The 1153433-nt window shown below is 36.2% G+C and overlaps 4 protein-coding genes, 2 long non-coding RNA genes, 1 other non-coding gene and 2 pseudogenes across 14 annotated transcripts; 4 read left to right on the top strand and 5 right to left on the bottom strand.

The window, feature by feature from the left end:
* Nucleotides 1-44731: 44731 nt before the first annotated feature.
* On the bottom strand, nt 44732-45691 carry PRPS1L1 (phosphoribosyl pyrophosphate synthetase 1 like 1). The gene has a single exon (XM_033088247.1). It carries the CDS (start codon nt 45689-45691, stop codon nt 44732-44734), a length of 960 nt encoding a protein of 319 aa, XP_032944138.1.
* Nucleotides 45692-110510: 64819 nt separating this feature from the next.
* LOC117012202 (60S ribosomal protein L10a-like) lies at nt 110511-118249 on the bottom strand (annotated as a pseudogene).
* Nucleotides 118250-188144: 69895 nt separating this feature from the next.
* Nucleotides 188145-188265, bottom strand: LOC117012603 (U6atac minor spliceosomal RNA). The gene has a single exon (XR_004421207.1). It is a non-coding gene; the product is annotated as a U6atac minor spliceosomal RNA (small nuclear RNA).
* Nucleotides 188266-281804: 93539 nt separating this feature from the next.
* HDAC9 (histone deacetylase 9) lies at nt 281805-946465 on the top strand. 8 transcript variants are annotated; one of them, XM_033088745.1, is made up of 27 exons: nt 281805-282125; nt 327609-327671; nt 472862-472924; nt 550547-550788; nt 554641-554806; nt 556369-556495; nt 558789-558910; nt 593322-593450; nt 597607-597722; nt 607210-607332; nt 610139-610349; nt 610758-610975; nt 627329-627592; nt 690349-690529; nt 697383-697516; nt 710437-710557; nt 715267-715316; nt 740540-740647; nt 770714-770769; nt 771014-771101; nt 776758-776877; nt 777191-777288; nt 819001-819119; nt 877524-877657; nt 904481-904565; nt 927883-928030; nt 945163-946465. In XM_033088745.1, the coding sequence occupies exons 1-27, from the start codon at nt 282110-282112 to the stop codon at nt 945200-945202; spliced, it is 3342 nt and encodes a 1113-aa protein (XP_032944636.1). In that variant the 5' UTR covers nt 281805-282109; the 3' UTR covers nt 945203-946465. The 8 variants fall into 8 exon arrangements, with proteins under 8 accessions (XP_032944636.1, XP_032944637.1, XP_032944640.1 ...); XM_033088746.1 differs by lacking the exons at nt 690349-690529; nt 697383-697516; nt 710437-710557; ... (9 more) ...; nt 927883-928030; nt 945163-946465 and having other exon boundaries at nt 281832-282125; nt 554650-554806; nt 627329-629929; XM_033088747.1 differs by lacking the exons at nt 690349-690529; nt 697383-697516; nt 710437-710557; ... (9 more) ...; nt 927883-928030; nt 945163-946465 and having other exon boundaries at nt 281833-282125; nt 554650-554791; nt 556369-556489; nt 627329-629929.
* On the top strand, nt 681985-682154 carry LOC117012605 (uncharacterized; annotated as a pseudogene).
* A 69593-nt stretch (nt 946466-1016058) lies between the features above and the next one.
* Nucleotides 1016059-1022590, top strand: LOC117012435 (uncharacterized). The gene is made up of 3 exons (XR_004421171.1): nt 1016059-1016140; nt 1020011-1020100; nt 1021819-1022590. It is a non-coding gene; the product is annotated as an uncharacterized LOC117012435 (long non-coding RNA).
* Nucleotides 1022591-1024540: 1950 nt separating this feature from the next.
* On the bottom strand, nt 1024541-1026700 carry TWIST1 (twist family bHLH transcription factor 1). Its single transcript, XM_033088824.1, has 2 exons — nt 1025694-1026700; nt 1024541-1025190 (listed from the first exon to the last, which is right to left on the bottom strand). The coding sequence occupies exon 1, from the start codon at nt 1026336-1026338 to the stop codon at nt 1025736-1025738; it is 603 nt and encodes a 200-aa protein (XP_032944715.1). The 5' UTR covers nt 1026339-1026700; the 3' UTR covers nt 1024541-1025190; nt 1025694-1025735.
* Nucleotides 1026701-1027166: 466 nt separating this feature from the next.
* On the top strand, nt 1027167-1035607 carry LOC117012495 (uncharacterized). The gene is made up of 4 exons (XR_004421176.1): nt 1027167-1027561; nt 1028835-1028891; nt 1030026-1030148; nt 1032162-1035607. It is a non-coding gene; the product is annotated as an uncharacterized LOC117012495 (long non-coding RNA).
* Nucleotides 1035608-1062180: 26573 nt separating this feature from the next.
* Nucleotides 1062181-1062669, bottom strand: FERD3L (Fer3 like bHLH transcription factor). The gene has a single exon (XM_033087947.1). It carries the CDS (start codon nt 1062667-1062669, stop codon nt 1062181-1062183), a length of 489 nt encoding a protein of 162 aa, XP_032943838.1.
* Nucleotides 1062670-1153433: the final 90764 nt, after the last annotated feature.

Raw genomic sequence — 1153433 nt, 5'->3', positions numbered from 1 at the left:
ATTAGCTCCACTACTATTAACTTTGGACCAGAGGTATTAGCCAATTCAATCATACAAGAGAGAATCAGCAGAAGTATGAGAATTGACAAAGAAAGAGGAAAACTATATATAATAACATACGATATGATAGGTATATCTAAAACGCAGCAGAGAAGGCTAAGACTAACACAAATAAGAAAAAACATTGAATAAGGCGGCAGATATTAAATGAACATACAAAAATCAATAGCTTTCACAAGTAGAAAAATGTTCACTTAAAACACATAATTGAAGAGAAAATATTTGTTTGACAACAAAACATAAATACTTAGAAATTATCTTAATTAAAAATGTGCTAAACTTAGATAAAGAAAACTTTTAAATTCTCAAATTCAGAAAGTAGACCTGAAGAAATGAAATGGCATCCCTTGTTTGTAAATAGGACAACTCAGTATAATAAAGACGTAAATTGTCTCCAAGTTAATATGTAAATTTAATGTGATCTCCAATAAAAATACCCTGAAGTTGTTTTGTTTTTGTTTTTTTTTTAATGAAGATAGGTTGATTCTAAAGTATATATGGAGAAATAAAAATGCCAGAATAGCTAGGGAAACTCTGAAGAAAATCTAATGAGTGGGGACTAGCCCTGTGTGATAAAAAAAATGCTAAAAAGCTTCTATAATTTACAAAGTAGAGAGTAGATGTATGAATAGAGAGACCGATGCAACAGAATACTGAGTCCAGAAATAGATCCAACTACATATAGAATTTAGTAAATGATAAAGGTGGCAGTTTAAGTCACTGGAGTGGTGGGGGGCGGTGATGGAAATTGTAATAAAATATTACATAGAATTTTTGAAAACGACAAAATTAGATGCACACCTCACCCATACAAAAGAGAAAATTATGAATGCATCAGATATCTCAGTGTAAAACATTATGTCATAAGTATTAGAGGAAAACACGGGTGAATTCATTTGGAACATGGGTGTATGGAAAGCTTTTCTAGGACTCAAAAATCCAGAAGCATTAATAGGCAATATTTGACTTGCCAGCCTTTACTGCTGAAGGAATTTCTATTCAATGGGAGATTGAATGTAGCCTCAGCAGAGCAGGACAAATCAGTCACTAATATGAGTGACTAGTCATACTAGTCATGGGAGTCTGGGATGAACCCTGTAACTACAGGATCAGTGTGCTGGAGTGTCTAGTATGCGCCCTGGGCAGATGTGTGCCCATCAAGTGCAGCCTTCCTTCACCCCTCACAGTGTTACTCATTTGTTTTCCTACCAGAAAATCCCACTAAGATTAGAGCCTCTAGTCTGCTTCTCAAATATCCAGAGACTGCATGAAATTGACCACCATCTTCCCATCAACAGGCCACATCCTATTTCCCAAATCCCCACACCATTATTCGTGGATGGAGGACTGTTGTGAACTAGTAACCCAGCATCAGACTGTCATCCAATTGACTTTTCCCGTATTCATACTCCCCTACATATACTGTTTACACCCTGATATGGCATAGAATCCTTGTATTGCCTTTCATCTCTATTACTACTGCATAATGGTCTCTCCCCAGATAATGACTTCTGTTAGAACCAAGCCTAGGACTTCTTTCAATTTGGTATTTTTGACTACTGGCCTGACGTCCTCAGCGTCCTACCCAATACAGAAATCGCTCTTCCCAGTGATCATTTCCCATGCAATCCTGTCTTGCTTCTTCTCCATGTCCAGTCCTTATTGATAGAGTTAGATAGCTAACCCCGTGTAATGTAACCCTTAGTTTAATCACCAAATTGCTTTTCATTACGCTATAGTAGACATGACAGTTCTCACTTAGGTCAGTTCTCTTCTTTCTGGAAACATCATGCATGCATTACATTTCTCTGCCCACCTTTTAGTTCGGTGGCACGATCTTAGGTTGATTTTCCAAAATGCAGTCTCTAAGACAAGAATGTGTGTGCATGTGATGGAGTAAGAACATGTTCTCAGAAGGAAACTAGACTTTGGGTGGTGAGCACACAATAGAGAACATAGATATCAAATTATATATGTATAAGGTGTACACCTGAAATTTATATAATGTTACTAACCAATACCTCAGTGAAAAACAAAATAGGAAAAGTCACAGACAGAAAAAAAAAATTCATTCTCAAGTCAGCACTTAGGGCACTTGCTCTTGGAGTGGCTGGGAACGGCCAATTCCTGTGTTAGGTGGTGGTGAAGAAGTTTTTGAGGCTGTTATCTGGGATCAGTGGTAAATAACAGGTGAGCAGAATGTGAACTATGTACAGAGAAAACTCCAAATGTTCTTGCTACAGCGACTTTATCATTTATCGTGTGGTGGAAATCTGTAACTATTTGTTATTTCATAATGCTTTTCTATTTTGCAACAAACCCTTTCAACAACAGTGAACTTTAAAAAGCGTGTATCTAAAAAAAAAAAAATGAATATTGAAAAAAAAAAAAAGAAAAATTTTCCCAAGGGAGACTGGTAAAGAATGAGGGAAGCAAAATAAGGAATGAAAAAAAGTCAAGCAAGAGTATAAGCTCAGGCAAAAGTCCCACAGAAGGTAGGCTTTCGCATGACCCCACGGGAGAATGCTGGAGGCTGAGTGATGCCTCCAAGCTGTCCTCAGCTGAGGAAAGGAAGTTGAGCTCATATTCCTGCACAAGACAGTCATTAATCAACAGCCACTTGAGGGTATATTCATACGAATGCCAAGCATTTCTGACTCTCTGTGCAGAAGAGTTCCAGGAGTTCAAAGGCAAGTTCCTGAAGAAGAGCCATGGGTAACGGCCACGGAACGCACACAGACTTGGGGTTTAAGGGGATAAGCCAGAGAAAGACATTGTCTATCTTAGGTGCTATATGAGTAGTTCTGGCCAATGACTTTTGGGTGAAAATTACTACTACAGGCAAATTTAATTTCCAGTGAGTGATTTCCAACATTTTCTTTTCCTGTCTTAGCAACCTAGCAGTTTACCTGCTTTGGACATTCCAGCCTCACAATATGGTGGAGCCTTGTCAGCTTGTATCCTTGGGTTATTAGGGCAGAGACTCCTTCTGACCTGTGTTGGACGTTTCTACTAAATGAGAAATAAACTTAAGCTGTGTTTGTTGAGCAAATACCATGTGCTAGATATTGTGCTAGAGAATACACAAACAAAAGGAGAATTGTTTTTTGTTTTGTTTTGTTTTATTCTCAGAGAGCTCGTTGTCACAATATAGTTGGTGCCATAATAGAGATAGGCTGTGAGATCCAGAGTGCTATGAGACTCTAAATCAGATAGCAAGGCAGGAAAGCCTTCTTAGAGGAGGTCGTGTAGGAGTTAAGTTATAAAGCATGACTAGAAATTAGCTAGAAAAATAAGGAGGTTAGTGAAGGAAGGTCACCTCAGGTAGCGAGAACACAAGATGCAAAGCTCAGATCCATGGATGACTCACTGAATATAACAATATACAAATTAGTATTTTGATATTTTGTTTGTTGTAGCTTGGCCTATCAGATTGAACCACAGACTCGTTAACTGACAGGAAGTCAATTCAAATTATGAGCTAGTTCATGACCTAAGGCAAATTATTATTTTACCTCACTATGTCCTGTTTACCTACCTGAAAGATGAAGGTACTGACCTGCTTCATAAGGATCTTGTTTAATTAATATTGGAACTTGCTTTGAAAATATCAAGCCCTTCTCAAACGCGAAGAACGAGCATAACTTCCTTGCGAGCTGTGTTGACAAAAGCAATGTGATTTTTAAATCTTTAGGCTGGAATAAATGTAAAGACGAAAATAATTGTTGGCTCTCTTTCTCTAGTACTAAAGGACTCTCTACTGCTATGTCTTTAATGATCTCAGGTTAAAGAAAATGGTAAGATGTCCATTCCATGACAAGGTGAAACACGTCACAGCAGATGGGGAATTTTTCCAGACCATCACTGGAAGAGGCTCCCAGGGAACAAGTACTCAAATGGCCTATTTTTAAATTTAAATTCAAATGATGACAATGATGATGATGATGATATCTGCCGCCATCCAATGAGCAAAGACAGTGTTCTAGAACTGTTCCAAATGCTTTTCCACGTATTACCTTTTTTAAATTCTCTGGACAACCCTATGCCATAGTTTTATTCCTATCCCTGTCTTACAGATAAGGAAATGCAGCCACAGAGCTTACTGATATGGCAGTGTCACTCAGTGTAACCTTGGTGGCTCCTGGGTCCAGCAGTATTCCTGAATATGCGTGAGGCACTGAACCCTATTTCTCTGCATCTTTTTATGGCACCCACAATTTCTCTGTAGGTCTCATGGGCTGAACAATGCCGTTAAGGTACTGACCTACTTGGGGAAAAGCTTTTGTATGAATGACTGGGTTAATAAAATTAGTTACTTTAGAAGGCAAACTGTATGGAAAATTTAATCTCAACTCATATTTTTCCCATCTATTTTCTAATTCAACTTGCATCAAGATCATGGAGGATTTCTGATTTTTTTCTTCCAGAACAATTGTGGGCGTGCATTTTTTGGTGTACACCTGCTCCTGAAACTTCTACCCACATTTGTTGCCACTTCCCGAATTCAGACAGGACCAGAAACTCTGCCATAGGCCTATTTTACTGACCAGACCAGTTCCCAGGTTTCTTCTTTGCCCAGGTTAGACTATGACAGTATGCAATAATACACACCGACATAATCCCCTAGAAAAATACAGAGGGCACCAAAAAAATGTGTGCATATTTTAAGAAAGGAAGAAAATGTATTAAAAATGTAATAATATATACTGGTAACAAAAGATGAATATAAGTCATGTGTATCCATTTTTTTTGGCATCCCCCGGTATTATTTTTTGCTTTTTGAACATATTGTAAATGCACACTCTTACCACATATTTTCAGTGTTCTCTAAAATGTATTAATGTATGGAAATGTTCTGATCTATATTTTTAAAGCAATATTGATATTGCTTTAAATTTCCCCTTATAGGATATATTCTGAGAGCCCCATTCAGATAAAAAAAAAAGGAAGCTAATATTGATCAAAGTCAATTAAATTACAATTGGTGGTGTGTCCGTAGTATAATCTATTACATAAATCTGAAAAGATACAGTTTTGAAAGCAGAGTTATATCCACTTCTCAAGTGGGCATGTCCTATTATTTTTATTTACATAGAATATTAGTCAGTAGAAATAATTGGGAAGAAAAGTGAAGTGCTGAGGCGTGGAAAGAGCACAGCCTAGTGACTAAGTCCATGGACTCTGGAGCCTAACCTTTTAGGGTTCAAATTTCCCTTGGGAAAATTACTTAAACATTTTGTGCATAAATTTCCTTATCTACAAAATGGGAGCAATAATAATATCTACTTCATGGAGCTTTTTAAACTTAATAAATACTGCAAAGCACATAGAATAATGCCTTTCACACAGGGAGTGTTCAGTTGATGTTGTAAGCTATTTCATAAATGACAAGATGCTAATATTACAGTTAGATATGGGGGGTAGAAACCAGGAGGGCAATTGAAATCCTCTAAAGTAGATTCAAATGGCTTAGTGGAAGGGAAAGAAAGAAAAGAGAAGGTGCATAGGAACTTGTAGGCAAGTTGACCCAAAGGAATAATGTGCAAATGTCAAAGAATGAGAAGAGAAAGAATGCAATTCAACACTACAGAAATTGCTAGGGGGCGGGGAGGAAACCTACCTTGTCTCCTCTCTAGATGATTGTAGAAGCAATGAAGGCAAGAGTTTCCTAGGGGAAACTGTAAGAGATGCAAAAACACCTGCTGAAAGCTCAGAAGAGATGGAGGGAAGCTATGAGAAATAGACAGGATTAAACACAGATTTGCCCTCTGGGGACTAGGACATGGAGATCACATAGAAAATAATGGAAATGAGAGAGACAGCAGTGTGGCAAAAGAATTTTATGGATGAAAATGAAGCTAATAAATGTCTGCTGGGAGAGTGGGTGGGGAACATAAGAATGAGGAAGTAGTGGAGTTAGGAGAAAGAAGTAGAACATTCTATGAGGCAGAAAAGAGTCAACAATCTGTTCTCCATGCACCAAGAGACTTGAAGATAAATAAGGTACGCAGCCAGGGTCGAAAAATAAGGGTCGTCAGGTGATAAATCTATAATCATACAACTGTGCTGGCAAAGAGTTATATACTTTACTTCTAAACCCACATCTTATGGACACTCTGCTTTTCACCCAGAAAACCCATATTTACAGTATCACACACACACACACACACACACACACACACACACACACAGAGTTATAACTTGATCCATGCCCAACACAAGTGGTTAAGATGTACAGATCCTTTTTACACTTGTGGTCAGGTACAAATTTTGGATGAGAATGTGCTGTTCACAATTTATTAAGCCAGCTAGGTCCTTTTACGGCTACTGTGTTAATTTCTGACAACGATCTGAGTGTACAGCAACCTAGTTAAGGAAGTGAAAATATCAACTTTCATGATCTTAGAACAAATAGCTGTCATATTTAAATCTTAATAGTTCACTCAAATTTTGGCAGTGATTTTGGCAAGCAGTAGAAGCCTTTCACTCCCAGTGTGACTGTAAGTGAAGCAAGAAGTCAAATAAATTTTGAATGGAAGAGTTGGGCTGAAAATATTTTTGTTCTAGGAATTTATAACATAAGACATTCTAGATAATTTGATTTTTTGTTTCTGGAGCACTAACATATTATTATAGTAAATATATTCCCAAAGATTCAATTTTTTAAACTATAGCCAATTAATATCAACATATTTTACTTCTAGTAGTCTTGTATTTTCCTCATAAAAATATCACCCCCAGCCCTTTTTTTCGCACAATGCTCAAATAAATAGAGACACGAACTTTCAGAAGTAAGGGACTTCTGTGTACATGTAATATTGAGACATTGAAAGATCTCAGATTGATAGTCATTTTTTCATTATATTTTTAACTGAATTAAAATCTCAACTCTAGGTGGCAGTTTACTCCATCACTTACTTAGGTTCATTTAATACGCAGTAGATTCATTCACAGTTTTTCCATGAATGCATAATTTTGTGTAAAAATTAGCCCCTGGCTCTCAATAGCTGTTAAAAATAGATTTGTTTTTAGGAATAAAATCATAGCTTAAGAGGCAGGTTTTCCATGCATCTTGTCATTCTTGGTTTCATTAAATTGATGAGATAAAGCAAAAAAAAGAATAAAGATGAATGTTTTAACCAATTGTTTTTTAGGAATACAATTGTCAAATAATGCAACATTTCTATGTCAAGGTTGTGTTTCTATCATGCAGAATAGAATTTAGTATAAATAATTTTTTGATAAATAATTTTCAGGAATATCAGGGATGTTCAAGACTGGATTTTCTGAGATTGTTTAATTGTATTGATTTACTAAAGGAAAAATATCCTACAAAAAATGAAAATGTCTTATATCTGTGTTTCTTTGCATCTCATTGATGGAAATAGCCAAAGCTAAAGTTTAATTGGATTGTCAATGACCAAAATACTCAGGCTGCCCAATTAAAAACTATGCTTCCTCCAGCTCAATCATTCCCCCCAAAGAAAACCCCACATCTATATAAGGTGTTTTATTTTATATTTGTAAGGGCCCAACAATGGGATCGGCAGAATAACTCCAGTCACTTCCCACCCAAATAACTTGCTACACTTCATAGTTCTTTCTTTTTTTTTTTAGTCCTAGCAAGAGAAAAATGGATAAGGATTTAAACTTTGCCCTAAAATTAGATTTCCTTTAAAAAGGGGGATGATAACAGTACCTACTTCTGTGTGTTGTTGTGAGCATGGCATAAGATAATGTTTATGCACAGTAATTGGCAGCGGGCATTCTGTGCATATTATTTATTCTTATTGTTCCTATTTTTAATTAATAAAGAGTATTAACTAGAATTGCAAAGAGCAGCAAATATTGACTGAGTGGACATAATATGTAAGGCACTAACATCAACACCTAAAATGAACACAAAGATGAATCCCCTATCAGGTTGGCTCTCAGGAAGATGAAAAGCTAACCACACAAAGTAAGGATCGTACAAGAGGTACTGGGGAGCATTAGGTTTAGATGTAAGAAGGAAACTCAAAATAGCATGGCTTAAAGAAGATATTTCTCTTCCATGTTAAGAACACTAGGGGTGGTCAGTACCAAAAGTGACCCAGGGAGGCAGGGTTACTCTCTTGTGCCTGGATTTTTTTCCAAGGCTCCTTCATGGCCACATGTGGCTTTTGGGGTTGCAGTCTTCATGACCGGTCAGCAAGAAAGGGGACAGGAAAGAACAATGGCATACCCTCTGCATTAGTTTCCTAGGGCTGCTTTAACAAATTGCCACAAAATTGGTGGTTTTAAAAAATGATTGTATTCCCTCACAGTTTTGGAGGCTAGAATCTAAAATCAAGCTTTGCACAAGGCCCTGTTCCCTTCAAAGATACTGGAGAAGCCTTCCTTGCTTCTTCTAGCTTCCGGTGGCTCCAAGGATTCCTTTGCTTGGAGCTGCACAACTCCAGTCTCTGTCTTCTGATTGCCATCTGCCCGGTGTGTCTCTGGGTCTCAAACGTCCCTTTGTCTCTCTCTTATAAGGACACTTGTCATTGGATTAGGGCCCACCATAAATTCAGGATGACCTTGTCTCAGGAGCCCTCATTAATTACAGCTGCAAAGACCCTTGCTCTAAATGAGATCAAACGTACAGTTTCCAATGTGGACATACCTTTTGTAGAATGACAATTTAAGCCACTATACTCTCTCATTTTACTAATACTTCCTAAAAGTTGTGCTCATCACTTCCACTTTTATCCCATTGAATAGAGCTTGCTACCCGGGCATCTGAGAAGTATAGTCTTTATTTGGAGTGACCATGCATTCAGTTACAAACCAGGAGTTCCATTAATAATCATAGTAAAAGTGATATTGTTTTACCAAATCAAGGAAAGGTGACAATGTTTTAATAAAGTATTGCTTAGAAATGTTATAGATTATAACATAGTTGCTCATTTGGGCCAATGTTATTTTAATAAGTTAGACTTGTACGCATTATAAAAATTTTTAAAAGGAATAATTTCTTATGAAGCAGGAACTGTAAAAGCCTTGCTAGGACTTTGCTACACAACAAATTGCATAATTGCCCCATTTTTCTAAAGTGTTTGTGAGGTTTTGTGATGCTAGTGTCTTACAAAAGTGTCTTTTGTTTTTCTTGCAGTTGCTTCTCTGTGTCTCAACTCTAGTTCCTAATAAACTCTGAGAATCACAAGATCAGTTGAGAAACAGATCAGTTTATATTTGAGAAGAAAAATCTGTTAAGCTCACAGACCTATAATTTGGGAGTCAATAAAGAGTCTTTTTGAAAAGAGGCAATTGACTATGTACTCGATTAAATCAGGTGGAATCACTGCTACAAAGTTGAGAAAAGTAGATATTTGTAAAAAACCTTAGGGTTTTAAATGAATTATATTACATGAAGAGACATTTCTGGTATTCAGTCAGAAAGCAGTTTTATATTCAAAGTTCTGGGCAGTGGATCTTGGTTTGTAAACCTGAGAAGAATAAAGCCGCTAAGATACAAGGAAGACTTAAGCATCCATAAATCTATCGACTGAATACATTGATCTTGCAATCTTAGACATTTCACTTAGCGTTAAAATTTTCAGTCAAATTTGGGCCTTCTCACGATGATTGTGTGTGTGTGTGTGTGTGTGTGTGTGTGTGTGTGTGTGTGATAGAGACAGACAGAGACGGAGAGAGAGAGAGAGAGAGAGAGAGAGAGAGAGAGAGAGAGAGAGAGAGAGAGACAGTAACACACTTAGAATAGAATATTAATTGAAAATTATTTCTTCATATGACCTCTTTTGCTTGACTAGAGTTTCTTTTTACCACCCTACTGAGGTTCTATTTTTATATCCAAAAGCAGGATGCTTCACCTTAAAGAGGAATCTACCATTTGCTACACGCTACACATAAAAAAAACTGGTTTTAAATGCTCAACAATCTAATATGAGGAAGTGATAGAAGAAACAGAAACCTTTCTCAAGGTACATGAAACTGAATTTATTTTTAAAAAAACATTGGCTATCAAAAAGTTACTGATCAGGTTTGGACTCCTAGGCCCATTTACTCTCTTCATTCTCTAAACTGACCATCAAGACAGACTCTGGTATATGAACGAAAAATGAACACTTTCCTTCCCGTCCAACGAATCCAACTCAATGATGTTAGCCATCAAAGTTGCAAAACCTTTAAGCTCTAAAGCTACCAACCTCTGAGTGCATTATATGCTTAGTTTTGTCCAGATTTATTCCATGTGCTACCACTTAGAAAGTCCAGCTGCTGTTTGTAGTTGAGTTTTGTGAAGAATTTTCCATTTAGCAGTCAGTGTTCTACATGGGCAGTTCTTAATTTTCAAAAGCCTATTTAACTTTCAGTATCACTAAACTTTACACTGTAGTATTATGGAAACTGCAAAAAAGGAAGTCTAATTTTCTTTCCCTTGTTTCCTTGGAAACAGAAAAAAATTTGAAATAAAAAGCTTCCTGATACCCTTTTAGTATAAAGATACTTTTCCTTTTTTTCACTATCTCCTCCTCGTTTTCGCAGGTTCACAATTTCTTCTTCCTGCCCTGAGGGCACTTTGTAAGACCTCTCTGAGGCCCATCCTGTGCTCCAGGGCATTCACTGGTTCCAATGATCTGATCTGTATCTTGGACTCTACCAGAGTCCAAACTCAAATTTCCTCCCCCACAGCCTTCTTTTGGGTACTATGAGGAAAGCATCTTATTGAATTAGTTTGAATTCTTGTGTCAGTGAGTAATAGTTTCTTTAGCCTTAATTCCTACTATAAACTGAAGGACTTAAACTGGATAACTCTCAAATGCTCCCTTTAGCCTTGATGTTCTTCTATTTTATGACTAGATAAGGATCATATAAAGGAAAGGTGATTTTGGCCACCGGCTGTTTGACTCCCTATAGCTGGTCTCCCTCAGACTCAGCTCAATTGCAGTCCTTGGACCAATTTAGACTTTTTTAAAAAAACATTTTTATTAAAAATATGGCTAACATACAACATTATATTAGTTTCAGTGGTACACCATAGTTATTCAACATTTACATACCTAAAGAAGTGATCACCAGGATTAGTACAGCAACCATCAGACATGGTACCATGCAATCACAATATTATTGACCATATTCCCCATGCTGTTCATTACACCCCATGACTTATTTGTTTAATACCTGGAAATTTGAACACCTCTTATTCTCCTTGCCTTCTCCTCCTTTTTTAAATTTATCAATTACAGTTGACATTCGATATTATTTTATATTAATTTCAGGTGTACAACATAGTGGTTAGACGTTTATATATTTAAGAAGTGATCCCCCTGACTAGTCTAGTACCCACCTGGCACAATACACAGTTTTTACCATATTATTGACTATATTCCATATACTTTATTTTACATACCCATGACTATTTTGCAGCTACTAAGTTGTACTTTTTAATCCCTTCACCTTTCTCACCCTGCCTCCAACTCCCTCCCACCTATCAACCCAACAAATCTACAACCCATCTGATACTATACAAAACTTTACAATATTATTGACTATATACCTTATGCTATACTCTACATTCCCATAACTATTTTGTAATAACCAATTTGTACTTAATCCTTTCCCCTTCTTTCACCTACACTTCCATCACCCCTTCCATCTGGCAACCATCAAAATGTGTTCTGTATCTATGAGTTTATTTCTGTTTTGTTTGTTAATTTTGTTCTTAGATTCCACATATAAGCAAAATCACATTGCATCTGTCTTTCTGTCTGTCATACTTCACTCAGCACAACACTCTTCAGATCCATCCATGCCACCACAGATGGCAAGAATCCATTCCCTTCCTTGGCCAAGCAATATTCCATTGTACGTATGTACCACCTCTTCTTTATTCATTCTTCCATCGACAGACACCCAGGCTGCCTCCACATCTTGGCCATTGTAAACAATGCTGCACTGAACATATGGATGCACACATCCCTCGAAGTAGCTTGGGTTTCTTCGTATAAATGCCCTGAAGTGAGATCACTGGGTCTTTCATTGTCTCTTCTTATAGCTTTTGTTTTAAAGTCTATTTTGTCTGGTATAAGTATTGCTACCCCAGGTTTTTGTAGTTTTTTTCATTTTCATGAAATATCTTTTCCCATCCCTTTACTTTCTGTCTGTGTGTCTTTCAATCTGAAGTGAGTCTCTTATAGGTAGCATACGTAAGGGTTTTGTTTTCTTATCCATTCAGACCTCCTATGTCTTTGGATTGAAGTGTTTAATCCATTTACATTGAAAGTAATTGTTGATAGATATGCAGCTACCGCCATTTCATTATTTATAATTTTGATTTTTTTTTCTACCTTAAAGAAGTCCCTCTAAGATTCCATGTAATACTGGTTTAGTGGTGATGAACTCCTTTAGCTTTTTCTTGTCTGGAAAGCTCTTTATCTGTACTTCAATTTTAAATGACAGCCTTCCTGGGTAGAGTAGTCTTGATTCTAGGTCCTTGCTTTGCATCATGTTGAATTTCTTGCCAGTGCCTTCTAGCCTGCAAAGTTTCTGTTGAGAAATCAGCTGACAGACTTATGGGAGCTCCCTTATAAGTTACTAGTTGCCTTTCTCTTGCTGCTTTTAGGATTCTCTCCTTGTCTTTAACCTTTGCCATTTTAATTATAATATGTCTAGGTTCATCCTGTTTGAGACTCTCTGAGCTTCCTAGACTTGTATGTTCTATTTCCTTCTCAGGTTAGGAAAATTTTTAGTCATTGTTTCTTCAACTAGGTTCACAATCTCTTGCTTTCTCTCTTCTTCTTCTAGTGACCCTATGATGTGAATGTTGTTACTCTTGATGTTGTCCCAGAGGTCTCCTAAACTATCCTCATTTTTTTGGATTCATTTTTCTTTTTGCTGTTTTGATTGGGTGTTTTCTACTACATTGTCTTCCAAATCACTGACTCAATCCTCTGCTTCATCTAGTCTGCTGGTGATTCCTTTTAGTGCATTCTTCATTTCAGTTATTGTATTCTTCACTTCTGAATGGTTCTTTTTTTATGGTTTCTATGTCCATTTTTATGCTTGCAGTCTCTTTGTTGAAGTTCTCACTAAATTCTTTGAGCATCCTTACAACCATTATTTTGTATTCTGTCTATGATAGGTTGCTTGTCTCTATTTTGTTTAGTTCTTTCTCTGGATTTTTTTTCCTCCTGTTCTTTCATTTGGGATATATTTGTTTCTTTCCTCACTTTGGCTGCCTCTCTGCGTTTTTTTTCTATGTATTAGGTAGATCTGCTATGTTTCCCAGTCTTGAACGGATGGCCTTATATAGTAGGTATCCTCTGGGGCCCAGTGGCACAGTCTCCCTGGTCACCTGAGTCAAGTGCTCCAGGAGTGTCCCTTGTTTGTGTTGTATGTGTTCCCTTATTATAGATGAGGCTTGATTGCTATTTGCACATCAGTGCGTGGGATTAACCCCAGGCTGACTGGCTGTGGAGTTTGGCCATATCCACAGCTTATGGGCTGCTGTGTCGGAGGCTTACCCCATGGAGCAAATTCACCCAAGTGTGCTCTGGTGCTTGTTGAGATTGTCTTTTGTGTGTGTCACTTATGGGGCTAATTGGAGAGTGCTCTGCTGTGGTCTGAAGCCAACCTCCAAGTATGTTGGTTCTGGGGCCTCTTGGGAGGGGCTCAGGTGCAGGCCCAGGTTAGTCACTGCCTGTGACTGGCTGGGGGCTACCTGGTAGAAGCTACAAAGTGATTCACAGTTGTTTGCTGCCTGTGGTAACCTTGGAGGCACGTGGGAGAGGCCACACAGCAAACCGAGGACACACAGCAAACCGAGGATGGCTGCCACCAGTACCAGACCTGGGGTAACTCCACAAAAAGCCAGGACACCCAGAGACCTGTTGTCACCTGCCAGCTCCCTTAAGGTTCAGACACTGATAAAGCCTCGTGGAGTACATGAGTTAAGTGAGGCAGTGTCTCAGGGAATCACTAGAGTGGGAAGAGTTGTGGTCACCAGGTTAATATAGGCTCTGGTTGGATGCCAGTCTTGAGCCTGGAGCTACTCAGTAAAAGTCTCAGAGCACACCAAGGCCAGTCGCCACCCACCTGGGGCCCATGGACTCTGATAGTTTTCCAAGAAAGAGTGCAATGCAGCGGGGGCTGGCTGCTCGTAGAGAAAGTGCCTGCAGTGATGAGAGAGTTGGGTGAGTCAATGTTCCAGCTGAGTCAACAGGGCGGAGCAGTAGAGCTCACCAAGCCAATTAGATTCAGATTTGGCCTGTAAGGGCAGGCTCAACATAGGAAAGATGGCACCCACCTGCCGGCAGCACAGAAAGAGGACGCCTCACCAGGAAAATACCAACTGTCCTCCATTCTTCCCCCTACAGCCACAGTCTGCCTCCCGTATGTCTCCGAGACCCCTCAGCCCACCCCCCAAGTCACAGTCCCTCTGCTGGAGCCCAAGGTGAGTGCTTATGAGTGAGTGAGTCTGTGTGTGAGCCATTTAAGAGGACGTCTGGGTTTCCCACAGCCTTTTGTCCCACCCAAATGGTTGGAATCCCAGTGGTTTTTCACAGCCAGGTTTTGTGGGAGCTCCTCTTCCCCGTACCAGTACTCAGGGCTGGAGAGCCTGGTATGGGGGGCTAGGATCTCTTGCTCCTTCGGGGGAAATCCTCTGCGGCTGAGCTATCCCTCCTGATTTTCAACTGCCATAGGGAGGTTTGGGGCTTGTTCCGTGTCTTCACCCCTCCTACTAGTCTTGACATGGCTTCTTTTTTATATTTTTTGTTATAGGACAAGACTTCAGCTAGACTTCCAATAGTTCTCTAGATTGATTGTTCTATAATTTAGTTTTAATTTTAACGTGTTCATGGAAGGACACAGGCACAGTGTTTATCTACTCTGCCATCTTGAATCTCTCCCCAACTTGGACTTTAGACTGAAAACATGTAAGAAGCTCTAGACCAGCCCTGTCCAACAGAAATATAATGTGAGTCACACGTGTAGTTTTGAGTTCTATTAGTCACATTTTAAAAAGTAAAAAAATAAATAAAAGTTAATTTATTTATCCCAATATATCCAAAATATTAATATTTCAACACGTAATCAATATCAAAATTATTAATGAATATTTTACATTATTATTTTCATAATAAGTCTTTGAAATTCAGTGTGTATTTTACATGTGCAGCACAACTATTGCTTAACACAAACTAGTGACATTTCATGTGCTTTATAGCCATATCTGGGTAAGCACTACCATACTGGAGACAGTGTAGTTCTAGACCATGAATCTACACCTTGGCTGTGCATTAGAATCATCTGGGAACCTTTTAAGAGCCCTGATGTCCAAGTCAAATCCCAGACACATTAAATTAGACTTAATTGGGGTAGAACCTGGCGTTAGTATTTATTTATCGTTTAAGATACCCAGGTGATTACAATGAGCAGTTAAAGTTGAGAACACTCTAGCATTTCTCAACTTTGGCTTAGAATACTTGGATAGTTTTTGTTTTAAATAGCAATGCCCAGTCCCCACTCCATAGATTTCTGATTTTAATTGGTTTGGATTGCATACTAGGCAAAGATATTTGATCCAATTTTTCCCTAGTGATGATAATGTACAAGCCAGCTGGAGAAACATTGGCTGATACTTTAGCATTCAGTACTCTATCAGCAACTTTCCTGGTCAGCTGGTAACAAGCTTCTATCTTGTTTCCAAGACCTAAGTCCAAAACTATATCCAGAGCCTTATACTTGGAACCCAGTTTTTGTTTCCCTACCGAGGTCCCTACTTAATATCCACATAGTATTCCATTTTCTATGTCTTGTGAGTTTCCCTCTCAGGCACTAGAATTCTCTCCCGACATCCCATCCAATGGATGGGTCACCTGCTGACAGACATTTCCCCTAATAGTTGTCTGCCTGCTGGAATTCCCAGATAGTACCCTTCCGTGAATTCTATATCATTATGTTTGGTTGTACAACGGACACTTCCCTTCGATCACAATAGATTTCCTCATTACCAGGGGTTTGCCTTTACCACCACCTACTACCTGTCTCTATCCACTCCAGGTGCCACAGTCTTCCTCAGCATTCAACTGGGTTTATCAGCTCAGCACATGCCCTACCCCAGTATATCCAGGTTATATATTCTCCCACTCCCTTCTGATGCAGCCAGGAGATATCAGCAAACCCATGAGAAAGAATGTCGTTATGACTGGCACACATTTTGTTGTCAGTCCTCCCTCGCTGAAAGCCCACACTAGAATGAATTCCCTTCCACTATTGACCTTTGTAGTTTCTTCTAGTTCTATTTGCATACCACTACACTTAAAACCCCACGCTTCTCAAGTCTGCTCTTTTCTCTTATGAGCCACATCTAAGGTACAGCTATCACCCTCTACACATTTACCTAAGCTAGGAAAATTTGGATTGCCCTTGACTCCCTCACTCCCTCCCTCTGGTTAGTCATCATATTCGTTTTGATTCTACCAACTTTCTTCACGTTGCCATATTTCTCCACTGCACTTGTCTTTCTAAAACACATTGAAGCATCACATACTTGCTTAAAACTTTCTGGTTCTCAGCTGCCTACAAAAGTACGTACAAATTCCTAAGCATGGCACATAACAATAAAATTAATAATGTGTGATACTCTCGTGAAGACCATGTTAAGAACCTCTGTTTTTCAGTCTGTCCTCAATCTTTGTGTTTAGCCTCATCTCATCACACTTCTGCCTTGTACCTTCTGTCTAGCCACCCTGAACATGCCCTGTGTGTTGGTATACTATTTCCATGTTCACTGTTGCTTCGGCCTTGAGTACCCTTCCTCCATTCTTTGCCTGGGAAACATATCTTTATCTTCAGAGTTTAATGGAGTAACCATTCTTCATCTAGGGATTTTTATCACTTGGCGTTGAATTACATTACTAGCATTTACAGAATTATTAATTATTTTTTGTCTGTCTACCCAGCTAGGTTGTAAGCAAAAATTTCTCATTCATCTCTGTGTTCCCATGCTGGCACATGTTAGATGTTCAATAAGTGATAGATCGTTGTTACATAAAAGAATCATAGGTTCATTTATATGGAACTGTATGACTTCTTTTATTTCCACCTGCTTGAGAAGTTAACTGTTGGCATGCATTCTGAGACCAATTGATAGGAAAATTTATGAAGATTTAAGTCCAAGATTTCTTTTTTCCCTCATTTTCTTCTTTTCACAAGATCTTTACTTAATCATTTCAGTGCTGTTCATTGCCTCAGAGGAAGATACCATAGAATATGGGATAAAGAGCTTATACTTATTCTGAAATTTTATGGCAAAGACCAGTAATACTCATAGGTCAAAGCACTTTGATTTTCAAAAGTTAAACAATTTGAAGGAGAAAAATAATTTAGGTCTCAAAAGATCAGAGTTTGGAAAACTGAGCAGAGTTTATACCAGAGTCTTTCAAACTTTTTTACAATAATTCACAGAAATAAATATGTTTTACATTTTGATCTAACATATAACACACAGACACACAAACACACAAAAGTTTTACAAAGTAATACCTACAATATTACATGATAGAGTAGTATTTTTCTCTTCTGTTTGATTTGATTTCATTTTAACAAAAATAAATTGATTTTTAACCTATTAATGTCACAATTTATGGTTTGAAAATCTATGGTTTATGCTATAAAATGTAAAGCAGGAAGAATTTACTACTGAATAGCAGGGCTCTTTCTCACCACTATGAAAAGAGATAACATTTCAGGTAACTGTCAAGAAGGTGAGAGGGCCAGGACTTAGATTTAGATCCTGCCTTAGCTAGAAAATACAAATAGGTTGAGTAGGAATTCAGTGAAAAGGGTGAAGAAGACCACAGGCCCCTTAGAGAAGCTCTGCAGGAGACGTGGGGCTACAGGACTTTGAGGACCATGGCTGGAGGAGGTGTCTGGGCAGCAGAACCTAAAGGCACACTCTCCAGGCCCACACACTCCAGCATGGGAGAGGAGAACAGCTGAGTGTCTTTGCATTCTTGAGAGGTATGTAGAATTGCTGAGAGGTCTGGGGGCCGAACAAAATTAAGATGAGAAAACCTCTAAATGCACAGGATCCTGTGACCAGACACCGTAACAGGTATCCCAGATATCAGCAGCACATGCCAACTCATAAAACCACAAAGTGAAGTAAGGGGAGCTAAACACAGCAAATGTCAAGTTATGATGCCTGATGACCAGGGAGGACAAGAGACAGCTAACCAGAGCACATTTTTTAAACCAGGTATTCCCTATCATCACCCTCAACACACAAATCCACCAGGGTAGTACATAAGGTCCCAGGGAACGTAGTTCACTTCGGGGAGAGAAGGGAAGACTGAAAAGGAGGCAGAAAAGGAGAAGGGAAACTATTTTTTCCCCCTCTACTGCTTGAAAGCCATTAAAATTTAAAGAAGAGTTTAAGATACTGAAATGATAAAAGTACAAGATTTTCACCATCATTTCTGCATATTTGAGTAATGACTACAAAATTTAAACCTACTACACACAACTGCCAAAGTGACACATTAATAATGGCTAGTGTCTTTCATCAGCCATTTCTGTCATTAGGAGAGGTTTTCTCATTAACACACACAAGAATGAGCATTTTGGGGCATTCTTCCTGTCTACCTCAACCAAGGTTAGTCAGAGGGAGGAGACATTGTACCAGCCACTTATGGTGATCTCCAGGAAGCTAGAGAGGAAGCCAGACTGAGGAAGTGGACAGCAGAAAGGCTCATCGATAGGATGCTATTAATCAAGAATAAGTCTGGACTATAGAGAGGGATTAGAGATGAAGGGTTTGACCAACACCTTGGGGGCAGAGCAATGACTGTGGCAGAATCCAAAGAGAGGAGACTCACAGACCCCTTACAGGATAGGAATTGCACAATGGGGAGAGACCAGGATCCAATAATGGTTGGCCAAAGAAAAGGATCCTGAGAAAGCCACTTGAATGCCAGTAGAATAGGAGATGAGAAGTCTACAGGAGCTAGTTTGGTCAGGAGCAGCTATGAAATTGACCTCATGATGTGGGTTTTGTGGACCACATTTTGGACTTTCAACCAGCTCTACCTGCTTTCTAAAGCACACCGCTTACAGAGAGGGTTCTCATGGAACTCTCCTGAGGCGCTACTCCCCCTTCTCACTAACCACCTTCTTTCCTCAACTCTTAGATGGTTTCTTCTAACTTTCTCTCTACCTTCCTTCAACTCAAGGATACCTGCATTCTCTTAACAACTTCATTTTTATCCAACTTCTGCCAGCTACACTTGCTTCTCTATAGACAATGTACCTCACAGTGGAAACTGGAAGATAATTCTTGTCTCACTAGCACCCTTAAAGGTTTTTTGGTCAACCCTGCCTGCAATTTCTCAACTCTGTGCCAATTATACGATGTGTGTGTGTGTGTCTGTGTGTGTTTCCTGGTATATCCAGGCTGCAAAGCATAACTCTAAAATATTGCCTAACTGTACAGAATGAGGCCATTCCAAATATAGACTTTCAGTTTCAGTTGATTATTTAATACCATGTGAATATCCTTTTAAAAAACGTCATGTGTCAATATACATTCTCTTCAAAGCTCTAGTAATCTGTCAACCCTTATTACTTAATATAAATAATAGCTAGCATTTATTGAACACTCCTTGTGATAGGTGTTTCACCAGGATTATCTCGTTTAATTCTCACCAGTACCCCATCACTGGTACTATTCTTGACCTCATTTTACAGGTGAAGAAATGTAAGACTAGAGACACTAAGCCATTTGCTCCCAGTCACAATTAGTAGATGAGCCAGAGTTCAAATCAATTCCTCTTTGACTCCAGAACAACACATTTTGGCCACTAGGTGGCTCTGCATACTTCCCAACAGGCTATTCAAAACTTCTCTGTTCTCTCTTAAAGACCCAGAGGTTTCCTGCTCTCCAGTTCTTTTCAGCAATTACAGTACAGTCTACATCACTGCAGGAGGAGACACTGGCCTACTGAAGCAACTGTAACTCCTTCCCCGGCCTCTTTTATTTACCACCATCTTTCCCCTGCTATTTATGTGACAATTATCAAGTCCAGAAGATCCTCCCTTCTTCTTATAGGTCTTATTTTATCATTTATCCCTTCTTCTGTATTTTAATCTCTCCCTACTGGCTCTTTCCTCCCAGGGTATAAACAGGGTCAACTCTTTCTCCTATTCAGAAAAAAATCATTCACGTGGTCATTCACGTGGTCAAATCATTCACATTCCTTCCAGGTACTTCCACTTTTCACTTTCATAGCGAAGCTTCATGAAAGAATAGTCTTCAAAAGACCTCTGTTGTCTACCCTTGAGATTGGGAGACCCATGAAGACAGAAATCACATCTATGTTGTTTACTGCTCTGCCCATTCACCCTCCATGCTTAGCACAGTGGAGGCGCTCATAGGCATTTGCTAAAGTTTTATTCAATTAATGAATGAATGCATTTATGCATTGAAGAAACAAATGGAGATTTCCATCTCCAACAAGTTTTTTAAAATTCTGGTAGGAGACGAAACCCTGCTTCATCGGAAATTAAACTCATTATTTTCCCTCTTTGTGCCAGTTTCTCCTTTTGTAACAGCTTCCTCTCCCTTCTCTCATGGATGCAACAAGTTACCAGATAAAACTATGACATCAAACAAGTATAGCTTACGTAGTATATAATAAAATCATTTATATTTGTCACCCACTCTTCTTTGAAACATGTTTTCTGGGACTAGTTTTCACTCCATAGGTAAAATCTAGGGCAAGATCTATGATTTTCTGGTCACTTTTAGTGACCAGCTGTATCACAGTCCTGAAGACCCAGTCTCCCAGGGGTTAATCAAGTACATTCATTCAACAAAAGTGGCTTTCTCCTTAAGGAGAATTTTCAGACCAATTTCATATACTCGCGCGCGTGTGTGTGTGTGTGTGTGTGTATGTGTGTGTGTGTGTGATAAACAATATATAAATTATATATATATATATATATATATATATATATATATATATATATATATATGTATTTTTTCCCCCTATGTTTATATTCCTTGTTCCTCATTCTTGGTCCAGACCTTTTGGATTCACGCCTTTCAATGTGAATTTTTCCACAAGACAGAGTTTCTTATTTCCCTCTCTTTGCTCTATGTATCCAAGTCTATTAATCCATTCCAACCTACTTCTGCTCTTAATCTTAGAATTGGTGAGCCCAGATTACCCCGGAAGAGGAGGGTATAATTTCTATTGACTTTGGAGTGTTTTAATAGGAGGCATCATATCCTTCCACGCCCTCAACACGTAACCGTCCCCCTGGCACTCTGATGTTTTTCCCATTTCACACATGTTCCTTAGGATCCAACAGAATATAGAACCTTAAATGGTCAAGCTACATATTTTGAGTTTGGATTGTTATGTGTAAAACCTCAAGTTGAAATCAGATAGTCAAAAACTCAAATTACATACTCTATTGTCTTTGCAATGGGAATGCCACAAATTCAGTACCAAAATTTGCAATAATCAGATGCTGAGGGTTTCCGTATTAGAATTTTATGCAGTTCTTTCTGACTTTTCTGATAATGCCCAATGATGGCTTTCTTCTTACTCCTTGCCCATCCCACTCCTTGCCTATTCGACCCTCTTGTCACTCACTTTTTGGCATGAGTAACTCGGCCTCTGCTTGTGCCTAGGTTCATTATGTGGCAGCTGTTTTCATTACCATCTCATTATTTCACTGAGGGGGAGATGTTTCCATGGTGATGCTGAACTGAATAAGTAGAGATTTTACTACACTGAGCTTTTATCTACTCAGTGTTCCAGTTAGAGGGGAATTGAGCTAGAACCTTTCCAGTAGGCAAAGGGATTGTAAATCTCCCTTCTGTTTGCTGTTATCTGTCTGTGCTTTTTATCAGTGAAAGTATGTTGTAATTATGAGTTCTTAACAGATGGCACTTGATGAAGAAAACCAGTAGTTGTTTCTTTTTATTCTAATTAACTTTCGCTTTTAAAATACCCATGGAAGTTTTCAGAGTAGCATTCCATGCAATAATTGATTAGCACTATTAATTTTTTTTGATAGCCCCACCAGGAAAAGAGAATTTGCAGTCCCAGGAAAAATTCTGTATGGCAACTGGACCCAATTATTAATATGATCATTGCTGAGGCTTTGATTGCTTCCAAAATAGTTTCATTGTCTGGGGAAACTAAAGGTCACAACAGCATTGAAATGACTATTTAATACTTTCTTCACATGTGAATGACATTCGCTTTTCATTAATTGCTTTTAGGTTAATCCTACATTTGTAGGAAAATTTTTTCTAATACATTTCCCCTTGTGGTAAGCCTTCAGTAATTTGATATTCACTAAAAATAAATCTGTCCATAGCAGTAAGTCCTTTTTTCACCATTTGTCTTTGGACCTCTAGCCAAATGAAATTGCATTTGTTTAACACTGAAGTTCTTAGGCGTTATATTCTCATTTTAATGTAACAACAATGTGCTAATCGAAGTCCAAAGACAATTCAAAAGTTTAAACTGCATTGATATTGACAGAACTATTAAGGACATCCATTAAACAAATGCACCAATCAGGCATGTGATGGTTAATACAGAGCATGATCAAGCCAGGTATGACCTGGAATTCAGTTTAATGTAGATTTATTTCTGATCTGATCCAATGGACTTCATGATCAGAAGGATATTGTTTCACAGTTACTGATATCTTAGTATTATTTCTATAGAGATTTTGTCCTGGCTGATTTTCAATAAATGTAATCCAATAGGTGGTACAGTAGGACAGAGTATAACAGAACACTTCTCAAAGAGAAAACTATTATGTATTAGAAGTGATGGTAGATTTCTTTTCTATGTATCTCATTTATTCCTTGCACCAGAGTGAGGTGGATATTACTATTTTCACTTAATTGAGGATGAAACAAATGTTTTGGACATTTAAGTAATTTGTCAAGTGTCAAACATCCAGTTAGTATTAGCTTTGGGGTTCAAATTCTGGTGTTCAATTTACTGCTCCTAACACCTTATTGGAAGCAATTATGGAATTATTGTAGTCACTGTTGGTGTCTAAATAAACTAGGAAATTTCTTGGGAGGTTGTGTGAACAATTACAGGCTGAGAGCATGATGGAAAAGCATAGAAGAGGTAGCAAAATTTAGCATAAAAATATGCTTTTATGTAGAATTTTATATATTAATAAATAATAGGTGGCAATATCTTGGACAAATAAATCACATATTAAAATTAGAAATAGATTTTTTTGTAGGTGAGGATTGATTTGGTAGGCAGTTCAAACTTTAGTAGTTTCTCCTCTCCATCAGTCCTCATTTCAAATCAAAGTTGCATTAGAATTATTCATCACTGTTAATTTTAAGCTGTTTCTAGTTCAACTAAAGTCTCACTTCTACGAACTAATGTCTTCTATTTCTATATGAAACTCAAGTGTTCTGTTCCTTAAGTATTTAGATACAACATGTAGAATTGCCATAACCTATACATTTGAAATACGTGTAGATTAAAGACATGAGAAACTTACCTTAATATCCCATTTGGCATTCAAAGTTCTATTTCATTAACCCACTGAGCTAGATTAAGTATAATTCCACCTTTGTTTATTAGAATGTTCTTATTTACACTTCCTGCAAAACTTTGTTTTCTATACTTTAAATTAGGAGATATCTTGGAGTTGAGATGTGCATTGATAGGTTTATCGGGATATCCTCTGGTCAGAATATTTCCAAATATGCAAGATGAAACTAACACAACCAAAATGTTCACTCAAGTGTTTGTAGAATTGAGGTCTTTGAAAACTGTAGTTATAGACAAAGCAGAGCTCCATTTGACTGTGAGCCAACTATCACCTGGTACTATTTTTGTACAGTCTATTATTATCAAGAAATGTCTTCACAGAGTGAAAGTATAATGACCTTTCAGTCCTCTAAATGTGGATAAGAGCTCAATGTCAAAATACATTGCTATGCTTCACCACATAGCCAGAAAGAAAATTAATCAAAATTTTATGTGTGCAGATGGAAATGCTTAAGCCAGTTTTACAAACCAATTACTGTTCAGTTCCAAAAACCTGTAACTTGTTTGAGATTTAATACACACTGAACAGCCTCAGAACTCCTTGAAGAATAATAATTCAAACTTAATGTATAATGTAAGTTGACTACTATTTCTGTGTTCTTTAGTTTCTATATTTTTCAGTTAAGGTAAGTATAATTCAGGACCACGCAGGAGGTGCCTTTATAGAGTATGTTTTCTGCTGATTGGCCTTTTTACAAAGACTTATGCAGCATATTGTAGTGATGCAGTACCATTGGTCTTAGGGGGCCTGATTCTGCACTACTTGTTCAGAATAAATGTCCTGAGAATCCTGAATGAAGACAGCTGAATTTAAGCTCAAGAAGCAAGGTTTTATTTTAGCATTGGTCATGGCTAAAGCTTCAGAACTACGATCAAAGAATCTCATTTTGCAGGGATTTTTGTTGTTGTTGTTACTGTTTTTGCTTTAAAAAGCTGCTGATGTCCAGATCAAAGAATACACTTTACTGTTTTAAATAATGTTTTCTTACAATGTAAATAATATGTGCTCAGGTTATAAAAGAGATACTAAAATGAAAGTAAAAATCACTCATACTGCCACCACTCAGAGACAACCATCATTAGTATTTAATATTAATACTGTAATCTAATGAATATGTTTCAAATAATTGACAAATATGCTAAAATTGATGATAGTGTTAAAATTATAACATCTAGATTTTAAAATTTGCAATGCATCATATTACGACTGACATTTAGTAAGCAATATATTTTGAATGTTTTCCCATGTCTTCAATAAGACCATTTGCAATGGCATAAAACATTAAAGATTAAATATAATGTGTTCCATTTATAAATCTTCAATTTTTTGTTTATTATACCCTACAAATATTTTGAAAAATTTAGATACTCAATTGCTCATTTTAAGTCAACATTTAAATTTTTTTTATCATGGGTTTAATAGTTACCAAATGAGCCATTTCCACAATATTAAAATATTAATGTTTTAAATTAAAACTATTACAGTGCTCTTAAATATACATAATATAATCTAATAGCATAGTGACTTGATGCCCACAATTGTATATTTGAAAGATATCTCAACAAGCTCTTTTTGTCAGAAAGTGTACCGAAGTTACTTACCTTAACTGAAAAATATAGAATCTAAAGAACACGGAAATAGTAGTCAACTTAACATTCTACATTAAGTCTACATTAGGAATGATTATTACACTCCTAATAATCAGATAGCCGTTATACCTACCCCACTGATTTTTTTCGTCCTAATATAATCTATTTTTATGTTTGAAGTAGTTATGTTTCAAAAATATTTGATTATCTCTTTCTACCTTTCTGAAACATGTACATAAAATTACATTTGAAAACTCATTTATTGTTTGTTACCATAAAGCTCTAAGTGTTAAAAAAAATTTCTTTTGTATTGAGTTATGGTTATATTTAATATTAAATAATTGATCAAAGAAATCAAAACACAGAGGGTACCAAAAAATGTATACACATTTTAAGAAAGAAAAGGCTATTAAAATTGTAATACAATTAATGATGCTAGCATTCATTTGATTAACTTTATCATTTGAGCGAACCTCATGCTACGCGTTGTTACCGTAATTCAATTCAACTTCAAAAAGTAATACATAGATAACATCTCTTAAAACGTACACATTTTTTGGTACCCCCAATACTTTTTATGAATAATTATTACACATTAAGGTAAGGTTTTGTCAGAACTGTATTTCTTAATATGATGTATGCAGGTTTTTTTCAATAGCTGGTATATTCATGGATAAGTATTCTCTATTTCTAAAATGAGAAAAGTTTTAGTGGAAATTAAATGAAAGGTCACTAATAAGTGTACGGCTTACCTGAAATTTCCTCATGATTGTTTCTAAGTGTATTATTTACAGAAGAAGCTACAACACATCCCCTTTAAGTTAGTCCAAATCAAATAAGTACGTGGCAGAAATGAGAAAAACAAGCAGAGCAGTTGTTGACATGATGGTGGGCAGGAGACCTACCAAAAGAAAAGACACATGTGAACTTACAGTATCAATAATATTTTAGCAAATGTTAATGAAAACATTTCTTCTTGAGTCTGAGTATATGCAAAAAAAAAAAGACAAACAAAAATCTCACAAACTTACCTCCACCATTGTTCTGTTTAACTCAAAGTAGAGACACAGGAATTAAAAATAGAATATTTCACTCCTTGAAATCATTTAAAAAAGTAACAGAACCCCAATTAGTGTCTTGATTGGAAGAGGCTTCACAGACACCAAAATTTTGAGTCGCCCTTTGTTTGGCACCCCGTAGTCTTTAAATCTGGGGAAATGCCATCTTCCTAAGTGCAGGATGGGCAAGAGATGTGCCTTCCCTTGGTAATGTGGAAAGGGCATCAGGGAAAGTGAAGGTGGAAAAGTGAAATAGACATGGTACTTTGATCAAAGGCACATTCTCGGGTTTAGGAAAAAAGTCATTTAAAATATAAGGATCTGGAAATTGGTTTTCTTAAAATTGTCCATACTTGTGTTCCATATGGGATGCCTTCAAATACCCCCCAAACTATTGAACCTTGGGTTGAACCCTGAGCTTCTGGCCAGCTTATAGACAGGCTGCCTATAGGTCATTATTTGTGCACTAGGGTTTTAAAAGTCAACATTTGCCTAAATACACTGACTTAAGTGATTAATATTAAAACATGTTTGTTTTTAAGATGGTTACTCAGAGAGCAGGAATTCTAACAGTTACATAATCAAATCATCACCGTTTAGGACCGATGGAGACTAGCTCAATCCCTTGGTTATAGCTGGGAAGCTGAGACTCCCAGAGAGGACACTGATTCTTCCCGTGTTACCTGCATGGTTAGTGGTAACGAAGTAACTGGGATTACCACTCAAGTGTCCTCTTTTATGAGCCAGCTCAGGGAAGAAATCCTCTTACGTTTATTCTTTAAAGTTCAGCCTTAATATAATTTCAAATTAGAATTCAAAAGTTGCCACGCACAAGGTACAGAGACGCCAATGAAGGGGCTTCTCTGCAAAAAAGCCTCTTGCCAGGAAATTCACCTAGATTTCACAGAACCTGAATTCTAGGGTCCTCACTGTATCTATCTGTTCTTCGTAGTTTTGATCAATGCTTATTTCCTTGGTTTCTGCTGTGGTGTTTGCCTTCTTGGTCTTTGGAGTCTTCAGCTTCTTCTCTCCTAGGAACTTCCCAGAGACTTTCTTCGTCATGCATAGCACTTACCTTGACAATGTTCTTTGGGATTCTACTGGGCCTCATGGAGACGGGGCCCATGTGGGTCTTTCGAATCAAAGCAAGCTTTGGAGACCCTCCACAAGAGTTTGTGGAACTTCACTAATGCCCATATCAGGTGCTCGCTTGTCTTTGCTCATTTCGCTTGTCTTTTCAAACCGTCTCTCCTACCATCTGCTTGCTCACCCAACAGTCTCTCTTTGACTACTTCACAGCTTTTGTTTACTAATGCTTTCAGCTTCTCCATTGCTTTAGTTTTTCTCTCGGTTTCTTCTCTGCCTCAAGACCTTTCTTTGTACGTCTCTTCAGCTTCAGTCTGACTGCCTGATTCCTTCAAAATTCTCATTTGCAGTTTCCTTACAGCAAGATTCTGATTGACCCAACTTATTTCTGTTCGGTCAGAGACTTTGATGCCAAGGAACCCTGAGTTTCTGGCCAGCTCGTAGACTGGCTGCTTACTTTTGACCCAAACAGATTTGGTCCATGTGGAGTGTATCACCAGAGGCTTGACGCTGTTCCTTCAGTAAGACGATCCACCTTGCAAGTAGAACACAAGTTGGTGGTCTGTAGGACACTGCTATGTCCTCAATAATGTTTTGCATCTTCATCTTTTTTTGGATAAAGCAATATATTGTGAACAATCTTTCTTGATGATAAATTATGATATCACCTTACTGCAATAGTTTCCAAACAACATTGCACATTGCAAATGGGGAGCTTAAGAAAATAACAATGCCTATGCCTCATTCCCAGAAATTACAATTTAATTGGTATGGAATCTGACCTGGGCTTTGGAATATCTAATAGAGCTTCAGATGATTCTAAATTACAGAGAAATTAGAGTGTCCTTGAGTGGATGCACTATAACTTATTTAATGAATATTTTCTCAATGGACATATTTTAAGGTGGTTGTTAAATTTTCACTATTTTAAACAACACCAGCAAAAATTTTTAATCAGATTTTTTTTTTTTTTGGCTACTGAGTTGTATGAGTTCTTTATATATTTGGATATTAACCCTTTATTCGATATATGATCTGCAAATATTTTCTCTCATTCAATAAGTTGCCTTTTCATTTTGTTGATGATTTCCTTTGCTGTGCAGAATATATTTAGTTTGGTGTAGTCCTGCTTGTTTGTTTTTGCTTTTGTTGCCTTTACTTTTGGAGTCAGATACAAAAATCTCTAAGACCAATATCAAGGAGCTTACCACCTATGTTTTCTTTTAGGGGTTTTATGGTTTGAGGTCTTACATTCAAGTCGTTAATCCATCTTGAGTTAATTTTTGTGTGGTGTAAAATAGCAGTCTAGTTTCATTCTTTTGCATGTGGTTGTCCAGTTTTCCCAATACCGTTTTTTGAGGAGACTGTCCTTTCCCCATTGTATATTTTTATCTCCTTTGTTGTAAACTAATTGACCATATAAGTGTGTGTTTATTTCTGGGCTCCCTAGTCTGTTTCATTGATATGTATGCCAGTTTCTTGACTTAAAAGAACAACAAACTTTCATTATCAATTGTTTGTTATTTTTATGATAAATAAATGAGACCTAGACCGATATAATGGGTTCGTGTTATTTAAACATTATTTGCATCTATTTCTTACCGGAAGCATGAGCTAAAAAACACAAAAGACATGCAAAAGTTTAACTCCACCAAAGTTTTTCCTTTTTGCAACACCTCTGAAATTCAAATGCTGTAATTTTCTTGGGTATAATGAAGCAACAGAGACACAGCGATGATGGCATAATAAATCCCGATGATGTTCAACGGATGGCCCTCTTGCTCATTTCATTTCATAATCAAAATCCCAAACATGAAGTTTAAAAGGGATTTGGTTCCCCTTCGTGCTACCCTGACATTTGTGTTCGTCTGTAATGTAATCTGTACATATAGATCTCAAGTCCTGTGGAAAGTTAGCATTAAATTACCGGTTAATGTTCCTCTGGAAGAATTGTGTTCATTACAGCATGTCTTTGAAGCAACTCAAATATCCTTAGAGTTGTCCTCCAGTTTATGATGCTGAACGTATGGTGCTCTAGCCCTATAAGAAAATAGCGAAGATGAGATTGCCTTGTAGTCTCATTTAAACAGTTAATTTTATCTTTGTTTTCTTAAGTCACACTTCATTGTGCTTCTCAATGGTGCAAAACTAATTGACTCTTATCACAGTTACATTACCTTCGAAGGCAGATACAATTAATGCAAAGTAAACGATCACTACAATCAGAGATATCTGGTTAAAAGGGAGACAGGCTTGCATAAAGTGGCTGCACAATCCACAGAAGGCTCTGGCAGAATAATGAATCATTACTTTCTCCAGGTTATCATCTTGTGCTCTAGTTCATTATTTTGTATCATTTGTTTTAACCTTGGATTGTCCCTACTACATCTGCTCTGCTGTGATTAATTCTGCTGATGGAAATAAACTGTCGAAGGGCAACGCTGTATTGCATGACTAATTAGCCTACCGAGTGATGTCCATAAATTAACATTTTGTTTTTATTCATTTAAATAAATCAAAGTTGTCCAAACTTTTTTTTTTTATATGGATCACTCCAATATCAATTTATTTTTGTAACCTTTTAGCTAGATCAGTTTACTTACTTTTTGGTCAACTACTTGTTGAAGCGTTTATTACTGTCACTTTCATACAACTACTATAGTTAACTTATTGTCCCTGTTGACCCAAAGGAAGAAAGATTTTTTTTTCAGTTAAGCTGAGCTCTCTTCCAGGCTTTCTGTTTCAGTGTATCCTTCCTCTGCTACCTCGTGTCCCCAGTCTGGCCACAGGCCATCGTTCTCTGTTTCTATTGGTTATACATGTCTGAAAATGGTTATGCTATGGACCGAATGCTTGCGTCTCTCCTCAAATTCATATGTTGAAGCTCTAAACCCCAGTGTGATTATATTAGGTGGTGGGGTCTCTGGGAGGTAAATAGGCTGAAATTGGGTCACAAGGGTGGGACCCTCATGATCAGATTAATGTCTTTATAAAAGAGGAGACACGAAATCTCTCTCTCCACCTTCTGAGGATACATACAGCAAGAAGGCTGCAACCAGGAAGTAGGCTCTCACCAGTCATTGAATCTGTCACTACCTTGATCTTGGACTTCTCAACTTCCAAAACTGGGAAACGTAAATGTGTGTTGTTTAATCCTCCCAGTCTCTGGTATCTCGTTAGAGCAGCCCAAACTGACTAAGACAGGTTACTACTGTGAAAAAACAAATTCTTTTCAAAGGAATATTCTAGGACCTCTATCAAAAGAAAAGACATTTTTAAGATATTGAGAGGCAGGCAGGGACCAACCTATTGATTTTGTTGTTGTTGTTGTTGTGTGTGTGTGTGTGTGTGTGTGTGTGTGCGCCTCCACCTAGAATAGTAGTTAGGACCAAGCTGGCTCACAGTAAAGTTTAAAAATCAGCTCAAAAAAGCTATGTGAAAAAATATTATTAGTTATGAAACAGATTATTTCAGGAACAGAAAATTTGATGGGAAATGTTTTATATATTCTACAACATTGGGTTCCTTGCCTCCAAAGACTATTTGAAGAATAGAATTAGTCTTTCCAGGACACTATTTCATCTGTCTTATGTGAAGAAAACCAGTTAGGCCCTTTCCAATAAGGAGTTCACTGCATACCACCTCAGGAGACTGAATAATATGAGAAAATGTGTAAGTCCTCATGTGAATTTCAGAAAGTTCTCATACTGACTGTCCTACACTTTCATGCCAGGGTGTGTTGGAGCAGGCTTCTACTAGCTCGCCGGACCAGACTGTGCACATTCTTCCTAATTCCGTGTTCAGTGAGGGTACCTTGGTAGCTTGAATTTGGCAGTGAGAGTTTTTATTCCATGGAAATGTGCAAATAGTACAAACCAGGACTTTTGTTTTCCAGAGAGCAGCTAGTTAAATATTTATCAGCACTGTATTGTTTACATGCAGGGAAAATGTTGCTAGGCATCGCTCTCCTATAGCACATTTTCTTTTTAAATTCTTAGCTGGTTCATAGAAGAATCTTTATATTTCTATTCATTCTTCTCCCTCCACTCCCTGTCCCCCACCCTCTTCTCTCTCTTTCTTCCTAGGAATATAGTTCATCATCTTCCACCTTTCCTCAGTCTTCTGCCCTGTTTGAAATAAATACCCTACGAATTCTCTGTGAGTGAAATGATCAGGAAACAGTTATTCCCAAGTCTTTTAATTCAGCTGAGTCAGATACCATCATTTCAGTTACCACTGCAGACAGGTTTTTACCCTTATAACACCTGTGCACCTGTTTCAGCTTTACACAGGTGGGATCACCTTATGTCTTCTTTGATACTTAGATGATTTTGACAGAGGAAAGCACCACACAATTGAATCACTACATCATACATAACTGAATCACTACTCAGCTTAGTGACCACTGTGTTTTCATTAGAAATAAAAGATTTGCCTACAGGAGCCATTTGAAACCAAATGAACTTGCTTTATCAGTCTATTTCATGCCTAGTAGTACTGTCCTTAGCCCCATAAGGGACACAATAATTTGTTTTGAGGAAGTACACATGCCTGAGGTCAGAGGAAACAGAGAAGTTGGGAAAACTTGAGAGGCATTTATATTTAACTTGAGCAAAATGTTGAGTAACTATCATGCCCGGGGATTGGATTTTTATGATACATTTAGATTTATGAGTATTTGAGCTATGGAGAAAATTTCTTGGGTATAATAAACTCTTCTTATATTTATTTCTCTTTGATTAGCTTAACTTTCCTGACTTATCATGGTGGTATAATGCACAAAAGTTACTTCAATAATTGAAGATTGTACATAACTCATAGTCCCTACTCTTTACTGAACAAGCACAAAGTGTAGTTTTAGACAATTCTTTGTTAATTGTGAGACATACATTTTTATAAATAAATCCCCAATTTATTTTCTCATCATTTGGCTGTAGAAATTCAGAATATTGTTCTAATGATGTTGAGAGTCCCATTTGACTCTAAGGGACTGTGTGATCCATGGTTTTCTTACAAGTCTAGGACATCACCCATACATGTAAAAAAGGTTAATTGAAGATTTTGCTTATTTGAATACATATTAGTTATCAAACTTTCAACAAATAACATGTTAGAGTATTTCTTAAAATTTCCACATTATGCAATCCAAATTCTGTTACCAAGTAGAAGCACACAGGAAAAAGTCTTATAAGCAAGTCTATTAATAGAGGGAAGTTTCTGTTTCAAGCAAAGACAAGGAGGAAATCTAGGTTTTATTTCATGTACATACCATGTGACCAAAACTTTTCTAGCTGTTTCACACATGTTCATATTGAATCACAACAGTTGAATGAGATATTCTGTCTCCATTATAGAGATGTGGAATCAGAGATTCAAGGACATATCTTAACTGTGTATTAATATAGCTAGCAAGCAGAAAAGCCAGGATTAAAATTAAGGTCTATCTAGTTCTAAAGCTTACTTTTGTTTTCAGTGTCCCATACTTTGGAAATAAGCTTTCCTAAAAGAAATTTCAAAATCCATTTTTTTTTCAGATATTGCAGCTATGAAGCCTATATCAATATACATATATATATATTTCTGAGTCAATACAATAAAGTTAACCCTACACATCAAACCCCCAAAATAAACACATTTTGCTATATAATAATTCAATATTGCCCCAAATAAAAATCAACTGAAAAGTCCCCTGGTCTAGGGATAACCCTACAAGAGGAATGGCATGTAAGTTTCATTTCCTATGTCTTATCAATTGGTAGTGGCTGTCTGGATCTCCACGTGGAGAAGAAATCTGAGGTGCTATCTGGAGCCAGCAGGAAGTAGCTTTGAGACCCATTAGAGATGAAGTCCATGGTCATGGGATAGGAAAATGGCAGTTCATGTGCCATGTGTTGGCAGGAGCTGCCACAAATATTAGTAGAGTAGTAAGTAACTTGGGATGCTACCGCTCAAAATTGCCTTCTACACTCAAGATTCTTTCCATTAACCTCATTTTGGGGGCTTAGTGTTTCCTAAGCTTGCCTGATCATAAGAATCATCTTGGGTAGTTATTTGAAAATATTATTTGCTGGGTCTTTTATCTGGAGATGCAGGAGGTAAGAGTGGAAGGCCAGGAATTTTATGATCTGGCAAGTTTGAGAATATTTGAGTTGCTTTTGTATTCAGAAGTCCCTGTGAAGGACAAACATTAACGTATTAAGCCGTAATAACTTAAGACATACTCTTTCTGGTAGAAATTTAGGTGCACAGACACCAGGGGACCAATTGGATGCTGACTGATGGGTGATCAGAGAAGTTCAGAGCGTGTGATAGCTGACCTACCTCACCTGACTCTGCCCAACTTGCTGACTTCATCTCCGTCTGCTTTTCCTCTCGCTTACTCTACTCCAGCCACACTATCTTTCTGTTGCTCTAACAAGTGCGTGTTCCCACCTCAAAGCCTTTGCCCTTGTTGTTCCCCTGCATGGGATGCCATTCCTGGAGACGTCACAGGGCTGGTGTTTCTCATCCTCTCTTAAGGAGTAGGGCTATTGAGTGAAAGAGCCAAATAGAAAGCAAAGAGGAAGAAGAAAAGCACAATTTTAAGTCTGTGAAGCAGACATTACTCATTGCCTCTCTGACAACCAGAGACTCTTTAATGTTGTAAAAGGGTCCCCTTCCTAGCTCCGAGCAATGAGTGATGCCAGTCATTGCCCAGCATCTGTAACGACATCAGGGTAAAGAAAACAATGGCTTTCCTAGAAAAGAAAGAAATAGAATGATGAGTATAAAAACAGAGAAGAAGAAACTCACTAGTTGCATAATAATTAAATCTGGGTAAAATGTGTTATTGAAAACCATTCAATCACTGCCTTATCTTTTCCGATTCTTGCAGGGTGCTCATAAGTATAATCATCTGACTGCATCTTTGAAATAGCATTAGGATTTGGGAAGCATCTTAATAAACACTAAGTGAAGCAACTCTGAGGAAAACATCATTAATCATGTCCTCTGATAAGAGATACTGTCAGTATTACATTTAGAAATTTATACTCAAACTGAATTCCAGTAAACATCTCTTGCGTGTGTTAGGAATTAGGACAATGAAGCCTTCTTGTTTAGTATAATTCTAAAAAATATATAGGCCTAATTTCTCAAAATAGAACTCACCTAGACTCATTTGATCTCCCAGTTGCAGACTCTTTCCAGGCCAGTTCACTTCGCACAATGCTGCTGCATTCTCTTCAGAAAGAACTACTTTCATTGCATCAGTCATCTACTGGAAATGGTACCATAGCTCTCCGTTGTTTTTTCAAATAAATTTTAAAAATCCTTAGGTTGGTTTTTAAGACACCTACTTAGCTACTGCTAGGTTTACCCCTCCCTCATCAGGTAAGGTTTATATCAATTTTAAAAAGTCAACCAAAGCGTAGTAACTGACTGCTTAGTATATACTACATATTAAATAAGGCATCCTGAAGATACCAAAAAAAAAATATATGAAATATTCCCAGTCCTTTAAGGACCACTCAAGCTAATCTCATAAGAGAAGGCAACATTGCAAAGAATGATACAGACAACAGGAATTTACAGAAGAGAGAGAAAGAGATCAAATATTGAGAAAGAAATGGGCCTTGAAGAAAAGTAAGATTTAGTCAAGCGGAGGATAACATAGAGGCTATTAGAGGTTTGGTGAATGTGTGTAAAGAAATGATGGCAGAGATTTGCAAGTATTTTCTGGGGCAACGAATAGACCAAGAAGAATGGAGTAGAAAGTTTATATTGGGAGTAGTGGACCAGATTTTGGTGGTCACGCATCTAAATAAAGGGTGGATTTTTCCGTAAACAATTAAAACAACCATTGAAAAGTTTGGTTATGGGATTTTTGATTATGGTACATTTTAGGAAAACAAATATGGCAGAAGGGCAGAGGGAATCTGTGTAGGAGGATATTTGGGTAAGCAAATGCTTACCTCACACATTAGAGATATGAAGAGCAGAACCCTCTACCCTTCAGATTTGACCACAGTGGCTAAGAATGAGCTTTATCAGTTGGAGGGTGAAGAAGAAATATGAGAAGAGTCAAGAGTTGGGAGGAAAGCTCCTGTATTATATAGTGTCATAAAAAGTCAAGTGAAGAGGGCACTGTGATTAGTATATAGTTATTAATCTTGTAATAGTTTTTAGAAAGATCAAGAAGAATGAGGAAGGCCAACAGAAACAGACAGATAGATACTTATCCTGAAGGGAAACCATCAAAAGCTCAGAGAAATAAATAATTTCTAGGTGATATAAAGTACATGGAAACCAATGCTAACAAGTCCTAATAGGGCTGAAGAATTGGAAGGTCATAGAAATAAAAGATAGGATTCCCAAATAAGGACATATTGTAGCAAATTTCTAGAAAACTCCTCAAAGAGGCATTGGGTATTGAGAAAAGGAATGAATGGTCTCTGAGCAAGTTGTTGAACTGAATTAATTTAATGACTATATTAAAGAGCAGTGAAATAATTGTGTCTGTCTCCAACTTTTTGACCAGTGGACCTCAGAATTTTGCCACAAGAGATATTTGTGAATACAGTTCTTGGAAGAGAGAGAGGAGAATTCAGGGTGGGCTTTCAAGTTTGAAAGTAAGTATCCCAAGTAAGTTATGGTCATCCCAACATCTAGGAAATTCTTGCATCCAGAAGTCAAAATATCCACAGGCCATAATGAAAAGGTCACCAGTTATACTTCTTTTTTTCCTTTATTTTACATCCTCAATAAAACAGTTAATATTGGGAAAGAGAATTACATAACTAAGATCCACAGAGAGAACTGAGATAGCATTATATTCCATGAAATGAAAAATAATATCGTGTTTCCCCGAAAATCAGCTCTAATGCGTCTTTTGGAGCAAAAATTAATATAAGACCCAGTCTTACTATAATATAAGACTGGGTCTTATATAATATAATAGAAGACCAGGTATAATAATATAATATAATATAATATAATATAATATAATATAATATAATATAATATAATATAATATAATATAATATAATATAATATAATAATATAATATAATATAATATAATATAATATAATATAATACCGGTCTCATATAATATAAAACTGGGTCTGTATAATATAATATAATACTGGGTATTATATTAATTTTTGCTCCAAAAGACACGTTAGAGCTGATTGTCCAGCTAGGTCTTATTTTTGGGGAAACACGGTATCAACCACAAAAAAAGAAACTCTTATGAAAAAGAAATGGAGTATTTGGAGATTAGAAAGCATGGTACCTGATATTGAAAGAAAATTTAATAGATGGGATGAAAAATAGAATTAATACAACTGAAGACTGAAGTAGACTTGGAAGATCAAGTTAAAGAATTCTCCAAGAACCCAGCAACAAAGAATAAAAATATGAAAAATATGAGGAAAGTTATAAGGAAGATATATCCAGAAGATGCAATACCCATCTAATAAGGGATTCCAGAGAAGATAAATAGAGAAGGGAAAGAGTGTAGAGGGTTGAGAATAGTGGTGCTCTAAAAGATAGGACAGCATTCATTCATTTTTCCTGTCTCTGCCCCTTTGCTTTTGTGTATGCCCCGTAGGTTCCCACCATCCTTCCTCCGTAATTCTATCTCTATTCCTACCTTTTGCTCAGATGGTGGATTGACTTCATGAGTCACACAGCCAAATCTCTTCAATACAAGGCTATCCAGCCACATCCTTGACCTTCTCTTTATAACATGCTTTCCCAACAATGAATTTCCTGATTTTAGCATTCTTTGCAATCTGGATAATCTGAGAACCGCCCAAATAATCAAGCGCTGGGTCCTTTGTACTTAACTGTTCCTTCCATAATTTATCTCTTTCCTCTTGCATTTTACTATAAGCAGAAAGGATGAGCCAGGCCTCACTTTGAACACTTAGCTTGGAAATCTCCTCAGCTAAATACCCAAGTTCATCACTTACAAATTTGCTTTCCATACAAAGTAGAATACAATTCAGCCAACTTTTGTGCCATTACATAACAAGAATAGCCTTTCCTCTAATAACATGTTCTTATTTCCTTTTGAGAGCTCATCAGAAGCACATTTAATATTCATATTTCTGTGAACAATTTGTTCATGCTGATATATGTATTCTCTGAGATGACAGAAGCATTGTCTATCAGCTTACTTCCGAGTTCTCACTAAAATCACCTTTAACCTCTGTATTTCTACCAAGTCTCTGAAAGTAGTCTACGTTTCTGCTATCATGCATCTCAAAATTCTCCCATCCTCTGCCTATTACCTAATTCCAAAGCCACTTCCACATTTTTAGGTATTTGTTACAGTAGCATCCCATTTCCTGTACTAAAATCTGTATTTATTTCTTAGGGCTCGAGTAACAAATTGCCACAAATTGGGTGGCTTAAAACAATAGAAATTTATCCCTTCACAGTTCTAGAGGCCATAAGTTCCAAGTCAAATTGTCAGCAAAGTTGGTTCCTCCTGGCTGTGAGGAAGAATCTACTGCCTGGCTCTCTCCTAGCTTCTGGTGGGTGCTGGCAATCCTTGGTATTCCTTGGTTTGTAGGATGCGTCATTCCAATCTCTGCCTCCATCTTCGTGTCACCTTCTCCTCCCTGTCACTCTCAAATCTCCTTCTGATTTTCACTTATAAGGACACCTGTCATATATTTTTTTAAGTGAAAATAACTTTTCTTCCTTTTGTGTGTGTGTGTGTGGGGGGGTAAAGTTTATTGGGGTGACAATTGTTAGTAAAGTTACATAGATTTCAGGTGTACAATTCTGTAATACATCATCTATATCTCACATTGTGTGTTCACCACCCAGAGTCAGTTCTCTTTCCATCACCATATATTAGACCCCATTTACCCTTTCCTAGAGTACCCCTCCCCCTTTACCCTCTGGTAACCTTTAAACTATTGTCTATGTCTATGAGTTTTTGTTTCTTCATTTGTTCGTCTTGTTCTTTTGTTGTTTGTAGTTTTATATACCACATGTCAGTGAAATCATATGGTTCTCGACTTTTTCTGTCTAATTTTGCTTAGCATTATAATCTCAAGATCCTTCCATGTTGTCACAAATGGTCCTATTTCATATTTTCTTACCTCCCAGTGATATTCCATTGTGTATATATACTACAACTGCTTTATCCATTCATCTATCAAAAGGCATTTTGGTTGTTTCCATGTGTTGGCCACCATAAATAAAGCTGCAATGAACATGGAGCAAATGTCTTTATGGATAAATGTTTTCAGATTTTTTGGGTAGATACCCAGGAGAAGGATTGCTGGTAATTCTATTCTTAATTTTTTGAGGAACCTCCACACCGCCTTCTATAGCGGCTGCACCAATCTGCATTCCCACCAACAGTGTATGAGGGTTCCTTTTTCTCCACAGCCTCTCCAACACTTGTTACTACTTGTTTTGTTGATGATAGCCATTCTAACTGGGGTGAGGTGATATCTCATTGTAGTTTTTATTTGCATTTCTCTGATGATTAGTGATGTTGAACATTTTTTCATATGTCTATTTGCCATTTGTATGTCCTCTTTGGAGAAATGTCTCTTCAGGTCCTCTGCCCATTTTTCAATTGGGTTTGTTAATTTGTGGTTGAGTTGTATGAGTTCCTTGTATATTTTGGATATTAGTCCCTTATCAGAGGCGTTGTTTGCAAAAATCTTCTCCCATTCAGTTGGTTGCCTCTTTATTTTGACAATGGTTTCTTTTGCTGTGCAGAAACTTTTAAGTTTGATATAGTCCCATTCATTTATTTTAGCTTTTACTTCCCTTGCCTTTGGAGTCAAATTCATAAAATGCTCTTTGAACCCAAGGTCCATAAATTTAGTACCTAAAACAATAAACCTTCTATGCAGTTTATTGTTTTAGGTCTTATGCTTAGGTCTTTGATCCATTTTGAATTAATTTTGGTACAAGGTGACAGATAGCAGTCCAGTTTCATTCTTTTGCGTGTGGCTTTCCAATTCTCCCAGCACTATTTATTGAAGAGGCTGTCTTTTCTCTATTGTATATTTTTTGCTTCTTTTTCAAAAATTATCTGTACATATTTATGTGGGTTTATTTCTGTATTCTCAGTTCTATTCCATTGGTCTGTGTGTCTGTTTTTCTGCCAATACCGTGCTGTTTTGATTATTGTTGCCCTGTAGTACAAGCTAAAGTCAGGGAGTGTGATACCTCCAGCACTGTTCTTTTTTCTTAGGATTGCTTTGGTTATTCGGGGTCTTTTGTGATTCTATATAAATCTGATGATTTTTTGTTCTATTTCTTTGAAAAATGCCATTGGGATTTTGATGGGGATTGCATTAAATCTGTGTATTGCTTTGGGTAATATGGCCATTTTAACTATGTTGTTTCTTTCAGTCCATGAGGAAGGAATGTCTTTCCATGTCATTATATTTAAGACCCACTCTAAATCCAGGATGATCCCTTCTAGAAATCCTGAATTTGGTTATATCGGTAAATACCCTTTATCTAAATAAGGTCACATTCACAGGTTCTGGGGGTTGTGACATGGCTGCATCTTTTGAGGGGGTCTCTAGTTAACGCACTACAATTTGCCTTCTAGCCCCCCAAAATTCACATCTGTCCCACATACAAAATAGATTCACCTCATCCCAGCATCTCCAAAAGTCTCTGCCCATTACAACATCAACTTTAAGTCCAAAATCTCATGTAAATATCATCAGATCAAAGTCTCAAATCTCATCATCTAAATGATCTAAATTGGGTGTGGGTTAGACTGGGTGAATCATCCAGAGGCAAAACTCATCTCCATCTGTGGACTTTTGAACATAGAAAATACATGATCTGCTTCCAAAATACAATGGTGGGATAGTAGTGGGATATACATTTCCATTCCAAAAAAGAGAAATTGGAAGGAATAAAGGGGTTGCCTGTCCTAAGCAAGTTTGAAATTCAGTAAGTCAAATTTCATTAGGTTTTAAGGCCTGAGAATAATCCTGAGTCCATGGTTCCAGACTCTGGGCCTGCAGCAGTGGCTCCTTCAGCTTCTGGGTTCACATGGTCCCCTGGGTCCTGTGGGCCATTCTCAGTGGCCCCGCTGGCCACCAAGGACAGCTCTGCCTATGGAGGCATTCTTTCCTTTTTGCTGAATGGTAAGCACATATTTGTAGCTGAATAGCTCTATCAGCCCATTTCCTGCCTGTAGAAACCCAGAAATCATGTCCCAATATTATCTTTTATGAATTCTGAGTTTTACATCCATCATAAGAAGACCTTTTCTGTTACAAGAGTGTAAAAGTTATTTCACATTTTCTTCCAGTGCTAACAGTTCTGTTTTTTATAACCATTACTTCTAGAATGTATTTTTTTGCATCATTTAAGGATGAGAAAAAATTGGTTTCCTAATCAATAGTCAGATATTTAGCTGACTGATCAGTACATTATTTATATAGTGACAGGATGTATCAGTTTTATCAAATATATGTATACTTGATTTAATGCCACTTTGGCAGAATTAATTCTCTATATTTCCCATGTTTAGGATCTAAGTACTCTTGTGAGGTCTCCACCAATGGGAGCTGGTATGTACTGTATAAAACAGTTCTCGGCCAATAAGTACAATATAGCTTTTAGCTGGGGAATCTGCTACTTAGCTAACCGTGGGGTGAATGTATCATGCAGTGCTTGTTATTTAAGATTCTGTGGACTCTCTTTCATTCATTTTGTATACTGGAGATTTATTGTCCAATAATGGCTAATTAAATGAGTGTAAATAATAATATTGGATACACTTCATATAAACAAAGGAATAGTGTTATAAAGGGTCTTAAAGTTGATGTTTTGAAGAGGGGGTAGGTGCTTTCTAATCAAGAAAGCAGAAAATTAAGATCCTCAAGAAGCTAGGTAATGGTAAGTGACAACTAACATTAAGAAACCCATCATAAGCGTCACTGTTATCTGGATTGACCATACAACTCTATGAAGATACTTAGGGAAAAACTATGGCAGGAGTCTTATGCCCACTTCAGAGAATCTGAGTACATTGCAGGAGTGGTTGTCAGTGCAGGATATCAGGAAAACATCTCCATAGGGACTATGTAATAGTGATTCTCCTATAGAATTGATTCAGTTATGCTGCTTTTACAGTAACACAGTCCCTCCATTAAATAGGGTGTGTGTACTAAATTCCTGTAAGTATACATGGGCCTGTTTCAGGAATATAAATTCTGCAATATTCATTTATGTGTCCATTCCTGCATCAAAACAACAGTTTTACTGTAGCTTTAGAATGTTTTAATATATTGAAGTACAAAAGCATTTTCAAAAAGAGCTTGAATATTTTAGATCACTTATTTTTCCAGATGGACTTTAAGACAATCTTGACAAGTTCTCTTTCTAAAAAATCCTATGTGCATTTTCATTGAGCTTATACTGACTAGATGATTTGGGGAAACTCTTATAGTCTTCTTTTTCTCCAGGTTCATAATAGATTTTATCTTCTTTAGTAACATTTTTTTTTTATACAAGTCCTACGGTTTTGGAGTTTATTACTGTTTTGTTCTTTTAAATTTTATTGCTCTGGTTGTGGAAACTTTTTTTCAATTTTATTTTTAATTATATTTTGTTGGTTTTTAGGGAAAGCAATTTATATATCTTATATTCAGTCACATTACTAACCTCTTATAGGAATAGGTGGTTTTTCTTTTGATTATTTGATTTTTTTTTATCATGACATCTGAAAATAATGACAGTTTTGCCTCTTTTTTCCCCAGTATTGCTCTCTTCTTTTCTTTGCCTTATTCAACAAGCCTAGAAATTTGTCTGATTTTAATGGGAATGTTTTCAATATTTCATCATTATGTATATTTTTGTATGTCTCTAATAAGTTTTATTTATCAGGTCAAGCAAGCTTCATTCTATTTCCATTTTACTGAGAGTTTTATTTTTTCACAATGTTGTCAAGATGATTGTAGAAAATCTACTTTACTATATATGGTCTATATAAATTCCTTTTAAAAATGTATGAAGAATTTTTGTGACCTACTATATTTTTAATATTTATAAACATTTCATTCATGGCTGGGAAAAGGTTAATTACCTAATTTCCACATATAGTATTAAATTGTGATAATAGTTATTTAAATCCTATAACATCTTTTCTTGATTATTTGATTTATCAGAGAATTTGTTAAATTTTCCCTCTATTGTAATATAGATTACACATTGCTCCTGCCATTTTGTTTTTTTGTACATATTTTAATGTTAGGTGAATAAAGATTCATTATGATTGTAACTTATTAGGGGATTTAATCAACAAACACATTCCACTTTTACTTTGTATCTCACCGTTTCTCTTTGTCAGCATTTATTTGGTATATTTTTCATCATCCTTTTATATCCAAATTTTTGTTTTAGACACGTCTCCTCTAAACAGCATATCATTAGATATTTTGTTATCACATGTAATAATCTGTCTTTTATAAGGTTAACTTAACATATTGACTTTAGTTGTGATAATATATATTTGGCGTTTTATATTTGCTATGTTTTCTTTCTCATTTATTTTCCATCTTCAGCTGGATCTATTTAGTTTTGCCTGTGCCATTTTTTCTTTCTGAATAGCAGTTTGGAAGTAATTTATCCCATTCTTTTCTTCTCTTGCATGTCCTGGAATTTTAGAAAATACATTTAAACTAAGGTTTTTCTATAATGTTAATCATTGGTGTCAGTAATCTTCCTCCCAAATTAGATGAGATCCTTAAAATACTTATACTAAACTGAACGTCTCCTAACCTCCCATGTTTTATAGATACCATTGGAAATTTTATTTACAGATTTTAAAATAATGTGCTTTACATTGTGGTTCAATTTTTGTGTGAATTTTGCCTTATTTACTGTGATAATCTTTACAATAACTTGATGAAAAATTATTTTTCTATCAGTTTCATTTCTTTCTTTGCTCACCATTTTCTCTTTTAGTCCACATATTCTTTCTGGTTGTATATGTTTTCATTTTAAGTATCTCTAAGTGATACTTTCAAAAAGCATTCACAGTGACAAAACTTCTGAGTACTTTGATATATAAAAATACCTTAATTTTGCCCTCTAATTTAAATGGTAGTTTGGCTGGACACAGAAATCTAGGTTTAAAATAATATTACGTTAGAACTTCACAAACATTTATCTATTTTGTTTATTGCTTCGAAGATCAAATGAGAAGTTTGACAGCAATCTGAATATTGTTTCTTTAAAACTGTCTTGTTTATGTTTTGTCTTTTAGAAGCTTTTTAGGGCCTTGGTGCAATTTCCCCCAAATTTCACATCTCTTTTTTTACACGTATGCAGACATCTTGTCCCCTATAGGAGACAATAATACTAATTTTTAAATATAAATTTGAGGTCATCTGAGAGGCCAACCAAATACAAGGAAGGAAGATTAAAACTAGATGCTTAATCAAAAGGCACTACCACACCACCTAAAAATCTGAATAGCAGTTTGGAAGTAAAATCTACTACCATGGCTAAGAATAAGTTACAGCAAACACATCTAATCCAAATTTTAGAGAGTACATACCAGGAAGTGAGTTTGCATTCAAAAGACTGGTAAACTGATCATTGAGCCCAACAAGACATTTGACCAGGAAAAAGGCAGATAGTTGGAGACAAGGCTAAAACAAAAGGAATAGGTACAACAGAGACTCCAAGATGCATAGTCTCCAAATAGATGGTGATAGATTCAACTTCTTTCTCTCAAGAAGCATCTGTGACCCTTTGTAACCTCCTCTCAGGATCCCACCCAGTAACTGTTCAAGCTAAAAGCAGCTGCTCCTGCCTTGCAAGGGGCTGAGCAACTGGGAGAACTAGGTTTGGGGTTGTTCATGGATCTTGATGCAATAGCACAGGCCTAGGAAAAATTAGGGGGATAGAAGCGGAACAAGGGAAGGAGGTTTGGGGAGTGAAAGGGGTGGTGAAGGTGGATTGAGTTGGCTGCATGTTAACTATTCTGAACAAAGCAAACCCTGAGACATTCACGTGTGAAGTAGTCTAAGCTTCCCCAGTCACTTTCAAACACCAGCATACAACACCCTCAAAGTCTGAAATGAGCAGCTGACCTGTAGTTAAAGCTTCAAGGCTCACAAAATCATTGAAGAAGCCAGAATGAGGCAACCCAGATAGGAAATCTCAGTAGTTATTTCTCAATCTGTCTTTCCTAATTTAAGATGAACTCTAATATACCTGAGGTGGATGTAGAAAGTCACACTGGAGCAAGCTGGGTCTTCAGGTGAACTTTTCATCAAATACCAAAGCAAAACAACAGGCAGGTTATATTTGTATCTTATTTTATTTTAAAATAGAATAATACCAAAGTTATTCTATCGTAAAGGGACATGGATGAACAGGTAGGAAACAGATTCCCCATTGTGAGTTCTCCTGATTGCTTCTGCAAGGATCATGGAGATGTCGATCACCTGTATTTTGGAGCAAAGCTTCACGTTCTCCTCCTGAGGTATGGTGTTGGTGACCACTACTGCTTCAAAGCATGCATTGTTGATGACAGTAATGGCCGGGCCAGAAAAGATTCCATGGGTCAATATCGCAAAAACTCTGGTGGCTCCAGCTGAGAGAAGTTTGTCGGCTGCGTGGCAGATTGTACCACAAGTGTCAGCCATGTCATCCACAATGATGGCCACACGGTCCTTCACGTCTCCCACCAGCACCATGCGGTCCACTTCATTGGCCTTCTTCCGCTCTTTGTGAATCAGGGCAAAGTCCACATTCAACCAATCCGCAATGGAGGTCACTCTCTTCACTCCCCCAGCATCCGGTGAGACAATAGTGCAGTTCTTCCATTCAGAGATATTCTCCTTTATCCATTTTAGGACAGCCGTCTCTGCATACAAATTGTCTACTGGGATATCAAAAAAGCCCTGAATTTGAGAAGCGTGTAGGTCCATGGTGATGATATGATCCGCGCCTGCTATCGACAGCATATTTGCAACAAGCTTGGCTGAGATTGGGACCCGGCTCTTATCCTTCTTATCCTGCCGGGCATAAGGGAAACACGGGATGACCGCGGTAACCCGGCTGGCTGACGCAATCTTGCAGGCATTGATCATGATCAAAAGCTCCATTAGATTATCGTTGATTTCGCCACAACCACTCTGCACGATGTAAACATCCTCTCCACACACACTCTCGCCAATTTCCACGCAGGTCTCCTGGTTGCTGAATTTCTTGCTCACCACCTTGCCCAGCTCCAGGCTCAGGTGGTCAGCAATTTTCTGGGATAAGTCCTGGTGGGAGCTGCCACTGAAGATTTTGATATTTGGCATTTTGGTCAACTACCCTGGGCATTTTTGGTCCAGCAGTCACCGCTGCCACTGCTATTGGAACGACATCAGACCAAACCGTAACGGCTTCTCGTTGCTGTCACTGGCGGTTACTGAACCTTCCGGCTGTGCGCAGCTCTAAACTGCCCCTGAGTCTTAAAAAAAAGAAGAAAAAGAAAAATCCTGCTTTGCACCCACTTCACAATTTTAAACTAAAGAATGAAGTCTTCATGGATTTTTTTTTTCCTATTAGTTCCTGTATTAGTTTCCCAGGGCTTTATAAATAAATTTGGATACATAAAAATATATGGTGATGGAAGGAGAACTGACTCTGGGTGGTGCACGCACAATGCAAAATATAGATGATGTACTATAGAAATGTACACTTGAAACCTATTTAATTTTACTAACCAATATCACCCCAATAAATATAATAAGTAAAAAATACATATATATATAAAACTTCTACAAGGCAAAAAACCCTAAGTTTAAAAGGAAAGTTACAAACTGGAAAAAAACTGGAAAAAGTGTCTAAAATATATTTTAGAGTTCTTCCAATTGAGTGAGAAAAGGAAATCAAATCTAAAAGTTTGAAAATGGTATAAATAGGCAATTCACAGGAAAAAATAAATAGTGATTAATGTATGAAAAATGCTAGTGATCAAGAACATGCTAATTATTTTCACATATCAGTTAAAATTATAAGCTAGATAATTCTATTTTAATAGAATGTGTAAATGTGTAGATTTTGCAAGGGAAATTTTTGCACATAACTTTTGACTCGATGTGTCGACTTCTAGGAAAATATTTAATAAAAATATTCACAAGTACCTCAAAAATATATCGATAATGGCATTTATTGCTGTATTTATTTACTCAGTCAATATTTCCTGAGGTGTTCTGTGTGTAAGTGTTATACCACTTACAGGGTATAAGATGGTGAATGACAATTTACTTTTAAATGCAAACAATTTTAACTCTACATTTTTTAAGGAAAAGTTTTAAATAATTGCAATATTATATTTCCATTTTTTACCCCTGGAATACCAATACTAGTGTTTGTAAAGAGACCACAAGTATTATGAACTGTCAGTTCTTTTGCGATCAAGAAAAAAATGAACAGAAACTACTCTTATGCTTCTCAAGAGAACAAAAAGTATGTGAAAACCAAATAAATAAGTAAATAAAAGATGGTGAATGAGAAATAGTAACCTCTCTAGAATTGCTTATAAAATAAAAAATATGGAAACTTAATCACCAACAAATGTCCATCAGTAGGCCAATGATCAAATAAGATATTGTACCTACACAAGCAGCCATTAAAGAGACTGATTTATGTGTAGTGATATGGAAATGTCTCCAAGACATTTTTAAATGTAAAAACTCAGTCACAAAAATATGCACAATATGATATTTATGTATTTAAAAATTAGATAATAGTTAAAGCATCTAATCATCTTTATTATGATTATCTTTGGAGAGGGAAATAGGTTGGTGGGAGTTGGGAATGAAGGAGGACTGTCACGTTTTATGGCCATCTATTAATACAGTATTTGAACTTTCATTATTTTTATAATTTAAAAAAGACTGACCAAATATGTATGGTCATAGTGTTTGTTAGAACAAAGTGCATTGGGACAAGTACAATGGGGCAAGAAGTGAAAGGGACCGTAGATACCAGGAATTTCACCAACAAACTGTGTCATAAAAATAAAGGAGGCGTTAGATATAGATCATACATTTTTATTCTGCTAATTGTGAGACTGACATTTGTTTCTGTGGTATTTTGATTTAGCCTAAAACGAAATCATCACTTTTTCATATTTTGAAATTATTAAATAAGTTTTTGAATATATTTTCTCACCCCACTTTTGAGTTTCTCCACTGGGTTGGCTTCATGGATAGGATAAGCTTATGAATGGGGTAAGGAATGGTAACATTTGGCAATGTCTGTGAAACACATTACTTTGTTAGAAAAAGTGTTATATATATTGAATGTGTTATTATTATAAAGCTATATAAAGAGCTATGTCAAAATGGCTACATCAAAATGTCCTCTTCTGATCTAATCACATCTCTCCCAACATCAACATACTTGTCTCCTCCTTTCAGACACTTCATGGTTGACAGTGCCTGCCAGCTCATTTCTGTCCACAATCCTTCTTTCCTATCACAAAATCAACAGACCCACCTATACCATGTAATTCTCATCCTCAGCCAGACTATATACAGTGATTTCTAAAGAAAATTCTGTGGCTTAATTTCGCAGCACTAAAAAGTACTTGCAGCTCCAATTAAAAAGATTTTTCTCCCAGTGTTCTTAACGTGTCACACAGTTTTCAATTTTTAAAGAAAAACAAAACAGACTTTTAAATAGACTTAATATTACCTAAATAGGACTGAATGCTAATGTAAACATTAAAAACCCATAGTTGGTTGCATTTTCCTTGATGTGTTAAGTAGGAGAAATTTTTGTCTTGCTGCTATTTTTGCTCTAAGCTCTGGCTGTTGCAACACCTCATAGTTTCAGGGATTTTTCTAGAATCATAAAATGTTAAAGATGGAAATGGCCTTAGAGATCAGTCAATCTAACAACCAATGCAGACAGAGAACTGAGGCCCATAGAAATGAAATAACTTGCCTGGGATCTAACAGCTAATTGGAGGCAGAATGTGGACTAGAATGTGGGATTTCTGAATTTTCAAGTAGGGCTTTTCTCACTATACCATTTCTATGTCTTTTCTTTGAGGTTTATCAGAATGAAGGAAAAATTAAAAAGTGCAGGAATTTTTGCATAAAAACTTTTATCAAACAATTACAACAAAGAACAAAATCCTAAACCTGAGACTGGAAAATTCTTTTACTTTAAAAATTTATTTCTGGAGAGAAATGAACCATTAGTAGTGTCACGGAAATATCTTTTTTGCTCTGACATTTATGTTACATGGATCGGATCTATTGCAAGGGAATTTAGGTCTTGTTTACTTTAGTCTCTGTAGGTTGAGAGAGACACCTATCTTATTGATTGTTTCTGACAAAAGTTACAGGTAGGAATGATGCCTACTAAACAACGCAGTCTCTCTATTTAAGACATTGTTTCTTAATAAATTATTCTGAAAACAAAAATTGTGATATGGAGAGAATGGCTTACCTTTCTCCTCAAGGCAAGTGTATTTAAATGTACTTTCTACAGATCTGTGAGAATTGTTGTCTTTTGAAGGTCTTTTTAGTCAATACCCAGAATATATAGATATTACCTTGGTAATAGTTTCTTGCTTTACTGATTATTCTTTTACCCTTCACAATTCCAATATAAATAATTCAAAGAGATCCCTGATGCAGCTTGATCAGCTAAGGAGAAAAGACATTCAGTCAATTCTTTCAGAAAGTGGAGGGAAAAAAAGGTTGTTGTACTTTAAGTAAAATAAATGCATTTACTAAACATTCTTGCAGTTGACAAAATGCTAGATGTTTAGGTGCAATTATAGTTCTTTGATAAACTGTCAAATCCTGTCACAACACATGTTACAAACAAGGACAGATTTAGATGTCCTTTATGACAGCTTTGTGTAGGTTGAGAATGTTTGGCAGTTAATTTCAAACAAGGAACATATTTTTCTTTCCAGCAGTTATCTGCTTGTTTATTAAGAAGAGTTTTTTTGTTTCTTTAATCTTACTCATTCGACTCACAGTTCCAGATCATTATTGTAACATTACCTTCCCTCATTTATTGTTGATAATAATCATCCACAATACTTTGAGAAAACAATTTCCCACAGAACTGTACATTGGTAGAAATTCTTTAAAGTTCATTTTATGATTGTTTACAATTTCAGTTGACTGTGTGTTTACTGAGCTTTTTGTTGGAAACCTGTCATTTTATACAATAGATATGCAGCTAGTGATTAGGTAAATAAAGCTGAATGAAGCAAGTAGGAGAAAAGGATAAAATTTTGTGATTCAGAAATGTGACTTTAATTCTGAGTATTATGTTAGACTCATGAGGGATTCTTGCCTTATTTCTAATCTCAAAAGAGAAAACTTTTAATATTTTACCATTATGTATAATATTTTTGTGTTGTATTTTATCAGAAAATATTAGATTTTAAAAGTACTCTCTATTATTAGTTTGCTGAAAGTTTCGTTTTCTTTTAATTAAGAAAGGGACTTAAATTATGTCAAGTGCTTTTTTTCTTTATCTTTTGGGGTTATGTTTTTTCTTATTTAACATTTTAATATGATAAATTACAATAATTTCTTTTCTAATGTTAAACAGACCTTACATTCATAAGATAAACCCAATTTAATCATGACACACTATCCATTTTAAATATTACTTGATTCAGTTAGCTAATAATTTATTTAGAATTTATTCATGTATCTTTATGAAAGAATTTGACCCATAATTCTCTTATCTTTGCTACTATGTTTAGAAAACAAGATTATACTAGCTATGTACAAGTTAAAGAGCATTTTTTCTTTTTCTATCCTATGGAAGAGTTGAATAAGTTATTACATTAAGTAGAGCTGGGCCAGAAGATTTTTTTGACTACCGACCCATTTTCTCAAATGGTTATCAGTGACATTCAGGTTATAGGTTATTTGTTTTATTCAGAATTTCCAATTTTTTGTCAATTTTATTTGTGTACAAAATTTCCTGTTTCATCTAAATTTTCAAATTTACTGACTAGATACTTTTCACAATATCCTCTTATTTTATTTTTAGTGTCTGCAGCATCTTTAATGTGATTCCCTTTGTCACTTTTGGTATTAGATTTTTTAACGATTCTTTTTTATCAATTTCACCAGAGTCTAGTAATTTTATCAGTCTCTTCCAAAAACCCAATGTTTAAAATTGTTGATGCAACCTCACTGGCTGCTTGTTTCAAACTTTGTTGACTTTAAGATTATTTTTATTTTCCTTCATCACTTCTTTGTGTTTATTTTGCTGTTCTTTTTTTAACTTAAGATGTATGCTTAGCTTATTACTTCTTAATATATAAAGCTATATATTTCTCTTCTGAGTACTGTTTGAACTGAAGAGTTATGTTTAATATTTTTATAGTATTTCTAAGTTGGTGTTCAGGTAAAACTATTTTCCAATTTGATGGAAATTTTTTGTTTCAGGGGTTATTTAGTTTATTTCTTAATTAACAGATATATAAGGAATTTTAAAATATATTGTTGTTGTTTTTGGTTTCTAGCTTAATCACACTGTAGTCAGAAAACATGCTCTGTATGATTCCTTTGAAATTTGCTGAACTTTTTTTTATGGTCCTCAGTGATCACCTTTCATAAACATTCCACATGTGCTAGGAAAAATATGTACTCTGGAGTGGTTAGGTACTATATACATACACACACATTAGCTCTGGTTTGCTGGTAATGTTATTTATATCTTCTATATCTTTACCAATTTTTTTGTGTGCCTATTTTATCAAATAATGAGAGAAATATGTTAAAATTTCCACAGTGATTATTGATATGTATCTATCTCCTTATAAGTCTCTCTTTTTTATTTATATTTTGAAGCTTATTAATTATCTAACAACTTAAGCTGGAACTTTTTGATGAATTGAGATATTATTTTAGAGTAACACTTTTTTTTTTTTTCTCATACAGTCTGCCCTCCATATTCGAGAGTTTTGTGTCTGCAAATTTAACCAACCGTGGATCAAAAATATTTGAAAAAAATAAAAAATCCTAGAAAGTTCCCAAAAGCAGAATTTGAATTTGTCATGTGCCAAGCACTATGCTGAATCCACATGATTGGAGTGATGTATAGGTGTACCTTGCAGCATATAACCTAGGTGCAAATATAGGTTATATGCACATACTATGTCGTTTTATATAAGGGACTTCAGCAGTCTCAGATTTCGATATCTGATCCCCGTGAATACCAAGGATCAACTGTAATGCCTTTAGCCTGAAATTCTGTTTTGTCTGATAATAATATAGTTATATTACCTATCTTTTAAATAGTATTTGGTTTATTCTCCTGTCTTTTAGTTTCAGCCTTACTGTATATATTAGAGGCATGGCTTATAAATGTCATTCAACTTCATGTTAATTTATGCCACTTAACTTCTTTTACCCCCTCTCGACATTGAATAATCAGGTATTATCATTTTTCCCCTTCCTTCCTACCTTCCTTCCTTCTTTCTTTCTTTCCTTCACTTCCACAATCGCATTATTATTGTTTTATAGAATCAGTGTTCATTTAGATACATCTACCTATGTATTACTCTCTTTGCTCCAATTTTATTCTTGTATTCAACCTTCTATTTGGTATCATTTGCCTTCCGCCTGAAGTATGTTCTTATACATTTTCAAGATACTGCTGTTGAAAAACTCTTTTTTTTTCTTGTGGTCTGATATTTTCATTTCACCCTCATTCTTGAAAGATATTTTTGCTAGGTATACAGTTCCAGGTTTTTAGTTATTTTCTTTCAGTCAGTGGAGACCATCATGTTCTCCCTCTCTGGATTTCATTGTTTCTGCTTAGAACTCAGCCTGCTTTGAAGATAACACATTTTCTCTCTCTAGCTGCCTTTTAAGATCTTCCTTCTTCCCTCCCTCTCACCCTCTCTCCCTTCCTTCTTTTTTTTTCTTTCTGATGCATATTTACTGTTATATGTCTACTGTGGGATTTTTTAAAGTAATTACATGCTTGAGATTCATTTGGCTTCTTGAATCTGTGGATTGGTATTTTTCATCAGTTGTGGAAAAAAATTCTCATTAATTATCTCTTTGAATATTCCCTCTGTCAAAATCTCTCTCCTCCTACTGGGACTCTGATGAAACTTAAAATATACTTCTCATTCTGTTTTCCATGAACTTCTTTTTCATAGTTTCCTTAAAAAAATTGTTTTTCCTATGTTGCATTTTGCATCCCTCTTTCAGACCTATCTTCCAGCTTCCTTTACTCTCTTTTCATCTGGGTCTATTGTGCTATAAAAGCAGTTGATTGAGGTGGGTCTTTTTTTTTTTTTAATGATTTTACTTTCTTAGAGCAGTTATATGTTTACAACAAAATTGAGAGGAAAGTACAGAGACTTCCCATACACATCTGCTCCCACACATTCATAACCTCCCTTATTTTCAACATCACTCACCAGAATGGTACATTTTTTTATCAACGATTAACATACACTGACATCATATTTACACAAAATCCATAGTTTACCATGGAGTTCACTCTGGGTGTTGTGCATTCCAGGGGACAAATGTATAATGACATGTGCATTTGGACAAATGTATAATGACATGTATCCATCATTACAATATCATACAGAGAATTATCACTACCTTAAAAATCCTCTGGACTCTCCCTACTTATCCTTCCTCCCCTCTCTCACTCCTGGCAACCACTGATCATTTTAGTGTCTTCATAGTTTTGCCTTTTCCAGAATGTCATGTTGTTGGAATTATACAGCATGTAGGCTTTCAGATTGACTTCTTTCACTTAGTAATATGCATTTAAGGTTCCTTTATGTCTTGATAGCACATTTCTTTTTAGAATTGAATAATATTTCATTGCCTAGATTATGACAATTTGTGTATCTATTCAACTACTGAAGGATATCCTGGTTGCTTTTAAGCTTTGGCAATTATGAATAAAGCTATTATAAACCACCCTGCGGTGGCTTTTGTATGGACATAAAATTTCAACTCCTTTGAGTAAATACCAAGGATTGTGATTTATGGATCGTATGGTAAGAGTATATTTAGTTTTCTAAGAAACCACCAAACCATCTTCCACAGTGGCTGTGCCATTGTATTCCCACCAGCAATGTATGAGAGTTCCTGTTGCTTTACATCCTCACTGCATCTGGTGTTAGTGTTCTAGATGTCGGCCATTCTAATAGGTATGCATTTCTATTGAATTTTTAATCTTAGTTACTGTATTTTTCATTTGATGGACATTTTGTTCTGTTCTTTTTCAATCATTCTGGGGCAACTTTTAGAGTGTATTATTCTCTGAACATATCTTCCAATGGGTTCTTCTTTCAAACTATTTTTTTAAAACATAATTATAATAGTTGTTTCATAAGATATGTCTGATAATTCCAATGTCTTACGTTTTTGGAATCTGTAACTGCTGTTTATTTTTCTTGCTCATGCTGGGTTTTCCTTTTGTGCTCGCTTATGTTTATGTACCCTCATGGCATATGAAATTCTGTTTGAGGGAATTCTTTGAAGGCTCAAATGAAAATTTTTTTGTCCAGAGAGCATTTGCCTCTGTCTCCTATATGGAGTTACTATTAGTCTGGGACCACCTTGAACCACACACAGCGCTTAAGTTTTCCCAGACTACCCACGTGCTATAACCCCAGACTGCAGGACTGTGCAAACATAGCCTAATGGCCTAAGGTCACAACTTCTCAGGGATCCACTCCTCCCAACCCTTTCACCCCCCTTTCCCACACTATTTTTCTCTGCTGTCTACATGCTTACCATCAAGTCATTCCTCCCGACTACGGTCTGTCCAGGCAGGTTACTTGTGGTTCACCACAAGTATTCTGAAGATAGAGAGCTTATTTAGGTTCCATTTTAATGAGTAGAAGGTCTCTTATGAGATGCCTCACCTTGGGCAGGCCCTGGGCCTTAACTTGCATTGCCCTTACTCGTGAAGTTCATAAAAATGAAACCTAAGGTAATTATAGCTAGTCTTAGCTCTTGTATCAAGAATTTAAGATGAGGCTATACTCATATCCACCTCCCTGAGGCCAGAATGGCAGAGGCAGCAAGCAACAACTGTCACTGGCAAAGAACATCAGTCCCTGGGGAGAAGTCATCCCAGGAAGATTAGTGGGAGCAGAGGCTGTGCCATGGTGACTGATGAAGAGGCTGGAGTGGATGAATCTGCAGGGTCTTGTATAAGTAACAGAAACCAATAGTCTGAGAAATTGTCAGAAATAGCTCTCTGTGGGACACTTTGAGATGGGGTTAATGTCTGGGCTTAGTGTAAGCTTGTGCCATTTAATGATGCTTACAGTTCTAACCTGGTTTTCCCATGTCTGCTAGGACCTTCAAAATCAAGGTTATATTTATGATAAACTCAAGGTCAGGGGTAAGACAGACTAAACGCATATAATAAATATATATTTTTTATACTATCTTCCAGTAATTTGTCTTTTTAAATGTTACTTGTGATTGTTGTTGACTTTAGCAGTTTACTTCACCAACAGTCACTTTTTGTGTAAACACATTCTGCTTCATATCCTTATATGTTAATTTACTTCTTATCAATTCAATTCATGAGTTCTAGTTTCAAATAAAATACAATGAAAAACAAGAAACAGCTTATTAGTGTCAACCTGTTTTCTTCCTTTTGTAGACATAAGAAAAGAGGGTTTGTCAGTGGATAAATGAATTTATGACAATAAGCTATTATGTTTTTTTCTTGCAAATGATATATTTTCAAAGCAATATTTTATTTTCACTAATTCTGGAGGGTTTTGCTCTGTGTTTGGGGGCTAGAAAAATAGTGATTAAAGGTGTTTTCAAGTATAAGGAGTAAAATGGAAACAGCTGATTTCTTATTTCCTGTAAATTTAATCCAACTGCAGAGGAGCAGTTTGATGTTGTGGATTTGCAACACAAACACACTGGTTCCAGAATATCTGGTTTAGAATCCTGGTTCAATAGCTTAATATCTGCATCACTGGGCAAATTACTCTGCCAGTATTTCCTCATCTGCAAAATGGATGACAATGGTTGTACCAACCTTTTAGGATTATGAGGATTAAATTAGCAAAATGAATATAAATCATTAGTAACTGCACTTTATATATGCATATCACATGTACCTTATAAATGTTAGCCCTTTATGTATACAGGATTCAGGTGGTGTTGAACATTTTGGTAGTAGAACCTGGTCTACATGAAGACCTGCTCCAGATTCTTCTTTATTTGCCACTTACCTTCCTGGATGGTGCAATAACTACAGTAGAACGGGGAAATTATTGTTGTGTCCATTTCTCTCCCATGTGGTCAGAGTGAACTGTGATGAGAGGGTCACATGCTAAATGGCCTGCCCCAAAATATGCGTGGTTCCATGAACTGACTTCTTGACTTAGAGTGAGTCTTTATTCAAGAACTACTACGTCAGGTCAAGTGAGAGTCGAGAAACCACTGACATTTTAATGCATCCTTAAGGCAGGAGGTTCTCTCCACGTATAAGTATAGAATAAAGTCCCTAAAAACAGTTTAGACATCAGGGCATGTGGAAAATTATTGGCTAATTAAAAGAGGATGGTTTCTCATTTTCCTTACTTTATTTTTCAGGGATGCAGCATATTTTAACTACAGATCATAAAACCTCTTGATATATCAATGTTTAATTCTTTTAATTATATATTAAGTCTCCATTTTTAATATGTTTTATAGCAATAAATAATGACTGGGAAACATGATATTCCTATCCTGAGATTCTCTGATAGTAAACTATTTCTCCCAGTAAGACACTGCTGAAACATTTTGAAAAAGGAAATATATATCTTATTTATAATATCTCCAGGGAAGGAAATCCCACAGACCCTGGTGATGATTTGCTCTTTTTTCAAAAAATATAACTCATTTGGGAAATATATAGGTGATGTGTTATAGAACTGTACACTTGAAACCTATGTAATTTTACTAACCATTGTCACCGCAAATACTTTTTAATTTAAATAAATAAATAAATAAATAAATAAATAAATAAATAATTTTAAAAATATAACTCATTTGGGAAATTCTCTTATATCTCACTTAAGTCTACTCTCCTAAAGTTTAATCTCATTCTTGTTTATTTATTCTTCAATAAAGATGGAGAACAGCTGATATCATCCTCTTCATATAGCTCAGATTCATTATTTAAAAATTCCTTTGCTGAATAATCTCGTTTTGTCAAAGGCTTTCATTATAGGTTCTATTTATAAATCCTTTGATCTTTCCTACTGCTCTCCATCTTTTCTCTTAAGTCTCTGAATCTAAACAATTTGTGCTCCTGTGGGTCTGATCAGTGTAGTATTATACTGGATGTGTCACCTCAGATTCCTACTAATGCTTCGCTACTATTTATACATCCCGGTATCAAACTTGCTTTTTTAAGAACAGTAAAAGCATTTTAATGGAGGTGATATGCTCACAAATCTCTGAGCATTTATTTGTGTCACAGGTAAACTAAGGCCATTTAAAAACAAATATCCTCCCTTCAAACAAAAGAGTACATCTTGACTGTACATTTTTTTCTAATTAAACACATTCTTTAACGGTTGTTAAAGAACAGAACTATGTTCCAGAGCTACTTGTGGTTAATTATGGTTTATTGCACATTGGAGGAAAAAAAACAACAGAGGGTGCAAAAAAGATTTAAAAAAAAATGGATTTTGAGCAATTAATTGAATTATATTTCTTTTAAAAAGCCAGTGTATCTGAAATAAATAAATAGATCTTGGGTTGAATTGTTAGATTTCACCAATGACATGTTTTTAATCTTTTCACTTTAAATGTGGATTGTAGACCTAGTGTTTGTTTTTGAAGTGTGCAGCTGTCATTAGTATAAATAAAATTGGGATAATTATATTATGAAACTGGAACCAAAATTGGCAAGTGAAATTTAAGATTCCCTTGATTATGGTATTAGCTATCACATTCTGTCTTGCATTTATGGATTAATCCAAAGAGTACATGGCCCAGATTGTTTTGTTATTTTAACTCTGTTTGCATGATAGGTTATGATGTTGCTTTGTTGAATAACAAAATTTTATTTGCTTTTCACTTGCATCTTTGTGTTTTTAAAGAGCTTTTACCACTTTTTAAAAAATATTGTAATCAGAGCAGATTTTCATTAAATCCTTTGTCCATACTCTCTTATATTGTTGATGAAATCTTTGTTTACTTTTTTTTGGAAAGTTTAGATTGTGGTTAACCACTTATAACATATTCATAATTTACTTATAACTCAGAATAAAATAAGACCAAAAATTAGTGAAACTTAACACTTGAAAGATTCCATATGTTTAGATGTACTCCGATAATTATTTTTTCTGTATAACTAAGTTACAAATCACTAAGATGTAACTTATGTGTACGCACTGTATAAGATTTAATAAATATTTAGTGCTTTGTTTCTATTTCTAAGTCTGTGAAGTTTCATAAATCAGCACTGTTTTTGCTTGCTTGCTACCTAGCTGTGATTTTCGTGCTGTCTCTTCTGTATCATAAGGGCTGGGTTTCATACAATTTGCATATGAAAATAATTCCTGGTAGGTAAAAGACATATTCTGTTGGTTTAGTGTTAAGGGTTATGATTTAAGTATAACAGACGCAGGAAACACACATTTAAATTTCACCTTAAACCTCCAACTCTTGCATGTTGTTTATAGATTAGTAAATAGCAGGATCTTAAGAATCTATTTCTAATGTCATGATCTGGAATTCAAACTATTGCCAAGTATTTTCTATCTGAATGCTCCATTGGCAATTCCTCAGGCTTCATAACTGTGAAAATAGGCCCTCGGCTATTTTATTGGGGTGTTACATGTCCTAAGCCAGTGATTCCAAATGTGGCTAACCATCAGTATCATCTGGGTTGTTTTCTGAAAATACAGATTTCCAGACTCAACCCCGAGACACTTTTTTTTTTACTTGGTAGCATCAAACCAGTGATTGTCCATGTTGGCTGTACATTAGAATCCCCTGGGGAGCTTTAAAAAAAAATAAAAACCTGATGCTTCATCTTCATCCCATCTCCTGGGATCCTGATGTAATTGGTTCTGAGTGATCATAACTCTCACCTGAACCCTGAGAGCTTTTCAAGCTAATGTCCAGCCACTTTGGAGAACCACTGCTTTAAACAATAGATTTCTTGATTAAAATTATGATATTCAGTTTCTTACAGTGTGTATTGATTTGGTTTACAATTTTACAAGTTCGTTACCATGTTCAAATATTTCTTTTTTTGTTTAGAAAATCATAGTGATAACCCCTGGGAGAAGCAGAGGCTGATGCCTCCAAGCAAGTTCTGGCATGGAGAGATGTCTGAGCCTGTTTACCTCACCACCAGGAAAAATACGACGTGTGACAATTGAGTTCACGAACTTGTTGCAGCGATGTTGCTAACCTCTTTTGAAATCAGAGGGATTATTCACTATGAATTTGTACCACCTGGACAAACAGTTAACCAAGTTTACTATTTGGACATGTTGAAAAGGCTACATGATAAAGTTAGATGACCTGAACTTTTCGCCAACAATTCATGGCTCTTGCATCACGACAATGCACCAGCTCATACGGTACCGTGAGGGAGTTTGTAGCCAGTAAATAAATAACTGTATTGAAACACCCTTCCTGCTCACCTGATCTGGCCCCCAATGACTTCTTTCTTTACCTGAAGATAAAGGAAATATTGAAAGGAAGACATTTTTATGACATTCATGACATCAAGGGTAATAGGACGACAGCTCTGATGGCCATTCCAGAAAAGAGTTCCAAAATTGCTTTGAAGGGTGGACTAGGCACTGGCGTCAGTGCACAACTTCCCAAGGGGGGTACTTGGAAGGTGACTGTAGAGATATTCAGCAATGAGGTATGTATCACTTTTTCTAGGATGAGTTCACGAACTTAATTGTCTGGCCTCATATATGACTTTATTGAGAAGTACTACTGAAGTTGGACTGCCTTCGTCCTATCAGATAGAGAGCCTACAGATGGGGTAATTAAAGACAGTAGAGTCAATATGCTATTTTTGCTGTGTACAGAACAACTAGGAGGTCTGCTTTTGTTAGTATTGGCCCTTGGTAATAATAGCTAACATTTACTGAGTACTTACTACATGCCAACTACTTAGAATGTTTCACCAAAGTCCCAAGGCCATTTTACAGGAAAGGAAATGGCAGGCACTGAGAGGTTAAGCAGCTTTTCCAGAGTCACACCGTATGCAATAAATGCTAAATCTAAGCCAGGCAGTCTGACCCCAAGGCCCTCATGACAGTCTATGGTATCACCTTGACTGACTGGCTAGACCACAATATGGTATGACAGATATGAATGAGGGAGTATACAAGCAGAGTGAAGTCTGATTTCCTACATTTTAACATCTACAACTTGCTTGACTTCTCCCAGCTTCAACTATCCCATCTATAACATGGGCTTAATAATAGTAACTTCTTCACAGGTTATAATGAGGTTTTTAAATAAAGGGTTAGCTGGATTATAGAGTACTCATGAAATAACTTCTGTTTTTTTTTTTTTTTTTTTTTTTTTCAAGTGGTACAGCATTTACTTAAAGCAAGATTGGAGAGAGAGTGTACACAAGATCCAGCCCCTTGCAATGCATGGGTCCCCCATGGCCAACAGATCCATTCTGTAGCCATCACAGGCAGTGTGTCTGCATGCACCCCACTTCTTGCTACAGTGTAAGGGCCCCAGTATAATTTCCCCTGTGGGGGCTGAAATACAGAAAGCTGGGGGCGTGTCTGAGGGCCACTGATGCATGCCCTCAAGCAAAACACATTGAGTCTGAAACAGGGAAAGATATTCCCATGCAAGGCTGTGTAGGCGCCCTATCTCTTGCTAAGGGAAGTATTCCAGGCCCAAGGCCCATTCTTATGTGGCTGGACTGGGGTTGATACACTGTGAGCAGGAGACTGCCTTTCCTATAACTTCTGTTTTTATAAGTCAGCACAGTGTCTGTGTCCAAAAACATAAGACATTTTGGGTTTGGATCCATTGCCATTCTTCCTGTGAGTAGGCTAGATGGTAGTTCTAGGTAGTGCATATAGGTTAGTTAAGGCTTATTTTAACCCTAAAATTCTCTAATTTTCATAAATTGTATCATTCACCCAGATATATTATCATTAGTTGGCAAAATTCCTCTAGTCCTATCACTATGGTCAATCATTTAACTTATTTAAATGAATCTTATTTTTTCATTGATTTCGATGAGCCAAACTTCTTTCTTAGGGAATGTACTACTTTACATACTGAGTATAGGAGTTTTCCTGAGGAATATATATGGTAGCTCACTTAACAGTCCCCCATAACATGGTGACACAGTAACAAAAGTTACTGAAATGGGTGTCAAAATGCTTGGATTCTATCTTCCTAATCTTCTTTCTTTAAGTACTGGGGAGTTCCAATCATGTTCACTTAACCTCTTAAGTCTTTTGTTATCTTATATGAAAAATTTAGAAGCTGTATTATATGATAGCAATGATTTCGTCTCACTCTAATATTATGTGATTCTGGATATTATAAAATAGCAACAAGGACTATATTTATATATGTAAACTGTATATATAATGGGAACTGCAGTTCTCACCCACTAGTTCATCTTTTTAGTTCCAACAATTTCTTCCTTATTCTGAGCTCATCTGTCAAAATGAAGAAGTAGGATTTTGTGATTTCTAACTTTTTATGGTTCTGTTCATCTTTCCTCCAGTATCAGCCATTTGTGAAAAATGCAACAGCCCCAGTAGCTAGAGATTCTTCCGTTGGTTACTTTCTAATAACTTTTGGAACTGCTTTATCTTCTATCATCTTGTATTTTTATTACTCAATTATAGTATTTCTCAAATATTGATTCCTGGATATACATATGATTATACAGATAATAATATTATCCTAATTCACACACACACACACACACACACACACTCTGAATTAATGAATAGAATATTTTTAAACCTCTGGCACCTAGTACCATTTGTTTATATTAGAACAAAATATGACAGTGTTCCATTTAACACAAAATTGTTTATGTTCTAATATAGTGCTTCTTAAACTAATTTTGGTAAAGGGACAGTTCTTTTTTATTTTTAATATCCAATTCATTGTATACCGTTCTTTTATAAAATACAAAAAAAAAACTAATTACAAGACAAAAGGATATTTTTAAAAAGAAAAAAATATGCAAATCCAATTTTAAAAATTATTTGCTTCAATAGACACCATTTTGTCAAACTGTTCTAAAATTATTTCTCTCAAACTTTTTCTCAATGTCTATACTTGTCATAAATCGGTAGCAAAGAGTTCATAGAACTGTAGTGATCTGTGGCTAAGACATTGAGTTGCACTAGTCTTGAACAGCAAGTTTGACTATTGTTTTTGTAAGTTTGATAAGTTTTATCAAAAATAACTATATTACAACACCTACAATGCTGTGATATTACAGTGAAAACATACACCTCTTCATTGCAGAAAACATTTTCTTATAGTGTTGAATAAGAGTGAAATGTGAACAGTAATGAATCTTAATCCCTTTGCTTCTCCTTTCCTTATTCCCCTCCCTCGATCTTTAGTATTTCTTCAAAAGGCTAGATCTGGCCAGCTTCACACAATCCCTACATTCAGAGACTGGATCCTTTAGGTTCTTTCCACGGTTAAAAAGTAAATACGTAGATATTAAGCCTCACCTATATTTAACCTTAGTGGGAATGAGTTGTTTAGATCTTTTCTTGATAACTGCTTTTAATAGGGGAAGAGAAAAGCCTGGGAGGAACCAAGTGACTCAGGTGTGGAGAGGGGACACCATCAGAAGGGGCAAAGTCTGTCTGTGCCACAGATCTGGAAATAGAGCACTCGAGATTTACCCATGATTTGAATGTCAGAATCATTGTCCAAGTAGGAAACAATACAAAAAGTTGATGATAAAGAAAATACATGTAGGATGATTGATTGGATTGTGAAAATATATGTGCTATTAAGGTGTTTTTTCCCCATTATATTTGCTGTAAGGAATAATACAGAAATTTCTCAAAATAGTAATTCTATTGGAAATTCAAATATATATATATATGTGTATATATATGTGTGTGTGTGTGTGTGTGTGTGTGTGTGTATATATATATATATATATATATATATATTATCATATATACATGATAGTTGTTAAGCTAGTAGATTTTCCAGTCCCCAATGAAGGATTCATTTCACAATCAGCTTAAGCCTGTATTTTTGAAACTTGAAACCTTACTCATCTGGCAGAGAAAAGGATCATTACTGCTGAGAGGAAATACAAAGATCTTTCAGAGCATCCAGATTTTACTTCTAAATCTTATCCTTCACAGACTTTTCCCTATACTTTAAAAAAATCTTATTTATCCACCATGGAATTTTATGCATTATCTCACAACCAAGCTATCTATTATAATGCAAAATCTACCTCAATAAGGAAACCAGGAGAGATATTTCTCTCTGACACTGTATTAAGAATACTATGCTTCCCCTAAGCTACTCATTTGTTTTATCTTTTTACTTAGCTCTTTCTCTTATTAGATCAAAGTCTTTGATAATTTACTTAACCTTTACGGGCTGTACTTTCTCTGTCTTCAAAGGTGGGGATAAAATTTTACCCACCTTATAGGATTGTTCTGTAGATTAAATTAACATATCGTAAGTGCTTAGAATAGTGCTTGGAACATATACTTAATGAGTATAAGCTATTATTATTACTATTACTATTGTTTTATCATGTAATTGAGGAGTCTTATAACTAGTCATGCTTTCTTTTTGCTTTTTTTCCTATGAACATTAGGATGAAATTTGCTTCTTCTGATAGCTGTTCACTATTCTTTTATTGCCTTTATTCTCAATTTTCATCAGTTTATTATTTATCATGTTATTTTGCATGCATATGTGCAGGCTGCCTCAAATCCCTTTATTGGAATAAAGTAGTGTATCAATCAATCCATCTATCAACCTCATAAAAACTGGATTATGAGTCCACCTATGGACAAAACTTATCTCAAGGACATTTCAAACTCCAATTGGCTTAAATCTGGTTTTCTGAATCAATCACTTGAAAGGTAGCTGGAGTTGCTATATTTGACTTGGAAAATTAATGCAGCCTCGTGACTAGGGTCAATCCTCAAAGTTACATTGTTATTACGCCAACATAATTGCTGGGATGGATGATGGAAAGTCAACCTCAGTATCAATTACAGTAGACTATCCTAAATAGGAAAGCATCTTACCCATCTTTGTATCCCCAGTGCCTAGCAGTTTCTAGCATATTACAATACTCAATTAATGGCGAGTGAATGAACAAGTCATTTTTGCCTGCGTGCCACATTTTCTGTTTGGCACTTTGAGCACAGGAACCATGGTTATAACCACAGAATTCCCCTAAATAAAACTTTTATTTTTATTTTTTTTGTAAACAAGACAGTCCTATCAAGCAAAACACTTTGAAGCTTCTTATGATTTATTCCCTGCCTAAGTCACTTTGTAGCATTCCTCCGTGCTCACTCTGTACTTTAACATTATGAAATCACAGGATGGTCTCTGAAAGCAACATGCTTTTTCACTTACATTTGTCTTTGAACATGCTGATACCTCTATCTTGTAAAGTACTTATCCTTTAAACCTGGACCTACATCTCTCCCTCTCCATGGGGAGATTTTTTTGCTAACTGACTTTATTAGGTATAACCAGACATGCCAACATTTGTGACTCTTCCATGCCTGGGATACTAGTGTATCCTCAATGCAATCCTCTATATATTATATTTTCTTCACTCAATGCTCAGACAATGTGTGATAGAGAAAGAGCACAGGATGTGCAGTCAGGAAAAACTAGGTTGGGTCCTTTTTAGCTGTGTAACTAAGCCCCATTACTTAACTTCGCTGAGTGTTAGGTTACTTGTTTTGAAATGAGGATAGTAAAGTCTGTCTCACGAGGTCATTTTGAAGATTAAATTAGGTATTATATGTAAAGGTCAAGCACACGATGGGTGCTCAGTAAATAATAAAGGAGGCCCTCAATAACTAAAACGTAGTTAGCATTATTGGGAGATTCTTCAAAGAGTGAAGATCATGTAACAGATTTATGATGATAGGCTAAAAATCAATATGAATTTTGATTTAAGGCATTAGTGATTTTAGAATTAAATTTATTTTAGGATTATGAATGTGAACGGGGAGAGCCATGTTTTTAACTTCCTCATAAACAATACTTAGCATCATGCGCTTGTTAATAGACACTCGCTAATGATTTTGATGAATGACCAGCAAGCAATTTGCTTCCTTTGTTCACATCTCCTTCAGGTTCCATCACGGAGTCAAATTTAAGAACAAGTACAGTATTAGAGCAGCAGTGCTCCAAAACCTCAGCATAAGCACTGGTTTCCAGATGAGTCTATTCTGGAAAGACTTAATTTAAGCTTTTCCACTTAGCATTTAATGTGACTTATTTTGTACAATGACAAAGCTGCAGGTGTTAACAAAATCTAAGAGTTTAAAAATGTGCTGTGGCATATTTAGAGTGACCAAAATAACTTTTTTTTAAGACGCGAAAATAAACTGTTGACATAAATCACAGAAATACCACTGCTTAAGAAATAAGATTTATCGCATTTCATCATTCTCCCTCCGAATTAAAGGTTCTCCATAATCTAGCCCCAATTTACCATCCAGATACCTCCAGTACCCACAGCATCCCCAGACCCTGTACGGTCCAGTCTTAAGATGGACTTTTTCCACATCTGTCTTTAACTCCTCCTTAGTCTCTGATATACTTCAGTGTAGACATCCCTTTCCATCTTTTTCTTCAACTTGAGCTGAAGTTCAGGACCTGGCAGGTGTAGATGCTCAGGACACTTTTGATTAGGCCTAAGCTGGGATATGGAGAAATCAGACCATCCCATCCTTCTTGAAATGGACTGAAGGCCTCATGGGAAAGCCAATGACTAGAGGTGTTGCACTTGATGGCTTGTCTCCCAGGCTGATAATAAAAGCTATGCCCACACTTCCCTGGTAGTATGCTTGATGGAGAATGAGTGCCTCCTACGTGGCAGGGGAGCTGAGGTTCACAGACTTGGTGCAGAGATAGTGGATGAGAGTCAGAAGGGAAAGGCAATTTTGAATGAATCAATTTTGAAGGTATAACATGTAGCTGGTCCTTCAGCCAGATCTTCTCTCCTCAACTTCTTCCTTCCTCAGGATTTGTAGCAGAACCCAGGGAGGGGTCTTATGAGTGAGAACACATACACCTGAGAGCCACCAAGTGAATGATGAGCAATTAGTCACTTTGGTCAGCAATGTAGAAGGGCAGCACAGTTGGAAAACTGAATGGGAAGAATAGCTTGAAGAAAAGACTGGCATTCTTGTCTCCCGGATTCCCCACATTTCCAAACTACTAAGCCTAAAGAAATGTTTAGAATCTGGGCTCTTTCTTAGAGAAACAAGGGAATAGCATTGAAAGTGCTTTGTAATTCCTTAGAAGAGGTTATTTCTCCATAGGGTCCCTCAGACAGAAGAAATCAAGGTGACATTTTACATGCAATATGGAAAGGGGGAGGCTCCTCATTAATTGAGAAAACATTTCTAGTCACAGTATTTAGAGTGCGATTTAGGCTATTCTTGGTAAAGATAACATGACAAAATTCAACAAGTCTATTATTGAAAGGCTATGGCATGCCTCCATTTTACCTTGGTGGGTCTACAGAGAAGGAAATACAATCAGGAACTTTCACAATCTTGTGATCACACAAACTATTCTTTTCACATAGAATACTTATTTCTCCATTGCCTCCAGAAGGAAATCTGGTTGAGCATTAATCTTTAAAATGAGTCATCAGTAAGAGTTTAAGAGACCAAGAAATCAACATTTGGTAAGTTTGTGTCCCTCACCAATATCACTGTCCCCACCAACTCCCTGAAGTATTGGGCTTAAGATAATTATGACCATTACAAAAAAAGCTATTTTCTTTGTGTACCTGGTTGGTAAAGTGTTAATTTTGTTAATTAAATTTGTTTAGGCTTTAGTTAATTAAATTTGTTAATTTGTTAATTAAGTGTAAATGATGACTATATGAAATATTTTCCCCAATTTTAGTCAAATATTGCCCATCCTTTAAAAACCCATTTTAAGCCCCAGACATGTTTGCCCTCCTCAACTCCCTTACCCCCAGTTTATAACATTTTCTTAAGTCACAGTAGGATCCTCTTTTTTAAGTCTGAATTTAAAACACTCTCATCTATATTTTTTATCTGTCCATTTCATAGGACACATTATTTGAATGGTTGTGGCTCAAGGACACATTATTTGAATGGTTGGTTAGTCTTTAGTATAAAAATGTAGTCACCTTAGCCACTGATTTGTTCGTACTTGATTGGGTTAGCCATACTGTAGCCCCAGAAGCTAGACGTTCGGGAGTTCTAGTCTACAAAACGTTTCAAGATCTTTTTTTTTTTTAAAGAATAAATGAACACTTGGCAGGAAGTGCTTTCACGAACATTGTACTGAGCATGTATCAGTAGGGATTTTTCAATGGTGAACATTAGTTCCTAGTTTATTTATTTATTTTTGTATGTAATTCTACACTTTCTGTAAAACTTTATGTTGGTCTATTTCTTATTTTAAAATTAATAAACATTCATTGTTGAAATTTTGAAAAGTATGAAAAGCTATAAATGAGTAGGCAAAAAAGTCACTCAAAATCTTACTACTCACTTTGGCATATTTCTTGCGTTTCTTATGTTATATATTTGAGACTTTAGATACAATTCCATATCCTGCTTTTGCATTTAATATTATGACATGAGGATTTACTTTAGTCATTTAAAACCTCTAGCAAACATAATTTTACAGCAAAATAGATATTTGTCTCCTATTCTCCTTATATGAATAATTCATGTTATAGGAATTTCAAATAATACATAATCCCAACACACCAAAGTAAATGCAGTAAAATTTAGTGTTTATCCTTCCAAATTTTTGCCCATGTATTTAAACACAAATCTTTGTGTGTGTGTGTGTGTGTGTGTGTGTGTGTGTGTGTATCACTGCGATCATATTTTGTATACACTTTGGCAGCCTACGTTTATCACTTAATACATCATTTTGGATATCGTTCTATCATCTACATATTTACTGTTTACCCTGTTAAACAGCTACATAGTGTTATAAAAAGAATTTTAATGGTTACATACAATCCCATTGAATAGATGTGGTAACCTTTCCTCTCTGCCCACTCCCACTCTCCCATTCATAGATACTTGGTTTGTTTCCTCACTTTTAAAACTAAGAATACTTCTAAACTAAAAATAACGCTGTGATGAACATCTTTACTTATAAATAGTGTCCACACATCAAATTATTGCCTTAGAATAGTCTCACTCTTGGAATTATTGATTCAAGTATGTGAAAAAGCTTAAGATTCTTGCTAAGTACTATAAATTTCCTATGGTTTTGAATTAAAAATGTCTTTGCTATTCCTCATTTTATGTAAAATTCTTGTATGTACCTACCCTTTACTTTTTATTGTGCTATAGTCTAAAAGTCTTTTACATTTAAATTTGCAGTTCTATCATTATCATTAAAGATAGTGGACACACTTTTGTAAAATTTACTTTGAATTTAAGACCAAGAAGTGGAGACGTGGCTGGTGTGTGTGAAATTTGCTTGTAGACTGATTTGATGGTGCTTACTGGCTCTATTTTTTTGTCCTTTGTCAGCCCCTCAGGGAAAGTTTATGACAGTAGACGCAATGCAGTGTACTCAGACATATGAAATTGGTCATCAAGAACAGCATTAACTGCTTTCATTCTGTAATAATGAGATGATGAGATGGAGATGAGATTTGAGGTCTCATCTGCTGAGAGATGAGGTTTAATTTAGAAAAGTGTTCAAGTCTGAAGTCTGTTGCAATCCTCTATGACATGTATGCATTCAGAGTTAAAGTTTCATGAGAACTTTGCTCAAGAAATTACTTTTCACCTCAGTTCAATGTTAATTTACTTTATTTGTAAACAAACAGAATGTAGTGATACTATTTCTATCCTAAGAACATATGCATTTTGTTTCAGAAATAGTAATATTTTCATCAGAACGTTGTTGAATGGTAGCAAGTGATAACATTTGTAGGCAGTAATCAGAGACTTGACAGCTTTCCTCATCACTAACATTCCTCCTTCTAAGAGACGAGAGATATAAATTGAATAGAACACTTTAGAAAATGATTATTAGCTGATGTTAACTCAATGGCCAAGTTGAAGTTGCATTACTTGTTTAAAAAAAGAGAAAGTGATCTTCTGAAGTTGTATCTTAATAGCTTCATTTTATAGGTGACAGTCATAATAGATGGGGAATGAAGTAGAATTAGGTAAAATGTCTTATCTCACACAGAAAAAATCTACCAGGAATAGTAGAATGATAGTACCCTTCATGATGAATAGGATAGAGTTTAATTAATAACATACAATGGATGCTTTTGGCCTTTAAGGTGTAAATCTCTACTCTAGTGAAACCCTGGTTGAGAATGACCTCCCCACAAATTATTTCCCCCTCCATAGACACAGCCACTTTTACCCTTTTCAGCTGATACTTTCGGTATTTACCTCATGTCACTAAAAAATATTCTTATATTGTTACTGCTGATTTTTCAGTTTTAAGTATTATTATTTTATTATTTAAGTATATATTATTTTATTATTTAAGTATATTATTATTTAAGCATATATTATTTTCTCACAGTGGAAAAGGAAGACTGGTGGGCAGAAAAATGCCCTCCCCACCAAAAAAAAAGATATCAAACCCTAATCTTCAGAACCTACCTTAACTTCATCACTTATCCAAAGGGTCTTTGCATAAGTGATTAACTTAAGGATTTTGAGATGTAGAGATTTATCTTCAATTTTATGGGTGGGCCCTAAATGCCATCACAAGTATCCTTATAAAAGGAAGACAGAATGGAATTACACACACAGAAGAAGTAGAGGCACTATGATGATGGAGACACAGATTGCAGTGATGTGGCGACAAACCAAGAAATGCAGGCAGCCACCAGGAGCTGGAAGAGGCAAGGAAAAAATTCTTCTCTGGAATCTCTGGAGGGAACACAACCTGTCAACCTTGATTTTAGCCCCGTGAAGCTGATTTCAGACTTTTGCCCTCTAGAACTGTTGGCCTCTCCATACCTACATTCTACCCTTCTCCACCCTCTTCTATGCCTTATGAGGCTGTTCTATATGGGCGACATCTATAGGTTCCCTTGATTTCTTGCTTTCAGTTGGGTTCAGCCAATGGGCATCTCATCGGGAGTCAGAGGAGAGTGAGTTTAGCATATTTATTTCTCTGCCTTCGTCCCTGGAGTATTATCCTCGTGATGATGTTCCACAAAGGATACAGCTCTTCTCAATGTGACCCTCTCTATAGGACTCCCCTGGATTCCAGCGACAGCATTCTTACCTTGGTTCTTTAGGCTTCAAGGTGGTAACAGCTCCACTGTTACTCATCCTGGGGAACTACATTATTCTACCTTTGTAAACCATGCCTTTATTAAACCTTAGTTAAATTATTCTAATTTGAAAGTACCACCTGTTTGTTCTTGGGACCCTAAGTGATTCTCTCTGGCCACAGCCCTTGTAAGGAAGGCTCTCTTCCATGGTTTCTGACTGATACAATACCTAATAAATACTAAATAGATGAATGAAACTTCCTTCATCATTGTACTGTGATGACTTTGTTGCTTTTCTATGATCACCTCAAGAATGAAAACCAATAAAGACTAAAGAGTAATTATGGACCTAGAACTTAGCATAATATTTGGCACATAATGTATGCTTGAAATAAAAGTTACTGAATGCTGAATAAATTTGACTTAGAACCTGAATCTGGTTTCCCTACTTATTAGGAATTTGACCTTGGTTTAGTCCCATAGGTCCTCTAAGACAGTTTTCAAAAATAGTTATATCTACTTTACATGGTAATAATATTTATCCCTTACTTGGATGCTATAAAGATGAAATGAAATAACATAGGTAAACACTTAAGTGTAAATACACTTTTTAAATGTAAGAATTCACTTTAAAAGAGAATGATATACACATACTGCTGCTGTTCTAAAGAAAATAGCTACTGATCAATGAGTACCATAAATTCCTTTTTTGGTATATGGCTTTATAGCAAATTTAACTTTTTTTAAATATGAAGATAAAATTATCTGGACTATTTTCCTTGCTTATCATAAAGGCCAGAATGTAGTTCTAAGTTGAGTGTGGGAGGCTACTAAAGTGCCTAGGGTTTTGTTTTATTTCAGGGAATAACTGTCTAAGGCTAGGACTCTACTAATGAAGGTATAATTTATTTCCTTTACCCCAGGTAAAGGAAAGTCTCTGCAAGGAGAGTCTTCTGAATGAATGTGGGCATCTAGAGGAGAAACCTATATTAAAACCTATACTAGATTGCTGAAAATCAGTCTTATTTGCAGAATCGTCTATCATTGGCTTGCCCTATCCAAGCAATGAATACAGGCTCAAACATCTTTAATAACATTTTTTTATCCTAAATTTGTGAAGTCTGGATATAGTATTTACAAACAGTCAGAGTGTAAAGAAGGCATTGTAACTAGGTCCACCAGAAGTGTTGGCTTAGATGTCCTTTGCTGATTTGTTCTGAATCAATAAATCCAAATTATTTCTAAATAGCACAACAGTGAGCTGGGTATAAATGAGTGTTTTAAAATGCTGAAAGGCCCTTGAAATTTTGGCCTAAGATAGTTTAAACAGTTTTCATGAAATTTTGCGGGAAATTTATTTCCTGAACAAAGCCTTTCTTTAGAGATAGTATAAACATTATCTGGCCTTCTGAATAACTACAAACTCAATTTTAGGGCAGTGGGAATTAAAGAGGTATTTGTTGGCTTTCCAATGCTCCTCATTCCAATTGGAAAAGCCAAGGAGGGTAAGAAAAGTGTCTAATTCTTTTTAAACACATCACAATACCTAGTATCAACAGTGGCCACTCACTGTGTTGTTGATTGATGGGGCAAAAGGACGGATGTTCTCAAGTAAAACATTTGCCAATACAGATGGTCCCTTCTGAGTAATGAAGTCACAGAAAATGGAAGCCACGTTTATAAAAGAGGAAAAAGAAAAACAAAGATTTGGTTCATAACATCATATTTTTTTCTAGTTGTTTTGGAATTTCCATTTTTAGATGAATTTCTCACTTGTGTGAATTTATGAAAGGCAAATGACGACTTCCAGTGTTTTTCTCTCAAGCTACCCACTCTATTTTCCATTCTACCTTCCCCAAATGATTCCATTTCGTTAGAAGTGTTATACGGAACTCTGTGTTTACACAGGAGTGAGTTGCAGGAGGTAGGTTGGGATTTGGGGTTTGAACCACAGGCATCTCTTACATTACCCCCTGCATATACTCGCAGCAAGATTAAGTTAGGCAGATAACATGCATTAACAGCAAACCTGAGAAACTTGGAGTACGAGAACATGAAGTAGCCAAAATGAAACTTTCCTGTTTTGAGAGGATTCGTGAGAAGATATATAATATTGAGAAATGATAACATTCTCAAAATAAAGATCAAGATGAAGACATTAACAATCTCAAATACTCATAGTGCAAAATTAACTTGTTAAATCATTGCAATTTTATCACTTGCCTACTGTGCTAGGCAGTGAGGGATACAACACTAAATAAGACAAAAGTCTCTAACCTTGTGGAGTTTGCATCTATTGGAAGTGAGGGAAGACATATTGTGCTAACATAAGTAAGTAAAGAATATAGTACATCAAATAGAGATAGGTGCCCAGAAACAAGGAAGGACTAGGGATAAGGAATAACAGAATGGGGGAGGGGCGGTCAATTTTAAGTAGGTGACTTGTGAGTAAATACTAAAGTATTAGAGGGGATGTGTTGTGTGAATTTTGGGAGAAGAGCATTGCTGCAGAGCAAACAGCAAGTGCCAAGGGTTTGGGCAATGGTGTGCCTGGTATGCTCAAGGGAAAGCAAAGGGACCAGTGGAAAATGAGAGATGGAGAGCTCTAAGATATAGGTCAGAAGAAGTCAGTGAGGAGTAGATCATCTAGGGAACTTGTAGGCCATTATCAAGACTTTGGCTTTTATTTGTGTTGGTTTCTGTCTTGAGAAAAAGTTGTCGTGTAACAAGAGTGGAATCAGAGAGACTAGTTAAGAAGCTACTGCAGTGATCAGGTGAGAGGTAGTGATAGCTTGGGAGTGAATGGCAGAGGTGGTGAGACATGGTCAGATTCTGGATAAAGGTAAAGTTTTGAAGGTAAAGTTAACAGGATTTGCTAATGGATTTGATGTAATTTATGAGAGAAAGAGAGAAATCAAACATGAATCCAAATTTTTGGCTTGAGGAGTGGGAAGTTTGGAATGATTAACTGAGATGGGAAAAACTGTACGTGACGCTGGGTTGCAGAGGGATGACCAGACACCTGGTTTTGGACGTCTGAGTGGACATGCTGAGTCGCAGGCACAAAGCCTGGAATGAGGAGAGAGATACGGGCTAGGATATACATTGGTAAGTCTCCACATATGGGTGGTATTTAGAGTAATAAGACTCTTTGCTCATTAGATAAAATTGCCTGGACCCTCATGGACACACCCCAGATTCTTGATTTTTAAATCCTTATCCGCCTCCTGCACCCCTCCCTCACACACACACACACAACACACTGCTGTTGTCTTTTCTGATAGTTATGGTGCTTTAACATACTTAAAATTTGTCTGATGATAATATTTAACATAGATCTTTTTTCTACTTTTAACTTCCAATTTTAGCATCGTCTTCACTGTGAATGCATCTGCTGCCATATGGGGCTGACCACGAGTGAGAAGTCTAGGCCATCTAACCTCAAGACCACTAGGAGACAGTACTCACATTTGGTTGCAGATCCAAGTAAAACAAAATGAAACAGAGCAGAAAACATCCAACTTCACAATATATTGGTGAATAATGAAAAATGTATTATAGATTTCATGGTTTGACAGAGAAGAAAGTTGACACAGCACACTACCTAGATCAAATGTAATAAAATATCATCCTTCTTTGTTCTCCCCCCTCAAGGTTTTTTTTAAGCTACCACATGTCACACCTTCATTCTATTCCTCACCCTTCCACTGCCTTTGGAAACTTTCTTACTTGCCAAACAATTCACTTTTGGTTTTAGGCTTGCTTAGCTTCCACCATCCTCAAAACAAAACCTTTCCCTACAGTTAACCAAATCTACTTTTCTCACAAAGCAGCTTAGCAACCTTCTACTATAACTCTTTTGTCTTTTTTTTTTAATTTTTAATTTTTTTTTTTTAGTTTCAGGTGTACAAAACAATGTAATAGTTAGACATTTACATCCCTTGCAAAGTGATAACCCCCTGATCTACCACCCCTCTGACATTGAATATAGCTGTTACAATTCCATTAATTATATTCCCTGTATTGTACGCCACCTCCCATGGTGGGGGGAATATATATGTAGTTTAATTATAGTTAACATTCAATATTATTCAACTTCAGCTTCAGGCGCATAGAGCAGTGGTCAGGCCTCTACGCTGTCTATGGATTGTTCTCTCTAATAAGTCCAGTGCCCATCTGACACCCTACATAATCTTTACAACATTGTTGATTATATTCCCCAAACTGTATTTCATAGCCCCGTGGCTATATCGTGACTACTAATTTGTACTTTCTAATCCCTTTACCTTCTCCTGCATCCCCACCCCTCTCCCATCTAGTAACCATCAGTTTTTTTCCCCCTATGTCTCTGAGTCATTTCTGTTTTGTTTATTTATTGTGTTCTTTAGATTCCACATATACGTGAGATTATATGATATTTGTCTTTCTCCGCCTGACTCATTTCACTTAGCATAATATTCTCTAGGTCCATCCATGTCGTTGCAAATGGTAACATTTCATTCTTCTTTATGGCTGAGTAATACTCCATTGCATAAATGTACCAGTTTCTTTATCCAATCATCTATCAATGGGCATTTCAGTTGTTTCCATATCTTGGCTATTGTGAATAGTGCTGCAATAAACATAGGGGTGCTTATGGTTTTTCAAATTAGTGTTTTGGATTTCTTTGGATAGATATCCAGAAGTGGAATTGCTGGGTCATTGGGTACTTCCACTTTCAATTTTTTGAGGTATGTCCATAATGTTTTCCATAGTGGCTGCACCAATCTGCAATCCCACCAATGGTGCACGAGGGATCCCTTTTTTCCACATCCTCACCAGAACTTGTTGTCTGCTGATTTATAGATGATAGCCATTCGGACTGGGGTGAGGTGGTATCTCATTGTAGTTTTTATTTGCATTTCTCTAATGATTAGTGACATTGAGCATTTTTTCATATGTCTGTTGGCCACCTGTATGTCCTTTTTAGAGAAATGTCTCTTCATATCCTCTGCCCATCTTTTAATTGGGTTGTTTGTTTTTTTGGTGTTGAGTTGTATGATTTTTTTTTAATAAATTTTGGATATTAATCCTTTATCAGATGTATCATTGGCAAATATCTTTTCCCATTCAGCAGGATGCCTTTTTGTTTTATTGATGGATTTCCTTTGCTGTGAAAAATACTTTTTAGTTTGATGTGATCCCATATGTGTATTTCTTCTTTTGCTTCCCTTACCTAGGGTGATATATCAGTAAAAACATTACTAAGAGTAATGTCTACAAATTTACTTCCTATATTTTCTTCTAGGAGTTTTATGGTTTTGGGTCTTACATGTAAGTCTTTAACCCATTTTGAATTTATTGTATATGGTATAAGGAAGTGGTCCAGCTTCATTTTTTTTTTTTTGCATGTGTTTGTCCAGTTTTCCCAGCACCATTTATTAAATAGACTGTTGTTACCCCCGTGTAAATTCTTACTGCCATTGTCAGAGAGTAAATGACTATAAAGGCATAGATTTATTTCTGGGCTATCTCTTCTGTTCCATTGATCTGTGTGTCTGTTTTGATGCCAATACCATGCTGTTTTGATTACTATAGCCTTGTAGTATGATTTGATGTCAGATAGCATTGATACCTTCCACTTTGTTCCCACATACGAGCACCTAAATATATAAAACAGATACTGACTGACATAAAGACAGAGCTCAACAGTAACACTATCATAGTAGGGGACTTCAACACCCCACTGACACCAATGGACAGATCCTCCAGATGGAAAATCAATACGGAAACAGTGGCCTTATATGACACATTAGACCAGTTGGATTTAATCGATATTTTTAGAGCATTTAACCCCAAAACAGCAGAATATATTTTTCTCAAGTGCACATGGAACATTTTCCAAGATAGGCCACATGCTAGGCCACAAAACAAGTCTCAATAAATTTAAGAAGACTAAAATCATATCAAGCATCTTTTCTGACCACAGTGCTATGAAACTAGAAATGAATTACAAGAAGAAAATGGGAAAACACACGAACACATGGAAACTGAATAACATGTTACTAAATAATAAATGGGTCAACAATAAAATCAAGGAAGAAATCAAAAGATATCTCAAATGAAAATGAAAACACAATGACCCAAAATCTATGAGGATGAATCCTAGGCAGCCCTTTGTCTTTTAAATGTGTGTGTGTGTGTGTGTGTGTGTGTGTGTGTGTGTGTGTGTGTGTGTAAGAGGGTGAGGGAGAGAAAGGCAGAGAGAGAGAGAGAGAGAGAAAGAGAGAGAGAGAGAGAGAGAGAGAGAGAGAGAGAGAGAGAGAGAGAGAGAGAGAGACACGCTGGGTGTTGAAGAGGGAACTCTCCAAATCAGTACTCATTTGTTCCCAAGTTTGGATAAGGACTATAACATAGGCTGAAAATATTATTTTTATTTGGTCATAATTTGAATAAGGAACAATATAAAATGCCAAGAAATTTTTTATCGTATCTTCACGATCTTTATACTCATCTTTACCATCTTATCACTTATTCATGTTAATATAATTATTTTCAAACTCTCTTCCTCTGCCATATAAATATGCATAATTGGGTAACTGGATATAAACCAATATATGTTCTATTTTAACATGTTCCCATACACTAGTCTTCTCCAGCATCATGAGTGCTGTTCAAATCCTACATTCAGAACTGAGGGACTTATCTCCTTAGCTGATGGGAAGAACTGTCCTCTACTGAAGACAGTCTACAGTAGGGGAGTCTCCTTTGAACTAAGAATAAAAATGTCTCAGCCTTCTCATCCCAATGTAGGACAACTCAGAAGGGCCATCCCTTCCGAGGCTCAGAGGTCCCTGTGGCATCAGCCAAGGCATGTTGCGGTCATACCGCAGCCCTTCTTCTCCCCAATCCTGCCGTCTCCCCTTCCCTGCAGGGGTTGGTCCCTAGAGCTCTGCTTAATAAGCTTTGTGTACACCAATCTCCATCTCCAAGTCTGCTTTCTGGGAAATCCACTGCAACACTCCCTCATTGTCACCTCCTTCCAGAATATTTGAGATTGAGAGAGTTTTTCACTCACCTGTTCTGGAGCTGCCTGCCCTCAGCCGCTCCTCCTTGTCACGTGCTCCTGTCTGTCACCACGCACTTTGCTGCTGGCCATTTCCTGGAGCTTCTGTGCTTCCTCCTAGGAGAAGCCTCTCGAGAGGACTCCATGTGTGTTAGGAACCATTCCTTTTACTGTCCTATGTTTTCATTTCCTACAATATCTCCCACACAAGCATACAAGGATATATCTGAATTAGTGAAGTATTGCAGGCAACTGAAAGGTATTGCAACTAAATATGGCTGACTCCATAGTGCAAAGGAGAAAAGCACAGACTGATAAACCATTATTGTGGGACCCTCATGGACACACCCCAGTTCTTTATTATGTTCTTGATTTTCAAATCCTTGGTTCTGCCCCCAACACACACACACACACACACACACACACACACACACACACACACACACTCTCTTCCATAAGCATTTCCTCTTTCAAGCATCCATAGTATAGTTCTTCTTTCTCTTTTAGGAAAATTCCATCCTCAACCTACAAGATTTCTAAGATCATCTCCCTCAGTCCATTCCAAGGAGTATTAATCCAATTCCTAAAATCTGGGCATCAACTGGACAGTACAACATGGGTGCTGGCACTTCAAATCAGTCCACCATGCTGTACAGTTATCAATGTAATGTACAGATATGTCTCCTCAGTTTCTATAGTCATCCAGTGGCTCACTATGAAATGATCTTTTAAGGGTATTTAAAAATTTTCTGAGCTGGTATTATCTAACTCTGCACTTTCCAATACTGTATCCACTAGCCAATTCCACTTGTAGAGGTAACTGTTACTTCTAATTCTTGAGTTTGTGAGTTGACTTATATCTGCTTTTAGTTTTCTCTTGCTTCTAAATCAGTTAAAATTCGTCCACATTGTTTTCCAACCTCTACAATTGTACTGTTATCTTCTTTCCCATTTTTTTTGGTTTCGTGGATATATGCTTTAAAAAAAAAATCTATATTGCCATTTTTAATGGGGTTTAGGAGAACCTGAGAAAATGCATATTCAATCTACTATGTTTAACTCAAAGTTCCAAAAATAATATTCTCAATTAAACTTTTTCCTCATAGATCCTACGTTTATAAAAGAATTGTAGAGTCACTATTATGACATATAGGGCTTAGACTCCAAAAGAATTTGTTGTCACATAAATATTTTGGTTACCATTGAGCTTAAATCATATTGCAATTGGACTAAAAAAGGTTTGCTATAACTCCCTATGAAATACATTAAAATAGCATTTCAACATAAGGATTTGTGAATATAGCCTACTCATTCTTCTAAAATTCCCCAGTCCTTTCTGGGGAAGGCTTCTTCATCCTTTCAAAACTTCAAAGTGAGAAAAGCAAGCAGGAAAGAAAATTTCCCCAGTAAGATTTTCGTAACATTAATTTATGTCTCTCGTGTCCTTTCTTTTCTTTTTTTTACCTCAGTCTTTGTCAGGCTATAAAGTAACATTCAAAAAAAAATCATGGATGCATTGCATATTTAAACATGACAAAATATGCCTTTCTTACTAGCAAGCCAAAGAAGGAAAATAGTACTTTGTTTTTGAGTATGAAGTGGACAAGTCCCAGCAATGCACAGGGCAATGGAGAGCAGGTAATACATATTTAATAAATATATTACAAATCAAAAATGCTTTTTTAAAACACTGAAGTATGTAACTGTTATGAGGTGAGTAATATTCTATAAAATATAGTTGCTGAATTCTACTTTTTTGAAATCTTCAACTGACACTAGAAAATTTTTGCTCAAGAACAAAAGATCAAAGTCTCTTTCTGCAGAGTAGAAAGATGTGTTGCTAGGACTGGGGATTCACAACACTATGGGTTCATTCCGAGAAAGTCCATTTCTTTAAGGTATAAAGAGAAAAACGTCCATATTAGGTACAAAAAATAAATATCAAGACTGGAGGAACAATAAGGAAACGTGCAGTTCAGAACCCATGGCGTGGTTCAAAATTTTCCTACTGCGTTAGGGAACTAACCCCCATTCACCAAGTTGCCTACATTTTGCTGATTATTTTGCAATCATTAAAAATTATTTCTAGTTTTTACTTTGACTTTTTTCAACAACTGCCTTGTTTCAGTTGTTTGGTAGTTTTGATAGGAACCATTATGCAAATGAAGCAACCCAATGAGAGATAAACCACATGATTTCCTTTTCTTTATATATAGTTAGCATCAAATCTGAACTTTCCTGTTCTTTCTAAATTGTTCTAAATTGGCCTGCACTTTCCTGTTCTTCCTGTTCTAAATTGGCCTGATTGAAAGTATCGAACACCTCTTTTGAAGACTGACAGGAATATGGCTGTCTTCAATCATGGCCCCTAAGAACACATTGTAATGGAAAGATGTTTTTCTGTGCTAAGTATTTCAAAAACATGTTTCTTTTTGGTCCGTAATTTACATATTTTGTATGGATAATTCACTTCCATGTAACTTGTCATGACAATATGACTAGTATTGTGTTAGATATACCCATTGAAGACATACATGTACATATTAAGTTGCAACACACACACACACACATACACACACGCACGCACACACGCACTGATCCTTCCCTTGCTGAAGAGGCGAAAGCTTGGAGGAATATACAAACATATCCCAGATACCTTGATTCATGTTGAATGGGAAAATCCAGTGTTCTTGGGATTCTAGGCTTTGGGGAGCTCCCTGTTGTCCCTTAAAAGTTATTCAATCTTACTCGGTGATGGTGTCAGATATATGGCAGCTGCCATCAGAGCGTTTTGTGGTCAACTGATTTAAAGCTTCATTCATAGTTCAGGTGGTTTTTAACCTCTATTGTAGTCCAAGCAGGAAAACAAATGACACGACCAAAGGGGCAAAGAGAGTCTGTGTGACACAAAGGTGTGGGCAGTGTTAGAGGCATCAGCAAGTAACAGAGAAGTCCCCAGGGCCCAGCACTAGCGGCGAGTGCTCAACATCCCTCAGCCTGATGTGTTGAGTTGTGAGAGCATGAGCAGAACCCCAGGAGAACCAGGAGATCTGTGTCCGTGGGAGCTGGAGGCTGAAGAAGAATGTAGTCACTGCCAAACTGTGGCCCAGCCAGCAGAGCTGCAGTGGTGGCACTGAATACGGTGTGACCTTTCCCTCTCTGAGCCTCCCGCTGGCAAAACCCAGTCCAAGTGATACAGCCTGCAGATGCCAAACTTCCAGGCACAGAGCCAGACTGAGAAGAGAGTGGGTCTAGAGGGAATAGATGAAATATTCCTTTCAAAGTGAAAATGTGGTCCGATTACTATGAAACTGAAATTATATTGAAATTAAACTGAAAAATGTGATGCATTTAGACTCGGCTACTGATGACTGGTTGCGCAAAGGCACAAATGAGGAGCAGCAGAGCATAAATGAACAGTGAAGGTTGGAACCCAAAATGAATTGACACATTTAATAATATGCTCAGTCAATATTGTGTTCATTTATTTATCCATTCAGTCATCTGTTTGTCTACTCAGGACAAGTGGTTTACCATGGACTGTGATTTATATTCAAAGCCTAACTTAATTTTTAATTAAAAAGAAAAACAAAACAAACTTTCCCCTTTGTTAGTATATCCAAGGGTTAGAATTAGAACCCAGGAGTAATAAGAGTGAAAGAAATAGACAACATTCTATGTGATAAGTTTATGTGATAATTAAGTTGTTAGTGCATGTGCAGACGTACCTGGACAATTGAATGCTGAAGAACTCAAGAAAAGGGAGAAGCAACTGAACCTGTTGGGACAAAGAGAGGACTTGGCCAATTTAGGTTAGTAGGGAAAGAATAGGACCAACAACCTGGAAAAGCGAGTAGCAGCATTACATACTGATCTGTTTTCTCTCAGTCCCGAGAACCAAATCTATAGTAACAGCAGTGAGCTTATCCTCCCCACGGTGAGCACAATAATGGACATTTATTTGAACTAGATTATAATCAGCATCAGATCTTTCTTTTTCTGATGGATGTGGGACATAGCGAAGGAGCCAATGGAGTGGAAAAGGGTGGAAAGTAAAGTTTCAGGTTTGGAAAAGAAACTTACTGATTGAGCCTACATACCTTTCTCGTAAATTTGGGCTTTAATTAACTGTACATTCCTGCCTACTCTTCTGAACTCATTCTGGACTGATACAAGTAGGACAATGGAGGTGGCTGCCTAAGCACTAATGTAAAGGCTGGACTGCAGAGTCAGGCAGAGCTGGCATCTAATCCTGGCCTGCCACTGATCAGCTCTCTGACCTTAGGCAGGTTACTTAACCCCTTAAGTCTTGCTTTCCTCATGTGCAGAAGATGGATGATACTGGTGCATTCCTCAGAAAGTTATTGTTTGAATTGCTTGAGATAGTGCATGCAGAATAAAATGCCTGACGTTTATTACATCTCACTGAATGTCAGTGGCTGTGATGATGACGATGACACCAATGACAATGTGAGAATGGTTTTTTGTGATGATTCGTATTGCTGAGAGCAGTATCTACTAAATTTCAACTGTGATAAATGGCCTCGTTCGAGAATGAGTCATGAGTATGTATTATACACAAAACTATTACTAGATTAAGATTTAAGATAGCACTTATAATAGATAGCTACAAGTTAAAGAAGAATTCAGTGTGAGTTTAGTTTTGACCACAAATCCCTCTAAACCAGGAAGAGAGGTTGTTCACTAGCTTGAAAGGCCAGGGAATCACATCTCAGTTAATTTCTGAAGTCCCCTTAGTCTTGTTCTTTCGTATATTTCTTAAATATAATCTCTTACATTATCCTTCTTGGTCTTCTTAATCTGCATCTCTAGGAATGTCCCTTTCCCTACTGTTATGGATATTGCAATGGATACATGGGTTGCTTTTGCAGGTAATCAAGTTTCCTAAATATGTATATTACCAGGACTTGCTGACTTGGTACTAAAACCTTATGAGCTTCCTTTGTTTGTCTCATATTTCTCAATACTGCATCTTTTGTCATCTGCCTTCCATATTCAGTAAGCTGTGAAGTAAGACTCTGTGTTCTACTTTAGCACATTGGTGAGGAGCTGGGCCCTGGGGACAGACTGCTTCTGTCTGAATTTAGGCTCCAATACTCACTTGTTAGTGGTGGGATTTTAGCATTAAATAACATTACTCTGTATCAATTTCCTCTTCTTTAATGGTGATAATTATGAATTCCCAAATTGTATGGTAGTTGTAAAACTTAAATGGGATAATCTATTTACTAGCACCTAGCATAGTGCCTGGTGTATAGAAATTCTTAATAAATATGATAACCATTATTATATTATTATCAGTGCTACTTGAGATTCCTCCCTGTGAGGGGATCATACTTTCCATTGCATTGAAATTAGGCTTCGCTAAGTGACTTGCTTTTGCTAATGAAATGAAGGGAATTAATGTATGAAACATCCAAAGAGAAGATTTTAGAGCGAATGCATGTGTCCACCATAGCTTTGCTCTCTGCCACAAAAATGTGCTTTCCAGATAGTGGTGTCCTGTATGTCGAGGTCCTGGAACAGCCGTACCATGGAGGAGACCAGCAGCTGAACAATCAAGGACCAGTTTCATAAGCGTCAAATACACCTTTGAGATTTAAGGGATGGTTTGTGCATAGTTTAAAGAAAGCTAATACATTCCTCATGCCATCAGAATTTATTGTCAGACTGTTACTTGTTCACTGTCTTTGTATCTGTAGGTATTTGTTTATGTTTCTTTTTTATAGAGAAAGTATATATCTATGACCTCATAGTGAAGTAGGTCATTTGGCCACTAGAAGACTTGACTTCTGAGCAGTGCCACCCTTAAGACAAGTCTGCATTAGCCATTGCTCTGGTCCATCATTGTCATATATATTGATATTCTGTAGTATAGCAATTGATGAAAATTTAGGTATAAAATCTTGGTGTTTTCTTTTTTAAGAGAGAGAGAGAGAGAGAGAGAGAGAGAGAGAGAGAGAATTAATTTATTTAATGCTTTCTGTGTATTCCTGAATTGCATGAAAATAAAAATTAGGAATTCAGAAGTCACTAAAAGAGCTCATTATATAATAAAAGCCAGAGATTAAACTTTTTAAACACTTCATAAATTTTAAGAAAAATTCCCACATATTTTCCAATTATATTTAATAGTACATGATTGTAGATTGCAATAATCAAAACTACTGTAACACAGATAATGTTTTGTTAACAATCATTCTGCCAATTCATCTTTTTCCTAAATTTGAATTTTCTTAAGACTATTTTACAGATGTGTCCTGTCTTATTAGATAGCCACAAAGAACTATAGAAAATACTATATTCTTTTATAGGCAATTACAATTATCTTTAGAGAAGGAAGGTGCATTCTAATGTTCTTAACGTTCAGAAATAACAACTGCAAATTTAACAGCAGAAGATTTAGAATAAGACAACAGAAAAGGAGGCTTAAAATACCAATGTACATAATACCAAATGTATCGAAAAAATTTTACCATGTATTTGGAATTTTGCCTCTGAAGAAGGGAATAAGTTAGAGGAAGATAGCAGGCGTACTTTTTTTTTTTAATATTTAAACAAAAATAACAGAGTGGGTAGGGGCTACTCTGGGAGGAGGATGCTGACATAGATCAGAAAGGGCCTTAACTTCTGGAATAATTAAGACTTGATTGTGGTCTTGGGCCAGTTACCTAAAACTTCTGGATCTCAGTTTCCTCATCTCAAAAATTAAGATAGATATAAAAATCAGGGTAATGAACTTCTTTTTTTGTTTGTTTTTGTTTGTTTGTTTTATTTATTTATTTTTCATTCTTTTATTTTATTAGTTTCAGGTGTACAAAACAATGTAATAGTTAGACATTTATCATTTATGTCCCTCACACAGTGATAACCCCCTCCCCCCATCTACTACCCATCTGACATCGCATACAGCCAAGGGTAACAAACTTCTGAAACTACTGTGTTTCCCCCAAAATAAGACCTAGCTGGACAATCAGCTCGAATGCGTCTTTTAAAGCAAACATTAATATAAGACCTGGTCTTATTTTATTATAATATAAGACCTAGTCTTATGTGATATGATATGATATGACATGATATGATATGATATGATATGATATGGGGTATAATATACTATAATACTGTGTATAATATAATATAATATAATATAATATAATATAATATAATATAATGTAATATAATATAAAAGACTTGGTTTTATATTAATTTTGCTCCAAAAGGCGCATTAGAGGTGATTGTCCGGCTAGGTCTTATTTTCAGGGAAACAGAGTATGAAATTCTATAACAAAGTACATTGGGGACTATGGCAGATATTACAAGTTGGTTCACTCACCCATTTAAACTCTTTCCTTTGTCTTTCTTTAGTATCGAGGCTGGAGAAATAAATAATAAATAAATCTATGTGACATAAAACTTGCTAGCGCAGTCTCCCTCGCAGACAGTGTTGATGATGTGACACAGCTGTGGCAAGTGAAAACTAGGTCGAAGTCTTTCAGAATTCTGGGAAAATCTCTGTTTTCCTTGATACATGTGTTACTCTTTTTATATTCCCCCTCACTTTATCTTTTCTTACCCTCTAGAAAGTAGATTTGATGGCTGGAGCTGCAACAGCTATTTTGTGACAATAAGAAAAAGGCCTTGAAAAATAAAAAAACCTTGGCCTTCTAGTATTGTGCTACCAAAGCAATACTAGTAGCTTCCTATCTCCAGACTTGTTAAAAATAGATACAACTTTTAGTTTGCTCAAGCCACTGCTTATTTAGATTTTCCAGAGCTGAAAGCAAACCTAACTCTTAGAAGGACTGAAATAGATTCCTTTAAGAAGGCATCCTAAAATTTGTATATGTTTATTCATGTGGCAAACAACATTATTCAGCTGGTTGGACACCCTACATTCAAAAAGTAACATTAAATTTATACTTTCACATCATGAGGTAACATATTAGAGCTGAATTATAACTTAGTGGTTAGTCCGAGCAAACTGGAAAACCACCCCAAAGTAGCATTAATTTGTTCGCGTTCTTCCTCTAACTTAACTGGCATAAGACTTATTTATGTTAGGAATTATATTCCAATAAGGACTTTAATTTACCTGCCGACATTATGCTTAAATATAGTCATGTACATATAAATATATATCTAGATTTTGAAATATTTTCTTGCAATGCAAGCCGATTATATATTTCAGGCACACAGATCACCTTAATATGAAATATTTATAAAAATGTATATAAAATTATTCTTATAAAAGAAACTCATGATGAAAGTATTAAAAGCAAAGGCTTTCCTTCGATTGTTTCATATAATTCAAGAACTTGGTTTGACAGCCTGCTAACATGCATATAACAGCACTTCACATTTGTATGTGACTAATTGCAGTATTTCATAAATGAGCAATGGGTGTGATTAAACCTCACTATGACCCACACATTTTTGCATAAGAAAGGAATTATTAAAAATAGAGGCAGAATATTCATCCAGTTTCCATTCAAAATTTAGTATGGGAAAGAAATCCTTAATGGGTCACATTACAACCGCTATTACTGCACAGACCTCTCATTTCAATGGGGAATTCCCAAACAGATACGAGCAATACAATTATCCATTGCTGCAGACCTAGAAACAGACAAAATTAATTGAGAAAAGAATAGTCACTTAAACCTCCTGAGGAAGTATGAGCAAACATGAGAATGATTATTTTCAAAGTGAAATGACTTCTAGGAAAAAATTATCTCAGTGAAAACTGAAACTTTTATGGAGAGGACTAATAATGTGCTCAAAGATTTTTTTTTTTTTTTTTTTTTGGTGACAAAAAAAAAAAAAAGAAAGCCATATGTTGGGAAAATGCTACAGTGCGTATACAGACATAAACCTTGCAGGTTGGGTATTTTCTGGGTTCAGAAGGCTCTGCCTGATGCTGAATATATCCTCCTCTCTTATTATAGAGACATCTGCTGACTCAGTTTTAAATCTGACTGGGGAACCCTAATACAGTTCTACCTTGTACAGAACCATTTCTAATAGGTCAGGTGCACAGACTGTGGGAGTGCTGCTTGTTAAAGAGTCCTAAGAATTCTTACAGCTCTTTGCTTTCATTCTTTCTTATTTTGTTGTGTACAGGGAAAATGCCACATTTAGTGGGGTCTGAAGTTTGTACATATTTGGGGTCCTTTTAAGTAAAATTATACTAAATTATGAATACTAGGCCTTGGAAGTCACCTGTGCAAATGAGAGTCCTTGAAGCCTAAGCTTCATTAGCTTCCTGGTAAAATCTACCTGGTAGTATATTATTCTGGCTAAATTTCTTTACCTATTACTTCTAAATACTATATCTTTACTTTTAAAATAGCATAACCCCAAAATTAATAGTCATAAAAAATTTACAGTATCTGTTACAGCATTCTGCACACAGTGAGTGTTCCATTAATTTTGTTGACAATGGCATAAACAAAGGATAGGATATTTTGGTTAAACGTTTATTTTTAAACATAACAGAAAACCATTTTTAAAGACACTTGTGTCATAACAAAACACAAACAAGTCTTAAAATGCTCCACCCCAAAAGTGATCACTGAGGAGAATTAACTCAAGCATAGCACTCACACTTGGTGGGACAATTTTAGGAACTCAGAAAGGACTGTACAATCAGACTGAACAGGTTAAGCGAAGGTGTGGTAACAACAAACACCCTAATCTCAGTGGTTTATTTCTTGTTCCTGTGTATATCCTCTGTGATTTGGTGGAGGCTCCAGGTGGCCTTCGTTTTTGGAAATTGGGAAAAAATTGCTAATCTAATGGCTGAGGGCAAGGAGAAATGGAGGAATCACAGGAAGGCTGTTAAAGGTTTTGCGGGAACATGGCCCACATCACTGCTGCTAACGTTTCATTGGCCAAAGTAAGTCACATGACTAAGCCAGATATCAGTGGAGTTGGAGGTCTGGCCCCTAGGGGAAATATTTCAAAAAATAGTAAAATTTACACAGTACTTCTCCCTATAAAAACAACTACAAAACATCTACCATCGCCACCACCACAAACACCTCATGTATGGTCCCCTCTATGCCTAACATTAAAAAGAGAGAGAGAGAGACAGAGAGAGAGAGAGAGAGAGAGAGAGAGAGAGATTTAACATGAGGCATTTCTTTTCCTGCTAAAACACAGAAAATATTATTAGTTTTCTTAGAGGGAAAGGTTCTGTTTAAACCTAATCTTGCAATCCATAAAATCCTACTATGGTGAAGGCACTATGTTGCTCCCTGGAGAAAAAAGTATGAATGAGTGCACAAGAATTCCAAATAAATTACGTAGGCTTCTCTGCTCTGGAGGAGGCAGGACTAGCTCTCACTCCTTAAGTGCAGGCTGCACATAGTGACTTCCTTTCAAGCAGTACAGTATGGAAAGGGGGAAAAATGAATAAATTTATAGTGGAGAAACCTGGCAAACACTATTTCAGCCAAGTCAACATCAACAGTGATAAGTCATGTTGCTAGAATGTACCCTTGATATGATGTGCTGAAAATGACACTTCACCTCTACGATCTTCCTCCCAAAATCCATCTCAGTGTTATCATGAGAACAATGTCAGACAAATTCCAATAGAGGGGCTTCTACAATATACCTGAGCATTACTCCTAGAAACTGTCATAGTCATGAAAAACAAGGGAAGTCTGAGAAACTGTCACAGCCAAGAGGAGCCTAAGGAGACATGACTAAATATAATGTGGGATCTCTAGATGGGATCCTGAAACAGGTAAAGGACACTAGGTAAAAATTAGGGAAATCTGAATAAACTATGGACTTCAGTTAATAATGTGCTAATATTAGTTTACTAGTTGTAACAAATGCACAATACTAATGTAAGATGTAACTAACGGGAAATTGTGTGTGTGTGTGGGAAGATATATAGGAACTCCCTAAAGAATCTTCTCAATTTTTCTGTAAATCTAAAACTTTTCTAAACAACAGTCTATAAAGAAAAAGAAAAAAAAAAAACACCCAAAAACCCCTGCAAAATGTGAATGAGTTATCTCTGTCCTCCCAAAGCTCAGTTGAGGAGAGAATAAAACCAGAAAAACTGTAATATAATGTCATATACCTACAATATAGATTTGAACAGAGCGATGTGGGAGCCCCATCAGGGGAAAGTATAATCTTTTCTACTAAACCATACCTGAAAATATTTGAATCTCCAGTAGCACCCAGCAAGTGCCTTGTTCAAAGTCAGCATTCCAACACCAAAGAGAATGCTGAGGAAGACAAGCTCCCTGTTGTAAAATGACCTAGGTATGGTAGACATAAATAATTAGAGATTAGTAAAGATAAACTACTGCCACCTTCTAAATGGTGAATGCAAGTTTCAGCTCAAATTCTGTCATACACACCTTTATTACACAAACCTCTAGTGAGAGCTCAGCAATTTGTCCTTTTTTGTGTTTCAACCACACTTCACATGGAAGGTTTTCTTGAGAGGAAATTGTTTCCCTTTGAGTCAATAGTAGACAAACAAAATTATCCACCCCCCAAAAAAAACTAAGAAAAAAAAGAAAAAGATTGGACACTTGACCATTTCAGAAAGGACTCCATTTTGGAAGGTAAAAGGTGAAAGGTCACTAGATGTTTTTATCTGCTTATATTGCATTTATATGCAAATGAGGAGTATCTCCAAAATATATATACATATATATTTTAATTTTAAATTAAAGTTTATTGGGATGACAGTCATTAGTAAAGTTACATAGATTTCAGATGTACAATTCTGTAATACATTATCTATATCTCACATTGTGTGTTCACCACCCAGAGTCAGTTCTCTTTCCATCACCATATGTTAGACCCCGTTTACCCTCTTCTAGAGCCCCCTCCCCCTTACCCTCTGGTGACCCCTAAAGTATTGTCTATGTCTATGAGGTTTTTTTATTCATTTGTTCGTCTTGTTCTTTTGTTGTTTCCAGTGTTATAGACCACATATCAGTGAAATCATATGGTTCTCTACTTTTTCTGTATGACTTATTTCACTTAGCATTATAATCTCAAGATCCATCCATGTTGTCACAAATGGTCCTATTTCATCTTTTCTTACCACTGAATAGTATTCCATTGTGCATATATACCATAACTGCTTTACCCATTCACGTATTGAAGGACATTTTGGTTGTTTCCATGTCTTGGCCACCATAAATAAAGCTGCAATGAACATTGGAGCACACATGTCTTTATGGATAAATGTTTTCAGATTTTTTTTTTTTGCATAGATACCCAGGAGAAGGATTGCTGGTAATTCTATTCTTAATTTTTTGAGGAACCTCCACACTGCCTTCCATAGCGGCTGCACCAATCTGCATTCCCACCAACAGTGTATGAGGGTTCCTTTTTCTCCACAGCCTCTCCAACACTTGTTACTATTTGTCTTGTTGATGATAGCCATTCTAACTGGGGTGAGGTGATATCTCATTGTGGTTTTTATTTGCACTTCTCTGATGATTAGTGATGTTGAGCATTTTTTCACATGTCTATATGCCATTTGTATGTCCCCTTTGGAGAAATGTCTCTTCGGGTCCTCTGCCCATTTTTCAATTGGGTTGTTTGGTTTTTTGTTGTTGAGTTTCATGAGTTCCTTGTATATTTTGGATATCAGCCCCTTATTGGAGGCGTTGTTTGGAAAAATCTTCTCCCATTCAGTTGGTTGCCTCTTTATTTTGTCGATGGTTTCTTTTGCTGTGCAGAAGCTTTTAAGTTGATATAGTCCCATTCATTTATTTTAGCTTTTACTTCCTTTGCCTTTGGAGTCAAATTCATAAAATGCTCTTTGAACCTAAGGTCCATAAGTTTAGTACCTACGTTTTGTTCTATGCAGTTTATTGTTTCAGGTCTTATGGTGCTTAGGTCTTTAACACATTTTGAATTAATTTTAGTACACGGTGACAGAAGTCCATTTTCATTCTTTTGCACGTGGCTTTCCAATTCTCCTAACACCATTTATTGATGAGGCTGTTTTTTCTCCATTGCATGTTTTTTGCTTCTTTGTCAAAAATTATCTATCCATATTTATATGGGTTTATTTCTGGGTTCTCAACTCTATTCCATTGGTCTGTGTGTCTGTCCTTCTGCCAATACCATGATGTTTTGATTGTTGTTGCCCTGTAGTACAAGCTAAAGTCAGGGAGTGTGATACTTCCAACATTGTTCTTTTTCTTAGGATTGCTTTGGCTATTCGGGGTCTTTTGTGGCTCCATACAAATCTGATGATTTTTTTTTGTTCTAGTTCTTTAAAAAAATGCCATTGGGATTTTGATGGGGATTGCATGAAATCTGTATATTGCTTTGGGTAATACGGCCATCTTAACTATGTTGATTCTTCCAATCCCTGAGCATGGAATGTCTTTCCATTTGTGTCTTCTTCAATTTCTTTTAAAAATATCTTATAGTTTTCAGCATATAGGTCTTTCACATCCTTGATTAAGTTTATTCCTAGGTATTTTTTCTTTTTATTGCAATTGCAAAAGGAATTGTTGTTTTTATTTCTTTTTCTGAGATTTCATTGTTAGTATATAGGAATGCAATGGACTTTTGTATGTTAATTTTGTAGCTGGCAAGTTTACTGTATTCATTTATTTTTTCTAATAGCTTTTTTGTGGAGTCTTTAGGGTTTTCTATATATAGCATCATGCTATCTGCAAAGAGTGACAATTTCACTTCTTCATTTCCAATTTGGATGCCTTTTCTTTCTTTCTCTGGCCTGATTGCTCTGGTGAGGACTTGCAACACTATGTTGAAAAGCGGAGGGAATAGGGGACAGCCCTATCGTGTTCTTGAATGTAGAGCAAAGGGCTTCCTTTTTTCACCATTAATTATGATATTAGCTAAAGGTTTGTCATATATGGACTTTATTACATTAAGGTATTTTCCTTCTATACCTATTTTATTAAATGTTTTAATAATGAATGGATGTCGTATCTTGTCAAATGCTTTTTCTGCATCAATTCATATATATAATCATATGATTTTTGTCCTTTATTTTGTTTATGTGGTGTATCACATTGATGGATTTGTGTATGTTGAACCATCCTTGTGCCCCTGGGATGAACCCGACTTGGTCGTGATGAATAATCTTTTTAATGCATTGTTGCATTCGATTTGCTAGAATTTTGTTTGGGATTTTTGCATCTGTATTCATCAAAGATATTGGTCTGTAATTTTCTTTTTTGTGTGTTATCCTTACTGGGTTTTGGTATCAGGGTAATGTTGGCCTCATAAAATGAATTAGGGAGTACTGTCTCTTTTTCAATTTTTTGGAAGAGTTCCAAAATATTTTTTTCAACACAGTAGATCTCACCACTGAGAACCCATTACTTAGATTCATCATACTAATAATTAACAGAATCCCTATTGTAGACAGAAAGTTAAACTAGCTGAACCTCTAGGACCACTAGCCTTAGGGCTGTGACCTTTTTTATTTAAAGGGGTAGCTGACCACCCCTGTACTGTGAATTCCTAATAAGAGCAAAGTGAAAGTTAAATCTGACCATCACATGCCTTCATTCTACTAGGAATGCTGAAGTATTTTCAATTAAATTAGAGACACGATACCACTATGGTGTCCTATACTATTCTCCAAGTTATCCTAGTCTTATGTTGAGAGTTTGGTTTTAATCCTAACTACCCTCCAGGGTTTAACCTGAACCCTTGCCACTAACTGTGAGACCTTGGGCAAATCACCTTTAGTCCTCTGGATCCGGTTCCCTCCTCTGAAAATGATAGCACTGGGTTATGATACTCTTGTTCTTTCTATCCATATCATTTACGAAGCAGTTATATTTTAGCTGAACTGGAGGAAAACATAAGTGCACATGTAGAGACACTATCTTTAATTCTTTTGAGGGTCAAATTATACACACGATCGATATTAGCCTCTATGAGTTGATCAGATGTTAGCATTTGACAAGTATGCTTAGGATCACACTGTTTTTTCTTTTCTTGTTTACATCTTTCAGTGTTCTATGCTTTATAAAGTTGATTTTACAGGTATTAGTGATACAAGTACAGACTAAGTTATAGCAAGTTCAAAAAAAATTCCACAATGTGAAAATACTAGCCACTTTAGTGGACCACCTTGTCAATTCTCCGACCTACTACCTCTGCGTTCCTTCTATCAGGGTTGGTTTCACAGCGAATGGTGCTCTCCCTTCAGCCTTAAAATCCCGACAAACCTAATTCAGGTAGCAGTCACCCTATTTCCTCACATTCCCCATTTGGTCCGTAAAAAAACCCGCCCAAATGTAGCATTTTCTTTTAAATTCCCTGAATGATTCTTTAAGCCCCAAGCATCTGTGGGGTTGCTGCAGGTACCGCCCCACGACGCTCCCTTCTCTCAAAAAGAAGTCGTGGAGCTGGGGCCCAGCGGGCGCTGAGTGGCCCGCACCTGAGCGGCCGGGCTCCGGGAGCCAGGGCGGGCGCGGCGGCGGCTGGGCTCCTTCCCCGCACTGTCCTCGCTCGGGGCCGCTGGCTGCCAAGGGGTCCCGCAGGCAAAGCCCGCGCGCCAGCCGCCTGCCCATCACCTTGCGCCTCGCGTGGGCGTATTTCGCTTCCGAAATCCCAAGTCTTGGGTGCCTGGTCCTGGCTCTCGGAAGAACCGCGGGTCCAGCCCTGAGCTCTCGTCCGCTCCACCCAAGGGGGCTCTCTGGGTCCTCCTGCCCCCAGTGCCTCCTTCCCGGGCCTCGGCAGCGGACCCAGGTGTCCCCGCACCCCTCGTCCCCCACCCAGGCCTGCGCCTCGCGGGCCTGCGGGTCTCCAGCGCCTGGGCCCGCGCTCCCACCGCCGGTCCTGCCTCGCTTCCCACCCGGCCCCGCCCATCCTCTCGTCTCCCTCCCACCTCCGCCCCCCCTCCCCAAGTGTTGCTATTTTTAGCAAATCCTCCGCGCGCCGCCACCCGCTCAGCTCGCAGCTCCCAGTTCGCAGCAGCGCGCTGCCGCCCTCCGGAGCTCCGAGCCCTGCGCGGCGACCGCGGCGGCCGCGCGTCCCGCACCCCGCACAGCGCGCACCGACCCGGCCCCGCCGCGCCCGCCGCGCCCGCCGCCGTCTTCTGCCCCCGCGCCTGCTGCGATCGCTAAGTCCCTGCTGGCAGAGCAGCGGCGGTCCCCGAGTCAACTTTCAGTCCCCCCTTGGTGTCTGCCTCGCCATTCTCCTCTCGAAAGATGGCTGTTTGGAGAAGGGGGAGAAGTTAGGGGGTCGCGGGAGCCGGGAGAAGGAGGGCGCGACAGCCTCAGCAGGAGCGGGCGGAGGTGAGTGGCACCACAGCTCGGTCCTTGGCTTGTGCTCGGGTGATGCCCTGGGAATTGGGCAGCAAGTGTCCCGTGGATGCGCCGCTGAATTCCCTGCCCAGGTTCCCCAGGTTAACGGCATCCCAGTCCGGACCCCGACGCCGCTTTGCTTGCATCTAGCAACCCAGAGGTTGGGTGGTTTAGGGGAACCTTTGTCAGAAGTTCGGTGCCAGGTGATCTTTTGGTGTAGACTCTTACATTGGCTGGACAAGCCTAGGAGAGGGGTCGGTTGCGTGACCCCCCCAACCCCCCACCTCCGAACTCCCCCTTCACACATACCCAGTTTATGCTGGAGTCGAATTATGAATGAAAAGTTGTACTGCCAACATGTTGCTTGAGGGGAGCATTCCTTAGTGGGGGTACCTTTGCTGTTTCGTGGGGGACTTCAGTTCCAAGTCTATACATCAGAATACTGGGTTTTAGAAAAGTTCCGGAGCCTGGGGGATGGGAGATAAAGCAGTTCCTTGCTAGAGGCAGGAGAGTGATGAATCGTCAGCTTATTAAGGTAAACTGGCGAATTAAACGCCATCCGAGACTGTCAGAAGACGGGGGCGTTCCCTGAACGCCTGGCGGGCAGCGTTTGTTTGGCTTTGAAGCCCTCGCCCACTTGTCCGCAGTGAGTGGTGCTGGTGTCAGAGGCCTGTGCGTCCGTGGTGTGATCGAGTGGGACCGAGCTGCTTTCCAGATTCCAGGCACGGTTGTCAGGGAGAGGTGGCCTACAGCGGGGAGCCTAGGACGCGGTTCGTGTGATATGGAATTGGAAATTTTCTAGTAAGTCTCTTATGCTCTAATTTCAGGAAGATCTGTCGCGTTTGTTTTCCCTGGCAGGGAGGTGTGTGCAATCTCCTAAAAGGAACTTTACATTAGGTAACTATATAACATTTGAATTCTGTGAGAAATGAGAGATCTACATATATCCCATTATACTTGTATATTGTGTGTGTATATGTGTATGCAAAATGTGGGAGTGGCATAAAAGGGCTTAAGAAGTTTAACTTCAAGTGGAAAAGAAAGTGAAGAGTTAATTTTTCCTCCCCAAAGGGTATAACAATGCTTATACAACTAAATACTCTTGGTGTGTGCTGAGATTTCTTATAAAGGGTAAGATTTAGGAATTACAGGTATTTGGAGTACAATCAATGTTTTCAAGCCTTGCAAGCATTATTGAAATCTAAGAAAAAGGAGTAAGTATATAGAGAAACTATATTAAAGAAAAAGTAATTTAAATTATTTGAAAAGAAAACCTTTTGACACTTGAAAAGGTCTGGATGTTATTTTCTGATGCTCTAGAAATCTTTTTAATCCTGTAATTAATAACAGCACAGAATGAGTTGCAGTTAGTAAATGAGGACAATTAAAATATATTTGGAAAGGATATCTTTTGAACTACTCTTTGGTACTTTGGATGTTTATTATGGAAATTATTGTGACTGAAAATTTGTTGTTCAACATATTTGCTTCTTACCACAGATAATTAGTCCTCTTTTTCCTTTTAAACCACTGTTCTAGTTTGGACCAATTTAATTACCCAAACACCAAATCACTGATGTGCCTTCTGGAAAGCATTTGCATTTAAAATGCTTAATAAAAATATTGTATTTCCACAACAACAAATAACGTAGTCAGTTGTAAAATGTTCTTGTAATTTTATTTTCATCCATTGTGTTTGAATGAGACAAGTCTCAGGAAGAGGAGGAGCATTTGCTGGGAATACCTCATTTTCTGTATATTCCTTAGAGTATAGGAAAAAGCAAATGTCTTCATATAGGTTCCAGTCACAAACAGGTGCATGTAGGGTGGAAATCCTGAGTCTGACCTTTCTTATTAGGCTGCCAGCTAGAGGCAGAGATGTTTTCCCAGGTCTCCTCCTGTACTGATCATCTTTACTACAGGATTGACACCGTTAGATGCACATAAGGTTGTACAGAAGGAAGTTAAGAGTTTTAAATTACATACCAATTTATGGTTAGGAGGGTTTTTTTTCCTGATTTTTTTTTTTTTTTTTTTTTTACCTTTAGTCTTCCTGTTTCTTTTTCCTTGCAATTTAGCCTATTGGGCTGGCCTTTATTAAAAAATCAGACCAAAAAATCTTTGGCTAGAGAGTGGTTAGCATATTAAACTGCCATCTTCTGTAAAAATAATGATGGCCCTTCTGAAATTAAAAAGATAATTTTATACATTGTCACAGACTTTTGTGATTGAGTGTTCTGTGACCATTATTATGTCCAACATTATAGTAGACAGAATTGCTTTATGAAGTTATTGCCACTATAAATAATTACTTATTATATATGTTTGGGGTATATTTGGAATATATTTGGGTTTTAAGGAGTTTTAAATCATAAGACCAACAGACCAGATGACCTGTTTAATTAACTAGTTTAGATGATACAAGAAATTCAGATTTGTATTAATATCTGCATGTAAGGCTGTTTTAGGGTTATATTGTAATCATTTCTTTTTATTAGAATTACCTCTAGTTTGAATTTGTTTAAATATTATAACATATCATACTGTAATTTATACCCATGCAGTGGGGAAGGTGTAGGTTATTGTTAAACAGAGATGTGAAGAAATACTAGCTAACAAGGAGAGCCATTTGAGAAACATATGGACATCATAAAATCCTTCTGTATGTAGCATCTGTACCTTCTCATTAGCGAAATATTGTAGTTATGGACATTTTTTGTTATTGCATCCAAATGTGACTTTCAACTTTTGCTTCAGTGAAGTTTTTGTTTGTTTGTTTTAAAATGTAATTTATATTAATGCTTAAATTGATGGGGGCTTTTATTGTTTAAAGGCCTTCCCTTTCAATAAAGACATCATACTTAATTTAAATTGCACACATCCACAGATATATACATTTGTTTCCTAGCTTGTTATTATAACTCTTACCTTTCTTGGTGATTCTTCAAAACATTTGAGAGACAGGTAGGAAGACATATTGTTCTTATTTTTGGAAGGCGGCAGCAGGTACACTGATAGATCCAAGGTCACACACTAGTGAATCAGTGTGAAGCTAAGGATAAATCTGTATTTCCTGTACCCTGTTCATAACAGCAAGCTTCTCCGGTGGCTGTCATGACATTTTCATAAATTTATACATTCCTAGATTTTTAAAGTGCTTAACTTTGTAGATGTGGAGGTCAGATTTTATATCAGTCAATACAGTCATAAGGGAATAAGCCCTTATTGTTACCTGCTGATGGAGGAGAACCATGAGTCCTATAGCTAGCGCTAAAACAAGCATACTCACCACTGAGGGGTATTCATTCTTTCACATCCCTCTGCCCACACCGGCCCCACTTTATCAACTGCCCACTGCCCTTTTATTGGCCAAAGCTGCTTTGAAGTTTGTTAGCACAGTTGTCAAGCTTGAGAATCATCAGGCTCACTGGTGATGGAACTCAGAACGTGATTTTTTTGAGAAGAGAGAATATTGACAGAAGACAGCAATGGACTGTCCACTCGAGAGCCAGCCAATACTGATTAGGGATCATGTTATTCTGGGTGTCAGGACACCCACCTTCTCTTATTAGCTCTGCTTCCTCAGCTGAACTTATAGAAATCAAAGTGAACAGAGGGTTTATGCAATTATCTACTCATTTCTGTCCATGTAGATCTCGTATCTGGATAAATCAGGCTTAAAAATAAAAAGAGAGAAACTTGTTTTTCTCTAGAGAAGAAACATTTTCTTATGACTTTTTTTTTTCATCCTCCCAAATAGCTTCTCCTTCGAATCTCACCAGAATTTTTCAGGGCAATTGCCCACAATCAAGGTGATAGACTTCTGATAGAGTAATGTTAAATTCAAAAGTGGAATATATTATCCAGGATGCAGAAGAAAGCATTGTATTTTCATAGAAATATATAATCTTCTGCAAGCTCGCATGTATTTTATGAAAATACTTTCGACATTTTTGAATAAGCAGACAGTACCAGGCGCTCTCTATTAAGTTAATAATGTTTTTTACTGTCATTTTCCCTAAATGTGTGGTTTACAGGAGCTTATCCAAATCATTTTGAATGTGAAATGCTAAAAAAAGTGACTATTCAAGTGTGGTTTGCTATTTATTATAATTAATTCTGCTTAGAGCCCCAAAGAGAGGAAAACTCCCATTCTTTATAGTCTTTGCTGCACCAGAGAGAGTATAGCATGCTGTTAGTGAGTTTGAGAAGAGTTGAGGTTGCTGGAAATGGTACTTTCTTCCTGTTTCTACAGAAGAAGGAGATGGGTGTGGGCTAGTCTAGTCTGAATGGAATAATGATGAGTGGAATTTAAATGGCCACTGAAGGAAGGTTAAGATTTGGATCACTCAAAAATCACTCAAGATATTTGTTAGCAAATCAAAACAAACTTTAGTCAATTTAAGCATTAAATAATTACTGAACTTAAGCAGTAAATAAATGTATTAGAGGATATTGTCTCTATTTGTTTTCTATTGTTTGGTAAGACATCATCACAGATTTAGCAGCTTGAAAACAACACACATTTATTATTTCAGTTTCATTGCTCAGAAATCCACACGTAGCTTAACCGTATCCTCTGCTCAGGGATCTTACTGGGTGTTGATCAGGGCTGCAGTCTTATCAGAGGCTTAACTGGGGAAAGATCTGCTTCCCAGTTTCCTTAGCTTGTTGGCAGAATTCATCTCCTTGTGGTTGTAGGACTGAAGTCTCCATTTTATTGCTAACTGTCAGTCAGAGGCCACTTGCAGACAGGGCTTCAGTCTGACTCTGTTCTTTGCCATGTGACCCTCTCACGGACAGTCTTACAACATGGCAGCCTACTTTTCAAAGCCAGCAAGGAAGAATCTCATGTTCCAGTATGATAAGACAGTCATCACTTTTCCATTCGTATTAGTCCTTACCTATCTCCTTCTTTCTGTAACATTCAGGAGTGATGTCGACATCACCTTTGTCATATAACATAATGTATTCAAGGAAGTAACATCCGTCACCTTTGCCATATTCTATTGGTTTAGAAGCTAGTCATGTATTGCACCCAAATTTAAGGGGAGGAGACTATACAAGGGCATGACTTATCGGCGGCCACCTTTGGATGTGTCAATCACGTTGACTACCTAATAGAGTCTCTGGGATAGTCAGGAGACGTGGCTTAGAAGCCACTCAATCAGAAACAATGCTCACAAGCGCTCTGAAAAACTGATTCTGTGAGCTAGTGTTGTGGTCATTGTTGGCACACCAGCTTCTATAGTGGAAGTGGGCTCTGTGTCATAAGAGAGAGGATTCTCCATATATAATAATGGGGTTCAGTTGCTCATGGCCAAAACAAATGACAAATGTCTACTGCTGAAGGAAAGAATGAGAAAAAAATGTGAGCAAATCATTGCTTAATGAAAGTTGAAGTTTTTGACCAGGATAGGTATAATGACCATCGGGAGATGGGATTGAATTGAAGAGTAGCTGGAATTATGCAACTCCTTAGAAAGAAAACTTTTCTAGGATTTAGGAGAATGATGGTAGTGAGACCTCATTTAGGAATAGTGGTGGTAAGAAAGGAGTAGAAGCATTTAAAAAGATGAATCACTAGCACATACTATGTTAGTCTAGGATTTGACTTAATTAGTCCCTAATGTATTCCATATGCAAAAGATTTTTGAGGGACTGGTGCCACTAATCCTTGCAGGGAACCAGCGCTGTGATTTGGGGGACCTGCAGCGTGGCCTCCCCTTATTTTACAGGAGAGAACAGAGCCAGAGACCATCTCAGATCCACTGTACATGGATCTGTGGGGCATTGTGTAGGGATATGAGGGTCTGTTGAGCACAGCCTGCTGCTCCAACCACTTTACAGGAAAGATTTTTTTTTCCTAATCTGCATCTCCTCATTGACAACTGGGCTCAGATTTCCCTAGTTCTGTGTCCCATCTTCCCCCCAAGTAAATGGAGACTTGGAAAGGTTAAATAGCTTATAAGGATATGAAATCAAGGTTTGATTTCAAAGCCCACAGTCTTGTAGTATACATCCCATACTCACAAGGAGTAAGTGAAGTTTCCAGGGGAAGAACTTGTTTCTCCTACTGAAGAGAATGTCAGCACTACAGTTGCTCTTGGCTTCCTTCATTCATCTTGAAAGAACTGGGTAGTGGAAGATCAAGGTTAAAGAGAGGAGTGAGAGAATATGCTGTATCATGCCTTCTTTTCTTTTCCCAGCAGGAAGTACACATTATAGGTCTCTCTCCCATCTAAAAGTAAGAATGTGAAGTGGAGGCTGTGTATTTTTATTTCTACTTATCATTCTGGCTAAAAGCAAAAGCTCTGTGTATCCTTTCTCTCCTATATGTAGATTTCCACTATTAAATTCAATCAGGCAACATTGTGAATTCTCATCGCCTCTTTGGCCACTGGCTTCTTTCTATAGCTTTTTCAGTTTTTGATCTACTTGAAAAGTCTATTCAGACATTCCTCCTTTTTTCTTCTATTACTCAGTCCCCCTTTCTACTCGGTGGTGCCTCTGTATCCTATTCATAGGTATTCCACTTTTTTCCTCTTCTGTTTTATGCACTTAAATCTCTTCTTTAAATGGATCTAGTTCCATTGATTGGAATCGTTGGCCCAGATCCCCTTGCTGCTCTACAAGCTCAGTGTGGGAACTCATCTGTATTCTGTTAATTTTACTGAGTTGTGCCCTGTGTCCCAGCACGGTGTAAGGAAGACTTAAAGATTTCCCTGGGTATTGGAGTCAAAATGTAAACATTTAAAACTGAATACCCCAAAACTCACTGATTGGCTTGTTAGGTCAAGTGTCTACTGATGGACCACTCCACTCTGGCCAGGTATTGGGACGGCCCCCTCTGGGCTCAGATGTCTGTCCTTCTCGAGTAAGACTGTTTTCCAGGAGGGGAATTGTTGACCACCCTCCACCTGATAAGGATAGACTACAATAACCTAATCTAGAGCAAGCAACAGATCAGGAATTCTTGAAATAAACTTATTTTTTTAATAGAGGTTTTACGTGTTCTAATTTAGCTGAGGCTGGATTGGACTCTAAAAGCCCAAACTCCTTAGCATGTCACCCAGATTTTCTCATGGACTCGACCTAGTCTATCTTTGTTACCTTTCCATTTTTAATTCTTGCTGCTCCCTGCCTTTCAGGGAACAACCTGCCTCAGAGAACAAATCAACATGTAAAGAAAAGTCAAGATGTGTGTGTGTGTGCATGTGTGTGGCGAGTGGGAAACAAACAATGACAGCTTTTCAGTTTCGGCATTTAGTTAATCTTGAAGCAGTTGTACAGCTGATTTTTCTAGGATTATGTTAGGTAAGCAGTAAATTATCCGTAAATTGAGTTTCTGCCCTTTGCAACTGAGAGTACGAAATTGCACAGATTTCTTTCAGCCTCGCATTCTCAATGCATTTTCTGAGCCTGCTACCTCCAGAACTGTCAATGGCTAGCTCTTCGCCAAAATCCAACTTCTGCTCCTCTGGGGTTATCTTTGGAGACTGTGTCCATTTGGAGGCTGCACCTTCTGTGCTGTCCTTTTCCTCCAGGCCAAACTCATGTTCCTCCTCCTTTGTGGTACTTCCTTTGATTTCTGCACCTGACCACCATCTCATTCTTCTCTAAATTCCCTCAGTAATTTAGGACTATGTCAGTGGTTCACACAGGTTTACAAGTTGAATTATAGTATTACTTGATTGAGAAACTCGTAATAAAAAGTCTACTTTTATATGTATGAGTAAAGCCTTTAAAGGAATTCATATTTTATTACCCAGCATCATTTTAGTTTTGAAAAATTGTAGTATGCTTAATATATGGAGCGATTTACATACGTATTTGTGGTTTCTTTCTATTTCCTCTGTGACCCACTAGAGATCCATGGCCTCCGATGCTTAGATGGAAAGGAGGGAAGAGAAGGTTTGACCTTCTAATAAGCCCCCTCTCTTCCACTAAAACGCCACAGGAAGAGTGTTCTGATTTTAACCAAGATTACTGTGTAGTGGGATTTCTATGTAGTGGGAACTCTGAATAGTGGTAACCTAAGTTATTCTAATGAAGCCTTTTAATTAAGTATGTAGGAACATAAATACGGATGCTGTTACTTGTAGATTTCACAAATTATAAGACCAAAAACCAATGAGGAAATATTAAATATGAACAACAGAACTGATGAGATGAAAAAGAACAACATTTTATGATGTGGCAAATATATTCTGCTGCTGAAATTGCCTTGCCAGTGTAGTAGTGTTGAAGAGTATAGAGATGTAGCCTCAGATCCTGTTCTTATTTAATCTGTTTCTGTGTTTTATATTAATAGAAATGCACAACATGTCCTTTTAAACAGTAGATTAAAAGAAACCAATATTAACTTCAAGGCTTTGTTTGCTGGTTCAGACTAATCGGACTAAATTCATACATGACCAAAACTCTACCGGTAAATCATCTTCAGATATCAGCTTTAGTGAAAGGTATCGCTTGAGAACTCGCACGTCTTTTTGCTCTCTTAAAGATGTGATTAGCATTGTGAAGTTACTGAATTCCAAATCAAATATGTAAGCCGTGTCCAAAGACTGCAGGAATGGAGACCAGATTGTATAGAAACTGCACAGAGATTGATGTACGTACGCATCATCTTCACTCTCAAATGATGATGATTTGAACCACATACTGCAGGTACCTTTGGATGCCTGAGCTACCATGTGTTCTGTGATGACTCAATTCATCTTCACCTTTTGTCTAATCAGACTTTATTCATTTAGCAAATTACATGTTATTTGGCCTTATGATTGAGAACACCAACAGCTAGTGCGGGAGTGAAAATTTAGTGGCCGTATTTAGTTTTAAGATGATTACTCAGAAATTAATTAGAATACATTTATATTTACTTTATTTTTTCAGATTATCATCTTGGTGCAAACCTAAAATGGAAAAAAAAAAGAAAATTGCACCACAAACTCATGGATTTCACTTTGAAGTACCTAGTCCCAAATATTAATTGCTGCTTGAAACATTTTACATGTCATTAACTAGGTTGTAAGCCCTCTGAAAGCTGAGGGAACTTGCTGACTGTTTTTTGTTTTTTTCCACAGTACTAAGTGCATTTCAGAAAGTTGGTGACCAATGAATGTTTGCTGATTGACCAACTGTTTATGTATCATTATTTCCTACTGTACTGTGAGCTCCTTGAGAGCTAGGATTATTTTTCTTTTAATCTGAATGCCTAGCACAGCAACTCTTACATGAGAAATATTCTGAAAGAACAAAAGAGTGAATTATAAGCTGTATGCATGTGTGTGTCTTCTTTTAGATCTCATCCTTCGTATACAAGGCACTTCTAACAATTGTATAGATCACTACTGTCCAATGGAATTTTTTATCATGATGAAAATGTTCTATATCTGTGTTCCCCAGTACCATAGTCATAGGCATGTGTGGCTTTTGAGCAATGTAAATAGTCAGGATAAGAGGCTGAATATATTTTAATTTGAATTATAAAATAGTGTCATGTGGCTAGTAGGCAGCCCAGGTCCAGACAGAATGACTCTATTCTCAAACTTACTTGCCCACATCTCCAGCACTACTACATTTTTTGGTTGTAATGGGATGTTGTTATTGGATATTGTTATGAGATGGACAAAGTAAGTTATCTCACATTTGACACAGAGCAATATATTCCATCAAATTGGTTTCATTCTTCTCCCAAATGACCAACAACATTGCATGTCATCTCTTCACTTATCCCACCATCGGGTCTTTTTTTTTTTTTTTTTTTTTTTTTTGGTCATTTCCTTGTTAATCTAGAGGCCTGACACTGACCACTGTATCAGATAAGTTTTACATGCACATTTTTTTAATGGCCCAGGTTTCCTTGTATTTTTTTTAGTTCCACTGTTATAATCTTTTTCTTTCCTAATAAGCCATTTAACCTTGGATTATCTATCATCATCATCATCATCATCTGCCTTGTATAAAATGATGTTTATGCTATGCTAGCCTATATTTGATGCACTAATGTCTGCTAATATTGTGAACGAATTTCAAATTTACTATACTCTTTAAAAATATTCCTTCTCTTCTCTCATTGCTTTTTTTGTCCTTTTCCTCTTCCTGGTACAGGTGAAGAACGAAGAAGCATTACAGGTATTTAAACATAACTCAATCCTTATGTAAGATGTAACCCTACCATAACAAGTTTCACAGCTGGTGTCAAAATGCATGAAATCAATACAACAGGATTTTCCATTTAGAAAGTCAAGAATTACTTCCTCTTAGTGGCCAAGTCTTTTATGCAACTGGTGGCACTTCCAGAGCAAGACTTAGATTAAAATCCATCATACATTTATTGAGTCCCAGTATTGGGTATTCACATATAGTGCCTCATGTCTTTCAAGAATGCTGAATCTAGTAATATGTAGTGGTTATAGAGACTAAATATTCAAATACATTGAAATAAACTCTGCTGAGAAGCAGAGACACTTCAGCATTTTCCACTCATTCTCTGCTGCTGGAGATTTAATAGTTGTCTTAAATGGCAGAATTTGAATGCACAGATTTCAGCGTGCAGTCTTGCCTTTTGTTCATTTTTTTAGTCTAGCATAGTAGTTCCCAAACTTGAGTGTGCCTCAGAATTTCTCTTCAGGGCTAAACGCACAAAAGACTGTAAACCGTACTTTACAGTGAGTTACCTCATTTTCCAAGGCAGTTGTGTTTGTACTAGATTTTCATCTTGGAACCTACTTTTTTCTCACTACCCAGAAGATGCCTCTCCTCTGTATCTCCTTATTTCCAATTTCCTTCCAGCACAGGGCTACTCATTGAGAGAACTTATAGATAGGCTTCTGAACAGGTTTCACGAAATAGGAGAAAAAACTCAGTAGCAATTTATAGAATTTTGCTCTTGTGAATCACCAGTTGTGTTTTGGTCTCTTGATTGCTTTCATCTGCCTCTTAATGGTGAAAAGCTAGTACTGCTTCGTTATTTTCCCCTAGCCTTTCTGAATTCTCCTAAAAATCCCTATTGATGTATATTATGCATTATGTTCATTTTAGGCAAGATGGGGGGAGTGAGGAGGAGAACTTTCTTTTGTGATTTCTGCTATAAATACATTTTTAAATCTCCTACTTATCTGTTTGACCCAAATTTAAAAAGTTGCCTTCATTAAAATAAATATTTGATGAGTTTAGCGTTGTAGTGAAACAGTAATAGTTTGCCTTTATTTATAAAGTTCAGCAAAAGCCACTGCCAAACCTATTCTTGTTTACTAACAAGAACACCTTTTGGAGTCACTTACTACTTTTTCTCTATGAAAATAAATTTAATAAATTCAACTTGTTACATGTTTGAAAGTATAATGCTAAGACCACTCAAGCCAAATGGGAAAGGATAGGCCAAATGGAATGGGATTTCAAATAATGGCTATAGTTTTAATTTCTCTAGAATAGCAAATCTAAAATATTCCTGTGTAAATTTATAATTTTCAAGTAACTGTTGAAAACGCATTAAAATTTATTTCATGCTCTATTCTGTTTTTCTTACTTATCTTCTGATCCCCACACTACATTATTATTTTTGCTTGAACAGCAAATAATCTTTTAAAGAGATAGTCATAATAAAAACAAATTTTTTATATTTGTAGTAGTCCCCTCTTACTTGTGGGGAATACAGTCCAAGACCCCTAGGATATCTGAAACCTATCTGACTAGGGATATCTGACTAGGGAGTGGATATCTGAAACCATGAATGGTACCGAATCCTACATATACTATGTTTTCTTATATATACATACTTATTATAAAGTTTGATGTATAAATTGGTCACAGTGAGAGATTAACAACAATAACAAATAATAAAATATAACAATTTACTATAATAAAGTTATGAGAATACGGTCTCTCTCAAAATATCTTTGTACTGTACTCACTCTTCTTATGATGATGATGATGTGAGATGGAAAAATACCTCATTAAGTCAAAAACTTTTACCTTTCCACTTAGAGGAAGAACTTTATGGTTTCTCCTTGGCATATCTGAATTGCCAGCATCACTACTCTTGAGCTTCGGGGCCATAATTAAGTAAAATAAGGATTACTTGAACACAAGCTCTGTGATACTTCCACAGTTCATGTGATGACCAAGATGGCTGTTACGTGGCTAATGGGCAGGTTGCTCGTATACCGGTATGCAGTGTGGACACACTGGACAAAAGAATGATTCATGTCCCAGTCAGGAAGGAGCAGGATGGTCCAAGATTTCATCATCCTACGCAAAGCAGCCTTCAATTTAAAACTTATGAATTGTTAATGTCTGGAATTTTCCATTTATTATTTTGGACTGTGGTGGACCATGGGTAACTGGAACCGTGGAAAGTGAAACTGTGGATAAGAGGGGAAACTACTGTACTCATGTAGTTGCCATTTTCAGTGCTCTTCATTGCTTTCATTCACTCATTTCCTTTTGTGCTTTTCATACCTTTATTCTGCCTGAAGAGCTTCCTTTAACATTTCTTATAGCATAGGCCTGCAGGTCTGAAAATATTTTCATTTTACCTCCATTTTACAAGGTTTTTGTAGGATATGGAATTCTAGATTGACAGTTTCTTCCTTTTAATACTTTAAAGATGTTGCTGTACTGTTTTCTCACTTACATTGTTTATTTTTAATGAGAAATCTGCTGTCATCTTTATATTTGTTCCTTTTTATATACAACATGTCCTTAAAGACCTTCCCTTTTTCATTTCTTTCAATAATTTGATTATAATATATCTTGGTATAACTGTCTTCATGTTTCTTGTATTCTGGGTTCACTGAGCTTCATGAACTTTTGAGTTTATAATTTCCATCAAATTAAAAAAAAAATAGTTATTATTTTTTTTCAAATATTTTTTGGTTGCCCTCCTCTTCCTCCTCTCTTTCATGGTCTCCAATTACATGTATATTAGGATCACTGATGCTCTGGGTTTTTTTTTTAATTCTTTTTTTCTGTGTGTTTCATTTTTGATAGTTTCTATGGCTTTGTCTCAAGTTCACTAGCAGTGTGTTTTTCACCTTCTACACTGTAGTTTTCATCTCTTGAAATTCAATTTGGGTGTTTTAAAACATTTTTTTTTGAAGCTTTATGGAGTAGATTGATAATAACTGTTATAATGACCTTGTCTGCAAATTCTAAAATCTTTTTTTTTAGTTCTTGGTCAACTTTGTTTGGTAGATTTTTCTCCTAAGTATGGGTTATATTTTCCTGCTTCTTTGCATGCCTGGTAATTTTTGATGGATGCCAGACATTGTGAATTTTCCCTTGTAGAGTATTGGATATTTTTATATCCCTAGAAACCTTTTTGAGCATTTTAAAAAATGGGATGCAGTTACAGATTTAGAAACAGTTTGATTCTTTCAGGTCTCACTTTTAAGATTAGTTTCTGAGTATTCTACCCCAAACTCCGTGACTTACGAGTTTCCCAGTTTGGCTGGTGGGAACAGGCACCATTCCCGGCCCTGTGTGAGTGCAGAGTACTGCTCCCTCTAATCCTTTCAGGTGGTTCTTTCCCTGGTCATGGGTTGCTTCCTGGCATACATGTGCTCAGCTGTACTTTGCTAAATACTGAGGGGTATTTACAGATCTCTGGCGATCTCTCTTGTTCAGCGCTCTTCCCTCTGGTACTCTGTCCTGAGATTTCTAGCTGCTCTCACCTCCCTGGTTTCTCACATCTCTTCAGTGCAGGCATCGTGCTGGGCTCTGCCTCGGTGTTTTTTTTTTTCCCCCAGGGCCATGGTCTGGAAGCTGGGACAGTCACAGGGCTCATGTCATCAGTTTCCCGTTTCTTAGGGTTTGCCTTGTTTCCCCGTTCTCAAGGATCGTTGCTTGGTATCCAGTGTCTTGAAAACTTGTTTCATATATTTTGTACAGCACTTCCATGTTTCCAAGCAGGAGGGAGATTTCCATGCCTGTTACCTGATCTTGATTGGAAGTGGATCTTCTCCATTTGTTTTCTTTTCCATGTAAAATCTTGTTGGTTAAGATCATTTTTGAAGACTATTTAAGTATTTAATACTCAGTGTAGTGCAGTTTATTGTGATACTCTTTCTACTTTTCAGTGGCATACAAACTTTCTATGATGAACACTTTGTACTGTATTTTCAAAAATTAAGTTTTAATAGTCAGCTACTTCCTGTGTTGCGTGTGATGATTTTGGTCATCATCCTAGTCATTTAAAACCATTTTTAAGGAAAGCCAGTCATACATCTAGAAGTTAAATTTGCTAAACATAATAATTTACATACTTTTAAGGAGATAAGAGATACTACTATAGTGAAGTACTTTGTTCCTATCAGCTTGTTTTTTTTAGAAGGATTTAAGCCAAGTAGCTTTGAAATAATATATTTTTGAGTTTGTAGATCGGAGTGATCTACAAATAAATTACTGTCTTTTAAATTGTATCATATTTTATGGTGTTCCTTTTTATATTTATTTAGGAGATTCTCTTCTTCGTGGGTAGGCCTTTAGAATGTTCACATGTCAAAGAGCTGGTGAACTATTTTATTTTTAATTTCTCTAGAATTTGAATGACAAAATATAGCACTGTGAACTAATATGAGAATAAAGTATCAAAATTCAGGAGCATGTCTTGCTATAGTGCATATATTGTGGTGCTTCAAGAGTTTTCTGGCAGTAAGGACACAATTGACTGTGTTAATTTAAAAGAATCCTTGAGGTAGTATCATTCCATATGCTGTAGGAATATGTCAGTGATTTTTTTTTAATTTTATGATTTGAGTTTTTAATGTAGTCTTTTGAAAGCTAGTTGTTAAGCATGGCAAGAAGACTAGAGTTGCTTTAGAATTCTTAGGAAAATAATTTTGTAAGAACAAATTAAAATTAACTTTAACTTTCTTCGGTACTGTCATAAATACCAGCATGCTGAAGCCAAAATTGCAGCAATGTTACATTGCTATGTTTCCAATATTTAAGCATAAAGGTTAGGCCAGATTTATATTCTCCTGTAAAACTGAACCAAAATATAAATTATTTATAGAATTTTAAGAACAGAATCTTAAAAAACTGAATACCACTCTGTGGTGGAGACTGCCAGTTGTCTCCCCCAATACCCCTTTCTCCATCATCCTCAGACATAGATGCCCTGAAATTTCACTGAGACAGACCCCCACAGAATATAGATGACATTTCTTGGCTTCTCTTGCAGCTAGGCATTATGCTATGTGACAAAGTTCTGACCTCAGGATGTAAGCAGAAGTGATTTGTACAACTTCCTGATGGGCCAATAAAAGAGAGGGGTGCATTCTCTCCTTTGCCTTCTCCCTTGCTGGGGTGTGGACATGGTGGACTACTCTCTTAAACCTTGCTAAGGAGGCCAGTTCTCTAAGGATGGCAGAGCAACAAACTTTTTTAAAAGGCCTGGGACAAGGGTGATGACTTCTTAAAGCAGGGCTGCTATAACAGCTTGGAGTTTCATGTGAGCGAGTAAGAAACTTCTATCTTGTGTAAGCCACTGTTATTTTGGGCCTCTGTTACACACAGGCAAAGCTATATACACGGTTCCCACATTTTCTTGTTTATATATATGTTAGTAGTCGCTTTTTCTAACTGCAAGCTTGAAAGGACCAAGTGTCATAGATAGAGATCTAAACTTCTTTAAAGGACCTCATTTTTTAATTGGATTAGTGTATTACTATCAGCACAAGAGGACAATGCAGTTAATCCCATCTGGCTCTTTTCTGAGAAACTTGAAGAGTTGGTGTTCATGAGCTTATGCTGACTTTTGAAGAACACAAGGTTTGGGAAAAGAGTAAAAGCTGAGTTATTCAGCTCTCTACTTTCCTTCCAGTCACCAAATATTTTTTCAATTTTTCCCATATTTTGTATTTCATAGTCATCAAATCCCAAAGTCTGCTTTTCAATTCCCAGTGTGAAGTAGCGCCCTGTGCCATTTTACACTGTTTACTACTCCCCCTTCTGGAAACTATCATCCTTGAGCCTCTGGATGTCACACCCTTACTGTTTCCTCCTCTGCCTCTGCTCTCTCCTTGGTCCTTTATGGAATCTTCCTTCATCCACCTCTTCTTTGTAGGCATACTCTGACTCTTGGCTCACTGTTTCTTTTACTTTGTGATTGGGAGATCACAAATTGGCAACTTGTAGGCATGTTTTGTTGGTATTGCATAGAATTTAAAGAAATGTTGCATTAATTGGCAATATTTAAAAATAGGATATTTAACATAAAACTTAGATTTTGGCTTTTCTTGACCAAGGAGATGCTCTGACAGCACTACACCTCCATGCCCCGTAGCATTAGGTGGTTGGAGCCGACTCATAGCTGCTTCCTTCAGATCCAGGCGTGTTCTTTCTTCTTTGTTATAGTCCCCACCATTCTCTATTGTTTATATCTTGTTTTATTTATTTACTTGCCTTTATTTATTTTCATTACTTGCCTGATCATTTTGGCATTTAAGTTTATGATATTCATAATTTTGGGGTAATTTAAGTTTTAAGTTAATCTTTTCCAAAAGCAATTTCCCTTTTCTTCCCCTTTCTTTTCAATTCCAATTCCTCCTCCCTATTCCAATTACTACTGTCCTAATTAGCCTATCTTATTGTCTCACCTAGCTTACTTGCAGTAGACTGTTAACTGAGTTTTATGCCTTATTCAGATCCTCTCGTCATCCTCCAAACTGACATTTCTGAAATTAAAATTTTGATACGACTCTATCCAGCCTCGAGACTTTGAGTGGCTCACCTGCCTTCTAGATGACTTCAGACTCCTTAGCGTTTTTGTAAATATAAAACGGTACAATCACTTTGGAAAACAGTTTGGCTGTTCCTCAAAATGTTAAATGTAGAGTTACCATATTACCCCACAGTTCCACTCTTATGTATATGCCCAAGGGAATTGAAACATATTTCTAGACAAAAATGTGTACGTGAATGTTGATAGCCATTTATAATAGCCAGAGACTGGAAACAACCCAAATGGCCACCAACTGATGAAAAAAACAATAGGTGGTATATTTACTCAATGGAATATTACTGGGCCATAAAAAAGGAATGACGTTTTGAGTCATGCTACAACATAGAAAAACCTTGAAAACTTTATACTAAGTGAAAGAAGCCAGACTCGTAAGGCCTTTTGTAAGGTCGCGTATTGTTTGATTCCTTTTATATAAGATGTCAGAGACAAAAATAGAGTCGTGGTTGCCACGGGCTGGGGAAGAGGAAAGGAGGTGTGACTGCTAATGGATATGAGTTTTGTTCTTTTTCTTTTTCTTTTTTTGGTAGCAGTATGGTTTATTAAGCTGTGCCTTAGTACAGGCACTGGGGTTTTCTCCTGGTGGTCTTGCTGTATGAAGCCCGAACATTCCGCCAGTTCTTTTTGAGGAATGACATCAGGAAATTGAAAGCTAAGTGGATTTTGTACGCAAGCCAATGGCCACCGCCAGACACAGCACCTTCTTCATCTGGAACTTGATGGTGGATTTCACTACCTTGACTTTGGCCACTATGTTCTCATGGTGCGTCAGCAAGGAAGGGAACTTACCAGCCTTATTCAGGCCTGGGCCCAGGATTTGTGGGACCGGCTTGATCAGAGATTCTGAAGCCAAAAAGACATCATACTTCTTGGCCAGCTTTTTGACTTGTTTCTTACTCCTGTTGAGTTTCTTCAGTGCCTCAATGTGCAGGTGGGGTATGCACAGCCTGTGCCTCCTCACAGTGCTGCTGGTCCCCGGAACACATACGGAGAACTAGGGGCGGGGTGTGGATTTAAGCCTGATGATGCCCGAGAAGTGTTTGTCCTTCTGAGGGTCATAGTTTCTCAAGCTGGTCTGCAGCTCCACCACCTCCAAAACCTTCCCACGCATGCATTGGTTTCCATGCAGGACTTGCCGCACCAACCTCTTAGATGATGTTGCAGGAGATTTTGCTGCTCATTTTGCCTCGCGTCATAAATACCGAAAAAGATGATATGGGTTTCTTTTTTGGGGTGATAATAATATTCTACAGTTGGACATGTCTCGTGCTGCTGTACTAATCTAACTGCTCTAAGAGTTCCATGTCATCGCTCAGTGTTATCATTTATACATTTTTGCTAGAAGAATCCCTTCCCCATGCCCATCTAGAGAATTCCTGATTTTCCTTCAGGTTTTAGTTCAGATCTTACTTCTGAAATTCCTTCTTCTACACCAGTGCTGTCTTACTTAAGACAGGGATTAGGTAGATTCTCTAGAGCTAAGCAAGAATACCCTACAAACAGAAAAGAGACTGTGGGGAAAGAGCCAGGACTGCAGTTTCCAGGCTCTTGCCCTCATGTGGAAAGGTGCTCACTCGTGTAGTAAATGGCCATCAACTGTGATTGAATGGCCATCAGCTGTGTCTAGTTGGCCGTCAGCTGTAACCAGTGAGCCATTGGTTATAATATAACTGCCGTGGCTACGCTAGCAGAAAATGGGGGGCTAGCAAGAAGATGGTGGCTTAGCTACCAAGAGCAGATTGCAGCTAGCAAGTGACGTTGGTTGGCAGAGGAGTGGATGGCGGGTTGCAGATTGTGTGGCTCCTGCTTCCTGAGTCTCCAACCCAGCCGCCAGTGAGAATATAGTGGTGTGACTCCCCTACCTATGGCTCCGTGGGAGTTCCTTTTGGGCCTCACCATATCCTGTGTTCTTATGTGGGGAACAGGACCAGAGACCCTGCGTGACACTCTGCATGACAGAGACCCACTTTGATGAGCTTGTCCAAATTTTGCAATCACAAAATCTAAAAAGAAGGTCTTTTTATTTTAGGGTAAATGTAAGGTGTTCATATTTAATAGTTTTTAATTTTAAATAAAATATGGTGGGCTCAGTGTGGGGAACCATGTTTTAAAGCAAACATCACGTCAGAATCTTCATCCAGTTTTGTTGCCTCAACCTACCTGCCCCCGCCCCCCCATCCTGTGTAAGTTAGGAGCGTATTTTCTGTGACCCTCAAATACCCTGGGCACTCCTTTTTAAACAGATAGTTACCGTGCATGGTAACTATCTGTTTATTTTTATGTCTCCTCGTCTAGCTTGGAGACCTCTTGTGTCTTTCATTTCTCTATATGTACAAGTAAATCCTAGTGATTCTCCATAGAAATTTGGCAAATTTTGAATAAATGAAAAGACATCCTCAGGGACATCAAATGTAGCTATATGGGAGAGATAGCTTGCATTTGCTTTACTGAAGATCAGAGATCTGAGGACTGTTGAATAAATGCTATGTAATTAGAGGACTTCATTAAAATACAATATGATCTCTCCTTTTCTCTTTCCTCCCCTTGCTCTCTCTCTCCCCCACCCTCTCTGTCACACACACCCTTTAAAAAACTATTTCAAAATGAGTTAAAAAAGTGAGAATTTTCACTTTTCTCAACCTATGTACCTGAAGAAGGTATTAGATTTAAGGCCTAATATGGGTATTAAAATGGCACTTTCCCCAACAGATTTCTAAAGTGTTTTCTGTACTTTTCAAAATAGTCTTTCCTCGTTGTGTCAGAAAATGCCTGAGTTAAAATTCATGTACTAACATTAACTCCCAATTTAGATCTTTTTACTATGCAGTGGCAAATAGTGGCTAGTTAATGTTTTTTTCTTTGAAAAATGTGATTAAACTTATTTATGTCATCCTTCACTTTTTAACCTTTGGATTTTAAGACTAGAAATTTCTTTTCTATTCTGTAGTATATGGTTTGGGTTTCCAGAGTCCAACCCTGAGATAAAGGTTTGATAGCAGGTAGTTTATTTAGGAGGCAGAGAACACATAAGTAGGCGTGGGGAAGACAGTCAGTAAAGGGCGTGTATTAAACCAGCTACCATTTGGGGCAACTGGAGTTTAATTGTACGTAGCACCCCTGAGAATTGTCTACCTGATAAGCAAGGGAGCGGGGGTTTACATCATAGAACCATTACTCGTTAGTTGAAGACTGTTTCCAGGCTGCTGTGCAGGTCCAGGGAAAACCCTCGGGCAACAAAATGGAAGTCTTGGCAGTTGGGAATCTGTGGGCACACATTCGAGCTGTGATGGTTAGGCGATGCGGGCAGGCGTCAACAGTGTCTGCTGTATATGGAGCTGACACACCTCAGTGGAAGGAGTGCTGCCATGTGAAAAGTATCAGAGTTTAACGTAGCCTTGCTCAGTCATTTACTCAATCGTCAGATAGGTACCTACTATGTGCTAGATAATGTGCGAGGCAATGGGATCTACCGATTCCCTTTGTCGTGGCATTTAGCTTTTTAAAGCTCAGCTTCTTCGTTTATAAAAACTTATGTTCTTCTTTTCAGAGTTGAGATAAAATGACATGATAGTCCCCAAAATACTTAGAAATGTTTAACGTAATATTTCAAATTTATTATTATGGTATTTACCCAAATTTACCCTAAGAAAGCAGTAGAAATGCAGTTAGGCTACAAACTTGTCTCTTATTAGGGATTTATTAGCCAGTCAAAAGCTTTTTTTTTTTTTAAATTTAGATTGTGTGAATCTGGCCTTTCTGTGCAGTTTGTATAAGATAGTAAATTTATAAGTTCTATGAAAGGAAAAAGGTACCATGGGGATGGTTATTTTTAGCCAGTCGGCTGTGAAGGGATCCCGGGGAAAGTGGATAAAATGAACCTTCAAGTAGTAAATAGGAATTAGCTATGTGGAAATAGAGAATTTATGAAGGAACAGTGCATTCCATGAGAGCTTTTGTTAAATCCAACAGGCAGAGCAAGTAAGAACCTACTCAATGTCCAGATTAAGCTTTCGAGTCCATGGGTTGGCCTGGATAGGGTGACATTGTGTCTCTATTGCGAACAGTGGTATCTGACTAGTTACTTAAGTTTTCTTAGCCTTTCATCCCTTAACTGTAAATCGGGCACGAGCACTACCTGTACTATAAGATTATTGTAAGGATAAATGGGATACTCTATGTAAGGCTGGGAGAATTGAGAAAATTCTCAGCAGCCTCATCCATCGCTTTGGGTATCAGTGCAGTTTCAGGTTACAAATCATATTGCCCTAAGATGCATCCAGCCCTACACAATGCAAGGTTTCCCCAAGTATATGGAACATCAATCCCACAACATCTGCAAGAAAAACAGATTATGAAGTTAAAAGAATTTGAGAAACCCTGTGTACCATAGGTAGATTTGATGGAGAGTCACTTTCAGATATTAACAGTGCTGAGATGTCTGGGAAATGTTTCTGACTTTATTAAATACTGTGCATTAAATTTCTTTAATCACCAGTTTCTCCCTTTTACCCCCCAATGTAATACCTATTCACATAGGCCACTCTTTGGGACATACTCATTTGAAGAGCTTCATGAGTTGGATCAAGCAAGTTGACAGTGCTTATACATCTGCATTAATATTGTCTATCAAAGGAATCATCTCAAGAACTTGCAAATGTCATTATGAATTGTGGGCTTTGCTCAGAATATTTTTTGAGATTCTTTCTTTAGGTATGCCTCTGAGGCAGTTTATTAGTCAGTACCCCCACCTCAGTCATTACATATCTCATTCCTCATTTTCTACACAGAATCTTATCACTCACCCAATTGTTTCTAGGCCTCAGATCTGTTCAGAATGACAGCTATATCCAAGTTCATTGGCTTTGGCACTGCATATCCATGTTGGCTCTAGCAAGGACAGATACAGCAGAGTGGTAGGTATACAAGCTGTATTTCCGTGCAGTGGTGTCCTGGAGCTGGCTTACACTGAGTTGTGAGAGCCAGATTGTTCAATTTTCAGGAATTGTGCAAGCTGGCTATTAAATATAGCCATTATTTAAAATTAAACTATTTTATACCACAAAGGAAGTCATCAACAAAGCAAAAAGGCAGCCTACTAGATAGGAGAAGAGATTTGCAAAGGATATACCCAAAATATATAAAGAACTCATACAGTTCAACATAAAAAAAAAAAATCTGATTTTTTTAAAAAAGAAAAATGGGCAGAAGACCTGAATAGACAGTTCTCTAAAGAGGACATAGAGATGGCCAACAGACACATGAAAAGATGCTCAATGTCACTAATCATTAGGGAAATGAAAATCAAAACCACAGTGAGCTTTTTACCTCACACTCATCACAATGGCTATCATCCATAAATCAACAAACAGGGTTGGCAAGGATGTGGAGAAAAGGGAACCCTTGTGCACTGTTGGTGGGATTGCCAATTGGTGCAGCCACTATGGAAAACAGTGTGGAGGTTCCTAGGAAAATTAAAAATAAAATTATCATATGATCCAGTAATTCCACTTCTGGGTATTTATCCAAAGAAATCCAAAACACTAATTCAAAAAGATATCTGCACCCCTGTATTCATGGCAGCATTATTTACAATAGTCAAGATATGGAAGCAACCTAAGTGTCCATCGATAGATGAATGGATAAAGAAGAAGTGTTACATATATACAGTGGAATATTATTCAGCCATACAAAGGAATAAAATCTTGCTATTTGCAACAACATGGATTGATCTAGAAGGTGTTATGCTAAGTGAAATAAATCAGACAAAGACAAATGCCATTTAATTTCTCTTATGTGTGTAATCTAGAAAATAAAATCAACAAACAAAACATAAACTCAGATACATAGAACAAACTGATGGTTGCCAGATGGGAGAGGGGTTGGGGAATGGGTGAAAAAGGTGAAAGGGATTACGAAGTATAAATTGCCAGTTGTTAAAACAGTCATGGGGATGCAGAGTACAGCATAGGGAATATAGTCAATAATATTGTAACAACTATGTATGGTGCCAGATGGGTACTAGACCTACAATCGTGATTGCTTCATGAGGTACATAAATGTCTAATCATTATGTTGTACAACTGAAACTAATATAATACTGAATGTTAACTATATTTGAAAAATAATTTTTTAAAAAATATTAAATTATGTACACTAACAAATAAATTACATTAAAATTGCATAAAAATTCATCCTCCATAATTATTTTACTACTTTTCCCAGTATCTATGCTCTTAAAAGTATTGATGGCTATTTTGTCTAAAGGTAGATGTACTCTATAATTTTGTGCTGCTGTACATCTCTTTTGAAGTCTTTGTTGACTTCACTTTCGTATCTTGAAATTAGCCACAGAGTATTCACACCATAGAAACTGGCACATGCTATAAATCAGAGATTTTATTTGTTGATTATTGACTTAAGAAAGTGAGATATATTGTTAATAATGCAGATTAAACTAAAAAATATGTTGGATGTGTAGCAATTACATTGTGAATGGCACAGAAATTAAGGAAATATTCTTCCAAATAATTATCCAACTATGTACACTATTATCCAATTCAACAAAGCAGTTGCTTCTATTATGAGCAAGAGAAATTCTGACATATATAGTCATTAGTTCACTTTCATCTCACTTATTAAAACAAAAGAAAACAGCCAACATTCATGTCAGAACATACCATATTTGGTGAATAACATTGAAAGAATTTTGCAAGAAACAGTTGACTATATAGAATTTACAGTAAAGAATATTGTGAATTTTATTATCATGTGTAAATTGTATGCTATATCTGTTATATCAGCAAAGTTTATAGTAAACATATGTTGATACATACATATACACATATTTATTTTTATGAGAGCCGATTGTTAAACGTTTACCTGCACACGATGGCTGTATCTTGTACATGAAAGCAAGTGGGATTTACTCCTTTGTAAACCATGGCAGGGGAGGGATATTCCCTGGGTACTAGGCATATAGGTAACCTTAAGACATCTGCAGGTTTGGGGGTGTGTGTGTGTGTGTGTGTTGACTTGGATGAATTTGTAATCCTAAGGAGAGGAGCCCATAGAGAGGGAGAAATTGATGGTACAGAAAAAGAGAGAAATAAATGTTGGGAGAAGATGACAGAGGAATGGGAGAAAAGAAGAACACAGACTGTTGTGGGAAAATGAGCCTTGGACTCAGGGAGCACCCCATTCCTGTATGGATGAGGAATGATAACATAGCATGTGATAAATTCAAGTACTTGTACATTAGCGTCATCAACATCAGTGAATTGCCGTTTAAGAAGTGGGCAAGATGACCTCAAGAAAATAAATCCTGAAAGATAGCTGTTAATTTATGAATAAATTATAGAGGAAGCGGAGATTGACCAGGGCAAGTTTTCATGATGATTGAATCTCTGAAATACTGTGTTGTAGTCTTAGTCTCTTTTGCTACGTGGAGATTTTTAAATAAAAAAAGAGATGATTTAAAGACACCTCATGCATTTAAATGCCAAGTATTATTTCTTTTACTTAGCCCTGCAATGTACTGCTACATTTCCATGGGCACAGGTTGAGTTTCCACTCGATGATCAGAAACGGGGTATAATTTGAGTTTGACTAAAACGCGTTCATTGCATGCATGGGTAGTTTGAACACAAGGTAAAATGTTATCCAGACTGCTGAAGAAAACAAGTCTTATTTTGGAACACGACTTTCTTCAGCATTATAATTTATGACTTTTCACTTGGATTCTTGCTTTTAGCACACTCATATTTATATATATGCTTCAATCAAAGAAATGCATAACATTTTGCTTACACTGTCTCAGCTCTATTAGTTTTCCACTATTGAAATTTACAATCCTTATTTTTCCCTCAATTGAAATACTGTAAAATAAAGAACTGTTTTATATTTTCACAGTACTTTAACATTTCAAGTCTTTTCAGGTCTATTTTCTCAAGATGCAGTAAATAATTATCCCACATATTCAGAGGTACTGGCACTGATGACGCTAAATGTGGGTATTGGTGTTGAATATTACATGTGACTAGCCCTGAGTTGCCATTATTTTTTGAGCCTAACATTGTAGTTACCTCCTTTGCATTTTAATAGCACCTCATCCATCTGGTTGAGGATCTCAAAGTCTTGCCTTGTCTTTTGGAAGAACAACCTGTACTGGTGTTGGTAGAGTTACAACACTTTTGTGGCCCTGCTCAGGCAGCTGGTCCTTGTGTTTGTTGATTGATTCGTGGTTGCAAGATGCTGCTGCTGCTGCTGCTGCTGCTGGTCTAAACATCATGTTCATGTTCAAGGTAGAAAAAAGGGTAGGGGACAGTGCGAGGCACGTGTGTCCTGTTTCACCATGAAAGCAAAAGCTTTAGAGACACTTCCTTAGCAGAGTTCTGCTTAGACCTCATTGGCCATCCCTCTGTACAGGAGTGTTTGGAAAGTGATTATTTAGCTGCCCAACATCTATTGCGGGAGATAGCAAAGGGGAAGTTGGTAGAGAATGGCTTTGGTTAGCCAATTAGCAGTGTTTACCAAAGGGGAGGATCTCAAGTCCTGTCTAGCTCTAACCTTTGCATTTCTATAACATCAATTTAAGGCTGTCTTACCTAGAAAGCCGCCCTTTTAGTTTCCTTACCTGCAGGCTTGGGAGAAACTTTGTTGATCCCCATCTAGACTTTTGATTGGTAAGTAAGGCCCGGAGACAATTCCTTCTGGAGGAGAGGATTCTTTTTTTCAGTATCAGCCTAGATAGAGCAGTCCCGGAATTAAGGCACAACCCTGAAATTGAAAGGGAACCACTGTTAACAGACCTTGGTACCAAGTGAGGCGTCTGGGAAGGCTCCTGTAAAAAACACCAGTAAGGAAGAAAATATTCTGAGAATCTGACCGACAATACTTTTTCTATCTGAATGATTTGAAGAACTAATAGCTGCATACATTACTGGTTGTTTTCTGGTTGGTGTGGGACTGTACATCAAGACTTGTTGTTTGAAATGTATTAGTTTCTTTCTTTGAGGCTAAAAACTATTAGAAAAGAGTGACATTTAAGTAAACTGTTCATGGACTACTTGGGAGCATTGAGAATAGATCCGAAGTGAATGTATTTCTAAAATTCATGTCTAGAGCATGTCTAAATCTTGCACTTTTCACACCTGCAAAAATAAAATCTTCCTGACCCTCTGGGCATGGAATGATTCTTTGTTTTGGGTTTAGGAGAATAACTTTTAAATGACAAAAGAATTTGCAGTGCATATAAATGAAAAGCCAAATTACTAATTTATATGCAAAATTAAATTCCATCCTGAAGATGCAACGAGATATATATTTTTTTTCACAGAGATCTTACTGTATCCCAGTATTGTGCTAAGCGATTCATATATGTTATTTTATATCCTTGAAGTAGTTAATATTATTTTTCCCCTTTTGAAGAACCTGATGCTCACAGAGGTGAAGTTACTTGCCCAAGGTTTCAATGCCAGTAATTCATAGCAGCTGGGATTTGAAACCAGGCAGTTTGCCATACCTGCCAGGTGTGGACCTGTGCTCTTAATAATAATAACAATTAGGCAATATGCCAAAGATTTTATGTTCATGCCATCTATTATTAATTAAAATCCTAGACTTCGGTACTATTATGATCACCCCTAGTTTAGAGCTGAGAACACTGAATATTAGAGAGATTCAATAGCTGTCTCAATTTTTCGCAATGTCCAAGGCATGGCTTCCAACCCAGGCAGTCTGACCAGACTGCATGTGGACCCTAACCACGTAACTAAACTGTTTGTGCATAGTTAGTCACGTGTTGACTTGTGTGTCTATAAAATGTAATGTTTATTTCTAAAGAGAAACTTTTTTCCACATCGTAAAATTCCAGAAAACCTTCTCATGTTTCTCGATGGTTTCCTGCTGAGAGACGACTCTCCTCTGCTTAGATCAAATTGGGTCGCAATTTTTCTGGTGTACGTTAGCAACAATTTGATATGGACTACTTTGTGTCTTACGCATATGGCCAGAGCTTAGATTAGTTTCATTTCTTAGGTGACTGACTGAATTTTTCTTTATCAAAAGTAACTAAATTTATATTAGAAAAATTCCTGGCTGAGAAAATCTGACATCGAAATTCAACAATGATGAAAGATTATGCCTGACTGGAAAAGTTATGTTTTCTGTTAATGCTGATGTTTTAGGATAAGGGAAAAGTGATCATTTTTATTTTTCAAATACCATTTTGCTTAAAGGATATTAATAGAAAGTAGTATGCACTTCCTTATACTGTGAGTTGTGATTGGAAAGAAAATGTGATTGCTATTCAGTCTCAAAAAATAATCTACTTCATTACAGAAACATTCATATGAAATTATAGTTCATTCTAGATCAGTGGTGCTTTGATTGTGGCTCAAATGTATATAAAATTAAATACAATAAAAATTGTTTCATGAAAAAAATCAATTTTATATTATTCCAGGCACATTTCATCACCTAACTCCCTTTCACCCGAATTCAGTGCTATATTTTATAGTGATTGACTCACAGAAGAAAGATCTGTGACTTCTATCTTGCTGTATGACCTTGGGGAAAATTGGCTTAAATGTATGAAAGGATATTTCAGGCATTGACTCAGACTAAATAAATGTGCTAAATTTGATACAGTGAGTGGGAAATTTTTCTCACCACATGGAACCACTAATGAGCTTGGGAAGTAAACATGGTTAAGTAGACATAGTTGCCTTTTTGTTACAATAATTCTGAATTGGCCTATTAGCATGAATATCATTTCAGTGAACTTCACATTTGTAGCTTTAGAACAGACCAAAACACCAAACCAAACAAAAACAAAATAAAATGTCTCCAGATGAGAGAGCTGTTGTAGGGTGAATTGTATTCCCCAGAAATGTATAAATCCTAAGCCCTGGTACCTATGAGAGTGACTTTATTTGGAAAAGGGGTCTTTAGAGATATAACCAAGTTAAGATGAGATCATGCCGAAGTAGGGTGGGCCATTAATCCAATCTGACTGGTGTCCTTATAAGAGAAGAACAGTAGAGAAGCACTCGGGAAGAACACTGGTGACAACAGGGGTAGAGACTGGTGTGATGGCTGCAGCAAGCCACGGGATGCTAGGAAGATCAACAACCACCAGAAGCTAGGGAGAGGCAAGGAAGGATTTTCCCAAGTCACAGAGGGAGCATGGCCTTACACCTTGGTTTCAGACTTCGGGACTGTAGAACTGAGAGAAGAAATATCTGTTGTTTTAAGTCACTTAGTTGGTGGTAGTTATGGCAGTCCTAGGAAACCAATATAAGAGATCAGAATGGAGCGATGGTGGAGAGAGTCAGTGGTAGTGCCCTGTGGGTTTTGTTTTCTCCCATAGTTTCACATCTTCCTTCTCCTCCCCATGTTATTATCATAAACATCAGAAAACTGGGTTCTGTTTCTCCCGCCATCACATACCTTTGCAACATTACTTAATCTCTCTCGGTCTCATTTGCTTCATTGGTGAAGTGAAGATCTTCCACCCTCTGAATAATAATAATGGCCAACATTCCTCATCCAGGCCGAGGGCTCAGTGCTTAACATGGAGGATTTCATTTACTTCTTACACGAATCCTATGAGGAGTGTGTTACTATTATCCCTACTTTACAAGTGAGCTAAATGGTGGCATTTGTGACGTCTTACCTTTTCTCGTCTTATCCCTTCAGTGACTGGAACATGGGAGTCAGAGCTAAAATAGTGTATTTACGTGTCCTTGATGGGACAGGTAAACACAGATACCTAACTTGACTTAATCAGAGTAGGAAGTGGGTGAAGACCATTGGAAAGGAGTGTTGTTACATCAACATGGTACTACTGTCACTTTGGCCATGTCGCAGTTTCTTCAGGTACAGAATAGAAGGTTCATATTTTCATTTTTAAAATTCTCTTTCTTTGTTAGACCTTACCCCTTTTTTATTTGAAAATATTTTAATATAGTGTCCTTATTGTCTAGCTTGCTTGAAAATTTCATTATTGGAGCTACTTCAATATGATATGATCGGGGAATCTCATGATGTAGCTGACACTGTGGGCGTCCCTGTGTGCTAGCCACTGCATAGGTACAGCAACCTATGAGATAGGGGATATTATTCCACAGCTGACAGACTGACGCTTAGAAAAACTTGGTCAGAATGACTGGTTTTCAAATCCTTGTCTATTGGGCCTCCATGGTCTATTTTTGTATGTTCTTGTAAGAAAAGGCCATGTGCACCGTGACATGGATTAATTTATCAGATAAGAGATTCACTTGAAGCTAGGAATATGGGCCCTAAGAGGATACCAGCCAAGATATGTAAGTATGGCAAATCCCAAAACATCTAAAAAATAGTATGCTGAATAGCATAGCTTAGGCCTGGGGACGGGGCACAACATGAGAACCCCAGTTATGTCAGCATGGGGAGATCAAAGATGCACTTGGCTTCTTTCAGAATACTTAATCTAAAGCTAGTCTAGAATTGGATTAATTTATTCTTAATTACCATAATTAGGGCCCAAGAAAAATGGAATGTTTCCTGCTTAACTCAAGAACATGGTAACAAGCTTTACACTCTATCCCTACCATGAACCTTTTAGTTCATGGGTAGGTTGCAACCCTATAATAGAAACAATGTTATATTTGAAATGAGAGTGCAAAATAAGTCTGTTCCATGCTGTTTCTTTCATGGACACTTTGTCCCATGCCTCTCGTACAAAAATTCTTAGAAAATCCAGCAAGCAGTAGTATTTGAGTAGGTCTTAGAGGCACAACTGATTTGACCAAGCAGTGTACGTTGGTTAAGTGAAATGTGAAAGACTGTCTGTTCTATCTCAGCCGAGGATGTCTGCCATAGAAAATGTTTGTTATGGCACAGTAGGGAGACTGAAGCCACCAGCTTCTTACTACCCAAACTTGCCTTGGTTAAATTTGTCTCCTAGCCCCTAGAGAACTGTCAGTCTCCTGAAGAACTGGGCAGTCTAGTGTAGGAAACAGGAAAAGAGGTGAAGGAGCTTAGCCAGTTTACCAGGAGTATATTCTGGGAACACGCACTTGCACAGTGAATAGACACTGGAAAGTCTGACTGTCTAATTTGGATTTTCCGTTGAGACCTGTCATGGTGAAGTGAAATATCTGTTGGATTGGGAGTAAGTATGTCAGTATTTTGGTCACAGCTCTGCTACAAATTAACAGAAGGACTGGGAAATGGTGCTCTGTGGCAGTAACGTTCTTCACGTGTCAAAGCTTGGGTTTTTACATTTTCTTTAACGTCTCCGAAATTCCTGTTCTACCTGCAAAAGATCATAGGTATCATTGTTGAGAATGCGTTTCATCAAATGTTGCGCAAGCCCCTGGATGTTTGCCGTGACCTTACCATGCTTGCCATCTGTGCCATCAAAGAACATTTCCACGGGTAACACATCAGAAGTTTGAAATGTGGATGATACTACAGTTTGTATCTGGAAACCAATATCTAATGGATAATAATACTGATGAGTACTGCCATTAATGAGTAAGCATTTATTATGGGCCAGGTAGCTCACTGATACTCCACAGGGAAGGCTTTGACCCCCGGGACATTTGACACGTAAGAGACAAATCTCTCTGAAGACCTTAATCAAATATCTCTGAAGACCTTACGAGTTGTCAACAGAGAAGCGGGGAGTGCTACTGGCCTCTAGTGGGTAGAGGCCAGGGGTCTTGCTAAATATCATTTAATATTCAAGGCAGCCCTCACAACAGAGAATGTTCTGGCCCAAAGTGCCAGTTGTGCCAAAGCTGAAAAACCCTGCTTTATAGCCAATCTTTGGTTTATATACATGATGATCATAGAAGAGGTTAAGCCCATTTTACAGCTGAGGTTCAAAAAGGCTAAGTCAATTTCTCAATGTTGAACTGTTAGGCACACAGCGGGCATTCCATCTCAGTCCCTAAAACCCGTTCTTCTCAAATGAAGAGATGGTACCCAAACACAAACCCCTTCCTCTCCCCACCGCCAACATTGAGATGTATCCTTCACCTCAGTTTCTTCATCTTTAAGATGAGAAGATTTTGTGTCCTTTGCCTGGAAGTCTGTAGTATGTATTTTGGTTGGGGGGTAGGTAGTAGTGGAGAGGGGAGGTGGGGGCTTGGTGATTTTTAAAAAGTTAAGATATTATACTTAAATGTAATATTTTTGGCAAAAATCTGTAGTCATAAGCAGTGTGGGTGAAATACAAAAATATATATTTAGAGTTTAGTGTTGCTCATACATATGCATGGTTTTTAGATTAAGAATGAGAGCCTTGCGTTTGTGCTTCTCTTTGTATGTTTCAAAAGCAATTTGATTTGCTCTTCTCTTGGGTGTGATGGTGATTTGTAGAGCTTGCTGGTTGTTGAGGAATTGAAGACTCTTTGCGGGTACTTAAGGAGGAGAGTTTATGTCCATGTAGACAGTAAGGTAGATTTGGGGTATTTTGGAATTGAAGCATAACAGAATATATAGAGATGTGAGCTAGGCTAAATTGCACTTTGGGGAAAGAAGTATGGAGAGCCTCATGAGGACACTATGTTTTATTTACTTCTCTGGTCACTGATAAATCTCAATTTTGGGATAAAGCATAACAGATAAACAAGGTTACTGCGGTACAAGGTGGAGAAAAGTTAATTTAAATTATTTTATTAGAAAACTTACATTTGATGAGTGGGAAGTGTAGCTTAGGAAATTGACGAGACTCATCCCTTTATAATATTAATTTTATTGCCAAAATATTACACTGCCTTTTGCATAGTGTATTCGGGGACTTGTACATTGAAATATAGTGACAGCTGCCCTGGGTAGGGTTATACTTGCCCCTAGAGTCTTACGTCTTCACAGAGAATCGAATTTTATTCTGGAGATGTGGGGCAGCAGCGTCAATTGCTTTGCGCAGTAAACACCCAGAACAAGGGCGCCTCTTTGATTTACCTGGTGTTCATTCTATCAGTTGGTAGAGTTAATAAGCAGAGAAGGGACAGGACATGCAGCCAAGGTAAGGTGAGTGCCATCACAATATGCAAATACCACTTTGAAATTGTGTACAGAGGAGTTGAAAACAGGCAGCTTTTAATCAGCATCCAAAAATTGAGCATTTTAAGGGAGCAATACACAGAGATATGCTCAGTGTGGCAGTCATGTTAACTGAAAGAATGAATTCTAGGTTTTCAGCATTAATTTCAAAGCTCTAAGAACACAGGTCTAATCTTTACTGCCTTATGGGAACTACAGACATCATCATTTTCCTAGGCATTCACTGATCATGGCAATTTTTTTAAATTTTATCTTTTTATGCAATTTATTTTTTAAGTAAAAGAAAGGTACTGTATTTATTGAGAATTGTTTTGTATGCTCTGAAACTTCATAGTTCACAAGGAAAAGATGAGGAGATCTTGAGGAAAAGATGAGAATGAGAGTTTCTATATTGTATGAAACCTTGATTTGAATTGCACTTGTTAATTTGTGGGTTTTTTTCATCCTTTTATGAAACAAAGCTACTGCTGTGTTTTTTCACCATGCCAATTCCCCAGAAGTCACCATCAAGATCCATGGTTTCAGCAGAATTTAAAGATATTATAGTAATTACAGCATTGAAAAGTCCCCATAGCTTTCAATCATAATATTTTATATAAGGCCAAGAGAAATGTTAATTCATTTTCATATACAGTTGACAGATTATGCTAGACTTGATTTTCTTTAGAGACCATGTACATATTTACCAGTAGATTAAACTCTCATTTTCAGTTATGTGTGTCAGTTGGTGAAAATTTGGATTTGTTACACAAGGGCAGTATTCTTGTAGGCAGAGGAGAGCATAGAAAGGAATGGCCCTGACATTGTCCTCTGTGTCACGTAAATGTCACAAGAGCTCTGTGACCTAGATGGCATTGTTTTCCTTTTACAGTTGAGGGAATAGAGACAATAACTAAGAAGCACTTTTTTAAAATAAATTTTATTGGGGAATATTGGAGGACAGTGTGTTTCTCCAGGGCCCATCAGCTCCAAGTCAAATCGTTGTCCCTCAATCTAGTCGTGGAGGGCGCAGCTCAGCTCCAAGTCCAGTTGCCATTTTCAATCTTTAGTTGCAGGGGCTATAGCCCACCATCCCACGCTGGAATTGAACAGGCAACCTTGTTGTTGAGAGCTTGCCCTCTAAACAACTGAGCCATCCGGCCGCCTCAGAAGTACTTTTTCTACTATACCCTAATCCATCTCTATTACCTGGACCAAGAAATGGATATTTTTTCTGGAAGTCAGAGTGTGGAGACCAAGTTGTAGTTGTTGGTTGACTTGAACACAAAACTCTAAGGGTTTGGATTCATCCTTTAATTCGAAGATTTCTGCTATTTTGGCTTTTTTCTTTATTTGGGGGGAAGATTTTTCATATACTCATTCAAATTACTGTTTGAACTATTTCTCAATGGCCCTAAAGACACATTGGTTACAATGACAGACTTTGGCAAAATAGGCACTATTTAATTTGGAAGGTAATTCCTTCCTCCAACAGAAAATTAATTCAAAATGGAATCTGCTATGTTATCTTAGTTCTGATTTTTGCATTATAATTTGGTACTGCAAGATGTCACATCCCGCTGTTATTCAGAACTATTTTGTCCAAAATGGCAAAGGGACATTAATTAATTTAAAGCTAGAAATCCAAATGTGATTTTTGCAGCTGGTAACTCATTTTCATCCCTGTGTACTTTAATTATAAATAAATATGCAACCCCCCAACTTAAACAGGTTGCATTCAAAAGTTCATTTGGAACAGAGTGGTTTGTAGTTTGAAACATTTTTCCATAGAAACAATGTTAGGTTTCCAGGCCAACCCACAAAAACCTACTTAAACCATATTGTACAATTTCTGCTCTAAAATCATCATGGGGCCCACACAACATATATAATAATATTTCACTGGGAAAATGCAATTGGGAGTTTGGCTTAGAATAGATCAGAAGTTCACTGGGGTAAAGCTGGGTACTTGAAGTCTTCTTGACAGCTTGGCAAAGAGAATTAGCATCTTTTTTGTACGATAATATCTATGGTTCCCATGACCTTGGGCGAAGACCCTGGTATGATGAATGCTAAGATAGGGAATGGGGCATCTTCTAAGAGTGGTTACATGATTCAACATGCTTGTGGCTGCAAGCAAGAGACTACTCAACTTAAATAACCGGGTTTACTTCCTCACATGAGAAGTCTGGGAGGCAGTTTCAACATTGGTTAATTCAACACCTCAGTGAAGTCACGGTTCTGGGTTAGGGTAGGTTCTTTGAAATTTTTATAACCTCATGGTTGTATGTAAGCACAAGAATCTTGTCCTTGCATAATAAGCTCTGAAAGGTAAGAGAAGGAGGAGTGGTCTCTTAATCTTATTAAATCGGAAAGTATCTCCCAGAAGGTCCTCGCCTCAGCAGAGTGCCCTTTACGTACTGTTGTCCAGAATTCCAAGTCAGAAGCTTGCTGCTACACCAATCACTGCCCACCGAAAATCAGAACTGGCTAGAACTGGCTTAGCATCTAAGCCTTATAGAATTAGTTCATCTTCTGGGGGTGGCGCCGATGCCCACCTTCTCTGAGCATACTGCCAAGTTTATTTGGAGATCTGTAGACAGACAAGAAGGTGGACAGTATGTTGGGTCAACGTCATCCATGTCTTCCTCACTGTCTGCCCCTAGGGGGCAGAGGCCTGGGGAAGGAAAAGGTCATAACATCTGAGTTTTTGTTTTAGCTCTCTCCAACTCCCTGTGTGATCTTGAGAAAGTCATGTGATTTCCCTCCCCTGACTCCAGTTCCTATAAAATAAGGAGGTAGGATAGACTCATGTATTCCGCGGTTTATTCATTCAGTAAGGGTCCATTGAGCATCTACTTTGTTACAAGCAGCATTGTAGGCACAGAGGATATAACAGTGCACCTTCAACAGTCTTTCCCAGCTCTCTTATGTTTCTATGTGATTCTGAATCACAAGCTGCCGTGGTAAAGCTTTGGGCATTGGGGTAGGATGGTGTAGGCTACCCCATGTAAGGCTTTCTAATAGTGTAAACTCTCGGGGAAGTGTCATTGCCCATTCTGAAACAAGGCACAATCTCACTGCATTTTTCTTGTACTTCTATCCCCAGAGGAACAGATAACTTGACTGATACTTTGTAATTTTTTAATATATACTTTTAGCAATAAAGGAAATAGAGGATGGTGGTGATATGCAGGGAACTTCACCTTTTCTCATAGACCTGTAGAAAAAGTTAAAGAGCATGAAGAGAATAATAGTGCTTTCTTAAACCCAAGATACTGAAGTAAGGTCTACTTACATTTCCAAGAAATATCCAGATTTGGTGAGGAAGAAGGAGAAAAGTGAGTTGGAGACGGTGACTGAGAAGAGCCACAGGAGCCCTGAGGAAGGAGGTTACCCTCCCATTGTCTGTCCTTTGTCTCAGCCATATCCGTTCCTGCCACCCAGGGCACTGCCCTGCCTGGCTGCCCTGTGGGTGAGGAGCAGGGAAGGGACTGCAGGCAACATCAGAGGCTGTGGGCAATGAGGGAAGGGAGGCAGAAGACCGAAATCCCCTGCTGAGGAAATAGAAGTGCTGTTGCACCCCGAGATTCCGGGCTTTTTCTGAAAGTCCATTTTCTAAGGGAAATTATACATGCAGAGAGTGCCAGAAAATGTATGCACATTTTAAGAAAGGAAAAAACTGTATTAAAATTGTAATACTCAATATATACCGATAAGAAAAGATGGATATAAGGCACATTTGACTTCTGCAATTACAAGAGGTGCTCAAAGTGGTTACCATCAGTGTAATTTTAATGCAGTTTTTTTCCCTTTGTTACAGTTTGTATACATTTTTTTGGCACCCTCTGTATAATCAAATGTAGCAATAAGACGAGTGCTGGCTTATGATAAATATATATTTTTTTTTTTTAGTGATGATTAAATGCACTCTGAAGTACTATGGTGATTGTAATTTTGATGCTTTGGAATTCTAGTGAAACCTTTTGGGCCGTGTAGGTAGCAGAGGATTACAGTGTGTGTTATCTATCTACACATCTGTGCACCTCAGGAGTGGCATACTTTTCTGCAAAGGACAAGATGGTAAACATTTTACGGTGTTGTGGGCCATGTGGCCTGTGTTCTAAGTTCACCATAAAAGCACCATAGACAACAGGTGAACAAATGGATGTGGTTGTGTTCCAGTGACATTTTATTTATGGACAACTTCCTTGTGTTTCCTTCAAGTTCAGATAATTTTTACGTGTCATGAAATATTTTTCTTCTTTTCATTTTGTTCAATCATTTAAAAAACGTAAAAGCTACTCTTTCCTTGTGGGCCGTGCTAAGTAAAACAGGGCAAAGGCCAGATTTGGTCCTCAGGCTGTAGTTTGTCCACCATGGTCTGACTACCATCTATTTATTTATCTGTCTGTCTATCTACTTATGTATCTATCTATCTATCTATCTATCTATCTATCTATCTATCTATCTATCTATCTTCCTTCTTTCCTCTTCCATCTGTGGGTAAGAATCTGATTCCATTAAATTCCATGCAAGGAATTCTTACGTATTCATGTAGTCAACTGCTCTAAACCCTTATAAAGCCAATCTATTGGATCTCTAGTATTGATTCACTTTTGTTTTGCGTGGTTAAAGTTGTACAAACTTTTAATATTATCATCATGATTTTAAAATATTATTATACATTTAGCATGACTATAACCAATTTGGAGTAATTCCTTTGTAAAAGATCCTTAAGGAAGTACATTACATCTAATAATAAATGATCTTGTTGAGACTTGAAAACCACAGGTGCGTGATAATGTCACGTTAGTTTTTATATCCTGAATAGGGCACTTGTTTTTTCTGACTCATACAGGCAAGACTTGGAAGGCTGCATATTACTGTTTATGAGCCTTATCCTTTATTGCAAATCAAGTGTTTATTCCACTCCTGAACTTAATTAGCAGCTAAGAGCTTTGTGCTTTGTATTTTAAGGAAGCATGTGATTTGTTTATTAGTTCAAAAGCAGATTAATTATTATATCTTTAGTCACCATCTGTAAACACATCTATATTGGTGAGCTCTCTCCCGCTGAGTTACCTTGAAATGCCCTGTGGTGTTTTATTAGCTTTCAATTCTGTGTTTATTACAGTTGGCTGGAGATTTTTCAATTTAGTTTATTGGCCAGAGAAAGTCCAATTCTTCTGTGGAAACTACCAGTTTCTGAGGGTGAGGGATTTATTAATGCTGGCTATCAATTTGCTATAAACATTTTCCCCAAGTCATACTGGTGTTTTGGTTTGGATTAAAGATATTAGTAGGTCAGTTATAAGCCAAGGTTTGAAGTACATTATGTACTGTTTGGGTTCAAGGAAGAGCAATTGGGAATAAAATTAGTAACCTCCATAAAAAATGTCTTCTGAGTCCAGGTCAGCTCCAGACAGAATTATTAAGTGCAGGAGGGCAAAAGGATAAATGGATAGTTATCGATGCACTGGCATTTTAATATTTTTTGATTTTGGTGTTGCAAAAACTCTTTCAGGTTCCAAGTGATTCTCTGAGAATTTAAAGAGATAACATAAGGGCAGCGATGGATCTGGGATGGGAACCAAAGTCATATGGCTTGTGAGTTTATGTTCCTCTTTTCCAGTGTCTAGGTTGCCAGATAAAATATAGGATGCCCAATTAAATTAGAATTGTTTCTTATCAACAAATAATATTGTTTAGAATCAGTGTGTCTGCAATAATGCATAGGGCATATGTATACTGCACATATTTGTTGTTAATCTTAAATTTAAATTTAATTGGGTGTCCCGAATTACCATTATTTGCTGAACCTGGCAACCCTAGTAGTGCCTCTTTCTCCTCTCCCTTCCCTAAGCATTCGTGCTGTCCAGGGGCCCCCACTGTGTGGCTGGTTTAGATTGATTAACTCTGTCTTAGTCCCTTCTGGTTACTATAACAATACACTGTAGGCTGGGTGGCTTATGAACAACACATTTACTTCTCAGAGTTCTGGAACCTGGGTAATTCAAGGTCAAAACGTGTGCAGATTTGGCATATGGTGAGGGCCTGCTGTGGTGCAAGGGGTCTCCATAAAGGCACTGATGGCGCTCCCAAGGGCCCCCCCCCTCATGACCTGCTCACCTCCAGAGGCCCCACCTCCTAATACCATCATCTTGGGGGTTAGGATTTCAACATATGACTTTGGGGAGAACATAAACATTCAGACTATAACAAATCCCGTTCTGTGTGTTTTTAGTTTGAAGTTGACCTGCTCAGGACCATTAAGTAAGGACCTTCTTCTTGCTGATTTTCAGAGTGTCCTGTGACTAATCTGATCAAGTAATGTAGGTTAATCTGTTTATCAGAGCTAATGGCATCATGCATTATTTCTTCCAGATTGCATATTTTCTTTAACACGACCCGCCATTGCTAATGCCGTTGCTAACACACAGTTACTCCAGAGGCCAGGACTTCAGACCCCGTGCAAATGGAGATGAGTTTTGAAACCACCATTTTTAAATTTATTTTGGCAGTGTGTTTTTCTTCATAGAACCTGTTTGTAACTTTAACTATATTTTTAATTTCATCCAAAATTTGATTAATGTAATTGTTGCCTTCCTATGATTCCTTTGTACTTCACACATTTTAAAGACAATTTTGGTGCTTTTCCCAACAAACTGGGTTATAAAATACTTTTTCAAAACTTAGTGGATGATTAAGATTTCTAACAATTCTGAAACTATATTTTCACTTTTAGTGAAAGCTAATGTTTTGCAGCAAATCCTTTTCTTGAGCTATCAGAACACAGTGGAAGAAGTGAGAATTCTCAGCATCTAACTGCTTAGCCATAAACCAAGATAGGAGAAACCAGGAGGTCCTCTGTGCAGCTAATCCAAGCCAGCGTCTTTGCCCAAACTCTAGGAAACATATCTTTACCAAGAAATCTCAGAGATTGGACAGGAAACATACTCTGCCCAAACTCTAGGAAACATATCTTTACCAAGAAATCTCAGAGATTGGACAGGAAAACTACTGGGTACATTAGGGGGATGATTTTATTATCTAGTTACCATGAAGAACTTAAGAGGGGCCCCAAACTCTTTTCAGACCACTGAGCAGAAAAAGTGTGCTGTTAACCATAAAATATGGATCAACTCATTTCTTCTCTCTGGCTGTTGGCTTTCTCATTGGTAAAATACGAGTATAGCAGGGGTGGGGCTAGACGACCTCTGAGGTCTCAATTACTTTAATTATGGCTCCAACCAAGTTGAGAAGCCCAAGGCATATGAAGCTTTTCCAGAACTACTTCTCAAGATATGTTAGGATAGGTAAGGGATTACAAGAACCACCTCCACGAAGCTCTATTGGAGTAGAAACAGTAGATGGGAAAAGATTATTCTCCAGGGTCTCTGTAGGCAGTATTGTATTTAGATTGGGCTACCGGCAGGGCAGGAATAATCACTGGGTTGAATGGCATGTTTCGTCTAAATGATGGGAGTTGAGTAGAATATCTTCTTAATAGGTCTTCAATTGTGCCATGCCTCTTTTTCCTTATAATTAATGCATCTGACCTTGATTCTCGTCCCCTTTCTATCTTTTCCTCCCTTCTCTTCCTCCCTCCTCCTTGCCCTTTCTCCCTCTCTCAGCCCCTTTTTTTCCTTCCTTTTTTGCCATTTTAGCAATGATGATAATGGGACTTTTAGAAGTTAGTCTTCCACAAATAGTTATATTTATTGCCTATCTGGATTTCCAGAGCTAATTTCTCTCCACGTGCTTTTTAACCAGGGAGAAAACAGAACACAAGCACCTAAGCCTTTCAAATATGTTGAAGAGAATGATGCTGTGTTACAGCAAGAAGATGGGGGTTTGAATCCTATGTCCTCTCGTTATTTACTATTTTATGACTATTGGAGTAGTCACTGCATGCATTTTCTTATATCTAAAATGTAAACATAATCCTACTGCACTAGTAGGATTCTTTAACACTGCAATTTTATGGGCAAGCACTTTTTAAGGTGTATATAGTACTATACAAATTATTTCCTCATGTGCCTACGTAGAATTTTCTTTTCTTTGCACTACTAAACTAGTTATAAGTGTCTTTCTCTCACGCTAGATTTTAAGTTTGTTGAGGGAGGACCTTGTTTTATTCATCTTTTAAACCCTAATAAATAGGCCTATAGAACTTATAAAATGGGTAGGTATTTAGTAGGCTTTTACTGTACTAATGTACAATCATAAACGAGTACATATAGTGGTACACATAAATTTAACTAGTTTTCATTTGATTTATAGTTCTGTCCAGTTTTTGTTTTATTAGTTTCAGGGGTAGGAAGCAATGTAATAGACATTTACATCCCTCACAAAGAGATAACCCTCCCAGTCTACTACCGCTCTGACACTGTATATAGCTGTTACAATTCCGTGTCCAGTTTTTCTTTCTTTTTTTACATTTTTTTTAAAACATTTATTTTAAGTGTGTTTTTCCAGGACCCATCAGCTCCAAGTCAAGTAGTTGTTTCAATCTAGTTGTGGAGGACGCAGCTCACAGTGGCCCATGTGGGGATCGAACCGGCAACCTTGTTGTTAAGAGCACCGCACTCTAACCTACTGAGCTAACTGGCCGCCCCCCAGTTTTTAAATATAATATTAACATATGAAGAAATTTATTATTATAATTTAATTAATTTATTATTTATTTAATTAATTTATTATTATATTTTAGTCAAATGCTTTACTTTCTGTTTATCCATTTTTGCACATTCAGTTAGCTCTAACTTGTGAAGTCTTATAAAGCGTTGGTTGTGGTATCCACTCACCTTTTCTTAATCTATTCATTTCTCTAAATATTTACTTTCTCCCTAAACTGTCCATGGTCCCTGTTACCATGAAGCTTATGGTCAGTGGAGGAGAAAGACCTAAACAAGTAAATGTAAGGAAATGTGTAATTGCAACTTGAGATAAGTGTTAAGAAGAAGAACATCAGGGTTCAAATGAGAGCATTACAGCAATATCCTCTCTATATTGGATGTATTTAAACTCTGAGAAAGTGGCATTCCAGCTACGGGAGATCTGCTCTGGAGGATGAATAGATACAAATAGATAAAATTGCCATTTTATCTATGGCTAGATAAAAACAAAGCCAAACAACTGATAAAGAGGGCATCAGACATATTACATCAGCCATAGTGGAGGTAAAGGCCCTGGGGTGGGGAAAAAGACACGTGGGCTCGAAGAACTGAAAGTCAAGCATGGGGATTAGTGGCACGAAAGGGGATGATGCTCTTCGTGAACATTTCCTAAGATGTTTCATTTCCTTACTGAATTACTCCCTGGCCGGTGTTTCTCCAGGTGTTCCATTTCCCGGCACCCTCATAGACCTCTTTGTTTTGCTAACAGTATTATTGAGATATAATTTGCATATCATAGAGTTCATCCATTTAAAGCGTACAATTCAGTGGTCTATAATATACATCTGGAGAGCTTTGCAACCATCACCGTGGTCAATTTTAGAACATTTTCATCACTCCCCAAAGAAACGCCATGTTCTTTACCTGTCACCCCCTCAATCTCTCCATCCGCCCCGCCCCAGGCAAGCAGTAATCCACTTTTTGCCATTATAGATGGATCTATTCTGGACTTTTGATAATATCTGTGGAATCATAAGATGTGATCATCTGTGTCATGCCTCTTTTTGAAATTTGTTGTTTTATGTTTATTACTTCCCTCTCTGTGCCTCCAAGTCTCCACAGTTACAGGCTTTTTCTTGCCTCCAGTGTGTTGACTTGTTCCAGTGATGTGATTTTTCTTTCAGACCCTCAGTAACTTCCAAATTCAGAATGATTTCCAGATTTCTGAGTGTAGTAGTAACATTCACACTGATGAAGAGTTGTCTTTCTTGTTACTCGTTATTGTTCACTGTTTAGAAATCTTTACAGGTCATCAGTTGGTGTTCTGTTGTCTGTTACCCAAATCTGCTCTCTTTCACTGAAAAGTGTGATCAATGTGGAATGAACCTTTGTAATGTAGTGTACACCTTGCGTAAAGCTTCCTTGCCCTCTAAAAAAGAGGAAACCTTGGGGAGTGTGCATTTCGGAGATTTGGATGGTCAGGAAAACTACTTAAACAGAGCCTATTGCAATTATGTGCTAAAAGTGGACTCTTGTTTTAAAGACGGAACAGTGATAATTCTGTGCTCAGTTCTTGTTAATATGCATTTGATTGGTTGACCAATAGCTAATAGCACTACTCGGTTGCTGGTTAGATATCTACAGTCTGCTGAAAATCAGAATGTTATAGTTGAAAAACTGGTAGCACCAATCAGAGTCCTGTGGTTTCTGGGAAATTAGGAGGTTTTCTTTCCTGCTTAGGAAAGGAAATTAAGAAGTATTAATCTTCATTTATTTTTGACTAGACCATCGTGGGGTGGCATGGGAGGTGCAGTGTACACTATTGAACCACTCTCTGAAGTCAGTTACAGAAATCATCTTCTGAAGGCAGAAAAAGAGGAGCCAATGTCTCTCCAGGGCCAAAGTTTTGGTAATTGTCACTCCTACCCCGCTCCCAGAGAAAGAAAAAAAATCTCCAATGTGCTAAGCAAGGGAGGAGGGTGAAAGCCCACACTGCCGTCGTAAGGCAGTGAGTGGCTTAATCCGAACAGAGGACTTTGGACCCTCTCTGCAGTACTCATCTTGTGTCTTCGCAATCCAAGCAACACAAAATTTAAAAATTATGATGTAATGATAGATAATTGAAGTCAAAAGTTAGGACAAACCCTTCTCCACTGTGTTTTAGGCAAATTGGGGAAGAGGCTGATGTCAAGTAGTATTTAAGAGCTATTTCAGCCAATGCCTACCAGATAGATTCGGGAGAATCACTGTTTGTTCATTGGGCCAGGTGGTAATTATAGACTTACAGAAATCAGAGTAGAATGTGTTCCATTCTCTAACACCTTCACACGCCTCTTTTTTAAAATTCTCTCTTGCGTGTTCATTTGTTTCCCTCTCTGGCTCCCAAGTTACAGCAATTAAGTGCTTTTTCTTGCCTTTACTGTGTCAGTGTATTTCTCTTTTCTTCAGACAATTAGTAGCTTCCAAAATCCACAATGGTCTTTAAATTGCTAATGACAGAAGTAAAATATAACTGCGTTGAAGGTGTTTAGAAACTCTCGTAAGGTTGTAGCAATAGGAGGAATAATAGGCAAAATATTTTGGCACATCTGAGGACACTCAAAAGTTGGGATTGAAGTTTGTAGCCTATTCTTTATGGGGTCAAAAAACTTAACATTACCTGAATTAAGTGGAAGAAATGAATAATTTCCAAAAAAAAAAACAAAAAAAAAAACAGTATGCTCTTTTAGGTAAGATTATTCAAAAAATGGCATTAAATCATTAAGTGACCTTGGCTGAGTCCTTTGGATCTATGAGGACTTAATTTCATTATTCCCCAAAATGAAGAGTTTAGCTGAAAATCAGTTTTACTGAGGTGGAGTTTGCAAGGCTGACAACGAGCAATAGCTTTTTCAAGTGATATTATTTCTTTCTATCAGAATCCCAGTGTGCCTTGCTTCCTTTCCCTTCCCCTGAATAAGATGCCTTTATCTTTTATTTGAGTTTCTTTTTCTAAAACATACTAAGGTTAACAGTCTTTTAAAATAACTCTCAGAATTAAATCAACTGGCTATGAATTTTGGGCCCTGGCCTAACTGGGTCCTCCCGCCTTTAATATAGATGAAACTGCTCCCTCTGTTCACCATGGAAACAGTTGGTACCAGTAGTCTGTTTGTCAAGGAAAGTGAATCTTGATTCATACTTCTGCTCCTCAGTCCCCAACTCATCATCCTTAGCTTCTGTCATAAATTGCATTGGAAATTAATAACCAAAAAACACAGAGATAGGAACTTTGGTTCAAAACATAACAAATTCCTCCCAAATTACTCATGGCATGTCAGTAAAAAAACAGGATTAATCATAGAAAATAATTGTAGTCTTTGGACATGTCAGAACCTCACAATATATATTTAGAGCTGTTCATGACTTCTATTACCCTCTTTAAAAAATCCACTGGGCTTTTAGTTAAATGGTAGTGATATTCTAAATGACATATGAGAAGACTTGTCAAATATCCATGACTTGAAACTAGAAACAGCATGACTTCTTGTCATTTTAGGGAGACTTAGGAGCTAAGTCTGGTAGCTTTGGCATCAGCTTATTTTTAGCAGTGTGTGATGTTTATTTTTCGTGGTTATTATCTCTGGGCTTAATTTTGCAATTATAGGATATACAGGTAATTCAGCAGATCTGAACATTTTCACTTAGTTTATTCTGTATACATGAACACATTTTTAATGAGTTAATGGGCTCAGTTTTCATTGGTTGTTTTGCTGTTAATATGGCACTTGAGTCAGATAACCAAAAGCATCAACTGGAAAAAAAAAAGATTACTGTAGAAAAAAAGGGAAAGCAGCATATTTCTGTAAATGCTTTCATGTCACCTTCTCAGTGAAAACCATTTGGCTATTGGAAGTTGCTATGGGAAGCATGTCACATTTCTATGGTATTCTGTTTTATTTTCTTGTTTGCTTGTTTGAAGTTATTCCTTAAAAAATACTATGTTTATATATCTGTGTGTGTGTGTGTGTGTGTGTGTGTGTGTGTGTAGCTGTGTGTATACATACAACCAACACATATATTTATTTATTTTTATCTAATTTTTTAAATGCCTGAGTGACCCTTCTCAGCCAGGGCCAACAGAGTAAAATTTAGCTTTGATTATAATGTCCACCCTCCTGGAATCGGTCCATTACAACCATTGTGTGAATAACCTTGTGGAAGTTTCCTGTAACTGTGCTGGATCCTTGGCACATAGCGTACTCTGTGTCCGTGCTGTCGGCGTGCTTTAAAATTCCAGTCTCCTTACCAAGAGGCTTGGTATTTCAGAGACTAAATTCTCGTGTGGCTGAGCAGTACAAAATTAACCAGCTTTACTCCTAATTCTGCTGGATCGCACATTATTTTTCACTAGTGTCATAGTATATATTAATTAAGAAGTGTTATTAAGGGACGCTAGGGAAAGAAATGAGGCTTGGGGTGACCATATAAATTCCCTTATAACTCTGATGGCTCAAAACCAATGAAACTAATGGTTAATTTCCACCATTAGCTGAACTTATACCTGTCATTATCAATTCATGGATTGAATATAGCTTGGAGATGCTCTTGCATGGTCCTATTTGAAGCAGTAGAAATAGGGTATGACTCTTTAAAGGCAGAAATTTGTTACAGGGACTGCAGGAAAGGAAAAGAGAAGAAGATCAATTGTAAGTTGTCAGCATTAGTCAGCCACCTCATTGCTCGTTCTTAAACACTGAGAGTGAATCTGTATCAGGTTTATGTTTCTTGTCCGCAGCCTCATCTCCACTCCCATCCCCGCCCTCAACCCAAATAATATTTGACTGAAACCAGAAATATACCTCTCTCTTTATTTGCTACTTGAGGGATTTCAGAGGGGATTCTGTGCACCCAGGGAAAAGAAAAATCAGGCCAGTTCTGTGAAACTAAAAATAAAGTTATGCAAAATTGTTTTCAGAATGGAATTCATTGGCATTTGTTTTTATGCATGACAAGCCTTTAGAATATAGCACTGAATCAAACTATGATTTTTGACTTCAGTGATTTTTGTAGTCAGTTTAAGAATATTGACTATAGATTTTTGTGATATGGTTTATCTCTAAACAGGTCTAATTTTAATTCCTGTAGCATAATAGTAATATTAATAAAGATGATGACAGCGATAGTACTTCCTGAGTTCATAATGTGCATCTGACAATGTGCTAAATTGTTTTACATCTATTTTCTCTTTTAATTTTTACCAGTACCTTTCCAAGTGGGTTGTATTAACCCATTGAAAGTATAACAAGGTGGAGAAAATGTTCTATCAGTTTGATAAAAATAAAAATTTCTCTTAGGAAGAGAAATGTGTGTCATGCAGGGTGTCAGGCGGGGTCTCAGCTCCCGCTCCCCACATAAAAATGCAGGATATGGTGAGGCCAAAAAGGAACATCCCTGGAGCCATAGATAGGGGAGTCATATCACTATAGTCTCGCTGGCGGCTGGGTTGGAGACACAGGAAGCAGGAGCCACACTATCCACAACCTGCCGTCCACATCTCTGCAATCTGCAACCCGCACTCTGCCCTTGGTAGCTCAGCCACCATCTTCTTGCTAGCCCCCCATTTTGCTGCTAGCGTAGCCACGGCAGTTATATTAGTGGCCAACGGCTCACTGGTTACAGCTGACGGCCAACTAGCCACAGCTGATGGCCACTTACTATCCGAGTGAGCACCTTTCCACGTGAGGACGAGAGGCTGGAAACTGCACTCCTGGCTCTGTCCCCACAATGTGTTAGTCTGCAATCTTGAACAGTGTTCTGGTGAGACCATGAGTTTCTAACCTACCTGATGCCTCCTTCTCCCTTCTCTCCTTTCAAGGGCCTCTCTTCTTGTCATTGATGCCAAGTCTTCAGAGTGAGAACTGGATGGCAGAGTAGCATGAGAGGGGTTTGGAGTTTCTGGGTGTATCTGAGATGGAGGGAGTGTGGAATAGAGATGAGAGGAGGAGCAGAGAGGGAGCCAAAGGTACACATGGTGGGAAGATTTTGATAGAGTTTTTATTTCTATTATTACTATTATGCACATTTTGACTCTTGCCTCAAGTAGACCCAATGCTGGAGAGAGCTCTAACAGCAGAGAGGGTGACGCTGCAACCTTCCCAGGAACTGGTAGCAAAAGAGATAGGATTACTTTGGACTTGAACCAGCCAAAGCATTATAGGCTCAAGTCTGTTTCATTATGGATCTTGAATGGCAGGGAAATGCCCGGGATATCTCTCACTTCACAGATTAGCAACTGAGCATAAGTGCTTGCCTGCAGTCACTCATCTTGTGAGAGGCAAGGCTGGGTTGCAAATCTGGGACTCTCTCAATTCAGAGTTCTTGACTCTCTGTTCTACTTTCCTGGCACTCTAGAATAATGATTTCTAGTATGAGACATGGGGAAAGTCCAACATCTAAGTGTTATGATTATATCTGTGGTTATTAGCAGTTCTAGTTATCTTCCATTTCCAAACTTAGAATCAGATGTGTTTAATTTTTTTTTTAATGATCTATATTAGAGAATGATAAGTATACTTAGGAGTATTAAATATATAATTTTATTGGCTATCATCATACAATTATAATCCGGACTTTTCGTGACATTTTATTTTAACCTCAAGCACTAAGAAATTATGGAACATAACCATGTTTTACTTGTCATCTACACATACTATGTTTGACTATTCTTTTGTTTTCTGAGAATCGTGGAGAAGTAAATTGGCAGGCTTTACAAATGGTTTTGTAATATACTGGATTGTATGAGACACCTGTAGTAGGCTGAATAATGGCACCTCATAAAATATCCACATCCCAGTGTTGTGCGGGAGACCCTGCTCGCTGCACCATGTGTCATGCAGGGAGTCACGCAGGGTCTCTGCTCCCACTTCCCACATAAGAACGCAGGACATGGTGAGGCCAAAAAGGAACACCCACGGAGCCATAGGTAGGGGAGTCACACCACTATACTCTCGCTGGCGGCTGGGTTGGAGACACAGGAAACAGGAGCCACACAATTCTCAACCCTCACTGCGCCGCTTGCAGGTTCAGCCACCATCCTCTTGCTAGCCCCCATTTTCCGTTAGCATAGCCATGGCAGTTATATTAGTGGCCAATGGCTCACTGGTTACAGCTGACGGCCAACTAGCCACAGCTGATGGCCATTTGATCACAGTCGATGGCCATTTACTACCTGAGCCAGCACCTTTCTATGTGAGGCCAAGAGCCTGGAAACTGTTTTTTGGGGCGCTGTCCCCACACCCAGTCCTTGGAACCTGAAATTGTCAGCTTATCTGGCCAAGAAAGGATGTGGCAGATACGATTCAATTAAGGCACATGAGATGACTCTGTATTATCAAGGAGGACCCTGAATGCAGTTGCATACCTCCTTATAAGAGGGAGGCAGAGGGACACATACAGGAGAGGAGAAGACAGTGTGACCATGAGGCAGATAGGAGTGATGCCACCAGCCAAGGTATACCAACAGCCATCAAAAGCTGGAAACAATAAGGGACCGTTCTCCCCTGGAGCCTCTGGTGGGATTGTGGCCCCACTGACACCTGGATTTCGTGCAGTGAAATTGATGTTGGACTCCTGGCTCCAGAACTTCTGTGAGAGAATAACTGCTATTGTTGTGAAGCACCAGTTTGTGATTATTTGTTACAGCAGCCCTCGGATATGAGCACACCACCACAGAGAAATCCAGCCCCTCAACCAACCTCAGTCTGTGAAAAAAAGCAAGGGCAGGATGTAGACTTTTTCCCCGAAAGCCAGGCTGCTCATTGCCCAGGCAAAACTTCCACCTTGCTCAAGTGAAATCTCAAATATACAGGGGCCCTTCCACCTGTGGAAAGGAGGCTCTGGTGAGAAACCCGTGCCAACAGGATAGTCCCCTGCTTAGGGAGCCTTGGCAATAGGGAGATGGCCACTATCTCAAAGACAGAATTGATCTAAGGAAGAGAGTACATGTTATGGATTTGGTTGTATTTTCTTTTAAATCGTAATACCAGTGTGGGGACAGAGCCAGGAGTGCAGTTTCCAGGCTCTCACCCTCACGTGGAAAGGTGCTGACTCAGGTAGTAAATGGCCATCAACTGTGATTGGATGGCCATCATATGTGGCTAGTTGGCCATTAGCTGTAACCAGTAAGCCAGTGGCCACTAATATAACTGCCGTGGCTATGCTGGCAGCAATTGGGGGCTAGCAAGAAGATGGTGGCTGAGCTAGCAAGAGTGGATTGCAGTTAGCACGGCGGATTGCAGCTAGCAAGTGAGGTTGGTTGGCAGAGAGAAATGTACGTCAGGTTGCAGATAGTGTGGCTCCTGCTTCCTGTGTCTCCAACCCAGCCGCCAGCGAGAATATAGTGGTATTATTCCCCTATCTATCGCTCTGTGGGTGTTCCTTTTGGGCTTCACCATATCCGGTGTTCTTATGTGGGGAGTGGGAGCTGAGACCCTGCCTGAGTCCCTGCATGACAACCAGCATACGACTTATTTTACAGGTTTTTCCCTCTGAGCATAACAAAGTAAGACAAGTAATATATCATCTTCCTCAGAACTTAGAAAAAATTATATCAGTCTTTGACTAGCTCCAGATTTCATGTCATCTCTTATTGTTGTTTTAATTCTAATAAACAACATTAGAGAACTGCGTCAAAACTATTATGTAGGAGAAATTGTGAGCAATTATGTTTAGACAATTGCTTTTTCAAGATTTTCTTTTTATTTAGTAGTGCAAATAATGTCATGCAGGGTCTCTGGTCCCGCTCCCTGCACAAGAACTCAGGATATGGTGAGGCCAAAAAGGAACACCAATGGAGACATACATAGGGGAGTCATACCACTATATTCTCGCTGGCAGCTGGGTTGGAGATTCCAGAAGCAGGAGCACGCAATCTGCCATTTGCTTCTCTGCCAACCAACCCACCACCTTGCCAGTGTAGCCACGGCAGTTATATTAGTGACTAATGTCTAACCGGTAACAGCTGATGGCCACCCAGTCACAGCGGATGGTCATCTGATTACAGCTGATGGCCATCTAAAAACCAAGCCAGACCTTTCCACATGAGCCCGAGAGCCTGGAAACTGTTCTCTGGGACTCTGTCCCCACAAATAACTACACCCATCTAATTATAATAACTTACTTTTTTTTTTTTAAGTTGTTGTTTGGTATTCAATACTTTGGAAAATAAAATTAGTTTTTTTTTTCTTTCCAGTACCAAAGATTTTAATTCATTTGCCTATGACATTGAATTCCTGTTCCTCTTTCCTTAAATTTCTCTAGTCATAAATATCTAATTAAAAACAAAGCTGTTCTGTTAACATAGCATTTAATTTGGAGGTCATTCATATTTTGAATGGGAGATCAAATTGTAAGTTTTTGTTTGTTTGTTTGTTTTTGTTTGTTTTTTTAATGAAGTGGCTACAATAGAATTTGATTTCTGTTCTTTCCTAAAACTAAAATTCTCAATGAGCAGCATTTTTCTTTCAAATAAACCAGCCACTAGGAAAACAAGCTTCTTCAGCTGGTCAGTTTTGTGCCCTGATTAGCAAGCAAGCCACACTCGGCTTCAAGCACTGAGGGCCCAGCTGAAGCATAGTTTCTACTGTTTGGTAATGAGTATTTTGCAGAGTCCTTTCAAAAGTAAACTGTATTTGTTCCCTTGCCAGTTACAGTACATCTGAGTGAGGTGATTCTGGTTTCTTAAAAAGCACATTTTGGACTGCAAGAAAATTATCTATTGAAAAAATATCCCTCCTCCTCCCCCCAGTCTGGTGATAAATTTGAAAACCTTGTACATTTCCTGAGCACCCGAGCAAGGGCTTTGAAATCATCTGAAAATCCTGCCTTTGATCCCAGGTGCATAGAGTCTAAAAACCCATCAGAGCCCACAGGCAGGGCTCTGCTTCCTGAGCTGCTGGTTGGGCAGGAAATTTTGCATGGTAAATACTTTAAAACTTTGGTCTTCAGAAAGTCCAACGGAGGGCTAACATCTCTGAATTTGCTCTGAACATCTCAGAGCAAATTTTCATGACGCCAAGGTACTTGTGTTGATCATCTAAAATGTTCATCATATAAAATGTTAACTGTTGGGGCACTTGGAGCTCACTTGTCTTTTCTGGTGGGATTTCTAGAGGGGGTCTCAGCGTGGGGCGGGGGAGGGATTGGAGCTCAACTTTTCCTCTTTCTGCATTTTTATATATTCTTTCTTCTTAGTTACTTGTGTCATTTCATTATTAACAACTGAGATAACCACAGTTTTGGTCCTGTTGTAAGATGTTATTTATTATAATGTTTGCTTTATAGACTATAAATATCTTAATGTTGTGCAAGGCGGCCTGCGGAGCCTCTGGTCCCATTCCCCACGTAAGAACGCAGAATATGGCTAGGCCAAAAAGGAACACCCATGGAGCCATAGATAGGGGAGTCATACCACTATAGTCTCACTGGAGGCTGGATCCACAGGACCTGCAACCTGCTGTCCACTTCTCTGCCCGCCAACCGACCGACTAACAAACCAACCCAACCCTGGCAGTTATATTGGTGGCTAATTGGCTAACTGGTTACAGCTGATGGTCAATTAGCCGCAGCTGATGGCCATCTACTACCCGAGTCAGCACCTTTCCACGTGAGGCCAAGAGCCTGGAAACTGCTCTCTGGGACTCTGTCCCCACACTTAACGTAAGCCAACTTTGGAGTACAGAGAGGGTCTAGAACACCCGATCAGTTCATGGCATCATGATTTCCTCCACACAAATCCTTGAGTTCTTAATTTATTGAATTCACCCTAGTTCTGTATTGTCTCAGGACTTTTTTTCCTAAATCCTAGTTGAGTAAAAAGTCCTACCTGAAGAATTCACTCTCCCACCTGCTCTCTGTGTAGGACTTATTCTTGTGTCTTCTAGAGAAGGTGGGGCTAAGTCACAAACAACCCATAGCTCTAAGAGTCTCCCCCAATTCCCCAACCCCTGTAAGCATATTTTAGAGGATATAGAAGGGATTAAAAGTACTTTAATTGGGCCCAAAGAAACTTTATTTTTAACATAAAAGACGCTTCCAGAATAATCAATTAGAGCAGAATGATCCCCGGTGGGGACCCATCACTTCTACTCATCCTCCCTGCCTCACTCACTGGCAGTTCTCACTCTCATCCCTGAGGTTCTTCTCCCAATTGAAAATATTAATATACTTGTTTGAAGACTGAGTACACTGGAGTCTTATGCACTGCCCCACCTCAGTTCTGGTGTTACTGGGATGAGGTCAACATTTCCACAAAATTTTATTGTCCCTCCTTCATCATGCAAGAGAATTAGTCAGAGTTCTGTTAATTCCTTAGTTATTTCTCTGTTTCTAGCAGAACGGGCAACTAGCCATATAGTTTTTAATCCTTTCTGGGACCAGCTCATCCGAGGCCAATCTGGTAGCCTCCCAATTCGCCCTCTCCCTGGACCCTCTTCTCTGATGGCCCATAGGGCTGTGGATTTTTATTTCCCTTGAAGTGGCTCAGTCACCTTCCTCCATCCTACGGGGTTCAGCAGGTCAAAAGTATTCGGTTTTATGTTCACATCTTGAGATTCCAGCTCTTTCTGCCCCCAAGTCTGTGGAGTATGCTTATCGCAGCAAACATTGCACCAAGTTGAGAGGGCCTCTTCGCTTAAAATCTTCCGTTGTATCTGCAGTATCCACAGAAGCACTGGATTTAGTTGTCAGGTACATTCAGTCCGCCAGCATCGTTTAATCTCACTCTTTAGATTTCATAGGTTTAGACCAACCCAGTGGAGATATTTCCAAAACTCTACCCAATGCTATTTTCTGATCCAAATGTAAGCTATTTGAAAGCAGGGAGTCTTTCTACCCTCTCTTTTGTAAACCGGTGTGTTCCATGCACCGAGATCTATTGCTGAATGACTAAATCTCTGCAGTGGCATTTTTGTGTTTTATAGGAAACACTACTACTAATTCTTTCCAAAACCTGGGGAAAAAATTCCTCAAAGAAATCCAGAGATGGAGTTATAATATTTGTTAACCCTTATCACAAAACTGACTACTTTTAGACACTTTTGAGAAAACTATATATAATGCGTGTGGTCAGTCTGTTTATGAAGACGGTAAGGTCTGTTTGTTGGCAGGATGGCAGATGCTATTTAAATCACCAAGTCAAGATGTTAAGTATATAACTAAGATGAGTTGCTGCTATAATGATGTAAAAATTGAAAGCAACATAATTCGTTTATAGGACATGAGTGTCCCTTTTGTTTTACGTATTTCTTTGGTGCAGAGTATGGCTGTGCATGACATATCCTAAGAGGAGGCATTACACAAAAATTCTGTGGCATATGGCACATAATCTCATTAGAAGAAGAGAAAAAGCCCAAATTGATGTGGATCACCTGGTGGTATCATAGTCTATCGCTGGTTTTATTAATGTAAAACAATAAAATAAAATCTCCAAACCCCTAAATCTATCTACATGTCACACCTGGTTTTGATTTTAATGACTTTTTGTGAAAATGTTTATTTATTTTAAGTGTGTTTTTCCAGGACCCATCAGCTCCAAGTCAAGTAGTTGTTTCAATCTAGTTGTGGAGGGTGCAGCTCACAGTGGCCCATGTGGGGATCGAACCGACAACCTTGTTGTTAAGAGCACCATACTCTAACCAACTGAGCTAACCGGCTGCCCCTTAGTGACTTTTAATACTCTTTAATAGGAAGTAAATAAACAAAATAATAAAATTGAAAAAAAATTTAGAAATAAAAAGTTTCTAATTCCGAAAAGACATTTTTAAAGAAAACTTTGAAATTTAAAAAAGGCCAAAGAAGATGCAATCACCAATTAAATACCAATTCTCAGAGGGAGCTATTAACATATTGATGTATTTCCTTCCCTCAGCTCAGGGAAAGTGAAGGCTTCTGAGCTGCCTGCTCCTCATTCCTTATTCCTGATTTCTGTAACTGGGACCTCCTTCTGGTTCACCAAGTCAGAAAGCTGGGGGGGGTCATCTTTGACTTTTCCTTTCAATCACCCCTTCATCATTTGGCCCTAGTGTTCCTACCTCCTTGAATGTCCCTGTGATCCATTCTCTCTTGTCCAACCCTACTCTCATACTTGTTCAGTCTCCCTCCATCTCTTCTTTGGAATCCCGTTGCAGCTTCCTACCCAGTCTTCCTGCCCCTAGTCATACCGCCTCTGCAATATGCATCATTCTAAAGCTAGCATGTTCTCTTATTCTGTTGACCCCATTAAGTCATACTCTTGTTTAAATCCTTCCAGTGGCTTCCACTGCCCTCCTTTTCGTGGTTTGCCCTGGTAACTCCGCTGCCTCCATCCTTTCCTTTCCCCATCTTCTCAGCCATTACCTCAGTCATCAGATGGCAGTTCCTACACTATCATTTCTTATTGCCACGATGTTCACCCATTTTGTTCCTTGTACCTATAATACCTTTTCTCCCAACCTCTTTGAAATCACAAAGATCCTGGAAGTCTTGAAGTCTCAAACCTCAAAAAAAGTGAAACAGAAGGACAATGTGTGTTTATTAGAAATACGTATTTTGAATGACACCTTCCTGTTGTTCTTAAAGGTCTCAGATTGTCATTCTGGGAATTCTCCCTGTCCTCAAAGACTAAGTTTCACTCGTTTTGTGTTTCTATGATTTATGGCCAGCACTTAGCCATTGGATGATTTAGATCAGTAAGTGATCCTGAATATGTGTCAGGTGAAAAATACTGAGAAGTAATATTTTAAGTAGATTTTATTTGAGCAGTCACCAGTATATATGGACTAACTATCATATGCCAGGCACTGTTCTCTGGTTCCTGTAAATTAGACAGACATTATCTTTATTTTTAAGGAGTTGTGGTCTGGCAGCAGAGACACCCACTCAACAGAAGCAATGATAATTTCAAATGGAGATACATAATTTGAAGTATTAAACCCAGGGTGATGTGATAGGATTGGATTGGGTGCAGTAGATTGATTGAACTGGTAAGGGATATGCTATTTGATATATGCCAATGTATTTTCCAGGCATATGCCAATCATATCTTTGGTTAACTTCAACTGGTAGTGAGAACTGTGCATATTTATGGGGCTAGTGGTACTAGGGGTAAAGGCTTATTTGAATGAAGAGAGGGTATTTAAGATTTGAAAGAAACATAATAGCATTCAAATAATTGAATGACTGTATAATATAAAAGAGATTCTGGATCACAGAAGACTGAAGGAAGTAGACGAATAAATAGAACTGTCAGAGATGATATGTCAGAAGTCAGTGAGGAATTTCCTCTAAAGGAGAGAATATCAGCCAAGATGGTTTGAGAGATCCCTATTGTGTTATTTTTAGGGAACTTGACCTAGAAGGAATAGAAGTAGATGCTCGAAAAGGAAATGATCCTAGTCAGAGAAGGAAGCCGCCCCCCACCCCTCAGAAGTGGATGGAAGAAGAGAAGACATTTCTTTGGAGAAGGAGCACTTAGAAAATATGTAAGGGCATAGATCCACCAATCAAAGGGGCGTCGTGCTAATTGGTTGGAGATGAAGGAAATGGAAAGAAGAGAAGAAGATTTAAGAAAGAGAAAGGGTCTTATTGAGGAAGACAGTCTCTATCAAATGATTCTGGAATGTTTAATGCAGTAATACTCTGCATAAATGCAAGGCATCAATTAAAGGGACTCTGATGATAAGATCGTATCTGGTTGGAATATTTCTTAAGTCACTGTTTTTTAGGTACTAATTCTTAGTCCCTTAGTACACTAAGAAGTATTATGTAAATTAAAGGAAATTGGAATAGTATGTTTATCTTTTTTTTAAGCATAGTAAAATGGCAGTCCTTATTTTTGATATTCTGAATAGTTGATCGAGACATACATTTATTTGGATTCAAGTTTGGCTTAGTTAGGAAAACAAGAAAGAAACATGGTTTTCTTTAGAGTTGCTGTTATTGCCTTTTAGTTGTGGTTGGTGTTTTGGCAGGCACAGGTATTAAATTGTGTGCCACCCAGAGGTAAATATAATCAATTTAGTTTTCAAAGGCTTAAAAGAAATGGATCTTGGCTTTTTAAGATAAGAAGAAAGCTTTATTTGAATAATAATGTGTTGCAATACAATGTTTCTACTTTTACCCATGTCATATATTTGTTATACATTATTTTTAGATTATTCTTGTATTTATTTTTTCCTTCCAGAAAAAAAAAAACAATTTAGTGCCAGTATTTTAAGTTATGAATGCTTTCTAGAGAAGGAGTTAAAAGTTTTCAATTCAGGAGGTAAAGCAGTTAAAGTGGAAAATCCCCTCATTTTTTACATTTTCCCAAGAAGCAAAATAGTCATTTCCTAATTTTCTCATAATACCTTCAGGGCATTAAACAGACATTGCCACTTAAAGAAGAGAAAAATAGGAATTGAAGCATATTTGATAGAAGTATAAATAACAAAGGGAAAATATTAAACCACAAAAAGTACATTTATATGTTTTCCTCAATATTTGTTGTGTTTGTAGCTAATAAGCTTATTGCTCCTTATTGATGTAGGGTTTTGACAATGATAAGTATAATGTTATTTTGCCTATTTAACAATTTATTTACGCATTATTTCTAAATGAAATTTCTAAATTTTTTGTTTGACAGGTGACAACATATTTATCATGGTCCATTTCATAAATACCCACTTCCAAATGGACCTCTTCACAGCTGGGTGTGTCTATTTGGAGACATGCAGAAAAAAATCCTCCCAATTTGAAGTACTTCTTGGCTTTCAGACAGAAGATGAAATTGCTTAAAATAAACAGAAAAATAAAAATCTGCTTGTTTCAGTGTACATTTGGAAGGTTACAAAAATTGGGTCAAATATTGATATTTGCTTTTTGGTATTTTTGTCTTTTTATTGGCAAATTAATAGGGATACTTCCTTGGGTGAGATCATTTTCTGTGAAGTTGGGAGGCATAAGTTGCCTGTTTGCTAGTGGACACATGGAAAATACATCATTGGAGCATATGTTGTTTACTTTTTATTACAAAATATTTCCAGTGGCACAGAAAAAATATGAACAATAAATTTAATAGTCATCTCCTCACTATGGACTTGAAAGATCTTTACATTTTGTCTTATTTACCTCAGGACTTTTTGTTTCAAGAAATAAATAAAGCGTTCAAGACGTATTCGAAGCACTCTGTACAATTCACTCACTTCTCTGTGATAGCTACTATCCTGAATATGATGTTTATCTATCCCATCCATTTATTTATTCTTCAACTATAATACATTTATCCACAAATATTATACATAACATTTTGTATGTTTTCGAACCTTATACAAATGGTATATTACAAAAATCATACGTTAGCTTATTATTTCATTAATTTACCATATGTTTTAAGATGTATCCATGTTGATGTAGATAGCTCTAGTTCCTATGTATTAATTACTATATCCTATTATATAGATTACCATGGTGGTCATATATCCATTCTCCTGTTAATGAAGATTGGTTCCAAAATTTCTACGAACATTCTTGTGATTTTGCCCAAGGACATATGTGGGAGAATTTCCCTAGGAGTAGAATTGCTGGGTCATTTACTGGTTTCCTATTGCTTCTGAAACAAATTACCCCAAAGCTACTGGCTGAAAACAACACAAATTTATTTTGTTACACTAATGGAGATTAGAAACCTGGCATGGGTCTTAGTGGGTTAAAATCTAGGTGTTTGGCAGGGCTATTTCATATGGAACCTTTAGGGGAGAATTTATTTCTTGTCTTTTACAGCTTCTAGATAGTGTTCACATTCTTTGGATTGTGGCCTCATTCCTCCCTCTTCAAAGCCAGCAATTCTATATCTCTCATTATTATCCTGTAGTCACATCTTTGTCTGACTATATTCTGCCTCTGTCTTCCACTTCTAAGAACTCTTGTGAGTACACTGGCCCACTGAACTCTTGTGAGTACACTGGCCCACCTGAATAATCCAGGGTAATTTCCCCATTTTCAGGCCATTTCTTAGCCACCCTAATTCCCCTTTGCAATGTAAAGTAACATAGTCACAGATTCTGGGGATTAGGTCATGAACATCTTTGTTGTACCCACAGGTCATAGGGTATTATAAATCTTCCACTTGACTACATAGCTTTAAATTGCTGTTCTAAATTGTGTGTGCATTTACACTTTCTCTGAAAATGAATGAGAATTTCAGTTGTTCCATATTCTTGCCAATACTAGGATTTTAAGATTTTAAACAGATATTCAATTTGATGAATATAATTGGTACCTCATTGAGCGTCTTTTCATATAATTATTGACTACTGAAGTTTTCTGTTCAGTTCATTGTTTATTCCTTTCCTTTTCCTATTTCTAAATTGTTCTGTTTTGCTTTCTTAGTGATTTATTGGTGTTGTTAAAATATTCCCATTAATTCTTTGGTGACTATTTACATTACACTATTTTTTCCCTCAATGTGATTTACCTTTACTCTTTTTAAAGAGTTTCTTTTACTGAACAAAGGTTTTAATTTCAAAGTAGACAAATTCTGTCATGTTTAAGAAATAATATCCTACTTAAAGACATAAAGATATTCCTCTTTATTTTTTAAATGTTTGTGCAACAAAGCAAATTATGCATTGTAATTATTTTCTTTGTTTCTAGATGTATATGTGAGATATAGCAACACAAACAAGTCTGATTTACTCGGTTAGCTCAGTTTTATATAGGGTGCAACTGAGCACTACATAATTTACAGATTTATGGGTTTATGAAATATTATTGCTAGGAAGAACTTTAGAGGTGATCTGGTCCAAAACCAAGGCCCAAAGAGACAGGGAGCAGCAGTTCTAGAACAACTTATATTGACAGAGTGAACTGTATAGATATTGCATTATATTATCTTCATGGCTGAGTAGCCTGCCTTACCTTGAAGAGAAATTTTATACTACTGGTAAATAACAACTCTTGGACTGAATAAAATAATGGAGGTTAATTTACATCCAAGAAAATAAAACAGTATTTACATAGTAGAAATTTTCATGAGATAGTCACAAATCATTTTCTTTCTGACTATTCAAAAACAAAAGAGGCAGCATCTGAAACAAGGAATAGTTGATTACTGTGACTATCACTTACTCATCCTTCAGTGATGACCACATACTTACAAAAATAACTAGACATAAGTTTTGTTGAGAATCACCTATATCCCCAGAGTGCACATTTTCTTTTGGAAGGCTTCTGTCACAAATATTACTTCAGCAAAATCCCTCAACCTTTCTGTCTGGGTACTCACCCACATCACTACCTGTGCCATACACTGCCTCTCCTCCAACTCCCTACACATGTTTATTTTCTCATCACTCAATTCTCAAACTTTTTGAGCTCAGGGATTAAGTTAAGTGCATTTCCTATGCTCAATATAAGCATCTCAATAATTTTTCACTATTTTTTTCTCAAAGGAGTATTGCAGAGGAACTTAAGAATAAGTGACAGTTGACAGAAGATCTGGTTGCCCAGCAACTAGCAATTTAAATGACTAGGAGCTGATATAATTTACCAACCTGATAAACAGCAAGAACTTTAATACAATCTTAAGGACTGCTACAGATGTTACATTGAGCTATTTATATGTGTTGATCTGTCTTGGTCTATTTTAATATATATGTATATATGCATATTTTTGCCAGCAGAACTAGAATACGAAAGCAAAGGCTGTATCTCTTCCCCTATGTGACATTAATAGCAGTTGTCTGCAATAAAATGAGTTTTAGCCCCTTTGTTTTTATACAGTTACTCAGTTTTAAAGGAGGCTTTCTCATTCAGAGGGGATACATGTCCTGTGGATTGAGTGCTGAGCCTGTTTTGAGTTGAGATTATATTTATATACTCAGCAATTGTTACCTTATTTTGTAGGTTTTATAATTTGAAACTTTTCTCCATTTTTTGAAATGGAGCATTAGTTCCTCTTTATTCTTCACAGGAATAATAAGGTTTAATACGACTGGTTGCCTCTGAATTGGCTTAATTGATTAATGTGTTTTACTGGTGACATCAAAAGGCTTGTTCTTGTCATGAGCCAGTTAGCTTCATCTCTGAACTTTCATCTTTGCTAAAGGCAGCCGTTTTGACTCTCAGTGGACATCTTTCCCATGGTTCTTCCAAGAGATGATAGAAAAGCTACAACCCATCAGTAGTAGTAATATAATAACCCAAAGAGTGCCCCATCCTGGCAGGAGGGCAGCATTATCATTTTGTATATAAAGAACATGAGAAGCAGTCTGTATAAAATTCTACTATCCTGTTGGGAATGGAATGTGTGACAAAAAACAAACTACCAGCATCCTGTTCTAGCACAGAACTTGAGGCAATTTTAAGGATAATTTTAACACTGAAAATATTTTATGATAATGGGAATATAAAAATAGGTGATTTTAATCATGAACCAGTGGAAGGACACAGCCAGGTAATTTTAAAATTGTTTCTTGAAACTATTTACAAATCATTGAGGTTAGGACTTGGGGAACTTCTGGGAATGGAGGACATTTTTGCCAACCATGTATGTTTGAATAAAATTCAATAGCCTAAAGCTGTATGCCAGCTCTTCCACAGTCCCTTTCCCTTCTACCTCTAATTGCAATGGAAGCTCTCATCTCCAAATTCCTGTAGCACTTGTATGTCCTATTCCTTTCAAGAAATAATACCTTTTAGGGCTGCAGTGTTTCACAATTCCAGGGGCAATTTGCAACACAGACACCCTGACTGTCATAATACTCCACATTGATTAAGCACTATGCTAAGTATTTTAAATATATTGTCATTTGTCCCTAGTGGTCCTGCAAGTAGGTATCAGAGCCAGCAACTCACTGGGCGAGAAGACTGAAGGTCAGAGTGATAAAGTATTTTGCCTGGGAAAATATAGCAAGAAAATCAATGAAGTAGCATTTGCATTAAGGTCTGTCAGACTCAAAACCAGTGCACTTTTTTCAGTGTGTTACTCTCTTTCTGTATGTTTTGTTATTTCTCATACTTAGCTCAGTGACCCAGGAGGTCTTAGATAAGACTGCATTTTCAGGGAAGTCTTTGGACCAAACTCTGAGAAATTCCTTGTGTGAAATCTGCGAGGCAGGAACTACCTGAGCTGTTCCATACAAAGCAACTCTGCTTTGTACTGAACATTCATAGTATGCACTCAGTAAGAACATGTTAAATTCAAGCCTGGTCGAAACTTGCTCCTATGATAAATATAGCCCACAAAGTTCCAAAACATGAACCTGGGTTGATCTTAACTTGAATATAAAGTTTGTGCAAGTTAGAAAAGTCAGTACTAATTGGTAGAGTTAAGTTCAAAGATTCATTTCTTACGTATCTGTGTATTCTGGAAATTTAGGTGTATCCTAAGATACCAGTGTGTGTTGAAAGAAAACCTGTGTAGAAAACAGAAAAGCATAGGTGAGAAAAGAACCAGAAAGGGATGGAGTTGAGATAGATGTTTAGTATAAAATAGAGTTCTTTGGGAGTGGGTGAGAAGGAGGTAGAAATGGGGGATGGGAGGTTGGTTCAGTTGGTTAGTGAAGAGGGTTCTTTGGAAAAGGATCAAAGAAGTAAATGACCTGTTCAGTTGGAAGAGATCCTGGAGAAGGCTAGTGGGAAAGAGGGTCAAAGATAGAGGGATGAGGAGTAAAAGGAGTCGGTGACAACATGGGTATTGGTTGGAGAGGAGTCCCATGCACCTCACACCTTTGGCAGTGGCTGTGGGACTTACAACTTATCCTGTTTCCTTCTTCATCATGTGGGTATTCTGCTATTGTCATTTCTTTACCTGAGGTACATATCTGCCCATGTCTGGAGATGTGTCTTGGCTGGCTTCAAATTGGACTGACAGTTAGCAATAAATAGAGCAGTGAGTAAAATGATCAGTGAAATCCTTCTCAAAATAGAGATACCTTAGTCTATTGAAATTCCCAAGGTGATCTGTTAAAATGATAGAAAAGTTCTTTATGGAAGGATTTATACAGTACTCAGGGAATATACTTCACGTTTCTGTTCGAGTTTCTACAAAGTGATAGTTGTTCTTAACTGACTGTTTTTATATTTTTGTTTTCCTTTCCATCAATACCCAAGTGATTTTTTTTTTAAGTATTAGTAACATCAGTGAAAGATTAGGGTAAATGTAGTATATTCACTAGCAAACAATAACACAGTATATTTCCTTAGAGTACCCATTGCCTTCTAAAAGAACGAAGCAAAGAAAGGGAAAAAAGCTTCAGTAATTAGATCCCTGTTGTAGCCCTAGTGGAGTGAGAAAGATTAATAGCTGTGTGGCAGAACTCTGTTCCAGGGTGAGAGGCACGGAGTGTCACTGTTTTCTCCTGGGATGGAAGTTGGCCTGAAGTAAAACACAATTTCTAGACCAATAGTAAACAGCCAATGTTTTCGAGCACCTTTCCCTTACCGATGACTTTACATTCATTTCCTCCAAGCCTCACAACAACCCGGTAAGGGAAATAATTCATTTTTACGCAACTGAGGCTCAGAGAGGTTAATTGACTTCCTGACCCTGGCTATTGGGACATTCACATGGGTACTTTGCTGCACGAAGGGATTATCAGATCTTTAAGAGGCAGGTTGCAGCATTAAAGAAATCACAGACATTAAAACAAATATGCACATATATATATATAAATAAATATATGTGTGTATATATTTATGTGTATATATATATATTCACTATTGAAGTTTGAAAAAGAGAACCAAGTGCATCTAAATTGCAGTGATGGAGAAAGACCTTTTGTATTTCGCTAGTTGATCATCACCTAGGTCTCCGCACTAGCAGGGTAGTAGACCTGGGCCGGATTCTTTTAAGCCTGCTTGACCAGGCAGTTTTCTGCAGGGAGGTTTATAGTGTATGAGTTTCAAAGCCCTCCCGCTGCACAGGTATCAAAGGTTGTCTCTTCCAAGTTCCTTCACTTCGACTGTTACTTCCTTTTCACAATTCTATTTTTGGACTTCTGTCTCGTGTGTATTTACAGGTAGACAAAGCCTTTTTTATATGTTTTATTTTTTTAACAACCCCTTTGCCATGGCTGAAAAGGAGCCTTGTATGTCCTGTGGGTTTGGGGCATTGTGAATCTCGTTTTAAACACAAACTGATGATAATGGTGGCTGTTACTCTCTGTCCCCAATTGTCCAAGGAAGGAGGTTGCAGGTAGGGGCCTTCAAAGATGATCCAATAAAAATCAGTGAAGGAAGGCTTTTTGAAAAAATGGTCTTTATTATAGAGAAACTGTTTGGGATATTTCTTGGGCACTAGAGAGCCTGGGGTTAAGCCCAGTTTTTTAAAAATCAAGGCTTACTAAGAAAAAATCTGTTTTTATTAGTGCAGGTACGGTAGTTGGCATAATTTCTTCTTATGAAATAAAATATCCAGCAGACCATTCCTGATTATGTTATGTATTTTTAGATGTTACCATTGAGTTATATTTATAGTGTAGACTACTGAATCCTATCTTAAATATGCAAAATAGATGCATAACTAACCTCCCAAGCTGCATTCCTGCTCTATATTATACCCTACAATGTAGCCTGTGCTTAAATGGTTCTCCTATAAGTCTTAGAATGGAGCTTATGTGATTTTAAAATGTAAGCCCAGAGAGTGCATGCGAGATGTGTGGCCCTCTGGGAGACATGTTCTGCTCTTAGCTGTACTCTAAGGGGGAAGCCATCAAATATCTGGCAAACAGATGGGGATCGAAACAAATAGTCTTTTGTAGGTAACTGCCTAGAGACCAGGATGAGCTGGGATGTACCAGTTTTGCTAGTATGTTCAGTGATTCTGAGCACCAGGTGCCTGCTCTTGTATTAGGGGAGGTTCAATCACTGTATGGTTGGTGTGGCTCTGTCTGTGCCCATCAGGTTCCCCGTCCCCAGGGTCCTATCACTTAAAATAACTTCAATATTGTCAGGGACATTACTTGTAGGTTTCTGCTTCTGCTACTGAAGTTGAAGGGAACAAGTATCCTTAAATCTCTGTTTCCCATCCTCCTGTGTCTTGATGAATAGCGGTTTGATTATTTTGATGTGTTTGTGAGGTTGTAGAGCTTGTCTAATTAAGAAATGGATTTCCTTTGGAGGAGAAAAGAAGTGAAGCTAATAAGAAGGTGAGAAGCTGAACCCTCCCAATGATCTGAGAAATCACTTCAATTTCAAAGCCTAGGAAATGGCAGTACCTTGGACATCATAATTCAAGGGCACATTTGTTTGAGATGATGGTGTCTTCCCCTGGTCCACCCCATCTTGGTCTGCTTTTTCTCGATGGTGGCTCAAACTCTAGAGTATTTTTCTTTATTTCTTTGCTCTAAATCAAAGGATGTTCTAGTCCTTAAAAACTCTCTACTAACCAATTGGACAAATGATTCTCCCCCTAAGTCAGGCAACTACAGATTCATGGGTTTAGCCCTTCCCCTTTGTTGACTCACTCGTCAAGAATTTATTGTGTCCCTACATGTACCAGGCACTGTGCAATGTGTGAAGGTTACTGAGATGAATAGTACAATCCCTGAACGGAGGGCCATAGTCTCACGGTGGATAAAAGTACTTCATTAACATAAGAGGTGTTATTATTATCTAACACAAGGGAAGTTAGTATAGGTAGGGTAAAAGACAAAGCTGGAACAAAGATGAGGAAGCTGACCTCTTACTTCTAGTGGTCGGTTAAGAATTCTCATTTGAACATGGCCTTAAAGAATTTGAGTGAGGAGGTAGAGAAGAGGTGATAATATCCTTTGCAGAAAAAGGAACAAAAATGTGGAAATGCAAATATCAGTGATACTATAGAGCAATAATCAGGACTCAACAGTCAGCGGACGTGCTTTAGTACAACCACACATAGTGTTCATCCTGATTAGTTGGCGCCTGTACCTACCGCAGCGGTAGTTAATAATATTGGAATAATGAGATTTCCTGAAACCATAGTAGTTACGTGTGAGGGAAAGGAGGAAGAAGAGAAAATGGGGTGGAAAGAAATGAATGATGAAGGACCTTGAATGCCCATTAAGGAGTTTGCAGGCAGCTGATTTCTTTCATTCATTCATTCATTCATTTATTCAGACATTCCCTAGAGGCAGATAGAAGGCTAGGTAAAAAAATCTAATCAAGAATGAATGATTACTTGAGCCAAGGCAGCATGCATTGAAATGGAAAGGAGGGCCCAGATATGAAAGATATTTTTAAGACATCAGTGTACTGGCTTTGGTAACTATATATGGGAAATGGAAGAAACAGAGAAATGAAATAAAATTTGAGGTTTCCATAATGGGTAATGGAGTGTCTTGGATGTAGTCAATAAGAATTTGTTGAATTGAATGTTAAGAGCAATTTTCTAGTATTTTTCTCGAAAGATGAAATGATGGCAGAATCTCAGACTCTGAGGCATAAGAGAGAGACTCTGGGTCTGATGAAGCTCCTGCTACTCCGTGAACTGGCACAGTAGGCTTATTCCACCAATACACTATCTGTATAGTGGATGTTATGAATTGAGTCATCTCATGAAGTCTATTCTATAGAGGAATTGGGGCTAATGACTCCATCTAAGAAGAGAGGGACCTGCAGATGAATGTGAATTGCTTTGTAGATTGAACTGTGCATTACAACTTGCCCTAAGTCTAGGAAAAATATATTAGAGGCACATAGTTTTTGTTAGCAGAATAGACTACAAAAGCACTCTGCTTTCTTAGTGGCACACTGTCCAAAATAATACCAATTGCCCAAAGGAAAAAAAAAAACTGTAATAAGAATCTCAGGCTATAGTTAAAAAACAACAGGAAGATTGTGGTAGGAAAATGAAGTCTAAGTAAGACTTGAAAGCTTATAGTGTGAGAATTCTTGTACACATTTATTCCAACTTTTTGATTTATTGTATGATTTTTTTGTGACTGAGTTCGGTCTCTTCACTGGCTAGATAGTTTCTTTAGTAAAGAAGACCTATAATTCAGTGAGTCGTTACTGAAATTGTGATTACTAGGTACCATGTTTCCCTGAAAATAAGACCTACCCCGACAATCAGCTCTACTGCGTTTTTTGGAGCAAAAATTAATATAAGACCCGGTCTTATTTTACTATAATATAAGACAGGGTCTAATATAATATCTAATCTAATCTAATCTAAAATATAATAAATATAATATAATATAATACTGGGTCTTATATTAATTTTTGCTCCAAAAGACGCCATTAGTGCTGATTGTCCGGCTAGGTATTATTTTCGGGGAAACATGGTAGAGAGTCCTGATAATCAAACAGGTCTTCTAGAATGGCCTTTAGTTCCTTGTGATACAACACAAGAGAGCACCGGGCTAAAAGTCAGAAGACCAGCCCTCTCCTTTCCCACTGACATGTCTGTAAACAAATTCCTGAAGCTCTCTAAGCTTCAAATTCCTCATCTGTAAAATGGGAGCAATAATGGCTTACTCAGTCTATTCCACAGTGGTTGTGAAGATCAGAGGAAATAATCCTTGAGCAAACCCTCTGTGACTTGTAAAGCTCTGCTGATTTGCCATTTATTACTATGGAACAGGCCTTGTAGGTGGAATGGTTAAAGGACTTATGGATTCACCACCACAATCATGTGAGTGAGAGCAGTGTGGGCTAGGACCATGTAATGTGATAGTGCCATCTCTTTCCCTGGCTGCACAGGCCAGCTAAGACATGCAAGATGTCACCTCCTCTGCTCTATCCCAGGATATATTACAGCAGTAACTCACTTGCAGGCAGCTGATCAATTTGTAGTCAGAAGTGATCATTTTAAAGCAGACTCTTAGTCCCTTATCATGGATCCAGGAAACTCAAGGAGTATAGTTAAGGGCCAAAGTAGCAGTTCTTGAATCTCATTAGGAAAAAGATTCAAAGCAGCAGCTTTACCTTTGCTGTGCTTCTGTTGGTCTCCTTAAATGTGCACATATAAATTATTACAGCATGAACAAATTAATGTGCACATTAATTGAAATTATTAATCGAAAGCAGATATAGTTCTTTATCTGCTTTGATCATCTGTACTCACAATCGGTATTATATTTCCCCCTTTTTTCATTTACCCACTTGAAGGTCAGTTGCTTATTATTTCTAGTTGAGGTTTATTGTGAGGATGACTAATATACGAGGGGAAGACGTCCCCATTCTCAGAAAATAATCTGTTTCTTTGAAACCCATTTGAATGAAGAAGTCTGAAAAGGTTTAAGAATAAATTGTCCATTTTCATTGATAGATGTTTCCCAACTGACCACTTTCTTTTCTGAGCAGCTAAAACATGGTCTTCATTGGTGTAAAATTCTGTATCAATTTTGTCCCTAAAAGATGTGAATAGCACTGCTAATCTGTTGATTTTCTTGGCTATGATGAAAGGGAAGCTTATATAGCCTATGATGCATGCACGAGTGTGCACGTGCACACACACACACACACACACACACACAGTGCATGTATGTACGTGTAGAGGATGATACCCTCGAAACATTTAGGAGAGCTCTAACTTACCATATATCAGTTATGCAGCTACAATTGTGATAACTTTGGTTTCATGTGGCTCATTAGAAATGGAGATGCAATAATTGGAAACTAGAACATATCAACATAGAAATACATATTAATTTTCTTTATAACTGTTCATTTAACAAGGCTTTCATAATGTTAGAAGAATATGTCATGATTAGGAAGTTAAAGGTTGAATCGCAAAGAGAAAGTTTAAATTTTAAGAAGGTATTTAACGATGATATTTTAGAAGCCAAATTCATATTTTCAGCTGAGGTTCACTTTGCAACTCAAGTCTAGGACTATGAAGGCAAAACCCAACAATTTTGTTACTAGCCATGAATCAGCTTGTCATGGGTCATTGTTCCGTGTGTTTGTGGAAATGAAGGGCAGAAATGTGTAAAAATAGAAACGTGTTTTTAATTTTAGATTTTGGGACAAGCAGCCAAACTTTGCTTTAGTCTTACCACTGTGAACCGTTGGACATTATTGGTTGAATTGAGTTGTATTTGTAAATATACAAGTATCAATTGTGCAAAGTGACATGATAGATGAAAAGGTTTTTGGTTAAGCAGAGTGTCTACGCCTTGGATGGAAGGGCTCTTTCAGTGCTGCTTTACTTACGTTCTCTTCAGGTTTCCTGTCCCTTGATTTTTGTTATTCTTAATTTAAAATCATACTGTGCCATTGAGAATCAAGAATGTTGCAAGAGCATTTATGAAATGTTTCAGACTGCAAAAAAGTAAAAATGCCCAAAATCTCAAAGTCCACGCTCATTAATTTTAGATACCTTATAAATTCAAATATCACTCAATTTTAATTTTGCTTTTGCTTTATTACCTTTTAATTATGAAGCAGAAGACATCTGAATTTTCTCACCTAGAAAGGAGGGCAGGGAGAGTTACAAGTATCTATTAGCATGGTTGATGTGAAAATGATATGAAATAGTGTATGTCTAAAAGTACTTTGCAAGGGCAGCAGGATGGCTCAGTTGGTTGAGTGCGAGCTCTCAACAACAAGGTTGCCGGTTCAATTCCTGCATGGGATAGTGGGCTGCGCCCCCTGCAACTAAGAGTGAAAACAGCAGCTGGACTTGGAGCTGTTGGGCCCTGGAGAAACAAACTGTATCCCAATATTCCCCAATAACAATTAAATTAAAAAAAGTACTAAAAAAATAAAAGTACTTTGTAACTATTAAGAACTATGCAAATGATTTTTTACTTTAAAATATGACACTGACATCTTTTTATTTAGAAGCCAATGTCCAAATATCTCTTTATGATACAGAAATCAAAAGAATTTTCTGTTCTTCATATTTTATTTTTTAAAGAAATGCTGCTTCCTAATCAACATGGAAATTAAGATGCTTTAAATAATGCCAATAAAATACACACAGTATAATTTTTGAAGGAGATTTATAAAAATGTATGTATTTTTTTGTCACTGAGTCTTAATATATATCCAGCACTAAAGATGTGATGTGAAATAGCCTGCTACAACTGATGCTACTTAACTGTTTTAATTGTTTTAATAACTAGCATAATTCTCTTAGAGACCAGTTGAAGTGTTATAGGTACTCTTGGTGAGGTTATATAGTTCTTCAATGGAAATACTTCTTTATATCTTGCTTTATACATTTGGGAAAAAAAATAGTAATAACACTTTCAAAATACTGATGAGAAAACGAATCACGGTAAATATGTTGGATTCTCAAGATAAAGAGCTGTATAATTCTCAGAGTTACAGTATTCTGTGTATAAAAATAGTGCAATTGAGCTATACTATTTTAGTAAGAAACCCATTAATTGCGACTTTAAAAGCTTCCTCTTCTTTTGTTGAACTTTGACAAATTCCAGTAAACTGTGAGGAAAATGTCCTTCCAATTGCTTTTCCTTTGCCGAAATGCCTAGAAGTGAGAGTACCTTTTAGTCAAAAGCAGAAAGTCCCTTAAATTCCTTTCAAGAAGTCCATCCTGTAAGAGCCACTCCAGGAAACACTATGGCTGTTGTTACTTTTGGCTGGAACAAGATTGCAAAAGACTTCATGAAGAGGTGGAAATTGTAATGGGAGTTTTCTGTCATTCTTACAGTTTATGGCTTATTTGTTCCTTTTTTAGTCCATTAAAATTATTTCGCCAAGAGGTCTTATCTCTAGAAGGAAATATTTGACAATGAATGATAGTACTATGTGATAAGATACTTATATCTAAAATCAAAAAATTTCTGTAATAGTGATAACAGCAAACAAATTATAGTGACTAGTAAATAGGAAGCTATTAATAATTATAATTTTGTGAACTGCTTTCCCACTCACAGATTCCACCCACATCTATTATTTTATTTTGGTGTTCACAATATTCCCGTGCTTTAAGCAAGACTAGTAAATGTGCTCTTTTATAGATAAAATTGTAATAAATATATAAACAAAATTTACTATATATATACATATATATATCTAACATCTATTTATCTATAATAGATTATCTATATAGATATAGATAATTATAATGAAGATTTAAGACACTTGGGAAGTTGATATGACTTCCTCAAAGACCCACGGTCGAACTGTGGCTGAGCTGAGACGCTGTTTCTTTTCCTTTGTGGCTTGACATAACCTATATCATACACATCCATTTTTCTTGCATTCTAGGTTTCTCCTCTACCAGCCTCTCGTGGACCGACGTGGCCAGCTGAAGGACGGCTGTCAATCCACATCTCAGCCTGTCAGCCCTTCTCCTGATTTCCATGATGAGCTCACCAGTGCAGCCCGGTCAGTCTGATTGCTTTTTAAACCATTTACAAACTTTATATGAAAGATGTTGCTTTGTGTTACCTCGCACCAAAAATTTAAGTCATGGAAGAACTTTTTTGGTCTGATGATGATTGGGTGATATCATGAATTTTCAATTTTGTATTCTATAGCTAGTCCTCTCTTACATAACCCAGTTTGCTTTCCAGGCAACTAATTTCATTTGCATCGTTATCTTAGCACTGGGCTTCAATTCTTCTGTTTCTAGTGTAACATTTGGGTTAAGTTTTATGAAGTTGTGAATATTTATTACACATGATCTGGACACCTAATTCACACCCATAGTCTTTCTGACCTAATACGTGCCTGTGTGCTTCTAAAGTGTTCTGTGGGCTTTGGAAGTGAGCTTGTGGATTCACTCGTCCTTCATCTCTTGACACGCAGGAAGGATATTTCTCCTCCCCACCCTTCTTTGCTGTCACTCCCGTTTCCTCTGTACATGTTTAATTCTAATCTCAGCACCTGCTTCCTCTGAATCTAGTGTAACGTGTGCCTCATGCAGTGCTGTGATCTGTACTGCCAACACGCATTCCTGCAGGAATAGGCTGTCGCTTTTGGAACAAACACAACCCGAGTCTTCAGAATGACGGCGTAAGGTCTGATATCACATGTGTAGCTTAGACAAATGTAAAGAGAATTTTCTGTTTGGATGATTATGGGAGCATATATTTCTATATATATTTGAAAGCCTTCAGCATATCGATATCCTTGAGTTATCCAACTGTCAAGGTTGAAGCTAATGTAATATTATATACACAGTTTATAAAGGGAAATCTCTTGCCACAAGTTGCACTCTGTGGAGCGCCACACACAGATTAGCTGCTCTGAAATTTCACTGCCTCATCAGCCTTTCCCCATATCCCCAACAGGCCACCAGCTTGTATGTTGAACTTGGAACTGAAATTATCGGAGAGCATAACTATGATTGTTGATTCCAAATGACGTGGAAAAGCTATTCCAGAGTCTTTAGACACAATCATGATTTATACTTGGTATCATCATCTGGATAAGCAGATGAAGAGTTACCTAGGCCACTTATCTTTGAATCCTTACAGCCCAGTGGTCTTCAAACTTCAGCATGCATTAGAATCATTCGGAGAGCTTGTTAAAAACAAACCCTGTCCCATAATTTCTGACTCAGGAGGTCTGAGGTGGGGCCCAATAATGGCAGCATTTACAGGCAGATGCTACTGCTGCCTGGGGACTCACTTTGGGAACCCCTGGTCTAGCCTGCTCTGCCTGACCCTCCCCGCCCCTGCCTCCTCCCCACCCCTCCTTCACAGACAGCCCTGTGCGTCAGCTGCATGGCTCATCACAGTTATACTGCAGCACTCTTACTCTTTCTATGGAGATGAACTTAAAATCATGTGTGCATTTTATAAGTGTTCTGTGTATTGCATTTTAAATATATATTATATACATTCATTTATATGTAAATTTAATGTTTCAAAATTGCATAATTTAACAGAGACATTTCATTTAGAACCACCATAGTCAAAAACATTTTTTTTTCTTGTGGTAGAATGAGTTGGAATCATTAAAAAATATATATACTAAAAGCAATAGGAAGAAATAGGCTAAGTACAGAAGTGGCAGGAAAGTTCCTCCATTTGTAGAAGTTATTGTCTAGAATACATATGGGGGTTTGTATTTAATTCTCAAGACTAGAAGTAGACTTTTTATTCAGTGTTTCTATGGTCTTTATTTACCATCCTTCTAACACGCATAGATTTAAACCCATTTGTTTTTAATGAGAAACACATAATCCCATTAAAACTAGTATAAGTGTTTAGATTCCCACTTTAGCTCATCCAGGCCTGTTTAAAAGTAACTCACTTGCAGTGAATGAATACAGAAATATTTTGACAACCTTAATTGAAAAAGAGAATCAATGTAATGTAATAAGAAATATTTTTAAATTCTACCTGCTTAAAGAAAAATGGATCAAATGGCAGAAAGATAAACAAGTGAGAAATTTTATGGTGATTTTTAGTGCGAGCTGTGGGTACCTTAGAGAACTTCTCAGGTAGGTCTGTATTACCTCTAATTTCATTCTAAAAGTAATGTTTTGGGGGAGGCCTCTGTAAGGTAATATCATTCTTACTTTTCTCATCTCATGTGTGGAACAGAGGGTGGGTGTGACTTTTTTGTTATTGTTGAGGTAACTGCTTAAGATGTAAAGTATATTGGACAAGAAAGCTATAGAAATGGTGTATATAAAAGTATGTAAGGAACAGATGGTAAGAAGTAACACTTACTGAACTTTGTAAGGTAAAAGAGAGAATGAGAACAGATGAATCCATGTACCTAACTCCTCCTGAGGGAGGAGACATGATTAAAAGGGTTTTGAGGTTCAATAGGAATCTTACTGTCCACCCAGCATAGGTTGTTAGTCATGTAGAAAGTAAATGTGTATCCATGCTTCATGGTGCATATGGAGAAGGCGGGGATACTATGTATAGCTCAGCTTCTTATACTCAAGAGGATAACAACTTGTAGCATTTTTTTTAAAACTCAGAGGTTCTGTATGTAAATATATTGTAATACATAAGATGGTCAAATACATTGGACTCCCTTTCCAAAAATAAAGTAAAATAATGCCAACTACTTTGATGACTTCTACATATACCTGACAGTGGCTCTTAACTAATAATATTTGACCTCTGAAATCAGCATAACCTGCCCCCTGAGAATATTGACTTTATAATATGAAAATATCCTCTGAGGCTGCTATTGCAATGAGGAGGTTCTTGCCAGCCATGATAATGGTTCAGTTGGGAGGAGGAGGAAAGTGGGTAATAAATGATACAACGATGAGGGAGGCTCACTTGACTTTAGAGTCCTTCATTTCCTTATGTGCTTTCTTTCTTATAAATCTTTCCGCTCTGTTGAGAAGCGTTTCATGAATGAATGAAATCTGAATTGAGGAAAGTCACAGCAAATGGGCCAGGTGGGTTGGGAATCTTTTCTATTTATTGCAAGTACAAACTATGATCAGAGACCTGAAATGCACTTTGCATATATAAAGGCAAATGTTCAGCCACAAACATTAACACTTTATTTTGTTATTAGTCTGTATCTTGTGGCACCACATGTATTCTACTGTTGAGAAATAACCTAATCGTTTGAGAAAAAGTGTTTTCACATCTCTCTCTTTTTTTTTAAACTATCTAAAAAGAGAATTAAATTGGTCTTGTGCAATTGCCATCCATTTATTTTGCTTTTGTTCCACAAAAGACTCTAAGGAGTTGTGCACCAGAAAAACAGACTCACTCCGTTTATTACAGAAATTCTTTAATAGTCAGTTTCTCGGACAGAGTAATTATGTTTGTCTTGAAAATTGGTCCTGAGATAGTGTGAATTCTTATTTTCCCCAAGCATTGACACCATTCTCATAAAAGTTCTCCAACCATATTCAAATATAGTTGATATCAAGTACTAAATACCACTGTCTTGATCATGCATTCAATCAAACAATAAGTGCTGATTTTTGAGTATAGAATTGCTACTTTTTATTTTAGTCTCGCTGCCTTGATAATGTTCTAAGTTAGGGTACTGGGTATTGCTTTTTTGGCACTGAGGAGCCTGAATGGAGGGACGACAATCTGGATAAGATTGACAGCTAGCTGCTACTGTTGAGATCATCATTCATTCAAAACGTAGTAAGCCTCTATTTTGTGCCAGGCAGTGTTATTCTGTAGGAACATGAAGAGTACTAAAACAGGGTTTCTACCCTTACAACACCATTTCCTGGGAGAGACAGAAGTGTAAATAGTTTTGGTCCAGTCAGTGTGCTAAGTATTTTAAAAAGTGTATGAGCAGAAGTTAATTTCTTCTCTATGGCAGTATGGATCCCATTTCTCTAGTAATTTAATTTTTATGAGGATTACCAGATCTCACAAGGAAAGATTTTAGGGCTCATCTAATCTGAAGTTTTCCAAATATGTCCAATAATAAAAACCACTTGAGGCTCTTGTTAAAAATACAGGTTCTCAGACCCTTCCCCTAACGAGAATTATGCCATAGACCTGGAGGGGACTACTAGATAATGTAAAGCATAGCGCTCTTCACTGTGACTTGGCAGAATGCAGAGTTGCTCTTTAATCTCTCTAACAAATACAAATACTAGTGTTTCTTATTTCGGGACTCTAGGTAAACAAAAAGTGCATCATTAAATCCTATCTCAATATAGGTATTTTCTCCTGTGAGCTAAGATATAATTCAGTTATTTTGCTTTCTGATAAATAAAAAGCCACTGCTGTTAAAACCTAGAGGAAGTAATAATTTGCAGAGAAATTCTAGTGGCTTATATGTATTGTCTGCTACCTAAGCCATCCCATTTTTCTGCGGAGGTGAACCAAGGAGATTCTTATAGATAGAGTAATTCCCCTCCACCTTAAAACAAGTTTCTATTTTAACTCAGATTAGATTTATAGTATGATACCACGATTATAGAAAACGTGATTTGAGCCTGGACATTTTTAAGAGTAAACAAATTAGGCTGCATCAACCCTAGAATGATTCCAGTATTACTTTTAATTTTGATTAATCTAATTTATATAATGTAATTTTGATGGAAATGTACCCAAAGGAATTTTCCAAGCATAGAACACAAGGTACATAACGTTCCCTGGAATTATGCAGTGATGTAGCTTTGTATGCTTCTAGGTGATTCTGAATGTTGGAGTTGCTGTAGCAGTTATCGCAAAGTACTATAACATTAGTTTTCAAAGTCCATTGCATAAAAGTCGATAATTTCTCTTTTCTTCTCATTATGGGGAAGGACCACATAACAACTACTCCACCCATATGGAGTGAGAGGCCCAGGCTACTTATATAAGCTAAAGGTTTGTGGCACCATCTTGTATTCTCTTCGTTTTCTTTTCTCGTTAGCAAATCTTAGGCAAAAATTACTTAGGCAAAAAAAGGGTTTTCCCTTCATGCCTCTGTTTTGCTAAAACAGCTGAATTCTTTTATAGAAATGTAGAGTAGGTTTAGCTAATGATCAAAAAGTTCTTTGAAATATAAAATTGTTATGGAAATGCTAAGTAGTACAAACAATTTGAGGGCAAGCATTAATAAAAGCGTTTCTGCAAGCATTTTTAAAGAGGACTAATAAAAGCTTCACAGTTCAATTAATACAGCACAACATTGGGTTTTCTAGACACATATGGGGCCCAGAAGGCCTGCCCCTGTTTTTAAAATTTACGAACTCTTTAATGATTCACCACGTTTACTCTAGTGCATTACCCACTGTGGTGCCATTTAGTCGTTAAGGCGGAAACTAAAACCAGGACAAATCTACAAACAAATATAATCTCCAAGTGGGGAGTTTTTCTTCAGTTTGTTCACAATATGTCACCATAAAAAATGAATAGCAAATGAAACAGAGCCATAGGACAAATCAAGTAGGTTATGGCTTCCCCAGATGAATCTGATCAGTTGACTTTTTAATGAAATACAGGTCAAATCTCGTATGATAAGCTCTATGTAACTAAAATATGTTCAGATTCCTGGTTAATTATCTATTTCAAGTGGTGTTCAAGAAAAATATTCTAAGATAATCAAATAAGTTAATATCTTGAAGTTTTTTGAAACAGAATTTGATCACAACATATACGGTATTATTGGGAAACCCTGAGTAGTAAATGTATTAAATATTGTTTGAGATTTTTTTTTTACTATTATAACTTCACAGTTAAATGATTCATTCTTTTTCTGTTGCTAAGTCTAAACTTCTCAATCTGATAGTCAAGTTTGAAACATAAACCAGAGAGAGCATTTTATTCATTCTCCAATTCCTGAGTGACAGTGCTTTGAAAATGAGGCACCAACCTTTCCCCAAATGTCCAGTTTAAATTTATACTGCCCATTTATTTTTTCTCAACTTTGCTTTTCACAGTGAATTTTGGTGGGTAATTACATATTTCTTATTGTGTTCATTATTGTAACACTACCCAAAACCCCATAATGTAGTTCAAACAGAAAAGGTTATGTCTCATTCACATAAAAACTAAAAGATTTTTCTGAGTGCTGGGCTGTTTTTAACTAGTGGTAGGTATTTCAGGGCCCCAGACAGCTTCTAATATGTGACTTGTACTTCTTCAATTCTTCAGTAATGGATTCTAAGATCAATGTGCATCTCTCACAAGCTGATAGAAGGGAAATGGAAGAAGTGGATTGTGTGTTTGGGAAGTTTCCAAAGGCACATTGCTTCTGTTCACAGTTTATTGGGTAGAATTTAGACACATAGTCACACTTAATTACCAAGGAGGCTGGGAAATGTAGTCCAGCAGTAGTCCAAGAAGAGATGGAAACAGGTTTGGTGATAGCTGGCCAGTCCCTACAATGTTTGTCTTAAACATTTACCCCGGGGAGTGCAAACATGGTATGGCTTATGAAAGGCAGAGTATTTTATAATGTATTATTGAGTAAGCCAATTTTTAAAGAGTTAAGTAAGTTTCCTTTAAAAAGATAGAAACATGTTAAAATCAGGGCAAATCAGCTTATCTACATATTCTAAGATCTGCTTAGAAGCCTTTCTTTATAAATCATGCTAAGTACTGAAGCAAGGTAGCTGTTAGGGAATTCAAACTCTTGTTAGTGAGAACGCTCCAGAAAATGAGAATAATATGCATCATGTATAATATTAAGTGTCCTTCATTAGTGTATAAGAGTCATGTCAGTGACAGCTGAAGACTGTCTGAAAAAAAAAGATCATATCAGTTTATCTGAAATTATAGTTGCATATAAGCTGAGGAAGAAGTCACTTAATATTCACAATTCTTATGGTTGCTCTTTATTGAATATTGGTGTCATATTTTTAAACACCCTCATAGTTATAATTATTACAATGAAAAATGTATGCCAAGTATACAATAGTTGATAAATACTTGTTTTATTTGCACCTTTTCATGAGCACAATTCTAAAACAATGCTAGGCTTTATTTTCTGAAGGTCCATGAGCAAAATTTTGGTAATTCTGTAAAATACACATGGACATCATTTTGTTTGTAGCATTCTGTCAGATCTTTATAGGATCTTTTTCTCTGTATACTTTAAAATTTGCTCATAAGAGTACCAAAACTTTATATATATACATACATATGTATATATATAGGTTGTGTGGTGTGTGCCTGTTTTTGTGTTTGTGTTGCAATACTATATTAACTCTGAGGAAATACAGAGGTATGTAGGGCCATACCCTCCACTAAATAACACTCATATACTTTACTTTCTATAGTTTTCTCTTTATTTCTTCATTTTTATGCCATCTTTTGAGATTGTCAATGTATAGCAGTCTTCTCCATTTATAATTTATTGCCACCTATTTGTTGTAGGGTTAGAAATCAAAGAACTATGTTAAATAAACTTATTGATAAGTTCTATAATTTCTGAGGTAATGCACAGACGTCTCTTTTATGAGTAAAATACATGTTTGGTTTTCTTATATATCGTAATTATATTTGAACTGTCTCCTGGCACCTCTTATTTTCTTGGTTCTGTCTTTACTATACAGATTTACAAAATTCTGAGTTTTTGTAATAGGTGAGGCATTACCGTGGTTTTGATTTTGCCATGCATGTCCTCGCAAATTATGATTGATAAGTTTTATCCATGCATCTCCATGTGTTGATTTGTGTTGTTTCGGAGTTACTTTAATATCCAAAATGAAAGACTCACAGGTAAATTATTGGTGAGTTTTTCTTTAAAATCTGTGTCAACATACAGAAAATGAAATAACTGAGATGGTCTGTGAAATTGTTTGAAGTCTTTTTTTCATGAGAACTTTCTGGTATTTGATTATATAAGCCTCTTTCCTCTTGTGATAGATGGCTGCTCCTTAGGTAGCCCTGCATAATTAACCTTTTCTCCCCAGACTCTTCACTTCCAAGATGACTTTCTCTTCATTTTGATATTAAAGTTTCACTGGCAACTAGCCAGGTGGGGAATTTCCTTTGCAGTTCTATTTGCCCTAAGAATTCCACCCTCTTTGTAATTATGTGAGTCCTGAGAGAGGGCAGATAATCATAGTGGCATATATGTAGGCATGCGTCTTTAACTTTCACTCTCAGAGGAAATTGTTCTTCAGAAAGCAATGCTTAAATGACATACGAGCAAATTATTAATAAGAAAAACTAGTTACAGGGTTTGGATGCTGGGAATGTATGCATGGTTAATAAAAACTGGTGACATCTTCCGAGTTTACATTTACTGGAAAGACTATTTGATTATCTCACCTGTGTTTTTTCAGTTCTTGAGATTTCAAATGTTTTCCGGAGAGCTAAGACTGCTATACAGATGGGCAAAGCCAGAGCTTTATTCCGAAACCCTCTTTTAAAAATCTCTATCTCATAGGAAAAAAATATATCAAATCACTGTACTCATTTGTTTGGTTTGTCACTGGGATCCCAAATGTCTGCCTTATGTGTTCAAGGACATGGGTGTTTTGGGGAATGTTACTATCAGTCAAGGTATACTGTCTGTTGAAATAAATTATTAGCCCTTTGATTGTGAGAAGGTTCTTCTTGCAGTCGGTCTCCTCTCATCATATATTGTATTAAAAGAAATATTATAATTAGAGATTATCAACTACTTTAAGAAAATAAAAGCACATAGCTATGAAAATTCTTTGGGGGTGTATATCTTTATGTTATTTTTTAATGTGTCTGTATCTTTGTGCCTCTTATATGGTGCTTCATTTTTTAATGAAGAGGAATGGAACATATCTTCTTTTGGCTTTATGTTTAAGATGAAATAATATATTGGGAAAAAACCAGATTTTAAAGGTAATAATATATCAGTGAAAGGACCTAGAAATTAGCAGGAAAAGTCAGGAAACCAATTATAGAAAGAGGAAAAATAATGCATAGCATAACTTGTGTTAGGCAATGTGTGCTATTGAATCTCTGAATTTCAATAAAGTATGTCAACGTAGAGTTCATCTTCCCTTCTGTTGGGAGAACAGATAATCCGCCTACCCATCTGCCTTCCTACCTTTCTTAGTTTTCTTTCTTTCTTTCACTTCTATCCTGCCTAACTCCAAAAAGGATTTGGGATCTATATAATAATTTTTCAAAAGGAGGAAATGGAGAGGAAAGGAAATAAAGGAAGAGAAAATTGAATGAAGTAAACACCTTTTGCACATACACTCAAGTTCTATAAAGTTGCTAAAAGAGGAATAGGTTTGTCTCTGAGCTTCCTAATAGCAAGTCTGTTTTCTATGATGTGATTAATCTTCCTTCAGGCAAAAACCTGATCAAGTCACTGCCATATTTAAGAAATGTCAGTGGCTTTTCATCGCCTCTACCTGAGGTACACAAGGATCCCACACCCTTTTCAGATCTGTCTTTCTTTCGCTCTTCAATGAACCCTGAACCCTGTTTGGTCACTACAGTTATTAATAGCTGCGTGCTTTCCCCGGGTCCTGCTTTCCTGCCTGCAGACTTGAATGCATCTTTCTCAGCTAAGAGTGTCCTCTTCCTACCATCAATCCCCTCCTCCCTCCCTCAATTCCCACATCCTACCGACACTTCCCCACAGTTCTTGAGACATTTTTTTACTTATCATCAAGACCCGACTTCAATTTCATTCTTCTATGAAGCTTTCTGGGTGACCCCGGGCTTCTTTGACATCTCTGTTGACTATGAAACTTATCTCTTAGTGTTAGGGTTTGTCTTAGTAGTAGACTAAGCTTTTTGAGAGTAAGTAAGGAACAGCTTCCTAAGATTTTTTTTTTTTTTTTGTATAAAGTAAAACAATTGGGTACTTTACTTAAGGTTGCTTGCTTACTTACCTAATTCACTGCCTAGTACATAAAAGGAGCCAAATAAATGAGGAGGAAAACGGACACTGAGGAGGCTGATGACAGTGGTGCTATCATTGGAGGGTGGGGAGAAGGTAGGAAATGTCAGAGCAAAACCAAGCTGTTTGATCTCTAGTAAATCATGTTCCTCCCCATTTGTTTTTTCTCATTTACTCATTTGTTGACTTTCTGTTCTTTTCACTTCTTCTGAATGACAGTTTTGAGATGTTCTTTTACCTCTACTTACTGCTACCCACTGAAATTTTTTTTTGTTTTTTTTCTGTTTCTAGAGTGGCTTGCCTATTCCTTGAACAATTAGCATTGCAGTAGGGCGGTTATCGTTTGCAAGACTTGTGGCTGCATGCTGAGTTCCCTAAATGTGGAGAAGTCTTTAAATTTGGAACTCCTTTAGCTAGCAGAGTGGTGAAGAAGCATCCCTACCAGCCTTTTTCCTTTTAGTAACTTGGAATTCTCCCTGTTCTAACACTTATAAGCTATCTCCCTCCCCATAAAAATTACATGGTTTAGTTGAGAATAGAGAAATGGGTAAAATGACTATGAATTGTGGTTAAGTAGGAAATTGTTTTAAGTGAGTATAGAATTCATTAGTCCAACATCCTTTAAACTCTTAAAAATTAATGCGTTTTTGCAACCTGGCAGTACTATTAACATGGCGGTCTTATGAACAGTATTTTTTTTTTTTTGGTTTTGTTTTGGAAGGGGAACAGGACTTTATTGAGGAACAGTGTGTACTTTCAGGCCTTTCTTCCAAGTCAAGTTGTTGTCCTTTCAATCTTAGTTGTGGAGGGTACCGTTCAGCTTCAAGTTGTTGTCCTTTCAGTCTTAGTTGTGGAGGGCACAGCTCAGCTCCAGGTCAAGTTGCCATTGCTAGTTGCAGGGGGCGCAGCCCACCATCCCTTGTGGGAGTCGAACCAGCAGCCTTGTGGTGGATGCACTCCAACCAACTGAGCCATCTGGGAGCTCAGCGGCAGCTCAGCTCAAGGTGCCTTGTTCAATCTTAGTTGCAGGGGGCGGAGCCTACCATCTCTTGTGGGACTCGAGGAATTGAACTGGCAACCTTGTGATTGAGAGCCCACTGGCCCATGTGGGAATCGAACAGGCAGCCTTCGGAGTTAGGAGCACGGAGCCCTACATGCCTGAGCCACTGGGCCGGCCCAATAGTAACTTTTTTATATATTGTGTTTCTGAGGACCGTCAATAAAATATGTATAAAAAGCCTGGTTTAAAATTCATGACTTTTCAATCTACACGTGGTTTCAATTCCTCTTATTTAAAATGATGAGCTTGTAAACACTTTAAGACAATCGTTGAAGTCTTCTGAAAGATTACATTAGGATCTTAAACTTTCTGTGTCTTTCCATTAGAGATATGCTTTTGGATTTATTATTTCAGAGTGTTGCAGTATGATGTTTGATAGACAGGTGATCTCCTACTCTGCATATCTAGTCAACTGGGGTTCCTTTCTCACTTGCCCAAGAAGTTCATTTTTCTAAAGATCATGGAAAGAACAGATGTGGAACAGGCAACCACTTCATGTCTTTCACACAAAACTCTCTGGGGAACCTCTTTGGGTAGGCTTTTGTTTGGCACACACATAACAAGTATGTCTTTACCCTGAGTGATGCAACAGTCCAGACTCCTGTGGGCTAACATCCACTGACAATAACGCCATAACCCATTAGTTGATTGCAAGCTCTCTGAATCCATAGGGATTTGCCCCAGTCTAAATGAGTGACTAATTCTTAAACTACAAAGTAAACCTGACATCCTTGGGGACCAGGGACATGTTAAGCTTGGATTGTTTATTTGGCTTGTTATAACTGTAGGATCATTAAGGAAATGTTTACATCCTCTTGTGATTGTATGTTTTCAACCAATATATGAGGTGAAGAGATTTGATCTTTATGCTTTTGCTTCCCTTATATTCCTTATTATTCTCTATCCCCCACCCCTATGGAAAAAAGTTCACACTTAGGAGGTCTAAATAAACCCATAACTTTTGCTTTGGATACTTTGTTACCTTACCTGTCGGATTTAAGCATAAGCTCTGGAAACAAGTGGTACCTGTCATCTATCTATTGTTCACTAAATCTCCTTTTGTTCCAGTTTCCTTATGTGGAAAATATGTCATGAATTTGTTGTATCAGGACATAAAAGGTATAATTGTAAAAAAAGATAAGATCTAGTATTCATTTATAATTATTACACATAACTGTATTTTTTTTTAACTATAACCTGGAATTATCTTTCTGTGAATATCACTGTAAACTCTGAGGTCGGTAGGTCTTTCCACACCGATGAAAAAGATGATCATGTCCAGGTTCTATCACAATTTCCAGTTTTGTCTCTGTCTCAGATTGTTCAGTTTTGAGCCAATGGAATCATTCCTTGCCTCTTATTCTATGCCAGCTCGCCACTTTATCCTAACCCCTAACATTGAGTTACTTTCTTGCCTTGCTTTATATATATAAACTCTTTTGTGTGTTTTTGCACTGTTTGCCGTGCCAGCTTTTCTTGTGAGCCCCACCACCTTGCTCTCTGGACAGTTGCTATGATATAGTGATGACACATTGTTAATGAAAATATTGGCCCTGAGTATCTTTCTGGACCTTATACTAACAACATTGTTTTGTCATTTTTGTAAAATGATTTTTTTTTTTTTTGTCAAATCAGCTAACATTGGCGCGTGTGAGGGATTAATCATTTTTACAGTTTCCATCCCATGGCCCTAGAAGAGGTTGTACTTGGTACCCAGGTTTAGATCAAAGAGTTTTAGAACTCTTGGGCTCTATAATCTGTAGCAGGCAGCAGTCATATAGAAAGAGTAAGAGTACCTGAAAGAGTCAGGGGATCTCTGTTAGAAATCCAGTTTTGCCCTGACTAACTTGTGGTTTTGGAAAAGTTACTTTACCTCTCTGGATACCAGTTTCCTATCTTGTATTAGTTTCCTGTGGCTGGTGAAACAAATTACCACAAACTTGATGGCTTAAAACAACAGAAATGTATTCCCTCATTGTTTTGGAAGCCAGGAGTCCAAAATCAGTTTCATTGGGCCCAAATCAAGGAGTCAGCAGGGCGGTACTCCCTCCAGAGGTGTCAGGGGAGAATCTGTTCCTGGCCTCTTCCAGCTTCTGGTGCTGCCGGCACGCCTTAGTTGGAGGTTGCATGACTCCATAATCTGCCTCTGTGGCCACATGACCTTCTTTTTTTCTGTCTGGGTCATATCTCCCTCTGCCTCTGTTTTATAAGAGACATGTGATGGCATTTAGGGCCCACCTGGATAGCCCGGGATAACCTCTCCATCTCAAGTTCTTTAAGCACATTAGCAAAGTCCTTTTTATCCCATATGAGGTCACGTTCACAGATTCCAGGGATAAGGATGTGGATATCTTTGGGGACAGAGGTCGTTATTCAGTCTATCAAACACCTGAAATAATTTCTGATGTCCTGCTGGCTTGTAATTTCTAATCGCGCATTTGCTCATTCATCACCCAGTAACCACACTTTTATTTCATGCCCTCTATATGCCAGCCACTGTACTAGGTCTGAGGAATAACACATTTAATAAAGGCATGACCAGTGCTTTTGATATGGTCATCATGTTGTCCACGTAACATACAGAAGAAATGCAGAGATAAAGGTGAGATGACTGATCCAGACTATAACGTTAACTCTTTGTATGTCTCCTGTTGCATGATTCCAGAGCATAAACCACCATCGTTCTTCAGTGCTCATAAATTACTTCGGTAACTGTAGCTCTAGGGCTTACATGTAGCCTGTGGACCAGAAAGTGTTTTGCAGGTCAGGTGGGGGATGGGCTGGGGGTGGAATGTATCAGCAAAAATTCGAGAGAATTTGTTGTGTACAAAATAAAGCATAAATCTTGCCCCTCAAAGAATTTATGCTCTTACACAGTTCTTATCAACCTTGGCTGCACATCCACATCAATAGCAGAGCTTTAAAAGATGTCCATGCCTGCCCACCGACCCCACATAGTGCATGGTTCTGCGTGGATCCCAGACGTCTTTTCTTAAGCTCATCTTTTTACGTGCTGCCGGCATTGAGCACAGAGAATCTCTGATGCAGTAGAAGTTACCTGTAACTAGGAAAACAAACACACAGATAAAAATGCAGGACAAAATGCCATAACTTTCATTAAGATATGTAGAAACAAAATAATTTGGATCCTCAGAGGAGGATGAGATCATACCTGGCTCAAGGGAAATTTGGAGAAGGAGGTATTTGAAATGTCCTTGATGGATGGGTTTATGGTTTCAAAAGGCATTAGGGGAGGGTGGTGGGAAGAGAGTCCACAGAGGTGTGGAGGTGGGAAAAGGAGGTGGCACATGGCTGGAGGCAGAGGCCAGGGGCCAAAATCCAGGCACCAATTCTCCTTTTGCTCAGACTTTCCAGCCTGCAAGCCAGAAGAGTCTGAGAAATCTAAATTTAAACCTGGTCTTCTAGGGCATTTTGAAAGTATATTTTTTCGAGGTAGAAGAGTAGAACATATTTAACAGCTGATAGGTTGATGCACACTTTTTAAAAATTTAGAAACATGACAAACTGTGCCTCTGTTTGTAGTCTTGCTGTAGGTACTGTAAATATTAAGCACAGCTTTCATTGAAATACAAATGAAGAAGACAATTTTATTTAAAATGTTTCAAAAGAAGAATAGCCAGGATATGGTGACTAGAAGACAGGAAAACACAGTAGGAAGTAACAAAGGTAATTGTGAAGATTCAGAATGATGCTAGAATTAGTGGAAGTGAAGGATATTGACAGAAAAGATAACATTTGCTGAGTTCTCTCTACAAACCAGGGCCTTTACTAGCACATTTTCTTTATCTCATGGAATTCTTTTCATAACTCTTGAGGTAAATATTAGTCTTATCCCTATTTTACAGATACGGAAATTGAAACTTTGAGAGGTTAAATATCTTGCTCTATCAAGGTCTCCCAGTAAATTAAAAGTGAAACATCTAGGACTCAGATTTAGGTACCCTAATTCCAGAGTTTGTATTGTTAACCCTCATTCTGCTAGTTATGAGGAGGCTAGCTTAGGAGTAAAGTTGATGAAGAAAAGTTGGACCCAAAGATAGAAGTTTAAGAATCACCTGAAGAGAGGTCACAGTTGAAAACATGGGTAGCTTCAAATTAGCAAGCATCACCTTATCCATGAAAAGATGGAAGAAAGAGAAAAGAGTAGAGGGATAAGGACCAAGCCTCATTGAAACTTTCAGGGAGGGTATCTTGTCTCTCTTTAAGGCTACCAGTCACTTAACACATGATTCATTAAAAAGAAAAACAAAAAAGTTCTTGAATATTTAAAAAAGCAAATGAAACAGTCTTTCCATCCAGATTTTTTCTGCCTACGAGTGTGCTTAAGAGTCGACTTAATAACTTCAATGGCTCGAAAGAGACAAATCTAAACACTTTCTTGATTTCTGTTACCTGTGTTTGTGAACCTGATTCAGTTTCAAATCCTTGGGACTTTTGTTGGAGTCCATTTTTCCACCTTATTCCATGTTTTCCCCAATAGAAAGGGCTACTCTGTAGAGAGGTTATGCTAGAGTAAGAGGATTGGCAGAGGTAGTTCAATATTTTTGTCATTTTAAAACTTCATAAACTAGGACATTGAAAGGACAAATAGCACATAAACGGTGAGGTATCTTATCTGTTAAGTGTCTTTCTCCCCCCAGTCCTCTCAGAGTACTTAAAACTTCATTTCATTCCACTGTTCTCACAGAATATGCATAAAAAGGCACTATTAAATAACCCAGGAAAATAAAATTATTGCCTTTGAAATATATTATTTTTTGTTATCTGTCAGTATAACCTGATCAAACTTCCTATGCTTGTTCTTGTTCTTTTAAACGCTTATTGTTCCACAACCTGATTTCAGCATATTAATCAGAAGGGTTTCAGGTATTGAATAAAGAGGATTCCAGAATAAGATATATGGTTGTTTCAAATATTTTAATGTTACAATGCTATGTTTCTTGAGCTGGTTTTCTTGGAATTACATGTTTCTCATTGATTTATAATTCCAAGAATTACAAAACCAACATCATATCTAAACTCTTAAAAAAAATACCTCAGAGCTATAATCTGCATCCTGCATGTCCTATTTTTTTCTAGTACTGTCATTGAGTGCTGTGTAAATGAGGTCTTCTTACATAACTCATCCCACCTAACTTTATTAGGAAAATTAATGGAATGAGATGCTTACAAAAGAGTTTGATTAGAATCAAGGGAAATCAAACTAACTTACATTAAAGGTCAAGATTGACTTTCAGAATAAGCAATTTTATGGTTTGAATTAAAACAACTTTATTTACAGACGGCAATCAGCAAGACAAAATGTCAATCTGTTGTTTGAAAGATACTGGGGAAGTCAGTGATTCTCCATTTGGGCAATGCATTAAGATTGTCTGTAGAGCTGAAAACAAACAAACAAACAAACAAACAAACAAACAAACAAACAAACAAAACCTGAACTGGGACTGCTCCCAACCTCAAAGATTCTGACTTAATTGGACTTTTGCGAGGCCCAGAATTGGGTATTCATTAACCTCCAAAGTTATTACAGTATGCAAGCAGTGTTGAGAACCACTATTAAAAGAAACATCAGGCTACAAAAGATGTTTCAAAAGAACAGAAGAAAGTAAATATAAAATTCTCACCATTTAAGAGATGACATATACTTTCTAAAAAAGGAAATATTGTCTAATTAGTTATGAAAACTAAACTCTTAGTTCTTCTATTTTGAAAGGAGCAAAATTAATCCAATTTAAATATTAATTGCTACAGGAATAAGTGAGAGTACATATTTATGTTTTTTAAAAAGCCCCTTTTCTGTGTGCTTCTACACTCACTTATTTTCTTATGTTTAAGACTATTGAATCTCAACTATGGGTCTAGTCCCCCACACCCATTATTCCAATTTATGTACTGAAAATGTACATTAATTTACAAATGAATAACTTGAAATCAATGGAGTGAATGTGACACGTGCAGTCAATGAAAAATTCCGTGATTATCTTGGGAGATTTTTCTCCATGAGGAAAGCACGGGTACTGTTACAAAGTGAAGTTTGGTATTTTGTGCGAAGTGTTATATCTTGATCATTTTGGGCTTGGGTTGCTTTCACTGTAAGACTGGGATATCACATATTGCTGAATGGCAATGACCACGTATTTAGTGTTCAATATATTTTAAGTTCTCAGTGTGACAAGTGCTTTCTATGCAGTATGTCATTTAATCATAGTGAACACCCTACGGAAGTGGTGTTCTAAAAAGTGCTGGTTTCTAAACACCCCATTGTAAAGATGCAAAACCAGTCTCAAAGACATAACATGTCCAAAGTTGTGCATCTAGTGAGGGCCAGGGCCAGGATGTGAATTCAAGCAGTTCAAGGCCATAGGCGATGGTACCAGGTAATGACAATAACCCAATATGAAGACAAGCTTTTCTGTAAGCCACCTTCTTCCCAGGAAAGCTTTCCAAAAAGACAGTCCCCATATTTCCCAAGAGAACAGCAGATTTTTCTGTGGAAGCTAAGAGGGAGCAGGTGACCCTCTGCCACTGGCACTGGGCTTGCGGGAGGATGGGTGCTGTCTGGTGTTGGTTGGGTTTTGAGGAAGGAGCAAGTACTCTCAAAACTTCCCGAAGTCCACGAGACTCTGCCCCACCCTTCACTTTCACATTGTAGGAGAGAAAACTTAGGGTGGGAGGAAATACAGAAGAGAGCTCATCTGGACTACCGTGAGTGGGCATGAGGAATGGGGTGTAGGAAGCTTGGGAAACTTGTGGTCAAAAGACCTCAGTTGCATTCCTGGCTCTGACACTCATATCCTAAAAGTCACTCAACTTTTCTGAATCTTAGTTTTCTCATCTTTGAGTTAGAAATGATGGTAGTAGTAACAGAATCTCTTAGCTCCAGGGGCTGAAGATCAAATGAGATAATATACTGTCAAAACTCTAAATAAAGCATAAGTTGTTTTTAAAACTGTTAATCTTAAGAAAGCAGATTTTTGTGTTCTAGCTAGAAGCTCTTATTTCTTTAACATGCGGAATTAAAAAAAAAAAGCAATAAAACTCATGAAAACTCAAATAAAACTCTACAGTACTACCTGTAGTTAGAATATCCTCACCAAAACACTTAGACTTTTACTTCACCCAATTGTTCAAAACCCTTAGGCATTTAAACAATCTCTTAAGTGCACCAATTACTATCTAATGCGCAAATCCCAGGATCTTTTCTTAGTCTTCAATAGAATTATAAGAGCAATCATCATTCATTCATTCAACAAGCGTATATTGAGTGCCTACTGTGTGTCTGGAATGGTTTTAGGTCATTGAAATTAAAAGTCAGTGAAAATAAAAGCAGACAAAAATGAAATTGTTAAGAACTTACTATCGATCAAGTGTTACTTTTAATCTTATTGAATCTTCACAGCGATCCTGCAAAATAGGTTTTACTAGCATTATTTATAAATGAGACTGAGCTTCAGACAGCTTGGGAGGCGTTTCCAGCGCCTCCTAGCAAGGACATGGTGGAACAAGGATTAAAACCCTGTTTCCTCTCCCAGCAAATGGTCTTTTGTCCACTCATTTATTAATTTATGTACTCATACTCCACCTAGTCTATATCATTTTGACCTTTTTTTCTGTGAATATCATAGCTATTTCTTAGCTACCTGTGCTTCAAACAGTGGTGCCATTTTTGAAACTCTTACTCTGTTCCCCTCCACGTCAGGTGGCTTGACTCTTGATTGACTCCATCTTCCATTTTGTTGCCAACCTTGAGCACTCCTTACGTCTTGCAACAACTATTGTAGTAGGCTTCCAACTAGTCTTTCTATTTTTTAATCTTTTCTCCAGTCATCCTAATTGCACAGTGTTGCCCAGTGACTCCTACTAAAGCACAAATCTCATCCTTTCCTGTTTTCAAAAATCTTCCATGGCTTGCCATGGTCTACAAAAATTGCCAATACTTGTGAGATATTCCTAGTATCCAGGGTATGAGCTGAACCACATTTCCAGTCTTTTCCCCCCTCAATGCACTCCTTCCTATCTATGATATCAGTGTGCTCTCTGGCTTGTCTGATAAGAATCATGCGGGGTTTATCAATGTACAGGTTCCCAGACCCCACTTGAACTTAGTGAGCCAGAGTCGTCAGGGATTCACAAAGCCTCGTGGGGCATGACAAGGCCTGGTTGTCCTCGGATAGGCTCAGAGCACAGGTGCTCAGGTATGACCACCATGGGCGTCTCGCTGCCACTGTGTGTTGAGGAAAATTAGCCAGTACTGCCTAACATTACTACATTTAGTTGTACCTGAGCTCTCCTGGCTTCCCTTTTCACACACATCACTGAGGTGCAAACCAAGTGCTAAAAAACACAAAGACACAGTCATTAAAGTGAATCATCGAAAGAGGTGATTTTCTCACATTTGTGTGAGCACGAGATATTTTTCTGTGAGTGCATATGAAGTATTTAAAGGAGTTTAACTTGTAAATCAATGTTTAGCTAGTACATGAGTTGTTAGAAATATATAATTTCTAAATGATATATATATATAGAGAGAGAGAGAGAGAGAGACACATACATATATAATTGTATATATTAAATATGTACATGATGTGTGTATGTGTCTGAATATATGTGTGGCTTGTTTTCTCGGAAAAGGATATAAACTGGCTTATAAAAAGACTCCCGATATTGCAAGATAAAATACATTAAGAATAAGATTATAAAACAGGAGAAAAATGGTGACCGGAAAGTAAGATGAAGTAAAGGTGTTATTCTGTAAAACTTTCTACATTATCATTGAAATGGCTGTTAAACAGTACAGTGAAGTAAAGATTATTGCTTCTCTTTTTCTTTTATCCTACTCAAATTACATCAATCATAAGCAAAATTACGTAGTTTTTAAAAAATCTCTTATATTCTCACACTATATATACACAGAATTTTTAGATGGGAATGTGTTTGTTTTTTATCTTTATTAAATGTATTGGGGTGACATTGGCTAGTGTAATTATATAGGTTTCATAATACATCATTTATATATTGCATTGTGTGTTCACCACACAGAGTCAGTTTTCTTTCTATCACCATATATTTGACCCCTTTACCTTCTTCTACCACCCCCTTTCCCCCTTTACCCTCTAGTAACCAGTAAACTGTTGTCTGTGTCTAAGATTTGTTTGTTTGTTTGTCCTGTTCCTTTGTTGCTTTCCGTTTTACATGCTACATATGAGGTAGGACAGTTAAGTTCGCAAATTCATCCTAGAAAAAGTGCTACAAACCTCATTGCTGAATATCACTATGGTCATCTTTAAAGTACTCCCCTTGGGAAGCTATGCACCGACGCCAGCGCCTAGTCCACCCTTCAAAGCAATTTTGGAACTCTTTTGCTGGAATAGCCATCAGAGCTGCCTTCGTATTACCCTTGATGTCCTGAATGTCATCAAAATGTCTTCTTTTCAATATTTCCTTTATTTTCGAGTAAAGAAAGAAGCCATTGGGGGCCAGATCAGATGAGAAGGGCGAGTGTTCCAATACAATTAGTTGTTACTGGCTAAAAACTCCCTCACAGACAGTGCTATGTGAGCTGGTGCATTGTCGTGATGCAAGAGCCATGAATTGTTGGTGAAAACTTCAGGTCATCTAACTTTTTCACGAAGCCTTTTCAGCATTTCCAAATAGTAAACTTAGTTAACTGTCTGTCCAGTTGGTACAAATTCATAATGAATATTCCCTCTGATATCAAAAACAGGTGAGCGACATCAGTGCAACAAGTTTGTGAACTTAATTGTCAGACCTCATACATGTATCAAGCTGTGATCATTTGTTTTACCTGTTGAGTTTCTGTTGTGGGATAAATGTTTATGTCACCCCAAAATTTATATTTTGAACTCTAGCCCCAAATGTGTTCGTATTTGGAGATGGGACCTTTGGGTTTAGATTAGGTCATAAGGGTAGGACCTCATGGTGGTATCAGTGCCCTTATAAGAAGATGAAGAGGCAGATCTATCTTTTTCTCCATGAGCATGTACCCCAGAAAGACCATGTGAGCATACAGCAAGAAGGCAGCCACCTGCAAACCAGGAGGACGGTCCTCACCAGACATTGAATCTGCCAGCAGCATCTTGATCTTGGACTTCCCAGCTTCTAGAATTGAGAGAAATAATGTCTGTCATTGAAACCACCCAGTCTATGATATTTTGTTATAGCAGTACATGCAGACTAAGACTATGTCTACAAAATTTCTACACTGTCCACAAAAGTAATGAGGGCAACATATGAAAAAATAAAAGACCAAAATGAATTGGAATTTTTTTTTTCTAAATTTCTTACTAATTCTTTAGGGTAAGAGCTATAATTTTCATCTTTCTTCAGGCTCCCCAGTTTTTAGTGTATTACCTAGTAGTACATAAGACTCAATAAGTAACTATTAAAAAAAGGATATAGAGTGATAAATCAGTCCTCATGTTCTTATCATCACCGATAGCCTCCACTGATCACTTTCCCCACCACTCATACAAAAAAACTAATGATGGTTTAGACAAATAGGCTAAAATAAAAACCTACCTTTGATCAACAGCCTCATAGGGAAAAGTTTTCACTATGAGGTTGGGCATTTAACAGAATGGATTTAAATTCTAACTTTGCCATTTATTAGCTGTGTGAGTGAAGAAAAGTTATTTAACTTGACCAACTCAGTTTATTCATCAAGTAATCTTGGTAGACCTGTTTTGAGCATTAGATGATATCATATAATAAAAATATGTGAAGGTTTTCTGAGTCATTTTATCACTCTGTACCATTATTAAAATGTGTTTACACGGTTTCTAAATTCCTGAAAGAATGATTTTAGTCACCCAGAGAACTCTCTTTTGAATATCATTCTTTGTTTCAAACGTATTTCCTTGTGGCAGGAAGCGATAAAAACACATGGCACAGACAGCTAGTGACTGAAGAGGAAGTTAATGGTGTTTGTTTTTCCTCTAGAATTAGTAGTTCAAAAATTAAAAATAAAAATGTGTCTTGCCGAGTTTGGGAAATACACAGAATGCTTTGATTACAGGATTACAATGGACCTAATTTTTTGACATTAGCGTTTCTTTTGTATTTATGAATTGAAATGCTTTTTAAAATTAAAACTTTCAGGCTTTATGTTTTATTTTATGCACTGTAACAATTAAAATATCCAAATGTGCCATTAAATACACATTTATGTGTATTTATGTCCACATTAATGTGGAATTTATTTCTTCTTTACCCTGTAGACTTAGAAAGCAAGAGAAGGCTTAGAGGAAAGCATTTGAAATTATTGACAAGCACAAATGATACTGTTAGTATTCCATGTGAAAATTGTAATGCCCTGGAGAAGATAGTGATTTAGATGGTTTTTAAGCTGTAATGGGAAGAAGTACACTAGGCTTTCCCCGAACAACATACTGAAAAAACACCGACTGTGATTGGGAAGTATTGTTTGACTCCAAGCCAGCTCATTTTTCAGCAGCCCTTTCTGACATCCACATGTTTGGGGCATTACTAAAGATGGTGGACGTGAAGTGGGATGAGGTGTGGGGTGTGGGGTGGCAGCAGAAGGCTGCCGATAAAGAACGTCCACAAAACTGACATAGACGCTATTCTAGAAAGTTAGAATATTTTTACTTCGGGGAACAAATTTTATAGTTTGGAAAGCAGAATGCATCTAATTTGAAATATCTTTCGTTTAATGAAAATCAAGATTTATGTGGTTTGCTCCTGCTGCATGAGTATCATTGTGACTTCTGCTTAGCTACTGCCTGATAGTTTACCAAGATTTAAGTGTACTTCGTTGTGGGTGAAAGGGATTTCCTTTGGTAGTTGTTTAACCTTTTATTGCAAAATTCCCTGTGCCCACTTCTGCCGTCAGGTTTGGCTATAGTCATGCACCCTGGGAAAAGTCACTTTTAAAGCCTGTTGAGTGGAAAGGACCATGGGCATTTACTGTGAGTAAGCAGGGAACTCAAAGATATCATGGGGGTTGTATCATTTCACTCAGGAATTAGCTATGGAAAGGTCATTGAGGAACTGGTATGTGGGAGTGGTGGCTGTTTTTAGATAGCTTCTAACTAGAAACATTTTTTTTTTAATGAACTGGAAGGAAATCATCTATTCCAGTGTTTTCCAAACTGCATGTCACGAGCTATTAGTTGTACATCAAATCAGTTTAGCTGGTTGCAGTTAAATAATGGAATAGAATAAACCACATTACAACATACTACAGTACACACACAGTGTAAAGTTAAGTATTAATCTATGAAAATCAAGTTTTGAGTTTTATATAGATGAGCATGTTTCCATATATGTATAAATATACTGTGTTTAATATGAAATGAATTTCATATGTGTGAATAGTATAATAGTTGAAGAAGCTTGAAAGCCACTGATTCAGTCCTCCCATCCTTTTCAGATGAGGAAGATGAAAGAAGCTGACTCCCAATTTATTTGAGTGGGTCTCCTGGAGGTGGTTTATCTCTCATCAGGTCTCTCTTTTGTTAGAATCTTCATTTTGATCACCTTTGCATCTTCTACTTTTTCACTCCATGCTTTAAAATTTCTATATGTTTGTCACAAAGAATTGGATCTAAGAGACTGATTTTGGGGAGATGAATCCTCACCACGCCTCTGAGCACCATGCTGGGTGGGTGGTTGGTACTTGTGATACCATGTGGAACAGAAAAGAACCTTTGGAGCTCTCTCTGCAGATAAGGCCAGTTATTTTTCACAGATTAAGTCAGGTGGAAAGTTGGAACCATAGTACATTTGATCAATAGATACAGGTAATCGTTATTAGCTGCTACTACTTGTTTCAGTTCAGTGGAACAAATATTTATTCAGCTCCTGCTTTGTACCAGGCATTTGCTGGCCACTTCCTTCCTTCTATATGTGTAATGAATGTTCAGGTAATTATCGTGTTTCCCCGAAAATAAGACCGGGTCTTATATTAAGTTTTTCAAAAGACACATTAGGGGATGTCATCCTGACAAATCATGCTAGGGCTTATTTTCCAGTTAGGTCTTATTTTCAGGAAAACATGGTACGTCTATCCCTCTCTTTGCTTGTGAGGTATTCCAGAGGATTTATCAAAATAGGAGGTACTTTCGGGTGGTTTGTCAAAGATAATAGAGATGTAGCTACGTTTTATAACACAGTATACCACTTTGGACCTCTGTTATGCTTTACCTAGAAATATTCTTGAGATCTTGAACTCATACTTTCACTCGTTAGGAAGTCCCGCAAAGATAAAGTTCATGTAGAATGTTTTTCTTTATTTTTGCTTTCATAAAGCATTTATTTTTATTGAACTTTCTCCCTGTCACTGTTTACACAGTGTCAGTGCTGCACTAAGAACTGATGGAGATTTTTAATTTTTTTCTGACAATCTCAACAGGACAAAGGTAGCCGACTGCCTGGATAACATGTGGGGTTTTGTCCTTCCCACATTGTTACGGCTTCTTGTTTGCCTTTCTGTGTTGCAGTTCCTGAAGGCGGTGTCTGTTTTCTGTCATTTCTTTTGCTTTTAAAATGGTTGTGCAAAGTGTATGATTCTGTTTAGTTTGGTTATTGGTTTAATATTGGCCACACAAGTCATTGCCTGAGGCAGTGACAGCATCAGGAAGTAGTCCCCAGATGGCACCGTGACCCTGCTTTTTTTAATTGGGGAATACTGGGGAACAGTGTGTTTTTCCAGGACCCATCAGCTCCAAGTCAAGTCGTTGTTTTCAATGTAGTTGTGGAGGGCACAGCTTACTGGCTCATGTGGGAATCGAGCCACCAGTGACTTTGGTGTTATGAGCACTGTGCTCTAACCAACTGAGTCAACCAGCCACCTCGAGCCAGCTTTTTCTTGATGGCTGTCAGCACAGAGTGGGACTCCCCTGAGGTCCAAGCCCACGGAGGGAGAAGCATACAGAGCGTGATCTTGTCGGTGGGTGGAGAAAAGTGCTTTTTTTTTTTCATTTTCAGTCTTTTAAATATTTATAAATTGAAAGATTAAACATGATACTGTAGTCATTTTTACTTGAATTACAGATGGTTAGTGTTTTTGAGTATTTTTTCTATACATTTATTGGATTTTCTTCCCATTTTGAATTTCTGTGTGTGCCCTTTGCCCATTTTTCTTTTAGACAATTTTGTTTTGTTATTGACTTATAAGAGCTTTTTGTGTATTATTGAAATTATTTTCTTATCATGGTAAAATATATATAATATCAAATTTACCATTTTAACCCGTTTAGAGTATATACTTTAATAATATTAAGTACATTCACATTACTGTGCAACTATCACCAATACCTCTCTTTAGAACTTACCCATCATCTGAACGTGAAAAAAAAAACCCCACAAAGCCATGGTTAGATACCATGAAGTGGGTGGCAGTGTTTTGTATGTCCAAGTACCTCTTTCATCCTGTCAATGGGAGTGCTCACTTTTTCTCCTTTCATACAACACTAGAAAAACTTGTTGAATGATATAATCCCCTAATTGTTTCTCTGGATCCAAATCTCCCTTGATTATTGCTACTTCATTTTAAAAGATGTATTCAGACATTAAATAAGCAAAACGCTCTTTTCATGTGACCATCGTACTGAGAAAGTTCTATTTTGTTGAGTCTTTATAATTCCTCTACTTTTTATTTAATCTACTGGTGTTTGATGTTTTCCTTGCTTGCCAATGTGGTATTTCCAGCTGTGCATGGAAATTAATTTTCTATTTGAATAGACAATTCCAGGAAACTATCTATTAAGGTTCTAGGAGGCAAAGAGAATGTTGTTATACAATTTTTTTTTCTGGTATTCTTGGCATTGTAAGGGGAAGAAAAAGATTGATTTAAAAGTTCATAATTGGCAATTTATTTTTTGTTCCTAACTAATATTATTTAAGTAAAATAAACTTTGCCACTGATCACAAAGGTGGTTAGTAGTTGAATGTGTGTGACACTGAAAACGTCTCCGTTTAACAAAACAATTCTAAATGATTCTTCCACGGACTTTGAAATATTTTTTGGACAATAGACTCCTTTGTGTATCTGAGTCTGTGGAACCTCAACATCTAAGGTCCGTAGACTTTTACCTAAAACCACAGGGGCCAGATATGTTTTGTAATTGAGAATTTATCAGAGTTTTAAAAGGTAGTATGGAACATGTACCCTGTATTACATGTCATGTCACCTTTCGTGGGGTCTGGGACAGCTCCTTTGTAAGACAGTGAATATAATAATAAAAAAAATGAATATTTTTCACAGTGAAATTCATAGATATTAATACTAAATGAGATAAAGAATAAATATATTTAGGCCAATTTTTGTTACCAGATGAGCTTAGATTTGTTACCAAATGATTTATGAAAATTTGTGTTTCTAAGGATCATGAATAAGGGACAAACAGAATTTCGCCTGTACTTTTGGGACTTCCAACTTCCTTAGTGGGAAGTGGCGTGGCATCGTGCTCCAGCCACGCCTGCTTCTCCTTAGCCCCATGCAAGTGGTGACTCAGCATTCTCGGTAGTACAGACATTTTTGCTTCTGGGGCTCTGTACCTGTTATGCAATGATTCTCCTGCTGCATTAAGTCTCTTGTTTTCCAGCCATTCGTGCCTGAGTTTTGATCTTTTATATCCAGGATGTTTTCTATTGTAGTAAATGTCTCATCATACCTTAAGCTATATATATGCTTCATTGTCTCTATTTTCTCTCTCTGTTCTTCATTGTCTCTGTTCCTTGGCACTGGTCATTCTCAGTATTTGACATGCCTTTACTTCTCTTCCTCCTGTTAAATTTATCTTCTACCATGTCGTTCTATCAGGACAATTTAGTTTCTCCCTCTGTTACAGGCCCCATATTCCCTTAGAGCTCTGTGTCTGTCTTTGCTGTAGCATGCAGTGCATTGATCCATGATAGGGGTGATGGTCCATCTGTCTTATCAGACCATAAGGTTCTTGAGAGTAGTACCTTTTCATACATCCATTGCCTTATTTAGTGCTTGGAACATGACAGATTCAAAGGTTTTCAGCTCCAGATAAATAGATGCTGTGTATTTGGAGGTGACAGGGGGAGATAGGAACCAAGGAAACAGGGATGTGTTAGCTGATAACCACTACACTACGGAAACCTGCAACCACTGTATGGACGGTGCAGATGCCTGACCACCGTGCTGTACACCTGAAGCTGAAGCTGAATAATATTGAATGTCAACTATAATAATATATATATATATATATATATATATATATATATATATATATACACATATATATATATATGTATATATTTATGGGATGTGGAGTACAGCATAGGGAATAGAATCAATGGAATTGTAATGGCTATATACGATGTCAGAGGGGTAATAGATTGGGGGACGCGGTTATCACTTTGAGAGGGGTGTAAATGTCTAACTATTACATTGTTTTGTACACCTGAAACTAATAATAAAAATAAATAAAAAATTAGAATTAAAAAAAATAGAAAGAGGGATGTGTAATAGAAGTAAATTAGAGAACAAGTCAGAGTAGTTTAAAGGAACAGTGGTTTTGTTCCACGTCAATATGCATGAGGATTAGAAAATTAAAAGATTTGTATTGATTGGGGAACTAGAAAACTTTAGAAAAGAGTTGAAGCTGCAGCCAGAAACCTTGGAATTGGAGTAGGGCACGAAGAGTACACAGTGCTTTCCAGTGGAGGGGGTATATTGAGGAAGGAAGGAGCACTGATGAGTAAAGAGGGTGTTTAAGCTATTGGCCGGTTATAATGGAAGTTCTGAATTAGGAGAGTGATGGAAGAAACGGGTCAGTAGGACAAGTAAGGCTGGATTATGTAGAACAATATATTTTAAGAAAAAAAAATGGATCTCTTTAGAGTAAGATGCCTTTGTGAGTTGAGGAATAGAACTGAAACGATAGGATAAAAACAGCGTTTCTGAGAAGAAAAAGAAATGTGTCCACAGCGTACTCAGTGATGCTTGAACTGAAAGATGGAGAGGGGGTTGGTTTACAGCCTTTGTTGAACATCAGTCAGAGATCATAAGGATCTGACCTGAAGTAATGGTGGTGAGAATGAGAATGGAGAAAAGACTGAAACTTTTGAAAACTAAAACCGTAATGTGGTGGTTAATTTTTCGGTGTCGATTTGAGTGGGCCACCAAGTCCTGAGGTAAGTGGTCAAAAATTATTTTGGGTGTTTTGGGCGGGTATTTTTGGATGAGATTAACGTTTAAATCTACAGACTGAGTGAAGCAATTGAACCTTCAGAATATGGGTGGCCCTCATCCCATAGTGGAAGGTCTGCATAGAACAAAAGGCTGACCTCCCACAATATAAGAGAGGACTCTGCCTGATAGCCTTTGAACTGGAACATTGGTTCTTCCTGGTTCTGTAGCAACCTGCTGGCCTTCAGACTTCACCTGGGACACCAGCTCTCCAGATTTTGTACTAACCAGACCCCACATTGCATGACCCAGTTCCTTATCATAAATCTCTGTTTCTCTGGATAACCCCAGTGAATGTACATGGGATATGGAGACTGACTAGACATGGGAGCTACAGGTCGAGGAGGATTTCAAAATGACAAAATTTGGGATTGACAATCTGGAGAATAGCAGCAGTTGTCATAGGAATGGGGAAGTTGAAATAAGCAGTGGGTTTTGAGGGAGAATGTGTTTGGTTATGGTTTTGTTGACTCTGAAATGATATTGTTGATTCATGTGAGAGTAATTTAACAGCAGTAGTAGGGTAGATATAGCTTGTGTGAATTAGGCCGGGTGTGGCAACTTGGAAGCATCTGCAAGTAGGTGAACAGAAGTCACATGACAGAGCCAAGACCACAGGGGAAGTGAGAGACAGGATTTCCTTCAGGCTTTCCAGGTGGGAATTAAGGGCTACAGGAGAAAGATGAGTCGATATACAAATAACTAGTTGGTGACAGAGTTCACTTTGACATGGGTTTATCTGTCTCCTGCAGGAGAATGTAAGCTCCACGAATGAAACAATTTACCCACTCCTGGTTCCCCGGCTTTCCGTATTGTGGTTCAGATATGTCAAGCTCTCTAAACACTGCTTTTTCCTTTATTTTTTACTTTAAATGAAACTGAAACAGGAATTAGAATCCCTTTGCTTTGTGACTTAGCATTCAAGTACATGTACAGAATCAGAATCAAGTTTGACATTTTAATTCCTAGGTCTTTGATTTCCTTTTCCAAAAATATGCAGGTTGGATAAATAACTTTTAGGATTCCTTACAGCTGAGAAATACTGGGGAAAATCTCTGTATGTAAAAAAAAAAAAAGAAAAGAAAAAAAGTTCTAAGCTGTGAAAGTGGCCTTGGGTTCAGAAAATAAATCGAAATTTACAGCAAATATTCTTCCTTACCTCTTTTTTTGAGGTTTTATTAATTTAATATCAATCAAAATATTGTAATATATTAAATAAATCAAAGCTTTTATATAACCTTGTCTAAAAGCAGCTTTGGACAAAAATTTCTTCCTAAATATTAAAGGTATGATTTAAAAAAATAAAACACCTTTTTACAGGGGGCCTAACCCTAGTTTAATTGCTTTAAATTAATATAGCTATAAAAACAGCAACAACAACAAAAACAAACAAAAAATACGTACAGCATTTTTTCCTTAAATTCCAACACTTTATAGAAATTGGTTCTCATGTAGTTTTTATTGTATTACAAAGCCTTCTGACTCTTAAAATCTCATAGAATTAACTTACGTAATTTTTTTTTAAGAAGAGATGAATCATTGGTTAAAATGATCCTGTTTACCATACTTTATTCAAAAATATATTGTATTTCTTCATATGTTTCTAGATCTACATTTTCATCATACAATCGCACAATGCCCATGTTTAATTTACCTTGAAAGAATACTATTTGTTCTGAATAACACATTCCTCTAAGACATATCTAATACCAGTTTTGGATATTTGATCAATGTGTGATATTTAAATCGTAGTCTATACCCTTTAACATTTTTTTTCTTACTGTACTTGAAATATGGTGAATTTCTAAAGATAGTTTGGGAAAAATATGACTTCTCTATTTTAGGAATGTACAACATGTATATTTGATATATTTGCTTCAGAAGAAATCCATATATTTGAGATTTGTGCAAAGTAAAAATAAATAATTTTAAAGTACTGCTACTGGAAATTAATAATGTTTCTATATTTTACTTTATAGTCAAGTCATTTAGCCATTTATGTTGGTCAGCTGACATCTTAGTTCTGTTTGAATTATGTACAAGCACAAAGATTTGCTTTTACTATTTGCCCTGCAAATCAGATATATAATAGATTTCAAAATAAGATCTAAATATTCTGGAATATAAAAAAGCATTAATAAAACTTCTGTGACAACTTTGCTCCATTTATAAGTCATATTAATGACTGCTTTGCTTCTTAGTAATTTTCCATTTGTAATACTTTATACCTGGATACACAAATGTAATGCAATTGAACAAGAAAACAATTGTCTGTCTGGTGGAAATAATGTACTTAGCTCATTGAAACAATTGACTTGTTTAAAAATACACAGAAGTTCTAGTTCTGCTCCGGCTGTGGTTACCTGTAATTTGCAAAGAATTTCCAGGAAAAATTAAAATCCTGTGATGTAATGGGATCAGCAATTGAATCCACTGGTTGTGAATGATAAATTTCCATGCATAATTCTCTTCTAATACAAACCTCTATTTAGAAACATTTTGAGAGCTTTTTTTTTTTTTTTCAATAATCTCTGAGTTTTGGCTGAATCCCTGGAAAACTGCACTCAAAAGCTGTATCTTCCAGTGAAAGCTTCATGTTGACTTGTGGGTTCTATGTCAGTGGAACGTTTCAGCACTTTTTGGCCTGGCTCAAATGTTTCTTGGCATTTTCTGAGGACTTTGGCTCATCCTATCTATAGGATCACATTGGATTCTGGATAAACCCTGAAAGCCATAATTCATCTGCAAGCTAATTTGGGATTTTATTGGGTTTTGTAGTGAACACCATCGGTCAATTAAGGATTCAATATTTCTAATATTTCCAAGGACATACCTACTTTAAAAATAACACAAAAAGAAACTACTTTTCCTTTAGCCTGATACATTTTCTTGTATCCAATCTTTTCACGGAGGTTAATGTTCTATTTTAATTCCTTATTATAATTTTTCCCTCCTCAGCAGTTTCTAAAGCTACTGCAGATCAACAGCCTTTTTTTTTTTCTTTTTCCTTCTTAAAGAGAAATTGCCCTGGCTCTTGGCTGACTTCAGTCTTGTGATGTGGTACTAATGTGGGTTTTCAGTTTTCACTTTAAAGGTACTGCCAAAGCTGTTAATGTTAGTTATACCATCAGAGAATGTTGGTGCCTGTAGGTGTTTTACACATGGTTTGGTTCGGCCCTCTCGCTTTACATGTAAGGGGACCAGGCCCAGTTCCTTAGTTGTCACCGAAAGCCATGATACTGTTAGGCTGGAAGTCATGACCATCTCACCACAGAAGCCTCCGGAACTGCTTACGAGTTTGTCCCCGTTCACTGTCTCAGGTTTTATATCTTTGGGTAATTTTCCTTAATCCTTTTTAAATTTAGCTTTCCATATCTCATATTACTTCGGCAAACCAACCAAAAAATTTTACATTTGGTGGGGATTCCACAGTTTTATGCACTATTCCCTTTTCCTCATGTTCTTAGCCACAAAGAAATAATAGGAAAGGGAAAAGGATCAACGTAACTGCTTTATTACAAATAATGTTGGGTTTTAGAACCCCGATGAACCTTTGACTGAACCCAGCCTCCTATGCCTCCCCCTACCCCCTGTTGAATTTAGCTGCTGTTAAACAAAAGACTTGCACAGCCGAAAGCTTTTCTGAAAGAAAGGGTTTATTGAGCCATATGCTCGCTAGAAAGGACCAGGTCCTGGGGTACGCAGTCTGAACCACCGCAGCAGGACTAGGTGAAAACGGCCAACAGGTCTGCCATCCTGGATATGATTGGCTTTTTTATACATTACATTTTAGGGAAGAAAGATGTAAGTTGTTTTGAAAGAATTTACATTGGCTACAGATAAGGGGGTGGGGGGGGCAGGAAAAGGTGAAGCGGGGATAGAATAGGTGTCCAGTCCATAAGGAAGAACTATTTACTGCTTTTGATTGGTTGCAGGCAACAATCCTGACAGTTCATGCATCCGGTGGTCACTACAGAAGTTGTTTCAAAGCTCCAACTTACATTCGGGAATACGAGCTGTCTATTGTTAGTGGGCCCACAGCTGTGAACTAGTGAATTACCCTTGGCTCTTCTCACGCTCTGGCCTGCTATGATTTAATTTAGGACATCTCAGAATTTTCTCTTGTCATTGATCATTGATCTCTTGTCAAATTGTCCCCAGTTATAGATGGGAAGTGGGATATGGAACTGTAGGTTTCCATACTCTTCCATGCAGGGTGATCTTCAGAGTGGACTGTTAGACCAGTGCTCTGAGACCCCAGGGGAAAAGGCCTCCCCTCCACCAGGGCCTTTTCTAGAACTTGAGCCAATCAAAGTGGCCCCTCCCAACTCACAGGAAGAAGTTCCTTTCACGTAGCTCACCTTCTGTTGAGTGAGTAGCTTTGTCTTCTTTTATCTTGCTTTTCCCACATGGTTCTGGCACCAAGGCAATTTACATTACATCCCCACCCCCCAACCGCCCTCCTCCCCCGGATGAGTTATTTCCCCATTACTCTCCTGAATAGAGTGAAAAAAAGCCAGGGTAGTGAAGTCAGCCTAGGCAACTGATTATTTACAATTGAGGAAAATAAAAGAATGAAACAGCTGGCAATGAGAGTCCACACCTCGTACATATGCTCAGAATAACTTCACAGTTAAGGGAAATGAGGAACTTCTCTACTCTGTCAACACCAGGCCCTCTGCTGACATTTTTAAGAAGAGAAAACTGGTGAAGACTTTTACCTCTCCATTTGTCACCTTGATTTAAGCTCTAGATGCCTTCCAGAACCCACCATTAAATTCTAATAAATATATTCCCAGCAATGTATAGGCTGATTCAAATGATCTTCTTTTGTTTGTTTGCCTTTGTTTTCCTTTGGGCCAGTTGAACTAAGTAAAATCTCAGGTCACAGAACTCTCTTGAAATTTTCAGTTGTATGTAGGTAGGTTTCTGTATTCAGTTGCTCATTACTTCAATTCCTCCCCCGCCCAGATATTTTAAAATTATTATCTTGTTTCTTTACCCTCTACATTTAAGGTCTTTATGATAGTTACCTATGACAGCCCAGAGAACATTTAATAGTTTCTGTCCTATTAGGGGATTTTTTCCCGTCTTACAGAGCAGGCTGCACCTGTGTGCAGACACTTGTACTTAATTCAGAGTTAAAGTAAAATTAATCTAATATTTGAATGTTCTGGATACCCCACTGTTATTATGTTTGTTAGGCTTTTGCTTCCTTTTTAGTAGGTTCAAGGCCATTTAGATAAAAAGGTACTGAATTGCAGGTGAGCAAATTTAAAATTTTACATTTTAAGATATTAAGATTTAAGAAGTTCCAATACCATTCTGGGACTCGAAATCATCATCTTTAAAATGAATTGTTTCTGCAGAAGTCGTTTAGCTGACAGTCTCTTCAATCATCAAAATGTTTTCGCTTAGTGGGCGTGTCAGGTATCTGTTGCAGTAGAAACTAATAAGAGATGGCACCTGGGAGATAGCACAGAGGTAGGCATAGTCTGCAGCGGATGGCACCTTGGCAAAAATTTACATTACGTCCCCCCACACCACCCTCCCCCGCTGGAGACCATGGGCTCCAGAGCTGTGTACCTGGGTTGCAACTCAGTTCCAGCATTGACTTTCATAATCTCTCTTCCAGTTTGGCCATCTGCACAATGGGCAGACTAGTTAATGGTATCTACCTCGAAAGTTTCTGTGAGGAATTAAATGAATTAAATACATGTGAAGCACTTTAGAACAGTGTCTGAATGTTAGGTGTTGTATGGTCTCTGAATGTCAGGTGTTAAGCAGTCTTCACATCCTAATTGGGTTAATGGATCAAGGGTCATCTGTATGTTCAAGTGTTTTTCTCAGTACACTATTATTTAGGAAAACGGGACTAGAAAGCTCTTTTCTGAGGTGTTCCTGGCTTGTATTTTTAAAGTTCAACTACGCATCAAAAAAGTGTGAGCCTTAATTTTGTATAATTTGATATTAATAAATAACCTGGGCTCTTTGGCTGTGTGCAATTATTTGATGATTTCAGGCAATTTATTTCCCTCTGGCAAACTGTATATCTTGTCTTCGCCATTGGCATTGGTTTTGGTGTGAAAATTGTCCTGTATTCAGTTGCTCAGAATAGAAGGGATATACTGAGGAATTAGTCTTCCCATTGTTGACAGATCTCAATAAGCATAAAATAGTTGGGTATTTTTGAGGAATGTAGGATAATGTAACACCCAAGGGCATTACATCCCAAGTAGAAAATTTCATAATATACTGTATATGAGGTCAGACAATTAAGTTCACAAACTCATTGCTGAATATCACTATGGTCGCTTTTGAAGTACTCCCCTTGGGAAGCTATGTGCCCAAAGCTGAGTGCCCAGTCCACCCTTCAAAGCAATTTTGGAATTCTTTTTCTGAAGTGGACATCAGAGCTGTCGTTGTATTACCCTTGATGTCCTGAATGTCATCAAACTGTCTTCCTTTCAATATTTTCTTTATCTTTGGGTAAAGAAAGAAGTTATTGGGGTCTGGATCGGGTGAGTAGGGAGGGTGTTCTAATACAGTTATTTGTTTATTGGTTAAAAACTCCTTCACAGACAGTGCCATGTAAGCTGGTGCATTGTCGTGATGCAAGAGCCATGAATTGTCGAAAAGCTCAGGTCATCTAACTTTCTCACGCAGCCTTTTCAGCACTTCCAAATAGTAAACTTCGTTAACTGTTTGTCCAGTTGGTACACATTCAAAATGAATAATCCCTCTGATATCAAAAAAAGGTTAGCAACATCGTTGCAACAAGGTCGTGAACTTAATGGTCAGACCTCTGTGTTTATGTGTATGGAGTGATATGTGGTTATGAAAACTTCATCATGTAGGGAGTAGCGAAGGAAAAGTTCTGGGGGAAACCTAAGAGTTTTACTTTATTTTGTGTAATAATTAACTTGGCTACATAAATACCAGGAAAATAATTAGAATAACAGATTATGTTGAATGCCTAAAGAAATATGTTTGACAACTTTTAATTTTCTTTCCTCCCACACACTGCTTCCTAGTTTGTTTCTGCCACACCAGATGTGTCTCAACACAGTAGTTTATCTGGGTAGAGTTATGTGAATACCAATGATTGTGGCATAACAAATTTTCTCATTTTTGTGACTTTTAATCAAACTAAAAGTAGAAGGAGCACTTTCAAAGGAATTTCTTTCAAGGGAATTAATTTTGTTTTTAGCTTTGGCCCCATATGTGATCTTTCTGTGTGTCCTTAATTTTTAACATCTAATAATTTATATAATAAATTTCCTCTCAGTTTTTAATTATAAGATAAACAATAGTATAACCAGAAAGGAACTCTGCCTTAACATACCAACTTGTGCAATTTGTCTTTTTCCTTTCAGTTTCAGATCATATTCAGTTTCAATTTATATTGCCCTTTACATAAATTATACTCTTTAATGAGCGATTTTCAAGAGTAGTTGGTTGTTGGATAATTGGTAGTTTACTTTATTCCTCTAATGTTAAAGATCTAGATTTACAATGTTTTGCTATTACAAATTATATCACCACAAAAATCTGTTTGAATTTGTCTTTGCTTTCTTTCCTTTTTTAATTTATTTTTGTAGTTATTTACTCAGTTTAAACTTTCTGGTCTTTAACTTTAGGTTAAAGGTTTTGAAAATTTTTTTTCCGGGAATCTGGACGGTGTTGGATATTGTTTCTTAGAATTTTTGTATTAGTTAAAAGTGAGGTACTTCAGTGTTCTTTTAATTTGCATTGCTTTGATAAATAAAATGCTTGAATGTTCTTTTTTTTCTTTGTGCTTAGTAATTTGATTTCCCCTTGTGCATGTCCTTGACTTACACTTCTGGATTTTATGTTTTTCTGTCAGATTGTTTATCCCTCTTTGTGACATAGAAATTAAACTTTAATCTCTTGTACTTGATAAATATATTTCTGCAATATATTGTTTTCTTTTTACCATAACTATTACTTTTCTTAGTATTAAAGATTAAACTGTTATACAAAATTTACACTTTTTTGTTTATTTTGTTGACTCAAAGTTTAGAAAGCTATCATTCTTTCAGAAATACTCAATTCTATGTTATGCTAATTTTTATGAGCTAAATTATATGGGTTATATATACATATTTAGATAGATATACATATATAGAGAGAGGAGAGATTAGTATTAAAAAGTATGATATAAAGTTTGCTCCATTTTCCTTCAAATTATCAACTAGTTATCTCGATATCATTTATTAAATAGCTTTGTTCCCCCATACTTCCACCATTCTTTTGAATTTCCTTTTACCATATTATTACCTTCTTATGTATAATTAGATATTTTACTGGACTTTCTATTCTTATTTATTGATCTATTTCAAATTAGATATCAAAACTACATTATTTAAATGATTAATGCTTTATGATGTGTTTAAAAATTTAGTAGGTTCAGTTCTTCTTTTCAAAAATCATTGAGTTTCTACTATATGCCTAAAAAGCAGATACAGAAATTAAAATGACACAGTTTTCCCAACCCTGGTAATAAAGTTTTGCCAGGAAAACAAAGATGTAAAAATGTGTTTATACTATAATGTGATAAAAAGCATAAAAGAGAGGTGAATACAGATATGTGGTAATATGGAGACTAGTATATTTTAATCTCTTTGTTTTTATAGAATATATTTTCTAGTTCTAATGAAAGCTCTATTTTAATTATGATTGATATTTTATTAGGTCTACAGAATCAAATGAGAATATTTTTTTTTTAAATCTTATAATCTTCTAATTCTGTGTTATTATTGGCTGTGTCATCTTTTTTACTTACCAATTAAGTTCTGTAGCTTTCTTTAGTATGAAATACAGGTTAAAAAATTTTCAAATTCAACATGTACATGTTAGGAATATTATTTGTGACATTGCCCAGCGAATTCTATATTTGATTTATTTATTTTGAAAAGCCTTTATATTGGGTTTAACACTTGCAGGGATATTGAAATACATACTGCAACTTTTTTTCATTGGAGCGTGCTCAAACATTCATTGATAATACTTCAGGGATTTGATAGGATTTAGCATAGCAAAAGACACAAATGGAAAGGTATTCTTGATGTTTACTGATAGTTAAGTGCAACCAACAATAAGCCCATGAGAAATTCTTGTGTCGAGAAAACCACATTCATATTAAACCTGGTTGAAATTGTGGGAAACAATCTGTGTTCTATAGCCATGGAAACTTTAAACTGGTCGTTTTTGGCATATAACTTATATGCCAAAAATATAATTTGTGGATAATAGACACACATCAAATAGTAATAATTTCTGGAATGCTGCTTACATCAGTTGTTTAAACCCTACTTTTAAAATGCAGAAAAAAGTTTCACTTATTATTTCAGCTTTCTAAATAATTATTTCTATTTATTTAAAAACACTTTTGTATTTGCAATTAGGTCAGGAATAAGCAGGCACTCAGTGACGTAAATAAACAAATCCCAATGGAAGATTGTCTTTGGAGTTTCTTTTCTGTGTTATTCTTTTTATATATAAGAACACTTCTCTTGGCCAGGATACCATTATTAAAAAAAATGAAAAATAAATAAAAAAGTAGTAAGGGTGTGGGGGATAAATATTCCCAGAGAGATTTCTTGAATTTCAGCCTTTCAAGTACTCGATTATTCTTGTGGCTCCAGGAGATGAAAGAATAATGAGGAGTTCATTTCCTATATGAATCATAAAAAAGAATATGGCCATACACAGGGCCATTGATGTGAATAGATGGATGGCCATTTAACAATTCTCTTTTTGGCCAGCACAATGTTTTTGTCGGGTACACTGATATTGTTCTAGTGATCCCAGTTCTGTGACTTGTAAGTTCAAGTATAAGGAGAAGAGTGGCAGACACTTAATAATAAATCGAGTCCAAGTGTTTTATTTAATATATGCACTGCCTCATTCAAAAAAATTATTTGAGACATCTTATAATAACATATTTAACTTAATGAGGAAAAGTATAGAGAAGATTCATTATTAGGAAAATATAAATAAGTAGGAAGTCTTAACTATAAAAAAATAAAATAAATATTTATTATACCTGTCATGCCTCTTAATATATACACTTATGTATTACAATTATTTGTTTTATATATATTAAATCTTTATATTTGTGTAATTTAAAACAAAAGCAAATTGCATAAATGTTCCTTAGGAGAAGCACAGCTTTGTGAATCTCTAATTTCTAAAAGAAATTCTTATACAGACCCTTATAAAGCATGTACCAAGGGATGTGCTTAGTAGCACTGTTATGTTGTTCTCTTTAAAAGAATTGGTTTACCTGTGAGTGATTTCAGATCAACCTATTCAGCACTTAATTTAACAGTGGAGGGATAAGAAATTTGGGGAGAGAAGAGCAGGCATGAAAAACATGATGTGGAAAAGTTACAGAATCCTCCATTGAGAGACAACTTCAAATGTTTTATTAGACCCAGATCCCAACCTTTCACGTTTTCTATCTCCACATCTCCCTCTTCTATCCTAATAGCACCAGCAATAAACAAAACAAAAGTTAACTCCCCCAATCTGAAACCATTTTTAACTTAGTCATTTGTAAGTTAAAAGTCATTTGTAAGTGGGGTGTGCTTAGTCATTTGTACCCATAGTGTCCTACTCTACTCATTCTAATTATAGCAAAGTCATCGTTGATAGCATAGAGCAGGGGTGTCCAATCTGCGGCCCGCGGGCCCACTGCGGCTCGCAATCCATTTTTAATCGGCCCGCAGCAAATTCCAAAAATATATTTCGTTTACTTAAATAAACCAGGTGAGGCAATACGTACTTCACCTCGAGTGAGTGGCCCGGCTGTTTGTGTATTTTACCGTATATGGCCCTTGGTAAAAAATGTTGAAAAAAGTTTGGAGACCCCTGGAATAGAGTATAGAAAGGAAATTTAAAGAAAAATTTGATTAGTAAATGAAAAAGGAAAGTTGAATAATAAAAATTAAACTAGTATGAGGTAATAAAAAACAATGAGAGACTGGAAGATACCATATAAATTAATTTGGCATGTAAATCTTGAATAAGAGTCTTGAAATAATATCAAGTCTGAAAAGGACACCTGCCTTACTCAGATGTTCATTTCTTGGCGTTTGGTTTTTATTACATACAACTTAATTGACAGTTAACAAACAAACAAACAAACAAACAAAACCCCTTTCCACATACCTTATTTAGCAGCTTTCCCTTTCCTTAAATCTTATTTTCTTTACTTACTAGGTCATTATTTCTAAGGTTTAGTCCTTTTGATCTGTTACTACCCATATACCATTGTAGGCATGAATATTTTAATGCAAAGAGCTAATGACTTTTCTGGTTTTGTGACCATTGACATTCTGATTGAACAAAACTTTATTGATAACCTACTTATGTAACAGGTACATTAGGAGCTTTTCCATATCACAGATTACTTCCATAATAACTCCATGAGGCAAGTTAATTTATGGTCCTCATTTAACATAATGAGAATATATTTAATATAGGAGAATACTAATTGTAGGGAGAGACTAGCCCAAGATCACATTGCTAATAAGTGATGAATTTTGGCTCAAGCCCAAGGCTTTGACCTTGAAACTAGTGTTCTTTCCAGGGCTCTGTTTGCTAAGCACTTCTGACTTTTACTTACAACACACTTTGCTCTCTGTTTATTAATTATGTTTGTGTGACATGTAATCTTCTATTAAGGAAGCTGAGTCTAAGGCTGCTATTGTTATCTGGGCCAAATTGTGGAATTGAAGCATTGAGACGAAGATATAATTGTTGTTGACTGTACAACAAACAGAAGAGTCAGATCAAGTTTCCCTTGGTTGAAATCAGAGTAGTTGGAGCTTAAGGAAAAAGAGGACCATTTCTTTAAAGGAAAAAGAGTATGTAATTTTTCATGCTGTTTTTGACTATTAAGGGCAACTACAAACAATATACAATACACTATAAGCTTTCTATTTGACATAATGAGGAAAGTGAGAAAATGATAGGAATTCTTTCAAATTTAGTTATGTTCATCAGAAATTTATTGAGTACCTAATATAATCCAGATATTCTGCTAGTTCAGTGATACAGCCTTAAATAAGACATAGATCTGACTCTCAAGGAACTTACAGTCTAGTGGAGAAACTTTGAATTTATAATGTGTTTGCTAATTTTCAAAGAATTCAAAGTCAGTAAACTTCTTATTGAAATCATCAGCTTTGGGCATTTATTACTTATGTAATAAAGAATATAAGTTCCAGCTAAGGATTTCTTATTTGCGACAATGTAAGGTAAATCAGCTTGTACCATGATTTTAAATCCTTTTCAAGTATAACCCATATTTTACCTTTAGAACTAAAGGATTCTGAAAAGAGTTAATATAGTGTAATTGAATCACTTACCAAGCCTATTTTAAACTAGTCACTTCCTTTTCTTTCTTTGTGCCCTGACACATAGACTTCCAGAATCAGGAAAGTATTGTTTTTGTTTTTAGGGAGTTGCTGTACTATGTAGAACCAAAACTAAGTTAACATGAATAGTGTTCTACCTAAGGTAGTAAATTAATTGAAATTTTCTTCTTTCCTCTTGTAATTTGGGCATGAAGTCATGTATCATGTTATAAATGGACAATTATTATTTATTCCTAATAAATAATCCCTTTTACTTATAGCCAGGCTCGTCATTTTAGCACTTAATACTCCATGGTAGTCTAGAGGAGAGGAAACTTGGCAACCATTCATTATTGTCTGTTTTTACCATCAGAAGGTATTTATTTGTAAGGCGAGCGTGGCACAGACGTCAAGGATAGGAATGAAATACTCCCTAACAATTTTGTACAGAGTGGCCTTTCCTTTGGAGCCATGAAGGTAGATATGACCATAAGTACTTAAAATGCACACAAAGTTCCCTTGGAAACACAAAAGCATGTAATTACAGCTAAGGAAGGAGAATGTCTAATAATAAAAGCAGAAAATGTCTGTCTTGCTTTAGTTATTTGGGAATCCCTTAAGTGACCACCTCCACAACAACATTTCATCTACATTTTAAAGAAGTTGACAAAGCTCTTGTTGGGCTGTGGTTCAGCACCTTCATGCTTGTGTAAAACTCCACTCATCAGAAAAGCCCAGTAACTCACAGTTCCAACATGATAAATCTAAGAGCTTTTAAGAATTTGAGGTCTTGATACTGTCTCTTGAATATAAATATGACACTCCGTGGGTGAGTTTCTGATGTTTGTTTTGAGCCTAACAGTATAGTGGTCTATTGAAGGAAGTCCAATGTCACGGGCATCTGAAATGATTTGACTTTTGCCCCTGCATGTGAGAACAATGCAGATGCCGCTAGCTTCATTATTCCCTTCTGATACAGTCATAGTACTCTACGGCTCTTATTTGACTTGGTCCTTATGACAAAGTTATATAGGAGTTCACTTTAATTGACGATGAAGAGGAAGAAAGCTCTTGTCTGGAGAAAACTCATCTGGAGGATACTGGGTGTTTCCAATCTGTACCTAGAAAGAAGGACTTCTGTGGTCATGAATTCAGCAAGCATTTCTGAGTGCTGGGTATTGTGCTGAGCTCTGAGGAGGAAAACTCTGTAGACCTGGGCATTACAGTCTAGCTGGAAACATGATGTTTAAAGCACGATATACCATAGATGTGTTCATGTAAATTATGGCCATTGTGATTTTTTTTCTATTATGGTGAGTGCAGAGTGTTGTATGAGTATGTACTGGGGAAGGAGTGAGCAAAGTGAGACGGGGGCATTTAGCCGAGAAGGAGGAGTGAGAGTTAGGAAGTGGAGACTTGGAAGGGTGTGAGGACTTATAGAGGGTGGGGGGAGAGTCACTGTTTGAGGACTAAAAGACCACTGTGGTGGGGTGAGCAAAGGGCACAGTGGCCTGAGGCAATGGTAAGGTTCCAGGATTTTCTTGGGAGAGAATTCTTTAGTTACTAAAAGATCAAGCTGTTTGCTGGGATGAGTGATTCATTGACTATGTTTCTTGGGCAGAGGCCTATAAAAATTAAAACACCATATTTTTTTAGTAATCTAAATGGTTCTTGCATGTTTCTATCTAACAACCAATTCTGACTTCATCCTAATTTGATGATTAGGCTGATGATGGCTAGGATGATAAGTGATAGCACTATGAAGATTTAAATTAGAAGAAAAAAAGTTTCCTTATTTAGTATTCATCATCTTTATTATTATGAAATACAGTTCTAGAATATTCTAATATGTTTCTTCCATCAAAATGTATGATTGCTTCTTCATATAATATTATTAACTTTTATTATGATAAAATGAATTATTAAAATTCAGTATTAACTCTGCCAGTGGTCAGTCAGCATAATCTGGTGGTTAATAGCTTAGGCTCTGGGGCCAGAAAATATGGGTGTGAGTCCCGGTTGCTTCCTTCACTGCCTTTTCCACATTGAGTATGTTATCTAGCCTCTCTAAACCATTGTTTCCTCATGGGATAGTAACTGTACCAGCCTCCCAGGATGGATAACATAATACAATCATATTTCTTGTTGAGCTATCTTCCCTTGATTATTTGTAAGACAGAGGAGATGTCTTTCTGTGTCCCTCCCTTGGAATACGGAAACATCTGGCATGGAGCAGGTTCTCAAAATTAGGTTTCAGGCGGTCCTGTCCAACTTGCAGTCCATCTTGCATGGCTGAAGACCAAACCACAGTTTAACATAAACTTTTTCCTAAGCGAAGATAGTTGTTCACTTATTAATGCCAGTGCCTTGTGCCTTGGATGTGTGAGCCCTAAAAATACACTCCCAAGGATAAAAATAGATCCCTCAGAGTTCTGAGATGCTGCTTAATCAGAACCAGCTGCAAGCTGTCTAGAAAATGCAAGTTATATGAGCCAGATGGCTTTTGCCCTTTTTGCTTTAGACAGCATGTAATTTGGATAACTACAGCTACAGTCATACATTTTGCCAGTCACACTGTTTGATAAACATATTTGTTAAGAACAGCCACTTCCAATTAGAGACCCAGTAAAATGTTAATTTATTTTAATAATTTTTCCCTCTAGGGTAAGACAAAGAATACTTTTAGCAGGTTACAGAAATATCTGTTCACAGGAGAGAGTACTGTTCAAGAGTTATTGTATGCCAGTGGTCAATTTTTAGATTTGGCATTTAAATAATGATGAGTATTCATGATCTACCCCTCCATTATCCTTTTTTAAAATCTAGTGTATTTATGAGCATCCGTGATTTTCCATATTTTATAATCATGTTTGCTTTACCTGTGGAAAGATGGTTTGGCTGATTTTTCACTTTCTTCTACACAGACCTAATTGCTATAAACTCTGATAATAGTTATTGACTTATTGTTTGTCCACACACCATTGTTAATGCGGTATTATTTCTGGGGATTTTAATTTTATGATCGTGTTCTTTGAGAAGGATTTTTTTCTATTAGCCTGGTATGACCATGACTGATTTTCATCAACTGAATATAATGCTGATATTAGCTGAGTTTTAATTTCATCCAGTTCTCAATCAACTTAAGATAAAATGGCAAAGCTGAATGCTTGGGCCATTCACACTCTAAGACCTAAGCTTAGGTACAGCCTGTTTTTAAGAGATGGGAAACTAGCAGTTCTATTTTCAATGATGGCACCACTTCTTAGAAAAGTATTTCGAAGCTCTAGTCTCCTATTGCATGTGATGAAGTATTGCTTTATTTCTTGAGACATCTACCGGGCAGCAAATAATAGATGGCTAAGTACCTCTCAAGGATCTCTTGTATCATAATTTTTACATAGTTCCAAGCCTTCCAGCATTGTAAGTTTAACAGTGTGCCAGTAGGTTCTTTTCCTTTCCTTACCCAGTTTAAAGAGGAGTGGATATTTCATCTACAGGATTAGTGATGTTAGAACCTAAACTTCACTATAATAATAGCTATTCATTTTATTTACTCTTCCTGTAGTGCCAGGAACTCTGCTAATTACTTTATACATTACTGCATCTATACATCTAAGTCTCATGCCATCATAACAACATTATACAGTGTATATCTTTATTCTGTTTTACAGATAAAGAAGCAGTAGATTCGGAGTGTAATTATTCAACATCATACAGAAAGTGTCAGAGACAGAATGGGAAGCTACTGTTGGTTTAATGGCCTGTCTGACTCATGCTCTTTAATTCCACCCATTAAGCTATGAAAAGTGGCATTTGACTTAGCCAGAGCTGTTTTTTCAGAGATAAATACATGTCTCTGTCCATCCTTGTATAACAGTGATGCTTCTTGGAATTTATTTTAAGCTCAGGTTATATATGGGAGTCTAACTGCTTACTCCACTTCATTAGATACGTTAAACTGATGTATTTTAAAAGTAAAAGTCCTATCAATGAGGAAAATCTCATTTTGGTGATTTTCCAATGAATAGATAAGAATTATCCTGATACTTAGTTCTTGGAGAAACTGGTAAGCACTTGTGGGGTATGAAACAGTATATGAAGCTAATGTTTACAAAATGTACCAAAGCTACATCATCCTACTTTTACGCCCTCATGTAACAAACTAAGTAATAAGATAAAGACATTTAGTGATGAATGCAACACATACCTACACATTGTGCCACAGGCAACAGGAAATGAAGCAGAGGGTTATCACAAACATCTCAGTTGGGATTGTCCATCCAAAGCAAACCGACGCATCACGGAAAATATTTTATTATTTCTGACTATTTAGGGGGATTATTTGTTGTGATTATTTACATATGGAACCATAAAAGGCTACTTTTTGAAAGATAATATAAAATAATAGAAAAGCTTGTACTTAAGTACTATGGTCTAATAATGGGCTTATGCTGTCTGTTAGTGAATAGTTGACGTTATTTGTGGTTTCCTGGAAATGAAAGAGAGAAACGGGTGAAAATTTTACTTCCTAATAAACTGATTATTTCTATTTTGTTATACAATATATTTAAACAATTACTTGACCTCTTCTTTCATATCTCACAGTGTTATACTCAATTAAGATACAGATTCAAGTATGAAATCAGATACCTGCTTGGCCCAATTAAAAAAGCATGTCTATGTGATTAGATGAGAGACATTATATCTGGCATCAAGAGAATCTCAGTCCTTTTTTTGTTATATGTGGAGAGATGTAACTTGAAATGACCCAAAAGGCTGATTTAGTTAATATATGTCAGTTTTCTATAATGTGTGAGGTGATGTCATTGGTACTCTAGAAAGAAAAAGGATACATGAAAATCAATCTCTACCCACATTATGGTAATGTGGGTAAATTTTTCTCTGTGTTAAGGTTTAGTGGCTTACTAATTAGTCAGCTTTATTTAAATGATTTAATAAGGTATTATTGAACACCTAAAGAAGTGGCTGTGTCTTTGTCCTCAAAGAGCTTTTGGTACTTGGCGCCAAAAGGGCCATTGTTCTTAGGTGACTTAAAAAGTTGTCTCAGCATATTGTGATTATTGGAGGTTAGTGACTCCAAAGAAAATAAAGTAGATGAAGGGAAACATTTTATTATCTCATCCAACGGGGTATTGCCTTTTTCTTCCTGAAGAAAAGACAAGTATTGGCCTGAAAAATGTATGTTTTGTAGCCTTGGGCTCCACTGGCATATTCCAAGTTGCTATTGTCAATCATTTAAATATGTATGTAGACAATTTCTGAACCACTTCTCATTTCTTGAAACAAGAGAAGTCATCTTGGTATATCAGATTGGCATGTAAGATAGCTTTCCAGAGTTGTGTCAAATCTTCACTATGGCTTCTCTTGTTCTCTACCTCTTCAGAAGGCCTTCCCCACCCCTTTATGTATAATTAGATAACCATAATTTTATTTCTAGGTGTGAAGCAGTATGAGGTATATAGGTATATGTGTGTGTGTGTGTGTGTGTGTGTGTGTGTGTGTGTGTGTGTGAAGGGAAGGTGGAAGGGAGCGAGGGAGGGAGGGAGAGAGACAGAGAGAGAGACAGAGAGAGAGAGAGAAACATTGAATTATTTATTATTTGTTGGTTGTATATAGTTGAGGCTTTTTTCTGAAAACTTTACAGCTATTGGTGGCATATTGAAAAGTTTACCAAAATCGTATTACTTTTCGTGGATTTCAGTTAAATCTCTTGTTTTTTTTAAAATAAGCAACATAATTATATGCATATATAATCTGTCACTCCAATGTTTATAGATCTTAGTTCTTTTACTTTTTTATAGGGAAGAATATCAATTTCATCCTAATGTTAGTGAAGGGCATATGTACATGTGTCATTATTGAAAATGACTCTGCTCAATGTTTAATAGGGTGCTGACTCTAAGCTGAAGATAGAGAGGCTTTATCATATTATTGAATTACCCTGGTTTACTAGCCTATGACATGTATCCAGCTGACTACTTGTTTTTTTTTTGGGGGGGGGTCTGTTTTAATTGCTCTTGACCTATTGATTATATAAGTTTGTTAGTAGCTTTCCCATAATTAAATCATTTGGGCTTCCTGAAATAAACCCAACTGGGCATGTTTTATTGTTGTTTTAATATGCTGCTGGGTTTGATGTGTATTTCATTTAACATTTTTGCCTTTGTGATCGTAAATGATACTGACTTGTAGTTTTCTGTTTCGTCAGCTATTTTTCAGGTTTTAGCATAAGGGTTACAAGGCCTATCACTTGTGATTATACAGCTTGCACTTATTGTCACCTACTGTAGTGTAATTTGTGTAGCTATGGCAGTTTTATAGATGAATTCAGTAAAGTATCTTGAGGAGGGATTTTTTCTATAGATTTACAATATCAGTTGGCAGAAAAGTAAGGGTTACTTTAACATCCTAAAATAAATTTAAAAAACATTTCCATATTTTTCTATCCCTTCAATGTTTAAAAGCACTGACACATAAAATGATTATGGTCGGGAAACTTTCATTGGCAATAGTTGTTTAGTTCAATTTCTTCGAGAACTGTTGGTCTGTTTATGTATAAAGATTCTCTTCTGGGAGACTCTTTGAAGTTCATTGAAATTAAAAAAAATTGTTACTAATCAACTGTACATACCAGTCTTTATAACTCTTTTAATTTCTTCTGTGTTAGTAATTTTATCTTTCTTCTATTTTCTTATTTTACTTTTTGGTCCTTTTCTTGAGTATGGAGGGCTGTCTATTCTTTTTTTCTTTTTCTCCAAATACCCTTGGCTTTATTTACCAGAATGTACATGTTTTACTCTTTTTAAAAAAATATTGTTTTTGTCTTCAGTATTTTTCCTCCTGCTTTCCTTAGATATAGTTTGTTCTCTTTGTTAAAAAAGCTGTGTGTATATTTGCATTGAATATTTAGTTAATTTATTTCTATTTGTTATTTGCAAAGTGCCTTTCCAGGTACTTGTACTTGTTAGGGTTTCTAATTTATTCTTGCTGCAGAATTCAATTTAGAATTGATGTAGGACATCTTTGCAGCCGGATTACCGGTAATACACATGTTACCTGGTAAGAATTCTTTGGAAACGTTAACTTGAAAAATTGATTCTGGAGTTAATCTTGAAAATCTGCATCAGGATTACACCAATAAACGATATCTAGTTTTTTTGAAATGGCATTTTGTTCTGTAATTTAAATGCAGTACATGTTATCCATACAAATTTGGAATATATAGACAAACATTTTATTAGTTACCACTGCTATGTAACAAATTACCCTAAAATTTAATAACTTAAAACAATAAGCATTTATTTCCTTACACAGTTTCTGAGAGTCAGGAATCTGCAAATGACTTATGTCTCTCAGGAAGTTGCAGTCAAACTGCTGGCTGGGGCTATTGTCATCTGAAGGCTTGAACGAGGACCCATTTTCAAGATGGTTCCCTCACATAGCTGTTGGTTGGAGGCCTCAATTTCTCACTAGCTGTTGGCAGAAAGTCTAAGTTCCTTGCCACATAGGCCTCTCCACAGGGCTGCATACTTGCCCCAGAGTGAGTGATCCAAGAGAGAGTGAGGTAGAAACTGCTATGTCTTTTATGAACTACCCTCAGAAGTGACATATTATCCTTTCTGCTGCATTCTATCGATCCCGCCTACCAATCTTGATACAATGAGGAAGGTTAGGACACAGAGTGAATGTTTGAAGGTGGTAGCATTGGGTCATCTTAAAAGCTAGTCACCACCCATACCTAAGGATATAAAAATTACCTCAGGTACACCATCCAGACATAGTGGGTTTTCCAGGGTAGTTTTGTTGTTGTTGTTTTTTGTTTCTCCCCTTCCAATGTGGATATGACCTTCAACATTAAATAAAATAAAAATAAAGCATATACTGTTTTTATCCTTGTCTCACAAAATAGCAAATCATAAACATTTTTCCTGTTTGGAAATACTGTTCTAAAAATAGTATTTTTATATGTGAGCTTAAACATCCATTGTGTGTGTATGCCATAATTTATTTTCATCAATTGACTAATGTTTCATAATCAAGTTGATTTGAGTATTTTACTATTATAAGTTATTTATTATTATTTTTTTGCCCCTAAATCCTTGAGCATATCTTCTGCCGTTTACCTACAGTAAATTCTTAGAAATCGTATTGCTGGATCAAGGCATATACATTTTAAGGCTTTATACACATATTGCCAAAATATTCTCTGGATATTTGTATCAAATTTATGCTCCCAATGACATAATAAAATAACGTCTGGTTTCTTATATGCTTATCAATATTAGGTGCTATATTTGGAAAATAAAAAAAAACATGATAGGGAACATTGTACCTAATTATAGTTTTGATTTTTATTTTTGGATTACTAATCAGGTAGGGCAATTATTTTAAAAGCTTATTCCTGCATATATAGTGTATTTTTCTTCTTGATTTTTAAAAGTATATCTTTCTTATAATTACTTTTAAAGGTATAAGTAGTTCTCTTTGAAAAATGTTTTGTTTTCTCTGAAAATGTATATTTCACTGGACTTTTCCATTAGGGCTACACAATAGGAGTGTTCTGTAGTGAACGTGGAGGTATTGGAAAATAATTGGATTACTGAGGCACTTTAAAAATACTCATCAATTCATTTGATGGTTACTGAAGTTTCCCTAACTTGTACTTTATTGTTTGAACATGTGCTAGAATTGTGGGTTGAAATTGAGAAGATCCTTTTTTGTTGTTGTTGTCAGCCATCTGCCAAAATTTGGTGAGTGTTGAAGAACATTTGTCCGGAGCTAAAAAAGCATAATTGAGAGTTGTCTAGTCTAAAAAAAAAAAAAAAAAAAAAAAAAAAAAAAAAAAAAAATACTCAGTGTTCCCATGTAGATAGAGTGACTGTTATTTACTTGAAAAGTTTTCCTGCCTAGCACTTTCATATCATGGGTGTTCCCGGTGTTGTACAAAAAAAAAAAAAAAATTAGCCTGTTGAGTAGTTTTCTACATCTCAAAAAAAAAAATCATTTTGATAATTGATTTTAAATTTTAAATGTCATTAAGAGGCTGAGATATGGAGCAGGGATAGAATATGAGGAAACACTGTCTGGTGGGGCAGGAGTGGAGTATAGCAGAGAGACCTTGGAATCCGAAGGTCCTTATTTGACTGTCAGCTCTTACTTCCTCTGTGATCTTGGCTCTCTGTCTCTGTTATCTCACCTGTTTAAAAAAAGGAGTAAAAATGCCTACTTTGCTGCATTGTTTTCAAAAATGTATAATATACACATAGTGACTGGCACACACAAATGCATGATACATGTATGAAACAGCAAGAATAGCGATTGCAATGTATACTACTCTTGGGAATCGTGATCTTCACAAGACCTAAACAAAATGAAAATGTCAGTGATTTGTATGTGAATGCTAAATTTATGCCATAGTTTTGACCAAGAATTTTTGTGACAGGTAAAAGGCATAGACAAATACTTATTTTTGCACCATTGAACAATTTTGCTATTATTATACTTACATAAACATTTTTTAAAAGATTAAACGTGGAATAATAGTCATGACTCTATTCTGAACTGAGGACCAGGCCTGGCAAAGAAAGCCATAGACTGGTAGTATAAACATAAAATGAAATTGATGGATGTGGTCAATTCTGTGGAACCAGCTCTAAATATATAAACACATACACATTTATGCTTTCATTGAAGGAAGGAGGGGTAGGTCTTGAACTAGATTTGAAGAATGAATTGTCTTGCACAAGAGCAAGGGAAGGAGTGTTCCTAAGTTTGGGGATGGCTGAACACTCGCACAGAATCTGATACCCACGTGGTGTTTTGCTGTGAGTACATTGCCCTGACCTTCACTTAGAGCAGAGAATCTGTGTTTGGGATTCTGTATGGATACAGGTTGATTGATTATCAAGCAGAAGAGATTAAGCAGACCATTGACTATCGCTTGAAGCCTCTGGAGCAGGAGAGAAGTCATGACTCCAGTGTTTAAAAGGCTTTAATGTGGGAGAAGTGGGGCAGCGTCTCTGTGGTAATCCTGACGTGAAGATGCAGGTTGCAAGTCAGTTTACTAACACAGGAGCTGAGGTGATCAGATTCTAACAGCCGGAACCCATCACTTTTGACCCTCTCCAGAAGCTTCTAAGGTTGAGCTCTTGATCTCTTATGAATATATTGTTTTAAAAAGTGGAAATTAAATATGAAATAGTTGGTTAATGGGCACTTAACTTTGGGTGACTTCATTTTTAAAATTTTTTTAGTTTAGCAGTTTATATTTCAAGTAGGCCAAGAAAACACATACTTTGAAAATCGCATACTACAACTATGCAATTATAATTAGCGTAATATTTGGCCATTTTGTTCTTTCTTGGTGTCCTCACTATGAATTATCCTGGCTACAGGCAAGCTGGAAAGGAAGCACAATGTATTATGCATATTAGCCTCAGCATCCCGTTTAGTCTCCACACATCTTGTAGAGCAGGTGAAGTTATTCCTATTTTACAGATGTGTACACCAAACTTTCTCAAAATTAGACATCTGATGAGTGCTGGCGCAGACTGCTCTGCTTTGTACTATGATGTTCCTAAGAGAATCTAGGGAACACCCAACTTTTGGCAGGAGGAATGAGTACTAAGCTAAGAACAGTAATGCTCACTTTTTATGTTGTAGAGCTAGGGAAGTGAGTCTCGGAGGAATCCAACTTAATTCTTTCTGAGGGATATAATACCTAGTCAGAGGACTGTTTTTCTGCTTCCTGAGGAAGTGAAATTCTTCACTAAATTGGGTGGTGGCTTTTCAGATTTAAATATAGTTAGAGCTTGTTTTAGTGAAAATGCTAAAAACCATGGAAAATGCAAAATATTTAAATCTCCAGAAGATTCTCAACTCTTCATTGATGAAAAAGAATATCTTGTTTTGTTTCTACTGTAATAATCATGAATTTCCCACATAACTATAGTTTCTGAAAGAAATTAGTTTACCATTCATGATAAGAAATAACTTTTTCTTCTAAAAGTTATGATGAAAGGTACAGGTTTTATAGGATGTAGGGAACCTCTTTGTTTCTAAAGTATAATACTTTGAAAGTCAAATTGAATTGGACCCATTCCTGTTATTACGATTTCTTTAAATGTTCTGCCTGCTATGGGTTGTAATTTTTGGTTTCAAGTACTAATGGAGATGTTACTTGCAAGTTAAACTCTGATCTGAGAAACATGCTTGTGAATTCCTTTATAAATGGCTCTTTTAATTGTAGCTCTTTTGAAAAGGAAGTTAATACTTAAGTGTATATTAATTCTTGACAAGGACCGTATTGAACCTAAGCAAAAAGTGTTTTAAAAAGGCATGTAGCTCTTAGCATTATGTGAGAAGCTGAAACTAGGAGAGTAATTATTATGAGTTTCTTAATCTTCTATTTTTTTTCTTATTATAAAAGCAATTTTTAAAGTTAAAAAGTATTCAAACAACACTGAACAGTATAAATTAAAAGATGAAAGCTTCCTATAATCTTAACCCATCTAGATGACCACTGATTAAAGTTTAATATGTATTCTTCCAGAACTTTTTCTTTGCAAACTATTTCTTTGCTATCTATTATACATTGATTACACTACATATACTATTCTTTAATTGCTTTTTCTTATAGAATATTGTTCTATTGATCTATTGATATATCTGCTTCAGTAATTACAAACCTACCTCTTAGGTTATTGATTTGTTTGTTTCACTATTTTAACGACAGTGTGAAGAAATACCCATTTTGTATGTTTTTGCACACTTCTCTATTTCCTTAGGCTAAATTCACATCAATATAATTGTTAACAGAAAGGTAATGCATATTTAAATTTTCATATATTTTTATAAGCCTCTCTCTAACAGGTTTTACAAATTTGTTCTCTCATCAGTATTACATAAGAAAGTCTTTTTGCCTTACTCTTTTACAGTACTGTGAATAATCAGTTTTTGCTAATCAGAAATGAAAAAGGAAATGTATTTCTTAGATTATTAGTGAGATTGAAAACAAATGTCATGTGTCTGTGCGCCTTTATAGTTCTCTTGGGAACAGCTTCTTCATGACATTTGCCACATTTTCTTAAGGTGCTTATTTTTCATCATGATTTCAAGAGCATTTAAAATATATATCCTTGATATATGTTATAAACATTGACATACTTTTTTCTTTTACCTTTATTGTGATGACATTTGTTGCAAAACTCCTTTAAAATTAGATATCTTCACATATGTCATTCTTTTTGCTTATGGTTCTGGATTTTGTTTCCATGCTAAGAATAAAAACCACGGCTATGATTTCTTGGGCACGTGACATGGTTGCTCTCACTGAATCCTCACAACAACCCTGTAACTAGGATGATACTAATCTTTCCTTTATAGATGATGAGTAAATAATTTATCCAAGATTACATAGTTTTAAATGATAGTGTTACAATTGAAATACAGACAGATACCTCCCTAACTGCAAGATTACTGATACAAACAACAAAACTTCCTGTATTGTTTCTAGTGTTTGTTTCCTTAGAAAAATTTTTAAATATAATAATTCCGATGGAATTCATCTTGTTTTTAACAGTGTAAGATAAGAATCGAACTGTTTCATTTCATTTTCATCCTATACTAAATTTTTATATACCTCTGTCTGTAGACTCTTTTTTATGATAACAACCATACTTTTTCTTTGGTGGTATCATATGATTTAAGTGACTCTGGTTTTAGAGTAATTTTTAATCCTTAGGAAAAGTCTCCATCATCATATTTCTTTTTAAAACTCCTCTTGACTATTCTTACACAGTTTTTCTTCCAGAATCGATATGTTACATTTGATTTGCAAATTCACCCTTCAACGTAGTTCATAATTGCACTAGTTGTATTTGCACAATTAACATCTTGACAATACTGATCATCCTACTCAGAAACATGTATGTTTTTTAACTAACATTTTTAGTAAAGTAGTACAAGTGGCTTCATTTAGATTTTGGACATTTTTATTTGAAGTATGTTCCTGGGTTAAATCGTATTGTTCTGGTTGCTGTTCAAATGTATGAGTGGAGTGCCACTTTGACCGTGTCTATACGTTAACTGCCATTAATATTTACCAAGTTGATTTCCACTACATGATTATTATGCTACTTTATATTATGCTACTTTATTTCCTTTTTTTTTTTTTTTTTTTTTTTTTTTTGGTATACTCAGTGTCAGAAAGTAAGCATTGGTTTCACTGTCTTGATGGCCAAGGACTCTACTTAATGAGCTATTAGTATCTGGAAATTTGGTTTCCTTTAGATGATATGATTTGTTCATACATTCATAATTATTAGTTGATTCAAACTCTGGATATCTATTTAAAATCATACTTGAAGCTGCAGTGATCTTAGGGACCAAAACTCTTGAAAATCGAACGGAAAGTCACATGGCACCATTGAAATAAGAAGAATGCCACATTGAAATTGTCAGCACAAATAGTTCTGTATGAACAGGTTTGATTTTTTCCCCCCAGTTGCAGGTGCTTTTGCCATACATGTAGGATAGGAAGAGTTTGGTATTCCCTTGAAATTGAGGGTCACAGTGACACCACACCCATCACACATAGAAACTTTTTGCTTTTTCTTTCCTTGCTACTCTGTGTTTCAGATAACAGAGAAAGCAGGCTTTAGTTTACATTTTCTTTGGAAAGCATGACCAAGGACTGTAGAATTAGAAGTGAATGGAGAGTGTCTTAGAAATTGAATTTCTAAAAGAATATGAGGCTGGAAAGTAATTACAGTAGTGAAAGAAAGCCAGAGGGAGCCAAAAAAGGAGAAAGGATAATAAAGAAGAGATTAAATGGGAAAAGATGAAGGACATTGAGACCAAAAAAAAAAAAGAAGAAGCAGGAGAGGAAGTTGGAGAATATGGGGGAAATATGGGGATAGAAGAGGAAGAAGGGGGCATGACAGTATAAAACAAATGCAATAAAGTAAAGATGATGAAAATATAGTAAAACTGACTGATCCTTGCAGATATAGTTGGCTTAAAAAAACCCAAAAACCTACCAATCTTTTTCTTTAAACTGATTAGTATCTAAGGAAGTTGAATTTCTCTTTAGCAAGCCATTTTGGTAGTGCATTTTGAAGATTTCTTCATAGAACATTAGGATAATTTACTACCTGACTAAAAGTGAATAAACAGTATTGGAGGATGTCTGCTTTGCACATTTCTGAGGCTTTATTATATCCTTATATAGGTAAAGAGAGAAGTTATACACAGAGTATGCCAAAATGACCACAGGCTTCACACTTGCACTACCTCTTTTTATGAAGCTAAATTTGGAGTTTTCAAAACCTTCTATTTAAAAATACATCCCAAAAGACTTCTGCTTATTGCACATTTTTTTTCCTGTCCTGTACAACTTAAATCTTCATTTATAATTCTTTTTTGGAGTTCTTTTCCTTTTGTCATACACACAAAGGAAGTTATTGACATATAATCCTTCACTGTTTCATGCAGTAGCATCATAATTCTGAAATTTTGAGAATATGTATATATTTTTTTCTTCAAGTCTGGAGACACATCTTACAAAAATGTTTAATTATGTATTCATGCATATACATGGACTTTTAAATATAATTGAATGACTAAAAATGAAGTTGCCACAAAATAGTTTATGCAGGCATTCTTCACTTAAAATAACACATATTTTACAAGAAAAAAATTCCCTGACAGATATTTTTATTATGTGATTTATATTTTCCTGTTAGATTTTATCATAAAATTATAGATTTGTCTTATCAAAGGAAAAGCTTATTCCTTGATTTTAAATAAGAAGTCAGAAAACATATTCAGGAATGTATCAATCCTTTTAAAATAATATATTTGAACAAAATAGTAATTTTATAGTATTTATTCTCAAATGTATTTAGAATATTGTCCTTAGGCTCAATAAAAATTTTAAAATTAAAGATGAGAGTTCGAGAAACTCTCAGAATATAAGAATTAACCTATCTCTCCTAACTTTACTCATAATGTAATTCATTAACCCATTAGTTCTTTCCAAAATGCTAACTTGCCTCTTTTTAATTATCTTGAACTATACTTAACTGTAACATGTCTACACTTTTTTGTATGTTCGTGGGTAAGATAAATTCAGAGTATGTGAAGTTTAAGGCTGAAATGTTGGTGAAATTGGTGTCTGAACATTTTTCTAAATGTGTGATTTTTTGCAATGAACTAGTGGATGAAAATGATCTGCAAATTAGTGAATTCCTAATGTGCTAGCTCATGTTTCCAATTTAGGGCTTATTTAAATAAAGTGCTATTAATAGGAATTTTAAAAGTATATTAGATTTATGTCAAGAGTCTAAAATTTATTAGATAGAAAATGTTGGAAGTGGTTTAGAAGTAAGAACTCCATTTCGAGTTGCTACAACTTAATTGGTGGTAATAGCAGTGCCAGAATATCGTAGTGAATAAGCTGGAAGGATGTCATCTAATTATTTATTCATTTATTCAATGAACAACAATTTATGGAGCACACCAATTGGCCAGGTACTTGCTGGGTTATAGGGCCTCTACTGGTAAACCAGACTTATATTCCCTGCCTTTCAGAGCACCAAAGACAATACATGATTAATTATAATTTGGGAGTTTAAGAGTTCCCAATCAAAGTTACTCTTGTCCCTGCCTGATTTCTGAACAAGGTGAGAAATGAAAGAAGAGAGTGTGCTGAATGGGAAACAAAAATATTAATATTACCTTTCTACTGAGAATGCTGGTATTAGAATGTATAGCTGTATTCAGGGGCAAGTGGACTTTCTAAGACTGTGAGAGATGTACCCAGAATGTTCTGGGCATGGTGGACACCTGCAGGCTCCTCTTCAGAGAGAAGCACTTGGCCCCTGTGAGATGTGAAGCATCTAGAAGCAACGCACAGGATCCCTGGGGGCAAAATGGCTCCCAGGAAGAAAAAGGTGAGAAACTCTGAGATGCCCTTTGAAAATTCCCCAGATCAGTCACTCCTCCTTCTTTGGAGGAAGAAGAAGAATGTCACGCTAGACGTGCTTCTCTCACGGGAGAGAAACTTCAAGAATGGGGAAGAAGCATTCCCCCCCGACTATTAATAATATGCGGTAAGCTAGGGTTGATGAAGAAGGAAGTATGGAATACTATGGGAACGTAAGCTCGTCTAGGGCTTCAGTGGAAGTAAGACTTAAGCTGAAAGAATAGGGGGTGGTACTGAGGAAAGATTTTTGGAAGGCAAGATGAAAGACATTTGATACATCTATGGAATTCAGAGCTGGTTACAGCCAAGACTACGTATGAGACAGAATGGAGAGTGATACAACAGCAGAGTTACGTGGGCTGTGAGCAAATCTCAGAGTGCGTTGCGAGCCAAATTTAAGTGAATGAAGGGAAATTGTACACATTTGGAGAGTTTCAGATAGAGCAATGCCATAATCAGATGTCAGGGGGAAAATCCTTCTGGTTGTAGGTGGAGGGAAGCAGGGTTGGAGAGGGAGACCTGTTAGTGGTATGCAAGGGAAGGAGGTCATAGCAGGGGATGTGTAGGAGATAGTATTGTTTTGTATATTTTGTCCTTGAAGGGCAAGACGTTCAAGTAAAGATGTGTCGAGGGTTAGTTAAGTACATATATGTAAATTTGTTACGAATGCCTTATATTTGAAATATTGATCAGTGAATTTATGTGAAGCTAGGGCAACCGTAAATTTAATTAGACTTGTCACCTTCTGATACAAACTTTCTAACACTTTTGAATATTTTCTTTAGTTTTCTGGTGAATCCAATTATTTTAATAAAATCACTTGAGAAAATTTTGAAAAACACATAAAAATTCACAGTTTACTGCTGCTGTTTGCTCCAAGATGTAATTGACATATTGTAAGTGTCCTGGTTTATGGGGGAACAAAGGAAAGTTTAGGTTCATTTCTGGTAAGGCATATTTCCATTGAAACTGAATTTGCTAAAAGTGCCTAATCATGCCCAAAACACATTGTATATCCAGTTTTTGTTAGATGATACCAAAAGACAACCATTTAAAGGCGGCACTATTTCAAAAGATATTAAGTTATAAATATTCTTCTGAGGTGCAACTAAAGAGCCTAGAATCATCTGGTAAAATTTTCTAATTATAGGAAACGGTCCTTTGCAGTGATAATCCTGTGCTTCCCAGCTGAAGGTCCCTCAGCATCTGTGAACAATGTAGCCTGCTACTGGCTGTCATTTTTCCTCCATTAGCAATACTATGATATTATTATTTTTATAACTTTTGTGTAACTTTATAATAGGTTCCAACTTTATAATAGGTTCAAAATATTTCTTAATATTTTGAAAACTTTTGTTTGCACTCTTCAATTGAAACAGTGTGACCTGTTAGTTCTTCGTGGATGAATTATATGCTTTGAATGTCTCTTTTCCTAAGCCACTGTGCTAATACATTTTTTATTCACTTCCCCTTGTGTTGTAATAATTATATCTAAGTCTCATGGCAATCTTCTTTGGTCTGCGTGTGCTCAAAAGATTCCTTTGCATTTCTCTCCAGAATAAATCAAAATAAATTTTGCTGGAAATGGCATCATGTGAATTGAATTTCTTTAGCTTACAATTCCTAATCACTGTGCTTTAGCTGGTGAAAATGTTCACGTTTGGTGGCAAAATAATTGCAAACACTTTTAAACCCACCTTTAGTCCCATGCCCTTTCATAGAATAAAGGTGATTGCTTAATGCTCCAAGAATTCACTATTCCTCGTCTGATGTTGTTATTTTTAATTATTGCCAAGTGTTTTTTTAGTAAAGAAAAATTATATCTATAGATAACTTCATTGTTATTTATAGATAACTTCATTGTTAAATAAAGCAGATGGATTCTCTGAAAATTAAGCTTAAAACTTCATTTTCATGATGGGTACACACACTTTTGATTAAAGAAACATTTTAAAACACCACCTCCCCTAACATAATTTCACCCACACAACAATTCTGACGTTCTGTCCCTGTTACAAAGGAAACCCGTGACAGTAGAGGGAAATATTTCTGGAGAAAAATAGGCAAGTTATGTTTCCTTCCCTCTAGTGAGGCTGTCTGGAAAGCTCAAGCAGCCTGTGGGGTGGGATGAAGAAGTGAGAAATTCTACTTCAAGAAAGGAGCAGCAGTCTAAAGACCCCTTTCTTCCCAGAACACCGTTTTCTTCTTCTTTTTACCCTTTTCCTCTCTTTGGTTTTTGGATTAACATGAAAATGCATGTGCCCTCTTGCTCTTGTTTTTATGCTTTTAGTAGGAGGAAGCCTGGAATTAACAGTATTACTTTGAGCTCAGGAAGAGAGAAATCTGAGAGAGTTAGACTGAATAGGATCAAGTTTGCAGCCTTCTCAACTAATCCTGTTATCTTTCTAAGCCCACAGGTAGCAAAATGGAACTAATATGAGTTAAAAGCATACAGCTGTATGATCCTGTCATTCTCAAAGTGACTCTCGGCAGAGGTCAAAAGTTGGGAGGACCTAAGTTTTGTGGGTTGTGGATCTTACATAGTTTGAGGGTCCTCTTTAAGAAAAGAGATATGGAATTACAAATGCAAAATTAGTTAAAAAAAAAATGTCATGGAAGGTGCCTATGCTAACAAAGAACCCTGAACTTAAGCTTCATTAATTCACAGTAAGTCCAACTCTAGCCTCAGAGATAAACCTCCACCTGTTAAATTAAACTCTGAATTGATAATAAAGCTAAATATTGTATAAAATAAGTTTGGATGTCACTTTTTTGGGGAACTTTGCTTGATTCCTTCCTTTGTAATTCCACCGTGCCACATATATACCAAGTGGAATTCTCTACTTACTTGTCTGTGTTGCCCCCTAGATTCTAAGCTACAGGCAGGCTGAGATATCTTGCCCAGTGATGCATGTGGTGTGCCTAGCACTGTGCTTTGGAAGACTGTAGTTGTTTAAACAAGAATGGAGGGTTGCTGGGATTACTGGTACCTTCAAGCACCTTCTAACAGCAGCTCTGGTGCTGTGCTTGATGTGCTAATAGAAGCCTTTAGCACGACGACATGAAGAAACAGTCTTCATCGTAAATATAGACAACAGCTGCCATGTTCTGTGTTACTTGGTGTGTTATGTATGGGAAAGATGTCTTTCCATTATGTGCAAAAATTCATAAAGAACAGGCTAGGAGTCCATCCCTCTGGTAAGAGGAGTAATGATAACAGATCTGAAGGCCCAGTAAGGTACATAATGCCGTCTGAGAATTTTTACTTCTCTTTGAACACATTTACAATTTTATTTCTTAAGACAAAAGGATCCAGGGGGAAATCATGGAAGGCATAATTCAGAGATCAAATTCTTCATTTTGATGAAGTCATACTTCATCTAGCTGGGTAATTGATTTTAAACCAAAAATCTACTTATAGATTTTATAGCTAAGACATCTAACTGTATCTAAAAATCATCATAATACATTAGTTCGGATGAAACCTATCTTGAGCTTAAATATAGGAAGGGAGACAAATAGTGGCTTTTTTCCTTTCTCCAAAATAAAAGAATTCTGTTGCTTATGTTTAGTATTTATAAGATTTAAGATTGGTGGATTTGGCGGAGGGTGTTTATATATCCATGGTGAATTATTTTTAATGCTCAGAAAAATGTAGGATCAATTCTGCAAATACTGTACTTGCTATTGCTAAAGGGGAAACATCCTAAAAGAAGAAATTTAGGGCTGATGTAAGAACTAGCTATATGAAAAATGACAAGACTGGCTATGTGATTTGTAGTGCCCAGTGCTAAAAGAACATGTGGGAACCCTTGTTTAAAAAAAAATAAAAAATAAAAAAAAAATCGAAAATTTCAAAACGACAACAGCAGAGCATTAAACCAAGTGTGAGGCTCTTCTAAGCTTGACGTGCTGTGCAATTGTGTGGGTTGCACGCCCATGAAGCTGACCCTGCAAGATGCCTTTTTCAAAGGTTTATGAAAGCTGCTATTAAAGACCTCACTCACTATGTTGCATGGTGAATTACAAAGATTCATGTGATAAATTCCTCTTTGATCGCAGCACCAGTATAGTGTGTATCACCCTAAATGACCTATTAGGTTCCTTTGAGCTATCAGAGTTCAGTGTTGGGTTTTCTGATGTCATTTTTTCTTTTTTTCTTTCTTCCTTTTTTTTTTTTTTTTTTTGGTTATTTGGGTTTAGTTTTGCATGCATCGTTAATGGGTTTTGGTCTTTTGTGTTTCAAGCCATCTCAAACCCCATCTTGAAAGTAGGTAAAGCAGATAAATAAATAAAACTCGCAAAGTGGTTTTAAAAGATTTAAAAAGCCTATCATCATCAACATTATTTACGGGGTGCAGTAATAGCTCTATTAATGAAATTAAAGCATTCCAACAACATAATTATTTGTTAGAGACTTCATAACCTCAGGCAGAAATAATCTGGGACGCAGAAGGATACATTCCAGATATGCAAGAGTACACAACAGAAGTTTTAAGTAGCGGTAAAAACATCTTAGTCTTAAACAAAGGCAAAAATTAAAGGAGATGAAGTCTGGGGTTTGGTTTCTACTTGGGAAAGGAAAATCCACTGGGGACAAGCTCAGAGGGAAGGGACCTGTTGGCAGACAGCCCTTTGCTGGGGTGATGTATGTGGGCTTACTTCAAATGTAACATATGCTCTTCTCTAAAGTTTCTAGCAGCCTCAGCCAGCGTCCCAGAGGAGCAAGGAGCCAGTCTAACTTACCGAGACCGCGCTTTGCGCCTCTCTCCCCACGTCATCCCACAAGAATTAAATTGGATTGTCCTTGAAACAGGTCCACTTGGTATGTTTAGTTGTGCAAGGTTTTCCATTGCACAGATCCATTGAGTGACAGGCAAGTGACATCTGCATTCTTCCCCACTTTATGATGATCAAGCTATATCCTCTCACATGAGGCTGTGCCCACTCAAGAAGGGACGACATATGCGCTAATGTAGGAAAACCTAAGGACCAGCTGAGTAGCCTTAATAGACAGTCTAAGTATTCAGGAGTCCTTTAACATGAGAAAATGCCTTTCTTTATTAAGAATACAAAAAAAAATTTACAATAAGAGCTCTAAAAATAAAAATATATATATATATATTGAGTGAATTTCAGTATAAGTACTAGTTAAAATGAAATGGTAGGAGTTGTGATTTTTTATGTTTTTGATAGAACTGTGGTATGTGAAGCGACAGAGTCTCTATACATGAGTTGGTGGCTAGAGAGTGGGTGAAATAGATGCAGAAGGAAATAGATACAGTGGTTTTTACTACATTGGCTTTGGTTTAGGTACCCTTTCCCAAGGGTGTTTGTTAATTGAACTATTACTTATATGTATTAATTGAAGTACTCTTTAATTTGAGTGTAATATTCTCAAAGGTTTTCTTATCATTTAAGTAGCAAAAGACGTATTTATATTCCCTTGTTAAAAACTGATGAAAACATGTAAAATCATGTACGAACACATGGAAAGATACACACTGATAAGTTAGACAACTTTTTGTGTGATAGCAAAATGACAGCAACTTGATTTCCACTGAAGATAAAATAATGAGCACGTGTGATTTGTGCTGCCTGCTCATCATAATTATGAGACTTGACATTTAAGCATACATGGAATGAAACGTACTTGCACTTTCATATTGAAAACACTCGTGATCTTCGAGGTAGAATATTATACTTACGTGGCTGTCCTAGCTGGAGTATTCTTCCTCTTTGATACTGCTGGGCTTGACCGCCTTCCTCAAAAACATGTTGAACGCCTGCTGTATGCCAAGCATGCTAGAGGATATAAACCCCCAAGCCCCCAGGATTGCAGTATAACTAGAACACGGTAAGATTATAGCCTCTCTTCATTGTTTCTCCACTTGTTACTGTAGTCTTCAATGCTTCCGGAGATGCACCTTTCAACCACTGTGGCAAGCCTCCACATCGTAGGAAAATTGTAGGCTTCTCACTATTGCTTGCTATCTCTTCTGTAAAAATCTTTGTCTATTGCCCTATTTGGAGCTAATCGCTTCCCTCCTAGTGTTTTCCAGAGGGCATCATATTTTACTTTTTTATTGTACTTATTACTATTCATGTCTTAATTCCTCACTAGATTTCACGTTTCCTGATGACATGGATCTAATAAATCCTTGTTTGCTCCTCATGATATTAGCAAATGCCTTTCTCATGGTGGATGCTCAAAAACAATTCATTGCATTAAATCAATTGGATGAAAATAATGGTTTACTTGCTAACTGTTCGGAGACACAGATTGTTGACCCAGTAAGCTGTATGTGGAGCCAGATTGAATTACTGTCGGCATTCTTAATTTGTATTTATGGCACAATGAAAAATTTAATGTTCAATCTCCTATTCCTGAACAAATCAACTATTGTTATCTTTTCTGATGCCTTTTCCAGTCTGGCATATTTGCAAACATCATTTCTATGACGCTGTGAGCATAGCCTCATAATACAAATTCAGTTTTGTATTCCTTCCTCTTCTTTCAGATATGTAGGACGCTCTTAATTAAACTAAAGAGACAAGCAATTTTATTAAGTAACAAACTTTTGGGAGATTGTTGCCCCAAAGCAGCCTTTCAATTCTGAGAGAAGCATGTCTCGAGGCTTCTTGTCAATCTTCAGAAAGTACATCTTTTCAAACATTTCTAATGGCAGTGTCATAAATGTACCCACATATATCGGGGGATCACCCAGACAGGGCTTTTCCTCCAATGAAACAGCAGTGTCTAATAATTCGACACAAAATTCTAATTATTTTAATGGCATTATTCTGCTTCTTGGCATATCAAGCAATTTGTTTTACACCTTTACTCATTATTTTTCATTTTTTAATGAAATAGAGGAGACATGACAGAGCAGGAGTCCTGTTTCATCTCTTGGACCATTAATTATGCCATGGTGGTTTCAGTACTGATGAGACCCCCAAGAGAAATGAATCTTGTCGGGTCTTACTTGGTTTAATGGATTTCATTCTTTATACTTCAAACAAGTTTTCTTAGAAAACCATTAATCACTAACCTATGGATTAAATAGTGACAATAATGGAAATATAACCAACAACAAATTGTTCATGGTTGGCTTCTCCAAGGATTTGACAGCTAATTTATAAAACAAGTTATTTTTATATTGCAAGACTTTTGTGACTAAAGTAAAATTGCTTTGGCAAAATGCTCAGCATAATTCCGTAGTCTTTGGGGGAATCATGTATAAAATCATGTATACAAACCCTCATCCTTCTCTGTGACCCCCTTTCCTTGCCACTTTTTCCAAGATTTCAGTTGATCCTGATATATTGCCAGCATGTGCCCTTCAAACAGTTACTAAGTTTGCTTGTATAAAAGGCTATGGAATTTATTTTATCTTGTTAACTCAGGGTCCACATTGGAGACCTCTCAAGCCATAATGTAAGAAACTTAGAAAATTGGGTAAAACAAAATTCCAAGTATTCTGTTGTAGGAGAGTGATGGTAGCTTCCAAGTTCCAGACAAACATACACTGGGGAGTAGTTGGAGATGGAAAGAAGGAATTGTGTGACCAGGTGGTAGAAGACTTTGAAACCCAGAATGTGGGGTTTGTGTTTTATCCATAATGCCACATTTCATCATAGGACCACCTGTTTGGGATACCCCCAGAACTTTTAGAAAATACCCCTTTCAAATTCTTCCTCAGACCTCTTGTTCCGTTTCTTAGGGGTACAGTCCTGACAATTGCATTTTAAACAAGTACCCCAGATGATTCTTATCCCACTTTAGACTGAAAAATCACTGCTACAGTCAAAGGAGAGAATTTGGTGAAACACCATATTTGTATATATTTAAGTATGTTTTGTTCAAATGAAAACATTTTTGTGTAGTATAAAAGGGAAAAGAAAAATATAGGTTTATCACTTTTTCAAAAACTGACACTGAAAATACACCTCTCAAAGACCCAATATGTGGTATAAGCAGGGGTATGCTCGTAAATGTTTAACAGCTAGCTGTCTGAAAATAAGCAGGCAAACCACACACAAGTCCTTATTTATTGCATTTGTTGATTTCAAACTACCAACTTAATGTCATTAAATGTGGAGTTGGGAAGTGACATACAAAACTGGTATATTGCATTCATATATACATATATATGCAAGTAAACCATTATATATGTGTGTGTGTGTATATATATATATATATATATATATATATATATATATATATAGTTTTGCCATATACGAGGATGCCAAAAATGTATACACATTTCAAGAAAGAAAAAAACTATTAAAATTGTAATACTCAATATATACCCATAAAAAAGACGAATACAAGTCACATTTGACTTCTGCAATTACAAGAGGTGCTCAAAGTGGTTACCATCAGCGTCCAGACACTTCTGATTATGGCAACTACTGCTTGAGCAACGTTGACCAAAGTGTCCACTTGTATACATTTTTTTTGGCACCCCTGGTATAAGTGTACATATGTGTATATACACATATATACACACACAAATATATATCCAGTTTTTGTAAAGTTAATTATTTAGGATGATGGAAATTTATGTGCATGATAACAGATATTTTACCTTAAATATCACCATGAAATATTTTCAAAGCATGTTCTGAAACATTACCTTTGAGTCCTACAAATATTCTGTGAAATTGCCATGGCAGGGAAGATAATATCAGCCTTATTTCATAATGAGAAAACTGAGATCTGGTAAATTTAAAGAACTTATCCAAGGTCACATGGCTATGAAGAGGCAAAGCCTAATTTAGAAGTTTCTAGACTACTGGTCAAATCCTTTTTCTTTGCACTACTACTTATCAAGCTACAGGATGCCTCCAAGGGGAGCTGTGTGTATACTCATGAGAGAATGACACTATGGATTTAGAAAAAGTATAATTCGGAGTTGAAGTGCTTCTGCAATCCCAGGTTGTTTCCTTGTGTTATACTATTTGACTCATCCCAACAGCATCAGCATCACCTAGGAAGTTGTTAGAAACGCAAACTCTTGGTCCTCCCAGCCCAGACCTGAATCTGAAACTGTGGGACTTTGCTACTGATCTGTAATCAACAAGCCCTCCAGGCAATTCTGGTGTTTGGTGAAATTGGAGAAGAGCCCCAGGTCTTTCCCGTCCCCAGAACCAAAAACTCTAGAGAGGTCAGGGGATCTTTAAGAAGAGACATGGCGGGAGATGGGCCAGCTGGATGGCTCAGGTGGGTAGAGCAGGAGCTTTCAACAACAAGGTTGCCGCTGTGCCCCCTGCACCTAAAGGTTGAAAACGACGACTGGACTTGAAGCTGAGCTGCGCTCTCCATAACTAGATTGAAGGACAACGACTTGGAGCTGATGGGCCCTGGAGAAACACACTGTTCCCCAATAAAATTTATATTAAAAACAATAAGTTTCTCAAAAAAAAAAAAAGAAAAAAGAAAGAAGAGACGTGGGTGCCTCATTCCAAGTTGACAGAATTTAAATCAGGAGTAATTGAGTAATCGCTAATTTGATTGAATTTACTTTAGTGACTCAATTAACTTGTCTGCTGTTAGCTGGAATTGGGGATTTAAGGTAGATATTAAGTTGTGTTTAAAGGAAATTAAGACAGTTATACTGCGTTCACTCCCAGGTTTGTGGCTTATAAAATCATATTTCCTGTGTACATTTTGGCTGCACTTGGAATTTTGTCCTGGAATGAACCAAACAGATAAAGTGAACACACTTGGTACCTCATACAGTGTCAGATGGCAGTTCATACAATTGACTGAATTAAGATTCATTATGGACAGCTGTGAGGTGAGGAGGTGAAGCATTTGAAATAGTAAGCTGTGGCAAAATATGGCCCAGGTGGCTTTTCCTTGGCCTTTGGCACTGTGAACTCTGGCTTTGATTTCTCTGGTTGATTGTGATTTATACTTCTCCTGCAGCTTGTTATAGCTCGCTGTGGCCTTAAATAGGGTGACCCACTCACCTCACTTTGCTTGAGATTTTCCCAGTTTTAAAATTGAAAGTCCCATTCCTGGGAACCTCCTAGTCCCAGGAAAGCTGGCACCGTTGGTCACCCTAATCTTATCCCACTTAAGACCGTGTCTGGGAATTTGCTTTGCTTCTTTCCGTGGGGCAGGTTGATCCCACATCTCTGCTAGGCTGGCAGTGCCAGTTTGTGCTGCTCTTGCCAACTCCAGGGCAACTGGCTACTGAGAGTTCCTGTGAAACAGTCACTTCCTGTACACATAACTAATATTTGTAGAAGGCATGATTAGTAGTTATTTTTAGCACCGTGTTAAGTATTTCTTACTGATTTGGAAGTATCTAGTTACATATTACTGACACAACCAAATTACTCATTGCAGTTTATTCAAAAACTTGGAAAGATTGCCATTGAGTGGCATCATTTAAAGAAAATCACTCAGGGTGGAATTTAAAATCTAAAAGCTGGGCACGGCACTGGGTATTGATTATTTGGATGATACCTGAAAGAGAGATTTTTAAGAAAATTGATCCTGCCATTTGTAGAACAGACTACAGGGGTTTTGAGCTATAGAAAGCTGGTGAGCAAGCACATCTGTTAGTTTAGGATTGATGTACTGAAGGCACACTAGGGAGTTAATGGCCAGAAAAAAAGAAAATAATTATTGAAGATATTTTAAAGGAAGAATAGATGAAGTACTCACCTGAAGTCTCACATGAGAGACTGATGATGCCATTGATGAAAAAGAAATAGGCGAGTCTAAGTTTAGACAGTTGAAATGAACTCAATTTTAGGGCTGGGAAATGTCAGGAGCTCAGATGATTCCCAGTGGTTTGAGATGTGGGTTAAGGCCAGGAGAAAGGAGTAAGCTGCATGGGGCCATTTGAAGTCTCTTATTATAGGTGATGCTTTGAAACTTTGGTGCTGGCATAGTATCCTTGCATCAGTGTTGTAGAAGCTGGTCCAGAGCAGACAGCTGAGATGAGGAGTGTCAGTGACCATAGGTCTCCTGGTTATTACTCAATGCATTTTGATGCTATGTAAGAAACATTTACTCAGGATTTTGCGATGGTGCCTTCCATGTTGTTTTAGCGGTAGAAATTTCAATGAACCAATTAGAACAGCGAACTTGATTGCACATGCTAATAAGGAGCTTCTTAATTAACTTTTTAATAATAAAACATCATCAAGTTCTCAAGAGCTGTGTACTGCCACAGAGATAAGGAAATTAGTGTTTGGGAATACCGCTAATAGTCTAATCCTTTAATTTCTATAGCACTTATAATTTGCAAAGCATTTACCATTTATTATTTCCTTTATCTCTGATCAAAACTCTTTGAGGCAGGTGGTTTAAACCCCAATTTGTAGATAAATAAACTGAGGCTCAGGGTGATGGCGCTGCCTAGCGGCATGGTGAAATAAATTGCAGTCAAGTCAGGTCTTTCGGTTCCTTTACCAGTATGCTTTCCACAGCTAGCTGCCGTACTTTAACTCTGGTGTAATGAGTGGTTCCTCCAGTATTTCCCCAGCACAGTGTAGACTTCAGAAGCTTGTGTAAAGATGTGCCTTCATTAATCACAAAAAAGACAGCCCTTCTAAATATAGAAGTTTTGGGTGGATAAATGTGTCTGACATTGCTATAAGACTTCGGCACCCAAATTTTCAGAGTCAGTTATCTTCACTGGAAACCCCACAATAAAATCAGGCTGACTGAGGACAGAAGAAAGCTAAGCCAATTAAAGAAAAACCCTGGGAAGCCAGGATTAAGTAGCACAAAGACACAGATGAGCGAGCTGATGAAATTGCACTCCTAGCTGAAAAGCAGCACACTCACAGTGAAACCATACAACGTTCCACTAACTTTTAGCAGTGGGAGTTACATAATGTAATAATTAATTGTCTGTAGCTTCCAGGCCCATTAGGAGGGTGTGGAACCGACTCCAGAGGCAATCCACTGGCTTTTGTGGCGGTCAGGGACGGAGCCTCAGGCATTCAGCTTGATGACAATGCTTACAAGTTGGTTTTCTGAGTGTGTAACCCTGGATACAATCCTTCTCCTGCTAATGGATGTGTTAAGTGTATCTTAAAGATTTTTCACTGGCCTTTCACTTATTGTTGGAAATTACCTAGTTCATAATCATACTTCCAAGTGTCACATTTGGCACTTGGTTTTTTTCTCCCTGAATGACAATGCCCACAATAAAAGGTGACAGAATATCCCCAGCACACTGGAGAAAAACTCAGATCATGTGCAAACAGAAGGCCACATCCTTTTAAAATAGTTGAAACTGCCATTAGAAATAGAAGGAACCCCATTTTATGTGGGTTACTTTGAACAGACCTTACTGTCACAAAGGAGGAATATGAATTCTGACTTGGAAAGGAAGAGCCCCTGTAACCACACAGCATGAAGGGGAGGTTAGAGAGAGGCTGTGAGTGGATGAAGGCTTTCAGTCACCAGGGTCCATTGGTTTCGTTTTGATGTCCATAAAAGCTGACCAAGGACTTTGTGAAAACTTTGAGCTGCCTTCCTGACCACCTTGGTTTCTTTCCTTCACCCAGAGATCAGCGTCATTGACAACCCTGTTCTTTTCAAGTGGTAAAAGAAGTTAAAAATAAAGTTCTATTTTAGATGTACCTTTGATTTTCTTCAAAAACATTTCAGATGATAGGAAAGAGAAATACAGTGATAAATTTTGGCAGAGACCTGGCAGAGTTTTCCTATAGTTTAATCAAAAATGGGCTCAGCTTCAAATATATTAAGTTGCCACAGGAGAACGGGAGTGCCTTTTGGGAACAGTTAATAGTTCCCGGAATTTTAATCTCCTTTTATCATAATACAGGGTAAAAATTCCAAGGTAAATAAAGACAAATAACGTTTAAAGGAATATTGCATGAAATGAAAGAAGTGATGTATGCGTATTTACAAAGAACAATCCTTGTACAGCTTGCCTTTCCTATGATTTTGGCTACACATTTTCTCTGGAGAATTTGGACTTAATCCAGGATAGCAAATTCCAGTGTTTCTTTTTTTTTGAGAGATTGAGAGATTTTATTTTATTAAAGTTTTTTATTTTACTTTTCAATTACAGTTAACATTCGATATTATATTAGTTTCAGGTATGTATAGCATGGTGGTTAGACATTTATATAACTTATGAAGTGATTCCCCCTGATAAGTCTAATACCCACGTGTCACCATACATCGTTATTATAATATTATTGACTGTATTCTCTATGCTGTATGTTTTTACCCCTGTAACTTTTTTTTCACTGTCAATATATACTTCTTTTTTCCCCATTAATTATGGACAATTTTTGTTTTTTTAATTAAATTTATTAGGGTGACATTGGTTAATAAAAGTATGTAGATTAAAAGTGTACAATTCTATAATACATCTATATATTGCATTGTGTGTCCACCACCTAGAGTCAAATCTCCTTCCATCACCATATATTTGATCACCTTTACCCTCTTCTACCACTCCCCATCTCCCTTTACCTTCTGGTAACTACTAAACCATTGCTTTATCTATTAGTTTTTGCTTCTTTATTTATCTTGTTCATTTGTTGCTTTCAGTTTTATATCCCACATATGAGTGAGGTCATACGGTTCTTGACTTTTTCTGTCTTATTTTGCTTAGCATGATAATCTCAGGATCCATCCATGTTGTCGCAATGGCAGAATTTCATTTTTTCTTATGGCCGAGTAATATTCCATTGTGTATATGTACCACATCTTCTTTATCCAATTATCTATCAATAGACACTTCGATTGTTTCCATGTCTTGGCCAATGCACACAATGTTACAAATCAGAAATGAAAGAGGGGAAGTGATGACAGAAACCACAGAAATACAAAATATCATACAAGAATACTATATGCCACCAAATTCAATAACCTAGAAGAAATGGACACGTTCTTAGAAATATATAACTTTCCTAGACTGAATCACAAAGAAATGAAAAATCTAAATAGACTGATCGACAACAAGAAAATTGAAATAAGCATCTAAAACTACCCAAAAAGCAAAAGTCCGTGACCAAATGGCTTCACTAGTGAATTCTACCATTCAAAGATGATTTCATACCTGTTCTGCTCACACTCTTCCAAAAAAGTGAAAAAGAGGCAATATGTATTTTTCCATCCCTTCCTCTTTTTCACCCAGCCCCACAACAGCCATCCCCTCTGGCAACCATCAGTTTGTTCTCTGTATCTATGAGTTTATTTCTATTTTGTTTGTTCATTTATTTTGTTCTTTATATTCCACATACAAGTGAAATCATAGTATTGTCTTTCCCTGTCTGACTGTTTCAGTTAGCAACACCCTGTAGGTCCATTCTTGTCACAAATGGTAAGATTTATCTTTTTCTTTTTTTTTTTTGTGGCCAAGTAATAGTCCATTGTATATATGTACCACTTCTTCTTTATCCAGTCATCTATTGCTGGGCACTTAGGTTGCTTCCACATTTGGTTATTGTAAACAATGCTGCAGTGAACATAGGGATATATAATATATATATATATCTTTTCAAAGTAGAGTTTTGGATTTCTTTGGATAAATAAACACCCAGAGTGGGATTGCTAGATCATATGATAGTTCTGTTTAAAATTTTTTGGGGGACTTCCATACTGTTTTCCATAGTGGCTGCACCAATTTGCAATCCTCAAAAGGGTTTCCTTTTTTCCACATCTTTGCCAACATTTGTTGTTTGTTGATTTATTGATGATAGCTGTTCTGACAGGTGTGAGGTGATAGCTCATTGTGGTTTTCATTTTCATTTCTCTGATGATTAGTGACATGGAGCACCTTTTCATATGCCTAATGGGGCCATCTGTATTTCCTCTTTGGAGACATGTGTATTCAGGTCCTTTGCCCATTTTTTAATTGGATTGTTTGGTTTTTTGGTGGTAAGTTGTATGTTTCTTTATGCATTTTAGATGTATCATTGGTGATGTCTTCTCCCATTCTATAGGTTCTGTTTCTGTTTTATTGATGGTTTCCTTTGCTGTGCAAAAGCTTTTTAGTTTGATATAGTCCCATTTGTTTATTTTTCATTTTTCTTGCCCAAGGAGACATGTCAAAAAAAATATTACTAAGAGCAATGTCAAAGTGTTTATTGCCTATGTTTTCCTCTAGGAGTTTTATGGTTTCAGGTCTTACATTTAAGTCTTTAATCCAGCAAATTCCAGTGTTTCTAATGTCTGTTGGTTTGTCTCATCTTCTTAGCAATGTCAGAAGAGATCTCTTAACTTGGAACTTTATAAAGGTAATAGAAAATACTATTGGGGATCTAAATGCGGGCATTTTGGAGTAAATTATTTTTAAAATGTATGGCTATTTTCTAGTATTCCCTGCATATACTATACAATCAAAACTACCCTGGTTTTCTCACGATTCTTCCCCCTTGGAAGCCTTCTGATGGAAGCCTTCACCAAAAATGGCCTGATTAGAATCTTGGATTTGGGTTATAATTTGGGTATTATCTTTTGTTGTGCTGGACTTGGTTTATGTGATGATTTCCTATGCCATACTGCATTTTCCTCTACTGAAAAAATGCCTTTCTAGTATTTGAACTTACCAAAAATTGCAGTTATTTGTACTTTACCAGTTATTCAGGTTTCTATTTTTAATGTAAAAATGTGAAGAATGTTTTATGTATTCTCTGAACAGCTGGTAGTAGAACTCCTCTAGGAAAAAATATTGCCTAGACTCTCACCATAGTCTCCTAACTTTCTTTTTTTTACCTAGTCCCCATACAGTTAATTCTTTTACACAGTAGTCAGAGCAATCCTACTAAAACTCGTATCATGTTATCCTCTGCTCATATCTGTTCAGTGGCTTCTCATCAAACAAAAGCTCGAACCCCCACCTCCTTCCATAGTGCTACAAGGGATATGCATCCTACACACACCTTTCTCATTTCATCTCCCAAACCTTTTCCCTGACTCGTTTTACTCCACGCTCACCTCCTTGCTGGTTCTTGCATCCAGCAAACACAGACCTGCTTCAGGCCCTTTGCATTTCCCTTGCCCTCTTCCCCCAATATTTGCAATGCTCACTACTCCTCTTTTCCTTCAGGTCTTGGCTCATATGCCACCTTATCATTGAGACCTTCCTTGGCATTTGAAACTTAATAGCACCACTCTCCCAGGTGGATACAGGGTCTAGATCATGAAAGCTTGACTCCAGGAAGAAGGAGGTATTCTTAAGAGGCTTAATGGCTTCCCTTGGCCCAGAAGTGAGGAGGCAGTCCTGTCTAGGTCTGAAGGGCCAGGGGGACCTGTAGCTGGAGCTAAAATGTAAGTTCAAAGTACAAATACTTTTTGTTCAAGCTATATTGTTTAGCAACTATGTTTCTTTAGCTATTTAGTGGGTTAATTGGTTAATTGCTACTCTACAAAACTAAGTGTATAGGAAAATTCAGAGAGCACATCTCTTCTCAAATGAAAATGTTATCTGTTAATGTTTTCTTTGGGGAGTCCTCCTGGGAAATGCCCCATTATAGCCATAGATGAGTTTATAGCCTTCCCTAGTGTTACACAGAGAAAAGGTATCTTCTCCTTCCAAAGGAGAAGATTTTTCCCCCACTGTATTGTTTCTGTTCTTTCTGACCCTTAACTGTTTCAGATGTTGTTTACAGCAGTTGCTGTGAAGTGAACTTTGGACTCTTCACATTGCTGCCTCTTTGTGGTGTCCCCTGTAAGTAGGCCATAGGGTCACAGTAAGCCTAAAGAACAAAGAAAACATTGTTTTAAAATTTATTAATGATTTTAAAGGCAATACCATCATTCAGTTAAAAGCTCAAGTCAACAACATTTTAGTATAATTTAGCTAGAAGTTTTCCGATCACTTGGCCCACCCTTGTTTACATGCCAGGTTTGCTATACCTGACTGGGTGCTGTTGCTAACTGCACTGGAATTTTCACCATGCCATAGCTAATAAAATAGCGGGACTTGCTTCTTGGGCTAAGAAATGCAATAGCTTTTCAATATATGCCATAAGGAGGTACTGTGTTCTGGAGGAGGGTAAGGCAGAGCACACACTCTCTGGAGATTGCGCTGCTTCTATTAGTTAACCAACTTCTGGTACGTAATGCCAACTCAGTTCCGGGATTTTAGCTAAACTCTGGGAATAGTATGGATGGAGTTTTAGATTACGGTCTTTGACGAGCTGGTTTCGTACCCCGTGGGTGCTCTACCTGTTTCAGATCCTTCTGAATCTTGTGTTTTCCCTCAGTCCGTGATAAGGGAGCCATTGTGGTATCTGCTTGTCATTCCTCAATACACAGTACTCTGACTTAGAATTTCCTGGTTACTATTTTTTCCCCACTAACTGTGGTTCTTTGAGGGGCTTTCTGAACATGTAGCCCAGCTTCTGGTATGGGATGTGTGACAATTAAGTTCACGAACTTGTTGCAACAATGTTGCTACCCTTTATTTTGATATCAGAGGGATTATTCATTGTGAATTTGTACCAATTGGACAAACAGTTAACCAAGTTTACTATTTGGAAGTGCTGAAAAGGCAGCGTGAAAAAGTTAGACGACCTGAACATTTTGCCAACAATTCATGGCACCTGCATCACGACAATGCACCAGCTCACACAGCACTGTCTGTAAGGGAGTTTTTAGCCAGTAAACAAATAACTGTATTGGAACACCCTCCCTACTCACATGATCTGGCCCCCAGTGACTTCTTTCTTTACCCGAAGATAAAGGAAACATTGAAAGGAAGACATTTTGATGACATTCGGGGCATCAAGGGTAATACGACGACAGCTCTGATGGCCATTCCAGAAAAAGAGTTCCAGAGTTGCTTTGAAGGGTGGACTAGGCACTGGGGTCAGTGCATAGCTTCCCAAGGGGAGTACTTCGAAGGTGACCGTAGTGATATTCAGCAATGAGGTATGTAGCACTTTTTCTAGGATGAGTTTGCGAACTTAATTGTCCGACCTCATATGTAAGCATTTGATATACCTTGATGAAGAATTGAAATTCTGTGATTTATAGTTGATATTTTCTTATCATTAATCCTTGTACTATTTTTTGCATGGGAAGAATTTTATCAACCCTAAATTATAGGAAGAAACAGGAGTCTAATTGACTCGCTTTGAAAAAAAGAAAAAGACTGAATAGGAAAGTTAGGAATATAGAATTGAATTTAAACCCTTGCAGTGATCTAATGTGGTGATCGCCATCCATCTATAATATTTCCTCAATTTTTGTTCTGGTGTTTGTCCTTATTTTCTTCTTTAGAGAGGAATTTAAAGCATATATTTATATCATTCTCTAGTCTTAAGGATTAGGGTGAACATTAACTATTTGCTCTGTGATCTGTATTTCAGCATAATATCAGAATAAAATTTTACTAAATTTGTTTGCTAATTGTAGCTGTTTATATTTTTCTTTTACTGCCTTCTACTTTCTTCTATTACCTTCACTTCTGGTGCTTCTCTCACATTTTTCTTAAATGTTTCTGTTGGCTCCCACGTCTATGCAGTTCAGTTTCTATGAATCTCTTGGTCTGTTATGTACCTTTAGATGGAAGAATTTCATTTTAAAAAAATTAAGTTTGTGTCACATTTATCGACAGTAAGACCGTTATGCTCTATTGTTAAGTGGGTGAAGGAACATAGAACAATGCATGCTGAGTGATTCAACTTTTTGGAAAACAAATATTTTGTTTTAGCCATTTATGTATGAAAAGATATGCGAAGTTATATAATAAAATATTTACTGTCATTTTTTTGAGAGTGGTTGGAATTTTGGTGATTACAGTTTTTTCGTCTTTTTCCCCACTATTTCATGAACTGATTCTTTTATGTATATTTTTATTTTCTTTTTTGTATGTGTTATTAGTGTTGAAAATAAACATTAAGTGGGAAAAGATACATAAATAGTTCTATGGACAAAAAGAAATAAATATGAACTCTGATGATTTGATTTCACCGATGGTGCTATAAAATTTTTAACTTTCTTTTCTTTGGTTGTAAGGACCTAAAGTCCAATGCCTAAATTTTGTAAGCTTTGGAGGGCTTACAAAATATTTGGAGGGCTTTGGATTATATATTCCTGGTAGAATCAGAATGGCCCATTTTTTTGTCAAAGTGATCAAGGAAGTATCTCACTCTGGATATCCCTTGTAACTTTATGTGGGCATGGAGAAGGCACAATTAAGCAGTGATGACTTCTAGCCTCTGAGTAAATCTCAGGATAATGGCGGTGCTTCTTCCGGATTCCACTCAGGATGGGGACAATCCTTTTGCTGACTAAGGAGCCCCCACTCAGAAGTGTCAGATTGAATGTGTCCTAAAGAATCTGACAAAAGCCAAAAAGATGAGATTGGGGGAAGAAAACATGGACCCAGGCTACAGTCAACCCCCACTACTACACACACATCTGTTTTGTTTACTTGGTTGAAATATAGAGCTGTTTTAAATTCCTGTATAACACAATGGTATCAATAAAATGCAGCCTAGTTTAAAGAAATATATTTTATTTTTCTGTTTGTGATTGCATTAAGCTTCCGTGAAAATGGAACACACCAGTTTCACAGCAGGAGGAGATAGATACAGCAAGATTAGTAGGCAAGATGTTCAGGATTGGAAGGATCTGTATGGCTGAAAGTGAGGAAATGATAATGATTATGCGATAATAGTACTGTTGTGCTGTTTTATGAGGCAGTAACCCAGCTCCCAAAGCAGATAAACTATGGGGGTGAAGGCTGAGCTTATCCCATGGAGGGGAATAGATTGTTGCTGAATAACCCAGCATGACAGTAAGGCTTTATCTTTATTGAAGCAAGAGCTTAAAAGTAAGTTTTAAAATAAAATGAGTAACTTCCCAAATATGAGCAAGTGAACAGCTGAGGCAGGGTAAAAGAAAAGCATTTGTGCAGGAGAGTAGGGGGCTCCAAGGGTGGGGACAGGTCTTTGTACGCCATGAGAAATGGAGTTCTAGTCGTAGGAGACAACATTTCCAGGACCCCCAACAAAAACAAAATCCACAACCATACATACTGGCAGCTGAAATGAAGTGGTATTTTTCCAGAAAAGCATTAAATGACTGCAAAATGCAAACAGGTTTCCATTCGTCTCGTCTTCAGTCACCAGTCATTTCTTGTCAAGTTAGTATGTGAAAGGGGCTGCATTAGCTACAACGACAGACACGGGCAAATGGCATACATATTCTTGCCTTCTGTGAGCTTCCAGATCAGTTTAGCTTCATACGATGTCGAAAGAGCTCAATCTTCAGTTTTCTTTTGTAACCAAGATTGACCAGAAAGCAAGTATCACTCAGTCTTGGGGATTCTACCTACATATGTATGAACGTCTCACAGTCCACTTAGTTCCAGCAAATGGAGGAGGGATGGGACTTGACCCTCAGCCCGTGTTACTCCCTTCTAGGCTCTTCAGTTGGGCATGTGGTGTCGATTCAGTTAGGGTGGCTCCACTGGCAGCTGGTTTCACTCTGAGACAGCTGGTAAAATTTTGCTTCAGCTCCCAAAGCTTTAGTGCTTAGTACTAATTCTTTCTCCCTGACAGGCTGCCAGCAGGCATTTCCTCGTGGTATTTGTCAGCTCAGAAGCTTCATTATTAAATAGGCTCCTGCATCTTACACCCGGTAGCATTGAAATCCCTATTTTTTCTGAGCACCTCCCAAGGGAGGGGGCCACTTCGAACACTGAGACCTCATCTGTTCCTCCATTTTCAAACCAAAACTCTAGCTCAGTAGTCTCAAGAGCTTTGCCCTTCCAATGAAAGGCCCACTTAGGATTTCTCTTGGGGTGCCTACCCAGCTGCACCTTCTTTCCAGACTAATCACTCAAAAAGGCCAAATTCAAGGATACTGCAGTTACTTTTTTTTTTTTTTTAGTTTCAGTTGGCAGTCAGTAATATTTTATGGTAGTTTCAGAAGTACAGCATCGTGGTTAGGCATTTATATAATTTACGCAGTGATCCCCTATTAGTCCAGTACCCACCTGGCGCTATACAGAGCTGTTGCACTATCATTGACTGTATTCTTTATGTTGTACTTTATTACATGCCCATGACTGTTTTGTAACTACCAATTTGTATTTTTTAATCCCTTCACCTTTTTCACCCAGCCCCAAAACACCCCTCTCCTCTGGCAGCCATCAGTTTCTTCTCTGTATCTAGTCTGTTTCTGTTTTGTTTGTTTGTTTTGTTCTTTAGATTCAACATGTAAGTGAAATCATATGGTATTTGTCTTTCTCTATTTGACTTATTTTACTTAACATCATACCCTCTAGGTCCATCCATGTTGTCGCAAATGGTAAGATTGCATTCTTTTTTTTATGACCGAGTAATATTCTATTGAATATACAGAGGGTGCCCCCAAAAATGTATACACATTTTATGAAAGGAAAACTGTATTAAAATTGTAATACTCAATATATACTGATAACAAAAGATGAATACAAGTCACATTCGACTTCTGCAATTACAAAAGGTGCTCAAACTGGTTACCATCAGTGTTCAGACACTTCTGATTAAGGCAATGTTGACCAAAGTGCTTAAGCAATGTTGACCAAAGTGTCCACTGGTATACAGTTTTGGCACCCCGGGTATATAGCGCTTCTTCTTTATTCAATCACAGGCACTTGGGTTGCTTCTATATCTTGGCGATTATAAATAGTACTGCAGTAAACATAAGGTTGCATATATCTTTTCAAATTAGTGTTTTGAATTTCTTCAGATAAATACTCAGAGTGAAACTGCTGGGTCATAAGGAGTTCAATGTTTAATTTTTTGAGGAACCTCCATACTGTTTTCCATAGTGACTGCACCAATTTGCAATCGCACAACATTGCACGAGGGTTCCCTTTTCTCCATTTAAGGATACTGAGGTTACTTTTAAGGTTACCTTCTGGGGAATGCAGGTATGGAAAAAGAATAGCTTTTATTTCTCCTTAGTGACACTAAAATTGCAAAAACAGCAAAACTAACTTAAATTCTCAGTAGGTTTTCTGCCACACTGAATTCTCCATAAGGTCCATGCTATACTTGAGAAGAGGGAGTATGCTGGCTGGCTGTTCACCATTTCATTCCTAACAACTAGCAAATTCCCTGGCTCATAGTAGGCCTTATATATTTTTCACATGATTCAGGGTGTTGAATAGTTTCCAGAAATTAATTACCATGACTGATTTAGCCATTGCTCATCTCTGGGAACACTGAAGAGCATTTATTCACATATATTTCCAGAGTGCTTATGTATACTTATAAGTGCCCCCTTATCTGGGCACTTGGAATTTATCACTGAGCACAATAGACAAAGACCCCTGCCCTCCTGGAGCTTTCATTCTAGCAAAGGAGACAATACACAATACATATATTCAGTATAAGTTATCCAGTACTGTGTTTTCCTGAAAATAAGAGCTAGCCAGACCATCAGCTCTAATGCATCTCTTGGAGCAAAAATTAATATAAGGCCTGGTCTTATTTTAATATAAAACCAGGTATAATATAATACATAAAACTGGGTATAATGTAATATAATATTATAATATAATATAATACCGGGTCTTATATAAGACACAGTATAATATAATATGACATGATATGATATAATATAATATAACATATTATATTAATTTTTGCTCCAAAAGTCGCATTAGAGCTGATTGTCTGGCTAGGTCTTATTTTCCGGGAAACACGGTATATTAGAAAATAAGTGTTATGGAAAAAAAACAAAAAGGTTGAGTAGGGTTAGGGGGATCCAGAGTAAGGAGAAGTCTGTGGTGTTAGATAAGGTCATCAGGATTGGCCTCTTTGAGAATGTGATATTGAACAAAGACTTATAGGTGAACGGGATTAGGCAGGTGGATATTGGGCTAATACCAGTCTGTGGGCAGAGGAAACAACTACAGTAAAGGTTGGAAGTGTACTTGGAATTTTTAAAATCATGATCATGGGGTAATACATAAAACATGAAATTTACCATTTTAACCATTTTGAATTGTATAATGGAGTAGCATTTAGTAGTACATTCACCGTGTTGTGCCACCATTACTATTATTGAGTTCTAGAACATTTTTGTCATTTCAAAAGGAGACCCCTATCCATTAAGCAATCACCAACCCCATCTCCCCTTCCTGCAGACCCTGGCAACCACTACTCTGCTTTCTGCTTCTATCCATGTCCTTGGCATTTTGACGAAGACCCTGGAGGTAGTGTGGCCTGGAGCACAGTAATTGACAGGAAGGTTAGTAGGGGAGAAAGTCAGTGACGTTAAAGGAGAGTTCAGTCCCTTTTAAGCTATTGTAAGGACCGTGGCTTTTACTCCGAATGAAATGGAGAAGCATTCCAAAGTTTTAAATTGAGGGATGGAATGCTCCATGGGAGAATAGGTTAGGGGGCATGTTTATAACAATGGTGAAAGGAAGAGGATTGATTAAAAGGTAAGAGAAGATGATGGCTCAGACAACGTTGGCCGTAGTGGAGGTGTTTGGAAGGGGTTGAATTCTAGGACTATTTTGTAGCTAGGGTCAGCAGGACTTGCTAATGAATTGGATTTGGGGTGTGATAGAAAATTGACATCAGGGATTGCTCCAATGATTCTGACCTTAGTGACTAGAAGGATGAAGTTCCCATGAACCGAGGTGAAGAAATCGTGGCAGGTTTGGGGGAAATATCAATTAGGGCAGATTGAGTTTGAGATGTATGTTCATCCAGATGAAAATGTCAGGTAGATGTGTGTGTGTGTGTGTGTGTGTGTGTGTGTGTGTGTGTACACTTCTAGAAAGTGGCCTGGAGTGGAGATACACTTTTGGGAGTCTCAGCATAGAGATGATATTTAAAGCCGTGCCTGTGGAGCAAGTCAGTGAGGGATTGAATGTGAACAGATAGTGAGAAGAAGCCAAGTGCTGAGCACTGGGTCATGTCCTCCTTAGATGATGAGGGCTACAGAAGGAACCAGAACAGCAGGAACCAAGGTAATAGGAAAATCCTGGGAGTGTAGTGGTTTGGGAGCCAAGTGAAAAAATTGAACCAAGGAGGAGACAGTGGTCAACTGACGTTCAGACACGTTGACTGACTCTTGGACCTATCATTTTAGAGCAGTTTCCGTGGAGGGATTAGGTCGTAAGCCAGACTGTGACAGGTTTAAGAGAAAATGGGGAAAGAGAAACTGGGGATAGTGAGCAGACACAAACACCTGGAGGATTTTCTTGGGACAGGGCTAGAAGAAATGGGGGTCATACCCCCTTCTTCAGCTCCTCACTTTCACTAGAAATCTTATTATCTCTTACGTTACAATAAAATTAATATATAGTTAATTCATGTGAGTGATACTTTTCTTTGCAAAGTACTGTTTCATTTTCCTCCCCATCAATTCTAAAGACAATCCCTGTCATTTAAAAATAAAGATAAATTTATTAGCAAGACAGCAAGGGATAAGATCCAGATTACAGAGAAGATTTTTTTCTGAATCACTAATAACAAACCTAATGTTCTATAAAATAAAATCATTTAAAAAGTATCCTGTAAAAGTTGTGTTCATATCCTTCTTATAAGTTAGTTTATAAGTATTTCCACAAAAACTTAAGAAAATTTGGAAAACTTAAAAGTAATGGAGAGAATCTGAATAGTCTTTCCTCTCAGCCCCTTGGAAAACCAGGAACTTACATGCAGTGCTTATTTTAAGGCCTTTAAGATGTTTACTTTATTTAGGTACATAGAAATGCATTATGTATAACTTCCCTAATAAAGTTTTGTATGGGATCATTAAAATTTTAAAATATGGTAGATTTAGAAAGCAATTGTAAATCTACTAGCTGAATTTGCTGTTTAATGTTTTTGATTGTTTAAATCACAAATAGGGCTCTAAAGTTGTGGAAGTGAAAAGATTTATCTTTTCTTACCTGTTCCAGTAATTGAGAAGCAAATGAACACTGGACAACCACCAATACCAGTATTACAAATAAACAGATTCTAACTAGTTTTGTGCTTTTATGACATTAAAATGTTTTAGAGAAGCATTTTCTGAAAAGTAGCTATACCTTAAAGGGAACCATTGCATTCATTTGACATGCTATTTTGATGTGAAACTTGGTTGAATTGTTTGCAGTTTTGAGCCATCACGGTTCACAGTATCATCTGGTGCATTGTTCCATGCCTAGCTTGTTCCTTAATGACATATGTGACGAATGTTTACAAACGCTAACAGATAATTTCATGGGTACTTGAAAACTGAAGATTTTACTGGATGAGGCATGCTACTCTACTCTTTCATTTGATAATTGTTTTATAACCTAAGTATTTCCAAATAAAGGTCAGTTTCTTTCACATTCTACATGAAATGGAGGAGGCAGAAATAGGAGATGCTGGAGAAGTCTTAGAGAATTGATTCTGCAAGATTTCTCATCAGGCTACGTAACAGAGAGTTGATTTCACTGAGCATTTATTGATTACCTACTATGTGCCAAGCATTGTGTTACATGTTGCGATGCAAAGATGAGAGCCACATTCTTTCTTTCCATAATTAACTTATTCATTCTATCAACATTTATCCAGCATCCTTTAGATTATTAAATATATATATATATATCGAAACATAGTCAACTCAGCAGTTGAGAATAGAAAAAATAATTATGTTTTGCTTTGTAATTTAATCAGATAAATTACTATGCTACCTGATATCACTTACATTTCTAGTTTTGAATCGAAGATAATTCAAATTTCTTGCAGCTAGAATCTAGGGATACAGTTGGGGAGGAAAGCTATTATATCTATTATCACAAAGCTCATAAGAAAAACCTTAATTTGTTTTTGATATTTCATATTCTTTATATTTTTCTATTTCTGGGTGGATTTTTTTTAAACAGGCAAAATTTTAATCAGTTTTAAATAGAAAATAGAACATAATCATAAATCTGTTTTTTTTAAGTGGGTAGTTTTACAGGTGACAAGTTATTTCTTCAAGTTCCTTCGAGTGGGTGAGTCTGTCAGTGTTTGCTGCTGCCAAAGCCACCTACACGCCCATCCCCAAATTAACTCTTCCTTATCAATGAATTCTATTTTTCTGGGGAAATCATCAATTAAGTTATTAGGTAATTAGGTACCTAATGTCTTTAACATCTCTTTTGAAGACCTGTTAATTTCTTCTTAATGAGTAGGTTATACTCCCTCTTCAGGTAGAAAACTAAGATGAGAAGTTCCAAATATTTTTAAAATAAGGATTTAATCCATTATAAATATGCCTGTTAATTTCAGGCAAGATTCTGCCCTAGGAGCTGAAGAAATCCAAAAATATTAATGTTTGTTCAGCTCTGAATAATCTAGTGGAAACAAAAAAAGTTCGCACTTTAGATGAAATTGCATTAAAAAGCCCCTGCCAATAATTTTTTTATTTTTAAACAATGGCAGCAGCGGTGGACTATTGAACTCAGAAGGAAAATCATACCATATTTAGATATGATACTTATGTAAAGATTGGGAAAATGCTTTTATCTCTCTGAATTATGATATTATTGAAGTTGGGATGGGCCTAGGGAAGATAAATCAGAAGGAGCAGGAGAGCAAACAGCATTGAGTTAAGAGGCAACATCTAAAAGGGAGTGATTATTTTTGCCCCAGAAGAAACTAGTGTCTGAGTAAAAAATGATACATTTCCTGGGTGACCAAAAACGCACCGTGCATGTTCTTCCAGTGCAGTCTGAATCCTCAGCAAAAAGCAAAGAGGACGCGTCTCATTCGGCAGCCTCTCTGCTTTTATGTTCCGAAACCTTCAGTTGCTGTTGGTGGTTGTTAACCCTTGTCTTTCCATCATCCCTTTGTTCTCACTCATAATTATGGTCTTCAGATGCACAGTCCTCGATAATCTATCGCCAGCATGAGGGCAAGATTAATAGACCATTCTGGATCTTTAGCACTTAGCTAAGGGTCTGGCAGTGTCAATGCCCAATAAATATTTTTTAGCAAATGAGTGACTATCCAAACATCAAGGCCTTTGCTGTATTAAGCTCTAGGGTAGAATTTGGGCAGGTAGAGGGTGGGAATGTTCTAGGATCAAATTTTTGTGAAACTATTAAAACCAAATGAAAACAACATTTAGCAACTGATCCTTTGAGCCTTTTCAGGTGGGACTTTACCTACAATTTAGAAAATGATGGACAGCTTTTAATAATGTGTCAAGTCAATGTTTTCACCTCATTCACATTTCCATTTAATATATGTGCTTTAACTATCTGAGTGACAAGATAACAGGTGAGTGACTTTGTATATATGGATATGTGGCTTTAAGATTTAGATGTGCCCCAATTCTGCAACTACGGTGAAGTTACATTCCCAAACTTACTTTGTTATAGTTGAGGTATGAGTTAAAGGAAGGAAATTATGTGCACTTATGTCCCTTGAGAGTACACTTCGAAAAATGATGTATTGCATTTTTATATTCCTCAAGATTTTCACTTCTTTCGCTATCCTACAAGAAAATATCTACAAAGAGTTTTATATGCCAGTAAGCAGGTCTGGAGAACACTTAGCATTTACCAGCACAGAGCAATATAAAATTAATAAAAGGCAGGCTCTTTTGCATTCATGATGTTAACGTTTCAATACAGAAGTTAGACAAAAAAATTATAAAATACCAAGAGCCACCAACAAGAGATGTATCTGTATCCTGGGGGTGCCAAAAACATGTATACAAGTGTACACTTTGAGCAACGCTGCTCAAGCAGTAGTTCACTGTAATCAGAAGTGTCTGGACGCTGATGGTAACCACTTTGAGTACCTCTTGTAATTGCAGAAGTCAAACGTGACTTGTATTCATCTTTTGTTATCAGTATGTATTGAGTATTACAGTTTCCATATAGCTTTTTTTTCCTTTCTTAAATGTGTATACATTTTTTGGCAAAGTGTGTGTGTGTGTGTGTGTGTGTGTGTGTGTGTCCTATCCATATATATGTCCTGTATATAAATATATATATATCCTATACATCCTAAGGTGCATGAAACATAGTCAGAAATGACTTTAAAAATACCCAAATTAAGAATACTTAACTATTTCCATGTTTCAAAGGAGCTATCTATAATCCCTATTTAACATCTTGAATTTATTTCTTTGCGTCAAGCATACCGAACACCAAAGCACACTTATAAAAGTAATTACTTGATTATGAAAGGTAATACTAGCTGGGGAATCTGTACCTGAAAGCACATATGTACTTCTGTTTATAAAAAGAGAACTATACTTCTCTTTATTAAAAGAGAAATTAAGTTATTCATTCATGCTTAAGTTAGGGTAGGTGAATGTATGAATATCTAACACAAGTCCCAAATCTTGATGGCTAATACGATAAAGGATTATTTCTCACCACATTATCCAATTCAGTTAATGTTGGTGGTAGTGGGGCAGGTGTTGCAAACCTTGGGTCTCCCCAGTCATTTGGGAATTCTGGCATCTTCTATTGAGTGACATTGTTGTCATTGAATACCTTGCCATCTCAGTGGAGCCACTGCACCTGGCTTGTAAACAAGAGAGGAAAGTAGGGAAGATTGTCGTGAAGGGTGTTTTATTTTAGTCCAGACCTGGAGATGCTAGCCATTACTTCTGACCACCTTCCATAGACCATAATTTAATCACATGCTTCCACTTCAGGGAGGCTGGGAAATGTAATCTAGCCCTATGCCCTGGACAAAAAGGAAACAGGGTTTGGAAACATACAGCACTGTCTCAGCCACAGTGTTTAAACATGGTGCATTGATTTTAAAATGTTCCAATCTTACGGTATACTTCAAAAGTTTTCATTTGAACACAAAGTCTGTGGATGAAATGAAAAAGTAATGACCAAAAACATAGCAAGAAGGAAGACGTATCAAATTAATTGGCCAATTTGGATGCAGCTATTTTTAAAGAAATGGCTATCCAAAGATGTTCCAAACTGAAATGAAAGGTGACTACTTCGATGCCTCAAATCTTAAGCTAAATGTGATAATGTAAAGAGTTAGCTATTTGAGCAACGCTATTAATTAGCCCTACATCTTTGAGCCAGCCATTCACTTAACTTCTCTGGGACTTCATTACGTCCTCTGAAAAATGGAGGGAATACTGGCATTTGTTTTCGTCTTTGCTGTGAGAAAACAAAATCATGTATAAAGCGTTTTCTAAAATATTAATTGCAAAGCAAATTTTATTTCAGGTTAGTTCCATTTAGGAAAAATTACCTCCACGACGGCTTCTGTTATTAATCTATGACTCATGAATTTTCAGTTGGCATTGAGTAGCAGAGGAAAGTCTTTCAAATATTGTAAAACCAAGGTTTATCTGAGGTAAACTTTGCTGCTTGTAAGAAGTATGGAGCTGAGTAATAGTTCAAAAATAGCAAGTTATTTTGAGGAAGAACATATGTTCTTTAACAAATAAAATTCATGTTCTAAAGAATAATTTTATAACACAGTTAATCACACATTTAAAATCATTTAGATCCCATAATTTAGAGCACTCTGTAGTAATTTGATGTGCATTTTTTAGTGTTTTCTTAAATGAAGTACTACCAAGCCGAGTACTATTATGTAGAGTTACATTTTATGAGTAGCTCTTACAAACCTCTGTGAAGGAAAAACATGCCATGAATAATTGAAATTGGAATACATAGACTAAATATTGTATGTATTTACTATGTGTTGTGCAAAATTATGAATGTTTGCTTATACACACACCTACATACATATAAATGGTAGGTGCAATTAAAGGAGGCGTGTTTCAGAAGTCAAACAAGTAAACAAACAACCCAACCCTCTCTCTGCTTTATAAAAACTGCTGATGCATGTCTGTCAGGAGTTTGTTGATGGATTCATTCAACAAACATTTGAAGACTAAGTTGTAGGGAGTAAGGTAAATGTTTTCAGGATATTAACAAAAAGTAGCCAAAACTTTCTTCAGGGAGTTAACCAGTTAGCAGATATCATATACAGAAAAAAGCAAAACAAAATGCAGTCAAAGGCAGTTATTTTGTAAGGAGTTAGGAGACAGATTGTAAGTGGTATAACTGGGCAGAATAAGATTTCTTTCAGGTTGGAGAATAGGGAAAGATGACATCATGGAGGAGGAACATTTTCATTGTTCTTGGAGGATGGATAGGATTTAGCTGCGTAAGCGGCATGACTAGTACTTCAGGCAGGGAACGTGGTATGTGCAAGACAAGGGGATGACAGAGGAATCATTCGAAATGAGTAAGAGGATTGATTTGGCTGGAGAATAGGATACATCAAAGAATAATGGGAAAGCATTCAGCTTGGAAATATAAGATGTGGCTGGCCATGCTCTGGGTAGTCTTAAAACCCAGGCAGCTTCATGGACAGCTTTGAGTTTCTGCAATGGAGTGAAATGATTAAGAGAGCTTTGAAAGCATTATTAAAAACAACCTTAATTGCTGAGATGACTTCACTATTATAGTTGGCTCTTCAGAAACCTTGCCATCCTAGGGCTTTCCTTCTCTTAATAACTTGAAGGGCTAATTTTGTTTGCCCCAGATTTTTTATTCCTTACCTCTGTGTTGAGTGTTCAAGATTATTATGCAATGCCCCCTATGGTAGAATTCCTACATAAAAATAGTATCGCTGTTACTTAATAAGCAGAAAGTAATATTGATTCTGACTACATCTAAAGTAGGTGCTCATAGACACAGACAATAGTTTAGTGGTTACCAGAGGGTACGGGGGATCAAATATATGGTGATGGAAGGAGAACTGACTCTGGGTAGTGAACACACAATGGCATTTATAGATGATGTAATACAGAATTGTACACCTGAAATCTATGTAATTTTACTAACAATTGTCACCCCAATAAACTAAAAAAAAAAAAATAGGTGCTAGGTGAATTGACAGATGCACAAAAATATGTTATAATAACATATTTTTTAATATGCATGATGTTATAATAACATTTGTGGAGTGGAGTTAGTAAAGTCAAAGGCATACAGTTATGTGTAGCTTAATGACAGGGATGCATTCTGAGAGATGCTTTGTTAGGCGACTTCATCATAGTGAGAATGTCATCGAGTGCACTTACATAAACCTCGATGGTCTAGCCTCCTACACACCTGGGCTGTGTGATACAGCCTACTGCTGCTAGGCTACACGCCTGTACAGCATGTGACTCTCCCAAAAACTGCAGGTAACTGGAACACAATGGTAAGTATTTGTGTATCTAAACATAGCTAAGCATAGCAAAGGTACAGTAAAAATACTATATGGAAGATAAAGTCTGTGTGTGCCTGTGTGCGCACCTATTGGGGGCAGCGAGAGGATTGTAGAGGGAGACTTCAAAGGGAAGAACGTGAATAGACATCAGGAGGAGAGAGGGAGGAAGGGAAAGAGGGAAGGAAGAGAATGAGAGAGAAAGGGAGAGAAGAAATCAAAAGAGACCCAGAGAGATAAAGCGTGAGTTGAGAAATAATAAAGGGAAAAGGGGAGGAGAGAGAGGGAGAGAGCGAGAGAACACTTGTACCTGCGGGTGAGTGTGGGTGGGCGTCCAGGCGTCCCCCCACCCCACCCAGCTGCTCCTCTTGTCCCCTCACCAACTCCCAGCCCAGCCCTCAGGCTGACGCAGGGCAGGTCCACAGCATGCAAAGCCTCCTCATCGATTTAAACTGCCCAGAGCTAGCAGTAAATTCAGCGTGGTAGCGGGGCCCAGCCTTTGATTTCAACAAGCACAAAACAAACTTTGTGCTTATAATCCATTATAATCTTAGGGACCCACCATTGTATATGCTGTGAGTCGTTGACAAAACGTCCCTATGTGGCGCATGACTGTACTTCTTTAGTTTTTTTGTTCTTACTGCTGAAGTAAAGTAGGGCTAATTTTAAGGATTTCATGTATGCATTGTAGCTACTTGTTCTAAAAATAAAATAACTAAATGATCATTTTTCTTGATTTATTTATAGTGATTTGCTTATTAACACACTGTGGCAAAACAAAACGAAACAAAACACACAAAGAAACCCTCTAGTCAAACAGGTTGGCCCCAGCAAAGATATGAACACATCCTCTAATGTATTACTCTTAATAAGGTATTATTTTTAAAACCAACAACCATTTAAACATGAGTAATACTAAACACTGTCAGTTGCTTTATTCTTTTTAAAATAAAACCAAACAAGGCAATTAACGGCAAAGTGCTCTCATAGGCCAAAGGTTGCATATTTAAACATGGGGAAATAAGGACGTGTAGAAGTTAAATTCTCGTAGAAACATTAACTCCTTGCATTTCACCTGTGGTACATTAAAATACCCACTTAATAGCCTAATTAAACACACGTTAAGTTCAACATAACTAAGTGGTTGTTAACCTGAGGACTTCAACTTTTGTCTTTCTTTGCTCTTTTTTTGCTTAAATTTGCACTTTATATTTCGTTAATAGATTTTCCCACTTAATGATACTTTTTTCCTTTCCAACTAGTTAAAAATAGAGTAGTATTGCAATGATCTTTTACCATAACTATGTATCATTTCATAAGAATGAATTTACTTACTTCAAGAAAAAAAAACCCTGTTGCCAGGTTTAATAAAATCTTTTAGAAAGACCTATTGTATCCAACTGTGGTCACCAGTCAGCTAGTTTTAAGCCAGATATTATTTATTAACTAAAAGCTTTCATGTGGAAAATATCAACATGTTAACTTTCATCAGCATTACATGAAATCCAATGACTCATCTTAAACGCAGATTCTCATTTTGTAGGAATTTCGTCCGGTGGAACTTTTAAAATGTGTGAATTGATTTAATATGTCAGGTTTCAAGCGTAGTTTTCTTGTTTGTCTACCCCCTTCTTATTTTGCTATATCTGGAGAAAAAAATAGAAAGATGACTGATTGACTTCAGAAATGTCCTAGTACAGAGTCTCTGATTACTTGTAGTGAAAGGATTGGGTGTGTTTCATGCAATGGTGTGCTCTTTCTCATCCTGAAGGAGAGCACTCATAAGATAATGGTCTCTGAACAAGAAAGCAGCACTAGAAAGATTTAATTATCATTTCACAGGAAGGTCCCTGAACAAGCCTGTTGAATCAAAGCCTTTGGTTATATACGCCCTTCTCTAAATAAGCAATAGGTGCTGAGCATGTGTGAAAACCACGAACCCTCTGGCTGGAAGTGGGATACAGGAGAAGATGCTGATCTTGGGAGCTTTTCATACAGCTGTTTAGAATTTTAATTTGAAGAGAGAAGTCCTTTGGCATTTTCTGGACACTGTCATCTTCAAGGATTTATTGAAATATGACACCTTTGTAACATTTTCACTTTTAATGCTTGGGTTTGGTTCTGTGTTTTTTAAATCATTGATAAAATATGCAGAGAGAAGTTTGTTCTGACACGCATAGGGTCATGATTCATTCAGAGCCAGGCAGAAAAATATTAGCTAATGGAAAAGGACAGATCCACAATAAATTAAGTTCTGTGTCATTTAATAAGAATTCATATTGAAGATACTTCAATGCCATACTTTATATAAAAATGGAACTTTTGTGAGTGCCTACTTGGGGGGGAGATGTATAGAGATGTGCACATGCTCAGGAAAGACCTAAGGAGGCCCTAATCTCTCACCTTGGCCCAACCTTGAGCCTCTGCAAGAAGGGAAGGCTAAGGTAGAGTTGTAAACTGCCCACCAGACCATTGACTCTGTGCCCCAACATGCACGCAGAGCCCCTTGGCAAAAGCTGGGAGACATACTGGTTCAAGTCATTTAAGGAAATCTTTGTCTAAATCATTAACTGATCACAAATCTAATTCAGCAGTGACTTCAGTAGCCATACATAACAAAATACAAACTTCAGAGAATTCAGAAAAGTCTCTAAGGACACAAAAGCAGAAGAAGCAACAAGAACAACAAATGGCCAAAACAATAAACCCTGTGGATGAGAGAGAAATCTGATTTCCAGAGTTGCCACATTATATTATTTAACGTGTCTATAATTGTTTTCAACAAAAAAGTACAAGATATGCAAAAAATGGACAAGTATAGCCCATACACAGGAAAAAGTCAATAGAAAATAAAATCTGTTCCCTAAAAGCCCAACAGTTATACTTATTAGAGAAAGAAATTAAATCAACTATTTTAAATATGTTCAAAAAATTGAAGGAAACCACATCTAAAGAACTAAAGTATGAAACGTATGTTTCACCAATTATACAATATCAATAAAAAGTTGGACATTACATAAAAAAGAACCAAATAGAAATTTTGGAATAAAAAAGTATAATAACTGAAGTGAACATTTTACTAGAGTAGCTTAACAGAGATTTGAGCCGGCTGAAAAATATTAGTGAACTTGAAGATAGGTTAATTGAGATTATTCAATCTAAGGAACAGAGATATAAAAGAATGAGGAAAAATAGAGCCTCAGAGACCTGTGGGACCCCTATCAAGTGTACCAACATATATCATAATGGAAGTTCCAAAAGGACAGTAGAGGGGAAAAAAAGGCGCAGAAGTTATTTTTCAAGAAATAATGGCTGAGCCCTACCTAAATTTGATGCTAAACATCCAAAAAGCTCAAAATAAAAAAAAGAAAGAAAGAAAAAAGAAAAGAAACTCCAAATAGGACAAATTCAAAGAGAAACACACCTAGATACTTTATAGTCAAACTGATGAAGCAAAAACAAAGAGAGAATATGACTCATCACAAAGCAACAAAAGTGACTCATCAAATTAAGGGATCCTTACATAATCTACATGACAACATCACAAGGGAATGAGGAGGGAACAAAGCTATGTAATAGCAAAAGTTTTGATTACTGTTGAAATTCAATTAGTACTAATCTGAACTAGATTGTTGTGAATTTAGATAATTTTAATACCCACGAATTAAGAAAACAATTAAAAACTATATTAAAAGGAATGGCATGGAATTAAAATGGTACACTATAAAATATCTATTTAACACAAAAGAAGAAAATAATGGAAGAGCAGAGAAACAAGAGACATGACATGGAAGACAAGAAAATGGCAGACATAAATCCTATGTTATCAGTAATTTACTTATTATAAATGGATTAAATAATCCAATTCAAAGGAAGATATTGGCAGAATGGATAAGAAATACCATCTATCAGTATCTTGAATACAAGAAACATATGCTAGATTTCAAAGATACGTATAGGTTAAAAGTAAAAGGTATTCCATGCAAACAATAACCAAAAGAGAGCTGAAATGGCAATACTAATATCAGACACAATAGACTTTAAGACAAAAATTTTTACTAGAGACAAAGAAAGTACTTTTATAATGATAAAAGTGTCAACCCATGAAGAAGAAACAGTCATTATAAACATTTATGTACCCAACAATAGAGCCCCAAAATATATGAAGCAAAAATTGACAGGATTAAAGGGAGAGAAAAGTTCAACTCTAATAATTGGAGACTTCACCACCTCACTTTTACTAATGGAGAAGAAAAACTGGACATAAGATCTACAAGAATATAGATTTTAGTAGCACTGCAAATCCACTAGATCTAATAAACATCTATAAAACACTCCATCCAACAGCAGCAGCGGCAGCAGCAGAATACACGTTCTTCTGAAATGCACAAGGCATATTCTCTAGCATAGTTCTTTAGGACTAGACTCTAGGATAGGATATGCTGGGCCATAAAACAAGTTTCCATACATTTAAAAGGACTGAGATGCAAAGTATGTCCTCCAAGTACAACAGAGTGCAATTAGAAACCAAAAACAGAAGGAAATTTGGTAAATTCACAAATAGGTCGGAATTAAGCAACACACTCCTAAATAACCAATGTATCAAAGAGAAACGAAGCAGGGTGAACAAAACAGGGCAAACATACCTATATTAATATTAATTAATTGCTTTAAATAAATTGAAGACACATTATGTTGTGTTTTTTTTAAAAAATTATTGTACTATTATTGTACAAGCAAAGTACTTTCTTTATAGCTATGGTAAAATTAGGTATGGGAGATTTTAGCTTGCTTAAAATAACTGTAACATACTCATTATGTGAGAGGGACATGGGTGTAGAGGCCAGGAATTCATTTTGAAGGATTAACGCATTTCTTTTTTAGGATGATCCCTGTTAAGACAGTTGTATCCATGTATGCCTGCTGTATTACTTAGTTCTTATGGGGAAGAATAATTTGCTGTATGATGACATCTTAAAGCCCTTGCTTTAAATTTAGGTTTCAATTAGACAAAATTTTAAGTTGTAAGAAAAATCTGTTTGTATAAGTGAATTTAGAAATTTAGCTATATTTTCTTAAAAATGTTAACTACATTTAATGGTATTAGGCCACATCTTTTTTCATTTACTGTTAGCTATATACTTTAGTGCCATCAAGGACAAACCATTCAGTTACTCTCGGGATATTTAAATATTGTGCCCAGAGTATACTGTGGATGTCCATCATGATGTATTGTTAAATTCAGAGCACATGTATTTCAGAGTCTTGATGCTTATTGAAGAGCAGGAAGAACTTTTATTACAAATAGTGCATTTGATGTAATTACAGTCTATGTTAGGTAGTGGGGAAAAAAAAAATCCTGCAAGTACAAAGAGAAAACTTGCTCTTTCTTCAGAACAAGGAGAAATCAATATTGGGTGTTTCAGTTGAATGATGTTTCACTTTCAATTACAATAATCTCCATGATTGTTGAAATAGGAGACCAAAGGCAAAATCGTGATACTCACAAAAATGTTGTTGGAAATAATAACTTATGAGCTATCTGCTCACACTGTTTTCTTTAACAGAATTTTAAGTTTGGAGACCTGGCATTATATTTTTTTTTAAATCAAAATACCCACCAAAGAGGACTATTGAATCAGTTCACAAATAGTTTTGTTTTCTTCTGTGTTTGCGGCTGATAAATACTGAGAAATTAGAGTTAGGTCAGAAAGTGTGTCTGTGCATATTCCTTTAGCCTGAGGGCTTATGTCTCCCATGATATCCAGTGTATTCCTGTAAAGCGCTCTTCTGTCATTTATTTTCTCAACTAGAAATGTTTAGTGCTTCTGCTTCTGTCTTTTACACAGCTATGGACATGGTAGACAATATGTATTAGGTGGATGCATAAATACTGTGAAAATCTCAACAAAAAACCCGTGAAGCCATTTTTATAGTACATTTCCAATTCTATTATTTTTCTGTTTAGTACCTGGTAGAGTGCTGAGCACTATGAATGAACACAGTTCTCTTTGAATTGATGTCAGTGCTACTCGCAAGTATTGGGGTAATTTAAAATGTACATTTCTTGATCAATCAGTATTTTCATGAGAACTTGGATATTTATTAGAGCCAATAAAAACACAAAACCTATTAGATTATTCAGAAATGAAAGAGAACATTAGAAAATCTTTTAAAAGAGTCGTCCAAAACATAATTATGTCAAAAACTTAACATTTTACATGTTTTTTTGACAAATGTGTCATTGATATATAAGTTGCTTGAGCTGATACGTACTTTTTTTGGTTATTATGTCTTATTCCTCATATATCCCTAGTATTCCACACATTGAATTTTCTCCACAAAAGTTTGTTGCATAGCTTGAATTTTATCCCTCTCTTATTTATGGATGTTTGAGTTATACAACTCATTTCCAACTGAGTTGAAGGATTTTCAAATGTCAGAGGTTGCCAGAACCAAAGTTAAAAGAAAAATTTTTTTCTGAAAATCCTTTCCTAGGCTTATACTCCTCAATTTTCAAATGTGGTTGATTTTAATTAAAGTTTAAAGAGAAAAAAGAAACCATTGGAAGGATATTGGAACTAAATAATTCACTTCTAGTGAATAGGGAGTTTGCAGTTTGAGTTAATGGTATTCATTACACTGATTAAAAGCAGTGAGCCATTTTGCCCTTGTTTATTTTCCAAACCAGTGTTTTCAGTAATGGGGGGTGGTTGGTATTTGATGTTTTATGCGATGAAGTATTTTACTGATGGGCTGTTTGGCTTTTTACTTAAATTGATAACCACTTGAAAGGAACTCACCAGACAAAAGAACAACTTCTTTTCTAGAGCTGGACCATTTATTCCAGGTTCAGACAGTGAGAAAACAATTGAGTAGCTTTTATTTCCACCAGCTGTGTTATGGTTATTTGAACAAATGGAAGACTAAAGGAATTGTACAATCTCATTACATACAGCATTACCCAAAATCAGGACTCTTTTGCTAATAAATATTGCATTTGCAGTTGAAGAACTTATAATTACTTAGATTGGTATCGCTATCGTGAGTTTGCTGCCCTGTGAAAACTCATGTAGGCCTATCAGAACTGAGTCTTCTAGAATTTAAGAGAAGGTGCTGCTGCAGGGTTTGTGGCAAGTTCATGATTATCTGTCAAGCAAATGTACATATGTATCTACATATATTGTATATGCTATGCATACTATGTGTACTATATGTATATGTGCTATATATAGTATATGTATGGAATATATATGGAATGTATGAAATATATATGGAATGTATGAAATATGGAATCTATGTATATTCCCAAATAAACACCTTGAAAAATGAAACAAACTGTCTAAACTTTGAAAAATTACATTTCCTCATCAATGAATTCCAGTGATTACTATCGCTTGTTACTTTGGGGCTTTGGGGAAAAAATGAGAAGTGTGTGTTTAAATGTTTTAAGAGGCAATTTTCCAAGCAATTGAGCAGGTAGTTAAAAATACCTTGTTTTCATTTCCTTGCCTGAGAAAATCGTCAAGTCTAAAGGATTAAAAGAGAGCGGAAGCTACACTGAATAGAGTGAAGTGTATGTCCCAAATGTAAATCCCCATACTTGCCTGTCTCCAGAGTTCATTGAGCAGTAAATGGAGTTACTTTGTTTGCAATGTGAGTATGGAACTGGGACATTCTGTTGACCTAAATGTGTAGTTGCACAGAGATTATTGGCGTACTTGTTCTTTATAACTTATTAAATGCTATCGTAGGGGTAAGAAGAGCTCTTGAGTTTGACAGAGTTGGGCAGAGCCCACGAAAGGGCTAGACTAGGGTTTTTCAATCGTAGTACCTTTTTTTATTGATCTTTGGGGCTGGATAATTCTTTATTGTGGGACTTGTCCTGTGCATTGTAGGATGTTTAGCAACATCTCAGGCCTCTACCCACTAAGTGTCAGTAGCTCCTTCCCCCATGTTGTGACAACCAAACATGTATCCAGACACTGCCAGATGTCCCCTGTGGGGTAAATTCATTCCAGTTGAGAACCACTGTGACAGACAGTGAGCTGTGGCAAGTGATATTGGTGCTCAGTCATCCAGAGGGATGCTTATCAAAGGTCCTGGCATAGAGCTGGATCTCAATAAATGTTTGCATAAATTTTTAAAAAGATGATTTAGATAAAAAGGTGGTTTATTTTACTATCACCTTCTCTGCCATTGATTTCCCACATTATTAGTAGAATTGTCATAGAATAGAAAGGCTCAATACTGCATTATTTATAAAGAGCAAAAAAAAAAAATCAGAAAAAATATTTGAATGCTTACTACTAGAGAAAATGGCCAAGTTAATACCAGGCAGGCATTGTTCCTGTGGACTATTACACATTGATAAAATACAGCATCTATCGAATCTTTTAAATGATACTGTTTTTGTAAAGAGTAGGTTGTAAACTTAAAGAATGATTTGTTTTTTAAAATAAATAAATAAATAAATAAATAAAATTTTGGGGTAAAACAGAACAGGAGGAAAAATGTTAAATTATTAGTCATGGTTGCTTCTGGCATTATGATTCCATTTTATGTGCACCTCTAAATCATTACTGATCAGATGCCTTCTTTTTCTTTGGTCTTTAGAAAAGCCAAAGAAATGAATCGAAAACCAGCTCAGTCTGAGTGGATTTTATGTCATCATTTGAAATGCATTTTGTTCGTTTTTTAATGAAAAGACAAAAATGAATTACCAGCTCTGTATTTCTATAATTAAGTTACCCAAATTTTCCCATGGTTACATTATTTCATTTCTGTTGTAACATTGTTATTTAGCAAGAACAAATGTAGCATTAAAATTGATTTGGTATACAAAACATAACCTGAAAAGAATACTCAGTTTATTTAATAACTATTATATGGAAGTTCCTTAAATTGTAGAAGAAATCATTTCTACAGAGTTTGTCTGAATTGCAAACATCCCTGTGTTATCTCTCACCATTGTTCTGTGTCAGTATCTTATATTAAAATCTTCTTGTAGGAACTATAATTAGGGGAGAATATGTAGATGCTGCAAGTGTACAGTGTGAATTTTAAAAGAAGCACATGTTCTTAATAATTAGAGAGATTAGGATATGTGGATATTACCTGCACTTGTATTCTATGTATAGATGTGTATATTGAAGTCAGGTTGTAAGAAGCTCTTTGTGAATTAATTCCAGTTCTCATGCCTACGTATATTTTAGGTACATACATATATTCTTAGAAAGATCCACAACTTAGAACATAAGGAATTCCCAATTCTGCCTCCTTGTCATCATGTTGGACCTAAAAGTCCACATATTTCAGGCTGCCATATGTTTGAGTAAGAAGCCAAAGATCAAACATTTGGCACAGGTTTCTCCATTGCTTTCCTTGATCCCGCTATATAGACTAATTTGGAGCCTAGAAATGCTGTGATCTCGCATTTCATGCACCCCATGCCTTTCCCTCAGCCTAAACACGTTTTTTCTCCCTAATTCCTAAGTTCGCTTCAAGCCTTAGTCTGCACAACACTTCCTTAAGATGGGCATTCCATGATGTCCACTCTTTTGGATCCCAAGCTGTGCTCCCAGCACCCTGTACTTCCTTGTCACTTACTGTAATATAGAATGGTGAGCTTGCCTTTAATGTCTGTCATCTCCAGGAGCCTGTATGCTTCTGTGAGACCAGGAATTGGGCCTATTCCAATTAGCTTTGTATCTCTAGCATCTAACCTAGTGCCTAGCACATAGATATCATTTAATAAATATTTAACGAATCAGTGCATGCACGAATGAAGGTAGAAGTCATAATTCTAGCCACTTTGGGAGGAAAGAATAAGATGTATCAGAAGCAATTCTCAGATAAGGTAGAGTAGTACAACATTTGCTGAACAACGACAGGGCATCAAATGCTCAGTTTTTCTTTTACCACTGAACGTTCTGATGTGATTATGTGGAATTTTGGAAATGTGAATTTTAGTGACACAATAAGTTGTTATACAATAGCAATATTCCAAATGTTTATTTTTTTATTTGTAGGATGAGTGCTGCCCATACTAACAATTGTAGTATTCATGTTTGGGTCAAATATTTCCAATTAAAAGAGAAATTATTATAAGATCTTAGTGGTGAAAGGCTGCTTTTCTTACCTGGAAAGTAACACAGCTTTTAGTCTTATAATGATATTTTAACTTTGTAACCATATTAATTCTTTCTTGATGGGGACATAGTTAAGATTTAGTGTGTGTGTGTGTGTGTGTGTGTGTGTGTGTGTGAGAGAGAGAGAGAGAGAGAGAGAGAGAGAGAGAGAGAGAGAGAGAGTAAAATCCCTTCAAGGAGTCCATGGAATAACTTTTTTTCCTACAATAAATAATTATAGACCCTTTCTTATGAACCAGATTATTAAAAAATTTGTATAATTTTTTTCTCTATTGGTTTTAGCTTTTTCTTCTTTTTACTATTTTATATTAGTTTCAGGTAAACAAAACAACATAATGATTAGACATTTACAACCCTCACAAAGTGATAACCACCCCCCAAGTCTATTATCCCTCTGATATCGTATATAGCTATTACAATACTACTGACTATATTACCTATGCTGTATATTTGTATATATAATCATGGGATATAAAGTATATATATATATATATATATAGTTGACATTAGGTGTCATTCTACATCAGCTCCAGTGCAGTGGTCAGGCATCTACACAATCTATGAAGTGATCCCCCGCAATAAGTCCAGTCCCCATCTGGCACCCTACATGATCTATATAACATTATTGATTATATTCCCCATACTGTATTGCAAATCCCCGTGAATATTTTGTGACTACCAATTTGTACTTTCTAATCCCTTAACCTTCTCCCCCATTTCCCAAGCCCCTTCCCATATAGAAACTATCAGTTTTTTCTCTGTATCAGTGTGTCTATTTGTTTTGTTTGCTCATTTATTGTGTATTTTAGATTCCACATATAAGTGAGATCATATGCTATTTGTCTTTTTCAGTCTGACTTATTTCACTTAGCTTAATACCCTCCAGGTCCATCCATGTTGTTGCACATGGTAAGATTTCCTTCTTTCTTATGGCAGAGTAATACTCCGTTGTATAAATGTACCAGTTTCTTTATCTAATCGTCTATTGATGGGCATTTCGGTTGTTTTCATATCTTGGCTATTGTGAATAGTGCTGCAATAAACCTAGGGATGTATATAGTTTTTTTGAATTAGTGTTTTGAATTTCTTTGGATAAATACCCAGGAGTGGAATTCCTGAGTCATAAGGTTCCTCAAAAAATTAAAAATAGAACTACCATATGACTCAGCAATTCTCTTCTTGATATTGTCTCAAAGGCAGCCTTCTGCCACATTTGTTTCCCTTCCTTACAACAATTTCTTTCAAAATTGGTCTGTAAAATTTTGGGTAATTTTTGCCTGAATTTTTCTCATATGTTAACCTTAGTTTAATTGATATTAGAACAAAATAATACCCAATAGAGTGTTTATAATTAACCATCATTATAGAATTTTATTTCTCATTTAAATGTCACAATATTTTATAAAGAAGGGGATTGGTTTGTCATTCATTTATTCATAATCAATACACATACAAGGAGCACTAAATGTGTATGAGATGTGGCTACAAGGATCAAAAAGTTGTATTTCCATAGTTAGAAAATACAATTGAAGATATCTCTAACATTAGCCACAGAAATAAAAAGGAATCTAGGCATAAATCTAATAAAAGATACAAAATATATTTTAAGTACAAAAACGGTCTTTAATGAAAGTCATTTGAAAAATTTTAAGTAAATGGAAAACATGCTATTCTTACAGGTTGGAATACTCAATATTGTTAAATTGTTAATTCTCCCTAAACTGAGCTATGGATTCAGTGAAATTCTAATCAAGACTCCAACAGAATTTTTTATGGAATTTGACAAGCTAATTCTCAAATGTGTGTGGAGAAGTAAAGAGCAAAGGAAAGAAAAGACAATGTTGAATAAAAGAACAAAGTGAAAACAATGGCATTATAGCATATGTAAACTTCTTATAAAACCATAATATTGTACATGTACATAGCCAAATAAATAAGACTGGATTGCTCACAAAGCAACAATTTATACATAAAAACCAGATATGACAGAGGTGGCATAGTTGATCATCAAAGGAATGAGGTATTTAATAAATGACACTGGGACAAAAAATTGATATTGTATTCCTACCTTACAAAAGCACAAAAGCAATACCAGATAAATTAAGGATTTAAATTGGAAATGCAAATTGGAAAATATCTTTATGATAGAGAGAATGGAAGCATTTTCTAAACAAAATACAAAAAGGCACTAATCTCAAAGGAAGGAGTTTTAGTTATGAACAATAATTCTGAATATTAAACTTACAATTTGTACAATGAAAGAGAAAAAGAAACAAGTCAAAGATCAGGGAAAGGTATGTGTGACATAAGTATGACAAAGGATTGACATTCAGGATATCAAAAAGAAGCCCAGTGGAAAACAGGACAAACAAGAACAGTCAATTCTGATAAAATAAAATCAGACCCGAAAAGGTCTGTAACCCAAACGCGTAAAAAAACCTGCAAACGGTCATTCTAGGAAGCATTTCTCTCAGTCTGTTGGTATCTTGCTTCCAGGCATATCCTCTTTGGCTCAAATAAATCTTTATAAAAATTCTCAAAAAAAAAAAATCCAAATGGCCTCTGAACAGCCAAAATATTGATCAGGGAATTGCAAATTAAAACTACAATATCGTATGTCATATACCCATCAGACTGACAAAATATAAAGTGTAACAACACCAAGTGTTGGGGAGGATATGGAGCAGTAGGAAATTTCACAATAATAGGAAGTGTAAATTAGTACCAAGTAGTAGAGCAATTTATTCATACATATATCAAGTTGTGTATCTTAAAAGGGCCCAGCAATTCTACTGGGAGATATAATCCCATAGAGATACTCTCTCATAAATACACAAAGAGACATGTCAAGGAATGTTTATTTCAGCATTGTTGTAATTGTAATACTGAAAAACTGGAATCAAACTAAATATCCATGAATAAGAAAATGGATAAATAATTTGAGATATATTCATGCAATGGAATGTTACGTGGCTTTGATAATGAATAAACTAGGCATATATGTGCATATACATATAAATTCAATATATATAAATAGATGTAATAAAACTATATAAAATGACTAATAAACCTTAAAAAATATATTTATACTGCTTTGTGTTTAGGATTACATACATATGAAATGAAATCAACTACATGCTTCAGTGTGGTAAATACTAAATTCATTTTGAAATTAGAAATGGAATTAATGATAGGCCAGGCATGTATATTGAATAGAAAGCTCGTACAAAGGAGGATAAAGCAAGGGGAAATTCACCCAAGAGCAGGTGTGGACCTTGGCACTATATTTCCTCTAGCAATACATTTTAAACTCTTATATGGGACCTTAGCAAAAGACAAAATCCAAATTCTTTTGAGTTTCTTGTGTAATGCATTCAGCGTGTATCAGCTTCTTGATATTATTTTAACATGTATTTCTATAATTCTTCTTTAAGTGTTGCTCTTGAGTTTTCAGGAATGTTCTGAGTTGTGATTGATCACTGTACATGTATTTTGAATAGGGACATCTGTCTCTGCAGCATATTATGTCTCCTGACATGCCATTTCTCAGCTTGACAGAGCACCTCTAGAGGGTATAGGTTTTAATAAGAAAGAATATGTGATTTTTTTCTTCCATAGAAAGTGGGTGGTGTTTTATTTTATAATGAAATAATGAATAGTTGGAATGACAGCTTGTCCAATTTACTTTCATTCATTATCCAGATGTAAAACTAGAAATAATGCTTATTCATCGTAGCCTTTAAAATATTCACTACAAAAAAATTTAAAAGGAGAATATTTCCTAAATAAGTTTGCTTGTAGTCATAGCAAGCAGTGACAAAAGTGGCTTCTTTGTCTTTTTCTTCTAAGTCTTTCTTTTTGTATTCTTATCACTATTCTTATATATCCTACATTTCTTCTTGCATTCTGTTATATGAGCAAACTTACATTTTGAAACACATTTAAACATTATAATTTTTTGAAACATTGTAGTTTTTATTACTAGTTTTAAATTCATTTTGATACTATTAATATTACCAGCCAATCATTCAGGAACCATAGGTCAATTCTTAAAAACAAAAATGGAGGTACAAAGATGAATGAATGAGTTTTTTTTGTGGACTCTGCCCTAGAGGATGCTACAATTTAGTGTGAGAACTAGACAAAAAACAGAAACAAAATAAACAAAAACACCTTTATAATGACAATATGTGAGTATTCAAGAAGAAGTAAGAATGATGACCTGTGGCACTGAAGAAGCAGTGACAAGCTCTGCTTGAGTATGGGACACTTAGTAACCTGACAGAGAATATAATTAATCCAAGTATAAAAAAAGTAAATATGAGTTTGCCATCAAAAAACAAACCAACAAACAAAAAAAACCCGGAAGGGTGAAGAGACAGACTGGTGGAACAGCAAGTGCCAATGGGTAGAAGAGTGAAAAGTGTTGCAAAATGAAGACTGAATGAAAAGAATGCAAAATGAAAACTGCCTTCTACAGGAGTAGTAGGTGTTTGGGGGAAATGACAGATGAAACTGGAAAAGTGGAATTTTATTTATACATAGAATTTATAGTCCTGTTTTTTCTATTTTGATAGTTCCTGCCTGGCTCTAATATCTTTTCTTACACTAAGCCCAACCCCAAACATTTCTTTGTCATTTGAGAAGACTCACTGGTAGTTATTTTTCTCACCTCATTTCCTAATGGCTTCTTTCAACTGTTTTGGTTAATTTACAAAGATGGGAATTAATTTTAGTTACTGTGTTCAAAAGACTTTATTAAAAGGCCCTACCTTTGGTCCAACTAAGTGGTTATTCAATTTACTAATTAAAAGAAATGAATTTCTGGTCAAGATGGCAGGATAGGTAAACTCAGTGCTCATTTCCTCTCAGGACCACATCAATTACGATAAACCACAGAAAAACACCATTATTGAGAATCACCTGAAGTCTTGCTGAACTGCAGCCCTAAAACTAAGGTACATGCAGAAGAGGCCACCTTGAGAATGGTAGGAGGGGCAAGAGACACAAACAGGCTGCGTGTGACCATTGAAAATTGGGAGGGATATCTTGGTTGGGGAGGTCCCCCTCCCTGAGGAGTGAGAAGTCTGAATCCCACACCAGGCTCCCCAGCCCTGGTGTCCAGTGCTGGGGAGAGCAGTCCCCATAACTTCTGGTTGTGAAAACCAGTAGAGATTGTGGCTGAGTGTTCCTAGGTGTTCCTTTTAAGGGACCTGCACACAGACTTATTACTGAAGGACTCACTTCCTCTGAGCTCCAGCACTGGGGCAGCAGCTCAAAAGGCACCAGAGACACATGGGAAGGAAGTGAGTTGTCTGGCCTTAAGGTGAGGGCAGGAGGGGCAGTTTACCCCAGACATAGGAGCTGGCAGAAGCCATTGTTTCTTTTTGAGCCCTCCCCCTCCCTGTGTCCAGACGCAGGAAGATGCCATATCTGAGTCTCCATCAAACTGGCTGTCAACTTTTACCTGCTCTGCCCTAGTTATTGTCCTCCGATGCTACCCCACCTAACTTTTGGGCACACCCAAGCTGCTTCCAGTGGCTTCTCCATATAAACAGCCTGCCTTGGCTCATGCTGTGGACTTTCCTAAAATCTCTCAAAGATTTACAAAACCAAACAAGCAGCATCTGGCGCCCGTGTGTCCCATACCTCTGGCTGAGCAGCCCTAAGCCTGGCATTAGCGAAAGCTGGCCCTGGTTTGCAACCCTGGCCCTCTCAAGGCACCTCCAAGCACAGCACAGGTGGTAGCTATCTCTGGATTGCTTTGTGGCTCATGCCAGGTGGCCTTGGGCAAGGCATAGTCTGTCACTGACCTTGGCCAGCAGCAGGTCCCCTCCCCAGAGGCCCAAGGGCTGGCAGGAGCCAGCCACCTCCAAAGATGACACACCCAAAAGGCAGACAAAGCAGGAACCAGAGCCCTGCTAAAATGAACCGGCTCTGTAGGATCAGCCCCTGAACAGCAGCCTCCTCCACTGTAGTCAAGGCCAGTCCTCACAAGCAATCAGCCTGAGAGTCAGTCCTTTTTATTGATGTGCAAACAGCAACCAAGGCTAACCTACAACAGGAGGGCACACACAACCCACACAGGGGACACACCTGGAGCACCCAGCTCTAGTGACCAGGGAGACTGTACACTGGGTCCCACAGGAAACCTACTACATAAACCCACTCTACTAAGACCGGGAGGAATAGCAGCCCTACCTAATACATAACAACAAATACAGGGAGGCAGCCAAAATGGGGAGACAAAGTAACATTTCTCAAATAAAAGAACAGAACAAAGCTCCAGAAAAAGAACTAAATGAAATGGAGACAAGCAATTCACCAGACACAGAATTGGTTATGAGGATGCTCACTGATGTCAGGGAGAGCTCAACAAAGAGATAGGAAACATTAAAATGGAGATAGAAAGCATAACAAAGAACCAGTCAGAAATAAAGACTACAATGCTGAAATAAAGAATGCCAAAAAGGGAATCAACAGTAGAATAGATGAAGCAGAGGATCAAATCAGCAATTTAGAAGATAAAGTAGCAAAAACCACTCCATCAGAACAGCAAAGAGAAAAAAAGGATCCAAACAAAATGAAGGTAGTTTAAGGGGCCTCTGGGACAACATCAAACATACCAACATTCGCCTCATTGGGGTACCAGAATGAGATGAGAGAGAGCAAGGAATTGAAAATCTGTTTGAAGTAATAATGATGGAAAACTTTCCTAACCTGGCGAAGGAAATAGACATATAAGCGCAAAAAAGAGCAGAGTCCCAAACAAGATAAATTCAAAGAGGCCCACACCAAGACACACCATAATTAAAATGCCAAAGGTGAAAGACAATGAAAGAATCTTAAAAGGAGCAAGAGAAAAGCAGTTGCCTACAAGGGAGTTCCCGTGGACTGTCCTCTGATTTCTCAACAAAAACTTTGCAGGCCAGAAGGGATTGGCACGAAATATTCAAAATGATGGAAAGCCAGGACCTACAACTAAGAATACTCTACTCGGAAAAGCTATCATTTAGAATGGAAGGACAGATAAAGAACTTCCCAGGCAAGAAAAAGCTAAAGGAGTTCCTCACCACCAAACCATTATTACAAGGAATGTTAGAGGGACTTAAGGAAAATTAAAAATAACAAACTCAAAAATATGAATAATAAAATGTCAATAACTACATATCTGTCGACAATTACTTTAAAGGTAAATAGATTAACTACTCCAATTAAAAAATAGGGTGGCTGAATGGATAAGAAAACAAGACCCTTACGTATGCTGCCTACAAGAGACTCACTTCAGATCAAAAGACATACACACATTGAAAGTAAAGGGATAGGGAAAAGACATTTCATGAAAATGGAAAAAAGAAAGCTGTGGTAGCAATACTCATATCATATATCGGACAAAATAGACTTTAAAACAAATGCTATACAAGTAATCAAGAAGGACCCAGTAATCCCACTTCTGGGTATTTATCCAAAGAAACCCAAAATGCAACTTTGAGGGGATGTGTGCATCCATATGTTCATTACAGCATTGTTTACAATGGCCAAGATGTGGAGGCAACCTGGGTGTATGTTGATGGATGAATGGATAAAGAGTAGATGGTACACATATACAATGGAATATTGCACAACCACGGAAAGGAATGGGTTCTTGCCATCTTTGGCAGCATGGATGGACCTGGAGGGTATTGTGCTGCAATGAAAGACAGATGCAGTGTGATTTTGCTTATATGTGAAATATAAAGAATAACATAAACAAACAAACAAACAAACAAACAAAACAAAAACAAACTCATAGATACAGAGAACATTTTGATAGTTGCCAGACAGGAGAAGTGGGGGTTAGGAAAGGGTGAAAAGGGGGAAGGGATTAAGAAGTACAAATTGGTTGTTAAAAAGTAGTCATGGGGATGTAGGGTATAGCATAAGGAATATAGTCAGTAATAGTGTAATAACTGTGTATGGTGTCAGATGTGTACTAGATTTATTGGGGTGATAGATGGGTGGGGATTGATGGCAGGGTGAAAAAAGTGAAGGGATTAAGAAGTAGTACAAATTGGTCATTACAAAATAGTCATGGAGATGTAAAGGAAAGCATAGGGAATATAGTCAATAATATGATAACTATATATCGTGCCAGATGGGTACTAGACTAGTCAGGGGGATCACTTCTTAAATTATATAAATGTCTAACCACTATGTGTACACCTGAAATTAACATAAAATTATATTCAATGTCAGCATTAATTGAACAATTTAAAAAGGGGAGCGGGAGATGTAGGAGAATAAGAAATTCAAATTTCCAGGTGTAAAACATCTAAGTCATTGAGATGTCATGTACAGCATAGGGAATAGAGTCAATACTATTGTTATAGCATGGTACGATGTCAGATGGTTGCTGGACCTGTCATGGTGATCATCACTTCTTTAGGTGTACAAATGTTGAATAAGTATGGTGTACACCTTAAGCTAATATAATATTGTACGTTAACTGTATTTTAATAAAAATCTTAAAAAAAGAATAAAAGAAAAAGAAATGCTTCCAGTTATGGTTTAACATGTTACCAGTTGAAATCAAATTGATTAATTTATCTCTTTGCTGGGCTAATTGACTTTTCCAGAGGGTAAATATTAAAGACATTTTTAGGATGTGGACCTTTATGCAACTAGCTGACGTTACTTTCTCCTGGTCTCCTGCACTTGCTTCATCCTACAATCAGGAAGGAACGCCATCCTGAACTTTTCTTTTGTAGAACTCTTTTCTCCTTTGATGTATTTTAATTATTACTTAATGATCTATTTCCCATTCCTGGATGTTTGGGTAAATTTTCAGAGCATTTAGAAATCATATAACACTCCTTTCACTTGCAGGGAATTATCTTTTTTATTTCAGAATTCCATGATCTGTGAAATGGGTATTCAGTTACTTAAAACACTTCAAGAGATTAGTTTCATGGCCCAAATGTCTGCTCTAAACAGTTCAAAGGTAACTTTTGTTTGCTCACATTTAGCAACGATTTAAAAAAAAAAAAAGAACTTTGAATGGACTGCTTTATTAAAATAATGGGAGAACTCAGTAGAGGAAGAACTCCCAGGGAAGAGGTTAAATAATATAAATAGCTCTGCTGAGAGTGCAACAAAGTTCTCTATTGTGCTGTTGCCACAGCAGCACCAATAATTCAAAACAAGGAAGTGGAGTCTCATGTTTAATATAATACAGACTTTTCCCTAGAACTTCTGTGGTCTATGGTTTTTCAGGGATTGCATGTTTATCTACATGTGTCTAAATTTAGATACGCCATTTATGTAACATGGTAAAAGAGAAGAACTTAAAATTCTATAAGATGCAGTTATCTCTTAAGCATTTTTTTGTTTGTTTTAAATTGACTTTAAACCGTCAGGAATTTTCCTGCTGAAATAAAGCCCCAGGATATTGTGGATATGTGCATATGGTCAGAGACATAATCTTTCATGCATTTCACATTCAATTTAAAAAGGTCATTTTGAAAGAGGTATGAAGAGGTGTTCGGTAATTCAAGAAAGAAAAATGATTTTTTTCTATTGAACATTTAACCCCATAACAAGAGCTGCCTCTGCTATGGAAGGAGGTATTCTATTCTGAAGGTCCAAAGATGGAAACTCAAAAACCTAGATGTGAATCTTTAGGAATTTTAATGTAAACTTTATGTCATTTTACAAATATTCATAGGTTTGAAAGATACTGACCTTCAGTTTCAGGCATGTATAAAATTTAATATCCTATACAATAAAGTACAACTAAACTTAGCTTTGTGAAAAAAAAAGGAGAAATTTCAATGCACAAAACAGATTATATATAAATAAACGTTTGAATTTAGCAAACTATTTTTTATTAAACATACTTGACACAACATAGTCTGGATAGAAGACTTTAAACTTTAAAACTTTTTGTCCCTATGTTAGCTGCTTTGTCTTGCTGCCTGCCTACTTGGCTTTCATACTACCAATTTTATCTTTGTGCCTACTGAAAACTAAACGTGTAGGCAATTCTGATTGTTATAGGATAAGAATAAATGAGACGACTAGGGAAATTTTCATGTTTTGAACTTTTTTACCCAGTGACTCCATGATGAGGGTGATGCAAAAAATTGCTCAAATGTATATCCAGTATATGAGTGTCTACATTTTATCCATTTAACAAAGGTAAATGTTGCCTAGAGACTAGTTTTCTCAAAAAGGTTTAACTCACGTATTATGTATAAATTGGGCAAATATTATTTTACATAAAAATTTTATTAAGGAATTATGACTCTATTTTTCACTTATCTCCTCTGTATAGTGTTTAAAGGGGAACTAAGAATGTTGAAAGGGGAATTCTCAGAGATTTAAGAAAATAATTTTGCATTACCATAAAAATGACTGACAGTTAAAAATAAAATAAAAATAAAATGAAAACACACTTATCCAGCAAATGTTTGTTAAGGAACTACCTCTTTCAGGTATGTTTCTAGGCACTGGAGATAAAGATTTGAAAAAGTCAGGATAGCTTCATGAAACTTACATGTAATAAATATTTAAACAGGGGATTGGGATAATACTATAACCTATTGAGATTTTCCAATATTGTTATGACTCCTTCCATTCATTCATGCATTCAGGCAATATTTGCTTATGAGCACATCAAAATTTTTATTATGTATCCTAATCTGCCTTTCTTCATCCATTGTTATGTTTTCCAATTTCTCAAAAGAAATAAAATTTTAAAAATTAAATGTACTTCACATGTTATTTGACAACAGAGTTAGAATTGTCCATGTTAGACCTTTGTTTTACTTTGCTATTTCCATCCCAACCTTGGTACTTTACTTTTGGGAAGGTGTGTGTGAGATTTAAGAACAGAGCTTTGTCTGAGTCCAATACAGGATCAGGCAAATTTATACTGGTGTCCTGGAGCACAATAAACTTTCTATATGATGGCCATGTTTTATGTGGTATTAGTGAGCAACATAACTGACTTGTATTAATAGATTTTTCTCAAGAGGAAGAAAATATTGCATAGGCTTTGTGGCTAGTCTTACTGTTCAGAATTAGTATGCTTTATGTAGCATGCTTTTTTTGTAGGTACTCTATGAGAGGGGCTGACAAAGGCTTCCATGACTTGCAGTCTTCACATGATGAAAATTGAGGACCTGGTAAAGGGTTTCAGGAAACCACTTACTTAATTGACTCTCTCTTTCAAGGAAAATGTATTTCAAAGTATGATAACCTAAGATTTGACTCCAAAGCTTTAGTGTAGATGAGAAATCCTTCTGGCTGAACTGTATGGCTAATGCTCAATTACCTTAGCTTCTATTAAACCATATTCTAAACACTTTCCTTTGTACCCGTCACCTTGTGCAGAAGTCTGTATTTTTAGCCTTTAAGCAGAGCTCAAGCACTGTATTTAGACATCTGACTTGAAGACTAAAATTTGCTCAGTGAGCAGAACAAATGCTCAGAAAATAACATTTCAAGGTTAGAGTTAGTGTCCTGAATAAAATTCCTTTTCTTCTTTTTCTCCCTATTGAATATAACATAAATAATGTACCCTGACGGGCTTTCAAGATTAAAAAGTCAGAGAATAACAGTGAACTTGGAGAGGGAAGAGGGAGTAATTAAAAAATGAAGGAGCTTCTGTTGAACAATTGTTTGCCTGAAACTAAGTACACGTTTTATTCCTGATTCAATAGGATTATGGATCTTAAAAGGATTTAAAAACCTATATAGTAAAGCTTTTAGAGAAAGGGCCAAAATGAGCCTACAGTCACTTAAAAAATATTAAAAGAACACACACACACACACACACACACACACACACACAGTGTCATAATACCCCTCTCAGAATAGAGAGAAGACTGTTTAAATATTGTTAATGATTAGTTGTAGTAATTGTAGTTACCAACTTTTGACCATTTGTAATGTGCTTGTCATTGTATGAAGGCCCTTTGTATAATTAACCTTATTTAACGTTCATAGTAATTCTGTGAAATGGGCATTGCACAAGAGATCGCAAGGTCCCAGGACCCTTTCCAGAAAACAAAGTCACATACTTGCACTGAGGGAAAGTGATTATTACCTGCTGAAAAGTTCTTTCAGAATCCAGTTTACTTGGATTGTGTGTGACTTGGTCAGGAATGTGTCCCTTTGTACCCCAAGAGGCACGAGGATGTTGTAACTGCATCTCACAAAGAAGCCATAACTAAATGGACCTGGACACTCGCTGGCGGAGGGCGTACTCTTCACTTAGCCCAGTCTCAACGTGCACAGCACCGGATAGAACTGAAGACTATTTGAATTCTTGAAGATTCTCATTCTTGGAACACGGTCTGAAAGAAATACTGGAATTTCTGGATAATTTTTAAGCACTGCGTTTAGAAAGGAATAAGCAACAAGTGAAACCCTTTGACTCTGTTCCGATCCTTGATGTCCTAATGCTTTAAAGTACACAAGATGGCATTCCATAGTAGGGCACAAGAATAATGTAAGAAGAGAGAGAGGAAATCAAAGTTATCTGAGTTATTTTTAAACTTGGTGGATTACCAAGTTTATGTAGAATAACAGTGGGCTGACTATTATATGGTGAACTGCTTGTCAATTCCACTTTGCAGAGTGGGTTGTCGGTACATATGGCCCAAATGGTATCTGCATTCTTCATTTAAAATTCTAGAGGTTCGCATTGCGTTTTTATGTCAAGCATGTTGTGTTGCTCTGAAACAGAGATCTTTAAATAATAAGCTATAATTCCATGTAGTCACTGAGTCATGGACTTTTTTCAGAACTCTTGGAAGATATCACCATTGTTTATGGATGGGAACATTCAGCCTGGGGAAGTGAAATGATTGCTCAAAGAGAAACAGTAGTAAAATAATAGAATCAGCCATGTAATACTTTGGGTTTTAGGAAAGTATGAAAAACAAACAAATCAAAACAACCACCTCCCTCAATTTCAGTGTTTGTGGAGTATCCTACCCACCACTTTACCCCTGGCAAAATGACAGGGTAGAAAAAACATTATTATGGGAATTAGAAATATGTCTGTTCAGACCCTGCCTCTGTATCTCTAACTATACAACTTGGCCGACCTAACCTTCATTTTCTTATGTGCTACTATGATTTTATATATGTGCATAGAAAGAAGTCTGGGAAGTGCCACTTTAACAATGACTATTTTTATAAGGTGATTTTTACTTTTGTGCTCATATTTTTTGTATTATTTGATTTTATGGTCATATATTATTTGTTTAATAATTAAAACTTTCCCTTTAAAGTCAATCAAATAATTTTGAATTTTATTTAGCATTTACAAATAATATGTAAGATGCTAATTTAAATGCATGCATGTGCGCGCGCACACACACACACTTTTTTTCATGAAACAGGCATATGACGGCTACAGGAAACATGAAACTCTGGAACCACTTCTCTTTCATATGTTCAGGTTATGTGTTATGACTTTTGGTTCAGAAAACACGACCTCAGTTATGTATTCAATTGCATGCTTTTTTTCCAATTTTCTATTAGCTCTTATATCATCTTTTGCCATAGTAATCTCATTTATTTCTTAATCTCATTTATTTCATGATCCTCAAGGATTTATTCTTCATGTTGTCTGTAATTTTAAGACTACCACAGGTGAACCATCTGGATTCCAAAAGAAACCTCTTTGTGCTAGACATTGGTTTTGTAGTCAGAATTATCTGTACTCAGTTCTGGTTCTCCTTTTGCCAAATATGGGATCTTGGTCAGTTTATCCAGTCTTTGGGTAAATTAGTCTCCCCATCTGTAAAATAGATGTAAGGAAACTTAACCCTCAGGATTGTTGTGATAATTAAATGCGTTAAAATTTTCAAGTGCCTCGTATTATGACGAGTATAGACAAAGATAAATTTCTTTCTCCTTCACTTGATTTAAATCCAATTCTCACTGTAACTCTTATCCCAGGTAAGAATTTGCTGATTCATTTTGCAATAAATCTGTTTTTAAGAGTATACTGGTTCCCCCATAACCAGGGTTTTACTTTCTACAGTTTCAGTTACATGCAATCAACCATGGTTCAGAACTATTCAATGGAAAATATCCAGAAATAAACAATTGATAATTTTTACATTGCACCTCATTTTAAGTATCATGATGAAATCTCATGTCTTCATGCTGTGTCTTGCTTGGGGTGTGTCTTCCCTTTCTATATTGTATTCACGCTGTGTATGTTAGTCACTGGGTAGCCATCTTGGTTGTCAGATCGACTGTCATGGTATTGCAGTGTTTGTGTTCAAGTAACCCTTATTTCACTTATTAATGGTCCCAAAGTGCAAGAGTGGTGATGCTGGCAATTAGGATATGCCAAAGAGAAGCCATAAAGTGCTTCCTTTAAATGAAAAGGTGGAAGTTCTTGACTTAACAAAGCACTTTATCATTTCACCTCAACATAAGTACTGTGAGTATAGTACACTAAGATATTTTAAGAGACCACGTTCGGGTAGTTTTTAATTATAGTATATTTTTGTAATTGTTCTATTTTATTAATAGTTATTGTTAATCTCTTACTGTGACTAATTTATAAATTAAACTTCATCATAGGTATGTATGCATAGAAAAAAACATAGTATATATAGGGCTTGGTTCTATCCATGCTTTCAGGCATCTGTTGGGGTCTTGGGACGAATCCCCTGGGGATTAGGAGGGCGGGGGCTAATGTAATTGAATCTCTTTATGGAGTAACGAAGGTGACCAGCTGACAAGCTTTACTACATTGATGTGAGGTGGGTTTCACCCTAAATCACCTATGTTGCCAGGCTGCCTTCACTTTACCAAGGAGTAAAATAAAAAATCCACAAGACAAAGTAGCAATAAAATAAAATTCCTGAAGCCAAAAGACCAAGTAAAGGGCACTGTGATATGTGAGCAGATTCTGGCACTGATGAAAAGTGCTGCAGAAATTTTTGATGTCTTCAGATTTATGAAGTATATTTTTTCCTGATGTTCAAAGTCAAAAAGAAAAGATAAAGAGAAGACTATAAAATGTATCTATAATCATACCATTCAAAGGTAACCACTTTTCACATTCTGAGCTTTTCTTTCAGTCTGTTTTCTATTGAATACAGCAGGTCCTCAAATAACGTCATTTTGTGTAAAGTTGTTTTGTTCTAACTTTGATGAGAAAAAAAAAAGCAATTCCCAGCCGAGGTCACCGTCTGTTTGCAGTTTGCATGTTCTCCCCATGTCTGTGTGGTTTTCTGCAGGGATTCCGATTTCCTCCCACATCCCAAAGCTGTACACATGATGTGAATTTGCGTGTCTCCATTGTTCCCGTCTGAGTGAGTGTGAGTGCGCAAGGAGATGGAAGGGCGTCCTGTCCAGGGTGGATCCCACCTTGCGCCCTGAGCTGCCAGGAGATAATGCAGAAATATGCAGTATGGAGTAACACTTGATTATATCAATTAGCCTATGGTAAAATTGGCTTAAATTCGAAGTTTCCAAGAACCTATCGATGATGTTACATGAGGACTTACTGTACGTGGATAGACTTTATGTATGAGGTGTGCGAGTATGAGTGGTGAGTGAAGTGTGTTTGTGTTCCAAGATGTGGATAATAATACGTACATGTTTTTGTATCTTTTCACCTTACTTAAATTAACACTGTAATGTTGTTAAGTTTTTAATGCCATTAAATATTTTCAATATCATGATTTGTAGAAGTTATAATTCATCATATAATTATATCATAATGTCTTCCCTTATATAGGGCATATAGACAATGTCTAGGTGTTCAACAATATTTTAACATGACAGCGTGATGGACATTCATTTATGTAAATCACCATCCACATCCCTTTAATTTTTTTCTTTAGAAATGATCCCTAGAAATAAAGTCACTTTCAAAGAGTATGAACTGTTTAAAAAATTCTTGATACACTGTGACAATTTTTTTCTCCAGGAAAGATATACCAATGTATACTCCTGTCAGTAGTATATGAGAGTGCTTGCACATCGTACGTTAGTCATCATCATATATTAGCATCAATTAGTAGTAAAAATGTTAATCTTTCATAATTTGCATTTATTTGATTACTAGTGAATTGAATACTGTTTTGTTTGCTGAAGAATACACACACACACACACACACACACACACACACACACACACACGGATGCATGCACGCACACACAGCCAGGATGGTCTCCCTTTTTTCAGCAAGTACTAGATTTGTTGTATTCCAATAGCCGTTTTTTAAAATTTATTTGACTATATGTCAGTAAGCAAGATCTTGGTTAAAAATAATCACCTTAGCAGCAAGTTTAATGAAATGCTTAAAGCATTGTAAAGACTACATTTGGGATGCTTATGAGAAAGATGCTTATGAGATTTTCAAATCTCCTCTTATGCTGGGCCATTGGTAATTTTGTTGTTTACTTTGGGTTCCCCAACAATGTCAAACTAACAACTTTCAAACCTGCAAACATTTGCTTTTGTCATCAAAATTGAAAAATATAACTGAAAGGGAAGAGTTAGTTCACAAACTGTATAATCTTCTGATTCTGCAGAATTGAAATGCACAAACTTGAAAACATGTAAGGACCTAAGCTCTAGTCAGTGTATAGCTTAAGATCAGAGAGAGTGAATTTCCTTTCAAAGTAAGCACTAACCGGACTGTACAGTCTAACAAGAAAAGGTAACAGCTCCAAAAGTTACATCATCATTGCCACACTAATTACTAGGATTCTAAGAGTTCCTTTCTACATAGTTTCTTGGTACATCTTTATGAATTCCAAAAAATCACTAGCAATTGCAGGATTTTTAGTGTGTATACATGTGTATTTTAAATAGTCTTATTATGTATGATTTTTGAAGATGTTAGCTAATTTTTCCAGGATGTCATATTTGCTGCCTAGGAGGATCAGCTTTGAAACATTTCTAATTAAATATTTCTAATTTGGGTGAAAATAAGTTTTTATAGGAGTAAAATGGTGTTCAAGTCTTCAGCAGATTGAAGGATAAAACTGGATTATAAGAAGAGATGTTTTGTAAAGTATTTCTCAAATCGTAGAGGAACTTCATGAAATAATTTTATTTAATTTATTTGTGTCTCAATCTAGTTGTGTAGGACACAGCTCCCTGGCCCATGCTAGTATTATTAGCCCTGTGCTACCCCCAGCTGTGCCAGTCGGTCGCTGGTCGTTGGTCAGCTGCTCACAGCAGTTCTCGCTGACTGCTGGCCACTCATGCTGGCCACCAGCCGCTCATGGCAGCACATGGTAGCCCACGGTAGCCCACTGACGCACACAGCAGCCTGCGGCAGCTCACGCAGACCTCCAGCTGCTCACAGAAGCCCAGCTCCAGGAAGAGCTGTTGTTCACAATCTCAGCTGTAGAGGGCTGCCCTGCAACTCCCTGGCCCACGTGGGAATCCAACTTGCGACCTCGGCGTTAGGAGCGCAGTGCTTCAATCACCTGAGCCACCAGGCCGGCCCCAATTTTATTGAATTTAAACAGGACTCAGCTTCTAATATTAATTTTGTAAATAGGAAGAAAGTAATTAAATTATTAAAGCACCTTCATTATAAAGGTTAACTTTATTATTATTTAGCTCATAGGGAAAGTTATTTTTTTTTACCTCTTTTAAAGTTCTAGGTCTTTTTTAATTGACACACAATTATATGAGTGCTTTCTATGTCATGCATTCACTCTTAGATCCTGCCTGCGTGGGCTCTGACTATCTAATAATGGGGATAAAATAATGACATATATATCTGGAACACAAGGTAATAAATCCAGTTACTTAAGCACATCTGTATTCTGATTTGCAGACAGCTTAATTTTCATTTCTGGTCTTTAGCCAGTACTTGACATGGAAAAGAATTGAGTATTTGAGAGGCATTTCATTTGTTTGTCCATTTTAACTGTGGTTCTTTCTGAATATGTTCAAAGAGTTTTTCATAGCTCCACCTTCTAATTTTCAAAAACTAAATATACTTCCTGTTGCTCAGTCCTTACTGTAAAATCTTGTGTTCATTTTAGGAAAATTAGAAAATACTAAAGAGTAAAGTGGGGGGAAAAATATATATATACACACATATATCCATTCTGAATTCCTGTTCACATGTTGACAGATACTCCAGTGTCTATTCAATTGTTTTTACAAAATGGGGTCAAAGTGCTTGGTCATCTGCGTTACAGTGAATATCGTATTTTTGACATTACGTATTTTATAAATGTCGTTACAACATTTTTATTTTATTTTATTATATATATATGTGTATATATATATATATATATATATATATATATATATATATATATATACACATATATATATATTTTTTTTTAAGCTACTAGTAGCTAAGGCAGAGATCATGTTCGCCTATAGACAAATTTGATGTGGTCCAAAAAGCGTTTGCCAATCTTTTAAAAAAGGAGATTTCACATAAAAATCTGGATGGCTACTTTCTCTTGAAAGATGGGAGGCTCTGCACTGCTCCTCATGTGCTTGGCCAAGGTCAGCAGGAGCTGATTGTGGCTGTGGTCTTTGCTGAGTCAGTGCTCTGCATTCATTGCAAACCCCCCCAACCCCGCCAAGTCTCCCTCGCTCCTTCATGTTCTTGCCTGAATCCTGAAGCCAGCTGAGTTTGCAAGGACAGAGGTTTGTCTGGGGCAGTGGTGTTCCACGAGGCTGTTCTGACCCCTAAGGCAAGGACTGGAAGTTTGTGGGAATGTTGTGTGGATGCTACAATGCTTGGAGGGTGCTACTGGTGTTTAGTGGACCGGTCTCCCGGACGTGACGGGTCTCATAATGTGAGCGACAGCACTGCACCTGGAGGAGTGTTTCTGGTGTCCTGCATTTTCATATATCCCTTTGGATAGTCATTTGGGTAAAACACCTGTTTATTATCTTTGGAGCCCAGAAACAAAATCTGTTGCACGTATAAAGACTGCTTTTACTCAATTTTAGTGTACATTGAATTTTTTAGGACTACCCTATAATTTCATGTTTTATTATTAGAAGCTTTCCTGTGAATTGTTCACCATTTGAAAAACCATGTCACTGACAACAACATAGCTCATGGTACCGGAAAAACCAACACGCACAGCTCTATCCGTGTGCATTTGTAGCTCCCTTGTTCAATATAGAAAAAAGGAAAGTTGAGACTCCTCTAGAGTATTTTATGAATAAGGAATAATTTTCAGTTCCTGTGAGATAATATTAATCATTCTTCATGTTTTCTTCGATAATCTGTGGTTTGCCGTCGCAAACTGGACTTCTGGACTTCACTTCATCTTATTTTCCTTTTATTTTATCATGTGCCTGTAAGTCATTTATTGTTTCTTATTTCAATGCTAGATTTTATTCTAATGTTCACTCAGCCCACAAGTCTTTCACTTTCCTACCCTTCTTGTAAGGACTGGCTTCTTATTACTTCTCTTCAATCCCTGTTTACTCATTGGTGGTGAGGCAAGCATTGGAGGAATTATTGAATGTGTAACTTTGTTGATTTTTTTAGAAATATTCTATAGAGGTTGGCCTTAGAATCTATGAGTTTCGTTGTAGGTTAGCAAAAGAGGCAATGCAAAATACTTGTATTAAAAGAGAGGGGCTTTGTGCTTGATGAGCTTGATGTTCTAGGTGAGCATCAAGGTTGTACGTAAGTCCTAATGAGGCTTACTGTCTTCTACGAAGACACATTCCATAGACATGCTTTATGGCTAGACTTAGACTTTGTGAAGGCATATGCTGTAGGATTTTTGAGAGAGGCAAGTCAGCATGTTTGAATGGGGGAGGAAGGCTCCTGGAAGAGTCTGAGGACTTGTCACTGAACGCAGAAGCTTGGGGAGGCTGCATAGTTCTAGAGAAGGAGAGAGTGCGGGTGGTTCTCTCCCTTTCTTTTTCATTTTTCCTTCCCTCTTTCTGCTCTGGAACTCTCCATCTTTTCCTCTTCCTTCCTTGATGCTACAGAAGCTGTAGATGTGATTGAGGGACTAAAGCAACTTGGTTGTGGGTATGAAGTGTTGATCTTAGGTATTTGCTCTCACCTTAAATTCAGAGAAATATAATTCAGAGAAATATAATGATGTGACCTTGTGGCTTTAGAACTATGCAGTTGTTGCTCGTCCAGGGACATTGTAGGTGGGATCTCAGAATTAGGCATCACTTATGTTTCACTTCAGTATACTACATTTTCTTAGCTCTAATCAGAAAACAAACTTACGGAGATGGAAAATAAATTCAATGGTTCTCCGAAGTTTTTCCTTTCCTTATTTTATTAGATAAGTAATATTGAGTGGGGGTGGGAGGAGGAATGCTAAAAGGGGAAGAGTAACAGTAATGAATTGCAAGTTTCCTTAGCCTACTTCAGCTTACCAAATTTAACCCTTTTTACAACACCATGACCATATGTGACTATATAAAAACTGCTCTGAAGGGACACTGTCTCAACCAATCAGAGGCAAGTGTCAGTGAGCCTTCACTGATGATTTGATTTTCAGACATCATTTTTTCTAATGCCATAATCTTCAGGTTATGGTGGGACGTAACACTTCAAAGTAAATACTCTATATTCAATCAAATGCCACCCATTTAAGTAGCTCAGAAAATTGTATGATGTAGGGTTCTGGGGTAACAGTGTTTTGTATGTTGCAACCTTTTGCAGTTGTATCAACGTATCTAAAGTATTTAATTTCATTAAAATCTGTTTTGGGCTCTGTGTTTTCTTCTCATTTATTGCAGATCTTTATACCTAGACAACAGTACATAGCTTCTTCAGAGGACATTGCTTTTTCCCTCACCCGGAGGCACACATCTTCTGCTTTGTCCTATGTTTTAATTGCTAAACTACAGAGGAAGAGAATCGTCTGAGCCAGGGCCTCAAGTTGTGGAAGTTTCTATATCCGGTAAATTGGCTCCATTCCAGGGCAGAATAACTTATCAACAAATGAAACACCAGCTACTTCCCACACATCCTCTGATTGCATTAAAAAATCACTCGCCTTCCCACCCAGCTGACTGAGTTTGCTTAGAGTATGCAGCTGACAGACACTTTCTCTCTCGTCCTCCTCATTTTGTTGAATCGCTGGTTTCTGTAGTCTATTAGGTTTCTTATTAATAGTAATAAAATGTTCATTCAGTAACTGTCTCATGCCTGTGAACTAGATATTGTCACTCTCTTTCCCCTCAAGTTATGCTCTTTTTATAAAGTTATGCTGTAGCAGGAAAGTGAACTGGAAAACTGATTTTGTATCTGTAGCATCAGGTACTATTTAACCAGAGGGAGGGACTGATAAAATTAGCAAGTTGACTAACCACTTCCCTTCCTTGTGGCTCTTTAATATTATAACGGATACAGTAAAGTTCAGAAGGACTGGGCTAGTTTTCGAAACCACAGCACACTTTGGCAAAGAGGGAATGCACAACAGAACGGGTAAGTTTCTTTCTTTTGATTTTTTAAAGAGAACTGTAAAAAGGATATGGGAGTGGAAATTTTAAAGTTTGGCTATGCAAATAGTCTCTAGTAATCTGTAGGCTGTGGAAAGATAAACCTGTTATGAGGAGGGAAGCAAAAAGGTTTTCCAATCTGCAGCAGTGGCTCCAACAACAACAAACACATCTGAGGGAGAAAAAAAGATTCAGCTCTGGGAATGTCTTCATTGTTCCAGACAGACAAGACTAAGATATTCTGGGGGGAGGATTCTTGTGTTAGGAAAACTTTAGATAAATATGTTTCTACACTCTTTGGTTTTGAAATGCCAACTGTGGCATGGTCACCAGAGGCACTGACTGACTGAAACAGAATGTTCCTTGGAATCCTGAAGCAGCTAAAGATCTTCAGTTATCTTCTTTGCGCTTGAAAGTTTTATCGCTTGTAACTTTTTATTATGGAAAATCTCAAACACAAACCAGAGCAGCGTGAACAGTGTCTAGATCCCCATGCACCTGTCACACAGCTTCCAGCTCAGGGCTTGTGTTATTCTACCACCACCTCCACGGTGCGCTCCCTCTCTTTAGATTTAGTTGATTCACAATATCTGAAATGTGCCCCTTGTAAACATTACCTGAAAGAGACCTAGAATCTCCTAAAGACTTGTACCAGTTCAGTAATATAAGGTTTAGAGAAATATTATTACAGAAAATTCAATTAGGAGTCCAAGAAAGCAAGACCAAATTTCCAACGATTGTTTTCACAGTGGGAGTAGGGGTAGAGGATCGTAGTTAAGATCAGAGACTCTGGAGACAGACTGTTTGGGGTAAGATTTTGATTCCATTACAATCCAATGTCCATGTGGAAGTTTCCTAACCTTTCAATGCCTTGGTGTTCTCACTTGAAAAATGAAAATAATAATAATACGGATCTTTCAAGGACAGGAGACAGTGAGACAGTGCCTGTAAAGACTTCACAAATTGCCAAGAACAGAGAGTGCTCATTGTAAATTAGCCCCAGAACTGTGTGCTGAAATTATTAGAGTGATAGTGGAGATGAGATGTGTTTAAACAGAAAGCCAAACACTTGTTTGAGCACACTTTTGTTTTCTGACCATGGTTTTCTTCCTGATGATTTATGTGGTGATGTGAGGCTAGGAAGAGTCTCCATTGAGATCTCTTACTTCCTCCTGGGTCCCTGGAAACTCCCTGCTTGTGCTCTTCCCCATCAGTTCTGAGTTAACTCTCCCCGAAACCAAATAGTGTCACAGCTTGTCTGTCCACCCTCTCACTTGGAGGATAAGGGAATAGAAATGTGGCTAAGCACACAGAGCAAGGAGTTGATCTGAGGAACCAGTCATGGGCTCCTCTAATCTCTGTGAAGGGGTGTGTGGTAGCTGGGTGTAGGCACATCTGCTGGGCCTGGGAGGCAGCTGCAGGTCTGAGACCTTGTCCTGTCCTCTCAGACACGTAGGTCTCCAGGCTGGCCTCCACCTTCCCGGGTCACAGTTGGCCCTGATATTTTTTTTTCATTAGTAATGAAGACAGTGAAATTCTGAAGATGGCAAGTGGGGAGGTGAGGACCTTCCCTAGTTTGTTAGTGCTCTGTCTTATTAAGAAAATCCTAATGGCTGCTTTTTATTGAGTATTTACTATGTGCCTGGCACAGCACTGGGTGATGTTCTCATTTAATCATCCTGATATCATCCTAATATCACTATGTGACACCTACTGTTTTATAGATAGGGAAACTGGGGCACAGGGAGATTAAGCCACTTATTTTGATTACCCAGCTAATAAGAGACAGCTAGGATTTTGTTCCAGGTCTGTTTAACTTAACCATTTCTTAGAACATTTGTCCATAAGAAATCAGTTTATTCACACATATGCAATCAAAATGCATCCATGATTTTGCTCTTAGCCTTCCTGAAGGTAAAAGCCATCAATATTCCTTTAAAGCAAGCTGAATGGAAAAGCTTTAGCCTAGCACTAGTTTTCCCACAGTGCATTTTCATAATACCTAATTATAAGCTGGAAATTTGTCATAAATCTTGACAAATACAGACGCTGGGGAGGCCGGGGGTAAAGTTACCACTGTAATGAAGTAAATATTGAACTGAGTAAAAAAAAAGAATTGCTATTTTTGTAAATTACCTCTACCTCAGTGGTAGACTTTTTTTTTAAGGCCATTTGTCTCTCTCGAGTTTTTGTAAACGATGGGTGAAATTCATCTAAGTCAATTTTCAAGAACATGCAGTGCTGTTGTAAAACAAACGATAAACACTGATGCACTGCAGAAATAAAAATTGGCTGAATCTTCTGGGAGGTGCTGAAAAGAACTGGGGCATGCACAGTCAGACGTTTTAGAAACCTGGAATTGACTTTCAGTGCTTTTTCTTTCAGATTACTGGTACAACTGTAAAAATAGAACCAAATGTGTGAATGGAGGGAGAGGTTAACTTCACAACTTTGGAGAATTTTTTTTCCCCTCCAGTGGAGTAATGGTTCTTTAAAAAAAAAAAAAAAAATTCCTTCACTAAAAGGGACACTGTCGAGAATATCCAGCAAAAAATGAAAACATCAGATATAAAATGATTGACTTTTCTTATCACGCAATCTGATACTATCAGCAATCTTTATCTTTCCTTCATTGGCTACAGTACTTTTGTCATCTTGATAGGATCAGCCAAGTTTACTTATAAAAACATTGGAAGAGATTAGAAATACTGCTATCTTTTTGCAGAGAAGGGAGAAGATAAATGGAGTTGAGGCTGTGTATGTGTGGGGGGAATTGGAGGGAGGACTGTGGAGGAGCCGAGCACAAATGGAAGGATCATTATGGTAAAGCATCCTTGGATCCCTAATTCTCTGAGAAAGCAAAGAGGCTATTTAGTACTGGCAACTGCGAACCATTTTTTCCAGAATTATTCCACCACCTCTATTTTGTTTTGCTTTTGTCTTTATCTCATAAGAACACATCATTCACAACTTGTAACATAGGATTAAGGTTGGAAATTTCCACATCCATTTATGGTTAGAGACAGGTTCCGAAGTGCCATTTATCTTGTCAGGGTCCCCTTCTTTGTGCACTAATGTCATTTCTGATGGGCTTGGTTACCACTGAATGACTAAATACCAAGGCCCTCATGCTTCGAAATCCACCTTTGCTGTCCTAATTTTTAACATTTGTCTTGGCTTTAATGTCACTGCTATTTGGGGATTAAATTTTTTGTTGAAAGTCTTGAGTAAATAAAACATTGTTTTTTTTCCGTGAGATGAATTCTATTTTTCTTTCAACCATTTCGTCACAGTTTTTTATTATCACCTGCCCTGGATCACTAGAGCTCAATAATCACACCTCTTACCCTCAGAACACATACAGAAAGCTGTATGAAGTGAGTGAACTTGTAGTCGATAAAATTACTGCATTCTATCCTATTCTGTCTTCACTGGACTAACTACATTGGGAAAGGTGGTGTGTGTGTGAATAAGAGCCCAAACTCTGAGATTAAACAGCCATGGTTCAAATCATATTACTCTGAAATTTGAGGTATTTTATTAACCTTCCTAAGCCTTTATTTCTTTACCTGTAAAATGATCCTGAGCTCATAGTGGCATAGTATGAATTATGGGATATGAGGAAGCATGCTAAATATTTATATAGCATGTTATACATACATTGGAGGATCAGGAAAAGTCTCTCTCAAGAGAGGTTCACTTTAAGGCGAGCCTGAATGACACAAAAAAATCCTTCTAGTCACAGGAACCTGCATGTGCCAAAGTGGTTAAGAGGTTGGCTTCTCTGAGAAGGAGACTAAGGGCCAGTGTGGCCAAAAGATGCAAAAAGCAGGGAGTTGCTTAGAAGTATCAGCAGCAGAGCCCGGGTTGTGCAGAGCCCAGCAGGTTATGGGAGGGAAGCTGCATATTGTCCTAAGTACAATCAGAAGTGATTGAAAGTTGACACAGGAAGTGGCATGATCTGAATGCTATTTTAAAATTAGTTGAAGAGTGGAGACTAGATTCTCAAGGAGCAAGAATAGACATATAGAAATAGATTAGAAAACTCTTACAGTAGCCTAGTTCAGAAATGATGGCGGCCTGGGCGAAGTAGTGCCAGTGGGGATGAGGGCAGTGGACGGAGCTGACAGCTCTTGTATAATCAATAGACTCGGGAAAGAATTGGATATGAAAGTGAGAGTGACGGAGGTGTCAATTATGATCCTATGACATGAGCAGCTGGGTCTGGGGACATGTCATACATGAAGATGGACACAATTGGAAAAGGAGCAGGCTTAGACATCTCAACTGGAATGCTTTTGAAAGATTTAAGAGAATACATCAAATAGGCAATGGATGGCATGTAGATGGTATGTGAAGCCGTGTAATTAAATGTGATTACCTGGGTAGATGGTATGAAGTGAGAAAAGCTGAAGGCCCAGTACTTAACCGTGGGAAAGTCCAAAATTTAGAAGTCAGGTACAGGACAGAGTCAGTAAAAAGGAGGTAAATAAGTAATGGCCAGAAAATAGGGGAAACCAGAAAACAGAATGTTCAGGAGAAAGGAGTGATTACCTATATCCAATACTAATTAAGGAGCTTATAAATTATCCAAAAACATCATGGTATTCGGTAACATGGAACTCATTGGCATACAATAAATAGGCAGAAAATTTAATTTCTTTAAAATACTGCATGTTGACGTATTGACTAATCAATCTTACTATTGACTAATTGAATAAATACATGAAAACTAATTCAATTTAAGAGTCATGTTAGTTTCCTAGGGGAGTATATTTATAAATTTCCTTGTTTTATTTTCATTTAACTGTATAATATTCAAGGAAATAATGATAAACTATTTATGCTGGTCTAAAATTCGTTTCCACTACAGTGTAAACTGCTTGAAATCAGCATTTTCTTCATATTTGCTTTCCCAATGGCAAGGTCCGTGGGTACTGCTGAGGGCCACTCTTGGGGGTGCCATTCCCATAAACCAATGGTTGTCAACTGAGGGCATTTTCATCCTCTAGAGGACATTTGGTGATGTTTGGAAATATTTTTGAATGTCATAACTGGGGGCAAGGTAGGCTACTGGCCTCGAGTGAGAAGGGGACAGACAGGGATGCTGCTGAATAGTCTACAATGCACAAGACAATTTCACACAACACAGAATTATTCGACCTAAAATGTCAATAGTGCTGATCTAGACTATGATACAGACGTGCTCAGTACCCACCATGAAGTATTGGCCGTAGGAGTTATTCACTAGAGTTTGTCTTCAAGAGAGTCGGGATCTCTACCAATAAGTTCCTGTACTAAGTCGTCTTTGACTTTTGTTTCCATCTTGGGACTTGGTAGAAAGAAGTGAATAAATAAAAGAAAAGGGCATTTCTATAAACTGCCTCTGCAACATTAATTGTCCACAGAATTCATCTAGACGATTGGAAACAGAGGGCAGTGCTCCACCCAATGGATGGTAGACTTTTTACAGCAGAGCTGGAACCTTTAAGTAGAGTTAGTTCCTATGCTAAAGTATATATCAGGGAAGTTTAATATTAGAAATAATTTTAAAAATTATTAGGCTGAATTTAAAAACCCTCCAAGGACCTAACTCTTTCTTTAAAGATAAACATTTTTATTTTCATTTTATTATAATATAGTGCATATATCTAAAGTTTTGTGTGTGTGTGAATGAATATAGTAAACTCCTAAGTACTCATGACCAACTTACACATTGAATTAACCATTACCAGTGAAGACTCCAGTGTGACTCTCTGCCCCCACCCCCGCCAAGGGTACACACAATTCTGAACTTTTGTTTATTGGTTTTTTTAATTAGTGTTAAAGTTTTACTGCATATGTATGTATATGTAAACAAGGTAGGAAATTGGAGTTTCAAAAATATCTATGTCTATGAAATTAGACCATTATCTTACACCATACACAAAAATCAGCTCAAATTGCATTCAAGACTTAAGCATAATACCTGAAACTACAAAACTCCTAGGAAAAAACATACGGGAAAACTTCATAATGTTCATGTTGGCAGTGATTCTTGGATATAACATCAAAGGCACAGGCAACTAAAGCAAAAATAGACAAGTGGGACAACATCAGACTAAATAACTTCTACACGGCATAGGAAATAATCAACAGAGTGAAAAGGCGGCCTACGGAATGGGAGAAATATTTGAAAATCATGTATCTGATAAGGAGCTGATGTCCAAAATATATAAGGAACTCCTACAACTCAATAGCAAAATAAAATAATAAATGCTACTACTAATAAAAATAACCCAGTTAAAATGGGCAAAGGACTTGAATAGCTATTTCTCCAAAAAAGACATACAAATGGCCAACAGGTATATGAAAACGTGCTCAGTGTTGCTCACCATCAGGGAACTACAAATCAGAGCCACAATGATATACCTCATACTTGTTAGACGGATATTTAAAAAAAAATAAAAAGAACAGAAAATAAGTATTGGCGTGTAAAAAATTGGGACCCTTATAAAAAAATCACGCGGTATACATAAATGTAATGGAATATTATTTAGTCATAAAAAAGATGGAAATCCCGTCATCTGCTATAACAAGAGTTAAACCATGAATACATTGTACCAAGTGTAAAGCTTTACAATGAGCATCATTGTAATAGATTCACATTAAAAACGAGGTTGGATTCTTGTGACAGTGAATATGATATGGTTCGATTTGGAATTTTTATACGACTTGGAACAAGTTTTTAGTTCTAATTGGAAGGTGTATAGTTAATTATCAGAAGAATCCGGTTTGGCGTAAGTGCTAGGTGAAATTGTGACATCAGCAAAGTTTGTTTCTAGGATACCATTCCCCTATTTGTTCATTTTCTTGGTCCTCAGTTTCCTCCTCTTCAAAATAAGAAGTTGGTCTAAATAATGTGTAAAATCATTTAAAAATATTTTCTTTGCCTTTGGAGCCTCTGTCCCTTTAATTTTCATGAATCCCCTTCCTACCTGTTGGGGCCTAAGCCTGAGGGATTTCACTCAGCTCTTTCCTCCCTCACATCAAATTTAAATGTTACAGCTGTACGTTCCCTTTACTCAGAGGCCTGCTAGTTAGTAATGCTAATGTGTTCTGTCTGTATTATTCACAGCAATTCACAACGTGCTAGTACTGGCCTAACGTATTCACTCCCAGACGGCATCTTCCCTGGGGGCTTCATTGCCTGTACCTAAAATAGTGCTCCATGGTGGACTCTTCAGGTAGCATGGCAGATGTAAGCCAAACAGGTCTACAGTTGTATTATTTATTTATTGTTGTTTTTTTTATTATTATGGTCCTTATTTATCTAACCTTTATCAGCATAACATTAGACATTTAAGGAAGACCTAAATTTTCTTACTTGAGATGATTTTCAAAAGAAATGTTTACATTTATAGTGATTAACATTCCTTTATTCAAGTTATTCTTGAATTGATTGGCTAGGTTCTTACATCAGTTTTTATGTGATCACGTTGCTACATAGGACACTCTTAGGCATATGCTACAGCTGTTAGATGTTTTCAATATCCCCATAGGAAAAGTTACAAAAACAAGTAGTAAACCTGCTATTTTAGATTTACCTATAAGAAAACAAAAATTTTATGAGAAACATTGTACCAGAATTCTGTGGTTTTGTAATAATACCATGAATGAAAACCTAGTAGGTGGGAGAAGAAGTGTTTTATATTTACCTGTATTTTATATTAAGCTTCCTGATTCAAAATGATAAGAGTTGGGTTTTAAACACTTTTGGAGCCCAATTTTTCTCAAGTTGCCAAATGAATAAAGATATTTATATAATTAAAATTCAGTTTATTAATAAAAAACCGAATTAAGATGACAGTGAAAGAACAGCCTCCGGTGTGTAACTGCATTGTAAAATGGTATTTAATGTTTATACCAGAGTAAGACAGTTTAAAAAAAAAATTTAAAAAAAGTTATTAGCACCTTGGCTATACATCTTCTAAGATTTTTTGTTTGTTGTTTGTAACACTACATAAGATTTGAAGCTTCTTTTGCTTCAAAATTTGACCTATTTAGAAAAGTTCTGATAATTCCAATGTAATATATTCCCTCAGTTTTGTAAGCACCTTTGGGTAATGTATTGGAGAGGCAAGTAATCTCATCAAGAAGCGTAATGGACCCTATCACATTTCCAGATATGTTTTTTCTATTACTTCTGCTTCAAATTTAGTTTTGTGTTTAATGATACCACACTACTGGCAAGGGTACTTTTCCAGTAGTTTAACTCTCTTTGCATACAAATGGTGTTTTGAGTCTGGATGCCATTGTAGATTTTTTTCCTTGAAATGAGGTGACATAATTTGATTTTTTCCAGTCAGAAAAAAAAAAGTGTTCATCTTGAGAGGTTAGAGAAAGAAAGGTTGTCACTGAATAAAATGCATGGCTTGACATGATTTGAAAAATGGGTTGGTGCCAGCTTGAGAAAGCAGGGGCAAACTCTGACTCGATTGAAAAGTATGATTGGCCTGGTAGTGAAGAATCTGTCATTTGGGGCTCTGCCCTGGAGAGGGGAAGCAGCACCGAGGAAGGGACTCAATTCACCTTCACCTTGGCATTTGCCTCTGCCTTGATTACAGTGAGCTGCACATTTTAGTCATAGATGTCAACATTTGAAGACTTCTCAAGAGATTCTTTTCACATGTAAGGTATTATTTATTATTTATACTTTTACTGGCAAAGTTCTTTAGGTCTCAAGAGGTATTAAGTAACTTTCCTAGGAACTCAGATACCACTCTCCTAAAATTCAGGTCTTCCTGCTCCCAGTGTTGTCTCTCTCTAGATATACTTACTTTCCCGAGGGATGTCAAGGGTAAGATCTGATTTTAACAGGTACACGGTATCCTTTTATAAATATCATGTTTGCTTTGTCTTACCAATATCTTAATAAAGAAACACAATGAACTGAAGGACCTATTAAAAGCAGGCTGTATAAGTCATTACAAAAGTATATTTAATAATATATAAAACATTTTCTGTATACTAAATGGAAGAAAGAGGATTATAAAGCAATGTATTAATTATATGTAGAGAGTTTTTTTATCAAAACAAAATGAAGAACACATTGGTTCGATTTGCAAATATCTTCTTAAGAAAATATAAGTAAATTAATAAATATAGATTTTAAAGTTCTTGAACTTTATACAATGACTATCTCAAGTAAACATGTTGGTTATATTAAAGCTAGGCAGAGTCTTAGCTTGTCTATGCTGCTAGAAAAGCCATTTCCAGCATGTTTTGGAAGACAAAGATGATTTCATATATGTAACTGACAAAAAGTTACTTTTAGGAGAAACACAATTATTTTAGTAATAGTCATGAAACAGCAGTTGGAAACTCTGAAATTATGATTCTAGTTAATATAACAAAGAAACGCTTACACAATTCTTCATGAACCATGCTGAGAAAAATACTGTCAAAGAATTCAGTAGAGTTAAAGAAATTAATTTGTTTCTTTAAAACTGAAGTTAAGAAATGCAAACATTTTGTCCTTTAAGGGGAAACACTTTTTTCTGCAATGCAGTTTTTTAAAAAAATAAACTCTTTATTGCTTATGCATTTTGAAGACCATAGCATACTTTAGTATGAAATTGCTTAAAAGAATTTTCCCTCAAGTTAAATATTCAATTGGAACTTTCCAGATTCTCAATGTAAGCATCAGAATTATAATTTAAGGTAATAATATCACAAGCTATTGTCTAAGTGATTTGAAGATAAAATGTCTATATTCTCAGATGGAGGAAGTTAATTTAAGTCTGGTAGCTGAAATTGCATTTTGTGGTAAAACATGAAGTTGTCTTTATTTATTTTAACCTTACACTGAAAAATCAATCTAGACACATACTTTTTTTTTGCATGAAGTGATTTAATCCTCTATTGTATTCCAGACACTTATTTAGTTTTCATTTAATATCCCACTGAGATAGTAAAATAGCTTAATACTTCCCTTTATATCACTATCAAAGCATTTAAATGTAGAAAGAGATAAAAACTTTGACTCCTACTGTATTTGAATGTATGAATTTACATACATAAAAATGTACAACAATAAACATATGTATAGAATGCATCACCATATTATCTTTATTTGTAGCTCATGTTACGGAGACCGAGAGATCAAGTAAATCTTCCCTCACGTGAGGAGCTCCAGCCCCTTCTCTCATTTCTCCACGAGACAGTCATGTTTAGTAATGAGGGTTAATGAATGATATGATGGGAAAAGGTCTGTCTTGTTATTTAGAAGTTTTCAGATGATAAGGGTCTTAACACACCTATGCTTTCCTAGTTCCTCACAACTACCACATGATGTAGTATTTAAGAAAACGGATTGTGTATAAATCTTAGTATTTTTGTGCCTATGTATTTGACTAAGTAATTCATTTAAATGTTTGGTGACTCTGAAGTCATATGTGTAGTTCTCCAAAATCTGAAATACTTAGATATGAAGAACAGAGCTCTGACACTCGTCAGTTGGCAGTTTCCTTAAGTGGAAATGTGTCTCTTAACTTGAAGAGCCCAAATTGCAATTCAGTAGACAATGTGCATGTGATTAATAATACTCCTCAGTCTGCTGGTTTATTTACACTCTTGGGTCAGTGTGGCTGATTTCATGCACTTAATTTCACTTGTGAGGTATACTTATGTGCACCGTTCTCTAATCATGGTTCCAATGGGGACTCACTTGGCTTATGGAGTTTCTCTACATCGTTTCAGTCAGAAAATACGAAAAAAATCCAGATGCTGATGTTAAGTGTGTGATGTATTCTTTTTTTGGTTAAGTCTTTGCTGACTTATGTGATGCATTTTGAAATGGTGGTCAGGACATCATAGACCGGGCATTGGTCTTGAACCCAAGGTGATCTGGGTTGTAACACAAGCAACATCACTGACTACCTAAGTAACATTTGCAAATTGACGTTACCTGATTCTCAGTTTCCACAGCTGTAATCTCTACTTTGTAAGGTGGTGGTGAAGGTAAAATGAAATACTTTATGTAAAGCTTGAACTTAACCTTCTAGATGACAGAGATAAATTGACTTTACTTTTTACATTTTAAGTTTCAGTTCCCTCATCTGTAATGTTTACTCTGTAAGGTGATAGTAAAGGTACGATGAAATAATTATGTAAAAGTAAAAACTAACCTTCTAGAAGGCATACTGTGTCTAGTCTCTAGTACAGTGTTTGGTGTATAATGAGTGCTCAGTAGTTATTTGTTTGAATTAATTAAGGCACTTAGAATACTGGTAAGTGTCCAATAAGTATTAGTTCCATGCTTTTCTGTTTCGGGGGTTCTATATCTAGTTGATTTACTAGCTAACAATAGTTAAGATTTCGATTAAGTAATTTTTTCAGATTTTAATTTCCTACATATGTAATATTAAATGTGATTTTGTCAATTGATCTTTTCATGGCTATTCCTAAAGGCATATGATTTCACTGGATGCAATGCATGAATTAGCCACTAAGAGATTGATGGTTTTTCATAGGAAGGGCAGAACATGAGTTATTGTAAATATTAAGTGTGTGAAAAATTTATCCCACCGTAACATAGTCAAATAACTAGCATAATAAGCTGTTAAGTTTTCAGAGATGCCAAAAGGGTAGTCATGGAATGCAACCTTAGATTCTTGATGTTGAAAAGCATAAGTGTTGGAGTCCAGGACAGAGATTGCTAGCTGTCTACCCAAATCTGTTTCCTTTTGTTCCATGGACATAAAATTATAGCTGAGCGCATGGCTGACCCATTTGAGGTAGATGTGGCCACGTAACTGAGTTCTTACGAACAGAATGGAAGTGGTGTGTCACTTCTGGATCTGTGCTTTAAGACATTAGTTTGTCATTCTCCATGCTCCCTTCCTTTTTGTTGGCTGGCGCCTCAAATGATTTTGACCCAGCTTCAACTATAAGTTGACAGAAGTGCTCTAGAAAATATCAGGGCAAAAGATGAGAAGAACAGTGGTCGTGCAGGGCACTGCTTATCTGGAATGTTACGCCAAAGAGAAATGAACTTCATGGTTATTTAAACCACTCTATTATTTGATTTGTTTGTTGCCACAGCTTAAGTTAAACCTGGACTGATGCAGAGCCCCATAGATTTTGGTTGATGTGGGCTCAGCCTATCAGGAGCAATGAGTTCTGAGTTTCCAACCCTCAGTGCTCTGAGGTGTTCCGTGGGCCTATTGTGTGATTATATGAGTTTAGAAGTTCAGTATTGACAAAACACCAGGTGCTGTGCGAAGCACCTTCGGTATACACTGTTATTTAATGTTCTTGACCAAATTATGAATTAGGAATTATAATCTTGATTTTGTAGATGGGAACTCTTAAGGAATGATGATTCTAAATTACTTTCCCAAAGGTCTAGCACTAGTAATGGCTGTGTCAGGTTTTTAAGCTCAGGCTGTCTGACTCCAGAGCTCACGATCTTAAGCAATACCAGCGACAACTTGCACAGTGCCAGGAAAATAGCAAGATTTCAGTAAATACGAATAGTGTTAGTAGTTCATTCTGCAAACCCTAACTGAGTACCTACAATAAGTAAGAACTTATGGGTTGTGCTGTGGGGACCCCAAGGCTGTCCTTTTCTTCAGGTCTAGTAGGTTAATAGTGTAGCAGACACAGATACATAAACAAGGTATTCTAGTGTAAATGCTGTGTGAACGTTGCAGAGAAGTAGCTTCACTGTGACAAAAACAGGAAATATGGAATATTGAATCTTATAACTGAGATCATCTACCATGAGATTACAGAATATATCACCTTCTATACTTTTTACAGGAAAATAATAAAAACTCAGTTACATATACCAGTATCAGTGGAGACAGAGTGGTAATCAATTTTTACTTACTTAAGAATAAGTCCTGTGATTTCCTCAAGAGGAATTCTCAAGCAGGATAATAGGGTGGTACTGTGAATGGAAGATGTATCAGAATTAAGCGTGCTGTCCTGGATAATCATATATGGTCTCACTCCCTCCTACACGATCCCTTGCTAGGGAATCTGTCTTCATAGAAGAAGGTGCAATAGTCTTCAATTTTATTGGCCTAGGGTAAACATGTTTAAGAGCCTCAATTTTTAAATGATGTTTCTTGATAGGAAAAATAATAAGTTTTTTTGCTCATCTGCGCATCCTTTAGGGCAGGAAGACCTTCACTGACCAGCCCCATCTGAGTAACCTTTTTCCCTCCTGGTGAATCTCTTTTCCTGGACTCCGTATTTTTCCTTTATAGACCCACTTTTTATCATTCTAATTTTATTTTTCTGTGTATTTGTTTTTTACTTGCATATTGCATGTCTTCTTTCATCTTTGCCCTTGACTGGAAGTGCCAGAATGGCAAAAAAAATCATATCCCCCCAAGTAATATGTACAGGTCTCCTAAGCTAGTGCCAGACATATAGCTGGTACTCAATAAACAACTGTTGAATAAGAGTATGGATGAATGATACTTGGTTTAAGTAAAAGACAAATGAATTTTGATGATTTCCTCTACATTCTCTACCAACCCTGAAAAATTAGGAAACTGAAAACGTGTTTTGGAACAAAGTACATCCACTTATAGGTTAGAAAGCTGCATTCAAATGTGCTGGCCCGTTCACCTTCTCTCACTGCCAAACCAAATGTACTCAAAGAACCATATATAAACTCGAAGTTAAATAAAGTATGACTCCTCTTTTATCAGCAGGTTTTCTGGTCTGCAAGTCAGCAGAGAGAAGTACTAATCAATAGCTATTTGAATGGCACAAAGCTGAGCTCTACCCTTGTGGAGGATACAAAGCATCAAAGTTTCTATGCCCTAACAAGGATCTCCTAGATGACAAGATAACTCCATACACACAACACGCCATGTGATATAGAACAGATCGAAAGTGAAGACAATGATTGTTTAAAAGTTCAGGAATGGGAGCTGGCACAGTGGGTGGGGCTGACCAGGAAAGCTTGGAGTAGGGGAGAAGAGGGTTACTTTTTGGTCCTCAGAGGCTCTTAGAACAAAGAATGTAACTTGAGCCAAGGTGGGTGGCCTGAGACGTCCTGATGTATTTTAGTTTGTGTCCCACCCCTCCACTTCCCTCCCCCCCTTCCCCCCCCCCTCGTTCCTAAATAGGCTCTGAGGCAAAGAATTAAGTTTAAGTCATTTATCGGGAGGAGGTTCCAGGAGACTTGAATAGGGACAATGAGAAGGGGAATGGAAGGCAGCCAAACAAATAATATGATATCAAGTAAGTTGCTATGCTGGACGACTAAAGCTGAATTCTGCTAGGGGACAAAGGGAAGCAGTGTACAATATGCACATCAGATACTCTGCTCAGGGGCGAGAGAGCTGAGGTACCTCCATACCAACTCTGGAGCCTGGTCGTCACTTGAGGGTTGCTGTGTGGGCTCAGGGTGTGCACAGGGCTGTCATGTCCCCAGCTCTTCTGACCACTGGAAAAGAAATAAAGGCGCTGGCAGTTGGAAATTAAAATCTGGCCAGTGTAGACTACAGTGGTAAAGACAAGTAGATAGGGAGGGGCCGTCGGCTCCATCTGCTGCAGTACCTTTCCAGAAGCAAATCTGAGCAAAACAGCTTTAGACGTGCTCCCAAACTGTTTTTAGTTGGTTGTGATGTAGCGGTATTTGTAAGACAATAACAGATGATAGTGAGATAAGTTTCACTACCGTTGAGTAATGTGAGAGTCCTTTGTAAGCGACCTGTAGATTGGGAAGCCTTCCACACAGCTTTGGTCCCGCCGCACACATTGCTTTGCAGGCTGCTGCTGCATACCTTGCCCTCAAACACCCTTTGATCAAAGCATTTCCCTGCTCACAATCCTCCGACAGAGACCAGGGATGGCAGGATTAAGCCTTAAATCCAGACTTTATGAACACTTCCACAGTTTTCTTGAAACTGTGTTTCTAGCTTCATCAGCATTTTTACATCTTTCACTCCAGCTAGATTGTTTCCTTACATTCCTCCTGTTATTCTGGACCCATGAAACACATCTCAGTTACTTATTTCTTCCCATTCTCCATGTCCACTTCAGCAGTCCTGCTATGCAGTCGTCTCTCACCGTTGTCTGAACCATCAATGGTCTTGCTTTTTATGCTCACGGCACAGTGCACATGGTGCCATGTCTTCCATTTATTAACTTAAATCACTATTTCTCACTTTTATTATTAAATTTGTTGTGTGCTTATGTCTTGGTTCCCTAACTGGATTGTATACTCTGAGATTTGTGTGTTATGTGTGTGGGGGGGCGGGGGGTGGGGGGAGGCAAGACTACCTGCTTTGAAGCCGTACGTCCTGGATTCAAATCTTGGCTCCATCATTCATGAGTTTTGTGTCAGTGGGCAAGTAATTGATGCCTCAATCTGCATGGACATTTACGCTGATCAATTCAAGAGTACAAAAAGAATGCACGTAAATGCAACTTCTGCCTGATGCTTATTAGAAAAGGCTCTTAACGTGAGAAACCATTTTGAACATTGACTTTTGTGAAAGTAATGGTAATGGTTTAGGGTCATTTAAACAAACAAACAAACAAACAAATCCAAAGTCCTTCTTGTTACACCATGCCATTTTTTCAAATTAAGTGCTTAGTCATTCTTAGATTCCAAAAATAGCTTCTAACATAAAATCATAACAATCAACATCATAGTGATATTTGAGAAACAGTAATCACATACATAAAAGCAGCATACACAATTGACTAATATCAACACTCACTGTGGGAAAGGAAAGCTATACATCTATGATTCTCCATCTGACCAGATCTACTTTGTTGGTAATGAAAATAATTGAAATCATGCAAGAAGTAGAAGAGAAATATTTCTAAGTCCAGAAAATATATGAGTACATATGTATGAAAATATTGACAAAGAGTTAGATTCTTTGTTAGATTCTGAAGTGATGAAAAAGTACTTAATGTATGCATAAACAATTTCTTCAATTTAAGTAAAATTTTCAGTATTTTTCTCAGTTTATGTTTACATTCCAACTAGTTTAAACATAACTGTGTTGCAAACCAATTTTGATTGTTAAAGCCTTCTTAATTCATTTAATGAACTTGGTTCTGCCTATCTAGATTACTTAGAACATGAAATTTACAAAACCAAGCCTACATAGAATATTTCAAATATCAAAGAGGAAAAATATAATTATGTTAGCTGTTTCCTTCATCGTCATGTAGGTTTGTTTGACCTTGGACAAGAAAGGAAAACTTTGTGAGGAGACAGTTAAACTTGAACTCTGATCTGTAATTTTTTGATTTTTGGGAGTTCACAGCTTTATCATTTGCTACAAATACACCATACTCCCTCTTAAAGTGATATTTGACCTGCATTTAGTACATAAGAGTGGATTTTAATTTTTTAAAGATGTAAAAGTGTTGGTAGCCTTTGTAGACGATTCAAGATATACTATTAATATTAGGTTGTGGGGAAGAAGTCTTAGGTAGGTCTTACCTGGAGAGAATGTTCTGTTAATCCTTTTCTTGTGTTAGAATTATAACCAAAAAAACATGGAGAATACATAAAGCCAGAATATGTTATGTATATTGTCGATATGAAAGGTTGCTGGCCATTATTTACCTTTAGTTCATACTGTCTCCCAATTTAAACTCAAATTCAGAGGATTAATATGAGCTTTTATGGATGAACAGGAAAATAGAGTTTATCAAATATCTCCTTAGGACCACATCTGAAGTCTACTTTATAAGGCAGGTTTTACCTGTGTGTGAACATGTGGAAAGTGAGGTCCAGAAACATCAGGACACCTGAACAAAGTCATGTGGCTGGTGAGGGACGAATTAGCATTAATTCCAAATTCCAAGCTCTTGCCTAATGCTTGTTGAGATCTTTACATCAATCTATATCACTTATATTGTATCGCACGATTGTAAATTTACTGAGACTGGCCAGAATTATTTGTAAAGCTGGGTTTGTGTTACACTATTTGGGAAGACCTGAAATACATCATTTCTAGCACAATGAAATGTTCAGCCCTTTATGCAGTATTCATTTTTCTCTACCTAGTATACATTTATCCCTGATTTAAACACCCATTTCCTTCAAGGTCTTTTTAATGAGACTTTGAGGATTTTCCAAAAAATATATTGTGTCAGTGACAGTTTATTCACCTTACGTACATAGTTGGAGGAACTGCTTGTTTAAATTTAGATACTGTTTCTGATGAAATGTTTTGACAAAGTAATACCAGCTTGATACTATTTAAAATATTTTGACAGATGGGAAAATTGTTTCAGTCTGAGTTGAGCAATACTTTATTGCAGTATTTTGCCAGTTAGGAAAAAAAAAAAGGTAAAGGTAGCCTCGCTGTTCCCAAAATAACATCCTTTCATTCACCCTGAGAAAAGAAAGGCCTCCATTCAGTCGTAGATTACAATATGTGTTCTGCCTATGTTAAGAATTCATGCAATTTAGACAAGAGGGATTATTTCCAAACAGGGAACATTTATTGTTCTGTAAGCAAACAGAATCTAAAGAAGTTTTGGAACATTTGTTGCTATAGTACTTTATCAGAGTTTTCTCGTGCTCTGGTGCGTGTGTTCTCAATCAACGATGTTAAATCACTAGCATTTAAACATTGCTTGGTTGAAAAAGAAACCCTCAAATCCAGTTACTTTTGTATCTTGAATTTTTAGAATGCTATTGTAACAAAAATAGTTAAATCGCTCACATTAGTTGCAGAGAAATAAAATACAGGCCCGGCCATCCTTGTTTTCACTGCCAGAAGCAAATGTGTGGGAGAGATATGCTAGGGCCATGGAGTGGCTGGACCAGGAGTGTCAGCCTTCCCTGGAAAACTGGTAAGAAATGCAGACAGTCAGGCTTCACCACAGGCCTTCTGAACAGACACCGGTGGAGTCCAGCCATCTGGGTTCTAACAAGCCTTCCTGATCATTCTGGTGTACACTATAGCTTGGTAACTACTCAGGTAAAAGAGGCTTTCAAAGTATCCCTCAGAACTCCTTCAAGGTCTGCCACGTGCAAGGAGAAGGCATTGGTGGGGAATGATCAGGAAAGTTTCCCAGCTCCTCTCCCCGCACCTGCGTCAGCAAGGGGAGCCTTGCTGTTCTGTTTTACAGAATTTTAGGTTGGGTCTTACTACTACACAAAGTTTTGAAAAACACTGGGATACATCTCTCTTTGGAGGCCTGTATTGGGTGGCCCAGAAAGGCTTCTCTGTGTGACAGGATCTCTTACTCTGTTCATATTATTTTAGCCCTGTGGCTCGGAAACTGGGGTTGGTCAGTAAAGTAAGAGTAAGTCTGTGTCTCCGCTACAGCTTCATATTCACCGGCCTCCTAAGGAACATATGTGCACATCAGAATGCCAGTTTTATGTATCAAATTACAATGAGGAGCATAAAATAAAAACTATCCGCCCCTCATGTTTAACTCCTCCCACTTCTTCTTACTGTACACAAGTTAACTTTTGGAGTTGAGAATATCCTTGTTCAGTGATTGGCCCACTGGTGAAACTGATTCAGTCCCCTATCTTCTGCATGCTGCTGCAGGTGAGATGTTGAACCAAAAATGGACTGTTCCTTTGCCAGCATAGAATCATGGAAAGAGGAGGTGATACTTTCTCCAGGTCATCATGAACCTGAATGAATCTTCTTCAAATACACACACACACACACACACACACACACACACACACACACACTCACACACACTCACACACACCAGATTGCTGAGGGACCCTCAATTCAGGGTCTCTCTTACCTGAACCATGTTCCACGAACCTACTCTATTATTTCTTTCCATTTTCTGCTCTTTTGATATTTTCCAAGTAATCATTAACAATTATTTTTGTAGATATTTTAATATCATTAAGCTTTACTAAGATCTGTGTCTTATATGTATTTTAGCTACCATCAATTCTATATTGATTTTCCTGGTTTACTTCTCTGTGTTCTGCAGATAATGATGATAATGACAACAATAGTTTATCGTCATTATAATAAAGATCACAGAAGGCAACACGGAGAGTGCTTTCTAAGTGCTAGGCAGTGTACTAAATACTTGTTATTAATACATTTTCCTCTCATAGTCAACCTATAACAGACGCTTTTAAGCTTTTGAACATGACCTCCAATAAGTTGAGTTAGTACACATATACTCCCTCTGTGTATACGTATCATGTATGAACGGAAAAAAATCATGATCAACTTTCAGTATGCTTAAAATCAGGTCATTTTTTTCTGTCCTATTCCATTTTATTCTGTCTCATTCAATTAAATAAATTCCAGTTGTGACTCAGCAAATTGTTTCTATTACTCACACTAATGGGTTGCAACCTGCAGAAGGAAAGGTTGTGCTGTCAGATTCAATAGTGTTATTATCCCTATTTTCCAGATAAGGGAATAGGCCTACAGAGGTTACGTAAACTGCCCAGGTTTACTTAGTAAGTGGCAAATCCAGGGGTGAAACGTGTTCAGTCTCTCCCCAAAGCCCTCACTCGTAGCGCCATATTCTCTCTTGCCTACCCAGAACCTTTGGGTAGCATCCCTGACATTGACCTGCTGTCAGGGAGGACTGTACCAAATGGGGACTTCTTCTCTCAAGTATGGGGACAATGTAGTGTTGGCCTCAGAATGCCTAAATAGAAGGGTTTAGAGGTGAAGGGTGGACATTGGCTAAGGAGGCTGGCACCTTTTTATTTATTTTTTTAACTCAGAACATGTGTTTGTTTTGGAAAGCTTTTGTAAGGAGGCTGATGGACATTCATATGGAAGGAAAATGGCTTTTGCCACCAAACCACCTTCTTTGTGCTTCCATGGGAAATTGACTTTAAACAATCCAAAGCACATTAGGTAGAAAAGATGTGTAGCCAAAGTTACAACAATCTTTACTAATGTGGAGCTTCATGGTGAGTGGGGGAGAAGATGGAATGGAAATCATTTGGATATTGTAGGGCTTTTTACCTGGACTCTGTAAGATGTACTCGTATAGTTAAATGTGAAAGATTGTTAACCTGACTGAATGTTTTGGACACAGGCATTATTCTCTCCCTAGCTATTAAATATGATTTTAGAGTATGTATGAGATACGAGGATATGGGTACAAAATTCGAAGCAAAAAAGCCATAGAGTGAAAAGTCTGTATCTCCTGCTTTTTCCTTGGTTGTTCCTCTCCTCTCTCTGGAATCAATTACTGCTACCTGGTTCTTGTGTAGTCCTCCAGAGTGCTGTCTGTGTTTGAGTGTGTATTAAATGTTAACATAAGACATTTTCTGGGCCTTGTTTTTATTCCCCCTGCAGTACTTCTTAGAGTTCGTTCCATATATAGAAGTGTTCCCTACCTCCTTTTTTTTCACAGCTACATAGTATTTCATTGAATAGATTTTTTTCTAAAATTCACTTAACAGGTCTTCTATAATATTAACAGACATTAGGTAATTTCTAACCTTTTCAAGCCTGATTATTTTACAAGCAAATTGCGCTTGGGGCTCTGAGTCCTCTGTGTGGTCTCTTTTTCTTAGCAGAAGCTTCACAACCCTGAGTCTTCAGCAGGGACTGATAAAGATCAGACTGTTGTATTAAGTCAAAGTAGCTTGATCTCAATTTTCTTGGGATGCCTATTTTTAGATTCTGAACAGTAATCATGGTAAGAAATCTTTATATCTTGCCCTAGGTGACCTTCTCTTAGATAATTAAAGTGGTCCCCTTGAAAGGGTTCAAGAAACAATTTGCTCACAGTTTAGTGGGTTGGTTAGGGACGTTGAGTATTTACTTTTAGGACAAAATATTTGTTCTCTGAAAGTGGTATCTGCTTTATTCTTCATAGCCATTAAAACTTTTTCAGACTTATTTTCCTATAATTCATGGAGATTTAGAAAATTATAAGGAAGATATGTATTTTCTTAAATGCCTAGGTACCTGTTTCTTTGTTCTATTCTTTGAAGACAATTCCGGGAACTGTTCAGTTTTTCAAAGAAAATTCTTCACCATCTGCATTTCCTGTCATTTATGCATTTTAAGAATGTTTTAGCAAACTTCAGGAAAAAAATATTCAACAATTAATGAGTGACAATTATACGAGAAATTCACCAGGAAGGCAACCATGTGGAAAGTTGGTAGAAATATATGGATAAGTGACTTGGTCCCTCTATGTTTTTCTGACTCGATTAAATCCACACTAACTCAGAGGTAAAATTGGTGCTATGTTGCCCATAATCTGAAGTAAACAATGCTGCAAATCCTTTGAGAAGTGATTTTTAGAATTTAATATTTTCCTGTCAGGAGATTTATGACCTGACATAGAAAATTATTAAGGCTCAGATCCAAATACTTAGTTCATTTCCTCTTGCTCAGCATTTAGTAAAGACGTGGAACACACTAACCAGATATTGGTTAGCCAAGCCTAGGCTTCAAGATTTGATATCCTTGTCACCATGTGCGAACTTTGGAATATTTGGATTTTAATGTATGCAAATGCTTTTATAATGTGTGATGTGTTAGGTGAGAAATTATTACACATGCCATCAATTTAATTTAAAATGCTTCTCTTGAATATTTTATAAATCTCTGGAATAACATCCCCTTAATGAGCATTTTAGAAAGTTTGTGCTTTCTTATTTTGCTAAATAATGCGGCCTCCTCTCTACTTAACACACTGCCTCAATTTATCCTTTGATGCTGGGAACTGTATGTTACGGCGGAAAATATTCATCATCCAAGTTGGCCTGCAATCATAGTCATTTGAGAAATTTCGCTTCGAGATATTTGATACATTTTTTGGAGGAGTTTTAGAGATCTGTATTAGTTAATTTATATCTATAATTTGGCGATATATACAATTAAAGTTAACCTAAGTGGACAGCGTCAATACCCTTCTAAATTTAATTAGATGGCCAACATCCAAGCAAGACATTATCCTTTTTCGTACACTCCTTTCCTCTTTTCTTACAGGGTGAGATAATTCCTTTGCCAAAATATGTTGGACAGGTCCCTGGTGACAGGGTCTATAGAAACCCGTAGCGGAGCTGTTAGCAACCTGAGACAGAGGGGAGGGGAATGTGGACGAGGAAGCTTTTGTTTTTTGGAGATAGTAATATGCCGACCATATCTCCACATCACAGCCCAGCCAAGCGGACAGGGTCCCTTTTGCAGTGGATCTGCAGTGACTGTTTCTAGACCAAACTTATAAAATAGGATGGTGTTTCAGGCTGACGCCTTCCAGGACAGAAAGACAGAAATACTGGGGAAATAAATTATAAATTAGACTGGACTTGCAGGTTGAGGATCCTACTATTTATAATTATGTTTAATACAGAATGCATGGAAAAGTGACAATAAATTGAAGCTGAGATTTTATTTCAGGTAGTAACTTTCTTTTTTATGTCTGGTGGAGCATCAGTAAGACAACCTACAGGAGTTTTAGAAAGGCTGTATTATACAACCATGGGTCTTTGTGTTCAATGCCATACATAGGTTTTTATGTTACTAAGGAGTAGGTTATTTATAATGTTTTAAGAAGGTGATTTAACTCCAGCTCTGTGAGAAACAACTAGGTTGAGTTGTTGTGGTTGACACTATAGAAATTACTTGACGGGCAGATTAGTTTTTAGCAAATAATTCAAAATAAGTTTAGTAATATTTAAGCTACATGAATTATTTCAAATTTTGTGGCTGTCTTTTTAAAAATAAATGAATGCTGAAATTTTATTTTATAATTCATATTTTAATTCTTCATGTTGTATCATCACAGATAAATATGTGTTTAGCAGGGACTATGGAGAAAGGACAGTGGGGGGGTGCAAGAAAATATTAGAAAGGTCTTTGTCCTCATTGGTTCTTAGCAATCTGGTTAAGAAAACCTGGCAAAAGTACAGGAAATAAAAGTAACCATAACCACATAAAGATTTTGATCTTATTGTTTGTGTCATGCAGAGTATCAAAACATAAGGCATTTGTCTCAACCCCCCATGGTAAAGAAAATGGATCCCTTTTTATAAGACTAACAAAAACAGAAGAAACTAACATTTTGTTGTTGTTGTTGTTGTTCTGATTCAATTCACCTTTTTTAAAAATGAAAATTAATTGAGCACTTACCAACTGACAGGCACTGTTCTATATGTGTGAATTCCTTTAATCCTTGATGTTTTATGAGATGGGTATTATGATTATTATTCCTTTGGAGTAGATAAAGGAACGGGGGCAAAGGATACTTCAAGGTCACAGAGCTCATAACTGAGGGAGCTGGGTTCGGAAACCCAGCAGGACTTCACAATCAACACTCTCAACTTATATGCTTTGTACTCTCTCATTTCACTTCTCATTAGTTAACACTTCTGCTTTAAGCCTCAATAGACAACCAGTTTGCCCTAGTAAAATACATGCCGTAAGCTAGGATCAGACACTTGAAATTTATTTCTGTAGAAAAATGAGGATACGTTATTTTGATGCAAATATTCACAGCACTACATAATTTAGTGACTCAATTAATCCCCTTGGGTGAGGTGGGGGGAGGGCCTAAGGAGGATTACACCCTAACTTTAGAAAGTTGAGAGTTGAATGTTTTTGTTAATATCCATTTCCTCTGGCTCCTCAGTCTCATCTGACTTTCTCCCTTGGGAGATCCTTAAGATGACCTATGTCGTGGATCACACGAGATTTAATCAGTTTTGGATGTCCAGACAATAAAGAAGGACCTTTAGAGACTGGGTGGAGGTACATTTGCTGTCAGGGATGGACCTTGTGCAGTGCTCCCTTTCCCGTATCACAGCAGATCTCAGACTTGAGTGTACATCAGAATCACCGGAGGACTCATAAAATAACGCAGATTGCTGGTCCCACCCCCAGAGGTTTGGTTTTGTAGGTTTGAGGAAGGGCCCCAGGGCTGAGGTTTCTAAGTAGCCCCAATGAAGGTCATGCTGCTGGTCTGGGGACCACGCTTTGAGAACCACTGATTCACCCTAAAAATATAATAGAAAGAATTTAGGTACTCCCTCACATTCCTTCCCTTTTGCTTTTAGGCCAGTGCTCACTCTTTAAATGTCCATCGTTTTATTTACAAAGATTGCAAAATCTGATGAACAGCTTTCCTGGACCCTGGAAAGATTCCAGTAGTCTCTTACTAAGATTACAATCACTGATAAGATGCAGCATTTTCATAATAACTGACTGCATTTACTGAGTGCTCACTGCTTTGCCCAGCACTTCCCAGGACCCACTGCCTATGTTACCTTACAGAATAAAACAAGCATACTGACCAGTGTTGTGCTTATCTTCATTTTTGCATTTAGAAAACCACGGGCTCTCTCAAGATTACATATCCAACATGAGGTAGAGCTGAAATTCAAACCCAGATAATGGATACATTCCAATAGCTATGCTCTTGACCGCTATGCTTTTAAAAATCTGTAGGGTTGAGCTAAATTTCAGTCAGACTTCAAGTTTTAGCACAAAGTACCCTTCATTTTCATTTCTCCTTTTATTTAAGTTCGTAAGCATCCTGAAATCAGCAGGGGAGAAAAACTGTGTGACTGTAGATTTTACAAAGGGAATGCGTACAAGTAAATGTAAATTGCTGCTTGGAATATGACTGTTTGATTTGTAGTGGTCCTCTTCACATTTCAAGGGTTAAAGTATTATTGTTAAGAAAATAAGTTGTTGTGGATTGCTTTTCAATTGTTTGCTTCTGTACCGATTTACAAGGATTTCAAGAGAAGTGATTGTTAATATTTTTAGGACATCGACTCTTTTGAAAGTTGGTTGAAAATTATTAACCTTCTCGCGAGAAATGTGCACTAAAGTTTGTGTACTATCCAACACCCATCTGTGGGCTCCAGATGAAGACATTCTGCCCTAATGACAGCACAGAAGACAGAAACAAGTTGGGCTATTGTATCTAATGGCCCTGGGTTTGTTCTTGTTTCTTCCTGTTCACATGACCTTTGGAAAGTGATTACTGAGTCTTATTTCTTGATACATAAAATAGTAATGATGAAAAGAATAATATCTAGCTAATACATTTGTTGTGAGGATTACATTTAAAAACAAATACTAAGTGCCTCACATGGTAACTGCTACGCCAAGTGTTTCTCAAACTTGAAGGTGCCCTGAGTCAACTGGAGATCTTGTTAAAATGCAGACATGGATGTAGCAGGGTTGGGGTGAGGCCTGAGATTTAGCATTTCTACGAAGCTCTTGGGTGATGCTTCTGCTGGTCCAGGGATCACACTTTAAACAGCAGAGTGCTCCAAAATAGGCATAGAAGAGATGTTTCTATTAATAAGTCCTCTCAAATGTCATGTTAACAGAATATTTTCATTGATATCTTTGCACTCCGCTTGGAGTTATCTGCTAAAATATGCACATACGACACATAAGTTGTGACAACTGTTGCATTTAGAATCTTTTCGTTGGGACGTAATGCATTGCATACTAGTTTTGTACTGCATTGTCCACCAAATATCAATGTGGAGTCCTCTTTGGAATAAAATTCCATTAAAAAATTACCCATATTAAAGTATTCCTATCTGTGTAATAGTGAATGAAAGATGTGATTGTGTCACTTTGTGTCATGTTTTTACTTCTGACAGCCAGATTTTCTTGCTGAAAACAATCATAGTAGGCCATGGATTTCTGATTATTCCAAAAAGAAATATTTTGGACATTATTTTCATCTCTTGAGAGAATTGCTCTTGATATACTTTGAATAAGGAATTGCTATAATTAAGTATGCTGGACTTCTGTCTGATAAACTTGAATGTTAAAGCAGACTTTTGAAGACACAAGAAGAAAAACTATATATGAACATCTAGTCACTTCTAATGTTTATAAAAATAGTAGAACCTCTGATTTACATGCCTTTCCCAAACATGCGTTGGTTGAGAAATTGCTTCCAGTTTGTCATTGATGACACGCTACCTTGGTGCCAAATATGTTTTTCTGACAGTTACTGAATCGACTGTTGACTAAAATTGCTGCTAAGACAGGTGAGAAGCCTCTGGCAACCTATGGAATGGTTGTTAAGGCTGATAGAACTTTCCACTTTGGAGAAAATTGATGGTGTAAAGCCTATTGTTCTGTCTTGCAGAAATGGCCCAGTATAAAAGTCCTTGAAAATGGTTGGTTCTACAGAAAACTTTGCCTGTAAAAATGGAAACAGGGAGAGAGGCCTGCCCTACTTATACTCCAGAAAATATAACAGTCATGAGGAGGAGCTAACTAATCATATATTTTCTGACGACATGCACTTGTTATTGAAACAGCATGAAAGTCGACAGGAAAAGAGCCGTATCCAAAATCACCTCCATCCCGATGCCCTGGACTTAGAGGGAGGTTTTAGAATGGAATTGTTTTCTGCATAAGCCACTCGATACACCAGCATCTTTCTGTCAGAGACTTTCCTGAATAAGGGAGAATTATAACAGGACTATCGCTCAGGCCTAGGGGTGACCTGACAGGTGACATTTTGTGTGTTGTCACCCCATAGAAAATGCTAAATAAACACCTCCCCACCCCCCACTTTTTTAACAATGAAATGTTTTCCCTCAGTCCACGTACTGGATCACCACCCACACCTCACACTTGCCATTTTCAGTAACAAGTGGAATGCAGATGGCATTTATTGTAGTGGATTTTCTCTTCAGGCAGCATAATAAGTGAATAACTTTAGTGATTCCCAGTCACCTGTGGAGATGGTGAAACTGTTAAAATATTCTGAATTCTCAATTTCTACCATACTTATTGAAAAAATAAAGTTTTGGAAGTGGGGCCTAAGCATCTGGATTTTTAAAAACTGCTCAACCATTGATTTAAATCAATTTATCTTGGATGAGCATTTTGTTAGTACATAGTACTGACTACTGATAATGAGAATTCTTTTCTTGAGAGATAAAGGCAGTGAAATATTATAGAGACGGGGCTTTGGCTTCAAAAAGACCAGGGTTCAAATGTTGGTTCTGTCACTTACTAGTTGTATGAAATCTCTCTTTTCTGCCGTTTTGTCGTTTGATAGGTGGGGATAATACCATCCATATCATAGGGTAGTTAAGAAGGCTAAATGTCAAAATATATGGCTAATACAGTGTTAATGCATAATAGATCTTTGCTGCTCAAAGTTCAGACCTCAGATCAGTAGCATTTAGCATCACATGAGGGAGATAGTTAGAAATGCAGAATCTCAGGCCCTTCCCAGATCTCCTGAATCAGAATCTCTGTAAGGGGTGGGGAAGAGATTCCTCTGTCCATTAAAGTGTGCCAAGGACTAATATAGAAAAGCATTAAATGTTTGTTGGTAGTGTTTGTCATCATTGTTGGGTGCTTTACAATTCTCAGATAAAAACCTTAAAGACATCTCATGGTTGAAACAAAAACATTTTACAATGTTTGTTTTTTTTTCCTTTTTGTACATTCTCTTTATTATTCATTACTAACAAGAATAATTTCTGTTGCTAGTGAGGATTAGTTTGCGGTTCAGTAAAACTTTCAAAATTGCCTCTCAGATCTTAAAATAGCTTTTAGTTATCTCCTCCTTCTTTATATGTTTGTGCATTTAAAAATAAACTTTAAAGCCAAAGAAACTGTTTAAAAGTAGGCACAAAATATTTACAAATAAAAGCTCATCTAGCGACCAATAAAATGGAAACTTGTGTTTTAAACAAATGCCAACCAGATTTTTAAAAATCAGATCAAATAAAATATTTGGAAACTATGCTATTTGTTGACTCCCATTCATTTAGAAGTAAGTCTAACAAATCTGCTATTTTTGCAAAGCCTACATTTTATGAGTTTCCCATCATTGTTTGGATGAGAAATCCCTGTTGCAAACACTGTGCTGAGCTTAATTTATTTTTTTTTTATTTGACTTTTACAACTCACCAATGTATTGCTTGTAATGTAGCCCTGGCAAAAATATAGAAAAGACTAAAAATAAGAGGTACCTCTGTCATGTTCCTCAGAAAAGTTGTTAGCCATCCAACTTTGAAAGGCAGGTAAGGATGCATTTGCCGCCTAGAGCTAGGCTTAAATATTATTAAACCATTATTGAAGGCTTTTGAAAAGTTTCTTACCAATTATTTAAAATAATAGCATTGCCTTTAACAGCAGACAATCACAACATTTCACCCAATATGTTTTTTTTCCCCCTTGGAGCACAAACTGAGTGAGAAAAGTAATTTTTTTTTTTCACGTATAGAATCTATTCTAGTTAGTGCAGCAGGGTTTTGTTGTTGTTGTTGACCGATTTTCAGTCCCACATTTTATAACTTTAACAACTCATGATGGTGGGAACAAAAGATTTTCTCTCATTCTACAGCCCAAGTTATTTCAGCACCTGCTGCTCACCATGGGCAGCCCTGCGTTTACCAGGCCCATCAATACATTTGTGAGAGGAAAGGCTTGAAGAAATGCAACCACATTGAGGGGCCCCGTGAGCACCAAGGATGCTTACAAGTAACAATCTATCCCACTAACAAGTTTGAGGCTATTAAGAGAGCTGTGAAGATCTTTCAAATTAGCTTTGAGCATTTCCCCAACACCACCCCTATTATCTGCTTCTGTAATTTGGGTTTATCAGATTCTTGACTATATTCTTTATCTCATCTCTTCCATGTGCTCCATGATTGATCTCTCATTAAATCCGCTAGTGACACTTTCATGGGACTTGGAAATCTGTCTTTAACTTCCTGCCAAAGGGAGAACTGTATTGTGAATGGTATGAGCTTTTATTATTCAGGTCAGTAATAATGACTGAGGGTATAAAATTCTTTGCACTGGCTCTCCTGTCCAACCCTGAAAGATGTGTCACGGCAGGATGGGTGACTCTTTAAAATATCCCTTATTGTCAGTCACATTGACTAATTACCAGCAGAGGACTCTTGAAATTGGCAAACTTGCAATTTACTCGAAAAAACACCACTGGCTCATAGAACTTGAAGGAACTGTCTGTCATTGTTTCTGCTGATTCATTTTTTATTCCTTCATTGTTCCCTGGTACATGAGGAGGAAGGGAACTCTATTTTGGTAGATAGAATTTTGTCCCTCAGTGAAATTCTGAGTATACAGCAAGCCTGACATTTGGTCTTCCTTCCACTTTCTCTCTTTGGGCCCTGTCACGGGTGCAGTAGTGTTATGAAAGGAGCAGAGGGCAGGGAATAAACAATGACTGCTGGTCCCTGATCTGCCTACGGCCAGCAGGGTGACTTCAGCCTCTTTGGATGAACTTCACAATTGCCCATTTCCCAGCATATGTATCTAAGTCGTGGTTGGGAGGCGGAGAGAACAGAGAGTTCAGGGCTTAATTAGCATTGACTATAAAAATGTTAATCTTGCATTGAACCATAAGCAACGGCCATTTTTGTGGGTTAGGCAATTTCATACGGTTCAAACTAATCGATTCCTCCATCCTTCCCTCAGGGCCCTAAGGGTATATATCAGACTTCATAGAGATTTTCTTACTGTCATGGTCAGATCTGACTTGAGTCTAAATGGTGAGGCAGATGGGAATTTTTCTTAATATCCACAGCTTTTTTTTTTCTCTCTGTTTTCTCTTTCATATTATTTTCTTTCAGAACCTTCATGTTCTTCTCACCCATTTATCTATCGTCCTCATTCATCTCCTTGCCTGTCTCACATGGGTTTTCAACACTTATATTCCATGCACAATGAGAGATAAAAGAAAAGAAGGCATAGGACCAAGAGCTCAAAGTTGATGATAAACTCAACAATAGGCTATTTTAAATAGGGGTTATGGCTGAATGTTGTTAAAGGTAATTCCATTTCAACCAAAAGGTGTGTGTGTGAGATCGTGGAAGTACAGGGATAATAAAATTAAATGGGAAAGTGGTTACTGGATTTGGTTCTGAGAACACTCTTGAAATGGCATTGTTCCTGAGTTCTAGAAAGAGTAGTCCTTTTGAGAGTAACATTGTATACTGTGCCTTTTTGAACGTTCAAATTCCTGTTTGTTTTAGGTAGCACATGCATAATTGCCTTATTAACTTTTTGTTTCTCTCTTGAACAAAACCAACTTCCAGTCAAATTGTGTGGTGAGCCCCAGATCAGATGCAACCCAATGCACAATAGAAGCCATATGAGTGTTGGCATCTATTTCTTTTAAAGGCGAGAGCTGTAATGTTTTCGTAGCTTTGACTGTTTCGCTTAGAATTTATATAAACAGTAGTGCAAAAGTTCTATTGCTCCTTTCCATTATATATTAGCCTCAATTGCGAAGAGAGATTTAACTTCTCAAACTAGTTACACTTATTTGCTGCTTCTTTCAGGTGAAAATTCCTTTGAGGTTTCTAGTGGAAAAAACGTGTACCTCCCTTGTCCCTGAACCACCCAAAGTCCTTTCTCTTTTATTGGAAACGTCTTCTGACAATGGCATGTAGAAAAATCTCATCTATCGGTAAAGCTAACATTGCAGGCATCCCTTCAGCAGCATTACATGCTCTTCCTCTGGAAAGTTGTGGCATAATCAGAAAATCCTTTTTTTTTTTTAGTTCAGTACTTCGGGATTTAAATGTAAGCATCACAATTTGGATTACTCAGCTTGTTTCTTTTTCATAATCACAGCCTCTGGGGCAGAGGAGAAAAGTGTTTTTAGACACTGAGGAAGGGAGAGTGAGTGTACTTTTCATGATCATAAACTATCACAAGAAGGGAATTGTTGAGGATTATCGCATTAGCTAACACGGAGTCCAAGTTTCCTCCAGGAGTCCAGTTAGATACATCTTTGGTTGTCAGGGAAAATAATTTTCAGGTTTTTCTTAGTGAGAGCATATCTCTTTGACAAACTGCAGCTCTCCCTCTCCTACTTACCAAGCAATTATATTTTCATATTGAAAGCGTTCAATTTTGCAGGCAGAGCGGAATGGTTTTGTTTTTACTTTTGGTATGTTGGTGTGGAGCATGCTGATTCAGCAGGAGCATCCAAGATGTTTTCCTCGCTGGAGGCACAGGAGGAGGAAACAGAGATGGATAATAGTAAGCAGGGAGTTCAGGCCAGACTGAGGGCAAAGTGTGGCATCGCTGTGGGAGAGAAAAATAGCAGCTTGTGTCACGATGGAGGAAGAAGCAGGAATAGGGTCCCTCCTGGAAACAAATCATCCAGTAAGCACAGAAAAACTTGGGAAATGACCTAGGAGGGAAAGAAGGACGCTGGGAAGAACTGAGACTTGGTCTTAAGGGAGAGAAGGGGCCTGATTTAGTGAAGGGGACCGGGAAGAAGGCTGATGGCAGGAAAAGGACTTCATTACTAAAGGGCAGGCTTGATGTTAAGTAATTTCAGGGGTGGTTGGCCCCCTTCTGGAATGGTGTCGGATGTTTCCATGTTACTTACCCCTTCTGGGGTTCCTTGTCTTTGTAAGTAGCAAGCATAGTTTCCTCGATGCTCAGGCCAAACACCTTGAGGTCAACCTCGATCCTTTCCTATCTCCCAGACCCCACAGCCAACTTGTCTTTAACCCCTGTTGGCTCTACTGTGGACAACATAGGTAGACCCACACCTACTTCTTCTCACTGTTTCCACTGTGACTCCCCTGGTCCAGACCGCTATTCTCTCTCAGTCGGATTATTACGGTGGCTTCTTGCTGGATAGCCCAGCCCTTGGCCTTGGCCCTTGTTTCCCTGTAGACTACTCTCAACACATCTGCCAGAGGGACCTTGTCCAAACCCTCCCAAGCTTACCCACTCCCCTCAGACCGAACATCCAAGCCCTCACTATGTCCTGTGAGGCTCACCATTAGCGATTCTCACCGGGCAGCGCATTCAAATCCCCTGAAGGAGTTTCACAAACATGCTGATGCCTAGGCTCTACCCCAGACCAGACAAACTGAATCCCTGGGAATGATGCCTGGGCATTATATCTTTTAAAAGCTCTCACGCTCTCAGGTTTGGGCTTTCAATAATGAGTGAGAGCAAATTCCAACTCCCAAGCTTTTGATAACTGGCAAGGAAGACCAGGGGGCCCAACGCAGATATTTGTAATTCTCTTTGGCAAAGTGCTAAGCTAGCAGGATGAACAAATTTCTGGAGAAGCTCAGGGGAATCCAGGAAATTACACACAGTGGAGGAAAGTCAAAGAAGTAGCCTCTTGCTGGGCTTTGAAGGTTGAAAGATTTTCCCTGAGAGACAAGGGAGAAAGTGTACCCAAGACGACCTCATGTATTATGTCCATGAGATGCTAAGAGGAACCATATTGGTGTGAATTGAGAGCTGAGGCCTTGGAATCGAGCAAACCTGGGTTCAGGAACGTAAGGCAAATTCTTTCACCCCTTAGTGCCTCCATTTCCCTATCTGTAAAATGGAGATTACAGTAGTCCCATAGGGATGTGAGAATTATCAACTGTATTTGGCACGTTATAGGTATTCAATAATGTTACCCAAACTAGGTATTTCTTTCGAAGAAAATTGAAAGGAATACCTTGAAATGGTCCATGGCTCGCACAGAGTGCTATGTACCCTGGCAGCTCCCAGTGTGGTTCTCAGAGCAGCAGCATCAGCTTGACCTTGCAGTTGTTCAAAATTGCAATGCTTTGGCCCCGTTTCAGAACCACCGAACTGAACCTGCACCCTAACAAGTTCGCCAGGTGACGCCTGTGCATATTAAATTAGAGGAGCATTTTTGTAAAGCATTAAAAAGATGAGCAAGAAATAGCTCATCGCTTGTGGAGCTTAGAGGTCCCTGAAACAACTTTAGTGTTTACAGAAATAATTATAATGTGATAAGTGACATGAGACAGCCATGCCAAATGCGAAAATACCACAGATTGTTTCAAGCTCAAATTGAAAATAGTGTAAAGTTTCTTTTCTGACTGATAAAGTCTGAAAGTTCTCGAAGTTACAATGAACGCTTTTTCTTTTCTGCCATCCTCCAAATGCTATATACTGCAGTTTGACATATATGAAAGTGGAGAGCTAAATTTGTTCGTACATATTAGGGACAATTGACCTGCAAGTATGAATTGTATCATTGCCTGAAAGGTACTGAAAGGAAAGGTACTAGAAGTATCAAAAGGTAAAGAAAAAAAAAAAGACCGAATAATTTTAAGTCTATGAAACAAAATAGACTACCCAGAAAAAGACCAAGATTAAGACAATTAATGTGAACGGAAATATTACAATTACCTTAAGTTTTCATCCTCAGTGCTTTTGAAAATCAAACCCTACTTTTTAAATTCAAAAGCAATAAATGAAACAAACAAAAAAAGACCTACAATTTCCCCTTTTGACATTTTGAACAAAATATTGATTTATTAATCTTCTCCTCTGATGGTACTGATTTTGTCTTATCACGTTTACCAATGCAAGTCCTCAGAACAGCCAGAAGGAAAGCAATTTCGTAAAAGAACATGATTAAACTCCTTATAATCACTGCAATGTATTTGTTATTTTTGAAAGTATTCGCAACAAAATTAATTTAAATGATTATTAAAATATATAAGGAGACTGGCATTGTTTAGTATAACTGAGGCAAAGGTGTATATGTGTGGGATTTTAGAGAAACTACACCTACTATCCTACACTTGCCACATCCACAAAAATCTTCTAAAGGAGATACAGATTACAAGATAAGACAGAAAAGATAATTTTCATGACATGCAGTAAATTCAGTGTCTTCCCACGATGAAATGGAAATTGCCAGGTTTATACAAAAGCAGATAGCTTTGAATTTGAAAGCTGTTTCAGTAATATGAAAGATATCATTGGATTTTATTTGAATATTCAGCACAAGTATTTGGCTTTTTTATTTATTTTTTTAAATAAACACATAACATTTTCAAGTGTGGGGAGATTTCAGTTCAAGTTGTGCTAAAACCACAAGGCCTAATATAGGGAAAAACAATAACTTGAACTAAGTGTTCAACTTTTTATCACTGTCTATAATTAATGGTATTTAATGAAAGTGAAAAAATTCAGCTGGGTTTTGTTCTCGATACACAGATGTAAATAGTGAAAGTGATTTTCAGGTGGCAAATTGGACCTATGTGATTCTGACATAACAGAAGTGAAATTGTTCACGGTTAATTTCATTTAATATTGTGTTTGTTGTTAGTAAACTTAAAGGCCTATTATTGTTTTATTTCAAATTGCAGTTTTGTCTGGCAATGGTTTTGGCAATGGCTTTTATGTTTCAGAACTTACTTCAAACTGAAGTTTCCAACTTATATAAAGTGTTCAAATAATATATATATGTGTGTATATATATATATATATATATGAATAAAACTATCTAAAATAATATATTTGTCTTACAAATAACATTCTTAGGATTTTTTCACAAATTGTTTTGGATAAGGGAAGCTTGAAGGAAGTGCAAGTTGGATAACAGATATTGAGAAGTATTTATATAATTTTCTTGGCTTTTATGCAAATGAAGTAGGTGCTTCACTTTCTCCTTTTTTTCTGGAATATAAAGCTCTTTTGAATTAAAGTATAGTTTGCATATAATATATTAGTTTCAGATGTACAACATAGTGATTTGACATTTATATACCTTACAGAGTGATCACCACAAGAAGTCTAATAACTGTTTTCACTGTACAGTTACTGTGAATTTGACTGTATTCCCTGTGCTGTGCATTACATCCTCCTGACTTACTTAGTTTATAACTGGAAATTTGTACCTCTTAATCCCCTTCATCCTTTTTGCCCATCCCCTCACCACCCAACCTTCTGGCAACTGTCAGTTTGGTCTCTGTATCTACAAATCTGTTTGTTTGGTTTGTTCATTTGTTTAGTTTTTTAGATTCCACATGTAAGTGATATGATATGGTATTTGTCTTTCTTTGACTCATTTCACTTAGCATAATGCCATCTAAGCTCATCCATGTCATTGCAAATAGCAAGACTTCATTCTTTTCATGGCTGAGTAATATTCCATTGTGAGACATATATACCATATTTTACCTATGTTGCTTCTATATTGTTGGCTATTGTAAACAATACTGCATATATATTTTTGAATTAGTTTTTTCATTTTCTTAGGATAAATGCCCAGAAATGGAATCGCCAAACTGCATGGTAGTTTTAGTTTTCATTTTTTGAAGAACCTCCATACTGTTTTCCATAGTGGCTGCACCAATTTACAATCCCAACCACAGTGCACAAGGGTTCCCTTTTCTTCACATCCTCTTCAACGCTTGTGTGTTGATTTATTGATGATAGCCATTTTGACGGGTGTGAGGTGATGTCATTGTGGTTTTTCCCTGCATTTCCCTGATTACTAGTGAAGTTAAGCACCTTTTCATGTGTTTGTTTGCCATCTGCATGTATTCTTTGGATAAATGTCTATTCTGGTCTTCTGCCCATTTTTAAATTGGTTTATTGTCTTTTGGATGTTGAGTTGTGTAAGTTCTTTATATATTTTGAATATTTATCCCTTATCAGATATATCATTTGCAAATATCTGCCCCCCATTCAGTAGGTTGCCTTTTCATTTTGTTAATGATTTCCTTCAGTGTGCAAAAACTTTTTGGTCTATTTGTTTATTTGTTTATTTTGTTGCCCTTGCCTGAGGAGACACATCCAAAAACATATTTCTAAGATCAATGTAAAAGAGTTTACTGCCTATGTTGTTTCTAGGAATTTTAGGGTTTCAGGTGTTACATTTAAGTCTTTAATCCATTTTGAGTTTATTTTTGTATACGGTGTAAGATAGTGGTCCAGTTTTATTTTTTTAAATATAGCTGTCCAATTTTTCCAGCACCATTTATTGAAGATTTTTCTCCATTGTATATTCTTGCCTCCTTTGTTGTAAGTTTAATTGACCATATAGATGCGGGCTTATATCTGAGCTCTCTATTCTGTTCTATTGATCCATGTGTGGTTTTGTGCCAGTACCATACTGTTTTGATTACTATAGCTTTGTATGATAGTTTGAAATTGGGGAGAGTAAGGTCTCCAATTTCAATTTCTTTTACTTCTGCTCTGGTCTTTATTATTTCCTTTCTTTTACTTTGCACTTTGTTTGTTCATCTTTTTCTAGTTCTTTTAGGTGTAAGGTTAGCTTGAGATTTTTCTTGTTTCTTGAGGTGGCCTGTATTGCTATAAACTTCCTCTTTAGAAAGGCTTTTGCTGTGTCCTGCGATTTTATAACATTGTTTCCATTTTCATTTGTCTCAAGGTTTTTTTTTTTATTTCCTCACTGACCCATTGGCTGTTTAGTAGCATGTTGTTCAGCCTCTACATGTAGTTTTTTCCAGTTTTCCTCTCATAATTGATTTCTAGTTTAATATGATTGGATGGGAAAAGATGCTTGATATAATTTCAGTCTTCTTAAACTTACTGAGACTTGTTTTGTGGCCTAACATGGAATGCATCCTGGAGAATGTTCACGTGTACTTGAAAAGAATGTGTATTCTACTATTTCTTGGATGGAATGTTCTGTATATATCTATTAAGTCCATCTAATATAATATGTCACTTAAGGCCAATGATTTCATGTTAGTTTTATCTGGATGATCTATCCATTGATGTAAGTCGGGGTATGTAAGTCCCTACTATTATTGTTTTACTGTCAATAATCTCTCCATTTATGCCTGTTTTTATTTGCTATATGTATTAGTTCTGCAACGAATTCTTACACTGATTTTTATTTGAGCTCATTTTAATTTGACTTATTATTTGTCGGATTAGCTTCATGTAGTAAGATAACATCTCTTTTTTTCATTTTTGATTAGTACATGGAGGGCTTATATGATTACAAATAGTTATGTTTAGGGAAATAAACTTATTTCTTCAGGTTAAGTGCAGTTATTTGCTGTAAATTAAATGTAATCTAATAACTAAAATATTACTATTTTTGATGTACATATCAGAACCTAGATATAATTGGCCAGAAAATATAATGCTATCATTTAGCTAATTTGCAGCAAAAGCTATGCTTTTCAGTAAATATTAGTTTGAGCCATATAGAATTGCTGATATTTGACCACTTTTGACCTATGAATATGACAGTTGCATTTGGTTCAACCTAATACTAAAAGCCAAAACATGGAATGTTATACTAATTAAAACATTAACAAAACAAAACATGGAATGGGCAACACCTCACTCTTGGCGTGCAAATTTTTGTGTTAAAAATATAAAACACCCCAAAACCAAAATAAAAACATATTTCTGAGGAACTTGCTGTTTTTATTACCATCAAATAAATATGAAAAAGCTAATTAAAACTATTAATAACCAGAAAATTGAAGGTAAAGTTGAAAAGCCTATACCAATTAAAGTTGGATACACAGCAAAAAATACATATGAATTACTCTGAAATAATTTTGTGTTTCCTAACTAACATCAAACTAACCAAACTTCCTGATTTTAATTTAGTGAGGAACTACTTCTTGGTTATTTTAATCTACTTTTGGTACTTATTTCCTTTTTTTATTGTTACAGGATTAGATTAAATAATACCATCAGTGTGCTCCTTTATAAAAGAGGAAATTCTGTTCCAAGTATTCTAAGGTGACTTTCAGCAACAGGCTGCCATACAAATAGGGGGAAAAAAAGTCTAACATGGTTTAAATAATATTTATTTAAGCAGTAATTATGATTGGAAAACATTAACGTGGCAATGAGGTATGGTTTAGAGGCCTCTTTAGCTCATTTTTTTGGAGTTCGTTAAAATGAAATGAAATTGTAAAAACTGAAACCATGACTACTTTTTCTCTTTGAACTTTAGTGTCTGTTGAAATTGGAAAGAAAATTACATAGCAACTTATGCATGCCACCAAGAGAGATCAGCTACCTTCTAAGGGCTTCACAAGGTGGCATTGCCTTTACTCATTCGTTTATTAAATGCCTATGGTATGCCAGGGCTGGACTCACAGATTCCAGGATGTGGACTTTGGCCATGAAGATTTAGACCCTTGCTTGGTTAGCATACTGGGACTACGTAGAACTCTCATTCAGGGACAGTTTGCATTAACCAAACTCACAAGATATGAATGTATAAACCAAAATGCAAATATATTAGGTTGCAGTAAGAATTCTTTGCTTCAAATGACTTAGAATGCATATGTGAACCTCCTCAACAACATTTCACTGGAAGTTACTCTACAGGGAAAATTAAACTGTAACTAGAAGGCAGCTTGGTAAGATCTTAAGAGGGAATGGAATGAATTGCATGGTTCAGTGTTTGATATGGATTTTTGATATTCTCATGTCTCCCATTCCGCAATCATGATGCAGCTTCAGAGGAACCAAATTGCTCAAACCTATGAGCCAGAGTTTGTTTCCTGTCGACGAGGTTTGGATGCAGATTACGTCTTTTGAAGATTTCCCTTTCTTTTCTCAATTTCACATTACACTTTCTTCTCAGACCCAATGTTTCATAGAAGCTTACTAAATCAAATTTCTGGCTTCCTGCCTGGCCCCCCAAAAAAGGTGCTCAAGAAATGTTTAATTATTTGACACTATCATGTAGCTATCTACAGAATTCTTATCTTCAAGATATTTGGAGTATAGTTTATTGCTTCATTCTGAAGGGGTGTGTGTGTGTGTGTGTGTGGGTGTGTGTGTGTGTGTGTGTGTGTAATGGGAAGGGCATGATACCTAATTACTATATCTTCATACTTTGGGAAAATAAAACTTTTCTAATTATATTATTTTGCAAAAGTTCTAGATGGGCTTACGAATTTTCTTTAATTTGCTAGCCAATAAAGATTTAGATGGTGAAGACTCCTTCCAGAGAGGAAGCTTCAAAACTAAATGAAACTTAGAGTATCCCCAATTCTTCCCAATGTAGAGATACTCTTTTGATGATAGTGAATATGTGTTTGGGTGGGTGGGTGGGTTGGGAAAACCTATTTCTGAGACACTTGGAGTTCATACTCAGATGCTTAGTCATTTGTCAGAAACCCGAAACTTGTTGTTGATTGTAGTCTAATCTTCACTAAATGAATTTCTCCCCCCACAAAAAACTTCTGTCCCATTATTTAAATTAATGCATATATGAGATATTTTGCCTGTAAATAAAACAGATAACTTTAATATTTTGCTATAATCCCTCAAAGACTGTCTGCAATGTAGACTAATTGAAAAGATACTAACTTTGGAGAAACCTAAAAAATAATCTTTCAGAATACTTCTGAAACCAACAACTTCTGTTTTCTATTTTATATTTCTATACCTGAAAAGAAAACGAGCCAAAAAAACTTATTTCCCCTTTACTCTCTCCCCCTTTTCTAAAAATAACTCACTTTTGGTTTGTTACCCTATAACACATGCCAAAATTCAGCCCAGAGTGAATTTTTGTAGCCAACTTAGAACCCCAAAATAGAAACTGCTGACAGTTCCTTAAATACAGTAACACTGGCAGGTGCCTTGGTAATAAATTCACAAGCTTAGAATTCACAAAACAATAAAGTTATGCAAATGGGGCACGTAGGAAGAATAATCAGAAACAAATGGCAGAGCAGTACGGTTTTGCACTGTGGCATCCTGGTTTTACTACCGTAAGGCAGATAACCCTGAGGCGAATCATAAAGAAATTTAAGATCAAGGAAGGAGACACAGATGTGAGTACAGCTTGAGGTGACCAGTTAACAATTGACTTCTCTTTTACCACAACCATAAACAGAGATGAGACACTGATCATAAGGTTTTACATTTCAGGCATACGTAACAAAAGGCAAATGAAAAATAAAAAGATACCTAACTTGATTGAAGTTATCAGAGTTGCTTTGTTTTAATTGTTCCTTCAGCATCATTCCCATCAGTCATATTCAAATTAGTTGTTTAATTTTAGTCAAACAATCAAGCATGTAATACATTTTGAATTCCATTTATTTTAAATGACCCTGCTTAATTATCTTTTACTTTTGTTATTAATCTCTGATACTATTGGCATACTGGAAAATTGGATTTTGTTATATAAAAAGAAAATGGAATAAGTTCTGTTAACTTATTTTTAGGAAATACAAATTTTCAATTAAAACTTAAAATAGCTCTCACAATCATAGACAAAAACGGAGCTGAGTAATATAGTAGTACCTTTGTTAGGTGTGTGGTAAAATGTTACTTTTTGAACCTATACTATGGCTTTCAGGATGTAACAGAAATGTTTAACACTTGTTCTGTTTGTTTTTTTATCACTGTTAAGTAACTCCCAAAGGAATACACAATGGCTGTTGTGTGCATAAGAAAAACATATTGGTATAATGATTATTTTTAAATATAATAAATTAATCATCCTATTTGAAGTGAAGAAAGCATAGGTAATACATTTGTTGGAACAGGAGCCGTAACTACCTTTTTTCATGCTGTATTGCATTACCTAGCACTGTTGTCTGATGCTTGATAGATTCTTAAGATTACCTGAAATAAAGAACATTATCATTTGCAAACATAGGTTCACAAAAGTTGAGTTCAAAGGCATGATGGGGGCCATCTGTGCAAAGCCTCTCAGGAAAGGGTGGTCTAGAGGAACATCTAGAGTTAGACACTAAGGTTTGCAGAGGCAGGACTAACACACAAACATAACAGACTTTGTCAGGTTCAGTATACCTACTATGAGCACATTTGCCAGGCATTCAAAAGATAAACTTATTTTAAAATGTTGCCAATGTTTTTGAGTTCTAATTAAATTTCTTTCTAGGGGAAGAATGAGAAGAATGAGATACTAAATGATTTTCCTGATAATTTTCTCATTTAAACATTTTCAAGCTACCAACCAAAATATTCTGGTGGAAACAAGGTTGACTAGTAAATAATATAATGTGGTGTGATGAGAGTTCCCCTAATAGGCTTCCTCATCCCATCTCAAAGAGAATTTTTCATTTTTTCAGAAGTCTACAATTTGTTGCTGTGCTTAAGTGTGTGTGTATGTGTGTGTGTGTGTGTGTGTGTGTGTGTGATATTTCAAAAAAAATCCGCTTCCTATTTATTTAAACTTGATTGTTGCTTCTGTTCTGGCATATAATTTTTCTAATCAAATTAATGAAAAATTATTTAAATTAGTGAATATGTTCCATAATTGAGCCAATAAAAAAAATGGAGCACTTTGGAAGGGGTCTATGGCAACCGTATCCAAAAAAATTGTTCTGTCCCTGTCTACTCTGTACTAGATGTGAGACTGTCGGCAAATTCATTGAGCCTCTGTGAATTTCAATTAGCCCATCTGTAAAATACTTTATAAAAATTCAAGGTGACGGTTAAGTGGTTGAAAAACACTTCTCATTTTGGCCTGCCTTTTTGTTTTGAACCTATAGGAAATTATCCCTTTTCATGTTCAATAGACTGTGAACTAATAGTTTTGTTAGGGGCACAGGAATCAACATGCACCTTCTAACACTGAGAAAGTAGAGACTTGGATGCATTTCAGAAGTGGAGGACCCTTTGATAAAACATCCATTGTGAAAACATAAACTTACACAATTACCCTGGCTCATATATTTACTGTAGAGTCAGAAGTCTGTTTATCATGCCAAATTTAGTTGCTTATATTTAGATATTGAATTATGTACTAAAAGTTACTATGTATATCACATTCTCTGATCAATAAAACCAGAAATTATTAACAAAAAGCTATAACACAAAATAAACAACTTCTTGGAAGAAATAAGCACTTAAAAACTGTTTGGTCAGAGGTAATTAAAACTTCAATTTTGAGGCATTTAAAAAATACTGACACTATTCAGGGGTAGGAAAACCCTCCTGAAGTGGAACAAAGCTGTACTCAGAGGCAAATATGTAGTGTTGAATAATTTCACTTTGAATTACAAAAAAAATAAAACAGAAAATACTTTAGGAATTTTAAAAAATATATAATATTTGAACATAATATAATACTTAATATATAATATAATATTTAAACAAGGGGAATTGGATGGGATTAAAAAAATGTAACGAAACAGCTAAAGGCAGACTCCATATAACTATGAAGTGGTTCTTAAAATTAATAATTTAAAAAGCTTTGGAAATAAATATAACTAAGAAAAAATATAAATCACACTTATTTAAAAATGAATAAAAAAGTTGAAATGAAATACAAATTTCAATAAAAATAGAAATTATAAGCTTATTCTATGTCAAATTTAGAGCAGGAAAACATTCAGTGACTACTTGTAATTTTGGAATAAAAAACTGTAATATCTGAAATGAAAAAAATTGAAAAAAAAAAACACCACATTACAAATTACTCCTCAAAATATTTTTACCAGTATGATTTTTAAATTTTCAAGAAGTAAATTCTTGTTTGCATGAATATAAATTGACAAAAAGTATTCCAGTTAAAATTTCTGAAGGTCACATGAATCAGAATATAAAACCTAACAGAAAATATCACAATAAATATTATTTATAGACCGATCCCTTTTATGATATGTAGGCCAAAAGTCTAAGGAAAATATAGCAAATTAAATTTAGCAATATCTAAAAGAATCATTCACCTCAACTAGGGAAGGCTGTCAGGATTACTAATTACAATTAATTAATTATTACAGAAATATATCAAAAGAAAGAAGTCTCACTAGAGATGGATCAAATGCATGAAAAAGGTTAACACCTATTCCTGGGGGAAAATATTAATAAACTAGAAATAAAATAACTCTCATTACGTAAGAAAATGTATCTTAATCAGCCAATATCATCGGGTGAAATTTCAGAGGTATTCTTGCCAAAATGAGGGTAGTTTTTAATTTGATGGCATAGTAAAGGTGATTAATGGTAGCTACTATTTCCAAAGGTTAAATAGTTTTTCCAGAGTATTGATGAAAACATATATTTATCTTCATTATTTTCAGAAACTTCATTAAAGTAACAATAAAAATTTAAAAGTTTAAACCCACAAGAGAAAGAGAATAGGAGAAGAGATAATTGTGGAGAAGGGATGCCGATAAGTTTTTAAATTTTTAAAGATGAAAAGAAGCTATAGGAGGGGTGACTAATTTAGACCCATAGAGGAAACTCAAACTCAATGACTACAGATAGAGTAACATTGAGATACAAGGTATTTTGTTCCCCCAAACTCTAAAGAATCCAGGGATTATGGGAAAGGGCTGAAAATAATGGTTAGTTGAAAGTTTGTTTAAGTAGCAGTTAGGTCACCATCCTCTTTCTTGCCCCACCACCCTATGCAGTTAGGAGACTATCATTCTTGCCCAGCATGGTTTGGGAAGTTGATTATTTGAAGAAATTAATCCATAGAATTTTGAGACTTTGGGACACCAGGGGTATGGGAAGCTGTGGGTGAGGAATGGGGTTGATAAACAGGGGATTAAGTAAAAGTCTACATATAGAATGTGAGAATTGTCAACCTACTCCCACCTGCTGGTCAGAAGAACTTCGAACTTTAGAAAGAGAAATAAATCCTCACAAACAGGAAAACAAAACAACAACAAAAACAAACCATAGAACAACTCAGAAGGATACATTTAATGCAGGGAACAGAAGAAACTTTAAAACAACTTAAAAATAGTCTCGGAGAGATAAGAAATTCATGACATCAATTAAGCAAGAAGAGGATACTATGTTTGTTCTATCGTACATCCTTTTTCTCTGCCTTAGACTCAATCAGTCTTCTCTCATTCTTTCTTTCTTTGACTTTGTTCACTCTGACTTTCCATTAATTAGTCCTACACAGTCTTTATGCCACCAGTAATCCTAGGTTTCTATTGTGGCTTCTTTAGCTGGGAGGATTCAGGCTGAGAGATCCCATCTCCAGATTCCTCCTGGATTGCTCACGGACATGTGCCAACGTTAGACCAGGCCCACAATAGTCTTGATGTAGGTGGATTTGCTGCTAAGCCTAGTCCAGCACAGACGGCTATAGGCCTGTGTTTTCATTGCCTTAGCCTCCAAGATTCTACTGGAGACTGGGAGAGGAAAAGGGTAAATGAGACATTTCTAATTTCAAAAATATCGAAAGAACATCATAGAAGAGATCAACAGGGAAAGTAGACATTCTTTCAGGTAAGTGGTGGGGATAAATGCTGAACCGTTTTATCTTTCTAAGAATGCTTTGAATGTCCTTCTTATAGAAGGAAGTAGAGACAAAGGCAGACCTTCCAGCCATGCTGTATGTAGGATGACTGCAAATCATCATCAGTAGAAGTGTTGAGTGGAGAAGGCATCCTGATTTTATGTTTGGGAGGCTAATCTGTATGTAAGGGGCAAGTGTAAATACGTCATGAACTAGTATGATTCAAAAAGCTTTTCAGCTGCATAAACATTTTGTAGTTTGCGATTGTTTCCCTCATTTATGATATTGTTCATGATATCACACTAATGTTTTAAATTACATAATTAGAAAAATATAAAGTTCAAACAACAATTTAAAATTTTTCCTTAGGAAAATTAGGAATTGGCCTTCTCCAGTCAGAATGTGTGGAATCAAATTTTCACTTACTGGCTTGCTAGCTGTAGAACCTTAGACAAGTATTTTAACCTCTTGTGCTTCAGTTTCCCCGCCTGTAAAATAATAGTAGCACATAGCACATATTGTGTCAGCATCAAATAACTATTATTATTGTTATAAACATTTTGGTCTAGCCTCATTTTTACTTCCCCGTGAGATGTCGTCTAACTCTGATTATCCATTTGTTATACCTTGACCTCGCTTTTTACGTTTCATGTTTTCATATGCACACACTGATGGAAATGCAGCCCACGTACATAAGTGCAGATCAGCTGTGCCATGAATTCAATAAACAGAGGCCTGTTTATATATTGTCTTCTAATATGAATAGCAGTATCTTCATTTTAACATAGGCACTTTTCACTGTGAATATATGTAAAGTCCTTCTCTGTCTATTTTAATGAATGAAACAGGTAGAAATTTGGTTGCAATCCTAGCCATGTGGGAGAGATTCATCTATTACCGCTAGTTCAATCTTTCGTGTAATAGTTCTAAAAAGTCACTTTCCAAGTTGAGGTGGGTATAGCTGTAAAGCACACAGCTGTTAACGAGTGAAAGCTGACATTTTATCATGTGAATTTTATGTTTCATAAGCTGGCTATCTATTGCCAGTATTTATTCCTCATCTATTTTCTTTTGAGGAAGCCAACTGAACAGTAAGTTCTTGTGGATGTATTTCTTTAAAAAGTAGTGGTGCCATACCACGTACTGTCATTATTTAACTGTGACATTCTGACAGTGTGTCAGAAAAAGTGGTGGCGGTCTGAAATTTACATGCCTAAGTTTGTAACTAAAACTAATTTTGTCAGGGAGTATTTTATAATTACCAAATTAAAGAACTGTATAATTAAAGTAAAATGAGCTCTGCACGTGCCTAGAAACATAATCTCTTAATGCTTTTGTTAGTTTTTCTCCAATGACATTATTTTGGAATATATATATGATTTATTTCAGAAATAGTGAAAGAGTAAGTTTGTTTTCCAGAGATTTGCTATCACTTTGAGAAATCCATGCACGACTTACTGTGTTGAATTATTTTCATATTCAATTTAGTGACTTTTAAAAGAGGAACAGCAAATTAACCAACTTCAAGTGCCCCCCTCCTTCTCATACTTCTGTATTTTATTTATAGCAGAGGAAAACCTTTCTTCATTGCTTCCTGTCAGCTGTGCAGAGGCAGTTCTACTGAAACTGGGTAAAAGAATATCCAGAATACTTTTAAGCACTTTGAGTTAATCTCTGTTAAATTGATTAAGATGATTATTTTTCTAGCTCAGTTGATGTGGAGTTTAAGAGCAATTTATTTTTACAACCCTCCTATATAAAACTTCAAAAAATTCTTTCTGTAGAGGGAATTTATTTTTACAGATTACAAGTGTAATAAATTTATTTTTACAGATTGAAAGTGTAATAACTATTATTTATAGTTTGGATTCTAATGTTATAATAATAGGAATTCTTAATTCCCTAATCTCGAGTTTTCCTGACATGGGCACTTGCTCACTCTTTAGCCAGTGAAAGACTTGAGAAGTACGTATGTTCTATAGTGAATTTTATTACCATTGGGCAGAAAGCTTAGTAGCCATACTGGAAAGGTTTCATTATCGTGGGTGTAGTTGAAGGAGCCTATTTAGGAAATAATTGGGCAAGTGCCAATTACTTGAATTACATTCAAGAAAGATGGTACATGTTTATGAAACCATCTCTCTTTCTAACACTTGAAAGTGGTGGAAAATAACCTATATGGTTGTGAAGAAATTATATAGAAATTATATAGCTGTGAATGATGAATAAATCAATTAACATCTCTGGACCTCAGTTGTCTCATGGATAAAATATAGATATTGCTACCCTCTCTAGTGAGCTCACAGAGTTTTTAAATTAGATCATAACATAATCAATATGAAAATGCTTTGAAAAGTGTAAAGCACTATCCAAGTATAAGGGATTATTATTTTTCATGTGGTTTTGTCATTTATTCGTTAATATGGTGTCTTTCATTAATTGATTATCAGATGGTAAACCAGTATTGCATTACTTATATAAATCCCGCTTGGTGAAGGTATGCAATACTTTTAATATATTAATGGATTCTGTTTGAGGAATATAGGTCTACAATTTCCTTTTCTTGTAATGCATTTGTCAGATTTTGGTATCAGGGTGATTGTGGTCTTATATAATGCATTGGGAAGAAGTCATTTGTCTTCAATTTTCTGAAAGAGTTGACAGGAAGTTGGCATCATTTTTTCCTGAAATATTTGGCAGAATTCAAGAGTAAACAGAAGACTTGAGCTTCCTTTGTGGGGAGATTTTAAATTATAAATGCAAATCCTTTAATAAATATAGAACTAGTCACACTACCCATTTCTTCTTGAATTTGGTAGTTTGTATTTTTCAAGGAATTTGTCCATTTCATCTAAGTTATCAAAAGTTTAAAGTTGTTGGTAATATTCTTATTACACTTTGAATATCTGTTAAATCTGTAGTGATGTCACAAATTTTATCCCTGATATTTTTAGTGTCTTCTCTCTTTTTTCATGATCAGTCTAAAAGTTTATCAGTATTATAGATCTTAAATAATCAGCTTTTGGTTTCATTGATTTCTCTGTTATTTTTCTGTTTTCCATTTAATTAATTTCCATTCTGATGTTTGTCACTGCCTTTCTTCTGCTAGCTTTGGTTTTCATTTGCTCTTCTTTCTCTAGTTTTGTAACATGGAAGCTGATGTAATTGATTTGAGACCTTCCTTATTTTCTAATGTATGTATTTAATTGTATAAAATTTCCCTTAACTACTGCAATGCTGCTTTAGCTACATCCCACAGATTTTGATATGTTGTTTTTTTCATTTTCATTCTGTTTAGAATACATTCTTTAAGTGTACAAGTTGAAGATTTGCTATACATATACATTGTGAAAGAATTCCTCCCATTGAGGTAATTAACACATCCATCGCCTCATACATTTACCTTTTATTTCCTTCTTCTTTAGTGGGAGCATTGAAGTTCTACTCAGCAAATTTCAGTTATACAATACAGTGTTACCAACTATAGTCACCACGGTATACATTAGATCCTCAGACCTTATGCATCTGATAATATCTTATAACTGAACGTTTGCACACTTTTACCAACCTCTGCCTATTTTCCCACCCTCAGCCCCTGGCAACCACATTTCTATTCTGTTTCTTTGAGAGTTTTTTTTTTTTTTTTTTTTTTTTTAGTTTCAACATATAAGCGATACCATGTAGTATTTGTCTTTGTTTGACTATTTCACTTAGTATAATGCCCTCCAGGTTCATCGCACATGACAGGATTGTCTTCTATTTTAAGACTGAATAATATTCCACTATGTGTGTATCTATACATTTATATATCTATATCACATTTCCTTGATTCGTTCATACATTGTTGACACTTAGATTATTTCTATACCTTGGCTATTATGAATAATGCTGCAGCGAACATAGAAGTATAGATATCTCTTTGGGATATCTTTGTTTACTTTGGGTATATACCCAGCAGTGGGATTGCTGGATCATATGAGAGTTCTATTTTTAATTTCTTGAGGAACCTCCATACCATTTTCCATAGTGACCCTACCAGTTTACATTCCCACGAACAGTGTACAAGTGTTGCCTTTTCTTCACATTCTTGCCAGCATTTGTTATTGTTTGTCTTCTTTATCATAATCATTCTAACAGGTGTGAGTTGCTATCTTATTGTGGTTTTGTTTTTTTGTATTTCCCCAATTAGTGATGTGGAGTACCTTTTCATGTACCCTTTGGTCATTTTGTATATCTTCTTTGGAAAAAAAATGTTGTTCAGGTCCTTTGGCCCATTTTTAACTTGAGTTATTTGTTTGTTTTTTGCTATGGAGTTGTATGAATTCCATGTATATATATATATTTTTTAAATTTATTTTTAATTTATTGGGGTGACAATTGTTAGTAAAATTACATAGATTTCAGGTGTGCAATTCTGTATCACATCATCCATAAATCACACTGTGTGTTCACCACCCAGAGTCAGCTCCCCTTCCATCACCATATATTTTTAACACCTTATCAGATATGTGCTTTGTGAATATTTTCTTTCGTTCCACAGGTTGCCTTTTTATTTTGTTGATGGTTTCCTTTGCTGTGCAGAAGCTTTTTAGTTTGATGTAGTTCCACTTGTTTATTTTTACTTTTGTTGCCTTTGCTTTTGGTGTCACACAATACTTTTTTAATTTCCCTTTTGATTTGTTGTTTGACTCATGGATCTTTTATAAGTGTTTTATTTTCCAAATATTTGAACATTTTCCCAGATATCTTTGTTAGTGATTTCTAATTTATTCCAGTGGGTCAGAACATAGCTTGTATGAACTGAATTCTTTTAAATTACTCAGAGTTGTCTTATAATGCAGAATATGGTACCACATTCACAGGCAAATGTTCCATGTGTACTTGACAAGTATGTGTGTTCTTCTGTTGAGTTTTCTATAAATGTTAATAAGTTCAGGTTAGTTTATAGTGCTATTCAAATCTTATATATCCTTAATGATTTTCTGTGTACTTTTTCTACCAAATATCTAGAGAAGAGTATTGAAATCTCCTACTATAATTGTGGATTTGTCTATTTCTCCTTGAAATTCTATCAGTTTTTTTCATGTACTTGGAAGCTCTTGGTAATATTGACTGTCTTTGGTAATATACTTTGCTCTGAAATCTACTTTTTTAAAAAAATCTTTTTTCCCCAAAGGATTTCTTTTGATTAGTATTAAGTTGGTATATCTTTTCCAGTCCTTTCACTTTTAACCTATTTATAGTATTAGATTTATAATGTGTATCTTGAAGGTAGCATACAGTTGAATCCTGCTTTGGTATTCAACCTGTCAATCTCTGCCTTTTAACTGGATTGTTTGACTACTTACATTTAGTGTGATTGTATAGTTAGGTTTGAATCTATCACCTTGCTATTTATTTTCTACTTTTCCTATCTCTTCTTTGTTTCTTTTTTTCCCTTTTGTACCTTCGTTTTGATTAATTGATTTTTAAAACTGATACCAGTTTATCTTATTTTATTAGCTTATCATCTACAACTCTTGGTTTTATTATTTTATCCATTTCTTTATGGTTTAAAACTAGAATTATATTTGTGCCCACTTTCATGGTTGTTGAAAGATGTAAAGAGACAAGACTGTAAAACATTTCAGAAATATATAGAAAGCTCCCAACAAATTACTTATTTTATTATTATTATTTTGTTATTATTATTTTCATTTTAAAAATCACAGGACACAATATCTCACTTTTAAATGCATGTCTACTTAATTTGATTCATTTTCTATTTCTGTTAAACAAGCTTACATGCAAACAGTTATATGCAAACTGTTATAAGCAAACTGTTACATGGATCTACTGAAGAGAGAAGCATCTTAGATCTAGACAAGTGGTAACTGCTAATATAGTCAATTGGGTAAAGTTTATTGAGATGCATTTTTTAAAGGATACTTAATACGGTGCTCAAAATATTCTTCAGGGAATGAAAGTCCCTATCTAGACAAAACATTCCCAATAATTCACAAAGTCATTTATTTGTGATTTCCATTACCTCCTTTCCCTACTTACATAACATCTCCTCCTGTAAAGGAAGATGCAGATTAATTCTTATCTTTCTCAATAAAAGCTGGACTGTTAATAAAAAGAAATTCAGCATCATGGGATTTTAACATATCTCTATGGTACCTTACTCATCAGTTTCTTAATGCTTAGGTCACTGAAGTTACCCACTGGGAAACATTTTGGCTTTCCCTAAGGTAAAATATAGAAGCTATTTAATAGTAAATACTTCATGTCTTATGAACTTTTGGCAAGGGAGGTAATTAGTAACTTGCTATTTAAAACCACTAAGGGAATTTATGGTATATAAATTCTTAATGCACAGTTATAATATATTAGACGTAATTTAATGGAAACAATAATAGGAACATTTCAAATCATCTGGGCTACAGAAAAACTTGCCTATGTGTATGGTGTGCAGCTTAGCTGTGTCTATAGGCAGAATATTGACAGTGAGAGAAAGGAGCTATTCCTCAAATCAGAATTAAAACTAAAATCCAAATTCATGTTCTCATAGTTTTATCTATAAATAAAATATAGTTAAAATAAACTCTTTCAAAAAGACAGCAAAAGATAAAGCATAAGACATAAGTTTCTAACCTTGATCCTAGCTAGAAGACTCTTTTGTTTTCTCAACTTTATTTGAATATATATATAATTTTTTTTCCACCAAAAAGAATTGTATTCTTTTATCAAAAAGTAAGAAGAGATGATATTTATCACTAAAGTAATAGTTTCATATAACCCAGAAATAGTTTCCAGGAACTTTTATTTTTTTCAGTAACTCTATTGGGACCTGACCAAATTATGTTTGCTTTTACTAGAATTCTTTTCTGTAGTGGGCAATTCAGCAGGGACATCCTTTTGTAGGGTCTTAATGAGTAATTATTGGGAGAGGGGTGGGGTGCATGGTATATTTGACAGAAAATATTCAGTTTTTTTTTTACAGAGTTTGTCATTAATATAATGTCCAAAATCAGGTATTTCAGATTACAGTGGTTTGTGTCTTTAGATTACCATTTGTGTCTTGAATCCAGTAGGTACAAATGTCTGATAGCATATCATAGTAGGGGCATCACTTACTGATTAGTTACTATGGGTAGGAACTAGGTTAGGCACTTGGCTTTTATTGTCTCATTGACTCTTTCCAACAAGCCTATGAGGTATTATTATCCCCATCTGACAGATAAAGAAATTGAGGCTGAGAGGTTAAGGACATTGGCCAAGTAGCAAAGAATTCTAATAAAGTTGTCCAATTTCAAGCCAGATGACAGTGACAATTTCAGGATATCTGTGTTCACAAATGATCTCCAGAAATAGTTGAGGTAGTATTAATATTAAAATAGCAAATCAAATTAATCTGTCATTCTGCTGGTCTGAAAAGGTTTTTTTTTTTTTTTTTTTTTTTTTGCATCCAAATTACCATTGTAAAGTTTTCAGGGAAGATAGAATCTGCATATTTTGAGCCTTTGTTTTGGCAGAAAAAAATAGGAGTTAAAAATGTGCAATTTGTTCAAAGTGCAAATATGCTGTGGCATTTTGGCATTATTCCAAGGGCACAGATTTAACTTGGAATTTTGGTCTTTGTTACCAGGAATGTACTGTTTATCAAATTCAGTGTTAACTGCACAGTTGAAGATTTTCTAGCAAAACTCTTTTTCTTTTTAACTTAAAAAAAATTATTTTACCAACTTCTGAGGGTTGATAAGTAAAATACACAAGGAGCTATGGTCTTGGATAAGCATGGTCTCCTATTAAAGGGTAATCAGTGAGGTCACTATGGAGTTTGTATAATCGGAATTTGGATAATCTGGAATCTCTGCTAAAACCTCATGGCCTCACATCTTAAGGGAAATAAGAGAAGATGTGGTTTATAACCCTTTATTGCCTTTGTCAGTGAAATAACCAAGCAGCAAACACCTGTCAGGTGGTAGTAGGTGCTCCTGAGAGATTTGACAGGTAATATTTTCATCAGGTGCGTTGGTCATTCTGTGATCTGAAAGGGTTATTGTGTTTACAAAGGCCAGAATTTCCATTCTTGTAGATAATGTTGAGTCCCTACGTATAAAATGTCTCCAAATGAAGTATTATGAACATGGGATATATTTTAACCTATTGCTGAAAAATTTGTCCTGGCTTACTTCTTCATTGCTTTCAGAAATTTCCCCCCTTTTGTGCTTCCAGACAGAGCTGATAATTCATGTAGGTCATGTTAAGTATTGTTCTCTCTCACGTGCTGGAACAAATGCCTGATTAAGAGATCGTTGACTATAGGAATCATGATTGTCCTAGCTGACCATAAGTAGAATTCAAGAAATTGTTCATTTAATAAATTCTTGTTTAATAAAAATACATGATTCAAGAACCTAAAACTGCTCTAAAAATAGCCTTAATTTTTAAAAAGTACAAATTGTCTTCTAGGAAGGCAGTTCTCTTTATTAATCAATAGAAGATGAAAAAGATAATCTTTCAAGGTACCAGTGGACTGATGAAGAAATTCCTTTAGCTTATTTTCTCCCCAAAATATATATAAAAAGAGGTGGGTTTTTTTTTTTACAAGATGAATGAGGAATAATTCAAATTCATTTTATCTCTAAGTTAAAGCCCTAAACATCTGTTTATCGTCGTTGTTTGATTGGATGACTGATTCTTTTCCATGTTGGTCCCTGCTGTACCTCCATTCAGCATTTTTCAATTTGACCTATATTTTGGGGATTTTACTCCCCCTGGTGGCCTCTGGCATGCATTAGAGCTGATCTTTGCCATGGATTCTAGTTAATTGTTCTTGTTGGTTTCTGTTCAAGCCTCATGTCTCTCATGTATAGTAATGTTTATGTTCCAAACGCAGAAGCAACCCCATAAGTTTACAGGTAGATATTTTAAGTTTTAGGCACTAAGTTTTCTCAAAATTTTCCTGGAAAGACAAGAGTAGATTGACGCTAATTTAAAAAGTATAGAAAGGACATTCTGAATGTTTGAATGTTAAATGTAATTGGTTTAATTAAAAATCATTTGCTAAAGAAAAGTTATGTTCTTATTCCTAGTGAAGAAAGTTTCTTTCTTCCTCTTCATATAGCAGTAATTGTGCTGTGAAATAGAGAACTGTTTGCATTTTAAAAGCATTCATAAGACCTTTGTAATCGATAGCTTGTTGTTACAAAGATGATTTCAAAGTATATTTACTTTGACAATGCTTTGAAACAAGAATCACCCATGGCCATTAAGTCTTTATGGCTATTTCTTCATGAGAGAATTTGGATAATTTTGTACCTCAGTAAATGGCCACATGCCATTTTGGCCCCTGTAATTTTGCTTTTATTGGATGCCCCAATCTCCATTACACAACGTGTTTCCCCTTTCATTTATGTTGGACGAAAAGATGAACATGAATGTTTCCTGAGAGCTATTTGTTTTAGGTTGAAGAGAAATGTTGTCGTTTTCACATTGTTTTTTTTTCTTTTTTTCTGGTCATTAAAAGAAAAATTATCTGACCAGGAAATGGTATTTTTTAGGAAACATTCTTTCAGAATCTTCTTCCCAACCTGGTATCTGTAGGATGTGGCTACTTTTTGATAGCTAATAGTCAATAGGATTGAAAGACACTCTTACCTTACACATTCACAATAGACCCTGATATGTGTGATTAGTGATGCTCTTCATTAATATTTACTAACTCTCAAAGCAGGAGAAGCTCGGAGTTTCCCATTGTTTACTTGGGATCCAGAGGATGAGTTCAGATCGTTATTCTTGGTCTGAGGCGAGTACAATAGCCAGTGTGCCACTTTATTTTGTTTCCTAGGTCTAAAAAATTCTCCCCAGTTTTTCCTAATTCGTGGGTGTGGCTTCCACAGGACAATCTGGTGGCACAAAGACAATGATATCTATCAGCCAATTTCTTTATATCATACCATGGGATGGGAGTTTAAAAAATTGTTCTTGCTTATTCTGTGCACCACACCAAATGAATATTTTATAGCATATCTTTTTAGAACACAAAACTTTGTGAAAAATATAATTATTCACCACTTTAATGTAACACCATCCAATCCTGGTTACTAGCACTGCAGAGTACGTACCACTCAGCAGTTGCCAGAATATACAGCAGTGTGTATTTTTAAAGCATATTAAAACTTTCCAAATGAAATCTGTTTTCCCACTCTTACCGGAAAGTAGAGGAAAATGAACACTTCATCAACAACACTCTTAATTATGTTACCAAGAAATAAAACATGAAGAAAAGTTTTTAGATACTATGGTCCTTGATCACAACCCCCTGCCGGAGGTCAGGAGGGGATGCTTTTTATAATTAATCTTTGTAAAAACTTCCATCATTAGACAATTCTTCCTTAGACATTTGCTTGGATTTGTAGACAGTAATGGGAAAACAACACTAAAAACAACAAGTCCCACACGTGTTGTATTTATTCCCATTCAGTTAAAGTCAACAAAGGGATCTTTGACAAAGTCAATACATCGCAACATTTTTCAAATCTGTATTTCAGGGCGCTCCGTCTTTGCACAGTAGGAAGGTAAGTGTGGGTTTGGAAATAGGTAGAAGGTTGAAAGGGTCATATATTCTTATTTCCCCTTTTAAAAGAGAGAAGAGCTAAGTAGGAGTTACAGAGTCGAAAGGAGCGTTATGCAGTAACTATCCTGTGTTTCCCCAAATTCCCTAATCATAAAAATCTCCTGGATTACTTAATAAAAATATCAATTTCTAGACTGCTCCACAAAAGATTCTGAATTTTGAAGTGAGACACAGGGAAAAACACCTGTATTCCAGATGACTTATAATCAGAAGAATTTGGGAAACATTTATCTGGTTTCATGATTGTAAAGGCAATATCACCAATTTGGACGTGGAATCTGGAGTGAAAATTCATATATTCACTTAAGAAACATTCGTAGAGCACTTATTATGGTTTGGGTTTTGAGCACAATGACTAGATGTGTGATTTGGGACATTTTTTTTTTCACCTTCTTTGAACATCAATGTCTCATTTTGAAAATAAGTTTAATATCTTGCTCATAGGTTATTGGGGGATTCAATTAGATAGACCCTAAACATGGTTAATTTTTACTCAGCAATGTTAATTTTTTTCAGATAGTTATACTGTAGGGATAATTAATTATCTCAATTAGGTTTTGTTATTGTATACCACGTTCTCCTTACAAAACCACACATCTGTTCTTCTGAACTGGCATTTTGGAGATTTGGACATCAAGAGTCCCTTCACATCTTCCAGGAGTCCAAACCTGTCCTAATAACAACTTTCTCTCTCTCTCCACCTTCTCTTTAGACCTTTTAAAATTTGTGTTTCCTGCCTAAGTTCATATGAAACACGTTTTTCAGTTGCTTGCAGCAGTATTAAAATGACAGCTATTATTCATTAAGCACTTGCTATAATCCAGGAACAATCTTAGGGACTGTTTGTATCATTACATCTTCACTATCTTACTGCAATGTAGGTTTTATGACCATTTGGATGGAGGAGGACAAATGCAGTCATTAAGACAGTCGTACAACACAACATTGAAGAATAGAAGTTACTTCATTCTGGATATGGCAGTCTTCAAGCCCAAGTTCTGGCCACGGTTCTGACCACATAAACAATTCCCATATCTTGAGAATAATCATTTCTTTTCCCAAGATCGAAAAATGCTGTTTCCCCAATGGCTTTCTTCTCACTGAAAGTGAAACTCAGTACTTCCAAAGGCCCACACAGCACTGCACGATATGCCTTACATGTCCAAGGACCTTTGCACTTCCTGTACCCTCTGTCTTCCTGTTGTCCCCTAGAGAGAGCCTGCAGCTCTCCCCACCTCACTAGGGACATCTTACCCAATTACCTTATGTAAGAGAGCTTCTGTACACAGATATTGCCCCTCCTGTTTGCTGGCTGATTTGGCATCTGTAACAGGGATCTACAGCTAACATCTACTGTGGAGTTTTAAGTTTCTTTTGTATTTCTCCCCGGTATAAATCCTCAAGAATGGTGGCTCTGTTTATGCCACTGCCATATCCCTCGTGCCTAGCACATAGCAGGGACTCGATACATATTTGAATCTTGAACATTGAATTGAGGGACATATTTGATATTCTTTATATTTGGAATATTATAATTTTCAGAGCAATTAAAGCCTCATAGGTGATGTCTTGGTAATTATTCTAAGATAGTCTGCATACTTTCCATAACAGAGTTCCTGACTAAAAAATGTGTTGTTGGATTTCACTTTTTGTGCCAACGGGGATATCACTATGACGAAAATAAAATGTATTTTTCTAAATAGAATATCTACAATAAAGAGTCTTTTAAAAGACCTCTTGCTCAAGTAACTTAGTAGCTATTCACTATTAATACTCAGTACGGTTCCCTTGAAGCTGGAGCATTAGAATGTATACAAGTATTAAGCACTACCTCTGTATTAGGAGGTGCTCTACTTGCCGAGGGAGTATGTCCTATGTGCCAACTCTGATCCTCATTGATTATTAGTAGTAGTATTATCGTGAACATTTGGTAATGCTATTTCAATAGGTGTCAGTTTTTTTTTTAATCTGTTATTTTGTTTTTACTCTGAAGTTTGCCCTCCAGCAAACTGGATTTATAGGTGCCCAGAATTATTGTACGTGTGTGTAACTTACTGATTTAAGGATATAGTTAGCCACCTTGTCTTTTCTCAGGTAAGTTCTAGCAACATTATTTCACTGATATCTCAAGTAATGTGAATGCTAAGTTTTGAAAAGCAGTTTATTTGGGGGAGGCAGTCGTTTTGAGTATTTGGACCCCATGAGAGAAAAAAAAAAAGATCTTAGGAACTAACTGGGTGTGATATTCATTGGCATTTGTTCAAAGCCATGTTTCGCAACTGTCAGCCTCAGCGTCCATCTGATTTCCCTTTATCACTAGCTGGTCAGTTATGTATCTTCGTCAGCGCTACTATTTCAATTTCCTCTTTCAGGTATCTGTGTTTCCTTCCTTTTCACTCTCTCTTTCCTCCTCACTTTTAGCTACTTTTGAAAAAAGAGTAATTTAGTGACGTTTAAGATGCAAAGGACTTTGGAAGAGAGAAGGTGGCTATGTATACATGTGTTCTGTGACAGGGGTTTCTAAGTGTGTCCCACTGGAGATGGTTAGTGCATACTATAGCTATAAGGGGAAACTCCAAGTTTCCCAGAAATAAAGGTCAAGAGACATGGAACAACTTTTTTATTATTTGCTTTCAAAACAGAGGGGGTATGATTTATGTAGGATATAAGCTTCTGTCATAGTTGCGCAGGTGCTGCCGTGAAGTCCTGACCCCCGTGTAATCCCCATAACGACACGGGGCAGGGACCGGCGTTTGCTTTGTTGTTACTGAGCTGCTTTCCCAGAGGTCTTTAAGTTTCTGAACCCAGCTGCTGGGGAACTGGCCGGCCCGTGCTCTGTGCAAGAACACTGTTTTGAAGTGCAACCTGAAGTACATTTTATAATCCCTGTTGAGTTAAATGACTGTCGGTTTGCAATGGTGCCTCTGTGGTTGAATAGAGTAACTCATAGTAACTCTCTCTTTAAAAAAAATGAGTTTAATATTCACCTTTGAATGCTAAGGTGTTTTTCATTTCTTTGTTATTGCATAAAATAATCACAATTATTTGAAAAAAGTAAACGATGGACGTTATGAGATACATTTTTTGACATTGACTTCGATAAGTCAATTGCTGATTTAATTATTTATTTTTGTTATTAAAAGAAGATAATATTCTTCCATAGTGCTTTAATATAGTCTTTGCTCCCCCACCCCCCAAAAAAGATTGATGGCTTAGTAAATATTTGCAAGTCATCACAAAAAATTGATTTCCAATTTCATTCTGCCTTCCAGTATTTCCATTTACCAGGGCTTCGATATTTTTAAAGCTTTTTATGTGCCATGGTTGTTAATGTTTTTTATGATGTGGGGGGAAGCCCTATATATTTAAGTTACCATTTAAAGTTAAGTTAAATTCAAGTTCAGAACCAGGACTCTGGAGCCAAACTACTTGATTTCGAATCTCTGCTCCATCACTTCCCAGCTGTGTGATCTTGATCCCTGAGTTAACCTCTCTGTGTCTCATCTGTAAAAGATAGATGATAAGAATGATACTTACCTCAGGGGTGTTATGACAATTAAATGAGTTAAGATTTGCAAACCCCTACATAAATACTTGTTATACAGAGAGGTATAAAGTTTAACTTTCCCAACTAGATGTCTGAGATACACTTGTCCACTAATTATTACAACTTTATCATGAAATTATTAGCTTGTCTTAAATCTCAAAAATTTTGAACTCACAGTGAAAGTGACAGTTCCCAAAATTGTCCCTTATTTGAGGTGTCATGTGGAAGAGAACATACGTAGTTTACATAACTATGGAAAACAAAAGCTCAAAAAGAAAAGAATTAAAAATAATTGATATTTTTCTCACTATAGCTTTGGGCACTCTTCAAGTGTCAGCTAAGTGGTGATAATGTAAGTAGACTGTAAAATACTCATTTGCTTAAGTATTCCTTTGTATGCCCTCAAGTCGTCCCTGAGGCTTCTCAGTTGTGTTAAAGTTTCCTTAGGCTTCCTATTCAGTCTGACTTCTCTGAAAAACATACATGAATAAAGAGGCCCTCCTAAACAAACAAACAAAATTAATATTTAACATTTAGCAAAAGCTGTAGCAAATAATCCTTTTGAAGAGGACAAAAGGAAATGAGGTGCAATGGAAGAACCAAGAAAATATAATGTTCTGCTTAGGGAAAAAGAGTAGTTTGCTACTGATTTTTAGGCATATATTTTAAAAAATATTTGAGATGGCGAGAATAAAATTACAGTGAGGATTGCCACAGCATACATGCATATAGTTCCTTGGTCCCCACATTGATTGAAAGTATTTGCCAAGGAGTTACCTCTGGAGGGCAGTGCAGTCTTATATTTGTTGCAGGAGCGTTGGGTGGCTTTAAACTTTTCCTGAAGTTCATTTCAAAGATTCCTGGCGATTCAAAGATGTGAATCGTCCTCTGTTTTAAATACACAAAGGAGACATAAACCTGAAAGTAAAGTCTTTTCTGATAAGGTGGTTAGCCCGTTAGATTGTCAAGGAAGTTACAGAAAGAGGACTTTAAAATCCCCTCTGAAAAGTGATCAGTATTGCTTATACTGAATTGGTGAATCTGGGAGTATAAATAAGGAGCCCACTGGTATTTGTCTTTTCTTCCCCTTGGTTCAGATTCCTGTGTATCTCAACTTAATTATCCTTGTTTTATTCCCTACCTTACTCCAAAATGCAAACCTGTATCTTCTAAGAAAATCTATTGACAGCTGGCGTAGCTGACAATGTATAGTTGTCCAATCTGTTGACACTACAGAGTATTGTAGAGAAGGTCAGCCCTACAGCCAGCAAAATATTTCCCAGTACCTTAACAAATCAGCAAAATATTTTGAGAAATGCTTTACTTTTATGAACAAAATACCCTGATAGTTATTGGATTTGTCACAGCATCTAAGGTTTCTCTCATAATCATACTGACCTTCACGTGCTATTATATTACAAAACCAACTCTTTATGTAATCAAACCAAAGGAAGAATGCTTAATTAGCTGTACCTGACCCTATGTTACAATATAGGCATATAAAAGTTATTTTCTTCAGCACTATCTAACTATTGGATAAAGAAACGTCTTTATACTATAAGGCCTGGGCTATTTGAAGTCTCAAGAGTAAAGTAATATCCGGATTTTCTTTTTCCTCTGAAGGCTGTTTGAGAGCTTTCAGCAGGGGGATACCACATTTAAAGGTTGCCTAAGATCTCATAACTCCAAGTGTCACAGAAATGTGTAGATTATGAAAGACTTTTCTCATGAGCAAAACAACTGTGCTTTTCAACCCTAAATCATGACAGAGTCTTGTTATACCACAAAGAATTAAAGAATGTTAAGTAAATGACTTTTTTCCCTCCCTCTGTGCCTCTGAGGATAGTTATTAATGTCGATTCTTGCTGCTGAGTGATCCTGAAGCTACTGTCGCAACCTTTTTATTCCCCGAGTGCAAATGAATCCTTTATGAGGTAATTGAAGGAAATTGATGACATTATTTGCTGTATCTTGGGTATCAACAGTATATAAATGAAAAAAACACAGTTATCACGCTGACCAACACATTTGGATGGAATGATCTTGAGCTATTTTCTGCCTAAGAAGATTTTGCACTTTTCTGTAACTTGACGTGGCAGGTACACAATTTTTAAAATGGTTAATTCTTGGTATTAGTTTACCATCACCTGGTGCAGGGATAAGGTTTTTAGAAGCACAACGAGTCTGACAGTGACCTGTTTCATATTCTCCCATTTTGAATGTTAGCGTATGTACATTCTGAGCCAAGGATGGCTTCAAACTTTAAGTTAAACCTCACCATTTGGGTCATAGCAAATCCTAGGTTGTATGTTTTCAGGGGGGAGGGGGAAAACACTGAAAAGAAATATTACTACAATACAGCATATAGATGAATGATTTAAATAGAAAGCCAATTTTAAATCGGCACTTATTGAATGAGCTACACTAAAAGAACATTCATTTACCTATCTAGGAAAAAGTCACCTTAACTATGGTCTCTAATTACTTTTCTTCTCAGTTATTACATTTGCCACTTCTTTGTGACCTTATTATGACCTTGCAGTTTATGGGCTAAAGGTAACTATTATGTAATAATGAAAATATGCAGACGCAGCGTTACCACCTAGAAAGAATTGGCTTTTTATATTTTGTTTAAATTAACACTCTTTGCTGTTTATAAAACTCTGCTCCGTGGCGCTTGAAAGAGGAGAGAAGCATTAATCGCAATTAATGTGCAGATTTGGGCTCTTAGAGACTTGTGTTTAGTGGAGGTGAGTCAGCAGGCCCTGTTACATTAATTATAGTGGTTGATTCTCCACTGGTTTTGATTCACAAAGATACACACTGTTCCCAACTTAATAATGCTTTAAAGCATAAATTGCTTAGAAAAAAGGAACCTAAAAATCAAACTATTAATACTCACCTTTGCTTTCTTGTTTGATTCGATTTGTTTTATTTTACTCATCCAGACCCAAATTTATTCTACTTCAACCTTTGTTGTGATTCCATAATCTGACCTTTGTGAAGTAATCACTTTACTGTTTGGATAAGGTGAGGGAAATGCCCTTGAGAAGGCAATAAGAAACAGGAAATAGAAAAAGTATGAAAGTGTGTCAGCACATTCTTGGCACATATGCCCTGAAGTAAATTGTTACCTCTTTTGAATTCCTCCTCCTAGGTTCCTAAGGCTTGAAAATAAATGAACTGCAAACACAGCTTGGCCTTGAAGATCCACAAAGCATGTGATATAAGTAATTATTAATTGATAATTAAAAATCCTCAGTCTGCCTGTCGTCAGCCATTTTTCCATCACCAATCACAAATCTGTTCTTTACTTAAATAGAAATGACAGTAATTATTCTTGATAACATAACATTCAGGTAATACTGATTGCAAACAATCACTGTGGGCTATGTTCCAAGCATATGGTTCAACATTTTTATACCCCACATAAACTTTTATTATCTCCATTGTATGAGGAAACTGAGGTACAGAAAATTAAGTGCCTTGCGTCAGGTAACACGGTAAATTCCAGAGCAGGATTCCTGCCCCAAAGGACAGTCTGGAGAGAGCTCTCGGTCTTAACCTTTGGAGAATCTGGATTCTTGAGGGAATGTTCACTTTCAGCAGGGGTCTGTGTCATGCCACTGGAATTAAAATTCTCTCGACAGATTCAAAATGGAGAGTTTTGTAAAGAGCCTATTATCAAATAAAGGGATAATTTAGGATTTTTTTTGATAGTTAATTAAAAATGGATTGTTCAAACCCAATGGAGGCAAATATAAAAAAAAAAAAAACGAAAAAAAAACATTAATCCTTTATAAAAGCTTGGGCTCTAAAACCTGACTTTGAAAGACGGTTGACCTGTATGCTAAAAGTGTACCCATGATCAATTTTTACATAGACATTGGAGACAGATAAAACACCTCCTTCAAAACTGCAGAAGGTTAAATATACATGCACACTGGGTGAGCATTAAGAAATAGGTATTTACAGGTACTTACCCCAAAAGGTTGATTTGGTGAAGGATTTAACCCCCATTTCATTACATTGATCAAAGCAGGACATTTCGAAAGAGAAGCATTACAAAAAGGAAGACTAGTCTTGATAGTTATGTTATGGAGTGTTTCATTCCAGACTTTCATATTTCAAAAATGAAATAAAAGGCAAGTAAGAGATATAAAGCAGATTAGTGGTTTCCAGGGACTGCGGAGGGAATGGGGATTAGCTGTAAATTGGCAGGAGGGATATTATTGGGGGTGATGGAAATATTCTGAAACAGGATTATGGTGGTAGTTGCACAGCCCAGTTTAAATATATTAAAAAAGAATCATTTAATTGTACTCTTAAAATGAGTACATTTATGGCGTATAACCTCAATAAAGTTGTTTAAAAATGCATGTAAAAAACTAAAATAAAGATCCAGAATTATGTTCTTAAAGAGAACTGTTATTTGCAGCAGATTCAGAATTTCCTCCATATGATATTAATTTACTTCTCAAATTTAAAGTCTGACACTAAATTCATATGTTTGGTTGGAAAAGCAGTGAAGATAAACATAAGTGTCCTCCTGCCCTCTTTCCCTTTATTTTTCCCCTTTTCAGTATTTTCAGGTTGATTCATTTTTCCTTGTAGCCTCTAGAGGGCAGCACGAGTTTTTATTGAAAATACTAACCTCTCAGAAGTCCTTAACTTCCTCAAACAAACTGCAGTAACTTAAGCATCAGGAATGCCAAATTGCTTTAGATAAACCTGTTGATTTTAAGGATTCATTCTTAGGGCCTCGATCAAGCCTTACTTCAGCGACTTGCTGGAGTCAGTCATCCCTTGGTTACTTATGTTCTAGAAACATCTTTTGGCCCCATCTACGGGGGATGTAGGAGCAATTTCACTGGAGACTTTCACAACACTGTTCCTTTGGAAGGCTTGGTTTTAAGGTAAAGATAACAGTCACAGAACAAAAATCAATATTTGCACATGGGAGCAAGGGTAAGATCCAGGAAGTTGTGACATGAATCCCTGAACCTCATAAACGTATAGGGTCACATTAGAAGTTTCAGACAAATGCAATGCTAGTGTTCTCTCTTCGATGTATGGATTATTAGGAATGTAGGATTTTAAAAACTCTGTAAGTTTTTTTGAATTGTGAGATGTAAACATTGTTTTCTTCCCTGTTCTTTTCATTTAACTATTTGTCTTATATACAGTAGAAATCGCCAAATAAAGGTTAAAAGGGTACATTGATTAGCATTAAGTTGTTTACCTCCAGGTTATTTTAAGAAATGACTAGACTAGCTAGCTTCCTCGTACCTCACAATTGATTGCATTTTCCTATTGTCATTTAATTCAAAAAATATCTACAAAAATACACCATTCTAGGATGTTAACAAACCGAATTTATAAGCATTGATTTTGGTGTAAGGATCTGAAACAAATTTTAAGGTCCCCTTCACTGTCGTATTTTTATTTACTTCAGTTCTGAAATTCTTCCCACATATCCAACCCAGTTCTTATGTGAAAGAGTTGACAGAATAAAAAGTAAAAAATAACTTCAGAATTGTCTGAACAGACATTCACATTTTTTGAACAGACCTCACTGTCCAATGATAAAATAAATAAAAAATAAATAAAATTTGAGTGAACCTAGAAGTTAATTATTTTTCTCCTATACCTCCTTTTTCTTTCTTTCTCTCCCCTCCTTCCTTTGTTCACTTCTCTCAATAAATTTTGCATGCCAGTTTTGTACTAGGCATTCTGTTAGGATCCACCTATATACAATGGTGAAAACATAAGCATAGTTTCTGCTTATGCCAGTGGAAAAGACAGCCAAAACAACATAGAAACAAAAAGTATGTGCATCATTGTGAATCGAAATTAGTTCTACAAAGGAAAAGTAACAGGGAGAGCAACTCTTGGGATCAACTTTAGGCAAGGTAGCTAGGAAAGAGGTTTCTGAGGAGGAGATTTTGGGCAGCCCTGCCACATAAAGGATTGGGGGAAGAGCATTCTAGGCAGGGGGACAGAGTAGGAGAGGCCCAAGTCAGGAAACAGCTTGGCTTGTTCTAGGAACTGAACAGTTTCCTAGAACCTGTGAATGAGGACGTGGGCTCAGACTCCATTGAAGGGGTGATGGGCCAGGTCAGGAAGGCTTTTGTGAGGATCTTTGATTTGGTCTTAGGTGCAGCGATGGCTTGAAAGAGCAAGAGAAAAGCAGTGAAATCATCTAAATTAGCTTTCGAAAGGATCGTTTCAGCTGCTCTGTAGAAAACGGATTGGAGAGGGGCTCAAGTGAATGTGGGAGAAGTTCGGAGGCAGTTGCAGTAATCTAGACAAAAAAGATTTTGTAATTGACTTTCACCTAGTTGTTGGGAGTAGAGGAGAAAGCTCTTCTTTGTTTCTTTAAAAATATGAAGTTTTCAGCTTGTTAAATGTGGCCACATTGAGAAGAGTAGTTAATGATTAGTGGGATACTGAAAAGTACATTTGGAAACATTAATATCTTGTGTTTCTAGTTTTATGCAAGCTGACATTGATTGTAAAAAGCTGAAGCAAACCAAACATCTTCAGAAAAGTGTTTCTCTCTCTGCAGGCTGGAAATTTAAAAAATTGCTGATGATATATATGGGAGTAGATGAGAAGACTAAGAACTTGATAAATATGTTTACATATCCCTTCATATTATTTTGTTAGGAACCTCTCTTTTAATCAAATATAGTAATAAACTGAGACTTAAAAATGTCACCAAAAAAACCCTCTGGAATAATATGAAGCCCTCCAGGAAGAATTTATACACATGTATCTACAAATGCATATATACTTATATTCATGAATGCCTAAAATATTGCAGTAATACATTAAAATAATATGAACTTACAGCCTTGTGAATACTGCTTCGCTGTTGTATAAGTATATATTGGTGGTCTGGTATGAGCAGAAATAATATGGAAAACAATACTTAGGATATTTTATACCTACCACATAAGATTGCTTTCTGCTGAGGTAGTTAATGTGACATGTAATGCTAAAAATAAAAGTATCACGTATCTCCATTGCAGCACCTTGGAGGGACCAGATGACAGCCAGTCTCCACAGCAGCGTCAACCCTGTACTCCCTCGCCCCCAAATTTAGGAAGGTAGTGCCAAAAGGGGTGAAGGTCTCCCCTTCTGGAGGTGGACTACTTAGGTTCAAATCTTGCCTCCGAAGGTTACTAGCTTTGTGACCTTGAGCATGTTACTTAACCTGTCTGTGTCTCAGTTTGCTTCTCTGTGTAATGGGAATAATAAATCCACCTACCATAGCTCATACAGTTCCTGGGATGACTAACAGAGCTGTGATATGAAAAGCACATAGGATGGTATCCGGCACTTATGACGCAATATATGTTGTTAGCGTTCCCAATAGCATCAATTAGTCACTCAAGGCTATTTGTTAAGCTGAATACAATGCAAAATATGCCATTAGATGCTATAGGGCATTTCTTAGGGAACACAGGATTTACTGTTTTAGGTACCATCCCTGGACATGCCATTTTCTGGTACCTTTCGTTCTTTGCCAGAAACCGTAAGAGATATAAATAGCATTGCTCTGTTAGCAGCCACTAGAGTCAAAATGAATCTGTCTGGTCATGCTGAGATTACGACCCAGCCCAAAGGACTTTCATAATTTGTTTGCTAGTAGTTTTAGAACACTTTGAATTAGTTTGTCAGCATTTTCCATACTTAAAAAAAAAAATTAAAGATCTGTAAACATGGACCCACACTGCCATGTGGAAACACGGCAACCATTAACTGATAACTGAGCGATGACTACTTCTTGAACCCCATTTCATAGTTGTGGTGAGTCTTCAGCTCCCTAAACCCATGTTTACCTAACTGGTTCTTGTAGGCATTTGACTTCAACTTTGATACATAAGAGTTGTAGATGCAAAGAAGTAGAAGGCCCTTATCTTGGGTATGGTTCTTACGCTCAGGGACCCAACACAGAGTACCATGTAGTATATTCTACCTTCAATTATTCCCTCTCTGTATCATTTAGTAGTTAGGACCAAAGCCTCTAGAATCAACAGAGCTAGGTTTGGTTTCTGGCTTTATCGCTTACTAGCTATAACTTTAGAAACATGTGCTCTCACTGATCCTCCTGAACTAGAAAATTGAGTTGTGACAAGCATGTTAAAAGAATGTGAACATTAAATGAAATAATGTATGTAAAGGACCTGTCACATAGTTGATATTCAAGAAATAAAGTACCTGTCTCATAGTCTTCAAGGTTGAGTGATTTGCCCAAGACAGCAGCTGATAAATAACAAGGATAATATGTGAATCCACAAGGTCTGGTGCCAACCCTGTACTTTTACTTTACTAAAAGTGCAACTATGCTGTACTTTTTTCTTATAATGTGTTGGTGGGGGAGAAAGGGAAGAGGAGATATTTGCTGTTGTCCCTAAACTGCCATTCTACTTCTTTCTTTCACTTTCAAATCTCATTCACATTTTCTAAAACTTAAGAAGGAAAATTTCAAAATCACACGGTAGAGAGACTAGTACAGTGACCCTCCATGTAGCCATGTCCCCCAGGACCTGCTTTCTGTGTCCAGTGATCTACCAACGTAACTTTGGTCATTTCTCTACCAAACCCAAGAGCATTTTGTCCATCTCCTTCTTCCATAGAGGCTCCTGCCGACCCACACGTCCTCCTCCCACGGTGGATGGCATCACCACATTATACTATCACCTTTTTCAGTCCTCTAGCTTTTTCTTCTACCAATTCCTTACTTCTTGGTCCTCTGCTCTTTATAGATTGTTTTAAGAAAGTTCTTCTACTTTCTTAGACTCAACTGTAACTCCAGTTTAGATGGGGACTATTCTACTCTCCAGTCCTGACCTCCTACCCTATATATGGGTATATATTTTCAATTACTTTTAAACCTTTCTGACCTCATCACATCTCTCACTAAGTGGACTTCGTTTGTGTCATCATTTCCCTCATGTTAGACAAGTGAAATTTAAAGTTCTTTCTCTGTTTTTATATCCCATCAGTCATTCCATCCCAGTCTTCATTGCTAGTAGTTTTTAGCATCTTCTCTTTATTTCCTTGCTCTAGAAACATGTATGAACCTCATGACTGAACTATTATATATTAACCTCCTGATTGTTATTCCTACTTTAATCTTCCCCCTTCCATTTTCTAAGACATCTCTTCAGCCAAAAGTTTCTAGAGGCTCCCCATTGGCTATGGAAAAAAGAAAAATTTCAGAATCACCATTTCTCCCTTTCAGCCTCTCTTTCCAGTGCTCTTCCTCTCATTGTCACTTCAATCTAATAAATTCTGCACTTTTTCCAAGATCCACTTTAATTTCATCTCCTTGAAGATTTCCATTTTCTTCCTTCAGAGAATATTTTTTTTTCCTTTCGTTAATACAGCACTCTTGCTCCCACTCGTGTCCAAGTTATTACACAATACAGTACTGACAATTTTCACTTATTTGTTTTGCTTTACCAGGAAAAAAACATATATTTTCCAAGGGCTGGGATGATTTTGTTCTACTTGTTTATCCCCACAGTGTCTAGAGCATTTCTTTGTACATAATTCTTGATTGACTGACTGACTCATACCTGAAATATGGCAGGAGAATTATCCTAATTTGCTATCAGTATTGTAACGTGCTGCAGTTGCAAGTAATTTTTCAGTTCATTAAGCTCATTCCAAAATAACCTGGTTCCTAGGAGCAGAATGGTATTTCTTCCTCTTCGTAGAATTATAAGAAAGTGTTTTAGCTAGCAAAGTTTTTTATTTGTTTTTTATTTTCCTAGTTATAAGGTACAGAGATTCTTTGTCTCTGTAGCTTATAACTATTAACAGTAACGAATTTTATAGAATGTACTAAACTTTCTAAAGTGGAAGGATTTACTCTTTTCTCTGGTCAAGCATAGCAAGAAGAGAAACTGGGTTTCCTTCTCCTAAAATATTAAATTACTAGCATTATACATACTAATTGAAAATGAGAAACAATACATAGGTAAGTGGAAATAGATGGTGACTGATCTCCTTTACCACCCCCAATAGACACCTCTCTCCTGAAGTTATCAAGACCAGTGCGTTCTATCCCTTTAGAATATCTAGTCTGTTGGGTATTGATTTCTTGTTTGCGTAGCTCCCCCTCTCAGGAAGAACTTAAACCTTTAAATTAAATTTTAATTTAAACATTCTTTTCTGTATATTTGGTAAATAATTACATTCAGTTATATTACACCAGGGAAACCAAAAGAGACATTAATTTCTCTTATTTTGGAAACACTAACTGCCTCAATAGGCATAAAGTTTTACTGAGGCTCAGATTTCTGTTGAATATGTAGTTAATACTACTTCTGTTTAAGGAGAAAACCTTAACATTAATTTACAGAGCACTACTGTTGCAAATGTGTAATTTTCCAAATTGTCCATAGTCTATGAAACACTTCAGTGTACTATGTCCTTTATTGCAGAGAAAGAGAGAAAAACATTTTGGCAGAAAGCCATATTACTGATACACTCGGGAGACACATTGTCAGCACACGATATGCTCTTTTCCTCCAAAGTCCTCCTTATTTCTAAGCTTCTCTCCTTGCCAGCTCCCCACCCTTCTGGAATTTCTTGGTTCAAGGACAAATGCTGACTCAGCATGAGCCACTGTCTTGAGCTAACTTAGTACTTTTGTTGCTTCTGAGAAGTCCCTTTGGTGGGTCAGGGCGGGGGGCAAATGGAACACCAGCAAATTCCCCAATTCTCTTAGGAGTCATAGCACTCCTGACTGACTATGAATTGTTTCTGGGGGAACAGAATGAGCTGTTAGGCTGCAAATGATCTGAACTTTCATACTTGGCCATGTGGACTTTCAGCATTTATGATGTTCCAGCCTTCATCTCCAAATTTTGGTGCAGAATGGCAGAAATTAAAGGGTTCTGTTGCCACAGAATAGAAATCTGTGATGTTTGTGCTGCAACCCTAACTTCCCTATACGTCTGTGTTAGAGGAAAATGGTGTGTGTTTATAGTATGTATGCAGAAGATGTAGATATAAATAGCTTGGAATTATTATGAGTGCAAGTATTAAGTGTGAAGCCCGTGATTTTTCTTCAGAAAAATGAGGAAAATTGACTTAGGAATAGTGAAATTTTTGTGTGTTCACAACCTTTATTCACATCATGCATCACTTTATCATGCTGGTGATTTTAAATTTCATTTCCCAGCTCTCATGCTGCATTTATCTCTTAACAAGAGTTTTTAGTGAGTCTCATATTTGAAGGTAGAGCAATCCTGAACAGTGATAGTTCTGCTTATGTTTTTAAAGGTCAGAAAATATGCATTGTTATTTAGTTTATGTCTTTCTTCTAGTAAAAACTCTGTGCCTGACAATTACCAAAAGAGTTGAATTTGTGCGGGGATAAAAGATTTCTCCTAGATGGATTCAAGTATCTGAAGGTGCTCGTTTTAGACATGTGTTGATAAAGTTTATTAAAATAGTAAACTCACTAATAAGCATTTTTGCATTTTGGATTGATTAAAGAATGTTTATTTCAAGACAAGCACATTATAAAAGTAATTACAGCCATTAATTATACTAATTCTATTTATCTTTTTTAAGGAAGGGTGGGATTTAATAAGGTGGTTTTTTGTAGACCCTTTAATCCATGACTTTTATTTTAGCCACAGTGGATTTTCAGATAATTTCCTTCTTTACTTTTTCTTAATGTCAAATGAGGTATATATCTTTTGTTAACTTCCTGATGTCTGATCTCAGATACTTCTAAAGCTAATTGTGAGGATTAATGGGCAAGACTTCTGTCTAGTAATTTGTGTTTTAGGGAAAAAAAAAATCCTAGAGAAAGAACTGGCACTTTTTTTTTTCCTTGTTTGCCTAAATTGGCAAAAAAAAAAAAAAAAAAATGAAGGAAAATAATTTTTTGAGACTCCTGGTTGTTCAGTTTCTTAAGAAAGAAAACACCCTTTCTTGTTTTTGTTTTTTTTAAAGTTTACCTTACCAAAGGCTGTGTTGTGCATATAAATCAATGAAATCTAAGTCAGGCTTGATTTTGAAGTTCTGTTATCGATTCACTAAGTACCACGAAGTCACTGCATCTGCTTCCTATTTAAAAAATGGAGATGTTTTCTGCTTCTAATTTGCCCCTCAGAAGTGCAGTGTTATAAGGATTAATTAGAGAAGGCCAATAGACTGGGCATTGAGGAAGGCATAAATATAGACAAAAGCCCCACTACCAGGTGTCTGCCCTTTGTGCACGTGGTTGATTTTAATTCTGAGAGCTTTGCTTTTGCATTTTTATGTAAAGGACATCACCTTGTGGACATGAACTGCCCCAGAGTTTCAGTTTCCCCGCTTCGCCCCTGGTGAAATACCTTACTATGAATATTTTTTTGAGTCAATTTTTCCCTAAAGATTCTTCAGGTTCAGAAATTTAAGTCTGAGTGGATGGGCTGTATCAGATTACTTTAAAATGGTAATCTATTCACCCTTTCATGTTGTTCTGTCTATCCGATTTCCTGCAATAGTTCATAATCCCTCTTTTGGCAGCCTTTCCCCCTTATGTATCACACCTTTCGGCCACTTACTTTCAAGATGCAAGATTGACATCACTGGCTTATTCATGGCTTCTTGAGCAACACTGACCTGAGGCAGGATTCCCAAGGTGAAGATCCTGGGCTTTTAAGTTAAACTGCTGGGGGCCGGATTCCTGCTCTAAACTGGCTGTGCGGTGTTGGTGTTGGTACCTCACTTTACCACCTGTAAAATGAAAACGCTCTCAGGACTTTTTCTGAGGATTAAGATAGTTAATAAAAGGTTTGTAACATAGTGACTGGCACAGAATATGCTCAAAATAATATTATTTTTTTTAATATTGGAAATTTTAAAAAGTTGAGGCACAAGGAAACAAAAAAGAAGTCTGTAAGACATCAGAAAAAGGACAATTAGAAAATGGAGAGAACCAGCAGGGGGATATGTCTTGGACGTAAAAAAGAAGAACGATTCACAAATGAGAGAGTTGTATATAACCTTGTTACTCAAAGCAACATGGGCTTTGCCTGAGGCTTGCTAGAAATTCATAATCTCAGGCCCGAGCAAGGACCGAGGAACCTAAATCTGCATTTTGAAGAGATCCCCAAGAATTCACTGGAGGAGCAGCAGAGTAAATAAGTGGGATTAAGACTAAACCAACCATTGAATTTCACTGCTAGACATTAAGTGGAGAAAAGGAAGAAACAAATAGGTGGTAAATAAAAGGGAGAAAGAATTATTGATAATTCTTTCAAAGAACTTAAAGATTAGCAGGGTTAGAAAAAGTTAGATGATACTTTTAAAATGTAACAGAATTGAGGGGAAATTTGTTTATTTTTATGAGCAAGAAAAAGTTGAGTATGTGTTTACATGTGGAGGCAGCCCATCATATAGTAGGTGAAAGATTGAAAAGTTATGAGTAAATGAAAGTATGGATGACAAAGAGAGGCACAGAGAAGAAAAACATTGATGACTGTTGAATTTGAGACAAGCACCTCTTCTGAGACAAGGACAGAGATGGAAGGAGTTTGAAGTCAAAAAGTAGATGAGGTCTTCATGTATTATAGGTTGCAAGGCTATTTGCTGGGAGTAAGTAGGGCAGGGATACGATTGGTAACTGGTGTTTTGATAGGTTTGGAACCACTGCTGTGAGTGAGATAGGAGTAGAGCGGTCTATAAATTTTAGATTCCGTGCTAACTCTGATTGATTAGAGTTATTGATTGATTAATGGCTGCACGGATGATTGTGTTGAGGATTCTGATGCACCCATAATGTAAACAGGTAAGAGAGCTGTGCTTGATAAGCAGTCCCTGGCCTTGGAAATCAGGCAGAAGTAGTGCTGTATACTCCACACATTTGCCGTCCCTAGTACAGAGGATCTCCTGGAATTGTATGAAAAGTATTGAGTAGAAAAGAAGAAACTACATTAACATGAATTTATGGTAAATCATTTTGCACTATTATTTGATCTTTCTCCAACAATACTTAGCCTAGGAATAAAAAATGTAGTCAGAAGAGTAAAGCAGTAATGAGTTTATTTTTGACATGCCTGACTACGAGGTCCATATTTCATGCAGAGGGAAATAAAGCCTGAATTTGTACAATTTCATATTCTAGAAAGTGTGGTCTAATGGGAAAAACACATACTATGGAATTTGAATACCAACTCTACTAGTGATTAGCTGTGTCATTGGGTAAATTATAGTTAACCTGTTCCTAGAATGAAAAACTCAATTTCCTCATCTTTAGCATAGGAATAACAGCAGTAATTTCCAACTAGAGTTTAAGAGAAGTTAAATGAATGTAACGTAATGCCTGATGCATTATCTCATGTTAGTTCTTTCTCTTGTTTTTTCTATCAATTTCTCCTTCATTTATTCTAATTTTCTGTGAGCTCACAAAGCAACCAAGAATCATCAATTAGGATTGAATAATAAAATGGCAGACTAGTATTCCCATGCTAATTCCCTGCTACTGTAACTTAGTTATTGATCTCCTTAACTTCCATTGCTTTATGTGTTATATGGAGATAAACTAGAGGAAAAGCGATCATGGGTGATGTTGTTCTGCAGAGTAGTTGTGAGCAAGGCTTCTTGGGAAAATGGCAAATTCTTTACGAAGCGACTGATGGAAGTAGAGGTTCCATGACAAACACAGGGACAGTTATTAGCTGACAGTATCCTGTTAGTGTTGAGAAGAAAACAATGGCTGATGTCGCCTAGGAGCTTGGGAATAAGCGTTTCTAGATCATGGCAACTGACTTAGATGTAGGACCTAGAATTTGCCCCAGTGGAAGACCTCTGCCCCAAAATAACTTGCTACAATGATGATCATGACTTGTGCTTACTCCATGGGCCTTTTAGTCACACTTGGCCAAGAACCTCCCTGGCTGATGAACTTTCACATGAATGAATACACTCCAAAGGAGCAGGGCTGAGAGCCAAAGGGTGGGATGCATACATTTCATAACCACCTTTTTCTTTTTATTCTTCAAGAAAATTTAAGAACATATGACACTGACAGATGATGATATTTTTTGGCAGGGCTGTTAGGCTTTTGCTACAAGGCTGCTTTCCATCTTTGTAATTGCAAAGCTATAACTTGGTTTCTAAGAGAAACGCACATAGCTCTTCACCTAGCTCATATTCCATTCTCAGTTTGAAATTCCAATCAATTGACTCTCCTATTTTTTATGTAAAAGTAATGCTGTTAATTCAATAGTCATATTTTCTATATAGTGTTTATTTCATTTAATTGAATAAGAAAACAGCTATAAAAATGGTTTAGATTAAACATGTTGATTAAAATGATATAAATTAGGCTAGCTTTATTAAAACAGCATTCTTAACATGTAGCATTCACTGTGTTTCTGGATAACTTGTTTCTCATTCTCTTCCCATCTGTATGAGATTTCTTTATTTTTTTTCTTGGAATATCCATCAAAATAATGCTTGCGTTTCTTCTTCATAAGTAATAAATAGTCACTGTGGAAGGATAAGAAGCACAGATAAGCCAAGAGAAGAAATAAAACCACCATTCAGAGAGAGCCATTGTTAGTTCTAGTTCATTCTAAGGGATTGCATACTCAGACACTTAGAGGGGCCGGGGTGATAACGAATGAATGAATCAAGCTGGATAGGGACTAGAGGGAGCAATTTGGACTTAGCTTCACTGATCTTTACACCATGCAAGAATGTGAGCTTCAGATCACCAGTTCTTCCTATGTTTCAAGAGAAGAATACCAGACTTTTTAATATAATTTGTTTCATTTTGAAATTTGAATGACATAAAAATTAGTAAAGACCATACACAAACCAAACAGAACGAGTTTGCAGACATTTTTCATTCTTTCTTTTATACACATAAAAATCTAACAGAAATTTCAATTGTATTTGTCATTTTTAGTGAAAAATTTCATACATACAGAAGAATATAAAACATGTAATTTATAATAAAGTGAATGTTGTGAATGCACCATCCCACTTAAGAATATCACCAGTACATACAGTGCTCTGTGTTTTACACCAACCCAATTCTGTGATAACTGCTACCCACCACGTTTGTATTTCTCAGTCCTGTTTGTTTTTGGTAAAAACGTGCAATATCTGTATATACTCTGAAACAATCCTTTTATTTTATTTTATTTTTGTTTTGGAACTTTATAAATATAACATGATAATATATGCAGACTTCTGCAATTTGCTTTTTTCACTGAATATTTTGTTTTAAAATTCATTCTAAGGTTATGCATAGCTGGGATTTATTCATTACCTGAATAAACTACGTTTGCATATCTGTTTTCCTCTTAATAGGCATTTCTGTTGTTTAGGTTTTTGCTGTTATAGTCAATACTTTTGTAAACGTGCTGCTTATGCATGTTTCCTGGTACCCGTGTAGCTTTTTCCAGGGTATATCTGGAAGTGGAATTCCTAAGTCATAAGATGGGCACATAAAATTTTATAAGATAATTCCAAATTATATTAAAAAATGGTTGGAATCAATTTATATACTCATCATTAGTGTCTGAGAGTTCCTATTGCTCTACATTTTCCCCAACACTTGTATATTCAGAATTTTTAATTTTTGTCATCTGGAGAATGTTAATGTGACCATAATTTGTCCTTCCCTGAATAGAATGAAGTTGAACATCTTTGGATGTGTTTATTCAATTTAGCGATTTGTTTGTTTGTTTGTTTGTTTGTTTTTTCAATGGGAAAGGCCCCTTTTGTCTATTTTTCTTTTGGGTTGTTTCTACTCTTACTGACTTGTAGATATTGTTGGAATAATCTGATACTAATCCTATGTCAATTTTATGTTGCCAATATCTCTCCCCAGATTGTAGGTTGTCTTTTCACTTTATTTATAGCATCCTTTGATAAATAAGTTTTTAATTTTAATGGATACAAATTTATTAATTTTTCTTTAACCGTTAATACTCTTGTATGTCTTATTTGAAAATTATTTCTTATGAAAGGTCATAAAGCTATCTTCCTGTATTTACTCTAAAATTACTTATCATGTTTTACCTTTAAATCCACTTGGGATTATTTTTGTGTGCGGTATAAGGTAGGGATCCAGTTTCGTTTTGTTTTCCATATGGTTAACCAAGTGGCCCAAACTAACTAGTGATCTGCAGTGCGACCATTGCTACGTATCAAATTTGTCATATGAGAAAACCACACGGTTGTTTCTGGACTCCTTTGGGTTGACGAGAAACATTCCTCACACATAAACTCTGTTTATAAAGCAAAATGTATTGTTTTGTTGAAATGCGCTTTATTTTCTGAAAAAAAGTTTAAATTTATGGAAAAATAGGTTCAATTTTACGGAAAAATCAGTTCAATTTCATGCCTTTTCTCTTCCACCTTCTTTGTGTTGGTTGTAAGGATTCACTCTTTCTCTATTTTTGAAGTTTCATGATAATACTTGAGATGCTTATGTAAACCACTTTTTACACATAACTTGAGTTACGTTGAAGAGGCAAGAACATATCCAGGCTTCAGTCGTATATTCTTCCATAAATATAGAAGCCCTCACATAACCAGTGGCTAAGTCAAAGAGGGACATGAATAGGGATTATAATTGTTGAACTCACTAGGTAGGCACAGCCTTATGCTTGACTGTATTGCTGACAAAAATCCTTATAAATATCTAGACACAGTGATTATAAATTACCCTTTTTTCCATCTGTTACTAGTTTAAAAAATCCACGCAACTCATTTTTCAGCCCCTGAAAATCTACCACCTGGTTAAGTGCTTTCACACTATTTATATATGGAACATTTAGGGTTTTCTTAATTTTTTTACCTTGGTTCTACTTCAGTATCCTTTATGTATTTAAAGTGAAAAGTACTCCCACATTAGACCATGCTATGTGTTCTTCTATATTTTTTTTGAAATAGAAATCCTAGGTTGTTGCTAATGAAATATTTTAAGAGTCCGTTCTGTCTCATGAAACCATAGAATATTGAGATGCTTATGTAAACCGTTTTTTACACTTAAAAAAATTCCCTTTTTGTGAACTCAAATTCAAGAATAAAAGTAATTAACAACACGTATCATTATTTTTTGTAGTACTATTTAGAATGCTGTAATAGTATGCTTATAGTGTTGTCTGAAAATGAAGCAAGAGGGTTAGATTACAGAAGATCTAATCTTTCTTCCCTTCTTTTTTCCTTTTCTTTTTTTTTTTTCCTTTCTTAAATATCTGTAAGTTAGTAGTATCCTTACGTGGAAATCTGGGGACTACTTTATCTTGAGCTTCATTTCTAGTCTTTATTGATTTAATGACTCTTTCAGTGCAATTTCTAATTATGCATGGAATAAATTTCCCTTAAACGCTGTGAGCTTTGTACTAAAGGAAGCTGTACACCAGGCCGATTAATTCAAGATAACTGCATTGTTATTGTAAAAAGCTTTTCAGAATGGTGCAGAGCAAGTCATGAAAAGCATGTCATGGTCCATCAAGGAGAGACTCAGAGCAATGAGTGAGGAAGTGTGCTGCGCCCCAGTCCGTCCCTGCTATCATCCCGAAACCGGATTGTTTGCATCAGTGTGACTGCTGCTCCGAGGGGGAAAAAAAGGTTTACAGAGAATCTTTAAATCATTCTAGGGTGGGAAGGAATTATAAGGTCAACTTTCCCACCACCTGCCCAGGCAGTCATTTTCTTTTTTTTTGTAGGTTCAAAGCATATTCAAAAGGGTTTTTTTTTTTTTTTTTTTTACGATCTTTAAGACTTGTGTTTTCAGTTCCTTTTTTTTTTTTAACTACAATAATACTTGTCCATAGAGATAATGATACTGAAAAGGAAAAAGTATGAATTTTAATAGGCTGGAGCACAAGCGATTAAGGAAGTAATTTATTCCTGCAAACCATTGTGCGTGTAGTCCTATAGGTTCTTCAAGTCCCGAGCGGGTTACCTTCTTCCTGTACTCACTGGCAAGCCAGTCAGTGTGGTTCTAGTTAGAATCCCATAAATCTGAAATATAATTAATTGCATATCCTTTCAAGCTAGCAGTGAAAGGAGTAACACTGGCCAGGATTTTGATGTTTTGCCATATTCTGAAATCAACATGATGGAATACGACACTGCTGAAAACATTAATTTAGAGGGTGGCTGGAAATTGCTGAAAATATTGAACTCCAGCTAGTGAACCCAAACATTTTCCCTTTTTTCTACTCCTACATCAGAGAGTCCATGTAGTTAAAACTTCACTCCTAATCTAATTCTGTATTTCAAGTATATATGCATAAAACCGTATTTTTTGTTTAGCAAGTTCAACATTGCTTCTTATAATATAAGTCTGTAAATCCTAAGTATGAGGCAATTGGATCATTATGCTGTATAAGAAGCATATTCTACAATAGTCAGTTTATTTTATTTGACTTTTATCTAGCCCTTGCTGGCAATATACTGGATTTGGTTTGATGCATTTTGCATAAGGGTTCTCTTTGGTCCATAATGGTTTGTGTAATGAACTATTTGTCCTCTTCTAGATGACATCCAGTTGCTTAAAACCTATAATGAGATGTCAGGTGAATTGCACTGATTGGCAGTGATGGATGAGCTTGTTGAAATATTGCAGGGTTTCCTGTAGGGGCATAGAGGAAAATTGCTGTTTCGAGCCTTGGGTCTCCTAAGCACTGAAACTGTAATCACATAAACAGAACCACTTCTGCAGGTCCAAGGTGCCATCGTGAATTTTCTGGCTAATCCATCCATTCATCTCAACGGTCCAGGACTTGCGCTTCATGTCACTCTGCCTTTGTTCTGTACTTTGATCTTTCAAAATGTCTGTCAGGAGAAAAGTGTTTATGTTGAATTATGTGGGGAAAGGGGTAGGGTGCATACTTCAGAAGCTTGGCATGAAATTTGCTAAATAAACCTTGCCAGTCACTCCACAGCAGTAATCAAGCTATGGATTTCAGTTTAACAATATGTAGGTATACATTTTTTTCCCCTTAATAAATAACTTTAATGTGGCTATGTAGGTACAGACAATTTTATTTTATTCATTTATTTGGTAGAATTCTTTGAGTACTTTTATTGTTAACTGTTAAAGTTAATGCGAAGAAGGAAGACAAATGAATTTTTAAATGAAATTTTTCTCCTACAATTCTGATTAAAAGAGTTAACTAAATGAATGCTTAGGATGAAGAATCATTTTGTGTGTATATTTTATCTCATAGATTGTAGTATAATATAGTGAGTCTCTTTCAGTATCTATTAGGTCTATTATACATATGTGTGTATATATGTATTAGAACACACTAGGAATCCTACAAGAAAATGAAAAACAAACAGATTAGGAACTAATTACACTAGATACAAACGCAGAGAAAAATGGGTGAATTATTAATTGCTGTATCCTGTCACAGCTACTGTTTCTTTTCTTTCTCATATCATTTCAATAATTATGGAATGAAGGTTGTTGAGTTTTTCCTTTTTCTCCTTAGAGTATCTCAAATGCTTTAAGAACTCTGAATGAATTTCTACTGATGTGATGCTATGGACTAGGAAATATATACTGGTTCCATTTCTCAGATTAACTTACCTTGCAATGAGCAAAAACACAATTCAGAGATTTTTTGACGTTGAGCATATGTCTTTGCTTAATTTGGACAGTGAAGTGTTGGCACTCTCTATTGCTGTTATGAGATTCTCTAGGTAGGGGAAGATGTTAGGCTAACTTTGGGACCCTTTTGAATTGAAATTAAATGGTACCTTCCAAGGACACTGATGATCTTGAATCAGTTATTTTCTTCTCACTACAAATGAGGCATTCATGGAATCAGAATGAGTACGGTCGGTCCAATGAGGTAACTCACAACTAACAAATTCTGATTTGTCCGTCAGTGAGGCCCAGGAATTCGTATTTCTGAAAGTTCTCCTGGTGACTCAGTATGCAGGCCGATGTGAGAACCACTGGGGGTGGTCGCAACCGTGGGACTGTCAGACTGTCGAGTACAGTAAATTACATGGAAACCAGTGAGCCATATAGAGTGGTGGCTTGCCTTGCTTGTCTTCAGAGGACTTTTCAATCCTGAGAGCAAGGACAGGCATGACAGAGCAATGGCTGAGCCTGCAGCAGAGAGTAATCTGGTTACCAGGTTTGGATTCCCCCTAGCTTCTGAAGTTCACTTCAGAAGTTAAATAAAATTTTTGATTCTTTAGACGTTTTAACTTGGTTAGTAGAGACACCCTTCCCCACTTCTGGAATGGTTGAAAACATTTTTATAGAAGAGTGAGAGAGACAGAACAGTAATTATTTTCTGCAAAAGTTTAAACATGAAACCAACCCGAACCTGGGCTCAGACCGTACCTAGTCTAATCCATGATCTACCAGGACTGAAAAAAGCTTTCTGGACCTGCAAACCAGCTCTAGCAGACTTGGTTGTGTTGACTGACTTAGGTGATCATGTTGGCGATGCTGTGACGGTGCCTCAGCATTATAGATTATAAGAAGCAGGAGGCATTTTGTACAAGCAGCATGGTTATGAGCCATCTAAACAATTTCTCTATCCAAAGCAGTGGATTTTAATACACTAGAAACTTCATATCTACATAGTCATTTGTTTGATTTTGGTTCAAAACATAAATGAATTGGATCCAAAAGAGTTGAGTTTTTTATATGCAATTGTAGTACTTCCTAACTGAGCTCTAAATAAGCATGCTACTTTTGCAGTATAGTAAGAAAAGATGGGACTGATTTTATTTAAAGTTATTATTTATGCAGAGTCCATCCTGTTTCATAAAATTTTTAATGAGGACCTAGAGTATATTTTTTTTCTGCCAAAGGTAAAAGGGTTATTTAAAATCTCTGGTGTCTGCTTACTCATCTCTAAAATGGGAATAATAGCAGTGCTTACCTCATTGGGTTATTATAATACCTGAATATGTATATTTTGAGACTGTTAACAATATTAACAACTATTCTGTTGAGTTAGTATCCAAGTAATTCAGAAATCCTTATGAACTTTTTAAAATTTGAATAGTGAAGACATTTTTCTACTTTAACGGGATTTCATAGTAGGTTAGAGATTCCATGCCAAGAAATGAGGTGTTTAAGTGCCACATTTGCAATGCTACTTCCCTTGAAATCCAGGTGAAACTGAAGGAGCTTTGAAGGGAACATACCAAAACTTGAACTCTTGAGGTAACCCTTCCTTACTAATCATTGATATTTTTCAGCTTTGTTTTGAAATTTCATTTGTTTTGGAAAAAAATTATAACGTATTTTTTCTGGCATTTAAGACATGTTAACTTTTTAAAAGAAGTAGATTTATCCTTGTGACCCTTTGAATTTTTTTTTTTTGGTTGATACTTGATATTTTTAGAAATACGAAAGACACTCTATAATTATATATTTAACCTGAGCACATCTAAAAATAATGGCCGATATTAATTTATTCTACTTTATTGGTGCTGCAAAATTGTTTAGAATATAAAATTATTAAAATCATAAAGTGGAATTACAATGTGAATAGTTCTCTGTTAGATGTGTTTGTTTTAATTTGACTGTTTACTCATTAAACTATTATCTCCCTCTACACACACACACACACACACGTGCACACACACACGTGCACACACTCACTCACACCTACATATATCTACTATACCCTAAATCTCTCTATATATTTCTTGCCACTGTAGCATATGTAGTAAGAGGCAGCAGGGTTCCAAGAAAAGAGAATGGGCATCAAAGGTAGACAGTCAAGCCTACCTGATTTTGATTCTATTTTTTCACTATATACTAGCTGTGTCACCTTGAACAGGATCACTTAAACTCATAGAGGTTTAGTTTCCTTTACTATAAAATGAGTATGAAAACACCTACTTTGTAAGGTTGTTTGAGAGAACAAAGTAGATAATTTACATAATGAATGGGCTTTGTATATAGCAGGCTTTTAATAAGTTGTCCCTACCCTTTACCCTTAGCCAGGTTACCATACAGGTGGTGCAGGTGGGACCTTGCACATGGGCACCTGGCTGAGGAATCCGTGGATGCTAAAATCCAACCTGCCCTCCTTTTAATCAGCGTCAAACTCTGGTGTGTCACTATGTTGACCCTACCCTGAGCTGAGAGAGGCTCTGCCCCTTGGAGCCCTGAGGTGAGAATCTAAAGCCCGGGGCTGAATCCTTCCTGGTCTTAACCAGCTCCATGACCCTCTTCATGTCACTTAACGACTTTTTATCCCTTTATATGTAGAGAAGGCATTAGTATCTGTCCTCTAATGCTAATCATGATGTTTTTTCAAAGATGAAATGTCTATGACAAAATAATTATAAAAGTAGTGTATTATGAAAATTTCCGTGTAACACAGATTATATTTTGTGCTAGAATAGGCAAGATCATTAAAATGTGTTGATTATTGACATTGAGAGTTATCCTTTAGTTACATGGGTGGTTTTTCAAAAGACGCCACGAGATCTTTGTGATGCTTCTGGGCCACAGCTGCTGCGTGTGAAGAAGAAGCAAAGATTGAGAAGGGGTCTAAGGAGGCAGTGCTCTAAGAAGTAAGGGCCCGGAGGGAGTGAGAGACATGTCGGGTCACCAGGAAAGGCTACGATTAGAGCATGACATTGATCTTGCTTGGGCCAAAAGACACTGGAGGCCGAGGTACTCTGCTCAATTACACATTTTATGAAAACAAATTCACTCTAGAAGTTAGAATTACAGTTTCTCTTCTATATACGATTCAAATGTGTCCATTTGTAATAATTCTGCATCTAAGACATAAATAATGCAAAAACTAATACTAAACTTGCTTTCATGCCATCATTTTGATTCGTGATTTGAATGCATACTTCCCTTGTGGTTCCCATGCAGAATGCTTTGATTCGTCATCTTTGACATATTGCACACTCTGGCACCGTACATTGCTACAAATTCCATTTTTACTGTTAAATTATTGAATGAGTTATTGTATATTTCTATTGCTGTGGGATCCTGGAAATCACAAAATAATTCTGGCACCATATTGACACTAGCTTCTGGCCATTAACTGTAATGCTAATGTAATATTCCCTTACTTTTGCTTTAAGTAAGAAAGAGCTATCAGAGGTGCTGAGTCTAGGATCCAGTTAACACCTGGACACGTACTATGGGCCAACAGTTTGCTCATTTCAAGCTTAGAACTTCTACTGTACAGTCACTGTAATTCATCAACAATGCATTTTCTCTGTTAAAAAAGTGGTATCTTGATTTTCTGTAGGTTTCCTTTAAAAATGAATATTAGTTTTACCTACGAAATGCTATAGGTGTTTTACTAGTCAGTGATATTTATTAATTATTGTATACTAATTCCTTATTTAGGGAAATGTCTCTATTTTCCTTTAAGAATGGAAAGTGTACTCAATGTCCACATCTATGCATGAGACTTGTTTTAGTTGAAGCGTGTGGTAAAGATAATAATTTCAATGTATTATAAGTTTAAATGCTCTTATCAGAGTGAATGTGACAAAGGTGTTTAGTATGATTTGAAATTTAAATATCAGCCTCCAGAGTTCAGGCATATTTTATTCTTTCAGTAAATCAGGGGGACTAAGGATATATATTGAACAGCTATTCTGATCAATCTTTTGTGCGTCATCCTCCAAGGATAATAATAATGTAATAATGAGTCATTGTTAAGAATGTCATTACATTTAAGCATTTAAAAATCTACATTTATTCATATAAAGATAAGGATTTGGGTGTGTTTTTTTTTTTGTTATTTCTCCTTTTGTTCTCCAGATTTAAAGTACAAACTTGGTTCTTCAACTAAACAAGGGAACGTGGAGGTGGTTTGACTTTACACATTGAAATATACTTAACTTTCATTCCAGAAAAATCTCAAAGAGGTGTCAGATTCTTCAGTAGGTGGAACAAAACTGGTAAATCTAGAGACTTGAAAAACAGGACAGAATACCGTATATCCCCGAAAATAAGGCCTAACCGGACCATCAGCTCTAATGCGTCCTTTGGAGCAAAAATTAATATATTACCTAGTCTTATTTTAATATAAGACCAGGTCAATATAATATTACATAATATAATATAATATAATATAATATAATATAATATAATATAATATAATACCCGGTCTTATTTTAACATAAGACCCAGTCTTATATATACATAAGACCGAGTCTTGTGTTAATTTTTGCTCCAAAAGACACATGAGAGCTGATGGTTCGCCTAGGTCTTATTTTCGGGGAAACACGGTAGCTAAATTAGGTTCCACTTTTTGTCTAGTGAGCCCATACTGAGAGCAACAAGAGACCAGCAAATATGACTGGATGATTTTGTTCAGATTTAGGAAAATATAAGAGATTATTGAAGTAACTAGCAGGTGACAAGTCAAAGGAGTTTCAACTGTCTGAATGTTAAAACAAATATAAATGTTCTTTTAAGCACAAACAAATGCCAGAGCTAAATTTTTGAGAATATACAGATGATACATATACATACATACATATATATATACATTTACAATATATATATATTTTAATATTTGTATATATCTTTTATATTTACAAAAATGTGTATTTATATATATATATATATATATATATATATATATATATATATTTAGAAAACATTTATTTTATTTAACTTCATTATTGATCATATTATGGTATAGTGTTTTCATAATAATGCCAGATAAAAATATCTAGGCATGGATTAAATTCACATTAAGAGTAATTGGGGGGAAAGGAGCCTAACCACAGATAATCAAATTTTAGTAATCTAATTTTTCCTGTGGATGTTGACCAGAATAAAGTGAATTATATATATATATATATATATCCATATCTAACATAGATATATATTTATTTATGCGTGTTTTTATATGCATATAAGTACATTTATGTATATGCATAGCCTCTGTTTTGGCGTAAACATATGAGTTTTATAAAAGCAAAGCTCATACCAAAACAAAATAAAATGCCTTCACTTCAATATATCTGAGCAATTAAAGCGATAAAACAGATAGCAAAGGGAGCTTGTTTTTATTAAAAGACATCTGTATTGTTTTTACTAGAACTAAATATGGAAAGCCTTCTCTTAATTCAATTTTATCTAAAGCTGTAATTGGTTATTTGATCTATGGCACATCAGTGTTATTCAAATACTGAAATAAAACCAACGCTTATTTTTTGAATGATTTATACGTAAAAAGCATTATTTTTGCGACATAGGGACCTATGCTTTTAGTTGAGGTGCAGTTCTTGAAATTTATAACTTCATAACTCATAAGTGACTTCTCTCTTTAGTAATACTTTTGAAAATCATCACTCAAAACCTTGGTTCTCTGAATAATAGAAGAGGCACTTAAGAGAATGAATATAAGAGCTACATTGTTTTTAGTATGTCATGGATCAGTTTCTATTGATTCCTAGATAAGTATAGTTTGAAATTGTAACTATATTATCTTACATTAGTGGTTGCTGTTTAGTTTGGAGTATTTCAGTAGAGCAAACAATTATGCCAATGCAGCAAATAGTCCCCACATTCATATATACTAGAGAAACAACTGTTTTTGTTTTGTAACGAGAAACCTGTTTATTTTGTGAACATCTTCTTAGGGAAATCAATACTAGTTTTTTTATGGATCCTTGAAAATATTGCACTATTTTAGCTCTAAGTGGCCTGTTCTATATCAGAAGTTGGACTGAGTTAGGTAAAGAATTGGGTAGCTCACCAATTACGTTTTATTGAACTCACACACAAAAATATAACTTCACAGGTTTAAATGTTAAGATTAGCCATAAGTATGCAATCCTCTTCTGTCTAAGTTTTCGAATGTGTTATAAGGTTCCCGAATTTTTTTTTTTTAATATTGTTTTTTTCTATTTTACCTGGAGGATTGTTGTCTTTTCTCATTGTATAGTCATTTCTCTGGTGCTCACAGTACATTCTTGGTAAATAGTTATGGTTTTCTGTTTCCTGATTTTTACCCGTAGTTTTGTGACAGATCTGAGGGATCTCCATTTCATGTAGACTGCATAATTCCTAATGGATTGGTTTAAACTACCTGGAATACCCTTGGATTTGCATCTTGCAACTAACTTTGATCTAAGTAAGTCACCAAAAAGTGGGAATGATACCCCACAAGCTTTTTCCACCTGGAGCATAATAAGTGAACTAACTCATTTTAGTCTTGTTCTAAAACCAGTCCTAAAACTTGTCCTAAAATAAAGTCTTTGATCTAAGTAAAATGAGACATCTAATTATTCCACTTAATACAAATACATCAAAATTCCACTTAAAAAGACCAAGAGGTTCTGTTAGATTAGGCTTAAAAAATAGTCTATTTGTAAAAGGTCTAAAATAAAATGACGCAATTAAGTTTAAAATCAAATAATGGGTTAAAATAGATCAGCTAAGTGCAAGTAGGGAAATTGATATAACAACTCATAGAATATAAATTTTAAAACAGCATTAAATAAGAAAAATGGACTTGTTTCATAGAATTTAAAGAAACATCCACAGTGAAAACACACTGTGGATCACTGTACTAACCACACACTCACAAAAAATTGCATTGATTAAAGTGTATATTGGCATTTTTGGCAATTCAGACTAGCAAGGAAGAGAGAAACACGTTAGTTGTGATAAGTTTGTCATAAAATTTGCGACAAGTTCCTGATTAAATAGAAGAGTGTTAGCTGAACAGAAAGAAAGGATGCAGCAAATCTCTGTGTGGCTTTTCCTATGCCCCTACTGCTGGTGCCCTGAGTGTCCGGGCACAGGTGTGGTCCTCACAGAGCAGAAAGGGAGGCTGACGTCTTGCTATGTTGGAATCTGTTGACACATAGGCTTCTATCAGCATTCCAGAAGAACTTACCTAAATGACTTATAGACTTCTCTAGTAGTACCTTTTTTTTCTTTTCTTTAAATAAGCTCATTATTTGCAAAGTTACTTCCTCATCTAGGGGGAAAGAGTATTTATTGTGCTGCCTTCCCCCAAATATCTTTACTTCCAATGCTCTGGACTTCTAGAAAACTGTCTCTTCATACTTACAAAGTAAAATTTTGAAAAAGGAGATTAATTGTGTTGGAAACACAATTATTCTGGGTCTTTGACAAATGGTTTGGGAAAAAGCTTGGAGGATATAATTAATGTGATGGAGTAAATATTTCAAACTAGAAAGAGCACAGTTTACATTATCTTAACACAAAGCAATAATAAAGTAGAAATTAATAATGAAACTTTAAGTTAAAAAATACTGGAGACCAAACAGAAACCACTTTTCTAAATTTGGGGATCAAAAAGGAAATCAAAAGTGTAATTACTGACAGTGAATGAAATAGTGGCAATGATGAGATCATGTGTCAAAATGTATGGGATAGAACAGAACTATAATTAACAGGCAAATTTCAGACCTATGTTTTGTTATTAAGTAAGCACAAATGAAAATAAAGTATCCACTCAATACTTAATATTTAGATAAATTATGCTAAGGAAAGAATATGAAGAAAATAATTTTCTAAATGAAATACTGATTGGAGACAAATTTAATGGAGTAGACATATAAGTTGAAGAGTATATTTTAGAATAAACACAGTTTGATATTTTGGGTCTTATTTCAGGATTTAGAAATACATTTAGTATTAGAAAATTTTATATTTTACAGGTTTTTTGGTTGCTTGTTTCATGTTTTTTGCCTTAAGTATATGGATTCTTGGATAGCTCATGAAAAAATTCAATGCTTTTTCATTAAAAGGCATTAAATAAAAACTTGTTTGAATACACATTTTATACAAACTTATGGACTTTAGAGGTTAAATGCAAACTCATGTGTGAGTACTATTTTTCCAGGTAGTGTCAATATTAGCATCTCAAGGTGGTCTGGAAACCCCTCCACTCTCCAAAATTATTATTTTCACTGAAACAGTACATCACCTTGCTAGACTACAGAAGGAAAACCTACATGGTAATCTTCTTGTAGAAAATCTTCAAAAATGAGTCCAGGTGCATTCTGTATTCAAATTTCTTTTTTAGGCAACAAGAAACAAATTAGTCATAGAAATAATGCTTTCTAAACAGTAACCAGTTATTCCTAACCCAATATTTAAGTATTAATCATGTATACTAAAGAACTACCATTGACATTCTCAGTAAAGAACAAGAAAACATACTTGCCCTACTGGTATTCTTAAGGTTCTAAGTTAGGAACTGAAATTTTGAGATATCACTCTTAGGAATATGATGAGAAAATTGCTGTTATTTTTGGAAGATGGCTTTATTTAAGCCACAGTCATTCATAAATATTGATTAAACATCTACTATATGGCAAGCACTGTTACACTGGAGATCAAGCTACCATGTTTTCCTGAAAATAAGGCCTAGCTGGACAATCAGCTCTAATGTGTCTTTTGTAGCAAAAATTAATATAAGACCAATATTATATTATATTATATTATATTATATTATATTATATTATATTATATTATACCTGGTCTTATATTACATCAGACACAATCTTATTATATCATATTATAGTATAGTATAGTAAAATAAGACCGAGTCTTATATTAATTTTTGCTCCAAAAGACGCATTAGAGCTGATTGTCCAGCTAGGTCTTATTTTGGGGGGAACACGGTATGCACAGTATCCACTTCATAGGAAAGGCCCTGCTCCGGTGAAGTTTATCCTTTAGAGGTGGAAGAAGACAATGAAGGAAGAAACTAGTGAACAAGATTTCAGCTAGAGATCTCATGATATGATATAATTGGTTACCTAGAAAATCAAAATATGTCAGCAGAAAAATTATTGGGTATCACATGAGGGGATGGTAAGTTAGGAGGATGTAAAATATGTATAAAAGTAATAGTTTTAAAATAATCATGCAGAAAAATGTAAGGGACACATCTCCATTCACGATAGCAACAAATAATATAAAATATATAGGACCAAACTCAACAAGAAAGTACTGGACATATAAGGAAAAAAATTAGATATGAATGTACACGTGTATGTATATCTTGTATGAATACACACATAGACACACACACACACATATATACATATACATATATATTTTAATTGAAAGCATGCATGACTAATAAATAGAGCAACTTATGTTTCTGGCTAGAAAGACTCATTGTTGTAAAGATGTCATTGATTTTCATATTTTTTATAAGTTTACTGCCTCTATAATTCTAACAAAATTCTTTGAGACACTTGAAAAGAGAATATAATATTCATCTGGGATAATAAACATTAAAGAACAGCCATAAATAATTTGATTAAGAAGGGAAATAAAAGGGTACCTGAGCTACAAGATATTAAAATATATCATAAAGCTGCAATTGGAATTGAGGTGGAAAACACAGAAACCTATTACCCATACAGAGATGGCACATTTGTGGCACAGTTACCATCTTCTCCCATCTTCTTTGCCATGGCGGACATGCCTCAGAATATTCCAGACAGGCACTATTAGGCTGTCAAAGTTGGCACATGGATTCAAACATTTAGGCACTCTGCTCAGGTATGTGATAAAAGTAGCATTTAAATTAGTAAAGAAAGGAAGGATTATTTCAAAAATGATTCTGGAAAAACTGGCTAACTCTTTGGAAAAAAAGAGAGTTATCCTTTACTTTACATTATATCCGAAAATAAATTCCAGATGGATCAAAGGATTGAACGTAAAAAAAAGAAAGCAGGAAAGAGCTTGAAGATAATATAGATACTTATCTAACATCAAAGTAAAGTAGGTCTTTTTAGCATGAAAGTAAAGGAAGAAATCAATAAAAGAAAGGGTGGGTAGATGAAATTACCCCCAAATTTTTCATTTCTGTGTGTCTTAAAAGTACTATTTATGAAACATACTGGGCATGGTTTACAATATGTTGTAAAATATTTGAAAATATGTATCTACATACACATATACAGACTAAAGAGATTAGATTGAAACTTATAAAAATATTTTAGCCATTCATTTAAGATGGGGAAATTTTGGATAATTTTATTTTTTAAAGTTTTCTACAATAAATATTATTCTAAAAAGGGAGTATATATTAGATTTATGAAGGGAAACAGGAAACTAATATTTTTTTTAAACCTAGTATGCAATATTTTTTACAGACATTATTTCTGAATTTTCTTAATAACTTCTTGAGGAATGTAATAATATTCCACTTTTTAACATCAGGGACCTGAGGTTCAGTGAGATTAAGTAAATGCCTCAAGATAACTCAGATAGGAAGTGATAGAGTTGTGACCTGAAGTGGAGGTTTGTGTGATCCCACAGGCCGTTACTCAGCATCAGTTATGGCTCTCTGTCCTGCGTGATGCCAGAATTGGAGAGAAAGAAGGGAAAAAAAAAAAGTTAAGTTTAAATTCAGGCCTAAACTTTCAACAGTGGAAGGGAGCTGATTTGGTCCTACTTGCTGCGCCTGTCTTCATTCCTCCCATTCAGGCCCTCAGGAGGGTGGGTAGCAAGGCAACTGCATGTCTCCCAGGGATGCTGGTTGGCTCTTGGAGACTTAACATCACAGCTGGGTAAAAAGTCAGCTCTTTCTGTTCTTATTTACCATCTGTAAATGTTGAGTCTATGCTTGAAGATAATCCTTCGATCCTTCTTTTTCTGGCCCCCTACCTTGTAAATCTTGTGTTTGAGTTCTTGTGGTTACCAAGAGTGTTAATGTTGGAGGAAAAAAATAAGGAGATCATTGCCTTATTACAGACATTCTGGAGCTTTTAATTCTACATATTATGGGCACCCTGATGCAAAGTGATAGATCAAACAAATCCATTACAATTCCAGATGAGAAATAAGCACTCTCAAGTGCAGAAGCATTTTGAGACTGTTAATTATACTAGAGAAGTGTATGTTCAATAAATCTTTCTTCTCTCAGCATGCATGCTTCTCAAATCCCATCATTTTCCTTTTGGATAATAGCACCATAAGAAATGAATACACTTAATGTTAGTATGCTAGTGAATATAGCCAGCTTACAGTTTGGGTCTGGGGTATTTTAGTCTCCTAAAGTAAATTTGCACGTATTTTGGAAATATATTTTGCGTATATCATGATTGATATGTTGCATTATTCTCTAGCCTGAGTTTGGAGACTTTCCTCTGTTTCTTCTGTTCACAGGGGAGCATTATTTAAAAACATCTAACTAGATGTGACCAATTTCTAACTGACTAACATGAAGATTATAGTTATATTTAGGATATTATTCCTCTAGGACTATTTGCTGGCGGCAATTTTCTTCCACGTTAGCTTTAGAAAATTTTTCTAAATGGCGTGATTGTGACCTCTTTGTTTCACAGCCTCTCAACCTGCATTGAAGCCTCTGATCCTTTTATTTTCAAGTACAGTTTATATGCAGTCATTATTGACATTCTTGAAGAGCTGGAGGAAAGAATTCCCTAACACAAGGCCTTTCCCGAAGCTCTTTTTCTCCTTCCAGGTTTGTAGTAGCTTCCCCACTGCTTGTCAAAAAGGTCATACTCCATATGGCCCAAGGCTACACTTAAAGCCACTTTTATTATTTAATGTACCCTTTGCTCCAGTAAAATTGTACCACTCAATATTCAGCTAGTGATACTTATTAGTTTTCCATTTGCTTTGGTCCTTAGGATTTCGATTTCCTGGTGTATCTTCTTCCTCCAGCTCTCTCTGACTTTCCTTGTTGGTGGAGCTTCCCCTCCCCTCCAGCTCTCAACCCCTGCTGGTCGTCTGTTCACCTCCGATACTATACACCTTGTGTAGACTCTTGAAGCTCTCATGTGGGTCCAGGGAAGTCTGTGGCAGCTCCATAATATGCACGCTGGACACCTGCATCGGGTCCCTGCAGTTCTCTCACTTCTTTCTCTTTTTTCATTCCCCCAGATAATTTCTCTTTCCTCACCTCATTTGGTTTCTGTTTTTCCACCAGCTTTCCATCATCTTTACATCTTTAAACGGGGTCTTGTGTTCATGCACCCCTTCGTTGGAAATCTCATTTTGTAATTGTTACTTTGAAATGACCTCTTGGAGACAAGGCTTTGGCCCTCTGCCTGTCACTTACAGGCTTTGAGGCCAGAAGGGCCTTGAGACCCAACTGTAACTTGAGACCCAGGTCACTGTCACCTTGAACCTGCCCTACGTTTGGCCCCACCTACTAGAGGAGGGGAATTAAACGCCTACAAGAATATCACATTTAACTGCAGTATGTGAGGTGGTTCCGCAGTCCCTTTGTGGAGCCTTGTTAGGGTGATAGAGTGACCTAGGATAATGAAGTCACAGCTTGAAAGCAGAGTGTTCAGCCTCTTTAGTTTAAGCAATTTGTTCCCACTCCTACTCAATCCCCAGGGTGAAGAGGATTCTAGAGTACCTTGTTTACGCTTTTCAGCTCTTTTACTGATTTCCACTCATGGAATTTAACCCCAGTCTTTTTGGGACACACCACTTGGCCAAATCCATTCTCTACTTTTGGCAGAGACATTCCTCCTGGGTCCTCTCCATTTAGCTCTCTCTCACCATCGTCTTCCCTTCCCCCCAATACTGCTGTCACCAGTCTTTTTATGTCTTTGGACCTCTCTTATGTCTGGCCTTTTATGGAGATTGTTAATCTCATATCTGTTTCTGCTGATAGATAAGGAGTCGTGACCTTTAGCTTCTGAGAATAGAAGAAGACTTAAAGAGGAAGAGTATATCTGCGGCTCAAAAGAGTACCCGTCTTTATCTTTGCTTTAAAAATCTTCCTTTTCATAACCAGAACCATTTCTATGTTTCAGCATTGGATGGGTCAAGGGAAATTTTTCCCTGTCACATCTTTTCTGTTCATAACTAACTGTTCTTGCTCGGCTCATGTTATATTGCCAGCCAGTACCCAGTGAGAAGACTTGCATATAAAAGGTGCTCAATTAAATTGATTCATAATCCTGTACATTTTTTTTATAAAAATTCCCACATGTTATTCTCTTCTGCTGTTACAGAATCTGAGTACAATTAAAGCCTTCTCCAAATTGCCTGTGTTGTATTTCTCAGTCAGAAGCTTGCAAAGAATATTTTAAACAGTTGTCGTGTGGGCTTTTCCTGAAATGCCATGTCACTCCAAAAGTGATACTCTGCTATTTTGACTACTCATAGAAAATGAGGAAGGAGGTAGGCTGAAAAAAGAGAAATTCCAACAGAAAGAGCCAAGCTAGTGGCACAGGAACATTGCTTATCTTTAGAATTTTAGAAATAAGTAAGACAGTGTGAAGTTTTTTTTTTTTTTAAAGATTTTATTGGGGAAGGGGAACAGTACTTTATTGGGGAACAGTGTGTACTTCCAGGACTTTTTTTTTTTTTCCAACTCAAGTTGTTGTCCTTTCAGTCTTAGTTGTGGAGGGCGCAGCTCAGCTCCAGGTCCAGTTGCCATTGCTAGTTGCAGGGGGTGCAGTCCACCATCCCTCGCGGGACTCGAGGAATCAAACTGGCAACCTTGTGGTTGAGAGCCCACTGGCCCATGTGGGAATCGAACTGGCAGCCTTCGGAGTTAGGAGCACGGAGCTCTAACCGCCTGAGCCACAGGGCTGGCCCCCAACAGTGTGAATTTTTAACACTCGCTATCAGTGGTCAAAGTAAATGATAAAACAGTAATAGTAATTGATGTAGAGATAATCTATTGAACAAAACATCTCCTTTCTTGACATTTTTTATATTAATTCCAATGGTATTATGTGGTTATATTATGCTTTGAGACTGTATGTATTTGGATAAAACAACAAATTATATCAACTCATTATTTGAAAAACACCTTAACATTTTTTGTATGTTTTAAATTAGGTTACAGGAAGAAAAAACAACTTGTGGGGGGGGGGGAAGTAAAAAAAGCTTTCCATTCACAGTGGATTGCAGTAACTCAGTGATTTCCTGTACTTTTAAAAGTTTCCTGAACTTTTAGTTTTAAATTCTAGCAATGATATTTTAAATTTTACATAGGTGAGGTGGGAGTTCATCTTTCCCAGGAGAAAAAAAATCTATACCACTTAACCATGGGGGTTGTTTTACTCAAATAATATTCATATTCTGACCAAAACTACCTCGTTTTGTTTGTATTTGTGGCCAATATAATCAAATGATACTATTCCTGAAATTGTTCCCAGAGTATTTTATTGATGTTTGCAGTGGCCCCTACCTCAATCCACTGGAAAGTTCTCCCTTCTTCGTGACCCTGCATTGTGGGGGCTACATAGATGTCAAAGTGTCCACTTCCCTCTAGCATAAGTTCGGAGCCGCAGTTTTGTTTTGCACAGCTTCTAGAAGAGGAAGGAAGGAAGAAAAGTTTTTGCTAGCTAGCTTCAGAGTGCCCTAAGGAAATTCTAATCAGGTAACTTAGTTCTTTTACCATAGGCTCGTAGATTTTTTAGCAGTTCTCTCAGAAGTGTAGTGAGCTTCTGATATATTGCTTCCCATCAGTTTCACAGCCACATTCCATATTTTTCTAAACACAGTTCTCAACTCGGCCCTTTGTCTTTCCTTTTCTTTCCTCCATCATCTCTGCTTCTTTTTCAGTTCTGTGGTGGCCCCCTTGACTCTGTCTGAAACAAAGGCTGGGGCAAGTGGTAGGGGTGACTCCTGTCTTACTTCTGTTACAGAGTGAAATCTTTTTTGTTTACTGGGGAATTTTTAAAGGATTTGAGGAACATCAGCAGTCTGATTTTTCTAGTCCTGCAAAGTACAAAATTTCTGGAGTCTGGACTCCCTTTCATTTCTGTCTCGAAACTACTTAATTTTTGCCTGAGCTTATCTTACACCCTGTGATAAGCATCAAGGAACAAATAATACACACCTATGTAGTGACCTTTTGCAACTTCTTCTCCTAGAGCTGAATATTCACTAGGCCCTTAAATTGCCTTTTGAGTAATCGTAGTCTTCAGTTCTACTGAATGTTTCTCGGTGGCACATGTCGCTAGCTTTCCGCTTGTTATATCTGTTTTCTTGCTACCTGATTGTGACCACTAAGCCATAGTTTTGGCCTGTGTTGTGGTCCCATTTCATTTCAAGTTGTTCATTAATTTCTCTGTTAAGCTAGGGTAAGCATGGTAACAGAAAAACCGCAACATGTCAGTGGATTATCACAATACAATTTTACTTCTCATTTACCTAAGAGTCCTTGGGGTATAGGAGTTTAATCAGCCCAATAGCATTCCTTCATGGACTCACATGGATGGTAGTTTTGAAATCTTCCACACGTGGCTTCCGGAGTTGCCCGGGCACTGCAAAGGAGACAGCATATGGAGGAACGCTCACGGTCCTTCTGTAGAGGCTGGATCTGGAGTGACCCACGTCAGTTCTGCTCACATTCCATTGGAGAGAATGTTGTTATTTCACCTAACTGAAAGGGAGGCTGGGATACGTATGGTAGGAGGAGAGAAGCTTTTAACAGTTAGCTAGTGGTCACTGCCATAAGATGGTGGGAAGGAATTTATGTGTGTCAGGAATATGCGTGAGAGGAAAAGAATGAGCACCTGAGAGGCAATTGGACTTAATGACTAGATGATAAATGACCAAAAGGTGAAAAAGGAACTGGGAACTAATGATTAATATCTGTGAGACTCTGAAAGGTATAACTATTCTGATTATTTTGAAAGTAGCAAAGGAAAGTGTGGGTTAGTAAAAGTTGTTCTCCATGGTTGTATGTTTTAAAGAGTGTACGACTTCCTGAGATACAGTTTTTTATTTATTTTGGCATGTGGTGAACATGACTAACATATTCTCTACACATATCAGTTAGTGTAGTTGTTTTGAAAAAATAAGATATTTTTAGAGCTCAATTGCGCTTGCCCCTAGAGAAGAAAAGACCACACACACAGAGACACACACACACACACAGACACACACACACACACACACACACACACACAAATGATTGATGAAAGAAGGCAGTGGAAGATAAGACAAGCAAGCATGAGAACCAAAAATGTATTCAAAGGTTTGACCATGATTTTCTTGGTTTTTTTTTTGGGAAAGATACACTTAAAAGTAATTCCTAGATAACAATGAGATGATGTTTGCCTAGCTCTTGGCAGCTGACTACTCCCTGAAATGAATGGATAGAACTAGAGAGTAGGTTTTGGTGCCAGCCCTTAGGCTTCTTCTGAGTCATAGCTAAGATCCTAGTAGGTCAGCATGTCGTGTCTCACAGGAACTACTGGTAACAGGCACGCAGAAGGTTTACTTCTATTCTTGAATGTTTCATTTCTTGCTCCCTGCTTTTTGTTTCGGCTATTAGGTTGGTGCAAAAGTAGTTGTGGTTTAAAAGGTTAAAAATAATTGCAAAAACTGCAATTACTTTTGCACCTAATCTAATACTTCCGAGCCTAGCCCACTTTGCATGCCATAGCTCACTTCCTTTAGTAGTTTTGTAATGGCGGCTAATGTCTCTCCACTTTGGTATATTCTGTACCCTGCTTTTTCCTGCTCATAAAAATTTTAATTGCTGTACACGTTACAGAGCATATATTTCAAGATCTCTAACTTTCTGTGACTAGACAAGGCCTAGCCGAGCAGCCAGAGATCTTCAATTCTGGCTTCGGGTTTAACACGATCAGCTCCATGACCACGAGAGAAGTAAGTCATTTAGGAGACCCTAAGTGTCACCTGCTGCTCTGCAAAACAATAACAATTTCTTGGTTAAAGAAGATTAGAAAATACTGTGTATTATATCCTTTTCTTAGTAATCTACAATTGCATAGTGATACATTTTAAAGGTTCTGAGAAGTCCTGCCACAAAGGGACCTGTTTACCTGGATTTTATCCTACATACCCCTCCCTTATTGACTCTCAGATCCTTTTATTCACACATCACTATTGATAGTCCAAGCAAATTGTGTTCTCCAGACACACTTGAACACAGTGAACCAGATTTGATAGCGCTAAGGACCTTCTAAAAATGTCTCCATTTTTTTCATTGTTATTGCTGGCTGAGAATGGCAGCTCTAGAGTAAGTAGTATTTGGATATAAATCCAAGTTTCCTCACTTACTACGTGGGCAACTTTGGGTGAGTTACTTAACCTGTTTCTTCCTCAGGTTTTTTTTTTTTTTTTTTTTTTTTCAAATGAGGACAGTATTAGCTTTTACCTAACGAGGTTGTTTGCAGGATTAGATGAGTTCATGCAGGCTCAGCGCTCGGAGCCCGGCCCGGCGTGAAGGAAGCCCTCAGTCATGATTATCAGTGACTATCTCCTCCGTGTACCTTTCACTTTCTATCTTTCTATTCTATCACCTTTACTTCTATCTTTCCCTCTAAATAAAATGAATTTCTTGTCCTCGTACCTTAGCTAACATCTTCTTGAAGGAGTTGAGCAAGATATAGTGAAAAGAGAGCAGTTTTTAGATATGTGTTCTCACCCCAGCACCACAGTTTACAAGTAGTGTCACCTGAGTGAGTTACTCAGCCTTGACTGCGGAGTCCCTGGCCAGCTGGGAGTATTGTGATGACCGACAAGTTTACGGTGAATGCTGTCAGACATGCACACACACACACACATGCTCACACACACACAAACACCATGTATGCTCTGTGTAGGCGGTGCTCAGCTCAGTTATCGGCACACATAGGTGCTTGGCAAATGAGGACTGCTGCTATTATTATACTTGCTAGTTTGGGAGCTTAAATCCTAGGCTCACGTTGTCATTTTCCCTGGCCACGATAGTCCAAGTAACATAATTTTTCCCAGAGCTGTTAGAGCCTGACTTCTATGTATCACACGTTGACATCATTTCATTATTGACATGTTTTATATTCTGCCTCATTATCAAAACAGTTTTAAAGTTAGGGTCTACATTTTGTGCTTTTTATTTTGTGGGAGGACGTAACATTTCACTTTTCACGTAGAAGGGGCTCAGTTGGATACAATTTAGGCTGAGAGAGAGAGAGAGAGGAAAATAAAAGAGAGAGAGAGAGAGAGAGAGAGAGAGAGAGAGGGGAAGGCTACGGAAAACAGTTGAATGTACTTTCCTGCTGACCCTGTTTATATGCTGAACTGTGACAATCCTAGTAAACAAGTCCCCTAGGAGGCACAAAGGGCATGAAAGATGGGAGATGCTGAATGTAGGTTTGGGTATGATCAACAGAAAACAATTGAAAATATTAATAAAATAGCCAAAATTCTGCCAAGATTTATTTTTTTGACAGTGTGGAAGTACGTATGAATACTCTTAGAAATGGGAGTGGGCATAACGATTTTAATATCCTTATCAAAGGATATTATGAAATATCCTTTGGATATTTCCATAAGGAAATATTATCTATAAGGAAATATGAAAATCTATGTGCCAATAATTTTTAAACCATAGATAAAATGGATTTTATAAAAAAGAGGAACTAAATGAACTCAAGATGAAAGAGAAAACTGGAGGATCAGCAAGCAGTAAATAATTCAGACCAAGATGCAGAGGGAATGAAACTAGTAAAGTTTGTAAGACCGACCCTGGGTAAGAGACAAAACATAAAACTCGTCAGAATTACAATTAGTTGAAAAAGAGTTTTGGAGGAGAGATTATTTCACGCTGATATGATCAGCGACATTTCCATACCGTGGAGTAGACCCCAATGGTAAAGCAGAAGGGAGGATAAAAGAGATTTGAAGAAAATATGGCACAATACTAACCCATTTTAAATCAGCCATGCTTCTAGCACTACTTTTGTTACTTTCCTGGACATTTGAAATATTTCTAACTTTAAAATTAAGTTTGTAAATTTTAATGGACGAGGCGAGGTGGGAGCGGGGAGCAGAACACTTGGTCTGGAGTAGATTTTTGTTCAGAAGTTCAGGAGTAGAGGGAGCCCAAATTGAAGCCACCACATTTTAGAATATTATGTGAGCCTCACATTTCCCATTCCTGCGACTCTGACAGAGCTGCTTTTAATACCCTAGATGCTGAAAGCTTAGGAAGTATGTATTTTTTAAGTGAAATCATTTCGGCCTTCCTTTTCTTGGTTATGGGAAATTGTTTCAGTGAAAATTTCCTACAGGCTGCTTAAAAGCACTGCATGAAACAATGGGCCTTGTGGCAAGTGAAATGCGTGTGGGGAAGTACTTAGAGTTTAATGTGAGTTATTTTTATTTCCATTCATAGACATGTCTCAGTGAAGTTCAAATTATCCCTTGGACAGTGGAAGGCAGTCTGTTAATTTAAAGCTAGACTTTTTTGGTTCCATAAAGCCAAATTTAGGATAGATTTCAAAAGCTAAATAAACAACAGTCTACCTCCCCATTAAAAATGAGTGTGTCAGGTTTCTGTGTACTTAAGTCTTTAAATAATCTCCACTTAGCATTTCTACAAGGGGCCTTAAATATTTAGGAAGAGGCTATCTTTTACATTTATACCTTGTTTGTTAAAGGGACGCTCAGACGTGGGGGCCTTCTTAATTTTATTACTAAAATTCTGTAGGTGTCTTGTTGATTTTAACAAATTAAAAAGGAGGCTGGGAAAATTGTGCATGGGACTGGTGTGATTGTGAAATGCTGAGAGGCAGCAAAGGCTGAAATCCTGAGAGATATTGCTCAGCGTCATTTTTCTGTAATGCCATAAAATATTGTTTTAAAAAATTGTCAAAGGAAACGAATATTATACTTTATAGCAATGGTTCTGAATCTGATTCTTTTAAAAAATTTTATTAAATTTATTGGTGTGACATTGGTTAATAAAATTATATAGGATTCAAGCGTACAATTCTATAATACATCATCTGTATATTGCATTGTGTGTTCGCCACCCAAAGTCAAACCTCCTTCTGTCACCATATATTTGACCCCCTTTACCCTTGTCAACTTCCCTCCCACCCCCTTTCCTCCTGGTAACCACCAGACTGTTTTCTGTGTCTATGGAATTTTGTTTGTTTGACTTGTTTGTTGCTTTCAGTTTTATATCCCACATATGAATGAAATCATATGGTTCTTGACTTTTTCCATCTGACTTATTTAGCTTAATCAGAATCCCTTGTGGAGTTCTTAAAAATGTGTATATAGGGGCCCTGTTTTGGAAATTCTGATTCAGTAGTTTAAGGGGATGGGTGTGCGTGAGTGTGTGTGTGTGTGTGTGTGTGTCTGTGTGTGTGTATCTGTGTGTGGAAACTTCCACAAGTTATTCTGAAGCAGATCCAAGGATTGAGGGCTATTACAATATACTAAATTCCTTCTTTGTGCAAATTTCATTGTTTCAGAACTATACTGCAGATTTCATGCATGCCAAGTTGTAACAGTGCTACTACTTCTGAGATTGCAAGGTAAACATTTAGTAGCACTGTTGAATGTATGAATGTCATTACTTATATCAAAGAACACTTTACAAATCAATGAAGAACACAGCTATTTATGCATTTGTTTGTCAAATAGTTATGTATTTTAGTTTTTAAAATTTTATTTACCATTCAATAAAATAAATCAAAAACTTCACTGAGTTAAAAACACAAATATTAGGAAATTTAACAATATTCTGATTAACATGATGTTTGACATGATTTACAGAAAAATTCCATCAAAATGATAGTACTTTTACAGTGTGGATTTAAATGGATAATTACACTGTGTTTGACATCCTACTGAGAGAGAATTATTTTTTATTAAAATACTGGTACATGGAGGCAGTTGCAATAAACTGGGGAGTTGAAGTAAGTTCAAATATTGAACCATTGACCTGCCAGTGTAGCCTGGTAAGTAATTTAACCTTAAAATAGGGCTAATTTTATCAACTTTACTACAGGGTTATTTTGAGGATTAAATGAGATGATGTATGAAATTCTACATAAAGATACAGCAGTGTCATTAATTATTTGGATTGAGACTCAGTTTGCATGTTTTCTCTGTTGGCATATGATGTACATATGTCTATATCATGTATTAATTTTGTGCAGGTAGATTGTAGAATTACAGTAATAATGAATTATTCCAGACATTTTCACATTAATACTTTTAGCAACCTAAGCCTTCCCAAAGGGAATTGTTGTAAATATCTCTGCACTCTTTCGGGAAGAACATTCTTTGTTAGCGTGTTCTCAGGTGTGATTATTCTCCCTAGAGTTTGATTTCTTTAGTATTACTTATGATTACATAAAAGATATATTCTGTGCATTGGAAACTTGACATTGCCAACACATAGAAGACTTTTTAAACAGGAAACTTTCAACCACTATTCCCCCAAGACCGTTATATTATTACAGTGAAGAAGTCTCAAGTTTTTAATTTGGCCTCAAAATTCTAGAGCTGTAGAATTTCATCTAATACAATTTCTTTTATGTGAGAAATACTTGGGAGATACCTTCTTCAGAAAGCCTATATAATTAGTCTAGTAGTTGATTCTACCTTAGAGTATGTTTTCTCCCATGATGAATTACAATATTTTAAATTATACTTCTAATTCTACTAGGAAGGATGTAGGAAAAGGATAGTTTTATAATACTGTGACTAGTTACGTTGATTGCCCTGACAGTGACTGTGGAATTGCTTGTCAGTACTCTAAAACTCCCTCTCATTGCTCTCCCTCCCTTTGTTCCTTCCTTCCTTAAATGTTGAGTGAGCGATACTGTGTGCCAGGCACTGTACTAGCTCCCGGGAGCAGACGCAAATATAAAACACAAAGCGTCTGCTCCTATAGAACTTACATTCTACTGAGGGAGACAAACAATAAACAGGTTAAAAATGCATAAGATGGTGCAGACGTAGCAAGGACTATGCAGATATTAGCAGGATTCTGTTGTTGAAGAAAGAAGCAGTAGTATAGGTGGGCTCTTCTCATTGTATGAGACACAGGATGTACAAATAGTTAATCAACATCCCCAACAGTTTAGAAACAGAGGATATTCCACACTCCCCTTCCCTCAGCAAACATTCTCCTCTGTAACTTTATTTATTTTCCCTTTGAGGCTTTTCTTACCTTTTAATTTGAACTCCATTCTATCCCTGTAAATTGTTTTACAGGACTGAGATCAAGCTGTTAATTTTTGCCCCTGACTGGCACTACTAAGAGATGATGCCCCGAGTTTTACACTCCTTTATGGAGACCAGGCTGAAAAATTCCAGGTGTCTGATTGGTGGTGATAATTGTGTTCAGCCAATACATTAAAGACCACTAAATACTGGAATTTTGCTTCCGAAAAGTACTTCAGTTAGCATGTTCCCTTGGAAATACAAGCTCAAGCTCTCCTGATTCTTTTTTTGCTTGCTTTGATGATTGAATTAACTTGGGCTGGTAGTTGTCATTGTGTCCTAAAGCAAATTTCTTTGGTTTCTGTTTTCTACCTTTCTTTTTTTTTTTTTTTTTTTTGAGTTATGATGTGATGCCTTCCCTCCCTCATTGCCCACCCTCCAACCACCTTTCTAAGGAGTGAAGTCAATACTATGTTGGAAAAAATGCTATTTGCTTTCTGTCTTTGGGCAGAACAAGAAGGGAGCGGAGGAAGTTGATTTGGGATGCATGTGAAAGTAGGTGATTAATGGAGATCATGGATGTAAAGGGCTTTACAGGGATAAATGGGTACAGGTGTGTGAAAAAGAAGAGGGGCAGAAAGGAGTGGTCATTTTATGTTCTGCCAGAATGGTGCTCATATAGTTTTATTCCTCAGAAAAGAAAGGGCTATAGATACATTAGCACTAAGTTAATTAAGAAAGTCGTTGATGAAAATATTAGTGTATTTTCAACTCAGAATACATTGAGGGGCAAGCAAACGCCTTGTTTATTACAGAAGGAAAAACATGTCACAGGATCCGGAAGTGGCAGTCTGAAGTTAATAAAGCTTTTCATCCTATGATCAGCATAGAGATTACCCCTTAGGTGAAGTTTTGGTGGGTGAATCATTCACTTTATTTACTGTTTTAGGAAAGTTAAACACTACCACCTACGAAGAAAACTTCTAGGTTCCCTTCCTCCCTGTGTTAATGGGTGTCTGTGAGAATGCAAAATTCTTTTCCTGCTAACTTAAGCCAGACGTTATTCAAAAATGCAATACGCTTCTAAAAATGCATGTATTACAGGGAAAAGTTAAAATGTAAGTGATCTTTAAACATTCTGCTCTGTAGAAATACATTGTCTGTGACATTTCTCCCTCCACCACTTGGTAACAAAAAGTTAGTTGTAGTGAGGTTTACATCAGAGATCAATAGGCAAAAAATTCCATGTACCCAATTATTATTGACTCGATTTGTACTATTATATCAATCAGGAGGGCCTGAGAGGAAGCTTCCTGTAGTGCAATTTTAACAATGTCACAAAATAGCAGACCTCCTAACTAGGTATTGTGTGTATATTTCATCCTAGAATGAGGGAACTGGAAGAGATTCCAGTAATCATGAATCTAACTTCATCATCTTATAGGTGAGGAATCTGAAACCCACTGAGATTCAGTGACTGTCTAAAGTTACAATACAAAATCTTAATTCCAAGTTTATTCCAAAGTAAATTTGTATTACAGGGTGGCATAATTTGTTTCTACACCCCAATCCTAGAAGAAATCCTTGTGGCTTCAACCAATGACCATTTTCCACAACTGCCTGAAAATACTACTACCCTTCTTCAAATAACAGACATTATTTTAAAAGCAGCAAAAACTATTCAGAACACTATTCAAAAAAGGCATATCACAAATAAGCATTATTTAATAAGGAACTTTATCCATTTTTCAATTGATTCAGTATTTTTCTCCTAGTTTAACTAATGTCTTCTTACTTTTTCCTGTAGAAAAGAAAGTATTTTCAGTGATCTTTGATAAAACAAAATAAGACTTTGTTCTTGGAAAACTCTTACTTTAAACTTTAGAAAATAAAACACTGCCTTAGATTTGAGTTTCTTTCTTACTTTCTTTCTTTCTTTTTTTTTTTTTTTTTTTTTTTTTTTTTTTTTTTTTTTTTTTTTTTTTTTTTTTTTTTTTTTGTCACTTACCAGCTTAAAATGTTCGCCAGCTCCCTCTCTTGGAAGCATTGCAGTAGACTTTATAGATCCTTACTCACATTTGACAAGTGGAAAGACATAAGATTGTGGATGCGATCCTTTGCTCAACTCAATGGTTGAGCTGTGTTAGCCCATAGGATTCTTGAAGATATATTTCAGTCATAATTTTATCATCGAAGTGTGACTAAACTGATACATTTTTAAATTCTGATACATTTTTAAAAAGAATGTGCTGCTGAGCTAAGACTGTATATTGCCATATTTCTGCCACAAGCAGATTTTTATGACGAAGTAATGAACCCCTGGAAACGGGTTTATAATGGAAAATGCAACTTGACCTTAACTAGAGGAGCCCGAATGCACCTTACAATAGCACATTTTTGAAACACACAAAATCCTTTTCTCCCAAGGGTGGTGTCACAGGAGGAAGGTGTATAATAATAGTTGTATTTACCATAAATACCTAACATATTTTATGATGATTTGATTCTATTAAAAAATTTCACCTTCTAGATTTTAATAAAGCCGCCTATGGGCAAAGTTATTGCAGTTGGATTTCTTTTCCTTTGCCTACTAGTCTCAGTGGAAAGAAGCAAGCAACCCTTATAAAAGGCTTTAGTTTTTAGTACCTGGTTAATAAAAAATAATTTCCTCTCCTTTGGACTTGTTCATGAAGCTGAAAAATGACTCCACAGGTCAGTGGTGTGTGGCAAAGCTAATTTCTATAAGCTTTTTATCAGGTGGTACTGAGTAAAACAATATGGAGAAACTGAAAAACCCACCCTTCTGTACCACATTTACAAGGGTGAGAGTTATCCCCAGTGTCACAAAAAGGGGGGGAAAACAACACTTTTTTTCTCCCAGATTTCTACTACCACAACAAAAATTCTGAGCTATAAAAGGAAAAACTAAAGCATATGGAAATTTTCAGCTAAATATAGATTTAAACATCTGATACAAATGGCACCCATTGTTTAAAACACAATAAAAGTCAACGTTCATTTGACGTTTTGTTGACAAGGGAAACTCATAGTAGTAACTGTGAGCGAGGCAAGGCATATCATAGCAACCCAGAAAGTGGCTGTCATTCAAAGAGTGCACTCCTCCTTCCCAAGCATCACATTTCTCCGAAGAGCTTCAGGAGAACATTCTAATAGAGAGAAACCAGGCTTCTTCCCTCGAGGTTCAGCAGATTGTTTGCAGGATGTCTTGCTGAGTAGGACAGAGAGAAACATCATACCCCTCCTGTCTCCAGGATATTCCCAGGCCACCTTTTGGGAGAGACGCTGGGAGCAAGGCTGCATGACACACCCAGGCACGTGGGTAGCGGGCCCCTCTAGTAACAGTAAGCTCGAAGTCACTTTTTTTTCTCTACTTCTTCAGGCTGGGGAATTGCAAGGATGCACAGCAGCAAGGTTGCTTAGGGGATCATGGATCCCCTTTTTATCTTTCTTGTTTAAAGACACACAGGACATCTTTATACTGCCTGTTTCCCTCAGAGCCCAAAGAAAGAATCAGAAACGACAGAGATTTGGAGAGGTGATGGGTGAGTCTGTCTTTGATTACTTTTAATTCAATGGCTAGTGTGGATACTCGGAGATGCCAACATTAGATAGAAGTAAGATGCTACTTTAGAGCCATGTCTTAGATGAAGGTGAAAGGACAAAAACAGTTATAAGGCCTTTGGCAGATGTAGCCAAAGAACTTATTTCTCCTTGTGGAATTCAATTTAACAACAAGAAAATAAAGGCATGTGATTTGTAGCTGTGAGAGATATTTTTGAATCATCTGGTTAGAAACGTAAGGTAGTAGATACACTGCCGTTCGACAGCTGTAGAACTGGTTGGGATGTGATTGACAGGGAGAGGGACACATCCTACTACTAATATGAGAGACAGGTAGTAAGGATGGGTGTCAGACAGCTGTATTTCTGTGGGAGCCCGGGGTTGGCAGTGTTGCCTCCCATCAGATGACTTCTCAGTTCCACTATGAAACTGGACCTGTGGACATTCCCTGAGAGGGTGCCACACAGTGTGGATGGGAACCTGAAGAGAGTGGATAAGAGATTAGGGGACAGTTTCTGGAATGGGAGAAGATGCTGACTAGTGAAACAGAAAAATTGAGAGCCCTGCTTCCGATTATATGTGGATTTACGTGACTCAAGTAGAAGAAGGTGGAGATGAATTAGAGCTCTGGGAGGTGAGGACGAGGAAAAAGAAGTTAGAGGTGTGATGACAGCAATTGGTCCCGAGGCCTGGAAAAGGAAGAGTAGCCTTCAGCAATCATCTCCTGCAAGAACTAGAGATTATATCATGTAAATCGTCTGTATTTTGTGAAAACACTTTCCTCTTAGGTTTTCCTTCCCTAATGGAGTTGGGCATGAGTGTTTAGATTAAACTATCAGATGTTAAATAAACACAGCAGTCCAATTTGCGTAAGCTAGGCTGAAAAACTTGAGTTGTGCTATGAAAATGATGGGAAACTCTTAAATCTAAACGTAATCATTTTTAGGCTGTTTGGGGGCTGTTCTAGAGGAAATAAATCTTCCTATATTTTGTCCCCCTTTCATTACTTTTAGTCCTTTTGGTGGTGGCATATCAAATATTTGCTCTTTGCAAACTACTGGGACTCAGAATTTTTATGAAGTATACTGTACATTTATCTAAAGTGTGACACAGTTATGAATTTATAGGCTAATAGAAAACCAAATGACCCGATGGTCTCCTCCAGTCCTTCATGAAAAGGATTTGTACTCAAAGAAAGGACAGCTCCTCCCTCATTTTTGCACATCTACTGGGCATAATTTTTCCCTTTTGCATAGTTGCTTTGCATGATTCTGTAACTGCTTACCTTGTTTGGAGATGTATTTGGGGAGAGGAGTGGAAGCAAAAGTGCCAAAGGTTGGGGAGAGCGTGTCCTCCTACAGACACCCAGCTCTTCTGGACCTTCTCTAACCTGGTATCTTTGTGTTTTGCATAATAATACTTAGTGTCTCCTATTTAGCCCTATTTAAAGTGCCAGAACTGGAGTGGTGATGATGGTACAGGAGATAACTCTAATGCCTTAGCAGCATTAGGTAGGCAACGAACAATGAATGCACTCCTGTTATCAAAACCATGCTCTAAAGTCTGTCGTGGGTTGGCTTTACTTGCATCTTAGAGACTAAACTCATCAAATACATGAGCCTTCAAAGAAGCCCGTGCTCTAAGCTCTATCTTAAACTCCTTTTCATTTTTATTCCACACTATACAGCGCCCTATACATCTCCTGGCCAATACTCCTACTCAGAGTTCACAGTCTGTTGTTACCTGCATTTATTTATACAGGTGTCTCCTCTGACCCTCTTTCCATTTTCTCCTATCAAGATTTTGCTCATTCTTACAGATTCAATTCAACTTTTGATTAGGAAGTTTTCCTTGATTCTCTCAATCAGTTGTTTCCTCTTTCAACTTCCATCAGCCTTTATCCATACACTCCTTTGTGGCACTTTATATATTTATTTCCCAACTTATGACTGTTTTATGTACTTTTCTCATTCCTTTCCTGCCAATCTGTTTTGTAAATTCCTTAAGTATCTTTTAGAGAAAGGAAATGACTGATATTTATTAGGCACCAATCTCATGTTACTTGGTTGACTTGGGTTGAAGGATACAAAAAAAAAAAAAAAAAAAAAAAGACATGCTTTGCTGTTCTTCAGTTGTTGTAGTCTAGCCAGAAGTATGACAGGTAAGCAGATCATATCAATATGATGTAATAAGTATAAGAATACCGGCATCTCAGCTAGTTCTGAGAAACAAAGTCACCTAGCCTGGGGTGGTGAGTTCAGAGAAGGCCTCCTAGAGGAAAGGATTCTTGAAGTAAACCTTAAAGGTTGATAAGAAATACCAGCCAGGAGAGCAGTGAGTTCTGACTTAAGGAAAGAGAGTGAGCAAAGGCACCGGGCATGAGATATTACGGTGAGTACGAGGAACTATGACCTTTTCAGTATCAGTAGAGCATAAAATATAAGATGGGGTAAGTCAGGTGGTAAACATCAGTGGAAGACTGGGCCAGTTCATGGAAGGTTTTGTTTGCTAAGCCCAGGAACTTGCATTTTATTCTGAATGTGTTGGGGCACTACCAGAAGGTTCCAGACCTGTCAGAGGCATGACAATACTGTTGGCATAGAGAACTCACTCTTATGGAAATGTATCTAATGAATCTAAAAGTGGGGGCTGGTCAATATTTCGGATCACTGATGTTTGTTGAAATGAATTTGGTATGTACGAAGTCTCACGATTAAGTGTGCGACCTTGTTGCAATGATGTTACTAACCTTTTTTGATATCAGAGGGATTATTCATTATGAATTTGTACCAACTGAACGAACAGTTAGCCAAGTTTACTATTTGGAAGTGTAGAAAAGGCTGCGTAAAAAAGTTAAGATGAAAACGACCTGAGCTTTTTGCCAACAATTCATGGCTATTGCATCATGACAATGCACCAGCTCACACAGCCCTGTCTGTGAGAGAGTTTTTAGCCAGGAAACAAATAACTGTATTGGAACACCCTCCCTACTCACCTGACCTGGCCCCCAGTGACTTCTTTCTTTACCTGAAGATAAAGGAAATATTGAAAGGAAGACATTTTGATGACATTCAGGACAGCAAGGGTAATATGACGACAGCTCTGATGGCCATTCCAGAAAAAGAGTTCCAAAATTGCTTTGAAGGGTGGACTAGGCGCTGGCATCAGTGCATAGCTTTCCAAGGGGAGTACTTTGAAGATGACCGTAGTGATATTCAGCAATGAGGTGTATAGCACTTTTTCTTGGATGAGTTCGCGAACTTAATTGTCTGACCTTGTATGACAGCACAGAAAACATTTGAATGAAAGGTTGTTTTCATGCCCTTCTTCTTTGACTCGTTACCTGTTTCCAGAACAAACTCAGTAAATTTCCATATACATTATATTAACCTTCAGAGAGAAAAATTGGGGCAGCATAGCAAGACTAAAAAATAATCCACGGGAAATCTGATGTTCTAAACAGTGATTATATAAAATGCTACCATGTGGCTTAAGAAAATGCAATCACAGAATTGCATAGCTGTGAGTCAGAGTCGGCTTGGTCCTTAAAGTCCCTTGCTTGATAGCAAATTACTGGCTTAGGGAAATATGTTTACATTTCATTTCTTATTGTATATCTGATTGCATGTTTTGAAAGTTGGATACAAAATTTCTTTATTTACAAATTTGTAACAGAGAATTATATGGACTGTGTGTGCACACAGACTTAAGTTTCCCAGTGAAGTGTATAAATATAGTGAGGTATGTCCTTACATAGTAAGATAACGCTAATTTGCCATTTTATGTCAAATATTATAGAAACATGTATACAAGATATGATAACAAAATTCAGTCGCTCTTATGGCTAAATCATTACTATAGAGTGGCACATTCTTACGATTTGACCAATAATAATTTATTGGTGGCAGGAAAACAGACAACTATTTTTTAACTATTGTTTTCCCATGTGCTGTCATATTTCTCTCTATTATAGGATGTAAAGCACCTTATTATCCCTGTTTTCCTGTGTCTTTCTTCTAGACTTTGTGTACTTTGAAGGCAGAGCCTCGGCACAGTAATTTCTCCATAGTTTGCTAGAATTGAATTGAATGAAAGATGAATTAATGAGTCACTAAATGTAAATAAAGGAAGGGGAAATGAATAACTGAACACGTAAATGACCGTAGGTGAGTGGGCCTCACGCATAAACAGTTATTGAGTACCTATTCTATCCCAGGCTCTGACTAGTGCACCAATGGTAAGCAAAGCAGAAACAATTCTCACCGTTAGAGTTCTTGTTCTCAAGAGCAAGACCTATGTTAATCACATAATTACAGGAGAAAATGTGTAATTAAGACACGCCATGCATGTTGTGAAGGAAAAGAAGGGTGTTCTCGGAGGGTACTTAACAGAGACTAGAAGCACCCTAAGAAGGTCAGGGTAAATGTCTGTGAAGACGCAGTCTTCAAGCTGCACCCTGGAGAATGAGTTAATGTTGGTTGAATGAAGAGGGCAGACCCCGTCCAGGTAGAGGGGAAACGGTTTGAAATGGCTTGAGGACTATGGAACTGTGGTACATGGGAGGGACAGGAAGGCAGATGCAGAAAACAGAAGGATAATGGAAACTGATCAGAGAACAGTAAGGGCTAGGCAATGTATGTGGTTAAAATTCTGTGTTGACCTCATGTGCTTAGAGCAATATGAATGTAATGCCATGAAATACAGTGATATTATATTCATAGTTAATATCTATTATAGTTATTTCACCAAAAGCTATCTATTGAGCTACAAATTGAAGATCACCAAAAAATGTAAGATAAGAATCTTCAAGAGGTTTATAATTTACCTGGGAAGGACAAATCGAACATGTTTTTAAAAGAGAAAAATATAATTCATTTTACTGATTTATACTGAGTGCAAGAGCAATGTCAAATCTTTAAAGAAGGAGGAAACAACTAGACTGAGCAACAACGGCTTAAAGGGGGGGGAGAAAAAAAAAAGAAGGAGGACGAGGATAGGTTGAACATTGGTGCGTTATGCTCGACTGTAAGTTCTACAAGGGCAGGCCATATCTAAGTTATTCTCCTGTAGCCCTAGTGCCTAGGCAGGTGTATAATATAATGACTAATGTTGTTGAATTAATTCTCCTTCACTTTGTGTGCATAACTTAGCGTTTCTTGTACTAGCTGTGTTTAGTAACACAAAATACATGCACAGCTTCATTGGGGGATGAAACCCTGGCAGACTTTCCCCAAGTCTTCCTTAGTAGAGCTACTTCAGGCTAACTTTATACCCTTATCCTTACCTAAGCACATATAAATATAACTCCAGTTTTCCAGGTATTCCTTTGGCATATTTAATGCTGATCATTGATTCCTGTTTTAGATTGTTTCTCAGTGTCTCTCCACAGTTTCTGTTGTTGTTGTTGGTCTGTTTGTCTGTTTTGAACAATCATCCCTCTTTTTTATTCCCTTTTGCTTCCCAAGTGGAAATATAGCACAGTCAGTTTTGAAGCGTGTATCAGCCATGGAACAGTGGGAAAAGCCATTTTACTTTCTTCCTCCCCATATTGAGCAACTCTTGTTCATCAGATCTGAGACAAATATCCAACTTACATCGTCATGCTTTCCGAAAGATGATGGAGGTTGGGACATAAAAAAGTAAGAAAATTGCATTTGAAAGTACAGACATCTTTTAAGTGATAAAAATATGCTGGAAAGAGAAATAAGGCAGAATTGATAGTGGTAGAAGACTTTCACTTGAATTTTGTCTTTTACAGCATGTCTAACTTCGACAATAATTTAATCTCATCTTCACCTTTAACACTGCAATTTGTAGCACAAAAACAAAAACAAAAAACAGCTATTGGGCCAAGAGTGAGGTGGATTCTGCTCTGTTGCCTGTGGATGGCTTCTCTCCCCTTGGTTTCTACGAGGACCACTGTGGTAGCCAGGCAGTCTCTTTGTTTGCTCCAACCAGGCCACTGGATAACTTGTCTTTCCTCGTTTCTGGGCTTCATGAAGACACTGTCACATAACTGCCTTCAGACCATTGTGGTTATAAATATATCTTTTAAATATAAAAGCAATACAATTATGTTACCTAAAGTTTTTGGAACAGAAAAAGCATTTTTAACAAATACTGATAATCCAGCTACTCTCCAGCTAAACCAAATGGTTTATAAATCATTTATTTTTTTTCACAATTGTATGACTTTCCATAATTTTGAGTATAGTGAACACAAAATATTGTCCAACTTTCATCCAAATATATTATAAGTATTTTTGCTAAAACACCTTTACATATAATTTTTTGGATGCATAATTTTGATCTGGGAATTATACCATAATGTATGTAAGCTTTCTCTTCTGGCTAGAGTTTAGGTTCTTGGTCTCTCTCTCCCTCTCCCTTTCCTTTTCCCTCTCTCCCTTTCCCCCTCCCTACCTTCCTTCCTCTCCCTTCCTTCCCCCTTCCCTTTCTTTCACTCCCTTCCTCCCTCCCTCTCTCCCTCCATCCCGTCCTCCCTTCCTCCCTCATCTCTATCTTGATTGCTTTCTCAATGGCTATTAAAAATGCAGCAAGGAGTAACTATCTTCATATATATATATAAATATGAATTGTTTAAAATTATTCACTCAAGATAGGTTTCCAGAAATAATAAAGAAACAGCTTGGTTACATGCCATGAAAATAGTCATACAACTATATAAACTACATGACTCTAAGCAATTAAAGATACATTAATAAATGTAGGTCACAGCTTAGTCTCTTATTGATATCTCTGATCACTGTATATATTTCTTTCCAAATCTCTCAAACCCCTAGGTCTGATTCTTTTTTTTCTTTCATTCTAGATCTCACTTCCCATTCAGTATGTTAGAGAAGACAACTTTCTGAATCTTTAGGTTTTATTGACCTATATATTGACTTCTTTGCTCTGTTTCTAGGATAGCCTCTGAGTTCTATTTGATCCTCTCTTTTTGTGACCCAGGAATCATTTCTTCTCTGTTAAGGAGAGTGTTCTTTGAACATCCCCTGCAGTGGGTATCCCTTATTTACCAGGCACAAATAATGTTGTCCATTAAAATTTTTCTTTTTTGTTGATTCCATTCTTAGGTCTCAAGCTACTATAACAAATCTAAAAGTAGGGTGACATACATTTAGGCAAATAAAGAATCTAAAAATGTATGACCAACCCACAAGAAGAGGAGGTTCGAAGTCAGGGCTCAGCCCTCTGTGATTGGTCAGTTCAAGGCGTAAGATCTCTGAGAAAAAAATAGCCCCATCGTTTACACAGTCCCTCGCCCAATCTGTCTAGTCACTTAGCACATTACATGCAGTTCAAATTCTCAAAAATCTTATGAGTGAAACGTTTATGAGTTAAATGTTAGAGCATTGGGGATGCATCAATTCCATAGAACAATAGTAATGCTGGCAAAACTGCTTCGTAGATGTCAGTTAGGACTGTGCTCTGGAGACCCTTAAGGGAAAGGCTACCGCTACCCTCAGCTGTTAAAGGGAATCTGATTGTGTGTCCTTTGGTCTAGATATAGAAGTTCTGCAGACAATTTCTTTATTTGATCAAGTGAGATCCTCGAAGATTGGGTCCAAAATTATTTTTCAGGCGGAGATAATGAAGTCATAAGAACCAATACTTTTGGAGTATAACAAAAGTGGGTTTGAGTTCTGGCCATATTCAGTTGTGTGTCAGTGGTCCAGTTACTTAACTTCATACTCACGTAGTACTTGTATCGTGGAATTATGGCGAGCACTAAATGAGACGATAATACAGTGAGTGCTTGACATTATCCTTGGGACAGAGTTGGTACTCAGTACATACTAGTTATTATTATTATTAGTTTGTGAATTTGATGCTAGAGAGGAATGAATTCTGTAAAACTCAGCAAATATGGAAGAAGTAACCTAATGGTTTGGTCTCACTAGTTTATCAGATACACGAGGGCAGGGATCTGTTGTCTTTTTTTAATCACTGTAACTACAGTACCAACTTCTTGAGTGCTAGAAGGTACTCAATCAAATAAAAGTGAGTGAGTGAACCACCTCCTAAGTTGTGTCTGTCTCTTGGCCTTTACATATGCAGAAAGTCTCTCAGCCACAGAAAAATTAGACATCATATAATACCTCCACTAGCTTTCTGGCATCAATCTTTTAATTACTCTCTTAGGAGGCTAGGTGACATAAATAACACTCTAGAAAAAGAAAATAGCTCTGCTTGGTATTATAAGTTCAGAAAAATAACCAATTTCTTAATATGGCAGTAATTCCTAGTACGATTAGCTGGGCTGGGCCTGAGACCAAGGGCTTTGACAGTAATGAGTCGTTAACTGAACATGTAGCCTGAAGTCATCTTATCGGAATGTCGTTAGTAGCCATCACCATTGTTACAGGAAAGAATTAGGAGTCTTTTTCCTTCTTGCAGTGTTTTCTTTAGATGTCTGTATTTTGTGGGCCCCACATTTGGGGTCCTGGTTTCGATATTTGCATAAGGAAAAAATAGTCCTAATAAATATATCATAATTTCTAACGTAGCCTCTAGACAAAGAGAGTGAAACAAACAGCACAGATCAATAGTGTAACAACACTAGGAAAAGTACAGATTGAATTCGAAACAAGAGCAACCTAGTCTAAATAATATCCTTCAGGTTGCAGCTTTGTGTAGATAATCAAATTGTAGATTTCCACATTTTCACTAACTTCATTCCTTCCATAAGGACATGATTTTTTCCTATGTATTTGTGTGCTTTTTCTTCTTGGTGACGTTAGTAAGCAATCAGGCCTAGAATGTAGTTGACTTGGAAAAAAAAAAAAATCAAGGGATTATTTTCTAGGTTTTGCTGACTGTGCCTTGGAAGCAAACGCATTATGGTATAGGGCTGGAACTTTACCTACTTGTTAATTAGCAGGTTAAACTTTTATGAGTTTCTGGTATCCTGGCGATACATGACTATTAAAATTTGCAGGTGGTTCAAGGGGAGAGAGATGTAAGTTCCTGTGCTAGTAATATATCATAAAAGTGTGTATTTCATGTGCCTGTTGTGAAAGTGGAGACTTTAATACTCTTTCACAATATAAGCTGATTAAGGAATCTTTATGGTTCTCATTAACTTTGGGTCTTTTTCATAGAAAAGTGAAAAGTGTAATGCTTATAGACAGAAGCATAGAAGAAAATAATTAGCCACAGTGGTACCTCTTTGAGACTAACTAAAAGCTTAGTGACACCCTTTGCGTTCACCTCTCAACCCTCGGAAACTGCCCTTGTTTCAGAAGCTGCTTCTACCACATGAAATGCTATAAATCTGATGTTTTAATTTTTCTCCTCAGAAGACAGTGTTTGCTTAGTTACATTTGCATTATATTTAAATGTTAGTGTATTTCCATTTTTGAGTATACCTTTTCATCAGGAAATATAAAGACATATGATGGGGTCAGTGATGTGATTCCACATAATAAACTAAATTTTGGAAGAATTGATATGATTTAGTTTTTTAGAAGCTATACTTTTTCCTATGTGGTGTTAGGGGAGAAACCCTCAAATAGTGGATAAATTAATCATTTCCCCCAAAATCTTATAAGTAGCTTTTTGTAATTAGGATTATTGCTTGGTTTAACATAGATGAATAGTGAAGTGAATTAGTTTTAATTAAGAAAGGGTACAGTTTTAGTGAAGTGAATTAGTTTTAATTAAGAAAGGGTAATTAAGTTTTAATTAAGAAAGGGTAAGAAAAAAATGAACAATAAAAATATTTTATTTTTAATTCAACACTTCTCTTTACCCACTTTTGGTGGGAATTTCTGTTGTTTCTCTCAGTGTTAAATCACAATCCAAGAATAGTTATTTTGGAACACTAGATTATGATTTAGTTTCATCAATCAATTGGTGAATATTGTCCATATATAATGTTTTAGGTTGAAGGTACGGCATCCATTTGTTGTTTATAGAGAAAAACAGAACCTTTCTTCTACTTCATTCTTTTAAAATATGATAGGGCATGGTCACTATTAACAATGAAGAAAGAAGACTGTACTGGATGGACAGTCCTTTTGGAACTTTTCGTTCTAATATCAGTCATGAGAACCTGGTCTCCAAAACTGTGTGTGCCACGAGCCTGTAGTGATCTGTTTTGACAGAGAATGCTTTCTGACGATGACAATCATACACACACACACACACACACACACACACGTGCAGACACATATATATTTAACATTGATACTTTAAGGACTTGACAATCAATGTATGTCTTTCTTTAAATTAGTTTAGCTTTTAAAAATCTCATTTTATAATGTGTAACAATAGAGAAATACAGCATACCATAAAGTGAAAAATGAAAAAGAATTATTCTCAATATTTGTTCCCTTCATCCTTACTTCTATTCTTCTTTAAAGATATGTTGCGACAGAAAGGAAGAATTATAGGTTCTTTTGACCTGATGAAATGCAAGAGTGTGGGACTAGGAATACATATTGATTTCCACCTTAAATTGTTTTTAAATTGAAAAAGTTCTCCAAATAATATTCTTATCGAGGAAATAGTCTTTTACAAATGTAAATATAAGCTTTACCAAAAGTGCACTGTTGTGGTGTGGGATATGGGAAGCATACAAAAACTCCATTTTGTAGGAAAGATTTAAAAAAATAAAAGGCATCTCTATAGATTACAGGTCAGTCAGGAAGTCTTTGAGAATCAAAGCCAGTTTTGAAAACCCATCTCTTGCAAAGTGAAAAGGTGTCAAGCGGCTCCGCAAGAAGCAGTTTGCAGCATAGGCTTGTCTGTTAATGTTTGGAAAGTGCTAATAAACTAATAAGCAAAGAGTTCCAGCTTAGGGTCTGTGGGGTAGCTCACCTTTAAGAAAGATCCGAGGCATGCCACCGTAGTTATTGGGACCTACTTTTTTTTTTTTTCATTAGCACGTAATTTTAATTAAAAGTAATAGTTTAGATAGGACCTACTTTTAATATTTAGGTCTTTCACTAGGTGCCTGTCTAGAGGGAAAAAATATATTTAAAAATAAGTAATAGGGATATGTCTTCTATTATATACTCTTTATTTCCTAGCCAGAAAAACTAACAAACAAAAATAGCGCACTGAGAAAACTGTAATAATCTCAAGAGAAATCGAGATGGAGTAAATCAGTCAGAGGGGAAAGCGGAGGCAAGGCTTTTAGCAAAGGAAGGCTTCCTAACAACTGACGCGGACAGTGATAGTGATTGATTACACCTTAGCTGGAGGGCTTTGTGCCAAGTGCCTTCAATTGGTTTATTTTCATCACTTAGTCTCCTAGGAACCCTGTGATGGAGAAATGCTTGTCTTTCTATTGGTTAAGGACACTGAAGTTCAGACCAATGAAGTAACTTGCTGGGCATTGCATCACTTAGAAACTCATCCCCAGGTCTGACATCTCCAAAGCCTGTGCTCTTTACTACATGGCAGAAAACAAAGTGCATGTTATTAAAAATAAAACAAATACATGCCACATGGGATAGGGAAACCTATCCTTGTGTTTTTATGGTTTAATTGTGAGATAAACATTATAGTACATGAATAAGGAGAAATGACAGTTTAACAAATGAAGACTCCTCATCTAGTGAAAACTTGAAAAAGATACAATAATTTGTTCTTTATATTGACAAGAGTATTAATTTGAAAAACCTTAAAGACTAGCATAATATGATACAATTTAAAGCACATAATAGCAAATGTCACTTCAAGGTTTTAAAATATGTTCATCTTCAGATTAATTAAAAATACATGGCTTAAGAAGTATATTGTAAAACTTCTGAGTCAGTGTTATATATCTACTGTGATATTCTTTTGAAAGCATTGGTTAGTTTTAACTATCAACTAAATAGGGAAGGTTTCACCATAATTTGAAGGACATGAGGAATAATAGTTTATAATTTTCTATAAATATTTCCACTATGAATTGGTATTTCATACAATGACATCGTACAAAAAAAAATACAGCAGGAGAAAGTACAGACATAGCAAATGTGAGGAAAAAGTTGTGATAAATACAGTACATTCTACTGATTTCTCCAGATTGAATTTAAAAACTATAAGAAAAAGGCAGAATTCTTGGAATTAATGATTGCCACCTGAAGTCCCTCTCTGGATTCTTAAGGGTCCACCAACTTAAAATTTTGTGTTCTTATAATACTTGTAAGTTCTAACATTAATTTTTTTACTCCATTTAGGGCTACAAAGGCCTTAAACTCTTGAGCTTTTCCACTCTTCATTGCTACCTTAACACAGTATGATAACCTTTCATACTCTGTAGAAGGTCTGATTGGCTATCTATCATGTGTGTCTTTCTTTATAAAACATGAAATCATACTAATTTTTACTTTATAAAATTTGCTTGCTAGGCAAACTCTTTGAAATAAATGGGTACTTAGAGGAATAGATCAGAATAAAGGAATGATGAAAAGGCTGGAGAATCACTGTTCTGTATATTTAGACATTTAGATGAGTAAATGTCTCAGCGTAGAACTCAGGCTGATGTTTATGCTGCATGACACTCAAGATATTTACCATTTGGGTTATCAGATAATAATGATTAACTGTGTGGTAGGTGCTATATCTTTGTGTTAAGCTAAGCATAGTTTCATATTCTGTACTTTTCCTTGAATATTGTATAAGCTAATTGTGATGAGATTTTAGTGAAACTGCTAATAAATTCACTTCAGAGTAAAACCACACATGAGAAACTTGATTTCAAAGGTAATTATTAGGCCAGAGGGAAGAAATTAGAAGTGAATGAATGACGTTTAAAAACAGGTGCCATAACTAGAACGCTGTTACTAAGATATTAAAATACTTAGGCATTTTAAAGACATGGTTGACATTTATTTTTTAAATGCATTGAAGTGAAAACTTGAAAAACATTTCAGTTATGTAGAACTATTTTATTTCTTTCATTTGTTAAAGAAAAATATTTACTTTCATTGTACTTTTATAAAGATGTAGGACAGATATTGATGATTACATTACACGCATATAATGTCACTTTTGTAAGATTCGCAGGATAAAATCTTAAATTTAGGATTGGGAAAAAGTGTCCTTTAAAGGAACAACAAAAAAGTAACTTTTGTACTTATTCTTATCAAATAACAGAGATATATCTCCTTCAATCCAGGCTTCATTTTGTTGCCTTGGCTAAAAATGGATTGTGTAAGCTACTTAAAATATCTTTATGTATAAGAAATAAATTATAAGTAATGACATGATCTCCAAGATATCACAAAATTTTACATCCTGATTTTCTGTTAGCTGGTCTAGACTTTAATGAGTAAACAAGCTGTATGGACAGTATATAAGGGTATCAATATTTACTCTTAATTACAGAAAAACATTATCATGGTAGATACAAACATTTCTCAGAAGAAATTAAGAAAGAATGTAACTTAAATGAAAAAGAAAGGCTACCTCACAAGAAAAAAATTGTAACTGTGTGCTGATGGATGTTAACTAGACTTATGGTAATCATTTTGTAATTTGTACAAATATCAAATCATGTTGTACACCTCAAACTAATATAATATTACATGTCAGTTATATCTTAAAAAATTTTTTTAAAGGAGAAATGAGTGGATAAACAAAATGTGGTATATACATAATGATAGAGTATTATTCAGCCATTAAAATAAGGAAGTTCTGATACCTGCTACAACATGGATAAAACATGAAAACATTATGCTAAGTGAAATAAACTAGAGAAAAAAAAGATGATGAAGAAAAAGGATAAGGACAAAAAGAAAACGAAGGAAGGAGGAGGAGGAAGAGGAGAAGAAGGGCTATTTATTATTTTTGGAGACCACTCTGTTTAAATTTATATTTAATGCAGAAGTAGAAGGTAATTTTTCCCCCTCAACTTCTTGCTCTCTCCATCCTTATTTCAGAGAATAATCTTATTTGAATCCCTTCATATTCAGTCCTAATTCCATGTTTTCCATGCCTTTGCACGTTGCCTCTGTATGACCTGTCCACCTTTCTTTTCTTCTTACTTTGTAGTTCCCCTTCCTTCTTCACTTTGTTTTCCAATCTTTTTATCCTAATTCTGCACATGAGAACATTTATGCTCAGAGGCATTAAGTAGCTTGACAAAGTTCACACAGCTGCTGATTGGTCCAAGCTGGAGCATGAACTCTGATCTCCTGTCTCCTGGTACACTGCTCTTCCTGACTTTATTATTTTTTTCATCCTTTTTTCTGAATTTTTAAAAATTACAGTTGACATTCAATATTACTTTATATTAGTTTCTACTGTACAGCATAGTGGTTAGACATTTATATAATTTACGAAGTGATCCCTCCGATTAGTCTAGTACCCATCTGGCACTATACGTAGTTATTACAATATTATTGACTATATTCCTATGCTGTAATTTACATCCCTGTGACTATTCTGTAACCAATTTGTACTAATTAATCCCTTCACCTTTTTTAGCCAGTCCCCCAACCTCCTCTCCCATTTGACAACCACCAGTTTGTTCTCTGTATGTGAGTCTGTTTCTGTTTTATTTGTTCATTTATTTTGTCCTTTAGATTCCACATATAAGTGAAATCATGGGGTATTTTTCTTTGTCTGACTTATTTCATTTGACATAATACTCTCTAGTTCCATCCATGTTATTGCAAAGGATAAGAATTCATTATTTTTATGGCTTAGTAATACCCTATTGCATATGTGTACCACATCTTCTTTATCCAATCATCTCTTGATGGGAACGTGGGTTGCTTCCATGTCTTGGCTCTTGTAAATAACTCTGCAGTGAGCTTAGGTGTGCATTTATCTTTTTGAATTAGTGTTTTGGATTTATTCAGATAAATAACCAGAAATAGAATTGTTGGGTCATAAAGTTCTATGTTTAATTTTTTGAGGTTCTATGTTTAATTTTTTGAAATTCTATGCTTAATTCTTTGTTTTTTTCCAGATCTTTTTTCATTCAATATAAATTTTAGGAATAGTTGTTCTAGTTCTGTGAAAAATGTGAAAAATGCCATTGGTGTTTTAATAGGGATTGCACTGAATCTGTAGATTGCTTTGGGTAATATGGATATTTTAACAATGTTAATTCTTTCTATCCATGAGCATGATATATGCTTGCATTTATTTGTGTCTTCTTCAGTTTCTTTTGTCAGTGTCTTATAATTTTCTGAGTGCAGGTCTTTTACATCCTTTGTTAAATTTATTCCTAGGTTTTGTGTTTTTTTTATACAAAAGTAGGTGGGATTGTTTTCTTAATTTCTCTTTCTGATAGCTTGTTATTAATTTATAAAATGCAACTGATTTCTAAATATTAATTTTGTATCCTGATGCTTTACTGAATTCATTTATCAGTCCTAATAGTTTTTGGTGGAATCTTTAGGGTCCTCTCTATATACTATCATGTCATCTACAAATAATGACAGTTTTACTTCTTTTTTTCCAATTTGGATGCCTTTCATTTCTTTTTCTTGCCTTACTGTTGTATCTCGGGCTTCCAATACCATATTGAATGAAAGTGGTGAAAGTGGACATCTCTGTTTTTTTCCAGATCTTACAGAAAACACTTTTAGCTTTTCCCTGTTAAGTATGATATTAGCTGTCGGTTTGTCATATATGGTCTTTATTATGTTGAGCTATGTTCCTTCTATTCCCTTGCTGAGAGTTTTTATCATAAATAGATGCTAGATTTTGTCAAATGTTTTTTCTACATCTGTTGGTATGAGTATATGATTTTTATCTTTCATTTTGTTTATATGATATATAATCATAATTGATTTTTGGATATTGAACCAAACTTGCATCTCAGGAATAAATCCCACTTGATTATGGTGTATGATCTTTTTAATGTATTGCTGAGTTATTTGCAGATATTTCGTTGATGATATTTGCATCTATGTTCATCAAGGAAACTAGCCTATATATATATATATTTTTTAATGTCTTTTGCTGGTTTTGGAATCAAGATAATTCTGACCTCATAAAATGAGCTTGGGAACCTTCTCTCTTCTTGAATTTTTTGAAATAGTTTGAGAAGAATACATTTTAATTCTTCTTTGAATGTTTGCTAAAATTCACCTGTGAAAACATCTGTTCTAAGACTTTTGTTTGTTGAGTGTTTTTTGTTTACTAGTTTGATTTCATTAGTAGTAATCAGTCTATTTGCGTATTTGTTTCTGTTGATTCAGTCTTGGAAGATTGCATGTTTCTAGGAACTTATCCATTTCTTCCAGGTTGTCCAATTTGTTGGCATATAATTGTTTGTGGTATTTACTTAATAATTTTGCATTTCTGTAGTGTCAGTTATCACTTCTCCTTTTTCATTTCTTATTTTCTTTATTTGTGTTCTCTTTCTAATTTTTCTTGATGAGTCGGGTTAAAGGTTTATCAATTTTGTTTATCTTTACAAAGAGCCAGCTCTTGGTTTCATTGATCTTTTTTTTTTTCCATTGATCTTTTTTTTTTTTTTAGACTCTATTTCATTTATTTCCACTCTGATCTTTACTATATCCTTCTTTCTACTCACCTTGGACTTTGTTTGTTTGTTGTTGTTGTTTTTTCTAGTTCCTTTAGATGTAAGATTAGATTCTTTGCTTCAAATTTTTGTTGTTCTATGAGGTAGGCCTTTACTGCTATGAATTTCCTCTTAGGAATGCTTTTGCTCTGCTCCCATAGATTTTCAGTTTTTGTGTTTTCATTTCCATTTGTCTCAAGGTATATTTTGAATACTTTCTTGATCTCATTGTTAATTCATTCATTGTTTAGTGGCATATTATTTAACCTCCATGTGTTTGCCTGTTTTTCAGGGTCTTTTCCCCTGTAATTGATTTATAGTTTTCATACCATTGTGGTCAGAGAATATGCTTGATATGACGTCAATGTTCTTAAATTTATAGAGACTTGTTTTGTGTCCTAACATTGGTCTATCTTGGAATATTTTCAATGTGCACTTGAAAAGAATATATATTCTGCTGCTTTGGAGTGAAATACTTGAAAAATATCAATTAAATTCATCTAGTCTAATGTGTCATTTAAGGCTGCTCTTTCCTTATTGTCATACTGTCTGGAAGATCTGTCCATGGATGTTAGTGGGGTGTTGAAGTTCCCAACTATGACTGCATTACTGTCAATCTCTCCTTCGTTGTGCATCAAAATTTGCTTTATATACGAAGTCTGACAATTCAGTTCACGAACTTGTTGCAACGATGTTGCTAACCTTTTTTGATATCAGAGGGATTCTTCATTTTGAATTTCTACCAACTGGACAAACAGTTCACCAAGTTTACTATTTGGAAGTGCTGAAAAGGCTTCATGAAAAAGTTAGATGACCTGAACTTTTCACCAACAGTTCAGGGCTCTTGCATCACAACAATGCACCAGCTCACACGGCACTGTCTGTTAGGGAGTTTTTAGCCAGTAAACAAATAACTGTATTGGAACACCCTCCCTACTCACCTGACCTGGCCCCCAGTGACTTCTTTCTTTACCTGAAGATAAAGGAAATATAGAAAGGAAGACATTTTGATGACATTCAGGACAGCAAGGGTACTATGACGACAGCTCTGATGGCCAACCCAGAAAAAGAGTTCCAAAATTGCTTTGAAGGGTGGACTAGATGTTGGCATTGGTGCATAGCTTCCCAAGGGGAGTTCTTCGAAAGTGACCATAGTGATATTCAGCAATGAGGTATGCAGCACTTTTTCTAGAATGAGTTCACGAACTTAACTGTCTGAGCTTTTCGTATGTAGATGCTCCTATGTTGGGTGCATAAATGTTTATAAGGGTTCTATCCTCTTGCTGTTGTGATCCCTTTATAATTATGAAATGTCTCTTTTTTAATATCTCTTATTATAGCCTTTGTTTTAAAGTCTATTTTATCTGAAATATGTATTGCTACCCCAGCTTTTTTGTTTGTTTGTTTCCCTTTGAATGAAATATCTTTTTCTATCCCTGTACTTTCAGTTTGTGTATTTTGATCTGAAGTGGGTCTCTTTTAGTCAGCATATGTATGGGTCTTGTTTTCTTGTCCATTCAAGCTACCCTATTTCTTTTGATTGGAGCATTTAATCCATTTACATTTAAAGTGATTATTGATAGGTATGCAGTTATTGCCAATTTATTATTCATATTTATGTTCTTTTTCCCTCTTATTCTTCTTAAAGAAGTCCCTTTAAAATTTCTTGTAATAATGCTTTGGTGATGATGAACTTTTTAAACTTTTTCATGTCTGGGTAGCTCTTTATCTCTCCTTAGATTTTAAATGATTGAGTGCAATTGAATTTCAGCAATTGCTAAATTGAATTTAGCAATTGAATGCAATTGAATTTAGCAATTGAATCTATTTTAAATAGGTTTAGCATTTAGCTGATTGAGAAATCAGCTGACAGTCTTATGGGAGTTCTCTTTTAGGTAACTTCCTGTCTTTCTTGCTGCTTTTAGGATTCTCTGTCTTTCACCTTTTCCATTTTATTTATGATGTGTATTGGTGTGGGTCTCTTTGGGTTCATCTTGTTTGGGACTCACTCTACTTCCTGGTCATGTATGTCTATTTTCTTTGCCAGTTTAAGGAAGTTTTCAGTCATTATTTTTTCAAATAGGTTCTCAATCACTTGCTCTCTGTCTTCTTCTCCTGGTACCCCTATGATGCAAATGTCATTATGCTTTATGTTGTCCCATTGGTCCCTTAAACTATCCTTATATTTTTAAAAAAGATATTTTTGCTGTTCCAATTGGGTATTTTCTGCTATCTTGTCTTCTGAATTGCTGATTTCATCCTCTGTTTCATCTAATCTGCTGTTGATTCCTTCTAGTGTATTTTTCATTTCAATTATTGTATTCTTCACTTTTGACTGGTTCTTTTTTGCGGTATCTGTGTCTTTTTTAATGCTTACTATCTCTTTATTGAAGTGCTTACTAAGTTCCTTAAGCATACTTAGAACCAGTGTTTTGAACTCTGTAACTAGTAGATTGCTTGCCTCTATTTCATTTAGTCATTTTTGTGGAGTTTTCTTCTGTTCTTTCATTTGGGACATGTTTCTGGCATTGCATGAGTTGGTGGGGCAGGGCCCTAGGGAGTCACCAAGATGGAGCAAGCAGAGTGCACGAGGCCAGTGTTGGTGGGGGGTGCCCAACAAAGGAAAGATGGTGCCCACCTCCTGGCTGCAGGAGACAAGTGCTCAACACAGGAATAATGATGGCTGTCCCCTCCAGCCCTCAGCCTGCAGCCACACAACTCAGTCTCATCCTGTATGTCTGTGGCTCCTCCTGAGGTGCCGTTCCTCCACTGGAGGCCAGGGTGAGTGCATCTGAGTGAAAGAATCTGTGTCTGGGCTATTTAAGAGGACTCCTAGGGTTTCCAGCAGCCTTCAGTCTCACCCAGATGGTCATAATTCCTGCTGATTTTCACAGCAGATGTTGTGGGGGCTCCTTTTCCCAGCACTGGTGTTCTGGCCTGGGGAGATGAGTGTGTGGCTGGGACCCCACGCTCCTCAGGAGGGACAGCTGCAGCTGAGATACCCCTCCCAATTCTCAACTGCCACACATAAATGTGGGGCTGGCCTGTTTCACATCTCCACCCCTCCTACCAGTCTCGACATGGCTTCTTCTTTATACCTTAGTTATAGGACTTCTGTTCAGCTAGTCTTCAGATAGTATTCACCAAATTGGTTTTTCTATAATGTAGTTGTAACTTTAATATGGTCAGAGAAGGAGGTGAACACAGTGTTTACCTATTCTGCCATCTTGACTGGAATCTCTCTTCCTGAGTTTATAATGGAGTCATTTCTTAGATCACAAGGTGATGCTGATAGACTATGGTGTAGTTTTCCATTGCTTAATGTGTATGTTTTGTCCTTTCTAAACTAGAATGTCCATAGGGCTGATATTTAGCCGGTTCACACTGGTACAGTTGTACCAGTTTTTAACAATATTGAAATATTTTCATGCCAGCTAATTAATTAGCTAGGATCTTCTCAATTGTACTTCCTTCTGCTTAACATGTTCAGTGCATCCTTTGCAAACCACTCCCCAATCTGGACTACCATCACACCTTGGCTCAATAGCTATCAAAGTGATGCATTTAGCTGCTGAAAGATAAATGCTTAAGTCAGGGACTTCAGGGTTTATACAGAGCCAGACTCTCTAATATATTTTATCTTTAGGTTGTTTCATTCTCATAATGATGAGAGAGAAAATTTAATCTCCTAAAAGAATGCCAATTGGCAGATGTTGCTTTTTTTTTTATTTCTTTCGTCTCCTTCTCCTTCTTCTCTTCTTCTCTTTTTATTTCTCCTCCTCCTCCTCCTCCTCTTCCTACTCTTCCTCCTCGTCTTCCTCCTCTTTCTCCTCCTCTTTTTAAATTCTTTTCCTTGTAGTGGAAAATGTCTGAAAGTAGTATTGGAGGAACTTATTTTCAGTTTCAGGGTTTTCTAGCAGCTTACATCTAGTTAAAGTTTTGCAAATGTGTTCCCTTCAGAGATCACTTAAAAAGTTTTACTCTGAAGTAACTCAAAGTATTGATGTGGGTTTTTGTGGATTCTCATTATGGAAGTACTATTGTGTCTTTAAAAGTGTTATTGGTCATTTTGTGGGGTTTTTTTTAGTGTTTTTGTTATTGTCGTTGTTAATATGGGGAATTATAATAGTTGATTTTTAAATGTTAAACCATCTGTGCATTTCTGGGGTAAACCCTACTTGGTCATGATGTATCATGATATATTATATATATTAAATTGCTAAAATTGTATTTAGGATTTTCACATTTCTGTTCATAAGGGATATTAATCTATACTTTTCTTCTTGTAATATCCTTGTCAGTTTTAATATCTAGATAATCCTGGCCTCGTAGAAGGAGTTGAATAGTATTACCTCTGCTTCAATTTCTGGAGAAGTTGTGTAGAATTGATATTATGTTTTCTTTAAATGTTTGATAGTATTCACAAGTGAAGCCATTTAGGCTTAGAGTTTTCTTTGTGGCAATGTTTTAAATTACATATTCAATTTCTCTAGTTGATATAGGATTATTTTGGTTACTTATTTCTTCTTGAGTGCACTTTGGGAGGGAGGTAGTGTTTCAAAGAATTTGTCTATTTCCTTTAATTTGTCAAATGTATTTGTAAAAGATTGTTCATAATATTGCCTTATTGTCTTTGTAATATTTATAGAATTTGTGCTAATGTCACCTCTGTGTCTTTTTCCGAATCTAAACAAGTTATTCCACTATCTTCTTGTTCATATTGTTTCCAATATGAGATACCTACTTTGATTCTTATATTAGTTACTCTATACATTATGTCTCTTTTTACTCTAGATTTATAAAATATTTTCTCTTTATCATTGGTTTTGAGTATTTGATTATCATGTATTTCAATGTAGTTTTCTTCATGTTCTTGTGCTTGGAGTTCGCAGATTTTATCAAATTTGGATAATTTCCTTCACATATTTTTCTATCCTTCTCCTTCCTCCTTTGAGGATTCCAATTACACATATATTAGATTCCTTAGAGTTATTCCATAGCTTATTCATGTATTATTATTATTATTACTTTATTATTTTTCCCTCTGTTTCCTTTTGGATAATCTTTAGTGTTCTGCCTTCTAATTTACTAATCTTTCCTTCTGCATTGTCTCCTCTTACATTTATCCCATCCAGTGTATTTTCCATCTCATACATTGTAATTTTCTGTCTTTTTTACATCGTCCATATTTCCACCCTAACTTTTTTAAACATATGGATTATAGTTTTAATAACTGTTTTAATATCTCTCTGTTTAATGCTAATTTTAACATCTGTTTCAGTGTTGGGTCCAGTTTCAATTGATTGTTTTTTTCTCTTCACTCTGGGTTATATTTTTTGCTTTTTTTTTAATGTCTGCTAATTTTTTAATTGGAAGCCAGTCATTGTAAATTTTTCCTTGTTGGGTCCCTGGATATTATTGTATTGCGACAAACCTAGCTTTGTTCTGTGATGCAGTAAAGTCACATGTACACAGTTTTTTCCACAGATATTGCTTTTAAGATATTTTCTGCAGGACTAGATTAGAGTTTAATTTTGCCCTAAGTATTTCCCAGTCCTGACACAGCACCATTCTGGATTCTCCGTCCCAATATTCTTTACGTTATGAGGTTTTCTGGCCTAAATGATGGGAGTAGGCACTATTCCTATCCTGTTACCTCTCGATTTTGAGGTGTTTTATTCCCTCCTCCCCACCAGCCTCAAGCTGTTTCTTCATACATATGCAGTGATTGATAGTCTGCTGAAAACTTAGTGGAAAACCTTTTGTGTGTTTCAGAGTTCTATCTCTGTGTAGCTCTCCTATTCTGGTATTCTATTCTGAAAACTCTAGCTGCCTTCTTCTCCTTTGAATCTCGTATCTGTTTTGGAATCTCGTATCTGTTTCCTCAAGTCTGGTCATCCATCGGGCTCATCCTGGGCTTTCCCTCCCTGTGCTGTCGCCTAGAAACTCAATGCAACAAACTTGGACAATTGTAGGCTCATTTATTTTTATCTCTCAGGATTACTACACTTGTTGCCTTGAGTTCAGTATCATGAAAACCATTGTTTTAGTTTTTGGTTTTGTTTGTTTCTGGGTTTTAGTGGTCTCAGACAGAGGGTAAATTCAGTTCTTTTGACTCCATCTAAGTTGAAAGCAGTAGTTACTTAACACTTGGTGCAAAGGTGAAGTGGGAAGACTGAGATTAGATACTGAAATTTCATCTCTGAAAGTAAAACTCAGGAGACTAAATCCGAATATTGTGGCTATTGATTATATCTTTATATTAATTTTTTCTTTTCAGAAAACAATAACTTACTCATTAAAAAAACTTATAAAAAGATACAAATCAAAACATTGTAGCCACAAACATCTAAAATTTTCTTCAATAAATTAGTGAAATAAGATGATTATGGGCAGTCTAGAATATTTTGTAGGTGGTTCCCAAAGTCATATCTGTGGATAAGTACTTATCTTTAAGGATGTTTTCACCTGACCATAGAAGTATAAGAAAAATGTAGGGAGTTGTTCATAAAACTAAATTTATTCCATTTATAAGACTGTTTTGGTTTTTGACTATGCCATTCTTATATTTTTAGTAATAAAATTCCATGCTTTATTGTGATAGCAGATGGATGATAAGGTTTTTGTTTTTGTTTTTAAGTCATTACCTGGAGAAAGTATAAGTGGTACACCTTATGTGGATTCCCCATAAGATTTTAATTTCTGCTCTGGGTACTCCAGTATTCTGGAACAAACTCTTTGACTATGCACAAATACTTCAGCTTTGTCCATAATCAGTTTATCTAAGCATCAATTACCATAATGCTTTATTCAGGAAAGCAAGTAATGGAATCTTTGTAGAGTGGGACATATCTCTCTTGTATATTTCCTTTCTTTCTTCACTTCATAGTAGTTAAGCAACTCAATTCCTACCTCAATATTTATAAACAGTATTTGGAGACTGATGATTGATTTTGATTGTTTCCCAATATTGTTTCTCATTATTGAATAACTGGAGAACAGGAATTTACTTAGTCCCTTTCCTCTTTGTCATGAACATATGGCCAACATATTAGGGTTTTTCAGAAAATCAGAATATATATATCAGAATATATATATATATACATATATATATGTATATGTATATATACATATATATATATACACACAAAAAGTGTATACACATTTTAAGAAAGGAAAGAACTATTAAAATTGTAATACCCAATATATACCAATAACAAAAGATGAATATAAGTCACGTTTGACTTCTGCAATTACAAGTGGTGCTCAAAGTGGTTACCATCAGTGTCCAGACACTTCTGATTATGGGCAAACTTCTGCTTGAGCAACGTTGACCAAAGTGTCTACTTGAACACATTTTTTTGGCACCCTCTGTGTGTGTGTGTCTGTGTGGAGAGAGAGGAGAGAGAGAGAGAGAGAGAGAGAGAGAGAGAGAGAGAGAGAAGAGAGAGAGAGAGAATGATTTATTATAGGAATTGGCTCACATGATTATGGAAGGTGAAAAGTCTCATGCTCTGCCATTTGCAAACTAGAGGACCAGGAAAGCTGGTGGTGTAATTCAGTCAGAGTCCAAAGTCCTGAGAATAGGGCAGGCAATGGGTGCTGTGTGGGAGTCTGATGGCCTGAGAACCAGGATGTCTAAGGGCAGGAGAGATGGATGCCCCAGCTGAAGCTAAAAGATCAAATTCACCTTCTTCTTCTTCCTTTTTCTTCTATCTCAAAGAAACTGAATGACACCTGCTCGTATTGATGAGAAGATGTTCTTTATTCAGTCTTCTACTAGTTCACATGCTAATCTCTTCCAGAACACACCCTCATAGACACACCCAGAAGTAATGTTTTACCAGCTATCTGGACATCCAGTCAAGTTGACACATTCATTAACCATCACAGCCAGTAAGAAAAATGCCTTGTCAGTGATGGCATTAATTATGGTAATAATATTTTAATGATGATAATAATAAATACAGGATCAATTATTGCTATACTAAGAAATACATTATATCATTCAAAACTTACAACAACTCTGTGAGGTGGCTATCATTTGTCTTATTTTTGCAAATTAAAAAATTAAGTCTTGAAGAAGTTGAATAACTGGTCATGATATCACAGCTAAGGTAAAACTATAGACAAGATTCAGGTCTGGTTTGGGATACAGACTCTATTCCACGGCCTCCATGTGATATGAGTTTTAGTGTTTTCCAAATTTGTGATGATATGTTTTCCTCTCCAGACACTATTCAGAATCTCCAAAGAGGAGCAAACAACTCTGTGCACTATTTATTGCTCCTGTTATATACGCACAGCTTTTTTATTTAAAAGGAGAATGTTGCTATGATAAATTATACTCTGTTATTGAAATTTGAAGAGGTTTGGAAACCAAAGAGACAGACATTCCAGAAGAAGCATGACCTGCTTTTTTTTTTTTTAATACATCTTTCCTTTTGCTAAGATCTCCTAAAATATTTCCATTTTTAATAAAAGCGTCTGGTTTCTTTGTGAAAATAGCTGCAAGGATTTGTCCACTGGGTAGGTTCATTAAAAATTACAAGCATTTGCCATTACTGTGAAAAGTCCTGTGAGCCTGTTTCCTGCCACTTGGGGAAGGGAGCAGCTTTCCAGTGGTTGCCCATGAATTTTGGAGGCCTGCACCTGCAGATTCCAGCCTCAGGCACAGGCACTGAGAGAACAGCCCCCATTTTATAAAAAAAAAAAAAAAAGAAGAAGAAGAAGAAGAAAAAAAAAAAGAAAAGAAATGAAAACTTCTGCTAGTCTACACAAATGTTTGGGACAGAGAAACGGACCTCAATGAGATAAACAAAACCCCTGAGAGATAAACCACTGAGATTAGATAAATTGCTAACTTTGTTTGGAAGGCCAAGCAGGAACACACATTCTCTTCCTAAATTTCCGCCCCCTCACCCCCCACCCCCGCACTTGGGACAAGCACACCATCTGATTACCCGGGATGATTTTTTTTATCTTTCTAGACTGTTGACATGAAGCCTGAATTCAGGCACAGGAATAGGTGTACTTCCTATAGTGATTGATTGATTGACTGATTATTTATTATTTTATTTTAAGAAATCATTTGACCTCTCTCATTACTTTTTGTGATTGCTGGAACCAACAATATCAACGAGTAGTGTGCTCACATGGTCTGTAACAGGAAAATTGTAGTAAATCACACTGTATTTAAAGCTTAAGTACTGGCATAATTATTCACACTAAACAGAGTTCCTGCTTTTTTCATGGTTCCATCTATAGCTTGTATCAGTGATACTTCAGTTTCTTCTCGATATAGGTTTTTCATACTAATAGCTGGTAAAATTTATGCTGCAGGGTAAGTAAACATTTGTGCAAGTATTCTGTCATTTATTTGTTTATTCATCGACTCCACAAATTTCTATGAAATGCCTAATCTCTGTCAGACATTCTTGTGGATCATGAGGATTTAGCCACGAAAAATAAAGATCAGATTCATGCTATTGTAGAGCTCATGTTTTAATTGGGGTAGGGGGGTAGAGTGGAGGTGAATGCAACAAAAAAGAAGATATCAGGTAGTGATATTTCTCAAGAGAAATTAAAACAAAGCGAAGCAATCAAGTGTGCCGGAAACGGGCTTTAGATCAGGCAGTCAAGGACAGCCCCTCCAAGAAGGTGGCATTGAAGCTGATACCTGAATGAGAAACTGGATGCTGTGCAAAGACCTGATGGAGGAGTATTCTAGGCAGAGGTGACAGCTAATGCAAAAATACAGCCACAATGTGGACATGGCTAGACACACGTCATGTCACCTTGATCTATTACCCTGACTTGCTTTCACCTTTACTGTTCAAAATGTACCTTCTGTACTCTGTCCCATCACACCTTACCTTTCCATTTTGTGTATTCTTAATGAAAACTATATTGTTAGGGGCCTAGACAAATATTGTTTTAACTGATTGATTCTGCAGTGTTTCAGAGAAATTATTCCACATTTGCAATAATGTTACAAAACAGTTTAGTTTAAAAGTGCTTAAGACACAGGTAAATTTAAAAACAATTCCCCCAAAATCTTTTATCTCAAACTCGTATTAACATTAGCAAGTATAATGTCTCTTAAAAACATGAAGGAAGAAGAAAAAAACACACTTCTTTTTATGTCTGGAAAGATATGGGAAACTTTTTCCCAAACGAGGAAACTTTGAAGCTGGGACACAGATTCACACATTCATAACGTGAAACTTCCAGGGCATAATTTCCTAAATTATTTCTTTCACTGCCCTCTTGGTAGCTCAGGGTCACAGATGAGTGAGTTTACCTCACAAGTAAGCAGTTAGCTTACCCAAGAACAGACGCTTAACCTTAGCTCACTACGTGATTAGACTCGGGTGAATGCATAAGATTAATGAGGTCCCTGAGTGAAAACAGTCACTTGTAAGGACAGCACTAAATCTTGAAAGTCTGGTTGTTATTGTTTGTGGAGGCTGAGCCCTGGAACAACCCCAGAAGAGATCATGGTGGTGGTGGTGGTGGCTCCTGGTCCCGGCATATCTTTAATGTATTGACCCTGTTTTTCTGTGACTGGCATAATGTCATTCTCCGTCGTAATCTATTTTTAGGAGCCACTGCGTACTATTTCATTTTCTCACTGTGTCTACATGCAGATCTTTTAATTTCACTTTTACTCCACTTATTTTCTCAGATGATAGAGGACCCACTCTCACATCTGGAAGTGCGTGCTTTAGTTTAGTTCTAGTTTAATTCTCCTTCCAAGTACACTAAAGATTTTTTTTTTTCTTTCCTCGTGTTGGTCTTCTAGTAGACCATAAAATTGTGAGAAAAGAGTCTGTAAACTCTTCCCATTCTCCTCTATTTCCCCCTATGTGGTTGCTTTTTTCAATCCTATATCATTTTACTAAAGGAAATATAGAACAATGACCACTAGGGAGAAAGGAGAAAAGGAAGGAGAAACCGTTGGCATCGAATAATCAGCCAAGCAATACATTGACAGGAGATTTCCTATTGGCAGGCAAGATAGCCTGGTTGGAGAATGTGTATGCAAATTATAAATAGATTATAAACAAATACTTATACACATGAGGAAAACCTGAATCAACTCCACTCTACCAATGTCCGTCAACTGACTACTAACGGTGGTCTGTCTCCAAAGAGCTCTCTAATAGGCAAGAATGAGGCATTGATTTTATAAAGCAGCATCTTCAAAGAGGGGGAAGCCAAGCCTGCAGGGAAAGAAAGCAGAAGTATGGCAAGAGGTCATGGGAAAGGAAGGTGTCACCATGGGGTTTGGACTTGGAGAACGAAAGAAGTAGCAGCAGGCCACAGCCCAACCTGTCATTAGCTTAAAAAAAAAAAGAAAAAAAAAAGGCAAAAAAACCTGCCACTAACCTCAGAATAGATTGGGTTGAAGGTTATTTTTTTCCCCTCTCTAGACTCATTTCCTACTGGGGTTTATGTTAATAATTTCACTGCTCTCCACAGCCTTGAGTTTGAGGAGAAAGGGACTAGGTCTTAAAACTTCCAATCTAATTGTCCTGTGTATACCCTACTGAGCTAATAGCTACAGATACACCAGTTTTTCTATCAAAAGTCCGCTTTATAGCAGACTGCTATTGGGTAATTGAGATAAACTTTACTAAAATTATGACAGGTTTAAACTAGCTAATTTTATTAATGCTTGTTTTTGTTTTTTACAATCCAATTACCTGGAACACTACAGTTTATTCCGAACAGGTATCTTTTGTTTTTATTTTAAAAATACCTTGATTATTTTTATGAATGTTTAAAAGTCAACAGCTTTTGCAGAGTGAAATTTCAACAAATAATTCTTAATTTTTTTTCCTCCCATTTTGGATGTGTGCTTACTGTGCTTCATTTACACCATAGAAATTTTCTGTGTCTGTGTGTGTGTGTGTGTGTGTACTTTTAGAAAATCAGCAATCCTAACTTATTTCTTCTCTGACAATACTGAGAAATGACCATACTCAGAAAGTTTAGTTTCTGGTTACTACTGAATTTCCCATCAAGATAAGGGATATCTAGAATATATTTATGAATATATGTATTCATAAAACAGTACAACATACTTAAAACAGTGGCTTAAAAATTTAATAACCACTATTTTAGTTCACTATTTGTGTGTAACAAATCACCCCCAAAATGTACTTACTTAAAGTACAACCGATTATTTGCTCATGGTTCTGCATTTTGCACAGAACTTGGCAGGACGGCCTGTTTCTGCTCTCATGACATTTAGCTGGGGCTGGGGATGGCAAGTCCAAGGTGACCTCTCGTTCTCCAGGGCCTTTCTCCACATGGCCGCCTATCACCTGTAGTCCCAAGCTGCTTAGGGGTTGAATCTCAAGAGAGTGAAAGCAGAAGATTCTAGGCATCTTAAAGGCTACATGTGTTTAAAGGCTTGGCTCAGAATTGGCATAGTACCACCTACACCACATTATATGGTCAAAGCAAGTCACAAGGTCAACCCAGATTTAAGGAGAGGGGATGTGGACTCCATGTTGTGTTGGAAGGAATTGTGAACACTTACATGGAGGAAACGAATTATTCACCACCACATTGGGAGACTATCTAGCATAACCGTTGTGTAAATATATCTTGAATAGAATGGGAAAACTCCTCATCCTAATTATGAAGGCCTTTTGGTACTGATACGTCTTACCTGTAAATATCATGCTGTAATTTTGTGTTCACTCTTAATTCTACACTATGACCTTGTATTTCCTTGATTTGGAGTTATGACAGTCCACATTATTGATCTTCAATCTAACAATAAAGAGCTGCGCTTCTCACCCAAGTCAGACCATTTCCAAATGTTCGCTATTATTAACTTGGCAATCAACTGAGCTATTTTTGAAAACAACCCCTTCACTATGGTGTAGTGAAAAGAATCTGGAGGCAGATGGATTTGGTTCAAATACAATCCTGCATCTTATTGACTGTATACATTGGGCAAGTTATTTAAATTATTTGGGTTTCATTTTCTTCTTTGTATTATGAGAATAATTATACATACCTCATCAGGTTGGTAGGAAAATTAAATAAAGTAATTATATGAATCATATAATACACTCACTGGGGCACTATACTAGGAAATAGTAAGTTTTTCCTTTTCCTACTTTGCTTCAATGTGGTAATTAAATTTCCTATATAAAAATTGTTTTTGAACATTCTGGGAAAATAAGGCCCTCCTCTGTTTGGGATTGGATACTTCTACTTACATTTTATGATAGAAAGAATTATAATATTCTTCCCTTAAACACTTGGAGGACAAAATAAGTAGGAAAAAGTGTAAAGTTTGATATAAATGCTTGAAGTTTTAGTTTTTTATGCTTACTGATATATGGTGTTTATATGGAGGTTTAATTTTTCAGAGTTCTTTTTCTTACTCCTTGTAATGACAGCATTGTTCAGAAGGGAAAAACATCTAGTATTGTTTTATTTTGCCTTTATAGATATTAAATGATTATATGACTTTTACAACAAGGTCATCAAAAAAATTAATGAGGCTATTAATGACCCACCATTGGTCTTTAATAGTTAAATGAAGAAACAGCAATGATAATAATGTGTTTTATGATTATCTAAGAATGATTATTGTGTATTCAAATTGCACGAACTCATGTTATATGACAAAGATGTCTGTAGGTTACTAGGAAAGACTTATGAAAATATTTTTATCATGAATTTTAATCTCTAGATGTCATAGACACATTCTTTTCTTGTCATAAAAGAGCCTTCAGGAAGTTGAACCTTTGCTCCACTAAAATTAATTGGACAGGAATTTGTAGACAGCTTGTGGGATTATGTCCAAGTAGATTAAAACTTTTCAGAAAAATGCAAAATTATTATTAACAAAATTATTGTTCCAGGAAGTTTTATTCAAGCAAATATAGAAATAGTTGTTAAATGACAGTTTGCATCTGAGATGTATCACAAGGACTCTATTTTGAAAGTTGAATAAAAGCTAAGATTATTCAGCAAGTGCTTGTGTCACCATAAAGACAGAGCTCACCAAAAATGCAGAGCTGAAGGTGGTATGACACATCTTCTCATTCACAGCTGAGTGGGCAGGTGACACGTGTTAGAGAGAGTGCTGCTTTCTGATTTTCCAATGGTAAAGCTTGTCAATTAAATTGAATTTGGGGTTTTCAAAATGTCAGAGTGGATGACCTCTTTGGCATATTTTAACATTTGGCGAAGTCTTTCGTATGGTTTCAGAGCAGAGTCTTCCTTTTCCAGTTAATACTAAATCATCAATGTTTTGGCAGGAAGCAGGAAAGTGCCATGAGGATTATGATTCTGGAGAATTAACATTTAAATGATCATTATACATTACATTTATAGAAAATATTGAGAGGAACTTTCTCCCTGGCAGCTTCATCCAAGGTTTGGGCTCTTTCTAGAATAAACTGCACTTCTCTTTAACACTATCCTTGTGATCAGTGAGTATAAGTGGAATTACCAGATGTCCTATAATGGGTCCATTTTTTATTATAGTGATTATCTCCTCTTGTAATAAATTCATGTCCACTTACCTTCTACCAGCCAGCCTATGTTTTTGACTTTCGAAAGAGACAACGCAAAAAAGAGAGTTTTTCACTTTGGACATGACTGAGTAGCCGCCAGCTCTCAGGGGAAATAGACCCCATAAATTAGCTCGGAGATATGTGGATGCACAATTTCAGACATGCGGACTCATTATTTGCATTAGATGTTTGGTATTAACTCATGCACGCTATTTCTTTTAAGTCCGGCATAATTATGGGCCACATGTGACTAAGGTAGAGTGATTCCAGGGAATTGATTGGCATACATCAAGAGCTTTAGAAGAGAAATGGCAGTGGTTTATGTTATTACCTTTTGTTCATGGAAACCTCTGAAGGCAGCTGCTGAGGCAGAAGTCATTTGTCATTCTTTCTCTCTCTTTGAGTGCCAATTTGCCAAGTGAGTTTCCATATCAGTGACAGCATTTACACAAATGCTAATACAGTGTTTTAATCTTAGTGGGAAGCGTAGAATCTGAATATTTTACTTATAGTACAATGACAATGGTACTTAATATCAAACAGCAACTTTTATCCAGGGATATGTATATAATTTACAATTGAATTGGCACAAAGTATTTACAAACATTAGGGGCATTGGATATCCATATTTGGACCATAATTTATTTGACTTTTGAATACCCTGAAAGGAAATGTGGATTTTTCATTCAGCATCTTCAAAGAGTATAAAATGACTACCTCGGGCACATAATAACCAAAAAGTTTAGTCACACTCATATACACAATCTTGGAACTGCTTTTATTTACCACTCTCATCCTTATTTCAAGTCTAGTTGTATACTTTATGAATCCACAAATGATTGCCTTTATTGAAAGTTTTGTGTTATTCAAGATGACTTGTAAAGTTTACTCAATCTTCCCTAGCAAGGGAAACAGGAAATTCCAGAGAACACTAGACTCAGCAAACCTATAAAATCTGAGAAAGCAGACCATTATTTCTGGAGACATTTCACATAACACTTTGGGAAGCAATGACTAATTAGTTTTTGGTCTTAACAATAGCACTTTCAGGGGATTTTTTTTTTCCCCTCCTTTTATAGCTTTCATATTAGAAAAAGAAGGAAAATAACTCTGAATGATGAAATATTGGCAACGCATGCACTTGCTTCGCTGTAGGAGCTCAACTCTTTGATCCTTAGTACAATTACCTCCATTGCCTGGCTGGTATGAACTGGCTGGAGAGTAGCAACCAATCATTGCAGGCACGACATCATCCTAACGTGCTTTGCCTCCAATAACCGACTGATTATTTCAAATTGAAGGCTCTGTTCTATTCCTAAATTCCTGTTGTAATAAGTTAAAACTTTAAAGAAGTATAGTTGCTTGTTCATGCCTACAGCCTTACCTTTCCATGGCAGCACTTTGACTAGCCATCTACCCACAACTACCAGTAACTACTTAGTCATGAGCGAGGGTAAGATTTAGTTTGAGTTCTCTAAATATAAATATTTGCAGACTCAATCTTCCTCCCTCCCTCATTTCTTCCCTTTTCCTTCCCTTCCTTCCTCTTCCTTTCCTTCCTTAGCTATTTAATTATTTGCTCATTCATTCATTCACTTTAGAATTCTACTTTTCTGTATCTATTTTCACTCAGGCCATCTTCCTTGACTCTTCCTTTCTCTCCCATTCCACAGTCAGTCTCGGAATACTGAGCTCCACCTCTGCTATAATCCTGCTGATCCTGGCCTCCACCATGGCTCTCGGATTACTGCAAAAGTCTTCTCTTGATCTCCTTGCTTTTGCTCTAAATTCCTTGCTCCCCTGCCCATGGCGCTAGTTTATTCTAAACCCAGCAGCCCGAGTGAGCTTGCAGAAGTCATACCATGTCTCACCTCTGCTCAGAACCCTCTAATAGCGTCTATCTCTCTCCGAGCAAAAGCAGAAAGTGTTTCCCAGAGTCTATAAGAATCTGTGCCTCCCCTTGTTCTAATTCATCTCCTGCCACATTTTCCTACCATGTAGGCCTCCTTGCTGTACCCTCAACATGCCAGGCACACCCATAATTTGGTGCATTTGTACTTGCTCTTCCTACCGGTTAGATAGATAGAGCTCATCTCCCAGATACCTGTGCTGCTCTCTGATTCAGTCTTCAGATCTCTGCTCAATTGTCACCTTCTCAGAGAGGCTTTTCCTGGCAACCCGGTATAATACAGCAGTTCTACCCCTAGTGCACCCCACCCCACCCCCTTTACCCCTTACCCTGCTTTTTCCACAGCTCTTATCACCAATCAGCAAAATGTGTATTTATTTAGTTGTTTGTAGTCTGTTCCCCTTTATTAGAACATAAACTTTATAGAGGCAGAGACTTTCTTTTGAAACTACTATACTCTTAGAATAGAATAATGCCTACCATGAGTAGGGATTGTTGAATGGGAAAAAAGACAGAGAAGAAGAAATTAATAATAATTAATTTGTCTACTGGCTCCTTTTTATTTTTTGTTTATCTTATACCGCCCACCACCATCTTGCTTAATTCAGCCAAGTACTCATGTCTAGAATGTGATAGTTTGTTTCTCTTTAGTTACAAATGTGCTACCTATCCTTCCATTTTTGTAGAAAGGTCACTTTTACCGGATACCAGTGTTTCTTTTAATGTTCTCAATTGCAGATGGCTCCTGAAGTTTTTTTTTCCCTCTGAAGTTGATGTGTGTGTGTGTGTGAGTTTCTGTGTGTGTGTGTGTGTGTGTGTGTGTATGTGTTAGTTACACTTGTCTTTACACCGTTTGCAATAAAAACAAAGGGAATATAAATTACATGTCCTTGATATAACTTTCCCATGTTGTTATAAGCAATTCAAGAATGAATGCAAACAAAGCATAAAGCTTAAAGTTGGAGAGACAGAAATTCAAAATTTCTTTGAATCAAGTCATTGGAATTCCTATTTAGATACATTTCCAATTCAGTCTGAGAGCTGACATCAAATATAAATTCTTCTCGGTAGACTACATTTTTCTTTAAATTATTTTTTCAGTATATAATGAAAATATTGAAACAAGGCATTTCAGTTACATTCAACTAAAGGATTGCAATATAAAATAATACAAATAATTTATTAATTCTTCTCAGGTGTTAGGAATTCTTATAGTCACATAATGTAGTAGTTCATTTAAGTTTTAAAATTTATAACATTTCACCAATTAAAGAATATCATCCTTATTTCACATCAGGAAATTGAGGTTACCGAGAGGTTTGTTGATGTCCACAGAGCCAGGAATGCCAAAACCGGATATTGACCCAGTCTGAATTACGAGTTTAAACTTATTTCCCTAATCTAATGTTTCTCAAACTTGTAGATCAAACCCACAATCACAAAATAATTTTAATTATGAATACTTGCACACATATACACATATTTGAAGCGTAAGTTCAATATATAATGAACCGTATGTAATGCACTCTATTTTTTATTCTATTCTAGTGCAGCCTAGCCTTGCCATGCCGTGCCATGCCAGCCTCTTCTTGTCTCCTTTCTTCTCCCCTGCCCTCACTCTCTTCCCCTCTTTTATCCTCCCCATCCACTCCCAACCCAGCCCATCTCATGCCATCCTGTCCCACAACCCAATAAATTGGATTTTTGAGACACACACTGTTCTAGAAACTGCTTCTTATATGCATGAAGCACTGTGGGTACAAATATGCAACAAAATTAGACCTTAAGGAACTACAAGAAGATAGAAGAAATGAATTATAGTAATCATACAAAATAATACATGAAATGTCAAAGGCTTTGTGACTTCTATGAGGACATAAAAGTAGAGAAAGTCTTTGGATTCCTTCTCGCAAATATTTTCAGGAGTCTCTGCCTGATGAGACCATGGGAATTGGGGAAACGACTCCTGTAATATGGTCACACGATGGCTGTGCAATTTGCCATTTATTTCTTCTTAGTCTATGTCACTAATTTTGATATCTGGTCAAAAGCTATAATGCTTTAATTTTGTGGGTTTTTTTTAATACATATGCATTATATCTCCAATAACACTATGAACTACAAATCAAGCAAACACCAAATAAGATGGTAGCTATGAATGGGTTTAAAAAACAAAGGACTAAATAAATACATGCAATGCATCCTTCCTGCTGTACCCATCATTGCTGCTTACATCGTTTTTATTCTCTTATACCCCTGTGATGCCTTAAAAAGTAAACATAAAATAACTGCTTGCTGTATTGATGAATGAGCAAAGTATATACTGGTTTTAATACAGTACAATTCTTGCAATAGTGAGTATGACTGGAAATTACATATTCATTTCTCCGTATTTCAGCATTCATGTCTCTATTATGAGACAATCATTTAGTCAGTTTATTCAACGAACATTTATTGAGAACTCGTACAGGTGGAAAGAACACTGTGCTGAGTGCCATCTCCAGTGCCTGCACCATAAAGTCAGAATTCCTTACTGTGTCCCTTTTACCTCTTCGACCTCCTCTCCTGTGCATTGCTCCTCCCATTCTCCCTGGACAAGTGCTCTTTGAAGGGTTCTGAAGAAAACGTGAATCCATTCCTTTGTGCCTTAGCCCAGCTGTTTAGCCTACTTTGTCTGACAAACCTAATCATGTCTTTCAATTGTGACTTTCTTTCTCCAAGGGAGAGTCAAGCTTCTGTCCTTCTCCCCATCTATCCACTCAACAAATGCTCATTGAGCTCTTAGCTGTGCAGTGGTATTACAGCAGTAAACCTGGCAGCTTCTCTGCCATTAGGAAGCAGCACCTTGCTCTTTGCACCCATGGCAAGTTCCCTCATCTGTTCCTCTTTTGAGCAGAACCCTGTTGTCTTGTAACCATTATACGTACCTGTTTCTTCTGATTGGTTGGGAACTACCGTGAGGACATATATTTTAACTAATTTGTCTTTGCATTTCTAGAGCCTTGTTATGAGGCCTTGCACGTGGTAGACACTAAATAAATGCCGAGTCAACGAATCGAGAAACTTTTGTAAAAATTGACAGGGATTTCTCATCACGAGCCTGGTTACACAAGCTATCTCCAGTCCCTCAATTCTGGGCCTTTGTTAAAGCATTCAAATACTTATGTTTGCACACCTGGAATCAGAAATAATGCTACTTTCCACCTACTGAACACTGAGGATTATGTTGGAAATTTGAATGTCATTTTTTTTATCTTTTTAAATTAGATTTATTGGGGTGACAATGGTTAGTAAAATTACATAGGTTTCATGTGTACATTTCTGTAATGCCTCATCTATATATCAAAGGGGGAGGAGAGAGGGTAGGTGAGGGTAAAAGGGGTCAAATAGATGGTGATGGAAGGAGAACTGACTCTGCGTAGTGAACACACAATGTATGTTCTTTATTTTTATGCCCAAAACATCTCAAAGGAAGGCTTCTGCATAGGAGGAACAAAGTCTGCAGTTATCTAGACTATGTCAGCTAGAGATAAATAAATAATATTTGTACTATACTAATATTTGAAATTTTGTATAATCCTATTAGGAACTCTTGTAAATAATGGTAAGGTAAATGGGAAGTGATTCCTCAATTCCATTCATTTTTCATTAAAAAAAATCATATGTGGTTGTTTTGTTTTCACACTAATTTCAAGATAGAGCTTTAGGAATCTGTCTTAATGATTTTAAGTTGTAGAATTATTATGAGGGCATGTTTGATACTTCACATATACCATAAATATTTCATTTAACTCCTTTGTAAGAAAAAAGGTATAAAACATTTACTATCTGCTAAGAATGGTTGTACCTTGCAAACTGCAAATTCAATAGATGTTTCATAAAAAATGTGTGTTTGCTAAATGAAGCTTTATTTTAATATGCAATTTATAGTTTCAAATCATTCATGTGTTATCGTTAAACAGATCATGAAAAGTAGATGGTATAGCATTGTTTATTTGAGGGAAGAAGAAGATGAATAAGGAATAGATCTGATTTGTTGGAAACAATAGCATTGTTGGTACTGAAATTCAAACCCTAGTAAATGTCTTTTACTGATGATTAAATCTAACTGCTAATGCTACTACATACATGTTATTAACTAATAATTCTATTTGGGATGAGGCTGATGTGAAGCGAGAGATATTTTTAAGGCTCTCTTCCAATGGGACTGGAGGTTTTACTCACTAGTTCAAACTCTGTAAATCTCCTCTTAGCCCTGGCAATCCAGTATCAGGTTTTCTGAGCTGATTTTAATTAAAGTTGATTTTAGGCTCTATTTCACTTCATCTGAAGCTAAAATGGTCTCTGCAAAGTAGTCTTTTATGTATGAGAGTAAAAGGAGAATTTTAAAAGAGTGTATGGATCTGTGTGTGTGTGTGGGATGTGTGTGTGTTTATATATGTATAATATATTCAAGAACACTAAGATAAAGCCTGCCAAAAATATCATATGACTTTTTTGTTACTATAGTTTGTTTGAGCTCTAGCCAGAGGAACTTCAGCCAACAAAAGTCAGACCCTCTGAATCACCAGTGTGTACCTATGTGACCATGGACAAGTCATTTAAACCCATCTGAGTCTCTATGAGATCATCTGTAGTCTGTTTTTTAAAAAAATTCTACTATCAAAATATACACTTCAGAAGCCATAAGGAAAATGACTGCAAATTTGATGTTTTAGACTGATAGATAATATATGTAACACATAATATTGGATACTGGGTAAATATATAAATATGTACAATAAATGTATAAGTAATATATAAAATGTTCTATCAATCATTAGACAAACGCAAAGTAAAATGGACAAAGGGTATGCAAACACAATTAATTGAGGAAATACAAATGGACAATAAACACATGCCATATGCTTAATAAAAAATCATTAATATGAGATACTTTTCTTCACCCTGATCATTAGAAAAATTTTTTAGGAGATTGTTATTACCCAGTGTTGGTAATAGTATGGGAAACTGGGCACTTGATATATTATTGAAAACATTTTGGGAGCCGATTTATCATTCAATTTTTTTAAATATACTACTTTGTAAGCAATTTGATTTTTGTGAATCAAGGTACCATATGGAAATATTTATACATTTGTGCAAACTCATGCATTATAGGCTTTTTATTTACAGTCACAAAACTATTGGAGATGGGTTAAATTATGATATACCTATACATTAGAATGGGATAGAGACATATATCTAGACATGGAACTGTCCAAGACATATTGCAAAAGTGAAAAGAAATTATATACTTATATACTATGTTGTGTGTGTGTGTGTGTGTGTGTGTGTGTGTGTGTGTACATAAATATATAGAAAAGGGGGTCTGGAAGCATACACAACAATCTGTTAAAAGTTGTTAATCCTGGGAGGGCATTACTTTTTCTTTTTATTCCCTAAACATCTAAATTGCTTTGACTTCACAGGGCTAAACTTTTAATATTATTTTAAAAACCAACAGAAGTTCTGAATCATCCCTGACTATATCACAATCATACTAAGCTTTTAGGGAACCAGTGAATGTAAGAGTGATTTTTGTACATGTATGACTTCATTCTTAGTATCTGGATTTATATAGAATGTTCGTCATAATGTAATTTTGGATGGATTTCAGTAGCCCCACTTGAAAAAGCAGTTAATTTATCCTGCATAGCTTATTACTTATTGGATCTGTTGGTTTTCGGTAATGCTAAAATATTTCTCTTCTGGTAATACAGAAAATTAAAATAGTAAGTGCCACACAAAGGACTTTTCGATCAATCTTCCATCTCTTTCATTCTCTCTCTGCCTCTCTCTCTGTGACTATATACACTGTATTTCATCCAATCTGCCTCTTTCTTCATCTCTTCTTTCATTTTCTTAAGTTCTAAAAAATAGTTTTATTTATTAATATATACTGGAAGCAAATTGTAATTGGACTTCCTAATAGTAATGTTAAATTTTGAAGTGTTTCAAATCAGCTAAATAGAAGCAACAAATTAAATCTTGACTGGCTGTCAATCTTATTTGAGTCTCTCACTTATATAAAAACTCAATACCTATCTAATTTCTACTCCATTCAGTCCCTACAGACTCTGTACCGAAGATACTAACATGTCCACTACTAGTCTGTTCTTTTCAATCCTCTAAGAAACCCTGGATATTTTTTGATCTAACAACTTGAAAGGTCCTTGCCCTCACTACTGCTGTCTTCTCACTGACAAGGAAACCTATTCATAGTTTGAGAAATCGAGTTAGTGGGTTGAGACCAGCGTTTTAAACACAGGATTGAAAATATCAGAGTGCACACAACACATAGTGAGAGAAGTGCCATTTACAAAATTTTAGTTTTTCTCTCTCTGAGATGCTGATGGTTCTCAAAAGCCATAACTATGTTTGCCATAATGAGCAGACGTGACAAAACATGTAAAGCTCTGGAATCTACTTGCACCTTTTTCTTACTACAGCCTCTCCTATGTCTCTTTGACAAGCTCTGATAATCTTATATTTACATCCTATCTTTTCTGAAAGATGCTTGACCTTTGTGTTTCCTTATTAATGTTTTCTAAGCCATAATGAGTTAATGATACAGACAGAGCATTGGGAGAAAGAGGATCTTGCCTTTAGCTCCAAATCTACCACTCTGCTCTGGGAGAACTTATCTGGACCTGGTTCCTTCATCTATAAAATGGATATAATAATATCAAATGTTCATAAAAGCTGAAGGAGTAACCCAGATTGTGACTCAAAGTCCTTTCAAAGCTGTAACATTTGTATATCTAAGTCCATGCAAATCTATTGCCCATGGCAACACCATAAGCTTTGCATATCCAGTGCTATGTAGACGCCTGTCCAGTTTTTTTAAAAAAAGGATTACATCACTTTACCTGTATCCTCTGTCAGCTCTTATTGTAATATTTTACTTGGACATTTGTCTTTTCCTCCATTTTGGATTTACTTTTATCTTTCATGAGTTTTCAATACTTTTGCACTTGTATGGCAAAGCAAAATGTTAAAAATCTTAAATAAATATATTTTGAAGGAATTAAAAGTGTGCAAATGCACACATATATGCACATATAAGACCTATATTTTTCTACATAGTGGTACGACACTTGCTTATAAATAATAAATTGTGATTTATCTCAGGTTTATTTTCACACATACATAATATAAGGTGCAAATTATTTTACATTCCAAAGACATTTTTCAGTATCTACCTGTTTTGAGTTGAGACTCTCAGGAGACTCACATTTTAGAAATCTAAAACAAAAGAAAACAAATTATATTAACAACCCCACTCTTCTATCCATCCTCCACACGGAAAGGGACTTACACAGTTAGAAGAGAAACAGAGGGGAAATTGATTTTACACAAATTTTCAATTTCCAATGCAGGGACTCTTCAAAATGAGAGCAAACTAAACATGATAAAGGACCCCGATAACTATGCTTATACACGTTGATATTATACACAGGATTTCTTGGCCATCACAATGTAGTGTTTCCACCCCTGTTTTAGTTGTGGGGAATGGGTGGGAAGAACTATGATTGTTGTTTTTTTTTTTTTCTGTCACACTCATTCCTTTAACAATATACATTATGTCATGCAGCCTTAAATTCACATTAATGCTTGAAAATAAGAAATTCGAGATAATAGAAAAGGCCAAATACACATTCTTTCTCCCCATCCCCCAATTTCTAGACTCACTTTCCTGCACCGCTGAGACTTGTACTCCCTGTGACCTTGGTATGTCCTCCTTTCACCCTCCCCACTGCTAACTTGCCTAATGTATTCCCATATTCACCTTTATCTCCATTGAGAAGCCTACAATCAGGTGGACACCTTGAATTTGCAATGTATTCAGAAGAACCTGTATTTTCTGAACTCCTACAGTTCTCTGAGTGATAGAACTAAATAATATATATAATAGGTTTTATCCTTTTGAGTGGAAGGCATTTACACCATACTGCTTACTACTTTGCAATGTCTATGTGTAATTCTTTATGCTGTAGTGCCATGGGAAATCTGTATGTTTTTTCTTCTCTCTATGGTTTTCGGTGTTGGGATAGTCAAGACACCACCTAGTTAACTAGCAGCTGGTTGGTCCACATCCTCAGAGGCTCATTCAGTCCCAGCCCAGCCACAAATGTACAGCTTCAAACCAGGGAAGGTGACTTTGATATGTGGCTGATTCAATTCACAAGGAGGTGTATTCGGGATTCAGCTGCAGTGTTTGCTCTAGGCACCAGATAGATGGCTGATTGACTCTTAATATCTGAACTATTCTCCTGAACCAACACAACTCAAGAGCACCCCTAATTTGTTAAGGTACCATGGATAGAAACAGAATTCAGAGAAGCCCCTGCTTCGATGCACACTCACTTCCATTGACTTGAGATAGAATCTCAGTAATCACTGACTAGCCAGGGATCGTAAGGTCCTGTTTCACCTAAAGTGTTTTACTGACTTGAGATTTTTCTGAAGGGAACTCCTATCATTACTTTTGATTATCAGTTTCCACAGGGATAAGTTATATTTTAGCATGGATTTTGTGTACACTGACATCACAGAAAATTATTTAGTAATTAAATGTAACTATATTTTCTGAGGAAGAAATTAAACTGAGGAAGACCAATGGGTAAATAGTCTCACCTCTTTCTTAAAATCGGGTTGGAAACTGGTTATGGTACAGTGAGCATAGACATACACCTCACAGAAGGAAATAGAGTTAAATGAACTGTAAATAAGCACTAATAATACTGTAGAGGGTGTATTTTTTTTTAAAGACTTGGCACTCCAGGTGTTAGCTATGGTCCATTCTAAAAAAACATGTTATCATTTAATAATAATAGTCCTGGAGGTGAATATCGACAAAGCTTTCAAAATAGTGTATATATACTCGTACACACACACACACACATACACACATACACCTTTAAAATCAGATGTTTAACTCTTGTGTTAACTAGCAGAGCACCACCTTTCATTTATAAGATAAAATTTAGGAACTTATAAATGCTTTGTATGACTATAGAACCCAGTTTGAATTTGTACACACATACACCCACACACATAAGTGTAATGATCTGCATACACACATATACTCACACACATGCAAATGTGTGTATGTGTCTATCTAGAAGATGAAAAGCTTAATTCTGCCTATGGTAGCTACTAATGAGAATGGTGATGTACTATCAAGAGCAATAATGAAATAGCTCTGAATAGACATCTGAGTATGAGAGTAATTTCTACATATCAAGTGGCATATCTTGTACATAAAAGTGGAAAACTAGATCAACTATATTTTTATCCTCCAGACATTATCACATACTTACTTTAGTATTTAAATTGCTATTTCCAAATATATTTATTTTTTAAGAATATTGGATAAGATGATGGCATCCTACATACAATACATGAGTCTGCTTAATTTGACCTTGCCGGAACTCTTTTCCTTGCAGGTTAATAATTCTTCGTACTATGCCATACCCAAAGGAACCACTAGTGAATAAATGAAATAGTGCCGACTGTAGTGTTAAGATAAATGTTTGGTAACAAAATATATGTTGTGAATGATAACACTACTCTGTTGTCATTTTTCAAAAGGGGTTATGCTAACCCTCTTCATCACTAACATCAAGTACTATTTATAATCTTTGTCATAATATGACTTTAATCTATTTAATTCATATTAAGAATAGAAAATATTATCTTCTTCATCTCTTTTACTTAATGACTAAATTTCCCTAGAATATACAATCAATGTAAGATTCAGGGCTGGCAATATTAGCTGTATGTGACTTTCTTAAATTATTCACGAGCTTAATCATTCTATGACCTATGAAGGTCATACCCAGTTGCCAATTATGTTATAGAAAGGAAGGAGGTTGTATGCACCATATCAATGATACAAGAATTCACAGCTGCAGAAAAATGAATTATGCATTTTCTTAAGACAATAATCATATCATGGCAACAGATTACCTACTTAATCAACTGTAATCAGTTTTTGCTAATCATGGAAGGTAAAATTAGTTCTATTAGCTCAAGTCACAACTTTCTTTAAGAAGTAATATAAATCCAATTACACTGAGTTACTTTAACTTTTTTGGTGACTACTTCATTGTTTTCCACTGGAATCTATTTTGAATTAAGGGGTCTAATTTGTTTATATGTTTAAATTATATTTTACATGATGGTGGTAATTGACTTTACATATTTTGCGAATATGTTGGCAAATATTCTTCTCCTTCAATAATTTCCCTATGTTGTTAAGGGTGTAAGTAACACTAAATATGTAGGACATGGTGGCCTTTGTAGTTGTGTTTTAGATTGCACATCACATTATTGAAGAAAGAAATGCCTATGATAATATGAGTTGATGTTCACAGAACTTTCTGAGCCTTTTTTAATGAAAATTTAAACCCCGTACTGCTCAGCAGTGCCAGCAGTTGTTTTTGTGTGTGTTGTAACCAAGCCTATCTGTTCCCAAATGCTTGGAGGCAGAGCTGTTTACAGATAGTTAGAAATGAAGGCTTTGTTTTGAAAAGTCAGCTTGCCTGAATCACATACTTTTTTTTTTTTTTTTTTTTTTATGCATGGATAGTTAAATCGGTAAAAGAGAGTTGACAGCAATATTTGGAAGTATCCTGAAAATGATTTGACCTTTTCATTAGGTGCTGGAAATAAAAAGCAAAGAATATAAAGAAGAGTTTTGTTTAACCTTTTGAGCAAGAACCTGCTTAGAAGTCAGACACATCTTGGGTATGTGCATGAGTTACTGATGGCATAGAGGATCATTTGCTCCTTAAAGAACACAATTTGAGCACAAGGAAAGAAAACCTTTCTGTAGAACAAGTAAGCTCTATTTAAAACGTGTAGGTCTCTATTTAAAGAGAGTGGGACTGGCAAGGGCCTCTGTCATCTGGCCAGACAAGAGGATAATATGCAGAGACATTTAAATTCAGTGGGACAAACACTACCCTTTGTTGGCTCCCACACTCTCAGACACATACACAGAGCTTCCACTAAAGTTAGACAACTGTATCTAATTTGGAATTCAGAAGATGGCCCAAAATAGTTTATTGTCATAGTGAGATTTTATTCATGGTTTCCTAGGTTGGTGTATATGACATCACTGCTGTAAAGCCTGCCATTCTTCAACATTGGTCACTATTCTTTCACAAGCCGAAGCGGGGGTGGGTTAAATAAAGACATAAAAAAGAATGTGTTTAGCATAAATTTGACAAGGCTTGACAAAAGAAAACCGTTAAGGATACATTTTGGAGTCAAATCTTCTCCTTTATTCCTGCTCTCCATGTAAAAAATATTTTAACAATTTGGTTTTTTTAATTACAAAAATAATAGACCTTTATTGTAAAAAGTTATCATTTTATGAGTAAATTAAAAAGAAAAAAGTCGAAAGCTGCTTTTCCACCTGTACTTCCACTTCCATGGAGAGAGCACTGTTAATAATATAGTTCTTTAAAACTTTTTCCTATGCTTTTAGAAATATACAAATGTGCTTCCCCCTCCTCTGCGTGCGTGTGTGCCTGCGTGCGTGCTGCGTGTGTGTGTATGAGATGTGTATATATTTTTCCAGAGATGCCTTTTTTTAATTTAGTAAAATATCAAGGGCATTCTTGTCTATTGAAATCTACAAATGCTCTCAATTTATTTTAACATTTGCACATTATCCCCTAATATTGGGTATTTAGTCTGTCTCCAATTTGTATCTATTAAAAGAAATTACCCCAATGAATATTTGTATACATAGTAATCAGTGAATGCTTGTGACCATGAGAGCTTTACATTTTTTTTAAAGTTTCTGAATGTTTGGATAAATGTTGAATTCCCATGTTGATAGGTTATTTCTTGCAACCCTAAAAATAATATAGGATTACTGAAGTATTTAAAATAATAAAAATGTTTATTGACTTTAGTGTATCTAGGGCATCGTTGACCTTTTTAAAAATTCAAATCTAGTTATGAGTCAGTGGTACAAAAATAAAAATAAGTTTTAAATGATTTATGATGAAATTTATTGACACTTAAAATAACTCCTATGTGAAGAAACACTGCATGCTGTTTAGTATTATTCCTATAATTCATAGAAACATTTTTATACCCCTTGCCAAATACATGATCTATAATATTACTCTATTTTTTCACTGGATTTTTGTTTTTGAAGGTAAAAATAAATGCTAATAATGTTATGTTATTTATAAAACAGAAGAGATTAAGATGTGTTGAATTTAATTATTGTAGAACCATTTGTGCTATTAGTCCATTTGGGGGAAAAACAGAAATGCAGCTATGTCCACCATTCCTTCTATTCAGTTATAGCCTAGAATTTGGAATACATTAAACATCAGAATAATGACCATGGCTAGGCAAATTTAAATTATAAAATGGAGATTGTTTTTGTGAGTAGGAGAAATATCTATTTTTGCAGTGCTTATAAGCTATATTTTATTATCCACACTGAATATTGTAGCAAGAACTTTATTATTAATCACCACATACATTTGAAAAGATAGCACAAATTTTAGAAATCCAAAAGTTTGATTGCTTAAAAGTCTCCATTTGTACTTATTGTGCACATATTTCTATTATAACATATATTTGGAAGAATATAAATAGTGTTATGTCCAAAGAATAGTAGTTAAATTTCAAGGGGACCTGAAACCATGCTATAGGAAGAACTGTAGAAGAATCTGGAGGTATTTATCCTGTGAAGAAGAAAGAACCATAATTGTTATAAGCTATTTCAAGAGTTCTCATTTGGGAAATAAGCTAAATTTATTCTGTCTAACTAAATAAAGCAGAACTAAGACCAATGGGTAGATGTTGAAAGGAAAACAAATTTCACTTTTAGTTTAATCCTTATGGATATTTTCTGCTTATACAAACAATGCATATTTATTGTACAAAATCAAAGACAGTACTAAAATAAAACTATCACTTTTGATCCCACCACCACTAAATAGTTTGTATTTTTTCTTTCAAGATTTTTATATATATATATACAGTTGTATTCAAATTATTTGAATGCTTGTTATTAGACTTCTAACAGTTATTAGGTTGCATAGGGAAGACAAGGGAGATACTATTTCTTTGCAAAATGAACATTTATAAAATTTATTTTTACTCAGATATTCCTTCCTAACATCACTTTGTTTTTGTTGTTGTTGTGGTTTCTTTTTGTTTTTTAACTCAACCATTCAGTCAGTTTCCTTCTCAGTCAGTGTTGACTTTTAGATACAAGTTGGGAAGAACTCTTTTTTAAAATACTGAAAAATACTACAAATATGGTTCAAAGTCAAATTATATTTTTTTCAAAAAGATTCAGGATTTTATTAACTTGCTGGGATTTTATTAACTTGTTGGAAAACAGTTTAAAGAGCAAAGCTCCTGAAATTCTGGTAGAATTTAACCTATTGATAGTCTAATGAGAGGAAACTTGCAATATTTGTGGCATGATAATTTTTTTTAAAAAATGGAAGGGTAGGGAGAATAATTTGCATATCAGAGAAGTAAGAAAACTCTTGGGAAAATTGATAAAGCCCTAGAATATTTTGGCAATAGTGAAGACTGTGTTATGGAACTCACCTATTATTGCTTATAACAAATACGCACAAAACAGTTTATACTAAATCTGAACATATGCCAGTGTTATACCTTTAGATACATACCCAGTAGAAGTGCATACACCAACATGTGTTTACCAAAATTACATGTACAGAATGTTTGTAGCAGCCCTATTAATAATAGTCCCAAAGTGGAAACCAACAAAAGTTCCTCAAAATTAGAGTAGATAAATTGTGATATATTCATATAATGAAACATCATACAGCAATGAAAATGAATGAACTTTTATTACATAAAATAATATCGATGAACCTCACAGATATAATGTTGAAAGAAAGAAGAGAGACACAAAAGTGCATAGTTTATGATTTAATATTTTGTGAGTTAAAAAATAGGCAAACACAACTTACGGTGTTAGAAGCCCAAGTAGTACTCACTTAGAGCGTGTTTGTAACAGAGAGGGGCATAAAGAGTGCTGCTGTGGTTTTCAAAATCTTTTAGTTCTTGATTTGGCTGGTTTCTTGGGTATGTTTACTTTGTTTTAATTCACTGAGCTCTACACCGATGGTTGGCTCAGTTTTCTGTATGTATGTTGTAGCATTGGAATAAAACAATTTATGTGAAAAAAGCTTCACCCGCCCTCCTTAAGTACAACACAGTACTTAATTCACACTTTATTATAAAAAGGAGCTCAGAGTTGTAAGTATAACTAAATTTTACTAAACATATTAAAATCAACTTATTTCTATATTTTATTTAATTTTGAGAAAAGATCTACTTTTCCCCCCTCCCCAGTTTATTATGAAATTTAAGTTCACTGATGGCCTCTGGTATCTCAGATAATGAAAATTTCCAATTTATACCTCCAGTATATCCATTATCATACTTCTTATATATTTTTTACTTATCATTCTGTTGTTGTCATTTTCCATGACAAATATTTTCAATTGGAATATTTCATTGACTGGAAGTACCAAAATGTATTTACCATTTCCTTATTTGGGGGAATTTAAGTTATTTCCAGTTGAGGAAATACTTTAACAAACCTGTTACCAAATGAAACAAGTATCTCAAAAGAGTTTGCTCCTTTTATTAGAAACATTCAGGCTGAGGCTAGTGGCCACTTACTGGAGAAGTAAGGGGAATCAGAGTGACTCTCCAGTGCCTGATGAATATAAAGTTTCTCAATAATGTCTGTGGAATGAATTAATGTTTTTGGAAATCCTTCCAAATCTGATTGCCTAGGCTATCAGAGCAAGCAAATTCAAGAATGTTGTGAAATCTTCGCTTAGGCTAATTGGTGTATTGATGTTGCCTGCTTCTAATTATTATATCCACTTCTATGATTTCTGGGTGAACTCCAGTGCTTTGGTATTTATTCATCAACTTTGCCATTGTTATAAAGATAGAAGATATACACCATTCATATTGCCTGGAGCCTTTGCTTTTGGGAAATGGTAGATAAGATGTCTCTAAAAACGGCTATGTTTCAGTGGTGGAAGAACATTTAACAGAACTTGTGCAGTTTATTTTTATTCTCTATAATTCTTGTGTAGTGTTAGTTATAGGGTAGACACTTTTGGTAACCTTCTTTGTATGACCCAAGTATTTTATTAGTGTAACCTATGATTCCATCATTATTATTATTCTTCACTAAACCATGTGTGAATCAATGTGATTAATCCTTTAAGAAGTAAGTCCTTTCTTATTTCAAGAACACTTCTCTTCTGTCTTACTGAGCATGGAGGTCTGACATTGAGTTGTATTTTCATTGTTTTTTCATATTTCTACCATAACTAATATTGTTAATATTCTAAGTTTCCTTTCTTTATGTTTTTGAGAAGAGGCAAAGCTCTGGATTTTATATTTCAAATGATCAGTTTCTTAATCAAAAGGAAATGAGGGTTTTGATTATATATCTCTTACATTTACCCTTTGAATGCAATGCAACAAGACATAGAAAATGAAGGGAAGAGTTTCAAGAAGGGGAAAGAAAGCAGTAGAGGTTAAATGTAACACATATGTAATACATATACATATGTGTATATGTTTGTATGTGTCTGCATGTGGATATGTGCAGAATGTATATAGCAGCCCTATTTATTAATAATGGCCAAAAAGTGGAAACAAACCAATGTTCCTCAAAATTAGAACGGATTAATTGTAATATATTCATATACTAGAACATCATTCAGCAATGAAAATGAAGGAGCTATTATTACATATAATAATATGGGTTATATATATAAACATGTGTATATGTTTGTATAGATAGCTAGATAGATAGAAAGATAGACAGATATTAATAGATAGACGTGAACAAATAATAGGGACTCCCAGCTGACCAGGAGTACAGATTGCACACATCCTACATGTGGAGTTCCCATACACAACGCATCCTGTGTTTCCACATTACTTGTAGGCACTGATTTATCTGGATATGCATAATCTTGAGGGAAAATGTTTGCCATTCAGCCCTATTGGTGTATTTGGTGAACTGTGTGATATGGAGTGGCTTAGAGAATAGGAGGTATATTTTAGGAAGGCCTTTGTGGCCCGTAGGGAAAAAAAATCATCCAAAGGAAGAAATCTGGCTCAGTGACCTGGGTCCAGGGGGAACCGGGAGCTGGGGGGAATTGTGGATTTGGGAGCAGTGTGGTGGTTTCACTGACTCTGCCTGGATCCAGCAATCCTTGTGGTAGGTGCATATCCTGGGGAATAAAGGTCTGTGTGGAAACTAAAAAACATGTTGCATGAAGGTATTGTCTCAAGCACTTTGCTATGAGATGCATCTGAAGGGTGGTGTCAGCGTCTGCCCTGTCCATCAGCAGCCTCGAGATGATGGTTAGGGTGGTGTGGGTGGCTGTGGAGCAAGTCATTAAGTTACAGGACAGAGGCCAGCAGCAGAGTGCGGAGTGGTGTGACCACGGCATCGAGGACTCGGCTGAGTCCTGGCTGGGCCCTGGTAGCAACACAAGCATTGAGCATCAAGCAGCAGTCTTTCCAGAACAGGATCAGGCCAAAATGAGCACTGTGGACATGGCTGAAGTATAAAGGCGAAGGAGCAGTAGGAACGTTGGCCAGGATAGACCTATAAAAACACGTGTGATACTTGTAGAAAACAACCAGAAATATCAAGAAGTGAATCTTAAAAGCTGAAGCTGAGGCCCAGGCGATACAGTGAGCGCTATCAAGCTTGAGATTGGGCCTAATTTGTCAAGGGAATGTTGTGTGAAGCCACAGGTGGACAGGCCTGCCGTTTATGCATATAGAGCATATGAGTCACCAGGTGGTTTACGAGCTGCACCAGGATAGAATATGAATTCGGACATGTATAATATAAACTTGGACACTCTATCAAAGAAAGTCAATAAAGAGACATTCTCGTTTCCCAATACAGGTTAAACATGATTTTACTTATTTGTCCTTACTGTGATACTTTTCACAAAATAAGTTATAAAGTACTCATTGAATACATTTATATATTCTAAACAAAATTTTCCTCAGGAATATCTTTCCTCATAAGGCCAGGGTAAAAACTGTTTTTTATGTGTCTGCTGTTTCCAAAGACTGGGGTTTACAGTTTCCTTATTCAAGATAGTCACCTGCTTCTTATTTCTTATGCATTTTTCACGCCGGGATTATTCCTAATATCCACCCATGTCTAGGTATAAAAATGATCACTGCACTTAGGATAGCATCAACATTGATACAATAATAGGCAAACCATATATAAAAAGTATGATATTGGAGGTATAAATTAGAGATTTTCATTATCTTAGGTGCCAGAGGCCATTAGTGAATTTAAATTTCATAGTAAACTGGGGGGCAAAGGGTGTCAGGGGAAGGGTAATGGTCTTTTCTCAAAATTAGATAAAATATAAAAACAAGTTGATTTTAATATGTGTTTAGCAAACGTTAATTCTAGAGGTAAAATCCATTTGGTCAAACAGATCAAGACTTGGCCTAATAGAGTGCTGCAAGCACATGATGATCTAAGACATAAGAGGGTAACTATTTTTCTCCTTTAGTGTCTAATCCACAGAATTGGTAGCAGGTGCATGGAGTGCTGTATTCAGAAAGAGGCTGAGGTGTGGTGGAAAGGAGTTGGTAATATTCATATGGGGGTGCTGGACTAGTGTCTAGAGGTTGTGCAGGCATGTAAACTCCACCTATTTGCCAGCCCTGGTCTCAAAGCTTTCCTTAACTGATTAGTTTAACTGGTCCACTGTCACTATATAGAATAGCTGCCTATTTTTGTGTTACACTTTTCATAATTTTCTAAATATTTTAAGTAAATGTCAATTATTGCATGCAGCTATCAGGGACTAAATTATCAACATTTATGAATAAGATCTTGTTCAAATAGTGTACTTGCCCAAGCAAACTCAGATGAAAACCAGAGTCTCATTTAGACTGGCCTACGAATAAAGAGAAGGGACTCTAAGCCTTGAATACACAGGGAAATTGTTCCTTTTCCATTTAATTACAGAAATATTTATTGAGCGAGTACGAAAGTATTCTCAGAATTCAATTATACACTGAGAATCTCATAATCTAACATGTAAACAGATATATTATTCAGAAACTGTAATTGCCTCAATTAAAAATTATAGAATTACTAAAATTTTCTGAAGTGTTAATTAGAGCATTATTGAAAGTCAGTTTAGATACAGCAAAAGAAATCTAAGACTTGTCTGGTATATTTGTTAATTTATAAAAATGCTGGAGATTTACAAAATCAGAGTGTTTTGTTTTTTCTACTTTTGAGTTCAAAAATAAATTTGAATTAAGAATTTAATCAATTGCAGTTCTTCTTGGTCAATGTAATTAACCTCCTGATTTTAGGTGGGTCACTGCAATTTTGAAATCAAAGCTTTAGAAAATTTCACAAGAGCAGTATTTTACATTTAAAGAATGCTTTATCATTTGCAAAGTGATATGTTTTCAGATACTTTACTTGATACTATAAATAGATCAGGTATTGTCTCCACTTGCCATTTTAGGCAACTGTGGCTCAGAAAGTTTAAATTAGTTACTTAAGTTCACAAAGCGAATAGAGTTGGTAGTCAGACCCAAGTATTTGGGCTTTTACTGCCAAATCATTTTTCGATGTTACATTAAGTTCAACATAATATATTAAAAAGCTTAAAAATATGTCACTATAAGGCAAAATAAAATTGTATTTATTTATGTTACTTATTACTCAATTGAGAACATGTAGATAATAGGAAAGTTGTTTTATTAATTTCCTAATTGAACAAAATTGTCTTCTACCATATTATGCAGCCGTTATTTTCAGCATTTATCTTAAAAAGTGGCATTTGATGGTTAACTAATTATACAAGATTTATTTAACAATTGTTAATGTTGATCTCATTACCAGGTTAAATATAATTATTTTTCTGTATAAGTTAGAACATTATAAATGAATTTTCATTGTGGGTCTTGCTTCTTGCTGACAACAAATATTCAAAATAAAAGTGTACTTTTACCTAAAAATGGAGGAGGATGGTATCAGAATTTACTTTTTTCTTAACTGATTTCTAATTAGTTGTCCCCAAGCACACAGATTATACATAATTTATGGCTGTCTGCTGTCTGGATGGTTTCTTTTCTTTTTTAAAGTTGAGTGTCTATTTGCTTCATCCAAAGCCCAATATTTGGACAAAAAACAGAGTCAGGGACATGGAAATGGGTGTAGGGAAAAGACCAGATCTCTTCCTGTTTGTTGTAAGAAGCAATGTTCTGTAGTTCAAGTATAGTCATTTAAGCAAAATAAAATAAAATAAAACTCCTGCTTTTTCACTTTAATTTCAAGATTATATTTAAGATACTTTTTTTTTTACTTTTACTGTTATATCTAATTTAATGAATACTCTAAAACTTGAACTAGAAATATTTATGATATCTTTGATCCCTCTTCCCATTTAATGTAAAATGTTAGCCAGAGCATTGATTTCATTACATGATTTTAAAAATCCTGGGCTATTAAAGTAAATGAAATGAAACAAACAAAAGAATTTGGGATTGGTGATGATTTCTTCTCCTCTAAACTCAGAAGGAAAAATTCTAAACTCAGGAGGAAAAATTCTGACAATGAGGATCGGCAACTAGGTCTACGCTTTGATAATAATCAGAATAAAAAGTACATCATAAATAAGTGTTTTCATTTACTCATTTTCCAAAGGATGGATCCAAGTACAGAATCTATTCCAGACCCAGAAGAGAGTGGAAGAAGAATGGGCCAGGTTGAGGATGTAGCCAGCCGTCTAATTACACAAATAGGTTCACGGCACAGTTGGGTCACAAATCATGTTTCTAAACTTAGGAGCTGAATCTCCAACATAAATTATTGAAAAGCACTCTATGGTGCTCCACTCTCCATTTCCCACAAATTAGATTACTGAGAGCTATAAAGCATCTTTAGAAAGTGTTTCCCTTGCTGTTTTAAAAATTTCCTTTATCATCAATTAGTGTCAACTTTGAAAACATTAGCTATAACCAGAAAATGAAGCCAAAGGATAAAATAAAGAAGCAAGAAAGTTATTCCTAAAGGAAGCAGAAGCATATTTTGTTTAAAAGAAAAAAAAAAACCTGCTTAGGAGATTTAACTTAATAAAATTTAACTGAATTTGTGGGTTTCTATATCCGAAATTTCTTTGGGGTAGAAATATAATAGCATATTACCTAAATATAGTTCCCACATTTCATTTCCATGTTGATATCTGTGGTGAAATAAGCACAGTTGAACTAGAATAAGTTTTGTGAAGACAATTTCATTCTATAACATCAGTAACCTATTTGCATTATTAGTCCACATTTAGCTTTCGAGCTCATATATATTCACCACTTTTATTCACGAGATTCATGACCCTGAAAAGGAGCTGATGGAAGACATTAGAAAATAAGTTTGTGTCAAATACATGGTGATGGAAGGGGAACTGACTCTGGGTGGTGAGCACACAATGTGAGATATAGATGAGATATTACAGAATTGTACACCTGAAATCTATGCAACTTTACTAACAATTGTCACCCTAATAAACTTTAATTAAAATACATAAATCAATACATGAATAAAAGAAAAAAAATTTGTGAATGACACTATACTATATTTAAGAAGATCTGGCCACTCTGCTTAGCTTATGATTTTCTCAATGCCTTCTTTCTTTCTGTTTCTATAAAATGGGAATAACAAACCTCTTTTCCCTACTTATTTTAAATGGGACGATCAACAAGCTGAGATTGGTCAAAATTGTTTTCCAGATTGTAAATTTGTAAATTGAATATAGAGCAATGAGACATTAAAGGACTCTGATTTAAGTTTCTAAGTGTCCAACTCAAACTAGCTGAAGTTAAAAGGATATTTAATGGCTCACATGACTGAACCAGCCTTCTACTATATAGCTTAATGGTTTTCTCCATCCTCAGCTTTACTACCTATGGTGTTGGCTCCATACTCAAGTTTTATGTTATAGCAAGGTGGCAGTGCAGCTCAAGTGCCTACGCTTTCTGAGGTCTTAAATTAGTAGAAAAAATAAGATTTCCTTTCCCAGGAGTCCTGGAAGATGCTCATTGAGTCTCAGAAGTCCTGACTCGTTTACATGTCCATTCCTCAGCATCACCCTTTTCTAATGAGCAAGAAAAGAATACAGTTTTTTTTTTTTTTTTTGGATGCCAGACATGGATATACAGTTCCGCTTCCATTTTTTCCTATAGTATTTTGAGTGAACTATATAATGTTCATCCCATTAATTTCTACGTCCTTACTCTTTTAATTTAGGATAAAATGAAAAGAATTGCCATTAAGTCAAAGGGAAAAGGTTTTTTCAGAGAATATCTGAGTTAAGGAATGGCATTTATAAGGCATTGTGAAGGTATTTGCTTTTGAAATTTTAATTGAATTTTTTTTAATTGCAAAATATGGTTTTAAAAACAATAATGCCTTATTCTTAGGCTTTTAATTGTGTCTTTCTGATTACTTACTGCCTGCCTCTGTATATTTACAAATTGGTTGATTTTTGCATGTGGGCCTTAATAGTCTTCATAACTATATGTTTTAAAAATCCGCTGTGATTAATTTTCTTTCATACCAACTGAGTTTGACATCCATGTGAAGGCATTAGTGCGTTTTCAAAAATGTTAAGTTTACCAGGAACTCGGTTTTGTTGATTGGTCAAAAATATTGTTAACTGAATTCCCTATGTTTGAACTCACAGAGTTTCTGGTAAGAATTTTTGAATTGATTCTTCTTTGCCACTGGGTGGGTCTTACTCTGCCAGGTAGGGTGTAGACCTCTGCCATTGGAGAGACCCTGTACATGTAGCTGAACAGCATGCACACATGTAAGTAAATGCACACACTGACCCTGAGGAATGCGGTCCACGTGTTGGCGTGATTTCTCTCTCCCCTCGAGGTTGTTTACAGACCTGCATGCCTCAAGTGGGGTTGGGTTTTATGAAAATATTAGGTTGGTGTGCGGCTTTTGCAATTGTTTTTAACCCTTTCAACTGCAATTACTTTTGCACCAACATAATATTAGGGCTGAATCACATCTGCTTTGTTGTGACATTTGCTGCCTGGCCATCAAAGAGTAGGTGCAGTTGTGCTGATAACTCCTTGGCAGTTGGCCCCAGGGAAGTGTTACATTATCAAAAGAAACAGCCACCCTGTTTGTGCCAGTGGGCTGGTAATTAACATGTGGATGTTTGACCATGCTTCACTGGCAAAAATGATCAAAAGAATATACTGATATGAAAACCTTAACTAGACAGAGTCATTACTAATGAGCAAGCAAGCGGAGAATTCTCAGTAACTTAGATGAATAAATGTGAAATATGGTTAATGTTTCTGAAAGAAAATGGTTACTGTGAGAAACTGCTAATTATGTGACTCTAATCTGTACCAACAAAGGTAGAATTCAAATCACTTTGTGCTACAACCAGTACTAATCACTAATATTCTTAATACCCTTGCAGTTTGTTTCCAGAGCAAGTAAAATTTACTGTCCTTTTAAGGAGTGGACACCGATTCCCAAAGACTGGATTGGCCAAAACGTTTATATCCACTGCTATTGGTTGCGTTTTGGTTTCCTATTGCAGTTTTCTACATTATGGTTAAATGTAGCAAAAGAATATCTTGATATAAAAATAAATGTTTTTTAGTTGGCCAAGACTTCAAAATAATATATGCTAAGCCCTGACCTCTACCCAAAGCAGTAACAAAGAAAGAAGTAAAGATGTTGGCTCTTGTTTGCTACTCCCATGGAGGGTTTTTCCTTATTAAACCTTACTTTCCTACCCTGGCAGACCTCACTCATTTAAAAAATTGAACCCATAATTAAAAATCTTCCCACAAAGAAAATTCCAGCTTTCACCAATATCCTGTACCAAGAATTTAAAGAAGAAATAACATCAAGTTATTCCAGGAAATGTAGAGATCTAGCTCCTACCTGATAGAATTAGACCGATTCACAGGCAAAGAAAAATCAACTTAAAAACTCTCATCACCTGAAAATCTGAGCTCAAACACAGGGAAGCCAGTTAACAATACTTTTGACCAATCATTAAAATGGATTTCTATGTAAACTTAACGTTTTTTTAAAACCTACTTAGGGTACTGTTCTCTGCCTACTGTAGTTACATCTGAGGTAGATTCAGACCTCACCCTGTATCTTTGGTTTCTTTGGAGTTGAACTGAGCATGATGGGTGACTTTCTTTCCCAGACTATTGGTCAAAGCTACGGTCAGCCCCAACTTTGGCCAAACATGCCTGACCTGGTTCTGCTATAGACGACTGACTGAGGGGTTGCTCTTGGGAGTAGGTGTGAGTTAAAAAGCAGGGTGACCAGCTGGGCAAAAGTCTCAGATTGGTTAGGTGTATCTTGAGTCTTTTCACCTCTCCTTACTACTTTTATTTGTTTGTATGTTTGTTTGTTTGTTTATATGTTCATTCATTCATTTATTCAGTCACGTCTTACATCAGGCCCCTGGGTTCCTACTTCTCTGTAGCACCAAGTATCTGAAATCTGTTACTTCCTACTAAGTTTTAACATATAAGTCAAACAGAGGTTAAAAAGCTAAGAATTAACTCATTTCCTCTCAGATGATTTTAAAAAGATACTGTGGTGGGATAGGAATTGGGTAGGAAAGCATATAACAGTATATTGAAATAGTGAGAGTGAAAGAGGTTTTCTAAGAAAAAAATGAACAAATCAGTAAATTACTTTTTGGTAGTCTACATGTTCAAATGGTTTCTTTTTCCAGTTTGTATGGGCTGTTTCTGGAGAGGCAATTTTTTTTCATAGGTAAGATAAACTTAATTTTCCTGACTGTCACTGACTGACAGTAACCATAGAAAATGGCCCTTGGCCTCCAGCTTTTACTTCCTTGCCAGTGAGTCAGCCTGCTGAGGGTGATGATTTAATTTTCACGGTGTTCAAATTACAAATTAACAGTTGCAAGTGTAGATTTGGGGGGATTGTGCTGAGGCTTGATAGAGTTCTCTCCCTGAGTATGCTATGCCCCATAGGCTACATCAGATAACTTCCTTATTAAAGTGAAAGGAAATTGCCTTTTAGTTTTCTGACAACGTATTTTTCAGTCCTCATCTTTGAGAAGGGCATTCATTCATCTCACCTACAGAATCTCCAAAACCCCACAGATTTTCCTGTCTCAACATATTTCAAATCTTCAGTCTGCCCACTGCTTCTGGATGAAGTTATCTTAGAATAACTGAGAAAGTCCGCCATATGTTTGCTTCTGATGATCCCAGATGGTCCTGAGCACCATGTGTAGTTCTAGCCCACGGTCATGGAGAGAATGCTTCCCAGTATTACTTGCACCTGTGTGTGTAGTTTAACATGTATGGAATTATAAATGAGAACATAAAGCTTTTGAGAGTGGCCAGGCTTAATTTCAGGGCAGAATAAACAATTATTGTGTTTTAATTGTGTAGAATTTTGTGGAGTTAGGGCATGGAACAGCTGCATTTGGGAGGCAAAATTCATAGATTTCTGTATTTTTTGCGGTTTCCGACATCATTCTGTGGTATCAAGAGTGGATTTTCCTGAACCGCAATAGAAAATATTTAAAGAAGAAGACTACTATGGTTTTCTGTGAGGTAGATTAAGCAGAAAAATTATTTAAAACACATAAATGCTCTACTGTGACTATCATTTGCAAGTCAACCTGTTTAATAGACTCTGTAAACAATGCTTTCTAGAGAAGAGTGAAAAAGCCAAAAAGAGAAAATTAAATTAGTGGCACTCTTTCTGTGGGGAACCCTATTAACTGTGAAAAAGGATAACAAAGTCAGGCAAATAAAGTCTAGCAAAAAGTATTATGTGTGTGCATGTGTGTGTATACATACACACGCACTTCTCTCACACGTACATGGACTTAGTAGTCAGAAAAAATTTGGAGTCCTAAGTATTTGGTAAAACACTGGAAACTAATAAATTGATTTCTAGAATGAAACTTAACTCTTTTTGACAGAGATTGATCCAATTATAAAATACATGAAATTTAAAAATAAAAATCTGTTACCCAATGCTGAAGTAGATGTTGGTAATTTTGGATAAGCTTAAATGACAAAAAAGAGGATTTTAATGAAAAATTTCTTGAAAAATTAAAGGATTTTAAAGTATTTTGTTTAAAATTCAGAAAAAGACCAAAAAAGCTCAAAAATTTTTAGTTAAATTCCATGTTTCCTAAAATGTTTATAAAATTGTAACCTAATTATTAAACATTTGCACATGATTTTGTTAGCAGCAGTATTATGCTGTCTGCTATTTGATAATAGAATTTCTATTTTTTTAATCATGTAAAATAACACTTAAATTGGTACTAGGCAATGCAATTGCCTTTTCTATCTTATATTTCTTATTGGCAAATTTGGACTGAAACTGTCACTTTGCTAAGAGTTATATCGCCTACTTGTTTCTCCAGGGCAGCATCCGAAGAGAGATCCCCCAATTATTTTAAGATCAGTTCCACTGCATTACTGTTAGATTTTTTTTTTCATAAACTTGTAGAAGAAATACAGTTTCTTGTTTGACTCTTGTTCCCCAATCAACCCAAACCAAATCTTCTGTGATTCATTTTATTTTCCAAGTTATCAGTACTGTCTAACAACAGGAATAAGTGGAATTTAAGCAATTAAAGCAAGAACAGTATTTTAGGGGGAAAAATTGCTCCTCTTACCCCGTTATTGCTTATAAAATGCAGATGAGGGCTGGGTGAAGGGTTTATACAACTGTGATTTGTATGCATATGACAGTTTTGGGTTTTTTAAGAAAAAAGTAATAACTTTTTAATAAATTGACTTATTTGATTGAAAAGATTACGATACTAAAAATGTTTAAACTAATATGACTTTAGTCAGTTTTATATAATGAGGATAATAGCTCACAATAAGGGATGCTGATTATGTGCCAGGCATTGTACTAAATATCTCACATAGTTTATCTCATTTATATCTCCCAAGTGTTATATTAAAATGAGAAAACTGAGTCCTGGAGACGTAGAGTAATGTGCTCATAATCACTGTTTTAGTAAGTGGTTATGTTAGACTAAGTACTTATTATTGTCATTTATTATAACTGTGTCCTATTATTGAATCAGAGACCTCAGAGTTTGAAATTTCTAATCTTAACAATTTAAAAAAGAATGGGCTGGAAATTACAAATCTGTCATATGAAGATGTATCTTAACTTTCAAGATGTTTCTTAACCTTTCAATGTTATAGCAATTCCACTTCCATAGTCACCCTCCAGTATTTAATCTCCGATAATTGGATTATTTGTTACAGCCTCTTATCTTCTTTCTTGTATCCTGGCTTCCTGTACTCATCCATTCTCTCTACATGTCTAATTGCATAACAATATTACTATTCTAATATGAGGTTCGCATTAGTACTCTCTTATTTAAAAATATGCTGTTAGAAAAAGGGGCCTTTCTTTTTTTTCACTTTTTTTTTTTTAAGGAAGTAAAACACACATACAGAAAAGTGCTCAATGAACATTGAGCTTTGAGTTATTAACCCCCAGATTAAAAAATAGAATTATGCCATCATTTTATAATGCAGCTATCAGGTCTCCTCCCAATTTCTATTTCAACCCTCTTCCCCAGATGTAACCTCTACTTTGCTTTCTATGAATGTCATTTCATTTTTCCTGTTTTCATACTGCTCATAAATTATACTGCAATTATATGGTATACATTGTTTTGTGACTCAACTTTTCACACTAAGTTTGTGAGATTCATCCATAGTGTCGTTTATACGTTTAGTTTGTTATTTTCGTTGTTAAAAGGTATCCATTCCATGACTGTATCAGAATTTATTTACCCATTCTACTGTTGATGGGTATTTAGGTCATGTCCAGTTTTGACCAATTATGAATAATGCTATTACAGAAAGTTTTTGTTCATGTATCTTGGGGCATACATATGCCCCCCATGAATTGCCATCGGATAGCATATGAGTATAATCAAATTTAATATTCAATATCAGTTTTCCAAAGTGGTTGCATCAATTTTCAGTTCTGTTCCCACTGTTCGAGAGTACTGGTGGCTTTACTTCCCTGTCAATACTTGGTGTCACCAGTCTTTGTAATTTTGCCATGCCTGTGTGTATATAGTTTTGGTTTTAATTGGAATTTCCTTAAAGATTCCTATAACTACTAAAGAAATAAATTCAATTTATCCTTTTTATTTATATCTGGATTTCACTTCTTATATTTGTGCAGGATTTTTGCTTTTATGTTCATGAATGAGACTACTTTATAATTTTCCAGTCTTGGAATCCTCATGTTAGGTTTGATATCAGGATATATATGCATAATGAGTTGGTCAGTGTTCCCAAAGCTTTCCATTTCTGGAAGAATTTAGTGTTATTTATTCCTTACTTTTTGGTTCAGTTTACTGGGACAACCTGGAATTTTCTTTATGGGAAGATTTTTATTTATGGGTTCAATTTTTTAATGTTTCTATGACTATGCAGATTTTCCTAGTTATTCTTATGTCACTTTTGTATGTTTTCCTTTTTTAGAAATCTGTCCATTTTATTTAAATTTTCCATTTTTCATTTTTTAAACAAAATATTTTCATAATACATCTGAGGTATTTAGCTAGGTCTTCTTTTATATTCCTATTTGTTACAATTCAATATTCCTATTTATATTTCTATTGTTACAATTCAATATTGCTTTATTAAATTTGTTGTTCAAATTGTCATAGCATTAGTCATTGGAAGGTGTAAATTTTTAAATATAATTTTTTCCTGTTTAAAATATAAACTTCATGAGAATGGGTATGACATTGGTTTTATCCCAAAAGGTTAGCAAAGAACTTGGCACCTCAAAGAAATCAATATTTATTTCTTATAAAAACCAATTCATGAATTGTCAGTTAATGGAACCTGTAAAGATGAGAAAATAACATTAAAGTTATTTAATATTCAATGATTCCTGTGTTATCTTCACTTTCTAAGTGCTTAGTTATTTTTCATTTCCTCTATGTCCAGACTACTATATAGGTGAAAAGCATTTGATATAAAAATAAGTATAAAAAACAAGCAAATCTCTGTATCGTCAGACTATGCATGTTTAGGATGAGGTCATTGTTACTTTGGATATCTGTCTCATTCCAGACTTCTTTTTTTGTGCTTCTTAATCATCCTGCCATCCCTTTCAAGTTTTATAATCACCTATTCCATATTAATTCAGACCCAAGCATAACTGTGGTAGACTTGGTGTTTTTCCATAGGAAACAAAGGACTTTGTAACATCTACTTTGTAACATTTTTTGTAACAAAGGATTTTTTTGTAGCAAAGGACTTTGTAACAAAGGACTTTGTAACATCTACTTTGTAACATTTACAGGACTTTGTAACATCTACTGTGTTTCCTCAAAAATAAGACCTAGCTGGACAATCAGTTCTAATGCGTCTTTTGAAGCAAAAATTAATATAAGACCTGATATTATGTTATGTCATGTTATGTTATATTATATATATTATATTACATTATATTATATTATACCTGGTCTTATATCATAATGAAATAAGACCTGGTTTTATATTATAGTAAAATAAGACCAGGTCTTACATTAATTTTTACTCCAAAAGACGCATTAGAGCTGATTGTCCCACTAGGTCTTATTTTCGGGGAAACACGGTAGTTTTACTTCATTGGCCAGTGTAACTAAACCAAAATCTATGAGGAGTTGAGAAGATTTTGTTTGTGGAACCACGCTCGCACGTGTGTGTTTGTGTGTGTATGTGTGTGTATACACAGAGGAATAGTGTTAGCTTACTTATAATATCCTGCCACTTCAGAGAAGAGCAGAACATTTTTATGTTCAAATGTGAGGACTTCTCACTATTATTCACCATCAAGTACAGATCTCATAAATCAAAGAGCAGTTTTAAATGTCATATGTGTATATGCTATTTCTGGGAAACACCAGATATAGTGATATTTTGGGAAACTGTGGGTTGACCTTGCAAAACTCCCATTAACAAGAAAAAAAAAATCACATTTCAAATGGTGACACATCTCACAGAAAGCTCAAAAGAGCAAGAGAAAAGTGTGTAGGTGCCCAGCAGTAACAACCTAATGGCACCACGTTGTATTTCATGAATGAGAGCAATTCACAGAGTCCCCACACATAGAATCTCATGCGAGAACATAACTCCTAGTAGCTTTCTTTATCATTCATTCTATCAACATTTTTCCTAGTCCCACTAAGTACCACGCAGGATCCTGGTTACTGTGGAATTAACAATGAGTGAGTTACAGTCCCTTTCTGAGCATAGCTGAGTTAATGGAAAGAACTCAGCTCTGATAGGTGTATCACTCGTAGCATTTATTTTAGATCTACTGAATTGTAGGTAAGATCAACTTCGAGGATAAAATCATGTCACCTAAATACGTCTTCTTGCCTTTCATAAGCCAATTACAAAGAGGGCTATAAGGCAATATGTCAGGAAGTTAAGAGAGGTGATCTCCATGTGCTGCTAATTAGTAGTGATTTTATAGATGTTTCATGGTTTCTAAAACAAGTATATATTTCTTTAAATTTGAGAAACAAAAAAGCAAAACAAAAAGTCACTTATTTTAAACTGCTATACCTTGCATGGATAATCTTTATGTTTCCTTGAATTCACGTTCACGGTGCTTATTAGCCACCTATGAAATTTTCTGTTTCTTACTATTAAATTTAAACTAATTTCTTTTGAAAAGCATTAAAATGCAGAAGTAGAAGTATCATCTTTCACTACTACACACATTAGATAATCTGCATAAGACTCTCAACACAGGGATTGCAAACTTTTTCTAAAAAGACCAGATAGTAGATATTTCGGGCTTTGTGGTCCATACAATTTCTGTTACAACTATTTGACTGCTTTCTAGCAAGAAAACAACTATAGATGTGTTATAATATGTAATAATATGTAAACGAACGAATGTGGCTGTGTTCCAATAATTCTTTACTTAGAAAACAGGGAGAGGTTTGCATTTAGTATAGTTACCTTACCCCTATCATGGCATTTGTTAAAAATGCAAAGACAGCATTTCTCATACCTCCATGAATCTGATGCCAGAGAAATGAGCCCTTGGAATCTGCATGTTTACCTAGTTGTCAATGTTATTATTATTTACTGTTTACACTTCATTTTGAGAACTTCCATTTCCTTTACTTACTAGAATGCCTGAGGCACAGATTTGTCTTGACAGTATCCCTGAGGGATTTCCATTTAGCTTGACTACTTTGTAGTTTGTGCAGCATACACTTAGCAGGTGGAAACTCTATTTCAAATAATTGACCGAGAAAATATCAAGGGAAAATTTCTGTTGAGTTGAAGTCTAAAAATGGAAACTCTAAGAGAGCAACGACCTTTTCTCCCCTGTTTACTGCTATATTTCCAGCACCTAAAAATAGGTTAGGTGCCTAGTATAGGGTAGGCGTTCTGATAAATATTTGTAGAATGAACCGAAGACACTTTTTCCATTGCTTCATTCTCAGTAAACAATAATGTTCTACATCCCAGTGCCCTGTCCCTGTACTTGATATTCAGGCAATCAAGTCCTAGCCACAGTTTTCCTGTTTCTTATACCATATCGTTGAGTTTTTCTCCAATGCACCGTCTATTTTGAGTAATTTTGGGGCTTATGAATCTTGCCCTCAAGTCTATCATTGTTCCAACATTCCCAATTCCACAACGGCATGACACTTATAAGTGCTGATAATTACATTAACTAAAGCTCTTTTGGTTGTAATCAACAGAAATCAATATGGCCAACTTAAACAGAAGGGTATCTATCTATTAGGAAACTGAGTTAGGTGTGATCTCAGCAGCAGGGATGTGTGGACCTTCTCTCTGGAATGCCATCCAGAATAACTCAGCTCCTAACCTTTTTCCATGTTGGGGGCCTTGGCACATGCTGTGCTCTGTGCTGGGTTTAAATTCCTGGAAAGAGATTGGGATTGACCCAGATAAACCTGTTGTTTAGTTTAGTTCCTTGGCCATTGAGGGCACTATTTTGTAGCCAACCCTGTGGAGAGAAAATCAGAGACTTTTACCAAAAGGATGTGGGAATCGAATAAAGAGATGCCAGGAAGACCCAACTAGTTTAGGCATGCTAATTTTGCTGCTTTTAAAAAACACTGTCAATGACTATGAACTTTGGTTTTCTAAAGCCCACTCCATGTTTTAAATTGTGCTACGAACACACACGAGGCTGCGGAATTCTCGGGGGTCCATGGCAATATTTGTCTCTATGCTGCTGCTCTGCTGTGGGTGGTGTGGCTTTGTAATTGCTAGGGACTTCCTCTAGACCTGAAGATTTGATTTGGAGCTGTGCTTTAGCTGCCTTTGGCTGGAAGATTTGATTTTCAGTCCTGTTTTTGCTTTCCGATTACATTTATTTATAATATCTATCCCTGCCTACTTCCAAGAAAAGATTGTTACTGGCTGGTTTCAAATCAAATTTCATGGTAAGAAATAGCACAGATCATACTCAGGCCACTCCCTCCAATCTATTCACCTTTAGTTCTATCCCTGATTAGCTGCCACCCAGACAGGCAGTCACAGCAGGGTCCTGGATGTGCTCTACAGCGTGAGGGCTCTTAGCGAGAATTAAGTTCTTTTCTACTGTATGACCCCATCTCTCTCTTTATTCTGTTGTAATCTGCAAGGACTGACAGCTTCTGAGTGCTCTCCTCTTCTAAGCGTCTCCTTTACCTCTCCCTACTCCTTTCTTTGCTACAGTTCCACTGGCCTGCTTTCCATTATAGATACACAGAGGTCTATTCCCTGTGCCTGTAATGTCCCTTTGCCAGTATTTACAAGGCTGATTCCTTCATGTTTTTCCAATCTCAGCTCGTGGTACCTCCTTAGGGAGAGATGACTTCTCTACCACCCTTTCTAAATGGTCTGTGCCTCCTAAGTCCCTCTATTCAATTACCCAGTTTCATTTCAATGTTGCAATGATCCCTCTCTGGGATCCTACTTCTTTGTGCACTTATTTATGGTTTTCTTTCCCCCCACACTAGAATATAAACTCCACGAGAACATAAATTTTTATCTCTGGTATATTCCAGGGGTTTAGAACAGCGCCTGATATGCTAGGTGCTCATTTAACAAATGAATGAATGAAGACCTATTTGCAATTCCCCAATTATATTTGATATACAACAATCCATAGGCACAGCAATCCAGACAGGCTCACTTATCTGGGATATATCAAAGCCAGGGAGAACAGAGTTAAGCCATCAGTACCTTTGGGATTGTGGGGAGCTGAGATCCCTGGACTGGCTGAATCTCTGGTCCGAGGAACAAACACCCATTCGAGAAAGGTGCTAAGAATTTGCAGCAGCTTTTATACCTATGCTCTTGGGTCACCTTTCTCATCTGTGCCAGCTCTGTGTTTGCTGAGCTCAGCAGAGAATTTCAGCAGGCTGGGAAGAAGTAATATGTAGAAGGTATGATAGAAACTTAGCACAAGGCGTACCTCTGACGTTAACTCGGAGCATTATTTTTGGTTCATCCTTTTTATAAAACCTAGTCATTTCTAAGTTCTATTCCATTTACAGTACCTGTGTACACATCAGCCTCACAAGTTTCTACAGGACACGCTTTTCTACTCATATGTGCTACCCGTGCCCAAATGCGCATGTCCATGTGTGTATAGACTGGCGACTGCCTTTCTGAAAAGCATTGCACAAGCCAAGCCAGAGCATCAGCCACTAAAATGAACCCTCAGGCCTTAGAAGGAAGAATTATTTCGGAAATTTTTGAGGTAAACATGTAAAGACAAAAGATATGCTGAGTTTTCTTCTTGATTTCCCCCCCTAATACCTTTTCTTGGGCAGCATGCTTAATTATTCATAGCTGTCGTAATGTGTAATTGGTTTAGTTCTCACTGGCGAGAGCCTTGTCCTGTTTTCCTACTAACTTCTTGCTGATGGATCACCCTGTTGGTGAAATTACTGTAAATAGTATTAAGGGGGTTTAAAATACTTCAGAAATCAAACTTGGACCTCTTTGGGTTGAGTCTGAGACCTTATGGTGTATTAGTTACACAATAAATAATGTGCAGTAAATCATGTACAGTAAATAAGAAGGCTCTTGTATGAGTTTATGGTTTCCACACACATCACTTAAAATGCAGAAATAAAATAACTAGGTCTCGGCAGGCCCTAGTGCTTCTCAGCTTCTTATCCTGTATTAGTTGAGGCCTTCTAAGAAGACATGGAAGAAGGGTATGGTGTCCTAATATTTGTCGGGAGAAGTCTGTTTCTGTGTTTCTGTCCAACACTGATAGTGAGCCTTGGTAATATCTCAGAAGTTTTATTTCCCCCATGTGCATGTTTGGAAACATTCTTTAGAGGCTAAATTAACTTAAATTTAAAAACAGCAATATAATGTGGCACAAGTTAAAAACTGGTAAATCTGCACATAAGGTATATTAAGTTCTTTGTATTATTCTTGCACCTTTTCTGTAAATTTTAAATGATCTAAATTTTGAACAAAATACCAGAAACATTAAGGGCTGTCAGCGTTGTGGCTTCCCATCTCTGTTCTCCACCTCTAGGTGCCCCTGCAACATCTGTTTTTCCCCCGGGAGACTCCCGTCACAACAATCTCTAGGGAAGCCTTCGCTAAAATGGTGAAATCAGAGACCTAAGGAAATGAGATTTCAAGAAATAAAGTTTGTATCTAATTTTTAGAGTGCATCAAAATGATATTGAGGAAGTAACACTTTATAACAATAGAATTTTAGTATTTTCATTTATTTATACACATTTTATTATCTTTAAACTACAGGTTTTTTCTTTGGGAGAGTAGGGTGGATCCATTGCCAAATTTTAATGAACTTTTACATTCTCAAGTAATTTAAAAGTAAATTGGAAATAGATAATGATGATTTGATATGTTTATCTTGAGCTGAAATTCATATTTTCCAGTTTTAGGATATTAGAGAACTACTAGGGAACACTGTAAGTCTGAAAGTCAGAGACAAAAAATGGTGACATTTAAAATGATCCATAGCAAGAATCTGGAATACCCAGAGGAAGAAGCATGAATGAAAATATTATTGGAAGGAAGGGTAAAAGGAGAGGGGAGGGTTGGAGAGTCTGAGAAGGGAGAGGGAGTGAGGGAAGGTAGGAAGGAAGGGAGGGAGGGAAAGAGGGAGGGTTGGATGAGAGGGAGGAACGGGGAGTAGAAAGGAAGGAAAGGAAAAAAAGGAAAGAAAGAAGGAATGATTCAAAGAAAGAGAAACCTAGAAAGACATTGTGAGAATATTGCTGTCTTCATTTAGTGGGAAGCATATAATGTAATGGAAAGGCGCTCAAATAAGCCTGATTGAACTTTAAAATCATGTTCATCATGTGTCATGAATTTACCCTGTGGGTTTTGTAGAAGCTCAGCCTCCAAGCAAGGTCAGGTGCAGTGTCATGATCGGGTAGAGAGCCCTTTGCCCAACGACACTTGGAAGGATCCTGTGGTGGTTAGTGGCCAGGCCTTAATCTTTCCACCTAAGGAAGCTGCTGCCTTAGTAACACATCTCTGAAAGTGGAGCAAGAGCCATTTGTTCCTCTGCCACTGCCCCTGAATCCACACAGCGCCATGTCACCTAATGGTCTGCTTCTGGAACTAGTACAGAGCACTTCTGTCTATGGAATGACAGAATAAATTTTCTGTGTCACGTTTTCATGGAGATCTGAGAGTTAATTTTGCTGAGGGTGCCAAGCTTCTTAGAAGCTTGGCTCTGGATAAATATTTTTAGTGACTTCACCCCCTCTGTCCCTGGAGATATCTTTGTATCATTGTCAGAATTTGGGGGTATTATTTGAGAGTTTCATTTTGTAGCTCCACACAGGGCAAAGGTAGAAATTGTACATTACATCAATGTTTGAGCTATCAGCAGGGAGATGCTTTTTTCCCCCCTCATTTTGCTAATACTCTAGCCAGTCACCATGCCTCCCCAGTCCATGCAGCTGCATATTATACATCAGATCTCCAAAATGAATTAGTTTATTTTTAAAATAGCTAATTGCCTTAGTGGAGTCATGTTTTACCAGAAGCACAAAAGGGCTTTGTTCATCGCAGGGAAATTTTCTTCTGGGTGACTGTGTTAGGTTCTAACTTCTATAAATGTCAAGTCATGAACAGCAAAATATCAGCAAAGTCCACTAAGGTCACTAATATTCTAGAGCGTCCTATTGTGGTCTCAGCGTGCTTTTTTCTGCCTGTAGGTCTGTGTGATCTTAAAATGTTCTACTTAGGAATGTTCTATGGTGCAATGGGTCCCTTTCCATGGGATTTTTGTTTGTTTGTTTGTTTGTTTTTAATGGCACAGTTTACATGTCGTCTCTTGAAACCCAACCATAAGGAAACCTCCCATTGCATTTCCCCATCACCATTATGGGTGATAGGCAAATTCTCTGAAATCAGGAATTCTCTCTATTGCAGTCCCAAGCTTGAACTTTTTAATTTTGACTTTGGATGCTCTGGTATTTGAATAAAAGAAGCAAATATCATATTGCTTCTTTTGCCACTCTGCTTTGGAAATGTTTTCAGAAAACACTGATTAAAGATGGTTTGCAGTAGGTAGCCCTGTCAACTACAATTATCTGTTAGCGTGTCCCCACACGGTGGCGTTACCTTGGAAAATTCACATCAGCAATGCCCACAGAGACAAGTGGATTTAACCAGAATGTCAAATGAATAGTCCCGGTGAAAAGTATTACTCTAAGGGGCAGTACCCTCATGACCTCTGACCAGCAAATTCTGGGAAACCAGATTATAATTAGAAGGTCGATGGCAGAATTTTGACTGAAACCCATGCTTGGTAGTTATATGGTTTGAATGTTTAATAACATGAAGCTCAGATGACTGGATGGGTTGGCCTCTTTGACCCAGATGTGGCAAGACCACCTCAGAGAGCCTCAGATCTGGCCCCAAACCCAATATGATGGTTTCTAGACTTTCTTGCACTTCCCCCAAAAGGCAAATTGAACTCCTTATACTTTAAAGGTTTCAAGCATTAGTGAGTGATTTAGACTACTATGGAGGAGAGCCTAATGAATACCACACAGTAAAACTTCATTTAAAAATCCCCATTAAATATCTTGTTACTTCCCTTAACATTTCTTCCTAGCAGCCAACAAACAACATTCTCTCTCTCTCTCTCTCTCTCTCTCTCTCTCTCTCTCTCTCTCTCTCTCTCTCTCTCTCTCGCTGTCACGTGCTTTCATTCTCTGTCCACATAGCCCCTGGAATATGTCATATTGTCCTGAGCAATTAAACTCTGGCTCCATTTTTTATAGTCCTACCCAGAAAAACTAAGCCTGCAGTTGCTTAAACCTTCCTTTTCTTTTCAAAGTTTTGCTATTTAAGTTTGCCACCTGGAGATCTCATCTTTCATGCCAAATCTGTTTTCACCTAATAATTCCTAGGAAAACATTCTGATGCTAAGAAAAATAGGACTTCTTACTCCTTATTATAGGAATTCACCACCCTCTGGGACTGAACCCCCTCTCTGCAGAGCAGAGCTTAGGTGAGCACTGACAATATTACCTCTGTGCTCCATGCTTTTTCTCCAAAGAGAACATAACATCCTTTCTGATGGATCTTTCATTCAATAGGTTAAAGTAATTAATTATATCCCAGTCAACTCTGACTAATCTGAACTAGATTATATATTATCTTATTCAAGTGGCTCCCCAAGAACTTGAATGTAAGGGAAATAATAATAACCTCTGAGAGCTAACTGGGTCCTCATGAACTGACAGTTTAACAATTAACAATAGATGCCTAAAGGCTATCCAGAGACGCCTAATATCCAATGTGTCAAAATTTCTAAACTAAGGATGGCAGAGGAGGTGATTAGTATTACATATAAACAAACATACATAGGAGTACATATTGTTTTGAGGAAACAAAAGACTATATTTACCAAATGTAGTTGAGATGGGGTATTATTTATTAAGATCAAATTGTGCACATGTGGACAAAATGGAGGAAATACTTCCTTACTAGTAAAATACATTTTTATAATTTAAGAGCTTTAAGATGGTCTCAAAATGCATTTCCGGTCACATTTGCTAGCAGTATGAATCTTGCAGCTTAAAATTGGTCAGGAGCTTATCACTTGACAGATCACAAAAGTGAGATTTCCAGAATTTAGTGCTATGTTGGTTCTTAATATTTGCTGTTATTCACAAGTTACATTTATCTCAAACATTCATGAAAATCAAGAGCTTTAGAATACTTACACCTTTTCTTCTGTTTATTAATAACCTTTCACAGAATATAACTATCTTCTGCCCAATCTTCCAGTGGTATATTTATTCAGATATTTTAAATAACAGTTCCAGTGGTTTTCATTTTGTTAGTTAAAATGGGCTTGCCTATCCAGACTGTATCTGCATTTAACAATTCTTGCTTTTGACACTAACCACAAACATCAGTCAATACCTTAATTGCCCAAGGGCTATCAACAGACATGAAGCTTTGCTTAACGTAGTAATCATCTTTGGAAAAGAAACTGTACTTCTAAGAGCAATTTATGCATTTACTAATTCTGAGGTGTACTCTTGAAATGATGGGCTGTACATTAGCTCTTTCCTTTTATGTTACTTTACTTAATTTGGAAATCAACTTTTATTTCAAGTGCTACAGTAATTTCTCATTGTTGACAGCAGAATTACAATGAGAAAATTTTGAAAAGAATACATTTAGTTTAAATTAAGCAAAAAAGGGAAGAGAAAAGTAAGCTTAGCCACGATTCAATTTAGGATTTTACCTAGAATATCTAGTTGTTTTAGAAAACACAAAGTGTTGCCATTTCAAATGGAAATTTCTTCGGAAAATCTAGACTTCATTAAATGAGATGTTTGTAACAAAATAAACTTTTGCTATCCATGTGTAAGAGTTCGTATTACTCAACATTTTTACCAGTACTTAGCATTCAGTATTAGACTCAATTTTTTCTATCCACTGGATTTATAATTGTATCTCCTTGTGGATTAATTTTTTAATTTCCTGATTATTAGCAATTTTAAATGTATTCCATACTTAAATTGGATGCTTACAGTTTCCTTTTCAGTGAATGCCTATTTTTATCTTTTGCATACTTCATTATTGGATTGTGTCTTTTCTAACTGATTTGTAAATAATATTATTATATTCTGAATACTAATCATTAGTTGATTAAATGCACTGTAAATGTTTTCTCACAGTGTTTCATTAATTATCTTTCTTTTCTAATGGTGTGCTTGCACAATTGTATTCTTATGTCTTATTTGTCAGTCTTTTTCTTTATGTTTTCTGAGTTTTAACCAGTTTACCTCTAATCTGAGGATTTGAACATATTCTTTTATATTTTTTCTTCTAAAACTTTAAAAATTTGCTTTTTGTATATAGATTACTAATCTTATGAATCTTGATGTTATGAGTGTGTGTGTGTGTGTGTGTGTGTGTGTGTGTGTGTAGTTTAATATAGAGATCTAATTTCTACGGATCTAATGTAACATAGAGAACTAACTATCTTAGCATCATTTGTTGAAGATCTTCACTTATCTATGATACTAGTACTAATACATGTAAAGTTTTCATATATATGTGGGCCTAATCTTTGTTGGTCTTTTCTGTTATCTTACCTGTTTGTTTATATTTGAACCAATAATACAATCTCTTTCTAACTTAGTGGATAAATCTTGAAGGCTAATAAGGTACATACTCTCATTTTGATTGCCTTCAATATCGTCATGACTTTCTTTAGAGCTTTGCTATTCAATATAAATTTTAGAATTTGCTTGTCAACTAAAAATGATATTAATATTAAATACTGTTTTTTTCTATCTTTGTGCACAATCTATTTCACTCTTAATTTTTTTCACTGTTGTCTTTCATCTATGACTTCGTTTTTATATTTTATTTTATTTATTTTATTATTATTATTTTTCTTAAGGAGGGTGCAGCTCACAGTGGCCCATGTGGGGATCGAACTGGCCACCCCCCCCACGTATGACTTCTTAAATGGAGGGCACTTAATTTAGTTTAACCATCACCCAAGTCTATCATTAATATTTTTATTTACATTATTTTAATATTATGCTAATGGCTTATTATATTACGTAATATTGAGGTGTATAAGTAGGCCTGTATGTGTCTACACTCAATTATACTAGGGTACAAAGCTTAGAGAAGTTTTAAGTGTGCTAATTTATTATTATAAATTTTTATAATATTTATGAAGATATTCCTTATCCTTTATTTTATGACTTACTCTCTATTTTGAAATGGATGATTTCCCTGTTTTTAGCAGCACCCGTTCCTTCTTTCTATTTCTTTTCTTCTAATCTGTTGCCAATGAACTTGTTAGAATTTGGTCTAAGATAAAAGTAAATTGGTTTTGAGTATGGATTTAAGACATAAGAATTAATTAGCTACTTTTTATTGATCAGCTACTACTATGTACCAGTATTCGTGTTAGACATTTTATATGTCATCACAGCAGCACTCCTGTTAGGGATGTATAATGATGAGCGACATGCAGATAAAATTGGGGATATCTTGTCCCAGGTCATGAAGTTGGAAGGCCTTGTAGTCGCGGTTGAATCTCAGTCTGCTTTTCTCTCTGTACCACCTTGCCTCTAATGCATAGCAAGACATAAAATTGACATTTCATCAGACACATCATCATGAAATATTCTAAAACCAGACAACCTGATCCTGGGGGCCATGGAGTTTCTGATTTGCCAGATCGTTTTAGGAAGGGTGGGTGAATAGAAAAGAAAAAGGCACAGAGGGGCTAGGCCTGGAGGAGTCTGTCTAAAGTGATGGTGGCAGGTTGAGAAAAGCACTTCCTATATGTCAGAGCAGTGGAGGGAGGGGGAATAAAGGGAGTTTTAGATGGTCAGTCTGTTCTGCTACAACTCTCGTCCATGTAACAAAAAAGTAAATCAAATGTGATTGGTAAATAAAAGTATAATAAAATGTGATAGGGATAATAAAAGTATAAAGTGTCTATGGATTCATATGTGATTTCTTCTTCCAGGCATGGGGAACCAGAAGAGTAGAAATACAATAATAACTTTCAATAAGAAAGGGAAAAGGACAAGCTATTGATTGGGCTGATACATTGACTACTGGAGCCATTGTGACTGTACTTAAGAACTAAACACTAGTACCTGCATCCAGTGAGTCCCTCACTCAGATGCATGTGCTCAGCCTTGAGCAGGAGGCACATCTTCCAAGGCCCACCTAAAAGGCAGTCCCTGCCTCACCCTCTCTCAGCATTGGCTCAGCAACCACCACTCCTCTGCCATGTCTTATCTATTCTATTTTTAGTTTGAATGTCCATCCACTGTGGCAGCCTGTGGCCAAGCTGAGCTGAAGGTTTTTGCTTTTTGGGGTGCAGAATGGGAGGGTCCAACTTATTTCCCAATTAACAATGATAAATATTAATAGTAATATTAAATTATGCTAATGATGATGAAAATAATGGTACATTTACAAAACAACATAGGTTTTGAACAGTTTGCTCATGACTGTCATCCCATATACTAGTTATTTAGGGTGCATATTTAATAGAATATGAATTTTTTTCTGGAATGCAATTATTGTGTTATAGCTGGCATGCATGTATTGTTAGGGGCCTATCATTTCCTTATTGGTATTCAAAATTTATAAATAAGAGACTTACCTTACTTGGATATTACTTTTGGTTTACTCAAATGTGTGTTCGTAACCAAACACTACTGTGAACTACTGAACTCTATGGGACAATTTTATAAGGGTTATACTTGGTTCCATTTATTTTGAGTATCAGAGTGTTTGTCTCCAGTAGTCAGGGTTTACTCCAGTATCCATTACAAAACCTAGAAAATTTCTCTTTAACTCAAGGCTTTAGGAAGATCATAAAATGATTTAATGTGATACATTTGCATAATTTATTACATAAAATAAAGCAAAATTATGTATGAAAAATGATAATCCCTGATATGAATCTTCAGTCCTGTCTTAGGACTGCATAGCTAAGTCCAGTCTCAATTTGTTACCTGACACAGTCCGAACGCTGGAGTTTTTCTTCTGAGTGGCCACATTATAGTCTGATGATTTTTGTATGTTTGTTGCTCCCCCACACCAAGACCCTTGCCATTATTTGCAGAAAAATGATTAGGCTCTGTGTTGCCTGTGAGTCACTTTAAGTGCCAACCACTCACCACTAGCATTTCTTAATGGCTTTCGTTTTTTCTGCAATATGTTCATCAAATGCCTGTTTCAGTTGTGTATTCCTGAGGCATGATCGCACAACCCAGAGCCTCTTTAATTCTGACCGAGCTCTGCATTTTCTCTGCAAAGCTGGGGCAATGGAAAAGATCAGATTCTGCTCTTTCTGGCAAGAAGAGAAGATGTCTGACCTAAAGACCGGGGGAGACCCATGGATCCTGGTCTTTTTTAATGGATGCCAGCATGCCCTATTATCCTGTTAAAGGGCCTTCCTGACTGCCACAGTTCAGGGATGACTTTTTAATGCTCTGCCCCTTAGGTGGATATTGTTTGTATTTTTTGTCTTCATCTTAGCCATCTTTAAGCACTAAATATTTGACATGTTATTCTACTATTCAAATATTAGAAATTAATGTGACAGAAGGGTAAAAATAAACCTATTAGAGGATTAAAAATATACATTATGAAAAAATATTTGTAATTTTGTCTTTGTAATTATGAACTAGTCCTTCATAATTCATATTGAGCCCTTAGTATTTATTTTTAAATTTATTTTCTGGAGCGGCATGGTACATTGTCAAGGACACAGTTCTAGGGTTCAAATGACATGATTTCTATTCCTGGGCCACAAGATAGAGTGTTACAGAGTGAATATTAACACCCAGGTGTGCCACACTGCCCCCTTTGGTCATCCTCACTTCACTTGAACACCTAAGGCCCTTTTTCCCAGGAGCCTTTGGAAGAACCAATATTTGTGGAAGGAAACAATATTTGTTGTATAAATATAGGAAACTCTTAAAATTAAAAACAGAACAAAGCCTAGTGTATTTTTTAAGGTATTGGTCAGAAGTGTTACTTTTCCTGCAGCTGCAGTTTTCCAATAAGAAAAATAGCCAAAGAAATAAAACACTGACTTATGTATTTCATGTATGCTACAAAGATAGATGAAAGAAGGGAGGATGAGTCAGGACACTAATGGTAAGGAAATGGTGCTTATCTTTGATAAGCTGCAGTCTAATTTCTATGTGCAAAAACAAAGGTGTCTGAGGGTGTGTGAATAAACGTCTCAAAAAGAAGGTGATGGCTGCTGAAATGAGGGAGAGATCATTTTAAGCAACTAGAAAGGACATTTGAAAAAGCATTGATGTACAGTTGGGATTGTGAAGAACCTAATGAAAAATGAGACAAGGTTAAAAATAAAAAGGGAAAGTAACCCCCCAAAAGGATATCTGTTTAATAGCAGATGTATTTTGATTTATGAAGTCTGTCAGTAGACATCATTATTGTCATGATCATGGGATTATCCTGGGGAAAATGTGCTTGGAATGAAGAGTGGCCGTGTTGTCTAATGCATCTTCTTATTCAGTGCAATTCCATGGTAAGAAGCTTTATTCTGGAAAGTCAAAATTATTACTGGGTGTACATAGCAATTCCTGGGTGATTTTTTATTTGAGGAAATAGTTATTTAAAATTTTTACAAATAAGTATGTTTTGTCCTTTCTGTCAAATTTTCTAAGATTGATGCTACATTTTTCAAGTTCAAAGTTAATAGATTTTCTTATTAGAAAGGCTAATAATATATCACGACTGTCTATGTGTACGTTGTACTCAATAGCACAGCTTCAGAATTTTGAGTATCATCTTTATCTTGCACTTTCTTATCAACTAATTTGAATCAGATATATTTGGATGTCTGAATGTCAATATACTCTACTATTTAATAATTAAAACACCCTTGAGATGTTATAATAATCCATGACTCATTTGAAAATAGAAAAAAAAGAGTACTTTAGGTTTACCCTAATGATTGGATATTTACAATAAGGCTATAGGTGTTATACCATGAGATACAAAGGGAGCCAGCCACATTATCATAGACCCTGAAAGTAATTAAGAGTTTTCATTTCTCATTCCACACATTGGTTTAAATTTCTATTTGTTTCAGGTAATGCTATATTTATGAGTGATCCTGTTTTGAGTAGAAGTGCATATTTTAAATGAAATGAAATACCTGAGGATTTTAAATGCTGTTTCATACTAGTGTTTCCCCTCAGCTTATGAAAGGGACAGCATTAACTTAGGGTTGAGAGTTCCCTGTCATTTGGCCCTCAGAACACTAATTACTCCCAGACTTTAGTTCACTTTAACTAGGTTGGGTTCCATCAAGTCAATTCAGAATTATGCATAATTAAAATGATCAATAAGTAGTAAATATTTATCCAACTAAGGTCTTGAATTTAAAATAAATTAATTTGGCTTCCAAATAGGCCCTTCTACTAAGTAGTGTGGAGAATTTCCTTTAGATGTAGCCAAATAAGAAGACTACAGCCTCCATTTCATTACCAAAAAAACAGGTTGTTATAGCTTTAGGTGAAATAACTAATGTTAGGTGTTGATTTTTAAATAGACAGTCCCTGGGATCTGGAATGAAAGCATTAGCTGGTGGGGGGGGGGATGCATTGCGATTAGATGGCAAATGCAGATATAATTCAGTGTATCCAGTGAAGGTTCTGTGTGTCGTGTGAGTGTTGTATTAATCTGTGTTTCTCCTATTAAAATATCGGATGTGACCTTAAAAAGTAAACATGGCAAATAGCCTGGCATGTACCATTGACGCTCTTATTTGTTATTTCCATTTTTTATTTTACAGTGAGTTATTGAACACACCTGATTTATCAGCCTGGAGAGTTATATTAATATGATGAGAATGTCCATTCTGATTTTCCTTATCTAACTTTAATGTACAATTTTTTTTATCTTTAGGAAACAGTGGAAACTAATTATATTCTTTTTTACAATGTTATACTTGACTTTGAGAAATAGGAATTATCTTAGTTCAGAATACAGAAGTCTAAGTAGGCCTTCCATTATTGACTTCTTGACTTGCGTATTAATAATGTGCTATAATAATAATAACTACAGTGTACTGAGTACCTATTATGCTCTTGTGATAATGGTAGACATTTTATATTCACTATTTCTAAATATTAAAACAACACTGCAAGGCAGATGTTAAGATCCCCATTTCTTAGACGAGGAAATTGTGATTCAAAGGTTAAATAACTTATCCAACCTATAACTGGCTAACAAGTGACAGAGACAGAATTCAAGTAAAATTCTGTCTGAATTCAGAGCCTCTTCTCCATCCAATTAGCCACATCGTTTAGAACGTTATGCAGTTGCCTTCATCTAAAGGAGATTTCGTGGTTCTCATGAATTAAACATAAATTAATATCTGAAACTGGAGTTTCCACGTTTTCCAGAATATATCCCTCTATGATTTACAAAATATGTGAACATAAAGGCCCTCCTTCAAAAGGTGTAGACCATGTAGGATCACTTTAAAACTGAAAAGGAACCCTTGAAGTCAATAAGAACGTAAAGTGAAATGTCTTTTGATTAGCGCTTTGATGTTTTTAGAAGAGTCATGTCACTGTGTCCTGTAGAGGAATTGCAACAGGAGCTCGGCTGGCCAAAGAGAACAGAGCCAAGGAGGACCTTCAGAATACAGGAACGATTGTTGAAACTTCCCAAATCCATTTTTAGTAAAAATAGCTTCAATGTACAAATGGAAATATTTTAAGTAAATTCCGTAGAATCTTGAAATTCTAATTTCTCATGTTTAATGCTAGGAAAATAAAGCAAAATAGCATTTATAATCCCTATGTTTTATATTGATGATACAAAACTTAGGTATGTTTACAATATTGTCCTGAAAAGTACTGTCTGTAATATAGTTATCATCCTTATCTGTCTGGGGAGGTGAGCTCTTCTGAGAGAGAAAAACGAAATCCAGAGGTTGTTAGATTTGGGGGAGAGTGGCAGGCAGAATGGGGAGGGATGATGCAGAAGATGGTAGATACCATTTGCTTGATGTTTATTTGTGAAATAAATATGCGTGGAAGTATATAAATATCAAACCCATCATGTACATTTGTGTCATTCACATATACGCATTAACCAGCCCGTAAACCAGCATATGTTTTACCAGTCTGTGTGGAACAGGCACATAGATGAAAGACATTTCTCTGTTCTTGACTTGCCAAGGTCTAGTGTGGGGAACAGATATGTAACCAAATTATAAAAATACACAATGATTTATGTTGCGATAGAAGTAAGGATGAAGTTAGGTCCTCTCATTCATGACAGCTCAGGTCTGGGGAGCTTTGCCAAGGAGTTAATGTTTGGGCTGAATTTTGAAGGATTTACTACTTTTTTGCTCTTGAGAAGATGGTGAACCAGCAAGGACTGAGATCTCCGTTCTGTGAACTTACCAAATGCAAGACTTTTCTGTGAGGTAAAAGGGGAAAAAAAAAATTCAAGAAACATGTTGTCTATAAAAGCCATACTTAAAGGGAAGCAACGGGTTAAAATGAAAGGATGAAAAAAGTATCTATCTTGCAAGTGTGAACTAAAAGAAAGTCTGTTATACTAATTTTGAGGTTAAAAAACAATTTAAAGGACAAAGAAAGATACTATAGCCAGGTTAAAATGAAAAGGAGTTTCACAGACAGAATAGAGTGGAAGAGCACTCTGGATTACAAGAACAGCATGTGCAAAGGTCTGAAAGAATGAGGGATTTGTGTGGTAACACCAAAACATCGTCTGTGGCATGAAGTTTGAAGAAAAAGATAAAGGATTAAGTTCTTAAGTCAGATTGTGATAAGAACATGAATGGCCTTAGAGTTCATGGTCCCTGCTCTTGTCACTGAAATAAGTGTCTTAAAATAGGAAAGGTTCCATACCCCTGGGAAGTCTGATAAACTTAGTGATATGGCCAATTGCAAATGTTTGTACTTTAGTTATAGTCCATTGCTATAAATATTTTGATCAGTCAAAAAAATAAGTAAAGTATGTGTTGGGTGCTTGCTCTTTCTTGAATTTGGTAGTTGGCACCAAACTAGATCAAATTATGAAGTCAGAATTTAATTGCAACATGAAATAAATGTTGCTATTTTCAGAGGCATAGTTTCTGGCATTCTCTTCATTTAACTTGGTGATTGTAATGGTTTGGTATGGTTAATATCAACTTGACCTTTATGGCAAGAAATGACATGAAAAGCTCTGGGTTGATTTTTTGATGTTTGCCGTAATTTATGTTAGCTTGTGGAAATCACTTTTATCACACCTCTCAAATATAGCATCCAAGCTACATATCACTATTCATTTTGGTGGACAGCATGCTATGTATTTCCAAGAGGATAAATATTAAAGGTTCAGCTACAGTAGGAGACTTACTTTATAGAATAATATAAAGTAAAATTGAGTCATACCAAATAGCCAAGATCAGAGGGCTAATTTTACTTAACTAGAATTCTTTCAGAATTTTTATTTTCATAGCCCTGTAGCCAAAAATAGTGTTTTGTCTTAAAACTAAGAATTCTATTAAGAGTCTCTGGTTTCATAAATATCTTGTACATACAAAGTTTAGTAAACATAGGATAGGTTGGTCAAGGGTGGTTTGTATTTCAAAGTCAATGCTGCTTAAAAGAGAAATGGTACTTTGTCATCAGTGTAAAATATTACAAAGATTTCTGGTTGATATGTAATGATATTTACATTGACATATATATATATATATGCACATATATATGCATGTATATATATATGTGTGTGTGTGTGTGTGTGTGTATACATATATATATATATGCACTAATGTGAAATAGTTTTTGTATGTGAAATATTAGTTTTAGAGTTACAAAAATAACAATTAGAAGACATTTGGTCCTGTCCAAAATGTCTACGAAGGTATTTGGCCCATGTCAAAAGGTCCTTGATCCTTGGTCCTGTCCAAAATGCCCATGGAGATATATCATCCACACCAATTTGAAATGTAATCCCTGAGTATATTTGGTCCATGCCCAATGGCCCTTGAGATTTGTCCTGTCTAAAACATCCACACTTTGAAAATATCTCTGGGTTCAAATAGGCCATAACATTTATTTATACTTTTGGTTTGCAGGATTAATACATAAAATATACTATCATGGTTTTTTGGTCCAATAATTGTGTTGTGGCTGTACTGCCAATAATAATCCTTCTTGGCTCTGTAGTGTAGCTAGTAATTGCATATGTGGTTAGGTAGATGGATCGAGGTTTGAATCTTGCAGAAGAGTGGGGTTTATATTAACTGTGCCTATAGAGGAAGAGCCCTACAGTTAGAGAAATGCACAGAGGACAAGTCGAAGATGGGATCTCGTGATGCATGGTGTGTTAATGTATCAGCAAATACCAAGGACCTTTTGGCGTGGACCAAATGTCTCAGTGACGATTTGGAAGGAACAAATACGCTGTAGAGCAGAAATACTGTACATACAAAGTGTAAGAAAACATTGTGTTATGTGTCTCAAGTGACTTTTGCAAAGAAGGTTGTCTGAACATATATTTTTTAGAATTTGGAGTCAGGGTGGTATAATCAATTGAATTCTCCAATTAAAAATAGGACATGTGGACACTAGCCAATGTAACTGATAACCATACTTTTCTAAAAGCTCAGCCATCACTGCAGTTATGAGATCAATTAGTATGAAGTGGACCTACAAAGGCAGTTTTTGTTAATTTCTTAGTGCCAACATCTTTAAGATCCTTCATAAGAAAAACATATGAATACTTAATTCACTCAAAAAATATTTGATAACTTTGTTTAAATTATACCATGTAAGATAATTTCTGTTACAGTCTGACGTCTGACCTTTTTTTCAGTGGTTATTCTATGTTGTGAAACAGCAACAAGGCAAATAAAATAAATGCAAAAAAAGAAAGTATAATTAAACTGCTCTTGATTTCAACAAGAGATCTTTTTTTTAGACATGCATTTACTTAGCTTTTTAAAATTATGATTTATTATTGATTTGAAGATCATTCTTGAAATTTTAATAAGAATATGCTAAAATGAAAAAGAATGAAATATTAGATCTTACTTACTCCAGATCACTGGTCTCTTACTAGGATCCTTTGGAAAAGTAATCATTTATTGCACAGATACTTATCTAGTAACACACTACACGCAGGATATTATACTAACCTCTGGTAATATTATAAGAAGTAAAATTACTTTAATTTGCTAAATGAAGCATCTATAGCTATAGGTAAGGCACTCAATATTTAATCGATTACATAATCTTCGTTAGAATTTATATACGGTTCCTTGAAAAAATAAGCCAGTAACAGTTTTCAAGTATTTTAATAATTGTGAATTAAAGATCCATACAATATTTTATTAACAATATTTATAGTAATAATACCTACTATTTATTGAATACTTTTTGACAGATAATGATACTCTGTAATCTTCATAAAAGCACTGTAGGTTTATTATTTTGAATCCATGGTTATAAATTAAAATTCAAGAAATACTGAAATAAAATCTAGAGGTAGAGAGTTTCTTATCAAACTTATAATAATTGCTTTGACTGTATGTCTCTGAAAACTGAAAATTCCATTAAAGTAGAGGCTGGGACATTCTTGTATACATTTATATCTTCAGGGCTTGCACTATATGAAATAGTTTTTTATAAAACACACATTGCTGATGTGTTTTCTCAAACCTTTTATCTGCTCTTGGGTCCAGGCAACATTTCCTTATTTGAAGACCATTTGGTAACCAATTAGGTTGTTTTTGTGAGAGGAATCACTTGTATAATAAATTGAGTATTCACTATTTAATAAGAATTGGTGATGTTCCTCTAAGATATAGAAAATTCAGATAAGTAAGCTACTTAGTTCAAAATAAAAATTAGTACACTGTACTTTCTCTCTCCTTTCTTATCCTTGTGAGTCTATAGGAACCAAGTCTGTTGCCTGCAGGCAAGTGTGTATAACTTTATTGTTTTGTCAATAGTTTGAGAAATATGAGGCCAGAAGAAGAAGCAGCAACATGAATGAGTGGAGGAGTTACAGTTTTTGGTGATTAATTTATAACTATCCTGTAAAGTGCTATTCAGTATATTAGGCAAACAACTTTTAAATCTTATTGCCTAGATTCTAGAGTCATTAGATTTGATACCACATGAAAAGTCTATGCTTGATTACAGATGAACACAGGATACATTATTGTGGTAAAATAAATCAGGTTACAAACCATTCTTTCCAGTGGCGTCTTTGGTCATCAACCTAGACTGATTTGAGAAAGGTTATTGTGAGCTATGGTCTAAGGATATTTCTGGAAATATGTTTATGCCATATAGATTTTTTAATACATTTTTTTTGTTTTGTTTTGCCTGTAACCTGCATAAAAAGAATTGGAATTTTCATAATTACTTTTGAATGACATTTTGCATTAGGATTTGATCCCCATTCCTATTTTCTATTAAATTGGAAACCTGTTTTTTTCCCTCTGTTCTTTTTCACTTTTTATTTGAATAAATGTAAAATATAATATTTAGATCAGCTTCCAAAAAATTTATTAAATTGAATTAAAATTGATTATATTGAGATATTAAAAACTGCCTATCTAATGTAGGTTGATATTTGCATTAGCTTTTTAAGGTTTGTACAATATAAAATTTAGTATCTTTTTTTTCCAAGCCAGTAAAATCAGTTTTGTAAATGCCCAAAAAGAGACCTAGTCACATTTCTTTACCGACATTGTTGAGATGATGTGAGAAAAATTAACTCAACAGTCTTAATATTTAAATTCTTGGATAATGGAGCATGGTAATCAATGTATTTGGTGGTGTTTTTAATGATAATTATTTTTTCAGAAGTAACTGGTATTAATTGTTCAATGTCTTTTCACTATAAACTAAGTTTTTGTTATCAAGCATTGAAAGACAAGACTGCTAACGGGGAAAACAAATGCTAAAAGAATTCAGGGATGAAATATAAATAAACCTCAAGTTAAATAACTTGTCAAAGTGAAGAAGGCACATTATTTATACTATTTTATGTGGAATGCCCTTTCCTAGACCCTCTGAGAAATAGGATAATTACTAACTCACTCTTTTGGAGTTTTATTTTTTATGATTATAAAAGCTGGGGTCTTTTGTAGTTTGAGGGTATAATTTAAGTTTAACATGACACATGATATATGAGTGTATTATGTCAGTACTGGGGTTTTTGTTATTCCTTCATATGCTTATCACTACTTTGCATATTTTGTTCAAAATCACTCTAAAACAATTAGATAATGATTCCATTTTTCATCACTAGATAACATTAAAATTTATTCTGAATATCTGAGATAATTATTTGCATCCTGATAGTAAGGGACAAGACGGCAGACTTGAGAATGTGAATGCTAGACCTACTCAGAGATGATCTGTTAGAAACTAAGCAAGAGTCTTTAGTCACAACCTTGAGCAAGTCTCTTTACTTTTTTCATGCATAAAATAGGGAGCTTGTTTGTACTAGATGAATGGATTTCAATTATTTTTTTTCTTAATGTAAGAAGTTACTATTCAAAAGAAACCTTACATCCCCAAATGTAAACAGATAAAAGTGAGGCTTCCCTGGGAGGGGGAAGAACCTTTGCTGTGAGAGAACACTGTGAGAAAATTCCCAGGTACTTCAGAGAGTTTGAACACCACTGTAGACAACCTCTAAATTTCCCCCAAGGCCTAAAATTATATGGTTGGTTACATCATCTCTGAGGTAAGTTACCAGAGCCACAGTATTTCTATCCCTTGCGTTTTATACATCAAATTTCTTAATTTAGTGAAAGTTTACTTGTAATATCAGATGGAATTAAATAGTGTTTTCCACTGACAGGAACGTAAGATTTTTCTTGTTTAGCTTAAGTAAATGCAGTTTGGAATAACTCCTTCTTTTTAAATCTTGCAATTTATCTGTCCAGATAAAATTTGGCGAGAAGTAAGCGTTAATCTATGAAAGTAGGAAAATGCAGCGCCATTTTCTTCAGCAGTGGGTTATCTGCCTGATGATTTAACAACTTTCCTCGTTTCCACTAAAACTCCATGTCCTCTTTTCCTTTCCCTTGTTCTACACTCTGTCGTGGACCAAAATCCCTCCTCTATCTGATCGTTCTGGGAACCTTGAAACACTCTGCTTTTTCTTCTTCCTTCTCTGTTAATACTAATACCTTAGGAATTATCTAATTTACAAAAGGAAAATGACCCCCTCATAATCAGTGGGTTATTACTTTGGGGTTTGCCCATGGGCGTGGCTAGATGCTAGCAACTCAGTTCGTGATGTAGAATTTATTGCTCATAAAGAAATGATAGCATTAGTAAGTGGAGGAGTTCACAAGAGACTATAGAGTTCTTAGTACTATATACTACATGGGAGTTCATTTACTTTATAAGTGAATTCCTCAATGTGTGTTGTTCTGGGACTCTATCAACTATTATGGATGCTATTTCTTTTAGAAAATTAAGCTCTGTATTTCAAGCAACCGAGGTAGAGGTGAATGAAAAACATTCATAGTTATTCATGTATTGATCTACAGGTGCATGTGTTGACTAATTCTGCATCCATCCATAAGAAAGCACCCACACTTTCTCTTCCTTTTGCAGGTAAACAATTTAGACTGAGGTTGAAATAGAGGGAACATTTTCAGGTCTAAGCTATTTTTTTTTTTTTAATTTCTATGTCATAGAGACAATGCAATAAAATCGATAGGGGGCTACTACCATCATATTTAGATTTCTGAAATGGACAATTGCCTTATATAAATAGCAAGTGAAAAAAATCAAGTCAGTCCTTTATAAGCATTTTATTCTGGGGTGTGCTTATTTTCCAAAAACTACCTCTACTAAATCTCCTGTCAGTCTTGAAACTAGAAGGCAAAAATGCTTCTAGTGCTACAGCCAACTGCAGTGTAGCCAGAGAAACAGGCAACAAAAATAGAACACCAGGATTGCTGTGCGTGGGTGAGGCAGAAACCACATTATGAGCAAAAGCTTCCAGTATTATTTTAGAACCAATACAGAGCTCTGCACTTCTCTCCTCTCCCTTCCAAAAACACATACTACAAAAATAAAATAAAATGAAATGTATGTGCATTTGCCCTCTTAGGATTGTTTCTTAATTTTGATTTTAATTTTTCTTTTTCTTTCTTTCTTTTTTTTTATTTTTTTGCCTTTCTTTCTTTGGACGCGAATCGCCAATAGGGAAACAGTGTGTAAAGCAAGCTTGGAGGGAGGAAGGAGTTAATTGCTTGTAAGGCCCTGCAATAGAGAATTATGGTTTGAAAGATAGAGGCTGGACAGCTGGGTTTGCTGGTGTATTTTTAAATGCATTAATGCAGGCTCCAATCACTCGGCCAGGCTTGACCTATTTTTGGCTCAGGCCGACCATTGTTCTATTTCTGTGCCTGTGGGCCATGCTGTTGTTGATTCATATGCAAATGGATTATCACTAGCTTTAGCCAACTTGAGCGGAGCGAGACCAGAGAGGAGGAAGACACTCACAAACAGATAGGAGAAGGGCACCGGCTGAAGCCACTTGCAGGACTGACGGTTCTTGCAACGAAACTCTAGCAGCCTGAAGAACTTTAAGCCAGGTTTAATTGGTTTCTTTTTCTCGTGGGTAGAGTTAATATTTTCCTACTTGTTCTGACAAAGCAATAACCCTGAAGCACATTCCTATTTCCCACCTGCTTTTAGTTTCCAGGATAACCTAAACTCCAGAGCCATAGCCTCCACCTGGTCCTTTCTGCTGTGCACACAGGTTGGTGACATGGGAAAAGTGACCAGGTCCTTTGAAAAAGTGTCTGTCCATCTTAACAGAAAGAAAATCATTGTCGAAGTTGATTCTCTGCAGCTTCTCCGTGAGGAGGGAGGACCAGCGGGGGTAGCTCCTGGGGCCCGTGCACTGAGCAGAGATGAATCTTTCATGTAGCTGAACTAAGAGTGATTGGAATATGCTGCAGACAATTTACGAGAGTGACTCGTGTTTTTCCTCAGATGGGGTGGCTGGACGAGAGCAGCTCTTGGCTCAGCACAGAATGCACAGTATGATCAGCTCAGGTAAGAAGAGCCTCTCTCATAACTGAAACATTTTACGCTTGAAAGGGGGCTGACTTGGGAAATGCAGCTAAGAAAAGCACCTCTCAAGGATTTGCTGCTTTTTGGTGTTGGTGTTGCTATTTTCTTGGTGCGTCTGTAGGGTTTAACTTAGATCCCTTCCATTACTGTTTCTGTGCATATTCAGTCTGGTGAGGGACGGCTGCTTCTGAATGAAATCGCACAGCTTTTGATGAAGGATGGAACTGAGATAAGTAACATGTAGTTGGGGGTGTTTTGCCTTACTCTGCAACTAGAAAAAGGAGATCAGTACTGATTGATTGTAAGTGTATTCCAGTGGGACTTTAAAAAATCAGGTAAGTTCATACTGGGGCTTCAGTTTAAATTGCAACCTTGGCTAGCCTGATGATTTTATATTTACAGTGTGCATACAGAAGCACATCTATTTATAGACCTACCTTCTGAAATGTGTTTGCTAGGGAGTTGTGAAGGTAGTTTTAATGTGGATTTTTCTCATCTGCCCAAAATGAAACTAATTAGGATGAAATGAAATTATTATTAGCAGATGGTTATTTTCATTTTCTTCAGAGCCATTTGGGGAGTCTAACATTGTCAGGCAGATGCGAAGGCATAACACACATGTATAGGTGTTATACGCAGGTGCAATGTTTAAAAGAATAACAGTAACAGATTCCAGTTTCTGGTTTCTCTGTGTATGTGCTTGTGCCTTCAAGGAGATGTGCTGATGAGAGGTGAAGCTTGTCAGCTTTATTTATTTATGTTTGTTAAAAAGAGGAGACTCTCCACACAATATCACTTATTTGTCATTGGTGCTTTTCATACTTATTTCCTCTAGCTAGTTCACAAAGATTGGGGTTTGCTTTGGCCCTCTTCTGAATGCTTCAATCTGAATCGGCTTCGCTCTCCTCCCTCACATCTTCTAAATTCCTATATGGGCTTAATCATAATTATAGACCACCACCTGAACTTCCATGATAAGAATGCAACATAAAGCAGTGTATAGTTGGTATAGCTAGGTATGAAAGAAATATTCCACAGGTTGGCATGATGTCTATTTTAATGTTGAATACCTTTCCACCTATGGATCAATGTTTCAAGCAAGTTTTTTAAAAACCTCGATTAGTTAATGATGATTTTAAGAGTCTTCCGTTGACCCAGTTTTTTCATGGAATTAGAATAAAATACCAGTTTTGTACAATTTGGCATGTTTACACTTCAGTGGCAGGAATTATATTAATTAGTGCTGTCTGTTTATCTAAAGCAAACACACCAGAATTTCAGTACAGTTTGTTATCTTCCTGGCTGTAAATTTGACAAGATCTTGGGGAGGGTTCAGCTGGTCACTTAACTTTTGCATTTTATTCTTTAAATATGGACCAACTCTTCAAAAGTAACTATTTTAGGTATCTTTTCAGTAGTATACTTTATCCTTTGAGTCCTGTGTCTGTGCTGCAAGTTTTAATATTTTTTCATAGGGTGGAATATTTTTTTTCACAGAGTGGTGCCTTTCAAGCAGCAACTGTCTGCTGACATCGAATCTTGCTACAGGTGTTTGCAAGTTCACTGTTTCTCAATGCCTTGGACAATCGTATCTAACTTTCCTCTGATTTTAGCTGAGATTATCATTTTTCCGACATTTAATGATTTTTATACAAAGTAACAGTATTTTCAAGCAGGGCAGTGCTTGAGACATGCTATGGTCAGTTCTACAGGAAGCAGCATTTAAACCGCAGCTATCAAATGACACGTGATGTAGGTTGACATTAACACCCAAACCTGGCTGCTATAAAGAAGGAGACTGCAAATTCTATTGATTTCTCAAATTTGAAACATAAATACATTTACCTCCTTCCTATCATGCTATTTAATGTTTGATTTTCTTTGCTATAATATGTCCTTCAATTCAATTCCCCCAGTTTTTATTGTGTACTTCTTCTGAGGAACAGGCCTTCAATCTTGGAGTCACCAGGAGTGTTTTACAGAATACTGATGCCTGGGTCCTATCCCCAGAGTTTCTGATTTAATTGGTATGGGAAACAGCCCCAGTGTTAGGATATTTAAAATCTCCCAAGCAATCCTAATATGCAGCAAACTTTGAGTGTCACTGATGTGGGGAGAGGGGAAAGTGACATTGATGCTGGCGACATATTTCAGTAGGGTTTGCCCTTTAAGTTCATTGCTACATTAGGAGTGTGTTTGTCTTAATTTAGGTGCAAATCTCCTTTATCTCCCTTGTGGATCAGTGGCATGATGTGATTGATAGGCTTAGAAATGGATGGAGTCTTTGGATTTGAAAGACAGAAAAAAAAATAGATGGTTGCAGTACCGAGTGCGGGAGAGAGCACTGTTCTAGGAGTCAGAAGCTCTGTGTTCTGAGAGCTGTGCTGCTAGCTGGTTGTGTAACTGGTGTATGTACTTGTAACCTGAAGAATGATGGTGCCCTCCTGATTCCCTCTTGGCGTTCACAGGAGGGTCAGATGTCACAACATGTTATTATAGTGTGTACTCACTACTGTTATTACTAATTCTAGAGAATGAATGTAGGCTCCTGGCTCTTCAATAAGGCGCTGTTTCACTGAACGAGGTAGATGCATTAGGTTGTGTGTCACATGGGGGAATGACTGTTTTATTTTGTAGCAAGTTTTCTTTAATCGTATAAATCAGCTTTCTCTTTTTCTTTTTGGTTTTCCTGGTCTGATAAGAATTAAATTCTTCTCTTGCGCAAATGGTGACTATAAGTCAGGGTAGCTAGTGTGTGTGCGTGCATGTGTTCTGTGAAATGTCTCATTACATAATAATCAAAGGCAAAGTAGTTGTCGAACATGTAATTGAACAGTGAAACCCCAACAGCAGATTTCTTGAGATTAGTTGTTTTAAAAAGCTTTGTTTTGCTGTTAGCCATTGCTGTACAGTACCCAGTTGTTATTCTAGTTCTATTGGATGCTATGCATTAATGCATTAATGCCGGCTTCAATCACTCGGCCCGGCTTGACCCATGTACATGATTTTTATTCAGAGATCTTTATATACCATTGAATTATAATTGTTTTATATGGTTCCATTTTTTCCTAACATTGACCCACCCAGGCTAGACGTGTTAGGTAGAACTAGGTGGTAGTCTGCGAAGGTCTTTTTATTTGAAAAGCTCTATAATACTGAATCTTGGAATTCAGTAAGAGTGATACATTTTGCCAGGTCAGTCTCTACTTTTGTGGCTCGGGGGGCCACTGTAAGTGATAACTGTGGCCGAAACTGAAGCAAATATTGACTCCAGTCCCTCAGCAGTAGCTGGCAGCTATGGGGTGTTCTCCTGTTGCCAGGCATGTTGCTTAACACGTCGGACAGCAGAACTGTCCAGACAATATTGGAACAATTATTGTGAAAGAATTTCCTAGAGTTTGTACAGCATTAATGAAAAATACATATACAATAAGGACAACTCACATTTCATTCTTATTTTAGGGGAGAAAAGAAAAACATTTAAAACTAAATCCTGAATTTCTTTTATGGAAACTGTATCTTCACCCTTTGAGAATCTCTTTCCCTCTCTTGGTATGTATCGTCAAGGGGAAGGGAACATTTTAGATTCAGTAGTCATTTACGTCTCCTTGGAAAGCAGAATCTAATTATGAAAATGTAAGTCTGTGAAATGCTCCTGTCATGTCAAGAATCACTTCTGGTATTCCCCATAATTACTGTTTTGCTGTTCTTTAACTCAGGTAATCTTCACTTAAAGGCTGTTATCTATTTGAACATTTGATCGGTAGCAATCAAACAGCTAGTTATAAATAGGCCCATTGAGAATGGGGACAACAATGAGTATTTTTTATTTCTGTGGATGACATAGGTGGCATAATTGTTATGTCCATTAAGTAAGAAAATTCAATAAAACCCCTGAGAAGACTAAAATAGACCCAGATTATGAATTTAAAAATGGTGATTTTTGATTTTGGAGATAAGAAATTTGAAAATGTACCACCTAATATCTTACCACTGATAATGACGTGATCCTAAAATAGTAGAAGCTAGCAAATACCCCTCCCCACAGACAATATTAGTAATAACTGAGCAAAGAAAATGATGTGATCTGAAGCGATGTACATACCTCAGAAACTAAAAATCATGAGAAAATGGAAGCAGGGGTCTTTGAAAAGAACAGAGAGACCTAGCAGGGCCTCCTTTGAATTTTACTAACAAGATGACCACTTCTGGAAAATTCTAACGTTCCCGAATCTGGAGAGATGCAAACTGACCGGATATCCTCCACTTTTATAGGGTTTTTGTTTATTTTTATTGTTGCTGTTGCTTCTTCTGACTGAGGAATAGTAGAAAGGATTCTGGAAGAGAAACTAGAGAAATGGGGGAAGGTGAACAAAACTACGTCTCTGGAGAAATGAAGGCTTCAGAGCAACACTCTAAATTGGGAAAATGATCCATAGCTCTTTGCAATGAAATACCCTTCCCCAACTAATCTTAGAGATTCCACTAAGAAGAAAACTTCAACTCGGTTGAATCTATGGAATTAATCGCTTCCTACAAATAGAAAACTTTAATGAGAATATAAATTCCATAAAACAAGAACTCATCAAAGATGAGATGATGAAACAATAGAATGAGCTGAAAAAGGATATTTTAATCTAAGGAAACAAATTGAGAATGAAAAAAGCATGATGATTATAGAACAAAAATATTCATTATAAATAGCAGGAAACAGAATAGACACCAGTGACAATTTCACCAACAAAGAGGAAAGGCTTGAGACAATCAGTGGGAATGAAAAGGGGAAATGGATTAAAGCAATTGGAGAGAAGTCAATAAATAAGAAAGACAAAGGCAGTATAACAAAAAGAGTATTTATGTCCTTGAAGTTGATATTCCAAAACACTTAAAAGATTATTTTGTGAAAATGAAGAAAGATCATTTCACTGATAAAAAAAAAATTAATCTGCAGATTGAAAAAGCTCCTGTCTTTTAGGAAAATTGGCTGCAAGTGCTCACCGCAGAGTCATATCCTGACTGGGCCACTGAATTTCAAATGATAAATAATTCTTCAGGGGTTCAGATCAAGCAAAGATCTATGGTGGGGGAGGGTGTGAAGGAATGGCACGTATGGGCCTCAAGAAGACTTAGCAAACATATCCAACACTCATTGCTAGAAGATAGTGAAGGAAAATCTCTGAAGTTCTAGAAGTACAATCCAATATGCCACCCTTGCAAGATGTTATTAAAATATAGAGAAAATAGGTGTGCAAGTTAGAAATAAATTCTCAGACATGAACTAGGCTGCTTGACAAGGAAACCCACGGCGAGATGGACGTAAAAGCAAAAAGTGGAATTCGTGGGTAGAGAAAACATAGTAAGATTAATGGGACAACACTAAATCCATTTAAACAACTATGAGACTGTGGTTATAGGACAGAAAGCAAATTTTATAAAGTAGGGCAATGTAAAAATATTCATAAAGCTTAACCAATATAAGGCATTGGGGAGAGGTGAGATGGAGGGATGTGTGAAAGTGCTGATATCTTCTCTGAGCAGGGACAGACTCCCTGTTGCTTAAAATAGAAACATACAGTTAAAAAAAATAAAAAGACTCCAAACACTGATTTTTAAAAATGGTTTCTTTATATAACCTTAGAGAAATCTTTTTGGAAATAGTTCCTCCTATAGGAAGGAAACATTTAGTATGTCTCTGGTCCCCTCGATTGCATTTTTTAATTCTGTTAAATTCATTTAGATTTAATGATTTTTAAATAAAAATAATATTGCTGATATGATCTCGTTTTTCTAAAAGTTATTTTGTCTAGCTATTCATTTCCAGAAGAATTCGTATATAGATAGAAAAACTAGGAAATATTGTGTATTTGTGGTGGTTGTGGTGCTGATGGTAGGGGGACTTTTGCTTTCATCCTCAGACATTTTTGCCTTTATGCATTTTTATTATATGCACATATCTTTTAAACAGTGTTTCTTACACATCTATACACAAAGCTACTACGCCACGGTACTAACACTGATTAATGGTTAAGTAGTAGGTATATTAGTTAAGTTGCCTTCCGCTGCAAGTGACAGAAAATCGTAATCAGACTGACACACAAGGGAATTTATCATTTAGTGGAATAGCAGGATAGTTAGGCAGGTGGTCAGTATCCATAGCATGCAGGCCCTTCATATGCCTCCACTCGGCTGACCTTGTACTTGGTGTCCTCACCAGGCTGTTTCCCCCAGGAGCCACAGGTGGACTGTCACAGTTCTAGACCTTGCATCTACTTATGCTTGATAAATTCCAGAGACGTAGAAGAGAAACCTTGCTTTGGGGGGTGTTTTCTTAAGGAAGGAAGTTTTACCCAAAATGTCTCCAAAAGTAAATCATCCTTCATCATGCATTGGCTAAAAAAGCATCACCTGCCCATAGCCAGTCATTGAAAAGAAAAATAGGACCACCATGGGAGCTCCTTAGGGCCATGCCAGGGAGGGTGGATGCTGCCACTAATAATTTAGTTTCTATCAGGAAGAAGAAAGGGCGAGAAGAATGGATGTTTGCTAGGCACCAGCAGTATTTGCTACAGTGTGTATGTTGGTGGTAGAAATCTCCTTTGTAATTTTCTTTACTTTGTAATTTCTCCAAATATAATTAATTAAGTGAAGGAAGTGTACTATGTAATTTCTCTTTCAACTGAATTGTGGGTCTTCATTTTCATGAAGATATACATACATGTAAACACTCAGATTTTTGGGTTTTTTCCACTAGCATTGAGTAGAAAGACTTTCTTATTACTATCTGTTGTTAGAAGAGGCCCTAATAAAGAGACTGAAGTTATTGTGGTAGAAAACTGGGTCTCTGTAGGTTGTAAGTCATTTTTCTAGAAAGGAGGAAAATCAACATTGTGGACTGGTGCATTACAGGCATTTATTATAAGTTTGAGTAAAATATTCCTTTGAAGGATATGAAGAATATTAAGAAATTTATCTAATCATGTATAAATTTTTCAGTACATTAAAGGAGGAGTATCTTAAAAATATTTGGAGTGCAATTTCTTTGCCGGTATGTTATAATTATTACATTTTATAGTAATGAACGATTTTAACAATCTGGAATGGTAACTGCATTTTAACATGTTTTTTCCTGAATTGGATACTTTGAAAACAATTTAATTGGAATAAAAGCCCATGAAAATGGCTTTAAAAACAAGCTTTCTCTAGATGAAATTCAAAGGTATTTTGCCATGTGCTTCAAATCAGTGTGGCAGTGCTGCGCTCTTTTCCGTTCTTGAAAGGAAGTTGACCTGTCCGTGGTTAGCTTGGGATGCATGGTGTCCTTACTGTGGGGAGTTTTCCCTTTCCTAATCTAAGGAGGTTGACAAGCAGGAGATGAAAGGATGAGAAAATGCCTTGTGTACACTACTTCCATTTTTCTTCCACTAAGTCAGTTATACAAAACAAATTTAACTTAAACAAGAATTTCTACAATATTAAATGACCTACACTTTTAAGTGTTCCAGAAATAATTATGTTTAGGGTTACTCTGTACTGCTATGGTTTATGACTACAAATTCTTATGTTTTATAAAAATATCAATTTCATTCATTATCTTACTGTTAAATTTTCCATCATAAAATAAGTGATGGGCCTTTATATATAGTGCTTTTAAAATACCCCACAATTAAATCCAATGAAAACTACATTTAAGGAAGAAGGAAATTTACCAACCACAGAATGTAACTGGTCATTTACTTATGATTAAACTCTTTGCATGTTGATAAGGTTGGAAATACCCCAGAACTTCATTTTCTTGCTTCTTCCCCTCATGGTCTACCACTTGTGTTAGAAACGTTCGGTTTATAATTTATATTCAGTATTGACACAATTGTAGACATGTGGGTGTCATTTCCCAGTATTTGAAGTAAGTTTTGGTGGATGTCTAAGGCATGACATTTCCAAACTGGGTGAAAATATCAGAATGTCATAAAGTTTTTTGTTTTTTTTCCAAATTTGAAATTAAGGACAAACGAATAAACAAACAAAATGAAAATTTCACTGAATTTCCATTAAATTATTTTGTGGCCTGGGAATTCTTGCTTTAGTAAGAACATGTTCACCCAGAATGTTTCCAGGGAACCGCATGTAGGGTGAACTAGAAAAGTTCTTGGTGAATTGAACACACATTTAAAATTTATTCCTCGTGGTGTTTTTCAAGTCTGCTTACAAATAAAATTCAAGTGTGTATTTTGTATTTTGAATCCAAGATTTAACATCAGGAACTACTCATGTTAGATTCGAAAGAAAAATTGTCACTATCAGTTATCATTACCATGTTTTTTCTGCCATTTCAACTCTGATCTACTTTAGTCTCGATTTAAAAGGTCGATGATTGGACCCATATTTTTCCATTATTTTTATCATTGTCATTATTATTATTGATATAATAAGCTAATGTTTCAAAATATATTCTGTATCAGATATTGTTTTAGCCTTTAATCCTCTCCCCAAGTTACAGAGGCCTGCAGTAGTGGCTGTTGCAGCAATATTCAGATTATGCAAATGAGGAAATAGATTCAGAGGAGTTGACTGAGGTTCACCATGGCCAGGAACTGGCAGGATCTAGTTTGAACTTGTTTTTGTTTACCATGCCCCTGCCATTTTTCCTCAAAGAGGAAAATATTTCGCATAGGATCATATTTGTCCTATCTGTTTGGTGCTAAGAGTCAGCTATATTTATAAAGAAACATTGAGGCACACTTCTTAGTCCTGGAGGTTTAAGGCACAGATATACCTTAAACTATGTTAAGAGGCTTGCTGGAGGAGCCTTGTTTCACATTCCCAGTGTTTGATAGTAAAATTGGGTGAAGTTAGCACTCACCAGGACTGGGAGGACCGTCAGGCAACCTCCAAAGTTCCATGATGGGGACGGATGCTACACAGAGTAATGAGCAGGCGCTGTGGACAGACCCAACACCCCCAGTGTATGGGGCCTACGTTTGCCAATGCTCACGATAGTCTCGTAAACCATAAAGGTAGGGTTTGCACCACTTCAAAATAGCCAATTTTCACTGCTGGATTTTAGCAGAAGAAGGTGTTTTGTGTTGTTTCGTTTTTCTTTTCAGATGTTAGCGTGGTGGGGTTCAGTTTCTTTTGACCAAAATGTTTGAATTTTACCTGCCTTGGTGTTTAGCTAGAAATAAGGGGAAGAGGAGTTACCAGTAAAGCCTGTGTCTCTACTCAAATCCTGATTTCAACATGCGACAGCAAATTCTAGAGCCAAAAGAATGATCTAGCTAACAAAATTTAGATTCTACCTATTTTGAATATATATTGGTCCAATTTGGGTATTTTGGGTGAAAACTCTATGGCAATGTTTGCATTTACCAACATGATATTATTATGTTTTACTCTATCTTGAGTTAAATTTTTATTTCATTGGGTGAATATTGTATGTTCTTCAGGCGACATGCATAAAATTCACTAATTAGATACTAATCCAATTATTTAAGAGCCAACACTGGTTTCCATCAACTATTCTCTATAATCTTATTTGCTGAGAGAATCTGGAGCCATTTTTATGAATCAATACATTGTGAAAGCATTATTGATTGCAATTTTAATGACCAGCATAATTTATTACCTTCCTAAGGGACAGAAGCTTTCAGAAGATCATTAAATGCATTAAAATCTGCAAATGCCCACACCGCTGTGGCTCTCTTTAGCAGGCTGACTCCTTTGGGTCAGTTATTCTTAGCCTGGGTATTTCTATCTTATGGCATGGCAGGTCTAAGATTAGCTTGTTAGGCGTTATCATGCCATCTGAGTTACCTCCTAATATAACTCTACTCTGGAATGATTATTTATAGAAAGAGCATTCTGTCATTTTTGGGTTATTTCTAGTAGTTTAAATAAAGAAGAATAACATTCAAGTGAAACCACAGATTCCTTCCTGCTGCCAAAACAACATGATAACTGTCTGCTGAAGGGGCAATAATGTTTAAATGTGTGCTTAGGGTGATTGCAGAATTCTTTTTATCAGCGCCACCTTGACAGAAAGGGGAGGGCTTTCAGTAGTGACGTATAATGCTTGTGGAAAGGCAAAGAGGCAGCCTGATGCTTTCTGTCACAGAGCACAGAATTCTGTGGTTGATGATGACAATAAGACACAGGCAGGGTTTATTTTTAGAAACAGACAAGGCTAAGCTCTCAATTTGGTGTTAATATGGCTCATAAACAGGGCTCCTCACGGGTGACCTTTCCAGTGAAAATGACATTTTATACCACACACACACACACACACTTTTTTCTTTTTTCAATTTGCAAGAATGATTCTATTAAGAAAATAATTAGAACTTTTTTAAGCTAAGAAATCTAAATTCTATTAAACTTCTCCAATAGGTAATTTTTTTTTGAAATCCCATGAAGATTGGATGTTAGAGATGGTTTATGACAAACCATCAAATATCGTAAGTACAATGAAAACACAAGTTGGCTATGAGATGTGGAAAAATAGGTGAATGTACATCATAAATGACTTGTAATACCTGTAAAATAATATCATATATGCTGCTGGCTTTATTGCAGCGATATATAAAATATAACTATAACAGTTTTGATTATGCGTTTCTGTAAGTTGTTGATTTAAATAGATGAAATAAAATTCTCAGTATATAAAAGAGTAGGTATTTGTCTCCGCTAGTTGTTCTAGTATAACTAACTTCTGTTGGACCCAACAAATTTTATGTATAATAAAATGTAGTTTCACATTTGAGAACGGTTCTTTTACCTTACTTAAACTGTGTGCTTCATTCAGATCTTAGTAATTGATATTTCACTTTAAAATTAGAATTGTGGTTTAATCTGCACTTTATATTTCCTGGTTATTAACTCATTGTTAGATGAGAAAACTTTCAAAGTGATAGGTTAGCACATTTTATATCACACGTTAACTGAAATGCTTTAGAATGGATAAGTTAGAGCTCTGTAGGAATATTCATAATTTTATTTTTTACTGAACAAAACAGTATCTTTTTAAAAGATAAATAGTCTTGTACTTATGCTCAATATAAGGAATCCACTGATCAATGGGGATTTGCAAAATGACAGACAAAAACAGGAAACACAGCAACTCAGTGTATTCTCAAAGAAGCCAAGATGTAAATAAATTTAGAGGGTGGGAGTAGAAGCAATTGTAGGAACCAGTTGCATCCTGACCACTCTTAATTAGCAGGTAGAAATTTTGGGAGGTGATGTAATTGTTTGAAGCTTGGGAAGCTGAGGTGAAATGGTCATTCATGTCTTCATTTTTTCACTCAAAAATATTTGCAAGCCAACCATGTGCCAAGTATTATTCTTAGCGCCAAGGATACAGCCATGAAACAAGACAAGTACATGCATGGTTCTGTGGTTGTTCAATTGAATGATGATGGATAAGACTACTTTTGATACTAATAAGTACTAAGGAAAAATAAAATAGGAAAATGGGATAGAAAGTAGCAGGGGCAATGTTAGCGAGGGTAGTCAAGTAAAGCCTTTTGAGAAATTTAAGATATGAAGAACATCTTCCCCGTAAAAGTAGTATTTCTATCAACATTCCATTTGGGCTAAATCAAATAGAATGAAAGCACAAGTTCATATAGAGCAGAAAATGTTATGGAACTCTTTTAGTCTCCAGGTACCTCTGCTTCGTGCAAGTGACAGGGGAGCTTTTATCAGTGGTTAGGCGAGGAAGCCAAGAGAAGGCTGTTACTGGTAGCTATAATTTTCTCTATTTTCCAAAGGGAGACTGGAATCACATGACTCCTTCCTAGGATTAAGGCTATTGACTGGGAATTAAGGACCTTTTAGAACCCCTTACCATTTACTCCTTCCTAAACATTCATCTTTGCACCTTACTCCAACTCTAATCTCAACTGTGCTGAAACTTCTTATCTAAGAAATATGACCCTTCCTAGTAGTTTAGTGAAACCAAATAATTCTTCTTCCTTTCGGGGCTAAAAAGAAGGGGAACAGTAATTCCTCATCTGCTGAAGTTAGAAGGGAAGTCTGAGCACATTTTCTCATAAACCCAATATTGCACACTTTTATAAAATACAGTATCCATTATACAGATATTTACTGAGTACCTACAATATGCCAGGTATTTAATTTAAGGCAATCATGGGTCAAAAAGCAACTCTTTTAGAGGGCTGTAGAAGTAACTTCAAACAAAATGTTTAGAGTACATAGTCTTCATTGTGTTGGAGAATGGATAGATTTGTGACAAATTGTTGCAGTGGTGGAGTAAGGAAGTATTTCATGTAGGCATAGGTCTGTTTTTTAAAAAAGGAGAAACAGCAGTGTGACCGCTAAGAGCTATTTTCGCCATATGTTCTGCTTTGTCATGGATAGGGAACAATGATGGATACACATAGTAGGATGGACAAACATTTTTGAGGGACTGACATTATCTCACATGCTTGATGCCTCATGGGGTTTTCCCTCAACATTCCAAGTGGTCTAAGTCAAATGGAATGAGCGCACAATTAGAATAGAGCAGGAAGTGTTCTGGGGCTATTTTAGTCTCCACTGACTTCTGCCCTGTGGAAGGGATGGGGAAGCCTTTATCAGCAGGTAGGCAAGGGAGCCAGGGGAAGACTGTCAGCTACGATTTTTCTAGAGCTTCGAGAACACTGGGTGGGACTGAGCCAAACAAACCCCTGACCAACATACTTTGTTGGATTCACAGTGTAGCTTGAGGAAAATAGTTTAATAGTTACCATTTTCCCCCAACGATTGTCTCACTCTGTTCATATTTATTGAGTACTTAACTGTATTTTTAAGCTAGATTAGTTGTTTATCTGTTTTATACATATATATGTGTATATGTATATATGTGTACATATGTGTATATATATGCATATATGTGTACATGAACTAATACTTAACTAGTTCCTTTTTCTAAAATACCCTCTGCCCTTACAAAGCTCAGTTCAAATGTCTCCAAATTGCCCCCCCCCCAATCCCCTGAAACATTCCGCATTATATTTCTTTCCCTCCCTCCCCTGCCCGCTCCCTCCTAGTCCTTTATTATGCTCTTAGAACATTCCCATTTTCTGGCTTACACTGTGGTTATTTATGTTCCTGTTCCCCATCCCCCCAATTAGTTATATTATAAGCTCCAAGAGGAAAAGGATACTGTTTTACTTCTATTTTTATTCCCTACAGTGCTTAGCACATAATTGATCCCTGGGACTATTTTTAAATAAATGAATGAGTGATTAAAAAGTACAGTAGTAGTGCACAGAGTCTCTCTTTCTCTCTCTTTACACACACACACACACACACACACACACACACACACACACACATATAATTTTTTGTGTGTGGAAATGATTCCTTCTTTTATGCAGAAAATAAATCCTCAGTTCCATTGTGAATTTGAAAAATACAGGTTTTAGGGGATGTTGGAGCCTTAGACTGGACATTAAAGCCATTCATTATACAGTGAAAGTCACGAATGACCTCGGGTGCTTTGACAATATGTATATGACACTTTAAATGTTTTAATTATTAACAAAGGGAACTTTGGAATATTTTTCTTTGACTCGATTTTTCAATGAATAATGCCAGTAGAAATTTCATGATGTGTGTGTCAGCATTCAAAATGTTAGGTGTGAAATAGCTAATTTAAGACTGCCTGAATATAAAGGCATACTTTTTTTACACAAGGAAAAGAATAAATTTGGTTGTGCACATGATTACAGGTGTATTTTTTATTGTTCAAACACCACACGTAATCCTATTTTTCTCTTGGTGATATTTTTGTGTAGAGACAGTTTTCTTACATAAAGGACAAAAATGGATGGATTTTTTGTTTAACAATAATATCAATTTGAAACAGTTCTGTACCTCAGATTGCTATTAAGAGTTCATCTACATTTATTCAGTCATAATTTAATTGGTTATGTTATTTGAGAAAGGGGCAATGAGAGAAGATCTTTTGGTAAACACTTTAATAATCACATTTTGAATGCCAAGGGTATCAGTATTTAAAAAAATTATCTAAAGTAAAATGTTAGAATAGGGAATTCACAGAGTGAGAATTAAGGAAAAACAGATGGAAGGATTGCATCAATCTGTATGCACAGCTATTCAAGGAGAAGAATGAAATAAATATATTTATGTCCAAATGGGAGAGGAATGGTGAAGAGAATAGGGTATATAAGTACGTACATATGTATATATACACACACACACATATGTGTATATGTATATATGTGCATATATATACATATATACATATGTGTATATATAATCATTTTTGTTCTGGTTTAGTCTTAAAACTCAGCACAAATTAGGATAAATTAAGAGCATTAAGACACAGAAAATTAATTGACTTAGTTAATAATATAAGTATGGGCCAAGAAAGGAGTTGGATTATAAAACCAAATTTTGCAGCATAGCTGTTGAACTCAGCTTGTTAGAGCACAGGGAATGAATGCATGCCAGTGTTCTTTCAGTGACTTTGCAAATGCTGCCAATTGTGTTTTCTCATCATTGTGAATCTAAGGTAAGGTACTAACAGCTGAAATAATCATATTGAGATGGAACAAATCAAGATTGGTTGACTGTGGATCTAGAAGTTTCTCATTCTTATATTAAGCATTACCAAGAAATAAGAGTTAGTTCAAGTCAATTTCCAGAGAATTATAATTTTTGGAGCTATAAACTCAGTTAATTGGAATCACTCATTTGTGTTCTTTTCTGAAAGTTGAACATGAAGAAAAGTATTAGAAAAATTATCTGAATATCAACTTAACCTAATTTTCATATTATAAGAAGCAAAATAATAGGAACAAAACCTCAGGCAATTGAGGATTAAACATGTTAAAAACAATGTCCCTAGATTAAAATCACTTCCTTCGGATTTTAATCAAGAGTCAATTCTCACTATCCATTATCCCAATAACTAAATAGAAATTCTCCTACATCATTGACCTGGAAAGATCAATGATACCTCTCTCTCTCTCTCTCTCTCTCTCTCTCTCTCTCTCTCTCTCTCTCTCTCTCTCTCTCTCTTCAGCAGATAGTTGTAAATCTGAATATAGACATAAGTCTAGAAAACTTCATTATATGAGTTCATTTTCAGATGACTAGAAAATATATTAAAGCACTTTGTAGACAGGGAGAGAACATTTTTGTATTGCATTATCTACTGCTCAGTCAAGTTCCTTGGGCACTAAACCAGTATGTGGTAGAGGTTATCTGTATATTTCACCAGTCATATATGTGAAAGCCATTTTTCCACCATCCCTGCTATCATTGGATATTGTCCAACTTTAGATATTTTGGCCAAATTGAGAAATGAAAAATGGAATAGCATTACTTTTTTATGTGAATTTCCCTGATTACTGGTGGGGTTGAATGGTTCATGTGTTATTAGCCATTTGGGTTTTGTTTTATGGATAGATAATCCCAGGAATGCCAAAATGCCTAGAGGGAGAAAAAGTCTTTCAGTGAATGTCACCCTGTTAACAGATTAAATGAAGAAAATAATGTGATCATCTCATTCGATGCAGAAAAACATTTAATAAAATGCAATGCCTTTCCAGGATAGAAACTATTATTAAACTAAAAATAGAAGAAGAAAGTATGTGTTATCAACCACAGTCCTATCTGAAACTTCATATTTAGTAGTAAAATTAAAACACATTTTTTTTAATGTGCGGAGCTTTGTCTTTGGAGATTCTATTTAATGTTCCTAAGACGAGAACATTCAGTAAGAGATACAAGATTTTGAAAGGAGGAGAAACCAATTGAACAAATAGAGTTCATTCAGATTGCTCAGTACAGGTCAGTGCAACATTAAAAAAAAACACAAAAACTGAAAGGGTTGCTTAATACCAGAAATAACAAAACACAAATGTAATTAAAAAAAAGGAAAGGGTACCATTTACAATAGTAATTGAAACGTTTATGGAGAAATTGATAAAAGTATTGAAGGGCATGCTATAAGAAATCTTAAAGAAAATTTGAGAGATGCTTTGTCCATCAATAAGACAACTACATCCTTAAAAGGTCAGTTATTCCCAAATTAATCTAGGAATCTCTTTGTCTTTAGAACAGCTAATTTTCTTAAAAAAATGGGTAATTCATTTACAATACAGAAGTCAAATGTATTTAATGGTATTATATAGTAAAAAGTGAATCTCACTTTTACTGCATTTCCACCAGCATCCAGTCCCCTGCTTCAGATAGCCTGATACCAATTTCTTCTGTACTTTACAGATGTATTATATATTAGTCCAAATTCAGTTAAAATCCCGCCAGAATCTATCAGGGAATATGGCATACTGATTCTAAAATTCACAGGTAAGAGTAAGTGTGCACAAACGGCAATTTTGTAAAACAACAAATGAGGAGAAGGATAGCTCTCATGGCATCCAGTGTTATATTAATAATGATTGTTGGGTTTGGTTTGGACAGAAACACCATCAAGTAGATCAGAGGACCAGAATATAGTTATTTTTAATAACTTTGTATATGACAAAGTTGCATCACAAATCATTGGTCAGAGGACAGACTATTAATTAAATGGTTTGGGAACAATTAATAATTCAATTTGTAAACTCATAGTCAAATGATGTACTCATATGTCCATTTTTTATAATACTGTTGTTTTTATCCAGTCGGACAAGTTGCAATTTAAGCTTCTGCAAAGCTGATGTACTGTTCATACACGTAGGGTCTTGTATTTTATAGAGGAATGGGAAGGGATTTTATGAAAGTATGGGAAGGATTTTTAGTTAAGTTTAGCTAAATTAGGTGACAGAAGTACTCAGTGTTTACATAGCTCACCAATTTTCAAAAGATGATTGTAGATTAATTTAAATAGAAGTTTCGGATTTAAGAGAACCGTTGAATGACATAGGAGGGTGATATTTCAGTCAAGAAAGAAAGGTAGATAACACTGTACTAAGGCCTAACCAAATAGTAGCTGCTGAGTGTTGCCTAAAAAGACCAACCAGGAAGTAACTTTTAAGTGGAAACCTGAGAGACAAGAAGAGCCCAGCCATGCAAAGATCTAGGGAAAGGCATTCCATACAGAAGGAACAGCCAGTGCAAAGGCCCCTATGTCCAAAATGTGTTTGTTTTCAGAATGAAAGCTAGTGTGGCATTTTCAACAAAACAGAGAGGAAAGATGAATGGTTAAGCCTGGGCCGCTAGAATATTGCATCCAAACTGTCTTTTGCAACCAACTTAAAATGACATATTTTTTTTTCACATTCTTAATATAGGATTTCACAAGCTCTTCAGTGTCATTCATCAGTATCTGCTGTTGGTCTTTAGAAAGCAGCATTCGCATGCTAAAAGAACAGAAGTTTCTTTATCTTTTTATTTTTCCATGCATACCAGAAATGTACAGACGGTAATTCTAATTCCAGTGCATGCAAGGACAGTTTAAGAGGTGTGTGGCATAGTAGATATGAAGTGAGGAAAATTGGGTGTGTCTGTTCATTCATGTTTTTATGAACCTTGTAAAGGTACTAAAAGATTTCAGGAATAATGAAATTGGTGAAGAAACACCAGCCTCTAATCTCAGGGAGCTTATGACGTTTGACAATTAAGTTTGTGAACTTGTTGCAAAGCTGTTGTTAAACTTCTTTGATATCAGAGGGATTATTCATTATGAATTTGTGCCAACTGGACAAACAGTTAACCACGTTTACTATTTGGAAATGCTAAAAAAGCTGCGTGAGAAAGTTAGATGACCTGAACTTTTCGCCAACAATTCATGGCTCTTGCATCACGACAATGCACCAGCTCACAGGGCACTGTCTGTGAGGGAGTTTTTAGCCAGTAAACAAATAACTGTATTGGAACACCCTCCCTACTCACCTGATCTGGCCCCCAATGACTTCTTTCTTTACCTGAAGATAAAGGAAATATGGAAAGGAAGATATTTTGATGACATTCAGTACATCAAGGGTAATATGATGATAACCCTGATGTCCATTCCAGAAAAAAGAGTTCCAAAATTGCTTTGAAAGGTGGATTAGGCGCTGGCGTCAGTACTTAGCTTCCCAAGGGGAGTACTTCGAAGGTGACTAGTGACATTCAGCAATGAGGTATGCAGTACTTTTTCTAGGATGAATTCACAAACTTATTTGTCAGACCTTGTCGTATACTTTATGGGAGTGTTGGCTCAGGGGTTGCCACCGCTTGTGTAAAGGTAGGTAGTTTAGTTGTCTTCTCTTGGCATCTGTAAACCAGGAAGGGAGTTGCCTAGATTACTATCAGGATCCCTACCAGCTGTAAAAATGTCAGTGATGCACCTTTCTAATTGCCTAAAACAGCATTGTATCTTTCTTGTACACCAAAAAATTTTGATTTGATGAGCAAATTGCTACAGTGATAGGTTGCACTGATCATGTCCGTTTATAATGCTACATATTTTAGGCTTAGAAACTCATTCTGCTCTAGTTTATTTTAACTGTATTCTGAAGCTTGTGCTGTATCTGACTGGTGTTGAATGTCTTACCGTTTCCCAAACCATTACAGTCACACCTGCTTCCAAAGAACTATTCAGTAATTGTTATGATTTATCTAGCTTAATTTGATACTTTGAAGCAATCAAAATCCATCTCTCCACATACACATATGTGTGCCTGTGTGTGGGTTCATATATAATGATGTATTACAATTATAATTGAATTAATTTTATTTCTCTGTAGTAAGAGTCGTGACATTCTTCTAACAGAAATAGAAGGAAAAATATGACTATGTACTAAACTACATTATAGTTTAGAACCTGTTATTTATTTCCATTTTAGTAATGCAGATTATAAGTTTACTGTTAATCAGAAATATAGGGTTTTATTATCAGTGTTCATTTTTTTCTCTCTCTGTCCAGTGTATGCACTGGAATTTTCTAGATCTAATTCAGAATTGCATTTCACTTTTCTTTAAAATTAAATTTATTGGAGTGACAATGGTTAATAAAATTACATAGGTTTTCAAGTGTACAATTCTATAACATATCATCTATAATACATCTATAATATATTGTGTGCTTACCACCCAGAGTTAATTCTCCTTCCATCACCATATATTTGACTTTTAAAAAATTAGTTCTTATTTTGGACTAAAGTATAACAGAAATTTCATTTTCAATAACATTATAACAGAAATTATTGTAAATAACCAAAAAGTTTAGTCAAATACTTCAATAAATATTGCCAATTAAAATAATTAATTGCTGCAAGTCAGCTGCTAAACAGATAAGGAGTCATTTCCAGCTGTTTTTTACCCCACAATTTATTTAAATCAAAATAATTTTCTTCATAAAAACAGTATTTTGGAATAAGTACTGCAAAATCCTTAGGAATTTTTTTTATTCACAATTTTTTTCTAAACCCCAGTTTTTAGTTAAAATGGTTAGAATTTAAAAAGAGAGAAAGGTTGTATTGGTTATTGGTTCTAAAGTCATATTGTATTGGGTTTTACACCTACTGTGGTTGATATTTAAATGATGCCAAAGCTACATGTTGCAATCAAGATAGCAACAGTATTTTTTCCTTCTTTCTCATTCCAATCTTTTGAAATGTAATGCATGGAAATGTTTCTTTCATATGTTAAGTGTATTTCATTGCTGAATATAGTGTGCCTTGCTGAAGTATTCACTTCTTTGCCAAAAACACATCAGTCATTCACAAATATTCAGTATTCTGAGAATGAAACATTTTTTAGCAACTTGGGTAGTTGGTAAAAGCCAGTTTGCAAAGATTTCTAACTCCACGGTGTTAGACATATAATCTGGGGCTACGTATTAGCACGCAGCACAGAGTTTGAGTTCTAGTTATATTGGACCCTGCAGGCTACAATATTGTAGACCAAGATTTGTAGTCAGTTAATAGAATGATGCTAATCACCCTGTATTTTATGGACGAGATAAAAATGCATTATAATTTTGGAGAACAAAATAGGTTCCATCCCTGAACACATTCATTAACATGTAAGGAAAATATCTATAAAATAAAAATCCCTGAATTAATTAAAACAAGGGAATTCAAATAAGCAAAGCTAAGACCTACAAGAATGCCTGACATAATAATTACTCAATGAATGTGAATTAATGAATTGAAAATTGTTTACTTACTGAAGCTGATGTTTAAACTGTGCCCATACCTTTGCACTTTGTTTCTAGGCACCTTACACTGCATTATTTAAGTGTAAAGATATATGAAGAATACATTTTAAAAGCCAACCCTTGATTTAAAAGAAGTAAGGAAGAGCTTCTCTTCATTTTCCATGATGCTTTTATTAAGGGTACATTATTATTTTTATGACTGTTAACTATGTCATAATTCAAATACGGAGACCCTTCAGTGACACTTAAGAATTTTTTAGGCTGTTTCCTTCAGACAAAAGTGGCATTTGCAGTTGTGCTTTAAACTCTTTATCCTCCTGCAGACCTCTTTCTAGTGGGCCACATTCTGTTATCCTAATTTATTATGCACGTGTAGTTAGTGGAAAAAAAATTAGATGATCAAGCTTGTTCCTTGGGCACCTAAAATGAGCATTAATAGCCCCTTAGGAAGGATTTCTTCTGAGTAAACTATATTAACTAAATTCATACACATAGAAAATGTCGTTTGGCCAATAAGAGACCAAATGCTTGGGTTGCTAGTATTTTCTGGATACCTGATGTTATTAGGGTTCTATCTTCCAGAAAAAAGAACATTGCTTTATTATCCTACTCAGTATCCTATTTACCTGAAAACTATTAAGAAAAGCCCAACTCACCTTTCTTCCACCACCCGCTTCAGAAAACGGCTCCACAAAATGTTCTTATGTGTGTCAAGTTCAGATTCTAGGCTCATACTAAATTGAGCATCTTATCTGGCTTAGATGAAAAAATCAAACATCTTATGTCATAGTAATAAAAAGTTATTATGGAAAGATTATTTTAAAAGACTAACATCAGATTTTAGGCTTTTTTTTGGTTCTTTTTTGAATAAAATTCAACCAGCATTCTCTAAAGGTCTGATTTCTCTTTCAATAAACATGAATATTTAGTCTGATTCCCATTTTCTTGGCTCAACACTGGTGACTTCCCACATAGCAAAATTCACTTTCTAATGTTTACAGACAAATACATTTGGAAAAGTTATGACTTGAAGAGCTCTAAGCGCTATGGGCATTGATGTCTCTTTATCGGCTTCACTTTCATGATCGCCTCAGGTCACTGTTTTCTATCTGATCTTGCTTGTTTCCTTTTTCCCCCAAAAAAACATTTCTCAATTTCTGAGGGTGAAGGTTCCAGACATGGGCTAGCTGGGTCATCGGGTCTCCCAAGGCTGAAATCCACTGGGCTGGGGCTGAAATCCACTTGGCATCAGAACTCTGAGTCCTTTTCAAGCTCATTTATGTTGTCGGCAGGATACCTTTTCTTGGAGTGATAGAACGTATGCCCCTGTTTTTCTTGTTGGCTGTCAGCTTGGTTCATTCTCACTGCTCTTAGGTGCTTTCATATGGCTCCCTCCACTTCAGCAGTGAAGAAACACTCTCTCATTGAATCCGTAAGCGTCACATTTCTTTCATTTCTTCTTCTACCATCCAGAGAAAACTCTCTTGTTTTAAAGCGTCCTATACAATTAAGTTAGGCCCACGTGGATAATATCTTAAAATCAACTGAATAGTAACATCCCCTTAATTAGTAGCACACCTTAATTACATCTGCAAATTCCATTGCCAGGTAACTAATACAATCATGGGGATAACACCAGGTAGAGAACATCATGTAAACCATCTTACGATTCTGCCTTCCTCAGGAACTTTTTAGAAAGTTGTCATTATTGATACATTTTGCAGTGATCGCATCCTCACTCAGCTTCAGTTACCAGCTCTATGCTAGTAACTCACAATTTTCCAGCTCAAACCCCAGCCTCACTCCTGCGCCTTGAGACTTCTGTCAACAACTGCCACTGTCCATTTGGAGATCTCACAGATAACCTGATTTTAGAGACTAGACAATTTGTCACCTGCCTCTGTTTCTATGAATGATAAGAGTTCACAGAATGCATCATGAAAATGAGTTCTGAGAATGCTTGGTTTCCTTACTTGGAGGTTCATGTAAGGCTTGCACATGGTAAGAACCCAGAACATCGATGGGAAGTGCATGAACTAAAGATTCAGAGACGCTTTGAGTCATTTCCTCCCCTCCATGTCTCCTCTCTGCTGCTCTCAGAGAATAGCACAACGGGTATCCTAGTTCTTCTATACGTTTGTTCTAAAGAGTTAGCTGTTATCTTTCATGCATTGCATGGTGCCTTTGGTGTTCTCTTGTTTTCAACCAGGCTTTTCTCATTGCTGATTGGATCATTTGTCCACCTTTAGGGACAAGACATTGTAGGCAGAGGAGGTCAAGTGAAGCCAGGGTACCTTCATTAAAGAAGACAGCTTTAGTTCTTGTTTCTTCCCACCCCCCATTCTCATCCATTTGTTTCCTGCCTGGATTATGATAACAGGAATGAAAGTGAGCTTTTAATACTGATTTGATGAGAAACAGGGCAGTGAGGAGAAGAATCTTCTGACTATATTTCTGAAGTTGTCGTTTAAATGACAGCTCTTCTGGCTGAAGTACAATTTTTCGTTTCAAAAATACAAATGCTCCTCTTCACTTTCCCTTCTTAGTCCTCACACTCACATGCCCACATGTACAGTGTTCACACATATAGTTCTTATTGTTTACTCTATTGAAACCACATGAGAAAATTTCACCATAGATAAGTCATCACATATTTGTATGTTTTAATTGAGAATTTAAAAGGGCATTATTCATTATGATTTCACATAATCTTTCATTTGTTGGTTTACTGTCTCCCCCAGTGGTTGATTTTACTGGGATGTCTTCTCTAACAACACCAACTTCTATTAATGACACAGTTCTTTGGAAACCTCTTGTATATGAACCAAAATCAAAAGTTTGAAGTGAACCAAAAAAAAACGACCTAAAGAGCCCGAGGGATTCATGAATGGGCTTGAGGCCGTTTCTGAATCCTATGGAACGATCTGCACAATAATATATTTGTGTACACGCACATTTTTCTCGAGAGACTATCTAGTCTATGTCTAATTCTCAAGGAAATTTGTGACTCCAGTAAATGTAAGTGATCATTTTAATAAAAACATTTTTGTTGTTTTTAGATAACACATTTGGCCCTTGGGTTTCTCAGCCCTGTGGTCAGTAGGCACACATTGAAGACTGGGGAAGGTATTAGAAGTAGGCTTACCCACAGCCACAATCCCAGTAGCAAGCAAGAAGTACCTCCCTCCCTAATAGTGAAAAAGTAAAGGCAGAACTAAAACCAGAAAGCAGCTTAATCCCATAAAGGCCACCGTTGTGCCTAAAAAAGCCCTAAGGGAACCACTGTGTCCTAGTGCCATAAATGATGGGACCACTGATGACCCTTTGTCCTCCTATTGTGGGTATCTTTAAAAGCCAGGATACGACTAATCTGTTTTGAAAAAAGTCCCTTAAAACAGTAAACCATAATTTAAAAATATTTTAAGAGAAATCTTTATAGTCATCCAAAATGTTTATTCCCATATGAAGTGAGATAGGTATGTGAGACTGTGGCATGTGTCCCCTGACCCTTAAAGCTACACCGTGATGGAAAGTGCATCTTTGCGTCCATAAGCCCAGGGCCTGGTTTATTAGTTTTGCACACAGTTGTTGTCTGTGTTAAGTGATTAAGAAACACTTGATGTAGAATGAACTTAAGGCTTGGCTTCGAGGGCCCCTACTTTACAGACCTAAATAAAAAAGATGCTAGGAGAAAATTATACTTTAGATATTATTATGCCTTGGGAAAAATATTTCTATTTATATTAATGAGCTTCTGCGTGAGGTCATCAGGACTCATTCTAGGAAAGATCTCTGTCAGTGTAATCCTATCTAGAGAGAGTTAAAAAAGAGTGATGTTTGACTTGGCATTCTAAGTCAGAAACAAATTATGTGACAAATGACACAAGGAAAATAGTTACCATGTATCAAACATTTAAGAAGTTAATATCTGTAAGTATAAATGCAGACTATAGATCACTAAGAAAAATAACTCAGTGGAAAGATGGTCAAAGGTAAGAACACCACCTTCACAGAGAAAGAACCCCAAATGGCCAATAAATAAATGAGTAGATGATCAATCTCAGTCATGATTAATACATTAGTGAGGTGCTATTTTTGTATCCATTATATTAGTAAAAGAAGAAAAAAAACTCATAATACCCAGTGTTGATTAGGGTTTGAAGGAAAAAGGCACCCTTATATATTAGTAGAAGAACTTACTGATGAAATTTTGGACAAGCATAATTTGAGTACATAAAAATTTAAAAAGTATATGCTCTGCAATTCAATAATTCCTTTTAAATGCTGTACCAAAATATTTGCACAAATGCACAAGCATTTGTATACTACGATACTTACTTGCTGCGTTATTTGTAGTAATGAAAAATTGAAGGTGATTTAAATATCAGATAATACAAAAATCAATAGCCATAATCCATACTCTGAAGGGCTATATTATAGTCATTAAAATTAATAAGTAATGACTGAATATATTAACATGGATCAATGGACTAGATATATTATTGAGTGGGAAAAAACTCAAAATATATAAATGCACACACACACACACACACACACACACACACACACAGAGGGTGCCAAAAAATGTATAGACATTTTAAGAAAGGGAAAAAGTTGTATTAAAATTGTAATAATATATACCGATAAGAAAAGATGAATACAAGTCACATTTGACTTCTGCATGTACAAGAAGTGCTCAAAGTGGTTACCATCAGCATAATTTTAGTACAGTGTTTTCCTTTCTTAAAATATGTATACATTATTTTGACACCCTCTGTGTGTGTGTGTGTGTGTGTGTGTGTATTTGTGTGTGTGATGGCAAACTCAGCTAATAGATCTATGATGTTATTTTCATATTATAACACAAGTAGAAAAGTAGTAAGAGTATTTTAATGTAAAGAAAAAACACTCGCATAAAAAATAGTTAAAGAGAAATTTGTTAGAGCTATAATATATACATTTAAAGCAAGACAGTATTTTTTTTTGTCATTGTGTTAACTTAAAATTTAAAGTATCAATAAATTTACTTCAGTAATAAGATAGTTACACATGTCTAGGAGAGCCTTTTTGATATAGATCAAAAACCTAAGGTACTGATGCTATGTTTTTATTTTCATTCTGAAGACCACCTCTTGCAGATAAATTTTAGTTACAGTTTATTATACTGTCTTCATCTCCTTTCTTTACTTTAGATAAAGCTCATGATTATAGAAGTGGGTTACCTGTTACTTGCAGAAATGTCACTCACTATTAATATCACTTTGCAGCACAGAAAATTTTTTTTAGCATAATTAGAGGCAACCAGCCTGCTTAAATAGAGTTGGTTAATTAAGTTATAAAATTCTAAGGGAGTGTGATGAACTAAGTAGACATATGTAGTTAGAGCTTTCTGTTCTGCTTTTTTATCAAATGTTTCTGGCACCTGGGTTTCTCAACTGCCCTTCTGTTGAATATGATTTTCAAATTCATGCTAGGAAGAGTAAGTAGTACTCTCTGGGCAAGTAAGCTCTTCATTTGTAGAGCGATGATATGTCAACACACATTTTCTAAAATAACAGTCCTACTACCCTCAATGTGTTGGAAAGAGTTACCTGATACCCACAGAGTGGAGTACAACTAGCCTAGAGCCTTCGTCCCACACCAAGCAAGAGGGTTTCTGAAAGAAGATAGCCCAGATAGCTGGAGCCTTGCTCTGCTGTGTCGACATGTCTAGAGCTCAGAATAAAATTGAGTTTCCTGCTTTAGCCATAGCTGGGTCTTAAAATAACCTGAAGAAATTATAGTTCTGATTACATAGAAAGTGAAGGACTTAGAACATTCTCCTAATAAAGCCACGAGAATGACACAAAGCTTAGTCATCGGCAGTCCTTTCTAACAGGCATTTGGGAGAGAAAAATAGAGCTTTGAAATTGGATAATTTGATTTGAAATCTTGCCTAGTTATTTTAAGAATTCAGAAAACTTTTCTTTTTGGCCAAAAAAATAATGATCTGGAATCCAATTATGAAAGAACAGGCTTTTAAAATGTTTGATATCTCCAGTAATGGGGGGATGGGGCGGGGATCATGTCTTTAAAATTACATTCTGCTGGAAATCTCATTCTTGGATGTCTTGCTTTTTTGCATTTTGAATGGACGGATTAAACGTAATTTCCTTTTGGAAACATGGCATTGGAAAAGTTAAATGGGATGTTTGATTCTGTGTTGGATCTTATCTACCAGGGTACAGATTTTAAGAGCAAAACACTTCTTGTTTCATTTACTTCCCGAAGGGAGATACCTAGCGTAATTAGATGCTATGAGATTTATAACATCATAGATTGTTTACATGGAATCAGTGCCCAGTCATCCATCTGTTTGATTAGCACGCCATAAATAATGTAAGCAAAGTGGATAAAGCCTCCAATAATGCCAATTAAAAATTATTACTGTAACTTTTCACCTTTAATGTGCTACCCCACATGACAGTTATTGCCACACTGTGTCACCATGTTTATTTGCATGCTGTTACTTTCTCAGGATACTTTTGATTCACATGGTGTTTGAGTTGCAGCCCTAGCAATAACGTGACTGATCATAAACAATAGTCTAGGATTTTCAATTTTTAAGAAAAAGGATAATAAAACAAGTTAAATGTAACTTATATTAAGAAATTTACTTATAAGTCAAAATAAAAACATTCAACTAATAAAACTTATTAACATCCTGAAATGGTTCCAGTTATTTTGACTGAAAAGTTAGCTGGACCATTACAGAATTTTTCTGTTTTACATGAGCTCGAGATTCAACTAAGCCCCAGCAAATTTCCTTGAAACAGGAGAGTGAATAAATATTTGTTGAAAGGAAAAATGAGTTTTTGAAATATTGTGTCTTCTGTTACCATTCTTGAGAAACGGTGGTGAGACAACTCAGTAGAAGTGGTGAGACAACTCAGTAGAAGTGACTAACAACGACATGTATACAGAAGACAGGATGTGAGTCTCCAAGGTAATCAAGGCCACCAGGAGGATGTTAGACCAAAATTAACACCGAGAGAAATGTGTGATGCATATATTACAGCCCACATGGGGAAATCTGTTCATTTATAGAGAGATTGCCTCTCTGTGAATGGCTCCTCCAAGCACACAAAAACACTTAAGGCCATTCAGAAGTAACAACCACACACTGAAAGATTTTAAATTATAAGGTATCTGATTACATCTTTAGGTGAAAGGATGGACATTTTAACAGAGAAATGATAAGGATGTAGAGAACTTCAGGCGTAAGGCTCCAGCCTGGGAAATTCTGAGGAGTCAGACCTTTTTAACAATACACTCAGGACTCACTCCCAGCCGTCTGGCCACATTTTCGTTTCTTCCCTTTATCCCAAGGATTCATCATTTATTCCCAGTCAGATTCTTCCCAGGTCTACTCAACAGGACATCGTATCTTAGCTTTCACGCAGATGTATCATAAATTAATTTGCTAATACTAAAAGGAGAAAGACAGGTTATGAACAAACACAACATGTCTCTTATTTCTTGCCCCATCTGATTTTTTATTTAGACCTTTTAGGTGAGGCAATGAAACGGGAACAAGGATGTGTCTTAAAAAATAGTACTATTGCATGAGTGTCAATGAAGTGCTATGCACTTTCGTCCTATGCTATTTCATCTGTTCCTCTCAAGGACCCTCTTTGGAGGTGGTTAAAAGTGAGGAAACTGAGCTCAGAGAGACTGAACAACTTAAATGAAGAACCATTTATGGAGTGGGAGGAGGGGTAATTAATTGGAGGAATATGGTTACAAGGTACAAACTTCCAGTTATAAGATAAACAAGTACCAGGATATCATGTACAACATCATGACGGTAGTTAACACTGTTCTATGTTATATAGGAAAGTTGCTACGAGTAGATCTTTAGAGTTCTCATTATAAGGATAAACAGTTTTTTCTTTTCTTCTTACTGTATCTTTATGAAATGATGGATGTTGACTAAACCTATTATGGTAACCATTCTATAGTATATGTAAATCAAACCATCATGCGGCACATGTTAAACTTATACAGTGATATATGCCATTATTTCTCAAGTAAAAGATACGTGGAAATTGGACTTTCATGCACATATTAACAGTCCCTTACATGTATACATATATTCACACATATATTGAATACAAGAAGGATAATACATATAGAATTAACTGCTGTTAATTCCTTTGAGGACGGAAAGTTAACAGTTTTTTCATACTTGAAGAAAACTCTAACTATAGTCTTAAGATGCACAGGGATTTGAAAGTCAGAATTACTAGTCAGTTGTGAACTTCAGATGTAAACTTCTGCCTTTTCTCATTTGAAGGGACTGAAATTGCTTCAGCTATCTACTTTGTGAGGAGGCCTGCTATCTGAGTTATACTGAAGAAGGTTATTAGTAGTTTGTCCGAGTTACGGGAGGTACACAACTTGTACAATGCTTGGATATAGGAGAGCAGCGTATTATGGATTGTGACTTAAAGATATTTAAGCCTAAAGTTAATAGCATAAAATTTTAAAAAGTATTAATATAATTGAAAATGAAGTTATTGCTTGGTGAAGGAGGAAGATTAAGAGGGTAGGCATATATCCTCTTTTTCTCTCTGTGTGAGAGAAGCAGGGGGAGAGAGACGGTGGGGGAGGGGGAATTGGAGTGAGTAGACACAAATTATGGCCCTGCTTAATAGAATATTACCATCCCAACACCTGGTTAAAAGTATATATGGAATGTTTGCGTTAAAGATGTTGGGTAAAAGAAGATGGTAATGAAATTGAGTGATTTAAATATATATGAACTAAAGATAGAAAAGTATATACTACAGAAGGAAAGCTGTTTTTCCTAATTTAATGTAATGTTTTTAATACACTACCCATGAAATTTTAGGAGTCTTCAGAAAATAAATATAATTCTGTCTGATAAACTATAATCCTCTAATTTCTCTTCAGGTTTTAGTAAAATAATTAATATGGGTATTAAATAATGTTCATTCTAAACCATTTTGCCCAGTTCATGTTTTTATAAACACTGAATTTTTTTTTTGCCTTTTTTAAGCTACTGTTTTTATATAGGAATATATATATATATTTTTCACGGATAATGTATGGTGTCATTTAAAATTTAGAAATGCTACTGAAATAGAATATATTAATGGCTTAATGAAGGTAGGATTGCTCTGTGAAAATAGGACTTTGTTTCCTGGAAGGTAAGTCTGGCCTTGCAGAGCACAGTTAGATGCCCACAGCCTGTTCTCTGGTCCTGGGAGTCTTTGGCCGTTGGTCCGTCTCACTTCGAGAATGTATCGCTCCTGGGTTGTTGTTCTACAGGCATCTTTTACTTCTGCGTATGATTTCTGGCTCCTCTGAGTCTGAGTCCTCACTGCCCGTCCTACCTCTCCAGCAGTTCATATTCCGTTACCACCTACAATGTAAAGTCCTGCAGTTTTTCCACGTTGTCTCTTTGCATGTTACTTAACAATTGTTCTGCTTCAGATGAAACTCATTGTTTAGATCCTAAGCGGGGGGTTCATTAAGAAGCATTTCCCAGAAGAAGCCTGCAATCTCCCTGGGAATGGTTTCCAACGTATATCATGGACTATGATATCAACTTTGAGATATATAATATTTTCTGGAGGAGTTACATAGCAGCACTTTTAAGATGACATTTGAGAACTCTTGTGTCTTGAATCCTATTTGTCCTGTACTGATGCATCTATCCTTCCACCGACCGCTCCCAGCAGCCAAAAGGAGCATATTGTGAACACTATCCAGTAAACTATTAGCACGCAATGGCCACCATGTATAAAGGTAGTAAAATATTAGAAGAATGGTATTTTTATGGGCAGGGCAAATTTTTGTCAGAGCTCTTTCAACTGACACTATCTTTATTACTGCTCTGTATCTACATCTAAGGACTCAGACTCTAGTACTAGGTGTAATACAATAGGTGTAAAAAGTGGGAAAAGCCGACTTTTGTCAGTGTGTCACCAAACATATTATCAAAGTTAATCTCATGAAAGTGTCAGAGAAAATTAAACTTTGGCTCAGTGTTACAAGAACTGACTGAAATTTCAAACTATCTCTGTAGCTGACTACACACAGCAGCAGGAAGCCTTCAATTAACTGCATCAGTTCTATTTGTAGTACAAAGGATCTGTGGCTGAGGATAGCCTACACAACTTAAAAAGAAAAACACTCAACTATATATCTTAACAATATCCTGAAGTACAGCCTGAGAGAAACGGATACACAGGGTCAGTCAGGAGCATGGAGTATAGTAACTGATTCAAAGGCAAAGGGGGTCTTACACAGAGCTTTGAAAAGTGTTCTGTCTAGTCAATAAAAAAATTCAGCAAAAATTTATTTGAAAGACTGGTAAGCCAGAATGTAGAGCAATAATCTACATTCTAGATATTATAACAATAAAAGTCAGCAATATAAAATGATTTAATAAGGGAAAAGATGAACTTTTAAAAGAATGGTGAGTGGAAGAATTCTTGAGGTTGAGTACAAATTCACATGGATTTGATAGTGAAAGATCATTTCCATGTGATTCTCAGTCTGGCCCTGTTTTCTAGAACTACAGTTAAGAAAAATATGGAAGAACATTAAGAGAAAGGGTTAGAGAGTGGTAGTGGTTCTGGTATTTTATTTTACTCTTTGAAACTATACCTTATACTCATTTTTGAGAAAAATTTGTTGGAGAGTGAAAGTTGCATGTCTTTTGCATAATTTTAGTTAAAGCTGAATGATCTAAATTTTGCCATCTTTGTTCTTCCTGTTTTGCCTCCCTCTCCTTCTGCTATGTGGACTATGTCTAATTAAGTAAATTAATGTTGAAAAAAATTTTTGAAGTATTGTAAAATTGTTTGGCATCTCTGGGTAATATCACAAAATTAGATTTAAAAGTCACCGAAAGAAATATTGTGGCTCAATGAGGTAGTTAGATTTGTGATGATACTGGAAGAAAAATTTCTGTTTTGGTTTTCTCTAAATTAAGGTTCACAATGCAAAAGTCTTCTGAGAATTGTAATTAAGATAAAAAGTCTATTATTTTGCACAAAATTTGGTAATGACTACGGGAAAATAATTTTTACAGAAAAGTTTGATCAAATTAAAATAAATACCTTTAGGGTATTTATCTATGAATTTCCTGAAATAATATATTCATGTGGAATTTAAATGATAAAAATTTTTACTATGTGATTTTTTTTGAGTTCTGAACTTACTGGCATGTTTATCCTGTATATGTCTCTATGTAGAAGATAATAATAAATAATTGTGACTAAAAAAGTTACTCTAAAATCATCTAATAGAAACTGTCTTCTATACAGAATAGTTTCCATGAGTGGTTCTCTAAAATAATTGTAAGTCAAATTGATTGCTTTTCAGAAAGTATATTTTTGGATCTGATAAGTAGCAATGATAAATACTTGTACAGTATAATAGAAGTGTAGTATAGCATATTATATGTAAGTGGAAACAAACAAAAAAATTAAGATAAACCAGTACAGTTGACCCTTTGACTGAGTGGGTCCCTTTATATGCAGAATCTTTTCAATAAATGCTTGTGCTATTTTCTGTCTGTAGTTGGGAGTCTGCAGATTCAGAGGGCTGACTGTGTGCATTGACATTTTATGTAGGGGACTTGAGCATCAGTGCATTTGGGTATCTGTGGAGGGTCCTGGAATGAATCCCCCCACGGATATTGAGGGACAGCTAACTTTTGGGGGAATAAAAAGCTATACATGGATTTTCGATCGTGTGGGGTTCAGTGTCCCTACCCTTGAGTTGTTCAAGGATCAACTCTATGTTCATAAGCCTAATGAAGGAAATGAAATAAATTCTCCTTTAGTTCTTCGAACCAAGTGGAGTTTTTGGTCCTTTACCTAAAATTCTGATATATGATTTATAATATACATGTTTATTCTTCTTTGCCCTTGCACTTACATTTCAGTGGTCTCTAATAGAACATTAAAAATGGCTTAAGCTCTCAATTATATACTGGCGCATCGCATTCCCTTTGGGAGGAGTTTTATTCTAGGAAGTCATTCCTAAAAGCTATAGAATGGTTCCAATTTATAAAGAACTTTGCACTAATAATATTAATAATAATACATGTTACGGTAGTGATAGATTCAAAAAAAGATAGGAATCAATGAGAATGAGGATTTACTATGGAATATAGATTATCATTGTTCAGCATATAAAGCATTGGAAGGTAATACTTTTCTGTTCCGTTGTTTTTCCCTTTGAATTCAGCAATTTCCTGCCCACTCTAGAGTGTGTATATTTGGAATGGAATATATTGCCAAAGGAACCACATAAGTAAAGAACCTGAGGTAAAATAGCTATTTCAGTTATCAGAGTTTTTGTAGGGTATTTCTATTACATTCCTACTTTCTTGCTTTTTGTCTTTATCCTTCCATTTGTGAAGCTCTTGAATCCCAAATGTTTGTCTGGGTATAAAGCTTTTTGTCTTATATGACCCAACATAAGGGGGTTTCAGACATCTAAACAGAATAGCAATGAGTAAAAATTTTCTGTAGCCAAGAAGAAAATTAATAATAGGAGACAGGAAATAACCAGAAAGTGAAAAAAAAAAATGGTTTGAGTCATGGTGAAGTGTCTTTGAGGTAAACTTTCAGGAATAGATACCGCTCATCTCCCTCCCCTTTCTTTTCCTTCTTCATCCTCCTTCAGGTCATCAGTTGGCATAGGACCTAAAAGCAAATCAGATGTGGTAGGAAATCCACCGATAAAAAGGGGTCGGGGGAGAGGGTCCAGACCAGACTGAGGGCAGAGATATTACTTTAGTCGATTCGAAGTTTCCATCAAACACTTCGTTTGGAGGAATTGGTAGTTAACACGTGAATGCCCCTATAGATTTCCAACGTAGATGCCAGTGCAGATTGAGAAAGTTAGTAGACTGGTTCCTAGGTTTGTTAAAGGAATTTGAGAAGCTTCGAATGGTGCCTTTCACTTAAAAAAAGAAAAGGAACTAATAGTTGTGTGCATTGTGCACATTAATGCTTATAACCATTATGTAGTTTATTTTATGCAAAGGCCTTTTTTTTTCTTAGTTATTTCTTCAGTTGTTTTTTTAGGTGAAAAAGAAGTGCTTTTTTTTATTGTTGAGAAAAGAGACTTGGACTAGTTGGATTCACCAAGTTTTTAAACCTTCACCTGGCTTCCATTGACCTGGTGTGGTACATGATTTGCCATGACGTTTATCATTTTAATATGATTATAAAATTCATCATTTTACTCCATTTGCCACATTTCTTACCTATAAAAGTTGATCTAATTTATATTCTAATTATTATTATTTTTAAATTAAAATATATTGGGGTGACAATGGTCAGTAAAATTCCATAGGTTTCAAGTGTGCAATTCTGTAATACATCATCTGTATAGCATCTTGTGTGTTCAATTATTTTATTTTAGAAATAGACATTTAGGGCTTTAAGGGTAGCACAATTGTAAAATAATGTATATTCTACCTGAAAGCACGTTGTTATCATCCTATGGAAGCTGCTCGGAGGTCTGAGGGAGACTCCCTCATGTGAAATTAGCCAACTCCATGACCGCTTCAAAACATAAGCAATGTTTTTACATACCAATGTTGAACAAAAAATGATGCACTTGCTAAAAGTCACTTTTGCTGCATGGCTCCAACAAGCGATTTGTACATTTAGTGAGACAGCAGGGATTTTTTCATCTAATGCAAAAATCTTCTAGGAAAATAAAAAAGGAAATCCTTGGTGAGAAGTCTCTGAAAGGGTGTGAAATTTCTTATTTTACATTTATTAACTTTTTTTTTCAAAGATCAGAAATAGGTTATTGGTCATGCATGGTAAACTCACCATCTGGGTGCACCCAGCTTTCTGAGGGATTTCCCCTACCTAATGCCACAAAATTCTAAAGATATATTTCATGTTTGTAAAAGTATCTGGTGCTTAGTTGTACATATACATATATACATCTATATATACATATGTGTGAGTGTGTGTGTGTGTGTGTGTAAAAATAAAATGCATATACATAACGTGTAACAGTGTTGGGAGTTTAAATATAGATATGTAGTCTTAAAAAAATCAAATCAATCAGTATAGAAAGGCTTACAAGGAAAAGAAACCGCTCTCTCTCCCACTTCACCTTACTGCTGGTCCTGCTTCCCATATTTGTCAATTTTAACAATTTCTGACCTTTATTCTTCTAGTGACAACCTCTATATCTTTAAATAAGATACTTGATTTATTTACCTTAAACATTGTTGCGTGGTAATGAGAATAACAATTTTCCTTTCCTCCTCCACTTCGTAATATACATCAGTTACATTACTGTTCTCCGTTTTTCCACTTACTATTATTATTATTATTATCAACATCAGTATCTTAAATTTTTATTAGTGCTCAGTAAACTAAGGAATACTAGGGTTCTTCACTGGCCTTTGGTTTATGGAGGTATATCGCAGATTTGAATGATTTGGAATGTAAGTAAGACTACAGTGCAATAGACTAGCAAACTACAAACATCATATAAATGTGCTTTATTAAGGAATGTGGTTAGACTCAAATTACTATTTTAGTTAAGAAAATAAGAAGTTAAACCACTTGAGATAAACCAGAGGAAATTGTTAAATGATTTGTCTTAATTTAATTTCTTCAGGTTCTTCGCTTGATGTGCATGTAATTAAGAACCAAATAAGAAATGGATTCTTAAAAAAACTTAAAAGAAAGTCAAATTTTCCTATGAGAAAAAAAAAATAAAATCACACAACCCTACCGTTAATGCATGGGGTCTGTGTTTCTTTTTGACAGTCTTTAATAGACAAATTGATGAATTTCTTATACATAAGGAAATGGGAAGGAAAAAAAAGAAAGTGTGTTGCCTTCATACTTTCCTTCCTGATTCATCAACTATACAAATGTAATCCTGTCTCTGAGTGCTTGTGTAAGCAAAACTCAATGCCTTTCACCCCCCAGAACCACACTTCTGCTGAGTTATACTGAACTACATTTCAATACAAACAAGTAAAGGAAATGTTTTAAAAAGTTGATGCCTGATGAAAAGGTGAACTCTATGTTTTGTCAAAATACTGATGATTCTGAAAGAAAATATTGTAAAGTAGATTTTTCTTGCCCAAAGCATTTATTATGCTCTTTATATTTGAAGAACTAAAACACTTCCATGTTGATTATCACATTTCAGCCACAATATCCAGGAATATTGTTGTCTATAGTGAGATTACAAGCGCTTGTAAATGTCTATTTCTAAAGCTAGATTGGAATATTTGATTATTTCAGAATACAGGGATGGGAAGATAAGTGGTCTAATTATTCAAAATATACCAATTCTGAAAATTAATTTGGACATTCTTTAATTAATACAATTTTAATGGACTGTCATAAACATACATTTTATTCCTTCTCTCTCTCAGCTCTGACATTAATTAGAGTGAAAGCTGTTCAGGCCTTAAACACCATCTTGAATTTCTGGTTCTCTCTAACAAGTAAAATTATTTAAATATTATATATTACTTCTATATAGGTTTTTAAATAAAAGCGAAGTATAAATTTAGTTTAAAAAGTCAAAAATTTTTATAATGAAAATAGCAGTCCTCTGTTCTGTGTCCAATTTCTTTTTCCCAGGCCATAGAAGCAATGACCTTCATCAGTTATTGTTCTTTCTTCTTGTCTTTTACCTTAAAATTTTTAAATAATATACTCACATAAAAAGTTCTTAGTTTATAAATTTTAAGCCTTATGTATTGTTTCCTTGCCCAGGGAAATGAGGAAGTTTCTCCCAATACCCATTAAATATACACCCATGACTGTACCCGTGCCACATGTACCCAGATTAATATTATGAATACTACTATTGATCTTTTTCTTATTATTTGTAACATGAGGTATTTTAAGATAATACTGGAACCTTTTCAAGAATTTCCTAAAATAGACTACTGAAGAAGCCCATTATGACCAGGGACCTGATAATTTTAAATAAAAATTAAAATTTGTGATGCACATTTGTGATCTGTATCAATGATATATTCATATCTACATGATTTCATTTCTTTAATAATAGCTCATCTGTCCAGAACTCAGCTTTCCCGCGGTCTCATTTTACTGGTAACAAATGCCACAACAGAGAAAGTATAAGAAACGTCTTTGAAACAATACAAAATTACATTTGAATCTGCAAATGTTTCTCTGAGGATAGGCTGTAAGGGCCTTAAGCAAAAAAACATTTACTTATATTTCATAACCAATTACAGTAGCTTTTGAAATGTGCGTTACAAATACACAGAAGTTAGAAAACAAATCACAAGAAAATAAGAGGGAAGCCTACCAGAGGCAAGAAACAACCTAAGACGTGCTCAACCACAAAAAGGCACAGGCAGGAGAACTAGAAATGGTAAACACAGGAACTCATATTCCTCTTAGGAACTTAGAGCAGAAGCTGTAGGTACCCCACCCAAATCTCCTGAGGCTCCATCAATTTTATGTTCTCTGGTCTGGCTCTTGCCAGCGGAGACCTTTCTTTGCCTGAAGGCTTTCTCTGGTAGTCCAAGTCGACACCAAATGCCTATTATAGGTGCAGGACAGGGCAGATGTGCCAGAGAATTAATGCCACCGGAAAGTAGCCTGCAACCAGTGACTGACAGGAGTTGATGTGTAAATATCCCAGCTTCCTTGCCCCTTGGTCGAGTTAAGTCTAAAGAATGTGTTGTGCGCTGGCGACCAGAGGTCCCCAGGGAGATGAAGCTCCAGTTGTCCACAGTGGTAATTCGCTTTTGTCTTGGCTGCCTTCCTTTACTGTCTTATTTCCACACTCTCCTCTTGGTGTTTTGTAGACTCATCTCCCAAACAAACCACGTTTGCACTAAAATTTTTGCCTTTGTTTAGGAGAACCCAAACTAAGAAAGGACCACTTAGATTTTGGGAACAATTATATATTAAATCTCCCTCAATAGGACAGTGTTTTGTACACAGATAAAATATTTAATTTTCAGGATGACTCACAGTCACTGAGGAAACATTAAGTTCCATTCAATATATTCTGTTTAAGAACATGAGAATTATATGTATATTTAAGAAAGATTTCCCATTTAAAATAGCTAATATATTAGTGTTTCAGTATTTAACCTTTTACCTATACAGAAATTGAACTCTCCTGAAAATGATTCATTTCGTTAGAATTCTGTATATCCAAGGTGTTATTGTGCTAATTAAAACGTGTGAATGTTAAAGTATTTTAAGAAAATGGGAGATCTTTAACTTACTAGTGTTCAATAAAAGTCCTACTTAAATCTCCGTAAATTCATGGGAATTTACTAGTGAAAATATTAGTGCAGTTAATCACATAGTTACTACTCTTAGCAATGTCCACAATTAAAAAATAATACACACACATCCTGAAATAAATGCTAACGTGGAATACTATGTTTATATCTGTGTGCACTCTCCCTAGCTTCTTCTGGAAATTAGTTTACTAGGATGTCATGCTTGCTAACATATTTCCACATTCTTCTGACCCTCCTGGGATTATATGAAATATGGGACAAAACAAACTTCCACTCTACTACAGAGATTAACAGGAATGATTGTAGAGCAAAAATTTTAAGTGTCATCTGAATGAGTTTGTCTCTGTGCTTCCTCTTCCTGCTACCTTATCTCCCACCTGAAAACGGTGGAAGAGATTGAGGGATGGATTTTTGGGACAGGTTTCGGAGAGAGCCAAATCTCTGCCAGGACAATGGGATACATTTATTTGTTATTGTTGTTCCTAGACGAATGGAACTGAATAAAAAGTGGTGGAATAGGAACGAGAACATATGGAAAAGTAATGAGAGGAAGAAGCCAATGAACTTAAAAAGCAGACTTGTCACACATTCATATTTTACAGTGTTTATGCTCTATTCTTCATCCCCAACTCTATAATAAAATCAAATTCCCACGAAAAGGCTACAAATAAGTGGGTTTATTTTTATAGGGATCAAAAGGATAATTTTTTTTAAATGTTAAAAAAGGATCAATGCCAGGGCATGAATAAAAGTGAAAAATGCAGAGCAGAAAACAATAATTTAGTGGCGACAGAAAGTTACAGCGGGAAGTACCCATAATCCTGTAAGGCCCAGGAAATTGCCTTAAATATGAGGATAGCCTTGGACTTTGCATATAGAAGAGAATACACATATTCCAATCCAAGCTGACCTAAAAGTTATGGAGGAAAAAAGTTAAGGGCTCGGAGATTGAGGATAATATCTGAGTTTTTTAACCATTCAGTGCCCACGGACATTACCACTCTTGAAAATGCCCATATCCTACCCCTGAGCATTTCAGTTTGGACCGCAGGGTGAAGAGGTGGACCAGCATCTTTCCTAAGCCCTCAGTTGATTGGCGACACCTTCAGTCCCTACTTAACTTTTAGGCAGTGTTGTTCTCAATGCAGAGAATGATCTGTGTTCTGGGCTTTGCTCAGCAAGTTACCATGGAGTTATTTTGCAGGAGGCCACCCATTTTCCCTTATAGCCTTGATTGTATGGAAAGAGGAGAACTATGCTAACTTTTTCCATGACTGTTTTCTGCCATTGTTTTTTGTATACTTCTCTGGTATTAACCCTCTGGATTTCTTTTCTGGTCATGCATTTACTTCTCCCATGGGCTCTCACTTTTCATTTAGTCCTCCTCTTTCTACACTTGGTAATATTTGTCTACGCTGCCTCGTATCCCCACGAATGACAGATCCTGTCTCCTATCAGTTTGCTAATTATGAAACAGCTCAGCCATAGCCATATGAAATAAACACACTGGTTCAAGTATGTTGGTGTGTTAAGGTACAAAGGTAAAATATGTGCTTTGCACACTTAGAAATGGACAGGAATTTAGTGCTTCAGTTTCATTGACATTTATTTTGGGTGGATGAATATGGGCAGTCTGGTAAGATGACAGCATGTGTTTGGGCATCATATATTCGTGGATTTGAATTTTACTTTTGCCTCTTAATAATTAAGCACTGTTTAATTCCCATGAGCCCCAATTCTCTTATAAAATCAAGATGATAAGACTTGTCTTATGTATGCGATGAGGAATAAATGGAAAGCACCTTTCACATAATAGAATTGTGGATAAATTATGCTTGCAATAATCTAGTCATAATAATAACTTGAAGTTAGCGACTCAATGAATGGAGTATAGACAGGGGAAAACAGTTATTACAGTGGAGAAACCTGGCACAAACCTCCTTCACCTAGGGACCAAGATGAACTGCACCAGTGATAAGTGAAGGGATCTGCTGTACTTATGTGGAGGTGATACGAGAAGGGCATTTCACCTCTTTGCGTTCTTCCCCAAAATTCATATCCTCAGGCTAATAATGCAAATACAATGTACAAACCAAAATTGAGGAAAATTCTACAAAATACTTGAGCATTAATGTTCAAATAGTGTGAAGGTCATGAACAATCAGGAAAGACCAGAAACTGTCACATGTAGGTAGAGATTAAGGAGACACAGCCACTAAGCGCAGTGTGGGACCCCGGACTGGATCTTGGATCAGTAATAGGAAACTGATGAAATCCAAAAAAAATCTGTAGTATATAGTTCATAGTATTGTATCCAAGTTAATTTCTTAGTTTTGAGAAATACCTCAAAACTTAAAAATGGCTATGGAAGATGCTAACATTAGGGGAAGCCAGGTGAAGCTGATAGAGGAACTCGATGTATTACATTGACAGCTTTTTTGCAAATCTAATATTACTGCAAAATAAAAAGCTAAAAGTTTGTTTAATGTTAAAAAGTAAAACTTATGGTGACAGAACAGATCAGTGGTTGCCAGGGGCCTGCATGAGTGGAACAAACGGGAATTATTATTATTTTTTGGGGGGTAGGAAGGTGGTGACAGACCTGTTGTGTATTCTGATTGTGTTATATTAATCTATGCATGTGTTAAAATTCATAGACATGCATACCAAAACAGTCAATTTTACTGCATGTCAATTTAAAAAAAAATGAAAGAAAAAAGCAAAGTAAGGCAAATATAATAAGGTACAAGAAAAAATATTTCTAGACTATGAAGTTAGAGCCTTGTTTCTCATATATAACACTGTTATCAAATCAACAAAGGGTTTTAAAATATTTTTATTCTTTCATTTAACAAATACTCATTGAATCCCAATGATGTGTTTGACACTGCTAAGGCTTGGAGGCACACAAGAACTTGATGTGTACTAGATGTTAAAACAAGTTTTTATTTCAATACAGGAAAGCACATACTATAAAAACAATTCTTGTGAGGAATCGGCATGGGAGTATGGGAAGTTAAATGGCATGACATAGTTATATAGTATTTCAAGGTAATATCAGTACTGTATTAGCAAAGTGAATTATGATGACGTAAGTTCTGAGGCGATGTAAACGTGGTCGGATGAATAAGGAATTTCCATGAAGGAGGTGTGTAGAACTTGAGATTACTTTGTTATTTAAGACTATTGTATTAATAGTTTAAACACCACAATGTATTTTTTTTCTGTTTCAAAATTTATTATTTAAACACCACAATATTTTCTTTGGTTTCCAAATTGTTACAAACTAAATGTTTGTATCCCGCCAAAATCCATGTGTTGAAGGCCTTGTTATAAGGTTGGGCCCTTATGAGGTAATTGCATTTAGATGAAGTCCCAAGGGAGGGGTCTTTACAATGGGATTAGTGCCCTTTCTCTCTCGACCATGTGAGGGGAAAAGAAGAAAGCAACCTTCTTCAGATCAGGAAGACACCACTCACCAGACACTGTCACCTTGTTGTCAGCCTTCAGAATATGAGAAATAAATGTTTGTTATTGAAATCACCCAGTTTGTGATATTTTGTTGCAACAGTCCAAACAGACTAAGACAAAAATTACATTACAGTACCCAATATTAATGAGTATTTAAGTGAAGTAAAACACTTATAAAGGCTTTACATGTGTTAACCAACAAGACTCTTGCAACAACCCCAGGAGAGAGGTTTTAGAGAAAAAGAAACCGAGTCATGAAGCAGTTAAGCTAAGAGCCTCAGATCATACAACTTACAAGTAGCAGAGCCAGGATTTGAATCCAGGAGTCTTGACTCCAGAGCTCACGTTCCATCTCACTGAAATACATGGCACTGACAGTCATGGTTGCTCCAGTTTTCAGCTGGAAATAAGCATAAAATGTTTCAAATATCAAGAAACTCTGATTTTTCTAAAAACCTGATTTAAAATACGACTAGTCATAAAACACTTTTCTTTTCCCCCTTTCTAGAAGCAAATAGCCTTTGCCATGCCCTCCCTGGCACCCTTCCCCTTGCTTATATGCATGGATGAGTGCCTTTCACTTTGCCGCCTGCCAGGAGAACGTGACCTTGGCAGCCTGGCATGCTAGCCAAGGTTCCAAAATAGCGAAAGGAGCACTTAAGTTCCTGAAGAACCTCTTCGAACCACCATGTACGCCTTGCGATGTCCATAGATATGGCAATAGTCCTTTATTATTAGCTTATTAGCTAATGGTTTTGATTGTCGCTTAATTGTCTGTCGATGATGCTCTTGGAATTCTAATGTGTTATTTCCTTAATTTTGTGTTTTCCTATTGTCAGAATTGCCTAATTTGTCTGAAATATTTTGTTTTGTGTTATTCAGCAATGATCCCATTTGCTTGCAAGTATTTTGGTGACAAACACAGTAATTAATTACATGGGATTTTGTTTTGCATTATTTTTGTTGGAACAAAAACAGAAATTCTAATTCTCTGTACAATTACTAAAAAACAAGGGGGTTCTTGAAATGAATTATATGTGGCTAAATGTTCAGTTTTTAGAGTCAATTTAATTCTGAAAGTTTAATAATAAATTTGATACAAGCTGCCAGTGAGCGGAGATGCAGATAACAGCATATGTTCACAGCCATCCATGAAAATGTAATCCTTTTATAGTGTGCTTCTATGTTGTTTATACCAAATCTTTCTCTCTGGCCTAGACCACTTTTCTGAGTTCCAAACGCCATATTGAACACGTCCATTGAGATCGAGGTTTTTTTCAGCCTCCGCATTATTAACATTTGGGCCTGGCCGATTCTTTGTTGTATGGGTGGACGGTATCCTCTGTATTGTAGAATGTGCAGCAGCATTCCTGGCCTCTACATATTAGGTACAAGACAAATCCTTCCTGTCAGTTGTGACACTCAAATATGTCTCCAAAAGTTGCCAAATGCCCCCTGTAAGATAATTCAATCCCCAGGTGAGAACCACTAACTTAAATATTCTACAGGCTTATGAAAGTCAACATGTGCAAATATTAAACTCATTTCCCCCTCAAATCTTCTCCTCTAGAGAAGTTAAGAGTGTGTCTGAGGAAAACCTTTCCTCCCTCCTTTAATAGCTGTCTAATTTGATCAAGTTACTGACTTCTGTATCCCTCAGTTTCTTTATTGGTAAGTAAATATATGATTAAAACCTCCTTCATATGACTGTTGTGAGGATTAAATGAACTAATACATATGAACCATTTGGAACACTTAAGGCACGTAGTGTGCTTAAGTTAATAAATGTTTGCTATAATAAAGGAATATTGTTAAATGTTAGCAGTATTCATACGATACAAGAAACTCAAGATTCTTCTTTCCAGAGGATGTATGCAGGCAATTTAAAAAGGGAGATATACAAGTGATAGTAAATATGTGAAACGATATTCAACATCATTAATAATAAAATATAAGGTAGCATTATGATGTACTATTTCAATCTATTAAATTTGGAAAGGTTTTTAAAATATTTAAAATTGATAAGTGTAAAAAGGCACTAATACACTGTGTTGGGAGAATGCGTAGCTATACTCTTTCCAGAGGATCATTTGGAAGTATGTATCAGAGCTTTAAAATATTTATAGCCTTTAAGAGTAAATCTAGTTCTAGAAATGTATCCTACGGGAGGCTTGAAGGACATTTGATTCTGTCCAGAATGTCCAAGGAGACATTTGGTTCATGCCAAAAGATCTTTGATCATGTGCCATTATCAGCTAGTCTTCCAAGGCAAGAAGGGTTATTATTGGCAATACAGCCACACACAATTATTGGACCAAATGAAACATGATAGTCTTTTTTTATGTATCAGTCCTATAAACCAAAAGTATAAATAAACGTTATGGGTTATTTGAACCCAGGGATGTTAATCTAAGCATGAATGTTTTTGACAGGACCAAATATCAAGGACCATTTGGTGTGGACCAAATACACTCACGGACGTTTTGGATAGGACCAATGTTCAAGGACCTTTTGTCATGGACCAAATGTCTCAGTGGTTGTTTTAGACAGTACCAAATATCCACTAATCCTAAGAGAGTAAATAGGCTCAGAAAATTGATAAAGAAGTATGTTGATTACTCTGTTATATATGATGGCAAAAATAAGTAACCTAATGGGAGCATGATGAAATAACTCATGGTGTATTTATATCATGCAATATGTAGCGATCACATTTTCAATAATATTTATAAACTAGGGAAAATGCTGTAACCATGGTAATTCTTGGTTCAAAATGCCCCCATCACTTTCACGATGATATTAAAACATCTTTAGGTGGGCAGGAGAATACACACATAAACACACACTTTTTAAAGTTATTTTTGGTCAAACCCTTCCTACTTCCCTAGCCATTTATTTTCCTTAGGTTTTCTTCCCCTTTCCCACCTTATGAGATTGTGATACACCATAAATAGAGGTATTAAACAGTGACATTGAAGATTTTATCATGGACAGTTGAATGGTGAATTGCATGATGTAGAGACAAAAAATGGCTGCCCAGTGACCCAGCTCTGTTGACGGCTTTAGAGTTTCCTGAATAAACTTTGCTCCTTTACCCTTCTGAGTTTTGACTCAGCAACCCAAATTTTCTGATCTTGGAGTCTTGTTCTTCTATTTCTGCTTTTCTCTTCTCCTCAAGACCAAGCTAAAGCATCAGCTGCTCTAGGAAGTTTTTCTTAACCACCGGGACCCCATTCATTCTTGCATGTTTTATCCCTGTGTACTTTTGTGGCACAGCATGCAGACCTATTCATTCATTCATTCATTCATTCATGCATGCATTCATCTACTGTGCTATTCATATATTCAACAAATATGTACTGAGCTATTACTAAATGACAGACACTGTGTTAAGCACTGGCTATAGTCTTGGTCAGCATAAAAAAAAAGAAAAAAAAAGTCAAAATTTTCTGTTTTCTGCTCTCATGGGTTCTGCGCTTCAGTGGAAAAGATGAAATATAAACAAGTAAACCATAAAAAATAAATTTGTCGTAAGTGGTGATTTTGAGCAGGACTTGGAAGAAGCCAGTGAGGAAGTGTAGGGGAGTTAAAACTTTACTTCTACCCATCTTCGGTTTTCAGCTGGGACTCTGTAAGAGTCCCAAGAGACAAACAGCTTATTAATGGACACAGTGCATATCATGTGGCGGAAACCTTTAGGAGTAGAAACTCCAAGTGTTGACTTAGAACTCCGGCTTATTTAGTATCTTCAAAAAGAACAATAGTAAATTTGTAGAGAAATGACAGGGCAAAGGAAAGTAATTTTAGGCTTTTGAGGGCTGCAAACTGTGGGAAGGTAAATCTATGAGAGGAAACTAATGGAGAAAGGTTTGTTTGCAGATTCCTCTGACACTGTCTTTGGGGTATAAGCGTCTGTTTCCAGGAAAAGGAGAATTTATACCCTGCCTATATGCAGAAAAGGGGAGGGGTAGAGAGAGCTTTTTCTGCCCTGGTTGCTTCTTAATAGCCTTTGGCTCAAAATAATTTTTATATAAAGAGTCATATCTGATGGTAACTTATTCTGGTTTACTTCTCAAGCAACATAAATATCTGGAAAAATATTCCAGGCATATGGAACAGCCCACATAAAGCCCTGGACTTGCTTAGTATATCCCAGCAATGGAAATTGGGTTTATGAGACGGGTGTTGAGAGAATATCAGTGAGAAATGAGACCAGCGGGGCATCCACATGTCGAATCTAGAATGTCCTGAAGGCCACATTAAGATCTTTGAATTTTATTCTGAGTGTGATTTTCAGCAGGGGAGTCACATAATGTTATTTAAGTTTTAAAACCAAACCTTGCTGCGATGTGGAGAAGTAAAGGTGGAAGCAGGACAATCGGTTAGAAGATGTGATAGTGGTTAAGTTAATGAATGATGGCTTGGTTCTAGGTGACACCAGTGGGGATAGGTAGCAGTGATCAGATATGAAAGATACTTTGAAGGTAGAGTTGACAAGATTTCTTAGATTTTTTTTTTGGAGAGAAAGAGAAGCCTGAAGGGTAGCTCTTGAAATGTTAGGTCTGAGAAATTGGATGAGTGTTGGTGATATTTACTGACATGGTTAACACTAGGTGAAAGGCATGTTTAGGAAGAAGAACATGCTATTGGGTTTTGGCTGTGTTAGGTGTGAAATGCCAACCGGACATCAACTTGCATCATCACCATATAGATTGCAGTTAAAGTGACAGTACTGCTGTCGGCCACTAATATGTGTATGACTAGTACGGCCACTAATATGGCTATGAGTGTAGATTATGAAGAAACAAGGTCTGAGCTCTGGCCCATTCCACCATTTAGAGAGCAGAAAGAGGATTTAACAAAAGGTTGAGAAGGGGTGGTAAATAAGATGAAAGAAAAACAGGAAAGTTGGGAATAGTAGACCCCCAGGGAAAGTCAGTGTTTTAAGAAGGGGCAGGTGATTATCTGAGTCAAATGCATTAAGAATTGACCAATGGATTTGCATTATGGAGGTTATTGTCAAATCGCTACCTCTATCATAGCAGTTATGCTAAGACTACAATGTCTTGATTTTAGTACTTTCAAGTTGACTTCCTCTGATTACCACTACAATTTTTTTTTTTTACCAATACAAATTTCTTTTCTCACTTCTATTATGCATATCAACACAACTGTGATCTTATTCTGTAGGAATATGTAAGAGGGAACAATTTGAATATCTCCTAAATTTTTGGCTGCTTTTCTTCCTGTCCCTTTTGCCAAGCACCCTTGCCTAGTTATTACATAGATGCTAGAAAGAGATGTTCTCCTTAGGTTTGGTAATTTTACTTTGTTTCAAGTAAAAATGAATATTTTCTGTGTAAGAATATGAATTAAGAGTGCAACCTTAGCGAAACATTCTTGGTGGAGCAGAAAGAAGTTGGCTTTTAGGGAGGAATATAAACAATCCTCTGCGTACCACCCTCCCTGAAGGACATTTTCAGCAAGGTGATTAGCCTCTTTAATGCTTAGTTTTGTCCTCTGTAAACTTGACATAAGAATTTTTACCTCTCAAAGTTGTAAGAATTAGATGAGTTTAGCTGATGGCAAGTACCCAGCACCGTACCTGGCATAGGAAGAGATATTACGCAGATTGGGACTTCCTCTACTCTTTCAACCTGACCTGTGCTGGTACCTTTCTTCCACCTTTTTGTATTCCTTTGTTGGACTTTCACAACCTAGAACAAAGCTGATCAAACATAGCACCATTTTAAAAGATACAAGATTTTAGTTTTGTTGGTACTGTTTTCCCCCTGAACGGTGTGAAGCTGTAGGGCATTATAAAATGTAAACACATCACAGAAAGTGCCTCAGCAGGAACAAAGTTGGAGAATCCCAGTGTCACCAGGGGCACATTCCAGTGGGAGCTTGAGAGTGTTCACATTGAAACGTCTGCCCAGTTGTGCATTCCTTGGTCATGCTCAGTTGTTACAGCTAGTCCAGAAGAATGTGAGGTCATAGGCCCCATGGATAATCATATTCCAAGATAATCAATAAAGTTAAATTTATATAGTAGTTCTAACTTGGACCAGAGCTTTTGACAGACTTGCTAAAATGCAGCCTGACTGTGAAATCTGGCTGACTTCACTTCCGCAGCTCCGTTTACCGTATATTAACCCTGATCACAAGTTTGTTGGGTCAGTCTCTGCCCTTCCTCTGCTGTGTTCTGCTTTGCATGTGGTTGATGTTGCCAAACATCATTTCCCAGGCTCCTTTGCCAACTGTTTCTTTCTTAGGTTCAGCCCATGGGAAGTACTGGGTGGAGATTGAAAGGCACCCCTTTCCCTACTCTGTCCCGCCTGGTCTCCTGGCAGCCCTTCCCCCGATGGTCACACTGTAATGGCTCCATATCTGTCCAAATGACTGCATTTTCTCCATGGCCCCAAATCGAATCTCACAGCCCTGGCCTTGTTGCCCATAAGGGTGGCACCTTGGTGGCCTTCTGACTTTCTGGCTCCATCCTGCCAAACTCAGCTTCTGAGGTCTCCATCTTTGCAGCAAGTAGCACTTGTTAAATCTCTGGGTTACCTCACCTTCCTCTGTTTTTGCTTTCATCTCTTCCAACACTTCTCCAACTAATTCTGCCATAATAATTTTATTCTTTGAAGTAATTTGCATGGGTTCTATTTCCTTGAATTGGCACTAATAACAATGATGATGATATTTCTGTAACTGTTGATAATGAGTAGCGCGATTGAAAGATCAAAAGACCTAACATTTAAAAGAAATTTAGGGAAAACAAAGGGACTGGAGCCCCACTTATAAACATTACATAACTTAGTAATGTAGACGGGTTTTAATTTTGTGTCAAAGGATTCACATAAATGAACACTCTTAATTTATCAAAAAGAACATGCGGTATTTGTCACATATAGTAAGAGAGTAAGTTTAATTTTTAGTAAAATAAAAACTACTGTTGAACCTTGCAAATATATATGTATATATTTTTATTGACATATAATTGACATATTAGTTTCGGGTTACATCATAGTGATTCAATATGTATATACATTACAAAATGATCCCCATGATAAGTATAGTTACCATCGGTCACCATACCAAGTTATTACCTTATTATTAACTACATTTCCTATGCTGTACATTGTGGCCCCATGAGTCATTTATTTTATAACTGGCAATTTGTAACTCTTAATCCCCTTCATCTATTTCCTCGCCCCTCAACCTCTCCCTTTCCTGGTAACCACCAGTTTGTTCTCTATATCTATGAGTCTGTTTCTGTTCTATTTACTGTGTTAATTTGTTTTTTAGATTCCACATGTAAGTGAAATCATATGGTATTTATGTTTCTTTGTCTGACTTATTTCACTTAGCATAATACCCTCTAGGTCCATCCATGTTGTCGAAAATGGCAAGATTTCATTCTTTTTTTATGACTGACAAGAAATATATTAACAGGGAACCCATGGGTCCATGTTCTCACAAGTGACAAAAGGACAAGATTTGACCAGGAGGCTTTTGATCCGATCATTTAAAAGCTGGGAACACCGTGTGGGATGTCTGTGTGTGGGGGTGAAGGGGTGGGGAGTGGTATGGGTTTATAATGATACACACTCGTGAATCTCCAGAATCAGTGTGCAGGAATGAATGTGTGATGTGCATTTAAATAGACTTTTATTTTAAAATTCAGTTTTTTATTTAAATTTTTTTCTGAGAAAGGTTGAAGAGCTAGCAGAGTGGACACTGATAAATTTGGACGCTGATAAATTAAAGGCAAGAACAACAAAACAAGAGGAATTTTTATCTGTCATTTCAATAGCATTGTATCTGTTGTGTAATGAACTCTTGGGTTTATTGCTTTAATAAGTGTATATTTTATGAGTCCATGAGTGAAACCCTGACTATATAAAATAGACACAATTTGCAACTACATATATGACAAAAGACTCAGATAGAATGTGTAAGTAACTCTCAAAATTCAATAGAGTAAAAACAACAACAACAACAATAAAAAACAAGTAGTCCAATTAGAACACTGGCAAAAGAAATGAAGCATTTTACTGAGGAAGACAGACAAGTAGCAAGAAAGCACATGAAAAGATGTTTAAAATCATTAGCCATCAGGGAAATGAAATTAAAACCACAATGAGATATCAACATGCACCTATTAGAACAGCTAAAATTAAAAATAGTGACAATACCAAATGCTGACAAGGATGCAGAGAAATCGGATCACGCATACATTGCTGATGGGAATGTAAAATGATACTGAACTCTGAGAAACAGAATTTTTTTTCCTAATAAATATAAAAATACACTTTTTGTATGACCCAACAATTGCACTTCTGGAAATTTATCCCAGATAAATTAAAACTTACGAAATTAAAACACACATACAAAAACTGTGCACAATTGTTTATTGTAACTATTTGTAATAGCTCAAAACAGTAAACCTCTGTAATGTCCCTCAATGTCTAAACTAACTGAATGATTAAACAAACTGTGTGATACGTTCATACCATGGAATACGACACAGCAATAGAAATAAATGAACTGTTGATACAGGCAACAATGTGGATGGATTTCAAGAGCATTACACTGAGGGAAAAAACCCAGTCTCAAAAGGTCACACTTGTTCTATATGATTCCATTTACGCCTATGTAATATAATATCAATGTTCACTGCCCTGGTTTTGATAATGTACTATAATTATGTAAGATGTAACTATTGGGGAGAACTGCGTAAAGAGTACACAGGGTTCCTCTCTGTACTTTTTGTGCAATTCTCTGTGACTCTAAAATTACTTCAAAATAAAAGAGTTTTTAAGCCATAATTTGCACACACACTATTGCTCATTGGAAAATGGTTATTTTGTAGTAAATGGGAAGTGTAGACATTTCACTTTGGCCAAAATCATTTGTCTCTTTCTGTGTAGGATTTTCAGATTTCTTACTTTTCTCATTTAGAAATATGTCCCCACTGGTTCTAGCCTTCTTCCTAGTGCCTTTTTTTGTGTGTTTGTTTTTAGAAAGACAATATTTTTTACCATTAGTTAATTAATTTTATTGTGATTATAATTTGTATGGCTCCTTTGAAAAGTCCAGATCATCTCATAGCTATCTTATTGTTCTTTTGGTACTCAGATTTTTTTTTCCCCAACAGATTATAAACAAAAACAGAATCAATGATATTAAGTGAAATAGGTACCAAACCAGAACAGCCAGTTGCCCTACCATTCTGTTCTGTTCTGTCCTATTCTATTTAATTCGATTTCATCCCATTCTGTTTCATTCTGTCATTTCCCAACCTATTCTGTTCCATTTATTCTATTCTATACGTATGTATTGAGTATCTGCTATGTGCCAGGTATTATTCTCTGTGACTTGGCATGTACCCGTGAACAAAGCAGACAAAAATTGCTGCTCTCCTAAATCTTACAGCCCAAAAGGGGAGTCATAAATAAAATAGACATAATACATATGTTATAAGTTAGTAGGTTCTCTGGAGAAAAAGAAAAAGCTAAGCAGATGGGAGGTGTGGAGTGGGGATAAAAGGAAAGCTGTAATTTTCAAACAAAATATGGTGTGAGAAACTGTGTGAGGAGGTAAGGGACTTAGCCACAAATTGATCTGAGGGAAGAGTTTTCTGGGAATGAGGGTGGAAGGTGCCTGGAATGTTAAATGAATAGCAGGAAGGCCAGTGTGGCAAGAGCAGAGTCAGTGAGATGAGATTAACTGGAGGGGGAGTCAGAGAGGAAAAGAAAGGTTTGATCAGACAGGGCTTATGAGGGTCCTGACTTACTCTGCACACAATGGCCAGCTGTTGTAGGGTTTGCCGCAGAGGATCAGTGTGATCTGAGGTAGTTTAGGACCACGGTAACCTTGTTGGGAAAGCCATGGGCTTACACGACAGATAGAGGTAGAGTTACAGAATTGGTCATATTACTGATACCCCCCCCCAAAAAAAAAATCAGGATACAGTAGTTTGAAGATAGCACCTGAAGGATTTCCTTATTAATTAGACGTAGAGAATGCCTCCACAGTTTTTGGTGTATACAACAGGAAGGAGAGACTTACCAGCAATGAATATGAAGACAAGTACAGTTGGGGCAGAGGAGGGGACATCAAGAGCTCATTTTTAATCGTAGTAATTTTGAGATACGTTTTAGACATGCCAGTAGACAGTGCTTGTCAGCAGGTGGCTATGTGACTCGACAGTCCAGGAGAGAGGTCCAAAATGGAGGGAAATGTTTTGGAGTTGCCAACATATGGTGATATTTATGACCAGATTAGATGTGTTCACCAAGGGAGTCACTGTCGATAGAGTAAAGGACCAAGGAATAAACCCTGCAAACTCCAGAATTAAGACATCAGGGAGGAGAAAAGGAACCTTTAAATAGGAACAAGAAACAGCAGCCAGTCCAGTAGAAGGAAATTAAAGAGTGTAGTGTCCTCTAAACCAAGTGAAGAATCACTTGGGATCCAATCTAAGGGGATTCAATTGTTAAAATATACCTATTACCGTCAGTGCAAGTAGGTGGGGTTTGATTCAAATCTTGCTGTACCCTTTTTTAAAAAAAATTCTATTTTTATACTGGGAAATGAAATCACTTTTTGTTGAAAATTGGTCATGCCAAATTCGTTGGGTTTTTGTTGCTCAAGTTTCAAACAGTGAATCAACATCAATTTAAATTGCTTTCAGGACTAGGTTAGGTGTTAATAGTTTATCTATGGTGATTCTGTATTTATTTGACCCGTTATTTACGGTAATTGATGTTGTAGTGTCTTGGTAAGGTACCCATTACACTTACTCTAGGAGGCTAAACTGAAATATATTTTACGTGTAATCATTTGAGGAAAAAGAAATTAGGCTTCTTATCTTTATTATGATCATGTTTGTTATTAGCATCTTTTATAAATAACACTTTTTTGTGCTACATTTTCTCTTTAATCTGTGTATGTTAAAAGGTTAAGCATTTGACCTAGAATTATCAAATAATCCTTTATAATAACTTTGATTAAAAATTTCAAGCAGTGACTAATATATGGAAGTTTACACTTTTCTTATTGAATTTTTCCGTATATTTTATTCAAGGATATCAAATATTATAATATAAATTTTTAGTAATGCAGTTTTGCTATCTAGGAAAAGGGCTAGGTCAGAAAAAAAGGCTAGATAGGAAAAAGGGCTATCTAGGAAAAAGGCTAAATTTTTTGAGCCTGCAAAATATTTTGAAATTAATTTGCATGTTATTTTGTGTGTATGTATGTGGCCTTTTGCTTCTAATCTGCAGGGCATTCTTTTTTTTGCTACCTTACAGGTACGCTTTACAGTACCAACAAATTACTGTAACAGAGTAAAACAAAACAAAACCAAAACAAAAAACAAACAAACAAAAAAAAACTATAAACCCTAATGAACTGGACTGCTGAGAAGAACAAAGCTAAATAAACACAAGCTTCCCTTTTTACAGTGACTGTTCCAAACTAAGCAGAAGCTGCTTCTTTATTGCAGGGAAGGAAAAATAATGATCCGGTTTTCTTTATTTTTCTGGTGAGTGATTTAACTGCTCCCTCCATTTGGAATATTCTCCCACTCCTTTTATTGGAATGTGGCTATAACTGTAGGTACAGCAGTCTTGACCACCATGTATATATTTTCTTTACCACAACGTGTATTTTGAGCCATATTTACAAATGCAGATATTTAGCTTTTTCCACAAGGTGTGGTTTTGAAGCAATTGTTCAGAGAGAAATTCGACACTAAAATTGGAGGTCCAACTTTCTCCAGGCGTGTGTGTGTGTGTTTGTGTGTGTGTGTGTGTGTGTGTGTGTGTGTGTTTGTGTGTTTGCAGAATTATCATCAAGGAGAGATCATTCTCCCAGATGGCATTGCCTTAATAGAAACTGCTAATCTGCATATGCTTGAAAACCATTTCTAATCCAAATGTCCTGGCAGCATATTATTTTCAAAAGTAGTTGCATTAACTCTTTGAACCCTTTATTTTGTTATCTTCTGCTTTAAACTGCACTTCTTGAAAGATAATAGCTATCCCTCATAAGTTACCCTTTGAGTATTGAGTGTGTGCACCTTTGTGTGTATTTATGTTGTGTGTACACCATTGTATATTTTGGCATGGTCCGCATCAGCAGGAAGGCTCCAGGCTTAGGGCTGCTTTCATCCTATGTTACACCCTCACAACCTTCCTGTTTTACGATAATTCTGAAACCTAATGCTCCAGCCACTTTTAACTCAGAACTGTGTTTATTTGCCTGTGGCCTGTTTTATTGTAAAATAAAAATCTTAAGAACCCTATGTTTTAGGGTGTTTTTCCCCCAAGATCAGGATGGTTGTCTTAAAGGCTAAATGACTGTGTGTTAATGGTGTGTAAAGATTTAGTAAAAAACAAATCATGGCAATTTTGTTTTCAGAAGAAACTTGTAAAGGTAATACATGCTGCGACTTCAAAAAGTCTAATAAAACAATTAAGAACAAACTGTACTTGTCTGAACTTATCATTTTATTCTGCACTTTCCATAATCTGTTAGGTCATAAACTTCAGAAGATTACGCTTCAATGCCAGGTGCCCATTGGTAGGGGATTTAGAGCCACGATTATTTAAAAATAAGTTTTCACGGATCTTGAATGTCTCTAGGAAGTTTTTCGCCCCGTGGCAAGTGTTAGAGGGAATTAAAGCTGATCTTCCTTCTCTGCCAATGTAAACAATTAGATAGGTGGCTGACACTGATTTTATTTCACAGACTGGCGGTTTACAGCCTCATCATTTTCTGGTACCCTTCATGGGGATGCATGGTGTGTAGTGAGGCAAATAATAAGATAGTGGGAGAAGCGCTTTGAATATTTTATTTATTTTTGAAATTTTACTAATTTTCATTTTAATCTATCAAAAAGGTATTCCGTGTATATTTATTACATATTTAGTTTCCATGTGTTCTAGGTGTGATGAGGGGAACAGATGTGTAAAATGCCATCTTTTTCTCAAGGAACTTACAGTCTGGCTCAGTATTTCTTAAGAAGGGAGGGTGGGGTGCAATTGGCATTTTAAACAGGACACTTCTTTGTTGTGTGGGAATGTTCAGCATGTTGCTGGAAGTTAGGCATCCCTGCCTCCTGACCACGGAATGTCAGTAGTACCATTAGTTATTGTGACAATGAGAAATATAGTCATATATTTATCAAATGTCCCCTAAAGAGGCTAACTGCATCCTTTCCTGCTGAGAACAGTAGGGAGGGCCAAAGTATACTCTGCATGGATAGGAAGTCATTATAGAACTCTGTTGTTGAAACTGTAACGTTGAAAAAAGGTGGGGTCAGTTGCCCCTGTTTATACCAAGTTATCTTACAGATTGCTCTTGAAGCTCGTGCTGATTCTCAACTTTGACAATGTTCTTTTTTTCTCCCTACTTTTTATCCTCCTGGCTAACTCCGACCTAATCAAAACTACAGTGTTATAACTTCCAAGAAGCCTTCATTAACTTTGTCTTTTCTCAGACTGTGTTGGAGGATCCCTATCTTTGTTCTTACAAAACCTTGGTCACATTTCTATCGTCTTCCAGCATTATATTGACGTCGTCTGTTACGAATCAGTGGCAGCTGCTCAGTAGATTGTATGTTCATTGTGGGTGGAAACTATGCTCTACATCTTTCCCACCTAAATTCTACCTGTGCAGTACATGTTTAATAAACTGACTTGAACTTGGCAGATAAAACATGGAAGCCCATGCAGTTGCATAGTTTTTGTTTCTTGACATCAAATTAAAATTGTGTTCATAAGTCTCCTGTAATGTTTAACTGTGCTCATTTTAAGAAAATTCTCATGCCCTGCTATTGGAAATGGAATTTGCTACAATGCTTTTGGAAAGTCATTTGGCAGTAGGTATCAGGAGATTTACAAGTTCATGGCATTTGATTCATTAATTCCATTTCTGGGAACCTCTCCTAAGGAAACAAGTCTAATTATAGAAAAAGCTTATGCACAAAAGTCTCCATTTCAGCACTGTTACTAATAGCAAAATTCTGGAAAATCTTCAACAAGTCTGGATAATAAAAATGGGACTTTGCTAATTTTCAACCCACTAATTCTAATAGACAATTGGGGGAATTTAGTGTGCATATCATCTGCCTTTTAGATGGAAATGAATGTATTCTGAAAAGGAAACATGGAGATTATTAACCCAGAAAAATTATATAGCTACAAAATGATGAGTATATTATCTCATTTTAGCACACATAAACACATGCAAATACATACAGATAATGTATACACTAGCCCTTCTTTATTCACGGAGGATACTTTCAGAACCCCTAGTGGATACCCGAAACCGAGGATAGTACTGACCCTATATATACCGATTTTTTCCTATATATACATACCTGTGATAAAGCTTAATTTATACATTAGGCACAATAAGAGATTAATGACAATAACTAGAAATAGAACAATTATAACAATATACTATTATAAAAGTTATGTGAATGTGGTCTCTCAAAATATCTTACTGTACTGTACCTGCCCTTCTTCTTGTGATGAGATGAGGTGATAAAATGCCTATAGGATGAGATGCAGGGCGATGAATGATGTAGGTATTGTGACGTAGGGTTGGGCCGCTGTTGACCTGATGATGCAAACCAAGCACTTTATGGCTTCTCTTTGGCGTATTCAAATGGCCAGCATCATTACTCTTATGCTCTGGGGTCATTATTAAGTAAAATAAGTATTACTGGAATGCAAGCATTGCGATACCTTGATAGTCAATCTGATAATCAAGACAGCTACTACGTAAGTGCCTAACAGTCAAGGAGCATATACAACGTGCATGCACTGGATAAAGGGATCATTCACATCCCAGGCAGGACAGAGGAAGGCGGAGTAGGATGGCAGATTTCTTCACACTCCTCAGAACAGCTTACCGAACTTTATGAATTGCTCATTTCTGGAATTTTCTATTTAATATTTTCGGACTGCATTGTCCGAGGATAACTGAAACCTCAGAAAGCAAAACCGCAGATAAGGGGGAACTACTGTATACATAAAAGATCCAGCAGGATATATTAAGATCTTAACCATGGAAACTTCTGTGTGTTAGGAATTGACTTTAATACTTTTCTGATTTTTCATTTATTTGTTTTTCTAACTTTGTACAATACCCATATACAGGTGTAATAATAAAGGTCATTTAAAAAAAAACCAAGGAATTATAAACAACAGTTACATAATTATGCAACAGTTGCATAATGGTTAATTATTATTGGTCTACATTATAGATTATTTCATTACACTTAAAGACAGTATATATGAGAAGTTTTAATAGCATGATAAAATATTTCTATCATATTCAGTGAAAAGAGCAGGGTGAAAAAATTGTTTACATAGTTTGGTTTCATTACATCGTTTACATAGTTTACATAGTTTGGTACTCTAAAAGTAGATGTCACAGGTATTGTTTCTAGATGGTAAAATCCTGGAGTTTTATTTTCTTATATTTTTTTATTTTTCTATAATTAGTATATAATAGTTTTTATTTGAAGAAAATGTATATTATCAAAAATTCTATTAGAAGAGCTCTAGTATGTGTTTCAAAAATTTTAGGATGTTTTTTCAGGCAATTCAAAAAATTTATAGTTGCAAATCATGACTGTATTTAAATAAAAGCAATGCTTCATGCTAGAAATACATGGTTCAGAGGGCATTATATTATGCCTTCTGTAAGGGTAGAGTAAGTGTCTACAAACTTCTTATAGGCAAAAATGGTTATAAAAATTGTATAAATTCAGCATAAGGGTAGGTTCCTTAATATTACTTTTCATTAAATTGTTCATTCAACAGTTACACATAGAACATACACTTGGGTCCTGGAATTCAGAAGTGAGAAATGTGAGAGAAGAGATACCTAAAATTGACTGTTGTCTTATCTTTGGGTCAAAAGTTGGAAGAAGGTTAAATTCTCTTATGACAGCAATATCATATGTGATCAAAAGTCCAAAGCATCTTTACTATCTAAGTAATATTTACTGACTTTCCAGATGTTCTTTCAGCTCTTTAATTAGGTTCCCTGATTTCTGTCTCATTCCAGTGTTGAAGTCAGCAGCCAAATTCCACATATGGAAAAATATTCCTCTGGAAGTAAATGGAATATTTTAAAATTTACTGTCACTTATCTTAATATTTAACTCAATAAAACTTCTGTTTCTCAGTGTTTCCCCACACATTTTCATGTGTTTGTTAAATCACTGGTGATGCTACATAATTCAGCAGAAAAGTAATTGGATTCTACCTCATATAGATTGGTTTTAGGGGTATTGTGATAAATCACTCTTTGAAATGATTAAATAAATCAAATAAACAGTTTGATTTCTTTTTGGTTTAACCATATTTATTTACTTCTTTGATGGTAAATTCAGAAAGCTATTAACATTACTGTTTATTCAGAGGGCTTGTGAATGTCTTATGAGAAACATCTACCAGGTAATAGTAGAAAATTAGGGAATCCAATACTTTCAAGAAGAATTTTTAATGGATTTCATTAACATTTTAGTTTTAAGTTAAGAGAATATTCTGTGCTCAAATTCCCAGCTACTTTAGGAATAGTATGATTATGGTTATTTTTAAACCCAGAAGAAGCTATTTTGGAGCCCTATTAGTTCAACATTCTAGATCTATTCTCCATGTGATACTGACTTAAAATTTAAAAAGCAGATGTAGGTCAAAGGAGATTCTGCAAACACTTTCAGTGTTTTATCCTGGGGCTTTGACAACTTTAAAGCAATGGCAAGATGGTGAGGTGTTCTTTATATCTAATCTAAATCCTCCTGGTATATTTTACAGTCATCTTTTCCTAACTTTTCTTTATTAAAAGTGAAAATGAATATATAATTCTTATGCTTGTTCTTCATTTCAGCAATGGTATCTGTTTTGTTCATAATACACAGAGACAGAAACGTAACATCTCATGAGAGATAGAGCGTATGAAGAACACACAGAAACGGTTAATAGGAATTTCCTCTAGGAGTAGTGGTAGGAGGTAAGGAGTGAGAAAGGAATTTTGATCTTCTGTTTTATCCTTCATATTCTTGAAGTATTTTGCCATGAACATACCGTTAATTTTAGAATTTCAAACAAAAACTAGAAAATTGTATTTATTTACACACACATTATCAGTTTACAATAGGCTTTTGACATATTATGAGTTTAATAAACATTTAATTATGTTTCAGCATTTACTTGCATTTATTTTTATTTTTAAAAGTGTGCCTACCACCTGCTGAACGTGAAAGAATCTAGCATTACAAAAATTTTAACAATATGTGACACCTGGAATAAACAGACACAAACACTTTAAACATATTTAAAAACTGTTTAAAGAATATTTTTAGATTTGTTGAACTTTGGCACCCAGATAAAGAAAGCATTTCTTTTCATAACAAACCAAAATTATTGGATACAATCTTGGCCATGTAGAACTTCATGTAATCAGTACTCTTTTCTGTCCCAATCATTCATCTTTACAGATCATTATTCTTCTTTTGTTTTACGTATTTCATTTTCAGAATCTTCACAGAACACGCTCATCCCTACTACTAAAATTAAATACACATATAATTAATCCATAGATGTAGTGCATTTCCAATTATTGATGTTTCTTCCGTAGGCCTTGGTAAGTGAAGGAACTGGAGAGATACAAGGGATAAAAGGTAACAAGAATGACATCCTGAGAATTTTGCCATCATTTAGGAGCTATACATCAGGGCTCATTTCAAGATTGAATTTCAGAATTAATCCCCTAAATTTACACACCATGCTCTACAGGTGTGGAGACGGAGGCTGTGCCTTGCCTAGCCTAACACACTGATACTTGCTTCTGATAACACCAAGATCATGTGTAGATTTAGTCCATCTTCGTGCTGATTTGTTTTACTCACAACTATTCTAACTTTTATATTAAAGGTGAGATTTGCTGGGTGCCAACTGAAAACCAGTGTGAATCTCTTTCCTCTCTCACCATTCAAACTAGTAGTGGAGGAGACGTCTGTCCCAACAGAGTATAAACTGTAGGTCCCATGACTTTTCTGGGACCTCCGATCATTAAAAGTCCTCAAGGCACTTTAACCCTAAATTGTTTCTGTTTAGTATTTATTGATGTAACACTCAAACTTTATTCAAAGTAAAAGTTTCTCAGATCAGCTACATCGATAAGCCTGAAATGGAAAAGAAAGGCATGGTCAACTTCCCTAGTTTCCCCAGATTTTGGCTTCTATCCCTCCTCCACCAGCTTCATAACAGTGTGAATTTGGGGAGCAGTGAGGAGGCAGGAGAGGTATGATATGCCAGATTTTCCTGTGAGCTGCCTCGGACAAATAATTAAAGCTGGCTCTTTCCCTTTGGGTGCTTATTAGGGTTCACTCAGCCACAGTTCCCTGAGCTAAGTGAAGTACTCCCCAACTGACCAATTATAACTGCTCCTTCACACTTTGCACAGCAACTTGTACACCTCTGGAATACTCCTGCAGAAGTTTCCTTGACCAATTAGGTGTCCCTCATGGGCAGATTCTAGCACAGTCCCAGGTCAGTCTTGTCATTCTCTTTCTTCTCTGGCCTAAATCTGGGCGACATGATACACCCACACCTTAGATGAGCTCATCCGGTTCGTCATCTCTTCCCAAGTCCATTCAATTACCTACTCAGCCTTGGCTGTCCTGCTTTAGAATTCTCAGACTTGAGTCAGAAACCAGTCCACCCTGTCTGTAAAACTTCAAGAAACTTGTCCAGTTCTCTGCATGTGTTCTCTGAAGCCCTTCTCATTAATCTTAAGATGAGGGACTAAGAAGCCTTGCATCACTAAGGAGGAGGAGGTGGGGATGGGGGACACATTGAAACTCTCTCTCAAGAAATTCTCCATACCTTTGCTCCAACTCCTTGGCCAGTTTTACTGCAGTTCTTTTATACCTTTGAGTGTTGAGGAGCCAAGGGTCCCCACATGCATTTTCAATTTATTCCTTTGCCATCCTGCATGTGTGCTCTAGAATGTGGGAGTAGTTGACACCTTTTTTCTTGAGGCATCAGCCAAAATAGAGACAACTACATAGTAACAGCTTTGGGAGTATAACTTTTTTTTTTAACTTTTATACCGTCTGTGAGATGCTTTTTCATTCAAATATCACATTCTAAGGTCTATTTGTTTTGTCTTCATTTGTCAGAGGCAGTAATGCTGGCTGCACTACCTAAATATAAGCTTAGATATAAGCTTAGTTACTTAAGATGGGCCAAGATGACCGAAATCTTGTATTTTCCTATATTTATTTTGATTGATTATTTATCCACTAGAATAGATAATACATAACAAGATATGAACATTCATGTACAAGTTTTTGCGTGGATGTGCCTTTCATTAGTCTTGTATACATCTAGGAGTGGAATAGTTGGGTCATATGTGCTTGTCAGCACTTGTTATAATATCTTTTTGATTACAGCCAGTCTGGTGAGTTGTGAAGTGGTATCTCATTGTGGTTTTGAATGGCATTTCCCTGAAGACTAATGATGTTGAGTAACTTTTCAAGTGCTTATGGGTCATTTGTATATATCTTTTTTGAAGAAATGTCTTTTCAAGTCCTTTGGCCATTTTTTTAATTGGGTTGTTTGTATTTTTGTTGTTGAGTGGACTTAACAGGGGGGATCATTTCATAGACTGTAGATGCCTGACCACTGCACTATACACCTGAAGCTGAAGTAGGATAACATTGACTGTCAACTATAATTAAATATATATACATATATACATATATATGTTAATATATATATTCACGGGATGTAAAGCACAGCATAGAGAATATAGTCAACGGTATTGTAACAGCTATGATGTCAGAGGGGTAGTAGACTTGGGGGTGGGTGATCACTTTGTGAGGGGTGAAAATGCCTAATCATTATGTTGTTTTCTATACCTGTAACCAACATAAATAATAAAATTAAAACAAGTTTATATATTGTTATACTTTCATATATATCCTGAATGCTAGACCTTTATCAGATATGTGATGTGTAAATATTTTGTTTCATTGTGTGGATAGATGTTATCATTTTCAGCACAAAAGTTAATTTTGGTGTAGACCAATTTATCTGTTTGTCACTTGTGCTTTTGATTTTTATCTAAGAAACCATTGCCTAATCCAAGGTCACAAGGATTTACTCCTATGCTGTCTTCTAAGAATTTTATCGTTTTATCTCTACATGTATGTTTATGATCCATTTTGAGTTAATCTTTTTGTGTATGGTGGAAGGTGGGATTCCAGCTTCATTTTTGTGTCTAGATATTTAGTTGTCCTAGCATCATTTGTTGAAAAGACTATTTATGTTCCTGTATTGAATTGTCTTAACACTATTGTCAAAAAACAATTGGCCATAAATGTAAGGCTTTGTTTCTAACTTGGTTCTATTTCATTGAGCTCCATATCTGTCCTTACGCCAGTACTTCACTGTCTTCATTTTTGTAGTTTTGTAGTAAGTTTTGAGATCAAGAAATGTGACTCCTCCATATTGTTTTTCCTTTTCAGAATTGTATTGGCTATTCTGGGTCCCTTCCATTTCCATAAGAATTTTAAGATCAACTTGTCAATATCTGCAAAACAAACAAAGCAAAACTGGGCATTTGATAGGGATTGTATTGAATCTATGGATCAATTTGGAGAGTATCTGTGAACCTGTGATGTCTTTCCATTTATTTAGATCTCCTTTAATTTCCTTCCAAAATTATTTATAATTTCACTGTAGAAGTATTGCAGTTTTTTTTTTTTTTTAATTTAAAAAAGAATGTTACTTCTTTTAGATGTAGGTCATGTTTTATTCACCTTTTACTTAGTTGGATTGTATTTACTGATCAAAAGCTTCCAAGGAGTTCTAAAATATTATAATGTGGTTTTGTACAGTTAGAAAAATTTTGTGATGACTAATAAAATAGTTAATTGCCATTTACATGCTCCCATTTTTTTCTGTCACAAGATTTTGCCTCTTTAAGAAAAAAATTGTGTTCTTTTCCCCCCTGACTTTACAATTAATGAAATAGTTCAGTGTTGCTATAACAATGCTACCATAATCTAAATAATCAGTGATTTAAAAAAAAAAATTCCTACTTGTTTCATCCAATTGGTCTTCAAATCTTGCTGACTATACCTTGAAGATGTCTCTTAAATTTACCTTTCTTTCTTGTGGTTGCTAACCTTAATTATTCAATGATTATCTTTTTACTGTTTTCTTTTGCTTTTGCTGTTAGCTTTTTAGCTGTTTCTCCATCCTCCAGCCTTTAATATCTTATATTCAAAAGTCTTTCTTATGACCCCTTCAGAATTAATTTTTCCTGTTTCTGTGATCCCATAGTGTATTTAAGCTGCTTTGTACAGTACATTTCATAGAGAAAATTCTCAGAACTTGGCACCTATCAACTTTGCTAATTACCTATTCAAATAGTTAGTATAGCCGTTATTGTATTTTATACTTTTTGTTATGTTTTCTCGCCATGTTTTCCCTTAAATTCCCACCCTGCTTAGATTGTAAATCTTTTGATAACAACTACTTATTACTCCTTACCTTTCTATTTACAGGGTCTACATAGTTAAGAAATAAGAAGACTGAGTTAAGTTAGAAGACTATAACTGAAAAAAATTTGCCCATGATTATAAATTAATCTGTCTTGCTTTATGTCTGTCAAATTATGAATGGTATTAATTTGGTGATAAATACATGAGATATTACAGTTTTCTCAAGTTTGAAGTCACTTTTTTTTTTCCGGTATGCCTATTCCTCTTAAGCTTCTAAGAATATATGTATACTTTAAAAGAATTGTATTTCTGGCTTTATTTTACAATATGGTTTTAGCATAACGAGGGGAAGCTGGCATATAGTAATCTAAGCTAAGTGAAAAATAAGTGCTCGATTCTAATGTAGAAAAACAGAATCTAAGATGCCAATTTTTAAAAATAATTCTTTCACTCTGAATAACAATTAGGTACACTACAATATTTATATCCCTTCCAATTATTTTGTACCACATGCTTATGTTGTTCAATGGGTCTCTATTTCTAATTCTTTTGGTTAAGTATACCTTTGTGCTATTATTTTACTAATGAGATATTAAAATACAATTCATAGTATTCACAATTTCAATTCTGTTCCTTTTTTTCCTTCAAGACATAGCAAGTGCCATTCCCTAGAATGTTGCTTGTAAGCTCATCTTTGAGCCCCACTGTTCCCTATGCTTCCCTTTATCCTTTTGAACTGTAAAATTCATGAATATAAGGACTATGTCTTAGTGTTCTTTGTAGCTTACATTCCTAGGCCAACATTCAATGAATGTATTTTTTTCAAGTATCCCATGGTTTGTTTATCATATAATTTAAGATTGAGAATCCAAATATTTTTCAAAGGGAGAATTGTTGAAAGTAAGTTTTTTTCCTAGCATCTTAACATCCAAACTCTGTTCACAAGATGACTTAATCAACACTATATCAGAGACAGCTTGCTGTGTTTACCATTGTTGGTTGAGCCGGCATATGTCCAAAACAGTTGGAATGAGAAAAACAGTATTGACTTGAAGCCAAACTAGAGTAAGGGGGAGAAAAAGAGTTCTTTAACTATTGAACAGGACCAAATGCTTTGGACAATATAGGGTACTTCTGTAGAAAATAAGGGGGGAGGAGATTTTTTTAACCAGAAAAAAAGGAGGTTCAGTTCATATCTGAATGCACTGAAATAATAAAAATAAATTGTTAATGTGGCTTAATTTAGTTGTATATAGGCCTTTGCAAGTAATATTATGTTAACCAAAAAAGGGAATTCTGAGATATTCAAATTGTGGGTAATTATTTTTCAGTTTTACTTTTCAACTTTGGTTGGTTTTCTTGTTTCTAATTACTGGCAACTTTCCGTTACATTATTAAGCAATGTGGGTGTGTTTGAATATCCATCACCTTTCATGGGATCAGATAATATTTCTGATTTTTCTCAAATTGGGTATTGTATTGCGCTATAGTAGCAATTTGCAAGTAAGGAAAATGTTTATTCTTATTTTCATACGTGATGAATTACAAAATGTAGATGTTTTTGTTTGTTCCCCCCATCGAGAAACAACTGTTGTGCCAAAAGATATATTTTCATTGAAACAGAAAATGGAATGTGCTATTTTGCTGTTTATAATGGAAGGTTTGAGGAGAAATTTCCAAACAACACAATTAAGGACTAAAACCTTTTGACCATAACTGAATTTGATCTCTCAGGTAAAGCCTTCTTTGGGGTAATTTTTAATTAGATAAAGCTTTTCTAAAGGGGTTCCTGATTTCCGTTCTCTGTTACTTTCTCCTATCCGGTGGGAGTCTCTGTCTTCCCTCCTAGGACCCCTTGCTTTCTCTATGGTCAGAACCTGCTTGGTTATTGATTTACCCAGACAGTTCAATGAAGGCTAACAATAATTGCCTCTCTCCTGAGGTAGAGTTTCTGGTAGAGACTGATTCATATTCTATATAATTTAGGGGGTAAATAGCCTTGGTATAGAAAGAGCCCTGGGAATCATTACTTCAGCCTCTTTGTTTGATTTGTTTTATACATGAGGAACCCAAGGCCCCCCAGAAGTGAAGTGATCACGATTAGAGCTGGGGACTCAGGTTTTTCTGCCAGGTTCTGCTTCTGTCTTTTGGCAGGATATTGGGCATTAGCCAGTGATTGAAAGAAGTTTTACTTTTCAACTTTGGTTGGTTGGTTTGATAGATTAATTTATTCATTTTTTTTTTTTTTTTCTAAAACAACTGTGTCCCATGATACTAAGAGAATCAAGTGAGACACAGGGTTGGTTTTAACAATATGACGATACTGATGAGTTTGGTGAAAGCTTTTTCAGCCTATCACAGAAGGTGGAAACTAGGTTTGTACCCTGGGACCTAGAGGTCAGAGTGGACAGAGGAGGGATGCACTGTGTATTCAGAATCAGTCTCACTCAGGCTCTGAGGCTTAGTGATCAGGTCAAGTGTGTCAGGTCTGGCTTCCTCTTTGCTGAAGGTGAATTTTTCTTAGGAGGTGCCTTAGTCATTTATGCAAATGGACATCTGCTGTGCCAGCCCCACCTGCTCTCCAGACATGCCCAGAAATTTCTGAACCTTGGCTTTGACTAAATCCTGCATCCTGCCAAATTTACCTTGACAGGAATAAAATCAATTGAACAGCCTACGTAAGTCTAACAGAAACATGCCAAATGTAGCCAATTGAATTTCTTTACTGACCTAAGGAATTACAGGGGGTTTTATCTCCTCATTCCTCCTTCCTAGGCAGGGAGAAGAAACCTGAATAACCCCTATACAAGTCCATTTCTCTTGGGAGACAGGAATATTTTTTTGTTTTCCCTTATTTCTTTTGTTTAACTAAGGTAATATTTACTTTTCATTTTGAGAATTACAAATTCCAAACCACTGATTTAAAACTTTAAAAAAAAAAAAAAAGAAAACTAGACCTTAAACTTTTGTATAACAAATGAGTTCTCAAGCTGCTGAATCTCTACTGGTCTGATCTAAGTTATATTATAAATTCTGTGGAAAATAAAATTGAAACCATTGGATTCAGAATGGCTTTGCTAAGCTCTGTGTTTAGCAGTGGATTTCCTATGATCTTGGGTTACATTAATTTAAAATTACATTAATATCTGGAAGAACATTTGGGTAACTATTTTTTTCCATAAGGTTTTTTTTTTTTTTTTTTTCCTTTTTTCTTTTTTTTTTCCTTACAATGCCTAACTACTAGGGCTATTTTGTTTGAGGCACCAAATATATTTAGTGGTTTGGCTGCAGATCTATCACTAGGGTATAATAGTCAACCTTGTAGTTGTGTTATTGTAGCTTTGAGGTACAAGTGATGCTTCTTTAAAACCTCAAGGTTTTAAAATATTCAGTATGAACTAAATCAACCCACACATTATTAAGAAAAATTTTAATGTCAAATAAACACAATATCCTGTAATTTCCAAACATTCCTTCCCTAAACTCATTCAAATGTTGATTTTCACAAGATGCACTGGCCTTTGGGGTATATATATTATATTATTTATATATATAATTTATGTCATTTATATATAAATCTACATTCATAATATATATGGAATTGTAAGCAATTCCTACACAGATGGGAGCAGTCTATATCTATTTTATTAAAAGAAATTCCAATTGAACAAATATTTGTTCTAGATCTAGCTTCATGTAAGGTATTTTATCCCTGCCTCCTGGGAAAGAGATACATTAGGAGAACCCACCTGAATCTCTTAGTATGGAATATGATACCGTGACTTTGTTGACATCATTCTAAATGACTAATTACCATGACTTTAAGTAAGCAAGATAAAAAATAGCACTTAAAAAAAGATATGTATGTGACTTTGCAAAAATCAACACTAACCTGTCTATGTGCCTTATCCTCACCTGCGAAATGGGAATAATGATAAGACTGTTCTATTAAATGAAAAAAAATCCATGTAAAAAATGGTAGCGAGTGCTCAGCACATATTGTTCCATTAAAAATGCCATCATTCTTATTTATAGTTTTGTTTTCCAGTTTACACCTTAATGCAAAGAGCTAGCAACAAAGTCTAAAATTAATGAATCAATCCAATGAAAATACTTAGAGCTTCTTTTCCACGGTGTTTTCCTTGTCAGCATAATCTGCTTCCTAATTATGTTTTATTCCAGCTGAAATAAATTACGGTTATTTTTAATCTTTTACATTAAGCCAGTACAGTAGAGAGTAGAGATGTGGCTTGGAAATTTGATTTTCATATCGAAGCATCACTGTGTGAGGGTAAAAATTGCCTGTAGATTCTCTACAGCAGGGTCTGGCAGATTTTTTCTGTAAGGGGCAGATAGTAAATATTTTAGGCTTTGCAGGCCATTCTGCCTCTGTCACACTCAACTCTGATTATGTAGAGCAAAAGCAGCCATGGGTAATACTGTGTTCCAATAAAACTTTATGTACACTGAAATTTCAATTTCATATAATTTTCACATGTCATGAAACCTCTTTTCTTTTTATTTTCTTTTTTAACCATTTAAAAATGTTAAAATCATTCTTAAGTAGCAGGCGGTTAAAAAAAAGAAAAACTGGGAGGCTGGATTGGCCTGTGAGCTGTAGTTTTGCTGACTCCTGCTCTAGAGTTCAGCTCACTTTTAATATTTTAAATCATTTATTATACTGTGTTTTCCCAAAAATAAGACCGGGTCTTATATTAAGTTTCGCTCCAAAAGACACATTAGGGCTTATGTTCAGGGGATGTCCTCCTAAAAAATCGTGCTAGGACTTATTTTCCGGTTAGGTCTTATTTTCGGGGAAACATGCATGGTACTTTTGTTTGTACAAATTGTACCACTTCAAATTATAGACTGATCATCTCAAAGCTATCCTTAAAATATTGAGAAGCATTTTGTAAGGCTGACAGCTCTTTGAATACAGGCTACTTCTATAAACAGATACTACGAGTTCTACCAGAAATAGAAATTTTAATGACAGTCTAATTAAAGACAAGCCACCGAGAAAACTTATTACATTTTCTTATGCCAAATTATGAATGTCTTCAATGAATGCACAGATAAAGAAAATTTGATTTCTATTTATTTGCTTATTTTTTAAAAATTAGATTTCCAACAACTTCAGGCTCTTCTTTGAGGTAGACCTTTCCACTTAACTAACAAATTATGCCTTGATGGCTAGTGATCATCTCTCATAATGCACAGGGAATCATGAACCAAAAAAAAAACAAAAACAAAAAAAAAAACAAAGCCCTGAAATAAGAAAAAAAGAAACCACCACATTCTATCCTGTCAAATCTTTTCTCCTATTGTCAAAAAACAGCTGTCTCTTCCTTTCTGTTACTACTTCCTTTCTTCAATTAAAAAAAGTCATCTAACAATTTATAAACAACACATTCAAACCTCATTAACACTGTTTACAGTTAATTATGATTCAGGCTTGCTACCTCTGACACAGTCCAGTGGGATTTCGTTAATCAAGTACTAACGATGACTTCATTATTTGACAGTCTTTGCCTGTGAGTTAATAGATTCAGATTGGAGAATAAGAGGAATTTAAAGAATTGTCTAAACCCTACAGAATTTCCTGTAACTAAAAGAAAAGGATGAAATACCAAAATTGCAATCCCGAAGGACAGCATTCCTAAAAGAGCGTTGAAACACACACGTTAGGAAAGATGCTTTGAACTCACCTGAAAATACACAAATGTCTCAAAATATGCAGAAATGTGTTCCATTATACACCTCTCTGTGGTATATGTTGGCAATTACAAGTAAATGATTCTCTTTACCTCTAAAAATAAAAATGTGTAGTAGTATTCTAACGACACCATTGCAGACTCATTTATATGAAGGCATACTCCAAGGGGAACTGCATAGAAATTAAATCAGATACCTATTGTGTAGACCTCAACAATAAGAGTAGAGTATCTAAAATCGTGGACTCTGGAACTGGATGGTGTGCTAATTCCTGTTGTACTAACCACTTAGTAGCTTTGTGACCTTGGCCAGGTTCCTCTGTAGCCTCCATTTTCCTCATCTGTGAATGAAGATCATAATTGTGTCTACCCCGTAGGATACCAGAGAGTACAACCTCATAGCATTATAAAGAAAAATAAATGAATTAACGTGTGTTTTATAAAGCGTTCAGAACAATGTCTGGCACATAATAAGTGTCGTATTGGTATTGGCTCCATAATTGAAATGAAAAGAAAATAATTCTCCACACCGACCCACATTATGGTATTAGTCTTTGTTCTTACTCAGGTTTAGAAAGCCAAATTTAGAATTGGCATAGGGAAGTCACATTTTATTTGAATGTTCAAGCCCTGAAAACTTTGCATAATTCCAAGCTTGCATAATTATTTTAAAACTTATATATCCAAATCTCTTCCTGACAAAGGATAGTGGGTATTTCTACTTATGAGCAAAAAGTGGTGCCACCATGTGGCAATAACATAAACACAGGTTCCAATGAATTTGTCTGGCAAGGTTTGAAATTATACAACGGTAGGTGAATTTTTATTTGTTAACACTTACTTTTCCCTCAAAAGTGTAGGTATGAAGTGAAACTTTATTAATGATTTCCATTTCAAAACTTCCAAATTTCCATAATTCCATGAAACAGTAATGCATTGTTCTTTGAATGAGCAGTAATGTAATTTGCCTCAGTTTTGAATTTGGAAAATAAAGAAATAATGGAGTTAGGGCAGTGATTTTCAAACGGAATCCCATGGACTCTGAATTCCAACGGGAAGGGGCCACAGAGCAAATGAGTGAGTGGGAACATCAGTTTCTCCTTAATAGTTAGTTACACTCGTGTTGGTTTTATATGTTGGGACTATTCATAAGATATTTTTTTAGTATTTGAATTTTTTTAATTTTTAAATTTAAAAAAAAATTTTTCAATTACAGTTGACATACAATATTATTTTGGTTTCAGGTGTATAATATGGTGAGTAGACATTTATATAAGGTTTTATTTGAAGAAAGTGCCTAGCTGTTTCAAGAAATGTTTTTGCTTTTTAAAAGCCAGTGCAATCCCATGTTAGAAGGTTTTAGTGGGACTTTTAAGACTTTTTGTTTTGTAGTAAAGATTTCCTCTGAACTTAGGAAACAACTGAGATCTGGAGGGGAAAAAAAGTGCATTGTTTGAAGTCTTATTCCCATTTTGCAGGACTGGCGATTAGAGGGTAGAAAAGGAAAAGACATGGTTTGGATCGAAGAGGAAAAGGAAGGAAGCATCATAAATGGCATTTCTGTTCTTTTTCTCCTCCAACTTTCCTGTACCTTTTCACATATGCCATTGTCTTGACTATATTAAGCAATGAAGCTTTCAGAAAATACGGAAATGTTTTTTATTTGTTAAAGTTAATTTTTTCTTGCTGGCAGGACACAAGAACCAGTAAGAGCTCTTTTTTTTTCTTATCAAAACAGAACATAGTTATGTACTTCTGCAAACAAGGGTTCCTGATAGAGGACTGATAACATATTCTTTGCAAAAAACTTACTTGCTGAATAAACCAATGTGATGTGTTCAAAAATGAGTCTGTGAGAGAGAGATATCTGCTGAGAGAGTGAATTTGTTTTTACCAACATTCATTAAACTTAAATTTATTTATTAAATTTATGTTACATGTCAGGTGATGGACAAGATTCTGGAGTGAGAAGGTAATTCTCTGCCTCAAACATTAGGTTTTCATAATGAGAAAGCAGTTTTGTTAGCCATTTGCAAGTAGTAATAACTTAGTATTTGTCTGTAATGTAGAAGAAATACAAGTTGTAGAAAAAAATGTGGGGAAGGAGACAGTTTGTCCCACCTTCACTGTAGTTCTTATAGAAGTCATTTTGCAGATCAAAAGTGCTCTGTGTGGCTAAACAAATAACTTTTGAAAAGATTAATACCTATATTTCCTATTTCAAAACACTAAAATTTTGCATCTACTGAAGGTTTCAGTTATAGATATCATTATATCAGATTAAATTTTTATCTCAAATTACAAAATAATATGGATTAGGATCTTAGCTCCTATTACCTTGAAGTCACACAAATTGGCTTGGTTTTGTTTCCATACTGCAAGAAGCTCAATGAAGCTTTCACTTGGTTCTCAAATAGTAAAGAACTAGCAAACACTGCAGTGCTTTAGACCTAAGTGGGTATTACAAATGAGTTGGCAATTCATGTTTGTGTTATGGTTTGTTATGACTGCTTAATTCAAAAGCATATTTGCAGAGAGGGAATTTGAATTAAGCAAATCAAAATAGTAAGGCTTTGATTAAAAAGTTAGCTTTCTTTAACTTAAATGTTGATATTTCAAGGCCTACTGATATTTTAGTCATTTGTGGTTATTTTTGTTTCCTGTTCAGACCCCTGGGAAATAAGAGAATAGTAAATCAAAGCCCAGATTGCTTCTTGCATTTATTTTCTTTTCATTTATGCCATGTATTAGTGCACTTTAAAGAAACTAAAGACATGTATAACTTGAACAGAATCACTTTGAGGGAGAATTATATTTCTGAACTAATCAATTTAAATAATTATGGTTATAAAAATTATGCTTTTCATGTTTGAGAACTTACTAATTTCTTTTTATTTTCATGATGATGAAATCATAAATATTAATAGTGGAAAATCGGCTAAGAATATTTGTATTACTGAAGTGAAATTTGGGTAGCATTGTCATCAAACTGGGGTTGTATTATTTGTTTTCCCATTTCTCTTTTTGATGTTAGGCACATTTAAATGTACTGATTTACTTTTTTCAGGGAAAGAAATGTACTTTCCAAGACAAATAATACTACACATTTCAATGAAGAGCCTTCAATAACAAGTGCTTCAGCATTTTATTTTAAATCAATTATTGGTCATTTTAGATAACATATTAAAGAATTTTGATTAAATCACTTTAGGAGGATTTATCCTTTCCTGTTTACATTTACTAATTTAGACCTTCATTTTAAAATTGGAGATTAAAAAAAAATTATTTGCTTACAGATGATGAGTTCTGGTCTGATTTTTCCAATAATCTTACATGGGGTAATCATTCCTGAAATACACCTTATTGTTTAGATAATTCAGGATTATAGCCTGATCTTGGTGATCCCCCTACTGAGGTAAACAGCATGGATGGGTACGTTTTATTTTACCCAGTGGTGGTTGTCCCTTCTCAACACACTGCGTTTTAAGATGTACATTGGGGTCTGAGAAATGTGCAATGACACCATAAGTAGAAAAATTTTTGAGATCTGAAAATGAGTCCCTCCTCTCACGGAACTTAGAATAATGATGAAAGAGAGACCGTTAAGTCAATGTTATGGAAAGAATTGCAAAGTGTAAGATGAAAATGCAGTCAGATACACATCCTACATCAAGTCATTTTTAGCTAAGATGTGAAGGATAGGTAAGAGGCAGTCTAGAAAAATGGGGTGGGATTAGATTTTAGGAAGTGACATATGTGAAGAATCTTGGAGCCGTAAGAGAGCATGGTGTGTTTAAGGAGCTGAAGGAAGATCAGTGTGACTCATGTGTATGGAGAGTAGATGGTGTAGATGCTGGAAACACAAGGAGAAAGCACAGCATAGAGCAGGCCAGGCTGGCCACGGTCAAGGTTGGGGTTCCACTGATGGGTTTTAGCCAGGAAAGTGAGGGAGGACTGCTTTAGTAAAACACGCAGTGGCAGTGGAGAGATCTTTATGAATGCAAAAAAATATTTGAATAAAAGTAACATTCAAAAAATACATATTTGAATAAGAGTAAGAATAGAACAGATCATGGCTGTCGAGTGGATATGGATAATAAACAGGAAAGAGAGGAATCAAATATCACTTCCATGTTCTCCTCTGGCTGCAATAATTGAGACCAGACATGCTGGAGAAAGAATAGTATAAGACAGCTAAGTGGAGAGTGCTAGGAGTAGTTATAAATATGGCTCACCAATTTAGACTGGATATTGAGGCAGGAGATAAAATTTTCACCATATAGGAAGCAAATGAAGTCCTGGGGATAGAAGAGATCACCATGGAGAAACCTGGAGAGAAAATAGAAGAGGGCCAGGGTGGAATTCTGCAGCACCAGCATCATTGCCTTAATGCATCGTGTTTTCTCCATAGGTTGATGAGTTGCTCTTCTGCATCAGAGTATGAGTTCCTTCAAGACTGTTCATTACTTCTCTTGCTGACTAAAAACTGTTTTGGCATTTAATAGGGCTTTACAAATATTTGCTGAATGGAAAAATATATCAACCTGATGATACGATAAAAACAATGACTTCAATGTTATTTTAGATACCTATAGTGCTAAACCGCCTCTGATGCTTTCTTTAGATGGTGTAATACTTAAGAATTTGTGCTGCAGTGTAGTTAGGAGACAAAGGACGAGAGGAACAAGATACAAACAGGCCTCCGGCAGGGCTCTGTCCTCCGTTAGCTTTATGCTATGATATAACCAACAGGATATAAAGAATACAAATGTAAATAAAATTAGAAAATTGTATTTGTTTAGATCTAAGTCAGTGTTAAAAAGGGGACATGGGGTGGCAGGTGGTGGCAGGATTTCCGAAAAGGAAATATCAAGGTGGTTTAGATGAAATGAAATCAACTGCATGAAGACTTAAGTTCCGTTTATTTCCTGAAGCCCATGTAGCTTCCCTGAAAAACTCGCCAGCGATCCACATAACCAATGATGAGGAAGAGGTAATGAAGTGGTAGTCAGGAAAACTAGGTTTCCCTTGTTGCTGGACCAGAGCAAACTGTTAAGATTCTTCAAGGTGAGATTGACATTCCTCACTTAACGTAACATAATTAAGAGAAAGACGATAACGTGCTGCTTATGAATCTTCCACTCAGCCCCCAAGATCTCTTCCATTTCTGTTCAAGGCTCACAGTGAAAACTGTATTTATGTTAGTTACCAGATGATCAGTATAATTGCATGTGTGCGTACAGCGTTTAATACACAGAGACAGTAACCAGGTAAACCAGATAAACAAAGTGTCACTTTGGTATTCCTTATTGATTCTGGTTTGGCCAGAAGGTACAGAAACGACGGGACTTCCTCGTAAGTACATACTATACAGAGAAGATGGTGATCTCTTTGGTATTCTCTGAGAAGCCAGCATCTGTGCACATGTCGATACTGAGCAGAGTTTCAGAGATGCTGTGGTATCATTAGGATACGTATTAGTGTATTTTCACAGAACCAGCCTGTCCTGGCAAAGGCTGCAAAAAAGAAACAAATATGAAAAGATGAGTGAAAGATGTCTATTCCTGCTGAAGTTTCAGATGAAGTTCCATAGAATTTGCCATGCAGCTTAAACTATGATTGAAGGCTACACTTTTAGGAAGTCCTGATTACATGTATCTGACGCAGCTATTCCACATTCTTTTCTGAACCCTGAACTACCAATATAACTACACAGTTGACTGGACAATGTTAAAGCAGAAAACAGAACACCAGACAGCTTTTTCCAGTGGGCAGAGTCAGCAGCCCCAAACTGTCACAGATTTCTTTGCCTTAAAGGAGGAACAGAAGAAGCTGAACAGATAATCAGAGCAACATTTGTTTCTCCCCAGATGTAGAAATTGTTGTTCATACGCCCTCTTGCCACTGGTAGTGGACAACCTTTTCCTTGGTATGAAGAACTTAATTTCCACAGAAACTGGCTCTGGGAGGCATTGGTGATGCTATGTCCCAAGTTGTGGCTGCTGTAACTACGAAAATTAACTGAGATAGTGAAACATGGTTCCAGTTTTTCTGCAGTTTTTCAAGTTTCAATTTTTGATTAAATTGACACAAATTGGTGGTGAGATTCTGCCTATGGCAATTTTTTGTGAAAACCTGTATTTTTCACTGTACTGCTTTGAGGTCTCATTTCAAAGAAACATCATGAGCAGTCTTCTGACATAGCTGTGATGGTTGTAAAGGATCAAAATTCTGCATTCCTAGAATTTTTCCATCCATGAGCCTTGCAGGTTGTTCACTTAAAACATTCTTAAAATGGATGGCTTCTTGTTTGTAAACCAGCTGATAAAGTAGCACCCGAAGATGCCTGCTTTTGAACACAGGAAGTATGTTCCTACTTACCTGTGCTATTAGTTTGGTGCAAAAGTAATTGCGGTTTAAAAGGTTAAAAAAAAATCGCAAAAACCGCAGTTACTTTTGCACCAATCTAATAGAAATAACAGCATCTAAAGTGAAGAATTAAGAAACACTTTAAGGCTACTAGGTTATCCTTAGTACTCTTGAATTAACTCTTTAATGATCTTGGTATTTAAAAGAAAAACATTTGTCACAGAAAACTTTTCCCCCAATGTTTCTTTTTTTTATTTATTTTGCAATGTTTTTGTCACAGAAATGTAGTTACAACTGAACAAGTATATATGTTGCTTAAATAAACATCTGTATGATCTGAGATTTAAATTTTGATATTGGAGTTGTTGTTTCTATGTCCATTAAAAACTAAAAACTATGCCAAAAAAATGCGTGAGTTGGTAAATGCTAAACAGAAGAGGGAATAACTATCGAAGAACAATTAAGAAAGACACTGAAGAAAGAATGAACAGGACTTTGTAAAGTGGTAATCAAGACTAGTTAATATACAATGTGGAAAGGTTCTGAATGGACTGTGGTATTAGGATAATAATATAACATGTATATGTTGGCATGTATTTGAAATCTCAAACTGCGTAAGTCCAAATAAAGTAATGAGGTCTTGCAATCTGTTAAGAAAACATGATTCATTTAGAACCAATGCTAGCAATAATATTTGTTGTCATCAACTTCCTTCTAACTTATGTGTCACTAACCACCTGTTCTAAGTAATTTGTAAGGAATTTGCATGTTCCTAGATAAGAAATGTTGTGAGCAGGGATGGCTCCATTTCCCTACTGTTAAAACTGGTTGTTAAATATTCCTTGTAAGTTGATTATTTCTAATTATGATAATATAGCAGCTGTGGACAATGCCCTTTCTTTCACATTCTGTGATATGAAAGGGACTGTAACTTGTTGAAACTCCGTCCTGGTGTTGTGTTACTATTATTGCTCCTCGGGAGGCTTATTAGCCTGTCACAGAAGATGTAAGAAAAATCCATCATTCCTTTTGGAATACGATGAGTCTTTGTCACCCACAATGCAATTAATGTTAAAAATAGAAAGAATGACTATGATCTGATTATGATTAGCCAGAGATGAGCTATTGTCCCAGTAACAGGCACTAATCCAGCAGGCCAAAGATGACCTACACAGAACCATCAGTTTGCTGATTACCATTTCTCTCGGAATTTGATGAAATATTCATGCCTTCGCTCTTCTCTCTGCAAGCACTATTGATTTCTTGTATAAACGCTGCTATATTTAGTCTAGACAAATGGAATGTGGATTGCTGCTGAATAAATTGGATGAAAGACTGGGATCTTGCTTGCCGCTTTCTCTCAGTCTTGGGCAATTATTTATAATCAAGAGCAGTTTTTGTAAGTTGAGGGTGATTTTTCACAATTTAGTGATTAGTCTTTGAACAAAGGCAAGCAGTTAGACACAATCATTTCTGTTGGGATAGCAGGTTAAGAAGTCAAATTACCCTTTGAGGTTTACAATAGCTGTTTTGGAGCGTGATGGGAATTTTTTCCTTATCTTTTTTTTGGGGGAGGGGATTTTTTTAGGGGTTTGATGTTTACAGTTTATGGATAATAAGAATACCGGCAAGAAAAAGTCCCAGGGTCTCTCGAAATCTTACATTTGTCTTTATAGGGTTAAATTTTGATATTTGTTTATTGGGATTTTCATGTAAAAACTGGAGGCTGCAGTTTGGACTTTTTAATATAAAAATGAAATATATCATTAACAGCCATTGCTTTTGGTTGGAATTATGCCAACTCTATAAATTAATGCTCAAAATCTTATGTTACTCTGATGCCTTGATTGAAAATTCTGCATTGGACACTGCAACTAGAACTCTTACAGACCATCCTTTTCACTTGATTTCAAACTTGGCTCAATTAAAAGCTTTCCTTTCACAAATAATATGTTTTAGAAGATAGTGTCTACCACACTTTGGTTTATTAGTACGTTGTTTTACAATTTTCATTAAAATGCCATTGCCATCAATGCAAGCTTCTGATCAATACATTGAAAACTAACCAGTGTTAGCAACTCAAGACTGATACCAGCCTCGACCCTTACACCACTCACAGGCACACACCCACAATTCAAATGCTAAGCAAGGACCTTAATGTTTCATGTACTGTCCACAGCCTTAACTTCTTATAGACAGGATTTCTGTTAGGATTTCTTAACTCTCTGAAAACAGCTCTTATTAAATCCGCATGGAATATTAACTTTGTAGTCCCAGACCTGGAATCTGGAAATCTAAATTACTTTACAGTAGTAGTCAAAGCATGAGATGCAATTTGGAAAAATACAGGAGCATAGAAGGGGGAAAATAATTCATATTTCCACTCAAAATGCAACCATCTTCTGCTCTGTGTATCACCAGTCTTTGCTATTAGAATTATTAGAATTCAGAGACTAATATAATTAAAACTCCAATACTAGATGACACGTTTTGTGAGGGCTGGAATTTTTAGCTTTTGTTTACTACTGAACCCCAACTTCTTGACTCATGCCTGGAAATGTAATGTTCTTGATAAATGTAGTTGACTAAATTATATTTAGTTTAAAAGAGTTATCACACAATATATGCCACTTGTATTATTGACTTTGATTACAAACAAATATGTTTGTAAGTGTACAAATTTAGTTGTGTTAGGAGTTCCCTGTGATAACATGACATCTTTTCCCTCTGGAGAGTTGTATTTTTGGCCCTAAGTTGACTTGACTTTTGTTAAGTGGTCCAGGGGGATAAGTTTTATAAACGACTTGGTTACCGGTGAATAATTGGAGTCTTCTCTTTGGAAAAGGAAACTGTGGAAGATTCATGACAGAGTACCTATGGCTGGGTAAAAATTAGGTCCATTTTATCAAAATTGTTATACAAATGATCTTTTATCGTCATTGTAAAAAAATGACTATATTTGTTGATGAAAAATTTGTTGTAAAGGGTATAGTGTCTTTTTTGTGTGGGTCCATGTCAATGTCCTAATTTCCAATCCTTTATTCTCTCTCTTTTTTTTTTCTTCTTCCTGTTTTCCCAGTGGATGTGAAGTCAGAGGTCCCTGTGGGCCTGGAGCCCATCTCACCTTTAGATCTAAGGACAGACCTCAGGATGATGATGCCCGTGGTGGACCCTGTGGTCCGTGAGAAGCAGCTGCAGCAGGAGTTACTCCTCATCCAGCAGCAGCAGCAAATCCAGAAGCAGCTCCTGATTGCAGAGTTTCAGAAACAGCATGAGAACTTGACACGGCAGCACCAGGCTCAGCTTCAGGAGCACATCAAGGTAGCAAATGTCTCCTTGCCTCTGACCTTTTCCCTCAGGGAGCCTGGACCTGACAAGGGCATAAGGAGGAGCCCTGGGGGAAGGCTCACTGATTAACATGGGGAAGTTGGATTCCCCCATAACATGTATGGCTTGAAGGAAATGGTGGTTGTACTGGTTGGTGAAAACCTTGGGTAGGTGGTAAACCAAAAAACCTCGGGTAGGTAATACTGGCTAAAAATCTGTTTTGATTCTTGGAGGGGTCTCTACCACTCTTTTATCCTTCAATTTACAGCTTCTATACTGGGGAATAGTAACTTCCCACACTCTTTTTAGATTCTCTTCCATATGATTTTGTTTATTTGTCACATCTACTCTCCATGAAGAAGAACCATGAACCTGGGAAGACCCATTTTATGTTTGTAAAGAATCTGTTTATAGCATTTATCAGAAGGGACAAATTAGTCACTTTATACGACGCGAGAGCCTTCCCCCCCCCAATATTCCTTATGGAAAAGACCTTATAATGTGTGCATTCAAAATAATAACATAAAAAGCTCAAGAGAATTATATATAAAGAAAATATTATCAGGGGCACATATTTTCAGTATTTTTATATGAGTCTAATAGACTATAGATAATAATTTATTGAAAGAATTTTGGGAATAGTTGACAATTTGAGACCCAAGTTGTTTAAATTACCCTAGGAGAAATGTGTCCATGTCCTAGAAGTTTTGATGATGGACTATTTGCTTTTCGGATCGTTTTAGATGTGTCTATGTATCTATTTCTTCTCTTGTATCCTCAGAGATAAGTATTACTTTAGTTTTATTTATAAAATATCTTTCAACTTATTTACAAAGACATTTAAAATGAAAAGATTTTGGTCTGATTAAGTAGATGTCTAATTTGAATTTATTACTATAGAGCGGCAAATATTTATAATAAAAATTCATATTATATCCAACACCTTGAAAAATGACTTAAATGTTAATTTACTAATACTATTTTTTAAATATTAAATGTTAATTTACTAATTTACCAATGTTATATTATATTGTATTACAGACACTGATCTTTTGCTCACTTGCCTATCAAATACAAATACTTTTCTATGGAGTTAATATAAATAACTAATCTATGTTACTATTATATAATTTTGCCACACTAATATTACAGTGCCTGAGAAGGTAAAACTATCTCCTTTCCTATGTTTCTTGTTTTATAAGACATTTTCTTAGACTGAAAGGCCAATTTTATCTTATTTTCCAAAAAAACATTCTTTGATGCGTAATATAAACTATAGTAGTTTATTTCTTTTACTAGTGAACTTTACTGAAAGATCTCTTGTAGTTTATTGATCTAAAAGAGACCTTAAAAATAAGAGTGAAAATTTGTTTTATGTCTCATATGGAATCAGTAGTCATGGTTATATTTTGTATTACAGGAAAACTTTGCTTAGTTTATGCATATTTTTGAGTGATTCAGAAGCATTATTATTTGACCTTTTAAACAATAATAGGAACATTGATGTCCAGATCTCCTTATTCATTCTAGGCAAGTTAGGACGGCAGTGATGTTGAGTGAAATTTATGTTCTTCACTATACTTCAAGATTTAAGTACCTAAATGGTTCATTTTGCTGTGGTAGGTTAGTCGTGTTGCCCTGAACAGAGGGCAGTATTGAGAAGTTACTGCTTTCTTTAAACACTTCTTTATATTTATGTTTGATGATGCCTTTTGTAATTGTAAAAGCAATATACAAATTTTAAAGTAATTTATTATTTCATTTTACTTAAAACTTAATAGTAGCAAGTAGGTCATTTTTAATTTGGACCAAACAAAATAACATAGTAGGTTTACTGACATCTGGAAAATTTTGGAAAAGAGGAGGTTCTTGAAATAAAAAAAAAAAAAAAGATTCTGAGGTAGCTAAAAGGAAAACTTAGATTTTGAAATGACTTTCCAAAATAATAAGTTGTTTTCTCAGACACTAAAGACATACTTAAAATTTCATTTTAAGTTTTAAGAAGTTGTTTTTGTTTTTTAAAATTATTTTACATTTTTTATGAGTAAGGCTATAAATTGATGCTTTTAACATTCATTTAGATTTTCTTTTCATGGGGAAGACGCAATGCATGGTGCTTTACTTATAGTAGGTGAGTCAGATATTATTACCCATTTTTTCAACCTAATTAGCTGAGGCAGAGAGAAATACTTTAACTTGCTCAAGGTCACACAGCTAGTAAGTGGTGGTTCCAGTAGTTATAGTCCCACCCTATCTATCTCCAAAGCTGTCAAATCTTCCTGCCTGTCCCCCGGACCAAAACATCTGAAACTGGAAGGGTGAAATTTTGTTTCTTTCTATTTTCTTCAACTTCATTCCTGGAATCTTCGATAATGAATGGTAGTTATGGAAATTAAATTATCTGTTTCTAGATTCTAAGATAGACTAAATTGTAATTCCATTGGTGCTTTGGGTGAAGCACTGAATTCATTTGACCGATCCTAATATTTGTATAGAATTAACACTTAAGGTGGAGTTTAAGCAAAGTTATGAATTTTTCTGTTGCAGTGGAATATTTTAAAGCACCCAATGCAGAACTAGTGTATCAAAGCCAAAACACCAAAGATTTTAATATGGAGAGTAACCAGAAATGCTTCTAACTGTATCCTTCTGGAAGTGATGAGGCTATCATTGTTAACATACAGAGTTGGCCTCCTGTTGCTCCAGAGTAACTGTGATGCCATTCCACAAAGCCTTTTATTTTCATTCTATTACTTCTGAGCATAAATTTTAGTTTTAGGTACTTATCTAATATAAACAGAAAATTGTACTAACTGCATTACTATTGAGAATTAAAAATAGTAATAATACTTAAACTGAGTACGGTTCAAACTTACAAATTAAATTTCATGTACATTATGGACGTGATGTGTGAGGGCAATTATTTCTCTGTCTTACATATGAGGTACCAAGGCTCTGATTAGTTTAGTAAGTTGTCTAAATCTCATATCTAGTAATGCCAGAATCTAAGTAGAAATCAGAGTCTTTAGTTATCCCTCAGTGGGCACATTTAACATTATTTATTGATGTCTATTTCTTAGTCTAAGAGAAAATTGATATCTTGAAATTGTTATTAAGAATGGTTCATATTTATGTTATTCATTGTTTGGAAGTAAATTCAAGGGATGCAGACAAACAAACAATAGTGCATCAAAGTGCTGTTTAAAGGAAGTGATTTCTTCTTGACCAATCTCTCTAACCTGAAGGTTTTTGTGTGCTGGATGAACAAACCAGACTTTTGCTGTTTTGAGAAAAGGGCCTATTATGGATATACAGATTGCATTTATCTATTGAGAACCTTCTCTGTAAGGTTTTGAAGTTTTTTAACAATTCGTTCTATTTCAGGTAGACTTCCCCAAAATTGTATCATTTATCACTGTTCTATTTAGTTTGATGATTTTCATACCATTTCTTGGGATAAGAAATGAAGATTTTAATTGATTATTTATAATAAGAGAGACTTGGTATAATAGACTTCTGAGCAGTTCCTGCCTTTGCCTCTTTCATATATTTCAGATTACAAAGAAAAGTTACTCAGGGAACTAAAGATCTGAGTGAATTTGGTAATGATTTTTGACTGGGCGGAACAGGTAATGAAGCCACCTAAAAACTGGCTTATGGGTGACATTAAGACCACCTATGGTGTTAGTTGATTGTCTTTAGATTTCAATCATTTACCAGAAAAGTGGGTAAAAATGTAAACTACATACAAACAAGTTCCAAAAGCTCATAACATTTTGATTTGGTCAGTGATGACTATGAAGCCTAAAGAAATTGCACACTCTCATGTCTTTCTCTTCTCGCAAGTTGCAACAGGAACTTCTAGCCATAAAACAGCAACAAGAACTCCTAGAAAAGGAGCAGAAACTGGAGCAGCAGAGGCAAGAACAGGAAGTAGAGAGGCATCGCAGAGAGCAGCAACTTCCTCCTCTCAGAGGCAAGGATAGAGGACGAGAAAGTAAGAGGCACCAGGGTAATACTTGGACTCTCTTCCCTCATCGCTAGCGGATCACCCTGCAGAAAGAAGCCTGATAAAGAGTAGAATTAAACTTGTCAAAATTCTCTGCATTTAACTAAATGAATGAATTACAGCCCCAAATGGAAAGCTTTGACTTCACGTATCAGCTCTCTGCATTCAATCTGCAAAGTATCTCAGGAAGTAAACATAGCATTGTTTGGCAAAGATACTAATTTCTGTTGTTTCAAATTTTAAAAATAATATTAGAGTACAGCAATCTAGCTATGCCATACTGTTTAATAATAACCTTACTTCCACATTTCCTCACTAGGTGTGATTTAAAAAAAAATACAGTGAATGTTTACCAAAAAAAAAAAAAAATTATTACAGTAAAAGACACATTGCCATGAATTCCCCTCAAAATATACCCCCTCGCTTCAAACACACTTATCCCATAGTTCTTGCCACTTTCTGAAGCAGTTCTGGAAGTCCTCTTTTGTGAGTGTCTTTACTTCATCCTATATCATGACAGTGCTCCATGTCACACATCGCTTCTGGTATATGGCAATTTCTGTCACATAAAATCATTATGGTGTGTCCTCATCTACCTTATTCACCGGTGACAACCGGTGGCTCTTCTGCAAAGTCAAAATGACCATGAAAGGTAAATGTTTGAATCGATTCAGGACATCGAGGCTGCCACGACAGCGCAACCAAAGACACTCACGAAAGAGGACTTCAGAACTGCTTCAGAAAGTGGCAGGAATGATGGGATAAGTGTGTTCAAAGCGTGGGGGAGTATTTTGAGGGAAATTAATAGCAATGTGTCTTTTACTGTAATAAAAATTTTTCTTTTAATTTAAACATTCACCATATTTGTCGATCAAACCTTGTGCCTTGTTCTGGCTCAAGTAATAATTGTTCTGTAAGTCAAGCCTTGCCTCCGTTTAATGTTTGAGTACCAAGACTTTGGGAAGATTTAAGGCAGAACATGTGTACAAAAGAAAAGAGAAAAACTATCCACAAGAGGGAGACAGATCCAAATAATTCCCCTGTATGAGGTCAGTTCAAAATCAAGATGTAGCAAAATTTAAAATTTAAAATTGGGTGACGTGAACTGGAATTGTCAGCAATATTTACTTGTTTAATGCTCAAAAGAATTTGTTTTAAAGTTTTTCAAAATAGTGATTCAGAAAACATCATTTAATGTGTTTAGTCACTTATATTAGTTCCCCAAGATGTCTTGACTTGTTAAAGGTAGTGTTTTGTTCCTCAGCAGTATTTTTTTAAAACTTAGAAAAAATTAGTATTAATTCTAGGACGCCTCTTTCTAAAAAAAAAAAAAAATTAAAAAAAAATCATCAAAGCTCTTTTGAAAATTGACGGTTTAATCGTAATTACAAAACCTTACTATGCCATTTTCTAAAGCCTGTTTAGACTCTGGCTTCTTCTTTTAATAAGGAAAATTTCCTATGCTGTGTCCAGTTGTGCTACTTCTTAAGTTTTGCTACATACTTTAGAATCATGAAAGGACAAAACCCCAAATGAACGTCTGTTTCTATATGTGTGTATTTCAGGGGCAGTGGCAAGTACAGAAGTAAAGCAGAAGCTTCAAGAATTCCTGTTGAGCAAATCAGCAACGAAAGACACTCCAACAAATGGAAAAAATCATTCCGTGAGCCGCCATCCCAAGCTCTGGTACACGTATGTTCAGTGTTTGGCTATTTTCATTACTGGCATAAAGAACACAGGTTGTATATTCAGCTCACCTGTGCACAGATCTGGGGCTTGCCAGTTCTCAGCTCTGTGGCTGTGGGCAAGGTGCTTGACTTCTCTAACATCTAGTTTCCTTCTCTGTAAGAAGGGGATAATAACAGTACCGGTCCTCTAGGCTTTCTGGAAAGGTCCTATGAAATAATACGGTAAAGGGTGTAAGAGAGAATAGGGCTTAAAAAATGTTAGCAGGTACTATCTTGTGGGTTAGAAAGGATATATGTTCTTGCTGAATGAGTAACTTTGACAAATGTGGGGTGGGGCGTAGAAATTGATCTGTATTTTGCATTTTTCTATTCTCAGATGGTGCATCTGATATCTTTACAATAATTTCTGAAGATTTGGCAGGTTGAGATTTTATTTTACTTGGCTTGATATAAGATGGAGATTTGAGCTATTTTTAAAAGGCCAGAAGATTTTTCATTTAAGACAAAAAAAAAAAAAAAAAGAAAAAAGGAAGGAAGACAAGGGAAGGGAATATAAGAGAAGGGAGGTAACTAACTAAATAAATCCAAGTCTTCAGTAACTAGTTTAACCCTGACCATATCACCTTATTTCTTCCCACCCTGTAAAATGAGAGTAGATTGGCTTCTGATACCCAAGCTGATAAAACTATACACTGTGGTATTACAGTTTTTGGAACCATGTTTCCCTAAGTCCAGGAATGAGATACTATGCAATGTACAATTCTTCTTTCTGTAAAATATAAAGGGTGTGGTATTTTTAAAAATCAGGACAAAAGCTGATAGGCAAAGCATGTTTGGATAATAGACTAACGGATAATAATTTCATTTCTCTCATTTTATAAATGTTTGCTGAATTACCATAGGATTTTAAACTTACATATTTTTTAATCCCTCACATCATAAAGGTAAGAGAGTAAAATATCTGATTACACTGTTACACAGAAATTGTAGGTATCTCAGGAGTTCTATTTAAAGTGTTATTATACTTACAGTTCTATTTTATAAGTATCTGCCCTTCTCTAAATCCCAAAAAGAAGGTAACTGAGGCAGATTCCAGAATGCTATATAAATACTTTTTAATGGTTTACATAATTTCTATCACGCATGTCAGTTCACTTGTGAAACCAGTCCCTGAAGAAAATTTTCAAATGCTCAATCAACATCACAAAGTATTTTGAAAACTACTGTTTTATTACCAAAAATTACATACGTAATTTATAACCAATTCACATTCTTTCTAAGTTAAAGCCTGTTTGCAGAAGAGATAATACATTTTTTTGTTGTTTTTAAATGGGAAACAACTACATGCAAACAACTAGTCCGCTGAAAATTCTTTAGCTGTTCCTTTGGCTTTATTAATCATGACTCTCAAATGTTGCTTAGCAAGCCTTTTTTTGTACTGAATCTCAATTCAGCAGGGTCCAACTCCAGACAACCGTAAATCATTAACTTACGGAATCTTATTACTTTTTTTTGCCAGTTATGGCTAGATGAAATATTCTAAACCAGGTAATTCTTGAAAATGTGTGACTCAAATAATACTAGTAATCACCTTGGTGGTGATACCAGACCTACCCATTGTTTTCTTCATATATAATAATTATAGATGTTTCTACCTGCTGGTTAGTCTCTGTTCAGTCCTGTAAACTATTCTCCAGTAGTGCAGTCGCATCTCTTTCACTGGATTTATATAGGAAGGAGAAAATATTTTGAGAAATTAGTTTTGTACGGAATAACGATGTTATCTCCAGTCTTTACCTTGGAACTGCCGTCGCAGTCAGGAGATCTGAGGCTGGTGAGTTTTCTTTAGCAGAAAAGCCACCCTCATATGAGGTACTTCCATGTGCGATCTAGCAATTTTTTAAAATGAAATCCTTCTGTAAGTTTACTTTTACCTTGATTGTTCTACACTGTTGACTAAAAAAGTTTCAGATGATGACTTTTTCACTAGCATGGCCCTTAAGAAAGCATACACAATATTCTCAGATTTTCAAAACTCAGGCTCTTGGTGAATTCTCTCTTTCCGTAACACATACTTTCTATGTAACTGTGTAACCAAACATACAGTGGGCATGCTTGGGAATCCCACATCATTCAGTAACATACCGCTGAAGTGAACTTGGTCACGGGAGGCTGTGGTTTGTACACACTAAACATAAACACAGCTGACACACGTGTGCAGCACGTGCGTCTGGTTATTGCTGACCACCGTGCAGTAAAACTCTGGAGCCAAAGGTGAACCCTTTTCTCTTTTGTAGGGCTGCCCACCACACGTCATTGGATCAAAGCTCTCCACCCCTGAGTGGAACATCTCCATCCTACAAATACACATTACCAGGAGCACAAGATGCAAAGGACGATTTCCCACTTCGAAAAACTGGTAAGTTGGCGAAACAAGAAGATTCCACTTGCTCTTCCATAACATACCTGTAGTTTCATTTTGCCATGCCTCTAGAGGAACGTCAGAGGATGTGAGTCATAGCTGATGTGCCCGTGCACCCCTGCCCTCAGCATAAACAGATATGTGGGGGAGAGGGGTGCGCGCACACACACACACACACACACACACACACACACACACACACACACACACCCCCGGCTCTATGTCAGTATATTCAGTATATAACCCAAGTACCTTTTTAACTTCAAAGTTTATCATGTGTGGATTTCAGACGAACTAGCTTATTAGCAGTAAACAGGAGAATTACGAAAAATAGAAATTTGATTTCTCAAAAAATTTAAATTTTCTCCATTAATGAGGAATTCTGTCATTGTCACCATTTATCTGATTTTTCTATTGAGCCTCAATCATTTGCTACAAAAATGGGAATAACTTCTTTTTCCTCACACATTCTAAAAACCTTAAATTTTAATTGTTTAAGTGGTGAAAACAGATAACGCCAAAGCTACCTTCTGAGTAAGTGACTTGCCTAATGTCTCACTCATTATAGGAGAACTCAGAGTGAAGTTTTATACCTAATAATTTCATGTAATTCTATGAAAATTTGCTTAGGGGAATTGGGGCAATGAAGCTTCGATTTGGAATTTAGTAAGCAGCCTTGTGGCTTTAAGGCCTGTGTTAGTTTTCCCATCGTCTCCTATTTCAGCCTTATGCTATATACAGAGGGTGCCAAAAAAATGTATACACATTTTAAGAAAGGAAAAAACTGTATTAAAATTGTAATAATATATACCGATAACAAAAGATGAAATCAAGTCATGTGTATACATGTTTTTTGGCACCCTCGGTATTTTACATGTTATATGCTCTTCCCTCTATAATAAGTATATTTAAACTTTATCAAGATCTAAGCATAAATAATAGCCTGTGTATACATTGTGTTCTAAATCTTATGTTATTTTCCAAATCTGGCTCTTTAGAGAAAGTTGTAAATTAAAAAAAAAAAAAAAAACTATATCTATAATTGATCTGAAAAGGTATTCAGAGAAGATAGTTTGATCCATTGTATTTTACTTGTCTACTTGAAGAAGTATAGATCTATGTAATTTGTATATGAAAATCTACCAAGAGAAAATGATTTCAAATAATTATATTCGTTTTCCCAAGCAATTGTGAATAACTAAAATGGATATAGATTATAAAAACACGTGCTCAAGTTATTTTCTGTCATATAATTTACCTGTAGCATACTGAAGATTTAAAAATGAGTAAGAATGTATTACCTACAGTCAAGTATTACAAAGCAATCCATGACCTTTTCTTTTAATAGCCCAAAGATGTCTGTGTTTTTCTACTAAAAGACGATAGGTATAGTAAAATGCTTCAAGACGTAAAATACTTCAAAAAGGGTGTGCAAGGTGAAGAATGAGTTTTATGTATTGTATCAGAATTTCACACTATTATCTACAAATCAGATTGCCTTTTAAATAAATAAACTTCTCTGGGATAAAAGGAAGAAAGCAGAGTGCGCCTCCATGTATTTCCAAAACATCGAGTATAGTTTATGAAAATTGATCCATAAAGGACATGAATTTTAGAATGTGCGGTCTTTGACCTGCAGTCTTGACATTCAGTTGCACCAATGGCATGTGTAGGAACTATTGACAGAGATTATGCGAATATTGCCCCAGGTCTCAGGGCAGTAACTGGCATTCAAGAGCCCACAGAGTCACTAAAAGGAAAGAAAACACAGGTCCCCCTTATGGCAGGAGGTTACTGATGAGTGATATAGTTACATTCACAAAGAAAGACGTCTACCCTGCTGTGCACACAGCCTTTGAATATATTCTTACCACTGGGAGATTGAAAACTGACTGCAGAAATGACACTGACTTTGACAAGAAGTGGCATTTGGAACCAGTCAGCATCTAGAAAGAAAATCTCACTTCTTTCAATACTGTAGGACAAGTACTAAAAACCCATTCTTTGTGTCCCACTGTTTCCATGAGAACAGTTTAGGATTTTTTCCCTGTGAAGAATGAATAGCAAGCTGTTAATTTATTCTTAGAGAAATTCTCAATCCACAACAAAATTCAAAGAGAAATCCTGCTCAGGATATATGTTACAGAATTTTATTCAAATCTGTACTAATATGAAAGACATTTTCTGTATCTCTATGATATATAATAACAGGGGAAAGATACAGCCTTTATCTTTTCTATTTTCTGTTTGCCCAGTATTTCCAATTTCTTCCCTTTGTATTGAAAATCCGATACTTTTGAAGTTTCAGGTTGTTGAAAACAAAAACCAAACATTTTCTAGCATTGTACCAATAAAGTTCTTGAACAACCCTTAATACTTTTACATATCTGCAGAGGTTTCCAAATATTCCTTAATTCAATTTCCATTTGTCTAAAGAAATATGCTATAATTAAATACAGATGTTTTCCACACATTATCTAAAATACTTAGAGATACCCTTCATTAATTACAAATAGGCAGAACTCTTCCAACTTTGATAAATGTAATCCATTTGGTGTTTTTCCAATCCACTGTGAGAAAAATTTAGACGTATATTTGCACTAAATAGAAGAGCCAGGAAATACAGTCAAATAATAATTTACTTCTATGTTTGTTGTATTTTAGGACTGCATAGTTATTACAAAAGAAAGTGAACAAAATTACCATAATATGATGACCGTGGAGACTGTTTAAGATAATTTACACATAAAGTTACATTAAATGAAATCTAGAGTAGTGGCGTTGATCATATCATGTAAATACCAGGACAGCTGTGATAGAGTCAAGCTTTCCCATTGGGGCCCGATTATCATCCCCTGTGGTCTACTTGAATTTCATTGAACTGAATCTTAAATTTAAAAGAGTTGTTTGGTAAGTGGATTCCGTCTTTTAATTTGCATATACTACTACTTTCAGTTTCTTTCTAACCTAAGTTAGTACCGAATTGCCAATGTGTATTAGAAAGATGTAAGGAAGTAAAGCTGCAACCAGAGGAAGACAATCTTAATGACCCTAACAAGTGGCCCCAGGGGTGTCCCTTCAGCAGTGAACACTATTTGGAATCTCTCTTGACCTCTTAGGACCCAGCCATACAATGACAATCTAGGAACAGTCAACCAGAGAAGTCTCATTTGCCTGCAGAAATCTGACCTTTGTCATGCAAAGTGGACCTTCACTTCCTTCCCCTTAAGAGAATCATAGTTCCTCACAGAATTTGAGCATTTTGGAAACATCAGAATAATACCTATAGTTGGCTCTAATCAGACCCATTTCTAAATCACTTTTCTTTGAAATGTAGGAATTGAGTCTTTTGCTTCCTTTACAACAATGAACATCAAAAGTTCTCATACTTGGTTGTGAAGTTGAGAATAATTGTTTTTAAGTTTTATATTTGTTGCCCACACTTAAAGTAGCACTTCCTTTTAAAATTAGACTCTGTGATTCCTTTTATTCTATGACACAAGGATGTGTTGATACTGAAATTTGGAATATTTTACTGAATGTTATGGTTTGGCAGCAAATTACATTGTGTTGTAGTAGGTGACTTTTTTTTTTTTTTTAATCTATGTAGTACACTGCTGAGCTGATAATAAACTATACAATTGGGAAAGGAAGCTTCTGGGTCCAGACGCTTTTGAAATAGTATACATTTCTCACAAAGATAGTGCATATGTGGTGACTGAGAACTGACCTTCCAAGCCACTTGAATTGGCCTCTGTTCCAGTGAATGTGTGCATATGTTTCATAAAACATTACAGTAAAAGTTCTGGAGGTTTTGTGCTCCATTATATGATTGGGGTCTTACCCAGTGAACTTTGCCTTTCTTTAAATGTTATAGTCTTTCCATTTAATACTTCTGAACAAAGTCAGCTTGCTGGCAAGGTGAACCTCTTCAAGTGCACAAGCCATATAAAGCTTGGCTTGGGCTACTAGCACTGTTCCAGCCCCGCTGAAGTATTCATTTTAATGGTCAGGAACACTAGCATGAGACTCAAAGATGGAAGGGGTCCAAACATAAGGCTTTAGAAGGCCAATGTCATTTTCCACACTGAGTAAATTGGAAAGAAGACAGAGATGAGATTTGTAGCTTTATAAATCTCCCTCAGTATAGCAGTTAGAAGTTATGTCGTGGTACTTCGGTGACCTGTTCAATATTATTATAATCCTGAATTAAGCAGACTTTTTTTTTAATGTTTTAAAATCTTTCTTTCTTCTTTTTCTCTCTGTAGTTCTGTGTCTTTCTCATTACAATACACAAACAGACATGTATGTACACACATGGACCCACACACACATTTCTGCACAGATAGCACTTCTGCTTATAAAACTATTCACTCAGTCTTATTCCAGATTGACAAAATACTGGAGCATTTTTATATATCTTAGTGCTCTTAGTCCTACTGTTGTGGTGATTCTTGCTTAATGTTACTGAAATACACTCTTTGCGATAAACTTATACCAGTTTTCCCAGAATTGAGAAGCACCATGGCACAGTTGCACAGGCTTTGAATCTGTCGACCGGTTTGAAATCTGGATCCTCCGTCTTGTGAGATTTATTTAACCTCTTTAGACCGCAATTTGCCTCATCTGCAAAGTGGGAATGATTATCGCCCTTGGTTCATACAGTTATTTTGAGGATTCAATTCAGTAATGCATGGAATGCCCTTAGGATCCTACCTGGGATTTCAGGAGTGCTTATTTTAACTTTAAGTTTCTAGTTGATAAGGAATTGGGTTTCATTTCTTTTCATCGGGTTAAAACTAAATCTCTTGCTGGTGCGGAAAGTCTTTGTACGGTCTCACATTGTCACCTTTATTGTTAAAACAAGTAAGTGGAAGAGAAAGTGAAAACATTTTTATTTTAAGCTATGTGTAACTTGCAATGCTAATGGCGAGAAGGGAACAGAGCCTGGCATTTCAGAGCCCAGGATGGAGTCCAAAAGTAGCAGCAGACTGGTTTCTGTCTTTTACCATAGAAGGAACTCTCATTGATTCTCTGTGCTCACTAGGGCCAAACTGAGTTCTAATTTCTGCCCTTGACTTCATTTTTAAATTCATAGACTTTAAATTTTCAAACAGTTTTAGATGTACAGAAAAAGGGAGCAGATAGTGGAGGGTACCCAAATTACTCTCCTCTCTTCCCCAGAGTCCCTGCTCTTATTAATATCTTGCTTTAGTGTGCTACGTTTGGTACAACTAATGAACCACTATTGACAACATTATTAATGTAGTCCATAATTTACATAAAGGCTGACTCGTTGTGTTGTAAAGCACAGATTTTGAAAAATGTGTAACGTTGAGTCATGTAGCCACTATTACAGTATAATGCAGCATAGTTTCACGGCCCTAAAAATCCTCTGTGCTCCGTCTATTCATCCCTCCTCCTGACCAACGCCTGGTAACCATTTATATTTACACTGTCTCTATAGTTTTACCTTCTGCAGAATGTCATATAGTTGGAATCATCCTCTATGGAGCCTTTTCAGACTGGCTTTTTTCACTTGTCCATACGCATTTAAGATTACTCCATGTCTTTTCGTGGCTTAAAAGCTCATTTCTTTTTATCATTGAATAATATTGCATTGTATGGATGAACCACCGTTTGTTTATCCACTTACCTGTTGAGAGACATCTTGGTTCCTTCCAAGTTTTAGTAAGTATAAAGCTGTTATAAATAGTAGCATGTAGATTTTTGTGTGGCTACAAGTTTTCAACTAATTAGGTAAATACTTAGGAATGCGATAGCTAGATCTTACTGTTAGAGTATGTTTTGTTTTGTAAGAAACTGCCAAACTACCTTCTGGAGTGGCTGTACCATGTTTCGTGCTCACCAGCAGTGGAATAGAGTTCCTGTTGCTCCATGTACTCACCAGCACTTGCTATTTTCAGTGTCAGTTTCTTGGATTTTTAACTGTTTTAGTAGGTGTATCATGATTTCTCATTGTGGTTTTAATTGGTAATGTCCTAGGGTTATCATGGAATGTTTTTCTCTATCCGTTTACTTTTAATCTATCTGTGTCTTTATATTTAAAATTGTTCTCTTATAGGCAACACAGAGTTGAGTCTTGCGTTTTTTGCTTGTTTGTTTCTTTGTTTGAACCCATTATGACAGTCTCTTTTAGTTGGTGTATTAGAGCGTTCACATTTAAAGCGGTTATTGGTATATTTAGATTAATATCTACTATATTTGTAACTGTTTTCTAATCATAGTACATACTCTCTTACTTTTTTATCATCCCTTCTCTTTCTGCCTTCTCTGATTTTAATTGAGTATTTTATATGACTCTATGTTCTCTACTGTCTTTGCATATCAATAAAAAATCTTTAAAATTTTATTCTTGTGGTTTCCTTAGAGCGTAAAGTATTTATTTACAGCTAATCTACATCCACTTTCAAGTAATACTATATTGCTTTATGGGTATAGGTACCTTATAACAAAGTATCCCCAATTCCTCTCTCCATCCTTTGTAATATTTCTGTTTTTAATTTCACTTTTCCATAAGCTAAAATCACAAAGTATATTCTTAATATTATTTTCAATAACCTATTAGATCTGTTAAAATAAGAAAAATAAAATATTGTATCTTCACGTATTCCTTTCATTATATAGATTTGGGTTTTTGACCTATATCCTTTTCTTCCTTGCTGAAGAACTTCGTTTAATATTTATTACAAGGTATGTCCACTAGCAACAAATTTCCTTAGTTTTTGTTTGAGAAAATATTTATTTCTAGTTCATGTTCAAAGGAGAATTTCGCTGAATACAGAAATCTTGGTTGCTGGCGTTTTTTTCTTGTAACACTGTAAACACTTCGCTATACTCTCTTATTGTTTGCATGGTTTCTAACAAGAAATTTGATGCAATTATTAGCCTTGTTACTCTGTAGGCAAGTTGCTTTCTATATCTTCTGGTTTCTTTGATGATATTCTCCTTATCTTTGGTTTTCTGTAGTCGAATATGATATGCCTAGGTGTTTTTGGTATTTATACTGCTTCATGTTCCCTGAGATCCCTGTATCTGTGGATTCCAGCCATTATTCAAATATTCTCTAGCTTCTTTATCTTCTTTTTATTCTGAGATTCCCATCATGCATATATTACATCTTTTATAATTGTTCAAGATTTCTGGAGTATTTTTTTCTTTGTTTCTTTGCCTTTCAACTTGGGAAGTTTCTGTTGACATATCTTCAGGGTCATTGCTTCTTTCCTCAGCTATGTCCATTCTACTGAGGAGCCATCAAAGGCAATTCTTCATTTCTGTGCTTTTGATTTCAAGTATTTCCTTTTGTTTCTTTCTTAGCGTATCTATTTCTTTGCTTATGTTCACCTATATGTTATTGCATGTTGTCAACTATTTCCATTAGAAAGACCTTAATATATTACTTATAGTTATTTTAACTTCTCTGATATTTCCAAAATCTTTGTCTGAGTCTGATCTGATGCTCGTCTGATACTCTTCAGACACTTGCTTTCCTTTGCCTTTTGGTGTGCTTTGCAAATTTTTTTTTTGAAATCTAGATATGATATATTAGAAAACAGAAATGGAGTGGTTAGGCTTTCGGTGTGACATTTTATGTTAATGTGGCTGGAACTGATCTATGTTCAATGTTTGTTATACCTGTACGTGCCAGAGACTGTAGTTTCCTTTAGTTTCTTTTTGTTTTGTTTTGCTTTTTTCCCGTTTTCTTGGAGTTTCCCTAAGAACATCTTTATAAAGAGAGTCTGTGTGTCTTGCAACCCTCTCGGTTGTAATCCACTGTTATTGTGCTGGAACCCTGTTGATGTTTTCATAAGATGTCATGGGTGGGTATTGTTCTATAATGTTATGATTAAATCTCAGTTTTTTAGTGGGCTTTTATCTGTGGTCTGTGGTCTTCAGGACTGTTTCTTGGCTTCTCTTTATCCTCCCCTTAAGTGAGACAGGAAGGCTAGAAGGGGTTGCAGTTGACTAGTTGCCCTTCCATCCAGTTCAGATAAGGCTCTGGTAAAATATCTTCCCTTCGAGGCCAGGTTTTTGTTATGTACAATGTCCTGGGTATATTTTAAAATTGTGACTTTTCTCCTGAATGTATTTCCAAATGGCTACTTTTCTCCCATCCTACATCCCTACTTTCTAGCCTCACTTAAGGAGAGGATTTTTCACTGATCTTCACTGAGAGAACCTGGCTGGGTTCCTGTAAGTAAAACTCATGAATGTGTAGGGTCCCCACTGAGATTGGGACCCTAGAGTTTTTAACTCTCAAGCTTATCCACGCTCAGCCTCCAGCAATTCATCAAATTAACATTTAAGTGTTCCTATAAGTTAATGACTCAGTGGCCTCTGTTCCCAATAATCTGATTTCAGCTGTGATTTTCTGTATTTTTCTCTCTCTCCAGGTTTTAGGGTAATGATTTGCTTTGAGACCTCAATTCTCTGATGAATCTAAGAAAATTGCTTTGCTTTTCAATTTACTTTTTTTCTTGTGGTGAGGATGGGAGTGAAGATTTCTAAGCCCTTTACGTATTGGAGGTGATACCAGAAACCTGCCATTGACTTTTAAACCTGTAAAATATTTTATATAAAATTTCAAAACACAATCTTTTTAACTTTTTGAGATGACAGATTCATATTTAAACAATATAATTCCTATTAATTAATTTAATAGATATCTTCTAAAATATTAACATCGATTATTTGACTCTGCTCAGCTTGGTCATTACTAACAAATACATGTGCTAAAACAAACTGTGACAGAGATAGAATAGACTGAAATAATTTTATATCATATTTTGGAAAGAACGTAATACTTTTTGCTAAAGGCTTTGCCTAATGATTCATTCTATGGTATTTTATTCTGTGCTCTCTTCTCTTTGTCATCTTTCTCTTTTCCCTAATGGAAATCAACACGCCACTGATTTTTGCTGCTTTGAAAATAAGTTTGATGTGATATTGGGTTGGAACAGCATATAAACTACTACGTAAGGAAGACTTGGGAATTATAACGACTTTTTTTCTGTTTTTCTACTTTTCTTATATCAAACACTAGAGATTTATATCAAACACTAGAGATTAAAAAAACAAACGAATCTTTCTTTGACTTCCCCCAAATTAGAAATTTTAGCTCCTTTTTAAAATAGGATTTGATTTTTTACATAGATAATTTGATTTTTAAAAGAAGCCTTTTTGATATATTTAACCATTTAGATTATAAAAAGTTAACCATTTTAAACTACCATGTTTGTTCGAATTTAAAGATGCTCATTTTTCAAACAAACATATGAAATCTGAGTATATCTAATGGATATTTCATAATTTAACTAGCAATGTGGGGTTTTTTTTTTGCAATTTTTTTCTTAGTGGTGTGCATGTTACAATTGATAAATTACTGTAGTATTTACTGGAGAATTAAATGGTTTAGAATAGTAAGATTCCTTGTGATAAAGAACACAAATTTGTAATATCTAATTTTTCATTTAACAATTATAAAAAGCATAATAGAAAGTAATGTTCCTGATATATATATATATATATATATATATATATATATATATACACACATATATATTTTTTTTATTCAGAGGTTAGGTATGGCTAGTTAGAACCAAGGAACAAAGTGGTTTAAGTTTCAGAATTCAATAAACGAGAAACTGGTCTCACAGATTATATATACAATACATATGCTAACTAGTTGAAGTTAAGAGCAAGTATAAATTGAGACTTGTGTGATAATCAGACTTCTAAGAACTTTGAAAATCCAACTCAAGTTATTTGCTTGTGGGGTAACTAGAGTGAAAAAGCTGATATAGCCTAGAAAGACAAAGCGTGGAAAAAGAAGCTTATAGTTTGCAGTTAGATCTGGCTGAGAAATTCTGGTGTGGTAGTACCAGTTAGAGCTATGTGACCATTGACAAGTTATAGGACTCCTCTGAGCCTCAGGTTTTTCAAGTGTCAAGTAGGGAAAAGATTTGCCTTGAATGATTATTGTAAACAATAGAGGTAGTACATGAAAGGGCCTAGCCCAGTGCCTGATATATATATATATATATATATCAGTCTATATATATATATATATATATGGCAGTCTCAATACATATTGCCAGTATGAATTACTGAGAATAATAGTGGGCTATTAGTGGTAGGAATTATTAATAGTAGCCACATGGGATAATTGTAGACGAATTGGAATGACAAAAGGAGTCTAGAGTTGTGGTCTTAACCCTGTCACTGATACAGAGGATACCAAAAAAAAAAAAAAATGTATACACATTTTAAGAAAGGAAAAAAAAACTATTAAAATTGTAATAATATATACCAATAACAAAAGATGAATACAAGTCATGTGTATACATTTTTTTGGCACCCCCAGTATATCACCTTGAACATAGCATTTTATGATACTGGATCTTTGATTTCTCAGTTAAATGAAAGATTTGGACCAAAAGATCCCTAATATTGAGTATAAATCTAATAGGAAATAAATCATCATGCTTCATGAAAAGTAAGATAAAATGTTAATGATTTGAAGACTGTATAAATAGGAAATAGATGATGGTGCTTTTGTAGAATTGTATCTCAAATTCATTTTAATTAACTGTAGGGAAAGTCTAATGACATATTTTTCACTCCCCATAAAATGTTCAATTAGAAATAGGCAGGACACTTTAGATGAGATTGGAATGAGAAATTGGCAAAAAATAATAATTAAGACTTTAAAAGCCTTTGGCCATCTGTTGTATAATCATGAGAATGATTGAAAAATGACTCCTAATTTGTACTATTCACAATTATGTAACTTGAAACACTGGGAAAATATTCCACGTAAATATATGCACATATATATCTCCAGACATATCTAATGAAGTAAATTAAAAGATAACAAAACAGATAATGAAATATTTGTGATTATATTTTCTTTAAAATTTTCAGTCATCCACTGAGTTACTTTGACATTTAAGTCTCCTTTATGGTAAAGAAATCTGGGGGAAGCCATCATCTGTTTGCTCAGAAACCTTTTCTGTATTTAAGGAAGCACAAAACAGTTTATCCTGGCATGCTAGATTCTTCAATAAGTGGTCTTGATTTACCTATACAGTGTTATTTTTTATTTCTGTCTACCAATCTCCTGTTTTATAAAACTATTTGCTTTTGAGCTTTTTTTTATTTCAGTATTTATACTGATTCTTCCACTCATTACCACTTATCCATATACAAGATAATTTCACAAGTCATTTTTTCATAAAACTGTCATTCTGATATTTTCCTTATCTGTATCCCGTATCATTGTAATTTTTGCTCTAAAAGCTGGCAATCATGTCAGTTATTAGATATTATATTTCATACTGTTGTTTTTATCTTGTTCTTCCCAACTGGATAATAAAAATGTCATTGAACATAGTATTTGTAACATCTTCATTCCTTATCTGACAAACCACACACTTTGTGCTGGGCTTATAAGTGGGTATTAAACAGATCAATATGAGTAAAACAGGACTTTTGCCCTTAAGGAGCTCACTGTCTTCATAGTGAAGTAGGTTTCGAAAAGGTTGATTGAAACTTAATAGAATTTAGCACTTGACCTACCTTACTTCTTGAGGAACTACTATTTCTCATTTCCAGAAAGCAAAGCTTCAAACCACCTGAAGAATGCAGGTAAGACATGGAGCTATTCATTTTTTAGTTATAAGTGTTCAGCATGTTTAATTAGAATTATCTATTATAATTTTATTAGATGTAGTTTAAAATAGGTAACAGAATAAATCCTCTCAGAGAGAATTTATTAGTCTGCCACAGCTTTACACACGTACGTGGTTCTTTGAAAATAGTATAGACGAGTACTGCCCAATAGAATTTTCTGTAATGATGGAAAACTTCATTATCTACAGCGTCCGACTCAGTAGCTACTAGGAAGATGTAGTCACCTGAAATTGAGCACACATTGTGACTCGTATGCCTGAGGCAATAAATTTTGGTGGACACATTTTAATTAATTTAAATCTAAATATCCACATGGAGCTAGTTAGTGGCTATCACACAGGACAGACAGGTATAGACTTAGCAGGCGCACGTATGACCTGGCCTGAGTACCACTAGACAATCCCTCCAGTCAGTGCCCAAGGCAGACATCACTAATCAATCACTGCAAACTCTTCCCTCTGAGTGTAGACATTGTCACATCACCCAAAGAAGATAAAATGGCTGAGCAGAATTATATGTTTCAGGACTCTTAATTTTTAAGCAGCAAGAAACCAATACAAATCTGCTTAATTAAAAAAAAAAAGAAAGGGATTTGGAGGGGTTCATTTAATTGAATTTTCCGAGTGTCCAGGTGTAATAGTTCAGTGTGTTCACATGTTGTTATTAGAAGTATGAGGTCCCATCCTGTTTCTGTTGGACTTGATATATGTTAATGTTCTCTCCAAATGGTGACTAGGATAACCCAATACATCCCTGTGCTTAACCTCTTCACTGCTTAACAAGAACAGCAAAAATGAACACTTTCCTCTTGTTACAGTTCTGATAAATTCCCAGGACTAACTCTCTTGAACAGCTTGGGTCCTATACCAACCCTCATTCACTCACTCACAGAGAGATCAGTTATCCTGTGGGGAGGGGCTGGCAGCCTGTGTCACTTGCCCACCCTGGAAGTTTGGGCGGAATTTACCTTAGTTCTCAAAGGAAGTGGACTGAGAATGAAGCTGACTAGCATTCATCCTTCTAAAGGGCAGCTCTGATCCTCTTGTTCAAAATTTTGTGTGGATTTTTACACGTGCTCTGGGCCTTTCCACAGTGGGCTCTTCAGCTCTGATTTGTCTACTCATTCTTCCAAAGCCTTCTGAAGCACTGCAGCTTATGGGAAGATCTTCCAAATCTGCTACCTTCCCTGCCCTGAAGCAGTGATGTGGAATTCTCTTACAATTCAGCTACCTTAATTTGCTTTTGCCCTATAGTTATTCCCATGTGCACACTGCCCCTCTATAATAATGAAATTTACTCAGTGGCAGGATTTGTGCTTTATTTTTGTGGCTTCAACAATGGAGATCACGTATGTATTTTAATGTAATATGTGAGTGTCTTTCGTTTTTTTTGGCTATGACCAACTACATAATGTGAAACACACACACATACCTGAAAAAGAAAATCAAAATTCACAATACCTTTATCATGTGTTTCTTTCCTATTATATTCTATTTATTTTATTTTAAAATGCGGCTTACAACACAGTAGATTCATATCACATTCCTCATTGTGAAACATTATAGGGAATCATCACGCAAAGTTGATGAAATGAATATTTGCCAGCAAAATGCACTGAGAACTTTGTGATATAAATCATGTTTTGAGAGCAAAAAGTATGCTATCAAGATAAATATAATGATCAATTAATTACATTATTGTGATGTTTACCAACTCCAGAGGTTTTGTTGCTCTACAGAGAAGCACTGATAAACAAGAGAGCAGCAAATTACCTTGCTGTGAGAGTTGGTCAGAAATAAATGGGATTTTGAGATTACCACTGGCAGGAATATTTAAATGTGTATGTATTTTAAATATGTTTATTAAATAATAATTTGAAGAAATTTAATGTTAACAGCTAGTTAGATTTATCTATATGGTGGTTACTATGTGATACATACCATTTTAAGCATCTTGCTATATATCTCATTGACTCCATACAACAGCATTTGAAATACATCTTATTATTTCCCATGAGTTTTATAGACAAGGCAACAAAGAGAGCCTAGTAATTTTCCTCAGTCTCATTTATATGAGCAATAAGTGCAATGCCATGTTTGAAAACATGGAGTTTTATTTCAGAACCCCTGTATTTTATACATAAATAAATCATATCTAGTATCGTTGAAAAAGGCAATTTGCTAAAGTTAAAGCACCATGTTGATCCATCCTAATAAAAGTAGTGAATTATAACAATTTAGATGGTATGATTTATAATTTAACTTCGGTGCAATGATGATTAATGTTCTAAATATTTTAGAAATAATATGAGTTTCGATTATTCTTTATAAGTCCAAATACAATTACAGACACTTTCCATTGACAGCAAATTATTTAAAACCACAAATTGATGTATTCTTTCTGCTTGTAAGTATTTAGTGTGTTTTACAAATAAAATATTCCAGAAGTTAAAAATCATCATTTTAATTTGGTTCTTCCAAATATGTTTGCCATAAACAAATATAAGCTAACATGTTGATCAGTGACAGAATTCTGAGAAACTATAAATGTAAAATTAGTGCCAAAATATGATACTTTGTAGTCACTATACAAGAAAATAGTATTTTCCAAATCTGCTAGATTTATTTAGGGGGATAGATAAGCTTGTGGATAATACATAAGAATTAGTAGACATATTTTGTATGTTCTTAAGTATTCCATATAGAAGCTATTTTACTTTTTAAATTTATTATTATTTTATAATATAGTTAGGGGGAAAAAAAAGACTGTTTCTCCAGCTTTAAAAAATATTTCTTAAAGATGCATCCATTATGTTTTCTTTTACCATTACATATAAATACATATAAAATAATTTTCCTGTGGATTTCTTTCTATGATGTTTGTCTTTCTTAAAGAAATAATGTGCTTATTTACTACAACTACATGATTCTTTATAGTTTTCTTCTTGCTCTGTCAGAAACTAAGCTATTCAGTTGGCTCAGGTGAAGTAACTATCCTTAGCCTACACAGAGATTTTCCTTACTTGTATATTATAATAAATATAAATTTTACAGTTTTTTTATTGAAGAGGAATTCACATTAATTGTCGAAAAATTATATAAATAAAAAAATAGAAACAACAGTGATTTCTGTCTTGGTATCATTAAGGATAACATTCACTTTTTGATGTCTTTTAATAAAAAGTATGAATCTCCAATGTCATTTTAATGGGTAAATAATAGCTTATTATACAGCTTTGCTATAATTTCTTTGCAGACCTCTAATGTTGGACATTTAAAGTATTTCCAGTGTCTGCTATTTAAAATGATTTTGCAGTAAACATTATAAAAGTTCACCTTTGAGCAAATTGCTTATTACTTTTATAGGATAGATTTCCAGCAGTATGTTTTCTGGTTGGAACTCTATCTACTCTATAGAATTATTTTCACTTTCCACCTCTAACTACAGTGAATGAAAAGATGTCTATATCCCTAGAACCTAAACTATCATCAGTTTAATGAACCTTTATGTGTTTAAAATATTTCCCAGTTTATGCTATTTCTTGAAAGCATCTTCAAATTCCTTTATAGGTAACACAACGTAACGAAATTACAAGATTACCATTGCAGTTTTATCAAGAAGAGGAAAAAAAATTCTTGAAATAATGGGCATATATGATATTTCTTGAGTGGACATATGTTCAAAGTGAAATATTCCTAAGGAATATTTAGTAATGCCAGAATTCAAAAATTTTATAATTTGTAAAAGTATAAAAATTATACTTAGAAAACTCCAAAAATGTTTTCATGGTTCCTGTTATTGCTCAGTATTGTACTATTCTTTTTTTTATTCAGATAGTATATTAAATCAATTTTCTGGTTTCATGATAATTAGCCTATTTGCAAAAACACAATAAATACAAATAGAAGGCATGATTGTTTAGGTATTCATTTGATTTTTTTAAATCGTTATCCATCTTATTCCCCGAAAGAGTTGATATAGGTATAGAATATTATATGATTAAGATGATAATGTTTTGAAAGATTTTTAAGTTCTTTCGAGTTTTATAAACAAAGAGTGAAGGCTAGAATATGAGGGAAGTCTCAGTGTAAAGAATGGGTTCACAATATGTCTTGAACAATGGCTAGGTGAAGAGTTAGGGAGAAGCAAGAAAGGCAATGTGATAAAGAGTGAGCCTCATAAGGTGGGGAGGACTTACTTTAGACAGCTGAGAGAAATTTTAGCTAGATACAGTAGCAAAGATCGTGGAAGCCCATACGAGACCCAGTTTGCAGAAATTCACTTTCTCTTGAAATCCGATATAACTAGGAGCAAAGAAGTCAGTGCAATATATTTTTATGTGTGAGATTAACATGAAACAATAAAAGCTTTATAAAGATATATCTTGGTTATTGTGTGCCAATCTGGATAAAAGAAGAGCATGGAAAGTAGAGAGCTTAGCTAACTAGCTTTCTAAATGTAAAAATTAACATTTAAAGAGTTTATGAATGTATCCAAGTTAACAGTTAGTAAAAAAACAGAGGTGGAATTCTAATTTCCAATTTTTCTGACACCAAAATGTGTGGGTATTAGCATTACACTGTGAGTTCCAATGGGGATGGAAAGAATAATAAAAACAATTGATTTAAACGTGTTGCAGAAGGTGATTCCTTCCAGCTTCAGAAAAAAAATTATTAGTTGTATTTTAGGTAAACAGACCGAAAGTTTAGAATTAGGAGTTTGCTTGCAGTCACATCGAAATTTAGTAAGGTTTGAGAGTTTTTGAGCCGTTTAGAAGAGAAAGGTGTGTGTGTGTGTGTGTGTGTGTGTGTGTGTGTGTGTGTGTGTATGAGAGAGAGAGAGAGAGAGAGAGAGAGAGAGAGAGAGAAGGATTGGGGATATGAGTATGAAGGTTTAGAGACATGAGAAGTCTCAGGGAGGACTGGGTAGGAAAGAAGGTAAGGAGGCAGAGAGTTCAGTGATGAGCTCTGTGCTACAGAAGGTAAAAGAGAAAAAGAGATTTTAGATATTTCAAGGATAGGCATTGGAAACATTGTAATATTTTTCCCTTTTTTAAATTAGTTTCAGGTGTCTGGTGTACAAAGCAATGTAATAGACACTTGTAGCCCTCGCAAAGTGATAACCCCTCCCCCCAATCTACTACCCCTCTGACATCTTATATAGCTGTTACAATACCATTGACTATCTTCCCTATGCTGTACTCCACATCCCGTAGAGATATATATATCTCCAGAAAAAGTATACACATTTTAAGAAAGGAAAAAACTGTATTAAAATCGTAATAATCTATACTGATAACAAAAGAATACAAGTCAAGTGTATACATTTTTGGCATATATATATATATATATATATATATATATATATATATTTAATTATAGTTGACATTCGATATTATTCCATAATCCAAAGGTAGTACTGGATGAATCCTAGAGATGAATGATACAAGAACATAGGAAAATACTCTATCATAGAAGGGAATGGAGATGCTGCCACATGAGAAAAGACCATAACTATTAGATCTTTCCTCTTTGCTAAGGTGCAGAATCTAAGAGGAAAATGTAAAAGACAAAATCAGGAAATGTGGTTTACAGTGAACTTTTGAGTTTAAAGAGAAACCTCAGTATGTTAAAGGTTGAAACTTTAGGTTGATTAGAAGGAAGTAGTTTTAAAACTTGTTGGTGGGAAGTATATTAAAATCTTTAATAGTAGAAAATGTTGCATATACTTAATTTATAATTAGAAGGAAATTAAAGGTGAGGGAGGGTTGAATAAGAGTTCAGAGATTGGGATGAGTGGTTAAGGAGACATTTTCCTCTGACACCAGTCTTCATTTCTGCTACTTCACACAATGAAGATTGCAAAGGATGAAAAATATTGGAAAGATCAGTTTAAGTTTTGTCATTCTTTTCAGAGTTTCATTAGCATTCTTCTAATTTAAGCTGTTCCAAAGAAAGACATAGTTTTCCAAGTTGTCTCTTTCAGTTTTGCTGAATGAGGTGGGAGAGGAGGGATCTCAGAGCAAAATTTTATTCCTCACTCTGGGCCAGAAAATCTGATTGCTCTGAGAACATAGAGTTGATTAAGAGACCATCTTTGCTTTCAAAGAGCTCAGTGTCTGCTTCGAAGAGGCTTTGCTTAGTTTTCCCCCTAATGCGAGGATCTCCTAAGCCTTTTATCTACCAAGCTCAAATCAATTTTCAACACTCAAAATCGATCCCTCTCCTTAAAATAATAATAATAATAATAATTAATAATAATAATAATAATAATAAAAATAATGAAAAAGAAATAAAATTTATTTAAATGGTTATCTAGTTTTTTATCCTCCTTTGGTTGTCAAAATTTGAGCCTGTTCTATCATCACCTAGGTGGTTGAGTTTAGAACAACATTTATTGAGGATCTATTCTACCTTAGTTATTCTGCTAGGTTATGATGTTATAGAAATGTGTATTATCTCATTCAGTCCTGTTTTCTCTTCTGTAACAGTATTCCAAAGGACACCAATTACTTACAAATCCCAAATCAGTGGATTTTTCTCAGGGTTCTTTTTTTTTTTTTTTCCTTTACCTTTTATATCTTTTGACCCCATTGAACAATTCTTCCTCCTTTAAATTTTAACTTTATGCGCTGTACTCCCATTCATCTACTTTCCCTTTTTTTCCAGTATGCTTTCGTTACATCTGCAGCCTATGAAATATAACATTTTTAAAGTTTATTCATCTCTTCTCTGCATGTCGTTCCATTGTTTTAAACTTATGTTTTGATTATCACCACCATCTTAAAGGCTTTAATTCTTGTTCTTATTCATTCTAATCAGTAGGCAGCTCTGATGGTAGGGGTTGACCCAACTTTCTCATTCATACAATGAACACTCAGCAGGATCATCTTCATATTTTTTAAGTTCTTTTATTTGTGGTCTAAAACCATATCGCTGATGTTCAACCCTTTCAGTGATTCCAGACTGACCTTTCTAAGGTGTCCTGCAATTATTTTAACTTACTGGGTTTTACAGTTGACCCTTTCATCTTCCACCTCAAGTCTCGCTCCTCCTGATTTCCTCATTTCTGCTAATACCTCTTGCCCAGTCATGCAGGTTTGATCATTTTGTTGCCGGAAAAAAACGGGTTCTTGGTATTGTTACAGGAAAAAATTCAAGGATGCACCGAATAAGCCAAGCAAGCAAAGCCAATCAAGCAGTGGATTTATTAAAAGAAAAGAAGAGAGTACATTCCCAAAATAGTGTGAAAATGGGCAGACCAGGAGAAAAGCAACTGCCCAGAAGAACAAAGAGGCTTAGGATTTTATTAGAATGAGAGCGGGAAATATTCAAGATTTAGGGGTGGTGTTATAGGCATTCCTAGGTGGGTCCTCCCTGACTACTTTTTCCCGTCAGGAGGTGGGATTCCCTTGTTCTTACTTGGCCCTTGTTGGAACTATCATGGCGACAGAGGGAGTGGAGATATTTTCCTGCCCTCAATGCTAATAGTATTATAATCCATTACAAGTAACTGAAGTTTACCTTGAGGGGCAAGATAGCGTTCCGGGTCTGTACTTAGTCACCAAAATCTGGTTCTGGCTGGTCTGGTAACTGCCCCTTTTCTTAAAAATGATCTCATCTCCTGCTTCCTTTGTCTCCCCTTACTTCCTCCTTCTTCTCCTCCCCAGTCTCTCCCTGAAACCCTGTTCTTCGTGCCTATTGGAACAGTTAGATTCCACTTTGGCTCCATCATCGTCTCTTTCTTCTTGTCTAGTCCATCACCAAATTACAACCTTTTCCCCACCAGCTCTTTCTTGTTTTTAAAGTAGGAATCATCTTTTCAGATATATTTTTTCTTCCATAATGCCTAGTATACAATCTTGGGCACAGCAAGTGCTCAGTGAATATTTGTTAAAGGGGTGTCTCTTCTTGTCTTCTCTTCTTGTCTTCTGACTGCTATTAGTACTCATTCAGAAATATTGAATCATAATTAAAGCCAATAAAATAAGAATCAGAGCAACAGTCTTTTTTTTCTCCACCCCTAGCCACCTGAAATAGAATAAAGTGGTTAGAAAAACAACGTTGTTCTTTGAGCCTCTATAGAATATAAATTCAGTGAAAATCTGTTCAAACCACAACTCTAATTAAAGGTTTTAGCTGCCAAATAATATGTTCTGGTTAAAGCCAAGTTAGTATTATGGAGTGTTTCATGAATAACAGCAAAAGCTTTATACTTTACTGTTGATTTTCTCATGGGAAACTCATGCAAAGGAGAGTGATACTTCCCTGTTGACTTTAGCTTTTAGAAATGCAAAGCATGCTGAAATTGTACATAATTCTCTTCTAAAGAAAAGGAAATAGCATTTCAATGGTTTTCCTCAGTGTCTTATTGAGTTATGGTGGGGCACAATTATGTCTGTTAAATTGATTTACCAGATGGAAGGTTACATTTTATACTTAGCTGATTAAGTTGTAGGAGACTGGAATTGTATCTCTTACCATAAAGATCATATGTAAAAGCAAAACTATTTTAATTAACTACATTTTGAAAATGGTTAATTAGAGGTTTAAACTGTTTTCTTTTTTCCCTCCTTTTCGTTAAATTTCACTAAATAGGGAAATTGTTCTTAGAAATGGGCCTTATCATACAGTTCTTATTTGGCTTAATAATTTAATATCTCAAATGGAATCAGTTAAAAAAAAAGAGTAAAAAGATCCCACTTGAATGAGTTTTGGAAATTGCTTGCTTAGGTGGCTATTTAATATGTACAAAGTACTCAGCATTTTAGGGTTAAATGATCCTTCATTTACATCCTTACGGAACTTTAGCAGAAAGTTTTAAAAGAAAAAAACTATATTTTTTCTTTTTTTTCTCTTTGGATCTTTTTACAAATAAGCAAACATATTAATAAAAACCTTCACTTTTTATAGAAAATTAAATCTGAGAAAGTGGTACATACTAATTTTAAGTAAATTATTGTCCTGTTATTTTTGCTAAGTGATGTGCATATATTATTAATAGCTTTCTTTAATATCCTACTACCTTACCTAAAAAATAATACAATAAAAACATAGCACAGTAAAACCTGATCTCATCAGAACCAGTATTTCAGAATATTCAGGTTTCCAAAGCAGTGCCAACTTTGGAATTCATTGGACAGCTGTATTTGGGTTCCTATGGCTCCTGTAATAAATTACCGCAAACTTAGTTGCTTAAAATAACACATATTTATTATCTTACTGTACTGGAGGTCAGAAGTCCAAAATGGGTCTCACTGGGCTAAAATTGAGGTGTCAGCAAGGCTGTCTTCCTTTCTGGAGGCTCGAGGGGCAATTCCGGTTACTTGCATTTTCCACATTCTGAGGACTGCCCAATTTCTGTGTCTTGATACCTCCTTCCATCTTCAAAATCAACAAAGAATAGTTGAGTCTGTCTCACACTGCATCACTCTAGTGCTCACTCTGAGGCCTCCCTCTTCCATATTTTTAAAGGACTCTTGTGATTATATTGAGCCCACCAGGATAATCCAGGATAACCTCTTTATTTTTAAATTAGCTGATTAGCCATCTTAAATCCATCTACAATTTATATTGCCTTTCTACCATGTAAAATAATAGTCACAAATTCTGAGGGGTAGGACATAGGCATCTTTGGGGAGGAAGGGGCGTTCTGCCTACCTCAACTGCTTTTATTAAGAGTTTTTCTCAAGATATTTTCTGTGGGGTACTTTGGCTTACTACTCCTTTAGCATTTTATGTGAAGTTTTTTTGAATTTATTGATACAATCATCCAGAGAAAGTTGGCTAAATAGACAGTATTTAACTGAAGGTCTGTTTAGAGAAGGGCTCTGGGATGATCTTTATAAATTCAGAGGCAAAATATCGCCTTTTACATCAGCCTAAAATAGATAATAGTGTTTCCTTATAAATATGTGTTATAAAAAATGTATGCTAAAGATAATAAAGTAAAGCTATGAATTCTGTTAAAGCAGAAACGAATTGCCAAGAACATTCCCAAACCAAAAAGTTTACAAAATCAAAACTTGCAAATGGAAATGAATAACAACAAGACTTGCCCAAATGACTTGGAATGTTAGAAATAGGAAAAGAAGAACAGGAAGCAGGGTGGCATTTGAGCTGGGTGGAAGGTGAACGCCTGTTGACCAGAAGTCAACTGACATTTTGTCGTTGGTACTGTTGATTTATGACAACTGAAAGTATCTGAGGGGTTTTGAAGGACCAAATACACTAGTGGTAGTACCTAAAATTATATTGAAATAGAAAACAGTTCTAAGTAGCAGTAATTAAACCTTAAATAAATATATTGACATGACAAGATTGACCAGAAAGCCACAAACTAAGCTGGAAAACGGGAGTCCCTAAAGGGACTAGTGGTACCACCTTCTACATAGTGACCTAATCCAGAAATCTGGGAGTCCCATTGGGCTAATGGTTCTCCTTCATCTCATCAGATATTCAGTCATTGCTTACTCTTAAACCTTCTCTTTCTCATCATGCCTTCTATTGTATTTCAATACCCATTTAGTTCAAGCCCCATTCCGGTTACTGACCATTCTCTGATTCTGCCATACCCCTGTCCAGTCAAACTTCTGTCATTTTAAAATTTAAATCTAATCTTCCTCCTCTTCTGCTTAAGAATTATTTAATACCTCTTCCATCATATATAAGGCTAAAGTCCTCCCATGGTATGCCCAACTCTTTCCTCCTTCCGTCCCTCCCTTCCTCCTCTCCTGCCTCCCTCCCTAGCTCTCCCTGATTTTCTCCAACTCCACCATTCGTATCCCTTTGTCCTAGCAGTACAGCAAGTCGCAAGTCCATGAACAATTCTTTCTGTTTCACACTCACACAAAGCCATTCACACCTGCTTTTTCAAATGGTACTTGCTCTTCCTAAAGTGTATGCTGGAATAGTTTATACTCGTCTTTAAATGCTCAGCTGATACATACTTCCCCTCTGTTAAGCTTTACTTCATGCCTTCCTGTCACCCACGAGGCTACCCTAAATAGTCACTGCATTCTTTATGCCAAATATATATGCTCAAATATACCAGGACATATTCCTGTGCATATATGTCTATACTAAAATTAAAATTCTCTACTTAGCTTAGAAATCCTTGAGGATAATATCCATAGCTGCTCTGTTATTACACTCCAGCATCTTCAGAGAGCTCGTAATAGGCACTGAAGAAATTTCTCTTTCGTAGATAAATATGTGGAATAAATGAATATATAGAATAAAATTGGAGCTACCATACATCTCTTTAAGTATTTAAAAATATAGGAAGATTTTTTAAGAACTTAATTTTTAAGAACTTAATTTGCAGTACTATTTTGTAGGAAAGAGACTGCTCTTGGACGTCTGTAAACTGGGCAAGTAAGAAGAAAACAAACAAAACAAATGAAACAAGCTAGGAATGATTTTATAGTTTTGTGGGAATGAAATGGAAATTTTCAGATAAACACCAGAAACAAAATGTTGGAAGCCATATATTTGAAGAAAGTAAGTTTTATGACATTTAAAATTAGACAGTGAATTACTACTGTGTTTCCCCGAAAATAAGACCTAGCCGGACCATCAGCATCTTTTGGAGCAAAAATTAATATAAGACCCGGTCTTATTTTAATATAAGACTGGGTATAATGTAATGTGATATAATATAATACCAGGTCTTATATAATATAATGTTATATAAGATCGAGTCTTATATATTAATTTTTGCTCCAAAAGATGCATTAGAGCTGATGGTCTGGCTCGGTCTTATTTTCGGGGAAACAAAGCATATTTATTGCATATCAATCTATTGATACTCTGAACGCTTTAAAGTCAGGAGAAAAGGGTATTAATTGTCCACATTTACAGGCAAGAAAATTGAGGTATAGAAACACTGAATAATGTTTTACCCCAATCACACATTTTTATTTAAGAGGCCAGACTGGAAAACAACTCCAGACTCTTATGAATGTAACCAGGTGAGGGTCATGCTGAGAGCACAAATAAGTACAATAAAGGTTAGATTTATGCTGATATCTGGGAAGTTATCAGGTGACAGTTATTAATTTTTTTCGGTATGGGTAATTGTGTGCTGTCTCAGAATGTGTCTGTCAAACACTGAACGGCACCAGGCCAGACCGTGATCACCCACCAGGATGGTCCTCACCGTGTTGTGAAATCAGTTCACAGCTATGTTTATACGTGTAGCTCTGAAGTATCTGAGTACAGAGTATGTTAAAAACATTTACACCTACAAATAATACTATTCATGACCTTTCTATTTAAAAGAGTATATACGAGATACATCTAATAGACGAGATAAATAAAACTGTAAAATACGTGGTGTAATTTCTTTTCATGCATAGATAGGAATTAGTTCATGACTGAAAGAAGATTAATAGAATTGACACTTAATTCTGAATATAAGTATAGGATTTTAGATCTAAAGAGGAGTTTTAGAAGAAAAAGATGGAAATATGTCTATAAATTCAGACTCCCACAATAGTAGCGTGTTATTTGAGTTGTGAAATACTAGCTCAGAAGACTTTATTATAAACCCCTAGGCTTTAGGCTAAAAAAATATTTTAGAAACTAAATTGAAGAAAACTGAAATATGCTCCTAAACTAGTTTATTTTATTGAAGTGATCATTCAAAATGTTGCTATATTTTCAAAATGTAGAACTTCCAAATTTATCTTAAGTTAAAAAAATTATATTTGAGAAATTAAAGCATATACAGGAATTAATGTATGAAAGTATTCTAGACTTAAAATTCTCTACTTATATATGGGATATGGATTTCCTTGACTCCCAAACATTGTATTTTTGATGCTTGCCAGAAAAATGAAATTCCTTCTCCATTCCACATCTGCTATAGGAGACCTCTTGCCATACATTCAACAACAAGAAATTCTTAGAAATTAGAGAAGTTGAAGTTCAGCTAGTTCTCTTCTCAACATTTGAAACCAGCCTTTTAATGTAAGTTTTCTTTCATGCATGGACATATGCAAGCATGCATTTATTCATTCAACAACTGTTTAGTAAGACCCACCATAAGTCTATGTAGTTGCTCAGTACTGTGATTAGCCATAAAATTAACTATTACATTTACTGTTCTTAGTGCTCTGTGTGGTAAAGTAATTTCAGTGAAACAGTGAGGGTGAGAGCCATATTGCGGTGGTTTTAGGTGAGGAAGTAGTGGTTTCAAGTGTAAGGCTACTTTGAAAACTTGACTGTGAATTAATATGTAAATGCAGACAGCAGCCAATAATATCTATATCGCAGGAGGGCTTATTTTTATTTGAATGGGAAAGATCTGAGCATGTCTACATGCTGAGAAGAAAGGCAGAAGAGAGAGGGAGTTTGTATTATAGATACAGATTGAACAGCCTCTGTTAATGTTGCATAATTTAGCTCAGTTTTGCTGGATATTTATCTTTGAAGCCTTAGCTTTCATTCCATATCCTTCCCCCAACCTGCTAACATATTTAATTTCTATTCATTGAATTTGCCAGCACCTTCCCTGGACACGGTGATTTCCTCTACTAGAACTGTACTTCCCCCCACTTCTACTTGTCAGACTCTCACTCAGCCTCTTCACTCAGCCTCAAACCAAGTGAATCTCTGTCTTAACAGCCACAACACTCTTACTTACCACATGGCATTGATCACAGTTAGCATATTATTCATTCTTGCTAGACTATGAATACCTAGGAGAAAAAGGCTCGCTCTCCTATCTCTGAGGCAGATGCCTCAACATTAACACATCTCTTTCCCAGTGATTAATTCATTCATTGAATAATTATTGATTTATTCTATGTAGTAGGCCTTGCATAAGTGCTAAATAAATAATGGAAACATAACTGGGCACGTTCCCACACATTCCCAATCTTCATGGAACTTGCAACCTTGGTTCTCAGTATTGTTATTCAATAGCTCTTAATTGAATTTAATTAAACAATGGAACCAACTAAATAAAAAGTTTAAATTTTAGCTATAGTGATGAAATATTTCATCACACGTAATTTGTTTCTGTCCAGAATCACAGTGCTTGATTATAAAGTATCTTATGTGTTAAAAATGGTAATTTGTACTTTAAGTGCCCTAAAAGAGTCTAAGAAAACAGTTATTTCCCTCTCCATTTGTCCTCGTGTTAAAAAAAAAAAAAAAGTAGTAATTTGTGCATTTGTTCCTTCCTTCATTCATTCAATAAACTCTTTACTGAGTGTTGACAAAGCCAGCTGAGCTGTGGGCACTCTGAAGAAACACTGGCCAGGAAGAGGAAACAGGATTCAGTATAGAGACTGCTGTTGGATTGAGGAAGTTGAGTGCCCTCTCGTAGGTCTTTGGGCTTTCTAGGTCCCTGCTCTGGTTCATGAGATGAGGCATCCACAGATACTAAGGGGAAAATGTCTGCTTGGAGCTAACAACCCTCCCATTGCAGACTACGCACCTTTACCAAGGACGTGCATGTTTTCTTCTATACTGCTCTGAGCTGTTTCCCGGGACTCCGTAATACCCTGCCCTGGATGCTCATTTTGTGTGTGTGTTTTTTTTTCTAATCATAAGAAGGTAGTTGTTTCTGTGGTCATTTTCACGTACGACAAACCTAAGAATCAAATTCCCATTTACACTGATGAAAGGAAATACAAATCCACATATAGATTCACGGTGATGTGTGCCAGTGTTCTCTCTTTCAAAGCAACACATAGATCACCTAAATGTCCAGCGTTATCGAATGCTTAAATAAAATATTGTGTATTCACATGTAAGTGTGGCATAATATATTGTATATCCACATAACATTTTTAAAAGGATATATAATTGATTGGGAAAAGATTAACATAATAAATTAAATTCATAATAAATTGAGTCTAGACAGAAGGAAAAATCCAGGAGAGAGAGAGAGACTAGGTGGGTAAAGCAACAGCTACCTAGGATAGCAGGGAAGAATAAGCAGTACCAGAGAAAGGATCTGAGGCTGATGAAAAACAGAATAAATAGAATCATTTTAAAGAATACATAATTGCCTGGGAAAGGACTCATAATACCTTATTTAGTGAACAAACAGGATATGATCATAAATATGATTCTTGTTTTCAAATACTTTTCATATAAAACCGAAAAGAAACATTTAAACAGGATATACTCAATTTGTCTCATTTCTAAAAATTCTGAGCATGCATGACTTACATAATCCGAAGAAAGCAATAAATGTTATTGTAAAATAAACACTTTACAGATGAACAAACTGTAAATTGAGTAACATGAGTAATATTTACTAATATGCTTTTTGCAAAAGAAGAATTATCTTTTAACAAATAGACATAATTGGTATATTCTCAATAAGAGGATGGATAGATGTTTACAGAAGTATTACTGAATCAAAAAGAATAGTACTGTAATTTCTCCAGGAAATTGCATTCATATATTACCATAAATATAGCTAGTTATTAGAAGCTAAAATTCCCAAAGAAGTGATTTTTTAAAAAACTGTTGTATGTGAATTACACATTATTAAATGGTTGTAAGTAGAGTTAGGTTAGAAATTTTGTTCCTCGATATCAGAATGTATAAAATCTGACTTATAACAAAAAAGATTCATATTATCCAAACTAAGGAAAACCATAGGTTGTATTACATTTATTGTATTCTTCTGAAAACACATAGTTTTGAAAATACATAGCCTTTGTCTGATTATGAAAATTTTAGAGTAACCTGTATCTTTAGATCGGCTAGATTAGATAATTTATTGTATCCCCAAAGTGTTTTTTCGTAATTGTATTGATTGTATGACTGAAAAGTTCACACATGACATGGATTACTATAGTATTAGCCTAAAACAGATAAGTGACTTGGGCAGGAACTATTCCAGGAAACCTAATCTTCATAAAGGACATTCAGAGTAGAGTAAATGGGTGATAGATTATCTGTGCTTGGTTCCAAGTGACAGTGTTAAAATATGGCAGCTCCTAAAGTAGCCCTATGGGTAAGAGATAGAATGAGAAATCCAGGAGAGAGAGAGCCTGCGTGGACAAAAGAACCGATATCTAGTATAACAGGGAAAAACAGATAATGGCAGACAAGGGACCTGAGGCTGGTGATGAAGGCATTACCACCTATGATTATAGGGCTAAATATGAACTACACGTGGAATTGTTGACTATCCAAATATTAATATAAAGATACATTAATCTAGTTCTTAATCTTGACTGATAACTAGTAATCTTAATAATTCAATGGAAACTTATTCCTTTTCTCCTTATGGTCATATCCAATGAGAATGAAGAATTTCTATATACCACGATATGAATTTGAATTTTTGTCTAAGTTATTGGTGTAGAGAGTAATCATAATTTAGCATTAAAAGTGAACAGAGACAAAACGCACACTGGCGGTAATCATTTTTAGTAGATAGTGATGCATTTAAGATACAGAACTCAATAGAGCATAAATTATAAATAGGAGAGTTAAAAAAGTGAGGAACACATGTAAAGTCAGTTATTCACCCAAAAGTATTTTAAATATACTGAGTAATAGATCAGAAGGACTATTGTTATTTTTGTTGTTATAGGTTAATATTGCACTAGGCAAAGGGAGTCGGCCCATTGCAGCCTTCTCCTCTGTCCCTCTACTTAGCTTTTTACTTTGTTTTCTTTGCTTTTTATTTTACTTATTTATTTATTTATGTATTTATTTCTTTATTAAGGAGGGTGCAGCTCACAGTGGCCCATGCGGGGATCGAGCCAGCAACCTTGGTGTTATTAGCCCCACACTCTAACCAACTGAGCTAACCTGCCACCCCTGTTTTGTTTTATTTTTAAGTTCCTTAGTCTTATATGTGGACTGCCTTAAACATTTATCTATTTAATATCTGTGGAACAACTTTTTTTTTGATAGTCAGTTGAGCTAGGAACTTTATGACACCTCTTTAATCTTCCACCACAATTCTTGGTAGGCATTTACTGCTCTATCGTAGAGGATCAAATGATTCATGAAAATAAAGCAGCTCACCCAGGGTTGCAGTTAATACATGAAAAAGTTAGCATTGAAATCTGAATTGGGTCTATTTGTGTCAGAGAACCAACCGCTTATTTCTACAAAAGATAGTTTTCATGTCTATATGAATTTGTACATGTGTGAAAATGACACTCATACAGACCAATCTCTTAGTGAAATGACAAGTGTACGCCTTGTCACTTAATTTGCCTTGGAATCCAAATTTTTTAACCTGCGTTTCTGCTACCTAACTGTACTGTTTCTTTGATGTTGTTTATTTTCATACCCTGTTACACCGAAGTGCATTCTGAACCATGGAGATGAGTGTGAGAAGAGTGATTTGAAATACATTTATCTTATGAGGCATTGTTCACATTTTTGGTTTCCTTTTCTTCACTTTTTCTTTTAAGTAAAAAGAGAAAAAGGTCTTTGTTCTGTTCTCCTCTTTATTTTCATATTGATTGTTTCATGTAAATGATCATCAATTTTTCATGCAGGGTTTCCATCTCAGCAGACAAGTACATTTAGATGGGCACACACACTAGAAAGCTTTGCTTCTGTTCCTGTGATTAATTGAGATGTAGAGAGTGATGGGTGTGGAGTAAAAATAGAAAGGCAATTAGTGCAACTGGGCATGAAATATGTTCAAATACAAGCAGAATGTCTCCCCAGTTAGTGATCTCTTTCTGGGCTCTTGAGGATTTGCATTCCATTAGTAAGTCACTAGAATGGAAATCTTCAAACTTTAGGGAGACCAGAGCATGAAAAAATGAAATTATCTCGAACTGGAAACTTAGTCAGCACAATAGGTTATTAATTCTTCTGCTTGGGTACGTATCATGTTGAGCTTTGGTGTGTGGGCTTCTGAAACGTTAGGAGTAAGTTTATAAAGCACAGCAAGGACTAAATGATGGTTATCTATCATTTCAACCTTCGCCCTCACCACGGACATACTAATATCCTCTGGTGGCTCAAAACCAGTATTGAAATACAGGTGAAAGTTTTTGCTAGAACCAGTGGGTATGGAATTTTACTTAGAAAAGTTGTATATAATACATTTTGAGAACATAAATTTATATTGTACTTCATAGAATATCAATAACTCCTAGTTTTTATAAGCTATGTCCTCAATTAATAAAGGAAAAAATGTTACGATGCCTCACATATTATCCTTCCCAACGTTGAGAAATTATATCTTTCTGAATGTCTCTATAATCAATAGAAGTTGACTAGCTTTGCTTTCTTTAGAAATAACAATGGTATTAAAAATGTTTTAAAATAAACTTCTAAGTATAAAATGTATCGAAATATTTAGTATTTTCAAGCTACTCATAGCACTCACTGATTTCTGGTAATCTTTCCTTTTTTCCTTCACTCTTTTTTACATCCCCTTGAAAATGTCTAACAGATATTTTTATCTCCTTTGATCATCCCAATTAACAACTGCCATTTACTGATAGCTTACCCCACACTTGGCAATACTGACATTTGGGCCCAGATAGTTTTTTGTTGTGGATGCTGTACTGTGTGCATTGTAAGATGTTTAGAAACAATCTCTGGCCTCTGCCCTCTAAATTCCATTAACAACTCCCCACACTTACAATAAAAAATAACTCCAGTCATTGCCAAATGTCCTTTGTGGTCAAAATTTTTGCAGGTTGAGAACCACCAGTTTATATTCTACTAGACGCTATTTCACTTGATTCTGTAAAAACTTTGCAAAATATGTAGGACTGTGTTAATCAGATCCTTGGCAGAAAACAGAACCTACACAGTATAGGTCATAGACTTTTTATTTATTTTTTTTATTTTTTTAAGGAGAGTGCAGTCTCACAGTGGCCCATGCAGGGATCGAACTGGCAACCTTGGTGTTATCAGCACCTCGCTCTAACGAGTTGAGCTAACTGGCCACCCAAGGTCATAGATTTTTAATGAAGGGACTACTTACAACTGCTTAGGGACATTGAGGCATGCAGAAAATAGTAGCAGGAAGCCATTCCCACCTCTAGGGCTGAAGGAGCAAGGAGAGGAAATCGTGTTCCAGGAGTGCAGGGAAAGCTAGAGCCATTGGGCCGAGGGCCTCTAGAAGAAGATGAAATAGGAAGAGACAAAGCTGTACCCCATGAGGCAGCACTGTAGCACAGAGACTATAGGGTACCCTAGCCCCTCTCCTCCTTAATTCTTTTATCACTCGCCAGTCCTACCAGTAAGTTGAGCTCAAATGAAATCCCACCAGCAAAGGACAGGAGTGATGCAACCCTAGGATTCAGCCTCCATGGGCTCAGCGAAAGAAAGAAAGAAAATGGAATCTATTGGGACAAATGGAGAAAAAATAAATAAAAACTGTCTGCAATTTTAACATGAGAAGCTGAGGTTTACAGATATGAAGTAATTCATCCAAAGTCAAATAGCTGATGCATGGAGCAGGCATTTGAATGCACATCTATTGATGTACACTACAAAGGTAGCACTCAAGCTAACTTGCATGAATGAACTGAAGTTCACTGAGACTACGAATTATTCAAGGTTATTGATTTTAGTAGCTGACAGATCCAAGACCAGAACCCAGTTCTCATGCCCAATCTGGTGATCACTTTTTTTATGTTGACCACAGAAAGAAATTTAAGAGCTACCGTGTTTCCCCGTAAATAATACCTAGCCGGACAATCAGCTCTAATGCATCTTTTGGAGCAAAAATTAATATAAGACTCAGGATTATATTATATTATAATATATAAGAGCCAGCCTATATTATAGTAAAATAAGACATAAGGCCAGTTCTTATATATTATAATATAATATAATATAATATAATCCTGGGTCTTATATTAATTTTTGCTCCAAAAGACGCATTAGAGCTGATTGTCCGGCTAGGTCTTATGTTCGGGGAAACGGTATATATATATATATATATATATATACATAGACATATATCTATCTATATATATACACATACATACACATATATCTATCTATCTATAGATAGATAGATAGATATATGTGTGTATATATATCTCCAGCCCATTCTCAAATAGACAAAGGTAAGAATAAAAGCTGTCTGCTGACCTAAAAAATCATTTTTTTTTCCTGAAAAGCTTATAGAATTCTAGGTTTCATGTAGAATGTTTAAGTGACGTATGCTGTTTTTCTAAGCTGTTGGCACATTTTTGTCTTGATTATGGAAACTCGGCCCCAGCTGGTGCAATGTGTTAGGAGAGGGAGGAAGATTGGACTGACAATCAGGAGATTGGGGGCCCAGTACTGGCTTGGTCATTGCTAGCTGCTGGTTGTGTCAGCCTTAACAGCAGTAGCAATAGTAAAAATTCTCTGAACCTCTTCTTCCCTTTTGCATTCACCCAGATCTTCACGGTTATTCTCAGGTATCGAATAGTGGTCACAGCTCTGTGAAATAAGGAAGATATTAGACTTTCATGTTTCACAAATGAAGAGTCAGTCTCAGAAAACACTAGAGTCTCACTGAAAATCCCATAACAGGGACGTGGTGCCATGGGGACTCAACTCTATATCTTCCCCCTGAAAATGCAGTGCCTTTTCTACTCCACCTTTTGAAGTGATCAATCAACAGATCTACTCCGTCTGGGCAGCCAGTCTGTCGTGTTTAATCCATTAGGTTTCATCATAAAGTCATGCCTAGATCGAAGCCTTGAGAATCTGTGTTTTTTGTCTTAGGGTTATAAGCAAGGTGACAACAGAGACCAATGTAGTTAGGGATGCTTCGTTTTTTCGTTTCTTGGTTTTAGGTGGATATATTTATTAACCTATAGCTTTTCAGAGACAAAATTCATGTTTTCAAAGGAATTTTAAAATAAATATATACAGTGGGAAAAAATCTAAGTAAATTAACGCAGTACCATTTTCTCCCTTTAATCCTGGGTGAGTTGGATGCTAGTAATTCAAATTCAGACTTTTCCACTAAGATAAAGGGGTTGACACTCCTGGAAGGTCTGGGCAAGAAGCTTAATCCTTCCCCCAAACTGTTTGCCTTCTTCCCCTTGAAGTGGGAGGCTCAGGAAGCGATACATTTCAGGTGTGTAATCATTGAGCTTTTTGTTTTTCATCCTAATGTCTGTCCACACCCTTAACCCCATTTCCTACTTCTACAGTATTTTTAGGACTCCATTTTTACTTTCATTGTTTTCAAGCACAAAATCAGTTGTACAACATGGAAAAATGAATTTGTTTTATTTTCTGTAACTGAATATTTCTTTAAATTCCTATTGACCCTTCCAGTTCCAAGAAAACCTAGAATGCAAGGGTTCTCAGTCCAAGGTAAAGCTGAAGGGAAGGGGAAACGAAAAGAACAAAGAGCAAACAAAAAGATAGATATTTGAACTCTAAGAGTAAAATAAGTAGATGAATAAATAAATTTTTTTAAGTTCTACTTTTGATACTTTTTGTAATCTGACATAATGTAAAACTCGTTCAAAGAAAGCATTTTCACTGATCAAAAATTCTAGCTACAGTGTATCATTATGTGTGACAATAATGCTTTGAAAACAAAAGTTCTGTAATTGTTATGGTGTTCATAAGGCAAAGGAGCAGTATTTTCATTATTTAGAAGACTAGACTTGAAATAGACCACCTGGGTACGGATCCTGACTTCATCCCTCTTGATTTATATGACCTTGGGCAAGTTACTTACCCTCTCTCTGTGTTTTGGTTCCCTCATTGATATAATCAGGGTATAAATAGAATCTATCCCATATGGATTTTTTTATGGCTAAACAATTTAATATTGACAAAGTGTGTAGAACAGTAGTGGAACATAGCAATCACTATAGACAGATTAGCTATCATCAGAAACATGCTTTCCATAATCATTATCACCACCACCACCACCACCATCATCGTTATTGATATCTACTACAAAGAAACTCAGTCCAATGTTTCCATTCTTCTAAAGTGTAATTATTTAAAAACCTAATAAATAATGGCTAATTATAGAGCATCACTATTTAGAATAGTTTAACCAAAGAAATAAAAGCACATGTGTGAATAATATACATTTGTTTTTTGGAACATATGCCCTAACTCAGAACTTTCAATCCTAAGTCTTGGCCACCCTTCCTTTCTAGTTGATTGCACACTCAGTGTATAGAAAGGTTTATTCATAATGATTCTATTTGGTTTGCTGTTACTATGCTGAGTGTATTTTCTCAGGCTCTCAGGTTAGAAACTACTGACAAATATTCCAGAAATCAGAATTAAGACATAAATTTTATGCTATCAGGGTGTCTTCTGACTACCATAAGTCAGGCCAGAGTCTCTAAAATTCACATTAGGGTACTGTTTTTGTGGCTGTTGGGTTTCACCCTTGAAAGAATTAAAAAGGACTGACAATGAAGTATAATAAATCCACTCTGACCCAAACATATTTAGTGATTAAACTTCCCATTAACAATCCCAATTCTGCTAGATAAAATAAGTAGAAACCTTATTATTTTTACTTCTTTCTCACTTTACATTTAGAGAAGTAGAAAAGCATTTCACACATTTTTATAAAAATAATGACTATATTTGTCTGTTTAATTAATGTAGAGTTAATGCCTTATTTACATGCTTGAGGTTTTCATTTGAAATGAGAAGGGACCAAGAAAAGGGTGAGCCATTGTTTTTTTTTATACACAGGAGCAATTGGCTCTCTAGTTTTAATTTTTATCTATTTTCTTTGTCTCAATCCCCAGCCTCTGAGCCCAACTTGAAGGTGCGGTCCAGGTTAAAACAGAAAGTGGCAGAGAGGAGAAGCAGCCCCTTACTCAGGCGGAAGGATGGAAATGTCACTTCATTCAAGAAGCGAATGTTTGAGGTGACAGGTAATTGAGGACTGGGCAGACAAACACTAAAAAATACTGGTAGTCGGAATGCAAAAAAATAGTTTAGAATAAATATGCCTGTTGCATATTAAAAGTTCTTTTGAGGAGAAACATTGAGAGGAAATGATATTGGAAACTCACAAGTAGTTCAGTAAACTCTGCCATGCATTCACCCACTGTGTTAAACAGGAAATGAATGAAAAACAGAACTGTGTCAATCTAGGCAGAACTAGGGAATGCCAAAGCTCATCTTAATCTTTTCAGAAACAGGCAGTCCATTTTGGGAATGCCAACCAGGAAAATATAACTTTTAATGAAATTTGATGAGAAATGAGCAGAGGGAGGTCCAAGAAGAACACTTCCCCCATACTCAGACATGAATGCACCAAATACATCTGGGAAAATTAAACTACATGGAACAGCAAAACCTTGACTTTTCAACAAATTTACAGAACTCATAAATGACTTTATGTGTTTACTAGTGAACTGGGACTTATGGCAGGAGGGGGATATATTGCCTTTTATGAAGGGAAAGAATCTGTCATTTTCACTAGTCTCAAATGGAAGAGTTCTTATTTTTTTTAGCTGCCAGGTTAGTAGTGGGGTGAACAGGTTAGGAAATTCAACCTGATGTCTTACAAAGCCCCCTAGTCCCAGTTGTACCTGGTGTGAAATTAGAGAAGACCTAGGGATACAAGAACTAAAAAAAGCTAGTCAAAACAATACCGACTACTGTTTATTGAGTACCTACTTAGAACTACGCATTGGAGCTGGTCATTGCCTTGGATTGCATCGATAAAGAAATGGTAATCTACAACCGTTTTTCTCCATTCTCAAAGAAAGTTGTGCTTATACCAGTGTAGTCATTTGATACATAATTTCTCCAAGATGAGGTCTTATCCGTAGCAGATTTTAAAACGTTATTTGTTTTCTCTATCTCATTTGACACGATAGTATCTGGTTTTGGGAGACAATATGGGGACAACTGTGGAGGCACAGGTAGAGAAGTATAGAATAGTCATGCAACTTATTAGTTTGACAGGTTATTTAGGAACAGAAAACGTTTACTATCCTATGCAACTCTGACAGATTAGTGTGTTTATCTGAAAAAAAGGATTAGTGGCAAAATTAGTATTTTTCCTTGAAGGATAAGAAATATTAAATACATAAACACAAATTATTTTCTTAGAGTTTATATTTATTTTCCAGTATCAAATATCACTAATTTAGGTCAAATGAATTCTAAATTCAGAGTTGTAGACTTGTTTCCCCAAGAAACATGTTTGTATTTAAGTAAAAATTTTAAGTAATTTTTCATAATAGAGGTCCCTGGTGGGTGTGGAGAATTGGGGAGTGAATCTGTTTTAATGAATGTAAAGAATAATGAACATACCAAATGTCTAACATAAATAGATATAGTTGATTTTTTTTTAATTGGAGAAAGTAGGCTCTCTCATAACAGAAAATAGAAAACCATATGCAGTGCTTTGTTTTTGCTTTAGAATCTTATTATCTAAGGTCATATTTTATGTATCCCAATGTTCTCTTTTATTTTCCTATTAATATCTTTTGTTGAACATTTTCTCCACAATCACTCTTTCTTTCTTACTAAATTGCAGTGAAATTTAGCTCAATACGTATCTTAGTAATGATTCTCATTTTTAAAGGTTATAATTTGCTAGAGTTTTACTCAAGTCTCTTTGCTTTTGAAATATCATGTTTTTCTCTTCCTAATTTTGTGAGATAATGACTCCCCTTTTCATCTGAGGAAATAATGCATATTCAAAGAAAGGCTTGCACATTTATTAGACACACATTTCTGGTCAATGAGCTGGGACTTGTGAGGCTTTGGTAGATAATTTTAACTGGTTCATTGCACTTATTCTAAATGTCTTTAGAGGATCTAAACTACTGGACACACAGCTTTCTTCACCTGCACTCCTTGTCGTTTCTTTGCCAGCTTTCATGGAATTTGGATGAGCTCTGGATCTTAATACTGATTATTTTTGCAGTCTAGTCAGACACCATCACTGCATTTTAGCAGTTCAATTGCTATTGCTTTTCTCTCACCTCTACATCTCTCTTCCCCATTTTCACAGGTTCAATGTCTGCTTTTCTCAAATTAGCTTTTTCTCAAATCCATGCCACCTCTCTCCTCCTAATAGTTGACATGGAACCCACTTCCCTGCCATCTTTCTCGTTTTCAAATTCAAAAGGTTTCTGCTGTTCTCCCCACCAAAGCCATGTTATTTGAAAATTCTAAGCCGTGGCCTGTCCCTCTAGCTGCTGTGCTTCCTCTTCTCCCCTCTTCACTGCCCCCAAATTTAACAACTACTCTTATTCAAGCCCCAGTTGCCGTATCATTTCTTTTCTGAGATTTTGTTCAGAGTTTCCAGAAAATCAGTTGCTACCTCCCCTTCCAGACGCTTTCCAGTGTGATATTGAAGATTTCTATTAGGGTAGTTACAGAATTCTAGTGCTCGTACAGTGATTTCTACATGAGGAAATTTTTCTGTCTGAATATCACATAAATTAATATAAATAATATAACTTTAAATGAACAAGACAGCATATTTAAAACAATGTTTGTTTGTTTTGTTTTGTGTTTTAAGATAGGATATGGAAATAAGACATTGATGGGAAATCAGTACTTAGTCATACAAGAAAGACAAGCATTAGGAGCCGGGCAGGGGAAAGAGGCTCTTAGGAGAATTTTTTTTTGTTTTTTAAAATGTGTTCTTCCTTCGTTAAGAGAAAAGTAATGAAGAAAGAAGCAAAGGTAAAAAGCAGATTAATCAAAATGTATGCAAGATCTATAAACAGAAAGGTAGTGAGCAAGATGTTTTTAAGAATTTTATGATACCAATGACTTGATGAAATCCTGCAGCAAGTAGGTGGCAGGATCAAAATTCTGTCACCAATCTCATGTTCTTCCCATTGGCATGGCACTTCTGAGTAGAGAAATATTTATAATAGAAAGTTGGAAGTTATAAGTGTTCCAAGGGAGGGTAAGCAAATATTGCCTGGAAATTGGGAATTCCCATTCACTGGGAGACAGATGATACGTGAGTCAGGCTTTGAGCTTAGCAGTTGGACTGGACTTGCAATGAAATAGGTGGAGGAAAAAGTGGATAAAAAAGCATAAAATGGGAAAGTGGCTCTTATGGAGAGTAGGTGATTTAAATTTGAGTGTGGAGCACAGAAAGGGCCATAGTAAGAAAGCATGTTAGGCTCCATTTTGAAGCAGAGGAATGGAAGCAAACTATTATAAAACGGAGTGCTAATATTAGGGGGCCCTGAAATGGAATCTGGAGGGCAATGGGAAGTCATACTTACACACGTCTGTACCCAGGTGAGGTTTGGACTTTTGGACTTACATGTTGCCCTAGAAGTACATCCTGGGACTTGCTCCTCTCCCTCTTACCTCAGAGTTTCAACACCTGGACCTAACCAGATCTTTTTGAACCAGTCATCCACGCCCTGTTAGTTACCAAAGGGAAAAGTTTCTTTTGTTCCAGTTCGTGGTTTTTGCCTTTATAAGCTCCAGCTATTTTTGTCTTCTTGGAGCACAGTTCAGGTCTTCCCGTGAGTCTGTGTCTCTCAGATTCAAATTTTTTAGATCCCAAATAAACTCTTAAACTGTCCATCTTAGAAGTAGATGAGAGATAATGTAAAGAAAAAAAAAATGAAATGACCTAGTTAGTAACTGATTAGATTTGGGATAAAGAAGGAAGTGAGAATAAGGGTAGTGATGAACCAAGACAAACAGGGCACATTTAATATTGGAATACATTGAAACTGATGCATATATAATGAGAGATTAAAAATATCCAGCATTCCAAAGGGATTCAGGCTGGAATTTATGAGAGGTGTAGGACAGAAATACAATTTTCATGAGAATATTCTACCTACAAATGATAGTTGATGTCACAATATTGAATGATTTGGAGAAGGGAAGGATATAAAGGATGAAACCACAAAGGTGAAATGTTTCCAAAATTTTCACAGTTCTTTTTATTTAGTAAAATGGTGCTTGTCATTTATTCAGTTAGGGAGTAAAAACAGTATCCAATGCTGTATGTTACTTAGAGTGTTAACAAACGTTCACCTTTGTATGTTTTTAATGAATATATTTGTACTTCACAATGTTTTTCAGAATCCTCAGTCAGCAGCAGTTCTCCGGGGTCTGGTCCAAGTTCACCAAACAATGGGCCAACGGGAAATGTTACTGAAAATGAGACTTCGGTTTTGCCACCTACTCCTCATGCTGAGGTAAGATGCTTAATGTTTTGATTCTTTTAAAAAATCAGATCCTCCTCCATTAGTACCCTAAAACAACTGAATTGAAGTTTAAAGCCACCTGTTCTTAGTTAATTTTCTTATAGATTTATAATGGTGGAATTGACTAAACCTGATTTTATTTCCAAAGTTTGGATGAGTTTGACTGACAGAAATGTTTTCTGTACCTTATGCCACAGTCTATGTCTCTGTATTTTCTCTCTCTCTCTCTCTCTCTCTCTGTCTCTTTCTCTCTCTCCCCCCCTTTTTCTCTCTCTTTTCATCCCTCCTTCCCTTCCTCCCTCTCATACACACATGGCACATTTATAATCAATTACTTATAAATTATAAAATTATCAGACCAAAATAAAATAGATGACAGAAACCCAGATCCCTGATAAGCCAGTAAGTCACTTTTGCTCTGAGAACATTTGTTTACTTGAACTTTGAGTTTTGGCTCTCAGGGCCTCACAAAACTCAGGAGACGGAAACCAAAGCCCAGTACTGACCAAGAAGGATAAGCTAACAAGGAACCCTCCACACGTTACACTGGAATCCCAAAGGCCCATATCTATGCTACATTGGTGAATCACCCCCAGCCCCAGAGATGTCTCGATGACGACCAAAGCAGGGCAGAATCTCTCCCTGACAAGTTATAACCAGAAGCTATTCCTTGCATGGGTTTTAGCCCAGACTTACATAACCTCAAACTGTTAATTTGGTTTAAAGTGCCCTAGATTTGAAGTTCCCCTACGGTTCTGGAAAAAGCAAATATAAATCCCATGTAGGGGGATACACCTTCATTCTAGATTTAAATGTTTTCCCTCAATTTTCCAAGGAAAATGAGCAAAATAGATATGTGCTCTCTTGCTTAAAACCATCTTTCAGCTATTAGAAGAGTAACAATTCAGGCCTCTACATTATCTCCAGGTTCTTCATGTATTTCCTGTTTCTTAGCATACTTCGTCCCTCTTTGTCTTTTTCATTATCCTTTCTAAAACGTGATACCTGATGGAATAAGTACTTCAGATTTATTTGTGGCCGTAGACGTAAGCGGGATCCTTGGATTATTGGTTATAGGTATTGTATTTCTGTTAGTGCAATTATATCTCCACATTGGTCAGTTTTCTGCAACCCTTTAGTCAATTTCTAAGAAAAGAACAACTTTAGATTTCCATTTCTTCTCAGTTTGAAGAATGTGATTCTCAGTAATAGCAGAAACACTAAAGGATCTGGGTTATAAATTGACCCTGGATGAATTTTATATACTTGGAAAATGAAAATAACACACTAAACTACATTCAACAGCATGTATAATTCTTAGAAATTCATTGTTGGTGCAAAAAGGTGCAGAAGACCACTTTATGGCATGATAGTATTTTATACGTTCAGAAACAGCAGCACAGTATTTTGATCGGGAAAACATATGTAGTGAAAGTACATTTTTAAAAGGCAAGGGAGTGAATACAAAATTTAGCCTGGTGGTTATCTCTCAGGAGGGAGGAAAAGGGGTGGTGACATGGTTTGTTACTGAAAAAGAAGGTATATATGTTCATTCATTATAAATACATATATATGCATACAGTACTTAGTACAACCTTTGTGAAATAAATTGGAAATAAATGGAAAAGGAGAGATTTTCTCTTTATTTTAAGCGTTTTATGACCTGTTGAATTAAATTCAGTGTCGCAGATTGTGATTTTAAAGACCCACCTTGTACAGTGGAGAATGTAAAGGAATTGGCTTATATTGTTTCAATCTGTTTTATATTCCTAAGAGCTTTACTGTCACAAATATCTGTTTAGATGCCCTAGCTTTTTAGTTAATTGTTGAGCATATTCTGTCACCACAAACCTTTCCTTTCACCCAATCATTAAAAAAAAGAAAACAGAAGGAAATGTGATTTAATGGAGTTTGAAAGAGTAGAGGTATTTCTTCAGGTCAGTGACAGGACATTCACCTCCGAAGCTGGAAAGACTAGTTCAAAAGCAAGCAGTGACTTAGCTCATAATGAATTAATTGTGTGCCTGAACTATGATCCAAAAGGCCAGGTGGGCAGACCTTTATGCACTGATGGGTAGCCTCTCTGTGGCCCAGAACAAAAAATTCAACCCTGATGGCTAACATGTGGTTTTCTGCTGTACTGCATTTACAGAGGTCTCTAGTGTAATTCATACTGGAGAGGTAAGGAGACAGCAGAAGTCAGACTGAAACTGACAGCAAATTAACATCCTAGCTTTGTAACGCTAAATACTTCCACTTAAACTAGAGAAAAGAGGAAAAAACTATTTTCAATTCTTGATTAACAGTCATTTTGAATTTAGTATGATTTTTACAGACATCTAAAGTTAATAATCGCATGTGATTTCATATCAAACAATATTTTGGGGGTTATTACTACATCCTTAACTACACTTTTGAAAACCAAGTTGGTTGCATCCTTCACCTTTTACAAAATAGGCTTATTTTACTATCTTTACTTCACTAGCACAGGTAAGTTTTCATTTTAAAATAGTGTAACAGTAGACATTTGAATTCTGTGATTTGGAAGTAGAAAAGCATGTCACCTAATTCTTCCAGAGTCCACGTAAATGAATGAGATTCTATTCCCCTCCAAATGGGAAATAGGAAAGTAAGGCTGGATTTCAGGCTGATTTAGAGGTGCAGGCAAAAAGAAAGTATTGCATTTGTAATTCACATGCCCTCCATAATTTAGATAAAGATTAAGACATAAGTAGCAGGAGAAGTCACTCATAAATTCAGGATAAGGTAACAGCACAGCGAATTCTACTGTATGGGTCTTGCATTCAGAAGGCTCCCCAGGAACCTGGATCCAAAACCAACTACTTTGTCGTCCTTGGTTAAGTCATTAAACTTGGCCGGAACCTCAGATTCCTTATCTAGTGAAAGGTAGTAATACTTATCCCCTCCCCTGACAGCTTTGTTGTGAGGAATCAGTGTTTGTAAGGCAGGTGGTAAATTGAAAACGCAAAGCAAATTCATTTTTGTTGTTAGCAATATGGACTCCTAATAGGGAAAACTCATTAGCATGTTTGTCTGCCAGACAGCACATCTCATGTGAGAGTGAGTCGCCAGGGGTTCTGACCACTTCTGTTCCATTTCTTCTATTTCTTACATCTATGCGCAGTCCTGAACTCAGATTGTTGGAGCGACTTGCTTTAACTCCTTTGTAAACTTGGTTGGGGAGCTGAAACCTCAGGAGTTTCTATTTCCAACTCCAGTCAGAGATGTCTTTACCTATCCAGTTAATAAGTTGTTAATACTGTGGGCTTGTGGCTTCAAATGTGTTTCCATGAATATCAACACCATTATTTTAGATGCAGTAGATTTATTTGATAGCTATTTTAACAGTAGCCAAGCAGCTGGTTTATTTCTAGTTGAACATTAGTGGCTGGCTCTGCTGTGCTATTTTTTAAAACCATTTTTCCAGCAGATACAAACAATTTTTTAAAAAGGATTCTAATCATAAGTTTTGGTACTCTAAAACCATCTGAAATGTCACTTGTTTTTCCCCAGTCTCACATGACTCATCTGCCTATTGTTTCATAATAGTTGTGACATTTGTTGTAAATGCTATGCTCCCTTCTGAGTGGGTGTATGGCTGTGGTTTTAGATGGCAGCACATAAAAACGCTTTCCCCAGCCTGGGGGAAAGGGAGTTTGCTATAACCAAAGAATCATTTACTAGGAATAATATGAGTCAGTATAGTAAAGCAAGACCTTTAACAAAACATCAGTGCCTTTTAAATGCAAAGGAAGCCTTGTCGCATAATTTTTGTCTCCAAATCATTTTATAGTAATACATTCTTGGGTGTCCAGAAAAAATAAAAACAACAGATTTTTACTGCCTAAAAAATGTCATTTTAGTTTTCTATCTGCTGTCTGAAAGGAGAGTAGAATAAATACTAGATAAATACTATCTTGAAAAATAGAACTAAAGCCATAGGCAAACATTAAAAGATTAAGAGATTTGTTTGTTTTTAATGTGGCTCTCTTCTTTTTAGATAGTCTCGATTTGGGGATTGGGACCTTTTAAAGCCAAAGCAGACTGAGGTTTAGAAGCACATGTTCTGGGATGCTGTTCCGATACACACAATCATTGCCTGATGGAGCTAGTCAGAGATGCTTCAGTCTTAGGCTGAAGGATCTGATGTCCAAGGAAGGTAGGCAGCTGCTCAGAGTTAAAGCCAGTGAGTAGCGCTCAGATGTAAAACGTTTAGTCTACACTTCTTTTTACTAGGTCAGACAGCTTTTCACCAAAACTCTGTAGATTCCTATGTTCCTTTTCTAATGCTCATGCACACTGTAGGTAATTTTGAACATGCAGTAAAATGACAATTCTGCATCCACTTTTTCTGTGAGCTTCTTTAAAAGTATGTGACTATTTACATAACTAGTATTGTCAATGGTCCTTTGTCACCTAAAGAAAAAAGGTACCTCCCTCTTTGCCTCCCTCTTTCCCTCCTTTCGTTCCTTTCTTCTTTCCTTCTTTCCTTGATCTTTTCCTCTGTATCTTTTAACCCCACCTCTATTTTCCTTGCCCCCATAAGCAGCCATTTTCTCCTGTGTTTTTGTTTGCATGGATTCTTACATTGTATGTGTTTTTTTGCTTTGTGCCCATGAATTTTATCAATCTCATTCCATTTCTTATTTTATCACTAAGTATAAGTTTTTAAATCTAGTCATGTCATTACAGGTGCAATACCTAATAGTTTGCTTTTAATCACCGGAACAGTCCGTGGTGGGCACTGCTCCATTTTACCTATCCATTTTCCAGTTGATGACTCAGTGGCCTCCAGTTCTTACTAACCACCAAAAAGTCTTTAATATACAGAGGGTGCCCAAAAAAGCGTATGTATACGCATGTTAAACAAGGCAAACTGTATTAAAATTGTAACACTCAATATATACTGATAACAAAAGGTGAATACAAGTCACCTTTGACTTCTGCAATTACAAGAGGTGCCCAAAGTGGTTACCATCAGTGTCCAGACACTTCTGACTACGGCGAACTAGTGATTGAGCAACACTGACCAATGTGTCCACTTGTATACATTTTTTGGCACCCCCAGTATACCCCTCGACGTCACCCTGTAAGCTTAGGAAGAGAATTTCTTGAAGACATAATGCCCAGCAGAAGAATCACCGGGTCATGGTGTTGTGGGCGAGGGCCGAACGTTCCACCACCCTCAAAGTTCTTGCTGATCAAAAAATCAAATAGACATGAGACAGATTAATAAGAGCAATTAACCAAATTTAGTACATATATATGTATGGAAACCCCACATACAGGAGAGCACCAGAGACCCCACATTCATGAGAAGTTCAGAGATGGGAAGGGTGAAGCGATGTATAAAACATCCGGAGCTAGGGACGAGGTCATGCACCTTGGGGGCTTCAGAGGTTCCCTGCTGGATGGTAAGAAGAGCAGATGCTTAGGAAGTAGAAGTTTGCCCTGCCCTAGAGACAGGTCAAGATAGAGGTTATCTCTGATAATCTCTTATTACAGGCAGGGCCCCTAATTCAAGTTCTAGGTTAGTTAAGGGAGAGACAGAAGTTTCTCTTGAGCTTTCCGCTAAAGTTGCCTTTAGCTCAAAACAATCTGCATACCAGAGAGGCACATCTTGGGGTGACTTATTCTGAAACCCCACAGTGTATAGTGTAATTATTTTGGTTTATGGTGCTCAGTTGTTCACCAGAATTACTATACCAGTCTACAGTCCCACCAGCAATGTGTGATAGTTTTTACCTTTTTTAAAATCTCCTTAACATTAGACATTGCCATGTTTTCTCATTTTTGCCAGTGTCTATTGTATAAGACATTCTGAATCTTTTTATTGCTACTAATAACTCCTTGATTTCAGTGGCAAAATAAATAGCTCTATTGAGAGACATATAATTTTTCAGTTTATGTATATTTTATTCATTGAATTGCTCATATTATCCATAAGAATGGCTTCCAATTGCTGTGATGGTGAGAAATATAATTAAATTTGAAGGTCATTATTAAAACATGTGTTAGTCTCCTCTGCAGCAACATCTGGCTCAGTCAAATCCCTCTTCCCAACATCATGCTCTTTCTGGTGAAATGCTAGCTACCCATCGAAGCCTGGTTTAAAACTGACACCCTCCTCTGTGCCACTGAAGTGTTTTAACCCTGCTCTAATTATAGTAATGATTACAGGTCACTAGTTCTCTACTTTTCTGTGTACCTGAATTGCATGTTGAACTCGTGTGGTTTAGGACGTCTTTGTACACCTACCACCCAATACCACACTGTTAATCTAACTTGATTTATTAATTGTTTTGTGAATGTTAAGTGATGTCCATTTATACATTTAATACTTCCATTTCATCTTATGACAGCAGTAGTTTCTGGTTCTGAAAATTTTCAAATTAAAACCATCTTCCCCATGTTCTAAGATGTGACGCTTTGGCATCTTAGCACAGCACTGATTTAAAGGCTGGATCAATTTTAAAACTGCGTTCTGCAGAAATCCTGGTTTTGTCAGGAAATACGTGTGAGCTCACCACAATGCCAAGGTGGAGTCACCTTCCAGCCTCACAAGAATACTGGTCCGGATCTTCTATTGTCTGAGTGAAATGGTACTACTAGCTCTCACCACCTGTTTTTCTGGTTTTCAACTGTGTCTGCATTCTTTTAAGCAATACAGAATACAGGTCCAGGTTCTTCTTAAGAAACAATAACCTGGAGCTGACAGACTGCTCCCATCAAAAAGCGAAATTGAAGAAAGTTCGATTTAAAGAAGGTAGTTTGGGGAAAACATTCTTGTTTTTAGGTCCGTTATTTGCGAGTCTAGCCATGGAAGTCTACATAAATGCTGTGCAGTTTATCTGTAATCAACGCGAATAAACTAAGTAACATCCTAGTCACGGAAGTTCTAATTTGATATTATACCAGTTAGCCTCTGTGGGGAGAACCAACTATACCTAGCGAACGAGGGGGACTCAGGACTTCCCTTGCTTCCTTTGGAGTTGTCTCCAAGACTTTAAAGGTCCTTGTGTCTACTGTCACCAGGACTTTTGCTTTTCTTCAGGTCAGCGGACTCCCAGTTGCACACTTTTATTCTTTTCCATAACCTTCAGGGCCTGATTTTGCTGCTTCTCCTTCTAAAGCTTCCCCCTTCTCCATACTTTTTTATGGTTCCCTTCTCCTTCAATAACAGCTGCAGGGTGGTGGTGCGTAGCTTCTGCAGCAGTGCCTGACAGCAAGTCATATAACCTTGATCCGTTTAAAAGTGTTATTGTGGATCCCATTGGGAACTAGAACTGGAGAAATCACTGAGTTTCTTCATCCATAGCATGAGCATAACGATAGCTGGAGACTATCTATGAGGAATAGGTTACTGTCCAAAAAATCTCTGACACAGATCTTGGCACATGGTAGGTGCTGGAAATCAACACACTGTCTGTCATAGGAAATGGAGCCACTCAATTTTGATATGAAACTACAGGGGTCTGAAATCCCATAGTAAGAGTATTTCCAAATCCCTTCCCTTTGATCAAAGCCTGTGCGAGTAGCCAGTGTGTTTCTGCCATCATTACGTCTGAGAAGACACCTTGTTCTTACTGGAGTGTAGGTTTGCTTCCCGTGATGCAGTGGGAGGACATCACAGAAGTTCTGTCTGGGAAACAAACATAACCTCTTTTGTAAGGTCTGCAGTAACTTTTGCCATCATTCTCACAGTGCTGTGAGAAGCAGACACAACCTTGAATGAATATTATACATAATTTAAAGTGCATATTTCCCACATTTGTTTCTCTTCGTCTTTGAATACAGAAAAATAAATGAAATATCCCTTTATTATAAATTATCACTTGCTGCCAATAAGCAAGTTAAAATAATTTTTTTTATTTCCTCATACATTCTTTTCTTGTTCAGATATGTATTCCATACTTAAAATTGGGGACCAGATGTTAAAAGTATATTAGTGTAAGCAAAGCAGTAGTTTATCTTTTTAGTTAAAGCAAATATGCAACTGTTGGGGATAACCCCTAAAATAAAATTGCAATCTCACCCATTGTAGTAATAAAATCCTTTCCAACAATCTTCATGATAGGGTATTTTAGACAACTTTGTAAAGGGTTGCATGTAATGTCAACATAATGTTAAAAATTTCAGTATACCTCTTGATTTTTCATGCACAAATGTCCAACTTGTTCTTTTGAGAAAAAACAAAAGCTGAGTTAGCTTGGAATTCCAAGTTTCAATGACATAAATCCACATTAACCTTCTGCTTTTATTATGGTAAGGCTGTGACTCATCTCCAAACAAACGTATGATTGAGGTGATGTTTTGGAATAACATCCTGTGTTTTGGTGGCGCATCACTCTTCAGTGACATTCTGAGCTGGCATTGTATTAGCACATGATATTTTCCCCAGTTAATTGATATCCCAGGTTTGTCCAGGGGAAAATCTACAGTTCCCCCAAACATGCTTGACAAGTTATTATATTTACTTTAGTCAAAGCCCGTGTGTGCAATATCCCTCTTGGAGGTGGTCTATTATTGGAGTCCCATATGCTTTTTGTTTGGGAAGAAAGCAGTCACTGTGTCATACTGTTACATGGAGTATTCTTTTTCAGGGATGTTGTTCCCTTGGGAACCATATCAGGCCAGAGTTCCTTAGTCTAATAAGACCTTTGTAACTCTTATTGTATAAGAGTTCTGGGAGGGAAGCAAGAATTAAACAGAAAATGTAATTCAAGCAACCCTATTAGGCCACATGTGGGAAAACATGACTCTTAGTATTGGATTTAAAAAAAGGTATTTGTTGTAAAAAGGACTGTGATACCAAAATGTTCCAGGTATTTCAGTGTAAATGAAGGCTATTGTGGCACAGGGAGCTCATAACATGTTAACGTTTACTTCAGTTTCTGAATATGAATGACCTTAAAAAAAAACAGAGTTGTCTATTTATAGAGTTTATATTTTAAAAGGTATTATTTATTACAGAAATCCTATATGTGATATTTAATCTAGGATTTCTTTGCATGAGTTTTCTCATCAGTAAAATGATGTTTAACCCATATGAAGATAATGATGACAACAGCAGTATAAGCATATTTACCACTCAGTAATACAAGATAGTATATATACTCACAAGAATTAATTCAATTTACTTTACTAATTGATGACAAACACACTGAGTTTGGTCCATAAAGCTAGAAATTAAAAAAGGAATTTTGCAAAATGAACGTAGAAGCCCTGTTTTCAGATTTTATACTTATGTCTAATGAAGAAAATTTTAATTTAACTTTTGCATATACTATTTGGATGCAGAAATGATAAAATAATTAAAAGACCTAAAAATATTTTGACTAATTATTATCATATAAAACCTATTGTCTGAAATATGAGCATTTTACAGAAAATTTGTGATATTGTAATATTTAGAGACTGCCCTTTCATTTTTTTTTCATTTTTTTTTTCTTAACAGCAAATGGTCTCACAGCAACGCATTCTAATTCACGAAGATTCCATGAACCTGCTAAGTCTGTATACCTCTCCCTCTTTACCCAATATTACTTTGGGACTTCCAGCAGTGCCAACCCAACTCAATGTAAGTCTTTATACAGCAACAGACTAAACCAATCCAAGTGATATTTTCACAGGGGAACTCTCCTTTCTGGTATATTTAGACTTCAGAGAAACTTGGTAGAGTCTGTTCTCCTTCACTGTTTACTGGGTTGTTCAAAGATATTCAGTATAATCCTTTCAAATTAAAGGGTTATACTGGTTCACATAATAATATATAAAAATAATAACTGACATTTATGTAATGCTTCATAGCTTGTAAAAGAGAAAGCACTTTCCAGATATATTATTTTATTAGTTCCACACAACCATCCCATGAAATAGAGATTACAGGCCATGTTTTGACAGAAGAAGAAGCTGAGAACAGGAATGTCCAAAAATCCAAGATCACTCAGCCCGTAAGTAGTAACCCTGGAGCTCAAGCCAGGCCAGTGCTGAGAGGTGTAGCTTCTTATCTAAAGCACAGAAGCATATGTTTATAGAATTTATTTTGTGAATGTCTTTATTTGGGGAGTTTAAGTTACTGACTCTGTGGTACTGAAGAATATGTATCTGGAAAACCTCTCTAAGAACAATACTAAACTCTTCCCAGGAGATTCAAAGTGAATCAATTACTTTAAGAGTCCTGACAACTGAAATAGGGTCTTTTGGAGGTCATTGTCCTACTAGCAGAAGATAGCAATAATTATTTTATACATATTCCCTAAAATAATATAAATTTTAGTCATCGTAAAAGATTTGTAAGCTTTACCTAGAATAATTCATCTGTGAAATGATAGTAAATTAAATTGTACTTTATGCAAAGGTCATGTGATACATTAGGTTTAAACAGAGATACGTCCTAACCCTTGGCACTAATTTTACCAGTCTTTAGCAGCAAGTCTTCCACTGAGTACAGCTTGTCAAATTCACATCTTTCACAATATGCCCACATCAGGAAATTATAAAGAGGTGATCATTTCGTGACTAATTTATTTTCAAAATATAAGACCTGTATATGGTACGCTAATTTATGTATAAGCATGCCTATAGTGACATTTTTACCTGAGAAATTTTATGGTTGTGTTCAATACATATTATAAAATCAATCTAAGATGTATCTTAGTATATATTTGGTGTTTCTAACAGAGTAGACTGTTATATGATATAGTAATCTTATACCAGTGAGGAGAAAGCAAAATTTGAATGTTGTTTTATATCTGGGGATAGAAGAAGAAAGGATTAAAAATACCAAATTCAACTATGCCCTTGAAATTACACATGAAACATTTGTAAACAATTGGTTCTAGCAAAAAGAAAATAAGGAATTAGGGATAAAACTAAACATAAATATCCATGGATGATATTTTCAAATCTTCACTTACTAAAAATTATTTTTCTTTTATACCATTTTTTCCCCTCTCTCCTGATGATTAGTAAATACTGCCACAAAAACTTCTTATGACATATGAATAGGCATTTTACATGCACTCCTTCTCGCATGCTCTAACTCACTCCTAGCCGCTAACACAAACATACACCACTTTTGATGTGGTCAGGGAGAATTTTTTTCTCAAAGGACCAAGTACTAAAGCCAGACCATTTAATGTTTCGATGGTAATACAATTTGGTACCATTGGATGCATAAACCAGTGTGGTTTGGATTGAAGTTTCATTTTTCTTTACTTCCATTTTGGTGTGGATGAGGCCATCACAATTAATTTTTCAAGTTTAGCATTGCTTTGGCAAAGGGATGTCTAATATTTCATTTCCCCACTGAGTAGTGGGAAATTTTAAGGAAAAGAGGCCAGAAGAAGGAATCACTTCTAGGTTAAACATTGCCTTGACTTGCTGTGTGAGTAAGACAAACCATTTACCTCTTTGTCCTTTAATTTCTCCATCACTGAAAATTGCTTTGCTTCCCTGGTGCACAGTAATTTTGAAAGATGAAACATGAGTTTTGAAAAGAAACATGCCACATAATTTTGAGGTATTAGACTTCTGCTTTTGTAATACTAAAATGACCACCATTCATTAAATTCTTTGAATAGGATAATTCATTATTACTATTGATGATATAATTATTATTGCCTTATTACTGTTATCATACTTTTCAAGTTCTTAATAGCATTTTCATTTGATCTAATTTCACTTGTAGTTTATTTTATTAAACAAAAGTATCTGGAGTGTCATTTTCAATATTTGGTGATTTGGGGATCTGTATGAATTAAGATAAAATGCATGTTTAAATCAAATCCCTGCATATTTTATCCAACCTCTCCTTGAGTTATCCAAATAATTTTGTTTTAAAAATTAAACATTGGAAACTTACAGCTCTGTGAACTTATTAGAGGACAGGTAGAGAAAGGCTGGGTTGTTGCTTATGCTTAAGACTCCAAAATTCCGACCATTTTATCTCCAGCTTCTTAATCAGTGTGACATAGTTGTTAGTTCAGCAATTTGAATACATTTTACTTCTCCAGTGTACCTTTTATTTAAGCAGTGTATTGAAATATTTCAGAAACAAAGTTCCCAGTTATTAAGCCTGAAATTAGCATCATTTTAATGTTAAAAAATCTTTTTATTGAGTTCAGTACAATACTACCCACTAGTAGATTGTCTCCAGTACTTCAATTCTATTTTTATATCTCCTTTGTTAATTCAGTCAGTTTAAAAGTCTTGCTGTTAACAATTTTCCATACTCAGCCATTGGTAAGATGGTAGTTTTTTTTGTTTGTTTTTTGTGTTTTTTTGGTGAGGTACTATGGAATAAAAACTAATCTAATAATGTACAGATGCAATGACCCACATGGATGAAAGATAATTAACATCTTTATTATTTCTTGACACAGGCTTCAAATTCGCTCAAAGACAAACAGAAGTGTGAGACCCAGACACTCAGGCAAGGAATCCCTCTGCCTGGGCAGTACGGGAGCAGCATCCCAGCGTCTTCAAGCCACCCCCATGTTGCTCTAGAGGGAAAGCCGAACAGCAGCCATCAAGCTCTCCTGCAGCATTTATTGTTGAAAGAACAAATGCGACAGCAAAAGCTTCTTGTGGCTGGTAATTAATAAGGGCACAGTTTGTCAGTCTTTTGGGGGGCTTTTATTATGATAGTGATCCAATGTAATGTCTTTTTAACTCAAGACCCTCATAAAGATTTACCATGTCATACAAGGGTTTCCCTGATACCTGGTGCTGTGGGAATGGCTATTATCCTTATTTATCCCTCTAGATCCATGGGGGCGGGGGATGCGGGAACCTCACCTTATTTAACCTTTATATATACCAAAGTGGTAGGTAAGACACATGCCTATCTAATGCTTCGGCACTTCTGCCTTCACCCCATCCAACCTAGCCTTCTTCTGATGTTTACCTGGTAGAATCACTACTTCTCATAAAATGTATCCCATATATCTGTTTTCTGTGGCTTCTTGTTAAATTGTGTGTGTGCGTGTGCATTTTTTTCAGGTGGAGTTCCCTTACATCCTCAGTCTCCCTTGGCAACAAAAGAGAGAATTTCACCTGGCATTCGAGGTACCCACAAATTGCCCCGTCACAGACCCCTGAATCGAACCCAGTCTGCACCTTTGCCTCAGAGCACATTGGCCCAGCTGGTCATTCAGCAGCAGCACCAACAGTTCTTGGAGAAGCAGAAGCAATACCAGCAGCAGATCCACATGAACAAAGTAAGCCCCCAAGCCAAGTCAAAATGTCATAACCACTGGTGTGGAAATTGGGGTTCTCTTCACTGATCTGGGCATGCAGAAGGAGCCTGTTGGTATATATCGCAGTCCAAAGGACTTTGCCGTCCTAGCCCTGCTGTCAGGGTCGAGGACACCATCGCAGTGTCAGGGTTTTCACCATCATTACATTCACGGGATGTTTGTAGCAAAACTGTGATTAGAGATGAGCGAGGTCTTTTATGACTGAGCGCCTGTTTTCATACATAAGCACATACAGGCACATGTGTGCAGAGCCTCGGTTGTCGGGATTGCAGAAAAGGCTTACAGCAGAGTTGAATGTGGTAGATTGACATCTCAAAAAGTTTGCACAGGTGCCGGCCGATACGACAAGATTATAGCCAACAAGGTATTTTCAGCAACTTGGATGCAACCATGTTATATTTACTTTTTACTGTGCCCCACTCACTCCAGGGTTTAAAACAGTTTCTCAGAAACTTGTGGTAATTTCTTTCCGGCAGCTTTACTGTGGCCGAAATAGACAGCGAATGTCTGAATGTCTGTATCACACCACATCCTTAGAAGCTCTCCTGCTGAGGCAACCACAAAGAAACACTGATTACAACATAACAATGTCAGACAGGCTGGTAAAGCATTTTCATTGAATATGTAAGCAAAACTGATCTGTCCAGTTTTGCTGTTACCCTCTGTGAGGAGGCTTACAAAGCAGAATTTTCTCATTCCTGGAAAATGTTGAGATTCTGAGTATCAAGATTCTGTCCACTCTCCTTTGTTACTGTATCACCTAGAGGTATCTTACAGAGGCATTATATTGAGAAGTGATGTCCTATTTACTTATATAAAGCTAAAAATTGGCTTAGTATTAAAATGTTTTTATTGTGACATAAACAAAGCAAAACCTCCTGGGCAAAAGTAGCGGTAGGAAAAGGGAGTCTTTATCATGCGCTCACCTTATTGTGGGTGGGTCTAGAGTTTTTCTCTTCTCTTTGGCCTCCCCCTTACAAGGCAGAGCCATGAAGGGAGCGTGGGCTGAAGATCACTCTACTGAAAAGAAATTCTTTCAGCTCAGTCCTTTGATGCTCTCAAACATGATGTGTGTGGGATTGGGGCTGGTGTGGAGGGATGGCAATGGCAACTGCCTTGCCTGCCACCTTTCTCTATACCGCAGACCATATTTCATTATATTGCAAACTCTTTATATAGCATCAGATTAATGCCTATTTTATTGCCGCAGTATTTCTCTAAATTTATCGAATTATTTTCTATCAAATCAGCCTCATCATAAGAGAGCCAAATTCCTTGTACAATGGCGTAATATTGTTGACTTGAATGTGAGTCTGCATATGTTTGCTGTATTATGGTAGAGTTAGGTTTGTTTTGTGGTCTCTCAGCATTGCTTAAAACTGCCGGGTATTCTTGAAAAATGTCTAGGGAGAAAAATGTATGTGGAAGGAAAGATTGGGAATCCTACTATTTGCCTTATAACATTTTGATCTGAAATTAGGTTTGTGAGATTCCTACGAATACCTTTAAGAATATTTTGGAATATATGTTTTCTGTCCTAGCGCTGCCACTGTTTCAGAGTCAGATGGTATGTGAGTATCAGAATCTACATTTTAGTGTCGTTCCCCACCCTGAGATTTTGACAGGTGATGCAAATCTCAGTCACATGGAAGAAACTCAGATGAAAAGCAGGTATTTCCATTTTAACAATGAGAAAGGCAAACCTTATCAGAGACCTTCCCCCATGGGGAGCTGATTCCTTGGAGTCTGTTAAAAATTCTTCCCCAAATTAGAAACAAACCTACACTTTTAGGTACATGTTTGTACAGTGGTTTGATTATTAAATCTTGTCTTAATTAGGCAAAATGAAGTCCAGAAAACTTCAAAGAACAAAGCTGATCTTTATGTATTAACCTCTCTCAGTTTGGGTGTTTAGATTACTCAAGGAAATCTCCAGTTGGCTTTTCTCCAAGTATGTATTCCATATGTTTAATCAAGATGGCATATACACATTGGGTATTCTCCAGATTTTGAAAATATTTCACCTGCCCTCAATTGTCTAAGGGAACAGAGAAGAATCTTATTAAAGAAATATTAAACCTCTGTCCTATTCTAAAGTATTCACAATGGAACCGTCAAGAAACAAATTGCTACAGTTCACCCTTCCTTGTGAGGTGATGAAAACATTTATTTCACACTAGGTGAGGGCCATAACTTAGATGTCCAAGCTACCAAGTTTCTGTATAATAATATATTTATGTATACTATAACCATTTAGAATACCCACTAATGAGAAATAACCACAGAAACCTTGTCATTTTTTCCTGTTATCTTGGATGAACCTGTATTGAATCCATTCAAACTGGAGCCAAATAGTTGGTATCATAAAAACATGGTCCCTGCTCTTGAGATAGGTACTTAGGATAGCAGGAAATATGAGCACATGAAGACATAGGCGTGCAAATGACATATTTTAAAATATCTTTTCCTTTTATTCCCTTGACTATTTTTTGTTTTGTTTTTTTCCAAGGAATTTAGGGAAGAAAGAAAAATTGAGTAACAAGAAAGTAAAAAATCAGTAGGTTTCTCTTTAAACATGCATCATATTAAATATAATTGTCCTTCTGATATGGAAATTTTAATGATATATTTGAATTGCTAATAATCTTTAGAAGAATTAGAAGCAAAACTATACTTTTCAGAGCATAGTTTATACAGTGATTTACTTATTAAATTTTGACGACTTTCTCATATCTTGCTGTAGTTTGAATGCATTTATGAAAGCTGTCATTCATGCTTGTTTTTAACTACGTATACAGTGTAAATGTTGTTAATCATACTAAATAATTTACCTCCTTGTTGCCTGATTAACAATGACATTTACATGGGAAACTTGTGTGTTGTAGGACTTACTTGCCTCATATAATTATGGTGTAAATACTCTATAGCTTAGCAGAAATATCCTTGGGGTGGGTCTATATAGCGTTTGTATTATTTCCACACAATGAGGCAAGCTGGAGGGGTGAGTGAAAATCTTGTTAGAATAATTTATCTCTGCTCAACGATATGAATATTCAACTTTCTCTGAAATTGTTTTGAGAAACTTAACCATAAGAAAATCATGGCTTACAACATTTTTTCTTTTAGTTTTATGAGACATTTAAAAGATTAAGAAATGCACTAAACAATTTCTGGTGCTAATATATGGTACACTCATGCAATGATGACTTGTGAGCCTTTTAAAAAAGCCAGTAGTTTCTTTATCATAGCATCAATAGAAGACTGTTGCTTTTGCCAATATCTTTAGGATTATCATTGGGGAAATAAAATGGTTTCTAGAATAGAATTTTCTTCATAAATAGAAAAGAGCAAATAAAAAAGAAAGAGGGTATTGACAATTTTCGTCTGAGCCCATTTCGAGTTTAAATATTGCCACAGATTTTCCGGTAAAATAAAACTATGATTAATGAAAACAAAATACACTGCAGTCACTTGGATATTTTTTATAATTTTTGAAGTATTCTGACTACTACCTATTTAATAGAAAGGCAAATCTCTAGTCACATCACTATATGAATGAAATACAGAAAATTTTCCAAAGTATCGTTAGGCATTTTTGTAGTGAGATAATTTGGCATAGATCTCTGCCCCCGCCCCGGGGACATTATCCTTTGAATTATTTCACTGTTACAATAATAATTGAACAGCATTGATTCATGACTAATTTCTATTTCTAGTTTCTATTTTAACTAGAATTATAATACCTTTGCTAATACCTGTGTTTTTCATATTCATTCTACCAAATCCATATGAGCAGAAATTTTAAGAAACTTCTTTCTTCATTCAGTACTTATTTGAATGAAATACAGAGCTGGGCTTGTACATATTCATTTAGCAAATCCTATTGCACTCTTACTTTGTGCCAGACACTATTGTAGGCACTAAGAAAACAACGTCCCGGTGGAGCTTGCAGTCTGGGGAGTGGGGGAATGAAATATTCAAGTAAACAGTAATATAGTGTGTGAAGTATTAGGATAGGGAACATGATGAAGGAAATTTTCTTTGAGGAAATGACTTGAGACTTGTTTAGTTACTTCTCTGGAATATCTTGTCTGTTTTATATCTTTTCTTTTGTGTCTCTTTTTCTTTCTTTTTTTTTTTTTTTCTAAAATGCTCTGTGATAAATATCTTATGCATTCCTATGACTGGATATCAGCCAACACTTTTTAAAAAAACCCACATAAATCATGAGATGATATCTTATATATGTCAAGGTTCACTCTAGATATAAGTATTTATTATATATTTATTACTATGATACTTAGGCATTTTGACATGAGTGCTATTTTATCATAATAAAAATATATCTAAGACAAGACCAGTAAAGGAGAGGCCAAGCAGATGTCCTGTGTTGCCCTTATTAAAACAGGTAGATATTATGTCTGACAAGCAAGGAATGAATATAATTATGCTCAAATGCTGGAACAGAGCAAATGTGGAGCTTTCATTAGGTTTTAGAAGAGAATTTGACTCTTTATGTGAGTAGTATCTGTTGTATTCCTTTATTCTTTTTCTTGACATAATTTCTAACATAAATGTTACGTATTCTCCATAACCCTTCATGATTCATACTTACTCCTTGTCCCCAGTAATCCATCCACAGCAATCCAGGAGAGTAATTCTTTCATGCCTGTGGTCACATACAAACATAGCATGTAGTGTGTGTGTGTGTGTGTGTGTGTGTGTGTGTGTGTATTTTTTGACTGCCTTTTTTTTTAACCGAATTTTTTTCCTTATAAAGTATACCTGAAGGCAGTTCTAAAATAAAGGTATTTTGTGCACTGTTAATCAAAGTGTATATTTTCCCAAGAAGGTTAATTTCAAAAACAACTATTAGGTATGTACATTCCAAGAGGTTTACATTTTTCTGAGTCACACTTCACATTATTAAACAAGTAAACACTTCGTAAGAGCTTTATTTTACTAAAGGTAATTCTGTCAATGGCTTACCTGTGGGAAGATTCAATTTTAAGTATAATTAGATGAGGAGTATGTACCAATCTTTGCTTTTTTTGCTGCACCTATTTCTCCTAGTGTATCTTTCCCTCCTTTTATGCACAATGCATGTTCTCAGCACCTTCTCCATAGGTGCCGTAGGTATAGGATCATTTAAGTAATACCAGCTCCCTCTTATATGTAGGATCTACTATGAGCTCGGATACCATGCTATTAGGTTGGTGTAAAAGTAACTGCGGTTTAAAAGGTTAAAAATAATTGCAAAAACCGCAATTACTTTCGTATCAACCTAATAGCATTCTTATATTATCTCCTCAAACATAACAACTCACTGTTTTTTTTTTCCTTAATATAAAGAAAGTCAATTTGAATGGACTCAAGTAAGTTGACAAAAGTGACAGGGCTAGCAATTGACCAAGCTGGAATTCCAACATAGGATGTATGACACAAAAGCCTGTCCTTAAATTAAACTCGTGCTTATGATTTCAGTGTTTTTATCACTGGAGCAGGAGACAAGAGTTTCCTAATTTTATTTTTGCCAAAAAGTAGGAAACTTACAATTGAAAACAAAGCAAGCAAACAAATCAAAAAGGAAGGTCACCTTTTTTTTTTTTTTTTTTGGTGTTGGTTGAAGAAACCAACCAGGATGGATGAAGAAATTCCTTCTCCTGACCCTTCTTCCTAACTTTCCATGCATTTACTAACTTGGAAGCCTTTTTTTTTTTTTTTTTTTTTTTTGTCATGGACCTGACAGTGGGACATTGAGATATCCTTTTGGATTATAAGGCTTCCCAACAGTGCAATGTGAATGCAGTATAGAACCAAAAACAGCCAGGCCACATTTCATCCCTTTCTCTCCTGTAACATTGCCATGATTTTAGATTGGGCAAACATCTTCTCACAGGAGTTTTGGGCAAGTCTAAAGCTGAAAGTCTACTGACTTCATCAAGTTCAACTGAAATGCAAATCTTGGCATCTCATCTATGGGTGGTTGGAAAATGCCTTGTTTTAAGTTTTGAAAAATGGATGAGTAGAAACTTGAACTGGGCTTTCATTTAGAAAGTAGGCCTTACTGTTGTCAGGTTTAATTTCTCTCTATCCATTTGACAGCTTGTTTCCATGCAGAGTCTTTAATCACCAATTTCGGATTACATTTTGCCCATTAGATGGATAGTATGTCCAAAAACTTTAGCTAGCACTGAAAGACAGTCTTAATTTTATAACAGTAAAAAGGCTTCTAGATTATTTATCTATCTATAGAGGTTTATAAAAGAAACTTTGACTTTACCCTTAAATAGATGCTATTTTGACATGATTAGCCCAATGTAAATAGATCCGTGTAGGTATGTAGTGGGCTTCAAAAAAACCACTTATGCTGCAATACCAGCTTACATCAGCACAGAGAATTCATATAGAAGCATTTCACTATATAATTACAAGTTGATGGTTTATAATATACAGAAAATGGCTTGTTGCTTTATTATTAGATGTGATGAAATCCTGTGTTTGTAAAAGAAACTAAATGACCATTTCAGTGGATTAATGTGTAACATTCATAAACGTTCCCAGTGCTGCTTTCATAACTTGAAGACGAAGGGAAGGACCTCGACCTTTCCTTTTCACTCTGCACTGTTAATCTAGTCAGAGACGCTTTTACTGAATGAGAAAAACAATAGTTGGACATGACTATGAGGTAAGAAAATAGGGGAAAGAAAAATATCTGGGGAATTAAACCATGTGAGTAGTTTGACTGATGTTGATTCCAGGCAGTTCAAAGGGAGAGGGAAGCTAAATAATTTGGTTGTTTCCCAACCTTGACAAATAGTTTCATTTGACAGAATGAAATAATTAAGCCTTAGTAAGGAATTTTTAATACAGCTAAATGATTTGTAGACATGAAAACCACCAATGTGTAGCAGTCTGTTAAAGATTTTGGTTGCTTATAAGTTCCTGATTTTAGATTTTTTTTCTCCCTGTATCTTTCTGCCCTTTCTCTAAATACTTTTGAAATTTGAGGGATTATAGTGACCCTGGAATGTCATATGGCCTCGAGTATTCCGATTCCTGCATTCAGAATTGTATCCAGGGCTATGCTTCCATATCCTGAATGTACTGTTGCTCTCTTGTTATCAATTTAGTTGTATCAACCAGCAATAAAAACTCACTTGATTTCTGGCATGGAGTAACTGATGGTGTTCCACAAAGATTTATTAGCAACCATTATACTGCATACTGGAAATGAAAATAAAGAAAGCGTGTTCTTTGCCTTGAATGGGCTCATAGACCTGTCAATAGATAATTCTATTCAAAGATAGCTCCACATAACACACAGCTCATTTGAATTGCAAAATTAAGAATGCTTGATAGCCTTTCCAAGAGAAATTTCTGAGGTTCTGCACAATTATTTATTAGTTTTGCATCTTTGGTCAAAATTTCGAACGTCTTTGTCCAAGAATTCTGGAATGTGCACATTTAGAGGTTTCTAGTGAGGCTTTCATGAAAGGATGCACCAAAAGTACTTTGTAGACATGGTAAGCAGTACTGAAATCTAAGTCAGTATTTATAGTCTTATATAGCACTAATAGTTCGATTTTCTTTAGTTTGTTAATGAAAATGGTTGTCTGGAAGGGCTAGACTATTTCCAAGGCGCACATTTCCTACGTGTCTCAAGTACTGTATCAAGCTACTTTGTTGTAAACCAAACCACTATACTTTGCTCCAGCTTTCTCTTATGTCTTTGAAGTCATCATGAAGCTGACCTTGTTTTCTCTTTGGAACAATATTGTGGTTAGTTATTGAATTACTATTGATGTATAATTTACACACAGTAAAATTTATTCCTTTTGCTGTATAGTTCAATGAACTTTGACAAATGCATATCACCCTCATAATTACCACAGTCAAGATATAAAACAAGCAAAATTCAACTTGCAAAATTCCCTGCGCTGCTCCTTTGTAGTCAATCCCTACCTCCACTCCCTGGCAAAGTCCTTGGATTGTTTACCATGTAGGGAACATAAAACAAATCACAACGGTGAAGGATGGTGTATTTTAAGAGCATGCAGACATCAGCCCTAAATGATTTAAACCATAGGGTGTTCAATCAAGACAGGACATAGGGATGATTTTCAACGTTCACAAACCGGCGGTCTATGCAGTTAATCCATCCCATTGAACTGCCGTCTTTGGCCTGCCTGGTGTCTGAAAAAGCATTTGAATTGTTGGTGACTCTTAAACAATGAAAAGATTTCTAATGCAAATCTAGATTTCTGGCATTGTCTGAAAAAGGTAAAAGTCTGGTCACCCTGGGCCCACATGTCCACGTGGCAGTTATTGTTTGGGGTTTACTCTTGGTTATGCCTTTTAAGCAGGGCTCCCACTGCTGTCCAGTTTACCAAAGCAGGGGATTGATCCATGGGAAGAACAGGAAATAATTATCAGTCAAGTGACTTGAAGTTCACTGGCTGTGAGATCTTCTCTATTCTGAGACACAGTCTGAAGTCACCAAGACTTAGCGAAAAAAAATAATAATAATAAAGATGCCTTTCCTCACTGTACCTCTCTCCATTACCATTAAAGAGTAAGGAAAGAAAACTCGGAAAGAAAGTGTATTGTCAACTGAAAATCAGAAAGGAGATTATCAGGGGAAAGTCCTATTAGGTAATATAAAAGGACGTAAAATTACACCGTGTGTAAAAGAAGGAAAAGTAGCTCCTTTGTATTCTAGGTAAGGAAAGTCCCTAATAATTCTTGTTCTCTTGCTGAGGATTTTATGTACTGAAAGGTCAGTCTTCCTGTTTCCACTTTTGTCCCCCTCACTTGTCCCTTGTTGTTTCTCAGATAAAATATAAACATCTTCATGTGGCGCACGGGGCTGTCCTGGTCTGGCTCTTACCGCTCGGATTGATCTCATCCCCTACTTCCTTCCCTCCTTTCCCGAGCTCCAGCCACATTGGCCTCTCTGGTCTGTGGGAATCTCGTTCCATCTCCAGGGGTGGTGCTAGCCACAGATCTGTATGGAATGTTCGACCTCCAGGCCTCTTCATGACTCGATCTTGGTGTTGGCGTCTCTCTGAGCTCAAACCTCACCTCTTCAGAGAAGCCGTCCCAGCCCAGAAACGTTGGACACAGACACTCACCCCTCCCCATCATTTTCTATCACATTTAGTTCCAGTCTTCAATCGCTTATTTTCTGCTGACCCCGCTGGGAGCTTGCCTAATTGACCATTCTCTTCCCAGGGGGCTGGCGTATAGAAACTGCTCAATAAAAATTGTAGAATGAGTGAAAGGTAAACTTTCTCAAACTAGCTGAGAGGAGGAAATTTTCATTCTCCTTTCCAGAAGTGAACACTTAAGTTTCTGAAATATTAGAATGTGTGCGAGCCAGAGAAAGGCTGTTTTAATTGCAGGCATTGTTTTAGACAATCATTTAGAATTGTAAACAAGCTTTTATTAAGAATTCACTTGGTCCCCAGATTAATTTTATGTATCTTCAATATTGGTAAAAAAAAGGATTTTTTTTTCAGTTTAGACTTTTAATTTATGTGAATAATGAACCAATATATAGAACATCTTTCTCTCTTGTTATTTAATTTTGGTGCTTTTGATTATTTTCTTAAAATGCAAAGAAGCGAAATAGCATGGACTATTTTGGTTTGAGGCAGAGAGCTTCTTTTCTAAGTAGACGTCTTAATTTGAAAGCCTTCCAAGCTCTCTATGTTGTTTTTCAGAACAGTTGGTATATACCTAATCTGTTTGTGAATTGAGACAGAATTATATCATTATTTGTAAATCTAGTTTCGTTGGAGCTTAAGGGAAAGGTCTTATTTTCCAAGGGTAGAATTTTACATTAATTTAAAAGAATAAAAAAAAACTTGTGCTATTGCCATTCTCCAAGTAAAATCTGCAAAATAAGAAAGTGATGATTTGGGTTGAAGGTCATTTTGCATAATTAGATTATCCCATTCAAATATTGGTGCTTAATGGTTTGTTGATAATTTCAGAAACTCAGATATCTGTCAGCAACAGATTTACTCCTTACACACTCCTGTTCTTAGCTGCCACTCAGAATCTGATAATATTTGTGGGGAATGAAGGATTTCGGTGGCAAAAGTAGAATTGAAAGATATTTCATTCAAAAGCACTTATGCTGTGTTGTTGACTTCTAGACATTTATCAAACATTGTAACTTACACAGAAATGAGCTTAAGAGGTTAATATGTAAAGATGAGTAGCACCACCTTTAAATATTTATTTAATTTTATAGCATTTGCCACTAGAACATAGGATGTTTAACATGGAATATAAAACATTGCAATTATGGAGTTGGCTATAAATCGTGACCCTGCCAGGGGTTGATAAGAATGGAAGCGCTGAGTTGTAATACCTGAAGATGTTAGAAATTTGGATAAAATATCCTGCTCTCTGGCCTATAGACTATCTGTGAGTGTGTGGAAGGGGCTGTGTTACAAACCCAGAATGGTCATAGATATGCCGGCAGCACTCTTGGTGTTTGTACTATTGCTGGATGGTAGCATGGAGAATACAGAGACACACTGACAGATGAGTACGAGCACAGATAAAAGGGGCAGGAGATGCTGCCCAGCCATCAGTTTCTTCCTCTCAGCTGGGTTCCCCACCAAAGTAACTCACCTGGTGTCAGACGAGTGACAAGCCGTGTGTTTTACAGATGGGGTCTCAGCCGAGATTCACGCAGACTTGCACATTTATCTGTCACACAGATGTTTTGTCTTGTGTTTTCTAGCCAGCCAGGCAACAGTTCAGCTTTGCTGGGGGATCACCTCCAGATGTTCAACCCAAGAGAGACCCTGCTACCCCACTGAGAATAAGCAGACAGCTCTTCCCTGCAGCTGGCCACTCAGTGACGGTACAAATTCAAAAAGGGTTAGCCATGTTCGTGATGGTCATGTTTGTAGTTCAAAAACACAAAGAGCACTACATCATCCAAATACTGACTTTCTTAGTAAAAACATTAGAAATTTACAAATATCACCGAGTAACTTCCTATTTAAACGTCTGAACTAAGACAAACGTGTCAGGCAGGTTTCCTATGACTTTTGTTTGTAGATTTTCCTGGCTGATGTTAATTGCTAATTTTTCCACTCTGGCCAATTGGACGGTTTAAACAAAAACAGCTTGAGTCAAATACCTAAAAGAAAATAAGAAGTGCAGGTTAACTTCCTCTATGCATTTATGTTTTGCAATACCAGCTCCAGGAGGTCACATTTATCTCTTTTATGTTTTGTGAAACTTAACAAAGAGCACATTTGATTCCAGAGATGGTGAAAAAGTGGTGGTTATTGTTCCTGCAGACGTAGTCATTCACTTCATAACCTGGGAAGAAAAGTGTCAAAGCATTGCTACTAAACATTAAGTTTTCAGGTATTTATGGAAAAAGATAAGTGGGAGAGAAACTAAAATAAATCCTAGATTGTTGATTCATGCAATTGGGTAACTGTTCACTCAGATGAGAAAAATCAGGTGATCAATACATTTGAGTGGACTGGGGATAAAGGTTCTCGTTCAGCTATTTAAAGTTTATGATATCTATTAGATATTCTAGATCTAAGCAACAGCGTTAAGTAAGCAGCTGAATATGCAAGTTTGGAGCTCAGGGGAGACTTTGGAATTGTTTATATTAATTCACTTGTCATCAGAATATAGCTGTTTCAGAGGAGAATGCAGAGTGGAAGGGTATAAAAAGTTTCTACTCTGTTTTGGAGACGATTCACTTTTCTTGGGCATGGAATTCCTTCCTTCCAAAACAAGGGTTTGAAGAATGTTATTAGAAATTTCCAACTCCAATATTTTATGCTTATATGATCTCCACTCGTAAGTTCTGTTTTACATTTCTTTTACAAACCTTGAAGGAATTCTGCCCTTGGAAGAAGATCATTTTGCCATTCAGACTTCTTGTTCAGTTATCACAGCATTATTCATTCTGGCATTTTTCTCCCTTGTGTTTCCCTTAGTTCATCAGAAGTGTAGATGTCGCCAAAGAAACTGACTGGAACAAATGGCATTGTTTCTGTACTACACACTAAAACTATATATACAATTTCATATATGTATCTATGTCAGTGAGGTTGTAAATACTGACCAAATTTGATTCATTGATGAAATGATGTGATTTCTGGGTACTTCAGTGACCTCAGAAATATATTAACATGTCGGATTTTAGAAGGTTTTCTGTTAAAATGTACATATGATATATTCTGTGAACACTCAGCATTTTGTGAGTGTTAAAGATTTTCTTGGATACACTTCCTATCTTTGGGAAATCGTATTCCAGTAAATTCACACATAGTTTGTCTGGCCTTTGGCTGCACCAACACTGGTAATATTAATTGGTTACTTTCAAAGATTTTGTCTTGTTTTCCTTTCTAAAATGCTTCACCCTCACTGACATGTATTAATAGTCTATTTAAATTGCCAATAGATTTGACATTTATGCAGTCATTATTGACTTTTGTAACAAGAGAGATATTGGTTAAATAGTGTGGATGAAAGCCTAGGTGTTGTGAATTCTAAAGCAAATAAGAAAAGAAAAATGAAAAGAGATAATTCAAGTTTTGTTGTGAAGGAATGTACGTAATGGTTTTTGGGGGTGTCAAGGGAGGTTATATTTAAGACAGATGATAATACTGAAAGTGTACAAACGAAAATACTCCAGCAGAGAGGGAAATGTGTGATGGACAACAGAGTGGGTAATTTCAGGAGTTGATAAGATCAGGGCATTAAGCCGAGGGATTGACTGAGATAGGAGTGCAAACATTGCTTTCATTGTAATAGGAGAAAGGGTGAAAGGGACAGTTGAGTTTCTCTGCTGATGCTTCTATTTTCTCAGGGAAATAAGAAGGAAAGGTATCAGCAGGGACTGAGGAAGAGGTCTGAATATTAGAGATCTGAGGAGAGAGGAGATAGTTTGAAATAGTCATTGCAAAAGAGGGAGTAAATTAGAGAAATGGAGTAGGATTGCCAGGTAGAGGTAGGATAAAGGCCCATTTGAGGGTTACGATCATGAATTTGAAGAGAAACGTTCAGTATGATTGCAAATTGTTTATTTGTTTCCTTGCTTACTCACCTGCTTGGGTTTGGCAGAGATTTAGTATTAATCAAGTTTAGAAGTCTTACTTTTGAAAAGGGCAGAGGAATTGAAGACAAAGTAAGGGAGTGAGTTTTAATGATGGAGAATTGAACCTAGTCCAGGAAGGAGGGAAGTAAGAGAAGTGGGGGGTGGGTGATGGGCAGTGAGAATGTGGTTGGCTCAATAGCCAACCAGTTAGTTACCCAATTGCATGGAGGACCTTCCAGAGATGAGGGATAAAGGCCCTCATCAGAATATGGTTGGAGTCAGAATATTCTGAGGATGAGCCAGAAGAAAGGAATGATGTTTGAAACCCATATTTATGAGAGTATACAGTTACATATAAAGGCCAGGTCTTGGGCGTGATCATGGTACTGGGAGCTGAGGTAGAGCGTAGGACAAGACCACTGGATATTAGGAGGTCAAAGCACTGAGAGGCCATGCTGGAATTGGGACTGGGAAGGAGAGGAATAGCAACACAAAGGTCTTTTTACTTAGCAGATGGTATTTGTAGCTTCCCCTTGGTTATTAAATACTCCTGTGTTCAGGCATCTAGAAGCTGAATAAGATGCAGAGTCACCCTTCAGTATGCAAGGACTTTTGACTTGGCATTTCCTGGACCCTGGTCATGTGCTCTCTGACTGACCTTTCATGAATGGCCTTGAGTTCCTGTGCTGTGACCACATACGCCATATAATTTTTTTCTCTTGTCCTTATAGAGTCTCTTATAGGCAAGCTATTTTGAACACCTCTCAGAGGTGTCTGACTCACAAGTATCATTGGCCCACCAACTCTGATGCAATCTAGCTCCCATGGAACTTGCCGAACTAAGCTTTAGTAGTGAGAGGGAGCGTTTCTCCAGCTTAGCAATCATCCTTACAGAAAATGAATAGCAGAAATCTCCCCGCCTACAGTCCCTGTAAAGGGCTCCTGCAGCCTCCTTCACCTGACTAATACCTTTTCGTAGATAAATGCCTTTCTCTCCACGAGATTCTCTAACTTGCTCTTGTATGTTGTCTCAATTGGTTGATGGAGGTAAGAATTACGGGACTGACTGATCTCTCTTTGAAGAATGAGGGAGGTTTGTCACCCAGTGTCCTTATTCCTGGTGTCCCAGCCAAAACTGGGACTTTTGCATTAAAATCCTGTTTTATTTCTGTGGTGTTACATATTCTTTTTCCAACAGCCAGTGAAATGGGATTCCACAATTGTGTCGTCAAAGTTCAGGAATGTTACATTGTCTCTTTTCTCCAAAATCTCAGCAGTGTGTGATGTATTTTGTCTTTAAGACATAAAGAGCTGAGGAGCATTCAGAATTGGTACAAAAGTCCTGTAGAAGGTTTCCGAAAAAGTACTTAATAACATTTAAAGCATGCTGGGATGAATGTCCTCCTTATGAAGACTGCCCAGGAACAATAGAAGTTAGAGTGTAGGCCCAAAGGAAATTGATATTTAAATTGCCTTCTTCATTTTGATAGGAATTTTGATTGGTATATAATCTCTTAGCTTGATCATGTCTCCCTTAGGATTGGTGATGTTTAGGTCTTATATATAGTTTACGCTAAGTTATATGTTATTTTGCTAAAATCTTATTCTCAACCCAAATGTATTATAACCTGTGTCGCTCTATCCAACATCATCTTCCAGCATACTCCCTGTCTTCCTGTGTTCCGACCCCACTGGTCTTTCAGTTGCTCAAATGCGCTGGGCTCCTTTTCTAGTCTACACACGTGCCTTCTGCCAGAAATGCTCCTGATCTTTATTTCCACCCCTCACACACATCTAACTATTGCTTTCCATCTTTCATCTTTCCTGTCTCAGCTTTTACATAGCACTTCCTCAGTGAAACCTTCCTTAACAATCTACATTCCACTCCTATGCCAACTAGTATATGTATTCTCTTCTAACAAACTGAGTTTCTTCCTTTTCTTTCATTTACCATACTTGAAAACAAGAATGAGTTTATTTATCAATTTAGTGCCTTTCTAACACACTAACCTGTAAATGCCACGAGGGTAGGGCAATGGCTGTTTTCCCAACGCATAGAATGGTGTCTTGAACATAGTTGGCACTCAGTAAATATATATTGAACAAGTGAACGAAAACTCACAATAATTCTACCTACAGTGAAAGTGAAGGGCTTCCGCAGCATGTGCTGGGCCATTTGAGGTTGTCTGGACTGGAGGAAAGTCTCTCAAACTGAAGAGGTTAAATCGCTCTTCAAAGTTTGAATAACTTATGTATTCTAACTCTAATGCATGCATTGAGTTTTAAAAATATAGGTGTGAGTGGGAGGTAAACTTGAATTTTACATAGAAAAATCTGTGTTTATGATTTTAATGGTGGTATTCTAAGTATGCTGCTTTTTACAAAAATTGGCATGTTGGTTCAATGGGCACTGACTCAGCAGAAAACGAAGCACTTTTGAAAACAGTTCAAGATCTGCAGATGATCTGTCAATAGGGTCACTGTCAAAACAAAAGGCCTGCATGAGATAAACTCATCTTGAGAATTTTTCCCCGTTTATTGAGCTTGTATATTATTTTATGCTACTGTTTAATTTAGGTATGTTCTCAGCTATCTTTGTTAATCGATGCGCAGTTAATTCATACACTTCTGAAGATTAAGTATGATTTAACTTACAAGATGAAAGTTCTAAATAATAATTTTCAAATGAATAAATAATTTCTTTTTTCCCCTAATATTTAATTTCCTTTTGGATATATTCATAAAATATTTTTAGTGCTGTCAAACGTTTTTTATGTCCTGCATCTTTTTAAACTTCAGAATTTCAAAATCAATATTTGCATGTTTTACAAGTATAGATAAGAAGATATTTTATCATTTGACCATTTAGATACAGGAACATTCTATAGACAAGAAGGACTATTAGCATTTGTGCTTCTGTCTTTTATAGTGGTTGACATTTGTTGAAAAATTAGATTTTTGGAAATTTTTCATTACCTTTCCATTATCTCCATTACATTTCCTCTTTTGAGAAAAAAAATTTCTTGGGCTTATTCGGATTAAATTGACTCAGTACAACCTGACCTTGTGAAAGTTGAATGGTTTCCATAGAAGAATTTTATTATTTATCTCTTCTCCACCATTTTTTAAGTGAGTTAAAGAGTCATTAGAGATCAAAGTGTGTTTTGCTGCTCTGTTACCACCGAAAACTATTGAATTTTGAACCCCTGAACACTCTCTTCTAGCTGCTTTCGAAATCTATTGAACAACTGAAGCAACCAGGCAGTCACCTCGAGGAAGCAGAGGAAGAGCTTCAGGGGGACCAGGCGATGCAGGAAGACAGAGCGCCCTCTAGTGGCAACAGCACTAGGAGCGACAGCAGTGCTTGTGTGGATGACACACGGGGACAAGTTGGGGCTGTGAAGGTCAAGGAGGAACCAGTGGACAGTGATGAAGATGCTCAGATCCAGGAAATGGAATCTGGGGAGCAGGCTGCTTTTATGCAACAGGTAATAGGCAAAGATTTAGCTCCAGGATTTGTAATTAAAGTCATTATCTGAATATGGAATGCACTGCAGGTTTTGGTTAATGGATATTATTTCCTATCTGTTTATATCTCTGAATGATTTGATTTTAGTGTTTAAGGATTCTAACTAATGCAGATATATCTATATAGAGATCTCTATATATACTGATCTCTATGTAGATATCAAGGTTTCATTGAAACTCCACTGGTAAGGAAACACCTGTTACACTTAAATTATACTACATTAAGTATCCAAGTAATTAATGGGCTTTAAATCATCCCAAAGCCTGCCACACCAATTACTTCTAAGGAAAACGAACTCACTGGGTTTTTTTTGTTTGTTTGTTTGTTTGTTTGTTTTAGTTTTATCTGTTGAGATCACTGACTGCCGGATATAATTTCCCAGTCTGATCAATGAAACATTCTATTAGTTCTTGATTTGTTTTGATATGTAGAATTCAATTTTCACATCGTTGTACATAATGTATCATACTACAGTCTTGAACACTGTTAAAGGTAGTCTTCCCCTTCCTTCCTTTCTCATTTTTGTTAAGTGAAATGTTATGGCTACCATGCCAATACTCCTAGCTCACTGTATAGATTGCAGTTGAAAATATTAGGAATAGAGGTGGTTTTCAATATATAGATGCAAAGTACAGTACTATTTTAAATATTACATTATGTCTCACCTGGCACTGTTCATTTCACTTTTATCTTGTTTTATTTGATGACATTGTCTATGAAAAAACATCAAATGAAGCAGATGCAAATATCGGCAAGAAGTAATGTGCAGCTTTATGGTCTAATCAGATACTATATTGTATCTACATTTGTAGAAAACACAGTTAACAGTATGATTATTGTCTGCTATGAAGTCAAAATCATGTTGAAAAGAAGGTGTATCGTATTTTATAATCATTACCCCTAGGATCTCTTAAACATACTTCCATAATGACATGGCATATGCCATACCTTTCTGGCAAATAAAAAATTAGGAAAGCTAGGTTTAACAAAAGAACCTACCTGTACATAATGCACCTTCAGAAGGACTGTGTCCTTTGATGCTATGAAATACAAATAACTTTGAAGGCAACAGAAGACTCTGTTTATTTAAGTCAGTTCTTTGTCAGGTTCCTGCTGTTCTACAGAAAGCTGATTCTATGAGGCTGAACAGGAAATGCCTTGTGGAAACAGGAAGTCCAAGTGATTCATGTACTGGGGAATGTAGGGAGAAAAAAACGGAGGATAGTGTTTTACTCGTTCGGTTTTTAAAGGGCACTCTATGAATTGATTTATTGTCTAAGAAAATAACACCACAAGTAGGGAAATTGTTAAGGAAGCTTTTCACTGGAACATTTCCTTCATACTCCCTTTTGATATGTTTACCTTGGTTTATGGGTTTACTTTTGTTAAGCTAGTTAAAGATTCATTGTATTAAGACCCCTTTAATATGGATAATCCAAATTGACCTAGAATCTTTGTGAAGTTTTTCTATTAAAATATTTATATTTCTAAATCGGAGGTATTTTAAGGTAGTAGTATCCTGTTTCAAAGGAGATACAGCGGTTTTGCCAAATGTAGACGTTGTACAAATATATGTTATTGGCATGTATTGTTTACATTTTGCTGTGACATTTAAAAAATATTTCTTAAAAAAGGTTACTGCTAAAGATACATTATCCTTTTTTAAAAAGTCTCCATTCAAATTAAATTAACATAACTAGACGTTAGAAAGTTTAAAATTTTTCCATATAATGAAAGTCCTGATAATTTGACAAATCGCTGTAATAGGCAACACTTCCTGTTACCAACATATTTTGGTTAGTCTATTCCTTCAGATTAAAATGGCTTTTTGTCAGTTGTTTTGCATTTAAAATATGGCATTTCTAACATAAAATTGTGTATTTTTTCCATCTCATAAATATACATTTTCTTTAAAGTCTTTTTTTCAATCGCATAAAAAAGGGATAGTGCATCTTTTAAAATACATTTTATTTGGGGAGGAACATGTGGCTGAGCAGGCTTTTGTATAATATTAATATCACTTCAAAGATATGTAATCACAAACAAAAAACTATTTTTTATAATGTCATTTGAGAGAGCTTCATCAGTACAGTTGGTGGACATTAATTGTTTGAATTTGATAGTCTTTGAATTTAATTAATAAACTACCTGGAACCAGTGAAAATAAAAGCTGGACTTAATCTTAGAACTAATTGATAATTGTCTCTTTTAAAATCTACTGTATTTATTATAATTTACACCCTTAAAGGTGATCTCTTGTTTTGTGTTGTAAATATATTGTTTGTATGTTTCTCTTCTTGCCTTCTGTTATAAGTCTCTTCCTTTCTCAAATAAAGTTTTTTTTAAAAGATCCCCTTTCATACATATGGCTTTGTGTAAACTTGATATATATAATTGAATTTGAAGCTCCTGCACTAGGTCTCTTATACCAAAATATATCACCATTCTTTGTTGAAATGAGAAAATAAAGAGATTTTGAGCAGTTCTAATACCATTTAAAAAAAATAATAAATCCGACAATAATGAATTTAAACTATTTACATAGCTATTATCAACTAGCAAACACATACATAAAATTTTTTTGCATTTCATTTCCCCAGTGTGGCCTTTATCATGATATGTTACCATCTTTGATGTCAACTTCTGCATATAAAATTTTATATAAATAGATGTCAGGTCCTAACTTTGAACAACTTAAAAAATTATTTTTAAAAAGGTTAATATAATCCCTTGAATATAACAAGCACTCAATAAATGTTAAAATGAGTAATTTTCCATGTATCGTGATAGTGTTATCTATTAACAATGAGAGTCTGACCTACAAGTATAAATGGACAGTACAGAAATTTAAAGAGAAAAGAGTAATTAAATGACCTCCTCTTATATGGAAACACTTATTATAATACTAGTGTGAAAAATAAAGAGCCTGACTCAGATAAAGGGAATTGGGTCATACACATCCCAGAGGTCTTGGGGTACCTTGTTCCTCTTATGGCCAGTTGCTAGCCAAACTTATCAGTCAATATTTCATAGAGTGTTACTGTGTATTTGGTTCAATAGGTTGCAAATATTTGTTTTGTATTCTTTGATTCCCTTAATATAAACTTGAATAGAGTCATACAAATTAAAGTTACTCTAAGTCACAATAATATGGCACTAGATTGTTAATTCTGGAGCTAATATTGATTGTTACAAAAGGGATTACATTCCATCATGCCATAAATTTGATAATTTGGTCCAAATTGTGGAAATACCATTGATTTTAGTCAGGATAACCTGAAAATTGCCTTTGGACTATAAAAATTACAAGATTAACTTGGTACTAGAGATCCTCAGAAAGAGTTGGAGGAATCAGTTAGGTAACGGTTGTATACTGTATATCTGATCTCCAAAGTGTGAAGTGGCTGTTTTAATGAAAAGCATCAATTGCATGTTAGAAACTTTTTCTTCAGGAAAATAGTTTTTACCAGGACTTGAAATAAATAACCATCAGATTTTTCTCTTCTGGCAGTAAAAAGCGGCCTTCTCCTTCATGAAGGTGGCTGTTGAAATGGAGATTTCTACTTTTCATGGATCTGAGAAAGACAGTCTTTAAGAAAGTTTTATGTTTCATAATTCTTTTTGTTCCAAAGGATGTTAAAAAGGAATTCAGACACTAAACATTTTTTTTTTGAAACTTGCTCAACAGTTATATAGGAAGACAACAGTATTTTTTTTTTTAATTTGGCATTTCTTTGTGATTTTATTTTTCAAAATAATGGAAGCATGTAATTGTGGGTATGTAATTGTGGGTATATATTTGTGGGTTAACAATGATAAATAATTGAGATCTTCAAATTGTAACCAATTATAATCAGAGATTTGGAATGCAAGAGAAGGAGTTTGAGAGGTAGATTCCCTTTATAACTGATAATTTTAAAGGGAAAGTATGGGAGGGCAACCGAAGAAATCAGGCAAATAAAACAGGATATTGAGAATGTAACTTCTAAGAACTTAACAATTTAAAAAATTTCTATTCTCATTTTATAATCACTTCTTTAAGGCTTAATAAACTATAGGGTTTAGACAAGGAAACTTTAGGAGACCATCTGGATTTACAAAGATGACTTTTCGACTATTGCAAACATACAATGTAGCATGTATTGTTTTAAGCACGTTACATATATTAATTCATTTAGTCCTCACAACAACCTTATGGGTAGGTAATTATTGTCCTATTGTAGAGATGAGGGCACTGGAGCACAGAGAATTTAAATAAGATCAAGTTTACCCAGTCAGTGAAAGTCTAGCTCTGGTTTAAACCCAGGCACTCAAGAACCGGAGAGTACTTGTGCTCAAACTTTACCACCATGCTATAGTTGTGCAACAATTATTTTTTCATGTCCTATTTCATTAATTCATTGATACTTTGACTCATTTCCTCTCTCTCTCTCTCTCTCTCTCTCTCTCTCTCTCTCTCTCTCTCTCTCTCTTCCCCTCTCTCATTCTCTCTGTGCCTCTCTCTCTCCCACTGCCCATCCACCTTTCCAAACTGTTTTGAATCAATTTTCTCTTTTAAACCTTGCTATAAATTAGGAGATTAGGACTCTAATTCACAGATGAGAGATCTAATTCTTATATACGTATGTGCAACATTTTGAATCATGAAAATTTGTGAGTTTCTTTTTTCTGACCAGAGACAGTTCTGGGATGGAAAGAAAAAGAGTGACTGCACTGGGAATTAACTTTTGGGGGAGAGAACGAGAAAAGATTTCATTTAGCTTATAGCTCTTCTTCAGTACTTTTTACCTTGATTTTCAAACCAAGACTAAGAGACTCCAATTTCTAAGCCATTAGGATGCTGCCTTTTTAAAAACTTTTGACCTATCCAGGAAGCACTTGATAATCATTTTGAACTATAATAGTCTGTATAAAATGTTGTGAGAAAGGAAAATAGGGACATTTGTGCTAGCCTGCCTAGGTGGTTTTCCAATTGAAAGGTGCATAGAAATCCCCTTGAAGGAAGCTGTTGACAATTCAGATTCTGACCACACCCCCCAGGGGTTCTGATTCTGTTGTCCTGACAGGAAGCCCAGGAATCTACATTTTTCAAGCCCTTTGGGAGAATCTGATTCAGAAACGGTGTTCTGGAGATGGCCAGGAGCCCTAAACCACTTCCTGAAATATGGCCTGATTTTTCATAGTTTTACCTAAGAGTCTTGGGTTCTCTAATTCATAGTTTCCAAAATAGACTCTCTCACATTTCTTGTATATTTTTCTGTTCCATCTGCATTTTAACTCAACTATAGATTATTCTCACTGTGTTTATTGCTATTATTTCTTTCATAATATTTGTCCTTTTTTGCTTATTTTTCTCTTCTAATAGAAATAATTTCTTAGTGTTTTCGTAAAGTATTAATTCACCAAGACTTGGCAAACTATTTTTCTTCCCCATTTCTCAGCTACTTGTTGTATGTTGGTTTTTTTTTTTTTTAAATTGAGATGAAGTTTATATAACATAAAATTCACCATTTTAATCGTTTTCAAGTGTACAGTTCAGTGGTTGTAGTATATTCATACGACTGCAGCCATACGACTAATTCCAGAACATTTTCATCAACTCAGAGAGATCCTGTACGAATTAAGCAGTCACTCCCCACTCCTCACCCCTCCCCGCCCTTTGGCAACTACTAATTTACTTTATGTCTCTGTGGATTTATGTATTGTGGACGATTCATATAAGTGAAATCATACATTACGTGCCCTTTTGTGTGTCTGGCTTCTTTCACTTTGCATAGCGTTTTCAAGGTTCGTCCACATGATAGCATGTATCAGTACTTCATTCTTTTTATGGCTGAATAATATGCCACGGTATGAATATACTATATTTTGTTTAACCATTGATGAGTTGATGGACACTTGGACTGTTTTCATTTTGAGGCTATTATGAGTAATGATGCTCTGAACATTCCTGTACAAGTTTTGTGTTAACATATGTCTGTAGTTCTCTTGTGTACATACCTAGTTAGGAGTGAAATTGCTGGATCATATGGTGACTCTGTTTAACTTTTGAGGATTGGCCAAATTGTTTCACACAGTGGCCTGTTTTACATTCCCACTAGCAATGGAAGAGGGGTTCCACTTCTCCACATCATCTCCAACACTTGTTATTTTTCTTTTCTTTTTTTCTTTTTTTTTTTTGTCGCTAGCCTCGTGGATGTGAAGTACTAGCCTATTGCTTTGATTTCTGTCTCACTAATGACTAATGGTATTGAACATCTTTTCATTTGCTTATTGGACATTGGTACATCTTTGGAGAAATGTCTGTTGAAGTCCTTTGCCCATTTTTAAATCGGCTTGCTTGTCTTTTTGTTGTTGAGTTGCAAAGAGTATTTAAATATATGCTGGATACAAGACTATTATCAGATATATGAGTTGCAAATATTTTTTCCCATTGTGTGGGATAGTCTTTTATTTTCCTGATAGTGTCCTTTGATGCACAAACACTTTACATTTTGTTAAAGTCTAGTTTTATCTATTTTTCTTTTTCTTTTATTGCTTACGCTTTTAGTGTCATGTTTAAGAAACAGGTGCCTAGTCCAATGTCACAAAGATTTACCCCTATGTTTCCTTGTAAGAATTTTATAATTTTAGCATTTACTTTTAGGTCTTTGATCCATTTTGAGTTATGTACATTTTTGTTTTAATATTCTCTCCGTTTGAGTGATTTTTAATGAGATAAGAACTTAACTGGTGGACTCCATTTTCTCATGCATCAGTTTTGTTTTCCTTATTTCTAGTTGATTTTGGTCTTGCTTTTCTGCCTTTCCTTTCGCTGCTTCTTATTGCTTCCTAGCATTTTATTTTGATTTTTTCTTCTCAATGAATCATTTAAATGCTACAATATTGATGTTTATTATACCTAATATAAACTGAAGAAAACATTAAGTTTATTTTTTCTAATGCCTTTATTTTCTGGTGACTTTTACAAACTAAATCGGAGTTATTTTTCATTTATATGGCTTTAATTTTTACCCTGGTTATTCATTTCTATTTATGCCTACTTTGCACTTAAGTTTTATGTTGAACTAATGTTCGTGTCTTTGCTTTGAACTTTGTGCCTCTGTTGACAGAATTTCTGCGAAGATCCCTATATGTATTGTCCAAACTGGTAGATCTATTGAAAATTTAAAATGTACAAATTGAGTTATGTTTTAAGTGTAAATACACACCAGATTTCAAAGACATAGTATATAATGTATATTAATATTGAAGTAACAAAGATGTATATTGATTACATATTAAAATGATAATATTTTAATAGATTACGTTACATAACATTATTAAAATTAATCTTACCTGCTTTCTTTTACTTTTTTAATGTGACTATTAGAAAATTTAAGATTTAGGTATGTGGCTTGCATTTGTGGCTCACATATTTTCTACTGTAAAATGCTGCTTTAGATCATCTTTCTCTCCTTTTATATTATGTTAATAGACCTCTTACTACATCACTTTGGAAAGCAGTGGGCTATAAAACCTGAACAAATGAATATTTGCTCTTGCCAGTATCTTTCTATTGCTGTTACTTAATCTAACATAGAGGCATACAATTTTAGTGTTGAAAGAGATCTGCAGCATCTTAAGGGTTTAGGGGTTTAAATATCTCTTTGTTTTGTACCTTAAAGGCAACTCAAAGTCTATTAAGTTTTATTAATACTATCAGTCCTAAGGACAATTCACTTAATGCTTTGCTGTCATCTCAACGTTAGTAAATTCACCATCTGTAAAACATGTTTTTTTCGAGCTCTTCTTTTTCTGTCAGTGGAACCACCATTTAGACACCGGATAACTATGAATTCATCTTTGATTGTCTCCTCTTCTTTATCTCTTATAAGCAATTGGTACTCCTATTCCTGATTTCAAGCCATCATATCACTTTATCTTTGGCTTTGCTTTCCCTAGTCACTACCTTAATACTAAAATGAATTTCTTCTTTTATCATTGCAATAACCTCTTTCCACATCAGTGTGATCTGTATACAAATTCAATTAACTTACTGTAAAATACCAATATCATTGTTCCATCCTTTATGGCAGAACCTACAATATCTTCTGAATTGTTTCATCTGAATGATATCGCTGAGTTTCAGCCCTCATAATTTGACCTTTATTCCCTTTATTCTCTGACCAAGCACTCATCCCTCCCAATCTAATTTAATCACTTAACATGTGTAGCAAATTTTCATCTTGGGGCTCCAAACTCATGGGTTTCATCACGCTTTTCTCCCTATGTGGAAATCCTGTAACTTCCTTTTCCACATTCTCCTTTTCTCCTTTATGCCATCTGAACTCTTCAACCAACTTGGAATCAGTTCCATACAATTTACCATGTAATTTTTTTTTCATTACCTGTGTGTCATTATGTCTTTTTGCCTTTTGAAGCCAGGGAAAACATAGTATACAGTGTTCCTAGCACCACACAATGAATGTGTGAAGTGCTCAATTAAACTTCTTTGAATGATTTTTGTTTCACATTTCTCTTATTCAGATTTCTTAATGGCTAAAGTACACTTTCTTCCATTTTATGATTATAAGCTCACTTTTGTTTTCTGTGTGAAATGAAGAATCATATTTATTGTTTTGGACTGTTTCTTGTACTGTATGTCCGCATTAGTAATGTTTTCTTTAAGCTCACTCTAGTAAGAATAGTGGCTATTTAATTTTCATTTTCAGCCAGGGGTAAAGGATGGAAATGTTTTTCTTGATGAATTTATAATTTAACGTTACCAAGACTCAATTGATTTTTCGTAATTTATATTCTATATGAATCTTTGCTTATTACTTCGATTGTACTATGTGACACGTTTTAGATAAAATTACAGCATCGAATAATTTTCATGGTCTCTTTAGCATATTTTTTTATATCCATGTATTCTATAGATAATTTTTGAAAGTTGGAGCTTGGAAAGAAGACAAAATGATTCATATTAATCTTAAAAAGTTAATCAGTTTCACTTTATGCATATTTAAATAAAGAAAACCATTACTGAACATGGAAATTAATATGTTGTTTTGACTACGTATGCATCAAACTTGAACAGTGGCTTCTTTTCTTGTCTTTGTGTGGAACTGCCTTACAGATGTATCTGCTAGTGGTTATGATGCCGATTCTATAATTGGACTTCAGGAGTTTCTACTTCATCCATTAGCAACTCTACCTGAAGCAAATTACTTAATTCTGCCAATCCTCAGTTTACTCATTTGTTAAAGGTGATTAACAATTGCATTTTTTTGTTGTTGGGGTGTTGTGAGGTTTCAATGGATTCATGTATGTAAATAATATAATATGTGGTAGCAGATTTGGTGCAGGGTACAAGTGAGCATTTGCTGTAAATGTCAGTGTTAACAACATTACTAAGAACTTGGAACTTCAGTAACTTTCTCCGTGGTAGGAACGTTTCTCACATTCAGTTTCTCTTGTTAATAATGAATAACTTGCTCTTCAGTTAAAAATCCATCAATAAAAATCCATCCTAGGACAGTGCTTCCCTACCTTTTTATGTCGCAGCACACATAGAAAATGCCAGTATGTGTACAGACTAGGTGACTGCAGGTGGCTGTCAACATTGACTCATCTGTAACCCTTTCTCGCTCTCTCCTAGGGCGATACCCAGGTTGAGGTGATCTTTGGGAGATCCTGGGAATACATTACTTCTCTTCTTCCTCTCCACTCATTTGCCTTCTATCTCCTTTACCTCCCATAAAAAGAAGCCCATTTTTTTAAAATCAGATTTCAACTAAGGATTCGTCAAATTTAAACCAACTCTAGGTATGAATGATCAACCTAGTGATCTTTATGCTAAAGAATGTATTTAGAAAAATATATTGATCAGGAAGAGAATCTTCAGATAAGTTCTATCTAAGCCCCGCTGTCCTCTGAAGTTAATTCCCACCCCATTATCAGCAGCAAGGCTGTCAATCAGAAAATTGGCCTCCCCTGTAGCCTACAAGGGGTTTTTCTTCTAACAGTTGCATGGGGCTCTGCCTGTCTTTGGAGTCAGCATGAAATAAGTAAGTGCAGACGCTCTTTGATTTACCAGGATTAGATCCTAGTAAACTCATCATAAGTTGAAAACAGCGATAAGTCGAAAATGCATTTAATACTACAGTGTAGAGTATCGGTTGTTTACCCCGGTATTCATGTCTCTCGCCCAGTATCGTGGGAGAGTCTACCCTATTTCCTATCTCTAGCCGAGGAAACAATCAGAATTTGAACGGTTTCTACTGAATTCATATCGCTTTCGCAGCATCGTAAAGTCAAAAAATCGTAAGTCAAACCATTGTAAATCGGGGACTCTCTGTACTCAACTTTTCCGTGTCTTTGCTTTTTAACAGACGCTCTGAAAATCTTTTTTTTTTTTTTTTTTTTTTTTTTGGCACGGGATGAGGGGAGGTGGGAAGGGTTTTTTTCTGTCCCAAGGATTGGTGAATGTTAAATTATTAAATTCGGTAGTTCCATCTGGGTAGTTAAATATTAAATTATGGTAGTTCCATCTGGGAACAAGAAATCCTGCAGCGATTTCTTGATTTTAAGTAAATTGCTCACTAATTTTGAATAGCCATCAGCCCTCTCTTTACTACCTTCATTTAACACGGCAAAGAATAAGCCTATTTTACATTTTCAGCATCTTACATATGTTTTGGTCATGATGGTGGTGATATCAAATCCCTCTTCATACTTTACGAAGTAAAGTAAATTTAACAATTTTCTGGTGCATATTTTAAATAGTTTGATATTTGTTTTATTAGTTGAATCATCTGACAAACTTTTGAAAATATATTCAATTGATTCCTTTATTTTTTTAAATTTTCTTTACCTCATACAAACTTTAAGCAGCTCCATATATTTTATACCTTTATATATGACACTGGTTGGTTATTTCTCAATATGATATTCTTCTAGATATGGAAATAGGTTAAAAAAAAATTCCCAGAAAGAAGCTCTTCTAGGGATTCAGTAAAGTCCAATTTCTAATGCCCGAGGTTCTCCCCAACTATAATAATTTGTATTAAAATTTAGAAATGATATTTTTACTTCGGTTACTTTAGCTCCTTAAATCTTACTTTTTTAATCTACTTTTTTGAAATATAATTCACATACAAAAATCCACTCATTATGTATGTACAGTTTTGTGAATTTTGACAAATGTATGCATCATAACCTAGATATAGAATATTTATATCCAAAGATTTCCCTCCTCTTCCTTTTTAATCAAGTCCCACCCTCCACTCTCCACTAAGCTCAAGGCAATCATTCATTGGTTTTCTGTCTCGCTGTGCATTACTTTTTATTTTTCTAGAATCTCTTATATATCAGCCATGTAAAAAGTGTCTGTGATATTTTCTGTCTGGATTTTTATTTATTTTATTTATTTATTTTTTTTTCCAGTCAGAAAATGCTTCCAGATCCATCCAAGTGTGTCTCAGTAATATGGTCTTTTTCATTGCTGGGTAGTGTCCATTATATGGATATGCCACAATTCGTTTAAACATTCATCTCTCCATGGAAATGTTGGTTATTTCCAGGTGTGGGTGATTATGAGTAAAGCTGCTATGAATATTCAATACCAGTCTAGGTAGACATTTGTCTATTTGTCTTTATTTCTTTGGGGTAAATACCTAGAAGTGTAATTGTTGAGTTGTATGCTAAGTGTTTGTTTAACTTTGTGAGAAACTGCCAAATTACTTTGGATTGGTAGTTATTTTACATTCTCATCAACATTGTATTTAGAGTTCCTGTTACCGACACTCGGTATTGTCAGATATTTTTTAAACTTTATGCATTCTAGTGGATGTGTAGTAGAATCTCATCATGGTTTTATGTTGTGCTTCCCTGATGTCATCTTTTCATGTGCTTACTGACCATTTGTATATCTTCCTTAGTAAATTGTTGATTCAGCTACATTGCCCGTTTTTGGATTGGATGTCTGCTTTTTATTATTAGTTACAGGAGTAACATAGATTCTGGATTCAGTCCATTTCTAGATATACTATGTGTTGCAAATATTTTCACCTAGCCCATAGCTTGTCTTTTATTTTGAAGAGCACAATGTTTTAATTTTGATGGATCCAATTGTATTGATTTTTTTGTTCAATGGTTAGTGCTTTAGTGTCCTACCTAAGAAAGATTTACTTCCATTTCTTCTTCTAGTTTAGTTTTTACATTCAAGGCAAAGCATTTTGAGCCTATAATTTTGTGTATGATGTGAAGAAAGGCTGAGGTTCATTATCTTACAAAGATACCCAAGTTTTTCAGTACCAGTTTTCAAAAAGATTATCCTTGTTCCTTTTAATTATTCTGTTGCCATTTTTAGAAATCAGTTGAACATATGTGTAAGCAAATTTCTGAACTCTTTTATTCCATTGCTTTATATGTCTAACTTTGCACCAGTACCATGGAATGTGGATTACTATTGCTTTATAGCAAGTCTTAAAATCACGTGGTGTATTTTTCCTCTACTTGTTTTTAAGATTTTCTTATTGCTGGTTTTCAGCAACTTGATTATTATTTGCCTTAATGCAGTTTTCTTTGTATCCTGCTTTGGTTCACTGAGCTTCGTGTATGTGTCGGTTTGCACTTTTTAAATTTTTGGAAATTGTGAGTTTTTGTCCTTTTCTTTTGGGACTCCAATTACACCTACGGTAGACAACTTGATATTGTCTCACTAGTCTGTAAATCCCTGTACATGTTTTTCTTCTTCTTCTCTCTCTTTCAATTTGAATAGTTTCTATTGCTATCGTCTTTTTTCTGGTGGATAAACTTTTATTCACGTCCAAAATTTCTTTGTTTAAGATACTGTATTTTTTTAGACCTATTTCATTTGGTTCTTTTATATATTTTCCATCTTTTATATATTTTCCATCCTCCTTATATATATGATTTCCTTTAAATCCTTGAATATATTTATAATATTCATTTTAACATCCTTTTCTATTGACTCTCTTGTCTCTGCCATTTCTGTGTCTTTTATCAGTGCTTAATTTTTCTCTTGAATATTGTTCTTATTTTCCAGCCCCTTTTACTGTCTAGTAAATATTTGTTAGATAGCAGACAATTTAAATTTGTTGTCTTTCTTTAAAGATTATTGATCACATTGAAACTTTCAAGACTTGATTTTAAGTTTTGTTAGGGCAGGTCTATAGTAGCCTTGACTCTCAACCAGCCCTCTCTCCCTCTCTCTCTCTCTCTCTCTCTCTCTCTCTCTCTCTCTCTCTCTCTCTCTCTCTCTCTCTCTCTCTCTCTCTCTCCTCTCTTCTCTCTTCTGTCTCCTCTCTCCTCGAGACCTCCTCTCTCCTCTCTTGTCTCTCTCTCGCTATCTATGAGTTCTCTGGGCCTCTATTGAATGTCCTGGGTGTTTACAGGGATGGATGACCCCCAGGGATTTATCAGTTTTAGCCTAGGGCCACGGGGCAGGAATGAGGATTCAGTAAAGGTGTGAAGAGATAAATATATCCATTGGGGAGAGCAGGATGGGGAGAAGAGCTGGCTCAGCTCTTTCTTAAGACTGGCTTCATGTTAGAAGTTGGTCACTTACTGGCTCCTATCAAGTCAGTTCTTCTATGTGGCTTGACTGTGTTCTCCTAGACTTTGAATTTGTTGGATTTTGGTTATCTTTACATTCAAATATTAATGTTGACAGCAGACACGGGCAAACAAACAGTAATAATTGCGTATTGGTTTCTGGCGTAGTACACAAACACAGACTGAACAGGCATTGCTGACCCATGTATATTGGTTGATATTTGGTCCTACAATTATATGGAATAAACCCAGTAAAAAACAGTAATATTGACTTTCAAAACCTTTCAAATTTGTTTAAAAAGTTAGATATTGTCTCTCTCTCTCTCTTTTTCTGAGTAATATTGAACCCCTATAAACTGGGTGTGTTTTTGTAGGAAAAGATTATGTATACTATAATTTTATTAAATCATGGTCCATTAATTCAATCAACTCTTTCATACAGTAAGACATAATAAATCTAGTTAAAATTCTTAAATTCAAGTTAGTAAAGCATGACTATGGAATATTTATAATATTGGAATACTGGCTACCATAAATGTAATTTTTACCTAAAAAGATTGAATACTGCTTACATTTTTTATTATTACATATTTAATGTATGTTGTCTTATACATTTCTGTTTAAACAGACAAGCCATGGTATGCACTGATTCTGAATCTGCTGTGTCTCTAAGTTAAAATTATCTTGCAATCTTCTATTTTGAGATCCTTAAGAAAGCAGTTTCCTTGTCTCTATTTTTCCATCATAATACTTTATCTAAAATGACAATTACTATTTCATAGTTTCTGTTCTTTACATTAGAAATCAAGGCTAATGAAAACCATAATTGATACAAATGAGTAGTACCTACTAACCCAGGGAAATTCTTGTAGAAATATGAAGTATGGATGTATTTAAAATAATGTTATCTTAAAGAAAAGCCTAGAACTACAGTAGCAAACTTACAGAAAATTCTGTTATTGGGTAAGAAATTATGGGGAGCATAGGAGAAGAGTTTGCTGAAGACATTCCAAAGGCTTTGTGCATTTTTTCAGTTTACCTCTTACTTTTCAGTTGGGGGGTGGGAAGGGGTAAGATATAAAAGTAGTGGAAAATGAGCAATAAATTTTATTTTAACTTCAATTCAGAAGTGTTGAGGTTTTGATTTAATTCGGTGTAGAATTGTGTCCTCAATGCACTAAGAATATTGGCTTAAGTTAAAGTGTTGGTAATGCTTGAGGGGTGGGGGAGCCTTTTTTTTCCATCCTATTTAATTGCCATGGGCTTTTGGATGGCTCCTAAAGTGAATTAGGAAGTTCTTAGACATTTGGCATTGAAGTGCAGGCCCAGGGAGTTTATGTGGATATACAGCTTCTGATTCTTGGATGGTGTGTTGATACTGTATATTTTTAATGGTTACATTTTTCCTTGACTAGTATAAAAGATTTACTGTTACAGTTTGTGTGTGGCCAGGCAGTGGCAAATGGAAAAGCTGTTTCCTGCTATTTAATTTAATTAGCCCAATCACGTGCCAGCCTTCGGGCATGTCACTTTGGACCTCTGTGGCTCTTTGTCTGTCAAAGAGATGGACAATATCGTGGCTTTGTTTGGTTGCTGGGCATGCTGCAGATAAAACCACTGAAATTCTGACTGTTTGTTTAACCAAATCTTTGCATTTTTACCATTTGGCTTTCATTTTCTTTTACAAAAAAAGATGACATTTTGGCCTTGAGAAGGTAAAAAATAAATATTGAGAATCTGAAGAAGAGCTGTTGCTCTTTGTGGCTTAATGTGGTGTTGAGAATATCATCATTTTCTAATCAGAAATTTTTAGTTAAGTTCGTTACTAATTTTTTTAGTAGAAACTCAAGATAATCATCATTGAATCATTTTAACCCTAACTTCTTAGCTAAGAAACTGTCATTTTATTTATTTTATTGTATTTAATTTTTAAGGAGGGTGCAGCTCAACAGTGGCCCATGTGGGGATCAAACTGGCAACCTTGGTGTTATAAGCACCACGCTTTAACCAACTGAGCTAACCCGCCTCCCCTGACAGACTGTTATTTTAAATCAAGCCTCCTTTTTTTGGTTCATATATATATATTTAATGTGATTTTCTTCATCTCGACAAATCTTTAAATATTTCAGTAAGTTTATTATTGAAGAAGAAGATATTTCATTTGATGTTTTGGGTAAGAATATTTTAGTTTTCTTTTGGTTTCATAGAAAGTGGTTAACATGTTTAGTCACTTTAAGAATTGTTCCCAACATATTAGTCTTTCTTTCAAGGTCAACATTTTCTCTTTTAATTTTTAATTGGTATGTTCAAAGTTTAATAATTCTCTTCAATCATATGTAAGTCACTATTAAAGTCCTAATATTTTTTCAAGCTTTAACCTTGGTGAAAAATATGTGAACAGAAACAGAAGATTAACAAATACATTCTGCAATTTAGGAATCTGATTTGCAATGAGGACTTCTGCCTAAATTTCCAGCTGAATTAACAACAACATCCCTGAGTCAGAGTGAGTTGTCCAAGATAATAAACTTAATATCTACATTTAAAATGAGATTGTCCCAAATTTGACATTCTTAACGCTTTTGCCACGACGGTCAGATATATCCGAATGAATATTTCCATCTTCTGATTGTTGATGGAAACATCCAGAAAAGAAGTTTAGGAAAGCAGGTGTACATGTTTCTATATTTTTGTGTTTTCCAAGAATGCATAACAATAGGACATTTTTATACATAAAAATTTCATTTATATACGAAGCAGCTCAAATTGTTATTAAATGCATAAAATAGTCAAAATATCAATTTTTTGTTTTTTTGTGGATTTCTGACACATTTTGGGGAAAAACTTGAAATCAATTAACACAGCAAAGAGTTAATTAAGTTACACACATGCACAGTTTAGAACTCCAAGAAGATTTGCATGTGCTGTTGGTGCACTGAGACAGAACATCTAGTCAGCATGCACCACGGTACTAGGAGCCAAGATACAGCCCCTACCCTCTGACATCTCTTGACCTTTGGAGCAACCATAGGGCATACACTGAATAAATGACAATCGGTCTCATCTTTGTTCTAAAACTATTAGATGTATTACTTTTCAATATGTTAGGAATTTTTAAGAGAATTATTGCAGATTGGACTTGGATAGCATTTGCAAATAAGAGCTTTACCTTTGATCTATTTTTAATTTTAAAAATGTTAAGAGGCAACAGAAAAGGAAATTCAAATCTAAATATGTAAATCTCTTAACTAACATAATTCTTAAACATAAGTTACGTTAATAATACTGGCATTTATAAAGACCTCATAATTCATATGGCTGCCACCACCCATGCAAAGTATGAGTCTTATTAGGGACCCAGGAGCTGCATGGATTTTATGTTTTGTTTAAGGGCAAACATCAACAACAAAGTGAAAGCTGTGCTATTATCTTCTAATGGTTTTCATCCTCAATTCTTCAAAATAATTATACTTAAATATTCAATCATTGTATCTATTTTCAGACTCATTGTATTTTATAGATTTTTTTATGTATGATTAAGTTTTCATTTTCTTTTAAATACATGTTTAAAGTGTGATTTTTCTAAGGGCACACACATACAACCACACAATGATTTTAGAATGAAGTAGTATCCACTTAAGAAAATCCACCTTGCTGGTAACTTTTTAAGAATGAATCTATTTTTAATATTGAGACACATCCATATTCTCTACAGAAAATAAACTTATAGTGGGAATACAATAATTTTTCATAAAGCTCTGCTTTTTAGTACTGATGTCGTATTGATGTTACAACTGATGTTGATTTCCATCGTTTTGGGGTTGAATAATATACCATTGTACACACACACGCACACACACATTTTCTTTATCTATTCACCCATCGATAAACATTTCGGTTGCATCTACCTCTTGGCTCTTATGAGTAGTGCTACAATGAACATGGGTATGCAATTATCTCTCTGAGATGCTGTTTCCAACTGTTTTGGATACATAGCAAGAACTGGATCATAGGACAATTCTATTTTGTTTGAGGAAACTCCCTATTGTTCTCCATAATGGATGCACCATGTTTTACATTCCTGATAACAGTACACAAGTGTTATAATTTCTCCACATCCTTGCCAGCATTTGTTATTTTTGTTTGCCTGTTTGTTTATTTTGATAGTTCATATATCAGGTATGAGATGATGTCTCATGTGGTTTTGATTTGCATTTTCCTGATGATTTGTGATATTAATCATTATATGCTTTCTGGCAATTTGTATATTTCTGTGGAGAAATGTCTGTTTAAGTCCTTTGCCCATTAATCAGGTTGTATTTTTTGTTGTTGATATTGAGTTATAGGAGTGCATATATTTTGGATGTTGATTCCTTATTCGACATATGATTTGAAAATATTTTCTCTCATTCTGTACATAGATTGCTTTTTCACTCATTATTTCCTTTACTGCACTGAAGTTTTTAAGTTTGATATAAGCCCATGTGACTATTTTTACTTTTGTTGTCTTTGATTATGGAGCTCTTTTTAACTTTAAAGTATTATTTACTCTAAAATAAGAGAGTAGTAACTACTAACTCATGAGGATCAGAAAAACAATTTCAATAAATTTTATTGGCGACTAAGAACTTTTATCAAAGCTATAATAAATTACTGAAAGGGTCTTGATTAACACAGAAACTAATACTTTTTAGATGATTAAAGGCATCTTTTGAGCTATGTACTAATAATTGTGCTTTTCCTTTGAGCAAACATCCAATTTTTAAATGATGCATCTCTTAATAAGATCAAGGTCCTAAAAGCTGATATGGATTGGTTATTTTTTAATGACTTGGGACTCTTATTTCCTACCCTGAAAGGCAGTCGGCTTATAAAGTAATCATATATATGTATATTTATATATATACACACAAACAAACATATGTAGGTATGTATGTATATGTCTACATATGTATGAATATATATGTAACCCAACCTGACATATAAAGATGATAAAGTTTTATACTTTTATTGACAGCTATCAGACAGATAGACTAATGTTGAATGTTCCATCTTATTTTTAAAACTTCTTTTTCTTCTTTTTCTTTTACTTTCATATGATTTCCTTCAAAATTCTAACTGGTTAAAAAAAAAAGTGTTGAATGTTAAAAGAAATAAGTCAAGTGAATGCTTACTTACTATTTTAAAGCAGAGTAGACAAATAGATTTCCCCGTAAAGGAGACATGGGGGGCGGTGGGGGCGGAGAGGGGGGAGCTGACAAAATTTTTGATTTCATGAGTGAAAATAATCCAACTAAGTTATTCATAAAATATGTCTAAAAATTGTGAATGCTGATATATAAAGTTTAATAAAAGCAGTATTAAAAATAGTACAGAATGACAAAATTTATTATTGGCAGGGATATTTGGTCATGACAATAACAGCAATAAAGGTGTTACGTATTGAGAGTTAATCAAATGCCAAACACCATGCCCAGCAATTTACATATATTGTATCATTTAATCACAATCTTTAGTTACAGATGAAGCAGTGGAGGCTTCAAAATGGTGAAACAGTTGCTTCAAGTCGTATATCTAGGCAATGGTAGAGCTCAGATTCCAACTCCAATCCAAATCCAGAGAGGTTGAGAGATGGCTTGGAGTCTCACAGCCAATTTTTGGTAATGTTATTACCACAGCCAATTTGTGGTAATGTTATAATAGAGACCATTGAGTAAATTCAAAATATACTTCCATCATCTGCACATCAGAAACCAATTTACTACTGTGTTAAATTTTCAACCATCTGTTTCTTACTCCTCCCAACTATTTTGATGAGAATGCGCTAGCACTTGTAGAAGGAAAAGTCAAAGTGAAAAACGGAAACGAGTAAGAGTCAGGAAGCCATTGTATGAATGGCTTCACAGTTGTGGCCCTGCATTGTCTCTTCGTACTAAATACATTCTTTACCAACTTTTAATTCTTCTACTGAACTCTAGTTCATAAAACTCAATGGTCATGGTTTAGAAGACGTTGCAAAATGTCCTTAATGGATCCTCAACTCTTCAATACTTACTTTTCACACTTGATGTCAGATTTACTTTATTACTAAATTTGTTTTTGATTTACAATCTATGTTCATTTTCTTTGCCTCTTAGAATATATAAAAAGCACAAATTTAAATACTTACCTTGGCATAACTTCTTTGCAGTTGGCCCACCTATTCTCTACCTGCCCAGTGAATTGCGCAGTTTTAACTCTGTATAACAACGTTTATACAAAATAATTTTCTTTTTCCTGTTTGTAGTAAAACACTAGGTTTACAAGAAAGGTTGGAATCCTTTCTCTTTTATATGTAAAAATACTCACATTTTCCAACACAGTCAATAAACTGTTCAATATACGATCTAGTAAGTAGCACTAGCTCAATTGTTTTAAGTAGATATAATTTAAATAAACCTTCCATTCTACTCACTGGTCATTCTGGTTTCCTTTATGTATATTTCCATGCAAAACCACAGACTATTTTAAGAGTGCAGAAACAACAGATATTGAAATGTGTAAGATTTAATTTGCAACAATATTACCTTATAATTGAGACTATCATGGAAGTCTTATTGATGAGACAGAATTTTATGTATTGGAGTAAATAACACCTGCACTATTCAAGATTATTTTAGTGACTTTTGTATTCTTTCATTTTTACAACTCACGGCATCTCAGTATATATAATACATCATTATTTTGTCTATATAGTCAATATTTAGGTATCTTTAATACTCACTGAGAAATAAAACTTTTCAGTATATAGAGAACAGATCCAAGGAGGTGACCTCAAGGGCCTGAAGGTTAATTAATGGCCTAAGATAGCCTTACTCAAAATAAATAGGAATTCAGAAAGGGAGGGAGAGAGGAAGCTGTGTATTTCTTCGGGGTTTCACAGCTAGTTAGATGGGTGTATTTTATTATGTTTTCTCACAAGGGAGACACTTTCCTCCATTGTATGTTGAGGTATGGTCTCTTGTAATAAAGAACATTTTATCCTTACTTAATAAATTTTACCATTATCTACTGTAAACTCTAGTTAGATATTCTTTTTACTTTATAGAGATTTTCCATAATGTAATGTGTAAAGGAGTGAGGTGGCTCAGATTTCCCTTTATAAGCTAACTAAAAGCATGGAAACCTGAAAAATAACCTATAGAACTTGAAAATTGAATGAAAATGACCATATATACATATATATATTACATATGTATATATATATGAGCTTATGTATGTATACATACACATACACACATATTCCATTTTTCTAGTCATCATTTTGGTATTACTCTATTATTACTCCTCTTAGCTTGTTATCAACAAAAGCAGTAAACAATAGGATTTCAAAGGCAACACCAAGAAGTATAGCTCAGACTGCAAGAAAAGCTAAGGAAAAATGCTGTTGTATAAAGCTTCCCAGTGGTATAGGAAATGCTTGTCTGTAAACTTCTAAATAATGAATGCTGCATTTCTACTATATTTATATTCATATTTTATGAAAAATATGCAAATGTGCAAAAGATGATTTGCTTAACTCCAATTTCAGTTACTTGTTTAAGTCATTTGTTTTGGAAATGTTATCACCTATGACCATATATATTGCTGATAAAAGCTAACTCATGAAAGGTTTCTTATTTGTAATTTCTCATAGTTTTCCTTTTCTTATTTTGATATTGAATTCTGGGCTTAGTTGTTAGACTTGGCACATCATTTTTTTCCTGTTTACTTCTTTCTGAACTTCCTTCTTTTAATACACAATTACATACCCTTTCAAATAGGAGGTAATTGGGTAGAAAATGAAATCTTACTGCTTCCACAGAAAATCTAGAAGGAGCACACATTCAGGGGAAATGCCTTTTAGTTTATCTTTAAATTGGAACAGGGCAAAGGTCACTAGCTGAAAGGAAGTCAAAATGACAAGGACCCTAACAGTTGCAAAAAAAGGTTAAGACAAGTAAATATCTTTCCATGAGACACTTGGACTGTTGTTAGCTACCTGGCACAGACTATTTCCTTTGAAATAAATTAAAACATCACTGGCTTAGATAAAGTAAAGAGAAGGTAGTCTAACTTAAGGGAAGACTCAATTCTAGTCTGCTTTAAACGGGATTTCCATTTTATTGTTTCTAAACCTGCATTCTCTCACATAAATTAAAACTAATATGTAGGGGCAGCTAAATTAAAAATACAGTTCACAGAAGACTTATTGAAAAATAGCGTCATAAACACGTACCATTAATAGCCAAAATTTTGTTGCTAGAGCCTGCTAACCTCAGGGGCAAAAAAAAAAAAAATATATATATATATATATGTATATATATATATATATATGTATATATATATATATATATATACATATATATATATATATTTAATTTGGATTTTTAGGAATTTTCTCTTCTAAACATTGTAAGACATTCCCAATGAATACATTTTCCTGTCTCACTATGGAATCAATAGTGAGTTTAAACTAAGACACGGGAGGCAGCATAGAGATATCAGGCCTTAAGGCCAGCATTACAATTTTCAAAATTCAGAAAGTTTGAATTTTCTAGTAGGATTTTTAGTAGGACGTGGCTGAGAAGCAATGTCACCAAGGTCAGTGGTAATTGCTGCAGAGAATCTAAATGGTCAGAGTAAAATGATTCAAATTCAGAGAGGAAGAAAAATAATTATAAGAAAAGGATCCCATCAAAAATGTTTTAGAAATGTATTGAAAGTGCTCTAACTAAACAACAGTGCCCGATATCCTTTGAGAGAGTTTCACACTAAGGGTAAAGCTTTTGTTGGTTTATGGTTTGACAGCAATGTTGGTGCTAATGAATTTTGTGCAACCACGGATCACAGGTCTAGTGCTTAGCATGATGGATTTACGGTCCATGTTTTGCTTACAGCCATTAGGACCACGAGCAGCCTAGTTTCCTTTGATTTAAACAGGATATCATCGATGTGGTTGGTGCTGTATTTTTCTGTGGCTATGGCTGACTTAAAATAAGCATTTTTAATGTACTTGCTAACTGTATCTAGGGAGAGGGAATAATCCACATCGTCCCATTAAAAGGAGTAATTCCTTTATTAAGGAATCACATTCTTGTATATATCATATAAGGGAGGACACAAATTCCATTATAATGTTGTTAAGACATTCTTCCATGGGTAGTTTTATCACCTTAAATCAAGAGTGATTGGCATCAAACTGATTGGTATTTCATCAAATGGCCTGAGCATCCTTGAGAAAGGCATAGAAGCAGGGACTGGAATGAGGCACCAGGCTTGATAAGCAACCCTGCGGGTTCAATTCCAGCCAGCACATTGCTGCCTGTTTCTCATCCCTTTCTGCAAGAGTTCCCTTATCTGATGGTAACTGAAGGGTTTTTTCATTCATACTTCATATTCAAGAAAGCTAGACGCGAACTGAAGTGCTTTTAGTTTTTGCGTATACCTAGTAAGGAGACGTTACTGGTAATTAATATGCCAGGATGCAGAGATCTGCAATTTGCATTTATGAAACTCAAATATTTGCAAGTCATATCCCACAGCTGTTCATAAATTGTATGATAAGACTATTGGGACATTTTATTTTTGTTGTGACTGGAAAATGGCATCTTTAAACTTTGACTCTCCTTTGCAGATTAAGGCTGAAAAGGTGGCTGTGAGCATAACGTTTTAGCCAATCCTTCTCTTGTGGAACAAAATTCCCTTCCAGCATTTATTTCTGTACTGTTAGGAGAGGAGAGGTCTACATCTAAGTTCTCCTCTTCACTTGGTTTTTTTTTTCGTGTTCTTCTTGTTCTGAAAGTGGAAAAGCACCTTCTGTTTTCACCGTCAAATTGCTAAAGTACCACTCATTCAAAAAATCTTGCTATAATATGCATTATGCATTTATTTCTTCCTAGAGAAAGAACAGTTGTATTTATTTAGAGAGAAACTGATCTTTAAAGTTGAACAAAGATAGGGTAATAAACTAATTTTGCAAACAAGACATATAGTATATAATTAGCATATTATGGTATTGTACTTTTTTTTTCTATTGAAAGAACACCCGATGCAATACACAGATGATGTATTATAGAATTGTACACTTGAAACCTATGTAATTTTATTAACCAATGTCACCCCAATAAATTTAATATAATTTAAAAAGAAAAAAAAGATGTCAGGTTTGATAATAGAGATTTTTAATGTCCTTTAGAGAATTTGCCTGTCCTCACTCGTAGAAAAGGCATATTTCCATGTGATCTTGTACAGTGTGATTATAGTTTCCTATTAAGGAATTATAGGGAAAACACACAAAAAAATACTGATATTATTTGATATTTATTTAATGCATATTTATTTCAGAATAACTCTTGTAGAATTCTATCTTGGAGAATTCTGAGAAAAATGCTAATTTTATTTGATTTGGAATACTTAATCATGTGTAGAAGGTCTTTTCTTATTTGTGAATGGAACCTATATAATTAATGGAGGGGAGGGAACATGTTTGAGATAGGACTTCTAGGAGATTTGCGAAACATTAAACCATTCAGTTCAATTTGTGGACCCAAATTCATTTTCTGCACGTAAGGGTTATTTTTTGTTTCCTGATTTAAAAAAAGAAAGGAAGGAAGGAAGGAAGGAAAGAAGGAAGGAAAGAGAGAGAGAGAGAGAGAGAGAGAGAGAGAGAAAAGAAAGAGAACATTTCTGCAATGTAAGAAAAAAAATACGTCCCGATTAATGCTAACATGAGATGATCCAGAAATTTGATTTATTCTCCAAAATTTATCTGATGGGTTTGTTAGTTTCTTTGTATTGCTCTTTCTTATCTTGTATTCATTTTAGTACCAAAGAGTAGAAGTGAGCAGCAACTAAATTATATGTAGATTTTCCCATGGGCTATTAATATCTTGGCACTGTGAGACGGAAGGAGTTGCTTGGTGGTTTCTGGCTTGGTCGTATTTGGCTTATAGGTTTACAGAGGAAGACATACATTACCTGTGACATGAATGCTGATCTTCAACTGCTTCTTAAATTTCTTTTGGTTGTTTCCAGATTTATCATTGATTAATATTTTCACATTTATGCATGCCCCATCTCACTCTGTGTGTTATAAATGGCAGGGCTTTAGAATGGATAGGGTTCTAAATAAAAGTATCATCAAATGTGCTAATATTTCCATGCTAGAGAGAATTCAGGATAACATAGTCTGCAGTGGTAAAAGATCAAACGATCAGGATTGCCATTGCAGGATAAACCATCTTGGTTCCAACCAGGTTATATGAACTAGACACAACAGAGAAGGCACTGAAGAGTTTCACCAAAAGAGAACAGTTCTTTTTCACTGAAAAAGATGGTGCCCGTTGCAGTGAGCACATCTTGTGTTTGAGTCCTAAGTCAGTCATTCATTTGTCCTGAGACCTCTTAAACTCTTGAGTCTTGAGTTCCTCCTCTATGAGATAGAGTTGATAATATCTGTCTCCTGAGGTCGATGGTCAGCTTTAGATGAGAAAATATTTCAGATCTGTGTTTAGTATGGTAACTGTAGGTTGAAAATGAATGAAGAATCACTTTCCTTAAGCGCACACGGAAGTGGAAAGGTTGGTTGACCTTAGAATTTTCCAGACTGTGGTTTTTGAAACATCAGTCAGAGAGATATTCTTTAGTCTGATGAATTTTAGAAACTGCATTCTGTGATGGCTTTTTGGAGATACCCAATATACTTTAGGAAATTAATGATTCTGATAAGTCCAACAAATCAATTTATTTATGTTGTTTAACCTGACATTAAAAAATATGACCATGATATTTTTCAAATGTTATTGTTCTAGTGAACATACTTTTTGAAACACTGACCTAGAACGTTAAGCTCCTCCCATTCTAGTCTTTAGGTAACATAACTGAAGTGAAGTGTAACCTATAGCAAACTCTCTCTCGTAACTTTTTTTTTGATATGTGGGAAAAAGAAGATTTGGGTCTAAGTCCATTTATCTTAGACCAAGTTTGGCATTCCTTGTTCATCTCTGTTTAAAAAGAGTTTGTGGGCCACAAAAAGCTAATGAAGATCTGATTAGTATATATCACACTTTTTCAGCTGGTGTGGCTATGTTCGGTTGTTTGTTGGTCCCATACATAAAAAGGGGCGCTTAAAGCATCCAGAACTGACAATCTGGTTTCTTTTGCAAGCAATTTATAGAAGTAGCTTTTTATAGTTTACAAAGAAAGTGCATCATTTTAGTACTGGCAAATAATGAATTTTTCCTACCACTTTTTGGAGAAAAAAATCCTACATTTTAGTTAGATATTTGCAGAAAAAGAAAACAGCTATATTCACTAGCTAACGATAAATACATTTTCAATGTGATGTTTTGTATACTAATTTTGGGGGGGGACTTTTTAAGTCTTTTATGGAGGCAAAATATACATAACATATAGTTTATTTTTAAATATTAGCTAAGAATGAAAACTAGATAAATAGATATTATTAAAGCTCTGGGACACACAGGAAACAAATAAATTGTGATAAGGGTCATATCTGACACTTACTTGTTTAAAGGCGAGACAATCAAATCAAACAAAAATATCTTTGTTTCTAGTGTTCTATTCAGTTGATTGCAACATTTTCCTAACAGTTAGAATTTTGAGCTACATTTATTACAATTAACATCATTCTTTGATTATTGTGTACTGGAAAAAACACCCTTGAATGGGAGAATAGATTAAATGTAAGACTTTTAATTGAATTATTGAGTAAACATAGTATTTTGTATAACTTAACGTCAATGTATCTATATAGAATTATGTGGTATATCTGTTTCAACTAAGTATTTGATATTAGAAAAGAATGTGACTTAATTTTTAAAGAGAAAAGTTAAAAATACTTCCCCACCCCCATAGGGAGAAGAGAGAAGGAGAAAAAGGAGAAAGAATACATGCTGTTGATCTTACAGCAACACAAATTGATTGGTTGTCCAGTAGGGGCTGCTCCTTGAGCAGGAAGACTGGTTCTCGTACATATTTCATGACCTCAAGGAGATTGAGATTTCAAGGCCACTTCAGTGTCTGTAGTTGAAATAACCTCTTCATGTACTTCTGAAGTGACCCAGCCTCTGATATCTACTCTAACAAATTGTACGTGTAAAATTAAAGAATCACTAAATAAGTCATTTGCATCTTGTCATCTGCCTTAGAATGACATTTTATAAACCACATTTAAAATGTTGCTGTGCATTAGTAAGGAGAACTCATAGCTGCATTTCCAAACAGAATCAAAGTGTCGTTAAGTTGTTTTTAAACACAGATTTAGAGAATGAAATTGAGGGTAGTAAACTAGTAGCCAACTAAAGCAAAACCAGCTGGAATGTTGGTAACCAATTACACACACAGGATCCAAGCAAAACATCTTGAATTGCTAGTACCATAATAAATTATAGTTTTCACATTTGTATTTTGCAAGTGAAAACAGCATTAAGTCAAGCTTGTTAAATAAAGACCAAATGATGACATTTTTAATTCACCCACACCTATAATGACTGGGTAGACCTGCTTCATCATTCAACAAATTGGATAACTGAGGTTGTAAAGGCCAAAGAACAGACCCTCCAAAATGCAAGTGTTGGTGGGAGAAAATGGGTGAGGAGGCAGAATCAATTGTCACGTAGAATCTAATGAATGTGGTGATCTCTCTTCCTCACAAGACCCATACCACATTCACCTAACACCCAAGGGGTTGTTATCTCATTTTCTTCAGAGTTAATTTTCTCTCTTTAACATAATGAGATAAAAGGATGAATGGGGTTAGTGTCCTCGGAGTGTTCAGAGGGCAAGAAATGGTCAAGAACTGGTTTATCTCCAAACTTCATTAGCCTATTAGATAACCGATGCAGGGGACCCCAATTAACTTAAAGAATGAGAGACTTCTAAGGAATGAGAGTCAGTCCTCACAATAATGGAACTTGGCCTCCTGCTTCAGAAAGGAGACTCACAAATCCCCTGCGTGGAGCGAGCAGGACACTCCTGGATGGAGAGGATGGGCTGATTTATTTCTCTGGGGTGTCCTGGAGAGTATCTACTCTGATTGACTCCCTTGATCTTGACATCAGTCACTTTGGAGTCAAGATAATGAAAACTGCATTCAAGAGGCCCGTCCGATTTATGCAAATGGTACTTTATCTTCAAAGAAGCAACATCCTTGGGAGAGTTTCTTTGCTATTTAAAAGTATTAATAAAAGAAAATGTATTTGATATTTCCTCCCTTCTACTCCTTGTTTTCTCTAATTTACATAGGCATGAGGGTGATATTTTGTTTGTATTTTATTAAACCCCTTAGCTTTGTTGAGGCCTCATGTAAGGAAGCTTAATTGCATTTAGTTTGAAGGTCGCTGTATGGAATTAGCAAGGACATAAGTGAGACATAAGCATTGTTCTAAACAAAGTCACACACTTTAGTACGTCTTGAGACTGGATCTCTTGAGCCAAGATGCCTGGAGGAAACTCAGTCTTGGAACTGAACAGGTGTTCCTTAGGGTGATAGGGCAAAAATGCTGGCACTATTAGCAATTACATCTGTAGATGTACCTTGGGCTACCACTCAGATTAGAGAAGAATCATATTATGTCTTTATGTGGACTATTGAGGGAAGGAACATAAGAAAATGCACATTGTGGAAATATTGGAATCATGGGGAATTCTGTGTTTCCCTATCTTTTCTGCCATGCTATTTACCAAATAATATCTACATAAAAATTACAACAATAGATGAGGATTGTGTTTACACAACACAGTCCATGTTTACTTGACATTTAGTAGATTGATTTTTGAAAGAGTGTATGCTTCCCTTGAGATACACAGAAGGAGGCTGTTATACAGCCTGGTGATGCTTTTCAATGACCAGCATGGAATTTAGAGAGCAATGGTGAAAGACTGAGTAGACGGTTTGCGTGATAATCTTTCTGGAGTTTTCAAAATGTTGCCAATGTTAGAGATACAGGATTTATTTTGACCTTGGTGTCAGGTTTGTGTTCCTTAGTACTCTGAATTTAGAATGAATGGGTGGTTCATGTCTATCCAACAGAAGCTTATCCTCACCTGAACTTCAACAACAACCAAAAAAAAAAAAAAAAAGAAAAAGAAAAAAAAAAAAGAAAAGGCACGCAACTTTAGGAAATGTTCCTGTTCTTGAGAAAAACCAGTACCTAAAGGATATCTCAGTTTTCTCTCACATTTCTATCTGTTTTCTTGCTAGTGTTTTGCATATACTGTAACTAAATGGTAAATTTTTTTGTGACTATTTCACATGTGACAACTTTGCTGAGTGCACTCTGTTACTTTATTTTTGAAAGTTAGAATCTATACTATCTTTTGTCATAAAACTATACTGTTTTGTGTAACACATATAGTTAAAGTGTGATAGATGCTTTGATTTTTAATATACTTTTTTGTCTTTTCCTTAGTATTTTCAATCAGATAGCAACCATTCACTGGATACATTTACGTGGTATTCGAAAATGATAATGTCTTTAAATCAAACAGGCTTTTACTTCAAACTAATCATTAAAATAGATTGGCTGTGAAATTATAATTAAGTTATCTCAATCGTCACCCAAGATGTAACACTATATTACAGTGGCATAATTATATAACTATAATTATTTGTTTTTAATTACTACATAGTATAACAGAACATATTATATATTATGTAGTTATATTATAGTTATATGAGCACTATCCTGATTGACCTGAGGTCATTCTGATTATTACCTGAATGAGGAATTGTGTGGCCGTACAATTGTTTGTGGTATTCACAACATGCAACAACCATTTGGCATAAGCAGTGATCACACAGAGCAGAGGCAGTAACAATCATCGCACACTCATTGAACATCATCAGCCTCGGGCAAGAGATATGACTACAAAATATTTGTTGGAGTTCTCATTTTTCCCACAAACAAACAAACAAAGCCAAGTTTTTGAGGAGAAATGAATAAGAGAAAACAGGAGAGTTTCTTTGCTAGAGAAGACACAAATGCAAGTTCTTAGAGTTGGGCTAAGAATAAAAGACGGCCTGAGGAATGCATTCAAAGTCCCAAATACTGAACTACAAAGAATCAACTTCTAAAAAGGGTCTAGCAGTTTCCCTGCAGCAGCTGGTAAATCCTGCAGCAGTTTCCCTGAGATGAAGTCAAGGCAGAGGTTCATAAGGACAAATCCTAGTCTGTGGGAGAGGGGCTCCTTGGCACGTCTTTCACATTAGAAAGGCCTACATGCTTTCCCACCCATTGCTTTGTTTCCTCCGTTTTAACTTTTTAATCAGAAGGAGTAGATAATCATTGCAGAAAATTGGCAAAAACAAACGAGTATAAAAAACAGGTGAAAAATCACGCATAATGCCACCACCCCAAAGCCAACACTGTTAACATTTTTGCATGTTTCCTTCTAGACTCTCTCTGTCTCTTTCTCAAATGACCTTGCTGTTTTGCAGTTATGGCAAATATTTCTTCCTTTGGCTGACATCTAAATTTTTAGGTAAAAATACTGTCCCCTTCCATCTTCTTTCAATTGCAATGCCACATTCATTAACACTATTTAAAGTGGTTAATCTTTTAGATATCGATCTTCCTAATGTGTTCAGATGGCTATTATCTGTCCCCCTGAGTCACCAAGTTTTGCTTAGTCTTCACTGAACCTGTGAGGAAATTCCTCTCAGGGATCTTGGGAGCAGCCAAGAGTTCAGAGTTCAAGCATTCCTTTCTCTGGTTCAAAATGGAAGGAAACAGATTTTTTGGTATGCTCAACACATTTTCATTTTAGGGTTGGATATCACATGGTGAGTGTGGTCAGTGTTAAAGCCTTGTCCTGAAAAAAAAAAAATGGGGGTGGGGTAGTAATGGAATTGTGTGGTGAACCCTAAACACTTCATAAACCAATGACATGAATAATGCGAAGATTAGACCTACTAGGAAAAGATGCATGAGCAAAAATTATAGGATTATGAAGTCATGAGAGGAAGAGGGGAAACTTATCCTTTATCATAAATGCAGATTATAACCCTGGGAACATTTCACTAAATACATTAAAAATATGTTTTGATCAGACGTTAAAATATGCTCAAGGAATTGATAGTAATATAAGTAAGCCCTTTGTTCCTTCTCTCCCCCTCCACCAAACGACTAAATAAACTTTATTTTCAAGTTGAAAGGACCTTTCTAAAATTCCTCATTCTTAATGCTCTAAAACGCCCTGGTTCAGAAAATTAAATTACACTATTTTTATCTGTTTGAGATCAGCTCTGTTTCCTCCTTTGCTTTGTGTTTACTTTCCTGCAGTAGCTGACATCAAAATGTTTTCTGGAATGCTGGGACTAAATAGGTTATGCTTAACTCAATATCTAATACAAATAGCCCTGGGGAGCTTCAGCGACACAATCATAAAAGCTATAGTTTCTTTTAATAGCTTGCCACACTTTGCTGATATAGTATTTCTCTAATCACCAATCTTTATGTGCCTTCCTGACCTTGAGCTCTCAGCCCAAATGGCTTTGTGGTATCAAAGGCCTATGTCATTGGAAGAGTGAATGGCTTTCATTTTTCCCCTTGAAACTTCCGGTTCCTGGCATCTGTAAAGAATTACTCCGAGTGGTGTTTCGCTGCCTTGCGGCCACTGCCCTATCCAATGGAAGTGACTTTTCCCAGAAAGGTCACAGTGGTCAGTAATAGGTGGATATTGCGTTCAGGGAGGAGGCAACTCTGATTTCTGTTTTTTGGGGTTTTTTGTTTTTTTGTTTTGTTTCGTTTTTTGCTTTCCTGTTACAATAGTCATTATTCTGGCATCACATTAGTTGTTAAAAATCCAAGTCACATTTTATTTGCAAAATATATTTCAGCAAGAAAGGGTACACTCTGTCATGTCGTAAGGCTGAAAAGGTTAGCAACAAGCTTCATAAAGTCATCCTGTCTATTGGGGAAAAATAAACTTCCATTTACACCTTTGGGGGGATTACTTTTTGACAGTGCCCGTGATTTCATCTTCAGAATCTGTTCATCTCTGCGACCTAAAAAGCATACACAAATGAGTGGCACTGGAATGATTCAGAGTCTCAAATATGCAGATTCTGTCCCATAACATAACTGTAAACTGGGGCAACTACTGAGACCCCGGACTTCTGATTCATGTCTTATTTTAAATTGCATTTCTCAGTACCATTATGTTTTAAGTATTCTGCATAGTTAATAGCAGGGGACTGCAGGGATGTATTTCTAGGATACTGGCTTAGACTGGAATTCTGGGTAATGGGTAGAATTTCCAAACATTACAAGGATTGAGTTGCTTTTAAATAATTTTTACCTTCTCTGTGTATTAGAATCTTCAAAGAAAAAGAGATATGGCGGGAGGGAGACAGAAGTAATATAGAATACTGAAGAAAACTGTGAAGTAATTTGATGTATTTCCAGTGAGGATTTCTTAATGCAAGGAAGAAGAGTATATTAAAAAAATCGATATAGAAGAACATGACGACAAAATTGAGAGGTACTTGAATGGCATGCAATTTCAACTATCACTCTATGTATTTATTTATATAAAATATATACATACTTTTACTACTGTAATGAACACCCACTCCTGGGAATGTTCACTGTCCACAATTATCTAAATTTCTTGATTTTTCCCCCTAGTTTTTAGAATATTATTTTATATATATTAGATGCTCCCCCATTGATTTCCAGTTTATGCTAATTTATTTTTTTAATATACTTTAATACTACTGAGGATTAAAACTAGAAAATAAAATTCTTCTCTAATTCCATTTAAGTCCCTTATTATTTGGGTACATTTTCTTTAAACTCTTTATTTTTGTTTATTTTATATATAAAATATATAGAATTCTTACAAAATTGAATTCATTAAATGTACAATCTTGTACAGTGTTTTTTTTCTACATATAGTTTAGCATTGTTCCATATTACTGAATATTCTTCAAAACCATGGTTTTCTGGAGTAACTGGAATACCTTAAAATTAATACCTATTTAAGAAAATGGGTATATATTAAAAAGGTACATGTATATCTTAAAAAGGAATACCTACTTAAGAAAATAGGTCTCATAGATGATGGTGGTAGAGTAACAGGCCAGCTTGTCCTGGCATTGGAAGCTTCTAGAAAAAGAAAAAAAAATGTCTCCTTTTTGGAGAGGTAACATTTGTGAAAATTTTGAGATCTTAGCGCAGTTAGGGAATTTGAATGTTTCCTCTCTTTGCACAGCTGTGTGTGTGTGTGTGAGTGTGTGTGCGTGTGTGTGTGTGGCGGTGGGGGTGATGGTGGTGGAGAATTTTTGAAGTCTTTGGATTTCTGTGAAACGCACAGGAGTCTTATGAATGAGCTGCCTTGTCTTTATTATGGTGACACCCCTGTTACCCTTCGTTGTCCCCTGCAGCCTTTTACATAAAGATTGGTGACAGCAGGATTGCCTTTCTAGAGTTTAGTTTCCTGAAAATAACTGCAATAGCTAATCTGTTTATCAAGATGGAATCAGGGCTGAGGCTGTCTTTTAGTTCTGTGTGTTAGTAATAATTTTAAGTCACTCTAAGCCTTAGCTGGATTTATAGTTCCAGTTTTGCAGGAATGATATTGAGTGGGTTACATTTTGCTCTGTAACAAACCAGCTTAAAACACAGTGGCTTAAAACAATAAAGATGTATTGTTTCTCATGCATCTGCTGATTAGGTGGTGGTTCTTCTGTTCGAAGCCAGCTCAGGTGAGGCAGAATAGTCTAGGATGGCCTCTGTCACATGTTGAGGAAGCTGGCATGGCTGGGAATGCTGGGGTCCTCTCTCTGTGTGGTCTTTCATCTTCCAGGGGACTAGGCCTGGTGTGCTCGTAGTATGGTACAAGGGTTTGCAGTAACCAGAAGGGGCATGCCCAAGTGGGCAAGTACTGTTCAAGTGTCTGCTTCTGTCAAACTTGCTATTGATTATCTCATTGGTCAAAACATATCACATGGCCCAGCTCAGAGTCCCCATGAGAGGGGACTGCTTAAGGATACGTGTATAAAAAGGAATGATTAGTGGGAACACTTGCAGCTACATTATACCATCACCATCGCTCTAATTTCTCAAATCCATATCAATTAGACAAATAGAGGATCTAATTTCAAAATTTTAGTAATTGTTACATGTATGTTTCTGCAAAATTTGTATTAGGATCAATAAACCCGAATATATAGAAACTTGTTTTTTTTTTTTTTAAAGAAACATAGTGTTTTTTCTCTTTAAGCAAAAACAAAACAAAACAAGAAACCCAACCCTGTGAGAGAATTGGACTTTCTCCCAGCTTTATAGGTTATCATTCTAGTCATCTGAGATATTTAGGAGAATAATGAATGCATGTGTTTTAACACAACTGTGATCTGGCATGCCAAAAAGACATTTTTAATTCTCTTATTTATCACAACAATTTATCCTGTTATGCCATCTGTTTAAAAAATAACAATTTATTGTAAACTAGTACTATGAAACTCAACTGATTAGTATTTACATCTAGTTTCAGATGAAGGCAGTTTATTAAAGATAAATCATTTTATTAGCAGCTCTTAGATTATATGTGTGTGTACACACACACACACACACACACACACACACATTACATGTTTTGCCTAACATAAAATGCAATACCGTTTCAAATTTTTAATTTTTTAAAATAAGAATCGATTACAAATATTGTTCCCATGTTGGGAAGATAAAACCTTGGGTAATTTGTAAATAAAGGCATCTCTCAATAGTTCATATATGAAATAGATAGGGAACATCTATCAAGTTCCAAAGATATTCCAGATTCCCACAGATCAGTAGTCCTACGTATAGGTATGATTTCCCATAAATCCATCTGTAGAGTGCATAGAGATAGAAGCATGCATACTGGATGCAGACTTGGGTTACTATTCTGGCTCTAATGTTACTTATTGTGAAACCTTGAGCAAAATCCTCGAATTCTATGTGTTTCCATAGGGATGTAGTGGAGTTAAATACTTAAAGGGTATGTAGAAAGTCTCAGTGTTATTGCCTTTCCTCCTTTCTTTTTCACTTGTTTTCTTACTATGTACTTCAACTACTAAAAGCAGTTGAAACCTTCCTGATAAGTTGCTCATGGGGCAGTTTGGGAGCAAGGAAGGAGACTGAAATTGCGTTTCTGGATTAGTCTGAATGTCACGGGCCCAAGTAGAGGGACAGACTATTGGCACCAGTGTCAGATCCATCTCTTCATGGTTGTTTCTTCCTCTCTCCAATTTTCCTCTTGTCTGTGTTTTCAGAGACCTGATCATTTCACTGCATACTAATAACCGGATTGCTCTGTCAGCCCCTAGTGCTATTATTGCTTTAAGAAAAAGGCACTCTGGGGCCATGATGAGAACTTAAAATACTAACACCAAACCTTAAGTGAGTTCATGGATACACTGGCACTTGCAGCACCTCCAGAAAGTAGATGGGTGAGCAGGATGAAAGTCAGCGACTGGGGTGCTGCCTGCAAGGCCTTGCCATTTCTGTGATTTAAATTTGTGTTTTTGCTAAACATTAGATGCTTAATTTGCCAGTGGGTCAGAATCAAAAACACTTCAGGACAACCATAAGGCTACCCTGAGAGAACCCAGGGACAAGCTAATTAGGAATAAAGAGGTGAGATGGAGAAGAGGGTGTATCTGGGTAACTTCACAGGGTGAAATCCCCACATGGGTGGTGGCAGCTCGGAAATCTGCATAGTAACAAACCTGTCACAAATCAAGGACAACTCCACAGAACAATTAGAATTAACATTTCACTCTGACATTTATCAAAAATTTCTGTCCGCATTTTATTCTTTGCAACGAAAACCGTGGTTTTGTCCTAACATTTACTAAACTGCTGCCTAACTTTAAACATCCCATTGTAAGCTTTGTACTTCCTGCTACAAAAGTAAACAAAAGTTACATCTTTTGAAATCCTCACATCCCAGATGAATCCTAAATTTATTCTATTTGAATGACAATTACATATTTTGAAATCTACACATATTGTATGAATCCTACACTTATTCCATTTGAACGACAAATGCTGTAAGAATTCAAGAAAATATTAAACATCAGATGGCAGATAATATCTGTTTCAATGACCTCTTCTTCAAAACCTGCTTCATTTTACTCTTCCCTAAAACCTCTCTAAACTGAATCAAAGAAAACTGGATACTCTGAGTATGTTACATATTTTTTTCTTAATAAAAGAAACACAATTCTGATTTTCTAATGTCCATTCAATATAACCCATACTTTAAATGTTTTATTTCTGAGTAGAAGGTCAGAGGAAACAAAAATAAATAAATAAAAACATTATGGTATTTTGTAAGCTGAAATGTAATTATATTCCTGACTTCCTATTTTCATCACATTATTATGGCTATTCATATATCAGGATACACCATTTCCCCAAATAATTAATTTTTGAAATAAATAAAATCCATCAAAAATCACAATAAGGGTAAAATTGTCAGATGCCCAGTTATGCAAATTAATAACTGATTTTTAAGAAGCCAAAGATATGTTAGAGCTAATCAATATTTTCATTTCTCTGTTTGAATCTCTTGCCCAAGTCTTCCACATAAGGGCACAAACTGGTATGTTCCCAATTCCATCTTTTTAATATTACCCAGTGTTTTAAGACAGAGTGAGCTAATGGATGAAATATTATAGGGTATTTATAAAAGATTCCAAATTGAAAGCATTGGGGAGAAAGCAATGCAATGCGATTACGTAGCAGACAGGTCTGAAAAAAAAAAGTAAACAAAAAGGGAAGAAAACTATGCTATTCACTGTCCCAGACCCTGCTCCGCTCCTGGGCAGCATTATTATATTCCTATCTCTTCCTCCAGACAGAGCAATACAAGTGTGATCAGGAGATGCTCCTCCATTGTCTCCGCTGCCTCCACAACACAGGTGTACATTTACCATTACTAATTTTAGCCACTTCCTTTTGCATATTCCCACAACCGTATCCTAGGCCAACTCCTGACCTTGCCCTGCTTGACAAATGTGGCATCCCTGCCACTCCTGGGCTAGGGGAGGAGGGTGGCTGGGCGAAAAGCAATGTCAAAAATATCCCTTCAAATCAAGAAGCATACCCTGCTACCGTCAGCTGTTAAATCCTCTTCGAGAGCCCAGGCGTGTCCTTGCTGTAATTTGGACCCAATGGCCCCGGTGTTCTCTGCCTGGCCTGCCTGCACGCACAGCCTTAGCAAGATTCAAGTGGTCACACATGGAAAAAGGGAGTCTCAGATTCCCAAAGGTGCATCTCTTGTGCTGCCTCCACTTCAGCTCACATGCTTCTTCCTCCATGACTGTTGACTTTGGAAGCTTTTGGACTTTTCCTCGTTTAGAAATATTAGATGTATTGTGAGCGCTTCGTTACCTTTTGTAATTTTAAGATTCAGCATTCTTCCTATATTACAAAAGGCTTTATTGCAATCCATTTTTCCTTCAAAATCTTAAAAAGTGGCTCTAAGTACTTAATTGAATTTGTAAGTCTGAATTCTCCTTAAATGACTGACATTGTCAGTCATTAAATGACTGTCTCATTGACAGCCACATGCTTGGGTGACAATTGGACATTCTCAAATGACATTCTCATCTGCTTTGGCCTTTATATTCTATTCCTTTTAGTTACTTCAAAAATAGGATTGGAACAAGTTTAAAGTCAAGAATTTGCTCGAACTCTAAACATCAGTGATTTCAATAGCTGATAAAACACTAAATCTGACATTAAACATCCGGGCAGCAGGAGAGGTCTTTTCTTGAATAAACATAGACTGGATAATATTTTTTTTTTTTAAGTCCATACAGTCTACCTATGTCGAGCAGTTTAATACTGAATGACAGTATAATAAATTAAGACAGAGGCTAAAAGAGGAATAAAATATCAATTACCATTGGTTAAAAAGGGATTTCAACATGGTACAGGAAATGAAATACTTTTTTTAATGATATGAAGAAATGGATAGATCAGCACTGTCCAACAGAACTATAATGGAGTCCACATATGTGAATTTATATTTTCTAGTAGACACTTCAAAAAATAAATAAGAAGGTAAAATGATTTTTAATAATATACTTTTATTTTATTCAGTATGTTTCACCCAATATATTAAATATATTGTCAGGGCTCATGACAAAATAATTTAGTGAGATCCTGTGCTTAAAGACATAAAGTAAATGTTTATTTATTTATTTACTTATTTCTTTTACTACAGGAGTCCAGATCCTTTAACATGCTGATAGGTGTTCTGGACTATAAACATGAGATCCAACAGGATTTCCCAACCTCAGCACTATTGACATTCCAAAATGTCAGCTCCATAATTCTTTGTTATGTGGGGGCTCTCCTGTGCATTTTTAGTATTTTAGCAGCATCTCTCACTCCTTCCTACTGGATGCCAGTAGCACCCCCCTCCTTACCTCTTCACCGGTTGGGACAACCAAAAATGTCTCTAGACATTGTTGAATGTCCTGTGGTGTGCAAAATTCACCCCCACTGAGGATCACAGGGATGCTGTGTGAAGCATGACCCCTCTCATTTGCTCACATCTGCTTATCTAAATGGGTTTACATCGTGCATTCCAACTGATATATATATATATATATATATATATATATATATATATATATATATATCCATGTTTATTAAATGAATTGAATTGTAGTTGATTCTTGAACAAAGTGGGGTTTGGGGCACTGACCCCAGCACAGTAGAAAATCTGCTTAAGACTTCTGACTTCCCCAAAACTTTACAGTTCCTCAATATCCACAGGGGATTGGTTCCAGGACTTCCCATGACTACCAAACTCCACAGATGCTCAAGTCCTCTATATAAAATGGCCTAGAACAATGCATACAGTCAGCCCTCCACATCCACAGATTCCCAACCATAGATCGAAAATACTGTTTTTGATCCGCAGTTGGAATCCCCGTATGTGGAATGTCAAGTGTAAATTTATTGGAAAAAACCTACATTAAGTGGACCTGAACAGTACAAACTCACGTGTTCGAGGGTCAACTGTAATTTAAAGCATTTTAGGCTCCTAGGCATTAGAACATATTTCACTGGAGCAAAACATGAACCTATACTCAGTAGCTAAGTTAAATCTATAGTTGAAAGGAATAATCTCATTGATTTCTGGGCAGACTTGTGTCATTGGAGACCTAAATCCTGACTCATCTGTTTGAATGAAACCTTTCCCAGTCTTTTCCCTTATGATTGGGAAACGTCTCATCCCTCTTGCCTTTGTGCCAAAAGATCTAGCGCCTCTGAAAAGTTTCCTGTTTTTGCTTTCCTTTTCCTGAGTAGTAATATAATTTCCCAATTGCCACAGTAAACCTAAACATTTCATTTGTATAATTAAATTTCCTTATGCTTGCTGATGACATGTCTGACCTATTTCTTTTCTCCAAAACTGTAAACTCCTTGAGGTTAAGGACTTTGTTGATTTTTAATACCTATCATGGATCAAGGAAACTTGTGAGTAATATAATATTTATTTGATGGTTGAGATTAAAAATGGAATGTTTTTATGAAAACAGCCTATTCCTAATAATTTTTTTTCTCCAAGTTTTACTTTGCAATTTGGCCCACTGCTTCATTTGACACCATTTATATTCTGGACACTGGGCGGGTGCTGGGCAAAAAGTTTACACTTTAACCTGAAACTAATACCGTGTTTTCCCGAAAATAAGACCTAGCCGGACCATCAGCTCTAATGTGTTTTTTGGAGCAAAAATTAATATAAGACCGGGTCTGTAATATAATACCCAGTCTTAAATAATATAAGGCCAGGTATAATATAATATAACATAATATAATATAATACCAGGTCTCATATTAATTTTTGCTGCAAAAGACACATTAGAGCTGATGGTCTGGCTACATCTTATTTTTGGGGAAACACGGGATTTTGTATCTAAGGAATTTGACGATGTCTTCAGACATTTTTGGTTATCACAACTGGGGTGCTACCGACATCTAGTTAGTAGAGGTGAAGGATGCTGCTCAACATCCTGCAATACACAGGAGGAGCCCCACAACCAAGAATTACCTGGCCCCAAATGTCAGCGACGCTCAGGTTGAGAAACCTCGTGAAGAGAAGGACAAGTCACCAACAATTTAAATAAAAGTGATGTATGTCACAAGAAGAGTTAGGAATAGGATGCTATATGAGCTTCGAAAAGGAATAAGAATCCAGAGTGCATGACTGAGAAATAGGAAAGTCTCCCCGGAGGAGATAAGCTAGGCTGGGTGTCCAGGTTGGAAACCAGTGAAGGATGAGGTGTCGGTTACCCCCAGGAAGAAAGTATGGAAATAGAGCCAAGAGCTAAGGATGGAGCTCCAGGAAAGCCAACTTTCAAAGGCAAGGCCAGGAAGAAGAATGTTCAAAGGGAATGATAGGGAGGAACTAGAGGGTGGAAAGCAGGGAGATGGATTCTTTCTAAGGAAATTGGAAGCCACAATAGAAGGAGAGAATCAAGGTGAGAATCACTAACAATGTCAAGCACCTCAGAGAAGCTGAGTGAGATAAACCAGAAAAGTCTTTTTAACATTGCTGAAGAGTCATTGGTAACTTTAATAAGGAATCTCAAGAGAAGGAGGTAGAAAATAGATTGTCTTAGGCAGAGAATTGAATGGGAGGAGAGAAAAAGTATGGATTTATCTTTAGGAAGCATGTTTATTAGACTCAAAACAGTCTAATAAAGAATTTATTTAAATTGTGACAAATAGAATGTAACACTATACAAGCAATAACAGACATGTTTGTGAGGGGAGATTAAGACTGGAAAAATGTCACAGTAAATGGAAAAAACAAGATGCAAACTTTTATGCAATACAATAACCAATATTTTGTATAGGCAGAGAAAAACAAAACTAAATCAGCAAAACCAAGAATTTAACAGTTGTCATCCCTGAGTGGTATATGTAAAGGGCAATTATTATTTTCTTCTTTGAAAATCTTTATTCTCCAAATAAAATCGGAGGAAACCCTTTTTTTTTTTAAGAGGCTTGGCTGAGAAAGGAAAGAGAAAGTTTTGGCAGTAACTTGAAGAGCATACAAGGAGGGAAAAGGAGTGTGTGTGTGTGTGTGTATGTATTTGAGTTGGAAGCAATGAGAACATTTTTGTGTGTTGACGGGAGAGAGCCAGTACACTGCGAGAGGTTGAAGATACAGGAGCATGGATGATTGATGGAGAACATCCCTGAGGGAGCGGGAGGGGATGGAATCCAGATCACAGGTGGTGGGATTAGCTTTGGCTAAGAGGAGAGACATCGCTTCAACTGAAAAATGAGGAAAAGAGGTAAGGATGGATGTGGGTGCTGATAAGAATGTAGAGGAGGGGGCAGGAAGTTGAGGGAGGAGCTGTCTGTTGGCCTCTATTTCCTTTGTGAAGTGGAAGGTGAGGTCATTTGCTGATTGGGGTCAAGGGTTTACGGAGAATGATGGGGATTTGGAAGGGCTACTACGGGGAGAGAGGGAGGAAGGGGACTTGGGACCCACACACAGATTGTCCAGCTGACTTGAGAGGCCAGCTGAGGGTGAAGAAAGAATTTTTAATGAAGGGCACCTATTTCTATATCCCTATGGCTTTTTCGTGCAGCACTCTGCAACATTACTTTTAAAATAATGCAAATAATAAGACTCATCAGAAGATTGCAGATTTGGGGGGAGGCCCTGCATAGACACCATTCTTTTGAGTGTTTGAAGTGATAAACAATGGAGTTTATGCAAGAAAGGGACAGAAATAAAGGCAGAAGAGAGCTGAAGGAGACGAAGTCACAATGAGGTCTGCAAGCCGAAGGAATGGGAGACAGGGAGTGAGAGAACTTGAATAATGAAAGGTTTCAGCTAAGCATGGGGTGAAATTCTAGGGATGAAAGATTACTAGTCGGAGGTAAGAGGTGTAGGTCAGCCTGTGTTTCTATGGTCTCTCCGAGCTAGAATGGTCACTGGACAGTGAAAGCACAGCTTCTGGTCATATGTGGAACACAGAAACTCGCACAAAACAAAACAAAAATTTCATGTATATTAAAGTACTCTATCAATCTCTCTCTCTCTCCACACACACACACACACACACACACACACACACACACATATACACATACACACACACATACACACACGTGCACACACACGTGTACACACACATATCCCCGCAAGTATATAATTTGAAACATTATTAATGTAGCTGTTAAAACGGACTACCATCCAAGCAAACAGAACATTGAACCTTGTTTCAATACCAGAAGCTTAATTGCTCTATATCATGAACAAGTTACTTTTGCATTAAAAAAGTTACCATTTGCGATAACATGGATGGATCTTGAGATTATAATGCTAAGTGAAATAAGTCAGACAGAAAAAGTCCAGAATCATATGATTTCACTGATACGTGGTATATAAAACTGAAAACAACAAAAGAACAAGACAAACAAATGAAGAAACAAAAACTCATAGATGCAGACAATAGTTTAATGGTTACCAGAGGGTAAAGGTGGGGAGGAGGGTGTTAAATGATGGTAAAGGGGATCAAATATATGGTGATGGAAGGAGAACTGAATCTGGGTGGTGAACACACAATGTGATTTATAGATGATGTAATACAGAATTGTACACCTGAAATCTACGTAACTTTACTAACAACTGTCACCCCAATAAACTTTAATTATAAAAAAAAATCTCATTGGGAAATAGGTTAAATTAGATCTATTAAAAATGTTTTTTGTTATTAAAGTTTATTGGGGTGACAATTGTAGGTAAAGTTAAATAGATTTCAGGTGTACAATTCTGTATTACATCATTTATATATCACATTGTGTATTCACAACTCAGAGTCAGTTCTCTTTCCATCACCATATATTGGATCCCCTTTACCCTCATCTACCACCTCCCTCCCCCTTTAGCCTCTGGTGACCACTAAACTGTTGTCTGTGTTTATGAGTTTTTGTTTCTTCATTTGTTTGTCTTGTTCTTTTGTTGTTTTCAGTTTTATATACCACGTATCAGTGGGTCATATGGTTCTGGACTTTTACTGTCTGACTTATTTCGCTCAACATAATAATCTCAAGATCTAACCACATTGTTGCAAATGGTACTATTTCATCTTTTCTTATGGCAGGATAGTATTCCATTGTGTATATATACCACAACTTCTTTATCCAATCATCTATAGAAGGCAAGAAATTAAAAGCTAAAATAAATGAATGGCACTATATCAAACTAAAAATCTTCTGCACAGCAAAAGAAATTTGACAAAATACAGAGGCAACCAACCAAATGGGAGAAGATTCTTGCAAACATTGCGTCCGACAAGGGGCTAAAATCCAAAATATAAGGAACTCATACAACTCAACAACAACAAAAAAACAAACAATCCAATTAAAAAATGGGCAGAGTTCCTGAATAGACATTTCTCCAAAGAAGACATACAAATGGCCAATAGACATACGAAGAACTGTTCAACATCACTAATAATCAAAGAAATGCGAATAAAATTTTTTTAAAGAACTAAATTACCATATGATCTTACTTAAATCATGAACAAGTTACCTTTGCATTAAAAAATTTACCATTTGCGATAACATGGATGGATCTTGAGATTATAATGCTGATTGAAATAAGTCAGACAGAAAAAGTCCTGAACCATATGATGTCAGGACTTTTGTTGTTGTTAGATCAACAACAACAAAACAACAACAAAACCAGAAACAGACTCAGAGATGCAGGGAACAAGCTGAAGATTACCAGAAGGGAAGGGAGTTATGAGGCTGGGTGAAAAGGTGAAGGGATTCAGAAGTACAAGTTGGTAGTTACAAAATAGTCACAGGGATGTAGAGTACAGCATAGGGAGTATAGTCAATAATATGGTAATAACTATGTATATAGTGCCAGGTGGGTTCCAGACTAATCATAGGGATCACTTCATAAATTATATAAATGTCTAACCACTATGCTGCACACCTGAAACTAATATAAAATAACATTGAATGTCAACTGAAATTGAAAAATTAAACATATATATAATTTTAAAAACAACAACAACAAAAGGCATAGGGCTGAAAAAAATAAAGAACTAGATTAAAATTCAAAAATATATCTCAGAGTTTTAGAAACCCCAAATATTATAGATTCACTCATTCCAAAGACATTTATTGAGCTCTACAATGTGCTTGTATCTGTGATTGGGGACTCTAATAGTGAACAAGACTGAAGTACTCTTCTCCCTCATGAGTTTAGGAGCGAATGGGGGAATTGAAGGGATTATCTTACAAATAATAGGGAACTTTCCTTGCTCTATGATTCTATTCCTTACCATATTCCAAGATTTACGTCAGGGTTCTGCCAGGGCCCTCCTGAGAAATAGAAAAAGGGTTTGAATATTTGTTATCACCATTTGTTAATATTTCATTTCATATTACTTTTATATGTATTTAATTATTTAAAAATCCTGAATGCACATTTATAATCTCGCTTTTGAACTTTTATCTTTTATTTTCACATGCTTATACACACATGCACATGCACAGATGTACACAACACACACATATGCATGCATATATATAAACATATACATATATGTATACATATACACATATATATATACACACACACACACACACACATATTCTGGTATGAAAATTCAAGCATAATCAAATCCTAAAGGAGATTAAATATTTAAAAATATGATCCTATCAATAGTTAGCATATTGGAGATAGTTTCTATGTTGAAACATCTGTTTATCTAACAGATGACTAGTATTCATATCTAGGAGTTGAATGTCCATAAAATGCTCTTTGATGAGCTAAGTGAAGGGAAAAATTGATGTCCTATGCTTCTAACGAGGAAAGCCACTGAGTTTAAATAACAACAAAAAGCACATGGAATAGAGAAAAAAAGTCCATGTAGCACATTTTATTGCTTTACTATTTAAGGTAAAGATTAGCCAAGTGTACACATATATGCAAATGCATATATTTCTACATATAAATAAGTATTATTTAAAACTAATATTCTTAAATAACATGCATTTTAAATTTACATACAAATAGGACTTTTTAAAATTAATGATTTGGTTTACTTTCTACCTGGATACTCTCTGCACATATAATAATAGTTAATTTGTTCCCAGTGCCTAGAATATGCCCTGCCCCATGCTAAATATTTTTAGGGGATCATCTCATTGAAATTTGACAAAAATCTCTATGCCATAGATACAATATTTATTCAAAATTTAAAAACTCAAATAATGGGACAACTGAGGTTTCAGATAATTAAATGATTTGCTTATCATTGTACAGCTGGGGCGTAATAAACCCAAAGCAGTTTGATGTCAGGACCCACGCTTTTCATCATTTTTCCCGATTGCCCCCCAGTAGAGAACATCTTCCTAATTCTTCAAATTATGTTGATTCTGTCTTCTAAATGCATCATCAGTCCATCTTCCTCTCTTCAACCCACTGCTGCAATCCTTGCTCTGACTACTGTCAACCAGATTACTGCAAAGACCCCGGTCTCTGGTAGTGTGATTCCTTGGGTCCATTTGTAAGCCATGTGATTATGAATTAGGTCACATTAGCATCGATTATCCACTTTCCACTTTGATGATAGTCCTTAATGCCATTATTCTGGAAAAAGAACCTGATTCACTGCCTCTCAAGTACTTCTGTGTGTTCCTTGAGGGAGTCTCACATGTGTTCAGAAAGGAGTCTGTGTCCATTTGAGAACCACCAACACCTGCCATGATCTGCCGTGCCTATCACTACCGCCCACACTTTGGTTGCCTCCCAGGTTCTCAGAGCTTTACAATCCTCAGCATGCCAAATGGCCCTTCATTGCCTTTAGTCCTCAATGATATCTTCTGCCAGAAATGAAAAGAATGTCCTCCTTCAAACTCTGTGACCTGTTTTCCCATAGGAGGCACAAAAGAATAGTGTTTGTACCCTAATTCTTATACAAAAACAGCTCTTTCACATTTTAGGGAAGGCCTGGCCTCCTAGAGCTCAAATAACCTCTCCCTGGGGCCAAAGAGAGGGCAGACTTGTTCACTCCTCTCTGTTCCTCATCTCTTTTCTCATCTCTTCTCTCCTATCTCACCAGAATTCTTCCTTTTTCCTTCACCAAACAACACAAATAGAAACCATATAAACCATGCAAACGTCCAATGGATATAGGGGACAAGTGGGCAGGATGAAGGAAAAGTAACTCATCCAGTGACCACTGGTCATGACTCATCAGCTATGTCAATGACCAATCTTTGAATCCCCAATCAACTAAACTGAAGCATTTGATGCTCTTTAAACTCAAATATAATCATGCTTGTCAACTCCTTGAAATATGTCAGTGACTTCATAGGAGCATTACCTTCAGAATGAAGTTGAAACTCCTAAAAATAGTTAGCAAGGTCTTTCATTAACCACTTTCAGTTTTCTTCTCCTTTGTCTGTTGCACCCTCATCCATCAACCTTACTTCAGACTTGATGTTTTGGACAAGGGCTGGGCTATGGTATGCGGAACCATTGTCGGACAGGCTAATAGTAGTCCATAGGGCTATTATGGAATGCCATATTTACCTATTCTGTAAGTTCATAATAATGCCTCTTTTCTGTGAATTTAAAAATAGCTACTATTTAAAATCTCCAGGTATAACTAATAACAAACTTACCATCTCATAATGATGAGAACTGTTATTGTTATTTATTTCTTTTGCTGAAGAACCAAGCAGATGAAAAATGACACCAGTAAACACTAGGTATTGCAGATTCATTGACATGTTATAAATCAAATATAGTACATTTGATGATAATTGAACAGAACCACTTTTAATATTCATATGTATTGAATATTATCAAGTTTATATTATAAATGTAATTTTGCAATATCAATTTTTGATACTCTGTGAGTAAATACTATTATGTGCATAACCATAATATTATTTTATATTTTTCAGAGAGATAAAATAAGTTTTAAACTGAAGAGTTTATTCATGTAAGCCAGGGACTTATTTTAGTGAATTTTACTTTGTTTTTGCTCATTCTACTTAGAATGAATCTGTTATACTAAAACAAACTAATACCAGACAAGATCTTAAACTGTTAAGCATTGTCTGATAATATTATCCATTTGTTCTTTGTAGATATTTTAAGGTTCATTTGCTAATACTGAGTTACAGTGGTATTCCCTTTAGAATTTTAAAAATAAATCTATTGGTCTGTGTTCATGGGGGTAGGAATGGGTAAATACAGATCAATAAACATTTTAAATGCAGTAGTGTGACAAATAGAACAATCTCAAGGAAGAGAGACTCATTGAAGATCAAGTGTAAAGAAAAAAAACAGTGAAAACTAAGAATTTCAACAAAAGTGCAGTTAACATTGTCTTAGTTATTAATTTCACATTATAAGGTTAAAGAATTAATTCCAAATGATGTCTGATATTGCTGATATACTCCAGTGAAACTGACCAAATAATTATACTACAACTAACATTGTACAGTGCTGAATATATGCCAGGCACCGTTATATAATATTTACGTATTTTTAAAAAATAGTTGTATTTAGTGTGCTTAGGAAGGTGCTTGACGATTAAGTCATTTACCCTACATAAAATATGGGTTATTATTCTGCGGGAATGATCATTTCAAAATACAAATCTGTTCTTATCAACCCCACCTAATGTCCAATCCCCAGGCCTAAACTCTTGGGAGTTAAAACTATTCATTGAGTTGCCATTGCTCTTAGGATTGAGATTCAACCTCTTTAAACAGGAGGCACAATCTGCAAGGTCTCAGTCTACCTGCTCCTTCTGCTTCACCTGGAATTCAACCTCAGGAGCCTCCTCTCGTTATGAATAGCCATGCAGCCCTGTGCCTGTACTGTGGTACTTACCAGGTACCCTACCTTCAGGGTACCTGGTACATGCTACTCTGAACATTCTGTCTCCTCCCCATGCAACATTCTTCTTCCTCTCTTTGTCACCTTACATCCTTCTCAACCTTCATCTTTTGGCCCAAATATCCCTTCCTTGGAGCAGCTTTTCTTGACTCTTAAATTAAGGCCAGATATCACCCTTTCACAGCCCTCAACCCAGTTGCTTTTTTGTTTATTTGTGCAGAACTTTGATGACTATAAACTCTACAGGGGAGTAACCATATCACTTTTGTTCACCATTGTTATCTTCTAGTTTCTGGTGGAGCCTAACACCTAACAGACTCTTAATACAGTCAATGAATGAACAAATTAATTAATTAATTCAATCCCACCAAAGTCAAGAAATAATTACAGAGTTGTTTTAAATTACAATGGCTTTTTATGTGATAGTTATTTTTAGGTTTGAGGAAATATTTATAAAGGCATTCCTTTCGAAAATTAAACATAGCATTTTGAGGTGTATTATGTTACATTCATCTTAGCAAATGTACGCTAGGATTATTGTTAAAGATCTGGTTGTGGAGGAAACAGCAAATTTCAGTTCGACCCACAGTGACAAGTGTTTATTCTACTTCGAATGTTTTTTTACATGCTACGAGTTGAGTTGTGTGCTTCCTTTAACACTTGTCTATTCTAAGCAGAAAACTTTCCTTTTTAAGAGGAAGCTTGTGGTTAAATGTCAAAAGGAATACAGGTTAAACAATATTCTTTCTTTGTTAGCCAAATATTTTAGCAGGGAGCTAGCTATCAGTAATTAGCTTCTAAGTCAGTGACAAAAGAGACTTGCCTGGAATATCTTGCTTTTGACCCATGTGTACTTTGGGAGAAAGGGGGAAATGGACATAAAGTCACACATTTTCTGGAATTTGACATGGTTGGTAATGTGCACACAAACAGATGGATCTGGAGACTGGTAGCGAGATACGGTGATTCTGCTAATATTGAGTTTTTAGTAAGAGGCTTTCTTGGGCTGAGAGGAGAGGATACAAAATTTCTAGCCTGATTCTGCAAGATTTCTGATCCTAGTCACGTGACCCAACTTATGACATGGTTGAACCTATGGGATTAAAAAGAAAACTCCATTCACAACATACTGTCATTGTTAAAACTGGTTTGTTAATAGAGAAAACTAAAAGTTGTAATTGGTGGGATATTATTTTTGCCAAGTACTGCATTGTTTTTTCCTTGAGAGCTGCGGTTTATAACATTTTTTTCTTTTTTTAAATTAAGGACTTCATTGATGAAAGGTGTGGACTGTATCTCCCGAAAATTCACTGATGCACATACCCATACAACTTTGCACACAAGTTCAGGAATTTTATATCCACAAGAATTCTTCCCGAGATCCTACACTGAGAATACCCACTTAAGATAAATACATCTAATTCCTGTGTCTTAAATAGAAATGATTTATATTGCTTGTCATCTCTCTCATTATGATTTGTTTTATATCTGCACTTTAATTATCAAAGGGGAGGAATAAAGGAAGTGTTCAAAAGATTCATCATAGTCAAAAGAAACCCCTTTTACTCCCTTTATCTTCAGGCTATTATTTCTAGAGCAGAGCTCTATTGTTCATGCTGTACTGTTCACTGGCTACCAACCAGACAGAGGATGCTAGTCTAGGCCATTGCACAATTGCATCTTCCTCTGGGCTGTTATGTAATTAAAATAATTTCAACCCACTCTCTTGAACATTTTTTTTTCCTACAGGCAACTGTAAAAATGTAGAAGCTGAAAAGCAAATAAAGGAACAAAAATATAACTTGTTTTCTTTCTTTTATAATTGGGAAAAATTACTCATTGTGGACTACTTATTTAATTTCAAAAGTTGAATGTGGTTTCTTTTGTATGCTGTAGTGGAGTGAAATCTCCACTGGTTTAAAGTGGTCATTTTCCAAGAGTGCTCCAAAGTGGCTGGATCTGAAACATTTCTAAAGCAACCACACTTTCACAAATATAGAAGTGTAGTGCAACGGAATTAGTAATTCATTTTCCCCTGGAACTCTTATATCTAAGGAACTCTTATATCTAATAAATGCATCAGAAGCTATTTAGATACTCTACACATAGGTAGTAACTTTTACCAACAGTCTACCCAATTGAGGAACAATTTTGCTGAATAGAATCAGTTTTACAGTATTAAAACAAACCTCTAAGCTTCAATCCAGAGTCACGGGTTAACTACACACCACACACTCCCACTGTACACATATATAAACACTAGTTACACTTGAAACCAATTCCTCTGATTCTGCTGGTGATGCTTTAGCTGAAAGCTTTGTAGTGTTTAGCTACCCACAGTCCTGCCTTGTGAGTCATACTCTTGTTTATAGATTCCTCATGATTGGAAAATGAGGATAATTTTTGACACATACAATTTCACCTTTCCTTTGTGCTTTTTTGTATACTGTTTGCGGGCATGAAAAATGTGCTAGACAAAGACTCTAGTTTAGAATGAGAAGAACTTGAGAAGAAGGGAGTGGGACTGACTGACCTCACTGGAAGCTACCAGTGAGTACGTGGAAGTAATCATTCATCTATCTTGAGCCTGACCTCTGCTACTGGAGGCCACCGCTTAGCTCGGGGAAGAAGGTTAGTAGAGAAATAGTGTGTGCTTCCTGTTGGTGAGCACAAACCTGTTAATCCTGCTTCTCCTGGACTGTGTGCCACTCTTGCGCACTAGAATTCAGAAATACTGCCCTTTGCTATGGGAGAGGAGGCATGATAAACAGTCTTATATATTTTTTAAAGGCACCCTGTATCTTAGCAAAATTTTAATTTAATAAAAGCACTTCACCTTCCAACTCTTATGCATTGATTTACAATTTTTTTTTTTTTGATTGGGGAAGGGGAACAGGACTTTATTGGGGAACGGTGTGTAGAACTTCCAGGACTTTTTTTTCTCCAAGTCAAGTTGTTGTCCTTTCAATCTTAGTTGTGGAGGGCGCAGCTCAGCTCCAGGTCCAGTTGCCGTTGCGAGTTGCAGGGGGCGCAGCCCACCATCCCTTGAGGGAGTCGAAGAGTTGAACTGGGAACCTTGTGGTTGAGAGGACGTGCTCCAACCAACTGAGCCATCTGGGAGCTCAGCGGCAGCTCAGCTCAAGGTGCCGTGTTCAATCTCAGGTGCAGAGGGCGGAGCCCACCATCCCTTGTGGGACTCAAGGAGTTGAACCGGGAACCTTGTGTTTGAGAGCCCACTGGCCCATGTGGGAATAACCAGCAGCCTTTGGAGTTAGGAGCATGGAGCTCCAACCGCCTGAGCCACTGGGCCGGCCCTACAATTTTTTTTAATCACAAGCAATAAAAATAGTTTAGGATATACTTATCTATACATAATCATTATATAGACATATAAACAGATATAAAATATATATTTACAAATTATATATGTACTACATCAGTGTATTCTATGTTACACAACATGTACAAAAAACAGAAATTAAGAAAGATGAGACAAAAAGTGAAATAAACATTATTTGTAAATAAATTTTATCTCGTGATTTAATGGGATAACAACCCTTTGTACGATGATGAAAAAAGTGTTATTTTTTTACAGCTTTCTTGAGGTATAATTCACATACCATACGGCTGACTCATTTCGGTGTACAACTCAATAGTTTTTAGTATATTCACACAGTTGTGCAACCATCAACAGTCAATTTTAGAACGTTTCATCACCCCCAAAAGAAACGCTGTGCCCACTACCACTAATTCCCTGCTGCCCCTGCCTCAACTCAAGGGAGCCAGTAATTTACTTTCTTTCTCCATAAATTTGTCTATTCTGGACATTTTGTGTAAATAGAATAGTGCAATGTAAGGTCTTGAGTGAGTGTCTTCTTTCACTTAGCATATTATTTTCCATGGCTTATCCATGTTGTAGCATGTACCAGTGCTTCATTACTTTTTTTTCTTTCCAATATACAATACAGTGTTATTAACTATACCCATCTGTACGTTCCATCCCCAGGACTTAATTATTTTAAAACTGGAAGTTTGTACGTTTTGAGCACCTTAACCCATTTTGCCCCCCACCCTGCCAACCACCAACCTGTTCTCTGTGGTGCAGTGTTTTCCACAGGATGTGATGGGGTTCGGAGGATGGGGCGCAAAATGGGTAAAGGTGCTGGGGTGTGGGGGGCGGGTGCTTGCTGGGGTCCTAGCAGAGAATTACTGTGAAGAGTAGCTGCAGTTCCCACCCTTGTCTGGGGCGGGCTGGGGGCTGCGTGCCCTGGCCCAGCAGCTTGCAGGAGCGGATCCCGGTCCCTGTCCCCAGCAGGCACTTCCTCACCACTGTGCAGGTGCTGTGTAGGGGACCGGAAATCCCTCCTCTACCGGTTCCTGCCGGGCTGCCCCGCACCTGGGCTCGGGCAGGGATGCAGCAGGTGCCAGGTATTTAATCAACAGAAACCCCGCCTGTCTTGGGCCAGTCCTGATCTCTCTGAGTCTCGGAGAGCGGGTCAACAATGACCTTGCAAAGGAAGGAGTGTTGGAGGAAGCAGAATTTTACAATATTGCCTCACTAAAGTTTAGGACAAAATTCTAGAATGAGACAGCAAGTGGCGTCCACCGTGGCTGGAAGTGTGAGCAGCTGGTCAGCATCGGCTCTTCCTACAGCAACGGGAAGGAAGACCAGGCCGAGTTCCTCTGTGCTTTCCAAGGAGCTGCACAGCAGCCCTGAGGCCACGGCCAGTGAGCCCAGAAAGGCAACATTTTGCAAGGACGGGGTTCAAGGAGGTGAGGCGCAGTGCAGACAGCTGAAGAAATGGTTTCCCTTTTCCCAACATGCGACGAACCGCCGTGGTGAGGAAGTTAGGCCTGGAGAAGAAACCTGCTATTGTCAGTTTATCTAGAGAGCAGGGTGTGAATTCTTTTTTACCTCGGACTGGACACGAAAGAGGGGACCAACTGTGTGAGGCCGCGTCCCCCCGCGGAGGAGGTGTGCTGGCTGTGGGTGTCCCCGTGGGGGCTTCCACCGGGTTCCCCCAGGTGGTGCCGCGGCCTGAGGCACACGCTCCCTTTAATCACCGAACATCATTCGAGGGCAGCGTTCCTGGTGCTACATTAACTGGCAGACACCCGGCCTCCCCTGTCGCCAGTGGCTTCGTGCCCGCTCGGTCACCCGCTGGCACACCAGGTCCTGGTCTGCAGGTGGGGAAGTCACACCTCCCAGGTGTGAACATTGCCCGGTTTCGCGGCCTCCGCGGCCTCCGCTGGCTCGTTACCTCCGGCGCCTCTGCTCCAAAGCCGGGCCTGCTTCAGAGCCAGGCTCCCCGGCTGCCCTGGGCCTGAACAGCCTTCTCCGTTTGTATGTTCCAGGCGACAGGTCTTCGTATTCCTCTTTCTCATATGGATAGGCTACCCAATGTTTTTACTTTTCAGAAATATCTAAAAGTGTTGCTACATTTTGGATTGAGCTGTTAAAGCATTTTAAGGGAAGTCTGAAGTTTTGCCTGTTCCATCCACCCACGTGTGCACGGCAGAGCTGGCGTCCACGGTGAGTTTGCCTCACCTGGGTTGGAGATCAGAGCGTGAGGCCTGACCACCTGGCTTCTGGAACCGAAATAACGGGTCACATTGAAAACACTGTGTTCACAGGGAATTACAAACGTCCCCCTCTTTCTCGCTGGCTGGCTGGTGTGACTGCATTTCTCTAATATTTCTGGGAGGTTTGAGACTTCACACTCAACCTGCGTGGGCTGTGCCCACCTGACACGACAATGGAGCAACTAGGATTCCTTTTGAAACTGTGGTCCACGTGCTTTGAGGACAGGTCTGTCTCAGCTTGCGGGGACTGTCAGGGTCTGGGGATCTGGCTGGGACTTGAACTGTTTGCTTCTTGACCTCCGATTTCCAGGGAGCTGTGCACACCGACCACCGGGATGATGACAGGTAAGTCAGAGGCTGTCATACATGAAGTTCCACTTGCTTCTGGAAGCTTCAACCTGTGCCCTCTTTTTCTTTGCCAATAACCTGATTAGCCAAGTTCTCCAGCACCTAAGATTTACCTCCTCCTTTTTGTCAGGTCAGTTGAATGTTGTTAAATGTTTGGCTTCAACAGTTTACAACAGCCTTTCTGTAGGGCACATTTAGCCACCAGGAGGACGGGCACCCATTGTTGGCCTCCAGGATGTGCCCTGTGAGGAGCTGCTGGTCTCTAGGTTGTTTGATTTGTGACCTTGACGTAATAGATAGATTTGTGGATTTTTAAATTTAAATTCAAAAATTCACTAAAATTTATTCTAAGGTGATATTTTCACTTTTATGCTATTTTAGGTATCTGTATTTTATGAGTGTAAAATTTAATGCTTGTTTCCCCCTGAAAATAGCAAATATGATTGTATATTTATGAATAAACGAAATAAAACAAACAGAAACTTACTTTGTAAAAACTGGGTGATATCCATTATGTAGATAACACCATATTTTATTTACCCATCAGTTGATGGCCATTTGGGTTGTTTCTACTTCGGGCTATTATGAATAGTTGCTATGAAAATAGTTGCTATGAAAATTCATGTACAAGTTTTTGTGGGGCATATATTTTCATTTCTCTTACTTACATATTATTGAAATTGCTGAGCATATGGTATTTCTATGTTGAACTTTTAGAGGAACTGCTACGCTGTTTTTCAAAATGGCTGCATCATTTTACCTTCTCACCTACAACTTATAAATGTTCCAGTTTCCCCACATTGTCACTAACGATGCTGTTATCTCTAACACTTGCTATTATCTCTCTTTTATTTTATTTTAAATCCTTCAAATCGGTGTGAAGTTATATCTCATGTAGTTTTGATTTGCATCGCTTCTCAGCCTTTTGGCTAAGATCAAGTGTAGTTTTGATTTGCAAATTCCTGATGATTAATGATGTTGATCATCCTTTTTTTCCGTGTTTATTGACCATTTGTATAGCTGTTTTAGAGAAATGTTTATTCAGAAACTACACTCATTTTAAAATTAGGCTGTCTTTTGATTATTGAAGTGTGAGAATTCTTTATATAATCTGGGTACTGATAAGTATCTTCTCAGATATATGGTTTGCAAATATCTTCTCTAATTTGTGGGTTATTTTTTTATTTACTTGATGTATCTCTCTCCTGTTTTGTCTTCCATTCCTTTTCTTCAGAATTTGCTTTTTATTTTCCCAATGTATTTACTTATATTTTTATTACATTAGTATTTATATTTAAACAATATATGATATTCATTTGCATATTTTTAAATTTAGTTTTCTTCATATATTCTTTTGTTCAGTTTTTTCACTCCCAATTTTTACTGTGGTTTTACTATTCATCTTTACTTTTACTAAATATTGGTGGGTTGTTCTTTAAAGTGGATATAACAATTTATTCTCCTATAAGCAGTCTATGAGTTTCTCTTGCTCCATATTTTCACTAATGCTTGGTATTATGAGTCTTAAATTTCTGATCGGTCTAATGAATATAAAATGGTATCTCATGTTGGTTTTAATTTGCAGTTTCTTGATTACCAGTGAGGTTGTTTCTATTCATATATTTGTTGGCTTATTGAAATATTTCATTAACTATTTGTACTTTTGGTCCATTTTTTTGTTCCTATTTATTTTTAGAAGCTGTGTATTGTAGACATTAAACACTGTTTATGTTATATTTGGAAAATATTTACCCCCAATTTCTGGCTTGCATTTTTCTGGCTATGATAAATAGAAATATTTGAATTATTTTCCTTTCTAAATTTTAGAATATTATCCACATTTTTTCCTAAAAATTTTTAAATTATTCATTTTACATTTCAGTTTCGAATCCACTTTCAATTGTTTTTTGCAGGTAGTATTAGGTAGGTACCTAAATTCATCTTTCCTCTTATGGATAACCAGTTTTTCCAGCATCATTTATTGACATCCTTATTTACCTGCTACTCTGTAGGTCATCTCTGTTATAGATCAAGTTTCCATATACTCATGGGTCTGCTTCTCAGCTCTCTACTCCATTAATCCATTCTTGTATAATACTCTATTGTCTTAAACAAATAAGTTTTTAGTGTGTATAGATCTGGTTGGGCTTATCTCTCCCACTTGTTCTTTATTTAAAAATTCTTTTGGCCATTCTCTGCCTTTGCTCTCCTATACAAAATTTAGAATCAGCTGAAATATTCCAGAAATTATAGATTAATTTGGGAAGAGCTGTTATCTTTATGATATTGATTCTATCACAGAATATAGTGTATCTTTTCATCTACTTACTTTACATTTCTGACTATAATGTAGTCAGAGTACGTGATCTGTATATTAACTTATCTTTTTTCAGTAAAATATATATGACAAAAATTTTACCACTTCAACCATTTTTAAGTATACAGTTCAGTGGCATTAAGTATATTCATATTGTTACACAACCATTCCCACCATCCACCTGCAGAACTTTTTCGCCTCCCCAAATTGAAACTCTGTACCTATTAAACAATAACCCTTTATTTCCTCCTCTTCTCAGCCCTTGGCAGCCACCATCCTATTTTCTGTCTCTATGAATTGAACTACTTTAGATATGTCATATAAGTGGAATCACATAATATTTGTTCTCTGTTACTGGTTTATTTCACGTAGCATAGTGTCTTAAAGGTTCATCCATGTTAGAGCACATGTCAGATTTTCCTTTTTTCTTGAACTAAATAATAATATTCCATTGTAAATATTCAATTTTAAGTTTGTTGATGCTTGCTTTGTTGTATTGGTCAATTTTGGAATTGGTACATTCACGCTTGAAATATATGGATGGTTATTGGCTAAAAAATTCAATACATCTCAAAGCTAGTGAATTGTGTTGTTTAAATTATTTGTAACCTCAATAATTTTGTTATGAATTTGTTATAACCCCTTCAATGATGTGGATTTTTCAGCTTTTCTTTATAGTTCTGCTAAGTTATGCTTTTTTACATTCTGAGCCTTAGGAAAAAATTTTTTTGGTTATTTGAACTTCTGTATTACTTATTTTATAGGTACCCTTATATGGTCTTTAATAGTTTTCACCTAAAGTTTATTTTGCCTGTTTTTACCATAGCTGCACAAGGCTTTTACTTGCTAGTAGCTTGTTTGCTTGTTGTTTTTTTTTTGATTAGTATTTGCCTTATATGTCTTTATAGAACCTTTTAATTTAATCTTGCTATGCCGAAGAATATAGACTTTCTATTTTTTAAATTTAATTTGACTCTCTCCTTTTTTTAACTGGTAAATTGAGTACATTTATATCAACTGTGGTTAGTGACGTATAGGGATTTGTTTCTAGAATCTTATTTTGTAAATTGTATTCAGCATTTTCAGAAACTGCTTTATTTTTTTTCTCCACTTATCTTTAGATAGATTGCTTCCAGTTTTGCTTCTCTTTCAAAATATTTTGTCCACTTTAAAGTCATGCACATTATTTCTCTTTATTTGTTACTTTTAAATGATACATGCATGTTTAGCTTTAAAAAGTCTAAAATCAACCAATTTCTACACTAATCCTGAATAATGCAAAGACTTTAGAACCTGTAAATTCCCACTAGCCTTTGGCATCTTAGAAGATAACCTTAGGTATATTTACGAGTATAATTTTCTATAAAAGCAAGACTTCTGAAATTCGAAACACTGCAAACCAAAAAGAAAATTCAGTTTGCTTATAACTTCAAACAAGGAGGAACATATACTTAAAGAAATGGCTTTAGAAATAGAAGTTTATTTTTTCTTTAATTACTTTTCATGATATTTTTTCTTTTACTTTTAGCTCATATCCTTTGTTATACTACTTCCAATAATTATTTCAAAGATTAAACACTATAATTGATGATTTCTGTATTTGATCTTGGTGACATTGCGTGATGATATTGATTATAGCACACGATGAGTAACCACCCACATGTCTGGAAGCACATGCAAGCATCCAGAACAAAGGGAAAAGTCAGAAGCCGCAAATTAGGTCCCTAAGCAGTGGCAACAAGAAAGTAAAACAAAACAAAACAGAAATAAAACCTAAAATGACTGCTATTACAAAATAATAATAATAATAATGGAACCTTGAAGTCTCCTTAGTTCAGAGACTTGATCACCTCATAATCTCCATCAGCAAGTCACCTCCAAATAAATATTTTGCTTGTGCAAGAACATCATGCTTGTCATACAGAGAACTTCAAAACTTCCTCCTACTTACTTTGCAAATAGATTGCAATGCCTGTCCCCCACAACTTAGAAAGTTCCAGGCCCCAGTGACATTGATGTCTTACTAGGCATCATTGAAGAATTTATAAAATAGGTGTATAGTAATAACTCTTCCGTGAAAGTAATTTGGTTTTTATCAGTGGGAGAAGACAGATGATGTTCAGGCATAGTGGCCTTAGACCATTTCATATAAGAAAAGAATGTCTTCTGCATCTCAGTAACCTGAGCAAATTTACCTGAATGACTGTTTGGCAAAGTAACCAATCAAAAAAAAGCCCCCAATTAAATCACCTGAAAAAAAGAAAGACTCATGTATGCATAGGGAACAGGCTCAATATTGTATATTTATAAGATATTTGAATAAAAAGTGCTTTTCTGGGTGGAGGGTATGTTTATTATTTACTTAATGGGATAACACATTTTCCAATGGCACTCAATAGATGAAAGGGTAATGTGGGTAGCCATCTAATTTTTAATAACAATAGGTTCTGAACTATTGGACAATTGGTTTTTCGGACAATGAAAGAGAGAAACATGCACTTTTGTATTTGTTAGAAGTATGGAAAATAACTGTGGTCAAAATGCTCCTTAAATTTTCTAATAGAAAAAAAAAGTTTTAGTGAAATACTTCAATTCCAGCTCTAACAGAACAACATTATCTCAACTTTAAACCTCAAGATGGGTGCTTTTTATTGGTGAGGAGTAATATCCATCTGAAATAAAAGTGGCCTACCATTTTGTGATACTTTGGTGACTGCTATGCACCATAACAATATGTACCTTACTGAATTGTTAAGATTTGACCAATACATTAAAACCATAATTTGTAAAAGCGTATACTTATTCACTCTTAAAAGTGAATAAACCCTTCTCAATTCTATAGTCCTTTTCTTAGCAGAAGGTTAAAAAATATTTGACTCATGTCTGCTCTTAGGTCTAATGATTCTGAATCTGTCCTAATGAAGTGTTTAAAAGGTTCAACTGTTTCTTTTAAATAACATTTACCATTTTAAAGTTTTAATATAGGTGATATGCAGGAAATTTGGAAACCACATAAAAGTACGAAGAAAAAACAATCCTCAAATCACTCATTTCCTTCATTATCTCTTGGCTCTAATACGAAATAATTTCAGAGCATTGTCCTTTGATAATTTTTTTTGTCTAATTTCTATTTTCCTATATTTTTCATTAGCCATTCCTTGGTTCTTTTATATTATGATTGCTCATAATATGCTTTCTTGTTTTATCTCATTTTTATAGTGAGATCTTAAGGATGACTGTGTATCTCCTTTCTATTCATTTATTTATTCAGTATATATATCTATATATATATATATATATGTATATTTTAGCACCTACTATGTGTGAAACACTGCATGGGAATATATGAGTCAGTGGGCAAAGCTCATACCCTTATGAAACTTACTAACTAGGGAGAAAGTGCTTGAATTTGGGTTGTCAACCCACCAGATCAGGAGCCATGCTTAATTCACTTTCCTTTCTATACAGTCCAGCATAGGATCTGTTTCATTCTGCGTGCACAATAGATAGTGGATGGACACTTATATATGATCAATAGATAACTGCTATTGAATAAGTAGTGATTTCTCTCTTGCCGTATTCCTAATAGAAATTGGATATGTAGTATTTTGCTTACCTGGTTGTGAAGTTCTGTGTTAAAGTATAACATTTGTATCATGCTTATCAATTAGCAAACTGTGATTACATTATCTCAAAGGGTTATTGTGAAGCCCAACTAAAGCGATAAATATGCACTATGAAGAAAGAAGGAAGACTTTGTTGTTATTAATATGAAGCACTAATAGTGTTGAGCTGTTTGTTGAGAGAGAAAACATTCAGTAGCCCTAGGCAGCTAGAACATGGTTATGTTATTGAAAAAGAATGTGACCTTTAATTTCCAAATTATTCTTAATGCTCAACTAATTATATCGCTTTGAGAAAGCATAAGAAACGATATAAAATGCAGCAGAAAATAAGTTCGCAGATGAGTTAGATGCAGCCTCTGGTTTAAACATCTTTCAGTATTATATATGGAAAGATAATTTCATATGCGCACACACACACACAGACGCACAGACACACACAATGTATCTAGAGCTTCCCCGCACTCTTCCCCTGGCTAATTCAATTTTTCCTTCACATCTCAAATTAAACATCACTTTCTTAGATGGAAATTCCCGCAACCTCTACATCAGGTTCTTCTTCATGGTTTTTCATGACGTTCTGCGGTTTTCCTATGCAGCGCTCATTATATTCATAATTATGTTTTTCTTAGAAATATTTATCTGTGTTCTCACTAGACAACATAAAAAAGGCTCACCATACCAATGATGTGTTTGGTACCAAATATGAATTCAGTAAGTGGTTACTGCATGCAGTAAGTCTAATACAGAAAAGATGATGACAGCGAAAAGGAGAGCAAAACAGTGTGATGGGAATTTAATGGAAAGTGAAAACAGATTTAATGTGGAACCTCATAGAAGGTTCTATGTAAAATATAAAGGGGACCTTTGAGGATGTGTATAAATACTAAATGTGCAGTTTCATAGACACACCTAGAGGGTGTGATACGAAAAAAACAGATTGGCCGAAGCATGGATCATCAGGCCAACAGAACCATTAGATGCAGTGTAAACACTGCGCCCAGAGCCCAGAATACTTTCAGTGCCCCACAAAACATTTTAAATTTTAATTTTTGATCAGAAGTAAATAAATATTATAATAATGAACATGCAGTAATGAATCCAGTGTATGCCAATGAAGCATAAAATGTAATTTTTACTTTTTTTTTTTTTTTTTTTTTTTTTTTTTTTAATGGAGGAAGGGGACCAAAAAGGCAAAAGTGTCCAGGGTTTATGAAAATAGTAATGCAACCCTCAGGTGATATTTGTTATGCAGTAGATGGATATTTTGGCTAGAACCTAGAAAAGGAATAGCTCTAAGGTTGAAGATGCAGGTTGGTCTCAGGTGAAGGGGAGACCAAATGACAGGCTGAGGAGGTTCTTCAAAGTTTGGTTTACCTTCAGGGACTATTATGTCAATTTTTTCCTTCCGAGAGGTGGGAGGGGGGAACTCCAAGAAGAAAATTCTTGCAGGAAGGAATAGTGATCAGTTAGAGGCTTTTTGCATTTGTTTAGATGATGGTTAAAAAGGAGATTACAGTGGGAAGAGACAGGAATGGATATTACAGTCATTCAGATACATATTTACCCATGTGTTTTAGATAATATGCAGAAAAGCTGCCTTTTCCTGAAAGAAAACTCCCACAGTCATAATTATATATTTGTATTCTCTCTGCTTGTAAGACCTATGAGAAGAGGGACTGTGTTAATCTTACTGGTGTATCCTCAGGGAATTTGATATGGAGACAATCAATAAAACGAGATTTAGACTCTTGTAAAAGTGTTAAAACTATTATAACTAGAACGAGATCTTGAGCAAGCTGTCCTAATCATCAGAGCAAATGCCCAAAGCCTGAGTACGTGACAGATGCCTTCCAGTTGATTGACAGTTCAGTTATTCTGCAGATCAATTCAGAAGTAATAACGTATACATTAATTACAACCTACGTAAAGCTAATTTTAAATAATTCTTAATATTTTTCTAAATTGCGAAATCTCTGCCTATGATCTATAACTAAATATATTCTTATAATTATAACTCTTTTCTTTATATGTACCAATAACTCATATATGGAGAAAAGTACAATGACATAAATCGAATTAATATGCATTGAGTACAGTTGTATTGTATGTAGATTTGTTAACATTCTCAGTGAGTAATTTGTACACAGTAATTTGTAACACCGAGCCTCGTGCCAGAAACACAAGATGAGTACGGCATAATAGCATATGTTGGGTGTTAGGGGAATACCTAACCTAGCAGGAAGTTTACAGCAAGGTCTCATGAAGGACAGGTGACGTTTGCATCAAGTCTTGAAAGTAAATGCTAGCCAGGTAGATGAAAGCAGAAGGGTATGTGCATTTTTAAAATTATAGGAATTAGACTTGTATTTAAAAGACTTTGGTAACTTTTTGGAGTATCAGTTTCCTCATCCAAAACATGTGATGATCACCTTTTGTATCACTATTCACCTATTTTCCATGTTAAAAATGAAAGAAACATAAAAAGAAAACAAGACAAAGTTAATGAATTCCGTGATGTTGAAGAGAGAGGAAATATTCACTGTGTAGTATTGATAGTTAAAATTAGCTGCTTATCTGAGTTTTAGAAATTGTCTTTTCTTGAGACAAAGGAATAGACTAAGTGAATCTTCCAGAAGCTTCCAAACTCTGGTTCTTTGATTCAGTAACTTCAGAAGTATGCAGAACGACAACACTGTTCAATCACTGAGATATATTTACTACTCTGTAAAAGAAACTAATAATTTTTATAGCATTGAGATTATACCATACAACCTATGAAAAATTCATTACCCTACACCATGATAAGAAGACTGAAAGGTGTGTCAAGATATATTCCTTTAATTGGTAATTGTTAGGATCTCACACATTTCATTAACAATGTTACTGAAACAAAATCAAGATGCATTTTTCAGAATAGAGCCTCATTGGCAGTTTGAAAGCAAATGAGTTGTTCTCCCACTTTGTGTTACAAGAATTCTGGGGCTGTATTTAGAACGTTGGTACCAAGGTAGGAAATGAGGCTAAGTCGATGTTTTTTTTGAGGTTAAAGGTCTGTTTCTTTCAATCAGTTCAAACTGACAGGCCTCCTGCCATCACCTCCTCCTTAGCCAGGCAGGCAGGCCCTGGCTGTCAGTGTGAAAACATCTGTTGAATGGATTTATTGACTAGATCTTGTTTTTTCTCCCCCTTTCTCTATTTTTTTTTTCCTTTTTCCTTCACAACGTTTATTATGTCGCTGACCTGATGAACTTAATTTGTTGACATGTCATTCTCAGTGTCTTCCTCAGTGCTTGTCTCACATTTCTTTCTCCTGTGCTCTTTTCTTGGCAGCAGCCCTTCCTGGAACCCCAGCACACACGTGCACTCTCGGTGTGCCAAGCTCAGCTGGCTGTGGTTGGCATGGATGGATTAGAAAAACATCATCATGTCTCCAGGACTCATTCTTCCCCTGCTGCCTCCATTTTGCATCACCCAGTGATGGACCACCCCCTCCAGCCTGGCTCTGCAACTGGTAGGAATCCCTAAAGACTCTCCCTAATAGGCAGGCTAAATGTACCGTTCTTGTAGGATTAACTGATTTAAATGCTCTGAATAACTCCAATAGCAGAACGCTCCATTTTAACCCAGTGCAACCTACATTTTATGAGGTTATATTGGCCACAAGACAAACAGCACATCTGATAAATCTTGGGCTTAGCATTAATAGCCTCATAAATTGTTATCATTCACGGGCCTGGAAAACACATCAACAGGTGCATTGGTCCCTTTTGGAAACAAAAATCCCTCTATTTTTTAACAGTGTTCCTCAGTCTCTTCCTTTTGGTAGTCCTGGCCACTAGGAAATGTATAATGCTCAGCTTCGTTTGAATCTAAAGAGTGTCCCTCCCCCAGTTTGTTTTACTTGTTTTGTTTTAATTGTTTTCTTCTGATTTCCTATCCAAATGGCTCGTGAGACACAATTGTGCCAAGCAAGCCTGGCTTAATTCTACATACGTTAGTTCCATTTCCATTCATTATGGCACCTCTGGGTAGACTATTTGGCCAACCGATTCCGTTGCTTACATCTGTGTTTGATATTTAACAACCTGGCTACAGAGGAAAACAAACCAGATAGTTCCAAGGTCAGAGGAAGGTCAAGTCTGGAACACACAAAACAGGGGTCCTATTCCCTCTACAAAGGAACTGTGCTGTAAATACTTCTTTCTATCTGTTGGACCCCGTTCTTGTTCCATGCTCTCAAACTGTGGCTCATCAAATAAAAGATATTGCAGCTCTAAGGTACTCATAACTTGGATGCAGCAAGGGGAGAATCCGTATGTACCTTCCCCAGAGGCTCTCATAGGTTATCTGATTTATACTTGAATCAATTTTCAAGATTCAGAGTTTGTTTTTGTGACTTCTGTGACCTCCTGCAACTCTTTATGCTTGGAAAAGTTAACATATTTTTTCTGAAATCACATTCCTAAGCCGTGATACCATCTTTTATTTAGAAATCAATGAATGAAATGGCCGAGTTATTTAACTTTGACAGACATCTTTAAAAAGTATGCATCGGAGCTACTTTTTACAATGTGTTATACCACAGGCCAACATTCCAAACTAGGAGCTACAGGCTGGGTATATTTGGATGTATTTCTTTTACCACATTAGCCACTGCCTCTGATCCCTCTGTTTCGTGGAGCAGAGCAAACCTGCCCCAGTATCCCAGACGACCCAGGACTGCAGACCGGTTGCAGAGGCCGCTTGGATCAATCATGCCTGGCTCTATCCCTGAGCTTCAGGAGTTTTTGCTCAAAGCTAGAAATGTGATGGAGAGGAGTGCTTTTTGTAGGTAGTCAGAGCATAGCCTTTAAGAATCACATACTTCTCAATTCTTTCTCCTTAAAGCGGTTTTTATTCAGCCATAAGTTTTCAGAGAGCACAGAGTCACAACCATCCTATCAAAAGGCCAATTCCATTCACTCAGAATCATTTCCTTAATTTAAAAGTGAGCTTACCTAAAGTTTTGCGATACTGTTCCCACATATGCCGCTGCCTGCCTTTCTAATAATCCTGTTGATAGTTTCTTTTTTTAGTTAAGTAGAGAGGCTCTTTCCTGACATGCTTTGGTTTCCTCTGCTTTCATATGTTCCTTCAATATGAATGAAGCAAGAACTCTTGAATATTAGAAGGATCCTGCAAGTTTGAGAAACAGCATTGCCAAATGCACAGGGTTTTTAGATCTTAGCCGAATCCAGGTGAAAGGGGAAATTGCAAACCTAATAACAGAAGCATGCCATAAATATAACCTAATCATTCAATATAAAGACTGGTCATTTCAGATTAATTTATTTCTCTTAATGTCAGCAGCCTAGCATTTGTCAGAGTTTATACTTCAAACCCAAACATAGAAATTAATGTGAGATTATTTTCATATTTAATGGACTTGATGAGGCACATTTCTTACCTAAATGAGAGATTATATAAACTTATATTAAAAAAACACTAGATTTTGTACTTAATAGGCATTCAATAAATTTTAGTTGAATCAACAAATAATTTTGTATAGTGTATGTATATAAATATCGTCACAAACACTTATGTATTTACTAGTTCAAATCTAAAAACATGGAAAGTAAAAGTTACTTTTTAATTATTCTGGTTAAGGGGTAAATAAGTGATTTCAAGGTTATATACTTTAATGGAGAAAAACCTGCTTATTATATGATTTTACCTTAAAAATGTTACATCCTAACATTTGAATTCTTACAATAAAAAGGCTCAGTAAATTTTTTTTTTAAAATCATTCATAGTATGTAATTTATTTCTCAGCTAAAAGCCCTTCCACTGTCTTTGGGATTAAAAACATATTCGGTTGGTAACTTTTATTTAGTATTTTTACACCTCCGAAAGAAATGAAATGCACAGTTTTTACTTTACTCCTTCACATACTCTGGTTTTAATCCAAACTTAAATGTCCCCTGAAACCTGCTTACTCTTATAATCCACATGATCTCAAAACTTATTTTAGTATTTCTAATGATCTTGATTTTAGAGGTGAACTGTTAAGGCTTTCATTGTAGTATGTGAAAACAAATATTTTTAGGCATTAAACTCCTTTTTTTGACTCTAATATCTATTTGTTATAGATACATTAAAAAAAATCATAAGTGACTTTCAAGTATGTTCTTTGGGAATATTTAAGTTTTTTTTTCCAAAAGACAATCTCACTAAAAAGTAGGAAGGAAAAACAAATACATTGTAAAGGTAGGAAATTTGCTTCTGTGCATTCTGTAAGAACTATACTTTTTGGCACAACTTAAAAGTTATTTAATATTAAACTCACATAATTTTCAAGGCACACCATTCAAACCTTTACCCTCCATGTGGATTCTCAGCAGCCAACTGGAGCAGCCACACCTCCCTACCTTTGGAAGGAACAATGTTACAAGAGGAAAATGTTGTCTGAGTTCAGTCAGTTGTTGAAAGAGGAAGTTGCTAGTCCGTTTCCTGTGAGGACTTGAATGGATCAAGAAAGAGAGACTGATATGTAGCTACCGCCTCGTGATCCTATAGAGAGCCCAGATGCAGGTATTTCTAGGACAGACAGGCAGAGCATGTGGTACAGCTGCCTTAGTACAATGAAGAATGTGTGCTGTAGAGTCAGGTTGCCACATATGCAAATAGATTTGATGTTATACTGAAATTTGAGTAATAATATTGATTTAAGAGATGCTTTTTTCATTCTGTTTAAAGCCAAAGCGTGGCATGTATACTCGTATGTGCTCTGATAACTAAGGGAAGGGCAATGTATTTTATCTTAGGCATCTCTTCTACTCAGTTGTTCCTAACAGAGACCAGGCTTGGCCATGCCTTCACAACGGGACATTGACAGTAATGGCATAATTGTGCTTGTTTGTGCCACATCGGTTTCATTGAATGAAGAATTTAATGGCAAATAAATTTGATTGGCTTTATCTTTCCTATGACCCAGTACAATTTAAGGCCTTCTTTCTCCCAACACTGGGTTGTTACTTTATGTAATCTGTGAGTAAATTATTTCTTTGTAACATTGTGTCTTTATTCAGTGTAATGTGAAATAGAATCAGTGCTCACAGTAAACCAACATTTGTGAAAGCCGTTAAAAATAATTCAGGTGCTTCAACTACTTACCTCATTTAATAAAACTGAAAGCCACAGAAAGCACAAAATCTAAGCTAATCCAAAAAAATATATAAAAAATTTCTGACTTTTTTTTTTTTTTTTTGTAGAAAATGAACTACTAGGATTTAAAATGCAAGTAAAGACTTTATGTTAAGGCTCTTGTGTATTTTCCCCAATCCTAATTTTAACTCTTGTCTCATTGATCAAGAGAGAGATTGATCCATTGGTTTATGTCGCAAGTAGTAACCAGTGGGGCAGAAAGGGTCAAAGAAAAGTAGAATTCCATATGAATCCCAAAGAGAAGAGCAGGATTGTTTCTCACCCTATAAGTCTTTGTTTCTGAGAGAGAAAAAAAAAAAAAAGAAAGAAGAAAAGAGAAGAAAGAAAGAGAAATAGGAAAGGAAAGGAGATGAAGGATGAGGTTAAAATCTCACCTTGCAGTCTACCTGTTAACACCTCATTGCTACATCATTAAGATGAGTAAGTGGAGGTTTAGGGTTCCAGACTTTATTTATTTCCCCTTAAATTCAAATGTCTTTCCAAGAGCTCCTAGACTTTGTATTATAATCTCCAGATACTTGGCAACAACTTCCAGCTACTATAACCTGTTTCATAATTTTTTTGGCAGTGGTTTATAGAGAAATGTTGTTAAAGGAGGAACAATTACTATGGGGTAAAGTTAGATATGTCAAGACATGAAATAGTGAAAACATTAAGCAACTTATTGATTAGAATCTCTACTCTTGAAGAATATGTTTTCAAAATGAGAGTAAATTCTTCATATATCGGAATTGTGAAGACATGTCCTATATAGCTTTATATTTTGAATGTTACTTTTTATGCCTTCCTGTTTTCCTTTCTGCCTTCCATCATGTCTTCATTTTGACTTTATTTTAAAATATTTATTCATCTCATTTTTTTTTGCAAAATGCCATGTAGAACAAAGCTGAATAAAATAAAAGCCTGTATTAGATGTACTTGTCAATAGGAAGATAAGACATACGAAATAAAAGATACTGTCTTATTATTGAAGTAAGGCTACAAAAACTTCATGAGTTCAAGGATATGTACCAGTTAGGTTCATCGAGGAAGTCTTTATAAGGGAAATTTCTGACCTAGTTCTTGAATCTATTCATTTATTTATGTTTTTCATTTATTCATTAAAAATACTATATTCCCGGCATGTTAATAGACACTAAGAGTTCAGAGGTAAACAATACAACTCTAGTCTGCTTTCATAGATCTTACCAGATAGTGAAGAAATGTACAGTTAACAAGATTGTACAATTACATAATAGTGATAAATGCTCTGAAGAAGATACAGAAGATGCCAAGAAAGCATACAGTGGGAGACCTAATTTAGAGATCTCAAGGAATGCTTTGTCGAGGAAGTGACATTAAAACAGCCTTGAAGAATGAATAAGGATTAGCCAAATGAGGGCTGGAAGGGAGAATTTTTGGCATAGGTGGAACAGCATGTATGAAGATCCCAAGGCTGGTATGGTTTTGGTCCTTTTGTAGAATGGAAGGTAAGCCTTTGTGGGAGAAATAGACATCAAGAGAAGGAGGTGTATGAGACGAAGCTGGAGAGAAGGGGAGGGGCCAGTGTATACTGACCTGGAGGTTATGTAATCTCATCAGTGCAGTCAAAGGATTTAAGCAAAAGGAGCTATTGTACTAGTGCATGACAGATGGAATAGAGCGAAAGTCAGGTAGCCAGTTACAAGTCTATCTCAGGAGTTCAGATGAGAGATAAACTTACCTTGGATTGGGTATGGTTTAGGCATTGGAGATAAGAAGTGAGTGATTCAAGGTGTATTTTGGAGGGAAAATAGACACTGCTTGTTGGTTCCTTGGATAGGGAGTCTCGAGGACACTGATTTCTCATATGAGCAATGATGGTTCACAGTGTCCTGTACTGAAATGAGGAACACTGTGTGTGGTTTAAGATCATGGACTCAAATCTGAGACATTCTCACTTTGTGAAAAGTATGAGACATCCAAATGAAGATTTTGAGTAGTCAGTTGAATAGACAGTGTGCAAGTGTACTGCTCAGGAGAAAGCTCAGCACTGAGGATGAAAATGGGAGAGTCGGATCTAGGAATGGATTTTGAAGGCATGTGAGTCTTAAGAATGGATATTATTTGGACCAGCAAAATGATATATTGTTTAGACATAAGTTTACCACATGGTTTCAAAATACATATGGCATTCTTCAGTGTGATTTTAATACACTCAGAGATAAATATTTCCTCCTCTTAACAGTCTTCCAGCATACTCTTAAGCCAAAGGGAGAATAAAATGCATTCATTAATTAAACTTTCTTAAAATTAAAGTTTCTTAAAATATTACTATGTTCATGGACTTTAAAGATTTACCAAGGTAGGGTCTGAGTACTGATTAATCCGTGGGTTGATTTTTTTCGCATGTTTACAGAGTGCACCAAAAAAAAAATGTATACATACTTTAAGAAAGGAAAAAAACTGTATTAAAATTGTAATACTCAATATATACCGATAACACAAGATGAAAACAAGGGGCTGCCCCGGTGGCTCAGGCAGTTAGAGCTCCATGCTCCTAACTCCGAAGGCTTCCGGTTCGATTCCCACATGGGCCAGTGGGCTCTCAACCACAAGGTTGCGGGTTCAACTCCTCGAGTCCCGCAAGGGGTGGTGGGCTCCGCCCCCTGCAACTAAGACTGAACACATCACCTTGAACTGAGCTGCCTCCCGGATGGCTCAGTTGGTTGGAATGTGTCCTCTCAACCACAAGGCTGCTGGTTTGACTCCCGCAAGGGATGGTGGGCTGCACCCCCTGCAACTAGCAACGGCAACTGGACCTGGAGCTGAGCTGCGCCCTCCACAACTAAGATTGAAAGGACAACAACTTGACTTGGAAGAAAGGCCTGGAAGTACACACTGTTCCCCAATAAAGTCCTGTTCCCCTTCCCCAATAAAATTAAAAAAAAAAAAGATGAAAACAAGTCGCGTGTATTCATTTTTTTGGCACCCCTGACACACACACACACACACACACACACACACACACACACAATTATACAGGACTAAATAGCTCTTATGTGCTCCTGGGAATTTGTGGTTATGTATTATTTCTCTATTTGTAAATTTATTTTAAAAAGAAAGCCTTGTTTTGAGTAATCATATTGTCGTCTAACTTGTATCGTTACTCAGCGGTGTGTGCTATTTTCTTTGTCCTGAAGGAATTGCCTATGACCCTCTGATGCTGAAACACCAGTGCATTTGTGGCAATTCCACCACCCACCCTGAGCATGCTGGACGAATACAGAGCATCTGGTCACGGCTGCAAGAAACTGGGCTGCTGAGTAAATGTGAGGTAATCCTGAATTGGCCACACTCTTTTACTTACTTAAATAAATCATGTAAAGAGGCCAGTATTCATTTGAGTAGTTGTACAAAAATGTTAACTCTGTAGCACAAACACCATGATTGATGAGCCGTCGTAGGCACTAGTAGCACAGAACTTAGGATCTGACTCTGGGTTGGACACATAGTAGGTACTTAGTCAGTGTTGATGGTCTGATGGACTGAAAAAGCAGCTGCCTGATGTGTGTGTGCACTATTATTGCAGCATGTTTTTTTTTTTTTTTTTTGTACACATACTAGCATTTCCAAATAGGTATCATTTATTGAGGCAGTTGTCTGAGAAACTTCACAAAATAGTAAGTGCTAAGTAGTTGGTATTTCTTGTTATCAACTATACTCTGAACTCAGATATATACCAGTTTTGTCTCAAGAAAATGAATACATTTAAAAGATTAACTGTCCTGTTACCAATAATAATCACTTCTCTTTATTGGAGTGGCTGTTTCTCTGTTTTTATGGTAGAGGTCTGAATACTTTTATCAATATTTCCTTATACTCATTTCTGTAAATTCCTGATGAGTTCCATTTTTCATTTAGAAAAATCTGTTTGTTTATTCTTTCAAAGGTTAAATATAAAAAGGGTAATTGAAAAGTCTCCCATTTTCAAATGTGCAAAATATATAATATCCAGCAGCTGTTGATTTAGTTGGTATAATGGTTGGTCATTGCCTAAGATCCAGTAACATTCTGTATTTGAGTCTGAAGTGTTTTTAAAAGAAAAATATTCCCCATATATTTTCTCACATTACTTCTACATGTATTGATCAAAAGTATTTTTTCCTGGGTCTATATTATGTTCCAGATGTGTTCTAGAATCACAGAATTTCACAATACATCTATGGTCCCTGTTCTAACAGATTGACAATTTATCATGTTGCTATTTGGTTCTGTTGTCCTTTGCAGATCAATGAAGAGAATCCAATATAGTTTTCACCAGTTTGGGGAGACATTGAATGGATAATATTTTGATTATCGCTATGTCATGAGGAAACTGATATACTAAGACCCTATTAAATTTACTATTCTTTGATAAAATAAAGAAGCAATCTCTTGTGACTACTTTTGAATTATTTTATTTTTGGCAGCCCAAAGTGTAGTCAAGAAAAATTCCTATTCAAAACCAATTTAGCTTAAAGTAAACCTGTAAAATATTTCATTTGAAATAGAAATGCCAAAGCATACAGAATGTTTCTTAGAGGCAAATACTTGCCTGTATTTCGTAGTGTGAGTTACATCAATCTAATCCTTCTTCTCTGCAAACTACTGAAAGTAACTGAGTTTTGAAGATGCAGTTATTCATTCAGTGTGTTCATTTCTAAGGATAAGTTTTCTTTATTGATTTTCTCTTTTGAAGATGAATAATATATCTCATGTTACCGGGGAACTAAGTGGTTATTTTCTTTACATAAAAACATAGATAATGATCTAATGACCCTTAATGCTGAATAACGGTCATTCAGCAGTTGGGATTGTGAATGAATATACCAGAGCAGTGTCTACAGATGATTTTCACAAGTTTTATTACATGTTTGTAATTGAATTATCGCGTGTTTTTAATATTTCACATTCTGCCCTTGACTACTTGTATATTTTACCTAGAAACTCCAAAGTGAAAGAATTTGAGCTACATTTATTTCTCTGATTTTTTCCTGAGTGAAAGTCTATTATTCATCTTTTGTTGGTAGCATCCATATTATATGGCAGAGGGCTTTCATACTCTTTGGTAAATTGTAGTGGTATCTTAAAAGTTTCACGGTTGTTACAATGCAGTTCGGAGGCCCAACCACTCTGTTGTCTATACAATCCCACATAGAGCACATAAACCAACAAGGGGACTTGTTCGTGGTAGACTGGTCTTAATGGACATTTACTCATGTGAACTTTCCTATCTCACCTTGGCATCTACTATACGTGTTTCCCAGCTTGGCAACCTTTCGTGCTTTTGCCAGCTGAGATGCTGCTATTTACATTTTTTTCACTTTCAGCTCTTTGCTATATCCTGGAGCCTTACCCCACCCAAATTAAAAGTGACGGGTCACAGCCTTCGAGTACATGGTTAGAATGTGGCATTCCTTAAATCTGTTAGGAAGCTAACAGATCGAAAGCAGCACTGTTTATGAAAGGAGCAAAGTGCAGAAATAAATGGGATGTAATATGGTCCACACTGGTCTTAAAATCTGTCTGTTATCATCCTTTTCTGATCGGCCTTCCTTTTCAGTTCCTCATACATCACATTATTTTAGTTGTGTATTATTTGAAACCATAAAAGTTAATTTATACAACTCATTGATTGATGTGTTAGCAGACCCAGGGTGAAATGTCAGAAGCACTGTGGGGTTGACGAGAATAAGTGAGTCTAGCCCCAGACCAGGAAGCTAAATAAGAGTCTCTCTGGCAAACAATCACACAATTAACAAATAATGTACTTGAAAGCCTAGATCAGCATATTTGCTCGTAATGAAGACTAAGCACAAAAGTCTGACCCAAAACTGCACAATAAAGCAAACAGAATACGCTTTTTCTTAACATAGTTTGAGAACAGTTCACCAGGTGTTTGCTTTCTTAAAAAGTGGTGAAATACGTATTTCTTTGCTCCTGTATTATCAAATATCTATAACTTTATGCTAACCTAATGCAAAACATGAAATGGAATTCGTAAAACCATTTTTTAAAAATTAACTTTAAGACACCTAGGAATTTAATGCCCCTTTGCCTCTGTGTGAGTGATTTTAGGAATATTCAAAGTGGAATTTTTTTGGAAGTGATTATTAACTAAACAAGTGTTATCCTTTTGTAGAGACTTTCAGGTTCTATATAAGGTAGAACCTAGTGCCAAAAGGTATAAACTGTAGAAGCAAAAGAAACGTGACTTACTTTCTCTTCTTGATCGTTTATACTAGAAGAGTAGGGGAGGAAATGCAATAAAAAGCGAACATGCAGAGATTATTACAAAGCAGTTACAATCCACTCAGAAGTAGTCGACTTTATTCCCTTAGCCAGCACTCTCCCCAGTAAGCACAACTGAAACAATTGATACATGTTCGTTACGGATTTTCTTTTAAAGTTTTTGATTTCGTGTGTTAATTCTAACATACACATGTATTAATATGTTATTAAACTCTCCGGCAAGGATGCCAATTAATCTTTCTATCTCAGGCTAAATTATTTTGAAAATTTCAGTTGCTATGGGAAAAAACAGACAAACCCAGCAATATACCACAAACCTTTCATCAAAACTCATTACAAGCAATTGTAATGGCAAGTGGTCAGGTACATGGGGATGCATTATGTGGTTGAGAAGGGAAGAAGGTTCCTTTGCTAATGGGCTTCCTGGTTAGTGTTTATGAGCCTTCTAAGGGGATCAAGGCCAATGACAATATCTTCCAATTGAACTAGATTTTCAGTTCAAGAGAAGTTAGGTTCCTGCTTGCAAGTGAATGAATATTTACCATGATGGCGCAAGGACTTAAGGAGAATCAGGCCTGCCTTTCTAAATTGTGCAGTTAAGACTATCAAGATGTTCAAGTCCGGCTCTGTTCCTTGGTTATGTCTATAGAAAGAATTCCTGCAAAGGTAAAATCTATGCATCTAGGACTCCAGGGATATGAGTACCAGCCTTCGTGTCTAGCTTATCACTCTCTCTTAAACAGTGTGGGCAAATTCCTCTCTTGGTGGTGAGAAATAAGGACTCAATTGAATACTTTCAATAGATTTTGTAGGAAAGGATATAATCAAATAAGATATCACACAGACAAGCTGGGTCAATGCATTGTTTCCCAATATCCAGATAGCAACATGCCATCTCTGAACGCTGTATTCCTGCCGGATCTGTGTAGCTACCCATAGTTAGGGATCAACCTGTGCCTTTAGAAATGGAGGTGACAGAGTTCTGCGGACATATACCTGGTCAGTGAGCAGAAACCTATGGCTAGAAAAATGGCATTCATTTATTGATTATAGTGGTGCTCAAATGTTAGCATATATCAGAATCATCTGGGGGGATGTTACAAAACAGATTGCTGTGCTCCAACCCCAGAGTTATAGTTCAACAGGAGTGGCGTCTAAGAACTTGTATTGCTAACATGTGTCTGGACAGTCCTAATACTGCTGATCTGGGCACCCCACTTTGAAAACAGTGATTATCTATTCAACAGTATTTATCAAGAATTTGAATTTTTTAGGCTTCTGTGTTAGGAACTGTAGATATAATGCTGAGAAGATGCATCTCCTGCCTTCAAGGAGGTTACCATCTGGTGGGATCAACAAACAATCACATCATCACATAAATAAATACGAGTATATAATTACAAATTCCTGAGGGATTTTGCATCACTAGTTTTATATTGAAGTGACTTTGAAGACTCTTATTGATGGAGCTGGGGGAAGAAATAAAATGGGAAAGACAGTGGTCAGCAGCCTCCATAGTCTTAACAGCATCAGAGGGGCCCTCTGAGCAACAGGAGGAGGAAGAGATACCACACGTCAGAGTGCAAAGGAGGAATTATCCCAGACCTCATGTTGCAGATCCTGCCCTCCTTCACTCTGTCTTTTTTCATGTTCCTGGGACAAAATGGAAGGAGTCTTGATTCTGCTGGCATACAGAGAAGAGGCAGCTTTCCTTAACCAACAGAGTGGTTTTTAATGTTGCAATTGAACAATGATTTTATAGGAAAAAAGGTAGCAATTTGAAAACATTAAAAGAGCTCAATTGTCTCAAAACAATAGACTAATCCACAAATCAAACTCGTATTGTATCATTTCATTTAGCAGTGTAGAAAATTAATCAAAATGGACTATTCAAATGTTATTGTTCAACATTAGATTTGACCTTAGTCCTGCCATTAATTATCTGTGTATTTTTGTCAAATCATTTAACCTTACTGATCTTTGGCTTTCCCATGTATAAAATGAGGGTGTTAGGATATTTGCTAGGATCTCTTCCAGCTTTAATATTGTATGAAATTAGCTGGTTAAGGAGTTCATTTGGAACGTAACACTTTGGTTAAGAGTAGACAAAATTTTTAGGCCGTTGTAGTAAACACATTGCTTTTAGTTTGTAAGCTATAGTGTAAATTGGCTGTGCTCACTAGTTCCTGATTAGCAGCCAGAGAAAACATTAGTCCACATATTAGATTACAGTGGTTTCATGGGTTAACTTCTTTTGGCATGACGTGGCACTGTTTTTAAAAAATTGAGGTGCTTAGTACTCCTTCATGCCAATACCATTTAATGTTTCCCTTGTTGAATCATTCATACTTAGTTTAGTGATTCCTTTGGGAGTGAAAAGCAAAACCAGTAGCTTTCTTGTCACTGTAAGAAATAGATCTAGAGGGGTCATTTTGTCTCTTCAAGAACAAGCTCTTGGATTAGGCAGCTAGGTTTCCAAGGTGTGTGTGTCCCTGAAGGAAAGGATGTGCTCTTCTGTGCTGAAAAAATTACAGACATTGACACATCGTCTGTTAGAAATGCAAGTGCACTTGCGTTTCTAACACGGTTTCCAGACATGCTCATGACTCTCAGCCCCACCAAGCCACCCACAGACATTTGCTTGCTCTCACATTTGTTTTGAGAATAATAACATTTTATAATTTTGCTTTTGTTGAATTACACATTATGTAGAATTTGTATTGCCTCTTTGTGACTAATATTGAATAAGTTTGTTTCGCTTAATTCATAAGTAAAAACCATAAGCAACATACTGTGCTGAAATGTTTAACTTTTTTATTCAAGTTCCAACACAAAGTAATTTCAAAACAATTCTGGGACACAAAACCAAGCTACTGTTGCCCTTCTGGGACTTCTCAACAGTTACAGTGAGAAAAGTTTAGTGTGAAATCTTAAGAAGCCAAAATGCTCAGGAGTAGGGTCTCCAGCACACTTTCCCAACACACACAGGTGATTTTCAAATACCTTTTGCAAATCTAAATAAAGAAATACAGTATCCTTTGGAGAAACACATTTGGAATGTGCAGGTTTCTGACATCAATGATGCAAAGCACTGAATACTGTAAGTTAATGGAAATTCAATTAAACATTTGTTTTATAGAGTAATCTAACTAGATGGCAGCACATAACAGCTTACTGTTTTGTTTAGTTTGAAAAAAAAAGCCTTTGTGTCTTAGAATCTAACTGCAAAGCAGTTTAAACAGGGAGTCTTGTGAATTGACTCTAAGGACATAGCAGCCTTGGGAAGCAGAACAAATGATCTAGATGTGATGATTAAATCAGGGTACATTATGTCATTATTCTGAAAGATATTTGCATATCACAGTAGCATGGACCCAGCCAGAAAAATACATTTAAAATCGTTGTGCAGCCTGTAATCAGAATTAAGATGACGGGGAAATTTTTTGTTTTTATTTTCATTTCTGCAAAAAAGGAAGAATTAATGTGGAAAACAACCAAGAACAGGAAATAAGACACACTGCCCTTCTGAGTCCATTTGGAAAGTGATACAGGATTTTCTTTTTAAACAGCAACTTTTTAACAAAATGCTTATTAACAAAAACAAGTAGTTATATTTTTCAACCATCTGAAAATCATAATGCTGAAGCAACACAAAATATTGTGACAAAATTTATTTTATACATGGTTATTATTTTTTAAAAAGCAGTGATTTAACATAAACCTTTAAAATGTTCATTTACAATGTTGTTTTAAAAAATAATTACAGTGTAGGAGACTCAGTTGCATAAAAATTGTGAAAATTGAGCAGTTACACTAAGGGATAACCTTTCCTTGTAACTACCTGATGAACATAATGATTTGAAATGGATGAAAATAAAACTTTAAAAAATATATAGTACATGTGCTTTTACCACTTTTATTGAATGGGATTTGCTGTGTTTCTAAAGTGCCTTTGAAATTGCTCTATGCCCTGAAATGTTTTAAAATAAATTGTAATGATTGAGTCAAGCAGCATTACATGCAAGTAGACAGCACTTGTCATTTTGAAGATCAGACACCGTGCTTCCCCGAAAATAAGATCTAGCCAGACAATCAGCTCTAATGCGTGTTTTGGAGCAAAAATTAATACAAGACCTCGTCTTATGTTATCTAAGACCCAGTCTTGGGCTCATATATTAATTTTTGCTGCAAAAGATGCATTAGAGCTGATTGTCCAGCTAGGTCTTATTTTTGGGGAAACACGATAGACATTTTTTACTTCCTAACCTTCTCTGTGCCAACCATTTATTTAAATTGTAGTCCCAAATGTTGGTCAGTACAGTGTCAGTATCTTGAATTATGAACAGGAAGAAGGGACAGGTTCCTCTAACATGTGGTTCTCGACCGAGGCTGCCCATTATAATCCCCTGGGTGGTTGGAAGTATCTGAATGCCCAGTCTTCGCCCAGACAAAGTTATTCAAAAGCTCTGGAGGTAGGACCCAGGCATTGATTCTTTTTAAACTTCTGCAGCTGATTCCAGTGTCAAAAATCACTGCCACAGAAACTCCACTTCTTAAGTTTCTGAAGGTTTGACTTCATAAGCGTAATGAGGCAGAGACAGATAGGTGAATGGAGTCAACTATGTGGAGATGGGAGAATACCAGAAGTAAGCATTTCCCTGAGCAACGAGAGTGGCATGAACTCAGAAGTTACATACATTACAAAAATAAAAATTAAAAATTGAGGGAAGTGCTCGTTGCTTTGAAGTTGTCACTGACTTGGAATATGAGTTTGAAAATTACTCTTATTTTTAAATTATAATTAAGCATATAAAAATGGGCTTCAAAGAACAGTTAGTCTTTCTGAAAACACTCTGAGTCAGATCTCCTCTCTTGCCTCACTCAACCCATAATAATTTATCACTTCAGTTATTGTATTTGCTTGCCTAAGGCAAATCTATAAATCAAAATAAAGGATATTTTATTGAGTTTTTATTGTGTATAAGGTTATTTCATATAGAATCTTATTTTAGGGCCGGGGAGGTGGGGGTGGTTCGAAATAATTTGGTCAAACCTCCTTGTGTTTATAAATGAAGAAACAATAATCCAGAAAGATACCTCAGGTCTGGCTTATGGGCATGTGAAGGACACACGAGAGTCGGAACCCAGAACTCGGGGCTCCTGATTTTAATTCACTTTCTTTCCGTGTGACCCACAGAAAGGACCAAAGGCCTGTTGGGGCTGCTTGCATCCTTCCTTTTTTTACTCCCCTTTTTTTATAAGAAAAATCTGAGGAGAGCAGATTATTAGAAGATGAAGGATCTATGGGAGGTGAGAATGCAGTTGGGGCGAGGGGAAAGAAGCGATCTTTTATGTAATAAAAACCAGTTGGTTGTAGCATTTGACAACTCCAGTAGATACACTTGGGCATGAGCATAAGACCAGATATTTTTATTTGTTTAAGAGAGTAAAGTGTATCAGGTATAATGAACAGGCCAGTGAACTGATTCATTAAATGTCAACTATGGAATTTGTAACAAAGGGTAACTTTGACACTCCTAGGTCATTTATGATTCTTTAATTCAGTAAGTCTGCAGCCCTGTGGGTTTTTGAAGGAAAAAAAAAAAAAAAAAAACCCCACCAAAACGCATCCTTCTATTTAGGGACACTGGATGAAATATTTTCAGAAAATGAGATATTTCAGTGGAAATTCTTGCCTAATATGTCACCACTTTGAAAATGATTAAAGAAAATGGGGTCTCCCCCAGCAGAGGCAGGTACTTTGACTTGTCAAACTTAAGTTGGACATTTTCTTAGTTTGGAACTGCCACAAAATGAGCCCTTTCATGTCCTCAATAAGACCAAACCAATGCAATCCATCTGTTCTGCTAAATTATTTCTAGTTCCCTAACCAAAGGCACTGCTTTTTCATGCATTTTATCATGATTTTATGCCCTTTATTATATTTTACAAAAGGTTCTGATTCCTCCAGGGCCAATGAGAACTGATTAGGACACTGGCCTCAATCCAGGCTTTGAACACAGGAGGGGAAGGAATAGAACTGTTTCCTTTTCCCTCTGCTCCTTGGCAGGAAAAAAAAAAAAAGAAAAGAAAAGAATCTATACCGTGTGTGTGCTCTGTGTGTGGGTGGGTGTGGGTAGGCTGTATTTCATCCTGTCACAGTATAACTTTGTTGATCATGTTCAGAACATTCCTTCTCTAATCAGGTTGCATTAACGGGCTTTATTTCAGAAAGACTATTTCTTTAGGAAAGAACCATGGTACGTTGTGTGACTCAATGACATAGTCATTTGAAACGATGTTAGTCAAACTTCAGACCTGAATGGAGACCGGGCTCTGAACTAAATTAGCTCATATTCCTCAGGTGCTTAGCACAGAGTAGGTACTCTGCGCATTAGTTGCTTTCAGGGAAGAAACTGCCTGCATGCAAGTCAGAGAATGAAAACATAGTAACACACACACACCCTCCATTGCAGGGTTTCTTTATTAAGAACATGAAAGAAGAACTAGACACTTTCTTTCCTAGGCCTATATTAGCAAGGTATTTAAGACCTATATTTGGATCTCAAGTGAGATCGCAAGAAATACCCAAATGAATGCCGTCTCTTAAATGCATTGCGTTTCCAAATATACTTAGAATTCTCAAAAATCCTTTTGGTCAGAATCATAGATGACTTGAGATAGACATTCTGCAAACTATCTCTGAGAACGGAAATCAGTATCTCCCTAAATTATGATTATCTGAGCACTTTATCCTATTTTGTGACTCATTATGCTGCTGACTTTTGACTCGAGAGCATCATGAGAGAGAAATGAAGGAATAAAGGGTACACAGGAAATAGAAAATATGGGACGGGATTAAATGAAAATATCTATATTTAAGCATAAACACATAACATAATAAATCACTGATGATAATACCAGAAAATGAGAACTGTTGGAGACCTCAATTGGAAAGGAAAGAAGTGAAATTGACAAATGGAAGACATGTGATACAAGTGAGGTAAGACGGAACTACTCCAGGAGATATATGAGTTTAAGAAAGAAGGAAAGCTGTTGCCATTTCAGAATTTTTAGCTTAGTCATCCTTCCAGTTCCCATAGCAGTGCCCCTATGAGATATAAATCTCAAAACATGCTTTCTCCAGATCCCTTTTCCAGGTAGAAACATTTTTCATATTGAATTGTTTTCTTCACTGTTCTCTTTCTGTAGACATGTACATCCTGTATGTGGGTCTAATTCTCCAGCACTCATTAAGGCAGAGGTAATTGTTAAGAATAAGTATTCCTTATATTTAGTGTGATTTTTTTCTTTAAGAAAATATATTCTATAATAATAAAAAAAGCCAGTGTAAAATACTTCCTGGGAGTCAAGGAAGTGTGGATGGGGGGAATAGAAATCACAGTGAAAACGTATGAACTGTGTTAAATTTTAATAGTGATGGGAGGACTAGAATGGAATTCTCAGAATAAGTAAATGCTAAACGGGCGGGGCCAGAAGCTCTGTCCTTACTGTCGCTTAACAGCTATTACGTAAGGGGATAACTGACATTCAGCAGGCGTCCTCTTCTGATTTATTAGCACTTGCACTGCTGTCAATAATTGAATCTTGTTAGCAGATTTTCATGTGATTGATTATTCAGTCTGAACGCTAGTGGGATTGTAGGAGAATGAGAAAGGAGTTGGGATAAGCATGGACTGACTGTATAGTTGAAAATATATATGACTAGTTTATGAAAACATAAAGAGGCATTTCTTATGAATGGCATTTGACATCATACCAGAAGCAAAACTTCGATTTAGAGCTGAAAAAATATATATAGAAAAGGACATAGGGAAACAATATAGATGAAGCTTTATGATCTCAGTCAAAATGCGGGTCTGATTGTTAGCTATACAACTGACATTGTTTAAGATATAGATAGATGTTTCAGTGTACCAGCATATGAAATATTAGTGGCTGTGGATTTCATAGATTCATAGACATGAGAACTGGAAGCCCTATTATTTCGTGGTGTTCATTATTCTGCCAGACTGAGACTGGTTGCCACAGTCTGGTTTCCAGTACTGTTTTCATTCCAATTTTAGATGACTCAGACCATGGAGTTACCACTGTTTATCTTGGGGGATTTTCCACCAGCTGAAATCGCACAATTTGAATGTTTCCCTTTAATATTGACTTTGAACTTTCTCTTCCTAATTTTATCTCATTACTTGCCATTCTATTTCTTTGGTTATTCTGGTATTCCATAAACGTTTCCAAATGTAATGTTTACCATCAAGCCACCTAGGTCAATGACAGGTTTATTTGTTGATCAGAGCAATGACTGACCAGATGGCCATCACTTAATTTGCTTTAGTTTTCAGCACGTACCTGGGGATAAGTTCTCTAAAGTGTGTTTTCGTGTTTTGAGAAATGTAAATTGGGTATCCAAAAGAGGGAACTTCAATGCTATGACAAAGAAAATTCCATAAGCATTTGTTTGTTTCTGTGGCACATAATGGCACAGTGTCAAGAAGTTTCTGTTTTCTGTCACTCTTGTTACCTTGACCTATTACCTGTCAGGTCTCCCAAGATTCCTCTCTCACTGTTATGTGATTTATTTTCACTGACAAGTGCAGCTCTGCTCTCTACCCAGTAAACCCCAAGAAGTAGCAATATATTGAGGTTTCCTGGCCTGCTCCTTCAGTGAACCAGACATCAACAGCAGCCATAGCCCCTTAAATTAGGGAGCTTGAATAGGGAATTGTCCTGGTCCTAAGAGAGGTGCTGTTGTCACCTGATGTTTCCTTGTCAACTCGTGATTCCATGGTCAGGAACAGGGCAGAAGAACATTCCCTGAACAATTTCTCTTTGAATTTCACTGTACATAGTTCTCTACTAATATATTACTTTACAAGTACTTTGTTGTGATACATATTGTAACTGAAATATTAATATGGTCTAGGTAATTTTAGGAAACACACAGCAGTTTTCAAAAGTAAGGCTAATTAACTTCATACACCAACATGATATTGATTGGGCTCTCAAATGTGCCAACTGAGAAATGTGACTAGAAGAACGCTTTGCATATTGACTGACCAAGGTTTATGTACAGTTTTGTCTAATTTCATGGACCATTCTTAGCTGAAGTGAAAGTCTCTGCCTAGCATGTGTGTAAAAATATTGAATGAGTCTAGAGTGTCTCAAACTATCTCTGGTTAAGTAGCAGGTTTTTAATTTCCCTTCTGTTACAGCCGAATGCTTTTATAAAATACATTAAAATGAAATACTACAAAAGTGAAATAATACTGAAGATGTGATACAGGATATTAGAGTCAACAGGCATAAAAATACTCTGTTAAATTACCATAAAAGGTTCTAAACATTGACTCTGAATTTCTATGCAGACCTCATCACAGACCGTTCATAAACAGTTCCTGGACTCTCACTGATCTCATAGCACACACTTTGAGAAACATTGGTCTAGATAACACTGCTGTGAGGTGCACGCACGTGAAGTGACCAGCGTATTTGTTACAATCAAATATATTAAAATGTATTGGTATTTAAGTCCTTTAAGAAAAAATAAGTGATTTATTTCAACAACTTCTTCAGTTGAGTGTAAAATAAGATTTCAGTGAATTTACTTCTCAGCTAAACAGTAGACCATATTTGTTTCTAAGTTGATACTTTTACAAAGGACTTAACTGTTAGTTTCTTTGGTGTAGATTTCTTTTTTATGCCAGAGGAGAATATGCTTTATGTCAATTGCTCATTTAGAGATAAGCAATCCATTGGTTCTGAACCTTGCGTGCGTTCATTTTTCAAATATTATTATGGTACTTTACTAAGCAAATCAGTGTCACATTCCTACATGATGAAACTCAGCCCATTATTAATCATCTTCAATGTGACTTGGGGCCTTATTTTCTTCTAAATGTTGTCAGTGGAGTACTGTAAGCTTCTGCTGTTTTCTTTCAGCGAATTCAAGGTCGAAAAGCCAGCCTGGAGGAAATACAGCTTGTTCATTCTGAACATCACTCACTGTTGTATGGCACCAACCCCCTGGACGGACAGAAGCTGGACCCCAGGACACTGCTAGGTCTGTATGGGCCTCCATTCTACTGAGAACAGCACATTCCAGCACTGTCATTTGTCAAGGCTAGTGTCAGTTCAGAATACTTGGCAAGCAGTGTGACAACAAATCAGCTTTTCCATCAGCATTGCTCTGTGGAACGAGTCGTTTACAATAGAAGCCAATGTAGATTAAAAAGATCTTGCATTAGAAAAAATAGCCATGCGAGTTCCATGATGTTTTCTTTTAAATGAATCTTTATTGGAATAGCATTTGTTCACCGTGTTTTAGCATACCGGAAGAATTGTAGTATTGAGTATGTTCTCTTACATGTTTAAATTAAAAGAAAAAATGTTTTTACATTATTTATGCAAATTTACCTTCATCTTTTCCATTTGTTTTGTGTTGTTCAGTTCTATTTTTCCCTATGACCTTAAAAGACAAAGGGCATAGAATATCTTATTTTAAGTGAAAACTCCTTATTACTGTGCCTAGCATACTGCATTTTATAGTAAAATTCATTTTAAATTTTAATGTAATCATTTCAATGCAAGCCTTAACTGTGGAATTAAATAGTAAAGTAAATGGCAGAAATAGAAAACTAATAAACATAATTTTGAGTTAATGTGTGATTTTTCAAACCTTTCCCATCAGATTTCAAGGTAAAATAAATGTTGCACAGCTTTATATAAACTTCACACGAGAGAAATAACAGATTTTGGAAAAAGTTCATTAGAAGACCTATTTTAGCTGAAACAAATCTATTATATCAAGTTTATTAATAACTTTTTATAATGGAATAACAATGCATGACATGGCAATGTATGCCAAAAGGATATTTTTTAAAGTATTTTAACTAAGAAAAGGCATTTTAGGACTTACTCTTGTCCCTTTCTTTCAACTAAACCTATTGTGTCAGTTCCATTTCATTGGACTCTCACATAATTCAGATATTATTTCAAAATAATTCTATGTTAACTGGTCCTAAACAATTCAAAAATAAGTACATCACATGTAGTAGGCAGGCTTCTTGGAAATCAATAATAAGGGGAAATTAACAGTTACCCCATATAACGCTTACAATCTGCCTTTTAAAAAGCAATGGCAGGCGTCCCTCAATTTGTGAAGAAAAGGCATATGGGTGAGTGTGTATATGTGCACACGCATGCATGCATGGGGTATAGTGGGAGTCTGGGAAGAAATAGAAAGGGGAACACATAAAGATGACTCCGTTTTAGAAAACGTTATAAAAATTTGAGGATGAAAAACAATCTGTATAGAATTAAATCTATATATTAAATATAAAGGCAAATAAGCCAATATAAACATATATACTCTATTTTCTTTCTGTTGAATCAATCTCTGCACATGCAGATTCTTTGCATAAAGTACTTTGTTTGCTGAGGATACTATTGTGTGTCCCTGAAAGTAAGACCTAGCCGGACAATCAACTCGAATGCGTCTTTTGTAGCAAAAATTAATGTAAGACCCTTATTTTACTATAAGACCGTATAAGACCGGGTCTTACATTAATTTTTGCTCCAAAAGACGCATTAGAGCTGATTGTCCGGCTAGGTCTTATTTTCGGGAAAACACGGTATATAATAAGAGTCCTTATTTTTACATGAATTAATAATCCCACACAGTTTACTCAAAAATAAAGTAAACCAGACATTAACTTTCTGGGTTTGATGAGGTCAGAATACTGACACACTTAAAGATAGGAAACTATGTTCATTTTGATTATTTTTTAATGCAGTTACGAGAAAACAAGTAGCTCACCTCTCCTGCCCGCCCCCCTTTTTTTTTTTACTGTGGTCTCAAACTATAGATCAACCTAGCCATAGGATAAGGTATTTTGGATTTAATTGGGATGAACTTACAGGTAAGTGTCTGAGAGAGGTTCCAAAACCACCGTTATTCCACATTTTAAGAGAAACAAAATATTTGTAAGAGAAATGAAGTTCAAACTTTGACAACTTTGAACTGTTTACTTATGAAACATGGCAATACCACCATTATTAATGAAATTTCACGCTTGAACAAAACGGATTTTCTCAAAATATTCTATATATATATATATATATATATATATTATTTTAAAATTTGATGATTTAAAAATGAATTCCAATGTATAATCTTGGACAATCCTTTCCATGTAGACAATCCTTTTGATACTTCGATGAAAGCACCAAGTACCAATAATTTTTTTTTTTTTTAAGTTTTAATCCAAATGAATTGGCCACTTATCTCATTAGTATTGAGTATTTAACGTGGTATAATATTCATACAATTGATGATTTTACAATTAGGTTTAGACACATGTGGAGTTCCATAGGCATCTCAGGGATCAGTGCAACAGTTTCAATACTGTGTGCAGGCTCCTGTGTAAAGATAAACAAGGATGTGGAGTTGTTAGGTCTTGATGTCAAGCACAAAATTCAACTTTGAAAACGCTTCTGAACTACTTCACTTTCTCATGTGAATCCGGAAACTTAGTGTCTTTTCCTTGATTCTAGTTTTAAGTGCATAATCCCATTCTTTTAACTTTTCATACTTCTTCTATTCTTTATGAAATTTGAATTTTAGGGGCTTGCTTTTTATTTACATCAAAAAACCAGATTGAAGCTGCCATGTATAAATGTATAAAAATTCATTCCCATCAAGATACTTCTCTTTTTCCCTTTCTTTCACTTCTGTAGGTTCCTCTACCTCCCCCATTCCCTTCCAACTCAGATTGGGGGTGGGGGTGTCAGTGGGCGCCCACATTAAATTTAAATTCATTCAATTGTATGAAATTTCCGAGTTTAATTGATAGTACTACTCTTCATAGTTATGTTCTAGAGTTAGGAGGAAGGATTTAAATGAAAGTTTGTTATGACCAGACCTATCAGTCTTTGTATCTTGAAAGGTATCTATAGCTTATAAACTAATTAGATTTGAAAATGGGCACCATTTATCTCTTTAAATACTCTAGACCCTGTAAGGTGACACTTGAAAAACATTCTCTCCAATCATTTCTGGTACGAGGTTTTCCTTAGCATTAATATTCCTGTCGTTCTTACTACCAGTTTTCATTTTCTTGTGACTAGTGAGATCTCACTTCATGGATAAGGCAATATAACATTATTTTTAAAAACCCAGTCAATTCAGCTAATTAAAATTTTTTACACACTACTAAATTTAAATCATTGATTATTTGGCTCTTTTGTATTATGTAAAAATTACTAAATACAATTCTTTAGCAGCATAGCATTTATTTTCTTTATTCTCTTACAGCTTAATTAAAATTTAAAAATCACTGTATTGCATTGTAATATTTATCCCTTTTCACTGACTATGGGTGAAGAGTTCAGACATTAAAATATACAATATTATATATTTTAATTTCACATATGACAAAGGAATACATCCTTGTAAAATATTCAGTAATACAGAAATATCTTTGTTATGATCAACAACTTAGGAAACTGTACCCCTCCCCAAACTATCCGTAAACTTGTTTTTAAGTATCTTTTACTGATGTTACTATTCTAGTTTTAATATGTTTTCTTGACTTGGTTTTTGTTGTTTGACTTCTTATTGTTTCCATGAAGATCCTTATATATAATGATATATCTTATTATTTTGTTTGTACCTAAATTTTCCTTTATCATTTTCCATCTGTTAGCAATTGCATCTGGAAAATCAACTCATACAGTTTATTGTTTTCCAAGTAAACTGTTTTCTATGACATTAAAATCTGTTTAGACTTTTACTGACGTGGCATGTGAATTCCACAACAAACCTGTTTTCTTTTTTCATTATTTCATTGATCATCAGTAGAATAAATGAATTGGGATAGGTGAAATGCAGGTTTGCACCTATTTCTACCACTAATCTCTTGAGAGACCCATATGAGTTGCTTCATCACCATTTGACTATGATATAGAAATGCCAGCTGACTTTCCCTTTAGTTACTTTGTAAGGTAGATTTTAGTCTTAGAGGTTTAGGAGTAGTTATTTTTGTTTTCTCTACTCATGTAGTAGATAATGTAGAAAATAAAAGTGCAGGTAAACAAAATGATTAAAAATTCCATGAAATATCAATTCTAAGAGACAATCACAAGTAAGATTTTGGCATATATTTTAAAGAAGATATTTATATTTATATTTACATAGAACTCCAAATAGTGGTATCCTCTTTGTAGTGTGTTGTGACCTGTTTGTTTAAAAAATTGTGAATATTTGAGAGGCTTATAGTATATTTGCCTTTAGCTATATCTGAAGTAGAAATTAAAAATAAATTTATATATTTGAATAGACATGTTAATATTTGAAATGCTTAAAAAATGACAATATATTTCATGAATCTTGTAGGTCAATACATCACATTAGAGGATTACACAGTGAATAACTGAGTTATTCATAATAAATTACAAATATAAAAGATTATAATATACAATGTTAGGGCAGTTAAAACAAATCTCCAGACTCAAATTTCATAGGTATTTGTTCATGTAGGGCAATGGACTCTACATGTAATAATACTTTCATTCATTTGCTTTGAGCTCTTACCTGTCTGAAATTTGATCAGTTTCCTCCTGAGTTAAATGATAAATACCATGTGACATAATATATGTTAATAAACACTTATCGAAAAACTATAAATTAGTTTTTAGAAATAGTAATATTTAAAATGTAAAAAATGATATATTCCCAATTTATATATTTTTTCATGTTTTCTTATTGTGTAGGTGATGCCTCTCAAAAGTTTTTTTCTTCATTACCCTGTGGTGGACTTGGGGTAAGTATGAGTTTGTTTACTGCTTTTAAACAATAACTTTTTAAATAATTTGCTTGTTAACTGCTTTTAAACAATAACTTTTTAAAAAATATCTCCTTTGATTTATCTATTCAATTATGTGTAAAGTTGTTTCTCAGTAAAAGTTATACTAGACTTCAGGATTGGCTACATAATTTGTAGGGCTCAATGCCAAATGAAAACTCAGATCCACTTGTTCAAAACTGAAGAATTTCAAGATGGTGACAATAGTGAATTAAACCAAGTATGGGGCATATCTAACTGTAGGGTGCTGTGTGACTGCACAGTTCACATGTTCACAAAGCTGGCTTTGCTAGATATTTATATAGCTGGAGAAAAGGTAATATGAGAGGGTTTAATACAGTGTTGTAGCAGAATTCAATTTTCAGTAGAGTCACACTGAGTATGCACATACATTATATTCCTGATGAAAACGGCATAAACTTCACCAAGCGCTTTGCATTGTGGGATGTTTTGTTTGTGAACCCCTTGGGGCCATTTTGTCTTCGATAATTAACAAAGCCTTTTTGACCCGGGATATTTATACCACATTGCAAGGACAAATTTGTTCAAATCCAGCGACATACGAAGAAAAATGTCTACATTTTTGTGGATCATTAGAACATACCCTATAGCCTGCAATCTATTTAAAGTTAACCCTTACCAGTAATAAACCGTCATCCTGTAGAACTAAGTGCTAACTCATGTTAGGACAGCATAATTCTAGATCAGGTTTCCAAGTACTAAGGAATTTAAGTCAATTAGGTTTCTTGGATATTGAAGGGAAAAAACAAAACTGGTCCTTTGTATGTCATGTTTTAGGCAATATTTTGCTATAACTAAAGTTTACACGGGGAATTCCCATATATTTTCAGCTAATTCTTTCATTGTATTGATGTTAGATTGATCAGGAATAGACCTTCTATTCCTTTACCTGTGATTCTGCCCTCTAGAACTAGGAATGGCAACTACAACCGATATGTCTGGACTTGACAGTTTGCCAGCATACAACAGAGGTTCATAACAACTTGGTAACATAATCATTATTTTTAACAGCATTTTGCAGGTGAGAACCCTGCAAAATAACCTCAGAGAAGTGAGGTTATTTTCCTGAAGTCACACAGTGAAGGGTGAAAGGCTGAAAGTGTGAGGATGACGTGTGTGTCCGTGTGGAGGAGTTCCAAAAGAGCATTTCAGGTCCTTCCATGGCTTTCAGCTGCAGCAGGCTAACCACAGTCCCTGGAGTCTAGCAGTGTAGCCACGTGGCTAATGTAGTGTGGTCCCCTGTGTGGAAGCTTGCCAGTGAGCTTTGCTTTTTGACCCCCATCACAGGACAATCACCACTCCCACATTAAGCCTTGCTATTTTTTAGCAAACGTCCCGTGAAGCCAGGAACTTACAAAATCATTCTAGAAAGCAGAGGACAAACTGACTTTTTTAAATGGGTTTCACTGGATTTGAACTTATTTTCTAACATCCCAAGTGGCCATTTTAAGAGAATGGCTGATTACCTGCAAATGAAGCAAAGAATAAAACAAAGCTAAGAATTACTTAGTGGATATGATGATGGGGAGGAAATCAAAACTGTTGAAAGAGTGGTGGTCATCAAACCCCCACTCAAACAAGTCCATTGACTTCATGACCCAGAGTTGGAATGAGGACAGCTCCCTAGGACCCACCTCCCAAGTCTGAACGGGGCTGTGCCTATAACTCACTATGTTTTGAACACAAAGTAACAATACTCAACTGTTCTACTTCTGTACCAAGGTAATTTGTTATCTTTAGCCAGAACTGTTCTAGTAACCTCTCAGTAGGACCCAATGAATGGTGAATGCTACTTCTGGCATAGAGTGTCATAGAGTAAGTCCTTAATAGCGTCCTCAAACAGTGACCTAATCCTGATGGTGACAGCAGTGGTGGTGGATAAATCTAGTTTGGGCAAGCAGAGGCAAGAGGAGGAAGACTGGATTAGCTTGACTCCATTAATGCTGGAAAGGGCTGGAGAGAGGCAACTCTCTTTATCAAATTGGCCTATAGGTCTTCTGATGGTGTTCATGTAGGTCTAGGTGAGTATGAGAGAGAGAGAGAGAGAGAGAGAGAGAGAGAGAGAGAGAGAGAGAGAGAGAGAGAGAGAGAATACATGCTTGTCCTTGACACTCTAGAGAATTAGTTTGATTCACTCCTTTTTTTTCAGGAACCAAATTGTATTCTTAGATATTAAGGTACCATCTTGCCCCCGAAGATCTTTGGCTTTGATTTAAGTCCTAAGAGACACTCTGGGTCCTCTAGATTTGTACTAGTCTCAATTTTTACCTCCAGGACAGTCCTAGAGACATTAAGTATATGAAAGATGACTAGTATGAACTTGGAGTGGCCCAACTCTGCAATAGGGGTTGCCCTAATGAGCTTGGAAACCACTGAAATTGCTTTTGTCTTCAGGTACTCTTCTGGTTCAGATTATCTAAGGTCGACCCACTTTTTTATATTCTAAAATACTTAATGCTCCTCAGTTGTTAAATTCCAGTCACTTAGAACATATACCTTCCTAAGAGATGGGTTTATTGTATATTAATACTTACTCAATGCTGAAGATTAATTGGCTTTTGAGGAGACTATCTGGGACATTACAAAATCAGAAATTTCCCCCCAAAATTCCAGGTGATAATTTGGCAGTGCTGTTCACATAGCTCAATGGGTGAACAGTATTTAAGGTGCTTTAAATTGGACTCCCCTGAGTTGCATTTTGAGCAACCATCTCATGGTTTCCAAATTCCTTTGTGTTTGGTTCTCATTTTGCTTAGTTACTATGGCATGACTCATTTCTTATTACTGTGTGATTGCACTGCAAGAAAATGCACCAGTTGAAGAGAGCATTTTACCAAATCCCAGGACTTGGTCATCGTATAGTGAAACAGATAATTAAGGACTCTGCAAACAAAAGCCAGTGCAGGACCACTTTAGTTCTCGCTCCTCAGGGTATATCACTAAAAATAGTGATCATTTTCCTGGCCATCTGACCTGCTGCTGTGTGAAGAAATCTTGAAGTCATTTCTCAGCCTTATTTTTCCCTCTTCACTTGATAGGCCACAAAAAAACCCACAAAAGCAAGGACGAGCAGGCTTTTATGATAATGTCGTCATCAGCTCCCAGCTTCAAACGCTTCTGCGGCTTTTGAGTTGTCATTTATAACTTGGAACTGAATCGACCCATAATTCCCCTGATACACTTAGAGAAATTGATAACAGACTCTGTACTTCTTTTATGGCTCGGAGGAGGCAACTCCAATCACATCACTATTGGCAGGCAATATTATTTTTTGACATGGTTGTAAAAGTATAAAGGGGCTTATGGCATTTGTTTAGATGAGGAATGGGCTCTCAAGCTGTGCTGGGGTTTACAGGACCAGATTAGTGAGAAGCAAAGGGAATATGATGTTTGCAAACAGGATATGATTTTATATATAAGTTTGGGTTTCATGCTCTGTTCCCTGGGGAAAGCCTTGCAGACAGCAGAGAATTCCACTTTTATCCTGCAACAGACAATCTCCTAGTGCCAAAAGGCAGAAAACTAAATGTGGTCAATGGGCAGTGTCAGACCCTTGATTGGCGGAGGAGGAGCTGTGGAAGAGGCAGAACAATTCCCTGGGAGGGTCTAGGAATTGCAGACCACGGGCAGAATCTGCGCCAGCCTAGCTGGTCAAAGCTGTGCCAGCAATGAGGCTCTGAGGTTTCATCAAGGCCCTTCCTGCAGCAGCAACTCACTCAACGCTGTGAACACGAAGCAGGCTGTTTCTTACCAGCTTTTCCTCTGTCCGTATTCTGTTTGATTACACCGAGCTCTGACACACGCTGGGGGTTAGGGATGTCGTTTTTATGATTTGGGGAGGGGGAGATGGGAAAAGAATTAGGTGATTGTGGGGAGGTAATTTAAGACTCATTTGAATTGCTCTGAGGTTTCAGCAGACATTTCAATTTTATACGAACTGTACTCACGGTACAGGAGGCAGGTTTGGAGAAACGTCTCAAATTTTCTTTCATTCTGTCAGATTTAAAATGTGAACTCTCCCCTCTGATATATAAAATGGACATATATAAATATTATATATGTGCATATATATTCAGAAGAAAATTCTGTTATTTTACACTACATTTATGCCTTCATATTATTTTTCCATTTAATATACTATATTGGTCCTCCACATTTATTCTCCCCAGTAACAGTAAAAAAAAGTTCTAGTGGCCAGTCTTTCAAAGGACTGCTTTGACTTTCTCTATTGTATTATAGTATCAGGGAATGATTTATTTTATGACTACATCTATGGTTATATAGTTAAATTCAATGTAACAGATAAGTTTGGTTAATACATGTCGTTTACAGAGGTTTTCTTGGAAACCAAATCAGTATTTTAGAAAGCACAGCATATGCCATCACAAGAGGAGTAAAGAGCAGGAAAAATAAGATTTGTTGCCAATGGTTCAGCAAGGTGGAGGATTGCAAAGACGAATGAGATAAGACCGTTTTTTCTCAATTGTTCATAGTCTTTTCATTGGGCTGATTTGGATAAGTGTTGTGCTACGGGAGCACAGAAGAGGGCACTTCCGGAACAGGAAAGAAAGAAAGGTTGCATGTGGGGGTTACAAGCAGACATATAAGCAAAGTCTTCCAACACAACTGAGAATGAATGTGTTTGTGTGAGTTGGTGTGTGAGGGCGTGGGGCAGGCATTGGGGCCCTAACATACCGTGTTTGTGACAATTGCACTGAGCAATTGCCGATTAATAGGGAATTCTTTTTTCCTTCCAACAAAGTCTAAAGCGAAAACCTAATGCTTCTGCCAAAAATTGAGTGTGCCTAAAGCTTTGATAATGACTTGGGACGCCACTCCTTTTATCAGAAGTATATGTGGCCTATGTTATCCCCACCTGTTTCCTTGAGCAGGCACAATGCCTTTTGTTAGGTCCACAGAAAGAGGAGGTAGTGGCATCTGTTTCTCACATGCAGTAATCAGGGTGATGCTGATTTCCCTCATATTCATGCTCAGCTCAAACCTGGCTTGCAATCAGTGCTTCATTTCCTCCACTGCTGTTGTCAAAGATACACCACAATCCTCTTCCCTCCAGCACAATGAGAGGATCCACCCTGATTTGGAATCTCTCCTTTCCTCATCTCTCCCTCATAGCTGTTTTTGGATTTTCATTAGTTTTCAACTTGATGCAAACGATACAAGCAGGAACACCCTACGGCACCTGGAAAAAGTAAAACAGATAAGCCACCTGAATGAAACTGAGAATTTTGTTTCATGCTGTGGATTCCACAAAAAGATCACATTGCACCAGACTTGGAAAACATAGTACAAAATATTATGCAAGACAGGGAATTCCTTCTAAATAACCAAGGGAGTTTCCAGTATTGCATAGGTTTTTGCTAATTGCGTGTACTCAATAATATTAATAGTTGTAGGGATGTAGACATTCCCCACAGAGATAAACATGTATACGTTACTCTGTGTTTACTATAAAATGTAAAATTTTATAGAACCTTTAAGTGCCTGATGTCTGTTGCAGAAAAGAGGAAACTTGGAAATGAAAACCTTAATTTCCTCCTTAATTCACGTAGCTGTAGCATCCTATCTGCAATTCAATTCCAGTTGCTTCGATATTATTGCTAAGGACAACAGTATGAATTTTGAAATTGTATCTTCATTTTCTTATTGAAAACAAGCACAAATATAACACAGCTACTAAAATTCTTCTGTTGTCAAAAATGAAGTAATCATCAAAGCTTTATGCATGTGTTTTTTTACATGCTCAGGTCCACAATATCTATAAAAAATATATATATGTGCTATGTATCAACCAAAATAATATCAATAGCAGGGAAGAAGAAAACAGATCCATTTCTGAACTTTCTTGTTCTGTCATTTTTCTCTGTACTATAATAATTTTCTCCACTTGCCTATGTATCTTGGTTATAAACATTCAGACCAGAAGAAATTGCACCTTAGATTCTGCAGTTGCTGAAATCAGCAACTTAGATTCTGCAGTTGGATTTGGTGAACTTGAAGCTTCTACCTAACTCAGGAAATCTATGGTTCTATGAAACAAAACCTCTGAGAAATTTAAACATACTTAAATTTGAATATACAACCATCTAATGATTGCCACTTCTGACTGTCAAGAAAACATAAACCCTTAGGTCAAAAAAATTTAGGAAATAGAATTATCTAAGAAAAGGAATCTTGGGACAGCTTCTATGTTCTGCAACTTGAAACGCAGCTAAATCCAGCCCAACCTCAGCCTTTCATTTTAATGTGAAAAAACTTCCCTTACATTTTCCCTTTGTCGTAGTTCTACCCTGGATAATTCCAGATCCAGATATTCATCCTTGTCACAAATTAATATTGAATACATAATATTGCCATATCATTATTGGTTTTGTCATTGTGAAGTATATTAACAGAAAGTTCAGTGAGGGTGCAACTACTAAATTTCAGATAAGACAGCAGACAGTTCACAGCGGAGTCCCTCGGAGTTAATTATTCCAAACCCCCAAGGAGAACCCATAGTTCTTGACTCCTAGGCCAGCTGCATCATTATTACTGTGCAATGTCTTATTTTTAAATATAAAATAATAAGTAAAATATATAAATACTAAGCAATGACTAACTTATCTTAGAAACAAAGCACACACCGAATCATTGTTTTTATGAAGACTAGTAAGACTATTAAAAGACTCATACATTTAGAATGATATACATCCAAAATCATTTGGTTAATTTATTCTGTTACCATATTCTAAATAATATTTATATGGTCTCTAATTAATATTTACTACGGTCTTGTATGTACATATCCTTTACAACATCTGTAAAAACCTCTCAAAATGATCCTTTATCAGTTTATTAGTGATCATTCAAAGAAATAGAAAAAAACAAGACCTGCAGGTAGTGAAATTCTTTGCTACTAAAGAGATCACCGTTTTTTACTTAACATGTCTGTCCTTTAGACACTTCAACAGCCATTCATTCATTTATTAAATAAACATGTATTGAGAGACTCCTATATGCTAAGCATGAAACCATCTCTAGCCTCATGTTTTTCTCTTACATTTTGATGTTTGTCTGTTTTTCCCTTTTCGATTCTCGCTCATGTCTCGTATTATTCATATCACCTATTCTCTACGTAAATCTTCTGTTTCTATTCATCAACTTTAGTGAGAAAGACCTGGGAGTTAATAGAGATGCTGATTGAAGGTAATCAGAGTATCCGGAGTCTTCGATTGATTCAGTCATTTTTTCGAATGAAACATTTCTACAAAATAGCCTTTTTATCTCAGCTGTCCTTGACAGAGGCATCAGCTCTTTATCCTGAGAGCTATCAAGTTCAGTATCCAGCATTAGTCCATTATTCCATTAATAGCAAGTAGGAAAGGAATAAAATACCAAATGCTAATCCGTATATACTAGTGCCTGTATAGTATACTCCCCGCTTCTGGTGGCTACCACAGCTTGGGGCAGAATTCATTCATTCATGCACGTATTTATTCATTTATTTATACAATAACTGTTGAGTGCTTCTTATATGCCAGGAACTGCAGGTACAGCACTGAACAAAACAAAAAATTCTATACTGATGGAACTTATATTCTGGTGGGGGAGACAGATAAGAAGATACACATTAGTTTAAATATGTGTGTGTGCCATGTATGTTCTGGAGAGAAGAAAGCCAAGGAAGTGGGAGATGGAGTCTGGTTGGGCTAGGGACAGACCTGGTGTTGTTGGTAAATGTTGCCTTTTGAAGATTAGAATTGATGGGTGAGGGGTTGTCTGGGAGTCTGGGCCTCTTGTGCGGACTGACTGACAGTGGGATCCAGGGAGTGATGAGATCCGTGCTGAGGGTCCAAGGCAGGGTGATAAGGAAGCAGTTACAGTTCAGGTGGGCTGAAGGGGCCTGTCAGGACTGCTCAGGGTTCTGAGTCCCCATCTTCCCTCCCACTCATGAAGATATGAACAACTGGGGGGAGGGTTGTTCTATCCAGAACACACAGACATCTCGTGGTCTCCTTTCCTTCTTTCTTTCTTTTCTTTCTTTTCTTTCTTTTTTGTAAAGCAAGTCAGAAACTTTATTCTTTGGCCAAGGAATGAAGAAGGACCATCTTATGCTTTCATGATACCTTTTCCCCATTCTGGGGAATTAGTCAACAGTAAAGTCTTAAAGGGTTTGCGAAGGGAGTGGGAGGGGGCTAGGTAGGGGGATTTAGGGATGAAGATTCCCGAGGAAGGGTGGAGAGCTCGTAGCTTTCAAGGGACCATACGCAGTTCCCAAGCATGCTTGGAACATGGCTCGTCTTGGCCTCCTGTTTGACGCCTGGATTTAGATGTGGTGGTGCTGGGGCAGGCAAGCTGGCTTTACAGGCACAGCCTGAGATCCTGAGACTTTACTTAAGATCTGACCTGGGAGGTCCAGAGGAACTTGAGGGTGGGGGCACAGTTCAAAAGGACTCTGAGATCTGGGACTCAGTAGCAGGTCCTGGGCTATGAGACATCTGCGTGGTTCCAGATTGTAGCAGCAGTATATGCGTTGGGGTTCCCAGTCCCTGGTGACATTATTTGTACCTAGTTTCCTGTATAAATTGTACAGCTGCAAATTAGATATAGTGTTCTAATACCTGCCCATATTCAAGTATAGCAAAAATACCCTGACATTTGTATGACATTTCCCAGTGCATTTTAGTGGCTTTTTGAATGACACTGTTATATTGTGGGCTCATTTGTCTCTGGATGGTCCCTGCTGATTTATATCTGAGCTGAAAGGTTCAAGGTACTTGATTTTTTGATCCTGTTAGATTAGTGCATGGACCAAAAATGGTGACTTCTCAATTTCTTCACAGTCAATTGCATGTTGCCTATGTGTAAAATGCAAGGGACACCAACTTTGGAATCTGAATTCCAGGAACTTTTCTTACTAGTAACTGTCAGTTTCTGATCATCAGTATCTTTAATCTTAAGTGAAATAAATCAATAAAAAAATGCCAGCTAAGTTATTTAGGGCTGCACTTTAACCATATAAGTAAAATAATGTTTAACTTTGACCCTAATGGTGTCCAAAGGGTTGAAAATAATGATGGGATTGTCTGTTAGGTAGAGGGCCTGGTGAGAAGCTTTGGCCTAGGCAGGGGCCTAGAGAATCCAGTAAGACATATCCTGTTGGGTCTCACATAAGTGGGCTGATTCATAGCGGCCTCACGTCAGAGAGTAACTGTTCTCTACATGCAGCTTCCAATGATAATCGACCTGCTCTTAATCCTTATCACAATTCCAGGAGCTTTATTACTGAAGGTGTAGCTGAGGCTTCCTGTCCTCAGAAAAGGCAACTGAGACTCAGCGAAGGGGGTAAGTTGTTCAAGTCACACAATTATTAGGTGGTGAAGTAGAAATCTCCTCATTCCCAAGCTCTTAATCACAATACTGCATACACACGACTCACCATAATTCCAACCTCACCGGATTGTCAAAACTCCTTCCCCAAACAAGAATAACCCTAGCCATAAGAAAGCACTGTTGTTTCTTTGGCCGAAAGTATTCTCTACCGTATTGAAATTCCTGTAAAATATCAAATCCATGTACTCAGGCATCATTCATTTGGGGTAAAAAATTATACAGCTGTACACAGCATTTCAACCCTAACTAGAACACTGAAAAATCTCTGCCATTGGACCAAACCACTGTGGGATAAGTTAGAGAGAATTTCATTTCACACACCGAGTCAGAGTTAATTTTATTAAGCTGCTCTTGGTAGGAATGGGGTTCTGTCTAAAGAATAAAAGGGTCAGCATATTATGAAATACCATTCACACAAGATGTACATCAGATTAAATGAAGAAACAGTAGGAAAATACAGAAATGGTATTGCTTGGCTTCATCTCTAACTCAGTCCTGGTAGGATTGGCCAGCAGGTCACTGGAACTGTGAAGGACAACAATGGGGACTCGTAAATTCCTTGACTGACCACATAACCCACAGGAATCCACATATTATTTGGCAAATCCTTAAGTCTACCAGTATCTTAACTAAGGATTCTTCCATTCTCAAAGTGTCACAACAAACATGTTCCCCTATTTTTTCTTGTGACAAGAACATAAATAGTAAAGGGTTATTTTTTTTTTTTTTTGAAGATGAAGAGTAACTTGCACATGCAAGGTCAATAGAGCTGCCAGAAAGCCGTCGATCACAGAGCAAGGGGGTTTGTAGTAGAGCATCAGCGTACGTGGCATGCCCCTGGTCTCCACCAGCTGCTGCATTAATAGTTCACGCCTTCTTTCCATATGGAATATTGGTCACAGTATTCATTCATCATATCCATGCTTTTACTTGGAATCTGAAGGTCCTCCCTGGAGCTGCCCTGTTTCTTTTTCATCTCACCATGACTAAAGAAGCTAAGGTGTGGGCATTATAACCTACAAGTGATCCCAAGGGAATAGGCTGTCATTTATGTGTTCCTCCCAGTACTGAACAAAAGAGAGAAAGCATGTGGGTTCACCCACCCATTGTCATCATAAATCCATCCCAGCTCCATTTCAAAGGTCTCAGGGTTTCAGCAGAACATCTAACATGAAATGAATATATACATTCAAAGAGCTGGCATATTGTATCACACGGGAGAAGGGAGAACACCCATTGTTACAGGCTGCAGAGCCAACTGAAGAAGAATACAATAAAGAATGCCATAGGTACTCAGCCCAGAAAGATGACTCTCATCATTATCCTACAGGGGGGAAAAAGTGATGGTCCCCCGGAGTTACAGAGGGCTCTCGAGTTTTTGAAGTGTCACTACCTAAGTAACTACAGAACTGTCCCTGAGTGGTTTAATAATTTTAGGGAATGTGTCCTCTGCCCAGCCCTAGAGTCAGAGAAACCAGCAATGCAAAGTATTAATAATTATTTCACTTCTCTGAGCCTCAGTTTCTTTATCTGTAAGAGAGAGAGAATCAGGCCTCTGATTGCATTATAGTAAGAATCAAACACAATGGTGTAGGTTATCAATGGCAGCCGTGTGTGTAGAGACTGGACATTGCCCCACTTGGACAGGTGGCCCTAATTAGGTCTGGTTTTGCAGACAATAAATAGGCTGATGTCTCAAGGGTATGATTTAAAAGCTCTTCAAAGCTCTGAAACCCTGAAGTCTCATCTGACGTACCTATCCCAGTGATGTTCTACCATTATTAGAATCGTGGCACCTTAGGGAGAGTAGTAAGGAGGGCCGAGCGGCATTGTTTTCAGAAGCCTCCGTGATGAAGCACATGGGCAAAGAACCATGATTTGGAAATTAGAACATTTGGATTCGTCTCCCCACACTGTCATGGCTTCAGAAGTGTTTCTCCAACTCAAAGTGTAGATTCTGATTCAACAGATCTGGGTGGGGTCTGAGATTTTGCATGTTTCACAAACACCCGTGTGATGTCAGTGCTGCTCATTCATGGACCAAGCTTTGAGTGGCAAGACCCTGTATGACCTTGAATGGGCAAATCATTTATTTTCTCTGGGCCTCAGTTTCTTCACTTCTATGAAATAGAGGTAATGAGTGAAATGTGCTTTGTCATGCTCTTTGGGAATCAAATGGAGCATTCTTGGGGATCTGCTGACTTAGATTTAGAATGCAATCTGTCTCCTTTGGGCAGACAGTTAGAAGGCAGGGAAATTTTTATAAGGGTGAACAATGACAACAGGGGTCCAGGGTGCTAGGGGCGCTCTAGATGTTGCTAACTCCCAAGCCAGGGAAAGGATGCTGGCAAATGAAAGCTGCAAGTCTAGGTGTGGTTCTAACTGAAAAAGAGAGAAGGGTTTTTTACAAATTATGTGTGTATCGTAGCACCTGAATGGGGGAGAGACTTTTACTTCACATCTTAGATTTTTTAAACACATTAAAACAAGAAATATGTCACTGTATAATGAATTTGTTCGCATTAATTAATTCATTCCCTTGGCAAGAAATTGTTAAGCATCTATGATGTGTCAGACCCTGAAGATACAGACACTCATTGCCCTGTACTCACAGCACTTAGCACTAGCTTTCATGGTATATCATTAAAAAGAGATCTATAGAACAAACAATATAGAAAATCGTTTTAAAGTTCATATGTGTATCAGTTGATCCAGCTGCCATAAAATATGCCACAGACTGGGTGGCTCAAGCAGAAATGTATGTTCTCACGGTGCTGGCAGGGTTGATTTCTCTGGTATCTTTTCTTCTTAGAAGGACAGCAGTCATATTGGATTAGGGCCCCACCCTTATGACCTAATTGAACTTTAATTACCTTTTGAAAGGCCCTGTGTACAAATACGGTCGCACTGGACTTCAACATTTGAATTCAGGGGGAATATAATTCAGTACATAATAATATCCATGTCTGGTGTTGACTTGGATTAATATCCCAGCTCGGTGCCTTATCAGCTATGTAGCTTTGTTCAAGATACTTAACCTCTCTAAAGTTCAGTTTCCTCTTCTGTAAAAGTGACTAAGTAGTACATTTATTAAGCTGTCATGGAGAATAAATTGGGTAATGTTTGTAAAGTGTTTAACACAGAGTCCAGCACTTACTAGGTGCCCCATTCTGCCCCCTATGTCTTTCTTTAGACGCTGACCAAAGATATTTATTTTTTGCTTTCTTTGTGTAATAAATTTGACTTTACTACCATTTGCCCTGAATCTACTAATAAATTAGGATTTCCTCTCTCTGAATCTGTGCTATTCTCACACCCCTGCCCCCATCACTGTTCTCGGAAAGAAAATATCTACTGGAATCTTCAACCCTAGCAATAAGAGTGGAAGTTGGATGAAAAAGAATACTGATTAAGCTTCTCAAATACCTCTTAAGTGGAAAAAAGTAATTTTTCTGTTTCCCTAAACAAATAAGAAATTTGGTTTGCAGGCACCCTTGTACATACTATATAGAGCTTAAAACTGAATAAGCTATGTAGAAAAACTAAAACCAAAATTTCTTCGAAATTAAATCAAACTAAAATGATTTCAGTGATTTGAAAAATGTTCAGTAATTTCTGAGTTACCAAATCAAGATGCTGCATGCACAAATATCTGGTCCACAATATGTGATTCATTTAAGAAATACGCTTTACCTGACATGATGTAAAAATTGAAGAGATTGAATTTCTTTTACAGTTCAACTTTTATACAACATGGTTACAATGGCCCCAAATCAGTACTGTGATGAAAATCCAGTTTCTTTGTTGAGTCTGGTGTCTGTCAGGAGGTTTCTAGGGGCATCTGATCATTATTTAGGTTTAAACTCAATTTTCAGAAATGCCCCGTAGCCGTAGCCGCAGGAGAGACTCAAAGCAAGAGCTCACTAAACCACTTAGTACCAACTGAGCAGTTCTGGCTCCCAACTTTCAGGGTGAAATATTCAAGGCATCCGAGGAAGAATCGTGCACCATGTGAGCCGTGCACAGAGCACGTGAAACCTGTTCTGTTAACAGGCACAATAGTATTACATTTAACTCTGGGAATATTTCCGAAAGGAATCAACAAGCTGGGCTTAGATTCTACAAAGGAGCCTGTGCCTAAATTCCTTTTCGTTTAAGTCATTCTGTTTCCCTTTTAAATACTTTCACATCCACTTTCAGTACAGGTAGCTTAATTTCTATCATGTGTAGCTTTTGAGAGCATTAGCTTTGTTTCGGGTGCCAATGATTGAGTTATGCTGGATGTGCTTGGAAAAGGCCCACATTCATTCAGGAAACTCTATTTGAACTAGATCCATATGTAGCTTAAAAAAAAAAAAAGTAGCTTTCTGATTGGAGATAGTTTCTGGCTTCCAGCATTATCACATATGATTTTGTTTTTGATGTGCTATGGAATAGAAAGTAAGGTTGGAACCAAAACTTTGGGATGATTTCTTTCATAGTTTACATTTACTGAGCACTTACTACTTCACCATTGTGTTGTACTAGGTTAAGTACTTTACATCAATTGACTAATTTAATGCTAATAACAATCTGATGAGGAAGGTAAGTATTACCTCCATTTTCCTTAAGGTTTGGAGTAGTTAATGAACTTGCCTAAGTTTGCTCAGCCTGTAAATGGAAGAGGTAGTTTTCAAGGTCTCTAACTCTCAAGTCAACAAAAATAAATAAGCTGTTATTGCACTAAAGGTTGATGACACCCTTGCCAAGGCTACCAGCCAAAGGATTGGGGTAAAGTGGAGGAAACTTTGTTCAAAGATTGGTTCCTTGGGATACCTATTCTGAAGTTTATCAGAAAGCCTGACAACTTCTCTAAGTGCTGGAGTTGTCGAAGTCTCTAGGTACAAACTATTGATGTACTACTTAGACAAATTATTAGTAGTCATTGTCTCTTGGTACAACTCCTCTTGAGAAGGCTAATTTATTAACAAAACTCTTAACACATCCTAATTTTACCTTTAGCTTCACCTTTTCTTTTTTTTCCCTTTATTACCCAAATAGAGTTCTTTCTTTGTATAATTTGGAAGGAAAGTACTTTCTCTAGGAAATTAATGCTCTCAAATTATGGTGCGGTGAAGCAGAGATTTTGTTCGCTTATGTTTTATTTCCTATTGTAAAGCAATACTTTGTAAAATACTTTGTAAAACAGAATTACTAAAAATGAGATACAAAAACATATACAATGAAAAGCTCAATTATTTTAATTAGATTCAACAGGTATAAAATTATTCTAAACAGATTGCTATGAAAGTTTGCTTGTGTTTATCTTGCTTGTGTTTATCTGTGGATGGGAAACCCTGTGGACACTTTGAATAGCAGGTTCTGGGCTAGTGGTTCTTGATGTGGTTACATTTAAATATGTCATCTTGTTAGTTTTATATTTGTGCCATGGAGCAGGGGGGGTTGTTTGGTTGGATGGTTGGTTTTTCCATTTTATTTTTTTCTGCCTTCTTTTGGATTGAATATTTTTAAAAATTATTTCATGTGTTTCCACTATTGTCTTATTAGTGGTACCTCTTTATTTTTTTAGTGGTTTCTCTAACATTTACACTATTCAATACTTAAAACTGTCTGTCTTCAAGTAATGTTATACTTCTTCACGTGTAAGAATCTTACAGCAATTTATTTGAAGTCTTCTGTCTTTTTGTGGTCAGAATTTGACTTTTACATGTACCATAAACCCCACAACAAATTTTTATTATTTTTGCTTTTAGGCCGTCAATTATCTTTTTAAAGGGAATGAAAATAAGAAAAAAGTCACTATACATGTCTTCATTATTGTCATTTGTAGCACTCTTCCTTTCTTTGTATCAATCCAAGTTTCTGTCTGGTATTATACTGTTTTTCCTAAATGATTTCCTTTACTGTTTGTTTTTTTTTTTTTTTTTTTTGTAACTCAGGTTTGATGGCAATACAATAAATAGCACAGCTATTATTTTTCGGAAAAATCTTTATTTTTGTCTCAAAGTAATTTTTAAAAGATATTTTTAATAATATAGAATTCAGGGATGTCTTTTTTAGGGATGTCTATTTTTTTTTTTTTTTTTTTTTTGCTAACTTTAAAAATGTCATTCCGTTGTCTTCTAGCTTGAATCGTTTCTACTAAGGAATCTGCTACCTTCCTATCTTTGTTCAGCTTTATGTAATGTGTCTCTTGCTCTGGTTGCCTTTAAGAATTTTTGTTGAGTTTTAGGAGTTTGACTGTAACATGTCTTGTTACGGTTTTCTCATTTGTTTAATTAATATTTTGGTTTTTTTTTCTAGTTAGGCTTTGAATGTTTTGGATTTGTTGTTTCACTATTTTTGAGAAATTCTCAGTCATTGTCTCTTAAATATTTCTTCTGCCTTCTTTTCTCTCTCTTTCCTCCTTTCAAGAATCCAGTGAAAGTGTTAGACAACAGGTTATTTGATTGCCTGTGACATCAGCTCCCGAATGCCCCCCTCAGTAATGTTTATTCAGCATTTTTCTTATTATTAGAGGGAGTACATTATTCTTTGCAGCTTTCTATGCCCTAAACAGTGGAGCATATTTAGAACAATTGTTCTTAACTTGTGTTCACAAACTGCGAGAGGGCTGTGAAGTTATTAATTACAAGATGTCCATGAATTCATATGCACACCCAAAGTTGTCCATGGACTGAATACATGTTACGTCTCAAAAATATGGGGCTACATTTTCAAATGCATGTAGGTATTGCTGCAATTAATATACTTCAAATGGATTTAAAAATCATTGCTGAATTAATTATGATTTTCACCACTATGTATTTTCTCAAATAACAAATTTTTATAGTGCCATGAAATTCTCTGTAGTACTGTGAGTATTTTTTGACTTTGGCTTGAGATGTTAACCTGAGCATCCTTGCTCTAGTGTTCCCCTCAGGCGTGGGCTAGAATCCTTTATAAACATACCCCATGTAGTTACACACTCAGGTGCCCCACCTGAGGATAAGACCAACTCTTCTTAAGTTAGGCTGTTTATTATTGTAGTTCCTCTGAGAGACTTTTTGCCCTTTCCTGCTTTAGAATTTTTAAACTTTGTGTAAAAATAAGTCACTACTGGACAACAGAAGTTACACACTGGAAGCCCAGGAGCCATCTTGAAGAGACAGATAGGTTTCATTTGAACCTGACTGAAGATATTTTTTTTAAGTGAATTCTCAATATTTACAATTGCAAAATTGCACCTAGCGCCCCACCTCATTTTCCTTACCATACGTTACAGCCCTATTGCTAGTCGGACTTCAGGAGCCATTTGAACCTACGACTACTATTTTAGCCCTAACCTGTACCAGGTCTTTCCAGGGTTTTTCCTCACTTTGTCTCTGTTCATAGACTTTTTGTCTACTTTGGTCATCAATCCCTTTAACACCAAGAAAATTCTTTACACCCTAGTTAACAGTAAATTATACCTTCTACAGATCTGAGGAAATATTTAAGGAGATTTCTATTGTTATTGCTGTTTTTTAAACCATAAATTATGTGCCAATGTATATTATCCAGTGACGTACCTAACTTTGGACGATTAATTTACTTGGAGCTCAGATTATTTTTTATACAGTGTGTCATACTTTTATTTTGCTATCCATTTTTATGTGATCATTCTCAGAGTAAATAAAAAACCCCAAAACACTGAAGACCATTGGGTAACAACCCAAAAGTTTATCAGAAGCACAGAGGCTTCTGAATAAGTGGCAGCGGGTGAGAGGGCACTCAGGAAACATCTTCATTTCTTGCAAAATCCAGATCATGCATCTGTGGTCATTTAATTTCATGCCCCTAATTCACAATGGAGCAAATAAACTGTGAAAACAATGATTTTTGAAATATCGTACCCACCTCTCAGATGCTCAGTATCTGTTTCAAAGGAAGTGAACATTCGGAAGGGTGGGTATACTCAGAATGGCACTTACATGTTTCCACTCAACAAAATAAATCATGGCTGCTCAAAGGCAGGAGGCTGTCATGTCCTCCCACCCTTCCCTGTGTGCAGGGACAAAGTGAACCCTCTCAGGGACTAGTGTTTCTCAGGGACCTGGCTTTCAATAGGTAGAAATTGTCTCCTTCGTTCCTTCCTCTTTTTTTTTTTTTCATTTTTGATATAGATGCCAATAATCACACGATGTCCTTGATCTTTTATTTTGCCACCAACGTTATATAATTATTTCCTTTTTGAAGTCATTAAAAAAAATTGTAGTCTTGTTCTTTGATGTATTAAGGAAAGATAAATTGAGATTGGAGCAAACAAAAATGAGAAGAACTATGAAAGATTTTATTTCTGGCTTTGTCATTAACATCTGTGAAACTTAAGAAACTGAAAAGCTCAGAACAGTTCTTAAAAATAAATTTATATTAGTGTTGATTCTATTCAGTAGACAACATTATTTGGAGAAATTCAAGAAAAGAACACTGTTGAAAATAATTTTTCTTGGTTGTTTTCCAAATAAAAAGCAAGAGAGACAGCACAACTTTAAAAAAGTAACAATGAAAATATAAAGTGTTTTTCTCCCTGTTACTTCTCTCTTCTTTCCCCATCCGCACTCTCTGGGCTCTCTCTCTCTCTGCTTTCTCTTTTTGCTTCTCATTCCTTTCTATTTTCTTTTTAGTATTGCATTTTCCATAAAGGATTTGAAGCAGCTTTCAAAACAAGCAAATATGTAGTAGTGTGTGTGTGCGCGCGTGCGCACGTGTGTTTATAAAGTAGGTGTGGTAATCATTCAAAAATGAAAATACAAGGAGCCAGGAATGAATTTAGTCTACAAAGTGTGTGCTGTAGTAAATATTACATTTACTGGAGAAGGACCACAAATTTGGCTTTGGAATTTCTAGCAGCCAATTTGAAGAAGGAGGCATTGTTATTTATATGGTTCCCAATATTTCTAGGGCAGGATTTCTCAACCTTAGCATTACTGACATTTTCTGGCCAGGTAATTCTTTGTTATACTCTCCTGTTGCACTGTAAGATGTTTAACAGCTTTCCTGGTGTCTACCTAAGGGAAGCCAGGAACACATCTGTCCCCTCGGTGTTGACTACCAAAAATAGCCTAATAGCCCCCAGGGGACAAAACCATCCCCACTGAGAACCACTGAATTAGAAGAATGGCAAACAAATTACAAACTTGGCAAAAATCCCACTAGTCCAACTGGATACACCTTATGGCATTTGAATTTTTTGAATATTTTAGAAAATTTTACATGGTAGGGTTTCAGTCACTTGAAAGATAAAACATTCATATATGTCTCAGATGATTTATTTCATTAGGAAAACTTTTCATTCTACAAATATGATGTACTAGCGTAAAAATCAGTATGGGTAAAGAGCTCCTACTCATTTTTCTGGGTTGTCATTCCAACTCCACTGATTTCCAGCTGAAAAACCTTTCTGAATTTCATATGTAAAACTAATAGCATCTGTGTCAATGGTTGTTATAAAACTTGTGTGAGTTTATTTAAGCAAAAGAGCTTTGCTCAGTGCCTGGATCTTAATAAGTACTCTGTAATTATGAGATGGTAACTAAAATAAAATTATTATTTGTAAATAATAAAGACAAGAACCTTATAGAGTGGGAGAATATATAATAATAAAACTGAAAATCTGAAATGTCCATATTAGTTTTCTATTACTGTCTTTATTAACTGAATTTCATTCAGCCATGACTTCCAGTGAATGAAATCACATTTCTTCCATTGGTTAGTCATGTTTGCTTCAGCAGTCCTCCTTAGTTATTATTATCCTTTATTCTCTTTCACTAATAGTAAGAGAGATTGCAACATGGTGTTCTTCTTTCAGATGCAGTTAATAGTATCTAGTGGCCAGGTTGCAACTAGTGCTTTTTTGGTTCTTACTCTCCCTCATATAACAGTTCTTCCATGTCTCAGTAGAGCAAGCGGCTTCCTAATTATTTTTGGAGCTTCAGATAATGAGTAGTGTGAATAATTGCTAGATGTTTCTGAATTGCTGGACTTCCTCCTCTCCCCATCACGCCTGTTATTTTCTTTCTTTTTCTCCTTGTTTGTTTGTTTGTTTGTTTGTTTAAGTATGTTTTAGAATCACTGAGTCCTGCAGGCCTCTGCTAATTATTCTGGGGTTGTCATGTTGCCAGTTGCCCTGCATTCTCTGAGCTCCGTAAGGAAGTGGAAACTGTGCCTCTTTCTGCGCTGTTTTTTTAAATTACTACCAAAGTGTTCTACTTCAATTTCTTTTTCTTTTTTCTTTTTTTCTTTTTTTTAATAGATTAAAAATGTATTGCCTATTTCGGTTTTAATTACTTCTCTATCTCTTTATCTCTTTCTACCCCAGGAAATAACATGCGTCTCTGAGAGCATGGGCTAGCAGGATCTCAGTGCCAGACTCTTGTGTTCTCATCAGAATTGCACCTCCTCCTCTGATGACTAAATCTTCCTTATGAGCCAAGCTTGTATAATTCTCAGTTCTAAAGCATATTTCCACCCTGTCTCACCGCATTTGCTTGGTTCCTCACACAGGAAGACTTTTTGTGGGACAGCCTCACCTAACATTTCTGATCCCCAGTTTTGGACACATGTTAGGTCCAGACCCTCCTACATATTTATCAAGTGAGTTGAATTTTTGGGGGATTATTTCCAGATTGATAGATTTTAATTCTGGCACTAAAACAAGGCCTCTGTGGACAGTTACTCAGCAGACTACTAAAGCTGCCTTCATGTTTTGTACATTAGTTACATTGTCAGAGGTATTTGGAAGTTGAAAGCATACTGATTTTTAGAATAGTATATAAGGAAAAGCTTGGTAAACAATCCAGATGAATTCTGAGGGGGGCAGTAAGTTGCATGTTTCCACATTAATTCCAGAATACAATTATATATCACTAGCCATGTATGCAGCATATCCTTGGGGACTTCTGCCCAGGATCCTGGCTAGAATATTTTTCCTGTCATCACAGCAGAGTAAATTTCTGACCTTGAAAATGGAACATAAAATTACCAAGGTTCACTCATATGTGTGATAAATATGCTCTTTCTTTTTTCTCTTCATTATGCTAATCATCTCTGCAATTAATAATACGTCAGTCTCTTTGAGCCATAGGTTCCTTTCAGTTTTAAAATTCTGTCTGTAAGATCAACTTATGGTTGGACACAGCCTGTTTAGGTAATTGCTCGGTCTCTCAGCTTGCTCTCCCAAGATATCATTAGGGAAGGATAGAGTCCTGATGGGATCCTTGGGTACTCATGCTGTTCAGGTTTCCATGGCAACCTCATGATTGTTCCTGATTGTTCCTGATCTCCCAGCATTTCAAGCTGAGGTCAGCAGCTGATTTTCTCCCAATTTCTGATGTCACTGCAAGATGGAGCTTTGTGGGGTTCCCAGGCTCCAGCAGTCTCATCTTGGCTCTCCTTGGTACTGGGGTCACCCCTCAGCTTCTGCTCTGGACTCCACTTGACTCTAACTACACTTAGTTACTCCAGCAGAGGCTCTCCCATGGCATACTTTTGGAGGATTAGGGGAACTTGAGACTTCCATTTGTACCCCATGGGATATCAGAGCATCTTACAAAAGCTTCAGTCTGACCTTCCATTTAGATTTCACACTACCTCACAGACTTTTTAATGGGGTGCTTACAGTTTAATTTAGACATGGATTGCAAAAGTCCCAAGTGTAAGTAAATAAGACTTGCTTATTATTTTGTCAGTTTACCTAACATAATTTCCTCTTTCTGGGATTTGCTCATTTATCACTGTCTGCTTTCCCTGCTTCTGTTGTACCTCTTTGGTTTGCTTTTGTCCAATTGCTCTGGACCAGGGGGATGGCTTTTAGCTTTTTCTTCCTCTCATTTTATCCTATCTATAACCCAGGTCAGCAAGCCCTGTGCCTAGCTGTCATATTTTGAGAGTCTCATCACTGAGCTATCATTCAGAGAAGCAGGGATAGCATTGTCTTGATGCTGGCACTAACATAGGACTATAATCTGAGACGACCAGGCTTACTTCTTGACATGTAAAGGACTTTGGGGAAAGAAAATCCTCCCTCACCACTAAATCTGGATTTTGGGGTGCATTGATGTAAAATCCTATTTCGAATGTCAATTTCTTCCCATTTCTTTTACATCAATCCTTATCTCCCTTTCAGCTCATGTACCACTGCTTCCTAACGCATGGGCACGTGTACACATCTGTCTCTCCTCTCTTTCTTCCCTCTCCTCTCTCCCCTTTCTCCCTCTCTCCAGGCAGAAGAATGAACTGGCAGGCAGGCCAAGGAGGAGTAAATGTGGTGCATGGAAATAAAAAACATAAAAGCACATTGACCTTTTTTTGTTCAAGTTACAGTAATTCTGGTTTTCAGAATTTGCTTTGCATGTCTTAAGAACTTGAGCAAGGTTTTAGTACCAGCTAGAGTAGTCAGCAGGTCGCTTTCTGTTCCACTGCCATTTCTTTCCCCTTTCCTGGTGTAATCTGTTACAATTTACGTTATCTTCCATATCCAGAACCAACTCTGTGCCACTCTCTCAATCTTCCTATTAATACCTTCAACTTCCAAATGCTAGAGCACCAGTCTTCGTACAGTTCTAAGCCCTTCTCGTCTCTACTTCTACCATTATTGGATCGCCATCTCTGCTCCTTACCCCTGTTTACATATGTTCATCTGAATGGAACCCTTCTTGCTCTTTCTCCTTCCTTTCCAGCCTCTCAGTATCCTACTCCATGCCAGGAATCACTATCAACGTATGGAGTCAACCATCCTCTCTTATCTAGAGTTTTTTCTTACTGTCGGGAAGTCTTGCAGCAGTTGAAGTCAGAGCTCTCATAAAGAGGTTTTTTTCTTGATGTTAGCACTAATATAGGGACAGGTTTTCGACAATCTCTCCAACCAATAAGAGGAACATAAGGAGAGGAGAAACACTTTTTGCCACTGAAAATGGCAGAAAGTGGGTTTAGCAATCTTTTATATCCAAGGAGAGTTCATGAACCATGGATCTTTTTTGTTGTTGTTAAACCATTGGAGCTATTATTAGAAAGTAACCCAGCAAATACATATGGGTAGCCTTTGGTGGCTAATTTTGGTAGTTAATGGCCCTGAAATACCATTTGGAATACAATATCTTGGGAAAATATGCTTATAAATTGACTTATGAACTCTCTGGGGTATAACCTTGCTGTGGACTGAATTGCGTCCCCCCAAAATTCATATGTTGAAGCCTTACCCCAGATATGATTGAATTTGATAAGACTTTTAGAAGGTAATTAAGGTTAAACAAGGTCATAAGGGTAGGGTCTTAATTTGATAAAACTGGTGGCCTAATCAGAAGAGGAAGAGAGACAGATATGTCTCCCTGTACATCACTCACCAAGGAAAGGCCATGTGAGGACATAGAGAGGAGTCAGTCATGTGCAAGCCGGGAAGATAATTGAACCAGAATTTCAAACAGAAACAGAATTGGCTGGCAACCTGATCTTGGGCCTCCAGCCTCCAGAGCTGTGAGAAATACATTTCTGTTGTTTAAGCCACCCGTTCTGTGGTATTTTGTTATGGCAGCTTGATCCAAGACAAACCTGTTAATAAATTCAGAATTGAATACAACTACCCATTTAAAATTGATTGTATCCACAAACCTTGATCATTATTACTATTTAGTTATAAATGAAATGTACATAGAACATAGGTTGAAGTGGTATTTAGAAAACTGTTTTTCATGTTCAAATATAAGTAAATAAATGTTGGATGATACATCCCATAGAATCACCATTAAGTCTTTTGGGATTTATTGATTTATTTTATGTTTACTTGCCTTCCCAGTAATTTTAAATCAGATTAAGGAGGACTTTCTGTGGCACTTGTATCTCTGTAATGGTTGAAAATTGGTTAAAAACTATGCAATGCAATGTAAATGTTGGTCTTTATTTTTCAACTTATGCAACCGCCTTCCACAAAGGTATATCCACATGAAGCTCAAATAACGATTTGTATTCATACAGTAAAAAATAAAACTTTCAATTTAGAGGGCACATGATTCGGTTCAAGTGTCCATTTGATGATTCCTGCACTTTTTAGCTGATGATGTTCACCGTGGTGGTGTTGACTCTGACGGGCTGGATGTCCTTAGGAAGCAAAGGTCATTTCAGGAATGTGGTAGAAAGACATACGTTGTTAGGGTCAGAGGTCAGCGTGAGAGTCCATGGACCAGCTCAGTAGGCGTTCCAAGCCACAGTGTGCTCATGTAGTAAACACTTAGTAGGCCTCTACTATGTGCGAGGCTTTACAAAATGTGTGTATTAGCAGCTACATTAGTAGTAGCTAACATTTGCTTGTCACTTATTTAATCCTCACCAAAATCATATGCGGATGGTACTATGAAAATTTGCCATTTCACAAGTAAGGGAACCAAGGCACAGGGGCATTCATTAATTAGTTGCCCACTGTCATTTAGGTTCCAGTGGTAAAGCCATAATTTAGTGAAAACTCAATTTAATTCCACTATGCTGTTGTTGAAAGGCTCTTAATTTTCTATTTATTTATGCGTTTGTTTATTCTCATTTATTTTTATTTATTCATTGTTCTTGACACAATTTAAGTTGGTAAGTTTTTCATGAGAAAAGGCATGTGAAAATGCTTAAACACTTAGTGCATTGTAAATATGTGTTATTGTTAGTCATTATATTTGTTTCATGTCATTAGTCCTCTTTAATTCTTTTAAAATAAATCTTTATTTTGGGTGGGATTTCCCTTCTTTGACCCATTTGAGAAGTCTTGATATTTGCAGTCACAAAAATTTTATTATTTAATAGTTTCTGGAAGTAATTTATGTGTCCTAAAATTAGAGACTTCTACTATTTGATACTGTTATTTTATGTATTATGAAATATTTTATACATAAAAATATGTAACATATATGATAATTATAAACCACTACTATTGCACTTTTCTTGTCCTTATTATATATGTTCTCTTACTGCATGCATGAGAAAGAGTAAACAGCATTTAATAAAGAGGAATCCAAAATACTGGTTCATGCTTTGTTCTCTAGTAAAGAAGCAACCATGTATTTTAATGGCCTCTCCTGTTTTAATAATACCAATTTGTGCTAAGACTACTGCACAAAATTTAAAAAATTTTAACCTTCTACTTTGAAAATCAAATTGCTCCCTGCCGCTGAATGTTGTGAATGTTTAATGCTGTGAGTGTGTGAGGACCACACACTCCTTCCATTTACTTGGAGAACCTAACTGTGGTTGCTACTTCCTACTCACTGACTGCTACTGCTACCTGCCTGATAATTGTCTTTGGCCCTTTGTAAACCTGCAGCCAGAAAGGTATTTGAATTTTCCCCCTCTAGCACTTGCAAATCCGATTTTTATGTATAGCTAAGTGCTGTTAGTTTTTACTCTATGTACTACTGGGGCCTGGTTTCTCGCAGGCCTGTAAGCACGCCAGATCCTGCCTATGTAATGCTGTTTGTAATGAGAAATCTAAACAGGGAATGGCAGTGAGGCATGGCAGGAATGTGTTTCCATTGGAGAAGTCAGTGCAGAGAAAAAATATAAGCAAAGCTATGTCCAGAAGGCCTTTTCAGCTGGCCAAGACGGAAGACTGTTATTGTACACAGGCTGTTACCCTGCCAGCCCTTCCTCACAAATTTGCTTTCTTTCTCTTCCCCTCTCTTCCACTCCCCTCCCCCCGCCTCCCTTCTTTCATCTATTCCTTCTCCTTCTCTTTCGCCCTCTCTTTCTGCGGGCTCTGCTGACTGTTTGCTCAGGTGGACAGTGACACCATTTGGAATGAGCTGCACTCGTCCGGTGCTGCACGCATGGCTGTTGGCTGTGTCATCGAGCTGGCTTCCAAAGTGGCCTCAGGAGAGCTGAAGGTGAGGTCTGGGTTGCATTAAGTGTGGGAAATCCAGAGAAGAAGCTGAAACAGAGATGTTGTTGTTTGGGAATTGTGGGGAGTGTGGTGTGGTAATAAAAGGAAAGGGGTGGAGGGAAGAGGGCAGGGAAATGGCCACTAAGGTGTGATAATAACTGGTCTGTAGGTAGGTAGTAGCTGATCCTGCTCGAAGGGCCTTCCTCTCTTTGGGGGAACTCTGCGGTCAAGCCACACTGGTGTGTTTTTAAGAGTATAGAAATGGTGAGTAAAAGCTATGGTCCAGGTTAAAAATACTCAGTACATACATATCTGTCATGCCCTCCTGGGATTCTCTTTTGAAGCGATTTAGAAAATATGATTACTGAGTACTATGTATAAGCTCAGAATACCACCCAGAGAGAAGGGGGGATGGGGGAGAAAGGTAAATACCAGACGGGAAGGATTGGGAGGAAGAAGGAAATTGTTGATTAGAAGGGTAATGATCCAGAGTATGTTTTTCCACGAAAGAACTTCAAAAATGAGCTACGCTTTATTGTTCTTTTCTTTTTACGGTCTCTTCTTTTCTACATCACATGAAAAGAACAATGTCCAAATCCAAAGTTTCCCAGTCTAAACAATTTATAAAAGCCAGAGACCTGATAGATGATGACATTTTATTTGATATTTTAACAGTGCTATTTAAAGGTATGCCATGTGCATCTTGAACATATTTGACTAGTAAACTTTCTTGGTGCTAACGTGGCTTTTTAATGCAGTAGTTTGCACACTTCATAATGAAATCTGGGTGGTTATTGATTTGGTATTGTTAGCAGTTGTTGAGCTGAAGGGAAATATATCGTGATCAACAACATAGACACTGTGAGTTTTGTTAATCTAAAATAGAGTCTAATTAGGATTATTTTTCTTTGTGTCTAATGAATCTTTATTCAGTTACACCTGCCTGTTCTATTTGTGATTAAACATGCAGGTTAAGAATGTATACTTTATAATGTATTGTCTATCCCTGAAGTTGTTGCTGTAACTCTTTAAGAAGTCAGAATCTACAGAAATATAATTTGGCTAAGGTGGGCTATACATAAAATACATATATACAGAGGGTGCCAAAAAATGTATGCATATTGGGGGAGCCAAAAACATGTATACAAGTGGACACTTTGGTCAACGTTGCTCAAGCAGTGGTTTGCCTAATTAGAAGTGTCTGGACACTAATGGTAACCACTTTGAGCACCTCTTGTACTTGCAGAAGTCAAACGTGACTTGTATTCACCTTTTGTTATCAGCATATATTGAGTATTACAATTTTAATACAGTTTTTTCCTTTCCTAAAATATAGAGTGTGCCAAAAAAAATGAAAGGAAAGCTGTATTAAAATTGTAATACTCAGTGTATACCGATAGCAAAAGATGAATGCAAGTCGTATGTATATATATTTTTTGGCACCCCTGGTATATGCCTTATGTGCAGTTGACATGATTAGTGTCAAGACGTTAATTACTCATCTCAGGATTTATGGGACCGTTAATGTGTTCACTACTCAGTCTTTACCTTTGGTAACGAGTTATTGAAAAGAGAAAAGGACTCAGCCTTATGGAGAGGTTTTGGCTGCCTCCCCGTAGTACCTTAGCAATAATTCTTTCTTTTGGAGTATGTCACTTGTAGCACTGGAATAAATTGACTTTTTTAAAGAATAACATTTGAGGGTTCATTTTCAAAAGAATTCAAATGACAGACAATAGCCAGGCCACAGTATTACAGTGTTTTTTTAAAACTGTGCTGGCATCAACCCACTTCATAACAAAGAATAATGCGTATGTTAGCATTCACAATTTCTAATGTTTCTGGTTTTGTGGAAATTTAATCATTAATTCAGAAACCTTCTCCACGTATTATTCAAAATCATCATCATTATTAGCCTCACAGAATGTAGAATTGCCAAATGTGTGTATGAAGAGTGCTGAATGAAAACCTAATTCTGATGTTTAGGAGGTAGTCATTTAAAATAGCCAATTACAAACAAAGTGTCTATAACATATAGTATGGACATGCTGATCACCAGCTGTACTAACATTGGCTATTTATGTTAAGAACAGGATTCGTACAAATGGTTTTTACTCCCCTTTGTTGAGAAATCAACAGGTATGGTTGGTTAAAAAAAGAAGAGAATAGAGAAAAAGAGCCAGCTTAAGAGTCAAGAAATCTTAGTCCAGGCTCTGCCACTTAAATTCTATGTCATTTGTGGCATATCACTTAACTTTTCTGGGCCCCAGTTTCTTGTTCTGTAGGATCAGCAGGGTGGAATTGATCGTGTTAAAAGTCATGTGTGGTGCAGACATTCTGAGCTATTTGAAAATGAAAAGTGGATCTGATTCTCAATAATACACTCTATGGCACACCAAATAGTAAATATTCCAAAACTAGTTTTCTACTTACTTGGGTGCGTATTTGATTTTGCAGCTGGTTTATCTTTCTGATTGTTAAGCCTAAAGTAAAAGTCCAAGACAGGCAAGATCTCAACAAAGACACCGACGCTCACAGGCCAAGAGACCGAACCCTACAGTTGCTAATAATTTGAAGCCACCTCTGGGAATGCCATTTGGGAAAGATAGCAGTTACAATGATTTGTGGCCACAGTGAAGAACTGAGGTATAGAGCCATGTGTAGGGACCTCTAGCTAATCAAAAGTAGTACTCAGTGTCTACCTGTCCCAGACTCCAGTATGACCTGCTGGCCAAGAGCATTCACTCTCATGGCTGTGGAGTCACTTCATTCAGATCTAGGAATAAAATAGGGAAGCTTATTTGAGGACATTGGTAATTTATTCTCTGATAAGAAATGTAGCATGAGAAACCTTTAGTGTTTCATTTATCATGTTCTGCATCTACATTCAGTTCTCACATGCCTCCATTCTCCTGGTAAATCAATAACTTAATGAAACAACATTGGCATGTTATATAATACTGCATTTTGTGAGACTATACTAATTTAGCTCGGAAAATAGAGAATTAAGAGCTGTATTTCAAATAGGGTGGGCTTAGATGGAATGCTAAACTGAGACATGAGAAATAGGTAATAGAGGGAGGTCACTGAACTCAGAAGATGGGGACCTAGGAGATAAGAAATGGGCACAAAAAAGGAAAATGCCAAAGACAAATTTTATTAACTGGAATTTGTGCTTGATGCTGAACTTGATCGTGACCTCTTCCCTAACTTTTGACTTTTCTTCACCTGAGGGTACTGATGGACTGAAGAATTATAATGAAACAGGCACAGGGAGTGGGTCTCATGTTGATGCTTAAATAGACCCTGTGCGGCAAACTAAGACAGTGAATTAGTGTCTTTTTTGTATAGAATGGACATCCTCAATGGAGTTCAGTAAAAATTATGGGGGCTTTCAAGTTTTCTAGGTTTGCAACAAGGTATATTTTAAAAACCCACACAAGTGGAAATTTCTCAAATATACAGATGCCCAAATGGGCTGTTTCTCAGATTGTATTTCTAAGGAACACACATATTCTGAAAATTCTGAAATGTTTTGTGTGTTGGAAACAATAATTGGAAGAATAGTTATCTCAAAATAGTTTTATTATTCTACAGTACCTTTTTAAAACTTTGTGTAGAAATAGAAATATCTCTAAAAGACAAACACTTTTTTCAAGTTATAAATGGTTCAATAGTTGGTTCAAAATACGGTGCAAAATATCATGCTGTACACCTTAAATACCATGTTTCCCCGAAAATAAGACCTAGCTGGACCATCAGCTCTAATGCATCTTTTGGAGCAAAAATTAATATAAGACTGGGTAAAATATAATATAATATAATATAGCATAACATAATATATAATACCAGGTTGCATATAATATAATACAAATCCTGGTCTTATTTTAATATAATATAAAACCAGGTGTAATATAATATAATATAATATAATATAATATAATGTAATATAATGTAATATAATATAATTTAATACCAGGTCTTACATTAATTTTTGCTCCAAAAGACGCATTACAGCTGATAGTCCGGCTAGGTCTTATTTTTGGGGAAACACAGTGATACCTGCTATTCATCGAGTACCTCCTAAAACTGGTTAGTTTACTTGTAAATTTACCATTATTCTCACAATGGCCTTTGAAGTAAGTACCACCAATAGGAAAGAGGCTCAGAGACATCAAGTAACTTTTTAAGTTCCTGCACACGGTTTAATAAATGGCAAAGCCTGTACAGGAAACCCAGACATTTTCTTAAAGGGCCTGTGAAAAGACTCACTTGCTTGCAGGCACTCACCCTGGGCTCTGACGGGGGAACAGTGGTTTGGGGGCTGTTGGAGACATACAGGGAGACACTGAGTTCTGTGGCTTCAGAGAAAGGACTGGAGGAAGAGTTGCCATTTTCCCTATGTGGGGTCCCTTTCCTGTGCAGCTGGCAGGCAGGTACCATCTTTTCTGTATTGAGCCCCCCTGCCATGCTCAGTAGGCAAATTTGAATCTGATTTGGTCTGGTGAGCTCGCTTACTTCACCATGGTGACTCCCTGAGACCTGCCACATCCAACTTCTTACCACAGGAGGCTTTGTCAGTGGCTGAATCCTGTGGGAGCTGGCAGGTAGCAGCAGGCCTCAGACTGTCCTGTCTTTTTGCAGAGTACCCCAGACCTGGTACTGGTGGCAGCCATCCTCAGTTCGTAGTGTGGCCTTTCCCACATGCCCCCAGGTCCAGCACAAGCAGCAGCCAACTGTGTGTCGCTTTTTAGCTCCTACCAGGTAGTCCCTGGTCAGTCATAGGCAGTGGCTGACCTTGGCCTACGCCAGAGCTCTTACCAGGAGACCCCAGAAACAATACACCTGGAGATTGGCTTCAGACCACAGCAGAGCACACCCAGTTAGCCCCACCAGTGGCACACCTGAAGGGTGGTCTCAACAGGCACCAGAGCCAGCTGAGATGATCCCGCTCCATGGGGTAAGCCCCCTGCTCAGCAGTCCATAAGTTGTGAACATGGCCAAACCCCACAGTCAGTCAGCCTGAGGATCAATCCCAACTGCTGACATGCCAGTAACAATCAAGGCTCAACTCTAACAGGAAGGCACACACAACCCACACAAGGACACTCCGAGAGTACCTAGTACAGGTGACAAGGGAGACTTGCCGCTGGGCACCACAGGGTACCTCCTACTACATAAGAGCACCTGGCAAGACTAGAAAACATAACAGATCCACCTAATATATAGAAACAAACACACAGAGGCAGCCAAAATGAGAAAACAAAGAAATTCATCCCAAATGAAAGAACGGGAGAAAAATCCAGAAAAAGAACTAAACGAAATGGATGCAAGCAACCTACCAGAGGCAGAGTTCAAAACACCAGTTAGAAGGATATTCAAGGAACTTAGAACTTCAACAAAGACATAACAAACATGAAAAGGACATAGAAACCATCAAAATAGCCAGTCAGAGGTGAAGAATACAATAACTGAAATGAAGAATGCTCTAGAAGGAATCACCAGCAGACTAGATGAAGTAGAGGCTCGAATCAGTGATTTGGAAGACAAGGTAGCAGAAAACACCCAGTCAGAGGAGCAAAAAGAAAAAAGAATTTTAAAAAATGAGGGTAGTTTAAGGGGCCTCTAGGACAACATCAAGTGTAACAACATTCACATCATAGGGGCACCAGAAGGAGAAGAAAGAGAGCAAGGAATTGAAAACCTGTTGGAAGAAATAATGATGGAAAATTTCCCTAACCTGGTGAAATAAATAGATGTAGAAGCCTAGGAAGTGCAGAAAGTCCCAAATAAGTTGAATCCAAACAGGCCCACACCAAGACACATTATAATTAAAATACCAAAGGTTAAAGACAAAGAGAATCCTAAAGGCAGCAAGAAAAAGGCAACTAGTTACTTACAAGGGAGCTCCCATAAGTCTGTCAGCTGATTTCTCAACAGAAACTTTACAGACCAGAGGGGATTGGCAATAAATACTGAAAGTGATGAAAAGCAAGGACCTACAACCAAGAGTACTCCACCCAGCAAGGCTATCATTTAAAATGGAAGGAGAGATATAGAGCTTCCTAGACAAGAACAAGCTAAAGGAGTTCATCACCACCAAACCAGTATTACAAGAAAACTTAGAGGGACTTCTTTAAGACTAACTAACTAAATAAATGAATGAATAATAAATAAAAATTTAACAATAAAAATAAATAATATGAACAATAAAATGCCAATAAGTACTTATCTATCAATTACTTTCAATGTCAATGAATTAAATGCTCCAGTCAAAACCATAGGATGGCTGAATGGATAAGAAAACAAAATCCTTACATATACTGCCTATAAGAGACTCACTTCAGATCAAAAGATACACGAAATGCTACTTCGAAGGGACATAAGCATCCAAATATTCATTGCAGCCTGGGTTTCCGTTGATGGATGAATGGATAAAGAGGAGTTCATACATATATACGATGGACTATTGCTCAGCTATGACAGGGAATGGGTTCTTACCATCTGCAATGGCAAGGATGGACCTGGAGGGTGTCGTGCTGAGTGGAATATGTCAGACAGCGAAAAACAGATGCAATGCGATTTCGCTTACATACGGAATCTGAAGAACAAAAAAACAAGCAAAACAGAAACAAACTCATAGATACAGAGAACATTTTGATGGTTGCCAGATGGGAGGGAGGTTGAGGAGGTGGGTGAAAAAATAGAAGGGACTAAGAAGTACAAACTGGTTGTTCAAAGTAGTCATGGGGGTGTAGGATATAGCACAAGGAATACAGTCAATAATATTGTGATAACTATGGTATCAATGGGTACTAGATTTATTGGGGTGATAGATGGGAAGGGTGTTGGAGACAGAGTGAAAAAGGTGAGGGGATTAAGAAGTACAAATTGGTATTTACGAAATAGTCATGGGATGTAAAGTAAAGCATAGGGAATATAGTGAATAATATGGTAGTAACTATATATGGTGTCAGATGGGTACTAGACTAGTCAGGGGGATTGCTTCTTACATTATACAAATTTCTAACCACTATGCTGTATACCTGAAATTAATATAAAATAATATTGAATGTGAAATTTAATTGAAAAATTTAAAAAGAGCGGATAAAGGTAAAGGGCAATAAAAGGTCCAAATTTCCAGGTAAGTCATGGGGGTGTAATGTGTGGGAATATAGTCAATAATATTGTGATAGCATGGTACAGTGTCAGATGGTTGCTAGACTTACTTACCATGGTAATCCCTTCTTCAGGTATATACATGTTGAATAACTATGACATACACCTGAAACTGATACAATGTTATATGTTAGCTATATTTTTAATAAACATAAAAAAATGTCAAAGCCTGTAGCAATCTTATGTTCTCTTTCAACTACTCTAGAAGTAATTTGTAAAGGTAGCACAAATACGTAAGACAAAAAGGGTGAAAGCAACCTCTTTCAAATGGTCTAGATTCTCTCTTTTTTTATTGCTATAAAACATTTAATACATACAAAAAAGACAAGAGGTTACATTAATAACTTACAAAGCATAATAATAAAATAAATACCTATGAACACTCCCTCTAACTGAACAAATAGTACTTTGCTAACACTAATTAAAGTCCTGTCCACACTTATCTCTTTCCTGTCTTTTTGACCCAGGAGGAATCATTAATCTATTGCTTTTTAAAATCATTCCCTTCCCTTTATTTAATAGTTTTAACCATATATTTCAGACCTTTATAAAACCTGAATCTTATTGAATGTATTATTCGTCAAACTTCTTTCCCCCCACTTCAAATCATGTTATAAGGATTTATCCACATGAATTTATATAGCTGTAATCCATGCATTTTCATTGCTATAAAGTATTCCCTTGTAATACTTTATAATTTGTTTATTCATTCTTCTGTGGAACATTTTAGTTGTTTCCAGGTTTTCACTCTTTTGAACAATGCTGCTGTGAACACTTTTGAATATGCATGCTGTTTCCCTGTGGCATAACTGTGAATAAACTGGCAAGCTCCTAGGCTAGAAACATAATACATTTCAGTAAGCAATGCAAAGTAGAATTCCAAATTCATTTTGCCACAAAGACATCAGCAAAAATGGCAATTTAAACCTCTGAAAATTCTTTTCTTTATAAAATTAATGACAAAAGTGGCAAACATTTGTCAGGATTAATTCTTTAACTCTGGGAATTAACCAAAAGCTTGCAACAACTCAAGAAGCATGTATTCAAAACAAAACCGGCTGAATCTTGGTAGAAACAGTGAGCTTTGTGGTGTTTCAATTCACCCTTTTCTCATCTTACCCTTTCTAGTTCCACAGTAGCCTTAAGAACTAGCAGCCTACTTTCTCACTGAACCCTAAGAACTTAGCAGTCTCCAGGGGGGCAGCATGAGTTTGGAGCGTCTTCAAAGCCTCATTTGCAGTGAACTGCCATTATTTGTCCCTTCTGGTGCTGCAGCACAACACCCCACTTGCAAGACTGTCTTTATTTGACCTGACTTAGAGTTCACCAAACATGAAAAGCCTTTTCCCCAGAAGCATTTGTTGAAAAAAATTAAAGGCAACTGATTAGCTTCATGGCTGCCTGAAGTACTGAATAACAGTGGGGAAAACAGTAGACTAACCAAAAGCTTCAAAGGGAAAACTGCAGAATGAGATGTGCATACGGGTTATGAAATGCCCCGTCAGGTTTCTAAGTCTAGAAGGCCACATGTGTGATAGGGTTGATGTGTTAACACTAGGACAGACCAGAGAAGGCCCTCAGCTCTCATCTCACTGAGTTTGAGGCTCTGCTCGAATGGAAGGGAAAGCCACAGTGGAGTTGTCAGCTGCCTGGCTGAATATTGAAAATGTGCCCAACATATTCTCTCTCTCTCTCTCTCTCTCTCTCCCCCGACACCTCCCTCCTTTGAAAAAGGCTACGGACTATTGATTCCAGGCATTTAAGGAAATCTCTGTCCAGTCATTAACTGACCACTAAATTAACCAAGCAAATACTTCTGTGCCATAGTCAACATAGAATACCAACTTCATAGAATTAGTTCAGAAAAGCCAATAAACAAACAAAACAACAGCAAACCCTGGGAAGGGGTGAAAATCTGATTTCCAAAATTGCCATCTTGTATTATTTAAAATGCTCAGTTTTCAATATAAAATTATGAGACATGCAAAAAAACACAAGAATCCACATGAAAAAATAAAAAGCACCAGTAAAATTAACTGTACAAATAAACATAAATGATATTACAGTTGTATTTTTTGTTTGTAACTCTTTTTTTGCTCTCAGATGAAAAGATAACTGCATAAAACAATGACCATGAATCTGTGTTGATGGCTCACAGTGCATACAGATGTAATTTTTAGGACAATAACTGCACAAAGGAGGGCATTAGGAGTGGAGTTACATAACAGCAAACAATGTTTTTTGGATACTGTTGATATTTGGTTCATGTCTGAACTAGATTGTTGAAAGTTAAGGTGTGAATTATAATCCACTGAGCAACCAGTAAGAAAATAACTAAAAACTAAAAGAAATGACAAGGAAATAAAATGGTACACTAGAGAGGATCTATTTAAATTAAAAGAAGGTAGTAATGGAGGAATAGAGGAACAACAACAAAAAAAGATGACACATAGAGAAAAAATACCAGTCATTGTGCCAATTTCAAACTGCCCCCAAGTAACACATAAAAATTCCCAGTCCTCTTCTTTCTTGCCTGTGTGTACCATTTTTTGATTTTTTTAAATGTTTGCCAATCTTGTGGGTGTAAAATGCCCACTTATAATAAACATCTGTTGTCAGATATAGATAAGTTTGTTATATCGTTCTTAAACCTTTTATCAATATTTAATAATTGTCACAAGTAAAATTTTCCATGTACCATTGCTAGTTTTTTTTTCTTTTCCAGTATTTGCCTAGTTCTTTTACCATCCCTTTACTTGCAGACTTTCTCTTTATTATATATTAGATCTGTGTCTTATAAATAGCTCATGGCTGGGTTTTGTTTTCTAATTTTACTATATATTTTAACTGGGGAGTTCATTTCTATTTGTTATGATTGGTAGTATACACAAATGTATTTCTATCATCATATTTTTTTTCCTCTTTATCCTACTATTTGTGTGTCTTCTTTCCTTCACTCACCACTTGCTTTGTTTTCAGTTGAATTTTTTTTTCTCATTCTCTTACCTCTAGTTTTTGTGACAATACACACATTATTTCTATTGTTTTAGTAACTATTTTTTAAAATTAAACCTATTTAATAGATCTTAAACTTAATCACTCTCTTTATTCTCCTCACTAACGTAGAAGAATTTTAGAAGGTTATAAAGACAGTTATCCTATCCTAACTTATATGCTATTATAGTTCAGTATTTTAGCTGTCTTTAAAAAAATATATCATTAACGACACACTACTGTTTTAAACTATTACTGTTTCTCTATACTTACCCACATACTTATCATTTTGCTTAGTCACCATTTATCTTTGTATTTGAAACCTCCATTCTGGGATTGTTTTCTTTCTTCTAGTACATTTTTTAGAAGTTTCCTTAGTGATGGTTTCTCCATTTTTGTTTATCTATGATATCTTTTAGCCCTCGTTCTTGAAAGATAGTCCTGTTAAGTACACAGTCCAAGTTTGACAGTTTCTCTCAGCACGTTGAGGATTCTTCATGCTTTTCTGGCTTCCAGTTTTGATAAGGAAAATATCAGTTGCCAATATAAATGTCATTCCTTATAGATGCTTTTTCTCTCTGATTGCTTTTAATGTCTTCTTTTTGGCTTTGGTATTCTGTATTTTGCTTACCATGTGTCTCATAGTGAATTTTCCTAATTCAAAATGGTTTAAAATACATATTAGCAAAACTAAAATGTAATGCAACCCTGTGATGATACTTTGTGATAAGTCACCTGCATCAGGCTGAAATTAACATTGCTGATTTCCATTATTAATTATTAATTTATAAAGCAAATATTTATTAAGCACCTATTATGTACCAGGAACTACAATAAACACTGCAAATACCAAGACAGAGAAAATTAGGTGTGCTCATGGAGAAGGATAAATAGATAAACAAATATACATATGATACAAGTTCAGGTAAAAATACATGCTATTGGTGAAAATTAACGCCGGAGAGAATTAGAGGGAAATTTAGGGAGAGTGGTAGATCTGATAGCTTAGGTTGTCGGGAAGATTTTATAGATAGGGAGAGATTTGAGCTGAATGAAAAAACAAAAGAATCATGTAGAGATGTGGGGGAAGAATGTTCTATACAAGAGAAAAAGCAAATGCAGAATCTTTCTTGTAGGGTAGAGTAAGTAAGTCTTGACATGTTTAAGGAACTACAAGAAGGCTAGTGTGTCTGGATCTGAGTTATCTTCAAGTGGCTAGCAGGAGTTGATGTTAGAGAGTGAGTCAACAACCAGATAATGGATGTACACACACACACACACACACACACACACACACACACACACACACACACCAAAGAGGTCTACCTCTCATTGCAAACAACATCCCCCACCCCTCCCAGTAGAAGGAGACTTGAGATGTGAAAGAGCTGATGAGATACTGTAACGTGTGCCAACAAGTGCATTGCCAGCCTCAGTGAACTTTGCAGACCGTGGGTCACTGACAGTGTCTCTGAGAAACTTGTGAATGCTTCCAGTTAAAGAGGGACAATGTTTGAATTCCTACCATGACAGAGAGCATTTGAAGAACCAAAAGTGATCTGTGAATTGCACTGCTAATCCAAAGTCGTTATCCTTTTTATTCTTCCACTCTCCAGAGTGGAAGCATCCCTGAAGGTGATGCTTTTTCCTTTCCAAGAAAAGAAAAAGTATAAACTATAGACTGCTTAGCTTCCTCCCCCAGCACACATAGATATAGACACTATAGTTGCCCACTGCTGGTGTCTGATTCTGTGGGTCAGCAGGTCGGTGGGGGTAAGCTTTAGGTGTGACACTGAGGAGTTTGAATAGACCGAACTGGACTTTTTAATATCTAAAGATGAGACTGTTCCTATAGCTGAAAGTTATCTGAAAAGCTATGGAATATATCAGACTAAAGAAAGCTTAGTGCTGCGTGAAAAATCACACTATTTCCTTTATACACCATTCCTAATACAGCCCATTCGTTGTACTAGTGTATTAGTTTTCCGTTGCTTCTGTTCCACAAATTTAATGGCTTAAGACAACACGAATTTATTATTTTCAGTCCTGGAGGTAAGAAGAACTATCCAGGTCTCTCTGCAGCCCTGCTGACACCTGGATTTTAGCCAGTGAGCCCTGTACAGTTACATTGCTGAATCTGGTGTTGGCAGAATGCATTTCCATGTGGTTGAAGCACTGAAGTCTCCATTTTCTGGCTAGCTATCAGCTGCGGGCCGCTCTGAGGTCCCAAAAGCCTAGCTCTGGTCTTTGAACATAGCCTATTCGTCTCAGAGCCAGCAAGAGAGCATAGAACCCTTCTCAAGCTCTCATTTTTTCTGACCATTTTCGGTCATTGCATCTCTCCTTGGCCACAGATGGGAAAGGGTCTCACGTTTTCAGAAGGCATATGATATGAATGGGACCGCCTGCACAAAGCTGGGTACCCTTTCTGTCTCCAGGGCCTGATCTTAATCATATCTGTAAAGGCTCTTCTGCCATTCAAGGTAACATTCACAGAGTCTGGGGATCAGGACATGGACCTCTTTTGAGGGACTCCTGCTTCCCTTAGTTCCTGAAATTCCTTGAATATTCTCACCATTTATGTCTGTAAGTTGTTTAGGAATCACTTGAGATTTTTCAAAATTAGATAATGGAATTTATTCTTTAATCAAGATATGTACATGAATAGAATATACGGATTTTTAAAGGTACGTCTTTTGACAAATGTCTACACCTGGCTACCACCACAGTTATAAAATGTTTAAATCACCCCAGAAAGTTCCATCATGCCCCTTGGTAGTTGCTCTCAAGCACAGGCAAACACTGATCTGATTTTTTTCAGTCACCTAATTTTTCCTATTACAGAAGTTTATATATGTGTATATATATATATATATATATATATATATATATATATATATATGGCAATATATGGCAGCATACAGTCTGGAGACTTTTCTGTGTGGCTTTTTTCACTTAATATAATGTTTTTGAGATACATCCACGCTCTTGCATGTATTGTGTAGCTTGTTAACTTTTATAGTTCAGTAGTATTCTATTTTATGAATATTATGCAATTGTTGGACAACTATGAATAAAGTTTTGAAATATTATAAATAAAGCTGCTATGAGGATACTTTTCTAAGTGTTTTTGGACATATATTTTTATTTCTCATGGGTAAATGTCTAGGAGAGAAATAACTGAATTATAGGTTAAGTCTATATGTTGCTTTATAAGAAAATAGCAAATGATTCTCTCAAGTAATTACTATTTTATCTGTAGTTTTGTCATGTCTCTCATTCCTGATAGTGGTAATTTGTATATACATTTAAGGTGTACCACATGATGATTTAATATACATACAAGTATACATAGTGAAGTGGTTACTACAATCAAGTTAATTTATTCATTTCCTCCTCACCTCGTTGCCTTTTTTTTAATAGTAAGAGCACCGAAAACTACTTTCTAAGTAAATATCCAGAATTCAACACAGTATTAGAAACTATTATAAATTTTTTTCTAAATACTACTTAGGTGCATCCTATAATTTTGACATCTTATGCTTTTATTTTCATTATGTTCAAAATATCGTTTCCCATTTGACTTCTTTGACACTTGAGTTATTTAGAATTGTGTTACTTAGTGTCTGTTTGGGGATTTTTTTTCCAGATATCTTTCTGTAATCAGTCATAAAATATATTTTATATGAGTTGTATTATTTTATAGTTATTGAAACTTAATAACAATTTGATTCTTTTTACCTCTCCCTACCCTCTGTATTAATTTTATCATACATGTTACTTTTACACATATTATAGATCTCCATAATAAATTATCATTATTTTTACTATAATAGTTGAAAGTTTTGAAACAGGTTCAAGTGTTTATATGTTTGTATGTTTGTATGAAAGAGAGAGATCTTTCTAGTGCTCTATATTTATGTGGGGGTAGATCCAGGCTTCCATCTGGTATCATTTCCTATTAGTCTGAAGAATTTCCATTCAACATTTTTTATATTGCGTTTCCATTGGCAACAAATTCATCTTTTGTTTATAAGAAAAATAATTTTCTTTTCCTTTAATCTTTGAATGATATTTGATTAGAATTCTGTGTTGACCATTATTTCAAACTTTAAAGATATCCTTCCAGCGTTATCTTTTTTCTTTTTGTTTGATGATTAGAAATCCGCTGTCATTGACCTCTTTATTTAATGATTTAGTGCATCTTTTCTCTGTCTGTCTTTAAGACTTTTTATTCTTGAATTCTTTTTTTTAGTAGTTTTGTGATTAGGTATGTTTTTTTTCTGTTTGTATCGTGCTTGGAGTTCACTGAGCTGCTTGTGTCAGTGGCTTGCTGTTTTTGATATAATTTGGAAAAGTTTATTATTTCTGTACATGCCTTATTCTACCCCATTCCATTCTCTGGTGTCCTCTGTTTCTTAGAGTTCAATTATATGTTTATTTGATTACTTCACACTGTGGACACTGAGGACACTCACTGTTCATTTTCTTCAGTCTTTTTTCTTTCTCTGTACTTCTATTTGGAATATTTCTCTTGACCTATTTTCAAGTTCATTGTTTTTGTTTTCTGTTGTGTCCAACTTGCCATTAATCCCATTTATATATATATGGGATTTATATATATATATATATATATATATATATATATATATATATATATGGAGATATATATATATATATATATATATATATGGAGATATATATATATATATATACACACACGCATACATGTATATATTTATTTCACACAGTGTACTGTTTACTTTTAAGATTCCTGTTTAGTTATGTCTATACCTTCCAGATCTCTTTAAAAATTCTCCTTCTCTTCACCATATATCTCTCTTCACCATCTTTTCTCATAGATTCTTTAAGATGTCTGTCATAATCATTTAAAGACCTTTAACTGATAATGCTTATATTCATATCACTTGTGAGTATGTTTCTATTACCTTATTTTTTACTTGATTATGACTCATTATTTTGCTTCTTTGCATGTCTTGTAATATTTGATTATATTGTAGGCATTGTATTTAAAAAACAAGTAGAGGCTAGAAAGGGTTTGTTTTTCTGGGGTTTAATTCTTTTAAAAATTTCTTTATGTCCAATACTCTTTTTTTTTTTTTAATTTATTGGGGTGACTGTCCAATACTCTTTAATGACTTAAAGAAAAACATGTTTTTTTGGTTTATTCTGTACTTTATTGTTACTTTTGTAGGACTAAAGTTTTGTACATACTTTTTTCTTCTAAATCAAGTGTGGATCCCGACAACAAATATATTTCTGAGAGGATGTTGAAGTTCTCTTGTGTTTCAAATTTTATTTCATACTTGTAAGGAACAAATGCCAATGATTAGAAGGGGGGCACATTGACTTATTTCTCTATTTGATTATTCAACTTAAATAAGGAAAGGACAAGTACGTTACTTATATATATACTCTCTGCACAGCCACTATGAATGGCTATCTAAACATCAGACAAAGGGAGAAACTTTGGCAGTTATATGTTTACTCTTGTGGGAAACTGCCTTTTTCTTGACCTCATCTCGTATTGTACCAAGTGCTCCAACGTTTTCTGGAAACTTTTAAATTAGTCTACTTATAAACTGTTTGTATACCTTTGAGAAATGGCAAACATCCAAATACTTTAAAACTCTTAGATTAGGTCAAAGGTGAACCTACCTATTGCTGAGTCTTTGCTCAGGAACCAAGACCTGTTGCCTAGTTGGCCTGCCTGTCATGATCCCATTGCACAATCTGCTTCCTTCTAGGTTTTTATTCTGCCCATCTGCTTTTCTGACGGCTAATATTTCAATTTCTAGTTTGTAGTTTTAACTGCCTGCTCCATGGTAATTGGATCTGCCTATTTCCAGCCTCTGCATCTGGTTCTTGGCTTTGGACTACCCAGATTTCATTACTCGTATGTGGTTTAGCTCATACTGACTAAAAATTGTTGCATCTGCCCTCAGAATCTAACTATCTACACCTCTCTTCCTTTTAAACCTTGCTGAGCTTTTCTCAGTCATTGATACCTGCTTTACACCCTTAGTCAAAGTCCTGGTGATATTTTAAAAATAACTTAGATGGGAAAGACTGCTTCCTGAAATAAATTTCAGTCTCCAAGTTAGCATTTATTTATAAGGTTTTCTACTGCTATGTTTTCACCTTGATATTTAAAGTATATAATAAATGTTATATAATACAAAAAAAATCTTCCAACTAATTTATGTTTGTTTTTTTATCTTTGATAGCTTTAAATTTGATACCTGCTGGTTTATGTATAATGCAGATGTTTCCTTGCGTTTTTGTTTCAATTTCTGCAAAAGACATTGTTTTGCTTTCTGATACCAGTATCCAAATCACACATATCATACACACTTGGAGAACATAAGTATTTTACACCTTTGTAATTTTATATGGCAGTAAATTACACACACACACACACACACGCACACACATGAACTTGTTGTAAAATTAAAAGTCTGGTCAATTGATTTAGTGTTCCTTCTACAGGGTGCTGTTATGTACATAATCTACATAATTTAATTTCTTTGTTGGAAATTTTTCTTCAGTTGCCTGCTTTTGACTGAATTGACCAACTCAATTAATTGTTGGTAACTATTCTTGTTATAGTGTACAACCATGAAGAATTAGAATTTAATGGAAGAAGAAATTTTATAAGTAGAGTAAGAATAATACAGGCAAAGTTAAAAATCACCTACCTAAAAACCCAGACATTTTGATAATAGTTTAAAATGTACATTACTACTCTTAAAGTTTTTCAAATTTCATGTATCTAATTGAATAAATGTATATATGTACCAAAAGATTCCAAGGATATTAGAGCCACCATTGATTGAATGCAAATCTTGTGTAGTTAGATGTGAGAATAATGACAAAAGTGATCTTACCATGGCACATTTATTGCTATAATCTTTTCCACCTGTATTATCTATGCTCAGGTCTTGGTCATTACTATTATCTTACCATTATTATAACATAATATTATAATTGCTATTATTATAATGTCATACTATTACTTTGTGCTATTATCTTCACAGAAGACTATGATCATCTGTCTTAAAATGTTTTTTTCTTGTTCTTAAAAAAAAGCAAAAGCAAAAAAAGCCAAAATGTTTTTGTCCTACTTTTTTTTTTTTTCCAGAAATTTTTTATACTGAGGCTCTTTTAACATGATGAAAAATACCTGATTTTTTTCGGTCAGTGTGGTCCAAAAACCAGTCATGTTTCAAAAAATTCAGGGAATTAAAATGTTGGCTCTTTTGTCCACTGAAACCACTGATTGATAAAATAAACAAATTGCTTTCTGTGGGTTATTATTGCCTTAGCAAGAGCCACATCCTGATGATCTCTTCCCCCCTCCAACTCCCGACACACACACATACACACAACAAAAACCTCATAGTGGATCCATTGTTATTATTTTTCATACAGGGTTCAACTCAAATTATGTGTAATATAAGCACATCAAATGCCCTGTCTCCTTTCCACCAGGATACTGGCTTTTCATGAATGTGTTTGTTCCTACCTACAGCCACATCTTTGCCAGGCTCAAGGCTTTAGGCATTATGGACACAGATGCCAGGCTCCCTAAGAACTGTTTTCCAGTGCTGTCATCAAGCCCCTTCCTTCTGGATTCTTCAGAGAGAAGGGTTGGCAGCTGTGCACATGCTTTGGGGTCCACCATTCAGTTATACTGCTAATGCTGGGCTCCTGTTTTCCTGACTCTCTTGAGCTCACTCAAAGAAACGAGATGGTATTCCCATATGTCCCTTATTGTTTTCTTGGCAAATCTCCCTACTTCCTTTAGCCTCCCAGATTCTAGTATGTGAGAGACAAACTTCCTTTGTGAAGTTGCTTTCCCTTAGAAGCTGTGATTAATAGCATTGATTCTAAAGCAAACTGTCTTTTTAGGAAGCCCTTTTTTAAGGCTGAAGTTAGCTAGTTTTAAAGACCATATTGGCATATTCCAAAAGATTATGCCTTCTCGTGAATTGCGGTGATAGGCAACCCAAAAGACTTGGTTTACTGATCTGAATGTCAAATTTTGCAAATGGTTCAGATATCATTAGGAGGTATCTGTCAACAGTGTTCAATTGTTCTGCGCTATAGTGTTTTACCCTCATTTTCCTGTTCAATTTCTTCCTTTAAGAAAGAATCACAAAACTAGATTTCGTGTTTTCATAGAGAGAATTAACAATAAAGATTACTATATGGTATTTCTTAAAGATTCGTGTAATTGAGCACAAGTGGATAAAGTCTAGCATTGTTCAGTATTAGATCCCCTAAGAAGAGATAACTTGATCCTCTCTTTTTCTTAAAGTCTGACATAGTAGGGCAAACCACTATTTATGATGTTTAATAGACCTAATGAATTTCTTTTACTTCTAAGTAAGATTTTATTGCAAGAAATTAAAGCTGGGAAAGAGAATGGTCTACTTTCACATTATTGTTGCCATACTATAAATTATGTGGAACTATTTTTCGTTATAGATAGTAGTATAGCTGAAGAGGAAGACCTCAGAATACACCAAAGATCTGCAGTTACTATTTAGTAGGAACTTTGAATGGGAGCTGGTAGAGTAGTGTTCCCTTCCTCATTTCGCTTTCTGTCATTTCAGTTACCTGTAGTCAACCGCAATCTTAAAATATTAAATGGAAAACTCCAGAAATAAAACAATTTAGAAGTTTTAAATTATGTGCCATTCTAAGTAGAGCGATGATGTCTCACACTATTTTTGCTGCTCCTTCCTGCTTGGAATGTGAATCATCCCTTTGTCCAGTAAATCCACACTGTATATGATACCTGCCCACTGGTCATTTAGTAGCTGTCTCAGTTATCACATCAACTGTCCTGATATCACAGGGCTTGTGTTCAAGTAACCCTTATTTTACTTCATAATGTTCCCAAAGCACACGAATAGTGATGCTGGCAAGTTAGATATGCCAAAGAGAAGCCATGAAGTGTTTTCTTTTAGTGAAAAGGTGAGCACAATGCAGTAAGACATTTTGAGAGCTAGCGAGAGATAGAATATTTATTATAGCATTTTGTTATAATTTCTCTATTTTATTAATAGTTATTCTTAATCTCTTACTGTCCCTAATTTATAAATGCATTATAAACTTTATCATAAATATATATATATATATATAGGAGAAAAACATGATGTATCTAGGGTTTGGTATTATCTGTGGTTTTAAGCATCCACTGGGCTCTTAGAACATGTCCGTCACAGATAAGGCGGGACTACTCTATAAGGCATGTTGAACACCTGATTAGCTGTGTCATATCCATAACGGTCAGCTTGAGATTACACATTATTTAGCAGTTCATTAACAATATTGCTATGTTTGAGCTATTCCTGAAAAGTGGAATCTGAACCAATTGTTGTATAAGCTCCTTCTTACAGGGTAAACAAATGGGGAAGTGAGGCAGGAGTCAATATCTGTTTTACTTTCTCTGTCCCTGAGTTGGTTTCTGATTATCTAAATCCCCAGATCCATTACCAGAGTGATAGGAGGGGAAGGTAGCATTTACTCAACTTCCATTTATGATCTTACCTTAAAATTTTAAACTCCAGTGATACCAACAAAGACACTGAGCAATTAATTCCATTGAACAATTTCCAATTTCTTTAGCCAAAAGAATGGACTCTCATACCATTACGTTGAGTGGAACCAGCACCATTTTGGATGGGGAAGCAAAGTTGAGTCAAATTCAAATGAACCATCATAAGTGTTCCACAAGGGGATAGAGAATTTTGGTGGATATTTTTATCTTATTCAACATTACCTGAAAGGGGGAGGGAATTCTTATAAATGATGTACTTAATGTAGAAAAATGAGCAGTATTATTTATATTTTAATTCTTATTACAACAAATATCATTACCTGTATACCTCCTCTAAAACAAAACACCAATGAAAAACCTAAACAGGATCCAACAAACAGCACAATTATTTCCAAGTAATGATTTTTAAAACTTAATTTTAGTATATTAGAACATTAGGATCTTCTATCCAATTACATATTTTGAAAGCATTTAACCTCTACAACTTAATATACATAACCAGAATTTATTACTATAAATAATTTTTAAAATAGGTAAAACCAGCTAATGCATGCTTTGTTTTCATTACTCTTTTGATCTATCATCAGGTAGAAGACTTGTATACTTGGCAAGCATATTTGTTGAGATGTTAGAAAGGGCACCTAGGAGCATACTGATTTTTAGGAGATAAATTGTGATATTCTTGCATAATTGTGTGAATTGGAGGTTCTGGCTGATTTCAGCATTTTTTACTAGTAGCATCACATAGCTTATGCACCGATATATTTGATAATTATAGTTATTGAATATCAAAGTAGGTTAAAATATTTCCAACAAATTTTTTTTAAAAAAATCTATATATATATATATATATATATATATATATATATATATATATATATATATATATATATATGTAGGTAAAGGAATGGTTCCTGATGTCAATTTCAAAGTTGATAATGCATCAATATGAATTAGAGGTACCTGGGATTTTGTCTTCAGTGAAATATTTCAAGCATATAAATCATTGCATATGACTTTTCATTTCAGCAAATGCAAATGTATTTCAAGTAATAATTCAACCATCACATCTTTACTTGGGAATACATGCTATAGACTTTTTCCATTCTGGGCTTGGTTTTGATACATATTATTTCATTGAGGATTGATACTTTGGTATATTTAGAAATACTTAAGCGTTTTGAGGTAATTACTGAGCTCTAAATTAATGTTGCTCTAAAAGAGAAATTTTAAAAACAGAATCCCAATCAACTGGTCTGACATGCTCGATTTGTCTTTGGATGGTGGCAGCTATATATAAAACATTTTTTTAGCAGGAGAGATTTCTTTGTTTTTATTCTTGTAGCTTCCCAAAATAGAGTTACATTTTAAAAATTAAGGAAAAAATTTAATATTTAATCAACTACTTCTAACAAAGAAACACAATCTCTTGTCAGTTTATAAATGTCACATAGACATTCTATACTGCACTGCAGTTATGTTTTTATAAAGAATAAATAAATCTGAATTAGTAAGTGGCTAACTGAACTACTGGATAGTACAAGTAGTTTAAGCTGTAGTCCATTGCTTAATATTTTTGAGAGTTTATATTTTTAGCTTTTCTCTTTTGGATTCTGTATGTTTTGGCCGATTCTGTTATACAATGTGTTCTTGACTTTCTACATCACTCTCTTCAGTGGTGGTTAGGCTCTATTTTCCATGATTTCTGAAACCTAATTTATTCTAATAGTTGGAATTAGTAATGATTCGTACTATCCACTGAATACCTACTTGACCATCAGGATGTTAGAGAAATGAAAATGTACATTTCTGCTGTCCATGAGACCATCTTAGTGAATGCAACAAGTAAAATAAGCAGATTATTTTGCACTTTTCAAATTTCCAATTCCCATCAGTGCCATGGCAGTAAATTGAGCTTATGTAGAGGAATTTGAACTTTGGTCAGTTAGAGTAAATAAATGAACCTTTAAAGTAGGTCTAGTGATGTGCTTACTGCTTGCCCTCTGCTTTCTTAGGGAGGGTTTTACTATGCATATAAGAGATACACAAATAAGTTTGACATTTTGATAAATTTGTCCAGAAAACAGAAATTTCATTTGTTCTGAAAACAGACTACTTTAAATAATCGGATCCCTTTCCCTCTCATTCAAATTCATTTTTACATATAGACAGAGTCCTAGATTCCCTTTCTTGGATGTCATGTGGCCATCTATGGGGAGCACACAGTGTTCTGCATTTCCACATATGATGGCATCAGAAAATACACGCTTCTCAGGGAGAAACATCAATAACAGTAATCTAAACAACAACAACAAAGTAGGGATGTGAGCACACTCAGTACTTGAAACATTCATTGTTACTCTTAGTGATGTTAAAATACTGCCAAAGCTGTATGATTAGTGACGTTCATGACCAAAAAGAATTTAAAACTTGGAAAGATATTTCAAAAATCAGAATATTAAGATAAAAATTGCATCATTGTTAAATTGATATAACCCACAGGAAAGTACTTTCGCGTGCATTTGTTTAGGTTAATTGCTTGGTCTTCATAACTTTGAATAAAATATAAACCAGAGTTCTTTCATGGAGTAAAGGAGAAAATCCTTCAGAATTGTCTGAAAGCATATAACATTTGTAGGTTTTACTTCTATAGTCTGAGATGCTCATATATTATTAATAGAAGACATTAAATCGGAACATCATACATACTACAAAGTTTGAGAAAACAATTTTTTTTCACAAAATGAAAAGGATTGTTATTGTTAATATTAGATGAGAAAATAATAAACAGCCACTGAATCCCTTATTTTATACAGGTTTTCTTTCTTCTTTTTTTGACTATATAATTTTTAAAATTATTTTTAATTTATTAGGGTGACCATGGTTAGTAAAATTATATAGGTTTCAAGTGTATATTTCTGTAATACATCATCAACGAGTATTGTGTGCTTACCACCCAGAGTCAGTTCTACTTCCATTACCATATATTTTAACCTCCCCATTTCCCCCGCTTACCCTGTGTATTAACCACCAAACTGTTGTCTGTGTCTATGAGTTTTTGCTTGGTTGTCTTGTTCCTTTGTGCTTTCAGTTTTATACCCCACATATAAATGAAGTCATATGGTTCTCCACTTTTTCTGTCTGACTTATTTCGTTGAGCATAATAATCTTAAGGTCCATCTGTGTTGTCCCAAATGGCAGTATTTCATCTTTTCTAATGGCAGAGTATTACCACTATGGAAAACAGTATGGGGGTTCCTCATAAAATTAAGAATAGAATTACCATATGACTCAGCAATCCCTCTTCTGGGTATCTACCAAAAAAATCTGAAAACATTTATCTGTAAAGATTTAGGTACTCCATTGTTCACTGCTGCATTATTTACGGTGGCCAAGACATGGAAACACCCAAAGTGTCCTTCGATAGACTATTGGATAAAGAAGATGTGGTATATACACAGGTTTTTTAATAGTTAAATTTTGTGAGGCTAATAGATTATTAAGTTCTTTGAAAATATAGTAAATTACTTATTAAGAATGCTCATTGAAAAATATTCATTGAAGGTATACGAGTATATATTCTTGAGCCAAGGAACATCTTGGTTCAAGCAGCATCATATACAATAAATTTTTGTGCCAGACAATAAGGGATACAGAAAACTACAAAACAAACTCTTTGTTGAAAAGTCCAGAGGTGAAAGTCAGATATTTCTGTAAGAATGATAATGTCATTTTAAAGGACTTCCCACAATAGTTCATTGAATCAAAGACTCTATTAATTGTAAGGAATAGATTACTTTATGTTTTTCTAGGAAAAAAGATGCTACCAAGTCTAGTGGGCAACCTCCCGCAAAAAGCAGGGCTGCAAGGTCAGAGCGAAGGAATGGCCACAGGCGTAAAAGCCATAGTAATATCTACTCATAAACTTATTTTATCATTCTTTACTGATCACTGGCTATGTGCCAAGCACTATGTAAGTATAGATGATAAAATGGTGACCAAGTCATAATGTGGTGACCCAGCTGTGGAGAGTGGGGGTTTGGACATGAATCATATGAATCACAATAATCAGAAATAATAAAAACAAATAATCACCCTAGGAGGTGTATTATTATAAACTAAGACAGGGTCTCAGAAACAAGGGCTGGCAGATCGTTAAGAATGTAAACAGAGGAACCTGATAGTGACCTGCCTGGGCTCAAGATGGCTTCCCTGCCAAAGTGATGTTGAAGCTGAAATGAGCAGAGAAGGAAGCGTTATCCAGGTAAAGGAAGGGGATAGGTAAATGGAAAACACGCCACACCGAACGAGGAACATGTGCAGAGGCCTGTGGCCGGAGGAAGAAAGGCACACTGGAGGAATCAAAAGGCCAGTGTGGCTGGGGTGGAAAAAAAAGTGGAGCGTGGTACAAGATGGAGCTGAGGCCAGGTCGTGCAATGTGGGTAGTCTTGAATGCTTGTTTTTATTAAATGCACCTGTTCTTAGGAGCCAGTCTGTCTGGGATAGAATCCCAGTACTGTCACTTGCTTGTTATAAACCTGAAGTGAGTTCTTTAATCTTTCTATGCCTCAATTTTCTCATTTATGAAATGGGATAATACTATCTGCCCTCAGATATTAGGATTAAATAAATAACAAAATGTATGAGTTTATTTATCACATTATTTGCATATATGATTTTTATGTCTTATATGTTACATTATAGCATTATAGTATAATACTATTATTTTATTTGTTTTGTTTTTATTAAGAGGAAAGACTTAAATATGTTTTTGTTCTGGTGGTGACAATCCAATATGAGAAAACACTGATGATACCAGAGAGAGAGAGAGAGAGAGAGAGACAGAGAGAGAGACAGAGAGAGACAGAGAGAGAGACAGAGAGAGATTGAGAAAGAGAGAGAGAGAGGAAAATTGTGGGTGAGATGTCCTTGAATAGGTCCAAGGGGGTTTGATAAAATACATGGGGAATTAGATGCTGGTAGATAGGCTCAGGGACTGGTGGGAGTAGATAGATAGATTTTATTATGGGAGGATGAGGAATTTTTATTCTTACTGCTCCTATTTTCTAAGTGGAAATAAAAAGAAGCAAAGTCATCAGCAAGAGGTAAAGAGTAAACGGGGTAATGGAGATTTGAAGAAAGAGAACGTAGGAGATTTAGAGAGTTAATTGACTCAGGAATACAGTGTGATTGCTGGGCATCATGAAGAGCCCATGTACTCATGAATTGCAGAGGAGACCAGTCATGTGGATTTTGTATATGCTTAGGTACGGGAAAGAGCAGATGTGAGTTGTAGTTGATCAGTGTTGTACTAGGACAGTATGTTGAAGAAAAGAAGTGAAAAAATGACTGAAAGTATATTATGAACTGGATGTTTGTGCCCCCCCCCAAAAAAAATTATATGTTGAATTCCTGCCTCCCAATATGACTGTATTTGGAGAAAGTACCTGTAGGAAGTGATAAATATTACAGGAGGTCATAGGACTAGGACCCTAATCTGATAGAGCTGGTGCTCTCATACGGTGAGGAAGAGACACCGGAGTTAGTTCTCTCTCTCTCTCTCTCTTCCTCTCTCTTTACTTTCATGAGTGTGCACTCAGAAGAAAGGTCATGTGACAATTCTAGGGAAAAGGTGGACATCTGCAAGCCAGGAAGAGTGCTCTCAATAGAGACCAAATCCTGCCAGACCTTAATCTCAACTTCCAGTCTCCAGAACTAAAGAAATAAATTTCTGTTGTTTCAGCTTCCCAGCCTATGGTATTTCATTAGGTAGCCAGAGAAGACTAATAAACGAGGGGGGTATGTTGGCGGGAAAAAGGGACATGTGTCTGAAAGTACATACAAGGAAGTGAATATAATGATGGACGCTGAAGTCTAACCAGGTAAGGAGGGAAGTGAACATGGTGGTGGGGGCTGAATGGTGGACAACAGAAGTTAAGTAAGGTCAGTGGATTGGAAGTCTTAGTAGAGTGGAGGCATTAACTGGAAAATAAGATAGCAGGAGAGTAGAATGTTTGACAGCAAGATTATGGAGGAGAGTTTTACTGTTAATGTCAAGGTCCAAGAGTCTGACTAAACAAAAGACAAATTTATTGAAGATGAGTCAGAGAACTGAGAAATCAGGATATTGAATGGAGTGTCTATGTGGAATATAATATTGAAATCACTAACTATAATTACTGAAGGAGTTACGGAGAGAAAGGCAGACATTCAGAAGGCAAAATATTGAAGGAGTGGATATAGATATAAGTACATAGATTTGAGTGATACTTGGAAGCAAAATCAACAGGAATTGGTCATTTCTGAGATGGAGAAAGGCTAAGGAGATGGAGCCATTAAAGAAAACTCAGGCTAACTGGTCCCGGACTTGAGCCACTGGATGAATCATGGTATCATTGGTAAGTTAGAGAAGGCTGGGAGAAGTTCAAGACTTTGATCTTGGATATATTGAATTTGAAGTGATCTTGCAATATCCAAGAGAAGATATTGAGTAGGTGGGCTTATATTTTGGTCTGGTGCTGGGAGGAAGGTTCGTTTTGGAAATAGAAATCTGTGAGGTGTCTGATGATGGGTAGTAACTGATGGGTGGTAAAAGCGTCTTTAGTCAGAGTGGTGGCATTGCCTAGGAAGTAAGTATGGAAAGAGAAAAGGAGAAGTCTAAGACTGGCCCTTGAGTAACTTCAGTATTTACTGAACAGGCTAAGGAGTGAGCCTTCGAGTGAGACTGATTAGGAAGTGGAGAGGAAAGGAAACCAGGAGAATATGAAGTCACAGAGGCCAAGAGAAGAGTGTGTTTTTAAAAGGAAGGTACAGCCAATAGTGTTGAAAGCTAATAAGGAACCAAATAGGCTGATACCTTAAAAGTGTCATTGAATTTAGTGACATGGAGGCCATGGTGACTTTAGTAAAAGCGTCTTTAGTGGATTAATGGAGGTGGAAGATACATTAGAGGCAACAGTGAGGAAAAGGAGAAATGAGAAAGCAAGATAGACCACCTTTCAAGAATTGTGGTTGCTAAAGTGGAAGAAGTGTGGTAGTTGGAGAGATCAATGGGATTAAGGATGGAGACGTATACAAATATATACATATACAGAGGGTGCCCCCAAAATGTATACACATTTTAAGAAAGGAAAAAACTATTGAAATTGTAATACTCAATATATACCAATAACAAAAGATGAATACAAGTCATGTGTACACATTTTTGGCACTACAGTCTATGTATATATTTGTATATATGTATATATTTGTAGTATCTTGGTTAATGTATAATTTTATTTTCAAGATGGCAAAAATTTGCACCTATTTAAATCTTAATGAAATGTATATAACTGGGATTTTTAATATGAATTTAATATGTTAGTGAGAAAAACATAAATGACAGTGGGAAAATAGGAGGGGATGGGATCCTAAGTGCAGCTGGTAAGGTAGCTATGAGAAAGACTAACACCTTTTCTAGGGTAATGGGAGGGAAAAGGAGGGGATTGACACAGGACTCAGTCTGTCATCCTATTGTGTTCTGTATTCTCTCTTTCTGGGTGATCCAATCATTTTTACAAGAGAGTCTTGTGGAGAGTGGGTGCAGTGCGCTTTATGCTCTTAAAGTAGCAGTGAGAACCAGGGAGAATACCAGCTTTATCTTCTGCTGTAGGCATGTTTGTAAGAGAGAGGAAGCAGCTTCCAGTGGAGCAGATTATGGGAGAAGCAGCCTTGGCAGGTTTCAGCTAAGGAAAGGGGTGGGGGAGAGGCATTCAGAAAATACATGGAAAATGTAGGGGAGTTTGCCATTTCTGAAAACACAGTAGAAAGTTTGGGTGGATCATGTTGACTGAGAAAAGGTTTGTTATTGGCAAGAAGATAATCTTCAACCCCCAATCAAGCAGTTTAGCAGAACAGTGGAGGTTACTGTGGAAGATTGTATGAAAGTCTGACCCTTTGAAATTGGGCTGTAAGAGAGAAAAAGACGATGGGATTCAAATTCTACATGGCTTTTTGTCCTCTATGATCTAGCTAATTACCTATGTGATTTCATTTCCATTTTGTTCCTTCATGTGATTTCTATTCAGATTGATTTCTTGTACATAATATTTTCTAAAATCCTTTCTTTTGAATTATTGTTCATGCTTTTCCCTCCTGTGCAGAAATACCCTTTAAATCATTTTTCTGCCTTTATGAACACAACTCTTTCTCTAAGACCCATTAAAATCTACTTCTCAACTTTCTGGTTTATATTTTTTCACTATGAAATAATGTTTGTTACAAAACCATTTGGAAAAGATATGAAATTATAAACTAAAAACAACCCACATAATGCCATCACTCAGATATGCCATACTGTATATGTTATTTTAACACTAATACTTCTAACTTTGATGTTTTTCTGTTCCACTATTTATAGTAACAAAATTTTAATGACAGTCTAATATTCCATGGTATAGATGTACATATAAACATTCTCCTTTATCAGCTAACTTAGATAATTCTCATTTTTCCTATTATAAATAAAACATCTTTTACATAAATACTTGTCTACACATTTAATATTAATAACACCTTTAGGACAAAAATCCTCTAAGTAGCTTACTAATTCAAAGAGTACATAAATGTTTTTAAAGGCTCTAGATATATAGAGTTGGATTATTTTCCAGAAAGGCTATCCTAAATTATCTTCATATAAGCAGGATTTATGAATGTATAAAATACAACTTCATTATCATTATAGAGTATTTTTTAAAATTCCAATTTCCTGGGTGAAAAATGTTCTCCCATTGGGTTTTTCATCTGCTTTTATTTGATTACTTATTAAGTTGAATATTTTCTCTTGTAGTTATTGATCACTGGATGTTTTCTTCGTTTTGTCTAGCTGTGCCCTTTATCCATAAAGCATAGTATTTTAAATTGAATTGAAAAATATTATTGTTGTTAATCTAATTATAAAAGTTTGTTACATGCTAATGATATTGCCTTATATTTGCTGTTATTTTCACCCTAACTGTTATTTTCCCAATAAAAATAGATTGCACCTATCAGAATCTTGACTAAATTCTTCATTCTCAGAAGTCCTATATACTCTATAGCCTCACTCCACCATCTTAAAATTTCAGTCTCTGTTGTCTTGTGTGGTTCTAATAGTTTCTTTCACATCAAACTTTTATCACCAGAGAGAAAGTAGATTTGTAATTGAGATTGTGTTACTTGACTTCTAATTTGCTTCTGAGTTTATCATTAGGCATATTCTCATCAAAATATATAACAATTAACTTTGTGTGTTAATTATTATAACATTCTAAAAAAATAGTTATATATATTTAAAGCCCTAGGGAGTATTATTACACTTGTAGTAAGATTTGGAAAAAAATGTCCCTGGGGTATATTAAAGCTATTTCAAAAGTTTTGGGATTGTATATTAAAGAAACATTGTCTTTTGAGCATGTTACTTGCATCATAGCTAAGTGAAAGGTGGTGTGAACCATCTATCTGATAAATGCTTGTTTTTAACATCAAGCAACCCAACTTTTCTGAACATGCTGGCTTTGCAAGGATTTATAGTTCCCTTCCTTCATGCTGGAGTTACTTCAGCTTTCCGTGATGCATTCCAACTAATCTGGAGGTTAAGGCATTCCTTGATCATGGATAGATCTGATTGCTACTCAGCCCTGGAATTCTTTATAAAATTCCAGAACGTGGGCTAGAAATTGACTTAGGGAATCCAATAAAGTTGCAAGTCTTGGCAGTCATCCAAGCAAAATTTATAGACTGGAAGAAATATGGGCTTTCCATTGTTCTCTTTTTCACCTTTCTGGGGTTTCTTTTCTGTGTATGTGAGTGTGTGAGTGTAAATTTATCATTTTTCTGACATTGGAGTGGAAATAACCATTCAGGGAATCCAGCTAAAGAATTTTCACTTTGGATCTTCCCTTGGTCTTTCCGAACTTTGACCCGAACCTGCACCAAGACTGAATTTTTTCTCCCTCTGTAGGATGCTGGTGTCATAAAGTAAGAAGTTGTTCTTGAAAATGAATCATGTTAGTAAAACAGCTGACGTGCACACTTGCCAGCTAGGTACAACTCCCAAATCCCTGTTCTTCCCCAGCTCTGTGGGAGCCTTCTGTTTGAGGCACAATCTGAGCAAATGTGATCATTTATATTGTTCTGTTCATTCAATGAAACGGTAATGAGGGCAAGAAAGCAAACTCTGAAGCCCCTATAGACCTCAGACGTTTTGTGTGTGCCTGATGCTCTGTAGCACACAGAGATCGGAGCTGTCCTCCCATATCTGATCGTTGAAAACATGTCTTGTTCTTACAGAATGGATTTGCTGTTGTGAGGCCCCCAGGCCATCACGCGGAAGAATCCACAGCCATGTAAGTACCAGGGACTGTTGCCCATCTCCAAGCGCCACAGTTCCTGGCAGTCACCTGCCCTGTGCATGTCTCTGAAGCCTCTAATTGTTAGCAGATGGGCTGAAAAATCTTGCGAGGTACTCCCAGAAGCAGATTTATGGCTTCAGAGATCATATAGCATTTTAAAAAATGCTCTGAACATTATTTATAATGGTTTTCCTGGCTGATTTGCTCTCTTATTTCTCTGTTCTTCTCTATTCCGCAGGGGGTTCTGCTTTTTTAATTCAGTTGCAATTACCGCCAAATACTTGAGAGACCAACTAAATATAAGCAAGATATTGATTGTAGATCTGGTATGTATTCCTGGCCAGAGCTGCATTTTCAGTGACTCTAGATAAAAGGGAGTGAATTTGTATTTCTCTGTTAGGTTGTCTTGCTCTTAGCACTTGCAAACAACTGAAGGGTGCGTTTCCTTTGAATGTGGAAACTCATTAAACTCAGGATTGCAGTTCTGAAACCATAAACATTCACGTTTCACTTTCATGGTGTTAACTGCAATTTAATGAGAAGAAGGCGCAGATCAGGGCAACTTTTATGATCCTTAAATGAATTGATACTTCCACAGTTAAAATAACCCAACAGAACCTGAATTTACTTTTCCCTACAGAATATAGACTTTAAACAGTCAGATGTGCTGGAAAGAATGCTGTTGCTTTGGTAACCAATTGGCCACTTCCCCTGGTTAGCAATCATGTTGCTTGTTGTGCAACAGTGATATTATTAAAACAAGTCAGCATGTCATTCTTTCTGAAAAGATCTCAGATCACGTATGCCAGTTTGGGATGGCTCCCGGCAGGGACTCTGAGTGATTAAAAGTCAGAGGTATTAGATTAGTCTTGCTTTTTAACATGATGCATTCTTACACAATAGAGTTATAATTTGTTTAACAAATGGTTTGTTTAAATGCAGATGACACTTGGCATGTTGTCTATAGTATATTCATGAATAATGAGCTGGAGATCTGCCCCATACAAAAGGACCAACCCAGGAAAGGGTGAGAGAGCTGACTGGTGATTTATGAGCCCCGTTTTCGGTTTGCCTCAGTTCACGAGGAGGTGTAATAGGTTGTCTGACAAAGCAGAGACAGGAAATGAACCCCGACATCCAAAGCGAACCTGCCACATCTGCACTTAATTAATTTGTGCAGGTGATAAAAGATTTAAAGGCAAAATATGTTAAAAGTTTTTTTTTGAAGTGCAAGGCTTAATAGTCTAAATCTTGTTCATATCTGCACTCATGATTAAATCTTATGGAGAAGTCGTGGCCTCACCATCCAGCTCTCCAGTTCAGTTCAGCAGGCACACCAAAGGGTTGAGAGAACACAAAGCAAGCCATGTGAAGGAACACTTAGTAAAGTTAAAATGAAGATAAAAGGAACGAAAGACTGATAAACATTTCTAGTGCTTCGTAGGAATGCATGTTTTCCACGTACTCTATTGCAGCCTGCCTGCAAGCACTTGGGTGCTGAGAATATTGAAACCCAACTTTCCATGGATTTTCCAAACATGCTTAAGTTTCAGTGTAGGTCATAGTTCACCATTAAAGTTATGTGTTGAAGGCCTAGATATACTACAGCAGGAAGGTCTTAAAACTTAACAAAAATGAGGACATCAGTACCTATTTTCCCATGTATGTACAAAGGGACTTTATAAATAATTAATAATTACTGGTTTGCATATTTGAAAGAGTAAATTTTTTAAAAAAATTTAATGTACTTCTAGTACTGTACATTCTGCCAAAAAGATAAGCGAAAAACTTGAAGAAAGGATAGCAGATGAAGACCAAGTACTGTGGGAGATTTTTTCTAGCTCTCTGAATTTGTCGAAATTATGGAGGAAAAAGATTAGTAAACTGTTCATCCTATCCTTAAGAATATTTTAGTATTACTTTCTAAGAAATCTCCTCTGCCACCATTTTATGGTTCCATGACGATAATCAATAATCGTAAAGTCCCTTTGAAAACACTTTTGTGATATCCAAACTCTAAAGTTATGAATTGTATAATACACTTGAAAGCTAAAATGCCTGGCTTGTGATAGGTGGATACTTTGCCCCTCAGAGGATTTGTCTGTAAAGTTTTGTTTTTGTACATTAATATAAAGAATAAAAGAATGCTGGAGATAATCCTCTATGATTTATAAAATAAGTCGCTCGGTAGCTGCAAGGAGTGTCCTGTAAGCTTACTGGCCTTTGATTATGAATTTGCTCCATTATCCAATCATAAAGGATAGCGATTTCCCAGCAGGCTGTAGTAGAGGAGAAGTTTCTGTTTCAGATTCTCAAAATATATGAAGTTCTGTCCAAGGGGCTGCCTCTGAGATCACCACCAGCCGCATATTCTTACTTTCAAGTCGTCCAAATTCTGCAGCTGCAGGGATACTTTGAGGAAATTCCCCTGCTTCTTCCAGCTGCCGAGAAGGAAGTTTTAAAGTGCCACGTGGCGCTGAGACATCCGTTCTCCCTGGCTGACAGGTCTATTCTGCAAGTTAGCAGAGGAGAAGTGAAGGTTCTTCAGTAGCAAAAGAAGTTTATTTCTGCATATCCAAAGTCACTAATTTCAGCTAATTGGTGTGAACTAGCTCCACAAATGCTTGGGCCAGCAGAAGGCAAAGTGATTCCATTGTCCAGCAGCTAGTTTCATCATTTTTATATGCCTAGTAAATAGAGAGCCAGAGCTCTAATTCACCTCCGTTTGGGGGACACAGCCAAATTCAGAGGCGTTGAGTATTTTAGGCACGAATGATTCTAGTTGATCTGTGGAGCTTATTCATTCCAGTTCTTCTGGGGAAGATTCCAAAGACATACAGATTGGTGAGGAGAGGGAGCAGGTGCATTTGCTTTTCACCTTGCAAGAGACTGGTTATTGGATCAGGGCATGATCCTATTCTAGAAGTATGATTTGCCTGCGTAACTCAGGTAGCTTTTATTTAATGTGACTTTCAGTTGAAATAGTATGTTTTAGGCTATATTCATAAAAGAAAAGTCACTTGAAATGTCAGATTTGGGGCATTTCTATTTTTGATCAAGCCCCAAACTTGACCAAAAAATTGTCACAAGTGCCTATAGTAAATAATTATAAGTGATAACATTTGCTGGTAGAATATATGATTTATTCAAAGCTAGTTTAACATGGTGATGAAAACATATTGGTTCTAAATCCTTATGTAGAATAAATTTTCACAGTATATTTTTGAACAATAAAATAATGAAATGATTTGTCAGCATTTCACAGCAAATCTTATATACAAGGTCTATTTTGAGGTATTTAATGATTCAGTTAATTTCATTGTTACAGTAATTTCTCATAATCACCCATGATTTTCTTACATCAGTCTAGTATATTTTATTACTGTGGAGAAAAAAATCCTCAGATCATATCTGAGCATTAAGTACTTTGTATGAATATTTTGCAGCAGAGAAAGCTAAAAAACATACACACACACACACACACACATATATTCTCAAAGTTATATTATAAGTTGTTGCACAAAACAAAGGGCATATTTGTTCTTACTTTTATCTCTAAGTACTTTGTGAATATGAATATGGAATCAGTAATTATCTAACTATTTTTAGAATGGATTTGTGTATTTCAATGAAAAATGCCTGTTGAAACCTTGTGCTGTGGGCAACGCCCTATTTTCTATTCAGAAATGTATGCAGTAATAAGCACCCAACACATTTCTCAAGAGCAAATAGTTTTATATCTAAGACAAATTATCATCTTTTATCTGACATTCTCAAATAAACTTTTACAACGTCACTAAAGAAACAAAAATAATCAAGGCAGTTATTTTTTGGTTATCAAAGTATAGATGCATTTACGCCCAGAACAAAATTTTTCTTACAATGCTGACTAAAAATCCCATCGTGTAGTAGAAATGCAAACATTCCTTCACTGTTGTTTTTGAAAGTATTTTGTTTGTCCATCCTCTAGGTATCCAGTAGCAATCTCAAAAGACGTTGTGGCTTGAACTATTTCATTTTTGTTCACATAAAGGAAAATAGTTTTGCTATCTGCTCCTTCCTTTCCTTTAAACATTCAGAAATCCAGGAATTAATGTATTTCCAGTACACTATTTTTTTTTCCCTGATAAGTATGCCTTGAGCCAGAACAATTTTCTAGAATGATGCAGATCTTCCCCGATATTTTATGATTCCTTAATTGATTTGGGATGTATGCACTATATAAAAGGGGGAGACGATTAGTGTGTATCTGCACTGTGGAGAGCAAGCTCAGTGCAGGCTTTTAGAACCCATCCAAGGGAGGTTTTGGTGGTGTTCAGTGAGGGAGTTCTGGGCTGGAAGTTGAAGTGGAGACAAGTTATATAAATTCAATAAGGAGCAATAATGACCACAAATCTCACTTCACCGGTTTGTTTGCTAAGAGGATCAAAGAGATGATGAATGTAAGTTAACAGGATAATCGTTATGAGTTTAGCCTTTGAAATAAGGAGTGGATTCAAGACACAGTCTTGCAACTTATTCTCTGTGTAGTCTTAAGTAAATTACTGAAACTCTCTGAGTCTCAGTTTACTTATTTTTAAATTAGGGATAATGCCATATACATCATAAAATTGTTAAATAAGCATGGCAGGTATTTAATATAGTGCCTGATGCAAGAATTGTAGGAATCATTTTTGAAAATAGTGTTTTCTTACTGATATAAAGTACAATTTTTATTGTTGTTACAGTTATAAGTGACCAAAACTTTTTTTTTAACAGAACCAAAAACCATATATGTTACACATGTAGCAGTAATATTATATTGAATACAAATATGTAGGTTGTTCACTTTTAAGAGTCATGTATTTTATTTTTGCTCAGAAGATATTAGGAAGTATATCAATTGAAATTCTTAATATTTGAGGTCTTTCAGTGAAGACATTTTGAAAATGCTGTTAGTTTGATTGTTCCCGTTTCTTTTATCAATTCCAGTGTATGCCTGTATCATAAAACAATTAGAAAAAACAATTGTTTTTACAAATGTCCTAAGAACACTTTTTTTTATTCATTGAAATGACACAGGCTTTTTTTTGAAGAGCGACTGGTGTGAGGAAAGAAAAAAGAGGAGGAAGGAGGCTGGGAAGAGAGCCATGATATAATATTAAAATTAGGCAGATTGGACAAGATTGCATAAAGCTCCATGCCATCTTTGTGCTTTGGACCAAATGATTTAATAGCTAATGAGCTCATGCTCCTGTGTCTTTGACTTGCCATCATGATTTTACCAAAATAAAGTATGAAGTCCTTTTTGCATCTGGCATCTCTTTTGAAGTGATTCTAACTGCTGAGGGATTGCTAACTGAACTGAACGCTTCAAGAAAGCCAATTTACTCAGCTGGTTGCAAAGCCTTTGACCTTAATGGTGGGACTTGGCAAATCAATGCATACACGTATGTTTAGTGTTCTGTCAAGAATTGTGAAAATGCTCTGTAAGCCATAGATCCTTCTGCAAAATACTATTTTGTAGTTTAAACATTAGTCTTTCTTCAGAGGCCAATGAGGCTAGTTAATTAAGCCTGAGGGGTTATGAACTGTTGGCAGTTAATAAGTCATAAAATTCCTCCATAAAACAGGATGCGAGATTCCATCACTGAAGCAAAGAGTACAAAGGGCCGGTGTATAAATATCTAATTGTACCAAAGGACTGGGCTTTCTCAATGACTGCTCATCTGGAGTCTCCAGGGCATGTTCGCTGTGGTTTCCTGATTTTTAGAAGCCGGTTTAAAAAATGAGTGCATTAAAGGGTAATTTGCCTGAAAGTTCAGGAAGTAAAGGGGGTGGTGTGGAAGCAAGCTGAAGGGGAGAGAGACAGGACATAGTGAGAAGACAGAAAATGAGAAGGAGGGTAGGATAGAGAGACAGGGAACTCAAAGTCGGAAAACTTGTCTCCATAGAGTTCGACATGACTGTATGTGTCATCTGTTCTTTTTTTCCTCCCCATAGGATGTTCACCATGGAAACGGTACACAGCAGGCCTTTTATACTGACCCCAGCATCCTGTATATTTCCCTCCATCGCTATGATGAAGGGAACTTTTTCCCTGGCAGTGGAGCCCCAAATGAGGTTCGGTTTATTTCTTTAGAGCCCCACTTTTATTTGTATCTTTCAGGTAATTGCATTGCATGATTACCCGTAATTTTCTTGTCCTTTGCTGGTGTTTTAAATTACACGAGATTACTGAATTGTCCCACGAGAGCAAAAACCATTGCAGAACAAGTGCATAACCCAGAGCACTGGTTGTCAAGCAAGGGTGGGCTGATTTGACATGTTGTTTGATGTTTATTTCAAGAGCTCACATGTGTTTGTTTTCCTCTCTTCTTGCTTTCTTCCTTGTGCCCTCTTCTACCCGACCGTGGTGTGGTTTTTCTCTTTGTAGGTTGGAGCAGGCCTTGGAGAAGGATACAATATAAATATTGCCTGGACAGGTGGCCTTGATCCCCCCATGGGAGATACCGAGTACCTTGAAGCATTCAGGTTGGTACTTCTTTCTGTGAAAGTAGCAAATTAGAAATGTCCATGGAAACTGTGCCAAATGTACAAGAGAAATCTAAATTTCTAACTAAGGGAAAGTGGCTAAAGGAGCCATCCCCTCAAAGCTCCATAAATGTTTGGTTTGGGGGACCTAAATATTGCTACAAAGCCAGTAAGGAATATATGTAAGAAAAAAAGTACATCAAGATCTAGTTATATCATTGGTGAATATCTTTTCCCATTTATCAGGTTTGCAGTTTTGCTTTGTTGATGGTTTCCTTCGCTGTGTAAAAACGCTTTTGTTTCGTGCAGTCTCGTGTGTTTATTTTTTCTGTTGTTTCTCTTTTCCAAGGAGACATATCCCCAAAATATATTACTATTTTTTGGATATGTCTCCTTGGACAAGAGAGTCAGAAAGTTTACTGCCTGTGTTTTCTTCTAGGAGTTTTATGGTTTCAAGTCTTACATTTAAGTCTTAATCCATTTTGAGGTTATTCTTGTATGTGGTGCAAGAAAGTGATCCAGTTTCATTGCTTTTGCATGTGTCTGTCCAGTTTTTTCAGCAGCATTTATTGAAGAGACTGTCTTTAACCCATCATATATTCTTGCCTCCATTGTCATAGATTAATTGACCACATGGATGTGGATTTATTTCTGGGCTCTCTATTCTGTTCCATTGATCTAGGTGTCTGATTTTATGCTAGTACCATGCTGTTTTGTATATTATAACCTTGTAGTATAGTTTGATATCAAGTAGCCTGAGACCTATAACTTTGTTCTTCTTTCTCAAGATTTCTATGGCTATTCAGAGTCTTTTGTGGTTCCATATAAATTTGAGGATTATTTATTCTAGTTCTGTGAAAAATGCCATTGGTATTTTGATAGTTTGCTTTGAGTAGTATGGACGTTTTAGTGATGTTGATTCTTCTTATTAATGAGCATGGTATATGTTTCCATTTATTTGTATCTTCTTCGTTTTTTTTCTTCAATGCTTTATAGTTTTCCAAGAGTACAGGTCTGATACCTCCTTAGTTAAATTTATTCCTAGGTATTTTATTATTTTTGATGCAATGGGGATATAGTCAATAACATTGTAATAACTGTGTATGGTGTCAGATGGGTACTAGACTTATCACTTCATAAGTTATATAAAATCACTATGTTGTACACCTGAAAATAATAAAATATTATATGTCAACTGTAATTTAAAAACAAAAATAATTAATTAAAAAAATAATTAAAAAAAAAAAAACACAACCTAGTAGTAGTTATACAGCTACATTGGCCAATGGCCCAGGCATGCTCTCCCCTCCCTGCAGAAAAGCCAAAAAGAAGAAAACAGAAAGATCTTATTAAGTAGTTCTGGAAAAGTCTGCCATTATAACATGATTGAGAGTGGACATAAGCATTTTAAATGCTCTGAGAAGTCCTTCAGTGCCTATTTAACTTGAACAGACATTTCCCAATCTTCACTGGACTATAAAATCTCATTTACACATAGCACCACTTAGCATCCTTAGGTCTGAGGAGCTGGCGCACTTTTGGAACATTGACCTTGGCAATCTCATTTCATGGTAGAGCAAATGACTTCTTCCCTCATAATATGTGTAGTTTTCCTCTCACATTAAAACTTCAACTAATTAATTGGTGGTTTTCAGTTTCTCTACAAAATGTAGGAAGTAATTAAAATGTATATTTGTGTATACATATTGCATTCTGCTATATTTTTTTCCTAAGCAAAGAACTTTTTGAATTAATTTAAGCAAGAAATACAAGTTAAAAGCTTTCTTTTTGGATATATATATATATTTTTATACAAAGACATTATTCTATGGAATTAAAAAAAATTAGTCCTTAGAAAGGTCTCTGTTTTAAGGAGAAATCATCAGGTTATGTCAACATGTGCTTCACTTGCAAGATTTTAGAATATATTAACCTATTGGTAATATATGACTTTTGGGATATTTTGTTTAGTAGAAAGCAAAAGCAAACAACTACATGATAAGAAATTTTGGAAGCATTAATCATTGTTTTGAAATTTACTGTTTATGAATTCCCAAGGGGAAAATCCTGTTGATGTATTTAAAACTTAAGGAAATAATAAGGCAGTTTTTCAATAAATGCACTTTTGGTGGGTTTCTGCTCTCCTGTGTATCATGCATATTTCATTTCTCATTTGAGGGTCACTTCTCATTTGAAAACAGGAAAAATCATAGAAAATCACTGTTTTCAAGAAAATACAAAATAAATATATTTGGTTTGGTATTAGAGATACTAAGGAAAATTCTACCCATGTTCCAGATTTGTACTTAGGGAAAAATATATACACTCATATAGCTATACTATTTATAGAAAAATAGCTGAAATAAGTTTATTTGCTTTAAGACTTGGGTTGTCCAAGAAGATATTTTGTGTTAATCAGCGGGAAAACCAAAATATCATATTAAGAAACTATAGGCGTTTCAGTGTTAGGAATTCTGTTTGCCTATATTTGCAACTTAACAACTATTATTACTGTCTTAAAGGAATTCTAATGGGATAATAGACTTTAATATTATATCATATATGAATTTGTTTACCAAGTTAACCTAGTAACTTGCATTATACACACATTAAGTTCTTAACATTGCTATATAGCATATAATTATATCCATTGATCTGCAATACAGAATTCTTAGTTTTTTTATTATCATACTATTTGTGGTGCTATAGCTTTATATAAAAATTGATCATGCATTCACAGCAGGGAAGGATAATTTGTATTTTTTTATCTATTGTTCTTCACATGTCAAAGTGAATGGTATATGAGATTTTTTTTTTAAAGTACCTTTTTGGACACAACAATTTTATTAAATAATGTGAAAACAGGTATTAAGTGTACATTACTGTTTTTTAATTGAAATGGTAAGTAAATCAAGTGCTCCTGAAAGTGACTGAATGTCCTCAAGAATGGCACCTTCTCCTTGCCTGGAATGTGGGACCATTTGTGTTGGCAAACTTTTCTAAGCTTCCCAGTACAATCACCGTCTCTAAGCTTAACCAGAGGAGAAGCACCATTATTTAGCTAGGCTGAGGAAATGAAAAACTGTAGTTTTTAATGTTCATGGTTATTTAAGAACCAGATTTAAGCCATAATGATTCTATTAATTTTGAACTACACCACGTCTGCTTGTCATTCAATGTGTGTGACTAGAAATACCTGTGAATTTGTTATAGAGGCATCAAGAAAGTAAGTCTTTCATTCAGTCATTCAAAAAAATATTGATCGAACACATATTACATGCCGAGCTCAGTGATGAGCACTTGGAATTCAGAACTGACTTGCTGTCAGGGAACATAATAGTAGTGATACTTACTGTTCTAGTGAAAAGATGTCCTTAGACATAGAGAGGGTAAAATGGTAAACTCTCCTTGAAGGGTTTCAGGAAAGGCTTCCATCAAGTATTGTTCGACATGTGCTTTCAAGGATGAGTGGGAGTTTTCAAGGAATAAAGGAATTTCGAGTAGGAGAAATTCATTCCAGGCAGAGAGAATAGACTGAAAAGCATGGAGTCATGAAATGGTCTTGCTCTGTTGGCTCAATGTCATGAGGGTGGGATTATGTGTCAGGAATATGATAATACTTCATAAAGTCTTTTGCAAAGTATTGCCCATCTAAAAATACAAATTCCTTTCTAATTGGAGGCTTTAATGAGATAGACTCCCAAATAATTTTTGATGTAGTATTTTATAAGTATGTCCTTATTACACAAACTTTGTTTCCCCGTATTGAAACTGAAGATCTTTCTGGCATCTGCGTGTAGATACAGGAAATGGATGTGGGGGGAAAGTAAACGGTGCCTTTCCTTTTTTCTTAATTTGTAATTGTTTCTGGGCTGTAATAAGTATCTTTGGAGGGAAAACCTCTCTCTGTGAAGCTACATTTATAGTGGGATATAAGATAGTTGCTTATTTTACCAGCCAAAATTTGTCGCATGTATTGCCCTTGTGATTTCTGTTATATCTATGGCAAAAAGAAAATTTCAGGCAGGCCAAGCATTTTCATGTTTGTTATAAGCTTTAAAGGTAATTAAAAAAAATATAATGGAATATTTAAAATAGTTCAGGTAACTAGTTATTTCTTCCATGCAGTTTTCATTCATCCCTGAAATAATGGAAGGCTATACTTAAGATTTTTCACAAGAGTTTTTTAAATATTCAGTAATATCAAATATCTCTCAACTAAAATATATTTTCAAGGTTACCATTTTACAAAATAATTATGGCTATTTTTATTGAGGCCTTACATGCCAAGTCCTAGATTAGAAATTTTATAGAAATTATGGCTAAATCTTAAGTGGTTTGTATGAACCATAGAACTACTAAATTGGAAGGGCCATGATGTGAATTCAGTTTATGGCTCTAAAATCTTTGCTCCTTTTTTCATACCACACTGCTACTTTTTTCTACTCTTCATGACTCAAAAGACAAAGGGGTAATAAGGCATAGTGAACTTTCACTAAAACATAAGACCTTCTCTCCCTGACCTAAGTCACAAATGCCTAGTACACAACATGACAGAGAAGAGCTATTTAATAATATTGGCTGAATGAGTCAGTGAATAAATGAGTGAGTCGGAGAACAGAGAAGGAATGATGATGACTACAAGAGAAGCATTGGAAACTGTTGGTATTAAGTGAGCCTAGCAAAAGTCTGAGGGAGCTACATGAAGCCTATCTCACAGCCCCTCCAGGAGTATTGTTTAAAAGAACTCCGAACACCCATTCATTTGCTTATACCAATGTCAGACATCTTCGCTTCATTCAACAAATAATTTTGCTGAATGCCTGCTAAGCAGTCTGTTCCAATCACTTCAAAAGATTGTTTCAATGGTTCTCTCATATCCATGGTCCCTAGATGAGCACTGGATACATGATTTTTTCTAAAGATTAACTCTTTAAGAGTCCTGCAAATGTTAAAGTTATGATTTATATAAGAACACTTAAATAGTTTGTGTATAGTGGACAGGAGACAATATATATGTCATGCTTCTAATTAATTCTAGAGAGGAAAACATCTCCACGTGTTTAACAAAATAGGTAGCAGTTTCCAGTGTAGAAGTAATATACTAGGAGTCCTTGAAATTATGCCTATTTTATTGAATAAATAAATGAGTGAATGAATAAAAATCCTTGTATAACTTTTTAATATCAAATAAGAAGCACAAAACTCTTTGAATTGAGAAGGTTTTGATGAAACAATAAGTGACTCATTTGACACACGCTGAGGACTAGCTAAGAGAGTGGCATAGAGTTGTTCATCTGGGTTCCTTTGATGCAAACAAGTTGTGATTTAAAAAGTCACATCTCTGCAAGCTGGTATGTTACATATTGTTTGTAGCTGCCATAATTAATATTTGTTTATGATGAGGATTTCCAAAAGACAAAGGACCTATATACATATCAGCTCTTTAGGGATGTTCTCCTCAGGGGAAAACTCTGACCCAGAATGGTTCTGTATCCCTGAGGTTGTCAGTATGCAACTACTGATTTGAATGAGTTCTCTAATCTAGAAATTAAATATCTAGCCAAATTTTTTGTTATCTTTATTGTAAGTTCCTTTTTTTCCCCTTTTCATTGATTTATGAAGTGTTTCTATTGTAACCAAAATGTCTTATGCTTACAAAGGTAGCCTTTGCTAAAATATGTTGACCATATAACCAACTAGAATGTTTAATTATTTGTTACATAGTCAAAGCAGTTGAAAGAATTGAGCACATACAAAGAGTCCAAACTGTCTATATCTCAATCCTGTCTTCGGTTCAGACCTGTTTCCTTCAATGATATAAGCAAGTTTAAAATCCATAAATACAAAACTGACTGGAAACTTGACTAGATAGTATACCTATTCCCAGGTCATCAGTCAAACTGTCAATTCTGTTCTAGATGTGGCATCTTTAAAATAGGAACCATGGCTTTCTATGATTTCTCCCTTGCTTGTGGCAAATAAATAAATAAATAAATAAATAAAATAAAATAAAATGCATTTAACTTAAGAGCAAAGAATAGAGCCCAATTGTCATGTTCATCGAGCATGTGTTCTTCCCACAACTAGTCAATAATGGTCAGACTGGAGTTTTGCAGAGTGGTTTGGTTTACCATAGAATGACGATAGATAATTTTGGGCAGAGCACATAAATAAATAAGTGCAATTTTTTTTTCTCTCCTTGTGATTTTATCAAACATGTCATCGTTATTCTAATTAATTTTAGAGCACTGACTTCTAAATGTTGGTCATATGCATAGACTGAAAAAGAGGATGCTAAATTCTGTCTGAGAAATAAGATGGGACCATAGTAAATTTTTATGTTCTCTTTTATTGATAATGACAACTAAGTTAATTTTTATGGTTATCATTCTAATTTTTTAATCGTTTTCATGTAATTTCATTCTAAGCGAATGGGAAGTAATGCCATTGTAAAAACAACAACATAATATAATGATAACAACAACAGAGTGGTATGTAACCTTCATTGAGGCCTTAATATTTGCTAGTGGCTCATTTCTTTTCATCTTTACAAGTTGTTGAGCTAAGTGCTCCTAGTGTCCAGATGAGAACACCAAGCCCCTTTTGCATTTCATTAGGTTTACTGATGTCACACAGCTGGTAAATAGTGATCAGGGATTCGGTGGCAACTCTTATGAGTGTGTAGACAGTACTCCTTTGGCCCCAAGATATATAGTCCCTCTGTCAAGAGTAGAGGTGACAAAACAATAATATAGTGAGAAATTCTTTGCAAATGTGTTTGAGTCCATCCAACATTCAGCTTGGATATTTAAATTGGTAACACTGTTTTAAAATTGAAAATAACTTGTAGACTTTCACTACCCTTGTATCATATAATAACTCGAAATCACTTCTTTGTGTCTTTCCCTCATCTGACATACTAAAAGAGCCTAACAGACGAAACCCCTCTAAGTTTTCTTCCATTTGATAAGTTAGACTATTTACACTGGGAATTTTTTTTCTTCCTTATTAAAGAAGTATTGTCTTCTTATGTATACATTTAGATTTTTTGGAATGTGCATGTAATTGAACTTGAGAAATACCAAATTAAATTTTAATAGAACATAGAGTGATAAATGTGCTTTTAGATCCAGTTTTGAAATAAAGAATGATTTGTTGTCATCTGAAAATCATACTCAATACTGCAAAATGATTTGGGGTCTTATTTTGTCTATAAGAGCTGTGGTTGATGCTTCCCACTTTGAAATGGACTCTCAATTGTTAGTGACAACCAAATATATTATGCTCATGATAGTATGTATTTTCCCAGAGATGCCGAAGACATTTTGGGAAAGGACAGAATTTCTTGAAACAATTTGCCAATATGAAATACTGTACATATCAAATTGGCCCTACTACCATCTTTCCCAGACCATTTATCATAGCTCACAAATCAGGCCCACATTTTCCCTTTCTGAAAGACTTGGCTAATAAAGAAGATATGGGCTTCAAATTCGAACTTGTCAATCAATCTTGGGAACAAAGCAGTAATGATTTTCATCTATTGATATTTTATTTCAATGAAGAGCAATACATATAAATTTACTGCTGGTGGGATCTACGATTTTATTCATTGTCCAGATTCTATTCTTTATATTCAGCATGTAGAAATGTTTTAAGAAGTTTTATCAGAACCGGTCAGAAGAAAAAGATCCATAGGAATGAATTTTAGAAAGCTGTCAGCTCTATCTGCTCTTTAGTTTCAGCAAAAAGTATACTTTAAGAACATTTTTTTCTCTTTCATCTGTGCAACATATTGTACCAATTTTCATCAAAAAAAATTACAATTTCTATAGGTGTGTGTCTCTAGATACCCTTAGAATTCTGCTCTTTGACCCTGGGAGTAAATTGATCTTATGCACACCTGTCTTCCTTGGGAAACTTACAAACTTCATTTTTAAGCTGAGCATCAAAGAGATATGATATTATTAGACAGTATAGAGCTCAGGTAAAAAGACCAGAAAGGATCTTGAAGCCCTTGAAGTTCTGAAAGGTGAATTATAGTATCTGCAGTGAAGAAGAACTCTTTAAAATAGTTCAAATGCTACAGCATTGTTTTTACTATTATTTTAAAAGGTCAGATCAACTATAAAAAATTTAAAACAACATTTTTCCTTTCTGACTGAGAACAGTTTTAAAGCCAAAAATTTCCAGGAATTTGTGTAGCAATTATGCAGTTTTCCAAATAATAAAGACTAATTAAAAGAGTAGCTATGTTCAATTAACTGTTTTTTCCTAGCAGTTCTCTCTAAAAAAGAAAGCAATGTGCGTGACTAGCAGTGATTTGTTTTTATTTTCAAGATGGAACAATGGATTATAAAACCTTTGCTTTGCACAAAATCCTCCCAACATATGTGTAATACTCACAGATATCAGGAAGTGAAAGCTTTCCACTACATGTTTTCGTGAAGCTTTTTAGGCCAGAAATAGCAGATCTTTTGGACTGTCAAGCAACTCAGATCAGTTCATCAACTTAAATAATCTCATCCAGTAATAAATGGAATTGTTGTGCAGTTAATTATGATATGACACAGCCAGAATGAAAGATAAATATCATTGAGAAACTATGGAGTCACACATTTTTCACAGTTTTAGTGAGGATTTTAAGATTATGCTTCATTTACTGGTAAGGCACAGCCCAATAAAAATCACTTATCCTCTGTCTCATTGAACAGCTATTTATTAACCAAATTTCAGTGCCTTTGGGTCTTGGATGTGTTTTCTTGAAACAGAGTTTCCCCTCCACTTCCATGATTTCATATCTTAAGTTTACTATAACTAAATTTATGGAGATGACAAGTAATGTAACAAAAAGATATAATTTTTGTTTTCATAGACTATATAAACATAAATTTGTGTCCCTCTTGAGAACTAGGTAATATAATATTTACTGTTAATAATTTACTTATTAACTTTTCCAGATAGAGGAATCATCTTTGGGAAACTTCTGTTCCACAGAAAGGACTTTTCTGTTCCACAGAAAGTCCACAGTAGGTCAGTTATTACTTCCGAGGTGCAGGGCTGATGTTTACACCATTTTGTGGTAGGCAGGACTTTCAGAGACTAGTCCAAGTCTTTGCATGACATCAAACATCTGGATGATAGAAGTCAGTTTTCCATGTTTCATCCCAATGATTTGATGTCATGTAGATGAAAATTGTAAATCAACATCTGTTCCTATTTATGCAGATATTTAAACTCCGTTGGCACTCTTCTAGAAGGGTGAGGACTTGTCCTTGTATCTGGTCTGAACCTGTCCCTCTTTCTTGTGGGCACCACGGGCCTGAGTATTGGTTGTCTACACGTCTTCTACTCCTAAGAGCAGCATTGCTGCTGTAAAGCCATACAGAGGGCAGCAGGCTTATGAACGGTGTAACTTCTGATGGAAAAGGCTTAGGAAAATAACTTTTTCTCCATTATGGTTCATATTTCACAATTTCAAAAATGGGAAGAAGAAGAGGGGAGGTAGATGATTTAGTCACCTTTGAATCTCAGCAGAAATTTAAATCCACCTACATCTCAACTTGGGAATATTTTGCATCCCAGAGCAATTGTGAAAAAGGCCGTCAAGAAAATAGCATCTACATGTTACCCTACCTATTAAAGGAAGGTGCATATTATTGCAACTGAAACAAAATATGGGCTCACCTCGGATGTGTATTTTTGATTGGTTCTCCTTGAAATTAAAGCAATATTGGAGTTACTGAAACGGACGGAATTTCAGAAACAAATGAGCATTTTTATTCAAACAATAGTCAAAGGCAAAGAAATGAAAAGGAGTTTATATGCAATCCAAAGCAAGAATGGAGCAGGCATAGATTTCAAAGTTTGGTAGTCCAAAGCATGCTTGGTCACTGGATTCTCTGTGCTTTTGTTTTCAGAAATATTTCTTAGATATTAATGTTGCCACACTGGGCCTCTGACTTTGCTTCGTGTCCCCAAGTCCTCTCCCTTGTACAAGTTTCTGATACTGTTAATTTCCTTTTATACTCCAGGATTTCTAAATTGAAAATATTATTGTAGAAATTAGCCATTATGCCTTTCTCTCCAATAAATATAATTACACCAAGTGTCGCAGCAGGTGAAAAATGCAGGGACAGAAATAGTCATATCTGGTGTGTGTCATATTTTACTGATTTAGTTAGAAATCATCTGATTAAATTCTAAATTATTCAGAGAACTGAGGTCTTTCGAGAATTTGTTAATATATTCTACTAACTAATATATTAGTTTCGTTTTTTGAGGACATGAAAATTGATAAAAAACAAATGATATGTAGAATCCAAAAGAAGAATTAATATCAAAGAAGGACCACTGTCACTCACCTGTTAGTTTATTAGTGTCAATTTTTAAAAGATAACATATTAATATTTTGTCTACTAAAATAAATATATATTACATATATATATTCATATGTATATATAGTATTTGATACAGTTCTCTAAACATATTTTTGAGAAGTTAGAATGTAGACACCATCCCATTGTCAGAGGTGAGTGTGCAATCCTGTACCAAGTTTGAAGGGCTTATGAGGCCCAATTTAAAATTTTGTTGTTTTATAATAACTTTGGAAAAGTGTATTGTTCCTTGTAAAATACCCACATGTTCTCCTTTGGAATGGCTCCAGACTGTAACTGAACCACGAGGTTGCCCCCTGGTGCTTTATGTATTGTTTAATTGTTTGCCTTTGGTGGATGTTTTTATTAAAAGCCTATTATTTAGGATAAGACCAAAGTGTCATTTTAAGAACAACAGAAGCAGAGCTATTCGGTCCCATAGTTCTCTTTCATAGGTGTGTTAGTGAACACTGGATGCAGCTAATGAGCCTGCTGACATTTTTTCTTGTAATACTTCAAAAAGAGCAACAACAACAACAATGAACAAAACCCTGGATTTTTATTTTCTTCCCATAAAACATGACAGGATTGGCTGGAAGAACTTGAGTCTGTAGAGCTGTGCCCAGGGCAGGAAGGAAGAGAGGTATCTGTGTGCTGGGTATGTTCACTTGCCTATGTTTTGGTGCAGGAGGAGCTAGTCTGGAGTTGTATGCACTTTGGCGCATGTGGCAGTATCGAGCCCGAGGACTCTGGGGTGGAGGGAGCTGGGAAGACCATGTGTTGGGAGGGCCATGGTGGGCTTTCCCGGGGTGTCCACCAAACCCATGTATGCTTTAGTGGCTCTTACTGGCCTCTCCCTGTCCACAGTCCAATTGCCAGACAAGTACGCTTCTAAGATTGTCAGATCACTCTGAATATAAATTAGGTCTGGGAAAAGTTTTTAATTCAATAACTTTAATTTTAAATGCTCTACTTCTCCCTGAATATTTTTTCTTCTGAAGTGGCATCATCATCCCACTCACTGATTTCTCAAAAGTTGGCTCCGGAAACAATTCAGAGTGTTCTCTAGCAGGTCCTTGCCACAAAGAGCAAGCAAGAATTTGATTAGTCTTCTTCCCATGCTAGTCTCTGGGACTGTGACCCACCCTCAGGCAAAAAAAAAAAAAAAACTTGAAGGCAATATACCTTGATACAATTTCTAGGACTTAAATGATCTCATTAAATTCCGATGCTAGATATCATTGACATTGGAGGAAATATGATTATTGACAAAATGTAAGCCTGTTATATACTATATCACTTCAAAAGGAGAAAGGCCATTAGGCTATAATTACATCAGAAACAGTATACACATTTGGCTGGTTTATAAACTGTCACTTTCAGAAGTATGAAGACGTATAAAAGTTTCCAAAGGCTCCATTATGACCCTATTTCCAACAGTATTCTCTGACAAACTAAATAAATTACTGCATATATTGGACCTTTGAGGCTTGGGGCAAAGAATGGAAAAATTATTTACCAAAGCTTGAAAATATTTAATCACTAGAGGCAGGGGGGCAGCGGTGTTTTAATTAGCAGGTCCCCGGGCCATTGGCTGACTGGGAGCTTTCTCAAACAACCACACAAATGCACTGAATAGCTGTTTGCCAGCCTTAGGGTCAGGCCTGAGATGAAACAGATAAGATAATTGGCTCTAATGAAATCCAGAAGGCCTTGGCTTTCTTGTTTGAGCTTGGATTTGAAAAGTGCGTGTGGAAGTGAGGCTTAATTCAAACCAGAACTGAGCTAGGCCGTTTCTCAGTGACTTTGATATTGTTTGAAGTTCTAAAAGTGTTCGCCACACCACTAGCCTGCTGGGCTGGGCCTCCCTGGTACCCTTAATTACTAAGCTTTATTGCTGACTTTACTACACAGGAAAGGGGCCATTATATGTTCCATCAACATCAGCTCTTCTCAGATTGGAGGAAAGGGCAGGGTTAAAGGCCATTGTAGGAAGGCAAAACCTTCACTTTGAGGTAGTCAGATCATTTACTAGTGTTGAATTTCACTGTTATGCACATACATTCCTTACAACACAGAAGCCCAATTTCCATTTTTTTTAAACAAGTGATTACTTTTCAAAACATTTTTGTTTGTGCCTGTTTTTTGCGGAGAGAACATTTATTTTTAGGGGCTGAAATGATTGCACCTGATATATTGGGGGGAAAAAAATACAACACCTCCCAATTAATCATCACACCAGAAAGGTCTGGTTGGATTCTGTAATAAGGAGGATTATTATTAATGCCCCTTTGAAGTGGAAATAAGTGAGGAACCCTCCTGTGGTGTTCGAGTTGTCCTGACACCCTGAGGAATAAAGACCCCTCAGGAGACTCCACAAAATTAAATCCCAGCTTCTAGAAATTCTCACAAAGAGGTTACACAAAAGTGCTCCCAATTCGGTCCGAAGCCGAGAAGCAAAAATGAGGAAGTCTCCCTCTTAGGGCTGTAATGTCACCAAGGAAGTCATCCCCCTGAAGTTTGTTGCTGCCCTTCTTTTGGTCCAGTTGGTAAGATGGATTATGCGTCTTAATGAATTGATAATTATTCAGCCCTTAACCCTCTCAGATGAGGAGACCTGGTCATGCTGTGAAAGCCAAGGAACTTGGAGTCCAGACCTATTTCCTGCCCTATTTATCACCTTTTAGGTAGGAAAGTCATGAGTGATACCATCTGCCTTGGCTTTCTTTGAAATAAAAAGTTAATTATTTTTGCATTATTTAAGTAAACTTGACATTAATGCGTTCTAATTTCATGCCTGATTCTGGTCACCATTCATCCAGCACTACTTACTGAGTATGTTTTTTCACTGGCTGCAGTGGACACGAGTTCTTCACAAGGTTGTGTCCAGGCCTAAGGAACCATACGGAAGAACCCAAGGATTTCTGCATTTGGAACACAAAACTGAGCCTCCATTCTGTAGCCTCTGCTAAGACAAATTAAGGAGGCCCTGGCAGACTTTTGCCAATGAGGAACATGATGTCAGCTCACACCAGAAGCAAGAAGAGTCTTAGAATAGTCAGCCAATTCAAAAAAACGTTTTTAGTTTTTATTAGGCACTGTTACGGACTGAATGCGTTTCCCCATAATTCTTTTGCTGATGCCCTCACCCACAATGTGACAGTATTTGGAGATGAGGCCTGTGGGGATTAATTAAGGTTAGATGAGGTTATGAGGCCGGAGCCCTGATCTGATGGCATTGCTGTCCTTGTAAGAAGAGATGCCAGAGAGAGCGCGCTCTCTCTCTCTCTCTCTCTCTCTCTCTCTCTCTCTCTCTCTCTCTCTGCACTGAGAGAAGGCTCTGAAAGCACAAAACAAGAGGGTAGCTGTCCTCAATCCGGAAAGACAGCCCTCACCAGAACCCAACCATGTTGGCGCCCTGATCTCAAACTTCCAGGCTCCAGAACTGTGAGAAAATAATTTTCTGTTGGTTAAGCTCCTCAGTCTAGAATATTTTGTTATGGCCATCTGAGCAGACTGAGCCACCACAAAGGTCTTGGGGAAACCAAACAACCCCAATAATGGCTCTCAATTTGAGAGACCAATCAAAGTATTTTGCAAACTACCTCTGAACACTACAAACTGAACACTAGATACAGAGGATATTAATAGGTATTTCTCGGCAATAAAAAATATCCTGTGGTGAATCAAATCTCCTCTTGAAGATAAAATAATTTGTAAAAGCATATTAAAGATATTAAGAATTCCAGTAATAAGGAAATCTTACATTATTGTGTTTCCTCAAATTACTTGAACATAGAATTTCCCACTGCCCCAATTTCTTTTTCCCCAAAATAATTATAAATATGATGGAAACTAGCATTCCACAGAACTGAGTTTGGAAAATCCTTATATAGAGAGAGCAAACTTAGTGGGTATTTTAGACAGTTCATCATTAATTAAATAGGTATGATAATATGAAAGTATTACAAACTCATCTATCCTCAAGATCCTCACAATCAATCTAATTGTATAACATGATTGTATAATCATATAATATTTTATCATCAGATAAACTGAGCACTTGGGTGACCCATACTCTACAGACTGTCTTCTCCCTTCCCCACTGGTTGTATCTGGATGGTTCTTAGGAACGCAGCATCATAAAGACAAAGAAAAAAGAGAAATAGAATCAGCAAGAGAGGGAAAAGGGAAAAGAGGGTCAGTTTCCTTTGATATCACTATGAAATCATCCAGTGAATTTTCTTAGGGTAAAGTTACTGCCATTCAAAATTATAGCAAATTGGTGATATTTTACAGTCACTGTGTATATTTTGTTTCAGCTGAAATATGTGCATATATCTCCCAAACTTATTTTAGATCAGATATCACACATTAAAGACATCAATTTGTTGTTATTTTTTAACTCTTACAATTGGCAACTAATTGCAGTGTGAACATATAATTGGTTTTATGAGTAAATCCATTTATGGACTTACAAAGTTTTAAGACCTCATTCATTATTCATGACTGTGTTTTGCTGAGGGAAAGAAAGGGAACTTAATTTGTCTTTCTGTCAAGAGGGGAGAGTTTCGATTAAATGAATAAATACCCTTCGTGATAAGAAACCACACCCTGAAAAAGGACAGTAAATGTTAAAATATATTACTTTCCATGGTTAAAAAAGAAAGTGATTTTGGGAATGCACCCTATGGTGTCATGGTGTGCCAATGTCATTTTGTTTCCAAAGATAATATTTGTAGATGTACAGATGCTCCAAACTTTATTAAACCACAACTGTGGTTATCACATATTTATTCAAAAGCTATTATAGCTATCAAAGCAATAAATTAGCAAAGTCCTTAGTCTTTTGCTTAAAATGCTCTTTTAATTAATGTATAAGCTTTCATTTAAATGCTCTTTTAGTGAATGTATAAGCATTCATTTAAATGCTCTTTTAGTGAATGTATAAGCATTCATTTAAATGCTCTTTTAGTGAATGAATAAGCACTCAACCAGTGTCTTTAAGATATCCATGTAAGTTGAATTATGTAAGTGAAAGGGGAAAAAAAGCCTAATAAAAACACATGAATAAGCAAAAAACATATTATTTGTATCAAAGCATTTGGACGTCATTATGACACATGAGCCTTTGTGAAATTTAATAGATTCCAAAAAAAGAAAGTAACTTCTCTTGAATAACACACAAAAAATGCAGCCTTCCTTTGCTAAATTAAATTGGCCCTCATTGCAATGTGCCAAGGATGGGATATGCTTGGAATTCATGGTGTGGCTGGAAAGCGCAGTGTTCCCTGTGTACAGACTCCTATTTCCTGTTCTGGGAGATGCAGAAGTGTGACAATTCTCTTCCCAAAATGACAAGTGAGGGAAGAATTCTGCCCTGGAATACACCTACAGAATGCTTTTGTCCATGAATCATCAGTAGGTTTTTCATGGGCCCAACATAGTGGAGTGTCTTTCTTACCAAAGCTCAAAAGCTCTGCATCTATTGAAATATTTTACTTGTCCTCAAACATCCTTATAGATTGGAAGGTACTTAGGAAGATCATACAGGAAATTGGTGTGAAGGCTAGAACGGAAGCTTGGGTGTTCCCTCACCAGTAATTCAAAAGGGGAAACTGAGTACAATCCCAAGACAAGCATGAACGTATTTGGAAATAACACTCAGAAGAAAACTAGTTCCCCTGGTTGCAGTGCTTCAGGTTGCCCAGCAGTAGCTGACCACTGCTCTCCACAGAATTCCAGCAGGAGGATCTAGGGTGCAGTGGCTGTCACGGCTTCTCTGGTGCTTTGCTTTACTATTATCTCCTAGTAATTACCGTCCTGTATTTGCCTTCCCATGAAACTGCGTCTTTAATTCTCGAAGGGTGTATGTGAAAGGTTAAGACCTGGATTCATACAATGTCATTTTTTCTGAAATGTTAATTGGCATATTGATTTATATTACATCGTCCAATCAACTTTTTAAAATTCCATTACCATCGAATGTTTGTAATTAGTTATGTCTTTTAAAATACATTTATGAAAGCAAACAGTTTTCTATTTTCTTTTACAAAAACATCAGTTCAAAGTTAGTTTCCTGAATGCTTAGATTCATTAGACTTTCTTCCCCTTTTATAATACAGGACCAGCTACTCAGCAGTACCTTCTTCCCTTCTGGCAGGCAGTTGTGCCTGTGGGGGAAATACCATAGAAACTGAGGTTTATTGGAAACTTGTCCCCTGATAAAGCTCTCCTGACACGGCTGCTGAGGGGTACAGAAATGGCACAGCTCTGTTCTGGCTGCCTGATCAGTGTCTCAATTCAGGATTTGGTGCTTGAGGCAGCTTTCATGAGTACAAATGTGCATAAGGCTGCCTGACAAGGAACTGACCTACTACGGACACCGGACACCATTCAGAACAAGTGCCTGGAGGAAAATGCGGAAGTATCCAGCAGCCTCCCTGGACAAGTTTACCATGCTGATTGGGAATGAAAATTACTAGGAGACAATTAGGGAGTGAACAACGTATGAAATACTGACTGTGCAATAGGTGAACACAGATAAAGGAAAGGAATGCTAATCCAAGCCTTGTAAGTACCCGCCCCCTTCCACGGGCTTCCAGGGGAGGATGATGTCACACAACGCAGGTGTGCTATCATTTCTACCCAGGGCCAGACCCTGGTTTATGGGTCTTGATCTTGTACAATTACAGAGACTCTCTTTGAGAGAAAAAAATACAGAGAAAAATTAAAAATAGGTACAGGGCCTTGGAAAAGGTCCATGCTAGTGAGGGACTGAACATTAAGCTACACTAGCCTTCTCGTAAATATGCCTTGGTTCATAGAACCCTAATGCCTTGTATTGCCATTATCTGGAATGAAATAATGTACAATGGATCATGTAATGAGCCTTCAGTAAAGTTAGTGAAGTGCTAGCTAGCGATGGGATGCAGAGGAATTGTATTAGGTTGGTGCGAAAGTAATTGCGATTGAAAAAGTTAATAACTGCAAAAACCACAATTACTTTTGCACCAACCTAATACATGGGTGGAGGATTTCTTAGAGAAATTACACTGACGGAGAATGGTCTTGCCATGAAAATTTAACTGGGGATACTTTTTTCATCCTAGGGCACATGCCAAGGAGATCAAAGTCAAGGATATTTTTTTTCTCTCTCTCTCCAGTGTATATTAAGGTACATTAAAAAAAGAAAAGAAAGAATCCATCAGGAGAAAAATGATGAAGTCAATTCAAACAAAACAAATCAGAGTGGAGTTGGGGAAAGCAAACAGCGCCTGCATAGGGAGCACACCCTTTTTTACTGATTTTGGTGTGAACCTGTTGGTGAACATGTTCAAAATCTGGACTGAGGCGAGGCCCTGAGCTGGCCTGGCTCTGACTTCCCTCCTGAGGGTCGAGTTGCTTTAATGCGGTTCACGTGTAGGGTGTTTCATCTTAACCAGAGTGATTTATGTTAATGAAATGAAACAGAGAAAATACCCTTGACATCCTAGTCTCCTTTAAAAAATATTAAATAAATATGTCCAGGACTTTTGTATGATTATATTTATTAAAACAAATGGAAGACTTCAATACATTCCAGAATAAATTTGTAGGTGACCCTGGGTAGGGTTAAGTCCATTGGGGGGAAAAAATGAGTTTTGGGGTTCCTTACCAATTCTGCAATTTCTAACCAGCCATTAAGATCAGATAATGAGCATCAATGCTAAGGGAATTTATTCTGTGATTTAGAATATTCTTTTTGGTCTGGCTTCTGAAAATGGGATCCCAAAATCATTCACAAAATGTATTCAGAGCCTCTTTACAAATCTCATACTAGGCCTCCTTACTACATTGGAAATTAAGTATGTGTCATCTTTACCTGTGGAGTAGCTCTTTGAAAATGTTATAATTTAAGAGTTTAGGGTCTAGTGTTTATTTTTACTTATTATAGAACTAGTCATTTTAACAGAAATGACAAAGAAGCAGAAAGACTCTTTTCAACTCTTACTTTTATTAGTGTGCATTTGCCTATCTCCAGACAACAGGATTATGTCATTCAATTCCATGGAATGAGTCAAATGAATAGATTTTTTTTAAAAAAATCAATTGATTGGAATTTTTCTCAGAAGTTACCTAACTGAAAAAAAAATATTAGATAAAGAACCTGTCTGGTTATCTTAACTGTTGATTGAATTGTAATTTATCTAGCTGATTGTGACAATTTAGAAAACCCAGAATTAGCCAAGGAAACAGTTCACTTGCTAGGAACATATTAACGTAGTTTTAATTCCACTAGTACAAGCAAACTCATCTATTTTTGGAAGATTAAAGTCAAGAGGAAGAAAGTAAAACTGAACAAAATTTGTATTTAAAAAAATCTTTTTTGTCCATTGTCATGGGCAGATTGTATCAGAAATTTGCCTAATGCTATGGAGCTATGGGAATTTGGCAAACGTGTCAGTAGTAGCTACCTGCTAATATGCAAGACAAGGAAATAAAATGAAAGGGGATTTTATAACCCATTCCTAAGAAGTGATTAGCTTTATCTGTTGGTTGATACATCTTTACACTGTCATATATTAGCAACTGAGAATTTATATTTTCAGTTTTGAGATCTTGGATATAGATATTAAGAAAATGATATTCTGGTGGGGCTTATGGTGTTGACGGTAATTGTGATGATGTCCCTTTAATGAGTACCGAGGTTGTTATTGTACTTTATAACATAGAAAGTAAGTCTATAACACTTCAAGAACATTAGCTGTTAGCCAGAAAAAAAGGGGATCAGAAGAAGGGTCGATATGTCGGGAAGCAAAGTATAGAAATGGTTATGTGAGAATGAATAAAAGGAAATAGACCAAGAGAAGTAAGAACAGGGTACAAAGGCTTGAGTATGAGACGCTAAAAGAAAAAAAATTAATGGAGGAGAATATAAAAAGTCTCCTAGAGAAGTAAATAATCAAATTGGGAAATTTTTAAAGGTAGGGGTAAGGAGCCACTGCAGCAAGGAAACAGCAAAGATAATAAATGTCATTATTTTCAATTCCTATCATTTATAAAAATGGGGCTTTATCAAGGTCATTGACATTATAGCTTTTATCATCTGTGTATTTTGTCACTGCACTTAAACCCCCAAAGAAAGCAGTGTGGTCAGTCTGTACAAATTGGTCAGGTCTTCTGTTTGATTGTTAAATATTTTGAATATCACAGAAGTTTAAAATAGTGGGGAAACTGAAACAATTGGTTGCTTAAGTGATTGGTGTCAGATTTCAGATATAGATGGAATAGGCTAGAAGGGATTTTTAATCCCACACCCACTCCACCCTTCTCTCCAAGGGCAGAGTCTGAAACCAGAAAAACAAAGGCCTTGCCTATATCACACGGCCAATGAATGGCAGAGCCAGGTTTTGAACACCGATTGTCTGACTTCAAGCCCAGGGCCCTTAACACTAGATTACGTACAGCAGATTTTTCTAAATATGTATCCCCCGAAGATCTGGTTTGATTGATCCGTGGTTGTTCTCTGTGAACCTGACATAAATGCACATTTTGTCTGTTTAGAGAAAACAGTTACAGTATTTTTTTCCCCAACCGGGTCCATTGTCAACAGCTCTATCTAGTCTCCTCCTTCCTCTCATTGCTAGAGATGGTTGCGCTGTAAGACTTCACCACGCACCTTTCCTGCTTGTCCTTCGCAGTTGCTGTGCATAGTTCATCACACCCACTGTGTTTACAGATGGTGGCTGTGCTGAACTTGAGCACTCCTCTTCAGCTGCCTGTGGTTTCGCCACTTCTTAATATGTTCAATTTAATTAGGCTGTGGTTGCTAGCCCCTTACTTCTTCGCTTGCCATTCTGTCAGTTACCGTTTCCCTTGCATAGGTCAGAAGGCACAGGGGGGAAGCAAAGAGGGGAAGGGGATCCTTAGCCAAATCCAGGTCAAGCTGTTTCACCAAACGGTAGCTGATTCTACTGCAGACTCTGTTTCCCAACCTCTGTTGTACCAGGAGACCTTTGCAGTAATGGAAACATTCCTTCTTTTACTCCTGTGCACCGCCGTCTTCCTTGACTTCATGCAGAGAAACACGAGGGGCAAAATAATTGTAAGCATTACAGCCTTTCGCTCTAATGACCTTGACTCTGCACTGGAATACATGTCTAATTATGAAGAATTTAGCACAGACCACATTAGCAGGGCTGATGTTTGCTTTGCACACAGACCAACATCTGTTGTATCTTTGTAGTGGGGCTGTGGGTTAGGGAAGCTGAATCCTGCTGTTCTTTTCAAATGCATGTTTTGGAAAGAAGGTGCTCTTATATTACTTGGGTCCTGAGATACATTGCATCATAGGTTCAGGCAAAAGGCTTATAGCCCCAAGAAAGCAAGAGTAGTAACTGGTTAGGTTTTGAATCTAACCCCCAAACTAACCCTAAAAATCAAAATTCATTCCCTAAATTTGTAACCCTAACAACCAGAATGCATTTTGCTGTTTTGCTCATGCCCATGAGCAGACAGAATTGACCACAGTGTAGTCTCCTCACCAGTCATAGCTACTCCGCAAAAGTGGCCTCCAGTGGATGTCAACATGATTGATTTTAGAAACTGCATAGATACAACCTCTCTTTTGTCTTCTACTGAGCTTGGAATGGGCAAAAAAAAGTCTATTGTCTACAAATGCAGTAGCATCTTCCATTACTTGCAGTTTATAAGTTTGTGAGATAAGTGGCAGGAAACAAAATTTCATGTGCATTTTCCTTTGGAAATACCACAGCGATTTAATTGTTTTTCTATCAACATTGTTTAGTTAATGTCAACAGTATTATCAAGTGTAACCTCAATTCAGGCACAGGCTATTTCTTTCCGGGGAACCAGTTTTCTAGTTTGCCACAGTATTCATTATCAAGCAGATTGCCTAATTACCTAAATTTTTGAGGGCCTGAGTTCAGGAACCAGACTGCCTAGTTTCAAACCTCCACTTGCTGCCTGAGTAACTCTGGGCAAGTCAGTTAAGCCATCTGTGCCCCAAGTTTTCACATCTGCAAAATGGAAATTGAACCGGCAACCTTGTTGTTAAGAGCACACGCACTAACCATCTGAGCCATCCAGCCGCCCACCGGGAGCTCAGTGGTGGCTCATTGTCTTCAGTCTAGTTGTGGAGGGCGCAGCTCACTGGCCCATGTGGGAATCCAAGTGGCAACCCTGCTGCTCAGAGGTCGCGCTCTAACTAACTGAACCATCCGGCTGCCCCTTGATGTCCAACTTTTAGTGGAAATCATCACAAATGCAGTTCTGAAAGCTATGCCTGTATATTATGCAGTGTTATATATTCTGAGAGTTACGCATCACGTTAAGGAATCACAATTCTCCATCACATAAAATGCAGATTTTCGTGGAAATAAGGTGATAGAGAACAATGTTATGGGCTAATGCCTCAAAAAAAGACTGCCTAAAAGTGCTGTCTCCAAAGATTTCTCTTTTCTAGGACATCTTCTGGCTCATAACCCTACCTCAGAATGGCTAGAGAAGGGCTTCTGAGGTGTTTTTTTTTTTTTTTAGAACTCATGGGGATGCAGACTGATTATATATATATAATATACATTTATCATTGTTGCAGAATTGTTGTAGGCCCAAATCTTTTTGTGATAAAAATAACTCATTATGTCTGTTTTTCAGATATCATCGTCATCCATTCTTGTTATTAAAATTATTCTTTGCAATTGCCTGTTCATCACATTCAGTGTGCCAGTGATTTTTTTTTAAGTCTATTATCATATTTCTCAGTCTCATGGTAACTTGATATTCTTTTTTGAAATTTGTACCACTTCTGCTTTTTATAGCACTGTGGTCTCCTGAATCTCTTCTTGTAATTTTAAGGGCTCATTCTCTTACTTTTTCTTATATGACATCTTCCTTCTACTCCCCAAAAGGCAGAGTGCCCAGGGTTCTGTCTCAAATTTCTTATATGACTAAAACTTGACCTAAAAAATAGAAGAGCTTATATTCATAATTTGGGGCTGGTAGGAAGAGTATAATATAATGTTAAACAAAAGTTAGAAAATGGATATATAAAAAAATTATCACCTGTAATCCTTCTAACAAAAGACAGTGTAATGATTTTAGAATGAATATGACAGTTTAAAAATTCTGCTATTTAATTAATAATATAATTATGTTTTTGAGTAAATATTAAATCTTAAATTGTGTTCCCCTTGGAAACAAATTGGGATTCTTGTAAGATTTCTAGTTTAGATGCGCTTCAACATACGATGGGGTTACGTCCTGATAAAAGTTGAAAATACCATAAGGCAAAAATGCATTTAATACACTTAGTCTACCAAGCATCACAGCTTAGCCTAGACTACCTTAAACATACTTATGTTAGCCTACGTTTGGACAAAGCTATCTTGCCACTGCTCAGCATCATGAGAGGGTATCGTACTGTAGGCACATCGCTAGTCCAGGAAAAGAACAAAATTCAAAATTTGAAGTGTTTCTACCGACTGCATATCGCTTTCTCACTATGGTAAAGCCAAAAATCACAAGTGGAACCAGGTTACGGTGGGGGCCATCTGTATTTTGACTGTTGATTCTAGTTGCAAATGCTGATCAGAGAACTTCTTTGTTGTCCAGACACCGTTTTGATAATACCAATCGAATGTCTTTGCTAGAAAATGTAATAGCAGAAAAAATATGCATAACATTTTCATAGAAATGTGTACTTTCAAAATAGTACTTTCTCTTATATAATCACATTTATTCCCCAAATTCTGGGACATAGTATTTTATCATCTTCATTTTTTAAAATCCCTGCTTATTAGTACATGTTATGTAAGGTAATTGTAATTTTTAATCTATAAATAATACTGGCATGCTTTTATACTATATTTCATTACAAAAGTAATACTTGCTCATAATAGAAAATATGGAAAATAAAAGTGTAAATAATAAAAATATCACTTAGAATTCCATGATCTAGGTGTAACCTATAATAATTTTGCATATTTTCTTTATCTTTCACAGTATTTTAACTTCTGCATTTTAAAATTAACATTATAAGCATTTCCTCCTGTCATTAATTATTATTTAAAACATAAATAAACTCAAATTAGGAATATAAATCCTTGTGTTATTTTGGTTAAATTAAAACAATCCCTAATAGCTGCATGATATTATTTAATCAGTTCTCCAGTGGTGTACATTTAGGCTTTTAAAAAATTCTCATTATTTTAAATAATTTAAATCTGGTTGTTTCCTAAAGGGAAAATTTTCGCAGGTGAATTATCAGTCAAGAGATGTGATCATTTTTTGACTTTCTTAATACAAACTGCCCAGTAGATTTCTAAAATATGTATAAACGCCCCAGTAATATATGTGAGTACCAATTTCAATTACCATTTACCAATATAAAATATTAGTGTTAAAAAAAGCCTTTGCCAATTGATAAGCAGAAAATGATTTTTTTTTTGCAATTTACATTTCTCTGAATACTAATAAGGTGGATATTTTTTCAACTATTTAATAACTATTCATATTCATTACATGCCAATTTTTAATAGTAATTTTAAAGAAGTGCTTGAATTTTTAAGAATATTCCATTGAATGCATAAATCCTTACCAATAGTTGTTTTAAAATTTGGAAATGAGAATAGTTTTGTTTACTTTGTATTTTATCTTCACCCTCCTATTTTGTTCTAGTTCTACTACGATTATATGCTATAAGGACAGCTTTTTTTTTTTTTACCTTGAATTCCTTCTTAGGAGTAGCTCTTAAAATTACTCCTTGCTATCCATCCCCACTGACTCTACCTTGGCTGAGGTCTCTTATTATTTTCCCTATCCTCTGTCTCATTTGGGCTTTTCTCCATATAACTATCTTTCCCTAAAACAAAGATAGAATATTGTTTTTCACCTGAATGATCTCTGCTGGATCACTGTGGTCACACCATACAGCCTGTATTCCTTAGAAGTAACAGTCTGGTTATTCACAGTCTGGTCCTACATTCTTCTCCTACCTCTAGCCTTATCTTTCCCTTTCTCTCTTTGATTCTCCCGTTCCATCTTTCAACTCTTCACTCTCATGCCTGCCATGATTCAACTCCATTGAAATTTTTACCATTTCCTCTACATGTTATGGTTTGGGTATGAGGTTCCCTGTGTCTGGAATTATTGTTTGTCTTCAAATGGATAATTGCTTCTCTTCCTTTAAACTAGTATTTTTTTAAACTGTGAGTCGCCCTTCATTAAAATGTTATAAAATCAATTTAGTGGGTCAAGACTGGCTCTTTTGGAATGGCAAAGAGTGGAATATAATAGAAAAGGTAAGGGTATAAGTATTGTTTTATAAAACTTATGTTTTAGTTTGAGTGTGTTTAGTGTGTGTGTGTGTGTGTGTGTGTGTGTGTGTGTTGGTTTCCAAAGTGATTTTTTTTTTTTTGCTGTTGTTTGTATTTTGAGAATTTTGAAGTCCCCTGAACCACTGTTTACGCAGCCAAGTCTAATATTTTATCTGCAAAGCCATTCCTCTAATCCCTAGGGACAATTAGTAACTTCCTTTTCTGTGTCTACATGAATATTTATATTTTTAGTGTACATTGTCATTTGAAATGGGAGGAAAAATATCTGTATCTGTATTAGAGAACTTACCACTTTGAACTGGGAGAAATTTGTTTAGAGATCTGTTTCAGTCATGCCACGTGAGTTCCTGAAGTATAGGAACCCATCTTAATAATATGAAACCCCGCACTTGGCAACGAGATACAAGTGTAGATGCTCAATGAATACTTGGTGGATAAATGAATGAATGAACAAATCTATGAATAAGACAATCTTGTCAATGGCAACTTCAGCTTTGTTTTCAAATGGGAATGTGATGTACCAAACCAATTTGAAAATATTTGTAGAAAATCCACTACTTGAAAAGGTTTTTCAAAGCAACTTAAATCTTTTTGATATGAGGGTGTAGAACTGCTGTATAGATGACTATAGAGGATATTTGGTTGTATGACAAGTATGCATTCATAAAAGAAGATTCGTCATCAAACTTTTTCTCCGTTGAATCTCTGTGTCTTTCAGGTGTTCAGCAGCTCATGTAGCATGTCACTCTCTGAATGTAACACCATCCATGTGCCACCATAACATCCAAGTTTTAAAATATGAAAATAGTCAGATAGGTAGTCATTTGTGTATATGGAGCCAGACATTTGGAAAAATGGATGATCAGCATCTTTTTCATTTCTTATCTGGAATGTTTGAGTATACTTAGAAATTGTTTTCATAGTAATTCAATTGACCACCCATAGTCTAACTGACGCAGTGCTGCTATGTTATATTTCTGTTATAACTAATTAAACAGTAAATATCAATTCCTCTTATCAGGCCACCATGGAAAACCCATGCTTGTTGGTGGAATGAACACTGTGGTTGGAATTGTGCCTGGAAATAAGTTACTGCTGAATAAATGTTCATAGCCAGTCTCATTTTTACCATCTCCTGTAAAAGTAGGGCATAGCATACCTGCTTCCTTTCTAACTCACAGAAATCATTGCAATGATTAATTTGATACATATGATATGCCTTTATTCCCTCATAGAAACATAGCATTTAGAAACATTAATTTGTCATCTAATAATGCAGTTAAAAGACAGTGAAATTGTCAGGTTTGTGAGAACATGGTCTTTGGATTGAGACAAATCTGGGTTTGAATTCAAATTCATGCCAGTTCTTTGCTGAATCAACTTGACAACAATTTCTTTAACTTAACTGAGTTTCAGTTTAACTATCTTTAAAATTGGGGCTCAAAATACATAATTTTAGGTATGTTGTAGGCATTACAGCATTAGAAATAATGTGTAAACTCTAATTCCATGCTTGGCATATGGTACATCGTCAAAAATAGCTGATAATTTTAGTGTTGTTGCTAAAAGAAAAGAGTTAGCTTGGCTCCAACATAAATGAATTGTTTGTTTACCTTTGGGATTAATCCTCCTCTCCTGTCATTTTGGATAAAAATAAAATTTAAACTCCTTGATTTTGGAGTGGTCTCCTGATTGAAGAGCTAGACTGCACTTCAGAGCTCCATTCAGCTCAAGTTCTTGCTTCCTTCTCCTTCTGGCTGTGTCTCAGGGATTAAAATTACTAAATGAGCTTGCCTTTTGTCTTGTTCATCTCATATTTTTACGTAATTAAAAGAAAAAAAAATCTTGATGATGCTGCCTTCCTCAAAAAGGCCACATCAAAAGGTAGAGTTCACCAAAAATAATACACACTTTTTCCGAAGATACAAACAGTTCCTTGAAAAGGATGTCATGCTGTAATTTGTTTTGTGAATTCTATAAACCACAGAACATTTACTTACAGTAAAGTTTGACCTTTCTTTCTCCTTCTTTTTATGCCTACAAAGCTCCAGCTTCTCTTCTTTTGAGAAGAAATATAAAGGCTAACGTTCCCTTTAAAGTGAGTGTGTGTGTGTGTGTGTGTGTGTGTGTGTGTGTAGAATATATATATGTATATGTATTTTAGATTGGATTTTATTGGAATACTAAGTTTAATTTCTAACCAGGGTCTTTTGGCTTTATGCAGTAATATTTTATGGAATGCAGTCACTTGTGCAAAGACTAAAGAGAGGCCCATTTGAAACTTTACAGAAAGAATATTCTGTACTCGTAGGGTGATGGAAAATGCAATATGTGTACTAAGCTCCACATTGCACCCCACCGAAAGCAGAGAAATCCCTATGACTGATTTGATGGTAGGAAAATCTCTTTAGGGATTTTTTGGATAAAGAAAGTAATAACAAGAAATGGGCACATAATTAAGTTTCCAAAATGCACATGTCATGAGTATCTCATTGTCCCTCTGGAGGAGAAATTTACTATTGACTTAGGTAGACATTTTTCTGCTATGAGCCCATTAAAAAAAAGTCAGCCTTTCTGAATTCTCTAAACAGTTCTCTGCTATTTGAGTTATAAGAACGTTTTACTGTCATTGGTGTTCTATTTTCTACTCATTATGGCAATGTTCTACAATCACAAGGTTGCTATAGAAATGAAAATAAACAAAGATTTGGAAAGATACATGTTTCAGGGGCTTGTTCTGTCTCTCTTCCTGAATATGTGGGTCACGCTGTTCTTTGAATATACTTTCTTCCTTGATTATACAGTTGGTCTTTACCTAAGGACATAAAGTTGAAAATTTTGTGATCTGATTTGTGTACAATTTTTCCAGTCTTCTTAAATTATTTTCAAGTCCTTTAAGAATAAATTCGTCTAAAAAAGAGAAAAATTAGAAAATAATTAAAGAAAAGAAAAAAAGGAAGGGAGAGAAGAAGGGGAGAGAAGGGAGGGAGGAAGGAAGGAAGAGATGAGTAATAAGGTAGGTATAAGTTAAGAGTTTAAAGTCTGCTGTGCAATTAGCATCTCCATAAGTCCCCATTGTAATCATAAAGAAAAATGTATTCTATTTGGGTAGCTACAGGCAATTTGGAAGGGGTTCAAGAAGGAGTGAGTGGTTCCGGTGCATTATCCTGGAGATCTTAGTCCTTCCTGTTTGGGCTCAGCACTGGTTACCTGTGACTCAGTCCATTGTTAACTGGTTAGTAGCAGAGCTCTCATTCCTTTCCAGCCCTAGCTCTTTACGAATGTGGAAGAAATGATTTAGCAATACTTATGAAACTAAAGACGTAAGACCATCTGTAAGTTACTGGACCCACATTTGGAATCATGATACAATACTTTTTTGAAAACCACCGTTACAAAATTATAGTCACATTTCTGGCATATTAAAATACATGTATTTATATACTTTCATGAAATAATGATTTGGAAGGGACATATATAAACATATATACATTTCATTCTGTATTTCAAAGCAAAAGAGTGTTCATTTCAATAAAATCTTAATATTAACTCTTACATGACTTAAAAAGTCTAAACAAAGCATTTCTCAGAGTTTCCTAATTCTGGTTTGTTAATTTTTCTAGACCAAATTTCAAAGTAGAGTTCAACAAAAACAAATCTGTTAATTCTGTTACCACTGTGTTTGTGCATGGTAATTATATAAGATTCACTTTATCCATTTTGATAGACTAGCAAGCTTATAATTTTGCTCAGCTTGCTATGCTTTAGGGTTTTGCCTAGAAAGCAACATCATTCCATATTCAGAGGAACACCAAATATAAATAATATAAATATAATGTGACACTCACTGACAGTGTCCTAAAAGTCAGGAAGAGTTACTTTTGAGAAAGTTTTTTTTCCAAGCTCTCAGCTCACAGACACATTGAGTAATATCTGTGAATTAGTCAGAATTGTTACTGGCCGTATGACACATCTTAGGCAAGGAAATTCCCTTAGTCCCTTCAAGTATTCTTTTTAGTAACAGAGTTCTGAAATTAGCAATGGCATTTTAATGTACTTAAAGCAAAATGAACTTAATAAATGTCATATTTAAAACTCTAATTAAAAGAATGAACTTTATGGACTAGGAATATATGTGTATATGTAGATATAGATATAGATACTATATACATATATGTGTGTGTGTGTGTGTGTGTGTATATATATATATATATACACACATATACATATTTAGCTAGAATATATATTCCTAGTTGGGATATATTCTGTGGTATTATGATATATGCACACATACATACATTTAAATGTAGTAATACAGTGAGATCTTAGATCTATTGTTATGCCAACTTTTAAAGTGTACTGTTTGTACAGTTTCCTTATCTTCATCAACGATTCATCCTTTTAAAAATACAGAGTACTATAATTAGCATTTTAATGTAGCAAAATAATAATATAAACTCACTAAATGTCATATTTAAAGCTCTAATCTCTTTAAAAATGATTATTCTGCTGTAGTAATATAGCTCATAAATACTTTGTTCTTGGAGTGAAATGATTTGCTCTTTTTTTTTAATTTATTGGGGTGACAATTGTTAGTACAATTACATAGATTTCAGGTGTACAATTCTGTATCACATCATCTATAAGATGTGCTCTTGACTCTGGAGTACACAGTCATGAAAGGAAAGACATACTTCAGAATTAACCTGAAAGGATAAGGTCAAATCAGTGAGTATGTAACAAAGATTTTGATCAGAAATGCTGTTGAGCTTCAGACAAGGTTTTGTTTTTTTGTTTTCCACCAGTTGTATTGAGATATAATGGATATGTAACATTGTATAAGTTTAAGGTGTACAACATGATTTGATATAAGCATATATTGCAAAATGGTTACCAGGGTAAGATTAGTTAATAGTTAAGATCAATCACCTTGCAGAGTTACAATTTTTTTGTCCTTATGTTGAGAACTTCTAAGATTCACTGTCTTAGCAAATTTCAAATATACAGTATTGTTCACTACAGTCATCATGTTGTACAGTAGATCCCCAGTACTTTTTTATCTTATAACTGGAAGCTTGTACCTTTTGAATACCTTCACCTAATACCTAATACCACCCCTAACCCAAACAATGGTTTTTAAGATCAAATTGCAAGAGAAAGAGCATAAGAAGGGGAAATAAATGCCCCCCTTTGATGTAGGAGCTCTAAGACATAATAAAAAAATCATATTTTGTGAGAACTGCATATGACTTTAGAGACCATCTAGATGAATCTCCCCACCATCCGTTTTATAGTTGAGGAAACGAAGAGCTGAGAAACGACCACATATTAAGGTCACACAGTTAGGAGCAGAGCCAAGATAGAAACCAGATGTCTTGAATTTAAGTTCATTGATCTTTCTACAGTTGTACAGTGAAGCCAGAGAATTCAATTTTGAGATGGCACCCAGTGAAAAGCATGCAGAATTTGGTCCCCTGTTTTGAAGGATTTTGAGAAACTCCACTTCCCCCCTCATTTATACAGTGTTTTAATGCTCATCAAAGTAAGATGGTTAGAATAATGTCTTCTGCACGGCAGACTTCCTATTGTAATGCTTGCTTTCCACAAATACAAAAGGACTAGACCCTGAGAAACATGCCTAAATCAATGAATAAATAGGTCAAGAACAGAGGAAATTCATATTGAGCAGAATTATGGAGACAAAGAAAAGGTATGTAGATAGAGGAAAGGAAAATAGAAAAAAACAGCATATAAAGAAACAGAAGCCACCTCATTTACATGTATATGCCACATCTTCTGGAGCTGTGAAGACTGTTTAACCCCATTTTTTTCTTTTTTTTTTTTCTCAGTATAAGTCCAGGTTTAAAATGAATTAGATGACTATTTGCATATTCTTATAACAATCATCCCTATTCTGTTTTTTTACTTGGAGAATTTTATAATCACCTGACCAAGAAAAAAAGTAGGATTATCTGACAATGGCACTCAAACCAAAAGCTCACATACAATGAAGTGACAATGGAAATGTGAGTGACCTTTTACTAAAAGAGGCATTTAAAATATATTTGTGAAATGTGCATAGGCTGAAGAAGAGGGAGGGACCAAGAAAACCTGAGCTGAAAACATGAAAAACCAGAGAGGTTATCATTCGGCATTCTGTTCAACAACTGTTTATTGCGTATCCACCATATGGGAGACACACTTCTAGGTCCCTGGGATAGATACATCTGTGAACAAATAGGCCAGCAGTTTCTTCCCTTGGAGAGCTGGCATCTATCTAGTGGGGAGAACTGGACAATAAAATAAACAATGAACATAATAAATAAGTGATCATGTGTGACCTTGAAAGGTAGTAAGTAAGTGTTATGGGGGGAAAAAGAATAAAAGAGGTGGGGGTTCTTCTGGGAACGGATTTTAGGGAAAGGTCTTACTGAGATTATAATAAGAGCAAAGATCTGAGTGCGGCAGGGGACTTAGAAGGAGCACTCCAGGCAGAGGGGCTAGCCAGTGTAAAATACCGATGACCAGAGAGCATCTGGCATATTTATGAATCGAGTCCTGGCCGTAAGAGAGTGGTAAGGGATGGGAACAGGGAGATGCATTACACAGACACTGGTGGGTCATTTAAAAAACCTTTACTTTTGCCCTGAGAAAAATGACGGGGACCTGATTAAACATACCCACCTAACTGTTGTGTTGAGAATATAGTGCAGAAGAGGGGAAGTCAAAGAGGTAAGAGGGGTACCTCTAAGGAAGCTGTGGCTGTAATCCAGGGGAGAGATGTTGGCACAGGCCAGGGTGATGACAAAGGAGGTGTTGAGACATGGCAAGTTTCTGGATATAGTTTAAATGTGTAGACAACAGGATTTCCTGATGGATTGGAAATGGGTGTGGGAGAGAAAGAGGGAACTGTTAAAGATGGAAAATTGAGGCAATAAAGAACGAGGAGGTTGAAGGAGGAAAGAAGACGGATGTGTGTGTGTGTGTGTGTGTGTGTGTTGGGTGTGAGGGTGTGTTGGGTGTGTGAGTATATGTGGCGTGAAGGTTGAGGAGGAAGAGCAGGCCTGAGGTCCAGCTGGAGTTGCTGATGGAGAACCAGTTATATTTGTCTCTTAGAGTTCCCAGTGCTGGTCGTCTTCCACAGATGCGCAGGGTATATCCCTCCCTTTGGTGCTTCCTGGGAGGGCACTGGGACCCTGGTGCATGAGGCCCTGGGGACATCCTGGAGATCCAGCCTCCGTAGCTGCTCCCCGGAACCTGTTTGGCAGCGGCCCTTTAATGTGCTGCCTTCACGGCGCATCCAAGCATGAACTGTCACGAAAAGCTTTCCCTGGGAGTGTCCTCCGCACTTCACGCACAGACATAGGCAGATGGGGGAAAAAGTATGTGTGCTGCTATGTGCACTTGGGTTTCTGCTAGAAAAATCTAAAAAGAACAGAAGTCCTTGTACCATTTGAAAATGTGTAATTTTATCATCTGATGTTTTAAAGCAATGACCTGCAATTAAAGTATAAAGAAAACCGGAGGCTTGCCTTTTTACCTATAATCCATATTTGCCTGATTATAACATGCCATTATAAATTATACAGGGGATCAGAATCAGCTGTATCAGAGGTCAAAAAGACCTCTTAATTCTAAAGGGACACTTTTAAATACATAGCTTACTAGATGAGGACAGAAATGGCACATGTCAGATCATCTGACTGCCCTACTCAAAACTTCCAGCTTCTCTTCTCATTCAGAATAAAATCCGAAGGCCTTACAATGGCCTAACAGACTGGCTTTATGCCACCTTTCTGACCTCATTTCCAAACATCTTTTCGTTACTCATTTTGTGTCAGCCACAATGGCCTCCTTGTGCTGCCTCGAATACGTGCAAGACCCTCCCACATCAGGTCCTGTGTACGTACTATTCCCACAAGCAGGTGCCCTTCCCCAGAATCCACTTGCTTTACCCCCTCACTTCATCCAGTCAGTGTTCTGTTCCACTGTCATCACCTCAAAGTAGCCTGCTCTGTGTACCCACGTCTAAATGGGTACCACTTCCCATGACCCGGTTTAGTTTTCACCTTACTACATACTTGCCTGTTTATGTATACAACGTCTGTCTTCTCTATGGGAATATTAACTCTACGAAGGCAAGAGATCAAGGACTTAGTTTGCTATTAACCCTGGCCACATCAGCGTCTGGCATATCATATCGCATGTGGCTGGTAGAGATTTGTTGAGTGAAGAAAGTGAATGGGATGACCTTTGTGATGCCTTTATACTACAGTTTGTTCTCTTGTTCTTGAAACACTTGCCACCACCATCCCCAACCCCTGGCTTCCTCAACACCTGGCTCTCCTGGTTCTGTTCCAAACACGCAGGGCTTGGCATCTACAGGCCCTCTCTGCTATTGCCGCCCCATGTGCTCCAGTCATGTCAAACTCGTCACCAGTCTCCGGGCCCTCAGTGTCCATGCCTTTGCCCGCCATCTGCCTGAACAGTTCTCTCTGCATTTTCTTCCTGGCAACCTCTCACACCACTGTCCAAGGTCACTTTTTCATGTTCCCGCTTCGGGTGGATTTTCTCCGTCCTGTCTTTTCCCTTGTGGCTGCACACTCCCCTCTGGCTCTTGGTGCATTGTTAGTGCGTCAATTTGTATCATGCTGTACTTCAAAGACATGTTTTCCACCTGTGTTTCCTTCTAAGGTATGGACTGCTTGCGGACAGAGCTACCACATATTCATATCTTTGAATTCTGGCATAATCCCAGTGCCTCTCACATGTTAAGGGTTCAATAACTGATGTCTGAATGAAAACAGAAATGTTATTGTGTAACTCTATAGGTTACAATGCTGTGAAATGCTTTAAAATTTGAGTCAAAGGCTGAGGAACCCAGCCTTTTGTTTTCCTTAGCACCAGAGCAGTGCTCCCCTGCACTGAGCATGACACAGGTGGGAATGGCATGGCATCCTGTTCACTGGGCACACATGCAGGTGCACCCTGGGCAATCACCAGTCTGAGTCAGCTAGAGCACAGCATGTGACTCAGTCTCAGTGCAACCAGTTCTTCGGCCATCGACTAGAGATGAAATCCATTCAGAGATCTGATTCTAATTGAGGAGGTTCAGAATCACATTTCTTAGAGAGAAATCCAGAATGGGATTCTTTTCTCCTTATCCCATCTAGTGTCTGGTCACATGACCTATGTCTCCTTTCATTACCACTAGTAGTAGTGTTTTTGCTCCTTTTATTTTAAAAGCTCAATGTGCTCTTTCCAGCATGAGTCTTTCCTGGGGAGAGGACCTGCAGGGGATAGGAAGAGGATAACTCTTCTAGAAGAGAATCTCCAGTGGTCAGGTGAAGACGAAAATGCATACATGCCATTATTATTGCTTCAATCATTTGTCTTCTAGCAAATTAATACACTTACAAATCATCTTGCTATGCTATTTCCACTACTTTGGTCCTATGCCTCTCTATCTCTTTGGCTTCCTTCCTTGCTTTGCAGAAGTACGTTCTCAACTAATGATTCGGAAAGGGTGCTTTGGAATTAAATTTCTGAGTTCTTAAATATCTTAAAAGTATTTTTATTTAAGTAACATACTTGAATACTAGTATGTAATGGCTGGCACGTAATTAAAGTTTAAAAATAATTTTCCCTCACCATGTGAAGACGTTCAGTGTTGCTGACCCGGACTATGATATCAACCTTATTTTCCGTCTCCTTTTAGTATGCCTTTTTTCTTTTTTCTTTTATTAGTTTCAGGTGTACAAAACAATGTAATAGACGTTTACACCCCTCACAGAGTGATAACTCCCCTCCCCCAATCTACCACCCTGCTGATATCATATATAGCTGTTACAATTCCATTGACTCTATTCCCTATGCTGCACTCCACATCCTGTGAATATATATATATATATATATATATATATATATATATATATATATATTTATATTTATATATATACATATATACGTATATATATTTATAGTTGACATTCAATATTATTCAGCTTCAGCTTCAGGTGTACAGCACAATGGTCAGGCATCTACACCGTCCATGAATTGGTCTCCCTTATAAGACAAGTGCCCATCTGACCCCCTACAAAATCTTTACAACATTATTGATTATATTCTCCAAACTGTATTTCATATTCCCGTGGCTATATTGTGGCTACAAATTTATACTAATACTGTTACCTTCCCCACCCCCTCTCCTCTAGCAAAGACAAATACCATATGATCTCACTTATATGTGGAATCTAAAGAACAGAATAAACGAACAAACAAAGCAGAAATAGACTCAGAGATATAGAGCCTTTTTCTCTTTTTGAAGGATCTCTGGGGATTTGAAATATCATGAGAAATATGGCTAAGTGTGTGTATGTTTTTATACATAGACCTTAACACTGGTTGGACTAATCAAATCTATAGACTTGAATCATTTTTCAGTTCCTAAGAATTATCTTCTGTTATTAGTTGAAAAATTTCCCCCTTTCTCAGCAGTCTCAGAACCCAGTTATTCAAATATAGGACTTCTGCATTGATCCTTTATGTCCCATATTTTCCCACTTATCATATATTTTATCTATTTGCTTCCTTTTATGAAGGACTACTTCAATTTTATTTCTTCAATCCGTCTATTATTTTATGCAATTGTAATTTTTATCTTTGTTTCCCTTGTTCTTTGTTCTTTTTCATAACAGCATGTCTGTGTTTTAAAAATGAAATGTTTTCTTGAATCTCATTGAGATTATTATTTCTGTTGCCTGAACTATCTCTGTTTTGTCCAGAGCTGTTAAAATTTATTTTTATTTTGATCTTTTCTTTTTCTTCATCGTACTGGGTCTCCTTTTAATGCTAGGAAATTCCTGCTTTGCCATTGCTGTTTATGAAAGTAGTAACTGGTGTTGGTTTTCCCTGTGTTTGTGTAAATGGGTCAGTCAGGAGCTCTGTGTCAGCGGGTGTGGGATAGAGTGTGTGGACCCCAAATCCTACTTTGGGGTGAGCATTCCAGAAGATGGCTCATGTTCTCTGAATCTCCCTAAATGACAAAATAAGGAAGACTGTATTTCGGGTCAGCAATACCCACAGTAGAAGCCTTGGCTTTCTTCAGACACATCCTTTTCTTTCGAGATGGTCGTCTGAATGCTCTGCCCGGCATTGTACACTGGTTACTGGCATAAAGGAAAGGTAATTAACGTGCTGGGATGTAGTCTTTGCCTTCTTAACCAAGCAACATTTCTTTAATTTCTGTGGTCCCATCAGAGCATTTCAAGGTAGTAGCTTTCTTTTTGGTTTCATTTTTTCGGTATGTACTCGGTCAATTTCCCTCTTAAAAAATTTTCCCTCCTGGAACTTTATTAAAAAAAAAAAATTACTGTTTGTGGACAACTGTCTGATCCTCTTTTATTCTACATTTAAGTTTTTTTTTTTTATATTCTGATAACTTGATAACATTTTATTTTGGAATCCTATTGGATTCACAGAAAACTTGTAAGAACAGCACAGAGTTCCTATATGCCCTACACCCAGCTTCCCCTAATGTTAAAAACTTAACCATAGTACAGTTATCAAAATTAAGAAATTAATATTTGTATAATACTGTTAGCTAAACTACGCATTTTATGTGGGACTGCAGTTTCCCACTAATGTCCTTTTCTTGTTCCAGGATCTCATCTAGAATCTCACACTGTGCTTAGCTCTCATGTCCATTCAGTCTCCCCCAATCTGTAGTAATTCCTTAGTCTTTCCTGGACATGACTTTTAAAGTGTAGGGGTCAGTTATTTTGTCAAATGTCCCTCAATTTAGGCTCGTCTGGTGTTTTATCATCAGATTTGAGATTATGTATTTTTAACAAGAATACTGTAGAACTGATCTCCATTTCTCAGTGTATCATACCAGCGAGTACTGATATTAATATGTATTATCGCTAGAGATGTTAACCTGATTACTTCATTAAGGTGGTATCTGCAGGTGTCTTCATTGTAATGTTTCCATTTTTTCCTTTATAATATCTTAGAGAAAATACTTGAGGATTGTGTAAATATCATGTTTGTTGTCAAATGTTTGACCACTAATTTCAGCATCCCTCCATGGCTCTTGCCTGCATCAGTTATATCTGTCTTGTTCAAATGGTGATTTTTCAATTTCCTCCCATTCTTCTATCATTATTAGCTGAAATCTTTTGTAAGACAGTGCTATTTCTTCTTTTGTCTGTTTATTCTGTTATTTTCTATTCTCTGAGTGGACTCATGGATACTTATTTGGCTCTTCGGCTTATAATCTTATACTGTCAGTATTTATTTTGTTCCTCAAATTGTTCCAATTTTGGGCATTGGGAACTCTTTCATATTGGGTTCCTATTCCCAACTGACATGTCCCCATCCCTTTTTGAGCATTTCATTGTTTTCTGTCACCACAAGATATTCCAGACATACCTTGTATTTTCCCTGATGTAATCCTGGAATCGACCACTTCTCAGAATCCCTCAATCTTCTTATTAGAGATTGAGTTTAGAAAATAAGATCTGGACACTAATTGTGCTCTTTGGTATTGAGCTGTCATTGCTTTTAGGAAATACATACTAACCTGTGCATACACACATCTAAAGTTGTTTCTGTGTCTGTTTACCGGATCTATATTTAAAGCCATGAGTTCATATTTATATTCCTATACTTTCCTTTCAGTGGAATATTAGGAAAGATGAGGGGCAAGCACATGTTTTCCTTGCTGTCTTTAGCCAGAAAACCCAATTCTTCAAATAAAAGTTTTAAATGAATGCCTTTGATGATTTGTTCTATTTAAGAAAAATTCCATTGTTTTTCCCACTTAATACTCTCAAATGTGTTTTTTAATTTTTCAGACAACATAGATTTTTTGAATAAAAATCAATCTAGACTGACATCAGTACAACAGTGCAAACACTTTCATGTACATTGCTAAAATAATTCCCATCCTAAGGAGATCTGTGGAGTCTTAGTTTCATCAGTTTATCAGAGTACTGAGCAGGAGAGTTTGTCAACAATAGGAAATAAATAAGATTCAGTACAAAATTTAGCACCATCTTTAAGTCAAAACAGTGTTTGCAGCATAGTAGGCACTCAGTGTATATTTGCTGAAATGAATGAATGAACCTTACCAATATCACCACTGCTACACATTGGTTGCCATATTCTTCCGTACACAACATATATTGTAGCATAGCATCACACAACTCTTATAACCAGGTATCACTAATTTATTCAACAAATAAATACCATTCAGACAGTTGTAACCATGTATATCTTTAGGTGAAAGGAGTTTATCAAGTGATATGTATTTTTTTCCAGTTTTCCATCCTTTTTCTAATTTTTTGGAGTGCATTCAAATGCAGTGATACCTCAGTTTTCGAACGTCTCCATTGAACATTTCGGTTTACGAATGCCATAATTTTCGTGGATCTATGGTATCATTAGACAGTAAAATTCATGCTAAATTTGCAGTTTTAGGGGTTGATTTTAAAGGTCTGGAATGGATTAATCCATTTTGCATTACTTTCTATGGGGAAACCGTGCCTCAGTTTTCGAACGTTTCAGAAATCGAACGATCTTCCGGAACGGATTATGTTCGAAAACCGAGGTACCACTGTGTATAGGATTAGCCCTGCAAGATGGAACATTTTGGAAGCCTTTGTGAAACCCATATATTTGTGGATTCAGGAATGACCTACATAGCAAATGTGGTGTTTGCTTCAAACATAAACTAATGGAATCTGTACATCTGGAGATAACATGGCATAAGCAGATATATTTCCCCTGTAAGTGCTTAAGATGTCTTTATTAAGACAATAATTTCAGTGGAATGAAAACCAACTCCATTCCATATCAAATTTCCAATTGCAGACCAAATTTCTAGCATTTTGTTCGAAAGTTAGAGTACATTTTTTTAAATGTTGGCCAAAATGGACATTTATAGCACTGTTTTCATGGGGGGGAATGGTTTGTGTCTCATTCTCTTTCTTAGTTGATACCTTCATTTTAATGAATTATATCATCTACTACCTTCCTGTGAAAATATTAGTAGGAGATACTAACCCAAATTGTTTTTTGACATTTTGAATGCCTGAAACTCTATTATTCTATTCTCAGTTTTTATTGGCACTTTAGATGGATATTAGATTCTAAATTTTTTAAAATTTCCTTTAGACTTTGTTTCATATGTTGATCTCCTAAATGGGTCCTTTAACTTTCTGATCTATTCCTGACATTTTTCCATGTCTCTGTTTTGTGTTGCACTTTCTGAGAGAATTTGTCAACTTCTAAAGAGTGTATAATAATGTTGCTTGCTGTTTCTTCTTTATTTTAATAACACCCTCTTTTCATTTCATAGATGTGTAGTCATCCCTTGGTACATGTTGGGGATTGCTTCCAAGACCGTTGTGGATACAAAAATCCATGGATGCTCAAGTCCCTTATATAAAATGTCATAGTATTTGCATATAACCTATGTATAACATCCCGTATACTTTGAATCATCCCTAGATTATTTATAATACCTAATACAATGTAAATGCAATGTAAATAGTTGTTATACTATATTGTTTGTGGAATAATGACAAGGAAAAAATTCTGTACATGTTCAGTACCATGTAACCATTGTAGGCCTAACTACACAGTACATGGCAGCAATAACATAACATTTTAAAAAAATATTTTCAATCTGTTGAATCCACAGATACAGAATCTGTCAATACAGAGGACCAACTATATTATCTTACATCTTTGAGCATAATCCTAATTTTTATAATTCTAGTCTCTTCACTGCCTTTTCTCAGGTTTTCTGAGTTCCCTTTCTTTTATTTGTTTGCATGTTGGTTTTGTTGTCTTTCATGCTAGAAGCTTTCTTCAAACAGTCCATCATGTTTGAGAAACAGGCACTGAAAAGATAAATGGGAGACCTGTATGCCAGAGTGGGGCTTTTTGACTGGTGCATTTACTATAGGAAGACTGAGGGGAAAACTTGACCGTTGGTCTGGGTGACTCACAAGTGTCTTTCTCTCTAGGTATTTGTTTTTAGTCAGTTTGTTTTTCCAGAAAGAGAGAGAAACGTCAGCTTGCTTTCTGTGGCATTGTCTCTAAAGACACTGACATGTATGTTTTAGCTATCCCCTCTGTAGATAATATCTATGTTTTTCATTAAAATTGGCAATCCTTATCTCCTATCTTTGTCCTTCAAAAATATATACACATATATTTACTATCCATAGGTAAGGAGAAGCCTTCATAGAGATAGTGAGCTGTACCTTGGAGGATGTTTACCCTTTCATCAGTCTTATAAGCGTAGACTGATTGGGGAGAAAAAGGGAGGGGGAGAAACCTTCCACAAAGAGGGAAAAGAAATGGAAAATTGATTACCATGACTGGATATACAACCTTGTTCAACCATCTGCCTACATATTTTTTCTAAGGGAATACATAGGATTGATCAAACTAAATAGATAGAGTAGCTTGATAAACCTCTCTGATTCTTTTGAGACAACTTATTCCAGTATCTAATATCCCAACATCATACATCACATGGCTATTTCACTCATATGAAAAGTAGTTAATTGATAATATGTGACACTTTAATGAAATTTGTAATGTAGGAGTTGGTATTATTAGAGAGGAAAAGAATTGGCAAGACTGCTCCTGATAATGTAGCTGTATTAGAAGATTTTTAATTTTATTGAAAAACAAAATAATGAAATTGTACATTGGAAACAAAATGAGGTTTTCATTTAGTTTCACTGACAGGTCAATTCAGATGTAAGTGGCTTTCCAATTGTTGGAAGGACTTCCTTGGAAGGCGCTGTCATGTACGTTTATGAGTTTGAAGGATACAACTTTCATACTTTTATGACAGTAGTAGAGTTATGAAAAACATTTCCTTTATTTATGTCTCTCTTTAGGTAAGTTTCAAATGAGTAGTTTTTATTTTGTCACATCAACTTCTTGTTTACATGCAAAAAAATTTTAACTATAAAACTAATATTGTGGGAAATTTGCAAATATAAAACAATTTAAAATAACTCAATTATGTCACACTACTCAAGAATAACTATTTTAATATTTGGTTTAATTCTTTCTTCCAAGCACACAGTAGAGAACTTACTACTTTTTAAACTTCCTGTATTGTGTAGTTTTGCCATTTCATTGAATTGTCTTAGAAAATTTGAATTTTAATGATGGCACACTGGTCTTGAAGCCTACATTCAACAAACATGTTAATTTTATAAAGCCCAGTAGCATCTGTGAGTCACTCTCTCTCAAATCCAGCCTGGAGGAGAAAGGGATTAGGGAGGCCTGAAAAGCCTGAAGAGGTAAGTGCTGAAGTGTCTGAGTGGGGCCAGCAGGGGTTGCTGTCATGGATGAGACTGCCACATTCCTGGTGGCGCTGACCTTGGACTCACTTAACATTATAGTCTGGAGTCTATTAAAAGAAATTCATGTTTTTCCTTTGCAAGAATCACCCCCTACCACAACAAATATTTAAAAATGTGTGTGTTTTTTTTAAGTTGGAAAAGCAACTTTTTCCCAAAAGAAATTTATAGTTCAAATTTACACCAAGTTCTCACTAACTAGAGCAAGCAGGGTTTTCACTAAAGCTTCAACTTTCCTCTGTAAAACATTAGTCACTCCCTTGGAAGAAGCAGTTTTTTTATAGGCAGTGGGATAAAACAGCCACAGATGTGCATGTAAAATGATGGGCTTAAGAATGTACCTGCAAAGCATTTTTCTTTTCTAATTTGGAAAGAGGAAAAAAAAAAGGAAAGAAAAAAAGCCTGAATTGGGATGCTAAAATAATAGTGATTCGGTATTAAGGAAATGATAAGTTTTTGATCCATACAAACAGTGTTTTCTTTTCCCCTTCTCTTTATTCTTGAGAAGTTCTTGAGGTTGTGCCAAGTGGTTTTCACTGCACAATTTTTAATGGTATTTGCCGTTCCCCTGTGTAACCGGTTGCCTTTTTTACTGTGCAGGACTGTGGTGACGCCTGTGGCCCAAGAGTTTGATCCAGACGTGGTCCTAGTTTCCGCTGGATTTGACGCCTTAGAAGGCCATGCCCCTCCTCTGGGGGGATACAAAGTGACAGCAAACTGTAAGTACATCCTTCAGGGCTTTCTGAAATGCTATGACAATAATAACATCTTTTAGGTCTTTAAAAATAGCACCTTTTACTTGGGTCTAGTCAACTTAGGTGAGACTTTTGAAAATGATTCGGATTCATCTCGTCGTAGAAATTGGCCTTTAAGTAAAACGAAGTTCATTTGTCTCCTTTGGTGGACTCGTTGGGACATTTCAGAACCTTTATGTTTTTCACCAGTCCCGTTTTGCTCTTTAAAGGCAGACGTGATAGGGCTTCTGTTTAAAATACGTTGAATGACGTTGAAAGGTCATGAGTCTAAAAAAGCTACTGGGCTTTTTACAAGGAGAATACAAGTCACTGGTTTTATTCCATGATACATGCAGTAAAAATAGCTATTTCCCAGTCATGCTATGCTCTTTGATTTGAATACAAAGTGGGGTTCACCATGTGCATAGGCTCTGTACGTACCTCTGGACTACGCGCGGGGATTTTCTGTTGTGTTGCAAAGATTAACTTCTCGGCTCTGTTCCTTAGCAACTAGACACCAAATGAACAAATGGATTTTGTGTTATATTGCATTTGAATGATGTGACCTAATGCAATCTGGTGGAAAGAGGCTTTCTTTAAGAAGAATTTCCGCGTTCTCTGAGTGTGAAAACCAGGCATATGTATAGTCCACACATACAACTGTTTGTTGGTGCTCTGAATAGCTATAAAAAGAAGGAGAAGGAAAAAAAAATACACAAAGAATAAGATGCACTATTGTGTTTTTTAGTGGATGGGAGGGAGAGGATTTGAAAACAAACAAATCAGAAACAACCCAAATAGTTTTAAGCAACATGAATTTGGATCAAGTGTGTTTTATTAATTTGAAAAGAATCAAAGAACCAGCATCATGCCAACCTTTGTTTTTAGTTGGCATCTCATGTAAGAGAGTTTTCTGCACTCTAATTGTTCCAGTAACATTGTTAGGTAGTAGCTATTTTTAACATCTCTTATTTACCCAGGGTTCTTAGTGTCTTGTTGTCTATTGAAAACATATTGGAAGAAGCGACTCCACAAACGCAGACAAAACATAATAATCCACAATTTTGGTAAAATTGAACAGAAAGGTGTTTGATCATATCAAATATCTTTCTGACCCTTTTTCTTTCTTCATAGAATGCCATTCAAATGGAAGTCAGTTTTTCCACTAGCAATAAACCTCATTTGAGTCAACAGTAGTGAATAGTTTAGTCTAAATAAAGAAAAGAAAAAAAAACTGCTTGCACCCCAAATTGAGATAAACCCAAACAATAGAAGACACATGGAACAAAGATGGAAATCTAGAAAAGGTGTACCTTGTTATGAAATCCACGTATCTCCCTCAGGGAGGAAGAATGTCTATATTTGGATCTTTCTCCCTGCCAAGGGGACAACAAGTCCACTTCTCAGAATTAGCTGGAAGGAATTAATCTTTGTGTTTACTTGTTTGTTTGTTCATTTTTTTTGCCAAGTCAAGTTCAAATGGCAAATGTCTTGGAAAGTAGAATAGAAAGTAATAGCAGCATGGTTTCTGTTGGTTGTGAACATAAGAAACGTGGTTTCTACCTCTTTGTTAGCTTTAGTAGTATGCGCCAAGACCTTTATTATGTTGTGTTTCTTTATCCATTTTGGGGACACTCTTCATTGCTTTCTATGCCAGGATAAGTTTGTCTATAATCTTTCCACCCTCCTACTGCTCCTTATCTATTTCTTCCCTTGTATGTCTTTTCTAGTAGGTGATTTGTTTACTAAGAAAAACAGACAGATATAAAATTTAAGTAATTTAATAACTGGCCTTTTCTTGAGTACTTGCAGTTAATAAGGCAAATATATACAATGATGAGAGGAAATCTTAGAACCCAAAGAGATTGTAGTAGAAGCTATCTAAAATGGTTCACATATTTTACAGATGAGAGAACTAATTTATTTTACCATCTGAAATAATTGGGGTTAAAACCAAAGTGCTTATCCTGAATTTGTAGTTAGATAAAATTGCATAAGACTTTTACTGGATTTTTTCCACTAGAGAAAAACGTTTCATAAAATGCATGAGAATAGAGAACTTGGATGCACAGTAGAGAGGCCATTTTGGTGTCTAAGACCCTTAACTTTACAAGCACAATCTGTGACAGACACTGACTAATCCCATGATAGTTAAATGAAAAACAACAGAGCCTCACATCAGGGCAACTGTTTGTTTAGATCAACTCATGCAGAGCTGAGTTTTCTAGCTACATTTTCTAGAGATGCTGCCACATTAACTGGGTGGAGGTTAGGATTACTGGATAGCTGTATAGTTATTCCCCAAATGCTCACCCGTGGGTCTCTTTGTTCTCTAACCACCTAGCAGATGCATTTATATTGCTCTGGTCTGAAATTTCTGGCCAGACAATTAATATGGGGCCTTCTCTGTCCCCTGCCAGAAGTCATCCTGCATTTGAGGGGAGTCCCGAAATGAGGCTAGCAATGGGCTGAAACCTAACAGGGAAAGGAGGTGGAAATTACAGACACAAATTCCTCTCCTAATGTTTTTGCATTCTGGCAAAACTCACTCCTGCCCCAAGTAGAATTTTCAAGGATTGTAAAGAGTGGTTTTGAGGGTTACCATCATGTCAGAGATGATTACCAGCATGTCAGAGATGCTAAAATTTTGTTGTCTTAGCACATTGAATGAATCTTAAAATAATTTTGTTTGATACTTCAGAAAAGAAAGGGTAAAGTCAAAACAACTAGTGTTTTCGTTTGTTTTTAAACATCTAATTAGCTACCTGATTTTTTTTTTTTTTGAAGAATTCGTTGATACAGGGACAAAATTTTCAGCCCAAATATAGAGGTATTTCAAAAAGAGGGAACAGGAGTTTTACCCTCGAGGACCTGGGGGAGAGACAGCAGCTGAAGGCAATGCCTTTGAAATTCTCGCACAATATGAAGTAAATGAGGAGGGCTGGAAAGTGAAGGCTTGACCAGTGTTTAGTGGTGCAAACTTTAAAGAAGACTTATTTATTCATCAAGAACTATTTATTGCCACAATAAACAAGACGGGGGCTGTCTCCCAGGAGCCTGAAATCTGGGGAGGAAAACTGTCATACAAACAGAGTTCCACTTATAAAGTGAGAAACACAGTGGAAGAAGTACACACAGGGTGGTACGGACATGGTGACTGGGTCCTGGGCCAGTGAAGGCCCCTGTAGGTGGAGTCTGTGAGGGACATAATAAATACACACACACACACACACACACACACACACACACACGTGATTTAAAATTAAAGTTGATTCTTGGCTAGTACTATTTTTTTTCTTTCTTCTCTCATTTCTTTACATATTAATCGTTCTCTGCTGTGAGACTACAACAAAAATATTCAGATTTGTTTGTGCTAAACTTTTAAATAAATTATTTACATTACTTAAAATCTGTTCTGTTCTTTCACTTAACCACCAGGATTTAAGGCCCAAACTGAAAAGAATAAATATCTTTATACCCTGCCCTAAACCCTACCTCCAACTTTACCTTGAAGTTATCAGTTTATCTTTTAAAATACTCTCATTTAGATCTAACTGCCTTCAGGTTACAATTTTAGAAGTTTGGTGTGACAACTAAGTGCCATGCTCAAACAATAAAATTGAATAAAATCAATCCACCATTTTGCAGCACCCCCAGCCTGTACAGTGTCGTCATCAAAAATAATAAAGGTTCGTGTAAATTGCTTTTAGCGTGTGAATTAAAATTTTCCCTTTCTTTGAAAAATTTCGAAAGTTATTGTAAGGTGATAGCCACGTCTGATAAAAATAAGTATGTTCCCTTAATAAACATGGAGTAGTTTTACTTGAGATAGAAACCATTTCCCTCAGCAAACGCACAAGTGATACTTTGACAAGTAAAGAATGGCTAATAGTTGGGTGAAATATCAAATAACATTATCTTAGAATCTTGACTTACGGTCTTCTCCTTAATTACCATCTTCTCCTTTATCCTTTTGAGTGGTCCTCTCCTTCCTGCCTTCCCCCTGTGACTGTGTCTGGCAGGGAGAGAGAACTGCTGTGGGGGCAGATACCTGTATAAAGGAATTCATACTTAGCTGTGAGTTATTCCTAGGGAAATACAAACATTCCTTGATTAGTCAGTCCTCCAAAAATAAGTCTCTAAGAAGTTAAGTGCTAAACCAGTCAATAAATAAGTGCCAAGAAATAAACTTTGTTAAACCAATGAGGCTATGTTGGTCTACACCATCCCCCGTCTGTACATGAGGGTGTGCTGCTCAAAATGTCCTCTGCGTACACGTTTTATTTGTCCACAGAACTGAAGAGAGACTGAGCCAGCACTAAATACATTTTGGTGAAGTCTACTCCTATTTTTCTTGTTCTTCCCTCACTGATGATTCCACCGCTACCTTAAAATGTCCACAACTGTCCAGTGTCTCTGATTTTCTCTCCATTATCAAAACCTGTAACGAACTTGATCACATTCACTTGTGTGTTTCAATTATTACCTGATGATACTTTTTTAAAGTATTACAGCTAAAGTGATAGTTCTGTTGGGCAGTTGCATCTTTTATTATTAATTTGTAATAGTGGAATCAACGCACTGCTTTCTCATAATAGAATTTCAGGGCACAGTAAATAGGTGTGGAGAAAAGGAGTATCTGGAAGACACCTACTAAATGCCACTTCCTGAAGGATCGATCCTAAACTTGGACTGCTTCAGGTCTTATAGATTAGGGTGGAAAATGGGAAGCTCAGGCAGGATTGATTATTCTAAGTGTGCCCCCATGCAGCTGCCATCGGATTAACCTCTCTTAGCATACTTCTGTGTTGTGTCCTCAGAAGTTGGACTGGTCTAATTAACAGGTTTTTTTTGTTTTTGTTTTTGTTTTGTTTTTTCATTGGTAAAGCTAAAATGAACTCTTTTAAGTAAGTCAGACGCTTTCTTCCAATATATTTGATGCTACATGAATTATGATTTCATGATTTTTATTGTTATTGCTTTCCACATCACTGCCACTTCTTTCCAGGTCTTAGACCACATATTCATATCTCCTTTAATATTTTAATGAACACAAACCTGTGTTTCTGACAATGGTCACTTGTTCAATATTTCCCTTTAATAGAAATAGTATTGAAAAGAATGTACATATTAAATGGGAGCAGTCGTGGTTACCTTGTAACATTGGGCCTTGGGCAAAAGCATTGAGTCCCAGCTGTTCACACCTACTAGAATCTAGATGGTGAGCTAACTCATTTCATCCCTGCTCAGAAAAGCAGGATAGTGGTAGAATGAATCCTTTAAATAATCACCTGGAAATAAGCATATAAAAAAATTAAAGGAAAGTACAGAAGAGTTTTGGCGTCAGAGATCTATGTTTAAATCTCAATTTTGTTTCTCACTAATTTTGTAATCAAGTTAGTTTCTTAATCAGCAAAAAGAATTGGGAGAATAGGGCAATAATGATTATACCTACAGCATAAGGAAAAATGATTAAGCATTATGAGTTAGTAGTTTTGAAGTTTATTGTTGATATCATTTCAACATCGCAACAGTCAACAAAAAGTCTGGGCATTTATATGGTGTATTTGAACACAAAATATGTAACACATGGTTGTAACTTGTTGGAAGATATTTTTAGACACTTATTTGAATAAAATGGAAGGAACTGTCTAGAAGTCCTAGGATGCTATGCAGAATTCTAGTAGTTAGTGTATATCCATTCAATTAAAAGTTAGGTTGGTAAGAGAAAAGCCTACATCTTACATTTCCATATCCATTTGCATTCCATCATTGTAATAAGTCTCGGAGCAATTGGAATAAATGACAATGCTTTTAAAAGAAAACAAAGCATTATTACTTTGTAATGAGGATACCTGAGGCCCTATCTGCCTAAAAGCTGTGCAGTTTACCTTGGTATATTGATGTGCGCTTGTACTTGTCATTATTAATACGCTGATGCAGAGTAAGTTACCCAGTGATGCTCATGTTTTTAGCAGTGGAACCATCTGAATGAAGCACAGTTAAGAATCAGGAAACAAACAGAAAAACTTCTGAAATGCAAAAATAGATGTAGAAAGCGCGTTTATAAATGTATAGACCCAGCTTCTTGCCCAAATGAGGTTGTATTTAATTCTTTATGTATAACTAGCATAGTTGATTATCTTGTTAATTTTCCAACTTGCAGCAGATTTAAGGAGCAGTTTGGAAGTGGAGGTAGATGAATAAATGCTGGGCATATTTCTGTCTCAGAAGTTCTTCAATTTGGGTTCACAGATATCCCAGGAGTACATGGATAGAATTCGTGGGCTCATGAACTTGAATGGAAAAAGTTACATTATTACTTTTAGTAATGTTGCCCCCTTATTAGGTGTATGAATTTAGGCATGTATTCCCTCCCATTATAAATGTAGGCAACAAACCATAGTAATATGAGTAAAACAGGTGACCTTGTCACCAGTGGAAATTATAGCTATTTCCGTATCACTTTACTGTAGATATTTCCTATGATCACTTACTCTCTTCATCACTTTGAAATGATGGTGTATACCAGACCTGCTGCTCAGTTAGTTATTTGATGCATTAATACAGAATTACATGTATTATCCCATGGCTTTCCCCTGTATTTTGGTAGCTCTTTTCAATATAGTAATTTCGTGTGTTATCTGTGTACTTTATGCATTTAAAAGCATTCTGAGAAGAGGTGCTTAGGCTTCACTTCAAGCATACACATATATGTGCACGTGCGTACACACACACACACACACACACACACACACACACTCAGTCTTTACTTTGAGATAGAGTTTTTTCATCTGTCTCTATTTGCTAATTTACTTCTCACATTATGCCTGGCATAGTTATTCTGTTATAGGTTGTTGATCTTTGAAGCAAACACTAAAAAACAAAACCTGAATGTTCAGTTTTTCCAAAGATTTCTTATCTGTAAAACAAACTTCAGATATGTCTTACAGTGCAAGCTTATCTTCATGTCTTGTCACTGGAAGTCACACAGACATTGTAAACAATTACTAAGCTTTCACATCAAGGATTTGTATATCGATATGTCGTCCTTTTAGAGAGAATAAACTAGTGCAATCTGGGAATTCAGAAATTTTGTTTAAAACCATGCACCCATTAAATTTTTTAAAAATTTTTGGATGATTTAAAATATGAAGAACAATACAAACAAGTATATAACAAACTTCATTATTTCCACCATTTAGAATTGATAAAAGTTAAATATTTTTATTATATTTGCCCCAAGCCTTCTGTTTATAAAAGAAATAAAAACTGTAGATGAATGTGGATTCCCCTTTAATCACTGCCCCTAAGTCCTATTCCTCTTCCCCTCTTAGTTTGTGTTTTTTTCCAGTACACACACACACACACACACACACACACACACACACACACCACAATATTATTCCAGTGAGTGTGGTTTTAAATTTACCATATAGAGCAAAATGTATTAAATTATTCTGTACCTATAGTTTATGGAACTTGCTTGTTTTGCTTTTAATATCTTTGTTTTGATATATACTCACAAATATTTGTATGTTCTTTTAATTTCTATATATTAGTCCATTACAGATATATACTATTATATATATAATATACATATATTTTTTTATTTTATAGTTATTTTTATTAATATATATATTTTAAAATCTTTTTTAAGTTAAATTTTTTGGGGTGACAATGGTTAGTAAAATTACATTGGTTTCAGGTGTACATTTCTATAATACATCATCTATATATCACATTGTGTGTTCACCACCCAGAGTCAGTTCTCCTACCACCATATATTTGACCTTCTTTACTCTCTTATAACTCCTCCCCTTACCCCCTGGTATCCACTAGATTGTTGTCTGTGTGTATGAGTTTTTGATTGTTTGTATTTTATCTGTCCTCCTATTAATGTACTTTTCAGTTGTTTCCAGGTTTTCACTATTATAGTCAATATTGAAGTGAACATCTTTTCATCAGTTTTGTCTTGCCTGGTATTACCTTACATTGACAGGTTGGACTTCTGTTTCTTTTTCAGTCCTGTAGTGCTTAAAAACATGGAGGGAGGCTGCTAAAGAAGGAAAGAATGCCTTCTACCTTCCTTATCTATTCCTCAAACCACAGTCCGTATCCCTTGTCTCTCACAAACATGTCCACCCACACAACTAATCTTTCCTCTTCTCTTTACCATTTTATACTTCATATATCACACCCATTCCTTTCTAGTTCAAATTGGCAAAGGATTTTGTTGTGTACTAATATTCTTCAAGTCTAATCCAAACTTTAAGGGAAAAATGGGATAGAAGTCATGTGACAGATAAAAAATTATTTTAAGGTGTTTTCGAGCACTGTTTGCAAATTAAATTGAAATTGAAAAAAATGATTTTCTACTCAAAGCCAATTTGATTGGCTGTCCTGTCAGTGACCCTGAGAACACTAAAGCCCTGAAGATGAAAGCACAGGCTGGTCATCTATTAGACAAGTCACAAGCCTGGCATGGGCCCTTAGAATGACCACAGGAATGCCACTCAACCTCTTGAAGATTGTTTTCTTGACTGGGAAGGGAACATTAATTTCATCCTGACAGAGTTGTTATAATAGATGATATAATAATAATACCTGCTGGCAATCACTGAGTGTTTACTTTGTGCTAGGCATTATACTCAGCCCTTTTCAGCATCAACTCATTTTGTTTTTATGTTTAAATGAGATAATACATACAAAGCACCTTTTTCCCGTATGTTTTTATTATTATAGTCTTGGATCGCCGTATTACCCTAAAGTCACTAAAGAGGAGTTAGCAGTCATTTACAATTCCCAAATTTTAAAAAGTGATAGAAAAATTAAATGACTTGATCAAAAATCACAGAGCTGAACAGTAACAAAACCACAACTTGTTCTCATGTCTTTTAACTTCCAGCTTAACATAGTTTCCATTTGGCTTAACAGGTTATTAGAAATATCCCAAATAAACAAGTAGAGTTTTTCATTACTGTAGAAGTGTATCCTGAATTGTGAAAATGCAGAAAATAACGAAATTTTCCCAACAATGAATTTCTCATCTGAATAAAATTCTCCAAGTCAAAAACAGTAAGCGGAGCTTTTCAAATATATGGGCACTTACCCGTTTGCAGATCCCATTTGCTGTTTTCATGGAACATTCTACAGAAGAACCAGTCAGGGACTGAGTCTTTTGCTCAAAATTCACACACACCAGTCTCTTTGTTGCACTCATCATCAGGTGCGCAGCCCCCTGCAAAGACAAGGAAGTGGATTTGCAGGACATTTATATTCATAAATGACTTATGAACCATAGTTGCCTTATCTAAGAGCCAACATAAAGAAGCAACATAGCTAATTAAGAAAGAAAAGTGTCAGTATATAATAAAACAATCAAAGCTTAGATTTGAGAGTGATTTTATTTTGAAATGATAGCCAAGATTTAGTCCATGAGTGCTCCATGTTTTACTGTTCCCCTGCCTTCATTTTCTTGCTCAATTGCCTGTTTCCTTACACCACATGACAACTCAGATACCAAATTGTAGAAGAATATTTTCCATCTGCCGTGCTTAGTTACTGATGTCATGAAAGAATCCCTAGGCTAGGATGACTACTACTTAACTTTGAAGAGCAAAATTACTATAACTGGACCATAACTGGGGCCAGATCAGCATTGCTTTTGAACAGAAAACACATAAGCAGAGTTTGCCTTGAGGGAGGGTGCCAGCTGCAACTGTACAGTAAAATGTGTCCTGCATTTCACTGACACTAAGATGTACTTTTCCATATTTTAACAAGTCTGAATTGGGATGCCTCTTACATTTCATGGCATTTCATTGTTGGATTAGCAGTGTTCTTTTTATTTTCATAGTGGTATATTTTTAAAAAATGGTCACAATTATTTTGATGACATCATAGATTCAGTAAAATATAGCATTTTACTTTTGGAAATACTGTTTTAAAAATCCCAAAGGCCATAACTACAGTGATAGCTTAGATATACATTTTATATTTCCTCTCCAGGCTTCCAATGATTTGATAGAATCCCAAAAAAGTAAAAATTAAAATAACAATATAAAACAGACAAAAAAAAACACTATCAAGGGGAAATTTTAAAATAGTGGATTTTCTTAATGTAACTTTGCTTTTAGTTCAGACAAAAATTATCCTTATTTGGCCTGAAATATCCATCACCATAGGTTCTGACCCTTTATTGTGATGGATCCCTCTAGCTAACATAATTGATTTCCAATTCACATTACAAATCAAATCAATACAAAGAAGAAACGGTGAAATAATTTAAGTAACCAGTAGTGTAAGCATATGGGCCGCAGCTCTGTGACTGAGATTCATCTACTAGCATATGTGTGACTGATTAAGTTATCAAGGAAATTCTGGAGAATGAGTGTGTACTTTCCACTTCCAGGAAGTTTTCCTACTGTCACGGCTGGAGAGTCATTAAGGTCTGACACAGTGGTTTCCACACTAGCAGGCATCAGCCTTACCTGAAGTCTTGTTAGGCTTGCGGGGCCACACTCCCAGAATTTCTGACTCCTTAGATCTGGAGTGGGGCCTGTCATTTCCATTTCCAAGTTCCCGGGTGATGCTCTACTCCCCGTTCAGGGACCAGACTTTGAGAACAACTGGGCTAGTTACCGAGAAAAAATACACAAGATTTGAAGTGAGTTGATCCGCAGTTTGGGTCTAATTGGTTATCAACTCACTTTTCTGTGTCTTCATGTTCTTCTTAAAAAGAAACAATATAAAATATATCTGTGTTGGCTAAATAGAGGGCTATTGTGAGAATCAAACGCAGTAATGGGCTTGAAAAACATTTTTCAATATGTGAAACTCTAGATAAAATAAGCTGTCAGTGATATCGTGCCCATTCAAGTGAGGGATGCTCTTGCTTTCCTACTCATAGACTGGGCTCAGGATTCACATGTCAGAATACTTCTGCAATCTTATATGACAAAAAGGCTAAAATATTTAGTTATTTTGAAATGTTTAGCATATTGAAATAGATATTTTTAAACATCTGAAATATTTTTATTGAGCTGTAGGTGAGGTATGTAACATTATATTAGTTTCAGATGTACAACCTAACGATTCAATATTTGTATATATTGTGAACTGATTACCACAGTAAGTAGTTATCATGCATCACCGTATGTAGTTACAAATGTTATTTCTTGTAAGGAGAACTTTTAAGATCAACTCTCTTAGCAACTTCCAAACGAGCAATACAGTATTATTAGCCATAGTCACCATGCTGGACATTATATACCCAGGACTTACGTTATAACTGGAAGTTTGTACCTTTGAACACCTTTACCCATTTCACCTACACCTACCCTTGCCTCTAGCAACAACTCATCTGTTCCCTGTGTCTATGCAGTCGTTTTTGTTGCTGTTTTTATAGGGAGATGGTTTGAATCTCACATATCTCTTCCCCTCCCTCTCTCCTTCTCAACAGAACCTCCAGGTTTGCCCCAGAAGACGCTGGGGTTCATGGTCAAAGATAAGTCCCTAGGATTTGCAGTGATTGTCTTACCACCAGGTGTTACGATTCCAGGGAGTTATAGATAATTCGCTTTTTTTTTTTGGCCCAATATTTCTCTCAGTTAGTTCCAGACTAAGAGTCACCTCCAAGAACTTCCTGTTCTCTCTTCAGCCAAGTAACCTTACTGTTATTTGATAGAGTACCTTGAACTGTACCGGATCCCTTGGTAGAAAGAACTCTGTAGAAATGAGCTTCCTCTTGATCTCAGAATGTGGTGCATTTTCAGTCAAACAATCTGAAAAGTGACAAGGCACAGATCTATAATTTTCTTCCAAGTTTTTTTTTTTTTTAATGTAGTACTTATCTTAGCGAAATTTCCTCATCCTATGTCCCACGTCATCCTGTCACCGAGTGTCAATACCAGCTTGTTTCATAAGAAAGTGTATGGATCTAACCAGGCTGTAAAGTCTATTTATCTCCTCCTATCATTTCTTCAAATTTTCAGTGTGGAATTTTTCAATCTAAATGAGTCACCTGCATAAAAGAGTATTTATTTTAATGAAGGAAGTAAAACAAATGCCTAGGCTTATGAAAGTGCAGTTTGTAAATCTCTGCTTTGATTACTGCATATTTTCCTAATGTTCACAATTTTTGCAGGAATGACTTATGTGTAGTCTATATAACAACGTAATCTATAGATAGGATCTTCATTCCCTGCTGTTTTCCTCTTTTCTCTGACTTGGTAGAATTTGTCTGCAAACTGGGGAAACTACCTATTTCAGAAATTGTTTTACCAAATAACTGTCTATGGCAGATCACCCCTATGCTTAATATTCTCTTCTTGAAACTACAATACGATTGTCCTTACCACACACCATGTCTCTCCACTCTCCACCTCACCCATATCCTCCTTGGTTTTCTCCTTTGTTCATTATTCTATTGCCTTGCAAATCTGTCTACAGGCCATCCCCACGTCTGGGTCTTCACACAGGATATTCCTTCTGTCTGGCACTCTCTGCCCTTCAGTGTTCCCTGGCTGTCATCTCAGCCTAGAGATCACCTTCCCAAAGAGAGCTTCCTTGACCACTGTGCCCATCTCCCACCCTCAGTCAGCCTCCTTCCCTTTACCTAATTTCTCTTTGCTAAAACTGAGCTATTAGGGGCTGTTGTAGTTAATATGACATCCCCAGGAGCTAAAACATCACCTCACACATTGTCCAGGCTCAGAAGATATTTATTGAATTTCATTTATTGAATGATTGTTCTCTTAAAAAAAAAAAGTCAAGTGAGCTAATTTAGAATGTATTTAAGTTCTATAATGTCAATCTATTTTTTCTTTTATTTGAACAGTTTGGTGCATGGGTGTATGTTCAAGATACTTTCATAAGTATCTATGTTGTATTATGTTTGTTGCTATGGAAAAAAAGAAAAGAAAAGAAAAGAAAAACAATATCCAGCCTGCCAGGCAATATTAGGTAGTAGTTCCAAAAAGCAGGCTGTGGAATGTAATTTTCTAGGATCAGCCTTTGGCTCTGCCACTTTGTGTGTGTGTGTGACCTTGGGTAACTTACTTTACCGTCGTGGCACTCAATTTCCTCAAATGCACATAGGACTGTCTGTTTCATAGGTTTGTGAAGATTAAATAATACAGCCCATTTTTCAACGTAAAGAGTGACATTTAGTAAGCACTCAACAAATGTTAGCTGATATTAGATAGCCTTAAATTTTCCATGTGCCTCAAAAGTGCTCTGGATTATAACAAGCTTAATGCATCCGTAACATGTTACCCTTGTTGGAGTTGAACACCTCTAGATCTGTGTCTCGATAATAACATAACTATCTGGCTTTTAAATGCTGCAAAGTAATTTACAGATGAAAACTGTAATAATACGCACTGTTAACAAAATGCAGGAATCCACAGATTTCAGGAAATCACTTATGTCGCTGGACTGAATCTCCTAGACTTCTACTTAACAGGGAGTCCGTCTAGCTAGCCAAGCTCATATGCAGGCTAATCACATAATAGTATAGGCTAATGATATTTGGGACAAATAGCAAAATTGTTCACTTAGTGAGCATTTCCATAAACATCTTAAAGATTTTCATATACAAAAAAAAAAAAAAAGACTGCTCATGTTGCTTAAGATAAAAACACACACACAAAAAACCTGAGGAACATTTCTATTGGTGATGGGTTATAACCCATCCATTGTTACTGGTTGCCTTTTCAAAAGCATATTTTTTAGAAACTATAAAGTAAGGAAATTTATTGTAATATAAAATATGAGATAATGTTTATTTTTGAACAATTTATGGGAATTAGTCTGATAGTACTATAATGTAAAATTTAAAATAAGACCGAAATTAAAAAGATAAAAGGATAGGTGAAGCTATTCATGAAAAAACAAAGGTAAGCCCAGAGAGACCCGGCAATTAGGCCAAGGTAATGTACTCAGGATTTAATTTACTTGGCTGACCCGTACTTTAACAGTGTAGGATCTTTTGGCAAGTCTGTCTGATCTGGGTTTCCTAGCACATATTTGTGTGTGTGTGTTACATGCCATTGAGTCAGCTCCAACTCTTGGGGACCCTGTGAATGAATGATGTCCACAATGTCCCGTCCTCAACAGCCCTGCTCAGTTCCTCCAGACTCACGCCGATGGCTTCTTTTATAGACTCAATACATCTCATATTTGGTCTTCCTCTTTTCCTGCTGCCTTCTGTTTTTCCCCAGAATTATTGTCTTTTCCAAAGAACCTTGCCTTCCTATGAGGTGCACAACACATTTGTGCACTATATAAAATTTAGTCATCTCATTTAGAATCGCTTATCTCAAATTCAAAAGAGTTGCCAGCTCTGTTCACTTATTTGCAGTTTTTTGGATCTACTATAAACAGTTTTCTCAGATGTTATTTCTAGTCAAAGATTTCTTCCCACAGCACTATCCTTATGCACAATATTTCCTTCCTGTTTTAGGGTAATTATCTAAATAAAGCACACATCAGAGTTCCTAACTCGCTTTATAGTCCAAGTAGCCAGCAGAGGGAATCATTTATTAAATGTAGCTAATTTCAGGAACTGACAGGCACATGAAATGCCTAAAGAAAACAGGGGTGTCAGGCTGCTTGGGATGGTTCCAGGAAGGTTGTCTACTTTAAGAGCTGCATTTTATTAAGGATCATGATGGTTATTGGAACTTTTCCTGTTGTTTTACTCAGTGGTCTCAGGGGGACTATTTGGCACTAGGGTGCAAAATGAGATCAGCAATTAGGAAAAGACACCACTGCAGGCACTTTAGGAGTAAATCACTGAGTACCAGACTTAATAACTAGTAAGTGCCAGGCCAAAGTAATAGCCCACAGTTGTGGGAGAGTCCGGCTTCTTTCCAGTGTGCCTGCTGCTGGATGTAGCTCATTGCACAACTGTCTCCAGAGGTGGGGTTCAGGTATTTGGCAAGAGGAAAGTCCATTGTAATCGACTCTCGCTCCCCATAGAATAAATCACCCAAAGGTTTAGAGGTTTTATCATCTAGAAACCAAAAGCTCTACACTGGCCTCAGCTATCTATCTAGGGGCAGCCCCAGAGCCACCGTGCACACAGGACAGGCGTTGGTGTCATAACAACTTGGCAGAACTATGCATCTGTTCCCTCTGGTGGCTGGGAGGAGAACACTTCCGGCTGGTATGTTTGATGACTTCCACATCGCACAAGAAAAAGCTTGAAGAGCAGAATGTTAAGTAACTTCATACTTGAAACCAAAGCCACAGTTTCCCCCTCCAGGACTCCTAGATGTGATTATTCCTTTTACTTCCACAAAGGAATAGACAAAAGAGTGGAAAGGAATAAGGGGGATATGTTGAGTAGTAGAGTGGTGCATTGGAAAGTACACTAACTAGGAGGAAGGAGACGTTTGTTCCAATCCTCCTTCTCACGCTAAATACCTGTTTACAAATTGATGTCTCCAGTCCTCATCTGTAAAATGAAGTATTTGGACCAACTGCTAGAGTGGTTTAAAATTCTCTATCTAAAATAGCAAGAGCTACAAGCATTTAGTAAGTGCTTATAATCTACAGTAAGCACATCACAGTTTTAATATTTATAACAACACTCTAAGATAAAGTAATATTGGTATGGTCCCCATTTTACAGATGGAGAAACTAGAACATAAAAATGATAAGAAATGGCCCCATTTAAGAAAGAGCTACAGCTGGAATCTACAGGTGGTCTGGCTTCAGAACTGGTAAAAATGTGTTTTTCTGCCTATAGGGTATATCAGAAATTGACCTTGAAAACCAGGAGAGGCAAGCATCAGGACACATTTAGGACTTGCATCACTATTGGGATCTGGGTTTAGTAAGGTTACTCCATTGTCTGAAAAAGCTACATCTCTCCCTTTCTGTTATTTCCACTCTTTTTCCTTATTTCCCAGAAGGTTATTTTGTGCATAGTGAGCATAAAGCTCTCCACCACGATGGAAGTGGGCCCTGCCCTGTGAAGACAGAAAGAGGTGAACCTGGTCCCCTGTGTACCTGTTCTCTCATGATGTTTTATTAAAAGATAAGTAAAAGGGCAATGCAGAGAAGGAAAAGGAGATTGATGACACAGAAACAAATTCAGCGGGCTCGGGAAAGCATATTTGATTTTGTTTGAGACATGCAATGCTATTAACTCTTCCTCATGGAAGACTGATGAAACTTCTTTCTTGGTAGAGAGATAAGATTTATATTCTAAGGATAATTACTGTGGAGTTTGAGGAGCTTATGTTTGTGCCCGATTTTTTTTTTTTTTAAATAATGCTTCTCATATTGGGCCTTTCTTCTGAAGCTGAGTGTTAAGAGCTTACACAAGACTTCAAATAGGCAAAAGCATTGAAGGTTAAAGGGGTCGAGGGGGCTAAGTACTTTTGTCATTAAGGTAGTGATAGTAGAAAGAGACAAACACCACCATATCTAGGGCTCTCCCACCGTGTCCTTACCCTTCTTTTTTATAACGATAGTGGTATCAGAAAGAGAGAAAACTGCAGGCTCTAAACAACCGGTAATTACCTGCAAAACCAAGTCACTCACTCAGGGTGACTGTCTGTAGTTGTGACTATCTGCTTTGCACAAAGGGCAACAGGGTGAATGGGAGCTAACATGTAACCTTTTGCTCCATTTATCAACCAAATACAATGGCCTGAGTCAATATTTACCAGGAAAATGAAACCAGAAAGACAACAAAGTGCTTAATTCACTCAACAGATATACATTGGGTACCTACTACGTGCCTAATGATATAGTAGGTCCTGGGGTTTCATCAGTTTGAAAAAGTCAAAGTCCCTGTTCTCATGCAACTGCTATACTCAAGCTGTGCTGTGTAAAGGACACGCACTGACTACGTGTGGTAGTTTAAATTTAAATTAGTTAAACTATGTATTTCAAGTGCTCAATCACCATGCATGGTTGACAAATGCCACCTCGGACACCACTGATATGGAACATATGCATCATTGCAGAAAGTTCTGTTGGAGAGCATTTTCTAGTGGTTCAAGACTAAACAAAATAAGGAAACATATAGTGCATTAAGAGTTGATATGCTGTGAATAAAATTAAAGTAGGGAAAGAGTCAGATTACTCTGGGAGAAGTGAGACTTCCAATTTTAGAAAAGGATGATCAGAGACAGCCTCACTCAGAAATGACATTTGCATGAAGACTCGAGAGTGATGGGGGAGCCAACTGTGAGACCCTTGTCGGGAAGTGCTTTCGGGGTGTGAGAACAGACAGGGCAAAGGCCCTGAGACGGGTTCCTGGCATGCAGAAGGAACAAGGAGGCAAGTATGACTGAGATGGAGTGGTCAAGGGAGAAGGAAGGTAGAAGTGTATTCTGATTTATTGTAAAGGTAAGAGAGTTAGAATTGCTGACAGACTAGATCTGGAATAAAAGAGGGGTGGGAGCGGAGGATACAGGAGAAGTCCAAGGTCTCGGGTCGAGACACCAGATAGGGAGGAGCTGAGGTTAGCTGCAATGGGGAAAGTTGTGGGAGCAGGTTTGAGATGCTGATCAGGTGCTCATCTCTGGACACGTTTAGATATGAGATGTTTCTTAGACATCTGAGTATAGGTGTCCAGAAGGCAATGGGGTCGATGTGTTTTCAGTTCAGGATAGAAGTTGGAGCTCAGGCTATAACTGTCGTTATCAGTATGTAGATGGTATTTAAAGCCATGTGCTCAGATGTCATCGCCGGGGGACAAGTGTGGCTAGAGCTCTAAAGACTGAGACTTGGGCCACTCTGCCATTGTGACCTCAGAGTCAGGAGGAGGAGCCGATGACCAGTGGCTGGTTTTCACCAGTAGAGCGTGATGTCCCCAATCGCGGCAAGTGATTCAAAGAGGAGCGTGCATAAGCAGCTGTGTCAAATGCTGACGGGGTCAGATAAAAATTGGCCATTAAATTAAGATACACAGAGGCCACTGCTGGCATTGTCAATGAAGGATTCGATGGGTTAAAAGCCCGATTAGAGGAGAGAATTGCAGGAGAGGAATTGAAGACTGTATGTACAAACTACGTATCTTGTGAGGAATTTTGCCTTGAAAGGGATCAGATAAATAGAGCAGTAGGTGGAGAGAAGAGAGTGAGTAGTAAAAAAAAAAAAAGAATATTAGTAAAATAACAGCACATCTAGTACAAAGCGAAAAATGACTGCTGTTGTAGAGAGAAGAGAATCAATTTCTGGAGAAATGTCCTTGAATTTAAGAAGGGAAGGAGATCTGGTGCCCAAACAGAAGGTTTGGACTGAGATACGTGGACAGTGGATCCACAGTAACAGTAGGAAAAGCAGAGCCCATGGTCCAGATGCTGGCAGGTGTGGATGCAGGGGTAGGAGACTTATGAAGCGTGCTTCTGATTGACTTCTTCCTCAGTGAAACATGAACCAAGGTCCTTGCTGAGAATGAGAATGGGGAGGAGATTTTGGAGGTTTGCGAACCAAAGAGAAGATGTGACATGATTAGCTAGGAGAGTGGGAAAGGGAGAAGATCTGCTAGGAGAAGTTGGCACGAAGCAACTTTAAGGGCCCACGTAAGGTTCATGGACATCGCTTCAAAGTGAGAAAGCTCAACATAACTGTGTCGTTTTCACCATCCACGTTGAGCAATAGAGTTGAAACAGGACTGAATTAGAGAGAAAGAGGCAAAGAAGAGATTATCTGATGTACTATGAATTTTAAACTAGTTAAAGGAGGGAAGTGAGAAAATGAGGCCTATATGAGAAATGAAAAACGGTTAGGATCAATGAATTGCAGATCCCAAAATTATTGCAGTTGCAGTAACAGTGGAGTACATAGGAGAGGGGACTGCTTGGAATTGGCATTCTGGGAGGGTGCTGGTTGAAGGGACCATGGCATGATCAAGAGAGGGAGGCACTAAATCTTATTCTAAAGATCAACGCACAAAGGGAGTGACTTTACATTTTTGTTAGGTCAGCACACATTATGTCCAAGTTACAATGTTATTTCTTTATGACAGGAGAAAATTTGTGATAAGATCAAATCAGTTGATGCTTAAATGTAAAAATAAAAAAAATAATAATAGGGTAGTCCATTCCCCTCAGAAAGCATCAGATGATCTCTTTGGTCTATTGTGTAGCTAGACAGTGCGATGTTGGAGTTTGCATTCGAGCAGGAGCTTAAGCTTCTTGCTTCACCCGATTTCCAAGAGTTTCCTATATGACGACTTCAAATACAAGTCCAGTAACAATCAGCATTATTTAATTATGCTTAGCCACTTTCTTTATGAATATACAGAGGGTGCCAAAAATGTATCCACATTTTAAGAAAGAAAACACTGTATTAAAATTATGCTGATGGCAACCACTTTGAGCACCTCTTGTAATTGCAGAAGTAAAATGTGACTTGTATTTATCTTTTGTTATCGGTCTATATTGAGTTTTACAATTTTAATACAGTTTTTCTATCATAAAATGTGTATACATTGTTTTTGTCACCCTCTGTATTTCCAAAAGAGAAGAATGTCAGTGTCTTGGGTGTGGATTCTGGAATACGTGACTCCACAACCATAAAGAAACAATCGATCCATTTGTATAATCATCTACTAAAGCTAAAAAAGCTAAAAAGAGAAAGAAAAGAAAAGAAAGAAAACAGCAGGTCCATGTTTTGTTAATGCAAAAGGGGAAAAATTCAAGAAGATACTTTTCCTAACATGTAAGACATTCTAAGTGTAATTTGTGAAAGAAGGAAATAATTGATGAGATACAATCAGTTGATGCTTAAATTTAAATTTTATTTTCTGTTAGTCTTATCTGTGTTTCCCAAAAATGAACAAATATTTACATTTATTCTTGAGACATAAATGTGGAAATATTTCTGCCTACTGTTTTGAAGATTTATTAGCAGTCAATGAAAAAAAAAAAGTGGACAATTGCTTTATTTTAAGACCTAAGAAAAATGTGTACATTTTCTCCAACTTTAAAAAGACTTTGATAAAACACTCAATTTCGTCTGGCAGGATTCCTTCACCAGTACCTTTAAAAGTACAAGGTAGAAACTTATCTTCATTAAGTGCCACTGAATGTCTGGCACCACATAACTAACCAGAGAATTGGTAGCTTAGGGTCCATGGGATGCCTCAAGTTCAAAGGGAATAGAGACATCCTGTTTGGTGTTGTATTTCACTCATGCTGTTAAAACTGCCCAGACCCCCTTAAATGTTTTCTTTTTCATTCTTGAGCATGATCTTCTTTGTTCCTTGAGAATAGCACAAAACATAATAAAACCCAATGTCAGACCAAATAATTTTCATAATGTGTGACAAGATTTTATTTTTCGGTATAAAGGTCTTCTTTCCTTTTATACAAAAAGTCATTTTGTTAATGATGGTGAAAAATGGGTCCCACTCCTCTCCTGAGGACCTGTATGTGACTTGTTAGAAAAGAAAGAACATTGCTTCAGAATTACCAGTTCTGACCTAACACCTTAAAAGTGCAAATTCTACTATTGAAACTTTTAGTACAAAGGATGTCTATTAAGGAATAATGAAGGGAGATAAATTAAGCTCTAACTTGTCCAGTGACGAAAATTAATTCTCAATTCCCGAGACCATAAACATGAACAAAGTAATATAAGGTATTTTAAACTACATCTGCATTCAACGGCATTCTAAAAGATTTAGTAACATGTGTTCATTCAATCCAGAAAATAAGGATGCTAATTTTTTTTTCTAATATAAAATCATGACCTGTTACTTCCTTGACTGTCTCAAAGCTTATTTTCACTAACATTTCCTTTTTGAAATTTTTAAATCATGGAAAAAATGCTGGCTGACCAAAATCTGGTCTGACTAAAGTTTTTAGAAATGGCTTAGTGATATTTTTTCTACATACTAATTTATAACAGAGGGTGATATATGAGTATGAAAATATAAGTCCTGTACATCAGATGTATAATCAAAGCTTGGCTGTCATTTGTGGAAAAATTAATAAAACCCGTCAAATGATCACTTATTGAATAATTTCTGAAACCTAAACAGTGCTTAAAGACAAGAGAGAATTCATGTTTTATTAAAATTCTAGGACTTTAAATGTTTCTCTTTGTTTTCTTAGAATGTATATATACATATATATGAACAGATAAATTAAAAATCATGACTCCTAATGTCCAGTGCTACATTACCACAAATTGCTTAAAGTAAGCTGGGTAGGTGCTTCTGTTACCTTCATTGCATAATATCAGATGATCAAGGTTGTAGTTCACGTTCAATTTGACCATGTTCTACTGGAGAATATCTGGTTAAGCTGCTTGATTTGGCAACCAAAAAGAATGAATGGTGGGCTATAATTCTACATATAAAATTTTTGATAATTTTCCATTTTAAAATTTTATTTGCAATTTGTTACATATGTTAAATGGGTATGCTTAGATTTTAGTAGCGATTATAAGACAAATGTTATTTTTCCCCATCCATGTATCCTTTTAAATTTTGGTTGTTGTTGTTTTTTATAACATTGTCCCCTCATTCCAGCTAAGGGCCTTTGACACCTCTGAAAAATGGCATGGATCTAATGCTATTAAAAGACGGTGTCTTTTTGTGGTCTTTCTAGATTGCTGCTTTCTACTGTGGTTTTTAAAATATCTCTTATGAATGTTTCAATCTCTTCCAGAATAAAGAAGGATGATATTAGCATGTAAATTTTTGTTTGTATAGACAAGAGCAAAACGTATTTTGTACATGGAAAAAAGTCATCTCTTCTGGAGCCTCTGCTACTGTACTGGTCTACTGTACTTACAAAGCACTATTTTAGACATTTTTCAGTGGAACTAGTTCTTAATTGAATTTGTTGACTCATTTGTTTCATTTAAAACCATTCATTAAGTCTTCAAAATACAACAAATATTCATGGTCTATTAAGAGAGACATGTATACAATTATGGCAATATACATATAAAAATTTATATAACCTATGAGAACACAGATGAGGAAGTAGATCAGTTTACCTGGTTGAGGAAAGACCTTGCTGACAAGGTAACAAGTATGGCATGAAATGTTGAGTGGTACTTGGCCAAATGGAACAGACAGTTAAAGAACTTTCACATAAATGAAAAAAACCCTAGAAGTACAGCATACTTTCATGAAAATAACGAGTGGCCTCATGTAGATATTGTTTGGAGTATGAGAAGGAGAGTGATTTAAAAAATGCATTATCTCTAAGTGAGTTTCCTGTGACCACAAAACACAGTGAGTTTTAGTAAGCAATGCTGGGGGAGACAGCGTGTCATTTTATTAGGCTACAAACTTACAAAAAGGCCGTGTGCCTCCACATATGAGTGTATGTATATACTTATGTATGTATGTGTGTATATAGTATACACGCACACACACACTCATACACACATACATACATATATACATACAGGCATGCATACATACATACCTTATCTATTCATCCATCCATCCATCCATTATCATTCCACCTATGTTGGAATTCACTTTCACAAAATTTGAATGAAAAGGGGACTAATGCTTTTTCCTGGCTTAAAAAAAAATCTGACTTAGTTGATTGGTATGACAAAGAGGACTATTATTGCCAATTACATTGACTGGTGGACAGTTTCCATAAATTGAATAAGCTGGATCAAAAAGTCTGTTATTTTGAGTAAATATTTTTAAAGCACTTACACAATATGCTTAAAATACATCCTTTAAAAATACTAAGTCACAAAAATATTAGACATCCCCTCAAAATATGCAAGAAAGTATCTAGTTTTTCAAATTTTGTTAAGATAATACTATCAAAAAAGTATGAACATTGCTGAATTAGAAAGTTACTGCATAGCGAATGTTTCCAAAGTATGGACGGAGGTTTTGGAATCTCCACTAAGCTAACTCTTATTAGTGAGAAATCATGTTTTAATCTTAGGATATATTTGCTATGGTTTCACTAATTGAAAACATAACATTTGGATGAGTTTTAGACTGTTCTCTCTCAGAATCAAAATGCTAATTCAATGTCCCATCAATAGAGGGCACTTTTTTAGCTGTGTTTAGATTTGAACTGAGCTCTTAGGTGGTAAATTGCAATCAGTATGATTGAGTTAACTCACTGCTGGGCATTAGTCCTGGCATTGCTTTTTCTGAAAGTTAATTACTCTTTCTACAGCTGAACATAAACTTGATTTGTTGTATTATTATTACTGTGATTCATGAAGAATCTGACAGGCTAGGTTAGTGTATGTTAACCATATTGATAAGGGAACAGTCATCCATTAGTAGTACGTTTTAATTAACTTTGTATTGATTCAATAAACCACATTAAAAAATTTTTATAGCCTCCAGAAGATACAGATTTCAATTGTTTTAGCCCACAATTAAAATTAATAGTATTTTAATTATTCTTTTAGAAGACATGGTGGTCAACCCAATTTACAAAATAATATGACTCAAGTAGGTTAATAATATTTGAAGTCAATGTATGAGCTTTGAATTATTCAGTATAATAGTTGTCATCTACCAAGCAGTGTGGTTAAAGGCCGATATCCACATTAATCATATCTAATGCGTAATAAGCTACACACTCTCCAGGACCTGGCATATAAAGAAGTTTTTATATTGGGTTTGAAAATATTATCAGAAAATTTCAAGTTTCTACGTCTTACTTCCAGATCTCAAAAATTGAGAATGTTTCTTGTGTTTTTTGAAACGAAGTATTCTTTGAAACCGTTGATAGTACACACAACTATTTGAAAAATGACAGAGGAGGTATTCCTCTGTATATGGGTCTCAAGCAGGGAATTTCGCTAATTTAAAAAAAAAAAAAAAGGTCACATAATACACTCAAAAGAAAACAAAGAATTCCAGCAGCACAGCATACCATTCCAGAGTTGTTTTGGGTTTTTTTTTCCTTACCCAAAGGATGAATGAGTTTTATGAATGCATACTTTAGTTTTATTTTAATTGTGATAATCTTACTTTTAGTCTACAAAGAACAATGTAAAATCCCCAAACACACACACACACATACACACACACACACCCTACACACGCTATCATTCTTTAGAGAGGCTAAGGTACATAAACTTAAAATATGTATTATTAGGGTTGGGAAAGCTCTACAGTGCTGACACCAGTAAGCATGGAATGTACTTGATCCTGGGATGGTGTGAAAACTATGAGTTAGCAGATTCAAGAACAGATGGCCCCTGTTCACCCCATGTGGCTAAACACACAAATGCCAACCTCAGAGACGCTTTACCTTTGCCCTGTCTGTCCCTTCTAGGCCGGTTCTGTTAGATTAAGGGTTACTGCCTTCTTGGCCTTCCCTGCAATCGGCTTTTGAAGTCCATGGCCAAGAAGGCAGTGTGAGACACCATTATGAAAGAGGTGTTTGCTTAAAGACATAGTCTGAACAGGATCCCATGGACCCCTTGATGGTCTAGCAGGGAACCACAAACTCCGGCCAATACCTTCTAATCCCCTGAGGATTCAGAACTGCCCACCATAAAAACATAATGGGCTGTTTATCTGAGCAGCCAGAAGATAACATCTTAAAGTTACAATCTGGGTTACAGACTGGTGACATGAAGCCATAAGAAACTCAAATACCTCCCTTGCCCTGGGAAAAACAACATGTGAGCAACTCAGGGAATAGATACCACTGGATGCTCCTTTCTGATGCTAATGAGAGTCACAATTTTCCCAACATGTTTCTGTTAAATAAATTAACTATACTTGGGAAGAAATGGATGGACCCTGCCCCTTACTCCATTTGCACGCTTTATACTATTTTTGAAGTTTGGGACTATGTTAGGAAATATTCCCACTGGCACAATCAAGTGAATTTTTGTGGCACATTATGACTTCTTTTCAAAGATGGCTTAAATTCTGTGACATTAATCATGATTGTCTAATAAAATACTACAGAGATTCCCAACAACATACTTTATTCCCAGGGCTCCCATACTGCAAGAGATCAGACGTTCATTAATGTGTGTGTGTGTGTGTGTGTGTGTGTGTGTGTGTGTGTGTGTGTGTGAAAAGAATATATTTCTCCTGTGATGCTTTGATTCTCTGCTGGGGCAAAATCAAAGTTAAAATATCTCAAAGTTAAAAAATCCTCCTTCTCCAAAGGCCTGTTATTTGTCTGCCTTGCTGACATTAGGAAAAAGCTAGACTTGATATTTAAACTATGTCTATTGAACACATACTATAGTGGAGATTCCACAACCATTTGTTTCTAGTGAGCCTGTTTGCTATTATCAGTCAACTGGGAGAATCCCATGCCTGTAGGGGACTTTTTTTTTACCCCTCAAATAAATGAATCTCTGTGATTATGGACAGTGATCAAATTAACCACTTAGCTGCTAGACTTCTCCTCATTGGCCATTATGGGTATTTTGACATATATAAATATGACCATTAACCAACTTGAACTATTTTAACCATTTCTTAAACACTCAATAGGATTGTTTTCATAATTAAGCCTATTTAATCTTAAAAATAGACTCCATATGTCAGTCTAATGTATTTAATCTAATCTGTTTATCTGCAGACCTATATATATTTCTAATCTTCAATGTTTAACAAATAGCTTTCGTTTTCATTTCTCCCAGAGGTAAGTCACATTATTTTACATCAGATTCAACTTAATCACAAGCTTTGTCTAGTCTTATCTACTTTATTTTCTTCTAGCCTTTCAATAACCCTGTAAAATGGCAGAGGAAAGTTACATCCAAAATGGCTCTGAAATGTGTAAAAATAGCTTGTCACAACTGTGTAGTGCTATTCAATAAAGCTACCCTCATGGGCAACTGCCTCTAAGAGTCCGAAACCTCTGAACTAATCTCAAAGAGAACACACTCCATTCCAAACAGTATTCCTTAAGGATGACTGAAAAGTGAAATGTCTGCCCTCCTTGGGAATGTGAAGTAATGCTGCTTTCTCTTACAACTTGAAATGTTTTATTGGCTTTAAGAATTTGTTTAATCAAATCCTAGTGAAGGTCCTTCTCACTCCTGGGGCTCTTTAGTAAAATATGGATTAGGGCAAAGCCTTCTAATGTGTCCTTAGGAGAGTCATCATGGTGAGATCCATGGAGGGGGTGGGGGGAAGTGAACAGTCTTCAGAAAACAGCTTTTAGCCAAAAAGAAGGAGAAAAATGAGGCTTTGGCAGGAAAATCTCCCTGTGTTTGAAACAAAACTATGAAAGAAAAGTATGTCAGTAAAAAAAGATTTCCCCAAAGGTTCGTTTGGAATAGAATTTTCAATATAATGAAGATAAAGCACTTTCTGAGAACTCCCTCTAACAATATTTCATTCCTAATAGAATTGCCTGTGAGTGACTGAAACAATTGACAAGGGCAGGGGAGCATACTTGATTGCATAAATTGCATCACTGAAATAAATAAAAATATACTTACCTCAGTTAGACATCTTGTTGGATTTCCTAGAATATAATTATTTTGCTAAGTAATCAAATTAGCACATAAACAAAAGAGGAACACTTTTAATTTCAGTACGCGAGGAATAGAAAATGTTAGGAGAAAGAAATTTCACATTATTTAAAAGTGAAACATTTCTCTACCCTAAATGTATAAGCTTTCTGAATCCAGGACTCTCACTGATCTCATTTCTTGGACGGTTTTCTAACAAGTATAATTATCTATAGGAAGAGCACTTATTTTCGTATGATATTATAGTGCTAAGGGTTGAACAAAACAAATTGAGCAGAGATATCCCCTGCCTTGTAGGAAAGGGAACTCTGAATAATAAAGCACAATACAAAGTTGTTCAGGGGGAAATTAACAATTGTATCTAGCCATGTTCATGCTTTGAAAACTGATGCAAATTTTAGCCTGGAGGTTAATTACAGCAAGAACTGTGGAGAAAGGCAAACCTAGATTTTGGTCTGGACCAGGACTTTTGTAAGCTACATGACTTTAGGCCAGTTATTAACCTCCCTAAACCTCAGTTTCCTCAGTTATAAAACAGACATAACAGCTATACTTTACTCATAGTTCAGGTAAAATAGTTGCATGGTGCCCAAGCGATGGTAAGTGTTAGACCAAAATTACTTAATGAGTGATAATCCTCTCAAGCTTTAGTCCATTTTCATCTCTCTTGACTTCTTTATTATATATTCTTCCTCCTGCCATTCTTTCAAATATCTTCAGTGGAATTTCCTCTCTTCCACTTTCTGAGGACATCCATAGGGTTTCTGTTTTTAACTGGCTTAATTTTCTCTTTTAACATGATCTCACTGACTGCCAGTATTTGATCATGAAAAGAGTGAGTTTTCATATCCTTGCAGAAAATGTTGTTTTCCTGTCCTCCTTGCCAGCTATTTACTCTCATGTCTTTAGTCATCTTTCTGTCAACTATTCTCATCTGTCCTCCTACATCTTATACTAAAATAGAGTGTCTATTCTGTTCTGACGGTCTCCTCTCCCTTTTCTTGTCAGTCACCATTAGTCGAGAATGTACCATTTGGCTCACACTGGTTTGGGATCTTTGTAGTTGTGCATGCTGTTCCCTCTCGCTATTTTAGAAATCTGGAGTCACTTTAATGGTTCAAGTGGAATTGGAGCCAGATACCTCATATTCTGCTCACCTCCATATGACCTTTACACAACTGGCAAAAGATCTAGAATCAGAACAATGCTGGCGACAAGATTCTGCTGAATGTCTGAAGCTGCAATACTCATAATTACAATAGGCACAATTCCTATCTTTCCAAAAACACCCAACAGTTGGCACAAGTACAAGCTTTCAAGTGCCTTGGATAAAAAATAGAATTTTCCCTATTTCTTTCAAATAGATAAAGGTTATTTTACTTGAGTCAGAAGTAGAAATTCACTTCAATAGTAAGGTTTCTTTTCTATGTCACATATCCGTACAATGGAGGTAGAAGATAATTATAAAAGACACACTGTTCTTCACACTTGCAATATATTAGAAAAGGAGAACCAGCCCATATAGCTAACAAGGCCCAGAATTCACAGGATAGCCATGGTGGTTAGGGTACCACTCTGACCCTGTGGTGATAAACTATAACTAACATATGAGATGGTCTCAGCCCTCATATTAGTTTTCTAAGGCTGCCCTAACAAAATAGCACAGGCTTAAACAACAGACATCTATATTCTTCCAGTTATGGAAGCTAGAAGTCCCAGATGAAGGTGTGGGCAGGTTGGATTGCGCCTGATGCCTCTCTGTGGCTTGCAGATGACTCCTCTCTTCTAAGAATACCATTCGTGTTAGATTAAAGCCCCACCTAATGGCATCATTTTAATTGAATCACCTTTTTAAAGAGCTTCTCTCCAAATATGGTTACATTCAACCTGTGAACTTGGAAGGGGAACAAAATTCAGCCCCACCTAGCCCTCGTGGACTGTATTTGGAAGATACAGGACTGTAACATGTATTTGGAAGAATAAGATTTCTGTCGCCGGAATGCATTTGCTCTAAAACCCTCGTATTGATAAAATACTGCAGTAGTTTATTTTTCTAAATCAAATTTGATCTGGCTCTGAGTTTCCCACTGGCTATATCTTCAACAGATAATGGGGAAGCCCCTAACGATCGCCAAAGTCATGCTGAGACTTGCGAGGGTGGAGGAGTGTGGCATAGTTACAACATCTTGGAGGAGGCTGTAGCTTTCAGACCGTCACAGTTGCTGTTGTCCACTAGGCTCTTGCAATCCATTTGAAGACAAGTGCTTTCAGTCACTCTGTGCCAAGCAAGGGTGCAGGGACGTGTTTGGTTCTCCTTTGGCTCCCAATTTCACAAGCTCATGGTGTTCTGTTGCTGTCAAAATGTCCATCAACACTCACTTCATTTCCTGAAAAAAATGTTAAGGGAAGGTAAACCTCCATGTCATTTCTAGATTCCAGTCTTTCATTTAGGGAGTTTTAAACACAAGCATTATTCTCTCTCTACCCCTCGCCATCAACTCTTCAGCCTGCTATGTGCCCTAGGAGACCAACCTCTGCAGTCCGTAGCACCAGGCTGCCTTGATTCTAGACGAGTGTGGCCAATGGGGGTACTGGCCGGAGCTCAGAGGGCAGGAAGAAAGATACTGGAGTATTTATTCTCCAACACCTCCTTCTCCTCCTCCCACCTGGCCTTGGGCAAGGGCTACATTCTCCTACCCAAGACCACATCTTCTATGGGTGGGCCTTTTTCCCAGAGCTACTGGTCATCTCACTTCTTCTCCTTGCTCCTCAGAACTAAAGGTTGCAATGACTTCCCACTGCTATAAGTATTGTTCCGATCTCAGTAACAAGTCCCTTTATTAAACTCTCCTTTCATAGTCTTTGAGGTACCATCTGTTTCCTGCTGGAACCCTAAGTAACGTTGCTGGGGATGTATTTGTGAGAATGAGAAAGATAAATTAGTCATCCTTATCCAGCTTACTTTCTGGAAGTGATGAAGGTGTGGGAGCCAGACAATTAGCAAATAAACAATTAAACATGAATAATATTAGTAGCATTAAGTGTTAAAGGAAAATTAAAATAAGATGATATGACAGAGTGACATGATAACTAATTTAGATTTGGGATTCTCCCTTCCATCTTATGAAACCACACCTGGGACTGGGGCAGTTTCTCTCCCTTTAACACAAGCTCCACTCTCCGTTTCCCTCCCCCTCAGTAATGATTTATATTAAGTGACCTTAGTAGGGCTGGACTTCCAAACAAAAGTCTGGATTGTCTTCTGTTATCTGGCAGTGTCGCTTTTCCTCTGAACCACAAAGTAGCCTCTGAAGACCAAATAACCTAGCACTCAGAACCCAAAGGCCTGGGATTTCTCTGTAAAATAGGAGAGGGTGTGTTTTTGCGTGTGTCGGGGAGAGGGGAGAAAATCTTTCCATATTCTCAAAAAGAAGAGGTGCAAATTAACGTACCAATAGATTGTTTTCCATATACATATGCAAGAAAATTTAAACTATTAATAGGATATCTAAACTGTACTGACTCTCATTTTTATCATCTATATTTGGATTTATTCCAGTGCTAAAATTCTATGAATTTATGGTTTTTGTGTGGAATCAAGTGACTAGAATACATCCTCTAAGCTTTTAGAAGATCACTTCAAGTCATGATGGTCAAGGAGGGGGCAGGTTTTGTGAAGAACTGACATTTCAAGAGACTCCATGTGCTGTTAGCAAACTCCCTTTACTATGATGTTTGCCCTCTTCTGCATAAAGCTCTTCATGTTTCGTGGAACAACCCCAAATCCTCTGCTTTTTCTTTCTGTGTAACTTGCTCAGTGCACTCTCTGTCCTCGAAGCCCTTCCTCCCACTTTTGCTGGCCAAATTGTACTGATCCTGCAGCTCTGGCGTAAATATACTCTCCTCCTTGAAGATCCAGCTTCCTGATTTCCCAGCTGGAAGTACTCACTCTTGTGAACCAATCATGACACTCGCCGTTGGAATCTCTTCTCTTGCTCATCCCTCTATCTCTGTACTTGTGTAATCTGTGATCTTGCTTTATGTCTCTTACTGGCCTACAGGCACTTGGGAGTTTAATACAGCATCTTAGATTAGATGGAGATATACTACGTCTATCTTGTCCCTTACAAGCTAGATAAGATATATTCGAAGCTCCCCAAGATTGTGAAGTGTCCAGGCTTGAGATGGTGAGAATATGGGGATATTTATAGTTTCTTGGATGTCTTATCGTTTTTAAACTGAAAAACATGAACTTCGGATCAGTGAATACCAGAACTTTTCTCCTAGAGATGGGACAGTTTGAGGGTAAACCTGGAGAAAGAGAGAATGCAAAACGAAGGAAGATCCCTCTATACTCTTCACATCAGGAGCATTCTTGCATGAAAAGAAGAAACCAACCCCATGTGCCTCCAAAGGCCTAGAAATCACAAGCAGGTTCTATGAAAATAAGCTCCAATTAAAACCAAATGGTCCCAAGGGTGGACATTCCATCCTGTACGACAGAGTGCTATTTAGAACATGAAAAGGTGAATATTTTTTTCTTAATAATTTTGTTTGAATGGGAAAAAAATTAGTTTAAGGGAGAGGAGGAGGAAGGAGGTTCTCACACAAAGCACTAGAATGCTCTGATTTGGAAAATGTTTTCCAAGTAAAATATTCAATTCCAAGATTAACTTTCTATTAAAAACGTTTGTCTCTAGGTTAGGTATAATGGGCATTTTAAATTACTTAATTCTTAAGTGATGAAGTTTTATCTAAAATCGTTTGTAAAGAGAGGGCACATCATAAGATTCTATGATGCATATCAAGATTGCATCACTCATATCATTCCCGGTTGAGTCATAACGCTAGTGTAAGAATTCCCCACAGATTTTGTGATGTCATATTATTTGACAGGCGGAATTTGACTACAGGTGGAATAAAGCACAACCTTGAAAAACAAAGTAGAATCCAGCAATGATGTCATTGTGTCCCATGTCATTATGGGAAGGGCCACAGACTTTTGGAGCCGTGGTTAGGAGAAGGGTGGACCAGTGATCCTCAGTGTCATGTAGCCCAGTGAAGTGGAATCACGTAATCCTGGAAAGGAAACAAAATGCACCAAAGGGCAACATGCATAGGGCATGAGGCTTTCTTACCATTTACCTTACTCTTGGTACTATAGTGACATATTGGTAGAATAGTGATTATCTTGAAAGTAGTAGATTATCTAGAATGTAGGGTCACCATCACCCAGGTGCAAAAGAACCTTGAAAGTGAAGGTTAAAGGTGACTTCCATGGAATTGCTTCTGACCAAATTGATACCTATAGGTCATAGTCACAGTATATTTTACGATGCATACATAGTATGTTCACATAGTCTATTTTAGATATTTTTACAATATAATACACTATCAAGGATAACATATTTTATTCTAAAAGAAAGACAATTTTTTTTATACTGCCTCTTAACATATAGAAGAAATATATATGGAACCCATTTTTAAATGTTGCATAGAATATTTAATATTTCTCAATGTATGTATATGTTGAAAAAGGTTAATGTTCTCAGAGTAAGCACAATATAAATACCAAGAGCCACACCAATTACACTGCTTTTACTTAGTGCTTAATATTTTTTTTTTATTGAATACACAGATATGACTTTAGAATTAAGTATATTTAGATCCAGCACAATAGCTGAGTGATCCTTGGGAAGTTATTTCCTTCTCTATTTTCAGTTTTCCCATCCAAGAAAATGGACAAATACCTATAGTCTTAGGTCATTATGAGAATTAAATGAGATAATGTTTTTAAACTTTTTGAAAACTAGAAAAGTATTTGATAAGTGGGAGCAAGTACTCTTATTATGGGCTTTACTTCTTTATCAATAGGTAAGAAACATAAAAACGTGTTATGCGTAAAATTAACATTTTCACTGAAAATCAGTCTAATTCAGTGGTTCTCAACTGGAGGTGATTTGGTACTCCAGGGGATATTTGGCCTTGTCTGGAGACATTGTAGTTGTCACAAATGGACGGTGCTACTAGCATCTAGTGTGGGGAGTCCAAGTTTATTGCTAGACATCCTACAAGGCACTGGACAGATTCCTATAATAAAGCATTATCTGATCAAAATGTCAGTAGTGTGGAGGTTGAGGAATATTGGTATGATTTTAAAATTGAATTAAAAACTTGTGACATTAATTGTAATGATTCTTATAAAAATTAGAGTAATCCTTTTGCTGGAATTTGGGATAAAACAAATTTGTTTTGAACTTAGGAAGGCCTGAGATTTAGGTATTTCAGTTTCACTAAAGATATGCTCGTGCTCCCTAAAAATGATGTCATAGCAGAGCTTAGGTAAAATGTTTAGATTAATATTCTCATCCTTTAACTGCATATAACACTACGTTTAAGTTTTAGAAAACTACCTAAAGAGAAACATTCAGTGAAAAAGTTCTATTTCATTGTAGCACATAGAAATTCATATTTTCTCTGCTTAAAAATGTTATATTTCTCTTCTGGCCTTGAGAGGAATCTAGCATTTTTGAGAACTAGACCAAAGGCTATACAAGTGTATATAAATAATCCAATTTTTTCAACACATGGCTAATTTCCATGGTCAAACTTTCTCCAGTTCTTATTCAAATCTCTTCCATATCCCTTCTGGAGAAAGAGGTCTTAATTTTCTATGTCTAAAAAATCTGTTTGCATTCAAGATAATCATTCATATCAGAATTTAAACTACTTGACACAGGAATGTTTTTCATTTGTAGATGGAGGCTGTTGTCAAAGTAGTATGGGAGGAAGGTTGGCAACCCATCTGATGATTATTTAATACTTAAGGGATTAGGCTACTTGACATACTTGGTACCTCCCTTCTAGATACTTACAGTCCAAGATTCTAAGGTAATGACATAGCAATATATACTTTAGTCCCCCGCTCCTTTTTAAAAAAAGATATATGTACAATTTTCTTTCTGTTTCATTTGGACCACATGTACCTGATCCTGTGCCAGAAAATAAGAAGAATCTTATACTAACCTTCCTAATTACTATTGACATCACAGAGTATGTAAGGTTTTATTAAAACTTTAAGAGGTGATTCAGTAGATGTGAGAATGTAATTTTATTCTAGGCAGAAGAGATGTTAAAACCCTAGAAGCTTGGGATTTATAAAGGAAGTCAATACATTGAATACCAGTGAAAAGTTAAAGACTAGTCTGCTGTTAAGGAAGTATGAGGAGTTTCAGGCTATAGGCAAGGAGAAATAGTGTAGGCACCGAGACACATACTCTAATTCTCCCCTTCAATCCTTTCCCTCACCAAAAAGATTGATAAAAATAAATTTCAGCTTTCAATTCTTACTTGAATTATCCAAAATAAAATATTAAGTGATTATTATAAACTGTTGCACCTAGGTAGCCCTGAGATTTAAGTATTTCAGGTATAAATTAAGTATAGATTGTAAATTAGTTCTTGGAAGAATTCAAGTACGGAGGACAGTTAGTGGTATGCAGATAAATATTTCAAAATTAGTCCCCAAAATAAACAAAGAAATAAATACGCCTGTCGTGTAATACTCCCTCCCACCTGGCCAATTTCAGCTACCAATGTGACGGCACTAAGATAAGTTGAGAAGAAATGTGGAAAAGCAAAGTATCGTATAGTATTTCCACTATACCAATGTAATAGATGTAAATAACCACGGGAGCATAAACAATAGCAAATATACTAAAATAATTAGGAAGTGTGGCTTTGAATGTTTAATAGCTTTGTGTTTAATATGATTTTTAATTTGTAAGTTTATATATATTTAATATTAATAATGGCTATGCTTACACCTAGCTCACAAAATTCCTGAAAATTTAGCGGTCAGTTCTCACAAGTCAGTATGAGCTGTGGGGGATAGTTCTTTCATCTTCCCACTTAACTCTGCTGTATGGAATTGGAACCTGATATAAGGTGATAATGTATTGAAGTCAATGAGGATGTATTGAAGGTCAACACATTGGATGAAAAATATAACTTTTGAAATTTTGACCATTAATAATATATAGAGAAGAAATCATGGAGTAGAAATAAAAGTGGAAAGAGGTAGAATAAAGTATAGCAGTATTTTGAAAGAATGTAAGTAGTAGAATACTTTATATGATAAAGCCAGTAAAAGGTTACGGAAGAAAATATAGAATGAGAAAAATGATTTTTAGGGACTGTGAATCTTTGAGTTCATATTTGTATGTGGATTTTAAACAGGCTGTTGGGTTACATAATTCCTGTGTACCTTGTTCAAATAAGTACGTATGACCACTAACTGATAACATTAAATCAATTTGAGTGTGTTTGTGTGCATGTGTCTGTCTGTCTGTGTGTGTTTTCAAATGTGGCATCCACCAGACCAAATTTGAAATGCAGTTTTTATTAAGGATCCTTGAAATCTTTGGTAAGGATCTTGTTATTAGAGCATGAAAATGAAGTAGACATTTTCTTTGGACTGCCTGAAAATTTAAGGTACATTTTTGTCTTTATGCCAAGAGAATTGGGTACTTTAAGAGCTAAACCCTATATTGCTATGGCTTTTATCAAAAAGGTTCCATTTAGTATATTGCTCTGGATTTTCCAATCCCTTTCTTGTCTTCAGAAAACCACAATAAACTATTTTTTAGTTGATTAAATAAAAGTAGAATGCTTCATTTTGGAGGATAGCTGAAGATTAAGCTTAAAGGGAAAAAAATTACAAAAACGTATGTGCCACAATGAAGCTTTGAAAACGAAGCCCTGAAGAAATGAAAGAATGACAATTTGTAAATCAGGAGTCCAGAAGTTCTGTTTCATGATTATGTTGCAGTTTAATTTCTTTATATCTTTCTGCCATTGTTAAAAAAAAAAAAAAAAAAAAAGGGCAGCCAGAACTTCAAAGGGACCTCGCATGTGTTCCGAATCAGCGCTTCAGAGCTGATGTCTGACAGCCCAGAAATTAAAACGAAATAAATGTGCTGTTTAAACTCCCGTTTTTTTCAACAACAACAACAACAAAATCACTTTTTCTGTATTACGGGATTTTGTTGTTGTTGTTGTTGATGTTAACTTTAAAATTCTGTTCCCTTGGATATTTCCTCATTTATCAATTATGGGTTTGAACTATGGAGTATGGCATTCCCAGGGACTTCAGAGGGAATTCAGACAACCAGAGGAGATGTCAAGGCTTCAGGAACAGCCTTTGTGACTTTTTCTTACATTAAAACAGATTCTCCCCTCAAAAAAAAAAAAAAAGAAAAAAGAAAAAAGAAAAAAAGAAAGAAAGAAAAAGAAAGCAAGAAAGAAAGACAAAGAACCATAGTTGTTAGGCCGTGCCCAAACACCTGCATTTGACTGTTCTTGCATTTTCTTGGGATGATAGAAACAGACATCGCCAAAGAACAAAGAAAGGTTTGGGATGGTTTGTGTTTGAAAGTGCACTAGCGTGGATGTGAAATGTCAGTCACTAGCCAGAAATTTGGCAGTCATTTCTTGGAATGCTGAAGAGAATAGGGTTTGACCTGGTGAGCTGTTATGTGGGGATAGAGGTACGTCCTTCATCGAGGTAGAATCACAGATGTAAAGACACTTTCCATATCATCAGCAATTTCTTAGTTTTACAAATGAGGAAGTGAGGACACTGCATCTGAGAGTGGCAACGTGGTTTGCTCAAAATAACACAGTAAAGAGACGTAGAATTTTGCTGAATTCTATCATGTGGCTAATGAAGTAGATACAGAACTGTTGGGCTTCAGAGACAACAGGCACATAACGCTTTGGGTTTAGGCACTGCTTTCTACCTGACTATCAGAGCCATTACTCTCAAACCTACCCCTGCCTTCCTCTTTTAACTGAAATTAACAATCATCCAGAAAGTGTGGGCCAACAGCAGCCAAGAGCAAAAGCTTTCCCTGCCACATCTTCACAAAGCAAGTAGGCCATCCTGGGAGTATGCTAGATTTCATGGGCTTGGGTTCTTTCTCTCCTCTCCCACATGCCATCTCATAGTCTGCACATCTGGCCTGCAGAGTATCCCAGAATGTTTATTTCCGGACCCTGAGAGGCTTTCCTGAGCATTGCTCGGGTAGACTCCGCATTTTGTTCTTGTTAAGTTACATTTTGAGAGTATATAGTACCCAAATGAAGGAGACAGTGCACTTCAGTTTTCCCGTTCTCTTACAAATTCTGTGAGCATGTGTGATGGAGAGAAAAGAGTCAGTAAAGATGAGCTGAAATGCTTTCAAAGTGTGCAAACATGAAATCCTTCTATAACCCTGGGGGAAGAGCAAAGAGAACCAGTGCCAAAGCTGTGATCTCCCTGACTCAAGTGTCACAATGTTTGCAGTCAGTGGTGACTAAGAACTCAGATTCAAGCATGGGCACTGCTCCGTCTGAATGTCACTTTGGACATGAATATGAGGAACTGGCATTTTCTTTATTCAGTAAATACTCCTGATTTGGTTTACGGACTGACATGTAGAAAATTGGGATGTCGAACCACTCTTTCAGAATCTCACAGTTCAGTTGAAAATAGTGAAGACACACATGAGAAAAAAAAACAGTATCTGATCAAGTGACTTCTGCAGGCCAAATGTGTGGTGATCGGGGAAATTTCTCTAAATGTAGTGACGGGGCAGCAGAGCTGGCTCTTGAATGATGAATCAGACATAGCTGAGAGGAAGAGGAAAAGCCGATGGAAAGGACACATGCAAACGTATCCCATTTGTTCTTCAGCAACCATTTGTTGGCTTTTCTGTATCCTCGCATTGTGCTTAAGGAGATAGGTGCATTCTTCCACGTAGTCACCACAACCCCAATTCACAAAAAAAAGAAATGGAGACTTAGAGAAATTAAAGAACATGCCTGAGATGACACAGGTGACCGAGAGAGAAATGGAATTCAACCTCCCAAATCTGTGCTGCTTGTCCAATGAGCTGTCCAGAAGGAGAGCCTATGTAGGAAGGTCAGCATAACAGTATGGCACGTGGGGCCTGGATCGCCAAGCCAAGTGCTTTGAGCTTTATCATGGGTAGATGTTAAGGGGATTTGAGAAGGAGAAGCTGCGGAAGATGGATAACGGGCAATGTTTAGACATGTACCGTTAGAGTCAAGTGTGGATGTGGAAAAAGAAATGTCTGACTGGAAATTTGTGATTGAGAATCAGTTCTAGGAAAGGAGGGTGAGGAAAATTGGAGGATTCGGTCTCTAACTGAGTGATAATGGATGTGACTGTGCCAAAGGAAAGATCCACTGGTGGACAGAGTTTGCAGAGGGAGAATAGAGTACCGAGGGCGGAACCTTGGGAGAATCCTTATTTCTCAGGGAAAAGGAGAGAGAGGAGCCAGCAACTAGACGTGGAAGAGGAGAGGAAGGAGGAAAACCTGGGAATGTGATGGCACAAGGCCAGTTGAGAGTGTTTCTTAAAGCAGAAGAGAGAAAAAAAAAATGTTAATGATACAGAAAGAGTAACATTTAAGAGATATTTTATAAGTTAATGTATTTAAATGAGATAGTTATATAAAATTATTCACAATTTTCTCCACTTATTTTTGCTAACAATAGACATAAGAATCCCAGGCTTTTTTCAGGTGATAATTAAAAACTGCTCCTAAGTTACGCCACCAAAATAACCATGCTTTATTACCTTTTCTTGTTTATTGTCTGTCTCCTCCACTCAAAGGCTAGTATATTTTTAAGTCATGTGTTCACACACAGACAGTTTGATACATCCTTAAAAATTCCGCTATCTCAATTGTTTTAGCCAAAAACAAAACTTTAGTAGATCCAATATCTGACTGAATCAACCAATTGAAATGGTGACATATACTAAGAATCTACTTTTCCTTGTATGTTCAATGACTGCAGTTGGGATTTTCACCAGAGTTCTTCTATTATTAATAATAAACTTTGTTTTAATCTCAGGGTCCTGAAAAGTTGTTTTTCTTTGAGAATCACAGTCTCTCAAATCTAGTTTTCTGGTTGGTTGAACATAAGCCAAGTCTTTTTTGTGTAAAATACTACATGTCTCAGATCCTTGATTCAGATCAAGTCTTGCACTTTGAAGCAGTAAGGAAGAAAAAGGCAAGTGCAACATGCAACACTTTCCTCAATAATACTTGAATTAATAACTAATAAGTGAAGATCAATTTAAAGGCCTAGTCATAAAGAAAATTCAGTGTGCTTAGGGAATATTTTATTGTCTTTAAAAATATAAAATCAGAAGGGCATTTATGTATCATTTTGCAAATTATTGTTGCCAAAATGCTGCCCTATTATTATTGTAACTTTATTTATGTATCATTAGTGGAAAGTTTTCTTCGTGTTATCATTTTACTCTTTATAATTCATCATTAGAATAACCAACATGATGGTAACAAGGTTTTGTCTTAAATGTGAGTAAATAGTTTCCTTTAAGACTATATTTTGGGAGAACTAGGACGTGGTTCCACTTGAGAAATCTCCCTAATAGAGGAAAAATGCTCTTATCATTCCAGAATTAATGAACAGTTAATTATTATAATGGTTTGGGCAATTTTTTATGAATTGTACAAATATTAGCATTTAAATATTGAGATGAGCCTCCATTTCTAAAGCATCCCGATAAAGATAAGTCACTGACATAGATTTTCTGTATGAGAGCCCTTCTTAAAAATAGTATATTGCATGGGTACCAGAGGGAACAGGAAGAGCACACTTGAAAAGGAGCTGGGATGGAACCCAGAACAGGGAAAGACTGAGAGGGCTGTTTGAAATATTACCTCCTATGCAATTTCATGGAAGCCCAAACCTAGAGTAATAATGCATGCTGTTATTGCGATTTTAATGCCTATTTGTCTTGTCAATAAACAAAACAAAACTGGGTTCATTTTGCTTGGTTTGGGGTAGGCTTAAATTGTTGACTACTACAAAGTTACTGAAGCTATCAAAGGATCTACCTGAGTGGCAGAGCTGAAAGGAGCCTTCAAGATTTTGTAGTCAGATGTCTCTCAAACCTCAAGTGAGGGACTTATTTTAAATGAAGAATCTGGGTCTCACCAGATTCTTCTGGTGACTCTAACTTGGTTGTTAATGAGGCTCAAGAATCTGCATTTAATAAACACCCATATGATTTTGATTAACCAGAGGTTAATCTCACTTTAGGTAATACTTAGTCCAACCCTTTTACTTGACCCATAGAGAAATGAAAACCTAGATATGGGAATTGGCTTTATCCTGCAGGTCATAGAACTTGAACTAGAATTTAGTTGTCAGTATCCATTGTAATTGTTCATTTAACATTATCCAATGTTTTCCAAATTCAGAATCAGTGGTGTCACACCGGTTATGTCACAAGACAGACTGGATAATTATTTTTCTGGAAATTAACATTTCTTTAAGTAATAAGAATCAGCAGATGTCTTGGGAGGATTTAAGTAGCTGGCAGAAAACATCTGGGCATCTCATAAGAGAAGTAATTTCTCTCTAATGAATTTGAGTTTGAAAGTAGTTATGATGAGTTATATGACTCTTTTGAGACACAATGGTTATGATAAAAGCCATATTTCATTAATAGTCACTTTGAATTTCTTTTGTCATTTATTATTAATTAGATAATTCTTGGTACCCAGTTGCTTTTTTTTTTCCTGAAGCTGTGACACTTGTGACTAGGATAAGAAAAATGCTGCTGATGGTCACACCTTAATAACATTCCCACATTTTTCAGCTATAGGTCTGTCCATTAACATCCAGATTCTGATATTGTAACTGTTTTTGTTAAATCTGAACTGACACTCTAAAGGAGAAGCAATAGACTCAACAGCTGCATACCCCAAGTGTATTTCAGCTGGACTCCCAGACAAGTGCATCTGTGATCATCTTTAGTTTGAAAATTGGTTGCCTAATCTCATTACAGACTCTTGTTGAAAGATGTCCATGACCTCCCAGTTCTAATGATTTTAGAATTACCAGCAGATTATGCTCCTTCATTTATTCAGATTCATACCCAGCTAGACCCAAATGTCCTGGCAACTCTTCTCTATCTTTGATCTACCCATCCTGAATCTGGCCTCTGCTTACTTCACTCTCTCCACGTTCAGTTCCACAGTCCTGTCGTCTATCAGATGCTTTAAGTGCCTTCAAGTGTTTGACCTAAAATGCCACCACCTTTACCCCTCCCTGAAATACTGGCTTTGCCATGTTGAAGATTTTATAGTATTTTATATGATATAAGTTGGATAGTGGGCCTCATTCACAAAGAAATTGTCTTAAGATGCAAGACCTCTAGCATGATCAAGGGAAGGCTTCTTTTTCATGTCACATATTTCCAACTTGGGAAAGCAGGGGGAAAATGCAGGATGAAAAGCACAATGAAATGTACTCTGAACTATTTAATTTTCCCCCCAAAGAATGATAGTTATATTCAAGTGTCTGATGGATATGTGAGGGAGTTACTATAAGAGCTACCTATTGGGCGCATTAGTTTTTTCCTGGGTTTTGCTAAATGCTGTACTTTCCTTTGTAAATGTTCTTTAAGTATTTCAATTAAATGGTGATTTATTTTAAAAATCAGCAAGAACAAAAGTGTAATATGAAGCCAAGTATTACAAAATATTTGATCTTTAACAAATACATTCAGAGCAATTTCATATTTATTTAACATACAATTGCTGTCTAATTTAATATAAATTAAATGGTTGCTTGCAACCTGTAATTTAGAGGGTTCCTGAACCTCCTTTTATGGCAGGAAAAATAAGAAATCATCAGTTTTTCCCAGAAGGTAGATACTTATCTTTTAAAATCAGGTATTTTGTCATGAAATTAAAAACCTAGGTCATTTGGGAAATGAAATTCCAAGGAATGTTTTTGCAATGAGACATATGTCCTCCTTTTCCTTAGAAAAGACTGATTTGCTTTTCTCCCATTCAACAGAATTTTAAATTTAGCTGATACATGCAAGGTCTGACAATTAAGTTCGAGAACTTATTGCAACGATGTTGCTAACCTTTTTTGATATCAGAGCGATTATTCATTATAAATTTGTGCCAACTGGACAAGCAGTTAACCAAGTTTACTATTTGGAAGTGCTGAAAAGGCTGCATGAAAACGTTAGACGACCTGAACTTTTTGCAACAATTCATAGGTCTTGCATCACGACAATGCACCAGCTCACACAGCACTGTCTGTGAGGGAGTTTTTAGCCAGTCAACAAATAACTGTATTGGAACACCCTCCCTACTCACCTGATCTGGCCCCCAATGACTTCTTTCTTTACTGGAAGGTAAAAGAAATATTGAAAGGAAGACATGTTGATGACATTCAGGACATCAAGGGTAATACGACAACAGCTCTGATGGCTATTCCAGAAAAAGAGTTCCAAAATTGCTTTGAAAGGTGGACTAGGCGCTGGCGTTGGTGCATAGCTTCCCAAGGGAAGTGCTTCGAAGGTGACCATAGTGATATTCAGCAATAAGGTATGTAGCACTTTTTCTAGGACGACTTCTCAAACTTAATTGTCTGACCTTGTATCCAGTCCTTTGAAAATAAACTATCATCTGTCTTGTTTACAGGCATCTGTTTGTAAGGAAAGTATACATTGAGACTCAGTAGTGGGGCTTTTTGTTATTTTTTTTTGTAAAGAAAAGACCAAATAACTTTGGATACTATGTGTCTGATAGTTGAAAATATCAGATTTTTAAAAAGCAACTAGTCATAAAGTAACCACAAGGACAAGTAGGACTAATTAGTAGAGAAACTTTGAAAATCGTCACTATAATACAGGTGTTGCCGTGCCTCTCAGTATTTGAGCTTAACTTGGGGTGTGTTGTTATGAATTAATGCCATCCTGAAGGTGAAATGCAAACATTTCCAAGGGTTCGTTTGAAAAGGAATTAGGAGGGTTTTTTATTTGGAGTGGGGTGGAGAGAATATATTTCATTCCCACTGACAATATCAGAAAAATCAAAGTGGCTATTTCTGTTTCTGAAAATCAGTTTTTATGAGTGTCAGTTAAAGCTTGAGTAAGAGGAAAAGCTGATTATTATTCACACACACAGTTGGTGCTGTGATGACAACACTAATACATTGAACTAGAGCTTCAGCATTATTTGGATTTATGTACAGCTGAGTGGATTCAAGGACAAGTCCTGGAGTCAACCAACTGATCTCTTATTACAGTTTTGCCATTGACCATGTGGCTTGGGCAAGTCAATGTCTTTATACCTCAGTCTCCCACCTTTGGCAGTTGTGTGGTGATTAAATTAGATAATGCATTTCAAGCCCATAGCGTGGTGCCTGGGGATGTTAGCTCTCACTAACAATAGCTTGTAAGTGATATAAGGGTAGAGACTGTCTTTGTTTTGCTCTAAACCCTACCCTCCTTGGCGAGCACAGTTCCTGTCACATAGTAGCTGCTCAACAAGTATCACTTGAATTGATCAACCGCAATTATATTCTTGAAAAACTAAATTAATGACGTTTCTTATAAATTTTATACAACTAAGTAAGAAACAGTCTGTGAAAAGAAGGACTTGACTTTTCTCTTTGGACTTTGTGTTTTTTTGGACCTGAATTTCTTCCCCAGACTCTTCTTCCTCCCTTGCCAATCTTTGATTAAAGATTTTCTACTTACACTGGCCACAGAATTCTTTTTTTTAAAATAGACATACAATGGAGAAAAGAAAGCCTCTTCAATAAATGGTGATGGGAAAATTGGATAGCCACACACAGAAGAATGAAACTAGGCTGCTATTGTTACCATACACAAAAATTAACTCAAAATGGATAAAAGACCTAACTATAAGACCTGAAACAATAAAATACACAGAAGAAACCATAGGTTCTAAACTTATGGACCTTGGTCTTAGAGAGGATTCTATGAATTTGACCTCAAAGGCAAGAGGAATAAAAACAAAAATAAATGAATGGAATTGTATCAAACTAAAAAGCTTCTGTGCAGCAAAAGAAACCATCACAAAACAAAGAGGCAACCAACAGAATGGGAGAAGATATTTGCAAACAACACCTCTGACAAGGAGCTAATATCCAAAGTATACAAGGAACTCATACAACTCAAGAACAAAAAACAATCCAGTTAAAAAATGGGCAGAGGATCTGAACAGACACTTCTCCCAAGAAGAAATACAAATGGCCAACAGATATATGAAAAGATGCTCAACTTCTCTAGCTATCAGGGAAATGCACATCAAAACCACAATGAGATACTACCTTATACCTGCTAGAATAGCTATCATCAACAAGACAAATAATAACACGTGTTCTAGAGGTTGTGGAGAAAAAGGAACCCTTACACAGCTGGTGGGAATGCAGACTAGTGCAGCCACTGTGGAAAACTGTATGGAGGATCCGCAAAAAATTAAGAATAGAATTTCCATATGATCCAGCAGTCACGCTCCTGGGTATCTACCCACCAAAATTTGAAAACATTCATAAAGATATATGTACCCCTGTGTTCATTGCAGCATTATTCATGGTGGCCAAGACATTGAAACAACCAAAGTGTCCTTCGATAGATGATTGGATAAAGAAGATGTGGTATATATACACAATGGAATATTATTCAGCCATAAGAAAAGATGAAATAGTGCCATTTGCAGCAACATGGATGGATCTTGAGATTATAATGTCAAGCAAAATAAGTGAGACGGAAAAGTGAGATGATTTCACTTATATGAGGGATATGAAACTGAAAGCAGCAAACGAATAAGACAAACAAATAAAAACTCATAGACACAGACAATAATATGGTGGTTACCAAAGAGAAAGGAGGGGGTGGGAGATAGAATAGGGTAAAGGGGTCAGATATATGGTGACAGAAGATTTGATTTTGGGTGGTGAACACACAATGCAATTATACAGATGATTTATTATTGAATTGTACTCTTGAAATCTACATAGTTTTATTAACCAATGTCACCTCAATAAATTTAATAAAATAAATAAACATATTCTTAAGGAAAATAGGTATTCTATGGTAGGTATATCATAACAGCATAACATTTTTTTAGGACCTAGCTTTTCTTTAACTTTCTCCAAAAATTGCTCTCCAGTATCACTATAGGTCCTAAATCAAAAACATTGAATATTGTGGTTTAAGAGCATGGACTCCAGAATCAGAAGATTTAAATCTGACCTTCTGCTGTTTTACCTTGGACAACGTACTTAACCTCTCTGTGTTTGTTTTTCTCATCTCTAAAATAAGAATAATGATAATACCTCTTTCGTGTGTGTGCGTGCACAAGTGCACGTGCATTAAGTAAGTAACAAAGTGTTTAGCACAGAGCCTACCCTTCAGTAAGTTCCTTATAAACTTCAGTTGTTATCACACATTCAGCCAGATCTATAAAATCAGCTTTAAGTTTTTCAACTATGTATACATCAGTCATTTCATTAACATATTGAAAATGCCCATTATTATACTTGGCAGTGGATATACAAAGTCAGGCAAGAGGTGGTCCCTCTTTCCTAGCAGTTTATAGCCTAGTAGGGTGAACACGCAAATTAACTAGAGAGAGAGAGAAATGATGTGAACAGGACACACAGAAACAATTCTATAGGTTGGTGCAAAAGTGATTGTGGTTTTTGCGATTATTTTTAACTTTTTAAACCGCAATTACTTTTGTACCAACCTGATACATGGTACAGGGGGTTCAGGATGTTGCTTATGCTGAATTTAGAGAATAAGTAGAAGTTAGCTGCATGTGGACAGGACATTTCATCAGCACGAGCTCAGAATTGTGGACACTATTTGATTGCAGTGTTCATCAAACTACCGGGGTGCCAAAAAATGTATACATATTTTAAGAGATGGTCAACATTGCTCAGGCAATAGTTCACCATAATCAGAAGTGTCCGGACTCTGATGGCAACCACTTTGAGCACCGCTTGTAATTGCAGAAGTCAAACGTGACTTGTATTCATCTTTCATCGTCGGTATTGAGTATGACAATTTTAAAAGTTTTTTTTCTTTCTTAAAATGTGTATACACTTTGTTTTTTAGCACCCTCTGTATAGTTAAGTCTAAGTCAAGGGAAGAGTAAATGTGGGGGCATTGCAGAATATGGGACTGGAGAGGCAGACCATATCTTGAAGGCTTTGAATTTAATCCTGAAAAGTGTGAGAAGCCAATGACAAGTTCGGTGGCTGGTGTGTTGAGCTCACTGTTCTATGTGAGTGAGCTTAGAGTTTTTTGCTAGCATGCCTGCCCGTCGCCAGGTCCATGGTCTTCTAACATGTACACTCCTTCAACCATGTAAGACCTCTTAGAATTCTTGAGCACAAGATGTATTAGTTAGAAAAGCCTTGCTGGGTCCAACGTGATACGACCAATGATCATGCATCTTTAACGGAGCCCTTGGTTCTTTAGAAAAGTGCACAGTTCTAGAAATCTCTGCTTGAGAAAGGTCACCTAATCTACATACACTCACGTTCATCCAGGAGTGGTCTCATGTTCATTTAGACAAAGTGACCCACAGATTTTGGCTTCGGTTCGGGCTAATAGATGGACAGCAGCACTGACTCTGAAGAATCTCATCACAACTGAAAGCTCATCGCGATCTTATGTTCTTCCAACAACCCACCTCCCCTAGATGCAGCCGACAATTTGTTGAGTGGGGCATTATTCCTCAGCCTGTTGGCACGTGGCACTTAGTGGGGGAAATGGGTGGAGAGTAATGAGAACAGGTGAACTCTTTGGGCTCATGATGACATGGATTGGTTACATCATCTCATTCTAAATGAAAAATAAACATATTTTATATGTTGAGATTTAAAAAAAAAATATGTGGGGCTCTTCACATTTATTTTAAACAGGCAGTATGGTCAGTGGTTAAGACTTCAGGCTCTAAAGTCAGAAAGCCTGAGTTGAGTCCTCGCATTACTAATTTCTAGTTGTGTGACCTTGAGAAAGTTCCTCAACCTCTCTTTGTTTGCTCCTCAATAGAAAGGTACATATTCCCTACAGCTACCTCATGAAGTTGGTGTGAGGATTAAATGAAACATCTCTATAAAGCCCAGGACCTGGCACAGGACAAATATTTTAGAGTCACTAATTGTTGTAGTTACTATTGTTTCTCCACTTTCCTTACATCTCAATTTACCTCATAAAGTGGAATTATGATAGGCCTGTAGTATACTTAGAGATCTGTGAAAACTTGTAACTTAAAACATTACCCATTTATTACCTCATGGTTATGTAGGTCACAAGTCTCAGCAGACTCAAGTGGGTTTTCTGCTTCAGGTCTCACAAGGCTGATATCAAAAATATCAGCCAGGCTGGATCCTTATTCTGGAGGTTCTGGGGAAGAATCTTCTGAGTTCATTCAGGTCGCTGGCCAAAATTGTGTACTTCGCTGTTTTAGGCCAAATATCCCCTTTTCCTTGCTGGCTGGAAACCACCAACATTCCTTCTCAGGTCAGAACATTCCTTTTCGAACCATCAGTGGTGCATCAAATCCTTACGTTTCAGTTCTATCTAATTGCTTTCTATATGACCAACTCAAGAAAACTCCTTGCTTTTAAAAGGCTCGTGTGATTAGATTATCTCCCTTCAAATACTGCCCCAAATCTCTCATTTGGTTTTACTCACAGTCAACTTAAAAATCCTTTTGCTGTTATCACAGGAGTATATAATATTCACAGGCTACACCCACATTTGAAGGGGCGGGGGCCACAAAAGGGCAGGAGTAATTCCAAGAATTCTACCTACCATACTCTCTAGTTGAAATGGAATCAAGTAGACGTCCTTCAATTAAGCTTTATAGAAGCTTTATAAAAATGTGTTTATTTTGTAACAATTATTTTTATGTTAAATTATATTCCTCTGTGTATGTGTCCCTTATATGTTAGTTCGTTGGAAGCAGGAAGCGTATCTTATGCGTCCTTGTATTTCCCTATTATTAGAGTATGTGCCCACTAAATATTGGCTGAATTTGAGTAGTGCAAACTACTGTAATGCGATCATCATTGCTTAGCATGAGTGTGTCCTGCTCTGGTTCCATCACACTTGGCCAATTATGCATGAGTATTGATGGGAGAATAGATCCCATGTGTTTGATGCATTATTAAGAACAGCAGTAAAAACTAGTGATTGGCAAATCAAATTACAGTTGGGGTTTGGCAAAAATGATTTTTTTGAGGGGTGGAAAGCAATGATCCTATAATATCCAAAAGGGATTTCTTTTTCCTCACTGGTTTTATATTTGTATATTTTAAGGGAAATTTAATTCACATGTTTCTGGTTTATTTACACTTAACACACCAAAGCAAGGATATATAAAAAGCCATTTGGGGTCTAGGAACTCTTTCTAAATTTCCTTTTTAACTGAAAAACACATCTAAAAAATATGGGCAACATTAATATATATAAGTTGGCTAATTAGTGGGAAATCCACTCACTAACAGCTTTGGGTCTGCACCCCAATTCTGTTAAGTGTTTGCTCTCACAATTCACCATTGTGGGTCTTAGTTTCCTCATCCTAAAATGAAAAGATTAGAATATATGAATTGAAGTTCATTCCTAGATCTAAAATTCTATGATTAAAATATCTTATTAAAAAAATAAGAACTCTGTTCAATGTGCTGTATTTATCTTTTTTTTTTTTGAGGTGGCTTTTTATCATTAGATATTGATTTCTGATTTATAAGGTAGAATGAATAAATAGAATAAATATTTACATGTGAGAAAGCTGGGGTTTACGTATCTGTTTGAAATATCCAATTTATATATAAAACTGTGGCAGATAGTAGGTATTTAGTAAGTAATTGTTGATTTGTAGCCAGATTATGGACGGATGGATGGGTGAATGGATGGATGATGGTCAGAATACCAGTCAAACTTTCTTGCCATTTTACCCTCCGAAATTCTAGAAGGTAAATGTTTCCAATTTCATTTTTCAGAAATAATGGTATTGGAGCATTCTGTTGTCTCAGACTTTGTTTGGGATGTAAACCAACTATTCATTTGTTTCCAAAAGGTGCTGAGAATATAAACTTACCTCCTGGAGTATCACTGACTACAACAGTAAAAAGATTTTTACTCTGGTTGAAAGTGCCTTCTTTGAAACATATGCAGTATTATAGGGCTGCTTGGAATAAACCAACTGAAAGATTTAATGATAATAATCTCCATATTTCTTCTAAAATTGATTTCCGGCTTCAATGAACTTGGAAAGAGTCCTGGGACATCAAATAAATAAAAGATCATAACATGAAATGAATCTTCAGAATATGTTCATAAATTTACATTTTAAACATGACCAGAAAATATATATCTTTGCCCATTATTAAGGTGATACTTGAATGAAAAATTTTCATTTGCATGAAATAAACTTTTTTGGATACAGATGAAAGGATTTTATTGTAGCGACAATGGTTTTGTGAGTTAAATGATCCCAACATCATCAGGAATGAATCACAAGTGCCTACCATATGAATTACAGCACCATGAGTCTTAAAAAGGTATTTCTGTGGAAAGCATTCTTCCCATGTGCAACAATCAGATTTCTGCTTTGAAGTCCTGCTAGAGAGCCTCCCAGTACATGAGACTGCCACATGCTACCCAAACTTCTCTCTCAACTAGAGTTTGACTGCATTTTCCTCAAGAACAACATGGTAACTTAATGACCAAAGGGTTTAGGGAGGATAATGGTTACAATTTTTGTAATCATACTTCACAGTATGTGCATTCTTCAGTGAACCTTTCTGGACGTAACTATAGAAAATAGGCCAGTGGATGTGCAAAAGAAACCTTCAATTAAAATGGCACAAAAGTGTGTAACTCCTTTGATCCCTACTATATTGAATCGGCAGTGAAATCTTCACAAACATTTCAGGCCCAAACGAAACTAACCTGTTAAAAGATGCATAAACTGTTATTGAGGCTTTTTCGCCATACCAGAAAGGGTTACAAAAATGATATATAAATCAATAATGTTCGATGTCAGTATTTCAAAAGAGACTGTTAACTAATGCTGATTTTCACTCCACTGCCTCTGCTGAATGTCAGCGTGGGGATGGAGATTTGCCTCTGTCCTTGCTTTTTTCTACTTGAAGCTTTCCTCGACAGACACAGAAAATATTAATGGAAAAACAATAGTGGTGAATGGGAGACTGACATATGCAAAGTTAGGAAATTTATAAGGAGAAATAAAATAACTTGTCCAATCAATCACTTTGTGTCACTTTCTTTATTAACCAAACGAATCATGACCCAGGTATCTTTCTTTGGAAGTTGGCTGCCAATTCTAGTCTGATCTATTATAGGATGGCAAAATAGCGGTGGGCATTCAACGGTAGTTTGGAGAGAAGGCCTTCTTCAGCCTACAGCAAAATCCTCCATACAGAGTTCCAGTACACTATTTGCAATTTCAAAATAGAAACAGGCTTTGGCAGAGTAATTCTCATTCCTTTGAGCTTCTATAAGAATGTTTCAGTTATCCACGACAGGCATTGCTAAACACCCATAAGTTCTAAACGAATGAAGTTTATCAAGTTTTGATTACTTCATTCCCATTTTGCCTTTATGTGCTTTACTATTTATTTATGTTCTATCTCTTACTCTGGTAAAAAAATAATAATAATAAAATAAAAATAGTTAGCAATATAAACAGCAGGCCTCTTTCCATCCTAAAATAATACATAATAACCCTAGAATCAGGTAAGTGTTATTATGGAGTGGCCACTTCAACCACACAAGACCATATTATTTGCAATCTTATATATAAAACTGAAAACTTAGTAACCACTTAAATATCTACAAATAGGGAATTACTTGGTATATTAACACATTTATAATGATATTGTAGAGGACATGAAAAATGTACACTAGATTGATATATATAAATGTAAATTTAAAAAAAATCACAATATGATCCTGTTTTATTTTTTTTTAACTAAGAATCTTATGATATGTTTATTGACCATTTGTATTTCTATTAATTTCTTGTTACTACCCTTTATCCATTTTTCTATTGGGTTCTTTGTCTTTAATCCTGTTTTATTTTTAAATTACATAACACTATGCATAAAATACTACAAAAGTGCAATTGGCTTGGTAGGACTACAGATTTATTATTTTATATATATGTATATAATTATTATGTATTATTTATTAATAGACAATATATTTATATAATATATAACAACATAGGTTTATTATATGTTGTATTTTTTTATCCTATTTTCTCTATTTCCTACAATGAACATGTGCTAATTGTGGTTTTTAAAAATACTTGTTTTTAAATTAAAATAAAGCTCATTAGGGTTGTTTCCTGTCATTACCGCTCTTTTCTGGAAACTATTTGGGAAACATGGAGAAGTGTTTGAGACGTGTCATTTCTAAGAATAAATCCTGTTGTGTCTATGTGTTAGTTATTAAATACATGGCTACAGTTTACTCTTCGAGTCTTCTTAGAGCAAAAATTGTCATTTCAAACAATTTTTCTGAATTTGTAAAAATGTTGACACAATATGAGTTTTTAGGCAGAAACAAACCCTCGTAGAACATGAAGAAATCAAACTGGAACTGTTAATTTAAACTGCCCCCCTATTTGCAACTTGTTTAATATTATTTTCAAAGCAACAACATTGAAGCCAGGAACATTTCTAAGCTTTAGGGATCAGAGCTTTGCATTACACATTTTCTGAAAGCCTACCATTCTTTTTACAATAATCAGGTAAGAAGGTGAAGTCTAGTGTGGTCAGCCTCATTCCTAAGTGCCCTGTGAAAAAGATTCTTACTGGTATCAAATTTGCTTCTAGTCAATCCACAGAACTGAGCAGAGGATTTCTAACTGAAAATGCCCTTCCAGTTCTTAGTGGTTTCTCAGTCTTGATAGTTACCAGTTCAGCTGTGTTTGGTCATCTATAGAAATGATTTGTTACAATTTAGCTTCTTTCTCATGCTTTTAATTTAATGTTGATTACATTACATTAGATTATTGATACTTTTTTTTTTTTTTAAATGGGACAGATAGGATTCTTTAGTGTATAGCAGCAGTAGTCATAGTTGTTGTGGTAGTACTTGGTTAATGCCTCATTCTAGAAGATTTCCTTAAAAGAGTTTAAGGTGTCAAATCTCACTTTGAAGAAATATGTCTTAGAGAATTCTGTCATAGTCAATGCAGGTAGGAGGGACGAGTGCTGAGGCTGGTTTTCACGGAATATGTACCGATTCCCGTCACTGTCCTGAGCCTGCCCATCTTGTTACCCCAGGCATTCAGGCTCTTCCCTAAACTCCATACCTCTCTCCCAAAAGAAATTCACAGACTAAAGGTGTATGTAGACCTAAGAACCGAGTTCCATCCCCATATCTGGTGATTGCATGGGCCCAAGAAGTACCACGTTTCCAGACATGTGTTCTCACTTGATCACTACCTTTCCATCAGCCCTCACACCAAGGATATTTAAACCTTCTGGAGGAAAACATTGCAAGCTATGACCTCTGTTACAGTTTTCAACTGTGCAGGTTAAGTTTGTTGGTACAAGTAGGATGAGCTTTTGTGAAGCTAGCAGTAAACTCTATTAAATGAAACTTGAAATTATGCCTTTAAAGGTATGTAACATGACTTCTAATCAAATACACACACACACACACACACACACACACACGCACACACACATTGCTGAAACTTTTATCTCACATATCCTGAAGATAATACCTTGAAATTGGTAGCCACACTTGGTTTTTCTAATCCCTTGTCCATATACATGTGCAGCAGTAATGGACACAGTAGAACTCAGGTTACTAGAACTAAAAAAATTATTCTTTAATTCCTCACTTTGATTGCAAGAGATGGTAGAAGGCTTGCAGAAATTTCATTTCTTTACTTCCCTTGAATATTTTGTGCACACATAACTCAGAGTGCAGCTGCCGCAATCTGTGGCTCCAGAGATCACATGGGTAACATGTGAATGGAAATAAACCCTGTAGGTAGACGAGAGAGGAATTTGGATAGAGATCAAAGATTAGCTTCATTCCATTCTTTCCTTCCACTTTTTACTATCCTATCTAAATTTGGTATTTTATGAGACTTTTTTTTTATTCCCAGAGGAAAGAGTGAAATAAATCAGATTGTGACTTTCTCCCTTTTTTTTAATCCCCGTGATTTGATCTGCTCAGTAGTGACTTTAGATCATTTGAATTCTCAATTGTGAGGACCATTCAGTGTGAAAGATATAGTGCATTGGCTTGATTTATTATTATATCTTTTAAAGTTATCGCTGTAACCTGGTTTAGGTTATAGGTTAAGTTGTCCAGAATATTTAGCAATATGATTGGCAGGAATATTTGCCTATGAGAATTATTATGAGTATTTTTTGCTCTTTTATCTTCTAGAGTGGAACTAATTACTATTTGCTATTAACCTTGACTTAAGCGAAGAACGTTTCTAAGCTTTAGGTTTCAGAATATTGCATTACACATTTTACAAAAGCCTCCCATTCTTTTTATAATAATTAGGTAAGAAAATATAGTTTAGTGTGGTCATCCTCATTCCTAAGTGGCCTGTGGAAAAGATTCTTATCGGTATCAATATAAGGTGCATAGGAAGTGAGAAATACTGCAATGCTTGGAAACAGTTTTCACATGATTTTAAAATCCCTTTTAGAATATTTTTTGCCGAGTATTTAGAAACATAGGATAATTATAAAGAGACTTTTTTGACTTCCATCAAAAAAGTAGCTAAGAGCATAGAATCAACACTTGAAGCATTTAAAGGTAGTAGGGAAAAGAAACTCGTCTTGTCCGTGGCTTACCTCCAGTGCCAGACCAGAACTGAAATTCTGGTTTATTGGGTGGATATCGCAATTCATTCCAAGGATTAAGATATTATTTAATTGTTCCAAAATGGAAGCAACTTAGTTTGGTTTGGGGAGGTTTCACTCTTTGATAGTTTTATAAACTTTCATTTAGTTCTACCAGCTCTATCTATCCTGAGAATGTTTTTTTGTGTTTTTTTTCCCAAACAAAAGACCATAAGACTTAAGAGAGGAACAGAGGTCATGCTTGTAAAGAGCTGAGGTGGACTTGCAGAACTGTACTACCATATGCAAGGTTATTCTTTCAAGTTTTCATGGTTGTAGAAATATTTTAAATATTGTGAGTCTTATGTAAAAAAGGGAAAATAAGTTGCTGTTTTTGGTACTTTAGATAATACGAGAAACTAAAAATTTTAATGAATATGAATATTGAAAACTGAGTGACAGAACTATAGAGACAAAAAAGATCATTGATTTGCAGGGATTGGCGGTTGGAGAGGAGGAGTGACTAGGTGTAGAACAAGGGATTTTTAGGGCAGTGGGACTGTTCTGTATGACACTATACTGGTGGATGCATGACATTATGCATTTGTTATAACCTATAGAACCACACAATACAAAGAGTGAATTCTAATCATAGACTTTTGTTAGCAATAATGTATCAGTATTGGCTCGTCAGTTTTAACAAATGTACCACACTAATGCAAGACATTAATAACATTGTTAATAAGATGTTAATGACATTGAGGGGCTGGGATGGTCTATGGGAACTCTCTGTACTTCTGCTCATTTTCTCTGTAAACCCAAAACTGTTCTAAAAAAATAAATTAGTAATTATTTAACAATGTAATTGATTTAAAAATTAAATGTTTATTTATTCTCTGACATTTCTTAAGGTATATTTAAAAATAAAGTGCCATATTGAACACATGGTTTTATTTTTATTTATTTATTTATTTATTTATTTATTTATTTATTTATTTACTTATTTAGATAATTGTCCCCGAAGTTGGGCAGATTGGAAGAAATGTTAATTTTTTTTTTAAATGTTGAATGAGAGACATTTACATTTTGGCAATATGTGAGACTACATATCCTGAAATACTCCTACATGAAAATATACAAACTACTTTCTCAAGTACAGACGACTTCCAAAGAAGATGAAGGAAGGTGTGCAAATAGAACATTGGGCTATCCTAAAGTCTTCAGGTGGCTAGAATATGAACATCAACAAACTACTGTGTACTGGAAAGGGAGTCAATAGTTGGGTTTATAAAGGGAAGGATTTGGATTAGAGATCAGATGAAAGAAAGAAAGACAAAGGGCCAAATCTAAAGACAAGGACAAATAGGACGAAAAGGAGTACTGCTGAAAAAAGCAAATCTATCTTAGCTGTGGCTATCAATAGGGAGAATTTCAAAGAAAATAGAAAGAGAAGGAAAACTAAAACTGAATTTCTTTTCCATAAGAATTTGTAATCAAGTGTCAGGGTCCACATTTCTAATCTCTGTACAATTGAAAAAAATAGCGCTGCAATCTAAGAATTGAACACTGATCCTAGTCGTAGTATCCCAGGCATTCAGCAGAAGCAAATAGAATCACACTCATCCCAGGTTTCAAAGATAAATATGAGGTCTTACAATTAAGTTGGTGAACTCTTCCTAGAAAAAGTGCTCCATACCTCATTGCTGAATATCGCTATGGTCACCTTTGAAGTACACCCCTTGGGAAACTATGCACCGATACCAGTGCCTAGTTCACCCTTCAAAGCAATTTTGGAACTTTTTCTGGAGTGGCCATCAGAGCTGTCGTTGTATTACCCTTGATGTCCTGACGTCATCAAAATGTCTTCCTTTCAATATTTCCTTTATTTTCCAGTAAAGAAAGAAGTCATCGGGGGCCATATCAAGTGAGTAGGGAGGGTGTCCCAATACAGTTACTTATTTACTGGCTAAAAACTCCCTTCAGACAGTGCCATGTGAGCTGGTGCATTGTCCTGATGCAAGAGCCATGAATCATTGGCGAAGAGTTCAGGTCGTTTTCGTCTAACTTTGTCACGTGACCTTTTGAGCACTTCCAAATAGTAAACTTGGTTAACTGTTTTTCCAGTTGGTACAAATTCATAATGAGTGATCCATCTGATATCAAAAAAAGGTGAGCAACATCATTTTGACTCTTGATTTTGACTGATGGAACTGTTTTGGTCGTGGAGAATTGGCTGACTTCCATTATGCATTTTGATGCTTTGTTTCAGGGTCGTATTGGTACACCCATGTTTCATCACCAGTGATAACGTGGCCCAAAACATTGTCTTGCCTCTCCATAAGGTCTTGGCAAACTTCAACTCTTTTTTGCTTTTATTCACTGGTGAGCTCCTTTGGGACCATTTTTGCACACACCTTTCTCATGCCAAGATTTTCAGTTAAGATTTTCGTGTTTCTCTATGGATGTTTACTTGGTCTGCTATGCTTCTTATAGTCAGCCAACAATTTTGACAAACAATTTGACGAATTTTTGCAATGTTTTTGTCAATTCTGCTTGTTACTGGCCGTCCTGACCTCTCTTCATCAGCGACGTGTTCTCTCCCTCAGAAAAACATTTAATCCATTTATATGCTGCTGTTTTCTTCATGGCGTTATCTTTATAAACTTGGACTAACATATCTGATTTCACTTCCTCTCTTGCCAAGTTTAACAAGAAATTAATGTTTGTTCGTTGCTCTAATTCAAGCTCAGACATTCTCACAACAGCACCCAAAAACACACAACAAAAATAATGAACACCACTCAGCAAGACACAGCCACATGTTGACACAAACACAACTGTGAGACACTGATATACCAAGATTATGAAACCTTACTGAGCTGTTCATACAGTGCTGCCAATGTAAGCGGCAAGTTTGCGAATGTAATTGTCAGACCTCGAATCATATGCAACTTAGACTTTACAGACTTTTCACATATATAGTTCCATTGAATACGAGCTCAAAAAAATTCAAGAAACACAAGAGAATGAAGACATCATGAGGATGAATCAGAAGAAACAACAAATAGTAAAACTAGTCCACAAAGACTTCAAAAAGCGTATACAGAATGTAAACTAATTATGCCTAAAGAAATCAAAATAAATAAAAACATAAGCAAAGAGTAAGAAACTACAAAAATGACTAAGAAGATATAAAATATAACCAAACAGAACATCTAGGCTTGAACAATATAATCACTGAAATGAAAATGTCAATATAAGTGTTAAGCAGCAGATTAAACACATCTGGAGAGAGAAAGTCAAAAGATAGATCTGACTCAAAAGTACACATCATGCAGGACAGAAAGAAACAAAATATAAAAGAGAACTTAAGAGATTAAGTGTTTTAATATGCTTTAAAAAATTTCAGAGAATAAACATTTAATTTTTACATCAATGAAGGATATGATGACAATGACCATGTACATTTAATTAGAGTTCCAAAATAAGATAATGGAGATGGTAACTTTATTTCATTAAATTTAAATACTGACATAAGAGAAACATAACATGTTACAAACATATAACATACAAATATATAACAGGAAAATACAGAAAGCGTGAGTTGTCCTATAATTCATAAAGAAATTCTTCCAATACTTAAAAAGCTTCCTCAAAGAGACTACAAGACTCAAATGGTTTTACAGAAGATTTCTACCCAGCATTCTAGGTTCGGATCATGAAAAATATGATTGCAATCACATCAAAAATCACTATGATCTATACAAGAATTAAAAATTACAGATGAACCCCATTCATGAACATAGGTGGAAAAGAAAACTAAACAAAGCATTAGCAAAACAAACCCAACTATGTATAAAAATGGTAATACATCACGAGCAAGCTTATTTTAGTCGAAAATTTCAACAATGTCTTAATATTAGAAATACTAATTCATGTAACTCACAAGACTACAAAATTATAGGAAACAATCTTATTTGGTATAGAGAAATAATTAAATTCAACTTTCATTTATAATAAAATCTCTTATTCAAAGTAGAAATAGAAAGGTCCCTCCTTATACTGAATTATAACACAGTAACCTGTCATTATTCATTTACCCACTTGGCAAATTATGCCAAATATTGTCAAAGATATGACTAAACTAGAATTCTTATATATACTGATTCACAGAGTGAGGATTGGTTATACCCTTTTGGAAATAATATGGTATTACTTAGCAGATTTTTATTTTTTTTAACTTAGCAGATTTTAAGTGACAACAGCATGACTCCACTCTTGCACGCAGAGACTTATATAAGAATGTTCAGGGAGGCGTTGTTTGTATAATAAAACACTGGGATTTTGTAATAATAGAAAATTCAAATATCTTTCAGCAGGAGAATGGGTAAGTAAATTCTTCCATACTCATAAAATGGCCAGCTAGACAGCAAAGAATGACATCTATATGCATCAACAGAGATGAGCTAACAAAATGTTGTGTGAAAAGAGCAAGTTGCAAAAGTATAAAACTTTTTTAAAAGTTCAAAAACAAGCAAATAAAACAAAGGAAAGCAAAGAAATTATAAACACAAACTCAGGATCCTAATATCCCATAGAAAGGAGGAGAGATGTTATTAGAGAAAGGGACAGAGGGTCTTCAAAAGTATTGCTAATGAGATTTTCCTTAAATTAGATGGTGAGTGAACAGATGTTTGTCATATCATTGTACTTCATAAAATATAAATATTGTATTTTGCATTTATCTTTTATTTCATAATAAAAGAAAGTCTATAAAAATCTAATGTGATAATAATTCAAGATGATACATATAAAACTTCCTTTTATAAAAAAGGCAAATGATGGAAACAGGAAACAAATGTCAAGCAAATGAAATTGTTTACCTTATTAACATTGACTGAATACTAATTGATTTTTTTTCATGCGGGTACCTATAGAATGTGTTGTGAGAGATAGTGTTGTGCCATAGTGAGAGCCACAATGACCGGTGCAAATCATGGTTGTGATACTTCTTAGTTGTGGGATCTTGCGTTGTGGTTCCCTCATTTGTAAATAGAGGTAATAATAGGACTGAACTTATCAAGTTGCTGTGTTAAATGAGTTAGCACACAGAAAGTTCTGAGACAGGACATGCACAGAATAAATAAATGCCTAATTAATATTGGGTTCTACTCATTCTCTTTTGAATTAATACTTTGAAATGTTCTGTTTGTATTATGGTAGGCTTTGGTCATTTGACGAAGCAGTTGATGACATTGGCTGATGGACATGTGGTGTTGGCACTAGAAGGAGGACATGATCTCACAGCCATCTGCGATGCATCAGAAGCTTGTGTAAATGCCCTTCTAGGAAATCAGGTAAAAAAAAAAAAAAAGAAAAGAAAAGAAAAGAAAAAAGAAAACTAAAAGTATAAAAGAGTCAGGGTAAAAGACCAGGAATGTATGCATCCATATTTTTAAGTTGTTTTTTTTTTTTAAATCCCATGTATTCAGAAAGCACAGTGTTACTATTATAATTTGAAGAAAGAAGATAAGCCTTAGGTGCGAGAAGTTACATGTTCTCATGTTATATGCTGTAACTTTTGAATCCACATAGCACTCCCCTCAATCAAGTTATTGGTCAAACTCAATAAATGAGATAACCCTTGGGAGGAGAAATGCTTTGTATACTGACCCAACTAATGAGCATGGAAACACTGAAAAAGAAATAACTCAAAGAAAATTTCTCCTGAGATTTTCTGTAGGATTATGTTAGTTCAGGGGGGATAAAACAGCTTTCAAAAATATTTTTAGCTTTACTGAGGTATAATTGGCAAGTAATATTGTAATATATTTAAAGTGTACAATGTGATGATTTGATTCCCACCATTAAGTTAATTTAACACATCACCTCACGTAGTTACTTTTTTTTTGCAGGGTTTGTGGGGGAGAACACTTAAGTTCTACTCTCTTAGCAAATTTCAGTTATACAATACAGTATTATCAACTATAGTCACCATGTTATATATTAGATCCTCACACTTTATTTATCTTACAACTAAAAGTTTAAAATCTTTTTACCAACTCTCCCTATCTCCACCCACCACCACCACTACCACCCCACCCCTGGTCACCACCATTCTATTTTTTGTTTCTATGAGTTCGACTCTTCCTTTTTTGGTTTTGTTTTGTTTTATTTTGACGTAAGAAACACCATACAGTATTTTTTCTTTCTCTGTCTGGTTTTTCTCAATATAATGCTCTTCAAGTTCATCCATATTGTTGCAAATGACATGATTTCCTTCTTTTATTTAAGGCTGAATAATATTCCTATATCTATATGCCTGTATATAGATTGTAGATATATCACATTTCTCTATCCGTTCATCTGTCAATGGACACTTAAATTGTTTCCATACCTTGACTATTGTGAATAATGCTGCAATAAACATGGGAGTACCCATAGTTCTTCAAGATAGTGATTTTGTTTCCTTTGGATATATACCCAGAAGTGAGATGTCTTGATCATATGGTAGTTCTATTTTTAATTTTTTTAAGAACCTCCTACTGTTTTCCATAATAGCTGTATCAGTTTACCTTCCCACCAACAGTACACAACAGTCCCCTTTTCTCCACATTCTTACAGCATTTATCTCTTTTCTTTTTGATAATACTCATCCTAACAATATGTGAGGGAATTTCTGATTCTGGTTTTGATTTGCATTTCTCTGACAATTATTGATATTGAGCACCTTTTCATGTATTGTTAGCAATTTACATGTCTTTGGAAAAAAAAAATCTATTCAGATTTTGGATTCAAGTCTCTTGCCAATTTTTAACTGGTTTGTTTATTGTCTATTTATGGGCTATTGACTTGTATGAGTTAGATATTAATCCCTGATTAGATATGTGGTTTGCAAATATTTTCTCCCATTCCATAGGTTGCCTTTCATTTTGTTGATGATTACCTTTGCTGTACAGAAGCTTTTTAGTTCAATGTAGTCCCACTTATTTATTTTTGGTTTTATTAGCTTTGCTTTTGATATCAAAACAAACAAAAAATTGCCAAAACCAATGCCAAGGAGCGTACACTTACCCCTTATGCTTTCTTCTAAAAGACTTATAATTTCAAGTCTTACATTTTTGCCTTTAATCAGTTTTGAATTTATGTTTTGTATGATGTAAGACAGGGATCCAATTTCATTCTTTTGTGTATGGCTAACTAGTTTTACCAACACCATGTATTGAAGATACTGTTTTTCCCCATTGTATATTCATGGTTCCTTTGTTGAAGATTAATTGACCATATATGCATGGGCTTATTTTGGGGTTCTCTTTTCTATTCCATTAATTTACATGTCTGTTTTTAATGTGAATGTCACACTGTATTGATTAATTGTAGTATAGTTTGAAATTAGAATTGTGATGACTCCCATTATTATTCTTTCTCAAGATTGCTTTGGGGGTCTTTTGTGATTTCATATGAGTTTTAGGATTTTGTTTTCTTTTCCTATGAAACATGCCTTTTGATAGGGATTGCATTGAATCTGTGGACTGCTTTGGGTAATATGGATGTTTCAATAATATTAACTCTTCTGAGACATGAACATGGGATATTTTCCATTTACTTGTGTCTTCTTTTTGGTGTATAGATCTTTCACTTTCTTGGATAAATTTATTCCTAAGCAATTTATTATTTTTGATGCCATTGTAAATGGCATTGTTTTCTTTATTTCTTTTTCAGATAGTTCACTGTTAGTGTATAGAACCACAACAGATCTTTTTGATTTTGATAGTGTATCCTGAAACTTTACTGAATTTGCTTTAGGGTTTTCTGTACATAGCATGTCATCAGCAAATAGTGACAGTTTTACTTCTTACTTTCTAATTTGGATGCATCTTATTTCTTTTTCTTGCCTAATTGCTCAAGATAGTACTCATAGTACTATGTTGAATAAAAGTATCAAGAGTGGGCACCCTTGTCTTGTTCCTGATCTTAGAAGAAAAGCTTTCAGCTTTTCAACATTGGGTATGATGTCAACTGTGGTGATATGGTATTTATTATGTTGAGGTACATTCCTCCTATACCAAATTTGTTGAGAGTTACTATAATGAAACGATGCTGAATTTTGCGAAGCACTTTGTCTGCATCTATTGAGAGGATCATGTATTTTTATCTCCATTTTTAAATGTGGTGTATCACATTGATTGATTTGTATACGGTTAACCATCTTGCATCCCTAAAATAAACCTCACTTGATGATGATGTATGATCCTTTAAATGTGCTGTTGAAAATAGTTTGCTAATATTTTGTTAAGGATTTTTGCATTTCTGTTCATTGGGAATATCAACCTGTAATTTCTTTACTTGTAGTGTGCTTTACTAGCTTTCGTATCAGTTAAATGCTGATTTCCTAAAATGAGTTTGGACATGTTCCCTCCTCTTCAAATTTTTGGATGAGTTTGATAAGGATCGTGTTAGCTCTTCTTTAGTATTTGGTAGAATACACCAGTGAAACTATCTGATTTTGGACTTTTCTTTGCTGGGAGGTTTTTGATTACTGATTCAATATCCTTACTAGTAATTGGTTTGATCAGATTTTCTATTTCTTCATGATTCAGTCTTGGAAGGTTTTATGTTTCTAGGAATTTATCCATTTCTTCTACGTTATCTAATTTGTTAGCATATATTTGCTCACAGTACTTTTTTATGATCCTTTGTATTTCAATGTTATCAGTTGTCATGTCTTCTTTCATTTCTGATTTTATTAATTGAGGCTTCTCCTTTTTTTCTTGGTCTAGTTAAAGGTTTGTCAATTTTGTTTATGTTTTCATAAAACCACCTCTTAGGTCCATCCATTTTTAATTGTCTTTTTATTTCTATTTCATTTATTTCTACTCTGATCTTTATTTTCTTCCTTCTATTACCTTGGGCTTAGTTTACTTTTCTTTTTCTAATTTACTCTTCTTTCTTTTTCTTGAGGTGTAAAGTTAGGTTTTTACATGAGATCTCCTGTTCAAAATAATTTATTTTCCAGTTAGTGTTCATATGTAGTATTATATTAGTCAGGTGTACAACATAGTGATTAGATTTATATAGCTTGCAAAGTGATCACTCTGATAAGTTTAATACCCATCTGACACCATACGTAGTTATTAGAATATTATTGACTATATTCCCTTGCTTTACTTTACATCCCTGTGGTTATCATTATAACTGGCAATTTGCACTTCTTAATCCATTTTACCTTTTTCACCCATCCCTCCAAACCCCTCCCATCTGACAGCTATCGATTTGTTATCTGCATCTATGAGTTTTGTTTCTTAATGTAAAGCATTTGTCACTATAAAGTTCCCTCTTAGAACTGCTTTTGTTGCATCCCATAAGTTTTAGGATGTTGTGTTTCCATTTTTATTTTTCTCAAGATATTTTTGGATTTCTGTTTTGATTTCTTCTTTGACCCATTGGTTGTTCAGGAGCATGTTGTTAAATTACTGCATATTTGTAAATTTTTCAGTTGACTTCTTGTAATTGAGTTCTAGTTTCATGCCATTGGGTTTGGAAAAAATACCTGATATGATTTCAGTCTTTCTGAATTTGCTGAGACTTGTTTTGTGACTTAATATATGACCTGTCATGGAGAATGTTCCATGTTTGAAAGAGAAGAATGTGTATTCTGTTGCTGTTGGATAGAATGCTCTGTATATCTTTGTTAGATCCAGGTGGTTTAATGTGTAGTTAACGTCCAATGTTTCCTATTGATTATCTGTCTGGATGATCTATAAATTGTTGAAAATGGGGTATTAAAGCCCCCTACCATTATTGTAAATTTGTCTATTTCTCTCATTAGATCTGTTAATATTTGCTTTATAAACTTAGGTGCTCCTATGTTGGACACATTAATATTTACAGTTGTTACATCCTCTTGATGAATTGACCACTTGATCATTTATAATGACCTTCTTTGTCTCTTATTATAGTTTTTGGATTAAAATCCATTTTTTTCTCATACAGGTATACTGCCTCTGGTTTCTCCTGGTTTCCATTGCCATGGAATATCTTTTCCATCCCTTCACTTTCAGTCTGTGTGTCCTTAAAACTAAAGGTATTCTCTTGCAGGCAACATATAGGTAAACTTTATTTTTTTTAATCCATTCAGCCACTCTATATCTTTTGTTTGCAAAATTTAGTCCATTTCCACTTAAAGTAGTTATTGAAATGTATGAGTTTACTACTGCCATCTTGTTGTTTTCTGGCTGTGTTGTAGTTCCTTATTTCCTCTCTTGCTGTCTTCTTTGGTAAATTGATGATTTTCTATACTGGTATGTTTGATTCTCTTCTCTTTATCTTTTGCTTATCTACTATAGGTTTTTGTTTTGTAGTCATCACATTTTTTTTTTTTAGTTATAATAGTGTATTTTAAGCTGATAACATCTTAAATTCTAATGCCTATAAAAGGTCTACATTTTTACACTTCTCTCCCTCAATTTATGTTTTTGATTTCACAAGTTAAATCTTTTTATATTGGGTACACAATAACAAATTATTATAGTTATAGTTATTTTAAGTACTTTTTTATCTTTTAATCTTTACACTAGAGTTTATGTTATTTACCCACTACCATTACAATATTAAGAGTATTATAAATTTAATTATATATTTATCTTTACCAGTGAGTTTTGTTTTCATAAGTTTTCATGTTACTAGTTAGCACCCTTTCATTTCAGCTTGAAAAACTCCCTCTAACATTTCTTGAAAGGCCAATCTAGTGGTAATGAATTCTTCAGCTTTTGTTTGTCTACAAAGCTCTCCTTCTAAAGGACCAATTTACTAGTTATTCTTGGCCAGCAGTTTTTTCCCTCTGCACTTTGAATATATCATCCCACTCCCTGGTGGTCTGTAAAGTTTCTGATGAAAAAATTCACTCATAATCTTAATGAGTTTCTCTTCTATGTAACAAGTTGCTTTTTTTTTTTTTTTTGCCACTTTTAAGATTCTTTCTTTGTCTTTATCTTTGCCAATTTAATTATAATATGCCTTGGTGTGAGTCTCTTTAAATCTATCTTATTTGGTACTTTTTGGGTTTCCTGGACTTGGATGTCTGTTTCTTTCCTGAGATTAGGGTAGTTTTTAGCCATTATTTCTCCAAATAAGCTTTCTGGCCCTTTTTCTCTTCTCCTTCTGGGACCCCCTATAATGTGTATTTTGATCAGCTTGATGGTGTCCCATAAGTCCTTTAAGCTATGTTGACTGTTTTTCATACACACACACACACACACAAACACACAAAATACCGGGAGTGACAAAACAACGTATACAGGTGGACAGTTTGGTCAACGTTGCTCAAGCAGTAGTTTGCCGTAATCAGAAGTGTCTGGACGCTGATGGTAACCACTTTGAGCCCTCTTGTAATTGCAAAAGTCAAACATGACTTGCATTCATCTTTTGTTATCGATATATATTGAGTATTACAATTTTAATAGATTTTTTCCTTTCTTAAAATGTGTATACATTTTTTGGCACCATGTATGTGTGTGTGTGTGTGTGTGTGTGTGTGTGTGTGTGTGTGTGTGTGTGTATTTGTTGTTGTTACTTCCACTGAATGAGTTTTACTGCCCAGTCTTCAGCAACACTGATCCTTTATTCCATTTGCTCTAGTTTATTGCTGAACTACTCTATTGAATTTTTCAGTTTAGTTATTGTATTCTTCAGCTCTAAGATATCTGCTTGGTAATATTTTCTATCTCTGGTTAAATTCTCTGTTCATGCATTGCTCTCCTGACCTCAGTGACCATCTTTATGATCGATACTGTGAATACTGTATGGGGTAAGTCATTTTTCTCCATTTCATTAAGATCAGTTTCTGAGGATTTTTCTTTTGCTTGGAATATATTCATTTTCTCTGACTCTCTTTCTTGGTTCCTACACATTAGATAAAACAGCCCCCTCTCCCAATCTTGACAGATTGGTTTCGTGTAGGAGATTAACTTCATCAGTCAGCCCTGCCCAAGCTCCTGTTTACCTTTCGAACCTTTGTGATTGTCCAAGCTACAATCTTTGATGTTAGTGGTTCCTAGTAGTTGAGTATGTGCCAAGACCTGTCAGTATCCGTAAGGCAAGGATTACAGTGAGCACCTACATGTAGGCTGACCAGAAGCTGCACCCTCAGGTAGTAGCTGGGAAAGTACACGGTCAGATCCTTCTATGAAGAAACTGTGAGATGGGAATATTTGTCTGTTCCTTCTGCACTGTGCCTGGGTGTAGAGCCTATCGGGTGAGGGGTGCTTCTGTGCCTGTTTAAAAACTTCTCTGTTTTCTGTAGTCATGAACGCATGCCCTGCTGCCTATCAGAGCTAGGTGATTGGAAGACCTGTCTTATGCATAGCAGCCATAAAAGTTGGGGTGCTAGATATATCAATAAGCTCCTTCCAGGGACACTTGGTATTATTGTTAGAGTGAACCAGAGAGCGAAGACAGAAGTGCCCTCAAGCTCTTTCAGTCTCTGGTGAAAATCACAATCAACCTTGATGTATGCTAAGTAGAAGCCATACTCCTCAGGCAGCAGCTTGTAAAGTCTGTAGCCAAACCCCTTCCAGGGAAAGACTGGGGGATGGGCAATTGTGCTTGCTTCTTCTGCACTGAGCCGGCGTGGGTAGCCATGACAAGTACTTGCACACTTGTTAAGAACTGCTTCTTTGTCCCCTGAGACTCATGAATTCAAGCCCTGTTGGCTTTCACAGGTAGGTAATTTGGGAGCTCATTCCTTAGGTGGGAAACTTAAAAGATAGGATACTAGATGTGTGGTCCACACCATTCCCTCCTCAGTGAAAGCTGGGGGTTCCCTCTCAATTGTGCCTGGGGTGGGGTTTATGGCGAAAGTGTGTCTCAACCTTTCCTACCCATTTTGATGTGGAAATTTTCTCATTGGCTCAGTGTGTAGGAGTCACTCAGCTAGTGTCTGGATTTCTCTCAGAGGGAATTGCTCCAGGTGTAGCTGTACATTCAGTACATCCATGGAAGGAGGGAAATCCAGAAGCCTCCTGTGTCACCATCTTGGTCCAGAGGCATAAAAATATTGATAAACTCTTTTTCCTGTTTTCCATTTATGAAATCTTTAGGCTAAGAGATAGGTATTATTTCCATCTTACAGAAAGTGATAATGAGTCTCAAAGAGGATTAAGAAATCCATTCAAAATCAAGCAGCCAGAACATATTAGATCTAAGATTTGAACCTGTATCTACATTGCGAAAGGTTATTCTTTCTTCTTTTGTATCACATACATATTTTTCTGAATACTCTGTATACTTCACATCAAATTACCATGAGGTTCACTTCAGATCAGAGCAAACTTTTGGACCAATTAATTGCAGTTATGCAAATAGTTCAAAATTTGTATGTATTCATTAAAGCTATCAATTCATTTATTTGTGTAGTGAATGTATAGAAGTGTTATGACTATTTTATATCTGTGTCTTTTTTATGAACTTGAAATATGACTTACTTATGAAATAAATGTATACAAAATCATTTTTAAAATCTATCATTCATAAGGTATTTTAACAGTAACTCATGCTTGTGCCTGTAATATTTATGGAGGGAAAAAAAGTTATCTTTTCTTCCGCACACTGAACATATAAGTTTTATTGTCATCATTATCTTAAGACATATGGTGCTTCAACATGATTGTTGTGCTATAATTATTGAAGTAAACATGTACGTTTTTAATTTGAAGGAAAATATGAGAGAGAAAACTTGAGCACTACTCAAGTCTTTATTGTATAATTTTTGACAGCCCAATAACCCAAAGGATGTAACTATCTAATGATTAGTGTTATTATTAGTGGACTGCTATTTCAGATCACAGAAATTCAAGGTGTCGAAGATTTTCTAACTATTAGAGTCTTTCTAAAATTCCTACGAACCTTGGGGGTGGCCGGTTAGCTCAGTTGGTTAGAGCATAGTGCCGGTAACAACAAGGTTGCTGGTTCGATCCCCACATGGGCCACTGTGAGCTGTGCCCTCCTTAAAAAAAAAACAAAAAAAAAACAAATAAAATTCCTACGAACCAATGTCAAATGGAATGTTGTTGTTTTGTGTGTGTGTGGCAATTAAGGAGTGCAAAGTTAAATGTTACTTCTACCTTATCAGTTGATGTTGGGCTGTGCTATTTGCCTACCAGATAACATATTTTACAGATTTATCTATATTCTCAAATTACTTATTTGACTTTAAATACAGACATATCTTAGGGAGGCCGTCTGGTTTTAATATTTGCATTATGAAGGCTTATGCCAAATGTGCGGAAAATCTAACAGTAGGTTGTAGATTATGGCTCCATGGATGATTGACCTGCCCAGAAAGAAACGTTACCCCGTTGCAAAAGCCAAATACTTTTCCAACTATGCGAAAGGAAATTATGGAGTTCACTGGCTCTCTTTGAGCAAGTGCTCTTATAATATCTGCATTTTGCTCACTCTGTTCTTCCAAGTGAGGGCTTCCAATGAGGATGGAGCACGTTTTCCTGTGGTTGCTTTCTTTAAGAGATGGCTGTGTTTCAGAACAGATTCAAATCAGTCGTGTGGACTTTTGTGGTATTCTTAATTTATCTGAGTTTACTAAAAAGCAAAATGGATGTGTTTTCTACTACCTTCCTTTCCCCTGATGCCTTTTATTTTCCTTTTTTTTTCTAATTTTTTTCCGATTACAGTTGACATTCAGTATTATTTTATATTAATTTCAGGTGTACAGCATAGTGGCTAGACATTTACAAAGTGATCCCCTGATTAGTCTAGTACCCACCTGGCACTATATATAGTTACTACAATATTATTGACTATATTTCCTATGCTGTACTTTCCATCCCTATGACTATTTTGAAGCTACAGTTTGTACTTCTTAATCCCTTCATCTTTTTCATGCAACCCCCCCACCCCCCTCTCATCTGGCAACCATCAGTGTGTTCTCTGTATCTATGAGTCTGTTTCTGTTTTGTTTGTTCATTTATTCTTTTCTTTAGATTCAACACATAACTGATATCACATATTTGTCTTTCTCTGTCTGACTTATTTCACTGTATTCACTGTACCCTCTAGGTACATCCATGTTGTCGCAAATGACAAGATTTCATTTTTTAATGGCCTAGTAATATTCCATTGTATATATGGACCACTTCTTCTTTATACAGTCATCTATTGATAGGCACTTAGGTTGCTTCCATATCTTGGCTATTGTAAATAGCACTGTGGTGAACATAGGAGTATATGTATCTTTGCAAAATAGTGTTTTGGCTTTCTTTGGATAAATACCCACAAGTGGAGTTGCTGGATCATAAGGTATTTCTATTTTTAATTTTTTTGAGGAACCTCCAAACTGTTTTCTATAGTAGCTGCGCCAATTTGCAATCCCACTAACAGTGCATGAGGGTTCCCTTTTCTTCACATCCTCACCAACACTTGTTTGTTGATTTATTGATGATGGCCATTGTGACAGGTGGATATCTCATTGTGGTTTTAATTTGCATTTCTCTGATGATTGGTGACATTGAGCACCTTTTTATATTTCTATTGGCCATCTGTATGTCCTCTTCGAAGAAATGTCTATACAGGACGTCTGCCCAATTTTTCATTGGATTGTTTGTTTTTTTGGTGTTGAATTGTACGAGTTCTTTGTAAATTTAGGATATTAACCCTTTACTGGAAGTATCATTGGCAAATATCTTCTCCCATTCAGTAGATTGTCTTTTTGTTTAGTTGATGGTTCCCTTTGCTGTGCAAAAACATTTTAGTTTGATGTAGTCCCATTTGTTTATTTTTGTGTTGTTTTTCTATCTCCTTCGGCAGAGGAGATATAACAGAAAAAAATATTATTAAGAGCAGTGTCAGAGAGATTACTGCCTATGTTTCCTTCTAGGTGTTTTACGATTTCAGGTCTTACATTTAAGTCTTTAATCCATTTTGAGTTTATTCTTGTATATGGTGCAAGAAGGTGGTCGGTCCAGCTTCTTTTTTTTTTTTTTTTTTTTTTTGCATGTATTTGTCTAGTTTTCTCAACACCAATTACTGAATACACTTTTTTTTACCCCATTGTTTATTCTTGCCTCCTTTGTCATTGATTAAATGACCATATAGATAGGGGTTTATTTCTGGATTCTCTGTTTTGTTCCATTGATCTATGAGTCTATTTTTATGCCAATACCATGCTGTTTTGATTACTGTGGCCTTGTAGTATAGTTTGATGTCAAGTAGTGTGATACTTCCTTCTTTGTTCTCCTTTCTCAAGAATTGCTTTGGATGTTTGGGGTCTTTTGTGGTTCTACATAAATTTTAAGATTATTTGTTCTAGTTCTGTGAAAAATGCCATTGGTAATTTGATAGGGATTGCATTGAATCTCTAGATTGCTTTTGGCATTTTATGGGCATTTTAACGATGTTAATTCTTCCTCCCCATGAAGATGGTACGTTTCCATTTATTTGTGTCTTCTGCAATTTCTTTCTTCAGTGTCTTATAACTTTCTGAGTACAGGTCTTTTACCTCCTTAATTAAATTTATTCCTAGATATGTTCTTTATGCAACAGTAAATGGCATTGTTTTCTTAATTTCTCTTTCTGATAGTTCATTATTGGTGTATAAAAATGCAACTGATTTCTGAATATTAATTTTTATATCCTGCTACTTTACTGAGTTCATTTATCAGTTCTAATAGTTTTTTGATGGAACCTTTTGGGTTCTCTATATATAGTATAATGTCAACTGCAAATAAGGACAATTTTCCTTCTTTCTTTCTAATTTGGATGCCTTTTATTGCTTTTTCTTGTCTGATTGCTGTGATAGGACTTCCAAAACTATGTGAATAGAAGTAGTAGACATCCTTGTCTTGCTCCTGATCGTAAGGAAAACGTTTTTAGCTTTTCACAGTTGAGTATGATGTTAGGGTTTGTTATATATGACCTTTATTATATTGAAGCATGTTCCCTCTATTCCCACCCTGCTGAGAGTTTTTATCATAAATTGATGCTAGATTTTGTCAAATGTTTTTTCTGCATCTATTGATATATCATATGATTTTTATCTTTCATTTTGTTTACGTGGTGTATATTGTTAATTGATTTGTGGATATTGAACCAACCTTGCATCCCAGAAATAAATCCCACTTGATCGTGGTATATGATCTTTTAATGTGTTGCTGAATTCTGCTTGCTAATATTTTGTTGAGGATTTTTACGTCTATTTTCATCAGGGATATCAGCCTATAATTTATTTATTTATTGTTTTATTTTATTTTATTTATTTTATTTTTTTGTAATGTCTTCCCTGTATGCCCTTTTGCCTGGGATGTCTGTGGTCATTTTATTATATGAGCTAATCCTAGAGCTCAAATAGACTGTTTTCATAGAACATTTAGTGACATTAGAAGGATGTCACCTAATTTAAAGTTTGAGACATATACCTTTTCTTTACATTTTTAGAAAGAACAGGCTTGAGATAGAGAAAGGGATAAAGGTATCATTGACCAATCTTAAACATGCCCATATGGGTATGTAGATGCTAAAAATTCCAGTAAGGAATAATTGAAATGATTATTTTTGGCTATATTAACTATTTCATAACTTTAATTATCTAGACATCTTATAGTAAATTTGATTAAGTTATTATAACAACCTAAATACCATTTTGCCCCTTTCCATTGGCCATCTTCAATTATATAAGCCCAATCTAAACTGTGTTCATCGTGAACTAAAGAAAGAGAGATTTAAAGAATCTGTATCTTTCAATATTTTTTTCCATTGAGATTTCTTGGGATTATGGATATAAACAAGAATATAGATTTCCCACAAGATACTTTAAGGGTAACAGATGGATTTTGGTATATTGAACTTTGAAAGGTAAATTTTGGTGTGTCAGATCTATTAGTATACAGAGTAACAAAGCTAAGATAAATAAGGATTTTTAAAAATAAAAAATGAATAGAAATATATGTGTATTGTACATTATAATTTATTTGAAAAAAGGAAATGAAAATGTAATGTTTGAAACAATTTAAGAAACAAAGAGTTCTTCTCACTTCAATGACAATATAATTTATAATCCAAGGCCTGGTTTTCTGTATTTATTTTTTTCCTGCGGTTCAAAGGTCATCATGACTAACAGCATGACTACATTGAAGTTTTAAATTTCATTCCTTTAGAAAAGTAATATATAAGGCATATTGCATGTACCTCACCATTTTAAAAAGTGCATACATACAGTTTTCATAGTGGTTTTACGTGGTAAGCTCTAGTTAAGAAAATAAGAAAGGACGTCTTTCAGATACCGGTTGTGCAATTTCAAATCCTAATTTTCCTTCAAACTCCCTTTTCAAGTGATTAATAGGGCAATTATAACTTATTATCTGGGATTTCACTTTTACAAATAACAAAATGTAGTAAAGGTTGAGCTTAAAACATTGGCAGAACCTACTTTGGCTCCTCAACACTGAACATGCAATTGAACTCAAATTAGGAAGGTCAAGAAGGGCCTTTTTGAGGGACTCTGCACTTTGTCAGATGTATTTATTCATGTGCAGAGGATTAGAATTCATAAACATTTTGCCAGTTTTTTTAATGCTATTTCTTTTCCTTGTTGTTCTTGGCTAAGCCATGTCAATACAGCAAAATGCTGCTTCATATGGCTGATTATCAGCAGAATAATATGTATTACATAACCCAAAGGAATTATAAAATCAGCAGGAACTCTTGGCTCCGTATCTCAGTGTAGATACATAGATGGGTACCAAAAAAGCTTGATTTTTATAAAATTAATTTATCTGAGTGTTATACCCAAAATAGGCATTTTTTTTTCCTTTTTAGATTTTTTTTATCGTGAAAGTGATCTAGTTAGCAAAACATCTCTTAACTATTCTTTTAAGAAATATGCACAAGATCAGTCTAAATAATATACTGTTGGATTAAAACTAATTTGAGCATGGTACAGGAAATTCCTAGAGGCAACTGATTTTGAAGACATATCACAAGTCCGTATTTTTCTTTTTCTTGGCAAAGTTTAGAACTTAGATTTATCAGTCCAATTAGTGTATGATGAATATTTTTGAACTTATTCAGTGAAGCACTTAGAAACACCAGCTTAAAGTGTACAGGAAAATAAAGTGGCTATCCAAATGGGAAGAATCATTAGGTTCCTTGGAATGGCATCAGAGATACTTATGTGAATAGTCACATCTTTTTTAGAAGTCGTTATAGGAACATCTGTAAGGTTCTCAAAGAAACTGATTTTGGTAATCTGCATTTGTGCTGGCTGCCAATGTCACAGTTGCTATAAGGCCAGATTTGCTTACTGTTTTACAAAGCCAATTAGCAACACCCTGGGTTGCTTCCTTTGAAAAAAAAATTTCCCAAAAGGTGAGAAAAGCTTAAGCAGTGGGCATGCCTATGGAATCTAAAATAAAAACACTGAAAAACTTTAGGAAGCTAAAAGGAGAGGACAGACAGTAGTAAGAGCCTTGGGTAGTGAGTTGAGAACATAGCCATTAAAAGACCACTTGTTAAAACAGAATAAATGACAGTTTTAAGCTTGTTAGAGAAAAAAAAAATGGCATAGATATGGAAGCTATTGAGATGATGCTACAACTTCTGGTACCGAAGGGTCACCATATATTTGAGTCTACAGCATGTATTTTCTTTACCTCCCCATTCTTTTAAAAGTTTAGCTTCTAGGTCCTTCCTTCCTTCCTTCCTTCCTTCCTTCCTTCCTTCCTTCCTTCCTTCCTTCCTTCCTTCCTTCCTTCCTTTTTCCCTCCCTCCCTCCCTCCCTCCATACTTCCCTCCCTTCCTCCCTTTCCTCCTTCGCTCCCTCCCTTCCTTCCTGCCCCTTTCTGGTTGGGCCCCCCCTCCCCTTTCTACTTTTCTTTGTAATAAGGGTTGTCTCCTGTTGAGTAGGCTCAGCTGCTTTCATTTGACTTGGATTTCAGCAACAGTGGCTAAACTTAGTGATTGTGGATGTTGATAATCTTTCCAAGATGACTTTTTGCTCTAAAGCTGCTGAAAAAGTCTCTTGAATTGACTCTAGTAAGTGTTGACAACCACCCCTGAGGTGAACTCTTGAGATGTTGTTGTCCAAGTTGCTCATCAGGGGTTTGTTTTCATTAGATTTTGAATGGGGAAGTAGTTTTGCCATCTTTTTCATCCTTTAGATTATGTATGGCCGACTCCATTGGGGAATTGGTGTGAATCTGGGAAAGCTTACAAGCTCCTATTTTGGAGCTTGCAATTCATGAGTAAAGGAAGGAAAAACTGGATACAGGGAAAACGTATGATAATCCAGAATAATATTTTTCCAGGATCTTCTCTTAGACTTTGAAACCTATCCACACTCTGAAAGAGAATGTATGGATAATCTAAAGAGAGTGAAATGTTTGGAAAATATTATCTGAAGCTATATCCCTTGTAGAGTTAGTCTATGGTGTTGCATTTCTTATATTCAACAAGGTTTATGAGAAGCAAAGCCAAACTGATTGTGGATTTTTTGTTTGTTTATCTGTTTTAGCAAATGCTAAATGAAGTAGAAGTGACCTGGATAATTAAAAACTCCATTATGCAAATCTTCTGTACTGTTTGTCTTTAGGCTTTTCAGAAGGTGTTAAAAAGAATTTGGCCGGGAACCTGGACATATGATGGCGGTATGATTACATATAAAAGAAAGAAAGCATTTCTTTTCAATGATGAAGAAACATGCCAAGACATTCATTTATATATACATTCATTCGGTACTTTTATCGGGTATCTATTTGTGCCCAAAATTTCTGATACAAGTAAAAATAAAAGAATAAATAAAGTAGTTTGGAAATGTAAGACCCTTTGTTTTTAGCTATACCTGGATGGAGGAATATTTTAATAGAAGAAGTAACATTTAACATTGGTCTTGAATAAAAATGAGATTTTGAGAAGCTAAAGTCAAAGGACAGGATTTATCTCTTATAGTGGAAATGCATAGATAAAGACTTTGAGACGTCTTAGAATTCACGCATGGCTGTTTTTTGGATTTGTTTGTTTTGTTTTTGGTAGAAGAGAGGCTGCTTTAATGGAATAAAAGTAAATAATTAGGCTGGATTCATGGAATGGAATATCATGAGGAATTAGAATTTCCATGGAAAATATAGAAGCATTCAACAATTGAGTCCCATGCTTCAGGGTATTATAAACAAAATAGTGTACAATTTTTGGAGACAGCAGAATCCCACACAAGAAAACAAAAGTTTATTAAGGAAATAATCATTAGGAACAGTTTTCCCCAGATTATTAATAAACACAGTAATACTCTATCAGTGGCATGCCGGGATTGGCTTTTAATAGTTTGTGAGAGCTCATTGTGTGTGTCTCTACTCAAATCTGAGTTTGGTGACATCACATTGGTAGCTTGAAATAGGCCGTGGTGGGAATATTTACACCACAGAAATCAGCAAATACTACAAATTACAGCTATTTCTTAGACAGCCAGCTGTAAAACATTTACCAGCATACCACTGCTACATGATGTGAAACAGGTCTTCTTAGCAGAAAAATCAACATTTGGAAAACAGTATATTAAAAATCTCTTTACTAAACAAAAAAATTAAGGAAAAAACAGTTTAAAACATGCACATTAGCAGATAAAAGAAGAGAAAATAAAAAAGCAAGTGAGGGTAAGAAAACCAAGGATCAAAGAAAATGCAACATGAAGACTTACCAAGAACAACTATCAAATTTAAACTTATTTGCAAAAAACAGGGACAAGGAAACAACAAGATTTTTGGCATGTAAGATTAATTAAGTCTTCTTTATAACAACTGATGTCTAAAATATGGACATTATGCTAGGAAACTACACTGAGCAAACTTTCCTTCAGTGTTATGAAACTTCAATTTAACATGCACCTTTCAATATATAGTATTTCCCTTGCTCAAAATGTTTTTTCATTGTGTTGCATATCTACAATCTTACCTCAATGCTTAAACATAAATATCAATAGTCTGAATTACCCAACTAATTGCATTTATTGTCTTCTTTCTAATAAACCAAATGCCCATTGTAGTCTATATACCATACTTTTTACCTTTAAATTCGTTTCTAATTATTTAACTAATTATTGCCATAGGTGTTTAAATATGCATTACATACAAACTTTCCATAGTTGTGTCATGGAAATTATGGGATACTATTTGGATATGATAGTGAATAGAGGCATTTCCTCATAGTCTTCCTTCTTTCATTCAATGGCTGATACATTGTGTAACTTACATTTCTCCAAGGTGTGATAGCTTTGGATAAAACTCAACTAATAGAACAATAACCACAATAGTAATCACAGAATCTGTAACAGTCCACTTGTCCCTCTTATTTTACGCAAGGAATCTGTTCAGTACTTCATGTGTCAATGACCGTGACTGTACCCTTTGCCTCTTGGTCCTCCTGATACTCTCATAAAACTTGTTAGATTTATATCACTCCTCTTGGCTAGAGATGTTTCTTTACTGTTGTGTGATAAAACTCTTCATCATCTGTATGTAAATAAGATGCAGACAGACTCAGTCTGAATAAATTTAGTAGTTTGTCAGTGCAATAACTTCATTATCAATAGAATCCACCCTGATTTACTTTTTTTTTCAGTATATATATATATACATATATATATGTATATATATATATATTCAATGATTTTAGTGACTTCAAATGAATAAAAGGGGTTATTTTAAGAATGACTCATGAATCACAATATGGATAAAATTATAACCAGATTTACTTAAGCAATCAAATTAAACATATACAACTAATTGCAGACATCTCTAAGACAATTATTTAAATGAGAGTTGAGTTTTAACCACCAATCCCTACTCACTAGGGAATTGATAATAGTCAATCAGCAGGGTGGGTCAGGTCTATATTACAATCTGCGTCCCTTATCCCCTTGGTCTTGATCATCATATTCTTTCATAGTTACACAATGTCTTTGATCTTGACAACTGAACCCTTTCTGCATTTTCTCTGAGTTGCTTTGCATGTTATAGGGGGACTTTCAGTTCCCTTTGTAAGTGAATTTGTGCCCTGTATCTAAGAATATAATTTATTGTTCTTGCTGCAAATTTGTAATCTCACTTTGTTCTTAGAGGCACCATAATATAGTGGAAAGAACATGGACTCAAGAACCAGACTTAGTTTCGCTATTCTCTTATGTCAGAAAATGTATTCTCTTTTTAAATTATTTTTAATTGTAAAATACAATATTCTTGCAGAAAACTGCATAAGACATGAATGGACAGCTCATTGAAATATCACGAATAGAGCAAATGTACAACCATCAACCAGGTCAAGAAATAGAATAATGTCGGCACCTCAGTAAACTCCATATCTTCTTTTCCATCAGTACTCCTTTCTCATTTCTGAAAGTAAACAAATTTCTGGTTTCTAAAAAAGGATTTTAATTTACCTGTTTTTGAACTTTATATTCATGAAATTATGCAATATATATCTCTTTGTGTCTGACTTCTTTTGCTCAACATTTTGTTTGTGAGATTCATCCATGTTGTTGTAGCTAGCTACATATAGTTCATTCATCTTCATTATTATTATAGTATTCTATTCCTTAAAAAGAATTTGTAGGAAAATGTCACGGTTTATCGATCTATTCTAGTTTTGATGATTATAGGAAATTTTTCCAGTGTAGGGGGGGCCATTATGTACAATGCAGTGATGGACATTTTATATACATTTCTTGGTACATTTGTGCATGTGTTTCCGTTTAGTATATATCTAAAAGTGCTATTGCTGGGTCTTGGTATATGCATGTGTTTAATCTTTGTGAATAATACCAAACTGTTTTCCATAGTGGTTGTCACAATTCATATTCCTACCAGCAGCACATACTGTTTTCATTGTTCCCATATCCTTCTAACATTGGTATTGTCACTCTTTTAAAATTTTAGACATTCTGTGCAATGTGTAATAGTATATCATCATTGTTTTGACTTGCCATAGTACTGGTGAATTAATACATCTTTCATTTATTTACTGATTATTTGTATACATACCATTTTTTGAAGAACCTATTCAAGTCTTTTGTCTACTTTCAGATTGTCATTTTTTTACTGATTTGAGCAGATCTTTATAGATCTTGTTGGTTTCGTGTGTTGAAACATCTTGTTTTTTAATTGTGTCCTTTCATAAGTAAAAATGATTTTTAAATGCATTGCAATTTATTAATAGTTTCCTTTCTGATTAGTTCTTTTCATAGTCTGTTTAAGTATTTTTCTGTATACCAAAGTCATGAAAATATTCTTCTTATTTTTTCCTTAAACCTTTATTTTTGACTTCAACATGGAGATGCACACTTTATCAGGAGTTGAATATGTATTATATATGGCTTAAGATAAAAGTCAAGTTTTTTTTGTTTTTTGTTTTAATGTAAATATACACTTCAGCCTGTACCATTTATTGAAAAGACCTATCCATTTCTCATGGCATAGCAATGGTATCTTTGTCCACATAGACATAGAAATTCTGTTCTATACATCTCTTTGTCTATCTCTGTGACATCTTCACTGGTGTAGCTTTGTAAGAAATTTTGGGATCTGATAAGACAAATCTTGTCGTTCATTTTTCTTCATGGCAGTCTTGGCTACATTTGTCCCATCTGTATTCTCATATAAAATTTTAGAATCAGCTTGTGCAGTTACACAAAACACATATAATTGGATTTGGTTCACTACTAAAAGCAAAGATTATCACGTTGTAATAAATAATTTTGTTAAGGGACCGTTTCTGTATTTTAATGATAAAGAAAGTTTGAACACAATGATGAAGAAAAATTAAACTACAAAACCTAACTGAAAGAAAGCTGATAACTCTATGTTAGTATCAGATAAAGTAGACTTTAAGATGAGAAAAGGAACTAGAGATAGAGATACTTCATAGTAAATCTTCCACACAACTGAGAAGATAAAACAATTCAAGTATTGTGTATCTAATAACATAGCTTCAAAACAAGTCAAGTAAAACTTGAAAGAAACAAATGGAAAAATAGGTAGAACCATAATTATTGTGACAAATCTTAATACTCCTTTCAGTAACTGACAGGAAAGAAGATGATAAAAAGGGGAATATGTAGGAGATTTAACACCTTAATAAACTTTCCTTCATTGAAATATATAATAGAAAATACCCAATAACAGCATAATATTATTATTTTCAAGGACACTTGTAATGTTTTCAAAAACAGACCATTTTGGGGGCATAAAGTTTCAATTAATTTCAACTAATTGAATTCATAGAGCATTACTATCTCTTACCACAGTGAAATTAGACTAGAATCAATACTATATAACATAAACAAATGAAAAGACATATCATATTCATAGATCAAAAGACTTAATATTTGTTAAAATGCCTATACTATCCAAAGTGATCAACAGATTGCAATGCAATCTCTGTCAAAATCCCAATGGCATTTTTTTCAGAAATAGAAAAAAACAATTCCAAAACATATATGGAACCACAGAAGACCACAAATAAATCAGTCTTGAAAAAGAAGAACAAAGCTGGACTGGTCACACTTCCTGATTTCAAAATACATTACAAAGCTACAGTAATCAAACAAGCATGGTAGTGCCAATAAATACAGACATATAGACCAACAGAACAGAATAGAAGGCACAGAAATGAATTCACACATATGAGAATGGTCAACTGATCTTCAACAAGGGTACTAAGAATACATAATGGAGAAAGTCTCTTGAACAAATGGTGCTGGGAAAAGTGGATATCCACTTATTAAAGAATGAAACTGGACTCTTATCTTACACCATACACAAAAATAAACTCAAAATGGATTAAAGACTTAAATGTAAGACCTAAAATTGTAAAATCCCTAGAAGAAAACAGGGAGAAGTTTCATGACATTGGTCTTGACAGTGATTTTATAGATATGACGCCAGAAGCTCTGGCAACAAAACCAAGAACAAACAAGTGGGAATACCTCAAACTCAATAGCTTCTATACAGCAAAGTAAACAATCAACAGAGTGAAAAGGCAATCTATGGAATGGGGGAAAATATTTAGATGTGATAATGTGTCCATTTCCAAAATATATAAGAAACTCTTACAGCTCAGTAGTAAAACAAATAAACAAAAACCTAATAACCTGATTTTTCAAATGGGCTAAAGCCTTGAATAGGCATATCTCCAAAGAGAATGAATGGGCAACAAGGATATGAAAAAATGCTTAACAACACTAATCTTCAGGGCAATGCAAATCAAAACCACAATGAGATATCACCTCACAACTGTCAGGATGTCAGGATGACTATTATCAAAAAAAAAGCAAAAATAAAAAACCCTGAATATGAGTAAGAATGTGGAGAAACTGGAATCCTTGCACACTGTCGATGTAATGTAAAATGGTGTAACTACTGTGTAAAACAGAATAGTGGGCTTTCGAAAATGTAAATACGGGACTACCATATTGATCCAGCAATTCCACTTTTGAGATTTATCCAAAAGAATTGAAATCAGGATCTCGAAGAGATTGTAACAATGCTATGATTCTTCTATTCACCATAGCCAAGATGTGGAAACAAGCTAAATGTCCAGTTAGCCAACAAATGGATAAGAAAATGTGGTTTATACATACAATGGAATACTATTCGGCCTTAAAAAAGATGGAAATTCTGCAATATGTGACAACATAGATGAACCTAGAAGACATGCTAAGTAAAATAATCCAGTTGCAGAAAGACAAATACTGCATGATTCCTCTTATATGAGGTATCTGAAATAATCAAATACATACCATCAAAAAGTGGAATGGTGGTTGTCAGGCTGAGGGAGTATGGGGAGTTACTAATTTAAGGGCATAAAGTTTCCATCAAACAAGATCAATACGCTCTACAGATTTGCTCTGCAACATTGTACCCATAGTCAACAAACATAGTTGTATAATTTTAAATAAAAAAGGTAATTAAAAAATCTCATATATTTGGAGATTTCAAAATATACTCATGTGTCAAAAAAATCACAATGAAAATTAGAAAATTTTAAGCTGAATGATTATGAAAATGTGAAATATCAAAACTTGGATATGTATAAGGCTGAATTCAGAGAAAAATATAAAGCTTTCAATGTATATATTAGGATAGAAGAAAGATTAATATTAAAGATAGAAGCATACATATCAAGAAATTAGAAAACTATAGCAACAAAGTAAGCATGAAGTAAGCAAAGGAAATATAGAGAAGAAATAATGAAATCAAAAGCAAACGTATAATATGTAAGATTTTAAAAACTCAAATTTAGTTCTTCAAATAACCAACAAAATTAATGGAACTATAGCAAGACTGATCAACAAAGAAAAGTCATGCATTCCCAGCACTCAGAATGAAAATGAGGACTTTACTATAGATTTTAATGTATTAAAGGGATTAGAAGAGAATATTTAAAAAAAGAAACTTTACATAAAAATTTTTGAAATTTTATTTGAGATGGAAAAATTCTTACAAAAGTACAACCTTACAAAACCTGAATCAAGAAGACAGAAAACTTAAATAGTACTATAATTATAAACAAAACTGAATCTTTAATACCAAATTTACCAAGAGAAAATATCAGACCCCCATATCGCTTCATCAGGGAATTCTAACAATAATTTAAGGAAGAAAAAGTACCAGTCTCAGACTGTTTTAAAAAGGCGTGGAGAGAACAGTTCACAACTGATTATTTTGAGACCAGTATTATATTGATATCCAAAACTAAAAGGAACATTATAAGAAAGGAATATTATAGGAAGATCTTGCTCATAAGTGTAATAGATAAAATCTGAAACAACATATTAGCAGTTCATCAATATCTTAAAAACCCAATACAAAACTGGGTTCAGGCCAGGATGTAACATATTAAACTGCAAAATAAGTCATTATAATTCACCACATTAGAGAATCAAGAAGAAATATAAACATTTCAATAGATGTTTAAACACCAGTTGATAAACACCCAATTATGAACTATTTTTGGAAAACTGGGAACAAAAGGAAAATTTATTAAGTCGGTAAAGCTTATCTACAAACAATTGTATATAGTATATATCAGATTTCAAGGTGAAATAGGAGGAATTTTCTTTGACATCAAAAACAAGACAAAGATGCTCACTCTTACTACTTCATTTCAACATTGCACTGATTGTCCTAATGGTGCAATAGAGTAACAAAAAGAAATTTAAAATATAAAAATTGGAGAATTACATAAATCTCATTATTCACAGATCATGTAATTGTATATGTAGAACATCTATACAAAATTATTTGCATATACATTATTGGAATTGATAAGTGTAACACGATGGTCAATTTAAAAATCAAACTTACAAATCAATTAAAACATCAATTAAAACTCAATTACAGTATATTCATTTAAAAATGAATTATCACTGTTGTCCTTCCTAGTCTTTCACCCTCAAATCATGTCCTTCCTGATTATAGCAGGCACTCAAGAGGAAGAACCTAGTCTACCTAGGTGTGTTAGCTACAGAGTGTAGGGTCTCTCTCTCTCTCTCTCCATGTTTTCTTAATTAATCCTTCCTCCATTCATTCAACCATTTTTAAAAACGCCTATTGTATACCAGGCTCTATCTTTGCCTTTAAATGGCTCACAACAAAGTACAGAATGGCAGACACGGCTGACTACAATATAATGTGTTTAGCAGAGTAAACAAGAGTATTTGTGTGGAAAGGAAACACAGGTGGAAGCAATTTGCTCTATCAGAGAAATTTGGGAAAGATTTCACAGAGCAGGCAATATTTGTGCTAGTCCTTGAACAATTTAGTAAGGTATCACCAATTCAAAGAAGGTGGGAGAAAATAGCAATCAGAGGGAACAGAATAAATACAGGTATAGAAGTGTGAAAATACTTGGCATATTTGGGAAATATAAAAGCCAAAGAGTAGTTAGTAGATCCTTTGCTTGATTGATGTGTAAATCTATCCTCATATAGCTGTTATATTTGCAAAGTCTCTGTTTAGCTTCTTTTTTGTCCTGTCTGAATCATGAAAATAATGGAGTTGATTTTCATGTCTCATAAGTACAGAGTATGTTTTAAAACTCTTACTCAAGAGCTTCTCCAAAAATATCCCCTGCCCATTTCCATAAATGCATCTTAGCCAACTAAAATGATTTTTGATGATTTAACTTACAATCAGTTGTAAAGAATCTGAAAATTACCTATTCACAACATGATAATGGCCACAATTTTTAGATGTTTCACAGTAGCTGTAATACTTGAAATTGCACTGTATGTGCAACTTAATAAACATCTGAATTGTATCAATACAGTATTGCAACTTTCTATAAAAGACGTAGAAAAATAAATTTCTCTGACACTGAGACTGAAAATTTGTATAAAGAATTGCTATAAGTAATAGTTGGCAATTAAACTTTGGATAAAATAAAGCTGAGTGAGCGCTTTGTGTGTCAAGAAGTTGTGTTAAAATTATCTAGTGTATCTTATAATTCCTTGATTATTATTACTTGATAGAATTGCTCAGCAAAGATGGCATAATGGGTATGTGATATTTCCTACATTTTCATATGCTTTATCTTACTATAATTTTTGCATGCAAAAGTTCTCTGGTTTGTATAAACTACTTCCTTATGTATGTTTTAATAACTCTTACTAACATTGATTAGCCTCAGTAATCAATGTTTTTGCTACATCTTATTGGCCAAACAAAATGCATAACCAGCTTTACTGAATATTCTTTTTGCTTCACATTAATAAAAAGTGACTATTTAATATTATTTCGTTACAGTTAGTTATTAGAGTACTAATAATGACCAATACTCATAAATATTTATTAAATAGATGTTTCGATCAGATTATTTTAGTGGTTATAATTGTGAATGATTAAATCAACAAACTCTAGAAAAGACAACTCAGTTCTGTGGTCCCTCTATACAAGGTTTTAATTTTAGGAAAACAGACTCTAAATTCTGCTTGCCTTCTTGCCAACCGAGAGTATTACCCATTGCCTTCTGTGCAGCGCTACCCGAAAAAAAACTAAAGAACTTACATTGAGAATTTTCGGAATTCAGCTCTGTGTATACCCTCAAAATGAAACAAATTGGGGCAATTTACTGAAGGTTAAATCCTCTAAATGACATTCACCTAAAACATGCAAGGAAATGGCTTGGGAGGCTTAAATTATCAATGTAATTGCCTTAATTCTCTAGGTTGCTTTTGTAAGTAGACATAACTTTATCGAATCTAACTGATGATTCCAAATTGGAGGTTTAGGGTTGTTTGTATTTTTATTCTCAACACCCTGAATTGCATTTATTTTCTACATAACCAAGTCTTACAAATAGCCCAGAAATTTTCATGCAAGAGAGTTCCAGAAGTGAGGTTTTTACATTAATGATCTCTGTAGCCAGCACCTTTCAATTTGTCAGCATTTTTACCCTAAAGTCACTGGAAAGCTTTTTGAAGAATTAAGTATGCTGATAGCACCTTGTGCTTTTGTTCTTAAATATTTGAACATAGAGTGATGTCTCAAACATTTTATTACTAAAATCTGGTTTCTATTAAAAATATTTTCTAAGCTCTGAGACAGAAGTGAAAGGAAAGATTATTTATATGCAAGGTAGCTCAACCCTGTCTAATTCTTGAGTAAGACTATTCCAAGTAACCTTCCGTTTATGATTCAGTAGTTTCTCTGAGTGAAGGGAGTGTTACCAGGATAATATATTCTTGAAGACACTACCTGAAATACCAGATTTTTAAAAAATGATTTTAACAAGATTTTAGAATTTAAGATTGCAGAACCTTTCACCAACACTGTGTTGTTTTATTTTCTCTCACCAAGCTGTATTGCAAATAAACCTTTTGATGTTTTAAAGGTTTTTTTTCTTTTTTTTCTTTTTCTGGCAGCTAAGAAAAACACTCTGGAAAGTTATATTTAGTGAATTTACCCGTGTATAAATATCCCTCAGCTAGTCTGTTATCCTATGGCATCTGGAAGAAAGGTGCTATTGTCTTAGATTCCATGATTGAAGTACAGAATAATCAATTCAGAAAGACCCTGGAGGGAAGATTCACTTACATATGCTGTGGAAACTTGGAATCCCTGAGGTTTTTAGTTTTTTTTTTTCTACAGACCAAGAGACATAGATGCGTTTATGCTTTGGTACAATGTCTAGTGACATCGGTTCTATTCATGCCATATGATAGTTTGACCATCAGTTTATATTTGAGACTACTAACTTTACATTTTCTAAGAAAACTCCTTTTTTCTTAGTTCCTTTGTTACTATTGCTTTCCTTGCTTCCTGGGTCACAATAACTGGATGGCTATTCTGTTTGCAAGTGCTCTGGCTATTCAGCTCCTACTGCCCCACACCAAGCTACATAACCAAGGTATTCCCAAGGATGCATCATCAGATTTTGTTCTGCCAAAACTTTCCATAAATCATTTAAAGCTCCTCTTCATTTCTTGCAAAGCAATGTTTGCTGAGCTTCTCCATGAAAAATTAGTATAATTCCAGGAGATCATGATAGCTTTGCAAGACAGGAATTTGTCCTGTGCTTCCACGGGGACATCAGCAGAGTTATGGACACAGTAGAAGTTAAGTGAAAATGTACAGTTACTTTACTTTACCTTTGGTTTTATTTGAACATTTACTCTATCACTTATTCAATAGCAATTGAATAAGAGCAGCTGTGTCTCATAGTTTTCCATTGTGAAGTGCCCAAAAGTATAAGGTGGTTAGATGTAAAAACACTGCAAAACTATGGATGATAGACTGCCCACATTCTGTCTACTGCAACTTCCCTGAGATTTCCTTTGCAGGGTCCAGCTGCGTATACCGACATGGTGGAATTTGGTTTGTGAGGAACCTACAAAAATTACACAAATAACTGAGATTTTTAATGAATAATACACAGACATGCACCTGCTTCAGGGACTTCATAGATTAGTCTTGTGACCAATTGAAAAGCCCTTTGGAATTCAATTACATGGTGCAAAACAGAAAATAAAACTGGTTACACTTTTAGAACCGATAGCAGCAGAATATTAACTAGTTCTAGGAGCAAGCTTGTTTTGTTTTTTAGGTTGTCTCAATTTGCTTTGCTTCTGTCAGTCTTACTATAAAGTCATAATATTCTGCTCATCCTGTTATCTGCTATTCTTGCAGCTGGAGCCACTTGCAGAAGATACTCTCCACCAAAGCCCGAATATGAATGCCGTTATTTCTTTACAGAAGATCATTGAAATTCAAAGTATGTCTTAAAAGTTTTTTTTTCACTTCTAACCGGATATAGGCAATTAAATTTATATTGAGAATTTGAGCATATGAACAACATATTTGAGTTCCTCAAATATGAGAAACATATTTAAAGTTGCTTTAACTTGAACGTATTATATATTCATACCTAAATGTGCTATTTCCTTGCTCATAACATGGCAATCTTACACTGATAACTCAGACTGTAGATTTAGAATCTTGCTTTTCTTATATTTTCCAAGTACTTGGATTTTTCCCCCCATTACTACCACTAAGCATTTACTTGGAACGTTGACATTAATGTAGAAATTGTGATTATATTGTCCAGTCTTAACTAAGGTAAGTTCTCTCCTAATGATGATGGAATTCAGCAATCATTTACTGGTTTTCAGTCTGGCAGGAGAAGAAAAATTAGTGAGAAATCCTGACGATAAGCAAATCCAACTAAACAAAGCAGGGAAAGTCAGCGACTTTTTTACTATGCAATTCCCTTCACATTGCTGTTGCTTGTCAAGAGTTACTCTTTTTAGATTATCTCTCTCTCTCTCTCTCACACACACACACACACACACACACACACTGAAATCAACACAAAAGTTAGCATGATGGGGAAAACCAAATGGCAAAATGAAGTGTGAAGGAGGATCACGAAAACCCTTGGCTTTGCTGCTGTCCTGTAGAAGCATTCTGTCAACACTACTGAGAAGACACCTTCCAGCTCTTGCTGAGGAGCCCTTGCCTTTGCTTGCTCAGGAGTAGCTTGGAGAGCTGAGTATCATTGGTGTTCTAGATTATCCATTTATCGAACGCTGTGACTATTTACAAATCATGCCATATAGAAACTGAAAGTAATTTCCCACTTCCATTTCACTCATGGATTGAGGGCCATATTCAATACCCAATGAATATTTATTGGCTATATATCATAACTGGAATAAACTATGAATTTCAAAGATTTTCAGTAAAAATAAAAAGAAACGTTCAAGTACTGGGGCCGAAAGCCTTTGAGTTAAGGCTAAGATAAAGGAACTGACAGACATGAAGAAGGGAAGGCTGGAGAAGATTTCATAGGCTAAGTACAAAATCCTGTCACTCTACTGATCTGTCTCATTACCACTGAGGGTAGATTAAGAGTCTCTATTGTATGTTATTGCAGATCTCAAGGAAAGGAATCTTGAAATGATCTTTGACAGCCTTCTCATATTCACCCACATCCAATCTAATGCCCCCTGCAGGTCATCTATCAAATAGTATAAAAATACCTAGTTTTTATACATGTTATTCTTTCATTCTGAGCATTCTTTCACCGTTATACACACAGATTATGAAAAGTTATTGTTCCTCTGTATAATCAGATAAGATCACTTTCAGTAAGCATTCCTGGGTACGTATTACATGTTGATCTCTGACAGCTTGGTCAAATATCAAGGCACAGAGGGTATGGAAAGGAATAAGGCAGAGTTTCTGGCATCAAGGAATTTATAGCCCAGTGAGTGAGAGACACTGCCATGGATCGTTCCAATATAGGGTCACCAGGTACTCTGAGATCATGGAGAGGGAGCAGTCCCTTTGGTGAGCCTCCTTCAGCTGGGATGAGAGGTACTGGAGAGTGAGGGAGGTTTAAGTTCAAGGAAGACTTCCTGGCAGTGATAGGGCCTCAGCGAGCTTGCTCTTAAGGACTGACCAGGATGTTGACCAGATGAAGAAAGAGTGAATGTTTCGAAGGGAATAACAGAAGCAGAGGACTCGGTTGTCTCATAGGTGTGAAAAATCATAGTTTGTGGATGTCTTTAGAAACTGTATTATTGCCTTTTGTATTGGGTTTGATTTCCTAGTGATGACTTTCTACTGCATGATTTTTTTCTTTTCCTTTCGCCACTGACATTTTAGAGTGACTTGTGCCATCTGCTCAGGCCAAACAAACCTGTTTGACTCTTGCAAAGAATTCACTCTTCTATCCAAACTTGCTGTATGAGAATTCTGCCACTCTGGCTTGTGAATTTCTGTCTTCTGCTCCAAAATGCATTTCCTACCACCCACAACTGACCACTTCCACTGAAAAATCCATTTCCTCCTACATTCCTATTGAGGGTTCCACCCTCAGTAGGATGTGCTTGTTCATTGAATACTTCCACAAAGTCTCAGCACTGACATGTGGATTTGAATTAGTGGTACTTTTATTTAAAATGTTTCAATTATTTAAGTTTTTGTGTATTTTACAGTCTGTTAGTTGTGGTTCCTTAATTAGATGATGGTCATCAGGACAGGAATCATACCTTCTCACCCCCGCATGCACCTGCAGGAAGGGCGGGCAGCAGGGAAGGGGTTTGAAGAGCCTGGGAGTTGAGAGTAGTCAGATTTGAGGAAGGAGGATTTGAGTCATTTTTCAAGGCTGTCAGAAGCCAAGGCTTGCATCGAAAGGAGCTGCTGAAGAAGAGCTCCTCCTTCTGAGTCCCAGATACATGGGATAGTGGGTGCTGAGGTTGGGTGCTCAGCAACCATGCCTTCCTCACTTCAACCCAAAAGAAGCTTGGTTTTACTCTGGAGTCCTTACCCCCAAATACCATGCAACTCAGGGGAAGATGAACTTATGCCCAGTTCCAGGGGAGCTGTTCTTAGTCTAAGGCTGAACCAGTCAGTGGTTAACAGTGACCAAACAGATTAAGCACTTAGCAGTGATTGGTTAAGGAATGGGTGCATGGCCCCATTCAGGACACTGAGAATCATTGGCTGGCCAATCTGTGCAGTCACGTAAGCCCGACACTTACACGGGTTCTGTGTATGGCTTACTGCTCTTACTGTTGCTGCCTTATAATTCTTACTACGTTTTGAACAAGGGGCCCCAGTTTCATTTTGCGCCGGGCTCCACGAACAATGCAGCCAATTCTGATGGAAATCAAGGTGCTGGTGATGCAAAAAAAATATTTACCAAGCACCACCCACCACAAGAACTCGAATTGTGGCTAAGGAGGAACTGAAGGGTAGGTTGAGGTTGTAAAGTGAAAGAGAAACACAAGATGACAGTGATCGCTCACCACTTGGGACATGGGGTAAAAATCAGTACACAGAAAGTGGTTCGGGGCTGTGGCTTTGACCACTGTGGGGTACATTTTTATGTGGTTCTGTTGAACTGTGTCTCTTTGGGGCCGCGCCTCCAGACTAAAGAAACAAAAAAAGGGCTGCGTAAGGTCCATAGAGCAATAAAAGAAAGTGGGTATTTCAGAGTTGCAAACTTCACAGTGGCTCGGGAAATCAAAATTATGGGCTCCGGGCTTAGCAAACAATGTGAGATTCCTTGATAAATGTGAAATTGCACTCCTCCGTTTATTTTTCTCTGTTTTACAACCCACTCTTCCATTTCAAGTTCTATAGGACTCCAGGGCTTCGACTGGGCTCCCAATTTCCCCTTTGGTGGGGAAAGTCATCAGAACTGGCTGAATAGCTTGTGGTTCCCAGTGCAAAATGAAAATGTGTTAATGCTTCCTTGTTAAAAAAAAATATATTAATAATTTCACAAAGGTGACAGCAGAGCCTTGATCCGAGAGTGAGGGACCATGTGAGCTTGGAGCCTGTGGGACTGACCGTACCGGTTGCCTGTTCACGGAGTCGGCCTGAAGGTAGGCTTTGTTGAACAGGAGACCTCCTCTTCACATGTGTCTCGGAACGTCACACAGGTGCCTCGTTTTAACTTTAGGAGGTGTTTGAATTTCAGCCCGGCTCCTAGCCCAGGTTCTGAAGGATTCTTTTGTGCTACAGTTTGGGACTACAGTATCAGACAACTTATGTACATGTTGAGAAGCAGGCCCTGGAGCATGTGGGAAACATTCAGGCAAGTTCCTAGATAGCCTTGTCCCAAGGCAGGCAGCAAGGTGCTGACAGGCCGAATGTGAATTTCTCTTTGAGACCTGAGCCCCCCAGCTGAGGGTATGCAGGTGCTGGAGGCTGTGATTAGCATTGGCCCTTTGCCGGGCCACATGTATTTTGAGGCGGGATTATCCCTGTTGTCCTGTGCTTGTTTATGTTACTCATTTAGCTGCGAAGAAAAGGCCTTACCAGGCAACAGCAGGGCAAATATTTCTTCTGGCAGGTCAGGGTCTGGTTTCATCTCAGGATGGTGGGTGTATGCAAAGATCAACCATCCCTGAGATGCCAAAGTCATCTGCCTCATCCCTATTGAGTTTTCAAGATGTAGCTCAGGGGTTATCTCTTTTGGGAAGCCACCTTTGAATCGCCCTTCATCTCTAGTCTAGATTAGATGCAGTTCCTGTGTGTTTTCATGGCAGAGATTGTTAGTTTTTAATTGTCATGTCCTTTGTTTAGTGTCTGGCATGTAGTAGGTGCTCTGCAAATATTTGTTGAGTGAATGAATCAGCCAGTCTATCGATGTTTGCCACATTTTTTTTGTTGTTGTTGTTTTAAAGCCCAAACTGATTTTTTTAACCTAAGATAATTGTAATACCCTTTGGCTAGCCCATGCAGAATAAGAAATGAAGGGCAGGCAAAATACATGAGAGCCCATTTCTTCTCTTTCCTTCACAACCCACAAAGATGAATCCTTTCTAAGTTAGGAAGAACATGAATTATTTGTGAGCTACTATTTCCATAGCTAAGCTTGCTGGTAGCAGTTCTCAGCGCTAAATCTAGCAGTTGCTTGGCTGGCTATAATAACTAACAAGTGATGCCAGCGAAGGGTCAGCCCAAAGGACAAAGGATCCTCATACATATGTTTCCTTTCCTGAGACTCATCCTAACAATTTGGAGAGTCCATTGAACTCTTTCTTTTACATGGCATGGTGAGAAGCAGGGTTCCCGAAAGCCATTTTTTCACACCCGTGCCGGCCCCATGATAAATGACATTTTCACTGATTATGGATGGGAAGAACCATGAAAGGAGTTTTTCATAAAACTGAATTTATTTAGTTTGAAATACTATAATTTTAAGTCCTAAAAACATATCATGTATTGAATGATACTGATATTGATCTGTGAAACCCCAAAATGTGAAAACCACAAGTATAGAGTCATGGTTTCCTTTCTTTAAGTTTTTTAGCAAGAAGAGTGCTCCTTTTAAGTGTCAACAAATTTTAGAGACCTCCTGCATGATAGTGGTAATAACAGTATCTTTTGATTTGTGGATCAAGAAAATATATATGTACACAAAGATTTGAGGTTTCTTTTAAAATTTTGCTACATCCCTCCAGTAGTTGTCAGCTGATAGTGTAGAGCACTTAAAAATTACATGAATTCCAGTATAATCCTCTCCTCCGCTCATCAACCATGTAATAATGAGCAAGCCACTTAACTTTTCTGAGGATTTTCAAGAGGAATAACGTGGCATATCACTGTAGTGCTTTTCTAAGTTGGTGCTACTGTGGCAACAAAATGGCAAATAAGAAACAGAATCATAAAATAAAAGTAGGAATTTCCGCCCTCCACCCCAACTTTCATCTTTTTCCCACTCTAGGAATTCTGTCCTGTTTAGTAGATTGGGGTCTTCTTAGAATTCCTTATCACGCCAACCATAAGAAAATGGTGACATAGGCCAGAATGGGAAAGGAACAGTATTTGCAATGTCACTGTACATTCATGTCAGACTTATTCTAGATACATAAAGGAATGACATAGATGTCTCCTGCATATGAAATGTATCATTATGCTAATTTTCTACTTTTTTTTTTTAAACACACACACACAGAGTATTATTTAGGGCAACGAGAAGTGAATTTATGGTCCTATAAATGTATCCAACTTTTAAGGCCAGTACGGAAAGTGATAGGATGTTCTCATTGTAGTAGGATGTACCACGTGATTATGTAACTGACTACCAGGTAGTCAGTTATCCACATAATTCAGGCACCTACAGTGTGCAGAGCACACCCTTTCACACATTCTAGAGAAATGAAAATGAGATCAGATTCTCTCCGGGAGATCAAGGCAAGTATAGTTGCCACCTACTCTTTGTCCGACCTGTGCTTAATTTGTGTTTTGCATGTATGTTACTAAAGAAATGACTTCCTCCTCCCCTCTTCTTCCTCTTTCTCCACTTCTTCCTCTCCTTCCCTCCTCCTCTTCCTTTTTTTTCTCCTCCTTCTCTTCCTCCTCTTGTTATTATAATATGATGATATTTACTATTCTGGAAGCCATCCTTAGACATAACAACTGATCCTAGGAAAGATCAAAGAAATGTTCATTTTGTTGATTTCATTTCTACTCTATGTCCAGTGAAAGATAACTAGTGGGTAAAATAAAGTACAAACACTGTTTATGTTATATCAGAGTGGATGATCAGAGTAGGTACTGTTCAGTTCTCTTGGTGATGAGAAGATACGGATGGTAATGAATAAAAAAAAGCTATTAAAGTTAAGACAAGACTTGCTCTAAAGGTGAAAACCATTGTCTTCTTGTATGTGAAATGCCGTTCTCAGCCTCTCATGACCATAACGCTCTCTAGCTACCCCCTTCCCAAGGAGAAGGGGCATTTATATCAGACAATCCAGGAGAAAATCCAGATTGTTTCTAAAATAAAAGGAATTTGCATACATCTCTTGTGGGGAAATTGTCCAATATTTTGACCTCATGGGGCTGTGCACACAGTTCAATGGGTTGTTCCCCCAGACTGCAACATGTGCTGCATAAATCACCTCACAAGCTTTACTGGCTTCTTGACTCCACATCCAAAAGCTAAACCACACTGTTTTTCCTCTCTTTTTGTCCCTTCCTATTACATTTTGATTTTCTTTTCTCTACTTTCTCTTTTCCTCTGTCCTCCGTCTCCATTCTATTGAAATCCAGGGGAGGAGAGCAAGAGACAACCCACAATGTAGGAAAGGGACTTTCAACTCATAGAGATTTGAGGTTTTATTTCAAGCAGGGAAGAACATGATTAATTAAACAGGCATTTGAGAAGATCTCTATGCCTGCAGTAAGGACAGAAGATTTAGCAGGGCTTATTGTCCGATGTGGCCAGTTTCATTCAGATGGAGAACTGGCATGGTACGGTAATTAATTATCAAGGAAATCATTACTGGTGTCTAGGTTTCAGGCGTGGAGGACTGAGTAGATGGTGGTGTCACATGCCGTGATAGAGAACAGCGGAGGAAGAAAAGGTTTGAAAGAGAAGGTGGCGAATATTAGATTTAAGAAAAAGAAACTTCCCTGACTGAAAGGCTTGAAGGTTGGGGGGAAGGAGGCATCATCCTAAATATCAGTTTTTCACTGCAATGAAGTTATGGGGGGACATTGGATGAAATTATTTACACTATGCAAACCCTGTAAGCTATTAGCAAATAATAAAAAAACAAATACTGAATGCTTTCAACGTGCTAGGCACTGTTCTAAGCACTCTTATTATATAAAATTAACTCATTTAATCTTCTCAGCAACCCTGTAAGGTGGATACTATTTTCGTTCCTATTTTACAGCCAAGTAAGCTGAGGCACATCTAGGTTAATTGACTTCCCCCAAGGTCACACAGCTAATAGGTGGACAAAAGCAAGATCATAAATCACGGAGTCTACTTCCAGAGTTTGTGGTCTTAGCCACTATGTTATAGTATCTCACAAATAAATCCATTCCCTTTGCAATTATTGTATACACTTTTTCCCATTTCTTCCAAAAGTCACAGGTTTATTTGAAAATATCAATTTAACTGAAGATTTGGAGTTTGGGAGGTTCTGGTTAATTGAGGTTTAGCCGCAGTCATTTCTAGAAGGGTAGTGCCAAATTACAAGGAGCTATGGAGCTATGAATCCACTTTGGAGCCCCTTGTAAACTTGCAAAATACATCTAATCACAAAAAAATGTAAGGATTGGCAGAATTTCAACTCCCTGCCCTGTTGAGTTTAAAACCCTGACTGTTGTCAGGTGTGAGCTGCTATTTGTCATAGATTCTTTGGCTTTAGACAGAGGCCTTGACGTAGCAGCCCTGGGCCTTCATTGAAGAAAAGCAGTGTTCGATATTTTCCCACTATTAACCCCGCCAACCCTTCTTGTATCAGAGCCAGGTCAAACTTGTACACATGGCTTTTCGAAAGTTGATTTTGAACTTCTAATTAGCCATTCTCTTGAACTGTTGAAACTCTGATTATTGTTTGGTGGAGCCCTAATATGCGAATGTACCACAATAAAAAGGGAAATCTGCCATCTGCTTAGAGACTTAACTTGTCTGGGCTATTATATATATATATTTTATTTCAACTGCATCTGTAATTACGAGTTTTCTTTCACTCACATTTCTGTTAAGGCAAAACTAATCAAACCAAGAGAATAAATACAACTGTGTGTGTTTCTGGGACTGAAAACTCAAGAAATCCTTTGTGATTATATATGAAGCTTTTAGCACCCATATGAGTCAGACACACAGACACACACACACACACACACACACACACACACACACACACACAAACATACCCCACAAGATACCATTCACTGAGATAGGGCATGCTAGAAGGTCAAGTTTGGGGTAAGATCATTTGCTAGGTACATAACTAATTATGCATTTCAGAGTTGTAGGAGGACTGCAGAATCTTCAGACAACTCTGCAATGCATAATTAGTTTCCTCATCTTGTTCATGAATAAATTGAGGCTTAACAAGTTAAGGTCATTTGTTGCAGGTCTTTCAACTAGTAAGCAGTAAAACCAAGATTTGAACCCTGGTCTGGCTGTGCTGTCAAAGCTCAGTTTCTCTCTGTTAAAGCATATGACCTTCCTGTTTCTACCTCATTTCACAAATAGGACCATCGTTCCTCCCAGATTCCTATTCCCAACTATCCCAGGATAGATACTAAAATAGACTTCTCCTAAAACGTAATCAATTCTGCATACATCAAAACAAGCTGTGTTAATACATTACTGAGCTTGCTAAAATGTAAGGGTAGAGGAAGAAAGAAAAAAAAAAAAAAACATAGCCGAAATTTAATGGGGCGGTAAGCAGTAAGTAACAAAAAATCAGAGTTTCCCTGGGGCAAATGGTGATATCAGTGCTATAAGTGCACAAGAAAGCCCAAGGTCTGCATCAAAGTTGGGCGTACTAACGATGAATAAATTGGTCCACTCCCAGATTCTGAAGGAAACAAATGCCATTCCTTTCGGGAGGAAGTATCCCTAATTTAGACCTTCAGTATGTACAGAGATCAAGCTCCACAAAATATGAGCTCAAATAAATAAATACATACATACCTAAATAGTCGAATACGGTCAAATGCACAAGGACATAAGCCACTAGGGAAAGTCAGCAGAAAGGAGAAACGAGGAAATAATAAGCTTTACTCGTGGGGTTAAAATGGAGGAAGGGCATTATTTTCAAGTAATGATAATAGATTAAAAATACCCGTTTCCTTTCACTCGTCCATGAAACTCTAAGAAAATCATAATAAAGAGAGTTTGTTTCGTTTCATTTTTAAGATATACACTCATAGGGATAAAGAATGAGAAAGGAAATAATAGGAACCTGGAGAGCAGATGACCATCTGTTACTGTCTTAGCAGACCTGAAAAAAACAAATGCTATGCCAGTGCTGGCAGGCAGGCATGGCTCTGCCAGAGAGGGATACATCACACCCATATGCCATAGAATTGTTAACCCACACATCTAAGACTCTTTATTTTACTTCATTTATCTTAATTATCATTTCTCCTAATTCATTATCCCTTTCCTTTCTTCACTTTTTTCTAAGTCCAGCTTAAAAACAATAACACTAAATTCATTTATCCTTCTATCTTTCCATCTGCCTTAAACGTCTTGCCCGTCTACTTCACCAATATAGTAAAATCGCAACCCTGCATAGATTCTACAAAGAACTTCTACCAACACTGGACCTAAATAAACAAGTCAGCTCAAAGTTGTCATGAATCTTAGTAGTTTGACCTCCTATAAATTTATGATCACCAAACTTCAATGGGCCCATTATAATCCTACTGATACACAGTGGATTATAGGTCAAATTTACTCTGCCTCTCAAACTACTCTTTCAAACTTCACTCTCCTCAAACCTCCATCCAGCTCACCTCCCCACTTAAGCTCAGCAACAAACCTTACTTGAAGTATAGCTACCAAACTGCTTTCTTTGAACTGTTAAGTCCCATCAACATTAAAATGTCCTCAAAATCGCTCCCATCTCAAAAACAAGCTCCAGCAACTTCACTCCTTCCCCAGTGTGCCATCCTATTGTTCTTCAACCCTTCGAGAACACATTCTTGAAAGATGTTTCTATCTAGCTAGATCCATTTTCTTACCTCCAAAACCCCATCAGAAGCCCTCTCATCTGGTTGTGATCTCGCTATGGTTACCAGTGTCATTTCTACTGCCAGATCAAAAAAGCAATTTTACTAAACTTTTGTTTTGAAATAAGTTTGAATTTAGAGAAAAATTGCAAATACTAGGGGTGTCAAAAAAATGTATACACATGACTTGTACTCATCTTTTGTTATCAGTATATATTGAGTGTTACAATTCTTTTTTGAACGTGGGCTGATTTCTCCTTTCGTATTTTTTTTAAAGATTTTATTGGGGAGGGGGAACAGGACGTTATTGGGGAACAGTGTGTACTTCCAGGACTTTTTTTCCAAGTCAAGTTGTTGTCCTTTCAGTCTTAGTTATGGAGTGCACAGCTCAGGTCCAGGTCCAGTTGCCATTGCTAGTTGCAGGGGGCGCAGCCCACCATCCCTTGCAGGAGTCGAACCAGCAACCTTGTGGTTGAGAGGACACGGTCCAACCCACTGAGCCATCTGGGAGCTCAGCGGCAGCTCAGCTCAAGGTGCCGTGTTCAATCTAAGTTGCAGGGGGCGCTGCCCACCATTCCTTGTGGTACTCGAGGAATCCAACTGGCAACCTTGTGATTGAGAGCCCACTGGCCCATGTGGGAATCGAACTGGCAGTCTTCGGAGTTAGGAACACAGAGCTCCAACCACCTGAGCCACCGGGCCGGCCCCCGAGTATTACAATTTTAATATAGTTTTTTCCTTTCTTAAAATGTGTATACATTTTTTTGGCACCCTCTATATAATAATGTTTATAATAGAGTTCTGGTATAACCTTCACCCCGCTTCCCCTAATGTTGACATCTTGTATAACCATAGAACAAGGATAGAAACTAAGAAATTAACAGTCATACAGTACTGTTAACGAAGTTGTAGACTTTCTTTAGATTCCACCCGCATATTCACTAGTTTTCTAATGCTGTTCCAGAATTCAGTACTTAACTGACACATTGCCTTAAGTTGTCATGTCTCCGTCTTCTCCCATCTGTGACAGTTTCTCACTCAGTCTTTCTGTGCCTTTTATGACCTTTACACTTTTGAAAAGCACTGCTCTGTTATTTTGAAGAATGTTTCTCAGCTTGGGTTTTCTGATTTTCATGATTGGATTGAGGATATACATCTTTTATAACATTACTACAGCAGTGATGCAGTACCCTTCTTAGTGCGTCAGAGCTGTGGTATGCAATGTCAGCATGTCTTTCTTGTTTTTGGTGAAGCTAACCTTGATCACCCAATTAAGGAATTCTCTAGTGTAATGTTACACTGTTTCCCTTTGGAACTAATAAATATGTTGGGAAGATACTTCGAGATTATGCAAATATCCTGTTTCTCCTCAAACTTTTTCTCGCTAATTTTAGCAGCCATTGGGGGATCTTGCCTGCAAAAAGCATTACTCTGGTGTTCCAATGCTGATTCTGTATTTTCCTTACTCCTTCTATATTTCCTTAAACCATACTTAATCTCCAATTAAAGACACTAATAAGGTGAGAGTTCTGCCTAACATGTTACAACTATTGTGTGTACAACTAAAAACCACCAAGCCCTTCCCCAAGAGAGGAAGTAAAGCTTTGAGTGACATTTATTCTCAATATCCCATAACTTAAATACTATGATATAAAATTAACACTACTTGAATACTATGACATAAAATTAACAATACTTAACTACTATGATGTAAAGCCAGTGTCTTACATTACATGATAAGGGAGTAAGAGATGGAGGAAAACAAATATCTTTGCATACCAATAACATGCATAACAAAAAGGAGGAAATACTCATCACCATGGCAGCCCTTGTTGTACTGTAATTATTCATGCATCACCGTTGGTGTTTATAACTAGCTTCTTCCCACTACCCACTCTGTATCCCCTTTGCCTTCAGCAAGCACCTCAGCTGGTCATGTTTTTTCTTACCTGGTGGAGTGACTCAACCCTTCATTCCTGAAGGGTGTGGGCCATATAGTAATCCTGCCTAGAGTGGGTTGTTGTAGTTTCCCATTGACCTTAATCACAGGGCGTGGTAATACTAAGAAGTATCCTAAGGAATCACCTGTGTTCCATGCACACTCTTCCCTCTTCCTTACCTCCCTTGTGGAGAAGCAATCCAGCCTCCCCTTGGTTGTCAGAATCATCACCCCAGTCAGCACTCTAACTCCTTTCTTTGCCTTTTGAGTCAGAGGCATAAGGAGTGTGAAGTGGCGACAGGCTTAACTTCCAGGTCAGTGCAATCGTTGTGTCTCCTGGTGGATGCTTTCCTCCCTTTGGAACTAATACCTTTAGGCTAGCAGAGCATAAGGTCACAGGAACAGTAAGCAGAAAGGTTGCCAGTGGATCACAAGGTGTTAGAGGTGCCATTCCCACTTTCACTCCTTCCCTCCTGGACACAGGACTCCTGGGTAGGGGAGAAACAGCACCCTGTGCTGGATGCTGACCTAGAGTATATGCATCCTCCTGGAGGTCCTTCCCCAGTCCTGCCACCCAGCTTTCACTGAAACTGAGTTTGCTAAAGGCCATTCCACCGTTCTGTCAGACCAGCTGCTTCAGTTCTGCTGTAGACCACACTCACCTTGCCTTTGGCAGTTGAATGCTGCCACTTGGACCCTGCCACCCTGGGATCCAACGACTCTCCTTGCATTTAGGTTCCCCAATTCAGTAGCCACAGATCCCACTGTAAGTTATGGTCTACAGAAATGAGCGATCACAGAGCTCTTCGAGAATTCCAGGGGTCCCCTCACAGAGTTATTTCTCGGTCATGGTGAAATGTGTGTTTTCTGGATGCTCCCAGGGTAGGTAAGTCTTAAATGACAAATCCACTCTAACATTCCAATATTCCTAAATCATTGAATCCCTTCGTCTTCACTAAATCAAAACAGGTCTGAGATTTCTAAATCACTCACTGTAGGCCATGTTTTGGTCCATGTTTTAGCTAGCCAAACAAATGAACTATTAGAGCTCCCTCCCCACCCCACCCTCTCCTAGCTGCAACACTAAATGCAGAGTCTCTGTGTAGTGAGCCCTTCATCCTCTGCCTAAATCCTTTTCACACTACAGATTCTTTTTCTCAGTGTACAGTATGAATAACTTATTTCAACCCGCTTTTCTTCAATTTTCTCATCTATAAAATAAGGAAAATGAAAGAATCTATCTCACAAAGTAGGTCTGAAATTATAGGAAATTACCTGTTAAACACATTGTCACGGGCATAGCATAGGCACTCAATAAATATTTCTCATCATTTTACTTATTGTTGAAGATATGTTGAAGAACATATCTTCATGGCCATATCTACAAGAATAACTCCAAAAACTTATATCTTTCGCTCCAACCTCAGATCTGAGTACCAGATGTTTATTAAACTCTAGCTCAGCCTCTTTCGTTTGTTATCACAAAGGCACATCTAGTCAACATGTCCAAAGCCATTGTTATTCTTTTTTGCCCCAAACCTCAGCCTCTTCAAAGTTTCTTGATCCTAGGAGATGGAACCCCATCCTTCCAGTTTTGCTAGACAAGAATGTAGGGATTATTCTTCATGTTATTCTTTCATTGCTGCCTACATCCAATCCATTATCCTGTCCTGGTTTTGTACTCTTAAAACATTTCATTCATCCATCCACTTATTTCTGTTCTCATGATCCCTGTCTCAAATCAGGCTTCCATCATCTTTCTCCTGGACCATTTCAGTACTCTACAGAGAATCTCCCACATCCATGCTTGCTTTCTTCAATTTCTTCTCTAAAGGGCTGCCAGAGTGATCTATTGCTAAATAAGGCATATTAGTCTGTGTACCTTCTTGCTTTAAAACAGAGGTCAACAAAGTTTTATATACAGTGTTAGACAGTAACTACATATGGTGTTGTGTTTCAAGTGCTTAACTTTCTGTTGTAGCAAGGAAGCAGCCATAGCCAATGTATAATGAGCATTGTTGTGTTTCAATAAAACTTTATTTACGAAAATAGAGTGTGGGACCAATTTGGTTTCTGAAAAATGAAAAATCTGAAACAAGTGTATCTGGATGGAATGTTGAAATAACAGACATCAACCAAGACACCGATTGTAAAGGACACCTAAATTTCTGGCCTCAGAAGTGGAGGAAGAAGTATTCAACATTGCTGCCACCTGGTGCACCGGACAGGTGTGCTGTAGACACAGCTGTGACATGCATGATGCCACCAAGCTGCCAGAAGGTGGTGTTGTGGGGAACATGGAGAATCAGAGGTTAGGTCTGGGTTAAATATGTTCAAGAACTAGGGGGAGCAATCCTGCATGCAGCGTTTATACTCTGAATTTTTTCCTACAGAAGCTTTGTCAATTATTGTACATTACAATTCCACAACTATTTATTTTATGGTTAGTTACATATTTTAAATTTGCCATCAACACTATTGGCTGAAATGTGCTCAGAAACAAATGTGCATGTTAAAAAATTTAGTGCTCAATTGTTATTTCTCAAGAAAGTTGGTAATTAACATATAACTTGCACAAAGTGTCAACTTATCATGCATCATGGGGACGTAGTAATGTCATGAGTGACATGAACACTGAAGATACTTGCTCCTGAATCAGTGTCAGTATCTACTTTAAAATTTAGTAATTATTTAAAATAAAACAAAAATAGAAATTAAGGCCAAATGGGATCATTTAACAAGTGCAGTTGCAGGAAGTGCATTTAAGTATCACTCTGTGAAGCATGACATTTTATTTAGATAAAATGACTATGCTTCTAAATTTTTTAAATTAATTTTCACTTTCAAGTGTTATTTTTCAAGCTCCAAAGTGAGGTAATAGTTGTTATTTGTTGACTCCACCAGAAGAATCTCTTGGTTAAATCATATAGTGTCCTCAGATATTTCAAACAGAAAAATCAGTTAATTCTAATAACGGTTTTTATATTTTTCATTCAATTAATGGCATCAAAGTAAAGCTTTTGGAAATAAATCTGCCAAAAATGAAACATAGGGCATTATTGTGGCTACTGTTATAAATTACAGTGAAAATCTAACACTGACAAGATCATTTGTTTTTTCTATTAATATGCAAATTTAAACTTTGGTGGAGCATAGCTTAATCTAAAAGAATAGGAAAGTGTTTGGCATTAATTATAGAGCATACAAAATTCTTAAAATTTTATAAATTTTAAAACTTAATAAAAAGTAGTTAACTTAATAAAATTTTATTTTTAAATCCCTTAAAAAAGCAATAGGCTTGATCCTCCACAAATGAAAATTTAAGCTGTTATTCTCAGAACTGTAAATGCCTTTATGTAAACACAGGGTAAAATAGAGTTAAATTAAATGCAATGTTTTTGAAATAACAGCTGCTATTGCTGGCAAAGAAAATAAAACACTTCAGCATGGCAGTACAAAATTTCTCTCTTTGCTGCCCATTATCACCTAAAGTAATATCAAACTATTTTATAAATGACTTTTCTGAATTTCAATTACATTTTTTCTAATCAGTTAAAATCATTAATCAGAATTTTCAGTAATGGACTTCTGACCCGACATATGGAGTAACTACGTACTATAGGAACTACTTTTTGCTCAGAAACAAAAGAAAAGCAGAGAAACACATAAATGGAACATTGTTTTTGGACACTGGACAATAGGCAGTGAAGAGCTGTGATCACAGTGGGAAACAAACAAGGAAAGAGAAATAAACAAAATGAGTCCTACACTTGCCCAAACTTACTAATGAGAGGCAATTTCCAGGCTGCAGCATAGGGAGGGAGAATCCAAGTAGAGTCCAGTGGTTTTTCTGAGTTGAAGATACAGAAGTGATCAGAGTTTGGGGAGACTGAAATGACTAGAAATTGGGAGGCAGAGTATTTGAGATGAAGTTGCTATACAGTGAAAGAGCTCCATGTGTCTCTACAGGGGTTTCCTTAAACCTTTGTCTTACATATCTTTACATGCATGGAATGAAATGCCACAAGGCTGGGGAACAAGCCAATGGAAAACAGAAGGTTGAACAACCCAAGGAGCTCACACAGGACTGGAAATAGTCTATATTCCCACTAGCCAGAGTAGAGAGACTTTATGATACATAAAATATCAAGCAGAGACATCAAAATAGTTTCATCTTAGTTGTAGGGCTAAATTAGCCTGATACCACAAGCCTGCTCTGGAGACACTCTAATGAAGAATACATGCAAGCTTCAGAAGGATCATAGTGATTGCAAGTAAGGTAACCTCATGACAAAACAAAGTCCAACACTTGCAAAAACACAGCAAGATAAAATAACCAAAAATGTTCAAATTAACAATGTCAAGAATCCAGATGAAAATTACCAGGCATGCAATGGAATAGGAAAATATGACCTAGAATATTAAGACAAATTAATTAGCAGCAACTAACTCACAAATGCAAGGTATGATGGAATTTGCAGACAAGAATATCCAGTAGTTACTTCTAATGTGAAGAGGAAAAATGCCAACATAATGCAAAGAGAAATGATAAACACAAAAACCATGGAAATGGGAATTTTGGAGATAAAAAATACAATATTTGAAATGAAAGTCTGCACCCTAGAAATATTAATTGCAGGTTATAGACACAATGCAAAAAAAAATATATATTTTTTTTAATAGTGAAGCTGAAGAAATACTAGAAACTATGCAAAGTAAAAAACAGAGAGAAAAGGCCTGAAAAAATAGTATGTCAGTGATATACCGGACAACATTAATCAGTATAACATACCTGTAATTGGAGTCCCAGAAGAGGTGGCAGTTGGGGAAATATCAGAAGTAATGGGAAAAGGGTTTTATAAATTTGATGGAAAACTACAAATTGACAGATCCAAGAAACTCAATCAATCTCAAGCAGAATATACATGAATAAAATCACAGTGAGGAACATCGTAATGAAATCTTAAAATAAGCCGGGGGTGGGAGGGTAATCATATTAACACAAAGAAAGATAAAGATGATAAGAAAAAGATAACAAATGCATTGAATCTCAAAGTATTATGTTAAGTGAAAGAAGCCAGATATTAAGTGTATAGTATGTGGTGCCATTTATGTGAAATTCTACAAAAAGCAAAAGTGCAGTGGCAGGATTTCAATGATTCTCAGGGGTCAAGAAGAAGCCTAAGATGTTGACTCCACAAGGCCAAAAGGAACTTTTTAATGAGAAGAAAATAGTCTATATTTTGATTGTTGTAGTGGTTATATGGCTGCACACATTTGTTCAACATGCATCTTGACCTGCCCTTAAAATTGGTAAATTTTATTGACGCTTAACTATACCTCAATGAAGCCGGTAAGAAATAATCATGAAATGAGCAAAACTACCAGATTTTAAAGCTTTTCAAGAATTACAATTACAGTAAATAGTGTTTTCAAAAGGGAAAACTTTTAAATTCATCCCCATGAAAGCAAGAGAATAAATGAATAGAAGAATAAACACTCAAACCGTGCACAAGATTTGATTTTGACAATAATGTAGTTGGACTTTCAAAGATGTCTATTTATTGATGGAATCATTGATAAAACTATTCTTAACTAGATAAATTTATATTCTGTTCTGGAATGGAATGAAATTGAGCAGTCATATAACTTTGCAGCATCTAAATTCAGTAAATAAAATTTTAACGATTCATAAATGGAGAAAACTTTTTTGATAAGTTTGGTTTATATAAACTGTTTGCTAAAGAAAGGTACCAAAGGAGGAAAAGACAGTAGTTATGAAAATATTTTGTATGAAATAGTTACTCATTTCAATATTTTAACAGCTAAGTGAAAATATTTCACACTTAGCAGAAATTGTTCTGAGCTTACCAGATAGTACTCTATTTTAGAGACAGTATTTGTCAACCAAAAATAATATAGTCTCTTCAGAAAAGTAAATTAAAATGCCAGAATTTCAAATTTATTTACCATTCAATTCCACTGTGAAGAACACTTCAGGCAATTTTATGAAAAAGTCTAAAATATTTAGACCACTTTGAAGTAAAAAAATACATTCTTCATAAAAAAATACCAATAATATTCTATCAGTGAGATGGTCACAAAACTGATTAACATATATGAATATTGACCAACAATCATAATGCTGCTTGTGTCATTTTTCTAATGTTAAGATAATCAATATAAAGAATTTGGTTATTGTGCTTATACATGAATTATGCTATTTTTATTTTTTAGAATGAATTTTAGTTGTGAAAATAATTTTTGAATAGGACTACTTTTTAGGTCTATTGATAAAAATAATTCGTTGACCAATAAATGAAGATTTCCATAACATCCAATTTTTGTTTTTAGCCCATTTTAACATCAAAATTGTCCCAACTTGGATGAAAAATGACCTGGTCACTCTATTTATACACCTATTTTCAATACATCTTTATTTTTGTATATACATAATGCTTTGGATACTAATAAAGTTCTCCATGTATCTATAAAATGTATCTTTAAAAAGTATTAAGAAGCTCTAAGGTCTGGAAAATTCATGAACTGAGGCCCTTTGTAAGTCCCAGGTATTAATAATCTCTAAGTTTGAAGGGACTAGTAACAGGCTTAGGTCAGTACCAGCTTCTTTTCATATGAGAACATGTGTGCAATGACAACAGGTGATATCATTCAAGTGAGAAGAACACATCTGAGAAATGACTCTACAGATCCCAAAATGATGATGAAAGGGGGAGATTTTCAAAGTGTCAGGAGGTTTTCAAAGTGTCAAAGGGCTTTGGTTGGAAAACTTTGGTAGGAGGATTATTTCTAACATAAACCTTCATATGTCAACAACTACTCCTTTTTCCAAATTACTCATTACCAAAACAATCTGGTTTATACTGAAGTCTGATTACACAGTACCTGCAAGATGCCCTTTCATGGCACCTATCTGGCCCAGTGACATTCCATCTATGGTACCCACCTCGAACTCTTGACTCTCTGCATTCCATTATCTAGTTTTTACCTTTATTTTAAAATTCCTTCTTTGCTTTATTTTTACCAGACAAAACAAAAATGCAGAATAATAAAGGCTAAATAGTCCAAAAAAAAAGTGCTGAAAAATGAGAAAAATGAATAAGGATAGAGGATATGACCAAAAAGGGAGGTGTGTGTATCCGGTTTTAATAGAAAACTCTTTTGCTAGTTTTTTTCCTTAGAAGAGCAACCCAGTAGTAGCTGGTTACTAATATTTTACTTTATGAATAACAGCTCCTGAAAACTAGTAATAAACCTTGGTTCATTTCTCTTATGTGCTGATTGGGGGTATTATTCCCATGCCAAGAGATATGATGTTCTTGCACATGTTTATGAAAGAAAAAAACTCTACCCATCATGTGAAAATATGACGCATAAATTGTGGGATTTCAATTGGCTGCAGATTTCACAGTCTGTACCCACTTTAATTATTTTCCTTTACAAATAGAGATAGTGGTCTGTAAATGCATTCTTCGTGTAGAATATTTCCCTTGTTTTTATAGGCTTTGCCAGAGGCCATATTGAATTTAATGTTTTGGGTTATTTTTGAGTCAGGAACCTCATGCATCTGGATAAAAGCCAAACTTCTAACATTTTTTCTTAGCAGGATATTTTATATGCATTAAATTTTATTCAAAAAGGTCTCAGCTATTTAAAATCTTTCTTACTACTCACATACATGAAGACTAAACTTTGAAGGATCATTGTCAGTCATTCTGCTTAAAGAGTTATTAATGACTCATACATTCTGTACTGATTGTGTTTTAGGAGTAAAGATGTTTATTTTGTCTATGACCAAGAGCTCTCTTCTTGAAGAAAAAGTATAGTGCTTGAAAATTAAAGCCCCTGGTTATTCTAGATGTGCTATATTATCTAAAAGTAAGTGTTTGCTGACCTCTTCAAGGGTTCATAGGCTCACAGAAAAGTAACATTTTCTGTCATAATAAATTTGTTCTAATATCCAAGAATGATATGTAATGTGAGATCAAAAGAATCACAATCATTGAGAATTAGAGCAGGAAGAGACCTTTCGTTTATCATCAAGCCCACAACTATCATTTTATAAATGTGGAAATTATGCCCCAGAGTGATCCAAATAATTTCTCTATGTCTAGTGTGGAGTCTCCAATCTGGAAATCTTGACTTTTAGTTCAGTGCTCCATTTTTGAGGACTTCAATTCGTACTCTTCAGTGAGCACTTGTCTCCAATTTTATGATAGCTTTGTCAGTGACGTATACCTGGTAACCAGGTGCTTGCAATAGTATAAGGCTGTGAGAAATGAAGAGTAGAAAAATTTAGTCTCAATGTGGTTGTCTCACTTGGTGCAATAAATCCATGCCATTAAGCCGATAAAAGGTGGATCAATAGAGTCGTGCATCTAAGGAATAAGGGTAACTTGTTATTACCAAAGATGATTCCTTTGTGAAGAATATATATAAATCTGTTGCAATGTGCATAATTTTTTTTTAAATTGGGATTTTCATATATTGAGTCTATTTTTGTATTTTTATGTGTGTTAGGAGGAGGGTAGAGGAGGACTACAGAATACAGAAAAAGCTACATTTTGGAGTCAGGCATTCCTAGGTGAAGATTTCAGCTTTTCTCTCTGCCTACCAGCCATGTAACCTGCAAAACAATTATCTAACACTGCCTACATAGTCATGAGGATTAAATGAAATTATAAATTCTCAATGTGAAAACACCTAACACAGTCCTTGGCACATATTCAGAGCTCAATAATGAGCTCCTATAGTGTTTATAACATATTTTAACCCATAAACCACCAGCTACCTATCATTTGTTTGTGAAAGGCCCCATATTAGTCACTCTGGAGAAAAAGGATAGCATGTCATCCAGCATCACCAGCTTGTGAGTATCATGAACTAAAATAATGTTTAATAATATCCCGTGAAACTCATTACAACTGAATGCACTTAGAGATGAAACACAGCATTTCCAACTTGGGTGAGATTATAATGACACTGTGATCTAGAAAAGTTAGAGTCTTGTATGGAGCTGTCAATTCAGGGTCATCTTTCAAAGTTGAGAGAGGTAGGGGACACTAAAGAATAAGCCAAGATAAGTTTCCATTGCCTGCCTCCTAAACCTCTCTTTAGTCCATCTCCTCATTTCTATTCTGTCATTTCCTTTTAGTGTAGACATCCTCATTTCTCCCTGGACTTTTGCCAAGATGTGCAATTGGTTTTTCTGCTACCACTCTCATCACAATCCATGGTCCATGATCTCTCCAGAGGGATCTTTGAAAACCTTAAACCTGATTCTCTGTCTCTTCTGCATAAAATGGCCTTCATCCCCCGCAAGTTGCTGTCCAAGATCATTCATGTTATTTAAGATTATGGGTTAATTAGCCCATGTGTATCACAGCAGTCTCATTCTTCACATCCATAGCTTTCCTATGTACCAGCTATGCTTAGCAGTGGACCCCAGTAAACTACAGAAACTTGAGTTTCTGCACATTTATATACATTCTTTCCTTTTCCAGATATACCTCCTCATTACCACCTCCCTCTATTTCAGCTTGACTAACTTCTGGTGGTCTTTCAAATACTCGATCAAGAGTTACTTTTTTCTGGCAAATCTTCTCTCACTTTCCCATCATCATAAGATGTTCTACTTATTTCCTCTCAGGAACACATGGACCTTTTCTACACAGAATTGTCATTGTTTGTTAACTGAAAGGGCTGTCTCAACCAGGCCACGAATTTCTTTGTCTTCACTATATGGCACAGCCTTAGCTTTCGAAAAAATATTAGTTTGTGGGTACATTCACAGTTAAAATTGCTATTATTTGGTCCAAATTAAAACTTTATGATTCTCAGAACATTGGTCAGAATAGATGATCACAGCAAGTAAAATAGTAGGAGACAACTATGTCAGAAGGTTCTGTTGGCATGGGAGTGGGTGGGGACACTGGGTCTCCTCCTCTAAGGAGACATTCATTCCTTTGTGAAGCAGTAAGATAAGGAAAGGCCAGTCATGAAATGTTAGTTAGAGCTGGAAGGAATTTGAGGTCAGCCCTCTGTTTTGAGAAGTAGTAATAAAGTGCTAGAGGAGACTCTTGCGACAATGCGGTCAGTGGCAAGGCTGGGTTTGCAACCCAGTTATCTTCCTTCCCCATTCAGTACTCATCCATTTGCCTTTACAACTCTACTGGGGTTTTTTTTGTTTTGTTGTTTTTGGTTTTTGTTTGTTTGTTGTTTTTTTGGAAGTAAGCAAACAATGCATGCCATTTCCCACCTAATTAGGCAGGCTGCAGAGATAGTTCTAACCTGGCCAGTCCTGTCAGCACATAGGGAGGTTCTCTTGCTTTGTTTGGGGCTACAGAACACTTCACACAAAAAGTAGCTTGGGGGCTGCAAGAAGGTCTTTAACTCTGCTCTTTCGTATTTATCCCACTGGCATGTTCGCATGACATGACCTCCTATTTTCCTCTCATTCTCTTTCTTTGTCTCAAAAAAAGAAACATCCCTATGACATATGGAACGGTTCCAACATCAGCCAGTGCATATATTAAAGTTTTAAATCAATTATTGTTCTAGTACACACCCTGGGGTTAAGAAAGAAAGAACATCCAGGACTAACAAACCTGATTGTTCTGGCAGAGTTGCCACTCAGTTCATGCTGGCATTTCTGGGCTTTTGCTTTTGCTTTAATATTCCAACCTCATTCAAAAAAAAAAAAAAAAAATAATGGCTCAAGTAGCAATTTTTAACATTACTGTTTCATTCAATTTCTCCATGAGACATCTACCTCCCAGTCTCTTGAGGATTGCCCAGGAGGTATGATGCCCAGAGTTTGCTTAACTTAGTTGCACAGACAGCTGTCAATCTGATAGTGAGTTCATTAGACCATAGATTACTCTTCATTTCATTACCTTCTGAGAAGGGAGAGACTGCGAGTTGAGAATATGAGCACTTCCCAACTTGGCATTCCTAGATTGAGGAAAAAAACTAATCATAACAGTTAAAAAACCAAATTATAACTATGTATAACATAGTGAATTTCAACTTAACAGCTCCTCTGAGTTGGACCCATATGAATATTCCGATTAATACTGCTCTGCCTAAAATCCCATACTGAATAAAGTATGATGCATTTTTTTTCTAGGCAAGTATTGGAAGTCGGTAAGGAGAGTGGCCGTGCCAAGGGGCTGTGCTCTGGCTGGGGCTCAGTTGCAAGAGGAGACAGAGACTGTTTCTGCCCTGGCGTCCCTGACGGTGGATGTGGAACAGCCCTTCACTCGAGAAGACAGCAGGTAGGAACCCAACATGGGGGAATCATTAAGGTCAGTAACATCTAGACTCATCGTTAATGCTCATGAACCTCTCTCCAGCCTTCCCTTCATCTGTCTTCTCCACCTGTGCCACCTGTCTTCTCCAGAACCACAGATGTCACAGCACATGCTGTCAACTACCAAGAATTCATTCATTGGTTTCAGTCTTCATGGGAAACACAGAGCTGGAGCATGTGGTTGCAGGTCACAGAGAAATGGAGGGGATGAAATAGATGATGAGAAAAATCACTCCTTGTTGGCTAATTCAGTGCAGATTATTATGGAAACAGTTGCTGTGGGCTTCTTTTTCTATTTTTATCTGTATTTTTCCACCTGTTCTTTTTCTTTCTCTCATCATTTTGAAATTACTGATATAACAAAGGGAAAAAAAGGAGAGCAGAAGCTGGATGTATTGCTAAGTCAGTTGGGTAGCTTAAATACATACAAGCTCCGTAGGTGACTGTCCTAGAGGTACAATGACTAGATAAAGATGGAAGTTGCCCCCAAAGGAGACAGGAATGTATATTATGGAAAGTGTAGACTTGAGTCTGATTTTTATTTTTACATTTTGATCTGAAGGGGTTGATTTCAATTATTCTTCATATGAATATAACTTTCAGGAAAAAAAAATACTAAGGTTAACCTAAGATTGGGTTTCCTCGTTCTTTTAAAAAATATCTGTCGGTTTATGCATTTTGGTGTTCATCATCCTATCCTACAGACAATGCTACATGCAGAATTTCTTTTAAGTCTACTGTGACCAAAGCCACCAGAATGTACATACTTGTACATTAAAATTGGTGCTTTCTTCAGCTGACTTCAAAGTCACATTTCCTCAATTTAAACACAAATCAGGTGAGGCTTTGCTAAAGCTCTGCCAGCTTGCATTTTAAAATTGCTTCTGAGAATGAAATCAGATTCCCTCTGTCAATAATATCACCATTAATTACATAGACCCTGCTACTAGTGCATAGATTGGCAATTTTCCCAAGAATGCATAAATTTGAAGAGTTTTTGCTTTCTTGCTTTTACTGAGTATTCAAAGTTTAATGGATTTAACATCTTGTTTTGGTCAAGAGCAGGAGATAAGTTGAATAAGAAATTTCACTTATATGCAATTATTTTTTCTTACCATAACCACTTAAATAACAAATTACCAGTAGGAAAAGAAAAGTTGTACGATATTGTATTAGAAGGCATCTTCATATGGGCATCTGGAACATAAGGGAAAACTTATTTTACATCTCTGATAATATGAGCTAACCCCCTGTTGTTCCCAGCTAAGAACTGAACCAAGTTCATAATCCAAAGACATTGCAATTATTGCAAAGGCCAAATACAGTTAGTTGTCTGTCATTCGAGGGCTATAAAACTGAGGAAACTAGCATCTGTTAGTGTTGGATATAAAAGAATAGCTATTCTTGAGAATTCGTTTAATATAGAGAAACAAAGCAGTAAGCGAAATTCCAACCTGAGTGAAATGAATTATAAGTAATTTTGCCCATTAAATTGCGGAGCTTAGAATAAATTAAGAATAATAAATCCTGTGATGAGCCCCAAATAATATAAAAATCTCAGCTCTTTGGCAAGAGCGTGTGTGCTTGTTTGTCCTCAGGTAGACGGTGTGCTTCACTCCTGCTGATCTGCAGGGATTTAACCTTGGCTTCCGTTCAAGTGATTTTTAAGCTTCGTCTGATGGCAGAGAGAGAAGGGGAATGGGAATGTTTTGACATACAGGGAAACAGTTGAAGCTTGTGGCCTCAATTCATGTTTGTTTATCAGTTTTAAACAGATTGTATCTATTTTGATTGATTTTTCTTGTGGGGAGAAAAATGGTTTTGCTTGAAATATTTTCTATGGCTTTGAACTCACTTTTTCAGCAGAGGAAAAGAAAAACTATTCTAGAACTGGCTTTTGCATTTCTATTGAACCATGCATGAATTTCATCTGAGAGAATTAGACAGAGAAAAACCTTGAAAGCCACAGAGCATTTATTCTTTTCAGGGGAATACTATCAGAATTGTCCCCCTACTCAGTACAGGAAAGAGGACTTTCAGAATGAGATGAAAAGGTGGAAATGTTCTTGGGCCTTTGTTATGAATGCAGTATTATAAGTGCACAGGAAATTGAAAAATTAGAAAAATCAGAGAGCTAAATGGATGGAAAAGGGTGAAGGCGAGATTCTTTTTATAGGAAATTCTTGCCAGTTATTTTGGAGGATATATTGGTGTTTGGAGTGAGATGACTCATTTTGTACTAAGATTTTGGGTAAAGCAGCTCTTTTCCTGGCCAACTCATATCTGACTCATTTACCACTAGTGAATAAGGGATAAAATGCTCCTGGCTAAGAACCATTGTAAGTATTTTTTGTTCATTTTTGGGGGGATGTGAGGGGAGAGGGAGATATGACAACACAGTGTAGTCATTTCATTTTTATAATTCATTGATAGACCATGAAAATAAATTATTAGAATAAAGCTGATATGTGCGGATTCATTTTGGGGATGATTAACTGAAATACAGTTTTTCAAATCACAATTTTCAGGTGGCAAAGGACTTCAGCAGGAAAAAAAAAATGATTGGTGGGTCAGCAAAAAATTTTAAAAACCTAAGTGGGGCTAAGTTAAGTAGACAGTAGATAGACCTGGTGACGTATAACGTATTGTTTTTAAGAGAGAATTGTGATCTTAGGCTTTGTCTATTTTGCCAGGAGACTGTACTTTAAAAGATTATCATTTGCATTGGTCAGATATGTGTTTCAAATGCTTCTACTTTGAAAAGGTCAATGCAGTATTCAGGTTTATTCTTGGATACTAGTTCAGGATCTGCTGAAAAATCAAGAAAAAGGTCTCTCTGTCAAGACTGCAGGATGGTAGAGTATTAAATTATTGAGAACACATTTACACTCTAGAATTCCTATTTCTCTTTTTTTTTTAATCAAAACAAAAACTGAAAGTTAGGTTTCAAATGTGAATTTGACCTATTGATTATAGTGTGAATCATATTATGGTTTTTTTAAATACAATCTGATATTGTTGTTTATTTAATCATTTCATCTTCAACTTTAGGCAACTTTTCTCATGAATGAAATGAGTTCAAGTCATTATATAATATAGAAGCATTAAAAAATATATGATTCTGACTATTTTGGGTTTTGGATAGCTATCTTATTCATGAGTATGAAAAAATGTGTAACAAGAAGATGGAAAATCCCAAATATCATCTGCTTTGGCTTTGAATGGCCTATCTGTAGTACCAACAATATTGACAACCCCATTTCCTGTATGTGAAGACTTGTATAGAAATATAGACTCTTAAGTATCCAGTCATGTCTAATGTACTTAGAAAGTCAACTGTGTGCCATGCTTTAAGATTGTGTCTCCAAGGCTTCTAGAATCTAAAATATTGCACAAATTGTGAAGGTTTCTGATTTTTCTCTGTGATACAATTATTTTGAACACTTGTTTATCTAACCAGGCAAACATTCCAATTTTATTCTTAATTTCCATCCAGTGTCAACAAAGCCTTAGTTGTAAAGTAGGCTGAAATTTGGAAACTCCTGGTGAAAAGAACAGTCTGTCCCTTGTCTTCTTTTTCCTCCTCTTTCAGGGACCATCTTTTTATCTCTTTTCAGTGCCAAACATGTGATCTTGGGACATATGTGAAGTCTGACTTAGTATATAAGGATTCAATCCAGTGCCCAAGTGTGCATTTCAGGGGTCCGTTCTGAATTCTTTATAAAGAAGTGTTTAATTTGGAAAGAAAAATGTGTTCTTAAATAGAACCATAAGTATAATGAGATGCATGATAACTGGAGTGTCCCACCAGCTCATCTTAGTCTCCATTCCTTCTCTCCTTTGTTCTTACCACTACAGAGGAAGAGGAGAGTGTGACTCCAGAATCAGCTGGCCAAGTCCAAGTCCCATCTCCCGCTTAATAATTGTGTGATCAGGGACAAGTTACCTATCTCTCTGCACTTTATTTTCCTTGTCTATAAAATGAAGAGAAATTTTCATAGAGTTTTGAGGATGAAATCACATAAATACATCTTAAGAACTTATCACCTGACACATAGTAAGCACTCAGTAAAGATTGGTTTTTAATATTATTTTCTATCATTTTCTTCTTCCTCAATTTTCTCTGTTTTTCCCTCCATTAGTACATTGATCATTGCCCAGTAATCTGTAATATTAGAATACAGAAGCTGTACCTGGACATCTATATGTGTAGCTTGTCATATGTTAAATAAATAGTATAGTCATTAAAAACAAGAGTTTGACAAATAATCACTAAGCAATAAATTAACTAATCTGTGGTTAGCTGACTTAAGAACTTTCAGAATGTCCAATACATTGTAGGTAATAAATACTTACCAAATGAATGAATGAATCTAAAAACAGGAGACAAAACATTGTTAAAAGGGCAACATAACATTTTGTAATGATACCTGAGCTCTTCTTGTCTCTATTTATTATGAGTTCTGAGGGAATTAGTGTTTGTATATTTTATAAGAGTTTTCAAAATGTGAATTTTACATTCATTTTCTTTCATAATACTAATTGACAATGTCCATTTTCAGAGATGTTGACTAACCAGAATCCATAGAACTCGTTCACAAAGATGGACTGACTGAGGAAACAAAATAAAGGAGGGAGGGAGAGATGGTGTCTGTTTGAACAGGGAAAGGAATTGTCTTTATAGGGGGAGAAAAATATAGGAGCGATGCTGACAGATCACAGGATTATCCTCCAACCTGAAGGATGAGGAGGGAGAACATCCGCTTCATTCATTTTTTTAAAAAAAACACGTTCTGATTATTTTCTATGTGCCAGACAAATATGGGAGCCAGGGTCACAAAGCCTCCCTGCAGTCCTCAAAACATTCCCATACTTGAGGATTGTATTGGTTTTCAATTGCTATCTTTAAAAAATTACTACAAACTTAGTAGCTTTAAATGACAAAAAGGTCAGAAAGCTGACACAGATCTCTTGGGCTAAAATCAAGAGGTTGGCAGGGCCTGGTTCCTTTCTTAAAGCTCTAGGAGAGAATCTGTTTCCTTGACTTTTCTAGATTCTAGAGGCTGCCTACGTTTCTTGGCTCATGACTCCCTTCCTGTATCTTCAAAGCCAACAACTTTCCATCTCTCTGACTTTTCTTCAGTCATCCTATCTCTCTCTGACTTAAGGAAAAAGCTGGGAAAGATGGCTTAAATGCCCAGAAAGATCCTCTGATTAGAGGATCCCACCAGGATAATTTCTCCATCTCAAAGTCCTTAATATTAATCACATCTACAAAGTCAGTTTTGCCATGCAAGGCAACATATTCACATCTTCCAGCAGTTAGGATGTACTCGTAGATATCTGTGGGGGCCATATTCTTCCTACCACAAGATCAGACATGAACAACCAAGTACAATAAGTGACAAGTCATTTGATAGATTGAGCTGCAGAATAAAAGAAAACCCAACATAGGCCATGAACTGGGGAACAAATTACAAAGCTGGGACAACTGAGCCAGGAAGAATACATAGGATTTTTACGTAGTAAATAAAAAGAAAGGCTTCCAAGATAGAGACAATAACTTGAGAAAACCATGTCTTTTTTTTATTAACTTCTACTGCCAACAGTCAGTCCAAAGTACTTTCATCTTTCATCCCAACTCTTACAGTACATTCCTCATTAGTTCCCAAAACTACTTTTGACTCCTTTCTGATCTGTTTTCTACACACCAATCAGGAAGCTCTTCAAAACAAAATGAAAAACAACTGGAGAGCAAATCCTGCAGTGACTCTGCTTGAAATCCTTCGGTGCCTTTCCATTTCCGTTAGCATGAAGACCATCATCCTTAAAAGGACCTGTAAAGTCTACATGATCAGACACTCACCTTCATTTTGTGCCTTATCCCTGACAGCTTTCCTCTTTGTTTTGTGATCTGTGTTCCAACAAAACCTTGTTTCTTTTTTTTTTTACAAAACTGATGTATACCTTATATATAATAATATGCACAAATCAAAGTATTTTACCTATTCCTTACTCATATATACATACAACCCAGAATAGGATCCAAAACAGTTTCATCATCCAGAAAGATCACTTGTGCCTCTTCTTTGTCAATGTCACTCCCTCCAGAAGTAAACATTTTCGTTAGTTTAAACTATGTGGATTAGTTTTGCCAGTTCTTGAATTTAATCTAAAGGGAATCATGTAGTATATACTGCTTTTTATCTGGCTTTTATTCCACTAAGCATAATGTTTTTGAGATTCATCCAATCAGTATTTCTTTATTTTTATGACTGCACATTATTCCAGTGTATTAACACACCCTGATTTCTTTATCCATGCCATTGTGGATGGACATCTGACTAGTTTCCCATTTGGGACTATGAATTTTTTTTCTGATTCTTTCAGTTGAGACATAATTGACATGTAATATGGTATTACTTTCAGCTTCACACCATAATGATATTTGCACTCCCATAATAGCATCCCTTTTCTCCCTTTACCAGATCCTGGCAACCACCATTGTACTTTCTATTTCTAAGAATTTGACTCCTTTTGATACCTCATACAAAGTGGAATCATGCAGTATGTGCTTTTCTGTGATTTGGTTTATTTAGCGTAATGTCCTCAGGTTCATCCATGGTGCAGCATATGACAAGACTTCCATCTTTTTTTAATGGCTGTATTCTTTAATGAATATGAGTGTGCATTACCTCTTGAAGATTCTGTTTTCAATTCTTTTGGATATTACCTAGAAGTCGAATTGCTGGATCATGTGGTTGTTATATTTTTGATTTTTTGCAGAACCTAAGTCTGTATAAAAATTTTGTTCAAGTTTTTATTTTGTGAACACAAGCACTCGATTTTTTCTGATATATACCTAGGAGTGGAATTGCCGAGTTGTAAGGGAGCCATATATTTTACTTTGTAAGAAACTTCCAGACTGCTTTCCAAAATGACTATGCCATTTTTCATTCCCACCATCAAGGAGTGACAATTCTAATTGCTTCATAGCCTTACCAACACTTTGTATAATCAGTCTTTATAATGTAGCCTTTCTGTTGGATATGTAATGGTATCTCATTGTGGTTTCAAATATTCTCCAAAGAAGGCTATTCATGTCCACGTCAGGTCTTCTTGGCACATACCCTTTCCTCTGTTTGGAATACTTGTCTTTCTTATCCTCCCACTGACCCTATGCTCTCTTCCTCATTCTCTTCCCCTTATCCTTTAGATCTCAGATCAAATATGTCTTCCTCTTCTTGGAGTATGTTCACCGACCAATAATACTGTTTTAAAAATCATAGGATATCAAATACCTATTTAAGGGGAAAATATAAGAATTGTATGCTGTCTCAAGTTAAATTCTTTCTTTTCTGCTTTTTTTTTTGTTTTGTTTTGTTTGTTTCAGGTGTACAAAGCAACATAATAGTTAGACATTTACATCCCTCACAAAGTGATAACCTCCTCAGGTCTACTACCCCTCTGACATCGTATATAGCTGTTACAATACCATTAACTATCTTCCCTATGCTGTACTCCACATCCCATGAATATATATATATATATATATATATATATATATATATATATATATATATATATATATAGAGAGAGAGAGAGAGAGAGAGAGGGTGCCAAAAAAAATGTGTACACATTTTAAGAAAGGAAAACTGTATTAATATTGTAATACTCAATATATGAGTATACCGATAACAAAAGATGAATACAAGTCACATTTGACTTCTGCAATTACAAGAGGTGCTCAAAGTGGTTACCATCAGCATAATTTTAATACAGTATTTCCTTTCTTAAAATGTGTATACATTTTTTGGCACCCTGTGTGTGTGTGTGTGTGTGTGTGTGTACATATATGTATATATTTAATTATATATATTTAACTATGTATATATTTAATTATACATAATTTTTATTTAATTAATATGTATTTAATTATAGTTGACATTCAATGTTATTCTACTTCAGCTTCAGGTGTATATAGTCCATTGCTCAGGCAGCTACACAATCTATGAAGTGCCCATCTGGCACCCTGCATAATCTTTACAACATTATTGATTGTATTGCCATACTGTATTTCTATCCCCATGACCACTAACTTGCACTTTCTAATTCCTTGACTTTCTCCCCTATCCCTACCCCCACCCATCTAGCAACCATCAGTTTTTTCCCCCTATATCTGTAAGTTTGTTTCTGTTTTGTTTGCTTGTTTATTCTGTTCTTTAGTTTCCACATATAAGTGAGATCATGTGGTATTTGTCTTTCTCAGTCTGACTTATTTCACTTAGCATAATATTCTCTATGTCCATCCATGTTGTTGCAAATGGTAAGATTTCTTTCTTTTTTATGGCCGAGTAATACTCCATTGTATGAATGTACCACAGTTTCTCTATCCAATCATCTATCGATGGGCATTTTGATTGTTTCCATATCTTAGCTATTGTGAATAGCGCTGCAATTTTTTTGAATTAGTGTTTTGGATTTCTGTGGATAGATACCCAGGAGTGGAATTGCTGGGTCATAAGGTAGTTCCGTTTCAATTTGTTGAGGTAAGTCCATACTGTTTTCCATAGTGGCTGCACTAATCTGCAATCCCAACAACAGTGCATGAGGGTTCCCTTTTCTCCACATCCTCGCCAACACTTGTTGTCTGTTGATTTATTGATGACAGCCATTCTATCAGAATGGTATCTCATTGTGATTTTTATTTGCATTTCTCTAATGATTTCTTTGTGTGTAAGTTATTATAACCTATGATTTCTGGACTGCACCTTAATATATGAAATATTTGTCCCTGAAGATAACCATCAATGTTGACTGTGAATTTGGCTTGCTGTAGTAGAAGTTTATATCTTTCAATTAGCTAAACTATTGTACTAAAATTTATCTTTGGAGGTTTTATTTTTACCTCACTGTGTCGCTACATCACCTAATTGCAAATGGAATTAAATTCAGTGAGATAAAGATTCATCTCTTCCCTTCCCCCATCCCTTTCCACAACTGCGTTTTTGTTAATCAAGGTAAATGTGGTATGTCCATAGATGATTGGAATGAAGTACCCCCGCATTTCCAAAGCATTGCTTTTCACCCTTTCACCAAAAACAACGATTAAATGGTCATCCTAAGCCAGTTCACTTTCTAAGTGTTTCATGAAGATGATTTTTTAAAATGTCATCTTTTAAAATATTTTTAGACATATAGAATAATTACTTAGGGTCAAGGATTAAGTAAAATTAGCACCACCTCCCCTGATAGCTATGGATATGAGAAAGGAGATATTATAAGTAATTACAATGGCAGATATAAATAAAACAATTTTTCTGTAATTGTTTAATGCTTTACAATATATAAAGCATGTTCTCCTAAATTAGCTCATTAGATTCTCACAATCCTGAGGGCAGGTCAGGGATTATCATTTTAATTTTAAAGAGAAAATTTTTAATAATAACCTAGAGATGGTGATTTGCTCAAAGTTAAATTTTTGTAAGTGGCAGAGCTGAGACTTAAACATAGGACATCTGTCTTGAAATTCAAGATATTTTCCAACATACTGTACTACTAATACTACTTAAATGTTTCAAGACACAGAAAGAATTGGCTAGTTATGTGTATATGTATTTGATTTAGCAAACTGTGGGGAGCAGTAAATGGACTATTTAAAAAAGTGGTTCATATACAATGATTTTGAAGGGAAGAAAGTAAAGAGAAGCATCTGATGGAAAGCTTTATATTTTACCTGCAAGTCCCCATGTTTCAACAGAAGAGGCTCCATTTTTGCAAGTGATGGAGTTGCACTGCAGACACCCTGCTCATGTCGTCCTGCCCCAAACCCAGAGCAACAGGAATTGTGAAGAATCAGGGAAACCTAACACCACCAAAGAACACAATAAACTTCCAGTAACTGACTCCAAAGAAATAGAGATGCATGAATTTCCTGTAAAAGATTAGGAAAAAATCATTTTAAAGATGCTCAAAGAGTTATAAGAGAACACGGATAAACATTTGAACAAAAATTAGGAAAACAATACAAGAACAAAATGAGAAGTTCAACAAAGAGATAGAAAACATTGAAAAAAAACCAAAAAATTTTGGAGCTGAAGAATACAATCACTGCACTAAATAATTCTTTGTAGAGCTCAACATCAGATTGAACCTAACAGAAGAAAGAATCAGTGAACTCAAAGACAAATCATTTGAAATTATCCAGTCAAATGTTCAAAAGGAAAAAGAATGAAAAGGAATGAAGAAAGCCTATTAGACTTATAGGACACCATTAAAATAATTTATGAATTATTGGTCCCATGAGGAGAAAAGTAGAAGAAAGGGGTAGAAAGTTTATTTAAAGTAGTAATGGCTGAGAACTTCCCAAAGCTGAGGAGAGATTTAGACATCCAAGTTCATGAAGCTAGTAGGTTAGCCGAAAATTTCAATTCAAAATGATCTTTCTCCAAGATACCTTATAATAAAACTGTCTCAATGCAAGACAAAGACGGGATTTTAAAAGTAGCACGAGAAAAATAATTCTCTCACACAAGGGAGCCTACATAATGTAATTAGTAGATTTCTTAGCAGAAATCTTGCAGGCCAAGAGAGAGTTGGGTGATATAGCAAAAGTGCTGAAGGAAAAACTGCCAACCCCAATACTTTACCCAGCAAAGTTATTCTACAGAAGTGAAAGTGAGATAAAAAACTTTCCCAGAGGCCAGCCTCGTGGCTCAGGCTGTTGGAGCTCCGTGCTCCTAACTCCGAAGGCTGCTGGTTCGATTTCCACATGGGCCAGTGGGCTCTCAACCACAAGGTTACCAGTTCAATTTCCTCGAGTCCCACAAGGGATAGTGGGCTCTGCCCCCTGCAACTAAGATTGACACAGAACCTTGAGCTGAGCTGCCACTGAGCTCCCTGATGGCTCAACTTGTCGGTTCGACTCCCGCCAGGGATGGTGGGCTGCGCCCCCTACAACTAGCAACAGCAACTGGACCTGGAGCTGAGCTGCACCCTCTACAACTAAGACTGAAAGGACAACAACTTGACTTGGAAAAAAGGCCTGGAAGTAACGTCCCCCAATAACGTCCTGTTACCCTTCCCCAGTAAAATCTTAAAAAAAAAAAAAAAAGTAATTGCGTTTAAAAAAAAAACAAAAAAAACTTTCCCAAACAAACAAAAGCTGACGTAGTTCAGCATCATAAGATCTGCCTTACAAGAAATGTGGAAAGTTCTTTAAGCTGAAAAGAAAGGATAATAATTAATTTCATGAAAATATATGGAAATATATAACACACTGGTAAAGGTAAGTATAATCAGATTCAGAATACTCTACTATTGTAATATGGTGATGTGTTACTTAACTCTAGTATAAAGGTTAAAGGACAAAAGTATAGAAATAGCCACAATAAGTTGTTAACGGATGCACAATATAAAAAGATGTAAATTGTGACAATACAAACATAAAATGTAGGGTGGAGTAAAAGGGTAGAGTTTTGTGTGCAATTAAAGTTACGTTGTTATCTGGTTAAAATTGTCTTTTATATCTGTAAGCTGCTTGAAGAAAACCTCAGGGTAACCACAAAACAAAAACCTATAGTAGATACACACAATACAAAGAGAAGGTAATCAAAATATACCACTGTGGAGAACTATCAGTTTTCAAAACAGAAAACAATTGTTTCAAAAACAGAATTGTTTCAAAACAGAAAACAATTAATGAGATGGCAATAATAAGTCCTTAACTATCATCAATAATTATATTAAATGTAAATGGATTATACATGACAATCAAAAGGCATAGAGTGGCTGAATGGATTAAAATAAAAAATAAAAAAGACCCAAACTATGTGCTGCCTACGAAAAATTCACTTTAGTTTCTAGGGCACATATAGCCTCAAAGTGAAGGGATAAAGATATTCCAAGCAAATAGAAACTAAAATAGAGTAGCTACACTGATATCAGAAAAAAATATATAGTCTATAAGTCTAAAACTGTCATAAGACACAAATAAGGTCATTATATAGTGATAAAGAAGTCAATTTGGCAAGAGGATACAACAATTGTAAATATATATGCACCCAACACCAGAACAAATACGAACAGATCTCTGAAGGGAGTAATAGACAGCAATACAGTAATAGTAGGGGACTTCAGTACCCCACTTTCTACGATTGAAAGATTATCCAGACAGAAAATCAATATGGAAACATTGGACGTAGTCTATACTTTAGACCAAATGTACCTCACAGACATACACAGAACATTCCATCCAACAACAGGAAAATGTACATTCCTTTCCAGTGCACATGAAACATTTTCCAGAATAGTTCATGTGTTAGATCACAAAACAATCCTTAGCACATTTTAAAAGACTGAAATAATAGCAGGTATCATTTCTGAGCACAATGGTATGAAACTAGAAATCCATAACAGGAGGAAAACTAGAAATTTCACAAATATGTGGAAATTAAACCACATACTCCTGAACAACTAATGGATCGAGGACTAAATCAAAAGAAAATAAAAATTTTTCTTGAAACAAATGAAAATGAAAACACAACATAACAAAACTTATGGGATGCAACAAAAGCAGTGCTAAGGGGCAAATTTACAGCAATAAATGCCTACATTAAAAGAAAAGAAGAAGAGGAGGAAGAGGAGGAGGAGGAAATGGAGGATGAGGAGGAAGAGAAGAAGAAGAAAGATTCCAAATAAACAACGTAACTTTACACCTTAAGGACTAGAAAAAGAACAAACTAAGCCTACAATTAACAGAAAAAGGTTAACAAAAATCAGAGCAGAAATAAATGAAATAGAGAATAGAAAAACAAAGGAAAAGATGAGTGAAACTAAGAGTTGTTTTTCTGAAGATTTAAAAAATGCTAAATCTTTAAGTAGTCTTACAAAGAAAAGAGAGAGAACTCAAATAAATAAAATTATAAATGAAAGAGACGACATTACAACTGATATAGCACAAATACAAAGTGTCATAAGAGACTACTATGAAAAATTTTATACCAACAAATTGGACAATCTTCAAGAAATCGTAAATTTGTAGAAACATACAACCTACCAGGACTGAATTATGAAGAAACAGGAAATCTGAACAGGCCAATTACAAGTAAAGAAATTGAATCAGTAATCAAAAACCTCGCAAAAAAAGAAAAGCCCAGTGCCAGATAGTTTCACTGGTGAATTATTCCAAAAATTTCAGGAAGAATTAACACTGATCCTTCTCAATCTTATCCAAAAAATGAAGAGGAGGAAACACTCCCAACTCAACTTATGCAGGCAGCATTACTCTGATACCAAAGCCAGATAAGGATACTACAAGAAAACTATAGGCCAATATCCCTGACAAACATAGATGCAAAAACCGTCAAAAAAAATACTAGCAAATCAATTTCAACAGGACATTAAAAGGATTATACACCATGATTAAGTTGTATGTGAGGATGGCTCAAATATGCAACTCAATACAATATGATAGACCACATTAATAGAATGAAAGATAAAAATCATATGATCCTCTCACTAAGTGCAGAAAAAGCAATTGACAAAAGTCAATATCTTTGATAATAAAAACTCAGCAAATTGGGTATGGAGGGAATGTACCTCAACATAATAAAGGCCATATATGACAGACCCACAACTAACATTATATTCAACAGTAAAATGTTGAAAACTTTTCCTTTAAGATGAGAAATAAGAGTGTTTCATTGCTGATAACATGATCTTAGATATAAAAAATGCCAAAGACGCCACCAAAATAAACAAATTCAATAAAGTTTCAGTATACAAAATAAGTTCTATACACCAAAAACAATAAAGACTCTGATGAAATAAATTAAAGACAGAAATAAATGGAAAGGTATTTCATGTTCATGGATTAGAAGAGTTAATATTAAAACCTCCATATTACCCAAAGTTATCTATAGATTCAATGCAATCCTTTTCAAAATTCTAATTACATTTTTCGTAGAAATAGAAAAAACAACCCTAAAATTCATATTCAACTGCAGAAGATCCTAAATAACCAACACAATCTTGATAAAGAACATAGCTAGAGGCATCACACATCCTGAGTTCAAACTATATTACGAAGCTAAAGTAATCAAAGCAATATGGTACTGGCATAAAAGCAGACATATATACCAATGGAATGGAATTGAGAACCCAGCAATAAACCTTCACATATGTCGTCAACTAATATTTGACAAGGGATCCCAGAATACTCAACAGGGAAACAATAACCTCTTCAATAAATGGTTTTGCAAAAACTGTGTATTCACATGTAAAAGAATGAAATTGGACCCCTATCTTACACCAGTCACAAAAAAATTAAGCCAAAATGGATTAACAACTTAAATGTAAGATCTGAAACTGTGAAACCCTTAGAAGAAAACATAGGAAAAAAGCTCATTGACATTGGTCTTTGCAATGATTTTTGGATATGACAACGACAACAACAACAAAAAAGCGATAAAAATAAATGTGACTACATCAAACAAAACTTCAATCAACAAAATGAAAAGGTAACATATGAAATAGAAAATAATTGCAAACCATATATCTGATAAGGGGCTAATATCCATAATACATATGGAACTCACACAATTCAATAGCAAATAATAATTATATAATAATAATAATCCAATTTAAAAATGGGCAAAGGACTGAATATTTTTCTATAGAAGACAAACAAATAGCCAATAGCTACATTAAAAGGTGCTCAATATAGCTAATCATCAAGAAATGCAAATCAAAACTACAACGAGATCTCTCTTTACATCTGTTAAAATGGCTGTCATAAAAAAAAAGATAACAAATATTAGTGAAGATATGGAGAAAAGGGAACTCTTGTGCGCTGTCGCTGGTAACATAAATATTGGTACAGCCCTGTGGAAAGCAGTATAGAGGGTCCTCAAGAAATTAAATGTAGAACTACCATGTGATTCAGTAATCCCACTTCTGGATATTGATCCAAAGGAAACAAAATCACTATCTTAAAGAGATATTTGCACGCTCATGTTCACTGCAGCATTATTCACAATAGTCAAGACAGGGAAACAACCCTAAGTGTCCATTGCCTGATGAATGGATAAAGAAAATGCAGGATATACGTGCAATGGGATATTATAGAGCCATAAAAAAAGAAGTTTCAACATGGTTCTCATCATAACGACAAAATAATTGTAATTACGTGAGGTGAAGGATGTGCTATTGTGGTACTTTGCAGTATATATGTGTATCAGTTTATCACATTATACAGCTTAAACTTCCACAATGTTATATGTCAATCATAGCTCAATCAAGTTGGGGGGAAAAAGGAATAGGAAAATTCAGTCTCCATTAGAGTCCCTCGATTGAGAATGCTATACATTATATTCTCAGATGTAAATAAGTTTGTATGTTTATGTATAAACTAGTTTAGTTACTTAAATGTTTTTTTTAGTTTAAAATTTTTCTTCTTGGAATGCTGATAATTTCAGTTTGGAAGGATTTTAATAGACTATTAATCATTTAAATAGCTTTTATCTTGTAAAACACTTTCTCACAACCTCTTTATGCAGTATAGTCTTGGACAGACCGTAACTTCCTAAGAAATGATTTTCTTTTAGTGTTTCAAATGGACTCATTTGGAACTCTCTTTTTGGTATTGTTGAATAATGAATATCTAAATTTTTCTTTCTTTAGAGGATGCATTAAAATCTTTTTTATTACTATTCCATGGATAAAAATCTTTATTTCAATATTTTAAATTTATTTTTTAAGTGCTAAGTTAAAATAGCAGCTACTTTATAAATACATATAAATATTGGCTTTTTTCCTTTTAAATCTGTGAAATAACATGGAAAAATAGTTCATTTGTCTTCATAAACAGTTGTGTTTGAAACATAGCATTTTTTTAATATGAAATTAATTCATTATGGAATACTGGCAAGTATATAAACAATATAAAAAAGAAAATGAAAACCATCTACCTATTATTCTACCACCCAGAGAAAACCACCGTCCATTTATGGTGTTTCTTAATGGTAGCCTAGTTGTAACTGTATCTGTATGCTCTTCAACGCAATTTTTTTGCATATGTTAGATGAAGGAGCCACGGACCCAAAGTATTAAATAACTGATGTCTCATAGTTATTTTTGTTGTTTACAAGTCAATTTTACCTCCTTTATTATTTTTAACCTGTACTAGTTCTATAAGGAACATCTTTTTGCTCATGGTCTTAAACCTGAAACCACAGCTTCACAGAAGTGTAGTTACAACATTAACACTTGCAACATTAGCAAATCAGAGAGCTCAGACTGAAATGCAGTTCTCCCAGCATCTAAAATTACAGTACTGTTCCCTCGACGATCCAGCTACCTTGTGTATGTGGATTCCTGCTACAATTTGTCCTTTTAGCTAAATTAAAAAATCATTCTAAAAGTTTGCCTTAAAATACCCTCAGAGTGTTACTAAATTAAGGTTAAATCGCAAGTATAAATTTTCAAGCAATTAGTTTTGGGTTTGCCTGAGCAGAACACCCCCACAGATGATGCCGAATAAAAACTATTTACACACTACCATAATGCATTTCTTGTAAAAATGTTGGGTCTCTAGCAGCGATTTGCTAATCAAATTCAGAATTTGATTTGAAATGCCTCCGGCAGGCAGCCAATCCAGTTATGAAAGAACAGAAGCAAAAACCAGAGCCCTGGTGAGTTTCCTCCAGAAGCTAACTGGGTCCTTTGCTCTAGTTAGCAAACTGATTCCATAGGAAATCACTGCAATTGCTCCTAAAATAAAATATCGTAGTTAATTTTTGCAATAAATTATTGGACTGCGCTAGACACAAAACATGTACATTTTGGAATCTAGAGTTATAAAAATTCTGACATGTTTTAATATAAACAGGAACATTTCCAATGATTGCTTGGATCTAAAATGTTTTTCCACTTGACATTTGTTTATACTTCCTAGGAAAGAAACTCTATTTATGGATAACTGAATAATACAAATAAACATCAGAGAGAGCTGAAAAATCAGCTTTGATTATGCATGAAAATCTACAATGTCATTGTGTACTCTTATTCCGTATTCTGATTGCCTGTTTATTTTTACAGAACTGCTGGTGAGCCTATGGAAGAGGAGCCAGCCTTGTGAAGTGCCAAGTCCCCCTCCCCCCATATTTCCTGTGTGTGACATCATTGTGTATACCCCCACCCCCACCCCAGCACCCTCAGACATGTCTTGTCTGCTGCCTGGGTGGCACAGATTCGATGGAATATAAACACTGGGCACAAAATTCTGAACAGCAGCTTCACTTGTTCTTTGGATGGACTTGAAAGGGCATTAAAGATTCCTTAAACCTAACCGCTGTGATTCTAAAGTTACAGTAAACCACGATTGGAAGAAACTACTTCCAGCGTGCTTTTAATATACTTAGTGACCCACTCCCAGGCCCACAGTATGAACTAGAAACATCCAATACAGCATTAGATACTGTTAATTACAAATGCTCTGACGACAGCCAGCGATATTTTGGGCAAAACCTAAGAAAGACTCATTCCTGACATTCTGATCAGTTTTTTATTGGGTAATTTTTTGTCAAACAGTCTTAAATTGTTTACAGAATTTGCTTTCAGCTATGAACGGATAGCAATTCCCGACAGCTCGCAGGGATTTGTTTTGTTCTGTTTTGTTTGTTTTTTTGGCCTTTGTTTTAACACATGGTTCAACTCTTGCTAGTTAAGAGTTCAAGATGGAGGAACTAGGTTGAGGCTTTTTCAGTGGAATAAACCACGGTATCTCAAAGTCCAAATGCCAAAGGAACCTCACACACTGTAGATACTGGTGCAATGTTTTATGTCACTTTTTTTTTTAGAAAACTTACCCTATTTCCCTAACATCCCTCTGTATTCTCACACACTGGAGGTTTGCAGTTGTATTTGAGGATGAGGTCTCTCTCCTCCCTCACACATCCCTTGTTCTGATGACAGTAGCTCTGACCATATGTTCCATGGAGGATTTCCAGTGTCTTTGAAAACTTTTCAAAGATGGTCTTAATTTGTTCCAAATCTATCAAGAACGTACTCTCTCACTTTTCTTTTTCTGCCCTCCATCATTTCCTTTCTTCTTACGTTTCATCCTTCCTTCCTATAGGAAAGCTAAAGATTACCCATTATCTCCCCAATTACTCAGGACCTTTGAGTATTTACTTTATTATTTTTTTTTACTTTCCAGGTTAACACAGTTGCTTGGTCTAATGTGTTCTTTTAGCTGTGGAACCACTGAGGTGAATGTGGCTTAAGCAATGTTACTGAATTTTCTAGATCTTTGAAATGTGTTAATGAAGGCATTGCCTATTTGATATCACCTTGAGTTGAGTTAACCTTGAAAAGTTGTGCCTTCATGTAAAAAAAAAAACACCAAAAAAAACCCCCAAATTTAACCTTTACCCATGTTGCCTTAGTGTCAAAGGCTAAAAGTAATGGACATTTATTTATTTCTGAGATTAAAAGCAACTTAGTAAATATAAGTAGGTTATCCCCTTACCTTCCAAAATTCTATTTCAAGGTACAACTCGAACACATAAAGACATTGATGTAGAATACCTCACAGTATTTAATATCTGACAATGCTTTCAAAAGAGTTGATGTTTCTTTTTATATATTTTCCTAACTCAAAGGATATATTAAAGCCATAAGTGAAGATTGTCATGCTTTTATTCAGAAATCTGAAAGAAACCTTAATTAAAACAAGGTTTTAGGGAAGGCCATGATATGAAAGATATGGAACAATATGGTTTTAGTTAAAGAGGACTCTAACCTGTAAATCAAAGATGAAAGATTTCACTCAAGTAGAATTATATAACTCTCTTTTGTTATACAGTCAGACCATATTTTTCATGCATTTAGTTTTTTTAGGATTACCATTTTAATTTTAAAGACTTTTATTACATATACAAAAATGGCTCAATACTTGGTTTAACATGTTAGAAATTTGAGATGCCCTTTGAAATAGGAAATCTGAAATGGAATGTAACTCAGTATAAGGTAAAAAATTACTTTCATTGCACAAGGGTAAGGTCAATCTCAATTCACAATAGTAATGAATTTTTTTGTAAAAAAAATCATGATATTTTCAGAAAACTTCATGTCAGTCATATTTGGTAGCTCTTGCTATTTTACTGTAATTCCTAAGATTTATTTACAGAAAACCAAATAATGGAGCCAAAGGCTTAAAAAATAAAATAAAAAAGACTCCCTTTTTTAAACAGGAAAGTTATATCATTTTGTTTGGAAATATAATTGTAATTATTTAAAAGCAACTTTATAATTACAAATCTCTATTATTATGCTCAGTCCTCCCAGATATTTTTAGATGTTGAATAAGCAAATGAAACAGTATACTGCACACATATTAATTTACTGATGTTTCCTACAATAATTTTGCCACATACTTATGCACAGGCATCAGTCTGATAAAGCCAAATCACTAGGATGCCTCCATGGTATTCTGATTTCAAACATGACACATTAATGAGTAATAACACATCCTTCCATGTGATACTGTACCAATTGGTTTTGGTTAGAGTCCTTAGGATACATGAAGAGGCAGATAAACTATGGGGAGGATTAATCACAGCTGAATGTAGTTGTAAGAACAGAATGCCAGTGCTTTTTGATTATACCTTTACAACCTATTGTATAGCCCTCAGGGACAGAATGGAGGCTTTTGGAGAATATCAACACTTCTTTTCAAATACCCAGCACTTATTGAAAGGGTGGTTTCACTTGGTATAATTTTCTTGACTTACACATTTAATTTTTATTTCTCACAACAATTCCCACTAAGGGGCTATTAGAAGAATTATTTCCTAAGCTTTTTCAATAATATGTCTTTCTGATCCATATGTTGAAGGATAATCACATAGGCTTTCTCACAATCTCATAATAACTCAGACATGATGAATAAATATAATGGTTTTGAGAAATCAACTAGTAAACAATGCTAGGAGTTCAATTTAATAAGATTTGATAATAGGTACAAAACGAAAATGTAAGAAAATTAATTTTCTCAATTATATAGTACAATCTGGGGTTGTATATTAAATTGAAAAAGTTTTATTAGATAATAAGTAAAAGTGACCTTAAATGGTAATAGAGGGTGTTTAATCATTGCTTAGTAAATGTAAAGAACATTATGAGATAAAATATTTTTAAATATTTTAACAAATTTACAACATCAGTAGTGGAGATAGAAGTCAGCTTTTAGAGAAGAAAACAGAGAGATGAAAAACTGCTAACAATCACATTTCCACTACCAGTCTTAGGAACTGAAATCTTACCTTCAGTTTTGACTATAACCCTTTGCAAAACTCACACACCTCTCTCTAACAACATGGTGGATTTGAAAGCAGGACATCTCACACAATGATTTCAGAAACTATGGGGCTGGTCTCTCCTAACAATTCAGCACTGTTCTATTTCTGAAGGTCATTCATAAAGCTTTGTAGATTTACTGGGTTTCTTTACAGACTCCATATGGAAGTAAAATAGAATGACCATGTGGAGAGTCTCCTGGGAGACAATTTCTCTTCAATCAGCACTTTTCTACTTATTTTCTATCCCAGCATTTATATTTAGGACAATTTATTTAAATATTTCTTACTATTTATCTTTTGAAACTTTACTCTCAATTTGTCTCAATGAAACTATTAAATGTCTAATAGCCACTAAGCAAACAAGCCAAAGGTTTCTGTCTTAAAAGTGATTCATTCTAAGCTTGAAATAATCACCCTGTCAGAGTTTGACATTGTCATTTCTGCAGCATCTATCTTAACATTCTTTTCCTGCTTCAGAAATGAAATCACTTGACTTGCTGAGAAAATAAGAAGAAAAAAAGTAGGAAAAACATACCTGTTGAACTATTCCATAAAGAGCGCATTTTCACCTCCAAAAGAAATGAAAACCAGATGATCTGTGCTAAGAAGTGAAGGCATTTTATTGTTGTCTTCAAAACTGACCATGAACGTGTTCATGTTCATCATCAAATATATCTTATGTTCCCAAAGGACACAATTATATTTGGGGCTCCAGCAGTATTTTGTATTATTGACTGCCTTTTGAATGAGGTATTATGAGTATTATTACGTCACTTTCATCAACACCATTACTAAAATATGGAAGTGCCTTTGTGGAGCTTCTTTTTCTGGTTATATTTACATTGAAAACCATACCCTTGCCTCCTAACAGCTTTCTTCTCCTCCATCAAATGTTTCATGGAGCACAGCATAATTGTCAAGGGGCCAGAGTATAATTTTTGTTGATGAACATGGTATACTCACACAGGATTCTAGAGCTTGGTTTCTCCAAATCAACTGCAGTCCATTTTTTCTATGATATGCCTGGCTAGTTTTATATTATGGTTTATGCAACAACTTTGTCAGTTATTAATATGCTGGAAATAGATGGGTCAGATGACTGAACCTTAGACTATTGATCTGGTGCTGTTTGGACTTGATCTCAATGATAGAGGAACAGGGCTGTAACAATTTCTTAAACTATCTTAATTCACAACCTGAAACATTTAGCAAATATATGGTGAATTGACCTTACAGTGCCGATCATGCTAACCAATAATCTCCTTTCCACCCTTCTTTCCTTCCCCTGACCAACTGCCAGTACCAAACTGCCAATACCAAATATCTAATCTATCAGAATAATTTCGTAAATCTCTGTATTTCCTAAGGAGAAACAATCTTGGCAACTTATTTTCTGAGACACTACTAGGTATACTTCATGTCATTTTATAGAAACACTTTAGTAGATACTTTTTATCTTCCTTTCTAGCTCTTCTTTTTTTTAAGAAAAACTGACTTTTTTTACTATTCTTATCTTGATAAATCAAGTTATTATGTTCTGGTTTACAATTTTGGACCCGGAACTTTGTTTTATTAACAAAGAATTTTTCTTTTTGTCTCAAACATAGTTTTTCATCATTCTTGCTGCTACCTAATTGTGTTGTGCTAGTTATCACATAGAGAAGATTGTACACATACTTTACCAGCCCTTTGGATTATGTCTTTTGAGTCAAACCTACAGGCATAAACTCCAAACTGAAGGAAAAAATGGCACAAGAGAAATTTCAAATAAATATCATTTGGAAGCATGATATTTCCAGACTATTCAAAGAAAATTGCAGTCCTTTTATTTTTCTGTTTGGGCCTTAGGCACATTAGAGGCCAATGTTGCAACATCAAATAAAATAAGGAGGGTGAAATGTTTTGTGGGACATTGTGGTCATGTCCTTCAGGCTTCGTCATGGTGCCTTTTCTTGAGGTTGGCATTTTATGACAATTGATAGAAATTTTGCAGCAATTTCTAGCTATTGCTTTTATTAACTTAAAATTGAGTAGAAATGGAGTGATGAAAAAATTTAGGAATTAAGAATTCTAACATCTGAGGAGGAATGGCAATTCCTTGGGTATGCAAACATTATTTTTAGAGAAAAATCTCCATATGCTCTTTCTAAATTGTAAGATTCTCAAACTCTGGGTAAGCAATGTCACTGTCTATGCCCACAGCAGCTGCATTACAGGAAATGGTTGCAACCCTTTCAGTGGTTGCAAGGGCATAACAACCATGCTGGTAAAAATGAGTACAATTTAGTAGATCACAGCCTAGGCAGTTTCTGTCATTTGAAAGCAATATCCTGATATTTTTAAATAAGGTGGGCAGGGCAGGCACAAATCCAATATTTATTACTCTTGTGATTAAACACTCTTGACCAGGCTTGTTGATGTGTATGCCAATAATCTGGAGTTTCTGGCTTAGCGTAAAATTTAAATATCTTTCCTATCGTGGTCTGATATTTGTTTCTGTAATAAGATCAGTTTGTTGTCCTCTGTGCACCAGTGGTTTTGCCCTTAATTTTTTGGCTAGCATTCACCAAAATCTGTCATCCAGTGCTGCTGAGAAACATACATGTTGCCAAACTTCTCTTCTGAAAATTCTGCTGCCAGTGATGTTTTCCCAGATGTGAGAAATAATTGTCTAATAAAGGATTAATACCCAATAACAATACCATTGTTGAACATACTCATGCAGTGTTCACCTTCTTTCTGATTCCTTTTTTGTATTTGAAAATATTGAATGGAAAATTCAATGGTGTGTTGCCAATTATTGTTGATGTTGTTAATATCATGACTCTCCTTCAAAGGGGATGTCTTATGTTTTGTCTTGTGTTTTCTACTGAATTAGATTTTCCTCTAGTCCTAGTGCGAATAAAAGCTATTTGAAATAAAAGTGTTCTGATTTTTGTACTTCCTTCATGCCTACCATTAGACTCTGAATAGTAGATATTTGACAAATACTTGTTGAATAAATAAAATATTACTAATAATAAATTACTGTGATTTATACTGTTCCACTTTCGAAATATTAAAGGGTCACTTGCAGGTAAATCCCCTTTATAATGATGAGAGAATTCACAAAAGAAGAAAAAGTAGTAAATTAAAATGAAGTTGCTATTTGAATGCAATTTGCTGGTCAGGAAAAAGAATAATAATAGCTAACACTGATTAAACACCAACCGCGTGCTCCTTACAATACTGAGCACTGTACCAGAATTAGGTTATTCATCACATGAACCCTACATCATATATTATTACTCCATTTACAGATGAGAGCATGGAAAAGGAACTCATTTACTTACCCATTGTTACAGGTAGTAAGAAATAGAATTAAATCCTTCTCTGTGTCTATCTAGCTCTTAAGTCTGTCCTCTTTCCAAATGGCATACATGATATGTCAAAGATGGTATACTAAAGGCATTGAGTTATAAAACTGACTAACCTTCAGTATAGACTGTATGCTCAATCTCTGCTAATCTTATAATTTTAATAAATTATCATTTTAAATGGGTCTGGTCATTGTGGCTAGGTTTGTACAGTAAGTACAAGTTACAAAACTTCTTTTTTTTCCCGTTTCAACATCTTTCTTTAACATAGCCAAAAACCCTAAGATGTCTTTGGAATACATATTCCACAACTCTTGAAACCTATTCCAAGACCAATACTTATTTTTATATTTTATAACCCCTGCAATGTTTAACATTCTAAAACATAACTGTTTCCAATGGACAATGGTTTGTGTTTCTTCTGGGAAAAGATAGTAATATTTTGTCTAACAGAAAGTAAACTTGAGATGGAGTGGGTGGGTGGAGTCGGTTTCAATAGTAAACACCCTTGGTTTAATCAGATTTGTCAAATGGCAAATGTTACTTCATGGTTCTTTGTTTCTTTTAAGTTTCTGTGGTGAAAAGAGAGCAATTGAAAGAGTGGAGTATAAGTAAAAAATAAGAATGGGTATGTTACTGTTGTTTTTAAAAAGTAGTTTGCAGTTAAAAATAGAAATCTAAGAAATTTTTTTTTCACTATTTAACACTTTTGGAGTTATTTAATTCAAAGTACTTCTAAATATTGTAATTACGCTTTAGTTTTTTAATATCAATATCAATTCTTATGTTTTTCCCAGTTTACCATAAATGGATCATTCCCCACATATCCTAATAAGTACTTCAGAAAACTGATAGCTGGTCTTTCAAATGTCTTAAGAATAGAGAAACAAGATTCAAGGAAAGGGGTGAATAAATTCCTTTTTTAATCTTTAAAAAACTTGAGGTATAATAAATAAAATAAAAGAAGGATTGCATTGACCTTAGATCAAGTCAACTTTAAAGTTCTTACTGCATCTAGAAAAGGCACCATTAACTTTTACTGAAAGCTTATGTAGCACCTTTAAAATCTTATGTAGTCATATATATATGTTTTGCTTTTGCATCCAAAATATTTTTTCCAAAAGAATAAGACTTAAAAACTTAAGATGTGATAAAGTAAATGGATGTAATAAAAGTTTTTTTCATAACAAGTTATAGATTTATGAAGATTTATTCTTAATTGGATGTGAAGACTTTATATCTGTTAAATGAGGTTGTTTCTTTTCAAAATGTATATTTTTAGTGCACTATTTTTCTCCTTTGCCAACCGTTTGTTTTATTTTATTTGTTTTATTCTGAAAATAAACGAATATTAAGTTATTAAACACGTACCCTTTACTCACATTTAAATATCAAAACACCCCTGTGAGGGGAGTGATTTAATAGGAGAGGAAATTGAAGCTTAAATGCCAGGGGGGGAAGAAATCTTCTTTACTGCTATCCAAACTATTTTATTCAATATAATCAACACTCACTGAATGCCTACTACAAGCCACATGTATTCAGTATTGTTCTCATAATAGCATGAAGCTAAGCAAGAAATTTGGCAATATAACTATATAAAAGAAATGAAAATTTTATTAAAGCTCCCTCTTAACTATTATAGCTGCAAAAGAAATATTACCACAGAATAGATTTAGGTTTAAAAAAGTGTGTCTTCTTTCTCCATAGAATTATAACAGAGACAGACATAGAATACATTCAAGAAATATTTGTTGTCTAAGTTACATATAATTATATTCACAGGAAGATTTGTGCAAAGATCTATCAAGAGAGTAGATATGACTTAGGGTGTTTGTTATTCATTTCATCCCTAATACCTTACCCTCCTTAATGTCAGCATTCAATTAAAAGTATAATGTTGAGCATTATAAAGATAGCAGATAAAATTTCTAGAGATCCTAAAAATCCCCTTAGAAATTGCTTTCTAAATTGCTGTCATTTACATTTCTGTCATTTTTTTTAAATCAGTTAATTATAACTTCCTGTACATCAAATCCCAGATAATCAAGTTCTTCGACAACCACTTCTGCTTTATTTCATTTTCCCTTTAATGAAACATAATTTCCAAACCTTTTTTACTTTCAAAGCACTGATCTGGATAAACAGTATGGTCAGTTCTTTCATCAGACTTTATACCCTGATAAACCATAACATCCTCATCAGACAGAATGTATTGATAGGGGGTCTCCGTGCCATTAAAACTATTCTGCCATTTTGAAGTTTTAATTTCCCAAGTTTAAAATTCATGCTATATTTAACTAAATGTATTCTAATTTTTTTTATAGTTACATATATGTCCATCTCTTCCACGAGACTATTAGATTCAACCTAGCAATCCCACATAGCCAAAAACACTGCTTTGCAATTAGTGAATGTAAAAGGATTGGTAGATGCTATAAAATAGTCTGTTCTTGTCACTACTCCTTTTAAGCTCAATGGAAAGTGAATGAAAAAGAATATGGAGCCCCATACTACAATCTGTGTTTTAAAATCATTGTCCTCTCTGTTGAGGTTGAGCCAAGTGAGGTGTTCAGAGCTTTAAGAGACAGTTTTAAAAGCAGCCAAGTATATAAATTGTGTTTACTCTAAGAAGATTCGAGTTTGGTTAATGTATTCCCAGAGAACATAATGTAGAATTGGAAATACAGACTTTTTTTGGTTTCCAGTCCCATTTCTACAGTGAACTAACTTGTGACATTTGGTTAAATATCATTATCTTCTCATGGCCTTAAATTCTTTATTTTCTCTTTTTAATGCTTTGGAAGTTAAACATTCTACTTCTGTTATTTTAGGAAAATTATACATCATATTTCTATTACTTTTGTGGTAACTTATATTAATAAAATGCCCCCTTAAGGTCAATTACTTTAATCATACATCTCTACTTTCCCCTTGCAGAATATAAGAGCCTTAAATTGCATTGATTCTTATATACCCTATTTAATCTTTTAACTCATAATTGTATTTAGTCTAGTATTTAGTTTCACTATATTTTTAAAACATTTTATTTATAACAAGTTATTGCTATATATTGGTGATTATTGTTTTCCCATTTGTAATAATAAGTCAATAATTATTATGTCATCTTGTTTGCCAATTTCTTTGCTCAATAATTATGCATGTACCCCATTTCTTTCTTCTTTCAGTCTAAGAGTGATTAATTTTCTCCCACTTTCTCTGTCTGAGATGTATTGATATTTTTTGGCTTCACCCTTAAGTGATACGTTGGCTGGGTATTGAACTCTATGTTGTCAATTATTCTTTCTCAGCACTATGATAACATTGTTTTATTTCATCTTATCTCTACTTTCACTGCCAAACATCTGTAATTGCTTAATTATGTTCCTTTGAAAGTAATGTTTTTTTCTCTTTAGATCTTTTATGATCTTCTTTGTGAGCAGTTGTGATCTTTATGTTTCTCCTGCAAGCCACTTGATGTGTTTCCTAAATCTGAAAAATTATTTCTTCTATGTTATTTATGGTTAATAATAGCCCCACCAATCTTCCCTTCTTTTCTAGTAAGATACAACTCTTACTAGACATATGTTGATAGGCCTCACTCTATAATTTTGTGCATAAACTTGCTTTTTACATTTTCCATCACACTGTCTCTTTATGCTGCCCTCTGCATAATTTCCTTGAATCTTTTAGGTCTGATTTTATGCATTTTTAGCCTATAAATTTTAACTTTCAAAGACTATATTATTCATTTTTAAAAGATGTACTCACTTCTTTTTCAATATTCCATTATTCTGGTGTCTTATTTTCTTATTGCTTAAACTTCTTATTTTACATTTTAATCATTTTTTATGCATTTAAATTATAGTGTCTATCAGTGTTCTTTATGATCTCAAGTACTCAAGCACTGCTTGTATTAGTTTATTTACTCTTCTGAAATTTTTTTGTGAATTTATTTTCAGTGGGCTTTTATCTGTGGGAATTCCGTGTTGTCTGGATTGAGGACATATCCGTCTTGAGCAGTTTTGTATTTTCTTCTGGCAGGAATCCCAGGTGTTTTACTACATAAGACCATTTTTTATGCTCATTTTGCTGCTAATAGGTTCTTTTATCATTTATCTAATATGAATTTAAATCACAAATCTGTGTGCAACCATACCAGTTCTTAGGAGAAACTTTTTTCCCACCCAGTGTCTACAAAGAAACTACCAGCTTCCTTGTTGTGATTCTCTTGTCAGCAGAGAGTTTATATGTGTGTGTGTGTGTGTGTGTGTGTGTGTGTGTATTTTTTTAATTAAAGTTTATTGGGGTGACAATTGTTAGTAAAGTTACATAGGTTTCTTTAAGTCTACCCTACCACTTGGGGAAGCCTTTCAAGGGTCCTAGATTAATTGTGAACATGTGTGCACAGGGTTTCTCAGTTCCAATTCTCTACCTCAAGAAGTCCTAAGTGTTCATCCCTGTCTCTGCATAGGTATTAAAACAAAAGCCCTTGGGTTACTTATACTGGCAACTCTCTACAACCCCATCCCAAGCCAATGGCAGCATCAGTTCTGCCATCTGCCTCCCTCCTTCCTGGTACCGAGGGGCTTTCCTAGCTTTGGTGAATTTATACGTTTAAAAATTTCATCCAGCATTTCTTGATCTTCATAGCATTTAAACTGCAACACTTCACATTGACAGCATTGGAAGTGGTCTCAGGCTCTTTCTATGAAAAGAGAGCATTGGGTTGCTAATCTCTATGGTTCCCTTTAGCTCTGATATTGTGTGAATTCTTCATATTATGAAATGACACTTTAGTTTCTGAAACTGCTGGTCGTTCCATTGCTTAAGAGAGTTCCCCACTCTGGGTAATGGGTAGCTACTGCCATAAGAATTTTTTTCACAAACTCAAATGATGAAAGAGTTTTCCAGGCTGCTTTGAGAGAGAAAAGAAAGTTAGGAGCACATTGGCCATCTTCAGAGATTTAACTACTAATTATTTGGTGTTTCTTGTACCCTCTGAAAACTACCTCTGACAATGCAGTGCTGGTAGTCCTTTCTTTGGATGTGTGTGCTTAATCTCACTGTTGGCAGTGAATGAAAAGAGGAAGGAATTGTAGTGACACACTTGTCTGAACCTTAGAAATGAGGATAGAGTTACATGGACATCATTTTCCTCTCTCTCAAAACATGACAGGGAAATAGACACCCGACACATGTCAGAGAGCAAAAGAGATTGGACTAATGTTTGGCAGGAACATACATAGTTGAGGTTTCATTTCTTTGCTCTCTAGTACATACTGTGGCCATGTTAAAGTTCAGGCTTCACATTCCTTTCTGGTGAAAAAGGGATTTAATAAATATGCTACATGTTCTAGATGCTAAACGACACACATCTTCCTCTCATTTTTGTCTACCCTTTTTTGAATACCTTGGACATATTGTGCATGGGTATCTTTCCAACTAAAAAGTACTTATTGAGAAGGAAGAGAAATCATTGCTGTGGGACAAAAACATTTTTCCTCAAAAAAGAATGTACAAGCACACACACAAAAAAAAGATGTGGGATTTTTATGAATCATATCCTGTAATTTTTCACTTTTTTCCAGCTACCTCCTTCTTAGAACACAATCCAAGAAAACCAAAGAAAACTATTTGTGCTGTGAGCAAAAATTTTGCCAAATTGAATTACATAATTCATCTAACAGATTTGATGAGTTCCTGGATGCAATTAGCAAATTTGCATTTTCGGCACAAAGAAAAAATGCATTTGCTATATATGAAAAAACACAGTGCTTGTTACAAAACCATATTTTATAACTGCTCAGGAATGTTTCTGTATGTATATACCAAGGGTTCCAAAAAAAAAATGTATACACATGACTTGTATCCATCTTTTGTTATTATCGGTATATATTGAGTATTACAATTTTAATACAGTTTTTTTTCCTTTCTTAAAATGTGTATACATTTTCTTGGCACCGTCTGTATATGCACATACATACTTAGGCATGAAACTTGGCTATTTATCATGTACTCTTCGGGATATGTGACAGTGAACATAGTGAACTATGAAATCAAATTCTAAGAATTACTATAGCATGTTTATAAATTTATGATATTAAAATATTAATTACATATATTAACTAAATATGATCAACTTTCAAAACTTCTAGGTAAAGAAATATACTCACACTGATGTGTCATACTAGGATATATTGTACATTATCCCTTACTTCTCAAACATTATAAATTAAGGGGAGGAAAGTTGATGTCAGCAAGATGGTGGACAATGAAGTTCCAGGCCCACATTTCCCTAAAGAATTATCAAATAAACAACCACAGACTGATTAAAATAACTCCATAGGAGCTCTGGAAACCAGCTAAAGATCTACAGCAACCAAGCAAATGTCCAATCAAGGAAAAGCCACATTCAAAAATGGTAGGAAATTTCCTGGAGCTTTTACTCAACTTTGCACCAACTTCTCCGTGTCCTTGCACAGCTTTCTGCACCAAGGTCAGAGGAAGTGGCCTGTCTCAATCTGCTTACTGCTGTAACAAAATATCATCAATACCCGAATAACAACCTAACTTTACACCTTAAAAAACAAACTAATAAAGGAAGAACAAACTAAATCCAAAGCTAGCAGAAGGAAGAAAATAATGAAGAGCAGAGATAAAATAATGAAGAGCAGAGATAAATAAAATAGAGAATATAAAAACAATTAAGAAAAATCAATATAACCAAGAATTGGTTCTTGGAAAAAAATCAAAATTGATAAATATTTAGATAGACTGACTTAGAAAAGAGAACGAGAGAGAGAAGGCCCCTATCACTAAAATCAAAAGTGGAAGAGGGCGTATTACTGCAGATTTTATGGAAATAAAAAGAATTATAATAGAATATTGTGAACAATTGTACTCCAACAAATTGGATAACTTAGATATAATGGACAAGGTACTAAAACACACAATGTACCCAGACTGAACATGAAGAAACAGAAAATCTAAATAGACCTGTAACTAGTAAGGAGAGTGAATAATCAAAACCTTTTTAACAAAAAGGTTTTCTACCCAGGAACAAATGGCTACACTGATGAATTCTATCAAATATTTAAAGAACACCTATCCTTCTCTTGCTCTTCTTTAAAAAATGAATGGGAGAGAGCCCTTCCTAATGCATTCTGTGAAGCTAGCATTACTAGCATTATCCAAAATATCAAAGCCAGCCAAACACACTAAAAGAAAACTACAGACAAACATTTCCTCTGAATAGTAATGTAAAAATCTTCAACAAAATATTAGCAAACAGAGTTCAACAGAACATTAAAATTATTTTACACCATGACCAAATGGAATTTATCCCTAGAATACAAGGATGGCTCAACATACAAATACTTAATCAGTGTACCACATTAACAGAATGAAGAGAAAAATACACATAATTACCTCCATTAATACAGCGAAAGCAGTTGGCAAAATTCAACTGCTAAAATTCGTGACAAAATTTTAACAAACTAAGACTAGAAGGAAATTACCTCAACCTACTAAAGGCCATATATTAAAACCCACAGCCAACATCATACTTGCATTATTCAGGGTTCTTTGGGGGAAAAAAAAAGCAGAATTACTAGCATATGCAGTGTTCCTTGGTATTTGTGGGGAATTGGTTGCAGGACACACACCTCTACCACTACCCCCCACAGATAGCAAAATCCATGAATGGTTAAAATCCATGATATGAAATGATGTAGTATTTGAATATAACCTCTGCACATCCTCCCAAATACTTTAAATCATCTCTAGATTACTTATACTACCTAATACGATGTAAATGCTATGTAAATAGCAAAATGTTGTACAGACATACAATGGACTATAATTCAGCCTTTTAAAAAAATGAAATTTTGACACATGATACAATATGGGTGAACTTTGAAGACATGCTCAGATGCTGACTAAAATAAGCCAGTCACAAAAAGACCGATGTTGTGTATGAATCCATATGAGTTTCCTAGAGTAGTCAAATTCTTAAAGATGGAAATTAGAATGGTAGTTGCCAGGGGCTGGAGGGAGGGGGAAATTAGTGTTTAATAGATATAGAGTTTCAGTTGAAGAAGATAAAAATTCTGAAGATGGATGTTGGTGATGGTTGCATAACAATGTGAATATACTTCATGCCACAGAACTGAATACTTAAAAATTGTTAACGTGGTAAATTTTATATTGCATATATTTTACCACAATAAAAAATAGTCAAAATTTTTTCTGAAACTTTTGGAAAAAGTTTGGGGTTGGAGAACTCTTAAAGTGAGTGAGAAACTGTGGGTGGGCAGATTGGAAAGAACATTGGCAGCAAATAGCTCATTAATATAATTCTCATTCAACTTTGGACTTCACTCTTCCAAGTGAATTTAATATCCAAATATAAGATGCTGGACTAAGACTTATGAGGGTAATAGAGCAAATATTTTATTTCCAATATTCACGAAATACTTTTAATATTATTGTTTATTGCACCATTATTTTACACAAAATGGCTATAAACATTTCAAAGACATACAAACATTACAAAGTTTATACATAATGCAGTGAAGATAAATAAAGGAAATATTCTTGTAGTGTAAATGCCTGACATTAAGCTTTTGATAGCTTAGGCATCCATTTCAAAAGACACCCATTTTGAATAAGCCTATCACCAGCTGTATGACACAAGTATTAACTGAACAACCAGAGAAGGAATTAGGCCATCCCCAGCCATGAAAATCTCCAGTTCTGAAAGCCTTGGGTAATCTAGATCATTTGAATGATGCAGCTTATCCCTTCCTGTGCCCTAATTCCTGCTCTTATGATTTAAATTAGCCAATAAAGAGAGAATTTACAAAACCTTAGACACCCCTGCATCAGACCCTAATCAAGACAGAGCCCCAGGTTTTCACACTCTACCCATGCCCTTGCTTCATGGCGCTTGGGTACACCGTGTGCCCTCCAGGACATGTGAGTAATAAAACTTGTTCCTCAAAGTTCCCTGAACGTTCTGATGGTTTTTGCTGAAATGCAGCCTGCAATCATAATAAGAACCACAAGGGCCAACACAGCCACAACATCAGCCCCAGTGGGGAAAATATCTATGGGGACTTACTACAAGTAATAGGAGCTGAGGAAGTGCCTCAGGCATTCCTAGCCGATAGCATCACCATCAGGAGTCTGGGACCCACACAACAATCCTTATCCAAGCTATTGGCATATCTGGTAGGAAGAACCAAGAAGATTGGTTTTCTATTCTCAAATATATCACCACATTTTAAACCATTTTGTTTTGCCTTCTTATTTCCCAATTTCCACATTGGAGGCTACTGTGAGAATCTACTGGGGAAGGCTGATACACCCTGAATAGGACTGTGTGTCAAAGTAATTCCTAAACACCGTTAATGCCATTCAGCCCTCAGCCCCAAATTATCTTCCTCCCAATCATATAGCAGACACATATGGAACATGAGGAAAGCCATTAACTGTATAAGGAACAATACACATACCCTTAGAGAAAACCCTGCGTTAAATTTAACCTTATCTGTCCACAGGGTAGTGTGTATAAGCAGAACTTAGAAGGTAGAAATACCTACAAACACTTGAAGGAAAAGCACCAGGAGAGCAGAAAATGCTTTAGAAAAGGAAGCAGAAAGAGCTAAGAATAAACTGTTTTATACTATTACCAAAGAAAAATCTTCAAAAAAAGGAGCTATAGATTACCCTTCGTGATGATTAATAATCTTTCTTCTAGTAGAAAATGGAATCACTTTCCTTCCCATTCGTCTGCACTGAGTCAAGAATTTTTAGTAGAAAAAAGAATTCCTTATAGCATCTCTTCACATAGGGAGAAAATCTATGGTCTACTTAATGATTTCATTTGAAGCTGCCCACGCTGAGAAGTAGTCTTGCTTTCCAAGGCTCGAAGTTGTGAAGCAGATCAATACATGATAGATATAACACCATGGCTTATTGGCTGGGGACTTCTCTATGAAGAGCTTCTGCCCTTGGCAGTTGCCACAGTGGGGTTTTCCTGCCATTAAAAGGAAGTGCTGTCCAGAATGTTAATTTGATAACTACAATTGTTGTGAGCTAAATCATACTAAGGGGTAGTCAAACCGGGCAGCTGCCTTGGAAGCCAACTGAAAAAGGTATTAAAATATAACTGGGAAAAATATTAATATGATGCCAGCTAACACAGATTCCACATGGGACTCCTTACATAACTGGCAAAAGGTCAATTGGCCCTGATTTTCCTGAAACAGAAAGCACCCCAGAGTGGAAATCACATATACTCATAACCCCACTACCTTATCTCTATTTTAAAAATGCCACTAATATGTATAGGTTATTTGGTGCCACTTATACGTCTTAATTCCCAGGACCAACAAAGCCATACTTCCCTGAAATTGGCAGCCTCAGGGCAGGTTACCAGAAACAAGTGATCTATATTTTCATTTAAAAATGGAAACGATTTAATTTGCCTCCAAAGAATATATTTAGTTCAGAAAATCACAAAAGAAAACCAAAGAGGAAATGTTGGAAGTACTTTGCCTGTGTAGAAGCTGGGGGTGGGACAGACGATGAGGAAGAAAATTTAAACATTATCTCTATCTTGAGTGAGTGTGAGTGACCGATGCTTTACGACAATGACTAGTGGAAATTTTGTGAAATAAAAACAATCCCAAATAATATCAAATGTTAGGGTGTATTCTATCCAAGTAATATATTCCTACCACTGGGTACCAGCAAGCTCTTTCTCATCCAGCCAGAGTCCAGAGCTAGACCCAGGGCCTCGGCATTCAAAGGAAAGAGGGCCTGCGGTAATGACTTACAGCAACCCTGGCGTATTTGTTAAAGTCATGAAATATCATAGACTTTAGGCTAGCAGGTTGATTTAAGATTTTATGATACACATTAGAACAATAAATACCTAGAATTTTGAAAAGAGTCCATAGTAATGTTGGCAGAAATGACTGTGAGTAATCTGAAAAAGAACTTAGGGTGGTAGAATTCTATAAGCATGAGGCTTATTGAAAAGAGGGCCCTTACTGATTATAACTTGTTAATATTAGATTTATGGGAGACTTCACAGTTTTAGTATCTTCATCACAAAACATTTTTAGTTTCATTTCTGATATGCAATCATATTTGCATGAACCCCTTTCTACTCCATGTTTTACTTTATTAATTGGTATTGTTAATATTTCCCCACAAACATTCCAATAAGCCAAAAAAATAATTTGGGGAGCTTCTGTATGTTTAGTAAAGTTATGAAACTAAAACAATTTCTGAGAAACATATTCAAGATTCTTGAAAGGCATTTTAGGTATTTAATTGAATTTCAAAGTGCCTGGAAATAAGGGTAAGTTACATTTATAGAGATTTGTCTTTTTAAAGGAGGTTCTTCCCATTTGGTTTCATATACTTTTGTATAAAACTTCTAGTTTATATAAACTATTATTTCCAAAAATAAAAAATATGAATATAATGCTTAATGTTTCCAAAATGGTATTTGTTTTTCGAACCTTAGAGAAGACACCTTTGTGTCAACACAAGCAAAGTGCGTGAACTTGGTATGTTTATTTTATCATTTGTAGCTAGAAACATGTAATTATTTAAATGTGTATAATTTAATGTTCTGGCATCCCTCAAATTACAGTATGAAAATGACTTTAAACTATACCTTGGCTAGAGAGTACATAAGAGACGATAAAGGAACATTTAAAAGCACACTGCAAAGATAAGTCACTTCCACTTGCATATGATATCTCCAGGATATCTGATCAAAAAACAATTGCATAAGTGCAATTACTTGGTGCTTTTTTTTGCCATCTATTTATATTTTCAAATATTCTTTATCAGGTCAATGTGCTGGAGTCGTTTGAAAGCTAAGTTGCCTTGGAAGACCCAGAGTCAGAAGTCTATTACACCCTTCATTAAGTGGAAATACTTAGGCAAACTGAAAGTGGGTGCTTCAGACAGTAAAGCAATTAGATACATAATTTCAGAGAAAGTCTTGTCAACGTGGAATATAAGGTTTTCAGATAGTGTGTGTGTGCACACATACGTTTTCCATTCGGTTGCCTCCAAGTGAAATTGTCTGCAGTTAACATAATACTTAGTCCAATCTTTGCTTATGAAAACCTCAGCAGTGTAAAAATATACAAATAAGGAATAATTTACTGATTTTCACCTCTAGTGTTCTATACAAGTTTGAAATGATCAAAGCTAGGACAGCTAACTGCTTTTGAGCAATTAAAAAAGTCATTGTCCTCACATTGCCATTTATTCAAGTTAAAGTTATTGATGTAAAAACATTGAGTTACTTATAATTTTTACTTATGCCTGTCTTACAGTAAGATAAAGCTCCTTGCCTTTTTTTTATTCATTCAATCAACGTACTTTAGTTCCTACTATGTGTGAGATGTTGTATCTTGGGATATATCTGAAACTAGTCAAAGACCCTTGCTCTAGTAAACCTCATATTCTAGTTTGTGGAAACAGTCAACAAATAATAAAGGTAATTAATTAATTAAACAGTAAACTATTAGGTGGTACATGCTATGAGAAAAAGAAAAAGCAGATCAGGTTAAGGGGAATTAGGAGTTAAGGAGGGAGAGTATGAAAATTGCAATTTTAAATATGGTGATCAGGGTATGTGTAAATACTCCCACCACATTCAATTTCAAGCTACCAAACGTTTGAGAAATGGCTTGCAAAATTCTTTAATATTTAATAATTGCCTTTCATGAACAGGTAAAAGCTGACTCTAGAACAAATTTTGAACAGACTTAAAGAAATTGAAGGTGTTAGCCAAGAATACAATCTGGGAAATAGCCTTCAGAGGGAGCAGCTAGAGCAAGGCAGTACCTGCAGGATTTGAGTATCAGCAAGTTGGTCTCTATGCTGGAGAACAGGAAAGAAGTGATGAGGGGAAGGGATCAGAATCTGTAGGGTCTTGTAGACCTTTGCAAAGACTGATTTTCAACTTGAGTGGAGGAATCCTTTGCAGAATGCTGAGTAGAAGTGAAATGAGCACATTTTCAAAGGATCACTGTGGCTGCTTTGTTAAGATTTAAAGAGAACAAATCTGGAAACAAGGAGACCAGTTTGGCAGCTGAGCCATTAATACAGGTGGTGGTGTTAGCTTTTGAAGGCAAAACTAACTGACTTTACTAGTGTATTGGATGTATGGTGAGAAAGAGAAGAGTCAAGGATGACTCCAAATTTGGGAGCTGAGACCTAAAAAGATGGGGTTGCCTTGGAATTTGATGGACGCCATGGGAAGAGGAAGTTCCAAGGCAAAGATCAAGATTTCAGTGTTTAACAGCTCGCTTTTGAGATGTCTATTAGACTAACAAGCAGAGATATCAAGTAGACAGCTTGAAACATAAATCTGGACTTTGGGAGAGAGGTCAGGTTTAGGGATACACAATTTGGGGTCAATAAAATATGGATGCTATTTAAAGCCATGCGTTGGGAGGAAAACACCAAGGGAGTATAGATAGATGAGAACCAAGCACTGAGTTGTGGAGCATTTCAACCAGTACTCTCCAGTTGGAGAGAACAGAGGGGATCAAAAGTGGAAACTGAAAAGGACTAACAAAGTGGACAAAAGTTAAGGAACTGTAGTGTCCTAGAAACCATGTAAAGAAAGTATATCAAATACGAATTCAATATCTCTTTTTACTGAGCAGCATTTTTTTCTGAATAATATTCTTTTTGCTCCTCCTAAACATGTGAAAACTAGGATTTAAAACTATAGATTAACACTATAATAAAATGATGTTTAGTTAGAGGTAACACCCACTTACCCTAACAGTGTTTAAAAAATAGCATCTGTTTTAGTAATTTTAAGTTGATTGACCTTCAGTTCAAAAAAGAATTTAAGACATGTCTTTAACCTTTGCTATTTTAATTGTAACGTGTCTAGGTGTAGGCCTGTTTGGGTTCATCCTGTTAGGGACTCTCTGTGCTGCCTGGACTTGTGTATTTATTTCCTTCACCAGGTTAAAAAAATTTCAGTCATTATTACTTCAAACAGGTTCTCAATCCTTTGCTTTCTCTCTTCTCCTTCTAGTACCCCTATGATGTGAATGTTGTTATACTTGATGTTGTCAAAGAGGTCTCCTAAAATAGCCTCATTTTTTGAATTTTTTTTTCTTTTTGCTATTTCTGATTGGGTGTTTTCTGCTACCTTGTCTTCCAAATCACTGATTCGATCCTCTGGTTCATCTAGTCTGCTGATGTTTCCTCTTAGTGCATTCTTCATTTCAGTCATTGTGTTCTTTACTTCTGACTGGTTCTTGTTTATGGCTTCTGTGTCCATTTTTATGCCTGCAGTCTCTTTGTTGAATTTCTCACTAAGTTCCTTGAGCATCCTTATAATGAGAGTTTTAAACTCTCTCTGGTAGATTGCTTGTCTCCATTTCATTTAGTTATTTTTCTGGATGTTTCTCCTGTTCTTTCATTTGCAACACATTTCTTTGTTTCCTCATTTTGGCTGCCTCTCTGTATTTGTTTCTGTGTATTAGGTAGATCTGCTATGTCTCTCAGTCTTGGCCAGGTGGCTTAATGTAGTAGGTGTCTTATGGGGCCCAGTGGCACAGTTTCCCTAGTCACCTGAATCAGGTGCTCCAAGAGTATCCCTTATGTAGGTTGTGTGTGCCTCAATTGCTCTTGGCATGTCAGTGGGTGGGACTCACCCTTAGGCTGACTGGCTGTGGAATTTGGCCACAGCTTATGGGCTGCTGTACAGGAGGCTCACCGCACTGAGTGGGGTTTACCCAAGCAGGTTCTGGTGCCTGTTGAGACTGCCCTTTGTGTGTGCCACTTGTGGGGCTAATTGGGTAGTGCTCTGCTATGGTCTGAAGCCAACCTCCAAGTATGTTGGTTCTGGGGCCTCTTGGGAAGAGCTCCAGTGCAGGCCCAGGTCAGCCACTGACTGTGACCAGCCAGGGGCTACCTGATTGAAGCAACAAAGTGATCAGTTGTTTGCTGCCTGTGCTGAACTTGGAGGCACTTGGGAGAGAAAACACTGCAAACTGAGGACGTCTGCCATCAGTACCAGGCCTGGAGTAACTCCACAAAAAGCCAGGACACCCAGAGGCCTGCTGCCACCTGCTTTCTCCCTTAAGATTCAGCCACTGATAAGGTCTCGTGCCATATGCATGTTGGGTGAGGCTGGGTCTCAGGGATTCATTATAGTGAAAAGAATTGTGGTCGTCAGATTAATGTAAATTCTGGTTTGGTGTCAGTACTGAGCCTGGAGCAACTCAGCAAAAGTCTAAGAGCACACAAAGCAAGTTGTTGCCCACCTGGGGCCTGTCAGACTCTGACAGTTTTCCAAGAAAGAGTACAATGCAGGTAGGGCTGGCTGTTTGTGAGAAAGTGCCTCTGACGGACGTGCAAGCAAAGCCGCGGGGCACCAGACCAATCAGATTCAGATTTGGCCATGTAGGGGCGGGCTCAACACAGGCAAGATGGCGCCCACCTACCAGCTGCATGAGAGGAGGATCCCTCACAGAAAAAATGCCAACTGTCCTCCAGTTCTTCAACTGAAGCCACACACCACAGTCTGCTCCCCCGTATGTCTTCAAGGCCCCCCCACCCCCCGAGTCACCATCCCTCTGCTGGAGCCCAAGGTAAGTGCCTGCAAGTGAGTGAGTCTGTGCGCAGTCTGTTTAAGAGGACGTCTGGGTTTCCTGCAGCTTTCTGTCCCACCTGAATGGTTGGAATCAGCACTGTTTTTCACAACCAGATGTTGTAGGGTCTCCTCAGGGCCAGTACTCCAGGTTGGGGAGCTTGGTGTGGGGGGCTGAGGTCCCTCGCTCCTCCAGAGGGAACCAACGCAGCTGAGCTATCCCTCCTGATTCTCATTCACCGCACGCAGGTGTGGAGTCTCTTCCACATCTCTGCCCTTCCTACCAATCTAGACGCGGCTTCTTCCTTAAATTTTCAGTTATCAGATTTCTGTTCAGCAAGACTTCAGATGGTTCTCTAGGTTGATTATTCTATAATTTAGTTTTAATTTTAATGTGTTCATGGAAGGACACAGGCACAGTGTTTATCTACTCTGCCATCTTGAATCTCTCCTGGAATTCTACAAGTTTTGATACATAAAAATTTGGCCCTTGAAGTGCAGGTAAGTCCATCTCTTTAAAAAAATGAGTTAAGTAACTTTGTGGATAATTTTTTCATAAGTGCCAATATGCACAGATCCTATTGAGTGCAGTTCTGATAATAACACTGTAGAACAAAAAAAAGTCTGGCCTGAGAACACAGCATTTGCTACATAATTCAAAGAGAAGGACAGATATCTTCAGAAAAAACAGTTCCTAAGAATGAAGGTCAGATCTAACAGAAGCCATTAAACACAAAACAAACAATCAAAGAAAAGGAGCAAATAGAGATATGGAAACCCAGAAATACAACAGGTTTGTATTGTGTTTGTTATAGGTCATGGTCTCTGGAAACAGGCTTAGATTATGTTTAGGGGGATGAATTATACCTGTGGAAGTGAGAGGGAGGAAGCAGAAAAGGCCAGAGGGGAAGTCAGATTAGGATGCAGACTCTACAGAAAGCTTAGCCAAACCCACAAGGAGATATGGATTTAGAATAGCCATTCAGAGTTATCTAGCATTGACCTGAAATGGTCAAGCTTTTATATTCATACCTTGACAAGTCATCAGATGTTGGCTACCTCAGGAAAAGTGTGTCTATGGCCCATATAGTCCTCTGTAAATGAGGAAAACCCTGAAAGGGCTGATGGCGGAAGGCTGCCTGCTGACAGAGTAATGCAGCCCCCCATGAAATGAGGTCTGGGTGGCACATGTCCTTGTTCACCACAGTGCTCCAACTTCATTCTTGACACCATGTTAGGCTCTGTGGATGGTCCCATTGAGCATGCATTTTAGAATGCCATGCCAAGAAGATGGGGACGTAGGTTGTGGTTCAATTTTTCACATCTCTGTAGCTTCCTATTAAGCCAAACTACAGTGCTTTACCTTGATTGCCAAGATTCAGCCTGATCTAGAAATTGGAATACCCGATTTCCCAGTATACTGGTCCTATCTTATGGACACGCCCTGCAGTATTATTCTTGATTTAGGGTCTCCTTATCAAGTGTGCATATGTGTATATTCTGACAAAGAAAGAAAATGCTAGTAAAAAATCACCATCATTTGGAGAATTAGAAAAGGTTGCATTTGCGAAATGAAGAAACACAGATTTTTCTCACATTCCTTAACTGAAAAATTGCATCTACTTTTTGAGGGAAGAAAATTATAAAGAATATATGAAGATTTATCATAAGCATATTAAGGATGCATATAAACAAGACCAAGGGGTAGACTGACCTCCTGAGAGGTAAATAGGAGGATAGTTAAGAATGTTGTTATCCCATGTAATATGAGTACATTCCTTTTAATAATATAAAACCTATGGTTTGTGAGTCCATAATGAGCAAGTAACTTTTTTTTTAAAACTTTTGCACCATTTTCCATTTTGGCTGTATGCTGATATTTAAAAATGCAACTATCTTATAATTTTCAAGAATGTTTGAACAAAAAATTCATCGGTAATGTTCTTTGAAAATGTCCTGCCCTTATAGTTTATTGTTATGAAAATATGTTATGAAGAAACTCAGTCATTTCTGGGGTGGGGGACCGGAGGGAGAATTCATCTTCTAAAGCCTTTTTCATCAATCTTTGTTTTTCAGATTTTTTGATCCATTTAGCCAAAGAACTGGAAGGCTAAATGCAGTATAGCTAAAAAAACAGCAAGATATGTTTGCCTTCTGTGGTTTCTTCCCAGATTATCAATAGCTTGCAGTATAAGTCAGCATCTAAAATTGTTAGTCTATAGATTTGTAATCTAAATTTTGTATACCAAATCCCAGGTTTCCAGTGACAAGAGATGCCAGAATCTGCAGATTTTAGTGGCAATAGTAGCAGTCAATATCATCTGCTCCATGGCCAAAAAATATTTTCCAGTGTCTTGAGTTTTAATGCCACAGTGCAAAATGCTTTGTACTGTACATAATGGGATTCTTTGTGAACTCACCACTCTCCTGTGAGGTGTTCTTTCTGGCCTCCAGAATTCATAACTTCAGCATTTGCTCTTTTTGCTCCATCATGTTTAATTTTTTAAAAATCATATTATTTATGAATTGTATCAAACCTGAAAAATAATATGATGAATTATTCTAACAACTGCTAGATTTTGGCTCTTTTAAAGAGTATTGTTGATTTCTCTGCATTATTTTGTCTCAAAGTATACATCATACTATAGCTCAGAATGCAGTCGTCTTGGTTGAATTGCAGCCAGACTGAAAAAAAAAAACACAGCAGTCATGGCAAATTCTCCCAGTTCCACTTTATGGAGTGTTAACTGAGAAGCATAATGTTGACCTTTTAATGATTGGGCCTTAGGTATTTTTCCCAAACAGCTCTATCCAAGGTAGAGGAAGTGATTTCTATTAACCTATAGGACACACTTAATGGAGGACTGTCTAATTGAGACATCTTCCAGATACTCCATTTAAACATAATGATGTATAATGGCAGTAACTGCCACTTAATTAGGAGAGTAATTCTGCTACATCGGAAAGTAACCAAACCATAGAAGGGTGTTGCTTTTCCATTAAAACAGGAAATTTCCTACATACTCAGAAGTTATAGTTTTACTTTTCTCAACTCTCAATTCCTGTGATACTGGGGTACTTCTTAGTATCTTAGCCCCATTGCTATCCTGAAATTCCAATTAATAAGGGCTATTTGGTTTAATTAAGACAATTTTTACTTGGAATATTATCTCGGAAAATGTAAGGAAAATATAAGGAAAAATTATCTAATTTCTGTGCTGTGTCAGGGACTATCCTGTGTATTTAAACATATGATATCTCCTTTGATGTTCACAAGATATTATGACTCATTTTAAAAATGGAGAGCCTGAAGCTCAAAGAGGTTAGGGAACTTACTTGAGATTACATAACAAACGAAAGTCCAAGTGAATTATAAGCCTTAATCTATTTGATTCTTCTTTGTAACTAGGAGTTCTTTGCGTTTTAACAAGGGTTAATATGGTGTTAGCATTAATCCACCCGTGATGCATAAAGAGGAATAACAAGCTTGAATGCTATTCCTACCGTGTTTCCCCGAAAATAAGACCTAGCCGGACAATCAGCTTTAATGCGTCTTTTGGAGCAAAAATTAATATAAGACCTGGTCTTATTTTACTATAATATAAGAGCTGGTCTTTAATATAACATAACATAACATAACATAACATAACATAACATAACATAACATAACATAACATAACATAACATAACATAACAACACTGGGTCTTACATTAATTTTTGCTTCAAAAGATGCATTAGAGCTGATTGTCCGGCTAGGTCTTATTTTCGGGGAAAACGGTATACTCTTTCTGTTATCAGTACCAAGTCTATTTAATGATTCATTTCTTTGTTAGAGACAGTTCACATTTTCCCAAAATCAACTCAGTTCTAATAGGTGAAAGTGAAATTAAAAGAATATGACAACTAGGTTGAGAATTATACAGCTACCACTACTACAAGCATATTTTCTAAGAAAGATAGGGTAGAGTCAAAAATATTATTTACCTAAGATCTGAAGGCACAATCCTAACCTGGAACATATTTTTAGGTTTACTGAGGCCAGCAATCTTTCTCCCAGACTAGCTTTGTGGACACAAGAAATGATACCCTAGGTTCTTTCAGGCTAATGGAGATTTTTATATTGGCTTCCAGAGAATACACACACACACACACACACACACACACACACACACACACACACACACACACACATCATTCTACACTCCATTATCCCAAAGCAATAGCGGTTAGTAGACATTCATGATTTTTCCATCTACCAGGATTAAGTTAAAAAAAAAAAAAAAGTGGAGGCGGTTTTCCAAATTGAGCCTCCAAATCTTCTGTTTAGGAAAAAAAAAAATCACTTTGCCTGTCTGCGTTGATCAAATTTCCCTGTAAAGTGCTTAGTTCTACATTTTGTTCTACCTGTTCAGACATATCTAGAATAAAGCCAATAATAATAATTCTTAGTATAATGTCTACAAAATTTTTGAAATTGTCAATATAATTATCTGTAAAAAAAAAAAAAAAAACTGAAGAAATGACATAAGTTGACTCCAATTATTATATTTATTATCCTAATTCATAAGTAATGGATTAGTTTAGTTAGTTTCTCATTATCCAAGTGATCATTTCTTCTGATATTTTAAATTAAAAAATATAAAATAAACCCCAAGGTTTTTTGGAGTTGTGGGACGAAAATAAAAAGAGTTTTCTGTAATACTGAACATTATTATTTTTTTTAAATTTAGGTATGGTTACTGTACAATATAATATTACTTGTGTTAGTTTCAGGTATACAATATAGTGATTTGACATTTTTATACCTTACAATGTGATCACCCCAATAATTTTAGTAATTACAGGAATATAAATCTCACAGTCATTCTTGGATTGGTTTGTTTTTTTGTTTGTTTATAAAATGGAAAGCTTTTAATATAAGTTATCATTAGAGTGATATTATAATGTTAAATCTCTTTAGCCAAGATAGCAAACATTTATATAAAAAGCACTGGAATTTCTAATTAGTTCCCTCTAGGTCTTTCCTAGCTTTATTTTTTCTAATTGAATATATTTGACACACAACATTATGTAAATTTAAGGTGTACAACATGTTAATTTTATGTTTATTTATTGTAATATGATTGACATTGTAGCAATATTTAGCACCTCTATCACATTACCTAAGAATGCTTTCTTTCTAGTGGTTGGAATAATTGAGTTTTAGTCTCTTAGCAAAGTTGAGGAATATTTAGAACTTAAGCAAATAGATTCTTATAGGAAAAGATTTTTTTATCTGAGCAATTTGACTCCTTTAAACAAATGTTGCCTAAAACAATACTGTGTGTGTGTGTGTGTGTGTGTGTGTGTGTGTGTGTGTGTATGAAACAGAAGCACCTATATCCATTTAGATAAATTAAAATAGAGGGTCAGTGACTTTCTGACTTCGGTACTTTAGCATTAGGCAAAAGGACAATTGACTATCTGGTATATCAATACTATAACAATACTGTGCAATATTTATTCAAAAAACATATTTAGCATGTGATCTGTGGCAACCTTTGTGTAAGAAAATAGGTGTAAAAACAAAAACACTCTTTTTTGCTGATGAGCTTATGGGGCAAGAGAGGCAATAAGAGAGTCAAATTGGGGTCATTTTTTACTTGAAAGAATGACGACCAAACTGATTCTTCATACGTTGGTATTTCTCAAACATTTTCTCCAAAATTACCAAAATGAGCCTGTCACTTCAAAACAACTAAAAATCTTTGTTGCTAATGATAAAATTTAATCTTTCAACAAAAATTTCAAACTTTGGAAAACTTGTATTAACCATCGTGAGTTCGACAGCTTCCTAAAGTTGACTTTTTAGATGACCTTGGTGCTACTGTATTAATGAATGTGGGTTTTTTATATTGTATTAAAAAATGTGTCAGCACTTGGAAGTTCTGTATACCTTGATAAACCATATTTGTGAATTATCAATGCATACTGTTACAAAATCATACATTGGTAAAACATCTAGTTGAAGTACAAGATACCAATGGATTTTAATGTAACAGAGAAGGAAAAGTGCATTGATGTGGTTTCAAACTCCACATTGAAACTAATCTTTAAGAAACTACCATTGTTGAGTTTTGGTGTTGACAGTTATCTAAAAAGATTAGTAAAATACTTCTTCATTGCCCAACTATATATCCTTGCAATATGTGTCAATCAAAACAACATTGCAGGGCCGGCCCAGTGGCTCAGGCAGTTGGAGCTCCATGCTCCTAAGTCCGAAGGCTGCTGGTTCAATTACCACATGGGCCAGTGGGCTCTCAACCACAAGGTTGCCAGTTGGATTCCTCGAGTCCCATGAAGAATGGTGGGCAGCGCCCCCTGCAACTAGTAACTGCAACTGGACCTGGAGCTGAGCTGCGCCCTCCACAACTAAGACTTAAAGGACAACTTGAAGCTGAATGGCACTCTCCACAACTAAGATTGAAAGGACAACAACTTGACTCGGAAAAAAATCCTGGGAGTACACCCTGTTTCCCAATAAAGTCCTGTTCAACAACAACAACAACAACAACATTGCAATATTGAATAGAAAAGCAGACTCTAGCTGTCCTTTCTTTTTTTTAATTTTTTAAAATAATTACTTATTTTTTCAATTACAATTGACATACAATACTATATTAGTTTCAGTTGTACAACATAGTGGATAGACATTTATACAACTTATAAAGTGATCACCATGATAAATCTAGTACTCATTTGATACCATACATAATTATTACAATATTATTGACTTTTTTCTTATGCTGTGTTTTACATTCCCATTACTATTTTGTAACTACCTATTTATACCTCTTAATCTCTTCCCCTTTTTCACCCATCCCCTAAATCCCTCCCAGCTGGCAACCATCAAAATGTTCTCTGTATCTATGAGTTTGTTTGTTTTGTTTGTTGATTTATTATGTTTTCTAGATTCCACGTATAAGTAAAATCATATGGTATTTGTCTTTCTCTATCTGACTTCTTTCACTTAGCATAATACCCTCTCAGTCCATCCATGTTGTTCAAGATGGCAAGATTTCATTCTTTTTATAGCTGAGTAATATTCCATTGTATATATGTACCACTTCTTCTTTATCCATTCATATATTGATAGACACTTAAGTTACTTCCATATCTTGGCTATTGTAAATAACGCTGCAATGAACATATTCATGCATATATCTGTTCAATTTAGTGTTTTGGATTTCTTCAGATAAATACCCAGAAGTGGAATTGCTGGGTCCTTCTTTGTCTCTTGTTATAGCCCCTGTTTCAAAGTCTATTTTGTCTGGTGTAAATATTGCTACCCCAGACTTTTTTTTTCCTTTTTCCTTTCCATTTTTGGGAAATATATTTTTCCATCTTTTTACCCTCAGTCTGTGTGTGATTTTTTTTATCTGAAGTTAGTCTCTGATAGGCAACATATGTGAAGCTCTTATTTTCTTGTCCATTCAGTCACCTTATTCCTTTTGATTGTAGCATTGAATCCATTTACATTCAAAGTAATTGTTGATATATATTGCAATTATATTATTGCAATTATATTATTTGTATTTTTGATCTTTTTTTTTTTTTCATCTTAAAGAAGTCCCTCTAACATTCCTTATAATACTGGTTTGGTGGTGATGGATTTCATTAGCTTTTTCTTGTATGAGAAGCTCTTTATCTGTCCTTCCATTCTAAATAATAGCTTTGCTGGGTAGAGTAATCTTGGTTGTAGGCCCTTACTTTTCTTCGCTTTGAATATTTTGTACCAATCCCTCTAGCCTGCAAAGTTTCTGTTGAGAAATGAGCTGACAGTCTTATGGCAGCTCCCTTGTAGATAACTAACAGCTTTTCTCTTGCTTCTTTTAATATTCTGTCTGTCTTTAACATTTGTCATTTTAATATGATGTGTCTTGGTGTGAGCTTCTTTGGGTTGATCTTGTTTGGGACTCTGCACTTTCATGGCTTGTATATATATTTCCTTTGCCAGGTTAAGGAAGTTTTCCATTATTGTTTCTTTAAATAACTTTTCAATTCCTTGCTCTCTCTCTTCTCCTTCTGGTACCCCTGTGATGCAAATGTTGGTACACTTGATATTGTCCCAGAGGTCCCTTAAACTATCCTCATTTGGGGGGATTTTTTTTGTTCTTTTTGCTGTCCTGATTGGGTGTTACCTTATGTTCCAAATCATTGATTCAGTCCTCTGCCCAGTCCTCTACTGTTGATTCTCTCTGATGTATTCTTCATTTCAGTTGCTGTATTCTTCATTTCTGACTGGTTCTTTTTATGTTTTTAATCTCGATTTTTATATTTTCTGTCTATTTGTTGTAGTTCTCACTGAGATCACTGAGCATCTGTATAACCAGTATTTTAAACTGCGTCTGGTATATTGTTTGTCTCCTTTTTGTTTAGTTTTTTTCTAGAGGGTTGTTTTCTTTGTTTGTTTGTTTGGGACATGTTTCTTTGTCTACTCATTTTGGCTCCTTCCCTGTGTTTGTTTCTATGTATACTAAGGCTGCTTTGTCTCCTGGTCTTAGTAAAGTGATTTTATGTAGTAGGTGTCCTGTGAGTCCCAGTGGTGCAGTCTCTCTGGTCACCTGAGCTGGGTGCTCCAAGTGTGTCCTTCATGTGGGTAGTGTGTGCCCTCCTGTTGTAGTTGAGATTTGATTGCTGTTTGCATGTCACTGGGAGGGATTGACCCTCAAACTGCTGGTTGTGAGGACTGGCTATGACTACAGTGGAGGAGCTGTTGTGAAGGGGCTGACCCTACGGAGAAGGATTCACTTCAGCAGGGCTCTGGTGCATTCCAAATGGGTGTGTAATTTGTGGAGGTTGTTGAGTGGTGCTCTGGTTTGGTCTGAAGCTCAGCACTGGGTGTGCTGGTTCAGGGCCCTCTTGGGAGGGTTCTGGTACAAGCCTGGGGCCACTTGCTATGAGCTACAGTGTGATCTGCAGATGGTTGCCACTTATGTTGGGCTTACAGGTGCCTGGGAGATGCCAAGCTGCAAACCAAGGCTGACTGCCATTAGTGCTGAGCTTTGCATTGCTTAGCAAGAGGTATGTGGCATGCCAAGGCTAGAAGCTATTTGTTTGCAGTTTATGAAACTTTGAGAGATTTTAGAAAAGTCTTCCGCATGAGCCAAGACTGCTCCAGTTTGTATAGAAAAGCCACTGGAAGAAGCTTGGGTAGGCCCCTAAGTTGGGTGGGGCAAGGCCTCAGGGAATCACCAGGGTGGGGCCAAGAGTGTTAGCCATGTTGACAGAGACTCAGATATGGTGGCTGCCTGCATCTGCAGATTGGGTCAGGGGAGGACTCAAAAAAGGAACAGTGGCTTCTGCCAGCACTTCTGTCAAGGATGGAGCTGCCCCGCCAGCCCTTACCCTGCAGCCAGACAATTCAGTTCCTCCCCATATATCCCTGGCTCACCCTAAAGCAAGACAATTCAGTTCCTCCCCATATATCCCTGGCACCTTTTGAGCTTCTGCCCCAGAGCTGGAGTTTAGAGTGAGTGATTCCGTCAGTGAGTAAGTCTGTGTGCAGATCCTTTAGGAAGAGAGCCTGGGATCCAGCTGCCCTTGTCTCACTCAGCCACAGTGTCTGCTGGTTTTTACAGCCAGAAATTGTGAGAACTTCTCTTAGCAGCACCGGAACCCCTTGCTGGGGAGCCTGGTATGAAGTTGTGCCTTCTCACTCCTCAGGGGGGCCTCCAAAGCCGAAATAGCCATCCCAATTTTTAACCACCACATGTGTGTTCTGGAAGGATTTGAACACAATGTTTACCTACTCCACCATTTTGACTGGAAGCCCATCCTAGCTGTCTTTTTTTAAACCAGATTTCAAGATAATTGCAAAAGTATAACACCATGTCACTTTTTTCACTACATTTCTTAGTCTTAGAAAATATACTTATTCTTTAGGAAAACTTGTTCTGTTTTCATTTCTAATAAATACATATAACCCAAATAAGCAAAAAACTCTTTGAGGTGCTCAATAATTACTTAGAGTATGAGATTCTTGCTATACTAGAAAGGCCATACAGAGAGTTTAACTTTCCATTGGGGAATTTTAGAAAACAATAAAGGCTGTAAATCAGTGCAGATCATTAATGAGATAGTAGCCTCTTGAGTTGTTAAAATTCTGTCATAGTTATTTTCTAACCCCAATATTTCAGAGGACAGATGTGGCTGAGTTTGAAACTTTTAGCTTAGTGTTGTTTCAAGGAGAAAGTAAAGCAGCCATTTTATGAATTGGATAAAGTAGAGTAGGATCAAGCACTGATAGTGGGGGGTAGAAAAAAGGAGTGAGGCCTAAAGGAAAGGAAATAAGAGGTCTTCTATTGATCCAGGTAAAGCCTCAATAAACACTGACAATAAAGGTGAATCTAGGGGTGGAATGAACTCAGAAGATGTTGAGGAATAAATAGATTCCATTTGAAGGAGTAAAAGGGTAGCTCTGGGATTTGGCTTAATATCAGAGTATATCATATAAATTTATTGACACCCCAAAAAACTATAATATTAATATTGAGCTCTCGCGTTCTGCCTTCATGTGATTCTCGTGGTTTCTATCTATAAATTACAAACAAGGAAGTCCTTGGAGTTCTATGATTAAAACATGGGACAGCATGACTATCAGAAACCATCTGTTTGAGTCACATATTTTACAGATGAAGAAACCAAAATCTTGAGTGGTACAATGATTTGCCCATATAGGGGCAGAGCTCACATTAGAATCTGGTTTTTCTGACTCTTGAATCTGGAGTTTTTGTGAATGTAAAGAATAATAACACCTTAATTTTTTTTTTCCCCAGGGAGACCAAGAGTCATTTTATCCTTAATCACCTGAATAACTTTGACTAATGTAAATGTTCTGGAATCTAGATTTGCCTCTTCAGTTGTTAAAATTCTGTCATAGTTATGGGTGAGTGTGTCATTCATTGGGTGTGTCAAAGCTAGATTAACCAGAACACACTGGCTTTTTCATATGAGATGGTTTAAAGAGGAATGCTAAACACCATCTGCATGTACAGCCTAAATCCTATTTCATTAATTCCATCTGCAGCCACTTTTGCTTTTTCCTATATAGTGTAAGTCACTTTTCCCCCCTAAATGTATTGCATGCACCCTTGTTTCTGATGTGGCAGTACAATCTTTCAACTATTATTATGCTAGTCCCCTTCCATACTCCAGTTAATAGGTCACAATCCTGGTACAATATGCAATCCAGAAAACACTTGGTTTTCCACATTAAAAGAAAGAAAAGGGTGTGGATAATTAAAAATGGTGACTAATCCAGAAGACATTTAAATTTGTAATGTGCTTTGTGCTAACATTAAACATGAACATAATTATGTTTTGAAAATTTTCTTCAAACAAATGAAGTCACTCTCTAAACGTCTTCCTTTTACTTGTTTTTGCTGTTTACTTATCCATACCCTATCTCATATTCTCCCTTTGGTGTACGTTATGTTTCAAACCTTCAAAAGTACCCTTATTTTAGAAATATAAAGAACTTGCTACATTATGTAGTTGAGATATAGCAAATATTTAATGCAAATGTAGCTATTTCTTTTCCTTTTCCTTTAGTAGATATCTATTATTGATCACAGTACTCTTGACCAATGGGCCTAAACTGTGCTTCAGAATTCTTAACACGGCACTTCCAGACAGCTGTGTTGGATTAACACAAGAATTAAACCCTATTTGACAGTGCCGATCAAGTCAATAACACTTTCCCAGTGATAATCACTAACACACAGTTGGTTAACCACACAACTCAGTCAAGAATGCAAAACTCCTCTTTCCAAATCTGTAATGCTTTTTGTATAATAGAAGAGTGTCAAAATTGTCGCTTCTTTAGATAATTCCCTTAACATAAGTTATATGAATGTGTATAAAATAACAGCTACATGTTAAAGTGACAATAAGATTTTATTCTAAAATTTTACCCTGCAGGTGATTACAGTTAACCTATATTATTGTTTATCTTGAATCATTCTTAATTTCCTCATGCTTTATATTTTCAAAGAGCATTAAATAAATTAATTTATTTTTCTAATTTTTTTTTCAATTACACTTTACATACAATATTATATTAGTTTCAGGTGTATAACATAGTTATTAGACATTTATATAACTTACAAAGTGATCACCCTGATAAATCTAGCACCTATCTGACACCATATATAGTTATATATATATATATATATATATATATATATATATATATATATATATATAAAAATTCCCTGTGTATACTTTCCAACCCCATGACAATTTTGTAACTACCAATTTGTATTTCTTAATTGCTTCCCTTTTTATACCGATGCTCCAAATCTCCCTCCCAGCTGGCAACCATCAAAATGTTCTCTGTATCTATGAGTTTGTTTCTGCTTTGTTTGTTAATTTACTGTGTTTTTTAGTTTCCACATATAAGTGAAATCATGTGGTATTTATCTTTGTCTGACTTCTTTCATTTATCATAATACCCTTTCCGCCCATTCATGTTGTAGATGGCAAGATTTCATTCTTTTTATGGTTGTGTAATATTCCATTGTATATACAGAGGGTGCCAACAACGTGTATACACATTTTAAGAAAGGAAAACTATATTAAAATTGTAATACTCAATACAGAGGGTGCCAAAAAAAAGCATACACATTTTAAGAAAGGAAAAAACTATTAAAATTTTAATACTCAATATATACTGATAACAGAAGATGAATACAAGTCACTTTTGACTTTTGCAATTATAAGAGGGAGGAGCTCAAAGTGGTTACCATCAGCATGAAGACACTTCTGATTACAGTGAACTACTACTTGAGCAACATTGACCAAAGTGTCCACTTGTATACATTTTTTTGGCACCCCCAGTATTTACAACTTCTTCTTTATCCATTAATCTACTGAGGGACATATAGGTTACTTCCACATCTTAGCTACTGTAAATAATGCTGCAATGAATATATGGATGCATATGTCTGTTCAAGTTAGTGTTTTGGATTTCTTCAGATAAATACCCAGAAGCAGAATTTCTGAGTCCTTCTTTCTCTCTTGTTATAGCCTGTGTTTCAAAGTCTGTTTTGTCTGGTGTAAGTATTGTTACCCCAGATTTTTTTCTTCTTTTTTCTTTTCATTTTCAGGAGATATTTTTTTCCATCTCTTTACCTTCAGTCTGTGTGTCTTTTGATCTGAAGTGGGCCTTTTTTTCTTATTCTTTTTCTTATTCTTTTTCTTATATAAGGGTCTTTTTTTCTTATTCATTCAGCCACCCTATCCCTTTTGATTGGAGCACTTAATCCATTTACATTTAAACAAATTGTTTATGCATATGTATTTATTGCCGTTATATTATTCATGTGTTTTATCTTTTTCTTCTTCCTCTCTTTCTCCTTCTACTTCTTCTAAAAGTCCCTTTAACATTCCTTATAAACCTAGTTTGGTGGTGAGGAGCTCCTTTAGCTTTTTCTTCTCTGGGAAGATCTTCATCTAGTCTTTGATTCTAAATGATAGCTTTTCTGTGTAGAGCAATCTTGATTGTAGGTCCTTACTTTTCATAAATTTGAATATTTCATGCCAATCCCTCTGGCCTTCAAAGTTTTTGTTGAGAAATCAGCTGACAGCCTTATGGGCTCTCCCTTGTAGGTAACTAACTTCTTTTCTCTTGCTGCTTTTAAGATTATCTTTGTCTATAACCTTTGGCTTTCTGTCATTATTTCTTTATGTATATATCCAATCCCTTACTCTCTCTCTTCTCCTTCTTGTACCCGTATGATGCAAATGTTGGTGTGCTTGATGTTGTCCCAGAAGCCCCTTAAACTATCCTCATTTTTTGGATTCTTGTTTCATTTTGCTGTTCTGATAAAGTGTTTTTTGCTACCTTATCTTTTAAATCACTGATTCAATCCTCCACTTCACGTAATCTACTGTTGATTCCCTCTAATATATTCTTCCTTTCGGATATTGTATTCTTCGTTTCTGAGTGGTTCTTTTTTTAAGTTTACTATCTCTTTGTTGAAGTTTTCACTGAGGTCACTGAGCATCTGTATAACCAGTGTTTGGAACTCTGCATCTAGTAGATTGCTTGTCCCCATTTTGTGTAGTTCTTTTTCTGGAGCTTTGTTCTTTTGTTTCATTTGGGACATGGTTGTTGTTTTTTGTTTTGTTTTTTTGTCTCCTCATTTTGGCTGCCTCCATGTTTTTTGTTTGTATGTATTATATAGAAATGTTATGTCTCCTGGTCTTGGTAGAGTAGCTTATTTAGTAGGTATCTTGTGGGGCCCAGTGACACACTCTTGTTGGTCACCTGAGCTGGGTGCTCCAGTTCTGTCCCTTGTGTGGATTGTGTGTGCCCTCCTGTTGTAGTTGAGCCTTGTTTGCTGTTTGCACATCAGTGAGAGAGCTTGACCCTCATGTTAATTAGTTGTGAGTACGGGCCAGGACTACAGTGTAGGAGCTGTTGTGCAGGGGCTGATCCTACAGAGCAGGACTCACTTTAGTGGGGCTCTAGTGCCTACTGAATCTGCCATTTGGGTGTGTTGTTTGTAGAGATGGTTGGGATGTGTTCTGGTGTGGCCTGAAGCTGGCCACTGGGTGTGCTTCTTCTGGGGCCTCTTGGGAGTGGCTCTGGTGCAGGCCAAAATCAGCTGCTGTCTGTGCCCTTCCCCGGGACACTTGGATGAGCTACAAAGTGATCTGCAGATGTAGTGGCCTTGGAGGTGCCTGGGAGAAGCTAAACTGTGAACTAAGGCCAGCTTTGCACTACTTAGCAAAAGGTACAGGGCATGCCATAGCTAGATGCTGCTTGTTTGGGTTTGGAAGGTTTGAGAAATTTTTAGCAAAGCCTGCAGCATGAGCCAAGACAGGCCACTGAAGTGGCTTGGAAGGGCCTGAATGTTGGGTGGGGTGGGGTCACAGGGAATCACCAGGGTGGGGCCAAGTCTTGATGGAAACTCAGATATGGCACCTATCTCTGTCCATACCCTGGGTGATGAGAGTGCTCAAAAAGGAACAATGGCTTCTGCCAGCACATCTGTCTGGGATAAGCTGCCCTTCCAGCCCTCACCCTGAAGGTAGACAATTCAGTGCCTCCCTGGATATCCGTGGCAGCTATTGAGTTGCTTAGCCAATGTTGAAACTCAGACCAAGTGAGTCCATCAGCAAGTAAGTCCATGCATATAGAGACTAATTTCTTGCAAATTACTTTTCTTTTAACATATTGTAATATTAAAAAATCCTTAATAGATATTTAAAACCCAGACTCAGTCATCACTCCTACATATATATCTATCTGAACTATATAGTTGGATGTAGTAGAAACTGTCTAATTGGTCACCAAATCTGTTTCCTCTTTCTTCTGGGCATACAACTAATCTAATACTACTCAATGTGCTGGTCTACCACTAGAAGTTTGTACCAGAAAGTAAATCAACAAACTGCTTCCTTCATCAAGAACGTTGTTTATGTCCTTAGTGCCATATTTGATTACATACAGAACAAATTCATTATCTTAACAAAGATCAGTAACAAATAACTTAAAGTTAGGCAGCCAATACAAGCACAACAATTTCAATATTACTGACCTAGACTAAAGTCTCCTCTGTAGTAAGTTCTAATCACTGGAATGTGGTTGAAAAGGAGGTCCACTACTTGCAGGGCTGCAGGTATAAATCTCCCATGGTCTTCTACATTATGCAATGACTTTGGAAGCTATGTTGCTGAAAATGTTGTAGTTAGGCAAAGAGACTACATCTCTTAACTAGCCCACGTAAGCACTTATATTGGACTTTTGTATACAAAATATAAATATTTACTGTGTTAAATCACTGAAATTGGGAGATCATCTATTATAACAACTAGTGTAACCTTAACTATGGGATTGCATAATGCAGTATGTTTCCATGTCAAAATCTTCAGTCATAAATAACCCACTTTGCAAATCAATTGGCTTTATTTGTTTAATGATTATCTCATTTTCAAAAAAATTAAGTCAGAGTTTAAATTTTAAACATATTCATGAATATCACATTTTACTTTATTGGTTTTTTTTAAGCCCAAAGTAAGCCTTTTATTTTTCTCAAGCTAGTCTTGCCTGTCAATTTGCCATTGGAATAAGTCAATTAATTACAAATGGCTTTATTTGGGTATATGTCATAATACTTTCTTCAAATATCACTCTGACCTGCAGACCCTATTGTAAAGAAGCTTAGTCTATCTTCACCACCTAGAGTAGCCCAGGTCTGGATAACCGTCTGTTTAATGAATGATAAAATTAATGCTCTAATTTTTCACATACACATTATCAGCACATCCCTCCATGCTATAAACATTGTCTTTTAATTTTTAGTTATGTATCTTCAATTTTTATGCTTAGATCAGCATCTGCATTTGTACCTCTTTGCCTTATATAATGCACAACCTCTTTTCTTAATATTAGAACTCCAAACAGAGCAGATGAGGACCCTCTTCATTCTACTTCATTCTAAATAGTACCTATTATTCATAATATAAACAATAATAATACAGCTGGTATCAGTTCACAGCTTAGCCTCTCCCAGTTGCCTCCAAGCCCAGGCAAAATTTATTATGTATCAAATGTTAAGCTGGTTACTTTCAAATTAGTGTCACTAATCTTCATAAAAACTCTCCCAATAGGCACTTTGAAGCCATGTTGTAAGGAAAAACTAAGGACTTTGGAGGGTCACAATGTGCATAAAGGATAGCTGTGATTTATACTCCACAGGCCATAATTTTTCTACCATCTCATTCTACCAAGCACATTGACTGATATAACTTGTACACCTTTACATGTCCTTAACGTGATTTTGTTGCACATGTTATTTATGATCAACACACTTAATTCCACTATTCAACAGCCAGTGAAACACACTAATTTCAGGTGTCTTCTACATGATAAATACTTCCTCTTCAGCATGGGAACTGGGTGTGTTCTAAGACCTCACTATAAGGATCCTGTTTACGGGTCAGGATATGAATGAACTAATACTTCTGTTTTGTGATAGGTCCAACCTCTCTAACAAAAAGAAGAGCAAATCACTGCATAGTTTCTAGGCTTTCAGCTTAATTCCCAGTCTCTTAACATAGTTTAGTGATTAAATGTGCGGGCTCTGAAGCCAGGCAGAGTAGGGTTCCAGGCCCAGATACTCCATTTATTGTCCATATGACCTTGAAAAAGTTTCATAACCATTGTAATCACCAGTTTCCTCAACTTTCTATTTCATGGAATTAATTTGAAGATTAAATAAATGGATACATATAACAGTTAACGGTGACAAGTGAGTGGTAAATGCTAAATAAATACCAGTTATTACTTGTTTCTTGTTTCCAGTTTCTAGTTTTGTATCTTTGACTCTTTCACTGGAAACTTTCCTGTTCCATAGGAAGAAGAGTATGGTAGTATTTTTCATAAGGGACATTTCCTGTTTGGGTAAATACATTCAATGTGGAACTAAAATCCAACTAAACATAGGAATGGGGAAGAAACCTAGATAGAGGAAAATATTGAGGAATATAAATAGAGGTCCTTAACTAGAATGTGAATTGACATGCATATCATAAACATCTACTGTCCATAGTGAATATGAAAAAGATTGGAAATTAATAATTAATAAAAAAGTGTTTATGTCTGAATGATAATAACATTTATGGGTCTCTGACACAGAAGTGCCTCAAAGGAAACAGGATCCACGATCTGGAACTAGCGTGCTATCTTTCAAACTCCCTACTATTCATTTTTTTAAATTATTTTTCTTTGCCTATCTTTTATTATAATATCTAAAGATGATGTTATAAGACTTTAATGTTTTAAGTCCTTTTTAATAGTTACTCTGAATGTTTTCATCAGTTAGAACATTTAATAGTTTTTAAAATCACTCCTGCTAAGGACATTTTAGAGAATTCTCTCAATATACTTCAAATCCATGTTACGACATAAAAGCTAAACAGAAACTGCTGTCCAAAGGGCTACACAACGATAAAACAAACAACAAAAAAACCAAGAAATGAAAAAATGTAAAAAATTGACAGTTGGCAACGTGTTAACTTTTAAACAATATCCACCCAATAAAATATTTTATTAAAAAAACATTTTAATCAGTAAATTCTGTCATCTTGAGATGATAATTCCAGAGAGTTTGTCTCCTCCACATTGTAGGGCTTAGTGTTCTTCAGTGTAGGAGGAAGAGTCAAACAGGAATTTGGGTTTTAATATTAAGCACAAACCAAATTTTTAAAAAGTGACATGAAAAATTATTGGAACTCTTCATCTAACTAGGTATTTAATATTCATGAAATTCATCCTTTTACATGCTTCAAACAAAGCAATTTATACAAATCATCTAAAATATTTTTATGATATACCAACTCAAAATTTGATTGTCATAGCAAAAAAAAATATTATTTATAGTATAATTTGTAGTGCTATAAAAATAACTTGTATTGGAATGCAAAGTAATACAGTTGGAAAAACAAAAATTTGTGAAAAATCATACCCATAACCATACCCATATTTTAGTATTTTTTCTATGAATGCTTTTAAAATTCATACTTAAGATTACATATACTAAGATGGATGGTAACTGCAGTTATTGTGGTGATAATTTCACACTGTATACAAATATTGAATCATTATATTGTGCACCTGAAACTAATAAAATATTACATGTTAATTATACCTCAATTTTAAAAAATTACATATACTACCAATTTTGCATGTTGCTTTTTTCACTTATTATATAACTACTTTCAATATAATTAAAAATTATTTCTAAAAATTATTTCTAAAATTCCAACATATGAAAGGTGCCACAATTTATTTATTCTAACATAGGATATTAATGATAATTCTATTCTTGATATTATAATTAATTCTATTCCAAACATCTTTTTTTAAATTAAAGTTTATTGGGGTGACAATTGTTAATAAAGTTACAGAGGTTTCAGGTGTACAATTCTGTACTACATCATCTATATGTCACATTGTGTGTTCACCACCCAGAGTCATTTCTCTTTCCATTATTCCAAATATCTTTATACATAAATTCTTTTTTACATTTCCTCAAGAAAAAGTCTAGTAACTATCATTATTGGCCAAAAGGGTATGAGTGAACATCATTGACATGTCCTTCAATACTCTTTTGCAATCAGAAGAGTTTTGCTAATTTGAAACACACCTATTGGAACTTTTCAAAATTTGCATTTCTTTGATTTCAAGTGGAATTGAATTTTTTCAGTACCAGTTGTGTTCATTTTATCAACAACTCATTGCTTATGCCATTGATTTCCTTTTCTTCTCAATTTATATCCACTTAAAAGTAATTATATACACAGAGTAAAAATCTTATAACAATCTATATATGTGATTCTCTACTTAGAAGTTCTGCCATTCAAGGCAAGAACAGGTTTAGATTTCCTTCATCTTGCCTAAATCACCTTCTTTCTATGGCTATATCTTATTAATTGTTCATTAAATTATCTGTTCTTATGAAGTCACTAAATCTGGTTAATCTTTAAGAAAGACGAAAATGTTATAAGACTCTCAAGCCTATGTCATATTTGTTGAAGATATTTCTCAATTTTTTCTCTCCTGATTTCACTTAATATTTCTGTATTTCAGACATGGACTCTTTTATGTACTATGTTTGCTATTTTTGTGTGTGAACACTTTCATTCATTTCAGCAATGAAAGTCTTTAGAGATCCAATAGATAGTCATATTCCCTTTCCTTTTTTTAGCATTTAATTACTTTCTTAATTTCAAATGTGTTTTTTGACTATAGTATGAGGTTACAAAGTAATTTTTTCAAATATCTATTCACTTTCCTGATATTATATTTTTGAATAGTCCATTATAGGTTTTTAATTTTACCTTTATAGTATATTAAATTCTTGTATCCATATCTAGATCTAGACCAATATGAGTAGATAAAAATGTTTTCATTATAATTTCCCATTCCACTGATCTTTACCAAAAACCATATTGCTTTAATAATTCTAGCTTTAAAATATATTTTAATACCCATCTTTTTGCCCCATTTTTTACAAAAATTTCTTAGGCTTTTCTAATGTTTATTTTTCCAAATGAATATTAAGAGTAACCAAATATCCTATTAATGTTATGAATGGATTTATGTGAAACTTCTCAAAAAAAATTTTTTTTCCAATTGGCTTTCTCATTTATTTATTGGCCTGTATGTCTCCTTAAATAATGGCCAACCCAGCCCAGAATACAGCCCAGAATGTTCTTTTTCAGGTTCAGTGCTCACCATTGGATGGCAACAATTTGTAACTTTTCAAGTTAACTGAGAAAGAGTCTAGCTCAGATCACTCACTGTTGGAAGTATACATTGTCTGCCAAACAGTAAGTTGGCTGTGTTTGTGTCAGGTCTAGACCAGGATGTGGTTGGGGGAGGGAAAACTAGATAGGATAGTATGATCTCACTGCATGAGAGGATGAGATAGGCACATGAAACCTGCCTTTTACAGTATGTAGCAATTACTGGTTTCATATTCAATTGTTTAGTACACTGGTAAATATACTTTATATTTGGATGGCAAAGATTGAACAGACATTAGCATGGGACATCACTAAGTCCTATGCATTTGTGCATTAAGTTCATTGATTGTGAAAGAATCTCTAAAGGAATAACTCTCAAGGGTGGACATATGTGCTGCTACAGAATATTTCTTTTTTGGCACACTTTTTAAATCAAATTGTTTATTTTTATGCTTATTTTTAGTATTTTATGGTCCATTGTTTTGTGAATGTGTTTAGTGTATTAGAAAGGGAGACTCCTGAATTCATTCATGTATTTAATGCATATCACAGAATCTTGAGTACATACTCTGAGTATGTTCCATGAATTTTGCTTGCTATGGGGAGATACGATTGAATATGATGTGTTCCCTTCCATTAAAGAACGTTATCCTTTGAAAACTGAGCTGCCCTTCTTGCTGTTATTATTAGAGGTCCTACCTTCTGTACCTTTGAATCTTTCACCAGCTGCTCCATGAGTCATACTTTACCTCACCTGTGCTCTCCTTTACTGGATCCTTCCCTAGAGCCTGACAAGCACACAAATCTCTTCCCACTCATTCCTAAACCTACTGCAATCTGATTCTATGCTCACAGCTCTATTGATGCTGCTCTCAGTAAGATCAACAGATACCATCTAGTTGCCAAATCTCCTGGACATTTAGTGGTTTTTATCTTACTGAACCATCCATTCTGCTTTTGGACACTGCTGATCACTCTCTTGTGGAGATACGATTCTCTTAGCTTCTGGTCTCTTAGCTTCTGGTCCACTTTCTTGTGGAGATACAATTCTCTTAGCTTCTGGTCTATCCGTTACTGGTTCTTTTTATATCTTTCTAAGCATGCCTTCTCGGTCATCTTCATGGGCTTTCTTTTTCTTTTTCTTGCCCTTAAAATGTTGATGTTGCCACTATTTCATCCTTGACTTGCTACTTTCTTCATTGTCTACTTCATTCTCACCTTTCAGATTACTATATGTGTGGTAATAACTTCAAAATTGTCATCTCCAGAGTCTTCCATTGAATACTAACTTCAGCCAGTTACTTGCTGGCTATCTGCACTTGAGGTCGTATGTATTTTACCCTTAACGTGCCCCATACTGAACTTCACTCCTTCATCCAGAAAACAAAGCAGCAAACACGCTGTCCCCCAACTCTGTTTTCTTATATCTTGTTTGGGGTGACTAGCTATTCAGTCAGTTATTATTCTAACTTAAAAATCTATGATGATGGCTTTCTCATGCTCCATACAGTTAATGACAAGACCTATTGATTGGGTCATCTAGATATTTCTCCAGTCTATAAACTTCTGTCCTCAACTACCTCTGCCTTGTTTCTAGCATTTAGATAATATGACTATAATTGCCCTTCATAGGTATTCCTGCCCCCAGGTTGCCTATTTCAAGTCTTTCAAAACAAAAGAATGGTTTAAACTTAAATGTCCCATTTGCTTCTCACAATCTACCTTTTAAAAACAGCCTTCATTGCTTTCCCCATGGAACATTGTTCCTTGCTTTAATGCCTACTCCTGTTGTCTTCTCTTTATCAGTTGCCCTGTTCTTTATCTGGCTATGTCCTGTTACCCTGAGACTAATCTTAGGAGCTGACGCTTCTTAAATTTTTAAAAGGTTGTGCATCTTTATAACACTTAGTTTTGTCATGCCAGACAAAACTACTACAAATTACTTTTAAGTCTCTTAAAAGTAATTTGAATAATAATAACCACCATTTATTCATTATCTAAATATCTTGTCAATTAATGTATTCGCAAAAATCTGTAAAATTAACACATATCCTCATGTGTTTATCCCTATTTTAATCCTTAGGAAAATGGAGGCTCCACAAAGTTAAGTGAATTGTTGATGATCATATAGCTAGCAAGTGACAGAGCTAAAACTTTTCATCTAGATATAGCTCTATCTTCTTTCTACATAGACAACTCCCTTTGAATTCTAAAATTTCTTATATAGATTATTTTGGCATTTTATATTTTTATTGCTTTTATGTACAGAATTCTTTTCATTGATTATTCATTAATCATCAATATGACTTTCTTCTACACTTAATATAAAGTGTGCATTATTGCATGTTGTTATATATTCTCATGGAAAGGAAATAATGTATGATTATACCATAACATTTCCTTATAACTGGAAATTTGGGTATTTGTGTTATTTCCTTGTTTTCTAATGTAATTACGTATTATATATTTTTGGAGAGAATTAATTGCACATACACATAATTAATTGTGCAGTATGCATTCCCAGAGATGGGTTTGTTAGACACATTTATGCACATTTCAAAGGGATTTTATAGGTAGTGGTCTCAAAAAGAATGTAATGATTTACATTTCCAGCAACTCTTCATGAAATTAACTCCCTGCATTTTTGTAAAAAAAAAAAGAGAGAGAGAGAGAGAGAGAGAGAGAGAGAGAGAGAGAAAGGAAGAAAAAAAGGGGGGAAGCTAATATTTATGAATAACTTCTAATTTTCAAAATAATCTGTACATTTAGCTCAATAGTTATACATCTTTTATTTATTCTTTTGCTTAAATTTGATGCTATTTTATTCTTTTTATTCTTTTTTAATGGTTGCTCAAGAGTTTACAGTATGCACCTTTAACATATTGTAACCTATCATCAAATAATATTAAACCACATGATGTAAAAACTAAAAGCTTTACACCTTTATGCTTCTATTTCCTCCTTCCATTGTAAATATTATGTTGTTGAGTGAATTTTGTTGTGTTCCTTTAAAGAGTGTTGAAGTTTCTTTTCTTTAGCAGTTGTTACTTTCAGATCAGCGTGATTATTTCAAAGCTTAGTTTAGGTTATAATATGGCAGGTCTAAAGTATCTTTTACTCTACATCTAGTTTAGCTTTACTATTAAGGCACTGTACGTGTATGTTATTTTTTAATGAGTTTTTATTTTTCAAGTACAGTTGACATGTAATATTTTATTAGTTTCAGGTGTACAACACAGTGATTAGACATCCATGTAACTTATGAAGTGATCACCCTAATAAATGTATTACACATACACAGCCATCACAATGTTATTGACCATGTTTCTTATGCTATGCTTTATAGCCCCATGACAATTTTGGAACTACCAATTTGTACTACTTAATCCCTTCCCCTTTTTACCCATCTCCCCAAATCCCTCCCTTCTGACAACCATCAAAATGCTCCCTGTATCTGTGAGTTTGTTTCTGTTTTGTTTTTTCATTTATTTGCACATTAGTTTCAACATATAAGGGAAATCATACAGCATTTGTCTTTCTCTGTCTGACATATTCCACTCAGCACAATACCCTCTCGGTCCATCCATGTTGTTGTAGATGGCAAGATTTTATTCTTTTTATGGCTGAGTACTATTCCATTGTACCTCTGGACCACCTCTTTTTTATCCATTCATCCATTGATAGACACCCAGGCTGCCCCCATATTTGGGCTATTGTAAATAATGCTAGAATGAAACTGAACATATGGATGCACATGTCCCTTCAAAGTAGTGTTTTGAGTTTCTTTGGATGGATACCCAGAAGCGGGATTAGTGGGTCCTTTGTCTCTTGTTAGTCTTTGTTTTAAAGTCTATTTTGTCTGGTATAAATATTGCTAGCCCAGCTTTTTTTTCCATTTTCATTAAATATCTTGACTGTCCCTTTACTTTCAGTCTGTGTGTCTTTCGATATGAAGTGAGTTTCTTACCGTTACAGTATTCATATTTTTGATTTTCTCTTCTTCTTCTACTTCTTAAAAAAAGAAAAAAGTCCCTTTAACATTTCTTGTAATACTGGTTTGGTGGTGATAAACTCCTTTAGTATTTGCTTGTCTGGGAAGCCTCTTTCTCTGTCCTTCCATTCTAAATGATAGCTTTGCTGGGTAGAGTAATCTTGGTTGTAGGTCCTTACTTTTCATCACTTTGACTATTTCATATCAATCCATTCGGGCATGCAAGTTTCTGTTGAGAAATGAGCTCCCTTATAGGTAACTAACTGCTTTTTTCTTCTTGCTTTTAAACTTCTCTCTTTGTCTGTGACCCTTGACATTTTAATTATGATGTCTTAGTGTCAGTCTGATGGGGTTCATCTTTGGGACTTTATGCACTTCCACGGCTTGTGTGTCTATTTCCTTTGCCAGGTTAGGAAAGTTTTCATCATTGTTAATGCAAGTAGGTTTTCAATTCCTTGCTCCCTCTTTCTGCTTCTGGTACCTTTATGATGCAAATGTTGGTATGCTTGATATTGTCCCTAAGGCCCCTTAAACTACCTTCATTTTCTTTGTATTCTTTTTTCTTTTTGCTCTTCTGATTAGGTGTTTTCTTCTACCTTATCTTCCAAATTGCTGATTCAGTGCTCTGCTTCATATAATCTACTGTTGATTCCTCTAATGTATTCTTCATTTTAGTTACTGTATTATTTATTCTGACTGGTTCTATTATATGTTTTGAATCTCCATTTTTATGTTTCCTATCTCTTTGTTGAAGTTCTCCCTGAGATCATTGAGCATTCTTTAACAAGCGTTTTGTACTCTGCATCTGGTAGATTGCTTGTTCCCATTTTGTTTAATTATTTTTCTGGAGCTTTGTTCTCTTCTTTCATGTGGGACATGTTTCTTTGTCTCCCCATTTTGGCTGCCTCCATGTGTTTGTTTCTATGTGTTAATTAGAGGTACTATTTCTCCAGTATTAGTAGAGGGGCTTTATGTAGTAAGTGTCCTGTGGGGCTCAGTGATACAGTCTCCCTGATCACCCGAGTCGGGCACTCCAGGTGTGTCCCTTGTGTGTGTTGTGTGTGCCCTCCTGTTGTAGTTGAGACTTTGTTGCTGTTTGCACATCAATGGGAGGGATTGATCCTCAGTCTGGTTGGTTGTGAGGACTGACCGTGATTACAGAGAAAAATTCGCTTTAGTGGGGCTCTGATGCCCACCAAATCTGCTGTTTGGGTATGTTGCTTGGGAAGGTGGTTGGTGCCTCTGGTGTGGTCTGAAGCTGGCCATTGAGAGTGCTAGTTCTGAGTCCTCTTGGGAAGGGCTCTGGTGCAGGCTGCAGTCAACTGCTGCATTTGCTCTGCCTGGGCCACTTGGTGTGAACTACAAAGTGATCTGCAGATGGTTACCACTTGTGCTGGACTTGGAAGTGCCTAGGAGAGGCGAGGCTGTGAACTGAGGCCATCTGCCGCTAGTATTGGGTTTTTGGCTGCTTAGCAAAAGGTAGGGGGCATGCTGAAGCCAGATATTGCTGTATGGGGTTGTGGTTGTGAACCCTTATGAGATTTGGGAAAGTCTGCAGTGTGAGCCAAGAGAGGCCATTTGTATGGAAAAGCCACTGAAGTGGCTTGGGGAGACTGAAAGTTGGGTGGGGTGGGAATCACCAGGGCAGGGCTAATGGTGTTAGCCAGGTTGATAGAGATTCAGATATAGTGCCAGCCTGCATCCCCATGCTGGGTGGTGGGAGGCCTCAATAAAGGAACAATGTCTTCTGCCAGCACTTCTGTCTGGGGAAAAGCTGCCCCACCAACCCTTTTCCTGAAGCCAGAAAATTCAGGTCCTCCCTCTATGTCCCTGACACCTTTTGAGCTGCTGCACCAGCACTGGAGCTCAGAGCTAGTGAGTCCTTCAGTGGCTAAGTTTGTGTGCAAGCCCTTTAAGAAGAATGCTTGAGACTCCAGTTGCCCACCAACTCACTCAGTCACAGTCTCCACTGTTTCTCATACCAGAAAGTATGGGGATTTCTCTCCTCCACACTGGAAACCTGGGTTTGGGAACCTGGTGTGGGGCTTGGACTCTCACTTTTCAGTGGGGACCTCCACAGCCCAGAGATCCCTCCTAATCTTAACAGCCATTAAGATGGCTGTTAAGATGGCTGTGGGTATGGGGTCAGCCTGTTCTACGTCTCTGCCCCTTTTACTAGTTGATATGGCATGTTCTGTGTATCCTTAGTTATAACACTTCTGTTCAGCTAGACTTTGGGCAATTCTCAATGCTGGTTTTTCTGCAGTTTAGTTTAATCCTGGGATGGTCATGGGAGGAGGTGAGCACAGCACTTACCTGCTGCATCATCTTGACTGGGAACCCAAGGCAGTGTATTTTAATATTCAGTACTGAATAACCCAGATTTTCAACAAGATCTCTGGCTAGTTGGAACTCAAATATCTGCCATCCCATGGGTACTCTAGTAGTTGTTCAGCTTACAGATCCCTAGTAGTTCATAGCCTGACTTCATGAAATTCCATCATATACACACATAGTTTAGTAATCAGTCACCCCTATGCAGACACCGCTATGCAGACTCTTATGTTCCCTTTCTATTTAGCTACCTCCTGTCTGGTATTTTGTATTTCCAGTTGCCTCAGCCTTTCATAACTCTGCTACTTTAGAGAAAAAGCAGTGAAGGAAAATGGAAGAACAAAAGATACATGACATATAGAAACAAAAGGTAAATTGGCAGATGTAAATCCAAGAATATCAATAATGACATTAAATAGGAATTAATTAAACAACCAAACCAAAATACAGAAATTGTCAGACAAGATATTTAAAAATTCCCAACCCAGCTACATACTGTGTACATGATACACATACTAGGTGCAAAGACACAAATAGAGTGAAAGTTAAAGGATGGGAAAAGATATAACATGTAAACAGTAACCATAAGAAAGCTGGAGTGGCTATAATAATATGAAGCAAAATAGATTTTAAATAAAAAATGTTAGTAGAAATGAAGCGAGACATCTTATAATTCTAAGATGGTGAAACCACGAGGAAGATAAAACAATTATAAACATGTATGCACCTAATGAGGGTGTACCAAAATACATGGAATAAAACCTAACAGAAATGAAGGGAGAAATAGAAAATTCAACAATAATAGTTAGAGTCTTCAATACCCCACTTTCAATAATGCATAGAATAACTAGGCAGAACAAGGAAATAGAAGACTTTAACAAAACTTTAAACCAATTATACCTAACAAATATCTGTACAACAGTCCACCTAACAACAGCAAAATATTCATTCTTCTTAAGTTTATATGGAACATTCTTCAGGGTAGGCCACAGAACAAACCTCAATAAATTTGAAAGGTAAGAATTAATATAAAGAATATTCTCTGATCACAGTGGAATGAAAATAGAAGTCAATTATGGAGAGAAATTTAGAAAACTCACAAATAGGTAAAAAGTAAACAACACACCCTTAATTAACCAATAGGTCAAAGAAAAAAAATCAAAAGGGACATTAAAAAATACTTTAAGGTAAAAACAAATGAAGAAATACATACCAAAACTTATTGGAAACATCTAAATCAGTGCCTACAGGAAAATGTATGCCTATAAATTCCTATGTTTAAAAAACAAGGAGGATAAATTAACAATTTAAACTTCCACTTTAAGACACTGGAGAAAGAAGAGTGAACTAAACCTAAAGTAAGCAGAAGAAAGGAAATAATAAGATTTGAGTGGAAAAATCAATGAAATCAAAAGCTCATTCTTTGAAAAGATTAACAAAATTGACAAATCTTTAGCTATAGTGACTAATAAAACATTTGAATATGCAAATTGATAGAATCAGAAGAGAAAGAGGGAACATCACTACTGATAAAAAGAAAAAAATAATTAGAAAAGAATATTATGAACAATTGTATGCTAATATATTAACTAACATAGATTAAATGGACAAATTCCTAGAAAGATACAAACTACCAAAATTGACTCAAGAATACACAATCTGAATAGAATTATAACAAGTAAAGAGACTGAATTGGAAATCAAAAACGTATCCACAATGAAATGTCCAGGCTAAAATATGTGGCTTTACTGTTGAATTCTACCAAACATCTAAAGAAGAATTAATATAATTTTTTTTCCCACAAACCCTTCCAAACAATGGAAGAGGAGGGAACACTTCCCAATTCATTATGAGGCCAGTATTATCCTGATACCAAAACCAGATAATCACAAGAAATCTACAGACCAATGTCTTTTATGAATATAGATAGATACAATAGTCCTCAGCAAAATACTAGCCATCTAGTAACTTATAAAAAGAATTATGTGAGTACACCATGACAAAGTGGGATTTATCCCAGAAATGCAAGGTTGGTTTGGTATCTGAAAATCAATTAATATAATTAACCATATTGAATGGATTAAAAAAAAAAAAACTATTATCTCAATAAACTCAGAAAAACCATTGGACAAAATCCAACAGTCTTTCATGATAAACACACTCAGCAAACTAGGAATTGAATGAAATCTTCTCAACCTGATAAAGGGCATCTATAGAAAACCCACAGCCAACATAATGTTTAATGGTGAAAGACAGAATGCTTTCCCCCCCTAAAATCAGGAATAAGGCAAGGATTTCCACTCTCACCACTTTTAACTCAAAATTATACTGGAGGATCCAGGGCAATTAGATTCTATAAAGACATAAAAGCATCCAGATCTTGACTATAGAAAATTCTAAGGACTTTAATAAAACAACAAACAAACAAACAAAAAACCAATAGAACTAATAAATGAATTCAGCATGGTTGTAGGATCAATATACAAAAATCAGTGGTATTTCCATAGCGATAAACAATCTGAAAATAAAATTAAGAAAAATTCAATTTACAATAGCATCAAAAGTAATAATGTGTTTAGGATTAAATTTAACAAAAGAACATTATTAAACATTATTGAAAGAAATTAAAAATATCTACAGAAGTGAAAAAAATGTTCATGGATTGGAAGACTTAATATTGTTAAGATGAGAACACTCCCCAAATTGATATATAGATTCAGTGTGCTCATATTAGCATCCCAGCTAATTTCTTTGTAGAAACTGACAAGCTGATTCTAAAATTTATATAGAAATTCAAGGGATCCAGCATAGAAAAGCAATCTTGTAAAAAAGATCAAAGTGGGACAATTCACATTTCTGTATTTAAAAACAATTACGAAGTAACATTACAAAGTCTGGTGCTAGCATAAGGATAGACATATAGGTCAAATGAGTAGATTTAAGAGTCCAGAAATAAACCCACGTGTCAGTGGATTTTCAGCACGTGTTCGAAGACCATTCAATGGGAAAATAATATTTGTTTCGACAGATGGTCCTGGGACAAATTGATAGCCACTTGCAAAATAAAGTTAGGCCCTTACCTCTCAGTGATACAAAGCACCCAAAACATGCTTTTGCACTAGTTCTCTTACAAAAATTAACTCAAAATGGATCAAAGACCTAAATGTAAGAGCTAAAACTATAAAACTCTTAGAAAAAAACAGGGATAAATCTACATACCATGGGATTTGGCAGAGGGATTCTAAGATACAACACTGAAAGCATGAATAACAAAAGAAAAAATAGATACATTGGACTCATCAAAATTTAAAATTTTTATGCTTCAGGGTACTATCAAGAAAGAAAAAGTTAACTCCCAGAATGGGAGAAATTATCTGTAAATCAATATAAGTGACTTGTATCCACAGCATAGAAATAACTCATGCAACTCAATAACAGAAAGACATATAATGCCATTTAAAAATGGGCAAAGGATATGAATACATAGCCCTCCAAAGAAGATATACTATGAATGGTTAGTAAGCACCTGAAAAGTTGCTTGACATCATTAGTCATCAGGGAAATGCAAATCAAAAGCACAATGGGATACCACTTTATACCCATAAGAATGGCTAGAATCAAAAAGTCAGATAACAACAAATATTAGCAATTGCAAATATGGAAAAATTGGAACTCTCATGCACTGTTGCTAGGAATATAAAATGGTGAGGCCACGTTGGAAAACACTCTGGCAGTTCTTCAAATGGTTAAACATAAAATTATTAGATGACTCAACAGCCCCACACCTAGATATATTTCCAAGAACAAAGAAGACTTGTACATGAATGTTTATAGCAGCATTATTTATAACAGCTAAAAAGTGGAAATAACCCAAATTTCCATAAGCTGGTGAATGAGTAAACACAATGTGGCATACCCATACAATGGGATATTACTTGGCCATAAAAATGAGTGAAATACTGATAAATGCTACAACATTGATGAATCCTGAAAATATTATGTTAAATGAAAGTAGCCAGTCACAAAAGACTGCATGTTATATGATTCTATTTAAATGAAATATCCAGAATAGGAAAATCTATAGAAACAGAAAGTAGATTGGTGGTTGCTTAGGGCTAGTGGGCATAGGGATATAGGGCGGTGATAGTTAAATGATTTTTTTATTTTTTTTTAAGTAATGAAAATGTTCTAAAACCGACTGTGGTGGACCTTATATATGTTAGCGAATATACTAAAAATCATTGACTTGTCCACTTTAAAGGGCGTGAACTGTAAAAAACATCTACTTTTCAACATATCAGTTGTAGAATTGAATAATATTCAGAAAATTCAAAAGAACATATGGCCAAATATTTTTCCCTTTGAAGCTTTGTGTTAATAATACCACCGTTTATGATTCATTTACATGTAATTCATCAACATGGTTTCTAAGGAGACATTTGATGACTAAGGGGACTGATAAACCTTTTATTTGGTGAACCTCGGGTGGATGTTTTTCTTTTTTTCCTCTGAACCATGATGTTGTGCTTGACGACATTAGTTTTAACTTAGTTCTGGAAAGGTTCATTTCCAGTTCCAAAATCAGATCTTAGGAATTGCAGGGGAGTCCGACATTTTGTAAAAATGCGGAACATATTATTTCCTCTGATTTCAATGATGAAGCAGATTACATGTGACACTGATGAGCAAGATAGCAAGTTCAAATGCCTGGAGTTTGTAGCCATATGTAAAGTGATACAAAGCACCCAAGACATGCTTTGCACTAGTTCTCTCTCCTGTGGCTGGAGAAGTGGTGGGGGGTGAGATGGGCTGTGCTTCTGCTGATTTAGTGTCACTTGGTGACCTTCTGTTAGGCCCCTTGTATGATTTATGTCTGTGGGAGAATAACGAAAGTAAAACGTACTGTGGCGAGGGGACGGTGATTTGGGTGCTCAGTGGGGAAGAGAAAAAAGGTGATACAGTTACAAATCTGATGTTTAATTGTAGAAGTGAAGTGAAGCAGAGACACTGACTCAGGATATCTAAGAGTCACTGGCTGCCTCAGATCCACAAGACTGACAGCACTGAACTTGTTCCATGGAATATCTCCATGGAGCGTGTGCCCTGTGCGCCTCCAGCCATTTCGCAGAGTACCAAGCATGATGTTATTCTCAAGACATGCAAAGTGTTGCTAAATGCCCTCACCCTGAAAAGTTTGCTATGCTAACTAGATTTTTCTTATTTTTGATCATCTTTGAATGCGGATAAGCAGCAGGAGTATTGTCAAAAGAAGTAGAACAGTTTGCAAAGAGTGATGTGCAAGATATAGTTCATATGCTTCTATTTTTTTAATGCCCTATGTCTGCACCCCATGACAAGAATTCCAGCACTCTTTGCAAAAACTTGCCAATGTGTTTCCCTCTTAAATCAATCTAGAAACTAACTTGTTAGTGACTGTGTGGTCAGTAACCAAGAAAAGAGGGGTTTTTATTATGGTTGCCTTAAAACTTGGCATAGTCAGGAAGGTTTCTTTTCTTTTCTTTGTTTTTGGTTTATCTTTGAAAATATTCAGTTACATAAAATACTTGTAGGATGATGCTTAGTCCTAGAAGTCAGGCAGGTTACCCAGCCTAGCTCCTCCTCTGACCCAATAGAAACCTTCCCATTATTCTTTAGTCAGAAACAGTTTTACAACCCTTCCCATTACTGGGGAATAGCCATCCGTACCTCAACTGTTCCTGAGTCACTGTAAGTAAATCACGTTTACCAAGGGAAGGGGAAGAGGGGAAAACATTCAACCGGTGACCTAATGCTATTTAGAAGTGGTGGTCCAGCCTCCTGCCCTTGCTGCACACCCACACACTTCCACACACTTTCGCATTTGTGAGTGTGGCTGGGAAAGGATTTAATGTGTGGGCAAGGCTGATAAATTCAGATTTGGGGCAGCAAGGCTGTACTGTTACCTGTGCTGCCGCCATGTCAGTGTTAGAAAGGGGAGGACACTCCACTTCAGACCAGCACAGTACTGTGAGCAGAAAAGTTCAGAGAAATAGCTTTTCTTCCTTTGCTCCAAAGCTAAGAGTGATGTTTTCATGTCTTCTGTCATGGTAATCACAATAGCAAGACTGAATAGTTATTAAGCAATTGATGTGAGAGACACCGGTCTAAATCTTTTTACATAGAAAATCCTACTTAACTTGCACACACTCTTGAGACACATATCCTTACTGCCCACTTAACAAACATGGAAACTGAGTGGAGAGAGATTGAGTGCTTTGTAAAGCATCATATTGCTCAGGGAAGATCTGAATCAAAGGAATAAACTTTGGAGGCCAAGGGCTTCACCAATATAGGGAAATTGACAGGGTTATCTGGGGCAAGTGATCAAGACATATGGTCACATGTTCGTTCAATTCACCAACCATTTACTGAAAGCCTCCTATATGTAATGAGTATATACATGGATCTCAAATGTATTTTTCTATCCTATATTAAAATCCAATAACTACAATTAAATATGGAGGGAAGAGAAGATTAGCTTAATTTTAGAACTTATGCTTCCGACTGGGAAGAAAGGCTTTCAGTCATATACACAATATTTAGTTTATAAAGCATTTAAAGCAACACATGAGACTCTGGAATGGCAGATTGATAGAAATCATATAAAAATGACAAACGGGTCCTATTAAGTACCTCAAAGTTAAAAGAAAACGAGTCTCCCAGCTGAAGAGTCAGAGCAGAGTTGCTGCCTAAAATTAGATCAATCATATGATTTAAACAATTCCACTAGAGGATGGGAAGGGGACATGAAGAAACAGTAATATTTAAAACGTTAAAAAAAAAAAAAAGCCTTCTAGAGACTTGAGAACAAACGCAGCTTTAACAATGTGGGCATCAAGCCCAAAACTGCCACGTTGCCTTTGGGGATAAAGACACTTAGCAGCGTTCCTGGATGGATAACAAAACAGACTGTTTTCCTCTTCTCCTACCTCCCTGTAATAAATAGTCAAAGATGCATTGTGTGAAAATACTGCATTTGGGCTTTGAGGCCATATGCTGACACTGAGAATCTGAAATAGGCTGACTCATGGGCCTTGTGACTATTTTTCCTTCATTGTCCTGATTAATAAGGTTAGTTGAAGTCAAGTTATGAGAAAAACCAGTTGAGAAAAGATGGGTGATTTTTCTTTCTTTTCAGAAAATACCACCCCAGCTTTTAATTATACATGTTGTATTTACAATAACAAGCCAATATTTTGTTTGCCTTTACTGAAAAGGAAAGTAGCATTTTCACAGTTTTTTTTACCTTTCAAAAAAGCAGGATGTTTAAAAAGATTATCAGGTTGTAATTAGCTATGTGTCCACAGCCCATTAGAGTGGCCATTTTGACTAGAGACAAAGTTGGGTAGGGGTGAGGTCATGGGGCTTTGAACCTGACAAACTTAAATTGAAATCCTGGCTCTATCCATTAATGGCTGATTTGGGTGATTCCATCCATTTTTACCTTATTTGTAAAATGGGATATATATATATATATATATATATATATATATATATATATATATATATATTACACTGTATGTAATCCAACATTGTGAGGTTCTTCAAGCATTAGAGATAATGTATATATGCCTAATATGTATGTTAATGTTTATTATAAACAACTGATTATTTATCTGATGAACTGATTGGCTCACAGGTATGTCTACTAATCAAGACATTCCTTGATCTGGCCGAGATTGCAACCAGAGTTTTTGAAGTCTTTTATGAAGAAATGCTTTAGCTAAACACTTTGGACTTACAGAAGACACAGACTTTTTTGTTGTTCCTGTAATGTAGAAGGTACAAGATGCAATAGAGAGTAATTTAGAGCTCCAAATTCCTAGTTCCTAATGTCTAACAACAACCTTGCTACTAATTCATGAAACATTTACTTATGTTCATTGTGCAACTAACACTGGGATTACACAGGTGATCAAAACAGACAAGGCTCTGTTCCTGTGCAATTTACGTTTGTGAAACAGGGTGGGGATGAGAGGCTCCGGGCTATGAGGTTAGGGTAAGAAACAAAGACTATGGGGAGATGTCAGGCAAGGTTGTAGGTGGGGCTATGGATATTTGTGTGGATTAAACAAGAAGGAACAGACATTTGAAGTAGCTCTCCTCTTATATAAATGGAAAAAAATAGTTTTTTAGATTTAAACATTTTTTCATCATATCCTAGGTGGCAACTTCTGATTTTAATTCAGTTTTTTTGCCTAATTACTCCAACTATTTTTTTTTAATCCAAAAGTCTTGTCAATGTATCTCCTAGGAAACTAACCTATAATTGTCAGGGTTGCAAATTGAATACATTTAAAGTTTTTGGCAATGTCAGTAGGAATCCAGGGAAGAGATTTCTTGCTCAAGGTATTTCAGACAAAAAAAGGAGTCTGTGATGGGCTGAATTGTGTTCTTGCAATATGTTGAAGTTGTAACCCCCAGTACCTTAGAATGTGACTTTATTTGGAGATAGGGTTATTAAAGAGGTAAGATTAAATGAAGTCATTGGGGTGGTACTTAACCCAATATAGCTGGTGTTTTTATAGGAAGAGGAAATTAAAAATAACCTAGGTGTCCATCCATGGATGAATGGATAAAGAAAATGTGATGTGTATATATATAATAGAATACTATTCAGCCATAAAAAGAAGGAAATCTTGGCACTTGAAACAACGTGGATGGACCTTGAGGGCATTATGCTAAATTAAATATGTCAGACAGAGGAAGACAAATACCATATGATCTCACTTATATGTGGAACCTAATTTTAAAAATGAAGCAAAACAAAAACAAAACAAAAACACAATTTCATAGATACAGAAAAGATTGATGGTTGCCAAAGGTGAGGGGGGTGGAGCAATAGGAGAAACAGGTGAAGAGGGTCAAACGGTGCAAACTTCCAGTTCTAAAATAAATAAATCATGGAGATGGGTACAGCATGGTAACTATAGATAAGAGCACCATATTGCATATTTGAGAGTAAATCCTAAAAGTTCTCATCACAAGAAAAAAATGTCTGTAACTATGTAAGGTGACAGATATTACTAGACTTGATGTGGTGATCATTTTCCAATGTATACAAATATTGAAGCATTATGTTGCAAACCTGAAACTAATATAATGTTGTAAGTTAATTACACCTCAATTAAGAAATAAAACAAAGGGAAGGAAGGAAGGAAGGAAGGAAGGAAGGAAGGAAGGAAGGAAGGAAGGAAGGAAGGAAGGAAGGAAGGAAGGAAGAAAAAAGAGTAAGACATAGAAACACAGAAGAGAGACCATGTGAGGCCATAGGGAGAAGACAGCCTTGTACAAGCCAAGGAGAGAGTCCTCAGAAAAAAAACAATTCTGCCACACCTGGATATTGTACTTCTAGCCTCCAGAGTTGTGAGAAAATACTTTTTTGTTGTTTAAGCCCAATCTGTGAGTCTCCGTCATGGCAGCCCTAGCTAACTAATACAGGGTCCAAAGTAATACGAAAGCCATTTAGCCCATTTGCTTCTCAGTCATTTATTTTTCAGGTTATTTGACTTCAGCTCTTAATAAGGATGCAGAATAAATATTGTTTAACATTTATGAAAAGCCTCACTCTTCACCCTCTAGGACCAAAGATGTGCTTTCCTGCTCTAGTCCCTTTGGTTGTTTTTCCCTTTTAACAGAAAGGTAAGGTTATCAGACTAGGAGTAGACCTCTACATTTTTTCTTTATGAAAGTGAAGAAATATTTTGAAGAAAAAAAGATATTTCCAGCTGAATTTTTGAAATCTCACTGCATGAAATATAAAAAAGCCTATCCTATTCCTGGGGGAGAGAGAGAGATTTAAACTGCAAAACTATGTTAGTGGAGATTGAAAAAAATCTATGTTTATTAATTACTTCTCAAATTTTCATTCCTCTCTGTCATTTCTCTCTCCTGTACTGTAAAAAAAAAAAAAAAAAAGGGCAGAGAGGGTAACAGGTTACTAGACAATATCTGTCAGCAGGAAATCATTTGGGATGGTATCGGCTAGTTCTTTCTTAGTGATTTCTCAGAGTGTAACAGAAAGTTGGAATGCTGGGCCAGCAGAGCAGGAAATTCCTTACAAGCCCCCACTTCCACATCTGCTGCCTCCTTTTAAATCTATTAACTGAAGTTCAGCAGTGTTCCCAAGTTTCCTCAGTTAATCTGTTGGTTAGCAATTCCCTATGAGTGACCCTGTATTTTTGGTAGATGAAAGATCCCCCAAGTCCTTTTTGCCAGAAAGATTAATATTGTAAAGATATTTGCAAAGAGGTAATGAGAATGGTACACTATTCGTATACGGTCCATGCCACACATATCCATATAGTCATCAGAATAGTACGTTTGCAAAAAGCTTTATATTTCTAAAGTGCTCCTTAACCATGCTCTCATGTAACCCTCAAGACAACTGTTTCAGTAAGTAGGCAATTATTGGTCTATTCCTACTGATTTCTGAGGGGTGGGAGAGACGAGGTGACTAGTGGCAGAGCTGTCCAAACTGAATCAACTAGTTGGACCTAGAACCCAGGTATCCTGCTCCCATCTAGTGAGTTCCATTACACAAAAATACATAAATGCTGTGCTTGTGTCACACATTTGACCTTTTTGACAATTTGAATATATCAACATTTTTTTTAATCTGGTAGTTTGATTGAAATTACTGATCAATCAAGGACAAAGAGTTACTCTGATGGTACATGTAACCACTGCCTTAGGGCCTGTACTATCTGGGACACAGGTGTGCTTTGTTATGTCAGTGGGATTCAGGGCAATTAATGTTTTCTGTCTCCTGTCGCCTATTTAGCACACAGCAAAGGCTGGCCTCTTCCAGAATCCTCATATGATCCTTGATTGCATTACAAAATATGATCAAAAGACTCCACCTCAATGGGCATGATTGTACTGCTTGCTAAACTCAATGGCAATTTATTTAAATATGATACTCTGCAGGAGAACTCCTTCAAAGAAAAGGCACAACAGGCAGTTTATCATTTCCATGCGAGGCATTTGGAGTTATTGCCTCTTGAAAGCATTGGAGAAACAAGGATAATGCTGGTGGAAGAGTTAAAATGTGATATGATCATAATTCCCGTTCTCTGGGAACAATGCTAGTTATGTCCTAGAGTTAATAGCTTGGTGGTCCCTTCTTAACACAAATCAGCCTTCCAAACAGAGGAAAGAGATGGGTGTGGGTGGTAAGGAAATTAGGAGCATGGATTCTAGACAATAATGCATCTGAGATAATCGAGTGATGCAAGCACATTACTATTCAGTGTGTGGCAGACTGCCGCTAATTCACTAAAAAGCTAACTCAGGCAAATATAAATTAAAGCATGTGCGGGACTGGATTGTAAAAAAATAAGAGCAATTAGCACTGCAGTATGTGCACATCTGCAATGATCCTGTTGGATGCATCTTCTATTAATTAACTTTATTGGAAGAAAAAAATCAGGTCAACAGAAGGAAATACACAGCTTTTGGCCACTAGAAAGCATTTCCAAACATTGACTAAGTTTGCCATGTAAATGTGTCAAATGTCCTCCTTTAAGACCAGAATAGAAAGGCAAAATGCCTTTTATTTGTAAAGCTCTGATTTTTAAGCTTATAAAGTTTAATTTTTAGAAGTGCATTATGACAACTTTTGTTCGTGTATTTTTCTCCCTGGTAACATGTTTCCTGTGTTTATGGGGTAAATTATGTTCAAAAGCAGACTGAATAATTTATTTATTTACACACAAACTACAACCCAATCAAATCTATGATTTGTAATATGTGAAAAATTATAATTGTGCTCTGGAATCTGGAAATACTTCATTCTATAATCTTTATTCAACAATGTATTTTAAATATTTCTATATTCAAGTATAGAAAATGAGATTTTAGATCTAAATTAATACATAAAGATTCAATCAATGTGGCGATTATTTTTAGAATGTAACAATTAATCTTTTACAACGTATAAAAATAATTTAACTCCTAGCTTAATAGGTTGTGAAATATTTCTCATTAAATGTTTGTTATTTTACCAGTATTTTCTGAAATCTCTAGTATAGGCTGGCAAATTATCAGTTTTCAATAAATTGAGTTGTATATTGAGAAAAAGTATTTCTTAACTATATCATCCGTTATGTCTCACTCTTATAGTCAATTTGCTTTTAAAACAGATACAGCTCTAAAATGAAAAATTGTATTTGGGCAGGTAATGTTTATGTGAAAAAACAAAAATTATTTTTCTTAATTAAAATCGGAAGCCATCTATACTTTCTAAAATTCATGTTAATTCATCTTTATTTTTATGATTCCAAATGTGCTTACACTAAATAACTGATACATTTGGTTTTTACCACCTTTCTTGATCATTTACAAAGAAAGCAAATAATATGGCTATAAATGAAGCAATGTGTTCATTAATTAATTAATTGTCATTGTTTAATTCTTTTGAAAAAACTCCAGCTCAACAGAAATACTTTTAAAGGTATGCTGTTACTGTTATGTGACAATGCACTTTGAAGAATACCATTAAAAGTATATCTATAATTCAAGAACTGTCAGTCATTCTATGTTTTCAGATATTAAAAATTTAAATCATTGTACATAATCCAATGAGATATTTTGCTATAAATTAAGTTAAATTGTGATAATTATGTATTTGATAATTTCTTTTAAAGTAAAACCACTTTTAATATAGATGTTCTTATTAAAATTCAAAATGTGTTTTGTGCACTAAATAATAAGTATTAAAATGGAAACAACAAGCAAGTATAATTTTTTGAAGAATAAATTCAATGCAATATAACAACAAACCAGATTAAATGTTTCATCAACATAAATCTGATCTCTTCATTGATTAATGAATTTCAGTTTCTATGTAATTGTTTGTAAAATAATGTTTGAAAAACAACACTTAAAAATATATTCTCCACAATCATTGAACTTTTGCCTTCTGAATTGTGTACATAAAGGAGACTTTATTTCCTGAGACCTGAATCTCTGGCCTCTGGAGATCAGTAAAATAGATGGGTTTGAAAGCATGGCTTCTCCCATACACTATAAGCAAAGATTATACAAGTGAACAGTACTTCTAAACACTCATGTGAGAATATAATTTTTGTCAAGTTTATACCATTAAACCCATCTACACCACAGATCAAAATCTACATTGTCATTTTAGAAGTCTTTTGAATTTGTGACTTTTGTGTCTGTATTAAGATTAGACAAGAATTGGTGTTTATGAATAATATAATTTTATATTAAGTAAATGTGAACATAGTGTCTCAGATAAATTGTACTAACCATGTGTGTCTTCTACCGCATCATCCTGCCAATACTTTTTTTTTTTTTTACTTTTGACATATATGTGAACTGAGTACTACCTGTCATTCTTCAGAGGTCCTGACGTCCCTTGGACATAGAGCCAGATCAGAGCTTCTGCATTAACTCTCAATTTCCGGGCTTTTTGAGTGCTTCAGAAGACCCATAATGTTTCTTTAACATTGGGGTTTTTTTTTTGTGTGTGTGGTTTAATATTTCTAAAAGCAGTAAATTATTTCCAGCGTATGTAAAAAAGACAAATTTCTCTGTGGTTAGTGACCACAAAACAAAACAAGAAACAGAAATACTTCAGAGCATGAATCCCAAATTTTAAACCCTCACTTTGATGTCATATGTGACAAAGGAAATTTTGATGAAGAATTGTGAACTAATATTTTAAAGACATCTTGTAGCCAATATACATTTTTGTATCTATCATTTTCATTAGCAATAATAAGCATGTTAATTGTTAGGTAAACACAAACTCATTATCGTAGGCATATAATATAGCTATGAGCTGCTAAATAGGATTAATATTGATTAGTCAAGATATTTTTTGAATGACTTTAGACTCAATCTTCACTTTATGGGATTAATAATAAATGCTTTCTTTTAACAAGAAAATAGTGAAGTAAAATTATTAGCAAATGACTTTTAAAAGCAACGAGATGTTACTGATTTATCACTGCTTTTGTACTAGCAGATATCAAGTTTTTATTTTTTAATTATAATAATTGGAAGTTCAGAAGCATTTTTATATTTTTAAATAAAGCTTCACCTCACAATTTTGTTATAGTTTTAGAAAATACAACATTTTAATTGATCTTATAGATTTAAAATTTCGCATCTGACAGAAAATTTCTTGACAAGTTAATTTACAATGGTAATTTAAAATTGTACTTTATTGAAGCATCACCAGAGATATTAAATCATACAATGACAGAACGATATTGTTTGTGACACAATGTACCACGCTTCCCCAATCCAGATAAATTCAGTTAATTGGAAAATAACACAGGTAATAAGTGGTGGAGCTTAGACTGGACTTGTTCTTCTTTTTTCATTTATGCCCTAAACTAATCCAACTACTCATCAGAAAAGGGACTTAATTTAGGGCAAAAAGAATAATGCAAGAAGACCACATAATCTCAAAACAAAGATACGTATGCCAATGAAAAAGACAACATTAAGGGTTTGATTACATAAGAAAAAGAAGAGCAAAACCATGCTTAGATTATCTAGTAAAACAGCTAAACTTCTTAAGCATTTTTCATTGTTTCATGTTGTTAAACCTTCACGTTCTTTCTCAAACGTGGCCTCATTGGTAGACAGAGCACAGAGTAATGGAAATTGCATGGAAGAGAAGGACCAACAATGGCAAAATGCAGTACAGATTCTAGACTCTCAGTCTCAAGCAAAGTAAAATAATCAAGTTTTTTATTGTTTTCAACATTATTCCTGCTTGTTTATGCATATTTCTTTTGGAGCAGATCAAAACTAAGCTGAGAATCTAGATGGTATGTACAGATAAAGAAAATGGGCATATCACTTTGAGATTTCCACCCCTGATATGGTAAACTCAATGTTATATATGGAACAGCCTTTTCTCAACATTCTAAATTATATATCTTATATCAGAATTTCTAATAGAAATTAGAAAAATAGGAAGACACGGACCCAGAAATTGTTTCTTTTTATATATAACTAACAGTAAGATGGACTAATGACAGTTTCAGGATGTATGATATTGTTGTAGAACTTTTTTTTGGCTTTTTATAATAATCCTTTGCTATGAAAGATAGGCTCCACTTAAAAAGTCAAAATGAATATAAAAAAGGAAAGAAAAACAAAACAAAAAAATTTAATTGAATAAATTGTTTCATTTCAAACATATAATTGTTCTCACATAAAAACTATAGACTCATTTATTATGACATATTCTCTATTAAAAATGTGTACATATTCCTTTATTTGTTTGTCTTGTTCTTTTGTTGCTTTCAGTTTTATATCCCACATATGCGTGAAGTCATATGGTTCTTGACTTTTTCTGTCTGACTCATTTCACTTAGCATAATAATCTCAAAATCCATCTATGTTGTCAAAAATGGCAGTATTTCATCTTTTCTTATGGCTGAGTAGTATTCCATTGTGTATATATACCACATCAATTTATATATATATATATATATATACACACATATATAATCAATTTATATATATATAATCATATGTATATTCATCAATTTATATATATATAGATGAATATACATATATATGAATATATATATTCCTTTTATTAGCTTTTCTTACTGGAATAAAATACCGAAGTTACTTTCCATTCAAAAGCAGAATTGGGAATCCCTGCCCAAACTTTACAATGAATTTTAAAATTAAAGGTAAATTATGATATGTGTCCTAAGAGGATATTAAAAACACAAATATTAAGTGATATCATAGTCAGAATTGTCAAACATTGAGTAAACAGTAAATCATATAGTGATGCCAAGAAGAAATAATCTAGACTTCAGGGCTCTTCAGACTAATAACTGTGTTTGGAGATAATAAAGCAAAACAAAATTCCAGGAAAAAAAAAGATAGTTATAGATAAGATATTAGTGGAAAATGCTTTTAAGTTGTAAAATGTGCTAGTAGCTTAGTTAAAGAATTAAAGTTCTCTTTAAACATATCTGTTCTCCCTGGCTGAAATCAACACAATGCTCTCTTACTTATTAGGAATGGAACTGAAAGATCACACTTCCACTTTCTATGTGCAAGGGATATTCCTTTCATATTTTACACTCACTAATTTGACTTAGAAGCTGTGTGATTTTTCTGGAGAAGTAAGGCCCACACGTCTTTATCTTCAACATTTCTAAAGTTATTATTCTGTTCTCCTCCCTTGTATTGGAATCTTTTTCTTATATGCACAAGGGTGCCATTTCATAAAGATTTTCATTCTGAAACTAGAAGGAGCAGGTAGGTGGGATGTCAAAGGAACACAGCCATGCTATTGGTCTGGTTGATGTTACTACTGTTTTCAACAGTAACAAAGACGGCACTGTGTGCCCTCAGGTGAGTCACTTAACCTGCTGTGTCACAACTGCTCTACCTGCAAATTAGATAATCGCCTTTGCCACCCATCTTCCTCTCAGGGTTGTTTTGAGAATGTCATAACTGGTCATTTCTTTGATCTGTTCAAGAAACATTCAATGCCCTTGGACCTCTGAATATGCATGCCCAAGTGAAAGTTCAGTTATGAAACTACACCCAACAGGAATGTTTCCTTACTGAAAGAGACAAAGGGCAGCCAGCTGAAGAATGCCAGACCCAAATCACATCTTGAAGGCCTTTGAGAATCTCAGATGAAAGGATATATATATATATATATATATATATATATATATATATATATGAAGTATTATTACCTAGGCAAAGAAAAATGCATGTATTTTCTGTCAGCATTCAAGAGCCAAATATAAGGGTGCCTTCTGCTCCCCTTTGATATTTCGTTTGCATTTAGTTTGATGACAATATAGATAAATCCTCTATTTGGTGCCATTGGACCCGGGTTACATTTCAGTGCGTGGAAAATGATGAAATGAAAGAGAGAAGCCTTTGAAAGAAAGTGAAAATAAATGTAATAGCCAAAAGCCAAATAATAGTCATAGTATATTTAAAGTCTATTAAAGAGCAGCAGTCAGGGTATCAAATGCACACTCTCTCATCCTCTGTGGTCAGCCTACTATGTGGACCACCTGCCTTAAATTACACAAGCTCACCGCATCCCTGGAGTCGGGGGGAAGGCTGGAGAAGAATGGGGGTGGAGAAGCAGCTTTCTCCATTCATAGTAATCATACCAAATTTAAAATATTTTTAGAATGCCTCTTTTCAATTCACAATCAATTATATTTGAATCTCTAAACCACCAGTCTGGGCTTTGGAATAATGTGTGCATACATGCAGTAAGTAACTAACTTGGAATTTCAGTTTTTCAGTAGATATAGACTGGCATGAACAGTTTAGTTATCAGTGATTATGCTGTTTTAGGGGGTGACAGGGCAATGTAGAGTTGTTCATAGCACGGGAATATAAAAAATGGAACCCCAATTGGCTGGATCAGGAGAGGGGAAGCTTCTGGATAGACTGCCCCAATTTGCTTAAGAAGCACATGTGGCAAATCTTTGGGTCCTTTATAGAAATCAAGTGGAATCAATTTCACAGACAAGAAAATGCACTGATAATAAAAGCTAGCCTTATTAAATTTGACAACTATTGCTTTTGGGGTGCCAAGGCTGCTACATATAGTTGTGAGGGATGCTTACTGATAAAGGGCACTTGGTCCATGGGGTAATGAGTCCTGAAGTCAGCCCTGCTCGGACAGGTGAGCCTTATGCACTGGACAAAAGGGTCCCTTTACTCAGTCACACAAAGAAATCATAGGCAAATGGCAGCTGTGGGCTCCGTCCAGAAAAGCACTCTAAAATACTTAAGTTAAAATAAATGTGTGAATCTCAGTGTCTTAATAAATGTCTTTTTTGGGAATTACTTGGATTTTCATTCTAAACGTTAACCTGAGAGACAACTATATGAATTCCCCCACCATAATAGTATGGGACTGTCATGTTGTCATTTTTGGTTCTTTTCGATGAGGATTCTGCCTCTTTGCCTGGGTTTCCTATTAGTATAATGGAGACGTTAGTTCAAATGCACAAAAATGCCATGTGACAGGTGCTAAGCAAGGTGCTGGGCTTATAGTAGTGAGCTGGATAGGCAACTGTCAACAGAAAGCTTAAAGTCTAATAAGCAACTATTAATCTATAAGATGTTGCTACATATTGATGAATGTGCATTGAAAAGAAAGAAAACTAGCAAAGACCAAAGAAAAAAATGTTCTTGGACTCACTTCTGTCTGTTGTAAAGTTACCAGTCTTTGAATGGAGGTGCCTCTCCATTCCTATATTTCCACAGGTAGGGGGGGCCCTAATTTCTGCACCACCCCAGAATATCAAAGAAAAGTCAGGGGAAGTAACCACTGTACGGGCCTCCAGTGCACATGCAGCAAATATCCACAGGTGAGACCAGCCTTCTGTGAGTAGAGGCTCCTTTGTTTGTTATGATGAGCATGACATAGTCACTTCTACATAAACTTTAGACCATAAGGGGACCCTCAAGAAATGTTTGTTGACTGAATAATTATGCTTTTGTTTAATTGAAGGCAGTGTCATAGTGGCCACCCACGCAGACTGTCACTTGGTGAAAAGTGCTTGGGAAAGAGTGAACATTTAGAAATTGCTTCTGCAGATCTATATGATATTTAACTCTAGCTGTGCAATCAGACAGTTGAGTAGACCTTTCACAGAAGAAAATGAGTCTCTCATGGCTGTACTTTCGAATAAGTTCACACACTCTTTACCTAGGTTATTTTGCTGAATCGTGCTACCTACAATCTCATTTCAGGTTATTCTCTGCATCAGTAACTCATGAAAACAAAACCCACTAGGAAAGCATGTCAGACATAATAATAGCATCACAGATCACAAATTAAAAAGGCCTCTGGGATCATTTGCACAGAGTAGGAAAACCCACTTATGACCACTCTCCTCTGGTTCTGCCTCATTCCACAATCACTCCATGGGGCAAACTGCACTCCTGGTTTTTCTGCCCAACAAAGTTTCTGCACATGCTAGTTAAATTATCTTTTTTTTTTTTCCATCAGTCTTGAATTCATAAGAGTATTCTTAGTGGTAATTATCCTTAAAAAGGCAAATACAATGTTCTCAAGGCATTTTTCCACAAACAAGTCTTTGTATCAGTAATTGCAAAAATCAAAATAAAGTAAAAAGTACTCTGAAAGGCACATGTATTCATAATATTACTCTTAGAATTTTCAGTGGATATTAAGACATACTCATTTTGATTCTTAGGATATGAAAAGGTAACTGGGATCCTGGCCTTTACAACTTACCAGGTATAATGTCTATACACAGAGTAGTGTCCAGCTTCAGTTATAAAGCCACAGTCATGGTCTTGTTATCTGCTTTGTTTATGCAAAACTTTGTAGTGAAAGAGAAAGATAGTGAGCTTTGAGGAATAGTTTCTCAGCTGGAAGATAATAGGTAATTCCAGTACTCATGCCAATTCTGGAATTTACTATCCTGCTTAAAATCTGAACACATGCTCTTAAGTATAGAGAACACTGGACAAGGCCCAGTTAGTCTTTGGCAAATATCTTAAACACTTGGGACTTCAGAGTCCTTTGCTCTAAATTAAACGATTGAATTAAATGAATCTATACTTTGAGAGAAATGAAGACATTATTCCAATGGTAGAGGCCGACGGAAACCAATCAAGGAAGGTATATACATCACCATCAGGCTAATGTTGACACTGAGAACCTCTTCTCTAGGGAAGCAGATAACCAGGTACCCAAAGCAACTCTGGAAGGCATTTCCACAGGGAAAACTGGAAACACTGACAATGAGGTCAAACCACCTATCAGGGTTTATCACCTCATTGGTTCAAAAGCAGGAGACTACCGGCTGATTAACTTGCAACTCAACAGTTAAAGTTTGATGTCATTTTTAAGAAATCAAAAGTCCTATGGAAGCTGTAAGTGGAAAAGAAGCTGTAGCTCATAAGTGGAAAAAGTAGCTACCTAAGAGACCCTACTTATATTTCGGAGATTATTCCAAGTCACACATCAGTCTTGCTTATCACAGCCAATTACAGGAATAACACCACCAGTGTCACCTTGCAGTGTAAAGCCCCATCTCTCAATATGGCAGAATTGTAGATGGGAAAGAATATTTGGATGAAACATTTCAGGAGGTAATTAGCATGAGCTATTAAAAATAAAAAATGGCTACATCGATGTGCACATTCCTCCATCCCCCAATTAAATAATATTTGCTACCATAGACATCACAGTCTTCTACAGAAAAACAAAGCCAAACGCATAGGAGTTCAACACTAATTTCTCCTTACACAGAATACAGATGACCCCTTTGATCACCAACCTGTCTTTCATGCTAGTTTTAGAAACCCTGTCAGGAAGAATAAAAATTTCTGTGGCTTGTGGAACTTTTTTGGAGTATAAGGTCTTGACCAGCAAATATGAAAGTATATTGTTCGGTTTCCTCTCAATATCAATACTTAGTATCACATTTTGGTTCTTGTAAGTGCTCCCATATGTTTCAGAAATAATTAAATTTTTATTGGCATTTTGGCCTGCCTCCTAAAGATGAATATCCTTCAGCTGTTAAACATTTGATAGGTTTGAAGTTGGGAAAGTTTTTTATTTAATATTTTTATGCTCTTGAATATATACATACAGAAAAGACAAGAGGTGACCTGAGCCTTTTGATGTAGTGATTGGAACTCTAGGAAAAGGTGACTTTTAAACACTCTCAGGCCGTCCTTTGAGAGAGAGGAGGGAGTTATCAGTGTGCCTTTTGTCATATGATTAAGCTTATCAAATCAGGATCGGTTCTACATAAACCAATAAACTGATCTGGTTCCTTGTTTTGTAACGTTATGAAGAATGAAGAAAGCTTGTGCATTGGAAAATACGATTCTTTAAAAGGCTCTCGAGTTAATCCATTCTCTTTCACCCAGGACATCAGGCTTATTTTGCAATTGGGAAAGCAAAGCGCTTCAAATTAGTAATATCGAAGGGACCTGGGGGGGGGGGGAGGGTGGCAGCTCATGAAAAGAGACTGAAACAGTCAGACACTCTTCCCTAAATATTACAGATTCTCAGCCTCGTGGGATTCTAAGCAAATAACCAGGATATCACTCAGGGCTAAAGCTTCCTTTGTCCGTATTCACTAGCAGTGCCCTGGCCTCGACCCTCCTCTCCACTGGTCATCAAGCCTGCGCGGTTAATTCTTTGCTTAATTTGCCTTCACCTTGGGAAAGAAGAAAGAAAACAAAGTTCCTCCTCCCCAGTCCTCAATCTGTTACATTTCGAAGTAGAAGAAATATCTGGAAAACCTCGTTTCCTTTGGGGAAAGCGTCCGATGGAGGCTACTGCGGGTCCGACCCACCTTTAACTTCAGGTTGACAAATGTGTGCAGTGGGTTCTCAGCTCCGCCAGCCTTAGGGGGTCCCCTAAAATCGTGCTAGCGTCCGCCCAGCCTGACCTACCCCCCTGCCGTGGCGCACATTTCAACTTTTCAGCTTCCTGGTGGAGCTCGCAGTAATCGAGTCGGGAGGGTTATTTTTCCTGGCCTCGCCTGGCCGTTCAGAGCCTGCAGGGAGCTTTCGGAAAGACAGCGCCTGCTTCCCCCCAGTGCCCCGGCAGCTTCCGAGCGCTGCCCGGGTCTCCGCCCCGCGGGAACCGGGATTGCGTTCCCTGCGGCAGCGGCCAGGGATTGAGGCCGAGGGTGAAACCACCAGGGGTCCCAACGGAAGGCTCATTCCCGCCCCGTTTCACATTTAGGGGTCAAATCGTATTAACACCAAACCACCAATGGGGCGGGAGCAGGTGGTTAATTACACAAAATAGAGTTAACTGCAAGAGACTCACTTTACAGGAGGGTGACTTGATTTCCCTCCATAGTTTTGTCATCTTAAAAAGAAGGTCCCTCCCTCCTCGTTAGTTGGAAGGCGGGGAAAGGTTATCAGCTGCTCCAGAGCAAGGCTGGTGCACAAGGTCAGTCTAGAGTGACCAGCAGACGGGTGCGGTAGGCGCTCGGGCTTCCCATCAGCCCGGCAATTTGGAAGCAGGTTTCCCTCGCCCCTTCCTGGAAGGTAAGAGCTTTGGCATCTGGAAGTGTCAGAAAGGAGCCTTTTGCCATAAATCATCCTGAAAAGCATTCAAATCAGACAAGCGTCTAGAGACCCCTTAGACACTCCACCCCCAAAATCCTAGATCAAAGTGCAATTCCTGGAACCATAAACACCTATTATAAGCGAAATCCTACTTATCTGGAGGATGCTAAAGCCGAGGCAAAAGGAAGGGGTAAGGGGCATTTGTCGCTGTAAATCCCCTGCACAGATTCACAAACTCTATCTTTTCTTAGCATTGTCAACTCCTTTAGCGGAGCTAGCCAACCACAGCGCTGCGAAACTCGCCAAATACGTGTTGGGGTCCCTGGGAACAGCTGGCCGGAGCGCTTAGCATGCGGGACTGGACATTCGCTTTCACTTATTTTTTTAACCCGGAGAAGCAGGTGCGAGAGAGTCCGGGGCTTGGGAGGTGGGAGACAGAGAAAGAGAATCCTGTAGGTCCTAGTTTAGAGGACAGCAACCGCTTCTTCCACATTACACTAGTGCGGCAAAACACCGTGCAAAGCACTGTTCGTCCGAGATTTAACAAAACTAGGAACAGAAAACGCCCGCCCAGGAGATTTCTGCTCTCGCTGAACTCTCCGGGTGACGTTACATTTACACTGTAAAACTTTGCAAGTTTCCGTGAGGGATGAGGACATTAAGTGGGGACCTGGACGGGACAGGTCTTCGAGGCTGAGAGCGCAACTTTCTCGCCTCGGAAATGAAAAGGACCCCAACTTATTTCCCACGGCTTCCTTGGTCAACCCAAAGTCAATCGATTGTATGTAAATCTCAAGTCTGGAGCTGGGATGGCCCGGCGGAGAGTGTGTGTAGCGGAAGCTAGGGGGCGGCGGGGAGAAGGTGGGGGGCGGGGAGAGACCTCCCTCCACAAACATTCCCCGCAGGGAGATGCGCTGGCCAAGCGGGTACCACGAGAGGGGGCTTTAGGAACCACACTGGCGGCCAGCGGACTCCCAAACTGAGATTATTCGACACGTGTCGTTTACTCCTCAAGATCCATTTCTTACGCGTGATTTATGAACGCACCTCTTTGATCAGGGACGGTTTTATCTAACCCCCGCTACAGATGACAGACACGGCTGCTAAAATGCCTCGTCCCCGCTGCCTAAAAGGTTGCTCCCACCCCTCAACCCCCCTTCCCAAATGCTGTTGCCTTTTCTCTGGTGATCTCCACCCCCTGCCAATATGCTCCTCTCCCCCACCCCCAGCCCCGTTTGCTATATTAGTTGCAGCCCCTCCGGGGTTTTACGTCAACAAAAACAAAAAGAAGCGCAGGACAGGGTCATATGAGAGCCAAGGAAGGCAGATGTAGGGCACGTCATCCCATTGGTGCCACACATGTTGGGGTTCTAAGTAGGGCTCCAGCCAGGGACCAGGAGAGTCTTTCCCAAAGTGCGGGTGCCGCCTTCGGAAGGGAGAAACCCAAGCCCTCGCAGTCAAGTCCCCGGGGGCCTGACTTTGCTCAGAGAAGGGGCCAGAAGCCGGGATGCGGAGGGTATAGTCAGTCCGCGGTTATCTGCGGGCCGGGACTCTTCAGAACAACCACTTCGGCTTAATTGAGGAGGGAAGGAGGCGGCAGGAAAGGGGTAGAGGGGAGGGGATCACGTTACGGAACCTCCTAGTCCCTAATAGGTAAAGGAAAAGTGCAGTCTCAGAAGCGGTTATTAATAGATTTTTTTTTCCCAGTGTGTGTGGTAGTAGTATTTCATTAAAACCATATCCTGGAACAAAGAGTTGTTCTTTCATGTTTCTTTGCTTTGTTATTACTCTGACAGTTCTAAAAACAGGATTTTCCAAATCAAAGGATCCCTGGAATCGTCCACCTCCTCCCCGGCTCCTTTCTCTTCCCCAAAAAGCTCTTGGTATCATTATCCCTGTACGGAGTCTTATACTCTTGATTTAGCCGGAGGACATTTAATAGCTGACTGGATTAAATATTGCAGACTCCAGCCTGGGCAATTTGAAAATCCGGGTCGTGGACTGTGCCTAACTTCAGAGAAAGAAAGCTGATCTATGAGATGTGTTTTAAGTTTCACTCAGTCGGAGCCTGGAGAGAAGGAAGAGGAAGGATTCTCTGCTCCAGGTCTCTTTTATAGGTTACAGAGTTAGAAGTTTTAAAAGGTGTGTGTTGATGGGGGGTAGCAAAAGAAGTCAAGGGTGGAATGAGGCGAGAGGCAACCTTAGCAAGAGGCTAACAGAAATTTCCTTCTGTCATCGGGTGAAAAGGGGATTTATAACATTTTAAAGAACGCTGCCCTGGAAGGTAGGCTTCTGCCTCAGGAATAGGAAGAGAACATTGGTGTAGTGGTGCATCAACAGACCTCTCTGAAAGGTTCGTTGTCATGGCTAAACTTGCAGTACTGAGATGGTCTCTGTTAGCAGCACATTGGTTTTCAACAACAGTAACAATTCTTTGGTTGGTGTTAAGTGTCAGGAACAAAAGAAGACAAGATGTATAAACTTTTGTCTAGTACTATGTTTAGAAATGGAGGTCTGGGAGCCGGAGAGGAAAGCTTTCCATAGCAGTGTCAGGGTATTGGGGTCCAACCCAACATTCCTCTAGGCTGGGCAAACCCAGAGGGGCAGGATCTGAGGTCTTTGTCCAGGATGCTTTGGGGTCTATAACCAGATATGATATGCACTCAAAGGTAATAAATCAAGGTTAAGTTCCTCCCAGGATGGCTGGATGGGTATTTAGATTAAATGCCATATAGTGAAAAGATGCTTATGTGGTCTTGTGCATTTTTAAAACTGTCAATCCTTAAAGCAAATGTGATCACTTTGAATATCTTTCATTTCTGACCAGGCTTTTGGAAACCCAAAGAGGAATAAGATAAACCCTGACAGTAAACTTAGATTTAATATTGTGGAAGGAAATACTCCAACTTCCCAACTTCTAAATTTTGTTTAAAGTAGAGAGCTGTATGGGTGGCTATATAACTAAAAGCCAGGTGCAATGTCAATTTAACAGACTTAGGAATAGTATTGTATTTAAATTTAAATAAGAGCCACAGCAGTTCATTTAATGTATAGTCTTAAAAGTATTATGAACAAATATTTAAAACCTTAATATGTGCGGAGACCCAGGGCTGTGCCACATGTTAATATTCACAACAACCTCTTTGAACATATCTCTTAAATACAGAGAAAGGAATTGGACTGTCTCCCACAACTGGGCAATTGCTAATTCATTTTAACTTTGTTTATAAAGTGAACTTCCTTCTTGCATAGAGAAAAAAAAAGTCTCCTATCTGTACAACTCATTAAAAAAAATCCATTGCAATCAAACCGATGATTTAACTTGGTTTAAAAAACAATCCCTACCCCATGGGCAGCTGGGATCCCCAGCGCGCTGGGTCCCCGCCCCAGGAGGGAGGGATCACCGCTCATCTTTCAGCCCATCTGAGCATCTTGGAGGTTTTGGGTCTGTCAGGCCTGGCATTCCTTCACTCTTCTTATCACTCTCTACCCCTTCAAAAGGCAATTGATTAGTTTCAGCTTTTCCAAACCGAGATCCGATACGTTTCTCAGGATCAAACGTCTTTGAGAAGCCAAGAGAGAAACGTGGGGGATGGGGAATGTGAAGAAGGAAAACGAGTAGGTAGAAATTTGCCCTCCATCCCAGCCCTCTGCACCCAAGGCACTTAGGGGATGAGGGATTCTGGCAAGGGATGAGATTGTGACTTATCCTGAAACAGGCATTTAATTTAACGTGTGTCTTCCCTTTCCGGAAGCAAATATTTAAAGGAGAAAATAGATACTAGAAAAGGAGGTTGATGATTTATGCCTGGATTTCCCTCTGAGTTTTTGCCTCTCTTGTATTTACAGGCGTGGCCCCATTTGCAAGTTGTACATCTGTTCTCTTCACGTGACATTTCATAAAAGCCCTAACATCTGGGCAAGATAAACTTCCTTCAGGTACCTGCTTAACTTTTCACTTGTCACACTGGTGTCACCCCCGGCGCGTCCCTTTCCCCCTCCCGCCTGGCTCAGTGGCTGAGTCTGGGGCGCTCTTTGTTCCAGACCCCCTCACTCTGGCTCCCAGCCCCAGGTGACCCCACATTGCCCCCTCCCAGCGCCAACCTCTGCAGGGCCAGTTTCTTTGGCAGACCCTCATCCTTACGTCTCCCGTCTCTGGCTCCACTGTGCAGGTCAAAGAGGGCACCATCTTGAATCCAAGGAGAAAAGTCATAGTTTGTTCGATTCAGGTTTCAAACCCAAAACAAAACAAAACAACTGCCTAATAAGCTGCGCTCAGACTCGCGCTTAGATCCTACAGTCTCGTCCATATCTTTATATTCCTCAGTGAAATGAGAAAGGGGAGCGGCTGGTGCTGACGGTTGTCTTTTCACTGAGCATCCGCTCGTCAGATAGATGTTTAAACTGCATGTTTTAACAGAAATTTAATTTCACCCGCTGGCAATCTCCCCTCCCCCAAGAAGTCTGCCTTCTGGGATGAATGTTTTTAGAACGCTTTTTTTTCTCTTTACCCAATCTGGAATTTTGTTCCCCTGGCTTCAGCGTACCTCGCACGCATAAGTACGAAGACACATCCACAAACTTTGGAGGGGAAAAAAAATAGAAGGAAAAGAAAATAGTCCACGTAAACAAGCAAGACGGCCATTCGAGGCCCTCGCTGCAGCAAACCCCAAACGATCTCATTGCAGGGCGCCCACGAAATCCCGGCTGTAATTGAGTGTTTTCTTTGAGGTTTTTCTGACCATGTGCTTTTTACCATGGTTACCATGACTCTGATAGGAGAAGTGGCATAGTCCTTAGGATCCGGTCCCATCCTTTCCCTGAGGCTTATCTCCTTGGTCCATATAAAGGAGAATATAAAGAGGGGAACTTTTGTGCCAGTGATTTTAACCTGCCCCACCTTCCAGTGACCTGCCACATGCTCCTTCTTACTTTATAGACATCTGGGAATTCCATACATGCCTTAAACTCCAATTACACACCTTCTTCAAAGGACACGTGCTTTGATTTGCTGAGAACATTAAGTGGGCTCACGTCCTGGGGCCTTGGGACAAAAGCGGATGGAAAATGTATTCCATGGCCTGTTTACTGGGTCTGTCTTTTGCTGTTCAGTAAATAAGGATAATTAATAAATCTTTTTGCAACTCGAGGGCTCGGTTTCGAGGTTTCTGGGAAACAGTGGGGTTGCCGGCTTTGAGAAATTATGAGGAAAGCGATTTCTCTTCCCACTTTCGCTGCTGCTGGGGGTGGGGCACGCTTTAAGAGACACACGCAGAAAATTCTGGAAAAGTGGCCCCCGGGGATCCCCCTCCCGACCCCCGTGTGTCGCTAACGCGGGCCTGTCTCTGGAAATTTGAGGGTGGGCCTTTGCCTGGCTGTGTTGCTGCTGCTCCCCTGGCTACCGCTGACACTTGGAGCCGCCGCCTCTGCGCTAAGGCCAGACGCAGGGCCTGCGGCGGTTCACGCAGTCGGAGGAGGGCACAGACACTGTCGCTGTCCCCAGGGCGCGGGCCTGGCCGCCACCCACGCAGGGAAGTCTGGGCCCGCGTCCCCTCCCGCGCCCGCCGCAGGTGAGACTCCCACTCCCCACCGAGTTCTGTTTGGGTTTCCGTGGCGTTTGTTCCCCGCAGGTTTGTATGTTTTTCTTCAAATTACAGATGCAGGGAAAACCGCCTGACATCATGAGAGCGGGACAAACGCTCACTTTGAAGGGTTCCTGGGCAGGACTTCAAGTGAAATCATATGCCTGAGAAGAACTTGATACCGGTCTAGAGAAAATAACCAGTTCTGAGTTTGCCAAACCGTGGAATGTGCAAAATGCTCGACTTTTTTGCAAGAGGCCAAGTGTCCCTTAAAAAGCTCCATTATGAACATGAGCCTGAAGACCGAAGGAAGGAGCAAGAAGCTTGTGCCGTTGTTGGGGGGCAAAGTGCACCTATTGTGTGAGTTTCTGCTATTTAACGTTAGGTTATAACGTGTCCCACCATGAGAAAGCTACCTGCAACTGTGCATGAATTCTCATCGGTGCATGTGCTGAGCCAGTGTGTGCACAAAGAGGGGAAATGTGTGTGTGTGGTAACAAAAACTTGCTGCTTTCTTATGACTGAAGGCTATCAATCCAACTACATTAAGAGCAAGAGTTTTCAAAAATTATGTGCCTAGTACAGGAAACAGTCTTCCTCAGTTGTTTAGAATTCACCCAAGACAATTCAATACAATACTTTCCCTCCAGTGAATACATTCTGGCTGAAGGGTTAATTTAAGACTCCAGATCCAGCCACCACATGAAATTCTCACTTCTGAAACAGAGGTAAATCATTCTAAGTGTCCTTTAAATAAGAAGAGGTAGCAAAAATAAAATGGAACAGAAAATAATGGTAGAGAGAAAAAAAACAGGTGGCTTTATTTCTATTCTAAAAAAGAATTAGCGTTGTCATGTATATTGGGGTGGGGGAGGTTGGGAATACAAAAATGGTCTGCAACCTGGAAACTGTATTCTAACAGTTGATATTTCCCACTATGTACTCTTCTTATTCAAAGTAAAACTACTCACCACCCTTCTTTCATTCGTTTATTTCTCTGAAAATCCAGGGGAAAATATTGCCTTCAGTTTAGTTTTAGTATTACTCAACATAATGTGGCATTTGCTTTTTTCCAAAATGTTTTCTCTTATGAGAAAAGAGGAGAGAACAAAACACCCCGGGAAGTTGGGAAAGGCAAATGGAAGGCTACCTTTTTTGAAACTTCTAGTTTGTATATCATCAGAGTTAAGATACAGATTACCTTCTCAGCAATGATGGTCAGCTCCATCCTGATGTATGTCAAGAAATCTGAAATACCAAATAGTCAGACCAAGCTAGAGAGCAAGGAGATTCCTCCATGAACAACTTAGAAAATGGAGGTGGTTGGATGATACACACACAAAAGAGAATTACCATCTTGATGCTCTCCCTCATCCTTCTAGGGCGCCTTTCTTATATTTCTGCTACACACACACACACACACACACACTCACACACTCTCTCTCCCACACTCCCACCCCTACACAATCACTTCCCATCTTGTTATTTGGTAAAGGACTAGGAAAATCCAAAAATTAATTCCCAAGCTTTCACTAATCATTTAAGTAAGTGCTACAGGTTTCTTATCGTAAAATGTGGTCTAAAATATTCACAGTAATAAATTTATAATATCGTTAAGTCAGCATTCTGCGAGAGTGTATGAAGAAGGAAACAAAAACCTTCGGGCAATATAATAACCTCAATCTGAGCTGAGCAAACACGATCTGTTTGCATTCATACACTTATTTGCCACAGCCATTGTTTAAATTAGGCAGTAAAGTTATTTTCCAGTTTGAAAGCTTTCCTTTTTACACTTGAATGCAGTAAACCAATATGAAAGTTAAGAACTAAGCCATATAAACTATTTCTAATGATATTAATGATAAAAGCCAGTATTTTCCTGATTCAGCAATAACCATAAAGAAATAAAAATCAAGCACCGTTCTGCCCCCGTTTTTTAATTAACTTCATCAGACTTTGTATATACATATCTAACCAAGTAAAAATTCTGTGCAATTTTGGATAAAATATATTTCTAATGAACTGACTAGAAAATGAATAGCTATACCATTTAAAATTCTAAGTGTTGCAATAGTTACTGAGGAAAGTTCAGGTTCTTTGTTTATTTTATTTTACTCCATAGATATTCATTATATATTTATTAAGGAGAATGCTTCCCAAATGGATAACATCAAAATGGTAAAATATTCTTAACTTTAGCTTTTCTATTTAGCAAACATGGCACTAAATGTCATTTTCATTCATGAAAGAAGAGTTAAGCAAATTACTTTACAAATGGAATTCTTTCCTGCTGAATTAAACTTTATTATTTTCTATGCACTTGTATTCATTTATATGTGTATAATTTTAACAACACTTCATGCATCCTTTCACTGAAACGAACCTAGTATTTAAAAGTCCTCACAAAAAGTGAAAAATACACAGTAACAAAAGAAAATAGTAATGGTTTCATACTGCTGATTTGCATTTAACTGTTTTACAGCTACCTCCTCAAAAGATAAGCAAGGGAGGTGAATAACAAGTTTAAGTTTTTGTTGTTTGGGGACCTGATAGGAGACGAAGGAGAGGTGCTTCTAAGCCCACTGGATACCAAATTGGAATAATAAAGCTGTCTTTCTAAATAACATGCCAGTACCTGTCAGTAGCTAGTTTATTTGAGTTTTTCACTGCTTTGTTTATATTAATGCCCCCTCCCTCCTGGATGCCTCCAGAGTTAAACAAGCAGGTATTTACCTCCAACTTAATCCTGAGTTTTAAAAATATACACCAAACTCTAAAGTTCTTAAAATTTTCAATCATATTTATTTATTGCAGAAAAATAATATACAAAGATATTTACAAAACAATCATAAAAATATGAATGCATTTAGACACCGGATCTATTTGCATTTTACCATGGGTCATCAATAAATAAATAGAATGTTGTTTTTTTGTATTTTAAGTTTTTTTTTCCCTCAGAGGAAGAATGAAAAAAAAAAAAAGGAATTAACTGACTATGATTTTGCCAGTCAGTTTGATCCCAGTATTTTTACTTCTAAAGGTGTTCTTAAAATTCCTCTGATTGTTACCATTTTAAAATGGAGAAAAGTCCATACTGTTGCCTTTCCTTTCAGTGGCTGATTGGCACGACCTCTTGAGAATGCATGCATGAAAAAATAAAAATAAAAACATTCTTCGTCAAAAAAAAAAAAAGGAACACAAACAACTGTTCAGACTTCTATCAGAATGTAGAGGTGTGAGGATGGTGCCGCTGCCCGTCTGGGGATCACTGTCCACGGGCCTGTCTCGCTTTCTTTTTTAAAAGTGCGCCCCACGCCCTGTTTCTTTGGATTTGGGTTCTGCTCTTCTAATTTCCAAGAAAATCTTTGGCATATATATTTATTTTTAGTTATCCAGCTCCAGAGTCTCTAGACTGTCCATTTTCTCCTTCTCTGGAAACAATGACATCTGCAAAAACCCAAAAGGGGGTAAAGTTGGTTATTGTTTAAGTCTCTGTGGCTGTTTTCTAAGACTAGTGAGCACTTATCACCACCGAGAAATTACGCTGAACAACCTGGAAGGATTTCAGCCCAAGGGCAAGAGGAAGTGGGTGGGCGGAAAGGAGGTGGAATTTGGAAACACTGGTTGTAAGGAGAACGAAAACTTTAAAGCCAAAAGAAAGGGAGGCGCTTGCAAGACTGTCCTTAACCCAAGACCCTTGCCTCTTGTTCAGTCTTCCCTCCTGTCACGCACACTCACGCACACGCACACCCCTCCCAAAAGCGCAGCCCACTCTCCCTAGCCGGACCGACTGTCTCCAGGGACACTCGGGATGAGGTGGCGGTACCAGGTTGGGTGGGAAGGCTGAAAGGGAGAGGAGAAGGAAGGCGAGGAGGGCAGGGACCCGCGGCCTGGCCGTTAGTCTTTCTGCCACCTGAGCGGCGAAGGGGCGCAGAGGCGCCGGTCCTTACCTAGGTCTCCAGCCCTGCCGAGGGGGTGGGGAGCTCCGCCTGCTAGTGGGACGCGGACATGGACCAGGCCCCCTCCATCCTCCAGACCGAGAAGGCGTAGCTAAGCCGCTCGTGGGCCACATAGCTGCAGCTTGCCATCTTGGAGTCCAGCTCGTCGCTCTGGAGGACCTGGTAGAGGAAGTCGATGTACCTGGCCGCCAACTTGAGGGTCTGGATCTTGCTCAGCTTGTCCGAGGGCAGCGTGGGGATGATCTTCCGCAGCGCGGCGAACGCCTCGTTCAGCGACTGCGTGCGCTGGCGCTCCCGCACGTTAGCCATGACCCGCTGCGTCTGCAGCTCCTCGTAGGACTGCGGACTCCCGCCGCCGCTGCTGCTGCCGCCACCGCCCGCGCCGCCGCCGCCGCAGCCCGCAGACTTCTTGCCGCGCTTGCCCTGTGCGGGGCTGCCCGGCTCCTCACCGCCTCCGACGCCCCCGCCCACGGCCCCGCCAGGCCCCGAGCCGCCGCCTGCACTGCGCCGGCTGCTGCGCCGCTTGCGCCCCCCGCGCTTGCCGCTCGGGGGCTGCTGCCGGTCCGGCTCCTCCTCACTGTTGCTCAGGCTGTCGTCGGCCGGCGAGACTGGCGAACTGGACACGTCCTGCATCATCTCTCGGGCGGCAACGTACGGCCTTGCAGGCCCGGGGCAGAGGGGCGGCCCGGGGAAGACGAGGAGAGCGGGACGCCTCAGCCCGCCAGCTTCCCCAGCGCGCGGCGCCGGCCGGGGCGGTGCGGCCCGCCGAGGAGGGAGCGGGAGGAGGGACGGGGAGGATCTCCGCAGGGAGGGCGCGCGGGGGAGGCGGGGAGGGAGGCGGGAGGGGGAGGGGACGGTGTGGATGGCCCCGAGGTCCAAAAAGTAAGCGCTCAACGGCTGCACGCACACCCTCTCGGCCTCCTGGAAACGCTGCGGGTGCCGGCGAACCCGCGATGTGTCTGGGAGTTGGGCGAAAGCTGCAGACTTGGAGGCTCTTATACCTCCGTGCAGGCGGAAAGTTTGGGGGCAGCAGTGTCATTGGCCTGACGTGGGGAGGAGGGACTTTTCGAAGTTTTATAGGAAAGTTTCCGCTTTCCAGCCCCCCTTCTCCGTCCCCACCCCCCTTCTTCGGGGTCTAACAATTCGTCCTCCCAAACCATTCAAAACCGACCTGGCTCGGGAGACCGGCCCCTCTGCCCGCCTCCTTGCTGCCCTCCCCCTCCCTCCCCGCCGCCCTTCGCCCGCGGGCGCGGGACGATTTCCTTCCGCGCAGGAGCGGGCGCGGGCCGCGCCCCCGCACCGGAGTGCAGCCCCGGGAAGCGGCCGGAGGGGACCGTCGCGGCCGCGGTGTCGGTCCCTCCCGGAGTGGCTGTGACAGCAGCGATGGCAACAGCTTCTTCGCAGTGGGTGATGTCTCATTTCGCCACAGTACCCTCTAGGTCCGTGGGGCCGGTTGGGGATTGCTGGGGCGGGGGAAAGGCAAGACAACTGGCAACGCGGAGCCCACCCAATGGTTAGATAGACGGGGCCCTGGAGTCCCAAGGGCCAAACCACCGCGGCTGGCCCTGAGGTCGTGGGCGTTTCTGAAGACGTGGCCGCGCCGTGGGGACTGAGGATCTGCGCCCCGGCCTGCTCTCTCACCCCTCCCCTAGAAGCATCTGGCCTTCTTTTTCCCTCCACAGTCATCCAATCTAAAGCTTCCCAACACCCAGATGGACTACATCTACGAAGGTGCCAGAATGAGGCAGAAGTTAATTCTCCCGCGGAAGGCAGTCCTGTCCTTGGAGTAGGCGTCAGGGCCGGAGTGGGCAGCGCAGCGTCTTCGCCGCCGCCCTGATCGCCTGAGCTGCCATCCCAAGGTGGAGGACCCTGTGTCCCTTTCGTCCCCCTCTCCTAAATAAGGTCCTGCGTTGTGACCCCTAAAGGTCGGCTCCTAAGAGAGTGAGATGGGGGTTCAACATTGTTGCCAGCTGTGAGAGTCCCCTTCCCCACACCCCACCCCCACCCCCCATTCCTAGGAGATCGAGCGGGCAATTAATGCTTCCTGCGCCCCAAAGGCATTCCAATTATTTGGACACTTTTACATTTTAAACATTTCTATCCAATAAATTAACGAAGATCCCCTAAGAGGGTGTTAATGCAGAATCTGACAGATTGGAAGCAACAAAAGTTGGTGAGCTGGTGAAGTGAAGGGAAGCCGCTGTGGAAGAGAAGCCCATCTTTGCAATGCAAGGCTTTGTTTTTCTTTTTATTTTTTTGAACGCGTTGGGATAGAAGAACCGTTTCATATTCACGCCTTACGTTGCAAAGCAAACCACAGGTCAAAAGTAGTAGTTGGGTGGGGGGGTGGCAGATTTGGGGGATGCCGGTGTTGTGTGCCCTGCGCTCGGGTCCCTTGCGCAGGCCATGGATTAACTGAGCGAAGTGCCCCTTTCTTGGTCGGACAGAGGGTCGAGGCCGCGGGCGCCCTATGGAGGAGGCGGGAGCTCGGGCGACGCGAGGGCAGGCCACGTGGCTGTGCGGGGCTGAGGCTCCTGCAGCTTCGATTCGGGAAAACCCGGGGTCTGGAGCGCTTGGGGCAACTGAAGGGCTCAGTCTTCTAGGGGAAGTGAGGGCAAGAGGCATCTCTCCCGCGGGGAGCTCACAAGATTGTACTTTGTACTTTTTGGGGGGCAGGGAGGGCCGACTCGCAGGATTTGTCTATCACTATTTTTACGAATATTCAGAAACAATGACCACTGCATGCCAACTCTTGCTTCGCGAGTCGCTGCCATATTTTAAAATCAGCTTCTATGAAAATCAAATTCTACTTGACCTCCACTTAATAGGCAGGTCTCCACGTAGGCAGGTCTCCTTAAAACAAAGCTCACTCTGATTAGTCACCCTGGTGTTTGCATCTTCTGCCGTAGGACTTTATCTCTTGGAAGCAGTTAGAGAACAAGGCAGAAATTCTGCCCTCCTCTCTACCTAGTGTTCTCTCTTGGAAATCTGAGTTGCAGAGTATTCCGCGATTCTTACTTGAACGTGACTTCAGAATTCTTTAAAATATTCCTTCCACATTTGCCTATCTCGGTTTTTTTTTTAAAGCATCAATCTCCAAACTTAATTTTTTGTTTTTGTTTTTCCCTTTAGCCGAATTCTCAAAACTAAGGAGATCGAATAATTGGACTCTTTCCTTTGTGGCTGTGGGTAAGCAAGACAGGAAAGTGTGGGCAAAGTGTAAAGGAAACCTTACCTGACCAAGGGGAATTGGGGTTGGGGGGATGGAAATGGGGGCGGAGAAACTGGAGGAGAAACCGAGTCCATGACTGCGCAGCAGCCAGGGATCATTAGCCAGCCCGACTTGCAAAGTCATCAATCTCCAAGACTAGTTCTTAAACAAGTGAGCCCAGACCTTCTCGGGCACTAAACTTCTAGGGGGCCATTTAGTACAGGGATCCCCAGGGCTGAGGCGAAGCTCTGGATGACAGAATGCCTAGAAGAAGGTTTAAAATGAGTGACCTAACCAGAACCATCCGGGCACGGAATCTTTCTGACGGAATCAAAATGAATGACTGTAGTTCTGACAAGAAATCTCTCTTGAACTCTTGGAAAGAGTGGAGGATGAGACTGAGAGGGGTTTCCGAGTGCTCACATGTTACTTTTTGAGCCCAAGGATGTAGCTTGCCCAATGAATTAACCTTGCAAAACGTGTCGGGCTTGAAACACCCTGCTTTGCAAACTACAACGTTTCCTGGCTGGATTATCCCACCACTCTGCTCATCTGTAGCTATATATCCTACTTGACATTTTGTCTAACAGTTTTCTTACCCACTCTTGCTGGTGCACGAATAAAGGTGGGATCCCCTTCTGTGTGCTGAAGAGCCAAATGTAATTCTGCATATGTTGTATATGCAATGATAGCTTCCAAAATATTTAACCTACGAAAGCTTACTTAATTCTAAAAGCTTAATTGCGGGTTCTTAAAGAGTCTTAGAAATTTACCTTTGGGGCTGAATTCAGCCTGACTTGAAGGACCTCGGTGGAGGACTACCTTCTTTGGGAATACTGGATTAATTGGAATTAAATCATTTTGTTTACTTCTAGCATAAATTCCCTGAAAAATAATTTAACTGAAAACAAAAAAAAAAAGTTTTCTTTTGCACTCGATAGTTCAAAACGAGCTTTGTTTTCAAACTGCAAACTTGGCATGTTTGCAGTCCTGTTTGCAGTTCTTCCTGAAGAATGTGTGTGATGTTACAAATTAAAAATGCTGTTAGCAGTAACAGTTAGGAATCTCAGTGAGAATCTTCCATAAGTATGTTTATATCTGTATCTTTACAGTTGGAATATGCACTGCCATTCTCTTAGCAAGTCATTTATAGATACTTTTAGAGAAGGAAACACCCATACACTATGAAATGGTGAGCAAGTCGGTAAATTTTGGAGTTGGGGCTTGCACAAAAGGTGAGTACTTAAATCTGTGTGTACTCCTTCTTCTCAGTCTTTGGATGATCTACCACCTGTTTGCTGGCTTAGAGTTCTGTAAAATAATTTCTCAGAATTTCATGAATGAAGCATGGCATTCACACAGAAGGGGGCGCAAATTGGAAAACGCTGCAGTGGAGCAGATCTGCCAGGACATTGCACATCTTAGATTAAATCAGGTTTTGCACACTACCGGGATTTAAATGAGAAAATTTTATCGAAATGGAACATAAAGTTTATGTCAGCACAAAGGACTTTTGATCCTCTGTGTAAAAAGCAGATGCTTCCTCAGTGACACAGGCAGCCTTAATGATGTTGGAACACCTTGCCCTAAATTAGAGGTCATTCTTTTTCTCATTTAATGGTAGGTTAATTCATGCATTGGACTGATTCTACGTTTCTCTTTCGGAATTTCTTTAAGAGTGAGGAACTAAAGTTACAAGGAATGAAAATTTGAAGCTTTCAATCCAGAAATTAAATGAGAAAGTATAAGTCACAAGAAATTGAGCTGCCAAGATTACCTCAAATAAGCCAATCAAATTTTCAAATAAATATTAATTTTTCAAATAGCTGGCATTCTGCACTTAAAACAAGGATGAAATAAGGAGACATAACTTGCTGAAATTGTAGGGAGAGAAGAATCAGAGTGGAAAAGTATGGAGTTTTGAAGAGTCTTTCCTCCCTCTCTCTTTGTTAGTTTATTGGGTGTGCAGGCTAGAGAGTCTGTGTCCCATCTTTGCTGCCAAGTAACCTTGTTAAAATCATCTCATTTTACTTATTTCAAAAAATTGCTGCAATAATTGAAGAAATAATGTGATAAATTCATAGTTATTCATAGATGCTTTTGTCATGGCCGAAAACTTCCTACATAGTAAACATTTTCCCCTTCTTTTTAATCATCTGATAATCAAGCAATTTAAATGTAAATCAAATGATTTGCATTTTGCCTTTTTCCAGCTAATGTTCCCTTTGTAATCACTCACAACTTGCAACTCTTTTTACTTCCAGGGATTTTCTTTTATCCACAAATGGCTCCTCCTATCCCCAAGCCTTAAATCCTATATTCATTGTTTGGATTGATTGTTTCTGCAAAAAACATGCTGTTTTTGCCGGTGACCACAAGAGGACACAATTTCCCAGAGAACTTTGTTTAAAAAAAAGCTTAGGGAAAAGGAAAACTCACAAAAAAGCAAAAATACTACACAATCAACAAATGTCATTTGGGCATGTCTGGCTGATTTATGTAACTTTTATTAATTTTTAAAAACAAACATGAGTTGGCATTCAAGTTTTAGGTTTTTTGGAAAAGTTAATAACTTTTTATTGTAGAACATAAAAGCATACATTTATGAAAATATACTAAAATACTACCATTTTAAGGGAAAATGTTTATTTTGCATTAGCAGAATTTTTTTTACAAAACAGTATTTTGTACAAAGGGAAAATGTTTATCTTACATTAGCAGAATTTTGTATAAAACTCTCACTGACCAGGAATTTTATTTTCTTAATTTTGAGCTATGTTTGGCAATAAAAACAGTTTTTTAAAAATATATGACTGTTTCAAAATGGCTTTGAAAGTTGGAATTTTTAGTTTGGGCATTTGGGATGTCTTTACATTAAAAAATTACATGAGAATTATGTTTTATGGTTTGTCAATGATTTTTTAATGCACATAGTAGGTTAAGACCTAAAATTATTTTCCAAAGATACAGAATAATAAGATATTTTAAAGATATTGACTTCCCTAGAATTATTATACACAATCTTCAATTTAATTTAAGCTGTCCTTCCTCTTTCCTACGACTTCCTCTCAAAAAGTGTTTCAGGGCATCTGATTATTTGTAAATTAAAGTAAATTAAAATGAATTATGTCTCAATATTTTTGTGAAGGATTTTCTAATTCCGGTGGAGCACCATGACAACCAGGCTGGGGAATTTCTGTTTCAGTTGGAACTCAATGCTTTTGCTTTGCATTTATGTCTTCTTGCAGATACATTCCTAATCACATTCTCTGAGACCCTGCTGGAGGGACTGAGCAATGGACCAAAAGATATGGAGAAAGAAGATGATAAAAAGACGAGAGAACCGAGTAAAAATATGGAGGAGATGACGAGAGACAGAGCAGAATGTGGAGAGAGGGTAAAAGAAGGAGCTGCAGCAAGTGAGCAAAAGAGAGAATTGATAGAGAAAAAGAATGAGGCTTGATATGTAGGGGGAACAAAAGGCTTAAATGACAAAAGAAAGAAAGAAATTAATGCACACTGTGGGAAACAGAAAAGCACCAGGATTATTTGCCTCAGTTTCTGCTCAGAGAGATTGTTGCAAGTAGCTGCCTCATCCCTTGCTGTAGGCATTTCATTTTAAAAATCCCTTTTACTATCACCCAAGTCATAACAAAAAGTAAAGAACAGGGTGGAGGGCCATGAAACATTTAATTCAAATTGATGTTCATCTAATAGGCATTCTCTATCCAGAATTAGAGTAAAGATGGTACCATGTTGCTAATACTGGATCTCAAGATGGTGAAGGGAAAGACATCCAGGGGATGTCTTGACTGACGCCATTACTCTTCAAAAGATGCTGCGAACCATGATAGGATTTCAAAACTCTTATGTGGTTGCTGAGACTCCTGGTTCTAGTTATTTTCCTTTACCTCCAAAATGGAGATCAAACTGGATGTTTTTCCCTGTGATTTAGTCAGGATCAATGCCTCTGCCATCGCAACCTCTGATTCCTCAGGGAAAAGTATACCTCCAGGCAAGTGATGAGTCTTACTCTCATTCACCCCTACTCATAACCTTGAGAGATTGTAAGGTCCTGGTTCTGCTAATGGCGTATGCAGGAAACCTGAATTCCGGTTTCAATTGGCACTAATTAATTGCAACACATTTATTGATTCGTATGTCGTTCAACAAAAACGCGTTAAAGTTTTTAATTATTTTAGGTGCCCCGAGTAAGATTTAGCTGTGACATCAAGGATGTCACAGTCTAATGGGAAATAAAACATGAAAACAATTTTGTAACATGGAGAGCTAAATGCCGTGATAGATATTTTCAGAGTGCCAAGGAAGGACACTGGACCTGTCTGAGGTGACAAGATGCCTTTGCATATTGGGAAATTACCTCACTGCAATGGTAGCCTCCAAATACACTTCCAGGAAGTCTGTCCCAGAGAGAAACACACCAGAAGGCCCACAGAATAAATTAAGATGCACATGTCACATGGTTTATTGAATCGATTTGAAAAATACAGCAAGAAAGGGAAATATATGGAGTAGGTTAATACAGTAGGATAGGTTGCAAACAGGTAGAAAGAACTGCTACGCAGATCCTTGTACACAGAGGTACAGAATGTTATTAATATAGTAATATCTTCTGTTCCCCCTCTTTCTCCCCCTCCTCCTCCCCCTCCCTCTCCATCAGCCTTCATGGCTGGAGGTGGTGTGGATGTGGGAGCCACCAGAAATGATCCAAAGTTCAGATCACAGTAACTTTGTGTGCCATGCTAAGGTATTTGGGTCTTATTCTAAATGCAATTGGAAAACTGAAGACTGTTAAGCAGGGAAAGCATATGACCAGATTTATATTTTAGAAATATCAGTCAATGGATAGACAGTGCAGCGGGTGGATTAGACAGTCACATAGTTAGATTTAGGAAGTTTTGCATCAACCCACAATAGACCTAATGTAAGTAGATCAGTTGCCTTGTGAGATGAGAACTTACACAGTTGCAGTAGCTGTGGGGACGTGGACAGGATAATACAAAGTTGAGAGAAAATGAGTGGATTTAGGGAGATTTGGGGGCATCAGTTCCTAGTCTGCAAAATGAAGCAAATGGATACATAATTTCAAAAAGTTAAAAAATGTGTAAATTTGAAAGGAGTTTAGAAATCATCTAGCCTGACTAGTCAGTTGTAAAGATGAAAAAGTTTTCTTCATGAATGCTTATGACTAAGATTTGGGAATATCTGGAACCTGCAAGCATTTTCCTAAGTAATGAGAATGAATTTCCTTCTAATTCTGGAAACTGTTTGTGGCCAACTGTGGGCCTAAACTTTTATGCCAAAAATTAGTAAAATAGGCAATGAAGTGATTTGAAAGGGGGCAAAAGGGGCTCCCTCCAAGAACCACCTTATACTTCCCATAGTCTTGCCTTAAATCTGGCACTGGTAACTCATTAAGATGGGGCCTGGCATTGTCCTCTCCAGGCTCCTTTTTTAGATGGCAAAGTCCCTAAGGTGAGGTAACAAATTAGGTCACTAACACCTTTGAGTGAATTAGATTGTATGATGTTTTTCTCAAGACAGGAGTGGCTCATGGTAGCCGAAGGACACTGGGACATATTGGAGAGGCCGGGCTGAAAGGCAGGGAGAATTGTAAAGAAAGGAAAGGTTGTGGTATTAGGGCCTTTGCAGTTTTTCCAAGTGTGGGCCTTGGCCTGACACCCTGGGCCTGTTGGAGCCTTCCATGCCTGTTACTCAGTGTGGCTGAAACTGTCCGGTTCTGTCTTTTGGATTTAGTTCTGATAGGCAGAGCACAGTGAGACAGCAAGGAAACAAGAGCCCACCAGCTTTGTTGCATCATTCCGATTTGTATCAAGGTCTTAGAACCTTGAAACGTGTCCATCAAATAAGGGATACCCTTCTATTTCACTATCAGATGTGAGTTAAGAGCAAACAATAATTCATGATCTCTTTTTTTAACTACAGTGGGCCTCTTTAGATGTAGTTGTGTTCAAGAGTAGAAGTATTTCCGAGGACTATGACATTATATAATGACTAAGAAAACAAAAATATCCATTAATGGTCATAAGCAACCTTAGTGCAATTTTAATTTCACAGACAAGTTTTTGGACTGGGGAGAAATCGTAGAAAATACCCTAAAGAGAAAAGCAAAGATGTTAATTCTGAAGCATATCAGAATTAATGGGCTTAGAATATCTGAAGAGCAGGTATTACAAATGAATTACATTTGATTTATTTTTTAAGTGGGCCATTCTCTAAAATAGTCGGATATAATTATTAGGAAAGATAAACTCTGCCTCTAGATATATAACATTGATTTATTATTAATTTCAGTATATTGATTCTTATATGAAAATTGGGCACCCAGATATTTTACACATTCAGTAAAATATTTCACAGTGTTTTGTTTAACACACATCTTAAATTGGAGAGAGATAATTTCATAGCAAACTTTGGTAAGGCAGAATGACTATCAGATTTTATAGGTGAATACATCAGCAATAGAAGTGACGATCATAAGTGTGCTTTAGTTACTGTTATTTCTACGATTTAATAGGTATGGCAGAATCATATTATTGGAGTAATTCCATAGAATGAAAGCAGAATAAAAATAGGAATCTAGGTAATTTCCCTAGGTTAAATTAAATGATCATTTTTCTTTAATTTATGATACACTTTTTAAAATATTACATTTGCAGGATTGGAGAAACTGTTTATAAAAAGTCACTTCAATAACGTCAACCATTAGAGCTACAATAAATTTTAGAAGTCCAGAGCACTTCTTCTTCTGACAAAATAGAGTGGCCATAGGGAATGGTGTAGTGGATGATAGTCTAGATCCTGGAACCAGTTAGTGGATGTTCAAATATGGCTTAACTTCTTACTACCTGTGTGACCTTAGATATATTACTTACCACTCCATGCTTCCTGCGAAAGGGAGAGAATAATGTACCTCAGATGATGAAATAAAGTCGTAAGTGCTAACCACTTAAAATGGTGTCTGGCACTTGATATGTGAAGATATTGTTATTTTTTTTTTGTTTTTTGCAATTTTGACTTTTTTATTTGATTCTTAAAATATTTTTATTAATATGCAGTGTATATTAGTTTCAGGTGTACACGATAGTTATTCAACATGTATATACCGAAAAATTGATCACCGTAAGTCCAGCAACCATATGACACCGTACCATGCAGTCACAATATTATTGACTATATTCCCTGTGCTGTGCATTACATCCCCATGACTTATTTGTCTTATACCTGAAAATTTGGACATCTTGCTCCGCTTTACCTTTTCCCATTTTTAAAATTTTCAATTACAGTTGACATTCAATATTATTTTGTATTAATTTCAGGTGTGTAGCATAGTTGTTAGACATTTATATAATTTAAGAAGTGATCCCCCAACTAGTCTAGTACCCACCTGGCACATGAATAGTTATTACCACGTCGTTGACCATATTTCCTATGCTTTACTTTACATCCCCAGGACTAATTTGTGACTACTAATTTGTATTTCTTAATGCCTTCACCTTTCTCACTCTGCCCCCAACCCCCCTCCCATCTCCTTCCCCAATAAATCTAGCACCCATCTGACACCATGCATACTATTACAATATTTTTGGCTATATTCCTTATGCTATACCCTACATCACCTTGACTACTGTGTAACAACCAATTTGTACTTCTTAATCCCTTCCCCTTTTTCACCACCCCATCCCTCCTCCCATCTGGCAACCATCAAAGTGTTGTCTGTATCTATGTGTTTGTTTCTGTTTTGTTTGTTTATTTTGTTCTTTAGCTTCCACACATAAGTGAAATCACATTGCATCTGTCTTTCTGACATGCTCCACTCAGCACAATACCCTCCAGGTCCATCCATGCTGCCACAGATGGCGAGGACCCATTCCCTTCCCTGGCTGAGCAATATTCCATTGTATGTATGTACCACCTCCTCTTTATCCATTCTTCCATGGACAGACACCCAGGCTGCCTCCACATCTTGGCCATTGTAGATAATGCTGTGATGAACATATGGATGGCATGTCCCTTCAAAATAGTGTTTTAGGTTTCTTAGTGAAACCTGAAGTGGGATTACTGCGTCCTTCATTGTCTCTTATAGCCTTTGTTTTAAAGGCTACTTTGTCTGGTATAAGTATTGCTACCCCCAACTTTGTTTAGTTATTTTTCATTTCCATTTTCATGGAATATCTATTTCTATACCTTTACTTTCTGTGTCTGTTTAAATCAGAAGTGAGTTTCTTGTAGGCAGCATATGTAAAGGTCTTATTTTCTAATCCATTCAGCCACACTATGTTTTGATTGGAGCATTTAATTTATTTACATTTAAAGTAATTGTGGATAGATACATAGTTATTGCCATTTTATTATTCATATTTTTGATTTTTTTCTTTTCATCTTAAAGATGTCCCTCTAAGACACCTAACCTGTATGGTTTGGTGGTGATGAACTCTAACTTTTTCTCGTCTGGGAAGCTCTTTATCTGTTTTTCTGTTCTAAATGATAGCTTTGCTGGATAGAGTAATCTTGTTGTAGGTCTTTGTTTTTCATCACTTTCAATATTTCCTGCCAATCCCTTCTTGCCTGCAAAGTTTCTGTTGAGGAATCAGCTGACGGTCTTATGGGAACTTCCTTGTAGGTAACTAACTGCTTTTCTCTTGCTGCTTTTAATTTCTCTTTGTCTTTAACTTTTGCCATTTTAATTATAATGTGTCTAGGTGTGGGCCTGTTTGGTATCATTCTGTTTGGGACTCTCTGGGCTTTCTGGAATTGTATCTCTATTTCCTTCACCTGGTTAGGAAATTTCTCATTCATTATTTCTTCAAATAGGTTCTCAGTCTCTTACTTTCTCTCTTCTCCTTCTGGAACACGTATGATGCAAATGCTGTTCTGCAGGTTGTCCCAGAGATCTCTTAAACTATCCTCAGTTTTTTTTTGTTTTTTTTCCAAATTCTTTTTTTCTTTTTGCTGTTCCAGTTGGGTGTTTTATACTACCCTATCTTCCAAATAGCTGATTCGATTCTCTGCTTCATCTAGTCTGTTGGTGATTCCTTCTAGTGCAGTCTTCATTTCTTCATATTGTATTCTTCACTTCTAATTGGTTCTTTTTTATGGTTTCTATGTTCATTTTTATGCTTGCTATCTCTTTATTGAAGTACTCACTAAGTTCCTTGAGCATCCTTGTAACCATTGATTTGAACTTTGCCTCTGGTAAGTTGCTTAAGTCCATTTCATTTAGTTGTTTTTCTGGATTTTCCTCCTGCTCTTTCATTTGGGACACTTTTCTTTGTTTCCTTATTTTGGCTGCCTCTCTGTATTTGTTTCTATGTATTAGATAGATCTGCTATGTCTTCCAGTTTTGGCCAGGTGGCCTTCCAGTTTTGGCCAGGTGGTCCTGTGGGGACCAGTGGCACAGTCTCTCTGGTCACCTGAGCTGGGTGTTCCAGGCGTGTCCCTCGTGTAGGTTGTATGTGCCCTCCGGTTATAGTTGAGTCTTGATTGCTATTGGCATGTCAGAGTGGGATTCACCTCAGTGGGCTCTGGTGCCTATTGAGACCCCCTTTGTGCGTGCTGCTTGTGGAGCTAATGCAGTGCTCTGCGATTGTCTGAAGCCAACCTCCAAGTATGTTGGCTCCGGGGCCTCCTGGGAGGGGCTCCCATGCAGGCCCAGGTCAGCCACTGCTTGTAACTGACTGGGGGCTACATGGTAGGAGCTACAAAGTGATCCACAGTTGTTTGCTGCCTGTGCTAAACCTGGAGGCACATGGGAGGGGCTACGCTGTGACCTGAGGACAGCTGCCACCAGTACCAGGCCAGGGGTAACTCCACAAATTCAAAAAATCCAGGACACCCGGAGGCCTGCTACCACCTTTCAGCTCCCTTAAGTTTCAACCACTGGTGAAGCCTCACGCAGTACATGACTTGGGTGAGGTAGGGTCTCAGGGAGTCACTAGAGTGGCAAGAGTTGTGATCACCAGGTTAATGTAGATTCTGGTTTGGTGCCCGTGCTGAGCCTGGAGTGAGTGACTCAGGAAAAGTCTCAGAGCACACTGAGGCCAGTCGCCTCCTGCCTGGGGTCCGTGGACTCCAATAGTTTTCAAAGAAAGAGCGCAATGTGGGAGGGGCTGGCTGTTCATGGAGAAAGTGCCTCAGGTGGTGCTTGAATTTGGTGCAGCACGGTCTCAGCTGAGTCAGCAGGGTGGAGCAGTGGAGCTCACCAAGCCAATGAGATTCAGATTTGGCTTGTGGGGGTGGGTTCAACACAGATAAGATGGCCCCTGCCTGCCAGCTGCATGGGAGAAAGACTCCTCACTAGGAAAATGCTGACTGTCCTACACACTTCAGTCTGCCCCCCGAGTCACTATCCCTCTGCTGGAGCCCAAGGTGAGTACCTGCGAGTGAGTGGTCTGTGCGTGGTTCAATTAAGAGGATGTCTGGGTTTCCTGCAGCTTTCCGTCCCACCTAAACGGTTGGAATCTTCACTGTTTTTCATAGCCAGATGTTGTGTGGGCTTCTTTTCTTGGCACCAGTATTCCAGGCTGGGGACCCCAGTGTGGGGGGTTGGGGTCCCTCACTCCTCCAGGGGGAACCAACATGGCTGAGCTATCCCTCTTGATTCTCAACTGCCACACACAGGTGTGGGGCTCGTTCCACATCTCCACGCCTTCTACCAGTCTCGACGTGGCTTCTTCTTTAAATTTTTAGTTATAGGACTTCTGTTTGCCTATAGTTCAGATGGTTCTCCAGGTTGGTTGTTTATAATTTACTTGTAATTTTAATGTGTTCACAGAAAGACAAAGACAACAGTATTTATCTACTGTGCTGCCTTGGATCTCCTGTTTTTACATTTTTTTCTCTTGACATTATTTTAAATGAAAATTAAGTTATGCAGTACTTTTTAGAATGAGATGGAGCATTTACACTCAATTCTAAATGAAAAAGGCAGAGTTTAAAGGGTAAAGGAAGAAATTAATTGGTGACCCTGTTCTTTTTGAAGAGAACTGTTCCTATATCCTTGTCTAACTCCCTAAAGACTCAAAGTTCAGGGTGGGAACACAAATTGGAGAAGCTTCAATAATTTTTCTATGCCCTAGCTGCCAAGAAATGGTAACAGGAGGCATATGACTTCTCCAATTTCTGTATCAGGTGGCATCTTGTCTGAGCAAAAGTTTCTCATATTCAGTTGTCCACTTGATACCACAACCTAGCTTTTCTCACAGACATCTAGAACTTATTGTCACTCTCAAATAATTTGTTTCCTTCACTTTTGAAAATCAGTAAATTTAAGTAAATTATTTGTCTAATTGTTTAGCCTAACATCGAGGAGCCATCATTAATCACTCTGTTTTCCCACTGTTTCCCCCATCGAAGTGATCATGAGGAGTGCTGTTTCCACCAAGACTGACAGACTGTGGGTTCCCCCAATAGTAGGAAGTTGGTTTGGATGTGGGACATTCAGAACTCCAACAGAAATGGCATTTCCAAAGTCCATAGCATTGAGACTCTCTGTAGCACAATTTGGTGTTGAGAGACTCATATTGGAGTCTGTTTCATTTGTGTTAGTATTTTCTTCCCAAGTAGACTAATTGCCATAAGAAACCAGACTTTTCTCACATTCTTCATGAGCTCCATAATGTGCAAAATGTGTACTTCACAAATACTTGTTTATTGATTATTATTCTCTTTAGAATTATAAAAAAGTGAAAGTACTATCTTGGGTCAAATATTCCTCAATTTACCTCAGTGTTACCCTAAACCTACATTTTAGCCAATATACTTGAATGATAATGAAATGGAGTCATATCTATTACTTAAAAATCAGAGATTAAAAATCCTCACTTTAAAAATATTAATTTGGTGACTACCTCCCACAAATATTCAACCAAATATTACCACCAACTGGATTCTAAAATTATTCAGTATACATATCTGGTCTTGCTTACCCAAATGCTGTCTCTAACAATTAGGACAATGTTTTATTTTGTATGGCAGCACCAGAGGAACATAGCACAGCACAAATGTTGGTTAGGATTTAAAAAAAAAATTACAATTAAGCAAAACTTAATTGCAAATTTCTTTTGTTTTATTTTCTTTACAAAGAAGAAGCTGAAGCAGTTGACCCTGAGCTGGATGAGAAGGAAGTCCTTTCACCAATGTAGTTTCAAAGAGTCAGAGGTTAGTGTAATAAAATACTGAGCAAGTACTAAGAAAGTACTAAGGGAAGTGCCAAATCCAAGATTGTGGCAATTAGAGTAGGAAGGATAGTTAGTTCTTAGACTACCGAAATGTCAATTCTGTCCTTTTCTGATTCCTCAGGATGGCATAACCATTTAAGGAGTGGTCCATTCTGGTCATGACATGAAGATAACACTTTACCACAAGTGTTAGAATTGAAGAGTACTTACTTGATAACATCCCTGTGCAGTGGGAATAATGCTGACCCAGTAAAATGCCAAGGTCTACAGCATGTGTGGGCTTTTCTTCAGGGGAAGAGATACTAGTTAGGAGGCTACTGCAGTAATCTAGGAAGGGGTGATTGTGACCTAAACTGGGGTTGTAGCAGTGGAGTTGGAGTTGGAAAGAAGTGGTCTGATTCTAGATACATTTTGAAGGTAGAGCCAACAGGATTCACTAAAGATAAGGTATAAGGTGTGTGGAACAGGAATCAAAAATGACTCTAAGGCTTTTTATTTGAGCGAAAGAACTGGGGAGTTGGCAACTACCGAGATGAAGAAGTTTGTGATGGAACATTTTCTCAGGGGAGATAAGAGTTCAATTTCAGATACGTTGAATTTGTATGTTAGAAAAGTGGAATTGTTGAGCAGACAGTTGGACATGTGAGTCTGGAGTTTGTGAGAAGGTCTGCGCTGAAGATAAAGTTTGAAATATATCAGCATATAGGGTAGCCTTTTACGCTATGTAACTGTACATCACTATGGCAGTGAGTGTGTGTGAGGAAGGGATGAGGACGTAAACCAAAAAGAGGTGGTGATCACTGCTAAGGAGAAAAAGTTAATCAGAGAAGGGGTCTAGGGATGAATGGGGAAGGTACCATTTTATGTAAAGTGATATTATGACATTAGAGATCATTTATTTTCCTAAGAAGAAACTAGGACATATCAATGAGAAGCAATAATCAATAATAAAAGACATAAAACAATTCTCTAGAGTAGAAAAAAATTAACAGAGTTCACAGACTAGAATGGCACATTGTTTTCCAGGCAAAGTGAATGAAAACAGATCTGTACCCATAACTTTTCTCAGAAAAAAAGTTGACTATTAAAGACAAAGAAACCATCCTATTGGCATCCAGATAGAGAACATAGATTACTTATAAAGGAATGAAAATCAAGCTATTTAGGTCTTCTTCATAAGAACACCTACCAAAAGAATGTTCTAGTCCAAAAAGTTCATCTACCCAGCCTGTGTCACATTTACACATAAGAACAAGTGTGGAAGGACTGAGAAAATACCGTTTTGTCTTTTTAACAACAACAAAAAAGTAAAGTATATGCTTAGCCTACTGAGAAAGACACAAGAACTGTGATGAGCAATAATACAAGGAAATACAGCAGTTTAATCATTGTTATAAAAATAACGAGTAATTTTAAAACAAAACAAACAGCTCTTAAAGGAGAATATCTTATAAAAATATTGATGTATTTATAGATATATACTTAATTCCAGAAAAACATTTGAGGTAGATGACATAACTAGAAAGAAATCAGCAGGAAGACATATATTAAAAATAAGATAAATGAATAAAAAAGAAAATGGATATAAAGTAAAACTTAGCTAAGTTAGCAGCAGAATGTATATTTAATGTCGTATGTGTTGTTTTTGATGATTTATAGCTTATATTTAAGAGACCTGGATTCTAGGAAGCTATAATAGTTGTCTTTTGATCCTATTTATTTTCTAAATGGTAGATCAGACACTTGGCTCTAAGAAGTCTAATATACAATGCGAACAAATATCACAAATGATTGTAAGATCCATAGCGTCCATGGGGGGGGGGAGGGAGAGAGAGAGAGAGAGAGAGAGAGAGAGAGAGAGAGAGAAAGAGAGAGGAGGGAGGAGGGAAGCAGGAGGAGAGAGGAGACAGACCAGAAGTCCAACTATTCCTGGTACTGGGACCTGAAAGTTCTTTTCACTGAAGCTCACTGGAGAAGGAAACATTGCGTATTACAAAGGACAGTGTCCTTGACCACATCTGTTTGTTAAATGCATAATTAATTTCATAGGGTTCTTCTTTTTTTAAAATAATGTCATTTAAGATAGGTTTATGATATTATGATGGCAAAAATGATTTTCTAAAAGTAATTTTACCAAAGGCTAATTTCTTTCTGGTTGTGTGGTTTAATCCTGTTATATATTTTTGAGTATCATGAATAATATGTATACTTCTGGCTATCTTCAGTAAATGTTATCTCCCTTAGCTGAGATATTGAAAGTTATTGAGAAGTAATTTTGTGATTTTGCTCCCTGAAATTTGATAGTAAAGTGCAATCTAGGTTACCAGTGAAGTGATACTTTCTTGAGAAAACCATTGAGCTCAACAAAATCTTAAATAGAAGACTAATCCTTAACTTGAAAGCTTTGTTGCCCCAAGTTGAAAGCAATGGTACAACAGCAGTTATCATCTTCCGGAATTTAGTCGTATTGGCTCAAATCTGTCTTGTCAAAGAGAAAGCCACAGCAGGCAGATGAACTAAAAGTTTACTAAATTTTTTATAATTAAATTTCAATTTAGATAAGATAGATTTTAACTATGTTTTTGAAAATTTTTATTGTATTCAGATTTGTACTGCTTTCTGTCATAAATGAAAACAAGGTATACAGCTGATTTTTGTTCTATCATATTTCATGTTCATTTTCATTTTGTATGATTAGACTGTTTTCCCTCTCTGAAACATCAGAATGGTACCATGTGCGATGAGGCTAGGGTATGAAGAGTTTGAGGTGTGTTATAAACTGGCTTGGGGAAAAGGTATGTAGCACTCTCCCTCACCTCAGCCTAACATTCTCAGAACAATTTGAACTTGGCCCTTGCCTATTTGTGTTCTGGGTTTAGCCTTACAAATCTTCTGTCTAGTCTGAGTTCATCCTTGGTGGTCCACAGTATTGATGGGACCCCATTATGTGCTAGACACTGTCCCAAGGCTCCTGAGAGGAAGAGATATATGAAGTAGGATATGGCACTATAATAAAGGGATCTAAAAATCAGTGGATTAAACCAGGCAGTTTGTTTATCTTTTGGAAAATTTGGGTAAGTATTATAGGCGTGGTTCAGTGGCTCAGACATGTTGGATGTTGGAGCTTTAACTTCTTACTCTACTTTCCTCAAAATGTGACTTCCATTTCGTGGATCAAATGGCCTCTCCAGGTCTCATTTCAATTTTGCATTCTAGCCAGTGGGAAAGGAGAAAAGCAAGGGGAAGATAGACCCCTTTTTTAAGCGCCCTATCTGGAAATTTCACGTGGCTTCTACTCATATCCCATTGCTAGATTTTAGTCAGATAGCCACAACTATTAGGTAGGTGCAAAAGTAATTGAAGTTTTTGCAATTTTTAACCTTTTAAACTGCAGTTACTTTTGCACCAACCTAATACAAGTGAGGCTGTGAAATGTTGTCATTAGCTGGATGGCAAGGTCTAGTGTAACTTTCACAAGTTCTATTGCTAAAGGATGAAGGGAAAAATGGATATTGTTGGGAAAATGGATATTGTTAGATAATGGATGTTGTTAGATAATGGATATTGTTAGATAATTAGCAGACACTTTATCAAGTAGTGAACCAAACAGTCATAATCCATGGCTTTAACTTGAATTTAATCCTTTAGACCTAGTCATAATCTGCATACTATGTAAATGGCCATTTTATGTAGCCTGCCTGTGCCTCTCTTTCCAGCAGCCTCAAGTTAAGGGCATTTAAGTATAAAATAGTTCAGAACTCATAATATATTAACTATATTTGTCTATTTCATCCCAATAGCTACTATTTCTGGTGCTCCCACATACCCCATCCAGTATCAGCACAAGTTGGTTAAGTGTATTTCCCTCATTCTACTATGAGCTCCTTTTAGGCAAGGTATCTTAACCAAAATAGAAAATTGTGTTGAGAACAGAGTCAAGTCCATAGTAAGCATTCAATAAATATTTGATAGCTTTTTGTAAAATTGGTAATGAAAGTTGGAACAAGAACTGGATGCTGACCAGAGCTAGAAAACTCAATCTGATCCAGCCCAATTTCAACATAAACCAAGGCTACATTATTGCTACTTTTCACTCTCTCCTCACTATGACATTTATGTGCTTGTTTAGTTTGGGGCTACATGTAAGAACCATTATGAACATTTGACTTGGGAAAGGGGAATCAGGAAATTGTTCACCTTCTTGATCATTTTGTCAACCCCTCTCTCCTAAAGGAGACATTTATGTAGCCCAATAACTTCACTAAATTGCAATAAAATATATCTTCATGTTTTCTTTCTCTGTAATTTCTGTTGAAAACATATAATTTGCTTGCATTTTTATAGAAGGAAAGAATCTTGAAAGGATAAGAAACTTTTAATTTTACATGCAGCATATAAAATATAGTCAATGAATCCAACAGACAGTGACAGCATGAAAGGAAAAAAAAAATGTGTGTGGGGAGAGAAAGACGGATAGGAGAGGGAAGCAGGAAAGATCTATAATTATTTTATGCTTTTTTCTGCATAGCTACTTATCCTTGTGACACAAATGATAAACGAACAACTAGTAGAACCGTAATACAGTACAATACATTGAAAGCCAATTATTAATGATATAGGAACATTAAAAAACAACTACAACTAAATTGTAACAAATCAGTCAGAGGATGAAGGAAAAACATTAGATTTATGAAAGAGTGAATTACTTTAAAGACCATCCACAAAATCAGAGCTGTAATAATGGCATTATACTTTAAGCTGATGAAGAAAATGCTATAAATCATATCTTCTGACTTGGATATTCTCCCAATGGTTGGAGTTTTATTTCAAGAGAACTTCTATTTCTGAATTAAATGCCATAAATCTGAGAACTGTATTCTCTTTTGTCACTCGATCCATTTTGTAATAAATTTATGGTAAGCCTCCATGAAAAGTTTCCAGCCCCATAGTTAAGGTGAGTTTGACTACTGCCCTTTCCTGTTAAAGGATGTTTCCTTGGGGTTTGTCTATACTGTTCGCTCAATGCTAGGACTTTCAGTGTCTCTGACCTCAAGGTTGCTCTTGACATTGTTTTGGGTTCCTTGGCTGTGACATTAACTTAGCAAATTATTTCTAATATTAGCATTGCATATGGGCACAAACCAGCCTTAGTTTTCAGCCCAGAAATTGTTTTCCTTTTGTTAAAATGATGAAACAAACATCTGTATAAATTGTCTCCATTTTAATGTTAAAATTTTGACACTTAGAAGTTCATCTCAGTTTAATTTTAACTTTGTTAAAAAGCAGGAAAATAAAAGTGAACAAAGAGAAAAAACCTGACGGTAACTCTGTCCAGGAGCACAAAGGCAGTGATATGCATTTTGACTGCAGGGGGTAGCTCTGGCCTAAACAGTACAGATTTACCTAACAGTCATTTATTATCCCCACCTTTGCCATTGGCAAATGTCATAGATATGATACATATAATTTTTAGGGCACATGTCCCCTTGAAGTAACATTTTGGGTTTCTTCAGATATTTACCTAGAAGTGGGATTATTGGGTCCTTCCTTGTCACTTTTTATAGCCTTTGTTTTAAAGTCAATTTTGTCTGGTATAAGTATTGCTATCACAACTTTCTGTTTTTATTTCCATTTTCATGAAATATCTTTTTCCCATCCTTTTACTTTCTATGTGTGTCTTTTGATCTGAAATGAATCTCTTGTAGGCAACATATGTAAGGGTCTTGTTTTCTTATCCATTCAGTCACCCTATCTTTTGATAGGAGCATTTAATCCAATTGCATATAAAGTAATTATTGTTGATAGAGATACAGTTATTGCCATTTTCACATTTTTTATCTTTTTTTTTTTAAAATCTTAAAAAGTCCCTCTAACATTCCTCGTAATACTGGTTTGGTAGTGAGTAACACCTTTAGCTTTTTCTTGTCTGGGAAGCTCTTTATCTGTCTTTTGATTCTAAATAATAGCTTTGCTAGGTACAGTAATCTTGTTTGTAGGTCCTTACTTTTGTTCGCTTTGAATATTTCCTACAACTACCTCTGGCCTGCAAAGTTTCTGTTCAGAAATCAGCTGATAGTCTTATGGGAGCTCCCTTGTAGGTAACTAACTGCTTTTGTCTTAAGATTCTCTCTTTGTCTTTGTAGACTTTGGCATTTTAATTATGATGTGTCTTGGTGTGGGCCTCTTTGGGTTCATCTTGTTTGGGACTCTCTGTACTTCTTGGGCTTGTATATGTATTTTCTTTGCCAGGTTAGGGATGTTTTCAGTCATTATTTCTTCAAATATGTTTTCATTTCCTTGTTCTCACCCTTCTCCTTCTGGTTCCCCTATGATACTAATGTTGGTATGCTTGATGTTGTCCCACAGGCCCCTTAAACTCTCATTTTTTTGGATTCTTTTTTTCTTTTTGCTATTCTGATGGAGTGTTTTCTGCTTCCTTCTAAATCACTGATTCGATCCTCTATTTCATCTAAACTGTTGATTCCCTTTAATGTATTCTTCATTTCAGTTATTGTATTCTTTATTTCTGACTGGTTCTTTTTTATGTTTTCTATCTCCATTTTTATGTTTTGTATCTCTTTGTTGAAGTTCTCCCTGAGATCATTGAGCATCTTTATAATCAGTGTTTTGCACTCTGTGTCTGGTAGATTGCTTGTCTCCATTTTGTTTAGTTCTTTTTTTGGAGCTTTGGTCTCTTCTTTTATTTGGGACATGTTTCTCTTCTCCCCATTTTGGCTGCCTCCCTGTGTTTGTTTCTATGTAGGTCTGTTATGCCTCCTGGTCTTAGTAGAGTGGCCTTATGTAGTAGGTGTCCTGTGGGGACCAGTGGTACAGTCTCCCTTGGTCACCAGATCAGGTGCTCCAGGTGTGTCCCTTGTGTAGGTTTTGTGTGCCCTCCTGTTGCAGTTTGCATGTCAGTGGGAGGAATTGGCTGATTTTTTGTGAGGACTGGCTGTGACTACAGTGGAGGAGCTATTGTTCAGGGGCTGACCCTACAGAGCAGGTTCCCTTTAGCAGGGTTCTGCCTGGTCTGCCCTGTGGGTGTGTCATCCTTGGAGGTGGCTGGGTGATGCTCTGGCCCAGTCTGAAGCTGGCCACTGGGCCTACAAGCCCAGGGGCCTCCTGGGAGGGGACCTACCGCAGGCCAAATTCAGCACAGTCTGTGCCCTGACTAGCCACCTGGTCTGAGCCATATAGCAATCCATAGATGGCTGCCATTCTCGCTGTGGTTGGAGGTGCCTTGAGAGGGTAAACCATGAACCAAGGCCAACTGTCACTAGTGCTGAGCTTAGGACTGCTCAGGCAGAGGTACAGGACATGCCAAAGCCAGATGCTGCTTGTTTGAGTTTTGTGAACCTTTGAGAGATTTAGGAATGTCCATAGCATGAGCCAAGGCAGGCTGTTTGTATGGAAAAGCCACTGGAAGTGGTTTGGGTGTGCCTATTAGTTAGGTAGGGGTTGGACTCTAGGAATCACTAGGGTGGAGCAGAGGAAAAGTGATAGCCATTTGATGGAGACTCTGATAAGATGTCTGCAAGCAGGTAGGGCGAGGGCTCAACAAAGAAACAATGGCTTCCCCCAGCTTCTCCATCTGGGAGCTGCCTCTCCAGCCCTCAACCTGAAGCTAGGCAGCTCAGTTCTTTCCCGTATGTCCCTGGCACCTTTCCAGATGCTGCCCTAGTGCTGGAGCTCAGAGAGAATAAGTCTGTGCACAGGCCCTTTAAGAGGAGCATCTAGAACTCTAGCTGCTCTTCTTCTCCTCCTCAGTAATGATGTCTGCTGGTTTTCACAGCCAGAAGTCATGGGGACTTCTCTTTGGCACTGGAACCCTGGCTGGGGGTGGGGGTGGGGGTGGCTGGGAACCCTTGTCCTCCAGGGGGACCTCCACAATGGAGATATACCTCCTGATTTTTAATGGTCACACATGGTTGTGTGATCAGCCCGTTCTGTGTTTCTGCCCCTTCTACCATTGTCGAGGTGGCTTCTTCTGTGTGTCTGTAGTTGTAGGGCTTCAGTTCAGCAAGACTTAAGGGAATTCTCATTGATGGGTGCTCTGTGGTTTAATTGTAATTGATGTGGTCCTGAGAGGAGGTGAGCACTCAGTTTACCTACCTGCCATCTTGACTGGAAATCTGGTTATTTTTTGACAATTAAATGTGAACAAAGAAGAATTGTAAATACTATGTAACATGCATGAATCAATGGAAAGAGTTTTGTTTTGTTCGAATTAGCTCTCTAGGGGCTAATATGAGCATATTCTAGGTATTAATTTGGCTTAACTGGCTCCCACTGAAACTGTTTTGGTTTCTATGGAGACTTTTGCTCTGGTTTATTGGTATATAACTGTTTCCTCACCTTTTCATTTCCTGAAATAGCACCAAGTACAGTATCTAAATTTTGACTAATATAAATCAAAGCACATGCTTTCCTTTCAGTAAAATCCTCTATTTCAACACGTGTGCAGGATTTTCCTTTTTAATGCATTAGACATCTGTTATTGCTAATGGGGATAAAGTGTCACATGTTAAAAACAATAAAAGTTATTAAAAGCAGTGCAGGTTTTAAATATTTTGAAATTATGTTGAAAATCTAATTCTTTTATTTTCTCTTGGTACATAGCAGAGTATTCAAACCATGAATATAAATACTATGCATAAATTAATTATGCATATGAATATGTGATTATGAATATGTAAAGCTTTTTCAGATCACATTTATCAGATTCTAATGTATCCTTTAAAAAATAAATATTAAATATTACACAATCTCTATGTACCTACACACACACACACACACACACACACACACAGGCACAGACACATTCATATGCAAACACACAAGCACACTACACACATTGTAATTTCCATAGAGCTAAATTGGAAGCAAAACTGTAGTATTCATTATTTTAAAAACATGAATTTCATTAGAAATTCGAAGTGTATTCCTGACCAGTCAGTAAATGTCCTACCGTGTTTCCCTGAAAATAAGACCTAACTGGAAAATAAGCCCTAGTATAATTTTTTCAGAATGACGTCCTCTGAACATGAGCCCTAAAGCATCTTTTGGAGGAAAAATTAATATAAGACCCGGTCTTATTTTTGGGGAAACGTGGTAGCATTACTGTAGTTGGCTATAGCTATTTTTATCAGGGTGTGTGTGTGTGTGTGTGTGAGATATAGGTGAATTCAGAGTGTTTCAGAAGGAACACCTTACATTGTTAAAATTTTCATTTCCATTTTCTATTTCAGTGTCAATGAAATTAAAGTCCGTATTTGCTAAGTAATTTTCCTTTTAATTTTTAACTCTGTGTATTTAATGGTCAATTTAATCCTTATCATCCTAATTAATTTCCACTTCTCTTTTTTGGGGGGGAGTGGGGGCTGTGGTAATAATTGTTTTCTTGAAGATACATTTATAAATAAAAACTAGTTTTTCCCCAAAACTCAATTATTTCATTCATATAAAACGATAGCAAAACTGGGAAGCTAACTGAGGCTGTTAGAAATCAAGTCACTAGATAGCCTCACGGGGAGAGAAGGGCAATAATTGGAAGGAATCACAGGAGGGGCCTCTAAGATGCTGGTAGTGTTCTTCTCTCTACTATCAAAGAAAACAAAATTACAGACTATCATTTCTTTTTTTTTCTTTTACTATCATTTCTAAGCTTGTTAAATATCTAGTGTAAATGTTTTAAAGTTAAGAAGGCAAGAATTCTAACCTAGGTCATAGCATCCTGCCATACAACTAACAGAAATCACAATTTGTATTGTTGTGTTGCGATTTTTAATTCAAGATAATTTTTTCTTTTTTTTTTTTGTGGCGATAACATTTAAGAGCTACTCTCTTAGCAACTTTCAGGTGTATAATTCAGTGTTGTTAACAATAGTCACCATGCTGTACAATAGATCTCAGGACTTATTCATCTAATAACTGGACGTTTGACCAATATCTCCCCATTTTCTCTACCCCACAACCCTTGGCAACCACCATTCTATTTTTATTTCTATGAGTTCTGCGTTTTTAGATTCCAGATATAAATGAGAACATATAATATTTGTCTTTCTCCATCTGACTTTCTTTCACTTAGCTTAATGCCCTCAAAGTTCATCCATGTTGTCACAAAAGGCAGGAATTCCCCCTTTTATGGCTGAATAATATTCCATTGTATGTATATTCCACATTTTCTTTATCCATTCATTCATCAATAAACAGTAGGTGGTTTCCATGTCTTGGCTGTTGTGAATAATGCTGCAGTGAACATGGTAGTACACAAATACCTCTTCCAGATACTGATTTCATTTCCGTTAGATACTCATTTCCACTTAGAAGTGGGATTGTTGGATCATACCGTAGTTTTATTTTAATTTTTGAGGAACCTTATAGTGTTTACCATGGATTGGCTGTACCAATTTACATTCCTACTCACAGTGCACAAGGCTTCCCTTTTCTTCACATCCTCATCAGCACTTACCTCCATTTTTTTTTAACGTTTTTATTTAAGTGTTTTTTTCCAGGAATCATCAGCTCCAAGTCAAGTAGTTGTTTCAATCTAGTTGTGGAGGGCGCAGCTCACAGTGGTCCATGTAGGGATCGAACCAGCAATCATGTTGTTAAGAGCACTGCACTCTAACCCACTGAGCTAACTGGCTGCCCCAGCACTTACCTCTTTTTGATGATAGCCATTCTAGCAGGTGTCAGGTGATATCTCATTGTGGTTTTGATTTGCAGTTCTCTGATGAATTGTGATATTGAGCATCTTTTCATGTACCTATTGGCCATTTGTATGTCTTCTTTGGAAAAATGTCTATTTAGGTCCTTTCCCACTTTTTAATTGGATTATTTGTGGGTTGTTTTTTTCTTGCTATTGAATTGTATGAGTTCCTTATATATTTTGAATATTAACCACTTATCAGATATGTGGTTTGCAACTATTTTCTCCCATTCTATAGGTTGCCTTTTCATTTGTTGATGGTTTCTTTTGCTGTGCAGTAAAGCTTTTTAGTTTGATGTAGCCCCACTTGCTTCAAAATAATTTTACTATTTTTCTAACCTGAAAGACATGGTAGAAAACTGGAAAAATACAAACAAGTACAAAAATAACCAGTTCCCGTAGCACAATGTAAAATGAACATTTATATTTATAGATACAAAGATGTGCATATATACACACATATATATTTACACACATTCCATGTGAAACAGAAATGAAATCATGCTGTACATATTGCTTTATAAAATACTTTTTTAGTTATCATTTATTGGAATCATCTTTCTATAGCACAAACTATTTTGTATATCACCCTTTTAACGACTGCAATAATTTAAATAATGACTCACATTTTTAGACATCTAGGCTGTTTTCTATATTTTTATATTATAAACAAGAATGAGATACATATTTTGTAGTCTAATCTTTGTACAGAGTCTTGATTACTTCATTAGGCTAAATTCCTACCAGTGAAATTTCTGTAAGCAAGCTGTAAGTATCCAAAACTATCCTAATGTTGTAAAATATGGCTTAGATCTCAAATGGAGCCAATATTCAAAGAGAATTCTTGAGGCCTTTCTAACTCCTTTTTGATATGGTAGGTAGCTCTGTTCCCAGGGAAAATTCTGTTTTTCTCATTGAGTCAGTGACTTGTCTAATCAACGAGTGTTCTGTAGGTTTCCCAAATGGCAATTCCAGACACTTTCTTTTCTACAATTGACTGACTGCTGATCCTAGTAATAATATTCAGGCATGATATACTTATGTGGGGCTAATACTAAGTCAAGAACTGGAGCAATTCCTGGGCTTATTTTCAATGTATGGAAAAACACTGATTCTTACTTAAATTTTGGTGACAAAAGAGGGAAACGTTCAACAATAATTAATATTATGACATATGAAGTGTTCAAGAAAGAGATACCTCTTAGTAAAAAAGAGTGAAACAATCAAAGTATGGGGGGAAAGGAAGAAAATCAAACCTTTTTTAAAGTTGGAGCTGGGAACAAAAAGATTACATGTGTACTATCCATTATAAAATACATAAAACGATATTCTGATGGAAATACTTTTATGTATATGCATGTTTGCGTGCATGTGAAACATACAATGGAGATAGGGATTATAACTATAGAAGTGGAAGCTCTGAGGTGTCCACGGTAAGGACCCTGAGGTATCGATTGAGGTATGTGCATATTTTCATGTGGATGTAATTTGGGAAGATGTTCGTTGTGCTTTATTGTGTAATGCTTTGAGTTCTGGGCACTTCTCAGCCTGTTTCATATTAATTTTAGAGGCAATTGGTTGAATTTGATGAAATGTAGTACTCTAAGAAGGGTATGAAGTTTAATTTGTGGTTGTGTCATCTTGAAACGAAGTGGTACCCAATATATATATATATATATATACATATATATTAAGTGAGCTCATCTGCTCTAATTTTAATAGGCTTTGATGAGATTAGGCAAATTAATAGTGATGAAAGAAATGGTGTGGCATGTTCTACATGCCAAGATCTGCAATTAACAAAACCACTACTTGTCAAATGCTTCTTAACTATAGTCACCACATATTTTTGGTCAAAAATATGGACCCATGGTAAGAATATTTGAAATTGGGTATGTTTCCCAAGTCAGAAAAATTTTAATAAATTTCAGAAGGCCCTTTACCATCAACCCTCAAATAAGCCGCTTGAAGTTGAATCAAAGTGTTTAAAAGGAAGAAGCAATTTAAGAATTATCCTTTTAACTTTCTATGCAAGGAGGAAAAATTATCATATAAAATAATAAATATGAAAAAAGAGTTACCCAGTTTTAAAAGTTAAGAAATTATGTATAAGTTAAGACCAATTTTATCTTTCTAAAAACTGGTGTTTAAATTGCAAACAAATCTAGGCCAAAGAGTACACAGCTTTTTAGAGATTTTCCATAAATCCACTAGTATCACAATGAAAAATACAAATCTGTGTGACTAAAGGATTAGGCCAGGTGTTAAGTTTTCAAAGACGATGAACGGCAGAAATAACATAGGATGTTCAAGTGTGTACTGTGGGATCCAACGTCCATCTCTGCTGCTCCAAAGAGAGGCCTTTTCTCTTGGCCTCCCTGATGACTTTCTGTGGACGGGAGGTCGCTCCCACTGAACTTCCTTGGATGCATAGGGACTCCTGTGTCCCTTGGGAACCTAAACCCTGTGACCCAGTGCCCAGTTGACTGGACTGAATGAGTCCCGGGTTTTCAGATTTCATGTGAGCCTAGATCAGATATGCATAAATGCTTAATAACTGAGACAGTCCTACTTGTCACTTACTATCACTGACACTGTAGCTTTCAAGATGAATTTGCTCAAAAATAAATCCCCAGAGGATTTACCACGTGAGCTATCCTTTTTTGTATAAAATGCTTTATATGCAAATTTTAGAGATTGTTTTAGGAATATGGGGTTTACAGTGATCTTCCTGGCTGACCAAAGATTGTGATTACATATGTCGTAGACCAGAAGCCTTACCTTTAAATTTCTATATTTTAAAAACAAAATTAAACAAAAATACATGATTAGGATAGCAGCTTAAGTTGAGCACGAATGCCATTCTATTTTAAGACTCTGATTTTGTTTAGGAGAAGCAGAACAGACTAATACTGCTTTTGTATGTGTTCTCATGAGCCCTTCTAAAGGGCTGAATTGTCATTTTGCTCATTATAAACATGCAACATTGAACTAACACAAACAACAACATTGGCTAAGTATTTAGTTTGTGTGAGGCACTGTACAAAGTACCCTATAGGATATCTTCTGATAGTTTAAATAACCCTGTGTTAATTATTTCTACTTCACAGACCAGAGTAGGTACAGAAGCCCAGATGTTTTAAGTGAGTTATCTAATTTAGGAAGTAGAAGAATTAAGATGTGAAGCGTCTCCAACACTGCAAATCCATACATGAGAAGGTCTCAGGCCAAGAATATCAGCATGAACCCAGGAACCCAGATCAGATTCTCAGTTCTTGGTTATGCCCTTTAGGGGTTGAGTCCTGATTTTTATTTGAGGACCCACATAATGCCATGCACTAAACTTGGTTTCACATTCATGAAACACTTGAAGAAAAATTGTAGAACATGACATGAATGAAGTTTAAGTGAATGTCTCCATGACATTCCTGATTTTACATGTGTAAGGTGCTTTATAGGTTCAAAGGAATGTCATAGTAATTATCTGATTTTTCATTTTTGAATTTCGGAATAGTTATAAGTTCACGGGACATTGCAAAGATGGTACAGAGAGGTTCTTTGTTCCTTTCAATCGGTTTTCTCCTTAGGTTACTTACATGTTACAGTACAATGTCAAAATCAGGACATTGACGTTGGTGTAAGAAGACGTAGTTCTGTCATCCTATGACATATGTAGATTAATGCAACGACCATTGCAATTAAGATACAGAACTATTTCATCAGGAATTATCTGATTTGAATAAATGTACACTAATTTGGAAAACATATACTTAAATATAATGCCTGGGCTGCTAACAAAATAGAACTCCTCTGAATGAATTCAGATCATTTTTTTTTTCAGATTTTAAGTTACTTACCTAACATTTGTTTTTAATATATATGTTATTACAGTAGCAGGTTGAATGAGGGAGTTTTGATTTCTGTGTTCATCTGTTGGGGGTATATTATTCCACTTAGAAAGATGCATATACCAGGACTAAATGTGGGCAATCAAGTATTCCAGGCATAAAAAATTCTGGGGGATAAAATAAATCTGATTTTTTTCAGTTTATTTAAAAGCATTATATAATGAGTTCTGTTCTTTATATATTTTATGCTTTTACATATCACAGTTGGTGGTAAAGCTGATGCCTTGTTCAAAGAGTTTTTCATTGCTATAGAATTGGAAGGGATATAGTAATAGTGATAATGATGATGGTGTATATTCTAATAAAGAAAAATTACCATTGACTGAATGCTCACTGTACACCATTTCCTCTGCATACATATTTCAGTCAGTCCTCGTAAGGGCCCTATGAGATGAATATTATTATCCCTATTGTAGAAATGAAGAAACTGAAGGTAAACAAGGTTAATTAAGTAAGTTGTACCAGCTTTCATAGCATTATGTGATATACTTGTGATTCAAACCCACTTCTGTCAAATTTCAAAGCTTGTGCTTATGAGCATTGTGTTCATCAAAAGAAAGTTGTGGCCTTAAAATATACATAGAATATTATTTCAAAGCTTGTTCAAAAACTTCCATCAGTGGTACATCTTTCCAGTTTTTTTTTTTTTTTTTTTTTTTTTTTTTTTTGCAGAGACTGTATCCCTCTGGTACATGATAAATCCATGCCTAACTTCCTGAGAAACTCAGTAAAGATAAAGAATACTCATTTTGCCACATCATTTCTACTTGAATATAATAATCATATAATCATTTGCAGATAACCTCAGTCCCTAAGAATTTTGTCTGAAATCCTTCACTGGGTATAAATCAGCTTCACTATTTATGAGCTGATTGAGCTTGGGAAGTTATTTAACTTCTCTATTCTCTAATGTCCTCATCACTGTGAAGGAAATACTAGGAGGATATTAATACATCCTAAAATTATTACAAGAAGTTTAGTAGTTATGTAAAGAACTCAACACAATGTTTTGAACATGTTCTTTCATGTACGAGTAAGTAAGCAATACAGTATACATATTATTATAAATATCACTACTAGTTATTATAGTTATTACTTTATCCAGAATAATCCAGTTACTTTGTTGTTCTCCTTGACACCATTTCTAGTTTCTCCAAAATTTCACTAAATTATTGGATTAAATATAGTCAACATTTTACTAAAGTATTGGACTAAACATAGTCAATCAGTTCAAGACCTTACTGGTAACAGATATAGCTTGTAGTTTTACTAAGTTTTGAAGAAGTCACAAAATTATCTGCAGTAAAATAATTCTGTAATCACATCTATCCATCAGTCCATCCATCCATCCGTCCAAACACATTTATATGATGTTTTTGCCTTTTATTGTTCACCAACTGTTTGATCTATTTCAATATTCTCGTAGATATTTTTCTCCCTTTTGAAGACTAGATATCATAAAAATCTATCTGTAATAGCTGCTTTGAAGTCATCTATGTTTGCGGGTTGCAGGTGAAAAACTCCTTCTCAGAGCCCTAAGAAGATTGTAAAATTTGGCCTTTGAGGAAGCCAGACCATACCAGCCTTTTGTATAATTTATCATCCACAGAGCATGTTAAGGTGCTTTTGATCTTTGAAGGCAATGTCTTTCAAAGTAATGTGTTGCTTATATGTGACCATTGGTCCTTTTTAGGAATCTCTGTATCATGCTGATTTCAATGAATGAATGAATTTTTAAGATGGTACACTGATGAGTCAATTTAATTGAGAGACTCTAGATCCTCCTGAAATCCAGTTGAGAGGATCAAATGAGAGAAAGTATGTGAATGGTGCTTTGAAAACAACAAAGAACTAAGTAACCATAAGATATTTTATTATGATAATTTCTATAATATTCATCATACCTACTCTTGAGTTCACTAAATACTGAAAGTTCTTTGACTTGTGCAAAATTAATGGTAGAATTCTACCAAATCTTAGCCATAAAGAGTGTTTTAAAATGCATTCCTACTATTCTTTGCATTTCCTTATATTCCTTATACTTCTTTACAGACTGCGTTTTAAGCACAGAACTAAAAATTTGGTGTCACAAAGAAAGTTTTGGTAATTTATAAGCTTTGGTTTCTAGAAACTTGAAGAAAGTTCCAGCTTTCTGGTATTTTATTGCTGTCAGTTTGCATTGCTTCTTTCCTTTCCTTCTCCTTCTCCGCCAGGTTTGGTTTTGAGCTTTGGATTCAAAGAAACCCCAAAGTCAAAACAAAATGGTCAGAACTGCTGACTCTTGTTTTGTAATCATTTTTAGTCCAGCATTCACAGGAAGAGAGGGCACTGACAAGAAATTGGGCCTAACTTCACCCAAAATGTTGGCAAAGTTCAGGAACGTTGGCATGAACTTGGGCCAAGATACAGATACATACCAAAACTTCAATGCTTTTGTAACACATTTAAATATAATGTAATGATATATCATCCTATAAAAAGTAGACTTTGTACTTCAAGTTCAATATTAATCTGCCAGCTAATATTGATAAAAATAAATAATAATCAAATTTATATTTTGTATTAAATAGAATCTCTTGGTTTTTAAAGTTGCAGATACATTTTGGAACCTCGTGTAAATGAACTTAAGTGTCTTCATTACCTTAGAAATTTTTTTGGAAGGTTTGTAATTACAAAAAATAAAGTCATGCTAAACTGTGATTATCAAGTTTCAACTCACAATTTTTATAACCATGTTATAAATCTTCCACAATAATGTTTTTATAATGGAAATGCTGACACATGCAATAATAAACACCAATCCAAGGGTCTTAATTTTATGTTCAAGCAAGAATTATGCATACTAGCATAATATTTGTTTCAGTTTCCAGTGCTAATTTTTCCAAAATCTGCTTTCACATTAGGCAACTGTAAAAGATGATCAGCCTGAATGGCTGCCTGTTGATGTCAAAGGCTTTTGATTATTTTTACTTTCCTTGGAAAGCCTGATTATGTCTTTCAAATATGATTTCATTTAGATTTCTTTTTTTGGTTTACATGTCTGAATACTAATAGTAACCTGATAGTTATGGAGAACTTAGTTTGAGACCAAACGGCAGTTTTCAGTCAGTAAAGAGTGTATAAATAAATTGACTCTAAGCAACGACTAAAATGGTAGATTCCAAATGTCCAAATAACTTTAAGATTTCAAAAACTAATTATTACAATTTTCCACAAGTAATTTACACCACTGAGATTTTTTTAAACTAGTGGAAGATATTGAAAAACCAATGTCTACTGATATTTCTATCAGTGTTTGTTTAGAAAATAATAAAGAATAAAACAATTTCAACATCAGGTGTATTATATACTAAAAACACTTGTATTAAAAACTACACTGAATTTATGGATTGAACATGGGAAAAATTAAAACTATCATGTTGCTTAGAAAAGTTGAATGCCAAGATATGGAGATACAGTGGATTTATGTCCAAAATACAGATAATTTTGTTTCTAGGAATAATTTGGTGTAAGGAAAAAGTCAATCAATTTTTCTGTGTCTCTGATCCTTATTTGGCCTCAAATTATTCTATTAACATAATAATTTTAAAAATGCCTTAAGAGACTACATTTTAGAGCAGCTTCTAAACATAATAAATATACAGAGAACCATTTATAAGCTGTAATAGTTTTAAGAATTGTTAGAACATAATTCTACTGCTAATAGGAAAATAGCTTTTTATTTGGAGGATTTTTTAGGTATTGACTATGTGGAAGAGGTATTCACTATAGGATATTATGTGCTTCCTAAGGATCTAACAGAAAGGTGCAGAATACGAGGGAGAGGGTTAAGGATGATGGATGGCTGTATTTACTCTTCAGAACCCAATCGTTTTGAGGTCCTCTGTCTACATTGTTTGTTTGTTTTTAATTTTTGGTTTTCAAAATTGGTTCTTTCAACAATGTATTTGATGATTTCTAGAGCTGAACCATTTTTTAAAACTTATTTAACACTTGCAGATTTAAAAAAAAATGATGTTTTGTTCTCAGGAGGACTTTTAAGTGGGAGGAGGAAGGACATTTCTGTAAGATCTTTCAGTTTTGAACCCACTTACGCTATATGTAAAACGTCAACATATTTTTTAATTGAGTAAATGAATAACTGGATAAACGTGAGGGATTGATGGAACCAGTAGCATTCCATAAGTTGGGGAGCAGAATACTCTTTGATGATGAGATGAGAAATAATTATTTTCCTTTAACATATTGACATGAGTAATGTTAAATTTATCTTTAAAAATACAAATATGCTAATCTTAGTATCTAAAAAGTTGTCTAGAAAATAAAATGAGTAATTTTACTTGATAAAACTGGTATACAGGTCATTGTCCAAATTTCAGTTTATTTAATAAAAGTGCTAGAGAATTAAAAAAAAAAATACATTCCCTGATTTTCTTGTTTGGTTTTAGCTGGTTACATTTTTTTGTTTGTTTGTTTGTTTTTAACTGTTTATCCCAATGTTCTCATGGTGAGGCAGAAAAAATCCTAGTGAAAATACAGTCAAAATAAGAAATCATCTTTGGGAAGATGGTCATTTCAGAACTAATTCAGTTCCTATAGATAGGAGAATTAGGAAAAATGTTAAATGAAGGCATTTGAGAGATAAACACATCCTTGCAATGCTGATGAGAGGGAGTGTGAACTGACAGAACCTACGTGGGAGGCAACCTGGCTCTTTGTTGCCACAAACTTAAATGTTTATTTAATGCAGAAATTTCATTTCTATTAACCTAATATTAGGAAATTATCGTAGGCAGAGAAGACATGTATAAGAATGGTCTTTGCATCATCATTTATTTTTTTTTTTTTAAAAAAGGAACTATCTTAGCTATGCACTTTTAAAGGATGGGAATTAACTCGTGAAACATCAATATGACAATAAAATACAGCAATAAAAATTACGTTTGAATAATATTCAAAGTCAAAGAAAAAGTGCTCATTCTATAAGGCTGAGTGGAAAAAGACTGGTATCCAAAAGTGTCCCAAATTTGTTAACAGATTGAATTTATATCTGTATATATAAAAAAGAGTAGAAGGAAATTGATAAAAATGTTGTGTGGTAATGGGGAGTGATTTAAATTTTGTATTTTTAACTTTTGTTTTCCAAGCTTTCTAGGATGAGTATAACTTACTACTATAATGAATTATATTTCTGAAAGTATGATAGGGAGAATTTTGTGTGTGTGTGTGTGTGTGTGTGTGTGTGTACGCGCGCGCGCGGAAATAAGGTATTGGAAAAATGAGATTTATCCTTTAAGATAATTTACAGTTAGGTGGGCATTCTTCACTCCTCTTCCTCCCCTCACTTCCTACTCCTATCTGAATACCCCAGGTCAGGGGGTAGCAGGTCCCTCAGAAGGAAGAACTGTGGAATGGCAGAGAGTCCAAACTAGAGGCATCCCCTCAATAGGGTCCCGCTTCAACCTCGTCTCCGTTGCACACATTTTTGCAAAGCGGAGGAAAGCATCTCCTCCTCCGAATTTTTGCCTCGACTTTCCCTAGATGCGACTAGAATGAAAGCTATCTTTCCTACCTTCAGCTAAAAATTTAAAAGTGCGCGCTCAGGAGGCACTGAGCCTAGGCAAACCCCGCCCCTTCCCGGGAAGGAGACGGGGGAAAGCCCCCAGGGGCAGCAAAGGCTCGCGGGCGCCCAAGACCCTGGGAGCGCCCCTGGTGCTTTGGCCGGAGCTGCCCCCCATCCACCTCCACGTTCCTAGGGCTCGTGGAGGGACCCGAACAGGGTTGGTGGTTCTGCGCTTAAGAGAGGAGGGGAGGAGCGGGGAAGAGAGAATGATGGCTGTTCGCAGAGGTCCGGGCCCCTCGACTCCCTTTCGCATTTTTTTCCTTCCGTCTCTCGACAAGCCTAAAATAACAGGACGAGAGAAGCAGCATCTTGGTCTCTCCAGGGACCCGCTCCCAGCACCCCTCCAGGCCTGAGCGGAGGGCCTGCCAGGGAAGGCTCAGCACAGACTCCAGAGGCTCAAAACCAATTTATATTAAAAAAAAAAAAAAAAAAGTGAAGCAGAGAGTAGACTCTATATTAGCCCCCTAAGTGTGCCGTTTGCAGAGAGCATTAATTTCCCACCCTCCCGGTGGGAAGAAATTGCGTCTGAGCGTATCTCGAGGAAGTCAACTCATTCTAACAGGTTATAACTTGCCCCGCCCGTCCGCCCCGTCCCCACGCTCTATTTAGAGCGATCGCATATAAATTAACTCTACGAGGGCTATGGGGATTTTTACAACCCCGCAACAAGTTGCATAAAGCCAGACGTTAGATCTTGGAGCATCCCTCCTGGCCTTTCAGCCACACCCACTGTGGATCCAGAACCACCCCAAGCCCGCGCGGAGCCCAGGCATGCAGGGGCTGACACGTCCATCCTAGCCGGGTTCAGACGGTTTCCTTTTTCTTGCAACTCTCTAAGAGCTCGGTCATGAAGGAAATGTAGACGATGGCCAGGCGTAGGGTCTCAATCCTGGACAGCCTCTTCTCGTAAGCAAAAGTGGGCACCTTCCTCCGCAGCTGGTCGAAGGCCTCGTTGAGATTGAACATCCGCTTCCTCTCGCGGATGTTGGCGGCCTGGCGCTGGGCATAGGTGATCACCCTTTTCCTCTTGGGGCGGCCCAGCAGGGAAGCGCCTCTCCCCTGCCCCTCTTCCTCGTCCCCCCCTTCGTCTACTTCGCCCTCCTGTTCTGGATCCTCCTCCTCAAAGCGCGCCAGCCTCCTGGGTCTTCCCTCTTGGAGCACAAGGCCTCCGTCTCCAAAGGGGACCCGGGGCACGAAGTCGCAGAGGAGAGGGTGCCCCGGGGAGGCGAAGGACAGGTCTGCAACAAAGTCCAGCACGGTGGCATCCACGCAGCTCTCCGGATAGGCTGCCATCGCGTCCTCTTGGCCCTGCGTCTCATCGGTTTCTCGCAGGGAGGGGTGAGACTGGAGATAGGCTTCCTAACAGCTCTGAATCTGATGCGACACCATCACCGAAGGGCCAGGGGACATTAATATTTATAACCAAACTGATAACAGGATTAGTCGCACCGTTAGGGAAGGCTATGAATGACGACGTCCCTCCTCTCCAAACTGATGGAAGGAGACAAGCTGGAGCACGCATGGAAGACTCATAGGGACAGGCCTCCAATTTTGAGATCCATTTCTCTGCGCCACCTGGGACAGTTCCTTCTTGGCAACAACCCCCAGCTCTTACCTGCTGTGCTTTTTGTCTCTCCTTATCCCCGCGGCCAACTGATATTCTTCAGGCTTCTTATCTCATGTAGTTCTTTAATTTAGCTTTCTTTGGCTTTGCAAAGCGAGGATGTTTTCCACTACTCTGGCTTCTCCTTGGCTTCGGAGTAGGAGTCCTGAATCTTGCCACCCGACGCTGCCAATGAGTACGGAACAAGTGCATGTGCTTTTAATGATGTCCTGAAGAGGGGCCCCGTCTGCCAGGGGTCGAGGGGAGCTGTTTGTCTGGTATCCCAGTGCAGCGGCTACTGAAAGGCAAGATCTTCCATTAGCTTAAGTAAGCACGGTAGGGGGGGCCGAGAGTGCATTCCCCAGAGTCGCTCTTGGAACCGGCTTTCTCCTTCCAGGGCATCGTAAACATCTCTCCTGCCAAATTACAAACCCTGACTTCTAAAGTGTGTTTTGTTATAACCAGCCTAACAATTCAGACACTTGACTTTCTTTTCCGTACTCTCATCTCCAACTCACGTAAAGTAGAGGATTTTACTTCGAGGGCAAAAGTTATGATGGCAATAAAATGAAAAGGGGAGGCTCAGCATATTTTCTCCGAGCTTGCTTTAGTGTATAATCCCAGAACTGGGGGAGGGGGGACGAAGCAAACCCTCTCCACCCCCAAACAAAACAACTTCACTCTCCTTTCAAAAATGAGATTTACCTTTTGGTAAATCAGTGGGTCAGGTCACCCTCCGTTGAGAAATCTTTCGAATTTTAAATTGCTGATCAGTATTTGTGAACAACGAAAAATCCTTGACATTTCCACCTGGCTGATTTTCCTCCTTGCTCTGTACCGCCCTACAGGACCTAAGAGCAGAAACTATACTTTACTGTATTCTATTGAAGGGAGATTTTTGGTTATCCTTAGATCATTTTTTAAGATGAAAAGGAAAATTTAAATTTGGTAATATGAAAATGAAATTTTACCGATTTCACATTATCTCTACTATTTTAACAAAGAAGTCTTCATTTTTCCTTCTTGGATTGCCAGAAGCAATCTTTATTTAATTATTCAGTGTAGGGAATTTTAAGAAGACACGGTCAGGAAGAACAATTTGTTAGAAAATAACTTTAAAGATGTATTAGAAGAAATAGTCAAAAAAGAAAAATGAGCAGAGACATCTTGATTCAAGGGAGAATTACCCTGTACGTCAATCCCTAGTAAGGAGGTAAATTGTGACTAGGACGGTTCATCTGGTACATTGGACAGCTCCCAGAAACCGCCTGTTTCTAACAGGTAAGCACAGCGCCTTTTCTTCTTCCTAGAGTCCCAGTGTGTACATAGAGGTGCCATTAAAGCAGTACCATCTAGAATTCTTCTTTTTCTTCCTTTCTTTCTTTTTAACCCAGTTGTGGCTGAGCTCCCTTGCTCTTTTGTCCTTCAACTGATTTTCTTTTTTCTTGCTTGTGTTTACTCTTCACTCTCTAACTTGCGTTGTGATAACTAAGGTAGAGAAGAATTCAAATTTACTTCCTGAAACATGTTAATGAGAATGAGGTCTTTGATTATGATTATTTATTGGTTTTTACTAATCTTCTTTCAACGAGAGACTGAAAAATACTAATGAACTGGAATTCCAACAGTGACTAAGGAATAAGTAAATGAGAGTATTTTTGTTTTGACAAGCAGCAACGTGCTTTCTAACTCTCGTATAACTTAATGTGTCTTTACATATCTGGACAAATTTTATTGCTGATTTTTAATTGTTAACTATTTCTCATGTCTTACTTTTTCCCTTTAAATGCATACATAAATGGATTAAATACCTCACCTGTTTCACACAAATTATATTAGGACACTTAAGAAAAGCATGATAAAAACTAAATTTAAGATTTTAATAAATAGGTGTCAGAAGGTATCATGAGACTCTAAAGAAACACTTCTTGTACTAAAATTCTTTATGATTTTATCCAAGGTAATGAATATTTCAACAAGCATACCACAAAAGAAACTGTAGCAAAATTAATGAAACCAATATACATGATTGGGTTCAAATATTAATATTAAAATATTGGGAGATTTATACAAAGTGTCTAAATAGGTATGCTTGTAGCAATAATTTTAAAATACTTTCTCTTCAATTTCATCATAAAATCCCAAGATAAACACTTCTGTTTATACCACAATAATTTCAGTTTATCTTACAAGGTTCTAATCACGGTGACATAATTAGAGCAAAAATGTTAAAATCTAGGTTATAATGATTGACTCTATTTTTTGTTTATAATTAATTATAGAGCATAAATAAGTGAAGTTGTTTTTCTCTGCTTATTTTGAAACATTCACTTTATTTGCAAAACGTTTTTGTGGATACTTGGTTCCACAGTAAATATAAGTAAATGTCTAAAGTATTAAGTGATGTAACACAATGCATCCCATTGGAAGGAACTATTATTTTCATTTCTAGATTTGAAAGTTGAAAGAGAAACTTTAAAAAAAAAAAAGCAACTGAAGATTAAAGGAGGTAGATTCCTACTTGTCTCCTTTCAGTTCTAGGCCTATAATTTTTAATTTTTCAGTGACATACACTTTTGGAGGCTTTTGTAGAGAGTTTGATAAACTCTACAAATTTTCTCAAGATATTTTAGGAATGGTCATGAAATGGCAGCTTTGCTTAGTTTTTTACCTTCTGTAACTCTATTGTTCATTGTAATTAAACATTAAACATTTTGTGTGTACTATTTTCTTTTATTCAGATTCAAAGCAGAAAAATCAAATGACCAAGAATAACTTGAGCAATAATTCTTAAGGAGGCTACCAGGTGGGGTTAAGCGTGGTAAGGAGAGATAAGTAGATTTAAAAAGTATCCAGGGAGTAAAGCAAATATCCAGTTCTCCCAGATTTGTTAAACCCTTCTTCCCCTCCCTTTTTCACGCCCCTATCTTTATTCTTCCAGAATCATTAAGCAATTTTAGGGAAATGATAAATAGGACAGAAGTAGATGTTTGTTGTGTTTGTAGGGAGAAATGTCTGAGAAGTACTCTCTTAGCTAACATAAAGACAAGGGCACGCTCTTACTCAATTTCAAATTATATGTGGTTTATGGACATGGCTGATTTTAGAATTACAAGAATATATATGCATCTACTTTATTTTTCTGTTATAGGTAAACTTTTTTTGAAGTTGAATACATATATTTAAAAATTTATAAATTATATCTGTGCAACTTAATGAATTTTCATAAAATAAACATACTCCAAACATATTGCCCAAATCAAGAAATAGAGTGCTTTACTGAAGTTGAAGATAATTTAAAAACAGGTAAATCTTAAGTGTATAGCTTAAGTGTATTTCACCCTCCCCTACAACCTCGTATCCATATCCAGTCACTCTCCAAATTACCACTCGCTGAGATATTAGTCCTGACTTGTAAGATTAGCTTAGCCATTTTTTGAACATATATAAAAAATAAACTATATTCTGTGTAGTCTTTCACTCAACACATTTTATGCTGTGCATGCATATTATTCTCATTGCTGAATAGCATTGCACTGTATGAATATACCTTCTACTGTTAATGGGCATTTGAGTAGTTTTCGGTTTTTAGCTACTAGAAATTGCAGTTCTGTGGATATCGTGCATATCTTTGGTGGGAACATTTCTGCATTCCTGTTCAGTATACACCTAGAAATGGAAGAGGCTATGTATGTGTTCAGGTTTAGTAGTTACTGATAAATCATTTTGCAAAATGGTTCTAACAATTTATACTGTCACCAGAGTTGTATTAGAATTCTAGTTTCTTCATATACTTGTCAAGAGTTGGCATTTTCAAGCCACTCTGAAGATGTGCATTGTGGTTTTGATTTGCATTTCCCTGATGACAAATGATCTGCTCTTTAAAATACTAATGTTAGCAGGCTCTAGGTGAATTACATGTAGTGAGGAATAAATAAGGAAGAGGCAAAATTCCTGGACAGAGCAACCTTCTGCTTTGTGCGATGCTTCACATTGTCAAAACCCATTCATTCAATAAAGAAGGCATCTGCTTCAAAAGGCTTATCCTTTTCCACCTACACCACCTTCCTTCTGCCGTAGAAAGTTATGGCAGAAACTGCTAATTGCTCTCCAGTATGTACTTATTCTTTTTCCTTTTAGTAATAGACCCACCCACACATTTTTTAGCTGGGCACATTTCTGCCCCACTACATTCACACCAATGGGATAAATGAGAAGTGAAATGGGCACGTTCAAGTCAGTCATTTGAAAATGAAATCATTTGTCTTCCACTTGGTCATCACCCCTCTTCCCACAGCCTGGAATGTGGGTACTTGGTGGTCTGCTAGCAATGACCATGTAGACCACGTCACCTTATGGCACGGGTGGGAAAACTTTTTTGTAAAAAGGACCAGATAATAGGTACTTTAGGATTTGCAGGCTATATGATCTTTGTCACAACTACTCAACTCAACCACTGTGATGTGAATACAGCCATGAATAATACATAAATAATGGGTGTAGCTGAGTTCCAATAGAATTTTATTTACAAAAGTAAGTGACAGCCTGAATGTGGTTCTCAGGCTGTCGTTTGCTGACTCCTGACCTAGGGGATGACAGAACAACAGGAAACTGGACTTGAAGTGATCTAATGGAGGAGAGCTGTGCCTCACATACAGGTTAATATGGGAGAAAGGTTATGTCAGATCTCTTTATTACAGCGGTGTGTTTTCTGCTGGCACCAAAAAAACTAGATGATGATTTGAAAGATTAAATGGATAGATATGCTACTTTATATCTATTTTAAAGTATCATTTGTAAATACTGCTTAAAATTAGTTATTAAATTTTTTGCCTCAGGTTTTTCCTTTTCATATGAAATGTTTTTCCTCTTAATATGAGAGTTAGCCTTGAGATAAATCTATTTTCCAAATTTTTGATTATATATATCCTTATATTAGTTGTTCTTTGAACCCTCTCCAAATTCTTCACTTCTTTTTGAAAAAAAAATGCATACGGAAAATTAGAGAGGTGTGAAGCAAAAAATATCCCTCAGGATGTTATAAACTACTACCCCTAAATAATTTCCTTTTTTTCCTCATTTCCTATACTGTATTTTTGCACGTTATTTTTAATAGTGACTTTCCTTTGAAATAAATGTTATAGGTTTAACAGTCATCCCTAAGTCTGTAAGTTCTTTGTATATTTGGAGGTTAAACACTATATGTGTGATTTTGCAATTTAATAATTTTTTCAAAAGTTTTTGCTATTACACTCTTCATTTGTGATACGGGGAAAATATTAATATTAAGTTGAAGCCTAGTAACTGCCAAAAATCAAAATATTTTTAATCTATAAAAAGTGGGCCATTTAATTTTTCAACCAAATATATGCAAAGACATTACTACTTAATAAGAAAATGAATTAAGTGTATTAAAATTAATATACATGCATGTACTACTTGCATCTACAAATTATAATGTTATTCTGTTGTACACTAAATTTATTTTACACTAAATTAAAAAAACACATTTTTTTCAACAACTTTTTATTGAATGCTTATGACATGCCTGATCCTTGTGGCATTGATTTAGGAGTTTGGTATACATCAGTGAACAAGATGGGAAACAAAGAAATTCTTTATTGTGTTGAGGGGTGGTAAGTGCTATGGAAAAAAATTGCTTAGTATAAGTGGGATCATGAGCACTGAAATTGGGTGAAGATTGCTATTTTTAATAGGGTTACATGTAAAAGTCTGATTGCAAGGTGATATTTGAATAAATAGGTGAAGGTAGTAGGGAGGCAATGAAATGCATATCAAGTGAGAGTGTTCCAGACAGAGAGAACTGACACTTCAGAGAAAATAAGGTGCAAGGATACTTGGGATATTGGGGGAACATTACAGAGGCCGCTAGACAGAAGGCATTGAAGGGAGGAAGAATACTAGGAGATGAGGTCAGTGTGGCAGTGGGGAACATGTTTGTATCAGGTAGGGCCTTTTCAACCATTTAGGGTCATTGGCTTTTATGCTGAATAAGACGGAGAGCCACTGGAGCCTTTTAAATATTTACTTACTGATTAAAATAAGATTCCCTGTGGCTAATGTGTTGAGAGTAAATTCTACAGGGAACGAAAAGGAGATGAGGAGAACTGACCAGAGACTGTTACAATCACCCAGGTTAGTAGCTGTTGCTGTGATATACAGTGGTTATATTGGGGATATATTCTGAAGAAAATTCAACAAGATTTGCTGATTGTATAGGGTGGGGGAAGAAATGAGTCAAGTGTGATCCCACTTGTTCTTAACCAACTGGAAAGAAAGTTTTGTGATCAACTGAAATGAGAAGGACCCTAAGAAGAGCAGATCTGGGGGAGTGTGAATAGCTGGAGATAAGCTTTGCATATCTTAAGTTTAATATGTTTATTAGACAGTCATATGGAGACAATGACTAAGTTTCTATCTCAGGGTAGAAGTCATCTCCGTGTCTTAAATGGCACTGTTTTACATGATATATTATTTCCCTACCCCAGTACCTATGGGAGCTCATCTCTTACTATTTTCCTCCTCCTTTACTTTAGCTATGCTGGTCTCTTTGCTGCTCCTCAACATGCAGATACATTACCTGCTTTGGGGCCTTTGCATTTCTGTTGCTTCTGACTGCAATCCTCTTCTGTTAGATATCCACATAACTCACTCCACCTTTTCCCTTAGGTCCCCATAAGCCAGCTTATCAGAGAAGCACTCCCTGAGTGCCCTGTGTAAACCAGTACTCCATCTGCCCTATCTTGCACTCCCTAACTCTCTTACCATACTTTACCACTCCATAGTACAAAGCATCTTACATAGTATATATTTACTTCTTCACTTGTTTACTTTCAGTTTCCCTCATTAGAATATGAACTCCAAGTGGTAACCATGGACGTGGAAATCCAAGCAGTGCTTGGATTTCTCTTTCAACTGCAAGGATTACAAAGCTCCCACTGCAGTGCCTTAGGGACCCACTGCAGCATTCAAGCCCAGAACCATACTCTTTTTGCTCAGTCAGCCTCAGCACAAAAGAAATAGTAGGGCTTGCCACTTCTACCCAATATGGGACTTATCAATAGATAATATTTGCTTCATAACTCCCTATTGTTTTTGCTGAGCTGATTTTCAGCTCTGCATCATAGTTCAAGGATCTTCCTGTGCAGTCCTTATTCTCTCTCTCTCTCTCTCTCTCTCTCTCTCTCTCTCTCTCCCTCTCTCTCTCTCTCTCTTCTCTCAAGATGTCAGATCAGTATTATGTTTTTCCCCTTTATCTTTCACAGGAGTTACCATTCCCCCTCCCCCAAAAGCAAAAACAGCAATATGGGAAAAAAAAACAAACGAACTACCCTCTCGCATTTCTAATCTGATATCAGCATCTTCTTTATGGAAGGAGACTTAGTTGTATTAAGACTTAGTTGGTATTAAGAGTGTTCTGAACAAGTAGTAAGTTCGATTGGAATTGGGGAGTGGGTCACTTGCCATCCTGGGTGATACGTGGGACACAGATAGTTCCTTTCACAAACTGGTGGTCTATTTGCTAGAATTTTCACTGCTGGTGATGAGGGAGGATGTTCCAGTTCGTGGTATTATGCTCAGTGGTGTAGTGATGTAGTCTTTTGAAAAGTATGGATGATGCAGAGCATGTAAAGACAATGAAATTGACTGGCTGTTAATAAGTTGCTATGAGGCTGGAGTGAAGAAAGATTATTTAAAAATATGAAGCAGTTTACAAATGATTTAAAATGAAGTGTGAAGGGTAGAAGTTCTTAACTCCATCAGTGGGAGAGCAGAAAACACCGGAAACCACATTTAGGACTCAATAGTAAAGAGTTGTTGAGCTTCAAAGACGGCAAAGATCTTGTTGTATTACAAGGTTTGGGGCCACGCGGTCACTTTGGCGTCCTCAGGGATGGGCAGATAAGAAGAGCAGGAGGAAAACGTGTAGACTCAAGTGATCCACTTTGGTGCCTCTTGGCACTTCCGCATCTAATCATGAGTGAGGAGGATGTGGCTACCAGACTACAGCTCCTGGAAAGAGGGTTTGAGTTACATCATCAGATAAACCTCCAAGACCAGCAGAGCTGATGACTGAGGGAGGGAGGTAGTTAGAATGGGGAGTGGAAAAGCAACACAAGGAGTACCAGTTGCAACCACAGAAAAACTACAGTGATAAAGCTATGTAGTTGGTGCTGCTAATCTCTCTCTCCCAAATTTCTGCTCAAGAAGAGACCAAATGGCACCCTAGAGGAGCCTCCACTCCACACGTGTATGGAGAGGTGAATCCTAGTGGTGTAAAGAGTGAATTGAGGCATCACGGGGTTGCAGCACTCAGATCTCCTTTCTAGAAAGAACTTACTCCACTTGAGGAGTGCAGTTAGCTGTCTCCCTTTGCACTGCAACTCCCCATTGTGTTGGCTGAAACACTGTTGCCTCCGCCTCACAGTCTAATGCTCTGTCTCTTTGCCCTGTTTTGCTTCCTCAGCTCTTTCCCTTCACAGGTATCATATCCGTATTGCAGTTGGAAAGCTTTCTAGCCCAGTTCTGCTTCCTCCCTCTGTACCTTTCAGAGGCATTACGCCACACTCCTCCCCCCCACACACAGACAGTAACTTCTCTCATTCCTAACTGGGACTCAGCATCTGCTTCCTGGAGGAACCAAATGGACCTACTCCACGAGGGCAGGATTTTGTCTTTTTGATTCTCATCTGAATCCTCAGTGCCTTGAACAGTATCTTCCAAGTTGTAGTCATGAAATAAGTAGATTTTTAAAGCTGTAAATGGAATTATGCATGATAATTATCTCCCTTCATATTAAATTGTGAGCTCCTTCAGGACTGGAATAATAATAATAATAATGACAAAAATGTTATTGAACACTTATATGTGTTAAGTGCTATGCATGCCTTATTTCATTTACTATCACAACATTATGCAGAAAATTCTCTCATTTTCCTCTTTTCCAAATGAGTCTCAAAATGGTCGACTTCACAAAGTATAAGTGCTCACGTCAGGATTCAAACATAGGTTAGAGCCCAGGGGTTTGATTACCAAGTTACAAGGCTGCCTGCTAACTCAGGTCTTAATCGTTTTGATATCAGCCCTTAGCAGAGAGTCTAACACAACATTTTCTCAATAATTTTCAAAGTCTTTCTATGAAATTTACACCTTCACTGTTATTTGCATTTTGTTTGGAAGCTTTTTATTACCTTTTTCTTCAATGAAGAATATTGTACTGGGTTCACTAGATATTTTCATTAAATACGTTTCTTTAAGTAAGGCAACCAAGGGTATCATTTAGATTTATTTCTGTCCTATATTATCTCTTCTAAATTTAAGTGATTTACTTAAGCTTAAAAATGCTGGCTGTATCAGAACTAACGACTTTGAAGTGAAAGGCTTCCTAACCATTTTCCTGCTTCTTGACTCACCAGCCTTCCTTGGGCAGGGTTTCCTGGTTATCCAGCCATGGTCTTTAGCCTCTTTGTGGCTTCTTACAGCTATCATTTGAGGATTACAGAATCTTCATATTGGTTAGTATCATGGATGGTGAAAACCATCATCATGGTGGAAGCCATTACTGTCATTATCTCTGTGGGTCCTAAAAGATGATGACCCTCCAAAGCACTGCCTCAAGTGTTGCCGTACTCCGACAGAAAATTCTAATTTTTAAAACAAATTTCCTCTTATCCCATCCAAATGGCATTAATGGCATATCCATACTCTCATTTGGCAAGATGGTGTGCTATACACTTTTAAAATCTTCTTCCTAGACCTCTTTTAATACATTCCCTTGGGATTTCACATAGTTCTCAAATCCAAACTTGAGTCCATCCTGCTCTGTCTTTTAGAGCCACAGTGGCTCCTCCACACACCATTAACTGAAAGCACCTTTAAAAGTAAGTTGCCACACCCACCAGTGGCCAGATTAATAGAATGGTTCTCAAGTCTCCTTACATTTTATCCTTTGAATGTATGCAGTCTTCGTTTATCTCACTATTTCTCCAGGCTTCAAAGCTTAGTCTGTGTTACTCCTACCTGGATTTATGACTATGTACCATGGATTGGATCTGTTGTTCTTCTCCATGGTCAGTTGTCTTTGAAGTGGCTCTTGGGACCATTATCTCCAGACTGGTTATCTTCAGTCAGAATCCACTTCAGTCAGGAAGTGTATGATAAAGTTATTTCAGTTTATTACAAGGTACAGTGATAATACGGTAAAACACAATGAAGATAGCAGAGAAGAGTAGATAATATACTTAAATTTTTAAGATTCTAGAGAAAATAAAAAAGTGAAATGGTTTTTAAAGTTCCTGATAATTTATCTGTATTTTATAGGTAAAACAAAACTTGCAAGATTTCTTTTGTTCTAATTCCAGCAGCTCACAGGCTGGTAAGTTTGACCTTGTGTGGAGATCAGGTTTGAACTCAGCATTCTATGGAAATCAAAAACCGCGTAGGGAAAGTGTGAGCTGGTCCAGTGCTGCCTTTGGAATTAATAAAGTAAACAACATTGAAAGCAATATTATTATATAATAATGTAATATTAGCCTTACCAATTTGCTTACTCTCATCTGAGGAGAAACATCCCTAACCTACACAATGTTATAATGGAGTAGTCCTCCGGGGCCTTAGACTTATCCAGGGTTCCATATTGTACCTTTCTCCTTCCTCATTTCGCTCTCCTCTTCTTGCTATACTTTTATTCATTGACTCAGATCTCATAATAATCTCCCTTACCACTGGGCTGTGGGCTCTTCATGACTGGTACTATAATATTAAAATGAAGAAGGGTCACCTGGAGGTAGCTGCCCCAGGGATGTTCACCCTCCAGCAGCTCGGCAGACCCGTGCATGCCCCCTTGACCGCTGATAACTTAGTGCATCCTGTACCCACAGGAAGCGCTCCTCGTCCACCAGGAGGGCGCTACTACGGCCGGACAGGTCGGCCAGGTCTAGGGAGTTGGGGGCGTCTTGCAGGCCACAGACCCACCGAGCTGATAGCCAGGTGACTTGGATGGGCCCCCAGTGGCCATCTTGAGGACTGAGGACGAAGGAGCCCTACTTCCCTTGTCACTGGGCTTGCTCTGGGGTGCTGAGTGGCCGAATGGCCCAGTCCCCACAGGCCTGCCTTTGGTTTTGGCTGCGGTCACCAGAGTGCCTTTGGGGGTTGTGGTGCCAGGGTTGAGGCAGGCCAGGGACTTCCTGGTATGGCTGAGGCCTTATTAACCAGGCCAGCTCTGGAGGTGAGGGGGCAGCATCTCGGGTCCACCATGCAGATGCTGGGCTGGGTGGGCAGCAAGCGGGTCTCTGCGAGGGACCCTAAGTCTTCTGCGTCTTTGGCTGAGTTCACAGGACAGTGGGCAGCAGCACCAGGAGGTCTGAGGCAGACAGAGAGGCAGGGACTCACTGACCGACGTGGCCTGCGTCTCCTGCCTGTTCCTGGGACTGAGCATTGCTGTCTTTGGGCCGCTGCAGACACAGGTGCTGGTACCATGGGCAGGGCCTTGCGGTGCTCAAACTCTCAGGGCGACACTAGACAAAGGTCTATGTTGCTCGCCCTCGCCAAGCATCACACCCGCTGGCGGAGAGCAACTTCAGGGGAGAGCGCAGAGGGAGGCCCAGGCCCATCTTGGTGGTGATGGTCAGTGGTGGCAGCACGTTTTGGGAGGAGAGGTTACAGGGACTCACACCTCAGTGGAGTTTGGGGAGCCCACCTCAGCGGCACCCAGGGCGTGCTCATTGCAGGATGCAATGCTTTTAAGCACTTAGTGTGTATTAGGCACTGTCCATGTTTACCTCTTTTCTGTCCCTTCTCCTCATCCATGAGAGCCATCCATTCCAAACCAAGTATTTCTCTTATGTCTGAGTCCAGACCAAGATATTTTCTTGCATTTAAATGCTCAGTTTTACTTTTCGTCATGAATACCCAGAGGGAGCAATTCTTTTCTGATAGGGTATGACTATGGTTAATACTTGAGTCAAGCAGTGGATTAGATATGTTCCGTCAGTAAAATATTGCCCTGGAATGTTCCAGTTCAGGGTTCTCTAAGGAGAACAGGTTAATTTTGATGAATGTTGGCATCATTGTGGGGCGAAGTTTTGCATTTACATCCTAAAATATGCCATCTTTAGGATCTTAATTTACTTAAAGTTAGGACAAACTATAAAGTTCGTAGTGTGCTACTACAGTTCTGAAAAAAATCAACTGAGGTTTTTGGTTTGTTTGTTTGTGTGTTTGTTTTTATAATAACAGTAATTACAAAGAAAACATTGGCCTATGGGAAGAACAGAAGGCCTCTCTCAAGTCCTCTTCTTATTTCATTCCTAAGGAGGAGAAGTAAGTTCTGGTGCAGATTCTAGAACATTTTATTGGCTCATAGTCCTAGAGGGTAGAGCTTGCTCAGGTGGAACTTCTGCTCAACTGGGAATTCTCTTCTCTTCCGTGCACTGTATGTAATTTATGAGGGTGCAGAAGCCCTCCCATGTCAACCTGCCCCCGGATGTCACCTTTTTTTTTGACTCTCTGAGCTCTTTTTCCTCTGAAACCTGGGGTGTGTACTTTAGATAGGCTCTAATAAACAGAGATTGGAAAAAGATAAAGCTTGGTTTTGAATTTGGAACAATGATTCTCATTTGATTAGTAGCAGGTATTTCAAAATGACCTGCTAGCTTTAAGGTATTTTCTTGGACCCACCCTAGATTTATGGAATCAGAATATCTTCTGGTAGATGGAGGTTGCCCTATCAAAGATATTCTTATGTATGCTGAAGATTTTGGTTAATGTGTTAAGACTAACAGTGGTTCTCAATCCTGGCTGCATGTTAGAATTACCTATGAATTGAAAACTGTTGTTAGTGGATTAATATTTCAGAACAATGAAATCGACATTTAAATGGAATTCCCCAAGTGACTGTAATATACAGTTACAGTTGAAATTCATGGGTTAGGAAGCTGTATTGCCTAAATTGTGAAATCTTACTTTGATTTTGCTTTCTTTCTGACCTCCTGATCTGTGGTTAAATCCAAGTTTCATTCCTATAGAATCCGTTTAGTCAACAGTTCCAACAAGAAGAGAGATGAGATACATTTAGAACCAATAATAGCACAACTAGCATATTGGTGTTGAGCTATCAGTCTGTGAAACTTTGTTTTACCTAAGTTGTAAAAATGAAAATTGGGTTCATCTTAGTTCAAGTCAAGTTCGATACATTTTGTTCTAAAAAATAGAATAGGCTTTTAAACATATTTCACCAAAGAGTCCCCTCTGAGCTTTCAAAGATAATGATTAAAGTATCACATAAATTGAAAAGAAAATCCTTTCCATCCATTTTATCCATCTCGCAAGTGATAGAAGTCGGATGCATAAAAGTCTGGTTTCCACAATTGATACTGAGTGTTTTCTTATCACCTTTATATTGCCAAAACATAATTAGTGCACAGATTAATGTTGTATGTTTTTGTATCAGGTGATCTCCTAAATGACTTCCAGGGATTCTTACGTAGATATGGTGCACCATTTCTTAATGGATTCTAGCCTCACCGTCATCATCTTGACACCCCCCCCACACACACACAGTTATGGAATTGTCATTTATGAATTTTAAGTCTATGGTAGTGATAATTTCATTTCATTGATGTGATGTAGCTTTTTTATTTTGAAAACAGTAATGACAATTTAGACTGAGGGAGAAAAATCAGTAGTAGTTTCTAAAACGCAATTTTTGAATCAAATGTCAAAACCAATCTCACACTGTACGACACAGAATATATTTCCTTCATCACAGAGCTCAATTTCCTAAGAATATCTTCCATAAATGGAAGGAGAAATGTACACGCATTACTGTGTTATTATTTTGACTCCATTGATAAATAATGATAATCGTGAAGACGTTAATTGTTTTTATTTGACTGTTAATCATTTTATTGCCATTAATCTACTAAATGCTTAAACAGATTAGGATATAAATTAATAGATGGATAGGATTTTTGTAGTTAAGATGCTAAGTTTAAACAAAATTATATGGGTTGAAATAATGCTAAATATAGTCAGAAATTATTTGCATAATACAGGAAATATTTTAAAATGCTATAATAAGGATATTAAAAATATATAAAACGTTTTGAGGACTAAACAATATTTTAGGTTTATAAGAGACAATTATCTACAAATAAGGCAGAATTGAGAAATCAGGTTATTTTGAGTGATTGAATAAATTGTCAGCCCTTAAAACTAGATAGAGATTTCTGTTCTGATTTCAATTCCCATTTTCACAAATCCACCACAATTCTGTATTGCTTTGATTCAATATCTGCAATTATCTCTAAATGTTTATATATCCAACATTTATATATCTAAAGAAGTTATCACCATAAGTCCAGCAACCATCTAACACTGTCCCACAATGTCACAATATTGTTGACTATATTCCCTATGCTGTACATTACAATTGTTTGTTTTACTCATATATCTTTACAGGTAAATATTTTCAGATTTTTCTGGGTAGATACCCAGAAGAAGAATTTTCTGGGTCATATAGTAATTCTATTCTTATTTTTTTGAGGAGCCTCCATACAGTTTTCCATAGTGGCTGCATCAATTTACTTTCCCACCAGCAATATATGAAGGTTCCGTTTTCTCCACAGCCTCTCCAGCACTTGTTATGACTTGTCTTGTTGATAATAGCCATTCCAACAGGTGTGAGATGGTATCTCATTGTGGTTTTGTTTTGCATTTCCTTAATAGCTAGTGAAATTGAGCTCCTTTTTTTCATATATCTGTTGGCCGTTTGTATGTCTTCTTGGGAGAAGTGTCTGTTCAAGTCCTCTGCCCATTTTTCAGTTGGATTGTTTGTTTTTTGTTGTTGTTGAGCTATTCGAGTTCTTTATGTATTTTGGATATTAGCCCTTTATGGGAGGCATTGTTTGTTAAATATCTTCTTCCTTTTGGTTGTTTGCCTCTTTGTTTTATTGATGGTTTCTTTTGCTGTGAAGAAGTTTTTCAGTTTGATAGTCCCATTCATTTATTTTTGCTTTTACTTCCTTTGCCTTGGAGGTCAATTCATAAAATCCCCTCCGAACCCAAGGTCCATAAGTTTAGTACTTATGCTTTCTTCTATGCAATTTATTGTTTCAGGTCTTACGTTTAGGTCTTTGATATATTTTGAGTTAAGCTTGACAAATAGCAGTCTAGTTTCAATCTTTTGCATGTGACTCTTCAATTTTCTCAGCACCAATTATTGAAGAGGCTTTCTTTTCTCCCTTGCATGCTTTTGGCTTCTTTGTCAAAAATAATCTGCCCTTCTATAGATGGGTTTATTTCTGGGTTTTCAGTTTTCTTCCACTGTGTGTCTGTTTTTCTGCCAATACCATGCTGTTTTGATTACTGTCACTTTGCAGTACAAATTGAAGTCAAGGAGTGTAATACCTCAAGCCTTGTTCTTTTTTCTTAGGATAGTTTTGGCTATTCGGGGTCTTTTGTGATTCCAAAAGAATACTTTCAAAACTCAATTATGAGAAAACAAACCACCCAATAAAAAGCTGAGCAAATTTTTGAAGAAATGCTCTATCAAAGAAAATACATTCATGACAATAAGTATGTGAAAAGTGGCTCAATATCATTGGTCAATAGGGAAATACAAATTAAAACCACAATAAGATACTACTACGTACCTATCAGAATGGATAAATTAAAAAGACCGAGCATACCGAGTTTTGGTAAGTATGTGGAGAAACTGGAACTCTTATAGTCTGTTAGTTGGAATGTAAAATGGTATGACTCCATTGGAAAATAATTCAGCAATGTCTTAGAAAGTTAAACATACACTTACCATATGATCCGGCCATTCACTCTTAGCTATTTACCCAAGAGAAATGAAAGCATACATGTTATACATGAATATTCATAGCAACTTTACTTTAATAGCCCCAAACTAGAAACAATTCAAATGTCCATCAACAAATGAATAGATAAATAAACAGAGGTGTAGCTAAACATTGTAATCTACTCAGCATTAAAAAGGAATGGACTATTGATACATGCTACAGCATGGATGAATCTTAACATAATTATGCTGAGTTAAAGAAGACAGCAGAAGAGTGTTCGTATTTTATGATCCCATTTATATAAAGTTCTAGAAAATGCAAACTAATCTATAATAACTAGAAGCCAATCAATGGTTGCAGTGGATGAGGGTATGTGGTTGGAAGGGAGGAATTACAAAAGGACATGAGGAAACTTGGTGGTGATATATATGCTCCTTCTTTTGATTGTAGTGATAGTTTGACAGATGTATACTTATGTCAAAACTTCTGAAGTTGCATTGAAATAGGTGCAACTAATTATATGTCAATTACACCGTTAAATAAAGCTGCTTTACTGAGGAAGAAGAAGGAGAAGGAATATCTCTAATAGACAAAGCTTCCCTTGAGCTACTTCGCTATTTCTCTAGCTTTCCCCGAGTTGATGAGAGGTGCAGTTACTCAGTAGAATGTGGTTCACAGCCAGGAACAAGAATTACAAACCAAGGGATTTGAAGAATGTGGCTTCTAGTAATTTGAGAATAGATCTGGGGACTGAGGTATAGACCTGAGAATTCCCCAATCCTCAAAAGTTGTTATCAGTTTAGAATTCTGGTCCATGGTCCAATGATGTATTTCTTGAATTCAGTCTCTCAGGTTTGTGCCACTGGCAATTGAGTGAGATGGCTTTGTATCCTGTTATTTAGATTATGTGTATAATGCTTAATACGGTAGAGTGTTGTGGAATCCGATTTATAATTGCCTTCATTGATTTTGGTAATTCTGGAAAAGGCCTTCATGTCATAATTTTAAATTAGTTTTTTAGTGGATCACGTATACTGAGCGTGCTTTTGAAACTTTCTTTTGATTACTTTTCTCATCAGTTTGTAACCTAATGCAATTGTCCTAAACTTTGATGAAATTTAATGTGATTCTATTATTTTGGAAGCTTGGAAACCCTTTCTATGTGGTGAGCAATTAAATATAGGACCAATGGTTTTAGTAAATAGACTAAAAAATATGAAAACCACATAACCCAAGTAGTTATATAATACTAAACAAACTTTCTGAAATATATTTTTAGAGCTATATTCAGTTTAAGAAACGTGGAATCAGCAGTTTTCTCAAGGATTGTTTTTTTGATGGCTTAATATTCTGGTCCTTGCATGACTGAAATTGTAGTTGGAGAGCTTTGACATTTACATTACTATGAAATTCCCTTCCTTTGCTGTGCATTGAGTATTGTTTTTGATTAATATGATGGTCTTTAATGTACCTCAGATAAGAAAGATTATTCAGTTATTATGTTGAAGAATATCCAAATACATAATTGCATTTTTAGACTCCACAGAACAAAATTAATTAGGATTTTTTGATCAAGAAGCGGTATTAGATGTTTCCCATCAAACATGAAATTTTGTTATTATGACATTGCTCAAATAGATAGTATTAGATATTGTCTTCTTAACAATCAATAATGAGATTCTGTCTGTCTGTTTAACAATTTAATGGACAGTCCTTAATAGGACTGATTAGTCCTTTTTCTAGGGATTATAATAAATTTCTGAGGGGTAGATTGTTTATATCTGAAGATTTGTTGCTTACCTAAGTTCACATTATAAAGTTAAATATGGTTTTATTTTATGGTTTAACTTGTGCTCATTTATGTTACTTGAGACATGGACTAGCAGTTTGTAAGAAGTAAACTAATAAGGGGTTTTTCTTTAGATATTCATATTTTGACCATGGTTTAATTGTACAAATTGGCATCATTTTTAATATCACATTGGGCTTTTCCAAACATATCTATTTTGTATAAAAACTGGCTTGCCAATTTCACTCCCTCCCCCCCCTTTTTTTTGGTCATATCTTCCTCTTCCTCTTCATTCTTCTTTTCAGTTGAGATTAGTACTTAAACTACCTTTCAGTGAGATCAATACTCTAACCTCTTAGGTCAAAGTTCATCCAACAAATCCTTAAATCTTAGTAGGTAGAGTCATATTGCAATACCATTTTGAAGTTCCAATTTCAGCACTTCATGTGTCTCTTGAAGCGTGAAATGATTTTCAATTCTTAATTTTATTTACATATAATTAAAATATTTTAATTAGTGTTTTCAAGATTTTCTACTACTTGCTCTTTTCCTGCCTTCTTTAGATCTGTGCTCTAGAACAATACTACCTAAAATCAATACAGTATAAGCCACATATGTAATTTAAAAATGTCTGTACCAGTACCCTCTAACAGTTTGAATCCAATCAGGAAACAGAAATCACATAGTAATTTACACAGGGGAAGTTTAATATAAAGAATTATGAAGCTAAGAAAGGAGAGTAACTACGAAGATATAAAGAGAGCTCTAAAAGGTACCCTGGAGCTGCGAGAGAATACTCAAACAAGGATATGACACACAGAGGACCTAGAAGGATACACCAAACTAAACTGCTTGTGATTATGACTTTGTTCTTGTGTTTTTCAGTTTCCTATTATATGCACATGTTAACTTTTAAAAAATAAATATTATTTTAAAAACCTGAAAAAAAACAAACCAAACCAAAACAGAACAAATAAAACCAAAAAAAACAAAAGAAGGATATTGGAAGGGAGGCCCTGCTCCAAGGCTGAGATTTAGATGACCTTGGAGAAAGTTTGGTTTTGTTGCTGAAAAATGGCTTCTTAGTGTTTGTTGCAGAAAAGAATTCGAGGATGCACTGAGCAAGCCAAAGAAGCAGTAGATTTATTAGAAAAAGATAATATGCTCTCAAGATGGTGAGAGCGGGCAGGCTTGGAGAAGAGCACTGCCCCAAAGACAAGTGGGGCTTGGGAATTTATTACAATAAAAATGAAAGGGTGGAATATTCAGGACTTAAGGGTGGTCCTAGGCATTCCTAAGCCGGTCCTTGCTGACCATTCCTTCCTGTCGGGAGGGGTCATTTTTGTCCTTATTTGGCTCCCTCCCACCTGTCATGGCGACTGGGGGTGGAGATTTTTCTTGGCTGCCATGCTGATCGCATTATCATCTATTATAACCAGCTAACGTTCCCATGAAGTGGTAAGATGGATGGCGTCCTGGGTCCTCTCTCGGCCATTGAAGTCCAGTTCTGGCAGGATTGTGGTGGTGCATTCTCCTTAACTGCTGACCTTGCTTTCTCCTTATGGCTGGCCTTGCCTCCTCTTTCCTTTTCTCCCTCCCCTCTCGCAGCCTTATTCTTCCTACCTGGTAACAGTTTCACCCCCCTGGATCGCTGAGAAGTTTTCTGGGTTGCCTGGGCTAGAGATGGCCTGTAGTCACTGAGCACCAAGAAGCTATCCTTGGGAGTATGATCCGGCCACGGCTGGTAGGTAGGTAATCAGAACGAGCTATGGCACTCCTGTGGGTGTGAGACCTGAAACATACACTGTCTCTATCGCCAGGGCTACGGGAAGGTCATCGCTGGGCTGGGACGGGGCTGTGACGTAGCTGAGGGACTGTGCACTCTGGATGTCTGGCGAGGGCTGAGCACACCTGATGATTGTGCAGAACGAGTAGGATAAATACCCAAAGCTCAGCAATCAGGATTAAGAAAAGGAGTCCCCAATAACCCTCTCTAATGCCCTTAACTGACACAGCGTGAAAGCGTTAGACTATAAAGATGCAATGCTTTAAGAATCTAGTTTGTTCTCATGGAGCAGGTACTGAAAAGTGAATTTGGAGCTCAGAGGCAATACGCTGATAACGGACACACAGCCACATAGAAAAATAAATAGGTAAAATTAATATTAATATATTGTGTTGAATGCGATATATCAAAATATCATTTCAATACTTAATCAATATAAAATTTATTATTGAGATATTTTACATTCTTTTAGTACTAAGTATTCAAAATCCAATATATACTTTGTCCTTACAGTGTATCTCAATTTGATCACTAAATTTTTATTGGATTGCACTTGATCTGCATTTAAATTTCGTAAAATTTACTGTTATAAAAGAAGACTCATATACTCAAATTGTTCCACATAAAAGTTTTCAAAAAGTTTAACTGAGAACCCCAATTCACATTCACGTCGATAAAACTGATACATCTCTTTTAGAGGAATTGATACAAACTTAAAACAAAAATGTATAAGTTTCCAACTTATATCTAAGTTAATTAAATTCACTAACTCTTGTGATAACACAGTATTATTAATATTGAACTCAAAAGGGCAAAATTGAAAATCAACTGTGAATTTATCAACAAAGTGTTCTTCATAATTTCTTACAGATATGCAGCCAGTTTATGGAATGCTGTCAAAAACAATTAAAATCTTTGCATGTACATGTTAGAAAGACGTATAAACGCATTATTGATTGTATTATGAAGTTTCAGTTTTAACATACATTCTCATACCTATTTAGCTATGTTATACATAAGCTTTTCTTTCCTTGGCGATCATCTTTAACTCATTCATATGCAGTGTGATATAGATTATAATTTGATAAGCAAGAAATTCATCAGGCTTTTGAAAAACATGTACTAACTTGAAAGAAACAAGAGTTATTTTGTAATGAAAAGGGGTCTCTGGGTCATCAAGCTTCTACAGACATGAAGCAGACAGAGAAAGTTATTCAGTTCTAAACGCAGGCCAATCGTCATGGTAAATCACTCTCAGGCAACTGGTCTGGCTTTAATCAGAGAATTGGAGATGTGTGTTTAGCTGTATTTCAAAATTGTAATAGATCTGTGATTGTTATAAACCTCCCTTTCTACTCCCTCCCTTTTATTCCCAATTTTATTTATTGTGGTAAAACATACATAGCATACAATTTACCATCGTAACCATTTTTAAGGGTACAGTTCAGTGGTATTACATGCATTCGTACTATTGTGCCACCATCACCACCAGCCATCTCCAGAACCTTTTTCATCTATACCCATTAAACAGTAACTTTCCAGTCACTACCCCGTGGCAACTACCGTTCCCCTTTGTGTCTCTATGATTTTGAGTCCTCTTAAGTACTTCACATACGTGGAATCATACATATTTGTCCTTTGTGACTGGTTTATTTCACTTAATTTAATGTTCTCAAGGTTCACACATGTTGTAGCATGTGTCAGAATTTCCCTCCTGTTTAGGGCTGAATAATATATTCCATTGTGTGTATATAGCACATTTTATTTATTCATTCATTAATCGATGTATAGTTGGGTTGCTCCCATGTTTAAGCTATTGTTAATAGTGCTTCTATGAACATGGGTGTATAAATATCTTCTCCAGGACTTGCTTTCAATTCTTTTGGATATATATCCAGAAGTGGAATTACTGTATCATCTATTTTTTGAGGAACGACCATAGTGTTTTCCATTGCAGCTATACTATTTTCACATTTCCATCAACAGTGTTCCAATGTTTCTACATCCTTGCTAGCCCTTGTTGTTTTCTGGGTTTTTTGTTTTGTTTTGTTTTGTTTGTTTTTTGTTTTATATAGTAGTCATCCTAAGGTATATGAGGTACTTACTCATTGTCGTCTTGATTTATATTTCACTAATGACTCGTCATGTTGAGCATCTTTTATTATAGTTATTGGCCATTTGCATATCTTCTTTAGAGAAGTGTCTGTTTCAGTCCTTTGCCTATTTTTGAGTCAGATTTGTTGTTGTTGTGTTTTAAGAGTTCTCTGTAAATTCTGAGTGTTAATCAATTATCAGCTATATGATTTGCAAATATTTTATCCCATTCTGTGCATTTACTTTCTAGTCTGCTGACAGTGTCTTCTGCTGTACACAGTTTTTAAAATTATCATGACGTTTAATTTTTCTTTTTCTTTTGTTGTCTGTGCCTTTGATGTCATATCCAAGAAATCATCGCTAAATCCAATGCCATGAAGTTTTTCCTCTATGTTTTCTTCTAAAAATTTTGTAGGACAGGGACTTGCAATAATGTGGCAGTGGGGGCACGAGGGGAGGTACAACAAGAATGGCCACCCACCTCTTTGTCTGCATCTCTGTGATTAGAAGCAGCAATCAGTTACCAGAGCACAGATCCCTGATATTTAAGAGGACAAGGTCCTTTGTACCCACAGTGGCTCCTGCAAACTGTGTAAGCGGCTCCTGGAAAGCTTTCATGGCTGCCTGCTATGGGGCTGGGGAATAAGGATGGGTGGCTGCCACTGTACTAAGAGCAGAAATTGACCAAAATTAGTTACAATTTACCCTCAAAGCCTTCTCCTAGAAGTTGCAAACCTTCAATAGACTCCAGAGTTCCAAAATAGTTACATCAGACAGATTCTGCCACTACGATTGTCTATGTGGGAAGATAGATTCCTGATGGTTCCTATTCTACCATCTTCTCAGAATCCTCTCTGAGTCAATATGTCTTTTTGATCAATCTCTTGAAGTGGTTGTTTGGACATAGGCCAACATTTAAAATAAGCTTTAAAGAGCCCTAGTTAAATTAATGTGAGCTAAAAAGGTGTGAATGAATGGAAGACTAGCAGGCCACTTTAATTCCCTATTAAATATTATTTTCATATGACATTTTTATGTACAATGAGGTTCTAATAGTTTCATTTTCCAATATGACATTTAATCAATAACTAGTTGTATATATCTGATTCTAGAATGGAATCTATAATATCTAGTCATTTATAAATTTATCATTGATGACAGTAATTGGATCATACTTTGTTTTATTTGGTGAAGGGGGCTGAGTCAAACATAACTATCTGGTTTATGACAAATCATTATCATTGGCCTGTGCAAAGCTTATCTATTTAGTTGTTTGTTGATTTAAAAAAAAATATTTCATTTTTATCAGCAGTTTCCTTCCTGTATTCTCACTCTCCGAGCAACCTTATGGCATGTTGAAGGTGTATCCTTCTGTTTGTATTTATTCTTGTGTAAACTATATATATTGTTGTATGGATTTTTTAGTTTACATAAATTATATTGTTACATAGAACTAATTTTGTTTCTTGTTTTTCTATTTAGCATTGTTTTTAAGATCTATGTTACTCTTTTTATATCTATTTAATATTTTCCCTGTTACCACACAGTAGTTTATCGTATGCATATACACACATTGCCTTCTTTCCCAATGGTGCACTCAGAGAACTCCTATTTTTTATCATCACAAACAATCCTTGTACAACTTCCCTTGTGGACTGCATCATAAATTTTGTTCAGCATAAAACAGTGCTGTTAATGCTGCATTTGAGATAGCCTACATTCATACATGTGACTTAAGACTCATATCCTATGTTTCTCCCTGGGAATTTAAATTAAAGCCATAGGAAGAAACCTTTTAATCCCAAATTAAGGGGCCACTGATTTTCCCACAGACTTACTAATGAAGTGAATCAAGCCATTATGGTATGGTCTAAATTCTGTGTAAATATTGAGTGTTATTTAAATTGTCATTAAAAAATACTTCTGGAAAGAAAAATTCTCCCATGGAAGTATATGAAAATTGTTGCTATCGTTATAAAGTCATTTGAAAGAGCACATTATTTGCTATGCAGTCTATCATAATTTCTTACTTTTAAAATATTTTAAGTACCGTGAAAGAATTGCCATTTTCTTCCCTATAATCATGAATGTTGGCATCTTTGCCAATTCATCTGGGCTGAGTTGAAGTTATAATCCATAAATAACACCATCCATCAAATTTTCAGACTAGTGGCTAACATAAATAAGTACACTTGAACCGCCAGTCAATTTTATATACTAGTTATAGGCTAATTAAGACTTAAGATTCTAATAGAATATAAATAAGTTACTTTTATCCTGTGAATAATGATTACACATATTAAATTTCACTATTGTTTTACTTCTCTTCTTTTGGAAATTTTGGTAAGTGAAAAAAAAAAATTTAAATAAAATTTGAGATTAAGGCTTTTTTCCTACTGAGCAAGAGCTCAGTAGGATATATTAAAAGTGGTCACAGATTATTTGACCTTTCTCCCGTGAGAGGTAGGGTCTCTTCCCCACCTCTGGAATCTAAGTGAGCTCTGTGACTTCTTGGATCAATAGAATATGACAGTGTGACCTTGTATCTGTTTCCAAGTCCAGCTTTTAAGAAAAAGGCACTTTCCCAATATAACCTCTTGGAATGCTCCTTCTGAAAGCAGCCAACTTCCATGGAAGAAGAATGATTATGCCAGGAGAACCATGTTATGAAAAAGTCTGGGCTGGCCCCATGGAGAGCCAGACGGATATATATTTAGCTGTTCCAACCACGTCAGCACGAGCATCAGACATGTAGGTGAAGAAGCTTTTAGATGACCCTAGGCCGAGACACTCTCTGACCGTCACTGAATAAGAGACCCCAAACATGAACCATGTCAGCTGAGCTCAGTCTGAATTCACAGAATGATGTAAAATAAATAATTGTTTTAAGCTATTACGTTTTGGGGGCGATTAATATGCAGCATTAGACAGCAGGAAGATCTCCAAATTGATGCTCAGGCTTGTGGGGTATTATGGTAACTGTGCTAAAATCAAATGTGTCATGGGGTCATATATACCCTCTTTTTGTTAAAATACTTTAATTCTGTCTGGGGTAATTAAGACAAGAGGCAGGAGACAATGAATAGTTTCTGAAAGTTTATAAGTTGGACTGAATTTGACACTTTGTAGTGATCTGTTGATCAACGAACACCAGTTAAAAATGGACACAAATGTGTTTGCAGTTGCAGATAAATGTAATGAGCCTGAAAATTATTCAGTGCTTGTCACGTTAAAAAATAGATTTCTCAGGAATTATTTCATCAACCCTTTACCCCAGGGAATATCCAACATTTTTCTGTGGGACTATATAGATTTGGGAAGTTTTTATTTTGTGAGATGAATCTTTATTTCTCTGTTTGGGACTGTCTGTATGTTATCAGAATATATGAAAAATTTACATCGCCTATTTGTATACTTTCAAATGCCCTATCTTTGAGTTCTGCATCTGTACTTATCAGATGTGTGCTCTAACTAGATCCCTGACCCGTGGTATCTTACTCTTTAAAATTAGGATGACTCTAACCAGTTTATAAATCTTTATTGGGAAGAATAGATGGGAGAATTCATGGAAAACTCAGGGGGTGCCTGGCAGATATTAGATGCTCAATGAAGTTTATTATTTTTAATATTATTATAATCTCCATATGAATAATAACAATAGAAATAAAAGGTTGCAGGAAGAGATTGTTTCGAAAGAGATGGAATCCAGTTTCTCCATTTTTCAAGTAGAGTCCTAGTGAAATTCCAGTCCTTTCCCATCACTGTTTGCAATTGTCCTAAACATTTTTTAAAAGCATTTTCTTGAGTAAGTAGTAAATATTTGGACACCAGTGTGAAATGTTCCCGGTGTCTTTCATTTTAAATATCTACATTTTGAGATAATGAATGCCTTGCAGCCAGGGCCAGGGCATGCAGGGCTCCACAGACGCCCAGGCGCATCCTATGATACTTAAAGAATTTCTTGCCTAAGTCTGAACTGAGTAATGAACAGTGCAGGTTGAAGGGGGATGACATTCCCTTCCTGGGGTCGTGGAGATGAGAAGAAATATAGAATTCTTCATGATCTGGAGATTCCTTTTTTTTTTTTTATCTACCTCTTGTACATTAATTCTCACCATTGCTTGCTTTGGTGTCCTCGTTTTCTGTGTGTGGTTACATAAACTTGCTGTACTTTCTCATCTCTGGGAAGTCGTACATCTTTTCTTTCTGCCAGGATCACTCACTCCTTCCCCCTTCTCTGACTGATGCCTAATGTTTGTTTGTTTGTTTTTAAGTCTCAGAGTAGAAATCACTCTGAGGAGTCCACTCACATGTACCAAAGCAGTTAGGTATCTCCTTCCTTAATGTTTCTGTGGCTAACTTTTACTTCCTCTGACACCTATTCCACTATTCTGAAAAATTTAGTTGTATTTGTCTGTCTTTTCCAGTATAGATTATAAGCTCCTCGAAAGAAGGGACTGCTTTGTTTTCACTGGTGCGTACCTTGCTTGGCATACAGAAGGTACTAAATAAATGTTGAATTCATGACTAAAGAGATGCTGAAGTCTGAGGGTCAACTCCTTTGAGGCCTGTTCAGAAGAAAAAGAGCACACTGCCGTGGGAATTATGACCGGTGGTTTCAGCTCTTCCTTGTCCAACTAGCTTTTGGAGCTAGTTGAATTTTACAACATTTTGTTTTTGTTTTCCCATTTACTTTAGCTTTTGTGTTTCCATATCTATCTAGTTTATATCACATATTATTTATGGGCCTGGGCTGCCTCTTTGTTAAATAAAATGCTGACCTGTTTTTATTTTTTAACCCAAAAGACTGAATTTATTTTTGTAGTTATAGTGGTGATGATTTCCATTGTGAATATGGATGTTCCCTTAGCACACATGAAGACTGTATCACACTCTATAGTATTCCAAAAAGGAAGGTGAACTGTTTTCAAAGGTAATAAATAGCTTTAACAACAAAGGATGTAAACACCTCATGAAACAAAAAGTCTCTAGTCATATGAATGACTTGTGGCTGAATATTTCAACAGGATCAACCTTTGTTTCTTTGATCTTTAGGTTTTTACTTTTGAATGTCCACACCTGGCATCTGCAGTAAAATACACAGCATCTGGATTACAGAATGCAAATAACATCCATTCAGGCAAACCTTCAAGAATAGCAGCTTTGGTATCTGCATCATGCATTAGGAATAAATTGATTTGGACTGCAGTAGAAACTTTATATGATTTCATCTCTTCCTTTTTTTTTTTCCAATGCACCTATTGTTGCCTTCCTTTTTGGTATTGAATAGGATTTTTACTATTCTCAATATCATTTTAATTCTAGTAAACATTAATCTAGCATGTTTACTAAGAATGACGAGTTTTGCTTCTTATGTTTCTGTGTACCTTTCTGCTTTAAAAAGATTTCTAAAATTCAGAAGAGAAGTATTTATTAGCAAGATACTTAAACATTTCCCTTATGCTATTTATTGTCTGCAAGTTTCAGGTACCTTAGAAAAATGTAAAAACTTGAAACAAGCCAACATTTTTTTTTTTCAATTATATACCATCATGATTTCTTTTTTCTCCAAAACGTATATTGAAGTGGGGTTAGGAAAAGTGCAAGGATTAGCAAAAAACAGAAGAAGCCAACTATTTATTGTTGTGTATGATTGGGTAATATGCCTTAGAGGCAAAATGTTTCTGGGACAGATTTTATGTTAAACAGACAACTACGTGACGTAGTGCTTCAAGAAGACTTATAGAACATGTTCTCTTTAAGTGGATTGTTAAACTTGCATTTAGATATAGCACAAGTGATACTAGGCTACCAAGCAATTTATAATAGTCACTTTAAGGTCTTTTTTACTGAAGCTGTTTGGTTAGTGTGCACGCGTATGTGATTCATGTAGTTGGGTTATGAATTTTTATTTCTATTATAACCTGGGCATTTTGTAAAGAAGGTATGTTAAGAAGATATTATATTCAAAGTGAATAAAATGATAGATACTTAAAATCCATTCAGACAATGCTTTAGGTTTTGTTAATTTCCCCCCCATCCCTATCCATCGAAATATCCAGATGTTTGATGTTACATGTGATTGTATGAAAGCTCTGATCTGAAATCCTTTGGCTTACTGGATTACCCTTTACCCACATGGTTTAAATTAATAATAAAAAAATGAACCAGGGCAATCTTGCAACAAAAGAACAAGACTTTATTGTATAACAGAATTGCAGATGTGGAAAGGTGCTCGTAAGAAAGACAGAATATTTCTGTTTCATAGAGCATCTGGAATGCCACAGGATCTCTAAGTTATCAGGAGCTAATGTTAGACAGCCCTGGTTTGTGATTAATTTAATATTCAGAGAAACTTTTTTTAAAGCCTTGTGCCATTCATCATCATAATGTCATTTTTGCAATCCTAAAATGATTTACAAAGTCAACTCTCCCCCTAATTTCTAAAACAATATTAAGACATCAGAAAGTTTCAGATACAAACTTCAAAGGGCAGCCAAATCAGAGATTTCTGGCTAAGACAGTTTAGATCATTTAATATCCTTTGGTTTTCCTAGGATTAAATTACAGCCTATAGAATTCCTGGAATCTGGCTAAGGAAGTATTATATAATAAAGCATGGCAATTTTGGGGATGCTGGCAAAGGACTAAGAGATTGAGATGCCATCTTTTCAGTTTATCAACCTTTCAGTGAATGCTTGTGAAATATTAGAGCTATGAGACATTATCCCAGTGTGGCTACCAAGCTCTGATAACCAGAGAAATGTTTGTGTGTAAGCTCAGGGTGACATTCATTTGGAGACACTTCCTTTCTTCTTTGTAGTCATCACATTACAGCGAAGCTTAGATTCATGGCTCATGAATGAATGTCTGAGGCAGAAACTGATAACAGGAACTCATTCTGGCACAGCCACAAAGGCAATGCTTCCAGTCATTGTGGTTTTCTAGGGGCAACAATGAGTGCTGGCTGCTCGTGCAGTGCCGGGACGTGGCACGGGAGAATCACACCACACATCATTCTGTCTGCAGGAACAATCCTGTATGTAACCACCGGTCCCTCTGAGGGAATTGAGCATTTTCTGAAGGAACCACATTCAACTTGAAGTTGAGCTGGTAAAAGAAAAGGTCTGTGAAACAAATGTTAGTGCTCTGACTAAAACAAAATATAAGTGATTGTTACAGGAAATGACCTGTTACAAAGGACTTTTCACCCCAAACACGCACATGCCACCAGAAAGGTGAGTGTGTTACAGGTTGTGATGTGCATAAAAGCAAAATCGATCACTTGTAGGATAACATGTGCTCTTTAAACAAGACTTTGGTGACCTCAGGCTATACTTTTGGTCTGATAATCAGGTGCTTCTATGCCTTTGGTTTGCAACAAATTGTAGAAACAAAATGCATTGACGTTTTTATGATGTACAGAGATCAACAACAACAACAAAAAAAAGGTAGAAATTCCAGAAAAATTTACAGAAGAATTACTTTTCACAATTTAAAATTTGATTTAAAAATTTAAATATATACCTATTATTCTTAACTTCAACGTTTTGTGCACGTATACAAGAGCATCAGTACCTTTAAGCCACAAGAGCATGATTTAAAATACTGAGAGTGTGAGGTCTGCTTAAACATTCAATGCTTCTAAACCATAGTCTTAGGAAACCAGAGTTCACTTTGTACGGATATTTCAATTTGGCAGAACGAAATAGATCCAAACCCTTATTAGTTGAAGCTGCACTTTATACTGTTCCTAACATGTGTTGATCCTCCCATTTTATTTGCACTTCACATTTTAAATTTAGGTACCTGTTCCATCAGAATGTGGCTATCTGTATTGTTTTTAAAGGGTTGAGAACATAACTATTTGCTTTAGCGTAAAGTCTTCCAGAAATTGCTCTGTGTCATCCTGTTGGGTTCATTTTCTCCCTTGGATCCTCTCACGTAGTTACTTAGAATTTCTTTGTGTGTGAAATGTCTAAAATAAAGGAAACCGTAACCACACAGTGAAAATTGCCATAGGCATGGCCACTACATCGGCATCACTTTTCACATTCTTTCCACAATATTTCTTTGTCTATCCTCATTTTAAAGATAAATGAAAGCTGGTAAAGAGGTGGTAGGTAAAGGATGAAAGCACAAACAAGAATAGTAAGTGGACTAGAGAGACAAAAAATATCAAAATAGGGTTAAAAGGCTCAATAAAAGAGAGGTAGCTGAGCTGTGGTTGGAGCTATGCCATGAGCTTTGCCTAAAAGCATTAAAATTGGGGTGGCCAGTTAGCTCAGTTGGTGAGAGCGTGGTGCATATAAAATTTACAGAAGAAAACCAAGTTTGCCGGTTTGATCCCCGCATGGGCCACTGTGAGCTGCACCCTCCTTAAAAACAAAAATAAAATTATAATGGAATAATGGTGGATGAGAGTAGTGGGTATAAAATTGGGCTTCATGGCTTCAGGGAGTTCATCAGTGATAACTGATGTTCATCAATGATAAAATGTTACCCTTTGCCTTTAGATTGACAATAATACTCCCCCCAGTTTCTTGTGTCTGACAGAATCCAGATTATTTTATTTAAAAAATTAAATTTTCTCATTGTTGAGTTCACACACAAATGCTTAACAGGGACCAACAGAAAAGGATAATTGTGTCCTATTTAGAGTTATATATTTTTAGCCAAGATTTTGGAAATCTTGGATCTGGAAAGCACGTGTTCTTCCTAAAAGGTACAGCTGGTAGGTACCTCAACTCTATTCACTTGCTTGAGGGAATATGAAGGCTTTGTAACTGTAGCTAACTTCCAGCCCCATCAACATAGAAACAAAAATTTTATTTCCCTACTATTAAAAAGTATAGTAGAAAAAGTCAAAAGCAAGTATAAAATTTTAGTATTATGTAATTTATTCCAGATATCTTCAAATCAAGGGAAACTAAATCACACAGAAACATTATAATTCTGTGCCTGCGTATAGAGAGTACATAGTAAGATACACTTTCCTTTCTTTGAAAATCAGAATAACTATGGAGGCTGTAGAACCATATGAGATCCTGGATATCGAGAGGAAGAATTAAGGTATTGTATGTTCTTGATTCTTTCAGTTCTTCTCATTTTGTCAGTTCTTTCTTTTTAGGATTGGCTCTTGTGTCCACCGGAGGGACATTAAAATATTCTAATCTTCCATTCTATCTCCCACTGTTGGACCATTCTATCTTCCACTGTCCGATTTTTTTAAAATCTCATATATTATTTAAGTAAAAGTATATTAATTCTAGTGATTACATTAAAGTGGTTTTGAAAGTAGTGCTACACGTCCTCTGAACTTACACAGGTTCCCCTATGGCATATGTCCTCAGGTGTCTGAATTCAATTTGGATTATGTTTCTCAAAACTGAATATTCATTGACAAGAACATGTGTGCTAAATGGAAATACTTGATTTAAAGTTGGGATATAGCAAGATTTGCTGTGTGCAGAAGATGGCTGTAGCTATATTACATGTGAGATTGTTTGGGGACATACCTTTTAAAAATCAAGTAGGGGATCCTTGATAAAGAACCTTGGTAGTATTGTCAGTTATTCGGCTGGTATTTTTGTTTATTTGTTGGATATCACTTGGACCCAAGGAATCACACAGTCTCTAATGTAGGGGATCTCTATATTGTTTTAAGTTAGACTACTTTTTTCCAATGACAATGGAACTATGTTTTTTCAAATAAATAAAAAGTATTTTATGCACAAAAATGATGGTGACATATGAAATGTGGAAAAATCATAACAAAGAATTACCTTTTAGATTAGATATGTCTCTATAATGCCATATCAAGTGCTAATTTTAAATAGAGCCCCTATAACGTAAATTTGTAGCTTTAACCAAATTGGTTTTAGCATTTTCAAGTGACAGTGAATTTTCTTTGTACCTGTGTACCTTTTGTGTTAAACATAAACATGGAGAGCTATGTATGCATTAATACAAATGACTCAGAAGCTAATATATCTGTCTTTAATTAAAATAGATAAGGGTAAAGAGGCTAGATGACTTCAGGTATGCTTGGACTCCCCAGTCACTATTCACAAGAGAAAATGTTGATATTGGTATATTCCCTCCGAACACATGTGCTAGTCAAGATGACCTAACATGAAGTCCCTTCCTTTGTAGTCAGTCACTGATGTCTAGGGTCATTTCTTGTGTTGGGCAACTGCAGAGGCTGGTCTGGACCCTGTGCTTGTTTGGAGGGAGGTGACAAATTATACTGTACTGTGTGCTCTGTTTTTCTGAACAGCATTAAAATTTGATTCCATGTTTTCTTTTAATAATACAAGCGACCTAAGAAAAGTACCAACAATGTAGCTCATTTGAATCAGATTATTTTAGGCAGGTCCACACTGATGGAGTTGCCTTCTAGACATAGCCTTGCTGATGTCAATAGTCTTTCCCCCTCTTTTAGAGCTCTCAGTTGGTCTCCCTTTGCAATCAGGTCTTTTACTTTTTAAGAGTGGTTTTAAGAGTGGGAAGGTCTTACTTCCCTTCCAAATGGCTTAGTGGTCAGTCATTATGTGAAGAGTGCACCTGTCGAGTCTAGAAAATACTTGAACAACTTCATGAATCATAACATTGTTGTTTTGACTTTATTCTTTGATAAATTGAACAGTTTCTATGTAGAATTTATATTTCTTCAAAGGCAATGTGTTCTAGGCATGAAAATCCCTGGTATCTACTGCCAATGATTTTTGAAAACCAAATTTATATCTTAATGAAGTCCTTTCTTAGAAAAATTATAATTTTTGTTTTACGTCAATATATTTTTAGATATGTTAAGTGGCATTGTGTGCTAAATAGTATTAAATTTAGTATTTTATTATTCATCTACTCTGCTTGGCCAAATTTGTGTGTGTACATACATACATATGTAATAAATATATATGGAAATTTTTTCTACAGTGTTGTAAATGTATTTTCAAGGTATATAACATATATCTTGAAAAAAATATATATATATATATATTTATTGGGCAGCCTGTTTTAGGATCTAGACAGTGCTCCTAATAAATTCTATAGCCTTCTGATAAAGTGCCCAGCTCTGTTCCATGAATATTTCTGCTCGGGAGCAGAAATGAAAGTAGAACCTTTTAGAGCAGAATAATATGGTAGGTAGATGTTCAGTCAGTGATAAACAGATGCTGAGGAAGAATTGTGAATTAGTATAGGAGGATAAAAGGAAGTGGACAAGAATCCACATTTATCCTTTATGGATACCAGTCATACTGTATCCCTCTCTTAATTTATTTCAAAGTATTTTTTCCCCCCCTTTCTTCTGCCCCCCCGCCCACTCTAGTTAAAGCTGTTGTTTCTCAGTCTAGTTGTGTAGGACACAGCTCCCTGGCCCGTGCTGGTATTATGAGCCTTGTGCTCTCCCCGGCTGAGGCCATTGGTCGCGGGTCATCGGTTGGCGACTCACAACAACTCACGATGGCTGCTGGCCACTCATGCTGGCCACTAGCCACTCATGGCAGCACACGGTAGCCCATGGCTGCCCACAGTAGCCCACACCAACCTCTGCTGGCTCATGGCAGCCCAGCTCCAGGAAGAGCCGTTGTTCACAATCTTAGCTGTAGAGGGTGCAGCTCAATAGCCCATGTGGGAATCGAATCGGCAACCTCTGCGTTAGGAGCTAGGTGCTCCAACAACCTGGACCACTGGGCAGGGGCCATTGTTTTCATTTTGTTAATGTCGATGTAGTACTGTTTCATCCCGCATGCTCCATGGTGATCATTTGGAAATTATGCAAAAATTTGGGGCAGTGGTGGGAGAACAAGTTCTTAGTCTCTTTCTAGGCACTCTGGAGGTTAGGAAGGTTGCCTCAAAGGTAGATCTGAGGGATCGAAGTATGTCCATGCAATAAATTTGTGCAATTTCAGATACAGTGGCAAATGAGATATAACGGTGAAAACATTGACTTAGAAATCAGGATTCCAGTGCTATATAGAAGAGGATGTTATCATTGTGGTATTGAAAAAGTCTGTAACATGTTCTAGCTTCACTTCCAGCCTCTGCAGAATGAAAAGGTTTAGTTTATGGTCACTAGGGCCCTTTCCATTGTAAAATTAATTCTGTTATTTCGAGAGTACAACCTTAGTCATGGAGTTGGAACATTTGTTCATTATTCATTTGATGGATCAGAACTTTATTATTATTTTTTTAAAGATTTTATTGGGGGAAGGGGACCAGGACTTTATTGGGGAACAGTATGTACTTCCAGGACTTTTTTCCAAGTCAAGTTGTTGTCCTTTCAATCTTAGTTGTGAAGGGTGCAGCTCAGCTGCAGGTCCAGTTGCCGTTGTTAGTTGCAGGGGGCGTAACCCACCATCCCTTGCGGGAGTCGAGGAATTGAACCGGCTACCTTGTGGTTGAGAGCCCACTGGCTCACGTGGGAATCGAAATGGCAGCCTCCGGCATTAGGAACATGGTGCTCTAACCCCCTGAGCCACCGGGCCGGCCCAGGACCTTATTTAAATTAATTTATAAAATGTGAATTAATAGCATCAGACAGGACTCCCAAACGTTATCTATTTAATTCATTTTTAAGAATCCTGAAATCACCAGGCAATATGACTCCTGAAAATTTTAGGACTCATTAGTAGAATGCACATATATTTTTAAACACCGTTAAGACAAGTATATAACCATCCTCATTATTATATCTGTTTCTATGAGAAATAAATATTCCTGGAGTGATTTACACTCACTTCCTTGGTTTGAATTTCTCAAAATATAGAAGAATGCTATGTCAGTTTCTTTCCTATAACAACCATTTATTGATAGCCTCCTTCACATTCTCTGAAGTCACACCTTAGTTCTCTCTTCTCCCTAATAAATAATCTTTTTAAAAATTGTATGTGCCAATTTAAGGAATTTTCAGTGAAGTTAAATGATCTAAAATAAATGTTCTGAGTAATTGTTACTCGGTGCACTTCACTCTATCACAGGGCATAAAACAGAAATATGATCTCCTTAATCTTGATTCTATTTTCTACATGTTCCATAACTTCCTCCATCAATACAACCAAAGCAGCTGAAAGTTAGAAAACTGTGGTACTTGTCTTCAAATCCCTTTGCACTTAGGTAGTGGGTGTGAAAACAGAAATGTAAGAAACAGAACATGTGTGATATATGAATCAAAGTGTAGAGGCTATTTGGTGTGAAACAATGTGATCCTTGTAGCTCCTGCTAATGCATCATTTGGCAAATGCCTGAAGAAGACAGTTCTCAATGGCAAAAACAGCCTCCTGGAAATAGACCCTTCATTCAGTCCCTCGCATGAAACTTTCCTGGATGAAAACAAAGGAATATCTTTATCTTATGAACTGAAAATAAGTGTCTGTAATTGGATACATAACAAGTATATGGAAGTGAATCAGTTCACATCGTTACCTGTTTTCTGCAAAACTAGCTGCTCTCCATTTCAGTTAAAATTCTGAACAAGTCAAGGTATCGTGTAACACATGGAAACAAATAAGTGTGGCTAAGGTATATTTTCTAAAGGGAGTAACTTAATGATTTTGCTGACCTTGGGTCCCAAAATATGATTATAGTAATTAGGTAGAATTCAGACAGCGGCAGACATCTCGATATGAGTACTGGGAAGGTTTCTTTAATCCAGAGCTTTATGAAGGTGATATGCATAATCATTGAGAATGACCAAATTATAGTATAAGTAATATAGATTTCTAGTCAGGTAACCTAAATATTATTATATAACAATTTAAAGAGGAAATACTGCTAACCTCAGGTCATTTTATTCAGAACTGGTGAAAATGAATATGAGTAAGAGAGTGTATGGATAAGAGAATTGTTCTGGTTTTGCACAGGTATTCATGATCTTATACTGTGTGTTCCCAACTTTTTTATCTCAGATTCTTGTGTGCCTCGTTGTTTCTTCTTTGTTTCAGTGACTGTTTCTATTTGTAGGAATTTCTTTGTCTCTTGTATTGCAACTGCTCTAAGATCTCTAAATATTATTAATACCATTACTGTGGAAGGTTTTTTGTTTTTCGTTTTTCCCCCTCAATATACCCTGCAGAATATCCTAAGTCATTTACTACTTCATTATTACAGTATTAATTTACCTCAGTTGTTCAGTATTGTGAGTCAACTTTCTACCCAGAGAGTCCGTGTCCTCAGTTCATCTACTTCTGCAGTGATTGGAAAGAATCAGGGGTCAGATTCTCCTGATTGGGCCAGAACTGAAAATGCATCCTCCTTTGGACGGCCTCATGACACAGGTTTTATAATTCAGCTAAACAGTCTGGAATGCTCCGTCCTCCCACATCCTCGCCCCACCCCCTCACACACCTAAAGAATTTCAGAAACGTCACTAGGTAACAGCTTCACCGTTTCCAGTCCCCCACCTTTCCAACCTCCTTCCCCAAAGCCAGGCGTGTGAACCACCAAGTCCAGACCTGTTTAACTCATTTTTGCATTTATTGTTTTACTTTCTTTTTCTGAGGATTTTTGCCTGTGTTTCCTCTAAGTATATCCTCTGCTCTTTCATGGAGCCTCTTCAGTCTTCCCGCCATTGCTCTCTATATCCACAGGCTGGTTGCAGGGGTGGACAGGTGTTGGAAGCTCAGTTGAAAGGTGTTTTTTTCTTTCTTCTACTTATGGATAATTTGAATTTGGAATGTGGTCTGTTTAATGCTGACACCATGGGTCTAGTGTGGATTAATTCTTACCCTTTTTGATTTCATTGTTTTGGAAAGGTGAGGAGGAGATTTGGAAATGTTTACCATTTTTCTTCAAACCCCCACATTTGTATTTTTAATAAAGAAGACATAATGTGAACTTGTAAATATTGTTGGGGGACTACATGAGATCATGGATGTAAAGTTTCACCCGTCAAGAATATACCCATTAGATGAACAGATACTAGTTTTCTTCTATCTTGTGGGGGACCTCTTGAGAGCCAACTGAGGTAATACACGAGACATGTTTTGTAAGCTTTATGGACTTCATAATTGACATTTGTCAGTATTAGCCATACGTGTGTCTACTTCTGCAAGGCCCAGAATTTTGCTTCTCACTTCTGTCCAAGTCCAAGCCCTGATTCCTTTTTGCAGAGATGTTGTTCCATTAGGGACACCGATATAGTTTTTAAAAAGATAGAGTAACACTTTTAGAAATTGCATGTGACTGGGACATACTATGTCTTCTTATGAACATCAGAGGACACCTTGGCAGTTAGAATGCCTCAGACTTTTAATCTCAGCTTCCCCTGAGCAGCTATGTGTGTCAGAGTATATGTGGTTTTATAAGCTTTCTTGAATAATTTTTTTGGAATAATATTGTGAATAACATCAGCAAAGAAAGATAAAATAATTAACCAGGTGTTTCTTTTGTCATCTGGTGAATGGGGATTTATACTAACAGATGACTAACCATACAAACTCAAAAATAAGATGCTGTGACTTACATGATAAAAGATTTATTGGAATGATCGGTTTTTAATGTGATTTTGTATATAGTGGAAAAGTGAGAAGATTTAGAAGAGAAGTGAGAATTTTATTTCGTTTTCATGTAGTTAATCTATTAATAACTTGTACTAAACTAAAAGTACATTTTTAAAATTGTTTGCTCCTGTTACTTGACTATATCTCTATAAGTTTGGTTTTACTGCAAGAGCCTCTAGCCCTCAATAACATTTGCTATAATATATAATTATATAATCACGATATTAATTAATATTTTATGATCGATTATAATAGTAAAGTACAATAGTTACTAATATGTTATACTAATATATTTATACTAATATAGCATTTGTAGTAGCATAATATATAAAATATGTAGGCATATTTTAATGTGTTTTAAACATTTATGATAATAAGCATAGCAATTTTCATCCTTATCTTTCTTTTATCATATAAATATCAATTTTTACCATATGACTCTGAGCTCTTTGAGGATACAAATTGTCTGTATGTTCTGGGTCGATATTCTACACTTAGTAGATGTTCCCTAAAATTCTGTTCCTTAAGTACATTCTTTAGCATATGAGCTCCTCAAACTATTAATGATTCCACCTGCAAAGGAAAAAGTGTTCTGTGTTGAATAAGTTGTAAAAATCCTAGGTTCCAAAACAAAGTACTTTTATTTTACAGCAGGACTTCTCAGGGCCCTGAATTAACGCATGTGTATTATGAAACCCACAGGGGAGGTATAGTATGAGTGGTTGCATTCATTTATTCATTCAGTCAGTAAATATATTTTTAGTGTCTTCAGTGCGGCAGGCAGTGTTCTCATGTATTCAGACTTAAGCAAAGAATAAAAAGGCAAGGTCTCTTCTCCATGGAGTTCTCCATCAACACAGTATTTTTTTCCAAGGAATATCTCCTTGGAATAACTACTACTCTGCCCTAAATATTTTAAAATTAATATTATATATGTTATACTATATATTTCTCCAATCATGTGCTTCTGTTTTCATTCCTGATTATAGATACACAGATCCCCCATCACTACTATCAAGGATAACAGCAAGTATATATTGAATATCCACATGCTAGCTTTAGTAAATAAATGTACGTTGAGTTCATGGAAAAAAAAATGACGAGGCAAAATGGCACAACCCTATTTATCTCTGACATGACTTTTGTGCTAATTCAATTTTCCATTATTTATCATTTTATACCTAAACTTCCATTAAGTCTTGACACTTACACATTGGATTATTTCCCCAGGTATGTATTTTCTCCTAAGGGTCCAGTCACTGCAGAATTACAGGAATACTAGACCGTTAAAGAATTTGATTATTTTGGTGCCTGATCCTCTTGAGAAATGATCTTATGTTCCCAAACCAAGGTTGACCAAGAGTAGAGACAAACTGCATGGCTTATTTGGAATCTCAAAAGTCTCACAAAGAGACTATTGCTTGAAAATGATGTAGAACTAAGAAGAGGCACTGGACCAAGGAAGATGTTGCATCAGGAGAGAGAGAGAGAGAAACAGGTTCCAAACAGTGGCAGTCCACAGAGAGTTGTTGGTGGCCACCGTGTCAACGTTCTCTTTCTTACTTTTCATTGACAGCGAGCTGGCATGCATATCAGCTCTGTCAGGAAACGTGTTTTTGACATTTGAGAGGTGAGTAGAGAGCCAGGAAGGAGACTTTGGGACCTTTTAAATGACTACACAATGTAAGCCAGGTTCTTATTCTATAGAAATAGTCATACTGAGTTGTAAGTATGAAAATCTGGCTCCACTGTTCTTTATTCTCTAAAGAGCTTAACATTTCATCTTATTTTATCCAGCAACAATAATGTGCTTCATCTGCATTTAGCATTATGAAGTAGATATTTAATGGAGTTAAGTCACTGGGGCTTTATGTCTGATATGGCCTTTAATAATTATGAAAAGCTTTGTGACTACTATTTTGGAGTTATTTTACTTTCTTACTGGCAGTATTTGGTCAATCCAAAAGACAAGCTGTGCCTTTATTCCTTTATTTCTAGATTCAACACAGTGTTGCGGAATGAAAGAGTATTGAATTATAATTCTATTGAGGTTGGGTGTTATGTCAAATTTAGTTTATAAGTAAATTAAAACTGTTTCAGAATTGGGTCAAGCTATTGTTTATATTCTTTTGTGCAGTAATTTCTGCTGCTTACTCGGTGAAGGGTTATAGGGTTAGTACAAGTAATCCCTCTTGCTCTCTCTCTCTTCATGCTCTGTGCTCAGGGTATAAACAAGATGGGTGTGCTGAGTCAAGAAAAGCTTTTTTTCCAAAGGGCTGCTGCCTGCTCTGTCCCACATGTACCTCTCAAAACGGTGGTCACAATTTTGATTGGTCACAACAGGCTAGGAAATTTTTCTCCCTAACAAGACATGAAGGCAATATATGATAGTGGATTTATAAAATCAACAAAAAACTAGTGGAAGATGAATTGGAGTCATACTAGATGGTTTTCTAAACAACCAAACACAGCTTTTAAGTTACTACAAATCAAGACAAAAACAAAACAAAACAGCAAACATTCTGGTGTTTACCTGCTGAACTACTGGAATATCGGTGGAGCACGTGGTCATTCAAGTCTTTTTCCAGTCACCACCCAAATTTTGAGTCTTTACTTTCATGATCTGTACAGGCCCAAACGTCTCTCAGACCCATATCCTACCGATCACTTCCTTGAACCTGAGCCCATATACCCATTGCAGAGTGCTTTGTTTGGGTCTGCAATTGTTCAAATGTCATCTGTGAAACATTGAGCTATTGTGCCTGTATTTCTACTGGTTCCAGTTATTTCTTTTCCTATTTTCTATGGCACAAATAAGTGCAATGTTTGGGAAACAGATGGTTTTTCTCAGTGTGAATGATTCTGCTAACAATTAGCAGGATTTTGTTGACCTCCCTCAATTTAGGCAGGGAAAAGGTAGGTTCTCATTTACATACTATCTGGAAGAAAATTTCTTTCTTATATTCCTCACAAAATTTTGTTTCTCAGGAGGTCTCCTCCCTCTTGCTCTCAAATCCCCCACCCCCACCCCGATCACACACCGCCCCCCCCCGCTGATTAAAGAAGGAATTAAAATTGTCACTTGCTTGCTAGATGGTGGTTTTGCTAGGAGGGTGGGACTTGTCAGTATTTCTGTCAGGAAGCTGGTCATTAAAAACTGCTTCAGAGTTTCTTAAACATTATTATTGTTACCTGAAGAGTAACGATGAGATAAATGTTGGCTACATTTTTTTTTTTTTTTGTACCCTGGAGATAGTGTTGGTGACAGGTAGGGGCAATGAGGTAATATGTAAAACAGATAGGACAGTGTATGCACACAGTGAGTGCTACATAATTGTCAGGTATTATTACTGTTGCTGCTATTTTTTAGTCTGTTTGAGACTATAATGGGACTACAGATGTAGTCACCAGAGAAAATGTATTTTCCCCTAAATTGGCTTGTCGTAGAAGAACTCAAGGAAGCAGTTATCGTTACCCCCGCCAAAACTTCAACTTGCCAATGATAAGGCTCTATATAACAAGAAAAAACTTCCACCTAAAATTCCACCTCTAATGCATAGAACTACTTTATGTGTCATTTTCCTTCACAGAAAGTTTTCCCATTGAGGCTTTTAAAATATGGCTTGAGTCTCTCGAGGACAGAAATGCTAGGGGAAGGAAAATGTGCCTGCTTTAGGTCACTATCTCTGGCTGTTATAAAAGAAGGTAATATTTCAAGTAGGTACAACAGATAAAGGAACAATGGCACCAGTGGGCTGACGTGAAGCTTTTATTTGAGTCAGTGGCAACTTTGAAAGGTTTATTGATGACATAGTTAATACAGGCCTGGATTGAAAGCTGGGGATCTAAGGATTGCTACTATCTTGAGCTTTGTGTCAGTCACTTAACCTTTGTTTTGTCTCCCTTAAGAAGAGAATAACATTTTTAACCCAAACCAAGAAGGAAAAGAGGAATGGTTAATTATGCAGAGATTTTGAGTATCAAGATTCTCAGACAACCTATTTTTTAATTACTACATTTGTCCCATAGTATTTGAAAAATGTTCATTTTTTTTCTTTGTTCTCCAAAGTTCTGGATTGTGTTCTGTTGGAGCTCATCAATTATGACCATACGTCTTGAAAAAAAAAATTGCTTCAAAATGAATATTATGAGGTGACAAGGTAATGAAAGCAGATAAAGCCTGTTTCTAGTAAAGAATTTTTTTTTAAAAAACTTAACTGTTTTGGTATTGATTAGAGTTTAATAATGTCCTTTAAAATTATACATAGAGTAATAAATAACTGATATTTATGTGACGTTTTATTGTTTTGCAAATGCTGGCACATGTTATCTCACTTAAACATCACAACAATTTTATGTGAAATTGCCCCAGGAATTTGGATTTCAAAGCCATTAAGTGGCTTGCCCAGGACACACGGTGGGCAAGAATAGACCAAAACATAGACCTTCCAGCTTTAAATTCAGAGCTCTCTCCAAATTCCACCACAACCTCATCAAAGACAAAAAGACGTTATCCCTCAGACTTTTACCTGATGGAAAATTATGATCAATATGTACAATACCAAGAACAAAACCTGCACTGTGACATTAATGATAAAATAATGGCTTAATCTTCCAGACAATTCTCCCAACCACCCCTACCATCAAATCCCCAAAACCCAAACCTTCTATTTATCTTTAATAGGCAAAGACCCTTCTTCATGTACTTGAGCATTTTTTTGGATAGTATGTCCTCATGCAATATGAAAAATGAATTTGTGGTGTTTTTTTAAACTTAATGTAGAATTGGTACTTTTTATATGATGTTCTCATATATCACAAAACTAATTCTCAAACGTATTTTGGCAAAGAAGTGGAGGAGTGATTTGAATTATAATGCAGCTGGCAAACCTGTAGGCATCATTGGTAATTAAGTCCAATTTGACATGTTTATCATTTAGTTCAAACAATGTTATCTGATCCAGTTCCCTTAGTTCTTGATATTTTACTATGCTTTACCTCTTTAGTCAATTTGCTGGCATTGATTATTAAACACTTAGCTCTTTAAATTGAGGGAAATTCTACATAGCTGTCTCATTCGTTTCAAACATTTGCCTGTGAAATCACCACATATATAGTTTCTATGAGCTCTGTTAATAGAAAGAAATGAAATGGCTGCCATGAAGTCGTGTTTGCTCTGTTTTCGATGCTTATTCTTTTTGTCTGACTTTAGCCATTTAAACTGTAAAAGTGCCATCATAACAGCATTAAGTGACTGCTAAGAGAACACATGAAGTCCAGTCCTGCCACTCTTCATACAATGGATTTTCCTTCCTGGTTTGGCTTTATGCCTTTATCTTACTTCATGCACTTCTGAGTGGACAGGCAGTTTGGCTTCAGTCCTTATCAGGATGCCATCCACACTGCATTTGTGATTGGCTACTCATTTGCTGGTCTCTCTCTCTCTCTCTCTCTCTCTCTCTCTCTCTCTCTCTCTCTCTCTCGGCTGGAGACTCTTGTCGAAAAGAGGCTTAATTTTGTTGGAATTTTTAACCCCTGCTCATAGAATGGTGTATGGTGTTACAAGTTATTCATTAAGTGTTTTGGTGAATAAATGAATGGATATTGAATCAAAGGAATTGAGATAGCATCTTGGTTCTTCCATTCCCCGGCTGTTTTCCTTGGGTATTATGCACAGTTTCCACCTATAAAAGGGAGGCAATGATAATATTATTCTCAGAGATTACTGTAGGAGTTAATTGGACCATGCACTGGAGTGTTTTTATACTGTGAAGTACTCTTCAAAAGATGATTATGCTAATTATCACAACTTCCCATGAATACACCATACTTTTTTGCTTTATTTCAGGTCTGGATTATTGTAATAGCAACATAATTAGCCTCTGTGCTTCAATTCCTGCTCTCTATTCCATACTGTACCTCGACTAACCACTGAAAACATAAGATGGGATTATCAGTTCTTCCCTTCGTACCCTTCAACAGTGGCTTGTCTGTCTGATCACCACCACATCCCCAACTCCCAGGCCAGTGCTTGATACTCATGCTTATAAGCCTTGGGTAGTTGTATATCCAGCTTCTGGAGGCTTCCAAAGAAGGGCATAGGAATTTTTCATCACACATCTTCTGTGTGATCTCCCCAGCCTCCAGTCTCACTCCAGCAAGGCTTGGACACCTAGGCAGGATTGTAATAACAAATAACAATGGGGAATCCCCAAATGGACTATGCTCTTTCCCACCTCAGTGCCTTTGCATATGCCTTCCTTTTCTTCTCAGAAGGCAGTCTCCCTCCCCCACTGGGGCATTTGACAAATATTTATCCCTTACAACTTAGCTTAACATTAGGCTCCTCTTCAAAGCATTTCCCTTTCACCTGGCAGAAGTTTCTTGTCATTTGAACTCTCACAGCACAGTGCATGCAAGCATATTACACAGTATACAAGTACTCTGTAATAATTGTTTGCATGTGTTTTTTTCTTAATTTGACAATGAGCTCTTTGTGTGGAGCCTAAAATGTAATGATGTCTCTATTCCTTTCACCTACCATGGTGTTTGGTACTCCATAAATACTCAGTAAATATTGCTGGAATGAATTATTATAGAAACTTCATAACTATAATTTCATTGGCAACAGTATAATCTTCCATATTCCTCTCCTAGAATTTACTCCTTTTGTGGAAATTTTGGAAATTTCCAGTCATTCAGCAAGTAGACTCTCATTACAAAGGAATTTTTCACTTGGTGAAAATTCTCAGGCAATGAAATATTTTAAAATAAAGTTTCTGATAAATAATACTTTACAATTGTTAGATTAAATTAGAAAGGGGAAAAAAAGTATTTTTGTAAGCCAATTTGCATGCCACGTTGTATACATAGTCAAACTTAAAATCCTATAAGTTATCCATGTAAAACATGTGGGATTTACATGCATATGAGACTTTAATTTATATAATGAGTATTTAAAACAGGAAGTACAGTAGCAAAATGGGTAACTAACATTAGCAGACAATTCAAAGAAGAGGAACTCTGAATGGCTTTCAATTGTAGGAAGAGATGTTCAAACTCACTAGTAATGCAAGAGATGCAAATAAATATATTATTAATCACCATTCACTTCACTCTAATCAGAAGAGCAAAAATTAAGATCATCACCAAGTGTTGGCAAAGGTTTTGGAAGACCTTTTTTTTTTTTTAATTGCACTGCTACTGAAAGTTTAGACTAAAGCAGTCATTCTGGAAAGCAGTCTTATAGTACTTAGCAAAATTAAGTTATTAGACATCTAAGCTATTTTCATCTCCCTACTACCACAAATTAATTCTTACAGTGTTATTTGTGGTAGTAGGGAAATGAAAGTAGCTAATATATCTAATGGAAGCAAATGTGATGGATGCAACCTATTAAAATGCAGCAGTTAGAAGCAAAGGAACTGAATGATATACAACATAAATAAGTCACAAAAACATAATATTCAGTATAAGAGGTAAGAGATAGAATGCAATGTATACTTATATTTTCTAATATGCCATTTTCTTTCTCATGCTTTAATGGCAATGAGATAATATAATTACAGTTTTTTAAATCTTGTCCTGCTAGTGAGGTGGACGCTTCTATATTTATGTTACATAGCTACTGTTATTTCTTAAGGAGCTAGATAATAAAATTTATTAAAAACAAAAAAACAGAAAAAAAAACCTAAGGTAGAATTTTTTGCCTATAACATATGACTGTGAGAAGCTATTCTTTCCTTAATATTTAAGACTATGTTTATTGGACTGCTACATTTTTAAAGCATTTTTTATTTTCTCTGAGAAGAAATGGAGGTCTGAAAGATTAAAGAAGAGTAATTGTAAAATATTTAAAATTCTTGGTTTATTTAAGAACTCAAGAGATCAATTCTTTTCTTTTTCTCATGGTATTGTTTACATGGACTACTTTGGTAAATGTTTCCTACTCTCTGTCAGGTGTTAAACTGGCTCCATTTTTAACTATCACAGTGGTAAACTGGGTGGCCAAGATTGAGCATAGAGGGTGGAGGACACATCAAAGTACAGAAGTTGATACATACTTTTATGGAAAAATCTTGAAGTTTATACATGACTCTCTGTTTCTGTCCTTTATATTTCTCCAATTGGAAGTTTTCGTGGGTGAAGATGGTCAAAAGGTACAAACTTCCAGTTACAAAGTAAATAACTCATAGTGATGTAGTGTACAGCATGATGATTATTGTTAATAATACTGTATTTTATATTTGAAAGCTGCTAAGAGAGTAGATTTTAAAATTTTCATTTTAAAAAATTGTAACTGTGTATTGTGATAGATACTAACTAGACTTATTTTGGTGATTATTTTGCAATATATACAAATAGCAAATCATTATGTTATACATCTGATACAAATATAAAGTTATATGTCAATTATATCTCAATAAGAAGGAAAGTTGTCACGGTTGTCTTCAACTAGTCTATTTTACTGACTCCTGGATGTATCCAGGGTTATTAAGTCCTGTGAAGTTTCCCTCCTAAATATCTTTCTAATCAATTTTATCTATTTCACCATAACTTCTCTATTTAACTTCTTCCTTAGTTTGCTGTAACAGCTTTCTCGTTTGATAGTCTCTCCTCACTACAATCCATCTGCCCAGTTATCTTTTCAAAATTGTCACTGACTTGCTTAAAGTTAGTTCTCCCCTTCCACCCAGGATCAAGTGTAAGACTCTCTGGTTTGGCATCCAGGACCCTTTGCAAAATGGCCTTACGCTCACTCTCTGCTTTGATGTTCCAGCACACTTCCTCCACATCTCTCCCTGTGCCTAAAATTGTGCCTTCTGGTGATCATAATGTGATTAACACCAAGCAGAAAACTAGCTTCCCTCTGTGACGCTTGCTCCAGGAAAAGTGGAGCCAATCTTATGTGTTTCCATTTTGCTTTGTAAATGTATCTATTATAGCACAGGAAATTATACATATTGGCATAGGAGTCTGTCTCTCAAGGAAGAGCCGTACATACTCTGGCAGGGCTAGTGCAAATATTTAATAAGAGTTTCTTTAGGAAATAATTAGGGTAGCCATCTTCCTTGGAAATTTTAATCGCAAAAATTACTAAGTGTTAGGAACCCTTGGGAGAACTGGGATACCTAGCTATCATCATCAGTGTATTTCTGTATCAGTTCTTCTGAAAAAAGAGATCAGAATAGATGATGAAGAAGATATTTCAAATCCTTTCCCCAAATATGTATACCAATCAACCCTACAGATGTGTCTACGATGTCCAAAGCCTGAAGTCTCTGTGTTTACAATGAATTCTGTTATTTATGTCACAAGCCTTTCACCTTAAAATTCATTCTATTATAGCAAAATTTGGCTCAGGACTTTTAAAGTCACCTAACCATAGATATACAGAATGGGAGTCAGATGTTTGAAAGTTCCACTGAATTCTTTTTTAAATACTGTGCTTGTGTTACTTTATAATGAACTTAGATGAAAGATACAGCTGTAGGCATGAAGGAATGTCCTTACTATTACTATGACTTTGAAGTATAAACAACAAAATTGGGGATCAAACCATTAACTTTTTATAGTTTGGTCCTTTTCTAGCTCCCTTTTGGGTATAAATAAGACATAGCTCTTATGTAATTTGGAAAGTTCTTCATAACCTTAATGGGGGAGATTTTTTTTTTCTATCACTTGTTTAGACAAAAAAGACAAAACTGGTAAATTTCGATTTCTTTCTGTAAATGAAACTAATGAATCTTGATTCAATAATCTTGAATGAATATGTATTTTGTCATAGTTGAATGATCTAAGTACTCTGAAGTCAGATGTGCTTTCAAAATACTCCCATAAATGTAAATTCTTAATTATGACCATTTTTAGGATATTTATCTGTCTCCTGGTGGTTGTTGCTACTTGGCCCCTTTTATATGTTTTGGACAGAGAAGGAAACACAATGCTTGCATTCCTGTGGTTGCTATAGTAATGGGGAAAAAAACTGCAGCTGTGATTGTAGACTTGAAGCAAAAGACTGAGGTAATTTCAGCCCTGGAGACTTAGTAAATATTAATTGTGAAGAAGAAAGCTCCTGCTCTCATTCTTTAATAGTTTTTTTTTTAAACATATATATAAGAGCCAGGAGTCATTATACTGAGATAAATTGTGACTCAATGTTACTGCCTCTAATTGCATTCCAAAAGATTGAAACGCTAACTAAAATTTTAAGCAGTAGGATTTTGCATTTGATTTAATGAATTCTCTGGCTAGAGCTGATATTCTATGATGCAGAAGAAAAAAACTGTGGCTTGATAAAAAAACAAAGTTGTAGATTTTTCTCACAGAGCTAAGAATTAACAGTTTTCTTTCAGATGTTTCCTGATTACTTTTTTTAAAATTATTATTACTGAATAAGTATTCCATTTTAGAGTTTCTTTGGACAGTTGTATGGCCCATGCAGACCAACCTCAGAGCAAAAACCTTTCTGTATTGAATGGAGCCCCAACACGATGGCAGCCCAGGATAATAGAGGCTGAAATCTTAGTTGATGCTCAGTAAATATTAACTCCTGTCTTTGTTGTGGTTATTATTATTATTATTTGTAGTAGTGGATGTTATTACTTTTGTTCCAGGGGTAGCAATCTTAAGGAAGTTTTGTGATTAGGGTTCAGAAGTCGAATGTGAAAGTCAGCTGTCATGAAGACAGTACAAATGCCAGTGGAGCTGGCACAAATGCCACATTGTTGTGAGCAGCCATGGTGTTCAGGTGGGTTTTCATCAGTACATATCTGAGTGTTTACCATGTATTGAATTACTGTGTTAGTAATATGCGCACAAAGAGCTGTAGAATAATTTTCCTTCCTGCCTAAGATGGGCACAGAGAATTGTGGATTATATTTCTATAAATTATATAGTAACAATATTAGAACATTATGTTACTATGCTGTATATTAATATTAATACTATATTATCATACATAATATAGATAAATAAAATATTACCATATATGTGTGTGTATATATATATATATATATATATATATATATATATATATATATAATGTTATTTTACCATAATTTGAGAAACACCACTACCAAGTGAAGTCTAGTGTGCTACATGAGCTCAGGGGAGGGCAAAATGGACTCAGCATTTTACAGAGGCAGCGATGAAACTTGGTGGTTAACAATGGACTATAGAGCCAGGCTACCTGGGTTTAAATCTTAACCTTGTCCTTCGTCCTTGTGCAATATCTCTGTTTCATCTTTTGTAAACTATGAGTGCGTACCTAGTTTACAGGGTGTTCTGCAGAGTGTGTTTGCAATAAATGGAGAGGAAATAAACATATATGTGTTTATATCTATCCTCTCTCTCTCTCTCTCTCTCTCTCTCTCTCCTATCTATATTATGTAATATTATATTAGAATAGTATCTGGCATATAGCAAGCACTATATATATTTAAGCTGTTATTGTGATGCAAATTGGGCCAAACAGTTTAGCTGTCAAATAGTTTAGCACCACACTCCTGGGCCTTCTTGTTCCTTGATTTCAATGGGCAATGGTCTGAGTCGTACAAAAATCCAGGGGTTTCATAAAGAGCAACCCTTTTGGAAACAGTGTGTTGAGCACATGTGCATTCTAGTCTCACTAGTGTTGCTTTGGAGAATCATTAGATACTGTTAAAAATAACCCTGCCCTCATAATCTTGGAGCAGACTATGTAGAGTGGTGCAAATAAGAAGTAGTTCAATTAACTATCATGCAGGCACTTGAGAGTGGTTACTGTTGAGATTTTCAGCTTTAAATATGAACTCATATTTATTTATGTCCAGAGTATCTTTTAAAATATAGCATACACATAAAGTGTATGTGTCCATGTGTGTCTATTTGGCAGACACATAAAGATTTTATTACACTTTGATACCTCCCTGAGGACACCCCCCGCAACAAGAAAAATTTATGTCTGGTATAAACCTATATTTGAATTGATGTTCACCCCCCTGTACCCTCCAAACCTGAGAAATTATATCTATCTATCTTTGTGGTATAATTCAAGAGAGAGAGAGGTGTGTGAGCATGTGTCATTATATTATTATTATTATTGCTGCTATTTTATTACTTTTATTAGTAGGAACAATGGACTGCAGGCTCGGGTGTAACTTTATAGATGTGCTGGGGAGGCTTTTTCTCACTCGTGTAAGACACAAGTGATTTGATGTTCATTCACTATTCATAAGTACACATAGGCATTTCAGATTTAAAAAATGAAAAAAGTAATGTATAGAGGACTGAAGAATATTTGGCCAATGATTTCAAGGTCCAATAAAGCTTAGTAGGGTTATTGCCACCAAGATTTTGTACTTTGTCTTTCAAGTCTTACAAAATGATTTAATTTTAGTAGATTCCAGAGGTATTTATGTCACACTTAATTGATTCCATAAGTCCAATTTACATGAGTCTAATTTATAAGTTAGAATGCAAATTTATTTCCCTCTGCAAAGCACTTCACTGGCTCCTAATTGCTTATTGGGTAAATTCCAAATCTGTCGGAATTCTGTGCTCCATGATATGACCCAAGCTACTTCTCAACCTCATTATTACTTTTTTCTAAATTCATGACCTTCAACTGGAAGAAAAGAAAATGCCATTTATGCTCTCAAGTCCTCCAGTTTTTCCAACAAGGACTTTAAAGTTATTAGAAATACATCCTCCATTTCTTTTGTGTTAAAATCCTCCCATGTGAGTCAGGTGTCAGTGGCAATTGATAGCAGTTGTTGGTTTGGTTAACTAATGATAGGCTTTTAATCACTTCTCATATATGTGGCCTAGAAACATCTCACCTTCCGAACAGCCACAGTAGTTCTTCTTTATGCTGCTGTCCTTGTATTTTTCAGCAAGAAGCTGTCAATCTCTAAGGTACATGTCTTCTTTTGGGGATGGATATTGGTCCTCAGAGTTTTCAAGGGCTCAGCATTCTTTTAATTTTTTGAAGTAATGAGTGTTGTTTGTTTTATTGTAAAGAATCTTAAGTGTAGCCTCCGTGGAAAGAGTCTCAAATATGTTATACTTCTGCAATAGTACAATTTCCCTCTTTTTCTAGTCTATGGAAAATTATTACACATTTTTCGATTGACTAGCCTTTGAGAATGGCTTTGAATTATCTTCTTCCCTGAATCTGTTTCTTTAATTTTTTTTTTTGTCGAAATAATTCTTCCATGCTGTCTAGCAACTCTTCAGTCTCCTTAATGAGATGGAAAACATAGAAGCATTATTTAAATTTATCTACTTTCTTCTGCAATCCGGAGACTGGCCTGTGATTAGGGATCCATCTTTAAGCAGTAAGATTTTGTTTTCTTGGCAGCTGTAGTGCCGCCATAATAATAAATTAATATGCATTAATTTATTCATTCATTCCTAATTTATTCACTCATGTATTGAGGCATTCATTGAGCATTTCTATAAGGCAGATCCTGTGCTAGACGGTAGTAGCAATAGTGAAAGAAAAATATATTTTGACCACTCTGATGAGGCCATGATATCATGGGACAGATACAAAAACTTATAGAAACAATTTATAAATACTATCAAATCAATTTAGGGAGTCCTTTTTAGCCCTGGGTATCAAGAATGGATTCCCAGACTAGGTACTTACGAAAGGATGAGTGGAAATGTTTTTCAGTGAGAAGGGAAAGGAAGAATTGCAGGTAGAGGGAATAGCATATTCAAAGGCGGAGGAATTCAATGGTGCCCTGGCATATTTGGAACCTCCAAAGTGTAAGTTAGGTCTGGAGCTTAGAACAGAGATAGTGGTGTGAGATGAGATAAGAGATTGAAGCAAGAGCTTGGTAGGACTGTGTATGCCACGTGAAGGACTTGAAGCTTCTTGAAGGGGTTGGTTTGGAAGGATTTCACTCTAGGGAATCATGATCAGTCCAGAAAGGAGTCTTGTGGATATAGGGAGATAAGGCAGGAAGTGACTGCAAAGGTCCCTGTGATGACAGCCTTGACTAAAGCAGTGTCAGGGGTGATAAGGAGGGAAGAAATAGTTATAAGGTATATTTTATGGGTTGAATCAGTAAGAATTAGTGACTGCCTGGATGTCGGACACAAAGGAGAGGGAATGATGTTTGTCTTTAGAGGAATGCCCAGTTATGACTTGGATGTCTGAATAGAGGATACAGGAGCAGTTCTTTGTCCAAACATATTTCCTTAAAATTTTTTTTAAGTTTATTGGGGTGACAATTGTTAGTAAAGTTACATAGATTTCAGGTGTACAATTCTGTAATGCATCATCTATATATTGCATTCTGTGTTCCCCACTTTAATTTTTTTTAATTATTATATTTTTTTAAATATTAAAAGCATTTCAATATGGCACTTGTAGAAACTGTCAAAGTTGACGTAAGCAGAGCCTTTTTAAAAATGGAGCCTGAGCAGCCATTCTGGAGGAACTGCTTTGTACTCTTGGTCTTTGGACCTTTGGACTGTTTGATGTGGGTCAGAGATTTTGACTGGGCCAAACCAACATTGTCTTACAAACAGTTGTTTGTAAAGCCAGCAGAAAAGCAGACATCCTAAGCACAAGGACCAATGATTGTGGAATCTTTATCTGAGGGTAGAATCAGTAACTAACTGTATATAGCTAGAGAATAACTCACTTATTCTATACGTCAGCACCAATAGGAATTCTTTCATCTTTTCATGTAATCATTCCTTTCCTTTTCTCATAAAAACCTCTTGCCTTCACCCTGTAATCGGGACACTGAGTTTCTGCCTGAATCTATGCTCCCTGGTTTCAATTCTTTGATCCCAAATAAACACTTTAATCCCTGTCATTTTGGCCTTTTAAATTTAGGTTAAAAAAACAAAACAAAACAAAAAAAACTCTCAAAACTTGTGAGTGAAGTTGGTAAGTTATTTAACCTGTCTGTGTCTCAGTTGCTTATCTTTTTTCAAAATGTTTTAAAATTGTGGTGAAATATACATCACATAATATTGACCATCTTAAGCACGTTGAGTGTACAGTTCAGAAACGTTAAGTACCTTTACAGTGCACTGCAACCCATCTCCAAAACTCTTCCTCTTGCAGAACTCAAACTTTACTTAAACAACTCTTCCCCTCCCTAGCCGGGGCAACCACTGTTCTACTTTCTGTCTCTATGATTTGACTATTCTAGTTACCTCTTATAAGTAGAATCATACAGTATTTATTTTTCTGTGACTGACTTACCTCAGCATAATATTCTCATGCTTCATTCATATGGTAGCAGGACTCAGAATTTCCTTCCTTTTAAAACTGAATACCACGTTTTGTTTATTTACTCGTCTGTTAGTGGACCCAGGTTGCGCCTACCTTTTGTCTGTTGTGACTAATGCTGCTGGGAACCTGGATGTTAACAGTTTGCTTATCTTTGTAGTCAGACAACAGTAGCATTAGTATTTAACATAATGATTTATGTAAAACAATCACCTAATGAATTTTAATTATTTTTACTGCATCTAACGAAGAAAAAGTAAAAATTAGCAGTGGGCAGGGTGGAAGAAGGAGGCCTTATGTGATGTTGGTGTCATGAACTAGAAGGTTGGAAAGGGGAAGGGGACTATAGTCAATAATACAGCTTGCACGGTGACAGATGATCAAGAAACTTAGTGTGGCGAGCACATCGTCAGGTATAAAAATGTCGAATCACTATACTGTACACCTGAAACAATCTAATCAATATAAGATTGTATGCCAGCTATACTGAAATAAAAAATAAATTAAAAAAGATTAATGAAGCTCAGCTTGGGAAACGAGATTGAAGCAGTCTAGTTCGGGCACCGTTCCATCCACTTCCCCTACTTCTGATCTATTTCCAAGCTTACCATACAGCAATTTCATTATTCATACGGCTTTTGATGTAAACCAAAGTTTGATTTTTAAACTAAAAAGTGGATCACATTGCAAAGTATTTTGAATGATGAGGAAAGGTTATCTTACATGAAATTTTAGGCTTTTTTTCATTTTATGATTCAAGCACATTAGTGGTTACAAGACCCGAAATAGACACATTTCAATGTAAAAACAGCTTAGGTAGTTTTTGCTTTCTGACAGATGGAGGAATTTAGTTCATATCTAAATATGAGCCTTGTTTATTTTTATCAGATTACCAACTCTGCAAATTGGATTAATGTGTAACTGTAAGCACGGCAGGCATAAAACTTCATAGAAGGGTTTTATATTTCTAGCATTTCCACCTTCTTGAGTTATTTTTAATTTTTATAGCTGATATTGGACAGTGGCATATTTTCACTTTCTTTCTAACACTGAGGTATAAAATAATGCTATTTGCCTGGTAGATTCTTTGAAAGAAATGATCTAGTGATCACATCTGCCTAGTAGTATTTTGCAGATAACAGGAAGAGAAGAGAAGCTCAAACTGTGCTACTAGCAGTTTGTGAAAAAATAAGGCCTTGGTGAGGAGATTTCTTGTTTTCCCATTCCCAAGCCCGCATGATTTTAGATCTGTGTTCAAGGTCACCGTTGGACCCCTTGACTAAGCTCAGCTCTGGGCTTGAGGCCAGTGATTCCTGGGCCTCTGCCATCAGTCTGTCTTTTGGAGTAGGGAATAAAAATCTGAATTCAACATCTATGTAATCCCTTCCTTTAGCTTCCTGTAATCCCAGGAAGCTAAAGGAAACTAAACTTTTTAGTTTCTCTTGTCTTTCAGATATCAAAGTGACAGCTTTTGCCACTTCTAGGTAGAAGTCCCTCAACTAATAAGGTGTTAAAACAGAAGGACCATTACATACCTCTTACCTTGTCTCTGCTCTCTGCCATAGTTCAATTCACAGGGGAAAGAAAAAAGTCTTCTGGAGAAGAGACAGAGTATAGCATAAAAAAAATGTTTGTAGTAGAGTTTGGCAAACACAATTGAATATGGTAATTGCATGTCTTTCCATGAGGTAGAGTTCCTCATTTTTGGTTTTTAATTTGAAGAAAACTAGCTACGTAGCACAGGCATAACAATAGAACAACACATCTATTTCGGAGTGTACATAGATGATTTTATCTCCAGGCTCTATCCCATTTCTTTGGCGTGTTATATTAGAACCCTAGAGTGGGTATACATTGGCACAGGGATTGGAGGATGGAACGGGGATTTTCAAAAGTCAGCTAAAATAAGAAGGCTGATTCCTAGAATGGGAAACAAATGAGGATGTCTGGCTGTAGATTATTTCAATTGTGTAACGTTATTTTCATAATCTTGCACAAATTTTGTTAATATTTCTTAAACAAATTTTATGAAAATGTGTGCATTATGCTGTTTTGGTACTCATAGTTATAATGGTGAAGATTCTGCCTCTTGGTTGTCCTTGTAATTAGAACATTAATTTGCCCCCTAGAGCCTGGGATTGCTTCCAGAATGCCTGTGCCAAGCAGGTTTCATAAGGCTCCCCTATAAAAGGATAGATTACATTTGGCCAGGTATAACCTGTATCCATGGGGAAAGAACTGCATAATTAGGTCTTACAGTTAGCAGGAGTCATACAAATGTTTGAAGTTTTGAGATCATCTAAGTACTGAAATTGTCTCAGAAAAGCACTTGGGTTGTTTTGACTCAGGTAAACCTAATAAAATCTCTCCCTCGGACAGGAGTTAGTGGTAGGAGGAAGGAAAGCAGGCTCTGAAAATTCAGCTCCCCAATGGTGTAGCATGTGGAAAATAGTTTAAAAAGAATTTTACAGATATAAGTGCTAAATATTTTTCTAGGATTATGATAGTTATGCCTAGAATATTAATGTGATACGCCCTAGGCTTATTTTTATTTACATTTTTTAAGCAAAACATAATATTCCCTTTAAAATCATTGAAAGGGTATTAAAAGCCAGTAAATAGACAGTAGATCTACATAACATTTTATTTGGAAAATTTGTGCATGTTTAGCAAATTCACTGAGTGTAATTCAATTATGATTCTATCAATCAATAAATCAATTTACATTCATGTTTCTTGTAATATGTTGGTATGAATATGTGAAAGAACATTTTCTATTTTTGAAATCAATGAGTAAAGATTACGAAAATGTTAGACAATTAAAATAATCTATTGCCAGAGTTCCCGACTAATTTCCAATTCTAGGAACCAGTCTCCTTATTTTAGCTGACTTCTGGCCTCAATTTTGTGTGGTAATACTCAGTTATAGAACATGTAGTTCAAACTTTAATGGAGATTAACTAAAAATGCACAAATCTAGCTACAGTGCCATGCAAAAATATAATATAATATTTTTACAGACTGCTATTTCATTTAGCAATATGTTATGGACATTTTCCCACCTTATTAAATATTTTTTTCTAAAAATATTTTTTTATATTGTGATTATTTGCTTATCAAAATTTTCAGAAGTGTAGGTACTCAGTTCAAGAGTATGAATATGTGCACAGCTATTTGTCAATATATACTAATTATCTTCCAGAAGGACCTATGAAACAGTGAATTTCTTTGCAATTTTACCAGTATTGGGTATTATCAGTAAAAAATATTTTAAATTGACATTTCAAGTTAGTAATAAATGTATTTGAAAACATAGTAATAGTGGAAATAGTGTATCATATGCAAATTTCGTAGCTTTTAAGAGTGCTGATAATTTAAAATTAAATTTTATTAAAATATTAAATTTGTAAGTTTTCCTAAGAATAATTGAAGCTTCAAATATGATACTTAAAGAAAACTAATAATTTTGAAATAATTTTTAAAATAAGAAGATATTGATTACAGCATATTTTTGGTACCATGTATCCACACGCAAATGGGCAAAATATGAATTTCTATTATTGATTGATTCAATTATAGTACATCTGTACTATGAAATACGATGTAGCCAAATCTGTACATAAAAATCTACATATAAGGACATATGTACATTTGTGCCTGTATGAGCACAGAGAAGGGTGTTGAAGAACATAGCTAAATGTGTTAACCACTGCTATTTGGGGGACAGTGGGATGGGAGAAAGGGAGGAAGAGATTATAAATACTGTGTCCACACTGCTTTATTGACTTCCTCGTTAGATTTATATGATTGTTTTTAGAATTAGAAAAGGACTTTGAAAAAATTTAAAGAAAGTAAAAAGAAAGGAGGAAATAAAGGAGTTAGCATAAACCACTTAATTTAGGAAAAAGTAAATGATACTTATCTGATAGTTGCTATTAACTACTCCCCCCACCAAGAATTAGATTTTTTAAATTAAATTTTTATTTTCAGATAAATGCAGATTCATTTTTTTACAAATGAAGTTGTGAGAAATAATTCAGAGATTCTGTGAACTCTTTGCTCAGTTTCCCCTAATGATATCATCTATAAAAACTGTGCTACAGTATTACACCAGGACATTAAGATCACAAATCTTATTTAGTTCCCCAGCTTTACATGTATTTGCATGTGTGTGTATTTAGCTTTATGTGATTTTATCACTTATGTAGGTTTGCGCCCACCATAGCAGTCAAGATGTAGAATAGTTGCAACACTACAGGATCCTTCTAATGGTTGTTGTAAATATACATCTACCTTTCTCTGCTTTGTTCCTAACCCATAACAATTACTATTTTGTTCTTTATTTCTATAGCATTGTCATTTCAAGAGTGTAGTATACATGGAAAATACATTATGCAACCTTTTAGGGTTGGCCTTTTTTACTCAGAACTCCAAGTTATTGATTGTATCAGCAATTCCTTTTTATTGCTGAGTAGTGTTCCATGGTGGGGACATTTCAGTTTGTTTCACCATTCACCCACTGAAAGAGTTTTGAGTTGCTTCCATTTTTTGCCTATTATGAGTAAAGCAGCCAACAACATTCCTGTACAAGTTTTTGTGTGAACAATTTTTATTTCTCTGTGATAAATGCCCATGCAATTGCTGGGTTGTTATGTTAGTTGGGTGTTTAGTTTTTAAAAGCCACCAGATTTTTTTCCAGACAGGTTGCACCATTTTATATTCTTACCAGGGGTCTGGAGTAGTCTTGTTTCTCTGAATCCTCATTAGCATTTGGTGTGGTCACTATTGTTTAATTTATTGTGTTTTAAGATTTTGCAAGGAAACAAAACATTTAAAATTTTGCTTTGAGTATTCTTTATTCTGAGATTGAATTAATCAAATTCAAAATTTTTTGTAAGATTTTAGCAATTGAAGGAACTTTAAAAGGCTTTGAGTTTTAGGGGTTATATAAATATCTAAAGCAGAACTTAAATTCCCCATATTTTCTGTATCTTATCACTGTTACTGTCTAAAGTAAAGTATGAAAATGATGAAATTCCAATTCTTTGCACAAATTCAGCCAATATTTATTGAGAATCTAACATGTAGTAAGCACTATTCCAGGTACTGGTGCTATAAGAATGAAAAAAAATAAAGTTGCTGCTCAAATGGGAAGTATGTTACTGTTGAGGTTTGAAGGCACCTAAAAGTAACACCCCCTCCTATCTCAATTGATTTAAAAACAACTGATAGGTGTAGGAGTTGAGAAAACGGGAGATTCAGATCTGTCCTAAATTATTGACAAAAACCTTTTGGAAAATGTGGCTCAGAGTGGTGGAAATAATGGGCTTCATATTACTGCACACAATCTGAAGCAGAATGATTTCCGTGGGCACAAGATGTATAGAAAGGCACAGGCCACCAGTCCAAAATGCTCCTTATCAGGGGACAACCAGTACACATGTTCTCTGCAGGTGGCACGTCCCAAAGGCAGGGACAGGTTCTCCCGCACAACTCCATCCTCTAGACAGAGGAAAGGATTTTACTCCAATTGAAACTCCTTCACAGAGAAATAGGAGAACTGGAGAATGGGAAGTCTCCCCTAAAGATTATTTCCAATGATACTAGACTGAATGAAAAAAAAAATCATGTCATGTTGCTGCCTCATTTAATCTTCTAATTTGTTACTTTGCCTTTTATTCTGGAATACATTGGCTATTATTTGCAGACCCCTCATAGCTTTTCTTAAATACAAATACAGATTCTCGTTTGAATGTTTATAAAGAGGAATAGGAAGAAAACTCAAGGAGAGTGGCCATATGTTACAAATTAGACGTATATTTTCTTAAGTTATATAATAGCTTTGGGGTTTGAAGGAATATAGTAAATGTTACTTTTTTATTCCTTCTGAGTTTGAAATCAGTTTAGAGATAGACAAAAAACATTCAAGCTGATCAATATCAAAATATAAGCTTAATGCAAATAAATGATATATTGCAGGATGTGGCAACAATGAGAAACTTAATACTGAACCTCAGAATTAGGCTTACCCACCAAGTTACAGACAGCTTCAAACAGCCACGGACTCTCCCACATAGGAGTTCTTGTCTTGTAAGATATGTGGTTTGGAAGAGCAAACCACAATGCATACTCACTACAGGCAGGGAGCGTCTCAAAAGCAGGAAGGGTGACGGGGCTGAGTTATGTAGGGTCAATTTCTTGTTCCACATCTTGTCAATCACATACACCTCTCCATTCTCTCCTCCTCTCCCAGAGGAGGGAGAGACACCAGAGGTGTTCAGGGGAAATCTCACCTTAGAGATATCTGAATAGCAAGGAATAAGTATTTCTTCCGAACAGTACATAACTTAAAATTAAATTCTGGGGAGACATTTTGGTATGTAAATTTTCAGGAGCAAAAGTAAATAATCAAACTAGGGTTCTTAGGATACTAAAAAATGATGTTAGAGGAAGCATGAAGAATAAGGGTAAGAAATGTGTAAAGTTAATTGTGTGTGTTAGTGCAGGCAGGTATGTCAAAAATTAAGGTAAAGTTGCTGAGGCTTTCTATTACCTGTGAACATGAAAGCAAATATTTTTATTTGCCAAGCAATCAGTATATGAATTTGACAAATTGTACACTCATAAAGTCTTAAATTATCAATAATTTCAAGGAGAGTCTTCATAATTAGTGACGTATAATTCCATATTACGTTTCACTAAAGTCACTTTCTCATCCCCAAAGTCAAAATGATTCAGGACATTGAGGCAGCCACGACAGCGCAACTAAAGACACTCATGAAAGAGGACTTACGGAACTGCTTCAGAAAGTGGCAAGAATGATGGGATAAATGTTTGAAGGGAGGGCGAGTATTTTGAGTGGGGTTAATGGCAACGTGTCTTTTACTGTAATATATATATTTTAAACTTCAACATTCACTGTACGTTTTGATCACACCTCAGATTGGTGGAGTTCCAGCTTCTGCAAATTTTCCAGCGAAGGGACAATGTCCTTAGCCCTTTTTGAGACACCAAGTCTTAGAGTGTTTCAGTCACAAACGTATATGAGAAATCACTCCTGGAACTTGTTAAAAATGAATAATACCAGCTTCCAACCTAAAATATTCTGATTCAGCAGAGTGAGGCCATGTAATTAGCCGCATTAACAGTCTCCACATATGTGACTAATGAAAGCAGTTCTTGGACTGCATTTTGAGGAACTGCCTTAGGGTATGTCCACATCCTTGTCTTGGGAACATTGAGGTCTGTAGGGGCTGTGCACTCTCTTTCATGCTTAGTGTCATCATTTTCTATGATCATCATTAACTCTTGGTCATCATTAACTACGTAGTGTTTGTCTTTGAAGAACTTCAAGGGATGTGTTGTCACATTTTGGAGACACTCATCACACTTCTACCCTCAGTGGTGATACAAAGATCATCACTGGAAGAACATTTTGAAGGCTTTTCTTCTCTTTGAGTTTGGGAAATTTACCAGTACTGACAAAGTAGATAGTATAAGTTACTGCTCTTTACTGGGGATGTAATTAAATACGTTTTCAAATACATGTTAATGTTGTGAAACCCTATTTTCTTGTGACTTCCTTCTCATTGAATGGTTTTCTTCTCTTCAGAAGGAAAACAAATGTCACCTTGACTGAAGGTTTGGTGAAGGAGTGAAATGGATGCCTTTTTTTTTGAGTCTATAGCCTAAAATAGTATTAAGGAAGTTAAAGAGTTTTCAAAATCCTTTAAAGTTATATCAACACACCCAGATTTATAAATGTCATAGAACAGAACAGATGGGGAGTTGAGAGAGAAAGTCAGATGCAAACGTTCTTGTACTGGGGTTAAACCTTAAAGGGGGTGTGAAAACATGCAGGTATGTTTGGAGATACCCAAGAATAAGCATTGGCATTAGAAATCTGCTCATTTAGGTATAATCCAGAGAAATTTCATGCTCTAACTGAAACAGAGCTTTCTGTCCAAGACTTGGCCACAATTGGAAGAAAAAGTTGACTAGATGGATGAACAAAAAAACTACCCTCCTGGCTCTCCATAGCCTATTCACGCCATGCAGAAAATCGAAAAATTTCTGGGTGCTTGTGGGGAAGAATGGGGAAGCTTTTGAGGAAGCTGATTGTAGAGAGTTACATGCACCTCCTAGATACCCAGGTGACATCATGAAGAAAAGTAGGAAAGGAGAGAAATCAGGAAAAACAGGACAGTAACATGAAAGACACTGATTTAAATAGCTAACTAACTAGCTAGCTAACAGAACCAGAAGATACTGAGAGACTAAGACACCATTGATTGAAAGTTTAAATAAATTTCTCCACTAAATTTTTATTAGGCATGAGTGGGGATATGTAGTGATATCTACCTCTAAATCTGAATGTTCACTATGGGGTTCTATAATTTTATTCAGTCTACCCTAATATTATGCAGTCGTGACGTAGGAAATTCACATGATTAGCCTTCAGCATTCTTAGTTATTTGCGAAAAGTGCCCACGTTCAGTACCAGTGGAATGTTGGCTTTTAAAGAATCCTACCTTCACCACACCACGGAAAGAGTTGCCAGGAGTAAAGTAGCTTAATAAAAATACATGTTTTTATCCACGGAGTTTCCATCAGCTTTCCACTATTTTTAATTTCAGCAGTTTTTAAGAAACATACGACATTAAGAGTAAAGTTTAATTTTAGGAGTCCTAAGATACAAAATAGAGCTCTTGAACTAAAAGAAGAAGTCTCAAATTCTTTGACTGCGCTGGTGGCTTCAGAGCCAATGGTGAGATTGTGTGGTGATAGTATCTCTTTTTCAAATATTCATTTTCTCCCATTCAGTTAAAAAACAACGGTGTGCAGGTTGTGGCCAAATTATCCATGTCACCAGTGTAATTTTCATTTCACTTTGGCTAAGGAGATGATTTTTTAAAACTAAAATTTCTCACTCTTTTTCGACCAATTACAAAGAAATGGGGCCACAAATCTCACCCTGCCATGAATTTACCAGAACTACGGTGCAACTTTAAAAATCGTTGCTCTTGGAAGTAATGATTATTATTCTTTCCACATCTAGATATGTTCCCAATGGCACAGACTGTAAGTCATTTCTCCTTTTGTGATGATAGCAGCGGTTACTTTCAAATGATCCCGTAGTGGTCTTAATTGCTTGGCCATAATAGGCGGTGGCCCATTCATTTAGTACATCTGGGGGAAAAGACAAGGTGTTTGGAAAATTTTGTCCTTTTATGCTCTTTTCAAAGGTTCATGTTTTCTAGACCTCTGGATTATGTATGATAGAATTTTTGGAACCTCATAAGAGAACATGAGCTTTTTCTTAATATGTCTCATTCACAGACCATATCTTTGTGGTAAAAGCACTAAGTGACATGACATAATGGTAAGTGTGTAGGTATCCACATTTTTAGTAGCCATGTCATGAAACATCATGTTTCAATTCTCTTTTCCCATAAACGATCTACTGAGTTAGGTCTGAGCATCATCATACTTTGTTACACCTTATAATAATGGGCCTCATGTATTGCTGTTTTCTGGACAAAGAACTTTATTTTACTTACCTTATAATTACATTGATTGAGTTTCCAAGAGTTTCTCTGTTTTCATCATCTCATTGTTTAAACAGGTCAATGCATACTTAATCCATTATATAAATGAAAAAAATATGCTTAGATGATATTTGCTCTTGGTTTTTTTTCCTTTCTTGCCTCTCAGAAGTATGATTTTTCTCCTATTTTCCACATGGCAACCATAATTCCTGTAAGAATTTAAATCTTTTCTTTGAGTTGTCTTGAATTTCAGTCAGAATTGCACAAAATGAAAGAGGTGAAGATGTTCCAGGGGTTGATAAAAGATTATGTAAGAGTCATAAGTTTTTTATTTTTCACAGATCTTGTCCATTGGCTTTTAGTTGGCCTTTCTTCTGCAATAGTATATTGTTAACTTAAAGAAGAGACTACAATATCTTCTTGATCTTATTTCAAACCACAACCAGTTGGACTCAAACACATTATAGTGATAATTTAGGTTACTTATCTTCAAGCCATTAATTTCCACTGAAATGCATGTGTTACTATTTTCTCTACCCACACAACATCACCAAATCCTTCCTTCAGTTTATTCCTCATCTTCCTGTTCTTCTGTTTTGTTTCTTACTATACAGTTCGATCTCCAAACTTGGAGATTTTACTACTTATTCTTGCTCTCTCTCAATATAATTATAAACATTTATAAGTAGTTTAATTCTTCTCACCTCAGTATATCCTTGATAAAACAGTTTGGTTGTCTAATTAATACCTAAGATCCCACCCAGCTCTGAAAGTGTCTGCGGTTTTCTCAAAATTGGACTTGGCAGTTGTCTGAAAAATTATTATTTGTATCTATCTAGACAAATGTCTATTTATTATTACCATTTTTCCCCCGTTTGAAAACAATTCCATATATGTGACAAAGAAGTTTCTTATAAATAGTGTTTGGATTGGCATTTTTCTAAGAGTTTTCATAAACTCATTAATCAATTAATCCAGTATAATTTACATTGACCAGAATTATGTTGTTTTTATATTACAGAGTATAGTTAATATACTTGAGTTGTAATTCATCATAGTCGATGATTGTGAAGAGAATGGAAAATGCCTTCTATCCTATAACATAGCTATGTCCTTCTTAATTTTCAAAGACTATAAATTGAAAAGAAACCTCTTAGTGATTTGAATATTAGAATTCTGTTGGTGACTGAGAAAATCTTATCACTTGGAAATATGTCCAAATCTACTGGAAGTTTTGCCTATGTACACCAGTATCTTTGTGGCTATTTCACCACCTTGTTATAAAGACAAGATAAAACAGATCAAGAAGGAAATAATTTCTGTCACTGCATTAGAACTCATTGACCTTTTTCTTTTTTTTAGTAATATTCTTGTGGAATCACTTACTTTCTAAACCCATCGAATTGCTAGTCTACCTATACTGTGTATATTTGGTGTTTCATAATTATTGGGCCTTATCAATATGTGTATTATCTCTAGCCGCTACTCTTTAAACAGTTTTTACTGTTATTAGTTCTATTCTGCTAATCCCAATGCTCACATCCTGTTGTGACATTTTGTAACATTTTTTTTCCATTGATAATATCTAAACATCAGAATTTAAAATAATTTAAAAATTAAATTCAGCCTGTTTCCAATAAAGACATACAAGTTACTTATACTATATGAACATTAGCACTTAGATATAAAAAGTAAATATGTAGCGGTATGTATTCTATTCAAGAATTATGACAAGACTTTATAAAGTGTTAAACAATAGTGCAACGACCATAGGGTACCATTTGCAGTTATGTGGCTGCTTTTCTAGTGAAGAGAAACATCTACAAAATAATGTAAGCATTCCAATTTTGACCACAACGGAGATGAATTTATTATGTGCAAACGTTTCAATATCATTACCGTAAAACATTTTTCATTATTACAGTTTAATTTTTGAATATACATGTGCTATATAATTTACATAACCCAGATTTCACCTGATACAATTTATCAAATGTAAAATTGTCCAATTTTTGAAAATCATTCTACCCATGTTATATAGACTAACTATATATTTAGAAAAACAAATCACTTTCTTAAAGGCAATCATTCTTTAGTTCCCAGATAAATTGTAAATAATTATTTTATGAATTTTTATCAAAATAATTTAAACTTAACAAACTGTGTGTGAACTTAATGATTTCTCTGAAATTACAGCATTTAATTTTCTCTCAGCACCCTCAAATAGGATTACATTCATTTACCCAATTTTAGGGTAAAATTATTTCTTAATTATTTTCATATATGTGTGCCAGAAACTATAGAGAAATGTTGTTATGCAAAGTATAGTATTTTGTGTAGTGCATAATTATGTAATATGCTGTTATATTAGAGATACCTACATAATTTTTATTCTGTGATCATTCTTCTTTTTTTTTTTTTTTGAATTCCGGAAGCTAGCTCTTGTATCCATTTTTGTTAAGTCTGTTAAACAGTCTCTGCACTGTGTCTCAGTTATCATCTTTGGAGACTCATAAAGCTTATCAGTGAGCTTTCTAGCATTCTGACCTTACAGCTTTTCTCTTAGCTTACCCAAACCTTTGATCTTCATTTTACTTCCGCCACTGGAGAGCATAGAAAAGCCTTTGTCCAGTCTATTTTGCCCCTTTAGTAGGCATCATTATGTGCCATGCTGCAGCTGACTCTTCCTCCAAGCAGGTAGCCAGGAATGCTTCTTACCTATTAGATTCTTATTTCATTGACTCTCGGAAGGCTGGCTCATTCCTCTGCATTAAATATTTGCTTTCCGTATCCTCAGTTTGGGCCATCTCTTTCTTCCCACCCCCAGTAAATTGTCCTTCTCTCCAATGCCTTGATATTAATGTCTTCCTGAGGCCTTAGATGAGAAGAATCTGGTTATCAACTCTAACCTAAGAGAACCCTTCCAATTGTGTTAACTGTCTGACTCCTCCTGCAAGGGAGCACCCAATCAAAATTTAAAACTTTTAGACCCATCCTGTGAACTCTAAATCCCCCTCTGTAATCTCAATGTCTTGCCTTTTATGTTTGTATACTGTGAGCATGGATCTTTCAAGGCTTCATTCCATGGATTCAAAATAGTTCTGGTCTGTCACCCTTGTTCTGTCTCCATGTGCTTTGTTGAGTCCACATGGTCAGCCATGTTCACAGGGCTCTTACTAGGACTTGGGAATTCTTAGCTATTGGCAATGCGCTCACATCTGGTGTCAAGCTTTAACAGGAATCACTCATGGAAACCCTGCTCAGAAGATGGATGCTTTCTGGCATGACCTCTCTTGGCCATTATCCTCCTCCTCTCGACAAGTTCGTGTATCTCCACCAACCACAAATACCTTTAACTCAAAAGAAGATGTATCCCTTTGTCAAGACTAACTTTTTACCCAAGTCTAGAGTCAATTTACCTCCACTAAGAAATGACCTTTTTTTTGCTTTCATCCTCAACCTCTTTTTTCCTTTTGCTTTCTTTTTGGTATCACGTAAATCCATTCCCTAAAAATAAATACATAAATCACTATGTAAATAAACAAAACTCACTTAACCTCAAAACCCATGCATGTTACTAATTTTTCTTAATTCTTTGCTGCATGTCCTGCCATGAGGTGGAACACATTAAATAGTTACTCTAGGACCTCACCACTCATTTAATATTTTCAATGTATAATCTGGCTTTCCCCCCCAAACCTGCTAATGAAACTGAAATCTTAAAGAAAGAATGATAACCATATACAAAAACCCTCATAGCATTAAAAAAAAAAAATCCCTATCTTCTATTCTGTTGTATCCACTGTCATTCCCTCATGTCAGTTTTTTCTTCTTTAAATTTGTGGCTCCTTTTCCTTTCTCTAAGGGAGGCAAGCAAGAAAATGAGGAGATGCCTGATGGTTAGCTACGTACAAGGCATGGTATTGTGTGATTTTATATATTGTATCTCTCTTATTCTTCAGAATAATTATGTGAGGAAGATATTTTTACACTCAAGAAGTTCTAAAAAAATTTTCAGACACAAAGACTGTGGTGGAACCCAAATCTGAACCCATGTCTTATCTTTATTCCATTGTATCATGTGACCTCAGATGCCTTTTCCTCTTTCCACCCACAAAATAGACGTATCCCCTGAAATTCTGTCTTCTGCCTTCTTTACTTTAGTTTGCCTTCATGTCTTGGGCTCATATACAAATGGCTCCAAAATGTGTATCTTAAGCCCAAACCTCTCAAAACCCCCAATTTACCTTATTTCCTGTTTTCCTCTCCATCTTTCCTTCTGTTCTTCATTCCCTGCCTTCTTTCCTTTACTCTTCTTCTTTTCCTCTCCTTTTCTCTTTTGTTTGAAACATTTATTGAACATTTGCCATATGCTAGTCATGGTGTTAGGAACTTCACACATGTGGTGCTACTCTCATAGCACATTTCTTAGTAGCTCAGTATTAAACAGGAGGAAACAGAGGCTTAGAGACGTTACACAACTTGCCAAAGGTAAACAGCTAGCAAGGGTAGAGCCAGGCTTGGTGCCCGCTTTCCTCTGAAATCTTTGCTCACTCTTTCATGCTGCTGAGAGATCACTTACTGTTTTCTGAACATGCACAAGCTCTCTCACCTGTTGCCTTTGCTTATGTGGTTCCCTCCTATTCTATCAGAATACTGCCCGTTCCTCAAGGTGGTCTCCAGTAGACCCTCTGAGACCCCTTAATTGATGTAATGTTTTCTCCTTTTCCAGACTACTAGAATCTCATGTACTCAGTTTTCATATATATTTTCTTCCTGGAGTAGGAACTACCTCTTAAGAGGTAGGAACTGTCTTTCACACACTGTAGGTGCTCTCAACACATCTTGTGAAATTAAGGTGAATTTCAAAGTGGCAGTGTGTGTTTTTTAAACAAAGAAACAAACAAGCAAATATTGCAATCATATGTTTCAAATGCAGTAATCCTAAATAGCAATGAAAAACAGAATTAATTTACATCATAACTTAGAGATTGATGAAATTAGACTGCATTAATATTTACTTCATAGCTTTGTAGTTTGCTAAATTTCTTTTCCTCATTACTCAAATTATTCCTCTATCATCCGTAGGATAGGAACTGCTAGAAAATGTTCCATTGCTAGCATTTACAGCGTGTTGATTGGAAACAATTTCCAAATGGTAGTGAGCTCATTATATGTGATGGTATTTTAATGTCTGTAATTTTTTTTTTCTTTTGTAATTCCCTCCAAATCCAATGAAAGAATTCCAAGCCTGTTGTCAAACTCCCCTAATGTAATTAAGCATTGCAACTTCAAGGGTCTGATCAAACAAGGTTGTTTTGTATTTCCTGTTTGTTTTATTTCTGGATTCTCCAGTTTCCAGTTTTAGAGGTCAGAATTAAAACATGGACATGGATGCAATTCCCACAGAGAGCCTTAGGAGATTGGTGTGAAAGGGATTGTAGCCTGGGTATAAAGGAATTGTGTTTTGCCTTTCTTTTCTTTATTCTCCAGCTGCTGTTCCTTAAATAAAACTTTAAAAATAACTTTTATAGGGTGGTTAATACATTCCTACCCTGTGGGGACAGGCTACATTCTCAGCTGCCCAAGATTTTAAGCAGGCTCTAGTAATTTGGGTAAAGAAACAGGCTCTTGTCTTGAGTCTTGAAGAATTGCCACAGGGTCAAGGCCAGAGCAAGGGAAGTGTAGGTACTGGTGAACTTGCATTCTGCACACCCTGCTGCAGGGGAAGGAGGGGCAGTGTTCAGGTGGTGAGGAGTGGAACTGGGTCATAGTGGTAGTCTGAATTTTCTGAAAGAAGAAGAAAGTCAGTGCTTACATTTGGAAGGTCCTATGCCTTTCTGAAGTAGTCTCTTTTATCATTCCTTGACCCACTCTTTATGGGGTTCAACTTTGATATTGGGCAACTGGTGGGAGTGCAGCAAAAGCCTATAACCTCACTACGACTGCATATGAAATCCAGGTGTATTTAAGGTTCCTGATTTCTTTGGGAGCAGCTGGGCAGAGGTATGTTGGGGGTCTCAAAATCACAGTGGTCCTTAACATAAGAATAACTGTCTTCTGAGCACACAGTTGGAGCAGTGCTGTGTGCCCAGCACGTCCCAGGTAGAGATAGTGTATTTGTGAAGCTACTGGTTTGGCTATTTGTACTGAACATCTCACTAGCCTGACCTGTGACAGAGATATGGCTTTCAAGGAAAACTCCAAACTGCAAGGTGGGAGGGATTCATGGACATCAGCTACCTACCTCTCCCCAGGCCGGCACATTTATACCATGTGTATTTTACAGATGGGGGAATATGTAGGGTATCAGAAGAAAAGTGGGCTCATAATTTACATTTCTTAAGTGCCTTCTCTGGGCCAAGCCCTAGTAGGTGTTCAATGTCATCTCACATCAACGATGTTTACCTCATATAAGAACAAACAAGTAGGTATTGTTATCTTCATTTATAGACTTAAAATGTAACATCCAAAAGAGGGCAAGACACTGAGGGATAACTGAGAATTCATTATGTTACTAATGTTAGAGTCATTAATACACTAGTGGGGCAGGGTACCAGGATGGGTGTGGCATCTTTATCTCAAGATGTTAATGCTATCAGCTTTTATAGCACTTTATAATTTTTTAAAAAATTATTGATCTTTTCAGTTATAGTTGACATTCCACATTACTTTATATTAGTTTCAGGTGTACAGTATAGTGGTTAGACATTTATAAAACTTATGCAGTGACTAGTCAATTAGTCTAGTACCCATCTGGCACTATACATAGTTCTTACAGTATTATTGACTATTTTCCATATGCTGCACTTAACATCCCTGTGACTATTTTGTAACTACCAATTTGTATTTCTTAGTCCCTTCACTTTTTACACCCAGTTCCTCGACACCTCTCCCCTCTGGCAACCATCAGTTTATTTTTTGTATTTATGAGTCTTTCTGTTTTGTTTGTTTATTTAATTCTTTAGATTTCACATATAAGTGAGATCATATGGTATGTGTCTTTCTCAGTCTCACTGATTTCACTTAGCCTAATACCCTATATGTCTGTCCATCCATATTGTCATAATACCCTATATGGCCATCCAAATGGTAAGATTTTGTTCTTTTTTATGACTGAGTAATATTCCATTGTATATATGTACCACCTCTTCTTTATCCATTCATTTATTGATTGACACTAAGGTTGCTTCCATATTTTGGCTATTGTCAATAGTGCTGCACTGAACATAGGGGTGCATATATCTTTTCAAATTAGTGCTTTGGATTTATTTGGATAAATACCCAGAAGTGGAATTGCTGGGTCATGAGGTAGTTCTACGTTTAATCTTTTGAGAAAACTCCATACTGTTTTCCATAGTGGCTGCACCAATTTGCAATCCACTGTGTATGAGGGTTCCATCCTTGCCAACACTTGTTTCTTGATTTACTGATGATGGCCTTCCTGATATCTCATTGTGGGTCTTTTCTTCTTCTTCTTCTTCTTCTTCTTCTTCTTCTTTTCTATTAGTTTCAGGTGTACAAAACAATGTAATAGTTAGACATTTACACCCCTCGCAAAGTGATACCCTCCTCCACTAATTTACTACCTCTGACATCTATATAACTGTTACAATTCCATTGACTCTATTCCCTCTGCTGTACTCCACATCCTGTGACTATATATATATTAAATTATAGTTGATATTCAGTATTATTCAGCTTCAGCTTCATTGTGGTTTTAATTTGCATTTCTTTGATGATTAGTGATGTTGAGCATCTTTTCATATGACTATTGGCCATCTGTATGTCCTCTTTGGAGAAATGTCTTCCAGGTCCTCCACCCATTTATTAATTGGCTTGTTTGTTTTTTGGTGTTGAGTTGTATAAGGTTTTTTTTTTTTTTATAAAGATTGAATATTAACCCTTTATCAGATGTATCATTGGTGAATATCTTCTACCATTCAGTCGGCTGTCTTTTCATTTTGTTGATGGTTTGTTTTGCTATGCACAAACTTTTTAGTTTGATGTAGTCCCACTTGGGTATTTTTTCCTTTTGTTTTTTTTGCTAGAGGAGACATATCAGAAAAAAATATCACTAATAACAATGTCATAGAGTTTACTGCCTATGTTTTCTTCTAGGGGTTTTATTGTTTTGGGTCTTACATTTAAGTATTTCATCCACTTTTAGTTTATTTTTGTATATGGAATAAGAAGGTGGTCCGGTTTTATTTTTTGTGTGCATCTGTCCAGTTTTCCCTACACTATTTATGGAATAGACTGTGTTTACCCCAATGTATATTCTTGCTTCCACTGTCATAGATTAAATGCCCATAGGCGTAGGTTTATTACTGGGCTATCTTTTCTCTTCCGTTGATCTCTATCTGTTTCTATGTCAGTACCATGCTGTTTTGATTACTCATCCTTCTCATTTGTTTTCTCTATGTCCTTGTCCCAATGGGAATCATCCAACCATCCAAAGAAAGACTAAATCTGGCTTTTCCTCTCAATCTAAATTTCCAGTAAAGCGACCCTGTTTTTCTAATTTGGATACGGTGCTTAATGTTGCCTTGAAACAGGTCACGTTGGATGAACTCTGGCTTCTAGAAGCCCGTTCTCTGTGGATCAGATTCCATAGCAAAAATCAGGGGAAGGGTAGTTACCAAAGATGGGAAAATATTTTGAGCTGGGGAGATAACCAGTAAGCAAGTGGTCATTACAGAGATGAAGACCTAACTTGATTATTTCCCAAATAGCTTTTTTTAACAAAAAGTGTTGGTGCTCTATCCTTTCATGATTGATTTATGGTGTTTTCTTTGTCATAAGTGTGCATGAATGTTTGCGTGTTTCTGGATTATGCTTCTCTGATACATTGGTCTCTTTGTCAATTTTTACAATAATTTTAATCTCCATTCTTATAGTAAGGTAAATTTCCCTTTCTTCATCTTCTTTTCAAATTTATTACACATATTTTCTTCTGGGAAAATTTTGTTGCAAATGGGAATGAAATATGTTTTATAATAACCATTCTAAGTTATTAAGGGAAGCTTTTATTTTTATTCATTTGTCCTATACCTGGGCACTTTTATAATGTGTGATGATTATGAAAAATGTTCAGTTCTCCTGGAATTTCATTTTTGTAATTTATATATCTATCAATAATAATAGTCATTTAATCATTTCCTTTCTAATTATACCTTTTATTTCCATTTTATGTCTTATATAATTGGTCAGAATGTCCAACAAATCAATGATTATGTTAATGGGTGTTGTTATGGGTGAGAATAATACCCAATATCTACTGAAACCATGTGTCAGGTGCTGTTATAAATTTATGTTAATTATCTTATTTAATTTATTATTATTATTGTCATTTTGTTTTTCTTTTGCTGATTAAGGAACTGTAGCTTAGAGAGGGTTCAATTATTTGACAAAAGTCACAGTTCATACCTGGTGGAGCTAGCATGCAAAAAAAGGTCTGTCTGACTCCAGGAACCATATTTTTACTGATTATCTAGACTATCTCCTTTAAAAAGGGAAAACCAATGTATTATTTGAAGGTGTGGTTACATACTGAGAAATCTCAAAAGAAGTTTATATGAAAACGTTAAAAATTTTTTGTAGTTCTAAGGAGGCCACTGGTAAAACTTTCTGTCTTTGGAATGTTTTGTGAAAATAATCAGTTAATACTTTTTGCGACCTCCTCCATGGTTAATGTTTTATTCAAGTTTTCTGTTTTTCTTTGGGTTAATGTTGATAACTGCTTTTTTTCTACTAGAAAATTATCAAAATAGTTGATAATTTCATAATTACATTGACTACGCCTTCTGAATATTTGTTGCAAAAAAGAGCTATAATATTGTACATAGTTCTGTCCTTAGAGTGACTTGCATAGGTGGTGACAAATTGAGTCTCAGAAGTTTTCTTTCTTAATTCCTTTTTTTTTATCCCCTCCCTATCCCCCACTCCCCCACTCCAATTCAAGCTGTTGTTCTCAGTCTAGTTGTGGAGGACCCAGCTTCCTGGCCCATGTGGGAATCCAACCAGCGACCTCAGCATTAGGAGCACAGCGCTCCAATTGCCTGAACCACCAGGCTGCCCTGGTTTTCTTTAAAAGGAGAAGAAAGGAACTATTAGGTTGGTGAAAAAGTAATTGGTTTAAAAGGTTAAAAATAATTGCAAAAACCGCAATTTATTTTTGCACCAACCTAATAGTATGCAATTCTTAAATCTTATGCCAAAATATTTCCCGTTTCATTCTGATTTAAGAAGGCTAATGTATGCAAAACTTGCCCAAAGGATGCAAACCTATTACATTTTTGGCATTTGGGCACATTTTTACATTACAAGGTGTTGTAACTTGATTTTTAAAAACATGACCAATGCCTGCATTAATTGAGCCAGATCTGTGTTGGCATATCATCATCCAAATATGTTAACATAAGAACTGTGCAATTAATCTGCTCTGTAAACATATATGCATGGGAATAGACAGATTGGGAATAGATAGATTAAATGCGCAGGGAGAATACCCACTGGACTATGCCAAAAATACAATAGGGTGGACTGTGCTAGTCTAATTTCGCATATCTTGTGTGAATCAGAGACAGATGAAATTTTCTAGAGAGATCTGCTGGAATTCTTCAGACATGAATCCTGGCAAACTCAGGAGAACAGGATAGACTGGGATTAATTATATCTTCAGAAATGTTGTCATTAGTGACTTTATCAATAAAGCAGATGGAAGTTTGCATTCAATTTTATTGCTTCTCTGGTTTGATTCTCGATGTAATCATGTGTTCACCTGTTGGTATGTTGTTCTATTGATCAATTAGATTGTGTGGTTGTGAGTAGTGATTCTAGAGCTCAGTTTTGATATTGACTTTGACACTGACTTTTGACTTCAGACAAATACTTTATCTGCTTGAGTTTTATTGCCTCATCCATAGGAAATAATGATATCTTCCATGCAGTCAAAGAAAGAGAAAACAACATTTTAAAATTATAAGATAAAAAAGGACATTTTATTGAGGTTCAACCCAAAAGGCCCAGAAGGTTTAAATATCTTTCTTGGAACACAGAACTCACAACAGAACTCAGGCCGTCATCTTCTTCCAATAGATCCAGTTCTAGATTCTACACCCGTAGAGTCACTGACATGATTTTAATTAAAGCTCCAGCAGCTGTACCAATCTTACCTAGTAAACAGGTTAATGATGCTATTAATTTTAAAAAATACATTTCTGTTTGTTTTATAGATCTTTAAATATCCCATTAGTGACTAAAAGCACTGTACTCCTACCAGTAATAAATGTTAGATTAATGTATTTACATGTAAGTGTTACCTTTTGATGCTGTATGTAAAGAAGAATTGGGTAAAAATAAGAGATAATTACACATTATGGCATATTATATGTCTAAAGATATCCACGACATCACCCACCCCATATTTTGGTTTTACAGTGTGATATTGAGAGGTGAGTCTATATTCCTTCATTTTGAACCGAGGTTGATTTGTGACTACACAGAAGTGACACTGTGACTCCTGAAGATAGTCATAAAAGGGAATGCGGTTTCTATACCTTCCTGCCTCGAGCACTCACAATGAAACTCTGATCTAATGTGGGAGCAGTTCTGTTTCCCAGAGTCGAACATGCTGTGAGGAAGTGCAAGCTGACCAATGTGGAGAGACCCCATGGAAAAACTCAACCTATGTGACAAGAGACAGACATGGAGTGCCAGTCCCCACCTGTTGCAGCTTGTTCCTGTCTTACCAAAACCATAGCCCAAGGCAGAATCACTTAGCTGAACTCTTTCCAAATGTCCCAATTTCATGATTCCCCATGGTTCAGAAAAGAGAGAAGCATTTAACAGGATGGTTTCTGAGAAATAGGTAGATGGAGTCTTGTAAAACATAGTTGTGGCGAATCTTCTATTCGATGTTATTTATATGATTGCAATATAAACTTTTCCCTCCCCTGGCAAACTGCTTCATTATCTTCACAAAAGTCTGTAGCACAAATCCATATTCTGAGTGAATGGTTTTGTTTGGATTTGCTAGAAATTACAGACTGTTCTGAATTCCCCATCTGGGTTGCTGCAGTATAGACAGGGATGGAGCATTCAGAAATTTCAAATCATCCAAAACTGAGTTCATTCAGTGGAAGCAGCTGTTCAGATAGCCCAGAGGTTAGGGAAGGTATTACTCATATAGGACATGGAATGAGTGAGTGTTCAAATCATCTAGTTGAGAGCTTAAGATATAAGTGGATGCCAGTTGACATCTGGGCGACATGTGTTTTACAACTGATATTCACCAACACTGTTCATTGAACGTTACTGTGAATGGCTGTCGAGGTGCAAATGCATCCTGGAGATTGAGACGGAGGCAGCGTTTTTTTTTTACTCCTGACTTTCTGTAAAACCGATCATATTTGAATGGAATTGTCTTTATTTTGATTATTACATTTCTTCAAAACTGTTTTTGAATTTAATCATAGAAATGAAATCTTGATGTACATTATTTTTTCTTACTCTACATATAAATTCTAGCACTGAAATACATAATGTATTTATCTTATTCACCAGTTTTATTTAAAAATAATTTTAGACAAAAGTGTGCCATAATACTTAGCTATTTCCACAAAACTTACTCCATCATATTTAGTAAATAAAGCTGAAAATATCACTCTAGCTTATACTTCCCTCCATAAAAAGCAGCAACATAAAAATAAGAAAACTCCTCATATGCATAATGATTCTATAAAGTACTGAAATCATTTATAAATGCTTTTACAATATATGCCAGTAAAACACACTCCACACTCCATAATTTCTGAAGAAACGTTAACTATGAACTTACCTAAATATGCATAATTAAAACAGTAACTCTGGATAGTATTGATGGTTCATACTTTAAGCCCTGGAGGGATTCATGTAGGCAAAGGCATTTTATTTCTACATCAGCTGATCTTTTCTAAGAAATATATTTTTATTAAAGTAATATAAGCGAATGGGAATATGTTAAATAGTAGTGTGTTAGGATGATTAGCAAGTTTTCGCGCATATACTCCTTACCCCCAGTTATACTTTCTAGTATATTTCTCTTTTTAACTCCTTTTTACTGTTTAATTCTGGTAATTTTAGAATTTTAGAAGATATGCTTATACCTCTAACCCCTGATTTATCATCTTGATTTAGTAAATTTATCAGTGTGCTTGTTGATTTCTCAAGAAGAAAAATTAAGACTCTATGCACTTATGCCGTTCCCACTCCTATTTTCCTTTCCTCTTCATATTTGATATTTATCTAAATTAAAGTGTTCCTTGTTACCTTTGTAATTTTAATAGATTTAAACCTCTGTTAGCACCCCTCCCCATTATTCCACCTCACCTCTTCCCCTACCCTGGCCAAAATCCTATTTTCTCTTAGCTATACATTTATATTTTCACGGTTGCTAATAATTATATTAACATCAGCTAATCGTGGCTTTATGGAACAGTCTCCCATTCTTTACATCTCTGAAATATACAAAGGCCTGTGCCACCTGTCACTTTATAGGGTGCTTATATGGGCTTCTGGCTTTTTCCTCAATTACCTTTCCATTTAGAATTACATGTGGCCGATGTGTAACCTCCTACCATAGGTTTTCTTTTAAAGATTTTATTTCATCATGATCACCTTTTGTACTGGAAGAAGTAATTGCTAAATTAGTTTCCTTAATTGGATTTTCTTGTTTTTGTACATAATACACATAATGTATGGTGAACTCTTTCATACAACCACCACATTTGATTTGTGTGCTCTACTTTATCTGTAACTTTTAGTTTCTGGTTAAGGAACTGTTGCTTTTCTATACTGCTCCATTTTCTAATCATTGCTATCAATAAGGCTAACTCTTGGCATTCTTTGGGATTTTCCACAGAGACAATGCTTTATTCACTTCACATGACTTCCTAAAAATACTGGGGAAAGGCGACAAATGAAATGTTGACAAATGAAAAGTTGCAATCAGCACATTGACGTGAGGGATGGAGACTTTGGGTCGACAGCAAGGCTCACTCTGCTGCACCAGCCTGTAAGTCCACATGATTCAAATTTGTAACTCAGGAAAACACACTTCAGTTTCACAGACTTTTAGGAATTTTTAAAGGTTTCTCACTAATAGTTTAAATTGGAGATGTCAATTACTCAAATGCCATGAGCCGACTATAATTTTCGTTAAAACTCATATCCACAGATTGGACAATCCCTGGGAGTAGCAAATAACAGTTTTGGAGCCATTGTCAATAGTTAATATCTAAGGTCTGTTCTAATTGAGAAGTGGTTTTCCTTTCATATCATTGAAAGAGGAAGAAAAAATATCTTTGTGCCCTCTCATTTAATCCTAAACCTTGGAAGAAACACTCTGACCACTTTCAAACTCTGGTTCTGGGAATAAAAATGAAAGTATTTTAAATTTCACACTGCACTAATTATAGGTGCAACTTTGAAATTTTCCTTCTCTTAGATTTGACAAACGTTACCTAGTGTTTTCATAATGACATAACAGTTTTGTGTAGTACACAATCAAGATGTCATTATAGCATATTACCCAACCACTGAACACGCTGTTCTTTGCCAGAGAATCTTTTCTTAGTGCATGTGTTTCAAAAGCACTTACTCTGTAAATGAAAGATTAAGATTTAGCTGACCTAGATTGAGCTGTGGGGATTTAAAATCCAGGAATCAATCATCTTGGGTCTACCTCAGTTCAATTCTTTTTTCAATTTTTTTGGATGACTCAGTGGATTTATTCCAGTTTTCTGGACAAAGGAAATCTTTCATGCTTGCTTAAACAAACAAACAAACACACAAACAAAAAAATCCCAAAATGAAAGCAATCAAAACATGGTGAAATAAGCAAGGATGATTAGATGACCCTCCTTTGAATATGATACCACAATTAGCTTTCACTTCTATTCTGTTGAAAGAAAGTGGAAATTCTTTTGCCTTCTCTGTATTCTCATTGGAGATTGACAGAGAAGTCTCAAGCGGATAGTTTTATTTAGAAATAAACCTGTCTTCACAAAAGCATCTCCTTTTAAGCTGTGACTTGAGTTTGATGGTATTTAACTTCTCTCATTCCTAAGCCCCGAGATGAATGGAAAATTCTTTTATCCCTTATTTATGAAGAACCAACAGCAGAGAGACCCAACATAAGCAGAGCCATTGCATTTTTCTTTTAAGTCCTATAATTAACTAAATAACAAAAATGAAACCTTTGAAGGGTCCCCAGTAGATATGGAATTTTTGAAATGTAATCCTATATGGAGCAATTCTTTTTTAAAAACCTGCATAGTGTATGTACCATTCTGTTTGCATTTTAGGAAAAGGAAATCATTGAAAATATTTTTACAATTTTAAAGACTCAGTTTCCATTGGAAATGGGAAATACAATTGAACCTAGGGATACGTTTGACTCCAAAAGGAAACCAATCTTATGTAGCAATTTGATTACATATGAAGATACACGATTAAAATAGAATGACAACAAATTTCAAAAAACACTTATTTTTGTAGAAAATTTTATTTGAAAATTTATTGTATATTGACAAGAACTTAAAATAGAAACGAAGTAACTAAAACATAAGGTTATACTTTTTAAAGATCTTTCAGTAACTTACGCAGAAAACAGAGTATCGACTTCCTTTTTTCCCCACAATAATGAAATAATAGGACCACATTTGCTCTCTCATGTTAAACAACTATAAAGCAAGACAAAATATATGAAACATCAGTGTTTCAGTCCATATCCAAAAGGTGGTAGAAAACATTCATCTGTGAGAGAAGGAAAACAAAGCACATGAGTCCTATGATTGTCCCAACTTGTGGCCTGGAGTTTCCAGGTGTCAGTGTAGTTAAAAGAAACCTCAACAATGCTCAGAGGCTTGTGAAGTTGAGAAGACAGAGTTTGAGGAGACCAACTCACCTAGAATTTGCGGGGCAAAATACCAGATATGAGAGAGCAGCACAGACATACGGCTCCAAATATCTGCATCCCCTTGAGGTTCTCGGGGAGTGCTGCTCTGCACATACTCATACACTTGAGGAAAGTATTGAAACGAAGAAATGGACCAACAGAAAGGAGTAGACAAGGCAATATTTTGAGCCTACAGGAGGCTGGGAACAATCCATGTTGCCACCAGCCAAAGTGGAAACATCTCCAAATATATAGGACATTGGGTAGAATCCTCAGAACTGTATTGCGTTAGTGGTAGAACAAAATCATACTCAAGCCTTTTCTGAACTTGCTCTAAAAAAGATTAAAGACAAAACTCAAATTATAAAATGATTATATTAAAGTTAGCTGCATTCCCAAATAAAGCCAAATATTTTTTAAAGGAACACAGCAAAATACGAACAAATAAAATTCATAATGCCCAGAACCTGATCAAAAATTAGTAGGCATTAAAATAAGGTGGGAAAAGTGGTCCATAAGAACTAGAAGACTTGATCATAGAAATGACCCACATGACAGAATTTGCAGAAAAGGATGTGAAACAGCTATTATAAATATACTCCATATGTTCAAGAAGGTAAAGGAAAAGTGATCAATATGGAGAGAGAAACAGGGATATTAAAATAGACCCAAATGAATTTCTGGCGATGAAGTACATAATATTTGAAGTGAAAAATACACTCAAATGCCTTGATGAATAACAGGTTTAACATTATAGAAAAATTCTTTCAAATTGAAGACATAGTAATGGAAAATATACAAAATCAATTATAAAGAGAAAAATACCTCTAGGTAATTCTCTATGAACATAATTTTCATTTCTCTTGAAATGGAGCTTTTGATTAATATTAGACAGCAGAGATCCCAAGGTTTTACTTTCTGACAAATAAAAGAAAGGTACATAACTGTGTTGCCCATTAAAGGGAGATTCCTTTCCTTTACAAGGAGATCATATTGACATCCCCTTGTAAAATAAAATCTAAAAGGTAGTCCTCGATCGTCATCAAAGATAACACCTTCAGGAAATAATTTGGAGTTAGCTTCAAGCCATGGAACAATGGGGAATTAAGTATCCCATGTTCTATCCCTTAAAATACAGATTTTAGCCTATATAAATCCATAAAAATCAACGTTACTAAAGTATCACTAGCCATTTTTTAAATGAAAGTTGTGAAGAAGATATGACAAAAAAATTAAAAACCAATAATTAAAAAAATTTTTTTTGAGGTCTGAGAAGGGAGATCAATATTTTATTTTAGAATATCTGCCTAAAACCAATTTTAAGACCTCATGTACTTGTTCACACAAATTAACTGTAAAATGTACTCTTATACATAAAAAATAAATGCTCTTTTCCAGTGAGTCTATTAGATTATCGCCCAGTTAACTTTTGAAGGACTAACTATGATGGTTCAGGTTTAAGTTTTGAAAGAGTTGATTTTAAGATATATCTTGAAGGTAATTCATTTTTTAAGTTACTCCAGGTTCATGTTAATAAATGCATGTTGTTGATAATATATTTGAACAATTCCCTCTTGGTTTCTAAACAGTGGTGGAGGATGAGAGTAGGAAGGCTTGAATTTAATTTACCTGCAAGTTGGAGCAAGTCACTTAGTTAAAAAAGAAGTGGAACATCAATACAGCCTTGTCTTACTCCATTGAAAAATATTCCCTCACTCATCAAAGGACCCTACCAACCTATGCTGAGAGTCACTGTAGTGTGATGGTGCAGGTTATTGAATAAAGAATCACTAACCTTTTTCTGTACAAGCTTAATGTTTTTCAATGTGTCCTTTGATTGCTAGCACCAGAATCACCTGGGGAGCTTGTCAAAAATGCTGATTCTTGGTCATAATACCAAACATAGTAATAAAAACCTCTGAACAGCTTTGGGGAGGCTGCATTTTTATTGTGCTTTTCAAATGAGTCTTATGAAAAGACTTTAAGAACAGAATTGAAGAACAATTGATTCTTAAATGCTTCCATATCTTGGCCATTGTAAATAGTGCTGCAATGAACATATGGGTGCGTATATCTTTTCGAATTAGTGTTTTCATTTTCTTCCGATAGATACCCAGGAGTGGAATTGCTGGGTTGTATGTTAGTTATATTTTTAATTTTTTGGTTAACCTTAATACTGTTTTGCAATCCCACCAACAGTGCGTGAGAGTTCGTTCCCTTTTCATGTTCTGGGTCATTTTAATAACCTTTTAAAAAATTACAAATTAATTTGACTTTAGTGTTCTTTTTCAGTCACACTGAATTGTTCTACCTTTTATTTTAACTCAGCCTGTTCCTGAACCTTTGCTCTTGAAGTGGCTCAGCATTTGTCCCTGTTATTTACCATTTGTTTGTAATTGGCTGTAATGAAGTACGATCATAGTTGCTGGGGATTCTGGTGATTTTGTCGTTTGTTTGTGAGTGTTGAAACTATAGATAAGGAGTTCTGGTTCTAGTTCTACTAAAAGGCAACTGTGGGAATTAAAATGCCATTTATTCAGATGTCTTTAGCCTCACATTAAAATTTTTCAAATTAGTTCCTGTTATTCTTATTATCGGTGAATACTTATTTAGATTCTCTAATATTTCTATCATTTCTTTCTTCACCATTGCATACCATTCCTTCCTCCTGTATTTATTTATTTATTTATTTATTTTCTTACCAAATAGTTCTATTGGTGCATATATAACGAGGAGGAGTAAAAATTTTAATAAAATATACAATTCTCTTAATGTTTAGCTTGAATTTTAGAAATCAGTGGATTTAACAATTTAAGATACAAGGGATTTGTAGTAAAAAAAAAAAGACAACTATACAAGAAGAAAAATAAAACAAAAATGAATGAATATAAATTCAGGCTGTGTACTTATACTTTATCCCTTCCTAGAATTTTGGTTTCTCTGCTTTTTATCTTATTTTATTTTGGTTTTTAGCATCCCTCCCTAGACCTGGGTCAACGATTGTGTTTCCCTTTCAAGTAGAAAGTACGTTTTTAGGCTCCATAAAAGGTGCCCTGCTTGCCAGGTTTCTCATCTCCTGTATCTACACGAGCAGTAAGATTCCAGTTCCCAGACCCTCGAACCTGCAGATGGGTTGAAACTTCCCATGAGCCCTAGCTCCTGCTCACCATTCTAGGTTTGATTTATCTCCATAATTCTGGGAACGAGAATTTCTCTTTCTTTAAAGGCCTACCATGTGCTTTTTTCTTGTGATTCTATTTTATAAAAAATTTTTATGTATTATTGTATGAGAAAAGTTCATCTGTGTCATTTCAGACTTTCACATTGCCAGACAACTATGACTAGTTTCTATATAAGGAAGATGATTTTGATGGATGACTTTTTGGTTCAAGGTTTTTTAAAAGGTACTTTTGCTTTCAGTGTGGTGACACAAGCAATGTTTTTCTCCTGGGTGAAACCACGGTGAGCTTTCAAAAGTACATAATTTTAGTAGTCATTTCTTTTTTCACCGAGATTAAACTGATACATGCAACATTCAAGTGGCTTTACGAAAACCTGTGAACTTGAGTCTTTGGTTATAATAAAGTTGGTATGTCTCAGCTATCATAAAGGCAGTCTTACAGAAGAGCCTCTCAACCAAAGACGCAGTTTGTCAAACATGACAGCTGGCTGGCATTGCTCAGCCTCCATGGCCAAGGTCACTTAAATCAAGTCAACAACCACGTCAGTAGTAGAATCCATGGTCTCTGTTTCCTCGCGCAAATCACAGAGATGTAAATGGTGGAAAAAAAGAGCCACCTTTCATTATCATTTTAAACAGTGAGTCTCAAATTATTCTACAGAAGTACATCTGTCATGCTCTACTTTAAGATATAGTGACTTCTGCTTTCTACTTCGTAGTTCTCTTTGTTTAAATTGATTGTTTATTTAGTTTACTATTTCTCCTCAGTTTTTTTATATGATTATACTTGTACATAGATTTATTGCAGCTATGTTGTGGCTTTATATATTCCCTGAGTATTTCCTTGTAGATACATACTCTGTTTGAAAAATCCAGGTTTTTCCAAGAATACTTTATGATTGCCTCAGTGGTACAATATTGAGTAGGATAAATTTAAAGGAATGTACACATTTTTCAAAAGTTTAAGGACCCTAGAAGTCATCAAATCTACTCAAGTGAGTATGTAGGTGGAAAGAGAAACTTAGTCCAGGACTTGTTATAAAAGTGCTAGTCTTAAAATCTTTGTAAACAAAGTACATTACAGAGTCGAAGAAACACCTATAATATTTTCTAAATACTCTATGCCAGGCATTGTTGTAAATCTCTTTGAATGAATTAACACAGTTAATATTAAAAAAACAAAAAACAAAAAAAAACTATTGCAAGTTATACCCATACAACAGATGAGCAATCTGAGGCAGAGGGAGGATGAATAACTTGCCCAAGTTCACATGACCAGTTAAGTGGCTGAGTTAGGATACGAACATAGACAGATCCTAAGCTTCACTGGTTAAAAATAAAATAAGAACAGTTAAATAGAAGTAAGACTCCTACATATTTCCTAATTCCTGATTTAGTGCTCTTTACAGGGTATTCCTTTCTTGTAGATACCAAATATGGGGTATTTATATCCACTAGTTTCATTTTGCTAAATTGAAAGGTAAAATAATACGCACGCACAGATTTGGGATTTAGAAGGTACTTCCAGAAATTTAATGTTCAATACATTTGACATGGCAGTTAAAATGGGAATGATGAGAATTAAATTGTCATTTATTTCTTAAACACTTAAACTGTGCATAAAAGAAAGGTTAAGTGACTATATTTTTTCAGTGCTTCATTATTTGTATTTCTTCCTTTCTATATTTTGGAATGATTGATGAGTTGCTTAGATTAATTTGTTTTGTGGTATTTCGTGGCCATGTTTCATCAACTGTAGACATATATCAGTACTCTATCAAATTATGAAAGCAGTGCTTTATAAATTTCCAGTGGAAACTAATATAGAACCATTCAGTGATGAGTACGCCATAGCTGGAATGAGAAATTGATGGTTCTTTGAATTTCATTCAGTTGCATCATTGCAGCTGAGTGAGTTGTGAGCTTTCCCTCCCGATTTATCAGTATTCTCAGAAACTATAATGTTTCTGATAAAGTTCTGTGGTCCATCAATATAATATTTCAATCAATGTAACATTTTGTACTTGGTAAACTTGTCTGATAAATAAGTGTATGGGTTATTTCTTGATGTTCATGTTGACTTGCCACATTTGATGTAAGAATAGCTGCAATTCAGTGAGATTAAAAGGGCATTCATTGTCTAAGACAGTGAGTTTACAGTGATCTCCTTCCACAATTGTAGGATAATCAGACACTGGCCTGCACACGAGTAAGAAATGTCTAAGTTAATTGGGATCCTTGTACAATTGGTCAGGTTTTGGATAATCCTTCCCTTGAATAAGAGGGCATTTAGCTTTATTTATGATCCTGAAAATGTACCTTTCGATTCTCAATTGTAAACTGGTTACCACAAATGCTATGTTCATAAGTTTCTTAACCATTATGGTAACACTGATGTACCAAGAAAACTCATCATTGCCAAAACGGTACCACAGAACTAGAATCTATTTAAATGAGAGCTCCAAACCATTTCATTTACTTTCAGAAAACAGTAACTTAGAACTGAATGGTGGCCTTGAACTGCTTTGTTTCAACTGTGTTTTGGTTTAGATGATATTGTTCAATTTTTGGCACTTAGAGAGCATTAAAATTCCATCAGTTTAACTGTTAATTATTTAAGAAATTGTGACAGGGATTCAAAGCATTGATAAAGATTTGATATTGGCTAAAATGTATATGAGTGTGGTGCTTGATTTAATGCTAATATAGATGTGACTAGATAATGATGAAGTGTTTTGGATTTTTTTGGACTAAGGTTTTTTGGATTAAGTTTGTGGATTAAGACATTTTCAAATTTAACCTTTACTTCCACATCAACAACACTTTTATTTGAGAACTGGAGCATCTTCCAGCCTATCTTATTTTTAAAATTATAAAACATTTTGTAGAGGAGCTGACTTAAAGTCAAACAGGTAGCAGACTATCGGTTTGAAAGTACATTTGATTTCTCCTGTATTTCTCAATCTACCCATGCTATTTTCATTGTATTTGATAATTCTTTTAGACAGGATGGCATATCAGGATGGCAACATAAGCTGGCAATCTTGAGACATCCTAGATGCTAGAAATTCTGAAAAGGAAAAGTTTCATATCTCTTATCTCTATAAAAACTATCAATGAGGGAGGGAGTCTGTTATTAACAAGCAAGCACAAAAGTAAAAATTTGTGTGACCTGTTCTTCCATTGACCATATATTTATCATCTAAACCCCGACACCTTTGAGAGTGAAAAGGGGCATTATTAGTAATTACACTGGGACAATAAGCATAAACCCCTTAGGGTTGAGCCTAAAGCAATATTCTTGAGGGCATAAGTTACAAGCCTCCCCAGAGTTCTTTTCTAACTTACTCGCAAAGGATTGGAAATGCTTTTAAACTAGAATATGTGAATTTTGCTAAAATGCAGATTTTGATATCGCTAGCTTGGAGTGGAGCTTGGGACTTCACATTTCTGATAAGCTCCAGGAGACATCCATGCTGCTGGTCCCTGCACCCCCTTTCAGTAGCAAACTTGTAAATTATTTTAGGCAATCCATACATCTTGATTACCTCTAATTTCACCAATGAATGTTCATTTCATCACTCACATTAACAATATATGTCACTAGTTTCACCAATAAAAACCCGTTTAGATATCCAGTGGCCTAATTAGAAAAACATTGACTTGATCAAAGACAGACATTTTAGGAGGGCTGTGTACCTACCTACCTCTCAAGTTGGACCCATTCTAATAGTATGCTGTATCTTTGTTGTCTGAAGCCTGGGTATTTTTGATGAGCATGTCAGTTGACCACTTCACAAATATGATTTCTTGATGGACACTTGGATGTTGGCTAAAGTAACACATACGCATTATATTGCATTGCTGATGCTGAGGTGTTTAAATGTGTATTTTAGGCATCCTGAATCTTGATTTTGCCTTTCATCTTCCCATAGTCAATATATATTATTTGTATAATTATCACAGTTGTGTTATCATCTGATGCTTGCATGAGAGAGAACACAAGTACTACAAGTTTGACCTGAATGGTACATGACTCACAAGACAAAAATGGAAGTGATATCCCAAGTCTCCTAAATTAGAAGTGAGAGTCCGAATGGTCATCTGAATTCTCCCTGATAGATAGTAAGGGGAGAAACACTTGTGCCTTTTCAAAATGTACTCTTTGAAGGCAATTGGGATGCCCAGAACCTGGCTTCCATAGGATCGTAGACTTTTGGATCTAATGACCCCCAATGCTTATTAAGATTGTATACACCAGCATGCTTATAGAGAGGGAGGGAGGGACGGAAGACGGGGAGAGAGAAAAGAAAGTGTAGAAACACAAAGTGAGATTTGACATTACTGTAGATAACTGATTTCACATTTCGAAATCCTCACAATGACAATACGCATATATCTCACTGAAAATAAATTTCTCACTTAACTATTTATTTTATTTTGGTCTTCAAATGCCAAATAACCAGTAAAATTGACTTTTTAAAATCCCCCAGTTAATTAATTGCATTTACATAGTGTCCTGTTATTCATACCTTCTCTTTCTCTCCAGGCTAAATTGGCAAAGATCAGCACCAATGTTTTATCAACTCGATATGAATCCTGCTGCATCCATGACCCAACAGCATCAACAATTTGTAAGTTTTTCCTATTATCTACTTTGTTATTTTTCCTAATTCTTTTAATAAGTGTTAAAGAAAATTAAAGAATTTGTAAATTAAGATTAGACTATCTGGAATTGCTAATTTAAACTTCAATTTTAACAGGCGATTTTGAATTATATGCGAATCTAGGGGACAGATTCCACTCTTCTGGGGGGATAAGATTTTTGCAGAAACAAATTATACTGAAATTTACAAAATTACAAGGTCAACAAAAGTTATTAAATCAAGACGAATTTATGGTTTAATTCATCCCCATTCCTGTTCCCACCACCACCACCACCACCACCATTTTATCCTCACAGGAATTAACAAGAATTAGTTGGGGCAGAGTTGATACTTTTTAAAAAACTGTTTAACTTTAATTGGAGTATTTCTTCCTTGATCTTCTCCCCAAGCAAGCGCAGACTTTTCCCTTGTTCCTGGTGGGAAAATGGGTAGGCCAACCGTTTCAGCCAATCTGATCATATAAACTCAGTTTCCTGTCTCTCTCACTAGTCCCTTCCTATTGTGATCAACTAAAATCTATATGGCGGAGTAAGAAAGGAGCTCACAAAGTCCTAGTTCTGTGACTTTTGTTGTAGTGTCGCAGCACAATTTCTTACCCTTCACTATTTGTAGACTTCCTGTGTCTTTGTGCATTTTCTAATTACTGACTTGGATTTCTTACAAATCAGGCAGTGTGCTTAGCCCTTGATTTTCACCATCTCGGTTAATCCTACAACACTTGACACATACGCAGTCCTTGACACCAGCTAAACTGGGATTCAATCCCAGTTTTAACAAAACCAAAGCCGATGGTCTGGACCAATGTGCATGTTGCTTTCTCATTTAGTTTTTGTAGCTGAAATAATCATGCTTTTCTATTTTCAAGCAATGAAAACAAATTAGTTTGCTTTTCACCAATCAAAGACCATTAATTCAGACCCTGGAAAGTGAGATTATTTCTGCTCTTGTAGCTAGATCCCACTGAATTTAGTTTGGGAATACTTGAGTAAAACTCACCTTTTCTCCAAACCATTTCTGAACTTCATGAAGTTCTTAGACCCAAATTTTACAGAAAATGGATTTACAATTTGATTCACATTATATTAAACAATACTTGTAAAGTCATAATAAAATGGACCCAAGTTATCATTATATTTTAAGTAAAATTTTATAATGCCCCCTTCACAAGTTACTGAATAATAATGCTTTAAAATAAAATTTAAAGATCTAATTGCTATTACTGTAACTAGTATTCATCTTCTACGAAATCAGCCTATAATTATAGTTTTAAAATGATGAAAATCTGTGTGAGAGAATAATAATAATAATAAAAGAATCTTATCTCCAGGGATTTAAGGTGTCATAAAAATTACATTCTATTAAATTGACATAGGGAAACATTTCATAAAATTTTCAGAATTCCCCTTGAACTAGATTGAGGAGAAACTTATTTATGTGAATTGTCCTTTATCAAGTTGCTGATAAGTCAATTTTCCAAAATGCAAATGTGACATAAGGAGGAAGCTTTGGCCTCCGTATGCTCTTTGTCGGCAGGAGCCCTCTTTATTTTTGTTTTCCCCAGCATCTAGTGTATTCTGGAATATAGCTATTTCTCAATAAATGCTTAATGACTGAATGCATGATTCTAATCAGTGTATCCAGGAGGACATTCAAGTGTGATTATTCTTTCTACTGCAGTTGTCTCTCAGGGAACAGATCCACTTTGTAATTAAAGTTGCACATACAAATTTGAATATTAGAGTAGATATATTTGCCTACATGTTCACATTTGTAGTGGTCCATCTGTTCTACCATATTTCTACATTTTTCCCCGTGGAATTATATAGATCAAAAATAACATAATGGAAAGGTATATCTGCCTGTAAATCACTTTTTGTAAAAGTATGATTACTATAATCTAAAAATGAAATAAGGATTGCAGTTTTGTTGTTGTTGTTGTTCATTAGTAGCCAAATAAATTCGATGTCCTATGTGGTTTTAAACACCCCATTATATTAGATTAATCACAATCTTTGGTTCATGACACTCTATCATTGTTGGTCCATGAATGGCCATGTTTTAACAAACATAATTAACCAACATAGAATGAACTTACTACCCAACCAAAGAAATAAATTAACAGTGTGTTTCATTTACTTCTGTGTTGCTCTTCTATCCCATCTCTTCTGGCTCTCCCTCCAGAATTAATAATTATCTTTCAATTTGTGTTTATGGTGTCCTTGTTTATTTTTTATTTTTAATTTATGTATGCCTAAAGAATATATTACTTGTTTTCTTTGAACTTATAAAAGGAATATTATAAGTACAAGTGCTTTGATATAAATTAGAGCTGAATTATTATATGCTTGTAATTAATTCATACATTTTAAATTCTACAATTATTATATTCCAGGTATATTGTTAGACTCTATAAATATGAATCAAAATATGACAATATTCCAGTCTGGGGGGAAGACTTCCCAGCATCTTTGGTCCAAATAGACAAGAAAATTTATAGTTACTTTGTGATTTATCAGAGAAAGGACTCCTAATTCTTTGCAATATGTACCAGCAGGAGGACTGGGTTGAGTCTTGAAGAACGACCAAGATTTACTAAAGCAAGGGGGAGTGTCTTTCCAGGCTTTTTCTATGTTTGCATGATGTATGTAAACTGGTGGCATAATACAGGCCTGGAAAGGAAGGTAGAGGCCAGATTGTGAAAGGGTTTGCAAACTATACAAAAAGTTTGGACACTCCTTTGTAGACTACAGGGAGTCTGGGGAGATTTAAAGAAGAAGGATAAAATGATCGGTTTTACTATTTAGAGAAGTCACCCTCCTAGCAACATGGAGGCTGGGTTGCAAAAGAGAAAGCAGGCATGTTTTCCAGACTATGGCAATGGTCCAGGTAAGAAATGTGGAGGAATTGATCTAAGGCAGATGCAAGTTGATAGAAAGAAGTGAGAGACTTACAAGGAATTTTGAAGAGAACATCAACAAGAATTCTTTACCAATATGAATGATTATTGGGAATTATGCTGAAAGGTGAAAAAATTAAGAAAACTTCCAGCTTTTTGGATTAGATTACTGAATCACTGGTGGGACCATTAGCCCAGTCTAGGGCATTTTTGCAAAGAGACACTTTAATGAAGGTTTGGGGAAAGTTTCGTCTAAAACCTGTTGTGTTTTCTAGACCCTATAAGGCAGCACCTGAACCTATAGTTGAATACCTAAACACAAGGTATTATGCTAAGAGTTCTGCAAGAATCAAAATTAAACAGTTCTAAGCCTCAAAAATTTTACTCTCAGGGAAGGAATGATACAAGGACCCACGTATCTCTAACAGACAGAATATCCCAGGTGACAATGAACTGGAACACACAGTGCTATGATCTCCAAGAGCGAAACTTCTCTTCTATTTGATTGGGAAGGGCTTCATGAGTGAGATATTTCTTGAGGTTCACCTTGCTAGGTTATGAGTCTTTTAGTTAACAGAAATGGTTGTGAAAGAGATGCATATAACAGAAAGTAACACGGTATACAGACAGGAAGCATGGAATATATTTATAGAGCCTCCAGTCCCTCATTTTGACTACAATTTAAGGTTAAAAAGAAAAATACTAGTGAATGATGAACTTGACGTAAAAATTGGGACCAGATTCTGAATGGCTTTGAATGCTAGGTGTTGTAGTTTTGTTTAGTTGCCAAATATATTGGGTCTTGGAGCTCTAACTTTAAGAATGGTTTTAAGGGTAAACTGACCTTATCAGAGTTTCACTGGGGAGGATAGGAAATGAATATAGGGATCCTATTTAAGAGCTGATTGTAACAATTCATAAAGAGAAAATGAAAGCCATAAAGGGCAATAGAAAAGAGGGAAAGAATAGATATAATTTCACATTACTTTCCAAGTAAAAATGAAGGAAAGGTGGAAGTCATGGATGGTTCTAAGAATTTAGGTTAAGCACTTGATGAGGCAGCTGTGTGGATCTGAGATGATTCCATATGACTGTGTGTTGGAATAAATTTATGGCTCTGTGTGATTGGGATAATAATTTCTCTGAGAAGACACAGCTACCAAAGCCAGAAAAGATAAAAACTTAGAAAAAATAATTATGAATCATTCATTACCTTTGAATGAATAGATTTATTAAAAATGTGGGCATAGAAGAAAGACTAAAAAGGGCAGGGGATTTTTTCCCCTTTATTTGTACCATGATTTAGTCATAATAAAGGTTTGCAAGTTTCTTTCTAAGTCTAGTGTGCTGGAAGTCTAAGATTCTATGAATCTTAAAAATGTCTCAAGAGATTGGGGAGTAAATAAATGGAGATGTTGTGTAGAAGGATGGCTTGATTGCATTTGTGAAAGAAGGGCAAGGTCAGCAGACATTGAAGTAGTGAAGAAGGAAAAGAGAAGTGATAATGATGGAGCAAGACACCTCAAGAAGAAGGAAGGATGTGAGCTAAAGCAGAAAGGAGGCCATTTGCAAGTTGACACAAATCCACAAGAAGAAAGAGAAGATGGATAAAGGTAGAGGAGGGATATAGAAGGAAGTTGAGGCAGTGTATTTGATTGGACTCAGACAGTGCAGTATATTAACAAGTGAAGTTTGTCTTCTGGGAATAAAGGTTTATGGAGAGGGAACTTGAGGAGTCTGGATAACATCTGCTGGTACTGCTATCAGGAGAGTGAGGGACAAGAGGAAATGCACTGAAAATTGCCAAGCAGCAGTGAGGGCATAGATTTCTTTGCAACTATATTTCTCTTTGCCTGCATGGACACTGTGTATGATAGGCAGATAGTGATAATTCAGAATATTCAATTTTTTTTGTCTGGTGGGCGTAGCCATAGGTGGACATAGAAAAAGTTCTATAGCCCCCTTTTGGTGAGATTGAGTCTAAA

The sequence above is a fragment of the Rhinolophus ferrumequinum genome, chromosome 20, assembly GCF_004115265.2.
Source record: "Rhinolophus ferrumequinum isolate MPI-CBG mRhiFer1 chromosome 20, mRhiFer1_v1.p, whole genome shotgun sequence".
In the NCBI taxonomy this organism is placed as follows: Eukaryota; Metazoa; Chordata; class Mammalia; order Chiroptera; family Rhinolophidae; genus Rhinolophus; species Rhinolophus ferrumequinum.
This window is presented reverse-complemented; position numbering and strand designations above follow the sequence as displayed.

Coding starts and splice junctions, on each gene's coding strand:
- TWIST1 (XM_033088824.1), bottom strand. CDS start 1,026,338: ATGATGCAGGACGTGTCCAGTTCGCCAGTCTCGCCGGCCGACGACAGC.
- HDAC9 (XM_033088745.1), top strand. Junction 556,496..558,788: donor CATCCCAAGCTCTGGTACAC/GTATGTTCAGTG, acceptor TCTCTTTTGTAG/GGCTGCCCACCACACGTCAT. Junction 627,593..690,348: donor AGGCTGCTTTTATGCAACAG/GTAATAGGCAAA, acceptor TTTTCTTGGCAG/CAGCCCTTCCTGGAACCCCA.
- FERD3L (XM_033087947.1), bottom strand. CDS start 1,062,669: ATGGCAGCCTATCCGGAGAGCTGCGTGGATGCCACCGTGCTGGACTTT.
- PRPS1L1 (XM_033088247.1), bottom strand. CDS start 45,691: ATGCCAAATATCAAAATCTTCAGTGGCAGCTCCCACCAGGACTTATCC.